Source organism: Podarcis cretensis (genome assembly GCF_951804945.1).
Source record: "Podarcis cretensis genome assembly, chromosome: 17".
Lineage (NCBI taxonomy): Eukaryota > Metazoa > Chordata > Lepidosauria > Squamata > Lacertidae > Podarcis > Podarcis cretensis.
In genome coordinates this window covers 27,136,055-28,121,035 of record NC_137187.1, presented here as the reverse complement: position 1 = coordinate 28,121,035, position 984,981 = coordinate 27,136,055, and the positions used below count along the sequence as shown (strand labels likewise).

General features: G+C 43.1%; 7 protein-coding genes, 5 long non-coding RNA genes and 1 pseudogene across 25 annotated transcripts; 5 read left to right on the top strand and 8 right to left on the bottom strand.

Moving 5' to 3' along the window:
* Nucleotides 1-26,659: 26,659 nt before the first annotated feature.
* PLIN2 (perilipin 2) lies at nt 26,660-49,628 on the top strand. Its single transcript, XM_079959590.1, has 9 exons — nt 26,660-26,816; nt 29,543-29,599; nt 29,684-29,879; nt 31,645-31,727; nt 33,135-33,420; nt 34,613-34,797; nt 35,963-36,097; nt 38,131-38,421; nt 47,765-49,628. Exons 2-9 carry the CDS (start codon nt 29,570-29,572, stop codon nt 47,897-47,899), a joined length of 1,341 nt encoding a protein of 446 aa, XP_079815716.1. The 5' UTR covers nt 26,660-26,816; nt 29,543-29,569; the 3' UTR covers nt 47,900-49,628.
* A 2,961-nt stretch (nt 49,629-52,589) lies between these two features.
* LOC307206528 (SOSS complex subunit C-like) lies at nt 52,590-61,330 on the bottom strand. Of its 6 annotated transcripts, none has more exons than XM_079959881.1 (7): nt 61,213-61,315; nt 60,530-60,583; nt 59,173-59,244; nt 57,017-57,119; nt 55,226-55,285; nt 53,391-53,481; nt 52,590-52,880 (listed from the first exon to the last, which is right to left on the bottom strand). In XM_079959881.1, exons 3-7 carry the CDS (start codon nt 59,195-59,197, stop codon nt 52,785-52,787), a joined length of 375 nt encoding a protein of 124 aa, XP_079816007.1. In that variant the 5' UTR covers nt 59,198-59,244; nt 60,530-60,583; nt 61,213-61,315; the 3' UTR covers nt 52,590-52,784. The 6 variants fall into 6 exon arrangements, with proteins under 6 accessions (XP_079816007.1, XP_079816008.1, XP_079816011.1 ...); XM_079959882.1 differs by having other exon boundaries at nt 60,562-60,583; nt 61,213-61,304; XM_079959885.1 differs by having other exon boundaries at nt 57,017-57,147; nt 61,213-61,233.
* A 2,905-nt stretch (nt 61,331-64,235) lies between these two features.
* HAUS6 (HAUS augmin like complex subunit 6) lies at nt 64,236-84,397 on the top strand. Its single transcript, XM_079959269.1, has 17 exons — nt 64,236-64,585; nt 66,217-66,312; nt 68,518-68,596; nt 70,481-70,613; nt 70,789-70,936; nt 71,498-71,563; nt 71,858-71,912; nt 72,061-72,234; nt 73,026-73,219; nt 74,362-74,491; nt 75,052-75,154; nt 75,583-75,679; nt 77,153-77,219; nt 78,249-78,431; nt 79,606-79,741; nt 81,616-82,572; nt 83,614-84,397. Exons 1-17 carry the CDS (start codon nt 64,455-64,457, stop codon nt 83,619-83,621), a joined length of 2,757 nt encoding a protein of 918 aa, XP_079815395.1. The 5' UTR covers nt 64,236-64,454; the 3' UTR covers nt 83,622-84,397.
* Nucleotides 79,737-94,509, bottom strand: LOC307206596. The gene is made up of 2 exons (XR_013834399.1): nt 94,405-94,509; nt 79,737-80,252 (listed from the first exon to the last, which is right to left on the bottom strand). It is a non-coding gene; the product is annotated as an uncharacterized lncRNA (long non-coding RNA).
* SAXO1 (stabilizer of axonemal microtubules 1) lies at nt 86,202-117,552 on the top strand. Its single transcript, XM_079959571.1, has 4 exons — nt 86,202-86,555; nt 108,445-108,621; nt 109,969-110,171; nt 116,393-117,552. Exons 1-4 carry the CDS (start codon nt 86,494-86,496, stop codon nt 117,421-117,423), a joined length of 1,473 nt encoding a protein of 490 aa, XP_079815697.1. The 5' UTR covers nt 86,202-86,493; the 3' UTR covers nt 117,424-117,552.
* Nucleotides 90,828-91,496, bottom strand: LOC307206616. The gene is made up of 2 exons (XR_013834420.1): nt 91,133-91,496; nt 90,828-91,028 (listed from the first exon to the last, which is right to left on the bottom strand). It is a non-coding gene; the product is annotated as an uncharacterized lncRNA (long non-coding RNA).
* Nucleotides 117,553-124,980: 7,428 nt separating the features above from the next.
* ADAMTSL1 (ADAMTS like 1) lies at nt 124,981-621,481 on the bottom strand. Of its 3 annotated transcripts, XM_079959104.1 has the most exons (30): nt 621,185-621,481; nt 543,431-543,553; nt 355,720-355,847; nt 335,528-335,573; nt 321,110-321,346; nt 298,514-298,640; nt 289,554-289,628; nt 286,133-286,290; nt 276,614-276,725; nt 272,264-272,402; nt 265,009-265,059; nt 259,219-259,423; nt 255,684-255,831; nt 251,904-251,988; nt 236,040-236,341; nt 225,418-225,547; nt 198,511-198,721; nt 194,075-194,254; nt 189,173-189,326; nt 185,874-187,017; nt 175,834-175,961; nt 170,199-170,327; nt 164,673-164,852; nt 153,947-154,081; nt 147,065-147,265; nt 145,665-145,845; nt 138,733-138,940; nt 134,005-134,114; nt 130,989-131,209; nt 124,981-129,864 (listed from the first exon to the last, which is right to left on the bottom strand). In XM_079959104.1, exons 1-30 carry the CDS (start codon nt 621,290-621,292, stop codon nt 129,758-129,760), a joined length of 5,463 nt encoding a protein of 1,820 aa, XP_079815230.1. In that variant the 5' UTR covers nt 621,293-621,481; the 3' UTR covers nt 124,981-129,757. The 3 variants fall into 3 exon arrangements, with proteins under 3 accessions (XP_079815230.1, XP_079815232.1, XP_079815231.1); XM_079959106.1 differs by lacking the exon at nt 194,075-194,254; XM_079959105.1 differs by lacking the exons at nt 543,431-543,553; nt 621,185-621,481 and adding an exon at nt 385,723-386,218.
* On the bottom strand, nt 290,421-290,901 carry LOC307206657. The gene is made up of 2 exons (XR_013834464.1): nt 290,795-290,901; nt 290,421-290,565 (listed from the first exon to the last, which is right to left on the bottom strand). It is a non-coding gene; the product is annotated as an uncharacterized lncRNA (long non-coding RNA).
* Nucleotides 562,399-564,687, bottom strand: LOC307206662. The gene is made up of 2 exons (XR_013834468.1): nt 564,589-564,687; nt 562,399-562,527 (listed from the first exon to the last, which is right to left on the bottom strand). It is a non-coding gene; the product is annotated as an uncharacterized lncRNA (long non-coding RNA).
* Nucleotides 621,482-698,267: 76,786 nt separating the features above from the next.
* SH3GL2 (SH3 domain containing GRB2 like 2, endophilin A1) lies at nt 698,268-786,551 on the bottom strand. 4 transcript variants are annotated; one of them, XM_079959697.1, is made up of 11 exons: nt 786,312-786,551; nt 751,747-751,911; nt 722,845-722,913; nt 717,692-717,776; nt 717,171-717,243; nt 709,038-709,181; nt 707,342-707,475; nt 704,376-704,534; nt 703,712-703,815; nt 702,511-702,635; nt 698,268-699,965 (listed from the first exon to the last, which is right to left on the bottom strand). In XM_079959697.1, exons 3-11 carry the CDS (start codon nt 722,868-722,870, stop codon nt 699,766-699,768), a joined length of 1,050 nt encoding a protein of 349 aa, XP_079815823.1. In that variant the 5' UTR covers nt 722,871-722,913; nt 751,747-751,911; nt 786,312-786,551; the 3' UTR covers nt 698,268-699,765. The 4 variants fall into 4 exon arrangements, with proteins under 4 accessions (XP_079815823.1, XP_079815822.1, XP_079815824.1 ...); XM_079959696.1 differs by lacking the exon at nt 751,747-751,911 and having other exon boundaries at nt 786,312-786,550; XM_079959698.1 differs by lacking the exons at nt 717,692-717,776; nt 751,747-751,911 and having other exon boundaries at nt 786,312-786,521.
* A 23,186-nt stretch (nt 786,552-809,737) lies between these two features.
* CNTLN (centlein) lies at nt 809,738-977,744 on the bottom strand. Of its 3 annotated transcripts, XR_013834310.1 has the most exons (27): nt 977,583-977,744; nt 960,615-960,703; nt 948,297-948,381; nt 940,882-941,016; nt 940,068-940,247; nt 934,267-934,400; nt 927,421-927,583; nt 921,748-921,939; nt 912,090-912,263; nt 907,602-907,727; nt 906,064-906,185; nt 900,662-900,787; nt 886,337-886,437; nt 881,211-881,302; nt 877,136-877,677; nt 874,086-874,257; nt 872,088-872,160; nt 870,889-871,106; nt 849,850-850,041; nt 845,343-845,440; nt 843,446-843,572; nt 841,900-842,037; nt 839,488-839,673; nt 824,083-824,277; nt 822,411-822,488; nt 813,095-813,319; nt 810,707-810,824 (listed from the first exon to the last, which is right to left on the bottom strand). XR_013834310.1 is itself a non-coding variant. In XM_079959168.1 (26 exons), exons 1-26 carry the CDS (start codon nt 977,700-977,702, stop codon nt 810,723-810,725), a joined length of 3,960 nt encoding a protein of 1,319 aa, XP_079815294.1. In that variant the 5' UTR covers nt 977,703-977,742; the 3' UTR covers nt 809,738-810,722. The 3 variants fall into 3 exon arrangements, 2 of the variants coding, with proteins under 2 accessions (XP_079815294.1, XP_079815295.1); XM_079959168.1 differs by lacking the exon at nt 813,095-813,319 and having other exon boundaries at nt 809,738-810,824; nt 977,583-977,742; XM_079959169.1 differs by lacking the exons at nt 813,095-813,319; nt 912,090-912,263 and having other exon boundaries at nt 809,738-810,824; nt 977,583-977,742.
* Nucleotides 813,327-816,092, top strand: LOC307206652. The gene is made up of 2 exons (XR_013834459.1): nt 813,327-814,886; nt 815,193-816,092. It is a non-coding gene; the product is annotated as an uncharacterized lncRNA (long non-coding RNA).
* Nucleotides 977,745-979,181: 1,437 nt separating the features above from the next.
* On the top strand, nt 979,182-980,389 carry LOC307206806 (PSME3-interacting protein-like; annotated as a pseudogene). The gene is made up of 2 exons: nt 979,182-979,553; nt 979,823-980,389. The product of its transcript is annotated as a PSME3-interacting protein-like (transcript).
* The last annotated feature ends 4,592 nt before the right edge of the window (nt 980,390-984,981 follow it).

Sequence of the window (984,981 nt, the reverse complement as noted above, 5' to 3'; positions counted from 1 at the left end):
AAATCGTATACAGTATAGAACAGATGGAAAGCTCTTTATTCTGAGCAGGCTGAAAGCAAAGAGTAAGGTTACTAACTTCCGTCATAGAGCTTCAATAGGCTGATGACAACGTGGTGTGTGCACGCTCAGAGGATGACCTCCAAACCATCCTAAATATCTTTGCAGAAGCTTACGGAAAGCTTGGCCTATCGCTCAACATCCAAAAAACCAAAGTGCTGCACCAACAAGCACAAAACAACCCTTCTGCAGCGCCACAAATCCAACTGAACGTGTAACTTTGGAAAGTATCAATTCTGTCAACTTAAGTTGCCATTCTTCTTTGGTTGGGACTGTGCTCATTTTCCATTTTGGGGCTAACAAAACACAGGCCGCAGTTGTAGCATACATAAATAACCTTTTTTGACACCTGGGGATTTCAGTCTGAATTATCCCCAACAGAAAGGACTCTGGTTTTGGGGGGAAAGTACGTTTAATCATTTTCCCCCCAATTCATTATGGATCATTTCCCAATACTCTTTTACCCTTTTACAAGTCCACCACATATGAAAGAACATTCCTTCCACCTCTTTGCATCGCCAGCACTTATCTGATTCAGTCTTATACATCTTAACAAGCCCACTTGGAGTTCAGTACCACCTGTGGATCATTTTCAGGTAATTCGCCTTCAAATAATAACATGCTGTAAACATCAAGTCACTTTTCCAGAGTTTTCCCCAGAGGTTAGAATCTATATCGTGTCCCATATCTATTGCCCAGTGTGTCATTGAGGCTTGAGTGACATTTTCAGGTCCGGCCATTACAAAACTCTTTCGCAATATTTTTTCCCCAGAAGGGCTGCAACTTTTTTTCACAATATCAGCACTTTGTGCTGCACAGAAATCACAAGACATCCGACACATTTGAGTTCGCAATCACCATGCTCCACCGCAAAGCACAACATTTGCCTCTCATATGGCTCAGGAGAAGCAAGACTAAAAAGACAGCGGTCGTTGCATTGAGGAAGAATCCTGATGTGCTCTGTAATCCTAGAATTGGCTGGCTGAATTGTGCAATGATAAATGAAAGTTGAATATTCTTTACAACTGGCCCAAAGCATCATGAACATATGGATTGGACTCGCATCCCATTGTGAAAGTGTGTTCTGATAGTCCAGAAGTACCTGCTGTTCTGGCTTTGGCCAAAATTGTCTTTGCTATTTTGACGGCTAATTCAGTTTCCCTATTGCTTTGGGGATAGGCAGGTGAAGATGTCTGATGATCAGATCCCTGCTGCTTTTGGAATGTTCTGAAATGCACACTGTGGTCCATTATCAGAGAATACAATATCTGCTCTTCTATATGTGGGCGAAAAGTCTCTTTAGACTCTTTATGAGTGTCCTCGATCCATACCCTCCAACATTTCTCAGATTAAAATAGAGGTGTCCTAATGAAAAGCGGGATCAAATAGAAACCAGGATGCCTTTGTAAATCCAGGACTATCCCTGGAAAATAGGGACACCTGGAGGGTCTGTCAGTCTTCTATCTGGTAGTGGATCCATCTACCAAAAGAGACAATCTTTCTCTTCCCATGTGAATAAATCTACCCCCTGACTGCTGTGCTACTGGCACCTCCAAATTCTCCCTGCATGCCCCCTGCCCCGAACATGAACATCATGAAGAGAAAACATAGGTTTCCCTTTGAAGTTTGGCCCTACACCTGGCTGAATTGTCCCTATTTTTAGACAGCTGTCTTGAATCAGAATGTGGCATACTCGTCAGCTGATATTTTGAATATCTTTTTTGAATGTTTGAAAGACTCTGGTCTGGAAAAATTAGCACAACTGCAACCTGTTTTGTCCTTAAAAACTACATTGCCGTTCATTCCGGCATTTCCTTCATCTCCCCTGGAATTCTGCCAATCATTGTCCGTAGGCCTCCTTGACCAATGTGATAAATGACAAATTTATTTTCAGCCTCTGAAGCACTGAGCTTTTTAACAGACTGGGTCCCAACACAGGCTTGGACTGAACATTGCGAAAACGATGGCTGCCTTCAAACATGTCAAGTGAATTTGCTTTTCTTTCCTGATTTAGTGGCTGTTCAGTTGAGCTGTCGGAGAGCAAATGGCCAAGTAATCACCCATTGGCCACACTATCTGTCCAACGTTCAGGTAACACACACCGTATACAAAAATATACTGAACATCCAGAGTCAAATACCATCCCAGTATTGTGGCTCAAAAAGCCACCATCAGCCACTGCCTGGCTCTCTCCGTCATTTCTTGTAGCAGTAAAAGGAAGGAGGCTGGGCTGTTAACAAAATAGATGCATCAGGTTCAACTCCTGCTGCGGAGAAGCAGGAAGGAAAATCTGGTAAACCTCGAGGTAGCATTTTGAAAAAGTGTTCCTGAAAAGTAAACATCAAAAAGAAAAACAAAATACAAAAGTGGAGCTGAGATTCTGCAGAGCCCAGAAACTATAGGCCAGAACCTTCTCAACTGAGATGCATATATGCCAACCACAGGTGTCAGAGCTGCCCCTAGGTCCCAGCTCACAGAGGACCAACGCGAGGCTGTCGTTATGTACAAAAGTCTTTATTGAGGTTCAGTTTCCATTTCAAAGCCGCAGCGCGCAGCTCTACGTCTTAAACCCTAGACCGGCGAAGTCCCGTCTGAATCTCCTCCCCTCTGACACCAGTTTAAGATCCTAGCCCTGCTCCACCTTTTCCGCTGCTTTCTCCTCCTCTGGGTCCTCCTGCCCGCTGGGGCATCCCCCTTTCTGGACTCTTCTGACGCTGAGTCGCTTAACTCCTCCCCCTGCCTCCGGCGGGCTTTAGGACCCGGTTCCCAATCCTCATTCTCTGCTGTCCCGCGCTCCTGTACATTTGAACTTGCCTCTCGCGCCAACCCAGTGACCTTCCTCCTGACCGTTACACTACTTCTGTCACTGCTTCCCTCTTCCGGGATACTGGCCGGATCTGACCTCCCCTCCGTTGTCTGACTCTCCGATGGAGGTGTGGTCAGCCCTGCCTTATCTTCTCTCCCTGGTGGGGAATGCACTGGCCCCGATCCTTGGGACTCTTCCCCCCCACTCTGCTCTGGTGGGGAAGCTGGTCCTGATTTCCAACTACTGCTCTGGGAGTCCCTGCTGCCCCCTTGCTCCTGGGGCGTTCCCCTTGGGAACCCCCTACCCCTGGCCACTGGCGCCCCCTTCTGTGAATCTTCCGATTCGCTGGAGAGGCTCATGGAATCCCTCGGTCCACTGTCCTCTTCTCCTACGCTCCCCTCGCTCTCCATCTCCTCTCTTCCCTGTGCCTCTGCTCCTGAGCCCCTGACAACAGGAAATGTGAATATACCCTCCCTAACTTTTGTACACAATGCTGTTGCCCAAATACACTGCGGATGGGTTACCTTATGGTAACTGATGCAGAAGTTTCAACACACTTCTCTTGAAATCTCCGATTTGCTTGTTTCCAGTGAAATCAAGAGCAAACACGGGTCCCAAAATGGGGCACTAGGTTTAAACAAAGCAGACAGTGTCAACTGCTCATTTCCGGCTGCTTGACTTACTGTACAGGAAAGGCTCTCACCTCTGTGTTTTCTGGAAGCTTAGTCAATAAGTCCTGATCGGATCGAGATAGATGAGAACACATGAACCGAAGACCCAGTTTCTCCCGCAGGCTGCAGTTCAGTGCACCCTTGCCTAGGTTGGAGTAAACCTCTTAAACACAATGGGACTTACTTGCAAGTAGATGTGCACGGAATTGCATCGTCAGGCTGTGTGCACGCTGTAACTTTAAAGCACATTTCCCCCCTCAAAAAATTACGGGCACTGTAGCTTATTCAGGTTTCCTGGGAATTGTAACTCTGTGCATGGGCGCAGACAGGACTTCTGTTGGGGGTGGGGTGGGGGTGGGCAGGATCCCCAGCTGTCATCATCCTCTGTCTGGCTCTGTCTAGCATTTTCAGAATGAAATGTCTCAACAACAGTGGTTTCAAATTACTTTCTTTTGAACCCCAAGGGCTCAGAAAAATCCGACTAAACCTTCCGTCATGTGAAAACTAGGAAGCTAAACAAAAAATTAACACCGGGGAGTACCTTTCATGGGGTTAACGAGTGTATATTTTGCAAAATTACAAAGAGCACTCCCTTTTTCATCTTGTTTTAGAAAAAAAATCTAAACCAAATCAAGTTTTCTCGGATTTGATGCAAACCTTTTCCGCACTTCTTAAATCCCTCCCCCCCCCCATGCAGTTTTTCTGTGTGCACTCAGTAAGCAAAGCCCATGGAGATGTTCCCTTGTCATTGTTGACCTTAAGGTAAAGGTAAAGGTACCCCTGCCCATATGGGCCAGTCTTGACAGACTCTGGGGTTGTGCGCCCATCTCACTTAAGAGGCCAGGGGCCAGCGCTGTCCAGAGACACTTCCGGGTCACGTGGCCAGCGTGACATCGCTGCTCTGGCGGAAACGCCGTTTACCTTCCCGCTGGTAAGCGGTCCCTATTTATCTACTTGCACCCGGAGGTGCTTTCGAACTGCTAGGTTGGCAGGCGCTGGGACCGAGCAGCGGGAGTGCACCCCGCCGCAGGGATTCGAACCGCTGACCTTTCGATCGGCAAGTCCTAGGCGCTGAGGCTTTAACCCACAGCGCCACCTGCGTCCCTCATTGTTGACCTTAGCCAGGTCTTTATTCTCTGCAAAGGACTGAATGGCCGTTCCAGGGGATAAGTGCATTGCTGAGCAAGAGAGATGGCCGGTCAGACCCACTGCTGCCGTATCCTGAATTCTGATGTTCTGCAGAAAACGGCTCGCACATTATAATGAAGGATGAAATGATAGGCTACATGCATTTGTGTGACAAAAGCAGGCACTGACTTTTTCTGGGGAAATGCTCTCTAGGGAGGGAGATGGTGGTGTTTGTATTTTTTTACTTGTTTTGGGGGTGACAGCTGCCGCCCCTGTCTACGCCCATGACTTTTTGAGAGGTAAACTCAAGTGACCAGAATTCATAGAGCGGTAGAATGTGATTTAAGGGGATACAGTGGTACCTCAGGTTAAGTTCCGGAGGTCCGTACTTAACCTGAAACTGTTCTTAACCTGAAGCACCACCTTAGCTAATGGGGCCTCCTTCTGCTGCTGCGCCACCGGAGCACAATTTCTGTTCTCATCCTGAAGTAAAGTTCTTAACCTGAAGCACTATTTCTGGGTTTGCAGCATCTGTAACCTGAAGCGTATGTAACCTGAAGCGTATGTAACCCAAGGTACCACTGTAATATGTATGCAGACCATATTACTGCGTGACGCTCCTTCCTGAGTGGTGGTTAGCTTGGTAAAATATGAGGTGCTTTGTAATTTTAAGGCTATGGCACTGTGAGCTTTCAGTTAAACAAAAATACTACTGCCCCTGATTGTACCTCCCACTAGTAGAGCAAATTGACAGCTCGCTGTATTCTCGGATCTTATTTAGGATAACAGAGACTTTCATCTCTTCCAGTTCAAGTAAATAAACCGAATCGACTGTGTTACGGATGTTCAAGGGCAACCTTAGAAAACCTAGGACTCTGTTTGCCCCTTGCTGTTGTATTACCTTCCTTTCTGCTCATTACGTTACAAATCGAAACCTGTTTTTCCCTTTCGGTGGGCCCCTCAAAGCAGAGAATATTAAGCAAGTGGAAGGATATCTTTTATTTGGAGCAGATAGGGTTCAAACAGCAGCGTGCAAGCTTCCAAGTTACACAATAGCCTCACATTTGGGCTGCATGTTCAAAGGGAGAAAATAAAATAAAATCGTGGTGGGGGAGGGAGATTTGATGTCCCTGGGCAAGGCATGTTTTTGTAGATAGTTCATTCCATCGCCTGCTAACAGTAGTGGGTTTAAAACACACACACAAAAAAAAAACCTGTTAAGATAAAGGGAGACAGCTGGAGGAGACAATTAGGTTAAACGCAGGCCATGTGATCACATTTCAAGTTACACAAAACCCACCCGTAACCACAAGGGACAAAGCCGGGCGGGGTATGAAAAAATGTGCTAACTTTGAAGCTATTAATATCAGGCATTGCATGCAAATTGGTCATATGGGATAAAGCAATATATGAATCTCACAATTCCTAAAACAGATTAAAATCTCCACTTCAGGCACTGGGCAGTGAGAAAATAGTATTATTATTAAAGCATTTATTATTAAAGCAGAGTAATAAGAGCAATGGATGGCATATGATGTGCCCCAGGAATTATACAGAAATCTATGTGCAGCAGATTATTTAGATATAGCAGCATAGGTGTGCATTGGTCTTTAGAGAGGACAGTTCTGTGCCCTGAGGAGCTTACAGTATAAAATTGCAGAGAAAGCGGGCAAGACACGGAGGCAAAGAAGCAATATTTGGTTGTTTCAGTTTGCAGCCTGTGTTTTGGTTGACTTAGAGTAGCACACGTGAACAAGGTCTTACTAGCCCACATCTAAAAGTCTTAACTGTTCAGCCCTTGTCCAAAGGATTAGCTGCATAGCACCTCTCCACCCGTTGAAATGGTTGTTCTTGCCTAGGACAATTATAAAAAGGTAAACAGTAAAGACCCCTAGATGGTTAAGTCCAGTCAAAGGTGACTATCGGGTGCGGAGCTCATCTCACTTTTCAGGCCAAGGGAGCCGGTGTTTGTCCACAGACAGCTTTCCGGGTCATGTGGCCAGCAGGACTAAACCACTTCTGGCGCATGATGGAAACCAGAGTGCATGGAAACGCCATTTACCTTCCCACTGCAGCAGTACCTATTTATCTACTTGCACTGGTGTGCTTTTGAACCGCTAGGTAGGCAGGAGCTGGGACAGAGCAATGGGAGCTCACTCCATCATGGTGATCCGAACTGCCAACCTTCTGATCGGCAAGCCCAAGAGGCTCAGTGGTTTAGACCACAGTGCTACCCATGTCCCCTGCAGGACTAATAATATTACCATGGAACGAGTTCCCTGGCCAAACTGGTGTCTTGTTAATTTGAGTGAGTGGATTGGTGTAGCGTCCTTCATGTAATTACAAAATACCCAAATGTCAGCACGCTCCAATATTTGCCCCATCACCACAAAATAATTTGAGCAGTGGTTCCAAGAAGTGTTTGGCTCCAAGGGAAGTGGAGGAGCCACTTGTCATGCAATGGTCACGCCCACTTTAGCTGACACTTTAGCTGTGCAATGAAGGCAGAATATGGTGTCAGAAAAGAGAACATCTCACTACGCAGCCTGTCATATTGTCAAGGAGCTGTCAGGGAGGCAGGTCATCCACAGGGCAGGTACACACACAGCAGGCATGGAAGGCAAGTACCGTATTTTTTTCTCTATAAGACTCACTTTTTCCATCCTAAAAAGTAAGGGGAAATGTGTGTGCCTCTTATGGAGCAAATGCAGGCTGCACAGCTATCCTAGAAGCCAGAACAGCAAGAGGGGTTGCTGCTTTCACTGCGCAGCGATCCCTCTTGCTGTTCTGGCTTCTGAGATTCAGAATATTTTTTTTCTTGTTTTCCTCCTCCAAAGTCTTGTGGTCTGGTGCATCTTATAGAGCGAAAAATACGGTCGCTCTTTATTAACAGAAAGTAACAAGATTCTGGGGCTATCCTGCCGATCTCTGACTCCTCTCTGAGTCCCAGCCTCTAACAGTCCTTCTTCTGACCCCCCTTGATTGCTCAAACCCCTTGCTTCTAGCACCTCCCAGCTCATCCCTTCTGCAGACTTCTCTTCAATGTCCCACCCAGTGCCAGATTTGCATATAAGCTATAGCTTAGCTATAGCTTAGCGCCCCACTCTCTTGGGGGCCCCCAAAAAAATTAAAGGAAAAAAACTGGATGTACATTTCCAAAATATGATAAAAAAACAAATAAAACCTACATACAGCAAATGGCTTTAGATACCTATTAGGTACATTTTAGCCAATTTTCCTAACATTTTCTTTAAGTGCACTGCATGCAGTAAAATTAATACCTTCCTTCCACAACTTTTCCCAAGTTTCTAACTGAATATGATATCCAAAATGTTTAGCCCATTGTATCACCACCCCTTTGACTTCCTCATCTTTAGTATCCCATTCCAATAATAATTTATACATTTCCGACGTAGCAGCTTGATCTGGCGTTTTAGCACATTGCCAGAAGTGTGGGAATTACAAGTATAAAGGATAGGCAGGAATCTCGTCTCCTAAGAGACACTCCTTTGTAGATATTAGGGAGCTGGCTGTGCCGTGTGCTCAACTGATGCTAGCCCTCCCTCCACTGGGAGACAGCTGTGAGGATCAAACATACCGCATCTGTCAAATAAACATCCTGTGGGTGTTCTGCTCCCCTTTCTCCCCACTGCTCCCTCATTTTTATCTGTTTGGGGCCAAGGATCCGTGTCTCTGTGCTCTTCGCTTTCATCTGTGAAAAACAATATTTCTCTGGGGACAAAGCACGAAAAGTCCGCTTTGTATGTGTGTTTGAGTTACCGCATGCAGGGAAAGCTACCTAGCAGGCTATTCTCCTGAAAAATAAACAGATATAAAATTTAAAGCAAATCAAGAACATGCAGCTTCACCTCAACACAAAGAGTAATGGTAACACAGCAATATTTCATACTTCCCCCACCCAGCCAATGCCTTCTATAAATGCAGATACTAATAAACAAGACCCAACGACATGCAGCTGATGCAGTGGTGTCCAAACTTTTTTCAAAGAGGGCCAGATTTGATGAAGTGAAGGGCTATGAGAGCCGACCAAAGTTGTTGACCTTTGACCTTTTTTTTTTTTAAGTTGTTGAGCTTTTATTAGGATTGAAGTTGTGGAGGTTTCTTTAGGATTTTACCTCAGGAAGTAAACTACCCACAGGGACCGGATTAAACTGACCGGCGGGCTGGATTACGCCACCGAAATGGACTTTGGACATGCCTGTTTTAACCCCTTCTTCCCACCCCTTCTCTACCTTAAATCATCTCTCCTCCCCCCCCCAACCCCCACTTTACTGGGACCCAGTTTAGGCCAAGACAAGCTGGCCATTTCCACATCTCATCTGACCCTTAGGAACTATAGGAACTGATGTAAGCAACTTCTTGCTATAACCTATTGAGTTCAATAGAATTTAGTCTAAGGTAAATGTGTATAGGATTACAGCTGAGCAAGATGGTAAATTTTATTCCCTTCCTCCGCCCCCGCAACAGGAAACTTGGAACTCCCTTAGGATGAAGAACTAGATTCCGTTTGTGCATGGATGAGTTACACTTCATTTTCTTGCCCCAAACCAAATATGAAAACGATAGAATTCTGAAAGGTGTCTCAGTTTTGCAGGGGGCCCTAAAGCACGGAGAAAAGCAAATCCTTTTCTATCCAGCCTTTTGTGCATGAACTAAAAAGGCAGCAGCTTTAGTTCATTGGACTATGGACCTGGGTGTGCCGTATTCAAACAACAAACACAAGAAAGCAATTTGACTTGTGCACATTTATCTGGCTTTAATCTCTAAAGAGCCGTTTGCTGTGGGCTGCCCGGGGTGTTAAATCGATCCATATTCATCTACCTTAAGCTCTGCGGCGTCACTCACTGTGCCACGGAAAAAGCGCTCTTGAAATGGTCTGTGTTTGTTTGCCTTTGATCTCTAGGCTGTTATTTCCTGTGGGCTGCTTATGTACGTGACGCTTGTTCAAAAGAGAAATAGCGTCCACGTTTGGAGGTCTGCTGGGTGAAATATACTCATGAGCTCAGCACAAGTGTCACTTTTGCCGTTCGTGCACAGGCTAAAAAGCTACCATGATCACGTAGCTCAGTTGCGTGTCGAGACCCCGCAGCCACCCCCTCGTTGGAAATAACTCACACAAGGACACGGATATTAGGTTTATGTTATTGGGCAAATTTTGGGCCACAACTTTATTGAAATTACAGAATGTGAGCGGTATTGACTTAGGCACTGATTGGACCTGACTATATCTCACTCCTGCCCATTGTGCAGGAAGTCCAGTAAGGGTAAGCCACCAGTAGGGGGAGCCCTGTCAATGCGAACCAACTCAAGCTCCCCCTGGTGTTTCCGTTGGGGTCATGTCAAGGCCCTAGCCCACAGCCGGGCTTCAGACTAGATCTACACCCCCGGATTCCTTTAATGGAATACCCTTAAGCTTGGAGGGGCAGGTGATGGCCACACCTCCCCTCCCCCCACACAAAGTCAAACAATGCCTAACCGCAACCCTAACAAACTTGTGACGATTGCTACGAGGTAGGCGAAAACCAAGTGGCCAGTGCCAATTTGCCAAGTGGAAAAATTCCTACCAGGCCCCTCGGACAACCAAGGCGACCAACCGTAGTCCATAGCAAGGCCAGTGCCTAACCTGCAAATAGGGAGGGAGGGTGGGTGACTGAGGAAGCGAGCCAAAGAGAAAGTCCTCCGGCTCGCTCCTCAGTTTAAACAGCTCTGGCCACGTTCCCCCCCGGGCAGCGGATTGGCTGGCCGGGCTCTGACGTGGCCGGGATCCCCCAGGCAATGGGGGACAAGGTCCCCCGCCCCCAGTGGGGAGTGGGTGGCCACGCGGTCCACCGCAACTCCTCCCCACTGGGAAGTGGAGTGGATTAGCAGAGCACAAAGACCACAGAATGGATGCCTCAGGTCCAATCTTCAGCCCTCCCAGTTTAAGGATCTCAGATTTCAGATAACAGAGCTGAGCCAAAGAAGATAGCCAGAGAAGTCAGTCTACAGGCAAATGAACTGATGGGCTTCAAAGAATAAAGAGACTGACAATGTTTAATGTTTCTGATGGCAGGCAGTGCCGGATTTACATATAAGCTAAACAAGCTCTAGCTTAGGGTCCCACTCTCTTGGGGGCCCCCAAAAAATTTAAAGGGAAAAAAACCTGGATGTACATTTCCAAAATATAAGATAAAGACAAATAAAATAAAACCTACATACAGCAACAGTGGTTTGTGTTGTGTAGGCTCCTCTGATGTAAGTCATGGGCCCTGCCTGCTAGCCTGCTCCCTAAAATATCCCTGGTTTGCTCCTTTCTATATATAGGGTACCTACATTCTGCATGGAATGGTTGCATGGCAACATGGGCAAATGGCTTGAGATATCTATGAGGTCCATCAATTACCACATAGCATATATTCAACACCAAAAAACAGCGACAACCTGGTGTTGACAAAGGACAGCTGGACATATAAGGGGCCCCATTACCTTCAGGACCTGAGGGCCCCATCAAACCTAAATCTGGCCCTGGTCCCACCTAGATCTGGGATCTAGGTCGTCTTCTTCTGTTCCCTCCTAGGCTAGGATGTAATGCCTCCATAGTTGCGACCATGCGGGTCTCTTTGGCCAGAAAAGAAGTGGAGGATGAGGTCCACAACAGAGTCCCACCAGGGCAGCGGTGAGCATCCATTAGCTCAGGCATGTCCAAAATCCGTTTCATCCGGCCCCTGTGGCAGTTTATTTCCTGGGGTAAAATCCTAAAGAAACCTCCACAACTTCAATCCTAATAAAAGCTCAACACCTATAGCTTGTTTAGCTTATACGTAAATCCGGCACTGGATCCTTCTCTACAGATGTTGCATTGTAATGGCTCAGGCAATAAAAGGAGGGGGATTCTTTGCCATTAATGGATGGCCTATCTCAGTGACCAGATGGAGGCATCACAGAGAGAGACATTAATGGGGTGATGACAGTCACTCGCACCTGATATTCCCCACTGAGCTCCACCAAAAGAGATACAGCAGGTGCCTTTTGTTTTAAACGCTTGATGGAAACATTTCTGTTCCCAGAGGACTATGCAGGCGATTAAGAATACATTTTCCCACAACAGTCAATTGATGGTTTCTGTTATATATTTTATGTATTAGTGCTGTAAACTGCTTTGGTATTTTTCATTTTATGATATGGAGGCATATAAACATTTTTTTTTAATAAATAAAGCAAGCATCCAAAATTGGCTTGCAAAAGAAAGCTTTGTGCCGGATACGAATTTATTGTGGTATTTTGACTGTATTATGTTTCTTTCAAATTCACCCATTTGTTGATAAATGAAATAACTACATATCTATTAAATATATGTTTTCCCTGTAATGTGGTATAATTATCATACGGGCCAAGATTTGAACAAGCATCAGGATTGCACAGCTATCAGCAGGTGCCTTTTGTGTTGACTTTTAAATGCTTGCTGGAAACATTTCTGTTCTGCAACGACTACGCAGGTGATTAACTCGCCTATTTTGCTGTTTTGGAAGGGGAGAATTAATGTGATTGCTACCGTTTGGCTAGCACTATTTTTCTGCTTTTAATCCACTAAATTCAGAGCAGTGCCCCTCAAGGAAACGGCCAGAATGCTGTGAGAAATAAACCACAAATGGATTTGTATAACCGAGGCATCCAGTCTTTAGAGAAGGCTGCTTGCTACACCTCTTGACTATTGTCTGTTCCAGTCCTGCACCCTTCTAAACTGGACTCATTTGGAATATGGGTAGTTTTGTCTCACCTCTCTGTATTGGTTGCTATTACCTCTGATGGAGAGATGGAGCTATTATCTGCCCCGAGAATTCACATCCCTAGAATAGTGCTAGCAAGTAGTCCTTATGCTTGCAAATGTTCAAAAATTAAACTTTCTAAGAGGCAAAAAAACAACAACCCCCAAACCTAGATTTTTCTACAACAGCCAATTGATGTTTTCTATTGTATGTTTTATGTATTACTGCTGTAAGCTGCTTTGGTATTTTTCATTTTATGATATGGAAGCATATAAACATTTTTTTATAAATGAAAAACGCAAGCATCCAAAATTGGCTTGCAAAAGAAAACGCATGCCATTGCTTTGCGCCGGATACGAATTTATTGTGGTATTTTGATGGTATTACAGTGGTACCTCAGGTTAAGTACTTAGTTCGTTCCAGAGGTCTGTACTTAACCTGAAACTGTTCTTAACCTGAAGCACCACTTTAGCTAATGGGGCCTGCTGCTGCCGCACCGCCACAGCACAATTTCTGTTCTCATCCTGCAACAAAGTTCTTAACCTGAAGCACTATTTCTGGGTTAGCGGAGTCTGTAACCTGAAGCGTTTGTAACCTGAAGCGTATGTAACCTGAGGTACCACTGTATGTTTATTTCAAATTCACCCAGCAAACTATGTTGATATAAGAAATAACTACAATGGTACCTTGGTTTAAGAACAGCTTAGTTTATGAACAACTTGGATTAAGAATGCTGCAAACCCGGAAGTTGGTGTTTTGGTTTGTGAACTTTGCCTTGGAATAAGAACATGTTCCGCTTCCTGTTGAGTGTGTTCAATTTGTAAATTGAGTCCCCGCTGCTATGGGAAAGCACGCCTTGGTTTAAGAATGCTTTGGTTTAAGAACAGGCTTCCGGAACGGATCAAGTTTGTAAACCAAGGTACCACTGTATATATCTATTAAATATATGTATTTCCCTGTAATGCAGTATAATTATCATATGGGCCAAGATTTGAACAAGCATCAGGACTGCACAGCCATCTCCTGCATCAGCTGTGGAATCAGACTATGTTTTGTTTCCAGCCACGAGGTGGAGCTATAAAACCCTGCAATAAACCATATAAATGTAGCAAAGGTCCCCTTGCCTTTTTTCTTTCTTTTCTTGGCAAAGGGTGGTAGTTTTTTGTTACACAAGGTCACGGGATTTGTTGTAATGGCGGGCGCTTGTGTGGAAATAGTTGTGTACTGCCATAGCTGTCAACTTACAGATTTGAAAATAAGGGACCAGCAGCCAAAATAAGGAATTTTGCTATTGTAAAGAGTTACATACATTGGTAGGATTAACAGATGCTATCAATCCGGCATGAGGCAGTTGTGGCGCGGCGGCGACCGCTGAAGCGCCACCCTTCTGCATCCCTCCCCATCCCCTCCTCTTCCTCCTCCCTCAGGCTGCCTCCTCAGCTGCCACCACCGCTGCCGCCTCCGGGCTCAAGGGCGGCGTGGGCAAGAGTCTCTCTCCCTCTCCCCTCTCTCTCGGGCGGGGAAGGGCCGATGGAACTCCTTGCGCCAGGACGACGGCGCCAGTGCGTGCTCTCTCTCGTGGCAGAGGACCCCGAGCTGCTGCTTCCCTCCCGAGCAGGGCAAGCATGAAACCTGGGAAATTTAAGGGACATCATCAATAAGGGACAGCAGCGGGACACGGCGCTGGGATAAGGGAGTTTCCCGCCAAATAAGGGACGGTTGACAGCTATGACTCCTGCCTGCCTCCCCCCCCTACCCAGTGTCCCCCCCCCCCTAAAAACATGTTTAGGGGGTACTCCCATTTTCCTACTCATATTGAAATCCTGCCCCTCAATGAGGCCAAACTTAGATTCACAAAATGTTTAAGGGTATGCGTACACCCTACCCCCACAAAAAGCTCTGCCCCTACCCATTCTACACACTTCTTCTGTTAAATAATCCTTACATGGTTTGAGTCAGAGTTAAATTTTATACAGCAGTCGGCTAAGCTTAGACTCTGGACCTAATGGTCTCATGGGGCTCCCCTCTTTAGACAGCAATGTGTTTTGCTTCATAACTTGAAAATGTGGTGAGCCAAACCTGCTGCATATCACAGAATCCTAGAATTGTAGGTTTGGGACTCCAAAGGATCATCCATTCCTATGCAATGCAGGATTATGAAGCAGTTCCAAACAGGGATCAAACCTGCAACCTTGGTGTTATCAGCACCAAGCTCTAAGCAACTGATGATGATGATGATGATATTTATGCCCCGCCCATCTGGCTGGGTTTCCTCAGCCACCCTGGGCGACTCCCAATAGAATATTAAAAACACAATAGAACATCAAACATTAAAAACTTCCCTGTACAGGGCTGCCACCAGATGTATTCTAAAAGTCAGATAGTTGTTTATTTCCTTGACATCTGATGGGGGAGCGTTCCACAGGGCAGATGCAACCACCGAGAAGGCCCTCTGCCTGGTTCTCTGTAACCTCACTTCTTGCAGTGAGGGAACTGCCAGAAAGCCCTCAGCGCTGGACCTCAGTGTCCAGGCAGAACGATGGGGGTGGAGACGCTCCTTCAGGTCTACTGGGCTGAGGCCGGTTAGGGCTTTAAAGATCAGCACCAACACTTTGAATTGTGCTCAGAAACATACTGGGAGCCAATGAAGATCTTTCAGGACTGGTGTTATATGGTCTTGGCGGCCGCCCCCAGTCACCAGTCTAGCTGCTGCATTCTGGATTAGTTGTAGTTTCCGGGTCACCTTCAAAGGTAGCCCCACGTAGAGCGCATTGCAGTAGTCCAAGCAGGAGGTAACCAGGGCATGCACCACTCTGGCGAGACAGTCTGTGGACAGGTAGGGTCTCAGCCTGCGTACCAGATGGAGCTGGTAAACAGCTGCCCTGGACACTGAATTGACCTGCAGTGAGGGAACTGCCAGAAGGCCCTCGGAGGAGGACCTCAGGGTCTGGGCTATTCAGGCGATGTATGGGGGTCCTGGCAGCACCACTGGTTTTATAAGGTGGGGATAGGGGAGCAGGGTACTAGCTCAATGTTATTAGTGGCCTTCTGGCAAGTGTCAGCTAGTGGTCTGAGGACTTTGCTGCCCTGGTTACATTTTGTATGGACACAACCACATTTTGGAACCCAAGCTTAAGAAAAGCTGGGTTAGGGAAGTTTTTAATGACTGATGTTTTAATGTACAGTGGTACCTCGGGTTACATACGCTTCAGGTTACATACGCTTCAGGTTACAGACTCTGCTAACCCAGAAATAGTGCTTCAGGTTAAGAACTTTGCTTCAGGATGAGAACAGAAATCGTGCTCTGGCAGCGTGGCGGCAGCAGGAGGCCCCATTAGCTAAAGTGGTGTTTCAGGTTAAGAAAGGTTTCAGGTTAAGTACGGACCTCCGGAACGAATTACGGTAAGTACTTAACCCGAGTTACCACTGTATTCTAAATCTTTTGTTGGAAGCCGTCCAGAGTGGCTGGGGAAACCCAGCCAGATGGGTGGGGTAGAAATCATCATCATGATCATCATCTCACTAGGACTTGGGAGACCAGCATTCAAGTCCCCACTGAGCCATGAAGTTCAGTGGGTGACCTTGGGCCAGTCAAGTTAGGCTGAGAGGCACAACCTCACAGGGTTGTTGGTAAGAATTAAATGAGGAGAGGGAGAACCATGTATACCACCTTAAGCTCCTTAGATAAGAGGATAAAAATGCAGTAAGTACCGCAGTGCCAAGAAACTTAACAACTTGTGCTGTGGTACTTGAGACCCTTTCTTGAAGCTGGCAGCTACCCCTTAGAAAAGAGGACACAGATTTGCTAAACAAATGCACATGCTAGTTTCTATTTATGCAGATGCAAACTGAGCAGCAGTTACTGCAATTTATATAAGAAAGGCAGCCGATCTTGCCACAGGGGGGCCAGACGGTGAGCAGGCATGTCTGCTGATCTGTTGATGAGCCAATTCGAGGCCCCTTGCCCTCCCTTGATGGGATCCTTTATCTTTCCATCGGACTTAGACCAGACAACCCAAGTTGCCATAAAGTAGGACTCATGATCCCCTCTTCCACTGCCAGCTCCTCCCAGGAAATGGTACGAGTGGGAACTGGGCTAGAGTTCACACCGCAGAGACGTCCTTGGTGCTCTTGTTTGAAAGGGGACGTAGGTAAATGGGCCATATTTTGTTATCTGCTGCTGGTCTGGAGCCTGATTCTGCGTTCCTTCTATTTCATCAGCCACAGCTATTCTAGGACTTGCCTGTCGAGGTCCCCAAGCCACCCCCCTAAATAAATCACAATTCACACAGAATTTTTGTTTAAGGTTTTGGGCATAATTTTGGCCACAACTTTACAGTGGTACCTTTGGTTACGTACTTAATTTGTTCCAGAGGTCCTTTCTTAACCTGAAACTGTTCTTAACCTGAAGCACCATTTTAGCTAATGGGGACTCCCGCTGCTGCTGTTCTCCTCCTGAAACAGCGTTCTTAACCCGAGGTACTATTTCCAGGTTAGCGGAGTCTGTAACCTGAAGTGTATGTAACCCAAGGTACCACTGTATTAAAATACATAATGTGAGTGGTTGCTTAGGCATTGGTTACGACTATCTGTCCCCACCCCGGGACAGAACTGACTTCCGGATTCCAGCGAAAGCCAGTAAGGGAAAACAATATTGGGGAGAGAATGGGGCTGGGCACCATACCGTCACCTCTCCCCACATGCTCCCAGGGGCTTGCACGGCCCTAGCCCCTTGCCGGGGATACGGACAAAAGTATGGCAAACCCCTGGATTCCTTTAACGGAATTCCCTTGCAGAAGCAGCACTGGAGGGGCAGGCACAGCCAATCCATACCCCTCCAGCAACCAATTTTTGAAACCAATGCCTAACCACAACCTTACAGGTTGCGACGATTTGCTATGCAGTAGGCAAAAACCAAATGGCACCAGCCAATCAGCCAAATGGACAAAATCCCTACCAGGCCCCTGCTCCAAAAGCAGATGACCCCATGACAGGCATAGCAAGGTCAAACACAACAAACACCCTAAAATTAGGGAGGGTGGATGGGTGATCCGATGCACGCAGCGAAAAGAGGAAGCGCAACGCTGCGCGCAGGGCATATATTCAACCCAGGCTGTCACTCAAAAATTGGCAACATCAAACTCTCCCCAGCAACCTGAAGAGTCCAATCACAATTTGGGCCAACCAACCAACTTGCCTAGCAACAGGGGGTGTCTGGTTAACCCCACCACAACCCATGCTCTCCATGAAGGAGAACACGCTTTGTCGACCTTTCTTTAGGGAGTACGGCGCTGCCAGCGGGACGGGAGGAGGCGGGCAGCGGCTAGAGGGCAGCTCCTCCAGCAGGAAAGGCTGGACGTGATGCCTCCTGGCTCAGATGGGCGCTTCATGCTGCTGTGGCCACAGCAGATGGAGGCTCCGGGCGCAGTGCTGCTTTGGCGCAGGCGGCATGGCAGAGGCGGGCGAGGGTGGCGAGCTGATGCCGGGAGGGGCTGCGTCCAGCCTCCGCCTCTTCCCTGGCGCCCTCCAGAACTTGGCGCCCTGGCGCCCTGCGCCACTAGCCTCTATGGGTAAGACGTCCCTGGTTCTGAGCTATGAGCCACCTTCTGAACTCTGAGCTATGAGGCACCCAGTGGCGTAGCATGGGTTGTCAGCACCCGGGGCAAGGCAAGTAATTTGCGCCCCCTAACCCGTGGATTTGCGCCCCCTAACCCTAACCCCCAGATGTTGCGCCCAGTGCGGCCGGCCCCCCCTGCACCCCCCACGCTACGCCACTGGAGGCACCTTCCATCTCAGGTCTCTCTCCCGCCCCGCCAGATATATTGCATCCTTGCATCAGCAAGCTCTTAATTGTTTTCTTAAGGAAGAGTTTGCAGATGAGTTTATGGCGATATGTGCAATGTTTGCTTCTTCTGCAGACGACCTGTCCCAGTCACAAAAGACAGCATTGTTCATATATTGACCAGATTTCACAAAGTCCTCCTAGCCATTGATATTGACTATCTTTTGGTTATAAAAGGCAAGAAAGGTCAAGGATTATGTGCGTGTTATCGGAAGGCTTACATTCTTACTCTCTGTTTGAGCTCACCATTGGTAAAATTCCCAAGGGAAAGGAGGAGCTGAAATCCACACCCAGCATATCACCTTGTCTTCCATATTGGTTCCGAAGTGTAAGGAAACCTTAGGATTTTCACTACTGGTGAATAAGAACAAAGGATGGTCTACTAAGGGTAAAATCTAGCAACTGATTCAATAACCAGGCTAAGTAATGTTTGCCTGATGTGCTCTGTTGTTGCAAAGAAGGGCAGTTGGGTTTTGTTGGACTGAACTAGTGGTTTCGTGATCTTCCATTATTTTTATTTATTTGTAGTACCGTTGACAAGTCATATGGAGCTTAAAGGTAAAGGGTAAAGGGACCCCTTATCATTAGGTCCAGTCGTGACCGACACTGGGGTTGCGCGCTCATCTTGCTCTACAGGCCAAGGGAGCCAGCGTACAGCTTCCGGGTCATGTGGCCAGCATGACTAAGCCGCTTCTGGTGAACCAGAGCAGCACATGGAAACGCCATTTACCTTCCCGCCGGAGCGGTGCCTATTTATCTACTTGCACCTTGATGTGCTTTCAAACTGCTAGGTTGGCAGGAGCAGGGACCGAGCAACGGGAGCTCACCCCGTCGCGGGGATTCGACCCACCAACCTTCCGATCGGCAAGTCCTAGGCTCTGTGGTTTAACCCATAGCGCCACCTGCGTCCCTCATATGTAGCTTAGAAATGCACAAATTTTGTATTTCATTCATTTATTGGGATTTTATTCCCCCTTTCTCCAAGGAACTCAGGTGAAGCAAATGTTCTACCCATCCGCACTGAACCCTCACACCAACCTTGTGAGGTAAACAAGACTTGGGGGGGAAGTCAGCGTCATCCCTGAGCAACTTTGAATTAGAAGCTTCCTGCACTGGGTCCTGTATTCGAAACACACCAGATTTCAGGGGTGCGTGCAGGCCTGTAGCCAGACAATTTGAGGGAGATGAAGCCTCCATGTTGAAAAAGAACGCTCCTTTGAAGGGAACTTTGCCGCCCTGAAAAACTGGTGCCATCGCCTGCAAAACCTAACCTGCAGAAAGCCATTCTGTCAAGCCCCTTAGTGACATTCCTAACCAAACCAGCGCATTTTGGGGAAGGCGGGAGGAAGAGAGGAGAAAATATGTGTTTATACAAAAGAAAAGAGGGGAAAGGGCCGCAGAAGAGAATGAGCGGCATAATGTGACACACGACTTCCTTATCTTACCTCCACAGTTTCTTTTCTCTTTTTAAAATAAATTTTATTAAAGCAGGGTTTCTCAAACTTGGGTCGCCAGCTGTTTTTAGACTACAGTTCCCATCATCCCTGACCACTTGTCCTGATAGCTAGGGATGATGGGAGTTGTAGTGCAAAAACAGTTGGAGACCCAAGTTTGGGAAACCCTTACTGGAGTTTAAAGAAAAATACAGAACTTAATATCAAATATGTTTTACCTCCAAACTGAAGCATTAATCTAAATACTAAAGGGGGGGAAGAGAAGAAAAAGAGTAAGAATGAAAGAAGAAAAAGCATTGAAAGAAGAGAAGATAATAATAATAATAATAATAAACAAATAGAAAAAGGGTATTTCCGCTTCTCTATCTGCCAATTATTTATAAAATAACGGTTCAAAATATTTGCTGTCTGCACTCCAGAACATTTCTAGCTGTAAATAATATCCAGCTTCCTCCTTCTGAGGGTGATATTTTCCCCAATCCCTCTCCCAGGCCTCTATGTTAGTTTTATTACTCAGAAAGTCCATTATAACTCTTCTTTAATTCATATTCTCTAATGTTCTGGCTCAGTATTTTCCCAGCTCTTTGCAAAGTCTTTCTCTCATGTTTGGGGAAACCCATTTTTTTCACGGTACCAAGTTCTGTGGGATTTTGAGGTGTTTCTGCACCTTATTCTAATGGCTACGGAACTGTACTGACTTTAAAAGAGTAAGAGAATAAATGAACCCCAAAGAATGAGTCAGTGAAGAAATTTCAGGGGTACGGATAATTCTGCAATCTTTTCCTATCAGGACAACCTTCTGGTGCCCTCTCAGGTGATGGGGACATTGCATTTCCTTCCGTTGCAACTTTTAGAGATTGCCCCAGTGTCCGTGCAGCACACCTGAAACACTGAGGATGAACTGCAATTCTTGGGAAATGAAGCGAGGTCCCTACCAAAGAAGAATGGCAACTTAAGTTGACAGAACATGTACAATGTGCAGACTTAACAAATAGGATAGGAGAACAAGAAGAATATATGCTTAAAGAAGATTGGAAAGCATTTCTTGAATATACGGGAAATAATTGTGTACAGCTGAAAACGCTGGCAGCATAAAGATAAATTCAACAGTGTCAATGAGGTTTGATGGATGCAATAAGGGAATACTGAATGGTATTCCCTGTAAAACATGCAGGGATTTATGATATGTAAAATGAACCGTGGAAAGAGAAGAAGGGAAATCATTGATATCTTAAGGATGTAAAATGAGTATTTTAAATTGTGAAACAGAAAAATTAATAAAATTTATATAGAAGAAGAAGAAGAATGAGCTGCAATTCTCCAGACATTAATTTCTTCACACGCTTTGGCTCAGCTGCAGGGAACATGCGCTTGCTTCTGTACAAACCCGCTCTGAAAAGTACAGTATTGGGTAACACACCAATAATAATAATAATAATAATAATAATAATAATAATAATAATAATATATTTATACCCCGCCTACCTAGCTGGGTTTCCCCAGCTACTCTGGGCGGCTCCCAATAGAATATTAAAAACATGATAAAAGATCAAACATTAAAAACTTCCCTAAACAGGGCTGTCTTCAGATGTCTTCTAAAAGTCAGATAGTTGTTTACTTCCTTGCCATCTGATGGGAGGGCATTCCACAGGCAGGTGCCACCACCGAGAAGGCCCTGCCTGGTTCCCTGTAACCTCGCTTCTCACAGTGAGGGAAGTGCCAGAAGGTCCTCGGAGCTGGACCTCAGTGTCCGGGTGGAACGATGGGGGTAGGGACGCTCCTTCAGATATACTAGACTGAGGCCGTTTAGGGCTTTCAAGGTCAGCACCAACACTTTGAATTGTGCTTGGAAACGACCTGGGAACCAATGAAGGTACCCTGTAATGTTCATATGCTGTTATTTGCACACTGTGCCCAAGTCAGTATATCCCTGCCTGGAGGCACAGGAACGGGGCAGATCAGCTTGCAGACTTGACCCACAGCAGCCGCTCCTGGATTTAGTAAAAGGCTGTATTGGCACAGACCCTAAATATAGCAGCTGCCTTCAAGATCCTGCTGCATCGAGGGATCACGTTCCCCATATTCTCTTACACGCATGTGATCTGCTTCTCCTGGACTCTGCTCATTGCAGCAGACAGCAGTCTGTGCAAACAGCTGTGTGAGTCAGCAAGCGCCTGAACTTTGCTCTATATCGGCTAATGAAGCATAATAAATGGACACGTGAGGCTCAAAAAAACCCCGTGGAAGTTGACCAGGCCCATTCGCTTTCTGACACATAAGGTAGTTGTGCAACAATAGCTCTGGTTCAAAAGACTTAGTTCAAAGTATGTTCAGATATAGATATACTCAACGAGACCCACAACTTGCTGAACTTGGGAGGAGAAAGTGAGAGTGCCTCGCAGGAGATTGAAAGTATTCTGAACAGAATTAGAAACTGAGATATGAAAGCTAGGATAGGGTTGCCATAAGGACACCCCAAAAATTGTTGACCTTTTTTTTTTTTTAGGATGACCCCGTAATCGTTGAGCATTTTTTAAGGAAACCACAAAAAATGTTGAGTTCACAAAAAAGCAGAGACCAGAACTCTGTACACCCACAAGAGCAATACCATGGTGACAACTGCCATGAGCTCACCAAATTATGTCATTGCAACAAAGGTTGGAATCTGTTGTTTAGTCGTTTAGTCGTGTCCGACTCTTCGTGACCCCATGGACCAGAGCATGCCAGGCACTCCTGTCTTCCACTGCCTCCCACAGTTTGGTCATACTTATGCTGGTAGCTTCGAGAACACTATCCAACCATCTTGTCCTCTGTCGTCCCCTTCTCCTTGTGCCCTCCATCTTTCCCAACATCAGGGTCTTTTCCAGGGAGTCTTCTCTTCTCATGAGGTGGCCAAAGTATTGGAGCCTCAGCTTCACGATCTGTCCTTCCAGTGAGCACTCAGGGCTGATTTCCTTCAGAATGGAGAGGTTTCATCTTCTTGCAGTCCATGGGACTCTCAAGAGTCTCCTCCAGCACCATAATTCAAAAGCATCAATTCTTCACTTTTGAATCTTTGTTGCTAACCAGGTTCAAATCTCCTGCTTAAGCCATTTTTTCCCAAGTAAAGCAAGACAGCATTTCTAGTGTGTTAGAAAGAAATGAGTATTTATTTGAACTGGGGAGCCGAGGTGACTTTTTAACATCAAATCAACCCATACCTGCCCTTTTTTAATCTCGATTTATCTTCTGTGTTTGGAACATAAAAGCGTTTTGGAGTTTTTGTTATTATGAGAGCCACACCTATTCAGCTGATTTCAACACGATGACTTGTGAAGGGGAAATCAAGGTTGCATTGGTTTATATGACTGTGGGAGTTTTCTGCTTTCATTTCCCCATTTTAGTGGTTTCCAGGCTTTTTTTGACCCTTTTCCACATAAATGGGTCTGCCTAGGAAGCGGAGGAGGGGCAATTCTGTATTGCCAAAAGGATGAAATGCATCACACACACAAAAAGAGGACAACATATTTGCATAAAAAGTGCATAAAAAGTGCAGCTGCTAATGTGCACGTATAGATATACAACTAGTAGAAATATTATAATTTAAATAGAAATGTAATACATGTCTTACCATAGTGAGAATTATGGTGATTGAGTGATCTGTGTCTGCTTTCCAGGTACACAACTTCAAGGACCGCTCCCCTCCTTTCTCATAGTTCTATAAACCAGTCGTCTTCTTCTTCCTCAGTGCTGAAAATAGCATTTTTTTCAGGGTTTACCATCTTGGCTGCCTTGCAAGTTTTTCCCCACCTGGCCCGGGAGGGCAGCACCCGGACTGACTCCGGCTTCAAAAGCTGAGGCTACCGAAGAGGAAAGAGACCAGTGCCAGATTTACGTATAAGCTAAACAAGCTCTAGCTTAGGGCCCTACTCTCTTGGGGGCCCCAAAAAATTTAAAGGAAAAAAACACCTTGATGTATATTTCCAAAATATAAGATAAAAAACAAATAAAATAAAACCTATACCCAGCAACAGTGTTTTGTGTTTTGTAGGCTCCTATGATGTAAGTCAGGCATAGGCAAACTCGGCTCTCCAGGTGTTTTGGGACTACAACTCCCATCATCCCTAGCTAACAGGACCAGTGGTCAGGGATGATGGGAGTTGTGGTCCCAAAACATCTGGAGGGCCAAGTTTGCCTATGCCTGATGTAAGTAATGGGACCCACCTGCCAGCCTGCTCCCTAAAATCTCACTGGTTTGCTCATTTCTATATACAGTGGTACCTTGGTTCTCAAACTTAATCCATCCCGGAAGCCTGTTCCAAAACCAAAGCGCTCCCAAACCAAGGCGCGCTTTCCCATAGAAATAAAACAAAACCTACATACAGCAACAGTGTTTTGTGTTGTGTCATGGGCACCGCTGGCTAGCCTGCTCCCTCAAATATCACTGGTTTGCTCTTTTCTATATATGGGACGCGGGTGGCACTGTGGGTAAAAGCCTCAGCGCCTAGGACTTGCCGATCGAAAGGTCGGCGGTTCGAATCCTCGTGGCGGGGTGTGCTCCCATCGCTCGGTCCCAGCACCTGCCAACCTAGCAGTTCAAAAGCATCCCCGGGTGCAAGTAGATAAATAGGTACCGCTTTATAGCGGGAAGGTAAACGGCGTTCCATGTGCTGCGCTGGCTCGCCATGCATTGCTTTGAATGCATGCTTTATATTTGACTTTCTTCAGAACTGTTTTATTCTGGATTGTTGTGTTTGGTGTTTGAACGTGTTGCAAACAGCTTTGATATTTTTTCATAAAAAGGTAATGTAGTATAGAAATGCTATCATAATAATAATAATAATAATAAGGTTTATGTGGAGTGTTTCTTGGGAGAAAAGCAATGACAAACCTAGACAGCATCTTAAAAAGTAGAGACATCACCTTGTCAACAAAGGTCCGTATAGTACAACTATGGTTTTCCCAGTAGTGATGTATGGAAGTGAAAGCTGGACCATAAAGAAGGCTGATCGCCGAAGAATTGATGCTTTTGAATTATGGTGCTGGAGGAGACTCTTGAGAGTCCCATGGACTGCAAGAAGATCAAACCTATCCATTCTGAAGGAAATCAGCCCTGAGTGCTCACTGGAAGGACAGATCCTGAAGCTCAGGCTCCAATACTTTGGCCACCTCATGAGAAGAGAAGACTTCCTGGAAAAGACCCTGATGTTGGGAAAGATGGAGGGCACAAGGAGAAGGGGACAACAGAGGATGAGATGGTTTGATAGTGTTCTCGAAGCTACCTGCATGAGTTTGAACAAACTGCGGGAGGCAGTGGAAGACAGAAGTGCCTGGCGTGCTCTGGTCCATGGGGTCACGAAGAGTCGGACACGACTAAACAACTAAACAACAAAATGTGGAGTGTTGGCCTCAACATTGCCTTACATGGTCTGACACTGCATCTCAGAAAACACGTGTCCTCTGCAGTTAAATATTGCAGGTAAAGTAGGCTACAGGGCTTTTTTTCAGCCAGAACTTACCGGAACTCAGTTCCAACATCTCTCAAGTGGGCGCCATTGCCATAAGAGAACAAGAGAGGCATTCATGGTGAGTTCCAGCACCTCTTTTTCTAGAAAATTAGCACTGGCTGGGGAAACTGACTTTCTGTGAAGTTTGTTTTCTGTTTATGCCCCTTTCTTTGAGATCCCCGATAAACTTCTGAGCAACCTCAACGTTCCTAGAACAGAGTTTGGAAGACACATCCCCTTTCCATCAAAACATGTCTTGACCTTTTGTGAATATTGCAATCCGCCCTCAATCTTTTCTGGTCAAGTATGTTTAGAACTTATGGAAGAGGGAAACCAAAAGAAGGGCAGGGAATCAACAGCATGAAGAACTACAATGAACAATTTGTATTTCCCAACGTGCGTCAATCGTTCTGGTCAAATAACCTAGCAACCATGTTTAGGACATACTGAGAAAAGAAAGCGTAGGAAAAATTAAAAGTAAACAGCTTGAAGGACTATAATAAACAAATCTGCAAAGCAACTTTTAGTTTACTTTCGACTAGTGCAATGTCCTATGGGGTACTGGCTGCAGAGCTAAATCTCCCCCTGACTGCAATGAATTCAGTGTCATTTGTCAACCAAATGTTTGTTTCTTTCAGAATGGTTCCTCCCGTTTGTAAGCTGCCTTCTGTTGTTAAACCCTGGTCTCCTTGCTGGCCCAAATAGGACTAATTTAGGCAGTTAGCCTTGGTGATCATCTAATGTTTATTGGATGGATTTCCCCCCTAAATTGATTTTTGAATTCGGAATTTATTGTTATTCACGTTTTATACTGTATTTTATGCTGTTTTTTGTTGCATCAATTAAGTGTTTTAAATTTGTTGTTAGCCGCCCTGAGCCTGGTTTTCTGAACCGGGAAGGGCGGGGTATAAATAAAAAAAAATATTTATTTATTCTCGGTTTTGCTTTTTTATCTTTTGCAAGCCACTTTGAGCTTTCTTCTTTTTAAAAAAACCACATAAAGCAGTGTAGGTATACACTTTTTGAAATAAACAAATGAGGAAATAAGCGGTTGGGGCATTGCATAACTGGTCCTGCGATTCAACCTGCACGCTAACTGCTGCGATTTCTGGGGTTGCCATCTTTTTTAAAGAGCCTCCCCCAAAAGAGGACGCTGCGTCGGCCATTCAAAGCAAACAGATGCGCTTTGTCTTCCATTTCACCCCTCGGAAAAAAGAGGGTGCGTCCTGGGAAAAGAGGACACATGGCAAGCCTCGTCCTCCTCCCTCTCCTCGGGTTCTTTCCGCTGCGCAAGGAGGAGCCAAAAGGGCGCGGCGCCGAGAGGCAGGATCCGCCTGTTTCCTCCTCCGCGCCCCTCCTCTCCTCGGAGCCGTGCGCGCATCGTGTGCGCGCTTGGAGGAAGCTGCCCGGATTTGCAGCTGCCTGGCGTCTCGCGAGAGGAGGAGGAGGAGGAGGAGGAGGAGGCTGCCCGACGGGGGCCCCCCCTCTCTCTCCGCCCGGATAAATTGCCGGCGAGGCTGGGGCGCGGCTGCGGAGCCGACGGGGCGAGAGGACCAGCTGGGCGCGCTTGACGCACACGAGGCAGCCGCTCGCTCTCCTCTGACAGGTGAGTCGCCTTTGCCCTTGGCCGAGAGGAGCCTAACCTGCGCGTCTTTGCAATTGGGGGTGAGGATGATGTTGATGATGGGGGACGCGGACGCGCCTGGAGAGGCTGCGGGAGCCCAGGGCGCAAAGGAGCAAGCGGGTCTGCGCGCATCCTCGCTTTACAAAGGGGTCATCCGGTCCAACCCCGGGCTCTCTCGCCCGACGCGGGTCTCGAACCCACGACCCTAAGAGCAAAGTGTCCCACCCACGCTGAGCCACCTCGGCGAGCGGGTGGGTAGGTAGGTGTGCCTTTGCGCTTTCTTCCTTGGCGTCTTCCTTCCTCTCCATCTTCCGTCTGTCTTCTTGAAAGCCCCGGGAATGATGCGCAGGGGCCGCAGGCAGGCAGGGCAGACCCTGTGTATGCTTACTCCGAGGTAAGACACACACACACACACATACGAGTTGGTTGGGGCTTACTCCCAGGTAAGTGCAGGTGCAGCCTCTTTGCCCGAGGGGGGCGGGACTGCAGGACATCTTCTTAAACCCCTTTTTCCCCGTGAGGAAAGATCTCTCTTGAGGATGCAGGAGTGAGTGGAGAGGCTGTTCGGGACGGCAGCAAGGAAATGCAGGCGCTCCCCAAACGCCTCCTTTCCCGATGCTTGGGGAGGTCTATAAATGTACTTTCACTTCTTGCTGGGATGCTGTGCTGTCACTGAACTGGAGCCATAATTGGGTGGGAAACTTTTCTGTCGGATAGGTCATCATCTTGGCGATGTAGGTGGGGGCAAAGGACAATCGGGAACAGAGCTGTGTGATAAATACAATGAAACCTAAGCAAACAGAACCGAGATAGAATCTGCTGCTTAAATTGTTTGGAGTAGACCAAGCCTGATTGTTTTCTCTCCCTCTCTGCTAAAAGCTGCGTTCAAAGCTGCCTCAAAGCCTCTAAATTATCCCATACTTGAAGGGGCCGATAGGCAAAATTTGCGGCTGTTTCACAGGGTTCTCCGTAGGAGAGGTTTAGTTGGGTTGCTTTTATTTACACTGCGTGAAATATCGTAGTTGGGATACAAAAACACTGTTGTGGGTGAGTGAGCATTTTTTAATTTGAAAAGCTCCCTGGTTTTTTTTGGAACTCATCGTCTCTGTAATAACTGTTTAACCAATGCATCACCTGTACTGTCCTATATCTTTTAAAAAACTGGGTTTTGAGTGCTTGGTGGTCCTTCAAGTATTGCACTGAGACTTAAAATGAGAAGCTTGAATCCCCCTAGCATGGTGTGCTCTTTCCCTTTTGTTACCTTTCGTATGAAAAGGAATCCTGCCTGATCTTGATCAGCTTAAGGGAGGCATTAAGGTTTTTGTTTTTAAGTTGCTTTATAATCATTTCTGCAGCAGGATAAAGTTTCACGAGAACTGAAATGGAAACACATCCTGTCATTTCTGTGTTACAGAAACTCTTTAATAGTGCATACACAAATGTTTCAAACACACCCATTCAACCCCCCTCTCCTAGAACTGTAGTTTATGCCTGTGTTTCCGGCACCCTTATAGTTCAAAGGATTCCTTTCTGGGAGGAGGGAATGGGCTTTAAATGTACGATGTGTCCTCAGCCAAGAACAGATTTCTGAATCCTGTTTGGCTTTGACCACAGCCTGCACCAGCCATAGCTCATAATCATGGGATGATAAGAGTCACGGTCAAAATATCTGGAGGGCACGAACTCAAGGATGGCTGAGCGAGAGGAATATTCCAGAGCAACTCTGTCCTTAATAGACTAATGATGTGGTTTCATAATACAGATGGCAGTTCTGTTTGCAGAGGGAGAGTCTCACAACCAGCAGCGGAAGAAGGGGCAATTGCAATGCGTTAAGCACTTTATTGCTACAGAGGGAACAAACAGTCTCCCTTGTTCCATCTAACACAACTTTGACAGTGGATCCACATTTGGTAACTGTGGGTTCAGCTTGGCTTTTCTTCACTCATTCTTGTAACCAGAGTTTGATGCAGAGCTTTCCAAACTCTTCCAAACTTTTTAGACAGGCATCATTTTGCGACACAGTAATTCAGTTTTACTAGCAAACCGGAGGTTAAATGAACCCCTCTTCACACACCGACACATTGCAGCGGAAGCACTAACATGTCATGGCACACACAGTCTGGAAAGCTCTGGTTTAATGTCTACTCTGAAGGCACTGTTGTTTGTTTAGTAACTTAGTAAAGAATACTAGAATACAATGCTCGGCTTCCACTTTTCAAATCCCAATTTAAACTTTTATTTCCCTAACCTAACTTGTTGCTACTACGTTTTGGCTTGGAAAGTGAGGCAAATTTTTGGACACAAGAAAAGCCAAGTGTTCCCAAGGTTATATACAAATTGGCTTTGTCAAAGCAACCCAGAACATGTCTCTGCTCAGTTCAAGTTAATCAAGCATTACTGAATAAACTAGTGAATTATAATTTAGAAATAATGGAAGATATCCAAAATAGTCGTGCTTTAAATACGCCCATTGAAATTGATACTTAGTACATCAAGTTACTTAAGCCTATTGATTTTAGCAGGTCTGTTCATGAGTATGACTCACTGGCTATTGCCCACAAATTGTATTGGCTAGTCATATTTATCCGGGGGGAAAATGATTTCAGATTTGAAGTTTCAACCTTCCATGTTGCGGCTGCAACTTGTCAAAAGGTTAGGTTTTGTTTCAAGCCTTGCATTTAACTTGTGCTTTCTCTCCCCTCCCCCAGACTCTATAAAGCATTCAAGGCCCAAACATGGCGGAAGAGAGGACTGATTCACAGCAGGTATGTTTGCACGCACCAAAAATGTCCCTGATGATTTATTCCAGAAGAAATGTGGGCTAACTGTCCTGTCTTCTGCATACACAGAATGTGGTCGCCAGGGTTGCCAACCTTCCCCTGGTGAGCTCCACCTACGACATGGTCTCCTCAGCTTACGTAACCACGAAGGACAACCATCCCTACCTGAAGTCTGTATGTGAGATGGCGGAAAAGGGCGTAAAGACCATTACTGCAGTAGCCATGACTGGCGCTCTGCCTATCATCCAAAAGCTGGAGCCACAAAGTAAGCCGCAGCTCTTGGAAACACTTTTCAGCTTGCAAAATTATTCCAGAGGGAAAAAAAGACCAGGTTTATTAGGAACAATAAACAGGCTCCCAAGCAGAAATGGCAGTCTGGGCATGCAAGTTGGCATTCGTTTGGAAATGGCTGTCGTTTCGTAGGCTGCACATTCAGATGTGTAGACAGCATGGTAAGGTCCAAAGTCATTTGTGATCCCTCTAGTGGAGTGCGTTGGGAACAGGCAGGATCCAGTGATCCTCAGGCATGCACCTCCAAACGGTGGAGCTGTCAGGGCTCCATCCTGGCTCCCAGGCACCTTCAGGTGGTTGCAAGGGACCAATAGCCAGGTGCCAAATGAGCCTGGTATCAGGTAAATTTTGAACACGGCCACCGAGTATAATAATCTCACGCAGTGTTCAAAACTCCCATTTTTCTTGGTGCATTTTGCAACAGGGAATTTCATGAGCCATTGCTGAGCTCTGGGCGCAGTGCAATGGTACCTCGAGTTAGAAACGCCTCAGGTTACAAATGCTTCAGGTTACAAACTCAGCTAACCTGGAAGGGTTACCTCGAGTTGAGAACTTTGCCCCAGGATGAGAACGGAAATTGTGTGCCAGCGTTGCAGCGGCAGTAAGAGGCCCCATTAACGAAAGCACGCCTCTAGTTAAAAACAGTTTCAGGTTAAGAACGGACCTGTAGAACAAATTAAGTTCAGAACTAGAGGTACCACTGTACTGTGCCTAAATTATCAGATTAAAACTGCAGAGCGGAAGGAAAGGAGGACCTCTTTCTGCCTCGCCACTTCTAGCTACTCTCTGAAGACTGGAGAAGAGACCCTTTTAAGAACATTAGGGGGTTGGCAGGGGAAGGACTAGACCATATGAAAAATGAACATAGTATTTTAGCTGCAGTTCATTCATTTTCAGCTTTGTATTCTTGTTATAAAAAAGCGCACCTAGACATTCTTGTGCCCATATCCTAAGTTTAAGGTGCCATTTAGCTCCTAGTTTTCATATCTCAGCTTCTAACACTGATCTCAGGATGGTTATTCAACTACTTGGGTGCTGCTTAATTTCTCCAATGGTCAAGGATGATGGAAATTGCAGCCCAGTGACATATTCAGTTGTCAGCTTGCAAAATGCTCTGCTCAGAAGCCCCGTTGCTTTTGTAGAATGCCTAAAATGTTTTCACCACAGGGAGAGTATTTTGTTTGGCTTAGTGGAAGCACACTCCCTGCAAAGAACTGCAAAGGCCTGCCTTAAATAACAGCTCATTGCGAGGCTACTAATACCTTTGCATAATGTTTATGGGCCGCTGTGGCTATAAAGAAGCTTTCTGGACGAATTGGGTGCGAAGTCAAATAAGACTGTGACTTGTAAGATGCACAATGAGTCAAAAAATTCCTCCTGGCTCCAGTTTCTCACCCTTCACCCACTTCTAAGTTCTGTCTCAGCTTTCCCTTTCGCCTACTTTCTCAATGTCTCACAGTTTAGAAACTTGGCACTTTGCGTTTTGCACTCCCGTGCTTGAGTGTGTCAGCTTGTTCGCGGAAACCTATTCTTGCAAAGTGGCAGAGGGCCAGGAGACCCTCTTTTATCGCTTTCTGAAGGAGCTCTGAACTTGCTAATGAGTCATTCATGATGAACTTCATCCTTAACGTGATACACCAGAATGCTTCCTGTTTCCCAGCAGTTCAAAGAAATAAACAGCTTCTGGTTAACTTCTTAAAATTGCAAAAGCTGGCCTAACGGTCCTTTAATGTTTCCAGTTGCAGTTGCCAACAGCTACGCTTGCATAGGACTTGACAAAGTCGAGGAGAGGCTGCCAATACTTTATCAACCAACTGATAAGGTAAACTATTTAGAAGGATTTTAATGTGGCTTTTTCTCTCTCGTTGGTTCGAAGCAGAGTTACACATGAACTGGGAAAAAGGTGCCAACTATAGCTGGGGGCAATGGGGGGGGACTTCAGTGCAGGAAACAAATGAAGTAGCCCCGAGGTACGCAGGATGGTATGACTTACTTGGGATACCTGTCCAGTGTTTAATCTACGAACACAAGAGTCCCCTGCTTTAGGTATCTGTTAAGTTCAAAGCCCTCTCCTGCAGGGCTTTCTCATTCACTTCTTTGAAGGAAAAGGTCTCGCATACTTATAGGCTGCTCACTGGACACTTAGGGTGGTACCCAGTGCTAGCCCTACTTAGAGTAGAATCACTGTTATGAAGGGAATTAAGTTAGTCATTGCCATTAATTGTAGTGGGTCTATAGAGTAGGACTGACCAGTGGTGTTGCATCCTTTGCTGGCGCCCGGGGCACTGCTCTGCTTGCCCCTCCAAATCATGTGCCTGGGGCTATGCTGTCCCCGGCCCTCTCCTCGCTACAACCCTGGGACTACCAATATTATTACTTATTACTTATTTATTGAATTTATATACTGCCCTATACCTGGAGGTATTGGGGCGGTTAACAAAACCAAACCAAAATATAAAACCACAAAATATATCATCAAAATAAAAACAATACCCCCGTGCAAAAAAAAACCAAAAAAAAACCAAAAAAACCCACAACCAGACATTTTAAAAGGGCATCGGGTGTCAATCAAATCAACCAAAGGCCTGGTTAAAAAGGAACATTTTCGCCTGGCACTTAAAGGTGTGTCATGAAGGCACTAGGGAAACTGCCCTGGTGAGAGCACTTCACAGACAGGGAGCCAACACTCTTGTGTTGCCACCCGCCAGACCTCTCGAGGAGGAGGCACATGAAGGAGGCCCTCACCCATGTGGCATTCTGTTTTGTCAAGTAAAAGCCCAGTTTTACAGCTCCTTTGAAGATGCTAGGCATTGGGGACACACTTCTCCAAAGTCGGCATGGCGTACACAAAGTGATCTAGAATCTAAGCTGGTTTCATTGTCGGAACTCAGGTTTATGTTTGTTCTCCCCCCCAAAAAAAAACAACAACCAGCAAGCAGGAAGCAAGCTTTTTTATTGGCTTACTGATCTTGTTTTTTTGGGTAACCATAAGGTTATGCAGTGGGCAAGATTCTGTCTTGTTTTATGCTTGGTGGGGGGCTATGGAAACTCATGAGGAACTTGCGAGTGTGTGCCAGCACGCCGCTCGTTCATAATAAAACCGTATTTTTAAACTCGAGCTTAATGTGATGGGCACACTGGGCCCATGTGCTTTATACTGAATGAGTTGTGTCACTCCTTGCGTCTTGCATTCAGCTGGCAGTGAAGAATCTGCAACCACTTTTTCTAGGTTGTCGCTAACGCAATGGATGTGGTTGTCGGTGCGAGGGATGTCGTCGCAACTACCGTGACTGGTGCCAAGGATACTGTTGCACAAACCATTAACGGAGTTGTTGACAAGACAAAAGGAGCCGTCCAGGACAGTGTGGAGTTGACCCGGTCAGTGGTCAGTGGCAGCATCAACACCGTTCTGGGAAGCCGGGTGCTGCGTCTGGTGACCAGTGGGGTGGACACTGCACTCAGCAGATCAGAGACCCTTGTAGACCAGTATCTCCCACTGACGGAAGAAGAACTAGGTAAGTCCTCCTAAAACAGTGGTTCTCAACCTGTGGGTCCCCAAATGTTGTTGGGCTACAACTCCCATCATCCCTGAGCTCTGGCCTTGCTAGCTAGGGGTGATGGGAGTTGTAGTCCAACATCTGGAGACCCACAGGTTGAGAAAGGCTGTCCTAGGACATGGGTAGGCAAACTAAGGCCCGGGGGTCGGATCCGGCCCAATCGTCTTCTAAATCCGGCCCACAGACAGTCCGGGAATCAGCGTGTTTTTACATGAGTAGAATGTGTCCTTTTATTTAAAATGCATCTCTGGGTTATTTGTGGGGCATAGGAATTCTCCCCCCCAATATAGTCTGGCCCCCCACAAGGTCTGAGGGACAGTAGACCCTGCTGAAAAAGTTTGCTGACCCCTGTCCTAGAAGGTCCAGTCCGCCAGGTTACATACCTTGTTATGAAGATTGTGCTATTTTTCGTAAATAGAAACGAAGGGGAAATACACTTGCCGAAGTTCATTGGTTATGAAGCCAATGAAATGTGATGCTATCGTGTATTACTGTATTTTTCGCTCTACAAGACACACCAGACCATAAGACGCACCTAGTTTTTGGAGGAGGAAAACAAGAAAAAAATATTCTGAATCCCAGAAGCCAGAACAGCAAGAGGGATCACTGTGCAGCAAAAGCAGCGATCCCTCTCACTGTTCTGGCTTCTGGGATAGCTGCGCAGTCTGCATTCACTCCATAAGACACATTTTCCCTTACTTTTTAGGAGGGAAAAAGTGAGTCTTATAGAGCAGAAAATACGGTATTTTTCAAGAACAAGGAAAACATAGTTTGTGGGTAGAACTGGGCCACTTGATGATCATTTGACCATGCGGTTGGTTTACGACTGCAAACTTTGTAACATGGCTTAAGATCAGTCAGCCCAACACACTCAATCGCGGCGACTCTCTAGGTTTGACGGAAGGCTTCACATTCAAAGCTCTTCCCTGGGAAAGTCGCCAGCTCTCTTACCTTGAATGTTTCACCATCAGACCAAAAACACCTTGCAAAGTTGCCTTGGGAGAATTTCTCTCTCTTGGCTATAGGCAACAGACTCTTAAGAAGTGAGGGAGAAAGAGAGGAAGCGGTTGTTAACTTTCCTAATTGCAAGCTTGATGGCATTAACTTGCCGCAGTTACAGTTGGAATGGTTTGCTCTTTTGATTCTGCAGAGAAAGAAGCTACGAAAATGGAAGGATTTGAAGTTGGAGTTCAGAAGCCAAGTTACTATGTTAGACTAGGGTCTTTGTCTTCAAAGGTCCGATCCCGTGCCTACCAGCAGGCCTTAATCAAGGTTCGAGATGCTAAGCTCAGAAGCCAAGAGACAATCTCTCAACTTAACTCCACTGTCAATCTGGTAAGTGAGTTCTGGGCTCCAACTTCAGATTTTTGCAAAGGGTTTCAGTCAACCTTTGGGACTCACAGTGCATGTATTGGTGGATGGCAGTCCACTCTACCTTTTTAATAATATTTTAATCCTGTGTTCTTTACTTGTGAGTTGGCCTCAAGTTTTAAAGTTTGCAAGGCTAGCATTAAGGTAATACACAGTTCAGCGTTTTACTAGGCAGCCTTCATACATCCATGGACACAATAAGAATATTTTCTTAACATCAAATTGTTGAAACAATAGGTCTAAAAAACACTGTAGTGACATTTGATGGGCTCTTCTTGTTGTTTAGTCGTTTAATTGTGTCTGACTCTTTGTGACCCCATAGACCAGAGCACACCAGGCACTCCTGTCTTCCACTGCCTCCCGCAGTTTGGTCGAACTTATGTTGGTAGCTTCGAGAACACTGTCCAACCATCTTGTCCTCTGTCGTCCCCTTCTCCTTGTGCCCTCCATCTTTCCCAACATCAGGGTCTTTTCCAGGGAGTCTTCTCTGCTCATAAGGTGGCCAAAGTATTGGAGCCTTAGGGCAGGGTAATCTGAAGAGGGAAATGTTAGGCTTTATTTAAACAAATAAAGAATTCTTCAAAATGATATGTAGTGTGCCAGCAACTGCAGCAAAGGAGAGGAATTGGTGAAAACAGAGGCTCTATTGGGCAAGAATACACAGTTACATTTTGGGGCCCAAGTAGATATCTTTCATTAATACGAGATCCATATAGCGCTATGAAATTCCAACTTCCTAATTCTTTTTCAGAGGGCTTGTTGGAGGGTTTAACAATCCCCAGTGGAGTTTTTAAAGGAGATATCAGAGCCAACCTTGTACAAACATGTTTGATACCTGAATGAATAATAATAATAAAAAATTGTCCAGTAGCACCTTAGAGACCAACTAAGTTTGCTACTGGACAGTTTTTTAATCTATTTATTTCAACTGCCGTCAGACCAACACGGTTACCTACCTGAATCTTGTTTGATAACTGTTGGCAGAACAAAGATTGCTTTAGCTGCGAAAGCACTCCCAAGAACGATCTGAGTTTCCTGAGCAGACATGTTTCCTGAGCAGACATGTGCAGGATTGCACCGTTGAAGAGTACTTCCAAAAAGTTGAACGTGCAAGTCTTTTGTATTCCAGATTGAATATGCCAGAAAGAATATGAATAGTGCCAACCAGAAACTCCAAGATGCCCAACAAAAGCTGTATAATTCCTGGGTGGAATGGAGGAAAAACACAGGCCAAAATGAGGAAGATGACTCCCGCAGTGCTGAGGTAGGTTGCTGAGTGAGCATTGGGCAGATGCGTCAGGTTAATACTGTATTTTTTGCTCTATAAGACGCACCAGACCACAAGATGTACCTAGTTTTTGGAGGAGGAAAACAAGAAAAAAAAAATTCTGAATCTCAGAAGCCAGAACAGCAAGAGGGATCACTGCGCAGTGAAAGCAGCAATCCCTCTTGCTGTTCTGGCTTCTGGGATAGCAGTGCAGCCTGCATTCGCTCCATAAGATGCACACACATTTCCCCTTACTTTTTAGGAGGGAAAAAGTGAGTGAGTCTTATAGATCAAAAAATACGGTATTCTGCAGCCTTTTAAATATGTTTGCAGGAAGAGGGCTTGCTGTTTGGTTGTTTTTGTTTTAACTATTTACTTGTGTTTTTTTATTGTATTCAATTTTATGAAGAATATTACGAGTTAAAGTAAAAAAAAAAGGAAAGAAAATACATAAACCATTTTAAAAGGTAGAGGAAAACAACACTATGACAGCAAAATATAATTAAGATCACAGAACTATATAACACATGTGCAAATTACTGATCTTACAGTTTCCCTCAAATATACACGGATTCAGGGGTTGGTATGGTTCCGATAAATGCACTCCAAATATCATTTAATTTGTCCATACATAATGTTTGTATGAAGGCGATCCATTCATGAGTTGCAATGCCATCTATCCATTGATCGAAAGGCTATTTTTTTGTCCTCCCACTGTATTAGTATCATATATATATTTGCAGATATAACGGGCAAGGTTGCAACCAAAACAATTTCCTTGCCCAGTTGCTGCAGCAGTCTACAGCTGGCCATGCTGAAAGTTCTTTATCAAGGTTAAGAGTATTAACCTTTTGACCCTAATAATTACAGCAGTGATAAGGCTGCTGTCCAGGACTCAAGCGAAGGCTTAAACTTAGCTCTTGCTACTACTGGGTATTAGCCACAGCGGAAATACAGGAAGCTTGTAAAGGAAAGGGAAAAGATGTGAATGAATAAGGTGGCTTCTCTCAGCACACTCTTTCCCACGCCTACAAATATCTTTGTAGCAAGCATGGGGGTAAAGCTATCTGGCAAATAGGATATAACTGAAGGACCACTTGACAGATCTGTTATTGGTGGGAGGCCAGGAAAGAGAAATGCTTTTCGCTTTCCAGGTCAAGGGGTTTGATTAGGTTGCAAGTCCCAGCCAAAGTTAGGATCCCTTGGGTGTGGAGAAACATTGGTCAGTGCGTATGAGCATTCATTTGGGTCTTATGGCAGTGTCTCAGCCAGTGTTAGAAACTCAGATATATAAGCTTAAGCGCCAAATGGCTCCTTAAATCAGGGCTAGTCACCAAAACAGAATGCCTAGTGGCCATTTTGGGGGCCAGGCGGTTCGAAAGCCTTATTTTTCAATTCCTGAAATTCATTCTGATTGGGCAGTGAACATGTAACAGAATTATACAGGATGCATTGTGAAAACAGCCAAGATCCATGGTTCCCCAGGTATGCACCTCCAAATGGTGGAGACATCAGGCGCCATCTTGGCACCCGGGCATCTTCACTTGGTCGTGGGTGGCCGATAGCCAGGTGCCAAATGTGCCTGGTGAATTTTGAGCACAGGTCCCAGCTTCGTTCCATACTTCAGTCATACCTTGGAAGTTGAACGGAATCTGTTCCAGAAGCCCGTTCGATTTACAAAATGTTCAGAAACCGAATCGCGGGTTCTGATGGCACGTCGGACGTTCGGATTCCAAAGAACGTTTGCAAACCGGAACACTCACTTCTGGGTTTGTGGTGTTCGGGATCCAAGATGCGACTGTACCCCCGCATTGGAAGTTCAAGTTATTGTTGTGTAGGGCATAGCTGTCAACTTTTCCCTTTTTTAAAGGGAAATTCCCTTATTCCGAATAGGATTCCTCACAAGAAAAGGGAAAAGTTGACAGCTATGGTCTAGGGTGGTGGCTGTAGAATATTGGGGTTATTTTTTAAGCTAACAGAACAACATGGAGCCCGTTTCCAATGTCTCTGTGTTTTGCTTTTGTTTCCAGTACATTGAATCACGCACACTAACGATTGCACGGAACCTGACCCAGCAGCTTCAAACCACCTGTGTCACCCTGGTGTCGAGTATACAGGGTTTGCCCCAGAATATCCAAGGCCAGGTTCACCACGTGGGGGAGATGGCGGGCGAGGTCTACCGGAACTTCCGCTCGGCGTCTTCCTTCCAGGAAGTGTCCGACAACCTCATCACCACCAGCAAAGGGCAGCTGAAGAAAATGAAGGAATCGCTGGACGACGTGATGGATTACCTGGTGAACAACACGCCCCTCAACTGGCTGGTAGGTCCCTTTTACCCGCAATTGGCTGGCTCTGAGAATGCTGGGCACAGAGGTGACGGGGAGAAAAAGACCAGCCAGGAGGACAAACAGCCTGAACGCAACACAGAATAAATGGCGGCGTGACAAAACGTACACACACACGCGTAGCTTGACTGACAAGGTGGCTGAGCTGTGGTAGCTGCAGTGTAACCTGCTGGGGGGCAGGGGAGAGAAATTTAATTCCTGCTGCGCTTTCTCTGACAAAAAAGGCAAAATAAGATTTCTGCGCTCCCGAGTTGAGTTCCCAGTGTTTGGGTTCGAAGTTGCGAAAGATGCAAAGTGCCTTAAAAGACTTCTGAGCCTCAGCAGATTGCATTGGAGAAAACACCTTGTTTAGCTACCTATATATTACAAAGCTCCATCTTGCCTCTCAGTTAAAGTGGCCTTTAAAAGGAGCTTACTGCTATTCTGTTAATATACGCAGGGGCAAAAAAAAAAAAAAAAAAAAAGCAAAAGCAAACCCCTTTATTGAAAATCTGTAAAGCTTCTGGCAGCATAATTACATTTTCTTATTCAGCTTTAGTTTGAAAACTGCACACTGTACCCTTGTATACTTATCATTCCTTCCATTTGCCTTAAAGCAACTTGTTCTAGGACCTAAAAACAAAACAAAAAACAAGCCTTGATAAACTTTTTCCACTCCTTGCGTGGAGTTGGACTAGACTTGCCAGAGTAACTTGTCTGTTGCAACACCTCACGTTCGTCCTTCATTTTTAAATATGAGACGTTGTACTACTCAGTAACTCCACTTAAGCTACTATTGAGCACTGTGCGCTAAATGAGATTCATGCTGTTTGTACATGGGTGTTTTTAGCCTGTCCTTTTGTAGTGCCTTGCCTTGTAATTTCACATGTATGCTTAGTAATAAATGCTTCAGCAGCCAGAGTCTGGTGTCTCTTGGATTGTGTAAAGAGTATTGAGGATGCGAAACAAACGTTGTGACTCAATTACCGTTGAGCTGTGGGTCTGTTTAAAATGGGTTGAATGCAAATTGCTGAATCAGCACAAAGCATTACATGTAAATAGATGGTCCAGGTGTTGCTGCTGTATTTATTTCCTACCTACGGCTCCTCATCTAGCTCTTCAGATACTTGCAGTTTCTTAAGCTTCTACCATCCCAGCTTTTGCTTGTAGCTTGCTTTTCTGGGTTGGGGCTCTTGAATTGGTGGGTTGTGGCTTGAATCGGTAGGCTGTTATGATGTATACTATGCCAAAGGAGGCCAAACCACCTGTCTCTCGTAGCACAGACATTCCGCAGTCTTGATGGCCCTTCAGATTTTACAACAGGTCCTAGGAAGCTGAACCACAACAAACTTGAGAACATCAGCGAATGACCTGGAGATATTTCTGGTTCCTCCTGCTCTGCTTGTTCTTGCATTTGATGCTTAAACTCAAACAAAAATAAGTTTGCTCTGCTGTCCAGGTATCCTGCTGCGCTAACAGTTACATGACAAAGTACACACAGGTCAATATGTTAATAGTTTTGTCCATGCAGGGAAAACATTTAGCGCACGGGATGCCCTGAGACTTCCACCTGTGTAGAATCAGCACCGATGAGGACTTGAGCGTTCTGCCAACATTGCTGGGGTAGAATTAAGCAGCAGGCCCACTCGAATCACAATTCATTGCCAATAATTCCCCTAGTCTAAAAGTGCCCTTTAAAAAACTGACTTTAAAATTGAACCATGCCAACTGCCATGTGATCTATAATGCATGCTTTGTTGTGCTGGTTTCTTTGAACACAGTTTTTGATTGGTGTTGTCTAGTTGCATCGGCAGAAGAGTGTGAACATTTTGTTGCACTGGTGGGTGGGATTCACCTAACTAGTCCTATTAGCCGAAGCCCTGCTCAAGGACTTCTGCTTGTGCAATGGGGCTTCCCCTCCTCTCTAACCCCTATGCCCCTCTGCCCCCAGAACAGCATGCAAGGGGGAGCAGAGGAGAGATTGTTTCATCTGGCAAACTGAAATTCTTGTGCAGGTGGTGCAGTCAACACAGCAGAGTGTTGAATTTCTCCCCAATTGTTTATCCTGGTCCAACTGCCCTGGCTGCCGATTGGTTCCCAAGTCCAATTCAAAGTGCTGGTTTTGACCTATAAAGCCTTAAAAGGCTCAGGACTACCTCAAGGACCACCTCTTCCCATATGAACCTGCCCAGACCCTGAGATCATCTTCTGAGGCCCTCCTTCATGTGCCTCCTCCTCGAGAGCTCCAGAGGATTTGTGGCAACAGGAGAACGGGGCCTTCTCTGCAGTGGCTCCCTGTCTGTGGAATGCTCTCCCCAGGGAGATTCGCCTGGCGCCTTCATTATATACCTTCAGGCGCCAGCCAAAACTTTCCTCTTTAACCAGACCTTTGGCTGATTGGCATCCAATGCCCTTTTAAAATGTGTTGTGCAGGGGGCAGGAAATAATTGGGTTGTTACTGCTTTTATTTTTATTATGTATTTTGTGTTTTTTATATTGTGATTTTTTGTCATGAGTTGCGCTGAGACCTGAGGGTAAAGGGTGGTAAACAAATCTGAATAATAACCACCTTGGCTTACTAAGGACAAGCAATAATTCATGTATGGACTGGTTTTAGCCGTGCAATTAATCTGTGGTTTAAAGATCATGGATAGGCTGTGGGATCTCTCACACCCATGGATATTCTCCTTCCCTTCAGGCTGTGGAATTTTCCCTCTATACAATTCTGGTGTTGCATAAGCATTGTTCATCTGCATTAAAACCAATTGCATGTGCTTCTAATAATAATAATTTTTTATTTGTATCCCACCCTCCCTGGCCGAGGCTGGACTCAGGGCGGCTAACATCATAAAAACAACACAATAAGCATAAAAACAGACATCAATTAATTACAATACATCTTAAAATTAATTCAGACAAGTTAAAATCCAGGCAGGTGGCAATTAGGTAAAGGTAAAGGACCCTGACCGTTAAGTCCAGTCGCGGACGACTCTGGGGTTGCAGCACTCATCTTGCTTTATTGGCCGAGGGAGCCAGTGTACAGCTTCCGGGTCATTTGGCCAGCATGACTAAGCCACTTCTGGCGAACCAGAGCAGCGCACGGAAATGCCGTTTACCTTCCCCCCGGAGCGGTACCTATTTATCTTCTTGCACTTTGGCGTGCTTTCGAACTGCTAGGTTGGCAGGAGCAGGGACCGAGCAACGGGAGCTCACCCCGTTGCGGGGATTTGAACCGCCGACCTTCTGATCGGCAAGTCCTAGGATCTGTGGTTTAACCCACAGTGCCACCTGCATCCCCAGGTGGTAATTATCAGGCTGCAATTGAGAGTGGTTAATAATTGCCAGGACCAACTGTTTCCATTGATCATACAAGGACCTGTGAATGGGTTGGGGGGGCCTCCTTCGGGCTTGTTTTATACAAAGGAAAGTAAGCTCACATGCAGTTTGACTGGGGCTGATGAGTCCCACAAAAACCTGGGACGGTCCCACATTTTCTACCCCTGCTTTAAAGAATGACATGAAGATAATTAATAGTTTTCTGCACAGGTGAATAGCGTGTTACATAGCAACAGAACCGGGGTACAGTGGCACCTCGGGTTAAGTACTTAATTCGTTCTGGAGGTCTGTTCTTAACCTGAAACTGCTCTTAACCTGAAGCACCACTTTAGCTCATGGGGCCTCCCGCTGCCGCTGCGCCACCGCTGCACGATTTCTGTTCTCATCCCGAAGCAAAGTTCTTAACCTGAGGTACTATTTCTGGGTTAGCGGAGTCTGTAACCTGAAGCGTGCGTAACCCGAGGTACCACTGTACTTGCATTTTGCCGTTGCTTGGTACATATGTATATGTTCCACAAGCATTCAAGACAAACATAAGTACAATCCTATTCACGGCAATAGCTCAATTGTACAGGATCTTCTTTGCAAGCAGAACGTCACAAACTCAATGCCATACAGCTCCAGTGTTCGAAATTTGCCAGGCACATTTTGCACCTGTGGCTATTGGCCGCTTGTAACCAAATGAAGGTGCCAGAATGGCACCTTACATCATCACCATCTAGAGGTGCATGCCTGAACTGTTTTCACACACTAGCAGCACATCCTGTAGAATTCTACCCCTTATTTTTTATCTGCAAAATCAGGATGAATTTCAGGAACCAAAATGCATCATCTGTGCAGCCTGAGCAGGAGCCGAGCATGAAGTTATAGTGAATTGTTGCAGATTGTCTTCTCTTCCCCCACCCCAATGCCCTGTTCACAGTTGTGAAGAATAGCCCTACATTATGAGTGGCCCATTTCACCATTAAGAAAAAGAGGTCGGAATAGGCCAATATATATGTGGACTGTCCCTGAGTCAAGTGACTTTTCTTCTTTTAAGTTCTCAAAACTCTTAACTTGGCTCAAGGTAGTCCTTTGAACTAGCCAGATGCTTAACTGAGAATCAGTCACAGTCAGCCCATCTTTTGAAAAACAAGTCTTTATTTTTTTTTTTATAATAATATTTATTAAATTTTTGTATAACCAATAAAAAACATACATAATAACAAAATATTTTCCATTATCCACATTTCATTCTCAACTTTGGACTTCCTCACATCTCTTGTTCCTGCTTTCTAAACATAGATTTTACCAGCAAATTATTAACTTAATTTACTTCATATAATATAATTTTCCAATATTTAATGTCTCAAATTTTGGAATTTAACATACTCTTATTGAAGCTTAATCATAAAATATTACTTATCCAAAATTTATCTTTTCATCAACCAATTAAATTTAAATATATATTCTTTATAACTAGTTTGTTGGAGCCGTGTTTTTGCTAATCTTACATCTTTCTTAACATTCATACAATTTACAATATTTTTGTAGATAGTCCTTAAATTTCTTCCAGTCCTCCTCCACCTGAAAAACAAGTCTTTAACCCCATCTTGCCCCCAAATAGTAACTAGACATTCCGTTTAGGAGACTGCAACCTAGCGTATATATCCTGAGTTTTGAACACTCTGCAGCTCTAGGTAGGACAATTGCCCGCCTGTGTAGACAAAATGGAAATAGATTTTTCTCCCTTGGTGTAAGATGAAGCCTCATGTTCCTACTTAGAGGTTTTGCTGTGTTCAGTGGTGCTTATGCCCTGGAAAGTGTGTGTAAGATTGTAGCCGTATCTATGTAAGGTGCTCAAAACAGGTTACGGAAGAGTAGGCAACTTGACCTTGAATCCAGTCTGCTGCTGAAATAGGTACAGAATAGGCTAGGACAGAAAACTCCCTGCTGCCTTATTCTGAGAGTTTCAAAGCAAATGGTAGCAGGGAGACCAGCATAGCAGCAGACATAGTCAGCATAGTACTTTTGTGTCCACAGTCTTAAAATAATACTAGGCAGCTGATCCTGCCTATGCTTACTCTGAAGTTCCACTAATTTACAGTGGGGCTTACTCCCAAGGGAACACAGAGGCATTGCCGCTTTAGGCCTGAATGAGCCCATTGACTTTAATTATTTTGAAACCAATTCATTCTCAATCGAATTATTTCTGGTTTGCATGAGTCAGTTTACCCTAACTATCCTGCGGGTGTAAACCACTGAGCCTCTTCGGCTTACCGATCGGAAGGCTGGCGGTTCAAATCCTTGTGACGGGGTGAGCTCCCGTTGCTCTGTCCCAGCTCCTGCCCACCTAGCAGTTCGAAAGCACACCAGTGCAAGTAAATAAATAGGTACCACTGCAGCGGGAAGGTAAACTGTGTTTCTGTGTGCTATGGTTTCCGTCACGGTGTCCCATTGTGCCAGAAGTGGTTTAGTCCTGCTGGCCACATAACCCGGAAAGCTGTCTGTGGACAAACGCTGGCTCCCTCAGCCTGAAAGTGAGAAGAGCGCCGCAACCCCAGAGTCGCCTTTGACTGGACTTAACCATCCAGGGGTCTTTCCCTTTCCCTAACTGTTTCAGAGATGAAATCAAGCCATGTAGTCACGCTGTTGCTTTAGAAACAAGAGATTTGGAGGGGAACCTGGTCTAAACTATGACAGTCGGTTAAAGTAAAGTGGGCATGCGCTGAGGGAAACTGATTCACACGTACACTACAGTTTAGCACATACCGGATCTCACTTCTGGTATCAGAGACCAGCTTAGGAGAAGACTTATGGCAGGGATGTAAGCTGTGGGAGGAAGGAAAGATTTCTTTCCAGATTGTTGGTCTAGGGATAGGACTCGTGCTTTCAGTGACAAAGGCCTTGAGTGCAATTCCCAGACAAACCCACACAAAAGGAAGAAGAAGGTCGAGCCCTTAATTGCTAGCCATAACTAGAGTGCATGATTTGCACGCAGAATATCCCAGGTAAAAACCCTCAAATGCTGGCCAGGAAAGACTTCCTGTCTGAAATCCCTGAGTGGTATTCAAGTGAGTTTTACACAGAGCAGACCTGTTAAAATTAATGGGCTTGACTCAGAGAAAAATAATAATATTTCATTTATACCCCACTCATCTGGCTGGGCTGCCCAAGCCATTCTAGGCGGCTTCCAAGACATAAAAACATAATAAAACATCAAATCTTAATAGGAACAATCTGATCCAATTTAAAAGTCACAATAACTTTAAAATAAACAACTTATATCAAACAAAGCAGCATACAACAATCTATCAGAATCTAATTGTTGTTGCTGAGTCGTTTAGTCGTGTCTGACTCTTTGTGACCCCATGGGCCAGAGCACACCAGGCACTCCTGTCTTCCACTGCCTCCCGCAGTTTGGTCAAACTCATGCTGGTAGCTTCCAGAACACTGTCCAAACATCTCGTCCTCTGTCATCCCCTTCTCCTTGTGCCCTCCATCTTCCCCAACATCAGGGTCTTTTCCAGGGAGTCTTCTCTTATGAGGTGGCCAAAGTATTGGAGCCTCAGCTTCAGGATCTGTCCTTCCAGTGAGCACTCAGGGCTGATTTCCTTAAGAATGGATAGGTTTGATCTTCTTGCGGTCCATGGGATTCTCAAGAGTCTCTTCCAGCACCATAATTCAAAAGCATTGATTCTTTGGCGATCAGCCTTCTTTATGGTCCAGCTCTCACTTCCATACATCACTACTGGGAAAACCATAGCTTGAACTATATGGACCTTTGTCGGTAAGGTGATGTCTCTGCTTTTTAAGATGCTGTCTAGGTTTGTCATCGCTTTTCTCCCAAGAAGCAGGCATCAATAGTAAACAGTAAAATTAAGCATCAGCAAATAATAATTAAACAGTTCAACCACAATAAAGAATTATCAATCTATAATCCATAAAAGTAACAGCAAATCACAGCGCATAAAACACCACAAAACATACAAAACCATGTAAAAGGATCAAATTGAGAAACAAAGAAGCACAACTTATAAAACAATTTTTTAAAAATATCCCTGAACTCCTCTCTTTCCAGCTGCTGCTGTTGCTGTTCTCAAAGTCATAGTCCGGGAAAGGCTAGGTTGGGCAAGGCAGGTGGAAACACTATTGCCTGATGAGGAACAGAAAGTGTCTCTCCCCTCACAGTTCTTCTGGAGCAGCTCTCTTATGAATGCTTCCAGGGTTGGAGGGTGGGGCAAAGCATGTGTTCATTAATTCCAGTGAGCGTGCTCTGAATAAAACATAGCTGAATAGCACCTCTGAAGAGTGACCATCAGTCAGTGTGGTCAGTTCAAACCTGGATGGGTCAGTGGTCTGACATGATATAGGACAGCTTCCTATCAGCATTCAAAATTCACCAGGCGCATTTTGCACCTATTTATGGGCCACTTTGGGACGCGGGTGACACTGTGGGTTAAACCACAGAGCCTAGGACTTGCTGATCAGGAGGTCGGCGGTTCGAATTCCTGCGACGGGGTGAGCTCCCGTTGCTTGGTCCCTGCTCCTGCCAACCTAGCAGTTGGAAAGCACGTCAAAGTGCAAGTAGATAAATAGGTACCGCTCCTGTGGGAAGGTAAACGGCGTTTCCGTGTGCTGCTCTGGTTCGCCAGAAGCAGCTTAGTCATGCTGGCCACATGACCCGGAAGCTGTACGCCGGCTCCCGCAGCCAATAAAGTGAGATGAGCGCCGCAACCCGAGAGTCGGCCATGACTGGACCTAATGGTCAGGGGTCCCTTTACCCTTTACCTTATGGGCCACTTGCGACTGAGTGAAGCCGCCCGGGCTCCACGATGGCACCTGACATCTCCCCCATCTGGAAGTGCCTGCCTGGGAATCCTTGGATCTTGAATGTTTTCTTTTTCTTTTCTTTTTTTTAAAAAATATCGCCTTTATTGATTTAAAATACAATCATACATTACAACGGAGTTAAACATGAAAATGAAAAAGAAAAGAGATAAAAAAGAATTGACAATAGCAAAAAAAATCAGTTAGAAAAGCCAATCATTTATACAGCATCATATCTTATCCAATAAAGACTTCGGAGAAAAACTTCCAATCGTTTTCATTGGCCTTTTCATATTGCCTTGATTTTATTGCATGGTTTATTTTATGACTTTTTCTATATATTCCTCTAAGATGTTTATTCCATTTGTTTATTATACACAAGTATCATTCAATTCTGCTAGGATAATATTGTTTTTACAATATAATCTTATATACTCCTTGAATAATTTCCATTCTCTGTATGTTTTTTGATTCGGGGCTCCCCTGACTTTTCCAGTCAGCTTTGCTAATTGAAAATACTCGATCATGAGTGTTTGCCAATCTATTATTGTTGGTGTTGTTTCACACTTCCAACTTCTGGCTATGAGTATTCTTGCAGCCGTGATTGAGTACATAAACAGTGGTCTTGTGTTTTGCTTGATTTCTATTGGCAATATTTGGATCTTGAATGTTTTCAGACACCAGCAACACATCCTGTACAATTCTATTATATTTTATCTGCACAATCAGCATGAATTCCAGGAACCAGAAAGTCATATTGAAAAATAAGACTTTCAAGCCGTCTAGCCCCAAAATGGCAACTAGGCATTCTGTTTTGGCGACTGTAACTCTGGTTGAAGGGGCCAATTGGCACCTAGCTTACATAACTGAGTTTCTACCACTGCTTCCTACATTAAAATAACACAATTTGGATAAATGGTTGGTTTAAAATCTTTGGGTCTCATTTTATTTCTCACTATAAAACCTACACCAGAGAAAGAGGCATTTCCCCACATGAATTATTTGTGAACTTTTTAAATGATAAGACAATATTATTTCATTTCACATGTGAAGTACTATGTTTTTGTCAATATAGTACTGAAATGGGAGGAAATTTTGCTGGCCTGTCCTCCTCAGTTTGAGTCCTAGGCCCTTAACGCTTTGGGAAATGTTGAAAATGTTGCCTTCAAATTTATTTGAGTTTCTTCCTCTGCAGGTTCCGGATTTTGCTATCACAGACTTGTCTTCAGAATCAGATGAGATACCAGATATCTTGGCTTTGGATGAAGAAGGGCAGCAAGATTATTCGCGTGCAAATGGTCCCATCACCACAGGCCAAAGAGCTGAATAAACACTGAGCACAAAAAACAAAAAACTAATACTTTTGATTGAATAAATATATGTTTATACCCATTTCCCCCCCTAACCTTATCCTCCTGCTTTTTGGAGTGGAGTTACTTAGCTCTTGGGGAGTATCAGAATTGTTTGTATCACTTTTGCTTCATTTAGATCGATCAAAACTCTGACCTTGTGAAAAAATATTATGGAACGCACATTAGCGTAACCTATTAGCATGGAGGAGTGGACTGTTTTTGTCCTCCGTGTCAGATAAATGTATTCAACTGGTCAACAATATCAATTTTAAGTCTGTATCACAGTTTGGACAGCAGTTGAATCTGAAACCCCATCTCTGCTGCTTTGACATGGAATCCTGTCTGAAAGAAGATTTGCCGATTTCAATTTCAGTTCCTCTGTAAATACTTCTGTGTTTCTCCATCAACATCTTTACCTGCCAGGAAGAAAAAAATGCAACCATTTCTCATCTCTTTCTGTTTCGCTGTGATGTATCTGCATGACTCCGTACCAAATGTTTAAACAGGTGCCCTTTGAGTTCAAATGCAATGGATGAGCTCAGTGCTCCTTGCTTTTCTAAGATTATGATGCTCCAGCAAATTGCAACTCATGTTCTCAGTCAGGTGATAAACCTGTGGCTGGGTTACGCCATTTTAGACTATGGGAGAAAGACCAAACGCTCCTCCATACAAAACAAATCTTTGCACCTTGAAATCTTAGCACATCACAAAAAATGTTGAACTAGGACTGTCCTTCCTGATACCTAATTTTGTTTTTCTGTGGAAGAGCAGTCATGTGAGCTCTCCACTTGCAGCCAGAAGTGGTACAGCCCAGGGACAGTAAGAATTAGGCTTTGCAGTAGGGGAACCTGTGTACCTTTCCCATATTTTGGACCACATCTCCCATCATCCCTTTCTATTGGCCAGGCTGGTTGAGGCCGATGGGAGTTGGGAGTCGCAGGTTTTGCCATCACTGCTTCAGAACGTCTGAAGTTTAACCAGGACAATACTCTAGAGCAGTGGTGGCCAAACTTGGCCCTTCAGCTGTTTTTGGACTACAATTCCCATCACCCCTAGCTAACAGGACCAGTGGTCATGGATGATGGGAATTATAGTCCCAAAACAGCAGGAGGGCCAAGTTTGGCCACCACTGCTCTAGAGTAAAACAGAGCTAAACACAGGTTCAAGAGATGCAAACTTGGAAACTTCTGACAGGGTTCAAAAAAGGGAAAGACGTGAAAAATGGGGCAGAAACTACGAACGAGATGGAGAAAGCTAGCCCTGAAGCGATGTTCCTGCACAATCCACAATTGTTTTAGCAGGGTTTGTATAGTTCCAGTGGTTTGCCGTCAAACAGATCCGGTATTTCTTGACGCAAATCGGAAGAGTCAGATGAAGCTCAAAACAAGCTAGAAATGCAGAATCAGACGTACTTAATGAAATGCTACAATTGAAAGGCTACGTCGTGTTTTGGTTCAGACACACCTTTAATATCACTGGCAGTTTTGGGTTTCCCCCGTTTTTTAATTATGGGATTATGAGGGTTTCCTATGGTGCTAATTTTTATAGGTTAGGTCCACAGATCTGAATTAAAGAGATAATTTGATGCTCTCTTTAGCATGAAGTGGACAACTCCCACCCCACTCTTCAGTTATGCATTATAAGAGATAACATGGAAGTTTAAGCACTAGTCACTGAAATGCCTTGGAAATAAAGTTTAAAACTGTATGATCTGATGGCTGCTGATGTTTTGCTTCTCCTTTTTATTGCTTTTTATATGACCTCCAAACCCTTAGAATTTCATGATTATTTGAAGTTGCTGTAGCTGCAACTGGAAAAAACCAACCTTTTCTGAGATACAGGATTATCACATTTTGATGGGATCATAAGAATATGATTTCTTACGCTGTCTTACGTCTGTGACTAAGTTGAGTTATATAAAAAAGCACACAAGATCACCACTGATCCCACAGTCAGATGACTTCCATGAAAAAAAAAATTGCATCTACTACTTTTAGTTCTGCTTAAGATACTTTTAAAAAAACACACACCAAAGAAGTAATTGTTGCTTTTGTAAGGGTGTGACTGAGTTGGCAAAAACCATTCAAATGTCGTTATTAACAAGTTAACCAAACCTTGAAGGCCATTAACTCCTCTCAGAAAACAAAGTGATAACACAACACACTTCTTTTAAGAACTAAATAACCATTATCCTTGAAATATTTTTCACATTTTATTTTTTTTAAAGCATGCAGCCTAGCTCTACCACAAGACCTTTGGGTGCCTGGAAAAGTATCTAAATAAAATACATGCCCCTTCAACCAAGGAGTGAGCCGGAGGACTTCCTCTTTGGCTCGCTTCCTCAGTCACCCACCCTCCCTCCCTATTTGCAGGTTAGGCACCGGCCTTGCTATGGACTTTGGTTGGTCGCCTTGGTTGTCCGAGGGGCCTGGTAGGAATTTTTCCACTTGGCAAACTGGCACTGGCACTTGGTTTTCGCCTACCTCGTAGCAATCGTCACAAGTTTGTTAGGGTTGCAGTTAGGCATTGTTTGACTTTGTGTGGGGGGAGGGGAGGTGTGGCCATCACCTGCCCCTCCAAGCTCCAAGGGTATTCCGTTAGAGGAATCCGGCGGTGTTGATCTTGTCTGAAGCCCGGGTCGGGGGCTAGGGCCATGACACTGTTAGGATTTTTATCTCACCAGCTGCTCAGCAAGTAGCACTATGGTTGTTTATATCATGTGAGTGTCTGAGGAAGTCTCAGTACCGTTGGGTACTGTGATAGAAGTTACTTTCACTTCTGTGTGAGATGTTGTTCTGTACTGCTGCTGAGAGAGAGCAGACATGCTGGTGGGTTCTCTGTTTATATGGACTGTAAATAAAGTAGTTTATAGCTACTGATTGTCTCTTTCTTCTGCAATGAGATGCCGGAAGACGAGCATGCTCCTCTCAGGAGGGAGAGGTCGTTTATCACCGGTCTCTCTGGACTGAGGAAGATTTACAGCCAGAGGGTGACCACCGGAGAGACGCCCCAGTGTACTGGGAAGATGGCGGCCTTCCCGGACGTTTTCCCAACAGACACTGAGGCATCTAATCATAAGCTTGCATTTTTATTAAAGCTTATATGTTTAATCAGGGCCTGTATCTTAGAAGACCAGCTGCCTTAAGAACCTTGGCAAAATGTTTTTCTCCTAGACAAGGCCCCCCCCGATTTATAGCAGAAAACAATTCTCAAAGTCGTAAAAAGGGAATTACAGGCTGACAGCCAAGGTTACACTGACCCTACAAATTAAGGGTGGATAAATAGTAAAATGAGCCATATCTTCTTCCTAAGGTTAAAAAGGTCAAGAGCAGTGAAAAAGCAACTGGTCTGGCTGGCAGAAACAGAACATTTTTGGGAAGTCTTTTCTAAAGCTGTTTCTTTCTTAAACTAAGATCCTTTTAAGATTTCTTTTCCTTTTAAAAGGTTATTTATGTATTAAATATATTAGCTTAAATATAATTATGCAAAGGATTTAAGAAATGCTAGATTCTTATTTCATATAGTTGTAAGAGTTGTAACTATCCTGAAATTAAGTCAGCCACCAGCCCCCCTTGCCAGACAGGAGACGCCATCGAGCACTCCTGATATATGGTTGTCAGGCCTTTTGTTTAGAAACCTTCAAATGAAGGAGATCTCTCAATGTTGATGTGAACTCAAAATCCTTGACATATGTTTAAGATAAAAATTCAAGATTAATCATCTGTTTTGGAAGGCAATAGGGCAAGGAGGGCAAGAGGTGAGCTGGTAATTAAGATTCCTTGTTGAGACACATGTAAGATATATTACTACTTATTTGTCATTTATAGATAGAAGAATATATAGCTTTTTTATTTCCATAAAAGGGCAGAAGGAAATGGGTGTATCTTTTGTGATTGGTTCTAGCAAACAGCCAATAGGAATTTCAACCAGGCTGATTGGACAGAGGCAGCCACAGGAGGAGCAAGGGGGCTGGATTAAGGAAATAAAAGTGCTGGCCAGAATGGCAGGAGGCCAGGCCAGAGCTTGGTAACCATATACCACTGTGCCTCATATTTATTTGTCTGACAAATAAATTATTATTTTAATTTCTCTATTGCTGCGTTGAATATTTCATTCCAGCTAAGCGTTAACCACAAGCAGGGTGCTACAACACGACCCCGACGAGAAACCAGGGGGAGCATCAACAGGGCTCCCCCTACCGGTGGTTTACCCTTACCGGACTTCCTGCGCAGCGGGCAGGAGTCAGATACAGTCGGGTTCAATCAATGCCTAAGCCAATACCGCTCACATTCTGTAATTCAATAAAGTTGTGGCCAAATTTGCCTGATAACATAAACCTAACACCTGTGTCCTTGTGTGAGTTATTTCCCAACGAAAGGGTGGCTGCGGGGTCTTGACACGCAAGGCAGAGCGAGCAAGAGAAAACTGTAGCTGCTCTTGGTTCTTCTCATTTGTTCTCTCTCTGGGTACTGTGCAAGGAGGAATGGCCCCACAGTGCTACCGAGAGAAATTGCAAGTAGCAGTAGCCACCTCTGCCCCCTTCCCTCTGTCTAGGGCAGGGTAGTGTTGTTCGTGGTCAGGGAAGACCAAGTAGCCAGCTCTTCCTCCCCTGGCGCCATTGTGGGGAATTTGGCCACATAGAAAGAAAAGAACAGGACACCTTAGAACTTGTTTTAAGAAGTTTAACATTCGGTGAAGACAAAATACCTGAATCCAAAATGGAAAGCCATTACAGTGAACAAACTCCAACAACAACATTCATTTTTGAGTCCTCTTGCTTTCATAAACCAGAAGCAAAGTTTGGCAAGGGAGCAGCTGCAGGACTGGAGAGACACAGATGCTCTTTGTCCCAAGGATGGTTCCTCACTCTAAATCAAGCCGTGGCAACACAGGAAGAATAAGGTTTCCAAAGGCAGAGTCTTGGGTTATGAAGTATCCTGAGGAATGTGCATGAGCATGCTGCGAAAGGAACATAAAGGACACATTTTCAATGGAAGCCAAGTCTCTCCACCATCATGCAAGCATGAGTGAGTGCTTAAGAACATCAGATTTGGAAGGAATATCTGTTCTTTGCCACATTTCAGTCCTGCTAGTAGTTCAGTTGCTTTGACCCAGGTGTGGGGAACCCCGGCCCTCCATATTGCCAAACTACAACGTCCATCCTCAAATCTAGCTCATTCTTCCCAAGGTTTTGTCCGCAGTGTTTAAAACGGGGCTAAAAGTTGAGATAATACAGAACGTGACATGACCAAAGCCACTTCCCAAATCAGAAGACACTCTCAGAATTTTAAACTTTGTCATCACTGTGCAAATCTTAAGCTTTTGTGATGCACGTTAGCTTTCGTCCCCAACGTCTGAGATGGGTGGGGGGTTCTTAGGAGCTATAGTCTCCGAGGCACCAAAACAAAAAGGGCCCAGGGAAACTTGCAAAACGGCCCGTTTGGATATGCTTTGGTCAGGACAACTCACCTGTAGAGCAGCCTTCTGCTGTGCAGAGATGTGCTGTAGTTCGGCATGATCACGAAAGTCCTTGTTAAGGGAAGATCTGGCGAGAGAGATGCTGCGAGCAATGATAAGAAATTGACATGTCACTCAAATCCAGGGAAGGCAGCCATCAGCACAGCATCAAGGTAGAGGCTTGCCATGGCCAGGGTGGGTGTTTCGGAGTCAAGAAGTTCCATGTCGTTACTTTAAATACAAGACTTGGAATTTTGGGCAAATCAGACATGCAAAGTGAGTAATTTTCATGTGCCAGACAGAGTTAGAAACTCAGATATATAAGCTAGGCACCAAAAGACTCCTTCAACCAAGGTTACAGTCACCCAAGAGAATGTCTAGTTGCCATTTGGGGGCAAGACAGCTCTAATGTCTTATTTTCCAAATGATGGACTGACTGTGATTGAGTCTCAGTTAAAGATCTGGCCAGTTCAGATGAAAATCTTGAGCTAGTTTAAGAGTTTTGAGAACTTAAAGAAGAAAAGTCACTTCATCAAGGGACAGTCCACATAATATATATATTGGCCTATTCCTGCCTCTTTTTCTTAATAGTGACACGAGCCAGTCACAACAGTGGGAGAAGTGAAGACAAGCTACAACAATTCACTACAGTGGACCCTCCGGATACGAATTAAATTCGTTCTGGGGGTCCGTACTTAACCTGAAAAGTCCGTAACTGGAAGTGAAACTTCTGTGCACGTGCGCGGCACGCAGAGCGCTTCTGCGCATGCGGCAAAACCCGGAAGTATACACTGCCGGGATTGTCGCGTTCGTAACCCTAGAGTTACATATCCAGAGTGGTATGTAACTCTAGGGTATAATGTTCTTGGCCCCTGCTCAGGCTGCACCGAAAATGCGGCAGCTAGACTGGTGACTGGGGGCGGCCGCCGAGACCACATAACACCGGTCTTGAAAGACCTACATTGGCTCCCAGTACGTTTCCGAGCACAATTCAAAGTGTTGGTGTTGACTTTTAAAGCCCTAAATGGCCTCGGCCCAGTATACCTGAAGGAGTGTCTCCACCCCCATCGTTCTGCCCGGACGCTGAGGTCCAGCGCCGAGGGCCTTCTGGCAGTTCCCTCATTGCGAGAAGCAAAGCTGCAGGGAACCAGGCAGAGGGCCTTCTCGGTAGTGGCGCCCGCCCTGTGGAACGCCCTCCCATCAGATGTCAAAGCGATAAACAACTACCTGACATTCAGAAGACATCTTAAGGCAGCCCCGTTCAGGGAAATATTTAATGTGTGACATTTTAGTGTATTTTTGGTCTCTGTGGAAGCCGCCCAGAGTGGCTGGGGAAACCCAGCCAGATGGGCGGAGTACAAATAATAAATTATTATTATTATTATTATTATTATTATTATTATTATTATTATTATTATGGTTCCAGAAATTCATTCTGATTGTGCAGATAAAATATAATGGATAGAAATCTACAGGATGGGGTATTAGTGTGTGAAAACGGTTCAGATCCAAGGATCCACAGGCAGACACCTCCAGATGGCAGAGATGTCAGGAGTCATCCTGACCCCCGAGCATTTTCACTGGGCTGCAAGTGACTTAACAGTCAGGTGCAAAATGTGCCTGGCTAATTTTGAACACTGGTGCCAGAAGGACATTTCTGCTCAGAAACATTCACTCCATCAATGGCAGGTGAAATCAAATAGGAAGGAAACCCAAGTGTAAGTCAAAAGGAAGTCAACCGGAAGGCATGCAGTAGAAGGAAAAGGGACCCCGGCACGTTTTGCTCTCTCACCAGTGCCCCCCAATAACTTGCCTAAGTGATACCTGAATAAAACAGTGCTACTAACCAGGGGTCCATAGTCTTCATGATGGGGAGTTCATATGTTTGGTAGAGTGGCTGCAGAACTCTGTATGCAGGAAAAGAGTTTCCCATTGAGATTGCGCTGAGACAATGTCTCTTCGTAGCCAACAAGTTACAGTACGCGAAAATACTACAACAACTCCACCATGAGCAATAAATCAAGTTCTACGCTAAACACATGGAAGAGGATTTTGTTTTGTTTTTTCAATTCAGGGGCAGCTTTACATTTCAGCAGATTCATAGAACTCTCAAATCTTAATACGAAAACAATGATAAGGTTCAACACAGGGGAAGCGGAATTTTGGTGGAGAAGTGAGTGAAAATACAAAACATTAAAAAGTTAACTTTTTGTTTTTTAAAAGGTGAACTGAAATTTCCCCTCTCTGGAGGGAATGAGCAAAGATGGAAACTTTCTTACAGCTGGCTGCTTGGAACAACTGGCACACAACTCTGATGGTTATGAACTGTTTCCATTAGAAGTACGTGTTGCTGGTAGGTCTATTCACCTTCTTGGTTGGCAGCATTGCGGCTGGGTATCCGGGCCCTTGTAGTGACCCGGCTAGGGGGCGGAAGATTGTCGCCCTCTCCGCACCAGCCCTGGCTGTATCACCCTCACTTGGCCAATCTATGCTGATGGGGGGCATGGCCACGGGGTAACTGACATCGCGGCACGGCCAGGGGTTTCTCTCTCTTGCCTCCACTCCAGAACTGCTCGGACCTGCAAGGACCCTTGTTTAATGGAGGATACTCCTGGATAAGGGTATCCTGCTAAAAGGATCTGGAGGTGTGGATTCTGTCCAAAGTGTGGGCGTGGGCTAGGGCAGGGGTCAGCAAAAATTTTCAGCAGGGGGCCGGTCCACTGTCCCTCAGACCTTGTGGGGGGCCGGACTATATTTTGAAAAAATAATAATGAATGAATTCCTAACACCAGGCAGGCCCCACAAATAACCCAAAGAAGCATTTTAAATAAAAGGACACGTTCTACTCATGTAAAAACACACTGATTCCCAGACCATCCGCGGGCCGGATTTAGAAGGTGATTGGGCCAGATCCGGCCCCTGGGTCTTAGTTTGCCTACCCATGGGCTAGGGCCATGCCACTAACCCAACAGGGACCCCTCGGACTGCCCTTATTTGATGTAAGTCATAGGGCTCCCTCTTCTGGTGGTTTACCCTTAGTTAGACTCCCTGCAAGGGTCGCGGGTGGCGCTGTAGGTTAAACCACAGAGCATAGGACTTGCCGATCAGAAGGTCGGCGGTTCGAATCCTCGAATCCCTGCTCCTGCCAACCTAGCAGTTCGAAAGCACGAAGTGCAAGTAGATAAATTGGTCTTGCTCTGGCGGGAAGGTAAATGGCATTTCCGTGTGCTGCTCTGGTTCACCAGAAGCGGCTTAGTCATGCTGGCCACATGACCCGGAAGCTGTACGCCGGCTCCCTCGGCCAATAAAGTGAGATGAGCGCCGTAACCCCAGTGTTGGCCATGACTGGACCTAATGGTCAGGGGTCCCTTTACCTTTAGACTCCCCACAGGTGGGCGGGTGTCAAGATATAGCCTGGTTTCACCCAACGCCCAAGCCAAACAGCTCACAACTGTAAGCAATAAAGTTGTGGCTTGTTTTAGCCCATAATCCAAAACATTCGTGTTGGTGTGTTTATTAATCAATGGGGAACTACAGGGCACGGGGCCTTGGCACGCAAGAGAAAGCGTCACTTGGCTTTCCTCTTTGATCAGAGAACACAACTGAAACAAAAAGGCAGGTCTCTAAACTTACTGTACCTGGCTCCAGGGTGATTTGTGGAAGACTGGTTTTGCATCAGCAGCTTCCTCTTCTCCTTATCTAGCTCTGCCAAAATCGCAACCCTGTTTTTATTCTGAAACCCTGGCAGGAGTGAGAAGAATGGAAAAGTCTATGCACTACTTCAAGCTCTCCAAAGTGAATGATAAAGAGTACAGTGGTACCTTGGTTCTCAAACAGAATGCATTCCGGGAGTCTGTTCGACTCCTGGAACCGTTCAAAAACCAAGGTGTGGTTTCCGATTGACTACAGGAGTGTCCTGCAGCCAATCAGAAGTTGTGCCGGACGTTGGACTTCCGGAAATCATTCGAAAACCGGAACATTCACTTCCGGGTTTTGATCATTCAGGAGCCGATTTGTTTGGGAGCCAAGGTACCACTGTATTAGAGTTTGTACTGAAAGGGCTGGTGCCATGTTGTTTTTATTGTAATTATTTGTATACAAATATAAAATAGATTTTATATATGCATATAGCTTTAAATCTAACAATGTTTAATTGGTTTTTATTATTATTATCACTTTCCCTATGTTTTTAGCAGTTCTTATGTTTGCTTGTAGTCCTGTCTGGGGAGAAGGTGAGGCATAAAACTGTATATAAATTTTCCCTCGGCTCTTTTTGCTGGTCCATGTAGGACCAGCGTGGATAGTTGGCCCCGGTGAATATTTGACATTTTCTCCCCTTATGGCTTTGATCTATAGTCTAGCACTAAAACGAGGCTGCATTTTAAGCTGCATTCTAACTTATATTTTAATCAACTGTTGGTTTGGGTTTTTGTTTTTTAAAAAATGTTTTTACTGTATTTCTCTTCGGTGTTAGCTGCCCTGAGCCCGGTTTTGGCCGGGGTACGAATGAATGAATGAATGAATGAATAAATTTATAGTAATAACAACAACATGCTAGAATGGATTGGAATGGCTGCTTCTGCCTGGGTCTTCTGTTTCAGTTAAACTGAATTACACTGCAATTCTAAACGTATGTGTACTCAGAAGCAAGCCTCATTAAGTTCAGCGTCTAAGAATGTTTACATTTGAGTCCAGAGCTACTAGGTATCAAGGTTAGTACTGCCAACACATTGCAGGTAAAAAAAAATATCTTTGTTAAAAAAGAAAAAAGAAACTCCATAATATGGATGTTTTTGTTTTTCAGTGTTTGCATACTAATTAAGAAAAAGATGTACCCCAGGTACTCAATTTTAAAATGGAACCACAAGAGAATTTGTAGTACTATCTGTTGTAGAAAAAACTGGGGTTGGCTTTTATAGCCCAACTCTCCACCAAGGGATCTAGTGACCCCCTAAGTCAGTTACTGGTCAAAGAAAAGTGGATGGAGTCTGGAACAGGTCAAAGCAAGACAGATCTTTATTTTTCTGTTGCAATAGAGTCCCTGCCCCTTGTAAGGAGGTAAGGATTCAGAACAAAGGTGTCTAAGAATTTAAAAATTGCCAAACTCCTTAGCCAAAAACCACCCAAAGGCATCACACAAGCCGTCACAGAAAGAGGTGATCTACAACAAAAAGATTTGAGAGTGTAGCTTGTCTCCTGCCTGTCAAGATATCCAATGTTTGCTGGTTGTGGTTTCCTGGCTAGTCTGGGTCATTCCTTTGAAATGGTAAGTAACCACTGACACACAGAAAATGCTCCTCTGACAGGTCTGTTTTGCCTTTAACAAACACAGTCGTACTGTTGTTCTCTAATTTAATCCGCTCTGGGAATCCATCCGACTCCCAAAATGATTTGAAATCCAAGGCATGGCTTCTGATTGGCTGCAAGAACTTCCTGCAGCCAATCGGAAGCCGCATTAGGACATTCGGCTTCCAGAAAAATTTGCAAACTGGAACACTCACTTCCGGGTCTGCGACTTTCGGGAGCTGATTTGTTCGACAACTAAGGCGTTTGACTACCAAGGTACCACTGTATTCGATTTGAAGGACTTGAAAGTTAAAGAACTATTGGGAAAGGTTTTCCAAGATGAGAGGAGGTATGGCTTTGGGATTGTTCTGTGTACTCAAATGAAGTCTCAGGGAATATTTCCTAAATTTTGAAGCGTGAAGGGTTTTTGCGGAGTGTGTGCACCTTAAAATTTTATTATAACGTAACCATGCAGATAGAGGCGAAGATTACCAGACGTAACGTTTACCTTGCGCGGGAGGATTTGATGCCATCTTGCTAGTTTCCGCCTTAATTGGCTACAACGTAGTTATGGGATGAGCTACCAAAAAGAATATAAATGAACACGTGAACATAAAAGGCTCACTACTAATACAATTGTACATTAATATTCAGGTTGCAGGATGCAATAGCAACACATTTTGCAAAATGCTTGTGAAAATGATGAGTAGCAGGTATGCTATATATAAAGATGGTGTGAACTGGGGCCACCTACTGGGTACATGTGACCCCCTTATTGGAACAACTACACTTGGTTTGGATTGGTTTTCCAGGCACAGTCCCGGATTTACAGAAGCCGTCCCGCTTTCTGATCCTGGAATGTCCTGCAAAACTGTAGTAAGGTAAAGGGACCCCTGACCATTAGGTCCAGTCATGGCCGACTCTGGGGTTGAGGCGCTCATCTCGCTTTATTGGCCGAGGGAGCCGGCGTACAGCTTCCGGGTCATGTGGCTACCATGACTAAGCCGCTTCTGGCGAACCAGAGCAGCGCACGGAAACACCGTTTACCTTCCCGCCGGAACGGTACCTATTTATCTACTTGCACTTTGACACGCTTTCAAACTGCTAGGTTGGCAGGAGCAGGGACCGAGCAACGGGAGCTCACCCTGTCGTGGGGATTCGAACCGCCGACCTTCTGATCAGCAAGCCCTAGGCTCTGTGGTTTAACCCACAGCACCACCCGCGTCCCCTGCAAAACTGTAGGACATCCCTATTTTCCTCAGGGAAATACTGGAGGGTTTGGAGCTATTCAATCATCTGGAAGCAGCCAGAGTTTTTCAAATGTTCAATGTTTTATTATGTTTTTATATATGTTGGAGGGATGTGGGTGGCGCTGTGGTTTAAACCACAGAGCCTAGGACTTATCGATCAGAAGGTCGGCTGTTCGAATCCCCACGACAGGGTGAGCTCCCGTTGTACGGCATTTCCGTGCACTGCTCTGGTTCGCCAGAAGCGGCTTAGTCATGCTGGCCACGTGAGCTGTACGCCGGCTCCCTCAGCCAATAAAGCGAGATGAGCGCCACAACTCCAGAGTCGGTCAGGACTGGACCTAATGGTCAGGGGTCCCTTTAACTTTACCTATATATGTTGGAAGCCGCCCAGAGTGGCTGGGGCAGCTCAGTCGGAAGGACGAGGTATAAGTAATAAAAGTATTGATTACGGAATAGGACATCCCTCTTTTCATTGGAGAAACGTTGGAGGGAATTTCGTTCCATGGTTCACTTTTCGGACTACAACTCCCATCAGCACCAGCAACTGATAGAAACTGTAGTGCAAGCTGTCTTGCAGGGTGCCTGGACTTGGGAATCCGCAAAGGGGAATCTTACAGTTAGCATTGCGTTTGCTGCTTTCGGCTCACCTCCAGCAGGTGGGTGGAGTCCCTAAGTGAAAGCATAAAAATAAACAGCTCCAAGCACCTGGCAATGGACACAGTCCCCATTCACCCACATCCCCCTTGCCGGTGGACTGCTCCCTGTTTCTCTCACGCCACCCCCTTTAGCTGCCCAGATGGACTCTGCCCCCCCCTTTGGCTGTCCAGGTAGACTCTCCCAAACCTCCTTTGGCTCTAGAGAGAATACTCTGCTGATCCCCCTTTGGCTATCCAGATGGATTCTCCCGCCCCCCTTTGGCTGTTCACGTGGGCTCTTCCAAACATCCTTTGGATCTACAGATAAGACTCTGCAGCTACCCTTTTGGCTGTTCAGATGGACTCTCCCGCCCTCCTTTGGCTGTCTAGATGGACTTTCCCAAACCTCCTTTGGCTCTAGAGATATGAATCTGCCACTCCCCCTTTGGCTGTACAAATGGACTCTCCCGCTCCTCTTTCGTTGGACAAATGGACTCTACAACCCTCCCCCTTTGGCTGCCCAGATGGACTTTCCCGCCCCCTTTGGTTGGACGAATGGACTCTCCCGCCCCTCCCCCATTGGCTGTACAGATGGACTCTCCCGCCCCCCCATTGGCTGCCCAGAGTCCTCCCCGTTTTAGGGGCTATTTCTTCCCCGCTCACCTGCTCCCGACTTCATTGTCACGCGCGCCGCGTTAACAAGGCGGGGCCAGGAAATAAGCCCCGCCTTCGCTTCCCCGACCACCCCTGACTCAGAAAAGGGTAGAGTGACACGCAGCGTTCAACTTCCGGGATGAGCTGGAGCTTCCGCTTAGCGAAGGCTTAGCCAGCAGGGTCTCCAGTGGCAGGGGGTTCCAAAGGCGCCGCCCAAGGAAGCGGGTATTCTGCGGCGGCGCCTGCGAAAAGTATTAGTATTCTAAGTGTCTCTTCAGTGGTCATCGTCTAAAAACACCCACCTTGTTATTCTCCCCCCCCCCATAATATTCTTTATTGGTTTTCATTTGCACACTCCGCATACACATATTGTATTACATTTCACATTTACACCTGCTCCTCAGAGCCGACTTCCCTCCTTCCCTGGCCTTTTATATTCTGGCCTTTTATATCTAACTTTTTTGCATTGTCTTCATCCCTTTTGTATATTATTGTTCTTCTTTCGTATTTGTCCATCGAGTGTCTATTGTCAAATAAATCCTCCTGTTTATACAGTTCTTATTGTCTGCCTATATTCAATTACAACTACCATTGGTTACATTGATCACATTGTACATTTTACTTTTTCTTATTTTCTTTATCCAGAAATTTTCTTTGTATTTCACATTATGAGGTCTATTTCAGTTCTACTAGTTTCACTAGGGACACGGGTGGCGCTGTGGGTTAAACCACAGAGCCTAGGGCTTGCCGATCAGAAGGTCGCGGTTCGAATCCCCGTGACGGGGTGAGCTCCCGTTGCTCGGTCCCTGCTCCTGCCAACCTAGCAGTTCGAAAGCACGTCAAAGTGCAAGTAGATAAATAGGTACCACTCCGGCGGGAAGGTAAACAGTGTTTCCGTGCACTGCTCTGGTTCACCAGAAGCGACTTAGTCATGCTGGCCACATGACCCGGAAGCTGTACGCTGGCTCCCTCGGCCAATAAAGCGAAATGAGCGTCGCAACCCCAGAGTCAGCCACGACTGGACCTAATGGTCAGGGGTCCCTTTACCTTTACTGGTTTCATTATTCCACCTTATCCTTCCTATGTATGACATAAATTTCGCCCATTGTTTTTGAAATGTTTCATCGCCCTGTTGTCAAATTTCCCCGGTTAACCTAGCTATTTCTGCATATTCCATTACCTTCTGCCGCCATTCTACTGTTGGTACTTTCTGTTGTTTCCAAACCCACCTTGTTATTCTCATGCTATATCTCTCATTCTTGTGAATGCTGTGATAGGAATTTTGAGGTCTTAGATAACATGGTAATGTTCATAAGTGTACCAATAAAGTGCATACATAGAGCAACACTGGAAGAGTGACCTGAAACCATTTTGATTCCCAAACTGACGAAATGTTTTCCCTGCAAAGGGGGGGGGGGGCAGGGAGCCTTCCCATTGTCTCAGGAATTGAGTAATCAGCATTTTAATGGGTGACAGACTATCAGGAAAGACAATCAGAGAACTTGGCAAACAGGAAAAACAACATTCAAATTTCTGTTTTAGACCGCCTTTTCTGTGATGTATGTATGATGTTTCTGGGGGTGGTCTTGATCTACAGGGTGGCAATTTCAAAAGTCTATATAACGCCTTGCGCACCATTGTTCTGGGTCCTCCTCCCTCCTTCGTGTGGTGAGTGAGGACCCTGTTGCAACAGTTCAATAAAGATCAAGCTTACTAGCTGTTTTGCTTCTCAGTATTCTCTGGTTGGCCTGTTATTTTCTCCTACCAATAGGGAACCTACGTAAGGACTCTACATGGGCTCCTGGGTACCCCATGAGGGGGGAAAGGGCAATTTTTGTTAACAATGCCCTGAGATGAGATTCCTGCCTTGCAGTGGGTGGGGCTAGATGGCTCGTGGGGTCCCTTCCAGCTGCAGGATACTGCGACCCTACACCGTAGACTGTGGCTTAAAACATCCTTGCAACTGGAACAGAATATTGCGGGGGTGGGTGGGAGGGAGCGAACTCAGCCACATAGTCCTTGCAAGGATGAAGCCAGGACCACACAAGAAGCCACAGAGAAGGATTCAGTTACATTGAAAGCAGTGCCAGATTTAGGTTGGATGAGGCCCTCAGCTACTGAAGGTAATAGGGCCCTTTCTATGTCCAGCTGTCCTTTGTCCACAACAAATTGCCGTTGTTTTTTTGTGTTGAATATATGCTGCATGATCATTTATGGACCTCATAGGCATCTAAAGCCATTTGCACATAACAAAATATGTATTTTATCAAAGTAATTGTTGAGCTGAAATACAATTAAGAAGAAGTATATTACTAGTGAAATACAATTAAGAAGAAGCATATTACTAGTGAAATAATTATTAATCTCTAACTTAAATTGATTTTTTTATTCATAACTAACTTAATAATGCAAACACATTGGCATTTAGCAAGAACAAAAGTTCCTTTAGAAACACAATTTACACTCATAATCTAGTCTCTTGAAACTTGCTATAACATGAAGTAATAATAGGTGTAAATATATGATGCAAACTACTAATAATTATAAATAACAGAATGTAGGCACCCTATATATAGAAAGGAGCAAACCAGGGAAATTTAAGGGAGCAGGCTAGCAGGCGGGGCCCAGGACTTACAAAACACTGTTGCTGTATGTAGGATTTATTTTATTTGTTTTTCATCTTATATTTTGTAATTGTACATCCAGGTTTTTTCCCCTTTAAATTTTTTTGTGGGGCCCTAAACTAGAGCTTGTTTAGCTTATATATAAATCCAGCACTGATTGAAAGCCCATGGGGGATTTCCCTCTCCGTTGCTAAGGGACAGCTTCCGCTTTCCTCCTGCGGAAGAGCCTCGCGCAGAAGGCAGACACTTAACTAGTAGCCCCCTCTACCCTTTTCGTAGCTCTACGCCAGCGTGCCTCGGTTGAGAGTCGGGTACAGCGGTGCATGCTGGGAACTCGGATGCCGGTTGCCCCCCATTGGCTGGATCCGCGCATGTTCCTTTTTGATTGGCTGGCGCGCGCCTCGCCGCCGCTCCCCGTTTTCTTTTTTGGCGGTTTGAGCCTCAATGGCGGCTCGTGTGGTGGGCGAGGCGGCGGCGGCTGAGGCTGAAGAAGAAGGGCGCCTCTGAGAGGAGCTGAAGGGCTTGGCGAAGGCGGAACCCTTGAGGAATTGCAGAGCGCTGACGCGGAGGATATACCTGCACGTGAGGAAAGGAAGACACGGGTCAGCCCCGGTTCGCCTCGCGGCCATGAGCGCGCAGCAGGTCCCGCCTCCTCCCGCCTGGGAGAAAGAGCACCTTTGGCTCTACCTTCTGGCGCTGGGCTTCGACCCGGAAAAAGCCGCCGCCGGGAGGGTCTCCACGCATCTCGGCCTGGGCGTGTGAGTGGGCCTATTTTTTTCTTTTAAACTGACCTTTGTTTAATGCTGCGCTTCCCAAACTTGGGTCTCCGGCTATTTTTGGGACTACAACTCCCATTGTCCGCAGCTTTCCTTGGAGGTTTCTTAAGCAGAGGTTGGGGGCCCCACTTTCTGGGGGCCCCCCAAAATTTCACTACAGTATTAATATACTTTTTCTTCATTGCATTTCAGTTCAACAGTGGTATTTCAGTTCCACAGTTACTTTGATTAAATCGATATTTTGTGATGTGCAAATGGCTTTAGGTACCTATTTGGTCCATAAATTACCATATAGCACATATTCTTTTATATATCTATATATCTATATCTAAATATTTATATCTAAATGTTGGTTTTTTAACATATCATTTTCAACAATTATTAAACATACTTTCATATCTTATACAATTTTTTTCACTTCCATCAGTCACATCTGAAAATTTTCCAATCTTTTCCACTTAATTTACATTTCTTACTTTCACTATTACATAAATATCATAACTAATACCTCTCTTCTTTCTCTGCTTTGCAACATTTCACATATTCCTCCTTACAAAACTTCTTGTAGTCCTACTAGCGTAATTTGTTGATTACAATTGCTCTTCAAATAATTCGTAAGTTTCTTCCAATCTTCTGTGAATCTCTGGTCCTGCAGGTTTCAAATAATCCTTCCTGTCATTTTATCCAATGCTGCGTAGTCCATTAATTTCGTCTGCCATTCTTCTTTCGTCAGTATTTCTTCTTGCTTCCATTTCTGGGCCAACAATATTCTTGTCGCTGTTGTTGCAGTTTAATATCCTGTCTATTAATGTCCTCGACCATACAGCATATATTCAACGCAAGAAACAACAACAATTTGTTGTTGACAAAGCACAGCTGGACATATAAATGGCCGCATTACCTTCAGGAGCTGAGGGCCTCATTGTAGGGGGTTGGGCTGGATGACCTTAGGGGTCCCTTCCCACTCTACAATTCTGTGACTCCATGAAGGGAATTGTACAGTTGTTTGAAAGCAGCTGGAGACCCACTGGTTTAATGTGTGTACATCTCACACAAGTTCCTAGAAGCAACCGCGCTGGTGGGGGTGGGGGGTTAAAATGCTATGGGGGTTTATTCAAGTATATTATTTATGGTAGTGGTTTTTTGAAAAAGATACGGTACCGTCTTAAAAATGAAGTACTCGTGTGCCTTAAGCACACCTCTGGCCGGCAAATGTTGGTAGATGAAGTATTCCCATCACTGCACCTCTCTCCCTTTAAATTAAAAAAGAATGTCCACGTTCATGCAAATTGTATTTACCATCACTAAAATGGATCATGGGAAAGAATTAATAGTGCAGGACTGTGGCCTTGTAGCACTCCTGTAAGTTTTAAATGTGCTGTTATAAGAGGGGAAATAAAGCATGGTTGGATGTTAATCCAATTTCTTGCTCCAAAAAACCACAACCTGCTTCTCTATAAATCTTATTATTTTGTGAGCTGCTACCAGTGCATTGAAGGGCCCTCTAAGGGAGGAAAGGAGGCAATCCTGGCGGGTGCTGAGGTTTGTGCATGGGGCAATTGTTTCCTTTACAAGGGCATTTCTGGTTTTCATAATTTTTTATTTTTTATTAGGAACATGTTTGATAAACCGAACAAAGATGCATTTAGTATCGTTGTGCACTTCCTGTTTTCCAACGTGGACCAGTCTCGTTGTAATGAGATTTTCAGGTGAGTGTCATGTCCCTTTAACTTCATTTAAAGGATGCTTTTTTACTCAATGGCTTTTTCTTATTGACAAAATTATGAACGGGTCCACAACTTGTGGATGGCCTTACAAGCCAAACTAAAAATTGTGGCCACTAGAATGTACCGGTAGTTGGTCCCTGCCAGGCAGCGCCTTTTCACCCTTTCCTGCAGAAAAGGGTAACAGGGTGCTTGCCAGTTTGATAGCTATGTGGCCAAGGGCCCAGCAGCTATGCAGCCCACAATTGCTAGTAGCAGCCTTCCTCTGGGGAGAAATCGTACATTGCTATCCCTTTGTGGGACTGCCGTATTGCTCCCCATTAAAAGAAAATAGTGTAATATCCAGCCCACAACTAGTAGAAGTCTAATCTTGCTGCAGAGGAGATAACCATAATGTTTGTTTCTACTCCTCCTCTGCCCACCAAAAGGATGCATATTGTGCACAAAGTAGGGGGAAGAATTCTTGTGGATGTGATTAACAGAATTAGAGGAATGTGTAGGTACTACTTGTTAATTTAACATTCTTTCCTCTATTTCTTCACATCATTTTTTGAGATTTTAAGCTTGCTTGCTTCTGCTCTCTCTGTGTGTAGCCTTTGTTTGAGAGGAAAAACTAGCTAACAAGGGACTTGCTGCACATTTTCTGGAGATTATTTAGTTGCAACTCCTGCAAGATCATCTTTGTGGTGTTGGGGTCAGAAGGTGCTGGAAACTGATAGCGATGAACAATAGAACTCTTTTCCAACTGATGTCATGAATAGTATCTTTGTAACAATATAGTATTCAGTGTTTGGAATATACAGTTACACAATTTATTAGTTGTAAAACAACAGCAGTGCATTTAACAGTGCAATCTTGCAAATGTCTATTCAGAAGTAAAGGGCTTCTATGTTAAATAATACTTGCACTCAGGAAAGTATATAAAAGCAAGAGACCAGTTCAGTAAAATAAATTATTCTGAAAGGTCAAATACCTGCTGGGGTAAGACTAAGTCATGTGCCAGAATTTTCTGTTCTGACAAGTGAATTAGGTGATAAAAAGCTTTCAAGCTTTACTAATTGTCATAGTTAGCTCAGTTTCAAAAGATGCAGGTGGAGGAAGCCAGTCGCTTGGTAAGATGATATGTGTTCAGTTATTTATGCTAATGCCAATCTATTGTAGCAAGCAGGAATTCTAGCTTAAACAAGGCTGTGGGCATTCAGAATGGAACTTGATCTCTTTCTATCTGTTTTTTTTTTTTTTTTTTTTTTGCAGTCATTAAGTTCTAACTATCCACAAAAACAATGGATAGTGATTTATTTCCAAACTAAACATGTAGATAGGATTTTGGAGACAAAATGACTGGCTGGGTGGGAGAACAAAAAACCTGAGAAAGTGAGGGAGGAAAGGCTGTGAAATAAATCTCTAGTTAAAAACAGGATTTTAAAAACCCAAGCTATATCAGTTTAAGATATATGTTTTTTCCAGATAATATATTTATTGATAAATTCAGGTAATATTATTGTGCTATCATAGTGGAACTAGACTGCACAGCTAGCTAGTAGAAACTAATGCCTGGTCGTTAAGCCAGAGGTGCTTGTCTCCTAGCTATTTGTCATTCATCACTGATGGGACCTGGAGATCTTAAGATTAGGCAGATTTATATTGGAGACGATGCTCCTTTTGGTATTTTGGGCCCAAGTCATGTAGTGAGAGACTTGTATGTCAGCTTGTGTTTGGAAGTGAACTGGAAGCCTGTGCAGCTGTTGTAAAGTAGTCAGCGCATGTTCTCTTGGGTGAACACACACCAAAACCGTTTGTTGACATATTCCACATCAGCTGAAGCTTCCAAAAATTCTTCAGAGGTTGCCCATTTGGAACATATTGCTGTAATTGTAACATGCCTTTTCTTGTCTCCATAACTTGCCTATTATTTAGCACAGGGTGCATTCCAGAAGTTTTTTGGATTCCACCTCCCATCAGGTTGGCCAGGGGTTGGGGATGATATAGTACTATCAATGCCAGCCTGAAAATTGACTACAACTGTTGTCTATGCAAACTCTATCCTAGGTGGGATACTTAGGTTTTTGTTAATGTAAATCTGTTTAGAGAACACTGAGCCTTTTGTATTGCTATGTTTTGTGAGAAATATATCTGATTCATTGAACGTTTGTTGAAATTGACTTCTTTCCCTTCCCTGGGAATGGAAAGATTTTGTTTTCCTCCAACAGATAAAAAGACAGACTCTGAATTCAGGAAACATAGTTACGAATGGCTAAGAAGAATTTCAGTAAGTATCGGTAAGAATGAAAAAGGGGTTCACATATTTGCCCCATACATATTGGTGGTCTATGAGAATTCCTTTCAGACTTTGTGTTCTGTGACCCTTTAGGTGTTGAGAGGGAGTGTTCTCTCATGCCCTATTCTCTGCCTCCACCATTTCACCTTTTTCACGTTTTCATCATCTTGCAACAACACAAGTAGTTCAAGTTGTCAGCAAATGATAGAAGCTGTTTGAAGGAAGAGCCAGAAAGGAGTGTGGACGAAGATTCCTCCCTCCAGTACTTGCTCCTTTGGGGAGGTTTCCTTGCCAGCCCCAAAAGTAGCCGGTCAGTTTAAATTGTTGCTGTCCAGGATCGGAACATTGGTACCTCTCTTTAGTTTTTAAACAGGGCATTTAAATATGGCCTTGCAATCCTATGGTTGCAGCACGTGGGATTGAATTTGAAACACCCAGTGCCGACATAAAAGTACATTTGATGAAGTCATGCTGGGTGGGATTCAGCACAGCAGAAGCTATTCCTTCATTTGGAATTTGAATAAACAGGCAGCCCTGTTCAGGGAAGTTTTTAATGTTTGATGCTTTATTGTGTTTTTAGGAGCCACCCAGATGGGCTGAATAATAATAATAGTAACAAAATACCATAGTGATATCCAACAATAATAAAAAATGAAAAGATAATAAAAACAGATAAAACTATTACCAGAGAAAAAATCGGATGTTTTCCATGGGAAAACATTTGGGAAAGCATGTAAAAATAAAAGTTGTTAGCCTGTGACAAAATGTGTCCAATTTCAGAGCCTGTCTTAACTTCTACAAAAATCCAGTTGTGATGCTACATGGGTTGCTGTAACTAAGCTGTTCCTGTCCAGGAATGGCCATTGTTAGCACAGCAATGATGTCTGGGAATCCCTGCTCGTTCCAGAACAGCTGCTGACGGGGGAGGCAGGGATGGCACTCTGGTTGTTACTTTAACTGGTTTACAAACAGCAACAACAACATGCAATCGCCAACATAGATCCTGGGGGGCCTCCACCATTCTTACTTGGCTGATCCCCAAAGTAACCATGGGGGCTGGTCAGTGTGATGGAAGGGCTGCTCTCGTTCCACAGGTGCCTCCTTTGAACACTGGACCACTTTGGAGGTCTGGACTTCACGGCCCTCTTCCTCTCCTGGCTGGGTTTCCCGCATTTCAGAGGCTTGGACTAGATTACCCTTTGGGGTCCCTTCCAACTCTACAAAGCACTCCTAATTACTGAGATCACTACTGTCATTTCCAGCGGCAGTGATGAATCAAGGAGTACTTCCAGACTGTGTGCCTGTTCCTTCAGAAAGTACAGCCTCGTTCAGACCAGTGATAGGGTGGGCTACCTCTGTTCTGTCCAGTGCCACATTCCCTGGCGTGGGGAAGTAATCTGTGGACCTTGCATGCTGAGTGTTGGTGGGGCACCTCCCTCCCCCTCTTCTTTTCCCCCTCTCGGCAGAGGAAGGAAGATGTATTGTGAGCTGTGGCTCAGGCACAATATTATTTATTAATTTATAAACCACTTAAATGTCATAATGGCTTCTAAGCAGCACACAGCTATAAAAGCGATACATATTTAGGTCCACAATAACAAATCCATTGGGGCACTCAACATCCTTAATTAAAATCTACAGTAAAACAATTTAAAATCATAACAAAGCAATACAATCAGAAGTTCGGTATTGGTACAAGCCTCAGGAAATGGTGAAGCAAAGTATGCTGATTTGTCAAAGCTACTTGGTATTGTTTTATTTGCCGATTGTATTAGTGCTACAAACAGGTAGTAGCTAAAGCTTAAATCTAAGAGATAGAGTTGTAGGCTGCAGATCACTTCCTCCGTTCACTTTTTTATCCTTTTAATTCCCGAGGACGAATGTGGAAACAGCTTTCCTCCAGTCGTTGCATCTTTATTCCTTTCTCCCGGTGGCTCTAAGTTCATTCATCTAATGTACTGCTTCGCAAGATATGTCATAATGCAACATGTTAAAGTAGATTCTGCAGGTAAGCAATCATTTCTTGGAAGGCTTTCTATTCCAAACTAGATTTTTTTATTTGCATGCCACGTGGGAAATAAATTGTAGGACATGCAGTTGATACTGGGTTCAAGGGATCAAAAAACAGAATGAAGGGGGGCCCATGCACAAAAGGCTTGAGAAACTTGCTTCTTCCATTGTAGGTGCTGACATATCCTTTCCAGAAGCAGTGAACTCAAGACCTCCCGACTTGAACATTGCAGTTGCAAAATATCATGTAGCACAAAACAGATTTTTACACGGTCTGCAAAAGGAAGACACTTTGATTCAAGAATTGCAGAAAAAAGCATTGTAAGTAGAGTTTCTATAACATGTAAGCTGTGGCAGTTTGAGTGATCCAAACAACTGTGTAGCTGAGATTGTTGAGTTTTCGTTTCTGTGCTGCCTTCCAGCCAAAAAAGGCCCTCGCAAAGGGTAGCACACAGATACACAATTCAAATAAAAAAGTAAATATGAAACTTACAAAAATGTAAGACAAAATCTTAGCACTTCAAAAAAGACTAGAAGCCAAATAAATGCATGATCCTGCCAAGAGACATAGGGCAGTCTCTACAAAGATGTCAGGGAGAATAGGAGTAAATCCCTAGGGAGCAGGCCTGTGTAGCTAAAAAAGGCTTCTTGATTCAAACCAACCAACCAACCAACCAACCAACCAACTAAAACTTTTAGGGAGCTGACATCTTAGAATTGCATATTACTAAAAAAGTAAACATATGAACTATGTGAAGCACATATTGGGGGTTTGGGGCTTAAGGAAAAAATGCTGTTTGCTCTTCATCAGCTGCTTTTGGGAGTATTGTACATTTAAGAATCTTTACCTGTAGCTATTGGCTTTTACTTCTTTGTTTGCAGGCATTTTAGTAAGCGAATTAGAGATTTAAAATTTGAAAATGCAGATCTGGACAAGCAACTCCAAAAGTAAGTGTACCCCCTTAGCTTGCTTTCGTTTGAAAGTTTCAGTTTAGAGTTTTTTTGCCCTGGTTGTGGTGTTAACACATTTTCATTACAACATAATACCTGGCAGATATGAGAAGTGGGAGAAGGAAGCATTTTGTGTTGACTTGTATGTGATACGCTCTTGTCATGCCTAATGCTCTCAATGGCTACTGATTAGCTGTTAGCAAAAGACACCAGAATATGTGAGTCAGCTTTTGCTGTAGCACAAATTATACCGTTGGCTCACACTTTTTGTGTTTTTCACTTTCTGGCTAGAATGGAGAAAGGCGTTAATCCAAGTCAGAACAACACGGCAGAGAGAGTTGAGAAGGTGAGGATATTTGATCATGTAATTTCAACTATCACCATCTGGTGCCCTGCCTCCCAGGACTGTCATTTTATGCGCATCATATTTCTGCTTTCTCAAAGTATCTCATTTTCTCTCTCGTTTCCACCCCCGCTTTCTTTTACTTCCAAAGGTTCGCTGTTTATGGACACAGATAACGGAAACACTTAGACGTCTACAAAAAGAAATAGAAGTTGTAGATTCAGTTGTCAAAGGTCATATTGACCAGTACGTATTAGATGGCACAAGTGTTGCTATTAATGTTCCGAGGCCTCTACTTGAAAAAGTTGAAAAGGATATGCACCAAGTAAGTTTCTATGCATCTTTGTTTTTGCGCCATTGTTTCTGTAGAATTGTTTTTTTCTCTTGTCTGGTGTTGTTTCGTTTAGTTGTCTGAAATTCATTGTCCCCTAGTTACTGTGATTAGCAACTTTGTTAAGACAAAATGCAGGGAAAGATCTGCAGTATAGTGAAGATGTAATCAAACTTAAATCAAAGAGCTCTGTTCTAAGAGTTGTACTTCTTGCAAGATCATTCCACCCCTACACTGAGTTGGGCTTACGTGAGCCAGGCTCTTCTTGCAGCTGAGCTGACTGATCATTGGGTTGGACAAGGTTCCATGCATATATCGGCATCCTTCATCTGTAATAAGCAGGGGTGACTAACCCACGGGTCGCATACTACCCCCAAGAGATCCCTCCCCCCCATTTAAATTGTTTGCCATGTAAATTTTTAATTTAAGAGAAGTTTACTGATTACTCCCAAGCATACACTAGCATGATGCCAAAAGTCTTTTGGTGCCCCTTTCTTGGTAGTCTCTTGAAAAATCACAATGAAAAATCGGTGATGCCTTCTTCTTTTATCCTTCAGCCACTCCCCATTTGACTTCCAGGCCCATGGCATAAAGAAACAATCTACAGCCCTGAATCTCAAGCCGCAGGCACTCAGTTATCTCTTAAATCACGGTGTTTACTCCATTTGTCTTGCATGGCTCACTATCCCATTATATTTTGCTCAGTTTTCGAAAGAGGAATGGGGTGTTATGACGATGTATTTCTGTATTAATCAGTTCCTGCCCTTGTTTGCAACGTTTTGCAGTTTCATGTAGGGAATGTCTATGAAGAAGGAAAACTAAACGTTTTAACGGTTGTCCACTTACTCAACAAAGCTTTGGAAATACTGATGCATGAGCGCTGGCGCATTGACAAGAATGCACTAAAATTGGATCTTCAGTATATGGAAGGAAAGACCAAATACCAGAATGTTAATTTACAGGGTCTTAAGTCACTGAGGTGAGTTCAGAAGTCTGTGGCTTGCATATCCTACATGCACAGCCGCTTTTCACATACTTGTGGCATGAATAAACTGACTTACTGGCCTGGCTTAGATGTAAGGGTCTGGTAAACCATGATTTCCTGGATCTGGAGCAAACTATGCCCCATCTTCTGTTTTCGACCTTAAGTCAATATTTCTATGGTTTATTAAGTCAATTTTCTCATGATATCTGAACCAGGAAACTGCTTTAAGTAATCCCTAAAACCAGGAACATTCCTGTTTTTTTACGATTTGCTTAAATCAGAGTTTTCTGGTTTGGATGCCATGAGGAAAGTGTGGTTTAACAAGCGCTGGAAGTATTCAGAAACGGAATAGAAAAGAGTGGGAAGCATACAAGCACATTATTTGTTTCTGGACTAGTTGATGGATCTGAACTTGTTGTACAAAATTCCTTTCTCCCTGTATGTCTTGGTGTCCAGATTCTATTTTAAACAGAGGACCTGTACTCTTTACCTTCTGATTTTATTAACTTGCAGTTAGCTCATTTCAATTGCCTTTTGGTGAGTATTCTTGCTTTTCAGGTCTATACTAGTAGTCTAGTAACTGTTAACTTTTTAAGACACAAACTTACTTTTGTGAGTATCAAATAACTTCAGATTTTTGTAAATGAAACTTGTATATTGTGGTCTTGCAGTTTCTTTCTGCTTACTGTAATTATGGTTCACAACTAGACTTTAGCTAAGGCACAGCTGCTGTGTAATTTATAGCAGATACAGTGGTGCCTCGCAAGACGAAAATAATCCGTTCCGCGAGTCTCTTCGTCTAGCGGTTTTTTTGTCTTGCGAAGCATCCCTATTAGCGGCTTAGCGGATTAGCGCTATTAGCGGCTATTAGCGGCTTAGCGGCTTGGGAAAAAAAGGGAAAAGACTTGCAAGACGTTTTCGTCTTGCGAAGCAAGCCCATAGGGAAATTCGTCTTGCGAAGCGCCTCGAAAAACGAAAAACCCTTTCGTCTAGCGGGTTTTTCGTCTTGCGAGGCATTCGTCTTGCGGGGCACCACTGTACATTCACTTGATATAACTCATTTGTTCATGAAATATCAGTTTGCTTGAATAAAACACTTTGTAGTAACTATGTTGTTTGTTCTTCAATTCTTACAGGCAAAAATTAAAACGTGAAGATTGTGTATCAATAAAGCAGTCTATTTCTAAAAAACAGCAGGAATGGGATTTGAAGTGGGAAAATTGCCTTGGCCAGTCACCTTTTCATTTAGTTAAAAATCCAGATCCTGTAAGTATCCTTTCAGGGAGAGTAAAAGGCTTGTGTTGATTTTTAAAAATGTATGTTTTCTGTTGAAAATTAATTGAAACAAATTGCCTTTAAAAATCCCAAAGGCAGTCCCCTTATTGTTATACTAATTGTTTAACTTGACCAACACACTTTTTGGTAGTGACGCTGGTAAAATCCTCAAGTATTTTGCAGTGGTTAATTCTCTTGATTTGAACCATCTTAAAGAGCCAAACTTATGACCCCTTACTATTGTAAGGTTGTAAGTATAATGTTTTTAGAATGTTGCACTATTTTAGTGTTGTTAGCCGCCCTGAGCCCGGCTTCAGCTGGGGAGGGCGGGATATAAATAAAATTTATTATTATTATTATTATTATTATTATTAAGTTTTCAAATGTTTATTGAAATGGTAAAACTTAAGGGCAGCCTTTTAGATTTTGAAAAGAGGCTGTGTGGTTTTAAAATTTTGTAGGAATTTTAAGTTTTCTGGAATATTGACGATATATTACTCAGAGCTAAAAATATTGTTTAACATAACTTTTTGAATGTCTTTCTTTTTAAGGCACTTGACTTATTACCAGCCATGTCTCCCCTTTCTTTTTCTCCTGCTACCGAGGAAGCTTATAAAAGCAGTGTCTTCTGCCAGTACCCTGCATCAATTCCAGGTAAATCTCAAGAGCAGCTTTATCAATCCTGCCCTAAGATCCATAGCCTCAGAGCATGGGTAAGGGCTTTTGATGGCAACAGTTGCAGACATGTCTGTCTTCCTCTTTGCATATTTATACATTTAAAATTATCATCATTAGCCATAATTTTTTAATCATCTTGCTAACATGGGCACAATATTTGAGGCATGTAGTATTAGTCATTAGGGCAGGAATCTCAAATTTGGCCCTCCAGATGTTTGGGGACTACAACTCCCATCATCCCTAGCTAACAGGACCAGCGGTCAGGGGTGATGGGAATTGTAGTCCCAAAACATCTGGAGGGCCGAGTTTGGGGATGCCTGCATTAGGGTATTCTAATCTAGTAAATATAACAAATTTGCACTTCTCAAAAAGCCATGATTCTCTTTGTAAAAATGTATTTTTAGATTCTACCAAGAAGAAGAGTTTTCAGAAAACAGAACTTGAGCTTCCTGGCAAAGCATCAAGATGTCAAGGTAGTTCAGATGGGGTAATTGCAGAGAGGTATGGCTTTAATATGTCCTTATGCATCAAAGGGCTGTGTGTGTGTGTGTGTGTGTGTGTGTGTGTGTTGAATGTGACACAAGCCTGAAAATTGAAGGAGCAGGTATTATACAGGGATGAAGTACTGCTACACATCTCACCTCTTGTTTATAGTTCTGTGACCATCTCATGGAAATGCAATGCGAATCAGTCTTTTCCTTCTGAAGCAAATCTAGATTTGAGCTCTAAGGCTATATGGCTTCACTTACCTGCCGTCTCTTACATTTCCTTAGTCCCAGGAGGCGCCCAGGTCCAATATGGGGGCAGAGGAAGAACAGCAGAGCTGAATTAATTTATGCCTGGTTTCTCTTGTAATGGGAAGCTACCCTCAAGTGAGGAGGACCCCACTTGCGCTGCTGCTGCTCCTGTCAGGTTTGGGAACCATCTCAGAAGAATGTTGTCCCCCCCCCCCCTCGTAAGACATGCATGCTGCTCCCTGAAGTTCTTAGGGTTGAAATATCATTTGAGTGCAACTGATTCTGCACAGGTCAATATTGACCCAGCTATATATGAGACATACCTTCCAGCTCTTGTAGCCCTTCCTATAAAGGACTATAAATAATTTATCCAAATAGGGGGAAATACCGTATTTTCCCGTGTATAAGACTTAAGTTATTTTCTTAAAACAATTGTGCTAAAAACTTGGGGTCGTCTTATACATGGATAGTGGAAAGGTGGGACGGGCGATTGGTGGCCGCTGGAAACAGGATATTGCCCGCGGCATTTTTGTGGGTGATTGGTGGGTGCTGCAAGGTCCGCTGGCTACTGGCTTCTGCGGCAATTGGTGCTTGCTTTCGGCGAGTGTGCAGACAGTTGGCTGTTGAGTTCCTGCGGGTGAGCGATTTTTGGCAAAACCACCACCCCAAATGCTCAACAAGTCTGGGCAATCCCCCCCAAAAGATCAACAACTCTGGCCAATCTCCCCCCAAAAAAGCTCAGCAACTCTGGACAATCTCCCCCCATTTTCTCTATTTGAAGAGGGGGTGTCTTATACATGGGCAAATACAGTACTTACCATATGTAAAACACTGATTTTGCTTGAAGTTCTCTGTGTGGATTGCTACCAGTTTGTAAACTGGTCTTCATCAATTTGTGATTGTGTGGCATGGTGTGCAGTTGCGATTTGTGTGCAAGCTATCCTTAAAGGCATTCTATGAAGCATATATTTCCAGGCACTGAATTCTTTGCGTGTGCATATATTGTTGTTCATGAGATTCACCCTTATACTTCTGGGAGGCTGATACTCAAATAGAGATAAAGCTTTGCTCTAGTTGGCACTAGCTCTCCCTATAATAAAACTGCCTTTTGATGACCGGGACGAATTGAGGGAAATCGTAACGGACAGATACGGGGCATACAGCTTTTGACTGAATGAAGTGCAGAGCATCAACAGTATGCATTTAGTAATATTTTCACCTCTCCTCACCCCCCCAGGATGGTCGTGCCCTCTTCCAGTCTCGCCACAGCGTCTGAAAATGAAACATGGGTATCTTCGGAAAAGGTAACCTAACTGTTCTTGAAAAGCTGAAGTGTCTACAAGGAGTTACAGAGCTTGGAGTAAAGTCATAATTTGGCCTGGTTCTGTCTTTCCCAGCTTGTGGATGGGAGTGATTTCTGCTTTTGGTTGGAGGAGAAGGGAGACAATATAGGCACCAAGAAGTAGTGCTACTCTTGGTGTGAGGCAGCACATAGACTATTTTGTGAGTGTTCCCTGCCTTCCACATGGTGTAGATCGGCTTCAAAAAACGTTATTACTTCATAGAGAGGACATTGCCTTGAAGAAGCCGAACCTTATCCTAAGATTATTTTACTGGTTTTGACCTTTTAATGGCCTTGAGACCATATATGCCTGCCAGTAGACATGCATGAGAGAGAGGGCCTTTTCAGTGGTGCTCCTGTGCCTAAGGAATTATTTATTCTATGGCCTAATAGATTTATAAATATTTCTAAGCAATTCATTGGGTTTTTAAATAGTTGTCTTGATTTTCATTATTTATTTTATTTTATGTTGTGTACTGTTTTTAGTTCTTTATTAGATTTCTTACCACCCGTCCCAGGGCAGGTTACAACAATAAAATACGTGAAATTTATTAAACAAATGAAACAATTATAATGGGGAAACACAAAAGTGTCAAAACAATTAAAAACATTTCCATATATAAAATAATTCCATATAATAACAATTAACAATAATTGCCAACTTGGGAGCTATCTTGTGAGGTTATCTACCCTGAAAGAGGGCCTAAAATCTTTAAAATTAAATGTTTAAAATGTGTATATGGTGCAAATGTGGCTTGGTTGCTGCGACATAAAATCTTTTACCTTAAAGAAGACCAGCTACACCAAGCTTTTCTGTAGTGACAGCCCAAAACCTGCTTCTCCCTTCTGAATAGGGGAATCCATATAATTTGGGAAACTGCAGCATTGTCTGTTGCAGTTAAATCTGCCATGGTGGTTATGTTGTCAAGAACGACAGTCTGCATCTAAAACCGGTCCTTGAGCATTTGTGCAAATAATTGCATCATTTCAGGGATCGGTTACTGAAACACCCAAGGCAGCAGATCACTCTAGTTATCAACTCTTAAGATATAAAGGAAGAAGTTCAAGACCTGCAAAAACAGCAAAGAAAAAACAAGCTGATACATTCAAAACGCCATCTTCCGTTAAACGAGAAGATCCTCTGAAGAAGGCACAAGAGCAACTGGCGGAACAGGTGAGAGATGTCCTTGAATGTGATTCAGCCAGAAAATTGCCACAAGGCAAGCAGCTCTGCTTAGTTCCGCCATAGGCAAACTCCGGCCCTCCAGATGTTTGGGACTACCATTCCCATCATCCCTAGCTAACAGGACCAGTGGTCAGGGATGATGGGAATTGTAGTTCCAAACACCTGGAGGGCCAGAGTTTGCCTATGCCTGGCTTAGCTGGATTCAGTATTGGAAGGTCTGAGGTGGGGGAGGGACTTCCTTCTTCCCTTTGGCCGTGGATAAGCAGAACAAAGCAAAAGCAGTCTCTTAACCATTTAAAGAGATTTTAATGATCACAGCTCAAGAACATCTCGGAGGAAAGGTGTTCCCAATTAAGGTTTCCACCCATTTCCCTGCCCCCCCCAGTCCCATCACTTCCATCTTGCAACCACCGTGCTTTTTGTGTAGCCACCTTATCTGCTCTGCGTGACCTTGGACTGATAGGCTGGACACTTTCCAGTGTGAGAGAGAGTCTGTTAGCACTCTCTCTCTCTCTCTCTCTCTCTCTCTCCCAGTTCTTCTTCACTTTACTGTTCACCCTCCCAGTTCTTCCCAACTATGCCCCTCTGCAAACCACTGTTTCAAATCTATACTGCTCTACTGCTCCTGGGCAGCTTCAGGATCCTGGTCAGAGGAGGGGGAGGCTCCCACCATTCCTCATCAGAGGTGCAGACCTCAGCCTAGTCTCTTGACACCTAGGAAAGAGTTGGGAAATCTGCTTGCATCTTGAGCAGCTGCTTTAACAGCTGTTTCATTGGCAGGTGTCTAATGAACTAGTTTTTCTTTCAAAGTTTTACTAATGCTGCTCTAAAGCTCAATGTTAATAGTCCCATAGTTTGTCAACGCTGGATTCAGAGTCCCATGAGTAGAACCCGGTCCTGTGGAAACCTGTGTTACTTGTATGTTTTTTTTGGTGTGTATTTTTTTGTGTGTGTATTGAGCAGCTGCTTTAAAAGCTGTTTCATTGGCAGGTGTCTAATGAACTAGTTTTTCTGTCAAAGTTTTACTAATGCTGCTCTAAAGCTCAATGTTAATAGTCCCATAGTTTGTCAAAGCTGGATTCAGAGTCCCATGAGTAGAACCCGGTCCTGTGGAAACCTGTGTTACTTGTATGTTTTTTTTTGTGTGTGTATTTTTTTGCAGATGGCAGATGTAGTAGTGTCTAATTCTCCCCAGAGCACTCGAGGAGGAGGACAGGATTTGGAGGACCTGTTTAGCACCTTAATCTCGGATCCCTTCTTAACAAAGAAACAGATTCCACGGACCCCAGAAAATCTGAGTGAGTATCTCTAATATTCCACCCTTTAATTACCTTTGGCAGAGGATTCTGCAATGCCAGTTGGTACAAAGTTAAGGTTTTGAGGGAATGTAATTCCTTTGTCTGATGCAGGAATTTTACAAGAAGTCGCGTTCTCTCTTGAACAGGTAGAATAGACACCACAATTAAAGGCATCAGAGAAATCGTTCAATATTTTGGGCAGTCAGTGATGCTTCTGTGCTAGATGGCAACGTTTTCCTCTAGGACTCAAGTGTTGAAGGCAATGGCAGCTGATACCTTTCGACACACAGGTTCTTGCAGATACATCCTTATCCTTTCTGCCTCTGTCCATTTTTCTTTAAAGGGTCAGGAAGAAGGAAGCAGAAATTGTCCTGGTTGGCTCCCTGGACTAGGAGGCTCCCTTTTTGGTGCTGGCTGACTCATTGAGAGGCCAGTAAATTGTTCCCTCTCGTCACTCCAGCTGTTCTTGGGGGAAAGTGTGATGTCCTCTATGTTGGCCTGTATGAATAACCTGCCAAATTGTAATTACATGTGGGAAAGGAGGAGAACAATGGTTGGTCAGAGTTCAGTTACGAGCCGGATTAGGAAAAATGCTAATAGTTCCCAAAGGGGGGGTGATTCTTTCCAACTTTTAACTTTACTCTTCTGCAGCCTAATCCTTTTGTTGTACAAGACACGCACAGACTATGGTATTACCTTCCCTGAGAATCCATTTTTTTGTTTATGAAGAGTAAGTTTCTTTTCCTTATGGCAACAAAACAGGCATTTCCATTCTGTGGGCGATGCCTGGTGAAATACGCCTGGAGGAGGAAGCCTTTTCACTGATCAGAGGTTGATGCTTCAGCCTATTGTCTTGCTGTTCCCATGACTAGCAGAGCAGTTCAAGCTAAGAAAATCTGTTCGGCTCATACAGAACCTGATTTTTAAACGCAGATCAGTCACAGTCTGGCAGTACAAATATTTTTCTTCCCTGAACTTTGACATTATATCCACCATTCTTCTAAGGACCTTATACTTAAGTAACTGATGACATTGCATGTGGAAGGAAGCGAGGGAATCCAAACGGCCTGGGCCCAGTATCCCGGAAGGAGCGTCTCCACCCCCATCGTTCAGCTTGGCCACTGAGGTCCAGCACCAAGGGCCTTCTGGCGGTTCTCTCCCTGTGAAAAGTGAGGTTACAGGGAACCAGGCAGAGAGCCTTCTCGGTAGTGGCGCCCGCCCTGTGGAACGCCCTCCCATCAAATGTCAAGGAAATACAGTGGTACCTCGGGTTACAGACGCTTCAGGTTACATACGCTTCAGGTTACAGACTCCGCTAACCCAGAAGTAGTACCTCGGGTTAAGAACTTTGCTTCAGGATGAGAACAGAAATCGTGCTCCAGCGGCGCGGCGTCAGCAGGAGGCCCCATTAGCTAAAGTGGTGCTTCAGGTTAAGAACAGTTTCAGGTTAAGAATGGACCTCTGGAACGAATTAAGTACTTAACCTGAGGTACCACTGTAAACAACTACCTGACTTTTAGAAGACATCTGAAGGCAGTCCTGTTTAGGGAAGCTTTTAGCGTTTGATGTTTTATCATGTTTTTAATATCCTGTTGGAAGCCTCCCAGAGTGGCTGGGGAGGCCCGGCCAGATGGGCAGGGTATAAGTAAATAATATATTTATATTTATTTATAAATATAAATATAAATATAAATATAAATATAAATATAAATATAAATATAAATATAAATATAAATATAAATATAAATATAAATATATTAGCTGTCCTAGCTAGTTTTGAAGGTAACATGCTAACTGTGCAATAGAAACACATTGGATAGGAGTATGGTTTCCAGTGCAGTGCTACATTTCACTTATTCTTGATTGAATTTTAGTTGCTGAAATTAGAAGCTCTTGGAAAAAAGCTATCCAGGATGAAGAAGCCTCAAGTGTGGAAAGGAATCATACCGAAGCAATAAAAGATATGCCGGAGGACCGAGTCCCTGCGTCTCGAAACCAAGTAGATTCAAGTATGGCATGCTTTATGTCTTCATGCATGTCTGATACAGCAGAATCTCCTTTTCTGCATGCGCGGTCTCCATTTTGTTTCCAGCAGGTGGTTACTGGTTGTAGCGAATTGCTGACCTGTCAAGCAGCTGCTGGGACAGTGCGTGAGATGTTTTGGAAGCAAGGGTTAACATGCGCTGTTCCAGGCAAATGTGAAACAAAAAGTCCAGAACCTGGCCTCAAGACTGAACGTGCAAGTGAGCTGGAGGATGGTCCATGGAATGGCATTGCGGCAGAGACTTTGCCTCCTTATGTGAGCCAGAATTCTTCTATGAGTACAACTGTGTCATGGGATGGTCTTCCGATAGAAAGCTGCTCTGATAGCCAGGAAGTTATCCAACTGGGTATACTTCAAGAAACCCTTCCAGAGGAAGGGGCACTCTTAAGCCTTAATAATAGTTGTAAAGATTTTGAACTGGATGAAGTAAGAGAAGACAGCAACACTTTGCCGGACTGCGTGGCAGGAAGTGCGAGCAAACTGGATTTGCAATCTATTCGAAGGCGCTTGGAAACGTTGAAAAAGTCTGCGCTCGAAAACTCGCTGCCTTCTAAAAAGCAAATCCCAAGGTGCAGGTCTGAGTTTAGTCTCTCTCCGGCGAGCCTAGAAGCTTGCAATGTTCTTACCCCTTTGGGGAAACCATATGCATCAGATGCAGAACTTGCCAGGAAACCATTGCACACGACTCTTCTTGAAAGAAAGATCCTTCTCTCCCCCCTGGGTTCGCTTCCTTCAACGCCACAGAGAGAGCAGTCAGGCTCACAGGATAGGGGAGACCTGTTAAACGGTTAGTACCTATTGGATCTTGCAGATGAAAATGCGTTTTATTGCCGTGTTGGGGTGGGTTGGCATTTCTCTGTTTTCAGGGTATGATTCACAGTCCTCTTGTTTGCCTACAGGGGAAGCAGAGTTGCTCAGTGGTTAGAGCATCTGCTTTGTGCGTAGAAGGGGCAGGTTTTCTCCCTAATCATCCACAGTTAGGGGGGTCCACATCCGCTGTCTGAAACTCTGAAGAGTTGATGGCAGTCAATGTAGACTCCATAAAAAGCAGCTTCCTATGTTCCCAAGCCCCAGTGAACATGAAGCAGGCATGGGATTGCTGTGATGGAACACTTTCTAATACTGAGTGGAGCAGAAGCTAAGGAATGCCAGCAAACTGCTAGCACAGTTCTGTAAGGGATGCCATAGTAGGTACACAAGGGAGCAAGTAGCTATGTGAAACGACTTATGTACATGAGACTGAAGCCAAAGAAATATGCCACTGATTCTGCACATCCAAGGTAGTGTCTAGTTTTGGGGGTTTTTTTGCCCCACCATTTCCTATGTAGCAAACAGCTTTTTAAACCTTGGGGACTTCCCAGACCAGTTTGTGTTAGAGCAAGAAAGTCTGCTGTCTGTTTTTTATTTCTTCGTTTAATTCTCATTTGCTCCCACTTGCACAACAAGTTCTCTGGATATAGTTTTATTTAACAAAATCCACGTGCTGATTTTAAAAACAATCTTGTATTCAGAGATCTTGCATGCGTCGTTTGTGCAAGGAAAATGATTTCTCATTTTCTGCCCTTAGATGTGAAACATATTCTCTCAATTTTGACCATCTTATTCTTAATATTATCTAAATTCTAATAGCCAAAGTGACCATAAAAATATCCTTTTGCTACTTGAAGTTTTAAAAGTTTTAACTGAGGTTGCTTTGTAGTAGATTTCTACCCCTTACATAACAGGGTACATCCTTGGAAGGCTTTATGCCTAAAGGACTATTATTTCTAGGCAAGTTTTAAAAAAATAATTGAAAAGTTTTTGAATGGTATATGTGTTTCTTTTTCAGAAAAGTAGCATGGAACTGGATGTAAAAGAATCTTCATCTGCAAAGATCTGTAAAGATGAAAACATTCCTTGGTTATAACAATGCACTAACTTCAGAAACTTTAACATTTCACTTTTACCCTAAGTATTTTTTTTTATTTTTTTTTTGTAAACCTCATGCATTCATTGAGATTTTGGTGTTAAGGAATGCAAACTCTGACTTAGTTTGTTGCATAGTCCCCATTATGGTGCTCTTCTGTTTTTACTGATTTAAGAGATCCTGAAAAATTGAGGCCATTTGAGACTTTCACAAGCATGGAGTGTTAAGAGACTGTGTACACCTTTACATATCATAACTGTATTCTAATCAGATTTTGACAGATCATTTTGCTCTAACCCTTTTCAGCACATGTTATTAATGAAATGCTCTTGTAAATAATTGGCTAAACCAATTGCCCATTCTTATGTCAACTTTTCCTCCTGTGTGTGAATACAGAGGTTTAAGAATAGTCTTCATTAAGCAGATGTTTTCAACTTTCTCTTCTGTGTTTTCTCTTAATATTTGCTGTTGCAAGATGCTCCCCCTAAAATAGGTTATGTGCTGTGTATTTAAGAACTAATCTAAAAAACAGAGAGCTTGCTTTGTTAGAACATATTTGCCCAGACATAGCTTGGTCATGTAGACAATGAACTGAATTCTAGTAACTAATGTATTGTCTTAAAACGTTCACTTGTCTTAAAATATTTATTAAAATGAAATAAAAGTTTCACTTTTCAAAAAGCATAATAAATTTCTCTCAATAAAATCTTCTGATTTAAGGGTTTCCCTCCCTCAGCTCTTCTGAAGAATGAAGTAAATTTATTCAACGCTATATAAGAGGCCCAACTTGTGTTTTATGCCTGTTCACTTATTTTAGGCTGGATTCAACTAATGGGCCCTGCCAGCGAAAGCCCAGGTAAGGCCTTCTGCTAGCACAACAGGTCTTTCCAAACATCTTCAACCCCCCCCCCATTGGTTCTGAGTGGTCCAAAATGCTTGCGCTGGTGGAATAGTCATCTTGGCGCCACATTGAATTCCTCCTAAACCTCCCTCCAGCTTTATGGCGGATGGTCTGTTCATGTGACTACTGTGGCTTCTGAGCTGGGAAAGTATTTTTCCAGCAGCAATTTTCTATACTTCATGAACCATTACTATTAATTTCATTTCTATACCGCTTTATATTTTTAAGAATCTCAAAGCGGTTTGCAACATATTAATGCATCAATAAAACAATCTGAAGGAAGTCAAATAGAAAACTAAAACATTATAAAGATTTCAAAATAAAATATTATAAAGGAGGTCAACTACAGAATATATATTTAACACAAAGTTAGCAAAATCTTAAGCATTTAAAAACAACACATTCCTAAGTGAAGTCAAATGCACATTTAAAACAGCATAATTAACAAGAGAATAAAACTGCGCTTAGGAGCCTCTCTGATCACAGAAGTAGCTTTTGCCCCTAGGATTTAGTAATTTTCCCTCTTGCATGATATATTGCAGCATTTGGGTTATGCAGGTCGGGGGAAGTGGACCTGCCAGAATTTTCTCATTTGGAAAAGCCAAATAGTGTCATAGTGAAGTCTTCAAGGTGGAATCTACACACATATAGAAAATGCTGTGAAAATGCTTTTTTTAAAAAAGACGTTTTGGAAAAATACTTTTAATTTTGCTTAGCTCACTGTCGCCATCTAGTGTCACATTTGTATATTGCACTTTACAACACATTTAAAATGTTTTATTTGCAGCTGTGTAGCTGAGTCCCAAGTCAGACTTGCTACTTTTTCATATAGTGTGTTAATGTAGAAAAGCCCTTATAAAAGAAACTGCCAGCAAGGGATGATGTCTTCTTTCATATGTTTCAGCTGCACAGCTTACTCCCTTGCCTCAAAATATTTTGTTGGGACTTGCTACCTGATAGGATGACACCAAGGATGCTGGCCAAGTAATCCTGATTCAATGTGGAGTGCCATTTAATTTCTGTCTCTGTACTAGATTTAAGGATATTTTGTAAGCCACTGCGATCCTCTTGGGTCTATAAAGCAGGATATACGTATTCTCCCTAATACAAAAAGTCTTGTGGCCTGTCTGAGTAACATTTTTATTACAGGAAGTGTTCTAATATCAAACATGTGTACGGATCTGTTTTCAATATTAGTGGGCAGCGTGTGGGTTTTGCTCCACTCCACTCCACGTTCACAGGTAGTTTTGACAATGTTGCAGGAAATATGCCCCAAATGCCCACAGGAACAGAAACAAGAAAACAATAGCAATTTAATATTCATCTGTTACTGTGCCTTTGGCATTGATACATTAAGGTTTTCAAAGGACTGGTGCGAAGCTCCACATGGAAGGGTAACAGTTCTCAAATAAAAGTATTGTCAAGTAATGTTTGCAGCTGTATTAACTAAATTTTGTTTTCCTTTTTATAAATATTGAAATGGGGGCCCTCTAGCTTGCATCTCTAAAGCAGCCCTGCTCTTTCTGATTTGCCCACAACTTGAGCTGGCTATAAATTGAGCTATGAATTCCTCCTCTGTTTTGTGGTGGGGGCTGTGCTAAGTCCTGCTTTTGGCAGTTTTGCTGCTGCAAGATCCAGGTCTACCTTGGTGACTTCACAAAGGATCTCCAAGTGACCACCCCAAGAGGATATTATGAGTCCCCTGTCCTTTGCAGAGCAGGCCTGGATTAGTAGAGGCTTGAACAGCAGCAAGTTTAGGGGGAAAGAGAATTTGTGCTGCTCTAGGAAAGCTGACTAGCTGAGATGTGCAGAATACTTTCTTCCTTTGTGACCTGCTGCAGTGAGATGAGGAAGAGCTAGCCTACAGGTTGCACCCCAGAAGAAACAGGACTGCAGCAGCCATGGCTTCTCCAGCGGTTTCACGTCTCTCCCAACCATGCATTTGCGAGATTTGCGACTGTGGGTATGTATACGCCGTGTGCTGGCTTGCGCAATCATAGATAAAGATACACACCTTCATCCCCATTCACGGTTAAGTCGCTTTTGCAGAGCTGTTACAAACAGACAGAATCTCTCGCTGTGTTGTGGTCCGTGGTCCCGTGGCCAAGGATGTATACAAGTTGATTTTCAGAACAGCCACGAGACTTTTAATGCCTTTACATAGCTCCATCCTTATTTCAGACAGTGTGATATATCAGTATATCATTATGTTTAGCTGGTGATATATTGTGATGTTTAAAACCAGCTATTGCCCAGCCCTACTGGGTGGCTGGTAGTAGCTGGCCTGACCTAGAAGTTTTGGGGGAAGTGTTGCTGGTAGGGATCTGGGTGGTCATTCTTTGCAATCCGTAGTTTCTTCTGCTTGGTGTGAATTTGCATTGCAAAACAAATCAGGTCTTGGTTTTGCTCATTTTGTTCCTATGTGAATTGACTTGCATCCATAAACCGCCTTGCTTAGGACAGCTGTTGGTCGTCTAGTAGGGCTTTTCTGAACTGCATCAGCTATACTTTCCTGCAGTGGTAACCATCTCTATATGTTTTCTGGATATGCATTAGGACAGTACGTGTATAAACCAGTAGTGCAGCTTGATCACCCGGAACCTCAGGTTTTGTGATTGCAGAGGAAAACTTCTAACGATGAGGTCCCATGGCAACTTTCTGATATCACTGGCTCTAAGCCCATGTGTTTTCATGGCTGCCCAGACATTGATTTCAACCTTGCAGTACTCCTTTTTTAATTCTACACCTCTGATGCAGTCCAGACATCACATAAAGTCAGCATACTGACATTGGGTGACAGTTTTTTTGAGCCTCTGTGGGTCGTGACCTAGATGCTCCTGCTTGTGCGAGAGGTTGCTTCAATCTCTACATCTGGAGCAATGTGTGTGGGCTCACAGCTGGGGAACTCGATGTGTTTGGTGGATTTGGCACAGAGCAGAAACACACACATCGCCCACTGTTAGTACATCTGTGTCTCCTTTATTTTGGGTACATTAACACTTTTCCTAGCCTTCCACATCTGTTGCTGTTTTTCCATGGCACTGACAGTGGTTTCAGATATATTTACAAAAGGAGTCGCGCTGGTGCTGAATTTGGTCCGCGTTTGCCTTAATCTCTCATTTATGGATACACTGGCTGCTCAGCTGTCTTTTTCCAAAGTGTCTACATTTCAGTGGTTAGCGCCACGGACGCCATGCAGAGATGTCTGTGAGAAGCTGGTTTTTCAGCACAGCCAGCAGCAAAATAATGTTATTCCACAATTATTTGTATTTGCGGTGTGAAACTCTGTTTGCTTGACACAATTCAGCACAGTCCATCCTTTCCAGCTTGAAACAGGATTAAGTGTTGACAGTCTCCTCCAACCCATAATAAGAAAAGAATCAAGGGATTGAGTCTATAGATGAGGACAATAACTCACTGGAAGACCCAGAAGTGGGAACTTGTTTAAGAAGTATCTTTAAATGTTGGAATCTAGACTCACAATAGTGTGCTGTAGTAGATATATATGGATTTGTGTGGTGATGAGCTCTCATATTCCTAGCAGATTTATCTGAATTCTTAACATTCCACCACACTTGTGTGATCAAGGATCTGAACCCAGGGTAGATCAGAGCAGGCTTGATTCTCAATGACTTAGATGAGTCAGTAAACAGATGTACCCCACAGACTTCCCCACCTCTTAGGAATGAAAAGGTAAAGGACCCATGGATGGCTAAGTCCAGTCAATGGTGACTATGGTATTGCGGTGCTCATCTCGCTTTCGGGCCGAGGGAGCCGCCGTTTGTCCACAGACAGCTTCCTGGGACATGTGGCCAGCAGGACTAAACCACTTCTGGCGCAACGGGACACCATGATGGAAACCAGAGCGCATGGAAATGCCATTTACCTTCCCGCCATGGTGGTGCCTATTTATCTATCTGCACCGGTATGCTTTCGAACTGCTAGGTTGGCAGGAGCTGGGACAGAGCAATGGGAGCTCACTCCGTTGTGGGGATTTGAATCGCCGACCTTCTGAACTAGTTGTTTAGAGCACGGCACCACCTGCTCCCTTAATGAAAAAGCAAAGTATAGCATTTGGGGGACACAGCTACAGTCGAGACAGAACCAGACCCCAAGTGACTTAGCCTTCACTGACAGGGATCATGCAGTGTGTCTCTTTGACCGCAGCATACAGAGGTGTTCTGCCCCCTCAGAAGTCCTTGGAGTATCTATGGAGACATTCTATGCAAGGAAAAGAGGAAAGGCAGCTGCTAGATGCAGGCTCTACGTGTTTCAAATTAGTATGTTCAGAGGTACATTTTAAACAACCAATCTTGCTATTCGGTCTCTGGTGATTCTGCTGTAAAGTAGCTTGGACTGTTTGGCAGAGTTGCTGGAGACCAAAGATTAAGGCTGGTTGTTTTTACGATGTTCTTCAGGAGCATGCTTAAATTGAAATGTCTTAGATCCAACAAAGTGCACTTTGCACTGAATGTTTCTGCTTTTTACCTGTATTGGTGCTTTCCCATGTCTACATCCGGCCCGTCGTTTAAAGCCATTTTGTTTGTAATATGTGTTGTAAGGACGTGCGAGGATGGCCATACGCTTCTGTTTGGGGAATCTGAAGTGCTGGAAAACCTTGTCTTCTGATGAGTTTATTGCCCTCAATAATTCTCTTAAGATAGTGGTTGGTAGTACTGAAATGGCTTGAAAGGTAAAGCAATCTGTACTTCTGCCCTTGATAAATATGAATATTCGGATGATGCATAACTTGCGCAAAAGGTGCAAATCCACTCAGAATTCGAAAACTAGCAAAGCTGTGTAAGATCTAGCTACATCCATTCTTCTATAGACTCTCTCTCTTTTAAGAAACAACCTCTGTGAACTTGGCATGTATTATTATGATGATGATGATGTACAGGTGGTAACCATTTTGCCTGCATTTAGTTGACATGTGACCGCCGATGCACAGGTCCTTTTGGCCCCGGAGGAGGGGGCAGCTTATGCATACTCTCCTGTTGTGCATGGGGGCCAGGAATGGAACCCCTGTGCAAAATGCTCACCCCCTCTGTACTATTCAATCCAAGGTCTCTGGGTGGCTTTGGATATTAAAGCGCATGCACACACACACACAAAATTCCTCATAAAGATACCAAAACCAAGGAAACTTACAACAGCAAAAAGGCCAGCGAACCCGCCCCCTCCAAACAAATCCACCTATAAAACGCACAAACCATAGCTGCTAAAACAATTTAGCAATCCAAACCAGCAAAGGAGAACTTTGTGCAAAGACTGAAGCACCCAAGGGACAGAGTCAGTGCAGTGTGTTCCCTCCAACCCAGACAGCCTATTCAGCAGGATACCATGGTTGATGGAGTCAAAAGGATTGAAGAAAACTGACAGTGTGTCACACACACCCCTGTCTGTGTCTCAGCAGAGGTCATCCCACAAGGCAACAAAATCAGTTTCCGTTCCACAACCAGGCCTCAAGCCCACCTGAAGCGGATCTAGTAAATCAGTGTCGTCTGCAGAGAGTCATGAGCTGAGCAACCACCCACTCAAACACCTTGCCAAGGAAGGGATTTTCTTTTGAATCTGACATATAGTTATTAACACCTCCTTGGTCCAGAGAATGTTACTTTAGGAACAGTGCAGTCATTGCGTCCTTTAAAGACTCTGGATCCAACGCCTCTTTCAATGAGGAATTTACAACCACCTCGACATAACAATGTGGAACTTCTGTCTCGTTTGTCCTTTCATATGCCTGATGGCTTGCTGATGTTTCCTAGCACATATCATTATTTGTGACCTTGCCCGTTGCAGGGCATAACATAAGGGGAATGCTGTATCTATCAGCAGGAAGCTATTTAGTCTGGGCTGTGGAGCCATGCTAGGGATATCCATCAGAACCCTCTGCAGGGCTGGAGAGTGATCCAACTGCCTGTGTGTCAACAGGGTGGCTATTTATTATTTTGCTCCAAAGAATAGAGCTGTGTGTATTTTGCTGGCTTGCTTTGTGCTTTGACCAAGAGATTTGAACACATGGGAAGCAGTTTCTCAAAGTTTTTAAATGCATGTAACGTTCCTTCATCCTTCACGGCGAGTTGAAAATATGTAGACATGGATAAAAGTACCTAGTGTGAAATATTTACATTTTAAGAGGGCATTCAACACCTGCTGCCTTCACCTGAGTATACAAGCTCCGGAAGCCGTTCAAATGACTGCAGCAGGAGAAGAACAGAGCCACCTAGGTGCATTATTTTGAATATTGACTTTAATGGAAGGCACACTTAAGCCATTGTATGTTTGCGAAACAGGCGTGCATCTGTTCAACAGGTTACCGCAGAGGTGGTGAACTTGCTGCCCTCCAAATGTCACTGGACTCCAGCTCCCATCATCCCTGGCTATCTGAAGCTGGGCTGACTGAAGTTGTTGAACTCCAACTCAGCATCAGTATCTGGGAGAAGCACAGGTTCCCATCCCTGGGTTACAGTGATTTGGGCTGGAACCAAAGGTTTACCTTCGCTGACCGAAGGAACTTCTTCTGCCAGGAAGACTTACTGTATCCACAGAAGAGGACCTTTTGGATCTGAATACGAGTCTTCCCATGAGTAGTTGTTGTGCACCTAATATCAACATTGATGCTCCAGTTGGCATCTGATTTTTTTCTGAATCGTATCTAACAACAACGCTGGTAGGTTCTGGGCTATGGGATCGGATAATGGCAGCTAGCAGATTGAGGTTGAATCCTGACAAGACAGAAGTACCGTTTTGGGGGGACGGGGCGGGCAGGTGTGGGAGACTCCCTGGTCCTGAATGGGGTTACTGTGCCCCCGAAGCCTTGGGTAGGCTTGCCATACACCCGGAATTTCCTGGACATACCCAGAATACAGCGGTCAGAAGCAGTGCCCCAGCAGAAATAGGCATATCCAACCCATGTCGGTAGTGTTGTTTCTGCCAATTTTCCTTTAAAAAAAGATAAAAAAAACAGCAATTTTCTTTTGCTCTAAAACTTTGGGCAAAAACTTGACAACTATTTTGGCAACCCTAGCCTTGGGGTCATTTTGGACTCATGGTTGTCCATGGAGGTGAAGGTTAATTCTGTGTCCAGGGTGGCTGTCTACCAGCTCCACCTGGTACGCCGGCTGAGAGCTGCCTGCCCACAGACTTTCTTGCCAGAGTGGTGCATGCTCTGGTTAGCTCCTGCTTAGACTACTGCAGGGGTCAGCAAACTTTTTCAGCAGGAGGTCGGTCCACTGTCCCTCAGACCTTGTGGGGGGGGGGAGGGACTATATTTTGAAAAACTATTAATGAACGAATTCCTATGCCCCACAAATAACCTAGAGATGCATTTTAAATACAGTGGTACCTCGGGTTAAGTACTTAATTCGTTCTGGAGGTCTGTTCTTAACCTGAAACTGTTCTTAACCTGAAGCACCACATTAGCTAATGGGGCCTCCTGCTGCTGCTGCGCCGCCGGAGCACAATTTCTGTTCTCATCCTGAAGCAAAGTTCTTAACCTGAAGCACTATTTCTGGGTTAGTGGAGTCTGTAACCTGAAGCGTATGTAACCTGAGGTACCACTGTAAAAGCACACATTCTACTCATGTAAAAACACGCTGATTCCCGGACCGTCCATGGGCCAGATTTAGAAGGCGATTGGGCCAGATCCGGCCCCTGGGCCTTAGTTTGCCTACCCATGGTGTAGGCAATACTGAGAAAGATGGACCAATGGCATGTCTCAGCATAAGGCAGCTTCCTGTGTTTTCCACTCCACTACAACATTACGTAGGAAATAAGAAAAATATTTGCCCAATCTGGGCTAATCCAAAGTTGGGCTTAATGTTCCACTATAGCCAGAGAATTGGGGCGAAATTTATGGGTAGCAAATTTTGGACAGATTGGTTCAAAATATGCCACTCTTGAGGCTCAACCTTGCTGTTTCCTCAGATTATTGTTGTAGCAACAGCAGCCAAGTAGCACCAAGATGGAGCTGGGCATTTGCACTGGGAGTGGTTCAAGATGATGCCGCCATATTGTAGTCTAGTAAGCTTCTTGGATGCCCTTTATCCCCCACTGCTAAGAGGAGAGGAGGGCAGGGCATAGTCAGGGCCACTAATCGGTGGTCTTGTTCCTGCGGAAGTTCTCTGTCGCTTTCAACAAGGTTCTCCTCGGCATCTTTTTCCCTCTGAATTCCACAGGGTGGCAACATAGACCTTAGAATGCCAGAATGTGGAGATTGCTGTTCGCTGTGAGTGCTTTTGCTTCTATTCACTTGCCTTTGCTCTGCGTTCTTTCAACCTGCTCTATGCTTTTGGGAAGCATGTAGCAGAAAAAGAGAGAGAGGTACTTTACATTTGAAGGTGCTGATAACTGAATGCCCACCTTCATTCCCAACTAGGATTTATTATTATTATTATTAGGCAAACACCACAATTCTATACAAAATAAAAAAATTCTGTCCAGTAGCACCTTAGAGACCAAGTTTATTATTGGTATGAGCTTCCATGTGCATGCACACTTCTTCAGATACACCACAATTCTATGATTCTATGGAATGTGAGGTTAGGGAGAGAATAGGTGGGGGAAGTATTAGGTCTTTACTCAGTCAAATAATTAGTCCCTGCAAATGTGCTCTCCCTTCCTGCTGCTAGTTTCGAAATACAGTGGTACCTCAGTTTTTGAGCGTCTCGGAAGCCAAATGCTGAAAACCCGGACGTAATTGCTTCCGTTTTCAAACGTGCCTCAGAAGTTGAACAGCATCCGCTGCGTTTTTTCATTTTTTTCTCCATTGACTTTGCTGATCGCCCTTTGCACCTCAGTTGTTGAACGTTTCGGAAGTCAAACGGTCTTCCGGAATGGATTATGTTCGACAACTGAGGTACCACTGTATCTTGCCCCCATATGAACCTGCCTGGAGCCTGAGATCATCTCCCTTCCCTGTGTACCTTCTCCAAGGGAGGTCCAGAGAGTGGCAACAGGACTCCACACTCTGCTGTGTGGTGAGCCAATCTTGTCATCTGTTTGATGCCAGACAAAGGCGTTTTTTGTCTCCTCAGCATTTGGGGAATAGCTCCCATGATATTGTATTGGTTAGCCTGTTTTAAATGGGTTCAAACAGTTTTATTATTGCAGTTTTTACTTGGTTGTAAGTCACTTGTGACTCAGACTTATCCCCTTAAACTTTGCTGCTCCTGAGCAACTTCTGTTGTGAAAGGAGCAACCTCTCCCTGGCAATTATTTCTCATGTTTGCCTTCCCCAAATAGGGCTGTGCAATATATTGATATATTATCCAAAATCGCTTTGAAGTCCGTATTGTGATACTGGTTTCATAATTTTTTCACCTGGAAATATATTGCAAATCATGATGTGTGTGCTGTGCAAAAATCACAATAAAGGAAAAACCATGAAGCCAGCCAGTGCCCTTACATAGCTCGATCCTTATTTCAGACATTGTGATATATCGGTATATTGCGATGTTTAGCTGGTGATCTATTGCGATGTTGGAAACCATATATTGCCGAGCCAAACCACAATGGGGGGGGGGCATCTTGGCTGCACTGAGCTCTGTAGAGCAAACCCCAGAGCTTTTCATCAGTGGGTTGAATCCAGACTTAGCCACATTCAGAGCAGACCCATTGAAATCAGTGGGACTTATTAGCAATGAACCATGCAGTCCTCACCGTGTCTACGCAAACTTTAATCCTGTTGAATTCCACAGAACTTACTCCCAGGTACTTTGTGTTGAGATTGCAGCCTCAGCCTAGGATCCAACCTAGAAGGCCAACCACAGTGGTTGGAATTCATACGGACATTGCTGCAGTCAACTTACCAGTGCTGTTTTCCCACCGGATGAGCTATGGAGGCACAGCTGTTGCTGGGGTTGAAGTACTGCCCTTTCAGTAGCAAGAGTGCTAATACCTCAGCATTCCTTGTGTGCAGCAAGAGGTTGCTTTCATCATCAATTTTGCTTGTTGGCTCAGAATGCTTTGTGGATAATTTCCCAGCATGCTTCACAAAAGGATAGCTTATTACCAAGGCAATGGCCCACAGCATGCTGGGACACATTTTATGATGTGCATGAATGTGCTGGCTAGGATAGGAAATGATTCTGACGGAATACCACCAGTGGCAGGCTAAAAGCATGGCTCTCATAAAATAACAAAATACAGTCAAACCTCCTTTGTTGAACTTGTTATGTACTGAAGTTTTCACCCTGGGCCAGCAGGGGGATACTGTAGATAGTTCAGGTCCACATATGCAAATAAGGGATCAAAAGTGATGTTCAGGGATTGGATAGTTACAGAAAATGGTTACTGTTGCGTTCTAGCGGAGCCCTCTATAAGCAGGCTGGCTGAACCCTTCAGTTCAGTTCAGTTCAGTTCTGGCCTGTGAATAAACAAGAGCTGTTTGAAGAATTGCTGTGTTGTCTGATATGTTCACCCACAACTTAACAGAACTTAATCCTTTTCGGAAGCCCAATGTTTGACAACCGAGGCACGGCTTCCGATTGGCTGCAGGAGCTTCCTGCAGTCAAGCGGAAGCTGCATTGGACGTTCAGCTTCCAAAAAATGTTCAAAAACCAGAACACTTACTTCTGGGTTTTCGGCATTTGGGAGCCAAAATGTACGGCAGCGGAGGCGTTCAGGAGCCGAGGTTTGACTGTATAACCTAGCCTTCTCTTCTAGCAAGTAGTGTTGCACTCAATGAAGTGAGATCGGTTCTGCCTACGTGAAAAAGCCACATCCACATATTTTTATTTATCGTGCCCTGTCTCTCAGCCCTTGTTTTCTTTCTCTTGGTTGCGTAGTTTCGTTGTTTGTGAATGAAACACAACATGTGAGAATTTCCTCTTTTGTTTTGCTTGCACCATCATATCATTTGAGATTCACATGAGCGCAGATATATTTTAAAAAATAAAATAGAGAGAAATAACTAAATAACTCCTAATGCAGCAAACGCCAGGAAGTAACTCTGTGAATCTGATCCAGAACTCAAACGATCAGATGATTTGAACAGGTCCCATTGTAAAATCTGCCCCATCCCTAATCCTCTTAAGTCGCTGTGGGTTTATATCTCTTTCTTCATCAGCTTCAGTGAATGGCAGCTTTTTGTGGACAGGGGGCTTGTAAAATAAGTCTTGCCTTCTGCCAGCTGAGAACCGACGGCTGACTTTTGGATTAGGAAAGCTGTCTTAGGCCTCAGAAATTCTCTCTGATCTCTGACATTCTTCCTTCAGGAAGTTTCTTTCTTAGATTGGGTTTCACCAAAGGAGGAAATATTATGTTCTACCCATTTAATTGGTATTTAGGATCTTAATTACCACACCTGTTTGCATTTAACTGCCTTTTGCAATAAGCTTGCATGATACCCAGTTTGGAAGGAAAACCCTCTTACTTCTCATCTGAAGATGTGCTGTGGTACCTTTTCCTATAATCACTTCTTTGTCATCCTAATTTTCTGTTAATGGACTGCAATATGTGCTAGGCCACAAGCCATTCTTTATCTGGTGCTGCTATGGTCCCAGGTTGCCATCTGTGCTGCTGATTTTTTTTTTTTTTTTACATTTATAAACACTCCTATCGGAATTTTGGACTTTATACTGGCAAACAGCTGGATGCTGATGAAAGTTTTGCATTCTGTATTGCGTTTTACAGTTCAGTGTTCAATTGGATCTGGATTCTGGTGTTGCTAAAAGGGGAGTTAATCCTCCCCCATGTCATTTTCCTTTAAAAAAATCAATCAATCAATTTTATTAACAGTTTTCAACCTAATATACCATCAAATTCCAACTAAACTAAAAAGAAAATAGAAGACAGTATATCAACCAGAAAGGAAACTAAAGAGCAAAAGAAGATAAAACACATTAATAATCCTCATATAATCCTCATAATACACAAAATTATAAATATGCTTCCATTTTGCTGTCTGTCAGTTGTGTATATAACCATTATTCTAAGTATTTAACATATATACTCCTGGTCCCAGCCCCTTCTGCCATTTTCCTGGTGCAAATTAAGAAAAACACCTTGGGGCAAACAGCAGCTTCAGGAAGATTTACACAAAGAAAACTGGGGAGGCTTAATCCCTTCACCAGAGGCCCGGATATAATTCTCCACCCTGCCTTTAAAGGAGCCAGAGGTCCAATTGTGGACTTGCAAGGTTGCAACTCGTTGAGCCGTTTGGTGCACCTAGCCGGTGGCTTTCACGGGCACCATTTTGCCTAAACCAGAAAACCAGGAAGGAGGACAAAGTCATTGACTTGAAAAAGCAGTTAATTCTGCTTTGCAGGGCTGTCCCGAGCGTGTTTAGGATTACAGCCTTCAAAAGACAAAGGGAAGTTTTTAAGCGAATGTCATGACAGGCCGTCTGCCTTGAGAAATGTAATGATCTCATGGCGGACCCTTTGCTGACCCTGCGAGCTGACAGTAAAGAAGCTGACCTTGTAATGACTCTGCCTCGCTGCAGCTTATAAAGAGGAGACATTCACGAGAGTCTTTAACAACATGCTCCAATGTCTGTCCTCTTCTCAGACTATTGACCTCATTCGGAATTAATAAAATGCTCCCAGTGGCTGATAAATCACAGCTGACTCTTATCACAGCAGCCAGTTCAGAGCACAGATTTGTGCATTTCTAAAACTTTGGTTTTGCTTTCCTCAAAAATAACCATCAAACTGTACGTATATATACCCGCACTAGAGAACACCAAAGTTTTCTTTTGGAAAACAGTGTAGCTGTTGCACCCGGTTTCGCCTTGCTCAAGAGCTTTTGATGCAACAGACGCAGCTGCTACCATAAGAGAAAGGGGGAAGATGTTCAGCGGTTCCCTCTTTGGCCCCTTGAACCCCTGAAAATGCGACAATTCACCTTGGAAGGGCTGAATAGCTTCTCCTCTGAACATTCAGAGGGATGGTTCAGAGGAATTTCTTTGGAGGAGCCCCGAGGTCTCTGGGGCGGAAACTCTGGCGTATAAAGTATTGCAGCACAGTCTATAGAGTCGCCATAGCTATAAATTAGTAGCAAAGTGGTTGGGGGAACAAAAGGAATTGGGGAGGACAGAATGTACTGCTCTTTTTGCGGACAAACCAGACCCATAAGATTATGTTTTATCTAGCTTGTTTTCTAATTGTGGTTTTTGTGGAATGAGCTGGATCCCACATGACTTGAGTGACAGGGTGGCTTAGTATAACGAAAGTCAATGGAGAATTGTCAGATAGCAGGGGACTGTCAACTCTGTTGTTAAGGTGTTGAGTTAGATTATGAACGGGCAGGAGCCTGTCTTTTCTGTGATATTATTTGCTGCTACTAATAATAAGAGTAAACTTAAAAATAATAATTGTTTCATAAAAGATATTCAATTTATATAGGCTATTGCGATGAACAATGCTCTTGGTTTTAAAACTATTTTGAGTGGTGTCTCACGTTTTATTGTACTGTTGTATGGACAGGTGATGGCCTTTGGCTAAGCAATAAAGATCTGGATTTCACTTTTTGTCCACTCCCATCCCCTTATAAAGCTGTGTGTCTGGATTGTAATGTTAAGTGGTTATTCTGATGGATGAAATAGTAGTAGTAGTAGTAGTAATAATAATAATAATAATAATAATAATAATAATAATAATATATGTTTGAGTTGCTGCTTTTCTACTGAAGTACACAAGGTCTGATCATGTGATAAAAAGCATATTAAAAATCTTTAAAAAAATAAATATATGAATCTGTTATTGTCAGTCAGCCTAATCACATACCCTGTTTTACACGTCAGCGTGGGACAGGCCGTTACAGAGCCATAGCTGTCAACCTACCCTTATTTGGCGGGAATCTCCCTTATTCCAGCGCCGTTTCCTGCTGCTATCCCGGATTGTTGATATCCCGTAAATTTCTCTGATTTCAAAGGAAGCAGCTCCTCTCCCTGCTGGCTGGCCAGGGAGGCTCATCAACTGCGTTGCTCACCAATAAGGAGTCTGAGAACGACTGGGGAGTGGAGCTTGCATGTCTTGTGCCAATCAAATTGGCCGCGTTGCCTGGGGACTCGCCTTTGCTTCAGCGCTTCCCAACGGAGAGGTGACAGTGTGGTTTTCCTTGCTGCTGTATCCCTTTGCCGGGTTGCCGCGCTGTGGGAACCACCGCTTGAGGCTTCGTTTGGCTGCTGGCTGGGCTTTCTGCCTTTGGGCCTTTGGCTCAGAGGGGCTCTACTCTGTGTGTGTGTGTGTGTGTGTGTGTGTGTGAGAGAGAGAGAGAGAGAGAGAGAGAGAGAGAGAATGTGTCACTTACGCTGATAGTAGGAATGTTGTAGCTTCACACTTACCTTCACCCAATGTGTAATTAAGTTGGTTGGACAGTGTTCTCGAAGCTACCAGCATGAGTTTGACCAAAATGCGGGAGGCAGTGGAAGATAGGAGTGCCTGGGACAGGTGAGGCTGCTGATCCCTTATTTTCAAATCTGAAAGTTGACAGCTATGTACAGAGCTAATGCACATAGCATACAGCAATGGCTCCAGAGCCTTTGGTTGCGTACGCACCATGCATTTAAAGAACATGACTCTCCTCAAATAATCTTGGGGACTGTAATTTACCCCTCACAGCTCTACAATTGCCAGCAGCCTTAACAAGTTACAATCCCCGGGATTCTTTGGATTAAAACATGGGTAGGCAAACTAAGGCCTGGGGGCCGGATCTGGCCCAATTGCCTTCTAAATCCGGCCCGCGGATGGTCAGTGTGTTTTTACACGAGTAGAATGTGTCCTTTTATTTAAAATGCATCTCTGGGTTATTTGTGGGGCATAGGAATTCATTCATTCCCCCCCCCTCCATATAGTCCAGCCCCCTACAAGGTCTGAGGGACAGTGGACCGGCCCCCTGCTGAAAACGTTTGCTGACCCCTGGGTTAAAATGTGCTTGAAGTGTATGGTACATATGCAGGCTTGGCCAATATGTCACAGGTAATGATCCTTGGTGTAAAGAGAGATATTTGGCACGTGCATAAGAGTGGCTTGTCTTTTCACCAATGAATGGCATCTGTGTGTGTGTTGTACTGGTTGCATGTGCACGATGCCAGCTTTCATGGCCAACTTGGGTTTATTGGTGCATGCAACTGCTGGTCTATGTTTTAGCGTTTGGGAAGCGTTCATGGAATCAGGTTTATCATCCAGAGCGCTATGTTACAACCATGGCATTCGGAAAATGCTTCTGAGCTCTGCAGGAGTTCCTGCTAACCCTGTAGAGGTTTTGGATTAAAGTCATAAGCGTAGAGACTTCAAACTTTTGCTTTCCCCAAAGGAGGAGTTGCTTTTCACTGCACCTTTAAGTTTTATTTCAAAACCACTCACTGTCTAAAAGCAACGGGCTGACATTTCCATATGCCTTTATCTGCAATGTGTTTTCATTTTCTTAATACTATTACCACATCTAATATTCCTGTGTGATACATTGTGATGTGTTGCACATGTATGCTTTTGCTTCCTTACATTATCTCTGTAAGCTATCCTGCATACCCATGTATATATATCTTATAAAAATAATCCTATAATGTTGAGATATTGCAGGTACTCAGAATTTGTAGTGTCCGGAAACAATTGAAGATGTTCTTGTTTCGACAAGCTTTTCCAGCTGGATGAAGAATTGTTAGGTCTCTCTGCCTAGGGTGTTTCCCTTTCTTGCTTCTAGTTGTTTTATTGTACGGTTGTAAACTGCCTTGAAATTTATATGCAAGGATATTCCAAAAATAATAAGAAGAATGTAGACCGTTGTTTGCATGCCCAGGCGCAGTCCCCCCCCCCTTACCCTGGGAGCCAGACCTCAAGGGCAAAGGAGTAGACCCAACAACATATTTTGGGATTAAAATGGCCCCAACTTTATTAAATTTCAGATGTAGGAAACCTTGGCATAGGCATGTATCCTTCTCAGCCCCAGTTGGGGGTCTGAGGCATGGCAGGTCAAATAAGAATTTGAGACCACTGCAAAATGTGCATTTACACAGCTGGTCCCTTCCTGTGATGCTGGGGGGAGCTCTGTGGCCCATTTGCCATGCGCTTGTGGACGGAGACTCCCCTCAATACCCCTCTAATGGGGAACCCTGCTATTGCAGGGTGAGTCACCCCTTCACCCCTTCTGCAGTTGTTAGACTAAAGCAGGGGTTGGCAAGGTTTACCTTGCCTGGGCCGGTTCACTCCAGTGAATATCCCGTGATTACCTGCGTCTGCACAGTTGTGATTTCCGGCGTCTGCACAGACGCGATTTCCGGTGCCATGGAAGCGATTCCCCACTCCGCACTGCACCAGTTTAGCACAGGACACAAGGACTCGCCAAGCAGGCAACTTGGTTCGGGAGTGGCTCGTAGGCCAGTTAAACAACCCCCATGGGTCTTAGTTTGCGTACTCCTGGACTAAAGGATTCCGCCCAGGACCTAAAACCACCACCCGAAACCACGGAATCGCAGTCTCGCTACCAAGACTACCTACAGCTGAATCCACTCTTCAAGGCTCTGCTTCACATCTCTCAACTGACATTCATTCCCTGTAGGTGTAAGATGCACTCGGTCAGTTCTGAAAAGGTCCAGTTTGTCAGATTTAATTTCTGGATGTTTTATCATTCAGCCACCAAGACGCAGGGTCGCATTGCGTATAGCCCTGTTGATTTTTACTAGGGCGTAGCTGAGGCGAGAAGGCTTGAAAGCTCCTTTCCATTTTAGATGCAGAAGGAGCTCAGACTAGAAGATGGTGGTATCGGGGGGGAAATTGTCCTAATTGTTTCAATATCTGCAACTGCTGCCATGATTAGATGCTCTTTTGGGTGACCAGGTCATTCTCGCCCAGGTGAATCAGCAAGGCGTCTGGGGGACCGTGAGAAGTGTTTTTGCGTTGTAACTTTGGCATGAGGGCTTCCCAATGCATCCCTCATTTGCCCAACCAGAATAAGCGGACTCTGAGGTGGATGCTCAGATACTCACCCCAATGATTCACAGCTGTGTGGATGCCTGCCCAGTGCATAACACTGTGGCCAAGGATCCATATGTGCTTGCTGGGGGTACCACCAGTGTTGAAGCAATGATTCAACATCAACTTCGTTGGACTGGTCATGTTGTGCAGATGCCTGATTCTTGTCTTCCAAAGCAACAACTCTATTCCGAACTTAAAAATGGAAAGCGTAATGCTGGTCAACAAAAGAGGTTTAAAGACTGTCTCAAGGCAAATCTAAAAAATTGTAGTATAAACACTGACAACTGGAAAACACTGGCCTGCGAGTGCTGCAATTGGAGAACAGCCTTTACAAAAGGTGTCATGGGCTTTGAAGACACTCGAACTCAGGACGCAAGGGAGAAATGTGTTAAGAGGAAGGCATGCTTGGCAAATCCACACTGTGATCCACTCCTGCCCGGAAACTAACATGTCCACTGTGGAAGGACGTATGGATCCAGAATTGGCCTTCACAGTCACTTATGGACTCATTCTTAAAACCGTGTTTATGGAAGACAATCTTACTCAGCTACGAGTGATCGCCAAAGAAGACCTGTGAAAGGAAGAGTTACAGGGACTCATCAGTGATTGCCGACCAGGCGAACGTACACCTTGGAATGCCAGTGGCCCATGGCCTTGTTTGTCAGGGAACATGCCCCAGGCATTGCAGCCCCAATGTGGAATGAGTGCCCTGAGAAGCGGCTGGGATTGCCTCCGCAAACCGAAATAACCTTTCTCAATACGGCAGTGAACTGATGCCTGGACAGAGGGCGGCCGTTACTATGAATAAGGAGGTGGCCACCAAGGTCAGGCCGGACCCTCAAGAACCTACGGGTGTTGCAGACTGGGCAACAGTCACACTAAGATGCCAGTGAATATTCATGAGGATTTTTTAAAAAATAAAATAAAAATGCAAAGCTGATATAGAAATGTGGAGAACTGTAAGGTGGGGTGGGGGTGAATGAGAAACTGAAAGAAATCAAAATTGACAGATTCACCCATTCCCATACACAAATCATAATCTGGTAATTGTGTGATGTCACGCAATTTATATGAGACTTTTGAGCACTTTCCTACAAGGACATAATCCCTGTGTCTTGAAAATCTGAATTACCGGGCCTGGATTGCTCAGTTGGTTAGAGCGTGGCGCTGATAATTTCAAGGTTGCAGGTTTGATCCCTAAATGGCAGAGCTACATATTCCATGGGGTTGGGATCCCTTCCAACACTACAATTCTATGAATATTCAGTAGCCCTCTTTTATTTTTCTGTATTAGTGCCCCATTCAGGAATTTGGGTCTCTGGCAACATCCTTTCCTGGCTGCGGCCTCCCGAGAGCCCCCAAGACAACACTTCCATGGTGCCTGGTTCATGTGTGCTCTTGAGGCTCATTCCCCAATTTCGTGTCACAAAGGCCCTTGTTTCATGAAGAAGGTGAACCTTCGAGATGCTGTCAGATCCCTTTCTAACAGCACTCCATCTAGTCACACCAGCTGACAACTTGGGGGCCAGGACTTTGGCCAAGTGCATAGAAATCCACCCAATTCACTTCTAATTACTAGGGGTGATTTTAACAATGCAAAGTCGAGGTCATAAAGTACTGTAAGCAGGATAGCACTCGTCACTATCAGTTCGTGAAATGAAAGATCTTTCTTCCGCACCGCCCGCGCATGGATCATAAAGAACCTTTGCAGCTCTAGGTGTTACAGAAAAGCCTATTTCAGCTTGGCGGGCCATGTGTTTTCAGCCAGCCAAACCACTGTAGGCTCCGAAGATGAGCTAGCAATATTGCTTCAAGGCAGACAATGCAACACAGCAACACCTTTAATTGCAGATGGTGCTTTATAATACTTTAGCAAAGATATGGATTGAAGATTTTCCATGGTGTAGGTTGATATCAATAATATTCCCCTCCATAGCCCATGAGTGTTTGTTGACATATATATTCTACCATGCAGTGCAAAGAGTTTTCTGTATAAACACAGAGCATCCCCCAAAATCTTCTGCCATGTCAAGGGGGTGGGGCAGGAGGCAGTAAGATAATTCTATTGAAATGGCCAGGCCAGAAGTACAGCTGGGCAATACCTGGTTTCCAGCGTTGTGATATATCACCAGCTAAGCACCGCGATACACTGAAATATCAGAGCTTTCAAAGCTTTTCATGTTGGTGACACACTTTTTAGACTTGCATCATTTCACAACATGGTAATTTAGTTTTACTAGCAAACCAAAGGTTAAACTAGCCCCTTTCCGACCCTGAGAGGAGCACAGGGAGTGTTCATGTGACATACCTACACACTGCAGTTGACACACTTAATGTGTCACGACGTTTGGGAAGCTGTGTGATATATCACAATGTCTGCAATAAGGGTGGAACTCTGTAGAGGCAATGGCTGGCTTCATGGTTTTCCCCACATTGCAATTTTTGCATAACACACACACCATGATTCATGATATATTGCCGAGTCAAAAATTATGAAGCTGATATCACAATATGGACTTCAAACTGATTTTGGATGATATTTTGATATCTTACCTAGCTCTAGCCAGAAGCAATCTAGAAACCTGGAGAGATGTGCTTCTGCCAACCCTGACTGCATGACTACTTTGCCCATATTTTCAAAGTGGCCTAGATGAGGGTCTCCATGTGGAAAGGATTTCCCTGGCACGAGGATCATTTATATTGGGGATGGGGAACAAATTTTGTTGTTGTTCTTCGAGGCCTGCATTCCAGTGGTGAGTGGGACCAGAAAGGGATGGATGGGACAAAGGCTATGATGCTAAACTTTGCTCACTCAACTCCCTTCCAACTATGCTAACTAACTGGTCAAGCAAAAAGTGTTTCTCACATCAAGGGACGTTCTAGCCAGGCCAAAGCAATCCAGGAGGCTGTGGAGCACAACCAGTAAAGGGTATGACTTGGGGGAGTCTTGAGGGCAGAAGAGAGGCCTAGGGGTTCCTCACTGGATATACATATGGAAAACACAAATAGTGTGGATAAATAAGATTGGTATAACTGACTTGGCAATTGGGGCTGGGGGTATTCATCCTACCTCATGATGACCTTCATCATAGGAGCCAGAGAAGTGCAGTGGCTAAAGTGCTTGGTTGGATTGCAGAGGGTTGGGTTCAAATCCTGACAAGTCAGGAAGCTCTCTGGGCTGGCTTGGGCCAGTCTCTCTCTCTCTCTCTCTCTCTCTCTCTCTCTCTCTCTCTCTCTCTCTCTCTCTGTGTGTGTGTGTGTGTGTGTGTGTGCCTAGCCTACCTCACAAGATTGTTTGGAATGACGAAGTAGATAAGTCATACATACATCACCCAGACCTCTTGAGAGTAAGGTTTTGGAGGCCCGTATAATATTTTCTTCGTGGCGCGGTGGGTTAAACCACAGAGCCTAGGACTTGCCGATCAGAAGGTCGCGGTTCGAATCCCCGCAATGGGGTGAGCTCCCGTTGCTTGGTCCCTGCTCCTGCCAACCTTGCAGTTTGAAAGGACGTCAAAGTGCAAGTAGATCAATAGGTACCGCTCCGGTGGGAAGGTAAACGGCGTTTCCGTGTGCTGCTCTGGTTCACCAGAACCAGTCATGCTGGCCACATGACCCGGAAGCTGTACGCCGGCTCCCTCAGCCAGTAAAGCGATATGAGCGCCACAACCCCAGAGTCGTCTGTGACTGGATCTCATGGTCAGGGGTCCCTTTACCTTACTATAATACATCTCTGCAAATAAATATTTTCTTCATATCCCACACAATAACAAAAGTCACGACAATGCGATCAAAAGAGGAGGGGCAGCATGAAACTGAACTTGGGGAAGCATAAGAGATAGCTAGGTAGAATCCAAGTTTTTCCGCAAGCCCCAGTCATTTGCTGGCAGTGTGCTGAGCACATGGCAGTGCCCCCTCCTTTTACCAAACAAGCCCCCCCACACAGAAAAAGAGCTGGAATATTCCTTGTCTCCCCCCTAAACGCATGAGTAGCTCACTGGACGCAACTCTTATTTTCTCCTCAGTAAATTCAGGTTGTTCTTGTAACAGCTGCAAAGAGAAAAAGGGGGATAAGATACTTCAATTATTTTTAAGTGGTTAATTTCTCTTCAGATGACAAAAAGGATCAGGCCAACTGTTGCTGAGATATAGAACAATGCCAGAAATTTGCTGTACTTAAAAGAAAAATGCATTTGGCTTGGATATTTCTCTTTGCCTGATTCGGGAAAGGAAGTTTGTTTAGGTCAGCGAGAAGAATGTTTGAGCTGCTTCAGAGCTTGCCCTGGGGATTCACGGCTAGTGCTTTATGATTTGCACCGCTATTTAACGACCTTTTAATGATCTGCATGAACTTGGAAGTGCACTTGTGTGCAGATGATGTCATGCACCAGGCTGCTTCGACAATGTAAGTCACAAGTACAAAAATGTGTGGCTTTCTGATCAACTAGATGCCAGTTCTGTGGGCAGTTGGTACGAAACACCTGCTGCCATAAATAGAGTATATTTTCTAACATTAAATTACAATAGAGGGTCTCTGCGATGGTCTGATTTAGGGCTGATTTAATAACGGTCATAACATACAGTTTTACTCCAGCTCTGTACAATGAGGTTGCCACTATTTCTGCTGGCCCAGCCATTGTGACTTCAATGGGGCCATAGCTAAGAGGTAGAGGTCCATTTGACCATATGCTTTGGGCTCTAAATTTCACTTCCAGGTGTTGAAAATAAATCCCAACTGCTATTTTCCACTCTCCACTCCCTTGACTAATAAGTTTGGAACTGAAGATTCTGAATCCAGAATTTGGAATTTCTAACAATCAGGACATAGGACTCTGAGGGTGATTTTTGTGAATCAAGATAAACCCAGAAGTATGGATGAATCAATTTCTCTGTTTGGGTTTCTTTGAGTTTTTTCTTTCTCCCGTCTTAACTTCAGTTCACCACATTCCCTCATCAGTTTTTTATTCTTGAAAAACCTCAAAGACTTGTCACCATTTTAGCGTGCGTTTCTTCTAGAAAATTTTGTATGTACTTTTGCCCAATATACGTATTTTTGGAAGCAATTTAACCTAATGTTTGGGTTATGTATTCCGTGGTCTGTGTTTTGCCTGAGCTTGAGTCTGGACTAAGGATTCTGAACCCCTGTGTTCTGATTCGATACATGATATCCAATCACAGAACATTTCAGGATTTGGGCATCTGCCATTGGCCCTTAAAACTCTGAGTCATGATTCGCAGCTTGGGAGTTTAGACAGCCAATCACGTTGGGAGTCGGAGTGGCCCAGTCCTTCAGAAATGTATATAAGCAGTTGCTTTGCTCCTGTTGTCTAGTTCTGTTAGTTCAATAAAGGTTATTGCTGTTACCACTGTGTCTTATCTCATGGGAACCCACCTACACTTCAGTTTGTGTATTGCTTTCAATATGTATTTCATGTGTATGCTTTTGGGGGGGCATACTTTCTCCTTATACACTTGTTTTTGTACACAAGTTTCGAACTCAAGAGAAGCGCAAATTTTATTTATTTTTAATTTTTCATTAGCAAAAACATATAAATACATAGTTAACAAATACATACATTAATAACCTTTATGAAAAGGGGAAAGGGGAAAAAACATACACGTCAACCTAAATAAAAAAAGGAAAGGATAGGAAAGAAAAAACCAAGTAAAAAAGATACAAATTGACAAAACTTAACTATAACAGAATAATAACTTAAACATTCTCAATACCTATCACCTTATAGATTCTGTTTAATATGATTCTACCCTGTGTTGGTATTTCTTGTATATTGTGAACCTTCGGTGTGGGTTAAATCTCTTTACTTATTTTTTATTGTAGACTTCCTTCTGCCTCATTACAGTTTCAGTTCACATTAACCTACTCTTTCCCCCTGTATTTATTGTTTTATCCTCATCTTGGAGAAGCGCAAATTTTAACTGATACCAGCATTCTGGTTTGCGTACTGTTTTAGGAGCTGTGAACTGGGTAATGCAAGTCAAACTGAATTCCAACCCCATCCCTGCTCAAGAGGCCTGGGACCAGAACCTTCTCTCAACTAGAGATGCTCCAGATTGTTCCCATTAAATCACCTGTAGGCATTCCAGCATTTCTTGGATTTCGGCAGAGGGAGAGGGAGGTCAACAGCATGGGCCACTGAATTTTAATACAGGAAAGGCAGACTTATCTCTGAATGCAACTGTCAATATTCCCTGAGGGGATTTATTCATTTGCAGTTTTGCCTAAGGTTCCCACATTTTAAGCAGCAGCAACATTGCCTTACTTCACAGGTGACTTATAAATTAATTTCAAAACGGAAAAGCATTCTCATTTAAACTTGGCAGGAAACCATACTTCTGTGACTCTGAGCCTGGCTTTGGCTGGGGAGGGTGGGATATAAATAAAATTTATTATTATTATTATTATTATTATTATTATTATTATTATTATTATTATTATTGGAAGGCTTGCCGTCCCTCTTCTTCCCCCTGTACAGTGGTACCTCAGGTTACATACGCTTCAGATTACATACACTTCAGGTTACAGACTCCGCTAACCCAGAAATAGTGCTTCAGGTTAAGAACTTTGCTTCAGGATGAGAACAGAAATTGTACTCTGGCGGTGCGGCAGCAGCAGGAGGCCCCATTAGCTTAAGTGGTGCTTCAGGTTAAGAACAGTTTCAGGTTAAGAACAGACCTACGGAACAAATTAAGTACTTAACCTGAGGTACCACTGTAAAGTGTTTTAGGGCTAGCTCTGGTGAATCTGTGCCATGGGGAAGGATCTCTGCACATGCTCTAAGGATCTCTTCTTTGTTACTGTGTCACATGTCTCGGTCCTCAGCACTGTCCATGGAAGCAGTCTGCAGAGCTGAGCTGAGACAAACAAAGTTCTTGTTTTGTACGCCAACTAATTCCTAACCTTTGTGCTTCCTCCAGGCGTCATCGTTGCCCTCATGTAACCAAACCCTTCGAAATGAACGAGAAGCCGTGTCTCCTCACTGAGTATACAGAGAAATACCCGCTTTATCCCAACTTTGAACCCAGAGAATCCTGCAAACCCGTCATAGAGTACAATAAGCAGCCAGTACCAATGGAGGGCATTTCTACTATGAGGTAACAAATTGGCAAGTGTTGGGTATCTGTGAGCCAAGAAACAGACATACTTGGGGAAAGATGTGTGTTGCAGTCCCGTGGGGGGGTGAAGTTCTGATTTTCGGGTCTTGAGGAGGGAAATGATGGAGGGTTTGTTATCCTGCTGAATGGAGAGAGCAGAGAGGGCAGAATGGATGTTGCTCTAACACCAATACCTCTTGGCAACACCCTGGTTAGGTTTGGACAGTCATATTTTGGCCTCATAAACTGAGACAGGGAAGATCAGGCCAATGTTTATTATGGTGAGCGGACCATCAAAGGAGTACAGAGCATAAAAAAAATATTAAATCACAGCCATTGCAGAACAAGGCTTAACAGGTGGCAAGGGGACACCTAGCTACTTTGCCACGAATTCAAATATCCAGGGCCTGATAAGCTGCGCCCAAGGGGTACTAAAGGAGCTCACAGATGCCATCTCAGAGCCTCTGCCTAAAAACTGAGAATTCTTGCAGAACAGGAGGTTTTTGAACTGTCCCTAGCTAAGATACTCAAGAATGTATGGATGCAGCCTTATCTATGGGGTTTCATTAGACTTGGAAGAAGAGGCTATGGGGTGGAGAAGGAAGCATAGTTTGTTTTTGTTTTTTAAAATAATTTTTATTAAGTTTTCCATTTAAAAAACTAATCATATTGCATAAATTAATCCGAATTATACCAATACATATCAAAAAATCATAAAATCCAAATATTTTGCTGAATTTTTAAAATTTTTGTTGGGGGTACTCATGTTTTGAGCTCAGTAAGGGTCCAATCATCCCATATTTCTGCTGCTTTGATGTTTACAAGTCAAGGGAGTACAGTTTGTAAACAGCAGCAATAATAGCAGCAGCAGCAGCAACAGCAATGTCCTGCTGAGCACAATGTTTGTGAGTTTCTTTTTCTTTAAACAATTGGCCTTTAACAGCTGCCAAGTTAGGACCCACTACAGATTCCCAGCTTGATTACCACCATACAGATATATCAGGGGGGAAATAAAAAGTGTGTCCTCAAGTGCATGTTTGGGCTAGATATGGGACTTGGGTGTAAAAAATTGAAAACTATTATCATTTATGATGATTACATTTATTACCTGCCTTTCACCAGCAGGTCTCAGGCAGGTCACAATAACCTAACATTCAACATTAGGAACAGTGAAAACAAATCACAGTTGTGGGAACAGGGCGAGTTGGCTTGTCACCCAAATCCCCTGCCAGCTTCCAGGGGCATTAAACCTGTCCGAGAACATTATCTAAGGACAGGTGCAATATAGACACATGTTTTTCCTCGGTTCTACATATTAACATAAGTGAGCCATGTTCTTGTTTACAGGAGAGATTACGTCCCTCATGAAGTGTCGCCTATAAAGTTGAGGCCGCCCGAACAATATTTCAAGAGTAATGCAGCTATGGACCTGTTGTCTACGTATAAGCAAGACTACAACCCTTACCCCATTAATCGAGTGCGTCCTTGCATGCCTCAGGAACGGAAATATTCTTCCGATGACAAGATGACCACAGTACCAACGTACAAAGGTAAGTGTCAAAGGAGCTATTTTATAAGGCGGTCTGCTTCTTTGCAATGTCTTGGACATTTATCTACTTGCACTGGCATGCTTTCGAACAGCTAGGTTGGCAGGAGCTGGGACAGAGCAACAGGAGCTCATCCTGTCGCGCAGATTCGAACCGCTAACCTTCAGATCGGCAAGCCCAAGAGGCTCAGTGGTGTAGACCCTTGGTGCAAGAGGAGGAAGCAGGATGGTGTCCCCGGGACCTTCCACTACTCCAATCTGAACATTTTGTATAGTGTGTAACAAATGGTATTTGTACAAACATATAGACTGCCTACAGGGCTTGTATACAGAAGGTCTGTATGCACTAAGTCATTCACAAGGTATGGGAAATGTGACTAACGGGGTTGGGGGAACCTGTGGCAGACCCGCCAGGTGCCCTGATTTTCCAGGGACAGTCCCAGAATTACTGAGGCCATCCCAGTTTATGATTTGATCCCGGGATGTCCCGGTTATCCTTTTTCCTCCCCTCCACGTCTTTGCTCTTTCTCTCTCTCTCCCTATAATTTCGAGGGAAAAGGTCACCGATCCACTTTAAATTTTTTCATGGCAACGCTTCATTTTTAAGGAAACACGTGGAGTGTTGATTCCTTTACTGTAAATGGAGCCTTACAATGCAAGTCTTTACATGTCTACTCAGAAGTAAGTCCCGCTGTATTCAGTGGAGCTTACTCCCAAGTAACTGGTTAAAGACTGTGAGGCCTTACACTGCAATTCTAAGCATTTTTATTCAGAAGTAAGTTCTAATGAGTTCAATAGGATTTACTCTCTGGTATGTTCTTGATCATTTTCACCGTTTCCATTCTTCTTCTTCTTCTTCTTCTTCTTCTTCTTCTTCTTCTTATTATTATTATTATTATTACCCACCTTTTCCCCTGACAGGAACTCAAGGCAGCTTACAGATACAATTTTATTTCATTCCATTTGTCTGTGGAAGGTGTTGTGCGCAATCCCTTCCCTCGCACACTTTTACTTCACCACAATCCTGTGAGGTAGATTCAGTGGAGAGGTTGCAATTGGCTCAAAGTGCCAGATGTCATTGTCCAGGTGACGTCCATGTGTGTGTGAGATCAAACGCGGGAGCATCTTCCTGACACAGAAGAGAATTCCCTGTTTTCATTGGAGAAATGTTGGAGCGCATGCCATGGACACAATCCTGCTCCCCGCCTACGCATGCCGATTGTGCATGCATGTCCCTTCTGTCCTGTCTTCCCCGGCCCTTCGAGTGTGTGGATTCATCCCCTCAACGACGTTAGTGTCCCAAACCGAAGTGCTTAAACTACCTGCAGATGAACCATATGAAAACCTTAGGTAATGATTTGCAGAGCCTTTGCCGGGGTTCCGAGAGCCATAATGAAATGCAGCTCGCCTACATTTGGTTGCAATTTACAACTTTTTATCATAATTCTCTGCAAATGGAAACCCCCAGCTAATAATTGGTTCCACGGTCTTGGGCATATTGTGCTGATTCATTGTTTATAGGGCACATTTCATCGATTTGAACAAAGTGGCGCTTTCTAGTATTCAGGCAGTTATATCCCCTTAGCCAGAGTCAGACCAATTAAACTGCACTCACAAAGTTCCTGCGACTGGGGCTCTCCATTCACTTCAATGGGGGATGGGAGGCAGCTGCTTCCATCAGTAGAATGGGGAAGGAAGCAGTTCCTTCTCCCCACTGCAGCTCCTGCCCACCCTAAGAGGATTTGGAACAGTGCCGGATTTATGTATAAGCTAAACAAGCTCTAGCTTAGGGCCCCACTCTCTTGGGGGCCCCAAAAAAATTTAAAGGAAAAAAAGCCCTGGATGTACATTTCCCAAATATAAGATAAAAAAGTAATAAAATAAAACCTACATCCAGCAACAGTGTTTTGTGTTGTGTAGGCTCCTATGATGTAGGCAAATTCGGCCCTTCAGATGTTTTTGGGACTACAACTCCCATCATCCCTAGCTAACAGGACCAGTGGTCAGGGATGATGGGAGTTGTAGTCCCAAAACATCTGGAGGGCCAAGTTTGCCTATGCCTGATTTAAGTAATGGGCCCCGCCTGCTAGCCTGCTCCCTAAAATATCACTGGCTTGCTCATTTCTATATACATTTTTATATATTTCTATATACCTTGGTTCTCAAACTTAATCCATTCCGGAAGTCCGTTCCAAAACCAAGGCAGGCTTTCCCATAGAAAGTAATGCAAAACAGATTAATCCATTCCAGACTTTTAAAAAACTACTCCTCAAAACAGCAATTTCTTCTTAATTGTAATTCACTATTAATATACTTCTTAATTGTATTTCAGTTCAAAAGTTATTTTGATAAAATACATATTTTGTTATGTTCAAATGGCTTTAGATCCCTATTAGGTCCATAAATTACCATATAGCATATATTCAACACAAAAAACAGCGACCATTTGTTGTTGAGAAAGGACAGCTAGACATAGAAAGGGCCCCATTCCCTTTAGTAGCTGAGGGCCTCATCAACCTAAATCCGGCCCTGCTTTGGAACAATGTGGGAGGGGTGTACTGGGGCAGAGGACGATTGCCCCCAATTGCCCCCTCCCCTTTCTGCTGATGGAAGCCTCTGATACAACCCACTTTCCCCATTTCACAGAATCATACAATTATAAAGTTGGAAGGGAATTTGTGGTGCAGGGATTAGACCCACCAATGCAGATCCACATTAGCCTGTTATCTTTCAAGGTCAGGTATGGGACAATCCCTTCCATTCATTATACGGAGATAGAATATAATTCAGACAGAAATGACAGTGAGAGGGGAAAATGCAGTTTTTGCATTTATCTACATATACCCCAGCCAGACAGCGTGGCAGAAAATGATGCTATCAGGTCACAACGAATGCCTTGCAGCTTTGCAGCATCACCCTGTGAATTGTTCCAGTCTTCTCATTATCTCCCAGATACACTCCTGATCTCTCCATAGGTAGATAATCTAATTTTAGAGTCATTTTGTTTGGCTATGCTGAGGTCTGCCTGAGCCTTTTTTTTAAACATATGGTGTGTATCCTTGATTCCCTCCCCTATTTCTTAATTTTTTCAAGATGGTGATACATGGGAAGCCATTAATACCCACCAGAGAAGAAGGAGAGTTTCAATGAAATTGTAACATATTTTGATGGTGGATAGTAGCGCTGTTGGCTCCAACAAAGTGAAATATATTCATAATACCTAGGAGAGCTCCAAATGTGTGGAGTTCATTTTAACACACACACATACACACGCACACGTGCACGTGCAATGGAAGACATATGGAAATGTTTGCCATCTTCCAAATATTGTACAAAACTCCCATATCAGCAAACATCCTAGGCCAGATTATCGCAAGTCATGGCAAACTCTGGAAATACTTCCGTATGTCTTCAACGGCCTACAAAAAGTGTGTTTGAAAGGTAATCCTTATGAATTTGCTCCATGGTTGCGTAGAGACTGTGTTAAGAAGCAGCCGTAAAAAAAAAAGAGGGATGTTCTCACTTAGTCGTCGCTCCATTTCCCCATGGTTCCTTTCAATACATGTACATGGCTTCTTCCCAAAGTAACCTTAATCCTTTATTGCGTGCAGTAGCTATTAAATTGTGGCTGTCCGCGGAAATCCCTTGCAAGCACCTCAGTCCTCCTTGGGACGCAGCATTGCAAGGAAGCAGATTTAAATCCCAAGGCTGTCACAGGTGCTGTGTCTCGATGGCAGCTTCTCAGGTAGCAAAGACGCAGGTGCGCGGATCAGAATCAGGAAGAAGTTAAAGATCGCACAGGGCTTTGCATCACAACAAATTGTTGGGGCTGTGCCAGAGCAGACAAGGAGGGCTGTTGCACACATAACACATAGATAACTTTTGGGATTCAATAATAATAATAATAATAATAATAATAATAATAATAATAATAATAAATTTTATTTATACCCCGCCCTCCCCAGCCAAGACTGGACTCAGGGCGGCTAACACCAGGTATAAAAACAGTTCATTAAACTACAACTTAAAAACAAGATTAAAATACAGCATTAAAATACAGCCTCATTTCAGTAGAAACTCAAATCAAAAACTTTTAGGGCATGAAAATGTCAAATCTTCACCAAGGCCAACTATCCAGACTGATCCTACGTGGGACAGAAAAAAGCCAGGGAAGTCCCCAAATAGGAGTTCCATCACAGAAGAAGAAAGGAAAAAGGAAAGAGGGGGAGGGGATCAAGTTGATTCCAAGCCGAAGGCCAGGCGGAAAGATCTCTGTCTTACAGGCCCTGCGGAAAGAAATCAGATCCTGCAGGGCCCTGGTCTCATGAGACAGAGCATTCCACCAGGCTGGAGCCAGTGTTGAAAAGGCCCTGGCTCTGGTTGAGGCTAATCTGACTTCCTTAGGGCCCGGGACCTCTTGGGTGTTGCTATTTATAGACCTTAAAGTCCTCTGCGGGGCATACCGGGAGAGGCGGTGCCATAGGTACGAGGGTCCTAGGCCGCAAGATGCAATTAGATGAAATGGTTTGGTTAGAGCAGGGGCTTCCGAAACTCCCCACTCATAGCTCCTTGGTCATAAAGTGATGATGATGCTCATGTTTCTTCTTCTTCATAAAACTGAAGCAGGAAGTTGGAAGAGTCACACTTTCCCCCACTTCCTCCTTCATCTCCATCTGTGTTTTTCAAGGCTCAGATAAATTCTACTGGATTTATTCTACTTTTACTGAGAATGCTCGAAGAAGCCAAGTGCACACGTTCTCTCTTTCTGACTCTATGGGAGAGGGGTATCGGTAGTGCCCATTTGCACTCAACTAAAAGGACCCAGATGTGCCCACGGACCTAAAAAGATGGGCGACTCCTAGGTTATAGGTTCACCAGCAGAGTCAAAATGCCCATGAAGAACGGAGTTGGTATCACCATCATTCTTTCAAATGCCAACTCAAGTCTTCTAGAGTCAAACTATCCACCCCACCCACAACAGAGAGCTTGTGGCCCTGCGGTGAGCATCTCTCCCTTTTAGGGTAATACGTAGAAGAATTTACCTTCAGTGATGATGCTGTGATGTTACAGTCCTTTAGTCCCGCTCCACAGCTTTCTTTGGCTGCTGTCATGGAATCACTTAGTGGAATCATGTTGCATGGAAAAACCAGGTCAATTTCAGAGGCAGCCCTGTGTTTCTTATAGTTCCACCCTTGTATGCTATCCTACACTCTCTTTGGGCTAAAAGGTAAAGGTACCCCGACCGTTAGGTCCAATCACGGACGACCCTGGGGTTGCGCGCTCATCTCGCTCTATAGGTCAAGGGAGCCAGTGTTCTTCCGGGTCATGTGGCCAGCATGACTAATCTGCTTCTGGTGAACCAGAGCAGCGCACGGAAATGCCATTTACCTTCCCGCTGGAGCGGTACCTATTTATCTACTTGCACTTTGATGTGTTTTCAAACTGCTAGGTGGGCAGGAGCTGGGACTGAACAACAGGAGCTCACCCCATTGCGGGGATTCGAACTGCCAACCTTCTGATCAGCAAGCCCTAGGCTCAGTGGTTTAGACCACAGCGCCACCCGTGTCTGTTTTAGTGAAATTGAAGGAGCAGTCTTTCTTCTTTCTCTACACCTTTTTTGGGGGGTGTTCAACTCAGGAAATGCACATTTAAATCAAAACGGCAACTGGTCGTAATGGCAATATATTATTGCCTGAATCTGAGGCAACCTGCCTCTAAAGGCCTGTCACTGGGCGACAACTGTTGTAAGAGGGCTTTTGCTCCCCATTCTTCCTTGTGCGCTTCCCAAAGGCATCGGATTGGCCGCTGTGTGAAAAAGGACGCTGGACTAGATGCGGGTCTGATCTAGCAAGGAAGGCCCTTATGTTCTTAACATGATGTTGCACATCCCAAAACAGAGGGAAGTACAAAGAGACAGTGATCTAGGGACGTCTTGTTTCAGTATTTATTCAGCTATACAATTACCATGCTGATAATGTGTGCATCTCATCTGTTTCGTTCTGTTCATTCATACAACGAATGTCTTGACATCTTTCTAATAACAAAGCAGCTGTATTCGTTCTTGCTGCCCACGTTCGCGTAAATCCCACTGTTTTATTCATTAACATGGTATGCCGTAAGTGGAGTGGAAATGAGAATATGAGGATAAACAATAGCCCCATATTATTAGTCAGCAAATGTTAGCATATGATTTTGCTTTAAAACCGCATTCTCCTTACATTTCAGCTGATTACTTGCCATGGAAGCAGGCCAAAAGGGACATGATTAAGCCGCCACACACTTTCCGCCCTGCAGAAGATAAATTTGACTGTCGGACCACGCACCAGGATGAGTACCTTTACAAGGGCCCAGTGATGACGAAGAGCTGCAAACCATTTAGATCGCCACACATTACAAAGATACCCTTGGACAGTATGACCAACTATAAGTTGAATTACGTGGCACACCCCTTGTCAAAACGTCACGCCCATGTCCCTGAGCCATTCAAGCCCAGCCAGGAGCCATTCGACGGTCTCACCACCCACAAACAGTCCTACAAAGGGCTGGCAGGGCCACCCGCTCAGTCAGTGAAGCCCCCTTACGTGAGGCCGGACCTTGCCAATTTTGAGGGGACTACCGAATTCCGGGAAAAGTTCTTAGCTTGGCCAACGGCCCCGCCGGTCAGCAGGAAGCCTGCTGCGTACACACCGCCTAAGGAGAAGATGGACCTCAAGACGATGGCTCAAATTCATTACGTCGACCCTCACGGCCGCCCGGCAACGTCCTGCAAACCCCTGGCCCGTGTCATAACCCACACAGATCCCTTCGACCATTGCTCCACCATGAAGGAGGATTATAAGCATTGGGACTATTCAAAACCGAAGGCCATTGTTCCTCACTGCGAGGTCACGTTGCCCAAAGTCCCCATGGACACCTTGACCACCTTCCAGAGCCATTACGTGCCTCACCCGCTTCCATTCACCAAGAGCTTCAAGCCCCGACTGCTGGCCGCTCGGCCTCATGTCCCGTTTGTTGACGAAACCACCTACGCCACCTGCTACACACCCAAGAAAGTCCATATCTGCCCTGCCACGTACAAAGAGCCCCCCGGCTATGTATTTGAGAAGATCGATGAAGCAGGGCACAGGCGGTTCCGTCCTGCTACGGTGGCCCAGGACCGATGTGCGTCCAGTTTGAATATTGGTGACCGTAGAGTCAGTCTTCCCAGCGGCAGCTTAAGTCAAACGGGCCTCAAAGAGATTGCGATGAAAGCCTGATGTTTTTTGAGCTAGTTTTCAACACACCACTGAATTTATTCGTTGATGAATGCTGTTGGTATCATGTTTATTTCCAGAGGCTTGTCGCCCTTCTGGTAGAGCTGAATAAATAACTAACATTCTAGGAAAGCTCTCATCCCCTGGTTGCGTTATGACATTTTATTTCTGGAGCTGCCACCAGAAAACCATATGGTGCGATCCTCTTCATATCTACTTGAAAGTCCCATTGAGTTCAATGGTTCTTACTTGCAGGTACAGGTATGCAGCTTAAATTCATTAATCCTATGAGTCTGAACTGATTGATCAGGCAATTAATTGATCAAATCTATGTTTGCATGAAAAGGGACGCGGGTGGCGCTGTGGGGTAAAACCACAGAGCCTAGGACTTGCCGATCAGAAGGTCGGCGGTTCGAATCCCTGTGACGGGGTGAGCTCCCGTTGCTCAGTCCCTGCTCCTTCCAACCTAGCAGTTCGAAAGCAGGTCAGAGTGAAAGTAGATAAATAGGTACCGCTCCAGCGGGAAGGTAAGTGGTGTTTCCGTGTGCTGCTCTGGTTCGCCAGAAGCGGCTTAGTCATGCTGGCCACATGACCCAGAAGCTGTACGCTGGCTCCCTTAGCCAGGCCAATAAGGTGAGATGAGCTCTGCAACCCCAGAGTCGGCCACGACTGGACCTAATGGTCAGAGGTCCCTTTACCTTTATGTTTGCATGTGAGGGGAAAACAGTAATTCTCCAGGGGGAAAATGTTTTTAAAATTACGCATAGGCATGTCACAGAATGGATCAGCGCTGGTGAGTCCTTGTTGCACACAGATGTGTGTGTTCTCTTTTAAAGTGATGCTTGTAGTCCGGTTTTATATATTCAGAATGTTTTTTAAGCTCTGCTGCCCAATTAATTAGGGCTCCTTTTTTTAGTCAGCAAAATGTTTTTAACTGATTAAACAAACCAATAAACCAATGCATCAACTAAGCACCGGAACCCTACTAATTGCTGCTGCTACTGTTAATCAGGACTTCATTGCCAAAAGGGGAGGTGAATGGGGCCCAGCTCTGCACAGAAGTGAATCTCTTTGACTTGAAAGTGCTGCACAGAATCATAAGAGTAAGTAAAGGTAAAGGGACCCCTGACCATTAGGTCCAGCCGTGGCCGACTCTGGGGTTGGCGCGCTCATCTCGCTTTATTGGCCGAGGGAGCTGGCGTACAGCTTCCGGGTCATGTGGCCAGCATGACAGCCACTTCTGGCGAACCAGAGCAGCACACGGAAACACCATTTACCTTCCTGCCGGAGTGGTACCTATTTATCTGTTTGCACTTTGACGTGCTTTCGAACTGCTAGGTTGGCAGGAGCAGGGGCCGAGCAACGGAAGCTCACCGCATCACAGGGTTGAACCGCCGACCTTCTGATCGGCAAGCCCTAGGCTCTGTGGCGTAACCCACAGCGGCATAAGAGTAGCGAGGGTCATATTGGAGCGGCCTTCCAGGATGCAGTTACAGCATCCCTGACCAATAGCTGACCCTCTGCTTAAATATCACCAGCGAATGAGAGTCCACCACTACTTCCCATGGTGGCCTGCCTGCTCTGTTCATCCACTTAAGAACTCTGCACATGCTCAGAGTCATGGTCCTTGTTAGTCAGTCCAGTTATTAGCCCAGGCACAATTTTACGACTTTATTCATTTGTGAGAAGTTTATGTTGTAAAGGGAAGAGAATAACTTCAGGGCAGTTCGACACCATACATTTAAGGCACATCCGACACACATTTTAAAAGGTTCTCCCAGGGAATCCTGGGATATGTGGTTTGTTAATAAGGCTGGGAATTCTAGTTCTCCCAGGACATGTAGTCGTTATGAGGCTTTGCTACATATTCCAAAAACTGAATTTTGGCCCTAATAACAGCTTCCAGGCCTAGCAGTGACCAGCCCTGAGCCTCACTGCACCTGTGGTTTTGTTCTTAGCAATCCCAGGAGTTTGCAAGGTTGCCATGTGTCCTAAATCACAGGTGATGGCCAATTTGTTTGAAGGGCTGCCCAACCGAAGCCCAGTTTAAGGATACAGAACCACCAAAGGCAGGGGGCTGGAGGTTGCCCATTTATTGTCAACACATGGGCAGAAGAATGAGCAAGCACCCGAGTCACCTCCTCACACGATTCTGGTGAGTTGCATTTTTATTTCAAATTATAATAATTAATGCAAAATTGACATGCAAAGGGATGAAGTTTGGGGATAGATGACCCCAGCTCCAGTCCCAGGTAGGGGACTGGGGGAGAGCTGTCTCTAAAACCCTGGAGAGCCTCTGCCAGTCTATCCCTGAAACGAGAAGTAATTGACTATAGAATAACAAAAATCAAAAATAAACTAGAATTAAACAAAAACTTAACAAGATGCCGGCTACAAAACTCATTTCACTGAACTAATCCGTTTCCTCAGAAGGAAATAAAGAAATTATAAGATTTTAAGTGATATCAAACAAGCTCAAGAGCCCTATTTAAGAGAATCGAGCAGTAGTGATAAGAAATTGAGGTTTTAAAGTTTCAAACAAACTCAAAAAACAGGGCAGAAACTCAAAAAAGTTTTAAATAAAACCCTATTTAAGAGAACCAAGCAGTAGTAATAAGAAAGAGATTTGAAGTTTCAAACAAACTCAAAAATAGGGCAGAGACTCAAACAAGTTTTGAACATAGCCCTACTGAGAAATTGAGGTTTTAAGTTTCAAACAGACTCAAAAACAGGGCTGAAGCGCTCCTGACTGTTGATGTTAAAGAATGATATAGGGTGTTCCCAATCACAGATTTTTATATTGTAAGGTGAAATAATTTTTAAAGGGACAGACCATCTAGTTCAAGCATAGGGCGTGGTTGCCAAAGTTTGTAAAGAATAACAAGAATATTGTTTAAATAGAGTTATAAGAGATTACAATAAGGAACTAAAGTCAATATAAGAGTTGAGACCTGATGGAATTAAGGAACCAAATCTAAAATGATAAACCATCTGAAATCCGTTGCCTTATGTTTGGTTTCTAAGAAATGAGAAGTAAGAGGTGCTTCCATCACTTTATTATGAATACGATGGTTTATCATTTATAAACATCAAACTCCTGAGATAAATACGGATATTTTAAGAAAGAAATTACTACAGAAGGAAATGTATTGGATTTTTAGATTGCTCGATTCTCTTAAAACCCTGTTTTTTTGAGTTTGAAGTAATTTTCTGAGTTTGAAGTAATTTTTTGAAGTAATTCTATAGTCGATTACTTCTTGTTTCAGGGATTTTCACGGTAATTTCATTTGTTCTGTGTAATTTCTTGGTTCCGTGACTGTCTTTTTTCCACTAGTCTGTGTAGACGATGCAGAACTAGGACTAGCCGCCTGAGAAACAGTTTCTACCCAAATGCGATTTTGGTTTTAAACGCCGTATAAGGAATCTCTATGGGAGTATATTGTATTTAAAAATGGGGTATCAGAGTTTTTAGGGGGCTAACCAGATTGGGATAGCAGGCTTGTTGGTTTTTGAATGTCTTATGTAGATTTTTCAATTTTGTTCTGTATGGGACAATGACAATAAAGATTATCGTATCGTATTGATCTCACTTGACACAAGGCCTGTGGAGGGACAGTGTGGTGTACTGGTTAGAGTGTTGGATTAGCACCTGGAGGAGACCAGGGTTCAAATCTGCACTTAACTCGTTGGGTTTCCTTGGGCCAGTCCCTGTCTCTTAGCTGGACCTGCCTCACAGGATTCTTGGGAGCATAAATAGTGGAGGAAAAGCCCCTGGGGCACCTTGAGCTCTTTGGAGAAAAGGTGGGATATAAATCAAGCAGAAGAATAAAATATACAGTGGTACCTTGGTTCTCAAACGCCTTGGTACTCAAACAACTTGGAACCCAAACACTGCAAACCAGGAAGTAAGTGTTTCAGTTTGCAAACTTTTCTCAGAAGCCAAACGTGCTCCATTTTGAGTGCCACACTTCCGTTTTGAGAGTTACACTGAGGTCTGCCAGTTTTTGCTATTTATTTTGCATTTTTGTTTTTGTAGCTCTTCTTTGTTTGGTTTTTGTGACTGTGTGGAACCCAGTTCAGCTACTGATTGATTGATTGATTGTGTGACTGCAGTACATTGTTTATTGTTTTCATTTTATGGATCAATGGTCTCATTAGATAGTAAAATGCATGTTAAATTGCTGTTTTTGGGGTTGTTTTTAAAAGTATGCAATGGATTAATTCGTTTTGCATTACTTTCTATGGGAAAGCACACCTTGGTTTTGGAACGCTTTGGTTTTGGAACGGACTTCCGGAACAGATTAAGTTTGAGAACCAAGGTACCACTGTACATGAAAATCAAGATGCATATCAGTGTTGTTTAAATCTGTGCCCTCTTTTTGGAGATTTACATAAGTGGCCACTGGAGGCACTTACTCAGGCAGGAATCTGATATCCCAAACCTCTTTCTGTGGGGAGTATTATTTGTCCAAAATTTCCTGGTTATATGGCAAGTCCAGAGAACATCAGCATTTTATATTCTGCTTAGTGGAAATCATGGCTCATGCATTCAGTCTTAGTTTTGCTTAAGGGGGTTTGCAGCAACTGTTGGTTTTCGTACAGTTTGGTTCTCAAATGTTTTGGCTCCTGAATGCCACAAACCCAGAAGTGAATTTTCTGGTTTGCAAACTATTTTTGGAATCTGAACGTCTGACGGGCATCCGTGGCTTCTGATTGGCTGCAGGTGCCATGCTTTGGTTTCTGAATGTTTTGGAAGTCGAATGGGCTTCTGGAACTGATTCCGTTCGACTTCTAAGGTACGACTGTATTTCGTCCTCCTGGCTATTGGTTAACCATTCCCTGCGTTGTGGCTTTCCTCCTGCTATGATACGTCTCAGCAAGTTGAAAGATAGCTTTCTGTCTTACTTGGTAATAAAAACCACTAGGTTGGACCTCTGGGTTTGTAGAAAACCAGCCCCATAAACGTTGCACTACCAACCTCGCAGAATATTTACTTAAACCAATAATTTAGGCTTAACAAATAATTTTGGGTAAAGTGGGGGAGGGAATAGCAACCTTCGATCTGACCATTGAAGCATTTCCTTAAGTAACAAGGAGCAAGTTCTTGGTTCCTTCATTAGTAATTAAATTGTTCTCCGTTTCTCCGGTCTCTTCGGTTTACATAGCGTTTCTGTTTGTTTGGGTTGACCTTCTGGATTGAAGCATGAGATCATCCCAATGGTCATGAGGGACTGAGAGGCAGCAGACTGTTTTATAGGATCAGAGGAGCGCCCGTGTGTGCAGAAGAAATTGATTTCTCAATTCCCACATGATTTTGTTGCAAGCATATTTACAGTGCAGGGCGTGCAGCCACAGCGATCATAATAATTACCCACTCAAAAGCAAATGTTTTGTATTTCAAATCACAGCCTCTCCCAGCACTTTAATTTCTTCTCAGCCAGACACATATGCACCATATTTGTTTGTTATCGTAGATAATCAGCTATTTTACCCTTTATCAGTGGTGTCTTTTTTCAAAGAGGGCCAGATTTGACGAGGTGAAGGGCCGTGAGGGCCGACCAAAGTTGTTTTTTTAGGATTGAAGTTGTTGAGCTTTTTTTAGAATTTTACCCCAAAGTTGTTGACCAACTGGCAGGCCCCCTGAAACGGACTTTAGACATGCCGTAGCGTTTAGTCCTTTGAAGGAAGAACTCTAAGCCATGATAAGCTTTCATAGGGATCTAAGACCACTATCCTGTGAACATTAGATTTATGTAAGGACATACCCTCCAAGTGTCCCTATTTTCCAGGGACAGTCCTGGATTTACAGAAGCCGTCCCTGTTTCCGATTTGATTCCGGAATGTGCTGCTTTTCTTTAGGATGTCACTATTTTCATTTGAGAAATGCTGGAGGGTATAGGGATGTTTCTATTTTAATTGGAGAAATTTCGGAGGGTACGGAGTTATGCAACCCCCCCCCCCGAGTCAAGGAGATACAATCTGTAGCAGACATCTGAAGGTAGCCCTGTATGGGGATGTGCTGTGGTCTAAACCACTGAGCCTCTTGGGCTCGCCAATCGGAAGGTCAGCAGTTCCAATCCCCGCAACGGGGTGAGCTCCTGTTGCTCGGTCCCTGCTCCTGCCAACCTAGCAGTTCGAAAGCATGCCGGTGCAAGTAGATAAATAGGTACTGCTGCGGTGGGAAGGTAAATGGCGTTTCCGTGTGCTCTCGTTTCCATCACAGTGTCCCATTGTGCCAGAAGCGGTTTAGTCATGTTGGCCACATGACCCAGAAAGCTGTCTGTGGACAAATGCTGGCTCCCTTGGCCTGAAAGTAAGATGAGCGCCACACCCCAAAGCCGCCTTTGACTGGACTTAACCGTCCAGGGGTCCTTTACCTATAGGGAAGTTTTCTAATGTTTAATGTTTATTAAGTTTTCATATATGTTGGAAGTTGCCCTGAGTGGCTGTGGCACTTATACCTGGATGGGCGAGGTATAAATAAGAAAATTATAATTATGGAATAGGACGTCCCTATTTCCATCAGAGAAATGTTGGAGAGTATGTAAGGATAAAAATGTTTAGGATCAGGCTTTGGAAGGGTGGTATTTCAGTGGTAGAGTAAATGCTTTGCATGCAGGTGGTCTGTTTCAATCTCCAGCATCTCCCGGTAGGGCTGGGAGATGCTCCTGCCCGAACCTGTGGAAAGCGCATCAGTGTTGACATTAAACACACACACATTATATATATATATATATATATATATATATATATATATATATATATATATAAAATCAAAGCTCAGCCAAGAACAAGCCTCCCAGGACAGAAGCTTCACTCTGGTATCTTAAAAGGGAGAGGCTGCCATAAAATAAGAGAGAAGCCATTTCATATGGTGCTAACCCTCCTTTTGTAAATCTACTGCAAGTGGGATGCAGCACTGCTTGTTGGGCAGAAGGAAGCCCTGGTTCCCTGTCCCCCCCCCCCCCCCAATTTGGCAGATATTTCATTGGCATCGGGATTGTTCACATGCAACGAACCAGCCTTCGGTTTTAAAGTGGGCCAAAATTCTTTTTGGTGCCCTTTAAATTCAGGCAGATAACGATGGCTGACATGAGGGCAGGTGCTAAAGAGTTTCGTTTGCTGCATTATCATTCACCATGGCTACTATTTGTTTCTCATCTGCACAACAGTACTTTGGGTTTTCTAATTAGGGTTTCAGTTTCGGGTCCCTTAGGGGGCTGGAGAAGGAAACTTAAGTCATTTGCCTAATGTTAAATCCACCCTCTTGCCTGGAAACCAAAGCCTAAGGTCACATTTAAATTGGCTATTAAAACACATCTCTTCTCTCAAAGAATATGAAGAACTGTAGTTTTCTCCTCACGGAGCTCTAATTCCCAGCACCCTTAACAAGGTACAGCTCCCAGATTTTTTTTTGGGGGGGGGCAGGGGATTTTAAATGTACACAGCCCAAGGGTTTTGATACTTCTCTTCAGATCTCAGACAGAAATGAAGCCTGAGCTGTTTCTAAATTCCAAGGCATCCGTATGGTTTATAAAGAACGAGATGAGACAAGAGGGAGTAAATAAATAAGATGCATTATTTGTACAAAAAAAATTATATAATCAAGTTTTTTGATTTTGTTTTTTTAAAGGGGAGGGAAGCCGCCTCCTGTAATATTTTCCAACCCTAATAAATGTACACTGATGCTCTCAGGTTGGAATTCATCAGACAAATTACATTTGAAATTACATTCATAGGCTGCAAGCCTCTGCACAGTTAACAAACCTGCAAGACCCGGCGGGACTTAGCACAGGCGTTCTGCGCAGAGGACCCTGGCCATGGTGTGCAAAGGGGGGCAGAGCGGCCGAGTCAGCCTCTGAGTGCAACTCAGCACCACGAAATACAGCGGTACGATCCTGGATTTCTGTAGGCCTTGCCTTGGAGAGTCCTTGCAGGCGCAGGCCCCTCTGTGATGCCCACCCACAGCGTCACATGAATGAAAGGGGGCAACAAAGGAATGTGTGCGTGGAGCTTCACTCTGCGCTAATTTTTTTTGTGGGGGAGGTCTGCTTGGGTGAGAGCCCCAGGCATGCTGGTCCACCGGGGCTTTAAGCTCCGAGATCCCTTGGAGCAGAGTTATTGCATAATGACTATAAAAGAGGTAGCTGCTGCATGGTTGCCATGCGTCCTCTTTTTCCAGGACACGTCCTCTTTTTCAGGGGTAAATTTTTGAGAAAAATTGCATTTAATTTGCTCTTCAAAATATGGCAACCCTACCAAAGGCTGATATTACCGCTGCATTTCTCGCCAGTTATTGCTGTCGGAAAACAGCCGCCACATCATTATTAAGTAAGCTGCTGGTCGTTCTCTTGGTAACTCCTTGGTTTTTTTTAATTAATTAATTAAATTTAATTAATTTAAACTAATAAAAAAAAACCCACCCCACCCTTGCCTCCCAGTTGTTGCAATTTACTCTGTATGCGCTGAAACTCAGTCAATATTAAACAAGAAGTGCTGATTTAGAATTTGGGGAGGGGAGGGGATATACATTATCACTGGTACAACAAAAACACATTGCAGAGGGATAACAGAATAGCTCCTCCTCCTAAATAGTTTCATCTGAACAACATAATGTACAATTATTCATATTGCACTTTTTATACAAGAAATTCTAATAAATATACAAAAAAAGATACATTTACATACATAGAAAGACATTCTTCTTCTTTTTTAAATAAACGTCACTTTGATTCATAGCAACACAATAGCTCAGAGACCCATCTGAAAGAGAGAGAGAGAGAGCACGTATTCCCTGCCAGATACATTTTGGAATGACCCAAAACCGGAGGCAATTTAATCTGTCGGACCTGATGCTGGCCTCACCAGAGAACTTCCAGACTTGCTTTAGAATTGGCAGGTAATAAAAGCTGCAACCTGTCAATGCTACCTTCAGCACTTGAGCTGCGTTTTATGACTTCAGCACAAGCCCTGGGCCCCCACAGAGACACCTGAGGCACAGCTAAGCCCTTTTATAGAACCTGGTGCTCAACCAAAGGACGAGAGCCGCACAAAGCTAAAGGTTGCAAGCCAGGCCTCCCCGCTGCCTTGCCCCACTGACGTGGGGGCTTCTTTCTAAACAGCCTTTTATTTTCCTTGGCTTGAAGAGGTGCAGTGCTTTGTGGCACTAGATCCCGGATATATAAATCTGCTAGACACCTATAGGGATGTCAGGGAATTCTGACAAAAACGGAAAAGGAAGCGGAATCTGCTGCAGCTTGTGTGTTTGTCTGCAGTCAGGAGCAGAAATGAATTGAGCAAGTAAGATCCGTGTTCATTCACATTGCTGCTGTTTCTGAGTCTGCAAGCAAGCAGGCAAGTTAACAGCATTTTAAAAATGGTTTTGGCATTCCCTTTACACTGAAACGAGTGTAAGGTACATTAACTAGCGGACATAATGTAGCATTTGACAGAAACTGAACTGCAGTGGAATGGAAACGGCGCTGATTGTGATGGATACAGGTCAGAATGCAAAAGGTGGCCTTCACCCATCCCCTAGAGAGCTCAAAGCACACATAGGATCAATGCTATTTATTGCAGAAACTTGTTCTTTCTGCTTCACTTTGGGGCCGGGGGCTGCAGGCTGCATAGGTTGCTGTGCAGGCATACTGGCTGCAGTCCCACAACATCGCCCGCTGGCCCACCTGCTGTTTGCAGCCTGGAAGTCATGCTCACGCAACCCACATGAGCTGTGTTGTAGGCCAACACCTATTTGACAACCTGCAGAGCCAGTGTGGTGTAGTGGTTAAGAGCAGTGGACTTGTAATCTGGTGAAACGGGTTCGCATCTCCGCTCCTCCACATGCAGCTGCTGGGTGACCTTGGGCCAGTCACACTTCTCTGAAGTCTCTCAGCCCCACTCACCTCACAGAGTGTTTGTTGTGGGGGAGGAAGGGAAAGGAGATTGTTAGCCGCTTTGAGACTCCTTAGGGTAGTGATAAAGCGGGATATCAAATCCAAACTATTCTTCTCTTCTTCTTCAAATCTGCCAAACCCTAACTGAGCCATTCACGGGGGGAAACATGCACCTACTGCGAGAACCTGTTGGATGCACACTTCCAAATCTCAAAATGTGCATGAGATGCGCATGGACTTTGGTCAAAGTAGTCCAGCTGAAGCCTGCTTCATACCTGACCCCGAAAACGTTTATTGGCCATATGTTTCACTAAAGTGGGCGTGTGGCTCAGGGACCACCTAGACTGATAGTCCTATACTTATTCAACATTTATCTTGTCCTTCCTCCAAAGGGAGTCCTTTTTGTCTGAGATCTGCTTCAAATGAGAGGGCAGCACAGCCACGTCCCCCCAGTTACGGGAACGCTTACCTTTGTCAGAAGCAGCGCATTCAGCATCATGCTTAAAGTAGGCCATTCACATCAATTCATGCTGTGGCCCCATGCCGTGGATCGATGGTCCAGGTGTACTAACATGCCCATGCTGCATGGTCAGGTGCTACTGTTTTAAACATGATGCTGAACTTGTGGGAATTCCGACAGGGTGTGTTTAGCCTTAATATCCTCATAGTGAGAAATACCTGATTGTGTGCCAATTCTGGGCCAGCAGGTGGGTGGAGATGGCTGCGTTGTACGAATCTCAAGTCACATTCAAGAGTTACACACTTTTGCATTTTTAACCTGTATACTTTTATTCTGTACTGTTAGCTACAGATGGCTCATGGTATTTCTTTTTCTGGACTATGTCCCACACTCTTCTTCAAATTTTTTTAACACTCAGTATGCACTATTGCATCTATGCACCTGCCCAATCTAGATCCTATTTTAATCATTAACTCTCAATTATGTTCCAATTTAATTTTTATTAGCACCAGCTAAACCAGATAATTGCTTCAGGAATTTTGAACCTGGGCTCTTATTCCAGTTTCATCCGGTCTAAAATTGATCAAGTGTCCTATTAGTATGTGAATATCATTGCACATATTCAGTATTTATTGAGAATATTTTGTGTGTGTGTTTTAAAAAACAAGAGTCTATACAGTCGTACCTTGGTTTTTGAACAGCTTCGTTCACGAACAACTTGGAACTCGAACGTCGCAAACCTGGAAGTGGGTGTTCTGGTTTGCCAACTTTGCCTCGGAAGCTGAATGTCCGGCATGGCTTCCGATTGGCTGCAGGACACTCCTGCAGGCAATCAGAAGCCACGCCTTGGTTTCTGAACATTTTGGGAGTTGGACGGACTTCCGGAATGCATTCTGTTTGAAAACCAAGGTACCAGGGACAATGAACAGAAATCAACTGAAATGTGACAAGAGGGCAAGCCTTTGGTGCATCATTTCTTTCAAGACTCTTTTTTGTGATTGGGATTAACAGATATACCCTTTGCATTGCTCCCCCTGTTTTTAATGCCACGTTGAATGGAGCTTGTGCCAATGCAGTATTTTGAGACTTGGACTGTGCCTCCTGAGCATAACCCAAAAGCAGGGAGGCCCAGGTGGTAAGGCAACAGAGAAACAGCTATACAAAACCCATGGCGGATGAATATACGGAACTGCTGACCACATGAACACACAACCATTTGGGAAGCTGTTGGGCTGCAGCATCCCTGCCCCAATGGCGAGTAGCAGAATTTTCCCTCTCCCTTGCTTCCCCGTATTTCTGACTGCAATGGTACAGGGTAAATTCCTCTTTGCCCAGCGGTGGGTGGCTGTTCCTTCCCATGTCCATGTGGTGAAATGCACTACATGGGAAGCTACTCCTTTTAGCAGATGGTCATATCTATTCACCTTATGTGAGCAAGTCTTCCAGGGTCAACTAAAGGCTAATCCATTCTTCAACATGACACCCCCTTTCCTTCCACCCTTCGTTTGTGCAGGGGTGAATGTCGCGTTCCACTCTTGACTCAAGGTACTGGCAATTTCGCTAGGCGTTTGCTGAGTCCAGTTACTCAGGGTTGGTTTCCGCAGGTTCCTTCTGTCCACAAAGGGCAGCCTTGAAGTCTTCTAGGGCGTTCCATCATTCCAGACTCTCCTCTCTCCGGTGCTCTCTTTCCTTTTGTTTTTGGTCTGCACCCTCATAACGAATTCTGTGACTTGCTGCGTTTGTCTCCTTATAGAAGGGAAACCTTGTCAAGGTCTTTACAAAGACTTCAGTTTAAGAAAGGGATTTTGAAAAAAGCGGAAACAAAAAAAGGGGGGGGGAGAGGAAAAAATAAATAAATAAAATGGAAGATAAGGCCATTCCATTTCCAATTTTTCCTTTTTATGAAGAAGCCCTTCTCAGTAACAAAGCAGAGGGTGGGGGCTGGTGGTGCCAAATTCATCAGATGGTTCTCTGCCTGCCACCTTTATGCTTTTCCACACGTCCCACAGCACCGTGATTTGAATTGTGCGAGCTGGCAGAGCTTCAGCTGCTTCACCTTCTCACAGTACCTGGTGGTATCTCTGCACTCGACTAGGAAAAAGAGAAAAGAGAGAATCATTGCATTATTGCATAAAAGAGAGAGAGAGAAGAATTCATTACCTTGCATCTCATATGTTGACTGGTTTTACAGCTTCTCTCTGCAAAGTTCCTATCTTCCTATCATTTCATTACCGTTGCAACATTTAGGGCCATTTCTTTCACAGAACTTAAGACAGAACTATTGGCTGTTTACTTCCCCCCACCCAAAAAAGCCCCATAACTTTTTTGTCTGCAATTTGTCAGGCTTAATCCAATCTGCAGGCGCTCTTGGGCTTGAACATTTCATTCGCTTTGGCCAAAGGCAGAGAAAGTTAGAGCTGTTTTTAGATACTCCATTATAGTGAATGGGGAACACACAGCTTTTTAAATATATATACAGAACAGGTTAAAACCTGAAATGCAGGTCAAACTGAAACACAGATTGAATGGGAGAGAGCGTGGCATGATGCAGAAACAGATCATAATTTTTTTTTTAATGCACAGCTTGCAAGGTGAATCTTGGGGCCTCTCTAGAACTCCAAAACAAAGGAGCTGTGAGAAAAAAGATTATGCAAATATATATTCATATATATGAATCAGTACATATTTCAACCTACATATGGGATTATCCTGCGACAATGTCTATAAAGAATAACCACAGAGCTTTATTTATATAGTACAGTGGTACCTCGGGTTACATACGCTTCAGGTTACAGACTCCGCTAACCCAGAAATAGTACCTCGGGTTAAGAACTTTGCTTCAGGATGAGAACAGAAATCATGCTCCGGCGGTGTGGCAGCAGCAGGAGGCCCCATTAGTTAAAGTGGTGCTTCAGGTTAAGAACGGACCTCCAGAACGAATTAAGTACTTAACCCGAGGTACCACTGTAATGTAATTGTGCTTTACATGCAACTGTTCTGTAAGCTAGTCTTTCATGATGTTCTGCCGGGTAGTGATGAGAACTTTATCATATATAATCTGATTAGAAATCTGGAGAATCAGCAGTGTAGTGAAATTCATGCACAACCAGCTGTGACCACCTGGCAGAGGATGACCTGTGAACCAGTCCCCAGAATCTGCATTTTCAGACAGTGGCTTTCCCCAGCGAGTGCAGTGCTAAGTTGGAAAGACGTACTATTTTCACAGGGAGTGATGTTGCAGCGCTGCCAGTTAGCCGGCCTCGGTCTCCAGGCGCAGTAGTGCTCTTGCACAGGTTTGTTGGTGCGGACACGCACACATTCCACTCGTCTCGACTGGAAGCCGTAGTTCCCGCAGGTAGCCGTGCACAGAGTCCACAGACTGACCCTCCAGTGCACTCCGCAAGCATCTGTCCAGCAGTTCTGCGTGCTCAGAGGCCTTTTGGCAAACAGAAGAGATACAATACTACTGCAGAAATATTCTTAAAAACAACACCTGTACGAGCCTTTCAGGAAAGGCTGACCCTTGTCTGGCCAAGTAGGAGTCAAACCAGAGACAGTCCCCTGTCTTGACAAATCAACCAGAAGGATGTACACTCTGCATATAAAGGGACCCCTGACCATTAGGTCCAGTCGTGGCCGACTCTGGGGTTGCAGCGCTCATCTCGCATTATTGGCCGAGGGAGCCAGCGTACAGCTTCCGGGTCATGTGGCCAGCTTCTGACGAACCAGAGCAGCGCACGGAAACGCCGTTTACCTTCCCGCTGGAGCGGTACCTATTTATCTACTTGCACTTTGACATGCTTTCAAACTGCTAGGTTGGCAGGAGCAGGGACCGAGCAATGGGAGCTCACCCCGTTGCGGGGATTCGTACCGCCGACCTTCTGATCGGTAAGTCCTAGGCTCTGTGGTTTAACTCACGGCACCACCCGCGTCCCTACACTCTGCATATACACACACAGAAACACATGGAATGATTCACTACAGTATGCAGAATTCTGCACAATGATAATGTACCATCGTGCCTACCTGAAGGTTAGGTTTTGCTTGTCCAGTGTAGCATCACTGAGTTGGGCTTACTTGTGCCTCTTGTGGACCAAGGCAGGAGTAGCTTTTAGAGGAAATAGAATCATAGAATCATAGAGTTGGAAGAGACCACAAGGGCCATCGAGTCCAACCCCCTGCCAAGCAGGAAACAGAAAATAGGTTGGGTCCTCTTAGTTTTGCATACTCGCCAAGCATTAACAGTCCAGAACTGAAACTCAGCAGAGTGCTAACCCATTTCTTGCAACAAACCATTAACCGAAAGCCAACGTGCAAATGGTGCCCTGAAAAAATTGCTAACCCGAAACGAAGTTGTAAGAGGAGTCACAAATGACTGAGGAGCAAAAAACCTTCAAAAGCGGCCAGCCTTTTTCTTGTTCAGGCTTACTCCTGCCTTCGTACAAGTAAGCCAAATTCAATGATGCCACAGTGGCAAGCAAAACAGCCCAGTTCTCTTTCCATCATTTTGCACGGTTTATTCCGACATCTGTATGATTTTGCATATTTGCTTCTGGTTTTGCAAGTCATAAGGAAAAGGCGAGGATGTGTGAAAGGCACAGACACCTTGCCTTCTGCCATTGGAATCCTGCCAATGCCCTCTGGCTTCCAGGGTTCCAGCAGAGATTGTCCAAATGCATTCAAGCATTTCTTTCTAATAATTAGAAGGGCTGGGCACTTGCCCTTTATAAAACGAAAAGTCGAGCTTTTCTGGAAGCTGAATTGTGTGTGCAGTATCAATACTTGGGCATTTTCTACATCCACGTGAAATCATAACATGTAAACATAGTCTGCCAGTAAGAAAAGAGCGGAAGAGGATTGGCCAATGTTTTCATTTTCTCCTTTAATGAGCCAATCCATCTATCCCTAAAGCAACAACTACCCTATCCTAGATTTATTTACTTTGCAAATTGTAACATTGCCTCCGGGCATTCTCAGTATTGGTAGACTTTATTTTGAGACAGGTGAAATTGTTAGATGAAGCATTGAAATGGGTGGGGTTTAAGGGACCAGGGTGCTTGTGGGCTTCTCACACGCATCTGGTTGACCACTTTGAGAACACGATGCTGGGCCAGGTTGTCCTTTGGCTTATCTAGCAGGGCTCTTGCTATGTTAACTAATGCCCATCCTACAGGATGGGCTTTCTCCCTTTCCAGCTCCTGTCTTTCCTTGCTTGGGGGGACAAATGTTTCCCAAACAGGGACCTGATGACTTTTCCTTCTTGAGATGCTGGCAGGTTGGGAATTTCTCCTTTCCAGCACTCTCATGGTTATGGTGGTGGGATTCAGGAAAGGAAGAGTAGGACTGAACTTCCATCTTGGATTGGCATTTCCCTTCTCAAGCTTGCTGCTTAGGGAAGAGGATGAGCTACTCAGACTCTGATTTGCCTTGGTTTCCTTTTTTTTAATGAGCTATAAACCAAATCAAGTAGAGTTATTTCACTCTCTTCATAAGTCCTCATTATCATGGGTAATGAAGTGACCATATTCAAGGTAACTAGATCTTGCAGGAAAGATGGGCCTTCCCTAAAAAATATAAATGATTCCTTCCCAAAATCTGTTGCAATACCCCTTCCTATATGAGAGAATACATTTGCATTCCTCTGTGATAAGGGATGATGTTAGATATATAGTTGTAGTTCGCACTCCACAAGAAACAGGTGACTGGGGGCGGCCGCAGAGACCACATAACACTGGTCCTGAAAGATCTACATTGGCTCCCAGTACGTTTCCGAGCACAATTCAAAGTGTTGGTGCTGACCTTTAAAGCCCTAAATGGTCTTGGCCCAGTAGACCTGAAGGAGCCTCTCCACCCCCATAATTCAACCTGGACACTGAGGTTCAGGTCCAAGGTGGTTCCCTCCCTGCGAGAAGTGAGGTTACAGGGAACCAGGCAGAGGGCCTTCTTGTTGGTGGCGCCCGCCCTGTGGAACACCCTCCCATCAGATGTCAAGGAGAGAAAAAACTACATGACTTTTAGAAGACATCTGAAGGCAGCCCTGTTTAGGGAAGCTTTTAATGTTTGGTGTTTCATCGTGCTTTAAATATTCCGTTGGGAGCTGCCCAGAGTGGCTGGGGTATAAATAATTCCACCCCCCCAACAGGATTAAAACTTAAAGTTCCAAACATAAATAATGCTGTGTCACAACTGGCAAACATGGTGTCAGTTTCTGAAAATATCAGCAGGGCTTACCTCGGAAGGGAGCTGCATTGGTCGGAAGGCACAGATATCCCATCCCTGGTCCGGCAGAAAACCTGCCTGTGTTGTACAGCCAGTCGAGATCCAATGCATGGTCCATTACACTGTTAAGAAAGACAACTGGGCACTTAGAACAGACATGCACTATTTATTATAATTATCAAAGAATGCAGCCTATCAAGGACTTGATCAATATTTATTTGTTGCTCGTTCTGGATTGTAAAAGAGGTGTTGGGGGGTTAATTCCCAAGCACCTGACACACCACAATATGTGGCTGTTATATTGAATTCAGCTTGGTGGGTCATAAATTGAGCGGGCTGCAGCAGAATGAAGAAATAGCATGCATTTCTTTCAGTACTGCTAAAGGAACACTGCAAATGAGTCAGATGCTCCCTGTCTTTTGTTACAGATCTGTGGCCTGGGATATGTATGATTCAATAATTTATTGTTAAATTCCAGAAGCATAGCTAGGGTGGTCTGTTTCAGCAAAACCAACAAGAGTCTTGTTGCACCAGGAAATTAATGGTAGCATGGACTTTTGTGTGCCAGAGCCGCTGAAAACTGATGCTACAGTAAACACATTAGTCTTTCAAGCTGCCTTGGTTGGTGCTATAAATTCAAGAGTTTAGGACAAATGAAAACTCCCCTCTCATTTTCCCATTTTGTTGGCCTACAGCTTGAGATCCACACGGCAAATGTCACTCTATCCCATTTGCCGGACATTTTACCACTCGTAATTTATAGGCAACCCCTTAAAAACAAGTAACCGAAAAGCACGAGACAATTAATGCAAGTCCTAGAAACGTAACAAAAGTCGTGAATGAGAATTCATAAAGAGTTTCACGGAAGGGTTCTCCACAGATCTAAGGTAAACTCCCCTCAGTGTGGAACAATGGGCAATGACTAGAGATCTGCCTAAATGAAAATAATTAAAAAGAACTCGGCAGTGGAAATATATATCAGTTAGGCTCCTGCTCATTGCCAGATCTCATAGCCTCTTGTCCTTCTTGTAATTGATCATGAAGTTGTGATCCTAGAAGGCCGACAGGGTCACATGAAGTCTTCTGTTGTTTGGTGCAGGGATGCAGAGTCCATCATCATGTCCTCGAGGTAAGGAAAAGGGAATAGGCACAGGCACAGGAATAGGCACATAGGCTTAGCCACTACCTAGGTGAATGCTCTCTGGGCTGAGGCAAGGGCAAACCAGATTGCTTCGTATTGGAGGTGAAAGCTGTTGTAGGCAAACATGAGGAACCTGTGCTGTGGTGGAAGGATAGGAATGTGTGTGGGATGTGATCCATGAGAAGCAGCCAAGTACAACATTCCTTGTAATGCTAGAGAAGACACGCAGGGAAATGTTTGGTCCAGCCAGTCAAAACTTCCTGTTCCTCTTGGCTGGAGCATCCTTCCTTTGCATGTGATAGAAGGTGGGTGTGGCCTTACCTGTCCAGGTAATAAAAGTACAAGACACGCAGCACACTTTATCTTTTTGACTTCCTTCTTCGTTTGACCAGCTTTCAGCTAGGACTGCTCTGCTAGCTCTCAGCTAGCAGAAGCACTGAGATCATTCCCCCATATGGGGTAGATCCACATGTACATATTTGTAACTAAGTCTGCCTTCAGGAATCCAACTGTGAACTGATGTGAGTAAACTTCTTTTATTGACTTTGAATAACACTGTGGCGTCTTTATTCTTTTAAGAGGGATTCAAGGGAACTTACCAGGTATGTACAATTCAATCTGAGACAGACTGAATTGTATAATAGTGAGAGGCTCACACAAACCTGCAACCAGCTATCTGCTGTGCATGTAAAAAGGGGAATGTAAACTCTGCTAAGTAAAGGAACTTGCTAGTGCAAGTTAGGAAGGATATTAATAAACAATATATCCTCTCCTGCCACCCTGGATATTCCCACAATGCGCAGGTTGGCTTCTGTCAGATAGTCAGAAGACATGAAGCCCCCCCCTTTGGAGATATTCCTGAATAGGCTGTAACGTCTCCACCTGAAAACGGTGGTGTTTATGAGTTGGTTGCAAAACTTGAGGTCTAATACCATTCTGAGTGATCTATCTTTCTTGGATGTGGTAAAGGTAGACTAGATCCCTGAGCCACATTCTTCTTGAAGAATGTGCTCCACCAACTGCTCTATCTAGTAGGTGTACCATTGCATTTCTGACCCCAGCTCTCTTGGAGGGGTCTGGCGAGACTGGAGACGGTAAGAATTTGGATGAAGGAGCTGTAGGTTCATTCCAGACAAACACCATATTGCCCAGCACCCTTCGGTCTGATGTGGTCAGCTGCCGGCTAGCTGCCCTCCCACTGGAATGGCAACATTACTGAGAGTGGTGGGGTTTGTTCTGTTGAGTGTTGCAGGATTAGGACTATTGATTTGATGTATGCTCCTGCTCATTGCCAGATATCACCTCCAACTTGATTCCTCACCAAATACTGTGGACATTGCCTGCTTAAATGACTATATTGTCTGGAAGTTGAATGATCGATCATGCTGTGAACACCCCAAAGCTCTGGAGTCAATCCAACCCTGAATAGAGCTACTACTTCTCAGAGGGGACTCAATCCACCCAAGGGAACTTTTGACTCCCCTCCCATTATTCTGAACAGCCTGCTCACAAACAGCATTTTAAATTCCTCAGCCCTAGACTTCAAATTCTTGGGAGAAAAGCAATGACAAACCTAGACAGCATCTTAAAAAGCAGAGCCATCACCTTGCCAACAAAGGTCCGTATGGTTAAAGCTATGGTTTTCCCAGTAGTGATGTATGGAAGTGAGAGCTGGGCCATCAAGAAGGCTGATCGCCGAAGAATTGATGCTTTTGAATTATAGTGCTGGAGGAGACTCTTGAGAGTCCCATGGACTGCAAGAAGATCAAACCTCTCCATTCTGAAGGAAATCAGCCCTGAGTGCTCACTGGAAGGACAGATCATGAAGCTGAGGCTCCAAGACTTTGGCCACCTCATGAGAAGAGAAGACTCCCTGGAAAAGACCCTGATGTTGGGAAAGATGGAGGGCACAAGGAGAAGGGGACGACAGAGGACGAGATGGTTGGACACTGTTCTTGAAGCTACCAGCATGAGTCTGACTAAACTGTGGGAGGCAGTGGAAGACAGAAGTGTCTGGCGTGCTCTGGTCCATGGGGTCATGAAGAGTCGGACATAACTATACGACTGAACAACAACAACAGACTTCAAATCTGTAGTCTCAAATATCTCCACTGCAAACTAATATGAGTGAAACTGGAGTTACAGTGAACGTACTTAATTCTTATGAGAAATGATTGCATGGAATTCCTGCCTTTGAGGCTGCCATGACACCTACATCAAAACTAAATGATAGGAGACCGGGGGGGGGGGTCTGTTTGCAGAGGGGACAATGTAATCTGCTTATTTTCCCTGCACTTTGGGAAAGGTAATCATTGAGCTTGGCCAATCGGAACCTGATGTCTCCTTGAGTGGACTGTGTGATACAATAGTGAAATGGCACTGATCCATGGCCAGTAATCTGTTCTTAATTGTAATCAGAATAATCAATTTGTAGGGCTGCCTGGGAATGGAGCCTTGTAAGTTTACACAATGCATGAGAAACTCCTCTCCCTGTTCTCTGGTTGGAGAAATATTATATCAGAAAGCCGAAAGGTCAGGTGAAACAGATGAATTCATACAACTTTTTATAATTGAGCTTGGATATGACATCATGGGATGCTATAAACTAACAGCCATCCCTCTGGGGGAACTAGACATAAACTTTACCTGACATTCCAGGGAAAGTACAAATTAGACCATTCGCTCACAGCTTTTCAAGGAAAGATCTGATCCTTTTTAAATAAATGGCAGCATGATAAGTCAATCAATGCTGGAGGGAACATTTTCTAAAATCTATCAAAGCAGAATTTGTGTGTGTGCGCGCATACACATGTTTTTAATGCAGTTATCAGCTAAATGAAAGCTAATAATAAGTCTGATTTGGCCATAGGATACCTTACAATCCTTCTTCACCCCACCAAACCGTATTCTTCAGGATGGGCTAGCATTGCCCTCATTGTGGCAGCTCAACACTGCATACTGCGTAATGGACAGTAATGTAATGTGTAATGTCTTTTAACCAGGGAATTATAAGTCCATCTGGTTCATCAGGAATTGTAGAATAAACGTTGCTAGTTGACCCACAAGGCCTTTTTACCTGTCTGACATAAGACGTACTTTATTTGCTATTCTTTCAAATTGGCTTACCATGCTGTGATCATTCTCAGTAATGGGCCGGATATTGCAGATGATGCAGTCATACGGCTATTATAATTTTATCAGGATATTACTGGGTTCCTCTAAACTTAATTTCCCTGTGCAGCTAATATTTAACAACATCCATTAAAACATATGGCTTAACGCCGTCATTTTAGGGTCAACCAAGAGTGACAGCAACATGCGCTTACAATTTCCTTTAATGCTATTATGATTAATATACACCAAACTTTTTAAACACACACACACACACACACCATGTTAAAATACTAATTTTTGCCTGCACTGAAGCAATCCTGAGAGGCAGGTCACCGTGGTTTTACAGGTGGGTCACTGGGATGATGACTTGCACAGGGCCATCTAGTAGAGAGACAGTAACCCAATTTCTTAAATGCATTCTCAACCCGTTTTAACCTCCTCACAATTCCAAACAATGACTGGCAGCAGTGACAGCATGTACGTACCTGCCCCCAGGCAGAAGTTGCCCACTCAACACACAGCTGTCTGTTGCAGCTCTGGGTGTCTACCGGGCGCTTGGAAAGTTGAGCACATGCGTCGTTTGACATGGGCATGGAGCTGCCTGCAGCTGTCAGCTTTTGACATGTCACCCGACGGGTCTGGATGCCTCCGCCACAGCTTTGTGTACAATGGGACCACGACGTCACCATCCATCTAGCACAAGGAAAGGAAGAAGAATTACTGGTGGGTGAGCCACAGGGGTGTAGCAAAACGACCTGCCTTACCTTCCTTCTGAAACTGTACACTTTCAGTCAACTTGGCTTTTATTCTAACAAGGATTCTCACCTTCTACTTCCGTGAAAGGCCAGTGGGACTCGAGAAACTCAAAAAACCTCTCTCTCTCTCTAGCAGTGAACAAGGTGGTAGGTGCTGAGTGAAGCGCAACCAAAATGGGGCCAGCGAGAAACAACAGGGGAGACATAAGTAAAAAAAGAAAAAGCCGCAGCTTTTTCAAACACCTGTCGAAGAATGAGAATGCCCAGGAGGTGCTGAATGCTAGCTGTCAGTTGGGGGGCAGGGCGGAAACAGGCCTGGGAGGAATTTAATCTTTTACACCCACTCTTTATAGCTTGTTGTAAAAGGTAAAGGACCCCTGGACGTTTAAGTCCAGCCAAAGGCGACTATGGGGTCATCTCGCTTTCAGGCCAAGGAAGCCGGCGTTTGTCTGCAGACAGCTTTCCGGGTCATGTGGCCAGCAGGACTAAACCACTTCTGGCGTAACGGGACACAGTGACGGAAACCAGAGCGCACAGAAATGCTGTTTACCTTCCCGCCGGAGTGGTACCTATTTATCTACTTGCACTGGCGTGCTTTCGAACTGCTAGGTTGGCAGGAGCTGGGACAGAGCAACAGGAACAGTGCAATGGGAACTCACTCCGTTGGGGGGGTTCGAACTGCTGACCCTCCGATCGGCAAGCCCAAGAGGCTCAGTGGTTTAGACCACAGCGCCACCCGCGTCCCTGGCTTAGCTTGCTGTATCCAGGAGGAGGCACGTGGCTGGCACCCTGAATAGGAACACGCCTATTAGGGGTGATGATGACGGCATACTGCAACCTTTTGTTGCAGGTAGGGGTGGGGAGAATTTCGGTTTGGTTCCCATTTCAATGTGAACCAGCCTAATTTGCCCTCCCTAAAACAATGTGAGAACCGAAACTCAGCCATCTCTCAAAACTCACACTTCTTTTAATTTTGTGATGTGGTTCTCCAACCGGAAAAAAATGTAAATAAGTGCATATATTATGAGTAAAGTGGGCATAAAAATGCATATTTCGGCAAAAAAATAACGTACAAACACACATATTAGGGGAAATTGCATCCAAATACATAAAAAAGCACATAAAAAATTTATGTTACGAGAAATGTGAATTTAAATGGTAGGAATGTTCACCAGGACTTGTCAAGTGACGCAGATCTCTGGCAAACTTATCTTAAGACTGTGAAAATGAGAAACTGAAATGACAGATTCATCCATCTCTAGAAAATTTAATTTTTTATGCATTGCTAATTCTTAAGGTTCTATAACACTAGCAGGCCAAGAATATACATTATAATGATTTGCTGTGATTTGACAATATAATTTAGGCTGCAGTCCTAACTAGGAAGCAAGGACCATTGAATAAAATGCAAAAATAGAGAGGAATTTAGAAAACCATTAGAAGGGGTTGAGGGAAGTCTTAGGCTGTGATAGCCAAAGATTTGTTGTTATGCTGGAAAATTTGTGCAAAAAAATTATGTACAGTATAGAATCATAGAACCATAGAGTTGGAAGAGACCACAAGGGCCATCGAGTCCAACTCCCTGCCAAGCAGGAAACACCATCAGAGCACTCCTGACATATGGTTGTCAAGCCTCTGCTTAAAGACCTCCAAAGAAGGAGACTCCACCACACTCCTTCGCAGCAAATTCCACTGTCAAACAGCTCTTACTGTCAGGAAGTTCTTCCTAATGTTTAGGTGGAATCTTTTTTCTTGTAGTTTGGAACCATTGCTCCGTGTCCGCTTCTCTGGAGCAGCAGAAAACAACCTTTCTCCCTCCTTTATGTGACATCCTTTTATATATTTGAACATGGCTATCATATCACCCCTTCTCCTCTTCTCCAGGCTAAACATGCCCAGCTCCCTTAGCCGTTCCTCATAAGGCATCGTTTCCAGGCCTTTGACCATTTTGGTTGCCCTCCTCTGGACACATTCCAGTTTGTCAGTGTCCTTCTTGAACTGTGGTGCCCAGAACTGGACCCAGTACTCCAGGTGAGGTCTGACCAGAGCAGAATACAGTGGCACTATTACTTCTCTTGATCTAGATGCTATACTCCTATTGATGCAGCCAAGAATTGCATTGGCTTTTTTAGCTGTATAGGAAGCAAGGAACTTACTTCCAAGTGAACATGAATAGGACTTCTCTTTCTTGTCCTTTAAATTAAATAAAAATGCAAACTCTGCAGCTGTGAATTTGCTTTTATTCTTCTGCTAACCAGGACTACCCCCACCCCAAATACCCCCCCCCGAAACCTATCGGGTCCTGCCAAAACAAAGAAAACACACTTCCCCTGTCTTTGTAACGCTGCTCTTTGGAAAGGTCAAATCCACAGGTTTTTCTGCCCCTTGTAAATTTCAGCCCTGCATTTCCAACCTCTTTCTCTTTCCAAACTTATGCACATTTCATCAGTTTCTTGGGAGTTGGAAAAAGCAGCATGGGCGCTGCTGCAGCTTAGCAGAGGGGCGAATGAATGTGCATAAATCATTCCTGCACAATGTGTTTCCCACCAGCAAGTCAGAATTTTGCTGATATTAATGAGCAAGTTTCATCTTTCACACACTCTCCTGGTCCCAGTTGTCCCTTACGGTTCAGCTGGCCATCCTTTGCCTAAAGCAGAGGTGTGTGGAACATTATGGAAAAGTAATTAAAAGGGAGCTATTTCCAAGATGGCCACTCCAAGCTGATCATGAAGATCTTTGTTTTTGTCACTTCATTTCTATTGGCAGCTGTGCTGCTGCTGCTGCTATTGTCAGATAAGATTCTGAGGTCATGAAACACCGGAAATGGTCCCTGATAGACCTTTGCTCCACAACGTCTATGTGGGCCTGGTTTCTCATGACACAGCGAATGGCTTGCAGGGACCACACAAACTTGCAGGTTCTTGGAGAGCAGCTCACAACCACTTTGCTCCTCTGCCATATTTTTCTTCACTTCCACACCATAGTGAGCTGAGCAAATGTTCGACTTAGCATTCTGTTGCCCAAACCCAGGCTGGCGGTCAAGCTCTCTTCTTGCTAATCAATAGCTGTAAAAAGGTAAAGAGACCCCTCACCATTAGGTCCAGTCGTGACCGACTCTGGGGTTTCAGCGCTCATCTCGCTTTATTGGCCAAGGGAGCCAACGTACAGCTTCTGGGTCATGTGGCCAGCATGACTAAGCCGCTTCTGGCGAACCAGAGCAGTGCACGGAAACGCCGTTTACCTTCCCGCTGGAGCGGTACATGTTTATCTACTTGCACTGGCATGCTTTCGAACTGCTAGGTTGGCAGGAGCAGGGACCGAGCAACGGGAGCTCACCCCGTCACGGGGATTCGAACTGCCGACCTTCTGATCGGCAAGTCCTAGACTCTGTGGTTTAACCCACAGTGCCACCCGCGTCCCCTAACCAATATCTGTAGCAAAGGAAAAAACCTTGGCTGTATTGCCTGTGGTTAGTGAAGAGAGAGCTGAACCACGTGGCCAAGTTTGGACGGCTCAGCGTGGCACCAGATTCGAAAAGGCAGAGGAGGAGCAAAAAAAGACGGCAAGCTTCTCTCTGGGAGCACGCACACTTGGGGAGATAGAGGCACAGGAAGTGGGTGGTCCCTGTGTCTGAGAGGTTGGCCAGTTGCCTGTCCTGGACGGGGCTGCTCTCCGTCGTAAAGAACAGGTGCATAGGTTGGGGGCTGCCCTGGATCCATCTTTGTCACTTGAGGGTCAAGTAGCCTCATGAGACCAGGGCCCTGCAGGATTTAACCTCCTTCCGCAGGGCCTGTAAGACAGAGCTATTCTGCCTGGCTTTCAATTTGAACATAGCCTGATCTTTTATTCCCCTTCCTTTCCTTTCCTTCCCTTTCCTTCCCTTCCCTTCCCCTTTTTATGAAGATTACCCGCTCTGGGATCCCACAGCTAATTCTCCTCGCTGGCCCAAATAGGCCTGAAATTAAGCCAGCTAGCCCTGGTGATATGATAGCCATGTTCAAATATATAAAAGGATGTCACATAGAGGAGGGAGAAAGGTTGTTTTCTGCTGCTCCAGAGAAGCGGACACGGAGCAATGGATCCAAACTACAAGAGTGCTCTGATGGTGTTTCCTGCTTGGCAGGGGGTTGGACTCGATGGCCCTTGTGGTCTCTTCCAACTCTATGATTCTATGATCTAATGTTTATTGGATGGATTTCCCCCCTAAATTGACTTTTGAATTCTGAATTTATTGTTATTCACGTTTTATACTGTATTTTAAGCTGGTTTTTGTTGCCTCCATTAAATGTTTTAAATTTGTTGTTAGCTGTCTTGAGCCTGATTTTCTGAACCGGGAAGGGTGGAGTATACATGAAATAAACAAACAAACAAACAAACAAACAAACAAACAAACAATAATGCCTTTCAGTGGCATGTGGTGATAATTTTTTTTTGTAGGGGAACAGTTAGGGCCTCCAGCTTGCAAAGGCAATTGGGAGGTCCGATGTTGCGGGTGTGACACCCCAACGTCACGTGCTTGAGCATCGCGCCTCCCGCTCTGAGCTGGGCACAAGCTTCCCAGACCTTGGGGAGGAGGCGCCAGGCTTTAATACTTTAATACTCTAATTTAGGGGACTAGCCTAGTTCCCCTAGTCTACTGACTGCACACCACTATACAGGGTAGATATGGACTGCAGCTAATTTTACGTGTTTACGTCACTTCCCAAACGAGACGTGGGAGCATAGTGGATGCAGAATAAATGGGAGTATGTACACAGCCTACATTTTCTCCAAAAGATGGGTTGAAAAATCTAGTCTCTTCCCAAGCACATGTCTAGGAATCTTTATGTCTAAGATAACACTGCATAATAACATGGGGAGTGTGGCCTGCAGTTTGGCTCAGTTTATTTATTTAAAACTGCTGGTCATAACAAAACAGATCACAGAATACAGTAGTCTCCGAAAAGTGCTGAGAATTATTGCTTTCTTTTACTAAGCTGTGCTTTTTACAAGCCGTCTCATAAAAGAAACTATGTGACTGTGAAAGCTGGATTCACCCAATATTTTTCCCGCCTCCTGCATTCATATGGACCTCGTTTCTCTCTGTTTCTTTTTTTTTTTTTACAAGAGTTTCCTCACTTGACTGCCGGCAGGGAACTCTTTATTTACTGCAGGCTACCAAATTGTGTGTGTGTGTGTGTGTTGCTTTATAAGGCTGATTAATATTCTACCTACAGCTTTTTAAATGTGTTTGTGGGATGGGGGGCATTATTGTTTTGTTTTAAGCTGCACTGGCTCCCGGTGGAGTACAGGGTCAGATTTAAGGTGCTGCTTTTGACCTTTAAAGCCCTTCACAGCCTAGGACCCTCGTACCTACGGGACCGCCTCTCCTGGTATGCCCCACGGAGAGCCTCAAGGTCCATAAATAGCAACACCCTAGAGGTCCCGGGCCCTAAGGAAGTTAGATTGGCTTCAACCAGAGCCAGGGCCTTTTCAACACTAGCTCCAGCCTGGTAGAACGCTCTGCCTCATGAGACCAGGGCCCTGCAGGATCTGATTTCTTTCCGCAGGGCCTGTAAGACAGAGTTGTTCCACCTGGCCTTTGGCTTGGAGCCAATTTGATTCCCTCCCTCTCTTTTTTCTTTTCCTTCTCCTCCTGCGAGAAGGCTACATTTTAATATTTTAATGTTTCAATATTTTAATGTTGTATTTTAATTTTGTTTTTAAGTTGTAATCATTCAACTTGTTTTTATTATCGCCTGTAAGCCGCACTGAGCCCGGCCTTGGCTGGGGAGGGCGGGGTATAAATAAAAAATTATTATTATTATTATTAACTATTTACTTGCGTTTTTATCTTTTATTTTTATCCTGTGAACCGCCCTCAGTTCTTGTGATGAAAGGTAGTATATAAATCTAATAAATAACGACCACAACCACCAGGCAGTTTTAATCCTGTGGTGTAATCTGCACTTCAATAGCACTGGGAATGCGCACAGCACATGTTGAAAACACATGACTAAACACATGATTAAAGCACATGACTTCTGCCGAAGAATCCTGAGAACTGTAGTTCCCCCCTTCACAGAGCTACAAATCTCAACACTCTTAACAAAACCACAGAATTATTAAGCGAAGTCGTGTGGTTTAAAAGTGCATTGACGGTGCTTTCCATGTATGGTGTGGATCAATGTTTGGTTAGCAAAAAGGTAAAGGACCCCTGGATGGTTAAGTCCAATCAAAGGCGACTATGGGGTTGCGGTGCTCAACTCGCTTTCAGGCTGAGGGAGCCGGTGTTTGTCCACAAACAGCTTTCTGGGTCGTGTGGTCAACAGGACTAAACCACTTCTGGCACAATGGGACACTGTGACGGAAACCAGAGCGCACAGAAATGCCGTTTACCTTCCTGCCACAGTGGTACCTATTTATCTACTTGGACTGGTGTGCTTTCAAACTGCTAGGTTGGCAGGAGCTGGGACAGAGCAATGGGAGCTCACCCCGTCACAGGGATTCGAACCACCGACCTTCCGATCGGCAAGCCCAAGAGGCTCAGTGGTTTAGACCACAGCGCCACCTGCTTCCCTCCTTTTGGTCAGCAGCACACTCTTAGCTAGAGAAGGGAACCATCATGCTTTGTAGTGATGCTTTGTAGCACATAATTATACATTTAAGGGGAAAGGCCAAACCTCGAAGGGCAATCTCTTCTGTTACAAGCAACCGGCTGCAGAGCCGGTTTGGGCTTCTCCATGCAGTGGGAGATGTTGACTTGGGCTCTGTCCAGTAAGCATTTCAGCTGGTGATACTGCAGACCCTTGTTACCGCAGGAGGCTGAGCAGGGCGACATCTTATCCACCGACCACCAGTAATCTGCAAGAACAGCAAAACATCCAGGTGAAAATATCTAACAGCGTTAGGTCTAACAGAGCTTATTGTAAAGGTAAAGGTAAAGGGACCCCTGACCATTAGGTCCAGTCGTGGCCGACTCTGGGGTTGCGGCGCTCATCTCGCTTTATTGGGTACAGCTTCCGGGTCATGTGGCCAGCAGGACTAAGCTGCTTTTGGCGAACCAGAGCAGTTTTACCTTTACCTTCCCGCCGGAGTGGTACCTATTTATCTACTTGCACTTTGATGTGCTTTTGAACTGCTAGGTTGGCAGGAGCAGGGACCGAGCAACGGGAGCTCACCCCATCGCGGGGATTCAAACCGCTGACCTTCTGATTGGGAAGTCCTAGGCTATGTGGTTTAACCCACAGCGCATCCCAACAGAGCTTATTAGTAGGTGTAAAAGCAGCAGACTTCTCAACCTATCTCTTTTTTTTTTTTTGCATTGATATATTTCTACGGTTATAGGTCATGGGTGGGCAAGTTTTTTTTTTACCCTCGAGGGCCACTTTCTCTTCTGGGTAAGCATACGAGGGCCGCATACTAGTGGTGGGCAGAGGCAGAAGTAGGTGCAGCAAGAAATGTAAATTTTATCTTTGTAGAGTAGGTGAGTTTCTACACGGTGCACACACTCAACTCACCCTCTATCCTTCACCCAGACAAGAAAGAGGCATTTTTAGAGTCCATTAATGCACATTCCGTGATAGCCTTGTTCTGTGGTACCCGCAGCAGTTCCTTAGATTTCCAGGTGTGATCCCATGTCCAAAAAGGTTGGGGAAACATTTTATTTTATTTGTTTTTTATCTTATATTTTGGAAATGTACATCCAGATTTTTTTCTTCCTTTAAATTTTTTTGGGACCCCCAAGAGAGTGGGACCCTAAGCTATAGCTTGTTTAGCTTATACGTAAATCTGGCACTGTGTTTAGGTGCTCCAGTAATTCAAAAGTTGCTTTGGTTGGGTATGCTTAGCATTACACCGTAGGGTATAAATGTTTGATATTTGTGGACACTGGTCAAGTGTGTCCTCTTCTTTGAGTTTACTGAATCCGTTGGCAATATTCTAAAATCCATAATCTATTGCCCAGAAACTGACTGCTTCCACATGAAATTTGTATGCTGTTTGTTTGTGTGTTTGTTTAAACAACAACTGTATTACCTATGCCATTACACCAATTCCAAAAATCTAGAGGTGCAGTATTTACCTTGGACTGTCAGAGATGTTTTTTGTACAAGCAAGCCTGCCTCGTTCTGAGCCATGCAGCTGATTTCTCCTTGATAATCAAGGCTGATGTTCAGTATCTGAATAATCTCTCCAGACGACAACACATGGTGAGGCATGCTGAGGGGCTGACCAGCATGAAACCAGGTAATGTTAGGAGTGGGATGACCATTCACAGGGCAGCCTAAAAAAAAAAAAGGACAGTAACATATCAAATCCCAGCAAACTTGGTCCCTGATAGCAGAGAACCCAAAGATAGCTCCATATTCTTGACTTAAACATTCATATCAGCATTGTCCTGTTCAATTCAAAATGGCCAGTGACATTCATACGAAGAGCAATAAAGATCATGAAATAGATCCTTTGCAAACCAATCACCAAATGGACGCTACCTACAAGAGAATAGCGGTAAGCTCTGAGCTTCTGGCTTCATTAGACTGGCCGCACTCCAGAGGCGGTTTTAGAGTACAGTCATACCTTGGGGTGAAGTTGCTTTAGGTTGAGCGACCCGGAAGCAATGGAACGCACTACCTCCGGGTTTCGCCGCTCATGCATGCGCAGACACTTGAAATGACGTCACGCGCATGCGCAGAAGCGGCGAATTGCAACCTGCGCACACACAGACGCGGGTTGTGTTCTGCTCTGGATGAGAACGGGGCTCCGGAACGGATCCCGTTCGCATCCAGAGGTACCACTGTAGTGTGATTGGTTTGGCCGCACCGGGCGCCAACACCACAGGGTGTCGCACAGCAACAACGATGCAAAATGGAGTATGAGAGGGTCCCTCGGCTGTTAGCGTTGCATAGGGCACCGCTGAAATTGGAGGGCCCCTGCCCACTCCTGACATCCACCGGGGATGGGGTCAGAATAATAAAGATGGCAAGGCTGGGGAGTCCCTGCAAATCATTACCAGTGGCGGAGGAAGCTGCTCGGGTGTCTGGGGCAGGGTGCCCAGTGGCGGGGTGAGCCATCCATAGGTGCAGGGCACACCACGGGGCCTACAGCTGGGGGGGAGGAGGCAGCAGGCGGACCATTTGAGCAGCGCAGAGCCTGTGCGCACACCAGCCACGGCTTCACTCCCAAGAGAGACGTGTGGCTCGGGTGTGCTGCAGGCCCTGCGGTGAGTGCCGCCCGGCATTTTGTCACCCCCCCCCCCTCAGTGGTGACACCTGGGGCGGTCTGCACCCACTGCACCCCCTTCTTCCGCCCCTGATCATTACTACAAGGACCCAAATCAGTGGTTAGTACCAGAAGTGGGCCCTGCCAAGGCCACCAGTTCTGGCACTCCCCAATTTATTGCATTACGTCCAGCCTTCCTTTAGGTATCTAAATTCCAAGGCAGGTCTTACAAAAACATCTGTGTTCTTTGCGGCCTGTTTTCTTTTAAAAAATTTTTTAATAATTTATTTTCAATGCAAAATTACAACAAAAATTACAAACATTGAATCCAAAATAAAACAGTACAAACAAGAAAAGAAAAAAAAACCCCAAGAGAAAAAAAACACACACAAAAAACACATCTACAAATAAAACCATATCATCATTCTAATCTAGTCATTACATACATATACACATATTGACTTCCTTTGTTCTAAGACCTCAAAATTTTTACTCTTTCTAAGTTGTTGTGTATACTGATGGTGTATAATGGCTTTCTCCTGGGTTTTTATATCTCCATGCGTCAATCAAATTTAGGTTTTCTACCATCTGAAAGAAGGTGTCTGGGAGTCTACCTTTTTTTTGCTTTGGGGCCTGTTTTCATGAAGCCGGACTCTTTCGCTTGCACCATTTCCCCCCAACTGATGGCTCTGAAGCGGGGACATGATACTTGCACAGACACCGTAAGCCTTGGCTCCTGTGAAAGGTTCTGTGCACAGCAGACGAGGGCTCTTGCCTCCACAGCGTGCCGTGCCTGTAACTTTCACATCATGGCTAGGCGTGATCTGGCCCCGAGTGACTCCTAGTTTTTATGCATGTTGCAGATGGGAACAGAATGTATAAAAGTACATCCACAGGTTCACAACAATTACACTGAAGGCCAAATTCAGTTTGTCCTCAGCCAATTTCCCCCTCTTTTTTTCATCTCCTACAAAGTTCTGGGTTGCCAAATAAGTCAAGCCTTGTTCTCATCGCTATATATTTAATTTGCATCAGCTATTACTACCTCTTCCAAAACCAATATATAAGATAATGGAAATACCACGAAGTCAACAATGGGAAAATAAATAAGTAAAACTCGCCCCCTGTTCTTGCAGCATGTGTAGTGATACATTTTCCTATTTCTCTTTTTCTCTCTCTCACCCTTTCTGATATCTATGAAAGTAGTAAGTAACAATGTATTGCTCACTTGCACCTGTGAGAGGAGCATCAATCACCCTTGACAGGCGAGATACTCTTCATAAATTCTTTAGTGCAAAACATAGTATCTTGCACAGTGAGAATAAAATATAAAAAGATATTGAAGACTGACCTCTCATTCTGTGGACAGGAATATTAATCCTACCTAATGCATCTTAGGGACGCAGGTGGCACTGTGGGTTAAAGCCTCAGCGCCTAGGACTTGCCGATCGAAAGGTCGGCGGTTCGAATCCCTGCGGCGGGGTGCGCTTCCGCTGCTCGGTCCCAGCGCCTGCCAACCTAGCAGTTCGAAAGCACCTCCGGGTGCAAGTAGATAAATAGGGACCGCTTACCAGCGGGAAGGTAAACGGCGTTTCCGTGTGCGGCTCTGGCTCTGGCCAGAGCAGCGATGTCACGCTGGCCACGTGACCCGGAAGTGTCTCCGGACAGCGCTGGCCCCTGGCCTCTTAAGTGAGATGGGCGCACAACCCCAGAGTCTGTCAAGACTGGCCCGTACGGGCAGGGGTACCTTTACCTTTTACCTTTAATGCATCTTATTGCTAGTAACTCTTATTCTGTATTTCCTATCTGTCATACATTTTGACTACTTTTTGCTCAAGACTCATCTAAAATAAAGGGCACAGGCTATGGAAGTAAATCAGCCTTTACATACCCATATCCATACCGTCCCAAGTGAAGCATGGGGATATATAGACCTTTTAAATATTCCACTGTTAAGTCACTCACAGAGGCTTCCCATTCTACCCCCTTTGCAGTGAATAGACTACCAAGTTTGGTAAGTTTAAAAGAAGTTTACTTACAAACTCATTCAAGGTCAGAGTCCTGCATTTTTCTACACAGCAGCAAGAAAAACTCAGGTAGAAAAACTTAAGTTTACAAAATGTGGCAAAAGCTTCTGAGCACACGGTTTGAGCTTGAAGCAGTGAAGCTCAGAAGTCCACTCTGATTGGGTTCATATGGTGGAAGAGAGCAAATAGCAGAAAAAAGGTAAAACAACAACAACTTTACTAGCTGTTGGTTACAGGACATAAGGGGGCATGACCTGGTCAAGTCTCACACAACAGCTTACTCCTTCATGCATTTAACTGGAGCTACACATGGTAGCTATATGAGTCTACATTTCCTACACTGCAAATCTTGTGTGTGTGGGGGGGGGTGTCATCCTGACTCTGTTGATTCTACCTTTTTATATATGGTTGTTGCCTTCCTGGCTCCACAAGTGATGACACTTGGTGAACTGAATTGGATTTCAAATAGAGGATAACGATGTTCTGTGTCTTGAATCAACAGACGCTGTGTGTACACATCATGTATTTAAAGCACCCCCCCCCCAAATCCTGGGAACCAGAGTTTGTTAAGGTGCTGGGAATTGCAGTTTTGTAAGGGGTAAACTACAGTTCCTGTGTGCTTTAAATGTATGGTGTGTACTCAGCCGAAAAGAGCAGGGCCCTGCAGTCTAGCTTCTCAGAAAGACGTGTTCTCTCCCAGGATCCCAAAGTTAGACTTGCAGAGTGCTGGCAGCCAGGCAAAACGAGCTCTGACTTGTGAACTGAACAAATATGATATGGAAGTCACCAGGGGAGAAGACAATAAATATGGAACAGCAGGATTTCCTTTTTACAGTTGACTGTACTTCTCTGGTCATAAAAAGCACACTTTACTAGCAAACTCTGCTGTTATTGTTTCATATCTCCCATGAATAGGGGCTTTTATTGCTTTTTTAAAAACTACTTGTACTGAAAGTCTGGGTCACAGACTGGACGCGAGTCAAATGGTACGGGTAGAGGCTGGTTTTTGCACTGCTCCATAAGGGTCAGATGAAGGGACCACATAACACCGGTCCTGAGAGATCTGCATTGGCTCCCAGTATGTTTCCGGGCACAATTCAAAGTGTTGGTGCTGATCTTTAAAGCCCTAAACGGCCTCAGCCCAGGATACCTGAAGGAGCGTCTCCGCCCCCATTGTCCATCCCAGACACTGAGGTCCAGCTCTGAGGGTCTTCTGGCGGTTCCCTCATTGCGAGAAGTGAGGTTACAGGGAACCAGACAGAGGGCCTTCTTGATAGTGGCGCCCACCCTGTGGAACACCCTCCCTTCAGATGTGAAGGAAATAAGCAGCTATCCTATCTTTAAAAGACATCTGAAGGCAGCCCTGTTCAGGGGAGTTTTAAATATTTAACGCTGTACTGTTTTTAACACTTGATTGGGAGCCGCCCAGAGTGGCTGGGGAAACTCAGCCAGATGGGCAGGGTATAAATAATAAATTATTATTATTATTATTATTATTATTATTATTATTATTATTACCTGTGGCTCTCCAACTGCTGCTGGACTTCAACTCTGACCATGGGCTGGGGCTGATGGGACTTGGAGGCCAACAACACCAGGAAGGCCATAGGTTCTACATGCCTGCCTTAGGAGCAGGTTCACAGTCTGTGGAACCATTAGATCCCAGTTGTGCCTCTGAATGCCTAAGGGACTTCTGTGGCACAGAGCACCTTTCACTCCCCCCATCATCCCCAACCACTGCACCTGCTGGTTACAGCTGGCAAGAGCTGAAGTCTAACAACATCTGGAGGACCACAGGTTCCCCATCCCTGGTTTAGTGGCAAACCCCTTACCCAATTTTTTGGAGGGTTCGGAACCAACCAGAAGCCACGCTTTGGTCTCCGAACATTTTGGAAGTTGAATGGACTTCTGGAACGGATTCCATTCAAGAACCAAGGTACGACTGTACAGTCAAACCTCAGGTTACAGACGCTTCAGGTTGCGTTTTTTGGGGTTACGGACTGCCGAAACCCGGAAGTACTTGAACGGGTTACTTCCGGGTTTCGGCGGCTGCGCATGCGCAGAAGCGCTAAATTGTGCTTTGCGTATGTGCAGAAGCGCCAATTTGTGCTTTGCGCATGTGCAGAAGTGCCGAATCGCAACCCGTGCGTGCACAGACGTGCCACTGCAGGTTGCAGATGCTGCAGGTTGCGAACGTGTATCCCGCGCGGATCATGTTCGCAACCCGAGCTTCCACTGTACGTATAGGTTTTCTAACCTAAGTTGCTAATGATTCTGTTCTGATCTGACTGCCTCACCAAGTTCAGGGGAAGAGGAGAGATATAACAGGGCACCACCTATTGGTGGCAACAACAGGCTCCTCCAGATCCTTTTGTGACCTGAACTGCCTGCCTCACTTTTTCAGTGATTTGGCAGCTCAATGCAACTGCTGCCGTCATGTCTAGCACTTGACTTAGCTGTCACACCTCTCATATATGCACAAAAACAAAACAAAAATTGTATTTCCAGTGCAATGATAAAAAGAGCATCAAAACCCCCACCGTTCCGAAATCTTCCTTTTAACTTCTTGGAAAGGTCCACAGCCTTAAATATAAACACTTAACATTGTACATTCATTTTTTTTTCAAATAACATACTTTTGGAAATCTTAAATGAGTCACTAATAAAAATATGTGAAAACTGATGCTTTTCAAAATTGTTGAGGCAACTGTTTATAGGTCCCTGGTAACATATTAGAAAACAGAATACTAAATGCAGGGACTGGCATGCATGGCATTGATAACTTTATCTATATAAAACTATTCTAACAGTCCTAAGTGGTGGCTGCCATGGGTAGATTTACTGTCTTTGATTTAGTTTCCAAATATTTCAAGTGTTACTTATACCCCTGTTTCTCTTAAAACCTGGGAACTTGAAGCTTCATTCCAAACCCAGCAGCATCTCTGTTGCTGCATTATAAACGCGATCAAATATTCTTATACAGATTGCACACGCATACATGAAATCACTGCACATCAGGAAGATTGGATTTCTGCTGATTCTTAGAAATCAATAGGACGTGTGGGGTAGGGAACACCAGGGATGCTTGTCAAATGTTTCCACTTTTCTCTGTGCAACAAGAATGAGTAGCCCTGAAGGAGGGTAGGTATCAAATTCCTATTTTGGCATTCTCGCAGCTCAAGCCTACAGATGTCTACTCAAATGTAAGCCTACCAAGTTTAATGGGGGCTTGTTCTCAGGTAAGTGGGTAAAGGATTGAAAGGTAAAAGTAAGAAAAAACAACCCCTATCTCAACCACCATTCTTTGCGTATTTGACAGGTAATTAATCTACAGTTGCCATTTGCAATAACCCTCCAGAAACACACAAGCATGAGCCATATAAGCAGATTATTTCCCATCTGTACAAAGAGAAGTCAGCATAGACCAACATTTCAAATTCCTTGGTCTATGGGATATTCATACAGAATTCCCAGAACACCAGGGAGCAGATTCGCAACTGGATCTCCCACCTTCTACTGAAAAAAGAGGAAAAAAACCCTACAAAAAGTTAAAAGCGACTACGTGTGTTTGGAGTTAAATTTTGGAGCAGCAGTATGGGTTGAGGGACAGTTCTTTGGAATGAAGTCACTCTCCCACAACCCAAAGTTTCCATGAGCCCTGCTGGGAAGGGAGAGGAAAAAAAAGTTGAATGTGGTAAATTCTAAACACCTGAACTTACCAATCAGCACAGAACTCCCTGGGCTGAGCACTTTTCTCGTTCCTGAAGGAGATGTTATCACAGAAGGAACGCCTGGTCCTGTGAGGGATAACGCGGCTGCCATGTCTTCCAAACGATGAGGGAATTGTGGCGGGTCTGGGAACACATTGAAAAGCCTAAGATACGACAAGGAAGCCTCTTAACCAAGACAGTTAATTCCTGACGTTCTTTAGTACCACTCGTGGTATTGTTTGCCACACTGAAATGTGAGCTTTCTCAAACGGGACTTATATCTATTTTCTGACTTGGGGAATAAGGAGGGTAAAACATTAACGAGACAACAGGCCTAATGAGTGACATCGTGAACAGAACCATTTTCAACGTCGGGAAGTGGAATCCTAACAAATATAGTAGGATAGCCGGCAGATGGACAAAACTAAGCTAAGATACACAGGTGAGTCTATGGCCCATAATTAATCTGTGGAACTCAGGGTTGCAGGATATGTTTGATGGTCACAAGAAAAACTTTTTTAAAAAATCAAATCAAATTCACAGAAAACTGGTTTAGTAGGGGATTCTAGTCAAACATAATAGTAATAGTAGTAGGAATAATAATAATATTGATTGATTGATTGATTGATTGGTTGGTTGGTTATACCCCGCCCATCTGACTGGATTGCCCCAGCCACTTTGAGTGGCTTCCAACATATATAAAAACATAATAAAACATTAAACAGTTTAAAAAAGCTTCCCTATACAGGGCTGCCTTCAGATATCTTCTAAAGGTTATATAGTTGCTCATCTTCATGACAACTGATGGGAGTGGGGTCCACAGGGTGGGCGCCACTACCGAAAAGGCCCTCTGCCTGTAGCTTTACTTCTTAATAATAATATTATACTAATGATGGTCTATCTCTGACTATTAGATGTGGGATAATAAAAACAGAAGGGGTACCATTATTTACCTGATCATGATTCTCCTGAGGATATCTCTCAGTAGAAAGAATCCTAAGCTTCATGGATTTGTTTGCCCAGCATAAACATGTCTAAGTCACCCTGGCAACACGGAGTTTTCCAGATGACTTCAGGGGTTGACGAATCTCTTAATTCAGAAACTTTCCCATTCAGAGCTTTTTGAAAATTATAATCAGTCCCCTTAAGTTGATTAAAGGCATACTCATCATTCAATGACTTCTGCCTCAAGTTATTTGCCTGCACAAAGGGGCCACTCGGATTGTGTTGCCTGTCATCAGTTCAGGCACAACATTTTTCAGTGGAGTCAGTTCACACATCCAAGTGCACCAAGTATAACTGGTACAGTGGTACTTTGGACAACTTGGAAACCAAACACTGCAAACCCGGAAGTACGTGTTCCGGTTTGCAACTTTTTTTGAAAGCTGAATGTGCTCCGTTTTGAGTGTTATGCTGAGCTCTGTCTGTTTTTGCTATTTATTTTGCATTTTTGTTTTTGCAACTTTTTTGTTTTGTTTTTGTGACTGCGTGGAACCCAGTTCAGCTACTGATTGATTGATTGTGTGACTGCAGTACATTGTCTATTGCTTTCATTTTATGGATCAATGGTCTCATTAGATAGTAAAATTCATGTTACATTGCTGTTTTTGGGGTTGTTTTTAAAAGTCTGGAACGGATTGATCCATTTTGCATTACTTTCTATGGGAAAGTGTGCCTTGGTTTTGGAACGCTTTGGTTTTGGAACGGACTTCCGGAACAGATTAAGTTTGAGAACCAAGGTACCACTGTACATGCAATGTGTGAAGCAGCCTTTGCACAAACAACAGGGTTTGAGAAGTCTCTGTTTCTAAAGGTGACGGCAGGGACAGAAGGGGAATTTCTGAGTTCCGTCCGCATGCTCTGCCCTGGAAGCTTGGGTCAGCAGGGGTTTAAAAACAAGCAAAGCATTGAGTCCTGAAAAATGAGGTCTGCCATGGGTACTTTCGTATGAGTTGGGAAGCATCAATTCGCCCCGGCCTCTCTAGAATGTGCACACTCCATTAGCAAATCTACAGTAGCATTTGCTCAACCTAGCCTATCTTTCAGCTCTCAAGCAGCAGGGAGTAAAAATGGCACAAACGTGTTATTAGGAAGGAAAATCCATCAGCAAGCGCCATAAATCAGCCCTAGGAACACATTTCCACTCATGCTTTGGGCCTGACCATGTCATTCCAAATCACCCAGCTAGACTCAAACTGCCTGCTATCGTGAAACACAAGACAAAGTAAACTTCACCCTTCGGTGAACTGAGTCCCTGTTTTGTGTGCGCTTTTTAAAATACAGGGCCGAGTTTGGTTTTTGCATCTGTCAGTGAGGTGTGAAATTGGTCCGTGTCACTTCGTGATTTACCACAGGGCTTGCTTCTCCAGTAAGGAGACCGTGATAGAGAAGCAGGAGGAATATATTGCCTTCATTTAGGGAAGCCTGTTCTTGGAGAAGGGCCTGTTTCTGTCCTCGGCACGAAAAGCTGGTGTAATATTAAATTCTCAAGTATCAGCTCAGTGGAAGTGAGTTCAGGAGTGCCATTTCAGACTCAGTAAGGAGGCAAATATATTTCACTAGAGGTTGGTATTGGGTGTATCCTTGGGAAATTCTTACCCCAATTAAAAGGCCCACTGTTTGATGCATTGAGGCAAGGAAAGCAGTGCCTTTAAGGGTATTTGTCGACATTTCTCTTTTAACAATATAGCAATAGCTGTCATTTAACCAAAGCAAGCTTACCAAGTCAATCACCTTTCATTTTTAAGCGAAGAAATTTGTAACACTGGCATACATATCTAATACACAAGGCATTTTAGCTATGATGACTACAGCCACCTAATGTGTAGAACCAGCACACAGGCCACATGTCAAAGGTCCTCCTGAGGAGAAATCACATGTGGTCTGAAGCGCAAGAAAGGGAGGGCACTGGTCCCTTTCAGGCCTGGCTCTACTGTTAGGCAGAGTGCAATGGCCACCTCAGGCCTCAGGCGGCAGATGTCGGAGGGCAGGAGGCGGTGGTGAGGTGTTGCAAGAGCGAGAGAGCGAGAGCTGTGTGTGCACCACAGAGAGATGGACAAATCTGTCAAGATTGGCTTCTCTCAGTTTGTAATTTCAAAAAAGTATTTAATTCAGTTCTCTGCATTTCCACATCTTTCCTTTCTTTTTTTAAGAGTATCTTGAAAATTCACCAGGGTTTTAGTTTGGCTTTCTCCCAATATACACAATTTTGAAAGAAATTTAGCCTATTTCAAGGCAACATTCCCTGATGCAATGCATTTTTGTAGCTTATTTGCACCAATATATGCTTCTTTGTCTACACCTTACCCTAGTTTATGTACCATTGTACACATGACTTGGGTGGAAAGCTGTGTTGCAAAATTCAGAGGAGTGCAAATTTTGAAGTTATTCTTTTGGAGAAAGCAGATTAGACAGGTTTGCCTTTAAATGTGAACCAAACTGAATTTCTCCATCCATCTAGGGTCACACGGCATATTCTGCACTTCCTAAGTGAGGATGCTGGCCTCAGACTTACTTAGGATTCAATTACCAGCAGGTCTGGCTTTGATACATGGAATTGTGGTGTGTCCTTTCATACCCCCCAATTGTGGTGTGTCCTTACATACCCTGTAAATATGGGACTGTCTCTGGAAAACAGGGGCACTTGTAAGATCTGTCCTTCATGACAGGCAGCAAAAAATATTAGGTAAGCCCTGTGACCAGTGGCACTTAAGTGCTCAACACTTAAACTCGCTGTGTTTTATGTTACACATATAACATTAAACCAGTGCTGCTCTCCACCTCAGTATTTCCTATGAAAAAGGGTTGCAACAATAGTCCAAAGACCTTATTTACAACATGAATCCAACCTATCACCAAGTAGGTATTTCACAACTGCACACCTAACGCTAAATTTTGAGACTGCTTCTGTGCGCTGTCTAGCTTCTGGAAGTCAAAACCTCTGACAGTTCCTCTATCGTAACCCTACTGAGGTCCAAACTACACAAGATGTTAAATACGTGTCTGCCTCTGTTTGCATTGTGAGGGAATTCCCCATTGATACTACCCATATATTGCATTCCCCTCTCCATGCCTGTCCACTTCCTGTTCTTATGCCGCCAATGGCAGCTGACACCACCTGCCTGTTTAAAACACCTGTTCTTCCAAAGCAACTACTCTACTCCAAACTTAAAAATGCTGGTGGTCAGCAAAAGAGGTTCAAAGACTGACTCAAGGCAAATTTTTAAAAAATGTAGTATAAACACCAATAACTGGGAAACACTGGCCTGCAAGCACTCCAGTTGGAGAACAGCCTTTACCAAAGGTGCCATGGACTTTGAAGACACTTGAACTCAGCATGAAAAGGGAGAAATGTGCTAAGAGGAAAGCATGTTTGGCAAATCCACACCGTGATCAGCTCCCACCTGGAAACCTATGTCCCCACTGTGGAAGGATGTGTGGATCCAGAATTGGCCTCCACAGACACTTACGGACTCGTTTTTAAAACCATGTTAATGGAAGACAATCTTACTCGGCTACGAGGGATCGCCAAAGAAAAGAAGAAGAAGAAGAAGACTTTGAATATCGTGACTGGTTTGGCAGCGCCAGCGCTTAATGGCTGGTTTGGTCGGCGCCAGCGCTTAATGGCGGTCCGAGCCTCGAGCTCCGAGGCAGGACTGCTCCGTTAGTTCGGGTCTTACCCGCTACGGCAAGCGGGGGACCCCTAAAATCACAGGCGCGGAGCCTGTGAACAAAGGAGATTCGGTGGGCACCCTTTGCGCCCCCCGGTACTGTGAGGGAGCCTTTTTAAAGGCTTCTGAGCGGCATCGGGGTAAGCGCGGTGCTGAGAGTCGTCACCCAGCTAGCGGAGTGAAGCCGCGTCGCCATGAGCGGAGAGCGCCGATTCCTTCCTGCAATTGGAATTTGACCACAACACCCGTGAGTAAGATTGGAAAAGTAACGGGACTTTAAAAAAAAAAAAAAATTGGATGAAAACGGGAAAGGCAAAAATTAAGGAAGTCTGCCTCCCCGGAACTGCAGAAGGAATAAAGCAACGAAAATCAAGCTGCACTTAAAGGGAACCTTTCTAATTTTTTTAAGCTGTCAAACTGACATCGGACTTAAAACCTCCCCCCAGATTGGCAGGAGAAGGGGGGAAGGGATTGGAACGTTGTTAAACTGCTGGAAAATTAATGGAAAATTAAGACCTTCCATTGCCAAATCCCCTGGGGTCGGGCTGCCCAAACAAGACACCGGGACGTGGACTGTCAAACTTTGAGAAGTGGGGACTTGTTTGCAAAAAAGTTATCGGACCTTAGATGTACTTTGCTGCATTTTGGCCACATAGAAAAATAGAGACATTACAATTTGGACATTGGAAACTTTTGGCTACTGTTATACTTCCTTGCTTCTTTGTTTTCTTCTATCTCTGCCATTTGGATACAATTGAATGCTCCCTCTAGAGGGCTCTATCTGAAACTGTTGCACCTGAAAAAGTAACAGTGGGATTTTCCACTTGGGAATCAACTCTGTGAAAACGACCTTGAGGATATGAGTGCCCCTACAGAAGAGATAGTAACAAGGCAGAAAGCAAAACAATCTCACAAGAAAAGGGCCTCTATATCAGGAACTGCAGCTGTGCAGGAAAAAACACCAGCTTCTATGGATCCTATGACTCAGGCTCTACTTAAAATAAATCAATCCCTGGAAGCATTGACAAAACTTTCGACAGAGAATTCTAAAAAATTAACAGAGTTGACAACAAGGTTGGATGTGAATACGGCTAGTGTTGCATCGAACACAGATTCTATAAATAGATTAATTCAGGAAAGTTCAGAGACACGAAAGATTGCAGAAAGTGCAAAAATAACGGCTGAAGAGACAAGGGAAAAATTTGGGCCTATTATTAAAAAAGTGAATGAGCATGATGCAGCCCTCTCCTTACTGGAACTTCAACGTAAAGAGAAGAATTTAAAATTTAGACTGGTGCCTGAAGGGGAAGGGGACAACCTTGTGAAATTTCTCACAGAGAACATCATAACTTTTTGGCAGGAGGAATGGGAGGAAGATGAGGAACTTGAGATAATATCAGCCTTTCGACTGGGTAGAAGGCAGGACAAAAAACCAAGGGACTGCCTAATTACATTGAGATCAAAAGAAGAAAGAGATAGAATATTGAATTTGCATTATCAAAAGGCATTGGTGATCCAAAATTGTCAGATACAGATTTTTAAGGACATTCCTAAATACATTTTAGAGGTGAGAACATACTACAAGAGTTTAGTAGACCTGCTGAAGAAAAACACTATACCATTCAGATGGGAGTTTCCACAAGGATTGTCCTTTAACTTCAATGGAAGGAAGATCAAAATAAAAACAATTCAGGACAAAGAACTATTTCTAGAGAAGTATCTGGAGGATCTGCAGAAAGGAACCGTGGAGGAGAGGGAACCACCCGATATAGCAAATTTGTCATTTGGACTTTCACTACCACCATCGGAGGAAGAGCAGAAGCTTGGAGCAGTTGGAGGAACAGCTACCTAAATACAAAATGTCTCTGCAACTCCTTAGTTGGAACTGTAATGGTTTGAACCTTCCTCGGAAAAGAAGACAGGTTTTTCACATTTTGAAGAAAGAACAATTAGACATAATATGTTTGCAAGAAACCCATATTGCCAGGATACACAGGAAATTATTAATAAATAAGAGACTCGGTCAAGAATTTATCTCATCAGATAAAGTAAAGAAAAGAGGTGTGGTGATCTACGCAAAGGAAAAGTTGGCTCCAAAATTAATATTTAAAGATGAACAAGGAAGATACCTGGCAATTGAAATACAAATTCAAGGAGAAAAGATATTAATTGTGGGAGTTTATGCCCCAAATGAAGGGAAGGCTGAATTTTTTAGGAAGTTGCATGAGACATTAGTTGACTTTTTAGATTATAAAATCCTAATGATGGGAGATATGAATGGAGTTGTCTCAACAAACATGGACAAAGCACAGAGACAAGTGATCTCGAAAGAAGGGAGACTACCAAGGATCTTTTTTAAAATGACTGAAACAATGGACTTGATTGACATTTGGAGAACAAAGAATCCTTTAGAGAGAGAGGGAACTTTCTTCTCAGAAGCAAAAATGACATGGACAAGAATAGACCAAATTTGGATTTCTAGTAGTCTGGCGTCAAGAACAAAAAAAGTAGAAATCTGCCCAAAAACGTGCTCCGACCATAATGCGGTCAAGATGGAGATGAAACTAACAACAACTGGTTCCTTTAGATGGAGAATGAATGACACCCTATTCAAGGACGAAGAGATCCATAAGAAGGCCCTTAAAACATTAAAAGATTACTTTGAGATCAACAGGAAAACAGATGTGGAAAAAAGAATAATTTGGGACGCAAGCAAAGCCGTGATGCGAGGTTTCCTGATTCAACAAAATTCTATTAAGAGGAAGCAACAAAATGAAAAGAAGGAAAAAATTTTAGAAAAAATAAAAGAAGGAGAGAAGAAGTTGAGGTCCAAACCAAAGTCTCATGAGATTTTGAGAGAAATAAAGTTTCATCAGATGCAATACATGGAACTCATGAACCAACAAATAGAATGGAAGATAAAGCAAATGAGACAAAAAACTTTTGAATCAGCGGATAAATGTGGGAAACTTCTGTCATGGCAATTGAAAAAAAGGCAGAAAATGAATACGGTAACAAGTTTAGAAATGGATGGAAAGATTATCCACAAACCCAACGAGATCAACAATTGTTTTCAAAGCTTTTTTAAGAAATTGTATGCACAAGGGCCAACCAACGAGCAAGAAATAGAAGAATTCATCAGAAAATACGGTTTACCAAAAATCTCAGAACAAAGTAAAAGGATCTTAAACGAGGAAATAACAGAACAAGAAATAGAGGGTGCCATTCAAAATATGAAATTGGGAAAATCACCAGGACCAGATGGCCTGACGGCCAAATACTACAAAATGCTGAAAGAATGGCTGATACAACCATTGAAGGAAGTTTGCAATGAAATTTTGAAGGGGAAAAAGGCACCTGAATCGTGGAAAGAGGCTTTCATCTCACTTATACCGAAAACAGAGACTGAGAAGAACCAGGTTAAAAACTACCGCCCTATATCTTTACTCAATGTGGATTACAAAATTTTTGCAGACATTTTGGCAAAAAGATTGAAAAGAGTGTTGGCAGAAGAGATTCATAAGGACCAAACAGGCTTTCTCCCAGGTAGACATATGTCAGACAATGTGAGGAACATTATAGACATTTTGGAGCTGCTGGATGTTGACATTAATAGGAAAGCAGTTTTGATTTTTGTGGACGCGGAGAAAGCCTTTGACAACATTTGTTGGACTTTTATGAAAAAGAATCTCCAAGGGATGGGGGTAGGACAAGGTTTTGAAAACGGTATAGGTGCAATATACTCTCAACAAAAGGCCAAATTAATTGTAAATAACGTGGTAACAGAAGAAATACCTATAGAAAAAGGTACACGACAGGGCTGCCCAATATCCCCTTTGCTTTTTATATCGGTCCTGGAGGTTTTGTTAAACATGATTAGAAAGGACCAGTTGGTTAAAGGAGTTCAGGTCGGAGTTAGACATTATAAATTAAGAGCATTTGCAGATGACCTAGTATTGACTTTGCAACAGCCAGACACTAGTACTAAAAGAGTATTAGAACTAATTGAAACATTTGGTCGAGTAGCAGGTTTTAAATTGAATAGACAAAAAACGAAAGTGTTGGAAAAAAATTTAACAATGGAAGAAAGAGAGAGTTTTCAGAATGAAACAGGTTTGGAAATTACAAAAAGGGTAAAATACCTGGGGGTAAACTTAACATCCAAGAATGTGAACTTATTTAAGGATAATTATGAAAAATGTTGGTCAGAAGTTAAAAAGGATCTGGAAATATGGTCAAGGCTGAAACTTTCCTTGTTAGGCCGAATCGCTACTATAAAGATGAATGTATTGCCTAGAATGCTGTTTTTATTCCAGACGTTGCAGATTGTGGACAAGATGGACTGTTTCAAGAAGTGGCAGAAAGACATATCAAAATTTGTCTGGCAGGGCAAAAAGCCCAGAATTAAATTTAAGATTTTAACTGATGCAAAGGATAGAGGGGGGTTTGCACTGCCGGACTTAAGACTTTATTATGAATCAGCAGCTTTCTGCTGGTTGAAACACTGGCTACTTCTTGAGAATACTGACATTTTGGATCTGGAAGGGTATGACAATAGTTTTGGTTGGCATGCATATTTATGGTATGACAAGGTAAAGGTGTATAAAAGTTTTAAAAACCATATTGTAAGGAAAGCATTGTACAACGTTTGGATTAGATACAAAGATTTGTTGGAAAGTAAAACCCCTAGGTGGGTGTCACCAATGGAAGCTAGGGAAGTAAAAAAGCTTAATATGGATTCTAAATGGCCAAAATATCATGAGATCATAGAATACGATGGTGAAAGGGTGAAACTTCAGAGTTATGAGAAACTAAAACCTAAGGTTCGAGATTGGTTGCATTACTATCAGATAAATGAGACGTTTAAACAGGACAGGAAAATAGGATTTCAGAAAGAGAAGTCAAAATTAGAAACAGAATTGTTGGAACCCAATACTAAGAATTTATCAAGAATGTATAACTTGCTGTTAAAATGGAATACACAGGATGAAACGGTGAAATCAGCTATGATCAAATGGGCACAAGATATAGGTCATGATATCATGTTTGCTGACTGGGAACAATTATGGACCACCGGTATTAAATTTACTGCATGTAATGCTTTAAAAGAAAATATTATGAAAATGATCTACCGGTGGTACATGACCCCAGTCAAGCTAGCAAAGATTTATCATTTGCCTAATAATAAGTGTTGGAAATGTAATGAGACTGAAGGCACTTTCTACCACCTTTGGTGGACCTGCCCAAAGGTTAAAGCTTTCTGGGAAATGATCTATAATGAAATTAAGAAGGTCCTTAAGTGGACTTTTCCTAAGAAACCAGAGGCTTTCCTTTTGGGTATGGTGGGCCAAGTGGTGTTAAGAAAGGATAGGACTTTCTTTATGTATGCCACTACAGCAGCAAGAATTCTACTGGCAAAGTATTGGAAGACGCAAGAATTACCTACTCTGGAAGAATGGCAAACAAAGGTGATTGACTTTATGGGACTGGCCGAGATGACGGGCAGAATCCGGGACCAGGGGAAAGAGACAGTGGAAGAGGACTGGAAGAATTTCAAAATATATCTCAAAAATAATTGTAAAATTGAGGAATGTTAAGATGTCAGGGGGTAAGAAGTAAAGAATTGCAGCAGTAAACAAAAAAAAAAACTTAAGAAATATTTACGAAAAGGAATTAAGACAATGGACTTAAGGGTTGCTAAAGAATTATTAAACAAGGATGCAGGGATGGGGAGGTATGGGGAAGTCAAAGAAAAAAGGTTATGAACCGATGAGTATGAAGTTATATTGTGTTATATTGCTGTTTATTATCTGTGTGGAAAATTAATAAAAATTATTAAAAAAAAAAAAAAAAAACCATGTTAATGGAAGACAATCTTACTCGGCTACGAGGGATCGCCAAAGAAAAGAAGAAGAAGAAGAAGACTTTGAATATCGTGACTGGTTTGGCCCTGCACCCCTCACTTTCATATAATGGCAATACTGGTGTTGCTCTCTGAAGTACATGTGAAGAAACCTTGACAAGAAATGTTAGCTCTTTAAACGACAGTGTAAATTTAAGCTTACCCAGAACAAGAAGCTGAGTGCTTTCGGTAATCTGCCCACGAATGTTAGCTGCCCTGCAGGAGTATAAGCCTTGATCCGAGAGAGAAACATTTTCAATCTGCAGTGACCCATCCTGCAGGTAATGACCAGGGGCCAGCTTGATTTTATTCCTGAACCAGGTGAGTTCTGCTTCAGGCACACCTGTTAAGAGAATATATTAAAATAAAATCCTGAGAGAGAGAATCTGCATTCTGTACACTCTGCAAAGGTGTTGCTGAGAAAAGCTGATGTTACATATGTTGGTTATTTTTATATATAATTTTTTTGCCAAAATCCCAGTCTATCTCACACACATTAACTTGTTCTGATAAGAATAAAAGTACTTCATTCATTCATTCATTCATTCAATGTACACATTATCCTTCAGTGATAAGGATCACAGCACAGCTCACAATGTATTTAAAAGAAGGCTAAATACAAATCAGTAAAATAAAGTATGCGAAAACATGCAAATTAAAACTCAGAGTTTAAAGCAGGCTTCCTCAACCTCAGCCCTCCAGATGTTTTTGGCCTACAACTCCCATGATCCCTAGCTAGCAGGACCAGTGGTCAGGGATGATGGGAATTGTAGTCTCAAAACATCTGGAGGGCCGAGGTTGAGGAAGCCTGGTTTAAAGTTATCATATCCAAGCAGCAATTGCCAGTACAAACACCCCAAAGTCTAAGTGAATAAATCTTAGTAAGTCTTAAGTTGTCTATGAAAACTCATCAACAAGGTGGGTGCACCTCTAATGGAAGTGAGTTCCACAGATGGGGTGTCAGCACAGGTAAGATATTCAGTACAATGGTATCTCAGGTTACATATGCTTCAGGTTACATACGCTTCAGGTTACAGACTCCGCTAACCCAGAAATAGTGCTTCAGGTTAAGAACTTTGCTTCTGGATGAGAACAGAAATTGGGCTCCCGCGGCATGGCAGTAGCGGGAGGCCCCATTAGCTAAAGTGGTGCTTCAGGTTAAGAACAGTTTCAGTTTAAGAACGGACCTCCAGAACAAATTAAGTACTTAACCTGAGGTACCACTGTACTTTGAAAGGCTACACCAGTATCTTGAACTGGGCCCAGTAATGCGAAGGCAATTCCTTCAAAATGAGTGTAATATGATTCTAGTTTGAGGCACTGCTCTCAGTACTCTTGCAGCCACAATCTGCACCAGCGGCACCTTATTTTATATTTATTGCTATTTCAGTTTGTATGCCCTCTTTCCCACATACGTGTGTCCAACATGGCTCACAACATGGCGGCAAGAAAGAAGAATACATGATTACAGTAACAGTCTAAATCAGGCACCCCCAAACTCGGCCCTCCAGATGTTTTGGGACTACAATTCCCATCATTCCTGACCACTCATCCTGTTAACTAGGGATGATGGGAGTTGTAGTCCCAAAACATCTGGAGGGCCAATTTTGGGGATGCCTGGTCTGAATCCTAAATCATTTCAAAACATGGCTATCCAAATAAATAATTCATTTCAATAATATGGACATAACAACATCTTGATTTTTAATCATTAAAATATATCCATTGATATCAGTTGGTTAAACTGACTGTCTTCAAGGCTTGCCCCCATGTCCCTGTTGCAGTAATCCAGACTAATTACTATGTGGACATAATGACATTGGAAACTCCCTTATTCTGTCGGACCATGGTCTTTCTACACTGACTCCGGGCTTTCAGACAAACCCTGCCAGGAGTTGCCAGGGAGTCAACATTCTGCAAATCTTGGGGGTATCTCCAAACATACAGAGATCTCCCCCTTGATTCTCCATGAAGCCATTTTGCATATAAAGTCATTGGCGCCACCACCCCAAGTTCAATATTAGAGGGAATGATAACATAATGGGGAGACGGAATCAAGAGCACATTTGCAGCATCTTCTCCAAACACAGACAGAGCTCAGAGCTCAGGCAGGCGTGGACAATTATCCGATACTTCAGTCTAATGCTACCCTAGCCAGGTACACCCTGTTCTGTTATACACACTTCTAATCTCAATTCCAACGCCTGTACAAGTTTCAAGTGGTGGACGAAAACCAAATCGCCAGATCCACATTTCTTTTCTGGAGCTAGCGTGCTGCCTGGGCTCACGTGAAACCAAATCCTAAAATCATGACTCTGATCCATGGTTCTGCAAAACAACAAAGGGGAATTTCATTCGGATAAAAGTAAGGGCTTAAGGATTTGGATGCAAAGTGTTTCTGCTGCAATCTGCAGCTGTGTTCAGAACAGAACGGAATATAGCTCAGTGCTTCTATAACTTTGATCACCTGCACAAAAGAGTTGCCCGCTGCTGCCTTCAAGGTGAACAGAGAAGAATCGAAACCAAATGTCCCACCTGCATGGAGTAAATGTCATGGGAAAGCGGCGAGAGAGAAAGAAGAAACAGCAGTGAGCAGCCCCTAAGCTTTCCTATCCTTACGTGAGCCTTATTCCAAAGAAATAGGCAATGAAACCAAGAACATGGCGATCTGGCAAAAACTTCAAGATGTGCAATTTAGGACACAGGTGCAGAGAGGCCGACAGAGTCGCCATACAATCGCAGCAGCAGTAGGGGGAGCAAGAGCATTTCCCGAATCTAAGTTTTGTGTTTTCTTTTACTGCATTATGCATCTGTCACCTGCAGTGCTTGATGGAAATAAGGCTTAGAAAAGGGAGAAGACATTAAAGAGAGAGAGAGAGAGAGAGAGAAACATTAATAAGAAGCCATGCAATCTTCAGAGTGAGAAGATTAAGGGCCATGTAGCCAACTAGAACGCGGGTGGCTCTGTGGGTTAAACCACAGAGCCTAGGACTTGCTAATCAGAAGGCTGGCGGTTCGAATCCCCACGACGGGGTGAGCTCCCAGCTCCTGCCAACCTAGCAGTTCGAAAGCACGTCAAAGTGCAAGTAGATAAATAGGTACCGCTCCGGTGGGAAGGAAAACGGCGTTTCTGTGCACTGCTCTGGTTCGCCAGAAGCGGCTTAGTCATGCTGGCCACATGACCCGGAAGCTGTATGCCGGCTCCCTCAGCCAATAAAGCGAGATGAGCGCCGCAACCCCAGAGTTGGCCACGACTGGACCTAATGGTCAGGGGTCCCTTTACTTTACTAGCCAACTGGAACAGGGAGTATATTCAAAATGGCACAGGTGGAAGTAATTTTTTTAAAAAAAATTCAAGGACTATCCTTCAATGGGCTGTATTACTCATCAAGTAGAAAAATATCATTTCCTAAGCATTGTTCCGCCACACCATTATTTGCTAGACTTTTAGCTCTTTTTTCCTCTTGGGAGCTCAGAGCAGCTTCCACTGGGCTCCCCCATCAGGCTCCCATCTGAGGCAGTGCCCAGGGCCAGACCTCCATGCAGTGTGATCCTAGCCATGTCTACTCGGAAGTAGGCCTACTGAGATCACTGCACACTCTCACCATCTGTGCATAAGTTTATTGTTCTAGCCAATAGCCATGACAAATATGAGGGAACTGTTAGACCAGGGACGGGGAAAATTTTTTCTCTCTTGAAGGTCGCATTCCCACATGAGTAATCTGCTAGGGATCACATGCAGGTGATGAGCTTAGCCAGAGCCAAAAGTGGGCAGAGTACTCCTTTCCTCACTCTCTCTATAATTTAGTTACACAAATTAATTAAATAACTTACTTGACAAGGTAAACAGGCCAGCAAGACCATATAACACCGGTCTTGGAAGACCTAAATTGGCTCCCAGTATGTTTCCAAGCACAATTCAAAGTGTTAGTGCTGACCTTGAAAGCCCCAGATGGCATGGTATACCTGAAAGAGCGTCTCCACCCCCATTGTTCAACCCAAACACTGAGGTCCAGCTACGAGGGCCTTCTGGTGGTTCCCTCACTGTGAGAAGTAAGGTTACAGGGAACCAGGCAGAGGGCCTTTTCGGTAGTGGCGCCCGCCCTGTGGAACACCCTCCCATTAGATGTTAAAGAAACAAACAACTATCTGACCTTTAGAAGACATCTGAAGGCAGCCCTGGTTAGGGAAGTTTTTAATGTTTGATGTTTTATTCTGTTTTTAATCTGTTCAGAGCCGCCCAGAGTGGCTGGGGAAACCCATCCAAATAGGTGGGGCATAAATAAATTATTATTATTATTATTATTATTGTTAGACACTGAACTGCAGCAGAATGGAAACAGCACCAATTGTGACAAATATAGGTTGGAATGTAAACTTCTGCTTTCTTTAATTCCTACTTGCTACCCACATGAAATGAGGCCAATGGCTACGTGTGGCCTTGAGTCCACATGACTCTGGACTAAATGATCCTTTCCAGCTATATGATTCTTAGTGGTATGAGCTGTTCCTTTCCTTACTGGTGATATTCTGGACACTGTTCCTATTAATCTATCGGCTGTTTCAAGTCCACACCTGTCCTAGGCCAGCCAGTCCATTTGATTACAGCAGTGTTTCCCAAACTTGTATTTCAGACTACAATTCCCAACAACCTTGACCACTGGTCTTGCCAGCTAGGGATGATGGGAGTTGTAGTCCAAAACAGCGGGAGACCCCAAGCTTGGGAAACACTGGATTACAGTAATGAACTGCAGCATGTCCAGCCCAGCACTTAGATTTCTTTCTCCTTCGTAATCCAAAAGGCTCTCCTATCATGTTGTAGCTAGGCTTGAGCACTGTGAGGCGGCTACTGAGTACGACTTAAGCCCCATCTGCCCTTCCCTGCCGCCCAAGAGGATAATCAAGTGTCCTGGTTATTTTCTTCCACTCATTGACTTGCCAATTATTCTCCTTTACTCATGAATGGGAATGGATGTTGTTCGCACTTGTTGTTTGTTATCCAATTAATCTACACGCACTGGCTGCGTTCCAGTGAGTAAGTACCGCAAGAGCAGCCAAGAATTTCAGACTGCTGGCGACATAACCACAGTGCTTGTGGTTCTTTGCCATCCATCCTTAGCCATGGGATTTGACTGCACACACGGCTCTCTGGATTGCAGCAGCTGTGCACTACATCACTCCTTCTAATGCCGAACTCAGTCCCGGCGCGATGACAGCTTTGCAGCCAAACAGAGCCACTGAGCAACAAGGCAATACCTGTATGTTTGGGGGAATCTCACAGTTTGGAGAAGTATAAACAAAACCTTTTTTAAAAGAGAGAGAAACCCGCCTTTAAGCGACAACCCACATCCCCTGCAAAACAGAAAGTTGCACAGAAGGAAGGAGAATGGGGAAGAATGAGGAATGGTAAATGCACACATATAACCCAGTTCTTGACCACCACGTTCTGTTAAACTCAGATGACCAGATAGGAGAAACGGATGAAGCTGGAAGGACAAGAAATTAAGATGAGGGGAAAAGGCTAAAAAGCAGGTGGGAGATGGAGGGGCTGAGAGTGGGAGAGGTGAAGGAAGCAGGAGGGATAACTGAAGCAGATATGAGAAACAGTGGGGCTGGGAAGGGGAGAAATCAAGGGGTGGGGCAGAGCAGAGGAGCCAGAGGGAGGACACAGAGAGCAGAAACCTCTCACCTGCAACCTGGCAGTTGATGGTCACGTTTGCACCCAGGATGGTTTTCACGGTGCTCCCAATATCAACAGTGACAGTAGGCAACTCCTTGTTGACAAGTGTAGCTCTTGATGTCTTTATTAATGGCTTCCCTGTAAGCAGAAGGGATTGCGGATTATTAAATAGATAAGGGAAAAAGCAAGAAAATAGCGCAAGGAATTGGCACAGTCTGTATTTTGTGTCCTGGCTGTCACTGACAGCCCTCGATTAGGACTCCCATTTCCTTCTTCCCCCATCCTGCAAAATTTAGTATTATGCTAAAGCTGTGGTCTAAACCACTGATCCTAGGGCTTGCTGATCGAAAGGTTGGCAGTTTGAATCCCTGCGAGGAGGTGAGCTCCCATTGCTTGGTCCCCACTCCTGCCAACCTAGCAGTTCGAAAGCACGTCAAAGTGCAAGTAGATAAATAGGTACTGCTCTGGCGGGAAGGTAAACGGTGTTTCCGTGCGCTCTAGTTTCCACCATGGTGTCCAGAAGCGGCTTAGTCCTGCTGGCCACATGACCCGGAAGCTGTCTGCAGACAAACATTGGCTCCTTCGGTCAGTAAAGCGAGATGAGCTCTGCAACCCCAGAGTCATTTGCGACTGGACTTAACTGTCAGGGGTCCTTTACCTTTATCTTTTTAAAGAGTCGCAAGCCTTCAGATGTTCTGCTATATCTTTCATCTTACAAACTGTCACTTTCTTCTTCAATTTTCTCTCTTCCTTAAGTCTGCTCACCCTCACTGATGGGCAGTGTTGCGGCCAGGCCCCGGACCCACAAGTGATCTGACAAATGGCAGGCCGGATCGCTTGGCTGCTGGCTATTGGCCAATGCCATCAGCCCTTAGACAGGGTGTTCCCCTGGCAGAAGGCCCAACCAGCAAATGGGGATGCTTGGGCTCACTCCCAGGAGTTGTTAAATTGCAGCCTGTTGTGGTTTACCCTTAGATGCACTCCCAGCAGATGAGCTGGAGTGGAATAGCAACGGTTTTACCCAATGCCTATCCCAAACCATTCTCTACTGTAACCAATAAAGTTGTGACCATATTTAAGCCAAAAACCCAAAATGCTGTTGTCCTGTGTGGCTATTCATTTCCCCTAGGGAACTGTGGGGTCATGAGGTCTTGGCATGTAAAACGTTTTGACTTGCTTTGTACAAAGTAGCCTACTCAGACTAGACCCTTCCTCTTTTGGAAGGAATTGCTGCTGATCATGCACAACCTTATGTACCTGCAAACTTCATCTCAAAGTCATCTCTTTCCCCCACATTCCCATAGCTGTCAACTTAAAGATTTGAAAATAAGGGACCAGCAGCCTCAAAAATAAGGGATCAGCAGCCAAAATAAGGGATTTTAGTCAACCAGCAGCCAAACGAAGCCTCAAGTGGTGGTTCCCATAGCGCAGCAACCTGGCAAAGGGGATGCAGCAAGGAAAACCACCGTCACCTCTCCGCTGGGAAGCGCTGAGCAAAGACGAGTCCCCAGGCAACGCCGCCGATTTGATCAGCACAAGGCATGCAAGCTCCACCCCCCAGTCGTTCTTAGACTTCTTATTGGGTGAGCAACGCAGCCAAGCAACACAGTTGGAGCCTCCCTCCTCCCTGGCCGGCAGGGAGGGAGGGAGAGGAGCTGCTTCCTTTGAAACCCGGGAAATTTAAGGGACATCATCAATAAGGGACAGCAGCGGGACATGGTGCTGGGATAAGGGACTGTCCCGCCAAATAAGGGATGCTTGACAGCTATGCATTCCCCATCTAACAGCCTATGTGCATTGATACAGGTGTGCAAAGGCAGCACTATTTTGGAAACAGTTCGAAGCATACAATTTGGAGAGAGGATGTATAGAGAAAATTTTGGGGGCAGCAAAAGACAAAAAGAAATGAAATGGAAAAAAATGGAACCAGTAGCCCCTGGCATAGCAAAACATGCCCCAAGAATCTTGGCAGCTCTTATACGATTGAAAACAATATGGTGGTGTGTAAACTGGAGCATGATAACTGCTCATTCAAATGTCAAATCCTACCTAAGTCTTTATTCTCTAAGATTAATGTCAAAAATCCTCTTGAACAGGAGAGAAAACTAGACAAATAGAAAGCCAGTTGCAACAATAAACGAATATGTAACCGAAGCTGATATTTGCTTGACTATTGCCAGAATCCTGATGTCTCAAGTATCTGTATACACATTCAGGGCTTCCTCCATAAAGTTAAGTTTCATTCTCCTTGTGCCATTATTTGCATGTCTCCAGGGTAGGGCCCCAGAAAGCTGGAGAAATTAACTTGTGCATTGAAGGGTTAATGGCTGCAAAGTCAGATGAACCACGGAAAATGTTCCATGCTGCTGGAGAGGGAAGAGCTCAAAACGCCCCAGCCCAAGTGAGACTCCATCTAGCTTACGTTATCTTCTTGTATTGGGGCCAGCCCACTTCCGAAGGCATTCATGCTTGTGAGAGAGCTTCTCAGTGCTGGCCGGCTGCATGCTTATCTCCCAGAAGTGGGATTGTTCATGGGCCAGCAGAAGACAGAATGGATGCCGTCGTGTGATTTGGGCTTGGGCCCAAAACAGGAGCCTACAAGGCCTATGAATTAATCCAGCTATAAATCAACAGTGGCACTAAGAGGGGAAAAGCTGGCTAAGAAAGGATGGGTGGAAGAGGGAGGAGAAGGAGGAAGAATTATGGGTGCTTTAGTTGGCGGCGGCAACCAAAATGGTTGAAATCTGGTTTTGTTCCTGTCCTCCCGCCTCTCCGCAGATCCCGCTGCCGCGAATTAAAATCCATAAACTGGCCTGACAGCTGAAACGGACTCATGTGGAATAGGCAGCAAGCTAATCCATGTATTTTGAGAGGATGCCATGAAGCCCTGATGCTGTGCAGATTCACTTTCAGTAGCACTTTTTGTACAGGGGCAGGACTCTAGTGTCCCTGAGACATCAACGTACAGCAGCATATCCAAGCACAAACATGTTCCATTCAGTCACGGAAAGTTCACCAAGTTCTGATGTTTTACAGGGTACTCCTAAATCAAGGAGGAGGAAAGAGAGACCTCAAATGGCAATTGGGCTTTTAATTTTTCCTGGTGGTTTCTTCTTCTTCTTTCACGATCTCTTCGTTAGATTAAATATCTGTCAGCTGCTCAGCCCATAAAAAGTAGCAAACTACTCCAAAAATGGAACCACATTTTCTCTCTGGGCCCTCATGTGCTAAATTAATCAAAGAGGCTGAGTGTTTCATTTAGACTGCACAAAGCTTACCCACTTCCTCTGCAGAAAAGTTCTGGGCTCCACTTTTGAAAGAAAATGTGTGCGGTTTATTTTTCCTCCTCCTTCTTTTGGTTAATTGCATTTTCATTATCTCCAACTTGGTGTCCAGATTTCCAGCAGCTGAGTGACTGGGCACTTTCAACTCCTGCTTGATGGATGAGGCTATTCAGAACCTTCCTTCAAGTAGTGTTGTCTCTTGAAAATATGATCCAGAGGGCCTTGCATTTGCTAATTTGTTTGCATGAGAAAATGAAATCAAGACATGGAGCATTTTATTAGAAAAATGATTGCTGGTTGCTGAAAACCCAAAGGCATATCTATCTGTTTCGTGTATGCCTCTCTCTCAGCTTTTTCGGGAGACAGTGATTGATTAGCCTCCGTTGGATGAAAACTGTGACTTGAATGAAGAGGCTTTCTTCCAAAACTGTATTCTATACTTATAGCCTTTGAAACTTGCCCATCAGGAGCATAACTGGCTGCAAAGGCTCTCTGCAGAATGGATTGTTATGTCCCGCCACAAAATGCTAAGCCTGAAAACTCCCATGTTAAATCCATTTTTGATACCATTCCATTGTTGATAGGAGAGTTCCATAACAGATGAATTATTCCAGTATTTTATATTACAGTGAAGTGTTTTTTAAGAGAGTCTACATTCTCCTAATTGCATTAGTTTTTCAAGGAGACACAACTGTACTGATTTTCAATGTAAATATTCCAAAAGTAGGCACGAAGCACGCAGAGTGAGAGAGAGAGAGAGAGAGAGAGAGAGAAAGTAAGAAAGAAAGAAAGAAAGAAAGAAAGAAAGAAAGAAAGGAAGGAAGGAAGGAAGGAAGGAAGGAAGCAAGCATTTGGACATAACACAAAACCTGGGTTGGGAAACCTCAGACCTGGGGCCAAAGGCAGCCCTCCAAGTCTCTCTCTATAGCCCTAACCACAGTTTCCATCAAAGAAAACAACAAACTGCTGTAAGTTTACATCGAAGCAGTTGCTTCTGATCCCCTCCTTGCAGGTGGGGAGGCGTAGGGAGCAGGAATGGAATGTGAACTATGGTTTAGCATTACATCCAAACAAGATAAGCATCATGCTGTATATCAGAGGGAAGGTGACCTTTTTAAAAAGATACCCACACACCTGAAACCTTGTGGTGCACAGCGTGTTCTCCTACATGGAGAGCATGTGTTGCGGTGGGGTCTAGCAAGACATCTCACTGTTGCTGGGTGGGTACAGATAGCTGGCCACCATTGTGATTGGGCTCCCCTTGTCGTTGGGAGGAATTTGATGTTGCCATTTTGTGACTGACAGCCAAAAAGTATACTGTATATTCCCTGTGCAGCGTTGAGCTTCCTCTTTTCGCTGCGCGCATCGGATTACCTGCCCACCCTCCCTATATTTAGGGTTGTTCGTATTGACCTTGCTATGCCTGTCATGGGGTCATCTGCTTTTGGGGCAGGGGCCCGGTAGGAATTTTGTCCATTTGGCAGATTGGCTGGTGCCATTTGGTTTTTGCCTACTGCGTAGCAAATCGTCACAACTTGTAAGCTTGTGGTTAGGCATTGGTTTTAGAAAATTGGTTGGTGGAGGGGTATGGATTGGCTGTGCCTGCCCCTCCAATGCTGCTGCTGCAAGGGTTTTCCATTAAAGGAATCCAGGGGCTCACCATGCTTTTGTCTGCACCCCTGTCAAGGGGCTAGGGCCACACAAGAGCCCCTGGGAGCATTTGGGGAGAGGTGAGGGTATGGTACCCAGCTCCATCTTTCTCCCCAAAATGTTTTCCCTTTCTGACTTTCGTGGGCGTGCAAATGTCAGTCTGTCCCGAAGCGGGGTCAGATAGCCGCAACCAATGCCTAAGCAACCACTCACAATTTTTGTGTTTTAATAAAGTTGTGACCAAAATTATGCCAAATACCTTAAACAAAAGTTCTGTGTGAATTGTGATTTATTGGGGTGGCTTGGGGATCTCGACATGCAATTTACTGAGGCTTTAATGTCACCGAATGCACATGAGTGAGAGACAATAACCCTGTCAGAAAGAAAAGCTGTTGTATTATCTCCTTACTCGTTTCAGCAATCATCCTACAACGACTCAGGTTTAGCCTTTTCTCTTTTTTTGGCTTTGTTTTTTAATTCTTCTCTGGATTGCAAAGGAATACTGAATTTTCTCTGGAAGTGTAATTTTTTGCTGGGTGCAAAAGCATTGCTAAACCATTTCAACTGCTGCTGCTCTGAGTAGAAACTTTACAATATCTGCAAGGGCTTTGCACCTCGGAGCCTGGTCTGCTCCACATTTGGGCTTAACTTTTCAAAAACATAAGAGGAAAAAGGAAGTATTTCTGTGATGACTGCAAGGAACATATTACCTGCTAACGTGACGGCAATGGAAACAGAGTCAGATCCCAACGCATTCGTTGCATTGCAGGTATAGAATCCGACGTCTTCTTCGACAGGCTCCAGAATTTGCAAGGAGTCATCTGGCTGAAGAAGTATCCTGCAGCGACAGACCAATATGTAAGTCTAAGATCCCTTGCCAAGTATGCTATTACTCAGCACTAGCTATTTAAATAAATATATATGCAGAATGACAAGTTACAAGGCCTCATACATTCCAGTTTTGCAGATTCTGTTTAATTAAATAACAAGTTTTTAAATCCAGGAATAACAAACCGCATAAGGCATCTGTAGCCTTCTGTTTTTTAAACTATGCACACATTAACTTTTCAGGTTCTACCTTGATACGACACACTGCTGTGTGCATTGGCTTCCAAAGCAGAGGTGAACGACGTTGACTTGTTCAAGCCCTACTGCATGTCTCAGTGCCTTGCAGCCTCCCCACCGCAGCTTCACAGCACCCGTTAATTGCAATCTCTAGTACTCCTGTGCAAAGGCATAGTCTTCACAACCCTGTGACCAAGGCAGGGAATGGTCCCAAGGCAGGGATGGTCCCCAAGCCCCAGGACCTGATGACTACCTCCACCTGTGCCGGTCCTCTGCCTAACCATCATTTTGGTCAATACGTTCACCTCAAAGCTCCACATCATTCTTCCATTTCACCTTTCCCCAGAAAACATGCATATATTTGTTGCCGGGCCTCCAAATATCTGAGGTTGCCTTAGCTAAGTTTCCTCCCTTCCCAGCCTGGAATGTTCATATGCCAAGGCTTCTCCAACTATGTGACTAAATTTGATGCAAGGGGGAGCGAAATATTGGATTAGGGAAATCCTCTTTCAAATGTCATTATCATGTGAATGTTGAAGACTAGGGGGCTGCCAATTTTTAAGGAGCAAATTCCACTGATTTCAGCGCAAGTAGCATCACGATCTCTCCTGTGGGAACTACTGGAAACAGCCCATTAACAACTTCTTGTTTTTCATAGACAATGCTACTTCGAATACCTACACATTCTTTTGAATAATTTCTCCCAAAGCAGGACTCCAACATTTGCTGAAAACCATGCTGCCGCTGTTGGTTGTTCTGAGATGGCAGCCCCACTGACTGCTTCAACTTCGAGCCTCTTAATATTGTATGAGGCAGGGGTTGCCAACTTTTCTGAGCCCATGGGCATATTTACAAACCAGAAAAACTGTTGTGGGCATCACACACACACACACACACACACACACACACACACACACAGCATCCTATTCTTTTGGCTGCAGCATCAGGCTTCTCCCAAACCTAATATCAGTAGGAAAAGGTTGGGAATGAGACCCTACAGGCATCAGGGCAGGCCTCTGCAGATGGTGCAGGTGTGCCTAAAGGTGCCACTTTAAGGTAAAAGGTAAAGGACCCCTGGACGGTTAAGTCCAGTTAAAGGCGACTCTGGGGTTGCGGCGCTCATCTCGCTTTCAGGCCGAGGGAGCCAGCTTTTGTCCACAGACAGCTTTCTAGGTCATGTGGCCAACATGACTAAACCGCTTCTGGTGCAACAGAACACCGAGACGGAAACCAGAGGGCATGAAAACGCCATTTACCTTCCCGCCGTGGCAATACCTATTTATCTACTTGCACTGGCGTGCTTTCGAACTGCTAGGTTGGCAGGAGCTGGGACAGAGCAACAGGAGCTCACCCCATCGTGGGGATTCGAACTGCCAACCTACTGATCGGCAAGCCCAAGAGGCTCAGTGGTTTAGAGCACAGCGCCACCAGCATCCCTGGAGCCACTTTGGTGACCTCTGGGTAAAGGAATTAAATCTGAAATCTGGTTGACACTAAAGAAAGGAGCTCGAAGCTGGCCAGAACCTCCCTTCTTTCATCTGATGAAGTAGATTTTTCTTTACCAAAGTTCATGGCACAATATACCTGCTGCTCTTGGTCTGTCACAACTGCACATTTGATTTTTGATTCTTTTTTTTTTTTTTTGCTGCTGCAAAATTAGCAATCAGATTACTGGATTTCATGCTTTCTGCTTCCAGGGAAATCTTTCTACAATGCCTTCTTGTCTAACAGCAGAATTCTGCGTACACAGGAACTGCTGTGTGCTGCAGAGAATTCTGGGGCATGTACAGTGGTGCCTCGCAAGACGAAATTAATTCGTTCCGCAAGTTTTTTCTTCTTGCGAGTTTTTCGTCTTGCGAAGCACGGTTTCCCATAGGAATGCATTGAAAATCAATCAATGCGTTCCTATGGAGACCGTCCAGGGACAGAGGGGAAGCGCCGCACGCCTTCCCCTCTGTCCCCGGACCTGTTTAAAGCAAGGGGCGGCGGGGAGAAGATTGCTTCTCCCCGTTGCCAGCCCCGCAATCTTGCGGGGGCACCACTGTACTAAAGCGCAAACACAGCTCACGTAAAACAGGAGGCAAGTCCTACTGTTCCTCACTGTTAACTCTGTATGAACTGAGATTTTGTGCCCCTAGCATGTGGACAGCATTAAAAGGCAGCTTCACACTGTGCATGATTATGCCAGACAAACCCTTTCAGGGAAGATTTTCTACCATTTAACACTTTCTCATAGATGAACCTGATAAATTTCTGAGGACCCCCCAGCTTGAAAAACTTTATTGTGTGCAGTTGAGGACACATTGGTAGCAGGTTTCTGGGGTGCATGTGTGATGCCTTCCTTTCTATGGAAAAAATGTTTTGTGATTCCTGAGGATATATCCGCTTAGCACCAGGAATAAAGGTAAAGGTAAAGGGACCCCTGACCATTAGGTCCAGTAGTGGCTGACTCTGGGGTTGTGGTGCTCATCTCGCTTTATTGGCTGAGGGAGCTGGCATACAGCTTCTGGGTCATGTGACCAGCATGACTGAGCCACTTCTAGCGAACCAGAGCAGTGCACAGAAATGCCATTTACCTTCCCGTTGGAGTGGTACCTATTTATCTACTTGCACTTTGACGTGCTTTCGAACTGCTAGGTTGGCAGGAGCAGGGACCGAGCAACGGGAGCTCACCCCATTGCGGGGATTCGAACCACCGACCTTCTGATCGGCAAGTCCTAGGCTCTGTCATTAACCCACAGCGCCACCCGGTCCTCAGCACCAGGAATGAAGAAGGGTAAAAGCACTGTCCCTGGAAACATTCACAAATTGGAAAGAAGCTGGAAGGGAGTGAGATTGTGAGTTGACAAATGGCAGGGAGGAAAAGGGTTAAGCAGCCTCTTCATGTTCCTTCCTTTTGCCTGAAGAATGTCTTAGGCTGCTTTTCATTTAAAACAGCAACACCACACACTGGGAGAAAAAGGCATGCCATTTCTAGTTTAACCCTGAATTCTTCATTATCTGATTTGCTGACTATCTGAATTCTGTGTCTGCCACCTATGTGATCCTGCGTAATTGCAAGCCTGTGTAAACAACAGCAATGCAGTTTATTCAAACTCAAGAGATCATTGGGATAAACCATACTTTGCAAGTGACAAGCAGACAACTAAGATCCAGGGAGTCTAGTTGACTTTTCCAAGACCACACAAGGAACCTAGTAGCAGCGATCTCTCATCTTTCACATCCCATGGGCCAATTCCAACGTTAATCTTGCCTACTTGCGTTTCGAAATAGCATAAAAGGAAGCAGCCAGGAAAAGGATGGTAATAACAACAATGATGCAGATATTTGCAAACTGGGAGCTGGGAAGGAGCCTGTGACTCAACCCATATGCAGCCCCTTTGCATATTTGGTGCAAGTCTTTCACCGAACTGTTCCAGTAGTGTAAAGACTGGACCTCCAAACATTTTGGGACTTTTCCTGGCCACGTCTGTTAATACTGTTCCAAAGGAAAAGTAGGAAAATGTAACTTCAGAAGGGGGCCCCAGCTTCTTCCCAAGCAGCTGGGAAAATCCCCACATCTCACTAACCGGACAAAATCATTATTATGTATTAAAAACATTTGTAGCGTATTACATATCCATCATCTTTAGAAATTTTCATCTGTTCCAGGCTTCTCTAGCAATAGTCTCCTGTTTTAACTGAGGGAATATCTGGCATTTGCAAAACAGGGGAAGCTTCTACAACAGTTATACAGTGGTACCTCGGGTTACACATGCTTCAGGTTACATATGCTTCAGGTTACAGACTCTGCTAACCCAGAAATAGTACCTCAGCTTAAGAACTTTGCTTCAGGATGAGAACAGAAATCGTGCTCCGGTGGCACGGCGGCAGCAGGAGGCCCCATTAGCTAAAGTGGTGCTTCAGGTTAAGAACAGTTTCAGGTTAAGAACGGACCTCCAGAACGAATTAAATACTTAACCCAAGGTACCACTGTATATGCAAAGCAAAAGCACCCAATCCCAAGATTATAGGGATCAGGGGGATCCTTTTGAGAGAGGGAAATGCATAAAAAATAGGTGGGGGTACACTCAGAAAGAGACCCTCCAAGTGTCCCTATTTTCCAGAGTTAATCCCGCAGAGCCCAGGGTTTGCCAATCAGAAGGTCGGTGGTTCGAATCCCCACGATAGGGGGAGCTCCCATTGTTCTATCCCTGCTCCTGCCCACCTAGCAGTTCGAAAGCACACTAGTGCAAGTAGATAAATAGGTACCACTCCAGTGGGAAGGTCAACAGCGTTTCCGTGCACTGCTCTGGTTTCGCCAGAAGCGGCTTAGTCCTGCTGGCCACATGACCCGGAAAAACTGCCTGCGGACAAATGCCAGCTCCCTCGGCCTGTAAAGCGAGATGAGCGTCACAACCCCAGAGTCGTCCGCGACTAGACTTAAAGGTCAGGGGTCCCTTTACCTTTACTTTTTTAAATCCCAAATTTACAGAAGCTGGGGAGGCATAGCCAGGATTTATTTTAGGAGGGGGACAGGCTTTATGTTATTGAGGGGGAAGTACCAAGTTATCTGAGATGCAATTGGTCATTTAGTTAAAGTATTTTTGTTTATTTACTTGATTGATTGATGCCCCCCTGCCCCCCCATGGCTGCGCCCATGCACCCAGGGTCTGATTTGATCCTGGAATGTCCCACTTTCCTTAGGACATCTCTATTTTGATCGTCAAAATGTTTCAGGGTATGGAGTCCGTCCCCCCCCCAACCAAGGAGATAAGTAACTCCACAACCTTTAGAAGACATCCGAAGGCAGTCCCTGTATAGGGAAGCATTTTAAATGTTTCATGTTTTATTATGTTTTCATACATGTTGGAAACTGCCTAGAGTGGCTAGGGAAACCCAGTCAGATGGGCAGGATATAAGTACAGTACAGTCGTACTGGTTTTTGAATAGAATGCGTTTTGGAAGTCCGTTTGAAACCAAGGCGAAGCTTCCGATTGGCTGCAGAAGAGTCCTCAAGCCAATCGGAAGCTGCGCTGGACGTTCACAAAGTTTGCAAACCAGAACACCTACTTCTGGGTTTGCAACATTCGAGTCCTGAGTTGTTCGTGAACTAAGCTGTTCGAAAACCAAGGGATGACTGTAATGAAATTGCCGTCGTCCTTGTTTTAATTGGGAAAGTGTTGGAGGATATGCAAGAACTTAGGTCTGTATGAGATCATGCTTGTGGAGCAGAGGGTGGGAGCCAAGTATAGAGTCCATATCACTCATAGGGGTGGCTGTGGCATGGAGATTTTGGAGATAATATGCCACAGACCTTGTGTTATCAATGGCGCCTCTGTATCATTCATAATCACACATAAATATACACAGGTATGCTGGACTTGGGCCAAAGGGTTTCGAAGCTTGGGCCTCTGAAAATCTATAGGTGGCCCTAACACTTCTCTCTCTCTCTCTCTCTCTCTCTCTCTCTCTCTCTCATTTTGCAGCTTCCGCTTCAAATAGCTAATACTAGAAACTTCCTCAACCCGTTCTTAAGGTGAATGGGGGGGGGGGGACACGACTATAGGCAAGGTTGCTTTTCTCAGAAGAAAATTGCAGCAGCTGTTTTACATAAATCGTTTTGCCAGGATGGTGACAGAAAAAGAAATTGGGGGAGTAACCGAGGCAAAAGAGGATGCGAAAGCTGGAATGAGAAAGCCCATCCGAGTGCAATCAAAGTCTAGTTGCTTACCATGCGCTGATGAGATTTTTTTTTTTGTTTTCCCCTTGAATGAAAACTACTGCCTCATGAACCACAAAGTTAAGGATATTTGATCTCACCCACAGCTCCATGGGTGGCAACACTCTAAAACAAACCAGATTAAGGCCACCCATCAAATACTTTTTTGGGGGGAAGGAGGGGAAAAGCAAACTAGGGAAGGGCAGCGCACAGACTCTACCTTTAAAACACATTTGAAGCACATTTTACTCCTCAAAGAATTCTCGGCACCCTCATAGAGTAACAATTCCCAGCCACCCTTAATAAACTGCAGTGGCCAGAATTCTCTGAGGAGTAAAAATGTGCTTCAAATGTATAGTATGTACGCAGACAAGGTTCTGTCCCACCAAAAGCTATGTTGAGCTTCCTATTGCTCTGCAACATGTAGGAGGCAAAAAGGATCTCGCCTTACATATTTAGGAAGGCTTTCGACTTCATCGAAAGAGGCCCGGGGTCTTCTTAAGCAGACCATAAAGAAGAGGGTCATTCCTTCCTCCAGAAAGGGTAGCCTTCAAGATGGCATGTAATTGCTACACGTCTATTTAGAAACCAGCCTATGCAAAACTCACACCTGTGTGCACAAAATACCCTTTTAGTACACAGGTAAGCGTCGGCTGGTTCAGCATGCTCATCTGAATAGCATAGCACGGTCATGAACAAGGTCTTGAAAATGAGTACTCAAATAGTTAGGACTGCTTCACACGTTGCATTTTGAGGTGTACAACTGAGATGCTTTAGGCATACACCTAAAAATGCGCAACTTGAAGGGGACAAATGCATTTGTAAACTGACTACACTTCCAACTTGACTGTACTCTTTGTGGTAACCCTCTACAAAAAGAAAAAGAAATGTATGAAATGGTACTATGGATGATAAAGTAAAGGTAAAGGGATCCCTGACCATTAGGTCCAGTCGTGGCCGACTCTGGGGTTGCGGCGCTCATCTCGCTTTATTGGCCGAGGGAGCCGGCGTATAGCTTCTGGGTCATCTGGCCAGCATGACTAAGCCGCTTCTGGCGCACCAGAGCAGCGCACGGAAACGCCGTTTACCTTCCCGCCAGATCTATTGATCTACTTGCACTTTGACGTGCTTTCAAACTGCTAGGTTGGCAGGAGCAGGGACCAAGCAGCAGGAGCTCAACCCATCACAGGAATTTGAACCACCGACCTTCTGATCGGCAAGTCCTAGGCTCTGTGGTTTAACGCACAGCGCCACCCGCATCCCTTACTATTGATGATACCGAGAGGGAAAATACGTTATTTACCTAAATTGAGAATCACAGAATTGTAGAGTTAGAAGGGACCTCAAGGGTGATCAAGTCCAACCCCCTGTGTTGCAACATATCTCCTCACAGGACTCATTCCACTCTATTGAGAGCACCTCACCCCAAGAAGTTGCCAAAACCTAGAACCAACTATTTGCTCCCTAACAACAAAGCACTATATTGGTGCACATATACTACTCAAGCACATTTACTTGCAGTGTGGGATCAAGATACAATTTTCTCTTGCTTGATATCAAGCTTAATCCTTGTGTGGACTTAATGAATATCAATTTATTTTTAAAAGCCTGACACAAATACTTATACACCACACCACAGTAAGTTCAAACAGAATGTGTGTATTATTATTATTATTATTATTATTATTATTCACTTTATGGGCACTTTCCCAACAGGATGTAACCACTGGCTATGCAAATCTGTGCATGCAACTCTCTACAGGCCAGAAAGATATTTTTACAGGACAATGTCCAATCAAATATATATACCATAGGCCTATTCTTGATTAAGACTGCATGTGCTTTTCATAACAAATACATTCCTGTTCTTACATTGAGGGTGGGAGAGTCACACACGTTTTGCTTTTAGTGGTAAAAATCAAATGTATCATGTGCCAGGGAAATAACAACAATATTAATGAATGAAAATGCTGTTTTAAAAAGCAACAATGCTGCAAATGCTAGCAAATTGCAGAAATTGTTGCACTTGGAGAGCTTCTAGCCACAGAAAAGGGAGAGCAGCAAGCAAGCTAACTCTGTGTCTAACCCGCAAGCGATGAACTGCACCTTGAATAAATCACAAACTTGCTAGATCCTCGACAGAAACAGCCATTTAAAATTAATTTTAGCTCTGAGAGTTGACTCTTGTGTGCCTTCTCATTTCCTAGGCTGACCCCGGTGACCGGACTCAGATATTTAACCTCAGGCCCATAACTTACGCATAGAGGAAACATGTACTGGCAGCAGATTCTTGGATGGCTGCCTTGTAAATACGTCAACTCATGCAGATGTCTCTGAGCACACTAGCAGGTCTTAAGCCGCTCTCTCATATGGCCACCCAACCCTGTGCATGCATAGCGCCACAAATGAACACACAGCTGAAAGCATAGCGAGGATACAAGGCCCCAGATACATGATCAAATATCTCCAGTCGTAAGAAAACGACACAGAAAGGAGTTTTGCTTAAAAACAAATTTTGCACAAATTAGAAGCTGCCTTATACTGGCTTCTCTCCCAATGACTCAAGCCCCCTTAAAACAATGGAAAGCAAACTTTTGGGCAAGGATGCCACAAGTCAAAGCTAATGCATAAGATGTGCTACTCTGTTGTGCCTGTGTTATATAGCGGGCAGGGGGTTGGACTTGGCCTGGAAGAAACTTTAGCAATTGTAAATGATGGGGCTGTACCTTTTATCACATGTGAAACTTTCCCATATATGGGTCCCATATATAGCTGCAGCTGCTGTTAATAATGACTGCTCACTTCACCAATTTAACCCAAACCTAAAATGGTATTATTTTTCACTTGGGTGTGTTAATAATCATCACTATGCGCTGATCATTCAGAGAACTCGGAGGAATTTATTACAGATGGGTGTTTGACAGTTCAGGCTACAGGTTTTATTGTCCATGAAGAGTTCGGAAATGAAGAAGTAGCGTTCTTGGTGAAGCAATTCTCTCCCTGCCAACATAGGAGAGGGAACATGTCTTGACTGAAATCTGCCCCCCCCCGGTGTTCTTGACAACCCCTAAGCCCTTCGAACAATTAAACAGTTCCTTTTCACTGTGAATCATCAATCTTGCTAAAAAGATTCTATGCTAATTATGTTTCAAACTACATTTTTAAATAAAAAATCAAAATCAGCCAGAGACAGGCTATCAGAAAGGAGGCAGGTGGCATCAGGGTGCTTTTAAAAATATGCTCTTTATTAAACAAAGTTCTGTGTTCCCCATTTACTGTACTCAGGAATCTATTTTTTAAAAGGCTGTAATTTCCCCTGCTTTTGGCCGAAGTGGATGAAATTTAAAGTCACAAGAGTCCCTCCAGAATATATTAAACCTGCTAAGTTGTAGGTATTTCATGCAGGGAATCTTTAAAGTTAAATTCATATTAACAGTCTATAACTTTCTGCCAGAATTTGCAGAACTGGCTACTTCCATCTGAGTGAAGTGTGTTAAATTTTACAATTTATAGCTGCAAAATGATAGCTGCAGTGGGTTTTTTTTTTTTTTTTTTTTTGCAAGGGCAGAATTTACAGTTCTGGGATGAGTGCTGTAGGAACCATAGGGGAGGCATGAAACAAAGAACATGAATCCTCAGGAAATACTGTGGTGGCAGAAATGTAAACCCCCCCCCCCGAAATGACCCTGTTACCCCAAGGGGTGGGGGTAGGCTTCTAGCTCCCCAGATTTTATTGCGCTACAGTGGGGATCTCCCCATTGATCTCTCCATAGGGGAAGGTATTGATCCATGCACTGAATAACAAAGACAGGTTTTAATCAGTGGTCATCACATGGACAGTACCACTCCACACTGTGTGCGCATGCTTGCAAAATGTGCTCCCAGAACAGGAACTGTGAACATCAAAGGATAAATACTACAACAGAAAACAAAGGAAGTGCATAGCTTAATCCTTGGGAAGGTAAAATCAACAGAATTTGTTACCTTTTGCTGAACTGCACAACCTCTCCATTCTTTGCCCAGCTAATGGTGGGCTTTGGGTTCCCAACCGCCTCGCAGTGAAGAAGAACACTTAGTGTCCCGCTAGCTAAAACGACAGTATGTCCGAGATGGGTGACCACTTCGGAGGCGGAGAGCTGCTGTGCCGCAGATATCTTCTTGAGAATGGCAGGCTTTCTATGAGGTCCCCGCGAGCTGTTTGTCAGCTCTGGTGATGAGGACAAGTGGGCTTCAGCCGAAGACGTTCTCAAGGAGCTGGTGAACTCGGAAAAATACTTGCTGAACGGGACCTCCACCGAAGCAGAACTGACCCTGCTCCCTTGCGTTTTGAAAAGGGACTCCTGATGTTCCAAATGGCTCTTGAAAATTTCGTGGGCCAGCTGCGCAACCAGCTGCTTGCTATAGACATCCTGAACTTCCTCTGGCTGTTGGGACAAGTTTCTCAGGATGTCGTCCAAACGATCCTGGTTGGCGACCATGGTGAAAGGAAGGATGTACTCCTGGCCTTGATCTTCCTCAGAAGAGATGTTTCTCTCCGCAGAGTCCTGAGCTTCCCATGGCTCTGGGTGGTCGCGAGGCCAGCCTCTGTACTCCAAAAGCCTGGAGACAATATCATCGTACCGGCTGCTAGGGTCGGTAAGAAGCCCCCGTTTCTCAGTTTTGCTCCCGTTGAAGAAGATTCTGTTCTGATGCTTCTCCTGGGCGTGCAAAGCTTCGTTCAAGCTGGCCTTCCTTGTGGCTTCTTCTTCTTTCATCATCCCAAGTGACAAGGCGGCCATGCGCTTGTTGTGGCCTCCTATGAGCTTAATCACAAAATGCTCCCGAGCCAGCCCTGCTGTGCAGGTGTAAGTCCCCGTATCAGAGGGCTTCAACCGATGAATTTTCATATATCCATACGGAGCAATAGTCACGTGAGCTGAGCTGATGAGCCGCTTGCCATCTTTCTCCCATGTGATCATTGGCTTCCGGAACCTTCTCACGGGGCACCTGAGGATGACGGAGGTTTTGGGGAGAAGGTAGGCGTACCCGCCAACAACGAAGTGCAGCTTTCTCTGTTTCCTTGTTTGGATGAAGACTTTCTTTTGAGCCATGATCAGAGGGGTTTGCTTGTGAGATGGCCTCTGGTATCCTGAAATGTAATTAATAATGTTTGGAAATGGAACCACATCATCTCTCCATTCTCAGCCTAGCAAGTTCGGGTGGAAACTAGAATTGGGTTATCCCCTCTCTCCCATTTTGTTCCAGTTCATCTGTGATATGCTGTGATCAGATTGTGCACTTCCTGTTCTACTTCCACAACATCGGCTGCTGCTGTGGCAGGAGGCAGGGAGGGCCGAAGAGAGCATGACATGATAAAGATAAAGGTAAAGGTAAAGGTAAAGGTAAAGGTAAAGGACTGTTAAGTCCAGTCAAAGGCGACTATGGGGTTGCGGTGCTCATCTCACTTTCAGGCCAAGGGAGCCAGAGTTTGTCCACAGATAGCTTTCCAGGTCATGTGGCCAGCATGACTAAGCCACTTCTGGTGAAACTAGAGCAGCGCACAGAAACGCCGTTTACCTTTCCGTTGCAGTGGTACCTATTTATCTACTTGCACTAGTGTGCTTTTGAACTGCTGGGTTGGCAGTAGCTGGGACAGAGCAACAGGAGCTCGAACGACATATCATGGGGTCATACACTATATCAGGCATCCCCAAACTCGGCCTGCCAGCTGTTTTGGGACTACAATTCCCATCCCTGACCACTGGTCCTGTTAGCGAGGGATGATGGGAGTTGTAGTCCCAAAATAGCTGGTTTGGGGATGCCTGCACTATATCATGGCATGGGGCACTACACTCTAATCTAGGAGAGAGGAAGGAAAATCAGCACGGAGATATCATTTTCAGTAGCACCTCAGTGTTGTCCAGAAATGTCGTTTGCACCTCATCAAACAAAATAAACAGCTTCTTTCTGGCACTGGCTGTTATTTTAGCTATTATGATTTATAACAAATAAGTGGGTGGCAGCTGCAGCCCCTCCCCCAAATCAGAAAACAGCAATGCATGTCCCTTTGCCGAAGGACTTTCCGTGAAGGAGCACATCTAATGAATACAAGGAAGGTGCGAAAGTTAAATGTTCATCGTTTCAGCCCTGTGAGGCCCCACAGCTGAGAGCAGCAAGGAGGAATAAATGCAGTGGAGTCTCGAGGGTGTAATGTGAAGCAGAACAAATCTAGTTCGAGCGGGTTGAAAACCCCACGGTGGATAATATTAGACTTCATTAGTTATGTGGGTCCCTGCAGTTCAGATCTCTGTGCCAGACAACTGAAAAGAATATGAGGACTGGGTCATGGATTTTGAAAATAATGTTACATTTTGCACTTAGAAATCAAATCCCAATGTAGCATTTATGAATGGCCCATCCATGTATAAATCACAGCTGTTGCAAACTTATACAAGCAAGGCCCCCAATTCTTTCCTTCTCACTGTACTTCTCCATTTTTCAGGCAAAAGTTATGATACATGAGTAGCGTACTAATCTTAAATGACATTATACTAAACACACAGGGCGACACCCACCATATTTTTTGAGGGGGTGCACTGAGGGTACAAGGGATGGGTGGAACAGTTCTGCCAATGAGGGACGCTGTTAAACATCACCCACAAACCTCTGGAACGCTGAACCCGATTATTATTATTTGGAAAGGGACCCCCACCCTTCTGTATCTTCTTCACGGAAAATAAACAAGCCCTGGGAATTTCAGGCACAATTGAATACAACTGCAATGTTATGAAAGTTTTATCATTTTGAAAACATGGAATCCATTTGCCCCAAAGTGATTAGAGGGCATTTTCTCACTGAATCAAACCCTGAGACAGCACAACCAAATATCAGGGATGGTGACAGCTATAGTCCAGCAATAGCCACAATAAGGTCTCTCTCTCTTTTGGTCCATAATTCACCCACATCTATATTTGCAGACTCCCAGGGTAGACCATGGACTGTGTCACAAGCCACCTTGCCATTGATTCAGATTTCTGTGTGTGCATCAACTAGTCATTAAGGCCTTTTCTCAACTTGTTGCCTGATTTTTAAGGAACACAGGCAAAGTATTATGGGAAAGTCTTATGAATGGGATCTAGAGGGCAAATAATCCACTGTGCTGATTGAGTTCAGCACTGCTGAACTTCCAGGTGCTTTGCAGTAAATTGTTACTGAGTAAAGGGCTATACAAACTCCTGTTTGATCACAGAGATGCCACAAACCCTCAGAATTCCCATTCGCCCCAGTTGCTTTTCTATACTCACTTGCACAGGTTGCTACTGCACATGGCCTGACCAATGATGAGAACGGCAAGGGCGGGCACAGCGATGAATTGATGATGGCAGAAAGCCCGGTGTTTAGCATTTTCCTGCAAATAGCATTTCGCTTCTGGGTTCCCTCACCACAGCTCACAGAACACTAGGCACAAAAAGGAGCTGATTAGGAAGGTCACATGTTAAAAGACAAAGAGGTGCAGAGAAAAGGGTCGGAGGCAGCTGGGTGCATGGACTATAATCTCTTCCTGTGGCCACTATGCTTTAAAATATTAGGGTGCAATACTCTGTACAGAAGGGAACTCCCCTTTGCAGATTTTGGTGGACTCGGTAATGCTCATACATGTAAGGTTTTCACAGTATCCCCAAAACATCAACCTCGTGACAATGGTGTTCTCTGTCTCCACCCACCATTTTAATCCAGATGCACTGTTCGTGGTTTTGGTTGTTTGTTTTAATTGGTGAAATATAGTCGGAGTCGCGTAGTGATTTCATGCTCTTTATTGTAGCTCGTAAACACTGAATTAATTTTCCCCAAATCTCAGGCTTTATATACATTATTTACACAATGGGTCCCGTGTGATTGGCTGACTCTGCTTCCCTCCTGGAGCCTGACTGGGCTGTTCCTGCAGGCCAATCGGTTGTTGCATTCTAAGATCCTACTGACCTAATAGGCTGATTAACTTCCTCCTGGGGCCTGAATGGGCTGCTCCTGCAGGCCAATCCGGTTGTTGCATTCTAGGATCCTACCTGCCTATTGTTCTAGGATCCAAGCTCAGTACATAACAACTGGATTTTCCATGGAAGCCGTAAATGCGGATTAAATGGGAAAATAATATGGGAAGACATCATGTGGCTGTTGTTCAAACCAAGCATGCATAGTCACAGCTGCCTCCCTGCAGCCGTCTAAACATGGGAAGTCCTACCCATGCTGGTATAAGAAGACAGATTCCCATTCCTTTGCTTCTCACCATCCTGTCTTCAGGAAAAGTTAGCTACTCCAGTGGGCAGGCTATGGAATACACAGGATCACTTTGGTGTAACTAATATGCAGGCAACTTAACAGGCCTGCACTCTTGCCAACATCTGCAAAGAACTCCAATGCTGCCTCTTATGTTTTTTGCTTGCGGTGCTGTTCCTGGAAGCGGCTGATGACTAACATGGTAACAGCGAGTGGGAGGGAGGGAGAGAGAGAGAAGCAGACATGATGCTCACATGGACCCCAGTTCAGATTCAGCCTTGCACAAGGCAGGGTGGGCATGTGGCAAGTAAGGCACGGGTATTAATAATTACCAAAAGCTGTAGCCCCAGATAACCAAGAGCTATCTAAATCGTAAGACAGATGGACGGGCCCATCTCCATCTCCAATGAACGACCTGCATTCTTGAGCAAAGGGGCTCTCCTTCCTTTGAGCCCTGTGCACATGGTTACAGATGCAGTATTATAAACTCTATGTGCAGATCCAGTAGCAGCTGCGAGTATCTGGGTCCAGGTTTGCTCTGCTTGCCCTTGCTGTGTGTGCACCACATAAATAAATGGCTCTTGTTGAATCTGGGCTTTAAAATATAACTTTCTAATACTCGTGCAAGGATGGTTATAGGTGTAAAAAAGGGGGGTGGGAGAGACACGCCAAAACGTTCTCTGGTGTAGAAGAAAACAACCCCCTTTTGAAAAATAATATAAATGCCATTATGCAGAAAGTTGTGTAGGTTTTTACGTACATTTTGATGAGCAAAATGACTGCCTGAGGAGGGGGGTAGAATGCCTGCTTTAGCCTCATAATGGGGGCATGTCCTAGCAGCAGATTGCCTTATACAATCTATTTATTTGGCAGGATAGATTATTATCAATTAGTTAAGCTTCCTCTACAACACACAAGCACACAAACACATCCTGGCACGATGGGTTTCTTTCATCGACCAAGCTATTAACTTTCTCCTTGAGTGAAAGAGGGGTTGGCAGCGGCAAGGAGAAGAACACCTACTTGGTTTTAGGATTAAGTAATATGCTTTTATATATGTTTAAGCCACCCAGAGTAGCTGGGGCAACCCAGGTAGTTGGGCGGGGTGCAAATATTATTATTATTATTATTAGGTGCTCCAGACATCTCTTACCTGAAAGCCTCTCTCTCTCAGCAATCACTCGATAATGTCAAACCCAAAGTACAGATGTATTCGGTTGTGGATCATTAAACAAGACTAGAGCAGTGCTTTACACAAATGCTCTCCTACAAAGTGTTTATTGAAGTTGGCAAGGGCCTTTTTGCAGCCTGAGTATTCTATATTGCGAGGCTTGTCAGGTGGTTCCTTAGAGAGAAGATAAGGCTGTGTACACATGTTCGTTTCCTCTGCATCTGCTGGTCTAGGAAGCCATGCACTCATGGTATTCGCCACACCTGTATCTATCCTACATTTTCAAATGAAATACTGCATTTTAATTCATTCCCCTCAAACCAGCTTTGATCAGAATGGAAAAGAGGACTTCTCTGCATTTAAACTGGTAATGTGTATGCAGCCTAAGAAAGGACAGAAAAGTCTTTCTCTGCAGTGTTACAGGGGAGGTGCTGGTTAGGTAAAGGTAAAGGGACCCCTGACCATTAGGTCCAGTCGTGACCGACTCTGGGGTTGCGGCGCTCATCTCGCCTTATTGGCCGAGGGAGCCTGTGCACAGCTTCTTGGTCATGTGGCCAGCATGACTAAGCCGCTTCTGGTGAACCAGAGCAGCGCACGGAAACACCGTTTAACTTCCTGCTGGAGCGGTACCTATTCATCTACTTACACTTTGGCGTGCTTTCGAACTGCTAGGTTGGCAGGAGCAGGGACCGAGCAACGGGAGCTCACCCTGTCGTGGGGATTCGAACCGCCGACCTTCTGATCGGCAAGTCCTAAGCTCTGTGGTTTAACCCACAGCGCCACGCCCTCTCCAAAGTGTGCTCTAAGTTCACACAGCACAACTGTGTGGCCCACAAAGCTTTTCTACAATGGATTGCATTCCCTGAAACATGCTCTGAACCCTCCTGCAGCACACACAGGTGTTCTGCTGCAGACAAGGCAATGCGGAAAGGCAGCTGTAGCAAACTTCATTCCAGTTGTTGCTCTTGTCTCCTCTAGCTGCCCACTGCACACCTGGTTCCGATGAAAGGCAGACCCAATAATAATAATAATAATAATAATAATAATAATAATAATAATAATATATTATTTATACCCCGCCCATCTGGCTTGGTTTCCCCAGCCACTCTGGGCGGCTTCCAACAGAACACTAAAATACAATAACCTAGTAAACATTAAAAGCTTCCCTAAACAGGGCTGCCTTCAGATGTCTTCTAAAAGTTTGGTAGTTGTTTTTCTCTTTGACATCTGATGGGAGGGCGTTCCACAGGGCAGGCGCCACCACCGAGAAGGCCCTCTGCCTGGTTCCCTGTAACTTAGCTTCCCGCAGGGTAGGGAATCGCCAGAAGGCCCTCAGTGCTGGACCTCAGTGTCTGGGCTGAACAATGGAGGTGGAGACGTTCCTTCAGGTATACTGGACCGAGGCTGGTTTTGCATAAGTATAGAGCCAATGAACTAGCAATCAATGAATTTGTACCTCTGTGGAAATAACCTGAGCACCAGGACAAACTATCACTCACTTCCTCGCCTGCCCCCAGACCCACCTAGAATGTGCATGGTGAAGTTCTGAATTTACAAGCCACCATCTCCAACTCTTATTATGGTGGTTCTGCAAAGATGTTCCAAATGGAAATGTCAACACACAGCATCCCTTCAGCAAAGCACACTGAGGTCTCTACCACCAGCCAGGTGTACTAGGGCTACTAGGAGAACACACCTCACAACTTTCAGGAAGAACATCAGGGGAAAAGGGAGACCTATCTGACCAGCCATTCAGTGAAGGCTGGTCACTGAGGGCAAAAGGTGCACTGCCCAATCAACCTCAGCCTGCCTTTGGTCAGCCCCAACCTACCTGCTTTTCTCCTTACAACCTGCCTAGAGGGTGGCACTGCCAGTCAGCTACCTTCTCCTTAGTTTTAGTGTTGCCTTTGCAGAACTCATCAGGGAAGAGGATGGGGACAAAATTAGATGTCAGAGGCTGGCTGGATGAGTGAGAGTGGTGGGAGCCGTCTGCCTAAGAGCCCCCCAGGGAGGACACAGAAAAAGACGACTTCGAAACTGGTGGCCAGCGCACAGCGGCAGGGGTGGGGATGGAGGCTGGGCACCAACAGAATTTTTTTCTGTGGGTGCCTGGGCTCCCAGGGCCCCCTGAAGTTGGTGTCCCTGTGGAGGAGCGAGTGCCATTGTTCAACTATGCAATGCATGAAAAACACTTTTTTATCCATCCTGAATCTTCCAGCATTCTGCTTCATTAGATGCCCATGACTTCCTGTGCTATCCTGCCTAGAGCTGATGGTAATAAATAATAATAATAATAATAATAATAATAATAATAATAATAATATATTATTTATACCCCGCCCATCTGGCTGGGCTTCCCCAGCCACTCTGGGCGGCTTCCAACAAAAGATTAAAATACCGTAATATATCAAACATTAAAAGCCTCCCTAAACAGGACTGGCTTAAGATGTCTTCTAAAAGTCTGGTAGTTGTTGTTCTCTTTGACATCTGGTGGGAGGGCGTTCCACAGGGCAGGTGCCACAACCGAGAAGGCCCTCTGCCTGGTTCCCTGAAACTTGGCTTCTCGCAGGGAGGGAATTGCCAGAAGGCCCTTGGCACTGGACCTCAGTGTCCAGGCAGAATGATGGGGGTGGAGAAGCTCCTTCAGATATACTGGTATTCACAGTCCCAAACATCTGGAGGGTACCACATTGGCTACCCAGTGCTAGAGACACCCAAGGCTGCGGTTTGTTTGTTTTTGTTTTCTACTGCTACCTCATACCTGCGTCCAGTCTGAAAGAAGCCACTCAGGGGGGCAGTCCTCATTTTGGCAGGCTTGTTGGGAGGCGGGCCTCAAAGTGGAGCAGAATGTTTCTGGAAGCTCCAGGAAACTCCCATCGGCCATGCGCTGCTTGCAGAGCACTTCCCGCTTCTCAAGGCCACCCCCGCACGTCTGTGAACACTGGAGGACAACAGAAGCGGCAGAGGCCTCAGAGCTTGCTGACATTTGCAGCAACTGCCATGCATCAGGTCGCCTGAATCACAACTGAAGTGAATGGGAGCGACCTGACTGCATGTGAGATGGCAGCCATTACATACAGCCTACTTGTGAGAAGAGTGTAAGTTAAACAAACAGCAGAAGCGGAGCTGTCCTTTGGCGCTCTCTTTGCTCAGAAAACCCTCTGTTCAACACCAGGCCCAACCTAACTCCACAGTCTAATCCACCCCCCCCACCAAATTTTAATTCATGGGAAAGCTACACCCTGGGTCTTCAATCCGCAGCTCCCTAAATAATTGGTTTGCAAGGTTAATATAATAAACTACTAAACCACATAGTCCTTTATTTTTATGACGCTTGGTGACTGCTCTGCGCACTGGTTCCAAAAATAAAAGGGGAGGGTTATTGGAGTCAATGTAAGTATGTTAGATTAATTTCTAATGAACCACATCTCCCCCCTCTTTAAGCTAAATCTTCTCCTGCATACATTCATGCAGGCCAGGAACTAGATTATAAACTTTTATAGAGATTCACTTGACCCAATGAGGCCAGTGAGGCCCTGCTTCTAGCATTACTTTTTATGCACAAACCACCAAGTTAAAGAACATGGTGCCCATGTTGTGGACTGCAACTTCCACCATACTGGCTGGGGCTGATGGGAGTTGAAGTCCAAAATCCAAGGTACCATGTTAGGTTCCCAAAAGTAAGTTGAAACTGGTTCCATACTCTCCTGGTATGTCCCACAGAGGACCTTACAGTCTTCAAACAAAAACATCTTGGAGGTCCCAGGCCACAGAGAGGTTAGGCTGGCCTCAACCAGAGCCAGGGCTTTTTCGGCTGTGGCTCTGATCTGGTGGAACGCTCTGACACTAGAGACTAGGGCCCTGTGGGACTTGACATCTTTCCGCAGGGCCTGCAAGACAGAGCTGTTCCACCAGGCCTTTGGCAAGGGCACAGCCTGACCCCCTTCTTTGGCAATCTTCACAGAACTCTAGCACAATGGTTGCCATTAATCTGATTTGAACTGATTTTGTAATGGAATGATTTTAGAATGTTGTATCATTTTAATGTTGTTAGCTGCTATTTGCACCTGTCAGTTGGCTAGTACCAATTAGTGACTTGTATGTTGATCCTCAGGAAGACTTATCACATTCATATTTCCTCTGATAAAAAACTTCTTACAATCTTGGTTTTGATTGTTATTATCCCTTTTGGTTCCCAATTAAAGAGCGTGAGATCAAGCGAGTGAGAGAACTACTCAATGGAGTCAGTTCACATATTCAATTGCGAGGTTAGCAAGCAGTGAGAAATAAAAGGGATGCCTAAGCCTGTACTTGTGAACCAGCTCTATGTCCCACATATGACAATGCACATAATGAAGGCAATGAAAACAGGCATGGAGGAGGAGTCGCGTTGTGTGCTTGTCCCTACAGTCCCTTTGACATTATAGCTAAACCATTTACAAAATGTCTGATGAGGCCTGACATGATATGGGAGATAGACCTACCCACAACAACGGGCTCTTTCTGATGCTTTAGGATGCTACAGTCTCCCATAAAGGTGTTTTAAGGCACAGGTGTGTGTGCATAGGTACTTCGCTATCCAATCTACCAGACAAAACACACATACAACACACAAACAGGTTCTGCTTTGTGAAACACAAAAGGAGCTTTCAAATTATTTGGGGCTAGTTTTTAGAATTATTCGCTGAGTAGTACCTAGAGCAGTGAACAAAGGGAGGCATACAGATGAGATTTCTTTTCTTTCTTTGCCCTTGCATTATTATGAATTGCAGCTGCATTATTTATATTTTGTTGCTATTATTATTGTATCTTTGACACATTTATTTATCCCCTTTTCCTACTCCCCTGTACTGTTTGTGTCTGTAGCATATGTATTAACTAGAATTACCGGGTGGGTGCATCAGTATGTTTGGGTATGTGACGAGGGGTAACGGGAGGGAGAGATGAAGGAGGGGGCTGTTGACTGCAGCATAATTTTGTGAAAAAGAAAACCTCAACAAACTACAGTGGAACCTTGGTTCCCAAACGTAATCCGTTCCTGGAGTTCATTCGACTCCTGAAACGGTTCAGGAACCAAGGCGCAGCTTCCGATTGGCTGCAGGAGCTTCCTGCAGCCAATCAGAAGCCGTGCCGGATGCTCGGCTTCCAAAGAACGTTCAAAAACCGGAACAATCATTTCCAGTTTTCGATTATTCGGGAGCTGGAACGTTTGGCTCCCAAGGCGTTCAGGAGCCGAGGTTCCACTGTATTTGCAACAGCAAAAGGTAAATTAACACCCAACAGCTTTACAACGTTAAACTTTTGTAAGCAAAGCGACTAAAAACAGTGACAGTAACAACATATTGTATACAGCAGGGCAAGAGCCTCACTACTGAAATGCTGCATTATGTGGACTGTCATTCACAGAGCACTAATTCACCAGTTGTCTGAAATGTGCCAAAATTAACAGCGATTATAACTCCCTTCTGTGGACAAGTTAGTATCTGGTAAGCAGTTATTTTCTACGTTCACTCTTGGAATTGTTCACTTGCATTGTTAGGCAGTGAGACCAAACAGATGCAGAAGGAAAAAGGAATCATGCTTTCCAAAACTTTAATGGTTACTGTTGGATCCTAAAGCATTCTAATTGCTGCATTCAGAAGGTTCCCCCCCACCTTTCTTCCAAAAATACTGGGAGAAACAGTTTTGAAGGGGCAGGAGAGGGGAAAGAAGCCTTTAAAAATGTTCTGGGACATGTCAGCCCAAGGAACTTTAATAGATATTCTGAAAAGTGAGCCATGGTTTGTTCTATTAAAAGTCCCTTTCCTTCAGCAATAAAGTGAAGATAGAAAAAGATTTATTGATGCAACCCTTTGCAGCCACTTTCTGCAAAAGAGATGTTTACCGGGGCTTATAAAAATGAATTCTGATACCATTTTCTTTGGGATGGGAGGCGAGGAGAGGAGATAACCCCTCAAAACAAGGTAAACACCCTCACAGCTTTATCCCAAATATGGAACATTTTAAAAATAAAGACTTGAATTTATAAGGATGTATTTTTAATCACTCAGAATGTTAAACATGCTGATGGTTATCTCAGGAGTTCTTCTGCCAAGAACATTAAAGCTTTATTAAATAAATAAAATCTAATTTGGACCATCCTTCCTTATGAGAACTCAAAGCCACAGCGAAGAAGAGTGGTAGTGCTTGTAGCTAAAATATTGTATTCATGTAAAAAACGGCAGTAGATACAATGAACTTCCCAGAGCGAGGTTTACCCCATTGTCAGTGGGGCAGCCAAAGAAGGTGTCTATGGGGGCAGTGGGCTTGCCTCAAAATCAAAGCAGAAATGAGAGACTGCGTTGATCAGGGGTTAGCAACCTTTTTCAACCATGGGCCGGTCCACCATCCCTCAGACCATGTGGTGGGCCGGACTATATTTTGAAAAAAAAAAATATGAATGAATTCCTATGCCCCACAAATAACCCAGGGTTGCATTTTAAATAAAAGCACACATTCTACTCATGTAAAAACTGATAGAATTCCTGCTCCATGATTGCAGTCATGGGATTGTTGTCTTTCACATGACAGTGTATGTTTTGACTCCACCAAGTGGGAAGTGACGGAGACAGGATGTTTGTGTTATTGTGTTCCGTGAAGTGGGACTATTGTCCTGTTTTTTCTCTCTTTGCTGCCATGTTGCAGTGCTCCGTGTGTGTTTATATGTAAATAAAGTAGATTAGCCCAAATGCTGAGTTGCTGAGGTCCGTCACGCATGATGCGCAAGCTCTGTGGATCCCTGAGTGTGCCGGTGTTGGTTGGCATTCGTTGCTGTGATATTCAGGCTGAAGAAAGCTTTTGAAGCTCCCGAATGAAAGACCAGGAGGGAGAGAACATGCCAGTCGGGCATGCGTCTCTTCCAGGGTCCTACTTGAGTGTAGGCCGAGCTCCTGACAAAAACACCAGGCAGGCTCCACAAATAACCCAGAGATGCATTTTAAATAAAAGGACACATTCTACTCATGTAAAAACTCGCTGATTCCCGGACCATCCATGGGCCAGACTGAGAAGGCAATTGGGCCGCATCTGACCCACGGGCCTTAGGTTGCCTACCCCTGGTTGATCTTTGATGGGGTTCAGAATTTGTATCTTCCCTGTTTGTTGCACAAGTGGAGGAAACTTCATGCCTTGGTTCACTGAATGAAAGACATTACTTACCTGTTGCCACTCCGAGAGGTACCAGGACGGGGGGCAGTCGAAACGATTGCAGGCTTGCACCTGGATGGGCTGGGGCTTGTGGCACAGCCCGTCTGCCAAGATCACCGTCTCGTTGGTTTCTCGCGAGAGGAGGTGAGAGCAGAAGACGTCTCGGGTCTGCAGTCCTATGCCGCAGGTGAGGCTACAGGAGCTCCACTGCCCCGTCTCCCACCTGAGGGGGGAAAGCCGAGAAGAGGAAACCGCTGCATCAAAACAAGTTTCCCAAACCTCCTACCAATCTGTCTGCCTTTTCGCTCTGCATGAGAAACTCTGGAATGGATCATGCCTAATGCTACAATCCTATACACCAGGAGTGGGGCAGAAGGCTGCTTTCCCTTCCGGGCACCTCTGCCCCCGGTGGGCAAGGCCAGAGGCAAAAAAGAAATGGTCACAACTCTTACCTAGATCCAGTCATGCAAAAGTTTTTACACAAACCCAGGATGGCCGTTTACAGAGGCAAACACAAAAAGGAGTCTACTAGTTATTTGAGGAAGGCTGTGGAATCTGGGAAGGTGGTACATGTGCAGCTCCCCAGGGGATAGTATTACTGTGCCATCGGACTGGGAGTCTTCATAAGAGAGCTGCTCCAGAGGAAGAACTGTGAGGGGACAGAGACTTTCTGTTCATCATTGGCTCCCAGTACGTTTCCGAGCACAATTCAAAGTGTTGGTGCTGACCTTCAAAGCCCTAAACGGCCTCAGTCCAATATACCTGAAAGGAACGTCTCCACCACCATCTTTCAGCCCGGACACTGAGGTCCAGCGCCGAGGGCCTTCTGGCGGTTCCCTCCCTGCAAGAAGTGAGGTTACAGGGAACCAGGCAGAGGGCCTTCTCGGTGGTGGCACCTGCCCTGTGGAATGCCCTCCCATCAGATGTCAAGGAAATAAACAGCCATCTGACTTTTAGAAGACATCTGAAGGCAGCCCTGTACAGGGAAGTTTTTAACGTCTGATGTTTTAATGTATTTTTAATCTTTTGTTGGAAGTCACCCAGAGTGGCTGGGGAAACCCAGCCAGATGGGCAGGGTATAAATAAATAAATAAATAAATAAATAAATAAATAAATAAATAAATTATCATCATCATCATCAGGCAATGGCTTTGCCACCTGCTTTGCCCCACCCTCCAGCCCTGGAGCCTCTCCCAGAACATGACATTGAGAACAGCAGAAGTAGCTGGGAAGAGAGAAGAGGAGCTCAGGGATATATATATTTAAAATAACTTTATAAGTTATGTGTCCTTGTTTTTCAACTTGATCCTTTTACATGACTTTGTGGTGCTTTATACATTGTGACTGGCCACCATTTTTATTGATTACACTGTAGTAATTCCTTATTGAATTTGTTAAGTGTAAACTGTTTAATTACTATTTGCTGATATTTAATTTCACTGTTTACCATTACGTTCTAATGGCTTATTGAATATTGCTTTATTTGATATAAGTTGTTTATTTTAAAGTTATTGTGGCTTTTTTTGTAATTGGATCAGATTGTTATTAACGTGTGTGACCTTGGCTGTCTATTTTGTTGTTTCTTCGCCTTGTGAATAATAAGATAGAAAGGCAGTATGCAAATTAAAAGTGAAATGAAAATGAAATGTTCCAGTACAGATGTAGCGTATTTGCTGGATGCAGATTGCACCCAGAATACAACTCAGGCACAGAGCAGGATACATCCTCCATTGTACTGTGTTTACATTCTGAATGTTGCTGGCCAGGATTTGAGGTTTAAATTTGAAATGGTTAACCTTGCAATGTGTTGCTGATGGCAAAAAATTATGGTGTGCATATACATAGGTAAAGGTAAAGGGACCCCTGACCATTAGGTCCAGTCGTGACCGATTCTGGGGTTGCGGCGCTCATCTCGCTTTATTGGCCGAGGGAGCCAGCGTACAGCTTCCGGGTCATGTGGCCAGCATGACTAAGCTGCTTCTGGTGAACCAGAGCAGCGCACGGAAATGCCGTTTACCTTCCCGCCAGAGCGGTACCTATTTATCTACTTGCACTTTGACGTGCTTTCGAATTGCTAGGTTGGCAGGAGCTGGGACTGAGCAACGGGAGCTCACCCCATCGCGGGGATTCGAACCGCCGACCTTCTGATCGGCAAGTCCTAGGCTCTGTGGTTTAACCCACAGTGCCACCCGTGTGCATATACATACATGGGCACAATTGCACAATGAATACCCGTATCACAATGCCATTTTTTTTTAACCTATTGACTTGTTCTTGGTCTAGCATCAGCAATATAACTATTCCATTTCTCGAGAGATTGGCAGATTACAGCTGCTTTTTGTGAGAGAGCACAACTAAACAGGACCATGTTGGCCGCAATCCTTAAGCTGCCTATTCCTTAAATTATTGTGACTGAGTGAAATGTTGCGACCTAGAAAGCATAATGCTTGTGAACTTCCCTTCCCCTGCCGCGCTACCCTGATATGATGTTCTGCACCCTCATGATGGTCTATTTTCTTTTCTTCACTTCACACTGTCATGTACTTCACACTGTTGGGTTGGGTTCTTTTTTTGTGCCTCTTCAGAAAGAGAAGGTGTGAGAGCAGCTCACCTTGAACCAGAGAGACAAAGAGAACCAGCCAAGGCTTTCGTTCAGTCACAACTCAGTTCCGACACCTCTCAGGTGGGCGCCATTGCCATTACAGTGGATGCTCGGGTTGCGAACGTGATGCGTGTGGGATGCACGTTCGCAACCTGCAGCGTTCACAACCCATGTCTGTGCACGAGCGGGTTGCGATTCGGCACTTCTGCGCATGCGCAAAGCGTGATCTTGCACTTCTGAGCTTGCACGACCGCTGAAACCTGGAAGTAACCCGTTCCAGTACTTCCGGGTTTTGGCGGTCTGCAACCTGAAAAAACACAACCTGAAGCAGCTGTAACCCAAGGTACAACTGTATATAAGGACAAGGGAGGCGTTCAGCGTGAGTTCCAGCACCTCTTTTTCTAGAAAAATAGCACCGGACCCAGCATATGTCAGGGTATCCTGGAGAGGCAGCCCTGTGAATATGCACCAGCTCTTTCCCAGAATCTTATTTACTGACCTTAATAAGGCTATTTGAAGGCCAAGGGACTTTATGAGCATTGCCTAAGTTATGATAAACGAGGGGGGCTGCTATCACCACTTTTCTGTGGGACAGCAATGGCACCCGGCCGCCGTTTAATCTAATTCAGAGCAAGTCTCCTTGATACACGAACCTTGAATTACAGGTCCCACGAAGTTGTCAGTCAGAATTAATAATGACATATCGGCTACCCTCTGTGCTTGGCACACCTTAGAGGTATTCAGAGTACTTGGTGGTAAAAAACAAAACAAGACCCAAAACCCAAAATAAAATCCTGCCTTTTGTCTCTTCTTTGGAGGTCTGTTTCAATGCAGAGCTTATTGCAACACTTGCCAAAGTTTATTCTTCTGGAGTGGGAGGTTTTCCAGTTACCTCCAGCAGCTCATTGTTTATCCATGGAATAAATGCTCAGCATTCATGTTGGCAATGAGCAGCCTTGCAGGCCATAAGAAGGAATGCATCCTTTATTTGGCTTCTTTAATAATAATAATAAAAGTTCGCAAGTTTTTTTTAAAAAAATCCTATTTTTCAACTTTGGATGAAAATAAATCCTGTAGCCTTTTAAAATGTTCGTTTTTTTTCTAAGTAGAGCTGAAATCGAAGAAAGAAAGGGGGACTTTAAAACAGTTTCCTGATTTAGCGAAGTAGTAGGCATGACTGTAAGGCATCGTAACCAGTTTCCCCTCTGTTTCCATCATAAACATGCACATGAATGAGGATTTTTAGGAGCGAATCTTTGAACAAAAATTATGTTCGACTGAAACTGGAGTGAAAGGGAGGACCCACAAAATTGTGGGTTTTTTTGCACAGTAAGCTCCAATCTTCTGAATGGTCGCAGGCATATAAGTTTGGTTGTGCAAGCCTAGCATGTTTCAGAACCAAGTGTGCAAGAGAGATTATCCGATGCAAAGTGACTGGAGAAGGAGGAGGAAGCAGATGATCAGCTGGTATGACTCTACCTTTAGCAAGTGGTTGTAGTTAAAACTCTGCAAAAGCATAGGGAACTCTAGACCTTCTCTAGATGAAAGACCAACTTAAAATTCTTGGCTCTGACCTCTGTTTCCAAATTGTCAATTTATAAACCCACAACAAACGGCTGCCGGATTGTGGTCTGCAGTAGTCTCTTTGCTACCCTAAGAAGCACCAGGAACAGCAGCAGCAGCAGCAGCAGCAGAAGCAGAAGAACGGTGGTTCTTTGCCATTGTTTCCTATGGAAATTTGGCATGCAGATAAATCAAACCTGCAGGAGGAGCTGGCTAGAAGCCCACTCATTTACCCCCCAAGGGCAACTGATGAAAGCACTAAGCACATCTCCAGACCTGCCACATAACTGCTGGAATGCGATTATGTCTTTTAACCACAAGCAGCTATCTAAAAGGGTTTCAGCTTCTACAAGTGTGCAAAAGGCCAGGAGCAGAAGGCTCCTTGCTTACGCACGGTCTTTAGATGGTTGAAAAACAGAAATGCGCTCAATCCACTGTTCCAAGAAGAGAGGAAGGCAGAGGGACAAACTCTCTTCTCTGCCATAATGTCAAGTGAAACTCATGGTGTGAACCAATGTTATCATGGGACTGCAAGGTCCTTCTCCTGATTCTAAATCACATGTAGAAGAGGAGAAACTTGCAGTATGACAGAGTGCTGTCATGCAGAATGTTTCTCTAGCCCTTATGGGGAAAAGTCAGATAACTAGACCCTGGAATTCCGTTTAAAGCAGCAGTCAAATGTCTTCCAAGCTGCTGTGCTAGTTCTGTCCTGAGCATCTCAACAAGGATTGTTTCTTGCCTGCATTTGGCTCCTTCCCATAGAATTGTAGCTACGACACAAAGACCCAAGGCATCTTGAATACTCATTGCTATGGGTCAGCTCTGTCTGGGCTGTAGGCAGCAGCCTGGAGAGAGTCTGGAGTTTGGGACAGGGAATCAGGACCAGAGAGCAACCAGGCAAAGAGCAGTCGGGAAAAGGCACACCAGAAAAACCTGACTGGAGAACAACCCAGGAGCCAAGATGAGAAGAGGAGCAGAAACACTAGACCAGGCATAGGCAAACTCGGCCCTCCAAATGTTTTGGGACTACTATTCCCATCTTCCCTGACCACTGGTCCTGTTAGCTAGGGATCATGGGAGTTGTAGGCCAAAAACATCTGGAGGGCCGAGTTTGCCTATGCCTGCACTAGGCATGCTAAAGCTCAAATAGACCTAGTTGCTCAAGCAAAGCAAACCCTCTCGTCTTCCTTCCTATCCAGAATGAGCCAACGGCCTGCCTCGGTGGGTGGAAGTAGTCTAGATCCAGAAGGTTCTTCCCTGAGAACTGGAGCAGATTGCATGGCCAGGCAGAGATTGTCACGGTCTGCTTCATGGGCAAACAAAGTCCTGGCTGGGGACGTCGGGACTGGGGGCAAGATGGCGGGGTGGGAGCAGGAACGGGAGTCCAGAAGCCAGAAGTAGGGAAGCCAAGAGTCTGAGTATCAGAGAGCTGGGAGTCAAGAAGTCAAGGGTCCGAGGGTCAAGAAGCAAGGAGTCACAAAGGCAGGGATCTGAGGATCAAGGAGTCACGAAGGCAGGGGTCCGAGGAGCAAGGAGTCAAGGAACCAAACGCAACAAGGCAAGGAGCGTGTTGCTGTGGCAAAGAGCTGAAGGGAAATGCTGACCTTATATCCCTTCCCAGATCTTGCCACCAGGTGCTGTGAGTTACCAATCGGCCTCTCCTGTGTGGATGCGCCTTGCCTCTTCAGAACAAACTTAGGAAGGCCCCTGTTAAGTTGTGGGTGAACATATCAGATGACACAGCGATTATTCAAACAGCTCTTGTTTATTCACAGGCCAGAACAGAACTGAACCAAAGGGTTCAGCCAGCCTGCTTATATAGAGCTCCACTAGAAAGCAACAGTAACCATTTTCTGTAACTATCCAATCACTGAACATCACTTTCGATCCCTTATTTGCATATGTGGACCTGAACAGTATCCCCCTGCTGGCCCAGAGATGTGGAGCCACCCTCTTGCTGCAGCTTCCTGAATGGGGAGAGGCAGGGTAACAGTGAGGTTTGGTTTGCATGGGCAGTGCTACCAGGCTGGCTTTGGTGGTATGGCCACACATCCCTGACTGTTTCCTTGCCTCCCACCCTGCCCAGGTAAGCTGCAGCAATACTGGTGTCAGGAAGGTGGCTCCATGGGTCCACTCGCCACACACAGGCCACTGCTACCTGAGGTTGCAGTTATGGAACTCACTGCGTGGGGCACAGATTCCTGAATCTATGGAACTCACTGCGTGGGGCACAGTTCCTGAAACTATGAATAATGGGAAACAAAAATGTGAAGAAACTTGGCAAAGCCACTTCCGCCCTGCAGAGGAGGTGGGATTGCGGGCTTCACGGCCCAGCCCCCGCACAATTGGGGGACTTCCCGGTCACGTCACCCCCTGGCCAGCCAATCGGCTGGCTCTGGGGGCGTGGCCTGCCCTATTTAAGGCAGGCACGGCTGGGGGATTGCCCTCTTTTGCCACCTACCAGCTATTCCTGTTTCCCACCCTCCCGCCCTATAAGGTTTTGTTCCTTGACCTTGCTATGGACCTTGGTTGGTCGTCGTTGAGGGGCCTAGTAGGAATTTTTCCACTTGGCAAATTGGCACCAGATACTTTGTTTTCGCCTACCTCGTAGCAAATCGTCACAACTTTCTTGGTATTGGTGGTTAGGCTAGGCATTGGTATTGTTCTGTAGATGGAAGAGGAGAGGAAGTGCCATCACCTGGCCTGCATATTGAAGGGTAGCCCGATAAAGGATTCTGAGGGGCGTGGCCCTGTCCAAAGCCTATGGAGGTGAGAGCCTAAGGCACGCGCCCGAGCGGTGACCCTGGGGGAGTTCCTAGTTGATGTGCATCAGCAGGACTCCCCCTACTGGTGGTTAACCCTTCCCGGATTTCAAGCAGACAGGCTGGAGTTGGATATAGTTGGTTAGGACTAATGCCTAAGCCAATACCGCTCATCACCTGTAACCAATAAAGTTGTGGCCCTATTTAGCCCTTTAACCTTAATAATTGTGTCATGTGTCTTTATTTCCACTGGGGGGGGGGGAGGGAACTTGCCACGCAATGATGATCACTGCAGTGATTGCATTCTAAGGCAGTTTCATTCACAGCTTTTTAAATTGCCGCGGGTGCAATCAGAGCAGCGATATGAGACAGAGAGATAGACAGACAGCCCCTGCTGACTGATTTATCGTCTTTCAATTAAATTGTTTCAGATAGCCTTTTATAAATAAATTTTGCCTTAGAGGTTTCAGGTGAAGAGGTGAACATCCATGTGTGGAAAAAAAAGGAATAAGAATGAAGAGAACTCCTTTGTGCAAAACATTTTAGAATGAAGCCAGTATGTGCCATGAAGATTTAGTAATTATAAACGAATAAAAAGGAGGCAGTGATATATGGCATGATGGATGTTGTGAAGGATGAGGAATTACAATTTCCATAAGGATCACCCAGAGAAAAATGACCCATTGTGGAAAACCAGGTGTCACATCCTGTTAAGAGTTGGACAAATAATCTACAATAAATCACCTGGTTGACAAATTAGATTTCCCCCCATTTGCAATTGTCCATGAAAAAGCCATTAAAAAAAATACTATGTTCATTTGCTTAATGCATAAACCAGTAAGGTAGAATGCTATTTTTACTTTGCGAGTTATTCTCAATGACGGGCTCACATGACACACAACACCAATATTTGGCTTTGCACAACTGTGCAAATCTGTGGGCTCCCAGAGAGGAATTTGTAGCCATGCTAATCTTCCCCCAAACTTTTTGCTGCTGTACCAGCCTGATGTAAGGCTTGGCTTACTGACTCGTCTGAACAGTGATTTCTGGTTAAGCCCTCTCCTCACTAATCACAAGCTGTAAGCAGGCTTGAATTGATGCTTTTGAATTATGGTGCTGGAGGAGACTCTTGAGAGTCCCATGGACTGCAAGAAGATCAAACGTATCCATTCTGAAGGAAATCAGCCCTGAGTGCTCACTGGAAGGACAGATCGTGAAGCTGAGGCTCCAAGACTTTGGCCACCTCATGAGAAGAGAAGACTCCCTGGAAAAGACCCTGATGTTGGGAAAGATGGAGGGCACAAGAAGAAGGGGACGACAGAGGACGAGATGGTTGGACAGTGTTCTTGAAGCTAGCAGCATGAGTTTGTCCAAGCTGCGGGAGGCAGTGGAAGACAGGAGTGCCTGGCGTGCCCTGGTCCATGGGGTCACGAAGAGTCGGACACGACTAAACGACTAAACAACAACCAGGCTTGGATTGCAGTTCCCTGCCACCATGCGCAAGTTCTGGCAACACAACAACATATTTACATAAAACAAGTTCCAGATCAAGTTTTCTTTTTACACATTCTCATTGATACTTTGGATATTACGGTCAAGATCTATGGGGCTGATTTAGTATTTAAGGTCCTGGATGTGTTTTACAGAATGGTTTACCTTTTTCTTTTAAATTGGGATGAGGTACCTGGGGCCTCAGCTGGCATGGCCAATGGCCAGAGATGTTGAGAGTTCTCATCCAACAGTATATGGAAGGCCACAGTTCACCATCCCTGCTCTAAATGATTGGTCTGCATTGCATATCTCAAGCTACCTGTGACATTAACTTCATTGGGCATGGTGTGTGCTGTGCTGTTTGAGAAACAGATGCCCCAAAGTCCTTTAGGCCAGCCTTTCTCAACCTGTGGGTCCCCAGATGTTGTTGGACTACAACTCCCATCACCCCTAGCTAGCAAGGCCAGAGCTCAGGGATGATGGGAGTTGTAGTCCAACAACATCTGGGACCCACAGGTTGAGAACCACTGCCTTAGGCAAATGGAACAAGTCATGAACTTCCTTAGACCCAGGCTATGGATAAAGCAAATCCAAACTCTTCTAAGTGTGGTGGTGTTAATCTGGAGGCTAAACTAAATTTGGGGGTGCTGGGCGGATCTTTGCACCCTGGCGGCGCATATGCTAAAGACTCATCAGTAAGAGACATTTATATTTTGGGAATGATTCATGTTTCTATGTAGCTGCATTTTACACTTTCTGCATGTTGCATGATCATATTATAAAGTGGTTGTGTTCTATATTATAAATCAAGCACTCCTAGGTGTTGTTTCTTTTTGTTTTCCAATGTATTTCTTTCTTTCTTTTTTTAATAATATTTATTAAAAATTTTCCAGAATAAAAAGGAAAGATAGCAAGAAAGAAAGAAAAAACAGATATGATTTACACTTGGTTTCAGTGGCATCTTTCCCGGACTTCCCCCCCTCCCCCTCTTGTATTCCATTTCCCTTAAATTGATTCCACAGATTCTTACCCCAAATTTTAAAACCTTATTTGTAATTTTAAATAACCCATTTATTCCAAATTAATTTATCTTATTTATCTTAATGAACCATTTCTCCTTATATTTTATATAATTCCCTAAGATCGACTCCATTTCCCTTCCACGAATTCCCCTATTTTCAAACAACAGACATGAAAAAAGAAAAGAAAGAAATAATATATAATTTTACAGCCTTTGGATTCCAAATCTCTCTCCCCCCCCATTCCCCGGTTCCAATCCCCAAAGTTCATCCATTATCTACTGCCAGCCTGGTGTATCCACGTCTATATCTCAACTCCACTTTGCCGTCTTTTGATAGCTTTTAATTTCAGAAAGTCCAATCTCGAAAAAACTCTCAGAAAAAGTCATTGTTCTTCCATCCAGACCTCTATGTTTAAGAGTCTAACTTAAATTCTATTTCTTGGTCCTTTTAAAGTCTGGATGTTCCAAATACTCCAGCTTCAAATTTGGTCCAGCTCTTATTCCTCAGGTTGCTTTTTCCTGTTCTGCTGCAAAAACCTTCTAATTCAGAAACTTCTTGTTCTCCACAGAGGCTTTTGTTATTCAGGAACATAACTTGCGTCAAGTCCCTTCCTTTCTTCAATAGATAAATCCATTGTCTCCTTTAGTATAGAAACCTCTGTAGACAAAATAATGCTTCGTTTTTGCAGCTTTCCCAAGAGATAACAGATCCTGCTCAAATTCATAGTATTTTTCCACTTGCTGCTACTTTTGCAATGTCCCAGCCTCCCTCTAGAGGTAATATGGTAACTTAATTTCTTTCAAAATCAGACCCAAAAGTCAAATAACTTGTTGCCTTTATTTCCAATAATTTATGTCCAAATTGTAACAAATCTAACCAGCAAAGCCATCATAACAAAGTTCTCTTTTATTTTCCTGCTTTGACAGCTACTTTGACAGCTGTCAAAGTTTCTGTGTCTCTTCACCAGTCTCTCATAGCGGATCGTTCCCGGTTCCCGGGGGGGTTGCACTTTAGTTCCCACAAATCAGTCTTCTCCTCCAGCACAATTATTGTAATTTCCCTTCGTGAAGTTAAAATTTTTTTCAGGTAAACAAGTTCATCTCTCGATCTTAGTTGTCAAATCCTTGCGTTGAGCCATCTACAACAGGGGGGGGGGGCGGACTTCCTTTTTGCACTCCCCCCGCTCGCTCCAAATTCAAAGATCAAATTTCCCTTTTAAGTCCAATCAATTTACTCATGGGTTGTTCCTTTTAATCCAAATCCGAAATTTTCAAAGAAGAAGTCGTTGCTCTCCGCCGAATGGCATGCGGCTTCGCTGGGCAGGGGAAGCATTGGACTCACAGCACCACACCCCCCCGGTCACCCGCTCCACAGCCTTTAAAAAGGCTCCTTCGCGGGTCGGGGGGCGCAAACGGTGCCCGCCGAGTCACCAAGTCCATGGGCATCTCCGCCCATGGTTTTTGAGGGTCCCCGCGTCGCCGGCACGGCAGGACCCGACCCCTACCCAGCCGACTCCCTCCGGAGCTCGGAGGGAGTCCGCCATTCGGCGATGGCGCCGACCTGGAAGTCCCTGTTTTCCAATGTATTTCTTATGGATAAGAAATTCAGTGTGGCACAAGCAAATTTTCATTCTGAAAGTGTGGCCCAGAGGGGAAAAAAGTTTGAGAACCATTAGTTTAACTTCACACACCTGCAAGCACAGAGGTGCACTTCATGCTGTCTTGGCTGCATGGCAACTGGGCTTATGAAACACATCAGTCTGAAATAATTATGTTATATTGTCTATCTTCTGTTCCACCAACAATGCTGGCAAGATGAGCAAAAAGATCTGCCATTTCCAGTTCTCTCACTTTCTCATTGTTCCATTCTTAAATTAAGTTTTCTGCATTTCTGCAGCAATTTGAGAATTTATTTATTTTCAATCCTCATGAAAATTCTTCAGCATTTTAGTGCGAATTCTCCAAGCAAACACATTTTTGTATGCTGTTCTGACTAAAGTTACATATTTCCCCAAGCAATTTATCCTAACATAATGCATTTTTTGTATTTTATTTTCAAATATATATTTATTTTATGTGCACTTTTACCTAATATATGCAATTTTTTGATAAAAATTTATTGGAGAACCACATTGCAAAATTCACAAAAGTCTAAAGTTCAAAAGATGGCTACATTTTGTTTCTCATATAGGTTCACAAAGTATGAATTTGACAAATTTAGCTTTCAATGCAAACCGAACTAATTTCTTCCTCATCTCTGCTGGAGAGAAGGTGAAGTGGAGACTTACAAATACACTCAAGACCATTCCACCTGTTGCTTTTTCTATTGTTTAAATTATATTTATGGCGAAACTATGAGCATGTGAGATGTATAAAACTTCAAAAGTCTTTGTTGGTTCTATGCTGACTTTATTTATGGGATTTATTTTAAACATATATGAACAGAATGGAAAGGGTGGCATTGTTTTCTTACTGCTCGGGAAGCAGTCCTCTTTGTACTAATCCCTAGTCCAGAATAATTAGTAACTAAGAGTACATAGTTAGTAGTAACTAGTGTACCCCATGCTGAGATTAGTTTAAGCAGTTCATATGGGATGAATGAATGAGACGTTGCAAGAACTGCACTTCAACAAGTGCACCGCCAACGATAATTTGCACAGAAATGCAAAACGGTGCCAAGCATCACTTGGCCACTTGCATCGCTGGGTTGTGTTTTCAACAGATGTACAGCTGGGAGAGCTAGCCAGATTGGCCAAGAGCTGAGACTAAAATGTCTGGCTGATCTGCTCTGAGCAGTGGTGATGGTGGAGGAAAATTAATTCCATGCCACTGAGCTAGCTGATACACCTGCTACATTTCAAGTTTGGAAACTGCTGCATGGCAAGATTCAAATGTCTTTATCCATCTGGCTCCCTGTAGGTCTTGTGTCAGCTTAACTCAGGTCTCAAAATCCAAATAACCTCCTACAGCAATTCCACACCATTTCACAGAGCCGTTTGTCCCATTTCTGTAGGTTTTAGGGAAGCAGGGTATTCTGTGTTTGTAGCATTGCAACACATTTCTCTGAAGGAACAAGAAACAGTAGATTTTGCTTCCTTGTTTTTGATAGCATGGGAAGGCAGGTGAACTAATGCCAGTGTACTAGTAGAAGCAAAGATCACCAGTGTTGAAGCAATGATTCTTCAACATCAAGCTCATTGGTGCGGATGCCTGATTATTGTCTTCCAAAGCAACTACTCTACTCCGAACTTAAAAATGGAAAGCGTAATGGTGGTGGTCAACAAGAGAGGTTTAAAGACTGTCTCAAGGCAACTTTTGTAGTATAAACACTGACAATTGGGAAACATTTGCCTGCAAGCACTCCAATCAGAGAACAGCCTTTACCAAAGGTGTCACAGGCTTTGAAGACGCTCAAACTCAGGACACAAGGGAGAAATGTGCTAAGAGGAAGGCACGCTTGGCAAACCCTCACTGTGATCAACTTCTGCCTGGAAACCAATGTCCCCACTGTGGAAGGACGTATGGATCCAGAACTGGCCTCCACAGTCACTTACGGACCCACTGTTATAGCCATGTTTATGGAAGACAATCTTACTTGGCTAGGAGTGATTGCCAAAGAAGAAGAAGAAGAAGAAGAAGAAGAAGAAGAAGAAGAAGAAGAAGAAGAAGAAGAAGAAGAGTAAAATCACAGAGCTCCTAGTAAAGCAGTCTCCTTTGGACTGGATATAGTGACATGTGGGAAAAATGGGAATTGTAGTGAACTTTGGAAGCTTGTGTAGATAAAATCAATAGCTCGGTGGAGGCTTAAAGAGCCAGGGCAAATCCACTTCCTCTCATTCAGATGCATGGAGGCATCAGCCCACACTCATGTTTTCCCCATTCATACAGCGGTTGGGGGAGACTTTGATCTGGTGCTGGCTGTGCTGCCTTCACTGCTATCTTCAAGGTACCAGCATGGCGGTGGCTCAGAAGAGAGACCCTTTGTGGCTTCTTTCCTTCCTAGCTTGGTGACAGAATGCTGGCCAGATCTATCGTGCTGAATGGCAGAAATAAAAGCTCCATTCTGGAGCCAGACATTAGCAGGACGGGTTGTTCAAATATTATTTCCTTCCTGCAAAAAAATGCAGCTTAGTGCCACCAGCACAGATGCTCTCAAGGCTATTCCAAGATATTTTGCTGCTTTGAGTGGTTGTAGCAGGTGTGGATTCCATGCTGCATTGCAATGCATGCTGGGACAGAACTCTCTGATCACGTTTCTTCAACGGTACTCTGAAAAGATTGCTTCCTCAAGCCAATTGCACTAGGATTGCAAGTGCAGTTGAGTGTGTCTGGGGCCACAACATCACCAAAGAGTGAAATACCCCAATACATTTTGGTGCTTGAAGCAGAAAATCCAAATGCAAACCCTATGGTGGTAAAACTAATTAATAAACTAAGTTAACCAATCGTTTCTTGCCTTTCTGTAATATTCCATTATCTCACACTGCCTGATACACCTTAAGTCCCATTAACCCAATTTGGATTTCTCTCCATGTTACATAAACGGGACGTGGGTGGTGTTCTGAGTTAAACCACAGAGCCTAGGACTTGCCGATCAGAAGGTCGGCGGTTTGAATCCCCGTGACGGGGTGAGCTCCCATTGCTTGGTCCCTGCTCCTGCCAACCTAGCAGTTTGAAAGCACGTCAAAGTGCAAGTAGATAAATAGGTATCACTCCGGCAGGAAGGTAAACAGCGTTTCCATGTGCTGTTCTGGTTCGCCAGAAGCGGCTTAGTCATGCTGGCCACATGACCCAGAAGCTGTATGCCGGCTCCCTCAGCCAATAAAGCGAGATGAGCACCGCAACCCCAGAGTAGGTCACGACTGGACCTAATGGTCAGGGGTCCCTTTACCTTTACCATGTTACATGAAAATATATGACAATGCACTTATCCGACTCACTTTGACTTGTGAATGTGTGAAGCTGTGCAAGTGTAACACATGCCATTTTAAGCACTTATGCTTCCTTACAGCTCTCAACTAATTTTGCAAGCTCAGAAGCTATTGTTTCATAAGCTTGCTATTTCAGCGTTGCCAGCTTGGCAACAGATCAGACCCACTCAGTGGGTTTTCTGAGTAGAGAGGCATGGTGATTCTGCTCCCCCTCGGCTAAAAAAGCGGCTGTCTCCCAACTTAGAAGAATCCATGAAAAGAGACTATTGTACGGTTATTCTGCATCATTAAGCCTGAACGCAGACAGATCAAAGGCTTCATAAGAAAGGTTTGGGATCAAGAGCTGCGGTCTGCTTTGGCTCTGTGCTCTGATTGGTATCAATCAGAATTTTATAGCTCACAGTGAATCAAAAAGGCACAAAGCCAGCTTTTAGGTAACAAGGCGGAGGAGGAACTTTACAAAGCGGTTGAAGAAAGGAAGGCAAGTTAACAAAAAAGAAGCCTGATTGCATACCAGGAAGTATCACCATTGGTACAAAAGATCCTGATTGGCTGACGCAAGAGATTAATTTGAAAAATGTGTGCTCTGCTTGTCCCTGTATTTGTTGGTTAATTTTCCAGCAGCGAGGTTTCCTTTTTTATATATATATAATTTTTATTGGTGGGACGCAGGTGGCGCTGTGGGTTAAAGCCTCAGTGCCTAGGGCTTGCCGATCGAAAGGTCGGCGGTTTGAATCCCCGCGGCGGGGTGCGCTCCCGCTGCTCGGTCCCAGCGCCTGCCAACCTAGCAGTTCGAAAGCACCTCCGGGTGCAAGTAGATAAATAGGGACCGCTTACCAGCGGGAAGGTAAATGGCGTTTCCGTGTGCGGCTCTGGCTCGCCAGATGCAGCTTTGTCACGCTGGCCACGTGACCCGGAAGTGTCTCCGGACAGCGCTGGCCCCTGGCCTCTTAAGTGAGATGGGCGCACAACCCCAGAGTTTGTCAAGACTGGCCCGTACGGGCAGGGGTACCTTTACCTTTACCTAATTTTTATTGATTTTCCAACATAGATTTAAAACAAAATAACATACACACATAGACATACAAAAACATATAAACAAGTATAATTTCAGATCCTCTTTTCATAAACCTTCTTTCTCGGACTTCCCCTTACCTCCCCCTCTCTGCATCCTTATTTTGAATTTTTTCAACAACCCTTCGCTCCAATTAAATAATAACTTATTTTCTTTTTCAATTTCTCCTCCTAATTCATCAACCAAATACAGCTATAATTCTATCTTTTCTTTCCCTTGACATTTTAGCACTCATCAATTTTACAACAGTTCTTAAGATATACTTTAAATTTCTTCCAATCTTCTTCTACCGTCTCTTTCTCTTGGTCACGGATTCTGCCAGTCATTTCTGCCAGTCCCATAAAGTCAATCACTTTCGTCTGCCATTCTTCCAATGTGGGTAATTCTTGTGTCTTCCAATACTTTGCTAAAAGAATCCTTGCTGCTGTGGTGGAGTACATAAAAAAAGTCCTATCCTTCCTTGACACCAATTGGCCGACCATGCCCAAAAGAAATGCCTCTGGTTTCTAGGTTTCCCACACATTTTGGTACCAGTGGTCTATGTTCACTCCTGATAGGTCCTTCAAGTGTCTAGTTACAATAGACACAGCGGGTGGTGCTGTGGTCTAAACCACTGAACGTATGGCTTGCCGATTGGAAGGTCGGTGGTTCGAATCCCTGCGATGGGGTGAGCTTCCATTGCTCTGTCTCAGCTCCTGCCAACATAGCAGTTTGAAAGCACACCAGTGCAAGTAGATAAATAGGTAGCGCTGCGGCGGGAAGGTAAACAGAGTTTCCATACGCTCTGGTTTCTGTCATGGTGTCCCGTTGTACCAGAAGCGGTTTAGTTCTGCTGGGCACATGACCCGGAAAGCTGTCTGTGGACAAACGCCAGCTCCCTCGGCCTGAAAGCAAGATGAGCTCCGCACCCCATAGTCACCTTTGACTGGACTTAACCATCCAGGGGTCCTTTACCTTTTTTTTTAACAATATTTCTAGCTGCTGAGAGTAAGAGACTTATGAGTTCCTTGTCATGTGTGCAGTTCCCCTTTGTCACATATACAGCACAGGCCAATGACCTACCCCCCCAACAACACAATCAATAAGGCTAACCTGACACAACACCCCCCTCCACATACAAACAAACCATACTGTAATAAACTGAATACAACCAACCAAACCCTGGACCCTCCAATCTCTCACAATGCCAACAGAAACAAATAGATATATAAAGGACCTAGCCATGAGATACTGGCATAAAAACCCTGCACAAACACTATGCAATAGAATGAAAATTAATCACACCCTCTCCCTCTCTTTCTCTCCCCCCCCCTTTCCCCTAAAGTCTATGACAGTAACGTCTCATACCAAATGCAAACAAACTGGATTTCAAAGTGGGCACCCAACAAACTTATTTAACTCCCAGGTCAACCGCCAACTTGATTTCAAGAGGAATTGCAGAGATTCCTGCCTGGGCAAGGTACGTGAGGAATTTCAATGGAAGCACAAAGGAGAAGGCTAGTCTACCAAGGTTTTACAGGGAGTTGCACAAAATACCGAACAAGTCTTGTTGAAAGCAATACATATTGTGAGTGCTCCCCAGCCATATTTGGGCCTGCTCATCACATCTGCTCAAGTATATCTGTGGGCGATGAGCAGCAGCAATTCATTGTTGGCAATTGGTGTGAAACAAGCACTCATATGGACAGGTGGGATTCAAGGCGCTCATAATGCAATAGTAGGAAAGCAACAGCTTCCAGGAGGGTCTTGCAATATCCAGCTACAATCCGAAGCAACTCTGAAATGTTAACCTAATTATTTACGGCCTGCCCCATCCCCAGAGACTTGGGACAGATTAGGGCAATCATTCATGAACTCCCCAGAGCCTTGCTAGTTGAATACTGTATCTTTATGTAACACAGACAACATACTTTTACACTTAAAGGCCATAAAACCGCCTATCACTCTCAGATTTCAAACAGAAGCTCCTTAGGAAGTTTGGGGTTTTGTGCTGAGACTCAAGAGGGGAAGCACCTGTATACAATTCACACAGGATCCTGCCTGACACAGGGCCACGGCCATGGTAGATCACTTAAACTTGGACACGTGGGAACATAGGTTAACTACCGAAGCCTTGTTTGGTATCCTGGTTCCAGACAGCTCTTCCAGTTTTAAATGCGGACGTGGATATGCAGCGGCGGCTAGTGAATATACAAGATGAAAATGCCAGCACTGGCTGTCTTGTTGAATCTCTGTATAGCATACATAAGTAAGCGATGCTCTGTATATTACATATAAGGAAGGGAAGTGATGCTCTAGAGTGGATGGAAAGGCAAAAAGGAGGGAGAAGTAAGTAATTTGGAGAGCAGAGAAGATGTCCACCCTTTCTCTCCCTGTAATTCCATCTGTAGATATTGCATTTATAACTTTGGGGTGGTCTTCAGTACTAGTCCTACTCAGAACAGATCCATTAAAGTTAATGGGCATGGCCAACTTAGGTTCTTAAATTACACTGGGTTTGCTCTAAGTAGGAGTTAGTAGATTACAACCTTTGGTTTGTATACACCAAAATCTGGACTAATATCTAAGGAATTTTCCCAACAGTGCCTTCAGGTTATTAGTATTTTGCAGGGCAGGTGTGTGTGTGTGTGTTCAAGTGCATACCATAACTTTAGGTTTGTGCGTTCAAAGTGAATTAAAGCACCCTGTTGCCTTGGTGAAACCAATCCACTTAAAAAAAGCACACCAGCTGGACCTTTCCCATTTGACGTGATGGAGAGTGAGAAATTGGAAAGTGAGAGATCAATGGACGACTAGTGTGAAGATGTGTTAACATCGCACAAGCAAATCAGGATGATTGCTCATTTTCATATAACTGACTCATAAACATATCAGAATGAATGCTAAAATAAAGACCAGGCATAGTCTAACTACTGCATAAGCTTTTTGCAAGCAAATCAGGATGAATGCAGAATAAACAGATTGTTTGGAGGAGGCCCAACTCTCCACAAACTCAGTGCGGCTTACTTCCGGGTTCCTCTATATACCCCTTCTGAATCCTGTGCAGTGTTGCACCTGCACATTGGATCCAGAGGCAATCCACTGTCCCCAATCTTTCCATGTGGATGTAGGAGATTAAACACTGTGACTGTGTCAGTAGTAGCTGGGTGGCAAGGTTGAGATTCTTAAGCGCTCTTTTGTGAGTCTGCTATTCATGACTTACTTTCTGCATCTTGCATGGGAGTGAATGGGAGCGGCTGCCGGGACCATATAACACTGATCCTAAAGGATCTTCATTAGCTCCCAGTATGTTTCTGAGTACAATTCAAAGCGTTGGTGCTGACCTTGAAAGCCCTAAATGGCCTCCACTCTGTATGCCTGAAGGAGCGTGTTCAGCCCAGACACTGAGGTCCTCCTTCGAGGGTCTTCTGGTGGCTCCCTCACCGTGAGAAGCAAAGTTACAGGGAACCAGGCAGAGGGTCTTCTTGGTGGTGGCACCCACCCTGTGGAACACCATCCCATTAGATGTCAAGGACATAAGCAGCTATCTGACTTTTAGAAGACATCTGAAGGCAGCCCTTTTTAGGGAAGTTTTTTAGGGATTGGTGTTTTTATAATGTTTTTAGATATGTTGTAAGCCACCCAGAGTGGCTGGGGAAACCTAGCCAGATGGGTGAGGTATAAATAATAAAATTATTCTTATTAAAGAGTAATCATTTTAACACAAACCAATCATTGTTCGTAAGAAGATTACTCAGTTGCGAGACTGTTCAAGACGGCTTGCAGAATGCTGAAACCAGATTCAAATGAATAAAGACTATCACTGTTTCAGGATATACCCAGACTTTTAAAACTGATTTTATTATTGGCTTGGTTTTGCAAAAAGTGTCTCCCTCCCCCCCCCCCTTCTTCAGCACTGGCAGAAAAATATTTCCTTTTGTGTTCAGAAGAACAAATTCCTTCTGCCAAGAGAGTAAATTTATACTCGGGGAAACTGAGAACATATTTAAAGAGGAAACAAAGAATAAGAGGTAGAGGTACAATATATGGAGGGGAGACAGCCTTCCAAATATTTGAAAATATTAGGTGGCAGTGAGTATTAGGTTCTCTTTAGAAAGGGCATTAGGAAACAGAAACAGATTGAAGCAAGGTGCGGGGACAAGAAAACCATCCGTTCCAAGACAAGTAAAATGAAGGAAAATTGGTCACCGTATAGTTCTTAGTTTGGCTTTAAACTCGTGATCATATATCCTGCCAATCAAAGAGGGAGAAGCGGGTGGAGGGGGATGAAGTCAATTTACACTGCAAGGAAAACACAATGTCTTCTTCATGCCTCAGCACTACAAGTTTATCACCAGACAGGTACCTGTGTGTACAAGGATTATCAACAAAGATGAGCGCTATGATGCCTTTTGAAGCGAGAAGAAAAAAGAGTGCCTAGAAGTCATTCCTATAATAAATCATTTACAGATGTGCTCCAATATTTTGTGAACACATTGACAAGGAATTTAACACGCACCGAATCCAGTGAAGATTAAAACATCTACATGTACAAATCTGGGTAATATAGCTGGAATGACTTTATAGCATATATATTTTAAACGTTTATTTAAAATCGAATCCAACTGAACACAGGCTAGGAGAAGACGTGAGTGTTTGCTGGGGAGGGTTTTTCCACTCAGCTCATTCAGCACATCTCAGCACCACAAAGGACACCTGCCCACAGCTAAGCCTACGCTGAATACTCTCTCCATGCCCACCTGACTTCAGATGGTGGTGACAGCAAAGTGAGAGCACAAGACACTCCCATATAAACATATTAGGGTGTAACACTATGAAGGAGCTTCTCCACTCCCATCGTTCAGCCTGGACACTGAGGTCCAGCTCCGAGGGCCTTCTCGCAGTTCCCTCCCTGTGAGAAGCGAGGTTACAGGGAACCAGGTTACAGGGAACCAGAGGGCCTTCTCGGTGGTGGCACCTGCCCTGTGGAACGCCCTCCCATCAGATGTCAAGGAAATAAACAACTATCTAACTTTTAGAAGACATCTGAAGGCAGCACTGATTAGAGAAGTTTTTAATGTTTGACGCTTTATAGTGTTTTTAATATTCTGTTGGGAGCCGCCCAGAATGGCTGGGGAAACTTATGCAGCTTTAAACTTAAAACTGTTTAATTAACACACACACACACACACACACACACACACACACCCCAGCTTTAATTCTAGCCCATCAGGGTTCCTCCTTTGAGAATCCTGGAATCCTAGACTTGTAGAGTTGGAAAGACTCCAGAGGATAATCTAGTCTAACCCTCTGCAATGCAGGAATCTCAGCTAGATCACACGTGACAGATGGCCACCCAAGCTCTCCTTAAAAACCTGCAAGGAAAGAGAGTCCTCTTGTAGGAGTAAGTTCTTCCTGATGTTTAGTTGGAATCTCCTTCCTTGTAACTTGAAGCCTTTGGTTTGGTGGTCCTGCTTTCCTGAGCAGGAGAAAACAAGCTTGCTCCCTCTTCCATGTGACAGCCCTTGAGATATTTGAAGAAGGTTGTCATATCTCCTCTCAGTTTCCTCTTTATTAGGCTAAACATTCCCAGTTCCCTTAACCATTCATCCTTGTGGTGCAGACATGAGAAATGCACCAAGTTCTTCAGCGTTCTCCAAAACTCCGCTACTTATTTTTAAAAGAAAGTATCACTTTCTTGGGCTCCATGATTACTGCAGATGGTGACAGCAGTCACGAAATTAAAAGACGCCTGCTTCTTGGGAGAAAAGCAATGACAAACCTAGACAGCATCTTAAAAAGCAGAGACATTACCTTGCCAACAAAGGTCCATATAGTTAAAGCTATGGTTTTCCCAGTAGTGATGTCTGGAAGTGAGAGATGGACCATAAAGAAGGCTGATCGCCAAAGAATTGATGCTTTTGAATTATGGTGCTGGAGGAGACTCTTGAGAGTCCCATGGACTGCAAGAAGATCAAACCTATCCATTCTGAAGGAAATCAGCCCTGAGTGCTCACTGGAAGGACAGATCCTGAAGCTGAGGCTCCAAGACTTTGGCCACCTCATGAGAAGAGAAGACTCCCTGGAAAAGACCCTGATGTTGGAAAGGGGACAAGGAGAAGGGGACGACAGAGGACAAGATGGTTGGACAGTGTTCTCGAAGCTACAAACATGAGTTTGTCCAAGCTGCGGGAGGCAGTGGAAGACAGGAGTGCCTGGCGTGCTCTGGTCCATGGGGTCATGAGAAGTCGGACACGACTAAACAATAATCACTTATGATCTAAAAGTAGCAGAATTACAAGACAGCAAAAGCTGTGAATGAGATTACAGAGCTACAATGGGCAGGTGCTTAATTGTGAATGAGTTTAGATTAAGAGGGCTGGAACTCCTACATAAAAAGGGAAGCAACTATGGATTATGGGTTAGAGGGCCACACTAGGAACCGGGGACCCTGAATTAAAATCCTGACTTAGCCATGAATCTCACCACGTGACCTTGGGCCAGTCACTGTTTCTTAGCCTAACCTCCCTCACAGAGTTGTTGCGAGGATAAAAAATGGGGTGTAGGGTATGTATGCCACCCAGGACTCATTGTTTAAGAAATATTCAATGCAGTACATATTTTGCATAATCGCAAATAATATTATTTGTTCCACTATCAGCTCTACTGTGATGAGAGCCAAAAAAACATAAGGCAGCAATTGAGAATGTTAGTGGGGTGTAGCGGATATTCACGGCTGGTAATCTTGGTGGGGGGCTCTTACCACGTGACAAACTAATGTACCTCACAAGGTTATTGAGGGGATGTGTACAATGCAAGCAAACATGTACATTCCTGAGCTTGTTGATGAAAGGTATGATTCATATGTAGTTAAACTAAAACAGCCCCCCCCCCTAAAAAAGGTATCCCTTTTCAGCCTAATAATGGAATGACACCCTTGACATACAAATTTGAATTTATTTTTTTGTGCAGGCATTAAGGTTAACAAAACAGCATTTGTCTCTTCCAACACCTCATTATTTTCGTTCCACCACAGACAGGAAGCAAGCAGGGGGTGAGGAGGGGGAAAAGCCATTTTGGCATTTGAAGCTACAGGATTTCACACCCACCCACCCACACTCCTTCCAGCCCCACAGGGATAGCCTCAGCTTAAGGTTTCCAGCTGATCCTTATGGTGACTCTTCAAGAAGGGCTTTCTAACACGTTCCTGCTCATGCCAGCTTTGTGTGTCCTGATTTAAAGGGGAAACTTTGAGCGACTTCTGTGTCCAGAATTACCAGAGGTCTTGCCTTCTGTTGTTCTAATTTGCTTTCCAAAGCACCTTTCTCCCCTCTTTTAGTTGCATAAATGCGAATCTGGAACCATGAGGAGGAATGCCTTCTGTTGCTCTACCTCAGGTAAAAAATTGTATTAGGCCAGTAAATCCACACACAATGCGTGCAAACTTCATTTGTCTCTGTCCCAGTAGGCAGAGGGGGGTGTTTTCTACCTGTGTGTTTGAATACATCTTAAGACATGAGTCTGTATTATCCTTATTGGGGGGGGGGGGGAATGCCTGCAGAATGGTGCTGTCAAGCCAACTTCAAACCCTCCAAGTGCCCCTATTTCTCAGGGATAGCCCCAGATTTACAGAAACCGACCTGGTTTCTGCTTTGATCCCAGAATGTCCTGCTTTTCCTTAGGACGTCCCTATTTTGATCAGAGAAATGTTGGAGGGTATAGAGTTATGCGACCCCTGAGATAAGGAGATAAGTAACTATACAACCTTTAGAAGACATCTGAAGGAAGCCCTGTATGGGGAAGTTTTTAAAAAATGTTTAATGTTTTATTATAAATTTAAAAAATTGTCTAGTAGCACCTTAGAGACCAACTAAGTTTGTTCTGGGTATGAGCTTTCGTGTGCATGCACACTTTAAAAAATTTATTTCGACTGCATCGGACCAACATGGCTACCTACCTGAGTGTTTTATTATGTTTTTATATATGTTGGAAGCTGCCCAGAGTGGCTGCGGCAACCCAGTCAGGTGGGTGGGGTATAAATAATAAAATGATGATGGTGATGGAATAGGACACCTGCCAGTCCACCTGCCATTTTACTTGCAACCAGCCGAGGTGAGGGCGGCGCGGCTCTGCTTCTCATTGGCTCTGGTTCCAACTAATGCTGGTTCTCTGCCCTCCCAGTTTCAGTCTGCACCAGGGGGAAAGTCTCAATTCTGCAGACACAAGCAACCAGAACCACAAAAAAACCTTGCTTTAAGAATAAGGAACTGACGTTCCCCAACACAAATCAGTCTTATAATGGAGGAGGTCAGGTGTTTACTACTTTGGGGTTGACCTTGTCAGAGTTCTGAGATTTATCAGTCCTGTCCTGGAATTATCAAACTGCTGTTACAGACTCTTTCTCCCTGTTCTCAGAAGAACCATAAAGTTTGAGAAAGAGTTGTGTACAGAAGGGAAGTCTTTCCTTTCCCCCCTTTTTGCTGTTCCTGGAACTTTGTGAGCTGTTTCCCCCCTGTGTGTCTGTTCTCTGCTATTCAGTTATTTGCACAGGAATAAACGTTTAGTTCTGAAAGTATGTTAAGAACAAAGCGGCAGAAATTGACTGGAATTTCCTTCATTTTCATCCATCTGGCTTTCATTGCCTGCTCCTCTTTCCTCCTACTCACCCACCCACCCAAATCTCTTTAGCACATGCTGACCAAGATGCAGGGGGGATATTTAAAAAAAAATATAATTCATAACACCCACCGTGGAAATCTTTCATGCACTTGGTAGCACTCCCTGTCTTTCCAAAGACTACTCATGCCTTCACAGTTGTCAAGAAACAAGATTATGTTATAAGCCATGCATTTAAGAAAGGTGTCAAATGCTCCTTATATTAAGTTAATGTGCCTTTTTACAGAACAATAAAGATTCAAGGGACAGCTCTTATTTCAAAAGGCAGCTCCGGTTAAGTTGTGTGGACATCACAAAAAACTCTAAAAATCTTTTGAGGGTGCAACTGAAATCCCTGATCTGCCATGCTAGGATGGTGATGGGTGTCCTAGACTAGAACAGCTTTATCTTCTGCTGCCATAGACTTCCCTCTTCCACCCACCAAAAGTACAGACAGAGCTGGAATTACCACTGGTGGTCCCAAACCCAGTTGCAACTTTCCTTGGTGTAACCCTCCTAGGGTATGAACTCACCAAAGTACCCCCTTAGAGTGCTTCGAAAATCCAAGCGAGTGAAATAATACGTTTCTGGTCAGTACAAATTCCTCCTCTGTTGAAGAGGGAAATTCTTTCAGTTTCATTGATGGCATGCTTTAGCTTATGAAGTCATCTGCCAGAGATGCTTCAGAAAGAGAATATCCTATCTCAAGGGGAAGGGGATTTGTCTGTTGCCTGCCTGCAGGTAATCCTCTCTGCATCGATGCATCTGCAAAGGGACCTCTGAGCATATGCCAGTACTGTGCACAGGATTCTGGGGTTCAGAGGTGTACACTAAATTAATGTGAGCCTAGAATGCACCTAACAACATTTGCTTCTAGGGAAACTTGAAGAAATCCCAGAGTTCCTTGAAATGCAGCTTGTAAACCACTGGATCAGAACATTCATTGCCTCATTTCTAAGACAAGGAAACTATGATTCTATAGTTTACTCCTGACTTGCAGGAAATGCAGCATTAGTAGATATATGGCCGAAAGATATCCATGTGGTAGCATGAGAATCAGATGCATCCCTCACCCAGCAAATGTCTGAATTTTTTAAAAAATCAAACACTTGTGCTAACTTTTCATGTGTCGACAATTTCACACACTATGTGGACTTTGCAGCAGAAAATAATAATTATATGTGGAAGGGAGGTATGTGTTGGGAAAATATCCAGGAGCTTCAGAAAATGGTGGTTCCTGTGTATTTTCACAAGCGCACCCCTCCTCCACATGTTACAGTGGTCTCAAAAGGGAGACACACTAGCTGGTTTGCTACTGAATATATATATATATATGACACCTAGGAGAAATAGGCAGGTTTCATCCAATTTTGTTGCGGCACATTTGAGGGATCACAGAAGACGTAAATCTGATTGCTGAACCAACCTCTCAGCAAAAGTTGAAGCCGACACCTGCATAACGCTCTTATGTTTAGATATGTTTAATTCCGCAAGCGTTCTGTATGAAGCAGGCCTCCGAGTTCTCAGACTCAAATGTTCTTCGTTTCAAAGAGAACCCAAGAAAGTGACAGAGCAAGTAAAAGCAGGGCTGTTTTCCTTGCTCCTATTTCTTCCCACTTTCCTTCTCAACTGGGGAGACCAGCCAATATGGTACTGAAGATACCAAGGCTGAGCACTTGGTAGGAAAGGAAAGCATTCTCAGCAAATCCTGGGAACTGTAACTTGCCCCTCACAAAGCTATCCTTTCCAGCAAGCTTAATTGAACTATAGTTCCCAGGATTATCTAGGTGTGGGTGGGTGCTTTAAACGTATGTTATGTATGCAGCCCCTGGCTCAAATGTACACTTGGCTGCAATGTTTGCTGCTAACTTAGGGCTGGGAGAGAACTGTGTCTGAAATCTTGTAAGGCCACTGCTAGAGAGTGTTGATGATACTGAGCTACCAATGATTTTACTCAGTATAAGGCAGCCTCCTCTGCAAGCCTACAGCGTTTAAGGCACAGGCAGATGGGCAGGCAGGAAAATGAATGAGGCCTCTGGCAAGGAAATAGATGAGAGGGTTTGCTTTGGAATCCACCCTAAATTCGCTGGAATTTCTGAGCCCCCAGCTACCTACATACTAACAACCCTGAATAGATTCAGGTGAAATAATTCAATCATAATTAAGTGATATATGCCAGCATAAAGTTAAAGGGACCCCTGACCATTAGGTCCAGTCGTGGCCGACTCTGGGGTTGCGGCGCTCATCTCACTTTATTGGCCGAGGGAGTCTGCATACAACTTCCGGGTCATGTGGCCAGCATACTGAGCCGCTTCTGGTGAACCAGAGCAGCGCACGGAAACACCGTTTACCTTCCTGCCGGAGCAGTACCTATTTATCTACTTGCACTTTGACATGCTTTCGAACTGCTAGGTTGGCAGGAGCAGGGACTGAGCAACGGGAGCTCACCCCGTCGCGGGGATTTGAACTGCTGGCCTTCTGATTGGCAAGCCCTAGGCTCTGTGGTTTAACCCACAGCGCCACCCGTGTCCCATATCCCAGCATATGTTGTCCCAATTTTGCTAGATTCAGTGGCCCACCTCAAATACTATTTGGTATAGTGAAAATTTAGTTTCAAGACACTGTAGGCCAATAGTTCTGCTTCTTCTATATAGTGACTGGATAGCTCAGTCGGCAGAGGGTTGTGGGTTCAAGCCACACGCTGGGCAAAAAAGATTCCTGCATTGAAGAGGGTTGGAATAGATGACCTCAGGAGTCCCTTCCAACTCTACAATTCTGAGACATTATGATTCTGTGACTTCTATATGCCTAACTGAAGAAAAGAGCAAAGAGTAGCCTACCTTGGGGGACAAGGCTCCAGGTTACAAGCTTTCAGCAACTGTGGGGGACGCCGGTTGCTCACACATAGATTTTCATCTGCAAACTCTCTTGTCTGCTTATTCAGGCAAGCCACTACTGCCTCTTGAACACCTGCAAACACACACACACACACACAATTACATCAAAATAAAATTTAATGTAACAGAATCAGGGTGGAAAAATCACAGTCAGCGCCAGGAGGAAAGTGTGGACATGGCATCAGCAGGGGTCCTTCTGAGTTGTTGTGGAGTTCATTGCCTCCGGGAGATGAATCTGATACTCCTCGCTGTCGACAGGGCAAGATCACACCATGCTGCCACCCATGGAACAAGAAGGGAAAGCATAGTGTCAGATGTTGGAAGATCTGTTCCTTGTTACATCCTGTACCTGTATCAGGGTTGCAAAGGAACTGGAATTTTTTCACTGGCAAGCAGCAAATAAAAAACAACAACCCCACAGCTTTTGAATTCTTTTCTGATTAAGAAAACATCTCAATCTATTCACATTACAGTTCTTGGTTTACTCGGTTCATTCTTTCTGCAAAGAAACACAGCTATGGAACCATTACCTCCTGACGCTGAAAGTTGAGTGCCCACACTTTTTAAAGTTTCTAGCTATGGAGCAAATGGTCTGTGCACCAGGCGACACTGACAGCAGCATCTCAGAACACCTGGAATAAGGTGCAGGTATCGGGAATTCAGGTTCTAAGCCTATCTGCACAAACTAAGGTCCAGTAAATCATCATCAAAACCTTTTATTGGCATCACATCCAAACATCCAAAACAAATCAATACAGAATTTCCACTTCCCCAGTGGCACAAAACATTTGCTAAAAGAAAGGAGGCAGAGCAGTCTATTGTCACATCTCTTGGTCTCCAGGGAGATCAGACGTCTGCAGTGTATTTTGACAACAAAAAACGAAATTCCAATCTTTAAAAAGGGTGATAAAAAGCTGCCGTCCAACTTTCGGCCAATAAGTCTATTGTCAAACATCGGGAAAGGTTCAGTAAATGCAGGTGTAAGCGGAACTTTGTTCCACCAAGCTAAATGGAACTGAAATGGCTCAGGGATAATATATCCTAATAATGTTGTTACATTCCAGCTACAACTATAAGACCACTGCAAAAAAGAAGAAGTTTTTAAAAATCCTATTTACAAAATCAAATTCACAGTGCAACCCTGTACCTGTCTTCACAACTGAGTTCAATAGGGTTTCTCTTCAGATAACCAGACATAGGATTGCAGTCTTAGGACCAAACCAGGTAATTTCATTCTGCAGCGAGCAGCTATGTTATTTAATTTTTATGGTGGGGGAACTTCTCATCAGAGCCACAGCACATGGGAAAGGAAGGATTAACACACCCTGCAAACATGAATATTGTGAGGGCTGTGTGTGTGTGTGTGTGTGTGTGTGTGTGAGAGAGAGAGAGAGAGAGAGAGAGAGAGAAGACCCTTCCTATTATTATACAGCCCTTTCCATAGGAGATATAGATGATAGATAGATGATAGATAGATGATAGATAGATAGATGGATATTTCCAGCTAGTGTGGTTCTGTATACAGTTCTGAAAAGCTACTGACAGTGCAGTTATATCTCAGAACTCAGGCAGGTTAAAAATGCCCCCAAACTATCATTCTGCCCCGTCCCCAAGCAGGTTTTGGAGCACATGTTGAGATTTCCCGCACATTTGCATAAGCAATGCCAGAAAAAGGCCGTGACAAGTGTAATGCATCCGTTGCCTATATCTTGGCATCCACAAAGCACACACAAATGCTGGGCCAGATATGTTAATTAAGTGAAGCTAAAATATGCAAATTAACTGCAGCCCTCTAATATGTTTCCAGTGTTGCTCTCGGTGTGTTGACATAAAGTAGCCTGCCCCAGGCCTCAGGAAACCAGATGCAAGGCATTGTTTTCTCTGTGATGCGAGGCGAATGGGCCGCCTTCACCCATGTGGCTAGACTGTCTCTGGGTAATTCAGGGGTCATCCAGTTGTGATTACAAGGCTTTATGGGATGGCAATGTTTAGCTTAGGCGTCACCTCCACCACAACAGTAAAAGCAGCAGCAGCAGCAGCAGCAGCAGCAGCAGTGTAGAGGTTCACCCACCAAAGCACCAAACTCTTTTGAAGATGACAGCATATTTACAAAAGCATCAGGCAAGCCTGAGAAGCCATGCTGAATGAGCAAAAACAACTCTGCCACATGCATGGAAGCTACAATGCCTTGATTTATTTTTGTTTTTAACGCCAAAGCTTAAAAAGAAACACACCGCCTCTTTTTATAGTGCAGAATCAAAGCACTGCTCTTCAAAACGCTCCTTTGCTTTTCATCAGAGTCACAGAGCTGTGAGCACCAGCAGCCCTTGCCTGGTTTTATTCCCTATGGGCCGCTCGCCGGACAATGCAAAGCACTATTGCACCGTTGCACCACCAGCACCTCACTCTGAGCTGCAATGTTGGCCCGTAAACATGGGCAGGTATGCATGGGCCATGCAAAAAATTCTAGTCTCCCAACATAAACAGCAGGGAAAGGTGCAAGGGACTAGAAGCAGAATGAGATCCGAGCTTCAGGGAACTCCATGCACTACATTTTTAGGTGTCTTTCTGTGGTGGCCACCAACAAACTGACACCTAGGAGGAAACACAGCTCCAAAAGGAAGGGCAAAAGAGGACAACCATTTGCATGAAATATGCATATTGGCACCTGTCTGTCTCGTGAGACAATGGAGGAATGTGCCTAGGTCAAGCTGTTGAAAGGTAGTGGTACCTACTGTGGCTGTAGAGACTAATACAGGAGAGACATGTTTTGTTGCAGCTGGGGCAGAGGAAGGTGTCTGGCTGTGCTGCTGCAGATGCACCACGATGCTGCTTCTCTCTGCACTCCTCCCAGTGATTGTTCCTCCTTTGGTCACTGCTATGGATACATGACTTGACTGCCTGTGTCCAGGCACTGCGGTCTTCTGCAAGGGATTCCCACATAGCAGTGTTGATTTTGCGAGCCTTCATGTCATGTTTTCAGGCATAACTGTAATGCAGAGTTGGTCTGCCAATCGGCCTGGTGCCAGAAGCCAGCTCCCCGTGGAGCATGTATTGGTGTTCCTGCCATCTTCCATTCTGTGGACAGTGTCACAGTCTGGTTCACGGGCAATCGAAGTCTCTGCTGGGGACATTGGGACCAGGGGCAAGATAGTGGGGTGGGAGCAGGAACGGGAGTCCAGCAGCCAGGAGTCAGAAAGCCAAGAGTCCGAGGGTCAGAGAGCCGGGAGTCAAGAAGCCAATGGTCCGAGGGTCAGGAAGCAAGGAGTCACGAAGGCAAGGGTCTGAGGGTCAGGAAGCAGGGAGTCAATGAGCCAAATGCAGCAAGGAGTCATGAAGTCAAGGGTCTGAGGGTCAGGAAGCAGGGAGTCAATGAGCCAAATGCAGCAAGGCAGAAACCGTGTTGCTGTGGCAAACAGCCGAAGATAAATGCTGACCTTATATCCCTTCCCGGCTCTTGCCACCAGGTGCTGTGAGTTACCAATTGGCCTCACCTGTGTGGCCGCACCTTGCCTCTTCAGAACAAACTTAGGAAGGCCCCAGTCCTGCAAAGTCCTATTGGTCACAGGGCCTGGCTCCTGCACGCACTCCTGACAGATATGACCAAGACAGCGTAGATGTCACTGAGACAGAAGTGCGGATGTGCTGGGGATGTTGACTTGGGCAAGCACATCTTTGTTTGGAATTCTGTACTGCCGTGTGATGCCCAAAATCTTCCTGACGCAGCGCATGTGGAAGGCGTTGAGGTGTCACTCCTGGTGGGTGTAAGTTGACCATGAAAGCCTGGTAGACCTTCATCTTGGTATTGCTCATTACGTTCTCCCAGACCCTTTTGGAGAGGCGACCCATTGCTGCAGCTGCCTTTCCAACCCACTTGTGCAGCTCCAGCATATGCATATGCTAAACATAAATCAACTACAGCTGATCATGATGTGAACACATGACCGTTGTGCTTGCCGTCTAGAAACTAAAGATTGATGGGCAATTTGAAGGTCACCACTCTCCCTTCTTAGGATTTGGCTCAGAAAGCCCTTCTTCAGATTAAGGATGCTTTCAAATAGAGGACTTTCCTCCTTAAAGTATCATCATCACCACCATCATCATTTGTATACAACCCTTCATCCAAAGATCTCAGGGCAGTTCACAGTAGGATATGTGATTACCAGATATACACTTAAAATTGTAAAGTGTGAATGCAACAGACACATGCTTGCAAACACAAAACACTTTTGTAATAAACTTAATTTCTCTTATCTCTAATATCTTAATCTGTGCCCTGTAGACTACAACTCCCATCAGCCCCAGCCAGTATGGTCAATGGTCAGGAGTGATGGGAGTTGCAGCCAAAAGCTCTGGAAAGCACAAGTGTGGGGAAGGGTTAGAGGCAGCACTGGAGAAAATCCAGGGTGGTTTTTTGCACAGGCTCACTGCGGACGGTAAGGTCTATGAGAGTGAATAATAATAATAATAATAATAATAATAAATTTTATTTATATCCCGCCCTCCCCAGCCGAAGCCGGGCTCAGGGCGGCTAACAATAATCAAATAACCCAACAATCAAATAATCACACATTCAAAATATTTCATTATAAAATTAATTAAAATCAAATTAATGGCAACCGATTAAGCAAGATTCTGTGCAGGTTGCCAGAGGAGGGAGTCAGGCTGCGCCCTGACCAAAGGCCTGGTGGAACAACTCTGTCTTGCAGGCCCTGCGGAAAGATGTCAGGTCCCGCAGGGCCCTAGTCTCTTGTGACAGAGCGTTCCACCAGACTGGAGCCGCAGCCGAGAAGGCCCTGGCTCTAGTTGAGGCCAGCCTAACCTCTCTGAGGCCTGGGACCTTGAGGATGTTATTATTTGCAGACGGTAGGTTTCTCTGTGGGGCATACCAGGAGAGGCGGTCCCGTAGGTACGAGGGTCCTAGGCCGTATAGGGCTTTAAAGGTTAAAAAAAGAAGAACAATATATGGTGAGGATACACTCAAAGGTGTGGTAATAATGGGAGATGCTATTATTAAAGCAGCCATCTTCCTAACAAGTTCACAGTGACAGGCTGAAGCCCATGGTGATGAGGTTATTGTCTCGTTTGTCATTACGTTACACATTTTTGTGTTTTCGTACTGTAAAACGCCAAGTGGTTATAAAATGGAAGTTTCAGTTCACAATTCATCTGTCACAGCAGCCGAAAACCACCTTAGCAACTCCAGTCTGCCGTAGTTACGAACGTTTTCAAGCAGACTTCCTTGTGCATTCATAATGAATTCCGAACTAAACCAATGAACTATTGTGTCCATTCACTTTAAGAGGAAGACGGGTTTTTTTGAAGCATCCTCTGACCTCAGACCATTCTCTGGCAGAAAGCACTGCTCTGAACTATGTGCTCCTTTATGCATTTTTAGAAATGATAGGTGAGCCCATATTCTCCCTTGTCCTCAGAGAAAACTAGAAAGTGGCAGGAAGAGATAAGTAAAGGTGGGGAACTCCTATATGAAATGGCAACAGTGCATTTCCATTCTAAAAATCATTTGCTTGTGTTTCAGACATTTTCAATAGCTAGTAAAACATTCGAGATGCAGCACAGAACCAAGTAGCATGATAGTGATTTGTCCCTCTTGGAATTTTAGGATTAGATCTTGCAGCTTCCAACACAGATGTATTCAGAAACTGGAAAATATATATAACAAAGAAGCTGTACATTCCTTTCTAATGAGAAAATAAGCTGCTCAAAATGGGATGCAGAAAAGCCCTGGGCTTTCCACTTTCCAGGGTATTTGAGGCTCAAGTTTTAAAAATTATTGCTCACAATTTTAACATAATGAAGCTGGGTTTGTTTTTCCTTGAAAATCCCTGAAGTTTATGGCTGGGAAATTAAACTGCTACACGGAGCAAGGGGAGGACATGAATCTAAGTAGCTTTCAGTTCACTTTCAATATACCATCAAATAGGATTTGCTGTGTTTATATCTACCAGAATAGCATAATTGTTACATGATACTTGATGACAGCAGTGGAAGACGCAGCCACTTCATGAAGACTAAATTGTTAATTGGTTCCTTCTGGCTGCTACTCCTTCGAGGGTGAAGGGCTACTTCTGCATGAATCAAATTTCATCTCCAGAGAGCACAAGAACAATAAAATTAACTTGATCTGTCATGCAACTGTGGAAACAAAATGATTATTTGGAACCTATTTATTCCATTTTAATTTGCTTAACAGAAAACGTTTTCCCCCAAAACATTCTGAATGCCAGTCATTTCGCAAACAATCAGATGGCATTGAATGGATCAAAGAAATGGTTCCTGCTACAGCCACATATTATCAGGTACAATAAATGTAACAAGAGATGCTGCGTTTAAGCCCAAGTTCTCTGTGGCAATGCTGTTCAGCAGACCGAGCGCTGGATGTGAATTTAACTCATGGAAACAAGTGGTTGCCATCCAAAGGTCTTTAATTCCTACAAGCCACTGCACTTTGATATGGTGTAGGAATGCTGCAATGTAGGGCCCACAGTTCTCACAGTGTGTGTTATGGGCCTTCCCAAAGAAGTGTGAGGCAAGCACAACTGTCTCCCAGTTCAGAACAAATGTGGACTGGGTTCAGGAATGAGAGGACAAACATTTCTTTTTCAATCAGTGTATGTCAGAAGCAGAACATCTGCTTGACGAGATGGTTGACAGAAGTGACGGCCAATGATGAAGCTCTCTATTTTAACAGGCTATCTTATTTGAAAAGATGCTGCGGTACTGTGTTGACCCAATCCCTCACTTTTCTAACCTAATGCAAAAAAACCAGCAGCTAGACCGGTGACTAGGAGTTGCTGCTGGGACCATATAACACCGGTCCTGAAAGACCTACATTGACTCCCAGTACATTTCCAAGCACCAACACTCTCACAGTCCAGTTCACGGGCGATCGAAGTCCTGGCAGGGAACGTCAGGACCGGGGGCAAGATGGCAGGGTGGGAGCAGGAACGGGGGTCCAGAAGCCAGAAGTCAGGAGCCAAGAGTCCGAGGGTCAGAGAGCCGGGAGTCAAGAAGCCAAGGGTCCGAGAGTCAGGAAGCAAGGAGTCACAAAGTCAGGGGTCCGATGATGAAGAAGCAGGGAGTCAAGAAGCCGAGGTTCAAAGATCAGGAAGCAAGAAGCCAAACACAGCAAGGCAGGGAGTGTGTGGCAAAGAGCTGAAGGGAAATGCTGACCTTATATCCCTTCCCAGCTCTTGCCACCAGGTGCTGTGAGCTACCAATCGGCCTCACCTGTGCGGCCGCACCTTGCCTCTTCAGAACAACCTTAGGAAGGCCCCAGTCCTGCAAAGTCCTATTGGCCACAGGGCCTGGCTCCTGCACGTACTCCTGACAAACACTTTGAAGCCCTAAACCATGGGTCAGCAAACTAAGGCCCGGGGGCTGGATTCAGCCCAATTGCCTTCTGCATCCAGCCCACGGGCAGTCCGGGAATTGCTGCGTGGCTCAGCAGGTGGCAGTGGGTGCCAAGGAGGTCAGGGTGGAGCCTCTTTCCTAAATGGGAATGGAGCTTCCAGCCCTCATAACCTCTGGTGCAAAATTGACTGTGATAGACCCAGGAGGATTCCCTGCTCAGCGCCTGAGGGCCCCAATCCTGCCACTCACCACCTGGCCCACAGCGTGGCCTGATGGGCTCTATAAAGGACTGCTGCCGCTGCTGCTGCTGGGCAGAGAGAGCTCCGTTTAGTTTAGTTTTTGCTTTCTGTTTAAATTGCTGTTATTTTTTACCTGTGTCATTTTAAACTGTGATATTAATGCTGTATTCTTAGTTTTAGATTTAGATTTATGTGGAAATTGTTTCCCATTTGGTTGTGTATTTTTTTGATGTGGTTTATTTATTGTTTATGACTTTTGTAATGATGTAAATCTTGTTATGCTGTAAGCCACCTTGATCATTGTTTTTTTAACTGTGGAAAGGTGGCATGTTGTTGTTTAGTTGTGTCCGACTCTTCGTGACCCCATGGACCAGAGCACGCCAGGCACTCCTGTCTTCCACTGCCTCCCACAGTTTGGTCAAACTCATGCTGGTAGCTTCGAGAACACTGTCCAACCATCTCGTCATCTGTCCCCTTCTCCTTGTCCCCTCCATCTTTCCCAACATCAGGGTCTTTTCCAGGGAGTCTTCTCTTCTCATGAGGTGGTCAAAGTATTGGAGCCTCAGCTTCAGGATCTGTCCTTCCAGTGAGCACTCAGGGCTGATTTTCTTCAGAATGGAGAGGTTTGAACTTCTTGCAGTCCATGGTGCTCTCAAGAGTCTCCTCCAGCACCATAATTCGAAATCATCAATTCTTCTGCGATCAGCCTACTTTATGGTCCAGCTCTCACTTATATGGAAAGGTGGCATACAAATAAAAAATGATGATGCTGATTCTCCAGCTACCTAATGGTCCATCTCTAGGGATGCACTCATTCCATGCCTGCACTCATTCCACTTTGAGTTTTGACCTGGGTTTGGTGCAAAAGACTACACCTGGGGCTTCTTCTGGATTCAAGAAAGCATGTTGATCTACTTTCAGAGCTCTGTAAATTAGGGTTGCCATACATCCAGAATTTCCCAGACCCAGACGGAATACGGCAGTCGGAAGCAGTGTCTGGGAGGAAATAGCTGAAATGTCCAGGAAAATACAGACACATGGCAACCCAGGTTGAAAATCTAGTTTTTGGTGCAACAACTTTTTTTTTTTGGGGGGGGGGAGGCTCAAGAACTTTGTCCTCCCTTAAAGGCTCAACAACATTTGTGTCCCGATTTTCACTTTTTGAAATATGGCAACCCTATGTAAATTGTGTATGTGTCAGATTTGAACGACGCTGCAGAGATAAATGCTTTCTGTGCCATTTTTAAACCCATTTCCCTATTTTTACCTGAGAATGAGGTAGTAAGGGAAAACAATATTTTGTTCTGATAGGGTACGGGATGTGGGATAACCAAAGGAAGGCATAAATAATTATGAAGCATTATTCACTTCGTGATAAAAATGTTCTTTTTCTATCATGCACAAGTTACTCAGAACCCATGAAATGCAAGCCATTTGTTACAATTCCTGTGTGGAAAAACCCCAGCTTTAGAGGAGCTAAGGAATTTTAGAAATGGGACATTTCTAATGGGCGCAATTTTCATAAGCAATTAGCAGAAAATGACTGAGTAGACCCAAATGGATTAGACACCATGTACATTAAACAATTCTCATAATATGCATAAATGGTGACCCTCCTTAACTTTTAACCTAAGTGCCAAACTTACTAGCTCCAGGCAATCTTTTCGCTGGTTATTTTTGCCAAATGTTTTCTCTCTCTCTCCTTTACCCTGCACCGAGATCCAAGCTAATGTCATTTGCTAGTAAAAGCTATCAAAACCAGCTGAGTCTCCAGTAGATTCAGTAAAGAAATACATATGCAACAGCCCAACGCTTGGGATCCATGTGTCTCTGCTTACAAAGCAGAAGTCAGGCAATGCAGAGCTAATGACACCTGATGCTTCCTGACTTAATCTTGCTCTTTAAAAATACGCTTCCCTGGCCCAAATGTAAATGGTCAGCAGGAAATGTAAACAACCAGACTACTGCATTAGTCATATGAAAGACCCCAGCTGTGAATTCTGATACCTTCTAGATCCAAAATGGCATTACATCTGGTATTTATTTTCGATAGTTCCCTCACAGAGCCACTCTTCCATTTCAAACAGAGAAAACAGAAGACCGAGGTCTGATTCTCACATTTCGGCTGCCACGGTCGAGCTGGTGGGACCGTCCACACAGTACCCAAAGGTGCTCATTTCATGGGTTATTGATGGATGGACGGAGTTGCTTTATATGCCACATTTATCCACATTTCCCATTAGCCAACTGTGTGCCTTGTGAAAATTGGCTCTAATCTGCTGAATTGAAAAGTTCGGTTGGACAAAAACCCCTCTTCAGATTTTCCACACATCTGATAAGAACTAATTTAGTGGGGAAGGTTGTGTTTTTGCAAGGCACCGCTGTGGAACAATGAGAGTAGAGGGAAGGATTAATCAGTACACAATAAGATCAAAATGCGAGTCGGGTGAAAGTGTGGATGCAGTTAGTTCAAATTAAGTCTGATTATAATCAGTGAGGCATGTAAGGGACCCCTGACCATTAGGTCCAGTCGCGGACGACTCAGGGGTTGCGGTGCTCATCCCACTTTATTGACTGAGGGAGCCGGCGTACAGCTTCTGGGTCATGTGGCCAGCATGACTAAGCCGCTTCTGGTGAACCAGAGCAGCGCACGCAAACACCGTTTACCTTCCCGCCAGGGCAGTACCTATTTATCTACTTGTACTTGATGTGCTTTCGAACTGCTAGGTTGGCAGGAGCAGGGACCGAACAATGGGAGCTCACTCCGTCACGGGGATTCGAACCGCCGACCTTCTGATCGGCAAGCCCTAGGTTCTGTTGTTTAGACTACAGTGCCACCTGCAGCCCAAGGCACGTAAGGTAGTCATGACTTAATACCCATCCATTTTTTGCTTGTGGGTAGGCAAAATTTAAAACAGGAAAAACAAGTTGTAAAAAAAAATTGCAACTCACCTCCTGCACAAGACTCAGAGCACTCTGTGAAGCCTTCATACTCCCAGTCATGGAGTTCGTCAAAATCCTGCGAGCCACCATAAAACACATCAGCCTCTTCGGGACTATATTCGCTGGTCTCCCCATTGCAAGGGCCACCATAACAAGCTCGTTCAGAGGCTGGTTTGGGCCCTTCACATTCATCAATGGGCAAATCAGCCACAGATTGAGAGAAGGAGAGCAGAACTTGGCACTTCACTAAGCGGACTTGGATTCCGACTCCACAGGTCACGCTGCAGGCAGACCAGGTCTCCGGAATAAACCTACAAGGAAAAGCAAACATAGGAATCATCTCCCTAAGACAGTGGTTTTCAGTCAGGGCACCTTGAATGGTGCATTGCAAGGCAGTAGTTCTCCAGACAAGACAAAGTACATAAAATAATACAATACAAATTGAGAAGCAGAGACTAGAGGGTGGGGCAAGGCAGGTGGAAGGAGGCCTTGCCAGACAAAGTCTCTCCCCACACCTCAAGGGAGCTGTGGACTCAAAAAGACTGAAAACCTTGACTTCCGGGTTGGCGCCATCGCCGAATGGCAGACTCCCTCCGAGCTCTGGAGGGAGCCTGCTCGGCAGGGGTTGGGTCCCACCGTGCCGGCGATGCGGGGACCCTCAAAAACCATGGGCGCAGAAGCCCATGGACTTGGTGACTCAGCGGGCACCGTTTGCGCCCCCGACCCGCGAAGAAGCCTTTTTAAAGGCTTCGGAGCGGGGGATGGGGGGTGGTGTGGTGCTATGAGTCCTCCGCTTCCCCTGCCGAGCGAAGCCGCATGCCATTCGACGGAGAGCGCTGACTTCTTCTATTGAAAATTTGGACTGAAAATAATAACCCGTGAGTAATTGGAAAATCAGATTTAAAAGGGAAAAAAAATTTTTAAATTTGGAACGAGCGGGGGAGGTGCAAAAAGGAATTCCGCCTCCCCCCTGTTGTAGAGGATTTAAAGCAAGGATTTGATAATTAAGATCAAGAGAAGAGTTTGTTTTTTATTGAGAAAAGTCATTAATTTCACGATGGAAAATTATAAGATTGTGCTGGAGGAGAAAAGTGGATTGTGTGGACTAAAGTGCAACCCCCCCCCGGGAACCGGGAGTGATCTGTGAGAGTGCCTGGTGAGGAGATATAGAGATTTTGACAGCTGTCAAAGTAGCTGTCAAAGTTGGAGAATAAAAAGAGAACTTTGTTACGATGACTTTGCCGGTTAGATTCGTTACAATCTGGATATAAATTGTTGAAAACAAGGGATAACAAGTTACTTTGACTTTTGGGTGTGATCTGGAAGGAAACTGAGTTACCATAATCCCTCTAGAGGGGGTTTTGGGACACTACAAGAATTGATGCAAGTGGAAAAATACTTATGGAACTGAATAGGACTTTTTATCTCCTGGGAAAGCTGCAAAAATGAAACATTGTTTTGTCTACAGAGGTCTCTACACTAAAGGAGACAATAGATATATCTATTGAAGAACGGAAGGGACTTGACGCAAGTTTTTGTTCCTGAACAAATAAAGCCTCTGTAGAGGAACTAGAAGCTTTTGGAATTAGAACGTTTTTGCAGCGGAACAGGAAAAGAAAACAGAGGAAAGTGAGGAAGAGAACAACAAGAATTGGACAAAGTTGGAAGTGGGAACATTTGGGACATTCAGACTTAAAAGGACTAAGAAACAAAATTTGAGTTTTACTCTTAAATATAGAGATCTGGATGGAAAAAATGGACCTTCTTGAGATAGAGTTTTTCCAAGATGGGGTGTTTGAAACTAAAGACTATCAGAAAGATGGCAAAGACTATCAAAAAGACGGCAAAGCGGAGTAGAGAGAGATTTGGACATGGATGTGGGGTTCCCAGGCTGACAGCAGACTTGATGGACATTGGGGATCGAAACCAGGAAAGGGGGGAGGGAAATTAGGAATCCAAAGGGTGTAAAATTATATTATGTTCTTTATTCTTTTTTTTTTTTTTTGGTTCTGTTCTGTGTATTAAAGAGGGGAATTCGTGGAAGGGAACAGGGGACGATCTTAGGGGGGAAAATATTTTTAAGTTGAAGAATGGTTTGAATATTGGATCAATGATAATAAGCTTAAAAGTTGGGGTAAGAACTTGTTGAACTAACTTAATGGAAATGGAATACAAGAGGGGGTGGGGTGGGGAAGTCCTGGAAGGATGTTAATGAAAGTAAGGCCTAAATGCAAATGTTTCTTTTTTCTTCTTTTTCTCTTTCTTTTTTCTGTTATTTTTTTGGAAATTTCAATAAATATTATTTAAAAAAAAACAAGACTGAAAACCTTTGCTCTAATGCAGGCATAGGCAAACTCGGCCCTCCAGATGTTTTGGGACTACAACTCCCATCATCCCTAGCTAACAGGACCAGTGGTCAGGGATGATGGGAATTGTAGTCCTAAAACATCTGGAGGGCCGTGTTTGCCTATGCCTGCTCTAAGGCGTCTGGGCCTCTCTGCCAGAGATGCCAAAACTGTAACTTGAAACCAATATTATTTGAGAAGTTTAAAGGGCTCCTTCTATTCATGGAAGGGACTCGGGTCCAATGGAAGCTCCTGTTGAAGAAGGCAGGTTTGAGGAGGCTGCATGCAGGGGGAAGGGGAATCAGTGAAAACTGCACCCCCCTTTTTTTTAGTGTGAGCATCCTGTGAGTGGATTCAACTTAAGTAAAGAAAGATGCTCCCTTCGCAGTGCGAAGGAAATGGGCCAGATGACTTTAAGGAAAGTCTAGCTTCATAATTTTATAATTCCACAGATTCCTCTTACCAAAAACATGACCGCAAATTAATGCAGGGCAAACTGGCTCTACTATTAAAAAAGCATGTTAAGTTCATGCAGCACACCCTGTTAAATGAAATAATGGAGATGTGCGTAAACCACATGCTCAGAGCAACAGCAGAAAAGAGAAATGTATAGCCTGTAAGGAAACTCTTCTAGGGAATGAAAATTGCTGCATAAACTATAATCTACTCATTATTAATCATTTCACTGTGCACAGTAATTCATAACTGAAAAGCAGGAAATAACATCAGGAAGTTATATTTTTTCCTGCTTCCTAAACAGATACTTTGCATTTTGAGTTATGAGCCTAGTAGGGTAGGTTTATGCTATGTAATAACTTGCTTCAAAGGCATAAAGAGAACCTGTGGAGCTGAGAGCAATAAAACATACAAGGTTGCCATTAGAAAGTCAACATTTACTAATAACAACCATATTTCTGAGTTCGGTGATAGTGCTACTTTGCTGTGAAATAAATTCTTAATATATGCTTATGAGTTACTAACTTTTCAGCCGCCGTGCATTTCTTTTTTTCTGTAGTACAAAACTGTAAGAGATATATTCCAAGCTTATTCATCTATTTGGAACGAGCGACACTTGACTAGTCAGAGTTGCGGAAAATCAAAGCGCTACTTGCACAGCGATAACAGAATTAATATCCTGAGAATTAATATAATCCGGAACGAATTAAGTACAGTGGTACCTCGGGTTAAGTACTTAATTTGTTCCAGAGGTCCATTCTTAACCTGAAACTGTTCTTAACCTGAAGCACCACTTTAGCTAATGGGGCCTCCTGCTGCTGCCGCGCCGCCGGAGCACGATTTCTGTTCTCATCCTGAAGCAAAGTTCTTAACATGAAGCATTATTTATGGGTTAGCAGAGTCTGTAACCTGAAGCGTATGTAACCTGAAGCGTATGTAACCTAAGGTACCACTGTACTTAACTCGAGGTACCACTGTAATTGTTAAGAATGGATTTCTGTTTGATTTTTTATATGCTGATATTATTATTCTATACTATTCTAATGACTGTCAAATGTTACTATATTTGATGTAGGTTGCTTATTTTAAAGCTATGTTTTATTATCACATTTTTGTATTGCATTAGATTGTTACAAGGTGTACATTCTTTGTTTCTTCAGCTTGTAAACTGCCTTGGGTATTGTAAGATAGAAAGGCGATATACAAATTAAAAGTGATAGTGATGATGATGATGATGATGATATTTTTGCTGCTGGATACATTTGGGACGACAGTCACATTCACGCCCTGCTTGTGAACTTCCTGAGGCATTTGGAAACATATTTGCAAGGCAATTATAATCTTATGTGCAGGAAGCTTTTGAGGAGCGGTGAGTGGGAAGCATTCAAACCCACAGTATGGCTTCTCCTGATGCTTCGGTAGAATAACGCTGGTAGAACAACTCTGGTAGATCTGCTCTACATGACTTATGCCCAATTAACTCAAACCATTAGCTATTTATTGCTATGAAATGTGCACTCCCACCCAAACCGTTTTGGCTTTCCCAACAGAAACTTGGAACGGTACCCCGGATTTAAGTGCATGCGATAATTAGCAGAAAGATTAATTGCCACATTCTCAATTCTTTCACATTAAAACTCAAATCATCACATTGTTTGTTTGTTTGTAAGAGCTAGGCTATAAAAGCTAGCATGTAGCCTGGACTGTAGAAACCAACAACAAAAATTCATTATATCCAGAACTGGATAGCCAGGCACACACCTTACATCTGTAATCAATAAAGTTGTGGCATGATTTGAATCAAAGAATGTTGCCACGAGTTGTCATTGAAGCATATGCATGTTGCTGGGTCATGATGCCTGGGCATGCAATTTCTTCTGCTCCTTCCACAAGCTCCCCAACTGCCTTGTAATCTTGGGTTACCAGCCAGAGGAGTAACTGCCTGATATACCCAGTTTTGTTAACAATGCATGTATCTCCAGACCATGGCTAATGCAAAAATAACCATGCAAATAAGTTCACAAATCCTTTTTTTCAAAAGCAAACAAATAAGCAATGTCCCTAATTAAAATTTAAATTCTCAAGTTGCAAAATAAAATGCCAAATCACGCCCCTGTTTGATGTGAAGCTCTGTGCAATCATTTGACAAACTCTTCTTCCTTCAGGCAGGAAGGTCTGAGTTCTTTTAACTTATAAAAATGTACATGCTTCAAATTCAACATTTGCGGTTAAGGAATATTGCTCCTGAGATAAAGATCACCTCGTTTATAAAAACAACAATGTAACGGGGCCCTACTATTTTAAACAGATATTAGCAGTGAGAATGTCCACATTTTGTTTTGGCATGGAACAATCACATTCATTTATCGTTAAAATCCTCTAGAGCGAAGTGGGGTGGTTTGTAGTCAAAGCTTTGAGAGAGCAGTGGCAAGAGAAATGGAGAAAGACAAAGGGAAGAAATCGCACAAGTTGATCCAATGCCCTGGCAGCTGAGAGGGAATTTTCCCAACTGTTCCAAAACGCAATGGACTGCAACCATAGGAAATACACCTCCAAAGAGATATTTTGGCCGACAGAAAGCAGGGCAAAAACGAAAGGGAAAAAGTATTCGTAGATAATATCAAGAGCAATATATACATAACTAACATCCTCGCTGACAGCCTCAGATCCTCCAGGGCACCTCTAACAACCAATTTTCATCTCCTCTTTCATCTAAATATGGAATGTTCAAACGGTTTCAGAGACATCATCTCCTTGTAACCATTTCCAGAGAGGCAGTCATGCGAGCCTTTGCACAGCAAAAAGTCATGGGGCATCTTTGAAGACCAATAAGTTTACTATGGGATAAGGTTTTGTCGATTGCAGTATACCGTATTTTTTGCTCTATAAGACTCACTTTTTCCCTCCTAAAAAGTAAGAGGAAATGTGTGTGCGTCTTATGGAGCGAATGCAGGCTGCGCAGCTATCACAGAAGCCAGAACAGCAAGAGGGATCGCTGCTTTCACTGCACAGTGATCCCTCTTGCTGTTCTGGCTTCTGAGATTCAAAATATATTTTTTTCTTGTTTTCCTCCTCCAAAAACTAGGTGCGTCTTGTGGTCTGGTGCGTCTTATAGAGCGAAAAATACGGTACATCTTATACTTCATTAGATGCATGGAATGTTATCCTGAGTTGCTATAATGCTTGTAACAACCCTGCAAAAGAAGTCGGAACCATATATTTTTTTAAAAAAAGTTATCTTATTCATTACATCCATATCACGCCGTTCCTCCAAGGAAGTCAAGGTGGTCTTCATAGCTCTCCTCCCCACTGTAATCTCACCACAACTAGGGACAGGCCTGAGGTTTGTTTCTGTTTTATTATGTATTCCATGTTTTCATTTTGTATTTCTGTGTTGTGAACTGATCTTCAGATGAAGGGCAGCATACTAATTTTAACAAACAAACATATAAATACATGTTTTTGCTATGTTGCTACTTACTGGAGCAATTCCGTGTAGAATGAACACGCAGATCAAGTACATTAAGATGCAGGTAAAAGTTCTGAAAACACATCACCTGTCTAGTTCCTTAAGCCCTTTTGGTAGGAAATCTCACCTCTAAAAGACTGGCTCTAAGCAAGCGCGGCTTAACATTTAGGAATTATTATTGGGCGATTGCATACTACTGGCCTTTCTGCAGCTAAGTTGTTCCCTGTGGGTTCTATTCAAATAGATGCATGTCAGGAATTTCCTTTTGTTTCTTATTGAATCAGCCCCATCACTTAGCCGGTGCCATCTGGCATCCAGATATTACAGTTTGCCCACCCCCCTTTTGCTATATTTTATTTTATTTTTACAGCTCACACCAGGTTATTTATGGCAAAATGTTAAAAGCTGGATATCGTGTTAACATACAAAAGTGTTTTTCAAGAGTTGCAAATCTTTTAGAAAAAACCTCCCCCCACTCGGCAAACTCTCCAACGAAACAAGTCAGATGAAAACTAATAGGCCCCTGACTTTTTCAGCCGCAATGACTGTGTAGTGGACTGTGTTCAGGTTGTGTAGTGGGCTATGAAATCAGGCCTCCATGAAGAAGGAAAGGATGAGACTAGCCAAGTTCTGAACGGTCTCTTTCACAGACTATACTTTCCCAAACATCAATGTGATAAAGTGACAAGGAACAGGACATAAGGAGTTTATAACTATGTTTTACTCACTGGTGGATTTATTGTTTTCAGCTACTTTTATAATTTACATCTACATTTCCTACACTTGCTTTTGAAGGTAGCATTCCAAAGAGCACAGTTCCTACCTAGAGGGCTGTATATAATGCCATCTTTCCTGCGTGCTTATTATATGGATATGGTCACTGGAGGATTAAAAGGACCTAGATGAGGTTTAAGTGAACACACTTTCCTATCTAGAATCATAAGGCATTGCCTCAGGCAATTCGCAACACTGCAAAATATATCACCACTCCCATTTTACAGCTGAAGAAACAGCTCTGTTGTCGACAGCTCTGTTGAATAGAATGGTGCTTTTAAACCTCTTCTTAAATTACTGGATTCCTTTCAAAAAACGACACAGAGGTCAGATATTAATGCATAGGAATGAACTTTAGGTTGTGAAAAGAGCAGGATAGTGCACACCCCGGAAATGATCTCTTGAAGAAGGTACAGGGTTATAAAGATTAGGACTAGCTGCCTGATAAACAGTTTCTATTCAAATGCGATTTTGGTTTTAAACACAGTGTAAGGTAGTCTCTGGGACGTGGGTGGCGCTGTGGGTAAAACCTCAGTGCCTAGGTCGGTGGTTCGAATCCCCGCGGCGGGGTGAGCTCCCGTCTTTCGGTCCCAGTTCCTGCCCACCTAGCAGTTTGAAAGCACCCCTAAGTGCAAGTAGATAAATAGGTACCGCTTTATAGCGGGAAGGTAAATGGCGTTTCCGTGTGCTGCGCTGGTGCTGGCTCGCCAGAGCAGCTTCGTCACGCTGGCTACGTGACCCGGAAGTGTCTGCGGACAGCGCTGGCTCCCGGCCTCTAGAGTGAGATGAGCACACAACCCTAGAGTCCGACACGACTGGCCCGTACAGGCAGGGGTACCTTTACCTTTAAGGTAGTCTCTATGGGAGTATATTGTATTTAATTACAGGGTATCAAAGTTTTTAGGGGGCTAACCAGGCTGGGATAGCTGGGATAGCAGGCTTCTTGGTTTCTGAATGTCTGATGTAGATTTTCAATTTTGTTGTTCTGTATGGGACAATGACAATAAAAATTATCATATTGTATAATATTGTATCGTATCGTACTCTAATTAAAAATGAAAACAGGGTGTCACAGTACGGAGCTTTCATACTGGTTTAGATAGCGCTTTTAGCAACTGCAGTTGCATGCAACGTTTTGCCTGCATCTATAGCTGGAACTATCCATGAGTCCATCAGGCCCAGTTGAGATTATAAACTGATGAGTGGGAGCTGCAACATAATGTTGCAGTGTATTTCCATTTGTGGGATAGTTCAAGTTCAGAGCTCCATTCAGCTCGGAACAGTGCACTATCCAGACCGCTCAAGAGATGGGATTGAAGGAAGGGTGAGGGAAAACAAGGACGCCTCATTTTCCTTGCCCTCCCCCTGATATAATGCTAGAGCTCTTAGACACAGACTCACAGAATTGTAGAATTGGATGGGACCCCAAAGGTCAACTATTTCAACCCCTTGCAATGCAGGAATCTCAGCTAAAGCATCCATGACAGATGGCCATCCAACCTCTGCTTAAAAACCTCCAAGGAAAAAGAGTCGACCGCCTTCCAAGGGAGACCGTTCCACTGTCGTACGTCTCTTTCTGTCAGAAAGTTCTTCCTGGTGTTTAGTTGGAATCTCCTTCCTTGTAACTTGAAGCCATTGGTTCAAATCCTGCCCTCCAGAGCAGGAGAAAACAAGCTTCCGCCATCTTCCATTTGACAGCCCTTTAGATATTTGCAGATGGCTAGCATCTCTCCTCTCAGTCTCCTCTTTTCCAGGCTAAGGATACTCAGTGTGCTGGGCCCGGGGGTAACCCATGAAACACAGTCCTGGTCCGGTCCAGAATCTGAAGGTTCCACTAGGAGTCAGTCCGACAGGTCCAAGGCAGGACATGAGGCAGGATACCAGGCAAGGACAGGTACAGGATCTCAGGCAGGCATACAGGTCTGGCATACAGCAATGTTGCTCCCGCAACCTGGGGTGGGGTCTGACAGCCTTTTATCTTTGTCGGGGTAGCGGCCGGTCCTGATCCCCCAGTGACTCACCTCCCTGTTCCGCCCGAAGGCGAGCGCTCCTCCTGCGAATACTCAGGTCTCTCCTTCTCTCAGACCTTAGTCTCTGCAGCTCGGGAGACGTCAGTGGGTTAATAGACCCAGGGGCCGCTTCAGCCTCCCCTGACCCAACCGGTAGTGGAGCAGCTGTAAGTGATGGCCCAGCTGAAGGCAACGAGGGAATCCCCACATCTGGAGCTAGGGCAGGCTCAGGTGCCTGACTCAGCCCAGCTGGTGTTTGCTGCAGGGAAACCTGTGCAGACTGGGACTCTTCAGGATCAGGCCCCAGACTTGGTTCAGATGATGCCTGAGGCAAAGGATCCGGTGCAGATTGAGACTTCTCTGGGTCCGAGTCCCAGGCCATCACACTCAGCTCCTTCAACCGTTCCTCATCAGGCTTGGTTTCCAGACCCTTGATCATCTTGGTCACCCTCCTCTGCACACGTTCTTGCTTGTCAACATCCATCTTGAATTGTGGCGCCCAATCTATTCAATGTACCGGCATTAACAGAGCAATCTTATATGTTTACTCAGAAGCAAGTGTCACTGTTTTCACTAGTAACGGCACATATGATTGCAGCCAAAGGGTCTAAGAAATGTTGTTAGGAGGCATTCTTTAATCTTCACTTAAAGTAGGGCTAAGTTAAAGATCCTTTAGTACACAACCCTATAGAGAAAATTTAATACGAGTCATCTGTCTCATTTCTAATAGTAATTGGCAATAGAGTCAACCCGCAATTTAGCTTCCAGTAGCACCTTAAAGACCAACTAAGTTAGTTCTTGGTATGAGCTTTTGTGTGCATGCACACGAAAGCTCATACCAAGAACTAACTTAGTTGGTCTTTAAGGTGCTACTGGAAGGAATTTTTTTTTGTTTTGACTATGGCAGACCAACACGGCTACCTATCTGTAACCGCAATTTAGCTGTTCTCCATAGAGATCATATTACTGATCATTCTCATAAGATTTTGTTGCCTTTGGAAGGTTAGCAGGCGGTAGGTTTGTGTTTCGGCTTGTCAAAAAGGGCTGTTTTCACAACTGCAGGGTGGGTCATAGGTGCAGTGAATTTAGCCCTCTGAAATTTGTTTTATGATAGAGGAGGAGGATATCCTATCTAGTTCAGGCAGATGGAAAGCGACTAGTTTATCTCAGCTAGATGAATAAAGTGTGCTGAGTGGCAGTTTCTTATTCTTCTCTTTCTTGTATTTGTGGGTCTGGAGAGAGGAAGAAGTGTTGCCAGCAGCCTCAAGAGCAAGGTTTCTTTTGATTGCTGGCGACTGGCATTTCCCATTCCTGCCAACTAAACAAGACCTTCTACATTACTCCTATGCAGTGGCATAGCGTTGGTTGTCTGCCCAGAGCTGTGTGGAGGGGATTTGTGGAATGGAGGGAAACAGGCGGAATACGCATGCACATTCAGCTGCGTAACGGTGTCCTCATCACCCAGGAGATTGCGGTTGAAGATAGGAAAAGAGGAGTTGTTCTGTTGCCTAGAGAGGTCACTTCCTGCTTCGCATGGAGAAGCTATGTTCAAGGAAGTTTCCGATACAGTGGTACCTCTACTTAGGTGCACCTCTGGTTATGTATCCTTTGGGATACACACACGGCAAACCTGGAAGTATTTTTCCAGGTTTTGATGCACACACATGCGCAGAAGTGCTCTTCCGCGCCATACACATGCGCAGAAGCACTCTACCATGACACGCGCATGCACAGAACAGACACCTCCTGTTGCGGAAACCTCGGGATCCGACCAGAGTTCCAGAATGGATCCTGTCCATAACTGGAGGTTGTTGTTGTTTAGTCGTTTAGTCGTGTCCGACTCTTTGTGACCCCATGGACCAGAGCACACCAGGCACTCCTGTCTTCCACTGCCTCCCGCAGTTTGGTCAAACTCATGTTAGTAGCTTCGAGAACACTGTCCAACCATCTCATCCTCTATCATCCCCTTCTCCTTGTGCCCTCCATCTTTCCCAACATCAGGGTCTTTTCCAGGGAGTCTTCTCTTCTCATGAGGTGGCCAAAGCCTTGGAGCCTCAGCTTCAGGATCTGTCCTTCCAGTGAGCACTCAGGGCTGATTTCCTTTTGAATGGATAGGTTTGATCTTCTTGCAGTCCATGGGACTCTCAAGAGTCTCCTCCAGCACAATAATTCAAAAGCATCAATTATTCGGTGATCAGCCTTCTTTATGGTGCAGCTCTCACTTCCATACATCACTACTGGGAAAACCATAGCTTTAACTATACGGACCTTTGTTGGCAAGGTGATGTCTCTGCTTTTTAAGATGCTGTCTAGGTTTGTCATTGTTTTTCTCCCAAGAAGCAGGCGTCTTTTAATTTCGTGGCTGCTGTCACCATCTGCAGTGATCATGGAGCCCAAGAAAGTAAAATCTCTCACTACCTCCATTTCTTTCCCTTCTATTTTATTGTGCTTTTAATACTTTGATGGGAGCTGCCCAGAGTGGCATATAAATTAATACTAATACTAGTAATAATAATATTTCAATAGAGCCCAGCAATGAAAGTGCACAGCTGTATTGAGGCAGCACCAGGTGTTGAAATTTTCTGCCCCTAACAATTTTGTACCTGGGGCAACTGCCCCTGTGGTCCCCCCACTGTACACCAATGCTCCTTACAACCACACAAGGACAGCGGAAGGGAATAGAAAACCACTGCTGCTACATACCATGCTATATAACCTACCTAGGATAAATGCACAACTGGAACCATTTTGAATATTTTTGACCCCACCCTCAAAATTGACGAAATGCTCTTCTCAGTTCACCCCCTTCAGTGGGGTTGTGATTGTGAAGAAGGCATTTCACAACAGACCAAAGAAACAATGAAAGATAACAAATATCTCGTTTTCTATCAAAGAAACCTTAATCCACCCAAACATTGTAATGCTATTTTACAGAGCTGTTTCTCCATGTTACAGCTGGGGAAACAACTCTGTAAAGCAAACAGATCTGCTGAATAAAAAGGTGCTGATAAATACAAATAAAATCTCTGCTTAAGTTCTTGGGATTCCTTTCATTCCCCCCCACCCCCATTCAAGGCTGTATATAATTCCTTCAATCATGGTCTTTGCCATTTGTCCAAAATACTTTATAATTATATTCCATATTTTCTGTTGTACCTTATCCCAGAATCCTTACAAAAATCCATTTGTACCACTATTCAGAAATCTGTTGTGCTGTTGTTTTTATAAGAATGCAATAACTATTCAACACCAAGCATTGGGGGAGGTTTTTCTTCCCCTCACGAAGCAACGCCAACATTAATTCTCAACATTCAGATCCAGACTTTTGTCAATAACTCCGTGATCATGACTTCTGGAGTTGTGGCTTCTTCTAGCTTATTATTTTAGTGCTCTGCAGCAGAAATATGGGCTATGATTCAAATCATCCCTTTCCAGTGTAAGCAACGTGATCCTTGTTTGACACACACACACCCCGACACTGCCCAGTTCCCATTATACAACTGAAGGGTAATTATAGTTTGTTAAATATGTATTTAGAAAAGTGGTTTACTAGTAGACAGAAAACTGCAGAAATCCAAAAACTGGGCTTCCAAATTAAAATAAATAAAAACAGATTCAAACATGTATCTGGCACTTGGCTATACATGAACAAAAGGCACATATGAAATATATAATAGCTCTGAAGTATAACTTCATCATAACACGTAACAGCTGACAAATATATATTTACATATGATACATATAAATATAAACATAACTATGATCTTGAGTATAATATTGTACATTTCCTCACTGTTTCCCCATGGCTTCAATTAAAATTTGCGTGATTTCAGGTCAGCCATGCCAGCATGGCAGCTTTACTATCTCAAAGACAAATTTTATGAGATGAAAATATGGCTCTAACATCAATCAAAACCAAAAATTGTCTCCAGGAAGGTTAGATATGTTTCAGCTAAATGTGTTTTGGAATGTGAAAGGTTCAGAGTCTAAAGAACAGCTGAAGCAACTTGCACAAATCCTGCTGCCTTTCTGACACCATGAGGAAGACATTAATTTTTTCCCCAATCCCAGGGCCGGTTCAAGACATTTGGCCGCCTGAGGCAAAGGAGAAGATGGCACTCCATCCTAATTTAATGTTCAGAACCCAACTGGGCTGATGTTTGAATTTTACTTCAATGTTGATGATAGGAGTAGAATCCTGTGCCACATCTGGGACAGCTGTCCAGATTAGGGGCCACAGGAGGGAGAAGTGGCAACAGAGTCAGTTGCCTTACTCTGCCTAATATTAGGGCCGGCCTTGTCCCTTTCACAGTAGCAGCAGTTTTCAGAAAAGGTGATAGTGGCTGAAAGAGTAGCATCGAGGAAAATGCTTAGGTGGTCCTTCTCCCCTGTGGCTGCTTTTAAACAAAGAAAAAGTATGTTGTTGTTTAGTCGTGTCCGACTCTGTGTGATGCCATTTAGCTCATGCCAGGCACTCCTGTCATCCACTGCCTCCTGCAGTTTGGTCAAACACATGCTGGTAGCTTCGAGAACACTGTCCAACCATCTCGTCCTCTGTCGTCCCCTTCTCCTTGTACCCTCCATCTTCCCCAACATCAGGGTCTTTTCCAGGGAGTCTTCTCTTCTCATGAGGTGGCCAAAGTCTTGGAGCCTCAGCTTCAGGATCTGTCCTTCCAGTGAGCACTCAGGGCTGATTTCCTTTTGAATGGATAGGTTTGAACTTCTTGCAGTCCGTGGGACTCTCAAGAGTCACCTCCAGCACCATAATTCAAAAGCATCAATTCTTTGGCGATCAGCCTTCTTTATGGTCCAGTGCTCACTTCCATACATCACTACTGGGAAAACCATAGCTTTAACTACTATATGGACCTTTATCGGCAAGGTGATGTCTCTGCTTTTTAAGATGCTGTCTAGGTTTGTCATTGTTTTTCTCCCAAGAAGCAGGTGTCTTTTAATTTTGTGACTGCTGTCACCATCTGCAGAGATCATGGAGCCCAAGAAAGTAAAATCTCTCACTGCCTCCATTTCTTCCCCTTCTATTTGCCAGGAGGTGATGGGCCCAGTGGCCATGATCTTCATTTTTTTGATGTTGAGCTTCAGACCATATTTTGAGCTCTCCTCTTTCACCCTCATTAATAGGTTCTTTAATTCCTCCTCACTTTCTGCCATCAAGGTTGTGTCATCTGCATATCTGAGGTTGTTGATATTTCTTCCGGCAATCTTAATTCCGGTTTAGGATTCATCCAGCCCAGCCTTTCGCATGAAAAAATATACTTCACATCTAATTTGGCATTTATCAGCATCCCGTGAGAAACCACTTCCCATTTCAATACAGTAGGAATAGAAGGGGACCTTATGAGAAACTCTTACAGGGCTTGTTCTTTAATCTCCACCCCACCCTGGGTAAATTGTAATATTTTAGCTTGGCGAATCAATAACATTCTTTAGTTTTTAATGTTTGATTACCGTACTTTTCCATGAAGGTTGTTTTTTTTTTATACGTTTTTTCTTAAAACGTAGTCCCCAAAAATAGGGGGCATCTTATACACGGGGGCGTTATACACGGAAAAATATGTGAAGTAAAATGTCATATTTCAAGGTGGGAACCTCTAAATCAGTGGTTCTCAACATGTGGGTCCCCAGATGTTGTTGGACTACAACTCCCATTATCCCTAGCCCTGGACTTGCTAGCTAGGGTGATGGGAGTTGTAGTCCAACATCATCTGCAGACCCACAGGTTGAGAAAGGCTGCTCTAAATGTTTAAGTGAGAGACATTTTCTGAAATGAACATTTATTTGGTAAAAGCACCCAATGAACCTTGGGAGTGCAGAGTGTGTGGAAATCTCAGATCCGATGACCAGAGTTCACAAGATGAATTGCTGTAAACATGGCATTTCTGTGATGAATGTGATACCTAGGCTGGCTCTGAGCTAGCAAAGGCTGGAAGCGGCAAGTTTTGATGTTTGTGTGTGCTTTCAAACTCATGTGAAGCCTGAACTGTACAGTTATGTGAGAGGTTTTGCACTGCTTCCACAACGGAGAGTTTGAGTCAGCTCTTATTCACCAGTTTACACAAACCAAAATAAATAAACTCAATCAGCATGCACAAAACCACTTTGGCTATGAGTGAAAATCAGCACAACTTGATTAAAAACCTCAGCTGCTACAAGCTTAGAGGGTCATAAAAATAAGCCCTCTGTGAATCAACTTACTCAGTTGTTAGAGCTACATCATGTTAATTGTGGTTTAACAGGGGACGCAGGTGGCGCTGTGGGTTAAAACCTCAGCGCCTAGGACTTGCCGATCGAAAGGTCGGCGGTTCGAATCCCTGCGGCGGGGTGCGCTCCCGCTGCTCGGTCCCAGCGCCTGCCAACCTAGCAGTTCGAAAGCACCTCCGGGTGCAAGTAGATAAATAGGGACCGCTTACCAGCGGGAAGGTAAACGGCGTTTCCGTGTGCGGCTCTGGCTCGCCAGAGCAGCGATGTCACGCTGGCCACGTGACCCGGAAGTGTCTCCGGACAGCGCTGGCCCCTGGCCTCTTAAGTGAGATGGGCGCACAACCCCAGAGTCTGTCAAGACTGGCCCGTACGGGCAGGGGTACCTTTACCTTTAACTCCTCGCAAGAAGACACAAATCAGCCAGGAAGACTTTCAAGTTAAGGGCAGGATTATGGGGTATGGAAAATATCCTAACTTCAATGGGGTTTAACTCCATTCCGGAATGTAACAAAATGCACCACACATAGTCTTAAAGTAAAATACAGTTTCAAAGCACTGATCAATTCCTGACCTCATCCCAGTTTCAGAAAACCATACTCACGTTGGTTCTTCTGATACTATTGCTCCTTCTTCCAATTCCTGGGCTTGCTTGTACCATGGCAATTTAGCTTCAACAGGAAGTTTTTCTGCGGGAATAATTACAGGTAAATAGCAAATATGCCGCTGTAATATAATGCACTTTTTTTTTTGGTAAATCAATCCACCAATTTTCTGTGTGCTGCATTTATTTCATACTAGCAAGACACTAGTCACTATGACCACAGTGTTTGTGGAGAGCACATTCTGTCTCTGGGGACAGGGTGCAGTAAGTCTCTGCGGCCTCATTTGCAAACAATGCAAAACTGCAGCTCCTATCATTCCCAAGTCAATAGGGATGTGACAGGAGGGGAGCAACATCTGGAGAGTCACAGGATAGCCACCCTGGTTTAGTGTGTCATCCAAATCCTAAACTCTGGTTAATCTGAACTATGGTTAAGATGCGGCTGATCTAAAACGCAAGCTGAAGTTTCCAAACTCCTCCTTGCAGACGTATTGGAGGAGACCAATGGGCTGGAGCCTGAAGCTCAGTTTCATTACACTAAACACTGGTTTAGTATTACGTCTGCAATAGCTCTCTCTCTCTGTGTGTGCTCTGCACATTTCTGCCAGAGGGATGTGTGGGCTTCATGACACAGAAGTCATGGATCTTCCCCTGTGGGAGACATGAGGTTTTGTTTTCACTTGTAAGCAGTGGCAGGAAGTGAAAATACACAGGTGCACACATTTCCTCCTGCTCCTTTTAATGTGCCTTATAGCCCCAAGTTCATGTTAACAGATCTGAAGATTCCTGCATTGCTTAGTCAAAGATGTGTGTGTAGTTATACCCATTGTATCCTCACTTTAATAACTTGAAGAAAATATATATATACTAAACTCCACTCTGATGGTTTATTATGACATTCAAGAAAATCCAGATGTGATGAGTGATAGTTGAAGAAACAGGCAAATGCAAAAATAGTTCAGTGATGCCCTTTTCAGTTTGAGCTTATCAGTTCATCAACTATGTGAATGCGAAGAATGAGCTGAATACTTTCCCTGTCATTTTTGATACAAAACAGCGCTGCTCCGTATCCCGACCTCTCCCTTCCCCTCCAAAATCAGTACCAAAAATATACATTAGAAGTATCTAATAAAATACTCACTTTAGGAGCCAAAATATACTCCCTTGGGAACATAAATCTGGACTTGGCTAGAGTAAACTGGAGCAAACCAGACTTGCAATGGCCCTTCAAGGCTAGACCTGAGGACCTGAGCCCATGACAAATGGGTGACTTCACCCTAAAGGAACAGAAAACAATCCCCAGGGACCTACTGATCTCTGCGGAGATCACTGGATGCTACAGCGCTCCTCCCAAGCCCTCTGACTACAGCAGGCTGCTGGAAATATGTGATCCGCCTACATGACCATTTCCTCCCTGAAATTCATGACCCAGAAACAACCCTACATGGGCCCTTTTTTCCTTTCAAAACCACTTGAACAACAGTTTACAGTTCTCATATTCAAACTAGCTAGAAAAACAGCAGCTGTAGATAGTTGCTACTTATGAGCAACATTGTTCTGATTAGAGTCTCCAATTCTTGCAATTCGACACATGCAGTTGTTTCTGAGTAAGCCCAATCTGTTTTGTGTTTAATCCTAGAATTAAGAGCCCTGGGTCCATATGGAACATGGCTTTTCTGAACCTCCCACCAATAGCTCATTGCACTTCCCCCAACAAACCTTCTCTTGAAGGTTGAGAGAACTTCAAAAGTGGAATTTAACATATGCAGGGAATGCAATCTGGAGTGAACTCTATTAACCCTCCCCTTTCTGCTTGTGTATGGACTGGGCGGGTGAAGCTTTAGATGCTGCAAGACACAAAATTTAGATGAAATCTTTTGATGATGGATCTACTATAGGGACGTATACCCAGCCTAAGGATTCAAAAAGGGCATTCCCTGCTGCTTAGGGCCCCAGGTTTTCTTCCAGGCACACAAGACTGCCACGGAGCAGAACAGGAAATTAATACATACATACATACTTTTATTCCATGCTTCCTTCCCATAGTTCAAATCATGCTCAAGGCGACTTACAACATGAAAATATGCATAACTACAACATGACAAAGTACGGTAGTAATAAACTGTAAATAAAACATTTAAAAATGCACAACCAGGCTGAACAATATTCGCACAACAAGCTTTAAAATAAAGATGCAAAAAACCCAACAGCAACACACACACACCCTTACCAACAACCTCCCTAATAGATTGTGCATTCAACATTTTTCATACAGTCTTTCACATTGATTGAACTATCCATTGCAATTCTGGCAACACACAGTGACTATAACCTGTAATCCTATTTCACATCTCCTGTGATGAATTTTCCTGGAGTAGATTTATGGGCATGAGGGCAAGAGGAAGAGGATAATGAAGTTATTATGCCCTGATTCCTCCCCGACCATTACTTGCCAGATTTCTACTCAGATATATTTAGTGGTACCACTTGGTGTTATATATGTGGAAATGCAGCTCTTAGCTTAATCTGTATTTTACCATGTTCATTAACTCTAATGTGTAAAGAGATATTTCTGTTTATACACCGTATACTTATTTTTATGGTAATGGAAAGTCAGGCCTTACTGCTTTTCTTTCGCCATTTTAAAAAACTGTACAGCCTTGTAAAACAAAAACAAAAAAACCCCCACAGATGGTGCTTTCCTGTACAGATGCCTGCGTGATGACTGTAAAATAAGGGAAAGAGACATATTAAGTCACATTCTGTTTACAAATCCTCAAGGCCAGCCCAAGGCATTCTGCTGTCCTTTCCAACTCTATGATTCGACTTTAGCATCTGAGGCAGCCAATCCCAGAAGCAGGGTGTAAAAACACAATAGCAATGTTACAATAAATAAAACAAAGCAAACTTGCTGACTTTGCAAGCTGTTGAGCTGATCTTAACTTTGGTTTGACACAATACAATTATCATGGCCTTTGCAACTTGTTTGGAGATGACATGATACGGTATCATCTCAGACCCTGATGTTGCTCTAGAAAGCTAAGTGCAGTCAGAACAGAATATACACACTTTCAGAGTTAGCGCTAAGTACTACTTCTGGTAAATAAGCCACTATAGCTGCTAGAGGGCTGTGAAAACTTGTGTCCTGGGCTTTTTAGACTCGTCTACCCATGTACTGGGACACAGGTGGCACTGTGGTCTAAACCACTGAGCCTCTTGGGCTTGCCGATCAGAAGGTCGGCAGTTCGTACCCCTGCAACGGGGTGAGCTCCCGTTGCTCTGTCCCAGCTCCTGCCAACCTAGCAGTTCAAAAGCTACCAGTGCGAGTAGATAAATAGGTACCACTGCAGCGGGAAGGTAAACGGCATTTCCGTGCGCTCTGGTTTCCATCACGGTGTTCTGTTGTGCCAGAAGCAGTTTAGTCACCCGAAAAGCTGTCTGTGGACAAACGCTGGCTCCCTCGGCCTGAAAGCGAGATGAGCGCCGCAACCCCATAGTCACCTTTGACTGGATGTAACTGTCCAGGGGTCCTTTACCTTTACCTTACCTTTTACCCATGTACTATCTGAAACCCAAGCGGTGCATTGGTTTCCAGATGTGAATCCCAACCCCCCAGCTCTCCTACTCCACTGTATTGGCTAAAATTAAGCCTAAGGCATCACCTCTCAGACATCCGACTTACTGGTGGAAATGTCCTGCCACTCTGGTAGCGGGGAGTAAATGTATTTAGAGGGAGGGAGAGAGAAAAGGAGGCAAGGATTCTTTTGCCCTGTGTTTTACCTTTGGGCTTGTAGCAAGGAGTGGGAACGATGCATTCTTCTTTGATGTGAGGCTTTGTTTTAGCAGTGCAGCCACCGGTATGCATCCCTCTGTGATCAATGCACAGAACCACCCGGTATCTTAGGCCTTGACCACATGTCACTGTGCACTGAAAGGAAAAACAATGAAAAAAGTATATTCCTGAATAGCCAGACTCTGCCTTCCTTTTCTAACCCTGCTTGCCCATATGGACAATTAGCAATCCAAACCAGAACAACACCATCCACCCATTCTGGCTTTCTGATCATGGTTTGTTAGGAAGAAGCAGACCACACCTCTGGTTTATACATAACAACAAACCATGTACATACAGCTTATTTCTTCTGCTCATACCTGGGCAAGAGCAACAGGGCAGAATACGCTAGCATGCTGCTTAATCCCAATTAGCCGTTAACGGTGGCATTGCATGGGGGCCCCACAGAGGTGATTGCCCTGGGCGCAAAATTGTTAGGGGTGCAAAAATTCAGCACCCGGTGCTGCCTCAATACAGCTGCATGCTTCTGTTGCTGGGCTCCACTGAAAACAGCTTCTCCATGCAAACCAGCAAGTGACCTCTCCAGACAATGGAATGACTTCTTTTCTTATCTCTACGGCTATGATCTGCTGGGTGATGTGGACACCATTAGGCAGTTGAATGTGCATGCATACTCTATCCATTTTTCTCCCTCCCACCCCGCGCCTTGTGACCTCGGACACTGGCAATCCATGCTATGTCACTGGCCACAAGCAATGGTTTATTGTTCCCAAAATGTGCTTTGTGTGTGACTGGCATTCTGAGTGAAGAAGAAGGAACAAGAGAATATGATGGTTTGGATTGTTCATAATTATTTGGTAGATAGGTCGTCTCCCTTTCTTTCTTTCTTTCTTTCTTTCTTTCTTTCTTTCTTTCTTTCTTTCTCACTCACTCACTCACTCACTCACTCACTCACTATCTCAGTACTGGTTATTTGGCTTGCAGCCACAAGTTGCTGTGCTTACTAACACTTCATCACTTTCATTTGTAGTCACTTTGGCTTAGTACAGAGGCAAAGCACTTAATGTTATGTGGTAATCAGTGCGATGTCAAGCTTTTTTGGAATGGTGAACTACATACAGTAGGCTCTGCTCCTTCAACTACTTTCCAAATTGTATTTTAAACCCACATGTAGTGAAGGATATTCTTTATGAATGTTATCCCATGGTGGTTTTGTTGGGTTGCTTGTAGGAAACTCACTAGGATCTTATATTTGCAGCCTGAATACATTTCACTATGTGTATTATCCTAAACTTTCACCCCAATTTTAAAACTATCCCTCCTTGGTTTGATTTTATGCTCTCGTTATCCTCAGCATCATATAAAAGCAAAGGCTTTGTCAGCGTCCTACACAATAAACCGATCCTGTATAGCAATCACCACTCATTTAACAATTGAGGTATAACTGGGCTAAAGAAAAAAAAAATTGAAATCTTGTGCCATTGAGGCACAGGGAAAAGGTAACTTTCCCACTGATTTATTGTATGGACAAGGCACACTGATGCAACCACGATGACTGAAATTGCCCTGTGGCTCCAAACCCTACACAAGTGCCAACATGCTGCCCTCCAGATGTCATTGGACTACAGCTCCCATCATCTCCAACCACTCGCCATGCCAGCTGGGCATGACCTATCACTCATCTACACTGTGTTTTGCATGTGCAGTCATTCTATTCTTTATACTGAGCTGCCTTCAGCTATTTACAAACGCTTCACAATTTGCTATTTAAAAACTCACAGAGCTAACACACAGGTTCTGAGCTATGGGTTTTTTTAAAAAAGAAATCCAGGAGAGATCAGAGCCTCTCTACAGAAAGGTGGCCTCGGATAATGATATGGAGACTGTTGGAGGTGACAGGTGCAGTCCTGCTTGCACCGTGGGCTGATATAAAAAGGTAAAGGTAAAGGTACCCCTGCCCGTATGGGCCAGTCGTGTCTAACTCTAGGGTTGTGTGCCCATCTCACTTAAGAGGCCGGGGGCCAGCGCTGTCCGCAGACACTTCCGGGTCACGTGGCCAGCGTGACGAAGCTGCTCTGGCGAGCCAGCACCAGCGCAGCACACGGAAACGCCGTTTACCTTCCCGCTATAAAGCGGTACCTATTTATCTACTTGCACTTAGGGGTGCTTTCGAACTGCTAGGTGGGCAGGAGCTGGGACCAAAAGATGGGAGCTCACCCCGCCGCGGGGATTCGAACCGCCGACCATACGATCGGCAAGTCCTAGGCACTGAGGTTTTCTTGCATGGAAATGGAAGATAAGAGAGCAACCTCCAAGATTCCTAGACTGCTGTTCCTGTGCTGATCCCTTGACATTCCTTCAGTGTTATACTGATACTCTTAGGGTTTGCTGACCTAACCTCACTTCCTCTCCCTTCTTCTCCATGTCTCCCTTGTGACCAGAGGGACGCTTGAATCTCTCTCTATCTGAGATGCAAGCAAGTTAGCTAGAACTGGGGATCTCGCCAATCAAGTTATAAACACAGATTTTTATTTATTTATTTTACAAACTCAGAATCTCAATGTGCTTCTCCGGGGTGTGTGTGTGTGTCAAGTACAGTGGTACCTCAGTTTATGAACTTAATCCGTTCTGGAAGTCCGTTCTTAAACCAAAACTGTTCTTAAACCGAGGCGCGCTTTCCCTAATGAGGCCTCCCGTCGCCGGTGCCCTTCCACTGTTCAGATTCTGTTCTTAGACTGAGGTAAAGTTCCCAAACGAAGACACTATTCCCAGTTTTGCAGAATTTGTAAACCAAATCGTTCTGAAACCAGACTGTTCTTAAACCGAGGTACCACTGTATGTTCCTCCAGGGGGGATTCTCCATAGTTAACTTCTGCTGAGCATTTAAGCTCTCGCTGCCATCAGCCACGGTAGACTAAAGAGAGGCTGTACCAACTTTTAATAATAATAACCTATCATAATAGCAATATATCCTTGCTCATTCCTTGGTGAGCACATTCATGAAATGCATCTCAGAGCTTTATAGAACTGAGAGGGCTCGACGAAAGAAGAATGGCAGATGAAATTAATGGGCTATGCATAATGGGACAAAATGACAGGAAGGATTTGAAACCTGCGGGACCAGAGATTTACAGAAGATTGGAAGAAGTATATGAACTATTTGAAGAGCAACTGTAATCAACAAATTACGCTAGTAGGACTACAAGACGTTTTGTAAGGAGAACTATACGAAGTGTTACAAAGTAGAAAAAGATAGAGTTGGTTATGAGTCTGAAATGAAATAGGGAAAATAAGAAATGCATACTAAGAGATTAGACTGGAAAATTTTCAGACAGGATTGATGGAAGTCAAAAAAACTGAATAAGATGTAAAAGTATGTTTAATTACTGTTGAAAATGATATGTTAAAAAACTAATAAAATTACACACACACACACACACACACACACACACACACACACACTGAGAGGGCTAATAAGCAATGCTGCAATATAATATATACGTATTTTAAGAAAGCGGTTACCGGAGACCACTCCTGAGCCAACCACTTGGGGCAATCGAAGATGTTGCAAGGCTGGACAATGGGCATCTTGGGAGTGTACATGCACTTCCACTCCTCCACAGAGCTGACGAGCCCCTGGATGTCCTCTTCCACACATGAGATTGTGCGGCTCTGAATGCCTCCGCCGCAAGAAGAAGAGCAGGCGGTCCACGGGGTGCTTTCCCACCTGCAAAACAAGATGCCAGTCAGGGAAAAGGCTGAGCATCCGAGCTTTCTCACTGCATGCATCTTACGATATATTGGCATTTCCCTAGCAGCAGCAGCAGCAGCAGCAGCAAAGCACAACCATGTCGGTTGCTAGAACAATTACATCAGCCAGTATTTCACCCAAAATTGCCTAAGAAGGACAAAATTATTTACCGTATTTTTCACCCCATAGGACACACCGGCCCATAGGACGCACCTAGTTTTTTTGGGGGGAAATACAGGGGGGAAAATTTATTTCCCCCCCAGGTGCTCTGCGCTAATCCTGAAGCTTGGGGCGTGCGGAGCTCAGCGCGCCCCAAGCTTCTGGCTGCCGGCAAAGTCTCCGCCAGCCCTGGGAGAGCTGGGTCTCCCACAGCTAGCGGATAGCTTCCTGAAGCCTGGAGAGCGAGAGGGGTCGGTGCGCACTGACCCCCTCGCTCTCCAGGCTTCAGCGAAAGCCTGCATTCGCCCCATAGGATGCACACACATTTCCCCTTCATTTTTGGAGGGGAAAAAGTGCGTCCTATAGGGCGAAAAATACGGTAGCTGGTGAAAGAATTCGCAGCATGACATGAACGGAAGAAATCTGTGGATTCAGTATGCCTTGGCAGGGGTCACCCACCTTTACGGGTCTGTGGGCACATTTGAAAATGGGAGAAACTGTTGCAAGCAACCAAGCATGCATTGCAACATTGCGTACTGATCAGCGCCTAGGCATCTTCCCTGAATCGCCATTTCTCAGGAGCAGCGCATTTCCGCAATATTCAAATGGTGAGATATTACTGCCAGGAGAACACAGTTCCTGCAGTCTGGAATGTGGCAGTGGTGTGCGTGTCACAGGCACCTACTAGATTCTGCCTGATACACCAAACGCAGCTACACCACATTGTATGTGCCATGCTCAGAGTGCTCAGCGATGGAGCTGAAAGGGAACGGTCTCAAGGCAAAGTACATTTGTCAGTTTCTTTCCTGGCAGAGGGGTTTCCAGTTAAGCCTTTGTGTCAATGGTCAGCAATTACAGGGCTGCCCTGGGTGCTAGTGTGCTAAGCCTTCAGTCTTTAACCCCTTCCATGCGGGCATGGTACAGTTACTGCGGATGCAGCTACGACTCCCACCACATCCAGCTATCCTTTTTGTGTTGGCAAGCAGGTGGGAAGAAGGAACAGACAGCATTCCCTCAATGCTGGGTCTGGATTTGGCCCAGCAGCCTATATAGTTGCTAATTACTACGTTAGCTAGACCCAGTCGTGCTGTTGTTGTTGTTGTTTAGTCATTTAGTTGTGTCCGACTCTTTGTGATCCCATGGACCAGAGCACGCCAGGCACTCTTGTCTTCCACTGCCTCCCGCAGTTTGGTCAAACTCATACTGGTAGCTTCGAGAACACTATCCAACCATCTCGTCCTCTTCTCCTTGTGCCCTCAATCTTTCCCAACATCAGGGTCTTTTCCAGGGAGTCTTCTCTTCTCATGAGGTGGCCAACGTCTTGGAGTCTCAGCTTCAGGATCTGTCCTTCCAGTGAGCACTCAGGGCAGATTTCCTTCAGAATGGAGAGGTTTGATCTTCTCGCAGTCCAAGGGACTCTCAAGAGTTTCCTCCAGCACCATAATTCAAAAGCATCGATTCTTCGGGGATCAGCCTTCTTTACGGTCCAGCTCTCACTTCCATACATCACTACTGGGAAAACCATAGCTTTAACTATACAGTCCTTTGTTGGCAAGGTGATGTCTCTGCTTTTTAAGATGCTGTCTAGGTTTGTCATTGTTTTTCTCCCAAGAAGCAGGTGTCTTTTAATTTCGTGACTGCTGTCACCATCTGCAGTGATCATGGAGCCCAAGAAAGTAAAATCTCTCACTGCCTCCATTTCTTCCCCTTCTATTTGCCAGGAGGTGATGGGCCCAGTGGCCATGATCTTCATTTTTTTGATGTCAAGCAATTTCCCAGGTCACATGCACACTCAGTGCATGGGGCATGCTTACAGCCCAAACCACTAGCACTGACATCTATGCAGTGAGCAGGACATCTGCAGCAGAGTCCCCACGTTAGTGTGAATTTTGATGACCCAGGGTTTCCTATCTGATGTAGAGCCTATGTTGTAAGTTGTAAATGCAGAGGCTTTCCACTTCAGACATTTCATTGAATGTGCAACATTGGTGGCAATGGCCTGTAGCACAGTCCCACCTCCCTGTTCACACACCGAGTGGACGAACGTGATGACTATCTGAACAGGGTTATTGTTAAATGTGAAACCAACAAAGAACTTCAGCTACAATCCTAACACCACTTACCTGCAAGTGAGCCTCCCCGAATTCAATAGGACCTACTTTTGGTTAGGGATACATGAATCTTTCAATTTCAGTTTCTCTCAAGCTCCTAATTTTTCCAAACTTAAATCCAGTTCTCTAGATTTCCACAACAGTTTGTGATTTCTTGTTTAAAGTCCTCACGATAGGCCATCAGCATTTTAGCACAAATTTATTTTAATAAACAACTTTCTGTACACTATTTTGCCCAATATATAATTTTTGCAATGCAATCTCCCCTAATGTAATGCATTGCTGTATGTTATTTTTAACATACATATAAGCATTCTAATGCTTAGTTTAGTATATAGATTTTTGTATACATTACTTGGCTACAGAACTGCATTGCAAAATTTGCAGAAGTGCAAATTTCAAAGTGTGGTAAGAATTCATCTCTACACCACCTTTTTTGTTACCCAGGTGAGGAATAACCACCTTTTGAATAAACCACAGAACCAAGGAAACTATTTCCAAGTCCAGCATCCAGATTTAGGGCCCAACATTTATTATAGCTATTGTAATAGGACAGAATTCATTCATTTGTTCTGTTGTCTGTTCAAAATGTGGTTGTTCCTCACCTGGGTAATGAACAAGGTGTTGTACAGGTGAATTCTTACCATGAAAGGATGGCTCTGTTTGGGCTTGCTTATTATTTTGGAAAGTTGGTTTTAGGTAGGATTGCCTTTAAGTGGAACCTGAAATTAATTCCTCCCCTTCCCTACATCAGTTCCAGTTCCCATGCAAGACCACTCTTTGTGGGTGAAGTTCTTTGTTGACTGAGAACCAGTAGAAGCAAACTGATGGAGGGAGAGACACCATCTCCCACAGCACAATTACCATATTTTTTGCTCTATAAGACTCACTTTTTCCCTCCTAAAAAGTAAGGGGAAATGTATGTGCATCTTATGGAGCGAAAGCAGGCTGCGCAGATATCACAGAAGCCAGAAGAGCAAGAGGGATTGCTGCTTTCACTGCGCAGCGATCCCTCTTGCTGTTCTGGCTTCTGAGATTCATTTTTTTTTTCTTGTTTTCCTCCTACAAAAACTAGGTGCGTCTTGTGGTCTGGTGCGTCTTATAGAGCGAAAAATACGGTAATTTCCTCTTTCGTTAAGTTTGGGGCTGGGCATCATGCTAGTGATTGTGGATAAAAGTTTGCAAGGCAGGTCTGCATAGGCTAAAGTGTGGTTGGGCTATACTTTGAACTTAGCATCTAGATCAGGCATAGTTGCCAGCTCCTAGGGGCCTGTGGGATGTAATCCACTGGGAGCAGTCAAGTACAGCATTCCTTGTTTTGCTAGAGTGGACATGCAAGGGAACGTTTGGTCGAGCCAGTCAAACCTCCTGTTCCTCCTGGCCTGGAGCATCCTTCTTCTTGCATGTGACTAGTAGGTAGGCATGACCTTTCCGGACCTGGTAAAAGGCCAAGGCATGCTGCCACTCTCCTCCTTTTCCATCTTCCTTTCGTCCTGTGAACTGCTGGACTGCTAGCCTGCAGTCACTAGGTGAATCTCCATTATGGGGTAAACCGTTCTTATACATTTGTAAATTTAAGCCTGAAGCCTGCCTTCATGTATCACACTGTGCTCTGCCTGATTGTGAGTAAACTTTCTTTTTATTGCTTATGAGTAAGACTGTGGTATCTTTGTTCTTTTAGGAGGGATTCAAGGGGTCTTACCAGGAAAATATTAGAACATATTTCAATCTGGACAAGCCAGACTGAATTGCGTATTGTCTTAAGAAACTCACATGAGTTTGCAACTAGTTTTCTGCTGTGCAAAGGGGAATGCACTCTGCTAAGTAAAGGAACTTGCTAGCACAAGTGAGGAAGGATATCAATAATCAATATATCCTCTCCTGCCACCCTGAACATTCCCACAGGGCCGAGGCACTGTTGATGGTTTTTTGTTTTAGGGGACCAGGCTCCCTTAGTGTTCATAGGACACTTGGCTCCACCCCCTGGCTCCTCGTGGATGTCACACACATAATGTGAGAACATCACATTGGGCCCCCTCAATCATCTTGAGAAGTTGGCGCCTGTGAGATCAGGACTATGCAGACCTTGTCTGAGGCCAGGTATATTGTTCAAATAAAGCTGTAAACTCAAACAAAAAGGCAGCCGGTCTCAAGTGGAGGCCCTCAGCCAACTTAGCCCACCGAAGCCCAGCCATTTTAGTTTCTGAACAAAACTATAGCAGCATACTTTTTATATTTACCATTCATTTGCATTCCAATGAGAAATGCAATTATGTGCTGCGCAATTCACCAAGCCATTCATCCTTCACAGTCACTTTAACCTTAATAGCATAATATATGCCTTACAGACACACAAACACAAACGCACACAGATGTTTCTCCCCAATCAAGCTTGTAATCGGCTGAATGCTTCAATAATTGGGCTCAAGGTTGCCTCAGAATAAACACACGGAAGAAAATACTTTCATAAGTTACATCAATAAGCCAAACAGAATTAAATAGATTCTGCTTCAATTTGGCAATTGTTAAAGAGTAAGGCCTTAGTCACAAAATTCTAAAATAACAAGCTTCTAGCCAATTAAGACTCATTTATGTTGCTTAAAAGATGAATATGCGAGAAATAATGTAATACAGTCATGCAAAAACGCCAAAAGCTGTCAAGAAATATGGATTGAGACAATGGCTTTTATTGGCCCCATTAGCAATTAAACTGTAATAACCTGGATTGCTATGTTAAAACTAGAGATGTCAGAATTTGTTTTCAATTAATTGTCTTGTTTATAGCTGATTATATAACAAGTTGAGTGGCAGTATTTTGACTTTTAACATATTACGTGAAATTAATAATTCTGGAGAACACAAACGCTCTCTGTTGCTATAAACCTTTACCTTAAATGAACTGCCTTCAATCAACAGACTGTAATTGCCATTTTGAGAAAGATCCAGTTAAAACTCTGCCTCTCAAAGTGCCAAACATGTGCCCACATGGGGAAAAGAAAGGGGGGGGGCAACAGCTCGACATTTTAATCTCAGTCTCAATTGGATATTTCAGTGACAAGATTCTTTGGTTTGTGTGACAGGCAATTTTCATTCTTTGCAAGAGCTCCAGGACACGAGAAATCCAGATTTCAGTATCTCATGTGTACAGAAAAGCAGGAAGCAATGAAAACAAAACACAAGACCGCAGGCCCAGAGCGTGTTTGCAGATCACTACCACACTCTGTTAAGAGTATCAATCAACCACAAGCACATATCTGCATGTTTGTTAAACAGAGAAGCTGGTTTACATACCGAGGAAGAGGATGGTAGAGGTCATAGGGCATGATCTGCTTGTATCCATCACTGTTAGGAACAATAATGCCAACCCTCTGAGTAGAAGGTACACACAATAAAATAAACACTAAATGATTACATTATACAGAGACATAGCATTAAATAGATTATTACGTCATTCTACTCATGCGGCTAAAAATCTAGCTTCAAAGACTAAGGAGGCAAGCAAAAATTGACACTGGCACTCATCATTTCACTTTGCAAAATATTTCATGAACCGATTTTTTTTTAACCTATTAGTTAATATGGCTCCAACAATGTAAAGTGATTTATTTATTAAATGCAGAACAGTTATGTTCTTAAACTGAACTCAACAGAGTTAATGAGTAAGTGAGGGAGAGAATGATGTGTTTTGTATCTGTGGGGAAGGGGCGCAGAACTTGTGAGCCTCAAAATGTGCTGGGTGCTCAGTTCCCATCCTCACTGACTGTGGGCCATGCTGGCCGGGGCTGATGGGAGTTGGAATTCAACAACATTCTGATAGCCAGAGATTCCCCATTCCTGGTGCACGGAAAAGAAGAGTCTCTCAACTCTTACAAATCGCAAACAGCAAGGAGTTATTCTGTCTGATTAAAAATAAAGCCCACCACCAAATTTTAAAGGTCAACCTAAAAAGTAGGGATTTTATGCTGCGAAAAGAGACATATTCACCATTAATTGTTGACAAATAAAATGACTCTGTCGATTAGTAGGATTCGATTATAACATCTCAACAAGATGGGAGAAATGTTGCCATCTTTGTACTAACCATAATGTTGAAGGATGCTTCCACACATCAAAGTTAACAGGAGAACAGGAAGCACAATCAGGAAGCTTCTTTTTGTTGGGGATTCAGGCTACTTATGCTTCTCTTGCATGATAGCGATCCTGCTAGTCCACATGGTCTAGCATCCATCACAACTTGGATCACTCCTTGTTCAATATGTGGTTTCCAGGTCACCAGTGCTATAATTTATAGTCTCAATCCCCCACATTTACAGGGATGCCCCTTTACAACATCATAGCTCATTAGCTTACGAACTAAGCATTGATAAACCAAAGACTGGGCCAAGTGAAGCGAATATGCAAAAAAGGCTACATAGCCTGAGAGGCAAAAGTACGTATTCTAATGGATCACTTCCCAACAAATTATAAAGCAAGCAATCAATACGAATCAATAGGAAAGCATTGGTTTTCTTTAAGTACTTGTTTGGATCTTTGGTGCTTATAGTTTGCATATATGTGTACTGCTGCATGAGAGGAGGCTGAATGTAAAAAATGGGTTTGTTAGACACTAAGGTGGCAGCATATTGGCAACTAAATTCTAGATGGCTAGTGAGGAACCACATTGTTGCTGGAGACCAATCCTTCGCTCCACCATGTTGTCAGCCAAGAACCCAGAAGCCCAGTACCAAAACACAGGGTTAATTGTTTTGGCAACAGCAAGAGCCCAGAGCCTAATTCAGTAAAGGCCACAGCAAACCCGAGTTTGCAGAACTACTTGACAAGTGTGCGGGGAGCGTGAGATGCCACAAATTTCCTTGAAGGCAACATCCGGACCACTGGGCACGTGATGAAAGGTTAGGGGGCTCAGAAATACATTTAAAATAGAGCTGCTCATCTTTGTGTGCTGTCTGTTGAACTCTAAATTTAGGCTGCATCCAGGTGCAGGTTATATACACTGCTCCTTGGTGGGGCTCTTAAACACAGGGCTGCAGCAGCATTCCTGAAAGGTCAGGGTTGCAGATTCCAGGGAAACAACTCTGCACATGCAACCAGACCCCCTTGCTGCAGATGTTTTGTGCTGTACAGATGGACCTCAAGGGAGGCATGGACACCATCCAGGGCTACTCAACATGGGCCCACTCTGTGCTTCCAGATTCTTTGTCTGGAAGCCCCAGTACACCCCAGATGTTCCACCCCAATGTGCTATGAGAGCTCAATGACTTTTTCTTAAGCAGAAGCCGTCCTGGGAGGCTGCAGTTTTCCAAGCAGAAGAAAAGCAAGAGGAAATGAGGTGCTTAACCCCTTCTTCTGTGGCTGTCTGCTCAAGATCAACCTACACACCCACCCCAGCTGCTCCCCTCTGTTGGGGTTTGAGGCTCTTTCAGCAAGTCTGAGGAGGAAGGGCCTTGCATATTAGACTGCATTACGGATAAGGACGTAAAGCTGGAAGAGAGTCCTGACAGGATGTTTTCTTAACTAATTAGAGAGGTCTTTTCAGTTCATTTCAAATTGGCAGGTTACGCTGGAAATTTCTTAACTGCCTTGCTCTTATTCTGTCATCACGTTGCTGAAAAGTATTTAAATAGATAGCAATTATGAGGCAAATATCACAGTCAATCTGTATTCCTGCTTCCACTAAATTCGTGATCAGAAGAGCAATGAGACAAGTATTTTGGCACATTGTGTGTATGGGAAGGGCCTCTTTGTCAATGCCTGCAAGATATGAGTCTTTAGCAGTCTCGGTTAGCGGTAGAATGCTTTCCGCTGTGCTAGCTGCCCTGCAACTGGGACTCATAAGGCAAGCGAGCTCCCACATGAAACCTCAGACTGCCAGTCAATAATTAAGCAGCAGAATTCAATCTGGAGGGCAGTGGGCCTGTACTGCACGCTACTGTTGAATTGTTTCTTTAAATTTTAGGTTTCATTATTGTTCCACAAGATGTGTATGTCTTTAAGGGCCGGAGCAAATAACGTGACCTAGTTTTACATCTGTGAAGCAGTATAGCAGGTGCTGTTAAGTTATGTTAATTAAGCTGTTGGGTATAGTATATAAAGAGCAGCAAGTAGCTCTCTCAGTACCCTGGTGGATGGGTCACACTTATTGATATAATGTAATTTAGTGTAAAAGGAGTTTTTGTTTTTGTTATTAAACCAAGCAAAAGTTACTTTTGTGTTTCTTGAATGTGTGGTCTCCCAAGCACACCTTCTGCAGCCAAACTAATCTGCAAATAACCAATAGTTACAGATGCTGCTTTTCTGCAAATTGGCTCCACCTCTTTGTGGGGACGCATTGTGGGTGAGCAACCAAGCCTCCCCCCTCAGTCACGCCTTATGCTGGGGAGGCCTGGCCATGCCAGTTAGCCAAATGGCCAATCAGGTGGCTTGGGGAGCATGGCTGGGACCAATTTAAACCACAGCGCGATATTGAACCGGCCCTTTTCAGCCTCATGCCACAGATCTCCCGCTCTCCCACCCTTTGTACAGGTTGCATCATTGGCCTTGCTACGGACTTCAGTTGGTCGCTGTTGAGGGGCCTGGTAGGACTTTTTCCACTTGGCAAATTGGGACTGGCCACTTGCTTTTCGCCTACCTCGTAGCAATTGTCACAACTTTGTAAGGTTTGGCGGTTAGGCATTGGAATAGCGTTGTGTGGGGAAGGGGAGGTGCGGCCATCACCTGCCCCTCCATGCTCAAGGGTATTCCGTTAAAGGAATCTGGGGGTGTGGATATTGTCCAAAGCCTGGGGAGGGGCTAGGGCCATGCCACAACCCCAGTGGGAACCCAGGGGGGCTCGAGTCAATCCGCATCAGTGGGGCTCCCCCTACTGGAGGTTTACCCTTACCAGACTCCCTGCAAGGTGGGCAGGAATCAGATATAGTCTGTTGATGCCAGTGCCTAAGCCAATACCGATCACATTCTGTAACCAATAAAGTTGTGGCCTAAATTTTGCCCATTAACATTAACCTAAAATTCTGTGTCCTTGTGTCTTTATTCTCATGGGGGTGGATTGGGGCTTTGACATGCAAAGCAGTATCAGCAGAAGAACAGTTGTGGGTTGTGTGTGCTAGCCTTTCCCCCTGCACCTCTTTTCACCTCCGTCACTTCCAAAAGTCATCCTTTCAGCCACTTTCCCCCTAGATTGTGTTTCCAGCACAAACGCAAGAACCCATATGGAGGAAAACTGGCTGTGAGGAATTCAAATCCTATGCTTCCAACTCTGCTTTGCAGTGGTGACCAAGTGAGAAGCACCATCTTTTTTTTTTGGTGACTGTAGTCATTGGTCTTTAGTGGGTCAAATGTCTTCTCTCTGCCATCGTGATCGTGCCAAATATGGATACTCAGCGGGGTGGTGGGGGAGCAGAAAATGGATGAACCCAACCTATGCATGTAAAGGCTAGAAGGAATCATTTTCGTTTGTCAAATGTGTAGGAGGAATTTTTCCAGCATTGTCTGTACAATGGAAGGAATTTGAAATAAAGGTACAAGATGACTTTGTTAGGACAAGCAGAGATAGGGTGGGTAACCGAGTGTCATTCCGGGTGTTAAAAGGTATGCACAGTTAAGTAACATCAGCATAAGGCTATAATTAATGTGGAAAGGAAAAAACACACCAGGTGATTTGCCTATCATAGCAACCTCCTAGGCGCCTGTCTGTAGCCTGCAGTGTGAATAGCGAAAAGATGGATAGCGCAAACACATGAGAAACCCACTCAGATCAAGTTCCTGAGTAAAGCTTATTCTTAATATTGGTGAAAATGGATTAATTAAACCAATTAGCTTGTTGGGGGAGGGCTATTCTGCAGTGCTCTTTTAGAGCAGGTTTCCCTGCTGAGGATATATATATTGCTTCCAAGAGCAAATGCAGTTATGAGAAAGGTCCTATACTACAGTCACATTACTGACTAAGCCAACTTCATTCTGGTAGGTCCCATAAGTGGAAGAGAAGACTCTTGCATCTAAAGGACTCCTGCCCTTCAGGATCCGTATGTCAGCAGCCTCACGTTGATCCGTCTTGTATAAGAGCAAAAATTACTTCCCTGACATCTGCCCAGAAGTTATTTTTCTCTTTCTTTTGATATGCATGCACCATGCAGCCACCTGTCTTAACATTTAGGTATATGTAGTGTCAGGTTCTATATATATATACACCAAACTGGAAAACAGCTTTGAAATCAGTTCCCAGAAACAAATGGCGTGTGTGAGCTCTAATATAATAAACATCAAGAAAGGCAAACATTTAAAAATGAATGGCAAATATAAATACCCAGGCATGTTTAATCTTTATCTTGCAGGCACCACTGACATTTTGAGCGGCCTGCCGTGTGTCTCCCTCTGCTTATGGTACACTGCAACTTGCAAATTTGTGAAAATGCACTTTTTTATTTACCCTGATAATTCAGGCTGGCACAACATGTAGACACCAGGTTGTACCTGTACGCAGCACATCAGTCGTATCTTGTGCTCAATAATGCCTGTTTCTGTTGCTCTGGGCAGGCCAGGGCACAGAGCTATCACGCTACCTACAACCAATTTCTTAGGCAGGCCATAGCTAGCTGATTACAGTGTAACAGCAGAAAAGCAGAGGAATGCACAGGTTTGCTTTCCTTGCTCCTGTTAGTGCTACGGTTTATTATAAATCTGGTTTGTGGTCATGTTCTTTGCTGGAGGCCAATTCTGCCTTAATTGTTAACTTCTATTTTGCACAATCTCTTTCCATATTGCTTATCCTTTTCAGGCAAACGTTTAACATCACTGAATGTTAAATGCCCTGCTCACTGTATTCTCAGAGCTCTTATTTTATCTGTTTTTGGGGGGGCCCTTGGCCTCTCAGCCCCTCCTAGATGGCACCCCTGGCTGAGTTAAAGAAAGCTATCAGAAGTGGGCTTTTGTGTTAAAAAGCTGTGAGCTCAGGCTCAGGTCAGGTCCTAGAGACAAATTCCCAAACTCAAAATATGATCAGAGGCACCTGCGTCTTTGATTCTAATCGCATGTCTTTTGTAGCTAGACTTTGAGGTAGCTAGATTCTGGCAGCTAGACTTTGAGGTTCTAGAAAAATAAAACTAAAGTAGATCCAACAAGCCTGAAGTCTGTCTCTCCCCTGCTCTGACGAGACCCAATTCTCATTATTTTTCTGTGTTGGCAATTGTTTTTTTTTTTTTTTTTTTTTTAAAAAAAAAAACCCAACCAAAACCAGAAACACACCATAAGGTTCCCAGCAGAAGGAGTGGGAACATTTAATCAAAGGTCAAAGGTGACAAGCAACAAAGCCCTGATCAATACTTAATTTTCATGAAGTGCCCTTTTCAAATTGGAAGAATATAACATTCAATAATACAAGGTGGCTGGAAATTCATCTATATTATCATTCTAATGCTATCAGTATTTTTCTCCTTTCAACCATCAGAAACACTTGATGAAAACACAAACCAACAAACCTTCTCCTCATTGATAAAGTTGTGGATAAATGCCAGTGATATTGGATGGGCATTTCTCCAGAAATGTTTCCACAGATATATCTCCCCCCACCCACCCCTTGCTCAAAAGAAAATTATCTTTTTCTGAAAATGCAGCTTCATAATGACTGGAAGAAGACCATTCAAAATTGGGGCAATTGCAAAGTTGTGAATTAGTCTTTGTTCCCAGGTAACCATCCCTAGAAAGCATATATAGTAAGTTTAACTTACTGTAAGATATGCTAAAATGAGCATATCTTCAGTTTTCAGTGACTTCATTCTTTCTTAAACTTTTGACAACATAAGGACACGTACAGTATGCTATTGATATCTCTCTCATATATATATATATATATATATATATATATATATATATATATATATATTTCCAAGTGCATAACTAAATTACTTTGAATATCCCACTTTTCAGTGCAATCCTAAAAAACATGCCTACTCAGAGACATCAGCTACATTAACAACTCTTTCAAGAGTTGTCCACCACATCTACCTCAAAAATGCTGAATCAGATCCCAGTTAATTTACTATACTAGAACAGAAAATGTCCTGGGATTCCCCCCCCCCGCCCCAATTCAATAATAATAATAATAATAATTTATTATTTATACCCCGCCCATCTGGCTGAGTTTCCCCAGCCACTCTGGGCGGCTCCCAATCAGTGTTAAAAACAATACAGCATTACATATTAAAAACTTCCCTGAACAGGGCTGCCTTAAGATGTCTTCTGAATGTCAGGTAATTCTTTATCTCTTTGACATCTGATGGGAGGGCGTTCCACAGGTCGGGCGCCACTACCGAGAAGGCCCTCTGCCTGGTTCCCTGTAGCCTCACTTCTCGCAATGAGGGAACCGCCAGAAGGCCCTCGGCGCTGGATCTCAGTGTCCGGGCTGAACGATGTTCCGATCAATGTGGTTACATTAATTTGTACATGCCGGCTGGATAACAAGCTATTTGCAATCCTCTCAGTATCAAAACAATAAATTAACTGGTCTGATTTTGCTCAGTGTAAACTATCTCAAAATTGTGAACGGACTTACCTGGCAGGGCAAGGATCCAGGTTGCACTCCTGAAGTTTTGGCTTTGGCTTGATGTTTTCAGGGTAGTAGTGGCAGTATTGGTCAGAGACCACTCTATTGCTTCTCAGATCATAGCACTCGGCAGAAGTCAGCTGGTAACCTTAAAAAAAATCTAGACTCAGAAAAGACAAAGACAACTACGCAACTCTGAATTAACTCACAGTGCTAAGGTTTGTGATACTGGGCTAAAATACTAACCAGAATGTACTTGCTAGCCTAAAAAGACCTTGCAAGTGGGTCTTAAGAATGTAAACATAGGTTTGTTCCAAACGTTCGTTTCTCTTTTGGTCACATGTATCACTAGAGCTAAGAGGCTACGTCCAAATTAACAAACTTATGTGGCTGAGTTGTGATGGCGTTTTTTAAAGGTATGAAACTCAACTTTGGGAAACCATTATTTAGAGAGGTGAAGCAGTCATGGAGAAGATGCTTAAGTCCTTTCTCACCTGCATCCAATTGTAACAGCCACCCTAAGCGGCTTCCCTCCACGTGGTTTCCAAAAACATGACTGGAAGTCACTGTTAATTTCTCAGCTACCTGTAAAAATTTCATGTAAACACGTTCCCCCAATAATTATTTACACACACAAAATTAAAAAGGACAAGTGGTCCATTGCCCTACAATAACTTTAACTATTACATTGTCACATATCTTGAGGCCTGAACAATTCATCAAGACAATAGGTGAAATCCTGTTCTGCTGTTCTGCTCATGAAATGGCTGTTGATCCAAGAGAGTCATTCCCTAATGGAAGAGAAGAGATGATTTTCTCTTATTCTCCTTTCCCTGCAGGCTCTTGACTCTTTCCCACAATATTTATGAGGGTCCCCCCCCCCAACCCTCTGAAACAGATTTCCAGGGAGTTCTGAATCCTGCAGTGGGGAAAGGAGAACCGGCAAGAATTGCTTCTCTTGCATTGACAGACACCTTCACTGGATCAAGAGCTATTCTGCAAGTATAACAGCAGTATTGGATTTCGCCTATTGCCGAAGCCTTTCAAAAAGAAACATTCGAAAAGTATCAGCTTCCCAGCTATTGTTTTATTCTGGGGATTTTATTTGATTCAAAGTCACTGCTGTATATAAAGTATAATTCAGAGTTAACAAAGGTCAGTGGATACTGTCGATGGCAGTTTCCTTGAGAGGAACAAGAAGTTTATAGAATGCCTGTCGTTGGCCCTTGCTTTTCTTAAGGTGGAAATTGGTTCCTTTTGCCTCTTCTTGGTTAGCTGCATGCTGATGTCAACTGCAATATTATACGGTTCTCTTTTATAGAGGGTTAATGCCCTAGGTTGATTTCTGTATAACAACCTCAGATTCTTAAGCTTGGTGCTACAGAAATCTAAAATGATGAAGTAGTAAAAGCAAAGTGCAAACTTCCCCTGACTGCTCGTATCTTTCGGGTTGATTTATCTTTCCCCTTAAAGTCCAGCTTTTGCATTCTGCATTACGAGTCTCCTTCTGAGCATTTCCTCCCTTTCCCTTTGTAATTTCCCATATGGGAGTATCGACTGTTGTGACCTAATTTCAATTACCAGATACCAGTTCTCTCTAGGTGCTGCTATCCTTGACCACAAAGATTGCATAACTCCCCCGGAGGCTGTCATGACAAGTTACTGTGACAATTCCTCTAATGAAATTGTTTGAAAATCGTTGGAAGAGGCAAGGGGAAGTTCAACTCACAGGCTTCTTCCCAGTGCACTAGGATCACATATGTAGTACCCAATATCACACGGCAAGTTGTTGACTTTGCCCTTTCATTTGCCTTACTGGGTCCAATAAATTGGATCTCTTCCTCCAATCAAGTTGCAGAGCTGATGATGAGTTATGGAATCAAAAGCACATGCTGGATACATTTAAAGTAAAAACAAAAATATAGCTCCAAAAAGTATGCAAATAAATAGACCCTGTTTCTGTAATATGGCCAACTTCACCTATAGGTGAAATTTAGGTGCATTTTTTCTTGTAAAAGGAGCAGCTAGACAAATGAACATGTTCAGTAGTTGTAATTGTATTGAACTTAATTCTCTCTTCAGGGCAACTATCAAGATTATAATTTTCAACCAGGATTTTGCAAACACGTAGGGGTGAAATGGGTAGATCATGGCTGATATGCTTCTTTGGAAACCTGGAATGTCCATTGTGCCATGCACATAGTCTGAAGATAGTCAGAAAAGCTTTGTGAGATGTTTCCTCATATTCATATTGAACATTTCTGAAATTAGTGAAAGCCACGACTTCAGTCCTTCTTTGGCAACTGCAAATACTTTCAGAACATGCATATCTATCTATCTCTATATTTAACTTGGGATACAGGAACTGACTTTCTAAACAGAGAAGTAATCTGGGAAGGAGAGATGGTTTACAGTATAAGAGTGAAAAGCAAGTCATTAATCAGTGGTATTGATGCATCCTTGTGGACCACACTGGAGTTATAAATAGCAACGAACCACCTTCTATAATTATCCTCCACAGAAATACACTTCCCTTGGGACAGATAACGTTGCAAATGAGATGCAGTGTTTTTGCCAGCACACCTGGGAAAAGACTCAGACACCAGCAACTTGGAGAAAGGTTATATTGACTGAAACGTAACAAAATTCGAGGATCTGCAAACCGATAAGCTGATTCACCACATCAAAATATAGTCCGGACGGGGAAGCTCCCTGAGGGTTAAACTCCCTCACGCCCAATGGGCAGGATGAGAGGCCTTGCCTGTGATGGAGTTGGAGAAAAAGATTCGAAGGAACCCTTCCTCATGCCCTGGAGGCCCTGGAAATCTGGGGTCTGCATGCACATTGTGGTGTAGTTCAGCATTCTCCCCAGGATGCATGTCAAGAAAAAGGGAACCCCCAATTACCCCAGCAGAGCAAAAGGTGACTCAGAGCATCCTTAACCCACCACTGCCTCATTTGATTACCCCTTAACTCTTGCCCAGGTTAATCTCCAATTAGACCAAATAAGGCGTGTTCTCCCTCATGGAGAGCACGTGTTGCGGTGGGGGCTAGCAAGACACCCCACTGTTGCTGGGAGGGAAATAAGGGAGTTGGCCACCATTTTCAATGAGATTCTTGTTGCTGGGGAGATTTGTATGTTGCCATTTCATGATTGACAGCCTAAGTTGATAGAAGACCTGTGTGCAGCGTTGAGTTTCCCCTTTTCGCTGAGCGCATCAGATCTTGACCTTGCTATGCCTGTCATGGGGTCATCTGCTTTTGGGGCAGGGGCCTGGTAGGAATTTTGCCCATTTGGCTGATTGGCTGGTGCCATTTGGTTTTTGCCTACTGCGTAGCAAATCGTCACAAATTGTAAGGTTGCGGTTAGGCATTGGTTTTATAAATTGGTTGGTGGAGGGGTATGGATTGGCTGTGCCTGCCCCTCCAATGCTGCTGCTGCAAGGGTATTCCGTTAAAAGAATCCAGGGGCTCACCATGCTTTTGTCCGAACCCCTGTCAAGGGGCTAGGGCCACACAAGAGCCCCTGGGAGCATTTGGGGAGAGGTGAGGGCATGGTTCCCAGCTCCGTCTCTCTCCCCAAAATGTTTTCCCTTTCTGACTTCGCGTGCGTGCAAATGTCAGTCTGTCCCCATGCGGGGTCAGATAGTCACAACCAATGCCTAAGCAACCGCTCCCATTTTCTGTATTTTAATAAAGTTGTGGCCAAAATTATGACAAAAACCTTAAACAAAAATTATGTGTCAATTGTGTTTTTATTTGGGGTGGCTTGGGGACCTCGACACGTAAACAGCGCTATTCCAAACAAGACTCGCAGCAGCATGAATGAGGCAAAAAAGAAGAGCCCAAGGGCAATTGAAAGGGCTTCTTGCCCCCCCCCCAATTTCTACTTTGCCCCTTGAACAGGCAACTAGCGGAGCCCATACTGCATAGGGAGGTGGGTTGGGTGCAGAAAAGAGAAACTGCAATATTTAGGGAGTGGAGGGAGCTCATAAGGCAACTCCTCCTCCCCTCTCTGATTGGCAGCAGAAGCCACAATTCTGGGGCTAAACAAGGAAGTCTTTTTCCTGGGGGAACTAAGATGTGGCAAATCAGCTCTCATGGTAATTGGGTGTGAATGGCATTTTCCAGGCACCTTTCCTAGAGGTAGCTGTACTATACAGAAGTACTAATAAGATACAAATCAACACACACCCCCAAGCAATTCCTAACAGATGAAATCCATTCCAAGATGAAGAGTCAACAAGAGTTAATTCAGAATGAGCAAAACTCATTCCCATTTTTTTAAGCAACAACAACTTAACCTTATGTATATTGGTACAGAATGCAAATCGCTATAAACAATGTTAAATTTATTACCTCCACCACAGGAAGCGGAACAAGGAAAGAAATCAGTTTCTCTCCATCGGTGAATAATAGGTTGGTAGAAAATAAACTGAACCGTACTGTCGGCAGCACCAGCGTAACGGATCTGAAAAGGAGAAACGCTGAAGGTAAAGTTGAAAGGTATGTAGTGCAGGTATCAAACACCTGTGCAGTTCACAAAATATAATAAAAAACACGGATGGTAATATTCAGAGCAGGAGAAACATGTTACACCTTCTGCTGGAACTATGTCAAAATGTATATACAGAAGTGTTAAACAAGGGATGCATATCAAGGTAAATTAGGCAGGCTGTGAATCCCAAAGCAACAAAACAACACCACCACAAACTGGCTTATAAGAATAAAACCACATTTACTAGAATAATAGCTAGAATAGAGATAGACTTGTAACCATTCAAGCAACAAACATACTAAGGTGCCTTGTTAAGATACAGTTGTACATTTATCCACTCCATGTTTACAGTATTTCCAGGCTTTGTTTTGCACATGGCTCCTTAGTATGTTTGTTGCTTGAATGGTTACAAGTCTATCTCTATTGTAGCTATTATCCTAGTAAATTTGGTTTTATACTTATAAGCCAGTTTATTGCATTGTTGTTTTGTTGCATTATTATTACTGTTACTACATTTGATACTTTGTGTATATACTTTGCGAATCTTAAAGCCCTATGCGGCCTAGGACCCTCGTACCTTCAGGACCGCCTCTCCTGGTATGCCTTAAGGGAGGACCTTAAGGTCAATAAATAACAACACTTTGGAAGTCCCAAGCCCTAAGGAGGTTAGATTGGCCTCAACCAGGGCCAGGGCCTTTTCAGCTCTGGCCCCGGTCTGGTGGAACGCCGTACTACAGAAGATCAGGACCCTGCGGGATTTGATATCTTTCCACATGGGCCTGCAAGACGGAGCTGTTCCGCCTGGCCTTTGGGCTGGACTCAGTCTAACCCCCCCTTTTATTTATGGAACCCCTTATACAGGATTTCTATATAAATTTTGCTGGCCCATGTAGGTTCAGCATGCAGCATGGATAGTTGGCCCCGGTGAATATTTGACAATTTCTCCCCTTATGGCTTTGATCTATAGGCTACCACTAAAACGAGGCTGCATTTTAAGCTGCATTTTAAACTGTATCCTTACATTTTAATCAACTTTTTGTGTGTGTGTGTGTTTTGTTTTAATGTTTTTACTGTATTTATATTCAGTGTTGGCCACCCTGAGCACGGTCTTGGCCAGGGAGGGTGGGGTATGTATAAATAAATAAAATAATAATAATAATAATAATAATAATAATTATTATTATTATTATATGCACTTTTCCATTTCCCTAGCAGTAAAGGGGAAACATGGAAGGCAACAGGGAAGTTGGCACAGTGGAAGTGCACTGCCAGTGACGAGTGGGGTGGGGGACAGATACAAAACCAATTGCATTATATTTGGATTACTTATTTTTTCAGGAAGTAAGAGGAACGTAAGTACTAATAAAATAGCATTTTAGCTGGGGGGGGGGGGGATGAATGGGGGAACCAGGGCAGAAATGCTTCGGGATACGTTGAAAGATATAAGAGTTGCACTCTACTGAGGGAAAGCTGGTCTTTTAAAAATCAAGATAAACAGTGATGTCAAATTCCCCATTGGAATATATATATATATATATATATATATATATATATATATATATATATACACACAGCTGTAGCAATGGAGGCGGCCTCTTGTACGGATTAATATCATTTTGTTGAACATGCCATAAACAGGATGTCCAATTCCTTGAAGTAGGGTGGTGCATTAATCAAGTATGGATCTGAACTTAACGAAAAGCCCCGCCGACTCTTGGGAACCAGAATGGTATCATGCTAGATGCTATTTGAAATCTCTTACTGGAATGTGCAGCAATGAAAGCTTTTGTAGCTTAGAAAGAGAGAGAGAGAGAGAGAGAGAGAGAGAGAGAGAGAGAGAGAAGGACCAACTACGTTGCCTGGACCTGAAAGGTCTCATGTGTGAGGTCCTAGCCAGAGCGTGATAAATGAGGAGAGAGATTACACAGGGACTAGTTGAAAGGGTTGAGTAGGTTCCACATCCCAAGTTGGGAAGACATAACAACCTAGATCCCCAAGGATTCTTGTCGTGTTGTCTGCTTGATTATCTGTCTTCTCTGACACAGAGAAAAGGCAGATGCAGATCAATCTCTTGAAATAAGTGGGAAGTTATTCAGACAGCCAGGAATACACTGCAATTAATCACAGATGGAAAAATAACATTACTAGGTGAACGAGGCAAAATAAATCAGTAAAAAGAAAGAAAAAAAGAGTGTTTATTGTTTCATAAAAGCTGGATAGGCTTTGGGAGAAGAAGAGACTATTATGATTACTGTGTTGTCAGAATTTTGTTTGACAAGAGGTTAGACCTGGGTTCTGCAGCCCTCAGGCAGGATCAGCTGTTGACTAGGCACACATGTTGATTCTGCTGAAAGCTAAATGCTGTATCCTGTCTGCACACCCATTTTAAAACTTTGGACTATCTCTAAAAGCTGGGGAGAGAATCCACAAGCCAGGAAGCCTTGTCCCCATGTTGAAAAGGGAAGCATCTCTTCTCAATTCCATGTTCTGACTCACGATGTCTCTCAAAAGTAAGTGGTGCTGACTTCTATTGTGAATTAGTAAAATGGATTAAGGGGCTGCCTCTTTATGTTAGTCTTATGATTAGTTGGGTGACTTTTTAAATCTATTTTAAAGGTATTTTAAATTAAATTTGTTGTTGTTTTGCACCCAGTTCAGAATACCTCTGGGCTAAAGGGAATAAAAAACTAATAGAAATAAATAAAACCAGGCAATTGCTGAGATGATACCAAAACACAATGGGTTTCTCCAGACACCCCATTGATTGAGCATTCATCCTGACTCAGGGGAATAAAAGGCTAAGGAATAAACTCAATGCAAATCCAGAGTGGAGTCCCTAAAACGGCTGGATTGGTGCTGGGTACGCCTCCTTCTGGCAACTCCTCCAGCCAAGCTGGTGCCAAAAGTCTTGCTCTGCTTTCCTTTGGGCCACCTCAGCAAGCATGAGAGGCCTTTGTCACGATATAGCGTTCCACCTTAACATATGTGTGGAGTTGTTGTATGTCACATGTCTGTTTACATTCCAGCACAGCTTGCTGGGAACTTCCATTTTGTGTATAGCTTTTGCTTATGTCTCTTCCAGCACCATAATTCAAAAGCATCAATTCTTCAGTGATCAGCCTTCTTTATGGTCCAGCTCTCACTTCCATACATCACTACTCGGAAAACCATAGCTTTAACTATATGGACCTTTGTTGGCAAGGTGATGTCTCTGTTATTATTATTATTATTATTATTATTATTATTATTATTACACCACCACAAATAATATCCACCAATGTTCCTAAATTGTTCTGCCTATTTTTTTTTTATTTTTTTGTGGCTAGTTGCACTATTGGCCATCCCAACATTGGTTTCAGAAACCCAAGTTCAAGGGAAAGTACAGGTTCTAACTATATCTGTTAAATGCATTGTACCATGGAAAACACTAAAGAGTAATACTCTGCTCAGTTTATCGAAACCACACATGTTATGTGCTAAACACCCACCCACATTTGAAAAATGAAGTTTATTTGAATCTGAAGGTACACAGTGGAAGCTGAGAGGAGCTCAGGATTCCCGGGGCATGTTCAAGACCCAGTAAGTAATTTTTTATATGGAAGCATTTTCATATGGAAATAAGCATCTGAATTTGGCGAGACTTCCTGATGAACTTGCTTAGGATCACCGCCGATGTCAGGAAACTTAAATAACGCAAATGGGTCCACTTAGCCCTGTGATTGCTTTGGTATCAAAACCACATGATATAATATATATGTATATATGAGTGATCCAGGAAAGGAGGAAAGGAAGGAAGCACCCAAAGCAATCAATGTCTTCCCCTTTGTTTCTAAATGATTTATCCGTTTACTGAAGATGCTGAAAACAACTGTATGACTAGGCACCAGCTATTCCTCCAATCCCTTGTGAGCTAATATATGTCTGCTTTGATCAAACTTCACACAGATCCATAAATAACAGGGCTCTTTGTGATAAACGCAATAAATAATCTTACGCTTGAAGCTATGATAGGAAATGGTGATTTGAAACATCTCTCTGGCAGTTAGTCACACTGAAAAACTTTTCGGTTTTAATCAGATAAGTTCACTTCCTTGTTGCTAAACAGAACTGTTTGGATTTTGGCAACATGGGTCCCATCAATTTACTCCTGCCTGTTGGAGTTTACAGTAGCCTGACCTAAGATGCACATTCTAAGGTTACATCTGCTGTTGTCTGGTTTAATCAACATGACATATTAATCGAGTTTCGCTAGGTCATCATCCAATAGCCATCTGCAAAAGGGGTATGGTCAGGTTAAGAAGGAAGAAGTTTCCGCAAAGGAAAACACACTTCTAAGGAACTTGAAATTGCTTTCTTACGTGTTTTAGTATGGTGAATACCTAGCAGGTTAGGCTTGGAGAAGGGATAGTCACAGACTCAGGTCCATAGATGTACATAGATGTACAGTATTAAATTGGTGGGGTGGAAGATTTCAGGCGCATGATGGAGTTCAGCAACCACTGGCTGCATCATTCCTCACTCCTGACTGGCCGCATTTCCAGAGCAGTCCCAAAGAATCGGTTGATTTAGAATACTCATATCCCATTTTCACTAGCACACAGACCCAAGCTCTGAACTTGAAATCCATGTTTGGATTTAGTTTTGTCCATCTAAGATTGTTGAAAACGAGTTGAAAATGTCTGCCATCAGACCCTTTCAAAGATATGGGAAAAGACATAGCGGGCTGACACTAAATACCGTACTTTTCTGTGTATAAGACTAAGTTTTTTCCCTTTAAAATCATGCAAAAAAGTGGGGGTCGTCTTATACATGGGTAGTGCATAGGGTGTCTGTTTTATTGGTTGCTGCCATGGCTGTCAATGGCTATTGTGTGTGTTATTGGTTGCTGCATCAATGGGTGTTGTTGACTGGCCAACGCTGCGACAATTGGGCAGGCGATTGGCAGCATCTGCCGGTGAGGGCTGGAGGCGGATTTTGTGATGCATGGTAAGTGATTTTCAGTACCCCCCCCCCAAAAAAAAGCTCAACAACTTTTTCCACCTCTCCCCATTTTATGAAATTACAGTCTACAAAAATAGGGGGCATTTTATACATGGGGGCGTCTTATAGATGGAAAAGTACAGCAAGTAAGTTCTCCTAGTTTTTCTAAGGGTCTGTTCCTCAGAAAATAAGGAAACAAGGATTAATCACTATTGCTAGATAAATATGCAAGTGTGGGATATATGCTTACAGACCCTCCAAGTGCCCCTGTTTCCTAGGGACAGTCCCGGTTTTACAGAAGCCATCCCAGTTTCTGATTTTGATCCCAGAATGTCCCGCTTTTATGTGACCCCTGAGCCAAGGAGATAAGTAACTATACAATGTTTAGAAGACATCTGAAGGCAGCCCTGTATAGGGAAGGGTTTTTTTTAATGTAGAATGTTTTATTGTGTTTTTATATATGCTGGAAGCTGCCCAGATGGACAGAGTGTTGCCCTATTTTCATCAGAGAAATGTTGGAGGGCATGTGCTTGTTTTTTTGTTTGAGAAGCATATAAGTGAGGAATTCCTAGGACATGGTACTACAACACTGCCAGCACCCACAAAGCAATTATATACATCTGCATTTGAGTTTCTGGGCTCCTCACACTGCAAGCACTCATGTCTCCAAGCAATTAATAAGGCTGCCACTACAAGCACCACGGAATACCGTATAAACATCAAATGCCCAATGCTATATGGTCGCTATTCTGTCTTTAAATTTTTGCTGCACCTGTGCACAAGGCTAGTTTTTAGTTGTTAATAAAAGTAAAATGTTAGGGCTGCACTGTTAATAATTATTCCCTAGGTCTAGCGGATCCTAGGAACTGTAACTGGGAGGTGGCAAGGAATTGCAAGCAGAAAATTATGAGTACGTCACCTGACTACAATTTCAATAATTCACTGAGGGAAGCCATGACAGTGACAGGGATATAAAACCAATATATCTTTGTAGTAAAGGCCACCATGATATAATACAACATTGCTTTAAATGTATTCACTAAGTGTATGGAAAATTCTTTCAGTTGCTGACCTGATCACACATACTACTATTGTTAAAAGTACTATATACTCTAAGGATTGTTTTCAGATGCATTGCATTCTGCAATTCACAGCTAAAGGAACCTGTATTAGGGGAAAAAAAGGAAATCTTTGGCACCTACATTCTGATCAGCAAATTCTCAGCTGAAACGAATGAAATGTTTGCATAATTGAGATTACATCTAGTTAGGTCATTTCACTTTTCTAAATGGAAACATTCATAGTAAGTGCTTTTAGAGAGAAAGGACACACACCCCTTCAACGATCAACCTTTTTATTACATTTTTGTTTAGTTCTGTTTGGTCCAGAATTGCCTTTCTGGAAAAATAAATCAGGACACTCTGATGAGAACACAATTCAGCCAAGACTGATGGCAATAAACCGCAATGGCTCTTTAAATTTTCCTTTTGGACTTAGCAACAGCGCTATATAAAGGAGCTGTTGTAAGTTTAAAACAGTCAAAACACTAAGGCAGGATTTCCCAAACTTGGGACTCCAGCTGTTTTTTGGACTACAATTCCCATCATCCCTGACCACTAGTCCTGCTAGCTAGGGATGATGGGAGTTGTAGTCCAGAAACAGCTGGAGACCCAAGTTTGGGGAAACCTGCACGAAGGGCAAGAAAAGATGCAGGTACCATAGTTTGACTATCAAGAACTCTTAAGAAAAAAAGTTAAGAAAAGACAGAGGACAAGTGGTTCATTCTGCCGATGACCTATGAACATGTGTGGATTTTGATGAAGAGTAGCTGAAAATGTTTAACATCCTGCCTGTCGGGCATTTTATTTGGCGTGTGGCCACGGATGTGATTTTGAGCCTCCCACCCTACCTTCAAAAGGCCACATTTTCCCCCCATCTCATACAAAGCATATCCAATCTTCATGCAAACATATGTCATCTTCTATAGGTTGGTTGGAGGGCCCAATCCACATACCATGTACTGGACCCAGATAATCCTATTGGCACCCCCAGTTTTAATAAACACCTCTTTTGGTACCTTGTGTGAACTAACCTGAGATATACAGGTACAGTGAGGAATGCAAATTTAATAATAATAATAATAATAATAATAATAATAATAACAACTGTTTTTGCATTGGGAACATTTTCTCAGCTGGACCAGATTGCTACATCTGGAGAGGGTTATGAAGGGCAGGTACAACACACACACAAAGTCCACAGACTTAATTCTGTTCTATTTTCTTCAATTCAGTTTGATCCCATATTCTGCTTTCCACATAACCATTTGCATTTCCATCTGCCACAAGGTCATCAGAATCAGCTCACATCAAACACCCTCTGACACTGTATCCCACAATGAAAAATTTATGGTATCCTGGACACAATGCAATTTTTACAGCTTTACAGCTGAAATCCTTCAGGCCCTCTTGACCTACCTCCCCCCCCCCCAAAAAAAGGGTTTTATTTTATTGTAATTCCCAAATGCTCACATTTGTCTCTGCAATTTCACCCCCTTCCCCTACAGAATGTGCACACTGCCTCCAGCAATGTGTTTTATATTACCTGGAAGAATAGGAAAGCACTAATGTGAGGAAACAACTTGATTCTTACAGCCAGCACTGCACAGAGCAGAACTTCAAAATTATACAAATGACTTCTTGACCAAAGCCAGCCTGCGCATCTTGAGAGGCTTGAGGTTTAGTTTTATATGCATTTTTACACCTTCTGTGAGACTGCAGAAGCATAAAAACCAGTGAATGATGAGCCTGAATCAGAGTCTAATTTGCCCACTTCAGCTTCATTTTATACTGACTCTTATTTTAGCCAGGATCTCATAACCAACCTGCCTTTTCCACAAGTGTTTCCTCCTCCACTCCATGAATATGTTCATCCCTAAGAGCTTTGATTCTACTCTATTTAACTTGGCAATTTATTCATTAAGAAACAACATACGGAGCACTAGCAACAGCCTGCAACGACATATTTCCAATAAAAGTTTGCAACTCTTTGTACAGTGGTACCTCGGGTTACATATATTTCAGGTTACATATGCTTCAGGTTACAGACTCCGCCAACCCAGAAATAGTACCTCAGGTTAAGAACTTTGCTTCAGGTGAGAACAGAAATTGGGCGGCGGCGGCGCGGCAGCAGCAGCAGCAGCGGGAGGCCCCATTAGCTAAAGTGGTGCTTCAGGTTAAGAACAGGTTAAGAACGGACCTCCGGAACAAATTAAGTAAGCAGAGGTAACACTGTATAGCTATCTTCCTAACGACCCACCCTCCCACCCACTACCCAATGCTGAACGAAAGCCCTTTTGGAAGGCTCATAGCTCTGATTCCTCAGAGGCGTGCAGGAGCAGAGATATAGGCAGCATATACAACATAAATTTAAAGCCCAATTCACTACCTCCTGAAGAATTCTGGGAACCGCAGTTTGTTAAGGGTGCTGGGAATTGAAGGTATTTCCCAGGCAGTGAGAGATTTTACTTTCTTGGGCTCCATGATCACTGCAGATGGTGACAGCAGTCAGAAAACTAAAAGATGCCTCTTCTTGGGAGAAAAGCAATGACAAACCTAGACAGTGTCTTTAAAAGCAGAGACATCACCTTGCCGACAAAGTTAAAGCTATGGTTTTCCCAGTAGTGATGTATGGAAATAAGAGCTGGACCATAACGGCGGCTGATCGCCGAAGAATTGATGCTTTTGAATTATGGTGCTGCAGGAGATTCTTGAGAGTCCCATGGACTGCAAGAAGATCAAACCTATCCATTCTGAAGGAAATCAGCCCTGAGTGCTCACTGGAAGGACAGATCCTGAAGCTGAGGCTCCAAGACTTTGGCCACCTCATGAGAAGAGAAGACTCCCTGGAAAAGACCCTGATGTTGGGAAAGACTGAGGGCACAAGAAGAAGGGGATGACAGAGGACGAGATGGTTGGATAGTGTTCCCGAAGCTACCAGCATGAGTTTGACCAAGCTGCGGGAGGCAGTGGAAGACAGGAGTGCCTGGCGTGCTCTGGTCCATGGGGTCACGAAGAGTCGGACACGACTAAACGACTAAACAACAACAACCCAGTATTCATTGGAATGGGATGAGAAATGTGCTTTGAATTTATGGCGTGTACATAGCTACATGCAGAAGGGCAGTTACTCTCTTTAATCCCAAACTATAAGCATTGAGGGTCAACGGGGACTTTCTCCCCACCTGATTTCATAGGAGATACCCCATCTCTATGTCAATCTTGGCAGAGAGCTGGAAGGATAAGTGGCCTTTTGATACACTGCTTTTGAAGTGAACTGTCCTTTGTTTCACATCCCCCTTTCCTTAAAAAGAACAGCATGGTTTAGTCGTAGCTTCTCACCTTGACAGTGAAATCTGCAGTGAGGGGGCCAGGCATTCTCAGGATCTCTTTGTCCGGAAACTTCTGCAAGTCCACGCTAGAATTGTCCACGAGGAACGAACCTGTGGAGCCGAGACTGTTTTCACCTTTCAAACCTTGCAGCGTCTTGGTTTCTAAATCTGGCAAACACAACACATTTAAGAGGAGGGTGCGCTTGTTTCGGCAGCTCGCAGAGAGAAAACAAGCAAGCAAAACGATTAGTACTGGGAATGTCAAAGCACATTTGAAAGATATACTACGTTTTAAGGAAATGTCCTTTTTGCTGAGTTAGATGGATTTTCCTTCCGTTAATAAGGAGCAGCTATTCATTTAAGTTGCCCTCACTAATGTCTAATGTCTATGCTTGTAAACATCTCTGTTAAGACCTGCACACAATTTTTTTCTACTTTATTCCAGTGTATTTTGGTCTCCTCTCTTTTTTCTATTTATTTATCTATTTGGGAGCCAGAAAAATTCCCAGTAGAATTAAGAAGGTGTTGTGTATATCTCTCTCTCTGTTTGTGTGTGTGCTGAGATTCCAAGCGGAAGTTGTACTCCTTCCTGGCCTCTTTCAGAATGAGATATAGAAGTATATATAAAGGCTTTTATTCCAGAGCTAGCCAAGGAGAACAGAAAGCTCCAGCCAAAAAAGCACCGCAGGTCGGCCAGGATGAACTCTGTTTTAATAATGCATTTTCCACAGCGATGCAAAATCCCCTTCTACATTTCATGCAAAACACACATGATTCTGCACCAGGCAGTTAAACGAATTACCTAACTGGTTCACCAGCACCAACCCCTTCCTTGGACTTAGGTTGCGTTGCTAGCCCCAGAATGTTTTGAGAACATGGAAATGCATAGCAGAGAGAGGAGAAAGGAGAACAAAAATGAAGGAATAAAAGAACAGTGGCTGGGAGAGTCATGGATAGGATCAGGGACGGGGAAGATGTTCCTTACAGAACCAAATTGTTGGCTCAATGCCCAAGGGCTCATCCCTATTCCCCCCAGGGTATTTAATCCATGATGCAATAAGACAAGGGCATGACAAGTCACGGTGCAGAACAGAAATATGACCTGTTAAATGAAAACTGCCTTAGGTGTCAATCAGCTAGGCTTGTTAGGGAATTTCTTTCAGTATCTTCACATTACCGAAGCTGAACCAGGCTCAGTGTAACAGAGCACACTGGTTTCTTGCCAGGAGAACACATTTATTGCAAACACATGACAAGATCATGATCTTGTGTAAAGTTTACTCCCGGATGACATTCACCATCTGCCTATTGCTTGGTAGTCATATTGGTCCTTCAGCTCACTTTGAATGAGATCATCCAAGGCACTGCTTACGTGGAGCTGATCTGCCTCTATTCTACAACTCTTCGCGATACACAATATTTATGATATCTAAGCTATGCTTGTGAAAGCATGGGGTGTGTGTTTCGCTTTCTGTCTGATCTTCCATTTCACATATTTGCACTTTTCATTTCTCTCGACTGCTAAATAGCCTCACATAGCACTAGGTAGGATTGGTGAGGTGGACGGGATAATTATTACGCACATGCAGAACCTTTGATAAACCAGTTAATATTATATGGCTGTACCAAACACTCATAAACTATTAACCCTGGTCTGGTGTGTTTAGAGATTTACGGAGATCCAGTTCTCACATTGTAACATTTAAGTGACTCTGCATCTAACCAGAATTTATTGCAGATTTCTTCTGTGGGCTTTCTAGAATCTTGGAAATCATGTTATATTGTTCCCTGAAAACCAAGGGAGAACTGCACCATTTTAACGGCCACAACAAATTCAGTTAATATGCATCTTTCCATCTGTTTTCAACATCTCTTCCCTGGAGTATATTTTGTTTGGTTCAATTATCAGGCTCTCTCTCTCTCTCTCTCTCTCTCTCTCTCTCTCTCTCTCTGTGTGTGTGTGTGTGTGTGTGTGTTCACAGCAGGTAAAAGGGACACTGTCCTGATCATCCAACATGTCACTGGCAATAAACTAAGCTGATCTAGATGTTACTTTCACCACGAGGACGAAATTTTTATAGTGAATTCCCCACCTTCTTACTGTGTCATCATGAACCACAGCTCAATATGTTAAGTCGGCAGGACCATAATGCAATGAGCTTCCCTCCGACTTTTATTACTGTGGGATATGGCTGAGGACTGCATGACTCACACAGCGACTTCGGCTTCATGAGATGCGAGAAATTGTAGGCTTAAAGCAAGACAAATAGGGGTTGCCCCTTTAAAAATCCAGCATCATCTCATCATGAATTACCTGTTCTTTGGGGAGGGGATACAACCCATGTTTCAACCATGTTAACATCCAAGTCAACCGCCTCTATTTGGGTGTACTCTGAACTCTTGTCTTCCATCACTGTATTTCATCATCTAATTCAATCCGTATCTCTAGGCCACGCTTCCTCAATCTCGGCCCTCCAGATGTTTTTGGCCTACAACTCCCATGATCCCTAGCTAGCAGGACCAGTGGTCAGGAATGATGGGAATTGTAGTCTCAAAACATCTGGAGGGCCGAAGTTGAGGAAGCCTGCTCTAGGCCCTCAGGAACATATATGGCTGTTAATGATTTTGGCTCCCTCATTTGAGCTCATGAAAAGAAGCCAACTGGAGACTCTGCAAGTCAGGACCTCGTTGGAATATTTGCCTTCCAGTCCACTCAGATATCTTAAGCTGAGCTCATGGTATGATATACTACAAGCTCCTTGGGGATCTCCAGTGCATCTGTGTTCCTTATGTCCCACTCTTATTAAACCATAATCTCTGCTCCACTATCTTGGGCACTGGCATGCTTTCTTTGGGCAACATCCTTTAACAGCACAGTACAAAATGCACGTGTCTCCAAAGTCCAGAAATACCAAAGAAAACATATGAGCAAGAACATGTGCTAAGCTCATGAGCAGTGTGGTGCTTCAGCAGAGCAGCAGGAAAGCCTTCGCTGTATTCTCATCAACCAGCACAATCTTTTCTACGGCAGTCCTTTGCATCAAGCTGGCTGGAAAATTTGTGTTTTATTTATGGGTTAAATTATAGCTTCATATAATTGTGCAGCTAACTGATGCTCTTGGGAGTGGCGTTTGAGGATAGGGCTGGCTCTCACATTGGGCAGGAGGGCAGGGGCAGAGAAGCTGTAGAGTTGTTTTGGTTTTTTGGTAAATACAGCTCCACAGCATATTATGAGCATTTGACTATTATTGTGTGATTAACACACACAATGCCGAAATAAGCTTCGAAGCATTTTTCATAGTGCAAAAACCAAGTTCATGCGAAGCATTCAATTGCAAATATATGCAATTAAAACACACAATTAAACAGCCCTGTTAAAACAAGACAGAAATTAAAAACGGGAGACCACGATAAAGTGTACTTTTACTCACAGAGATGATCAGGACCTTTCAGCACCAGGCGAACATGTCGACTTCCGTAGGGAATAACAACCACGGTATCATCCGCTGGGTGGGGGAAGAGGGAGGCAAAAAAACATATATGATCAACAAGCAAAGGAAGTGCCCAAACAAGCAGTGAAAACAGTTCTTCATGGGAAAATGGCAAGCCAAGTTTTGGGCCACCTAAAAAGACAAACATTCAAACCCAATGAACCCTGAAGAACAGCTATATATGAAACAATTATGCTCTGCTCTACCGTCTCACAGACTTTGTGTGTGCTGCGCTGTGAGACAAATGCCCTTGTTTTCAAGGGAAAGCTATCACTTTAATTATACAGGGTTGCTTTGTAAAATAAACACTTATTACACGCCCATAGCAACAGATGCTCTTGCAGATATTAGGCTACAAACCAGCTGTTTACTGACTTTCTTGTGAGCCTCCTCAGAAATTTGACTGTATTGTCATTAAACAGTTATCAACATTTTTACGGCAGAAGGCAAAGAGATATTTTATTGGCAAACAATGAGAATTTGATCTTTCTTTGGGAGGGGGGATGAAATATTTACTTGGTTGGGGTGTTGGGATGTGGGAACTGGAAACTGGGGGGTTTGGTGGTCACATTGCTCAGATGATGGGGGCAAGGTAGTAGGACGGAATGAAGAGGAAATATCACACAGGATCTACTAAACAAAACAAAACAAAAAAATCCCAACGTTTTATCTTGTAAGATCTCCCCATTTTGGTGCTGGCTGGAGCAGCTCCGTAACTGACATTTGTAGGCAGAGAAAACAAAATTAGGTGCCAAACTCAAATACTTGAAACTCTTTATCCCAATCACCCCACCACTTTAAATTAAAATATACCGTATTTTTCGCTCTATAGGACGCACTTTTCCCCCTTCAAAAATGAAGGGGAAATGTGTGTGCGTCCTATGGAGCGAAGACGCCATAGCCCCGCGACCCTCTCCCGGCTGGAGAGGTGACGCGCGGCTATGGCAGGAGCCTCTATAGTCGCGCGTCACCTCTCCAGCTGGGAGAGCGCGTGCGGGGCTAAAGAAGCACCCCGCGACCCTCTCATGGCTGGAGAGGTGACGCGTGGCTATGGCAGGAGCCTCTTTAGCCGCGCGCCACCTCTCCAGCCGGGAGAGCCGCGTGGGGCAAATGAAGCCCCGCTTACTCTCTCCCAGCTGGAGAAGTGACGCGCGACTATGGCAGCAGCCTCTCCGCTGCACCTTTCCGCTGCTCCCTGACCTGCTCTTTGGGGCTGGTGGTGGGCTTCCCCCCGCCAGCCCCAAAGAGCAGGTCGAAAGGAACCTGAAGCCTGGAGAGCGAGAGGGGTCGTTGCGCACCGACCCCTCTCGCTCTCCAGGCTTCCAAGGTAGCCGCCTGAACGCACCTTAAACGGCAACTTGTTTTAGAGCGGGAAAACAAGAGGGGGAAAATTCTCCCCCTCTCTGCGCAGCACCTCCTGCCGCTTCGCTGAAGGGGTGCTGGGCAGAGAGGGGGAGATTTTTTTTTCTTGTTCTCCCCCCTCTAAAACAAGGTGCGTCCTATTGTCCGGTGCGTCCTATGGTGCGAAAAATACGGTATATTGGATGCCAGCTCAGTCCCCCCCCCATTCTCATGCACTAAAACATTCTCACAGCCTCAGAAACCAACAGAAAAAGTATTTTAATGCATTTTTAAATTCTTAGCAAGCATATTTTACCTGCCTTGAACATTAGGAAAGGTCAGTGAAACCTTTGCTGCCTACCCTTGTAGTACAAAAAATTGGTTAATAAAAACTTAATGGAATGGGGCTACTGAAAATAGAAAGTCTATGTTTACCCACAGGTCATCTGAAGTGCAAGCAACAGCAACCTTTCTATGTGAGCTTTACTTAAAAAAAAAAAATCCAGTGAGCTCAACACAGCCACAGTCTGTTCTTCTTACTCTGTTGTGAAAATAGATTTGCTGTCCGCACTGCAAGTTCTGCTGTAGCCTTCTTTTGACTTTAAACGTTCAACACCACCAAAGCCAGTAGCAGAGCGAAGGTGCCCCTTTCAAAGCCTAGTTGCTCAAGCCACAAAGCAGCACACAGTTCACTGAGGGCTTGGCCAACACTTCCGCTTGTGCCATGAGAGGTTCTGCTTTCGCCCTACTGCTGAAAACCTGCTCTTTAGCGCTAAATCAGAATAGCAGTCCATGGAAAACTCAATTGCCATTTTATCTTCCGATTCAGTGCGAAACCACAGGTTTTTGGGAGGGGAAAGTGGTAGGGCAAATGGACGTGGGTAAGCCCTGAGTCATAGCATGGTCTAGACCAGAGTTTCCCAAACTTTTTAGGTTACAATTTCCATCATTCTTGACCACTGGCCCTGCTAGCTACGGATGATGGGAGTTGCAGTCCAAAAACAGCTGGAGACCCAAGTTTGGGAAACCCTGGGCTAGACTTTCCTAAGGTGCAACATTTGAAATAACGTCTGTCTGGCCAATTGGTGAATTGCCTCTCATTATCCTAGGCTCACCCAAGCTGGACAATATATACATAAATAAAAGCATTTGACCCTGTGATGCTTGCTTGTTTGTGCGTGTATCCGTGCAGAGGAGATAACAATTTTCACGTGTGATCCGTTGGAATACCGCTAAAGCAGAATTACTTATGACTTGAGGCAAAGTAGCTTGGAATCCCTAGCAAGCAATCCATTTAGTCTTGACATAAAGCCAAAGTTAGAGAAAATGTCAGCAAAGCTGTCCTTTTATCAGCGCATGCCAGTGTGTTTATGTGAGAGAGGTCCAGATAAGAGCGGGCCATGTGTGTGCATGTGCAAGCTGAGAAGGGCAGAGCAGCGAAGACAGGAGTTGCCTTTGATCCAATAATGGTAGCAGCTCAGAGATTTTATTCAATTAAGTTTGACTATCCAAATCATGCTTGAGTAACACACAGTCCTATACAGTCTCAGAAGTAAGTCAATTGCAACAGCACTTAACTCCCCCCCAGTAAGTGCATTTAGGATTTCAGCCGAAACCTACAAATTTCCCAGAAAGATAGCCTGCAAACCTTGGAATGCACACTTACTTGGGAGATAATCCCCACTGATTTTTCCCCCTTTAGCTACTTTGGAGTAAGCATGCACAGGATTGCATTGCTAGGGAATCAAAGTTTCTAGACTCCAGAAGCATGACAGGAGCGAATCCTTTCTCAAAGCCACTCTGCAGTGGGGTCTTTCAGAAGCCGCACCCATTCCTGGCAAAAGTTCTAATTCCTTGAGCTCACCCATCCCATGGCATGAAATCTACTGTCCTTGAGTGAAACAGCTCAATTTTTCAGGCATTCTAGCCCCCAGGAGAGGAGTGGAAATGTGTTTGGTGGCCTAGTCCCCTCTATTGCATCCTGACAGCTTGACTCGGCAGCCTTCCACACATTGGAGAGCTCAGGACTGAAGTGAAGGATTGAGGTTGAATCCTGACAAGACAGATGTACTGTTTTTGGGGGACAGGAGACGGGCAGATGTGGAGGACTCCCTGGTCCTCAATGGGGTAACTGTGCCCCTGAAGGACCAGGTGTGCAGCCTGGGAGTCATTCTGGACTCACAGCTGTCCATGGAGGCCCAGGTCAATTCTGTATCTAGGGCAGCTGTCTACCAGCTCCATCTGGTATGCAGGATGAGACCCTCCCTGCCCACAGACTGTCTTGCCAGAGTGGTGCATGCTCTGGTTATCTCTCGCTTGGACTACTGCAATGCGCTCTATGTGGGGCTACCTTTGAAGGGACCCGGAAACTACGACTAATCCAGAATGTGGCAGGTAGACTGGTGACTGGGAGCGGCCGCTGAGACCACATAACATCGGTCTTGAAAGACCTGCATTGGCTCCCAATACGTTTCCGAGCACAATCCAAAGTCTTGGTGTTGACCTTTAAAGTCCTAAACGGCCTCAGTCCTGTATACTTAAAGGAGCGTCTCCACCCCCATCGTTCGGCTCGGACACTGAGGTCCAGCACTGAGGGCCTTCTGGCAGTTCCCTCATTGTGAGAAGCAAAGCTACAGGGAACCAGGCAGAGGGCCTTCTCAGTAGTGGCGCTCACCCTGTGGAATGCCCTCCCACCAGATGTCAAGGCAATAAACAACAACCTAACATTTAGAAGACATCTGAAGGCAGCCCTGTTCAGGGAAGTTTTTAATGTGTGACATTTTAATGTATTTTTCATCTTTGTTGGAAGCCGCCCAGAGTGGCTGGGGAAACCCAGCCAGATGGGCGGGGTAGAAATAATAAATTATTATTATATTATTATAAGTGGAGCGCTCACACAAAATGCGCAGCTCAGAAACCAACCCACAGAACCTGTGCACGTGACAGATGAGCTCAGGATCAGCACTTTATCCGTTACTTTGAGAAAGTGGATTCTGAAAAGCTGCCTCTGATTCGGAGGCAATCCAGGGTCAAAGTGGGAAGAGATTCAACCATGCAGGGGCTTTGCTGCAGAAGAAAAAAAATCATAAACCAGACTAGTTTTACAAGCAGGAGTAATAAAAACACATTAAGTACCAGTACTTTTGGTGGATGCAGAGAAAGAGCCTGGATTGCTGAATCGCCAGAACTTTCAAATAATCTTTCATTTTTATTTGCAAGGAGGGGACACCAGCCCAGGTGTTTCCCCTTCAGAAGAGCGTAGGAGGGAAGTGGGGGACACATCTCTCTTCCCACCATGGTAGTCCCCACCCCCCGGTTTCTCACACTTCTGGGACTGATATACTATCCCTGTGAATACTGAGATAGTTGTTTCCGTTGCAAGTGCTAACAGTTGCACAGCTCCATCCACATCTTTGTCTTCTGATCCCTGTCTCCAAAAACCCTCCACTCCCCCCTCCACAATGTCCGCAGAGTGGGGAACAGAACTGAACGCAGATACAGAGAGAAAATTAATTCAATACGATGGACGCAGCGGTGTGTTTGGAATGCTTCAGAGAGGAAAAAAACATTCCCAGCATTTATTTTTCCTTTTGGCACAGAAGCTGCTAATGTGAAGTGCTAAAAAACGGAATCTCTTAAGTACAGCGGCGTTCCTCAGAGCTTCTAAGCTACCTGCTTCACAGATGCTCAATCCCAGGCAACAACTCCCACCCCCCTTATGTGATAGTACAAGAGGGAAGGAAAACCAGAAATGAAAGCAGACTCCCTGCAGCAGCCAAATGTTCCTTATGCAATGCCTTGCTGTGCGGGAAGATACCTATGGATTTGGAGAGGAAGTATGGGAATGAAATTGCACTTGGACGAGGTTTTTTTAATATATATATATATAGAAGTAGTAGCAGCAATAACTGCAGCAACCCTGAGATTAAACAGCCAAGTCCATGCAAGGCCTGCAGCTCCAGAGCACAGAAAAATGAGCAGTGCTATCAGATTGAAAATTGTTGCACATAAGTAGAACCTGCAGCAAAATGTTGCAGTGTATCTCCAACTCTATATGGAGCAACAAATCAACCCTTTAAAGAAAGGGTCTGAAAATATTTACTATATATATATTATCCTACCCATTCTCTAAGGAGCTAAAAGGTAAAGGGACCCCTGACCATTAGGTCTAGTCATGGCCGAATCTGGGGTTGCGGCACTCATCTCGCTTTATTGGCTGAGGGAACTGGCATACAGCTTCCGGGTCATGTGGCCAGCATGGCTAAGCCACTTCTGGCAAACCAGAGCAGCGCACGGAAATGCCGTTTACCTTCCCGCTGGAACGGTACCTATTAATCTACTTGCACTTTGACATGCTTTTGAACTGCTAGGTTGGCAGGAGCAGGGACCGAGCAACGGGAGCTCACCCCGTCGCGGGGATCTGAACCGCTGACCTTCTGATCGGCAAGTCCTAGGCTCTGTGGTTTAGACCACAGCGCCACCCGCGTCCCTTTCTCTAAGGAGCTACAGGCAGTATACATGCTCCTTTTCGTTTTATTTCCGCAACCACCTTTAAAAGCAGGCTATGATGAGGGACAGAGCTAATAAGTCTTCTGGTGAGCTTAATGGTTCAGTGGGAATTTGGACCTGCTTCTCCCCAGCAGAAATGCACCGCTATTCAATAAGCCAAGGATGTATGGGGAACCTGTTGCTGGATGCCCATAGCCCCAGTCACCATGGACAGCAACATATAGGTCACAATATACAATTTGAAGATTGGATAAAACTTCGGAAAGTAAATCTGAAATTCACATATTGTATATTGTTAAAAGAGAATTACATGAAGATGATGTATTAAAGATAGTATATTTCACTGGTTAAATTGGCAAAAAAATATAAAAATGAAGAGAAGGAGTGTTGGGGGTGTAAAGAAGTTGAAGGAACTTTTTACCATATGTGGTGGGATTGTAAAATTGTTAAAATATATTGGGAAATGATATATAATGAATTGAAAAAAATGTTTAGAACAACATTTGTTAAATAGCCAGAAGCCTTCCTGTTGGGTATCTTAGGGCAAGATCTGCCGAAAGAGAAAAGGACATTATTCATGTATGCTACGGCGGCAGCGAAAATACTGTTAGCACAGAACTGGAAAGCTGGAGAAATTCCAGCCAAAGAACAATGGCAAGAAAAACTGATGAACTATGTGGAGTTGGCAATGCTGACGTGACAAACTTCGGGAAAGGACAATAGTGACTTTGAAAAAGAGTGGGAACCTTTTATATTATATTTGCAAGAAATAAAGAAAGAACATTGACTCGATGGCAAGATTTAAATAAACATTCACAATTTTATGGATAGGGAACAAATATTGTAACAAAGTGAAAATACTGATGTATTGTAAAAAACAGCAGAATATAATAATGAGGATAATAAATCAGAAATGGAAGTTGAGGGAAGTCCAAAGGGGGAGATGTTATGCAAACTGTACATTATGGATATAAGTATATTTGTGATGAGAAAAAAGAAAATCATTTTTTTTTAAAAAAAGAAAAAGAAATAAATGCTGGGAGCTGAGGGTCCAGCAAATTCCCTGCTCTTACACTAAGCCCACAGCTGGCCCTACCATAGGACAGAGTGAGGCAGCAGCCTCAGGCAGCTCATTCCGGGTGCCATTAAAAAGGTAGCAAACTGTTCATCATTTTATTATTGTTGCATTTTCTGCCTCAGATGCCAAAATAACTTGAGAAGACTGGGGGACTATTGTTTTTGACATACTGAGGGGTGGAATTTGCTGTCCTGCTTCAGGCGGCAAAATGTATTTGCTGGTCCTGACTAAGCCAGGTTGGCTTGGTATGCTCTCAGTCTTACAACACGTAAGTATTGGCACAAGACTATTCAGCTTTTCCGTGAATTGTTATTCCTCGATCTGCTGGGAAGATCGCAGCTAGTGCATTCATTTTCGGAAGCACGCTGTGCAAACTCAGGGTGTGTCTCAAACTTTTCTAACCATCGGGCTATTCTTTGAGACCGTAAGGATGATTCTGTAAACAAACGCCTTTCCATGCTCCCCACAGAAACCAAACATAAATAGGTGGGATAGATATTCAGCAGAAATGGCTCCACACACCCTTGTCAGAAATTACATGCTATTCTAGATGTTTAGTTCATGTGCCAGTTTTTCTTTCTAAATTCAGAACACACACACACACACACACACCATGCATTCTGTAAAACTAATGTTCACTTTTGGACAGAGTTGAGGAAAAGCTAAGCATTACTGTTAACTGCTGTTAACTGTTAATAGGGACGCGGGTGGTGCTGTGGGTTAAACCACAGAGCCTAGGACTTGCTGATCAGAAGGTTGGCGGTTCGAATCCCCAAGACGGGGTGAGCTCCTGTTGCTCGGTCCTTGCTCCTGCCAACCTAGCAGTTCGAAAGCACGTCAAAGTGCAAGTAGATAAATAGGTACCGCTCTGGCGGGAAGGTAAACGGTGTTTCTGTGCACTGCTCTGGTTCGCCAAAAGTGGCTTAGTCCTGCTGGCCACATGACCCGGAAGCTGTACGCTGGCTCCCTCGGCCAATAAAGCGAGATGAGCACCGCAATCCCCGAGTCAGCCACGACTGGACCTAATGGTCAGGGATCCCTTTACCTTTACCTTTACTGTTAAGATCAGGGTGATTTGTACCAGTCAAAACATTACATCACAACTACATTTAATTATTGCCCCTTTTTATTGCATAGTGCTCATGGAGGGGCACTTAGTAGCAAGGGGAGATGCTTAACCCTTCACCTGCCAGCAGTGTTCACGCCCTGCACCCCATTTGTTCTAGATTCATCTTGTCAAAGTAATTGTGTGCCTGGGGCATCTACATAGGCAGAAGTCAACGAGAGCATGTAAAAAAAAATTCTTTAAGGGTAGGGGGAGCAGACACACTCCCTTTCCACTAGAAAGCTCCCGACCAAAGGTGCACTGCAATGGAGAAGGGGCCATCAGGCTGACATTACAAAGCAGTTTGGCCCCATCTGCAACATTTAATGAGTAAATCATTCTAGAATGTCATAGCTTTCCCCAAGTCCATTTTTACTCCAAGGGCTTACAAATATTACCTCATGTTTTTTGGGGGCGCAAAATATTGCAGTGTTTGTGTGTGTGCCATAGTTGTGGCCTGATTCTAACCCCAATGGGGCTTGTATATATTTGTAGCGGCTATGCTGCAGGCGAGCCAGTGGAAAGCCATTTAGCAGGTGCCGCTTCCTCCATCACGGCAACACCAGAGCAGACACACCTGTGGAGTTTCCTTCTGACGCGTCAGGAAAAAGCTGCCATGTCCTCTGTGACATCTGGCAAACCTATCTTCCATCTGCGTGCCTTCAGAATCCAAACGCCAAGCCTTTTGTTGACGGAAGATTAATTCTGCCTGATTTCCCAGCATGGGGTCAGTACAGTTGAAGGAAACATTTTTTTAAATGTTTGGGTTATAATTAAAACCCTTAGAAGCGACCGGTCCCTTTACGCATCATTGTTTGGAGGGCGTTCATATTCCTGTTGAGGCAAAAAGTCAAATCAACATCTTACGTTTATTTGCCAAGAGCTGAGATTTATATTGGCCTCGGACAAGCCGGCAGGTGGAACCATCGCCATTGCAGACCCCACAGTTATCTTCCTTGACAGTGCTTCCCAGCTGGTGGTCACAGCCAACAATCTGACAAAAGAGAAAGATGTGCAGTTCAAATTGAGCACCTCCTGACTGCTGGATCCATCTCTGTGGTTAGTTCCCGCCAATTTCTTTCCCCCCTCTCTCACACACACTGTCTCAAGAGGGCCATAAAGCATGTTAGCAATGAAGGGGGGGAGAGAGCAAATGAATTCGGCTGAGAAAGTTCCATCTGAACTGGGCAACAAAGTGATGATGCTGTGGCTGCAAAGAAAGAAGGGGAAAATGTTTCTCAAAAGGAGTGGTGGCTTAGTAGTGATCGCTTCCTGGTCAGGGGTCTGATGAAGAGGTACAGTGGTACCTTGGTTCTCAAATGCCTTGGTACTCAAACAACTTGGAACCCAAACACCGTGAACGCGGAAGTAAGTGTTCTGGTTTGCGAACTGTTTTCAGAAGCCGAATGGGCTCCATTTTGAGTGTTACGCTCCCGATTTGAGTGCCACACTTCTGTTTTGAGTGCTACGCTGAGGTCTGTCTATTTATTTTGTGCTTTTGTTTTTGCAGCTCTCTTTTTTGTTTTTGTGACTGTGTGGAACCCAGTTCACCTACTGGTTGATTGATTGTGCGACTGCAGTGCACAGTTTATTGCTTTCATTTTATGAATCAATGGTCTCGTTAGATAGTAAAATTCATGTTAAATTGCTGTTTTAGGGGTTGCTTTTAAAAGTCTGGAACCGGATGCGCATTACTTTCCATGGGAAAATGCACTTTGGTTTTGGAATGCTTTGGTTTTGGAACGGACTTCCGGAACGGATTAAGTTTGAGAACCAAGGTACCATTGCATTGTTTTTAACACACTTAGCTTGAAACAGGAAGACTACAAAGGCTTTAATGCCAACAGAAGGTTATCTAAGACAGTCTTCACCCAACCTGGTGTCTTGCAGGGCCGATGGGAGTAGTAATTCCAGTTGGTGAAGGCTGATCTAAGATTTACCATGTCACGGAAGAGATGCACTATACACAAAAAGCAATGCCTAACAGTTGCATTCTGGTGACATCGCCCTATCTAATAGGAGCGTGAAAAATCACGCCTGGAAGAAACACTGAGGAATGTACAGTCTGACATGCATGCTGCTTATCTTAACTCACGTTTTAAACCTGCGAGACTGAATGCACTGAATGCACTTGCAGCGGTGAACAGTGGTGAACAGCGCTGCCAGCGATACGACCCACAGTAAACAGAAACATGCAACTTGGAGCCCAAACATATTGGTCTGCATTCTGCCGCAGTCCCAATAAAACGCCCACTTCCAGATTAACATGTGGCATTAATTACATTTGACTGTCCTCCCGGTCCGTATGCAAACCGTGTCCAGATAATGTTCAGGGTGACACACAAGAGAGGCTGTATTTAAAACGAGGGTTTGAAAACCAGCAAGTCTGGATTCCATTTCCAGCCCTCCAACAGGCATTGGGGGAGCCATTGGGCAGCCTTCTCTTCCAAAATTTATATAACCTTGAGTGCTCAGCTCAAAAGCAATACATAAAGCCTGATCTGCAAAACAGATAAGCCAGAGAACCTTGATCGAAATGGGTATAGGGTGGTGTGTGTGTGTGTGTGTGTGTGTGTGTGTGTGTTTACATCAGAATGACCAACTAAGCCACTTTCATTAAAGTACCCAAGCTTAAATTGTCTGTAGAGCACACCATCAGGGCTCAGATGTGTTCATTAAAAAAAATCACACCCAGCACCCATGTACAAACTCATATAACACTCATAACAGTGATTTCTGTCGCTTCCAATATCAGAAGAACCTTAGTGACCACTGAATTTCACCTAGACTGAAATTTGTGTTGAATTTGACGAATCTTACTAAGGCAAATCATCTGTAGGAATTTTGCATAAAGTTGACAGGACTCTCTTAAGACTGGTATAACTTTTTGTGGCTCTCAAACCGCTACCACCAAATTTCTGCTTAAAGGAAACTTTAGGAGATTACTTTGGGCGGAGGGGGTGGGGTGGGAGAGACAGTAGAAATTTAGGGAGAAAATAAAAGCATTTATATGACGACCCAAATTTCTCATAGGGGTGGGGATGGGGGTTACACACTTTAAGGGGGGGGTTATTCAAGTAGAGGAGGCTTCTCCCAACACAGTGCCCTCCAGATGTTGTTGGACTACAACTCCCATCCTTGCTGACCACTGACCATGTTGGCTTGGAAGCTGTAATCCAGAATCCTTGCCCTGAGATCAATGAACTTATCGCATTCTTGCCACCATAACAGCTGAGTTATTGTTAAGTAGCGTTGCAATATCATTACTTGGCAGGCTAAAGATGAAACCCAGTTTCTGCTCCACATGCTGCATAACTCTGTATAACCACCAATTCTGTCCAATGTTTTACGCATTCATATATATATCCATTCTTAAGGAAAATACCTATCCATTCTTAAGGAAATCAGCCCTGAATGCTCACTGGAAGGACAGATCGTGAAGCTGAGGCTCCAATACTTTGGCCACCTCATGAGAAGAGAAGACCCCCTGGAAAAGACCCTGATGTTGGGAAAGATTGAGGGCACAAGGAGAAGGGGACGACAGAGGACGAGATGGATGGATAGTGTTCTCGAAGCTACCAGCGTGAGTTTGACCAAACTGCGGGAGGCAGTGGAAGACAGGAGTGCCTAGCGTGCTCTGGTCCATGGGGTCACGTAGAGTCGGACATGACTAAACGACTAAACAACAACAACAACAACAACAACAACACATACACACACACACACACACATATATTTGACACATCTTCCTCTCATAGCTCACACCCATATCTAGGCTGAGTTGTTAACTTTGCTTGTAGGTTTAGCACAGATAGCGGCCAGAGTATTAGTTCAGATAAGCTGCTTCCTGCATCTGAGGCATATGGCTCTTTGGCATAAGTCAACATGGCTGTGTTCTGAAGTTAAAAACACCATACTATAGTTTAGAAACTGACTTTTATATTTCATGTTAAGTGTGACCCCCTTCATTTGGGCGAACACCAAGTTGAACTGGCAGGACAAAGAATCGGGATACGCAGCCATAATATAGAGACTCATACATCAGCCATTGTTTACAAGACACTACATGAGGAAAGGTGAGACAATGAGTTTCTGTGGACCAGTAAAAGCATCCCTGTGGTATAGCCGTGTTCTCCCACTATGTGTGAACTTTGGGATTTCTTCAGGAGTACAAACTGGACCAGCAATGACAAGTCCTGGGGAGCTTTGCGTGCTCCTAAGTGCCCCAGGGTAAGACATTTTCATAATCATTTCTTCTCAGTATTGAGAAACTTGGCCAGGAAATGGTATAATAAAAACAAACCGGCAACTCCAGCCAAGTATAGATAAATCTCTTTTTTGGTCTTTCAGAGGCCCTGTCTGCGCCACTGAGTTTATGGATAAAGATCCCAAGACTGGAATGGGTGTCCCTAATCCACTTAAACACTTGCTTTTAATTTAACCTTGCACATATTTTACAATCTGGTTGAATGCTGATATACCCTGGAGTTTTGGTCTGGATATTTGAAAAAGGCGCAAGTGACAGTAAATATTGGAACTGGAGTTGCAAACAGATTGAGGGACAACAGCTGCCTTACAAACAAGCTCACTGTTAAAAATTGGTTGCAAGGAAAACCTATCAGCATGATTTATTTCACTTAGAAATGTATCAAACGCTATCATTAATACTACTACTACTACTATTATTATATAGCAACATACTGCTGCAGCAACTATTACAATTATTATAAAGTGAGAACGGTGTGCTACCAGGTTAATATCTGTGCAACATTAGTTTCAACACCTGAACTAAACCATCCAATATGCATTGTAAGCTAAACTAAAAAGAGATGTAGCGAATTGTACCAAAATGCTAATTTAGCATCACGAGTCCCTTTCTTCCGAAGACAAGCTAGGGATTCAGGTTGGGAGACAGAGTTACCCTCAAGCCATCCCCAAATGCACATCACCAACCAGGAACATTTGCACAATGCCTGTGAAGACAGTACCCCTAGGGCAGGCTTCCTCAAACTCGGCCCTCCAGATGTTTTGAGACTACAACTCCCATCATCCCTGACCACTGGTCCTGCTAGCTAGGGCTCATGGGAGTTGTAGTCTCAAAACATCTGGAAGGCTGAGTTTGAGGAAGCCTGTCCTATGGTGTCACATCACCTTCCTCTGAGTTAGAGGACTCCAGCCAGAAAGCCCTGGCAGAACCATAGTTTCCCCTGCTCCGACACAGTAAAAACAATTAAAGTAAGCTGAGCCCCTTTAAATGAAAAGCACCCCATCTGTAAAGACGGCACTAGTCAGAGGATGACAGCTGCTGAAACAGGACAAAAATACAGCCCCCTTTGATGGATGGATGGATGCAACCCATGAATGGATTGCCTTCAGATGACAATTTGTGATGGCCTGGGACTCGGGCTCGGAGCCAGAGGAGTCTCAGTCTGCACCAGATCCTTTGCCTCAAGCATCATCTGAACCAAGTCTGGGGCCTGATTCTGCACAGGCAGCAAAGTCTGCACAGGTTCGCCTGCAACAAGCACCAGCTGGGCTGAGTCAGGGGCCTGAGCCTGCCCTGGCTCCAGATGCAGGGATTACCTCATTGCCTTCAGCTGGGCCATCACTTACAGCTGCTCCACTACCGGTTGAGTGAGGGGAGGCTGACGTGGCACCTGGGTCTAGTAACCCACCGAGGTCTCCCGAGCTGCAGAGACTAAGGTCTGAGAGAAGGAGAGACCTGAGTACTTGCAGTCTGACCCTTTCTCAGCTGCTTGTACACACCTTTGGGGCAAAAGCCGCAATTATATTTACAAGCAGAAGTGATACATGATAAAACACAGATACCTATATTTTATACTTTCTGTATACAAAAAACAATAATGTTCAAAAGCAACATTAGATAACAACTTCCTTTCTTTTCTTTCATTCCCCTTGTACCAAAGACACTCTGTTTGGTTGACCAGTGTGGATCAAAATGCATTCGGAATGTTATCTCCCAAAGGGTACATTTTAAACTGAATTCCATTCTTTTTGCCACCTCTACCCAAAATAATACATGGGTAGTACTGTGGGTTAAACCAGAGAGCATAGGGCTTGCCGATCAGAAGGTCAGCGGTTCAAATCCCCGCGATGGAGTGAGCTCCTGTTGTTCGGTCCCTGCTCCTGCCAACCTAGCATGTTGAAGTGCAAGTAGATAAATAGGTACCGCCCTAGCAGGAAGATAAACAGCGTTTCTGTGTGTTTCTCTGGTTTGCCAGAAGCGGTTTAGTCATGCTGGCCACATGACCCGGAAGCTATATGCTGGCTCCCTTGGCCAATAAAGCGAGATGAGTGCCGCAACCCCAGAGTCGGTCACGACTGGACCTAATGGTCAGGGGTCCCTTTACCTTTACCTTTTACCCAAAATAATAGGACTTACACAGTGAATCTATGCATATAGAGTTTGTTAATTTCCTATGAATTCCCACAGGAGCCCAAGTTTCTCGTCCCTTCTCCGAAGAATACTTTAACATTAAAGCTCTCAGCTGAAATACGGTGGGGGTGGGGATTTCCACAGAAGTCTATAGTGCATCAACTATGCAGTTGCCAGATTCACTGACTTAATTATTCAGTCTCACTTGTTTCTTTTTTTTTTTTTGAAGGGCGCTCTCATTATGCCACATATCAGCATTGACCATCATTCTTGTTGGATGCCCTTTCCAACTCCACAATTCTCCGATTCTATGAAATAAACAGGGCTTAAACGTTTCATGCGATCATCTGTGATCTTTGGCTTCAGCTAGGGACAGTCCTAGCAATGTTTATATCAATACTCCTTCAAGGAGGAGAGATGGCAAGTTGGCCAGGAATATAAGTGTGCCTGATAAATAGACACTCAGCAGTAACCGGCAGCCTTGGGCAAATGTCAGACTCATTGCTGCGTCCCTCTTCATTCATCTTCTTCCTGGCCCAGCACTGCAAACTGCACCGGTCTGCTATGTCAAGCCAGCTTTTAAATTTCCCACAATGCCCTTGACCTGGCATCTGAGGCATTGCGGGAAATTAAAAGGGTCTCTCAGCACTTCTTGGAACGCTGTCACATCCAAGGGCTCATCCACACATAGCTTTGCTCTGCATTTCTTTGCACAGGTCTGGGTTTGCAGCTCCGCATCCCAGTGCTTACACCTCCCTCGCCTCCATGTGAAAACCCACTCTTTAGTGTTGAATCGGAGCAAACAGCAATCCGTAGAAAGCACAACTTGTTGTTTATAATAAATAATAATAATAAATTTTTATTTATACCCCGCCCTCCCCAGCCAAGACCGGGCCCAGGGCGGCTAACACCCGATACAAAAACAAATTGATTGAAATGCAACTTAAAAACAAGATTAAAATACAACATTAAAACATTAAAATACAGCCTCATTTCAATGGAAACTCAAATCAAAAACTTTTTGGGGGATGAAAGCGTAAAGTCTTCACCAAGGCTAACTTTCCAGACTGGTCCTACATGGGCCAGAAAAAAGGCAGGGAAGTCCCCAAATGGGAGTTCCATCACAGGAGGAGAACGGAAAAAAGAAGAGGGGGAGGGAATCAAATTGATTCCAAGCCGAAGGCCAGGCAGAACAATCTGTCTTGCAGGCCCTGCGGAAAGAAATAAGATCCTGCAGGGTCCTGGTCTCATGAGACAGAGCGTTCTACCAGGCCGGAGGCCCTGGCTCTGGGTGAAGCTAATCGAACTTCCTTGGGGCCCCGGACCTCTAGGGTGTTGCTATTTATGGACCTTAAGGTCCTCCACGGGACATATTGGGAGAGGTGGCACTCTGATTCAGCAGTAAAGATCAGGTTTTCCTGGGGACATACGTGCCAGGTTCCACCCAACTGTGTGTGTGTGTTGTGCATGTGAAATCACACATGCAACACACACACGCATGACATCATCCATGTTGGGAGGAGGCTGTGAAGCCCAGAAGGGCAAGACTCCACCACGGGGAGTCCTGGCAGGGGCCTCTGCCACTGTGGGGAGTTCCGACGAAGCCTTTGTTGCCATGGCCCGGCCCCTCAAGTTTGGAGGATGCTCAGCCCCATCCTCACATACATCGGGGGGGGAAAGAGTGTGAGAGAGGTGTCCTCAGTCCCATAGAGTTGGTGCCTATGCCTGGGGAAAGTGCTTGGACAGGGACAGGGAAAGCATGGACCTGTGGCCGGAAAGCACATGGCAAAAGGCTAGTTTGGAGAAGCCCCCAAGAGTCTACTGACAGAGGGTAGGGGCCCCACTGCTCCTCAGCTTGGAGCTGACCCCGGTGGGGAGGGCAGAGATATTGTCCACTATGCTCTCTGTCTGGCACTTCTGCAAACAGGGAGCAAATTCCTCAGTGAGTCACAGAAATGCAACTTTAGAGAAAAGAGGGAATCCTACAGTTTTTATTATGCCCTTTCCCTGTATTTCACTTACGTATTGCTTTCATTCTTTTTTTTTAAATTTTCTCTGTATCATGAAATATACCTGGATTCATGACACTGTTCTTTAACGAAGCAAAAAATGGACTCTTTAAATTCCTGACCCTAAGACAGCTATGTTTGTGATGGCAAGCAAAGTTAGTGGTGACAAAGTAGGCACAACGCAGACAACTTGACAACCTGACGTGTCAGATGACAATTCTGTTGTCGTTGGCTGCTATGGATATCCTCCCATGATGTGGATCCCCTGGAGATTTAGCTGACACAAGTTCCCAGGTTTCTCAGAGCAGGGAAATATATGCACTAGAGAGAGCAAAGAATCTACTGTTGAGCCCATGTCATAAAATGATCAATCAAGGCATATTTGTTCTAGCATTTTCAGAATAGCATAATCAACTTTTTTTTTAAAAAAAGCAAGCGATGGAATTAAATACACATAAAGCCAGCCTTTGCTAACCCTTTCAGATGTGTCCAATTACTAAACAGCAAGAGTCTGTATGAGCTACCGCTGGATTCTCATTAGAGAGTCTGTGATTCTTTGTCAGCGGCAATGACTTCATGACATATTTGGGTATTGCCAATCAAACCGTTCCATCCGCAAGGCACGTACATTTGCTGCTAAATGCACAGAGCTCCTTTTGTTGATAGAAAAGGGTCTTCTGGCCAGATGCAAACAGATGTCCCACTGGAGTGCATCCTTATTGTCAGCGCCTGTGCCAAAGGAGGTCTGTTGCTGTAATCAGATAATTAGCTTGTACCCTTGTGAAACCAAATTCAATGGGTTCACCCTGACCTCAGCCATCAGCAAAATGCTGGATTCCAGGCTTCAAATCCTGAATTACAGCTCAGCCCGTGTATTGCCAAGGAAAGACCGTATGAGCAGCATAAAATGAGAGAGGACAGGAGGAATTAGAGACAAGGATACAGCTGTTGCAAAGAGTTAGGAGCTTTTTCTAAGGAAAAGAAAATAGCAAGTATTCATTTAGGTACTTGTTCCTTTTCAGTGACTCTGAGCAGTTTTTTTTAATTTTAAACTAACTGCAAAATTTTCAAGACATTTGAAAACTAATGAGATGATAAATCTAATTAATCCTTTCTGGGACCCCTTTTTAAGAGAGCATAAGCCAAGTATTTTTAGACCTCTGTAAAGTGCTATACATTGTTATGAGTTTGGGAGGGGGCAAATCCCCACCCCTAATAATCTCTACATTCAGTGAAGGGTTAGAATTTGAGTAAACTCATAAATTCATGAATTTAGCAAGGGCTGGAAATAATATTGGCTGGCTTTCTCATGGGGTCAGCCTGGCAATGGCTCGCTTGGGATGGGCTTGGGACGAAACAAAAAGCTGATACAGTGGTACCTCGGGTTACATACGCTTCAGGTTACATACGCTTCATGTTACACACTCCGCTAACCCAGAAATAGTGCTTCAGGTTAAGAACTTTGCTTCAGGTTAAGAACAGTTTCAGGTTAAGAACGGACCTCCGGAACGAATTAAGTACTTAACCTGAGGTACCACTGCAATGGTTTGTTTGATAACATTAAGCCACTGGCAAAACACAAGACCCTCTGCCTAGTAGCTTTTGGGATCGGATTACCATTGGCCTGATGTAAGCAGCAGGGAAAAGTGCCTTTGGCAATGGGTTTGAGAAACAGAGGTTGCTGGGGTGCCCAGTGATGCTGGTGGGGCTGGATGTGGAGAAGGGGTTTTCTGCAAGTGCTGCTGGGAAGGAGAAGGAAGAAGTGTGGAGGACTCCGTGCAGAGACTGAAGGGCAACAGCCACGCTGGCTGGGTGGAGCAGGCAGTTAACAAACAGACATAGGGATGATGCTTATGATGTCTTTGAATCCAACACTGCGCTGCTGGGAAGGACAAGTGCCTCTTGAGATGCAAACGCTGTGAACTCTCTCTCCATAAAACTCCAGTGTAAATATGTGTGAATAAACCATATTTCTTAAAGACCCTACAGTCTCTGCTGTGCCTCATTCCAAAGGAAAGACAACCCCTGTTTAAGTGTTGGACTTTCGGAGGAAGAGAGGAGAACTAGCCCCGCTGTACATCGGGGAGGGCTGTGTGGAGAGAGTCTCTTCCTTTAAATTCCTAGGAGTTTATCTCAGTGAAGACCTTACTTGGAAAATAAATACAACCCAGGTGCTTAAGAAAGCCCAACAGAGACTCCATCTCCTCAGAATATTGCGAAAGAACGATGTCAATCAACATTTGATGATCTCTTTCTACTGGTCAACAATAGAAAGTGTCCTTTCATACTGCATCACGGTGTGGTACGCTGGTTTGACATCAACTGATAGGAAGTGCCTACAGAGGGTGGTGAATACAGCACAAGATATTATGGGCTGTCCCGTGAATCCGCTGAATGAAATAGCAGACGAACGTTGCCTCAGAAGAGTAAGGAAAACTCTCAGGGATGATTCAAACCCTGGCCAGCACTTTCTTGATCTCCTGCCCTCAGGCAGAAGATATAGAAGCATGATTAGTCGCACCAACAGGGTAAAGAACAGCTTCTATCCATGGGCTGTTAGACTGCTGAATGAAAAGATAAGAACAGGGCAACTGACTTTTGGGTTTGGTGGGTGTGCGTCAGAGGGGAATTAAGACTAAGAGAGATGAGAGGAGGGTACTCGTGTAATCTCACCGTATACAAGTTGTACAAGTGACAATAAAGTATTTCAATTTCAATTTCAAGTGCCAAGACTCCCGGAACCTCACACTGCTCATACAGATTGGGGTGGCCTATAACACTATATTATGCTTCTGAAAATTGCAGCGCAGTACCCCCTCCGCCCCACATCCAAACAGGAGCCAGGTGAGCTGCCAAAGACCCCTCGGCCCCTAGGAATTGACTTCTATGTGAATGTGTGTCTGATGGGCTCAGGAGCAGAATGTGGTGACTCCTGAGCCCAGCTGCAGCAAGAGGGACTTTTTGCAAAGGGAGAAGCAACTCCTGGTTTCTCAGCTACAGCAGTGTGCCACGGCAGGGTCAGGGGCACAAGATCTTGGAGTGAGCACAGTCGTCACAAGATCACAAGGTCAATATCTTACGAGATCTTGGCAGGGCCTTTGTTTGTCCCTCAGTTGGTACTGAGGCAGCAGCGCGTAACTAAAAAATTGTATTTTTCAAAACATAAAGCAATCTTCACAACTATATAAATATATGAATTAGTGCCTACAAAATCCGTTTTCTTTTTCATAGGTCTGTATATAGAGTCAGCAGCTGTTTCCGATGTAAGTAGCAGCACAGCCTGCCTTTTGATGTAATAATTTACATCCCTGAGTCTCTGTGGATGTTTAACCTACAGGGAACTTAGTAGTTATCTTTGCTTTTAATGCTTGACCTTTTAGCCCTAAAATGTTGTCAGTTGGAGGATGAGATTTCAATGTGTCTTTTCTGAAACTCATCAACGCCTGTTGACCACAGCTGCAACTCAACACGCAAAACAAATCCTTAATCGGTCTGGTTTCGGCTTTCATTGCAGGCTCGGTATATAAAACAAGTCTTCAAGTGAGCGTTCCATTAGTACCTATATGGCAGGAAACAAATGAAAAATTCAAAAAAATGGAGATCCCTTTCTTTCCATGAGGAAAGAAAAGAAGACAAGACTCTGTGCTGTGAGATTTCAGTGAAGCTAGTCTATCCAGAAGTTACACAATATGTTAACACTCAAATTGGGAACAGAGGCACAGCTAAGTAGATAGAAACTTTGCATTTCCAGGAATGTGAAGGAAATTGGTTAAGCTAGAGTTGGAGCTTCTAAAGCTTAAGGCTGAAGATTCCAACAAAGTTCACATGCCAATTGAGTCTCTTGTTGGGTTAAGATAAACTGTAGACCCTCCAAGTGTCCCTATTTTCAAGAGACAGTCCCAGATTTACAGAAGCCATCCCAGTTTCTGATTTGATCCCAGAATGTCCCGCTTTTCCTTAGGACATCCCTATTTTCTTCGGAGAAATGTTGGAGGATATGAAACTGATAACACATCTCAGTCCTCTATTTACAAGAGGACCCCAACAGTTGTCAACTGTTGCTCCCTCACAATTTGACCACCAATTAGACCCAACCGATAAAATAATCTCTCTAGCACTCAATACACTCAATGCATGGGTGCCAGTGTTGTCGCCAGTAGCTCTGGCTCTCTGCGCAGCGCCCCTTCAGCAATGCACCTGTCCTCCTTCTGCTTCGCTTCGCGCAGCGATCCCGCTTGCTGTTCTGGCTTCTGGGATTCAGAATATTTTTTCTCTTGTTTTGATCCTCCCAAAACTAGGTGCGCCTTATGGTCTGGTGCGTCTTATGGAGCGAAAAATACGGTAGATACCTGAGTATTTTCTTCCCTTTTTGAAGATGGTGACATTTGCCCACCTCAAGCCTTCAGGGACCTCATTTGGGTCCCCCTATTGCTTCTTCTTTCATGCTGGGCTCTTGTAACTCCCCACCCTAAACCTCTGCGCTACTTCCCAGATAGCTAAATTATTTGTGGGTTCATTTATTCTTACGGAGCTTTGTTCTGCAAAAAAGAAAACTCAGCCTTTCAAAAAGACAGGGTGTGTGGGGAAGTTAAAGCTTCCCAGGCATGGTGCCTCCAGCTAATGTTTCAATTTCTGAAGTTGATTAGGAATATTATGGCTGTGCTTCTCCCTCAGTTCACAAGGAAAATGTCACAGGTGGTTAGTAAATCAGAAATCTGAGGATACCAATTATGTCTCACCCATGAAGAGCTGGCAGACCATTTTCTGTTCTTAGACCTAGGAATGCAATTGAGAATCAGCAGCACTGCAATTAAAACTATGGCTCAGGCCATCTGGATGGGCTTTCACAACGCACCCTTTCCCTCCTCACTGAAGGGCAAAGAATGTGCCATTCTTTTGAAACTCCAGTCAACTTGAGGGGACACAGAGATTCCAAGCCAAAGGAACCAAACAAGATAAACACTACTGAAGGAGGAAGAGCTCGCAAGTTCTTCAGGTGACGACAAAATATGGTGCTCCAATTGGAACTATCTGCTTCCTCAATAAGTGATTTTACAGGCCAACCCGTTCACCACTGATATTCTTCTGACTGCCCCCTACCCCAGGTCAGAAAAAGAAAATATGTGTGATTGGGGCAATGGGGAACGCACTCACCCAACCCTGATAAAGTGATGGTTTTAGTATTGTATGGACAAGCACAGGGATGGGGCAATAGGCATCAAAGGATAGTAGTCTCTTCCATAACTAAGCTCCCAGCATCAAATTTCACCACTAGCAGAAAGGTGGTGAAAACTTCTGTTCTGCTTCTGAATAAAGAAGGTGAAATTAAACAGTGAAATGGAAAGCCACACAGATCTGACAACTGGGGACATGTATGGGAAAGGTTTATCACCAGACATCTTGTCTTGGGTAAGATTTTGTCACCTGCAAAGCTATATAATTATTAATTTTTATTAAGAACTGGTATTATAATGTCGGGAACAAACAGAGGTGCCTCCTCACACTGCCCCACAGGGGCTTGGGAAACACCCCCTGGCCAGCCCCAGAGGCACCATTCACCTGGGAAGCTTGTAGCCAGAATTGCTGCAACAAACAGCTAGGCAGAGATGCGAAATGGCATCAGAGGAGAGAGGGAAGGAAAGAGGGATGGAAACCCTTGTTGCCCGCAGTACCCATGGCCATGATTCAAGGCACCCCAGGGTGCCATGGCACACTGGTTGAAACCCACTGCTGTATTGAATAAACTTTTTTTTCCTGTTTATAGAGATAATGTCATGATATTTTTTTATTTTTTCAAAAAGCGCAATTTAAAAAAATGCACTGTGAAATTGCCACCAGTAAGTGGCTATTATTTCTCATGCAAACACTGATGAAGCACAGTGCATTTTCAACATGCCATCTACCCATCCTGCTGCAGAGCCAGCATTTCCAAGGACAGCTGCTTCTGACTCCAAAACACCACACAAAAAGCTGGCTTTCCTTCTTCTGAATGTAGCCAGAAGTCTGTGTTGATTTTATGCTAAGCTGGTGGGTGGTCATACGTAAAGCAAAAGGGCTTTGCCACGAGAACTTACAATTGCACAAAGCCTCATAAATATGTCACTCAGCTACTTGCATCCCTGCATCACGAACAACATCAAACAAATATGGATTAAAAGACTCGTATAAATTTCACTTATGTTGTCATCCCAAAGGGGTCCCAAACAGACAGAGCTTGCAAATGCAATCTTAATGATACACTGAGGAAGTAAGCCAGCTCTTAGTCTTTGTATGATTACCTTGGAGGATAAGCTGCAGACAGAAGACACATACGAAGCATGACCCAAGCTATGTAACGAAGAAACAACCTAGTTAGGCAGGAGTTCAAGCACACGTCTTTCTATGCTGGATTCATGAAAAACACAATATGCAGAGGGTAACCTTTCCTACTTTGTCATCTGAAAGGACGCAGGTGGCGCTGTGGGTTAAAGCCTCAGCGCCTAGGGCTTGCCGATCGAAAGGTCGGCGGTTCGAATCCCTGCGGCGGGGTGCGCTCCCGCTGCTCGGTCCCAGCGCCTGCCAACCTAGCAGTTCGAAAGCACCTCCGGGTGCAAGTAGATAAATAGGGACCGCTTACCAGCGGGAAGGTAAACGGCGTTTCCGTGTGCGGCTCTGGCTCGCCAGAGCAGCGATGTCACACTGGCCACGTGACCCGGAAGTGTCTCCGGACAGCGCTGGCCCCTGGCCTCTCAAGTGAGATGGGCGCACAACCCCAGAGTCTGTCAAGACTGGCCCGTACGGGCAGGGGTACCCTTACCTTTACCTTTAACCTTTCCTACTTTGTCATCTGAAAGGTGCTAACCACAATAGAATTATACACCACACTTCCAAACTTCCCTTGATACTGAAAATACATAATAACTTGCTCTCAGGTTGTTGTTGTTGCTTTTGTATAATTTGCTAACTTAAATTGCTTCCTAGTGTACGATATGATAATCTTTATTGTCATTGTCCCATACAGAACAACGAAATTGAAAAAATCTACATCAGACATTCAAAAACCAACAAGCCTGCTATCCCAGCTCTCCCAGCCTGGTTAGCCCCCTAGAAACTCTTTACAACCTTGGACAGCATTCCCCCCCCCCCCGACCGTGCAGCTCCCAAACCACACACACAGACCATAAGTTAATACACTCTCAACAGTACAATGGTAAAATGCCATCAATAGGTCCTCTGAGAGATGATTTTTCCGGAGGATTCTCAAAAAATATAACCTCTGCAATGCTCTCTTCATCAGGTCTTTGCTGTTTTCTCCCCAGGTTAGGTCATCTCTCAACTCCATTCCCAGAAATCAAAACCCCGAGACCTGTTCCACACACTTCCCCTCAATAATAAGTGGCTGCATATTCAATTTACATTTCCTAAAGTGCACAATAATCTCTTTTGTTTTCTCTAAGTTAAGGAGTAAGTTGTTTTTCCTGCACCACTCCCCCAATTGCTCAACTTCCTTCCTATAGGCCGCCTCCCCCTCTCCAGTCATGATTAAACCAACCACCGTTGTATCATCTGCAAACTTAATGATCTTATTACTGGGGTATTTGGGGGCACAGTCAGCTGAATACATACGCCTCAGGTTACATACGCTTCAGATTACAGACTCCGCTAACCCAGAAATAGTGCTTCAGGTTAAGTACTTTACTTCAGGATGAGAACAGAAATCGTGCTCCGGCGGCGCAGCTGCAGCAGGAGGCCCCATAGGCTAAAGTGATGCTTCAGGTTAAGAACAGTTTCAGGTTAAGTACGAACCTCTGGAACGAATTAAGTACTTAATCTGAGGTACTACTGTATATAAAAGCTTGTGGAATTTTAAATGAATCTCATCATCTACTTTGGCAGGGTGGGGTGGAGATGAAACTGTTTTGAAGTTATGAATGTACCCAACAAAATAAAGTAGCTGCACAGAAATGATGGTCTCCACCCCCCACCTCTCTTTCTGTGTTTTCTCCTACCTTTGTCACTGTGATAGGAGCCAGAGCTCAACCCAGTGACCCCACCGTCTGGCAGGGAATAGAGGGAAGTGTCAAAGTCTGGTGTTAGGAGAGGGAATCCTGGAAGCAAAAGGTTCAATTCTCGCTGACATGGTGATGATATGTCTGTGATCACAGGGTTGAATGTTCAATTGATGTAAAAAAAAGGAGGGAGACTTCCAGTCTTACTTTCTTCCTGACATCTAGTTTTCTATCTGAGAAGGAAGGGACGAGTACGGAGGAGCTATCCATTCAGTTTAAAATGGTGCAAAACAGAGGCATTCACTATCTCAGTAAAAACTAGGGCAAACAATGAGCTGGTGAGGTAGAATAAAGGAAATTGTGGCACACTTAGCAGAAATCAGATTCATGCCAAAGGGTACAGAAGTGTCACAATGGGAGCTGCAAAAATGAAGTATATTAACATTGGGGTTAGGGGGGTGGAGGATAATAATAGTAACAGTAGTAGTAGTAGTAGTAGTAATAATAATAATAATAATAATAATAATTTATACCCTACCCATCTGGCTGGGTTTCCCAACAGATTAAAAACAGAACATCAACATTAAAAACTTCCCTAAACAGGGCTGCCTTCAGATGTCTTCTAAAAGTCAGATAGTTGTTTATTTCCTTGACATCTGATAGGAGGGCGTTCCACAGGGTGGGCACCACCACCGAGAAGGCCCTCTTTGAACGTAAGCCAGAAAAAGGGCCTAGAACAGTGATTTTCAAACCTTTTTTTGGTCACCACCCCTTGGTTCCATCATTGGACCCATAGTGCCCCCTACCCTACCTTACCAAAATCATTATTCAGAATAGTGGTTAGATAACAACACACACAAAAATCACCACAATTAACAATTAACTGAATGTTTATCAAAATCCAGTCAAAACTATTTAGTTTAATTAGTTCAACAAAACTGATTAACTTGATGCAGTGATACCACCTTTTCAAAAGCTGCTAGTCATTTACACCTCCAGCACCCCCCGGGGGTGCTACCAACCACTTTGGGAACCCCTGTTCTAGAAGTTTTAGGGGAAGAGAGCGTTAGCTCAGTAGAAGCATGGAGTTACAAGCGACCTAGAATCCACATTACAAAGTCTTCATTTTGGGATTATCATATTTTTCTGTGTACAGTGGTACCTCGGGTTACATACGCTTCAGGTTACAGACTCCGCTAACCCAGAAATAGTGCTTCAGGTTAAGAACTTTGCTTCAGGATGAGAACAGAAATTGTGCTCCGGTAGCGCGGCAGCAGCAGCAGGCGGACCCATTAGCTAAAGTGGTGCTTCAGGTTAAGAACAGTTTCAGGTTAAGTACGGACCTCTGGAACGAATTAAGTACTTAACCCGAGGTACCACTGTATAACACATCCCTGTGTATAAAATGCCCCCTATTTTTTGGACTCAAAATTAAGAAAATGGGGGGAGATTTCCAAGAGTTGTTGAGCTTTCTTAAGGGGGGATTGCCGAAAATGACCGATAATGACAATATTGCCCGTGTCGCCGAAACCACCAATCATCTGCCCACTTGCCGCCAGCTGCCGCCAATCGCCCGCCCTATTCCTGCAGCACCAGCCAATGGACAGCAGCCTTTGCCGCTGCCAGAAATCACCTGCCCAATTGCCAATGACAATCTCCTGCTCACGGCTGCAACCAAACGCCCATTCCCCCCCCCCTGCACTATTGGTGGATAAGACAACCCACAATTTTAAACATTATTTTATAATAAAAAACCCTTGGCTTATACATGGAAATATACAGTAATAGATGTTCAGTGTAATAGGATAACCCTTTACTTGTCCCTTTCTCCAGCCTACTGAAATTCATCAGAAGGTTTGACCAGAGCCTATATCCAAACACATGACTAGAGATCTTATTTTTCCCAGGATTCTCAATCACATAGAAAGAGTCTCCCTGTGTAGGCTCTGCACTAAAAAGTCATGCTGGTTTTCAACTAACTTCTATTCAGAGTAACTCTATTGTACTCATGTTCATTAATTCCAATTATTGGAGTAAAGCTTAGTTGACTACCACCCCATGATTCTGCAACTGAAATGCAATCCCAGCTGGGCAGATTTATAGCTCCCTTGTAGAAAGTTTTGTATCTGTTTCACAACTTAAAACTAAACAATTCAAAATTGTGAGGTAAGGTTCAACATCTCTTTCCCTATTAAAAAGGAGCCGGCAATGTGGCAGTCCTAGTTTGCTGTAGCTCTGACAACACACTAGCATTTATAGGATGTCTTACTTTCTTGGGGTTTGGAGTAACTTAGGCGCCAAGCAAGCACATCCTTAACAATAGACCCCCGACTCCCTTGGAGACGATACATATTGTGTCATTGCTGGTGGTAATATCAACTTATTTGTTGACAGATATATGGTCTGCTTTGAGAGTTGTCTTGGACTCATGCTTAATATACAAGATGTTTACAGATTGCATTTTTTTTTAATCTCCATGAAAAAGTACATGCTCTGGGAGGTTTTTGCAAATATAGGCCAAGGGTAAATGATGCAATGCTGGACAGTGCTCAACAAGAAACAATGATTACAGGCACTTAGGTTGTTTTGCAGACAAAGAGGTTTAAATGCATCAAAAGTGCTGCTGACTCTCCCCAGCTAACCTGCCATTCAGAGCTACTTCGAACAGGAAATCAGGGACTAGCAGTACACTGCCATGTTTGTTGGATGTTTTACTTGAACTACACATCCAAGAAACTGAGACTATGGGTTTTCTATAGCAGTGAACTGACTTTTGCCACCAGAGTGGCTGAGTTTCAATCATGTGACCTGCAAGCAAAGTAGAGTCTTCTACCTCTACAGTGGTACCTTGGGTTACACACGCTTCAGGTTACAGACTACGCTAACCCAGAAATAGTCCTTCAGGTTAAGAACTTTGCTTCAGGATGAGAACAGAAATTGTGCTCTGGTGGCGCGGCAGCAGCAGCAGGCCCCATTAGCTAAAGTGGTGCTTCAGGTTAAGAACAGTTTCAGGTTAAGTATGGACCTCCGGAACGAATTAAGTACTTAACCCGAGGTACCACTGTATTGTGTTTAATGGACAATTCACCTCTACAAGGCACAACAGTGTTCTTAGAATTAGAATTACCTATACAGTATGCTGGCCCACAACATAAGATGTTGTGTAAATGATCTGGAAAGGAGTCTGATCTTCCTTTACATCAAGTGCAATGGTGTCCTGTTCTGACACAGCTGTGCAGTGACAAAAACGGCTCGTCTTGAAACCAGTTTGTTATGCTAGTTCTGGGCATCAAGTGAGTCCAGATTTGGGAATCATTTTGCAGTTTGTGTGTGATTCATCTTCTCTCTGATAATTCCTCAGTGTCCTGCATGCCTGATGGAAAGTTACAGAGATGCACAAGCCAGGGGGCATTTGGGTTTTAACATACAACAACAACAACAACAACAATGTTGAATAACATTGTAATTATCAGTGCTGTGCTCCATTTCTCCATATATCCAAGTGTGTGAAAACAAGGAACACATGCTTCAATGGTGGATGTTATCTATTAGCACTGGAAGGCTTTCTCACATAGGTGTGTCCTGAACTTGGACCTTAAAACACAATCCAGCCCAATATGATCTGGCAAGCAGATTGTTAGTTGACTCAAGAATGCTCCAAATCCACATCTTGTCCTGAGCTCAAGCACTTTAGCCAACTAGCGAGGGGGTGGGGAAAATTAAACACATTGTCCCCTGGAGTCGCTTATTAATAAATTGAGAAACAGCCAACAGCAAGGTCTTCTGACTTGACTAAGCTCACTTCTCAGAAAGACCATTGTGTCCTCTGATGAAATAAAGAGACATGTCCCTGTTTCAGTTAATTACAGAGCTGAGATAAGTGAAGCTATGTGCTTTATATCACATTCCATTTAGCTTAAACATCTCCCTCAACAATAAAGACGTGGGCCAGGTCAGAACGCAACACTGAAGAGAAAGAGCGCTAGGGGAAAAACAACCATAAGACACAGAAAGGAAATTCAGTTCAAATGCTAATAAAATGTCAGGAATTATATGGGATTATGGATGGGGAGAGCTGTGAAACTTGGATTTGGAACGACAGTAAAGTTCAGAAAAGCTTGCATCCTTTTTTTTTGTTTTTGTTTTAATTCAGTGAGTCAGTCTGGATTCATATTTGACCCCAAAGCTTTAGGAGCCAGAGGTTTAGATGAAGTAATTTTATTATGTATCATTATAAACATATAATGTGTTAAATACATGTATTATTTAAACACATAAGAACTTACGTATTGTCTTGTTGGGTCAGACAATGGCTGGTTCCAGTTCAGCTTTGTTTTTTTCCAACAGTGGACAGCTGGATGTCTCTGAGAGCTCACAAGCATTATGCATGCAAATAACATTTCTGAAACTGACGTTGCTAATGTTGAATTGCATCACTTGTACTCAGATTGGTTATGCTGGCATTAGCCAATGTTGAGTTAGAAATGGCTGCCCATTTTCACGGGGGTGATGGAGCTGAGCAGGAGTTGAAGAGGAGAGGAAGGTTTATTTTGTATTTTTAAAAATCAAGTATCGGGGCTTATCAGTAAAGTGGCAGCAGGCCTGCATTCTCCCTTCTTTAACGGAATTGTTCTGTACAACAAACCCACAAATCACTGGATAACTGTGACACAAGCCTGGTGGCACAGAAAAGCTTTCAGTATTTTGAAATTAATAGAAGACATATGAAGGCAGCCCTGTTTAGGGAAGCTTTTAATGTTTAATAGGTTATTGTATTTTAGTGTTCTGTTGGGCGGGGTATAAATAATAAAAAATTATTATTATTATTATTATTATTATTATTATTATTGATGAACCTGCAACCCTCAACTGAGATGTCTAACAGAGCCCACACCCCATCTTCGGCTCATGCAAGATGGGGGCACTGTTAGACTTCCCCACTGAGGGGCAGGCAATTGCTCTAATATTATGAAACTCTTAACAGACACACAAATCCTAACAATCGCAGGGCCTTTCCATTCTGGAGAAACACATAGCTGTTGCTAATACTGACAAGAATACAGTGGTACCTCAGGTTAAGAACTTAATTCGTTCTGGAGGTCTGTTCTTAACACGAAACTGTTCTTAACCTGAGGTACCACTTTAGCTAATGGGGCCTCCTGCTGCCGCCATGCGATTTCTGTTCTCATCCTGAAGCAAAGTTCTTGACCTGAGGTACTATTTCTGGGTTAGGAGAGTCTGTAACCTGAAGCGTCTGTAACCTGAAGGGTCTGTAACCCGAGGAACCACCGTATTGGAAGCCCCAGCTTTTTTGTAGCTCCATGCGCACACTGGACTGATTGAGGCCATAGAATACGTTTCAGTCTTTCAGACTTTGCCTGTTGTGTCTAATCCATAACATAGAACACTGATATCAAGGGCATGACCATAGAACTGAATGGAGCTGGAATGAGTGCATTGTTCATTACGGAAAGAGAGGTTGTATCCAATGTTAGTTGTCCTCAGAGTAGACCTGCTGAAGTGAATAGACTTAGAATTCCTGCTCCATGATTGCAGTCATGGGATTGTTGTCTTTCACATGATGGTGTATGTTTTGACTCCACAGAGTGGAAAGTGACGGAGACAGGATGTTTGTGTTACTGTGTTCCGTGAAGTGGGACTATTGTCCTTTGCTCTTTTTCTCTTTGCTGTCTGATGCTAGAGAGAGAGAGGGAGCCATGTTGCAGTGCTCCGTGTGTGTTTATATGTAAATAAAGTAGATTAGCCAAAATGCTGAGTTGCTGAGGTCTGTTTAGCAAGCAGCGAAGACTCTGCGGATCCCTAAGTGTGCCGATGTCTGTTGGCATCAGTTGCTGTGATGTTTGGGCTGAAGAAAGCTTTTGAAGCTCCCAAATGGCCAGGAGGGAGAGAACATGCCAGTCAGGCATGTGTCTCTACCAGGGTCCTACTCGAATGTAGGACATAGACATGGCTAACTTAGGTGCATTCCTTTCAGTGGGTCTATTCTCAGTAGACTGTACAGTCGTAACTTGGAAGTTGAATGGAATCCATTCCAGAAGTCCTTTCGATTTCCAAAACATTTGGATACCAAAGTGTGGCTTCCAATTGGCTGCAGGAAGCTCCTGCAGCCAATCAGAAGCCACGGAAGCCCCATCAGATTTCGGCTTCCAGAAATAGTTCGCAAACCAGAACAGTCACTTCTGGGTTTGCGGCTTTCAGGAGCCAAAACATTTAAGAGCTAAGCTGTTTGAAAACCAAGGTACAACTGTAGTTGGGTACACAATTAAGTATTTTGAATAGCAGTATCTCTAAATTGATAAATTACCTACATGTTGGGAAATGGGAATTCAACAGCCCCCCCCCCACTTTCTCACATGAACAAACAAGGAACCACAATGCAACCAACTGAACTCAACCAACCAGGCACTGGACCCACTAATCTCTCGCAATGCCAATAAACATTTAATTAAGGTACGAATAAAAGGCCTACTCACATAATGCTGACCCAATAGTTTACACAAATGCTATGCAACAGAACGAAAGAACATCACATTCCCATCTTTTTCCTATCTTCCCCCATAATGGCATGATATCAATAGTGTCTCATACAAAACATAAACGAATTGTGAAAAAGACTCTAATCAAAAAATGGAGATGCTATATGAGCTTTCCACCGCTTGTTTGTTTTGTAACACAATAAAATCTCTAATAAAAGGGAATTAAAAATTAAAAAGGAATGGGAATGAAAAACCTGAAAGGACTGCCTTGAAAGGGTTACCTTTTCAGGCTGTTTTAACAGGAAGAGCAGGCACAAACTTAAAAGAAACTGGAGGGGGGGGAGGAACCCCACTGTTGATAAAATGCATTTCAGAAGCAAATATGTAAGTGACTCTGAAAATGAACGCACACTTTAAAGAAGACTGTAGGAGCAAGCACCATGGAGGAGAGCGGGCAGGGGAGAGATTAAAACACGAGACATACAAAAAGACAAAAGACACAGAAAAAGGATGTGTGGGGGTGTGTGAAAATCAGCAAAAAAAAAAAAAAAAAAAAAAAGTATGGTCCTTACTTGGCACAAGCCGCTAATGCACATATCTAGCGATTCAGTGTAGCACCGGGTCCCATCCAGCACTTTAGGAGCCAATTCCACAACAAAGCTTGTCCCTTTGGCCTGGCACTTTAAGGAGCATGGGTTGTCAGGATCATTCGATACAGGGAGCCATTCGTAAAACTGCCCCTGGTACTTGACGTCGTTGTGCGCCGAACACTGCTGAGTACGAAAATCACCTGCTTCTGGAGGGCAGTCCTAAGGAGAAAGAGAAGAAGGTTAGGTGGTCACTTGTAAATGGGCTAATAATTGCGTGGCGAGTTCCCGCCTCCCCCTGGTGGAAATAGACACATGACACAAATATTTAGGTTAATGAGCAAAAAATGGCCACAACTTTATTGGTTACAGGTATGAGCGGTATTGGCTTAGGCATTGGTCCTAACCGACTATCCGGCTTCAGCCCAATTGCTTGAAGACTGGGAAGGGTTAACCACCAGTAGGGAGAGTCCTGCTGATGCACATCAACTAGGAACTCCCCCAGGGTCACCGCTCGGGGGCGTGCCTTAGGCCCTCACCTCCATAGGCTTCAGACAGGGCCACGCCCCCTGGAATCCTTTACCGGACTACCCTTCGATATTTGGGGGAGGTGATGGCGCTTCCTCCCCCCTTCATCTACATGACAATACCCCTACCAATGCCTAACCGCCAATGCTGAGGAAGTTGTGACGATTTGCTACGAGGTAGGCGAAAAACCAAGTGGCTGGTGCCAATTTGCCAAGTGGAAAAAATTCCTACCAGGCCCCTTAACGGCAACCAACCGAGGTCCATAGCAAGGTCAAAAGGAAAACAGGAGGGTGGGAAACCCGATGAGCTGAGGTGGCAAAAGAGGGAGATCCCTGGCCATGCAAGTGTGATATCGTGCAAGCCACGCCCCCCCCCAGGCCAGCCGATTGGCTGGCCAGGGGATGACCCGGCCAGGGATCCCCTCAATCGCGCGGAGGCTGAGAGCCAGCCCCTGCGCACATAGAGAGGATGTGAAGCCCACAACTCCACCTCCTCTCAAGTTCGGAAGTGGTTTTGTATTCTCAACACGGGGAACTCAACCAAGTCTATATATAATGTGGTCATAGGCAGAAATCAGACAGCAGTTTTAAGGGAGTCGAAAGTGGGTATTGCACAAAGACACACACACTCCTTTCACTGCACTAGTGACATTGGTGAGACAAGTTTTCTTGGTTCAATGCGAAAATTTGCAAAATCTGTTTTGCAGAGGCAGCCATCGGGTATGAATCCCTCTTTGGGACTGTCCTGAAGAAGTAGAAAAGATTGTCTCTCTCCATCCAGAAGCAAACACATCAATTGAAGTAGCTCATGACATTATTACTAGAGATTCTTCAACTATGTGTTATTGAGGGACAAGTTGAAGAGGACAAAGCGCCATGTGTTTTAGTGTATGAAATATATTTTCTCCTCTCACAAAAAACTGCCTGTTGTTCAACATTTCTTCTGACTTTATGCACATATACAGACCTAGCCAACTGTTCTTTCTCCTTTGAAAAGGGAGAAGGGGGGGGGGGGGGAGGAATCAAGAAAATTGCTTGATTCAAGTGTTTGTTTATTTAAGCATTCTTTGCTAGCGTTTCTTTCCAAAACGACCTAAATCAGTCAGTGAAGCAACGTGAGCCAGAAAAATGCTCTGTATATTTGTATTACTTCAACCTGGCTAATGCAAGCAGAGATTTTACAATCCACAGAATCAGCAACTCTTCAGAATTTTTTTTCCTGCTTATCACGAGTTATTTATTTATTTATTAAATACCCCTTGTTGACCTCTCAGGGGAGGTTTCAGACAAGTTTTGGGTGCAAGCATAGTATCTCTAATTTGTGCTAAGCAATTAAAAAAAAACCCCAGTTTAGCTGTTAACGTTACTAAAGACTAATCATATATTTGGCTAGATATCTTAGCAGAGGCAATCATTTTCTGTAGTATTCAAGATAAAAGGTTTATTCAACTTTCAGTAGCTTTGAATCCCCCCCCCCTTCTCCCATAGCTACTTCAATGACCATTTCATTTAGTTAAACACACCCATTATCGTAGTGGCTGTTTCTAGAGAGACTGTGGACATATCCAATTTGGTCACCCAACACAAAATTTGATGGCAAACACTCTCAAAACCTTCAAAAGAACTCTTAAAGCCTGACCCTATGCATATCTGCTAAGAAGGAAGTCACACTGGGTCCAATGAGACTTACTGTAAAGGAAGATATAGGTAGGTAGCCGTGTTGGTCTGCCGTAGTCGAAACAAAATAATTTTTAAAAAAAATTTCTGGTGACTTCTGTTTCAGTGTGAAGAAGTGTGCATGCACACAAAAGCTCATACCAATAACAAACTTAGTTGGTCTCTAAGGTGCTACTGGAAGGATTTTTTTTTATTTTGTAAAGTAAGAATATTTAAGACTTCCTGTAAAGTAAGAAAATTTAAGAAGGCAGCTTAAGAAGAGCTACTCACTCCTTTGGTGATTAATTCAATCTTTCACATTTTCCATAGTTTAAAATTGCTCTTGGCTGTTTAGCCTTAAATCAGTTTAAACCACTTACTCTTTTCTTCTTCACTTGCAATTGTAAATAATATCCTCGTGTATCCACTGCCTAACAGAATAGCTACATTTTTTAAAGAATAAAACTCACTATTTCCTTATGGGTTATATTAAAACCACTCTTCAGTTATCTACTAGCAAGTAACAGTTTCTTCCAGTATTAGCAGCTTGCCTGACCCCAAACATTGCTTCCTCCAATTCCTTTATCTCGTTTTTGTCACGGGGGTCTGATTCAGTTAAAGAGTCACTATAGCATGTGGAGCACCATGTGGGAAGACTCCACTGCTTCTGAAGGAAAAGGATGGATGGCAGCTAACAGACTGAGGTTGAATCCTGACAAGACACAAGTACTGTTCTTGGGGGACAGGGGGCGGGTTGGTGTGGAGGACTCCCTGGTCCTGAATGGGGTAACTGTGCCCCTGAAGAACCAGGTGCGCAGCCTGGGAGTCATTCTGGACTCACAGCTGTCCATGGAGGAACAGGTCAATTTTGTGTCCAGGGCAACTGTCTGCCAGCTCCATCTGGTATGCAGGATGAGACCCTCCCTGCCTGCAGACTGTCTTGCCAGAGTGGTGCATGCTCTAGTTATCTCTCACTTGGACTACCACAATGCGCTCTACGTGGGGCTACCTTTGAAGGTGACCCAGAAACTACAACTAATCCAGAATGTGGCAGCTAGACTGGCAACTGGGAAGACCTACACTGGCTCCCAGTACGTTTCTGAGCACAATTCAAAGTGTTGGTGCTGACTTTTAAAGCCCTAAACGGCCTCAGTCCAGTATACCTGAAGGAGCGTCTCCACCCCTATCGTTCTGCACAGACACTGAGGTCCAGCGCAGAGGGCCTTCTGGCAGTTCCCTCATAGCGAGAAGTGAGGTTACAGGGAACCAGGCAGAGGGGCTTATCAGTAGCGGCACCATCCTTGTGGAATGCCCTCCCACCAGATGTCAAAGAGAAAAACAACTACCAGACTTTTAGAAGACATCTGAAGGCAGCCCTGTTTAGGGAAGCTTTTAATGTTTGATGGACTATTGTATTTTAATATTCTGTTGGAAGCCGTCCAGAGTGGCTGGGGAAACCCATCCAGATGGGCGGGGTATAAAAATAAAAAATAAATTTTATTATTATTATTATTATTATTATTATTATTATTATTATGCTGACATGGGAACAAACCACAGTGTAGATGTCTCCCACATGGTCCTTGGCTTCTGAGGTCACCCAGGCTGCACAGGAAGAAGCTGTCCTCCTGCAGTCGCTACCACACCAGAAAGAAAAAGCAAAGTTCTTGTGCTTCCTGTCCTCTGTCTCTTTCCTTTACCACTGAAAGCTGAACTTCTGCATAGAACAAGGGGAGAAAGTTGTGGCAAAATACAAATGCAAAACCTCCATTTTTGGACTATGAACAGCAGTGCAGGGAGGCTGTTCTATATATTGTGTCCTTCCATAGTGTCCTAAACAGCTCGTCTCAGAGGTGATTCTGTTTCTTCTTGGCTGAACTAGAATGAACCTGGTTCAGCCCCTGACCCTTAGAAACAAGCAGTCAACACTCTGTGAAAGCCCTGTGTGAGCATTTAGTGAGCTTTGGTCCAGATCAGCTGGGTCTGGTCTGAAAGGGCGCTCCATGTAAACAGCCTGAGAAACTATTAAAACAAGTGTACCTCCCTCCTAGTTCCCTTTGCACTCCTTTGTTCCACAAGGGCATGTAGCCTGGTTTAATAAGCTTGGCTTATTCCAGCATTCACAGAGCCAAGCTAGATCTCTTGTTTGGTTCTGTCTTGGCTCATCCTACATAATGTTCCGGCTTGGGCCGATTTATTTTTACAGAGATAAAAGGTCCAATAAACCCTACAGATATATATATACACAGAGTTCTCAATCTTGGTTCACCCGCAATCCAATAGGATTGTTTGAGCCGTTTGTTTTCTCAAACCAAAGGAATAAAAAATGAACGGTTAACCTAGCACGTTCCTCGGACACTGCAGGTGATCAGGACCAAAAGTTAAATGCTATGTTGCCTTTGATTTCCACGATTAAAATAATAACACGGATTTAAATAGCCAAGTATGTGTTTAAAGAAGTTTCCTGTGAAACTTGAAGCTCTTTGGAGAATAAATATGAGCACTCAAAAAAGCCTACATGCATACTTATGCCACGGGCTCTAAGGCAGGAATGAGTGGATTTCAACCTCTAGGGTGAAGGGCCAGCACAAACATACAATGCTAAACCCCAGCTAGAGTCAAAATCCTCAAGCCCAGCAAAATACCTTCTGTGACTTCCCTACTTTATGAGGCATGCAGCACTGTTGAGAGACACTCAGATTATTTAGAAGCTCTACAGGCAAAATGCGTTTGAAAGAGTGGCTTCCCCATCTGCAAAAGGCCATTGAGAAATCACAAATGTGGATCTTTGGGGCCTTCCCCAGAAAAGGTAGATCTGGATTAGAGGGATGGTGTGGCATATGGGCTGGCATTCTTATGCCAACAATGTCATACAAATATTGCAAAAACAAGTGTACTGTATGTATGCATAGGGACGAAGGTGGCACTGTGGGTTAAACCACAGAGCCTAGGACTTGCTGATCAGAAGGTCGGCAGTTCGAATTCCCACAACGGGGTGAGCTCCCGTTGCTCGGTCCCTGCTCCTGCCAATCTAGTAGTTCGAAAGCACGTCAAAGTGCAAGTAGATAAATAGCTACCGCTCCGGCGGGAAGGTAAACGGCATTTCCATGCACTGCTCTGGTTCGCCAGAAGCGGCTTCGTCATGCTGGCCACATGACCTGGAAGCTGTATGCCGGCTCCCTCAGTCAATAAAGCAAGATGAGCGCCGCAACCCGAAAGTCGTCCGCGACTGGACCTAATGGTCAGGGGTCCCTTTACCTTTACGTATGCATAAGGAGCACAATAAGCACCCATGCAGAAGCACCTATGGATTCAGGTGATTCTGCAGAATTCAACAGAATATCCATGACCAGAAAGTAAGAGTTTGGGATTTTTATTTTATTGTACAAAGGTTGTTCCTGTAAAGAGTCTCATACTTCAAAGGCACTGGAATTCTAATTACCAAAACAAGCAAACCTCTGAAATGGTTTGCTTGGAGAGGAAGAGTTTCAAAGGGGAGTAAATTAATAGGTGACCAAAAAAAAGTGGCTGAAACCGAAACCATCTTAATACAGAAGTTTGACTTATTGGCCTTAGGTAGCTTTCATTCAGATATGGCTCTGCAAGAGGCAATACAGAGGCAATACAGGCGAGATTAATTCGTTCCGCGAGTCTCTTCGTCTTGCGGTTTTTTCGTCTTGCGAAGCACGGCTATTAGCGGCTTAACGGCTTAGCGGCTATTAATGGCTTAGTGGCTTAGCGGCTATTAGCGGCTTTAAGAAAAAGGAAACAAACTCGCAAGACGTTTCGTCTTGCGAAGCAAGCCCATAGGGAAATTCGTCTTGCGAAGGACCTCAAAAAACGGAAAACTCTTTCGTCTAGCGAGTTTTTCGTCTTGCGAGGCATTCATCTTGCAGGGCACCACTGTATGCCTTTTACTGTCATCAAAAGAGAAGTGGAGGCTTGAATTGTAGACAAAGTATTGAAGCTAAAGCTGGAGTACCAGGATTCAAATATTATCGGCCTTGTGGACTCAGGGGGCTATTTGGGCAACTAAACACCTTTCAGTGTTAGCCTCTTGGTTTTGTTTTGTTTTTAAATAATAATAAAAAATGCACACACACCCTTCCCGGAATTGCAATCACAGCCTCTCAAACCTTATTGTCGGAAATGACAAGATAATTATAAAATTGTTGAGCGCACATAAAACATTACTAAAATGCATGTTACCAATTGTAATTACTGCTGCAGGATTCTGTTGCACGTTCATTCCAAGGGGCTGAAAAAAAGTGATTTCATTCTACATAAATTATTACACTTTCATGTAAGTGGATAGCTTGTGGGTTTGGGGCCCAAAGTCTCAGTGCCTCACTCTTGTAATTTTAGTTTCCAGTGGGCAATTTTTCTCTCAACCACAATCATAAGCTCTGGTTTCTTTTAGTTTTCCCCCTTTTCTTCTTTTCTTAAATAAACGGCTCGATACGCACAGATAAATGATACAGAAGCTGCAGGGTTTAGAACCAGAGTTTATCCCAGCTCCAATGGCCAGGGCCTCCTTACCTGTCCTGTACAGACACAACAGAGGACCTACTTTCTGCACCTGAGAGAGGTGGGAAACATGCAGCCGGAGCGACTCACAGGTGTTGCATCCTCAGTAAAGAGCAAAGGCATCCAAACCGCTGCACCTGAGCCCACCTGACATCTCAGGAACTCTAGTTTGTTAAGGGTGATGGCAATTATTGCTCTGTGAGGGATCTCAGCAACTCTCAGCACCCTTCACAGACCACACCTGCCAGGATTTTGTGGGGAAGCCATGACTGTTAAAGTGGTGGAAAAGTACTTTAAATACACAGGGTGGATGCGGCCATTGTCTTTCTGATTCTTTGATGAGAGACCCTCTGGCTCAGCACTGAAATATCTTTTACAACATTAATTTTTTTGAGTGCATTTGAGGAATTCGTAACCTACAGGTCTTTTCTTTCTCTTGAGCGTTTGTTTTATGTCAATAACTATCAACTATTACTCATCCTCTTGGGCATATATTTCCTACAAAAACAATTTTTACTTTAAAGGTGGCCAACCGTTCCCTAGGTGAACAAACCCCTTTCCTTTGAATGCAAACACAAAATGTCAAGTCTTCGTATTTGAAACATAAAACCCAGATTGCCTAAATGTCTCTTGTCCACACATACACAACAACCATTTTTGCCATGACCTTTTATTTGCCCTCACTGTGCTTCATAACGGCAACACAGGTCTGTCATATTTAAATCCCATTTCAAACAATTTCTATTAATCAATGAGCTAGAGAAAAAGATAAGATGATTCCCAGATGTGCTTGATGGAAGTAGATCAGATTACATGAAAGGATCGAGCTATCAAAAGTTTACTTAGTAGGTTAGATACAAAGATCTTGTCAAGGTTTTTATAATAGAGAAGCAGTTGAGAAGCCTGTAAAACAATTTATAAAATATACATATTGGTATATTTCAGGTTCCAAGAGAGATTAACTATATACTATCCCCAATAGGATTAGGAAAGCAGATTTCTGAGTGAAGTCTGGGGTATTTTGGTGGGAGATTTGCAGTCAAACCTAACAATGCTAGTTAGTATATGAAGGAGTTAAAGACCACAGAGTTCTAACTGCTAGAGTTGGCTCAGTGAGATCATGTCCCATCTTCTCCTGACAGTAGGGAAGTACACACTGTAAGCAAAGAGGTCCTCAACTGGGCTCCCTGTCTCAGACATGTGTCTGAGGCTGCTCTGTTGCATTTCAACCAAGTATTTTACCTGCATTATCTTTAAGCTGTTGCTTAAAGGAAAATGCATGACTGTGACCTCAATTAAGTAACTAAATCATTTTTAAACTCACTTCAGAGTGTGGTCTGTTTGATTGCACGAGGATAGAAGGGGGTGTCAGTTGCTTCTTGCAGCTGAACAAAATTAATAAAAGGTTTAATAGCCTATTCTTATGCTTCATTCATGTGCCTAATGGGGTTGAATGCTCTGCTCCTTGGGCTCTCTGCATGCTAGCCCCACTGTTTTGAAAACAGGCGCTGGCAGTTTGCTAACTGACCCACACATGTGGGTCTGTAATAATAATAATAATAATAATAATAATAATAATAATAATAATTTATACCCCGCCCTTCCCGGGTTAGGAAAACCGGGCTCAGGGCGGCTAACAACAAATTTAAAACACTTAATTGATGCAACAAAAAACAGCATAAAATACAGTATAAAATGTGAATAACAATAAATTCAGAATTCAAAAACCAATATAGGGGGGAAATCCATCCAATAAACATTAGATGATCACCAGGCCTAGCTGGCTAAATTAGTCCTATTTGGGTCAGTGAGGAGACCAGGGGAGAATTAGCTGTGGGATCCCAGAGTGGGTAATCTTCATAAAAAGGGGAGAGGGCGGGAAGGAAGGGGAATAAAAGATCACGCTAAGTTCAAATTGAAAGCCAGGTGGAATAGCTCTGTCTTACAGATCCTGTGGAAGGAAGTTAACTCCTGCAGGGCCCTGGTCTCATGGGACAGAGCATTCCACCAGGTCAGAGCCATCACTGAGAAGGCCCTGGCCCTGGTGGAGGATAATCTAACTTCCTTAGGGCCCGGGACCTCTAAACTATGATTATTCATGGACCTTAAGGTCCTCTGCGGGGCATACCAGGAGAGGCGGTCCCGTAAATACGAGGGCCCTAAGCCACTCGTAGGGGATTAAATGTAATTGATATATCGTCTTATTAATTCCCACCAATTTTTACTGTTAGTCCTATAAGCTTAATAAACAGCAAATACTTACCTGCAAGTATTGAGATTTGTGGTGGCAACAATATTGTGAGAATTATCTGTTCTGTTTTTCTCCCCAATCTCTTGCAAACCGTCTCACAGAATCACAGAAGTGAGGGTTGTCCAACCCCTTGCAATGCAGGAATCTCAACACATGGGGCCTCCCATCCAATTTGAAACCATACTGGACCCTGCTTAGCTTTGCAACTGTGCTAGCAGTTTTATCGCTGCACCGCTAGGAGGCGAGCAAAGATATTTGAGGGCGCAACCGCTCCTTTCAAGGTGATCAAAGAAACTCTAAGCCAAGGATTTCCAGTGCTCTTCTCCCATGAGCTCCTTCCAAACAAAAGATTCTGTAGAGTGGCAATATACTCGCTAATTTGCAGAGGAGGACATATTTCTGATCCACCTTCAGCTTCCGTCTTACATTAAATCATTCTTTCACGATTTGTTTAACTGCCATGGAATGTGGTAAGGGGCAAGAGGAGTGTGGTGCTTCATAAAGCAGACTGGCGGTTCCTAGTCATTACAGCATTGGGCTATCTATTTTGAGAAGGATCCGTAATGTGGGGGCAGGTGGAAAGTAAAGGTGACTTTTGGTCTAAGACATAATATGGTTCCCTCGCTTAGGCCATCTGGTTTGTCTTACAAAATTAAGTCTGCAGCATGGAAGATTCAGCGCCTGAGAAGGGAGTTGTACCAGATGGCTTCTGACTCTATGAACTTAGAAAAAGGTATAAACTGAGTATTTAGAAGCATGGAAATTCAGGTCATGTGATGGTTGAGCGGTTCTGTTTGTAGATGAAGAAATAATAAAAGGTTATTTTCAGGAGGAGAGAATTAGTGACATCTTGTCACTAAAAATAGAAAAACCTTTGGCAGCTGAAGGTGAATCTCCAGGAAAGAAAAGGGCTGAAAGAACAGCTTTAAAAATCCATCTTTTATAGGTTTACAATATGGCAGAGAAATCAGCTTTAGAAGGTCCATGCAGCCAAGAAATGTGTGAGTCACTTTTTAAGATTTTGTTTACTTTTCATACCAAAGGGTATATAATAACATAGCAAGTTATAAAAATGTGTCTTTTTCTTTTACTGCGTTCAGGGTCGTTTTCCCAAGAAACAACAAAGGGTATTTTTCCTTCAAAGTTCCAGAATGGTTTCAGACATGTTTAGTTGGGTTTTTCTCCCCCTCAAGTTTCTACCACAGTTCAGAACACAAATAGATCTTTCTTGCCTCCAAAATAAAAATTTCCTGGCTGGACCCTAAAGCCATTTAAAGAATAAGAATTGGGCTGGCAGAATCATACCAAACAACCATCTAGTCCAGATAAAAGTTCCAGAAGGATGCCAACTTTTTCACTGGCCTTTGCTCACATGCCTCTAAGAGCAGCCTGGCACACATGAATTTAGCAGCTGGAGCTTTTCTTCACCTAAAAATAAGATTGCTGTGATAGGAGGACAGCCAGAAAAAGAGCTCAGAACCCTTACTCCACGCTTGTAGTCACCACATGAATTTATCCATGTTCATCCCCACAACAGATAAAGGAAACAAGACTTCCTGCAGTTACTGCTATTCTCTCACACACCTTTAGAACAAACTAATTCAGTGTGTACACCAGAACAATGAAAGGATCAAAAACTCTGGGAAGCAAGGATACCGGATTAAGCCAACCATAATGGGAAAATAGAGGTGGAGTTAATGCAAGAGACATCTGGGGACAGTTTCTTGTCAGATTTATCTGGACTTCTTCAGATTGCTTTCTTGGTTATTATTATGGTTCTGCAACTGTAGCTGCACTGAATGTTCCCTATGAGAGAAAGGGTTGCATCTCCCCAGGTACACGAAATAGGATTGCCGGGGCAATAAGATGAATCTTGAGAGAAAAATACGTGTGCCATATGCAGTAAATGAGAAACAAATGTCTACTTATCACACCAAAAATATGATTGTTTGGAAATTCCCTCAGTGCATACTAGACCTGGATATCTTTCCTTAGTTCTCCCCATTTTCACTGTTAATTTGTCAGTTCCCCCTCCTGCTGATTTGATATATGCAATGTATATGCAGGTATATTTTACCAGGAGCAGGCATCCCTTTCATCATGAAGACACAAAGATTTCCCTACAGGTGATTTATCTCTCCCTTGGACACTGAATGAGGAGTTGCTAGACTATCTCTGCAGCATGCATTCTGAGAAGGCAACTTCTGGAAAGAGGTTTTTGTTTTGTTTTTTTAAAGGGGGGCTTAGACAATCTTTCCTACTCTTTGTAAATTGTTTTGCTGTTTGCATTTGTGCAATGAGTGAGCTCGTGTTGAATTTCATGTAGATGCATATCTATAAATCACTTTCCCACATAAAAGCAGCCAAGGAAGTGGGCAATAAAAAAATTAAATAAAACCATACATCCCTCCCCCTTGAAACACAGATTAAATAAAAATTGGAAGACAGGCTAACCAATAATGAACCCACACCGTTCATTAAAACGACTCAATGGTAAATTGGATTATAAAAGCTCTCCCAAGTTTCCTGGACAAAGAAGTTAGAAAGTGGGCTTTTGTAGTGAGGGCACGCCACATTTTTAGCTCCATTGCATGAAACCCCTACTTCTAACCACCACTAGCACCAATGGCTTCCCTAAAAGAAAAGAAAAAGACTTAAAACAAGACTCTCCTCAAATACGTATTTGGATTCTGAACCAGGCAATTGTTAGTTCCAATGACATTATATAATATAATAATAATAATTTATTATTTATACCCCGCCCATCAGGCTGGGTTTCCCCAGCCACTCTGGACGGCTTCCAACAGAATATTAAAATACAGTAACCTATTAAACATTAAAAGCTTCCCTAAACAGGGTTGCCTTCAGATGTCTTCTAAAAGTCTGGTAGTTGTTTTTCTCTTTGACATCTGGTGGGAGGGCGTTCCACAGGGCGGGTGCCACTACCGAGAAAGCCCTCTACCTGGTTCCCTGTAACCTCACTTCTCACAGTGAAGGAACCGCCAGAAGGCCCTTGGAGCTGGACCTCAGTGTCCGGGCTGAACAATGGGGGTGGAGACGCTCCTTCAGGTATACTGAACCGAGGCTGTTTAGGTCAGCACCAACACTTTGAATTGTGCTCGGAAACGTACTACTAGCGGCCTTTTAAAACATCGTTCATGTGTAGAGGTGCCCACTGGAGCCTCAGGCCACACAGTTGTGCCCAATATTACATTACAGTCCCCCCCGTTTCCTTGGATTTCTGAGCAAAGGAACAGCAAGAAACACCAACCTTCTTGCCATGAAGTAGAGAGCGGCTGCTCTATAACTCTGATTCTACACACTCAATTCTCTACTCTTGCTTTTGGACAGAGATATGTGAACTTTTATTTTGAAGAGACACATTTCAAGTGTATTAGCCAGAAGATCGAACCTATCCTAAGAACAACATTTTTATTTTTATTTTATTAAGGAAAGATTATTCTTTGTGTTGGAAAAGTTCAGCTGTTCCTATAAACAAGGGCTCCAAACTTAGGTGTAATCCCAGCTTCCCAGCAGGGTGATCCAGCAACAACAAACTAATGCAGAGCAGCATCTCGTTACATTCTGCTTCGTTTGGGGCTGGCAGCAGCAGAACAAGGCAAGGAGCAAGCTGGCCAGTATTGTGCAAAACAAAACAAAACCCGCAAGAGTCAATTGAATCCCATCAGCTTGGACAGTGTCTCTTTCATTTCTCCCATGCTATATTCAGTGGAGCCACCATATGTCTCCCGATTTGACACAAATTATTAAGCCTGTTGCTCTCTTCAGTCTCCTGGTGTACCCAAAGTGCCTCACAGCTGGAAGACAACCCACAAAGCAGAGAGCAGCTTTACTGACTGGCTATTACCTCCAGTTGTTGTCAATGAGGACAGCTCCTGTCTAGACTAAAGGGAGATTGCAACGTCCCGGAGAGGACCCCAGTGTAATCCTGTGAACAGTAAGGTGGTTTAAACGCCCATGAAATCAATGAGATTTATGCAGCCAAACCACGCACAACATTGGAGCCATTAGCCATCATGTTCAATGACTGACTGAATAAACATGAGTGTATGGGGAGCAGTTGTTCTAGTGAAGGAAAGAGATACAGTTAAAAGGTTTTCTGACTATTTAACACAGGGGTTTAACACTTGCGGCCCTGCAGATGTTGTTTGACCACATCTGGTCTTGATGACTGGGGTAGATGAGATTTAGAGACCAACAGTATCCAGAGTACTACAGGTTCCCCATTCCTTCAGCAAGAGCATACCCTCAGGTTTTCTCTGATGAAAACAGGGACATGTCCAAAGGCTGTTCCGTGAGTCTAATCCAGCCCACTGGTCATTTTAATTCAGCCCCTGTGGCAGTTTATTTCCTGGGGTAAAATCCTAAAAAACCCCTCAACAACTTGAATCCTAAAAAAAGGATAACAACTTCGGTTGGCCCTTTGGTCGGCCCTCACGGCCCTTCACTTCATCAAATCTGGCCCTCTTTGAAAAAAAGTTTGGACACCACTCATCATCATCATTTTATTATTTATATTCTACCCATCTGACTGGGTTGTCCCAGCTACTCTGGGCGGCTTCCAACATGTATAAAAATAAAACATTAAACATTAAAAAACTTCCCTATACAGGGCTGCTTTCAGGTGTCTTCTAAAGCAGGGGTAGGCAAACTAAGCCCTGTGGGCCAATCGCCTTCTCAATCCGGCCCACAGATGGTCCGGGAATCAGTGTGTTTTTTACATGAGTAGAATGTGTCCTTTTATTTAAAATGCATCTCTGGGTTATTTGTGGGGCCTGCCTGGTGTTTTGACGAGTAGAATGTGTGCTTTTATTTAAAATGCATCTCTGGGTTATTTGTGGGGCATAGGAATTCGTTCATTCCCCCCCACCCCCAAAATATAGTCCATCCCACCATATGGTCTGGGGGACGGTGGACCGGCCCACGGCTAAAAAAGGTTGTTGACCCCTATTCTAAAGGTTGTACAGTTATTTGTTTCCTTGGCTTGGCGGGAGGGTCACAAAACTTCATACATTTCTCTGATGGATACAGGGATGTCCTAAGGGAAAGCTGGACATTCTGGGATCAAAACAGAAACCAGGATGGCTTCTTTAAATCTGGAAAACAGGGGCATTTGGAGGGTCTACAAGAGGGCAAGTATGAAAAAGGTGCCCTTCATTCTCCCCCTCCTTCTGTATTGAGGGGGAAGTCATCTGCAAGGAGGCCTGAGTATTGCGCCTCTATGGGGAAAATGTGCCTCTCTTCATACCAACAACACTTCAACTGTAAATATTTGTGTATAAACCTCATTTACTTGAATGTCATGTGCCACTACCAGAGACCTATCCTTTGGGGGGATAGTTTCCAGAGCACCCATTTGTCACAACCCCAAAATCTTTCCAGATACGTGGATTGCAGTAGCCCCGGCACATAATTACTTACCACATTGCTGCATGTTCGGTATCTGATATTTCGACCCTCACAGCTCCTGTAGCCAAACAAAAACAAAAGCCACATTACTGCATGTCAATACCCTAATCCACAAGTCACTCATTTCCATCTGTATTTTGCCAGTCATATAAATCAGACACAATGCACAATTCCGACCACTGAATGTTGTCAAGATGTGCGTTCACCATGATATATTTCATGCTCCTAAAAGGAGCAATGTGAAGAAATACATTCCATAACATGGAGCTCTCTGAAGCTGAGTGAACTGGGAACTCAAAAGGGATGGTAGTCTTCAGAAGGTTAAACGCCTTTGCTCAAAGATAGTCAATTTATTTATGTAAAATATTTGCAGAGCACGCTTTTCATTAAAATACAACAAGGCAGCATACATGTCAAATTACAGTGACATCTGTGCATGACTGCAACAAACTATTTTCCAATACAGAACCTCAGAATATTGTGCAACAACTTAACATAAGGGTTACTGACAAACATTCATTAGGCAATACTATTATAAAAAAAAGGCATGATGAATTAACTCAGTAAATTTTGACATATGGTCAATCTGTTCCTCATGTGTGTTTGTGTGGGGGGGGGGGGAGAGAAAGTCAAAGCTATAAGTATGTTGCAAGAAAACTGAAATGAATTTGTTGCCTTAGATTCCCAGCATGAAAGAGAATCAAATTAACACTTTTGAAAGATGAGCATGTTAGTTAAAATTCATAGCTCTGCTGGATCCCCAAAAGAAAGGCTCAAACAGAGATATTTATGACCTATCATTGTAGCCTTCAGTAACTTTGTCTGTGTACTCCAGTTTCTGTCTCCTGTAGATCCTTTTTCCTTTCATAGGCTACAGGTTTTGCCTTCTCATATAATTTCCCTGACTTTATACATTCAGTCCAAGTGATCAACAAGTTTGCACTCTGCGGACCAATGCCAGGATTGGAATATTGCTAGGAAAGGTATTTGGGGTTCAACAACACCAAGATTATCTTTGCAGAAAAAAACAATCACAAATTAATGAAGGTGGATTTGGAATTCTGAAATTGGAACTACACCATCATGCCTAGTAAAGGTAAAGGGACCCCTGACCATTAGGTCCAGTCATGACCGACTCTGGGGTTGTGGCGCTCATCTTGCTTTATTGGCTGAGGGAGGCGGCGTACATGTGGCCAGCTTGACTAAGCCACTTCTGGCAAACCAGAGCAGCGCATGGAAACGCCATTTACCTTCCCGCTGGAGCAGTACCTATTTATCTACTTGCACTTTGACGTGTTTTCGAACTGCTAGGTTGGCAGGAGCAGGGACCGAGCAACGGGAGCTCACCCAGTCGTGGGGATTCAAACCACTGACCTTCTGATTGGCAAGTCCTAGGCTCTGTGGTTTAACCCACAGTGCCACCCGTGTCCCACCATCATGCCCCTACTTACTGTCTAATATCAAATACTGGAAATCTTTCTTCGGTTTCAACTTTCTGAACTGGGGAACTTTAGAATATACATCTATAGCAACTTTGGCTGGTTGGACAATATTAGGATCAAAATATATGAAAACTCATATATGACTCTTAAAACAATTAAGTCAGTTTGAAGGATATGTAATAGCATTAATGGAAAAACACCAACTCAGTAACAGAAGTTCCTGAATTGGGTTTCTCCAGATTATGGGAGGGAGGCTGAAAAGATTTTAATTTTTTTTTAAAGCAACAACAACACCTTATATACAGGACTGTGCCACCTGGCACCTTAATAAGTGCAAAGAGACTGCAAAATGTTACCAGATCAGGATGAGAATTTTGTAAATGCTGTAGGCTGACTGGAATAAAAGACGGAACAAGATGAAGACTGATGGCCATCTGGAGATCAGAAACAGAAAGAAAATTTCAACCTAAACATTCCAGTTTCTGACAAAGTCCAAGCGCTTTTCTTTTTTTCTCTCATTCTGAACTATAGCACGGCCAACATAATGCTTGAGTTAACGGAAGATCTGTTTCTTTTCTAAGCTGTTGCATGCATGGGAAAGCTGACTTTTCTTAATTTAAGAAGTTGAGCATTAAACTAACATAGTTCAATAAATCCAAACCTTTGAAATTAAAAATGTATTTCAGTTCCACGCCACGACGGAACACACTGAGCAAGTCCATCCCGCTTAGAAGTATTGCAATAGGTTCTGATGCAGCACAATACAAGAACTATCGGTATTCTTAACCCCCATAAAATATATATTTTATAATACATAGGAAAAGGAAAGAGAGCCATACATACTAACAATCTGAACAGTATATTGGCAACCCTCCATGTGTGCCCGTTCAATATGCGTGCATCTGTGCATCGCACTGAACCCAGAAGTGACCTGAAAACGTCACAAAAAGAGGCAGGATGGGGAGGAACGGGGAGGAACAGGGTGTTTGCAGGCTTTTTCAATGGTGTTTCAAATATATGTGATTTCACTGATGCATGCAGTGCCTCAGAACGTAAACAACCCCCCTCAAAATTGCCTGCAATTATTGCAACTTCTCTTAAGAAGCCCATTATTCGATCGAAAGAAGAATGGATATTGAAGATGATGGAATATGCGGAGATGGCATGGTTAACCGGGAAGATCAGGCACCAAGAGGACAATAAGTTTAGTAGAGAATGGCCTTCTTCTTCTTCTTCTTCTTCGGTGATCCCTCATAGCCGAGTAAGATTGTCTTCCATAAACATGGTTTTAACAATGAGTCTGAAAATGACTGTGGAGGCCAATTCAGAATCCACACCTCCTTCTACATAGGTTTGTGGGCGGGAGTTGATCACTGTGTGGATTTGCCAAGATTGTCTTCGTCTTAGCACATTTCTCCCTTGCATCCTGAATTCAAGTGTCTTCAAAGCCCATGACACCTTTGGTAAAGGGTGTTCTCCAACTGGAGCGCTCGCAGGCAAGTGTTTCCCAATTGTTGATGTTTATACTACATTTTTTGCCTTGAGAGAGTCTTTAACCTCTTTTGTTGACCACTAGCATTACGCTTTCCATTTTTAAGTTTGGAATAGAGTAGTTGCTTTGGAAGATGATAATCAGGCATCCGCACAACATGACCAGTCCAACAAAGTTGATGTTGAAGAACCATTGCTTTGACACTGGTGATCTTTGCTTCTTCCAGTACAATGGTATTAGTGCACCTGTCTTCCCAAGTGATGTGTAAAAATTTTTGGAGACACCATTGATGGAATCCTTCAAGGAATTGGAGATGGTGTTTATAAGTGGTCCATGTTTCACAAACATTAAAGAACACTGTAAGAGTTTAAAAACATTAGCAGGAATACATAGCGCTTGTAATTTAAATGAACAAAAGGTAAGAATGGAGTATAACAAAGTTAGATAAAGTTATTAGAGGCAGTTAAAAGGGGAAGAATTCTGGAAGCCAGTGGAGGGGTGGGAGGAAGTCCTGGGGTTCAGGGAACCCCATAAAGATATTGATATGAATATGGTTTTGTGAAAATAAGTGTCTGTGTGTATATGCCTATGTGTGTGTATTTAAAAAAATTATGGTTTCTTTTAGAAAATTTGAAAATAAGAAGCCCAATATTCGAAGTGTCATAGTATCTGAATTCTAGGATACTATTTTAATCCATGTTGTTGCTTTAATTGGGAGTTGCAGTAGCTTGATGATGATCCTCCCCCAAAGCGTGGTTGAAGCGAAAGTGCAAACTGAACAAAAAACCCGCCAACATCATGTCCAAATGACTTTGCTTCTCTTGAGCTAATACAGTTCTTCAGGCATTTTCACACAGTTCAACTTGGGCACAGATCAGCTTGGCACAGAGCAACCTTTGCTTTCAAAGTTAGGTCCTCATGGGCCCCATTTCTTGCAAATAGGTTTGGAGTGAAATGACTGGGTTAGGGTTTTCCATTCATTTGTCAAACAGAAGCAAGGGTTCTGTACAAAGTTTATTAACACCCTATACTATCAATAATATGCTAGAAGCCTGCAGCCAAATAACAGGCTGGTTAGTTTAAACTGTGACATTCAGTGCCCCCAGCATTGCTTTTAGGTTTTTGTTGCTGCCCACGTAGGGTCGTTGAGTTATAATACTGCAATGAGAGTAGAAGCTTCAATTGGCAGAATACCCTATAGATTCTAGACCAGGGAATGGGAATCTTTTCTTTTTCCCTGTAGAGGTTTGTTCCGGTGAGGGGTCATTCTGGCAGCATCAGTGGCTTGTCTGCCCCGGGTGCAGGCAACCCATGCTATGCCACTGGCATGTAGTCATTGGAGGATAGCTAAAAGGAAATGTGGTCTTCTGGCTAAAATGGTTCCTTGCCCATGACACAGATTCTCTTGAAGCTTTGTCTCAACATGGGACTCCTCCCTGACCCTTGCTATTAAGCCTGTGCCCTAAGGGAGGCTTAGGAAATGGGCCTTTGGGGACTTTTCCCATCTTTCCTTCTAGTGGTCAGGACTTGGGTGAAAAAGGAGGCGGGATATGATGGACAGTTTGAAATCACATGGGAAAATTGAAGTGTTTTATCAGCCATAGTGAAAATGAAACTAAAGAGGTTGTTTCAGCTCAGCTCCACGCTTCACCCTTTAAGATCAGAAAAGCAGGCAAGGAGTAGATAGCATAGGCCTCCTTCTTCCCCTGGCAACCTAAAAAACACACACGCCGAGACATATCTGAGGAATATTTTTTTCTGTAGCGGTAACAAAATAAACAACCAGCTGGCAAAATGCCAGCAGCAGTCACTGCAGTCAGCAAACTGGCCAGGAAAATCAAAACACAAATCATACCTTTTGGACTGCCAAAGGCACACATATGGGATGCAGTATATGGGGTAATGACCCGAAATGAGAGCAAGACGAGAAGTAGTAAAGCAGGAGACCAAAAACTATTAGGAATTAATACTTTTAGCATAAATAACATTTCCCAAAATCTCAGGTTTTAGAGAGTCAGCGTTTCTGATGCAAATAATTTATCATAGCTGAAATGAACTAAATGCTAGCCTTTGTGTGGGAGGAGAGGTAGATTTGAGCTTCAAATAAATGTCCCTGGGATGAAACACACTCCAAATTACATCAATGTAATTCTAGAGCACTCATAAAAGTCAATAAAGCTGCACTGAATTTACTCCCAATGTTACTGAGAATGTCTCCCTGCCTGCTTAATGTCTGTCATTTCATAGAGTTAAGCAGTAACGACCTACAGCCCAAGATTTAGTTGGATGGTTCAAACCAAGATGAAAAACCAGACCTTAACATGCAGTGCTGCGCCACCAGAAGTTCTCCAACCCCTTTGGGTCTTTGTTCTTCCTGATATGAGCTTTGGACCCCAGACAAATTCATCAACAAGATGTCATAAAATTACTACTGTGCTTGCACTTCCATGCAACAATGAAAACTGCAAAAATTGAATAACCAGCAGTAACACAGGATGCAAGTGCTAACCAGGCTGGTGCTGCAAGTTCATTGCAAGTCAGAAAAATGACCACAAGCCAAGTCCTAGCTTTTAAGAAGGTGGAGGACAGCAGAGAAAGTCTGCAGAAATCTGGCTGTGACCATGTCTCCATTCCCCATAATAAATGAGTGGATATTGGGACCCATAAACTCTCCTATGATATACACAACATTCACAGGCTGCATATTAAACCATCTATGTGTATGGAACTTGGCAGAGTAAACAAGGAGCTTGCCATCTCAACATCTGAAGAAGAGATGGGGACAAACACTGGCAGAGTGTGCAATTATTTCAGTTACTTATACAGAGCTATAGGGTGCAGCAGTACAGTAAATAAGAGGTGTGTAACAGTGACCCTGGGATGCGGGTGGCACTGTGGGTTAAACCACAGAGCCCAGGACTTGCTGATCAGAAGGTCGGCGGTTCGAATCCCCGTGACGGGGTGAGCTCCTGTTGCTCTGTCCCTGCTCCTGCCAAACTAGCAGTTTGAAAGCACATCAAAGTGCAAGTAGATAAATAGGTACCACTTCGGTGGGAAGGTAAACGGCGTTTCCATGCGCTGCTCTGGTTCGCCAGAAGCGGCTTACTCATGCTGGCCACATGACCCGGAAGCTGTACGCTGGCTCCCTCGGCCAATAAAGCTAGATGAGCGCCGCAACCCCAGAGTCGGTCACGAGTGGACCTAATGGTCAGGGGTCCCTTTACCTTTACTGACAGTGACCCTTGTTTTTTACAAGCTGCCCTGGGTTGTTTGCCAAACCGCTAGTTTGGTCTTAGGACTGGAGCATAATTTTGAAACAGGGTAGGGATTTTTCTACAGGGAGCAACATTCTCTTTCTAGAGTGAGATGTGTGCATGCATTGGTTCTGCTGCAGACCCTTGAAGCTGCTACCAATCAGAGCAGATAGTATTTCACAGGAAGGACAAATTATCTGACTTCCCATAAATCAGCTCCTTATATCCCAAGCATAGCTGGATGCATTTTGCAGGCGGCCACATAAATGAGCTTACAATGTACAGTATATCTGTTAAAAGTCAACCCTGCAATTTGAAAACACAGAGACATTCCACCCAGTCTTTACCATGCTAACCTCCCCTATCCCATAATATCCTGGAGGCAACGGTAGCTGTTTATATGGGGGAAACCATTTGGAAGATATTTAATGCATTATTCATAATTAACATGGTGTAGCGGTCGGAAATTAGGAAAACCACAACCAAGTTATCAGCCATCTCTGAAGGAACGATTAGCGAAACCTACAGACTAAACTGTCTCTGTAAATTGTCTGAAGTTTGTGACTTTGTGCGGTTTGGATTCAAAACAAGTATTGGAACTTGATGGTTCAACAAGCTTATCGTCCACAAATAAGTAACAAATTCTCTCTGGGTTTGCTGATGTCATCAGCATCGTATATATTTGGCTTGCGTTTCTGCCTCGCGAAACTACTGTGAAGGTAGGTCAGCAGGTCAGTTTTACAGATGGGAAATACTGCATGTCAGATGATGACTTGCTTACAGTTGGATACTGATGCGCACAAATATGAATCCAGGCAAAAGCCCAACATTCTATCCACTGTATTTCAATAGAACCTGGATGCCAAAGTTCTGGGAGTTCCACGATAGTCAGGAAAAGCCATAGGCTCAGTGAGAGGCATATGCTTTGCATGTGAAAGATCTGAGGTTCAATCCCTAGCAGGAATCCTGATAGGCTGCTGGCAGTCAGTGTTGACAGAACTGACCTAGATGGACCACAATGGTCTAACTTCAGCCTAAGGCAGCACCCTGTGTGTCTCCAAAGACCACTAAAGCTATGACTTTCCTCTATTTCTGCAACAACAATTTTCTCCTTTTTAAAAGATTGTATTTATATTTTGGGGCGTTTATGTGATTTAATAACAAAGTAGCTTATTATTCAGTCTTTTTACTGTGAATTGTGTTGTGAGTGAAAAGCAGGATATAAATTGAAACCACAGCAGAATGGGTGACAAAGAAAGACATCTGAAAAATAAAGTACAAAGCCATTAGAAAAGTTGTTGGCAAGTATTTTAATAGGAGTATATGTGTTGTACTTAAAGCGTACTTGTTACACCTGATGCCTGCCAATATTTGCATATTGTTCTGGTTACGTTTGCACCAGCTTGGAAATGGCTTCTCCAATGATTGGGGTTCATTTTTGACCCCTTTCCTAATGACACATAACTTTCCTTTTTTGCAGCTGCCACGCACTAAGTGGATGCTTTCATTAAGATATAGTCGTACCTCAGAATTCAAACAGGATCCGTTCCGGAAGTTCATTTAACTTCTGAAACGTTCGACTTCCAAAGCGTGGCTTCTGATTGGCTGCAGAAAGCTCCTGCAGCCAATCGGAAGCTGCAGAAGCCCCGTCGGACATTCAGATTCCAAAAGAACGTTTGAAAACCAGAACAATCAATCACTTCTGGTTTTTGATCATTTGGAAGCCAAAACGTTCAACTCCCAACGCGTTTGGGAACTGAGGTATGACTGCATTCACTATGAGCCCAAGATCCATGGTCAAACATCAGCAATTCATTCATACCCCATTAGTGTAGATTTGAAGTTATGCTTTCTTTCTTTTTTGCGCAATGGGCATCACTCTACATTTAATTACAATGAACCACATTTAGTATTTTAATGCCCCCATCATCCAGTTTGGAGAGATCCTTTGTAATCTTTTTTGGTATGAAAAACCTGGATAATTTGGTGCTGTAAACCTGGCCATTTCATTGTTCACCCCAACTGCATATCACTTAGGAACAAATTTTAAGCACCATTCTCAGCACAGATTCGTGTGGGACACAGCTCCTTATATCCAGCCACAGTAAGAACGGTCTATTTGCTCCTACTCTATGCTTCCTGTTCCTTAGATGGTTTATGACGCATAACAAGATGTGCTGTTTTATCCTATGACTGCTAAATTTGCTCTGGAATCTTCGGTGATCAAGTTTATTCCAAGCTCTTGGAAAATCCACGTACACAATGGCTACTGGATTACCAATATCCACCTGCTTATTAACACTCTGAAAAAACTCCAAAAAGTTAGTGGAACAAGGGTTACTTTTGTAAAATCATGTTCATATAACTCCAGAAAGACTTGTTCTTTCTATAAACTTGATAATTTTATCTTTAACAATTCTTTCCACAAATTTACCTTGAGTTTATCTAAACTACTAGCCTATAATTTCCTGGATTCTAAACCCCTGGATTCCTTTTTAAAAACAGCTGTTACATTGCTCAACCACAAAGGCTGATCTAGGGGACAAGTTACATATTTTTGTTACGAGATCGTTAATTTCACATTCGAGTTTTTTAAGAACTCTTGGGTGGATACAATATTATCTGCTGAGTTTTTAAAAATCTTCTGATGAAGCCCAGAACTTCATTCTCTTGTCAGCACCATTTGCCTCTCTTCTTCAGACTCCTTTCCTGAATTTTGACTCTTGCTTTGAAGAACAAATGCACCCCTTCCAAAGATATGGAGGTTGGAATGCAGTAAGACAACAATAATGGTGAATTCATGGTAATGGTTTCATTCTTTCAAGCTATTCAAAGAGCAACATAAGTTTTTTTCAAGATAGAAAATGGTATACTAAGTACCTATATGATCATCAAGAGTGAGGAAAAACAGCAAAGCAGGGGAATCTGCTGCTGCCCTCCGCAACCCATCATTCCAGAATTACACCAGATGTGGCTGCTATTATGTTTGCATGCCACAGGAAAGTAGGCTTAATCCACATAAAACTAGAGCTATGCATTGAATGCAGGTTTTTCTCCATGTATACAAATGTATTACAGATTTGAAATCCGATTTCCCCTATAGTTTAAATTAAATATAATTTTAGAAATACACATTAACTGCACAATTGCCTAATATGTATACAAGGGGACTTAAATTCATTCCATGAAAAGGCCAATAAATAGCAAAAACTCAGACAGGACTAAAATTTTGGCTATGTATATTGTGCAATGGCAGCTGTTTTCAGGGAATATGAGTTTTGGCTATATAATCTCCACATGCTTTCTGAAATGGGAATGGAAAGGTGAGTATTCCAAAGAAAGCACCGAACAATGATTCCTACTCTTCCAATGACTTTTAGAAAGTGGCTTCTTCACATTGCTCTAACTTGGAGCATGACAGCAAGTTGCCCTATCAATGTGGAACAAACTGGTGCATATCAATTCCATGTCACAGAGGGAAGGGAAAAATGTGAACAAGCAAAATAAAATGTATATATTGTATAAAGTGTCGTGATTTGGGTTTTTTGGTGTGTAAAAACATCTGCTGCTCAAGGCAGAAGGATCCTGATCTGAAGCTGGAAACCGTAAAACACAGAGCAATGGAATCATGGCCAACTCCATCATCCTCAGCCAAACTTTGCAAACAAAATATAGCTTGACAGGAAAGGATGATGACAAAAGGGAGTGTGCAAACAGTCACAGAGGGTGCCAAGTGAAACAGAAAACTTTGGCTCAAAGCTGTGGTGAAAACCACTCTGGGATTCCATAGGTCATCTTAGGAAAGGTTGCTGATCCATTATCTCCAGCCCAATTCTCCTACGGCTAATTTAGAACAGAACGAAATGAATGGGGTTCAAAGGGGATGAAAATTTACAGATTTTTCCACCCTATAAAAGTGTACTTAACTTATGTACTAAACAATGGGTCAAAGGGTGGGGGGTGGGTGGGTTCCTGACAAGATATCAGACTGCAAGAACAGTCCTGCTGTATCAGGCAAGAGGCCCATCTAGTCTAGCACTCTGGTCTCACAGTGACTTCCATAGGAAGGCCATAAGGAGAACTTGAACACTCTACACACCCGTGTTTCCCTGAAACTGGTATTCAGAGGCATACTGTCTCCCTCAGTGGAGGTAGAACAGAGCCATTGCACCTAGCAGCCATGGGCAAACTTCTACAGGTGCACATTCAGGCATGCTTCCTTACAGTTACAAATAACTTTCCATACCGTAATATAAAATACAGTTTGTAGACCAGCAGGGCAGAAAGGACACCATCTGACTGCATGAGCAAGATTGCTGGATGAAGTACGCAGACTTCTTCCATTTGCACAAAGCATATCCAGTGGATGTGTTACTATGGTATGCAGCTGATACTAGAAGAAAGCAATTAAAATGCTGATATAAGCATTTTTAAAAATGAAACGAAACATGAAACATAAGGCCATGGAACCAGGATTGGTTCCTGAGGGTATCTACAGTATGTTTGGATACTCACTGGGACCAGCAGATCCCTCCCACCATCCCTGACTACTGGCCATGCTACGCACCTGAGATCAACAACATTCGGAAGGCCATAGGTTCGCTGTCCCTGTTCTATGTTAAAGAGGACTCTGGAGGGTTCCTTGCCCAAGCTGCTCCCAAATTTTTGAGCTAGTACTGCCTGAACCATATGTGGCTCTACAGTGGTTTTGGAGAACGGTTATCCTCTTAACCTGTGATAGAGTCACAACGTGGGGGAAGCTCAGTGATGTAAGACCTCTGAGATAGTGTGTGTGTCCTGTGGGTTATGTAGACAGAGCTGTCAAGTTCATCGTTTCCTGTTTCCTAGAATGGGCACACAGGGGAATGGGTCTCCAACAGGGAGGACCTGTGGGAGCCACTTCCCCTTGGGTGCGGCCAGGTCGAGGTGGGCGCGACCCAAATTAAAGGCTGGACACATCACCATTTCTCTCTCTTGCCTCCTGCTCTTTGTCTGTTGATCTGCTTCCTGAGATGCCTCATGCATAACAAAGGATGTTCTAAGCCTGAGACTTAGCTCAGGCATCTCTTCATTTTAATCTACAAATGTACCCAATTACTGCAACTTAAGCCTGCCTTCAGACTGCTACTGAATGTGAACTGTGAGTAAACTCTACTCTTATTTTAAGAAGACTATGTTGTATTGGGACGCGGGTGGTGCTGTGGGTTAAACCACAGAGCCTAGGACTTGCCAATCAGAAGGTCAGCGGTTCGAATCCCCACGACGGGGTGAGCTCCTGTTGTTCGGTCCCTGCTCCTGCCAACCTAGCAGTTCGAAAGCACATCAAAGTGCAAGTAGATAAATAGGTACCACTTCGGTGGGAAGGTAAACGGCGTTTCCATGCGCTGCTCTGGTTCGCCAGAAGCGGCTTACTCATGCTGGCCACATGACCCGGAAGCTCTACGCCGGCTCACTCGGCCAATAAAGCGATATGAGCGCCGCAACCCCAGAGTCGGCCACCACTGGACCTAATAGTCAGGGGTCCCTTTACCTTTACCTATGTTCTATGATTATTCTTTTAAAGAGGGAATATGGGGGGGGGGGAAATACCAGGAAGATCTAGACTGCACCAGGGGCATTCTGGATTGCTTCATCTAAAGGATGAAACCAGCTTCTCAATAGCTTCCACTAGCGCTGCAAAGGGGGTGTACTCTGCTATATGCATAAACGTGAGTAAGGAAGGATAACATCAAATCAATATATATTCTGCTATGTTCATACAGATCCCCACATGTCTTATATTGAGTTGGGGGATAAAACCAAACAATAATGCACCTATTACAACAACACGTATAAGGGTTAGAGAGATAAACAACTATAATAGCCAAATAATTTTTAAAAATACTGGAAAGATCAAATTGAGAGAAAATACAGACCCAAACAGTAAAAAAACAAAAACAAATCCACACTGTAGTCCATCAAGCTCACTTCTTGCCATGGCCTGACTCACTCATGGCATTTCTCACACCTTCCTGGGATTCACCTACAACAATGAATCTACTCATGGACATCAGGGTTCTAGTTTGCTTTGAAATAAAATGCCAACATTCAAGGGGTTTAATGTTGATCAGGAATGTTTTTGGGACTACAGTTCCCATCATCCCTGACCACTGGTCCTGTTAGCTAGGGATGATGGGAGTTGTAGGCCAAAAACATCTGGAGGGCCAAGTTTGGGGGGTTGCTGATCTAGATTAATCACTGTGCAATAAAAATGGTGTGCCTTCAAGTTAGTAATATGGATGAGGAGGACCCCCCCCAAAAAAAAAACAATTAAGCAAAGCACAAGGAGGAATCTGTCTTTGTGAAATATTTGGTCACATAACTGATAAAGCAGGGCATGGCCTGAACAACATTTCCAAAAAAATGTACTCAAAAAAGAGGAAGGAAAGAATAAAATAGCTGCAGACATGGTAGAAGGGAAGTCCTTCCTTTTACCTTAAAAACAAAACAAAACACCCACACATCTTATTTCTTTAAAAGTAAAAGGACTTCGCTTTAAAAAAAGGAATGGTCAGGTAAATGGTAGGCTGCCATGGGGCTTTCAGGAAGCACAGGCACTTAGGAAGGTTGTGGAGCACAGAGCACAAGAGAGATAATTTGCAGAATATGATACGACACAATACTATAATATTTATTGTCATTGTCCCATACAGAACAATGAAATTGAAAAAATCTACAAAACCAATTCAAAAACCAACAAGTCTGCTATCCCAGCCTGGTTAACCCCCTAAAAACTCTGATACCCCATAATTAAATACAATATACTCCCACAGAGACTACCTTACACTGTGTTTAAAACCAAAATCGCATTTGGATAGAAACTGTTTCTCAGGTGGCTAGTCCTAGTCTTTATAACCATGTACCTTCTTCCAGAAGGCAGAAGCTGAAAGAGATTATTTCCGGGGTCCGTACTATCCTGCACTATCTCTGCAGCTTTCTTATGACACCTGGAAGCATAGATTTGATCCAAGGTGGGAAGAGTGCACCCAATTATTCTCTCCGAAGTCTTTACAAACCTGGACAGCATTGTTTTTCCCCTGACCGTGCAGCTCCCAAACCACACACACAGACCATAAGTTAATACACTCTCAACAGTACAATGGTAAAATGCCATCAACAGGTCCTCTGAGAGATTATTCTTCCGGAGGATTCTCAGAAAATATAACCTCTGCTGTGCTCTCTTCATCAGGCCTTTGCTGTTTTCTCCCCAGGTTAGGTCACCTCTCAACTCAATTCCCAGAAATCGAAACACCAAGACCTGTTCCACACACAGAACAGGGCACTCAACAAAACCTCTAGGCCACATGTAAGGTAACTGCAACAAGGACCACACACCCCAACCACAAGGATTTCTTCAAGACATTCTCTCCCCTTTGATAATTTTTCATATATAATTTCTTTTCTCATTAATTGAGGATAGATGATGTGGATAAATTTTAGGCACAGGCAGGATCTCCACCCTGATGAACAATTCATACAGGATTTCCTAGAGGAAAGGGTGATGATAACAGATGTTGTCCCATAAACTTGGCTTCAGTGATTCAATATCCGTGAGACCACACATGGTCAGCTACGTCTTGTGTTTTTTAATGTTTGTGCACACACAAAGTATCCCATGCTTTGCCCCTTTGCTGGAAAGAATGACAACAATAATGGATAGGATCTCTGGGTAAATATTTAGCTTCTTGGTTAACCTATTATCACCTAAGATTGTTTCCTGAGTCCTGGGAGTTCCTCCCTTCCTGTACCCTCCCTTTCCATATTACGCATTTTCAAAATTATAGAAGATTATCGTGAGAAAAACGCACCATTTCTCCCCAGAAGATGTCCAGAAGTAATGCAGTGAGGATGATAGTGGCATTTATTAACAATTGGCAGAGGAGGTACACAATCCAATGGCAACAGTTTCAGGGCAGAAGGACTCTTGATCCAAAAATAATGTGGAGAATTTCAGCCTCAATCATGAGGGAAGGGGCTTCACTTGCTAACTTTGGACCAGATTGAAATTTATGTACCAGACTGAACTGACCAGTCCTGCTAGCAGACGCCCTGTGGGTGGGCAGGGGGTATGAGTTTTGCTTCACAGTTGGAGGCTGCAGTGCTTCTAAATACTAGTTGCTAAACCCAAAGTTGAGAGTCCCATGGACTGCAAGAAGATCAAACCAATCCATTCCGAAGGAAATCAGCCCTGAGTGCTCACTGGAAGGACAGATCCTGAAGTTGAGACTCCAAGACTTTGGCCACCTCATGAGAAGAGAAGACTCCCTGGAAAAGACCCTGATGCTGGGAAAGATGGAGGGCACAAGGAGAAGGGGATGGCAGAGGACGAGATGGTTTGACAGTGTTCTCAAAGCTATGAACATGAGTTTGACCAAACTGCGGGAGGCAGTGGAAGTCAGGAGTGCCTGGCATGCTCTGGTCCATGGGGTCACAAAGAGTCAGACATGACTAAACGACTAAACAACAACAAAACCCATAGGAGGGGAGAGCGCTCTTGGGCTCATGATTTCTCACAGGTATCTGGTTGGCCACTGTGAGAACAGGATGCTGGACTAGATGAGCCATTGGCCTGATCCAGTAGACTCTACTTATATTCTTATGTTCTTACCACCTGGTTGCCTCACCTAAACCCTCAGCTTAACCCTTTCCTTCTAACTTTCCTTCTTCAGAACCTACCACAAGTCCTGCTGTCCCAATTGAACTCAACGTTAAGCACAGCTGGCTTGGAACTACTAATGTCTTCCATGCTACTTGATGAACAAAATTTGCAGTGCATTGTATGGAGATCATATTAAGTAGGATCTTTGCATTTACACAGTGAAAATGCATGACAGCTAAACATACCTGACCCGAACAGCTAAAGGAATGGGACTAATCAGGAGATCTGGCAGGCGAGTCTTGGAAAATAAATTAATTGCATTTATTCAGCTGCTTAGCTGAACAAAGATATTTAGAAGCAGGACATGTATTCTTTGCATGGCTTCAAAACTGACACAATGGGACTGCATTCTCCTTTTACTTCGTGTTCTGGAAGCCATCACACAGAGAACGAAAAGGCGTAATACACCATGAACATTCCTCAGTGGAGGAGAAATATTTAGTTTTGGTTTGTGGGTTGGTCTGTTCTATAGTGCTCAACTAGCGCGCCAGTTCTTAATTTATCAAACTAACAATCAAAAATCTAGCGTCATTCTTCATTTTATCTGTTATAGAATTATGTACGGCATACACAACTCTGCAACATGACAGACATCACAAAACTGTGAACCACCGACACAAATCACAGATAGTTCATTTTCTTCTTCTTAGATTTAAAACTGTCATGCTTTTGGGTTTGTTTCTAAATCCCCAAAGTTTGGGTGGGTTTCTTTCCTTTTTGCTTTGAAACTGCTTGTCCAGCATCACAGGGAAAAATAATAATCATAATCATTTAGCACTCTTTTATATTCATAATTGTATGCAGACCAGAAAAGGGAAAAATGAGTTGCACATTTAGTGCTAATTCAAGGTCAAATTTTACTATTTAGAATATATTGTTACTGGCGAACAGAATCAGCACATAATAACCCTTTCTCAATCTGCGAATAGGCAAAAGTTCACATTTGGTTTCATATCTCTTGATATGGAAGCAAAAAACAACACACTTTTAAAGACAATTCTGACTATGGAGTATGTCCCTTTTGCATATGTGCCATAGACAGCTTTTACGTACACCACCCAAAATACTTGTTTTCATAGAACAGTGGTGTCCAAACTTTTTTCAAAGAGGGCCAGATTTGATGAAGTGAAGAGCCGTGAGGGCCGACCAAATTTGTTGACCTTTTTTTCAGGGTTGAAGTTGTTGAGGTTTTTTAGGATTTTACCCCAGGAAATAAACTGCCACAGGGATCAGATTAAACCGAGCGGTGGGCTGGATTAGGCCCACAAAATGAACTTTAGACATGCCTGTCATAGAAGATACCTTACTAAGCATAACTAGGCAAATAGACAAATTATAGTTTGTTCACCTTCATCTTTGACTACCTTCTCTGAAAATCCCCAGATACTATCATGAACTGCAGCCTGCACTGATGAAGCAGAGGCAAACTGTTATGTATTGACAAACCATGGTTTGGTGGTTCAGATTTAATGCCAACTATGGTTTGCCACTCAGTTTCAAACCATAATTTTAGATCCTGGTTTGGCATGCACTTGCAATAAACATGGCTTGTCAGATGGGAATCTGTTCAGGTTATCATTCATAACAAATCTTTTTTTATTTTTCCAGGCCCTAGAAAAATTGTTGAAGAACAGTACAGAAATCTGACAATTAACTACCTACCTACATACCAAACAAATAACTTAACTTGGGTTTAGCATTGTTTTGCATTGCTGCTGAACAAATTCATACTGTCCCATGTTCAATATATGTTGAAAATTACAGCGAAAGGAAGCATTGCCTTCAAGGAAGAAGCAGAGCAGAGAGTGACAGTAGCTTTGGTGCATCTAAGGACTAAAAACCACATGAAATGGCCATATGAATGCTTCTGCTGAAGCCATTAAGTAAGAGTAGAGGTAACCCTCATCCTAATCCTTGATTTAAGTGCCTTATTATTTCCACCATTCTCGCTAACAGATATACCCACTCACTGTGGGTATATCAACCCTTCCCTGCAAATCCTATTTTCTGCAGCCTCTTCCAGGGTCAGAATGGTAGCAGAACCACAACACTGTAAAGCAACTCGCATCATTGGCCATGATGGCTGGAGCTAAAGGGAATTGGAGTTGCCCATTCTTGGGATAATGAATCTTAAGCTAACCTGCTGCTTACCGGGAGGGAGAAGGGTGAAGCAGCAGCAAGGTCAGTGCTGTGCAAGTGCACTGGTGGACCTAATCCTGTGTGCCCACACAGTCCAAGCCTTGTAACCGCCATGTCCTTCCACATCCCAGTGAGCAGCAGTGATGTTGGTACTAGGACACTATTGTTGTGGCTCCATCTCATTGGGGGAGCTGCTCCTGGTTTTAAAAATGAACCATAATTACTGCAGTCCAGCTGCTTCACTACCTTCATGTACCCGCTGATTTCCCCCTTGTATACAATGCCCAGAGAAAATTTTATATCATCTATTAACTGGTCCTCCGGCTGATCCCCCAGAAAGTGACAAGTCAAACGCTTAGCTGATAAACATCTGCAAATTACACATCTGGTAGTCAAATTTGCTTGCAGCTAAGAAGCTCCGTTCCAGCTATATTAATGCTTTCTAATTTTAATTTTTTTATGCTGTCAATTTTTTATGCTGCAAACTTTTATAGGTTATGTTTTGTGATTTCAGAGGAAAGCCTTGCCTTTGTCCTCTGCTCTTCATTGTAAAGGGGATTGCAGAGGGGATGCTGGTGGCGCTGTGGTCTAAACCACTGAGCCTCTTGGGCTTGCCGATCAGAAGGTTGGCAGTTCAAATCCCCGCGACAGGGTGAGTTCCTGTTGCTCTGTCCCAGCTCCTGCCAACCTAGCAGTTGGAAAGCACACCAGTTCAAATAGATAAATAGATACCACTGTGGCGGGAAGGTAAACGGCGTTTCCATGCGCTCTGGTTTCTGTCATGGTGTCCTGTTGCACCAGAAGCAATTAAGTCCTGCTGGCCACATGACCCAAAAAAGCTGTCTGCGGACAAATGCCGGCTCCCTCGGCCTGAAAAGCGAGATGAGTGCCGGAACCCCATATTTGCCTTTGACTGGACTTAACCGCCCAGGGGTCCTTTACCTATTCTTTTACCTTGTAAAGGCCTTTGGCTATACACAATAAATCGATTGACCTTCACAGTGATTGTTCAGCTGCTTAGTTGTCTTGAGAGGAGGTGTAGAGATTTACTGTGCTCTGGTAATGATGAATGAGTTCCCCATGGAAAAGCTGGGCTAATTCTAGTCCAAGGAAATGGCAAGCCATTGTCCATTTCTACAGGGAGCTAAAACAAACACATTGTTGCCCCACTGATTTCATGGTTCCATCATGAATCTTTCCTCTCCTCATAAACATCCCACTCCTGCCTCAACATAACAGCAACAGGAGATCCAGCTTCCATCTTTGTGCTGCCTGGACTCAATTATAAAATGAACAGTGCTTCCTTACATCGTCATAATATCAAACTTAAGAAAGCACTTTTGGACAGTATTTCCTTCCCAACAGGTTTCTATTAAATTCTCATCAGCATGGTACAGAAAACATGTGCCAGGTTTTTTTGCTCTGTTTAAATTACACCTGGGTGCCGTCAACGTGTAAGATAATAAAAGCATCATTGAAATTGATATATGATTATTTCCGCCAAATTCATACTTGTTGACATGTTCAGAATTATACTCTGTGGTAGCGTCCCTCTTCTCAGTTCATAGAAACCCAAATTCTGTACACATCAGGTCAATTTATGCACATTAATCTCAGGGCCATGGGTTCAAGTCTCATGTTGGGCAAAGGTTTCCTGTGTTGCAGGGGGTTGGATTAAATGATCTTCATTGTCATTTCCAACTCTGCAATTCTATGATGCTATGATCTTCTTGTTTAGGAAGTACTTTTTGAAATCTAGTAGAGTAATAAACCTGGCTTTAATTTAACGCTGCTTGCTTGGGCTGTTGGTTTAAGATTTTCATGCATGCGGGTACTTTAGGTGTGGGCTTTGAAAGTTATTCTAAAATGGATTTTATTATATTAGTGATATTTGTCATAAGGAGTTTCAAGTGTCCGGTGGGGCTAGTTTAAGACTATAAATTTCAAAACAGTGTGGGTCTTCTTGGGCACAAAGACACACATTTACAGTTTGGCCTGCTGCTGACACGCAGGTATTTCTGAGGGCGAAACTAGACATGATGATGCTAATCCTAATACTTGCATTTCCGTTTGTGAGTGAGAGTAGGTGAATTGGTTTGGTTTTTAAATCAGAAAAGAGCCACTATACAGACCCAACTACCGTACACTCCCTGACTGTCATCCTGTCACTCTTACAAAACTACTTTTAGTAAAAATGGGGACCAGGGATGCCAACTATAGGGGGCAAAAGGGGCTTCAGCCTCCTCAATATTTAGGGGGCAGGGGGCTGAGCTCACCCCTCAAAACTGAGGGGGCCATCCTCCCTTGCCGCCAGAGGGCAAGTGCTCAGGAACCGGGCGAGTTCAGGACACGAGCGCCCACCACATGCCCCAGCCTTCACCACCACCAAGTGAGCGTTCAGGAGTGGGGTGGGGTAAGGATGAATCACAAGACACCAGGCCCCCTCAATGTGGGGGGGGGCAAGTTGGTGTCCCTGATGGGGATCTTCCATTGGTGCCAGAGTCTTTTGCTCTCCCATCTCTAGGGTTAACAGAAATGGCAGAGGAGGGGGAGAATTTCCATTGGGACAGTGGCATGAAAGAAAGGGTCAGCCCCCTGTTATCAGAACTGATGGGGGCAGGGCAGAGGAAAGACCTTCCTAGTGATTCATTTAGCATCTTGTCTAGTTTGGTCCCGAATCTCCTTTATAACCTAAAGGAAATATTCTGTAAAAGCAAAAGCTCAGTATGTTATTATACATGTGCACGTTTGCATGTGTCTATATATAGACATAAATATGGATATCTTTTTGGGGGGTTTTTATAAATCCCATATGACTAAATGATTTAGGGTGCGAAAGCTGGAGGTTTATCTCAGGTTCAATGCATGGGAGTGAAGAGGATTACCACTCTGAATGAGAGAGTCTATGAGTGGTTTCATTTTTCATTAGCTGGCAGCGGACTGTTTGGCATTAGACTCAGGTAAGAACTATGTAGGGATTGTTCGCTGCGCTGCACGTTTTTTTTTACTGCAGGCATATTTTAAGGACTGTGGCATTGGGCCATCAACCCCGCTGGAAGGTTGCCTGAAGAAGATGCGACCTTTCGTCATCCAAGTTCGAAATGCAAGCACGATTCTGAGACACCCGCTGCTCTGTATGCTGTAGACTCAAGAGACTCAAGAGACATTTAACTACTTACTTGCTGCTCAGGCAGCGCCTGAGGGAGTAGGAAGCGCCTCCCCCACAAGTACGGGAACATTCGCTCCACGAGCCCCAGGCATCCCACAGCGTATCTCGGTCTTCCTCCGATCGAGCAGTTCGAGAACTCTACAAGAGAAAGAAAGGACGAGGTCAAGAAAAGGAGACATTGGTGACAGTCAAAAGGTTTAAGATGCAGCCATTTTACTTCCTCAGGACTGTTCGCACAAGGCATCCTCACATCCAGATTCTATACCAATGAATCAGGTTCCTTGAACGAAACAGCATTTTTGCAAAACAATAATTCGCACAATGTGTAAATCCATCTGCTCCACCTGGCGCACTGGCTGAGACCCTTCCTGCCCGTGCACTGTCTCACCAGAGTGGTACATGCTCTGGTTATCTCCTGCTTGGACTACTGTAATGCGCTCTACGTGGGGCTACATTTCAAGGTGACTTGGAATTGACAACTAAGAATGCAGCTGCCAGACTGGTGACTGGGAGCAGCCACCGGGACCATGTAACACCGGTTCTGAAAGACTTACATGAGCTCCCAGGACGTTTCCAAGCACAATTTAAAGTGTTGGTGCTGACCTTTAAAGCCCTGAATGGCCTTGGCCCAGTATACCTGAAGAAGCATCTCCACCCCCATCGTTTATCCTGGACACTGAGGTCCAGCACTGAAGGCCTTCTGGCGGTTCTGCCACTGTGAGAAGTGAAGCTACAGGAAACTAGGCAGAAGGCCTTCTCAGGAGTGGTGCCCACCTTGTGGAACACCCTCTCTTCAGATGTCAAGGAGGTAAAGAACTACACAATTTTTAGGAGGCATCTGAAGGCAGCCCTGTATTGGAAAGTTTTGAATGTTTGACATTAACCCAGCCAGATGGGTGGGATAATAATAATCACCACCACCACCATCACTGGAAACACTTCATTCCAATTGCTTTAATTGGTGGGAAAGTCTGGGGGAAGTTTTGGTTGCTAAAAGGTGAAAGAAATTGATTCTGCACATGCTCCAAGGCCCTCTGTCTTTTATTGATCCATTTCAGAGATGATCTGCGGCATTCAAAATAAGTCTATTATTTTGGGTCCGAGTTAGGCTATTCCTTGTGTTAATTGTTGCATTTAGATGAAGGCTATGGGATGGGTCAGAGACAAATAAGGACAAACATGAAAACTGCTTCTCAAGAAATTGAGTAACATAAAACACACAACCACTGGCTTCTGATATAGTAACTTGAGGTCTAAACTACTGATTGTTTCTGTTGGGATGCTGCAGCAGTTTAAAGCATAAAATAGCTTTCTTATCTTGAAAGGCTGCATGAAACCTTTGTCATGATATCAGAAGCCTAGCAAAAGTCTTCTGTGCTGAATGCAGTTATTCACAGGCAGTTTGGGTAGGGGGGTTGGGAAGGGTTCACTGAAGGCTGGAACTGTGAACAGTTCGGTATATATCTTTTCAGGAAAGCCTTTGAACTTATCATAGACCTAAATCCAAACCCTCAACATCTACCAACAGCTGGGAACTGTGCCTGGGGCCCTCTCTCTTTAAAGTTCTTTATCAAGTAGGACCTACCAATGTGGCTGCTGAGAGCCTTTGACGTTACAGTTGACAGTTGTTTATACTGGGAATGAAACAACTAAGAATCTATTTATTAGTAATGCCGAGGGAATGTGGTATTATGCACTGTTGTGTTCTCCCGCAACCCCACTTCTCATTTAATGTAATAATGAGCAGTAGGAATGTTATACCAACTACATTACTCAGCGGTGCTGCTAGTCAAGTGACTGGGTAACAGGGAGATCAAACTCACGTAGCATAATTTTTATTACTGTTGTGCCAAAATCCGTCATCCAATTTCTTAAAAGAGGCTTCCAAGATTTAATGTGTTTTATTTAACTGATTGCTCTAAGCCTTACAACACTGAACTTCAGATATTTTACAAAGACCTGTTTATATTTCAGAAGGCATTTTAAAGTAAGTTCTACCATGCCTATTTATTGAACTCATGTTTTCACTTGTGTTTTTTGTTTGTTTTAATCACCATATTATTTGGGTTGATTGTTTTATTGCTGGTAGTGTGCCCATCTGTGGTGCCCTTTGTGCCCATCTGTGGTGAAAAGTGGTCTATGGATCACACTAATACAGATTATTAGAAAACTGAGCCTAACTAAATATGGTCTAAAGCTCAAAAAAAAAAAAAAAACCTAAGATCATGGCCACTGGTCCCATCACCTCCTGGCAAACAGAAGGGGAAGAAATGGAGGCAGTGAGAGATTTTATTTTCTTGGGCTCCATGATCACTGTAGATGATGACAGCAGTCACGAAATTAAAAGATGCCTGCTTCTTGGGAGAAAAGCAATGACAAACCTAGACAGCATCTTAAAAAGCAAAGACATCACATTGCCGAGAAAGGTCTGTATAGTTAAAGCTATGGTTTTCCCAGTAGTGATGTATGGAAGTGAGAGCTGGACCATAAAGAAGGCTGATGGCCAAAGAATTGATGCTTTTGAATTATGGTGCTGGAGGAGACTCTTGAGAGTCCCATGGATTGCAAGAAGATCAAACCTCTCCATTCTGAAGGAAATCAGCCCTGAGTGCTTACTGGAAGGACAGATCCTGAAGCTGAGGCTCCAAGACTTTGGCCACCTCATGAGAAGAGAAGACTCCCTGGAAAGGACCCTGATGTTGGCAAAGATGGAGGGTACAAGGAGAAGGGGAAGACAGAGGATGAGATGGTTGGACAGTGTTCTCGAAGCTACCAGCATGAGTTTGACCAAACTGCGGGAGGCAGCGGAAGACAGGAGTGCCTGGCGTGCTCTGGTCCATGGGGTCACGAAGAGTCGAACACGACTAAACAACTAAACAACAACAACAACAATTAAGTTCTTCAAACTATTGAGTGAAGAGAGGATTTAGAGCAGGCATAGGCAAACTCGGCCCCCCAGATGTTTTGGGAACTACAACTCCCATCATACCTGACCACTGGTCCTGTTAGCTAGGGATGATGGGAGTTGTAGTCCCAAAACATCTGGAGGGCCAAGTTTGCCTATGCCTGATATAGAGGTACACAGCTTAGAGCAGGGACAGCCAATGTTGTTGAACGACATTTCCCATAATACCTGACTATCGGCCATGTAAACTGGGGCCGATGAGAACCATACTCCACAAAACATGTAGGGAACACCATGTTGGCTATCCCTAGATTAGAGCAAGTTGAGTTAACAAGACTGGGGCATAAAATCCTAGTTTAGAAAGTAGCAACAGGCATAATCCAGCCAAAGCTAAATTTTAAACCCTTAAAGCTCCAGCCCCATGTACAATACTTAGAGTCCTCCTAATGCATTCAATAGAGCTTTATTATGAGTAAACATGTTTAATTGGGCTGTCAGCATCTCCCACTCAAGCCAATGGAATTCAAAAGTGTTCCGCTTTGTGTTAAGTGGAAATGGTATATTAAGGTGTTATTGAGAATGGAAGGAGTCTAATCCCAGCACTTGATTTTAGAGCACAGCTTTTGTTTCTTCCTGAGTACCATTTCCTTTTCAAAAAGTCATTTTACAGTAGAAAGTTAATCTTAGAAAATGAGGCACTCTAGAGACAGATTTGTGGCTGCTAAAAAACAGCAACACCCAAGTTGTCTTATTTCCTGCAGCCACGCCAAGGGCAGTTCTGTGAGTTTAAAGGAAGGGTTGAGTGGCAAGGGTCAGGTGCAGGTGACAAGGGGGATTCACAAAACCGGTGTCCACTGACCTGCTGCTCCTTTGACATTTCCAAAGTGACATACTGGCAGCATTCCTACAGCTGCTTCTCATCACCCTTAAAGGCACAGGAAGCTCCTTTTTAAAAAAGAAAGAAAGAAACCAGAGCACAGAGATATATACTAAGGGAAATGAGGATCCAGGGCTAGATTCATTTGCCTTTAAAGATAAACAACCAGCTGATCTTGCAGTTATTGCTGCAATAAACCACGTAACTTGTTCTGCCCATGTAGCTCTGCTAGCTGCTGGCTATGGAACAAGGAGGGCACCAAGAATAGCAACGTCAGGTTCAAAGTGAAGAAGTACTGCATCCTGCTATTTCATGCATCCAACTGATGGGAATGAACAACAGGAAACTGGGCGTTGTTACTGTACTACTAAGCTGCCTGCCAAATGGTGGGAATGACTGCAACAGGGCTCAGCTTGCTGAAGTCAGAAGGATAGTACTGGTTCACAGGCTGTCGATATCATAGGTAAAGGTAAAGGGACCCCTGGCCCGTTAGGTCCAGTCGTGACCGACTCTAGGGTTGCGGCACTCATCTCGCTTTATTGGCCGAGGGAGCCAGCGTACAGCTTCCAGGTCATGTGGCCAGCATGACTAAGCCACTTCTGGCGAACCAGAGCAGCGCACGGAAATGCTGTTTACCTTCCCGCCGGAGTGGTACCTATTTATCTACTTGTGCTTTCGAACTGCTAGGTTGGCAGGAGCAGGGACCGAGCAACAGGAGCTCACCCCGTCGCGGGGATTCGACCCGCCGACCTTCTGATCGGCAAGTCCTAGGCTCTGTGGTTTAACCCACAGCCCTTAATTCTACACCAAAGGCTAAACTACACATGACATTTGCTGAGTGGCAACTTGACTTTTATTAATTAAACACCAGGAATGGGGGATTGCAAGTGAAAGACATTTCCATTTATGCATGGTTCTCATGCCAATTTTATCACCCCATGCTCCAACTCTCCCAGAAAACTTCTCCAGAGATTTGAGGGATCCTTTGGGGTAGTGTGTTGTGGAGCAAGGGGCTTCAGCCTGGGGTTAGGATTCTACTTGCATAACCCTATATTTGGATCCAAGATTTTGTACTTAAAGCAACCAACCCATTTTTCACATAAGAAGATGCGAAGCTTAGTGGCAATTGGCTCGTGATAATCCTACAGCATCTCCAAATGACATCATTCTGGAGGAGACTAGATGTGCAGCCTGCTTTCCAGAGTCCACATGTGCTAGTGACCCCCATTTCACACTTACCTTCCAACTTTACTGCAGGTGGAAAGAACTCAGGGACCAATATGGGCTGTGTAGTTCACTTGGCAAAAGTCCCTTTGTGATTGTGTGCCAACCTCTCCCCCCCCCAACAACTTCTTTCTTATGGAAATGTATGGTAATCTAATTTCCTGTATTTCCAGTTCCAAATGCACCAAACTGTGAGAGGAGCAAATTGCCCTCTAGGCACACCACAGAGAGCCACGTGGTGCATGGTCAGGAAATACTGCGGCCAGATGAACGGAATCGTGCAAGGCTACTGGTGCAAAACAGAGAAGCCTCGGAGGACTGCGCACTACGAAGAGAGAAGATAAAGCTTTCCCAAGAAAGCGGCTCTATTCCATCCCATTCGTGAAACTTTTCCTTCTTCGACTGACAATACTCTGCCAAATACCGTATTTTTTGCTCTATAAGACGCACCTTTTCTCTCCTAAAAAGTAAGGGAAAATGTGTGTGCGTCTTATGGAGTGAATGCAGGCTGCACAGCTATCCCAGAAGCCAGAACAGCAAGAGGGATCGTTGTTTTGCTCCACAGTGACCCCTCTTGTTGTTCTGGCTTCTGGGATAGCCACATGAAGCCTCCTCAGGGCAGTGGGAGGAACATTCCACCTGCCCTGAAGAGGCTTTGCGTTGCTTTCGCAGAAGCCAGAACAGCAAGAGGGATCGCTGCTTTCGCTGTGCAGCGATCCCTCTTGCTGTTCTGGCTTCTGGGATTCAGAATATTTTTTTTCTTGTTTTCCTCCTCCAAAAACTAGGTGCGTCTTATGGTCTGGTGCATCTTACAGTGGGAAAAATATGGTAGTTCTGGTTTGTGGACAGAACCATAGCATACTGGGAAGCTACTGTAGACTGTTGTACTTCTATGGAGACTCAAACCGCATCTGAAACAGATGTAGGGGCTTCTTGCCTCCCCTCTCCTGTGCCAAAGTAGCTTTCTAAAGATCCGTTTCTAATTTAAACGGTTAACGGAATCTCATTCTAACTACTGTAACATGCAATATTTTATTGTTTGGCTTTCATCCAGTGGTTAGCAGGGTGGGGGGTGGGGGTGGACCAGGGACCTAAACCAAATTAATATATTCTTATAGCACAAGAATATCAGATCAGTCCAACGCACAAATAATTATTACGCTCATTAGGCATACCAAATTCAATTCTCTCTTATCTTTATTAAAATGCCACGCAGCTTAATTTTGAACCAACCCCTGTAATTGCTGGGATAAAGATAATAATTAAAAGGAAGCAAGATAAGTGATCAAATGGTGACCACAGCCAATCCCAACAGCTGCAAAGGATCACCCACACACTGGGTGTGCAGATGTTCTCCATCCAACAGATGCAATCCCATTATCATTTACATGTTGGGCAAGGATAGTCAAATCCCTGGTTTCTGATATTTTTACAGCAGCTTGCTTCCCAGATTGTTGTCTTAAATAAAAAACAAAGCTCAAATTGGACGGGGGGTACGAGAGAGAGAGAGAGAGAGAGAGAGAGAGAGAGAAGTTTTGTCTTACCGCAAAGATTTTTGTAAATCACGAAAGAAACCTAGAGCAGTCATGGTAATAAGCTGAGACTGAAGAGCAATTAAGCAGGGGTCACAAGGTGAAGCCACAATCACTGAGCGCTCTTACCTCATCACAAATTCCAAGCAGTAGAGCAACTTGAATTTGGACGAGAAGTCCAAATTTCCCCGAATAAATTTGCACGCCCACCAAGAAAAGAGCCATGTGCCTGCTATTTGCATTCCAAAATTCATTATAAGACCTATGTTTCCCCCCAAAACATGTGACCTCCAGCTGGAGCAGGGTCCAGGTTTCCTTTTAACAAGTGGAATAAACATAATTCATTTCAACTTGGGCCATGTTTAATGTTAGGAGAAAGTAAAGTGATTTCCCCTCCTCTTCTGAACTGACTGGTGATGCCTTAAAGGCCATTTAAAGGTTTAGAGGAAGAATGTGTTTATTTACCCTGAGTCTGAAGACTGCCTTGATATATAAACAGCCAACCTGTCTAATCCAGTTTTGCCACTTTCCTGAGCTGTTTTTGTTTACTGCTGCATTAGCACTTGAGGATTTACAGTAGTATAAACATTTAAGAAAAGAATTTTTTAAGAAAGGCTCCAAGAAACATCAAGCAAATCCCCCTTGGACAATTACTGTGGAAAGGAGATCTTAGGAAAGTGAATTCGCATCTGAAATGTTTGTTGTCTAGTACCACAAATCAACAAATCAAGTGATTAGACAAGAATGAGCAACATGACTTGCCAAAAAGAAAGGTCAACAGAAAAGTAGAGGCAAGTTATATCTTCTCTGCTCCAGTATTGAAATTTGCAGTTTTCCATTAACGAGAAATTGTTCTTTTAAATGTGCATCTTATTCCCCTCTCATAGGCTTAGCTAACTAACAAAATAAAATGCAAGCACTAAGATACATTCTAAAATCCGGATATTCTGCCAGCTTGGGCTTAAATAACTGTTTCCTCTTAGGATGCTTCCAAAAATGGCCCATACTTTAGAGTTTGGTGAGTTTCCAAGACAAATGGGGATTTTTGCTTGTGGGATGAAAGAAAGTCCTCTTTTTATGCTCTTGTTCCAATTACGATAATGAAATTGTTAGGAGGGTGTTCTTTGTAGACGGAAAGGGAAATTAGGGAAGAGCTTTGACTGGCAGAATTGGCAATACTAAAGACACCACAATACCTGTTCTTCATTGGTAAGAACTCAATTGTTTGGTGTGACAGGACTCATTGCACAAATATGCACACATATGGGCAACACACACACACACATAAACGCTTGCTTGCACAAATATTGCACAAATATGGGCAACACACACACACACATACACATACACGCTTGCTTGCTTGCTTGCTTGATATCGGTATATCAAGCAAGCAAGCAAGCAAGCGTCTATGTGTATGTGTGTGTGTGTGTGTGTTGCCCATATTTGTTCAAATTTACATTGACTGAGATAAGCTATTGGAACTAACGTAAAAGAAAATTTCTAGAAGTTTGTGTCTGCAATAAAATGTTTAGGGCGACTGCATTTCCTCATCTCCTGGTTTTAATTAAATATACATCAAAGATTCAAAGAATCAAACACATCATTAATCAAACGTGTGCAACAGAATGGTATTCATAAAGCACGAGAATACTTTAATAAAGAGCTAATTCAGAATCTAAACCAACCTGTGCATTCACATCAACCATGACCTAAAGAGAAGGTGCTAAATGAATGAATAGATAAATAATAGAAAACCAGCTGTTCTACATGTACGTTGAGGCAGAAGGAATTATTCTACTTCTACTGTTTGGTTTTGTCTTTTTGCATGAGCATCCCAGTATTTGAATGGACAGACATGAATTAGGAATCACAAATATTGTATTTCACTTAGTTCGGTGCATACGCTGCTTCACTCAAGTGACCTCAATCCCCACCCCAAGCAATACAGATGTAAGCCGCAATGGCTTTTTCAAACTGCTTGGAATCAGTCCTGTCCTCAGTTCCCTAATACACACTTAACCTTCACTTGACCCTGTTAATACCGCTAGGTATAGCTGCATTTAACAACAGAAGAACAGATAGCATGTATCTGTAAAAAGCAAAAGCAAAAGAACCCCCCGTAAACAAAAAAAACCCTCCCAAATCTACCAGTATAATGAAAAATATGTACATATTACATAACATGGAACAGGTCAAATAATGGAGATTCTGTTACCCATCTCTAGAGCCTTGCTAAAAACATTTGCCTGGCAAACGAATCAGGCTCAGAGTGGGATTTTTTTATTATTTTTTGTATGCATGTGGGTTTTTTTTTTTTTTTTTGCTGTCCTAGAAAGCAACTGATTCAGATAGCAGCATCCTGAGTGCTGCATGTCTGAAACATCACAAGCCACAATGCTCTTAATCTGAAGTTGCACAAAGATGGAGCTGAACATAAGCCTTTTCAGACATTCATTCCATGTAGAATGGATGCAAACGGAAACCTGCTCCCTCATCCCATCTACAGGTGTTCATTTGAATGCTTGAAAAGAGTGCCTTCCATCAGGTTCGGCTGGTGGCCCAGCTGTGCCCCTATCTGGACAGGGATAGCCTAACTACAGTTGTCTTTGCTCTGGTAACCTCTAGGTTAGATTACTGTGATGAGTTATATTCTATGTAGGGCTACCTCTGAAGACAGTTCGGAAACTTCAACTGGTGCAGAATTTGGTGGTGAGTTTGCTCATGCAATTCAAAGTGCCAATATTAAACTATAAAACAGCTCAGGGCCGCTATACCTCAAGGCTTGCCTCTCCCCATATGAAGCTACCTGGACCCTGAAATTATCATCTGAAGCCCTTCTGTGTGTGCCTTCTCCACAAGAGGTCCGGAGGGTGGCAACAGGAGAACGGGGCCTTCTCTGCAGTGGCTCCCCCATTTGTGGAACGCTCTTCCAAGGGAGGTTTGGCTGGTGCCTTCATTATACACCTTCAGGCACCAGAAAAAAATATGTTCCTCTTCAACCAGGCCTTTGGCTGGTTGACATCCAATACCTGTTACAATACGTTTGTGTGGGGGTGCGGTTATTGGTTTGTTTTTGCTCTTGTTTTTAGGATCTTGTATTTTTATGTTGTGGAGCGCCCTGGGATCTACGGATGAAGGATGGTGTCAGAGCTGCCTCTAGGTCCCAGCTCACAGAGGACCAACGCTAGGCTGTAGTAATGTACAAAAGTCTTTATTGAAGTTCAGTTTCCATTTCAAAGCCACAGCGTGCAGCCCTACGTCTTAAACCCTAGATCGGCGAAGTCCCGTCTGAGTCTCCTCCCCTATGACACCAGTTTAAGATCCTAGCCCTGCTCCACCTTTTACGCTGCTCTCTCCTCCTCTGGGTCCTCCTGCCCGCTGGGGCATTGCCCTTTCTGGACTCCTCCGACGCTGAGTCGCTTAGCTCCTCCCCCTCTCTCCGGCGGGCTTTAGGACCCGGTTCCCAATCCTCATTCTCTGCTGTCCCGCGCTCCTGTACATTTGAACTTGCCTCTCGCGCCAGCCCAGTGACCTTTCTCCTAACCGTTACACTACTTCGGTCACTGCTTCCCTCTTCCGGGACACTAGCCGGATCTGACCTCTCCTCTGTTGTCCGACTTTCTGATGGAGGCGTGGTCAGCCCTGCCTTATCTTCTCTCCCTGGTGGGGAATGCACTGGCCCCGATCCTTGGGACTCTTCCCCCCCACTCTGCTCTGGTGGGGAAGCTGGTCCTGATTTCCAGCTAGTGCTCTGGGAGTCCCTGCTGCCCCCTTGCTCCTGGGGCGTTCCCCTTGGGAACCCCCTACCCCTGGCCACCGGCGCCCCCTTCTGTGAATCTTCCAATTCGCTGGAGAGGCTCATGGAATCCCTCGGTCCACTGTCCTCTTCTCCTACGCTCCCCTCGGATTCTTCCCCTTCGCTCTCCATCTCCTCTCTTCCCTGTGCCTCTGCTCCTGAGCCCCTGACAGATGGAATACACATTTAAGAAATAAATAAAATAAACAGAGTGCCCACATGATAATCTACCCAGTGACGTTATTCAGACATAGCGCTAAATCATATTATACTGGGCTAGTATTGGCCTCCTTGACTTTTAGTAATGCCTTGAAATATTCCAGCCAAAAGCAGTACAGTCGTACCTTGGAAGTTGAACGGAATCCATTCCGGAAGTCCGTTCAACTTCCAAAACATTTGTAAACCAAAGTACGGCTTCTGACTGGCTACAGGAAGCTCCTGCAGCCAATCAGAAGCTGCGCCAGACGTTCAGCTTCTGAAAATCATTCGAAAACCGGAACACTCACTTCTGGGTTTCGATCGTTCAGGAGCCGATTTCTTCCAGAGCTAAGGTGTTCGAGATCCAAGGTACGACTGTATTTGCATGTTTCACCTAAACAGCAATAGCAAATGTCATGCTGTCCAATACCACTGCAATATCCAAATCTACATTTTGCTTCTCTTCTTTTTATTGGTTTAAAAGGCCATGGCTAGGAAAGACATAAATGTGTACATTGATATGGATTCTGTATCACCTGCTGCCCATCTGGTTATTGCTCAGGAATCTGATAACAGCCAGCGATGACATGGGAACATCATTTGAGGTTGTTGTCTTAAACTTAAAACGTATTCTCCGCTACCGCAGAGAAGGCTCTATGCACACTGCAAGGGCCTGAACAGAGGTGTAAACATGGAAGGAGCTTGCCAGTAAAATGCTCCTGCTGTCCTTCACACCTGCACTGCCTCCCTCTAAGATACTTGGGAGAGCGTGAGATGTTTGACCATCGCATAACCACTGCTTGAAAATACCCTGCATTCTGCTGCATGTCTCCCTCCCATACCATGCAAGGTAAACATGGATTCGAATTCTGTAATCTCCGCTTATCGACAGAGCATAATGCTAGAATGTTAGTATTTCACTCCTCCGATGCCGCAGATGAGATTGGTGTAAATCACATGCCTGTCTGAGAAGAGTGTGGGAACAGAAGACAGTCTTATCTCTTCCACTGTATGTACTATTTGTACTGTACTTTTGCTGTCACTTGTCTCTCTTCTTCTCTTGGAGCTGGAGAGAGAAGACGCCATGAATGCTTTGACTGTACATGTTGTTGTTGTTTAGTCGTTTAGTCGTGTCTGACTCTTCGTGACCCCATGGACCAGAACACGCCAGGCACTCCTGTCTTCCACTGCCTCCCGCAGTTTGGTCAAACTCATGTTTATAGCTTCGAGAACACTGTCCAACCATCTCGTCCTCTGTCGTCCCCTTCTCCTTGTGCCCTCCATCTTTCCCAACATCAGGGTCTTTTCCAGGGAGTCTTCTCTTCTCATGAGGTGGCCAAAGTCTTGGAGCCTCAGCTTCAGGATCTGTCCTTCCAGTGAGCACTCAGGGCTGATTTCCTTCAGAATGGAGAGGTTTGATCTTCTTGCAGTCCATGGGACTCTCAAGAGTCTCCTCCAGCACCATAATTCAAAAGCATCAATTCTTCGGCAATCAGCCTTCTTTATGGTCCAGCTCTCACTTCCATACATCACTACTGGGAAAACCATGGCTTTAACTATACGGACCTTTGTTGGCAAGGTGATGTCTCTGCTTTTAAAGATGCTGTCTAGGTTTGCCATCACCTTTCTCCCAAGGAGCAGGCATCTTTTAATTTTGTGACTGCTGTCACCATCTGCAGTGTCTGTACATAGTGTGTAAATAAATGCGTAGATTAGCTCTACGATGTTTCACGCTTCTTGCTGTGCTATGCTAGAAGATCAGTGTGCATATATAATTTGATATATGTCACTGAAGTGCACTTGAGAAGAAGTGAAATGCCTTTTCCAGAGCTGTGCATATCGGAGGACGCTCAGAGTTTGGGGGCTATAGGGGCACCCCAGGGCATTTTCCAACAATCTCCATGCCAGTTGCATTACTTTTGGTACAGTACTGTTATTTGCAATGTAGCACAGAAGATACTTTCCAAATGCTTATTGAAATCTGGAGTATTGTGTCCAGTTGAATAAAGCACGCAGAAGCAATAAGCTTTCACAGCCCAAAGGCTGCATTAAGATGCGATAACCTCGGAGTTATAAACACCCTGAGAATCACTCAGCACCGCCGTCTCTATCCTGCCGTATCTCTCCTCTGAAATGACCTTGCAAACTGATGGATTGCACTGATCAGAGGGAAATGGCATGAAGCAGACATCTCCCAAGCCATGCCCACCAACCCCTTCTCCCTTCACCCAGAAACTAGGATGATGCTCATACACACGCCACACAAATAAAAAATATTGAGGACCCTTCTTTGCAGTAGAAGAAAAAGCATTTTTAGTGTGTTATTCCAGAATACTAGTTGAATACAGTGGTACCTCTGGTTGCGAATGGGATCCATTCTGGAGGCCCGTTTGCAACCTGAAAAGAATGCAACCCACGTCTGCGCATGCGCAAGTCACAATTCACCGCTTATGCGCATGACGTCATTTTGCGCATCTGCACATGCACAAGTGGCGAAACCCAGAAGTAACCCTTTCCAGTACTTCCGGGGCGCAACCTGAAAACACACAACCTGAAGCAAACGTAACATGAGGTATGATGGTAATGGCAACGGCATGCTGAAAAATCTGGTGAAAGCAGCAACAATATCACTATACAGTGGTACCTTGGGTTACATACGCTTCAGGTTACAGACGCTTCAGGTTTCAGACCCAGAAATAGTACCTTGGGTTAAGAACTTTGCTTCAGGATGAGAAAGGAAATCGTGCTCCAGTGGCGCGGCGGCAGCAGGAGGCCCCATTAGCTAAAGTGGTGCTTCAGGTTAAGAACAGTTTCAGTTTAAGAACGGACCTCCAAAACGAATTAAGTTCTTAACCTGAGGTACCACTGTAAATGGTAGTTGCAGGAAGTCTTAGAGAAAGATAATCCCTAGGCCTTTACTCTTCTGTCTTTTCTATTGTAGAGTGCTGAGGGTCTTAAACCAGGTGACTAATGCCAAGTGACTTACTCATTGGGCCACTGATTCAGCTAGCAAACTGGTCTGAACTCCACTGTGCTGCATCACCTCAACTGCAAGTGATGGCAGGGATCAGGAGAAACATGGACCCAAAATGGGCCTCACCACTATCTGCATTGTGCTCCTGGATCTAGCCCTTTTCTCCTTAGTCTGGGCAACTTGTCACTCACATTCAAACTGAGCTGCTCAGGCCACCTCCCTGCTTGCCTCTCCTCCAAACCGCCTACCTCCCTTTAGGCCACCAGCCCTGAGAGCCATTCAGCTCCCCCCCAACAGAGCAACTTCAGCAGCTACAAGGTCCGGCCTGAAGGACAGGATTAGCAGGAGCCGGCCCAGCCAGTGCTATTTCACCCATCACAGTGTTGCAGCAGCTGAACTCCTTCTTGACAAGCAGCTATTAAGGAAGGCGAGAACTTATAAAGGTCAGGAGTTGCCAGCTTTAACCATGTCCCACCTGCCAGCTCCCCACACAAATCCTGCTCTGTATTTCCTGACAAGCTACTTGAAGAACATCCTTCCACAATCTTGTAACCCTCTCAAAGCTCAGGGTTAATCTGACAGCAGGAACTCCAGCAGCAAAGAACAAAGTGATTGACATTATGAATGGGCATTTGGTTGACTCGTCAGTTCGCATTTCCAGTATTCATATCCCCCAAGGAAATACTGTACGGATGAGTAAATTGGCTGTGGCAAAAAATATATGTCATAGAGAATATATTCTGAGAGAACATCAACATACCAGCACACACATAATGGTAAGTTGCTGTTCTGCAAAACACATTAGTGGTCTCATTCCAGTTCTCGTTGGCATATGCCCATTTTTGCATATAAAATAAGAAAAAAGGAGAAGAATTACCTCACTTGGCAATCATTTGTTGGCTGCCCCAGAAGCAGAAATGCCAGTTTCAGACATGGCACTATCCGGAATTGACTCCTGCAAATTGATGGTAGCAGGCAATCAACTGGCAGAAAAGTAAGTCTGCTTTTTCACATACAGTCAGAGCACTTCAATTTATTTGTCGCCGACATCACGAATAATGACTGTATACACTCATGGATATATATAAATGTAATACACATGCACAGACATATATATATATATACTGTATATATGTTAATGCAAGTTCACTAGAAAATGTAATACAAGTCCACTTTCCTACGCAGGGTGGGATGTGGCAAAAGTTGACAGCACGAACAGGCAATTTCACAAATGGCCTAGTCAAAGTGCACCAATTCACCAATATTCACCAATATTACAAATGTATTGCTTTTTAATGATTGATTTGTCCATGTTTTTTATCTGTAAACCACCGCCCGTTCCATCAGGGGAATCCATAAAATATTTATTGTGTCTCATTGAACATGGTTCACCTTCTCCACCTGGTTGCATGCTTCTTGCAATTAGGAACACAATTGCCCCCACATTACAGGGGTTCCCAGGACAGAGACACGGTTATACATAGCAATGATTGTATCTTTTTTCTCCTGCCAGTAAAATCCAAGAGTCATTTTCCAGGCAGCTGATTAGCAAAATGCCTTATGGTGCATGTTATATACCCACAATAATGTCATCACAGAGCACTTTCTATATATATATATGAAAAATATTTGGATGTGGTTTCTTGTTTTTCTATTGGAGGAGCTAGAAACAATAATTAGGGCAACTAGCTAAAAGAACACATACGCTATAGTAGCTTGCTCATGTACCAAGTCTCTGAATTCCTGATGACCAACACTTTTTTTCCATCTGGGGGATGGACCTACAGAGCTATAGTTCAACTTTTCTAATTCCCGGCAGGAGTTGGCAGATAAAGGTGATTCACCATATGTTGCAATCCCTCTGTTTCTTCAGAACTATGATAAAGAGGCTGAACAGCAGCTATAACCCATTCCTCAAACTTAGTCAAACACTAGAAAAGGAGGAAGGGAAGAATCTGGGGCTATCCAGATGTTGTTGGACATCTTCTCTGGCCATTGCCCATACTACCTAGGTCTGAAGGGGGTTGGAGTCCAGCAACATCTGGAGGGTGACAGCCTTTCTGGCCCCCCTTCCCCCGCTTCACTGGCCAAGCATCTGGAACTAGGTCAAATTGGTGCCTTACTTCCGAGGGGCATACCCGGTCTGTTTGGGTTCTGCCAGGCCCACACACTTTTCCAGAGCAGTTGCAGTGAGAAAAAAGGCCTTGCGCTCAGTCTATCACATCTGTTAAAATAAGACAACATGAACTTATTCATAATGACTCGCTCAAATCTACAGAAGGCAAAATAACTTTCCGTTCAATGTCGTTATGTGCCTGGCATAAATCACAGCGCCCCCTTTAAGGTGATCAGGTAGAGCTAAATTGCCAAAGCAATTTGTCTGATTGGGTGTTTTCTTTGTCAGGTTCTCCTTTGCACAAATGTGTAGAAAGAAAAGAAGAAGGGGGGGGGGATGGTCACAGCAGCCCTACTTGGAGCAAGATTCTATAAAGTTTTATAATCTGGTGCCCATCACATCAGCACCTAACTCAACGAACCTGTTAAGTTGTGGGTGAACATATCAGACGACACAGCGATTCTTCAAACAGCTCTTGTTTATTCACAGGCCAGAACAGAACTGAACTGAAGGGTTCAGCCAGCCTGCTTATATAGAGCTCCACTACAATGCAACTGTAACACTTTCTGTAACTATCCAATCACTGAACATCACTTTCAATCCCTTATTTGCATATGTGGACCTGAGTGAAAACTATTTACAGTATCCCCCTGCTGGCCCAGGGTGAGAACTTCAGTACATAACAGAAGCTAATTCTGTTAAGTTCACAGCAACCTCCTGCCTCTCTATCGCTAAAGAATCTCAGCCAAAGTTGAGCTCACACCTTCCCCCTTTAAAGGGACAACAACTAAGAAGGAAGCTTGGCACACCATACAACCAACAGTATATCACTTCAACAGTTTGCATGTTGTGCTCACCATAACATTTTTATAGAAACGCTTGAAATTTTGAAAAAGTAGTCACCAAAGTTGTTGAGGGGCTCATTAAAAACAACAGAAGAGATAATTAACAATTGGTAGAGTTTTCAAATTGGAACAGGCAGAACATCTTACAACTAATCCAGAATGCGGCAGCTAGACTGGTGACTGGGAGTGGCTGCCGAGACCACATAACACCGGTCTTGAAAGACCTACATTGGCTCCCAGTACATTTCTGAGCACAATTCAAAGTGCTGGTGCTGACCTTGAAAGCCCTCAAAGGCCTCGGCCCAGTATACCTGAAGGAGTGTCTCCACCCCCATCATTCAGCCCGAACCCTTAGGTCCGGCTCCAAGGGCCGTTCCGAGGGAACTTCTGGCAGTTCCCTCACCGTGAGAAGTGAGGTTACAGGGAACCAGGCAGAGGGCCTTCTCGGTAATGGCGCCCTCCCTGTGGAACACTCTTCCATCAAGGAAATAAACAACTATCTGACTTTTAGAAGACATCTGAAGGCAGCCCTGTTTAGGGAAGCTTTTAATATTTGCTGAAGCATTGTATTTTAATATTCTGTGGGAAGCCACCCAGAGTGGCTGGGGAAGCCCAGCCAGATGGGTGGGGTATAATTACTACTACTACTACTACTACTACTACTACAAGAGCATTTGTGATGTGGCTAAGCTGAATCCAAGGGAGCAACCTTTTTAACTCTTTTCCTAACACTTTGCCTCCAAAAGATGTCTTTTCACTGCAAAAATCAGAGAACGATACAACCACCTTTCCTTTCTGCTCGCCAAGCAGAAAGCAATGCATTTCCTTTTACACACTTCACAACTACTCTGTTAGACCAATTTTTTTTCTGAGGTGTCCATCCCTGCCCAAAGTCCTGATTGCTCTCCATGGCATCTCCTCTTCCCTTGAGCTCCAGTTTTCCTCTTTCCCTTCCAGCTCCCTCCCAAAGTTCAACAGCTCTCTGTGAGCACCTGTCAGGAGAGAAAATTCACACAAGCAAGTGTGACCTGAAGTCTGAAGATCAGGTTCTGTGGAGAAACCACAATTGTAGAGAACGCTGGGTAGGCCCACCCTTTCCCATGCTTTGTTTAAACTAAGTGGATTGATTGGCTGACATTTGCCCGCATAGGAAAAAGTGAAAGAAGGGAAAATAAGTAAATTCTCCAGGCTGTATTTCAGCACCAGAACAATAAAAGCCGTTATTACTTCTTTCATACCTTTTCATTTATGGTTCTATTGATGCAACACAGGAATTAAACACAACTCTATCGGACTTCAAACAGGGGGGTTAAGATTATATCCAACAAAGCAGGGAGGAGAAATCCAATACCCCCAATAGTACTTTTGTGTAGAAATAAAATGAGTTATATTTATTTTATGGGACAGTTTGGATTTATTGCATGTTGCACATAATCTCCGGCCTTATTTCTTCAGTTCTCCCGGATTTTATCTCAGGATGCCTTACGTTATCGCCCACCTCCTTCCTTCCACTGCGAAACTATTACTATTAATAATACTAAAAACCCCAAACCACACTCAGTGCACCACCCTAATAAATGGTGGGTGCTTTGGAAGAAATTCCAAGTAGGTAATAAAGACAAAAATGGAAACTCGGCAAAAAATTAATGTAGTGTAGAATCAGGGAACATACCGCTTATTGCTTCTACACAAAAATAGCAGTCGGAACCCATTTATGAGGTATAATTCACAGGTGGTGAAGCTATTAGCAAGCACTGCACATGCTTACCACAGAGATGGAATAAATCTTGCACTCATACTTCTTGCACAGCTTTCTCGCTACTGTGTCCTGCATCCCACCCTTCTGATGATGAAGGTTTCTGATTTACCCACAACTATTTGGGGTTTTTACAATGAAATTAAAGCATGTTCTACTTCGGCGGCGGGAGCAGCAGCAACGGTAGGGATGTGAAAGGAAACTTAAATCATTGTGCTGAAAGAAATTCAAAAAACGCCTATCAATTTACTAAGAATTGCAACGCTACGGTCACTGCAACTGCATTCGGGACCAAAGCTCACTGCCATGCAGTCATTCTTGTGGGAATTTGCAAACAGCTAGTCTACAAAGCAGGCAGTATGACAGTGTTGACAGACTATCAGAACTGGAACCAGGGAAGATTCTGTTCCTTCGGGGATCTACCTGGATATCCTTGGGCAAAGATCTCTCAACCTCTTGCCTAATTTCATAGCTGACATATAGGCTTGCAAACCTGAAAAATTCAAAATCCTGGCACCTTGGCAGAGCTCAGAGGGTGGGGCCCACAGAAGAATACCCTGTTGTTCTCAAGATGCACAGCTATTACATGTGCTCACAAGTCTCCTGCCATCAAGGCATACAATACATGAATGGTATCAGCTCCCCACAGATCAACACAACACAATCCATTTGCATGCAGAACACATAAGTCAAGACAACAATCACAGATGATGCTTCAACTCACACAACACGCATATGCATTCTATGGCTAAGGTATGTGCCATATAGGAAATATACATGCACTTTCCACGTTCAGCCTCTCATTGTTAACACAAATGCACACACAAGGGACAAGACTGAGGGCACTTCAGTTTTGTCTCTATTCTGTCACATGCCGCTAAAGTTTGTACAATTAAAGCTGCTTTGGAGTTCTCACGCAACTAGCCAGCTTCTCCGAAAAGTCACCCTCTTTGCTATCAGGAAAGTGAATGGAAATTGTGGGATCACATGTGCTTGACACAATGTTGCCTAACCAAGCTAATCAGAATTCTTGTTCAATAAAAAGCTGGCATGGTCTAAACCTCCTCACAAACTTTGTGCAAACAGTTCAGGATGATTGCCGAATAAAAAGGTCATCCGAATGTGACCCAAAACCCAGTTTTTCTTCCCTCACATATATGTCAGAATCTCCGCTATGACCGAGCTGATAAAGCTCATCTTCCGGAATCTCCTCCGACGATAATTCACGACCTGAGCCTTTGATGAGGCTCCAGGCACATTTCCATTACGCAGAGTTTCAAAGCAGCAGAAGTGATGAGAAATATGAGCTACATGCTAAGGGTTTTATTGCTAAGCTACGCAGACAGAAAAGAAATGCATCCTCTCTCTGTGAGAGCAGAGAGCAACTGAAAAGACAAAGGAAACAGAAAACCAGTAAACATCACATCCGTCTCCCGTCTTCCATGAGACTTCCAACAGTCTGGAATCTCTGGAATGAAAAACAGAGTCTTGTGACTCAAAGCACTGCACAGTGGCACAAACAGAAACTAACAATACACACTCACACTGCCTGAACCAGATGCCTGTATGCATGCTTGGTAGGGGCAGGGCCTCCTTGGTGGCTGCTCCCAGACTTTGGAATGCCCTCCCTAGAGAAGTTAGTCTGGCTCCCCACCCCCGTTGTGTTTCCGCTGGCAGGCGAAGACTTTCTTATTCCAACAGGCTTTGGGGAACTCACTTCTTTGAATGAAAGAGCTGGTGCTGTTTTTATTATAATTATCTGTATGTTTTTAATAGACCTCAGAAAGAGCAAGAGTGAGATGCTGAATGATATTAATGCTTAATTGTTTTTCCTATTATTTCTTTTCTCTGTTTTAGCTGTTCTTATTTCATCTGTAATCCACCTTGAGTCCCATCCAGGTTTATAGTCATCGCTGCTTCCTGTGGCAGAGAGTTCCATAGTTTAACTGTGTGAAGGAATGCTTTCTTTTATCTGAAATCTTCCAACATTCAGCTTCTAGTGATATGGGAGAGGGAGAAAAATTTCCCTCTATTCACTTAATCCATGCCATGTACAATTTTATAACCTGCTATCATGCCACCACTTAGTCATCTGCCCTTTCATTCAAAACAGCCAGTTCCCCAAAGCCTGTGGGAATAAGCTCCCACACAAACAACATGTCAAGGAAATGAATCAATATATTTTCTATCAGCTGGGAATGTTTTATTGAGGTGCATAGGATCATAGGAGCTCACACCTGCAGTCTGCAGTGGTAACGCTCTGAGACAGGTTTCCTGTCTCATGTACTGTTTGACCTAATACCTACACCCTTTAATAATCTATGCTAGACCTCTTTGATTGTCTTTAGTGACATATTTAAAGGTTTTCAGGATTCTTCCCATCACTGCTTCCTCAGATACCTCCTGCATAGCAGTGCTTTAGATCAGTGTTTCCCAAACTTTGGTCTCCAGCTGTTTCTGGATTACAGTTTCCATTGACTGGTCTTGCTAGCAAGGGGTGATGGGAGTTGTAGTGCAAAAACAGCTGGAGACCCAAGTTTACGAAACACTGCTTTAGATAAACACCCTTTTGCCCAGTGGATATGCTTTTAATCTCCTGATTTTGAACTCAGGTGCAGCAAAGATATCCGAGTGGCAGAGAGCACCAGATAAGTTTTGGATAGGTAAAGGTAAAGGTACCCCTGCCCGTACGGGCCAGTCTTGACAGACTCTGGGGTTGTGCGCCCATCTCACTCAAGAGGCCAGGGGCCAGCGCTGTCCGGAGACACTTCCGGGTCACGTGGCCAGCGTGACATCGCTGCTCTGGCGAGCCAGAGCCGCACACGGAAACGCCATTTACCTTCCCGCTGGTAAGCGGTCCCTATTTATCTACTTGCACCTGGAGGTGCTTTCGAACTGCTAGGTTGGCAGGCGCTGGGACCGAGCAGCGGGAGCGCACCCCGCCGCAGGGATTCGAACCGCCGACCTTTCGATCGGCAAGCCCTAGGCGCTGAGGCTTTAACCCACAGCGCCACCTGCGTCCCCAAGTTGTGGATATGGCTGTCAAAATGGCGCAGTATTTTTGAACATGGATCGTGTGCATAAACAAAGCCATTTGACTGCATGTGTAAAGAGCAGAGTACAGCGTGCACCTATTCAGCTGGCACAACTGAGTGCCGGTCGCATACACAAGTGAGTGATCATGGAAAAAGAACATGTGCGTTTTTGGAGCAAGCATTGGAAAATCGTTCTCCTCCGCACAGCTATAAACGTAGAAACAGATGGGCAGTCTGAGAGTGATAGACATACCTGCACAAAAGGGGGGGGGGGTGACAGAAGAAAACTTTTCTGAGTTCAGCTGTAAAACAAGGAATTTAAGATTCAGTCCACAGGCTAATTGCACCAATGGTCATCCAAAACAGATAATAGAGGAGGAGAGCATGAATGGAATGGACTATTGTACTTGACTAGATTCCATGTATAAATTAGAAGGAGGAGGAGGAGGAGGAGGGGAAAGAAATTCTTGAGGGGAGGGGGAACCCATGTACTTTATTATCATTCCTAGTGTTAACTCCTGAAACTATTACAATGGCAGGCAAGAGAGCTAAGGCCCCTGAAAAGGAGCAGACAGCAAATGCAAATTTGATTCAATGACTCTTTGACAAGAAGTGGTTTGACTTCAAGTCAGGATGAACATGCATGTCAAAGAGCAGCCTAAGTCTCAGCCACATTCCCTTTGGGTGAGAAGACTGAAGGCTCCCTGTGTCTACTCTGCATTCTCTAAATGAACATAATGGGCCTTTTAACCCTCTTTGGGGTGTTGTTGTTTTTTATTGGCTCCTTTATTCAGCATGTAAAATCTATATAAGGAGTAAAGGCATCTCTTCTCACCCCACCAAAAAATACCTGGGTTTGTTGGTCCCTGTCATTGGAATTTTAGGGCTATGAATGTACATTCATTTTGCAAGCCAAGGCCAAATTCTCCGCTGGTGCAAATCAGTGGGGGTCAAATGAGGTCCAGCGGTCTGCATCTGATTCCTGAAGCATCTATATTAGTGGTTAGATTATGGCAGGCAAGCTCGTTCCATCTCTGTTACCTCAGGTGAATTTCTTTCATCAACAGCCTCCCAACCTTATCAATTATAATTTAAGCAGCAGGCTTTATCTGTGCATACACACCTCACACGACAGGAACTCCATGCAATATTGATGAAGGCGTGGTTAAAAAAAGAAATCTTTAGTTTCTCTTATCTTCCACACTCATAACCTCACAAAAAAGGGGAAAAAATCCCTGCATTTTTATAATAAAAACTTCATTGAATTGTTATCCTACAACTCCTCATCCACCCCATGAAGGGTTTCTTTTCAGAAATCACACTCATTCCTCAATACAGTGGTACCTCAGCTTAAGTACTTAATTTGTTCCGGAGGTCCGTACTTAACCTGAAACTGTTCTTAACCTGAAGCACCACTTTAGCTAATGGGGCCTCCTGCTGCTGCCGCGCCGCCGGAGCCCGATTTCTGTTCTCATCCTGAAGCAAAGTTCTTAACCTGAAGCACTATTTCTGGGTTAGCAGAGTCTGTAACCAGAAGCGTATGTAATCTGAGGTACCACTGTATGTCCATATGAGTGTGTCCAAGTGGCTTGGACTGGCCCAAGGTTATCTGTGAGCTTCATGGTTGAGGGGGACTTCAACCTGGGTCTTACAAGCCCAACCACGGTGCTACATAGGTTCTCATTCAGTTTTTTCGCATTCATAGAATGCCTCCTGTATGCATTCTTGTGGATACTGAGGAAAATGTTCACCTCTGACAAATCTCAGTCACATAAATGTTTCTTCAATTAATTAGAACCCCCCTTTTTTACAATTTATTTATTTATTTTTGGTGCATCTGGATTGGCAGTTTTTAAAACACACACACACATAATCTGCTACTGATATCTACTCACAAAAAGGGGCCTAATTTAGCATGCTCTCTTTAAAGTCTGGAACTTCAAGGCTCCCCTCTCCCATTATGTACTTCATCAAGCAGGTTCCAGTTATTTCACAACTGATCTGGAGAAAGACTCATGCTGTGCCGCCTCTTGGTCACTTTCCTGTCTTCCCCCCTCTCATTTTTGGAGCAAGCAACTTGCAGAGCTGCACCTGTGCAGCTACTCAGAAGGAAACAGTAGTAGTCTGCTAATTCTTTTAGCAGAAGCTAAACCTGGCTACCTACCAATTCTCTTCAAGATTCCCTCCCCGCCAATTTTTGGCAATCTATATCAAATTAAGTGCATGGAAACAACTGCAGAAATACATTGATTAATAAACCTGAATCCACATCCCCACAAGGAAGAACTGCATATGCACAGAAAAACACAAGTATGTGTTTAACAAAAACAATTACAACAACAACAGTGAAATTAAAAGCAACAAAGATGGCCACCTGGACAATCCTGCTCCCCAATCTCCTTATTTCTAAAATTAATTACTCGTTAGCATCTTGGGTTGCAAGTTCAGGCCCTGTTGCATAACAAAGCAATGAGATTTATTTTTATTTTAAAAACCTAATTAAAAATTATTGGGCTCAGTCCCCTGATAGGTCTTTGCAGTGTCAGGGACCTCCTTTGGTATGATGGTTTGTAGTTCTCGATCTGCATGCAGTGGGACTTTCAGAGGCTGAGCATGGCCAGCCCTCTTATGAACACAGTGACTCAATGAACCCGAGGATGCTAAATCACAGCTCCACTCCTGCTCAGAAAGAATGTGATGGGGCAGAAGAGACAGAACATCAATGCCTCCCTCCTGCTGCCTAGCCAGAGCTGGTGCAATATTTGCAGGGTTCCCCCATCTCAACTCCTTTTTGCTGGTGGCAGCATATTTGCCTATCAGCCACAATAAAGCCTACATTCCTATGAACTAACATATGTGAAGAGTTTCCACTGAACTCTGTGTCAGCATCACTGAAATATGGGATTTTTACAAGAATGAAGGAGGCTGGAGGTCCTGGCACTCACGAGGTCAGTGGTGAAATCTAATGTCTGGAATTCTTTTGCTTCTAACCAGAGGTGGGTCTGGTAGACTTCTCCAAGGGGCTGGATGTGGCCCTGCTGCTGCTGCTGCTGCCCTCAGCTATATGTTGTGGCAGGCGGAATGCTAAATTATCTCTTGAGAAACTCAAACATATCGTCTCTACTTACTTCAGCGCCACTTCACACATTGCATTCTTAGGTGTTTAGTATATACTTCAAAGTATGCATGAAAAAAAATGCATGCATCCTGCGAGGACTCTCCATGGGAGTGTACTCTCAGTGGCTTCCATTTCTTCTTGAGGGTGCTTGTTGCTGTTTAGTTGTTTAGTTGTGTCCGATTCTTCGTGACCCCATGGACCAGAGCACGCCAGGCACTCCTGTCTTCCACTGCCTCCTGCAGTTTGGTCAAACTCATGCTGGTAGCTTTGAGAACACTGTCCAACTATCTTGTCCTCTGTCGTCCCCTTCTCCTTGTGCCCTCCATCTTTCCCAACATCAGGGTCTTTTCCAGGGAGTTTTCTCTTCTCATGAGGTGGCCAAAGTCTTGGAGCCTCAGCTTCATGATCTGTCCTTCCTGTGAGCACTCAGGACTGATTTCCTTCAGAATAGATAGGTTTTATCTTCTTGCAGTCCATGGGACTCTCAAGAGTCTCCTCCAGCACCATAATTCAAAAGCATCAATTCTTCAGCGATCAGCCTTCTTTATGGTCCATCTCTCAATTCCATACATCACTACTGGGAAAACCATAGCGTGCACTTGGTGACAAAAACAGGTTTGCTTCTACGTGTGCAAAGGATATTAGCATTTCAGGGTGTAAATCATTTGTCATCAACATACTCCCAAAGTGGTGGTACCTCTTCTTGGACACATCTATGTGGGCTTATTGGGTGGTGAGACTGAAATACATCCATTCTGCCCATCTGATTCCAGGCAATAGGTCAGTGTTCACGGCAGGATTTTCAGCATAATAAGGGCAGCCACCGAGGGACCCAACATGTTCTGTGCTTACATTCACACCTTTTCACAATCTGATTGCTTTCTATTTACAGCTGTTCCAGTGTCGTTCCCCTCCTCCCCTTCCTGGCCATGTGCTTCTTCCTGACTATTGTGACCCTAGCCCATTAGGGCAATCATATCATCAACAGGATGACATCATGATTTGGCTGTATGATTACACAACAAAGCCCATTCAGAGTGAGGACAGGGCTCATTGCCCTCACTCCGGCTACGCAGACACATCTGCTGCTGTTTGTACCCCCTGACAAATCAACTGAAAGTGGTCTCTTGTTGCTAAAGCCTTATCTGATTCCTGGCAGCCACAATGCTGTGTGTGCTGTTCTGGTCCCCAACTGGTGTTGGTGAAGATGTGAGGATTTGAGTGCCAGGATAAAGAACTGATGCATTCCACATTACAACTGCAAACCACACAATTCCTGCCTTTTCTGGAACTACGACCCATTGTTTTTTACAGGAAGAAAGTGTTGAAGACGATGGCTCTAGGGAAGAGGATGTACCATGGCAAACACATCATCAGAGATTAAAAACCTTAACCTAGGATGTGGACCTTGGTGAAAGCAGCAGAGCAATTACTCCAGCACACAGCAGGATGGCTTTTGATCAAACTGGGCTAAGCTGCCCCTGCACTTCCCATTTTGCATTATGCAGAAATATGAAAAAATGGTGATATTCAGACCAGAGGTAGAGTGAAGTAAAGGATTAGGGAGATGTCTGGAACTTCCACACTCCATCTGACTGTTCAGACTCTGAGCATCTCTTGTAGTAGGGGAAAGGGGGCTTGCAAAACAAGGCTGTGAAGAGTGGGGGCAACACCATCTAAAATGAATGCACACGTTTGGCCTACAGCAAGAATGGGGAACCTGTGTCCCTACACAGATGGGCTACAAATCCCATAACCCTTGACCATTGGCCATGTTTGCTGGGACTGGGACTTCTAGAGGACCACAGGTTCCCCATCCTTGGCTTGGAGGATGGAAACCCCAGGTACTTATCCCACTGTACCTATTTTGCTCACATAACCACAATCCATTCAGGTTTTTGACCTTCAGTCTCTAGGGGCTCATGCACGCCAGCTTTCCAGGCTCCCAGTCGCAGCACGTAACCAGTAGCACGGGAAATGTTCACAGAAAAATTGCAAAACCTTTCCCCTCCGAGACATGTCCTATGCTCATCCTGGGAAGCTAGCCATGAAAACCAAGGCTCCTGTCTGCTTTGTGTGATCTATATGTGGGCTGACTCATTCAGTGTACTGAGGAGGTGATAGTTTTTTTTTCCTGATCCATACATACAGAGGTGTCTGCAAGTATCAGCTACAGTCTATTCTCCAGCAAATCCATAGTGACAGCTCTACATACATGGAAGTTGTCAGGGATATGCTAGAATTGACAGCAAACACATTTCTTTTTTCCCCAGAAATGTGGGCCTGCACCAATAATGAATAAAGTGAGGGTTACAGGGCCCAGATTTAACAGCAAATGATGGGGTTGAGGAGTGGTCAGGCCCTTCAGAATAGCGCCCTGACTGACTTACCTGGAGGCAGGCAACAGTGATGGCACTGCTAGGTGGCTGTGTTCAGCCCTCATTTTAACTCCTCACAGCCTTCAAAAGGCATGCTACCTCAAGTGAATTGTGGGAAACTGAAATGGTGCCTAGACTAAACCACTCAGTGCTGCTTGGAGTGCCAGACTGGAGTGCCAGCAACCTAGAGTGCCAGCAACCCAAAAAAAACCAGGCCACCTACTCACAGCCTCCTTTTGCTCTTAAAACTGGGCCCCTACCCCCTGTTTCATTAATGATTGGGGCAGACATCTACCAAAGAGAGGAATCTGCTTCTGGTGCTTCTGGTGTGGCCCTCATCTGACATCATAAGCTGCCTAGGGATCAACAGGTTTGTGTGTACTCAGCTCTGATACCTTTCTAGTTGACTTTACCCAGGTAGCTGAGCATACTTAATGTAACCTTGTTTTTTTGTTTCTTGTTGCAAGCCACACCTGCAAGGCAAAGGTGACCTTTTAGACCAGAACTAAAAGCCAAGCATAATATGCTTCATTCTCCCACATAAATTAATGCTGAGCTTACTTTAAAGGGAGGAGCTAGAGATCCACAGGTTTCTACAATCTATATCCTGTTCTTGGTGTCCCTCCATAATTCACTCATTCATCACACTTGATTTAGGGGAACTCTTTTAGAAGAGAAACGGAAGTCATGATTCACATGCACACACACACACACACACACACACACACACTCCATAAGTGCTAGCTTATTAATTCCCTAATTATGTCCTCTCTTATCTTCAACTCTCTTTTAAATTTCTTGTTCCATCTCATTCCACCCATAAAGATCTTTGAAACCAAACAGTGAAGCAGAAAGTTGCCTGCCTGCCAAAATGCATATATTAATTTGCAGGGGGAGTGTAACATAGTCTTCCCCATCACTCATCATTTTATTGTGCTTTACTCGGTGTGCTTTGAAATGCACTGGGGCAAGAAAAATATTTTTAAAAAACAGTGCATTGTTTTGTGTACCTTTGAGATTGCATCTCCCCCATCCTCTTTTCCCCTATAACTTACCTGCAGGCACAAATTAAGTTTTATTTGGTGGTGAATGGGGAAATCTATTTAAAAGAGAGAAAAGAATCCAAATCAACTCACCCAACTCAAACTGGTATATAGCATTAAAGAATAATGCATAATGGTTGGCAGCAGAGAGTACTATTTATTTTAGTGAACTGAGAAATGAGTGCCTAATTCACAAGTAATGGAGATTTGGTTTAGGTATGTTCTGAGGATGAAGCCAAATCACACTGCTTCAACTCTTGCTTCAGTCAGTCCTAGAATACCAAAAAAACAAAACAAAGTTTTCCAATCGTGTATAAAGCGGGGATCAATTTTAAGAGAGAAAGGGACATGTGTTTGAGGCATGGTGAACCAGTCTGTTGCCCACAGTCTCTCACTCACAGCTTATTGGGGCTGGCAGTGGGGAGGTACGCTGCAGGAGAAGGAGGGCTTAGCACCCCTTTTTGCTCTCAGAAACTGGCTCTTGGTGGATTAAAATTGCACGATTTGGCAGGGCAACGCAGAGTAACAATTATGCAAGTCTAACGCAAGCATGCTCCAAATATAATACTCTTTCTCTTGCTGCTGGGATGAATCCAAAAAGGAAGAAAGAGCCTCGCTCTTTTGACTTGCAGAGCAATAAGGATGAAGATTTGTTTACAAATCACTATTGCATAATGCCCACAGCCCTTTACAGTGTAAAATAAGCAAAAGATAGGCCCTGCCCCAAGGAGCTTTCAAATGACCCCTATATTATGGAAGTGATTATTCAGTGGCAAGAGAAATACTGATGTGTTCTGGCACTGAAAACAGGTTCTGGGGGGTAAAAAGCCCCGGATAAGCCTGACCAGCTACCCATTCCTGCCACATTTATACTAGTGATTTGTAATAGTTTACACATCTTATCTTAAAAACAAATGTTGATATGCACAGTGAAATAATATGTGCATAACTAGTGTAAAGATTTGGGGACGGTGGCATGTACAATATCATGCACAACACTTGTTGCCAAAAAAATAAGTTTGCCCATAAAAGTGATGGTTGGTATAAGCAGTAGAGCTGGCAATAATTACAATGACAAACAGTAACCCGGTTTAGGATAAGCAGCCATCTGTAGGAAAGTATTTACAGTGCAAGTGAAGTGCAGAGTCATATCCCTGTCACAGAGAGTGAGTCAGCAATAAACTTTCAAATATCTCGTGGACCTTAGTGTGCAATAGCAAGTTGAATTCGTATTTATAGACAGACTGGATTTTCCTCGAACCACACCAGAAACAGTACTATTGACGTTGAAATATCATTTCTGACCCCCCCCCCCACCCGCTTGCATTTGTGAAATCCTTCACACGGACAACTCCATTCCTGGTCCCGGACCAACTTTAGCTCTTGTTGCAAAAAGATCAGCATGAACGAGTCAATTATTCCAAATGACCAGAAGTGATTTGGAAAAACAAACAAACACAAAAGACACGAGCAGCATGCAAGAGCATATCTTTTCAAGATTGTGAGCGACGCTTTTGGGAACGTGAGGGAGGGTAGGGAGGAGGGGTAGTAACCCACGGGGGAGAATTTGCAACGGAGCCTTCCCTTTTAACACCCCCAAACCCCCAAGCCCAAGAGTCCAACTCGCAAAAGAATTTCATCCGTCATTCAATTTAGGGAAGCCTCCTATCTGAAAAGTTTCGTCTGGCTGAAATAACGCGCGCTTAAGATCATCAAACGGGCAGGATCCCTGGCACCGTGGAGAGGGAAGAAGCAGTTAAGTTTGCGCGAGAATCTTGCAGTGATCAGAGATCAGTGCGCTACTGCGGTAGCAGGATTAGATCCTTCAGTCGCTTGCGGGACCTGCTTTTCTCTCCCTCTCTCGCAGAGTGGGCGAAATAGTTTTTTTAAGAGGAGGGAAAAGAACGGCATCCCTTCTAGAAAGAATCCCAGGCACATCCTTGACCACAGAACTGGATGTCAGGAGTGTGGGTTTCCCCTCCAAGACCCAGAAGTTTCAGGGGCTGCCTATCCACACCAGAGGCGAGCCCAACTCTCTGTACCTGCCCTTTAAGCCACTGCCACCTAACGGGACCTGCCCTGCGAGGTTGGAACCTCTGCGAGAGGAGCAGCCTCGCCGCGCGCTCTCCCCGCCTAAGTTCTCCAGTCATTGCAAGGGAGGAGAGACCATCCTGCGGCCGCCGCTGCTTTAGTAAAAGAAAAGAAAGGGCATTTACCAGGAGCAGGGAAGCCAGGAGCAGAGCGCCAGCTGTTGCCCGGCGGCACCATTCCATGCTTGGATCCTTGCCGGGATCTCAGTCGGTCAGGCAGAGGTACTGAGTGAGCGGCTGCGGCTGCTAAGCGGCTCTCCTGCCTCGCTTGCCTGCTGTCAGGCTCGGCGCAGCAGCAGCAGCAGCGGTGGCGGCGGGGCGCTAGCGCTTGAGCCGCTGCCTCTCCGCTTCCATCCGCCGCGCTCACGTTTCCTGAGCGAGGACTGGGCGAGAGCAGGGGCTGATCTGCATGGAATCTCTCTCCGAACAGGCAGGCAGCCAATCAGGCTCGGGCTAATCAGACATGCCGAATAACAAAAGGGGGAAAGGGGGTCCCGGACAAGGATAACTGGGAGAAGGAAGGAGGGAGAGGGGTGGAAGGAGAGAGGGAGCGTGGCAGAGCTTGGAGAGGAGGAGTGCTTTGCTTGGAAGCTCTGGCATAGTTCGTTGCTTGCGTTTAAGAACCAACAAGGTAGCTCTTAGCTCGCTTTCTGCCCGCACATTGTTCCGTTCAGGAGAGGAAACTTAATCCCTGTCAATATATAACACATGCCGTTAAGGGGGAGGCGAATCAGGAGAGGCAGAAATCTTTCAGGAGGGAAAATAAATCATCCTCCAAATATGCTCCCATGCTCTTTGTAGGCACACGTACTGGGGGGGGGGAAACCCCCAAAACCATGGCAGTCCAGCCAGCCAGCCATAAAGAATGCTTGCTTGTCCAAAGGTATGTAAATCTGGGGCTGGCCCTCAGTACGCACCAGCACACCAATCGTGGATGGGAGCTGGTTGTTTCGTTAAGAGGTTCATCTCGAAAAAGTGACCCTGGAGATCAAAGGGTCAAGAAGCGAGAACAACCCATATCTCGACAAGGTGGCAGGAAAGGGAAGGAACGAGACCATAAGTGCAGTCCATGGGTGCTCTTTAGTAGATTCTTTCCGGGGTGGGTTCATTGCAAAGGAAATGTCTAGCACACACATTATTTACATAATACAACATGGAGTGTTTACATGTTTACTAGGCTGTGTCCTTTCTTGCTCTACTCACCAAACCCACCGCCCTGCAATTTCCCTCACATCAACCTCCCAGAGCATCCCCTTTCCTGCAACTACTAAACTCACTTTTTGCCTTTCCAACCCAATTTCTGAAGCCACTTCTATTCCGCAGCCCTACTTTGCACCCCTGTTTTCTGCAGATGGTGACAGCAGTCACGAAATTAAAAGACGCCTGCTTCTTGGGAGAAGGGCAATGACAGGCCTAGACAGCATCTTGAGAAGTAGAGACATCACCTTGCCAACAAAGGTCCGTATAGTTAAAGCTATGGTTTTCCCAGTAGTGATGTATGGAAGTGAGAGCTGGACCATAAAGAAGGCTGATCGCCAAATAATTGATGCTTTTGAATTATGGTGCTGGAGGAGACTCTTGAGAGTCCCATGGACTGCAAGAAGATCAAACCGATCCATTCTGAAGGAAATCAGCCCTGAGTGCTCAGTGGAAGGACAGATCCTGAAGCTGAGGCTCCAAGACTTTGGCCACCTCATGAGAAGAGAAGACTCTCTGGAAAAGACCCTGATGTTGGGAAAGATGGAGGGCACAAGGACAAGGGGACGACAGAAGATGAGATGGTTGGATAGTGTTCTCGAAGCTACCAGCATGAGTTTGACCAAACTGCGGGAGGCAGCGGAAGACAGGAGTGCCTGGTGTGCTCTGGTCCATGGGGTCACGAAGAGTCGGACACGACTAAACGACTAGACAACAACAACAAAAAAATTCACCTTCCCCCTCCTACCCATGCCTTCTCCTCCTTGCCTCTACTTTTGTGTAACCTCCCCTTGCACACAGACCCCTCACACACATTGCAACCAGTAAGCACCCTTTCCATCTTCTGTCCAATTAGGAAACCACCCTCTCCTCTTCTCCAGACCCTTTCTTGCTCCTGCCTTCCTCTTCATCTCCACTCCCATGCCTGCTACTCCTTCCTTTTTTGAAAACCCTTCTGCACCCCCAATTTCCCCTTCAACCCCCTTTTCCCCTTCCTCCTCCTCCTTTTTTCAAATCTCTCTTCCACGCAGATCACCACAATCTCTATGCCTTGTCCTCTCACCTGTTCTGCAGCCCCCTCTGCGCACACACCCCTCGAGACATTTACGTACCCTGCTCTCCCCACACATATATCTGTCGCTTCAATGAATCCATATGTTATACAGGGACCTTGCTGCCTTGGTATAAAAACCCAAGGAAATCCCTCAGCTTTTTAGAATATGTTCTGGTGGACAAGAGGAGAAATGTCCATTGGGAGGAGTGCAGAGTGAAGAAATGCCATGGTGCACCTAGAACAGTGTATAAGTATGTGGGTGGCGCTGTGGTCTAAACCACTGAGCCCCTTGGGCTTGCCAATCATAATTTTGGTGGTTTGAATCCCTGCAACCGGGTGAGCTCCCATTGCTCTGTCCCAGCTCCTGCCAACCTAGCAGTTCGAAAGCACACCAATGCAAGTAGATAAATAGGTACTGCTATGGCAGGAAGGTAAATGGCGTTTCCATGCACTCTGGTTTCCATCATGGTGTCCCGTTGCGCCAGAAGCGGTTTAGTCCTGCTGGCCACATGACCCAGAAAAGCTGTCTGTGGACAAACGCCGGCTCCCTCGGCCTGAAAGCAAGATGAGCACCACAACCCCATAATCGCCTTTGACTGGACTTAACCATCCAGGTGTCCTTTACCTGTTACCTTTATAACAGTGAAACCAGATGCCTTCATTTGCCCCACCTGCAATAAAACATGTCTCTCCCGTATTGGTCTCTACAGCCACTGCAGGTGCTGTAACTCTCCAATGTTTTGACTTTACCCCCAATGACACACTATTCCATTGTCTCTGAGGCAGACGGATGACAACAACAGCAATTCTAGTAAGTCACTTTATCTGGGCTGAAATGAGATCCACACTGAGATAGGCGCATGAAAGCTTCTACCACAATAAGGCTGCAATCTCAACCCCACTAACCAGAGAGTAAGCCCCACCAAACAAAACTGGAGTTAATTCTGAGTAGAAATGTATAGGACTGTGCTTTTCTTTTGCCATTGGTTTGGTAATATACTTCATCAGAAAACTGGGTGGGAAAACTGCACCGATGGAAAGATTAAAAGGTCTTAAGAGACCTACTGTTTGTTATAGGATTGGTGGAGTTGGGTGCCTAGACTGGGTTTTTATACCTGTAAGATGGGATTCTTTTGGAAGATGCTGCTTAAGCAGTCAGATGCACATCAGTGTTCCTACGCACACTTATGTCCACTAGTATACAAGTAGCATACAAGTTTATGAGTTCTTTTCAATAAAATAGGCCTATGCCTGTAAACCTATACTTGCAATAAAACCAAGGCAAAGATTCTCTTCTGCAAAACTCCCCAAAGGCAGGTAACTCATCATCTGCAGCTAATTAAACTGGAGTCTGCATGTGCGCAATTGACAGAACCATCATTGTCCTGTGCGTTGAAGTCAACAGGAATTTTGCATGCAGAAAAAAATGTCAGAAGAAATATATTAGTAGCTGTCAAATGGTGTTGCCTGCAGCCCTCAGACACATAATTTGTCAGCGGGTGTTTTTTTAAAAAAAGATTTATATTTAATAAATAGCACAACTATCAAATGTAAGAGCTCTGCAGTTGAACACAACTCTGTGCAACACACCCCTGGCTTTAGACTTTTGAGCTGGTTCAGACATAACATTTTCCAGACACAGGATGATTACTTCTAGAATGGTTTCCATTACCAGGCACATGTACGAATATGTTGTGAATCATGCTTATACCTTCCCACCCCATACCTGTCTCTCCCTCTGTAAACAGATGGCGGAATCGCTTTGGCTCACCACAGTGCCGCGATTATGGTTTAACAACTTATAGAACACAGCTAAGGTGTTCTGCCCATTGCAGAAAGACCAAATGAGGTCTGAAGAGATGTGGCAATTATAGGGAGCATGTTATGCGGCATTTTACTCCAGCTTTTACCACCGTGAGGCCACCCATAGTGCTGGTGCTAATTTTACACCCAGTTATGTTAGTCGACTGTAAAGAAGGCTGATCGCCGAAGAACTGATTCTTTTGAATTATGGTGCTGGAGGAGACTCTTGAGAGTCCCATGGACTGCAAGAAGATCAAACCTCTCCATTCTGGAGGAAATCAGCCCTAAGAGCTCACTGGAAGGACAGATCGTGAAGCTGAGGCTCCAATACTTTGGCCACCTCATGAGAAGAGAAGACTCCTTGGAAAAGACCCTGATGTTGGGAAAGATGGGGGGCACAAGGAGAAGGGGACGACGGAGGACGAGATGGTTGGACAGTGTTCTCGAAGCTACCAACATGAGTTTGACCAAGCTTCAGGAGGCAGTGGAAGGCAGGAGTGCCTGGCGTGCTCTGGTCCATGGGGTCACGAAGAGTCGGACACGACTAAACAACAACAACATGTTAGCCGAAACGCAATCAGGTAAAAAGACAAAGCGGCAATGCTAGTGAAATTAAGGGTAAAAAAAACTGAAGGCGACTGAGGCTGCTTTGATTGCATAGGGCCTCTGCTTCGATGTTTAGCATTTCTAGATAGAGGAACTTTGTCTCTCTCCAGGGAATCAGTCAGCACTGAGCCCAGAGTGGTCAAGCAGCCTGACTCATCACATGACAGCTCCATCCTAAGGGCAGACTTTTGGTCTAAGTGCTCTGGAGACAAAAAGGTCCTGGGTGAGGAGAACACTTTGAAACAGAGAGGGGGCATATCTCAGTGTAGGGCACACATTTTCTTCACACATTCTGTCAGTCATTTTGATGAGACCTTAGAGAAGCTTCTAAATTAGTCACTCAAGAGTTTCCCCTGCTTTCTAGTGGTTATTTTCTTCTTGATTCTAATGAAGATCCTTATTTAGTTAAAAAAGGAACATCCACAGGTGGGGAGGATAGTCTGGAGTTGTGGGATCATCACAAAGCGACATAAAACTGATTCCCCATCATGAGTCTGGATGGGCCCTTGCCTTTGTTCCTTTGCTTTTCGGCTTTCAGATGTTGGAGCTGAAGCTGCCTGGTGAGCCATGCCTCAGGCCTACAGCAAGTTTATGTGAAATGAGCGCAGAAGCAAGAGCGGGTGTCAGAACTGTCTGATGCATCACTCTAAGCTCTACAGATTTAACAATGCTTGATTTAAAAACCACCTGCCAGGACAGGAGAAAGCTGTTAGCATCAAATGTGCTCTATAACTGGTGAAAATAGTGAAGTGAACTTTGGAGTTGATCTCCCTGGAGAGAATCACTTATAGTTTTCACTTTGGAACCCACCTGTCTCTTTCTGAAAGCTGCACGTTCTTATTTTCTCAGTGTTTTCTTTAAACGTTTTTGCTGTGGTGTTAATAGTTGTTATTAAATTGCCACTCACTACCCATTAGTAAGCAATTAGTGAGCATAGTGCATTAGAGTTCATGCTTATAATCATGGTTTGCATTTATTTGTTTTTGTTTTTATTGGAAGCTGCTCAGAGAACGTGTGTTATTGGACATCATAGAAATGTTGTAAATTAAACAAAGAAACAAATGCTGGATGGATATTTACACAACACTAAGCTGACACAGATGGAAAGGGTGCTTTGACAAATGCTCTGGTTCGCCAGAAGCGGCTTAGTCATGCTGGCCACATGACCCGGAAGCTGTACGCTGGCTCCCTCGGCCAGTAAAGTGAGATGAGCGCCGCAACCCCAGAGTCATCCGCAACTAGACCTAATGGTCAGGGATCCTTTTACCTTTACCTTAAAAAGGGATGCGGGTGTGGAAGTGTAAAGGAAATGAAGGAACATTCTTTCACCTCTGGTGGACGTGCCCTAGAGTGAAGGCCTTCTGGGAAATGATATATAATGAGTTGAAAAAGGTATTTAAGTATACTTTCCCTAAGAAACCAGAGGCCTTCCTCCTGGGTATTGTCGGCCAGAGGGTGATAAAGAAGGACAGAACTTTTTTCCTGTATGCAACAACGGCAGCAAGGATACTCATCGCTAAGCATTGGAAAACCCAAGATCTACCCACACTGGAAGAATGGCAGATGCAACTGATAGACTATATGGAATTGGCAGAGATGACCGGCAGAATCCGAGACCTGGGAGAGGAGAGAGTTGAAGAAGACTGGAAGAAATTTAGGATTTATTTACAAAAACACTGTAATTTGGTTGAATGTTAAGAAGGATGCCAGATCATAAACAATTGAGCACCACTAAATTAGACGTAATCTGGTGGCTGTCCAACCAGGTGCCATGGGGGGGCGTGTCCAGCAGCCTTTATGCTGCAGTGCCAGCCTCCCCCCCGGCCTCATTTCTCTTGGTCGTCCTGGGCGAGTCACCCACCCTCCACTCCCTTTGAGTTAGGGCTTAGGTCATTGGCCTTGCTATGGACCTTAGGTTGGTCGCCCCGGTTGCCCGGGGGGCCTGGTAGGAGTTTTTCCATTTGGCATTAGGCTTTTTGGTTTTTTCGCCTACCTCGTAGCAATCGTCACAACTTTTTGGTGGTATTGGTGGGTAGGTTAGGCATTGGAATAATGTGTTGTGGTGTGTCGAAGTGCTAGGTGTGGCCATCGCCTATGCCTTCAATTTCTAGGGGTATTCCGTTAATGGAATCTGGCGGTCGTGTATTCCGTCCGAAGCCTGCTTGGCGGGAGGCCATGGCACGACCCTCGGTGACATCAGGGGTGAGCCTATAGTTGGATTAGCATCAACAGGTGATGAACCCCTGGTGAATAAACCCACTTGTTTCGCGATCCAATGCCTAAGCCAATACCTTTTCATTGCTGTAATCAATAAAGTTGTGGCCTTTTCTTGCCCATTAACCTTATATCACGTGTCCCTGTGTCTTCATTTTACTTCGCGGGGGTCGGGTCCTCGAACCACAACTCTGTACTTGGTGGGACTTAATAGTCCAAGATTTCTGGAGGGCACTGGGTTTGTGAAGGCTAGGGCAAAGAAAGGTGGGAGAAATTTGTTGATTGTGAAAGTTGCGCAAATGAAAGGTGATGAGACTGAAATGACCATATGGATCATTATAGAAGAAACTCATCTTTGCACGAGAGATCATCGGAAGCATGCCCAAAGACAGTGTGGTGCCCTCCAGGCCTGCTTGGATTCCAAGACCCTCCACCAGCATGGTCAATAATAAAGGATGATGGAAATTGCCATCCATCATGGAAACCATCATGTTGGCTATCCCTAACATAATCTATGGGGGGGGGGGTTTCCTTTCTTTCAGAAGATAGTCTTTTAACTCTAACCATATTTACATAAAAATAAAGTTCTTATGGGTTTCACAGGATCTCACATCAAAGCAAATGCGTTGAACTTAGATTAGCCACTTATCCTCCTTAAGTTATGGACCAAGAGCTGAACAATGCACACATCAGGTTCACGAAAGGTGGCAAAATCCTACTCTATTCTTCTGAAGGGTGTTGTGTGTATGGATTCTTTGTTCACATGGTAGCCAGTTCTGAGTTATTATAGCTCAGAGGTTTTATGATGTCATCAAGATGGCAAAAGCAATCTTTTTCTGATTTAAGCTATAATGTGATCTAAGTGTTGGTCAAATATGATAGCATTGCAAGTAACATTATTAATAAATTGCTGTTATTCTTTCATGGGTAAAATAACAAAGATATTTCTGTGGGACCATGGACCCACTAGATGAAAAAAGCACGCGGCCACAGAAGTGACCTCATCTGGCTGAGAACACACTGTCCACTTCTGTGCTGAAATAGCAAATGTAAGAACCCTGTCACCTTAAATCCCCATGGAAGATGTTGCCAAAAGCAGAAGAAATCAGAAACTACCAAGCAGCTTTAAACCTTGTAAAATTACCTTCAGTGCAATTCCATCATAAGTGCCGCAGCCTGTTTATGATGAAAAGCAAGTTTGGGTGCTATGATCACCAAAAGGTAACTATTGAATTTATTACAGCTACAGAATCTAACACAAAGGAACACCTTTTTGAATATCTTGAATTAGCAAAAATGACTGAGACAATTAGGAGACAGCCAACTCAAAGGTATAAAAATGAATGGGGAATTTATAAAGAATACTTAAGTAAACATTGTCCACAAGTGAAAACCTGGATATGCTTTGTCTAAACTCTGCAATTTGTAAGCTAGAGAAAGAATACATGAGATAAAATAAAAGAAAGAAATGCACATAAGGAATATTGAAGCAGTGATAATAAAAAAGGGGGGGATGAACCCTTAATGAGGAGATGGGAAGCCATATGGAAAAATTAAGAAATTGTGAATTAAATACAAGTCTTCTTTGGGAATTTAAGGATTTATACATATTCGTTTATTTGGTAATCTGTTGTTCCTTTTGTATTTTATTTGGAATGTATAATTTTTACCATGTAAGAAAATCAATAAATTTTCTCTGAATCATATAGCAAAAAAAGAAAAAGAAAAAATGCACACCAGATGGGAACCTTGCCCTTCTAGAATTTATGAGGTTAAGTGTCTTTTCTGTGAGAGACAAACCAATTAATTACGTGAAAGGATGAAATGTGGGTGTTCATTACAAATGCAAGTGTGTTCCATAGTATGGAAAGGCGTCTCCTTATCAGGTCTGAAAGACGTTCACAGAGAAGACACTGCACATTGGGGTGGACTTCTGAAAAGTATAAACAGACTTTTGCCAAGATGCAGTTTTGCTGAATGAATTTATTTTGGTTAAGCTTATTCTTCAGGACTGAAACATAACAATTCAAAATGAACTAATCCCCCAGGCAGGCCCCACAAATAACCCAGAGATGCATTTTAAATAAAAGGACACATTCTACTCATGTAAAAACACGCTGATTCCCGGACAATCTGCAGGCTGGATTGAGAATGTGATTGGGCCGGATCCGGTCCCCGGGCCTTAGTTTGCCTATCCATGTGCTATGAGTTCTGTGCTCTTGGTTTAGTCTGGCTGAAACTGTAAATCCCAAGGATGGCTTGCTTGAGCTATGTGCATTAATATCACACACACACACACACACACACACACACACACACACACACAAATATTCTGTAATGTTTACTGGATCCTCTGCAAACATGGTAATGTGGAAAAAGTTCCTTGAACATGGAAAGCTCCTATTCATTTGTTTGAATAGGATGACTCTAGATTGACTCTGTTGAAACTATAATCAGCAGGTGCCCTAACACAGAGACCACACCACCAGCTAGTCTCACTGCATCTTCCAATGTTAAGAGTTTTGTTAATAGGTTAGCTACTAAAATAAACAGCGTTTCAGTATACATCTTTTAATTAAATGTTGTTTATATGGTCAAGAGTGGAGAAATAAGATTGAAAACAAGGCAGCCCTGTCTGCATGCTGATAATTTATGCCAGGATTGTGGTTTAAGAAGAAAATTTCATTTCATGACATGTCAAAAGGGGGATTTGGAGCCAAAAAATGAAGTTTCATTAAAATAAAAAATAATCTGCTTGGGGCATATTCTAACTTGATGACATTCGTCTGCTATGGATTTTGAATTTAGTGGCAAGTTTCTTAAAGCGCAACATTTAGTATGTGTTGATCAGGCCAAGAAAATGCGTATAGATTTGCCTGTACATGCCGCTTTAAAGATACTGCTGTGCTGAAAATGTTGATCATTTCCAATGAATAAATAAGAAAATGAATTTGAAAATTATGAAAGAGGGGAGAAAATTTCAGTGAAACTCTCGTGGATAGGAGGTTGGCTTTTCTTGTTTCAACTACCTTACTTTTCAGGTGGCTGAGAAATTTTGAGTATTGCTCCTCTCATTCTATAAATTATCACTCTAGTGGTCTGCATTTTGCAGTCATCCTAGATGTTTGAACTTCCAGTAAACCCTATTGTGCCCTTTTCCCTCTAAGAATGGGAAGCTATCTCCTAGGCTGCTGATCAGTGTTTTGAAAGTAATAATAATAAAAAATCATTAAAAACCAAATCAGTGTGGAAAGATTTTTTTTTCAGGTAAAAGGAAGAACTTGTTTTGAAAACAAAATCAGTAACTGCACTGATCTCAGGCGCTTGTTAGTCAAGACTCCCTAGCATAGCTGTCAACTGTTCCCTTTTCTAAAGGGAAATTCCCTTATTCCAAATAGGATTCCTCGCAAGAAAAGGGAAAAGTTGACAGCTATGCTCCCTAGCTTCCCACATAACTTCATTAAAACCCAGGGGACAATATCAGATGATATTGTCTCCTATATGTCTGCCCCCTCCCCTTGCCCCACAAAAGTAAGCAGGGCACCTGGGGAGGCTGCAAAACACTGAATACACACAGCGGTGGAGGAAGCCGCTCAGGCACTTGGGGAGGCGTGCCCAACGATGGGGTGAGCCGTCCAGAGGGGCGGGGTGAGCCACTGCAGGGCCTCCAGAGTCTCCCTACAGCTGCCCTACAGCTGGGAAGGAGGCAGTGGGAGGACCGTTTGGGGCAGCGTGGAGCCTGCGGGCGCCCAAGCTCACTCCCAGGAGAGACGCATGGCTCAGGCGCGCTGCAGGCCCCACGGTGAGTGCTGCCCAGCATTTGGTCACCCCCCTCAGTGGTGACACCTGGGGCGGCCCGCATCCCCCTTCCTCCGCCCCTAAATACACACGCTAGCCTTGGCCACCTTGCAACAAGGAGCTAAGCTCATAGCCCCATATCCACTGAAAGTATGAAGCAATTCTACCCTGCAAATGAAGCAGAAAGAAGCAGCAGCCTCTTTTCTAGGGGAAGAAAACTTTCGAGCAAATGGAGGACAGGTTTTGGCACAGCACTACCTTCTTATCTCAGTCAGCGTAGCACTGGCTGTTGTGTGCTTCCTACATTTACTGGGTTGATCGATTATAGGGCTGATGTTTAATGATAACGGTCTGTTTTATACAAGGGTTTCTTGCTGGGGTTTCTCTGCGCTTTACATCTACCGGTTCCCTTCTTTTCCAGCACGTTGGCTCTTCTGCCTCATTTGAAAGCAAGCTCTGCATATTGAATTGCGCTTGGTGAAGCAAGAGAACCAGGGAGCCCACAGACCCACCAGAAACTACTGTGTAAAAGAGGGAACTTGAAATCAATGCAGTGGGCAGGCTTCTGGCACCCCATCCAAATCCTTCTCTCCAATACGTGAGAAAGGAGAAGAGGTAAAGCTGTTTTATATTACCATGCATGAAGAACCCCTTGTCCATGTAAAGGGAAAGTTAAATAAGGAAGCCATATGGTGATAAACCCCACTAAATAATGTTTGAAATATTAACCAACTTTGACATTTTTTTCTTGTAGGGATATAAATCCTTTACAGTTCCCTCCAACCTCCAAAATGCATGTTGGATGTTATAGATTTGTACCCACACAATGTAACTCCCCCTCTCCCAGATATGAAAGTGTTGGGGAATTTCAAGAAGAAGAAGAAGAGGAGGAGGAGGAGAAGGATGAGGAGGAGTTTGGATTTGATATCCCGCTTTATCACTACCCTAAGGAAAGTAGCTAACATTCTCCTTTCCCTTCCTCCCCCACAACCAACACTCTGTGAGGTGAGTGAGGCTGAGAGACTTCAGAGAAGTGTGACCAGCCCAAGGTCACCCAGCAGCTGCATGTGGAGGAGCAGGGAATCGAACCCAGTTTACCAGATTACAAGTCCACTGCTCTTAACCACTACACCACACTGTAGAGTACTCTGGCAAAGGCATGAGATACCATTCAGATAGTAGGTTGCAATGAGCAAAGCACTGTGTGTATGCTATACAAATAAACAATCTCCCACATTTTGAACAAAATAACAGGCAGTGTTCAAGTCTTTAGAACACGCTAGATGGTAAATATATTAAAAATGTAAAAGTAAAGGACCCCTGGACGGTTAAGTCCAGTCAAAGGTGACTATAGGGTTGCGGCACTCATCTTGCTTTCAGGCTGAGGGAGCCAGCATTTGTCTGCAGACACCTTTCCGGATCATGTGGGCAGCAGGACTAAGCCGCTTCTGGTGCAACGGAACACCGTGACGGAACCCAGAGCACATGGAAACACCGTTTACCTTCCCGCCACACCGGTACCTATTTATCTACTTGCACTGGCATGCTTTCAAACTGCTAGGTTGGCAGGAGCTGGGACAGAGCAACGGGAGATCACCCTGTCACGGGGATTCAAACCTCCGACCTTTCGATCGGCAAGCCCAAGAGGCTTAGTGGTTTAGACCACAGCGCCACCCGCGTCCTGGTAAATATATACAGCCATTTATCAAGTGTTGCTATGGCATGGTGCACATGCAATCACTTTGTAAGCTGGTTATCTGCACTGTCTTGCAACGTGGTGAGAACAACTTTGCAGTTCCCCTGTGTCCCTGGATTTCTGTTCAGCTGCAGCAGTCTGATCAGGTCAGTCTCCTCACCAGGACAACTGGAGTTCTATGCAAAATGGGGTGAGTTACCACCAGGTCATCTATACGCCCGAAAGTTAAGAAAGTATTACATCATAGGGGTTGGGCTGGAAGCAACATTGTGTTAGGATATGAAATGCATTAAGATGAAGATCATGCACAATGTGGAGCTAATTTAGCACCACCAGTGCAGTTTGAACACATCTATAAATGCGACATATGCATTGCCTTTGTACTTCTTTCTGATTTTGATAATTGCTTTTGTAAATTTTGCTATTTACTGGAACCATTGAAGTTCCAGTAATTGGTTTTTTTAATGGCCCTGTTTTCAAAGAATAGTAATGACCAAAGGAGACAGGTGGGCAAACAGGAAACAATAGTGATATATGATTTTTCTGGGGGTGGGATTTGAGCTAGGGGCATGAACATTGGGACCCTCCCTTCCAAATAGCACGGAAATGAAATATAAAATTCTTGGATGGTTTAATTCCACCCTTTCCCTGAATGTTTTTAAAGCAACTTCGTAACCATATATATGAGGAATTTTATTTTTTCGTATCCAATTCACAGAGTTCTGCACACCTGTCTGGAAAATATATGCAACACTTCAGGGATGCATGCCAAGCTACAAGACCAGCAAGCAAGTTCAGGTCCAGTATTAGGTGTGAATTCAATCCATACCTTTATATGTGATGGGGGGCGAGGAATAAGTTCTATAACTTCAGTAATTTTTCAGGACATCACAGTTCCCCCTTTATCAGCTCTTTTGGTGCACTTTGTCAGTTTGACCCAATACGGGTTAATGAATTTTCTTTTTTCTTTTAAAGAGAAATAATTAAACTTAAACTTCAGGGAGTTAGAAATTAAGATGCAGCTGCTTCCTGATGTGAGGAAATCTTTCACAGAATCTAACAAGACACTGCCAGGTCAGTATAGGCCCCACTTATAGGTATTAGAGAAACAAACTTTTAGAAAGCCTTAGGTCAGCAGAAATGTTTCCTTTTCACTTTTTCGTGGAATATATTTGCCTTGCCGATTTCTTTAACTCGTTCACTGCTCAACTTTCCCTTTCAGAATGAACCAGCAGAAATACAGTGGTACCTCGGGTTAAATACTTAATTCGTTCCGGAGGTCCGTTCTTAACCTGAAACTGTTCTTAACCTGAAGCACCACTTTAACTAATGGGGCCTCCCGCTGCTGCCACACCGCCAAAGCACAATTTCTGTTCTCATCCTGAAGCAAAGTTCTTAACCTGAGGTAATATTACTGGGTTAGCGGAGTCTGTAACCTGAAGCGTCTGTAACCTGAGGTACCACTGTAATGAAAACACCCAGGCACATCAAAATAAGTCTGCAACACTGCCTATACTTGTTTTATTGTTATAAGGCGAGGGAAGGAAACCATTTTTCTTTCTTTCAAGGGTGATATGGGGTAACATGCAGCAGAATGAGAGCCTTTTCCTTCCCTCTCTTACTTTCTTTCACCCTGTTTCCTTTTTGGCGAATGGGTGGAAATGAGGGGTGTTGCATGAAACTGCTCTGAGCCATTGGGGTGCCATGCATGCAACTGGCAACTCTCTCCATGGCCTTCTCAGAAAGGCTGTGGAGAGAGGGGTGTTGCTGGATGGTGGACAGAGGTGCTTGGGGTACATCATCAGATAACCAGCCATTCTCATGCTAGTTTCTCCCAGTGGGAAAGGCCACTGTTGAAAGAGGCAATATGCAATGCTATAGGGCAGCAAACTTTTTCAGCAGGGGGCCGGTCCACTGTCCCTCAGACCTTGTGGGGGGCCAGACTATATTTTTTTTGGGGGGGGACACGAATTCCTATGCCCCACAAATAACCCAGAGATGCATTTTAAATAAAAGCACACTTTCTACTCATGTAAAAACATGCTGATTCCTGGACCGCCCGCGGGCCAGATTGAGAAGGCGATTGGGCTGGTTCTGGCCCCCGGGCCTTAGTTTGCCTACCAGTGTGCAATGCTTTTCAAAGCTCAGCAGGGCATCTCCTTCCAGGGTGGCGTGTGGTCAGTGGAATAGGGGGACTATAGGCTAGTTCCCTAAATGTTCCCCTGGTGCCGGCCTTCCCGAAGCCTGGGAAGCTTTTGCCCGGCTTAGGAAAAGAGATGTGATGCTCAATGGGTCCAAGAGCCCCCCTGCCACCTTTCCAAAGCCCGCACAGCTTTGAGAAGCAATCAGGAGGGCTCCAGCATCCTGTCAGAGGTCTGGTGATGATAGATGATAGATAGATAGATAGATAGATAGATAGATAGATAGATAGATGATAGATGGATAGATAGATATACAGACAGACAGACAGACAGAGATGATAGATAGATAGATAGATAGATAGATAGATAGATAGATAGATAGATAGATAGATAGATGATAGATAGATAGATAGATAGATAGATGATAGATGGATAGATAGATATACAGACAGACAGACAGACAGAGATGATAGATAGATAGATAGATAGATATAGATAGATAGATAGATAGATAGATAGATGATAGATAGATAGATAGATAGATAGATGATAGATAGATGATAGATAGATAGATGATAGATAGATAGATGATAGATAGATAGATAGATAGATAGATAGATAGATAGATGATAGATAGATGATAGATAGATGATAGATAGATAGATAGATAGATAGATGATAGATGATAGATAGATAGATAGATAGATAGATAGATAGATAGATAGATGATAGATATAGATAGATAGATAGATAGATAGATAGATAGATAGATAGATAGATAGATGATAGATAGATGATAGATAGATAGATAGATGATAGATAGATGATAGATAGATAGATAGATAGATAGATAGATAGATAGACAGACAGATAGATAGATAGATAGATAGATAGATAGATAGATGATAGATAGATGATAGATAGATAGATAGATAGATAGATAGGTAATTTATTACGGTCGGAGACCAGCTTATAAAACACACTTGGGGGTACAATCCCAGAAGGAAAACAAACATTTAAAACAATGTACAGCAATAAATTTAAAATTTATAAATGTGAAAGTCCAGGGCATTATATTATATTATATTATATTATATTATATTATATTATATTATATTATATTATATTATATTATATTATATTATATTTTAGTATGTATGTATGTAAGTAAGTAAGTATACTGCCTTATACCTGCAGTTCTCAAGGAAACCCAGCTAGATGGGCAGGGTATAAATAATAAATTATTATCATTATTATCATTATCATCATCATCAGGGTGACTCACAGGATAAAAAAAACATAATCAAAATAAAAACAAAAACAGCCCAATAACTCCCCCCCCCCACAATTTTAAAATGGAATTGAATGTCCCCCCCCCCCACAATTTTAAAAGGGCATTGAATGTCAGTCAACCAAAGGCCTGGTTGAAATGGAACATTTTCGCCTGACTCCTAAAAATAGATAATGAAGGTGCCAGGCAAACCTCCCTGGGGGGAGCATTTCACAGACGAGGAGCCACTGCAGAAAAGACCTCTCATGGAGGAGATACACTAAGAAGGGCCTTGGAAGATGATCTGTCATATCTATTATTATTATTATTATTATTATTATTATTATTATTATTATTATCATTATTATTTCAAGTTATTCACAATGGAGAATAATCTGAGTATAGCGTAGAGCAACACGCCTCCCTTCTCTAGGCATGACTACCAACACTTCTGATACTTCTGATGTAAGTAATTATCCAAAAAGGTGCATGGCCTCTTTACAGAGATTTAAATAAGCTGACACTCTCTGTTTCTAAAAGGTTTTAACGTAAGTTTGCTTACTGTCAGTTTGTGCATATAGTTGAAATATTTTTAAAATAGCATAATTAGGCATTGTGCAATGATGTGCTCATATTTTCCCTGTTAGCTGGGTGTGTGACTGCTGAGTGACAGCCAAATGTCTTATACAGGCACGAGTACAACATGAGTCAGAACATCAGAATGGGAATTCCAGAGAAGAAAATATTAGGATATTAAGGCTCATCTGCTCAAGCATCCTGTTTCAAAACAAGTGGCCAACCTCATGGCCAATACAGCCATCATGATTATTAGCCATTAATAGATATATCCTATCCACTTAAAATCCTGCCAACCTAGCAGTTCGAAAGCACGTCAAAGTGCAAGTAGATAAATAGGTACCGCTCCAGTGGGAAGGTAAACGGCGTTTCCGTGCGCTGCTCTGGTTCGCCAGAAGCAACTTAGTCATGCTGGCCACATGACCCGGAAGCTGTACACCGGCTCCCTCGGCTAATAAAGCGAGATGAGCGCCGCAACCCCAGAGTCGGTCACGACTGGACCTAATGTTCAGGGGTCCCTTTACCTTTACCTATCCACTTAAAAACTATTAAGGTAGTGACTGTCACCATATCTGGGTATCTGGTCATGATTCGAAGGCACGACCATGCAAAAACTAAGCAGCACTGGGGTAGTGCCTTTGTGGGAGACTGCTTGAGAACAATGCTATGTGCGGCACCTTGGGTTCCCTGATGTAAAAAGCAGGGGAATAAATAAAACATATTTTGGCAGCAAATTCCACGAACTAATTATGTGCTGTGTGAGGAAGTACTTGAGCTCTGGTAAGGATGCTTCCCCTCCTTTCTGGCTCATGGCACAGATCCGACTAATGCGTCTTCGGAATGTTCTTTCTGAATTAATTAAGCTTTCATTCCCATCACTAAGGACAGAATCCTTCTAGTTTCAAAATTTTGAAGAATTCTCAATGGCTGTCTTTTATTCAAGATCCTCTTCCCTAATTTTAGATCTACATTGTCTAAATGGAAGGCCCAGCTGTAATCTTATGGTGCTATTTAGTCTATAACATGGAAGCGCGGGTGAAAGTGGTACCCTGTAATATATACCGACTACAATGTCACATAGTTTCAATATTACATTATTCATTTGAGTGGAAATCCCCGCTTGTTTGATTCTTAGGTACTGATTACTCCTTATGGAGGCTGACACAGCTCAGAATTAGTAGACGCATTTCTAAAACTCTGCTCCGTAGCCAGACACCCCAACTTCTTAACAGTGTGCTCTATTTGTGTGTCGAGGTCCCCAAGCCACCCCAATAACTCACACCACACACATAAATTTTTGTTTAAGGTTTTTGGCATGAATTTGGCCACAACTTTATTTAAATACACACACGTGAGTGGTTGCTTAGGCATTCGTTACGACTATCTGTCCTTGCCCCAGGGACAGAACTGACTTCCGCAGCCCAAGAGAAAGCCCCAGGCTTCGTGCCCTGTATTTAAGCCCTCTGATCCCTCCCACCAATTTGCAACATAACAAACACCTCAGCAACACACTTTTGCCCAATCACAGCTCGTGGCCTTTAACCAAACAACAGTGGGGTGGCTGCAGGCCCCCACCGCAACACGTGCTCTCTGTTATGGAGAACATGCTTTGCATAAAAATGGTTTGGACTGCCTGGCTAGACACTGTTTCTCAAGCAGTTCCACTTTTTCTTTGGGGGCCTGGTGTTTTCAATCTGGAGAGCTTCTACTGTCATCCCCACCACGACTTTCTAAGACCCACAAGGCATCCGCCGACCCATTTCCTGATACAGTGGGTCAAAGCGATTTGCCACTGGGATTGTGAACTCTGCAGACCTAACTTCTCTTTAGAAGCCAAACAAATATTGGTCCAGTTTCATCTGTTTGGTATTCAGTAATTCCACATTATCATCTTTGTCCAAATTCCAGGGTTGTTGGTTGTTGTTTTTTTAAATTTCCTCATCTTGCTGTTATGTGTCCAGGCTCCCACCCAGAACACACAGATAGAGGCTCTTGCTTGTAACGGTGCAGACTCAGCAGCAATGGTGATCAGGAGACAATTCAGTAGTTCAACAGCAGGGCAAGAAGTTCAGAACTAGGCAGAAGCTACAAAGATGCCCAAAAAAGTACCCCCACAACTCCAGCCAGCTTTTAAAGGTGAAGTTCACTCTTAAGACTCTCTCATCTTATAGGAATGTCGAGATTGGTACATTGTTTCCCCACCCCCCGTGTTTTATTCAAGTTGGCACCTGTCAGGAGTCCAGTCCCCGGCTTGATCACACAGTAAGTATAGTTAATTAAAAAGGATGATTTATTGTCAAAACAATAGATAGCTCCGGACAGCTCTAACACAGCCTCCCAGTATCATCAATCACAATGACCCTTCTGAAGACTCCTTCCAGTTTCTACAGAAGACAGAACTTTTGCGTCTCTTGTTTTGCTTCCGTCTAACATCCCTCCCCTTAACCTACTCTTAGGAGGGACTGGCTCAGCTCCAATCTCTTCCTGTTCTGACAAACTGCTTCCTTCTCTGTTCCCTTCTCTGTTCCCACCAGTTTGCACTTCTCAAGAGTGTTGGCTGGGTTCCAGCCCACTCTCAGACATTCCCTTATGAACCAGCATTCCAAGGGGAATGAGCCCGATGCTCATCCTGCCTGGCAGTTAACCCTCTCTGTTCCTGGCTGCTTTCTTCAGCTGGCTGCAAACCTTCACTGGGAACTGGCTCACTCATGACAGCACCCCTGGGAAATGCTCAACCTCATCTGTCAGTAGAGGAGGAAGAAGAGAGGCACCACAAAGAGGGGCTATGCATGTATTGTGGGAAGGCAGGTAATTATGCCAATGTGTGCCCAACCAAGGCTGAGAGACCCCTGTTGTGGGAAAATACCAGATCCTAGCTCTCCAAGAGGTTCAAGAGCTGGGAAGTATCAGGCAGACTGGATCTGTATCAACCCTTTCTGCCCAGTTGTACAGCACATAGGGATAGGAGGTCCAGTCACACGCCATGGTAGACCATAGTCTATCTGCTATCAACAAACAGACTTGGATGAGGCAGCTCAAGTAGTAGAGGTCATCTTCTGATATAGGTGCTTCCTCTGACAGCCCTTCAAATAGAGGACTGTCCTCTGTTAAGTAAGACCTATGGCCATCTTGCCCAACAAGAAGAACCATTGCCATACATTTGTTTCTGGTGTTATTTAGCAGCAGCGTTATTTTTCTAGAAAAAAGAGGTGCTGGAACTCACCATGAACACCTCCATTGTTCTGCTATAGTGGCAATGACGCCCATCTGAGAGGTGCCAGAACTGAGTTCCAGCTGAAAAAAAGACCTGTTTAGCAGCAGAGATGGTGAATCCTAGAAATCTTGCATACATATAGAATGCCCTGCATCAGGCCTCAAGTTTTCAGATGTTCTGTTCAACTGCTATGTAAATAAAGTTCAGACTCACAAACAAAGAAATCACACATGGGAGAAAGGAAAACTGTTCTTGAACTGTACCACTTAGGACTGCAGATGTAGAGTCACACGTCTGAAAGCTTTCCCAAGCTGAAAAACAAAACCTTAGCAAAATAATAAAACAACAACAACAGGCTGTTAGGAAAAAGAGGAGACTGAAACACATCTTTTTGACATCTGGTTTTCTCTGTGTAGGGAGTTTATATAGGGATGCAGTGTGCTACTCCATCTGCAGTCTGAAGTGGTACAGTCCAGACTTTCGAATGCAACCTGCTGTTTGTGTAGATTAACTCTCTGTGGCTTCATGGTTCTGCCACTCTGGTACTCAAACAAATCACAACAGTCCTTTGAAAATCTAGAAATGTTCAACATCCTGTGAAAGTGATGAAAAATGATTGAGAAGTTAGTGCTGGCCAAGAGAGAGAGAGAGAGAAAGTAGTTCAAACTGCAAAATGTATTTATAAACATACAAAGAAGGAATACAGGAAACTCTGTTATAAAACACAAGGGGATAACGGTAAGTTTGGGAGCACAGCAACACGTGCACATAAATGGAAAAGATATTTGGAGAAATATTTGAAACATATGGTTTTTTTGTTTGTGTTTCTTGCGAAAAGTGAACTCTACCTGTATACAAGTTTGAACATGAATGCACTATTGTGTTGTAACAAAAAATGCATTTATAAGCAAAGCAACAGGCTAAAAAAAGGGGGGGGAATTGGAAAGAGTTATATTGTTAATGTTAATAACTTGGAGGCTATCGGGTTCCATATTAATTTTTTTTCAGCAGAGGTGCTTGCCATGCAAAAAGCAGCACTTTTTCACTCTTGATGGATTAAACAGTTTCAATGTGGTGGAAATGCAGGAAACGATTAAATAAAACAGATAATATTCTACCCTAGAGTTGGGAAGGGAAGGGTGGGCTCTCTATCATCAGGTTAAAGCAAAACCCAGCCATTACTGTATTGGGCCATATTTCTCTCCATTAAAACTGAATGGGAGCATTTATCCCTTACACTGACTGCTGCTCCCTGCAATGCCTAGGTAGCTAACCAAATGATTTCCAATGAGCTCTCCAGGTTAATTCCAGGCACCAACGTTTGGCCACAGTTCAACCTCATGTATCAATGAAAAACAAAACAAAAAAGCTTTGAAAGAGTTGTATGAGTTATGGATATTGCACATTGATTTGTATTCCCAAATCCATCCTCACTCTACACAAGGAACCTAATCATCACCATCTGATTGATTGATTGATTGATTGATTGATTGGCTGTCCAACTGACTAGATTACCCCAGCTACTATGGATGGCTTCCAACAGATTAAAACAAAATATGACATCAAACATTAAAAGTTTCCCTATATAGGGCTGCCTTCAGATGTCTTCTAAAAGACAGTTGTTTATTTCCTTGACATCTGATGGGAGGGCGTTCTGCCTGGTTCCCTGTAACCTCACTTCTCTCGGCGAGGGAACTGCCAGAAGGCCCTCAGAGCTGGATCCCCAGTACAAAATTGTTCTCCAGTGCAAAACTGGAGTTAAGCTAGAGCACATTTGTGATAACAGATATATATTTTAGTAGTGAGAACAAAAAGGCCCACATTTGAGACTCTTACCATGAAAAACAGGCACCATGAAAGAGTTGTCTATGCTGTTTAAGACCTCCCAGAGCTCACGGCACCTGAGTTTTGTTTGGACAGAGCACAAAAGACTCAAAGCACACTCTTCCTAAGTATGTGTTTAGGACTGCAGCCTTACTTTGGATTTATCACATGAACAGGCACTGCTTCCTATTCCAGGGCTGTGCATCACAAAGCAGGCCTATGCTCAAAGCAAAACAATTCCTCACATTTGAGTCTCAGCACTGAAGGAAACATGCTTGACATAGGGCCACTGAGCAATGGCACACCTGGTAGAAGAAATGAACTTGGCTCACAAAGTCAAACCCTCCCAACCCACTTGAGCCTAATGTGTCATTCCAGACATATCCATCAGCAGGATAGACAGGATCTTCTGCCCTGGACCCAGTGGGAGGTAGAGAAAAAGTGGAAATTTAAGTCTGTTGATAAGTCACATTTCCCCAGATTTACACTCCTCTCTCTTTGCATGGCCTTCTCGACTTTCTTCCTGAAAGCTGTTAAAAGCAAGATTCTACTTCCTCCTGGCTGAAAGGGAATGTGTGAAAAACACCTTTGCCAGCACTGATCTGGGAACCTTTGTAATGAGGTCCTGTCAGTCTTGCACAGCCAGGAGCCAAACACATAATCTTTGTGGCATTCCTAGTTTCCACAAGCTTGAGTGAAATAAAGAAGAGAGGCCTAACCCAAACCAACTTTTCAGAATGGAAAACCTTGTGCAAGGCTAATCAGTGGCAGTTGTTGGACTGATAATGTCTCATGTCCCCTATTTTCCATCTTGTTGTTGTGGCATTCAGGCAGGATGGACCAGAATTACACGATTTGGATATCTCACAAGGAGACAAACAGAAAGAAAACGTATTCTGAGAAAGCGTGTTCTTCTTCATGAAGAGCACGTGTTGTGGTGGGGTTAACCAAGACACCTAGCTGCTGCTGGGTGGGTTAATTTGGATGGCCACCGTTGTGACTGAGCTCCTCTGGTTGTTGGGGAGAGTTTGATGTTGCGAATTATTGATTGACAGTCTTAGGTTATAAATTCTCTGAGCGCAGTGTTGAGCTTCCTCTTTTCACTGCGCGCATCAGATCACCCTCCACCCTCCTTAATTTTAGGGCTTTTGCGTTTGACCTTGCTATACCTGTCATGGGGTCGTCTGCTTTTGGGGCAGGGGCCCGGTAGGAATTTTGTCCATTTGGCAGATTGTCCATTTGGCTGGTGCCATTTGGTTTTTGCCTACTGCGTAGCAAATCATCACAACTTGTAAGGTTGCGGTTAGGCATTGGTTTCAAAAATTGGTCAGTGGAGGGGTAAGGATTGGCTGTGCCTGCTCCTCCAATGCTGCTGCTGCAAGGGAATTCCATTAAAGGAATCCAGGGGCTCGCTATGCTCTTGTCCGCACCCCTGTCAAGGGGCTAGGGCCACGCAAGAGCCCCGGGAGCATTTGGGGAGAGGTGAGGGTCTGGCACCCAGCTCCATTTACTCCCCCAAATTTTTTCCCCTTGCTGACTTCGCAGGCTTGCAGATGTCAGTTCTGTACCTGGGCAGGGACAGATAGTCGCAACCAATGCCTAAGCAACCACTCACATTTTCTGTATTTTAATAAAGTTGTGGCCAAAATTATGCCAAAAACCTTAAACAAAAATTCCTGTGTGAAGTGTGAATTTATTCAAAGGTGGCTTGGGGACCTCAACGCACAAAGTGCTGTGAATCTAGATAACCAAAGTAGAACTGGGCACATAATTTTGCTCATAATGGGTGAAGCAAGGCTACGGTGGATTTTGCCGTTTACATAAAATGAATGGGAAAGTTTCATTTTAAGAATGCTAATACCATGTGACACACAGCGGCATAGATGCCAACTCCAAGGGGCCAAGGTAACTTCAGTCCCTGCAATAAAAAAATTGAGAGGGCTGCCCCCCACGTTGTTGGGCACTGCCAATCAAATGGTGTGTGTCAACCGCATCTTGTGATCGCTTCTGTTGGGTGGGGTTTACCTGACCTCCCCACCAATATTTTATCCAGATTGGCACCGCTGCATGGAGGCAGCTGAAAGAGGAAAGTCTGATCTTCAGTGAGCTCAAGTTTAGACCGTGCAGCCTGCATGCTTAAGCATTCTGCCCAGCAATTGTGCCAGTGTGTAAATACTCACTTTGCAATTACAATGCTCTAAGGACATGATCTTAAAAAGCAGAGACATCACCTTGCCAACAAAGGTCCGTATAGTTAAAGCTATGGTTCTCCCAGAAGTGATGTATGGAAGTGAGAGCTGGACCACAAAGAAGGCTGATTGCCGAAGAATGGATGCTTTTGAATTATGGTGCTGGAGGAGACTCTTGAGAGTCCCATGGACTGCAAGAAGATCAAACCTCTCCATTCTGAAGGAAATCAGCCCTGAGTGCTCACTGGAAGGACAGATCCTGAAGCTGAGGCTCCAGTACTTTGGCCACCTCATGAGAAGAGAAGACTCACTGGAAAAGACCCTGATGTTGGGAAAGATGGAAGGCACAAGGAGAAGAGGACGACAGAGGACGAGATGGTTGGACAGTGTTCTCGAAGCTACCAGCATGAGTTTGACCAAACTGCGGGAGGCAGTGGAAGACAGGAGTGCCTGGCGTGCTCTGGTCCATTTGGTCACAAAGAGTCAGACACGACTAAATGACTAAACAACAACAAGGACATGACTTAGTGTTGCTCTCATTCAGTAAGGTCTTTGCATTCTTCATTGGCATTATATATGTGATTATTGATTAGAACAGGGGTCAGCAAGGTTTATCTTGCCTGGGCAGGATCGGTCCCGCACAGATCCCTCTATGGGCTGGATCGCGTGCATGCCTGCAATTTTTGGCATCTGTGTCTACGGAGATACGATTTCCAGCACCGCAGAAGTGAGTCCCTGTGCAGCGCTGCACCAGTTTAGTGCAGTGCCTGAGGTGGCGGCTCGGTTCAGGGGTGGCTCGTGGGCTGGTCAAACGACCTCTGCAGGCCACTTCCAGCCCATGGGCCTTAGGTTGGTGACCCCTGGATGAGAACCTGTGATGAATTACTTCAGCTGCTAACAACAATTGCCCAATATATTGTGGTTTAGCCTGTTTTGTGATATGAACTTACCCAATTCATCTTTGGCAAAACAATTTATGAACCAAAATGCTGTTATCCTTCAAAATTTGCATTTCTCTGAAGGTTGTGATGTAATTCTCCAAGAAAAAGGGGGGGATGCATGAGAAAATGTGTGTAATAGGGCAATTTGTGTGTAATATTGCACACAAAAGGTGTGTGATACAATACATATATATGAGTGAAGATAACAGACAAAATGTATTATATCAGAGGAAATTTCTTGCAAGGAAATATGCATATTAGGAGAAATGAATGTTAAAACGCTGGCACGTTTTCAGGAGGACCTTTCAAAAATAGTAATCACAATCTGCTGCAGAAATCTGCACTGAAGAATGAAAAAAATGAGAAACTGGGAGAAACCAAAATTGACCAATTTACCAGTCCCTATGTAATGACCAATGTTAAACGCCACATATTATTTTTACAGTTTCATTGTCTTAATCAGGGAGACGGGCATCTAAAATAAGTCACATACCCATATATTCCCATTTCCTACATGCTCCCCTACACAGAAGACCGTTTTCTATATATTTAGCTTGGAAGGATTTGTGACAAAACAATCTTGTGGCAGCTTTTGGCTTCACATGCTTTGTTTTGTTTTAGTCTGAAGTTAGGATTGGGCGGTATATGTCCTTGATAGTAATAATTGCCCTGAGTGCCGCTTTTGCTGTTTTACTTGAAACCATGGCACTGTAAAATCATGGATAATAAGAGTCCTTTTTTTTTTTTTTTTGCCAAGCAGGAAAAAAGAAGAGGAGGAAAAAACCCCACAATTCTGAACTATTAAAATTAGGGAATCATAAAGAGAGGGGAAGAAAGCTGCTAAAACAAAGATTTGTTCAGTGTGTTGTTATGCTGGTCCCTGGATGTGGAGGAGATGGAGTAAGTAAACTGATACCTTTTATTGACGCAACTTTTTGCTGGTATACGCATGCAAGTTTTTGAAAGCTTGGACCCACCAAATGAAACGGGCCCTGTAAAAGGTATTATTTTACCTAATTTATTTCTCTCATAACCAAGGAACAAAGAGCAATGAATAAATAAAAAAATGCATGCAAACCTCTAGCTGCCTGTCTGGATTAATAGCTAGATGCTACTGCAATTAAAGAAAGGCAATGACAAACCTAGACAGCATCTTAAAAAGTAGAGACATCACCTTGCCAACAAAGGTCCGTATAGTAAAAGGTATGGTTTTCCCACTAGTGATGTATGGAAGGGAGAGCTGGACCATAAAGAAGGCTGGTCACTGAAGAATTGATGCTTTTGAATTATGGTGCTGGAGGAGACTCTTGAGAGTCCCATGGACTGCAAGAAGATCAAACGTATCCATTCTTAAAGAAATCAGCCCTGAGTGCTCACTGGAAGGACAGATCGTGAAGCTGAGGCTCCAATACTTTGGCCACCTCATGAGAAGAGAAGACTCCCTGGAAAAGACCCTGATGTTGGGAAAAATGGAGGGCACAAGGAGAAGGGGACGACAGAGGATGAGATGGCTGGATGGTATTCTTGAAGCTACCAGCATGAGTTTGATCAAACTGCGGGAGGCAGTGGAGGACAGGAGTGCCTGGCGTGCTCTGGTCCATGGGGTCACGAAGAGTCGGACATGACTAAACAACTAAACAACAACAACAACTGCAATTAAGCCTGCAGTTGGATTTGTGAATGGACCCAACTCCCTATTTTCACTTTTATCATTCTAGCCAATTAAGGGGAAAGATCAAAGTATAAGGTAAAGGCATGCAAACAAAGACTGTGCTCCAGAAAGGCTATCCGCCCCCTTACCCGTTTTGCTGATAACTCATTAACATTTATGAGCACAGGACTTCACTGCACATAAGGAGATACAAAGAGTCAATTACACTCGGCTAGATCATAAAAGAATGTCAGTTCATCAGTGGCTTCCTATGATGTCACCACCAACTGTAAACTGAAGCAGTTAAGCTCCGAGAAGCTGGATATGAAATTACCATTTTTAATATTGACCCAGAAATAGAGCTCAATAAGGCTAACAGAGCACACTTAAATATATATTTCCCCAACCCTATAAAAATATATCAAAGGCTTGATTTTCAAAGGCATGGGAATGGCAGTCTATTTGGAAAGAATATCCTGCACAAGAGTTTTTGTGGAAAAATCAGCAGGCAGCGTGGAGCAGCAGGTGAAATTAAGGAACTGACAGGCTCTACAGGACTGTAAAAATCCCACAGTATTACAACTGACTAAGACACTGGTACCAATTTTTCCTTTATAATAAGGCCATTTTGCTTCACTTAGGTGCCCTGGAGGGGTCTTAAATCAGGCATAAATTATATTTACTGTCACTTTTAGATGCCATGGAGGTCTATTTCTTGAGCCACTCATTTTCCCCGAGGTGTCGGACTGGGCAGCAATGCACTAATTTGTGTCTACACTGCAATATCTTACTACACTGCAATATCTTACGAAAACCCATATTGCACAGCACACACAACATTTCCAGAATGCAAATGCCCAAAAATAATGCCAGTGTTTTCCTAGATAGCGAACATATAACTTGGGAATTGTTGGTTGCTGTTTTTTACATGCTTTCTGATTTAGAGTACTGTCATAACTCAACCCATAATTCTGGTGTGAACGGTTTGACAAGCCAGGTTTTGTGCTGTGGGGTACAGAAGAGCTGCTGGGTTGACACAAAAACTTCTGGGTGCACTTAAGGAACAAGTGTGTGGCATCTGGACTTGTGGTCATTCCATGCTAGGGCTGCAGGTGGCGCTGTGGTCTAAACCACTGAGCCTCTTGGGCTTGCCAATCAAAAGGTTGCCGGTTCAAAGCACCGCAACAGGGTGAGCTCCCATTGCTCTGTCCCAGCTCCTGCCAACCTGGCAGTTCGAAAGCATGCCAGTGCAAGTAGATAAATAGGTACCTATGCGGCAGGAAGGTAAACGGCGTTTCCGTGCGCTCTGGTTTCCATCACAGTGTTCCGTTGCGCCAGAAGCGGTTTAGTACTGCTTTGCCACATGTACAGGAGGAAACTGGTGTCACTGCTCTCCATGCCAGAGCCACCAGCTCATGTGCTTCCCCCAACCACTCTGGGCAGCTTCCAACATAAAGATTTAAAGATTTTTTTAAAAACCCTTTCCAATATAGGGCTACCTTCGGATGTCTTCTAAAGGATCTATAGCAGTGGTTCTCAACCTCTGGGTCCCCAGATGTTGTTGGACTACAACTCCCATCATCCCTGAGCTCTGGCCTTGCTAGCTAGGGGTGATGGGAGTTGTAGTTCAACAACATCTGGGGACCCACGGCTTGACAAAGGTTGCTCTATAGTGATTTACTTCCTTTGCTTAGGCATCATAACTCCAAGCCCTCCAACATTTCTCCAATGAGAATAGGGACATCCTAAGGAAAAGCGAGGCATTCCAAGATCAAATAAGAAACTGGGGTGGCTTGGAAGGACACTTGGAGGGTCTGAGCTGGTGTGGGAATAACCATATTATTCATTCCACCCACATAGTCACCTTGTTCGGCTGTTACAGAAGCAGCTCAGAACATGAGCCCACAGCCATGGCAACCACACTTCTCAGGTAACGGGAGAACCAGCCTTGATAAGCAACCTCTTTCTCTCCCCCCCCCCCCCAATTTCACAAATAATTGTTTCTCTGAAGGCGGAGGTGAAATTTAAAGGACATTAAATCCTTTTACAAGATTTGGACTAAGTTATGAAGAATATATTGCTGAATGGAAACCTGATGTACTCCGTTGACTTCAAGAAGAATGCGCCAGTTGTGATCCAACTCTATTGGACTAAAATCATTTAAGCTTCAATAGATTGGAGAGAAACCTAAGTCTCTTTCTCTACTGTTTGTATTCCACTAGGGGCCAATGTCTGCATTTTAAAGCTGGTGGGGAGAACTGCTTCTGTATGGCTTGGCCTGTTGTGCATGTTGAGTGTGTGCAAGTAAAATTGACTGTTTTCAATAAAATTTCATTGCACCTCTATGGTGAGGAATTATGGCGTCTTCCCAGTTTTCACAGGTTGCTACACTGTAGAAGAGAAACTTTACACATGCTGGTTATGCCTGTAAATCAAAGTACTAAAGCAGGGAACATTTAATTGTGTATATTGCAAAGCAGTTTTAATTAAACTGCTCAGTCTGACTTCCAATACTTATTCAACTGGATGTAGAATTATCTTCCATGTTTTTTATAATCACCTTTCCTAATATTGGTTTTCTATGTAAGGATTCGGAAGTGCAAATGATCCCCAAATAAATAATTCCTGGTAGGAGATAACATACCAATTGGTCTATTTTTAAAAAAACCCTCAACCCTGCAAGTATGTACTGCTATTCTGGCTAATCTTGAAACACAACATGACTGGTGAATCCATTGAAATTACTCAATTCAGTGCTAACCTCTTTGCAAAATTGGCAAGTGAAATCTACGGGCCATTTTGGTTGGAAGCCACCCAGAGTGGCTGGGGAAACCCAGCCAGATGGGTTGGGTATAAATAATGAATTATTATTATGTTAATATTATTATCTTCAGAAAGCTGGTCTCAATGCAGTCCAAATGGAACACTTTAATTAGCAAGGACACTGAGACATCTAGGAAGGAGTCTGCCTTGAGAAGATCCAAGACACTTAAGGTACCACCTCCATCTAACCTTTTGTCGCCACTTATATGACCCAAGAAAAGTGCCCCAAACCACAAGATAATACATTCCAGTTGCATAATGGGGTAACTGGAAAACAGCTTCACTCAGTGCGACAATCAAATAAGGTCAGCATCACAGTATGTAGCTATAAAGGCTGGTCCCCACCTTGGACCAATATTTGGTGAGCCAAGAGGCACATAAGGTCCTTGGCTAAGGGATCAAGGAGGTCATATAGATCTAATAAACATGGAACCCCTGAACTTCTTTAACCAAGTGCAGAAAATTTTACTTTTTTTTTAAAGAGCTCAAAAATTCCCTCACTGCTACTTCATGCAAAGTGCATGCTAAATGCACATGAGTGTCAACTTGAATAAAATGTTGGGAGCGGAGAGGTAAGCCCTGCCTCTCATAATCTATCACAAGACACAGCACACAAACACCATTTGAATTGAAATGCCCATCAACTTTTGGGGGTCTCAGCCCCCTCCAATATTTTATGGGGAGGTTAAGGGACCTCAGACCCTAGGAGTTGGCTTCTATGCCTTCCATCCAATATTGCTCAAGTACATGATTTAGTTTATGATTCCAAAGCAGTGGAGAATTCTTAGTTCTATGTTGGAAACAATATAGTAATTTGGAATTCCAAAATTCAGGGAAATTTGGCTTAGGAATTTTTTGGAAACATTACTAACATGTAGGAATGGCCGCGACAAAAAGTGAGGATTAAACCAGTCTTTGTGTTTCCCAATGTCTGTGATCTGAATGCAAAAAGCTATGTTGCTTAAAATGTACATTTTGGATGAACAGCTTTCTTCCACTTTCTAATCATTCTGTTGCACATTAACATTCATAAGTAGCGAATTCCAGACTAAGAGGCATTCTTAATGTCAGTTGTGAAAATACCTTTTGACAACTTGCCTAGCGAACCAAGCATTTTGGCTCACTAAAGGCAACCAGACCTGGGCAGCAGTTCCATACATGCTTACTCAGAAGTAAGTCTCACAGATAGGAAAGTGGGAATGGAATTGCAGCCTAAAACAGTATGTTTCACTTTAAATAAGCGGGTGGATTTAAGAAGAAGAGTTTGGATTTCATATCCCGCCTTTCACTCCCCTTCAGGAGTCTCAAAGCGGCTAACATTCTCCTTTCCCTTCCTCCCCCACAACAAACACTCTGTGAGGTGAGTGGGGCTGAGAGACTTCAGAGAAGTGTGACTAGCCCAAGGTCACCCAGCAGCTGCATGTGGAGGAGCGGAGACGCGAACCCGGTTCCCCAGATTACGTGACTACCGCTCTTAACCACTACACCACACTGGCTCTCTCAGAAGCAATTTGTCTTATCATTACAGTATTTCAGAACAATTTATAACATAGGACAATTTATATTTAAATTATAAAGGTAAAGGTAAAGGTAAAGGTAAAGGTAAAGGTAAAGGACCCCTGACAGTCAAGTCGAGTCGCAGATGACTCTCGGGTTGCGGCGCTCATCTCACTTCACTGGCCGAGGGAGCTGGCGTTTGTCCACAGACAGTTTTCTGGGTCATGTGGCCAGCATGACTAAGCTGCTTCTGGCGAACCAGAGCAGTGCACGGAAATGCCATTTACCTTCCCGCCGGAGTGGTACCTATTTATCTACTTGCACTCTGACATGCTTTCAAACTGCTAGGTTGGCAGGAGCAGGGACCAAGCAACGGGAGCTCACCCCATTGCGGGGATTCAAACCACTGACCTTCCTATCGGCAAGCCCTAGGCTCAGTGCTTTAGACCACAGTTTAGACTAATTTAAAGTATGGAACAATTCCTACAATACAATTCATAGTATAGAACAATGTTCATATAAAACAATTCATGGCATTAATTACAGTATTTCCTGGGGCCATCACAGTGTTGGTAAGCCAACAGAGAGCCCTCTTCTCTCTCCTACTCCCTGCAAAAAAAGGTAGGAACTTTTGGCAATAATGTTGACATTACAACCTTAAATATGCAAAGATGCAAACGTGGTATGGAATGGGGAGTCTCAGTTTTGCCACACTTTTGAAAGGAAGGCAGATGAAGCCTTGAGCAGCTGGGAAACAGATAAGGAAGGAAAGTTTAATGTTCCTGAGAACATGGTAGGCTGGCACAATGTCATCTTGATCTCTGGTGTGGCTCTACTAGAGGGATGCTAAGTTCTGTGTTATGCATTGTGCGTACATAGATAACATGTAAGTGCATATGTAAAGGGAGAGCAACAATTCCCACTGGGAAAGAGCCAGCCAAATACCCAAAGAGGAGAGCCAACAACAGCAAATGACTGATGTCAGGAAAAAGCGAACATCACCACAACCCCCTCTAGGGCACCACAGTGGAGTTGAAGAAGAAAACAGTAACAAGATGTAGCAATGGAAAAAAAGAGTGACCGTGATGGAAGAGAGAACTGGGGAGCAAAAGGTACCGAATGAATTCTAGAGGATGGGGAAAGTGGGGAATCCACCTGAACGTATTCCAAAGCAGACAGAGTTTGTCTTTCCCCAAAGAGCTGCAATTTGCCCCTTCAATGCAAATGTGCAATTGGAGGAATAGCGCCTTTGGAACCAAATCGAATGTTATTATTTCGGTCACAGACCAGTTCCAGCTCACATACAATATCAAGGAAGTCATAAAACACGATAGGGATACATTTGAATTTGCAATTAGGTATAACAGGGGCAATACAGATATAGCAACAGTTTAAAATATATAAATGAAAACTTAGTCGCAAAAATATAACCTAAAATCATCATTTAAGGCCTTAATCATTAATTGTTCCCTAAGTTTTATGGCAATTGCACAGAATTTGGCTACCCTTAAGGTGATCTCAGGATCCTTGTCCTCTACCAGGGATTTTAGACATTGAAGTTCGGATTCATTTGGAGATTTTTGCATAGCAGGGTTAATAAATACCAAGCGTATATCCCCGTAGAAATGGCAGCGTAAGAAGGCATGAGAGACAGTTTCTACCTCCATCAAGGGGCAGACTCGTTCTGCGTATGGTTTACCCTCGAATCTGCCCTGCAATAAGGCAGATGGCAGCATGTTGTACTTTTGGAACTTAGGCTGCAAACCTTGAAAACCCTTGACTGGGAGGAAGGTTGACCCCTGACCATTAGGCTCAGTTGCAGAAGACTCTGGGGTTGCGGCGCTCATCTTGCTTTATTGGCCGAGGGAGCCGGCGTACAGCTTCCAGGTCATGTGGCCAGCATGACTAAGCCGCTTCTGGCCAACCAGAGCAGCACACGGAAACACCGTTTACCTTCCCGCCGGAGCAGTACCTATTTATCTACTTGCACTTTGATGTGCTTTCGAACTGCTAGGTTGGCAAGAGTAGGGACCAAGCAACAGGAGCTCACCGAGCAATGGGAGTGGGGATTGGAACCGCCGAACTTCTGATCAGCAAGTCCTAGGCCCTGTGGTTTAACCCACAGCGCCACCCACGTCCCTAGTGGGACTTATTTCCGACTAGGTATGCCTAGGAATGCACCATGTTGGCCTTTGTGCAGCTTGTTGAGCATGACTGCAATGTACTGCTGACTGCAGATGCAGTTGGGTTGCAGATCTCAACACAAAGTCATGCTCATAGATCTTTAGCATGGTTTTGTGTTGAAATTTGCGACCAAACTGTTTGTGGATTTGCCGGGAACAGATACTGTTGCGGTGGACTACTCAAACAGAATTCCTACAAGTGAACACTAAAACATGATGTTTAGAAAAAAAGGTGAAGAAACATGGTGAAGAAACTTCACCATGAAGTTGCTACAGTAAGTGCCACACTTTCTAGCAACCCAAAAAGAGGTGCTGGTACTGCGTACCCTTGAATAGCCTCTGGAAGAAAAGAAAAAACCACTGCTTGGGATGGTGCCCCAGATCATCTCTGCCACTATTTTGACTTTGCCCACCATAACATTCTACTAGGGGCGGAGCGGGGGGAGTCTGCAGCAGACATATATTAATTAAACAAACCTGCATAATCTAACACCTGAATCCAAAACTTGTTAAATCAAAAGTAATCCTCACTGAACTCAGCAGAATTGAGTTCTCAGTAAGTATGGTTGGGGTTTCATCTTAATTTTATTTTATTCCAATGATGTGAGCAGAAGGGGGAGGTGCAATATATTTTAGTGACTAAGCTAAAAAATAATCCAGATTGCATCTTCATTGTAATAAAAGAATATTAATAATAATAATTGCTAATAACGAATAAATGAGTACATTTTGTTATTTGTTGGCCTTTGGGGGTACGCCCAAACATACTGAGATGGAAAGCGCATCCTGTCTAATGCTAACTTCCTGTATCCATCACATACTAATATCATGTGGTATAACTGCAGAATGAGTACCACACAAGTGTCCTGGAAAAAACTGGACACCACGTTTTCTCCTGCGAAAACACTTTGGGAAACTTTGGGCGCTGTTATCTCGCACAATTTCACGCCAACATCTCACCCAGAAAAAGCCTTTTCCCCTCCAAAAAAAAAAGTGCTTTTTGCATGGCTGCAACATCACACGGTACCTCCAAACATGCATGTGGCGTTTGTCCTCCTAGGGGTGTGACATCATACTGGGTTCAGAAGGAAAGAGTTAACTAATTGTAAAATGACCAACCTATAGGAACCCAAGGGGAGGAGTTAGAGTTAGAGTTGTTAAGATGTCAGTCTGGAGTTAGAGAAGAGAGAGGAAGGATAAGTCTGAGGGTTGGGCTAGACTGACGTGAAAGAGTGAGATAATCTGTTAAGAGGAGTCAGTCAAACAGTTGAGATAATCAGTCAGAAGGTATTAGGAAGGTATAGGCAGGTAAAGAAACTAAGGTTAAGAAACTGACAAGAAAAATTATCTGAAACCATAAACTTGTTAATGTTTATAAAATAAACTTGTTTAATTGGTTTACTTTTAACAACTGTCTGGACTCAGTGTGTACCCGAGAGTAACGGGTTGGTGGCAGCAGGGAAGCGAGCACAGTGGTGGCACAGGGATCAATAGACCGTTAAACATCCGGGGACCCTGTGTGATCGCCACAATGCATTTTTGGGTGCTGTGGAAGCATGGTCCGAAGTAAAGCATGTGCTCCGTGATCTCACACAGAACCACGGACAGAAAGGCATGAGTCCTGGTTTGGGGACTCAAGATTTTGGAGGGTATGAGACTATATCTCAGGGGTGGGGAACCTGCGTCTCTCAAGATATTGCTGGATTACACCTCCCATAATCCCTGACCATTGGTCATTTTGGCTGGGGCTGATGGGAGCTGGGGTCCAATAATTTCTGGAAGGCCATAAGCCGCCCACCTCTGAATATAATGAAAACAGAAAACAGAATCTTGAGGCTTCCTATGGTGTTTCTCCAAAGGAAAAAAAAAATATATAACAGGATAACTTCCCCAGGTTTAAAAATGGGGAGGGGACATTGCGTGTACACATAGAAAGAAGCGGGGGAGCAACCTAGCATCTTTAGCTCAGCAGTATTTTAACTGAATTGGTCTCCATTGGTCTGAAGCTTGATTTTTATTTTAATTGTGCTTTTAATAAATCATCAGTCAGACGAAGCCTTGGTGGAATTCTTAGCTTGTCTGGGAGAGAGCATGAGGCAAGCCAGCAGGTCTGCTCTGCAACCTCAAGAGAAGTGAAGCTGCGTTAAGTTTTATCGTGACTGCAACAGTGAAAACACTTCAGGGTACAAGGCCAGGAAGCAAAATGTGTGTAGTCAGCTTGTAAACAAGCTCTCTTACTCCTTCCCTTTCCCCTTACGACGACTCGGGCATCCCGTCAAGATGATGAAATGTCCTGGAAATGGCATCTGGCTGGCAATGGTTCTGAGAGCCTATCCCTGATAACAGCTGGGTACATAAGTCATGTTCTAAAATAGGCTGGATGGCAATGCCGGCCACCGAGATTAGCTGAGATATCAGACAGCTGTCATTTTCTTCCCAGCGCCGGGCAATGGAAAGGTCACACAGTCCCTTAGGAATAATACTTGTATTATTAAAATGCTTCGCTTATCGCAAGGGCTAGGCTAGCTGCAGGGTCTCTAATTAGTATATCAATTCTACAAATGAATAATGAGACATGGTACCATGTGCCAACTTTCTGGCTGCTCAGCAGCAGTGATTATCTATTTTCTCTTCCCAGCCCCCCACCCCGGCCAATGGTAAGTAACTAAACAATGATCTTGTAATACAAATTCATTTGTGGCAATTCAGCTTTTCTACCAGAAAGGTAGCATCAATTTACACTACACTTTGCCCCAGGGGAAAAAAGTTAGTTGCAACAATAACATGAAGTCAAAATCAAGCTTTAAAAAGCCAAACAGAGAACTTAATAAAGCTGCTGTAAATATTATTTTGTTACATTTCTATCTTGCAGTAAAAATACAAACAAAACTTTTAAAAACATTAGCAGCACATATAAACATTTAAAACATTAGGGTAAAGGTAAAGAGACCCCTGACCATTATGTCCATCGTGGCCAACTCTGGGGTTGCAGCGCTCATCTCGCTTTATTGGCTGAGGGAGCTGGCGTACAGCTTCCGGGTCATGTGGCCAGCATGACTAAGCTGCTTCTGGCAAACCAGAGCAGCACATGGTGAGTTTTATTTTAATTGGGAATTGAAGTTGCCCATCAAAAATTAGCACGTGGTCACAGTCTTCTCTATTATAATGAGATGCATTGTAGTATTTCTAGTTAAATGATAGTACAGTAATGATTTCTAAATTCACATCTATACATATAAATAATCATGTGTGGCTTATATACAAATCTGTCCCCTCTTTTTTCTTTGGTGATGCATTTGGGCAACGGATAAGTCGCCATTCTATATCTTGCGCTGGTGCAAAGGTATGTATCAATTTTCCAGGCAACTCTCTAACCATGCCTTAGTCCTCAGCAGGTGATGATAATATATCCTTCAAACTTTGCCCTCTGTGATATTAGCTGCTCTAAAGAATGCTATGTAATGCTGCTTTTCTGTTCTCAATATTATGGAGAGAGTAACTCCCCATTCCTTCAATCGGATTTATAAGGAAAGCAGTGCTGAGACCTATGTACCTATTTCCTTAATTCTTTCAGACATTTTGCCTATGTCTAATTACTGTTTTCATGAGAATGACCAGTAACTGGCTTAAAAAAAAAAATCCTTCTAAGGGAACATTAGGAATAACAGATTTAATCTTAGGAATGAGTAAGAAAAACTGCGCTATGTATTTGTCTTCTATACGGACACCTCTTATGAGAAGAAACACATTTTTTTGGCTTTACCTTCCTTTATTTTAGAACAAAATCTGGACTACGACCAAGATCCCAGTAGGGAAAGTTTGTTTTCCTCTCTCTATTAAACCGCACTGCGATTGTTTCAAGATTTCCCTTCCAAACAGACCATAAAGATAGCATGATTGGAACAAAATGTACTTTCACAGTAGACCATGATAATAATCAGCAGTGGCCAATTAGCAAAAATATATTTGGCAAAAAACCCCTAAACCTATTAAAAGTAAATTAATTTAAAAATGAGCTCTCTGCAGATAGCGTATCTAAATTGCCAAAACAACCCTCATTCCAGCAGGAAGGCTTGATTTAATACCCGGAGGGTCACAGTGCTTTCCAGAAATATGTGACAATGACAACCCACAATATGTTGAATCGCCGCTTTTCAGGACTGCGAGATGGATTTCTCTAAGGAAATCTAGACAGTTGCTAAAAGAGGCCAGACCCCATTCATTAACTATCCAAACATCTTATTTGATACTTCAAAAAGGCTCATTATTAGCCCATGTCACCATTGGTCCACACACAGACAGCGTGGCTTAGTGGTTAGTACTTCAAGTAGAACATCTGCTTGGTATCAGAAGGTTCCATGTTCAATTCCTGCCATCTCTAGTAAGACCAGGAGAGATTACCTGCCTGAAACCCCGGGGAGCTGCTGGCAGTCAGTGTACTGAGCTGGGTGGGCTGACTCTATATGGCAGCTTCTGATGTTCCTATGCAGGACTGGATTTAGGTTTCAGGAGGCCCGAAGCTCCTGAAGGTAATGGGGCCCTTTCTATGTCCAGCTGTCCTTTGTCAACAACAAATTGTCGCTGTTTCTTTGTTGAATATATGCTATACAGTGGTACCTCGGGTTAAGTACTTAATTCGTTCCAGAGGTCTGTTCTTAACCTGAAACTGTTCTTAACCTCAAGCACCGCTTTAGCTAATGGGGCCTCCTGCTGCTGCTGCACCGCCAGAGCACGATTTCTGTTCTCATCCTGAAGCAAAGTTCTTAACCTGAAGCACTATTTCTGGGTTAGCGGAGTCTGTAACCTGAAGCGTCTGTAACCTGCCTGTTGCAATGGTTGAAAGAGTTCATCTTCAAAAGATTTGTAGTATGAAGTTGATAGCCCATCTGGGCCTGGCAGCTTTCTGTTCTTGAGACTTTTTAATAGCATCACCTAATTCTTAAATAGTTTTAGGTCCATTCATAATTTGTTTCTGCGAGTGTGAAATTTGGTATTAGGTAAATTTTGTTTCTAAGTATTCATCTATCTATCTATCTATCTATCTATCTATATTTAAAAAGTTGCTTGGCAACAGCTTAGAATAAAAATACAGCTTAGAATAAAAATGATGAAATGCTTTTTTCATATTTATATTATCTGTTGTTATAACATTTCCCTCTTGCAGCTTCAATGTCACTTTCTTCTCTTTCTCTTTCCATAGTTTATACTCCAACCACTTCTCTGAAACACACATCCCATTTCTTGAAGATACAACAGGCAAGCAGACACTCCAGGAACAATGCAAATGCCCATTCTAAAAGCTACCTAATTGCTGTATGCACATCCATTAATGTTATTATTAATGGTGTTTGGAAGTCTGGCAGACCAGGTAAAACCATCTGTGACATTTCTTAACCTGTTTGTGCAGCTGCAAGGGAAGTGTAAGATTTTAATTGATGACCCTTCTTAGTTTTATAGGACTGTCTCTCTGACTAGGTTGTCTCATACAAAGGGCTCTGAATGAAGACGATGCGACTCCCTGGAGTCCTCATTAGCCCAAAGTGAGCAACATATACTAGAAACCACAATGTTCCTGTCCTCTGGTACCACCTTAACTGAAAGCATGTTGGAAAGTAACATAACAGATGTCTGCCAAAGCAATAAGAATCTACGTAACTGCTTTGTCAAAGAAGAAGAAAAGGGGGTGCCATTATCTATTTTCCTCAAATACCCTCAACCCCCAAAAAAGAGGCTGGAGGAAACCAAGAACAAAAAAAAACTCTGCAAGGAATAAATTGATATTTCGATATCTCAACATTATTTCAGTTCTTTGCAATCAGTTTTGGTTGAATATTTCAGTTTCCATCACAGCTAAACAAAGTCTTAAATCCAGCTCACCTTCTTTTTCTAAAGCCCTAATGGGAATGCCTCTATAAAGGACACAGACTTCTTTAAATAAACTATGACTTCTTTCCACAATGAACACTTTCTATCCCAGAGCTTCAAATTCATTTTAGATGACAACCATTGGCTCGGCCATTGCGGTAGGAATCTCCAGGCATCTTCATAACCTAGCCTCCACCCTTTTGAAGAAAGGTTTCACATCGACTAAGGCAAAAAGTTTAAGACACACACCCTGGGACAGTCTGCTAAAAACAAGACCAGATTTCTCTTACTACTGAACATCAAGCAATTGAAAAGCAGAAGCATGGTACCAAATATGAGAGATCTGTATGCGCATGCACACACAAATGCACACACACAAGAGGATATGCACTTCCCAAATAGATTTATACAAGTTCGGTTTAAAATACAGCTCTGATGAGCCAACATGACAAAGCTTTGGCATCGTGTAGCATCCAAAGTTGCCTTAAGTCAGATGTATTTTCAGTGATGACAACTGGCTTGGGATGAGGCCTCTGCTAGCACCCTCTGGCTAGCAGACAATGTTCTTATTCGCAATCTTCTCAATTTGCAAACCAGGTTTAAAGATAAGGATCAGGGTGGTGGGGCTTTTTCTTTTTTTCTTTTTTAATCTTCCCAAAATGAAAATCTTTCTGAATGAGATCATGTAAGGAAAAACAATTAAGTTGTTTTGCCTTTCACACAAATATGAGACAGACAGGTTTTTAAGACTAAGAAATTCAACTTTTTGGATAAGAAAGCAGCAGTAAGAATAAAACATTAAATAAGTAAAGCTAGAGTCATGCTGCTACTCAGTTTTACACACATGTACATGGGGAGGGGAAAAGAGAGAGAGAGAGAGAGAGAGAGAGAGAGAATGAGAGAGAGCATTTCCACAGGTGTAGGATGTTGGAATGACTTTCTATGGAGCCCACCTGAGAAATAAGTGGAAAGACCCAATGATTGACTCTGTGTGGGTCACAGGCCTAAGTATCGGAATGTTGTGGAACAGCTACTTTCATGACGTAGCAACATAACTTCATGATGCAGGGATTTTTTTTATATCATAGATACATACTACAGTCATACTCACAGGTTTTGAATCAATGCAGCCAATTTGTGGCGCACTGGAGCATAGGTTCAAGGGAATCCTCTTTATACTGAAGTCAGACCATGCATCCATTAAATAAATAAATAAATAAATAAATAAATAAATAAATAAATAAATAAATAAATAAAAATAATTTATTATTTATACCCCACCCATCTGTCTGGGTTTCCCTAGCCACTCTGGGGGTGGCTTCCAACAGAACACTAAAATACAATAACCTATTAAACATTAAAAGCCTCCCTAAACAGGGCTGCCTTCAGATGTCTTCTAAAAGTTTGGTAGTTGTTTTTCTCTTTGACATCTGGTGGGAGGGCGTTCCACAGGGTGGGTGCCACTACCGAACTCAGTATTCGCTACAGTGGCTCCCCAGGGTTTCGGGCAGGACTTGCAATAGTCTTTCCCAACCCTACCTGGCCAGGCCAGGAACTGTACCTGGGGTCTTCCACATACAAGACAGATGTTCTACCACAGAGCTATGTTCCTTCTCCAAGTGTAGCATGCCATATTAAAGGACCAAAACCCTGGAAAAAGTGATCTCTTCCACTGGTGAGCTCTGATGGGCTTACTTGGTATCAGTGACGCACTACAGCGAGCAGCAGATGTGCTCTGAGTAGAGATGTGGGTGGCGCTGTGGTCTAAACCACTGAGCCTCTTGGGCTTGCCAATGGGAAAGGCGGTGGTTCAAATCCCTGCAACGGAGAGAGCTACTGTTGCTCTGTCCCAGCTCCTGCCAACCTAGCAGTTCAAAAGCACACCAGTGCAAGTAGATAAATAGGTACTGCTGTGGCAGGAAGGTAAACACTGTTTCCATGTACTCTGGCTTCCATCACAGTGTCCCGTTGCACCAGAAGTGGTTTAGTCATGCCGGCCACATGACTCAGAAAGCTGTCTATGGACCAACACTGGCTCCCTCAGCCTGAAGCGAGAAGAGCGCCACACCGGCTAGTCTCCTTTGACTGGACATAACCGTCCAGGGGTCCTTTACCTTTTGCTCTGAGTAGCACTAGATTGCAGGGTCTAGCTCCCCTATTTCTTTTTCTTATGATAATTTCTTACAATAATGAGTGATGCTATGTGGTGCCTTTGTATGCCCCTGAACACCAATTGCTGTGAATCACAAAACGAGAGAGGGCTATTGTGCTCATGTCCTGCTTGTGACTGTCTCACAGATGACCCCACTAAGGCCAGGATGCTGGCTGTTCTCATGTGCTTAAATGTAAATGCTGGCTAGGCCTGGCTGCCCATGCATCTCAGAGAAAAATATAAAGAGTGACATGATAAGTACTGAAGGATGGTGAAGATCTGTGGCCATCTGCATGCTCAAAATTGAGATGCAGAGTGATAAATATATGTGCAAACATGAAACTGAGAAAGCCGAGAGTAGCAGTCCAAACATCGCAATTATACGCATGTGTTTTATCAGTAACCCCTGCAAATGAAAATCTGGAAACTTTTAGGTAGCTAACGTTTGGTAGTTAATTCACGTCACTTCTATTGCATGTGAATTAAGTTCATTGATAAAAATTGGTTTAATGGATATACCAATTGAACATTTGCTTTGCATTTTGGACTGCGTGGTTGCAAAGTCCCTGTAAACAGTCACAAGAGGGAATTGGCAGAAGTTGCATAGTGTATCTAATTCACATTTGAAAGAAAGATAAGCAAATAAAGAAAAAGCCTCTGATCTAAAATCCGCCTTTGTTCAGTTTTGAAAGCAATTTATCATGGGGAGAGCTTTCAGAAGAGAGTCCAAGGAAGGGCTGTATTTTGATCTCCAAAAACTGTTTCATGAAAACAGAGAAGACCTTGATTAAATTTGTGGTTTTGCCTTTACACCCTGCTTGTGGGCTCCCTGAAGGCATTTGGTCGGCCACTGTGGGGGAAAAGGATGCTAAACTTGACAAGAGCCCTGGTCTGACCCAACAGAACTTTCCTTGTGTATCTGTACTATTAAGCAAACTTATCCAGATGACACTGAAATATATATATATATATATATATATATATATATATATATATTTCCAAATTGTCGGCTCTTCCTCTTAAGGGTGCTGCTTCTGATTCTTCCTTAGCTTCTTAAAATACCCCAGACCTCAAATACCCCTGGGCAAAAAATAATTAGCTTGTGGGGGGAAGCAGTGCAATGTACAAATCAATTAATTTGAAATGAAAATGAGGTTTCTTGTGAAAAGTATAGCATGAAGAAACCTGCTAAATCCATTAAGTCAAATTTAGAAAGGCTAGACTTGGGATTTCCAAACGGCAAAGTGCTTTATTGCGGAAAAAATTTCCAGTAGTCTAATAGTAAGGATTAAATAAGTTATTATGTATTTAGACACATTTCTAATGCACAAGGAAAAAAAACTATTATGCACTTCAGAGAAATTTTAGCATATCCTAATGTATTTCTCACACAACCCATTTAGAAATGACAGAGCATGCAAAGTGCAAGTCTCTTTTTGTTATTTATCTGTAACATAGTTTTCTGACACTCAGTTCCACAGAGAAGCATATTCACAGATAATACTGTGACACAGAGGAGAGTTATAGGTTGACTATGGGATCTGTGCACTACTGTAACTGTGTTTTCAATTAAAGTCTGAAGATTTACGTTGAGAATGGTAGGAGCTCCATGTATTGTGCATTACAATTTTCAGGATAGAAAGAAAAAGGAAGCACGGAGAACTAGCTTTCTGATTAAAAGTTAACAAAAACATATTTTGGAACAGGAAGAGCTTTACCTTAGGGAGATGACAATAGCTGAATCCCAGTCTTAAGGTTCTCATTAAAATTTGCTTTTGGGGGAAGAAAAGTGTGGGAGACAAGGCACACAGAAATTAAACCTGAAGAAGTAGAGACGCATGAAAATTCACAGATGTGTTTTGCATTTGCAATACCTCTTGTGTCCATTCCCCACTCACTCTTTCATGTTCTGTGCTTTAATCTGATACTACATGCATCTCTCCACTACCCTAATAAGTCGCCCTAAGAAATTATTCAAAAATGGCACTGAGTCTGTGAATAGATCTATAGATACACTGATCCCAGTGCCGGATTTCTGTATAAGCTAAACAAGCTACACTCTCTTGGGGACCCCCAAAATATTTTAAGGGAAAAAACTTGGATGTACATTTCCAAAATAGAAGATAAAAAAAAACAAATAAAGCCTACAAACAGCAACAGTGTTATGCATTGTGTAGGCTCCTATGATGTAAGTAATGGGCCCCGCCTGCTAGCCTGCTCCCTAAAATATCACTGGTTAGATATCATATAGCATATATTCAACACACAAAAACCAGACAATTTGTTGTTGACAAAGGACAGCTGGAAATATAAAGGGCCCCATTACCTTCAATAGCTTAGGGCCTCATCAAACCGAAATCCGGCCCTGACTGATTCCCAAGCATAGAGAATTTGTCCTGCTGTTCTTACCTGTTATCTATAGAGCAATTAACTTCATAAAGGAAATAAAATTTTCCAACCATATGAGTATCTGAATGATGTGAAATCATGGCATGCAAAATAGAACATGCCAAGTCAAATGTCCACGTTTTGTTTAAAAGAACCTTATGTGGTCCCCCAAGAGAGAATAATAAAGTCAAGATATACTGTTTTATTTTGTTTTAAGCCTTTGTGATGCCCAGGATGTTGTTTGCTGGATTCTGCGGAAATCAACTATTTACAATATGTAGAGACACACGAGGCATCTGAGTATGCAATAGATTCTTAGATGAACAGTAGAAGGACAATATTGATGGCAAACCTGGATCTGTTGGACCTTACTTATTTTAGAAAAGAACCAGCTCTCTAGGTACTGACGTGTATCCCAAGATGGGTTCCTGTGTGGGCTCCTCAAATCACTCTTGCCCACTTCCCTTGCTAAGGTGTTGTTTCAAATCCCCTACCATATGAAGCTCTAAATACTTCCATCCACTCCAGAAAACACACCCATTATTACATGTGAAAAGCCAAGTTACAGGGAACCAGGCAGAAGCCACCCAGAGTTGCTGGGGAAGCCCAGCCAGATGGGTGGGGTATAAATAAATAAATAAATAAATAAATAAATAAATAATTCAGGTGAAGCACTGGGTAGAAACATTACATCAGCTCAACAAATCTTTGCTAAACATGGAGGCTGAAGTTCAGCCTAACCATTTCTGAGGGTTACTTTAAACTTTCACTGTGGGAGAGTATTAAGTATTTAACTTCAACGCAACTTAAATTCCCTAACTCTTGCTGGATTCCACCCATTTATTAGTGCACCTAGAACTATCAATATAATCCAGCTGACATTCAGTTAATACAGCACAGATAAGCTACCATCCAGAAAAGAGATAGATGGAATTATCCCAGTTGATTTCATTTCAGGTAAGTGGGTGTAATTATGCAGTAAACTGTAGCCATGGCGTTTATTAAGCCAATAGAGCCATCACTGCTGGCAGACTGATTATATATGCCCACTGCCTTATTACCTACATCTGCACCCACCAAATTCACTTTTTTGACAAAGATAGTCCTTGCATGCTCATACTTACACTTCCTGCCAGTGCTTCTCTAGATTTATCTTTAGCGGGAGGGGGAAATATACAGTATGATAAGCTCAGAGTTATAAATATATCTCAGCTTTAATAAGCTTTTTTTAATCTCATGAAATTTCAAAGTGACACACTCCTCAAGAAAATAAGCAAAGGGTTATTTGACAGAATGGGAGCACGATCTATTTGCTGTGAAGAAGATTCCTCTATTTCAGCTGTTCATTACTTACAACTTTATATAAAGTCCTTAAAGGAATGTCAGAAATTCAGTTAAAGCTCTTGGGTACTGTGCACTATGTTTCATTCTATGATTTAGCTAACTTTTTTTTTTTTTTGAAAAAGACAACTAATTCATATGTAAATACAAGCTTAATGCTGGGCATCATAACTGATCCCCCCTCTCATGACAATTTTAGAAATTCTCTGCCAGTTTTCTGTTGTCACAATCTGGATTAGGGTGGCCTTATTTATTTTTTTAATGGCTAGAAAGAAGTTTCATGGTTGTCTCTTACTCTAAGCATACGGACGAATGTTCACCTGATCTAGGTTGTAAAGCCATCACAAATTGCTGAGTGCCATTTAAACACAAGGCTCTTTGGTTTGGGGATTGAGTTGAATCATCTTCTGATCGTTTCATAGAAGCATAGAATCTTAGAGTTTAAAGGGACCCCTAAGGGCCATCTAGTCTAACCCACTGCAATGCAGGAATCCCGACTAAAGCATCCGTGACATATGGCCATTCAACCTCTGCTTAAAAACCTCCAAGGAAGGAATCCACAACATCCCGAAAATAATAATACTAATAATTTATTATTTATACCCCGCCCATCTGGCTGCCATCAGATGTCTACTAAACATCAAGATAGTTGGTTATTTCTTTGACAGCTGATGGGATGGTATTCCACAGGGCTGGCGCCACCACCAGGAAGGCCCTCTGCCTGGTACCCTGTAACTTCGCAGGGAGGGAACCGCCAGAAGGCCCTCGGAGCTGGACCTCAGTGTCCGGGCTGAATGATGGGGGTGGAGACTCTCCTTCAGGTATACTGGGCCGAGGCCGTTTAGAGCTTTCAAGGTCAGTCCCAACACTTGGAATTGTGCCCGGAGACTGTTCCACTGTCAAACAGCTCTTACTGTCAGAAAGTTTTTCTGAATGTTTATTCGGAATCTCCTTTCTTGTAACTTGAAGCCATTGGTTTGAGTCCTACCTTCCAGAGCAAGAGAAAACAAGCATGCTCCATCTTCCATGTGACAGCCCTTAAGATATTTGAAGAAGGCTATCATTATCTCCTCTTTTCTGGACTTTGGAGCCCAGAGATGCCAACTGTGTGAACCACTGACAGCCATGGTTCTGAATGCACCATTCCATGTTAGGTCTTGGCTTAAATTAGCCTGACATGGACGGTGGCAGGAACTTTCAGTAAATCAATACTAACAGTCTATCCATATTTGGAGGAGAAGCCCAGATAAATTAGGGTTATAACTTTTCTTACAGCCTCATGTTCCTGTAGCTTAGTTAGATGAACCTTTGCCTAAAAACAAATGAATGAGCTGTCATTTCCAAATCTTTTGAAAAAAAGGTCACCTCAAAATTAATAAATCACTTTATGTATATGCAACTGGATAATGTATTATGTAATATGGACAGCATGTATTATAATACAGGAAAAATAGAGCTTGCAATTTTTCTAATACTTGTACAATGTTTTGTACACTGTACATCACTTCTTGTTGCTTAGAATAAATTGAGTTTACTGTTTGTCTTTGTTTCTGCTGCAAACACCATGAAGTTCCTGCATCACTTTGACTGCACGTTCTTTCTATATACCATTATTTGGATTCTTATAGAACAGTTCCAGACAGCTGTAAAAATTCTAAACAGTTCCACATAGTTTTAAAAAGTGCTAATACTTATGAGTTGTAACATTACATATACAGTGATTCCAACTTTCCATTTCCGGGTGACCTTTTTTCACACCTGAGAAGTTCCTTTCTCAGTGTTTCTAAGCAAAAGTTCATCCCCTTATGATACAGGAAATATTTTTCTTCTTTTTTAAGTCAGTAAGTTATAACCCTAATGAATATAACTAGGCAGGATAATAGATTCCATTTTGCAGCAGTACTGTCTCCTAATTCAATTCATCTCAATCCACATATGAAGTTGGCTGTGGGTTTTTAAGATGCATCAGAACCCGTTCCCCATATGGTCCAAGGTTCCCCAAATCTCAGACCCCAAAGAACCAGACCCCACATATCCATGATGGGTGGAACATGAGTGTCACATCTGAAATTGTGCCTGCTGGTATTTCTCCTCCTTTCTGTTCTAGAATTCAACCACCAGTTTGGACCAGAATTCCTTTCCTCCTTGGAGGGTATTTTTATTATTTATTTTTTTAAAAAAACAGTAACATGTGGATACTAAAACCCTCTCTACTGATTTAATCTCTTCTCCATTTCCAGCACAGCTTGGCTAATGAAAATATATTTTATGCTTTCCTATATAAAACTTGATAGAGAATTATAGATAGAAGGGCTGTAAAGATCTGAGTAAATCTGTATCCCATCTGCATAAGCTACTGCAAGCAGAACAGAGAGTTCTAATGAAACACAGTGGCAACAGGTTACGACTTTGGCAGTTCAGCAGATTTATTAACATACCGAAAACTCCAAAGTGGGACATTTGCAGTTGAATACCAATGAGGATGCAAGAAGGATGATGAGTGGGGATGAAGGAAGCAAACTGTTGATTGAAAAGTCCCCATTTGAAGTCAGCATGTTATATTCCTACAGCCTGGGGAGAGGTACAGACTGCCAATTTTACCGTGAACTCCTTGAGGTATGTCATGTTTAGAAAAATCAGGCGGAAGAATATCCAGTCATAACATGAGTGGGTATAAAACCCAGAAGGACTGAGGTATAACCTGTACTTTAATAACTTAATAGCAACATGGCATTGAAACATAAAAATGTAATAGCATCATTAAAAACATGGGTCATCAACAACACTCAGGCTATACTTATATTCCTGAGCTACAAACATAGCTTATATGTTTTTATAGCAGATAACATTACCAGTGACCTGGGTGCTCCATAGAGACTCGCAGCAGTGCAGAAGGTTTTTCTTCACAGAAAATATGTGCAGATAGTTTTTCCAGGCAAGCGGGCCACTGTGTGGTGCACCCAGCTCACAAGGGATGCTATTATCTCTAGGACAGAAGCAACTGGGGGGGGGGAGAGAGAATCCCATCACCCTTCCACTGCAAATTCAGGAGTATATGAACCAGATCTCCACAGCTCACAGATAAGAAGTCTCCACTGAAAAGGGTATTGTGCTTGAGATGAAGAAGTCAGGAAAACTCTGTCCATGGTATCTGATTTGTGCTGGCTATTTCATCCATGCAAGTCATCACCTGAGGTTGCAGTTAAGTCATGAGTACTAAGAAGCAAGTGGCTAGGGGCATGGCATAATACAAAAAGGATTCCTTTTTTAAGTGCTTGATTCAAAACCAATTTCGGTGCCCGTGTGTGTGTGTGTGTGTGTGTGTGTGTGTGTGTTGTGTCGGAGGTGGGGGGTGGGGGTGAATTCCTGTTTAAATTGAGCAGAAAGTAATTTCTGTCCATGAAGCAATAAACCACCAAGAGGATTTGGGCAGGAAGCCAGATTTGTTCCTGAACATTAAAATCCCTACGGGCCTTTAGGTCACCAGTGAAACGCCCTGGAAAATTTAATTAAAGTGGATTCCAGGAAGAATGACGGGGCTGATAGAGGTAGCCACCACTAAATAAGAGAGAGAACTCGTACGCAAGTGCCTTGCAAGCATGACATGCCAAAGTCTGGAATGAACACTGGCTATTTCAAGTGACCTTGGTGTGATACACATAATAAAGTAGCCAAGATGACAACCAGCTCCCTTTCTAGTAGTACTCGATTGTACGTTTTCTGGGTAAAACATTTCCTGTCTTTTCTCAATGGGAATATTAGCACTGTTGTACAAACACACACACATCTACACAACAAATGGACCTTGATGCTTCACATATGTGGGACAAGAAGCTACAGTTAGAACTGGATATGGAACAACTGATTGGTTCAAAATTGGGAAGGGGTACGACAAGGCTGTATATTGTCTCCCTGCTTATTCATCATGCGGAAGGCTGGACTGGATGAATCCCAAACTGGAATTAAGATTGCCGGAAGAAATATCAACAACCTCAGTTATGCAGATGACACAACCTTGATGGCAAAAAGTGAGGAGGAATTAAAGAACCCTTTAATGAGGGTGAAAAGAGGAGAGCGCAAAATATGGTCTGAAGCTCAACATCAAAGAAACTAAGATCATGGCCACTGGTCCCATCACCTCCTGGCAAATAGAATGGGAAGAAATGGAGGCAGTGAGAGATTTTACTTTCTTGGGCTCCATGATCACTGCAGATGGTGACAGCAGTCATGAAATTAAAAGACTCCTTTTTAAGCCTGAAAATGGTAAAATTACCATTTTAAGCCTGTATCTGATATTCTGCAACAGAAACTGAGTGAGTAAAGGTTTCTTTTTTACCTTTTACAAGACTGTTTTTTTGAGAATCCAGTCTGCCTTAAAGCATCCTGGACTACTTAAACTAAAAGGCTAAAGCTAGCCTATCTAAGCTTCCCTTTTAAGCTGCAAGGGGATGCACTCTGCTGAAATTACAAATGTGAGGAAGGAAGGATAATATCTATTAAATATATCCACCTCTAGCACCTATACACTCCCCTACAACTTAAAAAAAAACAGGAAGTTAAAATCACAATAGACCAGACTAGAACAGATTAGCACTCATATGAACTTTTCAAACATCTGGCTGTTGTTGTTTAGTCGTTTAGCCGTGTCCGACTCTTCGCAACCCCATGGACCAGAGCACACCAGGCACTTCTGTCTTCCACTGCCTCCCACAGTTTGGTCAAACTCACGCTGGTAGCTTCGAGAACACTATCCAACCATCTTGTCCTCTGTCGTCCCCTTCTCCTTGTGCCCTCCATCTTTTCCAACATCAGGGTCTTTTCCAGGGAATCTTCTCTTCTCATGAGGTGGCCAAAGTATTGGAGCATTCTTTGGCACTGCCCTTCTTTGGGATTGGGATGTAGACTGATCTTCTCCAATCCTCTGGCCACTGCTGAGTCACTTAACAGCACCATCTTTTGGCCACTTAACAGCATCATCTTTTAAAATTTTAAATAGTTCAGCTGGAATACCATCACTTCAACTGGCCTTGTTATTTGCAGTGCTTTCTAAGGCCCATTTGTGGCCCATTTAATTCCTCTGTGTATTCATCTGGCTAGGCGTGTCTAAATAAGAATGTCTTAAGCAGCTGCTGAAAAGAACACAGTGAAGGCACCTGCCTGGAATAAATAGGCAGGGAGTTCCAAGGATGCTAGCCAACACCTGACACCATCTTTGCCACTGACCCATGGACCATTTTGCAGTGGAGGAATCAAGGCAAAGAGATCACTAAACCACGAGTTACTGATTTACGTGGGATTGAACTCACTGGTCTGATACCATCAAGCGATTGCAATAAGACATGAATAGATGCTTAAAGAATAAGGTAGCTTTCATTGTAAAATGACCAACGTTTTCTTAAAGGTTCAGTGAATTCATTCATGTAAATATTAGATGGGCATTGGGGAAGCTGACATTCTCAGCCCCGAAGGTTTCAAGGAAAGGACTGCAAATAAATTCCAACTGTCTCTGCAAACACAATTAATAGACAGGCGCCCACAAAGAAACCTGCATTTTGAATATATATTGAATCATATTTTGATACTGATATATCCAACCAACTGAAATTTTTAAAATGCATTAATTCCGGGTCGGCGCCATCGCCGAATGGCGGACTCCCTCCGAGCTCCGGAGGGAGTCGGCTGGGTAGGGGTCGGGTCCTGCCGTGCCGTGCCGGCGATGCGGGGACCCTCAAAAACCATGGGCAGAGATGCCCATGGACTTGGTGACTCGGCGGGCACCGTTTGCGCCCCCCCGACCCGCGAAGGAGCCTTTTTAAAGGCTGCGGAGCGGGTGACGGGGGGTGTGTGGTGCTGTGAGTCCAATGCTTCCCCTGCCCAGCGAAGCCGCATGCCATTCGGCGGAGAGCAACGACTTCTTCTTTGAAAATTTCGGATTTGGATTAAAAGGAACAACCCCTGAGTAAATTGATTGGACTTAAAAGGGAAATTTGATCTTTGAATTTGGAGCGAGCGGGGGGAGTGCAAAAAGGAAGTCCGCCCCCCCCCCCTGTTGTAGATGGCTCAACGCAAGGATTTGACAACTAAGATTGAGAGATGAACTTGTTTACCTGAAAAAAAATTTTTTTAACTTCACGAAGGGAAATTACAATAATTGTGCTGGAGGAGAAGACTGATTTGTGGGAACTAAAATGCAACCCCCCCCCCCGGGAACCGGGAACGATCCGCTATGAGAGACTGGTGAAGAGACACAGAAACTTTGACAGCTGTCAAAGTAGCTGTCAAAGCAGGAAAATAAAAGAGAACTTTGTTACGATGGCTTTGCTGGTTAGATTTGTTACAATTTGGACATAAATTATTGGAAATAAAGGCAACAAGTTATTTGACTTTTGGGTCTGATTTTGAAAGAAATTAAGTTACCATATTCCCTCTAGAGGGAGGCTGGGACATTGCAACAGTAGCAGCAAGTGGAAAAATACTATGAATTTGAGCAGGATCTGTTATCTCTTGGGAAAGCTGCAAAAACGAATCATTATTTTGTCTACAGAGGTTTCTATACTAAAGGAGACAATGGATTTATCTATTGAAGAAAGGAAGGGACTTGACGCAAGTTATGTTCCTGAATAACAAAAGCCTCTGTGGAGAACAAGAAGTTTCTGAATTAGAAGGTTTCTGCAGCAGAACAGGAAAAAGCAACCTGAGGAATAAGAGCTGGACCAAATTTGAAGCCGGAGTATTTGGAACATCCAGACTTTAAAAGGACCAAGAAATAGAATTTAAGTTAGACTCTTAAACATAGAGGTCTGGATGGAAGAACAATGACTTTTTCTGAGAGTTTTTTCGAGATTGAACTTTCTGAAATTAAAAGCTATCAAAAGACGGCAAAGTGGAGTTGAGATATAGACGTGGATACACCAGGCTGGCAGTAGACAATGGATGAACTTTGGGGATTGGAACCGGGGAATGGGGGGGGGGGAGATTTGGAATCCAAAGGCTGTAAAATTATATATTCTTTCTTTCTTTTCTTTTTTCATGTTTGTTGTTTGAAAATAGGGGAATTCGTGGAAGGGAAATGGGGTCTATCTTAGGGAATTATACAAAATATAAGGAGAAATGGTTCATTAAGATAAATAAGATAAATTAATTTGGAATAAATGGGTTATTTAAAATTACAAATAAGGTTTTAAAATTTGGGGTAAGAATCTGTGGAATCAATTTAAGGGAAATGGAATACAAGAGGGGGAGGGGGGGGAAGTCCGGGAAAGATGCCACTGAAACCAAGTGTAAATCATATTTGTTTTTTCTTTCTTTCTTGCTATCTTTCCTTTTTATTCTGGAAAATTTTTAATAAATATTATTAAAAAAATAAAATAATAATAATAAAATGCATTAATTTTATTCTGGCTGAAAGTTCGAATCTTTCATGCCCAACCCACTTGAGGTGGGTGAGACACCACACCTATTTCAATCTTATTAAAGAATGGCAGCTCAATGCAAAAGGGGGAAAAGGGACAATGTTTCCATGTAGCGGCTGAAGATTCTTGTCTCCATTTCTGCAAGCCTTACCAGCAGATCCATAAACAAGTCATGACAGTTTCAAGGTACCCACACATCATACTTAACATTCCCCTGCAGTTTCCCCTGGGAGAGTCTTACGATGCTGCAATTATTCTATTTACTATTTTAAGTACAGAGAAATTATCTTTGCTGCTTTCTAGATACCTCTATAATAACTGTGGGTAAATGAATGTTAATGACAACACATTTAATACAGTATATAAATCAGTAGTTGGAGGCAGCATTTGCTTTGAACAAATAAATGAAGCATGATGTTATAAGAGCCCTGGGAGGTCAGCATCTAAGTTAGCAGAAAATAATGAAGCATTGCTGGTAGTATATGAGAGATGAGCTTTGGCTGTGTGACAAACTATAAATTGCACCACACAGTTTATCTTCTAAAATACTTCAGAGCCCCAAAGAGGATTTGCTTTCTTAACTGTACAAGCTATCATACAGAAAAAACATGTCACACCCATTTGAAGTAAGACTTGCAGCTCGACTCTTGGAAACAAGATTATTAGAATTCACCATCTTGCTGAATGTTTTATCATTCACGAATACCAAATTATCATGATTAGTACACATAAAAGTGAAGAATGTTGGCACCCAAAATTGCCCCTAATTTATCTCTCTCTCACTACCTCTCAGCTGGATAAAGTAAGCAATTCTCAAAGTTTAAATGCAGATTAAAGCTGCAACCCTATACACATTTAGGAAGAACCAGATCTTTTTTTCAGCTGGAACTCACCAGAACTCAGTCAGGTGGGCACCATGGCCAGCCTAGGAGAACAAGGTGGGCATTCATGATGAGTTCCGGCGCCTCTTTTTCTAGAAAAACAGCACTGGGCATAACTAAGTCCCACTGGATTCAACAGGACTTACTTCTGAGTAAGCATGTATAGGGTTGTGCTACGAGATGCTAAAATTCCCAAGCCAAAGATATAGTTTCACCAAGCCTTTTTCTACACTGATTGTCTACGGCAGCGGTTGGGAACCTACGGTAGCAGTTGGGAATTCCACATTCTCTTCTAGACAACTTCTGGGGGGGCCACATGCCAGGTGATCAGGGCCAAAGACAAAAGTGAGTGAAACCAGAACAATGAATATAAAATGTTATATTTGTACAGTGGTCTTGTTTCTACATGCACCTATGCAGCTCTCTCTTGGGCAAACAAGAAATGTTATCAGAGTTCAAGGACAAATTTCATCCAGGTAAAAATACTCGAGTGTGCAGAGCACGGCTTGTGAAGTGTGTCACATGGAAAGAGAAATATGGCCTAGGAAGAGTCCCAAGGGCTACACAGAGAAGACTGTCTCCCAGGCCTGAGGTTCACCACCCTAGCCATGGGCATAGTCAATCACACCCAGCCATGGTTCCATCAACTTAAGATATGTGCTTTCCATACACATGCAGTATGGGGCAAGTGTAAAAAAAAGGGAAAAAAAGAAAGCACACACATATGGATTTACCCCAGACTTCAGCTTAGCAAGAAGTCTGCTAGTATCTTAGTGGCAAATCCAAGATTTTAGTGGCAGAGATCCTATCTCATTATGCACCACTATCTCAAAATGCACCACTCAGTCCAGAGAACCTCAGTTCCACTTGCCTGGTATCAGACGGTGATCATTCCTCACATCCATGTCACGGTTCACAGGCGATCGAAGTCCCGGCAGGGGATGTCAGGACAGGGGGCAAGATGGTGGGGTGGGAGCAGGAACGGGAGTCCAGAAGCCAGGAAGCCAAGAGTCCGAAGGTCAGGAAGGTCCAAAGATCAAGAAGCAAGGAGTCAAAAAGCCAAGGTTCAAGGATCAGGAAGCAAGAAGCCAAACGCAGCAAGGTAGGAAGCCTGCTGCTGTGGCAAAGAGCTGAAGGGAAATGCTGACCTTCCCAGCTCTTGCCACCAGGTGCTGTGAGTTACCAATTGGCCTCACCTGTGCGCCCGCGCCTTGCTTCTTCAGAACAAACTTAGGAAGGCCCCAGTCCTGCAGAGTCCTATTAGTCACAGGGCCTGGCTCCTGCACACACACCTGACAATCCAGGGCTGGCCTGACCATTAGCATAGCTGTCAACTTTTCCCTTTTCTTGCGAGGAATCCTATTAGGAATAAGGGAATTTCCCTTTAAAAAAGGCAAAAGTTGACAGCTATGCCATTAGGCAGAGGAGCTTCAGGTGGCAACAGCTGAGGGCAGGGAATAGAAGTGAACCTCTGAACAACAGAGCTGTGTGTGCCATGCAGTTTGCCCAGTGCTCCCTAGTTAATATTAGCTAACCCTAAGGTAGCCTGCTTCCCTCAGTTGCAGTGGCCCTTGTTTTTCTGCTGCCAGTTCTGAATTGAGATTCAACTGATAATTCAGTGGAGTTCAGTATATGGAATGAAGGGAGTTCCGCTTTGTCCTTTGCCTCAGGTAACAAAATGTCTTGGGCCTGCCTTTGTTCATGTTCCACAGATATCAGTGAGTTTAGGGAGCTTTCAGCACACACACAAAAAAAGCCTCAGCAAATGCCAGAAATCAGTGGCTTTGTTTTGCAAACAGTGTTCCTGATTGCAATTATTTTGTCCCTAATCAAGACCTGGGACTTAGCGAGTCATCAAAACCTGCTCATCCTTCCTATTTGCTGGTAAGCACCGAGGTCTGCAAATGATTGGGTGACCACGGATTACTTCTGAGGGGGTCAGTGGGGGGAGAGAAGAAGAAGAAGAAGAAGAAACCACAGCTGCCTGAAATAGCTTTTTCTATTTATTACAAAGTCATTTCTGCTTAACTGCATAGCTGGTTATGGTTACTGAATGAGTAGAAAGGCCTCATTTCATATACTCATGTTCTTCTCTTACTTCATGTCCTTTAGATTCTGGTGCTGTCTTTTATTGGCCAAATAAAAGAATAAATGGAGAGGTGCCAGCCCTGCAAGGTTCCTAGGCAAGTGCAGCCAAAGTTTTCCTGAACTTTTCCTTCCTTTTGTGGGGGGAAGAAAAGAAGAACTGCTCCTTTGAACTTACATCAAAACTGAAATAAAATGCCAGATTCTTTTTCCATTTGTTTTGTCTTTGGAAAAAGCCCATGCAGTACTCATAAATGTTACCTAGGGTCTTCAGGCTCGTTCGTATCTCCTGCACTCATCCTGCACTCAACCCACCAGAGTGGAAGCAGGCGATGACCAGGATAATGTATTTCAGGTCATGGCACCCTGACTCTGGAAACCTCTCAGGAAGTTTGCCGGACATCCAGTGTGTTATCTTTCAGGTCAGAAGTGTTTTATTTGTCCAAGACTTAGCACAGTTTTTTTCAGAATTGTAGATCTTAGACTTTCATTGCTTAGGGTTGTCCAAAAATCTTGGGGAAATGAAAACACTCACCTCATATGCCCTACTCATTGTAATGTCAGGTGTTTTTTCTTTATAAATATAATAATAGTCTCTCATTTGTTCTGACTCAACCATCCACTGGGAAAATTCTAGAACCATTTTCTTGCTGAGTGAAAAACAAACCTGTATTATAATCCTATGCATATCTGTTTAGTAAGTCCGATTGTGGTCAACAGAGCCTAATCATGGCCTTTGGGTGGCTGACACCACAGTACACAATTTCAGAGCAATTATAGACCTTTCTTTCTTTCTTTCTTTCTTTCTTTCTTTCTTTCTTTCTTAGCACTCTATAATCTATTGGAAACTCCCCAAGGAGTTTGCTGCTAATTACAGTGGTGCCCGGCAAGACGAATGCCTCGCAAGACGAAAAACCCGCTAGACGAAAGGGTTTTCCGTTTTTCGAGGTGCTTCGCAAGACGAATTTCCCTATGGGCTTGCTTGTGAGTTTTTTCCCTCCCCCCCTTTTTCTAAGCCGCTAAGCCGCTAATAGCCGCTAAGCCGCTAATAGCCGCTAAGCCGCTAATAGCGCTAATCCGCTAATCCGCTAATCGGGATGCTTTGCAAGACGAAAAAACCGCTAGACGAAGAGACTCGCGGAACGGATTATTTTCGTCTTGCGAGGCACCACTGTACTGCAATTTCCACCACACAGATTGTGCATCAGCATGTCAGCTTTGAAGTTTTCTGGAGGAAATGACTACTTAATTTATTTTAAAATAAATATTATATGGTTTTAAATGTTTTTTTCTGGAGGGAAACCTCTTATTAAAATTAACAAGTAATCTCAGGTACGTTCTGTCAGGTGCTACAGGAAGAGCAGTTGAAATCTGTTGATTCCCCACTCCCTCTTTAGTGCAGAGTACAAAATATTGACTATTTTGTGTCTCACAATAAACTACACAACAAGAACTGCAATACAAAACGTGCAGAAAAGGATTTCCTCCCATAATACTCTTAATAATATTTTTGTCTTTCAACCCTGCTGTAAAAAAGCAAGTAAAATAAAATGAACGAATCACTTTCTGAAGAACTCCACAATATCAAGATATGCCATACTGGTGGTCCAAATACTACCAATAGGAATTCCAAGATACTCATGCCATGTGTCTCAATGGAGATTCTAGCTTTAATCCACCACATCTTCCAGTTTGCAGTATTATGAACCATGGAATTCAGGGGGGTTTCTTCCAGAGTAGGTGTACTACTGCTTGTTGAAGGGCACAAATGTTCCTGTTTCTGCCCAGTGACAGACAAAACATGTAGCCTGAAAGCACAGTTTGGAAAGTTCCTTTAAAAAAGTTCAACGGGCTCAAAAAGAAACTAATTTATGTTCATGTTCATCCTTTAACAAAAAGTTTGGTTCACAGTTCAAATTCATCCAAATGATCCTCAGCAAAAACAAAAACCCCAAAACCCAAAAAACAGCATGAAGAATGATACAAGCTACTGTGCTGAAATATAAAATATACTGAGAAAACATCAAACCACACACCATGGACTGTTAGTTGTTTATTTCCCCCAATAATGATTATATTTAAGAGTAATGGCTCAAAGAGTCCAATGCATAAAAACACGTTTCTTGAAGATGAGAAGATGAACTAGAAATCACTCAAAGTTCTGCCAGAAAATGAATTTAGTTCACATTCAGTTCCCCCAGCAATTAGGAGAACTACTTTCAGGTGTAGTTCATAGATTGTATTTGTACTTGCTTAACCCACCCACCCCAAATAAAAAATGTTTAAAATAAATTATGTGAACTTTGTTAAATTGAAATAGTTCATTCCAAGTACTTCCTAATACTTCCTAATTTTTGTTTGTTTGTTTGGTACAGAGGAGTATTCAATCTTGTGAGCGTCCATCTGCAATCTGAAGTGGTATAACCTATACACAGGTTTATAACAGCAATCAGAATCTACTTTTTTGTTAAGTCTTTAGTTAATCTGAAGGGGGTGGGGGAATATTTTAAGAAATGGAAATTAGCACAAAGGCTAAATGGCTGTCTCTTCATTCTGAGCCAAGACACTGAAGATTAGTTAGAAAATATACCACATTGATTCCACTGGACAAATTCCTTTATCGCTTTTAAAAATATTGCTTCACTATGCACATTTACTTGGGATGTTGGGGACGAGAGGAAAGGAAGGAAGGAAGGAAGGAAGGAAGGAAGGAAGGAAGGACTTGGCGTTTCCTGTTTCAGCAGCAAACTTAATGGTGCCCTAAGCAAAATAAGCTCTTCTCTCTTTTATTTGTGGCTGGTGCAGAATGGTGACAACTTTCATGACTAGGACACAGGGTCGGCGCAGGACATTTTGCTGCCTGACTCAAGGAGAAAGATGGAGCCCCTCCTATTCCACATAAAAACCAGAGCAGACTGGCAGTCAAGACCTATTTCAACGCTGATCATGAGACAGCTTCTTCCGCTGCACCTGAAGGCAGCAGGCTTGCTTAAGAGTGCAGAAGACAGGTTGAATGATGCACACAGCTCTGTCCTCAGACACCTCCCCATTGCTTCCCACCTTCCAGCATTAGCTGCCGGAGAAAGCTGGTAACATACAGTGGTACCTCCGGTTACAAACTTAATTGGATCCGGAGGTCTGTTCGTAAATAAATAAATAAATAAATAAATTTTATTTGTATCCCGCTCTCCCCAGCCAAAGCCAGGCTCAGAGCGGCTAACATCATATAAATAAGACAATATGCATAATACAATATACAATATGCAAATAAAATAACATTCAACATATATACAGAATAATATTAAATATCCAGAAACCGCTCATAAAATGAGGCACGCTTTCGCTAATGGTGCCTCCGACTGCTGCCGCACCACCGGAGCGCGACTTCCACTTGCATCCCGGGGCAAAGTTCGCAACAAGGGGCATCTATTTCTGGGTTAGCAGAGTATGTAACCCGAAGCATTCGTAAGGGTGACGGTACATAACATGAGGTACCACTGTAGTGCCCTGCACTAGTGACAGAGCTAGGACTTGGTGCTGGTGCAAGTGAAGGTGTCCTTCCGCATTCACAGGAACATACTACAGTGGTACCTCAGGTTAAGTACTTAATTCATTCCAGAGGTCCATTCTTAACCTGAAACTGTTCTTAACCTGAAGCACCACTTTAGCTGATGGGGCCTCCTGCTGCTGCTGCTCCACCGGAGCACGATTTCTGTTCTCATCCTGAAGCAAAGTTCTTAACCTGAGGTACTATTTCTGGGTTAGCAGAGTCTGTAACCTGAAGCGTATGTAACCCGAGGTACCACTGTATGCTTGGGAACTCATGTCAAATTCAATATCCCTAGGTGGACAGCATAGAATCATAGAACTGTAGTGTAGAAAGAGACCATGAGGGTCATCTAGTCTGAACCCTGCAATGCAGCAATCTTTTGCCCAATGTGGGGCTCACAGAATCATGGAATTGTAGAGTTGGAAGGAACCCTGAGGATGAACAAGTCCAAGACCATGTGATGCAGGAATATGCAGCTGTACGATGCGGAATTGATGCTTTTGAATTATGGTGCTGGAGGAGACTCTTGAGAGTCCCATGGACTGCAAGAAGATCAAACCTACATGGGGTCACAAAGAGTCGGACACGACTAAACAACACCACAAACCATACGGAAATCAAACCTGCAACCCTGGCATTATCATCACCATGCTGTAACCAACTGAGCTATGCAGCCGCATCTCAAACCCACAACCCTGAGATTAAGAGTCTCATGCTCTACTGACTGAGCTATCACAACATCACATACTGGTTCCCAGTTCCTAATCCTGAAACAGCCACTTTCTGAACTGTGCTTCCCCATAGTTGCAGGAGACAAATTTAAGATTCAAGCCAGCTTATGGGACATTAGACCTTACGCAATAAATGCACAGTATACTACCAACATGAATTAGTAAAACAAGGCATATGATAAACAGTATATCATGGACATTTGGAGTCATTCCATCACCATGTGTATGCTTTCAGCTGAGATTTTAAGGTGAATTGGATGTGAAAAGCCAGTTCTTCATCAGATATAAGAGCAACAGCAGCAAAGATTTCGCTGGGGAGGCAACAATTGATCCCAGCTGAAGCCAACTATCTCTAAATCCTCGAGCATAATTCTTTAATATCCAAATGATATCATGAGTATCTGAATTACCCGCTATTCGCCACATGGAGGAAGGGGTGCATCTGATGGAAATATGTGTCTCAGAAACAGCTCAGCCCAAGGCCCCCTGCCTCACGTACCCCTCCTCCTCCTCATTCAGTGTCAGTAGACCAAAACAGATTTAGGCAGACTTATGCAAAGCTAAGCACTGCAAGATAAGGAACTCATTTGATATTAAACTCAGGCAAATTAATGCAGACTTAATGAAAGCAATTCAGTTTGAAAGTAGATTCCCAGACACTATTTCTTACTTTCCATGACATAATGTATGTGCAATAAAATAATAGCTAACCACCTGGAGAAAACTTGGTGAGGGTGAACTGCCTGACAACACAGTTCTGGGAACTGTGTGAACTATTTACGAAATCTGAAAGTCAAGTTGCTCTGTACACATGGCTCTAGTTAAGCCACATTTTTCCACAATTTGCCGTCAATCAGCTCTTTGTATCTGAATAGTACAAGGACAGAGCCTTTCAGAATTATACCATCTGCTTGTATGTTTTTGTCCTATGGCATTGTTTAGAATTCAAGTACAATAAAGCAAAGCTCTCTTTTGGAAACAAAGTAATGCAGATTAAGTGTTCCTTTTAAAGCTGCAGACCGAATCATGCTTGCCTCTTTACAAAATCTGCTTTTCTTTTACAAAAGGCATGGGAGTCTGAAGGGCCCAACCAACCTTGACACAAACACAGAGCTCCAGCACTCTCCTGTCCCCAGCAAAGAGAAGGGGGCACTTTGGCATGGTTCACACATAGTATTATACCATAGTTAACTATGAGTTAGTGTGAATGAGCAGTGTGCTGCCACAGGAACAACAAATCTAAGAAGCTTGGCTCATCATCTGAACTGGAGTTGATGGTTTGTTTCTCTCCAAACAAACCATGAGCAGCAGCCAAGATTTGCTCTTGGTTTACGAATCACCATTTGTTTGGAGGAAATAAACCAGGAACCTGGGTTCGGATGGCATGGCAAGCCAAGGCTTGTTGTGCCCAGAACACCAAGGCCAGCAGTGGAGAAGGAGAGAAATGGGGACTTTTGAGCAGATTTAGACAATAGTTAAACAATAACTATGGTTTAATCAGATGTATGAACACAGCCTTCTTATTTTGCGCTGTTGCACTTGACCAATAGCACAGGGTATGCCTTTAGTCTGTTACACAAAACACTAGGCTCTTTTCACAGCCAAGGTGGAAGCTGCTTTCTGTATCTGGAATACAATTTCCCATTTCCAACTGCACCATCCTATTTGATTTTCATGCTTGGATGGCTAAGTGAATGGACTGCTTTTCTGCATGGGCTGGAGTAGAAAAGATCTGCTGTCGCTATGTTAGCTGCTTTGAGACTCCCTAGGGTAGTGATAAAGCGGGATATCAAATCCAAACTCTTCTTCAGTCATTACAATAAAGTTGCCTAATATGCTGTGAGGGCTCCCAGCATATCAATCCCTCTCCTGCATTAGTACCAATCTATGCCAGGTTTCAGCCTGGGGTATGTCAACTTGGGCTGCCACCAAAAAAGGCAAATACATTCCTCAGAGTTATTTCACCACCACGATTGCTTCTGAATACAGGGTTTCAGCTGAACAGTGATCCGACAGACTCTTGTGATTGCATTTTAAAAGTTCTCTTGATGAAAATAATCTTGAGCCTACAGTCCTTTAAAAAGTCTGCACTGTTCAGTGTTCAGAGATCATGTTGGCAAAATCAATCAACTGCTGCTGATGTCGCAATCTCCTCCTCTCCCCCACGGGCACATTCCAAGACTATCGATATAAGGATTCCATGTGCTTTTCTGGTACTTTCTGCTTTGGTTATCAAATGGTTATCAAACAAGCAGTCTTGCTAACAGAGGCACGGAATGATGGTTCGTAAATTGGTCTGCCCAACAACTTCTGCACTAAGCTGCTAAATCTGTTAGAAGCTTAGAGCAGAAGCAGATTCAGGGGAACAAGTTCAGTTGCACAGCCCAGCCTCCCTTTTGCCTTGCCTCCCTCTCTCTGAGTAAGCCACAGCGATGCTGCTGCTGGGAAGCAAGGAATGAAGAAATCCTTGGATATGGATGTGTCCCTGCATCTTCCATGACTACCTTACCCAAATATTACTCACTGCTTGTGCAAGCAGTTCCAGCAGATGAAAGAGTCGACAGATACAAAATCTGATTCACATAGACATTTGCACTGCTGAGCCGACATGGATTTCTGGAATTAACACGGTATTAAATACATGCAACAGATCTTTCTGCTTTGGCCAGGTCACACAACCAAATTAGCATCAGGAGAACATGCAATGAGGAGATCCATGCAATGCACTGAAGCACAATGGAACAGTTGTGCAGTGCAACCAGTTTTTCATATGCACAGCCTGCATCTCAGGTCACTGCTCAGGTCTAGTAGTTCATTGTGCAATTTTGGACTGTGTGATGCAAGCCCAACCCTACTGATGGTAACTTTCAAGATGATGCTTTGACTATCTCATATATATATATATATATATATATATATATATATATATATATATATAAAAATTTTTAAACATAATTGCAGAAATAAAAAACAATGAAACATCTATCATAACATATTTTCTTAGCTTCATTGGACTCCCTCACGTCTCCCGCTCCCACTTGCATCATTGTCAATTCTTACCCGCAATTTATCATCTTGTTTACATTCTTGTATCCCATTCATTTAAAATATAATCTAATAATTCTCCCAAAGGTTTATATTTTTTCCTCAATCTCACTTGTCATCCTAATTCCATCTAGTTTAGTGGTGCTCAATTATTTATGATCTAGCATCCTTCTTAACATTCAACCAAATTACAATGCTTTTTAAAATAAATCTTAAATTTCTTCCAGTCTTCTTCAACTTTCTCTTCTCCCAGGTCTCGGATTCTGCCGGTCATCTCGGCTAGTTCCATATAGTCTATCAGCTGCATCTGCCACTCTTCCAGTGTGGGTAGATCTTGGGTTTTCCAGTGCTTAGCGATAAGTATCCTTGCTGCTGTTGTTGCATACATAAAAAATGTTCGGTCCTTCCTTAACACCTTCTGGCCGACAATACCCAAAAGGAAGGCCTCTGGTTTCTTAGTGAAGGTATACTTAAATACCTTTTTCAGCTCATTATATATCATTTCCCAGAAAGCCTTCACTCTAGGGCAAGTCCACCAGAGGTGAAAGAATGTTCCTTCATTTTCTTTACATTTCCAACATTTATTATCAGACAAATGGTATATTTTGGCAAGTTTAACTGGGGTCATGTACCATCTATATATCATTTTCATTACATTTTCCTTCAAAGCATTACATGCAGTGAAGTTCAACCCAATGGTCCACAACCTTTCCCAGTCCTCAAACATAATGTTGTGCCCAATGTCTTGTGCCCACTTTATCATAGCCGATTTAACCATTTCATCTTGTGTATTCCATTTTAACAGCAAGTTATACATTCTTGAAAGTACCTTAGTCTTAGGCTCTAACAGTTCTGTTTCCAACTTCGATTTCTCCACCTGGAACCCTAACTTTTTGTCATTTTTAAAGACTTCTTTAATCTGAGCGTAGTGTAACCAGTCTCGCACTTTATCCTTCATTTTCTCCAAACTCTGCAATTTCCAATTGTCTCCATCTTTTTCTAGTATTTCCCAATATTTTGGCTATTTGGCCTCCATATTGGGTCTTTTTCGGGCCTTAGCTTCCAGCAGTGAAAGCCACCTTGGAGTTTTATTTTCCAATAAGTCTTTATATTTTGTCCAGACATTAAACACTGCTTTTCTGACAATATGATTCTTAAAGGCCTTATTGATCTTAACCTTGTCATACCATAAGTATGCATGCCAACCAAAAGCATTGTTAAAACCTTCCAGATCCAGAACGTCAGTGTCCTCGAGAAGTAGCCAGTCTTTTAGCCAGCAGAAAGCTGCGGCCTCATAGTACAACTTTAGGTCTGGCAGGGCAAAGCCCCCTCTTTCTTTCGCATCAGTTAATATCTTAAACTTAATTCTGGGCTTTTTGCCCTGCCAGACAAACTTAGAGATGTCTCTCTGCCACTTCCGGAAGCACTCCGTCTTGTCCACAATCTGTAGTGTTTGAAACAAAAACAACATTTTTGGCAATACATTCATCTTAATAGCAGCAATTCGGCCTAACAAAGAAAGTTTCAATTTTGTCCAACTGTCTAAGTCTCTTTTAATTTCAGACCAACATTTTTCATAGTTATCCTTAAAAAGACTCAGATTTTTTGCTGTTATGTTTACCCCTAGGTACTTTACTTTTTTAACCACAGTTAGTTCTGTCTCTCTCTGAAACCGTTCTGACTCTGTATCTGTCAAATTTTTTCCCAGCACCTTAGTTTTCTGTTTGTTTAATTTAAATCCCGCCACCCGGCCAAAGTCTTGAATCAATTGTAACACTCTTTTCGTACTAGATTCTGGCTCCTGCAGGGTCAAAACTAGGTCATCTGCAAAAGCTTTAAGTTTGTATTGTTTCGCTCCGACCTGGATTCCTTCCACCAACCGGTCCCCTCTGATCATATTCAAGAGCACCTCCAGAACCGAAATAAATAGCAGAGGGGAAATGGGGCAGCCTTGTCGTGTTCCTTTTTCAATTTTAAACTCTTCTGTAACCACATTGTTAACTATCAATTTAGCTTTTTGTTCTGAATATATTGCATCAATCCCATTCTCTTGTTGATTCTGCTTAGCTGAATAAAGCACTACTGGGTCATTGCCACCAGAGCTATACGTGGAACCCCGCATCAATCCCATTCTCAAAACCCCGTCCCACTCCCATTTCTTTTAAATTTTCCTTCATAAATTTCCAAGAGATATTGTCAAAGGCCTTCTCCGCATCTATAAAAATTAACACTGCTTTTGTATTTATGTCTGTTTGCAAAAGTTCCAAAATGTCAATGATATTCCTTGTGTTAGCAAACAGGTGTCTACCTGGGATAAAGCCTGCCTGGTCTTTATGAATTACTTCATTTAATACTTTTTTGAGACTACTTGCCAAAACGTCTGCAAATATTTTGTAATCCACATTTAAAAGGGAGATGGGACGATAGTTCTTAAGTTGTGTCTTTTCGGCTTCCGATTTTGGTATCAATGTGATAAAAGCTTCTTTCCACGATTCCGGCGCCTTCTTCCCCTCCATAATTTCATTGCTGACCCCCATCAGTGGTTGTATCAGATAGTCTTTTAATGTCTTGTAGTACTTGGAGGTCAGCCCATCTGGCCCTGGGGATTTGCCCAATTGTATGTTCTGAATGGCTTGTTCAATCTCTTGTCGTGTTATTTTGCAATTCAGGATTGATCTATTTTCTTGTGACAATTTTATTAGTCCATTTTTTTCCAAAAATTGTTTAATCTCAACCTCATCTTGCAGCCCTTGAGTATATAATCTTTTGAAATATCTCTGGAAGCACTTTCTGATCTCCACAGGGTTCTGAATATTTCTTCCTTCAATTTCTAAATTTGTGACTGTATTTAGTTTTTGTCTCCTCTTCAACTGCCAAGCTAGCAGTTTCCCACATTTATTTGCCGATTCAAAAGTTTTTTGTTTCATTAATTTAATCTTCCACTCTATTTCCTGGTTTATCAATTTAGAATATTGTGCTTGATGAAGTTTGATTTCTCTCAGGGTCGGCTGTGACTTCGGATTTGATCTTAACTTCTTCTCCAATTCTTTGATTTTCTCCAATATCTTGTCTTTCCTCTCATTCTGTATCCTTTTCTTTACAGCATTCTGTTGTATCAAGAACCCCCTCATTACAGCCTTACTTGCATCCCAGATAGTTCTTTTTTCCACCGTAGTGTTCATGTTTATCTCAAAATAGTCCTTCAAGGCTTTTTGGGCCTTCTCAACAATCTCCTGATCTCTAAACAAATTGTCATTCATCTTCCATCTAAAGGAGCCGGTTGGTAGTAGTGTCATGTCCATCTTCGTTGCATTATGGCCGGAGCAGGTCTTTGGGCAGATTTCCACCTTTCTGACTTTGGGTGCCAGACCTCTAGTTATCCATATTTGGTTGATTCTTGTCCAAGTCAGCTGGGCTTCAGAGAAAAATGTTCCCTCTCTTCCCAAGGGGTTCTTCATTCTCCAAATGTCAATTAAGTCCATATTGTCTGTCATTTCAAAAAAAGTCTTTGGTAGTCTGCCGTCCTTTGTAACATTTTGGCTTTGTGACTTATCCATGTTAGTTGATACGACCCCATTCATATCTCCCATCATAATGATGTTGTCATAGTCCAGATAATCCAGCATTGTCTCATGCAACTTCTTGTAAAATTCCGATTTCCCTTCATTTGGTGCATAAATTCCTAATAACAAAATCTTCTCTCCTTGATGTTGTATCTCAATTGCTAAAATTCTTCCATGTTCATCTTTAAATAAGAATTTGGGTGACAGGCTCTCTTTTGCATATATCACCACGCCTCTCTTCTTTACTCTGTCCGAAGATATAAATTCCTGACCAAGTCTTTTGTTTATTAACACTTTTCTGTGGAGCCTAGTCACATGTGTTTCTTGTAGGCAAATGATATCCAATTGTTCCTTTTTTAATATGTGAAAAATTTTCCTCCTTTTTTCCGGGATGTTACAGCCATTTATATTCCAACTCAAGAGTTGCAGAGACATCCTGAATTAGTCTGATTATTTTCCTGGGGGTGGTGTCTTGTTCACTGGATCTTCAGGTTCCGAGGGTGCAGGTACCGCTGGTGCTCCAGGCCCACAGGGTAATTCAATTCCCTTTTGAAGGTCCTCTCCGTATGCAGTCAAAAATTTATCTCTGTCTTCCAATGTTCTGATTTTAACCTTCTTCCCTCTAAAAGTGAAAGATACTCCTTGGGGAAATTCCCACCTGAAGATAATTGAGTTGCTCCTCAACAATTTGACCAGTTCAAGATAGTCAGATCTAAGATCCAACAGTTGTTTAGGAATGTCCTTGTAAATTTCAATTCTTCTGTCTGAAATGTCCAGTGACTTTCCGTAGTGTAGGCCCAAAATCTTATCCCTTTCCTCCTTTGATCTCAATGTTATCAAACAGTCTCTGGGCTTCTCTTTCTTTACAAGTCTTCCAAGCCTGAAGGCTGATACGATTTTAAAGTCCTTTTCCTCTAAATTCCAAAACTTGGAAAACTCTTTAGTCAGGAACTCAGCTAAGTTGCCTTCTTCCGCTTCTGGTATCGACCTTATCCTAAGGTTACTCTCCCGGTTCCGCAGTTCTATCATGGAAAGGTAGGTCTGGTGTTCACCTACTTGTTTACTGAGTGGTCTTACCTCTTGTTCCAAATTTCCCAGTCTTTGGCTAGTATCCTCAGCCAATTTCCGATTTTCTGCCGTGGCCTCCGTCAGTTCTCCAATTGCTTGTACGTTCTGTGATACTTGTCCAGTTAATCTATTTAAACATTCTGTGTTTTGATCAATTTTAGCTGTTTGCTCATCAGCTTTCTTATCCAGAGATTCTACTCTCTTGTCCAAAGATTCCAGTTTTTCGTAGATTTTCTCTAAAATAGAAGCAGTTGCTCCTGAGGCCATATCTTCCAGTTGTAATTGCTCAGTTTCTCCCTCCCCTGCTTGTGGCCGAGAAGCAGCTTCTTCTTCTGAAGGCAGAGTAGGTACAGATGATCTGCGTGCCTGAGAGGCTGCGGTTAAAGTTGTTAAAGTTGTTTGTCTAGTTTTTGGTCCCTTTTTTCTTGCGCCACTCATTCCAGAGTTATCTAAAAGTCAAGGTCAAGCTGAGTTGTTCCCATGAGAAAACAACAGCCCAGATGGTAACAGTCAAACAGGAGGCTGGGAAAGGAAAGTAAAATAATGTCACTGCTGTAAATCCCGAATCCTCTAGGGGGAGCTTAAAATGTCTTTAGGGAAGAGATCAATTCTGGTAAAATTGCTAAAATCAAATTTAAAGTCCAGGAACCTTCAATAGCAGGTTTTAAGCAGAGTTAGTATTAACAGCCACATTGTTTCAAACAGTGCAAACTGGTATTTCAAATGATGCTTCAAAGTAGCAAGTCCAAACTCCCTCAGATTGTTGCAATTTTTAATTCAAAGTAACCAAATCTGCAGACTGACAGCTCAGTTACTCAGGCAGCTCCAGAACCTGGGTTCCTTACTCAAATTATATTTCCAATAGAAGAAAGGTATCACGATGCAAGTAAAGAGCATAAAATCAAGTGCTTAAAGTCCTTGTTTTGCTTACAAGAAAGTTCAGCGGTTGCTCAGATCGATTAGGTTAAAAAATTCTTTCTTTGCCTCCACTCCTCCAGCTCTTTGCTTTGAAGTTCAGTGACAGCGGAAGACGGACTTCCTGTTTTACGTCGCTCCGCTTTCAGCCAAATTCAATAATTTTTAGTCTCAAATTTTGTAAAGTCCTCTTTACTCACGGATTGTTGCTTTTCCAAATCAGAAGTTTCAGGAAAAGAGGTCAGCGCTCACCGGCAGCAGCAGCGCGGCTTCACTCCGTAGCTTGCGAAACGACCCACAGCGCCGCTACCCCCTCCCCGCTCCGGAGCCCCTTACGGGGTTCCTTCAACGTTTCAGGGGTTGCTTCTGGCGCCCGCCGGGTCCCGAGACCACAGGCTTTTGCTGCCTGTGGGTTTCCGACGTGGGTCTCCGCTTCGCCGTAGCGGACGACCTGTTTCCCACGGAGCTTCCTCTTCACAGAAGGAAGAGGACCGCCATTGCCGTTCGCGCCGCCTCCGGAAGTCGATGCTTTGACTATCTCTTGAGACCTTCTCACATAGCGAAGCATTTTATTCTCTTTAGCATTGGGTGATGTGGAATCTGAACTTTTTCAAGCATAGCAAACTGCACTGCAGCAAGATATCACAATACATGAAATATAGTTTCCAGCATTTGCCATCTGGGTGGGGGGGCCCTGCCTCCTTGCCCCTGTACTGGGTTTTCTCCCAGCCCTCCAGAGCAGAAGGCCCCATGGAGGAGGTCAAGATTCTTCTTCCTGGTGGACCGGCAAAGAGAGGTGGGTGCATGTGGTGTTTGCTGCTAGCCTAGGAGATTGCATTGCAAAATAAAGCTATGTCAAGCTTTTTATTAGTCTTTGTAATTGTTTTAACCAGCTTTTTAAATACAGTGGTACCTCAGGTTAAGTACTTAATTTGTTCTGGAGGTCCGTTCTTAACCTGAAACGATTCTTAACCTGAAGCACCACTTTAGCTAATGGGGCCTCCTGCCGCCGCCGCGCTGCCACAGCACAATTTCTGTTCTCATCCTGAAGCAAAGTTCTTAACCTGAAGCACTATTTCTGGGTTAGTGGAGTCTGTAACCTGAAGCGTATGTAACCTGAAGCGCATGTAACCCGAGGTACCACTGTAATTGTTAATGCTGCAGTCCTTTGCTATGATATCCTGAGTTATGGCCCCAAAGTAGCATATAATTGGTCAAATAGATCTGGTGACTTGCGGCAAAGTCATTTAGGAGAAATGTGCAGTTAAATGCTGACAATTTTCCATGGAGACTTTAAAAACAACAACTCTCAAACTCATTCCTAACTATGGTGAATTGCATTTAAGAGTAGAAACTGAAATTGACAGGTTCACCCACCTATATTCATATTATCTTCTTTTTCATTACGGGCCAATTTCTGCCAATATACCCAACATGCCTGATCGCCTTTAAGCTGCTGCATCTGTCAGATTTTAATCCAAAGGTTGTTCACACCAGCATGTGGTCTCTTACTTTGCCCAGTTTCCTGGGATCAATCCTGGAAAGATCATGCTCACTCGAAACACATGCCAGCCTTAGAATGCATTATCTGCAGATCAATAACAAGGAAGAGTAGCAATTTTTCTCCCTTGCATTTCCATCTCATTCAGGCCTGTTAGGAAACACAAGGAAACCTACGGTGGTCTTCCTTTGCCAGAACTGAAGAACTGACGGGTATCTAATATAATTTTCATCAAAATTATGATGTGGTTACTGCTTAAAAATATTTCTGACAAAAAAGGAGGCAGTAACAGGGGACAGTGGGACAATCGTGAGGTCAGAAAGTTAACTGAAAATGGCAGGTGTTCCCAAATCCTCAGTCCTTGGATGCCACTGTTTTTCTTCAAATTCTCTTCCATGTGTTGTTAGTTAGCAACACCACAGGAGGAATCACAGAGAATGAAATGCCAAGTTCTGCACAAAGGTAAAGTTCAAACAATGGCCAAAACTGAAATTCTTTGAAGCAGTGAAACTTTTCTTGGAAAGTAACTTAGATTAACATGTTCCTTTCTGGAGTGGGAAGAAGACAAAGGATTAAACCCAGTCCAGTAGGCCTGGGGTGAAGTATCGATACATCGCCCAGGATCACTTTGAGGGCCAGAGTGCGATGGCTGTTTCAACTGGCGGTATTTATCAGAGGGACACAGAAGCGGCGGCTGCTTCAACCGTGATAAACTCCGGGTGAAGCCATCAGCACGCTCTGGTCGTCATACCACAGAGGGACTGCATGGGCAGGTGGCTTCTTTAAACTGCACACAGCTGCCCACGTCTCGGTGAGCAGTTTAACAAAGCCCCCACTCCAGCTCACAAAAGCCAGAAACCGGGAGCTCGATCAGCTGAGAAGTGGGCTTCTGTAAATCGCTCACTTCCCAGCTGATCAGGCCGAGGGAGCCAGCGTTTGTCCGCAGACAGCTTTCCAGGTCATGTGGCCAGCAGGACTAAACCGCCTCTGGCGCAACGGGACACTGTGATGGAAACCAGAGCGCACGGAAACGCCGTTTACCTTCCCACCACCTATTTATCTACTTGCGCTGGCATGCTTTGGAACTGCTAGGTTGGCAGGAGCTGGGACAGAGCAACAGGAGCTCACCCCATCGCGGGGATTCGAACCGCCGACCTTCTGATCGGCAAGCCCAAGAAGCTCAGTGGTTGAGACCACAGCGCTACCCACATCCCTGATTTGCAACTATATAATAATAAAAGAAGAATGTCTACAGGAAAGGGTACATTTCCTTCTAGTCACTTTATCCAATCCACTGAGTTTTTTGTTTTTGTTTTAAAAAAAGGATACACCAGACATAAGGAAAAAAACGGCAAGAGTAAGTTCCTGGAAAAAAAGGTAAAAATAGATCCAGAGTTTATTATTGTTCTCTATTGCATTCAAATGATTTATGAAAGTCGCCCATTCTGAAAGGCACGTGAAGCTATGTCTAATACAACATCAGTTCTTGTTGTCACTTAGATTGCAATTCTCTTAACACCCGCCAACCCGTTATGCTGCAGAAATAGCAGCACAGTGTTTAAATTCAAAACATTCTTCCATGTTATCAGGAAAACTGGTGCCTATTGATGGCTCGCTTCAGACCTGCTGTCGAGTTATGTTTGGTTCAGTGTAGTTTAAAAGCCAAAGAAAACTGCTGCCCTATCAACCTCATGCGAGCTTCACCTTACATTTCATAATTGCAAACGTTGCCGCAGTGCTCCTGCTGTTAACATCAGGAAAATCTCAACTGTTCTTTTTATTTACTTATTTTTATGTGTCCCCCCCCCCCCCGCACACCCTATGTTCTATATCAGGCAACAGATGTTTGGAACAGTAAAGGCGCTGGAATAAAATGATAATTAAAACACTGCATGCCAAAACAAGTGAGAATGGCACGTTTTCAGTCATTAAACCCCAAATGCTAGTAAACTTATCGGAAAGGTGCTGCCAATGGCCATGTTATACTATCAGCAGAATCAGGGACTGGCTGGATGAGGAAGAATGGTGGGAGCTCCCTGCCCAAGAGTCCCCTGAGGGAGGCACAGAAGTTGATGACTTAGATCCCAGATCCTGATGGTGGGACACTGAAGAGAACTCTGCAGAAGGGGGAAGCTGGGAGGTGCTAGAAGCAGGGGGTTTGAGAAATCAAGGAGGACCTTCCAGGTCAGGGCTAGAGAGTCAGAGTGTGAGCACAGACTCGGACAGAGAGGCGTCAGAGGCTGTCCCTGCTACCCAGCAGCAAGATGGCCCCAATCCTACTGGCTCTCCTCCCCCTCTGACACATTGCTGAACAATGGGCAAGGCAAGCCCAGAGGAGGAGCTCGTCTCTTGACACAGTCTTTGTCTGCTGGGGTCAAAGACTAGAAGGGGAAGGGTGGGGCTAGTGTATGGTTACCAGATTTTTTTTCAATGAAACCGGGGACATTTATTTATTTATTATTATTTTGGAAGCTGAGTAGCAACAGGGAGTCAGTAGTGGGGATGGTGAGGCAAAAGACCCTGGGACCAAGCACACATGCATATTGTATAAAGGTGCTAAGCCCTTTTAGCTTAGTCACTAAAATATCTTGTACTTCCCCCTTCTGCTCACATCATTAATCACACTGGAATAAAATAAAATTAAGATGCAACCCCAACCATACTTACGGAGAACTCAATTCTGCTGAGTTCAGTGGGGATTACTTTTGATTTAACAAGTTTTGGATTCAGGTGTTAGATTATGCAGGTTTGTTTAATTAATATTACTGGGCAACGGACTGCCACACGCCCGTGACTGCCAAGCCTCCCCCGATCTCCCTTCCCCCTTTGTTTTGACTGATCAGGGGAGGCTTGGGAGTCGCAGGCGGCTGGCCGTTGCCCAGTTTTTTAAAAAAAACCTCTGTGCATTTATGTTTCACAGGGTGTGAAAGAAGGGCTTTGCACCTTGCCTGGCAGAGAAACTGTGCGCCTTGCACCCCTCCTGGGCAACGGCCGCCCACCCACAACTCCCGTGCCTCCCCCGATCTGTCAAAACAAAGGGGGAAGGGGGCAGGAAATCTGTACCACCGCTGGTTCCCCCTGGGCAGTGGCGGTGGCAGCAAGCAGTGAGCAGCTCCTGAAGCCAGCCAGGGCCAACTGCGCTACCAGGCTGGCTCTGGGCTGGTGAGGCTGCCACTGCCACATTTCCCAGGGACAGATTTGTAAATCTGGGGATATTCCAGGGACGGAATTTGTCCGGGGAAAGATTTGCAAATCCGGGGACTGTCCCCGGGAACCGGGGATGTCTGGTAACCCTAGGCTAGTGGGTCAGTTTCAGCAGTCTCAGCTGGATTAAGGCAAAAATGATGCTCCCTGTCATCTGAAGAAAGTGTTTTGCTTCGTCAAGCATTTTTAGAGAATTAATTCTATTCAGAATTGGGCGTTTAGCCCTGCATTTTGGTGTGATTTAATTACTTCTGTTGTATTTTTGTGTGCACAGCCTCAATATTTCTCAATAACGAGTTGGCAGTTTATATAAATACCCTTATAAACAAATATAACAGGGGCATGGGGCTAAACATTCTCCTAATCCTCTTGTCCCACATCAGATCGTGCCTCTAATATTTTTTCTTGCTGAAAGCCCACATGAGCTAAAGAGAGTCGAGTTCCCTTCCCCTCCACATCTGCACATCTGAGAGGGCAAGATGCAATGAATCTGATGCAGAAACACACCAACATGCACACACTTACACACAGAGAAAATCACTGTGTGGCCCTCTGAAGGGTTATATGCTATCCTTTGGGAAACCACTATAAAAGCGTAATTCTTTTGAAAGGGCTGAGTCTGGTATTCAGCAATAGAAAAATCGTGCCTGCAGTGTGTCCTAACTATTCCTGACAGAGTTAGTAAACAGCTTCTCTGGGAACATTCAGACCTACTCCATGCGCACAGCTAGTGAGAGGCCGCGGTTTCGGCGTTTTAGTAAAGGCGGACAGAATTAAAAATCTTCACGTTGCAGCCCGGTGGGGGGAAATGGATGTAGTTCAAATTTGGTCTGGATATTGGATTCAAGTCCCCAAAAAAATTTTTTTGGCTGAATTTAGAATTCCAGCATGATACTAAGCTTGAGAAGAATGCACAGTAAGAAATCCTAGGAAAAGAAAGTTGGTGGGGGGAGGAGGCTGGAGAGGCGAGAAAGCAGGCAATGTATTATATAGCAGTGAACCTGGCCAGTGGAAATATTAATATCACTGAAGTTGGAGGTGATTATTTTCTCTATTCATTCTCAAGACAGTCAGATGTCTTTAATCACTGGATCCCTTTTTAAATGCACAGTAACCCGGAAAATTCTCCCATGGCCATTATAAGCCCTGCTGTTTTAAAGACAGCCCCTGATGAACTTCCAAAAGTTGGCAGCAGCAAACTAACCTCTGAAGGCTTTTGCATTCAAAGAAGACTCCCCTCCATCCCACCCACTGTGTGCAACAAACTGTTTGGCTACTTCCTAAAAGGCAGAACTTGATTTCTAAAGTAGGAAGTGTGCTAGGGTTTCCAGTCTGCTGGAATGTTTTGCTCTGTGCATGCTCAGAGGCACTGTTTTAGATCATTGCTTCACATGTTGCTGCTTACTGTTGTTCGCACATCTCATTGGATATACCCGTATTTTTCGCTCTATAAGACGCACCAGACCACAAGACACACCTAGTTTTGGAGGAGGAAAACAAGAAAAAAAATATTCTGAATCTCAGAAGCCAGAACAGCAAGAGGGATCGCTGCGCAGTGAAAGCCGCAATCCCTCTTGCTGTTCTGGCTTCTGGGATAGCTGCGCAGCCTGCATTCGCTCCATAAGACGCACACACATTTCCCCTTACTTTTTAGGAGGGAAAAAGTGAGTCTTATAGAGCAAAAAATACGGTAGTTGTTTTGATTTTCAAAATGACAGAAGCTGTTCTTGGCACTGTTTGGACCACTGTTTGCACAATATATAAGTTTTCTAAAACCAATATATCAAAATATGAATTTTGTAATGGCTCAGCACCAATACTGAAAAAAAGGCCTCTCATGGTTGATAGCATATTTTAACAGAGCTAAAAGCGGTTTGAGAAAGTTCATTTTATCAAGGGCATACACACACATAACTTGTTACCTCTGGTCATAGAGTTTCACAGGTCTTTCAAGCAAAAAAAGACAGAAAAGAAAAGCTTTGTAGGTTTTTGTAAACTAGAAGGTGAAAGTGGACTGAATATGAGCAGCAAGCTTTATTTCAAGAAAGCTTCCATTTTCAGGGTGGGAGTGGGGGGTGGAATAAACCCTGCCTGTCTCCAGTCTATGCTTTTGGGTTCTAAGCATTGGTTCAAGTTAAGTCTTTAGAAAGTTACAGCTCATCATTTCCACACAAGGAAACCCTTACAATAACAAAAGGCACCACAGCACTGACCAAACTGTGGCTTACAAGCCACATTGAGCCACAGATGCTTAATTTGGGCCAAGCCTTGCTCCAACATCTGTTTTCAATGAGCTGACTCCCAACCTATAATAAAGGAAAGCGAGCATGTGCTCATGTATGTTCACTTGAATATATTCAGCCTGTCTACACTCACTTAGGATTCAAGTCCAAGGCTCCCTAAGAAGCCATATTACTGGCTGCAAGGTCCGATAGTTTCTGGGCAGGTGTGCATCCTGGCACCTCTCTGCTTCAAAATAAAGCACTTGGGGGATTTTAATTGCCTTTCCCTGATAGTTCAGGAGAATCAGAGTTGAAGGGAGAGGCGCTTGCTTTTGTCGGGACTACATATGATCCTCCCAGGCTCATACTGGGATAGAGGAAGTTCAGCAAGAATACAGGGGGACTGAACTTCCATTCACAGGGTGCAGACAATGGCTCTCTCTCTCTCTCTCCCTCTCCCTCTAACACACACATTCTATGAGCATTGGGAGTAACCCCATTAAACTCAGAAAGACCAGGTAAACATGCATTGGCTCTGGTCGCACAGCTAACAAACGCTTAAAGGTAAAGGTAAAGGGAGCTACTTAAATAATTATTATTATTATTATTATTATTATTATTATTATTTATTTATTTATACCCCGCCCTTCCCGGTTCAAAAACTGGGCTCAGGGCAGCTAACAACAAATTTAAAACACTTTGAAACACTTAATTATAAAAGCAGCATAAAATACAGTATAAAAACATGAATAACAATAAAATTCAAGAATCAATAATCAATCAGATAATCCCCAGGGCTAGCTGGCTGAACTGATCCTACTTGGGGCCAGCGAGGAGGCCAGGGGAGAATTAGCTGTGGGGTCTCAGAGCGGGTAATCTTCATAAAAGGGGAGGGGGAATAAAAGATCAGGCTGAATTCAAATTAAATAGCTCAGTCTTACAGGCCCTGCAGAAGGAAGTTAAATCCTGCAGGGCCCTGGTCTCATGGGACAGAGCATTCCACCAGGTCAGAGCCATCACTGAGAAGGCCCTGAAAAAATAAAATATGAAAGAAAATTGGGTAACCTATCAAACTGTATTAAAGGAAGAAAACGGATAATTGGAATTAAAGGATTATACAGAAATTAAAGCTCATATTAGTGATTGGTTCCAATATATTCAAATTAAGTATAGATTGGCAAAAGACAAAAAGTTAGGATTTGAAAAAGAAATATCAAAATTTGATAAATATTTAATACAAGAAAAATCAAAAAATATATCTAAATTGTATAATCTGATCTTAGAGTGGGAAACAAAGGATGAATTGGTTAAAGCATCAATGATTAAATGGGCGCAAGTTATTGGGAAAAATATTATGTTTGAACAATGGGAAAAATTGTGGAAAGAAGATATGAAATTCACTATGTGTTATATACCGAAAGAAAATTACCTCAAAATACAACATAGATGGTATTTAACACCTGAAAGAATAACAAAAATGAATAAAAATTGTAGCGATGTCTGCTGGCGATGCAACACTGGAAAAGGTACTATGATACATATATGGTGGAATTGTTTAAACATCAAACAATTTTGGGAAATAATATATAACGAAATGAAAAAATGTTTAGATATTCATGTAGGAAAACACCAGAAGGTTTTCTATTGGTAATAGTACCAGGAAGCCTAAAGGAAGAAGACAAGACCTTATATTTATACGCAACAGTAGCCGCAAGGCTATTGATTGCGAAAAACTGGAAAAGTGGTATTGTACCAACAAAAATAGAGTGGCTTGCCAAATTATTGGAGTACTACAATATATCCAAAACAATGGGGGAAATTGGAAGGATCTCAAAAGAGACACTGGAAGGTGTTTAAAAGATACTTGCAAAACCATATCGAAAAATCAGAACTCCTATTAGAATAAACAAGTTCCGTTTCAAACACTGAAATACTGAATAAGATGGATAACAATGTGTAATAGAAAAAGAAGTATGAAATTAGGCTAAAGCTGTGTGAAAGAAAGTAATAGAAGTGGAAAGAAATTGCAATTGAGTAGATTGGAAGTCTAACACAAAGGTGGGGTGAGGGGTGGTGGATGGTGATGGGAAAAGGAATTATCTGTAGGATTGAGTGTAAGTATGTTTGAACACTTTTAAGGATTGTATGAAATGTATGTATGCTTGTATATCTGTAATATATGTGTATTAATGATGAACTATTTTAACAATTAAAAAATTTAAAAAACATTTTTAAAAAGAGAGAAGGCCCTGGCCCTGGTGGAGGATAGTCTGACTTCCGTAGGGCCCAGAACCTCTAAACTATAGTTATTCATGGACCTTAAGGTCCTCTGCGGGGCATACCAGGAGAGGCAGACCTGTAAATACGAGGGCCCTAGGCCACAAAGGGCTTTAAAGGTCAAAACCAGCACCTTGAACCTGATTTTATACTCCACTGGGAGCCAGTGCAACTGGTAAAGCACTGGGTGAATATGCTCCCATGGCAAGGACCCCGTGAGGAGCCTTGCTGCAGCATTCTGCACCCACTGGAGTTTGTGGGACAGCTTCAAGGGCAGCCCCGCGTAGAGCAAGTTACAGTAGTCAAGCCTAGAGGTGACCATCGCATGGATCAATGTGGCCAGATCAGGATAAGGGACCAGCTGCTTAATGCGGCAAAGATGGAAAAATGTTGCTTTAGTGACTTCTAGTGACTGTTGCTGCAATTCCTGTTATTTATTCCTTCCATAGAAACAAGACCACACAACATTCAGACATTGTGAATGTTTACTGAGATGCAAATGTTGCTATGAGAGTAAAGGGGGGGGGGAGTGCATAATTATACATATTTGTTTTAGAATATGCAAACTTGGGTGAAGGAACTGAGGGGATGCTCATCAAATTTGCAGATGAAACCAATGCCGCTGGGTAGCCAATGCCGCTGAAGACAGAATCAGGATTCTTAGCAGATTGGAGATCTAACAAAATGAATTTCAATAGGGAAAAATGTAAGTCTCTACACTTAGGCAGGAAGAACCAGCTGCAGAAATATAACATGAGGGACACCTGGATTGCCAGTGGTACATGTAAAAAGGTCTTAGTAGACCACAAGCTTAACATGAGTCAACAGTGTGGTGCTGCAGCACAAAGCAAAAAGCTAGTGCTATTTTAGGCTGCATCAGCAGAAACATAGTGTCCAGATAAATTCTGCTTTGGTCAGACCACACCTGGAATACTGTGTCCCGTTCTGGACACCGCAATTTAAGAATGATATTGACAAGCTGGAATGTATTCAGAGGAGGGTGACCAAGATTATCAAGTGTCTGGAAACCAAGCCTGATGAGGAATGGTTGAAGGAGCTGGACATGTTTAGCCTGGAAAAGAGGAGAGTGAGAGGAAAGATGAGAGCCATCTTTAAATATCTGGAGGGCTGTTACATGGAAGATGGAGCAAACAGACTCCAGCAGAACAGGTTCTCCTTCCATGGAGCTTTTTAAGCAGAGGGTGGATGGCCATTTGTCATATATTACCTAGTTGAGATTCCTGGATTGCAGAGGGTTGGACTAGATCATCCTCAGAGTCCCTTCCAATTCTACGATTCTAGCATTCTAAGTTGAATAACTTTATTTCTGGGTTATGAATTTGATAAACCTATTGCAACAAAAGTGTCTGTCCCTAAATACAATAGCAATATATGGGTATCCATTCTTCACAGTGCTGTTTAAATTGCGGGACCATTTACTCTAATGCCTACATATGGCTAGATCTTTTCATTGACTTGTATTATGGACACTTTTTTGGTCAGATGTAGCCATCTGATAACAGAACAGTTATCTTGATGCCATGAACTCAATTGCTTCACTGAAGAACCTAACACGTTGTTAAGAAAACTACTTTATCTGGAGCCATTTGGAAATGAAACCAAATATAGTTCTGGCGTGACTAGCCATTTGCACAACGTGAAGCCCAGGCAGGGTTCCCTTTCCCCCAAATAACAACTTTAAAAATAAATGTGGTGTTGTCTCCTGTGGTCCTCTACTTGCTCACAGCCACAGCTTCGTGAAACAGCGCCAGCCAGCTCTGATTTCCACGAGGTGCCTTATTTAAAGCGATGGTGATGCCTTTGGAATTCTTCAGAGAAAAGCTGTGCTCCATGAATGCACAATAGGGCTCCAGGCTGCCAAAGTTCACAAAACCAACATTCCTTTCCGTGCTTCACTGCCTTCTGAAACAGTGCTTTTACACTGAGAATATTATTGGTCCCCTTAAACCGAACGGACACTTCAAGGCACTGAACCTAAAACTACAATTTCCCTCCCAAAAAAGCTCTCCCTCACTGATGAACAATGTTAGCAGGTGCGGCTTGGACCCACTAGAAGCCACAAAGGAGACCACTGTCCAGCCACCTCATCCTCTGATGTCCCCTTCTCCTTGTGCCATCAATCTTTCCCAGCATCAGGGTCTTTTCCAGGGAGTCTTCTCTTCTCACTCTCCTTAAGGAGTCTCAAAAGGCTAACAATCTCCTTTCCTTTCCTCCCCTACAACAAGCACTCTGTGAGGTAAGTGGGGCTGAGAGACTTCAGAGAAGTGTGACTAGCCCAAGGTCACCCAGCAGCTGCATGTGGAAGAGCGGGGAAGAGAACCCGGTTCACCAGATTACGAGTCTACCACTCTTAACCACTACACCATGCTGGCTCTCTAGATTGCAACGGATTGCTTTGAACACTTCAGCACCAGATTGGGGGAGGGACCCTCTCCCCAACCACTCTGCCCCACCTTGTATTTTGCCACAACAAAGGTGGCAGCCCTAATTCCAGTCATTCAATGGTTTGAGGGCTATGTGGACCTGGTCAGTGAGAGGTGTGGCCTGGGAAAAGCAGGGGTGGCAAAGGGAAGTGGGTGGCCTGTGGGCTTGTGGCTACATGTTCTCACATTCCAACATACCAGGTTTATCGTGGCTTATTGTGGATAAGCATTGCTGCCCAGCCTTCCCACTTCACTGCTCCCTGGAGAAACAAACCAGGAAGCCACAAACTGACATACTGTGATAGGATTTTGGCTTTGTTGCTGCTTTAAAAAGTCAGGATTGCTAGCAATCCTGAAACCATAGTTTGCTCTTGGACTGCAAAATCCTGGCTTGTTGGGGAACATCAAAATAGGACCTCAGGTTCAGAAATCACCAGAGTATTGCCTGGAATTTTCCAGATGAAGATGATGATGTCATTATCCAGTCCAGAAGGCAGAAATTGGTGCAAATTATTTGTGTTCTGCCAAATCCACCAGGGGATGAGGCATTCTGTTCTTGCATGCAGCCTGATTATGATAAATTATAATTTTTATTATTAGCAGCTGGATATGGGAGGCAGAGGGAAGGTCTCACCATTTTTAAGGCCTATGCGAACACCTGCATGCTTGAACAGTATAGTGAGGCAATGTTTTACTTACAAAAGTTTGTGTCCGACTCTCCGAAGGTCCCAAACAAAGTGGACACGATAGGAAATGCGCTATGTTACTGATCTTTTATGATATCATACATGTCCCACTTATATCAGTAGCAGTTTAAAACATTTATTTTACTAATTCTCTTTCTCATTCCACATCTCTTTTGCATATATATATATATATATATATATATATATATATAATTTGCAGATAATAACCTGGTTAGCAGGCATTTCTTGTTGCTCTTCCTGTTTCTTTAATGCAGCCTTCTTCAGCCTGGTGCCCTCCAGATTCTGTCAGACGACAATTCCCATCACCCGCCCTGACCACTGACCTGACTGATCCAAATGATATGAGTTGGCTGGTGTCAGCTGTGGTCTGAAAACACACGGAGTGCGCCAAGCTGGAGAAGGCTCTCTCAACGTCTGCAACATTGAAACAAGGAAAACCCCACTAAGCATGGCCACGTCTAGGGCTCTCCTTTCTTCTGTAACATAGAGAGCCACTGCCTAGAGCTACACACGCAGTGTGTTCTCCTGCGCACACACAGCAACAACAGACATGCTAAACAGATAGGAGAAGAGTGATGTGTTAATACTTGTAATATATTTGTTATAAAATGTATTTTACAAATACAGTGGTACCTCGGGTTACAGACCATAGCTGTCAATGTTTCCCTTTTTTAAAGGGAAATTCCCTTATTCCGAATAGGATTCCTTGCAAGAAAAGGGAAAAGTTGACAGCTATCTTACAGATGCTTCAGGTTACAGACGCTTCAGGTTACAGACTCCACTAACCCAAAAATAGTACCTCGGGTTAAGAACGTTGCTTCAGGATGAGAACAGAAATCGCACGACGACGGCACAGTGTCAGCGACAGGCCCCATTAGCTAAAGTGGTACCTCAGGTTAAGAACAGTTTCAGGTTAAGTACGGACCTCCAAAATGAATTTAGATTTTAACCCGAGGTACCACTGTAATACATTGCATTGGGAGAAAAGGAAAACCTCTGTAATGTAATATAACAGCTGCAACATCTTGCTGCTCCAATTAAGGTCACAGAAATGCTGAACCATTGCCTTGTCAGTTAATTTACTCCCTATAAAAGTGAGTATGCGTGTCTTAGATAGTGATAGGAGGGGTGGGAATTGTTTTGCTGTTGTTTTGTGGAGCGTGGAGGTGTCGTGTCCGGAGAAGTTTGTGAGGACGGACAAAGCTATGGACTGATCACTTACGCACTGCTAGGAAGGACTTTGGGAAGCAAGAAGACCCTCTCTTGGGCTCAAGGGAGAGAAATGCATTGCACTGGACTTGACATGTGTAAATGCTACTGCTTGTTAATAGCTGCCATCCTGCAAGTAAAGAGTCATCTTCAAGTTTTTATGTGTGGAGTCTACTTCATCACTAGGGCTTTGAGGGTGATGCCACTGTGTGACTCAAAAAAACAGCCAACATGAAGATATGGTTGAACCGTGGTACAATTATTAAATTATTTCAGAACTTGGGGAGAGTAGACACGCCAACATTATGCAACAAAATATATTCCGTTCCACCTATTTCATTGCAGTGATAATTTTTCTCTTTTAGAACTATCACATGTGTGATATTGGCTTTAGATAAAAGAGTATCTTTTAGGTGCCACGCTAAAATGAAACTGACACTGAGCAGTGCACATTTCAAAGGCTGATTCATATAATACTATACAAGTCAGAAAAGTAGATACTCATTCTGAAACTCAAGTTTCTCCATCTTTTTCTTTTTTATCATCACTTTAATATTGAATTCAAATGAAAGGGATACAGGAAACAAACAGCCAAAAGCTAAAAGTTGATCAGCTTCCTGTTCTTACAATAAGAATATTCACCATTGATAACTGGATGCCAGATTTTAATAAATAGTCCTTATTACGCACGGAAGAATACAAGATTTATGAACGGCAAATTAAACTATGCCTAAACTCTATTACATATTTAGGAATATGCTTATGTGCTCTTAATTATTTTGCACCGGCAACCTTTTTCCCCTTAACATTCTCACAGGGACTCTATATCAGTGTATGGAGGATGTGCCACAAACATGTATTTATAAGCAAATAAAAATTCCAAGCAAACTTAACAGTAACAACTAAAATAATATCACATTCCACTAAAAAAAAACAGGGGTAAAAAGCCTCTAGTGGCTATAGCTTGTATTCAGGGTTTGGCAATATGAAACCCTTTGCAATGTGATATACATTTCAGATGCACTCCACCCTTGTTAAAATACCAACTTTAGGAGACAGGCATTTTCTGTGTTATCATAAAGTATTATTCTAATGATGGTATGTATGATAGCTCAACTGGAGCCGTATACCAAACAGCATGCTAAAACAGAGACAGCCCCATAATGAGGGGAAAGTGTATGGCTATAATAGATTATACAAACCATCAACTTATAAATGGCCTTTATTTGAAAAGGGAACAGAACTGAGTAGAATGCGATGGGAATAAATTGTTCAAAATGCCAAATAATTTCCAGACTGTGGGAAACATTTTCCACCCATTTAAAAACTAAAGAACCACTTTAGTGTGCAGCAACGAATCTGCTCTGCTGCTTCCTCAGAAATTGGCAGAAATTAAGCCAAGAAATAACAGCAGCAGCAGCAGCAACAACAACAACAAACAACTACTACTATTTTATTGTTTACATGCTGCCCATTGTTGCTCCAGCCGCTCTGGGCAGCTTCCAGCAAAATATAAAACACAATAAAATACCAAAACATAAAAAAGTTCCCAATACAGGGCTGCTTTCAGATGTCTTCTAAAAGTTGCAGTTAGTTATTTCCTTGACATCTGATGGGAGGGCGTTCCACAGGGCGGGCGCCACTACCGAGAAGGCCCTCTGCCTGGTTCCCTGTAACGTGACTTCTTGCATGGAGGGAACCATCAGAAGGCCCTCAGAGCTGGACCTCAGTGTCCTGGTTGGACAATAAGGGTAGAGGCGCTCAGAACAAGGGTACAGGAAGTGTGACCCATAACGTTCTTAGATTTATGCCAGTTTCATTCTAATGATTTCAGCGGAGTGAGATTAACTTAAATCCAGAAACAATTGATTAAAAATGAGTTTTTATAGAACAAGTTGATAGGATGTTAATGACAGACATCCCAGTACAGTGGTGCCTCGCAAGACGAAATTAATCCGTTCCGCGAGTCTCTTCGTCTTGCGGTTTTTTCGTCTTGCGAAGCACTGCTATTAGCGGCTTAGCGGCTATTAGCGGCTTAGCGGCTATTAACGGCTTAGCGGCTATTAACGGCTTAGAGGCTTTAAGAAAAAGGAAACAAACTCGCAAGAACTCGCAAGACGTTTCATCTTGCGAAGCAAGCCCATAGGGAAATTAGTCTTGCGGAACGACTCAAAAAACGAAAAACTCTTTCGTCTTGCGCGTTTTTCGTCTTGCAAGGCATTCGTCTTGCGAGGTACCACTGTACTGCTAGGAATTGTGTTTATGGGGGGAGCCGCTAATGCAGAATTAACTTCCACAAGTTCATTCAAATTCCTGTTGTGAGTGTTTCTCAGACTTCTGATGCCTTGAGTAAACTCCCTCCCTATCGCCCAAATTATTTTTGGACTAATACTTTTGCCTTTTTCACAGTTGCTGTGCACTGGGACAACATTTCCATCAAGATATCCAATATGATGGTCGGCGCTAAACAATACAAACTTAAGGCTTTTGCAGATGACCTGGTTTTGACATTACAGGAGCCAGAATCTAGTACGAAAAGGGTGTTAGAATTGATTCAAGAATTTGGTCATGTGGCAGGATTAAAATTGAACAAACAAAAAACTAAGGTTTTAGAGAAAAATCTGACAATAACGGAAAAAGAAAGGTTTCAGAAGGAGACAGATTTAAATGTGGTTAAGAAAGTGAAATACCTAGGGATCAATATGACGGCTAAAAATTTGAATTTATTTAAAGATAACTATGAGAAATGTTGGTCAGAAGTTAAAAAAGATCTAGAAATTTGGTCAAAATTGAAGCTTTCCTTGTTGGGTCGAATTGCAGCTATAAAGATGAATGTATTGCCAAAAATGCTATTTTTGTTTCAAACTTTACAGATTGTGGACAAGATGGACTGTTTCAAGAGGTGGCAAAGAGACATTTCTAAATTTGTCTGGCAGGGCAAAAAGCCCAGAATAAAATTTAAAATATTGACTGATGCTAAAGAAAGAGGGGGGTTTGCCCTGCCAGACATGAGGTTGTATTATGAATCAGCAGCATTCTGCTGGTTGAAAGATTGGCTACTTCTTGAGAACACTGACATTTTGGACTTGGAAGGGTTCAATAATACTTTTGGGTGGCATGCATATTTGTGGTATGACAAGGTAAAAGCTAATAGAGCATTCAAAAACCATATTGTCAGGAAAGCTGTGTTTAATGTCTGGACAAGATATAAAGATTTATTGGAAAACAAGACTCCAAGGTGGCTATCACCTATGGAGACTAAGGCTCTGAAAAAACTTAACATGGAGGCCAAGTGGCCAAAATATTGGGAGATACTAGAACAAGATTGAGACACATGGAGATTGCAGAGTTTTGAGAAACTAAAAGATAAAGTGCGAGATTGGTTACATTATCATCAAATAAGAGAAGCCTTTAACTTGGATAAAAAAATAGGCTTCCAGGTGGAAAAATCGAAATTGGAAACAGAATTGTTAGAACCTAAAACTAAGATACTTTCGAGAATGTACAACTTGCTGTTAAAATGGAATACTCAGGATGAAACAGTTAAATCAGCTATGATTAAATGGGCACAGGACATTGGTCATAACATTATGTTTGCCGACTGGGAAAAGTTGTGGACCACCGATATGAAGTTTACGGCATGTAATGCCTTAAGAGAAAATATTATGAAAATGATCTATAGGTGGTACATGACCCCAGTCAAGCTTGCAAAAATTTATCACCTGCCTGATAATAAATGTTGGAAATGTAAAGAAACTGAGGGAACATTCTTTCACCTTTGGTGGACTTGCCCAAGAGTTAAGGCTTTCTGGGAAATGATATATAATGAACTAAAAAAGGTATTTAAATATACCTTCCCTAAGAAACCAGAGGCCTTCCTTTTGGGCATTGTCGGCCAATTGGTGCCAAAGAAAGATAGAACATTCTTTATGTACGCAACAACTGCAGCAAGAATACTTATTGCAAAGTATTGGAAGACACAAGATTTGCTCACCTTGGAAGAATGGCAGATGCAAGTGATCGACTACATGGAATTGGCAGAAATGACTGGCAGAATCCGAGATCGGGGAGAAGAGTCGGTGGAAGAGGACTGGAAGAAGTTTAAAGAATACCTCCAAAAACACTGTAAAATGTTTGAATGTTAAAATGATGTTGGATATAAAGATAATATGGCATTAGTGATTTGGTAAAAAGAAATATGTAAAAATGATTTGGAAAAAAAGGGGTAAGACCAGAGTATTATTATGTCGTGATTAAACAAATGATATAAGGGATTAAGTTATAAAGAATATGTGATAAATGGCTAAATAGGAAAGGAAAAGAAACCAAAGGCATAATAGGTTGAAATGTATTAATAGGGTACAAGATTGGAAAGAGGGTAGGAAATTGCTGAAATTGATTGTGTAAAGGGGAACACAGAAAAGGGAGATGTGAGGAAGTCAGGAAAGAGGGTTATAAAGATAGTAAGCAAGCAATAATTTTTTTCTTTGTTTTTTGTTGTTTTCGTTGTGCTATTTTTGATTGTCTTTTTCTCTGTTTTTTCCTTCTTTTTTCTGATTGTGATATTTGTTTTTTTATGAAAAACTTTAATAAATATCTTTTTTTTAAAAAAAAAAAGATATCCAATATGACCCCAAGGTCTTGCTGATGATCAGCCACTGCCAGTTCAGACCCCATGAGTGCATGTTTAAAATGGTATCTGAAGAAGTGCATGTTTAAAATGGTATCTGAAGAAGTGCATGTTTAAAATGGTATCTGAAGAAGCTCCTACCAATAACAAATTTAGTTGGTCTCTAAAGTGCTACTGGAAGGAATTTTGTTTGTTTGTTTGTTTGTTTCGACTATGGCAGACCAACACAGCTACCTATCTGTGTAAAATTAAGTCTTCCTAGCTGGATGAGGATGAATACACACAATCCAAACAATACAATGTTTCCAGCTCCATAATGATCTTTGGCTTCTGAATGATAGCAATTGCTTGTACAGTGGTACCTCGGGTTACATATGCTTCAGGTTACATATGCTTCAGGTTACAGACTCCGCTAACCCAGAAATAGTACCTCAGGTTAAGAACTTTGCTTCAGGATGAGAACAGAAATCATGCTCTGGTGGTGTGGCGGTAGCAGGGGGCCCCATTAGCTAAAGTGGAGAGCCAGGGTGGTGTAGTGGTTAAGAGCAGTGGACTCGTAATCTGGGGAACCGGGTTCGCGTCTCCGCTCCTCCACATGCAGCTGCTGGGTGACCTTGGGCTAGACACACTTCTCTGAAGTCTCTCAGCCCCACTCACCTCACAGAGTGTTTGTTGTGGGGGAGGAAGGGAAAGGAGATTGTTAGCCGCTTTGAGACTCCTTAGGGTAGTGATAAAGCGGGATATCAAATCCAAACTCTTCTTCTTCTTCTTCAGGTCAAGAACAGTTTCAGATTAAGAACGGACCTCCGGAACGAATTAAGTACTTAACCTGAGGTACCACTGTATCACATTTCTGCTCTTGTTGACTAGGGTTTTCCCTCTGTCTTCAAGGGACGGATTGACTAAGAAGTTATGTTTCCTATAACGTTGACGTAATAAATGATATGCCTTTGAACTGATCATGAGATCAAGCAGCTTATTATCTTCAATTCATGGGAGTGTTTGTGACAGTGATCCCATTGGTCCTGTTCAGATGGTAGTTTAAATCCTGATTTAGACAATGGCAAATGAAACAGAGTGAGCTTCAGGGTTCCTCTGTCTTCTTTTCTTCTTTTGGGCACATGGAGGATGAGCAGTGCCAGATTTATGCATAAGCTAAACAAGCTCCTAACTTAGGGTCCCACTCTCTTGGGGGCCCCCCAAAAAAAATTAAAGGGAAAAAACCCTGGATGTACATTTCCAAAATATAAGATAAAAAACAAATAAAATAAAATACTTTGATAAAAATACATATTTTGTTATGTGCAAATGGCTTCAGATACCTATTAGGTCCATAAATTACCATATAGCATATATTCAACACAAAAACCAGCGACAATTTGTTGTTGACAAAGGACACATAAAGGGCCCCATTACCTTCAGGAGCTTAGGGCCTCATCAAACCTAAATCCAGCCCTCAGGATGAGGGAAGTCTTTGGCTGTTGAATAAACCAATTTCCATAACAGAGCAAAACCCAAACCCCTCTCTCATAAAAACCCCCTTTGGATAGCATCCTTCCATCCAGCAACACAGGGAAGACCCTTTCCTTCCATGATCCTCAAAGTGAGTCAATACAACCCCCCTCCTTTTTTTTTAACCTGAATGTGCATGGGTGTCTAGCAGGAAGGGAAGAAATACCTGTTTATGCTTACACTTGAACAGCCAGTGGTAAGCACCCATCTCCTATTTAGTTGACTTGATTCTACCATTCCCCCATGCTGATCTTCCCTCCTGGAACCCAACGTAAAAATGGCTAGTTCCAAACATGCTTTTGTTTCTGTTTTTGTTTGGTCTCTTGCCAGATGGAACCCATAATAATGCAGAAGAATAATATACTCTCATATGTAAGTTACTAAATCTTCCTTAGCGGTTACAGCAGTCTGGGATCAGTTGACAATTACTGTTATATTTTCTTTTCAACGCAGCCTGCTATTTTCTCAATTTCCTTATCTGAGCCCTTTAATAAAAAACACTTTAAATCAGTAGCCTGAAGTCGACCGACTTGGCACATAGCTTAGGAGTCAGGCCTGCCTCACCCACATGTTTAATTGCCTTGTTTGTGCTAGACGTTTTTTCTAAGGAGAGAACAGAAATTACAGAAGGGAATCTAGCTGGTAGGGGACAAGTAGGCTTGAGAAACATTACTTTCCTATTCTCAAGAAATCTAGTATCTCTTAAGTGCCTCCAAGCTTGTGAGCAAGATGATAAGGGGAAGCAGTAGGGGTGATAAATCTTGCAGAGGTGCCTCTCCACTAAAAGTACCTCCCTGGATGACACAATTTCATATTACTAACACAGGGAACTGTGGGTTAAAGTAACCCTTGCTAAAAAAATTTTTTAAAATATTGTTGACTTGCTACAGTTAGAATAAATCACAGTTTTCTGGGTCTCTTTGTAACAGAGAACTATGATTTAGTCAAAAGTGAAGTAGAAGATTTCACATTCTTCCTCTCATGAATGCATGTAGGGATGTTGGAAAATTCCATAGGAATGGAAATGGGAGTGGAAAATGCCACAATTTGCATGTTCACCCAGGGTCAGGAACAGAAGTGGTATCCACTATCATTTGTTACCTAAAATAAAAAAAATGGCTTAACATAGTGGATTGTTTGCTCTTGAATCCTGGTCTTCTCCCAGAAGACAGCTAGAGGTAAAAGGTAAAGGACCCCTGGATGGTTAAGTCCAGCCAAAGGCGACTATGGGGTTGCTGCGCTCATCTCACTTTCAGGCCGAGGGAGCCGGTGTTTGTCCACAGACAGTTTTTCGGGTCATGTGACCAGCAGGACTAAACCACTTCTGGTGCAATGAGACACTATAACGGAAACCAGAGCACACAGAAACACTGTTTATCTTCCCATCACAGTGGTACCTATTTATCTACTTACACTGGCATGCTTTCGAACTGCTAGGTTGGCAGAAGCTGGGACCGAGCAACAGGAGCTCACTCTGTTACAGGGATTTGAACTGCCAACCTTCTGATCGGCAAGCCCAAGAGGCTCAGTGGTTTAGACCACAGCACCACCCGCGTCCCTTAGACAGCTAGAAACCTTGCTTGGAGAGCATAATTATGCAAAATTCTTTATGTGGACTGAATGCTCAGTACGACCTTGAATGGTTGTGTGGGTGTGGTAGAGAGGAATCAGGTGTGAGAAATGAACTTCTGTGTTCCTTGTACAGCCAACATAAGTTGTTTGCATTTGCAATTCTCTTTGTTTTGCTATTTGGAATCCCTAACATGAAATAAATTCACTAGAGCAATGTTTCAGAACTTGGAAGAAATCCACTCTGCTTGCCTGTGAAGGAGCATAACTCTTCAAACCTGTCTCTTTTGATCCTTTATTGAGCTGAGTGGTAGTTTCAGTTACTACCACGTTTGCTTTGAAACCTGTTTCTGGGGGAATCACGCTGCATTCTGCTTTGGAAAACTGTGTTTAAAATACATTTTATTTAAAACCTTAGAGCCAAGTCTAGGTTTGGCTCTGAATTTTTTTTTTGGAAAAAATAGCAATAAAGAAAGATCAAATTGTTAAAAAGCACTGTTTCCTTCATCCCTGCAAAGCTCCATCTGCTTCAAAGAGGATAGGGAAACATTGTAGACCCTCGATTGTGCCAGAGCGAGGATCAAAAGGGCATGTTCACTTACTTTCAGATGCAACCACTTCTCAAAATACACTTAAATCAACAACAAAACCAGCCTACAAAAATGAGAACTACATTTTACATATTACATTGTTTATTTTTGAACTTGGAGCCAAATTTAACAATCAGAACATAAATGAAGAAAGAGAGGGCTGTTTTCGGTATGCAAGAAAATGACAAGAGCTGTGGTTCTCAGTCTTTCTGCCTTGCTTGAAAAGGAACCATAGAGCTGTAGAGTTGGAAGGTACCTCAAAGGTCATTTAGCCCAACCCCCAGCAATGCAGGAAACTCTGAATGTTTCTTATGGAACCCATAGGCATTGCGTTGCAGGGCATATGCAGGGCCATGCACTCAGGCTACCTTAGACAGGCCTGCTGGGTATTCCCAGTTAGCTGTTAGTTTACCACAAGGTCAAATTAGTTCTTATCAAAGTTCCTCTGGCTTCTGTGCAAGGCACTGAACTAGGAACGGTCATGCCCCCCAACTCAGTTGTTGACTGGCTTGCTAGTACTGCTTCTTCCACCTTCTGAGCAAAACACAGGAATTTGATGTGACAAATTACTGTCACAATCTTGTACAAGTTACTTTTCAAAACTCACACCTATGAAAACAAGGAGCTAAAGTCTGGTCTTACTCATCCGTTTGTTAATCTCTTCTTCCTCTCTGAATCTAGGATTACTGATTTTTATTCCCTTTAATAAACCAGAATGTGAGAAATAGCTTCTGTACATTTGTGCTTCACGGAGCTTTTCAAACTGCAAAAAAGCTTTCTACACTTGCCGGCTCAGGTTTCCCTATTCATACATAATCTGTCAACTCTCATACAGCTTTTAATGCTCTTCCTGTATTTAAACACAGAGATTTCATATCACTGGAAGCTGAAGTCCCCTGAGAAACCAATGGTAGCCCTTCTGCTAAGCCTAATTTCTATCTTTGAAAGACCTTGTTGGTTTTTCCTTTAACGAGGTAAAGATGGACCGGGCTTTGCAGCTGACGTTCTTTTGTGGGGTTCAGAACTAATACTGTCTTTGTGGTACAATATTTTGCGGTCTTATGCCATCTTTTATTATTATTTAATACTGTTGTTTTAATAAAGCCAGCACCAAAAAACACAGTCCAAGGATAATGTAGCGCTTGGCTTTCCTGATTGTCCTGTAGCTGTGCTCCACAGAGCCATGCAAACTTCGTCCGGAACCAGTCCTCAATGGAACACTTAGAGAAATATAGGACACATAGTGAAACCACAGGGTTGATCTTTTAGCCCATAGAAATAGTGGTTCTGTGTGGTGGAGAGGAGCCTCATCCTTCCAGTTCAATGCTGATTGCCTGGGTGGTGGTGGGAGAGGGAGGTGGTGAGCTCATGGCAGTATGGGTATAGTGGCAAGAGCACTAGACAGGCAGCAAAAGTCCCAACACTGTAACGCTAGTCCAGGGGCGCCGACTTATAAAAAATATTGGGGGGGCGGAGTCCCATACCGACTTATAAAAAATATTAGGGGGGGGCAAGACCTCCAAACCGCTGCTGCTGGGGGAACGAAAGGGGCGAGCCCCGGGCTGCCCCGACCTTAAGTGAACCTGTGAGGGCCCGCCCTTTGCGGCAGCCGATTGGCTGCCGCCGTGGGCGGTGAATATTAATGAGCTAGGGGGAATCCCCGCTTCTCGCGGGGCTGACGCCAGCCCCGCGAGATTGTTGATGGGTCGAGAGCCCGCAACCCCACCCCCTCTCTAGATCGGGAGTGGCTTTGTTTTTCTTAAATTACTGGGGGGGCAGAGCCCCCCCAAACGAATTTTTGAGGGGGCTCGGGCCCCCTCAGGCCCCATGGAGTCGGCGCCTATGCGCTAGTCTCACCACCATACCACCCCAGCTTGTCCAGGTAACCAACAGCAACACTGGTATTGGGAGAGTGTCTCTACCCCACAAAACATGCCACTATTGGTCCATGGTGTGTCAGCAACACTGTTCACAGTAGCACAAGTGGCAGGCTACATCTACCCCACATAGATGTATCTATCCCCAAGCAGTGGTACAGCAGAAAATGTCAAGGCCTCATGAGTTTGCATTTGAGTACTCAAGTTTGCTCTCCCACTCCCCACATTATATAATATAATAATAATTTATTATTTATACCTCGCCCATCTGTCTGGGTTTCCTCAGCCACTCAGGGTGGCTTCCAACAGAATATTAAAATACAATAGTCTATTAAACACTGAAACCTTCCCTAAACAGGGCTGCCTTCAGATGTCTTCTAAGAGTCTGGTAGTTGTTTTTCTCTTTGACATCTGGTGGGAGGGCGTTCCACAGGGTGGGTGCCACTACCGAGAAGGCCCTCTGCCTGGTTCCCTGTAACTTGGCTTCTCGCAGTGAGGGAACCGCCAAATGCCCTCGGCACTGGACCTCAGTGTCTGGGCAGAATGATGGGGGTGGACATTCTGTGTCATATGTCTAATAAACAGATGAACTAATTTCCCAATGCTTTAAATTACTGACTCCAAAACAAAGGACCGTGCAAAACCTTCTTTTGAAAAAAGCTGAGCAAATTGCACAAACATTTCATCTGCTTTTCACTTGAGTCTTTAACAGCTTGGAGAAAACTATGGGCATGCTGTCCCAGAAGGCCAAACTCTGCAATTGCTGAGGACAGTTCTCCCAGGGGGCATTGTTCAGGAAAGTTCTTCAGCTTTGAACCCAAGGGAAATAGATGGACCTGGCATCAGCATCTGGTACACCTAGGCTAGGGGCCCCAGGAACCCAGCAAGGCCCACCAATGAGCACTGTTTTAGCAGACCATGAAGCCTGGATGAAAAATCCCTTGCGATTTATGGAGTTCAAAGACTTTATTCATGCAGGAACTATTTGCAGCTTGAGTGAAGGTAAAAAGGGGAAATACCAGACATTTTGTCTCAACAAGTTAGGAGAGAGTTGACTTAGACAAAGAGTCTCACAAGCAAGTGCTGGCTAGACTACTACACAAACAGTGTCCTCCTTTGGCTTAAAGTACCGTATTTTCACCCTATAGGACACACTTTTCCCCCTCCAAATATGAAGGGGAAATGTGTGTGCGTCCTATGAGGCGAATGCCTGAAGGATGCGCACCAACCCCTCTCGCTCTCCAGGCTTCAGGCAGCTCTCCCACGGCTTTTGGAGAGCTGCCTGCACCCCGAAGCCTGGGGGCAAGCTGAGCTCAGCGCCCCCCAGGCTTCGGGCTTTGCGCAGCTCTCCAAAAGCCGTGGGAGGGCAGCGCGAAGTCACACAGCTCTCCCACGGCTTGTGGAGAGCTGCCTGCACCCCGAAGCCTGGGGGCACGCTGAGCTCAGCACTTCCCAGGCTTCGGGCTTCGCACAGCTCTCCCACGGCTTGTGGAGAGCTGCCTGTTCTGGGGGCTGGGGTCGGGGGAAGCTCGGGCTTCCCCCACCCCAGCCCTGCACCTGGGGGGGGGAATAATTTTTTCCCCTTTATTTTCCCCCCAAAAAAACCTAGGTGCGCCCTATGGGCCGGTGCGCCCTATGGGCCGAGAAATACGGTAATACATGCATTAATTACGAACTCAAGAGAAGAAATTGCATTTGCCCTGTGTCCTTAGTAGAACCTTTATGTTGTGGTGGAAGCACTGAGCAACATTTTTAATTTCTCACAACAAAAAGAGCACTGCTACACTGGTGGAACTGTGGGAAATTAACATGGCTACCCACTGCTGTTAGGTACAGCCAGGGGTCACACCAACACAAGAGGGGGAGGGCCAAGGGCCCCTTCAAACCTGGAGCTGGCCCTGAAGATACACAGACTTTGAGACTATCCAACCAAGTACAGTATGCTGCAGCTTGTAAGCTTCCCAGAGCAAGCATGGGAAGAAGCAACAGTGGCGGCAAGCATGGAAGAAGCAACAGCAACCTCCACACCTCTCCACACAAGGTGCAAAACGACTCATTCATTTTCAGCCCTTTAAAACCAGGGTGCAGATCCTTTTTCAGCTGAAGGTCAAACTAGGCAATCTTCTGAAGGTCACATGCCAGAGCTGGGCAGAGGCAGAGTTTTACTTTTGTATAATTGGCTAGTTTCTACACCCACGAACATATATCTCTATCCTCCGTCCATGCAAGCAAGAGGCATTATCAAATTTCAAGGTCACTTTACAGCCAATCAAAAACACTCAAGGGGTGACTGGGGAGGAAGTATGGCCTGGGAGAGTTCTAAGGGAATGACAGAAAGGGTTGCCTGGAGGGTTGCATTTGGCCCAGGCCTGAAGTTCCTCACCTGTGCTTTAAAACACAGAGATAATAATGCTCATGCACCTCTCAAATGAACATTGCCTGTGCTCACACAGTGCTTCCAAGTTTAATTTCCAAAATTATGTACCAGCTTCCCTATGTCTTAAACAAATGTCAGACAAACTTGAATTTAATTGCAGGGGTCATTCCACTTACCCTTTAAAATATTGACTGAATCATTAACTTTCTTCCAATCTCCCCAAATCCTTTCATGTTTTTATGATTTATTAAAGTCTAATGCCATTAGAGAAGAGATAGCCTCAGCTAATAGGGCTATTGGCAAGTTATTGGGGCAGTATATTTTTAAAGCTTTGCAACATTTTTATATGCTGCTTCAGGATCTGCTTAGCTACGGCTGTAATGAAAAGCAGTTCACATGCTATGAAAGTTAACCCCATATTAAAAGAAAAATATTTACCAAAGTAATGCCCTGATAGGTAGTGTTAACAATAATTTTTTGTAATTTGCATAGGCTGCATTAAATTAAAATACATATTTTGGGAACAAGGCAATCAACATTTTGTGGCTGCTACTGGGTTATATTACAGTATAAGTATCATTTGTGGACGATTCCATCCAGACATTCACAACTTTTATTTATGCTTATATGTTCAGCCCACATTTATGCAGCTGTTTGTGTGATTTGAAATTACAACTTTTGCATTCTTCTTTTAATGTTTGGTTTTAATTAACTGCTTTGAGAACCATTATACTTGAAAAGCATTACATGAATACTTCTGTAAATAAAGAAATGAATGACATGTCTATATTTTGTTACATTTTTCTGTTTGTCATCATACAATATAGCATAGTTCTGTCATTTCATTCTGTTCTATTTAGGAATATAAAAAAACCCCAGAAACAATTGTATCTGTGAGCAATAAAATGAAGGACAGAAGTAATATAAAAGGGAGTTTGAAGGATGCTATAAATGTCCTTTCACAGCTAAATGGACAGACAACTACACCAAATTGTCAGCTGTGCCCCTCTCTTCTATCAATGTGTAAATACTGGAGTGTCTGCCACACCCTTACGAATGTTCAATTCATGTGCACCCACATATAGGCACAGCACTGGGAAATGAATAAATAGATTGGCCACTCCTACCTGCGGCTCAGATCCCCACTCCTGGTACCCTGGGGCAAATGTCCACACACACAGAGACACACACCAGCAAATGGTCAAGGATGATGACAGCTGTAATCAACATCTGGGTAGGGGAACCCACTTCACTGACGACCCCTGATTCAGACTGTATGGATATACTTGGTTCTTGTTGATTAGATAGGTGCCTGCAACTAGCCCAAAGGTGGCTGGTAGGTGAAATACAGAGCAGAAATTATTTGTTTCCCAGTTGAAAGTAAATTATGTAAGGAACTGTAGAGGAATAACCTTGGAATATGTATGAACTTACCGGGGGGGGGGGGGAATGATACCCCTAATTGCTAACATTTTCACTTCCTTAGCTGGAACAAATTCTGTCCAACAATTATACTTAAAACAATATGAGAAATACTTAAAATTATCAAAGAGCCATCACATTGCTCTAGTTTATTAGGTACTTCATCATTTTGGTTTATTTTCTTTGCTGGAGCCTGACCAATTTTACATCTCTTACAGTTTCTCAGACTTAGAATAAAACTTGGAAGCTTTCCTTAGCCCTCTGATCTTTTGCCTATGTGGTGATGTAAAGAAAATCCAGAGCCCACAGGCCGAAGCACCATCTCCCTCATTTTGAAAACCCCTTCCAGCGCAATAAATAAACAACTGCTTTCCTGATGCACACAGGCAAGTTTTAAAATCCTTCCCACTACTTTCTGGTGGTACTGGGTGGGGAGAAACAGGATGGTATATGACTAAGTCACACTTAGAGTGGGCCCACTGAATCATTTGGTCCAATGGGTCTATGCTGAGTATGGCTTACTTGAATACTATCCACAGATACTGAGATACTGAACAAGATAATTTTGTGAAAAAATTCATGGAATGTAAAATGCTGATTTTAATGCAGCAGGTCTACACAGCCTTACGGTTTTTGGACACCAATGATAAACCACCACTTTTTCAGTTATAACTTACACATACCCTTCAACATTTCTCTAATGAAAATAGGGGTGTCCTATTCCATAATAATATTATTATTGAATAATTTTATCATTTATACTCTGCCCATCTGACTGGGTTGCCCCTTTCATCCTGGGTGGCTCCCAACATACTGTACTTTTCAGTGTATAAGACTAAGTTTTGTTACTTTAAAACAAGGTTTAAAATCTGGGGGCATCTTATACACAGATAGTGCATATGCCCATTTTCTAAATTTGGGGTCCCCAAAAGGAAAAATATGGTATATGAAAACATAATAAAACATTTGAAGCCACCACTTAAGATACTGAACTACCAAGTCCCTAGGAATTGTTTGAAATCACCATCACAAATCAGAGGCCTTTAACTGCATATAAATATAAATAAAATCCATCTAATGTTACTCCACTAAGCTGCCCGTTCTTAAAGCATTTGTGCAGAATTTATAAGTTCAGAAACCACTTAACTAAACATTTTTTAAAAAATAAAACTCAGAGTATCAGTGCCACACATCATGCCTATATAGCTGAGTTTAAAAGCAAAGAGAAACAGAACAAACAGCAAAGCACAATTCAATCCATTTATCAAACATTCACCGATGCTTTCCCTCTACTCAGCGCTGGAACATTTATTTAGTCAATAAATAGTTTAAGTAAGGAATCAAACCATAAGGGCGAATCGCAAGATCCTTATTGCCAAATATGTAATTTGCTTTCATGGTAGCCTTAGTTTTCATGTACCCTGCAGCTCGTGGCGATTTTACACAAAAAAAGCAGCCAATGCAGGGCTGGCTCACTTGTAACCTTCCAGGTGTTGCTGAACTACAACTCCCAGCATTTCTGACTGTTGGGCTGAGGGGGTTTAGGGGAGCGTGAGCGCTTCAGTTGCAATGCATGTTGAGCTTCAGTGGCACTGCACAGGGTTCTGCAACTACCATGTCAGGTGGAAGGCAAGAGTTGAGCTGAGTGCCAGCTCCATTGGCGCCACTGAAACTTGAGACCTCAAGGCCCGCTACTGCTATTGGTCGCACTGGCTAGGGCTGATGGGAACTGGTATGGCCAAAAATCAGGAGGAGGAGAATAGTTTGGATTTGATATCCCGCTTTATCACTACCCTAAGGAGTGTCAAAGTGGCTCACAATCTCTTTCCCCTTCCTCCCCCACAACAAACACTCTGTGAGGTGAGTGAGGCTGAGAGACTTCAGAGAAGTGTGACTAGCTCAAGGTCACCCAGCAGCTGCATGTGGAGGAGCAGGGAAGCAAACCCGGTTCATCAGATTACGAGTCCACCGCTCTTCACCACTACACCACACTGACACAGATCAAATATCCAATCAAACAAGTGCCTGTCCCCAGAAAAAAGTTTTGTCCAGAATGAATATGCTGGGTCAGGGCATTGCAAAGCCTAGGCAGAGAAACAGCAAAACTACATCTCAAAAGCTTTCAACTGGGGGCTGAACCTGAGGCCTGCAAAGTGTTTGTTCTACTGAACATGTATGTTCAGGTACTGAAGGTGGATGTTCTCAATATCTGGTTTATTAGTCTTGCACTAAGAGCAGAACAAGTGAGCCTTGTGCTTATATTTCCCCTGCATCCCTCTGGCCAAGAGAAAGTGATTGCAAGCATTTTGTGTGTGTGTTCGCACACCTAATGTGGTAAAAAGGTACTAATTGTAACATTTGACATCACTTGACATTGTCTGAATGCTGGGTCAGGGTTATTCCTTCTTTTTTAATCCTACCCCCTTTATTTAACCATCATAAAAGAAACACAAAAGCACCTATGTCACTCCCATGAAAGCTACTAGAGGAGCCTTATTTAACCTGGTGCCCTACAAAGGCTTTGAACTGCAATTCCCACATCCCCTGACCATTGGCCATGCTGGCTGGGGTGGTGGGAGCCACTGCCCAAAACATCTGGAGGGCAGCAGGTTGGGGAATGTAGAATTAGATTGCCTGGTCAGCACAGCTCCCAGCTGACTACATCTATCAACCCAGTGAAGCCTCTCTGTGCTAGAGATCTGTTTTCTATTAACAATCTTCCTGATGCTGTAGTAAAAATATAGGCTATGCTAATTAAAGCATGCCAGAGGATTGTATAACAAAGGGCGCTCCAAAGCAGCTATAACAACACACTCTGCATTGAGAGGTTATCGCCGTTTGGTGGTCTTCTGATATACACTCTGCTTTATGAAAGAAATGAGCTACATTGATGTTGATAATTATATATATATGAGAGAGGGAAGGAGGGGAAACAGAACTGCAGCTCCTATCAGTCATTCCTTAATTAAAATCCTTTAAAAATTATACACAAAGAGCATAATAGAAAGATGTCTACTTTCCCCTCATATAATCGGTCTCTTATGCTATATACACCATCACACTGAGTTTAGAATTACGCTGTGTATCAATTTTTTATTTAAGCTTAATAATTTATATCCAATTTCACAATTTTTCAAGAGAGTCACACTCCCCATCTCTTTCCCAGCAAAGATCATCCAAGAGGATGATCAAAGCAGATTTTAAGTCCTGAAAACTACCTGGAAGTCCACGTGAAATGCATCCAGAAAAATCACTGAATCCAGAAGAGCCTGGAACTTGCAAACTACAGCTTGATCCACTACTTCGGGCTTTTTTAAGTCACAAGGATCTATCTATCTATCATCTATCTATCTATCTATCATCTATCTATCTATCTATCTATCTATCTATCTATCATCTATCTATCTATCTCTATCATCTATCTATCTATATAAAATAAAACTGCAGACTTACATTAGCCTCAATGGAGATGGGTATTTCCCCTCCTTCAAAGAAACTTTAAGTATCTTTGAGTCTTAAGCCACCACTTCCTCATGGAGAGTTCTTCTTGGCCATCACAGATATGGACATAATGGGTCAAAAGGAGCATGGACTTTGCACCCTGTCTGCATCCTTTGGTCTCAATAAGTTGTCCAATATAACCTGAAATGAGGAGGTTGTGTGGAGGACATGTTGGAGTGTATATATGAGCAATTTTAAACACACACACATACACACACCCCTGCAAAAAGTGGGTATATCTGGAATCACTGTTCACTACATCTGTTTGCGGACCACTTCGACAGTGCTGGACGTCATAAAACAAAGCTTTACGGCTTGTTTTCACCTGATAAGAATGTGACCCACTGCTTCTTTCAGAGACTTGCATAGCCCACAAAGACTTTCAGAGACCTCTAAGACTTATGTTTGTTTGGTTCTATGTTTTCAAGAGAATCCACCAAGAGTGTGTATTTTGTGACTTTCAGAGATTTAGAAGATTTCTGTTTATTCGGTTTTGCAAAGAGTGCATATTTCATATATTTCATATTGTTCATATTGTATAGATTATATAAAGAGTTTATATTGACATTGCATGTGGTACTTGGTCATCATGTTGCCTTCGGATATTACTGCAAAAGTGTCGCAGCAGGCAGCTATTAAATCTAGCCCCGCCATTGCCATTAATAAACTGTGACTGTGAATCAGCGCAACTTCACAGGCTTCACTGGCTCAGGGCAAATTCACACACCCCTTTCAACAGGGAGAAATCTGTGTTGACGATTGAGTCACATTGCTGCCTACAGTGCTTTCCCTGTTCCAGTAGTTTACAACGTGGCTGGCTGTAAGAGCAATCTGACTATTTCACTACCAGGTGAGCTAAAGAGAGACTCAACCCATACCTGACCAGACTAAAAAAGAGAGAGTCATGTTTGTTTGTTTGTTTGTTTGTTTGTTTGGAAGCAATTCTACCCCCACCCCTTCCAACCATGATGGTTATGTTCTATCTCCACTGTTGGACCCAGTATGCCTGTGAACACCAATTGCTGAAGGTGTTGGGTCATCATAAGCAGGATAATACTGCTGCATTCATGTTCTGCTTCTGGGATTCCCATAAGCATCTGCTAAGCTACTGGAAGCACAGGATGTTGGACAAAATGGGGCTTTGGGCTGTTCCAGCAGGACTTTGCTTATGATCTTCAACCAATCACATTCTTCAGAATGGCCTCACGTGATAATCTTACACTGCTTTTTTTAATAATAAGATTTGATTAAGACCTTTCCTAACACATTACAATAGCAAACAAACTAATCTAAGCAAAAAAAAAAAAAAAAAAGGAAGAAGGAAAACAGGAGAATACAAAGTCCTCTTTCACAGGTAATTCTTACCTTGTCCCACACCTGGAGACGTGAACCCTCCCAGCTCTCACCTGAGAGCTTCCTTTTCTTCTCCCATCCTCCCACCCTGGAAAATCTCCCCTTCCCTGCATCTCACATAGGGTCCTTCATCAACTCTCCATCACCTTTATATATGTATGCTAACTCCTCCTTAGTTCTGAGCAGAGGACCACAATAAATTCAAAAGACTGTAGCAGAGCAAAAACACAAAGCAGAAAAATGGGGGGAGGGGGACAAAGAGATGAGAACATTAAAGGAACAATAAAAAATAAAAAGAAAAGAAAATATAAAAAATAAGTATAAAGGACTTCTAGCTACCCATCTGTCAGTTATATTCCTCGAAACAGTCTAATGTTCAATCCAGAGTAGTATTCTTTATTATTATTATTATCATTATTATTATTCAGTATTCAGCTGTCTCTCCCTCTGCAAGGCAATGCTTTTACAGTCTTCAGTCTGGGCGTCTCAAGTTTGTTCATTTTCTTTCAAGACGAGAAGCCCAAAAGAGGTTCTCTGATTATTATTATTATTATTATTATTATGGATAGAAGTCATGATCTAAGAACAAAGCTAGGCTGCCCACAGAACAAAGTGGGAATCTGATTCAGTGGCTGGACTTGAAGGTGGTCCTGGCATTGTTGCTTCCCCAATCCGGGTGCTTCCAACGCTGAGATACGTCCTAAGAAAGGAGGGATTCATACGCTTGGTCTACATAGCAGAAACAAAGGAAGAGAGACATGTGCCTGATTCTGTCTGCTTGATGGGATAACCGCCATTAGGCAGAGTCCTTCAAATACCCAGCTACCCTTTACTGATAGAAGTCATGGGACAGTAAGACCATTTATACTGACTCCCTAATGCCATGATTGATTGGTTGGTTGGTTGGTTGGTTAGTTGGTTGGTTGGTTGGTTGGTTGGTTGGTTGGTTGACTGACTGATTGATTATTTTTATGCATATTGTATTATTTATATGAAGTTAGCCGCTCTGAGCCTGGCTCCGGCGGGGGAGGGCAGTAAAGGTAAAGGTAAAGGTAAAGGGACCCCTGACCATTAGGTCCAGTCGTGGCCGACTCTGGGGTTGCGGCGCTCATCTTGCTTTATTGGCCGAGGGAGCCGGCGTACAACTTCCGGGTCATGTGGCCAGCATGACTAAGCCGCTTCTGGCAAACCAGAGCAGCGCACGGAAACTATTTATCTATTTGCACTTGACGTGCTTTTGAACTGCTAGGTTGGCCGGAGCAGGGACCGAGCAACGGGAGCTCACCCCGTCGTGGGGATTTGAACCGCCGACCTTCTGATCGGCAAGTCCTAGGCTCTGTGGTTTAACCCACAGTGCCACCCGCGTCCTCTAGGGGAGGACGGGGTACAAATAAAGTATTATTATTATGACTTCCATTTTGCTTTTAGATTAAGGTATAAGTATGAAAAAAGTAGAGCAAATGTAACAACAAAAAAATAGCTGGAAAATAGGAGGGGAAGGGTTGATGGTTAGATACAAAACTGGTGGAAACTGCAGTATCAACTGTATAAACGACTGAGCAGAGTAAACCTCAGTCATAGACAGTTCCTGGTTCTGTGCTGTGCAGAACATCATACTCAGTAGAACTGCATGAAATAATCTAGCTTTTGAACTCAAGTAGGTATTTCCATTTCCCAGCACATTATTCTTCAGATTATAATAATGTTCTTCTAACCCAGCTGAGAATTGTTTAAGGGTAAGCGATACAATTTGATATACCAATTTCGGCATGCCAATTTCTCTTCAGCAGCCATGCTAAAGAAAACACATTTGCAATATCCTTTCTGTACCACAAATTACAATGTACTGTATTATGTGCTCCAGTTAACAGGTACAGAGATCATGCTAACAATAGCTGGTATTATTGAGATAATGGCCAACCATTATGGCGCACATTTTTTTTTTGCAAATTGTTAGGTCTCCTGGCAAAGTAATTAATGTACGAGGTCCTCATCTTCCCTCATAGGTAAATTAGTGGCACATATCAAAAACCCTGCTCAAATTTATTCCAGTTACAATGGTGCTGACATGGTGATCAAGCTTTTATGCTAACAATGTCTAGTATATGACCTCCTATTAATGCAACACACAGCACAATACAATGGTAGATGAACACAGAGGCTCAGCCTCTTAACTCACTGCACAAGGTTTGTTTTGGGGAAGCAAACTATGAGCCCAAGTTCAGACAGGACAAGTCAGGCTCCAGCCTTTTTCATCTGTGCCATGCACCAAGATACTGCTCAGTCACATTAAACCAGAATTTGTTTTTAAACTATGGCTTAAAGCAACGTGCCAACCAAGCTAAAATGAACCTCTTGAAAGCTGAAAGGAACCGGCACTCAAAAATAGAGAAGAATCCAGATCATAGCAAACATGTTAAGTCTGATTTTTTTTTTCCTATAGCGTGCGTGGATGAAGGAACGGATAGATATCTAGACAGATTAAGGGGTTGCTGAGTTCTTTTCACAACCCCATTGGAAAGATACTGCTGCATAACATTTTGCAATGAAACAAAGGTTAGGTGTACATTTGGTCCTGTGGCTTGTGGTACAGGGAGGCCACCCAGAGAGGAGAGAAACTATTTGAGGCTCATCAAAAGCACAAGAGAAATGTAAATGCAGGCTATTAAAAAGCCACCCAAAAACAATGGAATAACACTATACTGTTACAAGCAAACCTTCCATTTAAAATGCGTTTGGGTTAAGATCAGAAGTAATTTGTTTTCCTAATTTTTATTTCACACCAGAGACCAAAAGGTACCGTTTCTAAAAGCTAAAATGTTTATACTGTGGGCCAGACAGAGAAGTGCTTAAGGGGGGAAGGTGGAATCAAACTTCCTTATAAACTCTTTTACAGCAGATCTCAAAATTAAGAAATACCAGTGAGGCTAGTAATGTGGCTAAAAGGCAGGTACACTTAGAACATTTTGAAATGATGTCTTAAAGCACAGCATTGTCTTTTTATATGCAATGGATTTTTGAATACTTTCTCTGCTTGTGCGGAGTTTATGAAAGGTAATCAAGCTGCAATTATTAGGTGAGTAAAAAATAAATAAATAATAATGTCCAGGAGGTGGAGAAATGCCAAAACAGATCAAGTCGGAGTGGTGTTGTCCCAAGGGAATGCGAGACATAATAGGTAAAAATAATGCTACAGAAATTTGCACAATAAAAGATCTACTCTGACTTGTGGGACATATCTATGCCACAAACCAGTATCAGTTTTAGAGCATTTAAATGTTGTGGCTCCACACCCCTCCACCCCTGCAAAGGATTGTGGGAACTGGTGAGAATTCTAAGCTATAAATTCTGACCCACTCACAAAACTAGTTAGCAGGGTTCCCTGAGAAAGGTAACAATACAGACCTCTTAAGACAGTCAGAGGGAAATCCTATGCATTCAGTGGGGCTTACTTTCATGTACATAAGAGAAGATGCATCATCAAATAAGAAGGCAAAATATTGCATAACATTTGCATATTGTATGTATAGATGCATGTGGAATATACGCACTGTATTTTAATAATATCAATAACCATTTATTTATACCCCTCCTATCTGGCTGGGTTTCCCCAGCTACTCTGGGTGGCTCCTAACAGAATATTAAAAACACAATAAAATATCAAACATTTAAAAATTCCCTATACAGGGCTGCCTTCAGATGTCTTCTAATTGTCAGATAGTTGCTTATTTCCTTGACGTCTGATGGGAGGACGTTCCACAGGGCGGGTGCCACTACCAAGAAGGCCCTCTGCCTGGTTCCTTGTAACTTCGCTTCTCGCAGCGAGGGAACCCACAGAAGGCCCTCGGAGCTGGACCCCAGTGTCCGGGCTGAACGATGAGGGTGGAGATGCTCCTTCAGGTATACTGGGCCAAGGCCGTTTAGGGCTTTAAAGGTCAGCACCAACACTTTGAATTGTGCTCAGAAATGTACTGGGAGCCAACAAAGGTTTTTCAGGACCAGTGTTATATGGTCTCGGCAGCCACTCCCAGTCACCAGTCTAGCTGCCGCATTCTGGATTAGTTGTATACAACACATCTCACCATAGGGAGGAAGATTGCAACCAAGTGGCTGTGTAAGTCTGCTCAGTCTGCTGTCTAGTTCCTAATTCAGTTGCTAATTAAACAAATCCCTTGGTAGAAGCTTGGACAAAGCTTATTTGCTTTCCCATGATCCTCTAAGTGCATTCAATTTCTGCACATATGAAAGAATGAATAAGAAAACTGAGGAGCAGGGAAAGGAAAAGACAGAATGGATAGAAATTGAGGTCTTGTTACTGTTTCTCTCAGTTCTGCCACCCTTGCGGGCACACTTGGTGGGGATGCAGAAAAGGGTCTTCTTGGTGGCTGCTCCCAGACTCTAAAACCCCATCCCTGGAGAGACTAGACTCCCTCCCCCTTGTTATCCCTCCGTCAGCAGGTGAAAAAGACATGTTTGTTCCAACATTGAAAGGGCTGGTGCCGGGCTGCTTTTATTGTAATTATTTGTATGTTTTAAATAGATTATATATATCTATATATATCTATATAGTTTTAATTCTATTAATGTTTAATTGCTTTTAAATGATGGTTCCCCCCCCCCGTGTTTTTAGCGATTCTTGTTTTTCTCTGAAAGCCGCCTTGAGTCTCGTCGGGAAAAAAGGCAAGGTACATACATACAGTCATACCTTGGATTACAGACGCTTCAGGTTGCGCGTTTTCGGGTTGTGGACCGCGCCGAACCCAGAAGTACCGGAATGGGTTACTTCCAGGTTTTGGCACTCGCGCATGCGCAAAAACACAAAATGACATCATGCACATGCGCAGAACCGCCAAATCGTGTCACGTGTGTGCGCAGACACAGCGCTTCAGGCTGTGAACGCTGCAGGTTGCGAACGTGTCTCCCGCACAGATCATGTTCACAACCAGAGGTATGAGTGTACACACATACATAGAAGAAATGTACTTGTACAGAATTGATGCAATGTGCTCCAGTTGCCTTGCCTGGCTCACCTTCAAAGACAACTCCCAACTTGCATTGGTATTGTTTGCTAGCGTAATGTTCTTTACAGCACTGTTCTCCAGAACTGTCAACCTGCTGCTTTTCAACAGGATGAAATTTTGAAAATGATATGTGGAATTAAGTGGAAAAAAATAAATGTTTCAATACAAACCTACATGACTTGCTGTGATTTTTTTTTAAAAAAAAGTGTTCTGAGGAATCATGGCTGTGCCAAAGCCAGGAGCTATTTTTGGTTGGTTATTTGGCAAACACCTCCTTCTTTCTCCTCCTCCTCCTCAAGAGAACAGAAGACTCTGAAAATTAAAAGCATAAGTGCTTTGAACCAATGTGCCAAGTGAAATTCATCACAATTTATTGCTCCCTATAAGACAAATGGAAAGCTCCTTATTTATCTCAAATGGTCTAACCTACTCGCAGTCGTAGGAGCCTGTGACACCATTCCTACCCTGCTCTTCTGGCATTATTAATTAATTTATTTTCAAATTGTTTAGGGGAGAGATAGAACCCCCAACTTCAACGGCGCATGTAACAATTGACCAAAAATATTATTTAGGAGCAATCAATCAGGATTATATATTCTTCTGATTTCCAAGCTGGCTCCTGTTGGGCTACAGACTTACGATTAACGCTCGCTTCATTTATCACTTCTGAAGCAGGGGAAATCTCATTCAAAGACAGGAGGCTTGGGCAGCAAGTGGAAAAGACAGAGGAGAATGAATATTTCCATTGAATGTGCAAGAGTACCATATGTCTGAACAGAAATGCCATTTACAACCTTTTTTTAAAAAAAAATTAAAAATTAAAATCCTCCTTTAAGCTATCTCTAGAATCAAAGTTAATCTATTAATGGAAAAAATGTTCAAACCAAACATCTGAAGCTGACCTGTAGAAAAGACTCTATGAACTGAAAACACAGGTGCTATACGTAGCTTTGTTATCCATAAAATTATTTCAGGAAAACCTATTTAAAACAACAACAGAGCACAGCTGACTGGTTCTACAGCAATGAAGTGTTAATGGGCAAGAAAAGATCTGAAGAGACATGATGAGGAAAGACATGAAGAGATTAAAGTTGGCTAACACAAAGCAAAACGATAAGCACAGAAAAGCAAGTAACTGTTTACAGTGGTACCTCGGGTCCGTTCTTAACCTGAAACTGTTCTTAACCTGAAGCACCACTTTAGCTAATGGGGCCTCCTGCTGCCGCCACGCCGCCGGAGCACGATTTCTGTTCTCATCCTGAAGCAAAGTTCTTAACCCGAGGTAATATTTCTGGGTTAGCGGAGTCTGTAACATGAAGTGTATGTAACCTGAAGCATATGTAACCCAAGGTACCACTGTATAGTGTGGAGCAACTAGAAGAGCCTTGTCCAATCTGTGCCCCTCCATGTGTCAGGCTCCGAGGACTCTGCTTCCTACCTCCCTTTTGCCATAGATAAGCAGGACAATGCGAAAATAGTCGCTTTCCATTTAAAGAGTCTTTAATGGTCACAGCAAAAGAACAAAGCAGCCATTCTTGGAATGAAGGTACTCCCCATTAAGGTTTCCACCCACTTCCTTCCTAGTCACTTCTGCCTCTTGCAACCTGATCTTGCATCCACTGTGCTTCTTGTGTAGCCACCTTATCTGCTCTACGTGACCTTGGACTGATAGGCTGGACACTTTCGAGAGAGTGTCGGTTAGCTCTCTCTCTCTCTTCCAGTTCTTCTTCACTTTGCTTCACCCCCCAGTTTGTCCCAACTTTTGTCTTCAGAACTATGTCCCTCTGCAAACCACTGTTCCAAATCTATACTGCTCCACTGCTTCTGGGCAGTTTCAGGATTCTGGTCAGGAGCAGGGGGATGGGGATGGGGAGGCTCCCACTATTCCTCATCAGAGCTGCAGACCTCAGCCTGGTCTCTGACACCATGTTACTATTCCAGAGTGTTGTAATTAAATGCATTGCAACAGGAATGGGGAACCTGTGGCTCTACAGATGCTTGCAGACTAAAGCCCCCCCCCCAGCCATGGTGATTGGGGCTGATGGGGGAGCCGGTCCAGCAACAAGTTCCCCACAAGTTCCCCATCTGTATATGATCCTAAAGGGTCCTTTTCATGAGATGTAGCATTCTACCAGATTGCCACCTTCCAAGAAGCCTTAATAATAATAATAATAATAATAATAATAATAAATTTTATTTATATCCCGCCCTCCCCAGCCGAAGCTGGGCTCAGGGTGGCTAACAACAATCAAAATAATCCAACGATTCTAAAAACATTTCATTATAAAAATTAATTAAAATCAAATTGATGGCAACCATTAAGCAAAATTCTGTGCAGATTGCCAGAGGAGGGGGGTCAGGCTGCGCCCTGACCAAAGGCCTGGTGGAACAGCTAATAATGATGGGGCTTGATGGATTTTGATATTTCTTTTGTGCCAATTATTCCTACGTAATTGTGTAAATTGATGTAGCATATCTGTTAATTCACTGCAACTTGAATGAAGAACTAAAATAATAAAAAAATTGGTACCTGCAACAGTAACAATTGACTACAAACAGCAGCACGTGATTATAGCACATTTTGAATAAATAATTAGTTATCCTTTATTAGGCATAGCAAACCATGCATTATCAAACAGACACCATATACAAATTGTGCAAAATACGAGCTCAACATAACAAGGTTTGTCCCGGTCAGATCTTTAAGTCCAGAGAAAATCAATTTGCATAAATAATACAATACAGCACTACCGAATCCCCGATCAATTAAGAACCACTAATTCTCTTTATAATGACTCAGTCTTTCTACATGGACAGCACTCAAAAATTCAGCCACTATTAAAGTAATTTGATCATTCCTGTCCAATAGCAGGTCCTGAACCGTTCGCTTCGGCAGCGCATATACTAAAATTGGAATGATTATAGCACATTTTCCAGCCTGGCTCATTGAACATCATGGTTGTGTCTCATGTATTTCCTATCACCAGCAAGCAGTGATAAAGGGAGAGGGAGAATAAAGAATGACACATGACCACCACAAACACCCTTCAGCCCTTCACCTGTGCAGGGGCCCATGCATGGACAAGTGTGAGATGTAGGCATTACAGGCCAGTAGATATCTTTGCACATGTAGGGCTCAAATGGAATGCACCAGGCTCTATTAAATCATTTTCTGTATCCTTCACTGGGGCATGGGAGGCAGGTTTATAGAGCATGTATCTCCAAAGCAGTTGTGGAGCTGGGCTGCTAAAGATACAAAGATCCTATAAAGTTTGCAAGGTATTTTTATGATTAGCCATGCACTTTAGGCATTCTCCAAGAGACTCAGGACTTTGAGCAAGTGTACATTGAGAAATGTATTGTACAGGTAAAGGTAAAGGTACCCCTGACCATTAGGGTCCAGTCACGGACGACTCTGGGGTTGTGTGCTCATCTTGCTTTACTGCCCAAGGGAGCCGATGTTTGTCCGCAGACAGCTTCCAGGTCATGTGGCCAGCATGACTAAGCCATTTCTGGCGAACCAGAGCAGCGCATGGAAATACAGTTTACCTTCCCACTGGAGCGGTACCTATTTATCTACTTGCACTTTGATGTGCTTTCGAACTGCTAGGTGGGCAGGAGCAGGGACTGAACAACAGGCGCTCACCCTGTCGCAGGGATTCCAACCGCGACCTTCTGATCGGCAAGCCCTAGGCTCTGTGGTTTAGACCACAGTGCCACCCACGTCCCATGTATTGCATAGCTAATTCTAAAAACATTAGAATAATACCCAAATAGAGATACATGTAGATCATATGCAGTGTAAGATCTAACTCAACCACCCAAAGATCTGTTACGGAATGTTGTTTCTCTTATTCAAAAACAAGAGATTTATCTTGAATGTGTATTTTTGACAAATAGAGAAGTAGGAGAAAGACCAGGCACAGGAATATTATGTATACAGAGGACAGCATTGTTGTAAAATAATATATTATATTTGGGCTCAGCTCGGGGGGGGGGGGGATGGTCCTTGCCTCGAGCTCCTGAATTTACTACAGCTGAGTTGCCAAAAACTTCCAAACCTCTTAGCCTCATTCCCATTACCAAAAAAATTCCACAGTCCCAGCAGATCAGATTTCATATCAATATTTGAGTGGGCTGGCAGCCAAAGCCTTATCAAGGAAATACGTAATTACTGACTAGACTGTCGCATGCTGAATTCTACAACTCACACACCCCTCTCTGTCTCAGAAACTAATATAATAAAAGTGCAATGAGATAACGTATCTGCCCTTTATTTATTTATTTGTCTGTTGCAGTTGAGTTGCTTAAACTGATGAATACTTCAGGTACCATTAAGGCTACTGACAAATGCCTGGTTTGAAGATGGAAGTTCCAAATTTATACAGGATACACAGTGATATACCATACTTTTGCCTCCTGATGAATAGTTGTTATGGTAATTGAAAAATCTTGCATCAGCTTGTTATATTTGGCCATAAGTCAGATATCTAAAATGCCTACAACTCTTCTGTAATTAAAATTCATCTCCATGCATTTATTTCATTCCATTGATATTTCTAGGTCAGGGGCATCTATCCCATTATCCAACCAGGCTGACAAGAAATCTTTTGGCCACAAGGATTCTAATTTCATTCAGCTTATTATTATGGTTAACATCTGCAAAGCTGCAAGTCTATTTCAAATGTGAGTTTACCAGCTGTTAAACTATAGAAGATTTGCTTCTTTACTCATTTAAAAAGCTTATATCCCACTTTTCCCCACCGGATAGACCTCAAGTGGCTGACAATGTAAACCTATTTAAAAGCACATCAGGAGTGTACAAATAAAGATTTTAAAAATAAAATATACATATAAAAACAGCGTAACAGCCAACCAGTATAAGAGACCATTGAGAAGGGATGTGGTAAAGTCATCTGACTTCCTTCACACAAATCCACATACTGAATGGCATGATGATGAGGAGAAGGTTGCATCTCCTTTGAGCTCTGAGGCCTGCAGTTTGTTTTCAGTTAGCTTTTAGTTTCTAGCCATTAGCCAGGTAAGTTTTTATATCGTTAATCTTATTCTAATACTTCCTTGGAGGTTTTGAAACCTCCGAGGACTACTGGTAAAGCCAAACAACTCTATGAGCTAGCTGAAGATATCCTCCTCCCATTTGGAGAAGACGAGCGAGGCCAATACTGTTTTACTATGCTATCTTAAGCCCCCTTCAGGTGTCCTACTCAAGTGTAAACGCAACATGCCAGTGAGGACATACTAAGCTTTGCTCCAGCGCTATGCCTGGAGTTTGCTCTCCATGAGTTTGAAGGGTTGACTTCTGAAGTGAGGAGACTTCTGGATTCATGGATGCTCAAGTAGGGAACCTCTATGAGTATCGGAGACTCCTTCATCCTCCAGCACATGACGGGGCTTAGGGGACTTCTCCCTAGTTGTGTTTCTTTTACACAGGGTGCAGAATGCCTGAAGAAGGCTACTATCAGCATTCAAAGTATCAGCACTCAAAATATAGTACTATGAATTGGCCTGGAGACCTGCTATATACATACTTTCTTCTTCTTCTTTGGCAATCACTCGTAGCTGAGTAAGATACATAAACATGGTTTTAACAATGAGACCGTAGGTGACTGTGGAGGCCAATTCTGGATCCACACATCTTCCACAGTGGGGACATTGGTTTCCAGGCAGAAGTTGATCACAATGAGGGTTTGCCAAGCATGCCTTCCTCTTAGCACATTTCTCCCTTGCATCCTGAGTTCGAGTGTCTTCAAAGCCCATGACACCTTTGGTAAAGGCTGCTCTCCAATTGGAGCTCTCGCAGGCAAGTGTTTCCCAATTGTTGGTGTTTATACTACATTTTTTAAGATTTGCCTTGAGGCAGTCTTTAAACCTCTTTTGTTGACCACCAGCATTACGCTTTCCATTTTTAAGTTAATAGAGTAGTTGCTTTGGAAGATGATAACCAGGCGTCTGCACAACATGACCAGTCCAACAAAGTTGTTGTTGACGAATACATACTTCACATCACTTGTACTCCTTTAATTTCCCCCCTCAAAATACATGGAATGGAAGTGGAGTTGCAAAAGAACCACGAGCTCCACACTGGTTTCCATGTAGTTTACAAAGAAAAAGAAGACTTCGATCGGCTACAAAAATGGCAGCATACATAAACACCATTCAGAGCTGATGCTAGGCATACATAAAAATGACAAGTGAGAAGCAGCCTTGAATCTCAAATGGTGTAACACATCCATATACAACAGGCTCTGTAGCAGCTACTTGAAACCTTTCTCTTCTTTTTCTTCTATGTCTGCTATTTCAGTATTGAGCACAGATGCCACACTTGAAGAATACCAATGTGGTGAATTAGAGCAATCAGCATGAACCAGAGACACCTGCATTTAAACCCCTGCACAACCACGAAGCTAACTGGGTAACCCTGGACCAGTAAGGATCTCTTAGCCTTACAAGCCCCGTTCTGTGCCCAATAAGCCTTTCCCCAGCAGCGCTGTAGCCCATAGATTGAAGCAAAATACTGGGTAAGGCTTTGCCCAGTATCTTCTCTGTGTGATGGGCTCATGGGAAAAAGCTGTCCCATGAGCCCTTGCTGCAGAGGGAAGCCTATGTAAGGCTGCTTTTCCTGGAGCTCGCAACCATTTTGCTTTGAGAGCTTCCCACTCGCCCACCCTCGGGTTAGAGCTTTCACTGAGCAATTTTGGGTCGCTGGTTGACAGGAGTGGAAAGGATTTTTCTCTCTCTCTCTCAACCTGAGAGGCACTTGGTCGCCTTTTTTCTTTCTTTCTTTTTTTGCCTTTCCCTCAGTGAAATTATGGCTTTCCTTTGTAGGCAGAAGAACATTGCGTGATGGTGGAAATGGCATTGGGCAGGATCAATATAGTATAGGGGGGCTCCCATAAGGGGCCTGAGGATTGACCACGGCAAACCTGGGCCTTGTTGGAATCCACACTCTGGTCCTCAGTGAGACCTTGCTTTCCTGGCTTCCACCATGGCAAAGTTCAACACTGGTTCCCAGTGGATCCAAACCCAGCGGATCCATTCCATCAGCATGGGGCTTGTGGAATGATGAACTGATCCTGGGACCCAATGCCATGCCAACCCTTGCCCTGCCCACTGCTGTCAATAAAGATTTGGCCTGATTTTATCCCATCGCTGTTGTACAGTCTGGTTATTTTGTTGCTCTCATGCGTTATATAATGTGCCTGCCTGGGCAAATAAGCTAGGTTTAGTGAAAGTGTTAGTAGGCAAACTATACAGTCATACCGCGGGTGAAATGTGCTTCAGGTTGAGCATTTTCAAGTTATGCTCCGTGGCGACCCGGAAGTAATGGAGTGCGTTACTTCCGGGTTTCGCTGCTCGCGCAGACGCTCAAAATGACGTCACGCGCATGCGCGGAAGTGGCAAAACGTGACCCACGCACGCGCAGACATGTCTTACGTTCTACTCAGGATGCGAATGGGGCTCCAGAACGGATCCCGTTCGCATCCAGAGGTACCACTGTATAGGCAAACTAAACAGAGGTAATAATAAAATGCAAAGAGGCTTTAAATATAACTAGGGTTTTTTCCCCCCCAGCATGGATTGCAGGAAGCAACTTTTCTCCTCTTGATGAGATCGTTTCTCCTGTCAACGAACATACGCAACTCTCGTTAATGGTAATGTGAGTTACATACATGCATGCGGTGGGAATGATGAGCCCCCTGTGGTCGTAGGTGCAATGTCTATTCGTTCTTTCTTTTCTCTTGCCTGAGGTTCAGAAGCTGGCTATTTGACTCTGCTTGGCACTTGCTGCGCTGTTAATGTATAATCTGCAAAAGCCATTTTATCTATGGCATCATTTGTTTATTTTACAAAAAGAAGTTAATGTGCCTCTTATGTGGTTTCACAGGTAGAACTGATGATGGCATCATGCCTGCTTGAAAATAATTTTAAGGGGTTTTCATCAAATGTTTTATTTGCAGAGTGTGATATCCTGATATCGTCAGTGTAATTACCTTGCCAGATGAGTGCTTTGTTTGGTTCACATATTGTAGCTCTGTTTAAATACAGGAAATGAATGGTGTGTCTTGAACACACACATATACATAGTGAGTGAGCAACAAGCAGCCATGAATTATAAAACTATAATTCCATCTCAGTCTCCTGCTGACTTCATAGCCCACAAATGTGAAATGTTCAAGTCATTTTAGGCTCTGTCACCAGAGTAGCATTTTGCAAGCCCACAGGTTATTGGTATCATTCCATATTGACTCTCTCTCTCTCTCTCTCTCTCTCTCTCTGTGTGTGTGTGTGTACACTACATTTGTGATTTATCATATGCCCTGAGCTATCTGCTGAGTCTCTTCTGTGGCGTTATAAATGAAATGTATGTTATATGTCACTGACAAATTCAAAAGACCTGCCAAAGTCCAACCCTGAGCATTTCCTGGAAGCCACTCTTGTTCAGATTGACTTTTTATAGCTAGATGAAGCAAGCAAGAGTTTATCTTAATTTGCTTCTCTACACGTTGTACATTTTATTGGGAGTTTCCTTGTGGGCTGAGAAATGACTCCTAAATCTCCACAAGAAGGCTGAAATGTAATGAGTAGCACGTCAGTCATCAACTTCCAACTGCAGTTTACAGATGGGGTATCTATGAGCAAATTCTACCAATCCATTAATTGGTCTCTTTAGCCCATCAAAATAATAAAATAGATTAATCCATATCACCCAAAGGCATCTTGTCCAGGTCTCTCGCTTTATCATACATTTCTTTTTAATTTCAGGCAGGAAGGAGAACTTTGATAGGTGGAAAAAGCAGGCACTATCTTAAAAAGGGAACAAGTTAGATGCATCCTAAGTTAGCTGTGCAGTGTTTCCACTGAAAACAATGGAATGTCAGTTACTCATGGTATGACTCAGTTAAGTCTCACTGGTTTCGATGGGAAGTAAGTGTGACTAAATTAGTCTGAATCCAGTCCATACACATTTCACAAGAAAGAAGGTACACCAAAGCAGCTGAATGATTCACAATCCCTTGGTGCCAGGGTTTGGAAGCGCAGAATTTTAAGGCAAAATGTCTATACAGTGGTGCCCCGCAAGACGAATGCCTCGCAAGACGAAAAACCCACTAGACGAAAGGGTTTTCCGTTTTTCGAGGCGCTTCGCAAGACGAATTTCCCTATGGGCTTGCTTCACAAGATGAAAACGTCTTGCGAGTCTTGCAATTTTTTCCGCTCCCCCCCTTTTTCTAAGCCGCTAAGCCGCTAATAGCCGCTTTGCTGCTTTGCCGCTAATAGCCGCTAAGCCGCTAATAGCGCTAATCCGCTAAGCCGCTAATAGGGTTGCTTCGCAAGATGAAAAAACCGCAAGACGAAGAGACTCGCGGAACGGATTCTTTTCGTCTTGCGAGGCACCACTGTACTTGACAGGGAACCCACAGATTTTGAGGCTCGTGCTGGTGTACAAAACTACATGGGTCTGATCTTGTGCCATACAATCCTAATAATAATAAATAGTAATACATTTTTATTTATACCCCACCCTTCCCAGTTCAAAAACCGGGCTCAGGGTGGCTAACAACAATTTTAAAACACTTAATTGTAAAAGCAGCATAAAATACAGTGTAAAAACATGAATAACAATAAAATTCAAAGTTCAGAGGAAATCCATTTAATAAGCATTAGATAGTCACTAGGGCTAGCTGGCTGAATTATTACTACTTGGGCCAGCAAGGAGGTCTGGGGAAACTTAGCTGTGGGGTCTCAGAGCGGGTGATCTTCATAAAAGGGGAGGGGGAGGGAAGAGAAGAGAAATAAAAGATCAGGCTGAATTCAAATTAAAGGCCAGGCAGAATAAGCAATTTTATAGAGGTGTCCTAGTGATCTCAATGGGGCTTTATTATCTAGTCAATGTGCCTAAGGACTGCACTCCAATTTATGTAAAATTTCACAAACCAGGTGCAGTCATGACTTATAGGAAAAAACTGACAGCCAAATCTTAATAGGGAATTTCCCAAGAAAATCTAGACAAGCGTTTGTCTTCAGGTCAGTATGTTTAAACTTAAGGAAGTTTGACCTGAAGATTGCGGACTGCCAACCTTGAGTGGCACTTGAACTTCTACAAGGGGAAAACTGGGAATGATTGCACAGAATAAAATGTGTATAGGGGGAGAATTTCCAACTAACCTGCAGATGAATTTTCATTAAGACTAAAAAATTAACAAACCGCTATGGAAATATGGAGAACTGTTTTTGTTGTTTTTTTAGATTGTTAGATTCAAAAATTAAGAATTTTTCAAGAATGTATAACTTGCTGTTGAAATGGAACACTCAGGATGAAATGGTGAAATCTGATATGATTAAATGGGCACAAGATGTAGGACATAACATAATGATGGCTGACTGGGAACAGTTATGGACCACGGGTATGAAATTTACGGCATGTAATGCCCTAAGAGAAAACTTAATGAAAATGATTTATAGGTGGTACATGACACCAGTCAAGCTTGCAAAAATTTACCATTTGCCCGATAATAAATGTTGGAAATGTAATGAGATTGAAGGTACATTCTTTCACCTTTGGTGGACATGTCCAAGGATTAAGACATTCTGGAAGATGATTTATAACGAAATGAAAAAGGTATTCAAATATACCTTCCTGAAGAAACCAGAGGCCTTTCTCCTGGGCATGGTCGGCCAATTGGTGCCAAAGAAGGATAGAACATTTTTCATGTATGCAACAACAGCAGCAAGAATACTCATCGCGAAGTATTGGAAGACACAAGATTTACCCACCCGGGAAGAATGGCAGATGAAGTTGATGGACTATATGGAACTGGCAGAAATGACTGGCAGAATCCGAGACCAGGGAGAAGAGTCGGTAGAAGAAGACTGGAAAAAGTTTAAAGATTATTTACGGAAATACTGTAAAATTAATGAATGCTAGAAAAATGTTGGAATGAAGTTATATGGCTTTAGTAGAAATGTTATAAGGAATTAAGTATAAATAGATTAATAGAGTATTAAAGGAAAAAATAAGGTTAGAATGTGTTAAGATAATTATAGGATTGAAAACAGAGGAAGATGGAAAGGAATTGCTGAAACAATTAACAGAAGTGGAATACAAAAAGGGAGGTGTGAGGAGGTCACGGAAATAAGTGAATGAAAGATAAGATACTGAAATTATTTGATGTGTTTTAAATTGTTTTTGTTTTGTTTTGTTAGTTTAATGTGTTAGTGTTATGTAGTGTTTTTGTATTGTATTGTATTGTATTGTTCTTTTTTGTAGTGTTTAAATTGTTGGAAAAGTAATAAATATTATTTTTTTAAAAAAAAGGAAATATGGAGAACTGACTGGGAAAATCAGAAACCGAAATTGACACACCTGCCCTTTCCTACTCCAGAGACTGCTTTGTTTGAGAACCTGGAAGCATAGCAGACCACTTCATCTGCGATTCACATGAAGGGAGCACCACACAAATACATCTGATGATTTGACAAATAATTTGAAAATGCACCTGTTCACACTAGATTCTGACACTTCAGATATATATTTCTAAAACCCACCTTATTTTTGTAATTTTCAGCTGTTCCACCATTGTGTAATATTACATTGTAATATTAATGTTGTGTTTTAATCATTGTGATCTGCCCTGGGACCTTTGGGTGAAGTGCAAGTAAGAAACTGTGACAATGATAATGATAAATTAGGCTGCAGTTCTAGCCCTGGGAGTAAGCCCTGCTGCACTCAATCGTGCTTACTGCTGAATAAGAATGGTAAGGGCTGCACTGCTAGTTTCCTTTTATTACATTTGTCAGTGCCATGACTTCAGAGTCAAGCAGTAATGAAAACACAGTCAGTGGTTAAAGAGTTGCTAGCTAATGAGCAAGACCAGGTATCCGACTCTAACCTGAAGCTGGTCACCAGGGGAGTGCCAAATCCAAGGCTGTCAAGCAGGAGCCCCCTGGATCAGATTTCACATGTCCCATTAAGCCTAGGCCTGAAGAACTGAGTGCCTCCCAATCTACCACACTGGTTCAGTTGCACAGAGAGCACACCAGGGAGGGGGGCAGGGGATACAGAAGTGCCCTTGGGGTTGGCCTTCTAAGTATTGCAGTTCTCACAATGGAGGGGAGGCCTAGAAGAGGTGGACTTTAAGCTAAAGCGAAAAAGGCCTCAGTACATTTTCATTGGAGCAAGTTGCTCAGTTGGAGCTCTCCATGGTGCTGCAGCACTTGACCTGGCTTGCCACCTTGCTCTGTGGGCTCTTTCACCCAACCAGAACAGTGCATTCAATCTGGATGACTGGGATATTCCCTAAAACAGATTTGCCCTATCCTTTGGATTATAAAAAAACAAACCACTGAACATGTGCAGTGTGCAAGGGCAAAACAACAACAACAACAACATCAATTTATTATTTGTACCCCGCCCATGCAGCCACTCTGGGTGGCTTCCAACAAAGATTAAAAATACATTAGAATGTCACACATTAAAAACTTCCCTATACAGGGCTGCCTTCAGATGTCTTCTAAACGTCAGATAGTTGTTTATCTCTTTTGACAGCTGATGGGAGGGGATTCCACAGGGCAGGCGCCACTACCGAGAAGGCCCTCTGCCTGGTTCCCGGTAACTTGGCTTCTTGCAGCGAGGGAAATGCCAGAAGGCCCTCGGCGCTGTACCTCAGCGTCTGGGCAGAACGATGGGGGTGGAGATGCTCCTTCAGCAGTGGGAAATCTCTGTGTGGCCCTCAGGGCTCTCTATATCGACCCTTGAGACTCTCTCCAGATCACACCCCTCACCAGCCATGCTTTGCATCATTCTTGAGTGCTTTTTGGTTAGCTGGAATGCATCCTGGAATTCTGCTAATACTTCACGCTTCCTCTGGATAGAGGATAGAAAGGAGTGTGCAACTGTGTAGAAAGTAACCCACTGTCATGAACTGGCTGGATGCGGAGGAGTGGTGGGAGGCACCAGCTGGGAAATCCGCAGCACAAGGCGGCTCAGAGCCAGGGGGTTGGTGGAGGGACAATGAGTGATCAGAGGGAAAAGAAGGAGCAGACTGGGAGGAGGAGGTGTCGGAAGCAGAAGAGGTAGCAGGGTTTTGTGAGCAGGAAGAGGCTGTTGCAGACAGCAGTTCAGACTCCGAGGCTGGAAAGGAATGGAGCCAGGAGACAGAGGGGCAGGCTGCTGAAGGCTACAGGGAGTCTCCCCCTCCTGCTGCAACCAGCTCCCTTCCCCACTGGTCTCCCAGAACATGCAGAGAAATGGGGGGAAAGCAGGGCAGAGATTTGTTGTGCACAGAACAGTTTGAGATTGCTTGGAGGGGAAACCCTGGAGAGAAGGAGCCTTAGAGAGTGTTGGGAAGGCAGCAACCTTCAATCCTCCCAAGTGCCTCATTTTGGCAAGACCTACTGTTAAGAGTTTGTTGGGATCACTGTTGTTGTTGTTGTTTAGTGATTTAGCAGTGTCCGACCCTTCATGACCCCCTGGACCAGAGCACGCCAGGCACTCCTGTCTTCCACTGCCTCCCACAGTTTGGTCAAACTCATGCTGGTAGCTTCGACAACACTGTCCAACCATCTCGTCCTCTGTCGTCCCCTTCTCCTTGTGCCCTCCATCTTTCCCAACATCAGGGTCTTTTCCAGGGAGTCTTCTATTCTCATGAGGTGGCCAAAGTCTTGGAGCCTCAGCTTCAGGATCTGTCCTTCCAGTGAGCACTCAGGGCTGATTTCCTTTAGAATGGAGAGGTTTGATCTTCTTGCAGTCCATGGGACTCTCAAGAGCCCCCCCCCCCAGCACCATAATTCAAAAGCATCAATTCTTCGGTGATCAGCCTTCTTTATGGTCCAGCTCTCACTTCCATCAGTGGCATAGCGTGGGGGTGCAGGGGGGGCCGTCCGCACTGGGCGCAACATCTGGGGGGGGCGCGCTCGCACTCGCAGTGCTAAAATCAGTGCTAAAATCCACGGGTTAGGGGGCGCAAATTACTTGCCTTGCCCCGGGTGCTGACAGCCCACGCTACGCCACTGGCTTCCATACATCACTACTGGGAAAACCATGGCTTTAACTATACGGACCTTTGTTGGCAAGGTGATGTCTCTGCTTTTTGCACTACTTTGGCTTCTTTGAATAAAGAGTTAACTTCACTAACACCGTTCTTTTTATTGCTGACCTATACCTGACTCTGGCTCCTGACCCTACTCTTATGAAGGTGCAGGGAGGTGGAGAGTCACATTAATTGCTTCGCCCACTTTGTCTTTGGCCTTTTCCACCATTTGACACGTGGCATCAGGGAGGAAATGCAGTCCTTGGGGTGAAAAGGATTCCTCATCCCTGCTATTAATGTTCATTTTTTGGTGCAGGCACATATGAATGGAAAGTAGGGGTCAGAGGCTGGCAAAGCAGCTATGGTTATTTCTGCTCGTGGTGGAAAAGAAAAGAAGAAAACATGCAGGCGAAAACAATGGAAAAGTCTATAAATAAAAGAATGTTGCCATGCTTCGTATTAAGGGTTCCTAAAAATGTCTCTGATGGAGATATAACATGACAGTTACTAGATGTTCAATGCCAACTGAATATTAAAGATGAATTTAATAAAGGTTCAAGGGCATATATCTGACCCAGTCTTGGCAGCAAGAAATAGCCTTATAGGGACGGAAAAAGACTGTCCCGAAACACAAAGGTTTTCAGGTGCAAGGATATCATATAGAAAGAGACAGGAGAGCCATTCCCCACAGCTTCAGAGACAAAGGTATTTTGATAAGACAAGTGATTCTTGATTTACCTAGTCTGAAATATTCGCAAGTGTAATTCTAAGAGGTGCAAGGATCTCTCTGTGTATATATGCATATATAATGAATTTCTGCATGGAGCCAGGATAACTCCTGGGGTTGAAAGAGATGGGAAATTAAACCAAGGAAAGGTTAAGAGGGAAGGGGACTTGTTTCTCCCAAAGAAAATGATTTAAATTAGCGGGTGCCAGGTCTACTTTCTCTCACAATGTTATTTTGTCTATCTTCATACAGCTGGTATTGCCAAACCCCATGGTTCAAATTCATGAGTCATCTCCTTCCTCACGATCTTAACAGTTTCAAATTTGAAAACAATTTTGAGGGCGTTAGTTATTTACTTTCCAATCTTTTAAAGTTTTAATTGCTCAACATTTTCAATATTTCTACAACTACTCATATTCTCATACTTCAAACAATAGAAGTTTTAAATTAAAACACCATTTATTGCCAGTTTAGAAAGAAGCTGAAAATCTTTCATGCGGCTTCCATTAGTGCTTGTGCAGAAACAGGTTTCATTTCTTTAGAGAACAATGTTGCAACATATACAACTCTGTTAATTATGTTGCCATGAGATTATAGTTTGAATTATATTTTGAAATTTTAAATTACCTAGTTTTAACTTTGACTTTTATTGACAATTATAATGTGGGTTGTTGTTTTTTTGCAAAGTGCTTGAGGTTCTTTTTACAATCAAGCAGTATATGATTTTTGTTAAATAAAATAAGATTGGCTGGAGGAGAACCATTTTATTTTAATACTGTATTTACTCAAGTCTAATGCGCCATCAAATCTAATGCACACCTTAATTTTCGCAACGTAACTTGGCCAAAAAAGGTGAGCATTAGATTTGAGTAAATATGGTAAATATGCTATGTCCTTTCCTTTTTTCTTGGAACATAAAAACATGTATTTTAAACTACAAAGTGTAAAAACCTTGGACTGTATACAAACTGTGTGCATGAGGCTTTTCACTCATGCAATATGACCTCCCCAACCCTAATTTGTTGTTGTTGTTTAATTGTTTAATCATGTCCAGCTCTTCGTGACCCCAAGGACCAGAGCACGCCAGGCACTCCTGTCTTCCACTGCCTCCCGCAGCTTGGTCAAACTCATGCTGGCAGCTTCAAGAACACTGTCCAACCATCTCATCCTCTGCCGTCCCCTTCTCTTTGTGCCCTCAATCTTTCCCAACATCAGGGTCTTTTCCAGGGAGTCTTCTCTTCTCATGAGGTAGCCAAAGTCTTGGAGCCTCAACCTCAGGATCTGTCCTTCCAGTGAGCACTCAGGGCTGATTTCCTTCAGAATGGAGAGGTTTGATCTTCTTGCAGCCCATGGGACTTTCAAGAGTCTCCTCCAGCACCAGAATTCAAAGGCACCAATTCTTCAGCAATCAGCCTTTTTATGGCCAATAATAAATGTATGTAAAACACACCAGTTCAAGGTATGTATCCAGTAGAGTCTAGTCACACTTTAGTGCAAGCCTAACCATGTCTACTCAGAAGTTAGTCCTGCTGAATTCAGTTTCACTTACTTCTAGGTAAGTGGGGTTAGGGTTGCAGCCTACTGGTTTCAATGAAAGTGGGAACAAGTTCTTCTGGATTCAACTCTCAGTCTACAAATTTGTGTGAACAATGATATCAACTTTGTAGTTCCTCCCCCACTACCAGTCAGCTGATATGGCATAAAGATTATTGGAAACCCTCTCAAAGGAGACCTGTCGGGTTCTATCTCTGCTCACTTTTTGGTAGGCAGTCAAAACACAATGCAGGTACCTTTTTAAAAACGGATGCTTTAAAATGTAATCCAATTTATTAATCAATAAATATTCCAGCTCTAATAATCAGACGCACACAAACAAAGAAAAGGGGGTGGAATCTAACCCAAAGGTAGGTGCAAAAAGTATACACAACGTACTAATTTTTTTTAAAAAAATCTCACTTATTGTCATTAGTGTTTGGTATGTAAAAACACCTTATATACAACCTAAGCAAAAGAGAGAGAAAAGAAACCCTTGGTTTTCTTCCTCATGGTTCTTATAATCTGAAGTTTCACATTAATGAGGGAATAGAGAGGGGAAAGAGGATATTAATTATAGAATTATAGCTGGTATGTTTCTCCCTAATCTGCACCATTTGGAGTTACGCTTAACCGAAACCTCTCACTTTCTAAATCCATTTAGATGCCAACTGCACTCAAAATGCATCTGGTGATGGGCAAAGTTTCATATCACATTCCAAAATCTTAAGCATCACCCTCACTTAAACTTTTGTGTGTCTTAAGCAAATGAACATAATAACCCAAACTTGTGGTCCAAAAACTGTCTTAGTATAGCATTTTTCAATATCATATTCCTAAGTAACATCGTTTCAGTTTCTAGATTATTATTTCCAGTGAACTTCACAGGCCGCTGGCTCCATCTTGCATCACTTGAGCAATACTTAGTACCCAAAGCATTTAGACATCGTTTTGAAACTACTTCAGAAAATAGAAGTCCTTTTCTCTTGCCTGCTTTAGGAGCATCACAGGCCCATCACTAAAGGAAAATCAGGATGACTTAAACAACTCTGGTACAGATGACCCTTAAGATTTGTACCAGAATACCTGTTGGTAATATATAGTAACACTACAATCCTAGTACAATGCCATTCTAGTGCACTGAGCACTTGTATATCCCATACTACGTATACAATGCATCAAGCAGTTGGTCCCTTACCTTTTCCGCCCTGATCTGGCCACAGTGATCCATGCGACGGTCACCTCCAGGCATGACTACTGTAATTCGCTCTACGTGGGGCTGCCCTTGAAGCTGTCCCAGAAACTCCAGCGGATGCAGAATGCTGCAGTGAGTCTCCCACAGGGTCTCTGTCATGGGAGCATGTTCACCCAGTGCTTTTCCAGCTGCAATGGCTCCCGGTGGAGTACAGGGTCTGATTTAAGGTGCTGGTTTTGACCTTTAGAGCCCTTCACGGCCTAGGACCCTCGTACCTACGGGACCGCCTCTCCAGGTATGCCCCACGGAGAGCCTCAAGGTCCAAAAATAGCAATAGGTCCCGGGTCCTAAGGAAGTTAGATTAGCTTCAACCAGAGTCAGGGCCTTTTCAACACTGGCTCCGGCCTGGTGGAACGCACTGCCTCATGAGACCAGGGCCCTGCAGGATATGATTTCTTTCCGCAGGGCCTGTAAGACAGAGTTGTTCCACCTGGCCTTTGGCTTGGAGCCAATTTGATTCCCTCCCCCTCTTTCTCTTTCCTTTCTCCTCCTGTGATGAGGCTGCATTTTAATATTTTAATGTTTTAATATTTTAATGTTGTATTTTAATCTTGTTTTTAAGTTGTATTCATTCAACTTGTTTTTATTATTGCTTGTTAGCCACCCTGAGCCCGGCCTTGGCTGGGGAGGGCGGGGTATAAATAATAATAATAATAATAATAATAATAATAATAATAATAATAATTGCAAGACTTAGGTGTGGCTTCAAGTCTGCAACAATGGATTTAGTCAGCAGTGCTCATGGTACAGTATCTGGAAGGCTTTCGTGAAATTCCTAAAAAATTCCCTATTTCAAATTACCGAAAATTCTACGGTGATTATTTTTAAGAACTGCTCATTAAGGTACGAGAGAAGGAAAGGGAGGGTTTTAGAAAGTGTCTCATTTCATATGAACCTCTTACTTGGTTGAACAAGAAATGAATTCATCAAAGAGGACGAAAAACAAAATCTTGACAATATATCAGATGAAACCATGCTGCAGAGTATCAGTTTATAATAAAGGTAAAGGTAAAGGACGCCTGGACAGTTAAGTCCAGTCAAAGGTGACTATGGGGTTGTGGCGCTCATCTCGCTTTCAGACCAAGGGATCCAGTGTTTGTCCAAAGACAGCTTTCCGGGTCATGTAGCCAGCAGGACTACACCGCTTCTGGCGCAATGGGACACCGGGATGGAAGCCGGAGTGCACGGAAATGCCATTTACCGTCCCACTGCAGTGGTACCTGTTTATCTACTTGCATTGGCATGCTTTCGAACTGCTAGGTTGGCAGGAGCTGGGGCAGAGCAACAGGAGCTCACCCCGTCGTGGGGATTCGAACCACTGACCTTCTGATCGGCAAACCCAAGAGGCTCAGTGGTTTAGACCACAGCGCCACCCGCATCCCTTCAGTTTATAATATGAAGCTCCATCTCAGCAAATTGCAACAGGGCAATTCGCTAAAGCAAGAGTATGCACATAAAAGTGATTCTGCTGTCACCAACACCCCTCAAAGTAAGCCTCTGTAGGAGCCAAGCATTTTAATAATTTCCCCTGTACCTCTGTCAGAATTGTTTCCCCACTTTCAAGTTCCATTTTGGACATAACAGAGAAGGAAACACAGGACACGTTAGAATAAAGTTATGTTGTGGATGCAAAAAAGAAAAAGAAAAAAAATAGGAAACGATTTCTCAGTGAAATTTCCCACTTTGGTTTGTGGTAGCAATTCAGTTTATTTCAAGTTCTGCAAAAGCTTTTGGGTTTGAACACAGCCCAAACCAAACTTCCAGAGGTTTGCCCATGCCCTTATTCATGGAAATGGTATTTTTATGGCTTACCGCCCTCCAGAAACAGATTTCTCATAAACTGAAATGACATATATATTTTGAGCATCCAATTAGTGACTCTCCGAATGTGTTTAATCTTTGGACCCATTTAGAAGAATAAAACACTTCAAAACTATTAATTAAGAAAAGCTTAAATAGAAGGCATTTCCGTTTCAACCATTTCCAGGATAGCTGTATCATTCAAAGTGACATCTTGCTCTTAGCTAAATAAATGACCCACGTTCTTACAACAGATACAAAGACAGCAGTTCACGCTTGTGATATTAATACGCAAAGAAAGGAATTTTTTTATTGACTGCCATTTCCTCTGAAGTTTGAATTATGAGGGCAGAAGTTGAAATAGAGTTTTTCTGCCACTGAATGATTTTCTGAAGTATCTTTGCAGAGAGAAAAACGAAGAAAAAATTATACATTAGCACAGTGGATCACATGTACCCCAGCCCTTTCATCTCAAATTCCATTCCCAAGTGGCCTTCAGTGTGCTTTTGCATAAAAGTAATTCATTTCACAAATTTTTCCAAACCCTTTTTAACATTTGTCCTTCAGGCAAAAATGAAACAACCAAGGTCTTTACGGTGCTATTCTTTAAAATTAGGAGGGATGCAACATCATTTTTTCTTATCTAAAATACATAATTAATGGATATTGCTAGTCCTGTTTGCTGCAAACATCACTCCTAGCTGCAAACAGATTTGCCATTTCAGAGAGAATATGTTGCCCTTTTCTTTACGCTGTGTTTTTGCTTTTTTGCCAAGCCACACTCTTGGAATAACAAATTCCCACTCGGACACGGGGAAATGAATAGAGGCATTGTTAGCCCACAGAAGACAAAAATGCTCCCTAAGAATATCAGAGAGGGAGCCTGTCATTTCCCCTCCTTTCTTCTTCCTTTTAGTGTTTTGATATGACTAATATCTTACTAAGATACACAAGAGGAGGCTTCTTAAATCTCATCCAGACTTAATCCCTCAGGGCTTCCCCTGGTATGTCGGTAGCCTAAAATGATCAGTTAACAAATACTGTCAGAGAGTATTTGCAGCAGTAAAGCCAGGGGTGGGGGTGGGGGTAAGGGGGGAGCAAAAAAGCGAGGGAGTAGTTCATATCTTTGCTGCCTTCTCTTTTAGTGCCACTGCCTGACAAAATTATGTATCTACCAGAAGAACAGATTCAAAGCTTAATTTCAGCCAGGGCTCAGCACCTGAACCTATTTCAGTGTGCATTGCTACAATATAAGTAACAACTCCCACCCCACACTTCTGTGTTTGGGGGGCACGGCTTCCAAGCAAGAGAAGGCAGCTACCAGGGCTTCTGCATCTCTCTTCATGTTAACCACTGAGGAGATTTTAGTGTGTGTGTGTGTGTGTGTGTGTGTGTGTGTGTGTGAACTGTTTCTTGAAAGATTTCCTGACACATCCTTTGTTTTACCAACTTTTACCAACTTGGTTCTGTTTAACTCCAAGTACCAGAGAGTTTTCTTCAAAACAAACAAACAAGCAAACAAATTAAGCAGTAGTTCAGATGGGTTTGCCTCATGAGGACACGCAACTGAGAGGTGCACAAGATTATCCGTGGTGCAGAGAAAGTGGAAACATTGTACAAATATTAGAAAATTTGCAAACCCTGTTAATCCTGTACAGTGGTACCTCGGGTTACAGATGCTTCAGGTTACAGACGCTTCAGCTTACAGACTCCGCTAACCCAGAAATAGTACCTCGGGTTAAGAACTTTGCTTCAGGATGAGAACAGAAATCGTGCGGTGGCAACGGGAGGCCCCTTTAGCTAAAGTGGTGCTTCAGATTAAGAACAGTTTCAGGTTAAGAACAGACCTCCAGAACGAATTAGTTCTTAACCCAAAGTACCACTGTTCAACTTCCAAAACGTTTGGAAACCAAGGTGCGGCTTCCGATTGGCTGCAGGAAGCTCCTGCAGCCGATCGGAAGTCACAGAAGCCACGTCAGGACGTTCGGGTTCCAAAGAATGTTTGTAAACCGGAACACTCACTTCCGGGTTTGCAGCATTCAGGAGCCAAAATGTTTGACTCGCAAAGCGTTCGCAAACCAAGGTACGACTGTGTTACAATGCATATTACATAATACATTATTCAGTTACATTTACAAAAATCAATTTAGTGGCATGGCAGCAGAGCCAATATGCTGTCCCTGCCATCATTTCCTGCACTGCACTGAACTCACCACACCTCACACTTCTCTCTCTCTCAGGAACATAGCTGTCAACTTTCCCCGCGAGGAATCCTATTCAGTGGCGTAGCATGGGTTGTCAGCACCCGGGGCAAGGCAAGTAATTTGCGCCCCCTAACCCGTGGATTTGCGCCCCTAACCCGTGGATTTGCCCTAACCCCAGATGTTGCGCCCGGTGCGGCCGCCCCCCCTGCACCCCCACGCTACGCCACTGATCCTATTCAGAAAATGGGAATTTCCCTTAAAAAGGGGGAAACGTTGACAGCTATGCTCAGGAACCAGCTGTTGTGCTTTGTGTTGGGAAGACAGGTGAGCAGCCACACAATGCCTGAGCTGCCTCACTGACTGGCACTGGATGCCAAGTGGCATCAGGTAAAGGAACTGAGAGCGCACTCTAAGCGAACTCAAGCTTGGCTGCAACAGAAGATCTCTGCTGAAAGCGGAGTTGGCAGGCAGAGCCAACCAGCCGATTTATGTCAGTTGTAAACCCCGCTTTTGCAGGAATCTATGGGGTTTGTAGCCAGGCCGATCAGTTGATCTGCCTGCCTGACTGCAAACGGTGCTTTTGTAGGGATGTGTTTCCACTTGAAAGCTGTGACCTGAAGCTCGTGAAGGGAACCAATCCCAGGGGGCTTGCATTGGCATGAAATGTAAAAGGGGACAAACATAAGCCTCAATTTCTAGAAAATAATGGAGAGCTCACTTTGAGGTGCCCGAGTCTTCATTTGCAGCTGCTTCTTTACCTGCCCCCACACCTGATTTCACATATGATGTCAGGTGTAGGGCAGGTGGGAGTGGCTAAAATGGCTTTGCAGGTCACATTAGGACCCCTGCCAGGTCTAATCAGGCTGTTCTCCATTGCTGTTCTAACGAAGCAACATTCAAGGTTTCACACACACAGTTCAGGGCATTACTAACCCAGCAGAGTGGAGCTATGACAGCTTGCTAGTATCTTAAAGCTGTCTCAGTGCCTCTCCTGTCTTGGACAGTTTCCAGTCGTATAACACCATGCCATAATTGACTTTAATTGACAGCGCATTGGCAGGCTGAACAGAAATCAAGGATTAAACAGGGAAGGAAAATGAATCTCACCTCCTACTTTCTATTCCTTACCTTTCTTATGAAAAAACAAATGACCTCAGTTTTTAAGATTAGCAATTCTACACCTTCCAAAGGAAGAATAAAAAACACTCACCTAATTATTTACCTGAAGGACTGACGTCTAGATGTATATAGTAGAGGCTAGCGATATAGTAAAGTGGGTATTTCATGTAAGCAGGGCTGAGGAAGGGAATTGGACTTTCTGCTAATGTTTACTCTCCTCTACCGACAAGAGAAGCAGTTAAAGGTAAAGGTAAAGGGACCCCTGACCATTAGGTCCAGTCGTGGCCGACTCTGGGGTTGCGATGCTCATCTCGCTTTATTGGCCGAGGGAGCCGGCGTACAGCTTCCGGGTCATGTGGCCAGCATGGCTAAGCCGCTTCTGGCGAACCAGAGCAGCACACAGAAACGCCGTTTACCTTCCCGCCGGAGCGGTACCTATTTATCTACTTGCACTTTGACATGCTTTTGAAAGCATGTATGCCAAAGGAACATATCCTTTCAATTCTTTGAAAAAAGACGGATGGGGATTGTACATGTGTTCCTGTGATATAGAAAAAGTAATTACAGCAGATGCAGTTTAATCTTTGCTAGGCTTTTAAAATTTGCTGAGAACCCTCCCATCCCTCAGTTTAATCTGAAATGTTGCCCATATACTGGTTTTGCCATGAAGCTCACACCGCCCTCTCAAAATGGCAGCAAGGCTCCAAAGCCAGCCTTCCTACCAACTGACTGAGGAGATACTACTTTAAGAAAAACACCAGCGGGCTAGTGATACAGCATTTATAAATTATCAGTGCTGTTTTTGTAGAAAGAGAGGTGCCGGAACTCACCATGAACACCTCCCTTGTTGCCTTTAATGCCAATGGCGCCCTTCTGAGAGGTGCCGGAACTGAGTTCTAGTGAATTCCAGCTTTGGGGGGGGGGGAGCCCTGACCCTTATCATAATATTTAACTAATAAAATACATTATATGAAACATGGTGCGACTTAGAAATTCAGCGTAAGAAAGCTGTCCTTTCGCACTGTACCTGTGATGCATTTGCAACTGCTAAAGGCAGAACATCAACATCTACTGGGAGTGCTTTGGTTTTGCTTGGTTAAATTCAGATGCCTAATGTTATTTAAACACAGTGTTTCATATTTAATAAGAAACATAGCTTTTCCCCTTGAGACATAGGGAATAGAGAAAAAAGAAAGAAAACTAAATGCAGCGGTACAATCTCTTTACCTACACACAACTTACTAAATATACAAGGGCTGAAAATAGCTGGGGAGGGGGGGGGGGGAGAGAGAGAGAGAGAGAGAGAGAGAGAGAGAGAGAACGGACTTGAAGAGTGTTTTAACAGTGAAGTAAAACCACAACTAATGACTTCAGGAGACAGGAGTGAGGTGGACAAGCACAGCATTACGGTTTTAAATATAAAATATTTGGCTTCACCTCCCAAGTAAGTGGGCTGGCACAAATTCAAATGGGCTAGTCTGGCACGCTAGTGCCTCTGGAAAGGGACCACACTGCCTGATGGAAACAACCACAAAAGCCACAGAGATAGCATAGACTTCCAAAGGAAACATGAAGGCAAACAGACGGGCAGCTAAACAATGCCAGAGGTTCTGCCTTGGCAAAGGGCAGCTAGGCCTAATGATGCAGCCCTGTCCTTCAGTAAAAGAGCCTAACAGGTTAGGCAAAACAGCACCTAACAATATAAACATGTAGAGCCTCTGCCTTGCGAAAGACCAAGACCAAAATTAATTAGTAGCAACTGATATATACCATCTCAAGAAATGGGGTGAGTGGGTATGCATAGATACTAATGATAATAATTTTATTATTTGTGCCCTGTCCATCTGACTGGGTTGCCACAGCCACTCTGGGTAGCTTTCAGCATATATAGAAACATAATAAAACACTGAAAAAAGCTTTCCTATACAAGGCTACCTTCAGATGTCTTCTAAAGGTTGTATAGTTACTTATCTCCTTGACATCTGATAGGAGGGCGTTCCACAGAGCGGGTGCCACTACCAAGAAGACCCTTGATGACACAAAAGCAATCCTCTATGTATCAATTATCAATACCACTTGTTTTAATTCTTTTTATGGATGGAATACATAGGTTTTAGCTATGAGATATATTTTTGTAGCAAATACTGTATGGTGTAGCAGAGATGCCATCCCATCACCAGTTCCGAAATAACTGGCAGTCTTCTCACCTTCTGTATGAGAAATAAGGAGGGACACCATCTTGTTCTTTGCCTCAGGCAACAAAATGCCTAACTTTCCAAAGTTCACAAAGGGAAGAAGGTGGACAGAGTTTAAGATGCTTGTCTTGTTTCCATGTGGACAGCAGGACAGCTCTAGAAAAGCTCCCCAAAGCCGGTCAGTTAATTGTACCTGATTATTCTCACGCTTCTCTTTAATGTGCATGACCAGAAAAGTACTGAGCGTGTGTAATGACACTGATCTAGACACTCCTTGATGGAATGCTTGGTGGGACACATCATGTTGTGTGCACGCTAAACCCAAACTTCAGGAATTCCATGTTGAAATGAATTCACCTGAAAGTCTGGGAGGTATGGCCCATTCCAAAGACAACATTAATATGTACTCAGCTATTGGAAAGAATTATGACAAGCACTGACAGAATTATCCCATATCTGCAAGAGTAACTCCATACCTCGTGGCAGTTACAATTACACCAAAAACATGTGGATGAAAAACGAACATCTTCAATGTATATTAAAGGGTCCCTATCCAAATGCATGTAAAAAGCTGCTTATAAACCAGGGAAATGTCAGACACACTTCATGCATTTGCTGTAGGAAACATCAGTGTTCCTGGCATATAAAGTGTATAGGAGTGAAGTCAGATTCCACCAGAGAGGTGTTTTTCTTCTTCTACCTAACTTCCAAGCATAATCTAAAAAAAAAAAAAACTGGAAGCATTTTGGAGACATTGCTGTAATAAAAATGTTGATGTTGCCTAGATTTTCATCCCTTTTCCAGGTACTACCAGTCCTAGGATGTCCCCCCCCCAAAAAAAAGGCAAAATAAGCACAATTATCAAAGAAAAATATCAAAGGGCAGTCATAAAATCCCATACAAGTCCAAGGGAGTCTTAGGAATGTCCAATTTAGGACTGCCCTATGTTGCATTTCAAGGATATGGGTGGCACTGTGGGTTAAACCACAGAGCCTAGGACTTGCCAATCAGAAGGTCGGCGGTTCGTATCCCCACGACGGGGATAGCTCCCGTTGCTCGGTCCCTGCTCCTGCCAACCTAGCAGTTCGAAAGCACATAAAAGTGCAAGTAGATAAATAGGTACCACTCCAGCGGGAAGGTAAACGGCATTTCCATGCACTGCTCTGGTTTGCCAGAAGCGGCTTAGTCATGCTGGCTACATGACCCAGAAGCTGTATGCTGGCTCCCTCAACCAATAAAGCGAGATGAGTGCCGCAACCCCAGTGTTGGTCACGACTGGACCTAATGGTCAGGGGTCCCTTTACCTTTATGTTGCATTTCAAACAAAATCATTGATCCCACTGACCAGAGGCCAAACTGATTATCCTTGGGTACAGCTAAATTTGCTCCCTCCTTGCTGTCAACAGGTGTGTCATACTTGCAGGGACACAGAGAAAGTGGAGAATCCTTTTTTTAAGAGCAGGAACGATTGGCATAAAGTTCAACAACTCCCATTCTAGACTACCCTACTTTTGGTTAGGCAGACAAGAACAAGCCGATAGGGAGTCAAAGGGGCTGTATTGAGTTTGTGATCTTCTCCCCAGTAAGAAGCCAATCTAAGCATTATGGCGAAGCTCGGGGATGCACCCAAGTCTTGGTTCAGAGCATCACAAGGCTATGCTTTCACAAACTACCTGGAGTCCAAAGGGGGAGGGCTTACCATCCCTCACTGCATTCGAGTCTCTATGCTTTAATCAAACTATGAATTGAAAGGGGCAGGTTCCCTAATCTTGGAGCATAGTATGGAAATTCTGAAAGTTCATAGCAGCTGTGGGAGACAGAGGTAGGAAAAAAAGATAGAGGTTCACAGGTGGGACATGCCCTTTAAAGCCAGTATCTGATCACCTTCAAGAAGGCTCCCTAAAAACTATCTTCTGATGGTATTGGACACCAATAAGACTAGCTAAAATAAACCACAGACTGTCCCCTTTCTACTGGAAAACATGTGGGAAGCCTAGATTTTACATGCATGTATGATGTGAATGTATAATTGTACAAAAATTCCAGATCAATGTTTCCTAGGTTATTTCTATTATCACTAAATCATCTCTGCAGCCTAATCCAGCGTTAGCACTCCTCACAGAGGACCTTAAGAATCACAAAGAATTAATTGTTTTTCATCTGACAGCGGGACACCTGGTGATAGCCCAGCAGTGGAAAAATCAGTCAGAAATACACGTGGATCTATGGTTTAATGCTGTGTGGAATGTGGCCTTATCAGAAAGACTTGCCTGTCACAGAAGAGTTATACAAGAAACTTCCAAAAGAGACAACTTCCACATGGTGTGGCGTCCATTTATTTCTTGTGTTAATGAACATGGAAGAGATTCCCCATTGCCCCACTACTCAAACAGATCTTTGGAGAGGTTACCTAAATAATTGATGTTTCTAAATCAGAAATAAGGGCACTTCTGTACTGTTTTAGTTGCGGCAAATACGCAATGCAAGTTGTGATAGTGGACAACAATCTAATGTTTCTGTATTGTGCAAAAATCAATAAAATAAAGTTTGGAGGCAGGGGGAAATAACTCCCAAGCATACAAAACCATATAAGGCAGGATTCTTCTCACCCTTTAAAAGAGAAATATTGCCTTTTCTTTTTCAACTGAAATGTGATATTTTCTTTTCCTTTTAACTCATCATTTTTCATTCTGCTATGTTGAAATTAGTTTTCTTTTAAAGATATCATTCTGATCAGAGTTTTAAAAACCCTACTATGGAGTGTTACGAGCTTCCCTCTTTTTATTGCAAGTTTGCTGGCAACCCAACCCTTTGTGAGGGGTAACTTAATACATATTTACACAAAAGAAGATGGCCAGTGTCAGATGTGTCAAGCTATGAATTTGGCACATTTGATATATCTGCACAGCTCAGCCTTTCCATTTCAAATAAACTCTTTCTAGGCCTTGTGGTTTCAAAAATAATCTTTTGGATTTGATCTGATGGAGCATTTCTATTGAGTTTAAATCATCAACTTTGAAAAGATGTGGTAAAGCACACGAGGAAAGCTTCAATCCTAATTGCACAAAACCTCAGAATCCTAATGAGAATGTTTCCACAGACAGATTATCAAACTATTTAAGCATGAAACTGCATGCCTAATTTTGCATACTTAATTGCTGCAATTTCAAATGCAAATCCAGTAAACCCAAATGGTGAAAGATGATCAAAAGATGTGGAGGTTCTGGAAATATTCTGCATCACTCTTTCCTACTGAGTTTTGATCAATTTGAGTACAATCCACTTCTATTTCTATGGCTGTTTGCCATTTTATCTAAATTTGATCAACTACTGAATGTTGCCTTAACTTTGCTGCTCTGCTCTAGAGAGCACATAATTAAAAGCACAATTAGGGGTGCTCTATCAGAATGGATTTGATGGCTCGGCTCTGCATATTTCAGTCACTGTGACAGCATCTCCAACTTCTACTTTTAAAGAACTTGCAATAATAGGGCTGGCAGAATAATTTTTAGTGTGGGGCCAACTGAGAGTGTTGAGGGTGATGAGAAACCAGATGGCATTGCCATTTTTCTGTATGAACAACACCTTGCAAACTCTTATGTACATTTCCTTGAGTTCCATGGATGAGAGGCAGGGTAGAACAAACAAACAAATTAGCCTTCTTCTCACTGTTGCGTTGCTCCCACAGTTGTGGCACAGTCCCTAAGGTACCATTTAGCCATGATAGTGGATAGCTGTTGCTATACGTCCAATGACTTTGTTGAAACCCTTCTGGAGCGATCTTAACCACTGGTACACCTTGTTGGGAGAAGAGCAGCAGGGGGAGCTAGAGACAATGGCAGGCAGTATCAACTAATACTGGTTCTGTCTCATCTTTTGTCAGGAATGAGCCAGCTCCAAACGAAGGTTTGTAGCCAACTGCAGAAAGCAGCCAGGAACAGGGAGGCTTTGATGTGAGTCAGGCAGGTGAGAGCCGGCAACTGCAGACTTTGAATCTTTCTGACCTTGACGGGCTGACTGATAAGGCAGTAGCTGAGAGCAGGCTAGAACACAGCCATAGCTTGCCGGAAGCACAATCAGGAGTGAACAAACTCAGAAGCAGCTTCTCAGAACAAGAAACGGTTGGAGCTGATTCAATAAGTCCGTGGGGTCGGTGAATGGGAGGGCTTCTAGATAGGAAGCAAAACGAGATGTAAGGGTCATAAGTTCAATTTCTGCTGGAGACGCCGGAAGCAGTCTTCTGAAGGATCATCTTGAGTAATGATGCCGGAGGGTTTGTTAGAGCCGTCTGGAGCTATCTGTTTTTGCAATAAATCCTCCTTTTTAATTAGCTACGCTTACTGTGTTATCAAGATGGGAATCTGGACTCCTGACATCCTCCTGCCTAAGTTTTGTAAAGGGCAACTAAGGAGGAGAAAGTAGACAGAGGGCAACCCAATGAACTGGTTTTAAGTAAGAAGGTTGGCAGGTGTTGGCTGAGGGAAAATTGAGGTTGGTGGGGCACTGCATCGTTCACCCAAATGGAACAACTTCCAATGTTGGTACATATAAATGATTCCATTTAACAACATCTTATCTGTGTATTTTCTGTGTGTCACGTGACCATATAATACTATAATTTTTCCATAAACTTTTCCATAAACTAAACCAATATTAGTGCAAACATGCTGCTACTACAACTATTGAGCATGATGTATTTACACTGTTTATTAAGCGCCTAGCACCGAGAGACATTTGAAATATGCACTCACACACAAACTTGATACAGTGGTACCTCGGTTTACAGACGCTTTAGGTTACAGACGCTTCAGGTTACAGATTCTGCTAACCCAGAAATAGTACCTCAGGTTAAGAACTTTGCTTCAGGATGAGAACAGAAATCGTGCAGCAGCGGGAGGCCCCATTAGCTAAAGTGGTACCTCAGGTTAAGAACAAATTAACTTCTTAACCCAAGGTACCACTGTATACAGCAGCAGCTTGCCCAGCTGAGAAATAGATGTCCACTGCACACACAATATAAAACATTCTTAAGCACATGTTTATCTTTTAGAATATTGGTTAGCTCTGAAAGAACAGGTCATGGGTGGTATTCAGCCACATTTTACTTAGAATAGACCCACTGAAATTAATTTATATTGCTAAGTTAGGTCCATTAATTTTAATGAGTCCGTTCTGGGTAAAACTTAGTTGAATACCACCCCGTGTGTCCAAAGATAAATTGCATGCTTAAGTCTACTTTATCAGCTTGGTTAGAGTGCTCTGTGTCACGCACAGAGTAGATAGAAGCAAATATTCAGCTCGTTGAGTTGCTACTTATTGTCTCACTTTTCTAGTTATTCAGGTTACTCTGTCGTAGTTATTCTCAGTAGACAGTGTAATAACTTTCAGTATAACTTTCAGTTATTAGCAGGGTTGTGGAAACTGACAAGCTAACAAAATTCAACAGAAAAAATCTCATTTTCTAAAACATTGGCTGCTGAAATTGTGAGTGCCCTGGCTTTCACTACATTTATAGGCAGCTCATTATGTTTCCAGTGTCGAAAATACTACCACGTACCTCCAGGGTCATAATACACTATGATAAATTTTAAAAAGCCAATCTTTATCAAACATGTATTTAACCATATATGGCTAATTTGAGACATTGATACTTCTAAAGCATTTGTTGCTTTCAAAAATCTTTGAGTGGTCTTCAACATTAGTCATAATCAAGGCAGACCCACTTGAAATCATAGTTATGATGTGCTAAAATTAAAGAGCTTCTTATTTACTTTTGTTCATAATTTCTGGAAACTCTTAAGACTGTTGTGTATAGAGGGCATATATGTACCATATTTTTCCTTTATAAGACGTACCAGACCTCAAGACGCACCTAGTTTTTGGAGCAGGAAAACAAGAAAAAAAATATTCTGAATCTCAGAAGCCAGAACAGCAAAAGGGAGCGCTGTGCAGCGAAAGCAGCAATCCCTCTTGCTGTTCTGGCTTCTGGGATAGCTGCGCAGCCTGCATTCGCTCCATAAGATGCACACACATTTCCCCTTACTTTTTAGGAGGCAAAAAGTGAGTCTTATAGAGCAAAAACATACGGTAATTCTTTCCCAGATTACCGTATGTTCCGCCGTATCAGACGACTTTTTAACCCAGGAAAAACCCAAAAGTCGGGGGTCGTCTTATACGCCAGGTATACGCGGAGCCACCTGTTGGGAAGGAGGAGAGGGAGCTGGTGAGCAGAGGTGCCCCTTCTGCCGCTGCTCCTCCTCCCTCCCCGCGGAAGGGGACACAGCCTCCTGCCCCACCTCTTCCGTACCAGTACAGAGCATGTTCGTTGGCCGCCGCTCTCTCCTCACCGCGGAAAGTCCTTCCGAGCACGGTGCTCACCCGCCCGCCTGCTGCTGCCGTCGTAAGAGCCGGATCCAGCCTCCGCAGTGGCTGCACGGAGCTTCACTCAGATTGTGGGCGCCATGAAGAGCCTGCCATGGCAAGGTGGTGTGTGGCTTCGGCCAGGGCTCCAAGGAGCTGGGCATCCCCACAGGTGAGGGAGGGAGCCCGGCTGGACCTCCCTCCCTCTGGGTGGCGGGTTTCGGTTTCGTTCCACCCACCAAACACCTTACTTCGGGCTTCTGCTGCTGCGACGGCAGAGGCAGCAGAGGGGTGCACACTCTGCCCCTGGCGGCGGGCGGCCAAACTCTATAATTTAACAGCAAAAGTTGGGGGGGGGGTCATCTTATACGCCCAGTCGCCTAATACGCTGGAACATACGGTAACTATTACACCACCAAGGCTCCAGACCAGGGGTCATCAAGGTTCACCTTGCCTGGGTCAGGTCACTTCAGCAGAGATCCCTCTGTGGGCTGGATCGCACGAATGCATGAGCGTGCACACCTGCGATTTCTGGCGTCTGCACAGACGCAATTTCTGGTGCTGCAAAAGTGAGTCCCTGTGCTGCTCCAGTTTAGCACAGCGCGTGGGGACTTGCTGAGCGGGCGGCTCGGTTTGTGGGCGGCTCGTGGGCTGGTTAAACGACCCCCGTGGGCCTCTTGTGGCCCATGGGCCTTAGGTTGCCAATCCCTGCTCCAGACCCTCCAAGTGTCCCTGCTTTCCCACATTTACAGAAGCCATCTTGGTTTCTGATCTGACCCTGGAAGGTTCAGTAGGATGTCCCTATTTTTGTCAGAGAAATGTTGGTGAATATGGAGTTATGCTACTACCAAATCTAGGATGTAAGTACTATACAACCTTTAGAAGACATTTGAAGGCAGCCCTGTCTAGGGAAGTTTTTTTATGTTTAATGTGTTATGTTTTAATATATGTTGGAAGCTGCCCAGAGTGGCTGGGGCAACCCAGCCAGATGGGTGGGGTATAAATAAAATTGTGATGGTGATGGAATAGGACGTTCCTATTTTCATTGCAGAAATAAGGCTCCAGTGGGTATTCTTTTATTAATCAATGACATGGTGCATGTGCTTCACTCATTTTGTGAGTGAACTGCCAAATTTTAACATTTGTATTGTCCTAGCCACCCTATTGCTTGCCTTTACATTATTTCTGGTCCTGATATTCAGAGCAAACTTCTGCAGAATCAGTTTTTTGTACCCTGTTTCTTACTTTTGCTTTATGTAAGCGCTATCTTTTGTGTGTGCTTGGTTTTTGGATCATCCTAGAATCTTTTATAGAGCTCATGCAGTACTAGATGACAAGTGATAACATTAACTTTCTGACTGCAAACCAGTTGGGATTTTGAGAATTACATCTCCTGGACACATCATCTGTTTTTACTTTTGGCGATACCTACTCAAGTTTGAATGTAAACGCACATATAAAACATAAGTTATTATTACATTTCTGTTATCACTTCTTATATCTAGTAGCATGGCTTGCAGTAATAGCAAATTTCAACAAAACTATGCCCAACAGCATCTCCTAGTGTCATGCAGCTGATTCACACAGAAAAATACAAATAGTTTGAGGTTTTCTGCTTTACAATCTAAAGAATGGTAATAAGCCTGGAAGTTTGGAAGAAAAAATGCAAGTAAATACTGAAAGTGATGAGAAACTTTTGGCTGTTTTCAAAACAAACATTTTTTCACTGCCCGTGGGATACCCAAAATAGTCTTATAACACGCTGGGAGCAAAAGATCACTGGCAGGATTCAATAAACATAGAAAACCCAAGCTTTATGTTGCCATATACCACTGCCTGTTTTGAACATACCATTTTACATTGTGTGTAATTTGGGTTATAAACATCGCTGTTGGGTGAGCAGGAAATCGCTAGTTTTGTTGAATTGGAATATAACTTTTGAGTAACAAATGTAACTTTCTACATGGAAGAAAGAATAAAATATTATTATATCATATTACTATTACTATTATTATTATTATTATTATTATTAAAGAATATACCATTTTACATCCCAGTTACAGAAGAATATGACTTATAGCTCCCACTGCCTGAAAACTGAAAACCTGAGCTCTGGTAAAATGAATGATAATCCCTGAAGTGACATATACAGACACGATGGGAAAACCTTGTCAATGAATATGGCAGCCCTGTTCAGGGAAGTTTTTAATCTGTGATATTTTAGTGTATTTTTGGTTTTTATGGAAGCCGCCCAGAGTGGCTGGGGAGACCCAGCCAGATGGGCGGGGTACAAATAATAAATTATTATTATTATTATTATGAAAGTGGAAGGATTTAGTATTGACAGGAAAGTAAAAAAGTGTATAAGTGAGAAAGCTATAGTTCTTGCAGGAAATGTGTGCATGAGCTACAGGAACATAGGAATCTTGTTCATCTTGCTCAGTTGTCTGAACTAAGGCTCAGGGCTTAGTTCTCTGCAGACAAGCTAGGAGCTGTTACTAAGATTTGTCTTGTGGTTTATAGAATCATAGAATCATAGAGTTGGAAGAGACCACAAGGGCCATCGAGTCCAACCCCCTGCCAAGCAGGAAACACCATCAGAGCACTCCTGACATATGGTTGTCAAGCCTCTGCTTAAAGACCTCCAAAGAAGGAGACTCCACCACACACCTTGGCAGCAAATTCCACTGTCGAACAGCTCTTACTGTCAGGAAGTTCTTCCTAATGTTTAGGTGGAATCTTTTTTCTTGTAGTTTGGAACCATTGCTCCGTGTCCGCTTCTCTGGAGCAGCAGAAAACAACCTTTCTCCCTCCTCTATGTGACATCCTTTTATATATTTGAACATGGCTATCATATCACCCCTTAACCCCCTCTTCTCCAGGCTAAACATGCCCAGCTCCCTTAGCCGTTCCTCATAAGGCATCGTTTCCAGGCCTTTGACCATTTTGGTTGCCCTCCTCTGGACACGTTCCAGTTTGTCAGTGTCCTTCTTGAACTGTGGTGCCCAGAACTGGACACAGTACTCCAGGTGAGGTCTGACCAGAGCAGAATACAGTGGCACTATTACTTCCCTTGATCTAGATATAGTTTGTTTGGGAGAGATAAAGCAGATTATCAGGTTGGGATAACATGCTAAACTAAGCCATAGTGTAGTGTAGCTCACTGCAGAATGGCCGCAGAACAACCAGGGAGAATCAAAGCAGCCACAATCTCTTATCCAGAAGCTCACAAGTTTGCTTGTTCACAATAAGCCATGGTTTGGCTTAGTGTTACATGTGAATGAGCCCATTATGCACTGTGACCAGGAAGGAGAATACTTCCTTGTGGAGACGAAGGGCTGTGGGTTCAATAATCAAAGAGGGTGCTCAATATTCACACTGAATACCCAGCAATAAAAGGGGGGGGGGATTCTTATTCCTACTAAAGCAATGACCAAGCAATTATGCATACGGTCAAAGTCTTTGAACTGGATGCTAGAATCAGAAATCAAAAGCAGAAACATGATTTCCAAACAAGAATGTTATGAATGGCGTTAGCTGTGTTGTGGGACCCTCTAATGGAGGATAATGTGAGTTGCAATGCTACATACTAAAAGGGATAAAAAGGTACATTATGGCACTTACTGCATTAGAATGCCTACAATGCTATCTTAATATTATTTTGCTAATTATAAGTTTGAAGCAGTGCACACTTGCTCTCCTCCCCACATACATCCCATGCACATATTTTCATCTTATTCACTCGCTGCAGGTGAAAACCCTGTGCTGCTTGATCAAGACGATGCCCTTCATCTAGAGTACAAGGTTTTGTTCTAATGCACAGTTCTAAGCAGCAAACAACTATGGTTGGAACCAGAGATGCTCTTCCTCAAATGGAAGGCCTTTTCCAAGAAAGGCTTTTTTCTCATTTAGTACAAGACCTCTGTGGGAGAAAACAAAACCAATATATATCAGCATGCTTCTTTAGGTACAAGGCCCACTGCAAGGCCAAGGCCACATAGAATATTTCAAAGATGCATATTTGCGCTAAGTCTATTTTGGGCAAAGTCTTTTGCTATCTCTTCTACAGAGGTTTACAGAAAAGCACCACTCCTAGGTTTATTTCTGGATTCAAATCCCATGCAGTGGTAGCCAATCTGGTGTCTTCCAGATGTTGCTCAGACTACAGATCCCCTCAGCTGTAGTCAACATGGACAATGTACAGTCATTTGGGGAGCTATAGTCCATAGGCAGGACACTATGTAATCAGAAGGGTACAATGCTGGCTGCCTTGCCTAATGTTGTTGTTGTTGTTGCTTATTAAATTTATTCATTTTTTTTAAAAAAAAAACCCACACAAATAAATCTCAAAGTGATTTCTCATAAGTAAAAATGCAAGATGCCATAAAACAAGCAAAAATGGGAAACGACGCATAACGTTTTGAGCTGAGCAGAGTATGTGCACTTATGTTCTAGGAATATCATTGCATCTAGGACTAAAAATCACAATGAAAAGTAAATTGTTTGCATTGCACAATGGATCAGTCTGTAAAATGTGCACTGTGAAATATGACAGACTTATGATTGTGCAAATGAAGCTATTACACAAAAACCAACATTTGCTATGGTATAATTGTGTGTGAACAGTTGCTTAACACAATATAGTGCTAGACTTAAAGCAATCGTTGCAAGTCCTCATTGTCAATGCTTCCTCCATTTCCTAATCTACTAGATTCACAAGTGGTAGCTGTTTAGTTTTTGGAGAAGGCCTGATATCCACTTCAGAGGATAATTTAAATTACTTCTAGTTATAGCATAAAGTCTCTAACTATGAATCAAAAACAAAGAAAAGAAAAGCTTTCTAGAGTTACCTTGTGCAAAACAACTATGGGGGAAATGGCCACACAGTGTTTCAATTCTATTTGGGTAGGCTGCCAAAACAATGATAAAGACACGCTACAACACATATTTCTGTTTCCAATTGCCTTGAAGATGTTTGCTTCTGTTTTTAATTTTTATTTATGTAGTAATTAATTCCCAAAATAGAAGGTTGGCTAATGAAAGCATGCATAAATTTCACTGTGTTTATAGGCAAGAATATAATCCAGCCCTTGGAGTAAATGAAAAGATTCACTTGGCACTGAAAATACCACAAAGATGTCCCTGGGAATGATCTTCCATAAGTGGGGTGCCATTGCTGAAAAGCTTCTCTTCCTAATGACTACCTGCCTAACTTTATTCAGTGAAGAACACTTGGAGCAGGCTGTCCAAAGAGGCTTTTGGGGTTTGGGTAGGCACACAGGAAAGAAGGCATCAGGTAACCTGATGTTGAGGTCCTTGAAGTTTTAAATCAGCACTGTGAATTGGGCCTGCTGGAAACAAACTGGGAACTGGTACACCTTACAAATCCAAGTATAATATGTTCAAACTGGCAAGTTCAGACTGATACCAAGTTCCAGTTTTAACTCACCCCTGAAAAAAATCTACAAGCTGCATCCATAGTTCTGAATTCTGTTCATTCTGACTGATGTGCAACATCTGTTTACCACGTACTGAGACTCTGCATACATTCCTGTTTCCCATAAGAACTAATAATTATTGTGGTCATGTGAACAAACCCACATGCGCATACATGTGATAATCTAATATTAATATTATATTGGATATTTTGTATCTCAGGGGCAAACTCATATGTTGAATATTGAATTGGCTAACACATACGGAGTTCAGAATTACATCTGGTGTTGGAGCACGATGTAGGCTCAGAAAAAAAACATCAGTACTGGTGGCAGAAGCAATACATTCTTTCCAGTGCTGAAATAAAAGCATTAGATTATTCAGAAATCTTAATCCTTCTGGTAACTGTAATCAATTCTTATGCCTCTTGCAATGCAAAAAATTCTGGCACAGCAGCTAAATACAGATTTTTAAGAATATAAAGCAAACATGGGAATCTTGATTAGCAATCAAGGGAGCATCCAGCTGAAAGCAAGATAGCATGAGTGAATGCACAATAACAAACTGGACTGCAACACTACAAATATCATTCCCCACAGTAACATATCATTGTTGCGACATTCAGTGTCTAAACATCCAGAGCTTTCAGCTCTATTTAAAACATGCTGGGGCAGCCACAAATCAAGCAAACTGTTGATAGACAGAGAATGCATCTGAGGCATTTCTCATGTGCATGTGTACATCCTCAGTGATGAGGAAAAACCTGCCAGTTATGGAAGAATCAGAAGTCAACTCCAAGCTGTGGCAGGGGACAGATATGATGAGAGGAAGAGCTCTTGGGTGACATTCAGCATTTAGTGTGGAACATAGGGCAGAAAGGGGGAAGAGAAGGAAAGGAGAAAGGGGAGGGGAATACATGCCTTTATTTAAAAAGTACACATTCCTATTGGTACATAACAATGGTAAAGTGAAGCAAATCTGCTGGTGTTTTTGCCGCATGCCTGGATTAATTATATCAACTCTAGATTTTGGCTGCCAGAGGTCATATATTTCCTCAATGGTAGCTCTAGGGGTTCAACTGTCATAGCCATCTATTTCTCGCTGTTAACCCTAAAAACCTGACATGTGTCTTCTTAGCTGTAACGCCTAAGTTTTTTGCTAATAAATCCTAGCATATCTATAGGATATTTAGACCTGTTGAAAGTCGGTGTTGGTTTATTAGAGCATGGTGGATTTAAATGGAAAACAAGCTGGTCACACAAGCACAAAAAGAACCCCTATTATTTATAAAAGGTAGCCCCCAAAATTCTTTCTCACACACATGAACAGCAGTTGATACAAATGATTTAATAAGCCAGAAATAACAGGTGTGAAGGACAGTCTAGACTCAACATCTTATGGTTGTGAAGCCACAGTTGCAGAAATATACGCATCTGTTAAAAGTATAAATGATTGGCAGTGATACACTTAACCATGGGAGAATACATTTTTGTAATACGATACTAGATGTGCAGCATGTTTTCTGTTCTCTATCTTTGTTCTCAGTGTCTTCCTAACAAGGATAATTTAGTTGGGTAGCGGCAGAATGGTGGTTTGCAAGAAGTTCAGCAGTGTGGTTTGCCAGGATGAAGCTAAAACTCCAAGTTTCTGTTGACAAACGCGAACGATATTTGCCAACTTTGTGAAGGGGTGTTGAGTTGTGTAAGACCCAAAGTGCTTTGCTACTTTGCTTGCATAGTGGGAATGAATCACAGTCTGCTATCTTTACATGGAAAAGGTGGCTGTCCCAATCGTAGCAAGTTTTTGCTTTGTTAGATGCTCAATCTGATTGCACAGTAGCTAACTGTCTATTTAGAGAGAGTTCAGAGACAGATTTCTGCTTGACACACAAGTTTTCTGTGTCTAACTGTAGAGGAGCATTTCATTAGGACAGCTCTCAAGTGAAGCCTAAAGTGGTTCTGTCCATACACAAAGCTTTTATCCTGGCTCCAGCAGTGCACAGCAGTTCATCTCCTATCTGCAGCTACTTTAACAAGCTTTGGTGTCATACAAATAAAGGAGTTTCAAGCGCTGGTGCTAAACAGATTGAACAGAAGCTAAAGAAGTGACGTTATTAAATTGTTCCCTCAACTAACAACCATTTAACTGATCTTGGCTTTGATTATAGGCTGCTATGTTGTATGCATGTGTGTGGTTGTTATGAAAGACGAGTATCCCCTGAGGTGCTCAAGGGAGTTGGCTGTAAGCCTCTTCAAATTCTGGATGGGAGGAGTTATTCGGGAGTCAGAGACACACTTCCCATAATCCTGTTGTTCTCCATTTTCAGATTCTGTTTGCAGATATGGTAGATAAGACTTCTTGGAGACGGTTGGAGGATTGATGGCGGCTAGCAGATTGAGGTTGAATCCTGACATGACAGAAGTACTGTTCTTGGGGGACAGGGGGCAGGTTGGTGTGGAGGACTCCCTGGTCCTGAATGGGGTAACTGTGCCCCTGAAGAACCAGGTGCGCAGCCTGGGAGTCATTTTGGACTCACAGCTGTCCATGGAAGTGCAGGTCAATTCTGTGTCTGGGGCAGCTGCCTACCAGCTCCATCTAGTACACAGATTGAGACTCTCCCTGCCCACGTACTGTCTCGCCAGAGTGGTGCATGCTCTAGTTATCTCCTGCTTGGACTACTGCTATGCGCTCTATGTGGGGCTACCTTTGAAGGTGGCCCGGAAACTGCAATTAATCCAGAATGCAGCAGCTAGACTGGTGACTGGTAGTGGCTGCCGGGACCATATAACACCGGTCCTGAGAGACCTGCATTGGCTCCCAGTACGTTTTCTGAGCACAATTCAAAGTGTTGGTGCTGACCTTTAAAGTCCTAAATGGCCTCTGTCCTGTATACCTGAAGGGACATCTCCACCCCCATCGTTCAGCCCGGACACTGAGATCCAGCACCAAGGGCCTTCTGGCAGTTCCCTCACAGCGAGAAGTGAGGTTACAGGGAACCAGGCAGAGGGCCTTCTCAGTGGTGGCGCCTGCCCTGTGGAATGCCCTCCCATCAGATGTCAAGGAAATAAGCAACTATCCTACTTTTAAAAGACATCAGAAGGCAGCCCTGTTTAGGGAAGTTTTTAATATTTAATATTTTATTGTGTTTTTAATATTCTGTTGGGAGCCACCCAAAGTGGCTGGAGAGGCCCAGCCAGATGGACAGGGTATAAATAATAAATAAATTATCATCATCATCATAATTTAGTTTTAACATTATGAGGGCCAAAACATTAGAAAAACTATCTGCAAGTATTTTGTTAAACCAAGGTATGGGCATACTGAGGATTTTAGCAATTCAACTGTACAATATATGCATAATAAGATCATTTCCTTCCTGGTAGCATTACCAATCATAATATCCAGATGTAGCCCAGTAACATTTGGGTACCCAAAGAGAGTCCACTGGAATCAGTTTTGTGCCTTGGGGATTTAGCCATAACTATCTTGGCTGAGAGTCCTGGGAGATTTGCTCCCTGGCCTGGGAGGGCAGGGCCCCGACTGACTCCAGCTACAAAAGCTGACGCTGCTGAACAAACTCTTGAGCTGGCGTATTGTTTAGAGCCGCAGAGATCAGAAGAGTTGTTCCGTTGTCTGGAGAGGTTACTTCCTGGTTCACATGGAGAAGCAGCTTGCAATGAAGCCCAGCAATAGAAGTACACAGCTGGTATGAGGCACCACCGGGTGTTGAAATTTTGCACCCCCTAACAATTTTGCACCCAGGGCAACTGCTCTTGTGGACGCCCTCCGTGCAATGCCACTGTACACAAAATGATTGCCTGGTCACATGAGAGAGATCTGTTATACTTCAACATGCAAATAACTGCTGCAACTACTGTTTACCTGTCAAATTAAGTGTGTGTGTGTTGTTTTTGTTTAGTCGTTTAGTCGTGTCCGACTCTTCGTGACCCCATGGACCAGAGCATGCCAGGCACTCCTGTCTTCCACAATATATATATATATATATATATATATATATATATATATATATATATATGTGGGACGCAGGTGGCGCTGTGGGTTAAAGCCTCAGCGCCTAGGACTTGCCGATCGAAAGGTCGGCGGTTCGAATCCCTGCGGCGGGGTGCGCTCCCGCTGCTCGGTCCCAGCGCCTGCCAACCTAGCAGTTCGAAAGCACCTCCGGGTGCAAGTAGATAAATAGGGACCGCTTACCAGCGGGAAGGTAAACGGCGTTTCCGTGTGCGGCTCTGGCTCGCCAGAGCAGCGATGTCACGCTGGCCACGTGACCCGGAAGTGTCTCCGGACAGCGCTGGCCCCTGGCCTCTTAAGTGAGATGGGCGCACAACCCCAGAGTCTGTCAAGACTGGCCCGTACGGGCAGGGGTACCTTTACCTTTACCTATATATATATATATATATATATATATATATATATATATTCTTGAAATTTGGGCTCTTCTTTTCATATTTGTTTGTTTTAAATTGTTCACATAATAAAACATTCAGCTGCATTCTAAAGTCATAAATGTGTACATCATAAGTCTTCATGCCCAGAAGACAAGTTCAGATTTTATATTATTTTGGGGCTTCTGTTCATGTAAGTTTGATCTCTCCCTTGTGTCTTGTGTGGTCTATAAGGACATTCAATCTCATCTACCTAAGGCAAGTACTCCCCTGAGATATCTGAAGCATGATGATCAGTGGCAGTAACACAGAAAGTTAAACAAGGATGACACATTAGAACTAATTTGAGAATTAGACAGCCTAAGAAGTAATTAGGAAGGAGTAGCCAATATAAATTGTGGAGTCTTGTCAGAGCACTACACCTATAATTAGGTAAACCCAGAAGTTCAAAAGCTCCCTTTTCACATCTATGCTGTAATTTTCAGTAACTGAAACATGTTGTCAAGTTGTCAGTATTAAGAAAGTAATCTCTTGCCAGGTAATTATGTAAAAGAACATTTTAGGAGGAACAACTCTGCAGTGTAAAAAGCAAGCACTCACTTTATCCTGTTCAAAAACTAGAGTTAATACTTCTAAGGACATATAAATAAATAAATAAAATACTACAGTACCAAGACAGCAAAGGACACATTTGCCTTTTCTTTTCGACTTCCATTCCACCACCACCAACCATTGCAAATGCTAAGGTTTGATGTACAAATTATATATACAAAATGATCAGCACCTTGGACACAACACCCTCAAATGTTTGAAATACCCACGGAAACCTTCCCAGCCTAAAATCCCTTTGTTGACTGACTCTCCTATGGAAACTGGAAAACAACTCTGATGAGGAAAATCTCTATCCCAGAAAGCAGGGAAATGTCTCCTCTAACACCTTCAGACTCGATCCGCTACCAATGTATTTATTTTGCCCCATCATTGAACAGCCCAAGCTGGCAATACCACATAATTTATTTTACTCCATCTCCTCAGAGTATTGTGGAAGAACGATATCAATCAACATTTGATGATCTCCTTCTACTGGTCCACAATAGAAAGTGTCCTTTCATACTGCATCACGGTGTGGTACGTTGGTTTGACATCAACTGATAGGAAGTGCCTACAGAGGGTGGTGAATACAGCACAAGATATTATGGGCTGTCCCGTGAATCCGCTGGATGAAATAGCGGAAGAACGTTGCCTCAGGAGAGTGAGGAAAATTCTCAGGGATGATTCACACCCTGGCCGGCACTTTCTTGATCTCCTGCCCTCAGGCAGAAGATATAGAAGCATGATTAGTTGCACCAGCAGGGTAAAGAACAGCTTCTATCTGTGGGCTGTTAGGCTGCTGAATGAAAAGATAACAACAGGGCAACTGACTCTTGGGTTTGGTCTGTGTGTGTCAGTAAATGAGGGGAATTAAGACTAAGAGAGCTGAGTGGGGGGTGCTCGTGTAATCTCACTGTATACAAGTTGTACAAGTGACAATAAAGTATTTCCGTTTCAATTTTCCCTGGCAAGCCCGCTGTGTTGTTTCATACCCTCCAAGTGTCCAGATTTTCCAGGGACAGTCCTGGAATTACAAATGCCATCCCAACTTTTGATTTGATCCCAGAATGTCCCTATTTCCCCTGCCAGTGAGCTTGGGGAGGAGGATGAGCTGGTGTAGCATTGAGGGAGCATCCTCTGGCCTCTCCATGGCCGCTACTGCTGGCCTCCTCCCTTGGGCAGCTCATAGTGGCTGTTTGAGAGCTCAGAGAAGGCAGGGACAGCAAGGAGGAGAAGGAAGCTCCATACAGCTTAATTCTGCTTAATTCTGATGCTAACGTTGGTTAAGAGAATGATCCTTGGCTGGATAATCACCACCTAAAACATTAGTGGAAAGGAATTAAAATAAAATAGGTTGAATTATCATAAAATAGTTAAAATATTTTTCCCCCATTAAATTTTCCACAGGCTTCTACTTGCATGATCATGTATGTTGACGATATCTATGAAACTAAAGTTTAATTTGACTTTCAGAGCTAGAAATTATGGGATGGTAGTGGTTTCATTATGTTCAGAAACTTTGCATTAAATAAATTAAGACAGAAATCAAACAGGAGGACTGGTGTACTTCAGCTTTTCAAATTAGTACATTTTTTTCAGGGAAAGGGTAGTCTGGAGATAAACGTATTTAACTGGCTAACATGTAGTAACTTGAAATGCACATAGCTGTCTTCTCCCTCCATACTTATTTTACTCCAAGGGTTGTTTTTGTTTTTTGTTGTTGTTAATTGACTGCTTTAAGGAGCTGTTAAAAAAATACAACCCATGTACTGTGTGAAAGATGAGTATTCAGATAAAATTCAAATTGACATGCTCACAAATCTATCACTCCTGCCACTCTCAATTATGCTTGAACATTATTTCTTGTACAATTTCAACAACAAATTGAAGCAGGAACAAAATGGGATTTCATTAAGATCACTCTTTTAAAACAGCTCAGCAGCAGAGCTCCAGTAAAAGAAATAAAACTTAAAAAAAAAAAAAACTAATCCAGGATTTTTTATCACAGAAGTGTCCTGCCTTGAAGCAGACCTGATGGAATCCTGATTTAAATTAAGATTGCTAACTGCATTATTTTGTAACTCAGTTTGTTGCACTGAGGATCCTTGATAATCCCACTATTCACTGACCAGCAAGAGGTGGAATCCATTCCATAAATAGAATCGTAGAATTGGAAGGGGCCTGAGGATTGTCTAGCCCAACCTAAAATCTTGGCGGTATCAGCACTATGCTCTACCCAACTGAGCTATCCAGGCTGAGATGTACATAGTTTACATACAACCATATCAGGTTACAACCCCCTTTTGAACTTCATCAAGACAAGTATTATCAAAAACTCATTGAAAAGATTTCCTTGCTGTACAGTGGCACCTTGGTACTCAAACGTAATCCGTTGCGGAAGTCCGTTCCAAAACCAAAGCGTTCCAAAACCAAGGTGCACTTTCCCATAGAAAGTCATGCAAAATGGATTAATCTGTTCCAGACTTTTAAAAACAACCCCTAAAACAGGAATTTAACATGAATTTTACTATCTAATGAGACCATTGATGCATAAAATGAAAGCAATAAACTATGTATTGCAGTCACACACACAATCAATCAATCAATCAATCAGTAGCTGGACTGGGTTCCACACAGTCACAAAAACAAAACAAAAAAGTCACAAAAACAAAAACGCAACATAAATAGCAAAAGCAGACAGACCTCAGCGTAACACTCAAAACGGAGCAAGTTGGGCTTCTGAAAAAAGTTTGCAAACCAGAACATTTACTTCTGGGTTTGTAGTGTTTGGGTTCCAAGTTGTTTGAGTACCAAGGCATTTGAGAACCAAGGTACCAATGTATAAGTTTAAGCAAGTGCAGGATCTGTACAGGAGAACATCCTGTTGCATAGTGACAGGACAAATATACTGCTTCTATTCATTCCAACAAATGAATTTGCATGGAAGAACAGGGATTGTGTCCTTTGCCATCTTTCCATTTCTGTCGCATACACCACAGAGACTTCTTTTTTATGGAATGAAGAGAAAGATGTGTTGCATAAAATCATTATAACATTGACTCTAGTAGCATATGCTTTGAATATCTGTACAAACTCATCTAATTAAATGCAATGGCACATCTCTTCCAGTAGTGAGTGCTCTTTGCTAATAAGAAACCATCCAAAACTCTCCATGGGCCATTATTTTCAATACATCTGAATCTCTGTGAAAATATCGAGCATGACCAGTTTTAAAAGCTAGCAGCTTAAACACCATTGTGAAATGTTGGGATTCTGGTCCAGGGACATCTTTGAACCTTCTTTCTCCTGAGTGTTTGGTTCATGGGCTGTTTTAAAGAATGAGAGTTTTAAAAAAGCAGAGTCCTGTACTTAAATCTGATGGCAAGGTCAACAGAACATCTTCTCCGGAGGCTGCGCTCCCAGGCACTAAGAGGATACAGCGAATGGATTTCCTACCCTTTTCCTTTACTGGTGGAGAAGTCCACCCTCTCCATTTGTTTTGGCTAAAAGAGCTCTAAATGTGAATGAGACACATGTCATGCTGAGGTGGAGAGAAAGGTGAGCTAGAGGATTGGCTTGGAAAATAACAAAGAAGCAGAGTCTCAGAGCATTCAGTAGTATAAGCACCGTCTCTGGGTCTAGAAACCATACGTTAACATAAGACAGGCATAAGCAAACTCGGCCCTCCAGATGTTTTCTGACTACAACTCCCATCATCCCTAGCTAACAGGACCAGTGGTCAGGGATGATGAGAATTGTAGTCCCAAAACGTTTGCCTATGCCTGACATAAGATATCAGAAAATGCTAGAGCAGGCATAGTCAGAGAGGTAACGTTGGCAGGAAGTTACTTTTTTGTTCCACAAGCAAAAGCATATTTCTCGTAGCCATTCCAGAAATCAGGAAAGCTAGAGGATCTTCCTTCTCTGAATGGTACTATCAATGGCACTTGGACCTAATCCTTTTCATCTTGTTTTCTCAATGAGCTTCCTCACCTTACCAAATTTATAGACATGTATCTACAACCTGGTTCTCTTTGGCAGAGGACTAACTTAGACAAATATGGAGAACACATAATGAACTTCCTCTCCAGTTCCCATTCACTTTTCCTTGCTTTCTCCTATACACTTTAGGTGGCTTTTCTCATCATAGAACTTGTAAGCAGTAACTGACACAATAATGGGCTGCTTCATTTTTGCCCAGATACTGCCCTAGGTCCCACAGATAAGTAACTTAGCTGTATACCATTCTTCTTTGGTTACTTCCTACTATTTTCATTTTAGACCGCCCCCCCCCCAAAAAAAAAGGATATCTAGGATGTTTTCCTAGAAGTTTGGCTCTGTATATATGCAAGTCCATGCTTATACAGATAAATAACAATGGTAACATAAATGTGGTCTTAATTGCTACTGACTATGTACCTTTTCATTGACCTAATGAGTGGGAACCTGTTTGATACTGTGCAAATATGTGTGCTAGAATTCTACCCCATTTTTCATTATCCATAGTAAACTAAAACTGTAACGCTCCCTTAGCCCAGCCATGCTCAGACCCCTGAATGTGAGATTTCCTCAAAGAAACAGGAGAAGCAGAACCTGCCAACAAACAGCACAGCCACCAAACCCAAGAAACACACCATTCTTGCAGAAATGCACCATTCCCCACCATTCCAGCTGCAGCACTGAAAACTCCAAAATGGATACCAGATTCACTCAAATTACCCAAGGGCTTAAGGACCAGAGGGAATGAGGTTATGGCAAGTCAAGCAGGAACATCAGGGTTGCCAATAGACTACCTAGCTACTGTTGGAGGAAAGCAAAAACATTTTCTTCTCTAAATATTCTATTCAATTCATGTGCTGTTTTAAACCACTTCTGTTTTAAACAGAAGGTACTGTTTGTATAGCAATCTAGACTGCTTTTGTTCGTAGTTCTCTAAGTTAACTCCATGCCTAAAAGCTGAGCCATGTTTTTGTTTGCTGTTTTCTCCAAACAATGTGTGCGCTATTTCTCTCCTATCTCCACCAATCCTGTAATAAGTTCCTGCATGAATAAGCCCTTCAAACTCCTGAAGCTGTGATTATTCCAATCTAATTCACCCAAGCTGCTGACAGCTAGCTCCTCAAGACTATTGTTTATATAATAATACTTGGAAGAAGAAATCCATGTGACATCCTGCCCAGACCAGGGTCTTTCTGAGAGCCAGGAAGAGGAGTCTCCATCTCCTATGGAGGTTCAGTCTAAGCCAGGTAGTTGCTGATGTAGCACTTACCTTGGAACTCTTTCCCAGGTTCCCTGGCCCTTCTTTTGTTGCAAAATATATACTTTTCCTCCTTCAAGACCAAGTAACAGACCTTGTCTTTTTACCTGCAAACAACTGTTGCTTTCCTCAGTTCAGAGTTTTGTTTATAATGAGCACTTGAGGCTCCAGCAACAGCAGCAGGAATTCTTCTTTGAACTGTGGGACCACTTAGAGAAATGTAAATATTGTATTTCAGTGCAGTGCAGCTAAAAAGAGCTAAGCTTGATTTTTTTTAAAAAGATACAAATAAAGGGGGTGATTCCTATTGGGAAACAAATCTGGAAGAAACCCATCGTTGCATCCACACTCCTGCAATTTCCAGCTCAAATTACAGTGGTTATTCTATCCATGCATGGAGAAAATAACCATGATGTGATAGGTAAGCCAAACTGTTTTTAATAGTGTTTTATGTTTTGCTGTTTTACGACCACCTGATGTTTCATGATATGGCAGTATATAAATATTTTATAAATAAATGATCCTAATAAACAGTACTAGTGGCATGTGGTCATCAGTATACACCAAAAGGAACAAGGGCAGGGGAAAATGTATACGAAACATTTGTAAAACTAATGCAATTCGTTTATACGCGCTATTCAAAATACTTAGTTTCTTATATATTAGACACACATATATTACACACAGAATTCCAAATCTAAGACAAAAATACCAAATGGACAAGTGCCCGACCACTGCTGTTTCGGTCATTATCAATGGTATCAAAACAAGAACAGTATAGGTTTATTATACATAACATTTTGTAAATAAATAAATGCATTGATTACTTCTTCTGTTAGTACAAACAAGATCTTTAACCCTACACTGATAGAGAAACTGCTTTTACGAATCCAGTGTTTGGGTCAAGAAGGGCATACAAATAGAATATTTGGCAGATTTGATTAAGCATCACACTACTTGCAAGAAGATGAAAACATCATGCCTTCACTGCAACATTCGTTTTCCATTGCACCACCCGTGTTTGACCCAACCTGTCAGAGGAGGGTTAAATATGCTTCTGCTAACATCTAACCACTTGATGTCCAATCATAAGTTTAAGAAGTAAACGAACCGATTAAAAAAGGACGTAATATTCCTAAAAGTCCATTTTGAAAACCACTAAGGTAACATTAAATCCTTGAGAGTCTATACATTGTTATTTTACATAACCAGAGCCAGTCTGGTGTAGTGGTTAAGAGCGGTAGTCGCGTAGTCTGGGGAACCGGGTTCGCATCTCCGCTCCTCCACATGCAGCTGCTGGGTGACCTTGGGCTAGTCACACTTCTTTGAAGTCTCTCAGCCCCACTCATCTCACAGAGTGTTTGTTGTGGGGGAGGAAGGGAAAGGAGAATGTTAGCCGCTTTGAGACTCCTTAAAGGGAGTGAAAGGCGGGATATCAAATCCAAACTCCTCCTCCTCTTCTTCTTCTTCTTCTTCTACATATAACCGTTGCTTTTCAAATTTATTTTTTAATTCTATGTTTCTAGTGAATGTTCAAAACTGAGGGTATGTGACAGTAAATAGGGATACCCTGGAGAAAACATGGGATACATTTCTGGACTGCATTCTCTAGTTCATTTTTAGTTATGAATTTAGCAAAAGATGGAATATGATAAAGATTTGGGGGCAGGGCAGAATTCTTCCCCTGGCTGGCAGAAACATCACATTTCTGAGGTTAAAGCTGGAAGCGCTGTACTGCTATTTTTGTATCATGTTTGTGCAGTGTTTGCATAATGGGGGCCTATGGGGCTAGAGGATCGTAACTCACAGATCCATCCTTAAGACTCCAGAACAACAGAATTTGGGGACTTGATTCCCAGGCCGCCCAAATACTGCTTGGGTTGTCAGTGATGGTGATGAATACACATTAGACCAGCCTTTCTCAACCTGTGGGTACCCAGATGTTGTTGAACTACAACTCCCATCACCCCTAGCTAGCAAGGCCAGAGCTCAGGGATGATGGGAGTTGTAGTCCAACAACATCTGGGGACCCACAGGTTGAGAACCACTGCATTAGACTGATATCTAGCAACAACTACTACGTTTTTGCAACTGGTTCTCTGGGAGAAAATCACAGCTAGCTTTTTTATTATTTTGAATAAATCTTTCATTTCTAATTGATGCATTGTTACTTTAAATAAAAGTTTGTTTTAATTATCTGATTATCCTGCAGATAACAATGTAACAATACTCTTGTCATGAAGCCATAAAGTCTGGCCTTTTAGCCTTATGCTTCTGTGCTATAATCTCAGACCGTGGTTCCCAAATTCCACCACCACCACCCCAGACAAATAGATAACTGCAGAGTATCTAGACAGACCATTTTTCTGTCTGTTGTTCACCAATTTAATGAGCTGTGCTAGATGCTAAAGTCACTGCTGCAGGCGATCTGAATAAAGCCCGCAAACCACTGATAGCCCATTGACAGGGCTGGGCCATTGATATGGTTTTCAACATCGCAATATATCACCAGCTAAACACTGTGATTTACCGATATATCATGATGTCTGAAATAAGGATGGAACTGTCTAGAGGCGAACATGGACCACACACTGGGAACCTGTGATCTAAGAGGTAATCTGAAGACACAGTGCTAAACCTTCCAATAAAGTATCAGGTTCAGGATGCAGGGAAGAGTATTCTAGGAAAAAATATTTTCCCTCATCGAAAACCTCCTGACCATGAAAACCATGAGGGATCTAGGCCAGGCATCTGCCTGAAATTCTAGTCCTCTACTTAAAGTGAGAATCATTCAGACATGATCTCTCCACCTTCTGTGTTCTGAGCTGATAAAGTTCCCAGAGATTTTTATGTCAGTCTTCAATAACAAAGGGGAGAAGTGTGAACCAGGAGATACCCTTGAGTGATAGAATCAGCAACCTCTATTTATTCCGATAGTTCTACACCACTATTGCGGTGTATTGGGTGGTAGAGGAGGGGTAGTACCTGGAGAGGCCACCTTTGGTCCCGACCCTGCACTCAGCACTCATCTGTGGCTCCTAGAAGCTGCCAACATGTGACAGCGGCTACACCCTGTGAAAGGTTCCAGTGGATTGATCGGATGAGATCAATAGTGGGTCCAATGGTCAAGAAGGCAGTTTCTTCATGTGCTGTAAAGGGAACTGAGGGGCAAATGGAACTCGTCAGCCTGGTAATTTAGCCCATATAGGAGAATGAAAACTCTGATCCTAAACCTCCACTGCCTTGTGGGATTTCCTCAGGAGAAGGAAATGCAGAGCAGGGTCCCTAAGATGAGTGGATAGCACCTTGAACATCTCTTTTCTTCAACTCCTGCAGCCAAGCTGGTGCCAAACATATTGCTCTGCTTTCCTTTGGACCACAGAGTTTTAAAATATCCTGTTCATATTCTGTTCATTCACATTCAACAGATATGATTTTCTGGCATCTGTCAACCAAAAAAATATATAATTTCTCAATGAAAATTTAAGCTGTAGCATAGCTATCAGGGTGTGTGTTGTTGTTGTTGTTGTTGTTTTTAAAAGCATTATTTGTTTATTTATTTTGCTTGTGTTATATTGAGCAATAAAATGAACTTACTGAGAAGAAATAGTTTCTGGTTGGAACTTCCTGTATAATTAACACAGAACGCTTGTTAACCGTGTACAAATACTTGTAGTCCGGCACAATACCAGTGTATTTCAATACAACCACAGGCCAAGCCAGCAAAACAGACACAAAACTAACAAAAGGTTGCCTGCTGGTCTATGGAGCATCGCATTCGATGCACAGAGATTCAAGCCACACATCATTAATCACAGTGAGGGTTAATCGCATCATCTTCACAAAGAATCTTTTTGTCTTGGCAGTAAAGCATTGCTTGATTCTACTATGAGTCTCACCAACAGATTTATACACGGCAAAAACAAAGTGTTGATTTTGCCTGATGTGTGAACTCTTTGGGTGGGATTGTGAGAATCCTAGAGATGGTTTGCCGAAAAGCAGATGGATTACCAGGGGATTGTTTATTGCATCCATCCTCTTAATGCATCCATCCTCTTTGTTAAGTATGTTCTTTGACCTAAGCAAGATTTATTTTAGCAATCCTCATCTCTCTAATGTTCCAGTCAACCGTGTTCTCACCAGTCATATCCACTCCACAATCACAAGTGCAGCTGAATTGCAGCACAAAGCAGTATCTTTGTATCTGCTTTTTAAAAAATAAATTTATATAACCAAGATGAAACAACTACATACAATCAGAGAGTCTTCTCTGAATACAACACAGAACCTTGTAAAAGTGTATATGCTAAAAGCACCATAATCTTAACAAACACAAAATGATACACAATAACTTCCATCGCTTGGACTGTTGTCCACAAATAAAAAGATAGACTGAATCAGCAGGAGGAGTTCTGCTCTGCATAACTTAGACAAAGACAGGAGGAAAGAAGAACAAATGATAACTAAAAAAAATATGCCTATGTTTAATTTCAGGGATAGGATTTCGATACCAGAAACATTGAAATAAATTCAGTGTATTAGCACAAAGCAGGCAAAATCTAGAGAAAACTAGGCTCACGCAAGTCCCATCGAAATAATGACTATTCAGAAAGAGTTCACCAGCCTTGTCTGATGCCCTACAGATGTTGTCCTCCAGCTCCTATCAGACGAAGCCAGCATAGTCATTGTTCAGGGATACTGGGATTTATAGTGCAACAAAACGCATAGGACAGTAAGTTGGTGAAGTCTGGCCTACACTATAGAGCAGGGGTCAGCAAACTTTTTCAGCAGGGGGCTGGTCCACTGTTCCTCAGACCTTGTGGGAGGCCGGACTATATTTTTTTTTTTGGGGGGGGGGGGAATGAACGAATTCCTATGCCCCACAAATAACCCAGAGATGCATTTTAAATAAAATAACACATTCTACTCATTTAAAAACATGCTGATTCCTGGACCATCTGCGGGCTGGATTGAGAAGGCACTTGGACCTTAGTTTGCCTACCCATGCTATAGAGCAGTGGTTCTCAACCTGTGGGTCCCCAGATGTTGTTGGACTACAACTCCCATCATTCCTGAGCTCTGGCCTTGCTAGCTAGGGGTGATGGGGACCCACAGGTTGAGAAAGGCTGTTATAGAGCAATTGTTGCAGGTAAATTTCAACTTCTGTGCAGTCTTGTTACTTCACTAGGCTATGCTCTGCAACTTCTTTTGTCTTACAGTCACAACTTAAAGCCAGACCTCCGAAGGGTTATGGGAGGGAAATACTCCTTCTGGTTTGCTCCCAGCCTATACTGACTGAGCTACTGGTTCCAGCTCACCATTCAGCTCTTCTCTCTTGAATTCAGAGCAGCCTGGCAGAGCAGCCAGAGCTGCAGTAGATCTCCCTCCAGTTTGGCATACTTGACCTCTGTAGACCACTTCTCAACCAACTGACTCTCTTCTCCCTCATACCTGTTACAGTGCAAGTTTCTCTTTCCTTATGACAGCCTTTCTCAACCTGTGGGTCCCCAGATGTTGTTGAACTACAACTCCCATCACCCCTAGCTAGCAGGGCTAGAGCTCAGGTATTATGGGAGTTGTAGTCCAACATCATCTGGGGACCCACAGGTTGAGAACCGCTGCCTTATGAGTTCTGGGATAGGAAGGAGCTAGAAGAGCACTGCTACGTGAGGAGAGTTTGCCACCAACAGTTCCAGCCATGGCTCTAGTGCCTATTATACCTGTTCTTCCTAATATCTCTGAGTTCTCTCTCCTGCCATTTAGAATAATGCCATTTTTCACATGCACCATATTATTTAAAAGATAGGCCGGTCCTACCGTATCTTCAATTCTGTGGTTTGTATTCAGCAAATCTGAAAGGAAATCTTCATTAAGACTCTCTCTCCGAATCAAGGTAAACTCACGCAGAAAGATGGCTCCCTGGCTTTGGTCGCCACCAACCTAGAAACATAAAATACTATCATTTAGAAAAATAATGCTTTATCTTTACTGGCAACATCACAGAAAGGAATAGCAATTTCTGAACTGTCTACAAGAACAGTGTAGGAATATGCTGATGAATAAGGAAATGAAATATTTGATCAGCTTTTTTTATACAGCCAACCATGGACACATTGCATAGTGCAACAGGAGTAATAAACCCCAAATAACAAGAAAGGAAAAGCAACGATTCCAATTATTAGGGTGGGAAAAGATGAAGTCTATAAAATCTCAAATGATCAATTTTTCAAGTTCTCTTTGGAATTATATGCTAAGCCAAAATATGTAGTTTAAGACGATATAGACGATATAGAACAAAATAAACAACATATCTAGATGACACACAAAAGCATATATTAAAAAATGTTTAGGGGTACTCTCATTTTGACTCAAAGTCATCATTTTATAGTTCAAATCGGGGGAAATAAATACAGTAAATGGACAAAAGTACAAAGATTAATAAAATGTTTAGGGGTATGCGTACCCCTGCTTTTCCCCAGAAAAAAAGCACTGGATTTATCAGCACCAATTGTACAAAGAGATACTTGATAAAGGTAATTTATGAATGACATTCAACCAAGCTTATAAGTTTACAGTTGCACTCAAACCAGATTTGCACACTCAGTGTGCAAATTATTGGCCTGTATCACTGATTTATGTTAATACAAAGAATTTAACAGCGACTTTAGCAATTAGAATCCAGCAAGTGATAATGTTATTGAGAATGACCAGACTGGTTTTATAAAAACGAGGCAAGCAGCAGTTTATATGAGATTAGTGGTGGATTTCATGAAAACAAAGATCACCACAGCCAATCACAAACAAACAACCACAACCTTGGCCAACCCCAACCTCTCTCACCACCAAAGGAACACAAGTGAATAGCAGAGAACCTGCACAAGCAATGCTGACACAAAACCCCATATATATTAAGTATAATAGAAACATCGCCACCCGACCCCTCCCCCACCCACCTTTCCCCCCTCCACCTCTTTCCCCCTTTTCTTCCTAATGTCTCAACAAATGAAACTGATCTGTAAAAAAGAGAGTGAGAAAGAGAGAGAAAGAGAGAGAGAGAGAGAGAGATTGCACATACTTTTGTAAACCAGGAAAATCAATAATAATAATAAAAAGATTAGTGGTGGACTTAAGCAAAAATAAAGACCAATTTCTAATGTTATCATTAGATGCTGAAAAGCCTTTTGACACAATTCATAAACAGTATAGAGAGGTAGCTTGAAATAAATTTTGATTTCATAAAATGGATTAAGATATTGCATGACTTGCCTACACTTAGAGTTAAAATGAATGGTATCGTGAACCCACTCTCAGTGACCCATCCCCACCTCCCAAGGGAACAAGGCCTGAGCAAAACTATAACCTGTATAGTCATGGCTAGTATTTATACAAACTCTGCAAATGCCAGCCATCATAATGCTATGTCCCAGATCAGCCTCACCTGTGCTTTGGACTACATTTCCATCAGCCCCAACCAGCATGGCCAAAGGCCAGGGATAATGAGGGTGGCAATCAAACAACATCTAGATGGCAGCTGGGTTGGGGCTCTGTGGGTAGTTAACAATGAGTGGCTGACAGCCACCTGTCACAACTTGTGGCATTACCGCTACTTCCCTTCACCACCGATAAGCCCACCTAGGGTTGAATGAATGTATGAGGAAAAAAACCATGTATTACTAGCAGCCTGCATAGTATACAGTAATGTTAGCTCACATCTGGTGAACTTAAAGAACAGCAATTTGTAGCTTGACAACTTATATTCCTGCTACAGCAATTGGCCCAAGAAAGTTTTTTGTCTCATACTTCTAACTGCTGCTTTTATACTTCCCTGGTTGGTTTGTAGACTGCAAAGCTACCTTGGAAATATTCAGAAAGCTTACACTTTATTAGGAAAGCTATGGGTTTAACCCATCTGTCTATATACCACATGACTTTGTCTTAACTAGGAAACCAGGACCAGTCCACCACTCACGGGCAGATATATGGCATTTTAGGGTATAAGGATGTGATCTTTTCACATGAAGAATGAGCAGTGATGTGTTTCATAGTTACTGCGCCTTCTGTTGAGATGGCTGGAGAGAAATCAACTGAGGAGGAAAGGAGAGGGGTGGAGAAAAAAAATAATACCGAAAAGGGTGGATGGAAAATGTGAGGTCTCTCAGCACAGAATAGCCTTAGTTTTATACTTTGTAATATGTTGGAGAGAATTCCTTGAGTTCATGGCTGTGAAAAGGAGAGGGAGGAGTCCAGCACTTCTGAGTGCACTGAACGCTTGTGCTGTAAAATTAAATGTTAAAAATTATATTATTGCTGTAGTATAAGACATATATGGTTTTATGAGCATAGGGAATTTTTTTTAAGAAAAAACAGGTGCATGGACTTTGCATTATGTGGTTAACAGTGAGGTACACACCCAACTGTATTACATAAGACTCACTGTGCCATAGCAACACTGAGTATAACATGAATCAGGTGGGAATTGAAAAAAATATCTCAAAAGGAATGGTAAAGTGCCACAACAAGCTTGCAGCTGTGGAGAGTTCTAAAGAGCAAAGAGCCATACCCAGGGGGAAACCTACTCATTATGAGAGGCGAACATGCTTGTAAGCTCAGTGTTACTCACATATTTTTAATAAATGCAAATCTGTTTGCAGCTTAGTGTATTATTTGTGAAGCTACTCTCTATGCAGATGTACACCACTCAAGATAGAGGCATTATTATTATTATTATTATTATTATTATTATTATTATTAATACCCTGCCCTTCCCGGTTCAGAAAACCAGGCTCAGGGTGGCTAACAACAAATTTAAAACACTTAATTGTAATACAACATAGAAGCAGCATAAAATACAGCATATAAACATGAATAACAATAAAATTCAAAGTTCAGAAATCAATTTAGGGGAAATCCATCTAATAAGCATTAGATATTCACCAGGACTAGCTGGCTGAATTAGTCCTCCTTGGGCCAGCGAGGAGGGCAGGGGAGAATTGGCTGTGGGGTCTCAGAGCGGGTGATCTTCATAAAAGGGGAGGGGGAGGGGAGAGAAGGGAAATAAAAGATCAGGCTGAATTCAAATTAAAGGCCAGGCGGAATAGCTCTGTCTTACAGGCCCGGCGGAAGGAGGTTAAATCCTGAAGGGCCCTAGTCTCCTGGGACAGAGCATTCCACCAGGTCGGAGCCATCACTGAGAAGACCCTGGCCCTGGTGGTAATCTGACTTCCTTAGGGCCCAGGACCGCTAAACTATGATTATTCATGGACCTTAAGGTCCTCTGTGGGGCATCCCAGGAGAGGCGGTCCAGTAAATACAAGGGCCCTAAAATAAGAAATAAGGGGCAGAAATTATTTTCTTGAGAACAGGTCAAGTGGACTATTTTTCAATTTAAAAATGCCACCTGTGCTCTGAACCTTTTTTCTTTTTTTGCTGCTGCAAATTAGGGTGGCTAACTTGATACGTTTTTGGACTACAACTCACATCATCTCTGAATATGCCAGCTGGACACATGGGAGTTGTAGTACAACAACATCTGGAGGTCCACAAGGTCTTTATTGCTGTTCTCCTCAACACGGAAGCTCCTCAAAAGAGGCATAAATCTCTGGCTGCTTTATATCCCGTTTCTGATTTCTTTGGTTCAATTATCAGCAGCCAGAGATTAGCATGAGCTCAATTTATTGAGCCCAGGGATAGGCAGCAGTCACGATGCTTATAATTAAACACAAGGAATCTGTGTTTATGATTAACTGGCTCAAGATACGGTGCAGTCCCAGCAGGAGAGGAATTAAAAATGTTTCAGTGCGAAATGACACTTAATGAGTGCTAATTGCTTATGATAAGGTCCTGACTTCTCTTGACTGACTGAGAGAGCAAACATTTCTGTACCATCACAAAAATGCCCTGTTAGTGCATCCCAGGCCTCTTGCTCTGCAAAGTTACTTGGACAAGGAATGAGTTCCTGTTAGGCCTTCCAGATGTGTCCGCATTGCTGCTCGCTGCCAAAAACACTTGCTGATTAGCACTGCTGTGTTGCTTCAAGCAAGGGTGGGTTTATTTTCATATAAAAAGGGAGTGGGGAAGGAGAGAAAAATATAAGGGGTGCTGAAAAGAGACAAAAATTGTAAGCAGTCACATCAAGCCTATGTTTAGATGCTTTTGAAGGAGTCCCTTTCAAAGAGGAGAATATGATTGAAGTTATAAAGTCATGCGTAAAAGAGAAAGAGGGGAATACTATTTACTTTCACGAAATACGAGAGCTAAAAGCGATCTCGTGAAAATTAACCACCCAGCAAGATTAAAGCAAAAGGGAACTCTGCATATACACTGTGCACTATGGCAAGAACCAGAAGTGTACCAAAGATTCAAATTTAAATAAAAATAGATTAAATGAATCTATAAAAGGCCAGATACCTTATTTGCCAGATGGTGGGATGAACATCAGAGTAAAGAACTCTGTTATCACCCTGTGTTGTTAAAACCCAATGGAAGAGTCACATCCTTGCTCTTTGCCCGAGATAGTTGGGTGGAGGATGGACTGTTAAACTGAGTTCATGTAATCTACGGAACTCAGTTAATTAACAACTAATTAACAGGAATGTGGAAGAAACAACAACAAAGGGATTGTCTCTCTTGGGACCTGGGACCTGGACCTCACCAACAGGAAGGAACTGATCAACGAAGAGGAAGTACTGGGAAGTTTGGGAGAAAGTGATCATATCCTCTTGGGTTTCATGATACAGAGGCAAGGGAAAGCTGAGGGTACTGTAGGTGATGCCCTCTGGACTTTAAGAAGGCTGGTTTCAAGCTTAAGGAACTAGTGGATGAGATTCCATGGTGAGAAATACTCAAAGAAAAGGGAGTCGAAGATGCATAGGAGTTTCTTAATGGTGAAATATTTGAAGGCACAAATGCAGACAAATCCAACAAGAAAGAAGAGTAGGAAGGATCCACAAAAACCAGTGTGGCTGCAGAAGGAGGTTACAGATAAACTGAGATTTAAAGAAGGTGTGTGAATAAGAAATGAAAGAAAGGGGAAATTCATGCATGAATAGTCAACATTTGTAGGGAGATGGTCAAGTGGGCCAAAGCTCTGGATGAGCTCAGGACTGCAAAAGATGCTAAAAATAATAATACTAATAAGGTTTCACATGTAAAACAAAGAGATATAAAACAGGCAGAGTGGTACCTTGGGTTAAGAACTTAATTCGTTCTGAAGGTCCATTCTTAACCTGAAACTGTTCTTAACCTGAGGTACCACTTTAGTTAATGGGGCCTCCTGCTGCCGCCACGCAGCCGCCATGTGATTTCTGTTCTCATCCTGAAGCAAAGTTCTTAACCCGAGGTACTATTTCTGGGTTAGCGGAGTCTGTAGCCTGAACCGTCTGTAACCTGAAGCATCTGTAACCCGAGGTACCACTGTATATGAAATAATTATCAATATACTGCAACGCATTAGCTACAATTCTTTCTCTCCCAGGTGTTTCGGATCATTTATTACAGCACTCCTGAAAAGTTGCTAACGACTTCCGGATAATGGTTTTGAATTATCTTGTTGAGTTCATGCTTTTAAAGACAAAAGTACTTTTTTGCTGTACATCTCCAAGGATACAAAGAGAGTGCCCATACCTGACTGCCCTATTTAAAAGAAAAAGGAGTTGCACTAATGGGACAGTCTGAGATGTGTTACAACAAGCCCAAGAAATTCCCAGTTCAAATAGCAATATATTTCACAAGGGAATGTTTTTCATTCTGCTTGAAAATGTTCCCACCAGAAATTCTAGCTGCGCTTGAAATATGTTAAATCTCTCTTGCTCCCCCCCCCCCCGAACCTTTCTTTCTACAGAAACTGAATTCAGGGTTTGCAGCAAGACTCTGACTCTTTTCCATGGCCTGTGAAGGAAATGTGGCTTTGTGCTAATTATTTTCAGTCCTCAAGCAGCCACAATAGATAAGCCTGGTTAATGTATTCATTGAAATAAATTATTTGAGCTCCATTTCAGCCTCTCCTTTCTCAAGGAACAAAAGCAACAAAAAGTGATTTGCATTCAAGATTACAGCGTGAAGTTGCCCCCTCGGACAAAGCCACCAGCAACGTAACATCTGAGGCAGACATTAGCAGTGATGGGGATGTTATTTGTAAAGCAAGCACACGCCTACACTTGACCCAGAGTGTTCTAACAACAGAGAAAGCCAACATGGCCCCAGCAAATGGAGTGGCAAAAAAGGGAGAATGGGGGAAAAGAATAAAAGAACGTAACAAAAAACAACAACACGCCAATACTTCTGCTGCCAAGCAACCTTAGCTGAAAAAAAATATGGGCAACAGACTGTGGGAAAGAAAGATGAACTCATATAGGAGCAAACAAATCAAAGCTTTACATCTGCTTTAAAACCCTGTTGATTAGAACAACCTTGCTGGTGGGCCACCAAGGCATGGCGAAGACAAAAAGGAAGGATGGGGTATCCTTTATAAGCTTGAGCAAATTACGTTTTACAAAATTTACCCACTTGGAGCTTGAAAGGTGTTGTGAAAAACTGAGGGATGGGTGGGTTGAGTCAGGGTTTGCCACCAAATGTCCCCCAAAAGCAAAAGGAAAGATGAATTTAGAAAACCGTTCGGGCAAAAGATCTTCAGAGGTTTGAGAGATGCTAAGAAAGAATAAGCCTAACAGTTAACAGTTTTAAGTTCAGTGGAATTTTGCACATGGAATTGTAATGCTACTATTTTAGGTAATTTTATTATTTATATATTTTACACTTTAAAAAAATTAAACTGCCTTGAGATGTTTTTAACCTATAAAGCTTGCCTAAAAATATTTTTTATAATGATAAGTAATAATTCACATACAGTGGTACCTCGGGTTACATACGCTTCAGGTTACATATGCTTCAGGTTACAGACTCCGCTAACCCAGAAATAGTGCTTCAGGTTAAGAACTTTGCTTCAGGATGAGAACAGAAATCGTGCTGCGGCGGTGCAGCAGCAGCAGGAGGCCCCATTAGCTAAAGTGGTGCTTCAGGTTAAGAACAGATTCAGGTTAAGTACAGAACTCCGGAATGAATTAAGTACTTAACCCGAGGTACCACAGTATTCCCATTTTTAGTAATTCCTGATTAAAATGAGTCTTTACACAATGTTTCCAAATCATTCTGGTTCCCCGTTAAAAGCCAGGATCTAGACCAGCCATTCTCAGCCTGGTGCCCTCCAGATGTTTGGGATAGCTCAGTCGGTAGAGCATGAGACCCTTAATCTCATGGTTCGAGCCCCACCTTGGGCAAAAGATGACCCTTTTAGTCCCTTCCAACTCTACAATTCTATGATTCTATGATAATTCAATCAGTCCTTGCTAAACGTCAGGGGTGATGGGAATTATAGTCCAAAACATATTGAGGACAGTAGGTTGCAGAAGGCTAGTCCAAACATCATATATGATGATGGGGTGGGGGTTATTGTTTTATTTTTGCTTTAACTATTTTTTGGGTCTTCTATCCTATATTTTAAGGGACGCGGGTGGCGCTGTGGGTTAAACCACGGAGCCTAGGACTTGCCAATCAGAAGGTCAGCGGTTCGAATCCCCATGACGGGGTGAACTCCCGTTGTCCGGTCCCTGCTCCTGCCAACCTAGCAGTTCGAAAGCATGTCAAAGTGCAAGTAGATAAATAGTTACCTCTCTGGCAGGAAGGTAAACGGCGTTTCCATGTGCTGCTCTGGTTCGCCAGAAGCGGCTTAGTCATGCTGGCCACATGACCCAGAAGCTGTATGCCGGCTCCATCAGCCAATACAGCAAGATGAGCGTCGTAACCCCAGAGTCAGCCACGACTGGACCCAATGGTCAGGGGTCCCTTTACCTTTTCCCTATATTTTTATCTTGTGAACCGCCCTGAAATCTTTACATAAAGGGCAGCATATAAATTTAATAGATAACAATAATATTAAGGATCTCAGTTCCATACCCCCATATCTGAATTTCTTTTATCTTCCTCTCCTTACATCAATCTGATTCTTTATCCAAAGTTCTCTGTCCATATAGGAACTGGCGTAAACACCCCTTCATAGAATAAAGGTCAGAAGACCACTAGAAAGAATTCAAACATTCAACAACATGTTATCAAGTGATGGGACATCAAGTGATGAACACACACGTGCAAATCTCAGTTGGTGGTGCTTCAGGGTAGGAAACTTTATATCAAGCTTTGTTGTCTGGATGGTTTCCATTCCATCAACTACAGGTATATCTAGGTGCCTACTTCCTGTGCTACACCTTAGAAAGATCGTCTGGAGCAGGGCAAAGTATGCTTTTAAATACTCCCATTCCCCAGAATCAAAGAGCTGAGTGGCAGGTTCATTCTGGGTACTGCCCAACACATAATGTGGGTGCAGACATTTCTGATTTACAGGGGTTTGGCAGGCCTTACTGACAACAGGTGGCAGTCTCTGAGCCTCTTGGGCTTGCTGATCGAATGCCCGCGAAGGGGTGAGCTCCTGTTGCTCTGTCCCAGCTCCTGCCAACCTAGCAGTTTGAAAGCATGCCAGTGCAAGTAGATAAACAGGTACCGCTCTGGCGGGAAGGTAAATGGTGTTTCCATGCACTCTGGTTTCCAGAAAGCTGACTGTGGACAAACGTCGGCTCCCTTGGCCTGGAAAGCGAGATGAGCGCCGCAACCCCATAGTCATCCTTGACTGGACTTAACCATCCAGCGGTCCTTTACCTTTTACCTTACTGACAACACCCATCACACGCATGCTCAGTAGGACTGTTCACACACACACACACACACACACACACACACTGGTTTTTGAGAAACACAAAACCACAGTCCCCTAGGCACATGGAAGTCCTTGTAGAGTTCTTTGGATCCTGGCCATTGCATGTTCAAGTAAACCCAGGGTTGTTTGGGGGCTTTTTAAAAGCCTTATTTTCACTTTGTGGCAAGCTAAATTAAAACCAATGTTTCCTTCCACCCAGTGTTGCGGGTGGAGAACTTCTCATCATATCTAATATCAGCTGTTCCCTGCTAGTTCCATATCAAAAGGAAATGTGCATCATTTAAATAATTTCATCAGGCCCATCTTTCCGTGAGAAGTCTTAAGTTTGAGGGTCTTTTTCCCATGCTTGATTTTTATGTCCCCCCCCCTCCCCCAGATGCGTTTGATTGGGATGGGATTTTTAATGTTTCCTGCCAATGGTAAAACTGGTTTTAATAACTGATGCATCTCTATTCCGTTTTTTTAAAATACTACATGGTATACGAATATAGTTTTTTTACGATGCTGGAATTTTTTTCTTTTTATCTCTCCAATTTGGATATGCTCTGATCTTTGTCACATGTGTTATTAATGAAACAAGCTGGGTCACACTCTTGCAGCTCAAACTTTTTAACTGTTCTCAGATCATTGTGCAGTAAACACGAAATTTATTTTTTCTATATTATGTTATTCTATATGATGATGGCACGGGACAGAGGCTTTCATCATTGCTGGGAGAAGAGATGCAGCTCAAAGAGCCTGAGACTTTTGGCACTGAAAAGGTCTGATGTTCTATCCCAGGTAGAGATGGGGATGTCCCTTATCTGAGGAACTCTGAGGAACCACAGCTAGCCAGTGTAAACAATACAGAGTTAGAGAGATCAGTGGTCTGACTTGGTATAAACCAGCTTCCTTTATTCCTTCCTTCCTTGCTAAAGATATTTAAGCTTGGTGTGGGATGCTTTTAAAAACATTTATCCTCTTGGTTTTAATGTATCTATGTGGGGTTCACTGTCTGTTTCTTTGACTGTAAGTCGCTTCCGGTTGCCCTGGATGAGATAAAGTGACCGACAAATTTAATAAATAATAATAAAATTAAAAGCTAAGGGACAAAATCAGTGAACTTCTATTTAATGCCAGTATGTGCCTTTCGAATCTTTAGTTCCGTAACTGCTTTTAAATGCAACCTCCATGTAAGATTTCTTTCAAAAAATTATATATACAGTTAAGGACTTTTAAGCCCTACGGATTTTAATTTGGGGGGGGGGAGGGAGAGAGAGAGAGAGAGAGAGAATATGAATATGATCTTAAAACGCAAGAGGACCAAATAGTTTGTTTTACTTGAACTGTATCTACTGCATTCACATGCATGGGCATTCTTATACAGTGGTAACTCGGGTTACATACATTTCAGGTTGCATATGCTTCAGGTTACATACTCCGCTAACCCAGAAATAGTGTTTCAGGTTAAGAACTTTGCTTCAGGATGAGAACAGAATTCGTGCTCCAGTGGCGCAGCAGCAGCAGGAGGCCCCATTAGCTAAAGTGGTGCTTCAGGTTAAGAACAGTTTCAGGTTAAGAACGGACCTCCGCAACGAATTAAGTACCTAACCCGAGGTACCACTGTACTATTTCTGGGTTTTAAAAAAGAAAAACATCTATAACCATGCAATAGTCTTATAACCCAGAAAGGAGGATTAGGGCAGTGTGACAGGTTCTGCCACACTGAGTGACAAGCCTAGGTGCTGCTGCAGGGCTTCTTATTCTTCTTTGGCGATGCCTCGAGGCCGAGTAAGATTGTCTTCCATAAACACGGTTTTAACAATGGGTCCCTAAGTGACTGTGGAGGCCAATTCTGGATCCACATGTCCTTCCACAGTGGGGACATAGGTTTCTGGGCAGGAGTTGATCACGGTGTGGATTTGCCAAGTGTGCCTTCCTCTTAGCACGTTTCTCCCTTGCGTCCTGAGTTTGAGTGTCTTCAAAGCCCACAACACCTTTGGTAAAGGCTGTTCTCCAATTGGAGTGCTCACAGTCAGTGTTTATACTACATTTTTTAAAATTTGCCTTGAGACAGTCTTTAAACCTTTTTTTGTTGACCACCAGCAGTATGCTTTGCATTTTTAAGTTTGGAATAGAGTAGTTGCTTTGGAAGACGATAATCAGGCATCTGCACAACATTCCCAGTCCAACAAAGCTGATGTTGAAGAATCATTGCTTTGACACTGGTGATCTTTGCTTCTTCCAGTACACTGCTATTAGTTTGCCTGTCTTCCCAAGTGATATGTAAAAATTTTCGGAGACACTGTTGATGGAATCTTTTGAGGAGTTGGAGATGGTGTTTATAATTGGTCCATGTTTCACAAGAATACAGTAAGCATCGCAACTGTGACATAGTGAACTGAGCAGAATGGAAGACAAGAGGCAGAGAGGCACCAAAGTTTGGCCTTGCACAGAGCATCATTGAAATTTGAAAGGCCCAAGTCCACCCTCGGAGCCCATTTCACAACCAGTTCTGACGTTTCATGCCTACAGTGGTACCTCGGGTTAAGAACTTAATTCGTTCTGGAGGTCTGTTCTTAATCTGAAACTGTTCTTAACCTGAAGCACCACTTTAGCTAATGGGGCCCCCTGCTGTCGCTGCGCCGCTGCACAATTTCTGTTCTCATCCTGAAGCAAAGTTCTTAACCCGAGATAATATTTCTGGGTTAGAAGAGTCTGAAACCTGAAGTGTATGTAACCTGAAGCGTATGTAACCCAAGGTACCACTGTATTTCTATCATTCTTCTCGAAAGAACCTTGCACTTCCATTAAGTCAACTGGCATCCATTTAGTCAGCTTACAGTTCATTTTAATTAACATTTCAAGAGCAGCATATTAGACAAGATACAAATATACAGGTGGTTGAATATATTGGGATGGGGGCATGTGGAGAGAAATTACTCGGCAGTCATATGTCATTTTAAAGAATTTCAGTCTTTCAACTCGGGAAAACCAGCATCACAGCATGACCTGCAATCACTAAAGAGGATAGTTGTGGTTTTTTTGAGCAATCACAAAGGCCTCATTTTGTTCAAAGCAGCAGTGACTTGGGATGAAATGGAATATTAGAAAATTGTTGTTCATCATGACTGCTGGCTTTGGTGCAAAAAATTGTGCTAAGAGGCAACGCTACTTAGTGCCAGAGGTGTTGCAACAACTCTACAGCTTATGTCCCTTATATGCTGTTGAAGTGGAGAGTTTGACTATTTGTTACTAGGGTTGTAAACCAGTTACAAAAAGTATCTTAAATAGGGTTCCCATGTGTTCAGACAAAGGAAGAGTGAAAGCATATAGACATACCGTACTTTGTAGAAGACAAACTTCCTGCTATTTTACAGTATACTTCTTACTGTTTTAAGGCTGAATTTCATGCAGTGTTCATAACCTTATTAAGCCACAGTAGTGCTTGGGTTTTGTTTAACAGACATACAAGGATTTTCATGGGGAAAGCAAGAATATGCTTTCAGCTTCCTCCATTACCAAGAGCTACATTCTGCCATTTTCAGAAGATGTATGAAGGACCAAGAGCTCTTAAAACAATTTTTTTTTGGTTATCCTTCAGTGCACATTATTTCTGTATATGGTGCGAAATGTACTTTCTTAATGAATGATTGATTACTTTTGACTTGTATACAGCATTAGAAGGTGGTGTTCTCTTTAACCCAGATAGAGCTGGCAACTACATGGAGATGACAGGTACAGTCATCTCTGCTGCCTTCTGTTATTAATACACAGCAGTGGGAGCTGAGCCAGATAGCTTTCCCAGCATTCAGTCACTACAATTCCTGCCTCCCAAAAGAAACATGCTCAACACTGGCAATACAGGCTGAAATAGCATGTGTGAGGGAAGAAGCAGTTCTCAGCATTTGTGTGGTGTGTGTATCAATGGCTTGGGTCATAGGGACCTATAGCCCTATGGTTACAAGCAAAGCCTTATCTTGATTGGAATGATATGCTTGGAAGCAAAAGCAGGGTCAATTGAATTACTAGATGCCACTGGGTCTATCATGACATTGGCATCCTGGCTGGTCTAGGACCAATGGCAGAAACAACTGAATGTTCCTCTCAGGGTCACTGGTATCCTATCCTGTGACAACCATAGCTGTCAACATTTCCCTTTTTAAAGAGAAATTCCCTTATTCTGAATAGGATTCCTCGCAAGAAAAGGGAAAAGTTGACAGCTATGGTGACAACTGGTCTGAAGAGTTGCAGGGGCAATGGAATCTTACTGATGTGGGAGCTCATCAGGTCCTCTCAGAGGTCTGTTGAGGCCTGGGCCACTTCTGGCTTTTGAGGTCACAAACCATAATAAATGGAGCCCAACCAAAAATGACACATGGGAACAAAATAAGTCACCACCACCTTCCAAAAAGGGGACAGGAGTAAGAATTAATTAGATGGTTTTCCAGACTTTTCCCTGTGAAATGCAGTAATTGTTGTGGGGAAATATCCCTTTCACGTAATATTAACCCTGATGTTAACCCTAATATCACAGTTGATGTTAAGCACATCACAGTTAAGAAAATCTGTGACTCTAAAATGCATTTACTACAGGGGTCAGCAAACTTTTTCAGCAGGAGGCTGGTCCACTGTCCCTCAGACCTTGTGGGGGGCTGGACTATATTTTTTTTGGGGGGGGGGATGAACGGATTCCTATGCCCCACAAATAACCCAGAGATGAATTTTAAATAAAAGCACACATTCTACTCATGTAAAAACACGCTGATCCCCGGATCATCCACAGGCTGGATTTAGAAGGCAATTGGGCCAGATCTGGCCCCCGGGCCTTAGTTTGCCTACCCATGATTTGCTACTTCTGTGCTGCAGACAGTAAAACATGTTTACTACTTATATGAAGCTATAGTTAAGCCAAAGTGCCTTAAATTTCAATTTCCATCCTTTTTGTTACACAGGTGGATTTGTAAGCACATTAAGTAGAATGTTAAGTAGAAAGCTTTTTGATCCAAGAACCAGAACCATCAGGATAGCTTTTCATTGGAGTATAAAGCAGAATTATGTTGTTGAGGAAACTCTTGAGAGTCCCATGGACTGCAAGAAGATCAAACCTATCCATTCTAAAGGAAATCAGCCCTGAGTGCTCACAGGAAGGACAGATCCTGAAGCTGAGACTCCAATACTTTGGCCACCTCATGAGAAGAGAAGACTCCCTGGAAAAGACCCTGCTGTTGGAAAAGATGGAGGGCACAAGGAGAAGGGGGCGACAGAGGACGAGATGGTTGGACAGTGTTCTCGAAGCTACTAACATGAGTTTGACCAAACTGTGGGAGGCAGTGGAACACAGGAGTGCCTGGTGTGCTCTGGTCCATTGGGTCACGAAGAGTCGGACACGACTAAACAACAACAACAACTTTCTGTAGATGAACTTTCCTAACACAACAGTTTGCTTTCCTAGAATGCAAATTCCTTTCTACCCTTGGCCATGATTCTCATGACACCCTCCTCAAGCACAATTGGCTGGCTTGGATTTGCCATTGCACTGTGAACAGCTCCCATCAGCTCCAGCCAGCACGGCCAATGGCAAAGGAGGATGGGAGTTGTAGTCCAGCCACACACCTGGAGGGCCATTTGGTCCCCATCTTTGGCCCGCAAGGCCCCTTTCCAAGCTCTCGCATGCCTGTGCCAACGGTGAGGTCGACGAGTCTACTGAAGTTTAACACAGTGAAAAATTGGCATTTGTCAGGCTGTTAAAGGACAAGATGGCACATGCCGAGCGCTAGTAAACAATGTAACTACCCATTTGCATGCACAATTAAAAGCTCCAGCAGATATGATGGCAGGGCGATAGCCTTAAAAGTAGATCCTGCTCTTTATTGCCGTCAGGAGTACACTTTGCTCTTCTTCCCAGTAGTCATGTATGGAAGTGAGAGCTAGACCATAAAGAAAGCTGATCGCCGAAGAATTGATGCTTCTGAATTATGGTGCTGGAGGAGACTCTTGAGAGTCCCATGGACTGCAAGAAGATCAAACCTATCCATTCTGAAGGAAATCAGCCCTGAGTGCTCACTGGAGGGACAGATCGTGAAGCTGAGACTCCAATGCTTTGGCCACGTCATGAGAAGAGAAGACTCCCTGGAAAAGACCCTGATGTTGGGAAAGATGGAGGGCACAAGGAGAAGGGGGCGACAGAGGGCAAGATGGTTGGATAGTGTTCTCGAAGCTACCAGCATGAGTTTGACTAAACTGCAGGAGGCAGTGGAAGACAGAAGTGCCTGGTGTGCTCTGGTCCATGGGGTCACGTAGAGTCGGACACGACTAAACGACTAAACAACAACAAAAATAAAGCAGAACTGTTTTCTAAGTGAATAACAGGAATAATGTCTATTGAGTGTTAGTTTTTTCCACTGCTTCTAAATTATCAGGTTGCTGGCTTTGTCTGAAAAGGTTATTTTTCCTCTGCTGATAACTGAAATAGTTCAGCTATAGATATTCAGTAACTTCATGGTATATGCTCAAATAATTATCTTTTCTGATAATTTTTACAACTGAGTTGTTTAAATGTATTTCAGCATGGTAGATAATAAAAAAGAATGGCTGTTTAACCTGAGATTTCAAACCCTACACAAATCCTTATTTGTGTTGTCATCTGTATTTAAAAGGCCTAAGACTATATTATTAAATTATTATTATTGTTATTGTTATTAACATTCCAGTGTATTAAGAATTAATAAAATGATCCAGAGATACTAGTGGTGAGCTGAAAAGAACCCCCCTCTTTCTCATTTGGGTAATTCATCATAATCAGTACTGAGTCCAGCACCTCACTTATTCAGAGATGGGTGGATTTCACAACTAACAGCAAGCAAGCAGTGACTAGAAAGTATTCTGAGATAGTAGAGAAGTGAACTGGACAGGGTGACATCCTGTTTTCTCAGCTGGGATTGTTTATTTGCAAATAGCAGCCTCGCCCTCTGAAGTAACCCAAGGACTTTGAGCATGTAAACAACTGCTTTGTTAATTACATTGAACTAACTACAAATCAGACCAAACATATTGTTAAAGTTTTTTTGGGGGGTACCCCCCTAAATTCTAAAAATTAATAAATGGAAGGATTTTGATTAGTTGGGATGTGAAGGGAGAAATGCAAGTTGCAGAGGAATTCCTGGGCTAGCCTGTGCAAAAAAACTGACCTCACTGAGGGCCATTGGCATAGCAAAAGAACTGTCCTCCCCTGTTGACCTGAGGTGTGAACAGAGACTGGGGATTTGGAAGTTTGCCTGGATAACTGGGTGTGAGGTGTCAGGAAAAGCCACCTGTTAGCAGGTGTGTTGGGTAGAAGGAGGAGGAAGGAGGCAGAAAGAATCCTAGGGTCCATCTTGGGCAGGATGGATGAAGGCTCGCTGCACTGCTGTGGGGGACAAGCCCATCTTGAAATGACCATGCTGTAAGCTCTGGACTCCCTCCATGCAGACTGAAGGTGCAAATAGGTGAATAAACCATGTTTCTTAAGGCTATGACCATCTCTGCCATGTCTCAGTTCTCCAAAGGAACACAGATGCTGGGTGAGTGCCTGGAACCCCCTGGGATCTTGCTATTTCTCAGCAGAGAACGAGTGTGGCACCCAATGTTTGTAACAATATAAATTCCATTTACCTGTGTTAATTTCACACATTCTGGAAATCTCATTTTAGACATTTTGTTCAGGACTTCCCCATTAAGATTAGAATGTAGAGGCAATCCATATACTTGGAGGATAGCATATATTTAGAGCAGGGATTGGAGACTTGTGGCCATTCAGATATTTCATGGAATCATAGAACTGTAAAGTTGGAAGGGGCCATGGGGGTCATCAAGTCCAACCCCCTACAATGCGGGAATATGCAGCTGTCCCATGTGGGGATTGAACCTCTAGTTCACATTAGCCCTAGGCAGCATGGCCAATGGTTAGGGACAATGGAAACTGAACATCATCTGGTGGGTCACTTCTCTGGTATGGGAGTAGTAATAATAATAATTTATTATTTGTACGCCGCCCATCTGGCTGGGTTTCCCCAGCCACTCTGGGTGGCTTACAACAAAGATTAAAAATACATTAAAATGTCACACATTAAAAACTTCCCTGAACTGCCTTCAGATGTCTTCTAAATGTTAGGTAGTTGTTTATCTCTTTGACATCTGATGGGAGGGTGTTCCACAGGGTGGGTGCCACTACCGAGAAGGCCCTCTGCTTGGTTTCCTGTAGCTTTGCTTCTCGCAATGAGAAAACCGCCAGAAGGCCCTCGGTGCTGGACCTCAGTGTCCGGGCTGAACGATGGGGGTGGAGACGCTCCTTCAGGTATACTGGGCCGAGGCCATTTAAGGCTTTCAAGGTCAGCACCAACACTTTGAATTGTGCTTGGAAGCGTACTGGGAGCCAATATAGATCTTTCAAGACCGATGTTATGTGGTTTTGGCGGCCTCCTCCAGTCACCAGTCTATCTGCCGCATTCTGGATTAGTTGTAGTTTCTGGGTCACCTTCAAAGGTAGCCCCACATAAAGCGCATTGCAGTAGTCCAAGCGGGAGATAACTAGAGCATGCACCACTCTGGTGAGACAGTCTGCAGGCAGATAGGGTCTCAGCCTGCGTACCAGATGGAGCTGATAAACAGCTGCCCTGGACACAGAATTGACCTGCGCCTCCATGGACAGCTGTGAGTCCAAAATGAGTCCCAGGCTGCACACCTGGTCCTTCAGGGACACAGTTGCCCCATTCAGGACCTGGGAGTCCTCCACACCAGCCTGCCCCCTGTCCCCCAAGAACAGTACTTCTGTCTTGTCAGGATTCAACCTCAATCTGTTAGCTGCCATCCATCCTCCAACTGCCTCCAGGCACTAACACAGGACCTTCACCGCCTTAAGAGAGGTAGAGCTGGGTGTCATCTGCATGCTGATGGACACCCAGTCCAAACCCCCTGATGATCTCTTCCAGCGACTTCATGTAGATGTTAAAAAGCATGGGGGAGAGGAGCTGCTATATCGGTAGTTATTTGGCTACAAGTTGAGGTCCCCAGCATCACCTCCCACACTGCTCTCCAGAGGGTTGGATGATGCTCTGGAATGCTGGCAGCTGATGGCACTGGAAACTCCAAGAAGAATCTGCAAATGCCACCTCACCACTCAAAAGGCAGAAAGGGCATTTCTGTCTGTTGAAAGTGAACTTTGGATCAGGACCAAGGCAACTTCTTAAAGCATGGTTTTTCCTCACAGCACCATTAGATGCTCTGTGCTACTGCCCTCTGTAAAATGTTCTGTGTATTTTTGAAAGACGGTCTCTTATAAGAAAATATGTACCCACCAGCGCAATCCTACAAATGTCTATTCAAATATTTTAAATACAGACATATGGAAGCATGAGTATACTTAAACCCCTGAAAGGCAAGCTAAGGAACTAGGAATGTGAACAGTTTGGCCTCTGCTTTGTTCTGATCTAGCTTTAAAGACTTAAGAGTATGTCTCTCTCTTCTTGAAACCAGAGTTGCATTTTTGGGGACTTAATGGCAGATGGATACAAAATCTCTGAGATTTATCCTATCTGTATAAGTCTGGCAAGAATTATGAAGAAAAACATCTAACATTGAAAAGTGTGTGTGGGGTGTTCTTTCTAAATTTGCATTCCATTAATAACTGGTGTTTAACCTTTTTCATATCTCTGTTTTGGTGAGATGAGGCCTGTCTGGATCATAATTGTATAATAGCATTAAACGTCTTTCCATTATATGTAATTATTTCCTTGTGACAACAAATTAAATACTGAAAGTTGTTATATTCCATTAATTTGGGTGTTAATATGGCTTTTGGATATTTTAAGAAAGTTTTTGCCCTTTTTAACATTGTGTACTCTTGGATACAAATTGCATGATTATGTACATATACAATTTCTGCTGTACAGTTCACATGGATAAAAGCTTGGCTTTCCCCTCCACTATAAATGCTAAGTGTGGCTGGCCTCGCCATAACATTTTCAATAAAAAAGTCATTATTCAACAGACTCAGAAACCACACTCAGCCTAACATCATTCTGTTTTAATAAGTTTGCATTGAACTGTTGTTGTTTTGCTTTGAGACTGGGCTGATAATCTTCAATGAGCCATAGTTCAAAATCTTGTCTGATCTTTCTAGTCATTTTCTAATCTGAAAGAAAACCCACATCTAACGTGAGAACAGATATTAGGGCAAGGCCCAATTCAGGAAAAAGACAAGGAGAGGAAGCATTTGTTCACCACATTGAATATCATTCCTTAGAGCATCTTAATGTACAGGGATGATAAGCAGAGCCATGTGGACTCTGCTTAATGAGAAACAAAAGGATGTCACAGCAGAATAATGGAAGCTCATCTTTAACACTTTTCCATATGTGTTCTGCATAAAGGCAATGCCTCAGTGTTCCATGTAACTGAGTGGCCCAGGAATTCGGGGGGGGGGGTAAATTTTGCTATGAACAATGAGGTTCCAGAAGAAGTGAAATCTCCCACCCAGTCATGAGAACTGTAGCAGTTGACTTCCCTCTTCTAAGGTAGAGTCCATCACCAGTGGGTGGTTGCTATCCAAAATCAGAACTAGAACTATTACATTAACCAAAGACTAGAGCATTCAAATTGGAAAATGTAGGGGGAGTCACTTAAGTACGGTAAGTGCTAAATCAAACACAACTATTGAAATACACTGTTCAGTTCCCCAGTTTGTGTTTTGAAAAACGAAATGAAACACCAGTACTGTATTTATAAACACATAGAAAGATGAAATGAGCAGATTATGCAAGCAGCTGTTTCAAGGATAAGCAGAAGGGGTGTGTGGGTGTGGGTGGGTGCGTGGGTGTGGGTGTTCTCCCACTTCTATTGATCAGACAACAAGCTCATTGGCAGACCAACTCTGCTTTTGCATTACAAAGATGTCTGGAAATGTGACGCAAAGGCTGGTGACATTAACCCCACCATGTGGGAATCCCTTGCAGACAACCATAGTGCCAGGAGACAATCAGTCAAGTTGTGTATCCACAGCAGTGACCAGAGAAGGAATGACCACTGAGAAGAGTGCAGAAAGAAGAAATGCTATGGTACATCTGCATCAGCTCAACCGGATGCCTTCATCTGCCCCAACAGCAACAAAACATGTATCTCCTGTATTTGTCTCTACAACCACAGCAGGCGCTGTGACTCTCCAATGGTTTGACTTCACCCCTGAAGGCGCACTCTTCCACTGTCACCCGAGACAGACAGAGGCCAACAGCAGCAGTTATCGTCCACTCTGAAAACTGCACAGTGCACAAAAGTGGCAGAGGGATAAACAACCAGGGAACATTTTCCATATTTCTTGATGCACAGCTATTAATCACCTAACAGTTTGTTGTGTTCAAACCAATGGCAAATAAATTCTAATTGTTCCAAAATGTTTGTAGCCAGTATTGCCTGTAAAAATAAGGGGGGGGGCTCAACTCTCATCCTATCCTAAAATAAAATGAAAAGGATATTATATTCTTGCTCTTTCCCCCTTCATTTAAACGGTTTTACTGATTTGATAATAGCGTGCTGAAGAATTGCAAAAAACTGGGCAGCTGTCAACAGTGTATTTGGCAGACTCCTAAATTTATTATGTAGTCCATCTACCATCTGCCAGACCTGACCCTCGCATCTTCCCTGTTAACAATCTTCACATACAATCTCTTTCCAACTCCCATTGGGGTCTAGCCAACAGCATTCACACACACACAAAAATTCTTCCTGTGAATTACAAACAACATGCAAACATCTATCCTCTGGCAATGGGGGTGGGGTGGGGTACTTCACAAGGGTGCTATGTGTAGCGCAAATTGTTTGTTTGTGTGTATGTCACAGAAACAGCATACACGCTTGTAATTTCTGCACAAGTAGCAAAACAGAAAGAAAGAAAAAAATGAGAGTCCTCATTGCTGTTTCCTGCTAATAATCCACAAGCTGCCAAAGTAACTTGAACCTCTCTCCTCTACACACCCAGTCCCTAAGTCACTAACCTTCCCAACAGCACTGACAGCAATGATTGCCTGGAAAAGAATTGCAAAGGCTAAGAAAAAACAGCTTTCCATACAAAAAGAATTTGGGGGGCTGAACTGTGATCAGAGTGTTATACTAACAATGCAAATGTGGTGGCAATTTTGAAACCTTTCTTCACACACAGATAGACATATGGACATCAAGCTGCTATTCTGTGCCTACTTACCTGAGAGCAAGCCCTACTGAGTTCAATGGGGCTGACTTCTGAGTAGACATGCACTGCAGCTATTTTTCAACTTGCCCTCAGTTCTCCTCGTTTCTATGCACAACCCATCAACACACTTTATCTCGTTATTACATCAGAGAATATTGCCTCAGTGATGTAGAAGAGCACAGTACATCTGGTAAGTAAGGAAATAAATCACAAGGCTGGCTTTTGGGAGTCCTCCACCCCCCACCCCGCCCACTACCCTGGTTTAAATAAAAAGAATTGTTTCATCATCTGCTGCTTCCCTGCTAGCTGCTCAGCCCTGTAGGCTCATATGGCCTGTTTTGGCTTAGGAGAACTTTCTCACTAGCAGATGAAGGCTGGCACACACCAAAAAAGAGGCTCACAGCTGTGCAATATGCTGCGCTGCATTAACTACAAATCCCCAGCTACATTATGAAATTTTTATTTCATACTCCGCCACCCCCCACCCCACCCCCCAAAATATGAAATCTGTACTTGCTACATTCTCAACTTGACAGGATGACAGGCACACAGAAGATTAGCCCAGCCCTCTTGTCTGCCAAGAGTAATTTTCTAAAAGCTAACCTTCTGGTGTCGAGAACTCCCACTTTCTTCTCAAACTTGTTTATGCATAAACCATAATTTCATCCACAGTTTTCTTAATTAAACCAAATGCACACATGTAACCGAGCAGATGTTTTCACTAGGTACACTTGCATGAAATAATCTGCCCAAATATAGGAAGGCAGGACGCTCTCTTAGTATAAGTAAGACCGGGGGGGGGGGGGGTGTCTATTTGGCTTGGTGTTGTCAACAATGACTAGCAGCCGATCTCCAGGGATTTCAGACATCTCCTACCTGGAGATGTAAGAGGTTAAAGCTGGGACCTTTTCAATGCAAGGTACATGGTCTATTACCAATCGGTCACCCTTCTGATTGCCCAGTTCCTAAGGCAATCAAGTCACTAACACATACTCACAAAATAACAATTATAAGTAATAATAATAATAATAATAATAATAATAATAATAATAATAATAAAATTATTTGTACCCCGCCCATCTGACTGGGTTGCCCCAGCCACTCTGGGCAGCTTCCAGTGTATATGAAAAGATGTAAAGGTAAAGGGACACCTGACCATTAGGTCCAGTCATGACCGACTCTGGGGTTGCGGCGCTCATCTCGCTTTATTGTCCGCAGACAGCTTCTGGGTCATGTGGCCAGCATGACCAAGCTGCTTCTGGCAAACCAGAGCAGCACACAAAAACGCCGTTTACCTTCCCACCGGCGCGGTACCTATTTATCTACTTGCACTTTGATGTGCTTTTGAACTGCTAGGTTGGCAGGAGCAGGGACCAAGCAACAGGAGCTCACCCCGTCACGGGGATTCAAACCGCTGACCTTCTGATCGGCAAGTCCTAGGCTGTGTGGTTTAACCCACAGCACCACCCATGTCCTCGAAAACATAGTAAAACATTAAACCTTAAAACCCAGAACCCTAAGTGAAGGATAGGGCTGGGAGATACAACAATATATCATCCAAAACTGGTTTGAAGCTCATATTGCTATATCCATTTCATAATTTTTGACCTGGTTTATCATGATGTGTGTGTGAGAGAGAGAGCTATGCAAAAATAACAATGTGGGGGAAACTGTGAAGCCAGCCAATGCTTCTCTCGATTCCTGCAGCTCTTGTTAACCCTGCCAGCTCAGTATATTGCTGCAGTGTATAGCTGGCGATACAGTGCTATGTTGAAAGCTACTTATTGCCCAGCCCTGTTGAAGGGGAGCTAAAAGGCAGCAGAAGCATTGCAACCACCAGCAAACACTTTAGCACATATTAGCATCTATCAAAGTTAGCAGCCTCCAATGCTATGGAAGCTGAGGGATCTAAACAGGCTTTGGGATTGGAATATTGTGAAGCTGGTTTTGTTGCCGTTAGCATTGTCCCACTTATTTAAAAATCATTTTGAACTTCTTTCTAACTTGTGTATCTTTAAACTTGGGGGTTTGTTGCGTTTGGATTAAAAGATGTGAGGTGTGCCTGGGAAGAAAGGAGCTGGGGAGAGAACAGGGACTTTTATCATTCTTTTATCTAAGCAAGCCACTCACACCACAAATAAGGTGGACTTATTTACATCTGAACTCCCTCTCTAACCCCAATATAGTTCTCCATGTTCTTTTCTGCATGCCATTCACCATTCCTTCAACCTTACCTCCTCTCCAGCCATGCCATCTCCTATCACCCTCATCTGTCCCACCTGCAATAAAACATGTCTCTCCTGTATCAATTTCTACAACTACAGTACGTGCTGTAACACTCCAGAGATTAGACTTTGCCCACGAAGACACACTCTTCCATTGTCTCCCAAGACAGACGGATGCCAAGAACAACATATCATGACATACAATGACTGTGAGATCCACAAGTACATCTCTGGTCAAATGTCAAAGCGGATACACAACAACATCCTATACTGGTTATTATTTTTCAATTAAGTTGTGTCCTTAGATTTTATTCTAATCTCTAATGGCAAGAACAGAGGTTTTGAAAGCAAAATGGTGTCAATGTCAACAAAAGGAAGATGCTTCTGTCTCTTCTAGGGGAATGCCAAATGTATGCAGAAGACAACTTCCTTCAGCGATGGCACAGGGCTATGCTCACCCACTATTTCTCAGTCTAACAATCTGCAAGGAGATGTTCAACTGGTTGGCTTTGAAATGGCTGAGCGGCAAAGTTCATTTTAGCTATAACTCAGCCCTAATTTTATCTGTCAGCAATTTTATGCAGCTTCCCAGACATAATAGGTGATTGCCAAGTTCGTTTTTGAATAAAACCACCCTTCTAAAAAAAGTATCGTATTAATATGTCAGCAGGCAATGAAATATTTTCATTCGACAGTTTTTCTTCAACATTTGCTTATGCACCAACATAAAACGGGATATTTTTTTTTAAAAAAATGGCAATTTCATTAGGTGCTAGTCTGAATGTTTGTTTGAAAGCATTTGATTTGGCATAGCTGTTCTTTCTGTGGTCCCCACACCCAAATCTCCTGACTGGGCAATGCTGGTTTGTTCATTTCAGGACTGAAGTTGGTCTGATATGAGAGGTTAAAAAGTTATCAAAATAGTAAGAACCACTGCCAAGCGAAAAAGAGAATTGTGAGATTTAAAAATGCCCTGGTTGTGCTGTTATAACACATAAAGTGCTAAGAAAATCTGTCCCCCCCCTCCAGGCTTCATGAACTCTGCCCTCCAAATGGACTCCCCTTCCAAAATGAGCTTTTAATTCTGCTTAGCCCCCATTTACATTGGAGGAAAACGAGATCCAGATTTAGTTGCTGTTCATCTCAGATTTAGTTGCTATTCATCTCATCTGATTTAGGATTTGCCATTGTGTTTTGACCCAAACTTGTGCCTATGTAACCCCTGTGGGCTTCAATACACCTGTTACTTCATTGCAGGCTTTTAAGCTATTGTGCACAGATTGGGTTAGGGAGGAGCGGAAGCACATGACAGAATGCTTTCAAGGCTTTAGGTAAAGGTAATGGGAGCCCTGACCATTAGGTCCAGTCATGGCTGACTCCGGGGTTGCAGCGCTCATTCGCTTTATTGGCCGAGGGAGCCGGCGTACAGCTTCCGGGTCTTGTGGCCAGCATGACTAAGCTGCTTCTGGCGAACCAGAGCAGCGCACAGAAACACCGTTTACCTTCCCGCCAGAGTGGTACCTATTTATCTACTTGCGCTGGTGTGCTTTCAAACTGCTAGGTTGGCAGGAGCAAGGACAAAACAACGGGAGCTCACCCCATTGTGGGGATTCGAACAACCAACCTTCTGATTGGCAAGTCCTAGGCTCTGTGGTTTAACCCACAGTGCCACCCACGTCCCTCAAGGCTTTAGACGGCCTTTTAACTCTTTTAACTAAGAACTGCAAGAACGGGATATTCAGAGCAGGCCTGGGCTATCTAGTTATTTTTAAAAGGCGAGTTCTATCCACCCCAAGTAGAATTCAGCGCAGCACTGAGGAAACTGTTCCATCAACGCAATAATTTCTGCTTGTCAAATGGGACCACCTGCCCTTTTCTCCCTGCACGCACTGTTCTGGGGTTCTCCTGGCCCCCTAAGCCAACTGAGGAGGCAGTGGCATAGCGTGGGTTGCCAGCGTCCGGGGCCGCATGGAGGATGGCAGATTAGAGGGAAGGAAACCAATGGAGTACACATGTGCCTTCAACTGCCTAATGGTGTCCACGTCACCCAGCAACCAGAGAGATAAGAAAAGAAGAGTCATTCTGTTGTCTGGGGATCTCACTTCCTTGCCCATATGGAGAAGCGGTCTTCAGCAGATCCCAGCAACAGAAGTGCACAGCTATATTGTGACAGCACCAGATGCTGAAATATTGTGCCCTGAACAATTCTGTGCCTGGGGCAACTGTCCCTGTGCCCCCCACATGCTACGCCAAAAGGGGAAGGAGGGAAGGAAGTCCCATACTCAAGCAGGAAACCTTGCAGTAGACTCCACTAGTGGAATGGGATGATTGGATCCAGCCCCTCATCATCATCATCATCATCATCATCATCATCATGATTATTATTATTATCTGGGGGCAGGGCTCTCTCAAAGCATACTTAAGTAATCATATTGCAGTCTGTATCTTTAACTATACCTGGGGTTTTTAAAAATAAAAAATAACACTGCTAATTCATGCAGCCATTGATTCAACAATTGTAATGTGTGCTGCTGCCCTTAGTTCACTTAAAATATTTCAAGCAGCATCTTAACTTCTGCGATGCTAACAAAGCCCAGCATTTGCAAACTGGAAAAGTATGCATTACAGCAATAAAGGCATCCTTTGAAGAGAATGCACGATTTAAAAACATGTGGTGTTGTAATTAAAGCTGGGGGGTGGGGGCGGGATTCAATAAAATATCTATCTTTCTTTCCTGTCAAGCTGCTTCAGAAAATATTTACCATGACACAGAATTGTTTATCTGTTCTTCGTTTGTTTTGAAAGCGGCCATCAAATTGGTAGCTAACTATTCCCTGGCACTAGGCAAAAAACTGATTGATTTCAGACAATATCACTTAGATGCAAAGAGGCCTTGCTAGCGAGCCTAATTTCCTTACTGTGCTACATACACTTTATTTAACCACAAACCACCTGCATGAATTTTTATTTTTGTAAGAACTCATTAAGACGTTTAACAGGACTGTGGAGCACTGCTTTATGCAACATTTAGTGTTGGCTATCAGCTGTTCGGAAGGACTGAGAATGTTTTATAAAGTGAGAGTAACAGAAAGCAGAGGGAACAATGAGATGAACATGCAGCGTTTGTCTATGGGTCCAAGTCCTCTAGAATGCACAAACGAAGATTTAACAGGTCAATGATTCTAGCAACTTTGATACTTGGGCAGTAAATACTGTTCAAACTTGAGTGCTTTTAAAAAAACAAATCCATTTTGCTCATTTCTATTTCTTTTGCTTGTTCAATATAGGCAGGGATTGGCCAGTTCACCTAAGAACCTAGCATTGCCTTTGTATGTGAAACTGATCCACCAAGGGCACGCACTAATGGTTTTTTTCAGCAGCAGGTGTGCACCTGCACTACAAGTTTAATTATATCTGCATGCTGCTTACAAGCATTCCAGGAGTGTGGCTGCTTAATTAGTCATTTGAGTAGTAGGCCTGGAGCACAGGTGGAAAGGCATTTCCAAACAAGCTGTTATACAATTTTCATTTGGTACATGTGCAGTCGAACAAAACTTCCTGGACCACAGCAAGCATGCAGTCGCCTCCCTAAAATATAAATCCTTTCTTAGAGAGACAGTGGAGTAACATAGGCAATAGGATGCATCCAATGTTACTCCTACTTAGAGTATACCCTATGTGCACTCATGAACAGGCAAACTTAGGTTCATTAATTCCAATGGTTCTACTCTGGGTAGGACTAGCAGTGGACACAAGTCAATAAGTATTGCAATCTACATCCTTAGTGTTAGGATGAGTACGTAGCCATGCTAGTGGCGACATGCTTAATTTTCTATTACAAGACATGCTTAATTTTCTATTACAAGTGCCTCTATTACAAGCACTGTGTTTGGACTGAAGAAACCTGCCTTCAAATCCCCAGGCGGTAATGAAGTTCTATTGGTTAGTCATTAATCTCAGTTTAGGGTGGCGCTGTGGGTTAAACCACAGAGCCTAGGACTTGCCGATCAGAAGGTCGGCGGTTTGAATCCCCGTGACGGGGTGAGCTCCCGTTGCTCGGTCCCTGCTCCTGCCAACCTAGCAGTTCGAAAGCACGTTAAAGTGCAAATAGATAAATAGGTACCGCTCCGGTGGGAAGGTGAACGGCGTTTCCGTGCGCTGCTCTGGTTCGCCAGAAGTGGCTTAGTCATGCTGGCCACATGACCCGGAAGCTGTCTGCGGACAAACGCCGGCTCCCTCGGCCAATTAAGCAAGATGAGTGCCACAACCCCAGAGTCGGCCCCGACTGGACTTAATGGTCAGGGGTCCCTTTACCTTTTTTAACCAATCTCACATAGGTTTTGTGAATATAAAATGTGGAAAACACCATATACACTGCCCTTGTCTCCTTCAAAAGTTGCAAGCAAATAAGAATTAATTACTGGAGTTATTCCAAAAAAGTAAAATTCCAGAAACTACATTCATCATCATCATCATCATCATCATCATTATTATTAATAATAATAGAATTTATATACTACCCTATACCAGGGGGTCTCAGGGCGGTTCATGGAGTTTGGTGCATCATTCTCCTTCCAGTACAGGAAAATCCAACACGTGTTTTCTTGTGAACGATTTCCATGGCCTCTTTTCTCATTAGAAGGGAAGAGGCATGTGGCCTGGCCAACTTATATTCCTGGTTTTCTTTACGTGGCAACAACTGTAGGTGCAGTCTGTTTATACAGATTTTTCACCTGACCACAGAAGAAAGCACTTTCAAAGTTATAAATAATTAGATCATAGATTTACGGAAATTTGGCAGGAGGAATGAGGAACAGGTGTACATTTGAAAGTACACTGGACTCTTTGTATACTGAACTGGCTAGAATTAAATTTATATCCCCTCGATCGGTTGGGCATGACAAAAACACGAATCTTCCAAAGGCCTACATGCAAGTCTCCTACCTGGAGAGACAGGTTGTTACAAGGCGCAGATCTTGCAAAAATGTCTAGATGCACACTATTAAGAATGAAAAGGACTCAGACCGACACACAAACATCTTTAGATCAACAGGCAATGACATTGACCTAGAGACACTACGGAATGTTTTATTAGACATTCTTGCAATTTGGAGTTCCACATTTTGAAAAGTCTATCAATCTTATTTCAAGAACAGACATCCCACTTTTCAATTTATATGAAGAAAAATAACAATCAGAACACAATGATTCAAGGCTTACCATTCTAGCTCCTGATGGCCCGAACAACAGCAACAATTTTATTAATTTGTAAGCCGCTTATCTGACTGGGTTGCTCGATTTTGCATGTCCTTCCCTTTTGACATTTAAATTGTCCTTACGGTAAGCTTGGCTTCAAACTGAACTGAGTGATTTTGACATTTTGTGATATAAAGATAATTTTGCAACAACAAAATGGGTATGTGGCATATGAGCAACTTAGTTATTTAATAACTGAATTTCTGCAGCTTCCAATGGAAGAAAAGTGGTTACAATGACAACTACAATAGTTACTTTGTGCTGAAAAAGGAAGAGGGGGTTGAGGCTATTCTGACACACAGTCCATGGCACAAAGCAAACAAATTCCTTTATGTCACAGATTGCAGAAATGTAATTCTTGTTAAAAGGGGGGTTTTGTGGGGTTTTTTGCTCCTTTTGTACTCAAATACATTAGCCACGACCACCAGTCTGTTTCCTGCTCAGATCAGAATAGAACTTTCTGGGGAAACCAAGACGAAAGCCAAAATCATTCTCTCCCCCAACAAAAAATTTTTTGCCTCATCCTGTAAAAGGTAAAGGTACCCCTGCCCGTATGGGCCAGTCGTGTCCGACTCTAGGGTTGTGCGCCCATCTCACTTAAGAGGCCGGGGGGCAACGCTGTCCGGAGACACTTCCGGGTCACGTGGCCAGCGTGACGAAGCTGCTCTGGCGAGCCAGCACCAGCGCAGCACACGGAAACGCCGTTTACCTTCCCGCTAGAAAGCGGTACCTATTTATCTACTTGCACCTAAGGGTGCTTTCGAACTGCTAGGTGGGCAGGAGCTGGGACCGAAAGACGGGAGCTCACCCCGCCGCGGGGATTTGAACCGCCGACCATGTGATCAGCAAGCCCTAGGCGCCGCGGTTTTACCCACAGCGCCACCCGCGTCCCTATGCCTTATCCTGACAACACAGCAAAAACAAGACAGCTGATTTTGAAGGGGGTGAAAGGTCACATAAGCCATCCTTGTCAACGCAGTACAGTGGTACCTCCAGTTGTGGACAGGATCCGTTCCGCAGGTCTGGTCGGATCCCGAGGTTTCCGCAACCTGAGGACCACTTCTGCATATGTGTGCACGACAAAACCCAGTAAAATACTTCCAGGTTTGCTGCTTTCGCATCCCGAAGTTTACGTAACCAGAGGGTTATGTAACTGGAGGTACTATTGTACAGTCATACCTCATGTTACGTTAGCTTCATGTTACGTTTTTTCAGGTTATGTCCCGCGGTGACCCGGAAGTACCGAAAAGGGTTACTTCTGGGTTTCACCACTTGCGCATGCACAGAAGTGCAAAACGACGTCACACGCGTACAGCTTCCGGATCATGTGGCCAGCATGACTAAGCCGCTTCTGCCGAACCAGAGCAGCAAACGGAAACACCGTTTACTTTCCCGCCAGAGCGGTACCTATTTATCTACTTGCACTTTGACGTGCTTTCGAACTGCTAGGTTGGCAGGAGCAGGGACCGAGCAATGGGAGCTCACCCTGTCACGGGGATTTAAACCGCCGACCTTCTGATCAGCAAGTCCTAGGCTCTGTGGTTTAACCCACAGCGCCACCCATATATCTAGCTAACTGTTATTAGGCCTAATTTCAAACACAACAGGTTGGTATGGTTGTCATTTCAGCTCAGGCTGACTAAAGTCTGTGGTTTAATTGCATTTGCCTTAAGTAACTGACAACTGTAGAACGGAAGGCAGCCCTCTTTAGGGAAGTTTTTAATGTTCTGCTCAAACTTATATCCTGATCATTGCATTCACTGTTAAAACACTAGTGGTATGTAGTAAAACTATTTGCATTCAATTTATCAGAAGATGAGAAAGCTTACACTCAAGCTGCAAAGATTTAGATCCAGATGTTAAGTCCCCCCCCAAAAAAAATTCTAGAATGTTTAAATCAAGGAGCTAGAACTGGCTTCACTTCAGCAACAATGCAGAACTGTCACTCAGTCAGAGCTCCAGTGTAGAAAACAGAGCGAGCTTTGAATGTAAAAATAATTACATACTGTATTTGTCTTAGCAGCTTCTCACTTTTTTAAAAAAAATACAAATTTATCAGGAATGAAAGCTATCCTAAAGTTAAACAAAAATGGTACATTTTCTTGGCACAGAGTTATAAATAATGTTTTATCATATTTACAGAGATCAGCATTTTTCTGTATTTCCTAATTTGATTAGGAGCAAAGCTGGATTGTAAATTTGATCAGATTCTCCAGAGTTAAGGCGATTTTCTTCATATTTAGAAGTTAAAAACATGGTTTTAGCTTCATTTATCACAGTGCACTAACAAGAAAGTACTGTAATCTTTTATATTTTTATGAAAAGGGCAGTCTATAAATATTTAATAAATAAAGTTAAGATTTGCACAAACTCTGACACTTCCAGATCAACTGGAATAAGAAAGTAGCAGAGGATCAAAAGGTAAGTTGCAACCTCAATACTTAAGACACAGACTAAGGAAGGACAACATAGATTATTCAGGGAATGGAGAGGGGGTTAGAAAAAGAAAAATAGCTATTTATAGTTAAAGTCTGATCTTCACTCAAATTCCTAGGATACTGATAGCTTACAAAACTAAAACACACAAATTAAAAAGTAAACATTCTGACACTGGCTGTATATCGTCTCCCCCATCAGTCACAAATGGTGTTGCTCGATTGCAGCAGTGTGTGGCCAGAGTTAATAGCATAAGAATCATTAAGAACATTATCAGAAGCAATCTTAGTCACTTCCCACAGCTTAAACCTATGATGGGAATCGGAGAACAGCTTCTGTTGATGACCCCATGACTCAGGTAGGTTCAAATGGGAGCAATAGTGCCCTTGAAACATGGCCAGCAAGGTTATTGGATTTGGCAAAAGTGATAGTAGCTAAGCTCCACAATGATGAACAAGCAAGTTGCTTAGGATCTCTTTCGGACCAGAGAGAGGAAAGTTTATTGTGCTGTATTAAGGACTAAAAAGAAGGCAGGACTGCATCACTTGCTTGTTGAAGAGCAATGTGTTACTCTGTATCTTGTAATTTTTATGGGTAACTATTTTAAGACTGCTTGCAGTAAAGCTCTGAAACTCATTACTGTATTGTGGTAGAGAGCAAATTCTTTTCTACGCTACACAAGGCCAAGATCAGGGATTTCTTTCCACTGTTTGTGTATACCTGCCTGAGAGAGGGATGAACAAACAAACATAGACTCATTGTGGTCCCAGTCGCAGAGCCACCTCTCACCATGCAAAGGCTATAGAAATGTGTAAGGAACAAACTCAACAGGACAATGATCTGGGGTTAGAAAAATGGCCACAACCTACATCGATTCCAGATGTAGGTGGACTTTGGCTCAGGCACTGGGGGTTTCTCCATTTCAGCCTCATGCCAGAGGGCTGAAATTTGGAGAGGGTTGTTGTGGTGATCACACAGGGTCCCCGGACGTTTAACTGTCTATTGATCCCTGTGCCACCACTGTGCTCACTTCCCCGCTGCCACCAACCCGTTACTCTCTGGTAAAACACTGAGTCCAGACAGTTGTTAAAAGTGAACACAAAAAAACACAAGTTTGTTTTACAAACATTAACAAGTTTATGGTTTCTCAGATAATATTCCTGTCAGTATCTTGACTTTAGTTTCTTTACTGACTGATTATCTCAACTGTTTGACTGACTCCTCTTAACAAATTCTCTCACTCTCTCACACCAGACTAGCCCAACCCACAGACTTATCTTCTCTGTCTCTTCTAACTCCCGACTGTCTTCTCAACCACCCTAACTCTAACTCCTCCAAAAAAAACCCCTCTGTGCTTAAAACCTTATACACAGTTAACTCTGCTCCTTGGGTTCCCATTGGTTAGTCATTTTACAATTAGTTAACCCTTTCCTTATGAATCCAGTATGATGTCACACACCTAGGAGGGCAAACGCCACAGTTGTGCAAAGGATTATGGCCTTCCCAAGATGCCAGTCTACTGAGGGTCTATGGCCTGCCTGCCCCACACTTGGCTTCTGGACAGAGGCTTCCACCTAGGCCCCTCTAATGGGTTAGCCTGTGTAAACCTGCTCTTGGGTCAGAGTGGTTCACCAATTTCTATTTAATGTACAGTTTCGGTAGTGACATTGGTGTTGCGATTTCTGGTCTTCTTGGAATTACCATATTTTTGTGTGTATAAGACTAGGTTATTTTATTAAAATATTATACTAAAAACTTGGGGTTGTCTTATACACGGACAGTGGAGAGGTGGGATGGGAGATTGGTGGCTGCCATGAGCAGGATACTGTCCATTGCATTTTTGCGGGTCTACTGGCTATTGGCTGCTGCAGCAATTGGGCGGGCGATTGGTGCTCGCTTTCAGCGACCATGCCGATGATTGGTGGCTTCGCCACATATGTGCGTGTGATTGGCTGTTGCGTTCCTGCGGGTGAGTGATTTTCATCACCCCCCCAAAAAAATTCTCAACATCTCTGGGCAATCTCCCCCCATTTTCTCAAGTTGGAGCCCAAAAAAAGAGGGGGTGCCCTATACATGAGGGCATATTATACACAGAAAAGTATGGTATGCTTTTATTTTGTTTACTTTGCTTTGAAAACGATCACATGAAAACCATTATTGGAACTAGAATGGTTTGGATTCGGACTGAGACTGCAGTTCTAACCCCCATTTACCTGGGAATAAACCCCATCAAACTCAACAGGATTTACTTCTGATTAGGCATCAGTTAGCTGAACTTAAGGGACGCGGGTGGCGCAAGGGACGCAGGTGGCGCTGTGGGTAAAACCTCAGCGCCTAGGACTTGCCGATCGCATGGTCGGCAGTTCGAATCCCCGCGGCAGGTTGAGCTCCCGTCGTTTGGTCCCAGCTCCTGCCCACCTAGCAGTTCGAAAGCAGCCTTAAGTGCAAGTAGATAAATAGGTACCGCTTTATAGTGGGAAGGTAAACGGCGTTTCCGTGTGCTGCTCTGGTGCCGGTTCGCCAGAGCAGCTTCGTCACGCTGGCCACGTGACCCGGAAGTGTCTAGGGGCAGTGCTGGCTCCCGGCCTCTAGAGTGAGATGAGCACACAACCCTAGAGTCTGTCAAGACTGGCCCGTACGGGCAGGGGTACCTTTACCTTTTAGCTGAACCTAAGCCCCACGATTTCACTAGGATTTAAGTAAAATCATGACTAACATGGCTCATTGATTCCAGTGGAAACTAAGCTAAACTAAACTTGTTCTTGTTGTTTAGTTGTTCAGTCGTGTCCGACTCTTCGTGACCCCATGGACCAGAGCACACCAGGCACTTCTGTCTTCCACTGCCTCCCGCAGGTTGGTCAAACTCATGCTGGTAGCTTCGAGAACACTATCCAAGCATCTTGTCCTCTGCCGTCACCTTCTCCTTGTGCCCTCCATCTTTCCCAACATCAGGGTCTTTTCCAGGGAGTCTTCTCTTCTCATGAGGTGGCCAAAGTATTGGAGCCTCAGCTCCAGGATCTGTGCTTCCAGTGTGCACTCAGGGCTGATTTCCTTAAGAATGGATAGGTTTGATCTTCTTGCAGTCCATGGGACAATCAAGAGTCTCCTCCAGCACCATAATTCAAAAGCATCAATTCTTCGGCGATCAGCCATCTTTATGGTCCAGCTCTCACTTCCGTACATCACTACTGGGAAAACCATAGCTTTTTCTATACGGACCTTAGTTGGCAAGGTGATGTCTTAGTCTGGATCAAATCCAACATGATTACATGATTGTCAAAAGTTCGTAACGTTACCAGGCAGGTTAAGTCTGGGGAGTGGAGGGGTTTACCAGGCATGATGGATTAGTAATTATTTACTATGAGGAATACATATTTAAACACATGCACACCTGCTTAATACAAGAGCATTCCTTCAGGCCTACTTTGCCCCTCACTTAGTTCTTCAAATTTCACATCAGTGCCCATATATTTCTGGAAGTAAGTAAATGTATGAATAGGGTTACAGCCAGTCTACCAGTTCTAGGTTCTGTAAGAGTAGTTTTCCAGATGGAGTAAAAGAAAGCAGCATTTGTATATAATACTTAGCTCCTTTTACTTCTCAAAGTCATTAAAGGGGGGGGGGCACAAGACACAGAAACTGAGGAGAGGTGCATGGGAATAGCTGTTCTTGTTTGAGAGTGTGGATGGAAATTGGAGTGGAGTTTGGCTCTTAAGCAGAACACTCACTCGTCAGAGGTGGTTTACAATAGCCAGAGAGAGAGTCTAACAATGGGAGGCATATTGTAAATGAAGAGATTGTGTTATGACAGCCAACTATTCTGCAGAATGGACTCTAAACATGGAACATGCTGGAGAGAGACAGAGAGAGAGAATGTGTGTGCGCACACGCACACACACACACAATGTCCAAACTTTAGACTGGTGTTTTTTTTTTTAAAAAAAGAGAATTGTGGAGATTTTCATTTCTTATCTGTCAATCTTCATCCTCCCTAGAACAGGAAAATAACCTAGTCTGATGAGAAGTCACTTTGCCTGGGGTGACAGGATGCAGGATCAATGCTGAATACTTCCTCCCAAGAGAGGGACATCCTTGGAAGCCTGTAGTTTATAGAAAATCCTTCTTTGGAGAACTGAGGGCAAGGGGAAAGGCAGGACACTGAAACAAACATGAACATGTATAAAAACTGGAAAGTTATTCAACAGCTTCCACAGAAGAAAGAAAAACAGACATTGAAGAGATCTACTCTAGACTACCCTATAGCCTGTAGGATCAAGACAAAGTAAGGTATCTGAATATACTTTATAAAACAAATCTGGCTCAAATTATATGGGCTTTCCTGACGATAGAGTTCATAAGAAGAGACTTTCCTAAAGGGATGTAGATGCTAAGTTTGGAATAGGGAAAGGAGCCACACTTTCACTTTTATTATTACTTTATTTATTTATTTTATTTCCATATCGCCCTATACCCGAAAGTCTCAGGGCAGTTCACATAAAGGATCACATACATAAAATCAAAATACAAACAACAACTCAATAGAACGCCCCTAAAAAGAGCCAGCATTTTAAAAAAGGGTATAGGATGTAGATCAGGTCCAGCAAAGGCCTGGTTAAAAGGGAACATTTTTGCCTGGTGCCTAAAGGTGTATAATGAAGGCACTAGGTGAACTTCCCTGGGGAGAGCATTCTACAGGCGGGGAGCCACTGCAGAGAAGGCCCCGTTCTCATGTTGCCACCCTCCAGACCTCTCGAGGAAGAGGCACACAAAGAAGGGCCTCAGATGATGATCTCAGGGTCTGGGTAGGTTCATATGGGAAGAGGCAGTCCTTGAGGTATTGTGGTCCTGAGTCTTTTAAGGCTTTATAGGTCAAAACCAGCACTTTGAATTGGGCCCAGAAACTAACTGGTAGCCAGTGCAGTTGGACCAGGATCAGTGCAATATGCTCAGACAGTCTTGCTCCGGTGAGCAACCTGGCTGCTGAAGTTTCCGAAGTGTCTTCAGAGGCAGCCCTACGTATAATGCATTCACTTCACTCCCTTCCAATCCCTTTACTAGCTGAGGTTTAGTTAAGACCCAGATCTATCTCCCACACAGTCTCTAATTTTGATCCTGCCTCTTGCTAATTCAGAAGGTATGTCTTCGCATCAGTCCATACTCTTGTTCTGCATCTAGCATTTCCTCAGGTTTACTTGCTTTTGCATAGGACTTCAAAGGAAAGCAATAATCAGTATTTGTCATAAGTCTATGTAAATACTGTACTTGCTATCCCACATAAAGATACAAACAAGTGAAGAATTGCTGCCTCATCCCAGATAAAAGAACTGACATTTTCAAACGCAGTGTTGCAGCGTCCGAGAGAGCTGAACATCTAACGGCAATAAATCACAGTGGTTGTTCTTTGCGGAAGGTCTCAGATGCCTCATCCTAAATAGAAACTTCACTGTGATGCAATAACTTGGCCTGTCAAGAATGCAAGTTCTCCGGGCTTTGGTTACACAGAAAACGTGCGTTCTTAACAAGGTGAGCAAAAGAAAACAGAACCAAATACAGTAAAGGTGAAATTACTTAAGATTAGCAAGTCAATGACTGCAAGAAGACTACAGAATTCCATCTTCTCGACTAGGCATATCCAACTCCCAAGAGACTGTGATCCAGTGGCGTAGCGTGGGGGTGCAGGGGGGGCCGGCCACACTGGGCGCAACATCTGGGGGTTAGGGTTAGGGGTAGGGTTAGGGGGCGCAAATCCACGGGTTAGGGGGCGCAAATTACTTGCCTTGCCCCGAGTGCTGACAACCCACGCTACGCCACTGCTGTGATCTACTCCCAGTATAAAAAAACCTGGCAGTGGTCTTCCCATTGTCATTGGAGGGAGGAGGGGTGTGCGTGGGGTAGGTGGATTGCCCAGAGTTTTCGAGATTTTTGGGGGGAGGATTGCACAGAGTTTTTTAGCTCCCCCCCATAACTTTTTGTACACAATAAGAATCCCGCAATCTACCAGGATCAGCTGGGGATCTACTGGTAGATCTATTTGTAGGTCACGAACTACTGGTTGGACATCCTTTTCCTAGATTTTTCTGTGTTGTCAAAAAGTCCTGCGCGGAAGCTTTTCAATGGAAATAACAGCATTTCCCATGGGACTGTGCTCCTGTGGAAAATTTTTGCTTTCATAAACTCATTTATAATGATGGGTGGTGTCCAGTTAAACAGTTCCACTGGTGCAAGCACTGTCGGCTACACAATGGGAATTCTCGCCCCTCTCCTCTCCCTGTGCCCCTGACCAATCTGCTCTGGAGGATTAGGGAAAATCCTACAACACATTTGGGGAGTGAGGGCGAAGAGAGGGAGAGGAAGTTTCACTGTGCTGACAAATGTGCTTTTTCTATTAGAACTGTTTAGCTGGACGATGCCAAAGGAATAGATGCCAACTGAATATAAAGCACTAGGCAAGCTTGGCAAGTTCCAAGTTTTCAGCTTTGTTTACTAAAGACAAATAGAAGAAACATGTTAAATTAAATTAGTCTCTGGGGCATCAGAAAATTTCCCAGTGCAAACTGAGTATTTTCTGGTGCACGTAATTCTATGCAAATTGCCCTGATAGGCAAAGGAAATTTTATTTGGAAAATTTTCCACTTCAGAATTTTCCATAAAACCTACATCATGGTATAGACTATATTAAAATATATTGTTTATAATCAGAGATTAGTTTGTTGGTTCTGTGTCTGCTGCATCAAGACAGTCTGCGCAAGGAAGCCTATCTGCCAAAGCAATTGAACTATTGTCAACATGAATAATCAAACCAATAAATTATTCCGCTCACAGCAAGCATTTGCATGTGAACCATTTATTTGAAGGCTTCACACTATTTTACCTGAGATACATATTTATTTCTACCTCCAACCCCCACTCATTGGCTCTTAAATATTCTTTCCTACTGCCTGTCTGCTTGACAGCCAATATTTCCACAAGTGAACATGTTCTAAAATTAGCTCAAGGTACTTCCAAAATTATGAAGAATGCCAGAACAGAAGAACTCAGAAGAATTCTGGAGGGATCAGGTTTTAATATATGCAGATTATGATTTGCCACATTCATAATAGCAAGATCATGCTATGAAGGAGGCAGTGGTAAAACCACTCCTTAAAAAACCTTCCCTGGATTCAGAAAACCTAACTAACTACCGGCCAGTTGCTAATCTCCCTTTCCTGAGCAAGGTTCTGGAGCGAATGTCGCAGACCAGATCCAGGTGCTTTTGGAAGAAACTGATTTTCTGGATCCATTTCAATCAGGGTTTATGCCTGGTTTTGGCACAGAAACTGCTTTGGTTGCCCTGTATGATGACCTCTGTCAAGAGAAAAACCAAGGAAACATGTCCTTGTTCATTCTTCTCAACCTCTCAGTGGCTTTCAATACCATCAACCATGGTATCCTTCTGGAACAACTGTCCAAACTAGGGGTGGCTGGCGCCGCTTTGCGGTGGTTCTGATTGCCACTTTGTGTGAATCTGTGCTCCGGGGATCCAATAGCAGATATGGAACAGGTCCAACAGTTCCAGTCCTACTTGGATGGTCATTCCCAGAGGGTGTTACTTGAGGAATGCTTTTCAGCCCCATGGAACCCTCAATGTGGGGTTCAGCAGGGCTCAATCCTATCCCCCATGTTGTTTAACATCTACATGAAACTGCTGAGTGAGGTTATCCGGAGGTTCAGAGTACGTTGTCAGCAATATGCTGATGACACTCAGCTCTATTTCTTCTTTACATCTGCAGGTGAGGCAGTGGAAGTGCTGGACCAGTGTCTTGCTTCGGTAATGGACTGGATGAGAGCCAATAAACTGAAACTCAATCTAGATAAGACAGAGGCACTCTTAGTGGGTGGTTCCCTAGACCAGATGGGTGGGAGATCGCCTGCTCTTGTTGGGGTTACACTTCCTCTGAAGGAAAGTGGTTCGTAGCTTGGGGGTACTCCTGGATCCTTTGCTGTCGCTCGAGGCTGAGGTGGCCTTCCATCAGCTTTGGCTGGTGGCCCAGCTTACACCCATCTGGACAGGAATAGCTTAACTACTGTTATCTATGATCTAGTAACTTCAAGGTCAGATTACTGCAATGCATTATAAGTAGGGCTGCCTCTGAAGATGGCTTGGAAACTTCAGCTAGTGAAGAGTTCAGCGGCCAGGTTGCTCAACGGAGCAAGACAGCATATTACACCAATCCTGATCCGACTGCACTGCCTACCAATTAGTTTCTGGGCCCAATTCTGGGTTTTGGCCTATAAAGTCTTAAACAGCTCAGGACCACAATACCTCAAGGGCTGCCTCTTCCCATATGAACCTACCCAGACCCTGAGATCATCATCTGAGGCCCTTAGAATCATAGAATAGAATCATAGAATCATAGAGTTGGAAGAGACCACAAGGGCCATCGAGTCCAACCCCCTGCCAAGCAGGAAACACCATCAGAGCACTCCTGACATATGGTTGTCAAGCCTCTGCTTAAAGACCTCCAAAGAAGGAGACTCCACCACACTCCTTGGCAGCAAATTCCACTGTCAAACAGCTCTTACTGTCAGGAAGTTCTTCCTAATGTTTAGGTGGAATCTTTTTTCTTGTAGTTTGGAACCATTGCTCTGTGTCCGCTTCTCTGGAGCAGCAGAAAACAACCTTTCTCCCTCCTCTATGTGACATCCTTTTATATATTTGAACATGGCTATCATATCACCCCTTAACCTCCTCTTCTCCAGGCTAAACATGCCCAGCTCCCTTAGCCGTTCTTCATAAGGCATCGTTTCCAGGCCTTTGACCATTTTGGTTGCCCTCCTCTGGACACGTTCCAGTTTGTCAGTGTCCTTCTTGAACTGTGGTGCCCAGAACTGGACACAGTACTCCAGGTGAGGTCTGACCAGAGCAGAATACAGTGGCACTATTACTTCCCTTGATCTAGATGCAATACTCCTATTGATGCAGCCCAGAATTGCATTGGCTTTTTTAGCTGCCGCGTCACACTGTTGGCTCATGTCAAGTTTGTGGTCAACCAAGACTCCTAGATCCTTTTCACATGTACTGCTCTCAAGCCAGGTGTCACCCATCTTGTATTTGTGCCTCTCATTTTTTTTGCCCAAGTGCAATACTTTACATTTCTCCCTATTAAAATTCATCTTGTTTGTTTTGGCCCAGTTCTCTAATCTGTCAAGGTCATTTTGAAGTGTGATCCTGTCCTCTGGGGTGTTAGCCACCCCTCCCAGTTTGGTGTCATCTGCAAATTTGATCAGGATGCCCTTGAGTCCATCAAAGAAGACATCCTTCTTTGTGTGCCTCCTCCTCGAGAGGTCTGGAGGGTGGCAACATGAAAACGGGGCCTTCTCTGCAGTGGCTCCCTGTCTGTGGAATGGTCTCCCCAGGGAAGTTTGCCTGCCACCTTCATTATACACCCTCAGGTGCCAGGCAAAAACTTTCCTTTTTAACCAGGCCTTTGGTTGATTTGATTGACATCCTATGCCCTTTTAAAATGTGGTGGGTGTTTTTGGGGAGGGGGGTTATTGGGTTGGTGCTTTTTATTTTGATTATATATTTTGTGGTTTTATATTTTGTTTTTGTTTGGGGAACAGCCCTGAGACCTCTGCGCATACGGCAGTATATTAATTCAATAAATAATAATAATAATAATAATAATAATAATAATAATAATTCTGTAGGAGTCTTTGGAAACATGAGAATCACCAATATATCAGCTATACCGTAAATAGAGTTTAGGATCTTATTTGATCTGAAATTTATATTCAGTTAGTGGCTGTGAATAAAAACACAAGGAGTTAACCAGAGCAGAGGACCAAGCTGATCCTGTGTGCAATCACAGCATTACTCATTTGGCTCTAATTCACACATTAAACACTGACTGACAGTGCTGCTATTGTTAGTCTATGAAACCTAGGCCTGCTATTTAGTAGCTTAGAGTAGGCCAAAAGGTATAAAAATATCCACAATGAGGAATATTGTTTACAGTTAAAACTGAGTAAGAATGTGAGACTTTTTAAATTTATCTATTTCTGATATCGGAGAAACGGAGAAATTTAGAAATAGTGATGGTTGGATATTAGCAACATTAAAGTTAGTAATTTGGGCTTATAATGAAATAAGTAATATTAACAAAAATATTTTTATTTCTGTATCTATTTGGCAATGAATTAACAAATGCAGGGATAATGCCGAACTTTTTCCACCAGTGCATATTAGGATTTTCCAACTTTAATTTCAGAGAGAGAGAGAGAGAGAGAGAGAGAGAGAATGAATCAGAGAAGGAAGGTATTTTGGAGGAAAACCTAGCTCACTTCCAGGTGCTAGTGGGAATCTGCAAATATCTATTTCCAACTGATATTTCTGTCCTAATAACTAACAAAGGATATTCAATAACAGCTGCCAAAACAGACCTTATCACTACCCAAATATTCACATAAACTATGCATTTGCTGACTCCATACACAGCAGCTTATGCTATTGTGGCCCAGTTCTTACATCATGGAAAACCATAGTTACTGGTTCATTATGTGCACAAAGAAAGCAGGAGCAACAAACCATGATGTCTGCCTTAATGTTGCATCGTGGTTTGTTTTGCTCTACCTTTGCCAAGAAAAGAACAAACCTTAGTGTCCCAAACCTCAGAGTTTGAATTTAACTCCAAGAAAGAGATTATGGTTTGTTCATCTGACTGTTGCTAGGGCAGAAATGACATAGGAGCCGCCTGCATGTTCATGGTAAGCCATAATCCCTCCTTAGTTGTTTTGCTGTGCTCTGTGCTGACCTTAGCAAGACTTGGCAGAGCATGCCATCTGAACCCAACCTTGTGGATTGTTCTCTTTAGGAAAGCCAATGCTTTTCCCATGATTTATTGCTCATAGTTTGTTCGCAAAGACCCAAACCATGAACCTGGTTTCAGATATCATGTTAAGCCAAACCACAACTTTTGGGGGGCAGAGTTCCGTAGCAAAACAACTAGGAGAAGAGCAAAGCAGCCGTTATCTCCTCTTTATACATGAGACGTAACCGGCTGTGTTCTTAGATAAATAAGGTATACTATTCATAGTATCAAATTGTAAATTTCAACATAAATAACTCATAAAGTTCAACAAATGAACAAAGCAGAAGACCCAGTGGATCAGAACATTCTATAGTCAGTTCATGTAATGGTGTCTATTCAACCTGTCTGTTCATAAAGTCCAAACCATCCACATGAAAGGTTGTTACAGTTCCACAAAATCCTTTCACAGAGTCTAAGACAAGGATTTCCGGAATATTGGCCTTGTTTTGCCATCCTGGGCTTCATCAGTAGTTAAAGCTCATATGTGATATTACAGGACAGTGGATCTTACGGCATAATAGTAGCTCCTCTTTGGCAATCTGCATGTTTGCACAAAGGCATAGTCTGGTTTAGCATTATCTGACAACAGGACCTCTGTCTAATCTCTTGTCAGAAATACTGCTCATTCCTTTTAAATACTGCATTCGGAAAAAAATCCATTAAATAATAATTATTATTCAATTATTTTTCTTGCCTGCTTTCTAAAAGAGGTATCTTTAATCTAATCTAATCACATCTGCATGTGTTAGGACGCAATAAAAATACCTGTATTTGTGGTCCTTTAAAAAAGGAAGGAAAGGATTTTCTATGAAACATACTATATTTCTTGTTATGTCTCTGGCTTTGTCAAACTATCAGCTACTCCCAGCAAGTAAAATGTAGGCTGAAGTAAAGAAATGCAACACTACACTGCACCTCTATTCTGTGTGTGCCATCTGGTGACTGACAAGTCAAATTATAGGGTCATATTATGTGAATAACTACTAGAATTCTTTTTAGCTACTTTCCTGAAGAAATGTAATTATGTCAGCAGCGGGATTAGATTCTGTAACAGATTTTTGAGGTTTTTAACATAGCTTCAGATAGCATATTTGAAAAATCACATTTGGGTTTTGTTTCCACAAGTTTTGTTTGTTTCAGCAAACCTCTGGTCTGGCTGTATTTCCTGCAACAGAATTACTTTCCCTTTTCAAATTAGCTACCTTCTGTCTTGCATTTAATTTTTAGTTTGTATAACGACACTCACAAGAGTACTTCAGTCCTAATTAATTCAGAATCTGGAAGTAACCTTTATTACACTGTAGTACTTTTGTTTGTATTAGTTCCCGAGCAGAGGAAACAAGAAACTATGTAAGGTTTCCTAATAAAATGTAAACATTCAAAATAAAGATCTCTCCCCAACAAGAAAGTCTAAATACTTTGGCCTACAGCAGTGGTTTTCAGGCAGTGCGTCATGGAACCCTGGGGTGCCATGAATGATTACACTGGGCAACAATTTTTTACTTTTTGAATGTTGTCTAGATTTCTACAACTGATTTAGGGTATTTTTCCACTGCTGAATCAGGAAATGGCATCCGTTTCTCTCCATCAGGTCAGGTTTACTGTAAACTGAATAGTGGGCATTGATAAAGGTAAGTACACGTAAATTGCATGTTGCTTCACCATTTTTCAAACTTCAGGGCTTGAACTTCCGTTTCTTGAAACTCCTGGAATGCTCAGCGACAGGGAGGTCTCTCTTCGGAGTCCAACAATAGTCAGCCATCATGACTGTGTCCCAGCGACCCTGATACCTGGTCTCCATCTCTTTCATGCCCTGATGGAATCTCTCCCCCTGCTCGTCACTCATTGAACCCAGGTTTTCAGGAAACAGGTCCATATGTGAAAATAGTTAGTGCATCTTGATGCTCATGTTGCAGCCCAGGTTTCTGAAAGCAGTCAGCATGTTTTTGACAAGTTCTGCGTAGTTTCTGGCCTTATTGATGCCAAGAAAGTTCTTCACTACCAGAACAAATGCCTTCCACGCTTCCAGTTCCACTTCGTTCATTGAGTTTCCAAACTCTGGATCTCTTATGAGCTGACGGATCTGAGGACCGCCAAAGATGCCAGCTTTCAACTTCTCCATGGTCAATCCTGGAAAAGCCTGGCACAAGTAAGTGAAGCAGTCACCATCCTTGTCTAGAGCATTGGTGAACTGCTTGATTAAGCCGAGCTTGATGTGCAGCGGTGGGAAGAGTATTCTGTCTCTATCCACCAGAGGGTCGTTGATGACGTTCCTTTCTTTGCAAGGCACCAATTCCTCCCGCACAGGCCAGTCCTTCTTCATGTAATGCTGAGCACGGTCCCTACTATCCCACATGCACAGAAAACATGGGTACTTGGTGAAGCCAGACTGTTGTCCCAACAAAAAGTTCACCATCTTCAGGTCAACACAAATAAACCACTTATGCTGATCATAACCAATTTTCTCCAGCACATACTTCACCGCTTCATAGTTCTCCTTCAGTGTACTTGAGTGAGCCAGGGGTATAGAGGCAAACTGGTTGCCATTTTGTAGCAGAACACATTTCAGTGCTCGCTTGCTGCTGTCAATGAACAGTCTCCAATCTTTGGGTTCGTACTGTGGCACTCCAAGCTTGAGCAGAAGCTGTGCAATATCTGCACAGTACACCAAGTCCTTCTCTTCATCTTCAAGAACCACTTCTTCTTCATGTCCTTCAACACTGGAGGCATCTTCGTCACTAATGTCAGGAAGTTCTCCAAAGATAGGCACTGGAATTTCATCACAATGAGCTACAGAACGACGTGCTGATTCAAGATCAGGATACTTTGTGGGGCGGCTGCCCCATTAACTTAGTTTTGATCCCCCAACTTTATGCTTTGCTGCACCAATTTATGGAAGACTTCGAGGTTTTATGACTTCAAACTGATCCCTTTTCGACATAATCACCCAGAACTATCAGACCTGAATACTTCTTGTCATTAAAATAATCATTTCCAATCAAAGCAATTATTCGACATGGCATTTTACCCCCACCAACTTCTTCTAAAATGCTCCACACAAGCGTACATGTGAACAAAAACGTAAAAAACCGACATGTGGCCGTAGCTCAAAAATTTGACCTGATTGAGCAAAACCAATATGATTTTTGGATTCAGCGCATCAGATTCGTCCTAAATCAACTGAAAAAACGCAGACAACAAATTTGTTGTTGACCAGTGTTATCTTTCCTCCTTCCTCTATTGCCCTCTTGCATCTTTGCAGGGCCAGATTTAGGTTTAATGAGGCCCTAAGCTACTGAAGGTAATGGAGCCCTTTATATGTTCAGCTGTCCTTTGTCAACAACAAATTGTCGCTGTTTTTTATTCTGGAATATATGCTATATGGCAATTTATGGACCTAATTGGTATCTAAAGCCATTTGCACATAACAAATTATGTATTTTATCAAAGTAATTGCTGAACTGAAATACAATTAAGAAGAAGTATATTAATAGTGAAATAATTATTAATCTCTAACTTAAAATGATTTTTTTATTCGTAACAAACTTAATAATGCAAACATTTAGCAAGAACAAAAGTTCATTTAGAAACACAATTTATACCCATAATCTAGTCTCTTGAAATTTGCTATAACATGAATTAATAATAGGTGTATGATGCAATAATAGGTGTATGATATACCTAATAATAGGTATATGATGCAAACTACTAATAATTATAAAGAGCAGAATGTAGGCACCCTATATATAGAAAGGAGCAAACCAGTGATATTTGAGGGAGCAGGCTAGCAGGCGGGGCCCACGACTTACATCATAGAAACCTACACAACACAAAACACTGTTGCTGTATGTAGGTTTTATTTTATTTGTTTTTTACCTTATATTTTGGAAATGTACATCCAGTGGTTTTTTTCCCCTTTATTTTTTGGGGGGCCCCCAAGAGAGTGGGGCCCTAAGCTAGAGCTTGTTTAGCTTATACTTAAATCCGGCACTGCATCTCTGTCTCACAATGGCTTGCATAGCTGTTTGTTGCAGCAGTCCTGCTGCTGCCAGTGCTGCCTTCCCAAAGTAAGGTGCTGGTCTCATGTTCACCTTTGGCCAGTCTCTGTTGGGCCACTAAAGCTGGGGGAATTATCTGCCCAGGTCCCTGTGGGGTGGGGTGAGGAGGCACCTGTCTTTGGGGGCAGGGGGCAATTCAGAGACCAGGGGTGGCAGCAGTGGCTGCTCAGAGGACTCCCAATAATAAGAATAAGAATAATTTATTATTTATACCCCGCCCATCTGGCTAGGTTTCCCCAGCCACTCTCGGTGACTTCCAGAAAGTATTAAAATACAGTAGTCTGTTAAACATTAAAAGCTTCCCTAAAGAGGGCTGCCTTCAGATGTCTTCTAAAAGTCTGGTAGTTGTTCTTCTCTTTGACATCTGATGGGAGGGTGATCCACAGGGTAGGTGCCACCACTGAGAAGGCCCTCTGCCTGGTTCCCTGTAACTTGGCTTCTCGCAGTGAGGGAACCGCCAGAAGGCCCTTGGCACTAGACCTCAGTGTCCAGGCAGAACAATGGGGGTGGAGACGCTTCTTCAGGTATACTGGACCGAGGCTGTTCAGGGCTTTAAAGGAGAGGGGAGAGGAGAGGAGAGGAGGCTGAGGGAACCCTCCACAAGGGAGGGTGTTCAAAAAGGGGTGAACGGCTGCCAGCCCTGCAGCCGACATAACTGGGATCCTGAGCCCCACAGGGGTGGCACAGAAAGAAGGTAGTTGGTCAAGGGAGCCATGGGCTCAAACCTCTGGCCTACAGTAAGGTAATCACTTCAGAGACATTATACATGTGCAGCAATCCACTAACTTCAGAAGGCCTTGCTTCCAAGTAAATGTAGCTAAGATTACACTGACATTGGAGAAAAACATTCTTGTGTGCAGGAAGAACAAGCATCACAATGACCCAATTTCAGGGAAGAGAATGGTTTGTTCCTAATTTCTCTATCCTGAAAGAGAAAGAGAAAACACACGCAACCGTGCATAGAAGATACAGCAATAATCTTTGAATCTTATATAATGTAACTGGAGAAGGGCGGGCTCTGGAACTCACTTATTTAAAACATTTATACCCCCAACTCCCTGAGGTAGCTTCTGACAGAAAATAAACTATTAAAATAGCAACAAAATAAGATCACTGTAAACAATACAGAGCCACAAATGTCCACTCAGCAGCCAAATGCCTTTAAAAAATAAAAAAGGGATAAGCGCCAGTACATTGAATTGAAACCAGAAGCTAATTGCCCACGAAGAGCTTGAATACAGTCCCATCTCTCATCATTCACCAAGAGGTACTTGGCAGCATTCTTTATAATCCTAGTTGGTGCTTTCAAGTCATCTTCAACAGCAGCCCCACGCAAAGCACATTGCAGAAGTCACTACCCGTGATTTCAAAAGTGTGGGTAACAGAGAAAGGTTGTATCTAACAACATAAATAGTTCTCACAAGCAACTGATTCTGTCTCAGTAGTTGTCTAGCTAGAAATCCTAAACACAACAACAAAACGGTTCATTTTCAAAGGTATGAGGAACGTTTTGCGTGTCGAGGTTGCCAAGATACCCCCCAATAAAACACAATTGACACATAATTTTTGTTTAAGGTTTTTGGCATAATTTTGGCCACAACTTTATTAAAATACAGAAAATGGGAGTGGTTGCTAAGGCATTGGTTGCGACTACCTGACCCTGCTTGGGGACAGACTGACATTCACATGCACGCAAAGTCAGAAAGGGAAAACATTTTGGGGAGAGAGATGGAGCTGGGAACCATGCCCTCACCTCTCCCCAAATGCTCCCAGGGGCTCTTGCGTGGCCCTAGCCCCTAGACAGGGGTTCGGACAAAAGCATGGCGAGCCCCTGGATTCCTTTAACGGAATTCCCTTGCAGCAGCAGCATTGGAGAGGCAGGCACAGCCAATCCTTGCCCCTCCACCAATCAATTCCTAATAAAACCAATGCCTAACCGCAACATTACAAGTTGTGACGATTTGCTACGCAGTAGGCAAAAACCAAATGGCTCCAGCCAATCAGCCAAATGGACAAAATTCCTACCGGGCCCCTGCCCCAAATGCAGATCACCCCATGACAGGCAGAACAAGGTCAAGCGGACAACCCTGAACATAGGGAGGGAGGGCAGGTGATCCGATGCGCACAGAGAAAAGAGGAAGCTCAACGCTGCGTGCAGGGCATATAAAGGCTATGGCTGTCAGTCACAAAATGGCAACATATAAATCTCCCCAGCAATAGGTAGAACCCAATTGTAAAGTGGCCAACGTTCTTTCCCGCCCAGCAACAGTGGGGTGTCTTGTCAGCCCCCACGTGCTCTCCATGAAGGAGAACACACTTTGCCAAATTAGAGAGTCTGTATCTTGTGCTCCAATTGGGAACATCCCCTACATGGAATTCCACCCAAGGCTCCCTCTTGCAGGAGTATCTTTTAATTATTCTCCCTACTGTCACCAGCACCACCCTCTGGAACGGTGTGGGAGGGTGTACTGGGAATGGAACCCACCCACTGGAACAAATGTTTCTTCCAACATTGACCAGTTAAAACACCATTTCATTGCCAATGAACAGCAGGGACATTTATTTTATTTTATTTTTTGCAGTGGTTGATATTTTTCATGCTTTCAGTTTTCATCTCTTAGTACAGAAAGTATTGATCTGATGTGTGGAGATCTTTCCTATTCTGATTAGTTCAAGACTGTTCTAGAAGGTTTATTTCTATGTGAGAGAAACAGGAAGGAGGTTCTATTTTGTATGTTGTAGTGTTAAGGTTACGTCTTAATATAAGTTACTGTAAGTTTTGTTTTAAGTGCTGCAACTGGATTTTTATGGACTGTGCCAGTCCTGAATGCACTGGCTTTGTGACCATTTTGCTCATTAACCTTAAGCAAGTAAAGCTCTGCTGAATAATAATAAATAATGTTAAAATTTTATTTATACCCCATCCTTCCCAGTTCAGAAAACCGGGCTCAGGGCGGCTAACAACAAATTTAAAACACTTAATTAATGCAACAAAAAAAACCAGCATAAAATACAGTATAAAACGTGGATAACAATAAATTCAGAATTCAAAAATCAATTTAGGGGGGAAATCCATCCAATAAACATTAGATGATCACCAGGGCTAGCTGGCTAAATTAGTCCTATTTGGGCCAGCGCGGAGATGAAGTTCAATTGCCTCTGGTCTATTTTTTGGGAACTCTGCTGTAAATTTTCTCCTGCTCCCCCCTTCCATGGGCGACATATACAACTGGGAATAGAGGTGTGTGTGTGTGTGTGTGTGTGTGTGTGTGTGTGTGTGTGTAATCACTGAGAGGCAAATACTCTCTATCTCTGAGTACAGTGGTACCTCGGGTTACATATGCTTCAGGTTACATACGCTTTAGGTTACAGACACTGTTAACCCAGAAATAGTGCTTCAGATTAAGAACTTTGCTTCAGGATGAGAACAGAAACCGTGCTCTGGCGGCACAGCGGCAGCAAGAGGCCCCATTAGCTAAAGTGGTGCTTCAGGTTAAGAACAGTTTCAGGTTAAGTACGGACCTCCGGAACGAATTACCGTAAGTACTTAACCTGAGGCACCACTGTATCACCTTTTAAATCACAAGTAGACTACAGTGGTACCTCTGCTTACAAATATTGCAATCTCATGTCACTTCTAGCCCATTTAAAAGCAACACTGAAGTACACTACTACAAAGGTGCTTAGTACGCAGAATAAAATGCTTAAGTTGGCAACGACTTCTAAGTGCTACTCAAGAAACACTGTTTTACTAGGATTACCACATGACTGCACTTCAGAAGTGACCGATCTTGCCCATTAAAGCAAAACATCTAAATGAGAGAGGCTAAGGAACCCACGATCTTCTCCCTATCTCGTACGCCACCTGCCTACTCCATGACAACTCGATTTCATGCAGCCTGTTCATTCTGAGGTGATTGTTCTCTCTTTCAATTCATGTTTGCTTTTAGTTTAGCTTAGTTTGCCTGAATTCCAATGTTGTCTCTGCTACGCCCTGAAAAAGAAGGCATAGCAGGGTCAGAACTGGATCGACACCCATGGAGGGCTTTACCTCCCCCAACAAAATCTATTGCAAAAACAAACAAACCCAGGTTTTCCTTAACACCCCAATAATTGAAGAAAATGTTAAATCTGCACTCCACGGCTGCTACAAACCTGATAGGTATCAGCTGCTTCATGTGAAATGCAAATGGTTGTGAGCATGCAATCTTAACTATAACTCAAGTTGCTGCAATTTATGCTAGAATAGGTTGCCTCATTCCCATTCCTGTGAACCGCCCCAATACCTGTGGGCGTAGGGTGCTATACAAATTTAATAAAGAATAATAATAATAATAACAACAACAACAACTCTAATCAGAAGCCTGTTGCAGGGGTTGCTTGCCAGCTGAGCTGTCAGGTGAGTGTGAGTCAAAGTACCGTATTTTTTGCTCTATAAGACTCACTTTTTCCCTCCTAAAAAGTAAGGGGAAATGTGTGTGCGTCTTATGGAGCGAATGCAGGCTGCACAGCTATCCCAGAAGCCAGAACAGCAAGAGGGATCGCTGCTTTCACTGCGCAGCGATCCCTCTTGCTGTTCTGGCTTCTGGGATTCAGATTTTTTTTTTCTTGTTTTCCTCCTCTAAAAACAAGGTGCGTCTTATGGTCTGGTGCGTCTTATAGAGCGAAAAATTGCGCCCAAGTCACATGACCAAGCTGAACCAGGTGGTTTGGAACAGGTGTAAGTCTTGCCTGGTCTCATCCTGCCCCCCCCCCCAGAACATCCGCTTTTGTATCTCATTTGTCAGTTACTCATTTGTTAGATGCAACTCCTTTGCAAGCACCAGACAAATAGTATCATGTGGTGATTGTAGCACAATGGATGGGCTGGCAAGCTGGATGAAACCAAGCAAAGATTGTTCAAGAGACTTCGAAGGAAACAAGCTGGTATTCAATCACACTTTATTTCCTTCCTCCCCCTCTGACTTGTTCTGCTTTTGTACAGAGTGACCCCCCCACCCCCATTATTATTTTACAAAGGATCTGAACTGTCCTAAAGTGGAGAGCAAATAACTTTATGCCAAGGGAATTCAAACAAACAAGTTGGGCAGTTGGTATTCATTCAGGGCTGGCAGAGAGTGTGCTCAAAATCCATTGGTAATTAGAACATACATATTTCCCTCCACTTTGGTAAAAAAAACACCAGCTTAACCTCATGAGGGCTATTATATTATTTCCTCAAAAAGCTTTAGAGAAGAAATATGACTAGCCCCCTGTGTCTGGATTTTGGAAGTGATGTCTATTTTATTTCATTGCATAAGAAAGCTCTTGCCCATTTTGCACACACAAAAGTAACATATTAAGTCGAGGAGAGAAATATAAACAAAAAGAAGAAAAGCACACACATCAGGAAGCTTTAAACATAAAAAGTATTGTGCAGTATTCTCAAAAATAAATTTCCTATATCAAAAATTTCCTGTTCTTCCCATAGGGCTGTGGTATTTATATGCATACTGGAAAACGATGGGATGCCATTGATTTATCTTCTGCACTGCCCTGAGATCTTGTTATGAAGAGCAGTCTATAAATCTAATAAACAAATAAATAAGAAAGAATAAAAATCAAATCAAATGCCACCCCCGGAAGTGACACCTACAAGACTATGGAAATTGCAAATTTCCTATTATAAATTCTTATTCTTATTCTCATCCTTATTTATATCCCACGCATCTGGCTGGGTTCCTACATGCAGTCAGAATGAGATTTACATATTAATTCTGCTGCCTAAATATTGCTTTGATATCTGTTATTCACACAAGGATGGCAACCAAAGCAGGGTCCCAGCAGTGGCAGAAACCCAGTGGAACCATTCACTGCCCGACTACATCTGCTTCTAATAAACTTGGACAGGTTGCCAAGTAACAGGTGTTCCTAATCTCACATTCTAAAAGCCACAGTGACAGCTGTCAATAATCAAGATTTACTCTGCCTATACTTCCATAAGTGAGATGTTAAAACATTAGTAAGGTATGTTTTTGTTAAGCCATGTCAATTTAAATGTGGTCAAAGCACATTTGATATTTGAAGAAAGCAGCCCAAACTTCTATTGGCTTAAGTGTGCAGAAGCTACATTGGTAACAGGCATACCATATCGTTGATTACTTAATATGGAACCATCCTACCACGATTGGCTTGAATAAATAGGGTGCTAATGCTTAAACAAATGGCAATTTAATTCTTCTCATCTGTCAAGTACCCTGGGCAGCTGCTATTTTTAGAATCAACTACTATTCAAACCGGGAATGAGCTGATGACAGGTCTTTCATCTTATACAATGAACATTGCTGAATAATCAGTTTTAAAAGGTATTACTCAAAGCCAGTTCATAGACTAAATTCCATCACATCATGCACACAAGGGAATGAACATATCAAGAAATCTTACCAACATGGAGCAGCCCTTTGGACTGGCTTATCTTGCATAGTTAGCACAAAGAACAGGCTCACCTTCTTCCATGTATACCTGCCTGGGCCTCGAGATCTTCAGAGGCCCTTGTCGCGGTTCCCCTGCCTAATGAAGTGTTACTAAGAAGACAGCCTTCTTGGTGGTGGCACCCCGCTTGTGAAATGTCCTTCCCAGACATACTCTCCTGGTGCCTACTCTATGGTTTTAAAAGGCATTTTTTTCTCCCAGGCTGTTTAATGTAATGAGTATATCTATTTAGTACTTTTAGATCTTTGCATACATTATTGCTTTTGCTGGTTCTTTCTTGTTTTTTAACTGCTTTATTTGTACTAGTCTTTGTTTATTTCTACAGTGGACGCTTGGGTTGCGAACGTGATCCATGCAGGAAGCACGTTCGCAACCCTCAGTGATCGCAACCTGCAGCACCGCGTGCGCACACACGCAGGTTGTGATTTGGCACTTCTGCGCATGTGTGACTGCTGAAACCCAGAAGTAACCTATTCCGGTACTTCTGGGTTTTGGCATGTCCGTAACATGAAAAAACGCAACCTGAAGCATCTGTAACCCGAAGTATGACTGTGGTTGGTTTGACTCTATAAAAATGATTTTATTTTGTATTTTTAAATCACGTGTAAGCCACCCAGACAACTCTTGTGATATGGGTGGTAGGCAAATAAAATAAAACTAACACAACTTATTTCACTTCTGCATTTAGATATGCATATGTACGTGTATCCAAACTATATCTTTCATTTCCAAAAAAATAATAATAATCCTGCCGCACAAGAGACTGGGCTGACCAGGAGCAATATTTTGCACTGGGTGATTGAGCAGTCAAATGATGGGAGGAATAGAACACTATATCCACACCAAAGCATCATCTGGGGGCAAATGGTTTAGCTTCTACTGAGTTTTAAGTCTAGCTAGCATCTGCATGGAATGCACCTAGAAACCTTGTGCTTACTACCTTGCATTCTGTGATGGAAGACCGACAGGACGTAATTCCAGTAACTAAATAAATCTGTCTATCTGCAGCCAGAAACAAAAGTCAGCACCAAACTGGGGTGTTAAGATGCTGCATGCATGGATATTTTTGAAATTTCACCTAGAACTCTCAAATTAACCAAAAGCATCTCATCACTGAGACTATGGGTAGCAGGGGTGATTGAAGCCGGTGCAGAGGAAACAAATGGTCAGCAAATTAGCACAACCCCAATACTTCCATTTTATGTTCAGGGTACTATGATACCAGCTTTCGTGCTGCAGGGTGGTTTTGCGGGGCGGGGGGGGGGGGGAGAGTAGGACATTTGCCTCTGTTGGTGCAGTTCGGCAACATACAGCACGCAGTATACATTTCATTTGCATTCTACCCAGGCTTCAGGGCTCAGTAGCTGCTTGATAAAATTACAAGACGCTCAGCAAGTTCTGGCTGTGCTGGCATCCCCTTGCAGTTACAGAATTGTGAAAGATTAGCAGCAGAATTTCATCCGTGAACCAGCAAACAGAACATATTGAAGAGTCCGACTCATAAAGACACATTTTCTCAAGGCACAACTCAACGCCTATTTAACATCAAGAATTATGACCTGCCAAAATGCTGTTTCTTTTTTGAAGCCACGAATGCATTTCAATCGAACATTCTGAAGCCTAAAAGCTGAATGTAATGGAATGACCTCCTAAAACAGGAGAGACCAATATAATAATTTCCACCCTTTATCATGCCTCTTGCAAAGTGTCTTCGCAGGCCATTTTTAGACTGGAAACTAAGTCTAGTTGAAGGGAGGGGGGCAGCTTTGATTGTTTGCAGGGGAGAATCTGCAAATGTGAGAACAAATCAACTCCCTTCCTGTGGATTCTCCCTTGCAAATGCAAACCTCAGCAAAAATTGAATTCTTGCTCTTAAAATTCCCTCTCTCTGCTACAGTTTCAGCGTCTGGCATCAACTGTCACCAGTACGGTTAAAGAGGTTTAGCATTCCAGTGGATAGCCCCCTGTAGCCAAACTTGACTTATCTTCCCCCCGCCGCTGCCCTGCTACACTCTTCTGTAAAAGTTGGAACTTACAGTAGGCTCTTTCTGCCTTGTAATCCTATCATGAAGAGCAAGATTAGCTTGAAACATTCTGAGTGCCATTGCCAAAATACATCTGTCATCCACACCGTGTACATCAAAGAAAGGTCATAGTGTTATATAATATTTCAAAATTGAGAGTCCCATCAGATCTGCTATCTGAGTACAGGGACCTGTCCGTTTTTTTTAAAAAGATTTTTATTTTTTTTAATGGCTCTGAAGTGTTGATTTTACAGCACAGCAATAATTGCTGTGGCGTAGAACGAGGCTGCAGAAAAAATAGAACACACACACACAGATGTAGAGCATATTTCAGACTGGCTAATGGAGTTTAGTGTTGCCAGCACTCAGAACAACATACGTTTGAGTACTTGATATTCCCCTTACAGTCTCTGATGTATATTAATATCCCCTTTTAAGGATCAAGGAGGTAATTCATCTTTTGGTCCTCTGTGACCATTCAAATTTAGCCTTTGTTTGTCTTAATTTTCCCCAATGAAGCTTCTATTGGAATTACAGCTATACATTGGCTTCCAAACACCTTGGTACTCTGATATTTTGGCTTCCAAACACCGCAAACCCAGAAGTGTTTCGGTTTGCGAATGTTCTTTGGAACCTGAACATCTGACGCTGCTTTCGTGGCTTCCGATTGGCTGCAGGAGCTTCCTGCAGCCAATCAGAAGCCACACTTGGGTTTCTGAACATACCACTGTACGAGGTACCACTGTAGAGGGTTCTGTAATGCAATCCTGTTCATATTTGTTGTTGTTGTTGTTTAGTCATTTAGTCTGACTCTACATGACCCCATGGACCAGAGCACACCAGGCACTCCTGTCTTCCACTGCCTCCCGCAGTTTGGTCAAACTCATGCTGGTAGCTTCGAGAACACTGTCCAACCATCTTGTCCTCTGTCGTCCCCTTCTCCTTGTGCCCTCCATCTTTCCCAACATCAGGGTCTTTTCCAGGGAGTCTTCTCTTCTCATGAGGTGGCCAAAGTCTTGGAGCCTCAGCTTCAGGATCTGTCCTTCCAGTGAGCCCTCAGGGCTGATTTTTACTTAGAAGTAAATCTCACTGTGTTCAACTTCAGTGGGCTTACGTCCAGATAAGAGTTCATAGGATTAACAGGTTAGTGTCCATTTTTGAAGAAGGTTATATTCCAGACACCATTAAAATAAAATCAGTGGACCCTAAGAAAATGGGTGTACAATATGTACTTATGGATATCTATAGGATAACCTGTGGTCCTCCATATGTTCCTGGACAACATTCCCCATCATTGTTGACCATTGGCCACGCTGGCAGGGGCTGCTGGGTCCCAACATCTGAAATACCACAGGTTAGCCATCCCTGATTTATTAAAGTATGCATAACGTGCCAGCCCACTTTAGCCACAAATGTTCATATCTATTCGCTTGCTTCTGCTGCTCTCTTGCCTACTGTAAGGATAGTCGGCTAAATATCAGCAATTATTACACCAATTCTATCTCTGGCTTTTAAAGTTCTATGAAGATGTCCATAGGATGATATATTGGAAGTTGTATTTTCCAATCATCTGTTGTTACAATGCAAATTCATTTCTTAGTTTCTATTATTATACTTATGTGGTTTTTCTGGCAATTGTACTTTCACAAATCTTCTGATTATTTTTAAACTGAGCTACAGTTTGGTGTCATGGAGTACTGTCTCCCAAACTCCATGGTTTTTAAATTTAATATAAGACTGTTATGGGAGACTTGAACCAGGATAGCAGTAACAAGTTTTTTTATTTTTTAAAAAAGACTAAATTATAATCCAGGTGATACTTTAGCCTTGACTGCTTGCTGCTTTGTGAAAAATCCAATAATGATTGGATCGTGTCCATAGGCAGAAACTGTTTTTTATTTCAATGAATTCTGATTCAAATGCTTCAAGATACATCTACACACATCATTCAAATTAACATCTTAAACTCTGCATTCTGCGCAAATATCATTAAGAATTTCTCTGCCTGATTCCAAACTGAAAAACTGTCTGAGGAGCCTGTAGTCAGTTCCAGGCATCAGCTAAGTTTACACAAGTTTATAGAAACAGTTTAATGTGATTCAAAATGAGAGGTAGCTAACTTGCATAACCAAATGTGGTCCATGGTGCTGAACATTTCCTTCTTCCAAAACACTGGGGGGGGGGGGGAATCAGTTTTGCATGAATAACTTGGCATGGGACACAATTCTATATTTTAAACATATAAGCAACATTTGTTTTATGAGGCAATGATAATAGCTCAGACCGGTACAGTCATTCTCAAATCACATTCATCCACATGCCACTTTGGAAATGAAAGTACAGGTCAAAAATTTAGCAACAGCCAGGTAACACATGACAAGCAAGGTCAGTCTTCTATAGGAAAACATAAGCAGCTCAGAGAAACTAATTAGAATTCGGCTTTTTGGCAGACTACCATGTTGGGTTTCTTATATTTAAAAAAACCTACTCTGTGTTCCTCTGTTTGGTCCTCTGTATGAGTTTCAGCTCCATCAACTCTAAACTGATTGGGACATGTCCAGCCCTACATACTAACGTCCAAAGCAAGGATGCTACGAAAGACTAATGGTAGCCCCGGAATGCAGCAGTGCCCTGGAAGCTCAATAATAAAAGCCTATATTTTAAGTGAACTTCCTGCATGAATAATGCCCCCTTCTCTTTCTTGAATTTAGAGTTTCATTAAGCACACTTATCTCTAGATAAATGGGATTACTTGTACACAGAAAGTAAAGCTTTCTCAGCCACAGCAGATAATGTTACGGAAAGCAAGGCAGCACTACCAAGTTAGCATATACTGGCTGGCTGCTAAAACAAAAACAAAAAAATTATGGCGATGAAGGAACAGGCAGAGCTGAGAGATAGGGGAGGATGGAATAGGAACTTTGTTGCAGCTTTTGGACACCAAGTAAATAAGCAAAAACATATAAATCTGAGTCAAGTATTTGTTGGAGACGTAAAGAAGTAGAAGGTACATTTTAACCACATGTTGGGGACATGTAGAGTGCTTAAAACATACCCATAATTACAACAAAAGCATCACGGCACCAGGCCTACAAATAATATTCTAAGTTTTTAATGAACTAATAGTCATGTGAAAATTATCATTTATCTACAGAACTAATCTGCTAAGGAGGTCTTCTACCAATGCATTAACCTTCTGATGAACTATCATATGACCTAACCTTTCAACGATCAGTTTTTCCTAAGTGTTTGGTTTTTTCCTATCAGTATAGTCTTTTCCAGTCTGTTACTGAATTTACTATACAATTCTGTACTTCCATTAATGAAGAGGTTGGAGTGGTTTTGATTCGCTTGGGTTTGTGGGGGTTTTTTTCAATGCAATTGGAGGAACTGGATTACACATTACTTGTTATTTACCTAGTTAAGTATTTGTGCAGCTAGCAGGATACAGGTTGCGCTGTGGTCTAAACCACTGAGCCTCTTGGGCTTGCCGATCGGAGGTTTGGCGGTTCGAATCCCCACGATGGGGGGAGCTCCCATTGCTATGTCCCAGCTCCTGCCAACCTAGCAGTTTGAAAGCATGCCAGTGCAGGTAGATAAATAGGTACTGCTCCGGCGGGAAGGTAAACAGTGTTTTCATGCACTCTGGTTTCTGTCACAGTGTTCCGTTGCACCAGAAGTGGTTTAGTCATGCTGGCCACATGACCCAGAAAAGCTTTCTGCAGACAAATGCTGGTTCCCTCAGCCTAAAGCAAAGATGAGCACCACACCCCATGGTCGATTTTAACTGGACTCAACCATCCAGGAGTCCTTTACACCTTTGTGTAGCTAGAGAAGGTTATGTTTTAGGATTACATTGGCTTATAGTGTAGTTTAATATTATGAAAGGAAGTATGGAGTCATGGGTCAGATAGGCTAATGAGAAAAAAATGGTTCTTCGAGGGACATTTGAAAATTATTATAAGATGACACCAAAATAAAGAAATTAGAGATGAAGAAATGATACAGTTAACAACTGGAGATTTTTTAAAATAGCAAAATAATTTAGAAGTTAGAAAGAGATGGGAGAAAACATGATTAAAAAAGGAGCAGTTGGAAATGAATAGGACTGATTAGCAACAAAATTCTTAGGAACAGAGATCTTTTATGCATAACTAAAAAGTTAAGGCACTGGTAAACAAGACCAAGAATAGGTAGTAGGAAAGCAAGCAGTTGATACAGAAGGGAGATTTGTCTTCTTGAAGTTAAATAGCCCTATTGGGAAATTAACAATGGGAAACATTTATGCTCCAAATGATGGACAAATTAAGTCCTAGGAGAATTTATAAAGAAAAAGGAATGACATAGCAGAAGGAGAAAACCTAGCTGGGGATATGAATGGGATATTGAACCCTGCCAAGGATAAATGTAAAGATAAAAATAACTGCTCTAGAATATTACCTGAAATACTTCATAAATATATGGAGGTGTTAATGTTGAACAGTATTTGGAGGCACCATGAACACAAATGGAGGATTATACCTTTTATTCTACATATTTTAACACATACACTAAAATAGAAGTGTTCTGGATAACACCTACTTTAATGTAAAAAGCAAATCAAGTTAAAATTGAAACAGTGACATATGCAGACCATAACCTGATTTCAGTGGAATTATTTAATGGGGAGAAAGGAGGTTGAGTTTTTCTTATTAAACCCGGAAGTAATAGGGAAATGCAAGCTGAATTAATGGATCCTTTCACTATCAATAACACTTCGCCACTTCAGAAAACAGCAGGAGGAGTATAGGACATGGGCAAAATTTATATTAAAGATAGAGAATGAAGTTAGAGTCTTAATTTGGGGAAACAACAGTGCTGTTAGCAAATTAAGTATATGCAGAAAACCCCAAAGCAGTCAGTTATTAGAAGCCTATAAAATTCAGACAATCAATTACATTTTGCTAAAGAACATTTGACTGGGGAAACAAAGAAGGAAAGTTGCTTTCTTATCAATTGAAATAACAATATATATAAAAGCAGATTCCACCATTAAAAAGAGGCATTAGTCAATACACTGAGTGGATTACTGATGTATTATTCCAAAACTTTATACCGTAAATAAACCTGATAAAAAGTAAATAATTTAATTTTCTTTTTTTTATTATTTCAGCTAAAAACTAGGCTAAGAGAATCAACAGGCCCTGGATGCTTTTGCTTCAGGGGGAAAATATTAGTGGCCATTAGACTGCCATAATAATAATAATAATAATAATAATAATAATAATACCCCACCCATCTGGTCGGGCCTCCCCAGCCACTTTGGGCGGCTTCCAACAGAATATTAAAAACACTATAAAACATCAAACATTAAAAACTTCCCTGTACAAGGCTGCCTTCAGATGTCTTCTAAAAGTCAGATAGTTGTTTATTTCCTTGACATCTGGTGGGAGGGTGTTCCGCAGGGCGGGCACCACCACCAAGAAGGCCCTCTGCCTGGTGCCATTAATGTATTAAAAAAACATTTGCAGATTCTCTAATAAAACCCTTTAGGAAAGTAATGGGTGAAATTTTCATAAATGATAGACAATCAGCATCATAGCAGGGAGGTTCATGAAAAGATGTAGCTGCACAAGAACTGTTCTAACTGCTGTCTTAAGGACAAGATGCTTAGACCAAAACAGTCTGTAGATTAGCTTGTTTATTTATTTTTCTTGTGGCATTATTGTTCTTTAAATGACACTCGTTCTGCTTTTATGTGATTGTTTGGGGTGCTCCCAAACAATGAGCATCAGGTGTGTGGGTGCCTGTTCTCAATTCTCCTCAGGGTAAAAGTCTGTTTTGAGGAAAGAGCTTAATCTCTCCAGATGAGACAGGGTGAAAGGTGTTTGCATTGCCTACTCTGGAGGGGCTCCTGTGCCTACAAATTTCATCCACTTCTTCCAAAACAGAAAAAAGAGGCATAGCCATTTTTAGATTCCCTGTAAGACACAGCCTCCATGGGGAACCAGCAAATCACATGCCACCTCACATGCTTCCTACCCCCCAATGACCCATTTGGTAGGTTCCATTGGCTACCACCACTTAAGATGATGGTGATGATAGGTTTCTACCTGCTATTGGGGCACTTCTCGACCACAGTAGGGGCTCCCATCAAGAGCAGAACCTGGTGGAGCCAGGCAGGGGTAAGATAAGGAACATGTCTTCCCCAGCCAAATGCCACCCAGCACGGCAGATCATGGAGATAGATTGCTCTGTAATTTACATTACTATTACACTGGGAGGGAAGCAGGTGATGCTGTGGGTTAAACCACAGAGCCTAGGGCTTGCTGATCAGGAGGTCGGCTGTTCGAATCCCCACGACGGGGTGAGCTCCCATTGCTCGGTCCCTGCTCCTGCCAACCTAGCAGTTTGAAAGCACGTCAAAGTGCAAGTAGATAAATAGGTACCGCTCGGGCAGGAAGGAAAACGGCATTTCTGTGCGCTGCTCTGGTTTTCCAGAAGCGGCTTAGTCATGCTGGCCACATGACCCGGAAGCTGTACGCCGGCTCCCTCGGCCAATAAAGCGAGATGAGCACTGCAACCCCAGAGTCGGCCACGACTGGACCTAATGGTCAGGGGTCCCTTTACCTTTACCTTTATTACACTGGGAAAAGCTATACTTATGTTTTATATAGAGTGGTTCAGAACCCAGATCACAGATCAAAGCACAAAGCAACTCAGAGTTATTTCTTAAAACACACACACACACACACACACACACACACACACACAAAGATACAAGGAAAATCTTGGGATCTATGCAGAGTGCCAGTGATCTCGCCCTCAGGATTGTGGGTGTCCTTTGCTGTAACACATACGTGTGAGGTCACATGCACACGCCTGCACATAATGCGCATGACATCACACACACTACATGCAGGCCTGTGTGTGTGACATCCACGTTTTGGTGCCCGGCAGGGATTACTCCTCTTCCTCTTCCTATCCACAGCAAAGGAGACACCCTTTTCCATGGGGAGGGGCTTTGGCTCGAAGGCAGACACTGCTTCCATGTCTGAGCCCCCACGGAAATGGGTTCCTTGCTTGCTGGCCGTGGAAGGTGGAGCTGAACTGCTCTCTCAGAGGCAGCACCACTGCCGCCTGCTAGCTGTTTCTGCTGACTTTGTGGGTTCCCAGCCCCCAGAATTACATAGTTTGTGCAGGATGTCTGGAGTTGTCCCCTATGGTGCCAGCACCTGTTTGGTTTTTTACTGAATCACATGGAAGTATCAGTAAAACAGGAGAATAAGGAGTAAATGTCATATAATAATGGAAACAAAAACACGTTAGCACTAAGAGAATCCCGAGGGAAAGCGAGGATTCATACTAATGGCCAAATTGAAATATTATTTACAGGTGCATGAACGAAAGCAACAAATTAACTTCGCATCAAACAGGAAAATCTTTTACTGAATAGTATAAAAGCATTGCATCCTCAGTGAAAAGGAGGCTTTGAAATACTCTCAAGTCCAAGCATAGGATGAACTGATTACAGGAAAATATTTCATAGGAGATTATTTGCCACTGTTTAGTGCACAATTTTTGTTTTATTCTTACCCTTAGTTCATATTTATACAATATAAATATTTACAAATATAATATGATTGTTATATATTTGATGTGTGTGCATGTGTGTTGGGTGGGGAGTGTTGCAGGGAATTCATTTGAACTAAGAGTCAAGTGTGGGGGATCACAAGCAGTTTGTCAAGAAACAGGAGATCTGTAACTGTCAGGAAACAAATGCTCATTTATCACTCCTCCCTTCTGAAAAAAAGAGATAACTCTCCATTTTAAGCTTTCTGACTCACACTTGTATTCCTTTGCCAATAGTGCCTACATGAGAGTTTCTTCTTCAAAAGATTAAATACACACGGGACACATTAGTATGTCCATAAAAGGTCAGGTTCTGTGTATGAATTTCGAAGGTTTGCACTATTTGCAGACAGCATCACAAAGAAACACAGAATTACTCAAGGAGGAAGCCTGACTATCTACATACAAAGTAAGGAGGAACACATTTTTAGGGACATCTCCACTCTCATTTTGTTGCAAAGAATGGCACAGAAACAAAGTTATGGATGCATCTAGTCTTAGTGCTCTAGCAATGCCCCAGGTCACTGTTTCCCAATCGTGGGTCTGCAGCTATTTTTGGACTACAACTCCCATCATCCCTAACTAGCAAGTGGTCAGGGATGGTGGAAATTGTAGTCCGAAAACAGCTGTAGACCCAAGGTTGGGAAACACTATCCTAAGTGTTATCTGTCATCACAAATTTGTCCCATTGGTCTCCATGGCATATAAATTCAATTAACACTGGGGTGCACCTATTTAAAGATGCACTATGGATTCTAACCACAATGAAGGTGAACTGTATATAAAATATTAGCTGACTTCAAGCATATGGGTTTTTGGGAGGTGGGACCCAAGAGATGGGACAAATGTCACTCATTATTTGCCGGAAACCTGGGCACCATAGCATTTCCCCACCATGTAACATACCATATTTTTCACTCCATAGGGCGCACCAGACCTTAGGGCGCACCTAGTTTTTTTTTTTGGGGGGGGGAAATAAAGAAAACAAAATTATTTCACCCCCAGCCCCAAAGAGCAAAGAAGCCAAGACAGTGAGCGGGATGGATCCCTCTCACTGTCTTGGCTTCGTTTTTAGCTGCGGGGCTGGGAGTGGGGGAAGCCCAGAACAGGCAGCTATCCGCAAGCCTTCTGAGCCTGGTGGGAATTCCTGCCGGGCTCCAAAGGCTTGCGGATAGCAGCCTGCAGCCTGAAGCCCAGGGAGCGCAGCACCAACTCCCACTGCACCAACTCCCAAGCCTTCGGAGCCCAGAGGGAACTCCCGCTGCGCTCCGAAAGCTTGTGGATAGCTGCTTGAAGCCTGGAGAGCAATAGGGGTTGGTGCGCACCGACCTCTCTCACTCTCCAGGCTTCAGCAAAAGCCTGCATTCACTCCATAGGATGCACACACATTTCCCCTTCATTTTTGGAGGGGGAAAAGTGCGTCCTATAGAGCGAAAAATACGGTATAATAAATAGGCTGCTGCTAAATAAATGACCATTTTTCACTCCAGCAAATGCTACCTTCCCGTAGACCCTTACCCAATCACCATGCACAATGCAACTGAATGGAACAACAAAGTAACACCAGTTGAAAATAATCTGATACAAAATAAACAGCTACAGGCATTGATGAGCACCAAAACAAAAACAAAAACCTTGAAGGATAACTTTTTATTTACACTTCAAATATTTTTTAAACCAGACCCCCAAGCTGTTGTTCTAGCATAGAAGATGAAAGATCTAGCAATATGCTGGTTTCTTTAAAGGAAGAGCAGCTGCCATGCTATATAGATCTGTTGCTTCTTGCAGCAGCTGTCCAGCTGGCTAGAACAACAAGAGCTGTTTGGCAGTGTAATGGACTCCCTTGGGAAGTTGTGGACTCTCCTTCATTGCAGAAGTTGGATGGCCATCTGTCTTGGGTGCTTTAGCTGAGATTCCTGGATTGCAGGGGGTTAGCCTAGATGACCTTTGGGGTCCCACCAACTCTACAATTCTATGATTCCATGAAAGTCTATGCCATAATAAATTTCTTTGCTAGCCTTCAAGGGTTGACGAGTCACTTTTGTTTCTACTAAAAAAAGACTTAATCAACTGCTCCTTTGGAAGTAGCATCACATGTTTTACAACACAGGGATTCTGACAAAGGGCAAAATAGATGAGACAAATAATTGATATTAGCTTTCGAAGAAAGAAAAACCAAACAGACTAATAGGCAATACTGAAATTAACATTTCATTGGCTGAGAACAAATTTTTGTATAGCTGCAAAATGCAAACATGCTACCAGGCCTCCATGGGGACATTTCTAAATCATTAGATTTATTTATTTATTTTGAAAAAGCTTTTTTTTTTCCAGTTCCTCCTTTACAGTCCTATACATGTCTACTCAAAAGCATATCCTGTCGAGTTCAATGCGGCATGTTCCCAGGTTAGTAGGTACAGGTTTGTAGCCCCAGTGAATAAAATACACCAGTAAAGGCTCTAACTGCAGCAACAAGGTTTTATGGAGTTATCCCAGGGGAAAAGAGAAAACTGGTCCTAAAGCTCTTAATAGCTGAAAGCAAAGCTTGAAGGGTTGCTATTTTAACTGAATTAATAGCAGGTTTTAAGATAATTCAGCAGCACTGAAGCACATTGCGATTGGGCTCTTTCCTGGGTATTGTATGTCAGGGAGCTTGAGTTTCATCTTGCACTGCACTCATTTGGGATGGACTAGAGGCCCCCACAAGGTCCCTTTTCAACTTAAGGTTCTATAAGTTGTGGCTGGCTGTCATCGCTCCAATTCAAAGCAATGATTCCTTGCTAAACATGAGAACTATATATTCACACCTCTTTTGATTTTCAAGATGTTAAGGAGCATCAAAGCATGAGGATTACGTGGAAGTCTCAGTTATAACGGGGAAAGTTAAGGCTGTGACACTAGTTAGCCTAACTATAAATCAGGTAAAGCCTTTTCATAAAAAGATGTCCTTGGTGAACCAGGCTGCACAGTTTTATGGAACTGTTAATTACCGTATTTTTCGCTTCATAAGACGCACTTTTTCCCTCTTTAAAACTAAGGGGAAATGTCTGTGCGTCTTATGGAGCGAATGTGTGGTCCCTGGGGCGGGGGGGAGGGAGAAACCTGGGCTTCCCCTGCTAGCCCCGACAAGCTCTGGCTACCCCAGAAGCCAGAACAGCTAGAGAGAGCACTGCGCAGCGCTCCCTCTAGCTGTTCTAGCTTCTGCCTTAGCAGTGCAAAGCCTCAGCAGGGTAGCGGGGTGCCTTCATCCCACTGCCCTGCGGAGGCTTCGCACGGCTATCCCTGGCTTTTGTGGGAGGTGGGAGAAGAGACAGAGTGCGGCTCTCTCACTTCCCCCACCTCCCGCAAAAGCCCCCAAGAGCCACACACACACTCCACATGGCTCGTGAAAGGGAGTGCTGAGCAGAGCCTGGGATGCATACAGGTTCTGCTCAGCGCTCCCTTTAAATAATATTTCTTTTCTTGAATTCCCCCTCTAAAAACTAGGTGCGCCTTATGGAGTGAAAAATACAGTATTTTAATACATGTACTTATAAAAAAAATATGTGGGTTGCAGGTTGCATTCCATCGCCCTTCTCAAGACATAATCCAATAAATAAAAATGATTTATCCTGTGGTACTATTATTTTATTCATATGCAAATTTATTCATATGCAAATTTATTAAATCAAAACCTGCACAAACTACATTTTTATCAGTATCTGTAGCTACATCCATTCAGTTATCTATTCCTCCAAAGAAGGGGATTCAAAGCAACACTTACAGAAATCCTGAATAACATTAAGAAAAATCAAGCCTAGACTATTCTGATAGTTCTTTTCCTTGTCAGGTCTACTTCTTTTTCAAACTTCAAGTAATCTGTGCATGTTTTATCGTTACCTGACTATTCCTCACAACAACTGTGGAAGCAAGACCAGTTTTATTTTTTTTCTATATCACACCCAGGGAACTGAGCATGAAATAATCACTACTTGCCCAAAGTAAGATTTGGGGGCTTTGGGGATCACACCATAACCGTTTTGCTACAACAGCACTCTTAAGCAAGTTCCCGCTTTATTTTTTTTATCTCCTTAACCATGGCAATGCCAAATCACACGTTTCCATCTGTGTGGTCTTTGCTTGATACATTTGTCAAACAGACAAGTTAAATAATGGGTCGATTTTTCTCACCTGGTACTTGACATTGCAAACTCATTGTACTGTAACTTTGCAAGGAGTAAGAATTGTAGACTGCCATGTATTAGAATAGTGGTGGGAGTAAAACGGCAGATACATCAATTGAAGGTGCTCCATCTGTCTTTGTCAAGAATCCAACATCTGCTCCAAGTTTAAAATGTTAAAATAGCAAATTACCCATCATCCCATGATTGGCTGATGGCTTTTCTCGTCAGGCAGCACCATGGTTCAGTTCCATTCCACCCTCAACAAATACAGGAAAGGAATGCACATCAATATTCATTTACAGGGCTATTGACAGTACTCTATCACCCCCAAACCTTCTTTGCATGTTTTTCCTTGGGGAGCTGTCCAGATAGTCTCCATCTGTGACTTGCTCTTCATTACTCCAGCCTCCAAGGTCCAAATACAAGCTCCATATGTTCCTTCTGAGCCAATAGTTCCTTTGTGATTCATCATATCTGTCATACTAAGCTCTGCTTCAAGGCTTTGAAGGATCAATAAGAGCTTTTTCAACCGCCACATGTGTGATAGGCATTCTCAGAGTTGACTTCATTCTTAGGAACCAAACATATGACCCATTTTTTGTGCAAATTTTTGATACATAAACTGTGCATAATTGGGTAGCTATCCTTGTGCTTATCTCAATAGTTGCTTGCTTTGTCATTTATCCTGACACACTAGGCTCTTTGCTCTGCTTTTGGCCAAACAGCAAAATTCCCTGAATGATATGGTGAAGAAGGAGCTTGTCCAAAGTACCACAATAGTCAAAAATGGGATATCCTTCAGCACAGGACTGCATCCATTATGCCCATGGGAGATATGACACCCTAAATTCCCTGTTAAGTACATTATTAATGAAAGTACGTAATAAGTATTCTGCACAGCCTGTGTATTATTTTTCTATCCAAGCAATTGCCCACAACTACAGCTTCTTCCTTAATGAGGTGAAGTATGAACACTGCATATAATCACACACAATCCAGAATTAAAACCTTTGAAAAAATAGAAGAGATTTTTAAAATGTCTCACTGAATAAAAGATTGGTTATGAAAGAGACTCTCACAAATGACCAGGAATGTGTTCTCTGTACTCCAGTTTGTACACCATATAAAAGAGAAACATGGGGACAAGGCTTGGGCTTGCATCACTGCTAACGCAAGCATAGCATTTTGTGTAAAGCAACAATGACATGCATACCTTTATGTACAAATAATGTCTGGGCACATGATCTATAGAAGAAGAAGAAGAGTTTGGATTTGATATCTTGCTTTATCACTACCCGAAGGAGTCTCAAAGTGGCTAACAGTCTCCTTTCCCCTCCTCCCCCACAACAAACTCTCTGTGGGGTGAGTGGGGCTGAGAGACTTCAAAGAAGTGTGACTAGCCCAAGGTCACCCAGCAGCTGCATGTGGAGGAGCGGGGAAGCGAAGTCACCGCTCTTAACCACTACACCACACTGGCTCTATACACAACTTTGTCTGGAAAGGGTTACTTCCGGGTTTCGCCACTCGCACATGCACAGAAGCACAAAATGACATCACGCGCATGCACAGAAGTGGCGAATCGCAACCCGCGCGTGCACAGGCGCGCCGCTGCAGGTTGCTCTCTTTTCATGTTGTGAACGGGCCTCCGGAACGGATCCCGTTCGCAACCAGAGGTACCACTGTATGTTAAAAGACAAAGTTACCTTCTGTTGTAGAAACTGCTACAACAAATAAGGATAGTAGCGGCACCTCACCTGTGAAACCACTGAACATGCGTGTCTTACTCCTTGGAACTGAATTAGCTGCACCTGGCATCAAAGGTTACAGAAAGGTATTTTAACTATAATACCAAATTCAAAATTCTGTAGTGGCGGAGGATGGTTCTTGAAGATGACAAGCATTTTGTGACTCAGTCCTGCTGATCCTGTCAACAATATTCCCAGTGATTAGCATTGAGCACAATCCTCAATGCGCGTTGAGCCACCAAAGAAGACTACATGAACACAAGGCATTCAGTGACCATTCACTCTACCTGGCTTTATTCAATCCTGAAGTTCCTGCTTACTCACTCTAAAAACACAAAAAAACCTCCTTAGTTTTCTATGCTTGTAATCTCAATTGTATGTACCTACATGCACTTGGAGTTTTTGGCTGGTCCTACTTACTCAAGCCAAAAACTGTGCTCATTCCACCTGCCAGCTGTATGACGTCAATAATCTCCACCCAACAGCAAAGGAATCTCTGGCAACATTTCTTGTGGAAAAGGGAGGAGCAGGCCATTCAGGCTTTAGCCCATGTTCATAGGAGAGGCTTAGAGACCCCTTCATCTCTTTTTCTCCTCTTCTTGTCATTAAAAAAAGGAGGTGATTGTTTCAGTCATTACAGGCAGCTAGGGCTCAGCGGCATGTGGAAAATCGAGGTGGAGAGCATGCTTGCAAACACCTTCCCCAGCTTTCCTCCCAACATTGAAGCTGCATGGATGACCTCCACCTGCCTCTGGTACTTCACAGTTGGGAGGAAGGCTTTCCACTCACTCTCACCAGAGTGGCAGTGCCACACTTGTTACGATGAGCGTTATTTGTAGAAGCCTGCACACAGATGAACTTTCCTGCTTTTTAACACAGCGCTAACTCAAAAAGTGAGGGACGTGGGTGGCGCTGTGGGTTAAACCACAGAGCCTAGGACTTGCCGATCAGAAGGTCGGCGGTTTGAATCCCTGCGACGGGGTGAGCTCCCATTGCTCGGTCCCTGCTCCTGCCAACCTAGCAGTTCGAAAGCACATCGAAGTGCAAGTAGATAAATAGGTACCACTCCGACGGGAAGGTAAACGGCGTTTCCGTGTGCTGCTCTGGTTTGCCAGCAGCGGCTTAGTCATGCTGGCCACATGACCCGAATGCTGTACGCTGGCTCCCTTGGCCTATAGAGCGAGATGAGCATGCAACCCCAGAGTCAGTCACGACTGGATCTAATGGTCAGGGGTCCCTTTACCTTTACCTTTAACTCAAAAAGTACCAGAATCTAGACAAAAAAATTAATACACCATCTCTCTCTCTCTCTCTCACTCACACACACACACACACACACACACACACACACACAAAAAACACACACAAACTTCTCCAACAATAAAAGTCTCATATTTACATAGGTTGAAACAGAGGTATTCTTGACGATCAGGTAGCATGACCCAGCTGTGCACCAGCTGTTTCTTCTTCAGCACTTAAGAGAGCTCGGAGCAAACCCTTTCCCTTCTGAAGAATGCAACCAAAGTTTTCAAACTCCATGCTGGACCAAGCGGTTGCTATTTTCCCAAAGGAAGGCTACCACCCGTTGTCAGAAGGAAAGTTAAGTATTTGTGCTTTTAATTGCACACTGCAAAAACTAAAAGCAGATTTTAAAAGTGAACTAATGTGACATTTTAGCCGCACTAATTAAAGCTTTTGGCCATACAAATGAGAACTGCCTCTACCTTACCCACCAGCCAACTATCGATTTGAGATTTTAAGGTTCAGAACCTGAAGCCTCCCTGGTGTTCTCCAACTCCAGGTTCCAGCAGCCCCAGTGAGCACGTCCAGTCACCAGGGATGAAAGGAGCTAGACTCTAGCACAACCAGACAGCCACAGATTCCAACCACCCTCTTTTAAGGCCTACCATGCTCACAAGCTTCCAACTGTCCTAGCAGCACAGTAATACATTTTGAAAAAAAACAAAATTCTAAACATATTTTGATGACGCAGTTAGCAACCAGGCAGAGTGGTCATGTTTTACTACCTTTTCACATCCTATTACTTAAGATGTGGCATTTCGCCCATGCAATCCGACACTATTCTCAAGAAGTGTAACCTTACATTAAGAAGTATATCAAAGCGATCAGATTTAATTATGGTTTTTTTTAAAAAAAATAATAATCTGGAGATGACTTGAAAACAAATAAAGAGTAACCAGGAGGGGCGGGTTCTCACACTAGCTTCACTTTCAGTTTTAAGAAAACAAGAAAAGTTAATTAAATTAGATTTGTTTGTGCCCCATTGCATCTGCAGGATATTCTACGGGCCCCCCCCAGCCCCCCCCCCAGCTAAGCTATGATGCATTTCCCTGAAGCAACATCTGGGCAGCGGAGATTCCATGACTAAGCAGAGGGAACTACCTTGTAGAGAATACTAAAATGACATCAAGTACGTGTAAATTATACCCATGGGAAACACAATGACACAACCCAGCTCAACATTCTGCTTTCAAGAAATGAAAAACTCATTTGAAAACAAAACAGGAGAGGCTACAGGAGTACTTGATAGCCTGGAAGAGGAAAAAAATCCTCCTCACAAGAGAATAACTAAGAATCACGGCCCATAATATTTACTGCAGCCTGCACAGTTTATAATAAATACCATGCAACCTTCACTTCCCTGGGATTATAAAACTAACTCCATCTTTTAGATGTCCAGTGCGTTTTATTAGGAAAAGTAAACCTTACATCCAAATAGCCCCTATTTAGGAATCACAATTCCCCTTTCAATTTAAAAACCAGATTGTGCAGAGCCTCCACAAACAGAAGAGAAAAATTATGGGGCTCTCCTGCTCAGGACAGAATGACTGCACCAGATATATTTTTATATATATGGCTAACACTTGTATCTTGTCTTTCCTCTAAGAAACTCAATGCAGCATACATGTCCCCCCCCCCCACCACCACCTTCTGTTTTATCACACAACAACCCTGTGAGGAAGACATGGCTGAAAGTTAAGCTTTATCAAAAGCCTGGGTTAACAGGTACCATCTTAACCTAATGCCAGAAGCCCAATAGTGTAGGGACCAATTGTACCTCCAGGTAGCGTAAATTCCACGGCTGGGGCACCTCTACAGAGAAGACTCACATCACTGTATAGCAATCTGCACCTGCTGGCAGTACAACAACAAGAAGTTTGCCTTTGTTGATCTCAGGGGCTGGGTGAACTGCTGTTATGTGACATGAGCGCGATCTCAGATTTCCATAACCCTTTGCTGTCTCTCAAGACAAACACAGTTGTCATGCTGATCACTACAGTGTTACCTTGGTTTAAGAACAACTTAGTTTATGAACAACTTGGATTAAGAAGGCTGCAAACCTGGAAGTAGGTGTTTTGGTTTGTGAACTTTGCCTTGGAAGCAGAACATGTTCCGCTTCCTGTTGAGTGTGTTCCATTTGTAAATTGAGTCCCCCGTTGCTATGGGAAAGCATGCCTTGGTTTAAGAACACTTTGGTTTAAGAACAGACTTCCAGAACGGATTAAGTTCATAAACCAAGGTACCACTGTACAGTGGTACCTCAGGTTAAGAACTTAATTCATTCTGGAGATCCGTTCTTAACATGCAACTGTTCTTAACCTGAGGTTCCACTTTAGCTAATGGGGCCTCACTCCGCCACCCCACAATTTCTGTTCTCATCCTGAAGCAAAGTTCTTTTTTAAAAAAATATTTTTTATTAAATTTCCATTTAACAAACTAATCATATCATATTAATTATTCCAAATTATGCCAATACATATCACAAAGTCCAAATATGTAACCGAATTTTAATTTTTTGTTGGGGGTACCCATGCTTCGAGTTCGGTAGGGGTCCAATCATCTCGTATTTCTGCTGCTTTGATATTCACAAGTCCCATCTTCCCATCTCCTTGTTGTTATCATTTTTCTTCTTAATAACCTCCAAGTTGTTTCCACAAGCGAGTTGAAAATATCCTGAAGCAAAGTTCTTAACCCGAGGTACTATTTCTGGGTTAGCGGAGTCTGTACCCTGAAGCGTCTGTAACCCGAGGTACCACTGTACTTCATCTTTACTAGGCTGTATGCATTGTAATTGGGGAGTGGCAGAAACAATTACAAATTTCACTCAAATGCAGCTAATACAATATTAAATACTAGGGACTGCCACCCCTGCTCACCTTTCCCTTTGCTGACACCGCCTTCCCCCACCTCAGGCCAACGCCTCCTCCCTTTGCACCTCTTCCTTTATACCTCACCCGTCCCCCTTGCAGCTTGCCCAAACCACTTCCACACCTTGCCCCAACCCCTTTTAAAGGAGAGAGAGAGCTGCTTCACAGAGCAATTTGGTAAAAGCACGCTCTGAAGTGCCCCCTACTACTATTAAACAGTTTGCATGGGCAGCCTGCCCATCCACATAGATGTTCCACTTACCTGCCTGCCACGGTGCCATCATTTGGAAGCCACACAGACTACTGAGTGACAACAGCCTTGCATATATATATATATATATATATATATATATATATATATTTGTATATAGATGTTTTCAACAATAGTACCAGTACCTACTTGCGGAACAGTGATTTTTCTGTTTGCCTTGGCAAACCTGGTATGTAGTTGAGCTTTTCCTCTACTTGGCTGATCATTAAAAAAAGAGAGAGTGTTCTCAGGAGACACTGCTGCTGTGTATAATGATTTGGTACCCCCTAAGATACATGAGGGGGAATGCAGGGCACGCTGTGGTTAAACCACTGAGACTTGGGCTTGCAGATCGGGAGGTCAGCGGTTCGAATCCCCATGACGGGGTGAGTTCCCATTGCTCGGTCCCAGCTCCTGCCAACCTAGCAGTTCGAAAGCACGTCAGAGTGCAACTAGATAAATAGGTACTGCTCCGGCAGGAAGGTAAACTGTGTTTCTGTGCGCTGCTCTGATTTCACCAGAAGCGGCTTAGTCATGCTGGCCACATGGCTCGGAAAAACTGTCTGCGGACAAACGCCAGCTCCCTCGGCCAGTAAAGCCAGATGAGCACCTCAACCCCTGAGTTGTTCGCGACTTAACTGTCAGGGGTCCTTTACCTTTAAGATACATGACAACAATATGGGATGCCAATACAGAGAAGGCCCTGCTTTGTAACTGTTGAACTTGCTCTCCAGTACTTTACAGCTGGACAGAACAACCCAATGTGGGGTAGGTATGGGACATTCCATGGCAGAAGCATCATGACCCCAGAGGAACTAGGGCAGGCATCCCCAAACTCAGCCCTCCAGATGTTTTAGGACTACAACTCCCATCATCCCTAGCTAACAGCAGTGGTCAGGGATGATAATAATAATAATAATAATAATAATAATAATAATAATAATAAATTTTATTTATATCCCGCCCTCCCCAGCCGAAGCCGGGCTCAGGGCGGCTAACAACATTAAAACAGTGTGACATTATAAAACATTATAAAAACGAATTAAAATCAAAATTGATGGAATTGTAGTCCCAAAACATCTGGAGGGCTGAGTTTGGGGTTGCCTGAACTAAAGACAACAGGAATAGAGCACTTTATCCATGTTGAGCGGGGGTTTGGTCCCCACACCTATATTTTATTTTTTAAAATAATAATAATAATAATACGTTTATTTCAATTGACTCCTGCTGAGCTTGTGCTAGAAAGGTAGAAGGGGAAAGGGACAGCTCTTTGCCTTCTTTTGACCATCCCGTGCCACTCCATCCCTTTCTTTAATATTTTTTCCTCTCACTGGTTCCCCATGAAAGAAAAACCACTATGCCAGCTCTAGGCCTTTTCCACTATTCCAGGGTTGTGTCCAAGGAAGAGGGGGCTTTGTATTCAACAAATGCAAAGCCTTTCTGCAATGTGCTCCCTTTTCTCCCTCTCTCTCTCTCTGCTCTTGGAGCACTGAGAGTGATATACCTTTCCACAGGTGGTACAGGAAGGCAAGTGAGGGTGAACCTCCTTCTCCACCAGCAAAGAAGGAGATCCGCTGTATCCCATGCCCCCTTGGGTGTCCCCCAGAGGGACAGGACATCCATATATCAAAGTTTAGAAATGTATATATTTTTACCTAGTCTTCCTTGGTAAATTACTGCACAGGGAAGGTTTTCTGGTGGCAGAACTGGGGTGGTTCATTTAAGGCATCAACAGCATAGCTTTACTGTGCATTCTTTTACTGTTCGTTATTCAAAGTCAGTTTTTCATAGTTTTTACAAATGTTTGTGCCTTTTCGCTAGTTTTTGTCCATTTTTGTTGACAACTGTATTTGTTGTTAAGAGAAAACAAGAAAACACTGAAGCAGATACAATGCAGGCTTGGCTGACATTTATCATCAGTTGGATAAACTGACTCTAAATTGACTTTAGACCTAGAGTCAATGCAGTACAAGGGGGCTCATATCTTGGGTCCAAAATTAAGACAGAATTCCTTGTAAAAGAGCTTGGAAACCTACTTCCATGTAATATGGAGCAATTCAGACTCAAAGCTAGAAAATCAATCATGTCACTAGCCATGCAACACTGCATTCTTAACAACTCTACTAACCTCCCCTCCAACATTCAATTTCCATTTATTAACCTGTGCACCAAAATGCAATCATGGCTTGCTGATAAATGCAATTGTTCAGTATACTGAATTTTTAGGTTTTAGCTGTTATTATTGCAGCCAAACTGGCAAACTATCCAAGAAAGGTTTGAGAACTGTGTGTGCTTTCAGCTTTACACAAGTGGCAAAAATATTTTTAAGAATTAAAAAGGGGCAGAAAGAGAAAAGGGGTTGTGGAGAAAATGATTTTGACAATCCCACCCACCATTGAAACCAATGGGTTTTGACTTTACTCAATTTTGGCTATATACATGATCCCCAGAACATAGCCCCCACATAGGTTGCAGGCCTACTGTATTTAAGATGGCAGAGTCAGCAATCTATTGGTGTACTTCTAGGAAGAGAATGTGACCTATATTTAAAACAAAGGACAAAAATAGAATCTGGCAGAATTCACACTAGGGGTTTTATTTTGGAACTCTGGGGACTGGGATATGCCAAATTTATGATTCTTGTGGTACAGGCAGAGAAAGCAGCCCATCTCCATTTACACAGTGGCATTTGCAAAGACTGTATTTGAAATTCAGAGGATGCTGGCATAATCCAGCCTGGCGCAACCCACCAAGATATAGGTACTTTTGGCATATTGAATAATAAAACATTTTCAATGACACTGGGGAAAGCGAAGTGGCATTGAAATGTGTTTATATTTTTAAAATGTTTATTTTTGAAATTTTCAGGTTTCATTGTTTCCAAAGAAAACCAGCTAATCCGGCAACACCTCCTGTTTTCGACATCAGTTTCAAGTTCTGCTGTTAGCTGCTAGACACAAAACGCGTCCTGTTTCTTCCCTTCCACTTTCCAGCCACTTCAGCCCTTGCTGGGTCTAAAGAGAAGGTAATTTACCTGCTTTGCTAAATTCCCTCAAGTGAGATGGACACACAGCTCTATCCTCAACACTCATTTGCAGCAAAAAAGTGGCAAGTTTCCCTGAAATGCTACACCAGATTCTGCAGTTTTTGAAACTTCTAACTGAAGAGGATAACCATATCCTGAATTCAGGCATTGAACACATACAGACAGAAAGCCAGTTTTCAAAATTAAAAACCAACAACTTTGCTATCACTTATTTGCACTCAGAAACCAAGATGCAGGAACTGGACAGAGTCTCTAAAACTCCTCTGTAAACACCAGAGAAGAAGACACTGTACACAGCAGAAATTAACCCCTTATTAGAATCTCTGCAAGAAACCAAAGGGGTGGTCCGCAAGTCCAAAGAAGAGGACACTTCCTTGAAGTTCGCATGTCATGTTCTGATAGTTCAAAGCTCCCTGGAAATGCCATGTCCTGGAACAAAAAGGTCAGCTATTTTAAAACAACTTTAAGAACCATCTCCTAAAAGCAAATGACACCTGTCAGTCTCAGCTTGGGGTCATCCTGAGAAGCAATAGCACACAGTTTTTGAAGCCACCAGAGATGCAGCAAATCTTGTCCTGTCACAAACTTCAGGTTCCCAAGACACTCTCTATCATAGGAGCCAACTCCTAGGGGCCAATGGACCTTCACCCCCCCCAAAAAAAAAATATATATTTGAGGAGCTCACCCTCCCAAAAAAGTTGATGGGCATTTCCATTGAAATTGTGTGTGTGCACTGAATTATGTGATCGATTATGCAGTGCGGAGCTTGCGTGGCCCTCCAGCATTTTATTCAAGCTGGCACCCCTGCCTATTATCACATTTCCTGATACCATGGGCATAGCTGGGGAGGCAGCTGCCCCCCAAATCAAGTAAATAAATAAAAATACTTAACTAACTGACCAATTGCATAGCAGGTAACTCGGTTTTGTGTCGTCGTCCCCCATAAAACCTTCCCCCCATGGCTACACTCATGCCTGACAGTGCATTGCAGTATGGGGCCAAAGAGATCCCTCACTTTAAGAGGGACCCCAGGGCCGGATTTCGGTTTGATGAGGCCCTAAGCTACGGAAGGTAATGGGGCCCTTTATATGTCCAGCTGTCCTTTGTCCACAACAATTTGTTACTGTTTTCGTGTTGAATATATGCTATATGGAATTTATGGACCTCATAGGTATCTAAAGCCATATGCACATAACAAATAGGAGCCGACACAACAAAAAACACTGTTGCTGTATGTACATTTTATTTTATTTGTTTTTTATCTTAGATGTTGGAAATATACACCCAGGTTTTTTTCCTTAAAATTTTTTTGGAGCCCCCAAGAGAGAGGGGTCCTAAGCTACAGCTTGTTTAGTTTATAGGTAAATCAGGCACAAGAATGCAGGTAGTGCTAGGGATGTGGGTGGTGCTGTGGGTTAAACTGCAGAGCCTAGGACTTGCCAATCAGAAGGTCGGCGGTTCAAATCCCCGTGACAGGGTGAGCTCCCATTGTTCAGTCCCTGCTCCTGCCAACCTAGCACGTCAAAGTACAAGTAGATAAATAGGTACCGCTCTGGCGGGAAGGTAAACGGCGTTTCCATGCGCTGCTCTGGTTCACCAGAAGCGGCTTAGTCATGCTGGCCACATGCTCCATTGGCCAATAAAGCGAGATGAGCGCCGCAACCCCAGAGTCGGTCACGACTGGACCTAATGGTCAGGTGTCCCTTTACCTTTACCTAAGCTAAGGTAATAGGGCCCTTTCTATGTCCAGCTGTCCTTTGTCCACAACAATTTGTCGCTGTTTTTTGTGTGTTGAATATATGCTATATGGTAATTTATGGACCTAATAGGTATCTAAAGCCATTTGCACATAACGAATAGGAACCTTCACAACACAAAACACTGTTGCTGTGTGTAGGTTTTATTCTATTTGTTTTTTATCTTATGTATTGGAAAGGTACATCCAGGTTTATTTTCCTTTAAATTTTTTGGGGGGCCCAAGAGAATGGGGTCCTAAGCTATAGCTTATTTAGCTTATAGGTAAATCAGGCACTGATCAGTAGCAAGCAAGCAAGGGCAGTTACAGGCAAGAAACGCATCCTGGCCCCTCGTCTTTCCTGAAGAGGAAAGCTCGCCCGTGCGCGCAGGAGCCTCTGCTGGCCTGCTCCCCTGCTCCGCGCCCGCGCGCATCCACACGTGCGTGTCCACCTGTCGTTCGCCCGACAGGGGGCTCCCCGCGCTAACAACCGAGCCGAGAGGAGAAACTGAGGGGGAAAGGGAGAGGAGGAAGAGGAGGAGAGGGAAACGGGACGCGGCTTCTCTTACCTGGGGAGCCGAGCCCAGGAGCCACAAGCTGACGGAGAAGAACACGGGCGCGCCGACTAAACTCCAGGCGCGCTGCTGCTGCTGCTGCTGCCTCAGCGGCGCTGCCATGGCCCTCGTCCTCCTCAGCGGCGAGGGCGGGAAAAACAAAGTGCGCGAGGAGGAGGGAGGAGGAGGCGCGCAAGCTCCGCGCCCGGCTCGGCCGCCCCCCTCTCGTCCGCTCCACCTCCCGCTTAATCCCTCCTGAAGAGGCTCGCCCCGTCGGCGGCTCCTCGCTTCGCAGCCCGGCGTCCCCGGGGGCGGGGGGCTGGCTTGCTTGAGCGGGACATGGGCGAAGGGGGCGAGCGAAACGGGGGAGCTCGGCGGGGCAGGAGCGGGTGGCGGGGCCGCGGCTGCTCCTCCCTCCTCCCTTCCTCGGTGGACGGCTGAGGGGAGCCGCGGGGCTGCTTTCGACGCCGGCTTCTCCGCCTCAGGGTTTCAGGCGCCGGGCTCCCTCGAGGCACTTGGCTCCTCAATTTGTGAGGCGTTTTCGCCGAGCGGGCGGGCGGGCGGGCGGGCTGGCGTCGGTGTGGGGAGAAGGGCCTCGCCCTACCTTCCGCGCCTTAAAGAGACACCGCTGCTTTCCCCTGAGGGGATTCCTGGGCGCGCCGGACCCGCCGGGGGCGTCCGCACAAGCGCGCGCCCACTTCGCGAAGTCGGAACCCGAGCGCAGCCGGCGGGCGCCTCGACGCGCGCGCAGAAGCGCAGGCTCACGCGGCGATCCTGCGCGCGTCGTCTATCCGAGCAGAAGAGCCGCGCACTGCGCTGGGTTTTCCTGGATGGTGCAGGATCAGACCGCACGTGCACGGCATGGGCATGGGGGGCTACTTCACCCAAGCGCAACCCGAATGCGTGCCAGCTAACTTACAGTCAGCCCCGTGATTTTGAAATACTAAATGCTACACAGGGTTGCCATATTTTGAAGAACCAAAAAAGGAGGACGCGCTAGTCGACTTCTACCTTTGACTATGCATCGCTGTGACAACTCTATCCCTGAAAAAAAGAGGACGTGTCCTGGAAAAAGAGGACATATGGCAAGCCTAGTTCTGGCAAAATACAAGACAGGGAGGGGCGGTTGGAAGGTGATTTTTCCCCCCATCTAGTGATGAAGTGACTTCAAAGCAATCAACTGGAGTCAACTCCTAGGGGCTGAGATACCTTCTCTCCCCGCCCCATTAAAAAATTAAGGGGGCCAGGGTCTCCCAAAGTTGATGTGCATTGCCATTCAAATAGTGTGCATGCACCGTGTCATGTGATTGATTATGCAGGAAGGGCTTACCTGCCCCCCCCCATATTTTATTCAATGCTACTCAGAAGTCCCACAATGCTACCACTTAGGCTGGATCTATACGGCTACAAAAAAACACTATTAAAAACGCTATAGGAAAAGAAGAAAAAAGCTTCCAAGGCAATCTGCCATTGACTTTGGATTCTGCCGTATAGCACCATCTGGGGTCACATTTTATAGAACAGGTTTATAATGTTATAAATTGACTTGTGTAGCTGAGTCATAGATAGATATGACAGTAGGGCTGCCATATGTCCAGATTTCCCTGGACATTACCAGGATTTCAAAAGCGGAATTGATGTCCTGGGCAGGGGGCAATTTCCACAAGGTGATGCTTTTTCCTGGATCTTAGGCAAGTCAGTTTCAGCGGTTTCCTTTAGAAAAGCTCAACAACTTTCAGGGTGTCCTGGTTTATACTTTTTGAAATATGGCAACCCTATGTGACAGGAAAGAATCACCTAATAGAAGACTCTGCATCAGATAGCTATTAAAAGCACAACAGCAGAAACCTATAGCTCTTGTTCAGTACAGTGGTACCCCGGGTTAAGAACTTAATTCGTCCTGAAACTGTTTTTAACCTGAAGCACCACTTTAGCTAATGGGGCCTCACGCTGCTGCCGCCGCGCGATTTCTGTTCTCATCCTGAAGCAAAGTTCTTAAACCTAGGTACTATTTCTGGGTTAGCGGAGTCAGTAACCTTAAGCGTCTGTAACCTGAGTTACCACTGTAGTGCCTGCCACTTTTTTTTAGATTCATTCCCCCCACCCCCCACCTTATCCCAATCGTATAGAGATCACCCCCACACCAACATCACCCATCAGTATGATGCACAGAGAGGTAGTGATAGCAGAGTCGACTGACAAATGAGGCAGGGTGAAGCAGCCGCCTCAGGTGGCGGAAGTGCAAGAGGTGGCACCCCCTTGGGGGCCCCTCCCACCCCACCACTTCCGCTGCCACCAGAGAAGCAACCCAGGCAAGGGAGGCATTGGCAGCTGTAGATCACCCAAGCGCTCGCCCGCCACTCAGTGTTGCCCTAGGAGTGAGGGAAGACCAGACGCAAAGGTCTCCAAAACGGTTCCCTCTCACCAGGTTTTGACAAGAGGGGGGCATCATGGATGCCCTTGTGGCAGTGGCATGCGGGGGACTTTTTCATAGGGGAACAGTTGTCAGGAGTTCAGCCTACACTCAAGTAGGACCCTGGCAGAGACACATACCCAACTGGCTTGATCTCCCTCCTGGTTGATCGTTCGGGAGCTTCAAAAGCTTTCTTCAGCCCGAACATCACAGCGACCGATGCCAACCGACACCGGCACACTTAGGGATCCGCAGAGTTTGCGCAACTTGCGTGACAGACCTCAGCAACTCAGCATTTTGGCTAATCTACTTTATTTACATATAAACACACACGGAGCACTGCAACATGGCTCCCTCTCTCTCTAGCATCAGACAGCAAAGAGAAAAAGAACAAAGGACAACAGTCCCACTTTCAGGAACACAGTAACACAAACATCCTGTCTCCGTCACTTCCCACTCTGTGGAGTCAAAACATACGCCATCATGTGATAGACAACAATCCCATAACTGCAGTCATGGAGCAGGAATTCTAACAACAGGCCAGAAGTGCCAGCTTGCAAGGGGGATTGGGAGGCGATGTTGCATGCACAGGCATCACACCTCCCTCCCTAAGCTGGGCAGAGGCTTCCTAAGGCTTTGGGAAGGATACTTTAATACTCAGGAACATTTAGAGGACTAGCTAGCCTAATCCCCCTAGTCCACTAACTTCACGCTACTGCGCTACTGGAGTTTGCCCCCCCCCCCCCAGCCTGGTAGTGAAGCTTAGCAAAGGCTTTTGCCCTTTCAGAGCCTCACACCCCATTGTGGGGGTGGCACCCGGACATTTTGCCTCAGGTACCCAAACATCTTGGGCCGCCCCTGAGTTATAGCATAACAATGTATACACAGGGAAATTGAGAATCCTCACAATAGAGTCCAAAGTAATATCAAATTTTGCAAGCAAGGGCAGCCTCGTTTATTCAGAAATTCTTTGGGGGCATTGATACTTCACAACAACTGTGACTTCAGAGGAAGAGAAGCGTTGTTTAAGGAAGAGACATCCTACAGATTTGGATCGTTAGATTTTCAGATAAAGAATGAACAATGGGAGTTGTCATCTTTGGTATGCTGGTAAATGCATTACCGATGCATCAAACATGACCTTGTCTGACATTCAGTATGAAAATAGCTTATTTTTCCATACTGCGTAGTGAAAACTAGACTTTATATATTTTAATATCAAGGCACCAATCCCAAGAATGCTTGCCTGTGAGTAAGTGCCATTGTGCTTTACATGAGAAAGCAAACATTGGAACGGATTGCCTTGGTGCTGATAGTCAGACAGAATGTCAGCCGTTTTCTACAGGTCATGATCCAGTAACTTGCAACCTAGCACAGAAAGAAGGCAAGTCTAGTTTTCCTGCTATGGAGCTACAGAACGGTGCAAAAAGTTTCACCTGCTTAATTTTGTGTTTCAGGCTGCTGCTAAAGGCACAGAAGCGGGATCTATTTTAATAAAAAGAAGAAAAATGAATTAAAAAGGCTAGTACCCTACAAAGAACATAGATCTCATCAGAGCTATAAGAACTGAAGATGCTTGAAGATCGCTTATTTAGGCACTTGCTAGATCATAAAAACAAAACAAAAAAACCTTTTGATTCACAGCTTTAAAAGCTTTTGGCTTGCATATAAAGCCAGACATCTGTTAATGAGAAAGTTGCAAGACACATTTCTAACAATCAAATAGGAATATCAACCTGGACACGTTTGTGTTGGCAGCCTGTGAAAGATTCGGCTTGGATCCCCAAAGCCTCTTGCAAAACCGCAAGAAAATGTATTATTATTATTATTACACACATTTCTCAGCTCCCATCATGAGTATATGTGCACACTCCCTTAGCATCTGGGCATATAGTATTTACATACTTGGGATTATCCGTGGAAAATGCACACCTCGCTGAGGAGCCAAATACATCATATGGGAATCCTAAATAAAACTATATGGTGATTAAGCAGCATGTATGCCGGCTGAAGACGGTCATCATAGCTCTCTTCATCTTTTCTGCATTATGTCAACCACTGCAGGGGCATTCTACCTCCCCCCTGCAGAGGTGGATTTTTAATGCTTAACATTAACTTCTAGGAGTGATTCAGGGATAAGGAGTGGATAGGATTTATACCACATTTAATCCAATAAGTATTCGCCTTCTGTCGTGCATATGATGAAATCTGACCAAGTAAAATACACCGTCCAGATATGTGTTCATCGAATAAAGAAATTGCTACACGCCCCCTCTGCACACACACAAAAGCAAACAAACTTGGGCTGGCTGCAGATATAAACATTCTGCCTTACAGTTTCTTGTTTCTTTTCTCTCTCTCTCTCTCTCTATATATATTATGCAGCTGAAAAAAACTCTATAACTGTAGAATGATGTGTTTTGGGATGCCACTGAAATAGCACAACCCAAAGAGGAACTTTTTGCCCCATGATTTCAGAAACAAAGACTTTCATCTCACTTAAAGACAGGATCCAATGTTGTCATCTGATGACCAGATGCACAAGGCACAGATTTGCAGCCCTGAGCAACGTTGACTCTAATTGAAATTGAAATACTTTATTGTCACTTGTACAACTTGTATAGAGTGAGATTACATGAGCACCCCCCACTCAGCTCTCTTAGTCTTAATTCCCTCGTTTACTGACGCACACCCACGATACCCGAAAGTCAGTTGCCCTGTTGTTATCTTTTCATTCAGCAGCCTAACAGCCCACAAATAGAAGCTGTTCTCTACCCTGTTGGTGCGACTAATCATGCTTCTCTATCTTCTGCCCGACAGGAGATCAAGAACGTGCCAGCCAAGGTGTAGAATCATCCCTGATAATTTTCCTCACTCTTCTGAGGCAACGTTCTTCCGCTATTTCATCCAGCGGATTCACGGGACAGCCCATAATATCTTGTGCTGTATTCACCACCCTCTGTAGGCACTTCCTATCAGCTGATGTCAAACCAGCATACCACACTGTGATGCTTTTTATATGGACCTCTTGGTCAGGATGCCCTCAGTAGGCCCACTTCTTTATCACCACTGTTACCACCCATTCATTTGTTCTTTTCCGCTGAGACCAATTTCCATGAGAAGCAGAGAGGAGGCTGCGAGTGAGCATGCAGCAAAGGCAAACAGGTAGTATCAGAAAGAAGGAAGGGCTCTTTGCTAAGTGAGCCCCTTGGCACAGTCTTTGTCAGTGGTGTTCCTATGGCTCCTGGCTTGGAAGAGACTCAAGATAAAGAGGGAGGCACAAGGAGGTCATGGTGGAGAGGCGAGATGAATAACTGCAGAGGAGCAAATTGGCCTGATTTAGGGTTGCTCAACCCTCTCACTGTTCCTGTTTTTCCCCATGTGTGAATCTCCCTTTCTGCCATCTCAATGGTCCATCCAGATATGGTCCAGCCTGAGAGCTTAATTGGGGGACTTTTTTTGGGGGGGGGGGGCAGAATTTAGGATTTGGGTTAAATAACACATTGAAATGTCTTGTGCAGCTATGGGTGAATCTATAGCACTCTAGATGTTGAACTACATTTCCCATCATCCCTGGTCATTGATCATTCTGGCTGTGGATCAAACAACTTCTGAAGAGCCACAGTTTTTCTGAAGAGCCGCTCCTTCAGGTATACTTCAGGTTTTTAATGTCTGGTGCTGTACTGTTTTTAATATTCAGTTGGAAGTCACCCAGAGTGGCTGGGGAAACCCAGCCAGATGGGCGGGGTATAAATAATAAATTATTATTATTATTATTATTATTATTATTATTATTATTATTATACTGGGCCGAGGCTGTTTAGGGCTTTAAAGGTCAGCACCAACACTTTGGATTGTGCTTGGAAACATACTGGGAGCCAATGCAGATCTCTCAGGACCAGTGTTATGTGGTCCCGGTGGCCACTCCCAGTCACCAGTCTAGCTGCCACATTCTGGATTAATTACAGTTTCCAAGTGTTTGTTGTGGGGGAGGAAGGGAAAGGAGATTGTTAGCTGCTTTGAGACTCCTTAAAGGAAGTGAAAGGCAGGATATCAAAATCCTCCTCCTCTTCTTCTTCTATCATGCATCATCAGCAAGACGTTATGCAACTAAGCATGGTTACTTACAACAAAATCATATGCCTGTTTACTCAGAAGTAAGTTCCTCCAGCACTGGGTTCAGGGGCACTTACTATCAAGTCAGTGGGCATGGAATTGCAGCCCGAATCAACTGAACATGTTCAGGATTTGGGTGTAAGGTTTGCATGGGTGATGTGTGCTTTGCTGCCTGATTCCCATTCTTGACTGTTCAAGATTTGGGACATTCCTGACCACGTCTATTCCAATGCTGCAGGAGTTACAATCTTTAGAATTGTGAGCCAGTAAATTTGAAGAAACAAAGCAGGATGTTTACATCTTCACCCAACCAACTATTTATTGGCTGTACTCACATCCCCTGGGACTATTTGGATATGCATGCATTTTCAAATGTTCATTTGCTAGTGTTTTCCCCTCCCCTTATGGCCACCAAACACCAGTTGAAATGAAATTGGAGTCTTTCCATTTGCTTCAGTGGGCGTTGGATCAGTTCTCTTGTGAGTAATGAAATGTGCAGGATTTGTAACTGAAATGGCACAAAAGTAGCTGGAAATAGCAGCTGGAAATTTCTATTTTGATTGAACATAACACAGATTTCTCTTTCTAGAAAGAAAAAGAAAATCAACCTGCCGAATGTAACTTATGTTTAAAGTGTTATATTTATGAACTTGATGTTTATTGAAGAAGCCTATTGTGTTGCTTTTTTATAAAGACACAAGACGATAGAAATAAGATAGAAACAAATTACTAGCCTCCATTACAAATTACCGTATTTTTCGTCCTATAGGGGGCACCAGCCCATAGGACGCACCTCGATTTTTTGGGGAGGGGAAATGAATAAAAAAAATTGTTCCACCCCCCCCCCCAGCCGTGGCTGCAGCCCCAAGCCTTGCGCACACCCGCCCGAAGCACGGGGAGCCCTCCGGAGGGCGCCCTGTGCTTCGGGCTGCAGGCTGCCGCCCCAAGCCTCGCGCGCCTGGTGGGACCTACCGCCGGGCGCGCAAGGCTTGCAGACACCCGCCCGAAGCAGGGGGCGCCCTCCGGAGGGCGCCCTGTGCTTCGGGCTGCAGGCTGCCACTCCAAGCCTCGCGCGCCTGGTGGGACCTCCCGCCGGGCGCGCAAGGCTTGCGGACACCCGCCTGAAGCAGGGGGCACCCTCCGGAGGGCGCCCCGTGCTTCGGGCTGCACGCTGCTGCCCACAGGCCTTGTGAGCCCGCGGGACCTCCCGCCGGGCTTGCAAAGCTTGCGGATAGCTTCCTGAAGCCTGGAGAGCTAGAGGCATCAGTGCGCACCGACCCCTCTCACTCTCCAGGCTTCAGCGAAAGCCTGCATTCGCCCCATAGGACGCACACACATTTCCCCTTCATTTTTGGAGGGGGAAAAGTGCGTCCTATGGGGCAAAAAATACGGTGGACAAAATGTCTCATTGTATATAGATATACAGTGGACGCTCGGGTTGCGAGCGTGATCCGTGCAGGATGCACGTTCACAATCCACAGCAGTGCGACTGCGCATGCACGGGTTGCGATTCGGCCCTTCTGCACATGTGTGACCCCCAAAACCTGGAAGTAACCTGTTCCAGTCATTCCGGGTTTCGGCGGGCCTGTAACCCGAAAAAACACAACCTGAAGTGTCTGTAACTTGAGGTATGACTGTACACACTTTAAAGGTTTTGGGTTTGTTTGTTTGTTTGTTTGTTTGTTTGTTTGTTTGTTTTTAAAAAAACAACACCAGCCTGTCAAATGTAAAATTGAAAATGTGACAAAACTGTTTTCCATAGCACATTAAAATGACTTAACAAGAAATAAGTTTACACTCTCTTATGGTGCTGGCTGGTGAACGTCTGCTCAGAAGCCCCATTGAGTTCCATGGGGCTTAGTTCCAGGAATGTGTGCATAGGATCAAAGTCCTAAGAAGTCTCAAGGAATTGGGTTTGCTTGTTTGTTTTTTAAAAAGGAATCCATATTTTGCATTTTATAGAAAAGCAAGCCATAAGACTAGATCTAAAATACTTAGCATCCCCAAAGTACCGTAACAACTTCTATAAACTGCTTTAGGGTGAGGCTTTATGAGAGAGATTCAGCTACCCACACACAATGTAATGAAACAGTCAGAGTCCTCCAAGTACGTTTAGATATTCTTGTCTTAGAGGAGCATGAAAGCAATAAGGCATTAAGGGGAGTGCCATAGATCAGTGGTAGAACATCTGCTTTGCATGCAGAAGGTCTGGGTTCAGTCCCTGGCATCTCTGAGAAGGGTTAGGAATGTCTCCTGCCTAAAATCTTGGAGGACTGCTCAGCTGGATGAAGCAATAGCGTGGGTGACTCAGTATAAGACTCAACATTTTGCAGAGACAGAGGCACAGCAGTTCATATTAGTACTGCAAGTGCATATTGTTGAGAGCTCTTTATCAGAATCTACAATGAAAAAATAGGATTCCTGTTTCAATGCATATATCTTCTTCTTTGGTGATCACTCATAGCTGAGTAAGATTATCTTCCATAAATACGGTTTTAACTATGAGTCCATAAATGACTGTGGAGGCCAATTCTGGATCCACACATCCTTCCATAGTGGGGACATTAGTTTTCACTGGTCCCGTTAGCTAGGGATCATGGGAGTTGTAGGCCAAATAACTGGAGGGCCGCAGGTTGGGGATGCCTGCCTTAGACTGATTGCAAGCCAACAAATGCAGATTGATCAGAACCAGCAACACATTAAAACAACAGCAGCAGCACACCTACAAATTGTATGAGGTGTGTTAACAATGTAGGAATTGTTTTTTTTTTTTTATAAATGTTTATTAAGATTTTTTTAAAAACAAATGCAAAAATAATCAACAATATAACATATATCATCACATATTTTCAAAACCTCTTTGGACTCCCTCACATCTCCCGCTCCCACTTACATCGTCTTAAATTTTAACCAGCAAATTATCATCTTATTTAAATTCTTAGGTCCCATTCTTTTAAACATAATCTAATCATTCTCCAAATATTTTATATTTTCCTCGATCTACTTATCATCCTAATTCCATCTAATTTAGTGGTGGTCAATTATTTATGATCTAGCATCCTTCTTAACCTTCAACCAAATTACAATACTTTTTAAAATAAATCTTAAATTTCTTCCAGTCTTCTTCAACCTTCTCTTCTGCCAGGTCCCGGATTCTGCCAGTCATCTCGGCAAGTTCCATATAGTCTATCAGCTGCATCTGCCACTCTTCCAGTGTGTGTAGGTCTTGGGTTTTCCAATGCTTAGCGATAAGTATCCTTGCTGCTGTTGTTGCATACATAAAAAATGTTCGGTCCTTCTTTAACACCTTCTGGTCGACAATACCCAAAAGGAAGGCCTCTGGTTTCTTAGTGAAGGTATACTTAAATACCTTTTTCAGCTCATTATATATCATTTCCCAGAAAGCCTTCACTCTAGGGCAAGTCCACCAGAGGTGAAAGAATGTTCCTTCATTTTCTTTACATTTCCAACATTTGTTATCAGACAAATGGTATATTTTAGCAAGTTTAACTGGGGTCATGTACCATCTATATATCATTTTCATTACATTTTCCTTCAAAGCATTACATGCAGTGAAGTTCAACCCAATGGTCCACAACCTTTCCCAGTCCTCAAACATAATGTTGTGCCCAATGTCCTGTGCCCACTTTATCATAGCCGATTTAACCATTTCATCTTGTGTATTCCATTTTAACAGCAGGTTGTACATTCTTGAAAGTATCTTAGTCTTAGGTTCTAACAGTTCTGTTTCCAATTTCGATTTCTCCACCCGGAACCCTAACTTTTTGTCATTTTTAAAAACTTCATTAATCTGAGCGTAATGTAACAAGTCTCGCACTTTGTCCTTAATTTTCTCCAAATTCTGCAATTTCCAATTGTCTCCATCTTTTTCTAATATTTCCCAATATTTTGGCCATTTGGCCTCCATATTGGGTCTTTTTCGGGCCTTAGCTTCCAGCGGTGAAAGCCACCTTGGAGTTTTATTTTCCAGTAAGTCTTTGTATTTTGTCCAGACATTAAACACTGCTTTTCTGACAATATGGTTCTTAAAGGCCTTATTGATCTTAACCTTGTCATACCATAAATATGCATGCCAACCAAAAGCATTGTTAAAACCTTCCAGATCCAATACATCAGTGTCCTCGAGAAGTAGCCAATCTTTTAGCCAGCAGAAAGCTGCGGCCTCATAGTACAACTTTAGGTCTGGCAGGGCAAAGCCTCCTCTTTCTTTCGCATCAGTTAATATCTTATACTTGATTCTTGGCTTTTTGCCCTGCCAGACAAACTTAGAAATCTCTCTCTGCCACTTCCGGAAGCACTCCGTCTTGTCCACAATCTGTAATGTTTGAAACAAAAACAACATTTTTGGCAATACATTCATCTTGATAGCAGCAATTCGGCCTAACAAAGAAAGTTTCAATTTTGTCCAACGATCTAAGTCTCTCTTGATTTCTGACCAACATTTTTCATAATTATCCTTGAAAAGACTCAGATTTTTTGCTGTTATGTTTACCCCTAGGTACTTTACTTTTTTAACCACAGTTAGTTCTGTCTCTCTCTGAAACCGTTCTGACTCTGTATCTGTCAAGTCCAAGTCAGCTGGGCTTCAGAGAAAAATGTTCCCTCTCTTCCCAAGGGGTTTTTCGTTCTCCAGATATCGATTAAGTCCATATTGTCTGTCATTTCGAAAAAAGTCTTTGGTAGTCTGCCATCTTTTGTAACATTTTGGCTTTGTGACTTATCCATGTTGGTTGATACGACCCCATTCATATCTCCCATTAAAATGATGTTGTTATAATCCAAATAGTCCAGCATGGTCTCATGCAACTTCTTATAAAATTCCGATTTCCCCTCATTTGGCGCATAGATTCCTAATATCAAAAATTTCTCTCCTTGATGTTGTATCTCAATTGCCAAAATTCTTCCATGCTCATCTTTAAATAGGAGTTTGGGTGACAGGCTTTCTTTTGCATAAATGACCACACCTCTCTTCTTTACTCTGTCCGAAGATATAAATTCCTGGCCCAGTCTTTTATTTATTAACACTTTTCTATGAAGCCTAGTCACGTGTGTTTCTTGCAGGCAAATAATGTCCAATTGTTCTTTTTTTAATATATGAAATATTTTCCTCCTTTTTTCCGGAATATTACAGTCATTTATATTCCAGCTCAGAAGTTGCAGAGACATCCTGAAATAATCTGGTTATTTTTCCAGGGGTGGTATCTTGTTCGCTAAGTCTTCAGATTCCAAGGGTGACGGTACCGCCGGTGCTCCAGGCCCAGAAAGTAGTTCAATTCCTTTTTGAAGGTCCTCTCCGTTTGTAGTCAGAAATTCTCTATCTTCCAGTGTTCTAATTTTAACCTTCTTCCCTCTGAAGGTGAAAGATAATCCTTGGGGAAATTCCCACCTAAAGATAATTGAGTTGCTCCTAAGCAGTTTAGCCAGTTCAAGATAGGCGGATCTAAGGTCCAACAGTTGTTTAGGAATATCTTTATAAAACTCAATTCTTCTGTCCAAAATGTCCAGTGACTTTCCGTAGTGTAGGCCCAAAATCTTATCCCTTTCCTCCTTTGATCTCAGTATTATCAAACAGTCTCTGGGCTTTTCTTTCTTTACAAGTCTTCCAAGCCTGAAAGCAGACACAATTTTAAAGTCCTTTTCCTCTAAATTCCAGAACTTCGAAAATTCTTTAGTCAGAAACTCAGCTAGATTGCCTACTTCCACTTCCGGTATCGACCTTATCCTTAAATTACTCTCCCGGTTCCGCAGTTCAATCATAGATAGGTAGGTCTGATGTTCACCTACTTGTTTGCAGATTGGTCTTACCTCTTTTTCAAAATTTTCTAATTTTTTACTAGTGTCCTCAGCCAGTTTCCGATTTTCTAACGTAGCCTCCGTCAGCTGCCCAATTGCCTGTGCGTTCTGTGATACTTGTCCAGTTAATCTATTTAGAGTTTCTGTATTTTGATCAATTTTAGCTGTTTGTTCATCAACTTTCTTGTCCAGAGATTCCCCTCTCTTGTCCAAAGATTCCAATTTTTCCAAGATTTTCTCTAGAATAGAAGCATTTGCTCCTGAGGCCATATCTTCCAATTGTAACTGTTCAGTTTCTCCCTCTCCTGCCCTTGACAGAGCAGCAGCTTCTTCCTCTGAAGGCAAAGTGGGCACAGATGATCTACGTGCCTGCGAGACTGAGGTTAAAGTTGTCAAAGTTGCTTGTCTAGTTCTTCCCCTCCTTCTTGCGCCACTCATTCCAAAGTTATCTAAAAGTCAAGGTCAAGCTGAGTTGTTCCCACGAGAAAGCAGCGGCCCAGAGGAAAACAAAACAGGAGGTCGGGGAAAAGGAAAGTAAAATAAAGTCACTGCTGTAAATCCCAAGTCCTCTAGAGGGAGCTTGAAATGTCTCAAGGGAAGAATCCAATTCTAATAAGTTTACAAGAATCAAGTTCAATGTCCAGGGACCTTCAATAGCAGATTTTAAGCAGAGTTGGTATTAACAACCACATTGTATCAAACAGTACATACTGGTACTTCAATTGATGCTTCAAAGTAGCAAGTCCAAACCCTCAGATTTTTGCAAGTTCTGATACACAATAGCCAGATCTGCAAAACTGACAGCTCAAGTTACTCAGGCAGCTCCAGCACCTGGGTTTCTCCTCCAAATTGTAATTCCAATAGAAGAAAGGTATCACATTGCAGATAAAAGTCAGATAGTCCAGTACTTAAAGTCCTTATTTTATTTAAAGAAAGTTCACTGGGTGCTCAAATCAATTTAACTGAAGATTCTTTTAAAACCTCCACTCCTCCAGCACTTTGCGTTGAAGTTCAATGACAGCGGAAGACGGACTTCCTGTTTTGCGTCACTCCGCTTTCAGCCAAATTCAGTAATTTAGTCTCAAATTATTTAAAGTCCTTCTTTACTCACGGGTTGTTGCTTTCCCGAATCAAAATTTCCAGGAAGAAAGGTCAGCGCTCACCGGCAGCAGCAACGTGGCTTCACTCCGCAGATTGCGAAACGACTCACAGCGCCGCAACCCCCTCCACGTTCCGGAGCTCCTTATGGGGTTCCTTCTGCATTTTGGGGGCCGCTTCAGGCGCCCGCCGAGTCTCAGGACCACAGGCTCTTGCTGCCTGTGGGTTTCCAATGTGGGTCTCCGCTTCGCCGTAGCGGACGACCCAGTTTCCGCGGAGCTTCCCCTTCACAGCAGTAAAGGGGCCGCCATTACCGTTCGCGCCGCCTCCGGAAGTCTCCCAACAATGTAGGAATTGAACTGCCTGTTGATTCTGTGATTGATAAGATTCTTCTTTTGCTGGAATTTCTTTACAGGACCATTTCCACAAGACAATGGTTCAGCCTTGGAGGTGCTGCAGTTTGGGGTTCTTCTAAGAGTGTTTTTGTAGGCGTCACTCTGCAAATGTTCATACCTGCACACCATGTCCTCTAGTGCATATTAGTTTCTGTGCTCCCTCCCCTTCCAACTACCCTCACACTGTTTACTATAGAGATGCTACCTGGAGAACTAATCATAACCACATTTATTCACAAGCAAGTTCCATGGATTTCACTGATTCTTGCTTTCAAGCAGGTATGCTCAGGATTGTGACCTTGCAGTCCCAGAAATATATATATGTATAGTAAACAATGATTTAATATTATTAAATCAATTAACCAGGTGATGCCTCATATCCTGTGATTGGTAATTCTGGTTCACTTGCAGCATACATAGATGAAGTAGGACTCAACAGTTTTGCTGTCTTATCTTCAGATGATTCCAATGAAAGAAAATTAGAATCTGGTACAGAAAAAAAGAATGTACATGCACCCCCTTATTTATGCTTATGAAAATATAGAGAGATTGGTATTTTATAATTACTTCCCCAGAATGCACTTCATATTAATACAAGTGGGACATGCAACATTATATTACTATGTGGAGCAACTATGTTCAAGCCAACTATTTCTTCTTTTAGGAGACGCAATTCCCTCTCACCCCCAGATATTCAGAATTATGTGGCCACTCACTATGCTCAGTTATCATTGGGTGGTTTGTGAGTTTGTTTCCCCACCCCCAATAATATTTGTTGAATTTCTGCAGACCAACAATGCTAATGACCCCCTCTTGTTTCTTAGCAGCTCTGTCCTGGTTACAATCCTACCAGCCCTCACTGGCTGAATTTACCGTCGCTTTTGCTATGCGCACATCCTAATTTTCATACTGTCAGGGAACTGCCATCGGAAAGACAGGCGGTGGAGGGGCTCTCAGAAGTCAGGAGAGACTCAGCAGCGGCGGAAGGCAGCAGCAGGGGGAGAGTGGGAGATCAGGGAGAGAGAGAGACGAAGGAATGGCTCAGGGAGTCTTCCAGCGATAACAGCGGAGAAGTCTCAGGTCCTCCCATAGGTACACCCACTCCTCGCCGGAAACTGTCGCGCCGAGAATCTAGACGACGCGTTTCCGTCAAGGAGCTTTTATGCTGGAGTAGATTCCGTAAACGCCCACTGTCGGATTCTGCCAGCGACTGAGGGAGCCATGCTTAAGGGCTCCGCTAAAAACAGAGCCTTGCTAAGCTGAGCAAACTCTGAGGGACTAAGCTTTACGCACAAGCAGCTCATCATCCCATCACACATACCATGAGAAGTTTCAGGGCAGCAGAGGTGGCTTTAGGGTACCACGGCCGCTGTGATTGTCCTGGGCGCCATTCTGCAGGGGGCACCAAAAGAATGCTGTAGAATGGGGAACAAGAGGCAGGTGGCACTGAACTTTAGAGTCCAAAGTTTGTCACCGAAGGCAGTCCAGTGCATGCCCCAGGTCAGTTTCCTTTGAATGAGGTCATCAGAGATTTATGGTGTTCCCCTGAAATAAGGTTTCATCTCTACAAATACAGGCTGAGCACAAGAGGGGAATTCATTGCATTGACTCCAACAGATATTGCTCCCCATCAGAGATAGATAGATGATAGATAGATAGATAGATAGATAGATGATAGATAGATAGATAGATAGATAGATAGATAGATAGATGATAGATAGATAAAATTCTCAACACATATAACATATTTTCTTATCTTATACAATGTTTTGGACTTCCATCAACCACGTCTGAAGATTTTTCAGTCTTATCACTTAATCTACATTTCTTAATTTCCTTATTACTTTTAATTGTCCTTAACTAATAATTCTCTTCATAATCTTCTCTGCAATATTTCGCATAATCCTCCTTACAAAACGTCTTGCAGTCCTACTAGTGGAATCTGTTTATTACAATTGCTTTTCAAAGAATTCAAATATTTACTCCAGTCCTCTGAGAATCTCTGGTCCCGCAGGTTTCATCTTGTCTAATTCTGCACAGTCCATTGATCTTGTCTGCCATTCTTCTTTTGTCGGTAATTCTTCTTGTTCCCCATCAGATTTCTAATAGAATTCCAAGTGTGCCAAGTTTAGATTCTCACCGAGCAAAACCCAGACCTCTGTGTCTCTGTGGATACAGTGTTTATGCAGTCTCAGTTTCAGGCCTGCCAGTCTATGGTTCTCTTATTTACACATCATCTTGATGATACTGCCTTCCATGGGGAGGCAGAGGGAAGCTAAGCCCTCATGTTGCTCCTTCCAGGGAAAAAAACCATCCATTGAGAGTCACCTCCTTCAGGAAGGCTGGGGAGTTCAAGATAACCTGGCTCCCTCTCCCCTGACCAAACCTCAGTCTTGCAACCAGGAATCCTGAAAGGGACCCCTTAGATCACACCCAGACTGGCCCTCTGAACTTAATAACAACATGAATGATTTTTTACAATGTATTACTGATCCAAACATCATATGAAAGTCAACAGACACAGTAACACATCTTTTACTCAGCGCTTGTTAGGCTTCAAGATACAGGAATACTATCTCCTGTTTTAAATCCAAACCAACTGTGTGAAAAGGGAACTAGAGGAGAGAATGACCAAACAAATAAATGATAAGAGTTTTGAAAGCAGGCTGGGGAAAGTGGAGAAAATGAAAAAAACAGCAAATGTTTAGAAGCAGCAAGCCTTGTCATGAGATCATTATTTTCTCCAGCTATGGACCCCCTTGCCCATGCTAGGCAAACCTTCATAGGCTTTTCTGCATATGCAAAATAATTATCTATTATTTTTTAAAAAAATAATAATAGCACTTTAATTGTTTGATAGCTAAGGAAAACCCACATTCCCACCTCAGTTTTATAATTTGCTCAGTATTTTCTTTGAGGTGCTCAGTTAAATAAGACTAAGAATTACATTATAATGACAGATTTAAAGAAAAAACTCAGTCCAGGCGATATATTGTCATTATCCTTTACACAACATTTTCTATCTCAGTGACTTGTATGTAATTGGCACCAGGTACTAAATGCATTTATATGAAGCAGATAGTGCTAAATTCACTATGGGGGAGCCACCAGAAAACCCTCGGAGCCCAACCTCAATGTCTTGGATGAACCATGCAGATGGAGACGCTCCTTCAAGTAGACCAGGCCAAAGTTGTTTAGGGCTTTAAAAGTCAATATGGTAAAATGGTGGTTTGTCAAAACCACAGTTTGTTAGCAGGCCAATTCATTAAATCAGAGTCAGATTCACAACAAAGATTTTAATTGAGAAAACAGCATAGGGAAAGAGATAAACGACCTGTCTTCCAGTTCTGCTATCCTTATCAAAAACAGAGCACTACACAGCTGCTTCAAAATGGGGGAAAAATGTTGAGAGATCTAATCATGGGCCTCCTGCATTGTATCTGTTATCAGGACCCCCATGTTGCTACCTAGCAACAGATTTCACAAGGTGGAAGAGCAAAATAGTTGCACCTCTCTTCTGCCACAGACCTAAAATAATGTACAATTTTGGTGCTATTTATAAAAGGCCTTAGAGACGGCCACCCATTTCACAATGAACTCCCCCCTTTTTTTTAAAGAGGAAAGAATCAGACAATCATGTATAATGGTCTTTGCAAACGACAACTACATCAGATATTGAGCAAGCAGCATGGTGGACAGCTGCTGCTGACTTGGTGCTCATCCATGATTTGAATAATTAATTAATAATAATAATAATAATAATTTATTTATACCCCACCCACCTGGCTGGGCTTCCCCAGCCACTCTGGGAGGCTTCCAAAAAAAATAAATATTAAAATACTGTAATACATCAAACATTAAAAGCCTCCCTAAACAGGGTTGCCTTCAGATGTCTTCTAAAAGTCTGGTAGTTGTTGTTCTCTTTGACAACTGGTGGGAGGGCGTTCCACAGGGAGGGCGCCACTACCGAGAATGCCCAGTAAATATCTGGACTGGGCCAGTGGGAGTCCCAGGACTGGGTGTCCCGTGAAGCCTTGGGGGAGAGAAGGGCAGAGCTGGCGATTTTTGTGAAGTGATTTTTCTTCCTCCTGGGTTTCTTAATGAGATCACTCTTGGATTGTTTTCTAAAGCTTTAATAATGTGCTTATCAAAAACTTCACCACAAATGGTTCTACCAGTCCTCTTAAGTGTTTCTCTCCCTGTGTTGTACACAAGTCTAGTTAACTTAGGTAGAAAGAAGGTATTTGTGCTCATTTGTGCAGCGCCCCACTCCCTGCGTAAAAAGCCTACTACAAGCGACGGAAAAGGTACAGCAAAATGTCCTTCTGAAGCAACCCCTCGAGGGCTAAGTCCAAATCTATATTCAAGACTGAATGAATAGCGAAAGACACATTTAATTATAATGCCAAGAAATATTAATTTCAAAATATATTAAAATGACTGCAGCCCATGAGTCTCAACAAAGGCAACTGGAATAAGGCTCCATTGTCCCTTTCTTCATAGCATTAACCACTTACAGCATAATTCTGTGCATGCCAGAAACAATTACGTTGTTAGGCCAATGACACAAAAAAGACTTTCCACTCAACAAACCTTCAATGGTTTCAAATACGAGAACGCTTGCAGGTATGCTGGTTGTTGCTTTAAACTTTCTTCTGTCTGTGTATGCTAAAGGTAAAGGGACCCCTGACCATTAGGTCCAGTTGTGACCAACTCTGGGGTTGCGGTGCTCATCTTGCTTTATTGGCTGAGGGAGCCGGCGTACAGCTTCTGGGTCATGTGGCCAGCATGACTAAGCTGCTTCTGGTGAACCAGAGCAGCACACGGACATGCCATTTACCTTCCCACTGGAGTGGTACCTATTTATCTACTTGCACTTTGTGCTTACGAACTGCTAGGTTGGCAGGAGCTGGGACCGAACAACGGGAACTCACCCTGTCATGGGGATTTGAACCGCTGACCTTCTGATCAGCAAGACCTAGGCTCTGTGGTTTAACCCACAGCACCACCCGCATCCCCCTGTGTATGCTGCTTTATCAAAATTAAGTGGTTTTTACCACCTAACTTCTAAAAGGCCAATTTAAGAAGTGAGGGGGGGACTCCAGAAAGATTCCCCTCTCCGCCTATTAAAGAGCTGCTATCAGCAACATCTTACAGTGCAATAACCTTGAGGTAACTGTTGTCAATCCTGATGGGATATGATACTCCAGTCTGACTCTACATGGTGGGAACTGAAACGCCGTCCCAGCTTTGCCATTCCTCAGGGATCCCCATTCAAATGGAACTTGCAGATATGCTTCCCTTTTATACATAGGCCAAATCCATGCGGCCAGTTCCCAGATTTTATCAGGGAAATTGATTATGTGATCTTGACCTGGAGCCATTCTGTCAGACCTTCCACACCCAGGGCCGCCTTTACCCAGGGGTGCAAGGGGTGTGGGGCACCCGGGTACTAAATTCTGGGGGCGCCAGGCGCCCACCGCTGAAGCCGCCTAAGCTCTTAACTATCTCCCTTTTATGAAATAATAAATGATTTTGATCAAGCTAGAAAAACAAAATACATACATACCTAGGTATTACTGAAATGTATACCTACTGTTTCACTAAAGGACTTTCGACTTTGTGCGCTCATTTACCAAAGATGCGCCGCACCAGCGGCAGCGCTTGCCATTCACAACAGCAGCACTTGTCAGACTGATGACACCTGTCATTCACAACGGCGGCATGCACGCGAAATTAACTCTTAAATCAAAATATTATGTTATGTATTTGGGGCAAATTTCGAAGCTAAACTAAATTTGGGGGTGCAGGGCAGATCTTTGCAACCCGGCAGTGCATATGTTAAAGACAGCGCTGTCCACACCCATGAGATGAAAGTAGGAACAGGCTTGCTGGCTCCACATGGAGGGTCATGTTGAATCTCTGTAGTATCATCCAGACCAGAGTGTTGATGCCTACGGTGTGCATACCCCTCCCACTCTGATATATTTTTAATGATCAGGGACCAGAGGAAACATTTATTGTATATTACTTCTACTCTCTTCAAAATCATTGTCTCCAGCATATTGCAGTCAGGGTAAACCATTGTCTTGGAAGTTGAAGGCAGACTGCTGGGAGGCTGGGGAATGATTCCGATTCCAGATTTTGAATTATTACCATGTCTCTAATTCTGGCTTGCATTGAAGTGTAAGCTGGCATAATAGCCATTATGGATATATTAGGATAGGTAATTGACTGGGAAAAAAGAAAAGGGATTTCAAGTGACTGGAAATATACATTACAGTAATCTTAACACTTCACATGTTTGTTTGTTTTTGTTTGTTTGTTTGTTTTGTTTGTTTGTTTGTTGTAAAGTTGTCCTGCCTTTCATCAAAAGAGCTCAGGGATACGAGAGAGAGAGAGAGAGAGAGAGAGAGAGAGAGAGAGAGAGAGAGAGAGCCTAGAGCCAAAATTGCATAAAGTTAAAACACAGTGGGGTGCGATGGCAGGTGGGATTGTCAAAGCCATTTTCCTGGGAATCCCACCCCCTATTTATTTATCTATTTGCCAACGTGTTTAAAGCCAAGTGCGTACAAGTTAAATGTGTGTAAGTTGCATACTTACCGTATAACAAAAGAAAGCATCTCTCTCTCTCTCTGGAGAACAAACAACTCTATGGTTAAACTGAAGACAATGACATCTCAGGAACACTAGCAGAGTTTTATGGCTGATCTTTGCGGTCCAGTATTCTAGCCATCAACGAGCCTCCTGTACTTTTGCATTTTTTAAACTCCTCCCTCCCTCTGCCTCCACATTTGCAGTGAGAGCACGAGCATTTTCTGCACTTGCATCTTCTCTCTTTCTCACCTCAATATGATCATAGAATCATAGAATCATAGAGTTGGAAGAGACCACAAGGGCCATCGAGTCCAACCCCCTGCCAAGCAGGAAACACCATCACAGCACTCCTGACATATGGTTGTCAAGCCTCTGCTTAAAGACCTCCAAAGAAGGAGACTCCACCACACTCCTTGGCAGCAAATTCCACTGTCGAACAGCTCTTACTGTCAGGAAGTTCTTCCTAATGTTTAGGTGGAATCTTCTTTCTTGTAGTTTGGAACCATTGCTCCGTGTCTGCTTCTCTGGAGCAGCAGAAAACAACCTTTCTCCCTCCTCTATATGACATCCTTTTATATATTTGAGCATGGCTATCATATGATGTTGTTGATGATGATAACAACTCCATTTGTTACCTTTCTTTAGAGCAAGGCCTTTAAGATGAGATGCCCAAGGCAGTGCCTGAGTTGTTGCCATAGTAGCTAAACAGGTTGTTTTAAACTTAGACAAGTTTCTAGTAACCGCATTCCACCCCAAACAATTTTTTTTAAGTACAGTATCTGTAGCTGCCATGGCAAACTGCTGCAGCAACTCATAGAACTTCTCTGAAGAAGGACCTTCTTAAGAGTTTCTTAACCCAAACTCTGAATAAGGTGAGACAGGGAGGAGAAGGAAGAAAGGGCAGTAAAGAGCTTTGACTCATGGGGAGGTGGCTGGCCAAGTTAATAATGAAGCTAATAATAATAATAATAATAATAATAAATTTTCATACCCCACCATCTTGGCTCATGGGAAGGGGAGGTGGCTGGCCAAGCTAATAATGAAGATAATGATAATGATAATTTATTCATACCTTGCTCAGCCACTCTGGGTGGCTCCCAACAGATTATTAAAAACAGGATAAAACATCAAGCATTAAAACCTTCCCTAAACAGGAGACCTGGGAGCACTAATTCACACACAAATTCCATACCCGCTGCCTGAGACAATTTTCTCATTCTGTCTCATTTCGGGACCGGACCTGCAAACCATTATACTACACTAGTTCCCTGTTTACAAAGATTCTGGATCTCTTCAGCCGCCCAAATGCCTTCATTAGTGCTAGCCCAAATTCAGCCTTTGATTATACTGATCTAAGACCCAGTTCTAATGAGATGTATCAGAAAAAATTGTCCGTGCAGCATTCCCCATGTTTAAGCTTGGGCCTCGGCTGCTCCCCGTGTTTTGATCGCATGGCAGTGGGGTACCAGCCTTTTCCGTGGACCCCTACAAACGTTGCGCACGTAGGCAAGACAACCCAGCTTAAATGAGATTCTGGCTGTGTCCACATGGACACATTTTTCTGACACGCCTGGCATCTCATTAAAAGAGCAAGGGAAGCTGAAATGGAAATGCGCATTTGGGGGATGCCAGATGGATCTTGGCAATATATGGTGTTGATAACTTTATACGAGAGAAATTTTTATGTGAGATATAAAATGCAAGCATATCAGGCAATCCGCTGAGACTGGAGCTGAGTGCAGGCGGAAAGATCAAGCGAGCTCCGTAATGAACTGATGCGCATTACTGACAAATTTATAGCCATTTTGGAGCACTGTGACAAATCCATGGTGTTTTATAAATGACATTTTATGCGATGGGGTAATAAATCTCCCATGAACTACATTGTCTCTGCAAGGAATAAAAGGTGTTTTTTAGTAAACAGTAAATATTTTCATGCTTAGCTCTTCTTGTGGCAGAAATTCAGCATTACTGATTTGATACTCTGCCTTTTACAGCACAATTAAAAGCACCTAGTTTTTGCTTTCTCTTTCTTGCTGTTTCTCCCGCACCCAGAAGTTGACTTCATACATAAGACCCTACAGCCCATTTAAATTAGATGTGCTGGGAAGTCATTCTCATTTATTTCCATTTCCACGCAGTCTCTTAAATGGGTGTAGGACTGAGAGCCAGCATGCTGAGAGCTATGATTTAGGGTGGGTTTCTCATTTTATAGTATTGGGAGGGGCTGGATGTTCCCCTCACACCTGAAGCAGACACACAGTAGCACAGTGTGGGATTCAAACGGGAAGCTATGTGCAGCCACCCTATGTGGCAAACTGAACTGCGGCTCGCAGCATCCACCTAGGCCAGTGGTGACAAACCTATGGCAGGCACAGAGTTCGTAGGGGCATGCATCGAGTAGAGCTGTGCATGCGTCAGTAGGATACGATACGATAATTGTCGTTGTCCCATACAGAACAATGAAATTGAAAAAACCTACACATTCAAAAACCAACAAGCCTGCTATCCCAGCTATCCCAGCCTGGTTAGACCCCTAAAAACTCTGATACCCCATAATTAAATACAATATACTCCCATAGAGACTACCTTAAAGGTAAAGGGACCCCTGACCATTAGGTCCAGTCGTGACCGACTCTGGGGTTGCGGCGCTCATCTCGCTTTACTGACCGAGGGAGCCGGTGTACAGCTTCGGGGTCATGTGGCCAGAATGACTAAGCCACTTCTGGCGAACCAGAGCAGCGCACAGAAACACCGTTTACCTTCCCGCCGGAGCGGTACCTATTTATCTACTTGCACTTTGACGTGCTTTCGAACTGCTAGGTTGGCAGGAGCAGGGACCGAGCAACGGGAGCTCACCCCGTCACAGGGATTTGAACCGCCAACATTCTGATTGGCAAGTCCTAGGCTCTGTGGTTTAGTACCCTTTAGTCCTGACTATACTGGCTTTGTCCCTCAACTCAGATGAGCATCATGTAACTCCTGGCTCATATCCAGTGCCATTAGTTCAGAACTCACACACAAAAATATCACAAAAGAAGGTTCCTTAAAACAGCTGACATCACGTGAGTCCTGTCTTTGTAAGAGGACGATGAAGCCTCTGGCTGCCCATTCAACAGTCAACTGCACTCTCTCACACTCAATTCCAGGTACAACAGGTTTGGTGGATTTCCCAGCAGGACCCAGGGATTGGGAAAGGGCACCACTCCACTTACAGTTTTTTTCTCTAGGTTCTGTCCTTTCCTCCTCCTCCAGTTAAGCACACAATATTGCAAAACAACAACTCCCAGCATAAAACATTCTGGGAGTAACTATATATATGTTGTTGTTTAGTCGTTTAGTCGTGTCCGACTCTTCGTGACCCCATGGACCAGAGCACGCCAGGCACTTCTGTCTTCCACTGCCTCCCGCACTTTGGTCAGACTCATGTTTGTAGCTTCGAAGACACTATCCAACCATCTCGTCCTCTGTCGTCCCCTTCTCCTTGTGCCCTCCATCTTTCCCAACATCAGGGTCTTTTCCAGGGAGTCTTCTCTTCTCATGAGGTGGCCAAAGTATTGGAGCCTCAGCTTCACAATCTGTCCTTCCAGTGAGCACTCAGGGCTGATTTCCTTAAGAATGGATCGGTTTGTTCTTCTTGCAGTCCATGGGACTCTCAAGAGTCTCCTCCAGCACCATAATTCAAAAGAATCAATTCTTCGGCGATCTGCCTTCTTTATGGTCCAGCTCTCACTTCCATACATCACTACTGGGAAAACCATAGCTTTTACTATACGGACCTTTGTTGGCAAGGTGATGTCTCTACTTCTCAAGATGCTATCTAGGTTTGTCATTGCTTTCCTCCCAAGAAGCAGGCGTCTCTTAATTTCGTGGCTGCTGTCGCCATCTACGGTGATCATGGAGCCCAAGAAAGTAAAATCTCTCACTGCCTCCATTTCTTCTCCTTCTATTTGCCAGGAGGTGATGGGACCAGTGGCCATGATCTTCGTTTTTTTGATGTTGAGCTTCAGACCATATTTTGCGCTCTCCTCTTTCACTCTCAACAAAAGGTTCTTTAATTCCTCCTCACTTTCTGCCATCAATGTTGTGTCATCTGCATATCTGAGGTTGTTGATATTTCTTCCGGCAATCTTAATTCCGGCTTCGGATTCATCCAGCCCAGCCTTTCGCATGATGAATTCTGCATATAAGTTAAATAAGCAGGGAGACAATATACAGCCTTGTCGTACTCCTTTCCCAATTTGGAACCAATCAGTTGTTCCATATCCAGTTCTAACTGTAGCTTCTTGTCCCACATAGAGATTTCTCAGGAGACAGATGAGGTGATCAGGCACTCCCATTTCTTTAAGAGCTTGCCATAGTTTGCTGTGGTCGACACAGTCAAAGGCTTTTGCATAGTCAATGAAGCAGAAGTAGATGTCTTTCTGGAACTCTCTAGCTTTCTCCATAATCCAGTGCATGTTTGCAATTTGGTCTCTGGTTCCTCTGCCTCTTCTAAATCCAGCTTGCACTTCTGGGAGTTCTCGGTCCACATACTGCTTGAGCCTTCCTTGTAGAATTTTAAGCATAACCTTGCTAGCATGTGAAATGAGTGAAATTGTGCGGTAGTTGGAGCATTCTTTGGCACTGCCCTTCTTTGGGATTGGGATGTAGACTGATCTTCTCCAATCCTCTGGCCACTGCTGAGTTTTCCAAACTTGCTGGCATATTGAGTGTAGCACCTTAACAGCATCATCTTTTAAAATTTTAAATAGTTCAGCTGGAATACCATCACTTCCACTGGCCTTGTTATTTGCAGTGCTTTCTAAGGCCCATTTGACTTCACTCTCCAGGATGTCTGGCTCAAGGTCAGCAACCCCACTACCTGGGGTGTACGAGACATCCATATCTTTCTGGTATAATTCCTCTGTGTATTCTTGCCACCTCTTCTTGATGTCTTCTGCTTCTGTTAGGTCCTTACCACTTTTGTCCTTTATTATGGTAATCTTTGAGCGAAATGTTCCTTTCATATCTCCAATTTTCTTGAACAGATCTCTGGTTCTTCCCATTCTGTTGTTTTCCTCTATTTCTTTGCATTGCTCATTTAAGAAGGCCTTCTTATCTCTCCTTGCTATTTTTTGGAAATCTGCATTCAATTTCCTGTATCTTTCTCTATCTCCCTCACATTTTGCTTGCCTTCTCTCCCCCGCTATTTGTAAGGCCTCGTTGGACAGCCACTTTGCTTTCTTGCATTTCCTTTTCATTGGGATGGTTTTCGTTGCTGCCTCCTGTATAATGTTACGAGCCTCCATCCATACTTCTTCAGGCACTCTGTCCAGCAGATCTAAATCCTTAAACCTGTTCCTCACTTCCACTGTGTATTCATAAGGGATTTGATTTAGATTGTATCTTACCGACCCAGTGGTTTTTCCTACTTTCTTCAGTTTAAGCTTGAATTTTGCTATAAGAAGCTGATGATCTGAGCCACAGTCAGCTCCAGGTCTTGTTTTTGCTGACTGTATCGAGCTTCTCCATCTTTGGCTGCAGAGAATATAATCAATCTGATTTCGATGCTGCCCATCTGGTGAAGTCCACGTGTAGAGTCGTCTCTTGTGTTGTTGGAAAAGTGTTTGTGATGACCAGCTTGTTCTCTTGACAGAACTCTATTAGCCTTTGCCCTGCTTCATTTTGCTCTCCAAGGCCAAACTTGCCAGTTGTTCCTTTTATCTCTTGGTTCCCTACTTTAGCATTCCAATCTCCTATAATGAGAAGAACATCCTTCTTTGGTGTCACTTCTATAAGGTGTTGTAAGTCTTCATAGAATTGGTCAATTTCAGTTTCTTCCGCACCAGTAGTTGGTGCATAAACTTGGATTACTGTTATGTTAAAAGGTCTGCCTTGGATTCGTATCGAGATCATTCTATCATTTTTGAGATTGCAACCCAGTACTGCTTTCGCAACTCTTTTGTTGACTATGAGGGCCACTCCATTTCTTTTGCGGGTTTCTTGCCCACAGTAGTAGATATGATGGTCATCCGAACTGAATTCGCCCATTCCCGTCCATTTTAGCTCACTGATGCCCAGGATGTCAATATTTATTCTTGCCATCTCATTTTTTACCACATCCAACTTACCCAGGTTCATGGTTCTTACATTCCAGGTTCCTATGCAATATTTTTCTTTACAGCATTGGACTTTCCCTTCGCTTCCAGGCATATCCGCAACTGAACGTCCTTTCGGCTTTAGCCCAGCTGCTTCATCAGCTCTGGATCTACTTGTTCTTGCCCTCCGCTCTTCCCCAGTAGCATGTTGGACGCCTTCCGACCTGAGGGGCTCATCTTCCAGCGTCATAACTTTTATATGCCTGTTGTCTTTGTCCATGGAGTTTTCTTGGCAGGGATACTGGAGTGGCTTGCCGGTTCCTCCTCCAGGTGGATCACGTTTGGTCAAAACTCTCCACTATGACCTGTTCATCTTGGGTGCCCTGCTCGGCATAGTTCATAGCTTCTCTGAGTTCTTCAAGCCCCTTCGCCACAACAAGGCAGTGATCCATGAAGGGGAATATATATATATATATATATATATATATATATATATATAGACATGCTATATTAATATCATGACAACAAGATAAAGGAGGAGGATTGAACTCAGATAAGCAACGCCCAGCAAAATAAAATGGTTTTTGCTTGGCACAATGTCCCTGGTGAAAGGATTTCCCTCTTCCCAGTTATCACCCATTTTACTTCTGCATATGGTGGTATTGGAGTAGGACCTCCACTGATGACATCCGAGAATGGGCAGGCTCTTATAGACACACCCCCTGCCCATACGGGCCAGTCGTGTCCGACTCTAGGGTTGCGTGCTCATCTCGCTCTAGAGGCCGTGAGCCGGCGCCGTCCGAAGACACTTCTGGGTCACGTGGCCAGTGTGACGAAGCTGCACTGGCGAGCCAGCACCAGTGCTGCACACGGAACACTGTTTACCTTCCCGCTAGAAAGCGGTCCCTATTTATCTACTTGCACTTAAGAGTGCTTTCGAACTGCTAGGTGGGCAGGAGCTGGGACTGAACAACGGGAGCTCACCCTGCCGCGGGGATTCGAACAGCCGACCATACGATCGGCAAGTCCTAGGCACTGAGGTTTTACCCACAGCACCACCCGCTGCCCCCTTATAGACACAGACGTAGTTAAAGTTTGGCTTTAGAAAGGATTTGGGTTAGGGTTAGGGTTAGGGTTAGGGTTAGGGTTAGGGTTAGGGTTAGGGTTAGGGACTACATCCCAGTAAAAAGAATACAGTACTACAGCCTACGTGTTCTTCAGAGTATGTTTCAAGTACAGAACTAGGGATGCTTGAATTATACAAAGATCTTTTCAATGTGCCCGAAGAGTGCTGGGTCCTTACTATGTGTGCTTTATATCTGAAGGAGCGCCTCCACCTCTATTGTCCAGCCAGGACACTGAGGTCCAGCTCCAAGAGCCTTCCGGTGCTTCCCTCATGGCAAGAAGTGAAGTTACAAGGAACCAGGCAGAGAGCCTTCTCAGTAGTGGTGCCTGCCTTGTGGAACACTCTCCTGTAGATGTCAAACAGATAAACAACCACTTGACTTTTAGAAGACATCTCAAGGCAGCAGGGGTGCCAACTTGAATAAAATATTGGCACGTGACTAGGTACACACAACCATTTCAGTGGAAATTCCTCTCAACTTGGGGGGCAGCCACCTCAAATATTTTATGGGGGCGAAGGGACCTCAGCCCCTAGCAGCTGGCTCTTATGAAAGGCAGCCCTATTTTTAATGTTTTGTTGGGAGCAGCCTAGACCAACCTTTCTCAACCTGTGGGTCCCCAGATGTTGTTGAACTACAAGTCCCAACACCGCCCAGCTAGCAAGACCAGAGCTCAAGGATTATGGGAGTTGTAGTCCAACAACATCTGGGGACCCACAGGTTGAGAACCGCTGGCCTAGAGTGTCTGGGGCTATTTATTATTATTATTATTATTATTATTATTATTATTATTATTATGGATTAGCCTTACTCCCCTCTACCATTGAATTCAACATCAACTACAGACACATAGTGATAATAATAATAATAATGATAATAATAATAATAATAAGTCTCACTAAAACAGCTCTGAAGTGGTTGGCCATGTCAGCTGTAGCCGTTTCCCATTTATTTAACTTTATAAACATTTGAGAAGATTTAAGCTATTTCCTGTGCTTCATGGTATGGCCTCCCACACCCGAAGAACTTTACATCATCTAGCTAGAATGCACCAAAGGGAATAGCCTGTGCTGTTTAGCAAGGAACAGCTTTATTTAAGAAAAACTATGATTTCTTAGGGAGCTTTCGCCTTGCATTTGATTTGTGGGTAGACACAAGCAGCTGACCGGAGGAGGAGAAGGTTGCTCTACTGTCCATTTCATAGGAAGGTGTTGAAAGGATCAAAGGCATTTTCTCTCACTGATTACAGTGGAAATGGGGATTGTTCTGCACATCTGAAAGTCGAAACCACTAGCCCACTGAGAAATAGTTGCTGCTTTACGCAAAAATTGTATTGCACCGCTAACCAACAGATTGAGGCAGTATAGGCAATGCTGTAAGGATCAGAGCAGATTAGTAAACAGGAATGTGAGAGAAATTTGTTTCAGTTTGCATTTAAAGGCAAACTTATCAAATCTGCACTATCCAAAACAGTGTGCAAGCTGTCTTTCTAAAATTGTTCTTCTCCGAATTTTGCAATACATTTCTCCAACCACGTTAATGTGTGCAAAAATGTATATTCTAGGATATAGTGTGCACAAAAATGCACAAATTTCTGAAAACAACACAAAATGCGTATGTTAATATTCAAAATGATGACCTGCAAGGATAGCAGGCAATCCTAATTCCTGTCAACAGAATGCAGGAAGTCACACACGGCATGTATACAAGATAAAAAAAGGATAAAACACAAAACCCAATTTCTAAAAGTAATAAAATAGTTTCCTCAAACTCTAGAAGCGATAAAGCCATTACTTTACAAAATCTAGAAATACAATAAAGCCGTATTTGCAAATATGGAATTAATATTCTATAAGTGATTGGGTCACCCCTTAGGGAAAGCCCTATTGAATAAAAATGTCTTCAACAGGTGCTTAAACATCATGATGTGTTCCCCATTAAGCTTGACACTGGAACCAATATAGGAAGAGACGGCCTTTACCCAATATATTATCTTCATTCATTTAACTCCAATACTTTATAGTTTTCTGCTGTCCCTCATTGTCATACACAAATCTTGCAACAGCAGATGTTATTGTACAACCTGTCTGCAGCAAAAAATTATCTTGCCTGTGAGAAATATTTGGCTTCTTTCCTGTAAATTTCTTTTTCAAGGGAAGCAATGCAGCCCAAAATTCACACCCATTGCATATATTTTGGAACGCATCTCGAATGACTGCATTACTAAACATTGTGGCGAAGCAGTTAAAATCAGCGCACATGTGTAGAACATCCTTGATGTATGAACTGAGGAACTACAAAAATATCAGATATGAAATACTGTCTGCTTACTCTAGTCACTCGGTACTCAAGCCGAACATGAACCAATGGAGATTCTCTGTCCAATAGAAGCAATACACAAGAGGACTTGAGCAGCTCTGCCTTCTCAGGGATACCAAACGAAGCAGCTGTAGACCAGACCTTAAGGCAAGGAAATACAGCTTACTTGCTGCTACCATAAGATCTGAAAGAGCACAACACTGGGTTAATTTAATTACACCAGGAGCAGATATCCCTGTTACAATAGGAATCAGGTGAAATTAATCCAGGCTGTGGAAGATGAAAGCTGAATACATTCCATTCACTTAAGTTACATTCCACCTCTTCCATTCCATCTCCCACTCAAAACGGTGTGGAGGATCATAGCTCAATGGCAGAGAACATGCAGAATATCCAAGGTTCAGTCCTTGTCATCTTCAATTGAAAAGAGCATGTGTTGGGTAAACAGAGAGACCTCTCTGCCTGAGACTTGAGACAACAACTGCCAGAATAGGCAAGGATGGGCTCAACAGATGAACCATCTGACTTAGCATAACACCTTGTACAATAGGGGGGGGGGAGCAAATGAGACGGTACTGTACAAGTGAGTGCCTGCAGGAGAAACATTATAGTAGGCCACAGTGTACGATGAGAATAACATAAATAAAGATCAATTAAGCTGACTGTGTAAGAAGAGCAGAACTAGAGCTTACATTTCACATGTGCAGCTGAAAACTCAACACAAGACTTTCTCCTCCCTTCCTGTAGCAGACACATATTGCTGGTGTGGTTGGGTGTGCACACAAAGACTGGGTGTCAAGTCAATTCCGATGGGGCAAGTTCCGTCTTGTATGTTAAACTATCAGCCCCAAATCTCTCTTTTTTTTTCCATAGTTGTACTCTGGTCCCAAACAACTATTATCCAATTAGATAAATGTGGTTTCAGTAAGATTTATAGCCAACTGCAGTCTGAATATATGGTTCTTTCTTATTATTTAATTTAGCTTCCAAGTGGGTGTTTCAAAATGCATCATGAGCAGTTTGCAAGCCCCTTTGGCAAGCAGTCTTGCCCTGCTCTTTATAGCCCCAAAATCTGGGCTGCTTGCAAAGGGGCTTTCAAACAGCCCTTTGAAACACCAAAAACAGGGAAAGTGATATGCACTGCAAAAGCAGCTGGATTTGACCCCAGCTGCTTTGACTATGTGTATAACAACAGCAACAACTTTTTAAATTATTTATACCCTACCCATCTGGCTGGGTTTCCCCAGCCATTCTGTTCCCAGCAGGGGAAGTGGTACACTCAGTCAAACTGAGCAGGATTTAATCCCTACTCAAACCCTGCTGCTTTGGCAGGATGGCGCCCCCTGATGAGCTCATGTCACCTTCCAACTGAGTGCTTGATGCTAGCTGATTGGCAGGTGGGTGTGTTTTTTGAGAAATAGCTTTACAGGCCAATATACTTGTCAAAATGGTTTCTAAGTGGTTTGCAAGTATAAAAATAAATTGCAAGAAGATAGCAGCCACATGTCATTAAAATGCACAATAAAACAATTTCATCAAAACATTAAATTAAGCATCCATAACAAATATGTACAAATATGGCCAATGGCGGTAAGGGTAATGGAACAATGTCTACATTAGTTTAAAATTCATTTTTGTCATATAGTCTTAGAAAGGGTGTGGTTGTCATGAAGACCACCTCAGAATTTCATACTACCCCACAAATCCAAATTCAAATAAAGCTCACCAAACAACTGGCCAATATAGTACCTCTCAGCACAACTTGTCTCACAAGGCTATAATTAATCTATTTGTGTAAAAGTGTCTCTAAAATGGCTTAGAGCCTGGAACCATCATGCCCTGTTGCATTCTGAGTATGAAGGAAGCCATGCAAGGCAATAATAATAATAATAATAATAATAATAATCCCACAGCTTGTGAAAAGTACATGCGGACACTCAAGCAAATTTTTAATGAAGCCAGTGCATTGGGAAAACCTTATCTGTCCTCATCTTAAGAGATCGGCTCAGCACCCAATCATGTGTGCAACCTCACTGGGAGAGAGAGAGATGAGTCAGGTGTGTGGGGGTCCCCCGTAACATCCCCAGCAATCTATATTGCTCACTCCAACTCTCCAACCCCACCTTTCCATTCTTTTATTTATTCCCCAATTTTTCACCATTGTACAAGGCACAGCCAGAGTGCAACCCAGAGTTATTATATCATTTTTCAATCCCTTATTCTCAGTAAGAATCAATCTGCACAGGGACTGGGGTAAAATAGAATCCACTCTGCCCGAGGCACCAGCATAACTATATCTGTCTGTTGTTGTGAAAAAGGCAGAGAGGAAAGACCTGCATCTCTGCTGTGGAAGAAAAGCCTGTTTGTGCTTAATACATTGGAGAAATTGTTCAAGAACAGTTCATCCATGTGAAAAATATGACCGCTCTCTGGCTGCCAAGTTTAGTAAGTCCTACTATGATCAGTTATGTTAAGTGCCAATTCTTCAAGTTCAAGCTGCCTGGGGGCGGTTTCAAGTTATGCACCCAGTTTTTCAGAACTGAAAGGAAAGAAGTTTTGCTTATTTGGGTCAGGTATGTCATCCCCTGTTAGTTCTACATGTGTATCTGGCAAATTCCACTACAGCGTTGGTACTGGATTCCAAGAAATGCACAACTGAGATAGCATAATTTATGCTGTCTGGAATACGTTTTAAACACATGCTGAAAATCCTTTTATTCATACTAAACTCCTGTTTTCCAAAACTCTTGTGTCCCTTTTTATTTTGAACTGGAAAATCTGAACGTACACTCAACATAAGCAATACACCATGGCCCCACCATCAGTGATGTAAGCAGGTTACATCATATGATAATGATATCCCACATCATTATTCATTTGTCACATTTGCAACTTTCTATTCCCTCAAAGGAGCTCAGTGCAGTATAATGGCATCATCCTATTTTATCCATGGAACAACCCCGTGAAGTAGATCAGGGTGATAGAGACTTGGCACAAGCCTTGTCAGTACAGTTCTCACACACGTGGTAAACTGGCTTTAGAGCTGAACCAACGCAAGCAAGACTCACATGGTTTATTCCTCCTCCAGACTTATCATATCCCTGATGTTGGCGATGAATCTGGATCTCCCCATCCCTTGTTTAAGGAAAGGATTTGGTGATTACTCACCCATGCACAAACCCTTTCACACCTTTTCTAGAGGCATGAGGCTGCCCCCAAACCCCATGTCTGTTTGTGTGCAAGGAGAAACCTGGAATTAGTATTAGTATTCTGCTTTTCCTCCCACAGAGCTCAAGTCTGAGCATTGTGCATCTTTATTTTTTTGCATGAATTCCATTATATATTTCTATCTTGCTTTTCCTCTCAGGAGTTGATGGCTGTGCACATTACCCTCGGCTCCCTTTTTTAATCTTAGTAACAGATCTGTGAGGTAGCCTAGGCTGAGTTAATATAGGTCCACTAGCAGCAGTTCTTACTAATAGTTTGGCATCCCTGTGTGGAGCACCACAGATTCCCTGTCCCCACAGTGAAGCGAGAATGAGGATAGTTAGGGCAAAGGGAAGACCGAGAAAGTTGTCTCTTCTGATCGGCACAACTGGGATGGTACTGAATTGACCCTGAACAGAGCGGGAGCCACAGTACAAGATGAAGCCAGAAGTATCAGTTCCAATCGCAGTCAACATTAAACTATACTAAAGACCTATCAAAACAATCTCCTGCTGTAATCCTAAAGCAAACGAACTCATTTGAAACTCGGTGAACCATACTTCCCGCAAAGCATGCATAGGATTGTGCTGTTAGGCTCTTTATTGCTTTGCGCATTTCAGGCAGAAAGAAAATTCATAAATTGCAGAAAAAAACTGGTTATTTTAGTCAAAGGCAAGATACGGAACATGGTGGTTTTCACTCACCAAATCCCGCAAAGATGTTCATGGGGTGTTATTTTCCCACCCAGACCGTACAGGTCTGCCTCTGGCCATCCAAGTGGCTCTATTTTCAGAAGGCATTTGCAGCAGCTGTACTGGTTTCCTTTTCACACACACACACACACACACACACACACACATATATATATATATATATACATTTTATTTTTCAGTAAACAAAGTAAGCATAGCTAACATCCATAATTATACATTTGCATCATACACGTCAGCAGACCACTGTACGGCAATCACTTAGTATGCTTTAGAGTCACATTCTCTACATCATTTTTCATGAAGCTGGTTTTGATTTATTGTTGCACATTATGCTTTTAATTGTTGCATTTGCATGTTGTAAGGCACTTTTGGGATCCATGGTGAAAAAACAAGGTGGCTTATAACTTGTTTGATTAATAAACAACATAGTATATTAGGAAGACCTTCTAATTTCCTCTTTAGTTAAGATTCATGTTCGTATTTCTTACATACATATCTTACTCTTCCAGGAAAGAGTTACAGATTCATGCATTAGGTACATTGTTATCCTCCTCACAAAGTAGGATACGCTTAGAAGTGTTGGTTTTTGTATTTTGGTTAAAGATAAAATATAGGCATATGAAAACAAGAATTCCCTAGTTGCCTAAGATCCAGGGCCTGGAGCAAGTACTCTGTGGTGAGAGAACCCCAGCAGAGATTTAAAATCACAAAATATGCAGCAAAGTAAAGCATGGGAATATAGGCTATTAGACCTTTAAAATATCCCCTTCTAAGTTTCTTCCAAAGTTCCCCTCTTCCCTTAGCATAGAAAGAGATCACACATTTGGAAAGTTAAAATGGTCTACTTACAAACTCTTCAAAGGTCAGATTCATGTGCTTTTCCATGCAGCAGTTAGAAAACATAAGCAGTAAAATGTAGGTTCCAAAGTGGTGAATGTTTTATTTTATTTTTATAAATATTTATTAAGGTTTTTCACAACAAAACAAATGTCACAATCAGAAAAAAAGAAAAGCAAAAAACAGAAAAAAAGACAATCAAAAACAGCACGACAAAAACAATAAACAAAGAAAAAGTTATTACTTGCTAACTATCTTTATAACCCTCTTTCCTGACTTCCTCACATCTCCCTTTTCTGTGTTCCCCTTTACACAATCAATTTTAGCAGTTTCCTACCCTCTTTCCAGTCTTAATCAATATTATACATTTCAGCCTATTATGCATTTAGTTTCCTTTTCTTTTAAAACCATTTATCACATGTTCTTTATAACTTAATCCTTTATATCATTTGTTTAGTCACAACATAATAATACTCTGGTCTTACCCCTTTTTTTCCACATCATTTTTACATATTTCTTTTTACCAAATCACTAATGCCATATTATCTTTGTATCCAACATCATTTTAACATTCAAACATTTTACAATGTTTTTGGATGTATTCTTTAAACTTCTTCCAGTCCTCTTCCACCGACTCTTCTCCCCGCCAAAGTGGTGAATGTTTTAAAATTATTTGTATAGAAACCCAAAGACGGCTTGCTTAAGAGCTTGGAACATCCAGCTTAGACCTCTTTACTGGTAGGATTCACTTGGTGGAAAATGGAAGAACGAATGCTTAATAGCCCTTCATCCCATTATGAGAGGGAGTGACCTAGCTAAGCCTAGCAGGACAGCTTACTCTGTGGTATTAACCCCTACATGCATTAATTAGATTTAAGCATGTTGGTTATATGAGGCTGGTTATCCCACAATATGATGATGTCTGGTCCAGGATCACCAAGTCAACTTCATGCAGTAGTACCATCATGGCAGGACTCTGGGGAAAAGGTTCAGGGTACCACTCTATAGAATGGGCAGGATGACCCCAAGTTTCTGTGAGGTTCGCTTTCGATACTTTGAAGTAAGCAAAGTAAAATGGGTTTCCATCTAAAGAGGAGACCCCCTACCTTGTAACTCTATTGACCAGAGTCTAGAATTATGTAACTGCACCACCGGTTTCATGATAAGCAGTTATTCTGCACCACCTTGAAGGCTCTACTCTGATCACACAATGGTGCAAATACCCTGATCAGTGTTCTGAACTCACTAACCCAGGATATCCCAAACTTGAGTCTCCAGCTGTTTTTGGTCTGCAATTCCGATCATCCCTGATTAGTGGTCCTGCTAGCTAGGCATGATAGGAGTTGTAGTCCAAAAACAGCTGGAGACCCAGGAAACCCTGCACTAACCTATCATTTACAAAAGTTGGACTCCTAGCACAGTTTTTGAAAACTAGCCCTGAAACAACCAGGAGTTTCAACATGGTGTTTCTTACATTCCTTTCATAAATATTTGTTCTCAGGAGATCGATGCCTTTGGTTAAGTAGAGGCAAAATGAAAGCAGTTATTATTAATGCTCAGGAGTAGATCAGCCTAAGCTCCCTATAAAAAGGGAGAAGTCAGAATGCTGTGGTTTGGCTAAAGAGCCCCACCAGATTTCAGCAGTTCTGCAGCTGGAGCTGGAGTGTGATTCTGGTGCCAAACATTAAGCTGCACAGAGACAGTGTGCGGACAGAGCTCTGCTTTGTCAACATCCCTTCTCTAGGATGCTGAAGCTCCTCCTCCAGGTCTTCCCAGGTCCATCTTCACATATGGCAAGTGACACATGTTAATGAAGTCATGTCCATGAGAACAAATGCAGTATGGCTCACCCACCCATGCACACACAGCAAAAACGGCCATTTGTTGGTGGTAGTTGCCTTTCTAAAAAGGGAGAAGGGAGGATCTACTTGGAGCAGTTTGCTCCAAGTACTTGAGTCTCACTTTTGGCTCTCAATTACTGCCAGCCACCTGTTCTGTATTCTGCTGGAAAGGAACATGGTTGAGAGGTCAGAGAGCAACAGCAGCTTCTCCCACAAAAGGAGCAGTTTTTCCAGCTCGCAATCGCTCTTGTCCTGAAAGGAAGGAATTCCACACTGCATTGCTTCCTAACTCCAGAACAATTACTTACCCATTTATTAGCTATTGTAACACAACTGTATTTATTGTTTAAATGCAATATGTTGACACAGAAACACACACCCGTCTCTTTTGGCTTCCAGGCTGTTCTTTGAGGGTTTAGTTTTTATTTAAAAACAAAAAAAACCCCAAATGTTTTTTTAGAGGGGATGTCTTTTCCCTAACTTCCCACCCCGATATAACTTATATTGACAAAATATATTCGTTGCAGATATCTGTTAATCAAATGCAACCAGTGAAGCTGCAGTTACTATTGCAAGTATTTAAGATGTTGGATGGGAGTTTAACAGCTCTTGTGCACCCCCAAAGTAGACAGAAACATTTCTCTCTTCCTATCCAAAAAGCACGTCCATCCAGAAAGAGGCATGAAAATTGCATGCAGATCACTATGTGTGAAGATTGTAAAAGCATCTGATTCATTGTGCGAACATGTAGCTGAGCTTAAATGGGGAGCAGATTTCACTCTCACTGACTCGCTCGCTGTCTCTCGCACACACAAATCACCCCCCGTGAAACATTCCTTCATGTCTCAGTGATTATGGGGAGAAGGGGTGTGAAAACAAGCAGGCGAAAATATTGCCACAATCCTGATTCGGCTTCATAATGTCACGACGTAGCCATTCAGATTTGAATGTGAGCCCAAACTTCTTAGCTAGCAAGGTGTGCCCTCTTTTAAAATGGGAGCGAGACAGTTTTAGAGGGTATTTTGAAGAGCAGGGGAGGCTGAATTCCCTTTCACAGCTAGGATGCAGTTTAGCTTTTTCATCACATCTTCAGTGCGTATTCAAGATCACTCAAAGTAGATGAGTACCATATTTTTCGCTCTATAAGACACACCTTCAGGGATAGCCACGCAAAGCCTCTTCAACAACATTTGATTCAGAATATTTTTTTCTTGTTTTCCTCCTCTAAAAACTAGGTGCGTCTTATGGTCGGGTGCGTCTTATAGAGTGAAAAATACGGAAAATTTCTCAATGGCCTTCACCACCCTGCTACACCAATAACCAGGATGGTAAAATGCTTTATCTTTCACTGAATACAGAGTGCAGAATTCCACTGTTAGAAATCTGGAACAAGGATTATGAGCTATTCACTAGACAACTTAAAGGTCCCCATTCTTATGGCCCACGCACAATATCACAGTTTTGCAGCCTTTGTTTTGTGGCCCATTGGAGTATGGGACCCTACATAACTCATTTTGACAGTTGTTTATTGAAACAGGGACAATCCTATTATTAAAATGGCAGAAGACTGTCAATTACTTAGTCTATTACTATACTTTTTAATCACAGCAGGGGGGCATCATTTGGATTTTCTGACTCGGGAAACAAAAGGACTCTCTCTACGGAATTGTTATGGATTAACTCACTCAGAAAAACACAGGCAGGCCAAGCTAGAGAGTGATAGCATAGCCACTGGTTTCAGTTTCCCATTCACATGCCATTGACAGTGATAAAGATGGAGAACACATTTTGTTAGGTCTCCTGCATTGCCTTAATAAGGATGCATAATGTTGGGCTATTTTTTCAATGCATGCTACTATGAGGGAGGGCCAGATCAGTCAATTTCAGTTCCTCCCAGTTTCTCATTCTTCCAGTCTTAAATTCAGTTCTCCACATTTCTGCAGTGATTTGTGGACATTCCCAGGGGAACTGAAGGGGGCAGTGGTGCGCCCGCTCTTAAAGAAAACATCATTAGATCCTTTAGATCTATCCAATTACCGCCCGGTTTGGAATCTTCCGTTCCTGGGTAAGGTGATTGAGAGAGTGGTTGCTGAACAGCTTGGTGGGTTTCTGGGTGAAACATCGGCTCTGGATCCATTCCAGTCCGGCTTCCACACTGGTCATGGGACCGAGACGGCTCTGGTTGCCCTAACAGATGATGGTGGCGCTTGGGGGGAATTGTCATCGCGCCACTCCTTGGTGTGTGGAGTACCTCAGGGTGTGATACTCTCCCCAATGCTTTTCAACATCTTTATGCGCCCCCTCGCCCAGCTTGTCCAGAGTTTTGGGCTGGGTTGCCATCAGTATGCCGATGACACCCAACTCTATCTGTTGATTGATGGCCATCCTGACTTGGCCCCAGACACGCTGACCAGATGTTTGGAAGCTGTGGCTGGATGGTTACGTGGGAGCCGGTTGAAGTTAAATCCTTCGAAGACAGAGGTCCTGTGGCTGGGACGGGATGATATGGGATTGGGGGGGCAACTCCCATCTCTTGCGGGGGTGCAATTAGTGCCAGCACCGTCCGTTAAGAGTTTGGGTGTAATCTTCGACACCTCCCTTTCCATGGAGGCGCAGATTGCAGCTATAACAAAGGCGGCATTTTTCCATCTCCGCCAAGCTAAGCACTGTGATCCACGCGGTCACCTCCAGACTGGATTATTGTAACTCGCTCTACGTGGGGCTGCTCTTGACACTGATCCAGAAACTCCAGCGGGTGCAGAATGCTGCAGCAAGACTCCTTACAGGGTTTTTGCTGCGAGATCACACTCACCCGGTGCTATACCAGCTGCACTGGCTCCAGGTGGAGTACAGGATCAGGTTTAAGGTGCTGGTTTTAACCTTTAAAGCCCTATACGGCCTAGGACCCTCGTACCTACGGGACCGCCTCTCCTGGTATGCCCCACAGAGAAACTTACGGTCTTCAAATAAAAACATCCTGAAGGTCCCAGGCCACAGAGATGTTAGGCTGGCCTCAACTAGAGCCAGGGCTTTTTCGGCTGTCGCTCTGATCTGGTGGAACACTCTATCACAAGAGACCAGGGCCTGCAGGACTTGACATCTTTCCGCAGGGCCTGCAAGACAGAGCTGTTCCACCAGGCCTTTGGTCAGGGCATAGCCTGACTCCCTCCCTCGGCAATCTTCGCGGAGCTCTGGCCCAATGGTTGCCAGTGGCTTGCTTTGAATTAATTTTATAATGAATGATTTTAGAGTGTTGTTTGTGCGGTACTTTTGTACTGTTTTATTGTTGTTAGCCGCCCTGAGCCCGGCTTCGGCTGGGGAGGGCGGGATATAAATAAAATTTATTATTATTATTATTATTATTATTATTATTATTATTACTACTACTATTACTTTAGTGGCTTAAAGTGAGCTGCAGTAGCAGACAGCATGGTGGGTGGTGCTTACGTGACATCCCAACACCTGAGCAGCTGTTGCTTAGTGGGAGTGAGAGGAGGAGTAGGGATGTGGCAGGGAGATTGGTGCAGTGCAAACACACCAGCAGAGCCAACCTGGTGCTCCTGTTGGTGCATTTGCACTATGCTGACCTCCTAGCCACCAATATTAGAAAAAAATATCACTAACAAATGTGTTATGGCATGAACTTCTGTAGGGAGGAGGCCACTGAATAGAGCTGGGTGATGTCAACTTTCCAACACTATGATGTATCACCAGCCAAACATCGTCATCTGGTGATACACCGCGATTTGAAATGGAAGGAAGAACAAGCTGCACTGGTCTTGGCCCTACAAGGCGCTTGGCTGGAATTGCTTCCTCTCTCGTCAAGGGAGCTAAGGTGGTTTCAGATACAGCTTGTTCCTCCTCCTGGGTTTTGGAGACAGAGGGAGTCCCTCCAGCCCCAGCACCCAGTGCATGGAGGTAATGAGCTACTGAGGCAAGCTGGAGGGGAGGCTCCCTCAAAGGCGTCTGCCTGCCTTCATGCACTGCTTCTTTACTCCCAGGGTGACCAACCACCCCGGGAGGAAAGACACAACCCAACCTTCTGGGTGAAGGCAGACAAGCGGTGGTAGCCATGAGCACAGAGCCTGTCAGGCTCTGTACACAGGGCTGCCTCCACCTTCACATGAGTGGGCTACCTCTTTCTCCCGGGGGGGGGGAACGGTGGCCTGCCATGAGAAGGTGGCAGGGACTGAGGCCACAGCGCAAGTGCTCTGTTTGCGCAGCTGCTGCTTAACCTGTGATATACCACTGGGTGAACTTACAAACGCCATCTCTAACTCCTCGGAAGATTCCATCAGTGGTGTGTCTGAAAAATTTTACACATCACTTGGGAAGACAGGCAAACTAATACCAGTGCATTGGAAGAAGCAAAGATCACCAGTGTCAAAGCAATGATTCTTCAACATCAACTTGGTTGGACTGGTCATGTTGTGCGGATGCCTGATTATCGTCTTCCAAAGCAACTACTCTATTCCGAACTTTAAAATGGAAAGCACAATTCTGGTGGTCAGCAAAAGAGCTTTAAAGACTCTCTCAAGGCAAATCTAAAAAAAAAGTAGTATAAACATCAACAACTGGGAAACACTGGCTTGTGAGCGCTCCAATTGGAGAACAGCCTTTACCAAAGGTGTTGTGGGCTTTGAAGACACTCAAACTCAGGACACAAGGGAGAAACGTGCTAAGAGGAAGGCACGCTTCGCAAACCCTCACCATGATCAACTCCCACCCGGAAACCAATGTCCCCACTGTAGAAGGACGTGTGGATCCAGAATTGGCCTCCACAGTCACTTACAGACTCACTGTTAAAACCATGTTAATGAAAGACAATCTTACTCAGCTATGAGTGATCGCCAAAGAAGAAGAAAAAGAAAGACTGCCGTGTGAAGCAACCATTGCGGTCTGGCCCTCATACCATTCCTGGGAGAGGTACTGATACATCGCCAGGCTTACCACTGAACAGCAGGTAAGCACTTTTTATCCAAAGTTAATAGCACTACTATGTATCCCATAGGATTCGTATAAAGGTAAAGGTAAAGGTACCCCTGCCCGTACGGGCCAGTCTTGACAGACTCTGGGGTTGTGCGCCCATCTCACTTAAGAGGCCAGGGGCCAGCGCTGTCCGGAGACACTTCCGGGTCACGTGGCCAGCGTGACATCGCTGCTCTGGCGAGCCAGAGCCGCACACAGAAACGCCGTTTACCTTCCCACCGGTAAGCGGTCCCTATTTATCTACTTGCACCCGGAGGTGCTTTCGAACTGCTAGGTTGGCAGGCGCTGGGACCGAGCAGCGGGAGCGCACCCCGCCGCAGGGATTCGAACCGCCGACCTTTCGATTGGCAAGCCCTAGGCGCTGAGGCTTTAACCCACAGCGCCACCTGCGTCCCAGGGCGCCACCTGCGTCCCAGGGCGCCACCTGCGTCCCAGGAGGATTCGTATACATATATACAAAGAGGTGGAGTTGGAAAAATGTAGTACCATATTTTATGGCCTAAGAGCATATGCTCATTTCTGAGAATTAATAGGCCTAATACATTCAATGCTCTTCCTCAATACACTGTTACTCTGAGTAAAACAACAGCAGAAAGCAGCACCTATTGAACACCACCTATTTACCTTGCGGTTTCAGACATACCAGGCAGAATTCTTAACGTTTTTTCCCCGAAGTCATCTTGAGATCTAGGACATCTGTGGTATTTTTGCCAAAATATTTTTCAACTGTATTCATTAAGAAGCTTTTCGGTTTAAACAAAGCTGTCAGCTATGACTCTATGATGGGACGCTTATTTATTTCCTTGTTTACTCTCATACAGCTCCAGTCATCTAGAATAAATCTGAGGGAGTAAAGCAAGTTTTTTTAAAAAGACCCAAGTGTGGGCGTATAATATTGTTGAGTATCAAATAACTGATGGAGAGAGAGAGTGAAAAAGAATTGACAACTTCTGAGTTTTGGCCGTAGAGAAATCACACATAAAAACTAACTGTAGATTATTGGGGGACACAGATGTTTGGCTAAGCTGCCTTACATTTTACTACTTGAAATATTTTCCCAATGGGCATGATCCAAAATCCATTTTCCTATTGTTGTATGTATAAAATGGTGCCTAAATTATTCACCTCTCCTGTTGTTGTGACCATGGCTGTGTAAACACCAGGCTGTTAATCCGCAAGTGAGTCACTCAGGTCCATTTTTTTCCATTTCTGCTTTTGAACACACTCGTCCACACATGAGAATTTTCAGCTGATCTTTGCCTCCCAGCTTCCCACACACACTAAGGAGCCATGTTTGATGGGATGTATTTGCACTGTGCGGTGTTGTTCCCACTCCCCAAAACAATATTTTCCTGCCCTCCTTGAATTTCAGACACCTGTGGGCATCTGCACAGGGATGCCAGACTGGCAGAAAACAGCAGGTTAAAAAACAAAAGCCATGCATGATGTGACTGGCCCCACGAGCACCCCACTGAGGTGTGCTTCACCAATGGAAGTTAAGGGTTTGGTGATAGATGACACCCTACAGAATGTCACCATGCACAAACACGTATACAGGAAATTCGTACTTGGGGAGAGGGGATTAGCTCTGCCCTGACTCTGTCATTTTCCTGCCAAGAGGAAAAAGAGTCTGAGGGCTTTAAAAACTTGGCTCTCTTTTGAGGATTGTTACTGAGCTATCTTGTGGCCCTGCAGATGTTGTTGGATGTTGTTGGACTCCATTGGCCATGCTGGCTGGGGCTGATGGGAGTTGTAGTCCAACAACATCTGCAGGGCCACAAAGCCTCCTCAAACATGCATTCAGGGCAGTCAGCAAGCAGTCTGCTGTTTGAAACAACAACAAATAGACTTCAAGTAGCAATCAAATTGTATAGCAAAGAGCAGAAAAGCAGATCTTCCTTTAAAATGAAGAGGAAGAAGAGGAAGAAGAGGAGGAAGAGGAAGAGGAAGAGGAAGAGGAAGAGGAAGAGGAAGAGGAAGAAGAAGAAGAAGAAGAAGAAGAAGAAGAAGAAGAAGAAGAAAACAACCCTGGGCCTCCCTACATTGTCCACCACAACATTGACAGCAAGAACTGTATTGGAGAGTTGGATGACATGAACAGGCAAAGAAAGTATAAGCTTGCTAGAGGCAAGACATTCTTCCACAGCAAGCAGCAAAAAAGGAGTGAAATTTAGTCAGCGATTATGATGAATGCAGCAGAATAAGATGCATCTCTTCCCACCAAAAACTGCCACAATGCATTTCCCTGCCTCCTTCCTTGTGCCTACTGAAAACCCTAAGCAAGACACAAGAGTTATTGTTCTACACATTAAATTGCCTCGGGTTTATATGTATTTTTCCCCTCAGATCAGTGATGCTCTATGAATAATGTGGGAGCTGCAGGCAAAAATAAATGGCTCAGACCCAAACTGGACACACCATCACAGATTCTATATAACCAGCAGCCTTGGGACACTGTAAGCTTAAGCAAAGGAAAGTGAGGAGAGGACCGTTTCTCCCCAACTCAAAATGGTTTCCCTGTCAATTGGCTCCCCCCCCCCCAACCGTGAGAGTTTTGCTGCATCCAGTTTGGACTCACTTGGAATACACTGCCCTCCTTCTCTGTCCATTTCACCATCTCCTGGTTTTTCGGGTCAATAGCTTCCTAATTTGCAGTGCTTAATAGAGGCGCCACTTACCAGAATGGCAAACATAAAGCTGAAAAGTTTGGCACTTCAGTTCATTAGGCTGGTTGTAAAATAAGATGCATTGGTATGGGTCAGACAAAGGAATCTTAGCCCAGCTACTGGTGGAAAGGATCGATGGCATAAAAATTATTGCAGCAAATCTGAACACTTACTGATGCACATGGAAGTTTTCTGTAGATGATTCCAGACCAGGTTACAGCTTCCACCTGAGAAGGCAGCCTACAGCTCCTGATAGTAGCTGGTAAAAGATTGGGCGCTCTGTGCAGCACGTCAATTGACAGTAAAGTACTTGAATTGCCAGAGGAGCTGTCACTGAAATACTGCTGTGCACGGATCCTATGTAAAGGCTTCTGTGATGGACAGATTATCTAGACCAGAGTCTGTGATGCAGTGTCTTGGACTCCCACCAGAGGGCTGGAGCCTCTCTCTGATTTGCTACCAAGAGGGGGTGGAGCCAGCACTTTGGGAGGGAGAATAAAAATGAGCCACTTCTGACTCAGGTGGGGTCTAGGGCCACAGAATCCCCCAGTTGCAATCCAGCAGGGGAGTTGCTCCTTGATGCAATTCAAGAACCCCCTCATTTAGGACCCCAAATTTAAGTCCTTCCGGCAGGCAGGCCGGAAGTGCTTGCTTCTACCCAGAGCCTGTGCCAAACCTCTTACATCTGCAGGCAATAAAGTCGTGGCCTGATTTGACCCAAAATATAAGTTGTCATTCTTTTTTTTTTTTTAAAAAAAAATATTTTATTAAATTTTCATAGTACACAATATACATACAAGATCCCTTCACCAAAAAATAGTACACAAAAAAGCCAGAACAAATACACCAAAAAACAATATAAAAAAAGGAAATAAAAAATAAAAAAGGAAAAGAAAAAGAAAAAAACCAACCATTCAATACAATTTTTTTATATATAACTATATATATATATAACTAACTGGACTTCCTCACATCTCCTTTACCCTGCATTATTTATATTAAAAATATCAGCAAATTATTACCTTGTTTCATACCTTATTTTGTACTTTCCAAATATTATACTTCTAAATTTAAGATAATTTTTATCAGTTACTCATACCTTAAATTTAAACATATTGTTGCCTTAAATTTCGACCTTTTCTTACTTATAACTTAATTTTCTATTTTACAAAATCTATTTGCTGGAACTGAGATTTTCTAAATCGTGCAGATACTTAACATTCATACAACTTATATTGTTTTTGTAAATAGTCCTTAAACTTCTTCCAGTCCTCTTCCGTTGTTTCTATAAGTTGTCATTCTTAAGGAAATCAGCCCTGAGTGCTCACTGGAAGGACAGATCCTGAAGCTGAAACTCCAATACTTTGGCCACCTCATGAGAAGAGAAGACTCCCTGGAAAAAACCCTGATGTTGGGAAAGATGGAGGGCACAAGGAGAAGGGGACGACAGAGGATGAGATGGTTGGATAGTGTTCTCGAAGCTACCAGCATGAGTTTGACTAAACTGCGGGAGGCAGTGGAAGACAGGAGTGCCTGGCGTGCTCTGGTCCATGGGGTTGCGAAGAGTCGGACACAACTAAACAACTAAGCAACAACAACGTAAGTTGTCATCTCTCATTATTCACTGTTGAAGGCGTTCTGTCGGGCGGGGACACCTGGGCACACAACTTATATTACACATAAAAGATTTCCTATATTAAGACTGAACTCAATGGAATTTCCCTCTGTGCGAAGCACAGTCAATTGTGATGTGTGCACATATAGCAATTGGGTCAGCTAATAAAAGTTAGATATCTCAGTTGGGGGGGGGACCAGGAATATTTTAAGGGAATTTACAAGCATGTGATGAAGCATAATCTGTCCAAAGATGATGTACAATATGTTGTGGCCAAACAGATATGTAATTTCATAGGCAATAGCATGTGGCGTGTACGAAGTTTTCAACATTAACAGAAATGAACAGTGCAAGTGAACATGCAACAGGTGAAACCATGCTCAATGAACTGCTGTGCTGTGGATTGTCATATGTTCACAAGATAATGCCAAACTAATAATGCCCATGATGAAAGACAGATCACATGATAAACAGGGTACAATCTTCTCACCTCCCAAACATAACACTTCATGTATATTTTTGGAATCTCTCTCTCTCTCTCTCTCTCTCTCTCACACACACACACACACACACACACACACACACAGAACTTCATACACACCTTCCTCAGTTGAGAAACACCATACTAGACCCTTATGAAACACACTTCAAACGTTAAAAGGACATTCTTATACATTGCCTCAGTTATCCTTACAAGACAACTGTGGTGGATCTCAGGGTCTCAAATTCTAGTGGCACCAAAATTCAGCACCCCCTGCCTCTTGCACTCCATTCTAAATAACAGTTGTGGCGGCACTGATGTGATTGAACTTCTCACTCTTCCCTAAATCTGCCTCTGTAGATGGATGCATTCAGACGTCACACTTAACCATACTTCAGCACTACATAGGTAAAAGGTAAAGGGACCCCTGACCATTAGGTCCAGTCGTGACCGACTCTGGGGTTGCGGCGCTCATCTCGCTTTATTGGCCGAGGGAGCCGACGTTTGTCCTTAGACAGCTTCCGGGTCATGTGGCCAGCAAGACTAAGTCGCTTCTGGCGCAACCAGAGCAGCGCACGGAAACACCGTTTACCTTCCTGCCAGAGCGGTACCTATTTATCTACTTGCACTTTGACGTGCTTTCAAACTGCTAGGTGGGCAGGAGCTGGGACTGAGCAATGGGAGCTCAGCCCGTCGCGGGGATTCGAACCGCCAACCTTCTGATCAGCAAGTCCTAGGCTCTGTGGTTTAACCCACAGCGCCACCCACGTCCCTTTTTTACTACACCCACGTTTTTTACCCACCCACGTTTACTACATAAACAAGTCTAAATGAGCAGTGGGCTCACTTGCTCCCCTCCTCTGGCGTGGCCATGAGGAGGAGACTGGAAGCTTTTTCTATTAGCAGTTACTTGCTGTGTTTGAAAGCAGACAAACAGTGGTGTTAACGATCGCCTAGGAAAATAAGCCAGCTTCAAACTGTGATGAATGATCCTGCCTTGCTCCCTAAGCCACAGTTAAAATTAACCTTTGCCTGCTTTCTGGACACAAGAAGCAACTGTGATTGCCTGGAAGCAAGCAGTCCTTCCGGCCATATTGGAAGAAGAGAAGGGAGTTTGGAAATTAAAGCTGTGCAGTGCATATAATCTCTGTACAAGGGATCCCTGCAAGGTAGGCCAGTGCTAGTTTATCTATGTTGCAAATGGGAACAGGCAAAGAGACTACATAGGCATAGGCAAACTCGGCACTCCAGATGTTTTGGGACTACAGTTCCCATCATCCCTGACCACTGGTCCTGCTAGCTAGGGATGATGGGAGTTATAGTCCCAAAACATTTGAAGGGCCGAGTTTGCCTATGCCTGGATTAGGAGAACAGTAGCATGCAGTAGTTTGCCTAAGGCCACCTAGTGAATAATGACTGAGGTAAGATTTTATCCTATGACTTCCCTGCCAAAAGCTTAAAATAAAGGTAAAGGGACCCCTGACCATTAGGTTCAGTCATTACCGACTCTGGGGTTACGGCACTCATCTCGCTTTATTGGCCAAGGGAGCTGGCATACAGCTTCCGGGTCATGTGGCCAGCATGACTAAGCCACTTCTGGCGAACCAGAGCAGTGCATGGGAATGTTGTTTACCTTCCCACCAGAGCAGTACCTATTTATCTACTTGCACTTTGATGTGCTTTCGAACTGCTAGGTTGGCAGGAGCAGGGACCGAGCAACAGGAGCTCACCCCGTCACAGGGATTCGAACCACCGACCTTCTGATCGGCAAGTCCTAGGCTCTGTGGTTTAACCCACAGCGCCACCAGCATCCCCTGCCAAAAGCTTACATGTATGCTATAGCAACTCACTAAAATAACAGCTAGAATATTAAAACATACCTTACATCATTTTTTGGATGTGGCCGAACATTTCATTGCATCACTCGTAATGTGTGCTGGCATGTTAAAATGTCCATCCGTACTTGAAAAATGCATCAGCAGTTGGGTGTGTCCTGAAGAAAATACTCTCCCCCTCACACCCAGAGCCCAGATCTTTTGGTACCTTCATACTTTTGGTCCATGACCTCCCATCATGCAATCAGAACATTGGCCTCTTTGACCAAAGAAAGGTGTTCATTGGTGGTTTCCTTCTGAAGGGAAGCTTTCGTCCAAGGAGTACCTTTTCTACCAAGTGGCTACAGCAGGGAAGAAAACAAAACTCTGAAAGAAGATGCTGTCTCTCCACGACACCCCCCCCTTTCTCTGAGCCAACTGCTTTAACAGCCCTGCTTTTTAAATGCTGCTCTGTTTGACCCTTGGATGAAGGCATCCAGTGCTAGGCAACACCATTTCTTTGCTGGTCTCCTGGGTAGCCACTTGAGACTGGTTTCTTTGTATTTATATGCAAAAAACAACAACAACCCAACCACTTCACTTGGCCCATCATATTCTATATTCCCTTTGCTATTTATTATCTGACATATTTTTGCTTGGATAATAACTTACTGCCTGACAGCTATAATCCGGTATTTGTGACAGTCCGTTTTGTTGCCATAGAAATGAACATAGTATCAGGGAAAAAACCAGCATTATTGCAACTTGACTGTGGTTGGAAGAAGCCATGGGCTCAAAAGCGTATGGGGAGAGGGGCGGGAGGCCATTGAAAACTCAAATATCATCAGCAGTTAGCGAGAGCACTAAATACAGTAGAAAAAAAGGACAGGTTCAGGCACTTTTAGTAGATTTTTTTTTTTTCTGAAATACTAAATAGAATGCTTTTGTTTACATCCCTCAGAAGACCAGTTTTTGCCCTGGGGCCACCAGCTGCTGATTTTTATATTATGAATTCTGCATTCATACTTCAAGCCTGCTTTGGAAAGTTCTGAAGAACCAGAAGATGAAAGAAAGATTGGCCTAGTGTGTAATGCCTCTGCGATGGCAGATCTATCTGATACACCTGCACGCCTCTGTTCCTTGTCGCTGTCAAAAAGTTCATTTGTGTCATTATATACAGAAACATAATGCATTTTCAGCTATCGATTCAAGGCAATATTTAAAGAAAAAAGTAAAAAAAAAAAGTGAGAGACTTGTTTGCTGTAAGCACGCATGGAATAATAATGGTCATACAATATATTCAGAAGAAGCATGTACAGAACAAAAGCCAACTAAGGATGATGTTACATACTTTATATGAACAGTTTATTAAAAAGAACAAAACATAAGAAGAGCTCGTCTGTTCTCACAGTAGCCAATCAGATGCTTATGGGAAGTAGAAAAACAGGACCCGAGGGCAACAGCAGACCCTCCAAGTATCCCTTTTCCCCAGGGACAGTTCCGGATTTACAGAAGCTGTTCTGGTTTCTGATTTGACCCTGGAATGTCCTGCTTTTCCTTATGTGACCCCCAAGCCAAGGAGATATGTAACTATACGACCTTTAGAAGACATATGAAGGCAGCCCTGCATAGTAACATTTTAATGTTTTAATGTTTTATATGCCGTATTTTTCACTCCATAAGACGCACCTGACCAAAAGACGCACCTAGTTTTTAGAAGAGGAAAAACAAATATTCTGAACGAAATAGTGGATGTATGATTTTTGTGGTTCATGCTGTGGCCCCAGGCATGATATGTGATTTGACGATGCGTTTGGGGTAGCCCAATGCAAAGATCTTGAGAATCCATGTGGATCCGTGCTTTGTAACCACGTTTTTGCGCCATTGCGGCCCCACAAAACAATGGATGTGTGATTTTTTTTGGTGCAGACTGTAGCCATGGACATGCTATGTGATCTGATGGTGAATTTGGGGTGACCCAATGCAAAAATCCTGAGGATCCATGTGCTTTTACCTCCCCCCTCCCAGGCAGCCTCCTTTATCTCTAGAGTCCCTTATCTCCCTCCCAATCACTTGCCGATCTTCGTTTCAATACCCCCTTCCCTCTTTCTAAAACAAACAAACAAACAAACAAAAACGATCTGCTTTTTGCCACTGGGCAATTCGGCTCCAGAAACCATGCATTCGCTCCATAAGATGCACAGACATTTCCCCATACTTTTTAGGAGGAAAAAAGTGTGTTTTATGGAGCGAAAAATATGGTACGTTGGAAGCCACCCAGAGTGGGCAACCCAGTCATATGGGCGGGGTATAAATAACGTTGTTGTTGTTGTTGCTGCTGCTGCTGCTGCTCTTCTTCTTGAGTAGGATGTCCCTATTTTCATTGGAAAAATGTTGGAGGGTATGCAACAGAGCTCGGCCCAATGGTGATTTCTAGCAGGTGGCATTGAGAGGCATAGGGCCTCTGGCAGTGGAGGTCAAAGCATAGCTCTGCTGGGACTGAATGCCTTCAGAATGCAGGTGTGTGACTGCAGGTATGAAGGTTCTCCCACACAATAATAACAGAAAAAGAAAGTGGTCTTCCTGCCACTGGTCCATTAGCAGGGACCAGTTTTTCCTCATGCCCCTCATCTTGGAAAAAGGTGGCTTGGTCTTTTCCAGGGCAGGGGCTGTGGGCCCATCACAGTGCATTCAACCAAATTCTACACTCCATTAGGTCTAGTTCTGTTCCAGAGGCAACAGAGAACATGTCTTCTCCCTCGCCCTCCCCACACTTCTTTAAGACAGCCCTTAAGGTATTTGAAGAGTGTTATCCTGGCCCTTTGAAGTCTTCTCTTCTCCACATAAAGCATGCTCACTCCCGTCAACCTTTCTTCATTTTCCAAAACAGCGGACCATCATTATTGCTCTCCTGTAGACTCATTCCAGTTTGTCTACATCCTTCTTTAGAGAACTTTTGAGGTAGGGGTGGGACGCGCAAATATAAACAGTAACAGCTTTGCCTCTTTCACATACATTTTCTGCCCTGAAATCTCTTTTAGATGCACCACATCTGGAATTTAGGAGTGAATTATATGGACAAGACAGGAAGTTGGCAAAAGAGGCTGCTGAACAAAGGGCTCTCTAATGGGCACTCTGACTGACTCAAAATTACACCCAATTATTTTTTTTCTCATGCCCACTACATTAATGGGAGCATGTAAAATGCTCACCATTCCGCTAAAAGGGGAGGTTTCACGATAGCTACATGTTGCTTCGTGCATTGTGGTCATATGCAGTCAGTAAGAACAGCTATAAGTCGATTGAAACAGGCTTCAGATTTTCCCACATACACAACGCTGGGTGTGCCGGGAAAGTATTTTGATGATGGGTAATGCTTTTAAAACAAGGAAAAGCTCTGTTGAACTTCCAAGTGCCATCATCTCCTTCTGTAAGCACAGGATAGAGTCCTGGGAGAAAAGTATGTTTCATTTTCAGCCAGAGGCCTTAAAGCACTTTTGCCTGGATTATAATTTTGAAAACAACACCTGTATTGCTCCTTAAACATTACAAATGTATCACATATTTTTTTCCCCCTATTCTGCAGTAATAAAAATCATATTTAAATAAGTGTGGGGAAAGCCAAGCTAAAAGTCAGTCTACGGTTCATCCATATTAGCACCCAGAGGCTAGTTCAACTAAGGCATTTGTAGTGCAAAAACATGCTTTTCCTCAGTCATTGGTGCTCCGTCTCACAGGACCAGCGCTTCCATGAGACAGTGACGGGGGTGGGTGCTCCACAGATATACCACCACCAGAGAAGCAAGGATTGGTGGCCGTATTCCTGTAAGATTTCCCAAGAACCCCACAAAATCTTGTGAGTGCACATTGCTTAGCGGGGTCTTGGGAGGGTCATGCGAGAGTTCTGGAAGGCTCCATGCACTCCATGCGAGAGCCAGTGTGGTGTAGTGGTTAAGAGTGGTAGTCTTGCAATATGGGGAACCGGGTTCTCTTCCCCGCTCCTCCACATGCAGCTGCTGGGTGACCTTCGGCCAGTCACACTTCTCTGAAGTCTCTCAGCCCCACTCACCTCACAGAGTGTTTGTTGTGGGGGAGGAAGGGAAAGGAGAGTGTTAGCTGCTTTGAGACTCCTTAGGGCAGTGATAAAGCGGGATATCAAATCCAAACTCTTCTTCTTCTTCTTCCTCTTCTTCTTCTTGCAGAACTCTTGCATGCTGTCACAGGGCTCTCGTGAGATCTCACCAGAACCTGGAAGCCACAGCTGCACGATCCGGGTGAGTGAGGCTTCGGCAGGGGTGACAAGGGGGGGGGCACATGCCAGAACCTCGGCCCAGTATACATGAAGGAGCATCTCCAACCCCATCGTTCTGCCCGGACACTGAGGTCCAGCACCGAGGGCCTTCTGGCGGTTCTCTCACTGCGAGATGTGAGGTTACAGGGAACCAGGCAGAGGGCCTTCTCTGTAGTGGCGCCCACCCTGTAGAATGCCCTCCCATCAGATGTGAAAGAGATAAAGAACTACCTAACATTTAGAAAACATCTGAAGGCAACCCTGTTCAGGAAGGTTTTTTATGTGTGACAATTTGATGTATTTTTAATCTTTGTTGGAAGCCGCCCAGAGTGGCGGGGTACAAATAATAAATTATTATTATTATTATTATTATTATTATTATTATTATTATTATTATTTCACTTCAGCTGCAGGAGCAGGAGGATTCTCAACATGTTGCTTTCAGTATTGATGGATTCTACATCCTTCTGTCCACAAAGAGTGGGTGTGGTTGCCTGATAGCCATTTGTTGAAAGGTGGGCATACTTGTAGAGATCCTTCTTAGGGACATTTAGAAATTTGATCTTTGTTAATATTCATTAACCGGGACGCGGGTGGCGCTGTGGGTAAAACCTCAGTGCCTAGGACTTGCCGATCGTATGGTCGGCGGTTTGAATTCCCGCAGCAGGGTGAACTCCCGTCTTTTGGTCCCAGCTCCTGCCCACCTAGCAGTTCGAAAGCACCCCTAAGTGCAAGTAGATAAATAGGTACCGCTTTATAGCGGGAAGGTAAACAGCGTTTCTGTGTGCTGCGCTGGTGCTGGCTCACCAGAGCAGCTTCGCCACGCTGGCCACGTGACCCGGAAGTGTCTCCGGACAGCGCTGGCCCCCGGCCTCTTAAGTGAGATGAGCGCACAACCCTAGAGTCGGACATGACTGGCCCGTATGGGCAGGGGTACCTTTACCTAATATTGATACGAATGAAATAATTGCAACTTCGTTATCCACCCACTTCCACATACTCTGAATGTTCCAATGCAGTCACAAGTTGTGATATATCCTATCCAGTGCCGGATTTACATATAAGCTAAACAAGCTATAGCATAGGGCCCCACTCTCGTGGAGGCCTCCAAAAAATTTAAAGGGGGAAAAAGAACTGGATGTACATTTCCAAAATGTAAGATAAAAAACAAATAAAATAAAACCAACATACAGCAACAGTGTTTTGTGTTGTGTAGGCTCCTGTGATATAAGTCATGGGCCCCGCCTGCTAGCCTGCTCCCTAAAATATCACGGGTTTGCTCCTTTCTATATATAGGGTGCCTACATTCTGCATGTGCAAATGGCTTTAGATATCTATTAGGTCCATAAATGACCATATAGCATACGTTCAACCCAAAAAACAGCAACAATTTGTTGTTGACAAAGGACAGCTGGACATAGAAAGGGCCCCATTACCTTCAGCAGCTGAGGGCCTCATAAAACCTGAATCTGGCCCTGATGCTATCACAAGGGCTCAGGGAACACTTTAGCATAGCTATAAAGCACAATTGATTAAAAGTTTATTGAATTAAGACCTGATTTTCCCATGATGATTTAGCACTGCTGGTGCATGCCCTTATTGTACACTGCTTGCAAGTGCGTTTTAGAGAAAGTCTCACAAGATCTTTGTAGGCAGGAAGTATTTATCAGCATAATGCAAAGATAAGCTCTCATACAATGGCAGAATCATGGCAAAGCCCCCAGTTAATAATGTATTATGATCAATAATTACAATACATTAACTAAAATAACTACAGTAATTCTATTCTGAAGCCCCTTTCCCCCATTTTCCTGGCTAGCTGTCCCTCTTTGTTCGAGAGAAACAATGAGACAAAGGAGTATTCACCTCTTATCTCCTAACTTGAACTTACACAGGATGCAAAATTTGCAGTAAATGCAAAAGGGTTTGGTGTTTACTTAGGCGTTACACACACAATATTTTATTCTAGAATTGATGGAGAAGGAGTACTTGGCCCCCCCCCATACAGTTTATCCACAATCTAGGTTTGTTGCATATTTTTTGTAGTAGTAATAACAATAATAATAATAAAACAACAATAATTTATTTATTTATACCCCACCCATCTAGCTGGGTTTCCCCAGCCGCTCTGGGCGGCTTCCAACATAAGATTAAAAATACATGAAAACATCAGTCATTAAAAACTTCCCTAAACAGGGCTGCCTTCAGCATTTGTCCTTGAAAAATGCTTCTTTAGGAACTGGTTTCAATCTACATTTCATTGTAGACTGAGTCTACATTACACCGCAGTGTGCCTGTTTGAAAACAGATGAAAACTGATGTAGGTGATCCCAAAAATGGGCGAGTATATCCACACCTGACCAATAGCATTGTGGTTGGGCATATACAATGGTACTTGGTTTACGAACTTAATCCGTTCTGGAAGTCCATTCTTAAACTGAAACCATTCTTAAACCAAGGCGTGCTTTCCCTAATGAGGCCTCCCGCTGCCAGTGCCCTTCCACCGTTCGGCTTCCGTTTTTAGACTGAGGTAAAGTTCGCAAACGGAACACTACTTCCAGTTTTGCGGAGTTCGTGAACAGGACTCTTCGTAAACTAAGATACCACTGTACCAATATCGCAATCACCACCTCCTTTTTCATTCACCTGGAGCATGTGTAGAAAGGAAAGGGCAAGGCAGTCGGAAGTGGTGTATTTCAGAATCCTATTTTCTCTGTAGATCCCTCTGCAGGTCCACTACATGCATTTCAATCTCTTCTGTTCACTGGTACAATTTATTCTGGAAGTAAGAAGAGTGACCAGAGTTGTTAGGAGATCCCTATTTGCTAAATGGAGCTACAGTTCTCTGAGTGGTTAAACAGTCAAGTCCCTCTTCCAATGGAACTCTGAGAGGGATAGGGGTGTCCTAACATCTCTCAGCACCCTAAAGGAGAACCCGGGATTCTTTGCGGGCAGCCATGACTGTTAACGTGATATGGTACTGCTTTAAATTTGGGTGCAGATGTGGTCTTAGATCAATTGCAGGAAAGCATTTTGTTTTGGGTTTTTTGGACACAGCAGCACTCTAAAACCTGACGTCACCAACTTGGAGCCTTCATCCCCATTACAATGTATTTAGACTAAGCATGAGAACCAGGGCCACCTTTACCCAGGGGTGCAAAGGGTGCAGGGCACCTGGGCGCTGAATTCTGGGGGGCGCCAGGCACCTGCCACCGAAGCTGCCTAAGCTCTTAACTATCTACCTGTTATGTAATAATAAATAATTTTGATCAAGCTAGAAAAACAAAATACCCGTATTTTTCGCTCTATAACACGCACCTGACCATAACACGCACATAGTTTTTAGAGGAGGAAAACAAGAAAAAAAATATTCTAAACGAAACAGCGGATGTATGATTTTTGTGGTTCATGCTGTGGCCACAGACATGTGATCTGACGGTGAGTTTGGGGTAGCCCAATGCAAAAATCCTGAGGATCCATGCTTTGTAACCACGTTTTTGCACCACTGCGGCCCCAGGCAACAGTGGGTGTGTGATTTTTTTGCTGCAAGCTGTAGCCATGGACACGCTATGTGATCTGATGGTGAATTTGGGGTGACCCAGTGCAAAAATCCTGAGGATCCATGTGGATCCGTGCTTTGTAGCCACGTTTTAAGTGGGGAGGGAAGGAAAAGCACTCAAGGGACAAGGAACATGCATGGGGTGGGTGGAGAAGAATGCTGTTAATAATGCAGAAGAGGGGTATAAGAGGAGAAGGCTTCTCTCCTCTCCCGCTTTGCTCCTTTAAAGCAAGCAGGCTCTCTGTCCCTCCCTCCTCCCCACTCAGCGGCTCTTCTCCTGCTTTGCTGTTTCAAAGCAAGCCACGGAGGAGGGAAGGAAGGGGAACCATGGATCCTCTGCTCATGACTGCAGCAGATCCCCCCGCCATCCATAGGCATTCGCTCCATAACACGCACAGACATTTCCCCTTACTTTCTAGGAGGAAAAAAGTGAGTGTTATGGTGCAAAAAATACGGTACATATATACCTAAGTATTACTGAAATGTATACCTATTGTTTCACTAAAGGACTTTCAACTTTGTGCACTCATTTGCCAAAGATGCGCCACACCAGTGGTGGCGCTTGTCATTTACAACAGCGCTGTGCACGCGAAATTCACTTACATCAAAATATTACATTATGTATTGTATTGAGTTGCTCTGAGGCAGTGGGGTCAGTGGCACCTTTGACATGACTGATATTTCTCCTAAGCAGGTGCCTAAACAATACTTATACGTTTAAGTGTGGTGGTGTTGAATACTTAAGTATAAGTGTATTGTAAATAAATGAGCAAATAAAAGAGTTTCTTTTTCCTCCCTTCTTTTGTAAACAAGAGATAAGGCATAAATGAGGTGTCTGACATAAGCATAATAAAAGTTAATTTGGGGGCTAAACTAAATTTGGGGGCGCTGGGCGGATCTTTGCACCCCGGTGGCACATGTGCTACAGACAGCGCTGGAGAGAACCATCTTACAAGATGCACCTTTACCTTCAAATACCCGCCTGCTCATTCCAAAAGCAGTTTCAGCCACCCAACCGCTACATAATTGGCATTCCCACACGTTGACTGTTTTTAAGTAATCATGAACGCAGCTCCAGGATCGCAAGATCTGAAGAAGCATTTATGATCTATGACATTGCCAGTCACAAACAAGATGCTTTGAACAGACAAGTGTTATTTATTATGTCTGTACAGCTAAAGTAATCGGGGGCTCGGTCAATGTGGGAGGTGCCACTCAGAACAAGAGCAGCGTTCTCTGCAAATCTCTAAATGTTTATTTTTTTAAAGGCCTTGGTTGCATCAATTGCAAAAGGTGTGCCCAGGCAACAAAGGTAGAAAAAAAAGGTAACAATGCTTCTTTAGCTTTTCCAGGCTTCCCTTTTAATAACTGAGATTCTTCAGAGACAGTCTGTCCAAATGGCATCTGCAAGTACCTGCTTTCTCTCCCCCTTCCTGCCACAGTCCCCCCGATCTGGCGCCAGGATATCACGGCTGTCAAGAAATCTAGTTTAGTATACTAATAGGCTAAACCCCCCTCAAGAACCCACCTATTCACTGTTCCTTGTCCTTATCTTGCTTTTTCTTATTTTTGATCAGAGCAGACATTACTGGACATATGTGTAATTTTTTTTATTATTGTTACCCTGCTTACAGTCACCTTGAAAATGCAAGGTGTTCCTTAAGCATGTACTTCCTCTTCTCTTTCTCTCTCTCTCTCGGTCGATGCGAGAGAGGGGCTCCCCCCCCCCCTCGCCACAACAGTAGAGCCAGGACAAAGGAGCTTCTTTTGTAAAAAAAAAAGAAAAGAAAAGTATGTGAAGAATTTGGAAAGTTTGCTTTTCGTCCTTGAGCTACAAATGCTTTCTGTACAAGAAAATTAGGCTGAGTGCATGCACACAAGCTCACATGAAATGTGAAAGGTGAGAACAGCAGTGTTGTTCCTTTTGGGGTTGGGTCTATAAATTCATTTCAGCAGCGCTGTTAACTTACTGCCTTGGCTAGGATAAAACACCGCCTTTTTGCTTCCTACACCACTTGTCTAAATCTTACATTTTTGCCATTAGGTAGGCTTGCAAGGCTCTTCCACTGAGCTGCTGAAGCCCACTGTCACTTGTCTGGGGAGATCTCCATCTCTCGCTGAACCTGCTTCCTACTACATGACCTTGCATCCTGCTTATATCCTAATCCTTCCAAGTTTTCACCCAAAACCTAAGACCCAAGTGTATTTCTGGATGCAGAGCATCGGGATTTAATATTGGCAGGCCTGAGCCTCCTACAGCGTCACCAGCTTTCCCTTTAGCCTGGCTCTGATACGGACTTCTGAACTCTTATTGTGGCACATTATGCAAAACAAACATCATAGCCGGCCTGGATCAGATTCTGCCAACGCTCCAACACCAGCAGCAATCGGAGTCAGAAAGGTGGTCACACAGGGCTGCAGAAAAGCACAAATTGAAAGTCTCTTGCCTAAGTAAGAACAGAAGAACACATCTGACAGATGTCAAAGGTCAATTTAGTCTGATGTTTTCTTTCTCATCCTGTGTCCAAGCCTAAAGGCATCTCTCACTGGTGTTTGCCAGCAACTGATTTTGCTGCCTCTGATGCTAGACTAGTGGCCCCAGGTAGCTTTATCCTCCATAAGTTTGTCCAAGCCACCTCTAAAGTTTACTTTTATTGTATTGGATCGTACTTATTGTTTTATTGGAGCATTTTCACCTGAAAACTAAGGGGAGCTTACAGCATATACAATCTAATCTGATGGCCATCGTCATATCTTGCGGCAGAAAACTTCGCCATTACACTGTGGGAAAGTTTCTATGCATTTAGTGGGCTATGGGGTGGGGCTTAGCCAAATTGGGTCTTAAAGAGGGCACATATCACGGTGAGACCTGGAAAACTGACACCCTGTCTTGTGGGTGGGTACGATTGGTCAGCCACAACACCAGATTGGTAGGTCCCTCAAAGCTGGGTGCAATCTGGCCAACGGGACACAGTCCAAATGGTTTGAGGGACCTATTTTTACCCAAGCATGTGACCCAGAGCTTCCTCTTTCGGCACGTGCATTTGGAAAACCCGCCTACCTCTCCCTACTTTTAGGGCTTTGCGCTTGACCTTGCTATGCCGTCGTGTGTCGTCTGTCGTTGGGACAGGGGCACGGCAGGAATTTTCCCCACTTGGCTGATTGGCTGTTGCCATTTGGGTTTCGCCTGCCATGTAGCAAATCGTCACAACTTGTAAGGTTGCAGATAAGCTCTGGTTCAGGTGATAGGGATGGGAGAACGCTCTCACCATCCCTATGCGAAGGGTATTCCGTTAAAGGATGGTTTGGTCATCCCCTGGGAGGGGGTAGTGCCGGTGGCGGAGTTAGCCCGTTCCTGGCTTTCCGCTTATCCAGCTGTTCACCCTTGACTGACCTATGCTGGAACCCTGGGTCAGTGCTACCTGCAGGGCAGGGAGCTAGTCAAACCAGAGCCTATGCAACCAGTCACTTTCTGTAATCAATAAAGTTGTGGCCTAAATTCTGCCAAAAACCAAACCAAAATTTTAGTCAAGTGTGAATTTATTTAGGGGGAAGGTTTCTGGGTCTGAACACGCGAAAGCTAAGTAACCTCTATAACAGAGTCATTCCGTTTAAAACAGGGGAAGGGGGGGGGAGAGAGAGAGATTTACATTTGTAGATTAGAAACTTCAAAAGGAATGTAAAAGAACGTGCTCAAAGAATACAGAATATTTTTTCTCTCTGTGTAAGCAGTTGCATGCTGCCTTTAAGGCTCAGGTGTACTGTGACATTTTGGGAATTGGGAGTTAAAAATTTGTCGAAGAACAGCCTGCACAGAGACAACTCCCAGGCTGATGCTGGCAAACATCGCAGAAAAGCTTTCTTTTCTCCCCGAGGCAGGAAGACACACCCTAACTTCCTGCCAGAGTCACTTCCTGAGCTTTCAGGTCCATCCCCTATGAACGAGCCACACCTTTGGGGAGCTGTCTGTTTTCGTGCCAGGACATATCAGTCAGCCAACATTATTAACTGTGTCAGTGCATTTTAATTCAGAGTTGTCCCCCTCCCCCAGCTCAAACATACAGACTCTTTTTCCTTTCCTAAGCCTTGACATTTCTGGAAGAAAAAAGTTTTCCAGAAAGGAATATTTCTTAAACCAGTCTACTACTTGATTTAAAGCATAAAAGAAAATAATTGAAATGCACCTCACAAAACACTGCACTAGCTCTTTTAATTTAATTTCAAAGGAAGAATAGAGGGTGCACTATATCTGCTAAGGGAATGTAAGATGAAGTGTGTGTTTGTTTGTATTGTTGTTATTGTTGCTGTTATTGTTGTTGTTGTTGTTGTTGTTGTGTGTGTGTGCACACCACCCTAATATCTGAGCATTGCAGGATTCCAGGGATTTCAGGCTCTTACCCAGGGTTCAGTTTCCTCAGAATGAAGGACAGCGATGTCTTAAGGATATATAGTTTATCTTCACATATATACAGCCTGAACCTATGAGAGAGGGGCTTATGGCATTAACACCCCAATAAACTCTTGCTTCTCCCATAGCCACACTCCTGGCTCCCAGCAGAGATCAGGCATGGCTCTGTCACTCAGCTGCCCAGCCTGCTTCTAGCTCCTACACACAACTTTATCTTTTGTCTTTCCAACAAACAGTAAGTTGAAGGAAGGGGACCTGTCCATTTGTCCTCTGGCACAGAGGCACTTCCTTTGTTACCTTAAAACCCCATACTTAGGCTGTTACCAAGACACATGCCTGACTATTCCAGCATTTGAATCCTTGTTGGATTCAGGAATTAGAAGGATTATTACCCCCTTAACTGTTTTTTTTTAATTGTTTTAATTTATATACAATTTATTTGTTTTAATTGTTATATTGGTATGTATACATCCAGGTATACGCAGGTATACGCAGGTATATCCAGGTATACGCAGGTGGCGCTGTGGGTTAAAGCCTCAGCGCCTAGGACTTGCCGATCGAAAGGTCGGCGGTTCGAATCCCTGCGGCGGGGTGCGCTCCCGCTGCTCGGTCCCAGCGCCTGCCAACCTAGCAGTTCGAAAGCACCTCCGGGTGCAAGTAGATAAATAGGGACCGCTTACCAGCGGGAAGGTAAACGGCGTTTCCGTGTGCGGCTCTGGCTCTGGCCAGAGCAGCGATGTCACGCTGGCCACATGACCCGGAAGTGTCTCCGGACAGCGCTGGCCCCTGGCCTCTTAAGTGAGATGGGCGCACAACCCCAGAGTCTGTCAAGACTGGCCCGTACGGGCAGGGGTACCTTTACCTTTACTACATCCAACTCCAGAAACTTACTTTGTTTATGATGGTGATGGTGCTACTGCTACTAATAAAATATGGTTTCACAATGGAACCAAATATCTGAAGACACTGTACAACACAATGCAAATCTCTCATGAACAACTTATCTCTCATGAGCCAACAGTCCCCTCCATGGCTGCCAAGTAGAATAAAATATTGGGGGGACCCAGGCTCCTATGGTCCTCCCCCTGCTCTCACTACTTTGTCTCTTTCTCTCTACAACCAGTCCAGAATGTGGTAGCTAGACTAGTGACTGGGAGTGCCCGCTGAGACCACATAACACCGGTCTTGAAAGACCTACATTGGCTCCCAGTACGTTTCCGAGTACAATTCAAAGTGTTGGATCTGACCTTTAAAGCCCGAAACGGCCTCGGCCCAGTATACTTGAAGAAGCGTCTTCACCCCCATCGTTCTGCCTGGACACTGAGGTCCTCTTTAGAGGGCCTTCTGGCGGTTCCCTCACTGCAAGAAGAGAAGTTACAGGGAACCAGGCAGAGGGCCTTCTCAGTAGTGGCACCCACCCTGTGGAATGCCCTCCCACCAGATGTCAAAGAGAAAAACAACTACCAGACTTTTAGAAGACATCTGAAGGCAGCCCTATTTAGGGAGGCTTTTAATGTTTGATGCATTACTGTATTTTAATATTTTGTTGGAAGCTGCCCAGAGTGGCTGGGGAAACCCAGCCAGATGGGCAGGATATAAATAATAAATTATTATTATTATTAAACCTCACACCATCTTTTTCTTCTTCTTTGGTGATCCCTCATAGCTGAGTAAGACTGTCTTCCTTGAACACGGTTTTAACAGCGGGTCTGTAAGTGACTGTGGAGACCAATTCTGGATCCACACGTCCTTCCACAGTGGGGACCTAGGTTTCTGGGTGGGAGTTGATCACGGTGAGGGTTTGCCAAGCGTGCCTTCCTCCTAGCACGTTTCTCCCTTGTGTCCTGAGTTTGAGCGTCTTCAAAGCCCACAACACCTTTGGTAAAGGCTGTTCTCCAATTGGAGCGCTCACAAGCCAGTGTTTCCCAGTTGTTGATGTTTATACTACTTTTTTTTTAGATTTGCCTTGAGAGAGTCTTTAAAGCTCTTTTGCTGACCACCAGAATTGTGCTTTCCATTTTAAAGTTCGGAATAGAGTAGTTGCTTTGGAAGACGATAATCAGGCATCCGCACAACATGACCTGTCCAACAAAGTTGATGCTGAAGAATCATTTCTTTGACACTGGTGATCTTTGCTTCTTCCAGTACATTGGTATTAGTTCCCCTGTCTCCCCAAGTGATGTGCAAAATTTTTTGGAGATACCATTGATGGAATAGTTCGAGGAGTTGGAGACTGCGTTTATAAGTGGTCCATGTTTCACAAGCGTACAGTAAAGTTGGTAGTAGCTCCTATGGTCCCCTCCCTTCTCTCACCACTTTCCCTCATTCTCTTCATCCTCATGTACCATTCATCTCACTCTGGAGTTCCCACATCTGTAGCCTATAAATGTGTTCTGCACATGGAATGGCTTTCCTTGTGGAGATCTAATATGGTTCTCCTGCCACTTGGTTTCCATATCAGTGCCCAAAGAAAAGTGCTGTGGCCATTCTGGAGCTATCCAGAGCTAAACCCAGAAGGATTTGAGATTGTGGTCACATTCACACAATACACTTAAAGTGCTATGCCACCACAAACAGCCATGGTTTTGTACGCTTGTGAATTCCCAAAGAATTATGGTCACTGTAGTTTGTTAAGGGTGCTGAAAATCATTAGGAGACCCTTATTCCCCTGCCAAGGGACGCGGGTGGCACTGTAGGTTAAACCACAGAGCCTAGGACATGCCGATCAGAAGGTCGGCGGTTCGAATCCCCGCGACAGGGTGAGCTCCCATTGCTCGGTCCCTGCTCCTGCCAACCTAGCAGTTCGAAAGCACGTCAAAGTGCAAGTAGATAAATAGGCACCACTCTGGTGGGAAGGTAAACGGCGTTTCCGTGTGCTGCTCTGGTTCGCCAGAAGCGGCTTAGTCATGCTGGCCACATGACCCGGAAGCTGTATCCCGGCTCTCTCGGCCAGTAAAGCGAGATGAGCACCGCAACCCCAGAGTCGGTCATGACTGGACCTAATGGTCAGGGGTCCCTTTACCTTTACCTTTACTATTCCCCTGCCAGAATTACGATTTGCAGAGTTCCCTACAGAGAGGGATTGGTTGTTAAACCAATTGTAGCTCTGTGAGGGGAATAGGGGTCTCCTAACAACTCCCACCACCCTTAACAAAATACAACGCCTTGGGGGGAGGTGTGCCTGTTTAAAGTGGTATCATAGTGCTTTAAACGGGTGGTGTGAATGTGGCCTATGACATATGAGCAATGCTAGTAAAGAATTAGCACAGTTCTGAATGGAAAACGTTTGCCATTCAGCTATCACTAACAGGCTCTGCCGTGCTCTCGGGACATTCTTTCCCATCAGCGAGCACCTTTGAGCTTGACTGGAGGAAGGCTCAATTCCTTCCTTGTGCTCTTCAAAATTACAAAAATGTTCCCCAGAGGGCATCTGAGATCATCGCGCTCCGGTTAATGAAAATCAAGCACATCAAGTTTCCGCCGAACAATTTGGGAGAGAGCTCATAGAAAAAGCAGGAACCTGTCTATTACAGCAGCTTTTGTGTTGGGGTTTTGCAACGGTGTACTTGCAAGAAAGCAGCTTCCTTGCTGAACAGCAGATTGATGGAAATAAGGAAATACAATGACATTGCTCTCAACTCATGGCACTTACCTGGGTGTAGGATATATTTCATACAGTGGGTAAACATGTGTAGGATTGCACTGTTAGAACGCAAAGGCTCCGTTTGCACTAAACATTTAAATCCATATAATACTGCTTTAAACTGTAATGGAGCTGTAGTTTGTGAAGGTGCTGAGAATTGTTAGGAAACTCCTATTCCGTTCCCAGAGCTATGAGTCCCAGAGTTTCCTGTGAAGAGGGGCTCTGGGAACTGTAGTTCTGCAAGGGAAACAGGAGTATTCTAGCAAGTCCCAGCACCCTTAATGTACTATAGTTCCCAAAATTCTTCAGAGGAAGCCGTTGCATCACAGTGCATTAACTATATGGAGTGAAGCAGCCTTAGGAGTCCTTTAGCCTGACATTCAGCAGTCCTTTTCTGAATGAACATTGTCAGAAATGAGAAAATTGGTGAGAAATACTAAAACTGCAAATCTGCAGAGCACTGGCTCACTCACTCATTCCAGAAAAGCTAGAGAAAAACCCCTATTTTGGAAATCAACTTAAAACGCACACACACAACCTTCTTAATTGCTTTGAAAATGCTTACATTCTGCTTAAATCTTCACCTTCCTGTGACTCACTTAACCATGTGCACAGAATAAAGACAGTCGACTCTAAGAGCTAGAGCTAATGTTTGTTAATCTTGGAAGGCCCTCATATTAAAGGTATGTAAAATTGGCTTGACCTGTGATGAAAAGCAAGCTGTAAGTATGCCAAATATTGTTAGACCACTTTATCTGCAGGTTTTTATAGGGAAGGGGGAAAAACCACAAGTCTTCTTACGGCTAGGGGAAGCAGGTTTGTTTTTTTAAAAGATGATTAATTGTTTGAGCTTCATTGAACAGTTTCAGAATACATTCCTTTTTTTAAAAAAAAAAAAGATGAGCATCTGCACATCAATGATTGCAAGAAAGGGGAAAGAAGTCTAAACGTGTGCAGCATTCCTGCATGTAATCATAAAGCCACACTGAACATTATCAATTTTCTGGATTAACTACTATGCTAAAACTGCTATAGAACAAGAAGGAAGGCTTGGTCCAAGCAGGTGCCTTTGCTGCAGGGTAATTTTGAACAAATTTTGTACTGAACTGGGACACGGGTGGCGCTGTGGGTTAAACTTGCCGATCAGAAGGTTGGCAGTTTGAATCCCCGTGACGGGGTGAGCTCCCGTTGCTCGGTCCCTGCTCCTGCCAACCTAGCAGTTCAAAAGCACGTCAAAGTGCAAGTAGATAAATAGGTACCACTCTGGTGGGAAGGTAAACAGCGTTTCTGTGTGCTGCTCTGGTTCACCAGAACTGGCTTAGTCATGCTGGCCACATGACCCGGAAGCTGTACGGCGGCTCCCTCGGCCAATAAAGCGAGATGAGCGCCGCAACCCCAGAGTCAGCCACGACTGGATCTAATGGTCAGGGGTCCCTTTACCTTTACCTTTGTACTGAACTGCAGCTCACTCATTAGTAGAACATATCCTTTGAGAGCTGTAATCTAGCTATACCTGGAAGGCAACAGCTTCTCCACTCCTTCACTACAGCCAACACTTCAAAGCTGTATTATTCTGCCAGCAATTCTTGACTTTCATCTATGTCCTGTGGTGCCAACCTTGTCATGGTCTGGTTCACGTGCGATCAAAGTCCCAGCTGGGGACATGGGGACCGGGGGGCAAGATGGGAGGGTGGGGGGCAGGAACGGGGGACCAGAAGCCAGGAGTCAGGAAACCAAGAGTCCGAGGGTCAGGAAGTAAGGAGTCACGAAGTCAGGGGTCCGAGGGTCAGGAAGCAAGGAGTCACGAAGTCACGGGTCCGAGGGTCAGGAAGCAAGGAGTCACGAAGTCAGGGGTCTGAGGGTCAGGAAGCAAGGAGTCACGAAGTCAGAGGTCCGAGGGTCAGGAAGCAAGGAGTCACGAAATCAGGGGTCCGAGAGTCAGGAAGCAAGGAGTCACGAAGTCAGGGGTCCGAGGATCAGGAAGCAAGGAGTCAAGAAGCCAAACACAGCCAGGCAGGAAACGTGTTGCTGTGGCAAAGAGCCGAAGGGAAATGCTGACCTTTTATCCCTTCTCAGCTCTTGCCGCCAGGTGCAGCAAATTACCAATCGGCCTCACCTGTGGGGCCGCGCCTTGCCTCCTCAGAACAAATTTAGGAAGGCCCTGGTCCTGCAAAGTCCTGCTGGTCACAGGGCCTGGCTCCTGCACGCACTCTTGACAAATGTGAAGGATTTTCAGCATTTGTAGATTGCAGGAGAAGCTACACCTGCTGAAAATCCAGCTTTTACCCAACACCTATAGGTGCAAGAGGCCTGTCCTGTCCTGTATCTGGCTGCCCTAAGCAAGGGAAGGAAAAGACGGGAGACTTTCCTTATGCAAACTCACTTATCTGGAATTTCCCAGACATAGCCAGGAATCGACTGTAGGAAACAGTGTCCGGGCAGCAATCGCTGAAATGTCCGGGGAAATCCAGATGTATGGCGAGCCAAAAACTTTAGTATTTTTTGAGATTTTGCACACACACACACACACACACACGCAAGCTCATCAACTTAGGGCAAAACTAAAAAAAGTTCAACAACTTTGGCTCTTGCCCAGAAAAAAGCTCAACAACTTTGCCCCCCCCCCCCCGCCCCGGCTCAACTTTTCTGTCCAGATTTTCACTTTTTGAAATACAGCAGTCAAGCCTAGGATCCATGCCATTGCAAATAAACCCCAACATCTTTGGAAATGTCTGCTTCATTTGCAGCAGTACTGGTGGGCAGCCTGTTATGGGTCTGTTAACATTTTAGCATGTTGACATTTACTTGCATAAGGCATTTACATCCATAAACATCGAGTCCAAGGCAGTTTATGCACCGCAACTCTAATTAGCAACATCGCATTACGTATTTAGCATTTCCCAGTCTCCCCTGTGACTTAGGTTCTTAATTTCCAGATGACAAAATGCAACAGACAGATTCAGTTAGGATATAGCCCGCATTTGGTATTGTACTGCAAACTGGAACGAGCATAAATGTCAGCACAAACCTGTTCTTTTTGTAAGCAATTTATTGGGTAAACTTGCCAAAACGAAATTGCATCCTCTTTGGAGTCTGTTAGCTATCTTAAAATGCCTGAGTGCCCTCTACTGGCTATTAGCAGTCACTCACCCTAACAATATTGTTTACTTCAAGGAATCTGCAAAGGAACCCAAATATCAAACACTACTAGGTCACAGCTCTGCTTTACTTAAAGGTTTAATATCAGATTTAAATATTATAATGCACAATGCATGTAGTTAAATGCAGACACATACTAGTGCCCCAGGATTTCAACTTTTATTTTTAAAACTTTGATGACTACAGTCATTTTTAAATGACAGCTAATGAGTGAAAAAAACATGCCAACCATTTTACATTGACTTGGAAATAATGGCCTTGATTTCTTCAACACAGTTAACTCTGTGTTGTGTTCTGGCCACTAGTTAAAGAGCTTTCTATGCCTTCACTAATTTCATGTAAGACTGTTATTTATGATCATCATCACTATCTTGTACCCAATATCTATGATATCTTGTCATTAATTCCAATCCAATTTATAAATTGGGATCAGTACTGACCAAACACCACATGCTAATTTCCCACAAGAAGTAGCAGCCATTGCTTTCACGCTGATCCTACTTTTACTCCCAAGTGGGGGGCATGATAAATAAATAAAATACCTGCCAGTCTGCTGGATTTTATTGCCCTTGTTCCCGTGCTTTTCTGTGGCACAATGCACTATTCCCTTATGTTTCAAGGATATACACAATATTTGCCACAAGCTACCAGGTGGGACGCAGGTGGCGCTGTGGGTTAAAGCCTCAGCGCCTAGGGCTTGCCGATCGAAAGGCCGGCGGTTCGAATCCCTGCGGCGGGGTGCGCTCCCGCTGCTCGGTCCCAGCGCCTGCCAACCTAGCAGTTCGAAAGCACCTCCGGGTGCAAGTAGATAAATAGGGACCGCTTACCAGCGGGAAGGTAAACGGCGTTTCCGTGTGCGGCTCTGGCTCGCCAGAGCAGCGATGTCACGCTGGCCACGTGACCCGGAAGTGTCTCCGGACAGCGCTGGCCCCTGGCCTCTTAAGTGAGATGGGCGCACAACCCCAGAGTCTGTCAAGACTGGCCCGTACGGGCAGGGGTACCTTTACCTTTACCTTTTACCATTAAAGAAAGACTTGCTTTTTGTCCCCAAATATCGCAACTGGGCCATGAACATAAATATTCAGATAAGACCCCAAACAACTCCTTACCTTGCCATCCTGGAAAGAAGGCCTTCTCTTCTCTGTAGTGTGGCTTGGTGGGCTTCAGAGCTTGGGAGAAAGGCTGCCTGCCTGCTGCTAACCTCAGGTGGTGCCTATCTCTTTGCAAATTATCATTTATTCAGATTGGATGCAGCTGCTCAGCTGCCTCCCCCAAGACTGCCATCTCCATTTAATATACCCACTGCAGGGCAGAATTAAAATCTTGCCTGCTGCACAGAAGGACAGGCCACTGCATAGTCTTTCAGGTTTTTTAAAGAGATAGGTGTGTTCAGATTGACAGCTATGAACACCACCTGAAGCCTGTTTTCAGATTGATAGCTGTCAAGCTCACCTGGACAACACACACCTTTCTGGACTGCAGCTGGATTCTGACATTTGTTCTGTATATTGATTGCCTTTCAAACGCTCTTTAAAGCACTCTTTTGCCATCTCAGCAGTTAGGACTTATCCCAAGGAATCCTGGGAATTGTAGTTTGGCAAGGGTGCTGAGAACTGGAGCTCTCCAAAACATCTCCTAATAAATCTCAGCACCTTTAACAGCCATGACTGTTCAAAGTTGTATGTTGTTGCTTAGTCGTTTAGTCGTGTCCAACTCTTCGTGACCCCATGGACCAGAGCACGCCAGGCACTCCTGTCTTCCACTGCCTCCCACAGTTTGGTCAAACTCATGCTGGTAGCTTCAAGAACACTGTCCAACCATCTCATCCTCTGTCGTCCCCTTCTCCTTGGGCCCTCCATATTTCCCAACATCAGGGTCTTTTCCAGGGAGTCTTCTCTTCTCATGAGGTGGCCAAAGTATTGGAGCCTCAGCTTCACGATCAGTCCTTCCAGTGAGAAATCAGGGCTGATTTCCTTCAGAATGAATAGATTTGATCTCTCTCAAGAGTCTCCTCCAGCACCATAATTCAAAAGCATCAATTCTTCGGCTCTCACTTCCATGCATCACTACTGGGAAATCAAAATCAAAGTTGTATAGGAGTTCTTTAAATGACATAGATGGGCCAGGTGGGGGTTTTTTTAGGCAAGCTTCCTCCAAAATTTTAAATCTACACTCTGAACACAGTTTTGCTTGGCGCAGATTCCTGTGACACTTGAAAAAGCCTGCAAATTGGTTTGATCAGGAAACTATACAATCTCATAAATTATCTCTGTGTATGGTTTTTGGATTGAAAAAAAAGTGTTTCACCGCTAGAGGGCAACCTATTTTCCTCCGTAAAATAGGATTTCCCTGAGTCATTGGAATGTAGGCTCTGGATGAATTTAAATCCATTTCCAGGTAAGGATGTGCACATGTGCAACCTCATCTGCAATCATTAGCTGCGCTTGGAAATGTTAAGGAACATTGCCAGAATTTATTTATTTTTAATGGCCTAAGAGTGCAGTGAGCACAGCCTTGTCCCTGCCACAGAATGACTACCACCTTTGTTTGTTAGACATACTTTTATGCAGCAGACAGAAATTCAAGATGCAAAAGCTCTCACTGTCTCCATGCAGGGGAATGAATCCTTTCTTGGGTTATACCCCTGTCATCATAGAGCCGTTAGAGAAACAAAGCCCTTTGGGCAGAAATGCTAATACAGAATAATATCTCACAGGCTTCCTGAACAGATACATCCCCCGTTCACAAGTGCCCTGGTTTTCTTTAATGGGGATGTTGCTGGACTCCAACTATAAAAAGGTAAAGGTACCCCTGCCCGTACGGGCCAGTCTTGACAGACTCTGGGGTTGTGCGCACATCTCACTTAAGAGGCCGGGGGCCAGCGCTGTCCGGAGACACTTCCGGGTCACGTGGCCAGCGTGACGAAGCTGCTCTGGCGAGCCAGAGCCGCACACGGAAACGCTGTTTACCTTCCCGCTGGTAAGCGGTCCCTATTTATCTACTTGCGCCCGGAGGTGCTTTCGAACGGCTAGGTTGGCAGGCGCTGGGACCGAGCAGCGGGAGCGCACCCCGCCGCAGGGATTCGAACCGCCGACCTTTCAATCGGCAAGTCCTAGGCGCTGAGGCTTTAACCCACAGCGCCACCTGCGTCCCGACTCCAACTATAGCTGATCTTAAAAGACAGTGTGCTTTAACCACTGCGAAATCAGAGAAAGGAAGAAAGGAAGAAAGGAAGGAAGGAAGGAAGGAAGGAAGGAAGGAAGAAAATCCACTATCCAGATGTGTATTCTGGTTTTTTAAAAAACAAAAATGCTGGTTTTATTTGCAAATTATTGATAATTACTTTATACACACCGCTCAGAGCTTTTTATATATTCTTCTAAAAAGATAAATTTTGGAACTTTTTTTCATGTTACTATTTCCACAGCTGCTGCTAACAGATGCAAAGCTGACTTATTAGATCAAACATTCAAAAAACATTTGCTTCACTGTCATGAGTTACATAAAAATTGAATCCTTGATTCACCATCCACATACAGATTATTATTATTATTATTATTATTAAAGATTGTTTTGATTAAGAATGGAAAGAAGGGGAATTGTGGTGGTGACGGGTTGGGTTTAATTAAAGAGGAGCATTTATGCTTACGCATTAGCCCCATTCACATGTAACGCTCAGGATGCTTTCAGACACGGGGTTTATTGTATTAGTTTTCCTGGTTATAACGCTGGCGCAAGTAGATAAACAGGTACCACTCCCGCGGGAAGGTAAACAATGTTTCTGTGCGCTCTGGTTTCCGTCACGGTGTCCCATTGCGCCAGAAGCGGTTTAGTCCTGCTGGCCACATGACCCGGAAAGCTGTCTGTGGACAAACGCTGGCTCCCTTGGCCTGAAAGCGAGATGAGCACCTCCTTTACCTTTTTTTTTTTCCTACAGTGGACATATTTGGATGTGGTGTCATGGTTCTGTTCTCTCATAGTTCTCTCATGAAAATGGCACGAAAGAACTGTATGCCCGCACTGTCACATGGTTGTGTGAACCAGACGACTGCATGCAAGTCCTTTGCTAAAATTGCAATGAACTTTGAAGAAAATTCAGCAAATTTCTCATTGGCTGCATCTAGGCTGTTCCATGAGGTATGTAACTCCATCCCTTGCTGGTTGCTAAAGACCTTTTTATTCTGCAAGACTTTCGTTATATGCAGCAGGTAATGTTCTTATGCATGTATTTTATTGCTGATCCTGCCTCATGGGTTCATTGCTTGGTATTTATTGCTTTTATGCCATTATAGTTTTCAAACGATAGCTGCCCTAGGCAGCTCCTTTGCACCAAAAGAGTGGAATGGAAATGTTTTAATGAATAAATAAGTATGTTTCTGGTGTGCATGCACCAGAAAGACAGAATAGAAAGCTCTTCATATGCATAAATAAAATAAAATAAAAGCATAAAATAAAAGCATCATCCTGTAACTGATCCTTCAGCTCCCACTGACTTTTTGGAATTGTGGCCAGAATGAAATTTTAGTTCTTGAAGCCTCAGGTTATAAGCATCCTTTTCCCCCCCTCCAAAAGCCTCTCCCTTATTTTAATTTCCTCAATGGAACGAACATGCTTCCCACAGCAACACAAAACCCAGGAAGCTAAAAAATGAAACTGGGCAAACCATAATTTCTTCAGCGCATGGCAGAGCCAAAGGAAACCCAGGCAGCAAACCAACAAGCCACCTAAACGCTGCTTTACTATTAACGCGTGGAGGTTTTGAGACATTTCTGCAAATGCCAGACAATAACACTGAAATAATCTCCCGGACTTTCCCTTGCATAGGCACATGCACTGCCAGACTCCTGTCAGTCAGACTCTGGACTGGAGCGCAGCTGGCTTGCCCACCTCTGCAAACAAGGAACAGCTGGGTGTGCAAAGAAAGGATCTTACAAGCCACAGCCATTCACAAACTCAATAGGCAGAAGGATAAGTCCCTTGTAGTTTGCATCGGACAGCTAGCTTGCCATGCTGCTTGCCATAGGCAGTGATCATTCAGCTCTGTGCTGGCAGCGAGAACGTTTTGCAGGGAGACACTGGGGACTGAACCTGGGGCATGCAAGGAAGATTCTCTGTCACTGAGCTCCTGCCTTCCCCAAATCCTACAATCCATTCATTGCCACCATAACAAAGCTGCAGAGGTTCTGTTATTTAAAGACAAGCCACCGCAGGGGCTGCCTCCTTTGGTTTTTCTTCCTAAACATCTCTTGCAACTTCCAAATGGATAACATGGGACTGGTCCACCCATGAGGAGAAGTGAGAGGACCGCCTCAGGTGGTAGCATCTGTGGGATGTGAAACACAAGAGCAGTCAAGTACAACATTCCTAGAGTGAACATGTTTACACATGAGGAGGAATGTTTGTCTGGTCAGCAGGTAAACTTCCTGTTTCCTTCTGGGCTGGGAGAGACTTCCTCTGCATGTGACTAGAGGTGGGCGTGGCCTCACCTGTGCAGGTAATGACAAAAGCACAGGGCAGGGCAGCCACCTCTCTATGACTACTTTCGTTGAAGAAGCAACATCTGCTTAGCCACAGATGCTCTCTTGGCTTCCAGCCAAGAAAGGACAAAGGGACTGTCTCATTATGAGATAGTTTCCAGGTGATACGTCTGCCTTCTGGGATCCGATTGGGAACAGAATGTGTGAGTGAGTAAACTCTTTTTATACTTTTATAGAAGACTGTGTTGTGTCTTATCTTTTCTGAGGGAATAAGGGGGAAATACCAGAACAGTTATTATAGAGGCTTTAGAGAGCCTGATCAAAAGCATCCGCTGTGAGTTTAAAAAGGGGATTGTTACTCTGCTAAATTGTAAACTTGTTTACCCAAGTTGGAAAGACTATAATCAAACAATATATCCTCTCCTGCATCCCTGACCATTCCCACAGCATCTACAGAGGCAGCATAGCCAGCCTCCAAGGAATGTGTCGCCCAGTGCTGCTGCCGCAGTGGCAATGACAGCTGTGCCACACTCCTCAGAGGCTGGATCTGCTTCCTTCTTCGCAGCCCATCTCACAATGCTGCCTCTATAGCAGCCTCTTGGAGAATAGGAGTCATTGTGGGTCTCCAGAAACTTATGGCCCTAGCCATTCTGTCTGAATATTTAATTTAAGTATTGAGTTTATGGAGAAATTCCCTCCTTGAGGGCGAAGTGGAAAAGGAATAATTATACAAAAAAAATCCCCCCCCCAACAGATTTGCAACAAAAATTATGCAATGTAAAATATCAAGGCGATCTTGATTTGCACCAATTCAAAATGTATTTAGTTGGACCTTTTTGTCAAAGATGCCACAGTGAACCCAGACGCAACATACCTCTTGAAATACTGCCTGCTGCCATCAGAGGAGACTCAGGTGCGGTGGAGTCAGAAGGAAAACAAAGTCAGTGCTCAAATGACAAGGGGCCCCATCCTGTGGACTGCCGGAGAAAAAGTAATACAGCTACGAGCAGCTATTCCTCCCCCTTCAAAAATGTAAGATTGTTAAAGCGTTTTGTTTTATCCCAATATAAACTTTTAGAAATAAGAAATGCAACAAAACACACTTGGAAGGCTCTGCATTAATCAGCAGGCCACATCAGGCTTAAGAGGATTTTAAAGGGTAACATAGGAATGAATAATAATAATAATAATAATAATAATATTTATACCCCGCCCATCTGGCTGGGTTTCCCCAGCCACTCTGGGCGGCTTCCAGCAAAATATTAAAATACAATAATTCATCAAATATTAAAAGTTTCCCTAAACAAGGCTGCCTTCAGATGTCTTCTAAAAGTCTGATAGTTGTTTATTTCCTTGCCATCTGATGGGAGGGTGTTCCACAGGGAGGGCGCCACCACTGAGAAGGCCCTCTGCCTGGTTGCCTGTAACTTCGCTTCTCGCAATGAGGGAACCTGTATGAAGCTTTCTTCAATTGTATCAAACCATTCGTTATGTTTCCCAGGATTGTCTGCAGCTGACAGCAATTCGCTCAGATCTTTTCCCATTCCAGCTACCTGAGATCCTTTGAAGTACCTTATTCGCACAAAGTGTGTGCTCTACCAAGGTGCTACACAAACCCTTTTCTAAACACTTTCATAGCTTGCTCCAAGATTCTCCATACAGGTAAAGGGACCCCTGGCCATTAGGTCCAGTCGTGGCCGACTCTGGGATTGCAGCACTCATCTCGCTTTATTGGCCGAGGGAGCCGGTGTACAGCTTCTGGGTCATGTGGCCAGCATGACTAAGCCGCTTCTGGCGAACCAGAGCAGCACACGGAAACACCATTTACCTTCCCGCTAGAGCGGTACCTATTTATCTACTTGCACTTTGATGTGCTTTTGAACTGCTAGGTTGGCAGGAGCAGGGACCAAGCAAAGGGAGCTCACCCCATCGCAGAGATTCGAACTGCCGACCTTCCGATTGGCAAGTCCTAGGCTCTGTGGTTTAACCCACAGCACAGAATGCAAAGTCAGCCCCAAATAGCATCACTTTGGGTAGATGTACCTCTTGGTTAGAAAACAGCATTAAATTGTTTGCAATCTGTCTCCAGTTGACATTTCAGTATTAAGATTCCCCATCCCCACTTCGTTTATCTTGATTGAAAACATTCATAAATCAAACTACTTCTGACTGGTATAGCAGTTAAGCAAGAGTTTTGCATTTTAAAAATGTTCTGGAAGGCTGCATAAAAACTTAGAGAAGTCGAGAATGATTGAAGGCAGCATAACCTGTCGATGACAGCACAACATCGCCTCCCTTCAGAAAGGATAATATATGGCTTGCTTAGCTAACAGTGCTGTAGTCCCACAGGCACAGCAGTTTCAAAGTGCCTGGGATTTGATACTTGCTAGCCAACCTAATTTGTTAGAAGCCGCCCAGAGGGGTTTGGGTAACCCAGTCAGATGGGAGGCATATAAATAATAAATTTCTATTATTATAACTTAAAACTGGGGCACATTTTGGTGTGTGTGTGTGTGCGTGCACGCCTGGAACTCAGTTCAGTTGTGAAATTTCATGTAAACATTTCTGTCTTGTTTTAATCATCATTATGTGGAATGTATTCAAAGAACACAAACTAACGAACTAATTGCAAAGGAAGTAATTGCAAGATTCTTCCTTGGTCATTCCTGCAACCACAGGATTAAATGCAGCCTCGTTTTAAGCACACAATTAGTGCCCTTCACACAGTTACACAATTGCACGAGAGCCATTTCTCCACGCTTCCACCTCACATCACTACAGTATATATGTGAAAAGTACATTGCATCTCTTCCCCACATGAACATTGCCCTAATGGGACAGATTTTAATGATGAGGTGCGAGAGACGCATACAATCAGCCCAATAGTTTGCAAACTGGAGCAGTCTCTTCCGGGTTTGCGGCGTTCGGGAGCCAAAGTGTTTGAGAACTAAGCTGTTCAAAAACTAAGGTATGACACTCTCTCTCTCTCTCTCTCTCTCTCTCTCTCTCTCTCTCTCTGTGTGTGTGTGTGTGTGTGTGTGTGCACTAAGCATTTCTGTTAGGGATTATAGGGGTAGAAATCCCTCCCTCTAAAATGTCAAAGTTTTTTATGTATGTAACAGCAGCAGCTAGGATTCTATATGCACGGAAACAGAAGGAAGAAGAAGCTCCAACCAAAGAAGAATGGATAAGTAAGATAACGGAATCTGCAGAACTGGCAAAATTAAGAGAATCTAATGATGAATGAATTACGCAAGAAAGGTTGCCCTTTTTCAGACTATTTAAAGAAATATCGTAGTATGATGAACTTGCAAGCAGGTTTTGAGCTATGAGCAACAGAAGTAATTAGACTATACTGCAGTGGTACCTCGAGTTACAAACCCCTCAGGTTACAAACGCTTCAGGTTACGAATGCTTTAGGTTACAAATGTTTCAGGTTACAAACTCCACAAACCTGGAAGAGTTACCTCGAGTTGAGAACTTTGCCCCAGGATGAGAACGGAAATTGTGTGCTGGCGGCGCAGCAGCAGCAAGAGGTCCCATTAGCGAAAGCACACCTCTAGTTAAGAATAGTTTCAGGTTAAGAACAGACCTCCGGAATAAATTAAGTTCGTAACTAGAGGCAACACCGTATTATGGTTATGATTTGAGAGATGGAAGATAGTTAGCATCAGAAGGGGAGAAACAACAACTCCATGGAAAAAAGGGAAGTCGACAAAAATAAGAGAAAAGATGAAATTGTGTTTTGACTGTATATGCTAAACATATTGAAACTTAATAAAACAGAATTGGATGAAGCTGCTGATATTGACTTGTGAAGACTTAACAGCTTGGGACTGAGCTCCTTTACCTCCCATAGCATCTTGATGCCTGCATCTTGGGTTAGCCAAAGACCTTTTCCTCTGTTACTTCCTTGTCAAAGGTGAAGCAGGCAACAATCAGAGACAGGGCTTTTTTGGTGGTGGCACCCCATTTATAAAAAGCCCTTCCTAGGGAGCCTCAAATGACCAGCACTTGTTTTGTTTTGGTTTTTTTCAGGCACCAGGCAAAACCATTTTGTGTTATCCCATGTTAGGCATTTGCCAATGGTTCTGTTTTATGTAGCGGTTGTTTTATTCTGTGTTCTTATTGCCGTGGCATTTTTAACGGCGAAAACTACATCGGAGCCAATTTTGGCAAAGGGTGTCATATAAGTATTTTGAAAAAATGAATAAAATAAAGATTCTGGGAGGGTAAGGAAACTGGGGTGGGTGGGTTGTTAGTTGTTGCTATAGCTAGACAATTGGAAGTCGGAAACAGGTGTTCATCTCATGCAAATCCCCCAGATTTTTACTAGGAGTTCTCCCAAGCCCCCCTACCCTGACCTACAGAATGTGATTGTGCTGGCACAACAAGAGAGACAGCAAATCAATGATACATGGGGGAAAGCGCACACACACTCATTCACTAGTCAATCTGCATTTTTATTTGAAATAACAATGCTCTCCATGGTATAAGTTTATACATTAAAAGCAGGAGGATTGCCGTCGTTTCACATGGTCCAATACTGAAGCGGCACGTCCAAAGCAGTGCAGGAAGAGTCTGTACATATAGAAATATATATGTACGTAGATAGATAAATAGAACTCTGGGCAACTCAAATTAAAACAAACTCTTACAGCAGTTACCAAAAATAGGAACAGTGAATCAGCTAGAGACATCACTATGCACACACAAAATGTAGGACGCAGAACGGGATATATATATATATATATATATATATATATATATGAGACTCTGGAGAGGAAAAATCAACTTGAATGTTTTTGCATATATAGCCACATGTCGCTTTAATTGCTCAGCACAAAGATTCTTCTGTTTTGTTTTGTTTAGTCCTCACTGAGGGCAGAATATACACAAATGATGTTCGAAGAACACAAGGTAGATGAAAATAAAAATTACATAACGTGAGTTGCTTTTCATTATTATTTTTCAGTGAAGATGTAGAATAATATTAGGGTTGTTTTTCTGTGCCTAGACTTTACACAAAGTGAAGAGAGTTGTGTTTGTTTGTTTGTTTCTTTAGGATTTTCTTCTAGCATCATCTATTTGCTGCTGGCATTAGGTTGTTGTTGTTGTTGTTGTTGTTATGTCCAACATTTCTGAGGAAAGCCACATTGGTTTGTGGCACTTTACTTTCCTGGCCTGGCCTTTGGATGTTTTCAAAAGGTAACCTGGATACTGCACAGGCCTCTATTTAACTATTGCGTATATAAAAGCTGGTTCTACGCCAACAGCGGGTATAGAATAGTGGCGATTCATCTGCGGAGAAACTGAAATATACGCTATGCTGTTTCTCCAAGGACAGGACTCTTTCTTTCCCCTCCCCCTTTATTTTTTCCTTTTTAAGAGAAGAACGACATGAAAAGCTGGTTAGCGATATTAGGCCCGCATAAACCGCAACATTTGGGAAGGGAAAGATGGAACAATCAGGGGCGCTACCCAGCTCCCCGCTTTCGATGGGAGAACTAAAATGGCAGTAGACTGGCGACAGGCTTTTCTTCCCAGCTAACTCAACTGCATCCCCCATTCCCAACACTTTGACTGACTCAAATCGCCTACCGCCACTTTCTCCCCCCATCATTCTCTGTGGCAACCATGCGTGTGTGAACGTGAACATCCCACGTGCCTGGGCACACAGCCTGGAGAAGATAACACGCATCACCACGATGTAGCATGACAACACGAAAACCAAGGATTGTCTGTGGGGGCCCGATGACTGGTTTTTTGTTTTTGTTTTAAGAAAAAAACACCACTGCAGCTTGTATTTGTGATGTGGAGTAAGCAGCCATATTATGTATTCATTGCTTTGTTTTAAAAAAGCAGTGGTGTCGACACATGACCTGTTTTATTTATTTCTCGAGGGAGGAGGGGAGATTAAGACATGGTGACTCGGCCCTCCTAATGAGGCAAAGCGACGAGAATATCCACGTAATTAATAGGGAAAAAGCCTGACTGGCCATGAAGCATCCCTTCATACCAGTTTTCGTCAATCTGGTTAGTGAGGGTGATGATATCACCCTCTTTAAAGCCCAGCTCCCCTTCGTTTTCGGGATCAAAGTCATACAGAGCTCGACAGCACGGCTGGTCCATGGGAACATCTGCAGAGGAAGAGGGGGGAAGAGAGGGGAACAGAAAGAAAGGTACTTAGAGAGAGAGAATTCAATACTGGCAGAAGTCAGGGGTAGGCAACGTGGTGCCCTCCAGCCCTCATCAGCCCCAGCCAGCATGGCAAGGGATGGTGGGCACTGTAGGCAGCGGCAGCTGGAGGGAACCAGGTACCCTACACATGGCAAAATAAATAAATCTGGTCCAGTATAAAAAAAAATGCTGGACCAGATGGGCGCCCTTGGACTGGCTGAGGAGAGTAGTCATACTAGCCGATAAATGTCTGGTTATAGCACAGGTTTGGGGCATGGGAGGACATATTAACCTCCATATTCCTGTGCCACCATCCCAATTTTGGCTGCTATTTACATGCACATAACAATTTGCACAACATTTTTTTTATTCTTGAGTATGGACCTTGCGCAACTTTCGACTCACTAAGCTGAATGCAGCCCAGGAATGATGCTCGGAAGTCCACGGAGGGTTCAACAAACCTCAGTAAAAGGACAGGCGTCCACAATGCCATCGGAGACTTCTGCTCACCATCAAAACTTTCATTGATGGAACACATGGCAAGGACATCGTGGCTGCTAGCAACACGCTTGACTCCCCTACATTCAGTGGGGTGGACACATGTAGGTTCTCTAAGCACAACCAAGAAACCTGAGAGCGCAGGGTTCCCAGTGTGTGGAAGCATTTGTGCCAGGAGTAAGGTAAAGGTAAAGGGACCCCTGACCGCTAGGTCCAGTTGCGGACGACTCTGGGGTTGCATCTCACTTTACTGGCCGAGGGAGCCGGTGTACAGCTTCCAGGTCATGTGGCCAGCATGACTAAGCCGCTTCTGGCAAACCAGTACAGCGCACGGAAACACCGTTTATCTTCCCGCCAGAGCGGTACCTATTTATCTACTTGCACTTTGACGTGCTTTTGAACTGCTAGGTTGGCAGGAGCAGGGACCGAACAACAGGAGCTCACCCCGTCACAGGGATTTGAACTGCCAACCTTCTGATCGGCAAGCCCTAGACTCTGTGGTTTAGACCACAGCGCCACCCACGTCCTTTGTGCAGGGAGTAGCTAACTTTATTTGGTGGCCCTCTGAGGGTCCCATACCAGAAATGGGTGTAGGCAAAATCAAGTGGGGCAACCCACACAGAGACCCACACCTCACAGGGAGCATGCACAAATGCACCCCAACACTGTGTCAACTGAGTCTTTAATTTTTGCTTCATAGGAACACTTGATTTTTTAAAATTTATTTAAAAAGAGCATGGGAAACTGGCCTGTGGTCTAGATCATGTCCTCAGACCAAGAATTGCATACTTCAGCCTAGAGATATTCAATGGTTTGCACCCAGTACCAGGACCACATTTTATACTGAATGAGCTGGGGGGGTGTCAGGAGGTCTTCGGTCAACACAAATTATGAAGGTGAGCATGGGCCCCTCCCTCTTTCAGGAGCCACACCCTTTTCCGTCTTTGCTGCCAGTTGGGTTGGTAAATCTACGAATGGCATTGGATCGGCAACACATGGAGGAATGCTTTAGCCTAAATGATTATCGAGCATCAGAACAACTTGGCCACAATAAGGAAATTTTGCCCATGGTATAACTATTTCCCACCTTCCCATCTTGACTCTGTGGCACTCTCAACAATCTAAATAACCTAGCAATTCTAAAATATAAACGTACTTTTACTCTCGCAAGACTGAATGTATTGACCTTGGCTGTACTTGAGGGACGATTCCAACGGATTTCACATGAAAAACACTTATGCCCCTGTGGAGATGGCAGCACTGAATCGGTGGCACATGCCCTTCTGGCTTGCACCCTTTATAAAGACTTGAGGAATGAGATTATCACCCCTCTTTTATTGCCCATTCTGGGTCACCCAGCCACTGCCCCAATGGCCTTTCCCTTGGCAGATCAAGATGAGCAGGTGACAGCAAAGGCTGCAAGGTTTTTAGCTGGGACAATTGGAATAAGATCCACTATTTGACTTTTGATTAAAGACCCTAAAATGTATTTTATAAAATTAACTTTTTTAATTCTTTGTATATCGTATTGTTGTTTTATTGCTATGGCCGATGGCTGGTGCAAATAAATATTCATTCATTCATTCATTCATTCATTCATTCATTCATTCATTCATTCGCACTGTGAGAATAAAAGGAGATAATGTCATGTGTGCCAGCTTTGTCTTTTTGGAGGAACAGTAGGGAAAATATAAATGTATGACAGATCAACCAATGAATTACGCTGACAGATGCCCCTGCTTTAAAATGCTCCTTGTCTCATATCCGAGGGGGAAAGTCTGGGCATGTCTTCCATGGTGAATTATGTGAGGTGTTCCCACATCTGATACTGCCCATGCATCTTTCTACAGAATTCAACCTTTGGGCATTCCTAGCCAGAAATTGAAAATGCTATTGCGGGAGTCACTCATGCCAGCATTTGTCCTTGTTTAGTATAATTTTCAGAGCAACCCCTAGAGAGACTGTACTATCATATGTTCCCCACCCCTCCTTTCCACCTTCTCTTACTTGAGGGCTTGGGAGTGGTGGCATTAGAGAGCCCTCCATTGTGCTGATTGTTTTCAGAGAAGTCCAAACTCATGCGGGGCTTTGGCTGATACTCTCTTCTGGGCTGAACTGAGGCATCTTTTATCCTGCCAGAAGATAAGCAAATCCTGAGCAAGCAATTCATCAGCAAATCGTAAGCACCAAGACTAATGAAAGACAAAAAGTTTTCCTTGCATTCTGAATAAACTGGAGTCTTTTAGATGTTTTGTTTTGTTTTGGTATATTTATAACCAGGGCTTTTTTCAGCCAGAGCTCACCAGAGCTCAGCTCCGGCACCTCTCAGGTGAGCACCATTGTCATTCTAAGATAACAAGGGAGAAGTTCATGGTGAGCTCTGGTACCTCTTTTTCTAGAAAAATAGCACTAATTATAACCCTTCTTCATAGTAGATCCTTTTGTGCTTTTTCCTGGAAGGTCTGATTGCAAAAGACCTCAGGAAAGCTGTGTTTCTGCAAAGCTGTCATGTTATGCAGTTTGAGGTCACATTTGCAGTGGAACTGAAGCTATACAGATTCCCCAGCTCACTGAATATATTGAACTCTCCGTTGATAGAATGCAACAGACTGGACTTGTCCAAGGTGCTTAAAGTCAACAGTAGAAAGACTATATATAGTTGAGTAAAAGTGTAAAGGCATACTGCATTAGGTAGCTCCAAAATCTTCCTGTCCACAACATACAGAATTTAAAACAAGCAAAGACGCCAGCTCCAAGTTTTGCAACACCCAAAATAGGTACCCATGACTTCAGAGTGAAAAAAGGGAACAAATGCCACCACTAGTCTTTAGAAGTAACATTTCAATCCATCTGTATCTGTTCTTTTACTGGCATGGGAGCAACTGTGTGAATACTAGTAAGGCTAGGGATGGTGGTGGTGGTAGTAGTAGAGACCTCATTCCAACGAGGTTGTTTTTGGTTGAGTGCCTGCTGCATAATATAACATGCTCCAGCCCTAAGTTACACTTACGTATCTTACTTCCTGGTGGCTGCAACCAATGGGATTTAAGTGATGTGTTAAAAGACTGAACAGATCAACAATACAATTTCATGCCTGGTTCAGCACAACTGACAAGTTTGCACAGACAATATACACAAATTGAAACATATATTAAGCCTCAGATTCCCCTCCCCCCCTTTTTAAACAACATCAGAAATATTTAGCTACCTCTCTTCCAACTTGGAACTAACTTGCTGGAGGATCTGTGTGGCTTGCCTGTGGTACTCCAGCTGGGCTTGTACAAGGGCAGATAGCTGGCTCACTTGCTCAATCTGAAAAGGGAGATATTGAAAACATGTGTTGATTATTGTCGTGCAGCTTATTCAAAGAGCTTTCGTAAAGGCACTAACACTCCAACATGCAAGAAACAGTGAATAAAGTACTAGCTGTATTGGACTGGAGAGCCAAAGTGAACATAAATGTATGTAGACTTGGTTTAGGAGCTCACTTCCGCAGGAAATGGGCAGAACCATTGGTATACCAGTGGCAGACTGGTCGATCAGTACTGGGCATTTTCTGAGAAAGAATCATTCGATTCCAGCTGGGTTCTGGAATGGGGGCTAGATAGACATTGGCCTGGGACAGCAAGGTGCTTCTTATGTTAAGAGTCCATACACAGACTAGCTTGCACACAAATAAAACATTATTATTGTCCATGCTTGCTCTGTTGTTTTAAGAAATATGATGATGAATATTCATGGAAGGGAGTCTAGAAAACATGAACACAAAAATCAGTTTTGTTTTGTTTTTCTGCTCATTTAAAAAGTCATTAAACTGCCAACAATCATGTCAATAATACAACACATTCCAAGGAGATAAGAGATTTGCTCACATCCATTTCTAGCAGATTAAACATGCTCAACTCAGCAACTTCCTTTGACTCATCAAACTTCTCCAGAGCCGCACGGAGTTCTTCATCTGGGATTTTGCCTTGCCTTTTCTTCTTGTAATCGAAATCCAGGCGTCTGCCCTCCAATTTTTTAAGGTGATGCTGAAGAGGGGGAAAGGGTGGAGAGAGATTCTGCAAGTCCTCGCCTCTGCCTTACAAACACAGTGGACTAAATAAAGACTATACATTCAAACTTATATGGAATGAGTTGACTAAGCACCCACAAATTCTGCTGTAGAATCAAGTCCGTATGCTGCTCATATTGCAGATAAAGGGCAGAAGTCATAGTTGGTAGCTGTTTAGATGTGAAACTACCCTATCGGAGTGAGTGAAGGCCAAAATACACAGAATAGGAGAAAAACACAGTCATATTTTTAATATAACATTATTTGCCTAAATATGCAACTTATTTTTTTTTAAAAAAAAACAAGCAATTTTAGCTTGCAACCTGATTTTTGTCTCACTGTATGAAATATACTCAGAGAAAGGCTTCAGTTTATTTCAGGGTAGTCGGATAAAAACAGTCAGGGTGTAGCCTGGCTTGTAGTCCCTGCCAGACCCAGGCTATATATCATGTAACCACACCCTAGGTCACACCTGATAGGTTAGTTCAAACTTCCCTTCTGGAGCCGGATTGGACGGCTCCACTGCCAATCAGATGCTGCCTTCTATAATCCTCCCTGCCTATTATTCTAGAATCCCAACTCCAGACATAACACTGTAGTGGATAGGAAAGCTTCACAGTGAATTCAAGACCAGCTGTGCATCTTAATTACATCCTTATTTATTTAAGGACCACACACTGCTTCCTTGAATTTTGACAACTACCAACTACATCAGAAACTATGTTTATCACAAGAATGTGGCCTTTCCAGGCTCTAGAGATCATCAGGAAAAGTGGTACTCCGAGATCGCCCTTGTTTTATTTTGTTGATTGTACAGCATTTCAGTGGCTACCCTCCTACCACAATTAAAACAATAAGTAGGGGTTTATACTGACAGGAAACTCCATCAAATTTGCAGTCCTTGAAGAAAGCAGTACTGCACAAGACTTCACTGCAGAGGGAGCTGAGAGTGCATCCAATGTAGCACAAAGTTAAAGTTGCTTAGTGATGTTCTTGTTGCGCTGGCGAAACATTGTTGGACAAGGGAAAACATAAGTACTTTACCAAGCATTGCTGTGAAACAAATTGCACAATAAACATTGGCTGTTGCACAACAAACTTCCACTAGCGCAACTGCTGCATTGAATTTCTTTGCTGCGCAACCTTTAAACCCTGCCATCTGCTAGCAAAAATGGTGGATATGGGCCACAATTATGGAGGCAATCCTGCCAAGCTACTTCACTGCCCAGTTCTAGGGAGCTTATTAGCCTTAAAAAAAAATTGGCAGAAAGTTAAGAGATGGTAACATGACTGGCGTCGTCTGCTGCTGTTGCTTTCCTATTGCTCTTTGGGTTTATTTGTTTTTAATCTGTGCATGGGGTTCTGGTGTTTTTTTGTTTTGTTTTTTTAGAAAGCTGTGATATAAACAACCTTTCATTTGCCTAAGGTGTACTTACAGCCCACTAAATTAAAGGATAGTTTAGGAATATCTAAAATAAAAATAATAATTTTACAAATAAAACATTTTTTTTCAAGTGCTCTCCAGTAAGCCATTAGAGCTCTGAGTGAGCCTGTATCCAAACACCAGTGTCTGAACATAACTACAATTCTCAGGCTGCTGGGGAAGATGCTATCGTGTAGATGAGGACCACAACACCAGCCACCAGGGAACGTTCTCTTAGTTTTGACTTTGGAGTAGGAACTTGCCGCTGGGAGTGATTTCTATTCTTGGAATCCTTGTTTCCACTTTTAAGTACATTCTCCCTGTGCTGCACTGCATAAAGGGGTGGATCCAGTGCTATGCACTTACCTGGGGGTCATCCCGTTGAAGATTCACTTCTGAATAAACATACATAGGATTGCAGAGTTAAAATAAGCTGAGCAATGTTATGATATGACCACCATTTAACTACTCCTTCTAAGATAGAGATAGGTGATGATAGATAGATGATGATGATGATGATGATAGATAGATAGATAGATAGATGATAGAAATAATAATAATAATAATAATAATAATAATAATAATAATAATAATAATATTTATTTATACCCCACCCTCCCCAGCCAAGGCCGGGCTCAGGGCGGCTAACAAGCAATAATAAAAACAAGTTGAATGAATACAACTTAAAAACAAGATTAAAATACAACATTAAAATATAGAAACATTAAAATATTAAAATGCAGCCTCATCACAGGAGGAGAAAGAAAAAAGAAAGAGGAGGAGGGAATCAAACTGACTCCAAGCCAAAGGCCAGGCGGAACAACTCTGTCTTACAGGCCCTGCGGAAAGAAATCAGATCCTGCAGGGTCCTGGTCCCATGAGGCAGAGCGTTCCACCAGGCTGGAGCCAGTGTTGAAAAGGCCCTGGCTCTGGTTGAGGCTAATCTAACTTCCTTAGGGCCTGGGACCACTAGGGTGTTGCTATTTATGGACCTTGAGGCTCTCCGTGGGGCATACCAGGAGAGGCGGTCCCATAGGTATGAGGGTCCTAGGCCGTAGATGATACATGATAGATGATAGATAGATACATAGGATAGATAGAAAATATTGTGTGTGTGTGTACGTACACATACACACAATTAAATTACAGTTATGGAGCAGGGCAGAGAGAAGGTGGATACAGTGCAAGTACACCAAGAGATCCCATCAGGTGCTCCCGCCAGTACACGTGCACCGCACTGACCTCACCCCTCAGCTTCTCCATCCTGGCACCCTGTATTATGTGAAAGAGAAAGGAGGAGCTAAGGAGCAATGGTTCTGCTGTGTATCTTGCAACGGCCAGTTAATTTCTCAGCAAATTACCTGTATTTCCCTCAGATCTTTGTCATGAAGGTTTTGAAGGGGGTCAATAAAATTCTGTTTCACATCAATGTCCAAAGAATCTTTCACCTCAGAAAGTTCCCTCATTGCTTCCCCAACGTCACCGAGAGCTGGGCCTGAAGAAATGGAAGAACAGTCTACTTAATCTTGACGAAGAAACAAAGACTGTGCTTCCACATCAGCATAGAGCAGAGCAAGTATTGAGAAGTTCATTACAGAAATAAAATTCTAAGCACGGTTCCTAAGCTCAGTAATTTCTCAGGAATCAAAAACACAGGGGTGAAAACCAGCATTAATCATACACAAATAGACCCACTGAAACCGCTGGATTTAATTCACTGATTTCAATCATTCTAATGTACAACTAATGTTGAATATCACTAAAGGCATTCTAGGCAACAGAACTTCTGTATCATGGCACATAATCATGCAACTCCCTCCCAGATGACCTTTGGTTGTCTGCTATGTTGGCCTCATTCAGACCCAGCCTGGGGAATACCAGCCATTAATTTGTTTATTTGTAAAAACCAATAGTTTTCCACACTTCTAGTGTGGAAATCAGGCTCTAGTGCAGCTAAGAAGATTAGAAACAAAAGCTTATAAGCATGGCAGGATATGAGAAAGCCTATATCTATCTATCATCTATCTATCATCTATCTATCTATCTATCTATCTATCTATCTATCTATCTATCTATCTATCATCTATCATCTATCTATCTATCTATCTATCTATCTATCTATCTATCTATCTATCATCTATCATCTATCTCTATCTCTATCTATCTATTATCTGTCTGTCTGTCCGTCTGTCTGTCTACATCTATCTATCTATGCTTAGGTGAGTAGACAATGCTGATAGGATCAGGGCATCCCTTTTCAGTGGACATCTCATGAAAGCAAGATAGTAGATTAAAAAGTAGATACTAAAAGCACTCATGCCTGTAAGCCCTGGTTCAGACTGAAGGTTATCTGTGCATGCTGGAGAAAATTACATGAGCCCAAGGGATGCTACTATGCCCAACAGTGTGTATATTCTGAATAGTTAGCCTTTGTGTGCAACAGCCCCAAATGTTTAACTGTCAGAAAATAAGCGGAATTGACATCCGGGAGGAATATCCACTTTGTCCTGGATCTTAGGCAAGTCAATTGAAAAATTGCATGTTTTGGCTCAACAACTTTAGGGTTTTCTTTTTAAAAAGCTCAAAAACTTACGGGGTGTCCTGGTTTTTGCTTTTTGAAAAATGGCAATCCTACATATGGTGTGTTGTTGAATTTTTGTACTGGGAGCTTGTGTCTGATACAAACTATTCTACAAAGGTCCAGTTATGAACATTTAATTCATAAAAGAACAATTTGGCAAAACAGATGCAGAGATTCAAAGCAAATTGTGGCTGCAGCTACACATTTTGAATGAGGGTTCTCTGCATGTGCTTAGTCCTTGCCCTCCCACATGGGAAAAATCTGCCTGAATAAATGTGTGGCATGTTGTGATTTTAAATCTTGTTGTGAGCCACTTTGTGGGGAACCTCTCTCAAAAATCAGGACATAAATTTGTTTAAATAAATAAAATATGGCATAATCAGGTTTTGCCATTTTTGTGTCACCTCGGGACGCCTAACCCCGAGAAGGTCCAGCCAGAGGTATCTTACAGTGAGGACAAAAAAAAATCACATTACCAAAGTTGCAGTCGTCTCCAAGTTCTTTTCCAAACTTCAGCATCGCATCTGCTAACAGGGCCTCTGCCTGTTGGTAACCTGGTCCTTTCTCCTGGCCTCTGATTTTGGACATAGTGTTGAGCATGTTGAGTCTAGCTCTGGAAGCTTCAAGCAAGCAAACAAGCTAATTAGCCCAAGAGAAGGTGACAACACAGGACCAAAGACAGAATAATAATTTTAAAAAGAGTTCTCCCAGTGAGTTCTTCAGCCATGGTGAAACTCCATTTCCTCCAAGATTTGCCATTGAAAAAGCATGCATAGTGTGGGATGTAATCCACTGGGAACAGTCAAACACAACATTCCTTGTTTTCCTAGAGTTGGACATGCAGTGGGATGTTTGGTCCAGCCAGTCAAAACTTTCTGTTTCCTCCTGGGCTGGAACATCCTTCCTTTTGCATGTGACTAGAGGTGGGCGTGACCTTACCTGCCCATGTAACAAAAGGACAAGGCATGCTGCCACACTCTCTCTTTTTCACTTCCTTCTTCGTTGGACCAGCTTCTTAGCTGGAAATGCTCTGCTAGCTTCTCAGCTAGCAGAAGCACTGGGATTATTCCCCCATTATGGGGTAGGTCCACATGTACATATTTGTAACTAAGTCTGCCTTTAGGGATCCAACTGTGAACTGATGTGAGTAAACTTCTTTTATTGACTTTAAGTAAGATTGTCGTGTCTTTGTTCTTTTAAGAGGGATAAAAGGGAACTTACCAGGAACATACAATTCAATACTGAATTGTATGATAGAGGCCTACACAAGCCTGCAACCAGCTATCTGCTGTGCATGTAAAAAGGGGAATGTAAACTCTGCTAAGTAAAGAAACTTGCTAGCGCAAGTTAGGAAGGATATTAATGAATATATCTTCTCCTGCCTCCCTGAACATTCCCACACATAGCAGCCAATCAAAGCCCCATTAAGTAAATTTCCTCATCTTTCGGGTGAGGTAGCTAGCAATGGCTACAAACCACAATGGTTATGTTCTTTCTCCACTGTTTGAGGCAGCATACCTCTGAAGAGCAGTTGCAGGGAACTCCAATGTAGGAATAACGGAGATGACAGGAGGTTGGATGCAGGTGAGCTGTGCAGAAGCACGCTGGCAAGCATGCTCCAAGCAAGCTGCTGGCTAGCTCTGCCAAGGCTCCTTTTATTAGCAGAAGTCAACCATTCGAAACAGTAGTGAAACCACCCTGAACTTAACGTATTTCCATCTAAGCATTTGCATTAGCAAATACATGTGTCAGCAGGTGTTTCCCTCAGATGTTCCCCCCGATACTTGATTACGTCTGTGTCCCTGGTCATGCTCCAGCCAAGCGATATGTCTAACAAACAAATTGTAAGAGGACAAAAGGCCAGGGGAAAACCCCTGTTTTCTAGCCAAGAAGGTCAGGGAACGCAGGCGCAATGCTCCTTGACATACTGTTGCATGTCTGGAGCAAGGTTTGTCTTTGCAAAGCAGAGTGTTACCTCCACACTCCAAGTGGGGAGAGTTGCTCTTGAACTCAGTTCCAGCTTGTAAGCTTCCCATAGGGATCTGGCCGGCTACTTTGAGAGCAGAATGTTGAATTTGATGGGCCACTGGCTGATGCATCATGGCTTTTCTTGTGTTCTTATGCAGTGGGAAAGTGTGGGTGCACCACAGGCAGACTGGATTGGCTGGTGCACCCACAAAGGCTCATCCTCGCTGCCACCCCACCCTACCCCTCCCTTGTCCAGGTAAACAGGAGTGATGCCAGTCAGGAGGGCAGCTCTGCTCTACCACATGTGTTGCTACTGGAAAAGAGGAGAGTGAGAGGAGATATGATGGCCATCTTCAAATATCTCAAGGTTTATCACATGGAAGATGGAGCAATCTTGTTTTCTCCTGCTCTGGAGGGTAGGACCTGAACCAATTGACTTCAAGTTACAAGAAAGTGAGAGCTGTTCGACAATGGAACAATCTTCCTCAGAAGGTGGCAGACTCTCCTTCCTGGGATGTTTTTATGCAGAGGTTGGATGGTCATCTGTCATGGATGCTTCAGTGGAGATTCCTGCATTACATGGAGTTAGACTAGATGACCCTGGGGGTCCCTTCCAACTCTACAATTCTATGATTCTTCTTTTTTAAAATTTCTATTAAAGATTTTCCTCGTACCTTCGGGACCGCCTTTGCTGGTATGTCCCACGGAGTACCTTACGGTCTTCAAACAAAAACATCTTGGAGATCCTGGGCCACAGGGAGGCTAGGCTGGCCTCAACCAGAGCCAGGGCTTTTTCGGCTGTGGCCCCGATCTGGTGGAACGCTCTGTCACAAGAAACTAGGGCCCTGCGGGACTTGACATCTTTCCGCAGGGCCTGCAAGACAGAGATGTTCCACCTGGCCTTTGGCCAAGGCACAGTCTGACCCCCTCCTTTTGTAATCCTCACAGAACTCTAGCCCAATGGTTGCCATTAATTTGATTCTGAATTGATTTTAGAATGAATTGATTTCAGAATGTATTTCAATTAATTGATTGTGATTTTATGTAAACTGTGTTACTTTTACTGTTGTTAGCTGCTCTGAGCCCGGCTTCGGCTGGGGGGCGGGGGCGGGATATAAATAGAATTTTTTAAATTATTATTATTATTATTTGCAAAAGCACATGTGTTGTCTCTTTCTTCAGGTTGTGTTTTCTACAGATCAGTTACATTTCTTGTGAGACATTGGTGTCATATGCAGTATAGGGTTGGTAAGAAAAGAGGAGGGGGCGGGAGAGAGAGGGGTGGTGGGACGGTGAAGCTTATGTTATTTTACTTAGTGCATATGTGGGGTTTTTGTGCCAGCGTCACTTGAGTAGGTCCATCATCATCATCATCATTTTTTATTTGTATGCCACCTTTCCACAGTTAAAACATTGCTCAAGGCGGCTTACAATATGAAAAGATTTACATGATCACAAACATAGCAAAGTAGTCATAAGGTAAAGGTAAAGGGACCCCTGACCATTAGGTCCAGTTGTGACCGACTCTGGGGTTGCGGTGCTCATCTCGCTTTACTGGCCGAGGGAGCTGGCGTACAGCTTCCGGGTCATGTGACCAGCATGACTAAGCCGCTTCTGGTGAACCAGAGCAGCGCACGGAAATGCCGTTTACCTTCCCACCGGAGCAGTACCTATTTATCTACTTGCACTTTGACGTGCTTTCGAACTGCTATGTTGGCAGGAGCAGGGACCGAGCAACGGGAGCTCACCCCATCGTGGGGATTCGAACCGCCAACCTTCTGATCAGCAAGTCCTAGTCTCTGTGGTTTAACCCACAGCGCCACCCGCATCCCAAAGTAATCATAAAAACAAATAAAACACATTAAGAACTACACAACCAAACTGAACAACTTCCACACAAAAATAAAGATACAAAAAGTTATTATCAGTACAGTGGTACCTCAGGTTAAGAACTTAATTCATTCTGGAGGTCCGTTCTTAACCTGAAACTGTTCTTAACCTGAGGTACCACTTTAGCTAATGGGGCCTCCTGCTGCCGCCACTGTTCTCATCCTGAAGCAAAGTTCTTAACCCGAGGTACTATTTCTGGGATAGCAGAGTTTGTAACCTGAAGCGTCTGTAACCCGAGGTACCACTGTAATATCAGTTACTATCAGTAACAACAGCAAAAACTCATATCATAGAAAGGTTCTCTTTCTATGATTCTTCTGCTTACATGGGTGCCTTGGGCAGAAGGGAAGAGAGACAGCACTGTTTGCATCCTTCTTTCCTCTAAAGCTCTGTATCAAGTGAGCAGACTGCTTGCTTTCCCACCCCCAAAGCCTGGCGCTACAAAGACTCTCCTCCCTGCAAGAGAGGGGAGTGGTTGTGGGCGGGAGCCCGAGCTCCGCCCCTAGCAGGGGGCGTTAGACCCCTGCCATCACCTCACCTGGCTGGCGCCCACGCCCCTCAGCGGGCATCCAACCAGGTGCCTGAGGGGGGCGTGTTCAGCAGCCTTTTGCTGCGGCGGTAGCCTTCGCCCGGCCTCATTCTTCGTCCTCTCACCACGAGTCACCCACCCTCCACTCCCTTTTAGTTAGGGCTTAGGTCACTGGCCTTGCTATGGACCTTAGGTTGGTCGCCCTGGTTGACTAGGGGGCCTGGTAGGAGTTTTTCCATTTGGCATTAGGCCTTTTTGGTTTTTTCGCCTACCTCGTAGCAATCGTCACAACTTTTTGTGGTATTGGTGGGTAGGTTAGGCATTGGAATAATGTGTTGTGCTGTGTCGAAGAGCTAGGTGTGGCCATCGCCTATGCCTTCAATTTTTAGGGGTATTCCGTTAAAGGAATCTGGCGGTCGTGTATTCTGTCCGATGCCTGCTTGGCGGGAGGCCATGGCACGACCCTCGGTGACATTAGGGGTGAGCCTATAGTTGGATCGGCATCAACTGGCTCCACCTGCTGGTGAATAAACCCACTTGTTCAAATCCAATGCCTAAGCCAATACCTTTTCACTGCTGTAATCAATAAAGTTGTGGCCTTTCCTTGCCCATTAACCTTATATCACGTGTCCGTGTGTATTCTTTCCACATTGCGGGGGTCGGGTCCTCGAACCACAACTATCAGCACACTGGACAGCAGACAGTCGTAATAAGCTTAACCCACTCACTCTTTCTACATGGTTCCAAGGAAGCTGTGGCTCAAGAGACTTTCTGAGTGCCCAAAAGATCCTCATATCACATCAGTAATGAGAGGTGCATGGATATATGTTTCCCCGCCTTAAAATATATGCCAGCTGCAACCGGGAAAGATATGAAGCCACACTCACATGGACTGTAAAGGGACCTGGAGTAATTTATGCATGCACACAATTCCTCCGTTGTGGATGCATGACGCATACATTTTGTAGTTGGGTATCTGTCTCAGAGTACAAAACCTATCATAGGAAGCAAACCTTATTATCTCGGTGACTCATCTATGAAAATGTGTTTTGGCTGTGGTGCCTCTGCAGCACAAATTGCTCAATAACACATAATGTATATATCGCAACCAAACCCACGAGATGGCAGGGGAAATCATCAGAATTCTGTTGCTCAGAGTGGGAAACAGAACACTATGATGATACCAGTGGAGTGCAGGATGGCAAGTAATGGTTTGCACCATTGCATTCTGTTTGTGCCGCTGCAAATCCTTTCCGGGCTCACTAAATCCTTTCCAGTCCTCTTGAAACCTTGAGCCGGGGAACAACGAAACAGTGAAAGTGTTGCACAACCCCCTTGCAGTCTTCAGATGAAGGCTGGATTGGAAATGGTGCCTATTTTCATAAAGAAGTTTGTCCAAAACCAGACATTGCCCCTGCCCCATTGCTCAGGCGCTTAATCTGACTGGAAGTCTGCACCATGAGAGATCCAGTATACACGAAGTGCCTATATGCATACACTGCATGTGCCCAGGATCCCCTTTTCAGACACCCCACTGTCTGAAACTCAGTGCATGTTGGTAACAACTGAAAAGAACCAACATCACTTGCATAGCCAAGAAATATTTCAAAGTTTGATTTCCATCCATTTTATTTTTACCAAACGCTCTGATATGGAACCAGATGTCAACACCTTGCAAATAAGCAATGTTTTAATTCAATACACATCAGAGTTCTGGGTCGATACCAGGATGTGAGGAGACTATGCTGCTTAAGATTTTCAACCTGTGGTTTGCCCTTTGAATCTAAAGTGTTTTCAACAGGACGTCAGAGTTTCTTGCCTCATTTAGCAGCTGGCACAATTCAAGAGCACGGACTGGAACAGAAGTGGGTGTATTCAGTAGCCTAGGGACACGATGGAGTTAGGCTTCACCTGTAAGCACAGCTATTACGCACAGAATGACTCTGCAGACTATAACTAGTGAGACCATACTTTCTCAGGCTTCTTCCACCATGAAGGACAAAAACCATTACCTATTTCTGAGAAGCATTTCCCATCTTCTAAATGCATGTGTACGAACACAGCGTACCATCCACAAACACACCAAGAAACCAGACTTGGCATTGTCTCCCTAGCACATCTGCACATAGTGATAAACATGCAGTGAGAGATACAGGCAGACCAACAGCACACACAAGACCCCAGATTCCATCCCTGACATTTTATCCATGGCTACTAGTCACAGTGGCTATGCTCTACCGATGCTGTCAGATGCATAATAATAATAATAATAATAATAATAATAATAATAATAAATAAATAAATAAACAAACTTTTATTTATATCCCGCCTTCCCCAGCCGAAGCCAGGCTCAGAGCGGCTAACAACAGTAAAATAACACAGCATTCTAAAATCAATCCATTATAAAATAAGTTCAAATCAAATTGATGGCAACCATTGGGCTAGAGTTCTGTGAAGAATTACCAAGGCTGTGCCTTGGCCCAAGGCCTGGTGGAACAGCTCTGTCTTGCAGGCCCTGCGGAAAGATGCCAAGTCCCGCAGGGCCCTAGTCTCTTGTGACAGAGCATTCCACCAGATCGGGGCCACGGCCGAAAAAGCCCTGGCTTTGGTTGAGGCCAGCCTAACCTCCCTGTGGCCCAGGATCTCCAAGATGTTTTTGTTTCAAGACCGTAAGGTCCTCCGTGGGACATATCAGGAGAGACGGTCCCGTAGGTATGAGGGTCCTAGGCCGTATAGGGCTTTAAAGGTTAAAACCAGCACCTTAAACCTGATCCTGTACTCCACCGGGAGCCAGTACAGCTGGTATAGCACTGGATGAATGTGATCCTGCAGCGAGGACCCCGTAAGGAGTCTCGCCGTGGCATTCTGTACCCACTGGAGTTTCTGGGTCAGTCTCAAGGGCAGCCCCAAATACCCATTTTCTGGGAATCGCAGGTGGACAGAGTGCTGTTGAGCTCACGACCAGCTTGCATGCATTTCATCTGCCATTGTGGAAACAGGAGGCTGAACTAGACTGGACATTGGCCTGACCCAGCAGACTCTTCTTTTGTCTTTATGGCATGCTGAGAAGGTGGACAGGCATTGACAGTCAGAGTAATAATAATAAATAATAATATTTTTTAATTTATACCCCGCCCTTCCCGGTTCAGAAAACCAGGCTCAGGGTGGCTAACAACAAATTTAAAACACTTAATTGATGCAACAAAAACCAGCTTAAAATACATTATAAAATGTGAATAACAATAATTTCCGAATACAAAAAACAATTTGGGGGGAAATCCATCCAATAAACATTAGATGATCACCAGGGCTAGCTGGCTAAATTAGTCCTATTTGGGCCAGTGAGGAGACTAGGGGAGAATTAGCTGTGGGATCCCAGAGCGGGTAATCTTCATAAAAAGGGAAGGGGGAGGGAAGGAAGGGGAATAAAAGATCAGGCTAAGTTCAAATTGAAAGCCAGGTGGAATAGCTCTGTCTTATGGGCCCTGTGGAAGGAAGTTCAATTCTGCAGGGCCCTGGTCTCATGGGACAGAGCATTCCACCAGGTTGGAGCCATCACTGAGAAGGCCCTGGCCCTGGTGGAGAAGGCAATGGCTTGGTTCCTAACATCCACTCTCTTTATGGAACAGAATTTTGCTGAAATGGCAGGGCTCTACCGCCTCCTCTGTAGCCCTCAAAATCCATTCCCAAGTCTTGGGAAACAGGAAGGCACTGAGCACAAGGCACTTAAGGAGGAAGAGAGAACGGACAAATACCAGGCTCCTCTTGTCCTAGCTGAAGCACCTTCCACTCATACAAGAGCATTTTAAGAACTAAGGCAAAAGGATATGACAGTGTCGGGTGTCTTTTCTTTTCACTGTACAAAGGAGCCCTGAATGTTGAGATTCTGGTAAACATGAGGAAGTGAGACTTTGCTGAAAAGGGGAAAGCAAAACAGCCTTCTATGTAGATTAGGATGTTCCTTGCACTGATGTACATTCAAGAAGTATGGCAACAAAGGCTAGTGAATTCCTCACCTTAGATTCAGTGTCCATGCATCAGTAATGACAAAGCTCTTAAAACCATCTATATACGTCATACTTTGCACAGAGAATACCTCTCCTACACATCATTTCCTACTCTGCTGTTGTTTTTCGATAAAAGCCCATCTGAAGCAGCATTGGAATAAAGTGAGTGAGCTCTTAATCAACATGTACTCTGATTCCCAAAGAAGGACAATTACCTGGGTTAGGTTGAAGGTATTCTGTTGTCCTGGCCATTATTTCCATCACAGCCCTGCTGGTGACATCTACTTTCTGCAATTAGAAGACGAAGAAGAAGATATAAAAGGGAGAGAGGAAACACCCAATGAGGATGGATAATCCAATACTTTTTGTTTTCTGTACTTATTCTTCCATCATTCTTCATTATATGTGGTAGATGACACAAATGTGCTAGTTGTGTCAATAGCAACTACAGATTAACAGACCCAACACACTGCTGTTCTCCCCTAATATGTTACTGGGTATGTGGCAAAATCCTATGCCTGCCATGATAGAAAATCTATAATGCTGCAGACTCTGCCTCATGCAACAACCTCCTTAATGAGCCAGAACAGGGACAGAAACCTTCAAGAGCCTATAGAAACCACTGGTTCCAATAGCCACTACAGACACCTGGCACAGGTGAGCCCGCTTCCAGATTTCACCTGGCCCCAGTTTCTGGGAGGGCGAGAGCTGCTACTCACTCATCCTCTGGCAGTACCTTGCTTTTTCTTGCAGAGAAGATCAAGGAAGTCACTCCCTGACTGTTTTCCTTCCTTGTTCTCTCTTTTGTTGACATCTCCTGCCTGCAGTTGGGAAGGAGAAGAGTAGGGAAAAGCAACCATTGTCAGACAGGACAATAAAGGAAAACTGGGGAGCAATTGTCTACTTCCATCCTTAAAAATAAAAGCAAGGCACCTATTAGTTGGTTAGTGAGCAGCTGAAGCCCTTTACTCACCAAGACCACAAGGGGGATCTCCGACTTTGAGTGTCAGGCATCAAAGATGTCAAGACAGAGAGTCATCTACAGGCTCTGGGAGGCTTCTATGTATGCCTCATTGAGAGGTGAACATATGACTCAAGCCTTCCTTTCAGAGAAGCTAAGGCTCAATAAGCTATTACCAGTCTTCTGGGCTCTAGATATTCTCAATATTCTACTCTGAATATTCTACAGTGTATCTCCTAAAATGGAACCATTATGGTAAACAATGCTATAGCAGGAAAACTGAGTCACATTTTGAAGCAGGGGGAGAGTTCTGGAGATTATTCAGCCCCATTCACTGGTATTAAAACACCTGATAAGGTTAAGTGTGAATACATTGAAGAGATGTGGCACCTTGAGGCCAAAATGGCATCCCTTCCCCATTCCACAAATGGAAGCTCATCAGACATGCAGTGGAATCTTAATTGGAAGCACGAGCAATGAGACAGTGCCTCCACTGCACCCAAAAGTAGGAGGCTGGCTTAGAGGCTGCAGAGCAGGTTGTGTGGCACACACAAAGCTCTGTCTTGCAACACCTCTGCCTAACTATTGCCTGAGGTGGCAGAACAGTAGGGCCGGCCGTGCTCCCAAACCCAGCAGAACACTGCAAACTTATGCAGAAACCTGAAAATAGTCCTCTTGTACTTGCTCAGCTACCATCATTGACCAAATATCTACCCCATTCTTTTCACGTACATCTGCACTGTTATGTACACAGATACCTGCTTATATTGTTAATCTCCTTTCCATGCCCTCGTTTCATTTGTTCACCCACCTGCTTTGTTGTTTATACGACAGTAAGCACTTTGAGGGCTGGGGAATAATTAAAGTTTATTATGTGTCATTACAATGCTTAGCACAGTGAAGTACTGGCCTAATTGAGGTCTCAGAGCAACATAAAATCAAAAGGCTGGAATAATAAAGGCAGTGAAGGAAGCCTAGGAAGTAGCAGGTCTAATAACACCAGGTCTGAAATGCAGGTTCTTGAATGCAGTGGCCTTTCCATCGCTTTATTGCAATTATATCCTATCCTTCCTCCGCACAGCTCAGAGTGGTCTGCATGTGGTTCTGTGTCACCCATTTTATCCTTACAACAATTTGGTGAGGTGGGTTAGGCTGAGAAACAATAACTGATTCCAGGTTCATGGCTGAGCAGAGAATTGAATCAAGGTCTTCACAGTCTCATACTATTAACTACCACACCACATTGGCTCTACAAATAATGAATGGGAGCAAGGAGGAAATTTTTGGCTTGCTGCATATTCTTGGCCACTTACCTGTTTCAATCAGGACAAGAACTGCCCTTAATTTAATAAGTTCAACATTTTCAACATTACTATGAAGCTTCCCAATGGGGCTTTTCCTCCGAATTCAAGGAGCAATTTCCAACAGGAGCACAGCAGGGGTGGAAAGGGTTAAACTCCTCTTCCCTGCCTGCTGAAATTCTGCCAATTATCAGTCATTTGTCCCTCCTGACCTGAAGCTGCTATTTGCATTCTGAAAACGTGCATATGAGATGCAAGCATACATTTAACATCACATCTTTGGGCCTGGAGTAGCAGTTACATTTAGGGTTTTCAGAGCCTCCTCTGTTCTCCTCTATCATATGTGCAAATCTGTTATGTAAAGGTAAAGGTAAAGGGACCCCTGACCATAGGTCCAGTCGTGGCCAACTTTGGGGTTGTGGCGCTCATCTTGCTTTACTGGCCGAGGGAGTCGGCGTACAGCTTCTGGGTCATGTGGCCAGCATGACTAAGCCGCTTCTGGCAAACGAGAGCAGCGCACGGAAACGCCGTTTACCTTCCCGCCGGAGTGGTACCTATTTATCTACTTGCACTTTGATATGCTTTCAAACTGCTAGGTTGGCAGGAGCAGGGACCAAGCAACGGGAGCTCACCCTGTGGCGGGGATTCGAACCACCGACCTTCTGATCAGCAAGCCCTAGGCTCTGTGATTTAACCCACAGTACCACCCGCATCCCTAATCTGTTATGTAGTTTTAAGGAAATAGGTATATATATTTTTAACAAACTATTGAATATTTTCATTCTTTTTTAAAGTGGGACCTAGATGGGGAGATCCAGTATCACACCAAGGGACATGAAATTATCCCTCTTCCACCCCTCTCCCCGGAATATTTTCCTTGCCTTCTGCACCAGAATTTCCTCACTGCTGCTGCGATGCCACCCTCCCACAATGCTTTGAATGACTGGATGGGGCTAATGACAGGCCCTGGAAGCAGGTCTCCAAAATCACCATTGCAAGACAAAAGCAAAACCTGCCTCCTAGTGATCATGAACAAGCAACCCTTTCATTAGGAACAGTTGGTGTCATTCTGCTAGAATATTGGGACAACCCACTGGTACAGCCCAAGCGCACCTGGCCTGCTTGTTCCTTTGCAGGAGGAAGCATTTATAGATGTCTCGTTGCCTTTGCCACTTCCTCCTCCCTTCCATGTTTCTGGCACAGGTGTTTATCAGAGCAAACACAGACCTAGTAATCTTCCTTCATTGCAGTGAACATTCAACACTCCACTAATCATTAAAACAGCATGTAGATGTCCAAAGAAAACAGAACAAGCATATGCAAGGATCTAGCTTTCGTCTGGCTGCCCTTCTTCCGCTTTCAGGTTATCATTCAATTCTCTGCCTTTATCCATTTTCCCTAATGAGTCATGGGCTTAAAGCACAAAGCAAAAGTAGATCAACACAAATTTCAATGGAAGGCAAAATAAGTGGACGTTGTTGAAGCTGCTGAAAATTAGGCTCCAATCCAGACGTTGTCCGTTCACATCAAAAGTAGCATCCAGCCCTTTCAACGGGGCTCAGATCAGCATCATGTTGTGGATGGGAATGTGTACCTTAGAAGCACATTTATACTGGCAACTGCCATGGGTATGGAAGAAAGACCAGAGGCCATGCGAAATATTCAATCTCTCCTGCCAGATTGGGACACTGGAGCTTTCTCTCTTAATCCTTTTATTCACCTGTGATATGGCGGCATATGACAAGATAAAAGTAATAGTCTCTTCCGAATTCAGCGGTAATAAGAAACTGGGTATCATTTGAATACCTGATTTCCTACACAGTGTGCTAATTGTTTTATCATAACGAGGTCCAACATTTGATTAAAGCCATCAACGTCAATTAGTAGTAGGGGTTTAAAACCTCTATATATGTCCCATTCATTTCAATGGGGCTTATCCCTAGGTAGGTATGAGATTGCCGCCTGAATTACTAGCAATGCAGTCCTATGCATGCCTGTTCCGAGGTTAAGTCCTTTTTGAATTCAATGGGGTTAAATCCCAGGTTAAGTAGGTCTTGGTTTTCCTCCTTGCAATGGTTGGAATCCACACTCGGCGATGCAGCTCACTGGACTAAGCACAGTCTCTCAGTCTGACCTCCCTCACGGGTTTCTTGTGAGGAGGTGGGCAGAACATGGGGAGGGGGTGCATAAATGTTAATAACAAAAAAATTGAAGTCAACTATCATTGGTTCCCAGTATGTTTCCAAGCACAATTCAAAGTGTTGGTGTTGACCTTTAAAGCCCTAAACGGCCTCGGCCCAGTAGACCTGAAGGAGCATCTCCACCCCCATTGTTCTGCCTGGACACTGAGGTCCAGTGCCGAGGGCCTCTGGTGGTTCCCTCACTGCAAGAAGCAAAGCTACAGGGAACCAGGCAGAGGGCCTTCTCGGTAGTGGCGCCCACCCTGTGGAACGCCTTCCCACCAGATGTCAAAGAGATAAATAACTACCTAACATTCATAAGACATCTGAAGGCAGCCCTGTTCAGGGAAGTTTTTTATGTGTGACATTTTAATGTATTTTTAATCTTTTTTAATCTTTGTTGGAAGCCACCCAAAGTGGCTAGGGAAAGCCAGCCAGATGGGCAGGGTACAAATAATATATTATTATTACTATTGTTGTTGTTGTTGTTGTTGTTGTTGTTGTTGTTAAAAAGCAGAGTTGGTTTCCAGATGGAGCACGCACAAATCACAACAAGCACCATCTTAAAAGAGATACCCTCCCCTGCTAAAATGGTGCCTGTCATTTGTGGCTTTGTAAAAGCTTGTACTTAAAACAAACTTTTCAAAAAATTAAATCTGCCCCTTGAAATCTGCTGCCCGTGCAATCAATTAATCAGAGGCACATTTTTAAAATAACATTCAAAAGGTTTTTAATCAATTGTTCCAAATGATTAATTAACTATACATTTTGGCCCTAACTGCAATGGTGCTTTAATATTTATCCCCCCAAGTAAAACATGTCAGTGTCTGTGCATATGGTTTGGGCTACGTTAGATCTACAACCACAGGCCTGTTGATAAATAGAGCTTCCTAAACATCACTTCAAACAGACATGAACCGGGATAAACTTTGAATTGCAGCATCGCCATGCAAGCTTACTCTTCTGGTTCTCGTGTCAAGAGAATTCTTTGGATTCCTTTTATGGTGAAGCATAAACCAGATTTCCTTTCCTCTCTCCAAATGATTTTAATTTCTCCTTGCACATGCTCAAGCTCACACAATGCGTGTACAGGTTTGCAATGACAGTTTGTCCTACTTGATGACTGTATTACTCCTTACTTATAAAGAGAGCATCAAAACCACATGGTCTTGGTGGGCTGCTACCAAACACTTGTCTTGTAAGCAGTAGCCTGTCTAGCAGCATTTTTTGTTTTGTGTTAAGTGAGGTGAGAACACTTGCCAGAAAAAGATGTCATGGGAAATCTCCAAATGTGTAAACGCTGCCCAGCCATACATGAAGAATCCTACATTAATTGAATTAGGATCTGCCCACCTGTTATTTTTATTTCTTGGCTGAAAATAGAGAGAAGTAAATCAGGCATTGCTGAAATAATAGGAAAGATGTAATAGCAGTCTTTCAGACTTACCCTTTCCATTTCCTTGAAATCCTCATCTAGCTTGGTTCCTTCTGCTCCTCCAACCTTCTCACTCACTTTCTGCAGACAAAGAAAAGCAAAACAAGATAAATCCAGGTGAAACTGGTAAGCCAGAAGGAGCTTTGATATGAGACTTTAATTGCCAGTGTAGAATGCCTTTCCTTGAAAGAAGCAAGGATGGAGTGATGTTTTAAATTATTATTTATATGCCACCATTTATCAAAAGGTCCAAGGGTGGTGTACAACTTTAAAAACACATTACAGAACATGATAGAAACATAATAAAAAGCATACTGACAGCCAGCCTAATAATAAAGTAATTATTATAACAGCAGTCCTCCCCCCCCCCCACTTTCACAGGCCGTAGGTTATTTAATAGCCATAGGCCTGGGTAAAGTGGAATGTTTTTGCCTGGTGCCTAAAGACATGTAATGATGGTGCCAGGCGAGCCTCTCTGGGGTGAGCATTCCACAACTGGAGAGCCACCACAGAAAAGGCCCCGTTCTCTTGTTGCCACCCTCCAAACCTCTCTGGGAGGGAGGGACATAGAGAAGGGCCTCAGGTGACAAGTCAGTTCAGGTCCAGGTCAGTTCATATGAGGAGAGGCAGTCTTTAAGGTATTGAGGTCCTGAGCCATGTAAGGCTTTATAGGTCCACACCAGCACTTTGAATTGCACCTGGAAACTAATTGGTAGCCAGTACAGTTGTGCCAGGATTGGTGACGGTGACTGTTCTTAAGCATCGTGATTTTGTTTGCAAGCCAGAAATACACTTTTGTCACCATCAGGCTTAATAATCAACAGAGTCAGGATATCTTCCTGTAAAGGATTTATGCAAGGCAAGGAAAAAAGCATGAGGTTTCAAAAGGCATTCTATGCATGAAATCCACACTCACAATGGATTTCAAGGAAGACTTGAGGGAGATAGTGTATACTGGGCTTCTTTAGACAATCGAATTATATCACTTGATGACATGGAGCTGGACCAGAATGGCTCTAAAAGCAGAGCATCAAGGTGATCTGAATTGGACCATTTTAGCTGAAGAAGTTGATGCTGAATTTTTCCAAAAAAACAACAACCCACACACACCTTAAAATGGTAAATACTGAGTAATGATGGTCTAACTTAAGAGTTTATGGACATTTAGCAGATATCTGAGTCCCTCATCTTTCACTTCTGCTTAATTCTATCCTGGATGGAAGTGTTATTCCTGCTTCTTGGAAGCAATCCAGACACGTTGTTGCGCCCAAACCAGATAAGGACCCTCAATCAATGAACTTGTACAGCCTGTTCATGTTGATAAATCATGATGTATAGATCTTTTTTGGCAGCAACGTTAAGTGAGAAAACCATTTTCTTGATAATGATGACTAACAAGATTTAATCAGTTCATTCTGAAATGCGTAAATAATGGTCTTTATTCCCATTTAGCAATTCAGTCAGGAGGGCACTGAATGTGGTCTACCATGGTGCCTCCCCCCCAAACTAAATCCTAAATGCTTCTAATCCAATTAGACACCTTCAAGCTTTTGAGCAGTTTGAATGGAACTTCCTTCTAAGATTACTTTGGAGACAGTTTTTTTTTTTTAGCAGTTATTGCCCAGCTATAGTCACCTCAAGTCTGCCTGCACAGGGGAATAAATCAAGGGTGTTCACTATCAGCTCTTCTTTCCTGAATAGTTATAGAAACATTTGCAGAATCAGGACGTACTAATCTGAAAGTGAGATGTGTTACAGTCAATGGTAAATCTTGTTGGAGTTGGTATGCTACTTCCTTCAGTAATTTGAGAGGTGTCCTGCCAGAAACATACTGAATTGGCTACTGGCTTAGAGATTTATTTGCCAAGTCAGAAACATTGTGCCTAAGCATCTCTCTTAAAACACAGAGAAAACAACAGGAATTATCAAGCCTTAAATTGCAGCTAAAAATGTTTAGAACTGATTATTATGATTTGAAACAGCTTAAGAGGCAAAACTTTGACACCCCCCCCCCCAATAAAACAGGATATTCAAAACTGGAGACTGTTAAAACTTTTCTTGGTTAAAAAAGATTGCAGTGCTTAAAATGATGGCTATTCCCATGTTTTCTTTCCTGCTATCGGTTTAGTTTGCAGAATGCTTTGCACATGGAAACTGAAAGTCAAGGTTAAGAGCAGGATTTAGCATCATTATAATGCATCTCAGTCAAAACAACTATTTGCAATAGCTAGAAATGAAAAATTAATCCTGTGGGTGTCAATTCCAGCTACTTTCCCACGTAATCTATTCTTTTTGCCAATGAAATGGATTATATTTAACAATATACATAACGCCTTCCCCTGATGTCTATTATTATCATCATCATCATCATCATCATCATCACTACTACTACTCAGCCTTCTGCCCTGACATGGACTCAGTGCAGGTTACAGATAAAATAATAACAGCTAAAAACGTAGAAAAAATGCAATGATTTTAAAAAATGATTCTATTAAATCTCTGCCTCCTCCTCCTCATCTCTCTCTCTCCCTCTCTCTCTCTCATTCTCTCTCTCTCTCTCTCTCTCTCCCCCTCTCCCTCTCCCTCTCTCTCTCCCTCAAAAACAAACAAATAATTATAATAAAAACCAGCATGGCACCAGCCCTTTCACGGAAAGCAGCCAGTTCCCCAAAGTCTGTTGGAATAAGAAGGTCTTCACCTGCCAGTGGAAGGACAGCAAGGAGGGAGCCAGTCTGGCTTCTCCAGGGAGAGAGTTCCAAGGTCTGGGAGCAGCTACCAAGAAGGCCCTGTCCTGCATCCCTACCAAGCGTATCTGTGAAGGTGGCGGGGTGAGAGAAGTGCCTCCCACAAAGATCTCAGAACCTGGGCAGGTTCATAAGGGGGAATATGGTCTTTCAGATAGCTTGGACCTAAACCTGTAAAGGGCTTTATAAGTCATAACCAGTGCTTTGAATTGTGCCTGGAAACAGGCCTGAATGGACGATGGAGAGATCTCTGTTGTAGAAACATCTGATTTTTGCACAGTTCGTGTAATCCCTACTGTATAAAGGTAAGAGTTCCTCTATTGTTCCACTCACCTTTGTGGTCTTTCTGACCGCAAAAGGTTTTCCCATCCCTGTACCATCCCATATCCATATCCATATGCACCCATCATGTTTTTTTCTCACTCTTGCAAATAGAAATACACACAGAGAGAATGGTGTTAATCCTCTACGCTAATGGGTGACATTTGCCACGCAATTACCTAGAAGGAATACAAATGATTTCTTATTGCTCGGGCTTTATCTCTCATATTGAAATTGAAAAGCTAAATGAGACCACCGCCAGGTGACAAAAGCTCTGCTTGAAATCGGAGTGTGAGGAATTAAGACGCCCTGAGAATGGGTTATGACAGTCAGGGTTGGCTTGCTGCTGCTTGATGTGAAGCATAATAGTTGCATAAATATATGTGTCAGGGAACTGCCATCGGCTCAGGGGCGAGAGGGGAAAAGCCGGATGGATTACAGAGAGCCCCCAAAGATCGTGGAAAGCAGCACCACCTCAGCGGAGGAGAGTAACCACGCCTCCAGTGGAGAGGAGCTTCAGGGCTCGGAGGAAGCGAGGCGGTGACAGGACACCTTGCCTAGGCAAAGCGGGGAGGAGAGAGGTCCTCCATTCCCCACAACCTACCTGCGCAGTAGGCCTCCGCGCCGAGAGGGGAGGCGCAGACTGGGCGTCAAGAAACTACTCTGCTGGGGAAGCTTTAAGGACCGCTCACTCACAGATTCTGCCAGTGAATGAGCGAGCCAGGGAATAGTGGTGCTCTGCATGGTGAAGGGTTTTTGGCAAGAATAACGAGGCTTTACAGCTGACCAGGGAGGCATTTGCCTGATTGCTCTCGAGTAACCCCCTGATATCCTTACAATATGGCTTTATTAAATGCCAATCCACATCTTCGCTTTTCTCTGCAACTGTGGCAAGGCCTGTTGCAAAGAAGAAGGTGCTTTGAGCCCTGAAGAGCTGTCTTGCTAAGGGTGAGCAATATGTGGCAGATGGAGAGGAGAATTCCGCAGTTCTAGATACCAGCACCAGTTTCCCTGGGATGAATTTAAGGCTGTTTGGATCTGGAGTGCCCCATGTCTGAATAAACATAAACCTCACAAAATAAAAAAATAAATAAATAATTGTCCAGTAACACCTTAGAGACCAACTAAGTTTGTTCTGGGCATAAGCTTTTGTGTGCATGCACACCTCTTCAGATACATTGAAACAGAAGTCACCAGACCCTTATATATAGTGGGAGGGGTTTCTCAGAAGGGTAGTACGGTGGTATCTCGGGTTAAGAACTTAATTCGTTCTGGAGGTCCGTTCTTAACCTGAAACTGTTCTTAACCTGAGGTACCACTTTAGCTAATGGGGCCTCCCACTGCCGCCGTGCCGCTGGAGCACTATTTCTGTTCTCATGCTGAAGCAAAGTTCTTAACCCGAGGTATTATTTCTGGGTTAGCGGAGTCTGTAACCTGAAGCGTCTGTAACCCGAGGTACCACTGTAGGAGATGGGTGATTGACTCAATGGGTACCGGTAGTCGTTAACAGTCGTCGACAGGTTTACCATACCCATTGAGTCAATCACCCATCTCCTACTACCCTCCTGAGAAAAACCCCACCCCACCCTCCCACTATATATAAGGGTCTGGTGACTTCTGTTTCAGTTTATCTGAAGAGGTGTTCATGCACATGAAAGCTTAGACCCAGAACAAACTTAGTTGATCTCTAAGGTGCTACTGGACAATTTTTTTATTTATTTCAACTGTGTCAGACCAACACGGCTACCTACCTGAATCTATAAACCTCATGGTCATCTGTAGTACTGCAGGAGGAAGAAAGGGCAGCAGTGGCATAGCATGGGGGTGCAGGGGGGGCCAGCCGCACCGGGCGCAACATTTGGGGGGGGCGCTCGCACTCGCAGCTCTCTGCCCCTACCTGGCTCACTCACTCTCTCTCACTGCAGTGCTGGCTGTGCGAATCCGATCCGAGCTGCCGGGTCGCCGCCCACTGTGGAGGGGGAGGGTGCCAGGCGTGCGTTGCGGTGCGGAGCGGAGAGAGAGCGAGGGAGGGACTATCTGGGGGAGGGACAGTGCAGCAGCCGCCCAGCGCAGCGCTGAGCGCGGGAGAGAACCACACCCGACCAGCCCAGGCAGCAGCAAGAAGCAGCTGGCAGCGGCAGCAGGTTAGGGGTTAGGGGCGCAAATTACTTGCCTTGCCCCAGGTTAGGGGGCACAAATTACTTGCCTTGCCCCGGGTTAGGGGGCGCAAATTACTTGCTTTGCCCCGGGTGCTGACAACCCATGCTACGCCGCTGGTGGGCAGCACAGTGTAGGGGTTGTCTACCTAGCATCTTTGCATCCCAAGTGGCAGAAAAATAGCTGCCCAGCCCCACTGCAGGCCACCCCCAGCTGACCAGCATCTTGTTCCTTCTCTTTCCCATGCTAACCAAGAACTAACCAGGCAAGAATTGTAATGGTTGGCAATCTACTGAAGGGAGAATCGGAGGGCAGGGAGAGAGAAGAGTCCTGCAGTATCGTACAGGAGAATAACCTGAAAACTAAATGTTCTTTATTAAACTTGGAGCACAGCCAAAGTAACCAACGCTTGATCACATCAACCCTGAAGCAACATCCTTGACAACTTCAGTGGTTTATCATTTATTTACTTATTTTAAAAAACAGTGTTGTTCTAAGTACCTCGACAACTAAAGAGGAGACCGGTGAAGGGAATGGCATTCCAAGGACTTTTAACACATGAAGGTGACCGTAACTAATCTATCGCTACTCCTATGACAAAAGAGGGGATCAAATATAACCTGGTTTCAGTATCATCCTCTCACCCTAGTTAGAGTACCTGTCCTCAAAGAGCAGTTTAAGTGAACATTTTCATGCTTCTTCTTTTTCCAGGATAGTGTGTAATTGCAAGTTGCTTTTTAAAAATAAATACAGAAATCTGCCTTGTGTTTTGCAAAGATCTTAACTGCACATCTTCTCTTTTGAATAATTCAGGGTTCTCACATTTATTTGCTGCCTTCTTTATTGAAGCCATTTCAAATGCTGTTGTTTTTTTAAGTTGTCATTCTAGAATTTTTTGCCTGTGCACCTTGAAAATGTAATTTTTTAAAATAATATTTATTAAATTTTCTCTCTTTTTAAGTACAATCAAAATAAAATTTTATCATCACATACATCTTTGCTCAATCAGAGCATCTATTCTCCCCCCCCTGTCCCATTCCCCGGCTTCCATAAATACTAACATTCATCTTAGCATTTCTCTATTACCCTATTTAGCTTCTTTCTATGCTTATAAATCAACTCAAATATTTGTAAAGAGGTATCTAATCATAACATTACAAAATATTTTAAATCAATCCTGCAAACGTTTTTAAATGTTTACAATGTTCCTTCATATATTGTAAGAATTTACTCCAGTCCTTTTCAAACAGTTTGTCACACTGCTTTCGGATTTTCCCTGTCAGCTGCGCCAATTCTGCATATTCAATCATCTTGGTCTGCATACATAAATATATTTAAGTCCTTTTGGGGAATTTCATCTCCTATTATACCCAATAGAAAAGCCTCTGGGTTTTTTTTAACTAAAAGTGTTTTTAAATACCTTTTTCAATTCATTATATATCATATCCCAGTAGGCTTTGATCTTAGTACAAGTCCACCACATGTGATAGAAATTCCTTTCCTTTTCCTTACATTTCCAGCAAACCTTATATTGGATCCTATACATTTTAGCAAGTTTGGTCGGTGTCAAATACCACCTATAGATCAACTGCATTAAATTTTCCTTAAGTGCCATACATGCAGTGAAATTAACAGTTTTTGTCCATAATCTTTCCCACACTTCTAATTGAATATTATAACCAAAATCTTTAGCCCATTTAATCATAACCGTCTTAACTTCTTCATCTTTAGAATGCCATTCTAACTATAGTTTGTACATTTTAATGCAGCAATAATATCTGCATACACCATGCAGGTACACCCGCAAAAAGAAAAAGAAAAAGAAAAAAAGAAAACCAAGATGGACTATGGCTCCCAGTGCCATGACATTTCCAAGACTGCTATCAAGTAATGTAGGAAACAGGCCCCTGCGCAAGAAGTCTTACTTGAGTACCCCACCACCACCAATAACTTAAAAAATTGAAAACTTCTTATCTGCTCTAGATCTGGAGGAGCTTGTGATTTTCCTCCACCACAGCCAGCACAGATCCACACCAAACATGTAAAGCAGATCCAACGCACATTAAAAAGACATCACTTTCCCCAAAGAATCGTGGGAACTGTAGTTTCATTCTCACGGAACTACCCTCACAGAGCTGCTCTGGAGGGCAGGACTAAACTTCAGGAAGAACTTTCTGACAGTAAGAGACAGTGGAACGGTCTCCCTTGGGAGGTTGTGGACTCTTCCTTCCTTGGCCATCTGCCAGGGATGCTTTTGTTGAGATTCCTGCATTGCTGGGGTTGGACTAGATGACCCTCAGGGTCCCTTCTAACTCTACAATTCTGTGCTTCTATCATTATCAGCATTCTTGACAAACTACAGCTCCCAGGATTCTAAAGAGGATGTCATGTTTTAAACTGTGCCTTAGATGTGCTTCAAAGATGTGGTATAGATCTGCCCATTCTCTCACACATTAAGTTTCTCTGGTTCAGGACCCCCTGAAGTTAACGCTGGTCCCAAGGAATTCGAGGTTTGTCTCAATGGACACCCAGCAATAAAGAACATCCATTGTTTAACTTGTGAAGGTTTCCACTTTTAGACCACGTAGAGGGCAAGTCTGATAAAGGAGCACGTGGGAAGGGAACTTTTGGTCTTCGAGATGTTGCCAAATTACAACTCTAACCATCACTGGCCAGTGGTCATGCTTCTGGGCTGATGTAATTCTGCAACATCTAGAAGACCCAAGGTACCTAACTGTGTCCCCAACTCCGTACCTCTGTTAGAAGCTGGTGAATGCCCAATTTCAACTAAAGCATGGTGGGCTGTCATAAAACATTGGCTCAGGATTTCAGTATTTGATCTAGGGAAGGGTTTGTACCAACACCTGACCAATGAGGAGTTTGTCAGCAAATGACAGAAAACCATGGCTAGAAAAGCCACCTCTATTGGTCTGTCATCCCCCCAACTTTATTACCTGGGTTATGAAGGCGCCCTAAAGACGTTAAAGCAAAGATTATGGGATAATACAGTGATTTGCAATCTTGATCACATGCAGTCTGTAGTCCGCTGGCAGTAGGAGTACAATATGGGCATGTCTTTAAGTTAACACCTTACATTAAAAACCTGACAGTACCAAATTATCGAAGGTTATTCACCAAAGCCAGACTACACGTCTTTCCTTCTGCAGTGTTGGATGGCAGGTTGAGAGGAGTTCCCTACCAGGACAGACTTTGCTTGTGTGCTCAAGACATTGATTCTATAAAACATATTTTGCTGCACTGTGCGAAATATGAGCAAGCCAGGGCTGAACTGATATTACCCTTGCTGGTACCTTTCCCGGGAAAAGCAGAGGCTCACTATGACAGGTTCCTATTGGAAGACTGGACAAACGCTAGAACATTAGCAGTGGTGAAGTTTTTATCGGTGGTTGCAAGAACCAATGATCCCTATCTTTAAGTCTGAACAAAATGCTTGTTTAACCTGGAGGTAGGCTGTCTGAATTGTGCATTGCTTTGTAATGATTTGTTGGGTCTCTGGACCGTAATAAAGATAGATAGATGATAGATAGCTAGCTAGATAGATAGATATAGATATAGATATAGATATAGATATAGATATAGATATAGATATAGATATAGATATAGATATAGATATAGATATAGATAGATCTAGAAGACCCAAGTTCCCCTTGTTTGGAATTAGCATTTGATTTCGGTTTATCTGGTGGTGATTTCTTTTTTTAAAAAAAACCTTTAAAAATAAGATTCCTTCTAGCCTTGCTCAGCAGTTTAAGGCTGCACAGTCTAGTACATTCCTGTGACTCAGGCAGCAAAGAACAAGAGCAAAGGATTTGAGCCATAGCCAGTACCTAGTTTGGCAGCAACGGCCCTGCTGCGTATCCTTCCAGCCCATCGCTGCAGAGCCTCTGCTGCAGTGCTATTGCATTCCACCTAAAAGCTACACATCCACCAGGGACCAAAAGGCAACGTCTGTGTGGGAGGACAGAAAGAGCAGCGGCGTGAAAGTCCCTCACGATACAGCAGATCTGCCGTGCACAAGGTCAGCAAAGCCGCAGGACAAATGATGTCAGCCAGGGACACACGGCACATCCTAAACGTAAATCAATGTTGCTAATTTCAGGGGGAAGAGATTTGCATAGCATAGCATAATGCCAAGTCAGCAACAGTTCAAGTGATAACGCAGAAAGGGGACATTCGGAATAACAAGGCTGCTTCATTTTCATTATGGAAGTATTTTTGCAATTGTTTTATGTGGACCTTAGGAGCAGCTTTTGTTTTTTTTGTTTTGTTTTTGTGTGTGTGTGTGTGCTCCCCCCCGGCTGCCAAATTTCTGCTCAGAAGCCCAGCTTTAGCTTCCCTGATCATCTGGCTGACAAGTTATCACTTGCTCTCCCCAGCTGGCAGCAGATATTCTGATAGCTGAACTTAACCAGAATGCACCATTCCACGCATGCAAGCATGCTCTCCCTGGGTATGAACTGCTGTGGAGGCTGGTCAAGTCATCTTAGGTGGTAAAGCTAACAGAGAATTATGAGCAGTTTCTCAGCCTCCATCTCCACCTATATTTCAGGGCTACAAGGTTTGGTAAGATCATTCTGAACATGTAGAACTTTTGAAATTTCTTGTTGCTGCTGTTTGCAATTTAGGTAGGTGAAGGTTTCTACAAACAGAAGGTTTCTACATACAGAAGGTTTCAACATACAGAAGGTTTCTACATACAGATGCTTCAGGTTACAGACGCTTCAGGTTTCAGATTCCACTAACCCAGAAATAGTACCTCGGGTTTAAGAACTTTGCTTCAGGATGAGAACAGAAATCGCGCGGCGGCAGCACGGCAGCAGCGGGAGGCCGCATTAGCTAAAGTGGTGCTTCACGTTAAGAACAGTTTCAGGTTAAGAACGGACCTCCAGAACGAATTAAGTACTTAACCTGAGGTACCACTGTACAGGCTTCCAGAGGAAGGAGGAAGAGCAGACACAGCCACTTCTGAAGTTTCAAATGTTGCCATGCTCTCTGCTTTTATGTGACACTGATGGCTACAAAAATGCACATATTTAGTGAAGCAATCACAGTAATACATGTGTGGCCTCAGTGTAACACCTTTGAGGAAAGGCAGTTGTCTGAGATCTACCACCTGCATTTAGGCTCTCACCTAGGTTGCATACACATCATGAATTTAAGCATCATTATTCCCCCCGCCCTAAATCTTGGGAATGGTAGTTTGTTAAGGGTGCTAGAAATTGTAGTTCTGTGATGAGCTGGATTCCTGGGAAGGAGGAAAATGCTTTAAATGCATGGAGTGTACACAGTCTTACTATTAAAAAAGGAGGCTGTATTTTATTTTGAAACAGGCACATAAAATTAGGTTGTGCATTATCTCCAAGCATCTTCAGGGAGAGAGCATGTCTAGGAAATACAATAGATTAACTGCTCAAGGGCAGAACTGAGCAGGAGAGCACTTGAAGCCATTGCAGATTGCATAAGGTGTTCAAGAATAGCCTGTTTGTTTGTCTGTTTTAGTTAGTAGTTGCAGTCAACTATTCTATCCTGGTAAGGATCTGAAGAATCCTTTGGCATTTACCTTAATATAGAGATACTCATTTCCCCCCCTCCCCATTCCTAGAATATTTAAAGCTACTGCAACAGCCCAGTCCTAGGATCCTAGCCTTCACATCTTTAAGGTAAATGACAGATTTTATTCCAGTCTTAAAGTCCATTGTCAGATCCTAGGTAGCTGCAGAATCAACCCACATGGATCATTTATAAGCAGCAAATACGCAGGATCCTCTCGCCAGCGCCCCCAATACTGTGATGTGCCTTGTTGTATTGCTGCAGAGATCGCTGGCATGAACTTCTCACTAATATGAATAATTTCAGCACAGTACAGTAGTCTAAACAAAGTTTTGTTTGTCTCTATCAAAGGCAGCTGAGAAGATTCAAAGTTATAGCAGTTAATGCAAGGAGACAGACAGATGGAATAAATGCATTTTTATTCATTTATCTTGCAGTTTAACGTTATTTATTTATTTGCACACACAAAAACCCAATCAATCAACAAACCACGGGAAGCCGATAAACACCTTCCTTCAAATATCCCTAAGCTATTAGAATTATGCTGACCACACACAGCATTCCAGCTTCGCCTTGAATCATGAGTCATTCCATCTCCATGTGCATAATGTTGGGCAGTTTTGCTTTTTTGTTTTTGTAATGTGACATCTCAGCCTATCCAGAAGGATTGCTGACAAACCATTACACTAGCCATCGTGAGTAGAAAAGACGCATCGTGCTCTGGCCAATATTTATTTGCTAGTGAAATGCCTATCATTATGACAGGAAGGTCATGTTCACTGATTTCAATGGGTCTACTCTAAATAAAACCTAGCTGAATACCATATATCATCATCGGGGGGGGGGGGGGAAACAACCCCTTTATATAGGCACAATGTAGAAGAAGGTTTGTGCAAATTAACATCATATTCTCTAAGTGATATTATCGCTGTGATTTTGGTTTATCCCATCTTCTTGATGAATGTTACTGTGTTCTTAACCAGATACTAACGAGCAGCCAATCTCACAAGTATTTCCTGTTCCAAAGTCACTGATGAGACCTGTTTGGTTAAGAGAAGCCCAAACTAGGGAGCTCATGCTATTAGCTCCTGAAATTGGTCTGGGAATATTTCATAGCCTTTCTTCAAATATTTAAAATTGTAAACCACCTTGGATACCTTGGGAAGAAGGTAATATATAGATGTAATATATAAAGACATAAAAATGGAGCTTTTCATCCTATGGCCCTCCTATAATTCCCATCCGTGTCAGCCAGCATGGCCAATGGTCAGGAATGGTGGTAGTTATAGTTCAGCCCCACGTGGAATTCCACAGCTTGGCTACAACTGGGTTAAAAACCAATAAGCTGCAACTGAAAGAGATCCCACGTGAATTTCTTGAGTCGCAACCTGTGTCCTCTTTATCTGCAGTTCTCAGCTGCAGTTCTGAAATTTCATGTTTATCTGACATAGACGGGAACTAAATACTGTTTGCTAATATCAACAATTCAGCATCTTTATTTTATTCCTATTATAAAGGAATAAAGCTCTACTGAGCCGAGGAGTTAGATAACTCTTTGCAGAATTGCTTCTGTGATTGAGAATTTTTTTCATGACCACATTTGGGAGATCCTTTAAATTGCAAGATAGATTAAAGCTAGTTTGCATCCCACAGTTCATTTAATTTTCTTCTAATACTAACTCTGTGTGATGCTTCTTTCCTAATAAGCCACAGCTCTACAAATTAAAGGTTTCATTTTTCTTGAGCAAGCTAGCTGTCTCAATGGCATCGTGCTTAATTCAGTACCCTTGACTAGAACAGTTATATCTACAGCTGGAACATTACAGCTGGGAAAACAGTATGTCTGGTGCTATGTTTGATCTGTGACCATTATTCATTTGGCTGATGCTTCTAAGGCAAATTAATTTGGTAAACGATGCCAACGATGGCATATATTGTGTTTGGAGTAGCCATGCACAGTTGTGATTCCATTTCAGCCAAAATATGCAATGCAGTGTGAAACACAAGATGCATTAACCCAAAGTTCAGAATTGTGTGCCCAATGTCTCCTTTCACACTGACTCTGCATTGTGAAAGCTGACCTCTAGATACCCTTGTTTATGTTTTGAGATGGATTGCCAGATGTCATGGGCTGGTTGGATTCAGAGGAATGGTGGCAGGGACCAGCTGGGGAACCACCAAAGGAAGGAGGCTCAGAGCCCAGGGATTGGTGGTGGGACAACAATAAGGGGTCAGAGGGAGAAGACCAGGAAAGAAGTAACAGGGCTTAGTGAGCTGGGAGAGTCTGTGGCAGAGTCCAGAATCAGAGGCAGAAGCTGAAGCAGGGGAGGAGGAAGGCCAAGAGACAGAATTGAGTCAGGCTGGTGAAGAGGCACGGGTATCTCTTGCCCTCCTGCTATGACTAGCTCCCCTCTCCCCTGGTCTCCCAGAACCAGAAGAGGTGTGAAAAGGGAGGAGGAGATGTTGGTTTCACACAGGCATAGTCTCCGATTGCTTGGGGAAAACTCTGGAGAAGAGGAATCCTTTTGCCCAATGTGGGGCTTGAACCAACAACCCTGAGATTAAGACTCTTATGTTCTTACCGACATTGAAATGGTTTGTTTTGCATTTAGATCTGTGCCTTTACCTATGCAAGCAAATGGAGAACTCCTTTTGCTCCCAAGCGGAAACTCACCCCAACAACAACCCTTGGGGCAGCAGGGCTCTTGCTGGGGTTTGTTTATAACACGTCCCTCATCCCAGTCTTTCCTGTTTTCCCACCACCAGAAATGTGGGCCTAATTTTATGAAACTCCCTTGTAGCTGAGGTCAGACAAGCCCTCTCTCCATTGAACTTCCATTGCCTACTGAATCCTTAAAAAAAAAAATCTAGCAGGAATTTTAACTGGATTCTGATTTTATAATTTTACCTGACTTTTATTTTAGGTAAAGGTAAAGGTACCCCTGCCCGTTCGGGCCAGTCTTGCCAGACTCTAGGGTTGTGTGCTCATCTCACTCTAGAGGCCGGGAGCCAGCGCTGTCCGCAGACACTTCCGGGTCACGTGGCCAGCGTGACAAGCTGCATCTGGCGAGCCAGTGCAGCACACGGAAACACAGTTTACCTTCCCGCTAGTAAGCGGTCCCTATTTATCTACTTGCACCCGGGGGTGCTTTCGAACTGCTAGGTGGGCAGGCGCTGGGACCGTACGACGGGAGCGCACCCTGCCGCAGGGATTCGAACCGCCGACCGTGCAATCGGCAAGTCCTAGGCGCTGAGGTTTTACCCACAGCGCCACCCACGTCCCTCTGACTTTTATTTTAATTGTAGTTATATTTTTTCTACACTGCTAAGAGATCAACATAATTAAGCAGTACAGTCGTACCTTGGATTCCGAACGCCCTGGAACTCAGACGTTTTGCTCCCAAATGCCGCAAACCCAGAAGTGAGTGTTCTGGTTTGCAAACGTTCTTTTGGAACCCAAACGTCTGGCGGGGCTTCCGCAGCTTCTGATTGGCTGCAGGAGCTTCCTGCAGCCGATCAGAAGTCGCGATTTGATTTTTGAACATTTTGGAAGTCAAACAGACTTCCTGAATGGATTCCGTTCGACTTCCAAAGTATGACTGTATATAAAATGTCTAAATGAAATAAATGAAAAAAGAGTGTATCCCACCTGTCCAACAAATACTATAAGTTGGCATACGTGCTTCTCCCTTTCCTTCATATTTTATCCAGAGAGATGTCACAGTGACAGTAAGTGATGCAGCTGAAGCTTCTGCCAGCAGTTCAATATCCTCGGCTAGGATCAGACATATCACAAGCACTCTTATATTCTTGCTTCTGATCTGAATTTTTGGTCCCCCAAATAACAGGGAGTAAAGGTCACTGCTACTCACAGAACTCTGGCGCTCTTTGCAGAGATGGCTGGAGGCTGATGATGTACTGTGACTCACAGAATCTCCAGCATTGTTACTGATCACTGCCAGGCATTTGTAGTCTGCAGTGCTATCATCTAAACAGAAGTGAACGAACAACAAACTTGTTGTTATGGAAGGGGGAGGGAGGTCATATACAGTCCAAGTAGATAAATAGGTACCGCTGGGGCAGGAAGGTAAACAGCGTTTCCATGTGCTCTGGTTTCTGTCACGGTGTCCCATTGCACCAGAAGCGGTTTAGTCCTGCTGGCCACATGACCCAGAAAACTGCCTGTGGACCAACGCCGTCTCCCTCAGCCTGAAAGTGAGATGAGCGCCGCAATCCCATAGTCGCCTTTGACTGGACTTAACTGTCCAAGGGTCCTTTACCTTTTTCCTGCTATTATATATGCACAGTCAGAAGATTGAGGGTGGGGGAATCCATCCCCAACAGCATGTACACAGCCTATGTGCCCACAAACTACATGCAGAACAGATGTGTGTGGTTAATCAGACATAGCCATTTTGTACCATATCCTTTGCCCTACGCCCTCCAGTTTAGACCATCTGAACAGTCCTTCAGATGTTTTCTTTTCTATGGCAACCATGCCACTAGCAGAACTCCCTAGGCACAGAACCGCATAGAAATCTGCATAATGTCATGTGGTTTGCAATTATGTTCACCTTGCCAACAAAGCTACTTAAAGTCCATTTCTTCCCTTGATGGCTTCAAATTATGTATGAATCCACCCTTACAGCTTCTACTAGCTCTCTGTGAAGGCAGAGCTATTTGCTAACTTCAGGCTCATTAATCTGACTTCCTGCATTAAGCCAATTCTAAACTGGAATTTCGCTGAGAAGTAGCTCCTAAAATTAGCCCAGATTAAATATGCAAAGTACAGAAGCTATTAAGGAACTACGACATCATACCAAAGCTCTGCTAGGCATCACCATAAAAAAAAGAAGAGAGACAATTGGAAATGTGGGAAGAAGGGGCTATTTTTGAATAAAAGAAGCTGCTGGTTTCAGGGCAGAATTAAGACACTAGTGGCATTCCTCCCATCAGGAATCCAATGGATCTTTCTGTGTGGTCAGTCTCAAGTGGTTTGCATGGCCATCTGCTGCAGCTTTTAAATCACTTGTTTAAATGACAAACAAAACAAATGTCTTGCTACATTTAAATGACAAATTATGAGATTTGCTTCTAGTTTTAACCAAACTTACTACATTGAACATGGCTGGGCTTGCTTCAGAGCAAACATGCAAAGAATTGTACTGACAGGGACATTGTGGGCCATTATCTCAGTTAGCTAGAAGGACTACAGCATTATTCTTGTGACAATGTGTAGCTGTCTGCATAACTGGGACTAGATAGCAAGACCAACCCACCAGAGACCAGTGATAACCATAGGTTCTTTTTCTGCATGTTTCCCCAGTTTGCTCGCTCTTCCCATACCCATTCAATCTTTTTTACTTAATACACATAAGAAGTTAGGCCTTACGTACACATATAGAAGATCATTTCCTATGTTTCTTTTGTAATTTTTTTAAACTAATACCTTTAGTCCTTTTCATGCTCGGCACTGTATGCCACCAAGCTAACAACATGCAAGCAGTCTGTGTTTCCTAGCTCAAGAGTAGCACATGCAGTGGCTGTCCACATTTGCCAGAGTGAGATCAGCTTACCATGTTAATGCCATCCAGCTGGGGTGTGTTGCAATTAATCACATAAATATGCTTTGCATTTAAACCACTGCATAGCATTTCTTCAAAAAACAAACCCACACATAAACACAATACTTGCTTAAGGTCCATGAATAACCATAGTTTAGAGGTCCCGGGCCCTAAGGAAGTTAGATTATCCTCCACCAGGGCCAAGGCCTTCTCAGTGATGGCTCCAACCTGGTGGAATGCTCTGTCCCATGAGACTAGGGCCCTTCAGGATTTAACCTCCTTCCGTTGGGCCTGTAAGACAGAGCTATTCCGCCTGGCCTTTACTTTGAATTCAGCCTGATCTTTTATTTCCCTTCTCTTTCCTCCCCTTCCCCTTTTATGAAGATCACCTGCTCTGAGACCCCACAGCTAATTCTCCCCTGGCCTCCTCACTGGCCCAAGTAGGACCAATTCAGCCAGCTAGCCCTGGTGATTATCTAATGTTTATTAGATGGATTTTCCCCAAATTGATTTCTGAACTTTGAATTTTATTGTTATTCATGTTTTTATACTGTATTTTATGCTGCTTGTTTAAATTTGTTGTCAGCCGCCCTGAGCCCGGTTTCTGAACCGGGAAGGGTGGGGTATAAATAAAAATTTATTATTATTTATTATTGTTTTGGTTAATTGTCTCCAATTCTGTGGCTTGCGTTCTGGAAAGCGTGTTATTCTGTGAAGCTTGCAAACTCAAGGAATTAGATTTCACTCTAAGGGTCAATGTTGCCATCTCCATGGGGTAGGGGAGCCCTCGCAAGTGCCAACAACATGCTGGTGCCATTTCCTTAAAATGACTTACATGCGAGACAACTTCAACCTGCACACAACTGGAGAGCTCAGTGTCTTTTCGGTTTGGTGTCCAATTAAAGCCAAATGCAGCGGAGACATCTCTGAGCTCCTGTGGACTTGAAATTCTCAAAACATGCTACACTGTCATTTATTTAAAAATGCTGTCAGAGCATTATGTAAGTTCCACTGCACTGAGCCTCAATGGAGATGAAGCTGTAACTATTTCAAGGTGCAGGAAGAAGCAGTGGTGGAAATCACTTCACAGCAAAATCCAGGATTAGTTGGGTTGTGTGGTGTTTTTTCTAAGGATAAGCAAAATGGCAAAGTAATCCCAATCTTCTCAACTCAAACATAAGGATACTGGGGTGGGGGGGAAGGCAAGGAAGGATAGCAAAGTCATGTCCAGGCAATTTTAGTGCTAATTTTAAATGCCGCTTTCCAGAAGTAAAGAGACTTGCAGAAACACACAAAGAGCTGTTAGTATGATAGGGGAATTAGTTATCAGCTGTTGGGAGAAGCCGCGCCCCATTGCAGCTGTAGTCAACCTGCCAGATGTTTTGGACTACAACTCCCATCAGCCACAAGCAAGATGGCAAATTGCCAGGAATGATGGGAGTTGTAGTCCGAATCATGGGAGGGCACCAGGTTAAGGAAGACTGCCCTGGAGTGCCTTAGCTGGCCATTGCCAAACTAGAGCTTCTCTGGATATGTCAATGTTTTCCTCCCCCAGAGCTTTTTAGCTCCTATCTCTTCTCATTCCCCACCTGCTTTCCACCCACCCATCCCTATTATTTTTGCAACGTAATATTTAATTAGAGTTTGGATTTGATATCCCGCCTTTCACTCCCCTTCAGGAGTCTCAAAGCGGCTAACATTCTCCTTTCCCTTCCTCCCCCACAACAAACACTCTGTGAGGTGAGTGGGGCTGAGAGACTTCAGCGAAGTGAGACTAGCCCAAGGTCACCCAGCAGCTGCATGTGGGGGCATAACAATTAGGGCATAACAACACTAAGAACGGCAGCAAACAACACTTTTGTCTGGACAGAAAAGTGTCCTGGGCCAGAATCTGCATTTCTTAACAGAGATTTTCTGTCAAGCACTCTCAAAGGCTTAAAAAAATAAAATAGACTGTAGGTAATTCAGGATCCAAAGTGAAGCGAGTTCTGCTTGTGCTTGTTCTGGATAAATCCTTCCAAATACAGGCTTACTGCTTGATATTAAAGTAATCACAAAACATGTCAGGGAGAATGAAATTGTAGTAATTCTACGGCTCTTTCCGCAAAACACAATATATTTTATTTTGATAAACAGACGTCCCAAGCTAGCAAATAAGCTCTCGTGGCAAACATGAAACATGTGCTGGTTACTTGTTACGGTTATGAGATCTCCAGAGAGACCTTAAGGCCACCAGCCTCTGTTAAGCAAACTCCTCTGGCAGAAACTAAGCGCTGGATGGGTAAGATTTTTCTTCTTGTTCTTTCACCACTGAGAGCTAAGAATTGAAAAGTGGGAACTTTTAATAACCTCCAGCCCAATTATGTCCCAATGCACATGCAGTGATTAAAGAAAGGTGATACATACCTTTTTTTTTTTTTTGTCTAACTCTAGGGGCTCTGATCTGAGAGAATAATAATACCCAGTTCTGTGGTTACAGCTATTCTGGGCTGATCATGAGTGTTCTTGAACCAAATGAAAAGACTTAATTAACCTACAGACAATTTTTGCGCACCCATGGTTTTCCTCCCAACAGTGTGACTAACACAAAAGTTCCATATTGTAACACTCAGCAGGATCTCATGACTGGCTGTCACTGCCTGCTGATTGCCTCTGCACACTGTGCGAAAGGGCCTGGTGCAATTATTAATTTGAACTTCTTAAAGTGGGGAAGGAATAGAGAATTGAGTCTTTTGCACCTGTACAATCCTGCAACTCAAGTTAGACAGTTCAATCCAGTTAGATGGGCTGGATCGGGCAGGTGTTGAAGTGCAGAACTCTGTTTGAATGTAGCTGCTATGACATTTTCAGTGTCATGCTTATACAATCTAGGAACTAAAGGAAAATCCAGCCAGGGCAGAAAATGCAGGAGACATGGTCTACAGATATATTGATTCCTTGATTTATAAATGTGTTGTCTGGTAGTGCTCATGGCCATTAATTAATCCTTAAATGTGATTTCGGTTATTCTAGGTTGACTCCACACAAACACATTTTTAGGTTGTCTTTAACTGTTCTCATGGGGGCAACAGTCAATGCTTCTCTGACCAAGGAATATTTACTTAATGGGGGAGAATACTGAATTGTATTGACATTTTAATATTGCTCCCTAAAAGTGGGACAACAATGGCAGTAAAGAGGTTAAAGAGAAGAGAAAGCATTATAATGTGGAAGGTAGGAGCAAGGATTCATGAATATTTCCGAAGCAGAATAGCAATTTGTGCAGCAAAGTTTTGGCCCTCACAAAAATCCAGCATAGTACTAGCATGTGCTGCTAGTAATGGTGTGAATAATTGTTTGCCTTATTCATCATTATACACCGGAGTGTTTAGTAAATTGGGGCCCAATGGAATGGCGTCTGCCAAAAATCAGCCTGTATAAATACACAGAAGATATTTGCACAAACATCCATGCCATAATACCTTGCCCATCATCAGGATTTGCTCCCAGTCCTCTTCATTCAGTATAAGCCTAACAGTCAAGAAGATGGAAATTATTTACAAGCCAGATAATGCAATGCAAATTACTTGACAGATTTACTCACAATGTGTTCTAATAGGCTTGGCCATGATCTCTCTCCCAGTGAGCCAGGCATAATTCTTGCAGTCACAAAGCATCAGATGTCAGCCTGGCTTCTTCAGGTGGTTCCACCAGGTGCTTGAAACTGTATCTAATCAACCTAAAATCATAGATCATAGAACTGGAAAGGACCCAAAGGGTCATCTACTCCAACCTCCTGCAATGCAGGAACCCTGCCCTTCGCCATCCCTGCATGGCCTTAGACCACCAACCTTCTGGTTAGCAGCCAGACGCACTGACCCACTGAACATGTAGGACATCATCAAAATGCAGGCAATCTATTTTGATGTTAGAGTACTTCAAAAGAAAGCCATCTGCACCAAGCATAGCATCCCTTATGGAACAGCACACTCTTTGGCAATTTAGATGGTGTCATCCAGTGATAAGGAGACGCAGGTGGCGCTGTGGGTTAAACCACAGAGCCTAGGACTTGCCAATCCGTAGGTCGGAGGTTCAAATCCCTGCGACGGGGTGAGTTCCCGTTGCTCGGTCCCTGCTCCTGCCAACCTAGCAATTCAAAAGCATGTCAAAGTGCAAGTAGATAAATAGGTACCGCTCCAGCGGGAAGGTAAACAGCGTTTCCGTGCACTGCTCTGGTTCGCCAGAAGCGGCTTAGTCATGCTGGCCACATGACCCGGAAGCTGTCTGCGGACAAATGCTGGCTCCCTCAGCCAATAAAGTGAGATGAGCGCTGCAACCCAGAGTCGACCATGACTGGACATAATGGTCAGAGATCCCTTTACCCTTTACCTTTATCCAGTGATACCCACAGGGATGCGGGTGGCTCTGTGGTCTAAACCACCTTGGGCATGCCATTAAGAACACTGGCAGTTCAAATCCCCATGACGGAGTGAGCTCCCATTGCTCTGTCCCAGCTCCTGCCAACCTAGCACTTCAAAAGCACGCAACTGCAAGTAGATAAATAGGTACCGCTGTGGCAGGAAGGTAAATGGTGTTTCTATTGACATGCAGAGGGGCTGGGAGGCCAGTTGGCAAGCCCAGCTCAGACGTCTCCTTCCATTGGACCGTGCTCCAACATAAATCAGCGACCCGAACTTCAAAAGCCAGGGCATGCAATTAGCAGAGTGTGGTTCGCACACAGAAGTAGGCGTGAGGCGTAAGTCTTGCTACAGCTACAGATTTATTAAACATAAATCAGAACAAAGAAACATGTCATCTCTCTCTTTCATGTCGTCTCGGAGAGAACAGCAAAAGCAAAAGCTATAGACAAACAGAAGTTCGCAGCATACTGTGCTGGAATGAATGTAAACAGACGTGACATGCAACAATTCCACACGTTTGTTCCTTAAGGTGGAAAGGAATTCTCAACAGTTTCTGTACACTCTGGTTTCCGTCACGGTGTCCTGTTGCACCAGAAGCGGTTTAGTCTTGCTGGTCACATGACCCAGAAAGCTGTCTGTGGACAAACGCTGGCTCCCTCGGCCTGAAAGCAAGATGAGCGCTGCACCCACATAGTCGCCTTTGACTGAACTTAACCATCCAGGGGTCCTTTGTGTTAAGTTGTGGGCAAACATATCAGACGGCACAGCAATTCTTCCAAAGCAGCTCTTTATTTGTAAGCCAGAACAGAACTGAACTGAGGAGCTCAGTCAGCCTGCTTATATAGAGCTCCACTAGAATGCAACAGTAACCATTTTCTGTAACTAGCCAATCACTGAACGTCACTTTCGATCCTTCATTTGCATACAAACTATCCAATCACTGAACGTCACTTTCGATCCTTCATTTGCATAACTATCTACAGTATCCCCCTGCTGGCCCAGGGTGAGAACTTCAGTACATAACACTTTGCTTTTACCTTTTTTACCCCAAAGGGTTGTGTGACCCATTTCTGCTTGCAAAGCTGAACTTCTCCTTCCTTTCATTCCTCTTCATACCCCCAAAATGTGCTCCAGACAAGATTTTGGAGGCATACAGGGAGAGACAGAGGAGTGGAAGGGATAGTCTGTTCATCCAACACTGGGCGTCACCCAGAGTTGAGGAGAGTTGCACGAGGAGAGCGTTACATTGTGCAAGCAAACATCCTGGCATTGATGGGCCAATTGCCTTAGCACTACATTGGATTCCACCCAGTGGCTTGACATTTTACTAAATCAAAAATATTCAGAATTAGGCAATAGCCACACAATATTTATGAGGGAAAGAATTGCTGTCAGAGGATTTCTTTGAAAGGAGGTTGACAGCAACATACAATGGGTGTAATCTGCCACATGATATTCCTGTGCACACCTAAAAAAATGCAAAATGTGAATGCATCCAAGGTGTCCAAAATCGTTTTCACATTGCCTGTCATCCAATCTTGAAATATCTGTCTGGAAATTTCTGTTTTACATACTAAGAATGCAAACACTTTATTAAAAAAAACCACATGAGCGCATATTTCAATTGTTAAAAACTGGGGGGAACAAAACCCCTGAGCGTGGTTTGGCTTTGTAAATCTTGATATGTGGAAAAGAGCATCTGACATTATGCCTCAGACAGCTTCCTCAGTTAAAAAAGGGAAGAGAGAGAGAGGAAGAGAGGAAGAATCAAGCAAAACAGCAGTTGGTATTCACTGTCACAACCAGGAAAGTCAAGGTTGCCTAGCAACAAAACAGAAGAAAAGTGAGGTGTGAGCAGTCTAAAAATTAAACTGAGGAATCTCTTCCTGGAAGTCCAGTTACTATTCCGTTTTGTCCAGTGTTGGTTAGAGTTAGAAAATAAGGTGGCATACACAGCCATTAAGAGCCAGGACCTGGGAGACCCAGGTTGATATCCCCACTTGACCCTAGGCAAAGTTCAAGTTTACTGAATGACCTTGAGCCAGTCTCTACATCTTGGGGTTGTTGTGGGGATTAAGTGAGGAGAGTCAAGTATACCACCTTGAATTCATGGGAGGAAGATAGTGGTATATAAATGCAACAATGAATGAATGAATGAAACTTGGTGAACCAGCATTATACTTCCCAGTGAATCAGAGGGTGCTCACACGCTGGGCTGGGCTGAAATTCCCGACAGAACGTTGGGGGGGCACATTGTGTTGGGGTTGGGAGCAGATCAGAAGGAAAAGGAAACCATAGTCCTTGGAGGACTGGTGAAATCTTTCAACCCCCCTCCATTGGGGAGGGGGATAAATGAGACAGGACTTAAGTTTTTAATAGTCTGCCATGTTTGTGGGGCAGCCAGATTTCCCCTGAAACCATTTATTTATATTAGATTTCTGAACCTCCCTTTGCCAGAAAGTCCCAGTGTGAGTTGCAACAGCAAAACACACAATTCTCAAACTGATGAAATAGTGACACTATAAAACAAGTGTAAAAACTATTTCTTTTTTTTTAAAGTTCCATATAGTAAACAATTCCATATATAAAAACAATATAAGCATTTAAAAAGAATTCCACCTATAAAACAGTATAGTAGTAGTGGTAATAGTAGTAGAAATAGAATAGAAGATATATTATTAAATATTATAATAAATATATGATACTATTAAATATAATAATAAATATAGTTCAGTACAGATGCAGACTTGGATAAGATGCCCCTGGAAGTATGCTAATCAAGCCAGCATAACAAATGACCTGAAAAGTTTTAAAAGCCTTATAGCCAGTTAAACACTTATAGCACACACAGGAAGAAATTTCCAAACTGCTGCCGGAAAGGCTCTCTTGTGCCTGCTAACCAGCACTCAGAACTCTAAATAAACCTGACTGACAATATATTTGGAAAAAATAAATCTCTTTCGCTCTTATCTTTCACATGCCGTACAAATTGTGCACAATTTCTGAAGCCCTGCTTACAAGCAAAACTGCATGCTGTGAAAGGATCTGTCACCTGCACAAGCACGAGAGATTTTTCAGAAGAAGACAAACCATCTCTAAAAGCCTACACTTTCAGCCTCGTTCTCCCCCGCCCCCCGCACAAACACTGTATTTTTACACGTTGAGGATATGTAGGCTAATTTGCTTTCCATGCTTGCCTTTGAGAGAGTCTGGAGATGTGAGGAATTGCTTATTCACCAAGCGAAGATGGTCCAATTAGGAGGACAGTGTTGCAAAGAGCAAGATGCCCAGGTCTGGGTCCTAGAGTCTGCAGTTTGAAACTGTTAGCTGCCTTACATTATGTGAGCATGTGGCCTCTAGGCCTTTATCAAACTGGGGTTTGGAGCTACGGCTGCTGTTTTGCCATAACAACTGCTGTGCCGCCCACACAGATCCTGCTAGCCTCCCTGGAGCAGCAGCAATAAATATGGAGATTCGTTATGCAAGGCATCTTCTGCTATTGCCACCACAGCGCTGTATTGTTTTATTATTACTGCTTGTATATGGCATCTTTTCTCCAAGAAGCTCAAGGAGTCACACTGGGTTCTCCTTTCTGCATAATAATATGACAACAACCCTGTGAGGGAGGCTGGCCTGAGAAGAGGTCCAAGGGCACCCAGTGAGTATCATGGCTAAGTGAGAATTTCAGACCTGGTCTCCCAGCTTCTAGTCCAACATGGTGACCACTAGATCACAAGGGATCTCTCACCAACCCTGCAAGCAAGTTTTTTTAAGGTTTTGGGGTTGTTGTTTTTAGCAGGAAGCAGGAGATCCAGGGTCCAATGTCCTTGGGTGTTTGTGTCTGAACTGTTCCTAAGGAGGCAATACACCAAAATAAAAATCACCATTTGGCTTACAGATATTCATGCTACAAAGATGGAAGTTCAGGGTGGCATCCTTTAGAGCAAGGGCAGTCAACATGGTGTCCCAGACCCTCCAAGTGTCCCTATTTTGCAGGGACAGGCCTGGATTTACAGAAGCCGTCCCAGTTTCTGATTTGATCCTAGATTGCCCTGTTTTTCCTTAGGATGTCCCTATTTTCATTAGTAGTAGTAGTAGTAGTAGTAATAATAATCAGTAGCGTAGCGTGGGGGGTGCAGGGGGGCCCGGCCGCACCGGGCGCAATATCTGGGGGTTAGGGTTAGGGGGCGCAAATCCACGGGTTAGGGGCCGCAAATTACTTGCCTTGCCCCGGGTGCTGACAACCCACGCTACGCCACTGATAATAATAATAATAATAATAATAATAATAATAATAATAATAAATTTTGTTTATATCCCGCCCTCCCCAGCCAAAGCCGGGCTCAGAGCAGCTAACAACAGTAAAAATAGCATAGTTTACATAAAATCACAGTCAATTAATTGAAATACATTCTAAAATCAGTTCAGAGTCAAATTAATGGCAACTATTAGGCTAGAGTTTTATGAGGATTACAGAAGGAGGGGGGGGGTCAGACTGTGCTTGGCCAAAGGCCTGGTGGAACACCTCTGTCTTGCAGGCCCTACGGAAAGATGTCAAATCCCGCAGGGCCCTAGTCTCTTGTGACAGAGCATTCCACCAGATCGGGGCCATGGCCGAAAAAGCCCTGACTCTGATTGAGGCCAGCCTAACCTCCCTGTGGCCCGGGATCTCCAAGAAGTTTTTATCTGAAGACTGTAAGGTCCTCCGTGGGACATACCAGGAGAGGCGGTCCTGTAGGTAAAAGGGTCCTAGGCCATATAGGGCTTTAAAGGTTAGATAAATTTTGGAGGATATGCAATGTTATTGGTACATTGTAAGCCACAGAGAGGATAACACTGTGTTTTAGATGGCCAACAGAATTATTAAATGAAATTAAAGCAAATACAAAAGTTCTCCATACCTCGTCCCCACATAGGCCCTGGCTTGAGCAGGTGCTAAACATAGCAAGAATGATTTCATGTGCAGTGGAGGCAGCAACAGGCATCGATTCTATAATCAATACAGAAGAGTTTTTCCCAGCAAAATGCTGCTCGGTTTTGTTGGACTCCAATGCCCATCAGCCTCAGCCAGCTTGGCCAGAGGTCAAGGATGACGAGAGCTGTGGTCCAAGACATTTGGAGGACATTACAGTGGTATCTCGGGTTAAGTACTTAATTCGTTCCGGAGGTCCGTACTTAACTTGAAACTGTTCTTAACCTGAAGCACCACTTTAGCTAATGGGGCCTCCTGCTGCCGCTACGCCGCCGGAGCACGATTTCTGTTCTTTTTTAAAAAAAAAAAAAAATTATTAGTTTTCCAACACAAGTAAACAATCATATCGAAATTTCGACAAATTTAGTTCTATTTGGACTTCCTTCAGCTTCTCTGACAATCACCCATATATACTTCTCAGTTACGCATTTCTTCTGTTTATATTGCCATTAAACTTCCCTCCCACTTCTATTTCTTTTTAACAATATATCTCAACTTTCACAGTGCTTCTTGAAACCCCACTAGTGTTGTTTGCACGTCACATGTTCTTTTCAGATATTCGACAAATTTCCCCCAGTCCTCGATGAACTTTTGGTCTCGAAGATATCTAATTTTCCCAGTTAGTCTGTCCAGTTCTGCATAGTCTGTCAGCTTCAGTCTCCATTCTTCTACCATCGGTATTTCCTCTTGTTTCCATTTCTGGGCCAGTAGAATTCTTGCTGCCATAACTGCATACTGGAAGAGTTTACAGTCCTTTCTTCTTATTTCCTTTCCTGTAATCCCTAAAAGAAAAATCTCAGGTTTCTTTACAAATGTATATTTTAACATCTTTTTCATTTCATTGTATATCATCTCCCAGAATTCCTTCACTTTCTTACACTCCCACCACATGTGATAAAACGTTCCTTCTTTTTCTTTACATTTCCAACACTTGTTACACGTCTTATACATTTTTGCTAATATTACCGGTGTGATATACCATCTGTAAAACATTTTCATATCATTTTCTTTTAGTGCCATACAAGCATTGAATCTTAAGTTCTCCTTCCACAGTTTTTCCCAATCCTCAAACTGTATATTGTAACCAAAATCTTTGGCCCATTGTACCATTACCGATTTAACTTCCTCGTCTTTCATATTCCATTCCAACAATATTTTATACATTTTTGACAAAATTTTACAATGATTATTTATCACATCTGTCTGGAACTTTGAATCTTTTTCTACATAACCCCTTTCTTTAATGTCTTTTTTAAACATTTCATTAACCTGAAAGTAATGCAGCCAATCATAAACATGTTCTCTAACTTGTTCATATGGCTTTAGTTTCCATTCTCCTCCTTCTTTGGTTATCAATTCACCATATGTAATCCAATTACCTCTCATATTTATTTTCTTTACACTCATAACCTCTAGTGGAGACAACCAGTGTGGAACTCTAGGTTCTAATAGGTTTTTATACCTATCCCATATTTCTATTAGTGGACTCTGAAATGTGTGGTTCCCAAAACCTTTATGAATTTTGTTCTTTTCACACCATAGATACGCATGCCATCCAAACCTGTTATCAAATCCTTCTAAATCTAGTAACTCCTTATTCTCTAGTTTTATCCATTCTTTCAACCAGCAAAGGCATGCTGCTTCGTAGTATAGTTTCAAGTCCGGCAGGGCGAAGCCTCCTCTTTCCTTTGCGTCCGTTAATAACTTAAATTTAATTCTTGGCTTCTTGCCCTGCCAGATAGATTTCTGTTCTTATCCTGAAGCAAAGTTCTTAACCTGAAGCACTATTTCTGGGTTAGCAGAGTCTGTAACCTGAAGCATATGTAACCTGAAGCGTATGTAACCCGAAGTACCACTGTATGTTGCAGAAGGCTGCTATGCAATGAGTGGTGGGTGTGCACGAGGTAAGAAGGAATAACTTTGACGTGCCTTCCAGAACAGTAAGTCTACTGTACTGATCTGTTGCACCAAAACATCTGGAGCATTCTAGGCTGGGGATGTAGAGACTAGAAAGCTGCTACCTCAGAGAGCTGTATAGTCAGCATTTGCACATAACACCCGTCTTGAAAGATCTACATTGGCTCCCAGTACATTTCTGGGCACAATTCAAAGTGTTGGTGCTGACCTTTAAAGCCCTAAATGGCCTCACTCCAGTAGACATGAAGGAGCGTCTCCACCCCCATCGTTCCTCCTGTACACTGAGGTCCAGCTCCGAGGGCCTTCTGGCGGTTCCCTTGCTGCGAGAAGCCAAGTTACAGGGAACCAGGCAGGGGGCCTTCTCGGTAGTAGCACCAGGCCTGTGGAAGGCCCTCCCAACAGATGTCAAAGAAAAAAATAACTACCAGACTTTTAGAAGACATCTGAAGGCAGCCCTGTTTAGGGAAGCTTTTAATGTCTGACGCACTATTGTATTTTAATATTTTGTTAGAAGCTGCCCAGAGTGGCTGGAGAAACCCATCTGCTCTGTACAGACAACAGATCTTACCCTACATTTTCCATAGAATTGTAGAATTGGAAGGGACACCTAGTCCAATGCTCTGCAACACAGACAAATTGCCATATGTATGCAATGCCATATGTATACTTTTGACATAATCTTTTTAAGGTTTGCCAGAAAGGCTGCCTGGCACCAGCCTAAGAGTTTGGGTACAGGACCCAACAGGATATAACTCTTGTTTCCCTATGTAATGCATCCTGTGCATTATATAGCCTACCATCTCCCTGATAGCCCCAGTCATTAATTGTCTCTATAATTGCATCGTTAAACCACTTTACTCCAATTCATTCCAGAGTAATCCCATAAGTGTGGTGTGTAACTTGGTTCACTTCAGTAGAAGACACCAAAGGGCTTTAATGTTTGTTTTTTTACTAGAGCTGCAAAATTTAGTCAATTAAAATTAATTTGAAACCTTTTGATCAATTAAAAAAAATTGCCTCTGTTTTAAAATACAAATCCTTGCTAGTACCATCTTAGAAGAAACTTCTGTCTTTGGTCTCATTGACACACAAGAGGCTCGTCACATGCATCATCTATTAAGACAAATAAACTATTTTATTTGTATATATTTAATGAATGTGCATCTTTAATTGGAGAACAAATCAAATTGCAGTTAGCCATCAAGCTCGTATAGTAAAAACCCGTTGCATTAAATTCATGAACAAAGATATCTCTCCCCTCTCCTCACCTCTTTTCTGGTTGTGGTAGGAATGTTAATATGCAGTTTTATTTGCTTGGGAGATACAACCTTCTGTTGTATAACAACATGCTGGATTTGTTGTAAATGTTAACTGTGATGCAGGTCAAGCTCCCTTTTTCATTTTGATTGTCAGTTCTATGTGGCAGCATTCATCTGTAAGATTTCATTTCATAGAAGTTAGTTCTCTGCCTACAAATCTACTTCATGCAGGAAATCTAGGCCTGTTATGTGTGACTGTGATCGTTTTGATCTTGGCTGACCTTTGAACTCAACCTGAATAGGTCATGTATTTATTTATTTTAACAGTCATACTTCATTCCTACAAAGGGCACACACAACAGCTAAAATGTGGCTGTCAGTCACTCCCCTCTCTAGGCAGTTTACAAGGCCAATCGAGCCTGTTCAGCTTCTGAATCAAAACCAATTCCTATATATTGACACCATTTGCAGGACAAAATGGCTGTCAGCATCATACAATCCCTAAACAAGCAATAGCTAAGCCCCAAAGGAAGGAGGCTTAACTTAAGCACGTTGTGACCATAATACATAAAACACAGCTGCCATGCTGTGTTTTAGCATGGGAATTTCATGATAAGCAGAACTGGTTTTAGCCCATTTCTTTGTACCTGCAGGAATGGGAATTTAATGAATGAGGATGCTGATTTGGGACTACCAGACTGTCTGAACCAGCAGTGATACCGTGGGTGGGTCCCCAGATCCTGTCCCCACTAATGCTTCAGCTTTGTCAATCATGGTTCAACTTTGTTGCTCCCCCTTCCTCAACAGTCTCTTCCAACTCCACAATTCTGTGATGTCCTACATGGGTGTCCCACTCTGATAGCTAGCTACAGGGCAGTCATCATGCAGGGTCTGTGACACCAGAGCAGAAGTACAGGTTGTTGTTGTTTAGTCATTTAGTTGTGTCCGACTCTTTGTGACCCCATGGACCAGAGCACGCCAGGCACTCCTGTCTTCCACTGCCTCCTGAGGTTTGGTCAACTCAACCTCATGCTGGTAGCTTTGAGAATACTGTCCAACCACCTCATCCTCTGTTGTCCCCTTCTCCTTGTGTCCTCAATCCTTCCCAACATCAGGGTCTTTTCCAAGGACTTTTCTCTTCTCATGACGTGGCCAAAGTATTGGAGCCTCAGCTTCACGATCTGTCCTTCCAGTGAGCACTCAGGGCTGATTTCCTTCAGAATGGATAGGTTTGATCTTCTTGCAGTCCATGGGACTCTCAAGAGTCTCCTCCAGCACCAGAATTCAAAAGCATCAATTCTTCGGCGATCAGCCTTCTTTATGGTCCAGCTCTCACTTCCATATATCACTACTGGGAAAACCATAGCTTGAACTATATGGACCTTTGTTGGCAAGGTGATGTGTCTGCTTTTTAAGATGCTGTCTAGGTTTGTCATCGCTTTTCTCCCAAGAAGCAGGCGTCTTTTAATTTCGTGACTGCTGTCACCATCTGCAGTGATCATGGAGCCCAAGAAAGTAAAATCTCTCACTGCCTCCATTTCTTCCCCTTCTATTTTCTGTTAAATAAACTTCAGGTTTCTTGGGAAGCCACGAGTAAAGACAAAGTCAACACTATGATATGGCAGTAGTAATCACATTTGTCTCCATTCATGGATTACTTGCTCAAGCAATACCAGGATTCCATACATAGGAACACACAGGGGGAGATACATTGTTCGACCTGCACATATTCCCCTCTTACTGTTCTTTTTTTCCTGTGATTCACATCATCCTTTAGCATTTCCACAGCGCTCAAAACAGAGGCATTTAATAAACATGTTTTGGTACACTGCACCTTCCTTTATATTTAACACATTTTTCATTATGCCAACAATTAATTTGGCTTTCTGCAAAGCTTTAGTGGGAATTCAATTATACAGCATTAGAAAATTATAAAGCATAAAAGCACCACTGTGTAATTAACTACTTGGGGGAGGGACATATATTTGGACAAAAAGTATAGTGGCTACTGGAAATCAGATAGCTGAACACGGGATAAGTCAAGCCTTTCTTTCTTTCTTTTGGAAAAAAAATGCAAGCCACAAAGTAGAGCTATGATTCTGTAAAAGCTACTTGGTAGAAGCAAATGCAAAAATGTATTCGAATTTATATGTAAGTTGTTGCTTGGATTTCCTTGTTTAAAATTTATTTCTGTCACAAGTGAATTGCTGGCAAACGTTAAAACAGGCGAGGGCCCCTGAACAGCCTCAGCCCAGTATTCCTGAAGGATCGTCTCCATCCCCATCGTTCTACCCGGACACTGAGGTCCAGCTCCGAGGGCCTTCTGGCGGTTCCCTCATTGCAAGAAGTGAGGTTACAGGGAACCAGACAGAGGGCCTTCTCGGTGGTGGTGCCCGCCCTGTGGAATGCCCTCCCATCAGATGTCAAGGAAATAAACAGCTATACTATTTTTAAAAGACATCTGAAGGCAGCCCTGTTTAGGGAAGTTTTTAATATTTAATGCTGTATTGTTTTTAACACTCGATTGGGAGCCGCCAAGAGTGGCTGGGGGAAATTCAGCCGGATGGGTGGGGTATAATTAATAAATTATTATTATTATTATTATTATTATTGCAGTCCCCACACACAATCAAGATAGCATCACCCCCACCGGAATAGCATGTGGGAAACTCAACAGGGAGCAAAGCACAACCAGAGCTTGTACTTTCTATTGGCACCGGTACTGCAAAGCAGTCCAGATTTATAGGGTGCCAAAAGGAGTGTCAATGGGATAATGATGCACAATGCAAGAAGCATTTTGCAAATTCTAGTTTAAGCACAGAAACCACTGGCTAAGAGGAACACCTCTCCCTTGCTGACCAGCCTGCAGGTTGGGCAGCAACTGGGGGAGACAGAAGGAGGTGGCACTTTCCGGTGCTTCATTTCTGGGCTCAGGGCTAGGCTGGCTTGAGGCTCTCATGACTGCAAGTGTAGTTTAGTAGGCACTGTAAGATTTCAAGCAAGAAATCAGCCTCTATAAGGTCTGTACAGGGTTGACTTGGGGTCGGGGTGGCGCTGTGGTCTAAACCACAGATCAGAAGGTCGGCGGTTTGAATCCCCGTGACGGGGTGAGCTCCCATTGCTCAATCCCAGCTCCTGCCCACCTAGCAGTTCGAAAGCACGTCAAAGTGCAAGTAGATAAATAGGTACCACTCTGGCAGGAAGGTAAACGGCGTTTCCGTGCACTGCTCTGGTTTGCCAGCAGTGGCTCAGTCATGCTGGCCACATGACCCGGAAGCTGTACGCCGGCTCCCTCGGCCAATAAAGTGAGATGAGCACTGCAACCCGAGTCATCCGCAACTGGACCCATTGGTCAGGGGTCTCTTTACCTTGACTGGGAAGGGTAGGTAGAGCGATGGAAGCCACCGTAGGGAAGTAAAGGTGGGGCACAGCCTTGGTTGTGGAGGCAGGAATCTGCTTCCTTTCCAGGCTTTTCATTGGGCCACTGTTCTCAGCTGGTTGCAGGTATATATAGCACCAGGCATTACAATTTTTGAAGCACTGTGGGATTCTTCCAGGTGCATGTGGCTTGAGTTGAAAACCAGATGTGCATAGGAGAGGGCCAGGAACACCTATAATAATTTCAATTAGGTTTAAAGGTTGGTGGCTTGGGACAATCACCACTCAACTAATGCTGCAGCCTATTTTCTTAGTGGAGGAGGTATGTTGGATTCAGGTTGTGAAATATATTTGATCCTTTCCCCTTGCTAAGCTGGTGCTTTGCAAGGGAGCAGAAGGGACAGAGTAGAGCTGGTGTGCATGAAAAGTTCCCATGGGAGCTTGGGAAAACACCTGGGAATTCCAACCCTACATAGATAGAGGGCAAGGAGTCACACGGCTGATGGGAGGTTGCTGTGCAGGCATCACATAGTAGCACTGCTGCTCATCTACCAGCCGCTGAGGAGTTATAGGTAAGCCTGTCTGTGTTTTTATAGGTGCTGCAGGCCACCCAGCATGGCTGGGGAAACAACAGGGTATAAATAATAAAATTATTATCCGTCTTGAAATTGGAGAGGGGGCTTTGTGGCTAGTGAGCCAGGCTGGTTTTCCTGTGCAATTCCACTTTGGGGTATGCACACCCTCTATTCTTTTTCTCTGTGTTAATTGTATTTAGTAAAGCTCTTGCCTACTTTTACACCTAACAGCCAAAAGTGAGACTCATCCAGAGCCATCAGCAAACCTGGCCAAAAGGCTGGGGCTGCTAAAAGTTGGAGGCCAACAGCTGTAGCGATCCCCCATTTCCATTTCATATACCAGGCTGATGCCTCTGAGAAAGGACTAAGCCTTTAAATATTGAAGGAACATCATTTCCCCCTCCCAACAGGACACATTAGCAGAAAATAATAAAAATAAAAGAGCTTATTTGCAGAAGAATAGCAGGCTCTGATCCCCCAAGTGAATGTTGGACGCTGTCCATTGGCAGCTGGTGCTGATCTAATCAAGCACCATAGCAGCAGCGTACAGTTCTCTTCATGACTAACTATTCTACCCATGCTACATTCCAAAACAAACATTGCTATCACTGCTGTGCAACCGGCTGGAAAAGAGGAAAATGACCACGCAACTCTTTCTGAATACACGTAGCTCACTAATGAACAGGTAGTTGTTATGGAACATCTCACTGGACACCATTTGAGAAGTGGAGACCAACATTAGCTAAACATAAATCACACTAGTACACATTTCTTGCTCATTAATTTTTTTAGCTGCTCCTCATATTGTCAATGGCGGTTTGACATTCTGCACAGGCTTTACCAAGCAATTCCACTTGTGACCCCATCCCTGATCCCTCCACATCCGAACACTTCTATTAGACTAATTATCAGCTGGGATCTTAAAGGTAACAGCGAGTGAATCACCAAAGCTTCAGGGATTATTATTTTTACTAGTGGGAAATGCTAAAAAGAGCTGAGTCCTGCTTGATGTAACAAAGGCTGGCAGCAGAATGATTCCTTCTAAATAATTTGTGGCTCAGAGAGTAGCAGCAACGGCACAGAATAAAGGTTGGGTATCTTGAGGGGCAATGAGAATAGCACAGCTCCTGAAATGCTCCTTATACGGCTGACAGTCAAATGGCGAGAGCTTAATGAAACTGCTCTATAGGGGAGACAGGAGCAAGCCAGCATTTATTGGAACTGTTTGCAATGGTTTGAAAGCTCAGCTTCAAAAAACTCTGGCAAATCACTCTAAACTCAGAGGCTCTCAGGAACATATAATGGGAACATGGACCACTGCCATTATGGTTCATTATGGAATAATGGACGGCACTGCCATGCAAACACATTCTAGTAGGCATCTTCCAGGAGGTTCAAGATTCTTAGTTCCATTTAGCAAGTGCTCTCCAATGCCAAACTCCAGCTGTAAGAACTTCTAAAATTCTTCATCATAAAATGCAATACTGCATTGACTTGCACCAAGGCTGGACCCAGAAACCTACCATTTGTCGAATCCCAAAATACCGCAATGTGATAAATTATATCTGAGCATGCACAGGAATTAAGAAGTGGAAGTTAGGTGGTGCTCTTTCAAGGGTGTCATAACCCCTGGAGATCCCAGATCCCAGATCCCCTTCTCTATCTCCATGTGCAACCCACTTCTTCATAACACTCACTGTGTGGAGCAGCAGGTACTTCACTGAAGAGGATTCCTCCAGAGGGGGCATAGCAGTTGCAATATCTTCAGGTGTGTCCAAAACAGTGTAGTTTTGAAAAATGTCTGGTGTGAAATTGTAATTCTAATGGGATTCAATGGCACCCAAACATACATGCTCCTCAATCTTTGGAACTTTTGTGCCAAATTTTGTGTCAGTATCTTAAGAGATGTCTGAATGCAAAGGGAACAGGTGAATGGCCAAACAACTTTCCAAAATATAGAACAGTTTGCATTCTTGTGGGAGGTAACATGCTTAATAATTTAGAAAAGGGATGCATGAAATCCTGAAACAATAAATATATAGGGCCAAACAAGATATAACATTAAAATGCTTCTCTGCATTTAACATGCATCTTTGCTTTTAAACAGAGAGGGGAGGAGAGAAGACATGCAACTGCAGAAGGCCTGGAGGGGAAGTTCAACCATTTCCTCTTCTGCAGTGGTCCTGAGGAAAATCTCCTGCACACGTGATAGGCTCCTTCTGTTCTGCAGGTGGATCAGTCATAGACCTCTCAGGTTCTGTATACATAACTTGGGCTCCTAAGGTGGTTTCAGAGACTGCTAATTTGGTGTGATGCAGGTCAGCAATTTCATCTTGGGGTTATTCACATAGGCAAACAGTCCTATTCTCACTTCGACTGGAGGAAATGTCCATACAACAAATGAGCAAAGGATCTGTGGCATGTTAAAAGGTTGGCTTCAATCATATCCAAGTACTTCTATACTTGGGAAGTTGCTTTGTAGTCTCCCCTGTTGTCCTTTTAATGCATCTGCATCAATTCCTTCAAGTCTGTATCAGCGGCCTTTGCTTGATTAAAAATATACTCACCCTTTCGAGTCTATTGCACTTGACATTACAACTGATAAACTCAGCTGAAGGCTGAAGATGATATAGGTCTAGAATGCTGTCCTTTGAAGCAGAGTGTGATTCTGATCTTGGTTACATGACGAATAAATGAGATGGTGATGATGATGAGCTAGCCCTTTTAAGAGCTATGCGTGCTTTGTATACAGCACAACAAATCTAACCATCTGTGTCTCAGTTGAATTAAATAATCATAAAGTGTGCTTTGCACACTTCTCTGGCAGTATCTTCTGTATCCAGTTAATCATTTGCACTATTGGAGAGTTAATTCCACTGTAACTCACAGGACCAGAAAGGAAAACATGAACTTTCAGTCATTTGCGCCCATAGTTAAGTGCAATTTTGTAAACAATTCTATACGATTCTCATTGGTAGCCTTTTTATATGTAGAGATTGTGGATCAAAAGGGAGGTTTACAGTCCTGAACCAGAAAGTATATAGAACAAGCAAGATATAAGATTAAAACGCTCCTTCCCTTTTGTCATGCAGGTTTAAACAATGCAAATAGCATCTGGTAAGGGTGGGAATTGATGGTTGTGGTGTGGTGAGTGAGTTACTTTAACCATAACATGGATCCTGAGGAAAACCCTTCCTCTAAAGTTGCTATTTGCAATAAGGGGAAATCTCTCATTGCACCCAGTAGGGAATTCTTTTTATTGCCAAAAGCAGCTTCAGAGAATATGCAAACCCAATTTCCATCTCGTGCCATGGGGCAGCTTAACCTCATCTACTTGAGTCTGGGAGCCTGAAATAAAGAAGCCTTGGAGAATTGGGCAGGCCCACAAATTATGCTGCAAAATATACAGCTGCTCTCGACAATGGAATTTACTCCATACATTATCAGCGAGGGAGAGAAAAAGCAAAACTTGCATTGTTCCACAAGTCAAACACATTACCTAAAACATCACCTGTTTAAAAAGTGAATGGTCAAACATTAAGATGGAGAAATTCAAACCACAACTTTCTGGCTCCTCTCCTTCCTCATTTTAAAGGTTTGTCTTTTGCTATTAAGCTTTCTTCATAAATGATATGAATGTGGACAAAATCCTATTGAATGTGTGCGTGCAGTATACATTTTCTAAGTTTAATATATTGGACAATATGGCAATGTATATGCAGCATTCCAATGAATGACAATAGCTTTCTAATCATTTCATGCTACTAAGATTAAGCACAGGAAGAGATGGCTGCAAGCGTTGAAGAGGCCGCCACGGACATAAACGGATGCGACTGAGGTTGAGGAGCTTGAAAACTCTGACCTGTTTCTGACCTTTAGATCTTTACAGTGAGCTACCAGTTCACTATGTATCAGAGGTCATAATACTGCATTTAGGAACAGACAATGCACACAGTTGGAAGCCAGCTTGTGCAAACAGAAACAAAATAAACCTATACCCACTGTCATATTTTCAGGAAAATATGTTTCGCTTGCAAGCTTCCTAGCGGTGGAAATTGTTTTAAAAGGGAAACAGAATCTGACTGACTCTTTCAAGTTTCTACCAGGACTCCTCTTCCCTCACTGAGAAAAGAAATGCACGTTTGAACACTCCATTTCTGAAGAATGTTTTGCAAAATCTACATGGAAAGAAAATTAGCATCATGAGCTACATGTGAACCCACTAAATTGCTTCCTGGCTATCACGTCCTGTTACATAGTGTCTGCTTTCATTTTTGACATTGCAGCATTTATTGCTTAGGGGCTACCTTCAGTTAAGAAAAGCAGGTTGTAAATATAACTTTTATTTTTATTAAAAAATGAAATTAAAATTGACCCTTAAATCCCTAGGGTTTACCTACATGTATATTTTAGGAGCTCTTAATCTATCTCCTGCCTGGATTATCACGTCAGGTCACAGGAGTCGGGAACTAGGAGACGTGAAATGCCAGCAGTCAAGAACATGGAGCCAGAACCACAGAGTACAGCAGAGCGAGCCTGACAGTGGAATTTGCTGCCAAGGAGTGTGGTGGAGTCTCCTTCTTTGGAGGTCTTTAAGCAGAGGCTTGACAACCATATGTCAGGAGTGCTCTGATGGTGTTTCCTGCTTGGCAGGGGGTTGGACTCGATGGCCCTTGTGGTCTCTTCCAACTCTATGATTCTATGATTCTATGAAATGCAGGACAGAATGCAGGAATGCGTCAAGAGTTCAGAAATTCCTTCTCAGGTGGATCAAACACTGAACCTGGGGGCTCAGCTACATTGGTTTTTTAAAACAAAGACAAAAACACAATTTAAATGTGTTATAAAACACATTTTGGCACTGTGGAGTTCCATCTTTGGGCAATATGATTTCCCATGATGAGGTTTACGACGTGTTTTCCTGAAACGTTTTTTTGATGTGTCTAGATCCAGCCGCAGTGCACCTTGTAAGTGCAGGGCTTGAAGGATAGACTGTTTTTAGACTTGGATTTTATAAATATTAAAAGGTACACAGACTGACTCTTATGGCCAGCGTTTATAGAACGTGTGCATCATGTGAAGTCCTTATGCGACTGAAATTAACTAAAATAACGGCAACTAATTAGCTGCAGAGCTGCTAGAATGCTTTCCAAATTGAGTGAGAACAGTCTGTCATATTTCATTGATTTGGTGACCCATTTTCCTGGGTGTCTCATAGATCACATACACAGTGACACTGTTTTATTTATACCCTCTGGAAGGTTGGTGTATCTTAATTATTTATAGAAGGGCGAACTGAGCAAGCCGCTCATGCGTTCTCTTCAAGCCTTTTCCTTTTCCCCAGCAACTCGACTCAAGACAGACAATATCTTCTTACACAGCAATGCCTTATTTTTCTTCCTAGACATCCTTATAAACAAGACGAGTCAGCTCACGATTTACCTCGAACAGCTTTCCTGCTGGCATTTTGAAATCGTCGTGATTATGAAGGCAACAGGGACTTTTAAAAAGAGCCAGGTGGTTTCTTCCCAATCCCACAGCATCTTCCTGGCGTGTCCCCAGAAAAGTGTGCCAGGTAGTGCCATTTCCATGGGTGTGTTCTAGGAAATATAGCATAGCTGACGCCAGCAAGGGCACAAAATGGGAGCGAACCCCCTCACCCACCTCTCACAATCAGCAAAGGTAAGGCAGCTGCAAACAGCCAAGAAAGATGGGGTTAAAATTCCCACCCAGATCCTCCTGACAACCCTATAAATCTGGGGAAAGCCAGAGAGTCAGAAACAACAGGCAGTCCTTTATATAATAATAATAATAATAATAATAATAATAATAATAATAATATTTATATCCCGCCCTCCCCAGCCAAAGCTGGGCTCAGAGCGGCTAACATCAAATGTATAACACATTAACATAAAATCAGACAATCAGATAATAATAATAATAATAATAATAATAATAAATTATTTGTACCCTGCCCATCTGCCCATCCCCAGCCACTCTGGGTGGCTTCCACAAAGACCAAAAATACACTAATATGTCATACATTAAAAACTTCCCTGAACAGGGCTGCCTTAAGATGTTTTCTGAATGTCAGGTAGTTGTTTATCTCTTTGACATCTGATGGGAGGGCGTTCCATCTTTGGGGCTGATGTGATGCTGCTGCAACAGGTGAATGGAAGATATGCAAAGAGACCCTAGAGAGTGCAAGGACCGAGGAGGAGGTGTGTGTTGGCAGAAGAAGTCTGATACTGTGTCGTATGCAAGGCCTCTCCTCCTCACAGAGGGGAGGTGTTGTGGGCGGGAACCAGTCCCACGTCAGCAGCGGGGCATAGTCGGCCCCCTGCATCACTGTCCTGGCTGCTGCACCCCACCCATCAGGCCAGCCAATAGGGCAGGGTTGAGCTGCATTCAAGCGGACGCTGCAGCCTTGTGTCTTCACTCTGATGCCCGGTACCTTCAGATCACCCGCCCGCCCTTCCCTAGGCCATAATTCTTGCCTTTTGACCTTGCTATGGAACAGGGTTGGTTGCCCTGGTTGACCAGGGGACCTGGTAGGAATTTTTATCCATTTGGCAAATTGGCACAAGCCTCTTGGTTTTTCGCCTACCTCGTAACAAATCGTCACAACTTTTCGGGTATTGGTGGTTAGGCATTGTAATATCTGTCGTGTGTTGGAGGGCAGGTCGTGGCCATCCCCTACCCCTCCCCTTGTTGGGTATTCCGTTAAAGGAGTCCGGAGGTTGTGGATCCTGTCCGATGCCCTGCTGGTGGCTAGACCCCCGGTGACATCAGGGGAAGCTTCCAGTTGTATTTGTATCAACATGCTCCTCCCACTGGACTAGCCACTGCACAGGGTGGGGTCATATGTTGATTATTGATCCAATGCCTAAGCCAATACCTCTTCACATGCTGTAAGCAATAAAGTTGTGGCCTTATTTAGCCCATTAAACTAAAATACATGTGTCTTGTGTCTTATTTATCCTAAGCAGAGGGAGGGTCCTTGACTCACAACTGCCTTGCTGAAATTTCTGGTTTCCAATCCTTAAGACAATGTAGTGTGTCACTGTACATCAGCATGTATACACACAAGAAAGAAGAAAACGGTCCCTTGGTTCTTCAGTAGACTCTAGATCTGCAAAACAGGGACAAATAAGCTCTCGCTGTAATCTGTTCCGCAGGTTTAAGGGCTATTCAAGAAGAAAGGAAGAGTGATGTGGAACTTCCAAGTTTACGCTCCCTGTGTAGCTTTGACCACTCTGTATTTGAGCATGCATAGCTCTATGAGCAACAACAAATGGCCACGGCTGCGGAATTGGCGTAGGCATAATGTTGGTAGCATCTTGGGACTCTACACAGGTGCACAAGTTGTGCGCAGCTGATGCACATGCATCACACACCTCCCAGATGTAGAGAGGCTCCTGAATCCATCTGCTGTCACTCCCTTCTTTCCATTGCATCTGACTCTCTGCTATTCCTTCATCTCAGGCAGCACATGCAAGTTCACAAAAGTGGCATTTTTCATCTGCAGCTCAAATACTGTCCCAGGCGGCTTATTCATGCAACTGGACCAGAAGAGCAAACTTTAGGCCCAGGATAGGCAAAGAGAAAATTAAAAACCTATCACCTTTGAACATTCAGGCATGTGGAAGTCTCATGTAATACCAGGAGAAGGTGAACCTGCATAATTTATTCCCAATATGGACCATGCACATGCTCCCAATTTCTAGTGTATGTGTAGGGAATACTATTAGCTCGTTTTTCTTCAAACTTTTTATTAGTCAGACAGTCTTACTAGAATGTCTCAGATTCTCTAAATTCATACAATTGAGCTGTTCATGGTCGTTCCTACTGCCATTACTTTAGAATGGCATAGAAACAGAATGGGATAAAGAAACAATAGACGGCCTTCATTTTGGAAAATAAATTCTGCTTTCAGCCAACCAGGATAGCAAGCTGACTTACACCATGGCCCCATTTTTTAAAAAAAACAAAATATTTATCGATTGGGTATAGAAACATAGAAGCAATCTTGTGCTGTATACATGGTTTTGCAATGCTGATGCAGAATAGAAATTATTTTTGAAGAAGAAGAAGAAAAAAGCCAGGCATTTTACTGATAATACCTCAGAAAGAACAAGGCATCAATGTTTCAATGCCATTTATCTCAGTTCAGTCAAGCAAGGAGAGGTTAGAGACTGTGCACAAGCTGTTTTTTTAATGTTCAGATTAACACTGCCTTGGGATAATCTGAACAAAGGGTTTCACAGTGAGTTTGCAGCAAGGTGGTAACTGGCACCACTAAAACAAAAGAAGTTGTCTTTAAAAGCCTCACTTTTTAGCCGAGAACCCTCTCTCACTGCCAGCGAGCTTTGTATATGTCAGAAAACAAACTTGAGATCTTCCCACCCACAGGATCTCAATTGTGCCAGGATTCAGCTTCCAATTCTTGCCTCCCTTTCAGCCCACCACTTCATCCAGGCACTGGGCTCAGAACTGGCACGTAACTCAATTGGCACAGAGAGATGTCGTCAGCATACTGATGACGCCTTGCTCCAAATCTCCAAATGGCCACTCCCAATGGCTTCAATGTAGCTGTTGAACAGCACTGGAACCTTCCTGAATCTCACAGTCAAAAAGCCATGGGGTTGACCAAGCATTGCCAAATGCTCTGGTTCCCTGCAGATAGGAGCAGAACCACAGCAACACGGGGCCTGCGACTCCCATGCCATTGATCCATTCCAGGAGAAAGCCATGATCAATGGTATCAAAACAGAATCAACACGCTCGCACTCACTCTTTCCCTCTCCCAATAAAAGCTATACATCAGAACTAAAGCTATCCAAGGCCTGAATTCTTACTGGAACTGGACTGAATAATATTTATTCCAAAGGGCAGGCATCAACATGACCCTCCCAACTTGCTGCAGTGCCCATTATTCTTGGCCTTTGACCATTTGGGCTGGGCTGATGGGCACTGGAGTCCAACAACACCCCTGGCACTGGCCATCTCTGCCCAAAGATAACGCAAAAGACTTACTCCATGTCTCATAGCAGTAACCACACAAGCTCTTTGATGGCATACTATTGCTATATGAAGACTTGTCACTATCACCAGGCAACTGCACTGTTGAGCTGTTGAGTTTCAACCTCACAGCAAGTTTTGGTTCCTCCATCTATCTCTGCATTAGGTTTTATTGGTATTTTTAAAATATATGTTTAATTGTGTTGTAAGTTGCCTTGAGCATTTTTAGCAGAAATCCAGGGTTAATGTACTTTGAATATTACCTGCGCTTCCTAGAATTTTTATGGTGTGTTTATGAAAACCCTTGATTTCTAGGAAGTGCCCTTTTGAGAACTTCTATTCTTGGCTAAATACATTTATTGCAGTGTTGTCTTGTAACATTGTCTATAGGTATCAAGACTGAACATGTATGGGAAAATGAAATAAGCTTTTATTTTAAATCACACAATTGCATAATGCACACACCCATGTGTCTATGGGCAAATTAAAGCACCGCATATCTTAAAAGTATGTGAGAATGCCAGCTCGGTTAAGTTCCTCCCATATAAGCACTTTATCAAAATAGAATATGGAACACAGACAAAGTGACAGACATTCGAAATTCTTCCATTCTTTGGAAACGGTTCTTTTTCTCCAGTTCTCTAACTCACACACCCACTGTTGCTGATTAAGTTGGAAATGAAGACTAGGAATCTGAGTGTACAGTACATGCATTTGTAAAAGAAGAAGTAGTTCAAGAACAGCAATGAAGTTTATATGAGTATTTATATAACCAAGTTGTTTGTATTAAGTAGAAGGGACTGGAGGAGGGGGAACAAGCAACTGTGCTAGATGAAAGTAAATAGACTACAACTGAGAAGGCCTTGGGTACAAAGCACGAAATCCTAGCCAAATCTTTGTAATTCCATATGGAATAGTCTCAATGCAGCCAAACTTTAGCATCTGAGTCATATACAAAATGAAATGCTTGGAACTTGTGTTTAACTACTCCACTGAAATCAGTGATGTGCTTAGCTTTGGTTGGGTCATTCCTGTGTTGTTAATGCATGGTTTCTGCAGCAGCTAAAGAACTGGACTTCATGCAGGTGACAGCATGTATCGGGCATCATCTATGCAAGAAGGTGCATCCAATCTATTTTCCATGTCTGTGATATTTTGGAGAATCCCGTTATCTATCCAGTGCCTGAAGGCTTGCAGTACAGGAAAAGCAAAGTAAAATCCTTCATCACTGTTGCCTCTAATTTCATAACTGCTTTATTAATGAGCAAAGATTGCTGTGATGTGCCACATTCAATCTTATAGTTAACTGCAAAGATACACATCTTAAGGTTATCACATGTACTAATTTGATTATACTGTGGTTCCACCCCCTCATTCCAAGCTGGAGGGTTTTTCCTCCTATAATTTCTCTGCAAACAGCACAGATCTGGCCCAAAGGAGAAAGAGATGGAAGACAGCTCCTAGAAATGCAATTGCTGTCAGCAACTCAAACGCAGAGTCCTTGGGGGGGTAAAAAATCCATACAGCTGGCTTTTTGTCACCCAAGCAGCTAAAATAAACCATTGCTTAAATTGAACAGAAGCACACCTATGATAAATAAGTAATCAATAGTACTTGTTTTCTTCTACAGATTGCAGTTCTGCATGCATACTGCCCAGCAGTATGAAGTCACAATAAATCAAGCTATTACACAGTGAATCATTAGGGCTACTCCTCCAATGAGTGAAAACTGAGTGCCTGAGGAATAGGTTCAGAGGACACACAGCATCATCAGAGCCAAGCACACAGGGACATGGGTATCATTTTAGGTTTCAGGCAGCCTGGGGAAAGGAGGCAAGGCTCAAAGGCCCCCTGATGGAGACATTCAGAATTAGATTGTGAAACAGCAGTATTGTAAGAGTGTTTGGTATTTCAGATGCCATAAAAATAGTAAGGGATTTACATCTTTTGCCATGCATATCTAGCACACAGACATTTTTAAAGCATTTATAAATTGCCATTAAGTTTGTCATAGGAACATCAGATGTTGCCTTATACCACTGACCCATCTGGCTCACAATGGGCTACATCAAACTTTCTACCCTCAAGACCCTCTTGAGGGGGCTAAAAATCAACACATCTCACCAGCCATAACATACGGGAAGCAAAGCCAATCACAAAGTGGTGGTGGATGGGAGGAGCAATTAGGTATGGCTATCTAATTCCCTGTGGCAAGGAGTCCCATAGCTCATCTTCAAGTACAGACATTGGTTCTGTCAGTATCGTGACTCATCCTCTCCATTTTAGGCAGAATTTTCTGATCCAGAGGCATTACGTGCAGAAACTTCTTTTATTTTCTATTACCCCCTCTCCCACGTGCCTCTTCATGTATTTTTATTCAGTTTGTATCATTTCTTCTCTCCTTCCACTGACATTTAAATAGCACCATGAAAGACTAGCAGGTTGCTACCAGCATATTGGTAGCACTGACAGAACCTTCACACAATGCATCAGATTCACAAGTTAGTTTCATCAACGCTGATAAATGAAGTCAGTGCCTTAAGATGGTCATTTGAAAATTCCTTCTCATACACTTTCATACTGAGCCATGTTACTGCTCGTTTGAGAAACACCAGTGTTTCCAGATGCAAGCACATGGCTGGTTGGTTTTGATAAAGATGCGCACATCACTGCCACAATTTACCCTTTTTCTATGGCAAACACTGGCAGCTCCTTTACTATTCATAATATGTAGTCTTCCCATTCACCTCCAGATATAGTGTATTCATTCAGGCATCAATCACAGAGCTTCAGTATGCTGATGACAACCCAGTGTGTGCATGCTCAGAGGATGACCTCCAAACCATCCAAAATATATTCAGAGAAGCTTATGAAAAGCTTGGCCTATTGCTCAACATCCAAAAAACCCAAGTGCTGCACCAACAAGTATAAAATAACCCCTCTGCAGAGCCACAAATCCAACTCAATGGTGCAACGTTGGAAAATGTCAATCATTTCTCCTACCTGGGGAGTTATCTTTCTACAAGGGCTGACACTGATGCCGAAATCCAGCATTGCCTGAGCTCTGCAGGTGCGGCTTTCTCCCGACTGAAGTGCAGAGTTATTGAGGACCGAGACATTCACAGGGAAACCAAAATGCTTGTTTACAAAGGTATTGTACTACCAACCTTACTATATGCTTGTGAAACACGGACCACTTATAAATGCCATCTCCAACTCCTCAAAAGATTCCATCAACAGTGTGTAAAAAAAAAAAAATTACACATCTCTTGGGAAGACAGGCAAACTAATATCAGTGTACTGGAAGAAGCAAAGATCACCACTGTCAAAGCAATGATTCTTCAACCTCAACTTCACTGGACTGATCATGCTGTGCAGATGCCTAATGATCGTCTTCCAAAGCAACTACTCTATTCCGAACTTAAAAATGGAAAGCATAATGCTGGTGGTCAACAAAAGAGGTTTAAAGACTGTCTCAAGGCAAATCTTTAAAAATGTAGTATAAACACCAACAATTGGGAAACACTTGAATGTACGCGCCAATTAGAGAACAGCCTTTAACCAAAGGTTTCATGGACTTTGAAGACACTCAACACTCAGGACAAAAGGGAGAAATGCACTAAGAGGAAGGCATGCTTGGCAAACCCTCACTGTGATCAACTCCCACCCAGAAACCAAAGTCCCCACTATGGAAGGATGTTTGGATCCAGAATTGGCCTCCACAGTCACTTACGGACTGATTGTTAAAACCATGTTTATGGAAAACAATCGTACTCAGCTACGAGGGATTGCCAAAGAAGAAGATTCATTCAGGCATCATGAACTTTTGTATAAAGGCATTGCTGTATATCATCGAGTGGCCGTTGTCAGAAGAAGGGAGGGTGGCCAAGAACATTGGCAATAAGAAACATCCTAGGCAACTGCTTAACTCATTACAGCCAAGAAGTTCATTCACTCTGGGAAAGATACGGGCTCCTATTGCTATTTCCAAAATCCATTTTTAGATTGCAGTTCAAAAATGAAAAGCTGGAAGGAGCAACAGCAGAGAGCACTGTCCATGGTGCTGATCCACCCAGGCTGACTCTCTAGAGTCTACACTGTGCCCTGCAGCATACCTGCATCATCAACAACCACAAGTTCACTTCCAAAACTGGGCAGCACAGAGCAGCTGCCACTGGGGAGTGGCACACCAGGCAAAATATTCCTGTCGAAATGGTCATTGTCTGATTTTATTCATTATTTATATAGCAACATCAATGTGCACAACACTTTAAAGAATACAAGAGAACCAACACCAAGAACCCAACAATTTGAAATTCAACATGCTCAGTTTGCACACACTTCTCCAGACAGAATGACTCCCCCCCCAAAAAAAACCCCAAACTCATAGAGAAATGGGATGCACATTCTGTATAATCCGATTAAGTAAGTCAACATTCAGCTAGCTTCACTCATAGAATCAGAGAAATGTAGAGTTGGAAAAGACCCTGAGGATCTATTGCATGTGGGAGCTTCAATGGCCCCAAACCACTTTCTATTGAACACAATTGTCCAAATTGAAGGGAGGGGGGACTACTAAGCATGCATTAGGTTAAGCGTGCTTCAAGCTATGTGGATTTATTGAGTAACATAATTGCCTCCGTACCAGAATTTTATTTTATTTTTAGGGAGAAACTGAGACCACCAGCAAACAACATCTCTGCAAAAATAGCTGATACTCTAGAGACTCTTTTCCTCAGACGTCTTACTGCTTGTTATAAGAGTCAACACTAAATTGGACATATGTAAAAAACAATTCTTTTTTGTTTGTTTGTTTCAGTCTCTTGGCAACTGCAGCTGCTGCGGCTTCCTACATTATGAGCAGAGTTGTTTCCCAACATTTCAGAAATAATGCACTCTTCTGGGCTACGCTGTCAGCTTCATGGAGTTCAGTTAAACTGCAGTGGCTTGGAACAAGCTGGAACGCTAATTGTGCGGAGTCCCGCGGTTCTCTATAGAGTTCTGAAGTGCTGGGTCTCAAGAGCAGGAAATAGCAGCCATTATTTTGACACCATATATCAGAATGTGAGCTGGTATTTGCAAACAGACCAGACGTTAGGGCTTCCGGCAAATTATCAAACGGAATTGCGTCTGCCTTGCGATCGTGAACTGAAAGCCCCTGAAGTGGAGGCATGCAGTTTTGGAAGAAATGGAGTTCTGAACCCAGCCCCATGCTATCAAGGAATAGAGGACATACAATTTCAGAGAGAAAAGGTGTTGGGTGCCTTTGATGTAAGCAGAGCAGGTGAAGGCTTGTTGCAGATCCACTTATAGAAAATATTGAAAAGCAGTAGGAGGAAAGATGATTTTTCCATTGCTGTGACTTGCTTTACCAAGAGAATTCGGTTGAGCATCAGCTTTCTATTATGTCAGGTGCCCTTCACCAAAAGCCTTGTAGCTGAAACTGTCTGGTCATCTTTGATGCACCTTAACATACACCATGTAATGTACATGTGTGTGCAACCCAGTGGAACTCTGGGGTCAAAAGAGGTGCCAAGTATCTCTTGCCATGGGCCACTGGTACTTGGCTACAGCTTTCATCATATGCAATTCTATATCCAGACTTTCAAAATTGAGCCAGAAAGCTCACTGGGCACCCTTGCGCCAGTCACAGTCTCTCAGCCTGACCACAGGGTTGTTGTAAGGACAAAATCAGGAAAAGGAGAACCACGTATACCCACTTGCATTCTTTGAAGGAAAGGTGGGCTATAAAAGTGCTCAATAAAATGAAAATAACATAGAATAGTTGTATTTCATCACTGTGTTTCAGTTTTATTTGTAGATTTTCAGCATGCTGTCTCAGGTGACAACAATTTTAAAATACATTTAGGACAACTTTAAAACACTGCCTTTCTACATTCTCCCCTTTGCTTCTCTGTGAAAGGTGTTCCACACATGAATGAGCACGTACTGATTTGTTAGGATTCGGTGCCTGGCAACTGAATGGCTAAACTATCCTCAATACGAAGGACTGTGTATAAGATGACAGTGGATCTTTAGGATTTGCTTTGTGAAAGCTCATTGTCATATGCAGGACATCCATGATCTTAGGAGATAATCAAGAAATGAGCACACATATTGAACAACCCCAAGTATTTTTTTGCCTAGGCAAGGGACAGGCAACATGGTACCCCCCAAAGGCTGTTGGACTCCAAATCCCATCAGGCCTAGCCAGCATGGCCTATGGTCACAGGGTGATGGGAAATACAATCTGAAAGAAGGCGCCAGGTTAGCCACCCCTGGCCTAGCTTGCTGGGTGATCACCCTCTTAAGAAAAAGGTATCCCAGAGACCTTTACGGATCTAGTAAGGAATTCACGGGGCTAATAAGCCACATTTCCAACATACCCACCTACAAGGAATATTGATATGATAAGCACAGTAACACTACCCACACAAGTCTGAATGAGCCAAGAAAACACTATGGGTGAAGTTCAACATGACACTCTTCCAATCTTCCCATCTGTGCAAGCCTTTCAGATGGGGATCTTTAGGCAAATCCCGCCCTGTGTGCCTCAACTGATCTAAAATTCTATTGTGTTGATCAAATACTAGCATCTTCAGTAATTCTTACTTTGAGAACATTGCAATAAAATCTCTTGGGGTCTGATGTTTATGGTGAGGGACCACTGCAGCCATGTTAGTCTGCTATTAAGAAAACAACTCAGTATCATGGCAAAATATACATTTTCAATTACCCGATCTTCTTTGTCGGAGAGTAATATATTCATCTTGCTGGCTGGAAGCACTTAATAAATAATCATATTCTGAGCTGTGGGAACAGCCATTCTGCTGCTTGTTATACTACAGGCATGCAACAAAAGAGAAACAGAGAAGGCGAGAGGCCTGCCGGCCCGCAGGGAGGTCTTAATTGGATTCCGGGATTCAAAGCCTGCTTCCACCCACATGGGAGGAAAAGAAAAGTTGCCCTGAGTGGCAGAGGAAAGAGCAAACACACACAAACACACACACAAGCGTATCGTGGGGGACGGAAAACCTCAGAGCCGTAACATTTAGGCACCGAGTTAATTCAAGAGAAGCGCAAGCGTTGATCATTGACCACTGGTTGCAAGGAGGCATTATAATGCAAAACTCAAACAGGAGTAATTATGCATCTGCCAAGATGGAGAAGCAGCCGGAATTCCCATGCACAGCTCCCGCTTTGAAAGAAGCAGGCTGCTGAGACAGGCGGAAAGACCCTCTGGGCAACAAAGATTCCGCAAAGCAGCTATTTGGTTCCAAATGGCATGGAAACGAGATTTCGTAACCAGCTTAACCTGCCTCCAATAGGACTGTCATCATGCATCAAGGTGCCTGCAAAGAATGGCACTGAGCCAGCCAAGGCCATATGCAAGCAGGCTGTTGGGGATGGGGGCAAAGAAGAGAAGGGACTTGGTATGTATGCATTATATCCACTGGTACTTGTATTTTGTAACCATTACGCAGCCCGCGTAAGGTACAGGGGAGACTGTTAGTTGCATGCTGTAAGCTACAAGGGCCCACAAGATGGTAGGGGTCTCCTAGGCCAGATGGGAAGCCAGTGTGGTGTAGTGGTTAGAGCAGGCATAGGCAACCTCAGTCCTCCAGATGTTTTGGGACTACAACTCCCATGATCCCTAGCTAACAGGACCAGTGGTCAGGGATGATGGGAATTGTAGTCCCAAAACATCTGGAGGGCCGAGGTTGCCTATGCCTGGGTTAGAGTGTCCAACTAGGACCTGGGAGACCAGGGTTCAAATCACTGGCTGACCTTGGGCCTGTCACTGTTTCTCAGCCACTATGAGTTCCTTAGAGGAGAAGGTAGAATAAAAATGCAATAAAATAAAACAAATTAGATATTCATTTAGACATGAGTTGCTACCCATTTTTGCTTAATGTAAAGTTATTCTGACATTTCTGCTCATTCTAAGTGTTGGAGGAATTTAAGGAAGATATATACGTATGTATTGATTGCCCCTTCATGGATCACTGCCTTGCCGTGGCGAAGGGGCTTGAATAACTCAGAGAAGCTATGAACTATGCCGAGCAGGGCACCCAAGATGGACAGGTCATAGTGGAGAGTTTTGACCAAACGTGATCCACCTGGAGGAGGAATCGGCAAGCCACTCCAGTATCCCTGCCAAGAAAACACCATGGACAAAGACAACAGGCATATAAAAGTTATGACGCTGGAAGATGAGCCCCTCAGGTTGGAAGGTGTCCAACATGCTACTGAGGAAGAGCGGAGGACACATACAAGTAGATTCAGAGCTGATGAAGCGGCTGGGCGAAAGCCGAAAGGTCGCTCAGTTGCGGACATGCCTGGAAGCGAAAGAAAAGTCCAATGCTGTAAAGAAAAATAAGCTACCAGCATGAGTTGGACCAAACTGTGGGAAGCAGTGGAAGACAGGAGTGCCTGGCGTGCTCTGGTCCATGGGGTCACGAAGAGTTGGACACGACTAAACGACGGAACAACAACATTGATTGCAGTGGACCTTTTCCATGTGGAAGGTCCCAATTTCTATTTCTGGATCTTCAGTGCACATCTGCCCATGTCTAGAGGCTTCAGCCATGCTGAATATTCAGCAGTTTTAAAATGCTTTTAAAATTAATACACACACGCATATGCATATGTGCATTAAGACTGGCCAATATATTGATATAGGGCCCAAAACTAGATTGAAGTCCATATTACGATATTGGCTGCAAAAATTTTGAACTGGCAATATATCACAAATCATGACATATGTGTATGTGTGCTGTGCAAAAATCGCAGTGTGGGGGAGGGAAATGAAGCCAGCCAACGCTTCTCTCAATTCCTGCAGCCCCTGTTAACTCTGTGGCTCAGCTCTCCCCTGTCTCCTGCAGGGAAAAGTGAATCACAAGAGCAGGCGCTGGCAAAAATCACGATACGTGGAAAACCGTCAAGCCAGCCAGTGCCTCTACATAGCTCCATCTTTATTTCAGACATTGTGTTATATTGGTATATTGCAATGTTTAGGTGGTGATATATTGCAATGTTGAAAACTAGATATTGCCTAGCCCTAACACACACACACAAAATATGAGGGGGGTGTCATGCAATGAGGGTCTATATGCATTATCTACTGTACAGTCAACATGGATGTTGGGTGCCTCAAAGCTGCCTTGCTGGCACGATCAACCCACACATGTGTACACGTGGAATGTCAGCTCAGGCTAAAAAGTTTCATGGACAACTTCACACTCTACAGTTATACACAGCGATGACAGAGGTGGATTTCTGCCAACAGCGAAATGAAGTAAGAGAACTGTCACTCATTTTCGCGGGCAGGTAAGAGTGGGTGTGGGAAGATGCAAATACAGCAGCTGAGATTGCAAATATCCCACTTCCAGGAACACGCTTGTGTTGTTTGGGACACCTACAGATAAACTGATACAACACATGACAAAACAGATTACAGAGACTGTGATTAGCTTGTTAGGAAGATGCACCAGCTGTGGCTATGAGGCCCTTCAGGTGTGCATAAAAATGGAAATCTCCTTTGATATGTTACATAGAACAAAATGACACAGTCTTTCTATAATTTCCCCCTTTGAAGTTTTTCTTGGGGGGTGGGGAGTTAACAGCAGAACTTGGCTTAGCTGTCTGATTTGCTTAGATAGGTGTTGCAGCCAATGACTGAGTCCTGGGCAAAGAGCACAACTAAACAATCATTACAGGCTAAACAACGACACAGGAAATTCCCTACCAACTTATTGGCGTTACATCATTGTTCTGTTCAATTACTGTAAGCAGGAAGATTAACATTATTATATGTAAACAGCGAATGGATGAGAATCTATGGAAAGCACCTGTGTGAACCTAGCAATACCCAAAGGGTCAGTGTGGAATGAAACAGGTAGTTACAGAATGTGTGTTGGCATCTGTCTGTCTCGAGAGACAACGGGAGAGTACACCTTCAGGGGTTAAGCCAAACCATTGGAGAATTACAGCACCTAGTGTGGCAGCAGAGACTGGTACGGGAGAGATATGTTTTATTGCAGATGAGGCAGATGAAGGTGTCTGGTAATTATGTATGCCTTACCTACAAAATTCTGTCTCTCCCCTCTGCCCCAACTAGCCATTTTTAAAAAACTAAAGTCTTTTTAAAAATACTGAACACACAATCACTTTTAATTTTAAATTAACCATGTCTCTAAATCAGGTGTGGGAACCTATGACCCTCTATGTATTGCTGAACTACAACTCTTATAATCATTGGCTATGCTTTCCGAGGCTAATGGGAGTTGTAGTTCAGCAATATCTGGAGGGTCAGAGATGCTCCACACTGGCTCTAGAGGAAGTCCAGACAAGAAACAAAGTGACTCTCCTCTTAATATCAATTAATTGTTTCTAATAAGAATGCTTGACCAACAGAGAACCGAGGTGAGTGAGTATGAGTGTCTGACATTTGGTTCTGCTGTGGGACCTCACAGAGCAACCCAGAATGATCTCATGAGATCTACCCGATAGGCAGAACTGTAGCCATTGCAAAACAGTTACTTATAACTGCACCCAGCTAAGAGCCCTGGAAGCATCCCAGAATCAACGTTATCAAAAGCTACTGAGTGTCCCAAGAGAACTAAAAAGGCTTCACTTTCCTTTCCTACTTCTAGGCAAAAGTAATCAACCAGGACAACTAAGGCACTTGCAATCCCCAAACCAGATCAAATTTTAAATCAGAAAGGATTGCAGTCATCATCATCCAGGAAAATAACTAATCCACAGAAGGATCATTAACTAGCAAGTCACTGTATTAGTTAATTTTGGCACATCTAATGCACACAAGCCGAGGAGCAACGGTTTTCCAATGTGCAATAGTTCCCGAGAGGTCAGTTATGTTTGTCACAGGACGCCAGGTGAGAAACCATTTCCAGGCCTGAAACTGCAATCCTATGCACACTTGCCTGAGAGTAAGCTCTAGTGAACACAGCAGAATGTGCTTCTTAAACAAGCAGGCATAGGGTTGCACTGTGAGCTACCTCATTATGAGCTTAATTCTTTATTGGCAGTGGAAGCTTTTAATTAGAACTTTCTTCTGGACTATATACATAGCTTCTCTTTTATTCTCTGTCAATTCAAAGCACACTACATTTGGATCTTAGCTTGTAAAAGGTTCCCCATAAATATTTACCTGGCACAGAGCAGGCAGCTGGCTTCACAATAGTTCGGTGCAAATCCAGCAAAGTAATTTGTTTCATTATATTGATTGCCAAGGTGAGTAAATTTTGTGAAGTGTGCAGAACAGAAGCTTACGGTTTTTGAGTGGGAGGGCTATAGGCCCAAAATAGTTTCAGATTAGCAATTCACTTTGTCAATTCCATTTGGTCATCATTAAACCTGAAGCAACATAGGATACTGAATGAATGAACGAATGAAAGAGAGAGAGAGAGACAGAACAGAATGAATGTTCTTTGTCAGGAAATATTATGCTGTTGTAGAAAATTTTGGGGTTGGCTTTTGCTGCCCAACTCCCCAAGGGACTCTGAGTCCCCTAAATCAGAGAAGAATGGATGGAACCAGTGGAAAGTAAGGAAGATCTTTATTTTTCTGTTGCAACAGAGTTCCCTTGCAAGGAAGTGAGAGACCCAGAACAAAGAGACACCTCTTTTCGAGGGTTAGCATTTTGGCATGAAGAGGAAGAACATCCCCTTTACAGTAAGAAATACATCACACATAAGGTGGGGTTACAGTGGCTCAGGCAGGTCAAGCTGTGACATTCCTGGGGATTAGTAAATTTTACATAGTTCCAGACATAGTTTACACAAAGCATCAGCATTGATGAAACAAAAAAGGTAAAAGTAAAGGATCCCTGGATGGTTAAGTCCAGTCAAAGGCAACTATGAAGTTGTGGGGCTCGTCTCGCTTTCAAGTTGAGGGAGCCAGCGTTTGTTGACAGACAGCTTTCCGGGTCATGCGGCCAGCAGGATGAAACTGCTTCTGGCACAACGGGACACCGTGACAGAAACCAGAGTGCACGGAAACACCGTTTACCTTCCTGCTGCAGTGATACCTATTTATCTACTTGCACTGGTGGCTTTCAAATTGCTAGGTTGGCAGGAGCTGGGACTGAGCAACGGGAGCTCACTCCATCACAGGGATTCAAACCACCGACCTTCTGATCAGCAAGCCCAAGAGGCTCAGTGGTTTGGACCACAGTGCCACCTGCAGGTAATCCTTCTATGATGAGAGCCTGGGCAAATAATGACAATTAACATAGAGGTTCACAGTTTAGGGGGGAAATCCCTTCAGCGCTTCCCCTGATGGATATCTGCCTATGTGATCTCAGACAAGGGGAATTATGGAGGATTCCCACTATGCAAAGAGGTACACATAAGCAACAAGATCCAAAAGCAAGAATTATACATTTATTCTATATTTGAGACCTTAGAATTTTTACAACACCCTTCAGAGGGTCTCAATTCCATTGGAATTACTTTTGTCCTGGAATCGGGGCCAGATGGCAACCCAATAATACCTGCACGAAACCTTAAAAGCACAACTGTAGATCGAAAGCATGGCAGAGCCATTGGCTTATGGAGATCATCTTTCCTCACAACAATCATTTCTTGGCAGAATTCGATTGATCCTGTATTGTATAAATTTAAGTTCATAGGGAGGTAAGAAGAAATTATATAAGATATATGTAACTGTGCAGTATAAAGTAATGCACAGACAAAGTACAGTGAGATTAATTGGAAGTCAGTTTTAAATTTCTTCTCTATAAGTTTTATAACTGTGTTCAGTATCAGGAGTATATATGATGATAATGATATTACTCTTCTTATATCTTATAGTGTGGTGGTTTGTTTGATTTTTCTGTTAGTTGTTTGTTTGATTGTATGTTTACTTGTATCTACATCTGTTTTCTCATAAATATATTTATTTTAAATTAATATATGTTTTTTTAAAAAACAAATCATTTCTGAGGAAAAAAATAATATGAGGCAATTAAAATAAAATTGGTAGTCTATCCCAGTCACTTCCCACCAGCTGTTACGCCCCACTGCTTTGCTGTGGCAAATAACAGCATGGAGTTTTAGGTCAGTGTGAATGCTGAGATGGCAGCCCTTTGATGTGAACCAATTATCCCCGCCCCCCATGGTAAATATTGCAGTCAATACAGCAGCTGTGGGGGACGAGCAAACAAGGAGCTTATATTGAGGCTGGTTAGCAGGGTCAGTTTGGTAACCAAGAACTATAAAAAATTAAGGTCAGCCATGGACACAGTCAATGTGCTCCTTACTGCACAGAACTCTGCAAGATTCTGCCATGCTTACATTTTCCATTCGCTTTGTACAGCATAATGTGGTTCGTAACACCCTCAAACCCATACAATTTCATGAAGTTGGCTGGGTTTCTGAGACGCTTGTCTTTCCCAAGATGGAAAGGGAAATTGGCTTCACATTCAGAGTTTAACTCTGGGACTGAACAAGCAGGAGAAAGGTTAAGTAACCACAGTACGTGTGATAATAAATGATACACCCACGGTAAGTTTCTCCAAGACAAGAGGGTCATGCAAAAGCTGATGGACACTAGCATGGAAACGGTTCATCTGAGGAGGTTTGGGGCAGCCTTATAGATATTTTGAGCTACAACTCCCATCTCTCCCAAAAAGCACAAGCTGGTTGGGGCTGGGGGCTGAAATATCTAAAGAGTATTAGCTTGAATAGGCTGGCTTAGAGACACAAAGACACAAAGCAGGATCTTGGCAAATGCTACTCTCAGGCATGCTGCAAAGAGAGGTTGCTGCCATAATCCCATCACGTCCCAACTTCCAAGTTAGGAGAAGCGAAGTAGGGGTTTCTTGAAAGAGTACACTATAAGGCCACATGAAAAGAGAGAAAGAGACAGACAAAGTGAGGTCTCTGGCCATTGGCTCCATACCAATTTTAGTGATGAGGCCAAGTTGGCGCCAGCTCACCCCATAAGGAAATCAGTTTCTCCAATGAGTTATTGGGCAAAGGCACCAAGCCCCTGCCTCCCTGCTGGGTGGCTCACCAAAGCACATTTATAGCATTAGTCTGCTAGGCTTCTCAGTTGGTATAGGAAGAAATCACTGTGCAGAATTCCATCTACTTGCATTGCAGAAAAACGTTAATTGGGTGAATTTTATCTCCAGAGGAAATTACGCATCAGCTAATTTGGCTGGTGCTATATTAGCTTCTGACATGGAGCCCAACCTTCCAGCTCTTATTAGGTCGGTGTCACCAGGTCCAGACTCCTCCTCCTCTAGCAAAGCTTTTGTAAGAAAGCCCCTCTTTGTGTGCTGGCTTCTAGATGTATGCCAGGGGAAACTAATTATCAGTGCAATAATATTGAGACGTATTTCCCCCTAGGCTTAATGGCCTTTGTGCAACATTTTAAACTGATCAAAATACTAAATTTAACTCCCTTCTCTCCAGCCAAATAACTGTATTTCCACAATTACCTTCCCTGACATCTCACTCCTATTTTGGTTCATGTAGCATTAAAGAAAACCAGCACAATTATCTTTCAGCAATTACTGCAAACAAATACTTATTAGGGTTGCTTCAGTTTACAAATATGTGGTTACTGGCCACCAAAGTCTCCCATGAAGCGCACTGGGTGTAGTTTCTTCCTTTCTTAATTTTAATTAAACTTTTCCAAAGTTTCACAAATTAACTTCAAATCATATTCTTACATTAAAAAATAAAATAATGCACTAGCTGAAGTCTATGAACCATCTTCAGAGGCAGCCCCGCATATAAAGCGTTGCAGTAATCTAACCTAGAGGTTACCAAAACATAGATGAAAGACATAATCCCAGAGTGTTATTTCCTCCTGGGGTTCATGGGACTTGTAGCTTTCTGTGCCCTTTGGTTCAGTGCTTTCTGGGCCAGGAAGCATTGAAAACATAATGAAATCTAGTAAAAAATGATGTTCCAGCTTGAGTTGTGGGGAGATAACTCAGCAGTACAGTGGTACCTCAGGTCACACACGCTTCAGGTTACATACACTTCAGGTTACAGACTCCACTAACCCAGAAATATTACCTCAGGTTAAGAACTTTACTTCAGGATAAGAACAGAAATCATGCTCCAGCACCGCAGCAGCAGCAGGTGGCCCCATTAGCTAAGAACGGACCTCTGGAACGAATTAAGTACTTAACCCGAGGTACCACTGTATTTGCTTCTGGAGAAACATGCCTAGAATTGCAGTGTTGAAGACAGTTGGTTGCTTTCTGCCCAAAAGAGTGACCCTACCCTTAGATAGAATGAGAGGGCTGCCTCAGGCAGGCAACTGAAGGTGTCATGAAAGGGCAGCAAATTAAATAGCTAACCAGCCATTTATTATTATTATTGTATTTTTACTGCTAGAAAGGAGGAAGGTGTGCTTGGTTTCCTGCCTTAAGTGCCAAAATGTCCTTGACTGGACTGGGTAGGGCATCATTTACTACTCCGGCAATATCTTACTGCCATAGCCCCATCCAGGTCCCTTCGTCAAGCAAGCAGGGGCTAGGAGTCTCTGAGAAACCCTTGCCTGAGAGCAGAATCCACATATGAAGTCATACAATCCAGAGGTCAGGGAATCCAGGTGATCACAGAGCCAAGGGTCCAAGTGGAGAGCAGGAAGCAGCAAGGTAGGGCCAGGAACTACAGGTGTTATTTCCAGCATCTAACTGCTGCTGAGAGCTCTGTTTAAGTAGACCAGAACCAGCTGGCTCTCATCAGTGCCTTCTCCTCTGTGGAGGCTGATCAACCGCAGGTGGAGTCACTCTGCCTTCTCCCCCCTTCAAGCTGCTGTTCAGCAGGCAAAGCTGACTCCTAGCCCATGGCATGGACTAGCCCGGTCAAAAGAACAGAAGGCTTGTCAGGCCACGTTTGTGTGCATTTGCCAAACCACCTCTCAAAGAGGCTGGAAGTTGGGTTGGACAGAGGTGGGTGCTTGGGTTTTGCTTTTTAGGGATCCCCAGAGACACAGCCGTGTCAGCTTGTTGCAGCACAAAGATCAACAAATATTGCGGCACCATAAAGACTAAGCATTTTATTATGGAAAAAGCTTCTGTAGGCTACAGTCTACTCTAGATGCATCAAGTGACTGACACTCCATGAAAGCTGCTGTCGAAGGTTCAGGTCTTTACCCTGCTGCAAGTCTTTTTGCCATTTTTATTTTATAATGGACTCACTGATCATTTGTGGAGGGCAAGAAGATATGTTGCAGCTGGTCAGCCTAGCTGAAGCTCTGAAAGTTCCTCCATCCTTCTCCAGGTACAACTTATAAGCCAAACCAATTGCTTGAAAACACCTGGAACCAGGCGTTTTGCAGGCTCACTTGGACATGCCATGTGTCCCATTACTTGCTCTGCTTGTGATATACCTTATAGTCTGGATTACATGGTACAGTCTACTAGGATTAAAAGGTGATCAATCCTGTACAAGAGGTTGGACTTGGTCTATGGAGTGCCTTCTAGCCCCATGGATTTCTTTTCAGAACTGATCCATTTTCTCCAGCGATCACCATAGGAAGACAGAAGCCATTCCAGAGCAGCACTTACTTGGAAGCCTTTTAAAGCTCAAATGCCTATTTCTTCCCAACTGTAAACTTCCACACTTGCCAAATTGGTTTATGCCCGTTCAATTTTACTCAGCAGGGATGCTGTTAGCAGGGTTCCCAGTGGGGATATTTTAAGCCTCTCTACACAATTGCCCATGATTGACCTGAAGTAGTCTATGGCTTGCTTGCACTACTACGCAATAAATAAATAAATATAAAGAATAAATTGAAGCAGGCTCACAAAACTACATAATTTGGCTTCAATAGATTATTACGAATTCATGCCCATACACCCAGTAGCTAGACTGTGGAAGTTGTTTGCCCTCAAAGAGATAAAGAATACTCAACAGTTAAATGTCAATTAGTATTATTAATTGAATTTATTAGTTTTATGCAAAATGAAACTCAAAGCTACTTACAAAACCAAACGCATATATTAAAACCAGCCTAAAACTAAAATGGAGTAAAACCTAAAAACACATTCATATTTGTAAAAAGGCACATTCCACCCTCTGAATGAGGCTACAGATAATTAAGGGCCAAAGGCCTGGTGCAAATGAAATGATTTTGCCTGGTACCTAAACATAAGTAGTGATGGTGCCAGGATAGAAGATGATGGGGAAACCTGCCAAATAGAGCCTAACCTGATTATTATAGCATCTGGGAAGTGGGGCAGAGGAGAAGGTGCATTGGACCCTAACTTCTCCCATCCACAGTCAGAATGCTATCTACTTTTAGGAGACTCAACCCGTTTACTGTTGAAAGAGCCCTGGGGGTGATTTACTAAGGTTGGAAGAAAAACATTTCCTCCAGTCCTGATCGCACACACTCAACTCTTTCCTCTAAGGCAAAAGTGGGAAGTTTGTGGCCCTCCAAACATTGCTGAACTCCACCATCCCCAACCACTGGCCATATTTGCTGTGATTAATAGAAGGTGGAGTTCAACATCTGTTTTAAGAAGAAGTCAGAGCATCCAACAGCTTAACAAACCTTGCAACCTTGGCATTATCAGCACCACACTCTAACCAACTGAACTATCTTGTGCTAATGCTACTGGGGAGGGAAAGCGATTCCAATTATTTATCACCCTTCCCTGCGATTCCTCACTTCCCCCCCCCCCAGCTTCTTTTCTCAAACACTCCATTTTTGAATATACTATTTCAATCTTTAAATGTACATCTCAAAGTGCAATATGTGAACAGCAACTTGCAGATGTCCACACAAGGCTAAACCAGGAACAGGTGCCATGTTGAAAAAGGACTCAAGAGGTTTAATAAAATAAAATATATTCATATGGAATGTGAAAGAGTGCACAGCCTATTTTTACAGTGTGCAGTAGGAGGCTAAAAGGGATTTGCAGGTGTTAAGGTAATTGTAGGTATTATGCTAACTGGACGGCAGAATAGGTTAAAAAGGTGAGCAGAGGACAAGGAGGCATGAAATTCATTTCCTTAACTCCATCCATACACAATTCATGGAGACCAAACTAATTTAAATGCAAATCTCTGAGAAAACTACAATTAATAACAGAAGTTTAATTCAGTTTTTGGCAGTGGTTTTTGAGATTTCTGCAGCACTGAGTTTTACCTGCTTATTCAGTCTTTTTTAAAACAACGACACCAATAACAACAACACAATATTAAAAACTGAAATTTTAAAAGGAGTTTTATCAAATGTGATATGCCTTCAGAACTATATCTCACAGTTTATTCCTCAGAAATAGGCCTTAAAATTATGACACATGCAGTATTAATTTTAACCTACTTTATTTAACCAGCATGAAAGTTTCAGAAGTGTAACCCCATAAGAATGTAGTAAGCTTGGGGTGGGGGGGTGGGGGTTGAACCATTCACAGGATTTTTGCCACCTTTTACAGAATGCTGAAAATATCGAACAAAACCAGCATTTAAAATGCAACTTCAGCTAAAGTGCCATCCTCTGCCTGGCAAATCTATTTAATGATCAAGTTCAATGGGACTTAAGTCTCTTGTGCATATAGAACAACAGCCCTCCTATTGTTGGGCCATCTTTCTAATATATCCCATTTTTAAAGCCTGCTTAGTTCAAGACTTTTACCATTCCTGTTAATACTAACAAAATTCAAAATTCTTATTGCTGGTTATAGGATAATCTTCTCCAGATCATTTTACTCTAACCCTAAATGTTCCTGACTAGCAGAAGAGTGCCAGCATTTATATGCTACTCACCCAAACAGATTCAACCACATTCTCGATGGGACCAAAGACTGACAGAAAGGAACTAAAATATTGAGACGATGAAGGCAACATCTGAAGCCCACTGATCCCATGACATGGTGATGATAAGCCATGTCATGTTCATATCAAAGCTACTTGGTCCAGTATACCTGAAGAAGTGTCTCTACCCCCATCATTCTGCCCGGACGCTGAGGTTAAGCTCCAAGAGCTTTCTGATGGTTCCCTCACTGTGAGAAGTGAGGCTACAGGGAACCAAACAGAGGGCCTTCTCAGTGGTGGCACCCGCCCTGTGGAACGCCCTCCCATCAGATGTCAAGGAAATAAACAACTATCTGGCTTTTAGAAGACATCTGAAGGCAGCCCTGTTTAGGGAAGTTTTTAATGACTGATGTTTTAATGTGTTTTTAATCTTATGTTGGAATGTTTGATGTTTTATTGTGTTTTTAATATTCTGTTGGAGGCCGCCCAGAGTGGCTGGGGAAACCCAGACAAATGGGTGGGGTATTAATAATAATAATAATAATAATAATAATAATAATAATAATAATAATAATTTATTATTTATACCCCACCCATCTGGCTGGGCTTCCCCAGCCACTCTGGGCGGCTTCCAAAAAAAATATTAAAATACTGTAATACATCAAACATTAAAAGCTTCCCTAAACAGGGCTGCCTTCAGATGTCTTCTAAAAGTCTGGTAGTTGCTGTTCTCTTTGACATCTGGTGGGAGGGCATTCCACAGGGAGGGTGCCACTACCGAGAAGGCCCTCTGCCTGGTTCCCTGTAACCTGGCTTCTCGCATTGTTATTGTTATTATTACTGAAGAACGGTTGCAACACAGTGTTGCATCCCTCTAATAAAGTATTTGCATTGCTCACTTTGGCCATTAAAGAAATTTAAAGTAAATGATGACGGAAGAATCAGAATGAAGGCATGTGCCAGTAGAACTGCTCCATCGTGAATTACTAATTCTGGAAGGTCTGCATTTCCTAGAGGATAAGACAATGTGCTAGAGCCGGGCCCCGAAAGGTCTGCCACTGCACTGCATCCTGCAGAGGAGATTCACTAGGGTGATATTTTTAAACAGCTTGACGTTATCTTGAAGATACTTCATAGGCGGCATTATATAACACGTGGCCTTCAAAAAAGGAAGACAGAAGGTTTTCTGTGACCCGACAGATATTGGGGATTCAATTCCCCTTCCTGTCCCAGGTTTGCACCAGCGTGAATTAAACCAAATCAGAATCTAATCCTTGGTTACAGAAATACAGCATGAGGCCATTAAACCATCAGACTTCACTCTCCAAATCAGTTACTCACACAAGCGCATTGCCACTGGTCACAACACAAGATTAAACTGAAATAAACAAGCACTGCAGCCTGACGGACACACACATTATATTTTTAAGGAACTTCCCCTCCTATAATGAAGGGGTGGCCGTGGCGGCAGGGCTCTTTACCACCAAACAGATTTAATCTTTGCCCTGTACAAAAAACCCCAAACCCAACAAAATACCAAAACAAACCAGTTTGGCAATATCCAACTCGAGCATCAAAATACCCCACAGAAAACCCCCCAAACACCTCATTCATTGGGATTTTAAAGACTAAAGTTTAATAGATCTACTTCCATTCATGATGTCGAAAACCTGATGGAAGGAAAGGATGGTTTTCCGTTGATGAGACAGGGAAAGGCGCGGAGCGAGGGGAGGGGAAGCGCGCACGGTTAGGGACACCGTGTGATGGAGCAGCGGGGGGGGGGGGGGCGGAATCAAAGCTCAGTAACTACATCACTGCAAGGTCACTGGAGGAGGATTTTTACATAATCCGAGTCCCGGCCGGATAGTCCACTGGAAGGGTATGGAAATAGTACAACTGGCCAGCCCTTCTCCTCCACCAGCAGCCGCTTGCACGTTGCAAGCTCCGCCAGCCTCCCGCGCCCGGTGCCCCTTCTCCCCCCCCCCCAGCCGCGTCCCAGAAAGGCTGCAGGAGCAGCAGCAGTAGCAGCGCGACGGATAAAAGCAGCCACAAATCCTCGCCGGGCTCTGCAGCGGCTGAGCTGCTCCAATGCGGGGGAAGCGCGGAGATGGAGGGCGGGAGGAGAGAGGAGCGCAAGATCCCGCGTCTGCGGCGAGCCAGTTGTGGGCGCCCAGCACGGAACGAGGCCGGGCAGAGAAATAAAGCACGCGGGTGGGGAGAGAAAGAGAGAAAACCGGGTGTCTGCTCCCCCGTCTCCCTGGAAAGCACAATGCGGTACCCATCGCGCCCCCTGCACTGGCCAGACCCCTCCACCAGGACCCTTTCCAGCTTCTGCTGCAGTCACACAGAGCAGGTGCGCTATTGATTGCAAAAACACCACTTAATTGGGAAGACCTGGCAATGGCCCAGGGCCAAGCAGCTAGCCTCGTCGATCTCGGGTGTGTTCCCCCACCCCACCCTCTCCCCTCCTCGCTTCTTTTTGCCCCGGGTTAAGCCTCCAGAGGGGCGCCAGAGAGGCTCCCAGCCCGTGTGTGTGTGCGCACGCAAAGGCGCTTTGGGAAGGGTGCCAAACTGGGTCTTTGTCTTGGGTGAAATAAAGCCTAGTTTCGCCCCCTGCCCCCCCCTCTCTGGCTCCCCTCCTAGCTGCCCCCGGTCCTCCCGATTGCCCAGCGCCCCCTCCCCAACGCAGCGCCCCCTGGAGGCCTCCGCCGGCGCCTCGCTCCCTCCCGCGCGCGCCCAGAGGTTCCTAACTCGGAGGGTTAGACCCGCGCTTTCCGCCGCCCCCGCGCGCCTCCCTCCTTGCCCGGGGCTCCTCGGCCTCCTCCGCGCGCGCCCCCGGCCCCCTCACCTGAGTGGCTTTGTGGAACTGCTTCTTCAACCCGGCCACAGACATGGCTGCAGGAGACGCGCTTTCGGCGGGAGGATGCTGAGGACGAGCCGGAGGGGCTGCGGGACGCTTCCCGGGGGAGCTGGGCTTCGCTTCCTTCTCCCTCCCTGGCCAGCCGCGCTCGCTGCCTCTCTCGCCCCTCCTGCCCGAATGGGGGCTCGCGGGTGCCGGCGATGGTGCAGAAACAGCCTGACGTCAAATGGAGGCAAGCCGGCCTCTTAAAGGGAAAGCTCTGCGCTTCCCTCTCCGCCTGGCGCTCTCTCGAGAAGGGAGCGGCGCGCTCCGGTTCTCTCCAGCGTGTGGACGCTCCTGGCCTGCGCCCGCTTGCTCCGAATTAAGCCCCGGTCACCGATGACAACGAGCCTCGTAGCCCCACGCTGTATACCATTTCGCCAGTGAAAATAGGGATGTCCTATTCCATAACAATGGCAACAACAAAACAACAACAACAATTTTATTATTTATACCCCACCCATCTAACTGGATTGCCCCAGCCACTCTTGCGGGTTCCAGCATATATACAAACATAATAAAACATGTCAGCTTCTTCATTAATGACTCCACATAATATGAGAGACCTCCAGTCCTCCTCCCCCTTGCATGTGTGACAGCATACCCTCCAACATTTCTCCGATGAAAATAGGGATGTCCTATTCCATAATAATAATAATAATAATAATAATAATAATGATCATAACAATAATTTTATTATTTATACCCTGCCCATCTGACTGTGTTGCCTCAGCCACTCTGGGCAGCTTTCAACATATATAACAACATAACAAACCCTTTAAAAACTTCCCTATACATTCCCTTCAGATGTCTTTTTTTTTTAATTCAAAGTTATAACAAGACATATTATCCAAAAACATATCCTTATTTCCCCCCCATTTTTCCTCCCTCCCCTCTCCCCCCCCCCCCCAGAACCCACCCCACCCGCAACTTCCCTCAGTTCCAGTCTTTGGTTTCTCCAATAATGCTGTTTTCTGCATGTTACAAAGTTGTATAGATCCTCAAACTGTTTAGATGATTGTTATCAGTAAAAAAATTGTGAATGTTTATTCAAAACCTGCCAAGGAGTCCAGTTCGCTTTGTTGCGTCTTCAGATACTTTGTGAAAGGTTCCCATTCATCCTTAATGTCACAGTTATCCTTGTCCCGTAGCTTATATGTCAATTTTGCCATTTCTGCATAGTCCATCAATTTTTCTTGCCATGATTCTTTAGTTGGGGTTTCTTCAGTCTTCCATCCTTGTGCTACCAGAACTCCCGCCATTCCCTTCAGATGTCTTGACCTAAAGGTTGTATAGTTACTTATCTCCTTATCTCAGGGGTTGAATAACTGCATACCCTCCAACATTTTTCCAGGGAAAATTGGGATGTCCTAAGGAAGAGCAGGACATTCTGGAATCAAATTAGAAACTGGGATGGCATCTGTAAATCTGGGACTGTACCTGGAAAATAGGGGCGCTTGGAGGGTCTGACCATGTGTGTTTTCGCTTGGATATACTGCATCCAACTTACCTGCTAACATTGAGGTGCATAAGACACAGGTTCACCTCTGCTCAGGAGAAACCCACCTTGGGATGCAATGATTGCAGATATTAATATTGTGCAGTTTGAAGTGACTGAAGCATAAGAACTGACTCCTTTTGGAATAAATCACTGTCCAGGCCCATAAAAATATTATTCAAACTTTTACTGGCAGAATTCTTTACAAACAAAATGTAAGCATCAAAAATACATCCAAAATATCCATATAATGTTGTGTGCTGTCCAGCACAGGTTCAGAATCTTAGAAATAAAAGATAACTCTCTCTGTCCCACATTCCAGCTTGCCTAAGCCTACCCTACCTAAGGCTATGCAACTCTTTTTGGAGAGCCTTTATCACATCCTTTGTTGTATTAGCCACTACCCTTCCAAGATGGCAAATTAGCAAATCAGTAGCTTTGTCAACAACCTCAGATATGCAGATGACACAACCTTGATGGCAGAAAGTGAGGAGGAATTAAAGAACCTTTTAATGAGGGTCAAAGAGGAGAGCGCAAAATATGGTCTGAAGCTCAACATCAAAAAAATGAAAATCATGGCCACTAGGCCATGCAAATAGAAGGGGAAGAAATGGAAGCAGTGAGAGATTTTACTTTCTTGGGCTCCATGATCACTGCAGATGTGACAGCAGTCACGAAATTAAAAGATGCCTGCTTCTTGGGAGAAAAGCGATGGCAAACCTAGACAGCATCTTAAAAAGCAGAGACATCACCTTGCTGACAAAGGTCCGTATAGTTAAAGCTATGGTTTTCCCAGTAGTGATGTATGGAAATGAGAGCTGGACCATAAAGAAGGCTGATCATCGAAGAATTGATGCTTTTGAATTATGGTGCTGGAGGAGACTCTTGAGAGTCCCATGGACTGCAAGAAGATCAAACCTCTCCATTCTGAAGGATATGAGCCCTGAGTGCTCACTGGAAGGACAGATCCTGAAGCTGAGGCTCCAGTACTTTGGCCACCTCATGAGAAGAGAAGACTCCCTGGAAAAGACCCTGATGCTGGGAAAGATTGAGGGCACAAGGAGAAGGGGACGGCAGAGGACAGGATGGATGGATAGTGTTCTTGAAGCTACCAACATGAGTTTGACCAAACTGCGGGAGGCAGTGGAAGACAGGAGTGCCTGGCGTGCTCTGGTCCAGGGGGTCACGAAGAGTCGGACACGACTAAACAACCACCACCTTTGTCACCTGACCTAAAGTTACAACAGTTTAGAGTAACAGAATCAAGGGTAACCATTAATCCATTTAGGAGCTTAGAGCCCCTTAGAAAATCTACTATGGAAAAATCCCAATGTTAACAATACACGTTTAACCATTTTCCATTTTAAATTTCATCTTCCATTTCTGTGTCAATTAAATCAATCATACTCAGGGCTCCCCCCCCCCCCAGTCGGAACTTGTTGGAACTCAGTTCCAACACCTCTCAGGTAGGCACCATTGCCATTAAAAGAGAACAAGAACTTTACAAAAGTTAAGCACCTTTTATCTTATCCTTGGAATCAACTGTGAAATGACCGCAAACGATCCTTTTCACATTTTGTATAATGCAAAATTTTACTATGAAGTAAGTCTTGCTGGGTTTTGTGGGTCTTAGGGGTAAGATATATTTTGGGGCTGTTGTGTGTGTTGAAGCCTTGTAGTAACATATTGAATTAACACAGGATCTGGGCACACATACAGAGAGGACTGAATATTTCTCTATGATGAGGACATTTATTAGTTATCTTCTTTCACAAAGGGGTTTCTTTCAGCTATAAAGAATAGTTGATAAGCAATAAATAGGGGAGATTCATTTCAGAAATATATATATATATATATATATATATATATATATATATATATATATGGGTTTCTCTGGAGTTATTTTATTGAGTGCAGTAAAGTCAAGTAAACTTTAACACTGAATTTTCATTCTCCCCACAAGATAATACTGCACAGAAATAAATAACAATGCTCTGAACACAGAGACACACAAAATCCATTTATACAAGCAAAGCCTCTGAAGGATTCACCTTCCAAAAAAACAAAGTAGTTCATTGTTCTGTATATATTTATAGCTTTAATCTTCAGTCATAGTGGGTTGCTGACAGTTGAACAGTCAAAATGGGCTCTCTTTGTGGAGGCTAATAAAAAATATAATTCGAAATGATAGGAGTGTGCTCTTGTTTCAGCCGATATATGTTGAACCACTTGCATCTGGTTTTGAGAGAAAACAGGAATCATCAATACTCCAGCAGCTTCGAAACAACACTTGCGAAAAGCTAGCAAATGACAGCAAAACCCTATAAATGTTTACTCAGGAGTAATCCCCTCTGAGGTCAATACAGGGGTGCCAACTTGGAGCCCCGACTGTGGGTGCCCAGCATGCCACTCCACAACATCATCGTAGCTGAGGTGTGAATTCTATGATTATGATGAACGCCGAACACAAATGTCTAATCTTTTGTAGCTCACAAAGAAAGAGTTGTCTCCAGCCATGAACAATGTGACCTTCAAGCCACGGTAAGTGAAGGTCCCATAGCCAACACGTGAAGTCATGGCTCACCCAATAATTACTCCCATGACAGTGGAAATCATTGTGTGACCTGGATATAAGTTGAATGGTTACTCGCTTTGCTCAGTGCAAATTCTCTTGCGTTATCTTCCCATGAGGACCATTTTGTCTTCATTTGCATGTCTAGTAGCAACAGGTGCCAAGCCACTGGGATGAGCAGGTGTTAATACTCTCAAGCCTTTGATTCCCAGGGGGCTGGAACACTACAGAGGTAAGCAGAGTTTGTGCTTGACAAAATCTGTGCAGTTCTTCCTTGGCTTTTCGCACATTGGCCCTCCTCTCCAGTCTCGGAGCCTTCCAAGGCAGAGAAGGGATGCATTTCTGACAGCCACCGCAGTTGCCTAAAAATCAGGGACAGGGTATCTTGCCCTGCTTTGCATCCTTCTTGAGTGTCTTTGCCTGGGCGCAAGGCATTTTTGAACTCTGATAATGCCCTCTGCTTGCCTGCATGGAGGACAGAGAAGGATGTGTGTGCAAACACAAATGGAGAGGTACCCTAAACCATGGAGAGGTACCCAAACATGGCCATGGAACACCATCTTCCCCATAGCTCCACACCATTCCCCACTCATTTCCTGCTTGCGTTTTCTGCTCCTTATTTCCCACAGCTCCTGCATTGTCCCTTCCTTAAAGCATCCTCTATATAAACTCCTTGTCGTGTCCATGCTGCTTCATTACTCAGCCCCTGCTCTCGAGCGCTGCAGATGGCACCTCTGCTGCTAATTTCTAAAATGAGCAGTATCACACACTTGTAAACTCTGAGCTCTATATTCTGATTTGATCAGGATGCCTTTGCAAAGCGACAGGTGGCTGTGGTTACCTGGTAGAAGAAGATTACTCCAATACCCTGCTCTTTTTTATCAGCTTTTCCCCAGCTTAGCCTGAGATTTGCATACACAACATCCAGAACAGTAAACTATATCCCCCATGATCGGAGGGAATGTACCTGTGAGGACCACATGCTGGGACACAGCAGGAGAAAGGCTTGGCTTTATGATGCCCTTCTTGTGTTCTTGCTAACAGATTGAGGTTGAATCCAGAAGTACTGTTATGGGAGGACAGGAGGCGGGCAGGTGTGGAGGACTCCCTGGTCCTGAATGGGGTAACTGTGCCCCTGAAGGACCAGGTGTGAAGCCTGGGAATCATTTTGGACTCACAGCTGTCCCTGGAGGCGCAGGTCAATTCTGTGTCCAGGGCAGCTGTTTACCAGCTCCACCTGGTACGCAGGCTAAGACCCTATTTGCCCGCGGACTGTCTCGCTAGAGTGGTGCATGCTCTGGTTATCTCCGGCTTGGACTACTGCCATGCGCTCTACATGGGGCTACCTTTGAAGGTGACCCAGAAACTACAACTAATCCAGAACGCGGCAGCTAGACTGGCGACTGGGAGCGGCCACCAAGACCATATAACACCAGTCCTGAGAGACCTACATTGGCTCCTAGTACGTTTCCAAGCACAATTCAAAGTGTTGGTGCTGACCTTTAAAGCCCTAAATGGCTTCTGTCCAGTAGACCTGAAGGAGCTTCTACACCCCCATCATTCAGCCTGGACACTGAGATCCAGCTCCAAGAGCCTTCTGGCAGTTCCCTCACTGCAAGAAGCCAAGTTACAGGGAACCAGGCAGAGGGCCTTCTCAGTAGTGGCACCAGCCCTGTGGAACGCCCTTCCATCAGATGTCAAAGAGAAAAACAACTACCAGACTTTTAGAAGACATCTGAAGGCAGCCCTGTTTAGGGAAGCTTTTAATGTTTGGCAGACTATTGTATTTTAATATTTTGTTGGAAGCCACCCAGAGAGGCTGGGGAAACCCAGCCAGATGGGTGGGGTATAAATAAATAAATTATTATTATTATTATTATTATTATTATTATTATTATTCCAGAGGCATGTGGCCTGCCACTGGGAACAGGACGCTGAGGTAGTCTAAACTTGCACAGATCCAACATTGCCAGTTTTCAGTTCTAATAGTCTTAAAGTGGAGCCCTGCCAGATTCCCACTTATTTTTTGCTCTCCGGCCTCCAGCATATGGCACAGAGAATAACATGAGGAGAGCTCAGTCTTTGATGGGGTTGTGCCATAACCTGCCAACGAGCCACACTCAAATTGCAACTGGCGATTGCTGCAGACTCCTCTCCACAGTCCCTGGGAGTTGATACCTGTTGCTGGGATGTTTTTTCTTCACCACCTGCTTTCTCTGAGAAGCATAAGAACCAAAACTAAGCAAAAGAAACAAGAACAGTATTTCACAGGATGCTGCAGCAAATTTTTAAAAAGTGCTGCTTTAAAAAAGTGTTGTCAAAAGCTGTGGGTTGCTGAATATCAGTCCTGCTCAGATATATTTACAAAACCAAAAATAATCCATTATACATGAAAACACAGTTCTAGCCTCCTAATCACTAGTCACTTGCAAATCTGTTCCTTTCTAATTATTTTAAGCACACTCCGCATTCAATTTCCTCTCGAAGATTGATATATCTTATTATGAAACTAATTTGTTTCGTAATGATTTCAGGCTTCCAGATCTTTGCTTCTGCCTCTAGTCAATTCCGCACTCTGCATGCATGCTGTGCAGCTGCTCTCAGCACATTGATTGCAGCCCTCCTTGCATGCGTGCGCACACAGCCATGCGCCTCCTCCTGCAGCTGCAGGAATTGCCCAACGTGGCATGACTGTATTTGCAGGGGGAACAGCAATGCACACTGGCATTGCTGGGGAGTTAGGTTAGAGGTGGAAATGTTGGAATGAGCCGATTTCTGTGCATAGCTTTCAGTTTGTTCTGCCTGGAGGAAGTGCCAGGATTCTTCAGGAAGTAAGGCCAGCTATTCACATCTCCCCTCCTGTATGATTAAGACAGCATTAAACAGTCTGGACCTCTGAGGTTGTAAATGTGGGACAGCTGTGTAACTTGTCTGCAGTGGGGCAGTAGCATGTCCTCTCTGTTAAGAAACCATATCTGAAATCTAAAAATTATTGTTCAGGTTCAAATATTCCAGTCCTAGGTAAAATGCTTGGAGTGTGTCACCCAGCTCTGCATTTACTCGAACGAAGCTAATCATCTTGGATGCAGCTAATTTGGAACAGAAGCTTTCATAAACAGCTCGTACCAGGAGACAGATGGGGGGAATGCGACCCTGAACCTCTCAGCATCTTTTTCAGTACCATCAACATAGGATGGATCTACACACGGGGGTGGGGGGTAAGCGCTATAAATAAGTCAGAAATCAAATCGTTATAACAAAAGAAAAAAACACTAAGTAAAAGAATCACATAGAATTTTTTTGCTCTCCGGCGCCATCTGGTGTTGCATGTTTATAATGCAATCAAAGTGTTGGGTTTTTTTTAGTAATGTAGCTGAGTCCTATAGTTTCCTTCTGGGTCCTCTTTCAAGGGTGGGTTTAGGAAGAACCCTGCTGAGGTCCTTTGGGGTCGCTACAGATTCTAGAAGATGGGGATGAGAAACTAATGCAGGGATTTTAGCTCCTGGGTGCAAGAGGTTGTATCTTCTCCCCAATGCTCTTTACCACTGATGAAACCGCTAGACGAAGTCCTACGGAGATTTGGGCTAAAGTGTTACCAGCGTGCTGTGCATAAATAGCTCTATTGCTCTTTAGTGATTCAGTTAAGAAAGATTTGGAGTCTGAATGAAATAGATTTACTTTTTCTAGCTCCCCATTTCACTTACGACCAAACATGCTAAGGAAACCCTGCTCTGCTTTCTTTTGACCTCAGCTTTCTGTGTTCAGCTTTCCTTTTTCATTTGATCTACTGTTGTTTCAGCTTTTGAGATGATTGTTCTTGCTGCCTTATGCTGCTGCTTTCTTAACTGTTTTTATTACTTGGAAATATAATTTTATTGTTAGAATGTTGTTGTTTTTTTAAAACAACAACAGCCACCACCACCTTGGGCTGTAATCCATTCTGGGATATATATGATTCCTATGCTCCATAGGAATTATTCTATTCTATTCTATTCTATTCTATTCTATTCTATTCTATTCTATTCTATTCAACAGACTCCAGTCTGGCCACTGGCCAATGGCTCAAGTGAAGCTCGATTTATTTGACAAGGCCTATTCAAAGATAACTGACTTCCAGAGTGTTTTCCCTCGTGGTTCTATGGGTTTATTTTTCGCCCTGAGGTTTATTGTATGAATACAAGTGCAGAAGGTCTTTGGGGGGCTCATCTGGAGAGAGAAATCGCCTTTTATTCTCCTCGGCTCTGAAGCAGTAACTAATATACCTTCCGGCCTTTTCTGTTGTGAGGAGAAATGTCCAAGAAGCATGTTTGATTATTATTATTTTTTTTTGCTTCGCCTGCGTCTCAGGGTCCAGGGGGCATCATGCTGTTTCAAGGAGGGACCAGCGTCTGATTATTATCCAGATACAGTAAGCAACATTGTTGGGAAAATTGACTTTTTGGATCCCGGCTGATTTAGCTGTTTGCTGTCTTATCTCACTAGGCTCACTAATGCAGTTTGAAATGTTCTGTCAGCCTTGGTTTAGCCACCGATATGAGGCAAGCAGACCATCTGCTCCTGCATTTTGATGGGATGCCAGATCACAGGCTGGCAAATTGTTCCTTAGGTGGAACGGACGGACCTCCTGCAAACTGCTTTCTCACCCAGCAACAGAGACCTGAGGCAGCCTGGCCACCAGGCCTCACAGATGTCAGCAAAGGCAGGTGAAGGTCAGATGACCCATGAAAATGCCAGTGAACGAAAATAGATATAAAGGGGGAAAATTAAGTTTAGGACAGATAGGAGGAACATTCATTTACAAAGCTATTGTAATGAGGGGCTGGAGGCTGTCACACCCCTTTGCTATCCTATATATAGGAGTGGGGTGTGAACAACTTAGAGCTCTAAGTGTTTCTGCAATCTCTTTTTATGCCCAGTAGGTGGAACTTTCTTTTCTTTTCGGGCTCCTCCTGGACCCAGGTGCTGGAGGAGGTGTCTCTGCCTCCTGAGAGGTTGCTGGCACTGGAGAAACACCCTGTTTGGAAAGGCAGAGCTAATCCCAGCATCCCAAGACACAAAGGTAGGCGACTGTGCTGGTCCCGGGGGGTTACCATGCAGTGTGGTCCAGTCCGAGGTCAAGGGTGTGGTATGGAGGCTGTCCGTCAAGGCTGAAGCGGAGTCCAAGGCAAGGAGTTGGGTGGGGTCAGGAAATCTGGTAGAAGAGCAGGATAGGGTGCCAGCAGGAACAGGTCACCAACAATGTTGCTCCCGCAACCTGGGATTGGGCTGGCTGGCTTTTATCTGCCCCGAGGCATAGGGCAGCCCCAGTCTACAGGTGGCTCGCCTCTCCTGGCCTGGAGGCGAGCACTCCTCCGGCGAGAACTTAGTTCCCTCCGCCTCTCTGCTCTGAGCCTCTGCAGCTCAGGAGAGGCTGGAGGGTTACCGGACCCAGAGGCAACCTCAGCTTCCCCTGACGGGGCTGAGAGTGGAGCACCTGCAGGCAATGGGTCCTCCATCACCTCCGGAGCCAGAGCAGATTCAGCTGGTGTCTGCACCTGAGGATCCGGCACAGGTGAGGGCCCTTCAAGTTCAAGCCCCAGCCCCGGCTCAGCTGGTTCTGGAGGCGGGGACTCCTGTGCAGGCTGGGATTCCTCAGGTTCAGCCTCTGAATCCAATTCCCAGGCCATCACAGCGATGTTACAGCCTTCAAGAACAGGTGAGACCAGAGAGCAGGTTAAGACACTCCCTGTTCCATAGAAGCTGTCAGGCAGCAGAGGATTCAACCCTCACGGCAGGTTGCCAGGAACGGATACGGCAAGCGAAATTTCTTACCAACTGCTTTTTATTCAATATTCACAGAGAGAGGCTTGGAAATGCAGCCTCTTGGAATAATGGCGTTACCCTGACTGAGTCTCCACCCCCTTCCTCTCTTATAGCATCGCTATGGGTGCTGAAAAGTGCCCTCTGCATTTGAGCTCTTTGCTCTCCTACTTTCAAGGCTCGTCAAGTTCTGGGAGGGGAGGTCTTGAATGCTTTCTAAAAACACTGTGTCCGTCAGCTGTCGCCCCCCTGGTGCTTCCTCTTCCTCCTCCTCCTCTCCCATTATTTCCCAGCTTTCTCTCTCATCTGCCTATGAGCTGTGACCTCCCTCCCTTCTTGTAAATCTGAACTGTCTTCTTCTTCTCTGAAGAAGAAAGGAGAGAAGCAGTAACTAAAGAGAGTTAGCCAACATTACAAAAAACCTGGATTAATTCATTTTGGCATTTGGCGGGTGGTGCTGTGGTCAAACCACTGAGCCTCTTGGGCTTGCTGATCAAAAGGTCTGCGGTTCGAATCCCTGCAATGGGGTGAGCTCCTGTTGATTGGTCCCTGCTCCTGCCAACCTAGCAGTTTCAAAGCACGTCAAAGTGCAAGTAGATAAATAGGTACAGCTCCGACGGGAGAGGCGGTCTCCAACATTCCTCCTCTACCCAATCTCTTGCAGAAGCCAACTGGTAGTGGTCAAGGTCCCTTCGGTCCCCCCCATAAAATATTTGAGGGGGCTGCCCCCCAAAGTTGATGGGCAATGCCATTCAAATGGTGTGTGTGTGTGTGTGTGTGTGTGTCATGTCATGCAATCAGTTCTGTGGGGCAGAGCTTAACTGTCCCCCCCCCAATATTTTATTTAGATTGGCACCCCTGCCCCCCTCCATCCCCACCAATAGGCTGCTCCAATCCCAGCAAAGGTCCCCAACTCCCCACATCCCACTGGAGCCCTCCCTGGGTCCTCGGACAATGTGCTCTCTGCATCATCCTGACCCAGCCAGGCCATGACAGTGATTTGGAACTAACTTTAAAATCCATTCTATTCCTATCCTGCGCCCACAAACATCAAGGCAGTTCAGCTCGCTTCGCTGTAATTTTAAGGAAGAAAAGCTCCAAAAGTACAGACGTCACTCTCCATAAGTGCTTGGATGGGACTGATAATTCAAAAATGAATGGAAAATTCATTTCTTGTACTTTAGCACCATCATGTGTTCGATTGGAAAACTTAACTTTTATTAGAAAAGATGGTGGTGACTCAGTAATTTCCAAATGATCAAGAAGTTTGATATAACTATTCTTTCAAATGCTAAATAATGTTTGCTCCTGTAACTCACTGTTACAGGGTAAAATAAAAGTTATTTTATTTGAAATGCTTCCCACCCTGTCCTTCAGTTTTGCAATTTGCAGGGTAGCTGACAGACCCCAAATTTCAAAACCCCAATCAGCATACTGGCCTAGTTTCCTTTGGGAGCAAGGGCAGGATATAGATTTATAATTATCATCATCATCATAATTTACAACCTCCAAACATTACTGAAAACTGTAGTGAAACCAAAAGCAGAAAGAAGAGAAGCAGTAACTAAAGAGAATTAGCCAACATTACAAAAAACCTGGTCTAATTAATTTTGGCATTTGGTGGGTGGCACTGAGCCTAGGACTTGCCGATCAGAAGGTCGGCGGTTCGAATCCCCACTCCTGCCAACCTAGCAGTTTAAAAGCACGCCAAAGTGCAAGTAGATAAACAGGTACTGCTCCAGCGGGAAGGTAAATGTTGTTTCCGTATTGTAATGGTTATAAAGGGTTACTTGTGCGTAAGTTGCCGTTACTTTTGGCTAGATCGCCTGGCTAACCATGCCTTGGCTGCCAGCCCTCAGTCCGTGGCCGTTCAGTCGCTTGCAGAATCCGTCAGTGGCCGTTTCTTGAACCGCTTCCAGCATAGAAGCTGTTTGATGCCAAGTCTCCGCCTATTCTCCCTGCGCGGGACTCTTCTGCGCAAGGAAGGAGTGGGCAGAGGCGTGCACATGCTCTCTCCACTGGTCTCGGGTGAAGAGTCTTGGAGACCTCTCTCCGAATCCTCCATCTCCCTCCCTTCTCTACTGGTGTTACGCTGAATTCCTTCCCCCCTGCTGGTCCCCTCTCCTGCATCGCTTTGGAGCCTAGCCTCCACCTCTCGCTCCGATGTCAGTTCCCTGACACGTATGCTGCTCTGGTTTGCCAGAAATGACTTAGTCATGCTAGCCACATGACCCGGAAGCTGTCTGCAGACAAACGCCAGCTCCCTCGACCAGTAAAGCGAGGTGAGTGCCACAACCCCAGAGTCATTCGTGACTGGACCTAACGGTCAGGGGTCCCTTTACCTTTACTGATAATATATTGGTCAAGTGTTGGCAAATAATTACCAAGTTATCTCCTAGGAAAGGTATTTAGGCCAAGGGTGCTGAAACCTGGGGACCTGATGCTCCCTCAACTTCATATTTTGTTGATGGTGGCCAAAAGAAATACAAAATTAACGTAATGCTAGGGTGGGCAGAGGAAATTTAAATTTTGGGTATGCAGCGACCACAAAATTTGTCTTTTATCTGTAGCATCTGTTAAATCTGAGGCTCTGCCTCTACCCTCCCAAATAGGTTATAATGGGGAATCTAGAAATGGCCATAACCTTTCCCCCCACATAGATGGATGAAATTTGCAGAGAAATGAGTCCCTCTAGAACTGGCATAGGCAAACTCGGCCCTCCAGATGTTTTTGGGACTACAACTCCCATCATCCCTGACCACTGGTCCTGTTAGCTAGGGGTGATGGGAGTTGTAGTCCAAAAACATCTGGAGGGCTGAGTTTGCCTATGCCTGCACTAGAATAAAACAAGTTTTCCATATTTCAGGCAGATTCATCCAGGAGCTTTCATGCAGGAAACCTTTAAACTTTTTTTCCCCTGCTAGAATTGGATGCAAATCACAGGCATGGTCACCCCTTCTGAAGCCTACCAAATTTCAGACAAAAAGTTGCCGTGGTCCTTCAGTAATAGCAGGCTCTACCTGCCTCGTCTTACTGGATGGGAAGGAGAAGAGGTCTCCGTTACCTGTACTGCTTTATTTGAAGATGGAAGTTCAGCTGGTGAAGCTTCATTCCCACTAGCAAGTCAAGCAGTGTGTGCAAAATCGCATCTTCTACACAACCAATAGAGTTCCATTAGAACTGCGGGTCAAAACATAAACATATGCAGAGTGAGATAATAGACATGTGATGGACTCTTTTTCCCTGCCAACATAATACATTTTCAGTTAACGTTTGCCATCTAGTGGGAATACTGAGGAGGTGTTTGCATTTATCACTTTTAAAAAAATGCTGTAACGAATTAACCAATGAACGTGGAATTTTAAAAAATAAGATCCTTTAAGGGACAAAATCTGGCGTAAACTAGCAACACATCCACTCTTGCTCTGCTCCCATCAAAACCAGCATAGTCTTTGTGTGACAGCAAACACACAATTAACATGCACAGTTCTTCATAGGTGTCAGAGTGTTTTTTAATATAGAATTAATGGGACCTAATACAGAAAGGGATCCCTAGAAAATCCTGGTGTTCAAATACCTTGTCATGAAAGGCATTCTGTACAAAACCATTTGAGGATCTCACAGTTATATTTTGGTAACGTCATTTCATATAAAAAAATTCCTTCCAATAGCACCTTAGAGACCAAGTTTGTTATTGGTATGAGCTTTCGTGTGCATGGAAGGAATTTTTTTAATTTTGTTTCGACTACAGCAGACCAACACGGCTACCTACCTGTAACTAGAACTATGGAAGTCATTTCATATAGTTGCTGAATTTATTTGTTTCTGGTTTAAACTAGGTGATGAGGTTTCATCTAGTCACACACACACACACACACACACACACATCCCTGTTGATATCAAATGGTACTGAAAGTCAAGATCGTCTCAAGCAGTTTAAGATCCTTTTGATGTACAGTCGTGCCTTGGTTCTCAAACGGAATCCGTTCCGGAAGTCCGTTTGACTTCCGAAAGCAGTAAAAAACCAAGGCGTGGCTTCTGATTGGCTGCAGGAGTTTCCTGCACGCAGTCGGAAGCAGTGTCGGATATTTGGCTTCCAAAAAAACGTTCACAAACTGAAACACTCACTTCCGGGTTTGCGGCGTTTGAGAGCCAAAACGTTCAAGTCACAAGGCATTTGAGAACCAAGGTATGACTGTATACAGTTGCTACTCTTACTCTAGTCCAGTGTTTCTCAAACTTGAGTCTCCAGCTGTTTTGGGACTACAATTCCCACCATTCCTGACCACTGGTCTTGCTAGCTAGGGATAATGGGAGCTGTAGTCCCGAAACAGCTGGAGACCCAAGTCTGGGCAACACAACACTAGTCAGATGATTTCTCGTGGGCCTGTAAGCATCTTCTCCTTCACTTGAATGGAGAAATAACTTTGCATGTGTGTCAGGGGTTCAGGAGCAGAGGCACAGGGAGGAGAGGAGATGGAGAGCGAAGGGGAGGAATCCGAGGGGAGCGTAGGAGAAGAGGACAGTGGACCGAGGGATTCCATGAGCCTCTCCAGCGAATCGGAAGATTCACAGAAGGGAGCGCCAGTGGCAAGGGGTAGGGGGTTCCCAAGGGGAACGCCCCAGGAGCAAGGGGGCAGCAGGGATTCCCAGAGCAGTAGTTGGAAATCAGGACCAGCTTCCCCACCAGAGCAGAGTGGGGGGGAAGAGTCCCAAGGATCGGAGCCAGTGCATTCCCCACCAGGGAGAGAAGATAAGGCAGGGCTGACCACACCTCCATCGGAGAGTCAGACAACGGAGGGGAGGTCAGATCCGGCCAGTATCCCGGAAGAGGGAAGCAGTGACAGAAGTAGTGTAACGGTCAGGAGGAAGGTCACTGGGTTGGCGCGAGAGGCAAGTTCAAATGTACAGGAGCGCGGGACAGCAGAGAATGAGGATTGGGAACCGGGTCCTAAAGCCCGCCGGAGGGAGGGGAAGGAGCTAAGCGACTCAGCGCCGGAAGAGTCCAGAAAGGGCAATGCCCCAGCGGGCAGGAGGACCCAGAGGAGGAGAGAGCAGCGTAAAAGGTGGAGCAGGGCTAGGATCTTAAACTGGTGTCGTAGGGGAGGAGACTCAGACGGTACTTCGCCGGTCTAGGGTTAAGACGTAGAGCTGCGCGCTGCGGCTTTGAAATGGAAACTGAACCTCAATAAAGACTTTTGTACATAACGACAGCCTCGCGTTGGTCCTCTGTGAGCTGGGACCTAGGGGCAGCTCTGACAATGTGTAAAGGATGACAAGTGTACAGAGATGCGTGTACAACTTGGAACACACCATCTTTGGACTGGGCCAACTTGCGGCTCTTTCCCTGCTTTAAACAAGCTTAGTGCAACTGAAGGACATTTCCAATGCCATCTGATGCAAGCCCACTCAGAAGTCCCACTGTGTTCAATGAGAGTTACTCCCAGGTAATTTGGCAAAGGATTACAGCTTTAATCTTTCCACCTCTGTCCTTGATTTCTCCAGTTTATTTTTGCTATTAACACAAGTATGATCATGTGTAAAGGGACCCCTGACCATTAGGTCTAGTCATGACCGACTCTGGGGTTGTGGCACTCATCTCGCTTTATTGGCCGAGGGAGCCGGCGCACAGCTTCCGGGTCATGTGGCCAGCATGACTAAGCCGCTTCTGGCGAACCAGAGCAGTGCATGGATACGCCGTTTACCTTCCCGCCAGAGTGGTACCTATTTATCTACTTGCATTTTGACGTGCTTTTGAACTGCTAGATCGGCGGGAGCAGGGACCGAGCAATGGGAGCTCACCCCATCGCGGGGATTCGAACCGCTGACCTTCTGATCGGCAAGTCCTAGGCTCTGTGGTTTAACCCACAGCGCCACCCGCATCTCCGTGATCAGGTGTCTCACTCAGTGTTAGGATTCTTAAAACATGAACACTCTATTCAGGAGTTCAAAAGAACACCCAAGGATGCAGTACTGGGAGGTCAGAGGAACATGTGCCAGCCCTGCATTTATCCCTCTTGTGATTCCCTACCTCTACTGCTGACCTTTCTAGCTTCAGCATGTTCTGAAATGTAGAGTCCAAGAAAGTTCAGCTGAATGCACATAGAATCTTTCTGTAATTATGAAACCCAACTGAGCAGGGTTCTGGGTTGCAGGAAGGCTTTTGGCACACATTCAGATGAACTCACTTGGAATCTCCCTTTGGACCTTCATACTGAAAGTGCAAAGGTCTCCGACTGTATATGGGACCTGTCTGGGCTTTTGAAGCTGAACACCTGAGGGTTGTGGGATATATCCAGCCTCATATAACCAACATGCTTAAATCTAATTAATGCATGAAGGGGTTAAAACCATAGAGTAAACTGCCCCGCTCGGCTTAGTTAGGTCACACACCCTTTCCTTGGGAGGATGTTTGACCAAACTCTTTATTCTCTCTCTTTCCACTATGTGAAGGCTACCAGTAAGAAAGTCTACACCAAACTTAGACCACATGGATTTAGCAAGCCATCTTTGTGTTTGCATACAAATTTAGAAACATTGTACCACTTTTTGAAACTAAGCTATATTGCCTGTCTTTTCTTGCTGCTGTATGGAAAAGCACATGAATTTAAACATTGAAGAGTTTGTAAGTAAACTGTTATTAACTTACCAAATGTGTGGTCTTTTTCTATGCTAAGGAAGCTTTGGAAGTGACTTAGAAAGGGATATTTAAAGGTCTAACAGCCTATATTTCCATGCATAACTTTGCTGCATGTTTTGTGACTTTAAATCTCTGCTGTGGCTTTCTCAACAAAGAGTACTTTCCCCAAACCTGGCTCTAGGCATCCAAGAAAGTATCCTTTTATTCTTTAACAAAATTACAAAAGCAACGTGGGTGACCTAAAGAGAAGCAATAACTTGTCGTGCTGGCAAATGTAGCTATAGAAAAGAACTCTTAAAAAAAAAGTAAGGATTAGGTCTGAAAAGGTAAACAGCTATGTCATGGCAGATAACCTAGTTGTAAGGCATAAGTAGCTCCCTCAAAGTTAAGCAGGGAATGCCAGTCAATTCACTAAATGGAGACAGGATCACACTGAACAAATAAGTGATCAATATGGGCAGATTGCAGTCTAAACCGCTGCGTACTGGTCAAGCCAGAATTATTCAGTTACCGGGCAATTCTTCATTTTGTACATATTGAGGAGGGAAAATATTTTAATTTTCCATTTATTTTTGCTTCCATTCCTCCTGTCTATTGCACGTTGGTTTGTTTTAAAAGAAAGAAAAAACATGATGTGTTTGCGTGATACAACCAAGCATTGCGGTGGTGGTGGTGGGGGACGACAACAATGAAGACATAAAAAAACATTTTTTCCACATTAAAACTGTTTTACTGAAAAAGCTCACAGGAAGTACTAAAAGTCGTTTTTGTGTAGTTTATTTAAGGCAGGTGGGAACTTTCCTTCCACTAGGTGGAGCATCAGGAGCACTTAATGGAAGATAGATTCTGCCAGGAAGCCCCCATTGTCTATATAAAGTAAGAGGACATTTTATTTGAATTATTCTCCAGTTTCCTTGGTCATGTTTGGGGAGGTGTACATAAAATGTGCATTTAAAAACCTGTGCTATCCAATGCCATTTAAAACTGTGCTGTATTTCTTGAGTTGTTTCCTTTTTTATTATGTATTTTGTTTTGTTTTTTATATTGTGATTTTACGTTGTAACCACCCCAAGACCTGTGGGTATAGGGCAGTATGCAAAATTAATAAATAATGCAAAATAATGAAATAATGACACACACAAAAATTAAAACCTTAAGAATCTGCTAGGCTCTATAAATTTTATTTGGTCATTTAATTGTCACAAAGAAGTAGCTAGCAGCAACCTGATCCAGCTAGGCCATAAGCAGGTCAGAATACTTATCTCTAAATTCAGGAAGAACGGCATATGCAACATATGCAAACAATGTTATTCATACATTTCCGCCCCGTTCAGAAGGAGGGGCTGCAGTGGTTGTTCTTCACAGTGCCATTTTGTATGTGTCCACTCAGAAGTAGATCTCATAAGAATTTAATCATTGCTTCCTGCTCCACACCTTCCTGGTAATCTCCTTAACAGTGGAAAATGCATGACTCTAAATGAGGTGTGAGGAACCTTTGGTCCTCCTGCTGTTGATGAACTGCAACTCCTATCTGCCTCGGCGCAGGTATGATGAGAATAATAATAATAATTATTTATTATTTGTACCCTGCCCATCTGGCTGGGTTTCCCCAGCCACTCTGGGCAGCTTCCAACAAAGATTAAAAATACATTAAAATGTCACACATTAAAAACTTCCCTAATCAGGGCTGCCTTCAGATGTCTTCTAAAAGTCATTTAGTTGTTTATCTCCCTGACATCTGGCGGGAGGGTGTTCCACAGGGAGGGCGCCACTACTGAGAAGGCCCTCTGCCTGGTTCCCTGTAGCTTTGTTTCTCACAGTGAGGGAACTGCCAGAAGGCCCCCGGAGCTGGACCTCAGTGTCCGGACTGAATGATGGGGGTGGAGACTCTCCTTCAGGTATATTGGAAGATTGTGAAGCTCCTTGACATCTGGCAGGAGACGGGTGCCACCACCGAGAAGGCCCTCTTCCTGATTCCCTGTAGCTTTGCTTCTTGCAGTGAGGGAACCGCCAGAAGGCCCTTGGCGCTGGACCTCAGTGTCCAGATAGAACGAAGTGTAGTTCAGCAACAGCTGGGAGCCCAAAGGTTCCTCACACAATGTTTAGAGTGGAAAACTTGTCTGTGAAGAATTCAAATGGTACTGAACAAGAACAAAGGGACTTGGCTGTGTTTTTTAACAGGCAGTAGCTGTTACTCTCAAACATCTCAGCTTCTTCATTGATGGCTTCACATAATATGACAGAACTCCAGTCCTCCCCCTTGCTTGTTGCATGTGGGACAGCATACCCTCCAACATTTCTCCAATGAAAATATGGACGTCCTATTCCATAATAATGATGATGATGATTTTATTATTTATACCCTGCCCACCTGACCAGGTTGCCCCAGCTACTCTGGGTGGCTTCCAACATCTATAAAAACATAATAAAACATGAAACTTTTTTTAAAAAAACTTCCCTATACAGGGCTGCCTTCAGATTTCTTCTAAAGGTTGCAGAGTTACTTATCTCCTTTGCTCGGGGTTTGCAAAACTCTATACCCTCCAATATTTCTCCGATGAAAATAGGGATGTCCTAAGGAAAAGCAGGACATTCTGGGATCAAATCAGAAACCTGGATGGCTTCTGTAAATCCAGGACCAGTACTGTTCCTGGAAAACAGAGCCACTTGCGAGGGTCTGTGACAGGACTCCAGTACTGGCAGAGGAGGTCTCCTTTATTGTGCTGAGATATCAACCAGGAAAAAGCTTATACTTGCCCTGAAACTTGGCTTGACATGGGAGACCTTTCAATTCTTGATGAACTTGGAGGTAGAGATCTCTGTGCTGCTGGACATCTTGACCAGGGCAGGAGTAACTGCCAGAGGGTGAAGGGGCAGTTGCCTTCACAAGTACATTTGTGGAAGCTTGGTTGACTGATTGAACCAGAGGTGGCTATTCTCACAATAAACACACTATTACAAGGAACAACAGGTTGTACCCAGCTCAGTTTTTCTTAAGAGTAGACTCAGCTGAAATGAATGGATCCAAGTTAGTCACATCCATTAATTTAAATGGGTCTACTCTGAGAATGACTAAAATTGGCTGCAATGCTTTCTTATTAGATCAATGGCTACTTGCCAATGAGTAATAAGGAATAACTGCTCAAAGAATTATTATTAATTTTAAAAAAGAAAACGACATTGATACTATTTACTACAAACTAAGCTTTATTACTCATCTCATTTTCAAAAGTCTCAGAATTAATAGCCAGATACAATTTAGCGCAACCTGACAATTTAGAAACATTCAGTGCTGCTAAATGAATTGGTGATGCAGGAACATAACATTCACAAAGGGTATTAATTTGTTTTGTTTATAAACAAATTAGATTGGTTTATAAATGGATTCTCATTACTTCTTCCTTTGGCTGGAACCTTTTTTTTTCATTTCACTAAAATGAAATTTGCACAAAGCTAATGCAAAACATAAGACTCCAGAGAGAGAGAGAGAGAGAATATCTAATATCTAAGGATACGCACAGCACTTGGATAATTAGCATTATCAATAAGCCAGGATTTGTGTAAGAACAGTTTATACTGTATAGTATTAATTATGCCTCTTTAGTCCATACCCACTGACAAAACTAATTCATTAATCAGTACAAGGCTGAGGCTAAAGAAAGTTGTAGAATCTTCACTAATGGATTTTTAAGAGAAGTTCAGAAGCTGTCAGAGATGCTCTGGCCAAAGGATATTCTGTTTGAGGACAGGAAGTTAAAAGCTGGCAACCCTGCCTTGAAGTTGCATTTTCCTGTATAAAAATGAGACGAATGAACTGGTCTTGCTAAATCCAACAAAGGTGGGGAATTTAAGCCAAGGATGGTAAACTTGCACTCCTCCAAATTGTTGGATCCTCCCCCTTGGACATGCCAGCTGAGGCTGATAATTCAACAATATCTGAAGGGTCACAGATTCCTCATCCACGGTTTCAGCTGTTCAGCCACTCCACCTGACAATTTCTTCAAGCTGTAAGCTCTGTTGCTGTGTGTAGTCAAAGGCATTTGCTCTAATTCTTCTGCTGCTACTGTAATTTAATGGTCTTTCCTATGATCCCTGGGATTCCAATTCATTTTAAACTATTATTAGGGCTGGGCGATATCTGGTTTTCAACATCGCAATATACTGATACATCACAATGTCTGAAATAAGGATGGAGCTATGAAGAGGCATTGGATGACTTTCCTGGTTTTTTCCACATTGTGAGTTTTGCATAGCACATACACGATTTGTGATATATTGCCAGGCCAAGAATTATGAAAGTGATATCATGATAAGGACTTCAAACCCATTTTGGATGATATGTCACCCAGCTCTAGTTTTAATGTATGAATTCAGGCATACTCTAATGCAACAGACCATAAGATAAGCTCCCAGGAGCCTTTTAGAGTAGGGATTCCTAAACTGTGGTTTGTGGATCACTGGTTGTGAGCTTCATTCAGATGGTTCATGGTATGTTCATTAAATAGCTGAAAATCAAATAACGCCAAGTACAGTGCATTGTGTGGGATGCGGGTGGCACTGTGGGTTAAACCACAGAGCCTAGGACTTGCTGATCAGAAGGTTGGCGGTTCGAATCCCCGTGACGGGCTGAGCTCCCGTTGCTCGGTCCCTGCTCCTGCCAACCTAGCAGTTGGAAAGCACGTCAAAGTGCAAGTAGATCAATAGGTACTGTTCCAGCGGGAAGGTAAACGGCATTTCCGTGCGCTGCTCTGGTTCACCAGAAGCGGCTTAGTCATGCTGGCCACATGACCTGGAAGCTGTACGCCGGCTCCCTCGGCCAATAAAGCGAGATGAGTGCCACAACCCCAGTCGGTCATGACTGGACCTAATGGTCGGGGTCCCTTTACCTTTACAGTGCATTGCAGTTTCTACAACTGGCAGAAAAACTATTAAATGGCTCACCAAGACCCTTAGCAATTTTCAAGTAGTTCACGGGGTAAGAAAAAGTTGGGGTGGCACTGTTCTAGAGTTTTAGATCTATGATTGCAATCCTTCTAACGAATGGTCTACATGTTCAGCTAAATTATGTGGTGTGCCCGTTTCAGACTGCTTACCAGCTCATGGAAAAGCCTAGGCCAATTATTTGTTTCCAGTGTGCCAGCTGGAATCTATGCGCAGGATTCAGATATGCAATCTCCCACTTCAGTGTAACAAGATTTTACTGAACATGCAGCTCAACTCTTAGACCCAACAGCAGATTTACAGTCCTCCTTTATAGAAGAGGTTGGGGGGGGGTTTACAGCTGTTCATCTTGCATCTCTCGATGGGTCTCCTTTTTTCCTCCATACTTTTTCAAAGTATGTCAGGAGGGAAGCAAACTTTTTTGGCCCAGAATTTATAATAATCCAAAGACAATATTTTCCTGCACTTTGTGGAGGAGCCTAGAATCAATCCGAAAACAGGATCAATTGGGAAAAATTTATAAGCAATGAGGAGGAAGGGGAGGAAAGTAAATCAGAGGATTGGTCTGCATTCTAGGTGAGGCCATCATTCAGGTGTGGAAATAATGAGAGGCGATGCACAAAGTACCTGTAAAAATCCAGCTTGCTCCAAAGTTATTTCAGCCGCTCAACAAAAATATTGGAGACAACCGGAAATGTGAAAAGTGGTGGGTTGGGGTGAGGAAATGTTGATTTATTTATTTTTACAAGCAAGTGTAGATAGATGTTTGTACTAGTTCTAGCTTTATGGGAAAGTTGTGATTGGGTATGATCAGAGAATTTCCCATCATGCTATTCTTATACTCTTTTTACTGAATAAACTTAATTAAATAGCAGGTGTGATAACACATTAAACCGTCTGAAGGGTGTGCAGGTATTTCACATCAGTTCAGGTTTCGGGGCTTACAGGGTTAACTTCAGATAAGCTTAAGCACTCAAAGCATATGTCTGCTCAATTTTCTACGCCACAACAAATAAGATCCAAAAAAATTATGCAGTGCTGAACAGCATTTATGGTTACGAAATTCAGTCTCTCTTTTAAACCAGACAATAAAATTCATCTGTAGAAATAGAATCACGTATGCAGCTGTTTATAAGTGTTCTGGTGTTGTTCTAATTAAATAATTGAATGGGTGGCCCCATTCTTCCGTGCCAAAGTCCTTGAAGAAAATACCAAGTGTTAAACCTGGAACTTCCGTTGACCAACCAACCAATAAGGCACACCACTGTTTCATTTCCTTGAGCATATCTTCAAAGGCATTTTAAAAGAAAATACTTTATATGGAAGACTAGAACAAGTTGTCAAGCAGTCTTCAGAATCTTGTTCACACAGAAGCAATTTACCAGTAGCTGAATATTTTGTCTGTACTCTAAGAATGTACCTTTGTTCTAAAGGGATCATCTTCTTTAGGAAATAATCGAACGGGTCTTTAAATATTATTGTTGTTGTGTGGGAGGTATTTTTTCTTGACCCAGCCACGGGTGTGCTATTGATGGCATGGGTCTCTAACATGGAATTTATTTCATGCCATGTGCTCTCCTGATTCCATGGGAAACAGCTCCCACATAACTAAGAGACCCTTTTAAGCACCTGTCCACAGTTGTAATCCCCTAAATCAGGGGTCGCCAATGTGGTGAGATGCCCCAGCCAGAATGGCCAGTGGTCAGGGAGCTAGAAGTTGTAGCTCAAACCATATGGAGGGTCCCACATTTGCTATCCTTGTCCTAAAGGTGTAAGGTTAATACGTGCTCATCTATGCACCTCTATTTTCAAGCCTATTACTGATAGTTCTATTATTACAAAATGTTACTACAGCTACGTGTGTGAGAGAGACAGAGGGACGGAGAAACAAAAAGAAACATAATTTTTCAGGGATTTCCTAGATAAAAAGTTCAACTCAAAATCATTTATTCAAACAAAATGTTTCTTAAATACAATTAAATACATTGCACACTTAATGCACTCTTTCACAGTAAAAAAACAAAACGAACAAACAATAGGAAGCACATGTTTGCTGAATGGTGGCTAAAAATGCTTCATTAACCATGCCTTGTATTCTTTTTGTTGTTGTTTCACATAAAAAGAGAATTTAGAAGCTGTCTATTAGGTTAGTCATAATTGAGGGTTTTCAAAGGACACTAACTTCAGTTTTAATGAATTATATTAAAATTTGTACTCCTGCTTTTCTGAATGTATGGCACAGTTGCCTAGGGGGTTTCCTGTGCACACACCATTCAAATGATCAGGAGCTGTTCAAGAAAAGAAGCTGCTCAAGTTCCTAATGGATTGTGCTTGGCATTGCCGGTTGTGTGATGCAGCCTCTACCATTTTTGGACTACAACTCCAGGCATGTTTGCTGGGAACTGCTCTTAAGACGACCTCTGCAACTGCATCTTGCTTTATCCAGACTTTCTACTGGCAAAATAAATTTAAATTTTAATTGCTTGAAGGCAATCTCTCTGCAAAATGCTTACACTATTTCCATTGGACTTGGGAGCATAACCAGTGTCAAATGGCTCTGCAGCTAATGCTTAGAAATGTGTTTGTGTAGAAGGTGGCTAGCAAACAAGAAGGGAGATCTACAGCCAAATCTTACGCCTGTTTACTTAGAAGACTCATTGACGGCAAGGTTGCCAATGGCTGCTTCACACTGAATGAGAACAGGTACGTTTGCTATGTCTACATTGGTGGGTATCTTTCCTTTTCATATTTGCTGTACTTTTTTGTGAATGCAGCAAATGCACCTGCTGCGACAGATTGTGAACTGGTCGTTAGTATGAGCCAAAATCGGGAGTGGAGTCAAAGTGCAAAACCAAAAACAGGAGGGGGAAGAGTCCCCTTTCTCTTTTTCAAGATTCTGTTCAACAACACCTAGGTCATTTGTTTCACAAGAGAACTGTATTCTTCCGCCAGTTTTTTCTGCTCATTTAGTTTTTCCAGCACTGCATCCATTAAATACGAAGCAAAAGGAAACTGAAAGAGAAGCAGAGTAAGAAAAATGATCAGCGAAGCCTATATTTTTCTTCAGCTAAAAAACATTTACTAAGTGTTCTGAAGCCATTAGATTTCACTTAGTTCTGACACTGGCACACTTGCCCACGTCCGTTCTCACCTAAAACGGATCCTCCTGATTAGTGTGTGTAACTGTTCCTTATCATAAAAATGATAAAAGAGCAGAATAAAATGAAAAAAGATAAACGCCTTATTGAACAATTCATGGTTTACTGACCATGTTAATGATGTAATCTGCAATACCAGCAGCTCTGTCATTTATCTTCAATCAGCTGATCAATATGAGGTTACAGTCATCTCTGGGGCACTTATAAGTAGACGCAGCACTGCATGCTGACTGCTCTCAGGAGAGGGAGAGAGGGAGCTATCAATACAGCTCCTCGGACTTTAGGCAAATGCTTTCAGAGGCATCCAGTGAAACTTTGGGGACTAAATGCAGGGGGGGGGGAATCCCTTCACAGATCAGGATTCTATTGGGAAACGTAAGCATAAAGGAAACTTCGGGGTGGGCGCAGGACAAGCTTGCACTGACTTTATTTATACTTTATGGTCAAAGTTAGAAAAACGACATTATTCACAGGATGGCTGTAATTCTCAAGAAAGCCTTCGTCACATGGCAAGTCAGCAGTCTTTGTGTCCTTAGAGCAGTGGTGTCCAAACTTTTTTCAAAGAGGGCCAGATCTGATGAAGGGCCGTGAGGGCCAAAAACCAAAGGGCCAACCAAAGTTGTTAACCTTTTTTAGGATTGAAGTTGTTGAGCTTTTTTAAGGATTTTACTCCAAAGTTGTTGAGCTTTGTTTAAGGTTGAAGTTGTTGAGGTATTTTTAGGATTTTGCCCCAGGAGATAAACTGCCACAGGGGCAGATTAAACAGACCGGCAAGCCGGATTAGGCCCCCCAAAAGGTCTTTAGACATGGCTGCCTTAGAGCAACAGTCCACAGCGGAAAGGAAATGTTTTTCACCACGTGAATGGGTTGCTTGTGAGCATCTAAATCTACACCAATTCTGTGAGCTCACTATGATGTTGAGAAGGAAGAAAGTGATTTCCACCAGCAGGCCACGCAACAGGTGTGAAATCTTGTGCTAAGTCTGGAAAAAGCCTTTCAGTTGCAGAAGGACTTCTGAGGATTCAACCTTTTCTGGCCCCAAAGGCTATGAACCTCAACAAAGTGGGCCAGGTTTCTGGTAAGAGCTAGAAACGGTAAATAGCAAATATGGCAAAAGTGACACCAGGGGCTAGATTTGAAATGCTCAAGCATGAGCCTAGGTCAAGGTAGATGCAGCATGTAATGACAGATGGACATATCAAGCATATAAAGTCATTCTGTTGAGAAGGTTGGGTTTGGTCGACAGATAACACTCAGCAGTTAGCACTAGCAGAAGACTTCACTCAACACAGACTTAGCACAAGCATCTTCTTGAGATGTTTTGCAAGTCCTTGTGCAACACTTTGTACCAGCAGACGCTGCGGAAAATATTTCACAATGTCTTGTGCTAACAGAAGCACTCCACTGAATTTCACTTCTTTTTCACAAAGGTTTTGTGCTAAGTCAGAGGAAGTCTTTTCATTTGCAGATGAGGGCTTCTGCTTGCACCTGTGGAACCAACCCATGGTACCTGAAGATTGCTAACCTCAACAAAATAGGCTAGGTTGGCAAAGGGGTTTGCTTAGAAATCCCTATAGATGCAGAGGTATTCCCACAATGGGGGGTTTAAGACCTTTCCTTCGCTGCAGGCCACACATCCAAATGGACCAATATCAGAAATAAGGATATGCGAGTTTGTTTGTTTTTTAAAGAAGTTTTCTTCTCCAGTTAAGTATTCATAGATGAATTAAGAACAAGAAAAAGTTGTATGTGGGGACATAAGCAAATGACTAACTCAAATCATCACAGATGAGAAAAATAAATTAATACAGAGAAAAACACATCAACATGTGTGCAGTTAAGGTTTCTTGTGCCAAAGAATACTGAGCCAGTGGGAATCATGGAATGCAGTTCACATGTGACTTTGTAAATATCATTTCCCTACATTATGCTTTCCCCCTCTTCATGTAGTTATGTATAGGGTAACCGCCATCCTTTCCATTCTTCAAAGTTTCTCAGACCTGTCTGTCACCACCCAGACCATATTTACTTTTGAGGCATCTTTATTTTTTCCTAATAACACTCCCCTTTAGATGAATGGATTACTTTACCACTGTCTTGGGCTCATATCATTCTGTATTTTACCTGCTGTTCACTACATTCTAAGGCTCCTTTGTCACTGTAAAATGATTTTTAAGGAGGTGTTTCTATCTTAATCATTCAGTGCAATCAAGGATAAGAGAGCTTGAAATGTTGCAGATGTCTTGCACATTTATCAGCTTCTGGGAATGTGTCCATGTTCTTATCTGGCTCTCTTTATAGACATACATTCCGCACTGCATCTTTGCAGTCTTCATCTTCAGTGGAGGCCTGCCAGATTTTTATTAATGGGTTAGTAAATATACAGATTTCCTCTGTGTGTTCATAATTCCTGAAAAAAAAGAGCTCACCCTACAGAATCCTATCAATGAGGCCCAAATGTTTACTCTCTCTCATAGGAAGCTACATTATACTGAGTCATAGTACAAGCCCTTTTAGCTCAGTATCAGAGGCACCAGGTTGCCCCCAAGATTGGGGGGGGGGGGTTTCTAGTATGTGTGACATCACTTGTATGACCCGCATGCCTTGGGAACGGCTCAGGAGGCTGGAGGAGCCAGCCAATGAACTTGCATTGTGCATGTCACATCACACACGCACAACATACACGGGGGCACCTGGAAATTGTGGGGGCCTGACCCCTTCAAACAAATATTGAGGGGGCCAAGGTGCCTTTGGCCCCCTAGAGTTGGCATGCCTGCTTCGTATGCATAGTGTAGGGGAAGCAGGCCATGAATAAAAACCAGGCCATAACTTTATTGATTAGGGTCAAATGTGTTTGGTGTGGGCACTGGGCATGTATCCAATGACCAACCAGCTCAGGTGCAAGTTGATTGACAGCTGGGGTTGACGAATACTAGGGCTCCCCCACAGTGCTTCTGGTGGAACCCCAATCAGTCAGTGGCCTATCAGCTTCCAAGCATCACTCTACCTGCATATATGATTTTTTAATTGACAATAGTTACAGATTATCCTGCCTGCAAGCTTGCCATCTACGATATGGGGCACGAAAGGCAAGAGCCACCAATTCAGGTTGCATAAATCAAAGAGATATGGCTCTTAAACAGCTGTTTGAATGGAAGGACCAGGCTGAATGTTGGTGGGCCCAGAGTTCATATATTTTATGACTTAGGCCTGGTCTCTACCCAGGGCATTTACAATGAAGGAATAAAAATGTGTATTCCTGTGGCAGGGAGTGACAAATTTGATAAGATGCAGCCAATGTTCCTGCAGCCAATCGGAAGCCGTGGAAGCACTGCCTGATGTTTGGGTTCCAAAGAACGTTCACAAACCAGAACACTCACTTCTGGGTTTGCAGCGTTCAGGAGTCAAAACGTTCGACTCACAAGGCGTTCAGAATCCAAGGTACGACTGTATATATATTCACCCTCTCCACCTACCATAAGCAAACACACACTTCTTTGGTTGAGGTGACAGAATGTAAAGATTAGGCCTCTCACTCTGGTCCTTTGCTGCCCCCACTTCCCCTGCAGTTTGCCCACTTTAAGATGTTTGACAGATTACTGTAATTTGATGCAGGACAGGTTGATTTAGAGTCCGCTAGCTTTGGCAAAGAATAGTTTTCAGAGTTTCCCATTTGAATTAAAATTTTAAGTCAGTACAGTGGTACCTCAGGTTACAGACGCTTCAGGTTATAGACGCTTCTGGTTATAGACTCCGCTAACCCAGAAATAGTACCTCGGGTTAAGAACTTTGCTTCAGGGTGAGAACAAAAATCGTGCGGCGGCAGCGGGAGGCCCCATTAGCTAAAGTGGTACCTCAGGTTAAGAACAGTTTCATGTTATGAACGGACCTCCAGAACAAATTAAGTTCTTAACCTGTAAGGAAATACAGTGGTGCCCCGCAAGACGAATGCCTCGCAAGACGAAAAACCCACTAGACGAAAGGGTTTTCCGTTTTTCGGGGCGCTTCGCAAGACGAATTTCCCTATGGGCTTGCTTCGCAAGATGAAAACGTCTTGCGAGTCTTGCAATTTTTTTCGCTCCCCCCCCCTTTTTCTAAGCCGCTAAGCCGCTAATAGCCGCTAATAGCGCTAATCTGCTAAGCCGCTAATAGGGTTGCTTCGCAAGACGAAAAAACCGCAAGACGAAGAGACTCGCGGAACGGATTCTTTTCGTCTTGCAAGGCACCACTGTATCCCTTTCCTATACAGTTGCATGGCCTGACAGGGTCCGTCGAGATGGTATGCATATCTCCACTGGGATACCTTGTGCCTCACACTGCAACCTGTTTATTCAGCTAATTTTGTGTGATGCAACGTTCAGTTGCTTTTCATAAGCCACATCACTGCAGAGCTCATATTACCTTATTGAAAAAGACAACCCTGAGCAACAGAAAACAGTTTTACCAAAGTTTGTGATTGCTTTGAAGGGAACAGGGGTTGCGTTGTGTGCTGGGTGATGCCGATTCTTCACGAGCTGCCTATTGTACAGATTTCAGCTGCCTTTAATGTAAGGATACTAGAAGCTTTGCTCTCTGAGGGTTTCAAGAGAGCAAGGCCTCGTGAGAAAGGAGGCAGACATCAGAGAAGTAACTCTGCTAGCAAATGTCTCCAGGGACAGGGAAGTCCCATGAAACAGCTCAAAGGGCAGCTACAACTAGGGGGCAATTTTTAATTTAACTGGCCCCCTCCCAATCTTTGATCTTATGATCTGTTTTGCTTAAATTAAGCATTGGTGGTAGTAAGAAAAATGGCAGGTTTGGTACATAATAAAAAAACTCACATGACCCAATTCCAACGGTCATAGATTACAGTAAGCAAAGAAAGAAAAATGGAAGATTCATATGAAGTGGTCCTTAAAGATCCAGCAATGTTTGGTGTCTGATAAGACACTGCACTATGCTATGGATTTCCCATTTGTTATCCTTCTGCCTGCAAGGCAGGGGGGAACAGCAAACAGAAAGGAAAGAGTCACACAGGGAGTGCCGCCATGTTTGTGCAAAGCAACAGGGTGACTATGGGTATTACTGATATGTATGCATTTTCGTAAAATGTATATACCACTTGATAGTAGAAACACCGCCCCCCCCCCCCAAATTCTTGCCACAGATCTGCCCTGCACCACTTTGCCTCCACCCTGCCCCTGACTTGGCAGAAGCAAGGGTTGACATTTGGTCCTCTTAACACACATAAAGAGCCTCTTAATTAGAGTGACGGCATTTTAGGCAAAGCAAGAATATTGGTCAGCCCTTTAACAGGTGACCTTTAGCTTCTGCTGCAAGGTAAGTTCTGCAGCGCTGAAGCAAGGGGAAAGGGCTTAAGCAGTAGACCATCTGTGATTTGGCTGCTGTGTCCTGGCTCCTGCATCTCAGCCAGGCATTATATTTCCAAACCCAAATATTTATTTACAAGTCAGCCTTGCAAATATCAATGGTTTAAACAGAAGCCGGGTTCTTTCATTAGGTTCTCATCCTCAGCACACAGTGCTATATTACACACACACACCCTGCCGCCCCCAAAGCATCTCTTCAACAACAAGGGTTTACAAATACATATTTTCACTTTTTAAAGGACAGAAGTGAGACTATATAAAGGGTTACTTTGATTATGGATAGCTGGAGAAATGTACGTTGGACATTGTATATGCGTAGGTATGCCACGTAATAGATCTCCTAACCAAGTCTTTCTCCATAAACTCTGTGTGCATCTGTGCCATGGGAGGTCATTGATTACTCTGCATTCCCTGTGCTTTAAGAAATGTTATGCATTGGAGGGACCCATTCATTTTTTCTTTCCTTCCCCAAGGCTTTCTGAGCTATATGGATACGCGTTTCCATTCCAGCTTGAAATTATAAGAACGATGTGACTTTAAGAATTGGTTCCAGTTTGCTTTTTCCCCTCTTCCTATTTTCCTTTTGCGTCATATCCTTTGGTTCATAAGCCTTTTTGGCAGGCTTCTTTTGACTATAGGTAAGCCGCTCTTGGAGACTTTTCAACAGAAGAGCAGGGCAGAAAGCCAATTAACCAGGGATGCAGAACTTTCTCCAGCCAGATGTTGCTGAAGGCCAACTCCCATCAGCACCGGAGAGCAGGACCAACGGCAAGGATGATGAGGTTTGCAGTTCACCAACATCAGGAGGACCAAAGGTATTGTAAGTGATCCATAGATACTTTGGTGACAAAAGGCGCAGTCCTTACTGAAGGTCCAGTAGGAGGCTATAGGATTCTGCGGAAGCCCTGCTACACCGGTGGAAAGCAAGAAGCACCATTACTGTGACACTCCAGATATGCCAGTGGAATGTGGAGCCGGCCAAGGGAATGGCAGTAGAAGTGCTGTCGTTGGCTGAGACATTGGGACTGAGGATGCTGCAATGTCATCCTGCATTCAGTGTGCATGGGGATAGAGGCATGTGCGTGTCCCAATGCATGGATGGCATGCGCTGATGCCAGCAGAGTCCCTGATTGAAGGCTTCTGGCAATGTATACGGGGACGTTGTGGGTGCCTCTGTTGTGTTTATTCCACCGTCATATATTCCGGTTGCATTTCCTTGGCCTCATACGAAGGTCCATGCTTCCTCTCCTCTCCTGGGCGAAACATGGTAGCCATTCCGCTAGCATATGTCGCCCCTGCACCCCCAACACGGGTAATGCGAGGATAGGATTGCTCCGTAGAAAGACTCTAATAGCCCATTAGGTGAAACAAGAGCTCGCTGGAAGCTTTCTCTCCACTCTGCCTGTAATCTCACTCATATGGGCCGGGGCGGGGGGAGATCACTTTATGCAGATATATTTGTTCAGCAACTGCCCAGAAATATTATATTTGTTAATCAGCAACATTATTGATGATTTCCTTAGGCAGAAAAGATCCCGTCCCCTTTAGGTATCAGCAATACAGGAAACACAGGTGGAGATGCAACATCTACGAGGTGTGCCCCGGTTTACGACTCCTCTCTGGGGGAATCTTTAAATGACAATAAAGAACAACCAGTGCTCACCATGAAACTGCTCCCTCCCAAATTCTAATGTAGTACTAAAACGGTGCATGTCAGCAATAAAAATAAAACGTCTATGACATTTTAAATGTTATCATACTGTCACAGTGGAATAAAATTAGCTTGAAAAATGATCCAAAGGGATGTGATGCTGTTCATTTATGTATAACAGCAACAGCAGCAGTTTCCCTGTGTTCATAAAGGTTTCTCCATTAAATTTACCTCCAGTCAATAATTAGGAGTCCACAAATAAACCTAGGCAATTAAATCAATACTGTTGGGCAATTATGTTCTAGAGGCCAGGCTCAATGGCACAAGAAGACACTATATCAAACTTCGGTATTAAGTGATCTCATGTACTTTGCTGCAAGACATTCTGCGAGGGGGTGGGGAGGAAGTGGGGGTGGGGGAAGGTGGCCCAGCAGATCACAAAACGGACGTAAACATCTTGGATGGGAAACGCAAATGACACAAGAGGGCTCTAACTTTTCCAAGCTTATTGGCCTCCACAGAACGGGCAGGAGTTTTCATGTCAGCCTGGCTCCACAAAACTGGGCGGGTGCCTGCGGTACTGGTCCGCTGAGAGAAGGAGTATTCAATATCTTCCATGTGCACCTGCAACATATGATACTACCCTCACTTTCACAGGTATATGCCAAAAAGGCAGCTATCTGGCTTAGGCTTGTGAAGTTTTGTTGTGATTTAGGGCTGCCTTCCATTTTCTTCCATCGTCAATGCTTCCATGTAGAACATCACATGTCCACTGGCATGCTTGAGGAACAAACGTTATGTTCATTCTGCTATTTCTAAACATGCTGGGAAGCCATGGCAAAAAGACAGAACAAGGGCCATTGTAAATCCACAGTCAACTTTTGGAGCCCGTAGTTGGGAGTTCGAAGCCATGTGCTTCCCACTTGGTGGTGGTGAGAAATGAGCAGAAGTATGATCTGAATCATCTCCAAAGGCTGCAATTCTCAACACACTAATGTGGGAGTAAGCTCTGAACTCAATAGGGCTTGCTTCCAAAGAAATAGCATTATGCTATAAATGACATGAAGTCCCACTGGATGCAGGAAAGATCCTGCCTTTTCAAAATTACGTGGATTCCAGCCGGAAACCTAAAACTTTGCCTAACTAAGTTATGCACTAATGGCCAGGTGAGAAGTTCAAAAGGAGGATACAGAAAACATTTTTTTTCTATTTGATCTTTCTATCGTATAGACTGGCAGAGGTAAAGTTCTGGAGAACTTTTAACTATGGAGTGGGACGCAGGTGGCGCTGTGGGTTAAAGCCTCAGCGCCTAGGGCTTGCCGATCGAAAGGTCGGCGGTTCGAATCCCTGCGGCGGGGTGCGCGCCCGCTGCTCGGTCCCAGCGCCTGCCAACCTAGCAGTTCGAAAGCACCTCCGGGTGCAAGTAGATAAATAGGGACCGCTTACCAGCGGGAAGGTAAACGGCGTTTCCGTGTGCGGCTCTGGCTCGCCAGAGCAGCGATGTCACGCTGGCCACGTGACCCGGAAGTGTCTCCGGACAGCGCTGGCCCCTGGCCTCTTAAGTGAGATGGGCGCACAACCCCAGAGTCTGTCAAGACTGGCCCGTACGGGCAGGGGTACCTTTACCTTTACCTTTAAGAGTTTTTGAGACTACCACCTTCCCTCTTTTGTCTTCCCCAGATATTGTGTTACGTCAGCATTACTGTTAACCGGAGCCCCTGCTTAACTACAGTTTCAGATCCTGCCTATGATAGAAGCCTGCTTAGCATTGATAATGGCAAACATCAGTGACAGTAACACTTAGCCAGGGTTAAGGTGGTCAGAGGAAGGATGGCAGAATTTGTGCCACAAAGGAAGAAAGGAAGCAATGAGCAAAAGGGAAAGTATAGAGTGAGTTCTCAGTTGTGTCATCAGCTCCCAGTCTCTTAACCACAGTTAATGTATCACCAGAATTACATAGGCACCAACCCCATAAAACGGTTGCCTGATTCATACTTCCTATTGACTGGATATTTGCATTTCTGGGATTTTTGGGCAATGAAAGTATTGGCGCTCCTTTAACCTTTTGATAATAAATTAAATACCAGCCAGTCAATAAATAAATATCAGCCATCACTGTAACACTGGATTTTAAGTTTTGATCTCATTTATGGTGAAAATGTTTGCTGCTTTTAACTGGGTGCACAGATTGAAAGCTATTTCCACAAATCTCCCAAACCGTTTTAAAAACCCCCCTTTTCACTTTCTGAAGAGAAATCGCATGTGCATTTTACGACATTTGTGCAATAAATACTGCAGCGCATCTGTCATAAACAGACTCTTCTCTTCGTAGGACAGTTTCTCCCTGGATTAGGGAGACACATTAGCAGAACTGGGAGGATAAATATACTACACAGGAAAGAAGTTTCAAAACCCAGTTTATGTTGTCAGCCATCTTGAAACAAAAGCTGGCTATGACTAGAAAAGCAGGGCTCTCACCTGCCAATAAGCTGCCCTTGATCACTTACAAGAGGGGAGCATCCCAGCAGACTTGTGTGTGTATTAAAAAAAAAAGACTTGAAAGAGAAGAAAAAGTATCACACAGGTCACAGCGGCAGTCTCAATGGACCCCTCAGGGATTTCAACTAGTCTCAGCCTTGTCATCCTCTATGCAGCCTTCCACTCTGCCCAGAAAATGTCGATAGGAAAATGTTTGAGGGGCCTCTGGTGGAAATTTTTTCATTCTTTCTGCATTGACAGGATGCCAAATCAATATTTACTTCCCACTAACAAGCTGCTTGAGGTCTCAGTAGAAAATATTGTAGAGAATGCGGGAAGACACGGTAATAAACAGCTGTCTGGCTGTGAGGAAAACATGAATTGACTGGAAACAGGTCCATAGTAAAAGGTCACAGAAACCCATGAACTCCTCAGGTGTCCATATCAACTACTAACTTTAAAGGCACATGATAAAAAAATCTTTTTCCTAAGACGTATGAGGGAACAGATCCTTTTCTCTCCACCATGGATATAGATAGACTCAATAATTTAATTAATACGTTTGCCGAGATGTAGGCTTGTCTCCCTAGATGTTCTATTTTCCATATGTATCATTAGCTCAAAGGGGACGCAGGTGACGCTGTGGGTTAAAGCCTCAGCGCCTAGGGCTTGCCGATCGAAAGGTCGGCGGTTCGAATCCCTGCGGCGGGGTGCGCTCCCGCTGCTCGGTCCCAGCGCCTGCCAACCTAGCAGTTCGAAAGCACCTCCGGGTGCAAGTAGATAAATAGGGACCGCTTACCAGCGGGAAGGTAAACGGCGTTTCCGTGTGCGGCTCTGGCTCTGGCCAGAGCAGCGATGTCACGCTGGCCACGTGACCCGGAAGTGTCTCCGGACAGCGCTGGCCCCTGGCCTCTTAAGTGAGATGGGCGCACAACCCCAGAGTCTGTCAAGACTGGCCCGTACGGGCAGGGGTACCTTTACCTTTACCTATCATTAGCTCAAACAAATATGGTGTTAACCTTTCCTCCAACTCATGCGAAGTCTCAAAAGCTTAAGAGAAAAGGATGTTTAGGAAACACCCTTGAAAATTTTCAATAGATTTTATTTTTTGTAAAAAGATACTGAAATGCGCTTTAATTAAATCTGTACTTGAGCCTCTCAGACTTAGGTGAACTCTGCCTAAGGTATTCAACTTCCTTTCTTTCCCCAAAACGTAAGCAGGAATGGTTCACTTGGGGCTGAATTTAGCTAGGGTTGACATTTTCTTCCAGCCCCTCCGCCTGTCTTCCTTTGCTGTATTCACCAAGTGGCTTCTCACCTTGCAAGTGCCACTAGGAGTGGGGAGCAAGGTGACATCACGGGAGGCCAGGTGAGATGTGCACTGATCACCGCTTTTGGCTTGGCCAATGCATCTTCCCATTGGAAAATAGGAAATCCAAATAGGGACCTCCACCTGACATCATTATTATCAATGATTTCTCTGTAGGAAGGGCTCCCGGTAGGCGAGTGAGAAGCAGAGCTTTTGGACCAACCAGCCATTTCCTCGGAAGAGAAACACTCTGTTTCTTACTCAGATAACGGGCTCCTCTCCCACCAGGAATTGGGAAATCACTCCAGATCTACCGTGCAAATAGCCTTAGAAGAAGTTCTCCTTTTTCAATAGAAAGGATCCCCATAAATACAGGAAGGAGGTAAATGAGATTCCCACACTTTTTTGGCCTTCTTCACACTGGGAACTGAACTCTCCCCATCTTAGCTGTCAAAGGTGGGTGATAACAAGAGTGTTCTCTCCCATAGCTGAGGAAGTCAGCAAGTGCAGCATATATTTTCTGGACAATATTGTGTAAAAACCGCATCTTTCCGGTAGATAAGCAATTGCATGCCATGAAATAAACAAATTATAGCCATGGTTATACTTGATGATATAGCAAAAACCAAGCACCTGTCCTTCAAGAAGCTTCTGTAAGTAGCCCATCCATTCTTTGTCGCTTTCATATTCCATTTTCATCTGTTGTGTTTCCTAAAAACACACACCAAAATAAATAAATATTGATGATGAAGAAGAAGAGTTTGGATTTGCTATCCCACTTTATCACTACCCTAAGGAGTCTCAAAGCGGCTAACATTCTCCTTTCCCTTCCTCCCCCACAACAAACACTCTGTGAGGTGAGTGGGGCTGAGAGACTTCAGAGAAGTGTGACTAGCCCAAGTCACCCAGCAGCTGCATGTGGAGGAGCAGAGACGCGAACCCAGTTCACTAGATTACGAGTCTACCACTCTTAACCACTACACTACACTGGTGCACAACAATTCCTCTATTACAGGGTGCAGAAGTTGGGGCCTGCCACCCCTTGTCAGCCAGATCACCCTGTCTACTAGCAGCAACATTTAAAGGGATATAAGAAGTAGAGAAAGAAGACTTTTCTGTCCCAGGCAATATTGAGCAGGGCTTTCTTCAATGCAGTCCCAACCCTCAGTATAGCTCCACCGTGTTGTTAACTTGGATGTCAGGTCTGTGGCTTCTCAAGGCACAAATGGTGGACCTCCACAGCTGATGAGTCAGTGGTTACAGAACTTCTATCACAAAACATGTGGCTTTTGGAGCTTAGCATGGGGGATGCATTTGAGGGACAACTCCAAACTCCCCAAGGATCTGTGGAATAAGTTCTTTTAAACCTTGCCCATTTATTCACGAGCGGTTCACCCTTCCCAATAGATTTAGCCCACATCCCAAAAATACTGAAGTACTGTTTCTGGGGGAGATGGACAGGTAGGTGGTGGTGGGGGCCTCCCTGGTCCTGAATGGGATGACTGTGCCCCTAAAGGACCAGGTGAGCAGCCTGGGGGGTCATTTTGGACTCAATTCTGTCCAAGGAGGCAAAGATCAATTCTGTGTCTGGAGTGCCATACTTACTACTGGGGGAATAGTTTACTTGGAATTGGAGGGTATGAAATACGTTGCATTTAAATTGTCACTCATTTCTGAGTGGTGGCAGGCAAGAAAAAACTAGGGAAGGGCCAGAGCACAGTGATCAAGAAAACATGCAGAAGGGCCCAAATTGAGGCTACAATCCATTACTGGAAGTAAACTGCGTGCAAAGACGGGTTCGAGCAGATGAAAACAATAGTGGGTCCAATGATCAAGAAGGCAGTTTCCGCATGTGCTGTGGAGGGAAATGAGGGGCAGATGGGGCTTGTCAACCTGGAAAACTCTGGTCCTCAGCCTCTGCTATGCTCTTTCATGAGAAAGGCTTCCGGAAGAAACCCCAATGAAAAATCCCGCTGCCTTGAGGGACATCTTAGGAACAAGAAAAGGCTAAAGAATAAACCATACAAACAAGCAACAACCCAATACATACATAGAATCATAGAATCTTAGCTAAAGAATCCATGACACACACCCAGTCTAATCTTGTTATTGCACTGGCGGAGCCTTATGGTGAAGGGTGGGTAAGAAATCAGAAGAGGAGGAAGAAGAAGAGAAAGAGGGGAATAAATTTATAGAGTCTAAGTGACACTGCTACAGCCCACTGAGTTAAATGGAGCTATGCCAATCCACACCAGCAAAAGACGCGGCTTCCTTTTAGCAAAACCAGGTGTTATTGGTAGCTTACCTCATCATCCTCAACATCAAGTAAATTGTCTAAATCAGTCTTTGAAATGTTAAGGATAGATGCTGCCACGTGCTGGGCTCGGTAAACAGACGCTTTGGAAACGCTGTTGCATTTTTTGTTTTCTTGCATTTTTTTAGTACATCTGATTCGCGTTCTCATCTCTTTCACACTAGACTGCAACTCTGTGGCCAAACTCTAAGGAAAGTGAAATAAAGAAATAAATGATCAGTACATTTCCAGATCACCTTTCAACGCCTTTGGTCTTCATACTGGCACATCACAAATGCTTTAAGGCATGGCTGCAGTTGGGGTAGAAGTCATAATCAAAAGAAAGTAGGCTGCACATGACATATAGGTGTGTAACTGCACAAGCACACGTGTGTAATCGATAAACACCCCATTTGTTTGGCATATGTATGTTAATAACATCCCTAGAATAGAACAGAGCAGAGTTCTGGAATGACTTTGGACAAAGTTTGATGTGTTGAACAAGACCGTTCTACAAATAAACCACCCTATTTATTGTTTTAAAAGAACCTCAACATGAGAAACCACATGAGGTAATTAAGTTAAAAATAACAAAACCCTGCCTACAGTCCCCAAAAGCTGCCACAGCTGTTATCCTCTTTTGAATTTGCCTGAATATTAGACCCGTGTTTTGCTCTAGATGTTAAACTTTGGTTCCACAACGGGGTTAATGGTGCATACGTACTCATTCAATAGGATGAGTTCAATTAGTTAGGATTTACTTCCATTTAAATAGATTTGCAGCTTAAAACCTGCAATAGCACCCAAGAAAAGATAATGCATCATAAACATGCACATCAAATGCCAGATGTTGCCTCATTGGAGCAAGCTTCTATTAGTGCTAAGATTCATACAGTTGTTCATGAGTAAACAACAACAACAACATGGAATTTATTTTGAAATAAAGTTAAAAATTCAGGTGACAAAAAAAGGAAGAACACATGTAACAATACAAGAAGATCACTGATCATAGTCCTTGTTGTTGTTTAGTCGTTTAGGCATGTCCGACTCTTTGTGATCCCATGGACCAGAGCACTCCAGGCACTCCTATTTTCCACTACCTCCCGCAGTTTGGTCAAACTCATGCTGGTAGCTTCGAGAACACTGTCCAACCATCTCGTCCTCTGTTGTCCCCTTCTCCTTGTGCCCTCCATCTTTCCCAACATCAGGGTCTTTTCCAGGGAGTCTTCTCTTCTCATGAAGTGGCCAAAGTACTGGAGCCTCAGCTTCAGGATCTGTCCTTCCAGGAAGCACTCTGGGCTGATTTCCTTCAGAATGGAGAGGTTTGATCTTCTTGCAGTCCATGGGACTCTCAAGAGTCTACTCCAACACCATAATTCAAAAGCATCATAGTCCTTAGCCATCATTAAATTTTAGTACTCCAAAAAGCCTAGTGTATCTTCACATGTTGAGACATTGGCAATAATGTTTGTTTGTTAAAGTCAGATTTAAGAAAGAATATGAAAAACAAAGCAAGACGAAAAGGGGACATGGAAGACACACACATATGGACAGCTTCAGACCAAAAAGTATATAGCACACTGGATACGGCCACATCATATGCCTCAACAAGCGCTTTTCAGCATTACATCTCCAGCATCTATCTGTATTAGACTGCCTTCTGGTACAGGAATTGCAGATTCCAGTATCTCTTCCTTTCCATCTCCAATACCACCATTTCACAGGGAGTCCAGGGCTTCAGCAGCATGTCATCAAAGAAGTCCAGAAGAGCAATCAAAGAAGCAGCATGTCATCAAAGAAGTCCAGAAGAGCAATCCAGTCCACTGGATTTCATTCAGACTCCAGGGATGCAACCCCCTTGCCAGTGACATTCCAAATCCCACCAGGGAATGGTCCGCCCTGACAATGGATTTATTACAATCCACTGACCAACAGACCAGTGACCAACAGATCCTTGGTTTGTTGCAAAGACTTGTGCAAGGTTGTGTCTCGTCACATGGATTGGGTCCTTGATAAGCTGAGACAGGCCCAATACCAGAAACAAACCCTCAAAATCAGTCCAGCGTAGATTGGCTTCCTGGTGAGAGTAATATGTTATTTCATACCCTCCAACCTTTCTCTGATGAAAGTAGGGACTTCTTTTTCTTTTTCTTCTTCTTCTTATATCCCACCAACCTGACTGGATTGCCCCAGCCACTCTGGGCAGCTTCCAACATATATAAAAGCATAATAAAACATTAAGCATTTAAAAAAACCTTCCCTCTAGAGCAGTGTTTCCCAACCTTGTGCCTCCAGCTGTTTTTGAACTACAACTCCCATCATCCCTGAATAGCAAGACCAGTGGCAAGGGATGATGGGAATTGTAGTCCAAAAACAGATGGAGGCACAAGGTTGGGAAACACTGCTCTAGAGGACTGCCTTAAGATGTCTTCTTAAGGATGTATAGTTACTTATCGCCTTGGCGCGGGGGCCGCATAACTCCATACCCTCCAACATTTCTCCAAAGAAAACAGGGACGTCCTAAGGAAAAGTGGGACATTCCGGGATCAAATCAGAAACCAGGGCGGCTTCTGTAAATCCGGGACTGTCCCTGGAAAATAAGGACATTTGAGTGTCTGTTATTTGTTCTTCGTGTAGCACTGTCTGGGATAGAAAGGGGGCAAAGCTATGGTCCCATTACAATTCACTACATGCTACGGTCCTTCTGGGCCCATCGACGTCATCAAGGCCGCACTGCAAACTTCCAGCCTCCAACACTGAAAGTAAGAAACTAGAGAGAGGATTTGCCTCCAGGGATAAAGAGATGCATAATGTTGCTTCTGTTGCTAGATCTATAGCACTGGAGGGCAATGCTGCAATCCAGCACATTGATTTCAATTGTTCTTAAGCACCTCTAACTGAATACTGGATTGCAGCCCAAATGGCTAATCAGCAGGCAGGACTTTAATAACTCGTACTCCACTGATGTTTTTGTTTTCCCCTGTGCTGGATTCTCATGGTAACCGTAAAACTATCCCTAGTGTTCCCCGACCATCAGTGCCACAAGGGAAGCATTGCAGTTTTGAATATGTTTTTAATTTTGGTAGCAAATAATTAAATGGCAAAGAGCTTGAAGTTTTTACAATGGAGGCGCACATATGTTTTAGAGGCTCATGATCTATTTTCCCACTAGAGTACTACAGAAGATAGAATTCCCCCTGTGAAAACTCACCAACCCAATCCTTCTTAAGTAGCTAATAAGTTCAATGCTGAGTATGTAAGGGAATGATCAAACAGTTTCACCAGCAGCACTAGCTCATACTGGTTTGATGGAAAAGAGAGAGAACTACATAAATAACGGCGAATTTCTGCGCAGCTTTAGAGAGATCACACCTGAATATTCAGTCGGCCTTAAACAGCTGGCATTCAGACATGATCAAAACAAAAGTATTATCTGTCAGCTGAAAGCAATGGCTTAGCATTGGCAGCAATGAGAGCCAAAGTCTGATTAAAGAACGAGTAAGTGGTTTATGAAAAAGATTTAAGCAGAAAGGTGGAAGAATATGGTAGAATAGAGAAAGGGGAGTCACCACACACAATAATTCAGTGAACATCCAGCAGTTTCCCACTAATTCAATTGTAAACAGCTCCGAGAACATGGCTGATACGGAGGGGTATACACTTTCTTGAAATAAATAACTGTGCAAGATAGCAGACTATTTTTGCTATCTGTGATTTCTTTTTCAAATAAATATGTCAATAAGCACAGGAACAGCTTGGTGGTCTTCTGTAGCACAATTCCAAGCACAGGAGCCAACTGCAGGGAGCCGTGGGTGTTTGGGCACCCACAATAATCTAATTGTGAGGGTCAGGCACCCACAAAGTCAATGAGCAAAGCCAGCAGGTGGCAGTGGCACTGCCTCAGAGAGGGAAGAAATTCAGCTCTGTCCTCCACAGCCAGCCGGTGAGGCACCATTTCTGGGTTAGGGGCTTGGACGCTGAGACAGAGTCTCTCTGCCTCCGAGTGTGAGCCCCTCCCCACAGAAAAGGGTGCTTCGCTGGCTGTGGAGAGTAGGAGGAAGAGGAACGGCTGCCGCAAGGCGGACATGCGACATCACATGCACTATGTGCAGGCATGTGCTTGTCACATCACACGTTCGTATTACGACAGCGGGAACCCACAATCTTGAGGGTGAGATGGCTCCCCTGGTTCCAAGAGTAGCCATGGCTAAGGAAAACACGACCATCAACATTGCCAGTCGAGCGTCTGCATTGCTACACATGACAGAAAAACAGGCTTATGAGGGGGACTACTTACAGAACCCACAGGATGGAGCACCACTGAAATGCACCATTTCATATTTCAGGGTACACAGAGGGATTTGGAATAAAGGGTGAAAGAGTAACCAAGTTCCAAATCTTTGTTCCTGCATGCATTCATGTTTAATGTGTCATGGTGTTCCATTACGTATTGCTCAGAGTAAACTCATTGGCATTAACTGATGCAAATTAGCCAGGCTCGTTAATTTCAGTGAGTCTACTCCGAGTAACATTAAGGGGGAATACCACTGAAAACATCTGTATTGCCACTCAGGCCATCAGCAGTTGTGCTCTCTACTGCCTTCAAGAGCCAAATGGAAGGTGCCCTTTGAGGCAAGTTTCCTAGTACTTTTTCAGACTGGTTCTTCTCTGCTGGATGGTCTAATTTCAACAGAGCACTAGTTGCAAAAAAATAAATAAAAATAAATAATAGTAAGAGCTTTTGACATGCATACACTTTGCACTGTTTATAACAGTAATCACTTTATTTATGGATGCTGTGAGCCAGCCAGAAGTAAGATGATAATAATTGTTTGCGGTCTATAATAGGGGAGGGGGTGACACTCACTCTAAATGTCACTCTTGGGATAGAGGGAGAAAAGATGGGAACTCAGCCTGAAGCTGGAAAACTCAAGAGAGCTACACTAATTTTTATTTCCTGCCACATGTAGTAGGTGGTCATTCTACAGACATTTTTTATTATTATTGAAAAGAACCAAACTAGACATTTTAGGGGGGGAAACCTCATAGGCACCCATCCATTTGGCTTCATTTCCCAGTGGTTTCATAAAAGAGCAACAGAGAATCACTGGCTATACTGTTAGCCACTAAAATGACTGACCATGCAGATTATCTTATTCTAAGATGTGACATGTAGAATATGAGTAGTACACAAAATTTGTAAGCTATACAAAGTTAGGATGATGCTATTTGCTCACTGACCTTAGGATTGACCTTAGGAGTATGAAACAAACAAGGATTGATCAATGAAGTTCTCCACTTGGGTGCCAAATCAGAGTTTGGTGATTGGGAGCGTCCATTGACTTATTACCTCCCATTTCCACGTCTTATGTTTTCGCCAGTCATAGCTTGCCATGACATCTACATTGGCAAAGTAGAATTAGCACAGTGTCTTCAAATAATGATTTTGAAACGAGTTTACAAACTTACAATTTGCCAGCTCAGATGTGGCAGCAAAATATGGGTAGCAAAAATCAGGAAGTGGAAGAGGAAATCCAAACACAAGGGAAAGAGGGAAGGAGTGTGAGCCCCAGGGAAAGACCCAGTTGCCAAACCACCATTGATCTGAACCATGGAGTTTAGAACACAGACTAACGGGCTTTTTTGCTCAGTACATTTTCTTCCCTAATAATGTATGTGTACAGAAAAACTGAATGAATGCCTCCCTTGTACAAAGCATGGAACCACATATAAAATTGATTACAGTATTATGAAGCATGGTTACTGGTGTGCTGAGTAAAGCACTCTAATTTCAAGCCTTTGGTTTATTCAAAACATGTTCTTCAGGGAGGAGTTGTAAACCTATTTGAAACATATCTAAAGAGATTTCTCTAATTCTGAAAATCCATTTCTTATTTCCCTTTACTCATTTCACAATCTGAGATTTGGGTAATCTGAAATCAATAGTTACAAAAGACTACTCCTATGGTAATTTTCCTACTACGTCTTGAGAACAGCTTATTTCTTTGATATTTTTGCAGTTTGTCAGCAGTTCACTATGGGCTGAAGAAGACAAAAGACAGCAGAAAACGGAGATCAGCAAACGGAAAGAGCAAGGCAGTGTTCTGATGAATTCATGTAAAACTAATGGAAATCTCTTCATTTATTTTAACATAGTCTCTTGTCTCTGAGAAACTTGTAGACCTGGATAAAACATCTTTGATTTTTTTTTTTTTTTTTTGCTCATGCATGCATTGATAAATGAGAGGATATCATTCTGTGGATATTGGGGCATGTTAAGGGTCTAGCCTGCATATTTCAATTTCTATCCCCCCCAAAAAGCCCTAAGTTTAGCTGTAATGAGGATCCCAAAGGGACACCAGGGCTTGAAATTGGAACTCAAACTGAGGCTGGGACCTTGGCCCGAGGCTGTGTACCCTCAGATCTCAGAGTTCTTCTTAAATCCAGAAAATCCAGACAAGAAGGTTAAAGGAAAAGCACCCTCTGATTGGTAGGCAATGTGGAGCCCTTGGCTTGGTCAGGCCTAGTGTAAGTACCAGGAACCTACAGTTATGCATTTCACTGGTAAACAAAGCAGTACCTCTCAAACTCTAGCATCTAACTTAAAACCTCTACATTTAGATTTTTGAGCATATTTCTACTGTAGTCAGTACCCATCAAACTTTCCTTAAAGCATTTCAGCTCCCAAGAATCTTAAATGTCCTCAAAGACCTAGAAATAAAGGTCACACTTTTACTGACCTTATTTGATATTCTCTCAGAAAATACATTTTGAGCATTAGCTAAAGTTCGCTAATATTTTTGTTCAGCTTTGTCAGTCTGAGCTTTGATCTACTGGCAAACAATAAATTAAGAACCACTAGTCTTGTTCAGTGCTTGGAGAACAGCACTAAAACTGTTGGTACTGCAGGCAGCGGACTATTTGTATAGCTAGTATACTATCCCCCGCCAGGTTACAGTTGAATGGCAAAGGTTTTGCGATTTTAGTAAGACATAAAACTCTACAAAGATATGTGAAAATAAATAAATAAATAAATAAATAAATAAATAAATAAATAAATAAAATTTATCCCAGCCCCCAGAACGGGTCCCAGAGCGATGCGCGCAGCTTTGGCATCGCTCTGGGAGCTTGCCGGGCTGGGGGGATAGCTTCCTGAAGCCTGGAGAGCAAGAGGGGTTGGTGCGCACCAACCCCTCTCGCTCTCCAGGCTTCAGCGAAAGCCTGCATTCGTCCCATAGGACGCACACACATTTTCCCTTCATTTTTGGAGGGGGAAAAGTGCGTCCTATAGGGCAAAAAATACGGTATTCACCCGAGCCAGCTATCCATGCTGGTCCTACATGGGCCAGCCAAAAAGCCAAGGGAAAATTTATATGTCAAATCCCATATAAGGGGTCAGAGTGAGTCCAAGCCGAAGGCCAGGCGGAACAGCTCCATCTTGCAGGCCCTGCAGAAAGATGTCAAATCCCGCAGGGCCCTGGTCTCTTGTGACAGAGCGTTCCACCAAGTCAGGGCCAATGCTAAAAAGGCCCTGGCCCTAGTTGAGACTAATCTAACCTCCTTGAGGCTTGGGACCTCCAAAGTATTGTTATTTATAGACCTTAAGGTCCCCTGCAGGGGATACCAGGAGAGGTGGTCCATGGGTCCAAGGCCACATAGGGCTTTAAAGGTCCAAACCAGCACCTGACCCTGTACTCCACCGGGAGCCAGTGCAGTTGGTAAAGCCTAATCCAGTTTTGCAAATGGTTCTGGGTGCTTTGAACTGAAGCATGCTTAAGCCTTACACTACTCAGTTCCAGAGCTTCAGCAGCATAATATTCAGAAAGAAACATGAAAATACTGTTTTTTAAAAAATGTCTAGGCCGTCTTCCTGAATAATAATAATATTCAGGGTGATTTACAATTTCAAAAAAAACCCCAGAAAGATGACCAAATCAGCAACAGAACATGCAAGAAGTTCAAGAATTAAAACTGTGGTTTCCCCCTGATCTTCCAGGGTTCTTAACTGTGCAGGGAGCTCACCTGGGTAGAGCAGGCTGCAGAAGAGGTGTGTGTGTGTGTGTGTGTGTGTGTGTGTGTGTGTGTGTGTGCGCCAGGGACACCAATGGAAAAGTGTGGGAGGAGCCACTGTCCCTAATCTTCCCCTCACATGTTGGTAATCACAGCGTGGGGGGGGGGGAATTGAATGACTAAGACTAGAGATCCAATGCTTAATGCTGGTAGTTACCTATATCTTTCTGTCAGGATTAGCATGGGTATGCCCAAAAAACCGTGAAGTAAATAACTAGTGTCAAGATTTCACAAAATTCAGCTGGTATTGTCAAAATTCACCACATTTTGGACACACCCTGTAACGTAAGTTTGCTGAACTATACCACTGGGTAAAATAAGAAATCTTATCACAAAGCCCATGGATACATTTTTAAAATGTTATATATCCTATCTGTAATTCTGGAAATGTTGACTGTTAGAGGTGTCGGTTGGTTGCTCGAGAGCAATCAGGCAATATGCCTCAGAAGTGTGTTCTAAAGCTTTCTTATTAGTGATAAAAACCTTTAGAATGCAGAGCGCCTGTATTCCGTGTCTTGCTCATTTACTGGCAGAATCTGAGAGTGGGCGGTCCTTAAACCTTCCCCAGCAGAGTAGTTTCTTGACGCCCAGTCTGCGCCTCCCCTCTCTGCACGGAAGCTTTCTGCGCAAGGAAGACTTGGGTAACGGGGGACCTCCCTCCTCCCCGCTTTGCTCCGGCAAGGTGTCCTGGCACCGCCTTGCCTCCTCCGCCCCCTGCATCTCCTCTCCACTAGAGGCGGGGCTACCTTCCTCCACTGAGGAAGTGCTGCTTCCCGCGATCTTTGGGGGCTCTCTGTAATCCATCCGGCTTTTCCCCTCTCGCCCCTGAACCAATGGCAGTTCCCTGACATTGACCAAATTATGTTTTGTCATCCCTGAGAGCCAGAAAAAGAAAAGATTCAAAAATTAAAGGTAGCCATGTTGACCCATAAGAAAATTTCAAAACCCTGAGTTTGAGCCAGTGCCTTGTGATGCCCCTCTCAAGACCACTTATGGGGATCCCCCTTCAGGTTATGGATCCAGTATCATACGTCCCCCCTGCCCAGTCATTTTCCTGACCTGTGGATGACCTGCATTCTCCTGACAGCCCCTTGACACATAATGTCTGATCATTGGACATTGGCTGGTGTCGAAGATTGATAATACCAAGCTAGATGGACCAATGGCTTGACTCAATATTAGGAAGCTTTCTTCTTCTTAGCAAGAAAAAACTCTCATTTTTGTTATCAATATTTAGATATGGTGGTGATTTAGTAGACCTGAACTTCACAGTATAGCACAGTCTCTGTCTTCACAATCAGCAGAAAAAAGCATCTCCTTGAAGAGATTTCCATATTTTCTTTTGCCAAAATAGAACTGGTTGCACGTACCATGCAGGTTCTATGTGCTTGCCCTCTTGCCAAAACAATCTTGAACATCTATCATATACTGTATAGAAATAACTATGTGATTGCACCCAAAAGGCATTTGAAGAGCCAGAACAAATAGTTTCCCTATGCCAGCTCTGGATCAGCACACTACGTTGCTATACTGCAGCAACTCTTTAAAACGAAATGTGCTTCTATATTAGTTATGTGAATCAGGTCTATAGACACTTGCCTTTACAGAATTATATGAGCAGCTGCTGGAAAGATGCTGCCCACTGCCATTTGGCTGCCATATATATATATATATATATATATATATATATATATATAATTTCAACATAGGCTGAAAGATTTTCAAAGATTATAAATACAGTAGAGTATCCAGACACAGTTTGTATACTGTAATATTGAAACCCCCAAGGAAATGTGCTATCTGTGTCCAAATCATAAATGGAGCCTAATTTCCAGCACAGCAGAAGTTTTCAATTTTTCATCTGGAGCGATACAGAGTCTGTCTAGCATCTACATTATAGCTCCTGGTGTACTGTACGTATTTCTTACCATATGCTAACGCAAAACAGCGAGAATTCAGATATTCACTTCATTCATTAAAATCCAGATAGCCTATTATTTTCCCCTTGCACTCTAATACATATTCACTGTCACCATCCAGGCTTCTGATTCAATTTGCCTAAATCCCATCTGAAGAGTAATCCTGATGGAGAATTAATTTAATCACCAATTTCTTCTCAGAACCATCAACTGTGGCTGTTTCTTAATACAAGCATCGGAGCCTGACCTGCCACCAAACGGAAGCCTGGTGAATAGAAAATAGTCAGCGAATCATATACATCAAGATTTTCCAGAGGCGTCGTGAAAATGCTCCCATGAGCCACTTGTGGTAGTCTTCTAAAAAAGCCAGCCTATTGACCTTCACATGTTTGAACTATAGCACCACAGACAGCAGTGTGGGGAAGGCTGTTCTAGCACATATGAAAGTGTTTAAATTAAAAACTATTCTGATTTTGTTATCACACATATTATGGATGTCCACAGACTGGCAACCTCACTGCCTGGCGACAATGGTGCAAATACATCATACTGGAATTTTTTCCAAATCTGAACTAAAATTACAACTGTAAGATTGAGCTAAAATGGACCGAAAAGTTCAGTCTTTGCTTTCAAACTGCTCCAACATTAAGCTTGTTTCCTGCGACCAAAAGCCTTAATACAAGGAATGGTGCTTCTAACCAAAATTGTATTATAACATCTATCCAGCCACAGCAGAGAAGCCAGGAAATCTTAGTTATCATCAGGCTACATCCTATTTAACCAGTATATTACTCACGTAGTTCTAGGGCTCTGATCCTAAACATTTTCCCTGGAAATAGGTCCCACTGAACTCAGTAGGGCTTACTCTGAGTAGACATATTTCAGATTGCATGAATGTAGTCCCAGAGCAATAATTAAATCAAGATCTATAAAGTATGAAAAATTCAGCTTGTTAATTAAATGGTCGAGTATTTGGGGCATTTCTGCAGTATCTGCTGATATCAAATACCAATACGAAGCCCTCCACTTGTAAAACGTTACAAAAGCTGCTTTATTTCCACTAGTCATACAATATAAATATGTTATATTAAACTTCTACTATAAATACCAAAACTGATATGAACATGTAGATGAAAACATCCCACATCCTTAAAGGAGATATTTGATTGAAATTACTATCAAACAAGTTTTCATTTTTTTAAAGAAAGCCTTTCACACATCCCATATTCTCCAGTATTCCCCCTCAAGTTCAAAATCTCCCAAACGTATCTACTGGTGCAGACATAGCTGACAAGAACCCAAGTTTCCTGTAGATAAATATGATGGCTGAAAGTAACTCAAGGCTGAAGGCTTTAGGGTTGACAGTACCGCGAACAAACGGATCAGATCACTCAAATGAAGAGAGAGAAAAGGTGAAAGCGGCATGGACAGCTGCTTGGCCAATAACCTGGGGACACATACTCTTATCTGTAGGATTGGGGTGACGGGCGGCTGAACTGAGCGCGTTGTAGCAAAGAAAAGGGCAGCAGTGTCTACAGTGAGCAAGATCTATAATGCAAAGTAAAGGCATAATGCAAATTACCATCAAACCGAGAAATGGTACCGTGTTTTGTACTGATGCAGCCCTTACAGTGCTGAAGGTCAAAAGCCAAGGTACGTTAGTACACCTGGTGTACACTTCAAATGCAGAATGTGTGAAAAGGGTCTCTGTCATTCACTTGAAGATACAGCCGTCTCATAATAAGGGTCGATACAGGAGGGAGAGACATATCAAAGTGGAAAAGGGAAGAGCAGGGCGAGAATAGAAGAAAAACTGGCAGTTTCCTAGAGGGAGAGGGTAGAGATGGCACAGAGTATACTTCAAAGAAGGAGGTGGTGCCAGGGGGAGGGGCACAGGTACTGCCTCATTGTGCTAACTTAATTTCCCTATGTGTGGTTTTAGTGGGAAATGTTTAAGAAGTAGTTTTTATGTGCAGTATATAGTGCTACTGATACCCAAGGAAGAATCTCAGCTGTTATTTTTTGGTAACACACTGTGTTTAAAAATGGGTTTCAGAGGACTCTCCTTGCATAAATATTTAGCACCTAGGTGAATTCAAGTCAATAATGGCTGCTCTGCTCATCATCAATATCTGATTTCCAGACCACATCTTTGTTTTCTTGCAATTTATCTACCAAGCACAAGAGATTAACAGTTTTCAACAAAATTATAGTATCAAAAGCATATTGACCTGGGTTTTGTTTATTATGAGGTTTGTAACTGTGTACGTTTTAAGATTGTCACAGCACAAATATGTAGAAAAAGGCAGTACTCACAAATGACAAAAATGTGTGAAGCTGCTGATTCCTTGCAACAGTTAACCATGTAAAGGTGTAACCATAAAACAGCATTTCAAGGGTATAATTTAAGGCGTTGGGAAGTCATTTGACATGTTGCCATTGTTAAACAAATGGGAGCCAGAAATCCCAGATGATCAACCTCAAATCACCTGAAGATCTCCCAGTAGATCCCAATCGACCCTTTGCCTACCCCTGCTATATACTAATAGAAAACTCATTCTATGAGGGTGGATTTCTATGTAGGCAAAATGACACTACACAAATGGAAGGCAGGAACACATCTGCAGAAATAAAAATTTTAAAAATCTGTAGGAAGCGAGGGGAAACGAAAGAATGAAAAGGCACAAAAACAGCTTAGTTAGGATACAGCAGGCTTCGTAGGTATGAAATGCTGACTGGCTATTAATTTTTTGTGCCAAGATTGGGAGAGAGATGCAAGCCTTGTTTGTAATAGAACAACCCTGGGGAAAGGGTTGTGCAAGGCTAGAACCTTGAACAAGAGCATTCTATGCTACAATAGGGTTCCATATTTCAAGAAGTAAAAATCCAGACACAAAAGTTGTTGAGCTTTTTCCCTCCGGATGCAAATTTCACCATTTCAATTGGCATTTCAATATGGCATTTCAATATGGAAACCCTATGCTACAACATTCTCTATACTGCTAAAGTAACATGCAGCAGAGCTCTGTATCTGAATAGTGTAGAGGATCTGCACCAGTGCTGCACATGACTACTTGCAGCTGGCACTGGCCTAGAAGATCACAGAATCATATGAGTTGGAAGGGACCATGGGGATCATCTAGTCCAAGCCCCTGTAATGCAGGAATCTTTCACCCAGTGTGGGGTTCGAACCTACAGCCCTGAGATTAAGAGTCTCATTATCTACCAACTGAGCTATCACTCAGGAGATATCCATACAATGTAGAAGAGCAACATGAAAAGCAATGAGTCTTGTGACCCCTTAAAGATTAAACACCTGTATCATGGTTGCAAGCTTCCGGGCACTACAGGTGCTGCATGCATTGTTATACTAAGTTGGTAGGTATGTTTATGCATGAGTGCCGTGTTAAAAATGTAAACAGATATGAAATGCCCAAAAATACAGATTGTGAGAAGCATGCAAAACTAGAAAGCAGTGTTGAGGAGTAACAGATATTCTGGCACTGGTACAGTGGTGCCTCGCAAGACGAAAATAATCTGTTCCGCGAGTCTCTTCGTCTAGCGGTTTTTTCGTCTTGCGAAGCATCCCTATTAGTGGCTTAGCGGATTAGCGCTATTAGCGGCTTAGCGGCTATTAGCGGCTTAGAAAAAGGGGGGGGAGGGAAAAACTTGCAAGACTCGCAAGACGTTTTCGTCTTGTGAAACAAGCCCATAGGGAAATTCGTCTTGCGAAGCGCCTCGAAAAACGGAAAACCCTTTCGTCTAGCGGGTTTTTCGTCTTGCAAGGCATTCGTCTTGCGGGGCACCACTGTACATTCCTAAACACACATAGTGGATAATACAAAATACTACGGGGAAGATGCCATAGGGGCAAGATGCAGTATGGGAAAGGTGACCTGGGGATGCTGTTTCAAGCAGGCTCCCTAACCATTTTATTATGTAGAATAGGACCTTGGAGTTGATTTCTGTGTGTTCAGTTTGAAGGGATCAATATATGCATGTGGTGAGGTCCTTGACTTTCAAAATTAGTGTTATCTCTGACATGATAACTTTGGTCTACTTCTCACAAATTGTGCTCAGCTAGAAAAGTCCTGTTACTATAAGCTCATTCCATTGCATTTTGTGCAGCCGCAGTCCAAAGCACAGCAAAATGTGCTTAAGTTCCGATGAAATCCATCAGTTCTAGGTGTGCTTAGCAGACGAGAACTGTGCCCTGACCATTTTAATACATGCAGCGACACATCTTTTGAGATAGCGTGCTTCCTCTTCTTCCTCTGAAAGCTACTCAGCTGTTTTTAGGTGCCGTGTGCTTGACTGTGTTTATTACTGACTATCCAAAGTAGTAATTAGCTTGTTAGGTTGTCAGCAAGCAAGTTAATTTCATTTAGTCTTTATTAATTTCACTCCTGCTGGCAATTTCTTTTTAGCTACCTTTGCTCTTGACAACTTGGCAGTGATCTTCTATTCAACAGAGGGAGGATACATAACTATGATATTTTGGAGATGGCACTTATTTGGAAAGGTCTATTAAATTAAATTTAAAATGTTGATAGAGAAAACAGGATGTTCTATTCCAGATTCATAACAGGTTAAGTCAAAGCAAAAGAAGCCCTATGACATTTATCTTACTTTACTGTGACCCACCTTCATAGATACTGCTGTTGCTATTAGTTCTGCGGGGGGGGGGGAGATAGCATCTGCACATGCCTTTTTCTGCCCTGCACAGCTAACAACCACTTTTTAGCAGAAGGCAATTTACCTTGGAGAAACTACCTGGGAGAAAAGGATTAAACAACACCTTCCAAATCAAGCCCTCCCCCGACCTTCATACACACCCCTTCCTTAATAGGGCTGCTAATTAGCAAATCAAAATTCAGTGGACATCCTGTTCACAGATCTCATGTCTGGTGGTGCTGCCTGGACATCACTTTGTGCTCAGGAGAAATTGGACAGTCATCAAAGGTTATGAAACAACAGCTTTGTCCATCTTTGTTCACAAGAGGAGAGGTGGTTTTTTAAATATATACATATATAGGGGGAAGAGGAGTGGGATGGCAGTCTGTAAACCAATCTGAGGGAGGGTCCCAGGGGCTTGATCTGGATGCTGGGGATATGCTGAACCAGAAGAAAACGTCATCCTGGCAACAGTGGATGCCCCAAGTGCAGAGGCAGAGATGTCACCGTTGGCCCGTCTCACCTTCTGCTAGAAGGACAATAGGAAAACCCTGAAGTCTGGAGTCCACAGGAATATTTGCATTAAATTAGTATGATGTAGGTCAGCCTTCCCCAACCCAGTGCCCTCCAGATGTTGGAATAGTACTTCTGTCATCCCTAAGCACTGGAGGGCACATCTGGAGGGCACTAGGTTGGAGAAAGGTGACCTAAGGCATGTCACTAAACCAAAAGACAAATTTTAAAAATGCCGAACCTTCACAAAGGTAACGAACTCTTCCACCTTGTCATTGGACATCATCAATTTTTTCTGCAGTACTTCGAGTGCCTGTTCACTTTGCTTTGCCAAGCCATGAAGTTGCTGAGAGGCAGTGGTTTCGAGTTCTGTCATGGCACATTCCGCCTCAGCCATTTTAGCTTCTAGATTGGCGAGTTTAAGCTCCTGAAATAAAGCCACATGAAAATGATACTGGTATACTTTTTACTCAAGAGCAAAATACCCTAAAGTGAGTCAATCATGCCATGAGAGGGATTGCGAGTTTTGTGGATACATAGTGAGTCCACAAAGTCCATTGTGTCCCCTTTCAAGGGAGATTCCCTGTAGAGACCACCACTTGGTTCCTTCACCCTTAGAGTGGGGGCATTCTTAGTTCTTGTCTGATTTCATGAGGAGTTGGGATACTGCACAGTTAGAAGCTAGAGCAAGAACAAGAACATAAGTTAAAAAGTGTATTCAGCTTCCTTTACCATGTTCATTTCTGTCTTCTTCCAATGTCACATATCTATAAAGATACCTTTGCTTGATTTGCTTTAGGTTACAATGATTTTGTACATTACTCTCTCCCAACGGAGCAGCCTGCTACCCTCTCCCATGTCCCCACCATTCTTCCTCAGCTGTTTGGGGTTAAACAAGCTCGGAGAAAGGATCTATGTATTGGTGTGTCATACCTGGCTTAAACCTAAGTGCTGTTTCCTTTGGACTGTATCACACAGTTGTGGATTTTCTACCACCGAGTGCCTTGGGCTCAATGAAGCCATTGCTGTCTTAATATGGGCTCAGGGTACGTCCTGTCCATAATATGAATGTAGGGTTTTTGACCCAGTAGGAGACAAGAGTAAGCTTTGAGTTCATACATGGCCTTCATTCCATCTTTCTTCCTCCTTTTCCTAGGTACCAACCCATAAGACAAGGGGAGGCAGCAAGATCCACAGAGGCAGCAGATATGGAATGCATTGCCCCCTGCTGCTGCTGCTGCTGCTGCTGCTACCACTCCTTGGAGGCTGGGTCTGTGGACTTATTAAGCCCCACCCAATGGCACCTCTGCAATGACCTTTTGCTCCTCCCATCCTTGCTCCCGATGTAGAATTTTATCCCCCCCCCCCCCCGTTCCTGATATACATCTTCCCTTACCTGTTCTCCCCTGGTGAGGGAGTGCCATTGTGCGGTTCGCCACAGGTGCCAAACGCCTTGTGCCAGCCCAACTAAGTAATAGGTAATAAGCAAGGTGGGACGCAGGTGGCACTGTGGGTTAAACCACACAGCCTAGGACTTGCCGATCAGAAGGTCGGCGGTTTGAATCCCTGTGGCGGGGTGAGCTCCCATTGCTCTGTCCCTGCTCCTGCCAACCTAGCTGTTCAAAAGCACGTCAAAGTGCAAGTAGATAAATGGGTACCGCTCCGGCGGGAAGGCAAACGCCGTTTTCGTGTGCTGCTCTGGTTCGCCAGAAGCGGCTTAGTCATGCTGGCCACATGACCCGGAAGCTGTACGCCGGCTCCCTCGGCCAATAAAGCGAGATGAGCGCCGCAACCCCAGAGTCGGCCACAACTCGACCTAATGGTCAGGGGTCCCTTTACCTTTAAGGTGGGAACAGGAATAACACTTAAAACCTCTGTCTCTACCTAAGCTAAAAGAACAACATGAACAGAAAACCAATGGAGAGCCAAAGATATGCTTTCTACATAGAGCAGGGATGGGGAACCTATGGGCCTTCATATGTTGTTGGACTGCTGTAATTCCTGACGAGTCCACTTCTCCCTCAGCTTCCAAACATTGCATGTCGTTGGTGCTCTCCGGCGTGGGGGGGGGGAGGCATGGGGAACTTGGCACTGTGCAGTGTTGGGAAGCCCATCTGCCACTATTGCCATTGTGGCCCTGAACAGTGCCAGATTGTGCTCACACTGTGTTTGGGGGCCAGGAGAGCAGCAGTGTCCCCCACACCAGACCCTACAGGTTTCTCATCCCTGACCAAAGGATAATGATGGTGGGCACCACAGGAGCATGTTCACATATTCCCTGACTGCCCCAACCAGAAGTTTCAGTCCTTGCTTCTTAAATTGCACAGGAAAAATGCAGCTCCGCTGAACCCATTTTAGGGTGCTACAAACAGAGGCATATTGAATTTCATTACCTAGGCTAATAGCACAGAACATCGTACTGTGATTCGTTTAATTCATCTTCAAATATGCATTTTGCCATTACATTCATATCTTGTAAAGGTTCCAAGTCCAAGAGAATAAAAACCACAGAGATACCGTGATGGGTAGAGTGAAAATGCAGAGTTGCTGACCTCACCACTCTTTTCCTTTCGGTAATAAACACTGTACGTGAAAAGGTTAGGTAGAAATTAAATATTCTGTGTTTAATCCAAAACAATCTGTAACCATGTACCTTTTTCTCTAGCTCCTCCTTAGCTTTGCGATTCATCAGCTCATATTGTGCCTTTTCTTTTGTAGCTACATTAAGCCTTTGCTTTAGTGAATCAATCGACGTTTTTTTGTTTGAACAATCTTCCGTCAATGACTTTACCTGAAGTAAATAGGTAAACAGAGAATAACTGTTATTAGGGGAAACATTTGCATCATTTCGAGAGGAAACCTAAAACCTTTTGCCAAAATAACAACTACATTTAATTCTAAACATTTCTTTTGCCAGTTTAGGTGAAAAGGCCGGCAGCTCTCTTTCAGCTGCTCCTGCAGGGACTGTATCCCATGGAAATCAATAGAACTTATTCACACATAACTGGCTACACAGCTGCAAATTCGTAGTTATTACAAAATTCATAGCATTTAGCAAGTAGACAGATATAAGCATGCAGAAAGTATAGCTACATGGAGAATTAGTGCTTTCAGGTTTTAATGGAAACAAATATTAACCACACAACCCTTCTGTTAGTATCCAGCACCTATAGATTTTGTTTGGATCAGCCTTCCTCAAACAACTGTAAAGGAAATGTATTCAAGTTCTATGCAATCTATGGTATGCAGATACTTTCTCTCCCCGAAATCAAAACATGCAAGATTTAATATCACAGCTCTTCAAAACATTGATTTTTCTAAAACAGAAACAAAATCAAGGATTCATTTTGCACCTTCCTGGTGTGATTTCCTCTCAACCCCAACCCCCCTCTTTTTGGCTGATGATTTCTTAATGACATCTTATCTCTGACATGGAGGGCAAGAGAGTAGTTCTCTCTGGAACTGACAATTGCTTAATGGCTGCCGGTGCAGGCTAGTTTCAGAGCAACGCAGCCAGCACCTGATTTTAAAGAGAATCAAAGTAGGTCTCGCCTCGAAAACTATTTCTGCTCTGAGGTTGTACAGTGTGAAGCCTCAGGGGTTCCTCCATGTGAGCCCTGTTTGCTGGGAATAAAAGGGTGCTGGGCAGATAGCGTAAGGAAGGCGCAATTTCACTTCTTGTTCCTTTAAGCATCTGCAAAATGCATTAAATATTTAGGGAGAAAACAACTTGCAGAATAGCATAAAATGGAATCATTAAATATATAACAGCGAAAAGGATAACATGTCACTGTTATTATAAAGCTAATTGAAATGTAATCTTTTCTTTCTGCTAGATGTTAGATAGAACAAACACATATATTTCACATATCAGGGATTTGAGCTGCATTTTTTTTGAAAGTAACAAGCATAAGAAAAACCAGCTTCACTATATACCATATGTACACAGCAAACCTTTCATTCTCACATTAAATTATTTTACTGTTTAGATAGCACAAATGTGCTCTATGTATGAATGGAATTATCACGACTGCTGCAATTAATCAATGAAATCTGATAGCATTTCTAAGTGGATACAAATGCAACACTTTTTTAAAAACAAACAAACAAAACCTCCCCAATGGTGTTAATATTTTGATTTTTGTATGTGATGCTCATTTTGGAGGAGGGGGATTAAACACACACAAAACATGACATACCTTTTCTTCAAGAGTTTGTAGTTTTTCATTAAAGCTTTTTTCTTTTTCCTGATTTGCTTTCATGCGCAGCTTCCAATCTTCTATTAAATTTCTTTTCATACTTAGGTCTCTCTCCATTCGAGAAATCCTTCAAATAAGGCGGAATGCAATATCCACAGAATTAGGAAACATTAATACTGTGTGCTTATTTTGAATAATTAAAATGCATGACTCTGATGAGTGCTAATCTTTGTATATTTTGCCAGTGCAAAGGAGTTGAAAATCACTGCATTTTTCTACACATATAAAGATACAAGAGATAAATTGAAACTCTGTGGACTTCTGAATTGCAAGCACAACATTATTATACCAGCAATGCAAATACACAGCACTTCTTACAGTTAATCATACAATTATGAGCAAAGGAAAAGCAGAATATTGCATTATTTTGGTGTAGGCTGACAAAGTGAAGAAGAGGAAGAATGTAATTTACTAAAGTATCAATTTAAAAGTGCAAATATGTGGACTGCCCAGCATGATTATACACCTTTATTTAGGATGTAGAAAGCTTCATAACAATAAAAAGGAAGGAATTAAAATATGTCTGTGGGTAATATCTCTGGAAAATCAATACACTGATTTCAAAGACAGCATTGCTTTCACACATAGCATCTCTGAAGGAAATGCAAACTTTTCCGTAGCAAATCTGTGGCAAAGGAATTTTAAAAACTGCTGATTGGGTGATATGTGAGACAAACAGGATGCCTATTGCCTTATTACTTGAAACTGTTTTCTTATGGACACAATACTTTATCCAAATAAAATCAAATCAGTATGTTGAATATACAGAATACACTGTTGTTGATATCATGTCACATAAAATCAGCAAGAAAACTATGGCATAATAAAAAAGGATAGAAGGAATTTACATTTGAATGGTCACCTAACAGTGTACTGGGAGCAGTCAAGTAGATCACCTCCAGCAAAGCACATTCAGTATTTACTATATAAAATAATGGTAGGGCACAGTCTTATCTAAAATCTAAAAAATGGAGGTGCTGGGTTCTTTAGGTGCATCTTAAGGCATTAATCAATGAAATATGCATTCCATGAATGCATTTAAAACATACTCCCATCTTAAAGGTGAAGGAACCACGTCAATAAAATATTTTTAATTTCCAAGATCACACATTAGTAGGTAACAGGTTTACTCATTTGGAGGTGTTTCTGTGACTTTAATATTTGACTAGATAATCAATCTACAAATCTATAGTATGCACTTCTGGAATAAACCAGCATAGTTAAAATACAGTGTTATGTATGTAAAATAAATGAGATGTTGTTTTCAAAGTTAATGTTTTTCAGAGTTAAAACTGCAATCCTATAATAAACACTTACCTGGGAGTCAGCCCCACTGAATACAATGGGATGTATTTCTGAGTAAACAGGAATAGGGTTGCAGAGTTAACAAACATAAAAATGAATAAGCCTAACTGCCCTTACAGATGTAAAACTGGAGATTTAATCCTGTTTAAGCATCTAAACCTTGACTTGTGTTTAAGCCCTTAGGCATTTGTATTTGAAAGATTGCTTTTAGCTACGGTGAGGCAATCATTTAGATTTACATCAAGGGATAAGCAAGCCCACTCTGCAATCTGAAATGTGACTGTTGATACTCTTTTTGCTATACAGAAATTATAGTCAGTTAACAACTCATCAGTTTTTGTCTTCTGCTTTTAAAGTCATCAGCATGGACTGCTGCAATAGTTTGAAATAGGCATCATAAAGGAAAAAAAGAAACTGGATGGAAAATATCACTTCCAGAAAAATGTCTCTACTTGATCCAAAAATCTGTTAAGTAATTACATTTCTGCCACTGGGGGGAACCAGACACAATGGAGAAGCAAAGTGAACCTACTTTTCCTGTAGTTCCCGCATCTGTTCTTCTTTTCGCTGGACTTCATATTTCAAAGATTTAATGGTTGATGACTGTTTAGTGATTTCATTATTTGCATTCTAGATTGAATAAAATATTTATTAAAGCCTCAATAGTGTAGATTTAGAATTATCGAAAGTATAACTCATAATGGATCTTGTTTCAAACAAAAAAAATTACTGTATAATAGTTTATAGTCTATTTTGATCACTATTAAACAATCATTAGTGTACATCACAGCACAAAAGAATATCTCTTACAGCTTTTGCACGTAGAAATTCTGCCCTTTAGAAACACTTTGCTAATGTTTCACACTGCTGACTTTATAACCACTAAATGGTTATTTATCAGGGCCAGCCCAGAGGTAGATACATCCCATCTTATTTGGCAGAAAAAATATTAAACTCTTACGATCGGCTTACAGAAATTTTCCATCAACTGTGTTTCCTCAAAGGACAGGCTTGGGAAACAAAAGGCATATGTCTGAGAGACCTGTGCTTCTTCTCAGTCTTTTGATCTTCAAGATTTGCATGAGACCTATGAGAAACATTACGTAGGAGCAGGAGTTGATCGTACAGATTTTTGGTCTGTTGTCCCATGTCCTCCTTAGGAGTAGTCACACAGGACACCAGCATCTGGTTCACTTCCTCTACTGTTACTATTTTCACCACCAACACATCAGAATTTTAGCAGCCTAAACAAGGTTGTCCATAGACCTTGTCTTGTCATGTATACTACTCGGAAGTAGACAGCACAACTCACTGTACACAGATGATCATACGGCCTTAAATCAGTTATTTTAGGCAATTCTGGGGGGAAAGGGAATGTCACAAAAAGAAACCTCTCAGCCGTTTGAAATAATCCTACCATATTTTCCAGAGTGATCAACAGCTAAAATTGGTGGCATGGAACTGCAACAATTAACTTTCATTTCAGAGTATTTCTTCTCCTCCACTTTTCGGGGCAGAAGTGGGAGATGAATTCACCGTAGGTGTGCATTCCTATTTGCAAGTTCAGCCCTTGTTCTGGCCTGGGGAATTTACACATTAGGTGTAAAACTGTGAGCGAAGAGATGGGATAGGCAGTAAAGCCAAACTCTGCTGGAATGTCTCCTGCTCATTGCAGCCTTCTAACTCCCATTAACATTAATGGGAGCCTTGCACATAGTATTCTTCCCCTCAAGGGAAGTATAGACTCTGATGGGTAGAGTATGGGGTAAACTGCAGTTATATTGAGCAGCCTCTTCTGCACTGCTACACCCTTTTACTCACTGGCTTAAAAATAAAATGATAGTTGTTCCTCTAATTAAAATCCAATAATACTGGCAACCCACAGCGCCTTGAAATTCCGACATTTTCTCATGGCAGGGACTATAACGATCCTGTTTTAACATTCATATAATGAAATAAAAATTAAAAGCAGGTTTGCAAAGGATTCAAACGCAACTTGGTAAAGCATGCCAGGAAGTTGAACCTCTAATTACTTTTTTCTTTTTTTAAAAAAAAATTAAGGCTGGCTCTGCATGTTCATAAACACAATCATACTGTAAGGGATGAAAAATAATGTCTAGTTTATACTCCTGAGCCACAAAAAGAATGCAAGTCATAATTCTTGTGTTACAGCGCACTTCAACAGGAGCTTTCTCTGGGTAAGGAAAAAGATTTTTCAGAACAGAGCTGCAGTCATTTATTACATTTACAAAAAAAAAAAAAAAAAGGTGTGTGGGGGGGGAGTGAAATGTTTTCATGTGGTCAAAGCATGCCTAGGATTCCAGCAGTTCTGCATTGGGCATGTCACCCCAACCTGAAATATATGAAGTTTAACCTGAGAGTAGTTAAAATGATAGATGGCAGCAGAATAATAACTGAAGTTCCTTAGGCCAACTTGTGCAGCATGACCTTCATTAAGGGTGAAGTGCAACACGCCGTCAGAGGCGTTTACATGTGCCAAGTGAAAGTGGACACTTGTGCGGAACGTGGGCCTCTGCAAAGAGCTACACAGCAGGGCTTGTGTCCGAGGGGGAAAGTCACCACTTCCTGTGGAAAACAACGCTGCAAAGAAGGGGAAAGGAAATGAAGCAAATCTCTTCCAGCAGTGATTGGGTAGGAGTGTTAAGATGCAGGAAGCCTGGTTCTCAAAAACCACTTATTGTGTGGTTAGACTTTGGAATTTGGAAAGGGGGGGGGGAGATACATGAATAAGGTACAATCTTGGACTATTTATCCTAAACCTTGCAGGGAAAACCGAGACGCGTGCACAAACGATGATGGTTTTATAACAGGTTCCCAAGAAGTCAGATGCATCGTATAAGTTTATTGCGTTGCTAATAGCTTTCTTAAAATTCTCTTTGCTAAAGTTGTTGGGACAATGCAGGACACACTGAGGGGTGTATTAAGAAGCCACACGGTTAATATGTAAACTTTGATATGTGGGTAGCCATAGCAAATCACCATGTTGTGTTTTTCCATACTGCAGCAAGCTTCCAGGTGTATCCCTTGTAACTGCTTGAAAAGCAAGGCAGTCTTATGAACAATGGGCTATAGTAGGAAGCCATGTGGTATAGGGAACTAGGACTGTAGACATGTAGACTAGGACTGGGAAAATTCCCAACTCAGCCATGAACCTTACTGGTTGATTTGGCACCAGTCAGCATCTCTCAAACCAGCCTACCTCCTAGGGCTGTGGTGAGGATTTTTATTTTTATTTTATTTTTTGAAGGGGAGACAAAATATATGCTGCCTTGAGTGAACTTAAGGAAAGGCAGGATATAAATGCAATAAATAATAAAACAATGTTGACTTTGGAAAAGCACTGGGATACTTGATTAGGGTTTTCATGAGTAAGTACTGAGAGACTAAGGTAGGGTTCCACTAAAATCTGCTTAACTAAATTAGGAATTAGATTCAGGTAGGTAGCCGTGTTGGTCTGATGCACTCTCTCTCTCTCTCTCTCTCTCTCTCTCTCTCTCTCTATATATATATATTGTCCAGTAGCATCTTAGAGACCAACTAAGTTTGTTCTTGGTATAAGCTTTCGTATCTGAAGAAGTGTGCATGCACACAATGGCTTATACCAAGAACAAACTTGTTTTATTTTTTTATATAAATCAGGGATGCCATCGCACAGTGCTATGAAGGTTAATTTGGCTCCAATTAAATATTTCATTATCCGCCATCCATGAGATAGGAAAATAACATACGAAAATTCACTACTTTGAAATAGTCTGTCCACAAAGATGAAACCATGGGCTTTCCCCTCCAGCCTACCCCAGGGTTTTTCCTTTTACCAAGAGGAGTCGTCTTGCTCTATCTGAATCCAAATTTTAGTATGTTATTTTCTGGGACCAGTGCATAGTACGGAAGCACTTCTGTGGCCGTCCGGTGCTGGGCTCCCCACCCCTCTCCCTCCCTGCCTTTTGCTCAGCACTGGGAAGACAAGAACGTAACTTTGTCCTGTCTGCCCTGCCAACGGCTACTGGGGATAGTCTAGGTCCTATTGGAATCCAGCTCACATGAGCCCCAGCCAGCAAGGACAACAGTCAGAGATTATCAGAGCTGCAGTGCGACAACAGTATGGGAGGGGCACCATGTTGGTTACTCCTAGCCTATCCAATTCCAGCTATTCTACAATATCATCTTGTAGCTGCTAATACAATGCCTATTCCATGTCGCTATCGACATTCAAATATCACAAAACCCTCAGCCTGCATGTACTCTTCCTTTCTGTGTCTCCAACCTGTGCTCTCTATGTACTTTTTGATATTGCCAATGTTTCCATTAAGATTAACCTCCATACTGCAATTCTAACTCCCTCCAAGAAGTCAGGGATGCAAAATAATCATTGTGATAAATGTGATTGGTGGAGTCATGCTGGTTTTTTTAAATGTTCACCAATACTGTTGAAAGTCGATAGCATTTTCTAATTAGGCTTGAGGCTTTCCCAGAAACATTAGAAATACTTTCAGACAGGTGTTCCAGAAAGGAAGTTGTTTCTGGTAGTGGGCAGCAACAGAGGGTTGAAGAGAATATGACTACAGGGACCTCTTTCTTCTAGATTATATTTTCATACTGTCCCAAAATGCAGGGAGGTCACTATCCTCTCAAACAGCTGTAATGGTGATTTATATCCTTCATAGGACACATATATCCAGTGAATATAGCAATTTTAAATCTCACTTCTTATACTGTAAGGACTGGAATCATATGATTTGTCTTAAACACAGCCTAACACTTTCAACAAGCCAGATTTAATCATAGTCCTGAATCTGATTTATTTTCTCTAATCTTTGAACAGATGAAGTGAGCCAGTTCAATTTCATCTGACTGAATGTTAAGTTATTCTTATTTAATTATGGTTGTGTGACCATCATTTAATAGCAAATTTACCTAAGCCGCAAGATGCATTTTATTTTTGGTCTTTCAGCGCTTGATACTCTCTTTAGGACATAAAAGTGCAAATTTCATAATAATTTCATAACGTTGACTGTCACCTTCAGTTTACACTGCAGCTGCTTCATTTCCAAATCTACATTCTTTAATGGAGTTGCTGGTGTCATTCCAGTAGGGCCAGATGTCACAGGAGACAGACCCTCTCTCACTTTCATAGACTGGGTCAGGTGGTCCAACTTCCCTTGTAAATCTGATTTTTCTCGCTGCAACTCAGTCAGGTTGGACGTCAGTGTCTGTTTTCCAAAGAAAGTAATAATAGCGACAGTTGTGTTCAATATGCAATAGAGACCAACGTGCTGTATAATTTTACAGTTTAGCATTACGAAACACAACATATGCACCGTGCATTGTCCAAATTGCAAATGGGTTGGCTGATTTCACTGGTTGCAAAACAGACACAACCATATTAAAGAGGAAGAGAGAAAGGAGACAGGCTGCCTTTAGTGATATTTGCCCATCAAAGGGGAGAGGAAAATGATGCTTTAAAGAATAGTTAATACTGTTCCCCACTGCCACTGATATTCCTTGTGATGTGTATGTGAAAACAGTGAAATGTTCTCAGATTTCACTTTATGTAGGAAATGTGGATTGAATGTAATGGCCGCTGGAATAAGTTCACATGAATATTCTATTGACAAATGCTATGGAGCAGTGTGCTTTGACTTATTAGGTTTGTAGGACTTGTGGAGGTTAAAGCAAAATAGACCATATGCACTGCAGAACTTCTGTTTGGCTGGTCTTTATGTTGTTGCTTCTTCCGTTCCTCATGTACACACAAGAGCCAGGAAACCACAAATTCCATAACCTTGACCCTGGGGCTGATGTACTTAACTGGTAAAAGCCAAGCTGGAGCACGACAAGATAGCAGATGTTAGTTGTTTATTCCACTGGGTAGGTCTTACCACCCAACACTGCAGCCAAAATGCTTCTCATTTAGCAACATAAATGTTAAGTCCAATTAGCAGATGAGGCTTGTTAGGGATTTAGTTCATATGAATAGCAAGCAAATAAACTATTTCAGTCTTACTGAACTTGACTGACAACGGATCAGGAGCATTTATGCGATGTGAAATGGTGCTGCAGCGTGCGTCTTAAAATGGTAAAATGAAGGTATTCAGTATTTACCTTAATTTTGCTATGCTGTGGAATATAGGAACATGTTTTATTCTGTAATAGCTGGAATAATCTTTTACCAGTCTGTAGTCAGCAGAAAGCCACCAAGCTTTTAATGGCATAACAGCCGAAGGCTCCTTAAGAGCTCAACAATAGTACTATTTTAATATTCCAAAGATGCTTATAATATGGTAGTTTAACATAAGGAACAATTAGACAAAATGGTATTGCAATCTCTCAGAGGAGCAAAAAACTTCCCTTGTGAAGACTCCCAATTAGACACTGCAAAAGATGCTACCATTTAAAACAGCTAGCTGTAGCTACTTTATATTTTGTACTGAAATAAGGAGATAAGAAACAGATACACTATAATGTTAATCTGAAGGTAGAAGGCAGGAAATAGAAGAAAGGACTTAGGAGGCATGCACAAAAGCAAAGAATGTAGACAGGAAAAGGGAACATTAAAAAAAGAATTGGAAGGAAATATTGGGGCGTTATTAAAACAGACAATGAGCCGCCCCAGAGAAAAATTGGGAGGCAGTGGGTTTGCCCAACATATATTTTCTCCACAAAGCCTTAAGACTCATGTATTCATTTCTTGCTCCTTTTCATTGATGTCTTCACTAAATTTGCCATGTCTCTCGCCTTAAAAACATCAGGACACCTGATAATGTTCATATTTTATCATTTAAATAATTTGTGTGTGTGCATGTGTGTATATCTCCTGTTCTCTACTACTGAACCTGAAAGACTAGAAGATGGGGAATCACAGGGCTCGTTTAAAAGAGGGCAGTGCTTTCTTTTGAGCTGAATAATTTTACTGTGGGGTTGGTGGAGGTGTGTGTACAATATATGATCAACACAAACCAGAGCTATGTGGTATTTATTTTTAATTCAGTGAGGTGGAAAGACACGCAGATAAATTATAATGTGTCTGGTGTCAGACGTGTTGTGCCGCCTGGGGTACTTTGCTCACCTTTGGTCCCCACCCTCATTCAGCTCTCTCACCTGTGGCTCCTAGAAGCTGTCAGCATGTGACAGCAGCCACACACACCGGGGATGGCTTCAGCAGGCTGGCTAACCCAGGTGAAGGTAGCTGATGGGTCTCAAACCCTCAGTGAGTTAGGGACTTCCCCTGCATGCAAAGATAGGGTCCGGTTGATTGACCCATAGTGGGTCTAACAGCACGTGCTGTAGAGGGAAGTGAGTAGCAGATGGCACTCATCAACAAGGAAAGGGAGCCCATCTAGGAGAAGGAAAACCCTGATCCTAAACCTCTCTGCCTTGTGGGATATCTTCAGAAGAAGAAAAGGCAAATGCGTAAACCCTACACAAATTTGGAGTGGTCACTGAGACTGTTGCATGACACTTTGTACGTCTCCTTCCAGCAACTCCTGCAGCCAAGCTGGTGCCAAATGTATTGTTCTGCTTTCCTTTGAACGACATCAGTGAGGCCGAGAGGGGGTCTTGTCATTTGGGCAGCCTAGAATCTCCATACACAATGCCCTGGCTTGAGCCCTGGTGGGTCACTTCAGTAGTTTGACTTCACCCCCAGAGGCGCACTCTCAAGACAGATGGATGCCAACAACAATTCACACTCTATTTTACTTTGTATGATCCTGTGTATATGACATACACCATGTTGGCTGGAGTCGATAGGAGCTGTAGTCTGGGGGCACCAGGTTGGAGAAGGGTAACATACACATAATTATATTGAAAGCAACGAAGACATTAACTATCAATTGTAAAAGAAACCAACTTTTCCCTAAAAGCTCTAAGCAACAAAACCACAGTTGTTTAAAATGAGACTGAAAAACATTGAAACTTAACCTATACTCTAGTCACCCCAAAAGCCTATCCAAACGTCAATACCATAATTTACTTATTGAGACATTCAGTGGCCCAGATCCATCAAACTGAGTCACAACAAGGCTTCTTCAACCTTGGGTCTACACATGTGCTTGGATCAGAACCCCAGCTATCTCTAATAATTTTGGCTGGAGCTGATGGGAGGTCCACATGCTCCTCTGAGAACCACTGAAGACATCTTATTAATTATGTCCATGTACCAAAGACAGATTGTGAAGATGAGGCTCCAATACTTTGGCCACCTCATGAGAAGAGAAGACTCCCTGGAAAAGACCCTGATGTTGGGAAAGATGGAGGGCACAAGGAGAAGGGGACGACAGAGGACGAGATGATTGGACAGTGTTGTCGAAGCTACCAGCATGAGTTTGACCAAACTGTGGGAGGCAGTGGAAGACAGGAGTGCCTGTTGTGCATGGGGTCACAAAGAGTCGGACACGACTAAACAACAACAACCAAGTTCCAAAGCTAGGAGAGCAAAGAGAAGGAGTGTCATAGGCTGTTCTCCAGTATAGAAGTCTCTCCCAGTATAAACCTTCCAGAGCATACAACCTACTTGTCTAAGCTAGCCTTTACAGCTCAAGAGTCAAGAAAGCTTGGGGAAACTTCACTGCATTTGAATATATTTTATTATGTTCTGATGGATGGTGTTTGCTTTTGTAATCTGCTCTGAGCCTCTGAGAAAGGACAGGTTGTAGATCTAGAATCACAGAGTTGAGGCGCCGTCTGTTCAGATCTGTTACTCTAGATCTAGTCTTCCCTATCTCAAGGGCTCTGGACAGGTAACAAAAGCACCTTCCAGCAGAATTGGAACTAAATATATAAATAGCTATCAATTTATAGTAAAAATGATCTTCATGTCTACCCGTTTATATAAACCTGTAACAGCATTAAAATAGACCCTTCATATAGTACATACCTTGGGAATACTCTTTTAGCACTTAATGATAGGTCTTGTTATAATTTAGATTAGACAAAGAAAGGACTGGCACGTTAGTATTAAAAACATAGTAGGGGGTGGTAGCTGAGGGCTTCTGCTTAATCAAGATAATCAAGATACACTTCTTTGCTGATCTGATGAACTCAGTAGATAATAGCAAAAGCCAGCAGATGTATGGATAAGCTGACTGAAGTTAGTGTAAACAGCATGCATTATTCCAAAAACTCTCTAGGTAACTGGCAGCAGGTTAGGATAGCAGCTGTAGACAAAAAAACATCCAATTTCTTTTCTGTAGATATATTTTTAATAGTGATCCTCAGAGGATTTTAATTACCTGTGTGTGTGTTTTATATTGTCCAGGAGCAACAGCAAAACCATAATTAAGGTACTAGAATTTAAATTGGAGACAGTGATATTATTAAGTAAAATACCTTAAAAACTGACTCGATGCAGTAATGCTTTGTAAAAAGCTTCTGCATAACCGAGTATGTCTGTAGGGTTTTCTTGTATATCAGCCTATCCTCTAAGCTCTCAAGTAAACTATTTTACCAAAGACTTCGCCCCTAGAAGAAAGGCTTTAGCTTTGAATCATATCTTCGTGTAGTAGATTACATTGCTGTTTATATCATTTTCTAAGAAACGCTGGAGAAAAATAATTTAACCAAATGCCACATTCTGCGTCATGCACCCCTATTCAGACACCTTTATGAAAATAATTGTCTGAAATGGAAAATTGTAGGGTTGTGTTTTTTAAAAAGAACATAAGAAAAGCTCTGCTTGGATCAGGCCAAAGCATTAGGGCTGTCTAGTCTTGCAGTCACAGTGGCCACTCAGGGAAAGCCCACAAGCAGAATCTGAGCTTGCGTCATGTGGTCCTGTCCAACCATTTAGGCTCAGGACCACAATACCCCAAGGACCGCCTCTCTCCATATGAACCTACCCGGACCCTGAGATCCATCATTTGAGGCCCTTCTTCGTGTGCCACCTCCACGAGAGGTCCAGAAGGTCTGGCAACACAAGAACAGGCTCCCCGTTTATGGAATGCTCTCCCCAGGGAGGCTCGCCGGGCGCCTTCATTATACACCTTTAGGAGCAAGGCAAAACGTTCCTCTTTAACCAGGCCTTTGGCTGGTTGACATCCAATCCCCTTTTAAAAGGTGGTGTGGAGGGGGGATTATTGGGTGGTTTTTTGTTTTTGTTTTTATTATGTCTTTTGCATTTTTATACTGTGATTTTATGTTGTATACCATGTGTGGGAATAGGACAGTATACAAATAATAAACACAATAATTTATGCTTTAGTCTCATTGAAACTAATGAAACAAATCACCCATACCACATAAGCTATCCAGAGGGCACCATGCTGCCTACCCCTGCTCTAAGGTATGTTTCATCTTTACAATGATAATACATTTACCAACACACTAAAAGCAATGTATTACAGGGAGAGTTCGGGGAGGTCATTGCACCTAAGTTGTTATTTGATCAAAGCGCTCCATCTGTAGTTGTAGCTTCCAGCATTATGCGACTGAAAGCACAACGCACCACTTTAAAATGTTTAGCTAACTTAGTGTATGTTATGAAATTCCCATCAATATCTGAGCATATTCCAATGCTGAGAGTGTAATTTCTCTGGTCATTCGATTTTCCTCCAGAGATTATCCTACTGACTCCTCCAGCATCACTTATACCCAGTCCTCTCGAGTTGACATCGCAGCTCGGATCATATGTGCGGCATACGAAGGGAATGCCAAAGAGGAACTGAGAGACTGAAAGTAGTTTTTATGGGGACAGGAAGGATGCAAGGCAGGCTGGAATGGTTAAGTGTTGCGGCAGTTATAAATTTACACAGAACTCTGCAAAATTATAGCACCAAATGGGACTAGGTAAGTATACCCATGGGACGCAGGTGGCGCTGTGGGTAAAAGCCTCAGCGCCTAGGGCTTGCCGATCGAAAGGTCGGCAATTCGAATCCCTGCGGCGGGGTGCGCTCCCGCTGCTCGGTCCCAGCGCCTGCCAACCTAGCAGTTCGAAAGCACCTCCGGGTGCAAGTAGATAAATAGGGACCACTTACCAGCGGGAAGGTAAATGGCGTTTCCGTGTGCGGCTCTGGCTCGCCAGAGCAGCGATGTCACGCTGGCCATGTGACCCGGAAGTGTCTCCGGACAGCGCTGGCCCCTGGCCTCTTAAGTGAGATGGGCGCACAACCCCAGAGTCTGTCAAGACTGGCCCGTACGGGCAGGGGTACCTTTACCTTTAAGTATACCCATGGTCTTCTATTTCTTGCAGATTTGGAGCTTCATATAGGTAAAATATTTATGAAAAACAACAGATGTGGGACATCAGGCCACTACTGCCTTCAGATAAGAGGCTATAATAATTTAATAACTTGGAATTCCAAGATGCATATTTTTTTTCATGCAAGGAAAGGAAAGAAAGGAAGTCTTTCTTCTACCACATAACTACATGGAGAAAAATGGAAATGAGAAATGGCCACCTTGTCAGATAAGACGGACAGAGCAGGGAGGGAAAGAATATCCTTAGTTGCTCAGTTTCGTTAAGAGCTGCCAAGATTACACATTTATAAACTATTTCCAGATAGTTACTGAAAGATAACAGTGTATTTCGCAAAATGTCAAGCAAATGAAGGTAATGCAGAGGACTTTTTAACGAGTACTTTAGCTAGTTGCTAGACTTCATCAGCCTTTAGAGACCATTAAGTACCCTTTGGTTAATTGGCCAGTGGTAGATTAATCTTTTATTCCAGCAGCACTGTTTTAACACCCCTTGCACTCTGTCAGAGTAGCAGCTGAATGACAAAATAATATTGTGCATGAATAATAAGCAGAAAAGTTAAATTAACATTTCATATTTCATATGCCATACCTGTATGTCAGCGAGAGAAAAACTTTATTTTCAAGTCCCTGACATTCAACTCTTTTTTTAAAGCAATCCAATGTTGACATCTCATTGAGTTGAATCTTCCTAATTACTGCTAATTGCCTATCAAGATTTTGCTCCCCTTGAAGTTCAGTTGTCTAGTATAAATGAACACTGCTCTAGCGCATGCTGCATAGACAGCCATGACACTTGAGGTGTGCTACATTATTATGAGGTCATACTAAATATGGTTTGCAATTAACAAAGCAGCTTTTAAAGATGCTTAAAGGTACCGAAAATGCCAATCTCTAATGAAGTGTTTAAACTACATCCCAACAGAGAAATAGAGGTATGTTCCTGTTGATAATACTGCTTTTCGCCTTAAAAAAAAAATCATTTGTAAGTATTTTTTCCTGCCAATGGGATTCACACTGTAGTTTCAGTTCAAAAGATCACACTAACGCGTTTTAAGGAAGATTTTGCAAACTGTCACCTCATGTGCAGAAATTAAATGCTGAAACTTATGACAAATCCTGTTATTATTATGTTCTTATATATAATAAAAGTCTCAATTTGGCAACACATCAAAAAATGTGTTAAGCAGGCCACCAACAGAAGATGACCCATCTAAAGAAGTCATCCATTAAGAAAATAATCCTGAAATTATCTCTCAAAGCGTCTCCCCTCTCTCCCTGCTTTTCAAATAGGGCCAAATCAAGTTCTTGATCGTAGCTTCATATAGTAGGGCACTGAAGGGAAGTTTAGGAATGGCAGAGCGAACTAATGTATGGCATTAATACATTTATGTATGTTCCACGAATGTGCAAACTTGTGGTTTTAAAAATCAAAACACTGTGTGTACACTTCTTATGAACTGCTTCTGAGTGTTAGCAGAAAGGAACATCAATAAACTAACAAACTAATTAATACAAAATAAAAAAATTCCTTCCAGTAGCACCTTAAAGACCAACTAAGTTAGTTCTTGGTATGAGCTGTCGTGTGCATGCACACTTCTTCAGATACTAAACTAATTAATGTAATAAAACTAATTGTAAGTTGCTGATTACCAGAGATAAATATAAATTAAACCAGTATCCCATAGAGCTAGAATTCTTTCAGATGAATTGGGCCAATGAATTCATCATAGCTACTGTGAACTGTTTACTTGAATGCACAAGTGACTAGGGGCACAAGGCTCTTATGCTCCTTTTAAGAGGGCCTTTTCGGTAGTGGTGCCCACCCTGTGGAATGCCCTCCCATCAGATGTCAAGGAAATAAAACAACCATCTTTTAGAAGACATCTGAAGGCAGCCCTGTTTAGGGAAGTTTTTAATGTTTGATGTTTTATTGTGTTTTTAATTCTGTTGGGAGCTGCTCAGAGTAGCTGGGGAAACCCAGCCAGATGGACAGGGTATAAATAATAAATTTATTATTATTATTATTATTATTATTATTATTATTATTATTGGTTAGAATTTATGTAACTATATAAATCTGGCTATAGACATTATTGTATCTATCTACTGAATACATTTCCTGTAATCCAAGTACAGGCAACCCCCAAATTGTGCAGGGGTTGTGTTCTGGGTGATCATGAGTGATCATGCCCACCTCATTATGCTCCCATTCTACCTTCTTCTACGTCCAAAAGGACCCACCCATTAGCGGTCACATGACAATTGGACACGCCTAAAATGGTTGCTGCCTGTAGATGTATAATCACACATTTGGTTCTGGCTTATTGAGTGAACTTTTATAGTATCTTTTATGCAAAACCAAATATGTACACTTATGTGAACACAGGCAAATGTGATACCTTTAAGCTCACCATCCATTCTAAGGTCAAAATCCTGTTGTAGGCACCAATGTGCCACTTAGGCATGACACGAGAGGTTATCTTTGGATGTTACATTACAGTTCAGTTGCCCTGCCATTGCTGCTCACACCAAATATTGGAGGAAGGAAAACAACAGGTTCAGAATGGCAAAATTAGGTTAGCATCTCAAAGTAGAGCCTGGCTTTACTACGTTATTATCCAGCATCTTGCCACATCTAAGTGCTGTAAATGAAGTACTTATATGAGAGCCAATCAGGGAATTTCACAGCCCCTACAGCTCATTAAAAATTTAACAGCAGCAATGCTCAGTATTGATATGTTTCAGGTAACACACAAATATACTCATTGTGGAATGGGCGTTGGATACTTCCATCTGTTTTCCACATAGCTAACAAAAATATGGAGAAACAGACATTAACATAATAGTAACATAATATTAAAGGTTTTTTAAAAATTGCTTCTGATTATTTAAATTGAATGTAACCAAAGTATACAGTCTTTGAAATGACTTTTTACATGCATAAAAAAATAAGGGGATGCTGAAAATTCATTTGAAGCATTAAGTTCTCTTTTAGGAGTGGAAGCAGCATTTTCTCTAAACTCTTCTTGTGCAATGAATACAATAGAAAAATATACAATATTCCCCCCCCCCTTTTTTTTTTGCTTCCGTGCAGCTCAGGCATTTCACTGCCTTCTTCTTCAGCTGCAATAATGTTACACTGCATGGAATGTAGGAAGCTGTCTCCTATCAATGGCCCACAAAGCTCAGAATTATAGGTATTTACTTACTGGCATGAATCCTGTACCCTTTAGCCAAAAAAGCCTCTCAAAGCAGCTTACAGAACAAGGGTCTCTCCTAACCTTACCTAGAAATGCTGGGAATTCAGCCTGAGATCTTTTGAAATGAAAAACGTTGTGTTCTAGGACTGAGCTATTGTTAATTATCTCAATAATTTTTAACACAAGTAAACGTATACATACTACTGAGAAATCATGATAATAATAACACCTCTGGACAAAAGTAAGTAAGTAAGTAGCTATTAACTGCTGGAGAAAGTACAAAGCTCTATATATCTTTGAGTTTCGTTCATACTAAAATGGTGAGAATAAAACCAGCTACCAAGCCACATAAGGTGTTCTGGATGACATTTCTGCTACCATTATCCTGAAATCTGTGACTCTTCAATAAATATGCTTCGAGACCTTACTCCTGAGGTCCCCAATCCCATCAAACCTGTAAACGCAAGTGAAAATTAAAATGGACACAATCATTTTCTTGTTAATTCTGCATCTGTTGTTCTCACTTTTAAAGGACTCCTGTTTATCCAACAGCTTGAGGAAGCCATTTAAATTTTTCACCTGTCTCCTGCAACGTGGAAAGGCCTGCGACAGTAAGCAGAATCTCACCAGGGCTAATAGGGAGGGAAGCCAGGCACACTTCCACTGGCAAATTATAGTTGCCAATCCTGGCCACAATATTGTTGTCAAACTCCACCTGTGCCTTCAGTTACCAGGCTTTTCAAGATTGTACTCTGGCTCAGTGCTGATGAGCCATTTGGCTCTGAGCTACCGAATTAACTCTCTGAGCAACTTAGCCTGCTCCCCGCTGAGTGCTTACATTGTCAATCTTTATCTCCTATCAAAGAGAGGGCCTGTCTAAATGGTTCTATGAACACTTCATGTGCCGAACTACATTCAGGCTGGGAGGGTACTCTTTATGGACTTGGCAGGGGATATGATGGTGGGAGGAAATCACTCGGCAATGGATAAAAATCACTGCATGCACCGAAGTGCTATGATACAGTTTAGGAAACATCTGTACAGGCCAAACTAATGGCGCTCAAGTAACGACCAAGGGTGGAGGCTGTGTGCAAGCCAATCAAATCTTTCCCAAGCCATAAACTCACTAAGGGGGAAGGAAGAATACTCAGTGTCCAATATTCAATACAGGGATAATAAGGCTGACTTACTGTACAGGGTTGTTGTAGTGATTAAGACGACAGAGGTGAAACACTGCAAATTATTGAAAAGTGTTATAACAACGTACGGATTAAAAATTTGGCAAGTTTTAATTAGTAACGATAGTAATATTAAATGGAATTGTAATCAAACTTAAAAAATGATTGTTTTCTGCCAATTTCCCACTACTCAGGTTTTCGTTTATTAATATCAGTTGTGGCACATGGTCACATATTTGCGGCTTCAGTCATTTGAATATTGGTACGTTTGTTTGAAAAGTTTGTCTATTTTTTATAAAAGCCAGAGCAAATGCTAGTTAGCAAAATCCACATTTGGATGGCATATTCATCAGGCAACTAAAATGTTACAAAGTAGTGTGCCCACCTTGAAGCTTTCCTGAACACTTCTTCAGGGTAGATTGGGTTTTCAATTTTTAATTTTTAAAAAACAGGGGGAGGAGACAGCTTATGCTGAAGGATGTTTGAACCATGGCTTCCCTCAAAGAATCTTGGGGACTGTAGTTTGTTTGGGGTGTTGGGAATTGTAGTTCTCTGAGGAGTAAACTATTGTTCCCAGGATTCTATGTGTGAAAGAGGAACCATGGGAGGAAGCAGGCAGTCCAATGAAGCTACTAGGTGCCATGCAGGTTCCAGGTTGCACACTTAGAAGTGATGGAAAGAAGCATACAATAGTTGATCACCTACATTTAATCTCTGACTTTGTGTATACAAAGTTTTCTCTGTATTCCTGTTTATCACTTAAAGGTAAAGGTACCCCTGCCCGTACGGGCCAGTCTTGACAGACTCTGGGGTTGTGCGCCCATCTCACTTAAGAGGCCAGGGGCCAGCGCTGTCCGGAGACACTTCCGGGTCACGTGGCCAGCGTGACGAAGCTGCTCTGGCCAGAGCCAGAACCAGAGCCGCACACGGAAACGCCGTTTACCTTCCCGCTGGTAAGCGGTCCCTATTTATCTACTTGCACCCGGAGGTGCTTTCGAACTGCTAGGTTGGCAGGCGCTGGGACCGAGCAGCGGGAGCGCACCCCGCCGCAGGGATTCGAACCGCCGACCTTTCGATCGGCAAACCCTAGGCGCTGAGGCTTTAACCCACAGCGCCACCTGCGTCCCACCGCCACCTGCGTCCCACTTACCAAGGAACTATTATCACTTACCAAGGAACTATTGCTATTATCTATTAATTTATATACCAGTCATATGCTTATATAGCTTCTTAACAGTTTAAAACTATAAATAAAATCCAAATATAGAGCATCCCTAATATACAATGAATAAGCTAGTTAAAAAGAATGACAAAACACTTAAAACACTTAAAAGCAGTTTAAACAATAAGATCAGAAGATCTTAGAAGTGTGTTTTCAGCAGCCGACAGAATGCCAATAGTGATGGGCCTCTCATATTACAGCACAGAGGGCACTCCACAACACTGGCGCCACCAGTAAAAGAAGCCTACCACCATGTTACTGAAAACTGATCATCATCATACAGCTGTGGCAAATCTAACTGGGTACCATTTGCTGATCCCACTGCCCTTATCAGGCAGTTGAGAGAAATATAGTTTTCTATCTGGTCCAGTTGATTTAGGGCTGGCTCAGTGGCTGATAGGCAGCCAGTGGTGATCCCTCAGCACAGCCAGGATATGTGCCCAATGATGAGCATCCCTCACCACAGTTCCTTAGGCATTATCTGGGTTTTATATTTTCAAAAACAGAGGACCAGCCACTGCATGCTTCTTCTTCCCAGCTAGATTTATTTACCACCTTCTGGTCTGATGAATATTTCCAGCAACCTCAAAAGCTAACGCCCTATTAGTAACATTAGTGGTGCCCCGCAAGACGAACGCCTCGCAAGACGGAAAACCCGCTAGACGAAAGGGTTTTCCGTTTTGGAGGCGCTTCACAAAACGAATTTCCCTATGGGCTTGCTTCGCAAGACGAAAATGTCTTGCGAGTTCCTGCAGCGTTTTTTTTCCTTCCCCCCCCCCCTTTTCCTAAGCCCTAAGCCACTTATTACCTGATCCGCTGATAAGCCGCTTATCAGCTGATCTGCTAAAAGCCGCTAAACCGCTAATAGCGCTAATCCGCTAAGCTGTCAATGGGCTTGCTTCGCAAGACGAAAAAACCGCTATACGAAGAGCCTCACGGAACGGATTAATTTCGTCTTGCGAGACACCACTGTATTGCCCTAATGTGGAATTTGAAATTTTTATTCCAAGCCTTTGCTTCTTATTAGTTAACAAAAACTTGTTTCACATTTGATTTGACAGTTTAGTTTCTTGGGAAAAAAAATCTGTACATTCTAAAATAAATCATTCAGTTATTTTTGAAATGCAAACCAAAACATTTTGAAAACATGTACAGTGCAGGAATTTTTTTTGGATGGTATTACCATGAGATCAAAGCCATAGATTTTGTGACCACAGTGCATGCTGAGATTTTAATGAGACAGGCTCTCTCTCTTTCCCTCTCTCCCTCTCTCCCACACACCTGTAGGTGAACTGAGACTAGCAAGGGAATTCCTACAGGGAATATAAGCAGATTCTTTTATTCTGTGATGTATGAGAACTATCAATTTGCTACAAACAGAACAGAAATTATTGACTTGTGTTGTTCAGATCACATTTACTGACTTAAAATATTCTGATCCCAAGTGCATTTGAAAACAGAGTGGAAAAATAGTATGACTGTATTGGACAGGGTATTTCAAATGATAATCATACTTCTCTGAAACATAATATAAAAACCGCAGCCATTGGGTTAACAAATATCACTCGCCTGAGCTAGAATATAGGACATAGGGATAAGACAGTCACGTCCAATTCCACATAGATTCTCAGCTTGGATCCTGTTTTTTGCCCAGTTTACCTTACGAACATGATCCAAGTGACATTTCACAAATTCCTGGATAAATGTTGCTACACTCTGCCAGCAGAGAGACAGGCTGTGTCATGTACAGATCAATAATAGCACCGTGTTTCATCAGCCTCAAAATCAAAAGTGCTTCATCTGGCAAAAGCCATAGCCCTTGAGAACCCGACATATATATACTAAATATCCTACTAGGATTGTCCGCTATGCAGGCTGCCAAGTCAAAGTAAAAACAATTCAGGGGGTAGACAATGAAAAATTATATAAATAGGACTTTTCAGTTGTTATCACCAGAGTTGTACAAAGGAAAATCACAAACTAGCTGCCGAAAAGAAAAGCTGTTTTTCAGTTCTTAGCATAAATACTTTTGGAAAAATTAACTGCTAGCATGAGGTGCTTTGTCCAGAAAATAAACTGTCCTGTTGAGTATGAAGGCCACAAACACTAAAAGACATTCATTGGGCTATGGTAGTACATAGAAAAAATATCAGACCCCATATAGGAAAGTAAAAATAAAAAACACCTAGTGTAACATTTTATCAGAGTACAGTATTTAGGCAGGGCTTAGCTTCTCAAGTTACAGAATCTTGGAAAGCCCAGTTGGCAAGTCCATCATCTGAGTTTTGGAAAGCTTTCAATAAATGCAACTGAGGAGACAACTAAGAATGGGGGCAAATGGCCATCTAGCTGCACTTGACAAAGGCAGGAGCAAACTGAATCCTGGGAGCCCTACATCAATCTGTGGGCAGAGCCAACATCCAATCTGCTGGCCTTTAGTTGTAAAGGTAAAGGTACCCCTGCCCGTTCGGGCCAGTCTTGCCAGACTCTAGGGTTGTGCACTCATCTCACTCTATAGGCCGGGAGCCAGCGCTGTCCGCAGACACTTCCGGGTCACGTGGCCAGCGTGACAAGCTGCATCTGGCAAGCCAGCACAGCACACGGAACGCCATTTACCTTCCCGCTGGTAAGCGGTCCCTATTTATCTACTTGCACCCGGAGGTGCTTTCGAACTGCTAGGTGGGCAGGAGCTGGGACCGAAAGACAGGAGCTCACCCCGCCGCGGGGATTCGAACCGCCGACCATGCGATCGGCAAGTCCTAGGCGCTGAGGTTTTACCCACAGCGCCACCCGCGTCCCTGCCTTTAGTTGTAGGAATGAGGAAATCGCATGGGCTTCATTTTTGGTATAAAAAACAACAACAAGAAACAAGAAGAAGCAACAAAAATGCCTTACAATTTTGTTTCTACATGTTTCCATGCAAAATGAAGTAACAGTCTTATTTGTGAAACAGAAACTGAGAACTAATTTTACAAATTTTTTGGTAGATGCGATTTTGAGCCAGCAGAAATGTATTCAGTACTCTGGCTACAATCCAGAATGACATACACACACACACACACACACACACACACACACACACACACACTTGAAATATTTATTTCAGAAAATGTACCTGAACCTATATCAAATGCAAATATATTGACACAAATTGTGCACAGAAAGCAGGGAATGGCCTCAAAGCATTCCGACCGCACTTCGTTTTCAGAGAGCTACAGATTTTTTTTGATGGGTTGGAGATATTCTGAATTTCTTGGCAGTCACCAACACTGGCTATTGAATATAGCTGATACAGAAAGAACTTGAGTACTGAACCCTGCAAAGGAAAAGCCAACTTGTACCCACTTTGTGTCTCTTCTGTGAGTCTCACACACCAAGTAAAGGCACATGCCCTCTTCACAACAGTGGAGAAAAGATCTTAGGAAATGTTTCCTACCCCAGTATGCAAATAAAAAGGAATTTATAAATTTTTTAGAATGTGCAAACAGTTTCCATCCAGGAGACATTTGCTTCTCATCTTAGATTGTTTTAGTTTAAGTTTAGATGAGTTAAATTGTATCGATACAGGACAAATGCTTTTGTATCTGGAATGCACACAGACAAGTTGTATGTAACTACAGAAGCAATTAAAAGCTTTTAAAAAGTGACTTTTGTACATGCTAAAGGTTTATCTAGGACATAGGCAATGTTGATGGTTTTAACTCCTGTTATCAGTGAGTAATTAGAATAATAAAAGATACAAATGACTGGTTCTAGAACACAATTTAGAAGTAGCACTCTCTAATCCTATGATTCAGGGATCCAGAAGGACTATTTCCTTTCTAGAAAACAAAGATGGGGAACACTGACTCTTCCAGACTTCCAGACACCATTTGCTTTTTTATTCTTTCATGTGAGAGAAATCATTATTAAATACAAAAATAAATAGAATACGCTAAAAATAACTGGTGCTTGGGGGAACGCTTATAAATATTACCAGTTTTAGCAGGAACGCTTAAAGCGATTAAGAAATGGTACAACTATTAAGTTACATATTATCAGCATTATGAAGTATTATGTGACACCCAGAAATTGTATATATTAAAGGAAGAGTTCTGTGTTATAAACCACTACCAAGAAAACAAAACAAAAACAAAATAAGGGATTTTTGTTGCACTGGAAAGAATCACAACTGAAAACTTGTGATACAATTATAGCAAAATCACGCCATATGTACAATAAAAAACTGATATACTATAGTTTGTATTAAGTTTGCAACTAAAAGGAGAGGGCTGTGTACAGTTTTAAACTCCCGATATTTAAATAAAAGAATATAAAGCACATACCTAACGGGCTTGGGACTTTCAAGTGCTGAACATCAGCTGAATTGGGCCCCTTACTTTATGCCAAAGAAATCCACAGGGATGTGCCTTTGTTTTCTAGGAAGGCTATGCACCAGTATTTGAATACCAGCACTCCCTCTTTGAGGATAATTCACTTGCCTTGCCACATTATACCTTTTTAGCATCTAGCATCTATCAACATTCAGTTTGCATTACAATGAATATAAGCACTCAGACAGGTCTGATTCATGCCAAACAGCTGCTGTAATTTATGAATAAGCCGCATTTCCAACATGCAGCCTATGTAAGTTCATTAATAATGGAAGACTTTTTAAATAGCAATCCTGCTTTAGAGATCAGTAGAACATAAAAGGCATTTTGTTTGATCGCGGAAACACAAACCTACGGAAAGGAAAAATCTCCTACTGTATTGTGCCCTTGTACTTTAAAAAATATGTATGTCACAAAATGAAAAGAGTTACTAATTAGTATCATAACGCTGAAATGGAACCCCCAAAAAGGTCACCCAGACCCAGTCACCATGGGACCACCCACCCACTAGCCAGAGAGCAATCCAATAATTATAATTTTATTATTTATACCCTGGCCATCTGACTGGCTCGCCCCAACCACTTTGGGCAGCTTCCAGCATATAAAAAAACATAATAAAACATCAAACATTAACAACTTCCCTATAGAGGGCTGCCTTCTGGTGTGTTCTAAATGTTGTATAGCTACTTATCTCCTTGATGTCTCATGGAAGGGCATTCCACATGGAGGGTGACACCAGGGAGAAGGCCCTCTGCCTGGTTCCCTGTATGGAAACCACCAGAAGGCCCTTGGAGCTGGACCTCAGTTTCCGGGCCAAATGACGGGGTGGAGACACTCTTCAGGTATACAGGGCCGAGGCTGTTGAGGGCTTTAAAGGTCATCTCCAACACAATGCCACCCACATAAGCAGAGAGTGCTGAACACAATAAAAGCGTTTGGGGCAAACAGCTTCAGATGGCTTCTACCAGACCTGTGCTCTTCCAGATATCGTTAGGCTCCAACTCCCATCAACCCCAGCCAGCATGTCCCAATGTCTGGAATGATGCAAGAATCCCTGCACGCCCATGGAAATCGGCCAGACCTTGATTAAAAAAAAATAATTCCACACTGTAGACAACTGTATGTGTAGAAATCAGCTTCAACATGTGCAGCCCCATAGCCTAAATCTGCATAGTTTCTGCCTGGATTCTGTTTTTCATTCACCCTGTGTGATAGATACTAGGGCAGCCTTTCTCAACCTGTGGGTCCCCAGATGTTGTTGAACTACAACTCCCATCACCCCTAGCTAGCAAGGCAGAGCTCAGGGATGATGGGAGTTGTAGTCCAACAACATCTGGTGACCCACAGGTTGAGAACCACTGTAGGGTGTTATGGAATGACAGGAACTGGTATACATTATTATTGTTCTTATTTATTAAATTTGTATACTGCTCTATACCCACAGGTCTCAGGTCAGTTCTCAACATAAAAGTGCAATATAAAATACACATAATAAAAATAAAAACAAGAACAACCCAATAATCGCCCCCATACACATTTTAAAAGGGCATTGTATGTCAATCAACCAAGACCTGGTTAAAGAGGAACATTTTTGCCTGGCAACTATAGGTGTATAATGAAGGCACCAGGCGAGTCTCACTGGGAAGAGCATTCCACAAATGGGGAGCCACTGAAGAAAAGATCCGTTCTCTTGTTGCCATCCTCTGGACCTCTCATGGAGGAGGCACATGAAAAAGGGCTTAGGGTCCAGCTAGGGGAGAGGCAGTGAATGAGATTGAGTTGTGAAACTGGGTTTTCTGTGAGATATAGCTGAGAGAGCAGAGAGAAAAGGAATGACTAGAATGGAATTGATGGCAGGGCTTTTGCTTTTGTGAATTCAATTTAAGTGTTTGACAATGATACAAGTAACTCAGTCTCTTCTAAAGATGTACCAAGTTAAAGCAAAAGTTACCTCCCTTAAGCCAACAGAGCTCTGAAATGCTAAGGAGGTTTTCAGTGCAAAACACAGAAAGCACTGAACAACAAAGATTTTCTTTTACAAATTACTAGCATCACTAGAACTCCTTAAGAAACGCCTGCAGTCGTTTTTGAAATGCTACTGGAGGAATTCTTTAGGCTGAAACGCAGCAATCCCAAGCAGAGGCTTGAAGGAGAAACAACAGTTACACATCTGGAAGAGGAGCTGCTTCACAGCCTTTGTGTACTGCTGCCCAAAGGAGCTGCAAACAGTTGCCTGGCAGGTTGCAAGTCTGTTCCCTTTTTTTAAAGCCTGGCCTCTTCAGATGAGAAGGGTTTGCTCAGCTACTCAGTCCTTTTCAGATGTCAAAGGCAACCCATAAAACAATCCGATTACTCCTGCGGAGCCACTTCTGTAGCACTATGGGAATGGGAGCAAAGGATTCTGGGTAACATTGTCATGGGGGGGCTTTGTAATTGGGTCGCTACATTTAAAAGGCAATGATTACTGACTTAAATTACAGTATGGCAGTTTTGCATTGTATCTTGCTTCCCTTGCGCCTCTATGAGTTTTTGCTATGCTAATGTTATATCTTACCCATGTATAATTGTCATTACCCTAGTACGTACAGCAGAGGATGTCTTAATCTGAGAAGACATCTGGTGATGGAAATTCTAGCACTGCCATTAGACACAGGGGGTGTAAGGGAAAAAACAAGCTTTTAAAAAGAGTTTCCCTGAATTTTGCCAATAATTCTTCCATGACATTTTTCTAAGGAACTCCTGAAAGATCAGATCCCATCACTTCCACATTAAGTAACAACTCCAGCTGTGATTTCTACACACTGAGTGGAAAGCCTAACTACTTTACTCACAAACAGAAGGTCTTGTTTCAGTACTTATGATGAGTCTCGGAAACTGTATACCAAATCCCAAATGCGCAGTCACCCTGCGGTAATTTTGCTGGAAAATATGGGGGGCAAGGTTTTCATTGCAAAGATAACACAATATGGGCTCTGGAATCCTACAGATAATTCATGTAACTAAGAGAAAATATTAAATCCAACATACATATTATGAGATAGTTACAAACATGCACCGTGTGTGTGTGTGTGGGGGGGGGATGAATCTAGCCATCCAGGAAACAGACGCCAGCCAATCCTCGGGTTGCAGGAACTGTAAAATCAGTCTCGAAAATGAACATCTGGAACATTTACATCTTAAATCTAGAGCTGATCTTATACGACCAGAGTCCATGGGGATGATGATAAAGTATTGACTGAATGAACACCTGTTTGTGTTGATTTACATACCTTTTCCTTCAGTTTCATTCAGTCAAAAGGTTATCTTGTCTACGCATACTATGTTAACAAAAGCTTATGTACTGGGCTGTGTTTGATCCAGGGTCATGAATTAGGTATACAAAGAATGTTACATTAACAAGTTTTTATGATGTATAAGCAGGGGTGGATTTTTTTGAGCTAAGAGCAACTTTCCCTACAGCTACTAACACCCACAATTTTAAACCCGTCCAGATCATTCCAGTGGCTTGTATTTTCACTTCCATCCTATCCTGCTTTGCAGCCTATAGATGCCAAAAACCATCTACATCCATTAAAATATTACGTGGGTGGGCAGTAAGCATGACAGCATGTCATTAAAGGATAATAGCATAAGAAAATATCTGCTGTTGTCCACAAACTTTTGTAATCAATAGATGCCAAAGATCATCTACATCTATTACAACATTTCCAGAGTGAATTGTAAGTGTAACATCACATCATAAAAAGCACATGTCAGTATCTCCTGCTGCCCACTAAGTTACTACATTGCCACTCAGTGACCTAGTTCTCATATCACACTAAGCCAAACCTTGGCTTGGCACCAATGCACACAATCTTGGAGAGAAGCGTGCAGCTTTTTTTTTTGCTGATCCAAGCCAAGATTTGGCTTGGTGTATCACCGGAACCTAGACTCATGAGCTATAACTAAAGTTTGCCCATTGATTTACAGCTCACGGATTGTTTGGGAAAGCTAACCAGCCAATTTCTTGATCATAGGCAGTACTAAAAATGTGTTTTTTCTATCACTTGGTCTTTTGAAAACCAAAGCTACCTCTAAAATGCATATGTTCCTGCAGTGACTACAGCGATGTTTTACCTCCTTAATTTTCACTGGAAGGTAGCCGAAACCTCCTCTTAAAGTGATTGCTCCTTTGGTAGCACTAATGGAGCACGTTAAGCAAAACTGGTTGAAATCAGAAAATTAAAATTGGATGCTGAAATTTGGCACATAACTTATATAGATATTTTGCCCAACTTTGTGCAACAGTTTTATCTCTCTCTTTTTTGGCTTGGAGAGAATTACTTTTTCTGTAACCTGCGTCCAGTGTGTTTGTTAGTAAAGGCAGCAAGGAAAAAATGTGTGTGACTATTTTTACATGTGGTTTAGTTTCCATATTTTCTCAAAAGTTACCTTTCAAAAACTCTGGTCACCTAGAGGATGAGAAAGGATGAAGAAATCTGAAAACACATTTGCTAAAATCCAGTTCTACCTGTCCTCAGCAGCCCTAAGTAGGCAAGGAGAATTTCTAGGCTTTGATCACATGCCAGTCCAACACAGTCTTTTACAGTTAGGTACATTATTTATGGCTTTCAATTAACTTACCATCAGAAGATTGCTCAGGAGGAATATGCCAATATGAGCACTACCTATATTCCTTTACCACAAGACAAACAAGTGTCAGGTAGGTGTTCATATTTTTTGATGCTTGGCATGGATAGCTAAATGGAATCTCCACATTCAGAAGTATAATGTACCTTTGTGAATTTCACAATACCAGTGTCATGCACCCACAGGTATCTCTGAATTCAGATAGATAGGTAAACAGATGTATGTGATTAATTTGGCCACCAAAACTACAGTGCACCATTACCTGAATAGTTTGCTTGCTGGCCTGAAATCTTTGTTCAACAAGATGCAGCTGGGATGTTAATTTTTTATTTGTTTCCCTGGACGTTTTGAGAGATGACATGGCTGTCTTTTTCGAATTCTGAAGAATGGCTAACTGCTGCTGTAAGGATGTAATCCGTCCCCTGAGTGAAATGGCACAACCAGGTTTCTGACCCACGATACTTCTCTTCTCTCTGTTTACTAAACATTGGTCACAGAGATCAACAATAAATTTGATTGTTTCCATTGACCTTTGATGAAATGGTCATCCCATCTTCACACTTTAATGCCTCACAACTAAACATTCTTTAGAATCAAGTCCCAATCAAGCCCCCTTTTCTAGTTGAGACAATGCAGGATTTAGTATACAGTACTACTATGTGGGCATTAAATGCATGCTAGATGCTGTGCGCATGACTGATAAAAGACTATTGTAATGTATCAGAAGTGAAGAGGGTGTGCCTTCAAATTTCTCTCTTTGCAAATTTGAAAGCACATTGGTTATCATAGTAGAGACAACAGGTGGAGCAGGCCAGGTGTTATCGTTTGATTTTGGATCAGACTATGCTGAAGGAAATGCCCTCCGAGGTCTTAAACTCTGAATCATTCTTCTTGACCTGCAAACGCAACTCCAGAGAGTACTGGCTGTGCGCCCCCCACCTCAGAATACAAGGCAGACATGAAGAATACTGCACTCTCCCAGTTAAGAATTTGTCCAGAATTTGACCATTTCCAACACCTTTCTTACTCCACCTGAATACCATACTTTTCCCAAATGCTTGGGATTAGGTCAGAAGCAAGACTGTACAAAATTCAGCACTAATGCAGTCATGAATATGCTCGTCCAGTTATCAGTGTGTTCTCAACTTGTTTTTATTTAGGATGATTTAGGCTTCTGGTAAATAAGTAAAGGGCAGCAGTTTGGTACTGCATGGACCACAGAAGGCGGTCTGTACTGTTCTGTTACTGCTCAAAACCCCACTAATGTTCATGAACAGAAATAAGTTACCAACAGAAATTGGCCTCAGATACCAGGGACAGGAGAAAAATACATGCATATGTGATATTTAACTGGCTTAGATTACATTAAAAGTCACTCTACACAGATATTAGGTTGCAATGATAATAGGATGATAAATTTTACTTTTCACAAACAATGCAAGCATTTTATAAGAATCTTACCTTTACTTGGGTTGAGAGCTGAATGCAAGATCTTCTTTCTGTGGAAAGGAACTACTTCTGTTTCTTTCTTTTGCTAGAGTCACCAAAAAGAAACATGTACAAAATAGTAGAGCATGTGGCTATACATAAGATAGTTGGGTATTTTAAAAAGCTACAAATCAGCAAAGGAGGACACCTTCACCCTGGTGTGACTTCCCTTTATCACACATACAGCACAACTAAACAATTACCTATCCCCCACAACAGCATACAAATCAATATGGATAATCTGGCCCTAGCAAAAAAAAAAACAACAACAACCCAAACCACACTGTAACAAACTGAATGTGACCAACCAAGTTCTGGACTCTCTAATCTCTTGCAATGCCTATCTACCTACAGTGGTACCTCGGGTTACATACGCTTCAGGTTACATACACTTCAGGTTACAGACTCCGCTAACCCAAAAATAGTGCTTTAGGTTAAGAACTTTGCTTCAGGATGAGAACAGAATTTGTGGTCCGGCGGCGCAGCAGCAGCAGGAGGCCCCATTAGCTAAAGTGGTGCTTCAGGTTAAGAACAGTTTCAGGTTAAGTACAGACCTCCAGAACGAATTAAGTACTTAACCCGAGATACCACTGTATATACATATGCACACAAATAACCTACCCTCGTGAAGCTGACATGAAACCCCTGCACAAACACTATGCACTAGGACGAAAGATCATTATCCCCCTCGCTCCCTCTCTCTCTCCCCTCTCATTTTCCCCAATAGCACAATATGACAATAGTGCCTCATACCAAATGTAAACGAACTGTGAAATAGACTCTATGAAAGTGGAGGTGCTATATGCACTTTTACTTGTTTATTTGTTTTGTAACACAAGGAAACAATTAATTAAAACTATTTTTGTTTAAAAAGCTACAGATTATCTTTCCCTTTGTGAATCAACAAGAGACTAATCAAAAATGTAGAAAGTGAAGCACTTCCTGTATTTACTGAACTCTGAATACATAAAGATTGGGATTGTGCATGTGCTGCTTAGTGAGAGCAGTAAGAATACAGGAGTGGTCAATCACACCCTGCATAACTGGAAGGCTGCTCTGTGGAGGAAAACAAACTTTGGGAATTCACCCAGGCAATCACTCAGATAGATCATCAAAATATACCTTAATCAAGGCATCTTCCCAAACACACTTTATTATGCTAAGAAACATTGCGAGATACCAAACAAAAAGTTCTCTGTGGAACACATAGCTGAAATGCCAATGCAAATCTCATTCAGCTCAATCATGGCTCCTACTAGAACAGCATTTAACAGCTGTATATCAGGGTTCATATAAACTAAGCTCTCTTTGGACAACAAATAACGGTGTGAAGGGTGCACTGCCTGATGAGCCAAGAAGGGAACACCTGGTAGCTTACACAGATGCTAACAGGATTTGCAGTGACACTGTGAAAACAAAGAGATCCGTGCTGTGAGTGACTTTAAAGAAATAGTTGCCACACAGCACAGGTTTCATACAGGGCTACTATACTTGTGACTGATTAAAAGATCTGTTGCAGAGGTAAGTACCGTATTTTTTGCACCATAACACTCACTTTTTTCCTCCTAAAAAGTAAAGGGAAATGTCTGTGCGTGTTATGGAGGGAATGCCTACGGGTGGCATGCCTACAGATTTTCCTCCTCTAAAAACTACGTGCGTGTTATGGTTGGGTGCGTGTTATAGAGTGAAAAATACGGGTAAATGCTTAGGATGTGATTTTCAGCTGCTGCACCAGCGCAATGTCATACAACACTAACAATATTTGATAACAGAGTGGCTGTTTAGCCAGCTTGTTCATGCCTTATCAGACTTGTGATGTTGCCACTTCCTCATAGTTTGATCCCCTGCCACTCTGTTAACATATCTTAAGAGGAACCACTATGTACAAGACAAATGCATTTGATCACCATTAAATATTTGTCACATACATTGAAGAGGAGCATGGTTAAATGTGCTCAAGTCCATTTTTACCTTTTTGCAGCATATTTTGCTTGGGCCTTCTAAATGCACACTGTTTGGAGGCATGCAATTATCTTCCACCTTATTTTGTTCCAGTTGGTCATTTTTGTCTGTCAGTGGAGTATGCTGTGCTCTTTTTGCAGTTATTGTCCCCAGATTCTCAGAAACTGGTGTTTCAGAGTCACTATGAAGACCAGATTTGGAAACATTAGAACATTGGGGTTTAATGATCTCCAATTATCCAACAAAGCAGAAAATAAAGCAACCACATAATGATCTAGAAAAAACAAACACACAAACTAAAGTGCTATTAATAATAATAATAATAATAATAATAATACCCCACACATCAGGCTGGGTTTCCCCTCTGGGCAGCTTACAGCATATCAAAAAGCATAAAACATCAAGCATTAAAAATCTCCTGATAAAGGGCTGCCTTCAGATGTCCTCTAAAAGTTGTGTAATTCTTTATTTCCTTGACATCTGAAGGGAGCGTTTTCCAAAAGGAGGGCACCACTACCGAGAAGGCCCTCTGCCTGGCTCCCTGTGACTTCACTTCTCGCAGTGAGGGAACCAGCAGAAGACCCTCAGAGGACCTTAGTCCTCCAAACCTTCACCCCATATCCTGAAATTTAGAGAAATAAGATATATGAAGTACTGACTATAAGAATGTAATTTCATCATCTTTATTTTGATTCCTTTTAAAATGTAATGGATGCTTCCTGCTTAAGGAAAGGGAATGGAGAAAGGAAACAGCAGTAAGAAATCCCAACAACTGCTCTGATTCCTTGCATTAGTTGCCCAGGACTCTGGGGGCCACTTATCACTTGACCCTTGGATGTTGCAACTGTATCTAAAGATCCACAACAGAATAATTGTTCTGTTTTTCTTTAAGGAAATATGTGTATTGGGAAAATTCTGAGAAGCCATTAATTCTCTCCTCTAGACAGGGTTATGCATAGTTCAGACATTATATTTTCACTGGCATAGGCGTGACATTTCTGCATAGGCCACATGTGGCCTTGCTTGTCCCCAAATCTGTGGGAGAACTTTCCCCCAGAATTCAGAAAGAACCTAATGGTAACCATATAAAGGGCATAGGATCATTGATAAATATGAAAAGCAACGGTGCCCAGCTTAATTTGAGGTGACTTAAAGAATATGCCGAATGAAAACCTTCAGTGATGGCAAGGGAGAACTTAATCTCAAACTTTTAAAACTGAATTAAGCTTCATCTGATTGCCTCTAAGGATACATGTGCCTAGTATGTTGTTGTTGTTTTTTGTATCCTGAGAGCGCTGATTTCGCATATCTGAATAAAGCAGATTTAGATTGTTGGTGCTTTGGACTACAATACACATTATCCCTGACCACTCACCATGCAGACTGAGGCTGATGGGAACTGTAATCCCAAACAACAAGGTGAGATCACGGTGGAGAAACTGGTATAAGACAACACGGATGACCTAACTCAATCCATGACAGCTTCCTAAGCCCTTAACATTATATACACAAAGACATACACACACACATGATCAAATACTTGAGATAAAAAGAAACCTCCAAAATATCCAAAGTTTCCATCATGGCCAAAACTACTTACTACCAAACAGTATTATGTTTCCGTGATATTGCCACCTTTAGTAGTGGAAGTTGAAAATGACCACTCCTCCTGTTGTGGAAGGAATGTGAAAGCTACAAAATTTATAGATTATCCAGATTTCAAATTAAAGTCAAGGTCTGATCGAAACCATGGATGAGGAACCTGTAGTCCTCCATATATTGCTGGACTCTAACTTCCATCATCCTTAAGCATTGGCAATGGTGGCTGGGGCTGACGGGAACTAGAATCCAATAACTTTTGGCGGGCCGTGGGTTCCCCACCCACATCTAAACTCTTAAACATCTTATAAAGATAATGTGCAAATTGTTACAAAGGATCTTCAATTATTATTGGTTAAGACAAGCATCACATGACCTGGAAGATCCTTTGTTGTACCCATTTTTAAAGCGGATGTTTCTTATTGCAGACTTATTCTGCACACATTTGGTTCATTTGATGAATACAAATAACTGTCCAAAACCAACTTTCCATAACTGCAGATTTACAAATGTACTATACAATTCAGGTTGAACATAAAAAGGGGTGTGATAAATTTGTTTTATTTTACAACATTCATAAGATTAAAAAAAAAAAAAACACCACACAAAACCCCCACAAATGAACATGAGCTAACCCCTTTCGGGAATACTGGGAAATATTCAAGGCATTATTCTCATGTGCAAATGGCAAGTTCTGAAAGTTGGATGATGCACACTATATGTATGAAATGAAATCAAGTGGGAAGCTGAGGAACTTTGCACCCATTGGCCTCTTACAACCTATGGAAACATCCTGAAGTGGCTTCAAATAGCATTTGCTAAGGACTGTTTCTAAGCACCTATGCAGTTATACTTACCTTTACAGAACTGATTTTTCAACCATCATTCAATTAAAGTTAGTACAATGACTGCACATAAAACATACATGAAATAATTAGTGTGGATGATCCTTAATTTAAAGGACGTTAAACAGCTTGTAGACATCTGGTTGCAAGCTGAAATGGGTCATTCAAAATTTATCTAACTAAATTAAGGGGAGAAAATGTTTCTACTCCCGGGTCGGCATGTCACAAGATAACTAAACCGACTTCGCAAGGCTTGCCTGGGAATCCTTAGCTGTCAGTGGTGAATATGCAAAGGGCCAGCAAATTAAATCAACCTGCCAAACTGTCAATTTCAAGCCTCATGACTGCATGAAAATAGCATCACTGGAAGAAATCAAGCATCGCCTTCTTTTGGGTTTCCTGGCACCTACTCAAATACTCGTGCAGTTGTGGCTAATTTTGCATGCAAATTTCAGTCAATAAACTCAGAACAAGACCTCCCAAGATATTTCAAAGGCTCTGACAGTATTTTTTCTGAATACCAAATCGACAGTAGTTAAAATTCAATCTCTATTTGCTAGTACTTTACATATGCACAGTGTCCCCTCTACAGAGCGAAGTTAATGAGAGCCGTACCTGCTTTCACTCACATCCTCCCAGCCGTCCTTATTGAAGTTCTCAAATACACCGCTCATAACCTTGATGGACTGATTGAGAAGAGACTGGTGATATCCCACTAAGCCTTTCTTCTTCCCTGTTTTCAACTTAACTTTGGCACTTCTACTCTTACACAGACATTGCCTGCAGGATGCCTCCGCATTGGCCATGGAAGGCACTGTCCTTGCTCTGTCCAGCGAACTCTGCAATTGCCTCACTTGACTCAGTAGATCCTTGTTTTCATCTCTCAGCGCGTTTGCTTCTGCCAATTGCCTCTTCAGAGAGGCAACCTCTCTCTCTAGCCCATCTATCAGTAGCAGCAGGTCTGCTTTGTCCTGCTGGACTTCTTTGATTTGTTTCAGTAGCATCTCCAGCTCCTTCTCACTGGCCTCTGCTTCTTGTTTCTGCTGTTTGAGCAATCCTTTCAGATCACTGTTACCTTTCGTTAACTCTTTGTTGATTTCCTTCAATCTCCTTGATTCTCTCTCGAAACTCTTTAGCCTCCTTTCCAGTTCCAAAACCTAAATACAACAGCAAAAAAATAATTAAAAAATTCAGTTTTAACCTTTCAGACAGCAGTCAGTCTAGCAATTATGTCTTAATGTCCTATATACTCTCTATGAAAACAAAATTGCATCCAATGCAAGGGCAAAAGCTATTTAAAGTACCTAATCGAAAAATAATTCCAAGGTAGTGCAGATGAATGCATTTGAACTGCAATAATACATCTGTTATACAAAGGGCAGATGGTAAAAGGAAGTTAACATTCCCAACAAAGTGACACAGAAGTCTAAATATAGTCAGAGACTTTCAGCACAATCTTATACACGTCTGCTCAGATGGAAGTCCCATTGAGTTCAGTGGGGCATACTCCCAGGTAAGTGGGAACGGAATTGCAGTCAGGGGTGCCAACTTGAATAAAATATGGGAGGAGCAGGTAACTCCCTCCCTAGGGAGATTAGATTAACCCTTTCATTGCTCAGCTTCTGGATGACAGTAAAGAGATTTTTCTTCTTTTTTTAATAATAGCCTCTTTAGTCTTGTTGAGGTGTAATTGCTCAACATTCAATTTTTGTTTTCTTAGTTATATTTCTTCTTTTTAAAATTGCTTTCACGTCTGCTTTATACACAACCTTGAGAGCCGTGTGTCTAAAAGTTATCCCAGATATCAGACATTATTAAACTTTAAAATAAATTCTGCACATTAAATTCAGACTGAGCTACACTGTCACAAGAAATAATATTTATAATTTCAGTTATTTTGATGCTTATAAACTTAATACAATGGTACCTCGGGTAACATATGCTTCAGGTTACATACGCTTCAGGTTACAGACTCCGCTAACCCAGAAATAGTACCTCGTGTTAAGAACTTGCCTGGTCATTTATTACTGAAAATAGTTGATGTTCCAGAAGGAATTGCTACAGCTCTCAGCTCTAGTTACTCCCCACCATAAGCCAGCTACAATTGCAGCAAATAGCAATGAAACACCACCCTGTATATCTGGGTAGTACATACACTATAGAGTTAGTGCCAGAGCTGAAGCCTGTCTGATAACAATTTACGTCAAATTAGCCTCCATCATAAAGCCCTCCTATGTAAGATGCTTGCTGCTTTTTAGTTTTGTAAAACAGATTCTTCTTTATTTGGTGCAGGACTAGATCATTTACAATAGTTGAAAGGAAACAATGAATGTCTTCAAGGTTTATACCCTAAGGTCTCATGATAACACCTTTAATCCACAGAGATGGAATTTAGAGTGTACCTGGCAAACAAAATTACTCTGAAACACAGGTGATTGGTGTGACATCCTCTACTGTATCGCTCAAATTATTTCAATTACTCACTCTACCTTAAGATAAATGAATGTGAGCATTTCCTGTTCTGTGTTATTATTTTAACATGATGTTTGTCATTCAGTAATAACGAGATGACAGCCTTCATTACCTGACCATATGGCAAGTGTTAGAAGTATATGCAATCACATCATCTGCTGTAAATTACTGTACTTCCTACAAGCTAATTCACAAATATAAGATAAATGGACATAGCTATCCTGATATTAAGTCACAAGGTCTCGCCTATTCAGTTCAAGCATACTGTTAAAACTTCAGTTTAAGCAGCTCAAGAAATGGGGATGAAAAGTGGAAAGACACTTTTAAATATATTTTTGGAGCAGACATATGGTAAAGCACAGCCTCCTAAGTGAGCAGCTGTTAACAAAACGAACTACTTAATATCAGTTCTAGAGGTGTGGAGGCTCAGGAAGAAACAGCAACATTTCACCCCCTTTATCCCAGGCCTTCCCATTTCTTGCACCTCATCCAAATAGTTTGTTCCTCAGGGGCTGCCAACATGGTTTTCTGGGCCAGTACATTGTATATGAATTAGGCCCTCCGCCCACTTGCAAAAAAAAGGGGGGGTAAGTTTGCATAAAATTTGCATATGATTTGTGTCATATCCAACTTGTGTGCACGTGTGGATTGGGTGAATGGCCCCCACATGGGTCACAAACAACTAAGAAGACAGAAGGTTGGTGGGTCAAGCTGTTCCCATAATTCTACTGCCCTACTAGCAAAGGCTTGACCTGCTTAATTTCCGCCTGCCATGCATCTGTTAAAGGCATAAGAGTGCAGTTGTCCCCCAAGAATTTGGTTTCATGAGCTGAAAACTGGTTACGTCACTATACATCTTTCATCAGTTAATTTAGGCTGGAAATATTTACTTCAATATAACACCAGGTGTGGTATTTTAGATTGCTGGGGCAGGTATCTAAAAAGGATTAAGATCTGCAGCAACCAAGGTGCAAATAAATTCTAGATTAAACTGTCAAATAGAAAGCACTATATTCTAAGAGCGATTGTGGTCATTTCTTCATGTTTCATAAGAAATACGCTAATGTTATCATCACAGATCAAACAGCCTTTAATTGTTGGCTTTGGTTTTTAGCAAAAAGATTTGAGCCTCTGACATAACTATGATTTGAAAGTTTAGACGAGCAGCAACAACCGACACCCAACAATTCCCCTCTTTCCTCCCCTCACGCTGTGGGCGGTAAACCAAGTAATATACACCACACTGCTATGTTGATGCTACAATCCTCTTGTGCAGTCGGAGAATAACTTTGGAAAAATTTAGTTTCAGTTCAGTGGTGGTTGTGTTCAACCCAGGGATTGTGTTTTACACTAACCATCACCAGTTTCAAAATATGTCAACTTCGGCCATGGGTTACAAAGCTGGCTTGTTTAAACTACAAAGTTAATGTAAAACATGACCCCTAGTTTGGTCAGAATTAAAAGGCATATTTAAGGGAAACAAAGTCACTGTCCTAGCTGTGCAAAAGCAGGGGAGAGTGAACTTGAGGATGACTGCAGTGTGTGCACAGCACTAAACCATGGTTTACTGCAGCATACAAACTGGGCCAATAAGAAGCCTATATACAGAGGGGTACATTGGGCTCTTGGAAGCCTTTGATGATTTCATTCATTTATTTTTCACATGTTTCCTTCATGCAATATACCAATGTGCCTCTGCCCCCATACATGATTTGTGAATCAGCAAACCAGTGGCATCATCTTAGAGGTACCACATATAGGCATAAAACCAAATACATTGGGGTTTTTTTAAAAAAAAAAATAGCACTATTTTGCACTGTGAACTTACACACTGTGAACTTACACACCTTTCTGCAAGTATAAAAAGCCATTGGGTAGTATTTATGTGTTGTACTATACAAAAGCAAACCGCGGCACACAAAATGTTTACTAAAGCTTCATAAAACAAAGAAATGCTTCCATTTACAACTAGATCTTCCCTGTCTCTTTAAATACATTTTAAATTTTTTCGTCCCCTCTACAAGAGACACATATATATTTTCCACAAGCATTGATTTCTGACACAATTTTGGCAGTTAGGGTTATTTTGAATTATGGGTGGTAATTAAAAAAAAGAACACATGGCTTACATTCATCAGTTCTGTCTTTTAACTTATGATCCCTTACACTGAAATTGAGATTTAACTTACTGGACTCAATATCTTACAGATTAGGGTACCTTCAGTAATGTCTGTGCTGGTATTTCTTTCACATTCTTCTTTGGAGTACTGTTCTTGACCCCATCCTCTTCACCAAGTCTAAAGAGCAGCTCTGGAAGGGGAAATAAATAACATATTTTGACACCTAATATCCTAGTAAAACAATACCAAGGCATTTTAAGGATATGGGTTCATTGGCTTCCCAATTATGAATAATGTGGTCTATTTTCTTGTCAAGCCATTTGGTCAGCCTCAAAAGAGTGACCTTTTTTTTAAAGTCTTATGCTGTATAATTATTAATCCTTGTAGCATCACCATGTTTTTCCCCCCAGTACAAGCTTTTCAAAGGTACAATAGATGTGCAGGTTAAAGATGCTGTACTTTTATTCCCATCTTCATTCTTTTATAGACTATTCCCTCTGTGCCATAAAAGGCAAATTCACAAGTCTTTTTATCTACACAGTCACTAGCAGTTTTGTTCTCTGGGTCTTATCCCCTGCCAGGAGGATCAGAGTGATTGGCGAACAAAGCAAACAGAAACAGAATTAGGGTGGACGGAACTTTAAACTCCCTTTCTTGTAAGGTGAAAGATCAAGTACTTTACAGGATAAGTCGCACATGCCATTCCAGTGAAATGCTGGAGATTCATAGCAATTAGAAACTCCAGCAACCAACTGGTGACCCATCATTCTATTCACCACTCTGAAGATCATCCACACGCTTGATGGTTTCCCTCGACTGTACCTCCTCCTCGCTCTAGCCCCAAAGTTGAAAACTCAAAACCTATTTTTTGTCACATACTAACCATTGTTTATAAAAGTAAAAACATGCGTTTCAAATAGGCAATCTGGAACCCGCCTTGAAAACACGCCCTGCTGCTCCATCTGATAAGCCAATTCTGTGGCCCAGTTCCAACCATTTCCATCACATCATTCCAATGCCTTTTTGGCGGTTTGTGCTGGATATATTCATGACCACATGGGCAGAAACTCACTCACACAACTAGCCAGTGTGGTGTAGTGGTTAAGAGCAGTCGACTCATAATCTGGTGAACCTGGTTCGCTTCCCCGCTCCTCCACATGCAACTGCTGGGTGACCTTGGGCTAATCACACTTCTCTGAAGTCTCTCAGCCTCACTCACCTCACAGAGTGTTTGTTGTGGGAGAGGAAGGGAAAGGAGATTGTTAGCCGCTCCTTAGGGTAGTGATAAAGCGGGATATCAAATCCAAACTCTTCTTCTTCTTATCTTGCCCAAAGGACCAAATCACAGAATTGCAGAGTTGGAAGAGACCCCAAGGATCATCTAGTCCAACCCCCTGCAAATGCAGGAGTCTCAGCTAAAGAATTCATGACAGATGGCCACCCAACCTCTGTTTATAAACCTCCAAGGAAGGAGAGTACACCACCTCCTGTGTGAGACTTTTCCACTGTCAAATGGCTTTTACTGTCAAAAAGTATTTCCTGATGTTTAGTCGGAATCTCCTTTCTTGTAACTTGAAGCCATTGGTTCGAGTCCTACCCTCCAGAGCAGGAGAAAACAAGCTTGCTCCTTCTTCCATGTGACAGCCCTTGAGGTATTTCAAGATGGCTACTTAATGAATGCAGCATGAAATCACGGTTTGCGTGTCTGAATGGTTCACTCCAGGCCAGTCCTTCTCTCCCAAAATATGCAGTGCTGCACCCCTTCCAATTGTCCATTCCCATATTTAAATTAAATTCATCAAGTTCACATTAGCCAAGGGCCCAGAAAGTATGTTTGTGTGCATATACTAAGCCACAGCTGTGCTTTTGTCTGTGAACTGAGCTTTTAAAAAAATGTTATATAAAGGAAATGGATTGCAGCAAAACTGCTCAAATGTTGCAAAAATATTTTTAGGGTAAACAAGACGTGCCTCCTCGGAGAATAATATCCACTATACCGGCTAAAGGTTTGCTTTAGAACCGTCATTCAAAAGTAAAGCAGACATGGCAGGTCACTTAAGAACTTTCAATTCACAAACAAAGGAGGAGCAGAAGAAAAGCCTGCTACTCTCTGTAGGTTAGCAATCCTCTTGGCATAAACAGTGACTAACAAGTTTGTTAGAGAGAATTAGATCTTTCTTTTGTCTTTGGAACATGTCATGGCCAATTAAAACTTCTGTATTCACAAAATAAATGGAGCACCAGTCTAAAGATAATAGAAGCTGAAAAAAGTAAAATTGTGCAGCTGGGGAATATGTACCTTTACCTTGATATTAATCTATCAGCTCCCATGTTAGTTCCAAGGCTAGTCCCTCAGCACAGTGGTACTGCATACATTTGCTACTTCCTTTAAGTAACATGCAATGGTAACACATAGAGGCTTTTCATCTTTTTCTAAATATTCACTCATTTGAATGTCAATTGTAGCTTTTACATCAACATTTACTTTTGAGGGAGTTTTTTTGTTTTGTTTCTAATAATAAACTGGTCAAAGCACTCAGCGTTAAACCTTATAACATGATTAGATATATGAAGTACAACTACTGAATATAAGATTTACACACACTGAAAACAAAGGTGATTTAAATATCCTTTTTCTTTCGGTGATCCAGAATTTAGGAAAGCCACAATGCAACAAATGAGAGAGAGAGAGAGAGAGAGAGAGAGAGAGAAAGGAGTTACAAAGGTTCATTGCTACCAAGCAAAGTATGCAGAATTCACTCTAGATTCAGGTGTCGATTGTGATGTTAACTGACACAACACTGACTAAATGTCCAGATTACAGTTAAAATTAAGCCAGAGCCAGCAGTCTATCTCCAGTCCCTTTGAGGAATGCTGCAGTCCCTCCAAGTGTCCTGGTTTTCCAGGAACAGTGGATATAAGCCACACCTGTAAATAATCCGCACCTTTAAAAATCAATAGGAAAAAAGAAAAATAGATATTCCCCTACACTTCCGGACTGCCTCCTGGCGGGGGGGGGGGGGGAGCCACGCCACTTTGCTGGCAGCCTTCCCCCCTTCCTTCCAGCGGCTCAGGGGAGGCTTGGGAGCAGCAGGTGGGCTGTGCGCCATTGCCCTGTGCTCCCGGTGGGGCTCCCCACCCCCCGCATAGGGAAGTTTGTTAATGTTTAATGTTTTATGATGTTTTTATATATGTTGGAAGCAACCCAGAGTGGCTGGGGCAAGCCAGTCCGATGGGCAGGGTATAGAGAGTAAAATTGTTGTTGTTCTATAGGACAACCCTATTTTCATTGCAGTAATGTTGGAGGATATGGTGCTCCCATTCCAGGCCCCAGCCAGTCTGGAAATGGAACCTCAGAATACTATGAATAATAATAACAATAATTTTATTATTTGTACCCCACCCATCGGACTGGCTTGCCCCAGCCACTCTGGGTTTGGAGTGTTCAAAGTTTTGGGCTGCGCACATCCACAGGGATGTTGCTTTCCCCCCACCGAGGGATTCTGCTTCTGCACTCTAAGCTAGAGGGTCAAAATGTGCCAACATAGAAAAAGAAGAAAGATAATGGTAAGTATTTATGGGAGGCAACGTGACTCCTTAGATGGCTTTAAAAGAGGACTAGACAAATTCAAGGCTATCGATGACTACCAGCTACAATGGCTATGTTCTATCTCTACTACCAGAGGCATAATAATAATAATAATAATAATAATAATAATAATAATAATTTATTATTTATACCCCGCCCATCTGGCTGGGTTTCCCCAGCCACTCTGGCGGCTTCCAACACAATATTAAAATACAGTAATGCATCAAACATTAAAAGCTTCCCTAAACAGGGCTGCCTTCAGATGTCGTCTAAAAGTCTGGTAGTTGTTGTTCTCTTTAACATCTGGTGGGAGGACGTAATACAGGGCAGGTGCCACCACCGAGAAGGCCCTCTGCCTGGTTCCCTGTAACTTGGCTTCTCACAGGGAGGGAACTGCCAGAAGGCCCTCAGCGCTGGACCTCAGTGTTCGGGCAGAACAATGGGGGTGGAGATGCTCCTTCAGGTATACTGGACCAAGGCCGTTTAGGGCTTTCAAGGTCAGCACCAACACTTTGAATTGTGCTTGGAAACGTACTGGGAGCCAGTGTAGGTCTTTCAAGACCGGTGTTATCATGGGAAAAGCAGGAGGCGAGAGTGCTGTCACACACATGCCCTGCTTTTAGGCTGCCCACAGATACCTGGTCAACCAGTGTGAGAACAGGATGCTAGACTAGATGGGCCACTGGCCTGATTCAGCAGACTCTCCTAACGTTCTTATGGTTGGAAACCAAATCCCCTTAACAGCTATGCAAACACTTCTTTTGGATCCCAGATGCCAGCCTTTTTTTTTTTTAAAAAAAAAAAAAAGCACTGAAATGCAAGATTATGGTAATCACAATAATTTGAAGTTAAATTCAATTAATGCAATAGGGCACACATTAGAGGCAATACCTTTATGACTTAATTATGGTAGAGTGCCATTTTAGGAGAACTGTGACTCATTTCTTACTTACTGAAGAGCTTCACAACAAAGAAAGCACTTGAAGCAATGTATATCTGAAGTGACTGACATAACTGACACAGACAAGTTGCTAGATGCAAGAGGGACAACTTCCATAGATATGGTTTGATAGGCCATTTCTTATATCCATGTATGTGATCCTCATGATTAAAAAGGGAGAAGCTGAAAAATTATTACAACAGCAAACCTCTGCGTAAGTAAACTGAGGGAAATTTATTACATTTCTTCTAAGACGCTCAGGGCAGCTGTTTAGCTTTGTGACCTCCCTGGCAATTCTGACATCATACCAAGCTATAGTTATCACCAAATGTGGTTTTTGAATTCTGGTTTCGCCAGCCAGGGTTTTAAGAAGCTTAAGTATGTTTTCAAGTAATTTGTGAATTGACAAACTACAGTTTGCATTTGGCTGGCAAACCAGCATCAGAGCCATGATTTTAATAGTCTTTGAGAATACAGTTTGGTGTGATGTCTGAATTAACACATCATAATTATACAGCCATCGCTCTGTTTCCCACTGCAACTGTACCATGGGGCCTAGAATGAACCTATGAAGCTGAGCATTGCGAGGACAGAAAAGAAAAGCACAGAAACAGATCTAAAACTCTGGTTTGGGTTATAAACTATAATTAGCACGACACATGGTTTGTTTGACATTATGGCTGAAATAAGCCTACCTTCTCTTTCTTGTTGCAGGCATATATTCAGTTCTTGTATTGTAGCTTTATCCCTAGATGCATACACTTTCATCTGATCCAATTCTTCCTCTAAATTCAGTCTAGAAAAACACACACAAGAACTGAGCGCACAGCAGAAAGAATGTGGGGTGAGTGAATCAAAGAGACATACTCTACAAAAACATGGCACTTAAAATACTGAAAACTTTTATACTGAATTTCAGAAAACACATATCAGCACTTGTGTTACCTGTATTTACGCGAATCTAATGTAGCATTGAATTGAATGCGTACCTCAATTTTCAAATCTTTGAAATCAAAGAAGTATTTGCTGGCAAATGTAAATGTACTATCAAATCTAACGTGCACCCTAATTTCCACAACATAATTTGGCCAAAAATTACACATTACATTTGAGTAAATATGGTAACTTTTAACACTAGTATGTTATGAGCAGTCCTGCTCCAGCACAGTACGATCAGCAAGAAAATCTATTGTTCCATTTCTAGTCTCTTTAATTGAAAACAAGTACATGCATCTACTCTCACGTTTAGCTACAATGCCAACTTTTGGGGAAATCAGTAATCAAATCACAACCACGTAAGAAAAGAAGAGATTTGTAAAATAGAAAGCATTGTCACAACGGTCTGTATTTGATTTGATTTTCTTGAAATGCAATATACTCTCTTATTATGATGTTATGCTTTCAAGTTTGAGTATTTGCCCACTGACAGATTTCACAGCAAATGAAAAAATTAACTAGACGGTACTGGAATAACTGTGACGCTGGTACTCTCAAGCTCTGCCAGTGAACAACACAGCCCTTATAAATGCAGATCTCTTTTTCTTTCCTGTGTGTGCTGGTTTCTGCTTCCATTGTAAGTAATCAGGGTTTCAGCTAGAAATAGCTTCCTCCTATGATGAGTCAAAGTCCCATCAAGTCATCTGTCCAGCAGCAGATAGCTCAGTTGGTAGTAGAGCACGAGACTCTTAATCCCAGGGTTGTGGGTTCGAGCCTCGTGTTGGGTGAAAGATTCCTGCATTGCACGGGGTTGGACTAGATGATCTCTGTGGTCCCTTCCAACTCTACAGTTCTGTGATTCTATATGAGAAGAACTGTGTGGCAGGAGCAGCCCTGTCCTCTCAGCCTAGAAACCTCTTCTTCCCGAAAAATAGCAGTGCATTACACTAAAACTATTTTAATTATATCCCTTGCATTTGAAGAATATTACCAACCAGCATTTAGCTAAATTAAACCAGGACACAGAAAATTGGGGGGGGGGGGGGAAACGGGACTAAAAATTCCAGCCTAAAAAAATTACAAATAAGTAGGAAACAGAATACTTGCCTTTATGAAGACATCATAATGATTACAGATTAACCAATTATCATGACCTTAGGCAAGGTACCGGGAATACATGCAATAACCAGAGGCATTTATGTAAAATCTTATACACAAAGCACCTGAAGCACATAAGCAATTCCAGTAGGATACATCAGAAAACTTTTTAGATCACTCCTTACAACTTCTCTATGATCCATCCTTATGAAATAGGTTTCATTTCATTTCATTTTGCATTGTCTTGGATCAGGTGACAACTCTGATCCTATATTCTGTAAGCAGTGCTGTTTCTCTAGAAAAAGAGGTGCCGGAGCTCACCATGAACATCTCCCTCATTCTCTTAGAATGGCAATGGGGCCCACCTGAGAGGTGCCAGAACTGAGCTCCTGTAGGCTCTGGCTGAAAAAAAGCCCTGTCTGTAAGATATTTTACTACACGTAATTGCTGACCCTTTAGATGAAGGGGTGTACATAATTTTTCAAACAACCATTCAAACAAAATCATACCGATATAATCATCAAAATCCTACAGATATATTCATCAGAGAGCTAGGATTGGCTGCACTTCTCATTTAAGAATACATTTAGTGGTAAACTCATTTCCCCCTGTATTTTGTGTGAAACAACCCTTCAGTGAGGAGGGTTTGGCTTCCACCAAAATAAAAATCTTCAGTCCTGCAAAACACAATCATTGAAGCTTTGCAGCCATCCATTTTTGCCTGAAAAACATTGTAAAAATCAGGATTCAATAGGACATTAACAGATTGGAAATCAGGGCTAAATCTAAGAAAATGAATCTCTATAGGGACAAATGTAAGGTTCTGCACTTAAGTAGGAAAATCAGCTGCACAAATATAAGATGGGGGACACCTGGACTGCCAGTAGTACAAATGATAAGGGATTTTAGTAGACTACAAGTTTACATGAGTCAGGAGTGTGATGCAGCAGCAAAAAAAGCCAACCCTATTCTAGGCTGCATCAACATAAGTATAGTGTTTCGATCAAGGGAAGTAATAGTACTGCTCTGTTCTGCCTCGGTCAGACCATATCTGGAAAAATGTGTCCAATTCTGCAGACCACAATTTAAGAAGGTTATTGGCAAGCTGAAAACGTGTGCAAAGGAGGGTGGCCAAGATGATCAAGAGTCTGGAAACCAAGCCTTATGAGGTACAATTGAGGGAACTGAGTATTTTTAGCCTGGTAAAGAGAAGACTGAGAGGCGATATGATTTTGTTTAGTTGTGTCTGACTCTTTGTGACCCCATGGACCAGAGCACAACAGGCACTCCTGTCTTCCACTGCCTCTCGCAGCTTGGTCGCTTCGAGAACACTGTCCAACCATCTCGTCCACTGTGCCCTTCTCCTTGTGCCCTTCTCCTTGTGCCCTCCATCTTTCCCAGCATCAGGGTCTTTTCCAGGGAGTCTTCTCTTCTCATGAGGTGGCTAAAGTATTGGAGCCTCAGCTTCATGATCAGTCCTTCCAGTGAGCAATCAGGTTTGATTTCCTTCAGAATGGATAGGTTTGATCTTCTTGCAGTCCATGGGACTCTCAAGAGTCTCCTCCAGCACCATCATTCAAAAGCATCAAGGCTGTCCCATGAAGGATGGAGCAAGCTTGTTTTCTCTTGCTCCAGAGGCTAGGACCCAAACTAATGGATTCAAGTTACAAGAAAGGAGATTTTGACTAAACACCAGGAAGAACTTTCTGACAGCAAGAGCTGTACGACAGTGGAACAGATTCCCATGAGAGGTGGTGGACTCTCCTTCCTTGGAGATTTTTAAGCAAAGATTTGATGGTGATCTGTCATGGGTGCTTTAGCTGAGATTTAGTTGCATTGCAGAGGATTGAACTAGATGACCTTTGGGGTCCCTTCCAACACTACAATTCTATGATTCTATGATTTTCATTAAAAATCTTAATGGATTTTCAAATATATAGTTATGTAATGTCTGGCAGAAGAATAGTCTAAAGGGGTGTGCTGTAATTAAAATGGCATTCCATGCATATTTGTCCAGCTTGCCAGAATATGGAAAACAGCTGCAGTGTAGAAAAGTGACACCCCAAGTCAGAATTGCAAAAAGGGAACATAGAAAAATCTACTTTTCCTATTGTATGATATCCTTCTGATACATATGTAGATAATTCCACTATTAAGAAGTTAGTTCCCCAAAAGTATAGGTATACACTTCTGCTTCTGAATGTCACTGATCTTTTACTATTTATTTAAAGTATTTATGAATCACCCGTATTCATAGATTTCTAAGCGATTTAAATAAAATATAAAATAACTCGCATCATAAAATAAAACAGCAGAATATTAAAAGTGACTGGATAAAATTAACATTCTGGAAAGGCTGGCTGAAATATAAAAATGCTTTCGCAGCACGTCGAAATCCATACAACGCTGGCGTCTGCCTCATCTCCACTGGGAGAGTGTTCCATAATGCAGGGGCTACTGCGCTCAATGCTCTCTTCTGAGCAAGCTTAGAGAAATTTAATTTCTGGGGGCATTAGGCACCTGAAGAAGCTGGGCCTCTGATTATCTCAGGGATCTAGGTGACCTACAGCGGGTGAGGTGCTCATTAATATACCACGGTACCAAGTTGTTCAGGGCTTTGTTCACTGGTACTAGCTTGAGGTGTGAGGAAGGTGAGGAGACTCCTCGTGGGCGATGGGTTGAGATGGGCTTGCTCGCAGGCGAGAGTGTGGAGCAGATGGGGCGGGGACTTAATTAGCCTTCCAAATCAGAAGTGGAAGGCTGGGCAGCTGCGTCTGCAGAGAGAACATCAGTGCAGCTCATGAGCACATACCCAGTGTGACCGGTGGTTATTTTGTGGTTTTGCTTGTTTTATATTATAAATTGTTTTATATTAGGGACGTGGGTGGCGCTGTGGGTTAAACCACAGAGCCTAGGACTTGCCGATCAGAAGGTTGGAGGTTCGAATCCCCATGACGGGGTGAGCTCCCGTTGCTTGGTCCCTGCTCCTGCCAACCTAGCAGTTCAAAAGCACGTCAAAGTGCAAGTAGATAAATAGGTACCACTCCGGCAGGAAGGTAAACGGCATTTCCATGCGCTGCTCTGGTTCGCCAGAAGCGGCTTAGACATGCTGGCCACATGACCCGGAAGCTGTATGCCGGCTCCCTCGGCCAGTAAAGCGAGATGAGTGCCGTAACCCCAGAGTCGGCCATGACTGGACCCTTTTACCTTGTTTTATATTGTTTTGATTAATTGTATTTATTGCACTCTTATTGCATATCCTGGTCCGACAGCATATAGGCAGGCAATGCAGATCCTGCAGCAAGCTGTTGAAAACCTGCACCTGTCTGCAATTGAGCCGCAACATTCTGTATCAGATGGAGCTTCCAGGGCACAGCAAAGGTAGCCCCACATAAAACAGACTGCAGTAATCAAGTCTGGAGGCTACCCATAATCACCTGCTGCAGAATCTTGTACAGTTAGACTTTGTTTGAGGGGAGGGGCTTGGTAGCCATATTTGCTTCCCATGTACAAATGATGTTGATAACACTGATCCTTTATCCTGTAAACCGCTACTTGTTCTTTCAATGCTTCTCTAACACGGGATAAAAGCATGATAAAATATTTAATAAAAACTGCATTTAAAAAGATGAATGTGACTACTGTTAATCCTAGACAGAATTTATGCCACTGCTGGTTACTCATACAAAGCTGAAGGTTCCTGTTCAATGCTTCTAACTGGCCCTGTTCCTCCTCCCTTTCGACATAAGTCCTTTGTATAACATAGCCACCATAGCACAGCCAATAACAATTGGTTCACTAGGAACTCATTAACTAGGGCTGGGCGATATCTGGCTTTCAACGTCGTAATAGATTACTAGCTAAACATCACGATATACCGATATATCATATTGTCTGAAATAAGGATGGAGCTCAGTGGAGGCATTGGTTGGCTTCACGCTTTTTCCCACTTGGTGATTTTTGCATCACACACACACACACACACACACACACACCATGATTCGTGATATATTGCCAGGTCAAAATTATGAAACTGATATCATGATTTAACTTCTAACTGGTTTTGGACAATATAGTGATAGATTGCCCAACCCTATCAATAATCTGTTTGTGCTACCTGACAGTAACTGAAAAAACACGAAAGGCTGATGGGCAGCCTTTATTTATTTATTTATTTTTCAGGTAGCATGAGGGGCTGGAAGTACTGAGGAGCATGGCCAATAGCTGCCTCTTCACAAATAAATAGCATGATTCATGTTGGTACGTGACTTGCTGTGGCGCATCATAATTTCTTTATGCCCCTTGACGGAAAAGCAAAGACCCCACAACACATTACTTAAAATACTATGGTGTCAGCCTAGTGGCTCATAGGATTACCACTTAGTTGCATAAACCAGAACAATCGTCATACTAAAGTGCTTTTCATCATGACCCAATGAACCAGAAATATTCTTTCACTAGCTGTGAGGAATGCTGTTATGTGAATATAGGAGTGTTACTAGGGAAATAAAGCTGTTTTTTGTTATTAAGAAAAAGGAAACCTAACACCAATTTTTCCTCAACGAATCCCTGTAAAACTGCTGAAAAACCTGCCCTTTAATTCTGCTGTCAATACAGATGTCATAAATTAAGGCTGAAGAAAACAACATGGCTCAATGTTCTCTTATTCTACTTCGCCAATATCCCCACCCTGCCAGTCTTTAAAGTTGTAAGATCTGAAATAAGCTTGAACCAGATCTGACTTCTTAAGCAGTCAAATACTAGTATGACAAAAGTTTTCCCGTTGCTCCTCCAATGTTAAGATTCAGGTACATCTGCTTGCAATAAGGGCAAGATATGCTCTTTCAAAAGGTCTGTATATTTGTGTGTCAACTGACAGCTTTGGGAGGCGAGAGCAAATCTTGGAGCAGGTGTTTGATCTAGCCTGTGTGAGAAAGCAAAAAACCATTACATACATTGGGGGATAAGTCTGCCAAAAGAGTGTAAAGCAAAAAAAGAGAGAGAAGTACAAGCATTACTTACATTTTAGTCATGTTCGTGCTACAGAGAATGATTTATTGAATTCCTTGGCCAATTTGGACTATCTGAAAGTGATTGCAGTTTGATAACTATCAGCTAGCCAAGGACAGCTGTTCAACATTTTCTGGATCTTCCAACCAGGGTTAGGTGAATAGCCACTGCAAGCACATCAAGTTTCAGATGGTTGAAATGCCCAAATAAGGCATATCATGGAAACAAATGGTGCCTGGATGTGCATCTGTTTGAATTCTTAATGTCTTTCCTGGATATATTTTTTTCCAATTAATGACCGAGAAACATTTGCATGTTCACAATCGTGAACTGGGCCAGCAAACTATGGTTGGGCATTACATAAGTGAACCTTGAGCTTGTGTACTCCTCCTTCCAGCCCCACCACACTTTGTGCTCTGATTCTTTTAAAGATTTCTCGAGTGTCAGCTGGAAGTGAAACATTGAAGAGTGAGAGTGAATTGGCACGCCTGAGCCTATTATAGCTGATTAGTATCACGGGGAGGGAATAGCCGGCTGGCACCCTAAAAAGAGCACTTCTGCTAGTGGTTAAGATACAAAGCAACATTTTGTTGCAAGTCCCATTTGTTTCAAATGTACAGTGGAACCTTGGTTCCCGAACGGCTTAGTTGCCGAACAAATCGGCTCCCACAACCCTGCAAACCCGGAAGTTAAGTGTTCCAATTTGCGAACATTTTTCAGAAGCTGAACATCCGACGCAGCTTCCGCTTGAGTGTAGGAAGCTCCTGCAGCCAATCGGAAGCCGCACCTTGGTTTTTGAACGGTTTCGGGAGTCGAATGGACTCTCGGAATGGATTACGTTTGAAATCCAAGGTACCACTGCAAAGTATGATTTGTCCAAAACTGGCAACAAAATGTTTTATCTAGGTATTTGGTTAAACCGCATCTTTTAATTGTCCTCATTACCTTATGATGACAGAATGCTAATTTGCTGTTTATTGAAAGTGTTTATAGGATTTTGTGGTTTTTACATATTGTCACACACACACACACGCACACACACACACACACACACACACACACACCGTTTACCTTTGGTACTTTGTTCTCAGCTCTTGGATTTAAAAAGCTGAACAAAGAGTAGCCTATATATACTGTAAGTAAATAAATAAGCACATTTTAATCTGCCATTCCTAGGGTTAATTGGCTCTTGGGAGTCCCTTCAAACATATCTGTGTGGCTTGGGAAGATGACAGCATAGAAAGCAATTCTGCCATCCCAACTGCCCGCCTGTTGCATCACCAGAACAATGTTGGAGGGGACCATGCGACTCAAGCAACTCCCATATTGCAAAGGTAGCTTCTGAATGAAGCCTGGGCTCAGTCCTAACAGAAAAACAAAAGGGAAGAAGGGAGTTTGCATTTTATCGCTGCCTTCCCTCTGTCATAAAACACAACCTTGACTCCCTTTGAGTGAGTTAGTCAGTGATAAATCATATTAATAAGTTCTCCCAACCACAAATTGTATGCGAGGAGTATTACATTCCTCCTCATTATTTCAATTTGAGAAAGGAGGTTATTGGGCAGCATGTAGGTATTAATCCACTTAAGGACCTGCATAGAGGGAAAGTGACTGAAGCTCAGAACGCCTTAATTTTTAATAACAGTCAGCATTATTAAAAATAATTTAATGTAACAGGCCTATCTCTATTAACCTCTGTGAAACACCTTATTTAGATAATCATTGCCTCATTTGTACATAAACTTTTTCATAGGAGACACATCCCTTCCAGGCCCTCGAGAACCTTTGTCAAATCTAAAAGCACAATAAAATTACAAAATCAATCAGAGCAGCAGCGGTTCTCCTTCTCTGGCTCCCAAACATCTCTCATATTGATCACCAGCCAGAAGATCCAATAAAATAGCCGCTCCCTTTCCACATCACATTCCCCCCCCCCCAATAAAAATTCCAGTCTCATCTGTAGCAGCCTTTCTTCAAAACGCTGCTTAACTAAATGGGCTTCTATAAATGCCTGGAAGGTAAGAAGAGGAGGAGGAGGAGGGAAGGCCACAACAAGCTAACACAGAAAGGATGTTGACAGAATTCTAATTACGGAAACAAGGCATTGATATGGCCACTTAAAGTTAAATTCTGGTGCTATTTCCCTGGTATGTGCTCTTGGAAGAATAGCTGCAAGAAAAATGACCCAATTAGAGACAAGAAACCAAGAGTTAGTTCACCCGGGCCTTTTCTCATTCCGACGAAAAGTCCCAACTCATCCTTCCTCACACTCAAATGTGCAGAGTGTTGGTGTGTGTTTTATTCTGTTTTTAGTTTATCGCTGATGTTAATTTTTTGATATGTTTTAGGCAGCTGTTCATTTCATTCTTTTTGTGAAGCACTTTTGAGTTGTTGGGGGGGGGGGGGGTTTACAACCAAGCGGTGTATAAATTTTATGAAATAAATTTATAATAAATAAAGGTAGTGTATAAATTGTGGCACAGGGACCTAGCCCGTGACAGTTTCTGTGTCCACAGCAGCCTTTTTCCCCATCTGCCCCAGACCTGCTTAACTGCTTTTTAAAAAGAGGACGTCGAGAGATTTTAGCAACACAATCCTACATCTAGTCCAAAGTAAGTCCCACCGATGTACATCACAGTGCTAAACATGTCTACTCAAAGTAAACCATATTGAACTCAATGGGGTTTACTCCAAGGTAAATAGGATTGAGGTTGCAGCCTTACTTCCAGAAAAGTAAGTACAGGAACAGGATACTGGAAGAAACCAGATTCAGAACAGGCTATGTATCAGACAAATAAATTGCCCTGTTCAGTAGCTCTGGGGTCCTTTATAGGAAGGTGACGGGTATAAATCTAATAAATAAATAAAAATTATAAATAAAACACACAATCAACACTTTTAAGGGCATCATAAACTATAATTCTGCTGCAGCTGTGTTCATGCTAGATGTGTACAACAGAGGGGGCAGGCACACCTGCTGCTGCTGAAAGCCATAAAATCACCCAGGTTGCATGCTGCAAACATAGACACACCATTAACCAATGCACAGTGTCTGAGCTGGGCAGCAGTGAGACAGAGGCAGAAAAGGCAGCTCTAGTCATTCATAACGTTTGTGCATTGGCCAAAAAGATCATTTGCCAATCACAGCTTTGACTTTATTCACCAGCTATAAACCTGTAGTCTGCCGATACATTTTTTTAAAAAACGATAATTAAAATTACTTGCTTTTAACACTTCTTGTTGATAATTTTAATGATTCTTATAAAAAAAAATCAAGTAGTACATAAATGTTGTTAAATAATAGTAATAATAATGCCTCATTGTGGCATATGATGTGAGAATGTCCAGTGATACATTCATTTTGGTCTGAAGTTGTCGTCCATATTAATGTTGTCCTGGTAAAATCCTTTATCTTTCATGTACTTTTAAACTACATTATTCCAGTATGGGGATTAATGGAAGGACAACCAAAGGGTATTTCACGAACCCTTTTATAGTTGCTAAGAGAGTTATACGTTGCACATGGAAGGGTAAATACCCGCCATGCAAGGGTCTGAGGACCTCACCGCCTTTGCCACATTTGAACACATTTCTTATAAATGTCAGCTTCATGTGGATACCTATCTGGACATTTATTTGACACATATCAATTTATATGTTTAAATTAAGATGGCTGTATCAATACTTATTGTATTCTTTAATGTGAGCTAATGGGTTTCCCCACACTGCCTACCTCTTTCTCTGTTCTTTTTGCTTGCTTTGCTAAATTTGTTAATAAAGGAGGGGTGGTGACTACAGATGCCGACGATAGTGGTGCAACTGGTCTGAAGACGGTGTACACTGTACAGTTCATTTAAAATTGTTGTAGACATGAGGATTTATACAAAACTCTCGAGAAAAACATCTAAAGTATAATTCTTAGAATAGATGTGCTTTTTTAAAAAAAGTGGCTGTAAAGATATGCAGCATAAAATGTACTTTAGTTCACATGCACTTATGTCTCAAATTAGGGAAGAAAAGACGTGGGTTTGGATGCCAAGGAAGGTACAATCAATTAGCCCAATAAGAGCATCAAGTTCCATGTAGAAGCATAATCCCAAAGAAGTGTGGAAGCAGTCATAAGTGTGGGATCAGCAAATTTAGGGCTTTTCTTCCATGAGTGATCAAGGACAAAGCTTTTGATGCAGATTACATTAATACACTGCCATCCCTTCTACCTGGGAAGAAAAGGAGATGAAATACTTTACCCATGATGTGTGTGCATGGCTACACTGCGAATGTAACCGAATTCCTAGTAGCTATTGACAATTCTTCTTCTTCTTCTTCTTCTTCTTCTTCTTCTTCTTCTTCTTCTTCTATTGCAGCTCACAGTTCTTTTTCAGAAGAGCTAGTGGCTACGCTAACTGCCGTAGTGTTATTTAAAATATGTATCTATGGCATAAGTGTCAGCAACTGAAGGAAACATCTTTGCCACCATCTTTGCATCTACAAAATAGCATCCAGTAGATTTTCTCTGGAGGCAAAAGGTGGAATCGGATTCTTTTAATCCAGAGCCACAGGAAGATCCTTGTCTCTTGAGATGAGGTTGATGTTTACTGTACCCCTGTGCTGATGGATCTGTTTCAACCGCTACGCCATCTAAAGCAGATAGTGAACTGTGTTATACAGTTCACCTACAACAAGCCTTAGTTTGAAGTAATCAAAGAAAGGCTGCTACAATAATTGCTTTTGCTAAGATGGAGAAAGGAAGAAATACGACAATTTCATCCTTTTACCCCCGGTTGAATAAATGTTTCAGAGGCACACAGTGGAACTCCTGTCCACTTCCCCATTAGAATGCCTTTTTAAAAATCATCTCCTGTCCTCATGCACATGATCATCATATTTATATCCCACTGCTAAACTTTTGCTCCCAGAACAGCTCGCAACAGTATGAAACAAATAAACAGGTCTGTGCATCTGAACAGGTCATCAGCCAAACACTACCAATAAGATGAAAGAAGGAGAGCTCCTTCCATCAGCTCAGCACCTCCTAAACTGTTTTCCATTCCACTTGGTCATTTTAAGAGCTATTTAACTTTAAGAACTGGTGCCTGAGTGTACCTTTTTTTGCTCTTTCCTCCTTGTCGTGTATGTGTGTGATGCCTTTTAGAATGTAAGCATGCAGGCAGAGACTGCCTTGTTTTAATTGCTTGTGTGTAAGCCCCCTTGGGAGGTGATTTAGCTGAAGACTGGGGTACAAATGCTCTATCTTAATTAATTACTATTTTGCCATGTGTTGTGTTAAAGGTCTGCTGAGTGTGTCCTGCATAGTAGTTTCTTTCCCTGGAATGTGAATCATCACAGGATGCATGTGATAGGGGGCTTTATCACAAACAGCGTACCTGATCAATTCTTTACATTCCATACAAGAACTAACAAGACAAGCTATATAAAATCTGTGGGGGTGGGGAGCCTTTAAGGAACATTAGTTGACCATTTAGTCATAGAATACTTAGATAACCATGCCTGGTACTGAGACCTCTTGGACACAGTGCTACAATTAATGAATTGGGCATCTGTACTAACTGCAAATGTAGACCAGTAAGCGTCTGTTGTTAGAGCAAAGGGGAAAACATTTGCCTGTCACCTCTCAATATCTTTATTTTAGAAAATGATCTTTATTGTGTTCTCCCCCCCCCCTTCAGCTGACTCTCTAGCAGAGATAGGCAACTTTTTAAATACAAACTATCAGCAGATGCCATTGACTAAAACCATTACTGATGTAATATGTACATCTAAGAAGACTGGTACAGTCTTACATCTTACCCAATTTTTCTGCTGGTGATACTGATGTTCTAAAAACATGGCTTTATCACTTGAAGCCTTCACAGGAAACGTAAGAAAAAGACCAGTAGGACCAGTCAATTTATGATCTTCCTTGTCACTGAACAGCATTTGCTACAAATCAGAGGTAGATTCGATGACTTTGGAGATAAAGCATTTGAAAAATGAGCAGCTCCTTTTTTGCAAATCTATCACAGCATAGTTCATAATCAGAACTTTGTATAAGTCTTTTAAGCTTTATTTATTTCTTCCAGTATTCTATCCTTAACAAACCCCAGTCCATTTAATATTGCTTTTTCCTTGAAGACCAAGGTTACAAGGAAGCTCAAATGTGGATTGAACTGGGACAGGTTTTTACAACACTACACTATGTTAATTGGCCTCCCAAAACAGAGTCATCAATATTTTTTATTTTATTTTATTTTTTTGCAAATGGCCACTGTTGATAATGCAATTAGCACCATCTGTACTTTTTTGAATTTTATTTCACTTCGTTTCTTTTGTGATCTCAGTGTTTATGTTTCTCCTTCTCCCAACCATGCAAACCTCATAAGACAGGATAACACTTCCTGAATCTGATGAAGTCGACTGACGTCTGTGAAAGCTTATGCCATAATAAATGTGTTCAACTTTAAGGAAGGAGAGGATGGGGAAGTTTGGTTGCACTCATGGAAGTTGTTCGGAGCAGGCAATTGTTTGATTGTTAGATACAAACCCCTGTTATATTTGCTTCAACCAACTAACAAGACTATCTTTCTGGAAAAAGCACTACCTATGTTTCTTCCCATAGCGTTTTCCTAAGATGTCAGAATAATGCTGAAATGCAACTGGCCAGTGTAGCGTCTAGTGCTTGGAACAATCGAGTAGAATCAGAATTCTAAAACATTGCAAGATGCAGTAAAAAAATTGTAAAGAAGATCTCCAGCTTTCAGAAGTTCTATGGTAGAATCCCATATGCTACTATCTTTATGTGATGATACAAAAACCTATGATGCCAGTAAATGTGTCAGAAAATCATTATCCAAGCGATCATAGTGTCATATATATATGTTTAAGTGGCCAACACAGACAGAACCAAAAATAGCTTGCACTATGGATACAGCAGTATTTTTGTAGTTCCAACAGTGAAGTTTTAAAGGTAGGCCCTTCAGCATTTTACTGCCAAGATAATATTCTAGATGTTCTATCAATGCAGGCACACTTCTGACAAATTTGCTGAAGTCTCAAAAGAACAGGGGGGAAAACCTTCAGAGTTTTAAGCACACTCAATGCTAAACAACAAAATCAACTTGACAAAAGACATTTTAAAACATAATTAAAAGAATAATTATGCAATCCCTACCAACTCCCTTTTTTCTAGTATGAAAGGGAAATGCTCTTACTTTACCAGGGTGAGTGTAATAGTCTATGAATTATAAGATCAAAGAGGCAAACTGTATGTTTTCTAAAGTAAGAATTCCTTCTCCAAGTTTTACACTTACCACAGCTAAAAGAGCTGTGTGAAGGGATCAGTACTAAACCCAAAGGACAGGCTGTGCATGGCAAGAAAGAGAGCAACTCCCTCATGCCTTTCGCAGGTCACTACGAAGGACCATGTTAGCAGATCCACTCCAGACCCTTAACAGGCAGCTCTGCTGCTACCAGTAATTAGCTTGGACAGCTCTGGCTCCAAGAGTAGCAGCAAGGCTACACCATAATGAGCTCAGCTGGGATTAGCAGGACAGGGCAGGGAACCAAGAGAGCTGAGGCATTCTGCATTGCGTATGTATCAAGGAGATCAAACAAGGATGGCTGGCTAGGTTATCCCCTCACCACCTCATTCCAAAAATGAAGCACGGCAGTGTGTAAAATACAGGCTAATGAAGAGCGACACCTCCAACAGATGAGAGCCACATTAATTAACACAATCCCTAGATCATGTAATACAGTTTCTGTTAGTGCTAGCAAACTTGTTGTCACTGATTTAAAAGGAGGGGTGGGAGGAGAATGGTGCATTCCTCTCTGTTTCTAGGAGAGGAAGATGATTTAATTTTGGTATTTGAAAGGAATTCCTTCGTGTAGCCTTCAAACCCCAACGAGAAGAAGATTTAGCAAACTAGCAGCACGTTTCTCAATGTATATGTATTTTAAAAAGAAAGAAAGAAACTCACTTTTCAATCAAGAGCTTTGTGTGTTCCTTTTTGAAATACGCCAGCTCGTTCCACACAGCATCAGAATCTTCTTGACACAGCTGCCGGGGATGAGAACGCTCTGTTCCATTTTTACCGCTTCCAGGCCTGTATTTAAACAAACAATGACAACAACAAAATCTATAAAATAAACGATTTTAAATGTCTCTGAAAAGTGTAATGTCCCAGCACTTGACATGTAATGGCATTACTGAAACATAGCCCCAAAATTTTCACGTCAAATTTCCGTTAACTAATTTCTGAAGGATAAACTGCTGATGTGGCACTAGAGTTCAGAAATGGTGTGTGTCAAACTGCAACGTTCGCCTTCGTTTGCACAGTCAGCAGGGAGAAAGTGAAAGGTAGAGATGTCAGACACATCGCAGAGAAAGGTGAGGAGCCACCAATTCTCCCAGCACCCAGTGTCAACTGATCCTTAAGTAGCACAAACACTTGATCTGAAGGAAGTAGCTAAGCATATATCAACACACAAAGACAAGAAGGAGGAAGCTCTTCTTCATGATCTTGGCAGTTCCTTTTCAGACAATCAGAACTTCACAAACCATGGTGTTTTCATACACAGCCCTCATATGGAGACGCTGGTTCCCGCAAATGGTGCTTCGACATTAGTGGTGCCAGTCACAAGCCCACTGTCAGGCCTCTGTACTCCCAAAACCACCATGGCGATGAAGTCTACAACTTCCTGCACAAAGATTCATGACATCACAGGCATACATGAAACCTCTTTTCTTAACTCATTGTGCTCCACAATCCAACTGGCTGATAGTCAAAGCACAGAATTCTGGTAAACTGAGATCAGGGCTCTGCTTAGCCAAGAGACACACTGGGTGGCCTTGGATACATCCAAGCCTTTCAGACAAACCTACCCCTGCCCCAGGGTTGTTACTAACATAAAATTATGTAAATCCACATAGTGCCAGTTTTCTGTTTGGAGAGAGTAAATCAATTGCATTTGAACAGAATGTTGCTGTTGTACAAGACACTACAACTAAGCTCGGGATTCTACTGTCTTTCTTCGTAAGGAATTTGGAGATGTGAATCATAAGCATGCCACAACACAAATATTACATGAAAGGCTTTGTGGCAAGAACTGACATATGACATTGTCCACTTTCCTCCCAAGAGAATGCTGCTTATGACCTTACTACATGTTCAATTTACATTCCCATTCTGCTGTGTTTGGGGAGGTTTGAGCATGATCCCACACAGTGTGGACAGAAAAAGACAAATAATCAACAGACAAGAGGAGAAAACCCCTCTAATTTATGCCTTGCATAAACAACCTTGCTGACTATGGTGAGTCATAAGTGCAAAACCAAATTGAAATAACAAAGTGGTATGGGAAACATTTGATAGGCAGTAGTGTGCAAAAACTGTAACAGAAAAAGGACATAAATAGAGGTCATATTAACAGTGATAGGAAGAGAACCAAGCAATTGAATCAAATTATAAAGCAATTGAATCAAATTATAAGCCAAAACAGATGTATTTGCACATGTTCCTGAAAAAAAATCTATGTCATCTATATTATTCATATATTTATACACTAATATTTGAATTTTGAATACCATCTGTTAAGGTATTATTGATTTATTATTAATTTTATGAGATTATTATTCCTATTATTATACCTATTTCTAACCATTAGAAATTGTAAATTAAAATCATTTCATTTTTAGAAAAAGAAAAAGCCTTCTAAAAATAATAAATTTATAGAACAAATGTTCTCCATTAAAATTATATATGAACAATGCATAGGTTTTAAAAGTGCATGCAGTGTCCTATATTTTCATTTACCCCAGAAGGACAGTTTACTGTGTGTGATAATGCTAAGCAGAATGACTTCTGAGAATGAGTCCTAGGGTAGTACAATGCTTTACTCACATGCTGCCCTTTGATGTCCCTGTAAAAGCCACATGGCGAATTCAAGGAACATGAGATTCCTTTGTTCCTGCAACTCTGATTGGATTTCTTGTGTCTCAGGTAAGGTATGAATGTGACGGTTTGTAATCTTCCCTTTTGCATCTGGGTTGACAAAGTCCTGGTCTAATTATGTCTTAGAATCACTTCTCTCAAAGTGACCTTGCAAGTTAACAAAACATCTTTTATATTTTACATAGAAATATTCAGCTTGATCCAATGTTCTGTGGGTGCTCTGCTGCATACAAGGAGCTCCTTGCAAGAATTTCCCATTCAAAACAATACTGAGCTTCAGGTACATAAAGGGGATGGGAAGCATGGAGCTGCCCCAAACACTGACTTGAGTATGCAAAGTGCCTCACACCTCCCCTGAACAAAAGCCAGTGTGTATGGAACGATTCTTGGCATCCTTTGGATTCACCTTCTGTGCAACCAGAGCCATTCCTGATTACTAATTTACTTCAGAATAATTGCGTACAGCCACCATTCCGTAGGAAAGTGTGTTGGTTGCAATGGCCTCACATTTTCAAATACAGTGGTGCCCCGCAAGATGAACGCCTCACAAGACGGAAAACCCGCTAGACGAAAGGGTTTTCCGTTTTGGAGGCGCTTCGCAAAACGAATTTCCCTATGGGCTTGCTTCGCAAGACGAAAATGTCTTGCGAGCTCCTGCGGGTTCCCCCCCCCCTTTTTTTCCCCTTTTCCTAAGCCGCTAAGCCGCTTATCAGCTGATCCGCTAATAAGCCGCTTAACAGCTGATCGCTAAAAGCCGCTAAACCGCTAATAGCGCTAATCCGCTAAGCTGTCAATGGGCTTGCTTCGCAAGACGAAAAAACCGCTATACGAAGAGCCTCACGGAATGGATTAATTTCATCTTGCGAGGCACCACTGTAGCAGCATTTTCTTTATCAGAAAATGTTATTTCTAGCAGTCAATACTACTTTGTGGAATGTGTTTGTGCATCTGCTTTGGACACCTAAAGGATTGTGATAAATGACACAACTCTTTCCCTTGCCAGAAGCTTATATTTGATTTTGATTTTTTTTTAAGACTGGAAAAACCCTCTTTATAAGCTATGCCTCCCCTTATACATGAGGAATCAAGAAACCCTTTAAATATTCAAGAAATGCAACCACTTAAAAGTCTCTCCTCCTCTCTCCACAATAATGAGGAGACCTGTGGCTCAGTGGCATGGCACATGTTTGGCATTCAAAAGGTTCCAGGTTCAGTCCAGATCTCTGGACATGTCTGGGAAGGATCTATCTGAAATGGGAAAGTCAGAGCTATCCACTGAAGCCAGCACTGAGCTACAAGGGCCAATGGTTGGCTTTGGTATACGACCACTTCCTATGTCCCTATACCATGTTATTTCAAAAACAATTTCTTTTCACAGTTTAGCCATCCAAAGCCTTTCCAGTAATGTACTGCTCAGAGCATATGCCTCCTGATTTAAGATAATATAATTGCTATTCCCTGCAGCATGATAATAATATGTATTATTAGTATTATTTATTTAATTTGTATACCACCCTATACCTGCAGATCCAAGGGTATCCTGATATTGGATCAGGGCTAGCATAACTGTGGTCCTAAAATAAATATTTGAGGGGGTTTTTAATTGTCCAGAAAGTTCCTTGCTCAGTGATACTACAAACCCTGTGCACAGATGACAAGTTTATAACATTAAATTTATTCATTATCACAGTGGAAGAGGCATATTCAACCAACATATCAAAACTCCTCCTATTGAAGACTGGGGCTTTTCCAGGGAGAGGAACATCCATGCTAATTTGCTGTGTTCATTGAACACCATCCCTATGTGGTTGTGATTCTGGGCTAAATAGCTCAACAAAAACTGCTTTTATTTAATTTGGTAAGTGAACCCAAGTGTCTCAGAGTGCTCCACATCTTAAAACAGAAAATAAAACATCATTGTGTGTGGTTTTTTGTACCAGTTCAACATACCTAGAGCCCCCATGGAGGCTCCCATTTGGTTAGGGCAGGGGGAGGGAAATAATGGAAGAAGAAAAGGTGGTCATTTCATTTCTTTTAATAAACCCAGGCACACAACAGCTATCTACGGGGAATAGAAAAACCAGCAAAGGCCCCTGAAGAAATCAATACATGGCCTTGATTCAGAGTTATTCCTAAAAACCCATTCAAAGAAGTAGCAGAATCTCAATTAGTTTTACTGTTATTTTCACTACCATTGCTTAATCCAGGTTTATGAATTGATCACCTTCTTCCCTATAACTTAAAAGCATAAATGATTAATTAGCAACACATTCTGGTGTTGAATTAACAATGCAATCTGTGCAAATTAATTGTGGAGCCACCAAGAGAACCCCCTCTACTGACCATAACACTCAAGAGGGTCTGTAAGGAAGGAGGCTGACTTTCAGATATTTGGGGCCCAAGTCATTTATGGCAAATATCTACTAACATGAGCACCTTGAATTGGGCCCAGAAACGAACCGGCAATCAGTGCAGCTGTTTTAAAATGGGGGTTATTCAAATTAGAGATGGATCCCCAACCAGTTATCTGGTTGCTTTGTTTCAGAACTGTTGTCTTCAATTGTAGCCCTATGTTCAGCATGCTGCAATAATTAATCTGAAAGTTATAGAGAATGGAGAACATAGAAATAGGCACTCCTGGTCACCAAGCTATGGACCTGCTTAAGTTGCCCATAATTTAAAATCTAAGCTGTTCTTGCCCATTGCTCATAGACATTATACCATGTGACCTAACAGTAAAACTGGAGTATAACTGCATATAGTAATAAATGTTTCAGGTGTTTATAATAATATTTCATACTATGCAGAATTATTTGGAGTGTACAATGAAAACTACATGTAAACAAACAATTAAAACAATGGGTGATATTCTACATTGAATAAAGTTGGTTGAATATCCCCCACTGTAAACTCATTAATTAAGAAGGATTTTAGGAGAGGTGAAACAAACCATTTGACAACTTAGAGAAAGTAGTCATACTGTGTTAAGTTCATTGCAGCAAAAACAAAGGGGTGGTTTGGCATTACTCGTCTGAGCCTTTGCTCATGCCCTCTCCCCAAGCATATGCACAGCCTCCTTCCTCCTTTCTTCACGGATAGAGAAAAAATGCTATATATAAATAATGGAACTAAATGCCCACCAAACACAGGTACAAGGAAAGGACAGTGACCATTCACAACAGAAGTAATTGGTGGCTCTGTTCATTCGTGAAACTTATAATGGGATCTAAACTTAAATGGCATTCCAGTTTATGCCACTTGTTTATACAGTAACATTTACTCATATGAGCCTGTGCAATAAAGACCAACAGTATCAGGAAATTATCTTTTCCCTGCTTTAATCTACTTCTTTTCTAGAACACCTAAACAGCAAAAGTTACACTCAGATTTAATATATATAATGGTTTTTAATGAGCTGTGTAACTTACTTGCTATAGCCTTCCTCCCATTGTTTTAATTGCTTTTTTACTGCTCTGTAGTTGGTCTGTAACATCTGCAGCCTCTTTTTGCGCTTTTCATGGGTTTGCCTCAGCTCATCGTTTTCTTGGATCTGCATAATACCAAGGTGACGTGATAAGATACAACTGAGTAAAATGCAAGCGCTTAAAATGGCAGTCTGCCACAGCTAAGTTTTTTATTATTATTTACGATCAACTGACAACACAATGTTCATACACAGTGACAGAAACACCCAGGGCATTTAGAGTTGGAAAAAGAAATGGGCAACCGAATGATCAAAGGGATGGAGAGACTCCCCTACAAAGAAAGGTTGCAATGTCTGGGACTTTCAGTTTAGAGAAAAGGCGAGTAAGGGGTGAGATGACAGAAGTTTATACAATTATAAACTTGGCATGACATGGAGAAAATGGATAAAGTTTCCCCCCCTCTCTCAAAATACCAGAACTCGTGGACATCCAGTGAAGCTGGACGTTGGAAGATTTAGAAGACATAAAAGAACATAGCCAGTGAATAGTTTTGTTTCTTTTGTTTTTGTAAACAATAATTGGGAATACAGATTCTTAGAAATGGATTTATTTCACAAACGTTCTTACAAATATTCAAAATAGTTGTAACCAAACACAATAGTTTAATTACTACAGAAACTGGTTGACAAGAAGCAACTCATTACCACCTCACTGTATCCTTGAAGCACCTGTGGCCTCTTTGAGATAAAGAAGACATCAGAAAAATTCAAGTTGTCCTATGCAGAGTACAGTATTCCTGGGACTAACAAGTCATGTTCCTTCCTATTAGTAACACAGCCAATACAGATCAACTGTGCGTTGCAAAAAAGAATTGATTCTTAGCACTTGACTCCATGGTTTTGTGTCAATGACAGTAGCCAAAACCTGAAGCTGTGCTTTTACCCAGTGCATAGTTTAACTATGGAACCCCCAAAGGAAGTAATGATGGCCACCAACTTGGATGGTTTTAAAAGATTAGACAAATGCATAGAGGGAGAGGTCTATCAAAGACTACTAGCCTCAGTGATTGGGCTCTGTCCTCCACAGTTGGAGGCAGCAAAGCTTCTGAATACCAGTTGCTAGAAACCAAAAGCCTGCTTGATGGTCTCCCACAAGCATCTGGTTGGCCACTGTGAGAACAGGATGCTGGAATAGATGGACCACTGGCCTGATCCAGGAGACTCTTCTTATGGCCATTTCAGACATGGGGATATAACTCTCTAGGGGGGACAGATAGATTTGCAGGGATCCAGCCCCACAATCCTTAATTCAAATTCTATTTAAGTAGCTGCATTTTTTTTCAATTTTTTTGTTGCACAGGTCTGACTGTGAAAATGGTAAAACTTTAAGCCCATGAAAAACACATCTTGTTTATTTCAATTTCCAGTATGCATTGCTATGTATGCTGGGTTTTATAAAATGACATTGCGATTTCTGTTTGCCTCTGTCTATGCCAACTGAAAGCTAATTCTAATAATAATAATAATAATAACAATTTTCACCTTTAGCTGTAGTGTCTTTTCTAAGTTTTCAATCTTTCTTTCAGCTATTTTAAGCCTTCTTAATTCCTCTGACTCTTTCAAAAAGCTCTTTGGGGACAGAGACCTTGAACGTTTCACAGGTGGTTCCTCGAGAATAAAACAAGGACATGGTTGAACTGGTTGGAACACCGGATTATGAAAGACATGCAAAATTAAAGAACAAGTAATTTTGAATACTAATAATGAATTATAAAGGAAAAAAATCCTGCATGGAATACCAGAGAAATAACAAGCAGAATTACCACAGCGCTACCACTAAAGGTTTCTCTGTGACTCGTTAATGAGAATATTCATTTACATTTACATTGTTTCTTTCAGAATAATGATGTCCCATTAGGGAAGACTAAAGGGTTATAGACTCAGAAATGCAAGAAACCTCATTACAAAGGAGGGGATAGAGGCTGATCTAATTGCTCTATAAGGGTCCAAGGTTACACTTGATAGGACAACCAGAAACAAGAGGGAAAGGATTTTTCCCCCTTTGAAATAGTTTAACACACTGTGAAGTTGAAGGAACAATATGCTTGAGGAATATAAATACAACAGACAGTAGATCTTATACCATAATGACCATATGGTCATTAACTATAATATGCCTAACTAGAGACAAGAGTGTGTGTTTATATTATGTGCAGCTTTCTACGGCAATCTGGAGAAAGGATGTGTGAAAATAGCACTTAAACTGGGCAACCTTCTTGCTCGCACCATGTCATATGCCTTTATGTAAAAGGCATGAAAGATTCAGATCAACTTCACTGAATTCCTAGATAATTTTGGTTAAAAGGCTGGGCAGTATCTTAATACCATTATGGTGCACTTAATAGTTTAGCAGCCTAAGATATATAATGCTCCTTTAGCTTCTCCAATTCTTTTATTTTGTAAAACAAGGAGCAATTGCAGTGCCTTCAAAATTCATCAGTTTTTTAATGACACAAAAGAAAAGAAATAGGGTTCTGCTGCTCTTTGTTTTTGCGCAAAACGGATAAGGACTCGGACTGTAGTGGAACACCTCTTTGCAAAACATATTTAAATATATGCTTCCCATCAACTATAAGGATAATCTGAGGAAGGAGGAGGTATGCTACTTGGGCTGCATAATCCTGTTTCCTGCTGGTAACAGGATTGTGCAGCCAATGCAGACTTAAACTCTGTTTTCTCACCCATCAACTGACATTCCCTTGACATCAGCTGAAGAGCAGATGGACGTGGTTTGGGGGAAATGGCTCATGGGCCAAACTGGAATCCCTGATGGCCAGGATTTGTGCAATTGCAGCCTTATTATTTTTTTGAGCCACTGTGAAGGCAAGTGGCTTGTGGACATGAGTACTGCCCGGCCACAACCCTAGTATTGTCTCCAATACTCCAGGGGTGCTTGCATGAGAACTGTTGAGTATGAACTGGCCCACAGACCAAAACAATAAAAGTTACATTGATTTATCTGCCTGTACTGAAGGCTTAGGATGGCAGAGGCACTTCTCTTCCTGTCCCTAACCTGATATTCTATGACCACTGTTCACGTTTTCTCAGCATCCCTGGTCCCTCTGAAGGGGGCACTCATGACACCTGGTGAACAGGGCTGAACTCTAATGCCTACTCTCCATCTTCCAAACATTTGCATCTTCCTTGCCACTTCCAGGAACATAACTGCAGTCTAAGGTTGATGCCCTCTTGCCAAGTGTTCAAGGTGGATGTTGCACCACCAACTCACCACCCTTTCTCTGACTCCAGTGAGTCAATCCACATTTCAGTAGGAATTACGTAGAATTGTACTTAAGGTAACAGATGACATCAGGTTGACTATTCTGGCAGAGTGCGTTTCTTGCCGCTAATGCATTGCTACGCTATATAAATCTTTAAGAACACTTTTATGCTTGTAGCATTGTAAAGGCTATTATAATAAGATCCGTAAAGTGCCATGTACATTGATGGTGCCGAACAGATTATAAAACACATTTTGCTGTAGATCATCCGTAAGTAAAGATGAACTGGTTGCACAGGCCAAAGAGCACAGGAATGGAGAGAATTCTGAAGAACATTTATGAAGTCTTCAATAGAATAGAAAGGTTGACGCAACAAAATGAGTCGATGTCGGTGCAACCCCCGATGAGGTGCAAATGTTCCACGCTAGAGGCTTTCCGGGAGCAGGTCAGAAGTGGGGAAAAGGTTGCTAATAGAACTACTGTATAGTTTATAAGGGTCGCTAGAGTGGCATAACTAAGTAGATTCTGTTATACCACAGCTAGTGGGCCACTTCAAACATTACTACAGTGTGGGACGAAGAATGGCCCCCAAATTTGTTGCCCCATTTGCGTTTTTTTCCCCCCAGGCAGCAGCAGCAGCAATAGCAGAGGTCCTCTTGTCAGGTGCCTCTTGTGGCAGATGCTATCTCCTGCGGCAACACCAAAAAAAGATTCCAGGGGGGTGGGGGTGGGAACAGAAAAGGCAATGTATATTTCTGGGTGAGGAAGTTCACATGTTAAAATCTCTGAACTAAAAGTATCAGTATATGTTAATGGCAGGAGTCTAGTAACAGGAGGTGGCAAGTGAGGGGGAGCTCCTTATTTGGGGGGCACTTGCCTCCTGCCCCCTCCCTCGATGCTACCTATTTCCTACCCAGAATGCCTCAGATACAGTGTTGTCCCTGAGCATCCTAAGCGGAAATGGCAGCTTACCCCAGATCCTGGGCATTCTGGCGGGATAGGGCAGTCATTGCAAAAAAAAGGTGAGTCTTAGTGCAGGGGAACATTTTCCTCCAAAATTGTTTCAGAATTACTCTGTGTCCACAGCATTTGTGGGAGGGGCATCCATTGCAGCTGTATGTTCTACCTTTAAAAATAAAAAACACCGTCGAAATGGTGCCTGATTCACTTCGCCCACAGTTTTTAAACTGAACCTCCTTCTACAGTATTTCAGACATAGAACCACCTTAATTGTGTCTAATGGTTCCAAATTAGAAAAATTTGGGATAGTAGAAGGCACCACTTCTTTCACGGGGGTCAGAATGATGAAGGAGTCCCTGTTTGACCACATATTTGTATCTTTACAAATTTCCTAGTTTCAAAATACCACAGGATGTTGTTGTATTGGCCATCAACTTCTATGGAATTAATAGGGGAGTAAAAAAATTCATGGTGGGTAAGGCTATCAGTTATTAGTAGTCATGATGGCTGTATGCTATGTCCAATGTCACCAGCACCACAGAAGGGTTCTTGAGCTTGTATCCCACTTGTGGTCTTCCCACAGGCATGTGATGCTCGACAAGATAGGCCTGGTCTAATCTACCAGGGCTCTTCTTGCAAGCTTCCAGGTATAATTCAAGATAGTTGTTCTGTTCTGACCTATAGACTGCTATAATCATTGAAGCCCTGTATCTGTATAATATCTTCCTTCCTCATGATTGTGATTAATATGACTACACAAAACTACTTTATTAACAATACTATCCATGCAAGAAGTGTGAAGACTAGTGTTCTGTGGAGCTGCTTCACAATTAAGAATAATCAGAACCAATGAAAAGACATATTTTGGCGGGTCTCTTGAAATTAGTGTTACAGTGGTGCCCCGCAAGACGAACACCTCGCAAGACGGAAAACCCGCTAGACGAAAGGGTTTTCTGTTTTGGAGGCACTTCGCAAAACGAATTTCCCTATGGGCTTGCTTCGCAAGACGAAATGTCTTGCGAGTTCCTGCGGGTCCCCCCCCCTTTCCCCAAGCCGCTAAGCCGCTTATCAGCTGATCCTCTAAAAGCCGCTAAACCGCTAATAGCGCTAATCCGCTAAGCTGTCAATGGGCTTGCTTCGCAAGACGAAAAAACCGCTATACGAAGAGCCTCACGGAACGGATTAATTTCGTCTTGCGAGGCACCACTGTATACAGGTATAGGTGGGATTATTTTGATGTAATACATTTTGTTTTTATTTTTAAATGACATGATGTAACAAGCCCTGAACATCTAAGAGCAGAGAGAAATACAAATTCTAATAGGTAAAATAAATGGAAAATAACTGAGTTCAGATTCAATAATTAATTCTAAAGATAAAACAACACCAGTTGTACAGAACTCCTAACTCAGCATTTATATTAATTGCAAACTTTAAATCTCAAACTCAATTTCTTAAGTTCATCTGTCTGAAAAGAATGGGCATCCTCACAAACAGTATCAAGTAATAAATATTCATCTTAAGAATCCTACAAAGAATTGAACCTTTAAATAATTTCATTAAATTAACAATCCTTTATTCAGTGTTTAATAAGGTAAAACTTCCTACTCCCAACAGTTATTTTAACAAGTCTTTGGCAGATAATAAAAACACTCTTCGATCAAGCTTCCAGAATTATAAGTAGCATCGACAGTTATTAAAACTGGTATTATCCGAGTCCCAGAGCAAAATGTCAAGCTTTGCCAACCTCATTTTGACACAAATACACAAGGCAATAAAGCTTTCCTACCTTGTATTTCTTCCCAGCCTTAACACTGATGCAATCCAAGAAATCTCTGCTGCAAAGGCTATGATCTGCTAGTGTATGATTTGCTCTTTTCAATTTTTCTTTCAAAAGCTTTATTTCAGATTTTTGTGATAGTATGAGATATTCTAGCTCACTTAAAGAATACTGCTGGAATTCCTAGAAAACAGAAAGGCAAGTACTTTGGAATATTTGGGGATAAAAGCAAAATATGAATACTGCTGCCAACATACTATGCTTCACATATTACATCAAAAAGTTGGACACCAAAAGACCACCTTTTATAGCCGGGGCTGGGGTGGAATAAAAGAAAATATTCAAGTGCAATTGGCCATAGGGCTAAGTTCACTAAAACATTTTTTTTTTGGATTGTACCTTTTATGATATGAACTGTGCTCATAATGATTTGGATATTTCCCACAGGCATTTAATTTATTTAATTCAATTCCATATCCCAAGGGAACAGGACGGATAACAATATGCTAATTATAAAACACTGAATATTTTTTTTAAAAATCCCACCTTGATCTATACTAACACTTTCACCTATCCTATCTTTGGCATCAAAAGTCAGTAAAAGAAACACTTTACTGCTTCTGGAAGGCACTTAATCACGGGGAAGTGTCTAAGGAAAAGGAGGTCCAAAGTTACAGTGCAACTACTGGGAATACATCTCTTAGTGCCTTTTCTGTCCTGGCTTAATACATAGATGACACAGTTGATAGGAGCTCTTAAAGGCTTCAAAAGAACATGGGGTGAAGACGACTTCCTATTTTGGGCCCAAGCCATTGAGGCCTCTGTAGGTCATTGCCAAGGGACGCGGGTGGCGCGGTGGGTTAAACCACAGAGCCTAGGACTTGCCGATCAGAAGGTCAGCAGTTTGAATCCCCGCAGCAGGGTGAGCTCCCGTTGCTAGCTCCCTGCTCCTGCCAACCTAGCAGTTCGAAAGTGCGTCAAAGTGCAAGTAGATAAATTGGTACCGCTCCGGCAGGAAGGTAAACGGCATTTCCGTGCGCTGCTTTGGTTTGCCAGAAGTGGTTTAGTCATGCTGGCCACATGACCCGGAAGCTCTACGCCGGCTCCCTCGGCCAATAAAGCAAGATGAGCGCCGCAACCCCAGAGTCGGTCACGATTCGACCTAATGGTCAGGGGTCCCTTTACCTTTGCCTTTGCCAACATTTTTAATTGAAAAGCAAAAAGGCATTAGAACACTGGTGTAATGCACTCATAATGCACCCCTCACCATGGCCCAAAAGATGGCATAGCAGTTTTTATCAGCTGAAGTTTCAAACCATCATCAAAACACAGGAATCTGTGTTGTTTTGATGCACAAACTTATAGATATACCATGGGAGCCTTGGGATTATTCGCCATGAAATGTGTAACACAATTCTAACATGTTTGCTAGCAAAAGTTCTAAACCTTCTCCATGTAGCCCATTATGACAATTGCAACTCTAGAGAATACAATCAGTTACAACGTGACAAAAAGTGAAACACAAAACTGCACATCTTCCCAAACCAGAAGGTGACAATAGTGGATGCCTCAGCAAATGGCTTTGATTTTCAAACCCTTAGCAACTATCAAGCGACTCAAAAACCCCAGCCCACTTCAAGGGTTGGAAGTGAGTCTTGGGCTTGCAGAAGTAACCACCAACTCCCTCACCAGGCAAATAAAAAAAAAAGGTTGCACAAAGAGACTCTACTCTCAATATGGATTTGTGCAGCACCAAGGCAGAAGAAGTAGCATCTGAGAGTGTGGTACTGATAATGCCAAGGTTGCAGGTTCAATCCCTGTATAGAACAACTGCATATTCCTGCACTGCAGGAGGAATAGATGATCCTCAGGGTCCCTTCCAACTCTACAGTTCTCCGATTCCATGAATGGAGCCCCTGTCTGACCACCATGTATTAAAAATGGGTGAATAAATTGTTCCTACTAATTGGAAGCTTGGCAATGCATTTACTTCCACTGTAGCGTATGAAAAATCATTATGCAAGCCTCAGTTTAGTTCTGCTTAACTTGGGGTTGTTTTTCTAAACTCATTCTTTCTCGTTGGTTCCTCTGACCTGGTTCACTTTTATCTGCTCTCTATCTGTGGCAGATTTTAATCTGGATATTATTGTCTGCATCCATAAACCATTCTTGTGCGTACAGAATTGTGCTGCGGCACACAGGTATGGACTATACAAATGTCAAATGTTTCCATGTACTGCAGAATTTGCCCTTCAATTTTTTCTTTATAAGCATGCTATGTCCAAAGAACTCAGTTAGCAGCTACTGGATGAGACATTGTAAGGTTTAAGGTTTATGTAACTCAGGTTTGGATTACGTGCTCAGATTCCTAGGCAGCAAAAGTGGGTATTTACTTAATTAGAACTTCCTTGTAAATCAACAAATGCTACCACTATGCTAATATATAAAAGAAAAAATGAAGTTACTAGCCTGCAAAGGAAATTATTAACCTGCAGGGCTGGCCCAAGACATTTTGGCACTCGAGTTGAAACAAAAAATGGGTTCATTCACCTGCAATGAACTCCATGCACCTGACTATACCGAATTACTATAGTGTATCTACCAGGCAAGTTGTGAAACACAAAACAAGTTTGTGTTAAAATCCTCCATCTAATTTGTACTTGCATGTGCAGTTTTTTCCAGTTTGTGGTTCGTGGAGGTGCAGCAGGTAACAGGCTCCTCTCCCTGAGCCACCATCTTGCTATTTCCCTCCTTCCTCTGAAGTTCCTGTGTGGCTCTAGCATGTTGAGAGCCCCGCCTCAGTGTGATCCCTTCACTGGATCAAAAGTAATCTGTAGATAGTAGTCTTTCCATCAATGGAAGACAATCTGGATCCACTCCAATGTGTAGCCAACAGGAATACACATTCATATGTCAAAAGTGTGTTTCTTTTCTCACAGGGCAATACTGCCAACTTGTCCTAATAGCTCAAAGTAGAATACTAAATAAAAAATAATAATTCCCAAAATAGGACAATTCTCCTACTTGCTCATTTTATAACATGAAAATCTGCCTCAAAAAGAAAGCCTATATGATCACACTGTATTTTGTAAGACTAGATGGACTAATGTGGGTGATTTGCCAGAATTGGTTGAATATACTCTTGACTTTCAAAGTTGGCACCTGCCTGGCATGGGTAAGATGCATACTTTCACTAATCTATAAGGACTCTTAATTGGATCTATGAATCTGAGTGCATGAGGGAAAGCAGAGGCATGTGAACCAATGGTAGGTTGTATGTGAATCAACCTAATAAGGAAATGACATTAACAAGAAATATGCATATAGTTATGTGTGCAGCTCACATGGCAAGTTTGCATTGAACATATAGAGAAGATGCATTGTATCTAACTGTGCTAAGATAAACGGAAAAATCTCACTAATTGTTTTTCTTAGTTAACACTGCAGTAACTTAGTTTTTATACAAGTGCAGCTAGCAGGTTCGAAGGAAAATCAATTTTTATAAACATCGTAACAATATTTACTACAATATATAGTGAGGAATAGCATCAAAATTTGTAATTACTAGGCATAGCATACAAGCTGTTCAAAATATAAGGCCCAGCTATAATGTAAGTTGAGTACCATTCTGCCTTCCTCCCCCAAAAATTCTTCTCCATCTCAGAATGATAAATCAGATTTGGTGATTAGGTGATCTGAAAAGCTGGAATGTGTAGAAATTATTTACTCTTAACTTCTTTTGGGTCTTGCAAGCCCTTAATGTGGTTATTAGGAGGGGAGAGAATATGTCAATTTTGTTTTCTCTTGGTTTGTCATTTTCCAGTCTTAAGTTCAGGTCTCCACATGCAAATTTTTGAAACACATACGCACATCCACATCAGGATTCGAATGTGATATTCTGCTAATATACAAACCTGTATGTATCATTTTCCCCAATATACACATTTTTGCAGAGCAATTTCCCCAAATATTTTATGCATACTTTACCCCAGTTATATGCATTTCTGTACACATTATTACTAGGTTGGATAATTGCGTTGTGAAATTCAGGGGGAAATGCAAATATCAAAGGATGGCTAGCTTCAGTCTACTTGTTGTTCCAGAAGATACAACTAGGTATGTTCACCTTTAAATGAACTCTGAATTTAGGGGAGGCTGAATTTTCAAGGTGCACTCTTGGTACTGTGGAGTGAAAACAAGGCAACAAGGATGGGGATCACACTACAATTCCTAGAAGGCAATACAGAATTTTCAGAGAAATGGGGCACTCATCAGGGAAGCCACAGCAACACAACTTTATAGACCATGAGAACATTCCATAACACAACAGAGCTCAGCCTTATTGAGCCTAAAGACATCAGGATGTGATGAGCTTAGCCAATTTTCATCTACATCTTGGAATCTTCCATGTCCATGATGAAGAATGCCCAATGCAGACAGAAAGCAGGGGCGGGGGACGACTCACAGAGCTCTAACTTCATAATGAATTCTGTATGATTGTTGCATATGGCCATAATCCAGAGTCCACATGCCAGACAGTTCGGCAATACTTGGACACCTTTCTCCTGTTGTAGCTTAAAGCCCCATGTTAATATGTGGGGTGCCATCTGGACATTTGTCTGTGACTATCATTCTAAGTCCTTTCCAATGCCTCACTGAAATCAAAACTGCAGCATTAATTTCACGCTAAACTGTTCTACATATTGCTGACCATATTATCAGTGCTAGAGAAGACTTTCAAACAATTTTGTTGAATGCAGTCAGTACTTTACAGAGACTCCAATTAAACGCCTTTCCACGCCATTTTAAGTATATTTTGCACGCTCTTTCTGCATTCAGCACACTGACACCTAGATTGTGTTTTCTAATCCAATATAGTAACACTTGTGTATGGAGCATCTTGCCTCATATGCAGAGTCGGACCTGGTGACCTTAAGGTTTCCTCTGGGGTTACCAGCATGCAATTGTGTGATACGGTTGTATATTAGCTTGGGAAGGCAGAGTTAGTTTGATTAGGAAGGAAAAGGTGTTGTTTGGCTCTTCCGTCTTACTGTTGCTAACAAACACAGCCTTATAAGCCAGCTACCCCAAAGTGTGCAAAACGGTTACACTTCTGTCACCAGTAGAAATCAAATCTTGCACAGTAACGGAGTAAACCAGGAGCGACGCTTGTTATATATTATCATCTCTATACATTAGAATCTCAATCATACTCAAACAAATTCACCAAAGTGTGGTTTTCAATCTGCTAACTATGCATTCCATAATAGCCTGTAATTATTAAAAACTGACAAGAAAGCTACGCCACCTGTGTTTATGTGAAGCCAGGTAATGAAAAAAACAACAACGCTGTCATCACCTCTCAATTCCTGATTGCATTATCAAAACTGTAGCTGAGTTTGGCATCTGGGTGTGACCTTGTTAACTGCTAGGGTAATTAAATTTATTCTATTGGGAAAAGGGATGATAAATTATTAGCAAGAAGATTTTGTTCACATTTTATTAAATTGGCCTGTCAAAGGGTCGGCCAAATTATCAAGGGCCTCATTTATTGGAGGCCAGCCATATTGCCACATCTGTTACAATTATTTATAATTTCAGCAGTTGAAAACCAACTGAGTTAGGCATCCGCCATGTAAAGTAATTTACAAATTATCTGATGAGGGTTTTAGCTTCTCCCTCATTTCTAGCCAGCAGAAAGCCGCACTGTAATTACAGAACACGATTAGGTTCTTTGGGGAACTTATCTTGCACTCATAGCCATAGTAAGATGCCGCAAGAACATATGGAGGAGCTTGTGCTGCTACTCCCTGAAGCTCGTGACCCGCCTGCCGCTGAGCCCTCGAGTTGAATTTGAATGAGAGTGCCATGGCTAATGTTCTACACATGCACCATTTATGCCACAAAACAAATCGGATCACTGTTAATTATGAAGCAGCTATAATCAGGTCTTCACATCTGTGTAATGTGAAGCGCAGTAGGCTCTATTCCAATAATGTATGACTACCTTTGGGTCGCAAATTGTGAGCCATATTGCCTCAGTAGTAGTTACTGAATTCAAAGCAACTCCTTTGATAAAAGCCCATCACAGGGATATTTTTATCCAGATTTGTTTTTTAACACAAGCTCCTCTTTATCAGCTATTGACCAGAACTGTTAAAGCATATGGCAAAAGTTCATTAATGAACGGGAGCACACAGCACTCTAATTTAATGAAACCACTTGAGCCATAAAATCAGATCTACTTAATTCTCTCTTCCTTTTTAGTTCCTCTTCTGCATCTAGCCTAAACCCTGAACTCTTAGCACAATATCATGAGCAACCCGAATGGGGAAAAAAGCGAATATATTTATAAAAGCTGATTGGTAAGAGGAGCCATGAATTCAACAAAGCAACACTGACAAAAAAATAAGATGTTACAAAAGTTCTTTTTCTGCAACATTATTTTTAATATAGAGCAACATAAATTATTAGGGCACACATCATTTGTATTTTAAAGAGTATTCTCTAGCAGCTGCTTTCTAACAACAAAAATGCTCTTTATTCCGTGAAAAATCTTTCTATGAAAAGCAGCTAAACAAGCTGCACCCAGATGGCAAACCAGCTACAGTTTAATTAATCCACTAAAAGCCATTCAGTTTTCAGTAAGGATAATGTAATTTTGAATAATTGTAGGGGAAAAAATTACTAAAACGTTCTTAAGTTTTATTATAGCGGCATGAACACTGCCACTATAGAGTAGTTAAAGTTGAGTTGCTGTTTCCATAATAAAGCCCTGCACTTTCCCATTCTTACTGCTTGCCTTTGCTTTGAGTGGGAAATGGATATTCGCTTTGCTAGCTTATTAAGCATATAAACATTTAAGCTTCACCAACAAGTCCTGAAGACAGAAACTTCGGATACGGCACTTTGCTACTGGCTTGAAACTTCTTACTGGATAACAGAATTCAGTCAAAAGGGCAGGGGTGGGGCTTGCATGCTAGACCGCTCCTAGAGATGGTAAAACCCAACACTTGCAACCTTTTCAAACTATGTTTCCTATTGTGCACCTTTCTACATACAATAATGTTGCTGATGCACTGCTCCCAGCAGCCCTGTTACCAGAGACCCTCCACATTTATTTGAACATGGGATGTTCCTCACCTTGCAAGAGAGAACTGTCTATTCATTCCACCTATGCAAACATACCACGTTGCTGGGTTGGGAAGCTACTAAATTCAAATAAAATGGTTCTAAACATCACATGGCTGCAACCGTAAATAAGAGGCAAAGGTCAGTAATGCTTAATATCAGCCTTGTATACAGCACATTTAGCTGAATACTGTCTCTGCAAATATTTTGCTAGCAATGTGAATGAAATTACTGAAATGAAAGCTAGAAATGATAACTCTTTCTCTCTCTCTCTCTCTCACACACACACGGGTTACTATAGGGGTGCTTATGCAGAAGATAAAATGTGTATGGATTACTCAAGAACATTATCCTAAGTACTATTATTTGAATCAACAGGATTATCATTTGCATTTCTCAAAGGAAATAAATACATAAATAATACTCATTCCATGTGCTCACAAACCGCTGAGTAAATTTCAATATTTAGGTTTTTTCCAAAAGGACGGGGTTGAAACAGGAAGGACAGGGGGCAAGAATCATAGTTGATTAATCTTATGGGTTTAAAACAATTGATTAAAAGAGGCACACAATTTTACCTGAAGAACTGACCACTTTGAAGAAGGGAAAGGTATTTTTGTTTTTTACATTAAATTCCCATAACAACCTTTAAAAAGACAAACAATGCAGGAATATGCGAATTGATCCAGAATTTCAAGATTATTTCAGGAGAAACAGCAAGTTTGTTCGCATTTTGTGGCCAGTGCTGCTAAGCATGGGCCAACTCAAGCGGAGGGTGGGGGGGTGGCAGGAAACTGGACCAGGGAGAGGATGGTGCAAGTCAGGAATGGAAACTCTGGATGACCACCACCCAATACTGTTAAGACTGCAACTTCCATCATCACTGACCATGCTGACTGGAAGTTGGAATCCAGCAGCACTTAGAAAGCTACAGGTATGTTATCCCTGGTGGAGAACAATATTAAGCCTGGAAAACTGCTGTTCGTCTTCACAGCAAAATGCCGGTCATGCCTAGTTCTGCACCATCACAGAGCACCAGCAGGTGGAATGTCCTGTCTTGGAAAATGCATTCCCTTCTGTATGAGAAAATAAGCGAAATGCCTCTCCAACAACAGTGTCCATTCTTCTTGATTTGCATTCACATTTTAAAAAAGCCAGCTACCCAATTAATTGGAAGAACACTTGAACGGACTGAAGAGTGCGTAATCAACCCGTTGGTGATATTAATTGACCAAACGTTACACCCGCAGGATTTAAAAAGTTGGTCTTCCATTGGAATGTGGAGCTCTCTGGCCTATATGAACTATGTATGAACTATGCAGCTGTGCAACCTTGGTAATGGATTGGATGCGAGCCAACAAACTGAAGCTCAATCCAGATAAAATCGAAGCACTGTTAGTGGGTGGTTCTCCAGAGGGGAGATTGCCTGCTCTTGATGGGGTTACACTTCCTCGGAAGGAGTGGGTACATAACTTGGGGGTACCCCCTGGATCCTTTGCTGTCCCTTGAGACTCAGCTGGTGGCCCAGCTATTCCCCATTTTGGGCAGGGATAGCCTAACTTCTGTCACCTATGCTCTGGTAACCTCTAGGTTAGATTACTGCAACATGTCGAGCTGTCTTCGAAGGCAGTTCAGAAACTTCAGCTGGTGCAGGATTCGACGGCCAGGTTACTGACTGGGGCAAGAGTATATTACAGTGGTACCTTGGGTTACATATGCTTTAGGTTACATACGCTTCAGGTTACACACTCCACTAACCTAGAAATAGTGCTTCAGGTTAAGAACTTTGCTTCAGGATAAGAACAGAAATCAGACTCTGGCGGCGCGACAGCAGCAGGAGGCCCCATTAGCTAAAGTGGTGCTTCAGGTTAAGAACAGTTTCAGGTTAAGTACGGACCTCCGGAACGAATTAAGTACTTAACCCGAGGTACCACTGTACACTGATCCTGGCCCAACTGTACTTGCTACCAATTAGTTTCCAGTCCCAATTCAAAGTGCTGGTTTTGACACATGAAGCCATAAATGTCTCAGAACTACAATACCTCAAGGACCGCCTTTCCCCATATGAAGTGACTCAGACCCTGCAGTCCTCACCTGAGGCCCTTCTTTGTGTGCCCCCTCCATGAGAGGTCCAGAGGGTGGGAACATGAGAACAGGCCTCTTTTATGGTGGCTCCCTTCTGTGGAATACTCTCCCCAGGTAGGCTCACCTGGCACCTTCCTTACATATCTTTAGGTGCCAAGCAAAAACATTTCTCTATAACCAGGCATTGGGCTGATCAAACATTTTATGGCTTTTTAAATGTGTTTGTGGGAGTGAGGTTATTGGTTTGTTTTTGTTTCATTATGTATTTTGTGTTCTCATTTTTTGTGTGAACAACAACAACAACAACAACAAAACAACGCAAGTGCTGCAGAAAAACTTAATTTAGTTGATGCTTGATTGTTTCATGGGTGCATGGTGTTATATCTACCAGGTTGCTCACTTGGACAGTGGGATAATTAAAAATACTATTTGCCAACAATTTTTCTCTCACCTCTTTTCTCTGTTTTGAAGGACTTTCAGGTTTTGAAAACAGAGAGCTGAGAGCCTGTTGAAGTTGTTCTTCCAGCTGACTGATATGTCGTTCTTTTTCAAGTAGTTGGTTCTGGAGAGAAGCTTGACTTTGTCGGAGCTCCAACTCACTTGCTTTGAGTTTCTCAAAACATATGGTCAATTCATTGTAAAGCTATTTTAAAATTTAAGAAATTTAAGAAAAATTTAAGATTTAAGAAAAAGTGTCATGAACAAGAGCACATGTTCCTAAATATGCAACTACTAGAGTGTGAAATCTAGCAACAAAATTCAGAGAACCAGTATAATTAAAACCATTTTCAACCCTTGTAAATGCTGATCCCACTCTGCCAGATTTCATTTGAGACAGAGTTCCAATGCCTTTCATCAACACATAGAAAGAAAATGCTTGACACTGGAACTGTAGTGTACTACCTATAGTGTACTTACCTATATTTTACACTAAGTAAATCTACAGAAGCTATTCTGCATAAAACTATCTTAGATGTAACAGCTCGCAACAATATTATCCCATAAATCTAAATTCTACACTACTAAATGAAGGCTATAGGCCAAACAAAATATGACAGAAGCAACCATTTCTATCACATTGACATATAAATTGGGTGGGTCTAGTTTTTATAACGAAAGGTGACAGCATGTGAAAGGACCTGAATCCACCTGAACTTAAATCTTGCTGTGCTCTGGCACACTTCCAGTATCAGAACTGCCCTGGGAGAAAAGAGCCGGAGATTCCTAGAATGCAGGGACGGAAGGAAGAGGGAAAGGGACAGAAAAGGAACTTGCCTCTGCAAATATCTCCTACAGAAATTAGACCACATCTACTTTATTCATGAATGGAACAGACACAGCAACAAGACAAAAGCAACCAACATTTTTTGCCTGCCAGAGCTATTTTGGTCCTAAGAACATGAACTCAGCTTTTGCTTGATGGTTACAGTTTCACATGTCACGGGTTATAGAAAATGGATGGGTAGGGTTTGTGCATGCAAATGATTTTTTCTAGTTCCTATTTAATATTTGGCAAAAAATAATAATACAGTTCTCTGTTAATTGAAGCTACTGTATAACAGAATACCATTTCCAAGTTCTTTCCTGCACCACAGCAGCTTACTGTTATTTACATAGCAGCTAAGATGATCAGGTTTCTCTAAGCCATCTAACTTGTCTGGATAAAAATATTAAAGAGAACAAAACAAAACAAAACCTGCAGCCACCCAGCAATGCAAATGTCTAATTTGCAAAAGGCCCAACAAGTTTTCATCCTCCAAATGGCTGAAACCAGATAACAGACTTTACATTCCCCTAACAAATCAAAAGTGCAGTATTCCAAGACAACTGTCTCCCTTGCATTTGTGTGCTGGCTGGAAGAACTAGATAAGGACTTGTCAGCCACTCTATAGGCAAATTCACAGAGGAAAAGTCTTCTACGTTTCCAAATGGCATTGAGCCTATCAGCATGTACGTCCTATGATATATCGTCCCTTATAGCAAGATCAATGACCTCTGTTAGTGGTCAGATAGCTCATATGCCCAGAACCTCAGGTCATGTGACTCACTGGCATATCATTTAGGAAATAATGGAATTTGCACAGACAGACCAAGTTTATTAGGTCACACTTGATCCCGTGGCTTAAAAGCTACTGCAAGCTGCCTTGAACAAAAGACGATAGGGTATAAATTGAAATAAATAAAACTGCTCTGACAAACTTGCTGCACAATTCTGCATATATGCCTACTCGGATGTAAGTCCCAATGAGTTCAATGGCACATACCGTAATCCCAGTTGTGTGTGTATGGCATTGCAGCTCCAGGAGTGAAGGCAAACCATGCCGTATACCATGTCAAATGATTGATCCATCTTCCTTTGTATCGTCTACCCTAACTGGCGGCAGGTCCCCAGGGTTCAGATGGGAGCATTCCCAGCCTGACATAGAGACACCAAGGGTGAAGCCCTTCCCTGCTTCTGAACAATACAGTAGTAGGCTGTAATCGGGCTGTGAGTAAGCAACTGAACGTTTGAACATTCCCATATGCCCAACATAAAAAAAAAACCTGAATGAACAAACACATATGAACAAGCAAACCTTACATGTCAAAAAGAGAGGCTCTAGTTACCCGAACCTTTTCTATGATGTGTTAGTATTTATATATCCAGGATTTGTTTTTTGTTTTTTTAAATATAGGAAATATTCAGTCTAAAAGTTTTTATGCATTCAGACATTTTTGGTAATCTTGAATTCTTGAAATGCACAACATAAATGCATAGTATGATTATTAATTCTCCACCTATATTTTAAATTTGGACAGTCTTGCACCCGATTAATCACATGAGCCCATTCACGCTTGTATCATGCTCTTAGATATAACATCTTGAGAGGCTTATAAATACATATCCAGACATAACTACAATGGAAAACATCTCCAAACTCTCAGGTGTTTTTGTAGAACACAGTCTAACCAATGATCCCAAGTTAAAAAAACTGGATGAAGGCATTCAGTTCCACACTAATATCAAGATGGGCTACACAACACTACTTCCCCTCAGTCCAAATATTTTAGGTTAGTGGGTTTATGGAAACTCATTGACATCTATTTTATACTGTATTTATAGCTCTTCTTCTCGAGAAAAGGAATTATTTTCTAAAAATGTATACCAACTATTTCACAGGTCCCAGACACACCAAGTGCTCCAGTAGCATGCTGGTTTTAATGAGACTCAATAGATTTATCCTCACCTAAGACTCAAGGTGGTGAGTCTTAAATCAATACTAAGGATAATAAGACAACAAGAGTTTCTCGGTCTCCAGACTACCTTATCAGCACACTCTGAAATTTACAGTTTAAAAGTTTTGTTTCAAAATGCAGCATTTCCCTTCAGCGAGGTCTTGGCTGCCTAGCTATTTATTAATTGGTCTGATTGAAAATCTCATAAAGGAAAGCTTTCTCAATGGTCCAAAAGTAACATTGTTTGCTCCCAAACAGGAAACTAAGTTTAAATCCTAGACCACATCTGTGTTTCCTCTATCTACAGAAATTGGGACCAGCAACACGGATAAACAAAGTGTCTTCGGTGTACTCAATCAAGTGTTGTTTTTCAAAGCTTGCTCAAATGAGCTTGATAAACCCGAAATGAACTTGACCAGCTCTCCAAATATAAATCCATGGTCACATCATTAGCTTGAAAGGACATCACACTTGTTTGTCCGAAGCCTAGAGAAAGGAGAACAAAAACAGGCTTGACTTTCCAAGTGGATCAAGAGAGCAGATTTTATAAGGAATGAAACGGATAATTAAACAATCGGTCTGTAAGCACTTAGAAAAGGATGCTGTGATAACTAAGAGCCCGCAAGAGTTTCTCAAAAACAGGTCATGTCAGACACATCTTATTTTTTTGATAGAGTTACCAGCTTGGCTGACAGGGGAATGCAGTGGATGTAACGTATCTTGATTTCAGTAAGGCTTTCAACAAAATCCCCCATGACAGTCTTGCAGAGATGGTGGTAAAATATGGGCTAGATGATATTACTATTAGTGGATTTGTAGCGGTTGACTAACCAAACCCAAAGAGTGCTCACCAATGGTTCCTCGTCATCCAGGAAAAAAGTAAGAAGTACCACAGGGTTCTGGCCTTGGCCCAGTGTTGTTCAACATCTTTATAAATTACTTGGATGAAGGAATAGAGCAGATGCTAGTCATTATTATTATTTTTTACACTAAACTGGGAGGGACAGGTAATACTGCAGAAGATACAATCAGGATTCAAGATGACCTTGACGAATTGGAGAACTGGGCCAAAACTAACAAAATGAATTTCAATAAGGACAACTGTAAATGCAGACAGTTACGCAGGAAGAAGAAGAGTTTGGATTTGATATCCCGCTTTATCACTACCCTAAAGAGTCTCAAAGCAGCTAACAATCTCCTTTCCCTTCCTCCCCCACAACAAACACTCTGTGAGGTGAGTGGGGCTGAGAGACTTCAAAGAAGTGTGACTAGCCCAAGGTCACCCAGCAGCTGCATGTGGAGGAGCGGGGAAGCGAACCTGGTTCACCAGATTACGAGTCCACCGCTCTTAATCACTACACCACACTGGCTCTAGGAATAATCAGTTCCACAAATATAGGCTGCAGGACACCTGGCTTGGAGGCAGGACATGTGAAAAGGATCTAGGGGTCTTAGTAGACCACAATATGAACAGTGTTGATGCACCAGAAAAAAAACAACTAATGCAATTCTAAGCTGCATCAACAGAAGTACAGCATCCAGATCAAAAGAAATAATAATACCATTGGGGAGGCATGATTATAACCTTGCATATGAAGACTGCTGATTTTGACAGGTATTTTACTTTTCAGGCTGCTGACATATTTAGGTTTTTGTAAACCTTCATTGGCTTCTAACCTGCTGTCTCTGTTCCTAATTTTTATTTTAATCAGTTTTACACTGTTTCTTGTATGAGATGAAGTGCCACATAGTGTTCATTCTGCAGGAAACTGAACCTTTTAGTGTGGTAGCACCGAATCCTTGGAACTCCCTTCCTGTTAATATTAACCATGTGCCTTCACAATATTGTTTTCAACGCCTACACCCCCCCCCACACACACAGCAAGCCCACCCAAACATGTAATTTTGGTGTGCAATTTTAAACACACAATTTTATTAAGTATAACTGCTTTGAAAATTCTAGGGTTTTTTAATGTAAGTTGTTCTACATGTTCGTTTTATTTGTTTTGTTAATGAATATTTTAGATTGTCTTTTATAAATCTCTGTTCTATGTTGATCAGACCACAACTAGAATATTGTGTCCAATTCTGGGCACCACAATTTAAGAAGGATGTTGACAAGCTGGAACGTGTGCAGAGGAGGGCAACCAAGATGATCAAGAGTCTGGAAACTAAGCCTTAGGAGGAGCGCTTGAAGGAGCTAAGTATGTTTAGCCTGGAAAAGAAGAGACTGAGAGGAGATATGAGAGCCATCTTCAAATATCTCAAGGGCTGTGACATGGAGGAGGGAGCATGCTTGTTTTCTCCTCCTCTGGAGGGCAGGACTCAAACCAATGGCTTCAAGTTACAAGAAAGGATATTCCAACTAAAAATTCAGAAAAAACTTTCTGAGAGTAAGAGCTGTACAGCAGAGGAACAGACTCCCATGAGAGGCAGTGGACTCTCCTCCCCTGGAAGTTTTTAAGCAGAGGTTGAATGGCATCTGTCATGGATGTTTTAGCTGAGATTCCTGCATTGTAGGGGGTTGGACTAGATGACTCTTGGGTCCCTCCCAACTCTATGATTCCATAGCGTAAGTGGTATATACATTTTCTTAATTAAAATAAACAGATAAAATAAGAAAAAGAAACACAGCAAACTGGTGCACACTGATTGTGCTCTATTTTTCCGTATGGAAACAGGAGTGTCGAATTATTTGTCCTCCCTTCCTCAGCTGCAAAGAGAAAGATGTCAATAACAGTGTGGTAGCCATGAGGCCAAGGGCAGTGATGGAACAAGCTATTTGCCACTGACCTTCAATGACTACTCACACAAGTCCAACCACATATTGCACTTATAGTGAAGGTGAAACTTTTGCAAAGCTTTGCCCTTGTAAAGAAGGAAACGCACTTTCGGAGCGCCTACATACTTTTTGATATGATATTGTTTCAGCTGTGTGAGCATCTTCCTGAGTTCTCAGTACTTTTTGCGTATCCATATTGAGAGCCTGAAGCTGCTGGATCAGCTCTGCCTGCTGTGCTGCATGTTCAGTGTTTTGTTTGTAGAGATTCTGCAGCTCCTGCAACTCCTTCCTGTGCAAAGCAAGCAAGAAACAAGAAACTTGAGCAAAAGAAATATTGCAATCATCTCAATTAAACAGTTATGTTAGCTGTTTTTATGTGAAAATCTTCCACTCTCATCTATAGTTTCAGATTCATTGAGTGATAAGAAAGAGTGATAAACTAAAAAGAAAAGAAATATAAACTGTAATGTCAGTTTTCATTTTAATTCAATTCAACAATATGAATGGTAACATAAATGGTCAACAAGTTCTCACAGAAACACTTGCAGTTCTCCTTTCATTATTCAATATACTTTTTAAAGCAAAAACATAAGAAAGGATACATGCAGGTGACTTTCACTGTTTTTATTCATACCTTTTTTGATTCCTGATCAAATATGCTTGCAGTGAAAATGTCCTACAAAGGAGTTTATGTAACAGAACACATAACAAGGGGACAGTAAGAACTAGTCCAAAGAGGTGTTGTGAAACTTCTTGTGATGTTTAAGGAATTTGAAAGACCCACCTTATATCAGGCCAAAGACGGGGGTAGAATTCAACGTAGTGCTAAGCAGATCACTCTGCCAGTGCAAACATTTCGACTTGTCTGAAATCAATAAACATGACTATGCTAGACCGAATAATATTAACAGGTCTATTCTGTGTAAAACTTTGTTGAATACCACTCAAAGAAGGCTTAGCTTTTGAATTTCTGATTTTCCATTCTACTTTATAGCAAAAATGTTTAGCAATTCAGAATTTCCTATGAGAGCAGATATGTGATCATTAAAAGCACAGCTAAAAACAGTGGTACAGTTTGATTTATATATTTTGATCTTGCTTTTTATTTTCAGTATTCTTTGTATCTATTTAGGATCTTAAGATTTTAAAAATTTAAAATCTTAGCTTCTCTTTATTACAGAGGAACAACATTTTGTGTAGATTTACCGTATGAATAAGATACTTAATGCCATTAAAATGGCATGCTGTTTACAGAAACAAACAGACAGAAACATTGTTATGTGTCCATTTAAACCCAAAGGAGGAAAGAAATTCAGATGACAGGGACATGAATTATGTAACAGAACAAACAGAAGACTCAAGAGAATTAATATGCTAACAGATAGTTGACAAAATAATGCCTTTTACTACTGGAAGAATGGAAACATATACTAGATGCTCAGTAGCATAAAGGCAGCCAGTGGAAATTATGACTCCCTACTAGTGCAACTGTTAAAACCTGTGCGGCAATGTTATGCACTAGCTACAGTTTCTAGACTGCCTTCAAGGGTAACCCATATGGCGTGCCTTACAGTACAGTGGTACCTCGGGTTAAGTACTTAATTCGTTCCGGAGGTCCGTTCTTAACCTGAAACTGTTCTTAACCTGAAGCACCACTTTAGCTAATGGGGCCTCCTGCTGCCGCTGCGCTGCCGGAGCACGATTTCTGTTCTCATCCTGAAGCAAAGTTCTTAACCTGAAGCACTATTTCTGGGTTAGGAGTAACCAGTGTATTGGTGGTGCAGACTCTCAGTCTCCCTGGCAACCTCACCCAGCTCTATATCTAGATGTTGCATGGTACTGGGGACAAGGAAGAAACCTATGGGACCCCACAGCGTAACTGCCACGAGGGCCAAGCAGAAGTAATCCAATGCTATTCTCTGAAAGTGGCCCTGTAAGGAGCAGCAAAAACACCTTAACCCTGTGACCCCAACCATTGGATGGGGGAGAAGGGGAGGTGATTGTATCAAAAGCCGCAAGGCCAACATACTTGAACTCCCCCATCTCTCACAAAGCAGGTGATCAACCAGATTAACCAAAGCTGTCTTGGTACGAAAACCAAAGCCAGGCTAAAATGGGTGAAGATAACCTGTTTCTTCATCCAAGTACATCTGAAGCTGCACAACCACAACCCTCTTGAGTACCTTGCAAAAGTAGGACTGCATTGCCATGTAATACAAGAGAAACTGTCTCCGACAATTCTATATTGACTATTTGGGATGGCTCTTTTCACCCTTGCTGTGGAACATCTTTCCCAGGGAGGCTAACTTCAGGATATCATTTCAGGAACAGGGAAAGGTCTTTTTTATTTTCCAATGCCTTTTAATTGACTGTTAGTTTTTTAGGCAATTTATCTTTACAACACATTTTTAATCTGTTCAATTTTACTGGATGAATTTTTAATTAAACTTTATTGTAGGCTGTCTTGTAAACCTACAAATAGGAAGGGCTATAAATACCAGAAAAGAGCACTTTGTGCTATGAAAACTTATGCCACAATTAGTCTGTTAGTATAGTATTTAAAGTGCCACAATAGCCTTTCTTTCAAATAACTAATTCTTCAAACTTGTATTTAATCTTTGGGGTGTTTCAAACTCAGCTGGGAAGTTCCATGGTGCTAGCTGATGTGAAAGCAACACAGCAAAAATCTGCCTATGTGCAGTCCGCTCTGGATTATATTCATAGCCCAACTTGCACGGTGAAACTATCTTGTGCACAAACTGGATGTGTTATGCCAGTTATAACTTCCCCAACAGTGAGAGGTCGCTTGCTTGAAACACCAATTACAAGTATATCATGTGCTGAGATTCCTGGCACTGGTATAATGTGGTCTGCCCTGCACTTCCGAATGTTTCCATTCTGTATTGCTTATGATCTCCTTGGGGGTCCCCTAAAGAAATGCAGGTAATAGAATGGAGGCTAGATTAACGTTAGCTATTGATTTGAGGATGATGAAACCCACTGGACTCTATGCTGATCTCAAGTTTTCAATATCCCCTCTCCTAATTTAACTTTGTGGAGTTACTTCAAGGATCTCCCTGTTTAAAAATGATTATTATCATTTCTCACAAAAAAACCATGTATTATAATTTGCTCTTTCTGAAGCAAGTATCTGCTCTCAGGTGCTACAACAATGCACTTTAATTAAATTAACATTTCCCTGATGCAGATACCAATGTCAGTAAGATCTGATACCTAAAATGGAATTATTGCCCTTTCTCCCCACTTCTGAAATTTGCCATGGAGGGCACCAGACTGGTGGACGAAGTGAGGATTTTCTATGGTGTGTGTGTGTGTGTGTGTGTGTGTGTGTGTGTGTGTGAAAGAGCTTTAGGTCAGGCAGCTGCTCTGTTCGTTCCCACAGCTGCTGAAGTCAAAGCCTTCTCCTGCCGAGCGAACTTTCATAGAAAGCACAGTCATTACATTGTAAGAAGAGATAGAGCAGCCAAGCAGCAGGGATGCTGCAGTTGATCACAGGATACTTTTCAAAACCTAGCAGTTTTAATGGAGCCTCGCGAAGACTATAAAAGGAAGAGACCTCAAAGCTCACAATTCCAAGCATTTATCTGCAAATTTCAAGGTTAATGCCCTACAAGTAAATGTCTAAACAACAAAGCAGAACAAAGGACGTGAGCATAAGCGACAGGGTTGCCAGTAAGTGGTTCGCTGCTTCAGCTGTAATTCTGCTGGGTGCACAGCTCAATTCTGCAGGTTTCTGAACATGTATGGACTGAATAAAGTAGTAATTTTGCCAAAATAATACAAACAAGAAAGGGGCACACTTACATTTATCCCAGTTCCTATCATGCAAATACAGAGACTAGGGGAGGTAATTATAAGCAATGACATCATTCTTCCCCTATTAGTTTTCTGGCCAAGTAATAAAGGTAGGCATTGCCATTTTGTGGTGTAGCCAACGCAACACAATTTTAGCAGAGGAAGCTCCCCGCAACATATTGGAATAATACCAAAGATCACTGAACACAGATTAATGTCTTAAGCTTTAGTCATCAAGTGGTGTGCACAGTCTAATCCATGTGGGTGACTGAAAAAGTGGTTTCAAGTGGTTTTGAGAACCCTGGTGAATTTAGCCATAGTTAACTTAGCCATAGGCTGGGGCAGTGCTAATGCCAGCACTTGAAGTGGAGTGTTAATTTGCAGTAGAGGAAGGAGCATGCATTCCTGAAGCTGATTTCAGAATCTGCACATTGTGAGCTGTAGGGAGCCAATAATAGATATGAACCACAGACAATGAAAAGATACTGCAAGAAATAAAAAGAATTTTAAGTTGGACAATTGGAGAAGCAATGGGGGAGGGTTCAGAAAGAAGCTCCTTTGCAGCTTCTTTACAAAGCAAGTATGTCAGAATTTCACTTAGGCTCCCATTCCAAGCACCCAATTCAAAGGAACATTGGTTTTCACACCTGAACTGAATATCAAGTCCTGTGAATCTTAGTGGTTTCAAACTTCAAGTGCAACTTTCCAAAGTTTAAGTAATATAAGCAGCTGCCGCCAATCCAGATGCTAGATGTGGCAATTATGAACATACATCATGCCCATGGTATCTGTCATCCTCAGAATAACCCTTGCTGATATTTTGTAGATTTGTCTTACTGGTATACTAACAACAAGTATTGTAGATCTTTCATGGTCATAGTTGTATGTTTATTTGTAGGTACAGAATAAGAGCCTTATAGGGTTATAAACAATGAATATCATGCTAATTTCTTCAACACTACTCTCAGGAGATTTTTTGCCCCTTCCTACTTGCATACTGAATTGCATTATCTTTTTCTTTGCTTTGTGCACTGTAAAGACGGACAATTCTGTCACCACCACACAAGTTCCTTGAAGGCTACTTATTGCCATGGACATCGTATAGAAGAATTACTGCCTAGAATATAAAGTGCAAATGTTCCAGAGGGGCAGCTGTGTTAACAGTGCAAACCTTTGCATCTTTTGCTTCTGAGTCTCACGATGTCCCCAATGGGTAAACATTCCAATGCCGGCCTGAGGACAAGACTGTTACCGCAGAAACAAGGAGGAGGTTTGTGACACATTAAACGAAGACCTATCGTGGCACAATCTTCCACGGACAAGAGCCCACTTCATCATTGCATGCATGTAAAATTGTTCTGAAAGAGCTGCACTGGCTGTCAGATACTTAGCTAAGTTTGAGGTTTAAGTACAGGCTTATAAAGCCTTAAATAACCAGGTGATTTGAGCGAACTTCATTATCCCACAGTGACCAGTCTGATTGCTGTGAACTGTGGAAGCAGTTCCACAGACCACAGCCTGCAGATGTCTACCTCACAGGGGTGCAGGGAAGGGATTTCACTGTGTGGCACCTCCCTTACAAGTTGATCTCCCTCTGGAGGAGGCCACTCATTATTGGGTTTTTATTCAGGTAGGTAGCCATGTTGGTCTGACGCAGTTGAAATATATAAAAAAATTGTCCAGTAGCACCTTAGAGACCAACTGTTTGTTCTGGTTATAAGCTTTTGTGTGCATGCACACTTCTTCAGATACACTGGTTTTTTGTTGTTATTGTTAAACGTTGTCATTTTTACTGTCCTATAAACTGCTTTTGTATTTATTTGAAATGAAAGGTAGTATGCAAATAACTGAAATCTATCTTCTGTGTGCATGCGCATATATGTTTAAATTCATGCACAGAGAGAAAAGGTACAGAAAGGCCATGGGAGAAAATAAAACTGCAAAATAAGGGTGGCCAACCTGTGACTCTCAAGGTGTTGTTTAACTACAACTTCTATCACTCCCAGATGCCATAGCCAGTGTGCAGAGATGATGAGAGTTGTAGCAACTTGTAGTAAAGAGAGGAAGCAATCGGTAGAGGCATCATGGCATTTCTATGGAAAGCTAAATGTATGCTAGATAAGCACAGTGGCCATTCAGAACATCAGTATTTGGAGATGACATAAGCTCTTTCCAGGCATTATGCCTGAATAGATAATGCCAACTTGAGCAGGGAGCAGCAGCAATGTGTCGTACCAGCACTACCCAAAAGGTTCCTGCATTGGTGGGATAGCTTCAAGGGGTTCTGAAGTGTGTCCAGCAAAGCTGTCTTAGGTTTGGTCCCCTGCTGTGAGGTAGAAAAGAGTGTGGCCCAAGCACAAACTAATTTGCCTAGCAGTTGACTGCCAGCTCACATCCAAAACATGGCCACTGTCTGCACAATCTATGCACACTTAATACGGGAAATCATCTGCAGGAACACTGTGATTGGTGATTGCGAGACAGTTCCTAGGGGTTCTGAGTGGCTGTCATCATTAATACGTTCCCTCATTTTTCTACTGCTGTTAATTGTGCTTGGACATTTCTTTGGGGACAGCATAAGATTCCAATTATTTACACTGATCTAAGCTCCCGCATAGCAACAGTCGTATTAGCCGAAACGTAAGTTTGCCCCGCTTGTGCTTCTTGGTTCAGACTTGCCTTACGTGTCAGTCATATTTCATACATGCAGTATTAATCCTCATGATCCAACTTAATATGTGAAACGCTCAGATAAAGCTAAAATCACAACATTTTAAACCTTTAGTAGCAGACTCCTGCTGACCTGTCAGACTTAACTCTAATTAAAAAGTGAAAGTTAGGCTTCAAACTTTTGTCAGTTTCGGGCATTTAGCCTCTCAAATTAATTGCTTATGTTACTAATCATATTGATGTTTTGTGACTTGCAGCAGAGACTGAGAACTCTTTGACCCAATGCTAATTAGAGATGTGCAATTTTTAAATAATGTCCATAACAGAAGTCAAAAGGCATTGAGATAGTCAGCGTAAACAGTAGACATTCTAAACTTTTCTCATAATGCACAAAACATACTACAAAAAGCAAACCATTTGATGTTGCCCCATATTCGTTATCATGGGAATGCTCACAAACCCTTTATAAAAACATTGCATACATACCTAGTTCTGGCCACATCCAAATCTTTTTGTGTTAGTTCAGTCTGCTTAACACCCAGCTGAGATGCCAGATCATTGCATTTGCTGTGTAAGGTTTCCATTTGCCCACTTGCCTCTGTTAAATCAGCTTCCAAATTCTGGAAAACATATTATGCTATAGACAAAATTAAACCAGAAATGAAAGGATGCACATCATTACAACAGGATCAAAAATACTATGGATTTTTGCCCCCTTTTAAGAAAACAACACCCTGCTTTTCTGTATTTAGAAAACTCCAAGCTGCGTAAAAGATATTTTTTTTAAAGTAATTCAAATTACTAAAATCAGCCATAACCAACAGCAGGATAAAACAATTCAGCATCAATAGGGTGGTGGAACTTCAACTCACGCTAAAAGCTTAGCAAACTAAAATGGTATCTGCAGATAGATTAAATAATGGTGTAGGCAGTAAAACAACCCTCATCACATCATGGAAGCTTGGCTCTTTGAATTAAGTTCTGTCTACCAAGAAAACTCTGTGACTCCAATTAATTCATAGATAATTAGCTACCGGCTCAAACTAAGAATGGCAAACTCATGGCTCAAAAGTTTCATGTGGGTGCCAAAAAAGAGCTGCTGTAGACGGTACGTTTTTGTTGTAAATGAAATTAAAACATAGCCTTTTTGCTGCAGAGCCAAAACTGCTTAATACAGGTCTGCTATTCATGATTATAGCATCCACTTCAAAAAATTAAAAGTAACATCATCACACATAAATTCAGAGCATAACATCAGCTCATAGAATCACAGAAGTGGAAGGGACCACGAGGGTCATCTAGTTCAATCCCCTGCAATGCAGAACTCGAATCCATGACCCAACTCTACCAACTGAGCTATTCGTTTTCAATGTGATACCTGACCATGTAAACACATGTGTTTTTACAGAAGTCACTTCCAAAGCTAGAAGGTTAAAACCACAATGTTCCTTCCATGAGGAGAAGGACTCTCTCTGTTTGTGGAAAGGTCGCAGAGGGAAGGTGGAATCAGCAAAAATCACTTCTTCCCTTGCTTCCTCTAGTAGGAACATCCCATGAGCAAAGTTCATGGTAACTCTGCATTCAACCTGTAGGAAGAAGCAGTAGTAAACAGATGTGGCACAAAGATTTTTGTTGTGGATTTGATTACTGATGAAAAATTATCATTGGAAATACAGTAAAAAAAGGGGGGGGGACAGGGGAGCCTTAAGTCATACCAGGATTGTGAGGAACAATATCAAATTAAATTAGTTCAACAAGAATGGTGCCTCTGGACACCACTGAGACCTGTCACTAGACAAATTTTGGAAAAACTTATTTTTTAAAAAACAAGGTACGAGCTACCCATGAGAAAACTTAGAAGTGGAGCAATAAACTCTCTCCAACACCACCCATAATCAGATCACATAAATAAGATCAGTACGGATGCACCCAGAGTAGACTGTATTTAATGAATAAGTGCTAAATGAAATCATCACACATTATTTCTCAATGGTTTCAGAAATGTTATTGGCCTTGTTAAGTTTGCTGGACATCACATAAGAACAAGTCACTGTTGTGAACTGGTATAAAGTCTCCTGGTTTGGGCTTCTTAACTTGACTCACAATAAGAAATTATGTCTTGCTTGGATCAGGTGGGACTTATGGAAAGCTGAGGTGCATCAGGCATAAGGATGCACAGACTCATGGGTTCTTGATGCTCTAAATGCTGACAGTGCCAACTGGCCAGAGGTTCTACCAAGTGCCCCTAGAAAAAAAGAAAAATTCTCTTCTTCCTCCCTGATTCCAGCATATTTCTTACTCTTCCCCGACCACCGTCATACACCAACCTTGCCATGAGGCTATAGAGTTTTCATATTTCTAGTAACTGCACTAGTTAAAAGGTACAGGCATTGGATTTGGGTTCTCCACAGTTTAGAGAACAGTTGGCTACAGGAAACACTAAGGCATGGAGTCTGTTGCTAATTTCTAGTGGTCATGACTCTTTCCTATTCCAGGGCCACAGAACAGTAGAGAGATTTTCTCATCGTTTATTATGAAAAAGGTTACAGTAGTGTGAGAATGCGATCAATGTGAATTGATTGCCTCCTTGGAGCTTGCTTTAATGAGCCGGTCATGTATACACAGATAAATGTATACATCTTCTTTTACAAATGAGCAGGCAATGGGGTCAGGCATTTTGTGAAACCCTCTAATATCGTAAATAGTTCAAATTGCAGAATTCCATTCTGGGAAATAGACTGCTAAAGTAAAATAAGCTTTCTGATTTAGATCTCTAGGCTGTCAAGCATATTAACAAGGGGAAAACATCAGCAGAGCTGATAAAACTTCAGATGTCCCAAAAACACAAAATAAGGAATGTGACTGGTGAGGAACTCTGAAAAAATCCATCCAACATAGCATTCAAAGCATGCTAATGTAGAAGTTCCTTCAAATTACACTGTTTCTTCCTGGAATTGTTTTCCCATATAAAGCAACAGGTTTCCAAATGACTGTCATGGACACACAAGAGGAAACAAGCAGAGACAATGCACAAGGAGGAAAGCTGACGAGAGATCTAGAAACTAAGTACTGAGAATCAAGGGTTGTGTACATTCAGTCTGGAGAAGAGACAATTAAGAGGAGACAGGATAAGGTAAAGGTAAAGGTACCCCTGCCCGTACGGGCCAGTCTTGACAGACTCTGGGGTTGTGCGCCCATCTCACTTAAGAGGCCAGGGGCCAGCGCTGTCCGGAGACACTTCCGGGTCACGTGGCCAGCGTGACATCGCTGCTCTGGCGAGCCAGAGCCGCACACGGAAACGCCGTTTACCTTCCCGCTGGTAAGCGGTCCCTATTTATCTACTTGCACCCGGAGGTGCTTTCGAACTGCTAGGTTGGCAGGCGCTGGGACCGAGCAGCGGGAGCGCACCCTGCCGCAGGGATTCGAACCGCCGACCTTTTGATCGGCAAGTCCTAGGCGCTGAGGCTTTAACCCACAGCGCCACCTGCGTCCCGGAAGGAGACAGGATAGCTGTCTTCAAATATCTGAAGGGCTGTTATATGGATGATGCAGCAAATGTGTTTTCTATTGCTCCAGAGCCTGCTGGGTCTCTCTTCTCCACTTGTTTGGGGAAGCTGGGGAAGCTTCTGGAGGCAGTTCTCCAAGTCAGCTAGTGTATCTCTTATATTTGTGTTTTACTTCTAGACATGGACTATTTGTACTTCTTATATTTGAAGATGGTGCCCATAAGAATTTCCATCTTGGAGTTCAGTTCTTTGATCTGTTGCTCCAAGGGAGTCATTGGGTTCTTTTCAGGTTTTGCATAGTCCATGAGAGAGCCTCGGATGGCTTCTTTCAGTTTCAATTCAAGTTCCTCCAGGTTCTGTTTTGGTACTGTTGCGTATTCACTATCTGGGGAACTTGTCTCTTTGGTTTCTGTCTTTCCCTTAATCGATGCCATTTTGGTCTTCTTGTTGACCTTGGACTAGATCTTGTGTGGTGTCGATCTGGGGCTGGGTGGTTTGGTAGGTTTCTTTGTGATTGTTAAGAGTTCATTCAGACTGTGTTGCTTGATGGCTTTCTAACCCTAACCCTAGGTTAGGGAGAGCCAGTGTGGTGTAGTGATTAGAGTGGTAGACTCGTAATCTGGTGAACCGGGTTCGCGTCTCTGCTCCTCCACATGCAGCTGCTGGGTGACCTTGGGCTAGTCACACTTCTTTGAAGTCTCTCAGCCCCACTCACCTCAGTGTTTGTTGTGGGGAAGGAAGGGAAAGGAAAATGTTAGCCGCTCCTTCAGGTAGTGATAAAGCGGGACATCAAATCCAAACTCTTCTTCTCCTTCTAAGAGCTCCAGGGATCAAGCAGCCATCAGGCCAGCGCTCGCTTGTGTCTTTCTGTTGGTAAGCTGGGTAACTGGGTGGTCTGAGTTCCCCACAAAAATCTGTGTCAGAGTGTTCTATAGGTCATGGTTCTGGGGTCAGCTTGAGCAGCAGCCATCACCACTCTCTCCTTCTCCTTTTATAAAATGCTTTACTGATGATACTGAAGAATGGCAACTACCAAAATCACAGATTAGACTTTGGAAAATTTAACTAGATTCATCTGTCCTGGGGGAGGGAAGGGGGCAAGTTGGGATTTTGTTTTTGTATCCTTTTCTCTCTTTTTTTGTAATTGTTCTATACTGGAAATCAATAAAACTATGTATTTAAAAGACGAGGCCGGCAGAGGGGAAGCTGGTGGGAGCGACAGGAGCAGCAACAGCAACATTTCAAGGCATTTGTGGTATTGGTTTTAGGACGAAAGGGAAGCTGAAGTTATCAAAGAGACAAAGTAGGGGATGCACAGAACGGATTGAGTTGAAAGAGGGGAAAACAGACAGAAAAGATGAAGTGAAGAAAGCCAAGGAAGAGACAAGACATGAGAAATGGTGATAGAAAGAAAAAGATTTAGGAGGCAAAAGAGCATAAGAGCAGGAAGAAATGAGGAGGGAGCAAAACAAGGGAACTAGTTTGAAGAGGCAGAGAGAGTGCAAAAGGTGGGACTTTAGGAGAAGCAAGGTGAGTGAGAAGGAGATTAGAAGAAGCAATTGAGGGGTTCAGGAGACAGCTAGGGAGTAATTAGGGAAATGTGAGGAATAGTATGAGGTGAAACCTAGGTCACTGACACTCACCCATCGGCACAGCCACACTCCTCATGCAATAGTCATTTTTTCTCCACAAAGAGCCTTGGGAAATGCAGTTCTGAGATTGGGACTAGGAATCTATTAAAGAATTATCCGCAGCAGCACCAAACTACAATTCCCAGGATTCTAGGGGGCAAGCCTCATAAAATGCACTGACACATGTCTGAAATATAGATTATGTCCAGTATGTTCACTCAACAACCGCACCATGCCTTAGCAACAAATCTCTATGAGAAAAATACAAGGGTTTAAAGTGCCTAATTTATAAAGCATTAATAGCTTATCTATCTGTGGGTGTCTCATTTGTGCAAAAGCAACCAATATGCTATAGCTATGTAAGTGGCATTTAGTCTTAATAATTTCGATCTCACAGAAGTCTAGATACATCACACGACATATTGCTATAGATATGCACAAACAGACGTCGAAATCTGTATATGTGAGACATCCTAACAAAATGGAAGAGTCAGCATATTTATCAAAATCACTCCAAAGAGTTGTTTGTTTTGAAAGCAAAATGATACAATATAAAAACTCAACATGCGTGGAGCTCTCTAAAGAATGATAGAAATGTATTGCAAAGTTTAAGAACAATTAATTACAACATGCTGTAATTCATGACATTAACATTAGAGAAATGAAATGACCACTGCAAACCTTTGCACACTTACCTGGAAGTAAGGCCCATTGATTGCAGTGGGTCATACTTCCAAGTAAACCTGTTCTGGCTGGTGACTGCTGGGAACAGAATGACCCACCTTTGGGTCAGATCATTTTTATGCACAGGACTGGGCTGCCAATCTCACCGAGGGGAGAAATCTTGGAGTGATAGGAATAATTTCTATTTATTTTATTTTTAAAAAAACCCTACATGTTTATATCTGAATGAAATATCTTTTATTATTTAATGATTACATTTTAGGGTGGCTATTTGAAGTCAGCTTCCTGCTTTGCAACATCAATTTTTAAAAAGCTTTGGGTCTTAAGTGAAGGAATGTAAATGAATGTCAGTCCCCATTGGTACTTATGAATATATAACTTGTTATTTAAAGAAAATAACATGTAGCATAAAGCCTGTGAGAAGCTGGTGCCGAAATCACATCCAGGAGTCTCTTGCTCCTCATACCTTTATTTTTGCTTCGATGCCAGATTTTTCTATTCTCCATTGTGCCTCCCGCTTCCTCAGTTTCTCCAGGTCATTTAGCAGGTCAGCATAGCGTGTACTTAATCCCTCATTTTCCTCCTCCAGGTTTTTTATAACCAGTCTGCTTTGCTCTTCCTTTCTCAGTGCACACTCCTTAGTGTCCTGTACAACAGTACCACAAGGGCCGATAAACAAAAACAAAACCAAGGAAAAAGGGAAAGGAAAGGGGGGGGGAGAAAAGTGAGAACTAATCAGCAAATATAAACTGTGCAGTTTTACCCTCGCAGCAGCTTCTTCTATATTTGATGGCCAAGGTCACCTGTGTACTTTTATTGGCCTCTTTCATGCAGGTGGAAGGGTCATATTTTTTAGCTGGATGACAGCTTTGATGAGTACACATTTGCAAAGAGCCCATTAATTGATCAAGCTGCCTTTGATGCTGTCCCCAGCTATTTTTGAGACCCACACAGACATATCCTCCCAGACCTCGGCTTTATCAATTAATAATGCCAGTCCCATCAGAATCTAATTACACGAAGCCACATCTTCACACTCCTACTTTCTTTGCTCCATTTCCATCATTAACTATTTATTCAAAAGTTACAAAGCGTGGATTCTTCACTTTAAAGCATCTTTCTCCGAGTTTTGCGCGTGAGAGAAGACTGGAAGGTACAGCCTAAGGCCTAAGGCTATATTTCCTCTGAGCTTGTCACTTTCCATGCCACAAAGACAGATGCAGCTCAAAGAGCTGCTTCAAAGCTGTGGCCATCTTAGTACTATGTACGAGTCAATATACCTTAAGTTCCTGGATTTTATCTTTACATTTCTGTTGGAAGATGCAGAGCTCTGTCTTCAAGACTGTGTTTTCCTCATCCACAGCAAGCTTTCTCTGTACCAGGTTGTTTATCTCCTCTTGTTGCCCACATGTTCTCTAAGAAAGATTGTTTAATAATAATAATAATGATGATGATGATGATGTGAAAATCAACACATTTCAAAATATCATTTTCCAGGCAGCAAAACATTTGCAGTTTTATCTAATCTGCCTGTACCTACAGCACAGCTTTGTGACAAACACAAACATTTTATCAGTAACCAAACCAATTATTACATTACTATTTGGCATATCAAAAAGAGAGGGATTTGAAACTATTGCCTGAATGTAAGGATCCATTACATCATAAATTTGTGCAAATGAGGAACATTTTCATTTTGCTGAAGATTAAATACCCAGGAGCCAGAAACAGAGGATACAGATGTTCATCAGGCAATGTCCTAGTCCAACTCAAGATTTTTTTTATTTAAAAAAATGTCAGTGGGAGTCGATGGGTATCTTGGGTTGATGGAGTTACTTAGGAGCGTACTGCCACCGGAACACTCCAACCTGCACCAATTTTGGCTGGCCACACTAGGAGCAGCATACAGATTTCTGCCCAGGCAGCTCCTGACCAACTGAGTGGGGAACAATTTTGGCCTGGCAGGTCAGATCTTTATCTGTCCCCATTCCACAGTCACTTGCTGAAAATGAAAGCAATGTTGGAGCATGAAGCACCTCAGAGAGATGGTCATTGCAAAGCTGTGGAATGCCCTGCCACCTACCCCTGCACCACAGCAGGTCTTAAAGCACAGGTAAAGGGACCCCTGACTGTTAGGTCCAGTCGCGAACAACTCTGGGGTTCTGGCGCTCATCTCACTTTACTGGCCGAGGAAGCCAGCGTACAGCTTCCGGGTCATGTGGCCAGCATGACTAAGCTGCTTCTGGAGAACCAGAGCAGCACACGGAAACGCCGTTTACCTTCCCGCTGGAGTGGTACCTATTTATCTAGCACAGGTAGGCTAGTATATTTCACATCTTTGGGACACATTACTTCAGACTTCCAACATCACTGTGAGCATTTTTAGTGTGGATCTCTGTAAAAATTGGGGTTCCAGAACACAACGGAAGCCTCCACAGAGGAACACGGAATTTGCCCTAAGCATAGCTTAGTCAGTAGAGCACAACACTCTTAATCTCAGCGTTGTGGGTTTGAGCCCACATTGGGCAAAATATTCCTGCAATGTAGGGATTTGAGCTAAATGGTCCTCAGTCCCTTCCAACTCTACAATTCTATGATTCTGTGATCTATGATTACTACACTGCATGTCACACGCTACCTCCCTTTTTCTCTTATCCTATTTCACCCCCTTCCAAGCTTTTGTTCTCTCCACATCCTTTTTGTATCCCCTTTTTCTTCTTCTAATCTATTCCTCTCCCTGCACCCCGTTTCTATTCCCTCCCCATCCCTATTCTATCTCACTAAGTATAGGGACAACGGCACACAAAATTTCCCCTCTCCAAGCAATGCACACCAGACACATTGCCATGCAACATTGTTAGCTGGCAGCAATAAGATAAAAAAAACGGCACTAATTCCACCATACATTTCTAAATCCAGAGAGATTAAAAGCTCTGCAGATACAGTCGTACCTTGGAAGTCGAATGGAATCCATTCCAGAAGTCCGTTCGACTTCCAAAACGTTTGAAAATCAATTGGCGTCTTCAGAAGCCACAGAAGCCCCGTTGGATGCTCAGGTTCCAAAAGAACGTTTGCAAACCGGAACAATCAAAATGTCCGAGTTCCAGGGCGTTCGGGATCCAAGGTACGACTGTATAGTGAAGCAAGTAGGATTAGATAGATGGTCCTACACAGACATGAAAAAGCAATGAAAACAACAGGCATTCCAACTCCCCCCAGAAAACTGCAACAGATGGGAAAGGGTCACAGTTTGCCCCCATGGGCCTTATCCTGTGGAGGCTTGGACTAGACTCTAAAGAAGAAATCATGATGAATAGCTGTGAGTGAAATACCCTTTTCAGCAGAGGCACGATCAAATTGGGAGGGCCAGACAAGGTTCCCCACTCCAATTCCGGCCACTCAGCACTTCGGCTGATGATTGTTCAGGCCTCTTTTAAGGCTTCCAAAAATCATGTTACATTTCTTACAATTGCTCAAGAGTTGCATGAGACTTTGCAACTGTCTCTTTTTATCATGATGAAATATTCCCATTTTGCTAGTAACGTTTTATTGAGGTTCCATCTTTCAAAAAATATTAATATTACAGTAATTTCTTGTACAATATGATTTTAATTTAATCAAGGTATTGAAAATTGAATTAATAAATAGGCTAGGTAAAAGTTAAGAACGAAATGTATTAAAGTTAATTAATGCTCGAAGCTAGAGTTATGTTTCTTTCAATTGGACCTATTAAAGGGGGCTTTAATATAGATTTGCACAGCAAGCCAAAGATTTTCAAGTGGAGATAATGAGGCAGCTAGTACTGTTTTAACCCCTCTGGAGTATAATTGGTTGATAAGGTTTTGAAAGATTACAAGGTCTAGGACAAAAAGATTAGCTTTAGTCTCTTCAGATCAAAACTGAAAGCTAATTAAATAACAGTGCTATAAAAAAAGAAGGTAAAGGTTTACTGTACTTTTATTCATCCTTAATTTTCATCTCCCGAGAAAAAACAAGTGAGCATATTTTCTTTACATTTTATTTCGAGACTACTGTGTGGACTACACAGGAGGAACAAGATTTACATTGTCACCTGAGATAGTATTAAAGCCACCAACAGACATGGACAAACCTAAAATGTGGACATGATAATTTCTGTGTCACCAGGAATTCTTTGTATCACAAAGGCACTGTGTAGTCATTTTGACTTTTTTATATTGCATCAGATTGCTACTATTCATATTTGATGCTTTCTTATGTTTTTATACATGTTGGAAGCTGCCCTGAATTATTGTTGTTGTTGGGCACAAACATTGCTGCCATTTATATGTTCTATGGTTCGCTTATTGCATTTATTGATGGAGACACATAGCTTAGCAATGGTTAGAGTCTTTTGCATAGATTAAAAATGTGCGGTTTGAACTAATCCTAAAAGGGAAAACCATTGAAGAGGTCAGAGTCAAAGGTATGGGTAGGGCTTTATTTAGAGCCGTGTATGGGAACAGAGTGTGGGACTCAACAAGGTAAAAGTAAAGGTACCCCTGCCCATACGGGCCAGTCTTGACAGACTCTGGGGTTGTGCACCCATCTCACTTAAGAGGCCAGGGGCCAGCGCTGTCCGGAGACACTTCCGGGTCACGTGGCCAGCGTGACATCGCTGCTCTGGCGAGCCAGAGCCGCACACGGAAACGCCGTTTACCTTCCCGCTGGTAAGCGGTCCCTATTTATCTACTTGCACGCGGAGGTGCTTTCGAACTGCTAGGTTGGCAGGCGCTGGGACCGAGCAGCGGGAGCGCACCCCGCCGCAGGGATTCGAACCGCCGACCTTTCGATCGGCAAGCCCTAGGCGCTGAGGCTTTAACCCACAGCGCCACCTGCGTCCCCTGGGACTCAACAAAGCCAGATCCAAATTCAAACCTTTAGGCAGTCACAAAGCTCAATGGGTGGCCTTTAGCCCATTTTACAGGTCTTCATGGGTATAAAATAGGATAACCACAGCTAACAAAATGGAAATGCAATAGTTACAATCTGCACATATATTTATGTGGTATTTTCTGCTAGAGGAAAGCCAATGGGAGGGCCATGGAAAATCTGCCTCTCCAGAGAAACACATTTTGATGCATGCCAACATAATTTTTTTTCCAAACGCCAACTTAGATTCCAACACACACACATCACTGATTTCCAGATGATTCCAGTGTAAGCAATGTGGATTAGCACCAGTTTCAAGTATGTGATTACCTGTATTAAACTAATTAACATTAACAAGCCCTGAAACTAATTCACAGAACTTAACGCCATACCACATATTACATTCCCTCCATTGGTTTTCTGATCTGTGTGCCTGCAATGATGACACATAGTCTTCACAACTGTGCAAACGCTAAAGCTCATGATTTTGCAAGCACAGAGATTGAACTACAGGTCTTTTTTTTTAAAAAAAAAAAAAAAACACCCACAAAATTAGTATTTCAAGATCTAAATATGTGTTCATTTTAAAGTTAAAAAATAAATAAAAGATGTTTCCATTTATTTATTTTGAGATTTATAACCTACTCTATCCCAAGGGCTCAGGGCAGTTTTCTGTTGAAAAATGAGAAACTGATTTTAATGATTTTGCTAACCCACATGTCAAGACGACCAAATGGCAGTTCACAAATAACAAATGCTAATTAGCTACCCAAAAGATGTAACAGAATATTCATCATGAACTGTGGGTCAGCATGCATATACAATGTAGTATTCCTGATGCTACTAGATATAACCCAATCTTCTGTACTACACCTTCGGAACAAATCTTTCCTCACCAATTGCTACAATTATAACCAATAGTTAGATGAAATTAATCTGAAAAATAGTAAAACTACCAGAAATGCAGAAACTACCAGAACTAATGAAAGCCAGTTCCTACAAAGCTGCAGTTAGCATTCCAGTTCCCTACACCGGGTGACTATCACCTCAAGGAAGAACATCAGCTCAGGGGAATTAGTAAGTGAGTGCACATCCAGAGTTAGGAGCAAGGAGCTAATCTGAAGCATGTAAAGGAGAAGAAGATCCAAGCTGATAACATCCTCTCTTGCTTAACCTAACAATTCCTAATAAGCACCCAGTTATTATAATAATTGTTGTTTCAGCTAATGAACATGAATCCAGTAGTAGCTGACAAGGTACCCTCCATATATTGTTAAACTACAACTCTTATTGTTGGCTAAGCTGGCTAGAGCTGATTAAAGCTGGGGTCTAACAACATCTGGAGAACACAACACTGGTGACCTCTGCACTACTTGCTACCAACATCATGGGTGTCTTGTTTCTCCACAAACTAACGGCTGTTCTCTCTGTCATTGGAGAGACAACTATAGTTCAGGGTGTTAAGGCACAAAGTGTCACTATCTATAGTGGCTGCAGGTTGTCTCCAGGTACAACCACAGTTTTCCACCAGCAACCTACACAATTGCACCCAACTGTAGCAGCAATAGTTCTGGATGAGGGAGACCCAGATTGAGACCCCTGCTTAGCTACAAAGCTCACTAGGTGACCATGAGCCAGACACTCACCCCCTCTTTTTTCTCTTAGCCTTATCTACCTGAGAAATAATCTCAGGGTAAAAACCAGGATAGCCATGCATGCTACTGAGCATCCTAGAAAAGAGGTGAAATGAAAATAAAAAAGAAGACAAAGTGTCTTACTGGATTTTGGTAAACCAGTGCCTCAAAGTGGGAAAGCCTAGGCTGTGTATATGGATGAGAATTAGTCAAATGCATCTCAAACAGCTAATTGTACAGGATGCACATGAGGCAAAAGTGACATTGCCCCATGTGGTTGACAAACAACTAGCTGCACAGCTGATTAACGTAAACCTGCATTAATTGAAAAGGTCACTTGAAAGACATGATGTGGGAAAATATCCTTAGTATTTGATGATTTCAGAAACATGGTATAAGTAGAGAATAAAGACAGAAAAATCAAGATAAGCAACCCTTTTAATGGTTTTTGAGTAGATCTTCTGCTGCATCCAAGTGGCCGAGTTCAGCACTGACAGGTTTTCTGAAAGCTGAATGCTTATAACAGAGAAAAATGTACTTACTCAAAGACGTATATTAGTTTTTATGTGTCCACCGCTTCTTTCACTATTGTGATCTGAAAATTATTATGTTTGTGTTTAAGGCTTATTAAGGAATTGCCTAAGGAGGAATCTAAGCCTGCAATTCTATACCTACTTTCTCAGAAGTAAATCCCATTGAACAGATTTACTTCTGTATAAACATGCTCAAATCGCTCTTATATGGAACAAATACAAATAATAAATGAAAATATTGCTCCAAAACAACTGCCAATGATTAGAACTCACCACCCACACCAACAACCCATCCCCCCCAACCACATGCACCCCTCATTCCAATGACTATACACAAAAAATAAGCACACAAACAAAAATAAGAATCCACCTCCCACATACACAACCCTAATACCCCAACAAACCAATGAACATTACACCCAACACAAGCGCCACAAAGGCGCTTGACACAGTCTCACTGACCCACCCCTATCACAAGCGAAAGGGGGGATGGCCTGTTCTCAGACAAGGCCATCCATGCCAGTTGAGACACACGACCAACCGGCTGGGAGCCAAACGGTCCAAGCTAACAAACAACTATATAACAAACAAACTAACACCTATATAACTACATATAGGCTACTCTCTATAACCTGCCCCTCAATCTTCAGCCCACCCCTAACTCTTAACCCCCTCTTCCCCCACCCACCACACTATATGTCAGCATAACACACTAGGTTTGATAGACAATATAAGGTGAGAAACACAGGACAACCCAGACGGGTTGGCAGGGAATCATCCTATAAAATAGACATGCAAAATGTCTAGCTTAAAAGCAATTACATTAAATATGAAGAGATCAATAAACTGAAACTGACACGGGGACAAATACAAGAGGACGCCTTCACTCAAGTATGGCACCCCATTATCACATACACAGCCCAACAAGACAACAACAGGAATCCACCAACACCATACGAATCAATCTGGCTTACCTGACCCAACAAGCCCTCCCCCCTCACAAATGCAAACAAACCCCACTGCAGACAACCACAGACAACCAACCACACCCTGCCCCCCCCAATCCCTCTCACTACCAAGGAAATGTAATAAACAGATAGAAAGAGAACCTACCCAGCTGATGCTGACACAAAACCACATGTACACTATACAAAATAATATAAGCCTCACCACACCACCCCTCCTCTCCCCCCTCTTCTTCCCCAACCTTATACTGTACTCAACACTAATGTCTCACAACCAATGTAACTGATTTGTAAGAAAGACTATGCAACCTGAAAAAAGAGACAAGGTATACGTACCTTTGCAAACCAAGAAAATCTTTAATGAAAAATATATTTTTAAAAACAATGACAGCTAGTTTTACAGGAGCTGTGCCTTGAAGAAGAATTAGAGTGAAATGCTCTTGCCAACTTCATCAACTGCTACACTTTCTTCATCTCTAGGTTGAAAACTGGGAATGAAAAGTTGGAAACTGGAAACAATATGGAAATACAGTAGGGTTCAGGGAGCTGGATAAGCTCCAGAGCCCTCTAGTAGCTCTTTACACTTTAGGAAACAGAACTCAAACAATAGGGATTAAGCCAAATTAGAAGAAGCAACATTATTCTCACCTGTTAGTTTAAATATAACACTAACCTGTTCCAATGTCTGTATTTTGTCGTCTTTAACTTGCAAAATTTCTAAAACCTTCCTGTCCTTGAGTTCAGCTTTCTGCTTTTCTCTAGAAACAACAAAAATATATTGACACTTATTAGTCATAATTTGCTGCTAATCATTTGAATTTTTCATGTCCTGATAATGAATGTCATTTTAAAGCATGGGAAATTAAATTATCTGAGGCTGACAGCCCTTGCAGAATTAATCATGGAACATATGGCAAGTGACAGCAAATTTTATCTGCAAACAACTAAGACAACTTTATTCTAAATGAAGCAGCATTTACGATACCAAGTCTAGATATGCTTACTTTAAAAAAAAGATATATGGAGTATCTTTCAAATGAAGCCTTTTTTATGAGCACTCCCCCGCTTCCTCATTATTGATATCAAATAAAATCTGGGTTTCATTTTAGGGATATAAAAAGAGCAACAAATTGAGGACCATTGCCATTTTCCCACTGGTAAATGCAAAAAGTTATATTGTGCTAAAACTGTCAACAATTGGTAAATTCAGGGCTGAGATGTTTCATTCCCTAATGATTTATTCTCCTCAGTCAAGTTCCAAATTGGCAACCATCCCAACCTGTGTATCATAACTTCAACTAGGATGATAATATGGGAACAGAAAGAGAAAACAAATGGTGCCAGCTTCTCAGCTGCATTCATCAGGTTTGCTGGTTTACTCTTCATTTAGTTACTGCAACCTGTTTATACAGTTCTTAAACAAATCCTGCAATCAATTGTGCCTCAGGAGTTTTGATTTAGTTGTGGGTAATGTTTGGAGGAATTGTAAAAAAATTCCAAATGAAGACTGGCCAGCTGGACAAAGAGCATCTCCACCTTCACAGTTGTCATTTCTCACCTCGCAGTTGCGAGGCAATAGTTTAGAGACCTACTCCGTTCACTGATGGAATCACAGAACTGTAGAAAGGGACCCAAAGGGACATCTAGCCCAACCCCCTGGGGATGCAGGAAGGGTCATCTTCTGGCTGAGGGGAAAATGTGCAAACAATGCTGGGTTTTTTAGCCTGAGAAGCCAAACTCTCAGTCAAGCACCAGTGAGAGATTTTTAAATATATATATATATATATATATTCTGGAACCTGAATGACTTAGCCAGTGAGGTTCTACTGTTTCAAGCTGAAGAAAGTGGTCATTGCTCTTCTAAAACACCAAGTTTACTCAACACATACATACTCAATATACCATACAGAAAGACTAAAACCACACACATTTGCCTATTATTCAGTAGATTTGGACCAGAGAGCTTTAGCAACCACATCTTTTATTCCAATAAAGATTGAAATATCATCCTACACCTTTTCTTGGCTTGGTGATGTCACTGCTTTCCAAAGTATATAGCAGTAAGATAAAATATTATTATTTATAAAGCACCTACAATGAGTGGAAAGAGGGCATGGCAAGAGTAAGATAATTAACTGTATTAATTAAAAAATAATGCACTGGTAAATCTAGTGAACCCCGACTTAGCAACTTTTGCCATTATGAAGGGTAAATGACAACAGTGTGTTGAAAAATGAAAGGTGATCAAAGGAGCGCCAAAAACTCCATCAACAGTTGGAATCTGTAAGCAGACAAAAAGTAGTAAACATAGGTACAGAATCTGTCCCTCACAGAAAAGAGAAACCAGGAGGAAAAAATTGAAAGGATGCACAAAGTGGCCAACCCTCGAAGAGGCACAGAAAAAGCATCTGCATCTGAAGAGTGTTTGTCGGTTCTTCATACAAGGCTTTATACAAGTCTGTTCCAAGCCCAACCTCTGTGGCGTGGGTGGCGCTGTGGGTTAAACCACAGAGCCTAGGACTTGCCGATCAGAAGGTCGGCGGTTCAAATCCCCGTGATGGGGTGAGCTCCCATTGCTCAGTCCCTGCTCCTGCCAACCTAGCAGTTCAAAAGCATGTCAAAGTGCAAGTAGATAAATAGGTACCACTCCGGCAGAAAGGTAAACAGCGTTTCCGTGTGCTGCTCTGATTTCGCCAGAAGTGGCTTAGTCATGCTGGCCACATGGCCCAGAAGATGTCTGCGGACAAACGCCGGCTCCCTCGGCCTATAGAGCGAGATGAGCGAGCAACCCAAGAGTCGGTCACAACTAGACCTAATGGTCAGGGGTCCCTTTACCTTTACCTTTAAGCTTCACATACTTCAATGAGAAAGTTCTTTTTGTTTCTTCTTTTTAAACAAGAGGTGTATAAATTTTAAGAAATAAATAATAAATAAGGGCATACTTATTTTAGGAATAATTTTTCAATAGAATGTTTTTTTAATGTATTCCGTCTGCTTTTTCTTTTTCTTTTCTTTTTTAAAGAGCATGCTATGACTAGACTAAACATTTGGGGAAAGGAGCCATAATAAATGCGATGGGCACCTGATGAATGCCTCATTGCCTTAAATTAATAATAATCCCAGAATTGTAACTTTCTGCTGCAAAGTCTCTGCCATCCTATTCCCTCTAGCTCCAATTTCTGCCCTATTTTGTCTCTTGCACACATGAGCTCTCTCGCTTTCATAGCAAGCTGTAAACCTGGGGGGTAGCAGGGAAGCCCCATACAGTCATACCTCGGGTTACAGACGCTTCAGGTTGAGCAATTTCGGGTTGCGAACGTGCCTCCCGTACGGATCACGTTTGCAATCCAAGAGTCCACTATATATACAGCCAGAAGTCTGTTGTACAATAATAATAATAATAATAATAAATTTTATTTGTATCCCGCCCTCCCCAGCCGAAGCCGGGCTCAGGGCAGCTAACAACAATCAAAACAATCAAACAATCAGATAATCGCACATTCTAAAAATATTTCATTATAAAAATCAATTAAAATCAAATTAATGGCAACTGATTAAGCAAGATTCTGTGCAGGTTGCCAGAGGAGGGAGTCAGGCTGCGCCCTGACCAAAGGCCTGGTGGAACAACTCTGTCTTGCAGGCCCTGCGGAAAGATGTCAGGTCCCGCAGGGCCCTAGTCTCTTGTGACAGAGCGTTCCACCAGATTGGAGCCGCAGCCAAGAAGGCCCTGGCTCTAGTTGAGGCCAGCCTAACCTCTCTGAGGCCTGGGACCTTGAGGATGTTATTATTTGCAGACCGTAGGTTTCTCTGTGGGGCATACCAGGAGAGGCGGTCCCGTAGGTACGAGGGTCCTAGGCCGTATAGAATGCCACAAATTAGATATCACTCCCAGTGTCTAACAGGGGCACAAATGAGAATTCCAAGAATGTATCTACATTCCATTAAAGAAAAGGGAGAAAATTAACACCTTCGGGGGGGGGGGGGGGAGAGTTCCTTCGGTAAGCAGCCTTTAGTAGAGTAGTTGCAGTACAAACTACGTCAGAAATGTGCAATCATTGTATATACTGTGTAAATGCTCCAATTTTTGCATACAGTGGGTGCAAGTAGATGCTGCAGCATAAATTAAAAACCTGGTATAGAATTTTATCACCAGCTCCTCCTGGTGGTATAGGATAACGTCCAATACTCATTACAGGGAAGGTCCCAGAAGAGGCGCTAAGTAATATTGCTGTATGCTTCAAGCTACTAGCATATCATTGAACCCACTGCTACATTTTAAGTATGATAAACAGGAGGAAAGGGTGGAAGCAGAGGAAAGGCTTGCTTATAAAGGTAAATGGCACAGTCGGAAAAAAATATGGTTGATTCAATTAATATACACTGTACATGCCTACAATACATTAAAAAGTGTTCGCCCAAATAAGAAAAAAACATAATTCAGGCACTGTCAAAGAGTTGATGATGATCAATGACCGAGACAAACTCCAGTTTAGCTAATTAGAACCACTGATGAGCAATAATGATGTGAGCTAAGAATATTTGCAGACTTCTTTAGGATGAAAAATGGAGTGAAGAGAGGCTGTCAATTTGTACAAGTTTTAAGCTCCAATCACTTTTCCCACGAGTACCGCCTATTTTAAATGTTTAACAGAGCTGTATTTAACCACATGGATTTTTCACAGTCAGTTTTCACCAGCCACCGAAAGCCAAAAAATCTGAGAAATTATACTAAACCATTAACTAACAATTTTCTATTGCATATGGCCCACGCTATATATTATACAACATGACAGGACCATATTTTCTGGGATTTGGCCCATTTTTAATGAGTTGTCAAAAATGAAATATTGGATACGACGAGGAAGCATTTAACTACGAATGAGGTGTGAAAATAGAACCTGCAGTTTCTAAAAAACCGCAAATATTTTCAAAGGTGCCCTGCTGAAGTTTATAAAATATTATCTTTTCTATAATAAATATGCAAAGCAGTGGTGTTGAAGAGAAATTATGGGCAGGAGGACAAATAGAGATCTGTGGTGGAAATCAATTAAACTTGTTCATAACATAAAGTGAAACACAGAGAAGTCAAAAGCTATGCTATTTCATATTACTGTAGCAAAAGTGTAAGTGATAAAAGACAGTGGCTACAACCCAACGAGGCGCCAACAAGTGTAGGATTTGTTTGTAATTTCTCTCCAGAAGCCCCCTCTGAACTGAAAAGCTGCATTTTGAAATGCCAACACAATGTTTGGGTTTGTCAAAGCAGGATGCTGAAGAAAGGAGTCTGAAGGCATAGGAGACAATTTAGCTTAGGCAAAGTAAGTGTGGTCTTGAGCAATGCCTAGATGGGTGATGGACTGGGCCCTATGCGAGCCACTCTAGGAATACAGGAAACGACCTTACACCAAACAAGGCTTTACCTTTTGTGTAGATCACAGTTTATTTAGTTGCTCGTTGCTTTTCTCACATGTACAAACAACCCCACTTTGACAACCTCAACTGCTTTGGACTGTTCATGGGACTTCCCATTCATTTCATTGAGTCTACTCAACCCTGTGTTACTAGGAAACCTTGCCATTAAAATGAATGGAGGTTGTGCAGGTGAGACTTGTGAGACCATTTAAGGATACCAGAGCTCACATATACACATATGTGTTGCTTTGACTATCCTTCTCCCACCACCGTCCACAAACAGACACAAGAAACTTCCCCAGGATTTCAAAAGCAGTTTACGCTACGGCAGGATCTTGCTGATGGTGCCTCCTGGTGCAGTTTACCTTGCAGAAGTGACAATATATTTCATTCTCTCCCACAGGAAATGAAGGCTGGGAGGGTCAACATTTCTCTGGACATAGGGCTTTGGAAGAAAGCCTTCAGCGAACAGGAAGGGTGGGGGAGACAGTGAAACTGGTTGTGTTCTCTCCATCCATAATTCCACCCCACTTCAGTGACTCTGCCAGCATAGTGGGGCTTTTGTGGCATTATACAGCCCCTCAGCCAGGAGATCTCAAGTATAGGGTTGCATCTAAACCTCAATACATGCTAAGATGTGTGAAAAATGGAAAACGTGAGACTGCCAAACCAAATTTTACGTGCAGTTTTTGTTTTATTTAACAACCTAGAAAGCCTAATTTGCAAAGTATTAAAATATCTGAGTCTCCATATCAATTATTTTTATAATGAAAACATTTAAAGAACATATGATCAATACAAATTACATTTTTCTAACATCGCTTAATTTAAAATTAAGTAACTGCTTAACTGATTATGTCTTTGCTCTGTGCATTATTTCACTACATATTGCTTTGTCTACTAGAGAAGCTTGATTCAAGGAAAGAAATTGTCTTGTACTTGTAAACTGAATGACTAAAATCAATCATGATTTTTATAGCTATGAACACAGATGACTCTTTATGCATTCCTGTACATTGTGGAGGTTATGGCTTAAAGTACTAAGCTGAACACTTTAAGTATCATATTTCTTTCTTAATTTTGAAAGCATCTTATCATATAAAATGCACAAGTTTCTTACAGTGCTCAAAATATCAGCACTTCAGAACAGACTGGTCTAACATCTGCACATCACCAGGGTTTCCCCCAAGGATTTTTAAATGATGCCTGCCTGTGCTGAATAAAGTGCTAACTTGCACCTTGCATTTCAAACTGTGTCCTGAGCAGCCATCCAGTTGGTACAACACCAGCTGAATTCCCATAGGCCACTGTTCACTCAGGCTTGACTGCAATTATCATGTCAATATTTTGTGCTCCGATATGCAGATATGCACACATGCAAGCTGCGTAATACTTTCTTCTCCATGGAATGTTGACTTATGTTCAATGTTCTGAGAATTTTTAATGAAACAGGGTATTAAACTTTCATCAGTTGTGGACAATCACAATTATTTGACCTTAGAGGCAAAGGTTATACACCTCGACACCCCACTATTCTTTTCTGCATGCCAGTCAGCAATTGCGTGATCTGGCTAAAAACAAAATCCTTGTTTTAAAACCTTTGCTGCTATATGTTCACTTAAGAAAATATTAATCAGCTTACATTAAAGGTTTTAGAGTGAGAAAGAACCAGGCATTTACATTTTGTTTTACTCCAATCCACATCTATAGCATAATCTTATAGTTTAAATGAGTGCCCATATGCTAAGCGGTCTATGACGGTGCTCTGTATGCCTTGATTAACTGGGGGAGGAAGCTGATAAATGACAAAGTTGCATTGATTGAATTACTCTGTCTATTGGCAGTATAATCAATGAGCATTGCTAAATGATTTAATGCAAACAAGTTCATTTGATATTGCCACCAGAAGATCAGATATAAATCACTTGATGTTTAAATCCTGCCATGGTGTTATATTTCCCCTCTAAATAGAACACTGAAGAAGGCTGTACAGACAATGTAACACACAGCTTCAACTCAACGGGGAAAAAATATTATGGTTTATTCCACCTTCACCAGTCTGAGCCCAACTGTTGTAGTCCATGCTGGACATAATCCACAATCCCTAGAGGAAGCTGACACTTGAAACCAACATAAATGCCCTGCTCATGAATTTAAACATGTAGTTACAAGATTGGCATTATTCCGTAACAGACTGGAAACCCAACAGACCAAGTAGTTTTAAAACAGATTCCGGTTGCTTAGATCTTTACCCATATGTAAGTGAAGGAACAAAAATTTATTTTATAACTTATAACTGAAACAGAGTAAAGCTTCACACATTTCTTTAATAAACGGAAGCACATTAGATGCACAGGGCAATCTCTGCAAGCTGTCTGGATAAAGGAACTTTTTAAAAAGCAGGGTGGGGGGAACCAAGATATGAATAGCCAAAGCACTGCACAATGTCACTGCACAACTTTAAGAATATTTGCTCTAGTATTTGGCTTAAAAATATGTAGTTAAATTCATTAAATTATTTCTCTGCCCCCAAGAGTTTTTTAGTTTTTGTTTTTTTAGAGGGGAGTTGGCCTTGCATGGCAAAATCTCTATTCTGATCCAGAATAAAGAAATTTGTTACTTGGGAATATTCCGATTTAAGGCATTTGCTCACCCAAGTGAATGATCCATGTGTAAGCCAGAGGAAAACATGTCTCCTCCAGCTGTTATGAAACAGCAGAAGTTCATTATTAGGTCCTTTTTCATATACAACATTATAATGGCCACTCCCAACAGGACCAATGTCATTTTATAGGAGGTTTGGAAACTTATCGGACATCATTGACCCTTGCACTCTTTGTCACTGTGGTAACTTATGTGCATGAGTTTTCAGGGTAATTCTCTGGCCTTGTCTTCAAAGTAATTTTTTTCTTCTTTAATTCATTTCTATACTGCTTTCTATTTTTTAAAAAGAAAATCTCCAGGTGGTCTACAACCTACGTTAAAACATCAAATAAAACAATCCAGAAAAACCACACACAAAAGAAATACAATACAAAGTATACATTAAAAGCAACATAATTAACAGGAAACAGAAATATTATCTTAAAAGTCAGGGTTGTTTGTTTTCACAAACATCAGGAAGAATTTTCTGATGGCAAGAGTTGTTCGACAGGGGAACAGACTCCCTTGGAAGGTGGTCGCCTCTGCTTCCTTGGAGGTTCTAAAGCAGAGGTTAGATTGCAATCCATCATAGCTGCTTTAGTTGAGATTCCTGCTTTGTGGAGGGTTAGACTAGATGGCCCCCGGGCTCCCTTACCATTCTACAAAGATTCTATGAAAAGGAAGCAGAACCCCCACCCCAAGTCCTAGTAGGACCAGGGTCTGCTAGCAAAAACCATATATGTGGGTCATGCTTTCCATCTGCTTCTGATTGGAGATTTGTCACACAAGTCAAAAACTATTGCTCATAGGCACCTGGTATATCATCCGGCCACAGAAACCACCTAACCACACAGCCTCCATCTTCCCAGGATTCATACGCATTCAGACCAGCACTGCATTTGGACCTTAGGTCAGAGCTTCCACAGTGTCTTCTGATTCAGATGTTACGAAGAAGTAGAGTTGCAGGTCACCAGTGTAACCATGGCTGTGTGCTCCAAAATGTCTAGTGACAGCTCCCCAGTGTCTCCATGTAGCTGTTAAATAGCATTGGAGTGAATGCCATGCGGAACCCCATAGCACAGTTGTCATGGGTCAACAAGCACTCCTTCCCCCAATCCTATTCTCTACACTCAACTGTGCAAGTAGGAATGGGATGACTGCAGTACAGTGTTTCTATGCACCATCCTACACAGCCAATCCAGAAGCTGCTGAGAGACCGAGTAACAGTAACACGGTTGCATTCCCATTGGCTTTCTTCCAATGCAGCTCATTCCATCCAGGCAATGGAAGCTCGTTTACTCCCCAAACCAGGCCTAAACCCAGACTGAAATGAATCTAGATAATCAGGGTCATACAGGAACACTTGAAGTCGCTCCGTCACCACCTTTTGCACTATGCTCTTGTGCAGGCATGTGTTAGGGATGCGGGTGGCACTGTTGGTTAAACCACAGAGCCTAGGACTTGCCGATCAGAAGGTCGGCGGTTCGAATCCCTGCGATGGGGTGAGCTCCCGTTGCTCGGTCCCTGCTCCTGCCAACCTAGCAGTTGGAAAGCATGTCAAAGTGCAAGTAGATCAATAGGTACCGCTCCAGTGGGAAGGTAAACGGCATTTCCGTGCGCTGTTCTGGTTCGCCAGAAGCGGCTTAGTCATGCTGGCCACATGACCCGGAAGCTGTATGCCGGCTCCCTCGGCCAATAAAGTGAGATGAGCGTCGCAACTCCAGAGTCGGTCACGACTGGACCTAATGGTCAGGGGTCCCTTTACCCTTTACCTTGTGCAGGCATAGGCAAACTCTGGCCCTCCAGATGTTTGGGACTACAATTCCCATCATCCCTGACCACTGGCCCTGTTAGCTAGGGATGATGGGGATTGTAGTCCCAAACATCTGGAGGGCCAGAGTTTGCCTATGCCTGCTCTTGTGCTTTCGCACTGGCATCTGGGTAGCCACTGTGAGAAAAGGATGCTGGACAAGATGGACCACTGCCCTGATCCAGCAGGCTCTTCTTCTGTTCTTACAACCATTGGCTCCAGGTGGGTCACACCACCACCTCTATAAGGGCAGCTGGCACCTCCCCATCACACAACGGCATGTTCACAACACCCTGGGCACCCTGCTCTAGCTAGCTTTAACCAGCCCAGGAAGGGCAGGTACCAGGGGAACATATGGTCAGATGGACTGCTTCAATTATCCTGTCCACTTTCTCACTTATTAAAATATGCTGAGTTTGTGGGAAAACATTGATAAAAGGTACTCAAAATAGCTTAAAAGTTAATTTCAAAACTCCCTACAGTTGACTTGCTCCTTCTAGAAACATTTACAGAGCAACAGAAGCATTTCCAGGTTTTTACCTGATAAACACAGGTATTCAAAATTACTGATTAAGTGTTTATTTGTGCTTAATTTTATCAAAAAAAAGTTTCAAAAGGCATATGAACTAGAAATAGCATACCTTTTTTTTTTTACATAATTCAGAGATCAATAGTATTTAAAGTAGTTGGAAAGTACACTAGCATGGATATACTTTTACAATGGCTTGTTTGAAAATACCTGGAGGCTTTAACATATCCCAAAGGCTTTTCTCATTTGCACAGTAAAGATATTTTTTGTTTGTACCTGAATATTAAAACAGAGAATGTTGTTACAGTCACCAGATAAGAACTGCAACGAATGCTGAAAAGTGAAATCTATTTTGTGTATCTCAGGAATCAATGCTACAGACAATGAGGTTCCAGTTTCATTTTGAAATTTTTTAGGGCAGTTCAATCCCTATTTGGGAACATGAAAGAATTCTGAAAAGGAAAAAGTTACTTTCTTCAGTTGCAAAATATTTCCACATCAAACCAGTACAAAGGTATAATTCCCCAAAAGATTTTTCAACTGCACAGCTTAATTATCATAGTCTCATAAAAATGGATATTTAAAAGTGTTGCAAATAAGTCTACTGAAATATTAATTGGTTAAATAAAAACAATTAGACTAAATAAAGAATGCCTAAAAAAGGCAGGCCTTTTTTTCGTGGTGACCCTCTCAGGTATGGAAACATTAATATAGGGCCAAAAAAATCCTAATTTCATGTGTACATTAAATAATGGGGTCTGAACAAGCACAATGAGATCATGGGGTCATAGAAAATAGTTCAGTTACCCAATGTGCAGCAACTGTGAAAAGGGCTAATTTGGTGCTAGAGATCAAAGTGACAAGGCTCATGACCGTTAGAGGGAGGTAAACCAGTACAGACAATGTACTGGTTCAGACAATGTGCAAACCAAACCGTGGTTCAGCTCAGTGTAGTGCAGCAGAAGAGAGACCAGGGATGAGCAAAGCAGCCATAACCTCTTCTCTCAGAGCCCATACATTTGAATTAAGCTATGGTTTGGTTTAGCATGATGTGTGAAGCAGGCCAATGTCTGGCCCAAATTCACCCCATAAGATTCATAGTTCAGTGGGATTTTGATCTCAGATTTCCCTAGTCCTAGTCCCACACTTTACAACTATACCTTATTGGTTCTCATATTATTTCTTCATACCTTATTGGTTCTCATATTATTTCTTCGCTCAGGAAGAAAAGGACTATATGTTTTCAACAATTAAGGTCCATATATTTAACAAACATGTATTCCAACATCTCAGAAAGTGGCATTCTTAAGTCATTTTAATGATGATGGTGGTGGTGGTACTGGTATTTATTTATATCCTGCCATGTTCCCTGATGGGAAAAACAATTATTAACAGAATTAAATCTCTCCCTCTATATATAATTACTAAAATCATACTAGATGACACTTGGGATTCATTTCAACTCTAGAGTTCTATGGTTCAACAACAACAACAACAACAACAACAACAATGTTTTAAAACCAACTTTTGTCACTTTAAAATTTTTATAACGTATCTAAAACAAAGTATCAAGAGATGAATGCTATGGCTACAACATTTATCTGGCTGATAGGCTAGGATAAATCAGGTCAAAACCTTCTGATCAACTGAAAAATTAATCAGGCAGAAGATAGATAGATAGATAGATAGATAGATGATAGATAGATGATAGATAGATAGATAGATAGATAGATATAGATGATAGATACACACACACACACACACAAACACACACTGCAAATGGCAAGTGTCATCAAAAAGTATCCACCCTTCGCTTACACAATAGGAGTGCTTCTTCTAAGATGAGATAGTAGAATGCCTGCTGTGAGAGATACATGCATCATCTTACCTTCACCCCACAACTGATTTCTGTCTTTAGACGTATTGCTGATCATATGCAAATTCAATTTAATTAATCAATCAACTAACACTCATGAAATTTATGGACTAAGATTCCTTTAACCAAATGGCAGCCCTAAATATAACTAGGCCTGTCACCTTCAATAAGTCAGCACTGATCTCCTGAATACATGGAGAACGGAGTTATTCAACTGTATTGTATGACATCATTTCTGCCCTCTCTGTATGGCCAGCTACCTAGGGCAAACCCTTGTGATTTTAAACAGTTTCCTCATATCTGAGAAAGGAATATGTTCAGGCCTGAACATGCAATATCTAAAATAAAGGGCAGCCAGACACAGCATCCCTGCGTGCATGAGCCCAGACCTTCCTGTGTTGAGCACGAAAAGTCTGAAGCAGGCTTTTACTCACATTCATTTAAACAGGACTATAACTCTCCATCCAATGGGAGACTGTGCTTTATCAATGTCTCAAACTGTGCAGAGTTTTTACCACTATTCAAGCAAATCTAGGCAAAAGCCTACATGGGAAGGTCAATGTTAATGTGCATGAGGATGAATGAACATGAGGATGTTTTGGCTGCGGCTTGCATGTGCACCCTGTCCTCACTCTTAAGCACTGCATGTTCAGGCGAACACTTGAACATGACTATAATTAAAAGAGAAAACAACACAAAGAGAAAAATCGCCCATACTCACCTTTCAACAACCATACTGACTGCTTGTGTCAGATCTGGGTTTGCGACCTGAAGACGTTTCCATAAAGACCACACAAATTCTTTATCAGCCTAATAATACAAACATAAAATGAAAGTGTGAAACATGTTGACACTACATTATAAGCCATACAAAACCTCTACTACACACAGGTCCTGGTTACCAAACACAATGTGTTCCTGGAAATAATTCATTGTGTGAGCATTCACATATCAAGTCCATGGTTTCCATTGATTCCTATGGGAACATTTCTAATCAAGGGTTTGTCCGATCTCCCCCTGCCCCACTCCAGTTTCTTCATCCCCATCATTTCAGTTCCCTATATCATTTGCTGAACCCATCCCACTTCTTTTAACCAGTCTATCTCCTAAGAGTCTTTTTTATTTTTATTTTTTAAAAAGAGGCATTTACAAGACTTACAAGGTAGCCAGATGTAGAAAAGCTACACCTGCTGAAATTCCCTCTTAAATACAAAGGCTGTCTGCTTTTGTGGTGGGCCACCATACTCTGCCTGCCCAGCATTTCAGCTTACTCCATCCCCAACAATAAATATCATTTCTTAGAATCACAGACATCCTAAGGATTCTAAGTTCTAATGGCTAGGAACTCAGGAAGGCAAGCAACAGGGCACATCCAGCCAGTGTGGTGTAGTGGTTAAGAGCAGTGGACTTGTAATCTGGTGAACCGGGTTCGATTCCCTGCTCCTCCACATGCAGCTGCTGGGTAACCTTGGGCTAGTCACACTTCTCTGAAGTCTCTCAGCCTCACTCACCTCACAGAGTGTTTGTTGTGGGGGAGGAAGGGAAGGAGATTGTTAGCCACTTTGAGATTCCTTAGGGTAGTGATAAAGTGGGATATCAAATCCAAATTCTTCTTCCTCTTCTTCATATGTATAGAGGGCATGAAAAATTTGAATATCTGAACTATGTTCTAACTGAAAATACCCAAAACGTTTGCTATTAAATATTCTTAATTTTATAAGAAGCATTTGGACTAATAGAAGTAGCGATATTAGCTGGCAATTGTTCAGAATAAAACATCGTAAAGGCTTTTTATAAAATTCCTTGCACAATTAGCCATCTTAGTAAGATGGCTCTCTAAACGGTTTTGAGAGCCAACTAATTTTTTTCTGAAGCAAGACAAAACCTCCCGTCTGAAATTGGCACAGCAGCCCAGCTCTACAGCTGTCAATGCCTGGGATATATCAATCTTCAATGTACCCAAGGACTGTTCTGTCTACTCTGCGTATGTTAACGGCACAGAGAGGTCAGCTGAGGTGTACCTTGAGCAGCTGAGAACTTATCTGTGCAGGACAGAACACAGATGTCATTCGGAGGTTCCCTCAAATTTCCTCATTAAAAATAAAATTACCCACACTACCACTGTGTGTCAGAAAGAGAAACTGCTCACTTTGGGAATGTGTGTGCAGGCTGGAAAGAGAGATGTATAAAACATAAATATTTAGAGTGCTTTGGGAACTATATTGAAAGTGAGATGCTCTTCCCAGTGCAGCAAAGCATCTGCAATGATTGCAGGTCAGGCCTCGCACTGGAAAAGTGACAGTTATGAAAGAGAGAGACAATGGGATTGTGCTTCAGTCAAGAGTGAAAATAATTATACCTCATCATCGTCATGTTAGCAGACATATGGAAATGCAGAACAACCCAGCCTCTGATCCCTGCTACTATTGAATACAGTCGTGTCATAATAGGAACAGAGCAGATCCCTACATGCAATATTCAGACATATACCTTCCCTCCCGCCCCACGAAAAGCCCATACGCTATGAAAAGGTAAAAACATCAACATTTATTTAAGACTTCAGTTTAGTACTGTAGGACTATTCAGCCCTCAGCATTTGAGCCCTGGCCTTGAAAACATTTCAGGAGATGCTCACCCTAGACACACATTTTCCACACTTCAGATAGCCGACACAAATTCTTCTCGTAAATTAAAACTGGAACACTGTACTCTTTCAGTTGAAAAAATTTTGAGTGTCAGCACCGGAATGACTCGCCTTCAGAGAACTACACACATGCACGCAACACAAACATGTTTCTGTGGTGGTCCCTATTCTGAGTGGGCCTGTTGCAAGAACAGGTAATTCTACTGTGTCCAATCACACCAAAGGAGGACCCATCTAGTCCAGCATCCTGTCTTGCAGTGGTCAACCTGATGCCCAGAGACCTTACCACCAGCACGTAAGTGCAGCAGCTCTCTCCCTACTTGTGCTGCCCAGCCTCTGGCAGTGGAGGCAGAACACAAGCACCATGGCTAGCAACCTCATCCTCCATGAATCTGTCTAATCTTCTTTTAATGCCACCCAAGTCAGTGGCCATCACTGCTGTTTTTTAATACATACATATATATATATATATAGATAGATAGATAGATAGATAGATAGATAGATAGATATAAACACATACAAAATACTGTAAAAGTAATTAAGTGTAACCAAAATAAATGCATGCAGATAGAAAAAATAAAATGGGGTGGAACAGGGGGTTTAGTGGGCTGTTAACATAGGGGGTTGAGTTAACATAGGGGAAAAGGCTTATACCATGTTGAATAAAAAATAACTGCTTTAATGAACTGTTATGGACTCTCCGTTTGTGTGTCAAATATTCAGGCAGTGCAATGTCCCATACTTGTGCTAGCCACTTCTCTTGGGAAGGAGTTGGACTTCCAATGGGAGGTCACCAACAATCTGGCTGAAGCAAGAAGCATAAATACAAGAGGTTTGTGCACAATAGGCTCCTACTTCTCACAGGAGCAAATTCCCTAGTTTAGCTATGAACTGTGTGAAAAAATACTTTCTTTTGCCTGTCCCAAATCTTCCAACATTTAGCTTCATTGGGTGGTACCAAGTTCCATTGTTACGAGACAGGAAGGGAAAAACTTCAGCCACTGGCTGTAAGGTGGGGGGCCAGAACAGAGATGGGAAATCTTGGGTCTGTGGGGAAATGCAGCCTTCAAGCCCTTTCTCTCCAGTTCTTGGGATTGTCCCCAGCCCGTGGCTCAATTGACAAACCATGAGCTTTCTCCACAGGCCACAAATCACAACACCTCCCTCCTTGAATCCTTCTACCTGGCTGGAATGTGTCCCTGTATTATGAAGTTCTCTTGTAAAGAAGGCAAAACTTGCTGTTTTCCTTTTACATGCATAATTCAATGGTGATCAAATATTCAATCTCTGGAAAGCCCCTGCTTCCATTCAGTACAGTGCAATTGTTATTGGTTTTTGTTATTTTGAATTTCCTGGCATGTTCTGTATTTTGTACTTTTGTACATCAAATGTTCTCTATTTTTATGTTTTGAATGTCTGCTGTAAGCCGCTTTGGGCACAGCTCATTGTAGAAAAGTGGTGTATAAGTGAAACAGACTGATCCATCCTCACTGTATACATTGCAGCAGCCTTTGGCTATAGGCAATAAACTTGACTGGCTGACTGACCCATCCATCTTGCCTATCTGAATGAAGAAATGGAAACGTGTGAGAAAATCTCTTAGTTTCACCTGGAATGTAGCCTACAGTACAAAGAGTCACATCAACTGATTCACTTTTGCCTCTTGCCCCACCAACCCTTCGAAGGTTCCCCTGGAGGGAATGCAGGTTCTCACCTTGGTGAAGTTGGCTGCTATTTATTCACTTACTTCCAGCAGCACAAAAATCCCTCCGCCTGGCACAAAGTTTTGGAGCTACTGATCTAGACCAAGTGAAAAGCACACAGAGTCATGGCTATGGTGAATAGCATTCTAAAATTAAATGCAGCTCAGAAGCACACTATTCTATCAATTTCCATTATTCCTGAACACACATATACACACTACTACTGTTTTCCTACAAGAAAAATGTGAACTGTTCTGATACTCTCTCATCAATCCGGTTTCCCGGTGTGCTAATTGAGCCAGAAGCAGAATACTGATACCTCTATTCACATAGAGACACTTCAGAAGCAGAAAGTATTATTTACATTAATATCATGCCCACACTTATTCTACTGAGGATGCCAAAGATCTCGGGAGGCAACCCTTACACACAAACACTCAGCCATGAGCTCCCTCCAGGCCTCTTGTTTTCTTAAGCTCGAAGCATCCAGGTCCCTTCATTTTTTTTTAAATTTGCAGCTGCTAAGCAAGAAACCTAAGCAGCAAAGCCTCCCAGGAGCAGCATGGAGACCTTCAACAAGAGCAGTCTCTTTCAGGGACATGCAGGCAACACTCTGTCCCAGAGCCAGCGTTAGTCCCAGGCACATAGCCCAAGACATACCCAAATAAACTAAAATTCCTGACCAAGTTGCAGTCAATGATATTCCAAGATACGCAGGAATGAAATCCAACTGGTGTCCTCAGGCTCACAGAAGGTATTTTCATCCAGCAAGTTATTCATTGTTTTATTCCATTTCTGTCCTAGCCTTCCTCCACAGCAGCTCTGCTAACACTCCCTGGTGTCAGGTGTGTGTGCAGGAGCCAGGCCCTGTGACCAGGCCTGTGGCCTTCCTAAGTTTGTTATGAAGAGGCAAGGCACGGCCGCACAGGTGAGGCCGATTGGTTACTCACAGCACCTGGTGGCAAGAGCTGGGAAGGGATATAAGGTCAGCATTTCCCTTCAGCTCTTTGCCACAGCAACACATTTCCTGCCTTGCTGTGTTTGGTACCTTGACTCCTTGCTCCTTGACCCTTGGCTTCTTGACTCCCAGCTCTCTGACCCTCAGACTCTTGGCTTCCTGACTTCTGGCTTCCGGACTCCTGTTCCTGCTCCAACCCCACCATCTTGCCCCCGGTCCTGACATCCCCAGCCGGGACTTCGATTGCTTGTGAACTGGACCGTGACACCTGGAACCCCCTGAAGGTTGACTGACACGCCAGCATAGGATGGAAGGCAGTGGTGGGGCTGCAGGGGGAATGGCAGAAAATGCCTTCCTTCCTCTTGTGTTAGTGGAGGTGTCTGCTGTATCCAAATCCTTCCATGAGCATAAGGATACCAGCTGGAATCCACCCAAGGCACATGAGCCAAGCCCAGAACTCCATAAAAACAGAACAGCTGGATCAGACCAAACGCCTATCTAGTCTAGTACTCACAGTACTACCACCCAGATGCCTCATGTGGGGCATGAGTGCAATAGCACTCTCCCAGCGTTTGAAATTCAGCAGGCGCCAGGCACATTTTGCACCTGGATATCGGCCAATTGCAACCAAGATGCCCGGGTGCTAGGATGGGACCTGACATTTCTACCATCTGGTGGAAATGTTAGAAACTGGGATAGAAAAGCTAGGAGACAAATGGCTTCTGGGACCTGGGTTGTGGGCACCAAAACAGACTGTCTAGTCGCCATTTGGGGGGGGGGGTTGCAACACTTTCTATTTATTATTTTGATTAGCATGAATTAATATACAATTCACCTAAGTGACACATTGTTGATACCACATTTTAACAGAAATTGTTAATAAATGTTTAATTTGGTGTTTGCAATAATAATATTGGTACCATACTTCAGTTTTCAAAACACTCTTTGTTGTTAAACTCCTTAACATATACTTTGAGGTTTCAAAGCACATACCGGTACATTTCAGGAATACCCGAGTGTCCGCCAGGCGCAGAAAATGGCACCCACTTTTTTACGTGCACGCAAATGGAGAATCTTTAGGTGCAAAATGTGCCTGGCACCCTGCTAATTTCGAACCCTGTCTGGAGGTGCATGCCTGGAGATCATTAGATCTTGACTGTTTTCACACACGAGCCACACATCCTGTAGAATTCTATCGGTTATATTTTATCTGCACAATCAGAACGAATTTCAGGAACCAAAAAGTTGTACTGAAAAATATGACTTGCAAGCCATCTGACCCCAAACTGGCAACTAGGCATTCCATTTTTGCAACTGCAGCCCTGGTTTAAGGAGCCATTTGGCACCTATCTTGTATACTGAGTTTCTAACATTGCACTCTCCTGGAAATCCAGCCACTTTAAGATTCACTGCAAACAGGCAGGGAATTCTTGGCTGCACAGAACAAATCTCCAGGGGAAGATGGAAAACTTGCAAAGTCCTGGTATGCGGGCTGGCCAACTGAATCAGGCTGTATTTTGTTGCCCTTTTTCCTGACCTGATCCCAGAAAAAAGTGAGGACCAGGCTAAGGGACCATCTCAGTGTAACTTATCTTATTGATTTATTTTAACAATTTATAACCCACCTTTTCTTTTTAAAAAAAAAAATAGTCCAAGACAGCTCATCTAAAGCAATATTTTAAAAATAATATTATTACAGCCAGTTCATATTGCTGCAAATCTCTTAGATCCAAGATTCAAACATAGCATGTTAATTAAGACAGCACTACTACTATGCTTGACTGGATTACTAAACAAACAGAGCTCTTAGGACTTGATCTTGAAAAAGCACTTTCAAATGCTGCAGAATAAAGAACACTTTCAAGTATTTACTTCAGGAGAGCTAGCCAGGAATTTGGCAAACACATTGCCCCTGCAACATAGCTGCAAGGTTTGCTCAACACAGCTTGATTCCTCTTGCTTCTCACTTGCCTCACTGAGTGAAAGAAACTGATGAACATTTGAAAAAATACACAAACAATTGAAACAAGCCACCTGTGAAAGAGCTGAGAAGCACATTTCAGTTCATGTAAATCTTCCATTCTAAAGTCTATGAAGCTTCAAGTAAATGCTCAGGCCCACAAGCAAATACGTACATCTTTCAGACTGGTTTTTGTTAGAAAAATAGATGAGCGAGGGAGTGGAAGCTATGTTCAACAAGGCTTGGGATAGTTTGTGGAGAATAAGGCTATCCATAACTACTGACCATGATGCCTATACTTCTGAATACCAGTGGCTGGAAATCAAGCAAGGGGAGTATGCTGTTGAGCTCAGGCCCTGCTTACAGACCTCCTGTGGGCACCTGGTTGAACACCATGAGAACTTGCTGCTGGACTGGGTGGGCCACGGGCTATTCTTATGCAGCCAAGCTCCCATTGATGCACATTCTACTCACTTGTGACCGTGTATATCACGGCATCAGGAAATACTTCAAACCTGGAAATGGTGAGAGAGCTGGAGAGTCCTCGTAGCTCATGAGAAGACCCTCCCTGGAGCCCAAAGAGAACGTTGGTGAGGGCGGATGAAGCCCCAAAGAGACCAGAGGCACAGGGGAGCTTGTTTACGCTGCTCAGCCTCCCTGCCTAACAGATGATGTGCAGGGTAGTGCAACAGCAGCAGCAACAACTGCTTTCCCCCGCATCTTCCACCCTCCTGCCGGCCCCAGAGCTCCAATTCTAGTTGCACATATTTTTGGATACAGTATTTTTGATATGGATTGAAGAAAGTGTGGCAGAGAGGGCATTTAAAACATGCTTAGAGGGTGCTCCCAACTTTACGCAATTTCACTTATGTGCGTGGGGGCCCAGAACCTTACCCCTGTGTAAGTGGGAAGTGGCCTGTGTTTTGATTTGGTTTGGACAAAACACTAATCCATAGGTTGTAGTTTATCTGCACAAGGCTCACATACATTCAACTTCCCCATCTCCTCTCCGCCTTTGGCACAGCAGCAAGGACACCAGAACATAAGGAGTGCCCTGCTGGATCAGGTCATAGGCCCATTTAATCCAGAAAGCATCCTATTCTCAAAAGTGGCCCAAAAGAAGCTTGTGGGATGCTTTTACTTCTGTTGTGAATTAACAGTGGATTATTGTCATGTCGGGACGCTGGTGGCACCGTGGGTTAAACCACAGAGCCTAGGACTTGCCGATCAGAAGGTCGGCGGTTCGAATCCCTGTGACGGGGTGAGCTCCCGCTGCTCGGTCCCTGCTCCTGCCAACCTAGCAGTTCGAAAGCGCGTCAAAGTGCAAGTAGATAATTAGGTACCACTCCGGCGGGAAGGTAAATGGCGTTTCTGTGTGCTGCTCTGGTTCGCCAGAAGTGGCTTGGTCATGCTGGCCACATGACCCGGAAGCTGTACGCCGGCTCCCTCGGCCAATAAAGCGAGATGAGCGCCATAACCCCAGAGACGGCCACGACTGGACCTAATGGTCAGGGGTTCATTTACCTTTACCTTTATTGTCATGTCTGGATCAAAACTATGCTAAGTCTCTACCATAGCTTAGAGAAATATGTTACACCATGGTTTGAGGTGTCCCCCCCCCCCGCAAAAAAATATAATAGTTAAAATTAACCAAAGTTGCCCTAGTGCTTCCACACACTGGCAGGGCCTGCCCATATCTTGGGTCTTGGGTCTGCTAGCTATTAGCTGGGCTGACTCAGATTACGGCACTTACTGGGATATGTTTTGGGGTTGTCATTTTGTTTCTATTTTCTTGTTCACTTTAGCCATTAAGATAGGCTATAAGTTTTTGAATAAAGATGTGGATTGTACCCTCAATGAGTTACTGTTTCAGAGAACTCAGCATGAACAAATGAAACCTAGTGAAAAAATACATAGCATACCGAAACTACATACATCCCTATGGGTTAACACAGCTATCTTCTAGGTGAGCAAAACTTGAGAAATCAGGATTTCTGCATTTGATCACTGGCTCAGGGAACGGAGTAGATTCTAACGGTCAGAACATCCATCGGACTGATGGGAATCTTTTATTGTTCCTTGCTTCCTAATGATGCTCAGCATTTGCATAGTGTTCATCTGTCTGTAAATTTCAAAGCTGTTTTCAATGTAGAATTTCTATGAAATCCCAGGATACAGATAGCCTAGCCAAACATATATACTTGGCACATTCTTTTGAGAGTTGATGTGGCTAAATAGAGAAAATTTAACTGTTAAGCACTCTGTAGCTCACTGCAGTGTTGGAACATCATTTATCTGACAACTAATTCAAGAGGCAGAAAATCTGCATTAGGATCTATAGAGAGCCACAGCTTTGGTGATAAGCCACTGATAGAACCACTGATAAGCCTCATAGATCTCAATCCACTATAGCTGCAAAACCTAGGATCAAAGACAAGAATCACTTTAGGAACTATGTGAAACAATCCTACGTACTTAGATTGTGCTAAATGATAGGCGATATTCAATTGCGCAACAAACTTCTGCTCAAGCAAACAGGGCTTCCTTTTCCTTTTCCCCTCTTGTAGCACCCAAATTCTGCTCTAGAGCATTGGGGTACTTTCTGGATAGGGGAGAAAGCATCAATAGGAAGAGAGGGAGGGGAATGCCTTATAACCTTATAACAATAGGATTAGAAACTCAGAAAATAAGCTTGTATTGGCTTAACACTTCACAGAATTTTTTCAAGAATAAAATTGGGGACCGGTTGTCACACTGTGTATACCAACTTGTACTCCTTGGAGGAAAAGTGAAATTTAAAGACAAAACTCATTCCATCAATATGAGAAAGTCAGGTTAATAATTTGGGACTAACCCTTTCCTCACAAGTGTTGGAGAAAGCCACTTCTGTCCCACACCCTTCCAAGCATATAATTCCTTGAATAGGCTCAGAAATGACAAATGACAATATTCCACAGGTCTTGGCAACATACTGAAAATATCTGAAATACTAAGGAGAAGAAAAAGGAAATGGGAGGAACAGTCATGGTAAAAAAAAGTAGCTTTCAACTCTAAGGACCTTGGCCCTAACCAAATGAAAACTATTCAAAACCGATAATCGTGTTGTATATATCTGTATTTTGGGAGAAGAGGAATGAAGAAAAATATTGCAGGTGCTTTGCCACCGTCTGGCAAGTGACAATGGTGTACAGATAGAATAAGCTACTTCAAATTTCAACTAGCTTTTCATAAAAATGTTAAAGAATTATGAGCACTGAAGAGTTTATGATCTCACTGCTGAGGTGGTCCTTGTTGACATCAATTTTGTATCAAAGTTTCCATATTTTTAAAGCTTGCATTTGCAAACATGTAGCATCAAAGACAAATAACACTCCCAGTGGGTTCAGGCTTGATGTTCAGCTGTTTCAGAAAGAGAACATGCATGTTTCAGGGGATGGCTGAATATTCATCATTGTACAGAGCCTGAACACCAGGATCAATTTGTTTGTATTTAATCCATAATGCACTTTTTTTGAAGGCTACTGGTAGTGTACTAGTAACTAGCCCAATGGTTCCCACTTTTCAAAAAGCCAAGCCATGGACCTCCTACTTTTGAAAATGTTGATATTTCTATGGTAGTTTTTGTTATGTAAATGGTGTCACCATATCCTCCAACATGTCCCAAGGCAAAAGAGGGCCATGCATTTTCAGGGCCGTACACCTATGCAAGTCACATGACACCCACAAGAGCACAGTGCCAGTCCCAGGTTGGCCTAATAAAAGTATGCCCCTAAACATGTGTGTACAGTGGTACTTTGGTTTAAGAACAACTTGGATTAAGAACGCTGCAAACCCAGAAGTAGATGTTTTGGTTTGTGAACTTTGCCTTGGAAGCAGAACATGTTCCGCTTCCTGTTGAGTGTATTCCATTTGTAAATTGAGTCCCCGCTGCTATGGGAAAGCACGCATTGGTTTAAGAACACTTTGGTTTAAGAACGGACTTCTGGAATGGATTAAGTTTATAAACCAAGGTACCACTTTATAGGGTTGCAGCCTTAAGATACATGACACATATTTTAAAAATGAATAAATACTTGAGTAGATCAGAAGCATGTAAACCCTGAACATCTGAAGACTGTTGGATATGTCTAGCCAAATATTGTTTATTCTGGCAGGCAGCTGTGTATCTTCCCTATAGGAACAGGACTTGCTTCTTGAGATCTTTTAATGGGAGATGATGGGCACGAAGGTAAAAACTTCTGCATCCAAAGCATATGTTCTATCACTGAGCTGTGGTTGCTTTCCAGTATACCAGTTACAAGAAGACAAAGGTACAATAGCAGGATGTAAGGAAACAGGGAAATTATAGAAAGGTAAATCACATGTTTGCACATAGCCACTCATCTAGCTGCCTGTGAAGAATAAGTATATCCTTCAAACAACCATGCAGAAGCTTTTCTAAACCAGAATCGCGGCAAATAGCATGCCAAAAATTACTAATGAAAGCTTTTTGAAGGAGGCAGCATTGTATCTCTTATGGTCTTATCTGCAAGTCAGAGCTCAACGGATTATTTTCATCAGTCCTTACTGAAGATGCTGGAAGAGATTCCTACTTTTGAACAACCACTCCAATGAACTGTGTCAATTGGAGGTGACAAAGGAAGCTGGTTTAGAACTAAATGACAAGTTAAAAATAAGTCACCAGGGCTGGATGGCATTCACCCAAGAGTTCCTAAAGAGCTCATATGTGAAACTGCTGATCTTTTAACAAAAATATGCAACTTATCACTAAAATAAATCTTCTTAGAAAAGGACTGGAAGGTAGCCAATGCAGCATCAATTTTTTAAAAAGGATCCAGGGGGGATCCACATAATTACAGACCAGTCAGCCTAACATCTGTCCCAGATAAATTCGTAGAAAACAGGGGGTCCCCTAAGGATCTGTATTGGGACTGGTGCTATTTAACTTATTCATAAATGATCTGGAGTCAAGGGAGAACAGTAAAGTAGCCAGGTTTGCAGATGACACCAATTATTCAGGGTAGTACAGATACTGGAAAGTTTGAAAAAGGATTTCTCCAAACTGCTAGATTGGCCAACAAAATGGCAAATAAGACTGAAAAACAGTAAGTGCAAAAAGCGACGCACATAAATTCTGATGGCTGTGCATACCCAGAAAGTAGGTCTTTAAAGGCATAGCAGAAAGCTCACTGAAGGGGGCAAGTAAAAGTACTAGGAATTATTAGGATATGGGTTGAAAATAAACCATGAATCACAATGCTATCAGAGAATTGGAAAATATACCCAAAAAAAGACTTAGATGAAGGAGCCCCCAGTGGCACAATGGGTCAGTGTGTCTGGCTGTTAACCAGAAGGTTGGTGGTTTGAGCCCAACCAGGGACAGCTGTGGGCAGGATTCCTGCATTGCAGGGGTTGAACTAGATGGCCCTTGGGGTCCTTCCAACTCTACAATTCTATGAGGCCAGCTGAGGGGAGTGGCATAAATGCCACTGTGCTGTGAGAGAGGATGTGCCACTAGTGGACTTCTACAGATCGTAGGGAAGGACAAGGCAAGGCAGCCTAAGATTCAGAGGATCCAAAGACCCAACATTATCCTGACACATCCGCAAATCAGGCCGGGAGCTGACATAGTTAATTTTCCTCATACTGGTGGCAATTGGGAGAAAGGAGGAGAAAAAGAGAGGGGAGTAACTGGACAGCAGATTCAGGGAACACAAACACAAAAGAAGACTACATGCAATGCATAAATAATGTAAGGAATTCAATGACACACAATGAAGCAATAGCCACAAGATTGGCTTTTTTAATTCACAGATGCATCAATGGCTATTAGTCATGATAGCTTAAAACAGAAGCTGCATGTTCAGAGAAAGGTGACCTCTGCCTATGAAATAAAATAGGGGATGATCATCATCAAACACTGCATTTGAGATTCTTAGATGCATCTAGCTGCCCTTTGAGAATATGTTTCACCAGCTAGGATTTCTACTTCATCCAGCAAAGGAGTTATTACTGACTTGCAGTACCAGGCTGTCATAGGCAGCAATGTCACACATAATACCAGAAGGCATTTTACATACACCGCTAAAATAAAATGTGGAATTTAAACAACCATACAGAGAGCTTGCAATATGAAAGTGGTATCACATATTTGTATCAGGGAGCTAACATTAGGCTGAGTGAGATGGCAGGTGCAGGGAGCAGTGGTGAAAAGGTGGAGGCACAAGTCACATGTGCCACCTGGTCTGCCATGCGCCCCCTAAGCTAACCTGTCGTCCCATCATCAATACTTACTACAGTGGTACTTCAGGATGTGAACGGGGATCTGTTCCGGAGCCCCGTTCGCATCCTGAAAAGAACGTAAGACGTGACTGCGCGTCTGCACAGGTTGCGTTTCGCTGCTTCCACGCATGTGCATGACGTCATTCTGACCATCTGTGAATGAGCGAGCGGCAAAACCCAGAAGTAACACACTCCATTATTTCTGGGTCGCTGCGGAGCGCAACCCAAAAATACTTGTCCTGAAGCGTATTTATCCCGAGGTATGACTGTAATGAGGTTCCATACCTGTGATACGTGCATTTAATAATATTTAACTTTTTCAAGTTGCTCTAGCAGCATTCACATGTAACATTCACCAAGTGGTGGAGTATCTGTGTATATAACAGTGGTGGTGTACAAATCAGTCAGAAGACACTTGCACACAAGCGCAAGTGTAGAACACAGCACCTGTGTTCGGAATAATGTGTGAACAAGCCTTTTGTAATGTTCATATGCAGGGGAGTCAACAAGACTGCATGGGAATTTGCCTCGGTACTGGATTTTCTCAAGCAGTGGAACCAAAGCTGCAGACCAAAACGTACTTATGGCAGGCTTCTCAGCTTCCATATGAAAAATCATAAGACCCTTACGAAGAAAGAAGCTGTCACAATAACTACTTCTTGTTTCCCTTCCTTATAGTGTGTAGCTTGGCTTACCTGCCTGAGTCATCAGGGACCACAGTGGTACCTCCGGTTACAAACTTAATTTGCTCCGGAGGTTAATTCTTAACCCAAAACCGTTCTTAACCTGAGCTGCACTTTCACTAATGGGGCCTCCCACTGCCGCCGCATGACTTCTGCTCGCATCCTGGGGCAAAGTTCGCCACCAGGAGCGCCGGAATCGTGGAAAGAAGCTTTTATCACATTGATACCAAAATCGGAAGCTGAAAAGACACAACTTAGGAACTATCGTCCCATCTCTCTCCTAAATGTGGATTACAAAATATTTGCAGACATTTTGGCAAATAGACTTAAAAAGGTCCTAAATGAAGTAATTCATAAGGACCAGGCAGGCTTTCTCCCAGGCAGACATTTGTTTGCCAACACAAGGAACATTATTGACATTTTGGAACTCTTGCAAACAAATATAAACACAAAAGCAGTGTTAATTTTCATAGATGCGGAGAAGGCCTTTGACAACATCTCCTGGAAATTTATGAAGGGAAACTTAGAAGGGATGGGAGTGGGACGGGGTTTTGAAAATGGGATTGACGCAATATATTCAGAACAAAAGACTAAATTGATAGTTAACAATGTGGTTACAGAGGAGTTCAAAATCGAAAAAGGAACACGACAAGGCTGCCCTATCTCCCCTTTGCTTTTTATTTCGGTTCTGGAGGTGCTCTTGAATATGATTAGAGGGGACCGGTTGGTGGAAGGAATTCAGGTCGGAGCGAAACAATATAAACTTAAAGCTTTTGCAGATGACCTAGTTTTGACTCTGCAGGAGCCAGAATCAACAAGGCCTTTAAGAACCATATTGTCAGAAAAGCAGTGTTTAATGTCTGGACAAAATATAAAGACTTACTAGAAAATAAAACTCCAAGGTGGCTTTCACCTCTGGAAGCTAAGGCCCGGAAAAGACCCAATATGGAGGCCAAATGGCCAAAATATTGGGAAATATTAGAAAAAGATGGAGACAATTGGAATTTGCAGAGTTTGGAGAAAATAAGAGATAAAGTGCGAGACTGGTTACATTACGCTCAGATTAAAGAGGTTTTTAAAAATGACAAAAAGCTAGGGTTCCAGGTGGAGAAATCGAAATTGGAAACAGAACTGTTAGAACCCAGAACTAAGGTACTTTCAAGAATGTATAATTTGCTGTTAAAATGGAACACACAAGATGAAATGGTTAAATCGGCTATGATAAAGTGGGCACAGGACATTGGGTATAACATCATGTTTGAGGACTGGGAAAGGTTGTGGACCATTGGGTTGAACTTCACTGCATGTAATGCGTTGAAGGAAAATGTAATGAAAATGATATATAGATGGTACATGACCCCAGTTAAACTTGCCAAAATATACCATTTGTCTGATAACAAATGCTGGAAATGTAAAGGAAATGAAGGAACATTCTTTCACCTCTGGTGGACGTGCCCTAGAGGCTTTCTGGGAAATGATATATAATGAGTTGAAAAAGGTATTTAAGTATACCTTCTCCAAGAAACCAGAGGCCTTCCTTCTGGGTATTGTCGGCCAGAGGGTGACAAAGAAGGACAGAATTTTTTTCCTGTATGCAACAACAGCAGCAAGGATACTCGTCGCTAAGTATTGGAAAACCCAAGATCTACCCACACTGGAAGAATGGCAGATGCAACTGATGAACTACATGGAACTGGCTGAGATGACTGGCAGAATCCGAGACCTGGGAGAGGAGAAGGTTGAAGAAGATTGGAAGAAATTTAAGATTTATTTACAAAAGTACTGTAATTTGGTTGAATGTTAATAAGGATGCTAGATCATAAGTAATTGGCACCACTAAATTAGATGGAACTAGGAAGATAAGTGAGATTGAAGAAAATAACTTTTTGGAGAAGTGTTAGGTTATTTCTCAATTTATTTTTTCAATTTATGGAATACAAGAATGTAAACAAGATGATAAATTGCTGGCAAAAACCTACGGTGATGAAAGTGGGAGCGGGAGACATGAGGGAGTCCAAAGAAGCTATGAAGATATGTCATGATATAAGATATATTGTTTATTGTTTTTTCACTTGTATTTAAAAAATCTGAATAAATATTTATTAAAAAAAAAAAAAAGTTCGCCACCAGGAGCATCTACTTCCGGGTTAGTGGAGCTCGTTACCAGAAGCATTCGTAAGGAGGACAGTACGTAATCCGAGGTTCCACTGTATTTGCTCTGCATTCACTTTTTTGTTCTCCTGGCACAACTGATCCCTCTTCAGCGTGTGGCTCCTACGGCATGCCTGATGGGGCATGCCCAGGGTTCGAGCCCCACAAAGAGTGAAAGATTCCTGCAAAGATAACCCCTGGGGGTCCCTCCCCACTCTACAATTCTAGGACTCGTAAATTCTAGGAACAGGCAGAGGGCCTTCTGGGTAGTGGCGCCCTCCCACCAGATGTCAAGAAAATAAACAACTATCTGACTTTTAGAAGACATCTGAAAACAGCCCTGTTTAGGGAAGTTTATAATGTTTGATGTTTTATTCTGTTTAATATTCTGTTGGGAGCCGCCCAGAGTGGTTGGGGAAACCCAGACAGATAGGCGGGGTATAAATAATAAATTGTTATTATTGTTGTTATAATCTCCAGTCTGGAACGAACAAATTCAAAGGTTGGAGAGCTGTCGGTCAGGGATGCTTTAGCTGAGATTCCTGCCTGGTATTGGGGGGGGGGGGTTGGACTAGATGACCTCTGGGTAGATTTCCCCACTCTACAATTCTAGGACTCATAAATTCTATGACCAGACAGAGGGCCTTCTCGGTAGTGGCGCCTGCCCTGTTGAACGCCCTCCCATCAGATGTCAAGCAAATAAACAACTATCTGACTTTTAGAAGACACCTGAAGACTGCCCTATATTGGAAAGTTTTTTAATGTTTGATGTTTTATTGTGCTTTTAATTCTGCTGGGAGCCGCCCAGAGTGGTTGGGGAAACCCAGACTGATGGGCGGGGTATAAATAATGAACTGTTATTATTATTGTCGTTGTTGTTGTTGTTATCATACTCCAGTCTGGAGTGAACAAATTCAAAGGTTGGATGTCAGTCTGTCAAGGATGCTTTAGCTGAGATTCCTGCCTGGCACGGAGGGTGGGTTTGGACTGGATGACCTCTGGGGGCCCCTCCCCACTTCAGAACGCCATGATTCCGTGAATCTCCTTCTTTGGAGATTTTAAGCAGAGGTTGGATGGCCGTCTGTCAGGGATGCTTTAGCTGAGACTCCTGCCTGGTCGGGGGGCTGGGGTTGGACTGGATGACCTCTGGGGACCCCTCCCCACTCCACACAAAGCTGCGATATTTTCCCCTGCTGCCTACCTGCCTGCCTGCCGAGTGGATTATGTGTCTAGGAGTGAGGGAGGCCCTCCTCTCCCCCGGCCCCCGAGGCCCTGCGCCCCTTCCTCCTCCTCCGCCCCGGTACCCACCTGGCACTGGCTCAGCTCCTCCGTCAGGCCCCGCACTTCTTCCTCCAGGGCCAAGACCCGCGATGCCGCGGACGCGGCGGGAGCTGGACTCTTCCTCCCCCCTTTGGAAGAAGAAGCCATGCTGAGGAGAAAACCCTTCCTGGGGAGGGAAGCGGCAGTTGGGGGGGGGAGGCTACAAAGATGAACCTTCGCCTCGCGCGCCACTGAAAATCGAAAGCGCGCCTGCGAACCAATGAGACGAAGGGCTCCGTCGAAGCCCCGCCTCCTCCTCGTTGTCGTCGTCCCGCCTCCCTCTCGCGTCCTTCTGCTCGCTTTTGCTTGCTTTCGAAATGTGTTTCTCCAGAGAGAGAGGGAGGGAGGGTGGGCGGCGATAGGAACCACAGCAAAAAGCACGCCGCGTCCCGCACCGCCCGTTTAACGGCTGCTGAGCGGGGATTGGGGGGAGCGGAAGGGGGAAGTGCTTTCTCTCTTTTTTTAATGTCCCTGCGTCGCTATAGCGCATGCGCAAGTTTTCGCGCCTCAGACTCCCGCTCTTTTTCCTATGCCTCTCCTCAGTCTGTGCTTTCGCCGCTTCTGTTGCCTGTGAAGAGATACTTGGGACAGAATATTTTTTTTGGTGTTCTGTTTGGAAATAAGCCCAATTTACACTAAGAAGGATTTGGGAAAAAAGTTGTTATATTCTATTAAATTTCAAAAACTTTCACACATACACCCAAAAATGTAATAAATTTTCCTTTGGTTCTTTTTCGACTTCCCCTCCTGTGTTGTTTTTAATTTCCTCCCCCTTGAACAATTCGTTATCTCAGAGCTTTCCAAACAGTGTTACTAGGTGTGTCCCCACACATTTCAATATTACAATTTATGCCTATGTCCATATCTCTTATAAGGGGTTAGTTTATAACCTCCAGTTGGCTTGTAAAACCTGAAATGCTGCGTGTCTAAAAAGTCTGTCAAAAACGTGAAAAGTTTGGAAAACTGCCTTACCTGCTGGATAAGGTATATCTGCATATACACACTGGGGTTATAACTTTTAGACTTTTTTTTTTTTTAAAAAAAGGCCTGATTTCCAGTATCATAAAGGGGTGAACTTTTGCTTAGAAACACTGAAAGGGTGGCTAGTTCTCCTCAGCTATGAAAAAAGGTCACCCTGAAATGAAAAGTCAAACTCACCCTATGTGTAACATTACAGTGGTACCTCTGGTTACGTACTTAATTCGTTCTGGAGGTCCGTACTTAATAATAATAATAATAATAATAATAATAATTTTTTATTTATACCCCGCCCTCCCCAGCCAAGGCTGGGCTCAGAGCGGCTTACAAGCAATAATAAAAACAAGATGAATGATTACAACTTAAAAACAAAAATAAAATACAACATTAAAATAATGGAACATTAAAATCTGAAACTGTTCTTAACCTGAAGCACCACTTTAGCTAATGGGGCCTCTTGCTGCTGCTGCGCCACCGCTGCACAATTTCTGTCCTCATCCTGAAGCAAAGTTCTTAACCCGAGGTACTATTTCTGGGTTAGCGGAGTCTGTAACCTGAAGCGTATGTAACCCGAGGTAGCACTGTACTCATAAATGTTTTCACTTGAAGGCCCCGCTGGAGGGGTCCATGGCAGAGAGGCTGCTCCATCATGGATGGAGGAGAAGGTAGTGCCGACCTCGTGATTAACAAAAGGTTTGTGTCTGAAGCGGAGATAGGCAAAGGCAGGAAGAATGGGAGAAGGTTCGGAAATCCGAAGACCCTGAAGAATGCCCTGAGGAGGTGTACAACCCCCAATCGCTCTACAAAAGGCTCCAGGAGCAGAAGGACAAGAAGCAGCAGGAGCTTGAGGAGCAGTTCAAGTTCAAAAACATGGTCAGAGGCCTAGACAAAGAGGAGACCAAGTTTCTCGATGAGGTTTCTCGGCAGCAAGCATTAATAGAGAAGCAGCAGCGAGAAAAGGATCTCAAGGAGCTGAATGAGTACTGTTATGTACTGAAGTTCTCACCCTGGGCCAGCAGGGCAATACTGTAGATAGTTTTCACTCAGGTCTGCATATGCAAATAAGGAATTAGAAGTGACGTTCAGTGATTGGATATGTACAGAGAGTTGTTACTGTTGCTTTGTAGTTGAGCTCTATATAAGCAGGTTGGCTAAACCCTTCAGCCCAGTTCTGTTCTGGCCTGTGAATAAACAAGAGATGTTTGAAGAATCACTGTGTCGTCTGATATGTTCGCCCACAACTTAACAAGTACAGAAGCACTTTGTCAAAGGTGGGGGTCAGTGCCGACCTGAAGAAGGAAGCAGACAAAGAACTGCTGGTGAAATCAGCAGAAAACAAGAGCAAGTTCTCATAGGCAAAGCTGTTGGCTGGAGCTGTGAAACGTCGGAGTTCAGAAGGTGCCAACAGTGTGAAAAGACTGAAACTCGATCCAGATCCTGACCATGACAAGACTCCAGAAAAGCCGCCCTGCGTTCCTCTGAGCAGCGGCTCCATGAGCAGCTCTGCCCTCCACTGGCTGCCATCTGCATTGAGATCCTGCCGGGCCTCGGGGCCTACTCTGGGAGCAGTGACTCAGAGTCCAGCTCAGGCAGCGAAGGGACCATCAACTCCACCAGGAAGATCGTCTCTCTGTGTTTTGGGGAAGCAACTTCTTTGATGCTCTGCTGTAGGCGTCTCCCCAGCCCCTTAGAAGCATAGGTAGGGATGCTCGTCATTTCTCTATTTCCATCCCAACTGTCCCCTAGACTCGCAACTTCTGTTCTCCTGTCTCTTTTATTTTCCAGAGAATACCAAAATAATGTACTGAATCAGTCTTGGTGCGTGTCTCGCTTCATATCCCCTGTCCTTCTCTCCGCTCTAAGACTTGTGTTCAGTTTGGGAGGGAGTACAGATTAGGGGCATAGCTGTCAACTTTCAGATTTGAAAATAAGGGATCAGCAGCCTCACCTGTCCCGGGGACAGTCTATGGGATATCTAACAATCTGGGATAGCAGTGGGAAACGGCGCTGGAATAAGGGAATTTCCCACAAAAAAGGGGAGGTTGACATCTATGATTGGGGGAGACATACATCTTCAATATCCATAAAATCTAGAAAAGTATCCATTGTACCAACGGCAACAAAAGACTTGAGGCTTCTGAGGTTTACAGATGAGGACAGGAAATTCCTTGTATTTTTAAAAAGATTCCATGAATGAAAAGATTGTTTGCTGGGGGTGTTCCGAGCTGGTTTTACAAAGAAGCATTTTTAGGGTGTAGCTGTCTGGCAGGTGCTGACATATGGGTTGGATCTCTCTCTCTCTTTAGTTTTTAAGTATTGGTTTTGTTGTGGGGAGAATGCAAAATCGAGCAGATGGTAATGTGGATTGTCACGACACTGTAACAATGTTTTAGTGTTGCATCTGATTAAAGAACTCCTAAAAAAATAAGTATTTTCACTTTAAAAAACTTTAGGGAACTGTTCAGCTACCTGGAAGTTCCTAAAATATTTGAGGAATTTAATATTTGATGAATTATTGCATTTTAATATTTTGCTGGAAGAAGCGTGGTTGGGGAAACCCAGCCAGATGGCTGGGGTTATAAATAATATGTGTTGTTGCTATTGTTGTTATACTGTTTAGAATGTTTTAGAAAAATCCAAATATTGGTATTGGGAAAGAGTGTGCCATCCAAGTGATCCAACTCTCCACTATGACCTGTCCATCTTGGGTGGCCCTGCACGGCATAGCTCATAGCTTCTCTGAGTTATTCAAGCCCCTTCGCCACGGCAAGGCAGTGATCCATGAAGGGGCCATAGCTCCATACCTTCCATCATTTATCCAATGAAATTAGGGACGATCTATTCCATAATACTAATGGTGGTGATGATGATTTTATTATTTATACTCCTTTTAAAGCCATCCAAGTTGGTGGCCATCATTTGCACTTCCCAAAGCAGCATTTGCTCTTAGCGTTCAAAATGGAGTAGGAACTAGTAAAGACGCAAGAGCCATTTTCTGAATAAGAAGGGCAATGCTTTGTCAACCTGATAGGTACAAACTGGAATTAAGTGTGTGTGCCGGCAGCGTTCCCCGCTTAACTCTGTGAGGCTTTTGAGTAGGGTTGCATGGCACTCACAGGATCTTGCCTTGTAATCTTAATGCTTCCAAAAAAAACTGACCTAGGTAATAAATAAATACCGTTGCAACAGATAGATGATGACCTGCCAGGGAACATGTTTTCCAAGGTCATGCCTCCAGTTCATGGTTACATAGAGATTTCGCAGATTTTGTGCATCAGCATTCTGTCTACTAGACAACATTTGTGTGAAGTTAGCTCAATATCTACCTTACAGTTACTTCAAAATGCGTTCATGAGGGACATAAAGGTGTATGGGAACAACATTTTAGGACAAAGAAGAGCTGTTTCGGTAGTTTTGAAAAAGAGAAGGTTTAGAGCAGAGGTGGACTTTAAACCATTTGTGGTCTGAGGTCCATAACTGGACCTCCACTCCATGTTTTATAGGCCACCCACTCAGCTGTGATATAAAAGAGAAAGTGCTCTTGTGTTCAGGAGAAAGCAACCAGATTCCAGACACACACCCTCCGCTACTGCTGTTGTGATTTTTATGGACCTTCATGAAATTTAATTGCATGCCCTTGGTGTATGCCAGAATTCAGAAAACGAAGTTAAATTTAGACAAGACTACTATTATGCTTGATAATAGGAGGCTGTTTTCATAATGGCTGCAACCTGAAATACATTTTAGTAAAGCTGCACAGGCAAGGCATAAGGATGTTTCAAGTTACAGCCTCCAACCTTGGCAAGGCTTCACAATCTTTAAACTAGTCTGCAAGGCTCGTTCCAACATTCAGCTCTGAAGGGAATGCAAGTCTCTGTAGCCTTCAATGATTATTGTCCTACATTCCAGACATAAGAGCAGGAAGAAATGGTTACAAATGAAAGTGTCGTGGAATGGTCAATAAACCACACAAGGCGGCTGGGCTGGAAGGAAAGAGGAAGATAAGTTGTTATTAGTCACTTCTAGATCAAAGTCTGGTGGTACCTCCCCATCCTACATACTTGTCATTAATACAAAGCCTGGAGGGAGTCCATCAGCTGGAGGTAATTAAATGGAGGAAACAAATATCACAACTGGACTGTCCTAGCAAAAGTATTTGTGTTTAAATGATCCAAAGGAGAGTAGGACAGAGTTTGGGAAGTGCTGTTTATTTGCATTTTAAACACAGTCAAGCTTAAAAAGAGGGTGAGGTTTGACCCTGCACAGGATGTGTAGGCTGTCACAAAAAAATAAAAATGAGAATGTTACCTGCTAGGGAAAGGATTGGTCGGGAAGTGGAACAAATTAGATTACTGTTCTCTGAGGAGTCAAAAGTACATGGCCACCCAAAAGAACAATGCTCTTCTTAACCTAAGGCGTGTACTTGGAAGGGACAGCAAAGTCCACGGCCACCCAGGCTTGATGCATTGTGCAGAGGACACCCCTAAGATCTGCCCTGCCCTTAGGGATGCCAGCTGAGAATGCACACCCACGCGTCACACCCTCACTATCCCCTTCTCGGGGGACTAACAGAATTCAGAACACACAATCCATAGAGATCCACAGCCCCCCACATGGATGCAAGCACACAAAAGTAGTGTGTTCCTACCGTATGAACATTAGGATGGTAGCCAAGTTCTACACACTTGAGAGCTGCTGTGTACAAACTGACCTTCTCAAGCACAGTCAGATTCTTTAATAAATTTGGTGCCACATCTGTACACATGCTTGGGGCCAAAGCATATGTGATGTAGGACATCCATGATCACCCACTTTTTTTGCTTTCATTAATTAGCACATCCCCACAACCGCTTTGAATAATGGGGAAATTGCCCCGATGGGTACAGTGTCTTAATCTGAATTCTTTTCCCAAACTAAATCATCCCACATCACCACAAAACTGCTGTTGGCTATGGGAAATCCTGATCAGGATGCATAACATACAAATATATGCAGTTGCACATTGTGTACATAATCAAAGATTAAGACGTACCCCCATATCTTACAACTGAACTGTTTTTCTATTCCTTATAAGTGAAACTGTGGCTGCAATAAATTTCTGCCATACCTTGATTAAAAGTAGGACAATCACAGATCAAGCACAATTGCCTTGGGGACCACATATACCAGTTCACCATTCTTGGCTTAGATTATATCAAGGCATACAGATATACAACCTAATGCACGATACAGGATGGGGTCGTTTTAGCCAAACCATGTCCACCTGCCCGTCATATGGGCAAGTAAAAACGTGTCTGGACTGGGCCAAAAGGCATGATTTTAAAGCAGGGCTCTTTGCAACTCCAAGCCCCGCTGTGCAGTTCCAATAAGTTCCAACAATTGTCAGGGCTTCCAAGCACAGTGTAACTTAGCATCATTGTGATGTCAGGTGATGGGAGCCCTGCCCACCTGTTAGATTTGGCCCGCAGAGTCAGAGGCTCCAGCTTGCAAGGATGACTGGGGGTGGGGAGGATGTTGCGTGCATGGCAACCTCATGTCACGTATGTGAGCAGCATGCTTCCCCCCCCCCCTAAGCTGAGCAGAAGTCTCTAGGAAGGAGGTGTCAGGGCTCTAACAGGATGCTGGAGCCCTCCTGTCTACTTCCCAAAGTTGGGTGGACTTTGGGAAGGTGGCAGAAGAGCTCTTGAACCCATTGAAGAATCCCTAAGCTGGGCAGGCAGATGCTTCCCAGGCTTTGGGAAGAAGGCACCAGGCTTTAATACTTTAATACTCTAATTTACTGGGAACATTTAGGGGACTAGCTTAGTCCCCCTAGTCCACTGATTGCACTCCACTGTGTGGAGTGTAGGGGGAGATTAGGATTTGGCCCATCAGCCAGATCCACTTCCACACTTCATACTAACAACTTTCCACGCAGGAAGACTATCATAACAGGGCTCGTCTGACACGAGAACAGAGAGACAGAAATACACTTACTGTATTTAGGATCACCCACTGAAGCTGAATCAAACATCACAATGACATTAGTAAGGTGAACCTCAAGTTACTTTTGCTTCCCCTTTGATACTACTATTACACTTGAAGTATAACCCACATATTTCACCCATTTTGAGAAATTTACAGGAAACCATAGAAAAGATTTGCGAGTCTCATTTCACACATTATAAGAGAAGTGCTTATACCACATCTAAAGCATTGGCCACTCTGTCCTTCATATAAAATTGTCACAGTTTATCCAGCTCAGATTTATGGATTATGGGGAGGTGACCCTGTAGATCTTTTTCTCTGCATTGCATATCAAGTTATTTATTTAAATACAATCTTAATTAAAATTATGTTTTACAGGTAGCAGGGGTTGTGCCCCCAAAGATCTTTGCCAAGCTGATTTGGAATTGGTTTATCTATATAT

What these genes read in the sequence shown, in the direction of transcription:
- PLIN2 (XM_079959590.1), top strand. Translation starts at nt 29,570, where the DNA reads ATGGCGGAAGAGAGGACTGATTCACAGCAG. An exon ending in CCAAAAGCTGGAGCCACAAA is followed by an intron (nt 29,880 to 31,644) that starts GTAAGCCGCAGC and finishes TAATGTTTCCAG; the next exon opens with TTGCAGTTGCCAACAGCTAC. An exon ending in ATGACTCCCGCAGTGCTGAG is followed by an intron (nt 36,098 to 38,130) that starts GTAGGTTGCTGA and finishes TTTTGTTTCCAG; the next exon opens with TACATTGAATCACGCACACT.
- LOC307206528 (XM_079959881.1), bottom strand. Translation starts at nt 59,197, where the DNA reads ATGGCATCAAATCCTCCCGCGCAAG. An exon ending in ATCAAATCCTCCCGCGCAAG is followed by an intron (nt 57,120 to 59,172) that starts GTAAACGTTACG and finishes CACTCCTGCCAG; the next exon opens with GGTTTCAGAATAAAAACAGG. An exon ending in ACAAATCACCCTGGAGCCAG is followed by an intron (nt 55,286 to 57,016) that starts GTACAGTAAGTT and finishes TCCTGCATACAG; the next exon opens with AGTTCTGCAGCCACTCTACC.
- HAUS6 (XM_079959269.1), top strand. Translation starts at nt 64,455, where the DNA reads ATGAGCGCGCAGCAGGTCCCGCCTCCTCCCGCCTGGGAGAAAGAGCAC. An exon ending in AATGGCTAAGAAGAATTTCA is followed by an intron (nt 68,597 to 70,480) that starts GTAAGTATCGGT and finishes TTAATTCCCGAG; the next exon opens with GACGAATGTGGAAACAGCTT. An exon ending in GAATTGCAGAAAAAAGCATT is followed by an intron (nt 70,937 to 71,497) that starts GTAAGTAGAGTT and finishes CTTTGTTTGCAG; the next exon opens with GCATTTTAGTAAGCGAATTA.
- SAXO1 (XM_079959571.1), top strand. Translation starts at nt 86,494, where the DNA reads ATGGCTTCTCCAGCGGTTTCACGTCTCTCCCAACCATGCATTTGCGAG. An exon ending in TGCGAGATTTGCGACTGTGG is followed by an intron (nt 86,556 to 108,444) that starts GTATGTATACGC and finishes TGCTTCCTCCAG; the next exon opens with GCGTCATCGTTGCCCTCATG. An exon ending in GAGGGCATTTCTACTATGAG is followed by an intron (nt 108,622 to 109,968) that starts GTAACAAATTGG and finishes TCTTGTTTACAG; the next exon opens with GAGAGATTACGTCCCTCATG.
- ADAMTSL1 (XM_079959104.1), bottom strand. Translation starts at nt 621,292, where the DNA reads ATGGCAGCGCCGCTGAGGCAGCAGCAGCAGCAGCAGCGCGCCTGGAGT. An exon ending in CTGGAGCCTTGTCCCCCAAG is followed by an intron (nt 198,722 to 225,417) that starts GTAGGCTACTCT and finishes TTCCCCCCTCAG; the next exon opens with GTGGGAGACGGGGCAGTGGA. An exon ending in AACATCTCTGACAGTCCAAG is followed by an intron (nt 145,846 to 147,064) that starts GTAAATACTGCA and finishes CTGTTCTTGCAG; the next exon opens with ATTACTGGTGGTCGGTGGAT.
- SH3GL2 (XM_079959695.1), bottom strand. Translation starts at nt 717,969, where the DNA reads ATGCCTGACACTCAAAGTCGGAGATCCCCCTTGTGGTCTTG. An exon ending in TCTCTGCAAGAAAAAGCAAG is followed by an intron (nt 717,244 to 717,691) that starts GTACTGCCAGAG and finishes TTCTAATTGCAG; the next exon opens with AAAGTAGATGTCACCAGCAG. An exon ending in CACCACTCCCAAGCCCTCAA is followed by an intron (nt 699,966 to 702,510) that starts GTAAGAGAAGGT and finishes CTTCCTCTGCAG; the next exon opens with ATGTTCCCATGGACCAGCCG.
- CNTLN (XM_079959168.1), bottom strand. Translation starts at nt 977,702, where the DNA reads ATGGCTTCTTCTTCCAAAGGGGGGAGGAAGAGTCCAGCTCCCGCCGCG. An exon ending in GAGGATGTGAGTGAAAGCAG is followed by an intron (nt 874,258 to 877,135) that starts GTACGGCTCTCA and finishes TGGTCTTCATAG; the next exon opens with TGACTCTGAAACACCAGTTT. An exon ending in GCAAAATATGCTGCAAAAAG is followed by an intron (nt 872,161 to 874,085) that starts GTAAAAATGGAC and finishes TGGTGACTCTAG; the next exon opens with CAAAAGAAAGAAACAGAAGT.